This window comes from Myotis daubentonii, chromosome 14, assembly GCF_963259705.1.
Source record: "Myotis daubentonii chromosome 14, mMyoDau2.1, whole genome shotgun sequence".
Lineage (NCBI taxonomy): Eukaryota > Metazoa > Chordata > Mammalia > Chiroptera > Vespertilionidae > Myotis > Myotis daubentonii.
The window spans coordinates 17,117,086-18,270,518 of NC_081853.1; the positions used below are offsets into that span (position 1 = coordinate 17,117,086).

General features: G+C 44.3%; 6 protein-coding genes, 1 non-coding gene and 2 pseudogenes across 14 annotated transcripts in view; 7 read left to right on the forward strand and 2 right to left on the reverse strand.

The window, feature by feature from the left end:
- Positions 1-90,534: 90,534 nt before the first annotated feature.
- CACNA2D3 (calcium voltage-gated channel auxiliary subunit alpha2delta 3) lies at positions 90,535-897,091 on the reverse strand. Of its 3 annotated transcripts, XM_059663265.1 has the most exons (37): positions 896,751-897,091; positions 896,019-896,100; positions 726,734-726,850; positions 663,400-663,459; positions 585,766-585,928; positions 541,341-541,472; positions 531,729-531,789; positions 531,485-531,635; positions 520,472-520,546; positions 482,619-482,708; positions 473,536-473,649; positions 388,174-388,252; positions 378,188-378,321; positions 331,312-331,329; positions 313,705-313,776; positions 312,338-312,418; positions 302,861-302,935; positions 276,696-276,779; positions 268,680-268,751; positions 268,359-268,420; positions 266,653-266,720; positions 262,500-262,545; positions 262,249-262,346; positions 259,531-259,624; positions 256,143-256,238; positions 254,513-254,634; positions 251,810-251,890; positions 186,480-186,541; positions 185,287-185,331; positions 175,935-175,997; positions 172,146-172,216; positions 157,480-157,555; positions 154,301-154,353; positions 152,732-152,787; positions 143,245-143,356; positions 93,101-93,500; positions 90,535-90,947 (listed from the first exon to the last, which is right to left on the reverse strand). In XM_059663265.1, the coding sequence occupies exons 1-36, from the start codon at positions 896,870-896,872 to the stop codon at positions 93,371-93,373; spliced, it is 3,117 nt and encodes a 1,038-aa protein (XP_059519248.1). In that variant the 5' UTR covers positions 896,873-897,091; the 3' UTR covers positions 90,535-90,947; positions 93,101-93,370. The 3 variants fall into 3 exon arrangements, with proteins under 3 accessions (XP_059519248.1, XP_059519249.1, XP_059519250.1); XM_059663266.1 differs by lacking the exon at positions 331,312-331,329 and having other exon boundaries at positions 896,751-897,090; XM_059663267.1 differs by lacking the exons at positions 90,535-90,947; positions 93,101-93,500; positions 154,301-154,353 and having other exon boundaries at positions 896,751-897,090.
- On the forward strand, positions 222,810-241,009 carry LRTM1 (leucine rich repeats and transmembrane domains 1). Its single transcript, XM_059663268.1, has 3 exons — positions 222,810-223,404; positions 225,866-226,462; positions 232,050-241,009. Exons 1-3 carry the CDS (start codon positions 223,305-223,307, stop codon positions 232,481-232,483), a joined length of 1,131 nt encoding a protein of 376 aa, XP_059519251.1. The 5' UTR covers positions 222,810-223,304; the 3' UTR covers positions 232,484-241,009.
- A 72,714-nt stretch (positions 897,092-969,805) lies between the features above and the next one.
- Positions 969,806-969,940, forward strand: LOC132215999 (small nucleolar RNA SNORA8). The gene has a single exon (XR_009448683.1). It is a non-coding gene; the product is annotated as a small nucleolar RNA SNORA8 (small nucleolar RNA).
- A 33,457-nt stretch (positions 969,941-1,003,397) lies between these two features.
- LOC132215395 (hyaluronidase-3-like) lies at positions 1,003,398-1,004,590 on the forward strand (annotated as a pseudogene).
- A 43,751-nt stretch (positions 1,004,591-1,048,341) lies between these two features.
- On the forward strand, positions 1,048,342-1,087,020 carry LOC132215396 (uncharacterized; annotated as a pseudogene).
- Positions 1,087,021-1,093,567: 6,547 nt separating this feature from the next.
- SELENOK (selenoprotein K) lies at positions 1,093,568-1,100,099 on the forward strand. The gene is made up of 4 exons (XM_059663269.1): positions 1,093,568-1,093,720; positions 1,097,117-1,097,207; positions 1,098,791-1,098,874; positions 1,100,009-1,100,099. Exons 1-4 carry the CDS (start codon positions 1,093,702-1,093,704, stop codon positions 1,100,097-1,100,099), a joined length of 285 nt encoding a protein of 94 aa, XP_059519252.1. The 5' UTR covers positions 1,093,568-1,093,701.
- Positions 1,100,100-1,102,296: 2,197 nt separating this feature from the next.
- Positions 1,102,297-1,117,183, forward strand: ACTR8 (actin related protein 8). 3 transcript variants are annotated; one of them, XM_059663270.1, is made up of 13 exons: positions 1,102,298-1,102,493; positions 1,105,486-1,105,656; positions 1,106,896-1,107,006; positions 1,107,635-1,107,739; positions 1,108,015-1,108,188; positions 1,110,604-1,110,697; positions 1,110,906-1,111,038; positions 1,112,527-1,112,680; positions 1,113,402-1,113,497; positions 1,113,929-1,114,069; positions 1,114,950-1,115,214; positions 1,115,896-1,116,059; positions 1,116,870-1,117,183. In XM_059663270.1, the coding sequence occupies exons 1-13, from the start codon at positions 1,102,371-1,102,373 to the stop codon at positions 1,117,011-1,117,013; spliced, it is 1,875 nt and encodes a 624-aa protein (XP_059519253.1). In that variant the 5' UTR covers positions 1,102,298-1,102,370; the 3' UTR covers positions 1,117,014-1,117,183. The 3 variants fall into 3 exon arrangements, with proteins under 3 accessions (XP_059519254.1, XP_059519253.1, XP_059519255.1); XM_059663271.1 differs by lacking the exon at positions 1,105,486-1,105,656 and having other exon boundaries at positions 1,102,297-1,102,493; XM_059663272.1 differs by lacking the exon at positions 1,108,015-1,108,188.
- Positions 1,117,184-1,121,176: 3,993 nt separating this feature from the next.
- IL17RB (interleukin 17 receptor B) lies at positions 1,121,177-1,136,409 on the reverse strand. Of its 2 annotated transcripts, XM_059663277.1 has the most exons (11): positions 1,136,212-1,136,409; positions 1,133,950-1,133,974; positions 1,133,057-1,133,185; positions 1,131,400-1,131,527; positions 1,130,650-1,130,776; positions 1,128,679-1,128,726; positions 1,127,500-1,127,639; positions 1,127,058-1,127,123; positions 1,125,940-1,126,039; positions 1,124,738-1,124,836; positions 1,121,177-1,122,853 (listed from the first exon to the last, which is right to left on the reverse strand). In XM_059663277.1, exons 1-11 carry the CDS (start codon positions 1,136,269-1,136,271, stop codon positions 1,122,297-1,122,299), a joined length of 1,479 nt encoding a protein of 492 aa, XP_059519260.1. In that variant the 5' UTR covers positions 1,136,272-1,136,409; the 3' UTR covers positions 1,121,177-1,122,296. The 2 variants fall into 2 exon arrangements, with proteins under 2 accessions (XP_059519260.1, XP_059519261.1); XM_059663278.1 differs by lacking the exon at positions 1,124,738-1,124,836.
- Positions 1,136,410-1,136,663: 254 nt separating this feature from the next.
- CHDH (choline dehydrogenase) overlaps positions 1,136,664-1,153,433 on the forward strand; it is a 32,351-nt gene continuing 15,581 nt past the window's right edge. Inside the window, exons 1-2 of one of the 3 annotated variants that reach the window (XM_059663275.1) lie at positions 1,136,664-1,136,806; positions 1,142,389-1,142,455. The gene's annotated coding sequence lies outside the window, so the exon portion shown is untranslated. Of the gene's footprint in view, positions 1,136,936-1,141,952; positions 1,142,097-1,142,388; positions 1,142,456-1,153,433 lie in introns of those variants that run through there. The other 2 variants (XM_059663276.1, XM_059663274.1) reach the window with 2 other exon arrangements.

Here is a 1,153,433-nt window from a genome sequence, read left to right on the forward strand (position 1 = left end):
AAATATTTGTTGAAGAAAGAATGAGTATATAAACATGCAATCCACACTCGTTGTGAGCTGGGCATTATACTATGAAGCTAACACATTGTCATTTACTCCTGAACACCACCCTATGAGAGAAGTGCTATTGTTGTTCCATTGTATAGTGGAGTACCCCGAGCGATGAAATAACATGCCCACAGTCGGATTTAGGAGACAGAGTAGGAATTCTAACGTGTCACGTGACTTCAGAAACTGAACTCTTAACCACTGGCCTCCACCATGTCTCAAATGTGAAAGTTCTGGAAGTCCAGAGGAGCAAGAAGCTTAGTGAGTGGGCAGGAGTTTGGGCTGGTCTCATAAGGCAAGATGGCTTTGGCCATGGAGGTAATTAGGAGGGTAGGTGCATAGGGACACTACTAACATAAAGGCACCTTTGAGTGAGGCCCCCTTCTGGATAGGTGATTAGAAAAACAACAGCCCATCGTCCTGCAGATGCAGCCCCATACCAGGACACGCAGCTTGATGAGCCAAGTACTGGCTCAATTTCAGGTCCCATTTTCCTCCTCACCTGGGCACATTTTATAGTGCACAAACCACACAGCCATACCCAGCCCCCTGCAGGAATGAGGGTTTAAACTTCAAGCAGGGGTGGGAAATGTCCAGCTCAAGGGCAGTGTCGGGCGCGCGAAGTCATTTGGTCTGGCTCTGCCATGGCATTAGGGGTGAGTTAATTAAATGTTTGACCAAATATAGCAGGCTCATTTTTAAGTTGGTAATTTTGTGTGACCCACAAATGATATTATAAATATCCAAATGGCCCTTGGCAGAAAAAAAGGTTCCTCACTCCTGCTTTAAAGGCACAAAATCAAGAGGTGAAAAGATCCATTTGGCTACAGTGGATGCCTTTCGCAGTGGTTCTCAACCTTCTGGCCCTTTAAATACAGTTCCTCATGTTGTGACCCAAACATAAAATTATTTTTGTTGCTACTTCGTAACTGTAATGTTGCTATTGTTATGAATCGTAATGTAAATATCTGATATGCAGGATGGTCTTAGGCGACCCCTGTGAAAGGGTCGTTCAACCGCCGAAGGGGTCGCGACCCACAGGTTGAGAACCACTGCTTTAGAGGGACAGGCAGAACTCTAACACTTGCTTTGTCTAATATAGAAGCCAATAGCCACATGTGACTATTTAAATTAAAATTAAATAAAATTTAAAATTCTGTTTCTTAGTCACAGTACCACTTTTCAAGTGTTCAAAGGCTACCTGTAGCCAGTGGCTGCCATACTGGGCAGCGCAGACAGAGACCTCTCCCTTGTTGCAGAGAGTTCTGCTGCACGGCACTGGTCCACCAGCAAGCTGGAGCCCTGGGTTGTGAAAGGAGCTCAGGCTTTATGCCAGAGGCATGGGGGCCATGAAAGGGCTGTACGCGGGGCAGTGATGGGACTAGGAAAGGTAACGACTACTTATTGAAGGATTCTAATGTGTCAGGTAGTGTACCAAGTGCATCTCAAGCATGCTCTCATTTAATCTTTATAAGAGCCCTATGAGGCACATATTGTTATTATTATCCTCATTTAATAGGTGATAAAATTGAGGCCCAGTGAGGTAAATAACTCTTATAGCTCCAGGTCTGTCTGACTCCACAAGGCTCCACTTTATATCATGGTCCTGGTCTGTATCCAAATTAGCCTGATGTCGGGAGTAGATAATTCAGCAAAGCAGAGACCGAGGTCAGGAGGCCCGATCAGCAACCCCATAGAAGTATTCTAGGCATGAGCTGGTGATGGCTTCAATGGGTGGTCACGAGCTGCCTTTGTAGAAAGTGGCAGGTGTTTCTTGGTCTGTTTCCAGCCTATAGTTTGCCGTGGTCGTCTTCTCTTCCTCCCTAATCATCCATCGCAACGGGCTAAATGCTCACGGGAATCATCTTTGCTTATCCTTCTGCTCCTTGTGCTGGTGTTTCCAGAGAAAGCTGTGTTTTCATTAGGTTTTACCCCAATAAATTTTTATCCCTGGGAGGACATCTCTTGCCTCCTCCTGCTGTTTGGCCTCCCCCTAGATATCGCAGTACACAGCTGGAGAGCTTGTGTGGGCCCCACCAACGAGCCAAGCCAAGCTCCCATCTGCCAATGTATATGGCAGAAGCCTTCCCTGTCCTCCCAGCTCCCTGGTGAATGGAAACGCACCAGTGGATCCTACTTCCTGCTGGGATGTGGGGTCTTTTTGCCTCGTTGGCCGGCTGGTGTGAAAGGTAAGCTTTCCCACAGAGTGGTTCTCTCTGCCTTGTAGCTCCAGCATCCTGTGAATGTTTGTGAATGTTTCAGCTTTAGGTGAGGCCTGTCGAGCAGTGGGAATGGATTGCCCCTCCCTTGGTCTTATAAAGAGAACTCATTTCCAGTATTTGGTTTCCCGGATTATGGGCAAGCCGACCCCCATTGAGCCCACTTAGGAAATCTGTGAGAGAAACCGTTAAATACTGACCTATGTGTGACAGCTGGGGAAACTGAGGCACAGGAGGACAGAGGGAATTTCACGTGCATCGGAATTAAAGAGCTAGAAAGAAAGCCATGATAGATATCCAGGTTGCCTGGTCTTGCTTTAACCACAACCCACACTTGCCTATTTAGTTACAACAAACACAAAAGAGATAAACATAGATGTAAGTTAGTCTAAACACCAAATTTCAGAAGTTTTTCCTCTGATGTCTACTCAGCCATCCTGACCTTTATTGGAGGATAAACCAACTCGCAACAGCTGTGGACAATTATTTACTGTAAGTCAGAGACAGAAGAGCTGGGGTAATGAAGCGAATTCAGCATCAGGAGGTGAGCCATATGCTTGGTACCAGAAAGTTACCTTTTAAGTCTATTTTTTAATTCCCAAAGACTGAGGTACCAAATTCAAGACAGAAGAGGTGCTAGCAAAGGCCAGGATGTGTGGGGCAGTGGGCTTTGCTCCCAGGTGAGCAGTGTGATAAAATCACCCAGTCGCATGAGGACCTTCCTCAGCTGGAGTCATTCCGGAAGATGCTCCAGGCAGATGCGACCGAGAAGACATGTCCCTCGCTGTCCATAAAAGTGATCTACAGCTGGTCGGGTGGAGTTACCCGGCCGCTGTGACTATGCAATAAAAAACAGGTTTGGATTCCCTCACTCTGGCTGTCAGATTTTACAGCTGCCCAGTGGTCTCAGGCAGTGTGGCCACTCAGCAAGAAGCCGCTGAAGGGGCCCCAGAAACATTTGGCAGTCAAGAGAGGGACCAAAGCTTTGCATAGTTCAGGGGGGAGTTCAAAGCCAATAACATTCACACTCCATGCCAAGGAAGCATTGTAAAGCCAGCGAGGTGCCTCTGAGCCCATAAGGTGGTGTTACCTTTCATCATATCCTTTTTGCCCTTTGATAATAAGCACTGTTTAAAGTATTTGAAAATTCCATCCACAATTTAAAACAGGATCTGTCACCTCTGCACTTTGAACTTCCAAGAGAAAAGGAAGCCTTGCTTGAAGTTGATGCCCATCATTACGGACAGATGATCACACAACACACACACACACACACACACACACACGCACACATGCACACATGCACACACCCTCACCCTCACCAATGCTGTAAAATAATGGAATCTGGCCACCCTGACTGTGGCAAAAGGAGCGACGAGGCTAATGACGAGGCTAATGAATTTCCTCTCCAGAGCCTCCTGCCTAGAGGCCAGCCAACTCCAGGAAAAATTTTGCTGTAAACACTCCCATCTTTTGAGTGGGGTTTAGCCCCATGATGCCATTCATAGCCAGCCCTTGGCCTGAAGGGAGAGAAGCTCAGGACCTAATGTTCTAGACTTTTAATTAAACAGACCACAAAACCACTTGCTCCCAAATTGAATTCTAAGTCTGCATTTGAGAACAATTGAAGTCTTTAAATTACAAATGACAACAGACAGAGAATGTCTTTGTTGTCCTGGGCAAAGTAATTGAACATTATAGCAGAGAGAGTATAAGGTAAAACAAAACAAGCAAACACAAAACAAACAAACAAAAATTAGATCTAAATGACTTCGATTAAAATGCTGGCTCTGCAATTTGCTAACTGTGAACTTGGGTCTATTTATTACCTAATTAAGGTGGTTGGTGAACCCTTGTAACTTGGAATCATGTCTTAGAACTGGGAAGTAACCTTGGAGATCATCTTGTTTAACCATTATCCCATTAGGCTTACCCATAACGGTTTAAGAAGGAGACTCCAGTTTCCTAATTCTAAGCCCTTCATTACTTCCAGCACAGAAGACCATGATAGGAGGGCTTCTGGCTCTTTTGCTGAACACATTAGCCTAAATTAGAAAATATCTGAGAGTCTCTGGTCTTTTGAGGATGGACAACAAAGCTTAAAGCTTTGGACCTTAGGAAGCTAATTGACAACTGAGAAACTGCTTCTTTTCCTTCTCCCTCCTTCCAGATTCAGTCCCCTTGTTTCTGGATTGAATAGGATCATGCTACATCCGTTGTTCACCATATAAAGCATGACACTTACTGTGGAATACAATGCCCTTTTCCAAATGCCCCATCCTATTCGTCCAGTCACAGATTTCACCACACATATACTCTCTGTCTGATCACACTAACCATCTCCTGGCACCTAATGTGTCACATACATTCATGACTCCATGGTATTTCCTCTACTTGAAATGTTCTTTCCCCTTTTCAACCTGGCAAATCCCTGCTCATTATTCAAGATCAAAGGCAATGTTAACTATTCTGTAAGATTTTCCCAAAGATTATCACTAATTCTAATAATAGAAAGGTTCAGTGCCTACTAAGTGTTGAGCACTGTGTTGATGCTTTTCATGATTATCTCATTTCATTCACAAATCCTCGCTACAAGTCTATGAAGTATTATGATCCCCATTTTTTGAGACAAGGAAAATAAGTCTTAGCAGAGTTAAATAACATGCCAAGGTCACGAGCTAGTTAGTGGTAGAGTTAGTCCCAAGTCCAGATCTGTCTGACTCTAAGTGAGTTATTCCCCATCTGTTCATACAGACTTTCCCAATGAACTTTATTCATGCCTTGGTTACATCATCTTCCCGGTTTAACTTTACATCTTTTCTTCTCTTCTAGATCAAAAGTCAGGTTATGTGTTATTCTGTTTTATATCTCTAATACTTAGCTCACTGCTTGGCCCACAATAGATGATTAACATAAATATGTATAAATATGTTGAATGGAGAAATGAATAGATGGTTGGATGAATAATGGATGGAAGGAAGGAATCAAGGACAAAATATTCGGCTTTCTCAAAGTGCATATTCTAAACAAGCTAACCACTTCCAAGTACACCAAAAAATTATGTTCCATAAAGGAGAATGCTAATGCCTTAAACATATTCAACACCTTTTTATATTGACTCTGAGCCTTATTAATTGCAGGAAATTCAAATGAAAGTCAAGTATACATTGTGTACACCTATGGCCACAGAAGAGAAGCTTAAAAATGTTGGACATGCCCTGGCCGGTTTGGCTCAGTGGATTGAGCGTAGGCCTGCAAACTGAAGGGTCCCAGGTTCGATTCCAGTCAAGGGCACATGACTGGGTTGCAGGCTCGATCCCCAAGAGGGGTCGTGCAGGAGGCAGCCGATCAATGATTCTCTCTCATCATTGATGTTTCTGTTTCTCTCTCCCTCTCCATTCCTCTCTAAAATCAATAAAAAATATATATTTTTTAAAAAAAAGTTGGACAGCCCAGCCAGCATGGCTCAGTGGTTGAGCGTGGACCTATGAACCAGGAGGTCACCGTTCTGTTCCTGGTCAGGGCACATGCTCAGTTTGTACTCAGTCTCCAGTAGGGGAAGTGCAGGAGGCAACTAATCAATGATTCTCATCACCGATGTTTCTCTCTCTCTCCCTCCCCCTCTTCCTCCCTGAAATCAATAAAAATATATTTTTTAAAATGTTGGACAAAGTAGAAAACATCTGGACCAAGTCATAATCTTGAAGAATAAAGATACATGCTCTCTGAGCTTAGTCTTTTTACTTAAAAATGTTTTTATGTAGTTTTCATGACTTGAGTACCTTGCCTTTTGATATGTCCTCCAAGGAAGAATTTTCATCCACAGATGTCAAATAGGTAAGCTTACAGCTGCTACAAATTCAAATGTTTAGACTACACCAACTAGCTTTTATTAGAGATGTATAAAAGATCTAGAGAAAATGATAACAGATTTTAGCCTTGGGCATAAATATATAAGGCACCAGGCAGACACATTAGGGGCGGTTTAGAAGTAAGTTCCTGTGCCTCAGTGTTCAAATTAGCCAGGCCAGAATGAATGCAAGCTGGCGTGGCTATCATTCGTTGTTTTCAAAGCTGCATGAAAGGCAAACCTGTGAATTTCCAGGTAGAGAGAGAGGGAGAATCAAACTTCTGAGCAACATATTAAAATACAGTCTCATGTTCTAAAAGGCCTACTGTTTGAAGTAGCATCAATTTGGAACCTCTGTGGGGTGGTCATGTCCAGGTATGAAGTCACTGCAGGTCGGTCTGTGATGGGACCCTGCCTTCGTGTACTCTTCATATGGGGAGGCTGAATGATCGTCTGATTGGAGGCAGATGGGAAGTTTGGAAGCTGAATTAAGTAGAAGCTTTCTGCCATCTGTCTTTGACCCCAAGGGGATAAGTTCAGACCAAGCCTTACAAAGATGTGAGTATTTAAGCTTGGTAACCCTTACAGGTATCTCAGCAAAGACTTTGCTTCAGCATGAGGCATATGCCCTTGCTTTGGGTGGATGCCTGAAGCTGCTTTCTACCTTGATTTTGTCCAGTTTCATTTTGAAAGAAGAGGCTTTTATAAATTAGTCTAATGTCCTGTGCATGCTTCCACATCCTAAATATGAGAACTGATAATTGCTTCCAGTTTGGGGGTAGTAATTAAGTGTGAGACACTCAGCAAATTGCGCGATAGATCATTGTCTCATTTAATCCTCACAAGCAACCCTGAGAGAGAGGTGCACATTCCACTGTTTTATGGATGAGGATACTGGGATTTGTCTGATAATTTCACAGCAGGTACAGGACTCACGTGTAAGCTTGCTTCAGCACCACCTCCACACTCGCTTTTACCATAACGTAATACTACCCAACTTTTCCCATATTGATTCACGTCTCCCCCAGGTTCGTGATGACTAGGACTGTCTTTCTCCCTCTTGTGAGCATCATACAGCACAGTGGATATATAATACAGACAGCTAAATAAGTTGATGGAACGTGTTCTTAATGAAAAAGACAGAAATTGAATTTTTCAGAAGGTGAATGTGACCTGTGTACTGAGTCCAACAGTAATGAACTCAGAGAGGAGTTATGTCAGCACGAGAGTGGAGGACTCCTGGGTGGGGCTGAGGTTGAAGGCACCAGCTTATATCGAGATACAGTGAACCTGGAGGACAAACAAAGGGTATTTGTTGCTGGTGTGTCAATGTTCTGTTCACTCAGGAACCAAGACCACTTCAAAGACCAGGCGCTGGCTTGGTGAGAAGCTGCTGCCACGGTGAAGAGTCCCTGTGTCCCAACTGCCCATAAACCTGTCTTCAAACAGCAGGAAGGAGCAGCCGGAGCAGGGAGTGGAGGCTCAGGAAGTGGATGTGTCTCCCTGAGTAGCGCCGACTGAGCCAGGAAGGTTTCCACGTGCCGGCTGGCCAAGACAAACACAGCCCAACGCTGACGGGGAGGCCGCCATCGGGGAACAGCTGAACCACTACACTCATGCAGCCTCTCTCAAGATTGTCACCGCAAGAGCAAAGGCAGGGCCTGTGGTTTCCTGTCGTCCTCTCTGGTACACAGCTCTGGCTCCCAATGACTCATGGCCAATGGTGTGCCAAGATTTCACGTCCCATCTCCCATGGAGCCCAACCTGCACCGAGCCAGGGCCGTTCCCCCTGCCCCCTCCTCCCGAGGCGCTTGAGGAGGGGATTAATGATGACCAGGATGTGAGTGGACATCTTCACAGGAGCAGCCCAGCTGGCTGTAAACTGGCCGTGCACAGGCACGCAAGGACAAAGCGGGGGGCCAAGGCTGCTGTGACTGAGCTCTGCTGGCCGTGTGGGGAGGAGGAAAAGAAACTAACATTTATTAAGTCAGGCCTCTAGAGAGGTGGTGTGGTTCCGTGGTTAAGCGCGTGGGCGTCAGATTGCATCTGGCTTGCAACTTACTAGCTGAGTGATCCTGGGAAGTCGCTTAGCCCTCTGAACCTCAATAGTCTCTTCCAGCAAAAAAGGAATCATAGTAGTATCTACTCCATCAGATGTTTCTGAAAATCAAATGGAGATTTCAACTGTGAAGTCTGATAAATAATAGCTTTTGTCGCCATTATTACTGCCACTGATAATCGCTTTTGGTTGGGGGTGGAGCTGAAGAACAGAGGGAATTAATATACATCATTGAATAAAATGCTTTATGGACATTGAACACTAAACTCCAGTTACAGGTTAGAAGAGAGCCTTGACCCACCAGTTCAGGGTATGTTCTGAGGACAATTAGTCTGAAGACCCTTTGGGATCTGTGTCTACCTCAGGAGTATATGGTCCAGAGTTATCATCTCACTCACCTAGTACCATCATTACTGACCCAAATCCCAATCACATACAAGCCTGCTATTCAGTTCTACCAAAACATATTGAAGGCTTGTCATATGCCCGCACTACACTAGGCACTGGTTAGGGGCTCAGGAATATATCATAGAGGAGTGTAACATTACTGTTTTTGAAATACTAATGGAAGAGATGGATACATGTACTGTACACTCAACTAACACTAAGCAGGACAATCATTGCTCCATTGATGAGACTAACTACATGCAGGATGCATCGGGGAGAGATTGATTTTGAGTGGAGATACCTGTGAAATCTTGAAAGGTGTATACTTTGAAAAGGGTCTCAAAGGTTGAAATGAGAGGAAGGAAAGCTGTGAAGATACTAGTAAAGGGGTCATCTTTTGCAAAAGCAGTAGCCTAGAGTAGAAGAAAAGGACCGCATTTTGTAAAGTTTTTAACTATCAGGTTGAAAGACTTTGGTTCTGTTGTTAATGCTAGGAAGCAGTATGCTTTGGGAATAAAAGCTCAGGCATTGACGCCGAAACGAAGTTGAGTCATGAGCATGGTGTGACCATGGGGAAATACTTCCCCTCTAGACTTCAGTCTACCCACTATAAAGCAGGAATCACAGCAGTGGCTAGCTCACAGGGTTGAGGATGTCCAGAGGACGCTCAGCACAGCGCCCAACATAGTAAACTCCTATAAAAAAAATGAGCTGTTGGCGATCACTATTAGCAATCAAGAAGCTATTACAACACTATTTATTGAAGAAACTATCTTTACCCTGCTGTATATTCTTGCCTCCTTTGTCATAGATGAATTGACCATATAGGAGTAGGTTTATTTATGAGCTCTCTATTCTGTTCTGTTGATCTATGTGTCTTTTTTATGCCAGTACCATAGTGCTCTGATTATTATATCTGGGTGGTATAGTTTTGTTATCAGAGATTTGCATGGATTGCCTTTCTCCATTCCTAGTGGAAGTGCGGTTCTTAGGGCACCACTGGAATAAGAATTTCTGAAGGTACCCACGGGAGGATAAGATGTGATAGAAAGCTTTATTTGAGTGAAATTATACCCCTCAGGTTATAAAGTTCCAATTCCCTGAAGTCAATCCTGGAAGAGGTTCAGCTGGGGATTCAGCAGAACTAAAAGCAAAGACAGTGTTAAGAGTTTCCATTCCATGGTGGAACTAAGTCTGGTAGAGCATCAGGCTAGTTGCAATCCATTAGTGCATTGTGTGTGGACAAATGCAGGAGTGTGAGAGCACACCCCCTGCAACAAGAGTCCCAAGAGTGCAAGAGAGGGAATTCCCTTGTTCTGGAGCTCATGTATTTCAGATTTCATGCACTTGCAGTGGCCACACCCATTTTGGCCAATGATCTGCTCCCAGGTGTAACCTATAGACAAGTATCTTTCTTCTGTCGTCCATACTTTACTGGCCATGTCTATAATACCCAGCCTTTCCTTTGTTCCTTTCCAGTTATTTAATAACTGGGTTAAATACAGTGATATCAGTTTGATATCAGGTAATTTGACACCTCCAACTTTGTTCTTTCTCAAGATTGCTTTGGCTACTGAGGACTCAGGGTCTTTTGTGGTTTCATATACATTTTAGGATTATTTATTCTAGTTTTGTGAAGAATGCCATTGGTATTTTGATAGAAATTCCATTGAATCTATAGATTAGTTTGAAACTAATGTAATATTAAATGTCAACTATAATTTAAAAATCAAACAATTAAAGATGCTATAAAAGGAAGGATTGTATGCACCTTTCAGAGTCAGAATGGAAAAGTTAACAGCTTGGGTATGAGAAGTGAGCAAGGAGGAGTTAATAATGTCTCAAGGATTCAAGCCCAAGAGACAAGGAATTTGAAATGGTGTTACCAAGGTGGGGTCATGGACAATAATTTTTAGGTGTAGTAAATCAAAAGTACTTGGCAAGGCCTGGCCGGTGTGTCTCAGTGGTTGAGTATTGACCCATAAACCAGGAAGTCATGGTTTGATTCCAGTCAGGGCACAGTCCCAGATTGTAGGCTCAATTTCTAGTCATGTAGGGGACAGCCAATTCATAATTCTCTCTCATCACTGTTGTTTCTCTCTCTCTCCCTATCCCTTCCTCTCTCTGAAATCATTAAAAACATATTTTTTAAAAAAGCGGCTGGCAAATCCTTTTGTGTGGTCTTTTCTATAAGAATTTCAAATACAAAGATCTGAATTTCAGTAGAAGTGTTAGCATAAAATGCCTAGATTTAGGGGAACATGCATGTAGCAGTAAAAGTCAAGCCCTGGGAATGAGAAGATGGTCCTGTAAAGTTTTTTTTTTTTTTTTTTTTTGGAAAGGTCTTTAAGATCAGTAAACTTGCTGGGAAATAGACATTCTAAAATGTGTCTCTATAAGAGAGGATAAAATTAGGGAAACAGAAGAAGAACGAGGCAATTGCTGTGTTCCAGAAACCAAATGACAAGGGTTTCAAAAAGGCCTTGGTGGTCATCTCTGCAGATGGAGATGAGGTCACACATACCTTCCATGAGCATCTAAGGAGAGTATAGGAGGGGGAAAGCTAGTCTGTAAGGCATTAAGGAGAAAATAAAGGTATATATGCAGGAGGGACATGGTGTGTGATTAACTTGTAAAAAAGTCCTGAAATTTAAGAAATGTGAGAGGCAGGAGTGAGTTTTGGGTGGCAGCTACTTGAAGAGGTTTTAGGTAGAGGGAGCACCCACTAGAGAAAACTTGAAGATGCACATGAGGAAAGAGGTCATTGATGATCTAAGGTGAGGTAGGAAAACATGAATTCAGGACTCAGGAGGGATGTTAATTTTGGAGCAAACCAGGACCACATCTTATGTGGATTCCAGAGCAAGGCAAAAAGACTGTTTTTTTATTGTTTTTTAATAAAAGTTTAATTGATTTTTTTTCAGGGAGGGGTGGGGGGAAGGAAGAGGAAGAGAAAGAAGCATTGTTTGAAAGTGAAGTATTGATCAGATGCCTCCCACATGCCCCCACCGGGAATTGAGCCGGCAACCTGAGCATGTGTCCTGACTGTGAATTGAACCTCCGACCTTTAGGTGCACAGGATGATGCCCACCCACCTGAGCCACACTGCCCAGGGCAAGACTGTGTTTTAAGGCAAAGAAGTTTTTATTTTTATATGGGTAGTTGTCTGATATCAGTTGGTATACCTTTATCTTCTAGTAAACTATTGATTTTCCATTAATGATTTGACCATCTTCCATAAGTTATTTTTAAAAACACAATGAGAAGTAGGATTTTGTTCTCTTAATTCTCTTGAGAGGCAGAGTAGGGGATCAGGAATCAATAAGAATTAATTTGAAAGTAAAAATTCCAGATTAGTCATAACCTCCTCACATCTTAGTAATCTGGTCTACGAAAGGAGAAAGCCCACCCAGAAGACAGACTGGGATTCCAACGGGGTAATATACCTGTCTGACTTTGTAAACTTGATCTGCAGTTAACTGGAGTTGGTTATTTTTTCTTTATCCGATTTGTCACGTTTTGTTCCTGAAGCTGTTAGGGGAACTTTGTCCATTACTTGAAGAAAAAATGACAGCTGGGACATGAGCAACATGGAAAGTTTGCCCGGTGCTTTATTCGTAGTGTGTGATGCAGAGGAAAACAGGCAGCATCCCTGTCAGGGACTCTGAAAAATGTGCCACCAACGTTAGGGGGACTTCATAGACTTTCCACTGAGGACGGCCACACTCCCCCAACATTTTTCCAGTGATGTCTCCAGCGCGGTTCTGAGTGACTCAAGCTTTGGGACTTCTACCACGTCCTTGTTATGCACAGTTGCCATTTCCCAGATTTCATCATGAGGGCATTTCCTGAAATTCAGCCGATGTCTTCCTTTTTTTCTGATTTCAAAAAGGATTCTGTTTCTAGCCTCAGCTGTCAAATGGGGACCCCAGCTGTGAACAGTAGCAAATTTGACTGTGACATCAGAGTTTCCAATGGGAACCCGACTTTCCACCCTGATATCCAACCCCCCCACCCCCCGCCTTGACTCAGAATTTAAGAATAACGCTCAGGCTTCCAGACCTCACCGAGGTGCCACTGTGGCAGCCAAGAGCAGCAAGACCCCAAGTTGCCTTTGCAGTTGGCAGCCTGCAAGGACCGTCTGCCAAGAACCCCTTGGAACCTGCTCACCTTTCCAAGACCCTGTTTTTAAGCAGATTAAAGTACTTTCCTCATGCTGGTGGAAGCCAGAGGTCCAGGTCAAGGTGAATGAGTGTGGCATTCTGAAGGAAGCTGGCAGAACATCAAAGGATTGGGTGGGACCTGCGTCCTTTCTTTGAAAACTCTTTTCTATTGTTTCCCAGGATTTTTCAACCTGACAAATCATTGAACTTGCCTCTCTGTTCCCACCCTGGTCTTTGCAATCCTTATTCAGCTGTTCATTACTTCAGTCAGCTGATGCTTAGATCCCTTCGGTATCTACATGTTCCAAAAGCCAATGAGCATACCGATGTACTGATCTGTACCAACCACCTTACCTTAAGCCCTGAACACATGATGAAACTTACTTTGCTTTATCCCCCATAACATTCTGTATGCAGTTCTGGGCCTTCCTCACCGGCCTATACACACCCTGAGGACAGCAACTATGTCCTTCTCGTCACCTTTGTGCCCTTCCTCAGGCCTAGCACAGAACCGGCTACACTTCAAACATGTGTTCAGTGGTTAGTGATCCCTGCAGGCAGTCTGAACCTTCCTCCTGATTTTAACAATTGTCCTTCGGTACCACAACAAGAACTTTTGGGGCACTGAATCCTCACTCTTGAAGGGCAGGGAAAAAATATATTTGAGTCATCACTTTGTAACTTAGATCAATACAAAAATAATCAGGTGCAATGGATACAATAAATATAATAAAAATTATAGCCATTATGGGTAACATTCATCAGACATGTACTATGTGTCACACATGTGTAATATGTGCTCTGCTATGTGTGACCACATTTGGCTCTTAACATGGGACTGTCCTGGGCTCAGCCCTTGGTCTTCACCTCGTCACTGTTTGCACTCCCCTTGGTGATCCCACTTATCAGCTGTCTGCCACCAACTCCCAGCTTCTCCAGATCTGACTTTTCTCCCAGCTCCAAAGCCAGTGCCTCCTCTTGGGTGTCTAATGGACATCACAAACTCCATATGTCCAAAACTCACTCCTGGTCTCTGCAAAAACTGCTCTACCTTCTGCCACCTTCCAGCAGCTCCGGTCCAAATCCTTGGAACCTCTCTATGCTACTCTGTCTCTTGTATCCCACATCTAACGCCTTGGAAAGGAAATCCTGCTATCTCTATCTTCAAGATACATCCCGAATTCAGCCATTTCCCATCACTTCCCCCTCTACTGCTGCAGACCACGCCACGACCACCTCGTTCTCAGTTAGAGCTCTAGTCTCCCACCCTTTGCCCTATCATATGGCACCAACAAAACTACCAAATTATACATTTTCTCAGGTCTTGACCATCCAGTGTTTCCCAGTTTCACTCAGGGAAAAAGCCAGAGTGTTCCCAAGGTCTGTGATGATTTGGGGTCCATTTGCTCTTTGACCTCATGTTTTAACACACACACATTGTTCTCCTGGGTCCTGCTACATTGTGCTCCTTGCTCTTCCACTAACGGGCCAGGCAGGCTCCTGCCTCTGGGTCTTTGTTCCAGCACTCCCTCTGTGTGCAACGAGCTCCCTGCAGGTACCCCTGGGCTAATTCTCCACCCTTTCAAGTCTCAGGGAGGTTAGCCCAAACCACTCTCTGAAGGCCATCACTTGCTCAACCCCTCTCCTCCAACACTCCCAATTCCCCTCATCTTGCTCAACTTTTTCTTTTTCCCCCTAGTGTTTCTCACCTTTTAACATCCCATGTAAAGTTGTGAGTATGTTTTGTTATTTGGTTATCTTTCTTTCCCTTGTATCAGGGGTCCTCAAACTTTTTAAACAGGGGGCCAGTTCACTGTCCCTCAGACCTTTGGAGGGCCAGACTATAGTTTTAAAAAAACCCTGAACAAATTCCTATGCACACTGCACATATTTTATTTTGAAGTATAAAAACAAAACGGAACAAATACAATATTTGTATTTGCATGTGGCCCGCGGGCCGTAGTTTGAGGACCCCTGCCTTGTATAATGCAAGATATGTGTGGGCACAATTTTAGTCTGTTTTGTTTGCCAAACATCTGACTCATCAAAGTAGGCACTCAGTGTTGAATGAAAGGGTAAGAAATGATGGATGTCCTTGAAATCAAGATACTTAGGCTCCCAGCTTCACAGCTCCAAGTGGCTTTAATGCCCCAAGTACAACACTTTCTTTCACCCCTCGAGCTCCATCTCAGACTCAAGTGCCCTCATCCACAACCCCCAGTCCTCCAATTCCCCTTCCTACAGCCAGAATCTCTGCCTTGAGAAACTACTTCTGTCGGCGGAAAGTGACAAGGCATCGGTTCATTTGCTTGAAACCAAATCCAATTAAGGATGGGAGACTTCTTTGTCACAAGTGGCTACTTGGTGGAAGCTAATAAAATGCAACCAGCATGGGCAGCTCTCCTGGCAAACTATTTTTTGAAGAGAGAATTACAGCCCGTCACTGTTTCTGGCATGTGATTGTCCTCTTTTGCTTCTGAAGCCCACTGAGGAGGATGCTGGGAGTGTGCTTTCAAACATCTAAGGGCAGTGATGGGAAAAGGGTACTTATTTGGGGGAAACAAAAAGGCGTGCTTTCCATTTGGAGGGAGAGGAACTATCTCCTGTTTCAGTAGCTACAGTTCTATGTGTTGGCTATAGTCTTTTATAGGGATCTAGATTAAATAGTCACAACTCAACTCTCAACTCAAAGACTAAATTCACTCAAGATGAGAGTCTTCTGGAAAGTTCTCCCTTAGCATCACAGACACTCGGCAGTCAAGTGTCAAAATGAAGAAGTGCCAAGCCCCAGATGGAAAACTTCCATGTCATCTTCTTTTTCTTCTTCTGCTCCTCCTCCTCTGCCTCCTCCTCCCACCCCCTTTTTTTTAAATACACCTGAACATTGGACATTATCATACCAATATCTTTTCTGAGCTTTGATCAAAGAGAATTGTTTAGGCTCAGTTTAGCATTCTTAAGGAGAAATAACATAAAATCCCTGATTTATAACATTTCAGAAACCCCAAAGGAGAAGTAAAGTGGATTTATGGAGCAACAGGACCCCAAGCTGACAGACCCAATGTCTATGTTTTCTTCAGATCCACTAATTATGTGCTCTACCCAGCAGGCCCACTCTACAAAACATAGGCCAAGCATTGATTCGATTAAATCATTTCTACCAACAATTGTTCATTGCAATCCTATTATTATTTTGTATGTCCCCCTTATGCACCATGCATAGAGTGCTGGCAATACTTTCAGGTCTATTTTGTAAAAAAATTTGTCTCTTCCTTGACTTTCTTCTCTCTATTATCATTTCATTTTTATTATTTTTGGAGGATGGGAAGTGTTTGGGAGGAGGGCAGCTTTCTGTCTGTCTTTATGGAACCTCTGAATTTCAGGTGCTTGCAATCTGCACACATTCCTTACATCTGTTCTCCACACAATAACCAGAGTGATATTTTAAAAGCTCAGATATGTTCATATGACTGCCAGTGACAAAACCTTTCAGAGATTCCCACTACTCTGACTTTCAAGATCTCTATCTCTGAAGTGGCCTCTGGGGTCCTAGGCATTCTGGTCTCATCGTAGACTTCTTTGACACATACTCTCACTACTCTAGCCACCTTCATGTTTCAGTTCATGAATTACCCACCCTCTGTGGCCCTAAAAGGCTTTTACCAGGCTATCTCCCTGGCTAGGATGTCCTCTGTCTCCACCCTCCATGCTTGCCTCATTTCCTAGTTAACTCATCTTAAGATTTCAGCTGAAGCATCATTTTCTCAGGGAACTCTACCCACTCAAATCCTCTCTTCCCAGCCCTGGCCACATAAGTGCCCAGCGTTGGTACTGTCATGCCAGCAGGTGCCACTCCTTCATGGCACTGTTTTCCTTGTCTATGTCTATTGTCTACTTTTCACAGTAGACACTGAGCTCCAACCAAAGTGCTTTTCCCACTATTGTATCCTCCACACCCAGCATGTTCCCAAGAATAGTGTGTGCCTAGCAAATAGCTGTTGAGTAAAGGAATTAGTAAATGAATACATGAATAAAATAAATATCTCATTGTCACCTCTTAGTACATAATTGAGGTTAAATGTGATTCCATGATGACCTCGCAAAAGAGAAAATAATTTACTGATACATTAATGAGAGTAGGTTATGCTACAATAACAACCCCAAAATGTCATGGCTCAAACAATGCATGTTTTGTTGGGGATATTAAATGGTATTGCAACGCCATTTCTTACAACACTAAACAGGTGCTTACTATGTGACCCAGTAACTTCACTCTTGAGCATTTATCCCAGAAAAGTGAAAACTTATTCACACAAAAACTTATACACAAATGTTTCAGCTTTATTCCTAATAGAGTAAATCAGAAACCACTCTAATGTCTGTCAGTGGGTGAATGCGTGAACAAAGAGTGGTGCACTCATATCATGAAATAAAAAGGAGTGAACTGTTGATATACACAACAGCTTGAATAGAACCTCAGGGGATCATGACGAAGGGGGAAAAAAGCCAGTCTCAAAAGGTTATGTTGTTGGTTGCACGACACTGTGAATGTAATTACTGCCACCGATTTGTAGACTTAAAAATGGTTAGTGTGTCAAATTTTAGGTTATGTATATTTTACCACAATAAAAAGTTTTAAAGGTTATGTATTGTATGATTGCATTTACATAGTCTTGAAATGTCAAATCTGTAGATAAGGAGAACAGATCAGTGGTTGCCAGGGCTTAGGAGAGGGAAGAGAGGAGGGAGGTGCTGTGGCTATAAAGGGCAGCACCAGGGAGCCTCGGGCTGGGAGCCGCCCTGCATCTTACTGGGGTGATGGCCGTACAAATCACACACGTGATAAAGTTTCACAGAACTAAATACAGACAAGCATACACTCATGAGTGAGTGTAAATCTGATAGAATTTTAATCAAATCAGTGGGTTTTATCAACATCTACTTCCTGGCTGTGGTCTTGCATTATAGTTATGCAAGATTTACCACTGGAGACAACTGGATAGAAAGTATTTGGGATCTCTTTGTATTGTCTCTTACAACTTCATGTGCATATACAATTATTTCACAATAAAAAGTTAAATGACAACAACAAAGAGTTATTTCTCACTCATGCCACATGTCTTACTTGGCATGGCTGGGGATTCTAGTCCATGTGGGTGGCAAAGCTATTAGCACCTCCACCATCTGGAACATCACTAGTCACCTCATCAAGGGAAGGAAACAGAGCAAGTTACTCCCTGGGTCTTAAAGGCTTCCACCTGGAAGTGACACACTCACGTTTCATTGGCCGAAGCAAGTTCCTTTGGTTCTCCTAACTTCCAGGAAAACGGACATTCAGTCTTGCCATATGTCTGGAAAGAAGAGAATCAAAGCATTGGTGACAACACTAATGATCACAGCTGTTGTTTCAGGTTATATAAATGGCTACAATATTCATAAAGCGTTTGGCATTTACTTCATCAGCAGGTGGCCAATGGAGTAAGTGACTTCCACTTAATGATAACTCGGATATAAGGAAACACAAATATGAAGATTGCACTGGTCACTGAGGACAAAACTTTGTATTGGGCCTGAGTTTTACCTTTAAGGAAAAGTGAAAACTTTCTGAAAAAGATAATGAAAATGCTAAATATAATGGCAGATGCACCCATGTAGCAAACAGCATTTCCCCTCATCTTCTGCTCTTACTTCCAAATGTATGTGGAAAAAAGCTGACCACTAAATGTTCACGAAATTGGTGCTTACAAATGACCTTCAGCTTTTCAATCTGAAGGCGCATATGGCCAATTTAAAATATAATTCAGGTGAGGGTGAAAGTTTCTACATGTTCAGGGAGGCTATGTGGAGGGCATCAGGGAGGGTGGGCATGGGCCATACTGATATATTTCAAGGGCCACAGTGAAGGACAAATAACAGTAAGGCCAGGAATTTGCTAAAAAAAGAAACATAATATTGCTCTGGAAATAATTGACTAAATGTTGTGGTTATTAAAAATTAAATAAATAAAATATTTTGCTATTTGGAAATATATCTAAGATATGGTCTTTAACTTGTACTTTGTCAGAAGACAATTATATTGATCAGCATTGCTCAGGAATAGGGACAAAGGGAAAGCTGCCTTTTTTTGAGCATCTATTACATGTTGGTCATTGTCTATGCCAGCCATTGCTGCACGATACTCTTGCACCATCATTACCACCCTATTCTGCAAATGCGTGAAGAGTGAGAAAAAGGAAGTCATGTGTCCAGAGCTGCCTTTGCACTCAGGACTGCCTGACTGCAGAAGCTTGTTCTTTCTGGGGGACTATACTGTCCCCCTCATTCATCTCCAGTTCCCTGGGGGCAGGACTATGAACAAGAGCCTCACGACTGTACTGAGGCTCCTTTTTAAGATTCTGTTCAACTGCTTCTTTCCATGACCCCTGAGCTCCAGCCAGAGGACACCTGTCTCACCTCCCCAAACCCAACCTTCAAAGTCTAGCCTCTGTGCCTTTACTAATACTATTCCTCTGCCCTTTCTTCCTCCTGCACCCCATATCTTACCTATGCTACAGGTCATAGCTCATGCACTATATCCTTCAAGTTTTCCTACATCATTGTCATAAGATCTTTCAGATATAAGGCAGGGAAGGAATAAATGAGTGAATGAATGGACAAATGGTTCTTTCCCCCAAAAGGAATGCTTCATCCCTTCTTTCTTTCCATTGCATTTGTTGTTGTTAGAGTCTACTGGAGGTTAGCAGCTATTTCAGTTCACTTCAGAAAACATTAATTGGCTTCTTCCTGTTACAAAGCTCATTGCTGAGTAGGGTGGGGAATACAATAGTAAGACTTAGGCCAGGCCCTGCCCTTTGAGTGTTCCGTCACACAAATAACAGGAACCTTTTGTGAAATGAACTTGGATGCACTTGAGAGTTCCTGCCAGACACTCAGCTCCTTGAAGGAGGAAGTACATGTTCAGAGTGGGAGACACAGTTTCATGCCTTTTCTAAAAGAAGTCTGACTCACATCAACATCCTTCATCAAGAGCAAAGCGCAGTGCAGAATGACCTGGTTCCCAGCCAAGTCAAGACCGGCCAGGCCCCGCGATAGATGGCCTCATCACCCAGGACTGCAAATAGCCCCTTGCGGCTTCAGCTGGTCTGAAATGATAAGGTTAGAAAACCAAACAATATCATCCCAAATGTTCGTAAAAATAAGTGGAATTTAGAGAAGCCTTCGCATGCTTAAGAGTTATCATTTATTATTATAACCTTGCTCATTTTAAGAGTAATCCCAGAACCTTTTGTAAAAATTATAATAAAGTAAGATGGCAACATAATACTACTATTTAAAGTAAAATCACAGATTAGTACCAGAAAACTCCAGACTATTCCATTTAACTTCATGTAGGGGAGTCTTTGAAATTAGGTTAAGTGACTCCAGCCTTTTTATTTATAGAAACTACTTGGATGTTGGTCTGAGAAGTGAGACATCTAAGTTTTCAAATAAACTCAAGTCAAAGAGAATTGTAAATAATGAAGAACCATGTGGATGAAAATAATTATTTTAAATACCCTAATTGATAGGAAAAGCATTCCATATTAGATAAAACCCAATAAAATGAGTTAAAGACAAGATGTAAAAATTATATACATACACAAAATTGCAAAACCTGCACCAGCATTCTGTATCCCGAGGGAACCATAGGAAAGACGCAGAGGGCCCAGCCTGGCTGAGTGCCCCGCAAGCCAGTAGCCGTCCTTTGAATTAGCAAAAGGCGCCCCCTCTGGGTGGATACAGTACTTGGAACACATGGCTTGGCATCCAAAGAGCCTTTGTGCTAATAAAAGGTGCCTTGGCCTCCCAGGGAAGACAGTCTCACCCGGGAACTGGACCTCAGCCTCTGGCCCCCTTGGAGGACATCAATTTCACCATCAACCCTCCCTGCTGGGCAGCCGGGCAACGTTCTCCATAAAAGGTCTGAAGAAACGGCATTGGGTTGTAGTCCCCATTCTACTTTTGGGACTAATCTTTAGGGCTCTGAGCTCAGTGTCTTCTGTCAGTGAGAAGGCAATGTCCCCTCAGACCTACTGTGTGATGATCAAGTGCCGTAAGCTTACTCCTGGGGAAAGGCGGGGTTAGCTGCCAGTTATCACGCTGGAGCCCTGTCCCATCTCCCTCTCAGGGAATGAAGTGTCTATCTCCTTTACCTCCTGATGCATTGTTAATGTATTCTTACCTGACATTGTAAAGTGTATTCATTTTTATATTTGCCTTCATATGTGTTTGTTGCTTCAAGTAAAAATTAATCATAATAGTAAACCAAAACATGGTAATGCTTGCCATCCACTGCCCATTTCCCATGTGCCTGGCATTGTTCTAAGCACTCCCTATATCTGATTCTCACAGCGTGCGGGTGCCATTTCCTCCATTGTACAGATGCGAACACTGAGACCCAAAGGGTATGTAACAGAAATAAGCACAGCCAGGGTTTAAATCCACATCTTTGTCGGCCAGCGCTTCAGCTGCAGATCTGTTCGTTGTAGATCATCTGAAAAGAGATAAACAAGGAAATAGTAATGAACTTTCCTATCAGCTCACTGCTAACGCTGAATGCTCTTCATCCTCGAGGTGTTGCTCTGACATTGGAGGATGACCCCTTCAATTACAGGCAGTAGAGCAGAAAGGGGATTTTTAAACAGGTAAGGATGCAGCTATCAATAGCTAGCCTCCACCAGCAGTTTAGGAAGAAGGGAGAAAGACTAACATTGTCTGTATTATAATTGCCTTCTCTAAGCCTTCGCAAGTGCCATCATTATAATGCCTAACATTATTCCTAGAGTCATTTATTCTTGTTAATAATTGCAGCAATAACCATTTGCAGCTTTGGCAAAGGCAGCCAAGGAAATACACATTGTATTTAATTAAGTCTCTATTGAGAGTAAGTGGAAGGTGCTTAATCATATTCATGAGCCTGTAACTACTCTCTTATCAGAGACCCCACGTGGGAGGCCCTGTAGCTTCTTGGTTCTGACAGGCTGCAGATCATGCCTGAGACTGCACGGCGGCTGCGTTGGAGAAACAGCACCAGCAGCGTATGCACACCAGGCCTCCACATGCTGAGCTCCGTTCACGGAACCCATCAGGTACAGTTCCTCCTGATTTCATAAAATCTTCTCAGTGTCAGACCATGAGCACCCACCTAGGGTTTAAAACATCTGATTCATACAGGTGTGAACAATGCAAAGCATTGCTCATTCAAAAGCCCATTTGCTTTCCCAGTGTTTTTGTCTGGTAATAACGGAGAGAATTTTGGAGAAATTACTATGTGGAAGGTAATGGATTGAGCAGTTAAGAGTTATCTCTTTTAATGCTGAGAACAATTCTATGAAATAGTTAATGCCTTAATTTTATAAATAGAAAATCAATCTTAGAGTGATTAAGCATTTTTTCCAAGGTTCTATTTCTCCTAATCACACAAGCATTCTAGTTGGCTTGACTCTGGCAAGTTTTTAACTACTAAATATACCACCTCCCAAGTTAAGCATCAGCCTCAAAGAGAATAGGATGGTCCCTCCTCTACCACACTCCTCTCTCTGGTGAGCCCTCTGGTTCCAATAATTAAAAAGCAGCACTTTCCAATAGCATTTTTCAAAGAAAAAAATAAATAATCCTAAAATTTGTATGGGGCAAAAAAAAAAAAAAAAAAAGAACTTGGAAAGCCAATTAAGTCTGGAGGAAAAGAAAAGTTGGAGTTATCTCAGTTCCTGGTTTGAAACTATACTACAAAGCTATAGTAATGAAAGCAGTATGGTATTGACATAAGAACAGACATAGATCAAAGGAACAGAATAAAAACCCACAAAATAAACCCACTCATATATGGTCAATTAATTTGCAACCAAGGAGCCAAGAATATATAATGGGGGAAGGATAATCTCTTTAATAAATGGTTCTGGCAAAACTGGAGAGCCACATGCAAAAGAATGAAACTGGACCCCTATCTTAAACAATATACAAAAGTCAACTCAAAATGTATTAGACTTTAATGTAAGGCAAGAAATCACAAAACTTCAAGAAGAAAACATAAAGGGTAAGCTTCTTAACATTGTATTGGCAATGATTTTTTGGATTTGACACCAAAAGCAAAAATAAACAAGTGACACTGCATCAGACTAAAAAGCCTCTGTACAGCAAAAAAAACCCAACAAAATTAAAAGACAACCCACAAAATGGAAAAATATTTGAAAATTAGAGGCCTGGTTCATGACATTCATGCACTGGGGGGTGAGGGGTGGGCTCCCTCAGCCCAGCCTGTGCCCTCTCGCAGTCTGGGACCCCTTGGGGGATGTCCACCTGCCTGCCACAAAGGCAGGAGAGGCTCTCGCCACCATTGCTGGGCTTGCCAGCCATGAGCCTGGCTTCTGGCTGAGCAGCGCTCCCCTGTGGGAGCACACTGACCACCAGGGGGCAGCTCCTGCATTGAGTGTCTGCCCCCTGGTGGTCAGTGTGCATCATAGTGACTGGTCATTCTGCTGTTCAGCAAATTTGCATATTAGGGTTTTATTATATAGGATTATATCTGATTGATAAGGGATTAATATCCAAAATATAGAACTTATACAACTCAATAGTAATTTTTTTTTTATTTAAAAATGGGCAGAGGAGCTAAATAGATATTTTTCCAAAGAAGACATACAAATGACCGACATCACGGATACTCAACATCACCAATCATTGGGGAATTGCAAACCAAAACCACAATAAGATATCACTTCACACGTGTTAAAATGACTATTTTTAAAAAGACAAGGAATAACAGGTGTTGGTAAGGAGAAAAGGGAACCCTTGTGCACTCTTGGTAGGAATATAAATTAGTGTAGCCACTATGGAAAACAGGTTTCTCAAAAAATTAAAAATAGAATTACCATATGACCTAGCAATTCCACTTCTGTGTATTTATTCAAGGGAACAGAATCAGTAACTCAAGATATCTGCACTCCCATGTTTATTGTATCATTATTTACAATAGCCAAGACATGGAAACAACATAGGTGTCCATGGATAGATTAATTAATAAAGAAAATGTTATTTCTTCCCTAACCAGTTTGGCTCAGTAGAGTGTCAGCCCGTAGACTGAAGGTTCCCTGGTTCTATTCTCGTCAAAGGTACATATCTTGGCTGCAGGCTCAACACCCGGCCCTGGTCGGGGTGCATGTGGGAGGCAACCAATCAATGTGTCTCTCTCACATTGATATTTCCCTCTCTGCCTCTCCCTCCTACTCTCTAAAAATCAATGGAAAAATGGCCTCGTGTGAGAAGTAACAAAAAAAAGAAAATGTGGTTTCTATACAATGGCATATTATTCATCCATAAAATAGAAGGAAATTCTGTCATTTGTGACAACATGGATGCAATTTGGTGGCATTATGCTAGGTGAAATAAGGCACACAGAGAAAGACAAATACTGTATGATATCACATACATGGAATCTAAAACAAAACAAACAAAAATACATAGATACAGAGAACAGATTGGTTCCCAAAGGCTGAGTATGGGGGTTGGGCAAAATGGGTGAAGATGGTCAAAAGGTCCAGTTATAAGAAAAGTAAGTCCTGGTGGTATAATGTACACTGTGTAGTGACTAGGGGTGGGCAACCTTTTTGTGAGTGCATGCCAAAACCAGCAAAATCTCTGACTCAAAATTCTTCTGCGTGCCAACCCTAATTTTTTGAGAACATATTACGCCTACTTGATATCTCTTAAGGTGTACGTATGTGAAGAACCTTGAAGAAATAATAAAATTCATTCAAGCGACAAAAACACAGTATATGATGATGAAAAATACATTTATTTTTTAATGTATACATGTTATATAAAATTATTTATTTATCTAAGATGCACCTACACTGAATGTATCTGAAAAATAAAAAAGTCGATATTAAGAAAAAAATTGTGAATGGAAGATTATAAGAGAGGGTTTCGCGTGACAGCAAAAGTTACTGGCGTGCCATGTTTGGCACATGTGCCAGGGGTTGCCTACCCCTGCTATAGAATATTTAAAAGTTGCCGAGAGAGTGGGTCTCAGAAGTTCTCATCACACAAAATTTTTTTTTCTTGATGGATGTTAACAAAACATTTTGGTAATCATTTTGCAATGTACATATATATAAAATCATTATATCAAAGACCAAAAACTAATACAATGTTATATGTCAGTTATATCTCAATGAAAAAAAAATCACTCTCTTTAGTAGAACCAGGATTGATCTAGTGGTTGAGTTCATTTTCTTGATATTTCACCATTCCAGACCTGAGCCATAATCCACTCCTCTGCGATGCTCTGGAGGAATTTCAGGAAATAAGAAAGGATTCACAGAGCAGTTACCATCAACTCAACAAGGCTGGCTGAACAATTGAAGGACCTGGAAATTATAGTTTATTCGCTTCCCCTCTTCTACAGTTATGTGCTATTCAGGAACAACACCAGAGGTGAGGTATGACTGCGAGGGGAAAGTGGACCCCACACCATTTTCACTCACACATCAGGGTAAGTTTCTTTGCATCCTCACTTGAGCTAATCTCAAAGGGGGCAGTTGGGAAGGGGCTGGGGTTGATCATGCATGCCTAGTGTCACAGCTCTCCCAGAGGCCAGCAACACTTGGGTCCTTGTGGGAAATTCGAGTGCTTGCAATTCCAGCTGTGCAATGGATGTCATTCTCACTCTGTCTTTCACTGGTGTGGGATAGCTGAGAAAATGCCACACTTGTCATCCTAACTTTCAAGGGGAAAAAATGTCTCTATTACAAGGCACTCTATAGTTTTTCAATGTTTTCTCAAGGAAGGAAAAAGAGGACGTGTTGAAAGACATGGCGGCCCGTGGACATTGCTGAGTAAATTTTGGCCAGCTTAGCATTGTCATAAAGCTCCAAAAATACATTTTTTCCTGGTTCGAGGGAGAAGGAAACCGTTCTACCGCTCTCCTAAGGATATGCTGGACTTGACAGACAAATAAGAAACCTACTCTTGCTGTTTGCTCTAAAGTGTTTCCATAAGTCCAAACTTCTGGGTGGTTACAAGGAACTTGCTTCAACTTAATTTCTTTCATTCAAATTTATGAAAATAATGTCTGCCATAAGCAATGGAAAATAATTATTAAGTCACTAGCCTTGTGTTGGATGGTCAGACAGCAAAGACCCATTAGCTTACATGTCAATGTTGAGTTGCCGTATTATTGAACTTACAGGAGCGACAGAAATTCTAGGCATGAGATGACCAAAGGAGCCCCTGTCATCTTCCACTCTTTAAGCTCCTTGCCTTTCTGCTCTGGTCTTCAGCTTCTCCAGAACTCTGCTGCTATCTCTTGAATGAATTGATTTTGCCAACTCTGAGGATCCTCCTTAGTAATCTGTTCAATATGTGCGTTCCCTTTGGAAGAAATACAGTAGTCGTGTGTGCATTTCCTATCTGCTCCTAATTTCCTATTCTGTGAATTATGTCATCTAGTTTTTGTGCGGTTGCCAGTGGGAAAAGTCTGTCTAGATCCATTTGGTCAGACTGCCTCATCCCCCTAGAAATACCAATTACTAGTAGATCACCGCAAAGTTGACTCACATCCAGGAAGACCAACCCCAATTTCCTGTGCTGTTTCTTATTGCTTAAACATTTAGCCTGAGGAAGGCTCTTGGGTAAGTCATTTGGCCCACAATGCTTCATCCAGGATCTAATACCATGGTGAGTCAGATTTGTACACATCTTGCAAACACAACAGAAATGTGCTGAGACACTAAATCTAGGAAGAGATCTATTCTGGTTATGGAGGGTGGCTTTTGATCCAGGAGGTAAAGTGTTTTGGTTCCCAAACTTCTGAATTTCATCAGAGCAGCTACAGATGAAGCAGGAAACTCTTGTGATTTATACACTTATTAGGTTAGAGAGTAAGGGGTCATATAATGCCCACATCTTCACAAGCAGTGAAGAGTAAAACAAAAAACCCTCATGTCCAATTACCTGGATAATTGTCTCTGGTATTCCATTTTATGTCCATAATTTGAAGAATTTGAGAAGTATTTTCATTCGACCCTGTCCTCTTGGCAGAATTCAGTTGAGAGGACAGAAGATTAATTTCTAAGGCTCCCTCTGAACCTAAGATCTTAAGAAGTCATACCTGTAATCTGGACACACCTTCCTGAATGCCCATATCCGTAACATTTAATGTTCAAACACACTTTGTAGATTATGACATTTTCTCCTCTTTATCTACCCTACTCAGTATTAATCATTTGATTAATGGATACAGGTCCAATAAAAATTGGACTTGTATTTGGAAGTTGTGAAGGGGATGGAGGAGACATTTATTTGGCTGTCCAGCAGGACTTCTTGGAAGATTGTGACTATCACTCCAGCCTGGGAAGGGGAGGCAGGAACATGGCCTCTGTGTAGAACATGAATTTCCAGCATTCCTTATGCCTCTGGGTCCCAGTACCCCAAGACTGAAAACCTATACTTTCTGTGCCTGGACACTGATTACCAAAGCTCTTGTCAGTGTTCTGGCCTCTGAAACCAAATCTAACTAGTGATGAGCAAGGATGGCCTGATTAATTCAAGGCTGGAATCTGCTTTCATCTGGACCAATCAGAGAGAATTTTAGTTGCACCTGCGAGAAGAGAGGAATTTGCTCCCAGACTATGTTCTTGGGCTATGGTGAATGAGGCCAAATGGTGTTGTTATTTTACCTGATTGTCCCAAATACCTAACTCTATACATCCCAGCTCTGGCTTTCATAGCCTCTTGCTACCATCAGAACTAAAGATACTCACTGGTTAAAATAGAATTAATTTCAGACCAATCAGAGACAGCTACCTGCATACTCCAGGTGCCCCAGTGCTCCTGTGGGAGGTGCCTTCATTCAGACATGCCATTGTCATGGTTCTGTTTGTCCAGTTTACATAAATGAGAAGCTGATTTTTTCAGTTCTCTCCACCAAACTCAATACCCACATGGAAACATTTTTATAGATCAGAGAAGTAATAATTGTCTAGAAGCCCCTAAGTTGGTATAACATTCTTTTTAGAGCAGGACATGATATGATATTATTTTACTATAATCATACTACATGAATATATTATTGTTTCAAGTGATGTAGGCATATAAAAATATATTAGAAAAATGTATTGTTCCTCATATATACAAACATGGGTCTCCCCCCTTCCTTCCCCTCTCATGAAGTGATAGCTGTGAACAGTTTGGACATATCCTCCCAGAATGTTTAAAACTATACTAAATATTTGTTTTTTTATGTTTTATGTAGTTTTAACTTACATATGTCAGGTTAACTTTTTTAAAAATTAATAAATCTTGGAGCCTTTTCCCCATTGGCACATACACATTTTACCTCCTTCATTTTAATAAAAAAAATCTATCTTCTTCTCTCCCAATATCAGGGGAAATGTTTTCAGTTTCTCACTATTTACTATGATGCTTATAATAAGTTTTTTTTAGATTTTATAATCCAATTAAGGAAGTTTCTTCTAATATTGACTTGCAAAAAGTTTTTAGCATGATAGTTGTTAAACTTTATCGAATGTTTTTTATGCTTCTATTGAAATGATTTAATTAGTTCTTTGTTTTCTGTTTATTGCTGAATTACACTGATTTATTTGTCAAATCTAAAAACACTCTCATATATGTGGAAAAACTCTTCTTGGATATACGATGCTATCCTTTATTTTTTTAATGCACTAATGGATTTTTCAAAATAGTTTATTGATTTTTTTAGAGAGAGAGGAAGGAAAAGGGAGATAGAAACATCTATGTGAGAGCACAACGTTGATCAGCTGGCTTCTACATGCCCCCTACCAGAGATGAAGCCTGAAACCCAGGCATGTGTCCTTGACAGGGAATGGAACCAACAAGCTCCTGATGCATGGGATGACACCCAACCAACTGAGGCATAGGGGCCAGGGCCCAAATAATGGATTTTATTTGCTAACATTCTGTAACATTTTTGTTAATGAGTTTCTTCTTTAATTATTGTTTTAAATACTCAGGTTCTGGAATCAGTTTATGCTGACCCAATACACAGAATTAAACAGATTTTTTTTTCTATTTTCTAGAAGCATCTGCATAAGATTGGTTTACCTTTTGCTGAAATTTTTGGAAACATTCCCCAATGAAATCAACTGTGCCTAAAGTTTTGTTAGTGGGAAAGTTTACATAATGAATTCCATTTCTTTAATAAATATCAAGCCATTAAGATTTCCTTCTTTCATCAGCTTCCATAATTTGCATATTTTATAGCATTTGTTATTTTTATCTAAGTTTCCAAATCTATTGATCTAAAGCAGTTTGTTCTATTATACTCTTTGATTTTCAATGTCTGTAGAATTTGTTGTGATACTGCCTCTTTCCTATCAGTTTCTCTTCTCTTTTTTCTTTTCTTTATTTAAAAAAAAAATACTCTTAGTACAGGTTTATAAACTTTATTAGTCTTCTCTAGGAATTATTGCAAGGTTTACTTATTTCTTCTATTAAACTTATATTTTTTATTTCATGGATTTATCATATAGTTTGTAAGATAGAATTTTTATCAATTTTTAAAGACAAAGAGAAGTGAAAAATTAAATAATTTAATAAAAGAATATATAAAGTCTCTATACTGAAACAGACCTTATCCAATTTTATGATAAAGTGATATATGCAGTCTTTCCCAAGCAGGACAGAAAGATACAAACTGAGAAGTGAGAGCCTCTTTCCCAGCCCCACCCAAATGCTTCTCCCCACATGTAACCATGTTTTTTCAGTTCCTTGTCATTACACTTAGAAATGTAACAATGTTCAGCATATATCTGTTTAACCGTATATGGATATGTGTTATATATATTTTTAACTAACAGGATTGTACTCAACATAACATTTTTACTTTTTTATTCTCTTAACTTAGAGATATTTTTAAAGGGTATATATATATATATATATATATATATATATATATATATATATATATTAATTTTTAATCATTATCAAAATATTGCATGCACGTGGCTAATGTGTACAAAATTATGGAAGAGCTCATACAGAAAAATATGCCTCCCCTATTTCATGCCTCCCCTATTTCAGCCCTCAGATCAAACACTTTTAATCCTTTTAGCCATTTCTTCTCTACAATTCTAAATTATATAATAACAGAACTACTCCTTGATGTTTGAATTTTAGATATTTTTCTCTAGAATTACTGGGAACTTAGCTTGTCTTTTGAATCCCCCAACCTTATACCATTCATGGATTTACCCCCTTCTTTGATGGGCTTTAATAACTCTCTCCTGAATGTCACCTGCATTTCCATCTTACCTCGTAGTGTGAGATGGAATGAAATCTGACAATATTAGTAGAGATCTGCCAAAAAATAAAACAAAAAAAGACATATAATGAGAGCACCTGAACATAACTTGCTGGATCATAAGAACAGTAATGCAGAATAAGAATAACAATAGTATCAAAAGCATTTAATACCATAAACAAGAAAATCTTGGTTTCTGCCTGTGGTAAGCAGACTAATGGCCCTCAAAGACATCTACCTTCCTAATCCCTGAAACCTGTGAGTATGTCACCTGGCATGGCAAAAAGTATTACCTGTGGTTAAAGTTATGGGCCTTCAGATAGGGAAACTACCCTGAGTTCTTCAGGGGAGCTCAACCTAATCTCATGGGTCCTTAAAAGTGGAGAACCTTTCCCAGCTTCAAAGAGATGAGGCATGAGAAGGACTCAACCCACTGCCATTGGCATTTAAATGAAGGAAGAAGGCCACTAGCCAAGGAATTTGAAAGTCTCTAGAACAGCGGTTCTCAACCTGTGGGTCGCAACCCCTTTGGTAGTCGAACGACCCTTTCACAGGGGTCGCCTAAGACCATCCTGCATATCAGATTCATAACGATTCATAACAGTAGCAACATGACAGTGATGAAGTAGCAACGAAAATAATTTTATGGTTGGGTCACAACATGAGGAACTGTATTTAAAGGGCCAGAAGGTTGAGAACCGCTTCTCTAGAAGCTGAGAGTGGCCCTCAATTTATAGCTACCAACGCGTCCTGCAATCTCTAGGGAAAACTTCCCTGGAGCCTCCAGAGAGTGAGGCAGCCCTGCCTCTACCTTGCTATTAGCCTGGTGAGACCCACACCACACTTCAGACCTGTAAGACACTAATAGTTATGTTGTTTTAAGCCACTAAGTTTGTGGTAATTTGTTACAACAGCAATAGAAAACTAACAGACCACCCTCATGTAGCTTGCAGACCAAAGTAGGAAGAAGGAAGTAGGTTTGCGGTGACAATACAGCAAGGTACATCTTATGGGAGTCGATGACTTTGTTGTCAAATGATGATGCATATACATTGTACAGTAAGCCCTCACATAATGTCGCAGATAGGTTCTGCGACTTTAAGTGAAATGACGTATAAAAATACAATTTTACTATAGGCAAACTTACATAGACAAAGGCTAAGTTCCTAGGGTATCTTGTCAACGTTATAATGAAACAGCGTTGAAGCAAACAACAGTGTTTGAGGACCTGCGGTAGTGTGAGTATGGATATGTGCATTAAATAAACCAATTTGTTAAGTATAAACATTTAAAGAATACAATTTTGTTACCCTTTTGAAGCACTTCTTCATGTTCTGATATTCTGCAGATCTCAGAAGAAGTGGTCTGTGTCTCTCTCCTGCCTATGCTGAAGTGAATGGGGATGAGGCACATGCAAGGAGCCGGGGTTGAACAGGGCTGGTGGAGGTGTGAGTTGTGCTCTACAAGGAAGAAAGGACATGTGCAAAGGTCAGTGGTAAAGACAGAAGTCTGAGCACAGAGGACCTGAGAGGAGATCACAGTGTCTGGGCCAGTGACAGGGTGAGGGAAGCACCGGTGATGCTGGGGAAGCAGGTAGGGCCTGTTGGTGTAGGTCCCCGAAGGCTGTTCTGGCGTTTGGATTTTACCCTAAGGGCAGTGGGAAGCCATGAAAGGTTCATGCAGTGAAGGGAGGGGAGGGGAGAGGAGGGTTGTGTCATGAGAGCCACATGGTTCATTGTTTCCTTTGGTTTTTTCTCCCTGGTTGTAATAGGATGACCCTATTAGCTGCCCTCTCTACATCTTGACTGTCTTTAGGGAAATGCTCTTGTTTTCTTTCCCCACTTTCCTTTTTGTTTTTTTACTTTTTATTATAAAAATTTTCAGACAAACAGAAAAGTAGAGTATGATATAATTAACATCTACAAACTCATATCCTATATTTAGCAATGTTAACATTTTGCCATTTTGAGTCATCTATTTTTTTTCTGATGTTGAAGTAAATTATAGGCATTGAGATATTTTATCCTAAAATAGTTCAGTATGAATCCCAAAGAAAGACATTACTCTGCATAACTTCGTATCAGTATCATTCCTAACAGTATTAACAATTGGCTTGTATCATCTGAGCCCAGTCTACATTCCTATTTCCCACATTGTCCCCAAATGTCTTTTACAACTGTTTTGTTCAGTCTGAGTCAATCAAAGCCATGTATTTTATTTGATTGTTAATTCTCTTAAGTTTCTTTTAATCAGACCAGACCTTATCACTACCCTTTCTTTATTTTCCCAAGACATTTAAGCTTGTTAAAGAGTTCAAGCCACTTGTCCTGCAGAATGTTCCACTTTCTGGATTTAATTGGTTCATAGTGTTGATAAACTTGTTCCTCTATCTCCTCTTTCCTGGTTTTAGACTCCTTCAGCACTTTTGGCACTGAGACTTTGTTAGGGATTCTAGGGGCACCTCATGTCTGGTGCCCCCACCATGATATAGGTCAAGATCAACCTCTACTTAAGGCAATGACAATGAGAGGTTTCACAGTTATGAGCTGCAAGTATCTGTAGGATAATATGTTGACACCATGTGTATATCTAGTTCTCCATAATGGTTTGCCTAAAGATTTTATTTGAATAGGTTTATTCCATAAGGGTTGTGAAATGGTCATATGCTTTTTGATCCAGTGATAGGCTAAACCAGTGGTCGGCAAACCGCAGCTCGCAAGCCACATGTGGCTCTTTGGCCCCTTGAGCGTGGCTCTTCCACAAAATACCACATGTGGGCGCGCATGTACAATGCGATTGAAACTTCGTGACCCCTGCGCAGAAGTCGATTTTCAGCTTGGGCAAGTCTATTTTAAAGAAGTGCCCTTAGAAGTGATGGGTGTCCGTCGGTCGGTCGGGCGATGGGAGACATGGCGCAGGTGGGCCGCGGGATACGCAGCACGTGATTCATGCAGGAGTTGAGTGAGCCAGGCAGTCAGCAGTCTCATGTGCAATGGTTAGTGCTAGTCGCGCACGGGTGACAAAAGTACCTACTCGAAGCATAAAGTTACCTGTATTTTTCCAACCAGCTGCAAATCCTACAGGTATTTTTGTCATCTATTTAAGAATTGTAATTCTTTTGTGTTGGTGGCTTTATTATTATAAAATGAAACATTTTTTTAGGTGCCCTGTTTGAGATGGCTACCAAGAAGAACCAAAGAAAAACAGAAGATGAAAACCGTGAATATAAAGTTGAATGAACCTACCTATATAGTTTAAGTTTAAAAAATTTGGCTCTCAAAAGAAATTTCAATCGCTGTACTGTTGATATTTGGCTCTGTTGACTAATGAGTTTGCCGACCACTGGGCTAAACCGTGAAAGTGATCAAATTATTTTGTTTGGAAGGACCAAATGATTTTAATTTGGAAAATCTCTAGTGCCCCTCTTTTTTTATTTTATTTTTTTTGACAGTTCTGACTGCCTGGGTGTTGTCTGAAGGGGCATGTTGAAGGTTGGCAGCCCTGATGTCCCTCCCTGCGGCCCCTGCACACACACACATACACACACATACACACACATACACACACATACACACACACACACACACACACACCTCGCCAGCAACTGAGGTTGTCTTTCAGTTATTGACAGAATTGCAGCCAGGTGGCCCCCTTCCAAGAGCAGAAGGTGCCCGGCAGCAGGAAGCATGGGGCCCTCACGGGGCCTCCTCCTGCCAGCCTGGCCCTGGCCCGAGGGCAGGGGCCCATCTCCTATTTGCTTTATGGGGTCACCCAGCCGAGGAGGAGCAGTGGGTCGGAGATTCATTCAGCCCTAAGGTTACAGCAAGGAAGGAGGCCCTAATGGGTGATTCTAGAGATTTCTCATGACAATCAGAAATATTTCCAGCAAAAGGCACAGCAAGCTAACCTCACAGATGGGTTGTCTTCTGAGTGGACTCCTCGTCCAGTCGGTGCCCCTGCCTTCTCCTCCAGGACACAGGCACTGGGCAGAGCCGCCGAGTGCTGTTCTTGTGAATGGGGATTCTGTTAATTAAATACCCCTGGGCTTCCGGGAGACATTTTCTAGGCAATTATTGATTCCAATTCAACCAGTGGAAAAGTTCCCCACATTCTTGGGAGACCTCCCAGAGACAGCGACCTTTTCCCCCAATCTTTTTATTTTTGCTTTTACTATTTTGTTAACCTTCCTTGTACATTTGGAAATTACACAATCCTCCAATAAAACCCGAAATGAAAATAACCGGGTTCCTCGGCAAATTCAAGCATTTGTTCTTTTCCAAAAAGTGGAGGCATTTCATCTTCGGGTTGCTTTTATCCCCTTTGTACATTTAGAGTGTATACCTCTTGGCTGTGATTTTCTCCAGTCTCCCGACCACTAAACAGTGACAAATACAGGGATGCAGCTCGGGGGGGGGGGGGGGGGGGCTTTCATGTGGCTCCTGTCTCTGGAAAACCAGCGGCTTGGCATCCATGGGCTCAGCATGTTGGTCTAATATTCTGTCTGCTAAGGTAACATTGTGGTTTAGCAAGGGGAAGAAAGAAAATACAGGGGAAGTGGAATGCCACACTATGGTGTAAAAGTCTTATTTGGAAAATCATTAAGAACATTAAGAATATCCAGGTTCAGGAGGTCATTGCTTTCAGATCCAGAAATGGGGGTCAGATGGCTGGTAACGCCTAGACATCGTCAGCACCATTTCGTGGGTCTTTGCACTTGAGCATGTTCTTGGGAGAAGGGTCGTGACTTTCAGCAGATCCTCAGGGAGCATGGTTCATGATCCAACAAACGAATGTGACTTTCTGTGCTCAGGAAGGCAGAGAAACACACCCCATGGAAAGAAACCAAAGAACAAGATAAACCGCACCACATGCCCTCCTCAGACAACAGCCCGGGCCTGCTCTCCTGGTGTCATGAATAATACCACGTTTCAGTTTCAGAAGGTCCTCCCTTGGGCGATCTCCCTGGTTATAACCCTGGTCCCCACTCTGTTGGCCTGAGGTTCCCACTCCCCTCTGCAAATTGCTGACACCGTGCTTTTCCCAGCACATCTGTTTAATGGAACTTTCAACCAAACCCAGATCATATCCTTTTGGCTAACACTATCCTATAAATGGTGATAGTGCTCCACTCTCCTAATCAAATCCTGCAGGGTAAGTTGGGCTCAGGACCTGGGGCACAGACAGGGCTGTGGGGCCATTGCTCAATAATGTTGTCCTGCCTGGAAACCCCCTTGGGCAGGTAAGGTGCAGGGGAGAACACAGGGAAATGAGGACTCGGGTGAGACCCACTATTCAAGCAGGTAGCCCATTTAGACCTTCACTCCTACACCCAAATACAGGGAGCGGGATGCAGGAGGCTACATAGAAAGTTCTTAGGTCCTATGGCACATTTTTTCAACATTTTCAATATACAAGGAATAAAATTTTGTTTTAAATATCCCTGGTCACTCTCAAAATCTGGGAAGCCCTAGGCCCAAGGTATTTATTCACTCAATCATTCAACAAATATTATTGTGCACCTATGATGTGCTAGACACTGGGAATACATTGTGGGCACAGTAGGTACAGCCCTGCCCTCCCAGAACTCCAAATTGTGCTTGTGTGGGGTGGAGAGAGGGGACTCAGAAGTGCAGCCAGATGCCGAGCTCCCAGCCTGTGCTAGGCATTCAATTACTCGTATTTGTTTCTGAATTTAGCACTGACTGGGTCTTCACTTTGAATACACAGGGTAATGTGGTTTCTTTTATATAACCAGTAAATAATTGATATTTAATTGCTGATGTCCTACTTATCAAATGAGAATCATCTGAGAATTACAAAGAACTGATTTTGTTGTTGCCACAATGATACATTTAACAGGCTAATTTCAATTACTATGAATATTTAGACAAATAAATTAGGAATTAAATATTTTATTTGAAATACATAAATGTGCATTTAAATATATACATACATACATTTATATATGTCTCTCCAAGATGTTAGCTACAAATGTGCACACACACACACACACAGAAAAGAAGGAAAGACAGACACCTACACATCTTTTTCAAAATATTGACCACAGAGGTTGGTTTCTCTTAGAGAACATTACAGTTCCTTAAAGAACTTGACAACTGACACCATCAAAATCATTCAATGATTTTCATTTGATTTTGTCGGTAGTAACTGAGGCTGCTTCATTAACCCTTTCCTTTAAAACCTGACGTGTCATTCTAGAAAATGGATGGGAAAGGTTTTTGAGAGGGTTACTCTCTGCAATTTATCTTTCCCTTTGGAAATAGTCACTTCAGTAATAAACCCGACCTGAAATGCATTGTCCGCCCTTGGCGACGGCACTTTGGGAGGTCACGGATTTCACAACTCTCGGATCTCTGCAAACTGCAAGATCTTTCCCAGTCCCGTGTGATAAATCAAATTAATGTCTCCAATTACAGCCCGGGAAAACGAGAGACAATTGGTTCAGAATGAGCCGGCCCCCTCGCCAATTATGACCTTTTTATTTATCGTATGTATCACGCCTGCCTTCTAGGCGTTTTTATTGGAGGTGTCTGTAATTAATGACATGGTTCATTAGTTAGAGGGCCGCTCAGGCAGCTCGGCAACACAGTAGTTCCCAGCACTGTGGGGCTTAACTAATTCCACATGGCCCCAAATAGTTCCCTAAGAGGGCCTTCGCGGGGATATTTTGATGTGTACATAGCAAATGACATATTTCCAGCCGAGAGAACACAGTGGAGGTGTGGTGTGCCGGGCCGTGTTAGTTTTGGCTGATACATAATTATTATCCCAAGCTACTCCTGTCACTTAGGCTTTCCCCACCCTTGATGTCCGTCAAACTCAGGTGACAGCGTTGAGGCTTTTGATCAGCATGTCACTGTGCTTGACTTACTGAGAGTCAAGGGAACACCTGCGTCAGGTGAGAGGTGTAAGCTCATTGGTTTCCTCTATATTAAATGCAGCCCAACCAGGAGGGAGAGCAGTCCCACCGGGTCCTACACGGTGCACTTTCCCCCAATGGACCCCAGATCTGGCGACACAGGCCCTCACCTGCAGTGCCCTCAGAGACAGTGAGCCTATCACAGACCTCAACTAGGGTGGTAGGGCCCAGACATCAGCAATTTAAAAAACCTCCCCAGGGTTAAGAGTCTGATAGACTTTGACCCAGGAGTCATCCTTTTAAAACAGTAGTTGGATTCAGCCTTGGTGGCTTCCCACTATATTCACACGTTACGTAAGCCTCTTGTGCCCTGGAGACCCTGAATGACCCAGCCCCTGACCTCACCTTCTGCCACACCCTGCCCTCCCCTGACCCTGGCTGTGCCATGAATGTTCCTTCAACTCTGGCCTCTGCTCATGCTCGTCCCTCTGCCTCGTGTGCTCGTCCACCCTCCTTTGCCAAACTCAGTCTTGCTCATTGTTCAGGTTCCAGCCTGAATATCACCTGCCACGGACAACCTCTTCTGCCAGTTTAAAGTACTTCCCGGTGATTTGGGCAGCCTGTGAACTTCCTCCTCCATCCAGCATCGCTTGTGCTCAGTAACTCTTTGTATGGCACCCTCTCTCTTTCAGGAATGTGGTCCCCAGGGCTGGGGCGGCCTGCCTGACTCAGGGCTGGACACTCGCTAATCGGTCCTTCATGCTACAAAGAGGGGATCCTAAGTATTGACACATTGACGATAAAAGAATGCCTAGATAAATGGCCATGAAACCTCATAAAATGACACAGGATTCAAAGAAATTGAACCCACATGGACAAAACCTACAAACTTACCACGGACAGTGAGCATATGGGTGAAATGGTGACTCATTTATAAGCAATCTGCTTTCTGCTTTTGTAGAATAAAATACACTCTCCGAAAGCTGAATGGAACGAAAGTGCTAGCAGTTTAGAAACTTTGGTTGACTTCTAACATGTTTGAATTTTAAGAAATTTTAATATAGTTTTTAGTGCCTCCACATTTCAAATACGAGAAATAGAAAAACAAGGTTTTGGGAAATTTTGCTTTCACTGTATCATCTCTTAGAAACCTCATGTCACACACATGTAATATTAATTTCAAACATCTGTATGAGCAGTTATTTGTCCCTCTCAGTGCCACTTCTGAGCACTTTAATTTCACGCCTAACAGTTCTCCGTTCTCCACTTTGAATATAATGATAAAGCACCAATAAGAAGAATGAAGAATTAATTTAATACAAAAATAAGATATCTCTAACTGAGACTTGGCACTTCCTGGGAATATATTCTTTACAAAAGAATGGATGCTTGCACTTGTTAGAGTAAGATCCGATGGCTGTACCCTTCATCTGAATATTGGGGAAGATTGCCGAATTTTGCAGAAGTGCCATGGATCAGGAGGGGGAAAAGCTCGATTCTAACCTTGAATCTGCCCAAGCAGCTATGTGACCTCAGATGTGTGCTGCTTGTCCCACAGCAGAGTGTAGGGGTGGACATAGTGATTATCAAATCCACGCCTGCACCCCATCTTTTGTGTTGATCTTTGCGATACTGGGCCCATCAGGAGGAAAGAGGAAAGCTCAGCAATTCTGTTTCTAGTAAACATTAAGCCTGGGTCAGGAATGGGGTGAGGAGAGGGAGGCAATTGCCCTAGAACAGAGATGGCGAACCTAAAACACGCGTGTCAGAGGTGACACGCGAACTCATTTTTTTTGGTTGATTTTTCTTTGTTAAATGGCATTTAAATATATAAAATAAATATAAAAATATAAATCTTTGTTTTACTATGGTTGCAAATATCAAAATTTCCTATATGTGACAGGGCACCAGAGTTAAGCTAGGGTTTTTCAAAATGCTGACACGCCGAGCTCAGAAGGTTCGCCGTCACTGCCCTAGAATGTGGAACCCTCCAAGTGTCAGGTTTAGCCCTTGGTTGGGATGAACTGAATCTCCCAACCACTGAGAGTATTTGGGGACAAGCCTTCAAGGAAAAGCCCTGTGTCACTTGGTGGCAAATGATTTCAAGAGCTAGACCTACCTTTTCCCTCTGCCCCAGAGAATCCAAAGGAAACTCTGGAATTGGTTTGTTGAACTCCAAAGCAAACATTTCCCACATGACGGGAACTTTTGCATGTCAGGCTTTACCCACATGTTTGGACGGACCGAATAGACATTCCAACATTTTGTAAAAATAAAATTATAATCAGCTATTCCAGTGATTTCAAACTTGATTCCTTATTATTATTACAACCATTTAGGTAATTTTCTTGATCTCCACAAAGAAATGTACGAAGCGATAGATATCATTTCTCTTCTAACTTAGTTTTGGGAAAACAGATCTCAACAGTCACCACGTCAGGAAGGCCAGCTCCTCCCCAGCACTTCTCTTCATGCTCAACCACGATTCTCCTCCTCAGACCTTTGCTTTCCTTGAGTGGCACCAATCACTCCGTGTAATTATCGTATGTGTTAGTTTCCTTACTCTTTGCTCCATATCCCGCCTAGACTTATGTGGTCCAGTATGACAGCCATCAGACACATGTGGCCATTGAGCACTTGAAATGCGGCTGATCCAAATTGGGCTGTGCTGTTCATGTGAAATGCCCACTGGATTTCAGAGTTGGTAGCAAAATATACCTAATTAGAATTTTCTTATGTTGATTACATAGTGAAATAAGATTTTAGGTATATCAGGTAAATAAAAGATATTATTACAAAATTTTTTTCTATTTCTTTTTAATTTTAAATGTGGCTTAAAATTTTAAATTAGAACATTTAAAAATTAGAAACATTTTAATTGCACATGTGGCTAGCATGGATGGCCTGCCAGACAGTGCTGGTCTAGAAGGCACGTGCTTTGGGCTCGGGGACAGTTCTGTGTTGTTTACACCAGCTCTTGGACATCAGTTCTTGCACTCTTGTGCAAGCACAGGGCCTGATACACATCGGATGCCCTTACAACCGCCAAATGGAAGCCCTGTTGGTTAAATGGAGCAAAACTTTATAGACATTCCTATACAAATCCAAACCTAAAAGATGCAAGCTGTTAATTTTAAAGCTTGAAACTATTTATTTTTAGAGTTTGGGGCTGCATCTGTCAGCTCACCACTTCCTTGAGGCCTCTTCCGTGGCATCCCACAGCATCCATGGTGATGCTCAAGCAACACATCCAGGAAACCAGCAGTTTTCAGGTGCCCTGTGTACTTCCCTGTGTTCCTGAGAGTAGCCAAAGCAGACTGAGAAAGGTCAAGTCCTTACTGTAGACTGACTATGATTTTGGAACCTTGATAGGCCATTACCTGGTCAGCATCATAAGCTACTCTCCAGGAGACCTAATTCTTTTACCAATTGTTCATTCCTCTGGCTTGAGACTTTGGCAAGCCACTGGCCCTTGCTGGCCCGCCCTTCCTCCTTCCTAAAGGACACACAGCAGTACCCGAGATGGGTCCTTTACTGGGTTGTTGTAAAGCTCTAGTGAAATGATGACCAGCATAAGGATGCTTGGAATAAACACCATTTATTGTATAGCAATGAAAAAGCAAAGAAAATAAAAGTCCCTCCTTTGTCACTAGTACATTGAAGCCTTTTTGCATACACAGAGGATATGCAGAAACTCCCTTTGAGGGATAAAAACAAAACTCGTTTCCTTAAGGGATTCATACTTGCTGCAATTTTTTTCCCTATATTTCCGAGAAAATGTCTCTGATGTTAATAAAGAAAATGTCAAGAGTACTCACCAAACAATGGATGGACACCAGCTGGGAAAGGAGTTGGTGTTGATGTAGAAGAGACTGTGGAAGAACTATCCATGTCAGCCCCTTCACCAACTGACTGCCCCATGGGGGAAGCCAACCCAGTGAGTTGAACTGTGAGTTATTATATATATTTTAGCCAATTTTGTGTGTATATATGCATTATATATATATGTAATATATATAATATATGTATTATATATATGTACTACATATATGTTATATCCAGCAATGTTTAACAAACAAGAAGGTTCATTGCCTGGAAGTTTATTCTTTACAATTCATTTAGACATCATGTCAATAAGAATTCATGACACAATACTGGGTATAAATTTAAGTGCCCAATTTTTCAAATGGAATTGCAAACGAAGACTGGTGTGCTTTGCCTATGTCCACATGTTAAATCTGGCAATAGATGCTGTTTTCCAAATCTTCAACATGTGTGGCAAATTTTTAGGCCCAAAGCCAAATAAAAAACCAGGAAGGGGGGATAGATGAATATATATAAATTCCTTCCATCATGTAGATACTTTGTGGTGCAAATCATTGCTTATTAATGGAGATCTAATTTTCCCAGCTCTTCCATGAGAGAAAATGCTTAATTTGTATCTCTATAGCTTTGGGGAATTTCCCCCGCCCCCCCAGTAGCCATGCAGTCCTAACTTTACCTCAATAGTTCAGTGAGAGTTAAAATTATTTTTCCTAAGAATCTATGGCTTAGTTAGGAACGTAATCTAGACACTTGTCCTTTGAGGATTTCAGATGTTTTGGGTTGATTTGTTTGTCCTAATAGAATTTTACCTGAAGTCCTTGAGCAACTAGCAAAGTTATCTTTGTCAACTGATAATGTGGGGGCAGCATTGATATTATATTCATGCATCTCAGTCTTCAGCTGAGGCAACTAAAACATCCAACAACAACTGTTCCAAGGGTATAAGGTGTTAAGATTCAGCCTTGACCCTTTTCTTTGGCAAAAGTGAGAATATAACTGATTCTAAAATAATTTAGATGACTCAAAGGGTGCCTTTCAAATCAGATGAGCAGGCATCTGGATTATAGCTGGGATTCTCCAAGTCTCCGTGGCAAAGAGATGGTGACTGAATGTTTTATAATCCAAACATTATTTTTTCCCTTTTTCTTATTTATTTATTTATTTATTTATTTATTTATTTATTTATTTATATATAATTTTATTGATTTCAGCGAGGAAGGGAGAGGGAGAGAGAGATGGAAACATCAATGAGAATGAATCATGATCAGCTGCCTCCTGCACACAGCACACTGGATATCGAGCCCGCAACCCAGGCATGTGCCCTGACCAGGAATCGGACCATGACCTCCTGTCCCCAAACCTGGACCTGAGTGGTGTTCTCTATTCCAGGTCTCCTCTCAACCACTTAGCCATACTGACTGGGCTGATCCAAACATTATTGCTTACCAAGTGGTATATCAATAATGTGCACTAGGCAAATACATATAATAGGAATGAATGGGGTGGTATAAAGCTCAAATAAAACTGCCTTCAGATTTTTCGTTCTTTATTTCTACATTTGCCTCGTTTTCTATATAAATGCAAGCTATGGCTTAGTATGTATTTATTCTATGGATGAATATAAATGCATCCTCCTTCCTCGGAGTTGGTACCCAGACCCCCGTACGACAACTGGCCTCACACTGGATAGTCACTGTTTTCTAGTCATATCCTGAACGAGTAGTGAGTAAAGGTTGGTCTTCTCCATCTGGGGAGAAATGAACGCCCCTGAACCCAGTCTTTTCTCCCAGGCAGCTGGTCGACCATTCGCTCTCATGGAATATTTACTTTTCAGACTGAGTTCTAGGTTGCCTCAGACCCTTGTCCTTACACAGTAAATAAGGTTATTTTCTCACCCCCCCACCCCCACCCCCAGTTTTTGTGCTGTTCCCAAACCTGGACCTGAGCAGCGTTCTCTATTCCAGGTCTCCTCTCGGCTTGTTTCCCTATCGTCCCAGGGCTGCTTCTCCAGGCATGTGAATAGCAATGAACTGCCACAACCTCCTGTGTCATTTTTGACCCGTTGGCCCAAACTGAGTGTCTCATTAATTCTGGGCCCTCTCTTTTCAGAGGACAGTGTTGCCCTCATTGTCCCTCTGGGCATGGCTTTATAAGCCTGTGAGAAAGCTAGTTTTCTCCCAACCTTTATTTTGGAGGCTTTTTCTGTGGATGATGGTAATTCTGTGATGAATATCTTTCTTTTGCTGGAGGATGCTGGCTTCTGGGCATGTAGCATTCATCTCTGTTTCGAGGTTTCACACCCCTTTGCAGTGGTCTTTTCCAACTGAATTGGCAACGCTCTTATCGTCAATGAAAATAATAAAGATTAATCGTCGGTGGCTGCATGGCCTTTGCTAGACCATTAATCACCGAGCTTCCGCATTGTGCAGCCTTATTGGACCCACCCTGCCTATTTCCAGGGCGCAGATCCATCATTGCTGCCTGGTGAGGACGCTCACTCTCCCCCGCAACGTGGCTGCTCGCAGCTTCTGCTCTGGGCCTGCCTCTCATCTGAACCGTTTCTCTCCTAGGAACGTTTACTCGCGACCTGATACAGAAAGAGCCTGCTTTAGGGGGGTGTGAAGGAGACACCATCAGTCATGTCTGGCACATGCTGATCTTGAGCTGATCAGGGTGTGTGTTATCTATGCTTTCAGCCTTCTTAAATTCTAGACCATTTTTTATTATTTCCAATAATCAGTGTAAAAAAAAAACAAAGCTCCCATTAGCGGGTGCTTGTGACTGGCCCTTCCTATGCGCATGCGTGTTACGGTCACCTTTCTGTCTCTGCTCCACAGCAGACCCCTGAGGTGTGTGTACTACTGTGGTGCCTATTTTGCAGATCGAGAAGTGAAAGTGATGAAGAAGTAAAGAAAGTGACGTGTGCCCTGGCCGGTTTAGCTCAGTGGATAGAGCGTCGGCCTGCGGACTGAAAGGTCCCGGGTTCGGTTCCAGTCAAGGGCATGTACCTGGGTTGTGGGCACATTCCCAGTAGGGAGTGTTCAGGAGGCAGCTGGTCGATGTTTCTCTCTCATCGATATTTCTTACTCTCTAATCCCTCTCCCTTCCTCTCTGTAAAAACATCAATAAAATATATATATATATATATATATTTTTAAAAAGAAAGTGATGTGATTCGAGGTCACAGAACCAGTAGTGTTGTGTTTCGGAGTTACTGAAACAATAGCAGTTCACACAGCATTGCAACTGAACCCAGCCCCTCCGCAGATTAATCTATATGAAAAAGGCAATCGCGTTGTTCTCATACATTCCTGACCTTCCCGCCCTCCTTTCTCTCTGAAACTCATAAAAATGGCTCCTTATTCTCCCATTAGTCTTGCTGGCTCTCACTCTTCTCAGAGATACTAACTAAGCCAGCTGACTCTGAGCCATCGGCTCACAAAATTGTGTGTGTTGCATTGGGCAGAGAACTTTCACACAACTGTTTCTCAGCACTCCGAATTTCATAGACCGGAATGAACCCCGAGGCCCCTTTAGAGCAGCGTGGGTCCCATCATTCACATACAATTAACATGCGAAATGGGCACCGGCCTGTGAGTGCCGAGAAGTTACAAAGATGCCTGTGTGCGTTTCTTTAACCCTTTTCCACTAATGAAAGTTTTCATCTGTGATCAGTTTACCATTGTATTTTTTCAAAGTAAAACTGGTAATGAAAAGCTAAAATGTCATCCGGACAATAAACTCTTTGGCCCGCGTTCACAAGCACCCAATAAGTTAAGGAAACAGTTAATGAATTAAACGGAGGGTAGGAAGTGGACATAAATTAACTGAGCTTCTGTATATTGTTTTAACTTTAAGCGATAGTATGAAGGCTGTAAGCACCCAGGAAAGAAAACAGCCCAGCCAGGTCCATTCCCCTTCGCCGACTCCCAGACACCCCCATCCCAGGAGAACTTAATTAAAGTCTCTTGTGTTACTCTCACCTTTGCTGCTTCCACACCAACTCTGTTGAAAGGAGTTCTGCCCCAATGATGGGTCAAGGTGTGAGCAAGCATACATTAACTGGTGAGCCAGCAGCTCCAGGTCAGAATGGGGGACCTCAGCTCGGGCATGCCTTTCACCCCTGGGAATCCCAGGGGCACCCTAAGCCTCTCCTCTGGTCAGGGAACTGAAGCCCAGCTCTGAAAGAAAGAAGAGCATGACAAGTGATGTGCAAAGTTGGGAGCCTGTGGCTCAGGTGGTCACGTCCAGTAGGGGACTTAGGGCACACGCAGGAGGAGAGAAATGCCCTTCCCGATGAACTCCTCTGCAAAAACTGGCTGCAAGCTACCACTGAGGCTGATTTTATTTCATTTACTATTTACTCTGTTTCACAAATAATACATGTTCCTTGTTGAAACATTAGAAAATTCAAATGAGCAAAAATTAAGTACATAGCATCACTGAAATCCTGCCCACCCTCTCATTCCACTGAGATAACCTGTCAGCATGCTGCTGAATGCCTTTCATGTCTTTTTGCTTTTAAAAGAGTGTACATTATGTCACTCTTACACCCCTCTTCACACACAAATGGAATCAAATGTTTTAGAACCCGTCTTCTTAGTGTAGCTTAAAACATCTTTCCATGTCAATTAGTATGACTTGCTTCTAGTTTCTATGTCAAAATGAGACTGGAATGGGCAGGCTCCCCTTAACACTTGTGCATCTGCAGCCTGGTCCATCCAAGGGAATCATGAAGGCTGACACAGTGTGTGACTAAATGTTTTAAAGTTGTGAAGCCAGCCTATAAGGTGCTCAATAAAAAATTAAAAAAAAAAGTTTTATCCTCCAATCTAGATAAATATGACTTTGTAAGGACCTGGAGGGTCAGGTTCAAATTCAGACTCCTTGGACCTTTTGGGTTCCATGCTGGAACACAGTGATGCAAGGTGAGCCCCGGGACCCTTGGAGCCCTTTCCAAACACAGCTAATTTTATACAAGCAGAGGCCTCCTGTGTCCACATGTTCAAATTCTGTCTACACTGCCTGCAAACAGCTACCCCTTAAGCCTAGGGCAGAGCACACTGGTGGCCCAGGCAACTCTTGGGAGATGGGCCTTGGAGCTCAAGGCCTTTCCCAGGTCCTGAGCACCTGGGGTGTGGTCGAGAGGGAGGAGCACAGGATAGACATGACCCCTTGGTTCTGAAGGGCAAGGCTGGCTGGAGGTGGGCCAGAGGAGTTCACCTAAAGTGGGGCTCAATGCAGGGTAGAACTGGTGATCAGCATCCTTGTGCACTCATGTTTGTACACTTCTCCAATTCTTTCCACAGGTTAGAAGCATGCTCATTGAATCAAAATATGACCATTTTAAGGCATTAGTAATGGATGACATTTCTGAAAGCTGGTTCCACTTCACAATCCCAGTGATTGGATAGGAAAGTGCCTGTAAGTACATGCCATGAGCACATCTACCTTGAGTAACATAAATCTTTTCCATTGTTACAAGTTTGATGGATCAACATGGCATATTACTGACTTAGTTCACCTTTCGTTACTTAATATGTGATCAATCCCTTTTCACATCAGTATTTCATCTTCTGTAAAATAATAAATCACATCTTTTAGCTTCGTTTTGGGTGGTTTAATTTGTTCTATTTGGGTTCTTGATACATTAAAGATATTAGTCCTTTGGCATAACTATGAACAAAATTTATTCTTGAACAAGGTACATTATGTTTGTTCCTACTACCCTTTTCTGGATCCATGTCCTCTCAAGGATGAGTTCCAAAAATGAGCCATTTTGAGATATCAATAATGCCAGATTCAATGACCTGGTTATGTAGGTCAATTCATCACCTGTATGTGCTTGGCACAGTGACATAGGATCCTACTATTACATTAAAAATTATTGCAGCTCAGTATTGAAACAGAATGGAGTTAATGTTATAGGAACATGAGAACATTTTCGAATTCTCCACTATTCGCTACTTACTACTAGGGTTGAGTGCCTAGATATACAGACGTGTGAATTACAAACTAATTATAGTTTTTGTTTGATATCTGAATTCATGTGTGCTGTATTTTCTTGTGGATCTATAACATTTTCAAGGATTATTTCAATTACCTACAATTTTCACCTTATACAATGAGGTTAGCCCTGTAATGATGAGACACCTCTGTACACAAATTATTTTGAGAAAAGAAATAATAATAATAATAACAGTAATGGCAACGTCAACACATTAATGGACATGGAAGAGGAAAATACTAAATCTTATTAACAGGGAAATATTAAGCCTCCATGAGAAACTCTATCTTGAGAGAAAGGTATTTAGTGAGTTGGAAAATATTAAATGTCTATTTATTCATTTTTAATATGTCCTTTTTCATTGGTTTTAGAGGGAGGAAGAGAGAGGGAGAGATAGAAACAGATTAGCAGAAACATTGATCAGCTGCCTCCTGCACGCTCCCTACTGGGGATAGAGCCTGCAACCTGGGCATGTGCCCTGACAGGAATCAAATGGTGACCTCCTGGTTCATGGGTTGAGACTCAACCACTGAGCCACACTGGCTGGGCATGAATGTTTTCTACGTATAGGTGGGATGGCATTCACTGTGCTGTGAATTGCATTGTCTCACTTAATCATCAAGAAACTCCTTCTATGAGATGGGTTCCTTAAAATGATTTTACATTCCCCATTCCGCACATGAGGAAACAGGCAGTGATAGATTGTAATAACCTATAAAAGGTGGCACAGGTAGCAAGAGGCCAACAGTGGATTGTTCTGCTGGGCTCTGGAACCTGTATTCTTATCTCTTACTCTGAAATATCTACTGCCTCCCATGAAGGTCCATGACATTTAGGGAAAATTCTGGAAGGAAGATGTAGAGAAGGAGGGGGGGAGAGGAAATACAAAATATGTTTATGAAATGGAGCTGTAAATCTAGAAGACAATGGCAGATACCTGGCATTGGGCTGCCACAACCCCCTCCAGGGCACATGGTTTTCCTTCCTTCTAAAAGTGCATTAACCTTAGACTCCCTTTCAAAACTTCCCTCCAGGTAGTCAGTGCTGATCAGGAGGAATTATGCGATTCTAGGACTCCCTCGGAAGTGTTTTACCTGAGACTCAAGGATTTTCTGGGTCCATGTTTAGAGAATATGATAAAAGTGTATATTTGTACAAATGTGTTTATTCTCTGGAGAGGCAATCCATCGCTTTTAGCAGATTTTAGCAGTGGGGTCCCTGACCCAAGAAAGATAAAAAACTACTAATCAGGACTGAAGAAAATTCTGGGGTACATTAAGAGAAAGCTGCAACCAAAAATAGGGGAACAAACTCTGAGGATCTTTAGTTCAACAAATATTTATTGAGCTTATGACATGTGATGATCTCTACCCTTTTTTATTTATAAATTGAAGGGAGCTGGTGGAACAGTGGGGCCTTGACTTACAAGTGTCCCGACTAACGAGTTTTTCGAGATATGAGCCGTCTCTCGACGATTTTTTTTAAAATATATTTTATTGATTTTTTACAGAGAGGAAGGGATAGAGATAGAGAGTTAGAAACATCGATGAGAGAGAAACATCGATCAGCTGCCTCCTGCACATCTCCTACTGGGGATATGCCCGCAACCCAGGTACATGCCCTTGACCGGAATCGAACCTGGGACCTTTCAGTCCGCAGGCCGACGCTCTATCCACTGAGCCAAACCGGTTTCGGCTCTCGACGATTTTTTGCTTTGAGTTGCGAGCTAAAATTCGGGTTACGAGCCAGCTTCAGATACCCCACCGCTAGTTGGCGCAGCGAACGTCACAGTGAACGCCACAACATCGGCCCAGCATCACGTGTCTCACTCGTTCACTTTTTGATTTGACATACGAGTAATTTGAATTACGAGCTCTGTCACAGAATGAATTAAACTCGTAAGTCAAGGCCCCACTGTACAAAGATTTGGAAGCCACTTAAGTGGATGAAAAACTAGAGGGTGTTAAGAATTTGGGGCTTTATTCATATGCAAAGAAAAGGAATGGTTTTATTCTATGGGTTTCTTATGTTACATGATGTTATGTTGTATGGTCTTTATCTATGTATGCCCCATAGAATTCAGCTAGCAATGGCCCATTCCCATAAAGACATTTCCCAGAAGTTCAGGATGTAGTTTTGATTCATATTTGGGACATGGCAGTGATTTCTTCAAAGAGGAACCACACCACCCAGAACCAGTCAGGATTTGGGAGACGGAGAGCTTCTGCCTTCTGAGCCAGAATGGTCTCTCAGACTTACCTTCATTGAAGCATTTGAACACATGTTCATTCCGGCTTATGAAAAGAATAGTCAAAACTATATAAAATAAACCAATTTTTGTCTAACTACCACATTATGCACATTGCAGAACTGAGGGGGAAAGGGAAAGAGAAGAGCCATACAGTAAGTCAACATTAGAGCTGGGCAACATTAGACTATAATCCAGACCCCAGGATTCCCAGTCCAGTGTCCAAATAAGAATCCTCTTTACAATTTATGAAGTATGCTCATATCCTTAGTATCCATTAATCCAGATGCTGTCTCCTTACTGGCTTATGGCCAGTCCCTGCAAAGCACAAGAGAATGGAGTTTCCTATTCACCTAAAGGCATGACTCTCTGTGGCTCCCAACTTGGCTCTGCGCACCCCTAAGGTACACGAGTGCACCCCAAGGGGAATGTATGCAGGGAGTTTTAGAAGACTATGTTCCCACACCCTCTACTATAGTCTTTGCTAAAATTGCTTTAATTGAGGATACGCCAGCAGCTGAGGCAGGTCTTAGTTTGAGGTCCCCCAGCAGCGGGCACAGTAACAAACTGTTAGTTTGGAAGGCGATCCCAGGAAACACCTGTGGGAGAGTGGGGACAGGTGATGGGGAAGGAAAGGCAGCCTATGGAACGTGTGTTTGTCAAGCCTCAATCCTGCAGGGGGAACTCTGAGAGCCATCCCCTGGGAAGGGATGGAGATGTGGGCTGTGAGGACCGAGCAGGCTCCGGGTTCCAGGTAAAGTCATGGAGGGCATGGACATGTGTGGAGCATTGGTAGCTCTCAGAAAAGGCATCATGCCCGGTCTCTTTCCCACCTGCTCTTTTATGGTCTCTCTTCTGCTCCATTACAAAAGAAGGGCCGGCCTCTCTCATCCTGTTCCTAGCGTGGTGTGTTGCCCGGGATGTACAGTGTCTCAGGGTGCCAAACAAAGGGACAACTTAGAGTGCTCAAACTTCTCTCATGAATGCGCCATAAGCCTACCCCTACTCGGTTTATTAAGAGATGCATTACCAATAAAAGTGTACATTTTATCTGTCTAATAATATTTTATACAAATGTGTAATATATTTATATTTTAATCAATTATGTATTAGTACTACATAATGAAAATTCCACCCAGAAGAATTTTTTATTTATAAATTGAAGGTCACGGGAAATTCTAAATTCTAGGTTTTATACATATTTGTGTCAGAGTATTATGATAGGTAATCAATAGGAGACTTGTAAACATGGAAACAGCATTGCATTAGTATTCAATTCCATAGAAAAGAGAAGAGAAAAACATTTCAAGAAAAATACAAAATTTCTCGGTCAAAGACCTTGTTCATTTATATTTTAAATGGTGGGTTTCAAATCACCAATGTATTTATATTTCATTGGATATATTTTAGGATAGTAAAAGATTTCTATTATAAAATTTTAATAGTTTCAATATGCTGTAACTATTTAAACATGTTGAGAAATGTTAGTTGTTGGATTAAAAAGCCAAAAGATCATATGTAAGTTTTTAAAGTTTTTTTTAGGGAGGTGTATAGGAGCAAGAAAGTTTAGAAATATCCTGATCTCAAATACTTTTTGCCTTCTTTGTCTCCATTAGGCAAATCAGTGGTTCTCACCCATCCTACATTGCTGGCATATTTGTAACATTTGTGTGGTAAAATGTAGTACATAAGGAGCAGTGTAGCCCAGCCAGTGTCACTCGGTGGTTGAGCATTGACCCATGAACCAGGAGGTCACGTTTCCATTCCTATCAGGGCACATGCCTGGGTTGCGGATCCATCCCCAGTAGGGGGCATGCAGGAGGCAGCCTATTGATTATTCTCTCTCATCATTGATGTTTCTATCTCTCTATCCCTCTCTCTTCCGCTCTCTGAAATCAGTAATAATAATTATAAAAAGACATTGTGTACATTGGAAATGTACAGATCAGTGATTTATCACTAAGTGAAACCTCAGGTAACCATCACCATATCAGCAGAACATTCCAAGCCCCCAGAGGCCCAGCTTGTGCCCGATCTGTTCTCCCCACCCCAGGAGAGAGCCCCTGATCTGATCTTTGTGGAACTCATGTCCTTGCCTTCCTTTATGGTTCTATCAGCTCAGCATGCATTCCTAAACCTTCTAGTTTTGCCTGTTCCCCCACCCTGTGTTTTATATAAGAAGATCCATACCGCATAGACCAGTGATGGTGAACCTATGACATGCGTGTCAGAGGTGACACATGAACTCATTTTTTTTTGGTTGATTTTTCTTTGTTAAGTGGCATGTAAATATATAAAATAAATATCAAAAATGTAAGTCTTTGTTTTACTATGGTTGCAAATATCAAAAAATTTCTATATGTGACACGGCACCAGAGTTAAGTTAGGGTTTTTCAAAATGCTGACACGCCAAGCTCAAAAGGTTCACCATCACTGACATAGACTCTAGGATACAGCTTCTCTCATTCAGCTGTTTGGGCTTCTCATCCAGGTTGATTCATTGTCCTTGCCATGGTAAGGATATTATCATGGTTCTAAGCCAGGTATCCCATTTTATAAATATACCACCATTTATTTATTCATCTTAATGCTGATAGACTTCGTGGGTTGTTTCTATCTCCGGGCTTATATGGGTAACAGGTATATGAGCATTCCTGTGCATGTCTCTGGTGCATACTTGCTCACACTTCTGTTGACGATATGTCTAGGGCTGAAATTATTGGGTCATATAGTAAGTGTAAGTTCAGGTTCAGTAATCAATGCCAAGAAGTTTTTTTTTTAATTGCTGCATTAATTTTAACTCCAATTGGCAGCATCTGAATGTCCTCATTAGTTCTCATTCATTCTCACACTTGCTATTGTACAACTCCTTAATTTAAGCCATTCTGATTGATGTGCCCCAGTACCTTATTGTGGTTTTAATTTATAGTTTCTTGTTTATGAAAAAATGTTGGGCATCTTTTTGTATGTTTATTAACCTTTTGGATATCCTCTTTGATGAAGTAGAGCCTCTTGCCCATTTTTCTGTTGGGTGATCTTATTAATTTGTATATTAATTTATCTACACTAATATAAGAGAAAGATGCAAATTGACTGTACCTTCGCAACACCCACCAGCCAATCAGGAGTGAGAATGCAAATTAACCCAATAAAGATTGCAGGTTAATTTGCATACACAGGCACTGAGCGGCCGGGGGTGGCGCTTTCTGCACTGCCCAAGCCACTCCAGGCCTCTGGGCAGAGAGGGAAGGAGGAAAGGCAGCTCGGGCCGGAGTGAAGGCAGTGCCGGCAGCCAGGGGAAGGAAGGCCCATTCTTGCACGAATCTTCGTGCATTGGGCCTCCAGTATATATATATATGTATATATATATATATACTTATTTATAGGATTGACAGACTTTGTCAATATCTTCTCCCAGTCTTTATGCTACATTTTCATTCTTGTAAGGATGTCTTTTGTTGGAGGGCAGTTTATCACTCTTTGTTTGTAGGGTTAGTGCTTTTTTGCACCCATTCCATTTAAATACCCTTTCCCTACTCCAAGGTCATGAAGAGACTCTCCTATATGGGTTCCAGAAGCTTTATTGTCTTATTACCACTTTTACTTCTCCAACCCACCTAGAATTGATTTTCTGTGTGCATGATATAGGGGTAAAGGTCTTTATTTAATAAAGAGCAAATTGATGCAGCCCAGCTTATTGAAACTGCCCTTTCCCTACTGATTTGTGGTGCAAGTTTGGCCTAAACCAAGTGTCTACATATGTGGAGGTCTGTTTCTGGGCTCTTATTTTTCTGTGCCATTGTTCTATTTGCTGATTCTTATGTCATTACTACCCTATCTTATTAACCATACATTTAATGTTGTTGCACTATTCTTTCCACTTTTTTTCCCTTGCATTAGACTAATTTTTCCCTTTGTATTTCCATAGACATTTTAGAATCAGCTTGTCCATTCCTACAAAGATGGCTGGGATTTTGACAGCGTTCCATTAACTATATAGATAAGAATTAACCTCTGAAAAGATTGAGGCTTCTGATCTGTAAACATGTGTATTCCTCTAGTTATTTAGACCTTCTTTAACTCCAGTAACATTGTATGATTTTCCATGTGGATATCTTACACATTGTTTGACAGCCCTCACCCCCAGGTATTGGATGTTTCTTAATGCCATTATAAACTGTAAAGTCCTAAATTATTTTTGCAATTTTAAGAATTATTTTTGTAAAACTTTAAATTATTTTTGGAAGCTTTTTTAAAGTTTTTGAGTTTCAATAAATTTAGATAGAAAAACAACATATTTCTGTCATATTGTCCTTATATCTAGCAATCTTAATAAATTTGTTCTAATAGTTTGTAGATTCTTTTGGATTCTATAACTGTTATAATTATTTATCTGGAAATAATAGTAGCTTTGTTCTTTCACTCATTATGCATCTTCATTATTTGTCTTGCCTTTTTGCACTACCAGGATGTGTGACAATTAGAGCAGAACCATGCTAATGGGCATCACTGTCTCCTTCCCCAGCCCAGAAAAAGAGTTCTTAACATCTCACTATTGATGAAAATATATATGTCTTTTGTAGATATTTTTATTAGATGACAGAATTCCCATCCTATTTAAAGTTTGCTATGAGTTCTGAATCGTAAGTGGGTGTTGAATTTTATTAAACACATTTCTACATGTATTGAGACACTCATTTCCCTCCATTTGTTCTATTAATATAATGGCTTACATTGCCTGATTTCCAAATGTTACAGCAACCTTGAATTCCTGGAACAAACCCAAGTTGGATGTGATGTGTTATCCTTTCCATAATTAGTAGGTCAGGCTTGTTAATATTTTGCTTAGGATTTTTGCCTCTATGTTCATGAGAGAGACCGGCCGGTAATTTTCCTTTCTGTAATGTCCTTGCGAGGTGTTGCTCTCAGGTTGCTCTGGCCTCATAAAAAGGGTTAGGAAGCATTCCCTCTCTATTCTGCCAAAGAGCTTGCATTCCATTTTTCTCTCTCTCCAGGCGTCCCTCTGGTTTTCTCATGGGTCCTGTTTTCCACTTCACTTTTCAGTTGTGTTTAATACGCTGTTAAACTGTTCATTTCAGTGACTCTACAGTTCAATTTTGTTTCTATTTATGTTATTTCATAACTTCCTGTTGCCTGCTGACATTTTAAGTATTATCTTTTTGAACAAAGCTCATCTTTGAGAATCTTTTTATCTAATGCTCTCTGGATTTATTTCTATTATCTGTTTTTTCTTTTCCTTTTTTTTTTTCTCAAAAAGCTTTATAGTTTCATTTGATTCAATGCGTGGGAGCGGGCTTCAGGGTGGTTAAAAGAATGGCTAGTAGTTTTGGGGAGAGGCTCAGGTAAACGCCAGACACCAGGGGGATGCAGAGGGGCCCCTCAAAGGCCTCTGGGCTCCAAAGGCTCCTAGTGGTGCTTGAGGGTGAGCCTTTAGAAGAGATACTCAACCAGCCCAGCCTGGGGGCCGGCCACCTGCAGAGGTGAGCCAGGTGTAGCCCATCTTCTTGATGAGTTTCACCTCCTCACCCCGGAAGTGGTTCTCCAGGAAGTCAAATAGCTGAGGATCTGCGTGGTAGAACCCTGGCCTTACAGCTCCAAAAGGGCCTGGTTCAGGTTCCTCTCCAAGGCCAGGGCGGCTTCCATGGCGTCCTGAGTTTTGCCCCACTCCTCTTGGGAGGGCTTCAGCATGTCCTGGAAGAGAATGCGGCCACCGTGCTGGTTTTGCATCTTTAAGAGCCACTCAGCACCCTGCAGCTTCTTGGCTTCTTCTCAGCCAACTCTCCGAAGAAGTGCCCTCCCGCCCCGACCCCCTCACAAGCCACATCGTCCAGAGAGAGGTAGGTGTGGGAGCCCATGGAGGCAGGTTGGCCAGGTGGTTGACTGCAGCCTCCACCTCGGTGGAATAATTCTGACGAGTTTGGGAGCTCATGGTTGTTCGGCAATAAGGAGTTAAGGTAGAAAAGAAACCGGTGTGTTGGTGGTCTTGGAGGTGGTTCTGAAAGTGGTGAGTGAATAAGAGCAGGAGAGTGGTCGGAGGCTGGAAGAAGGGGCGTCCCTGGGTTTGTTCCTTCCAAACACTGTTGAAGCAAGAGACAGATCCAGGGCTGAGGAGGGCACTCCCTCTCTTGTTTTTTTTTTTTTTTTTAATTCCATTGCCCTGTCTCCTTGCCTGGGAAGGAGAATCAGGCCAAGTCACAAGACCAGCCCAGGTTCGTGATGTGGAAACACAGACTCCCGGCTTGATGGAATGAGCAGCAGGCACACTGCAAAGGGCAAGGGTCAGGAAAGGCACAGTCCATCTGCATTTTGATGGATTAATTCCTGGTTCCTACAGTGAGTGGGAATTTATCTTCTTCGCAATTCCCACTCATCTTAGAACTGAGTCACATTTCCCAATTACCCATTTTCATATCACCACTCATATCTCATTTGTAACACATCGTAGTGAATTTCAGATTTATAGGGGAGTTTTATTGGTTAATATGAATTTTCAGTACCACCTTTATGCTTAACAGCATCTTATTTTTATTATTTCTTTAATGTTTAAAGTATTACATACGTCTCCTTTTCCCCTCATTGACCTCTCCCCAGCCACTCCCACCCCCTCCAGCACATGCCCTCACCCCCTTGTATCTGTGTCCATTGGTTATGCTCATATGCATGCATACAAGTCCTTTGGTTAATCTTTTACTGCCCCCGCCCCCCAGCCTTCCCTCTGAGGTTTGATGGTCTGTTCAGTGCTTCTGTCTCTGGATCTATTTTTGTTCATTAGTTTATGTTGTTGATTATATTCCACAAATAGGTGAGATCATGTGATACTTATCTTTCTCCGACTGGGTTATAGGTATATCGGTTAATGTGGATTTTATAATCAAAGAAAACACGGTAATTTCAAGAGAAACATTAAAAGTGCTTTATTCAAAGTAATGTCCATCGCTAGCTACGCATTTCCCCCATCTTTCAGGTAATTTGTAGATACTGTCCCAATAGAACTTTTCTTGTTTTGAGGCAAACCATTCAGAGACCCAATTTTCCACTTCTTCATATGTTTTGAAGTGCTGCTCAGAAAGTGCATGTGCCATCGATCAGAACAAGTGGGAATCTGAAGGAGCAAGGTCTGGTGAATACAGCGCGTGGGTTAATACTTCCCAGGCAAGAACTTTTAACGTGTCTTTAACTGGTTTTGAAATGTGTGATGGTGCGTTATCATGAAGCAAAATTACTTAGCCGTGTCTTCTGGCACATTATGTTCGTTTTAGGATCAAAGTGTGTTTCAAATTGATTATTTGTTGTCGGTAGTGATCAGTATTAACTGTTTCACCTGGTTTTAGAAGCTCATAATACGCCACACCTTCCTGATCTCACCAAATGCAGAGCATTGTTTTCTTTCCGAAGGGATTTGGCCTTGCAGTCCATGTTAATGGTTGACCTGGATCAACCCATGATTTTGTGCATTTGGGATTCTCAAAATAAATCCACTTTTCATTGCCAGTCACAGTTCGATGCAAAAAAGACTTTCTTTCGTGCCGTTGAAGCAACATTTTACTGATGACTTTTCGGTTTTCATTTGTCTTTCGTTCAGTTGCTGTGGCTCCCATTTACCTTCCTTTAAAATCTTTCCCATTGCTTGTAAAGGATCCAAAATTGTTTGCTGAGCAACATTTAATCTTTCTGCAAGTTGTTTTTGAATTTGACACGCATCTTCATCCAATAATGGTTGTAACTGCTGGTCTTCAAATTTTTTCGGTTCATTTGGACATTCTTTGTCTCTCACATTGAAATCATCACTTAAACCATCACTTAAAGCATTTAAACCAGCATTCACAAGTATCTTGAGATGGAGCATGTTCACCATAAGCTTCCCAAAGTATACGGTAACTTTCAGCAGCACTTTTCTTCCAAATAAAGTAATGAATTAAAACTTCCCGCAAATGCTCTTTTTTTGGCATGTAATTTGACAGTTTTAAGTGTAAAAATATCTATGATGTTAACACCTTCAGCAAATTTGACATGAAGTTTTGAAGCTTATTGTGAATACAACAAAATAGCATACATATCAAATTGAATATATATCAACGTATGTGTAACTCCATCTATTGAAAAAAATTCGTATTATTAACAAGTACACCTGGTTTTTTCTCTTAGCATAATGCTCTCCATGTCCATCCATGCTGTTGTGAATGGTAAGAGTTCCTTTTTTATAGCAGTGTAGTATTCCATTGTGTAGATGTATCACAGTTTTTAATCTGCTTATCTGCTGACGGGTACTTAGGCTGTTTCCAAATCTTAGCTATGGTGGATTGTGCTGCTATGAACATAGTGGTGCATATATCCTTTCTGATTGGTGTTTCTGATTTCTTGGGATATATTCCTAGAAGTAGGATGATTGGGTCAAATGGGAGTTTCATTTTTAATTTTTTTGAGGAAACTCCACACTGTTTTCTACAGTGGCTGCACCAGTCTGCATTCCCACCAGCAGTGCACTAGGGTTCCGTTTTCTCCACATCCTCGCCAGCATTTGTCGTTTGTTGATTTGTTGATGATAGCCAGTCTGACAGGTGTGAGATGGTACCGCATTGTTGTTTTGATTTGCATCTCTCGGATGATTAGTGACTTTGAGCATGTTTTCATATGTCTCTTGGCCTTTTGAAAGGTGTCTATTTAGGTCTTTTGCCCATTTTTTGATTGGATTGTTTATCTTCCTTTTGTTAAGATGTATGAGTTCCCTATAAATTTTGGAAATTAACCCCTTATCGGATATAACATTGGCAAATATGTTCTCCTATGCAGTGGGCTTTCTTGTTTTGTTGATAGTTTCTTTTGCTTTGCAGAAGCTTTTGCTTTTGATGTAGTCCCATTTGTTTGTTTTCTCCTTAGTTTCCATTGCCCTAGGAGCTGTATCAATAAAGATATTGCTATGACATATGTCTGATATTTTGCTGCCTGTGGATTCTTCTAAGATTTTTATGGTTTCCTGTCTTACATCTAAGTCCTTTATCCATTTTGAGTTTATTTTTGTGTATGGTATAATATTAACAGCATTTTAAATAAGCAGCACCTGTAAAAAGGCAGCAACTAAGCTATGTTACCTACTCTGTATCCCCTCCTAAGTCAGTACATGACATGTGTTGGGTGCATAATAAATATCAATAGAGTGAAAAAATGTGGTTGTACAGCCAACCATGTGAGAAAGATATCACTACATAGTCCCCTTTTTCAGATGACAAAATTTAGGCCCAGAGAGATTACAGAGCTGGTCAGTGGAAGCTCTGTAGCCTGTCTGTAAACACTGTGCTGTTGGCCACTGCACCCTGAGACCATAACAGCACCTCACGGCTTGTGTGCTTGGCAACAAGAAGGCCCCACAGTCCAGGGCAGCATTTTCATATTAGGCTCATTTGTGTATTAGAACTGGATCCTTAGAAAAGATAAGAGATTTGACCTGTTGTGGGCCTAACAAGCATTACACATTGAAATGTGTAATTGAAATGCTTTATTTTTGTATTAGGCAATATCAACTGAGAGAGAAACCAGATTTATTACCTTTGTGGCATGGGGGGCAAAAAATGGCCTATTTGTCATCTTCCTTCCTTTTGACTCACGGATGATTGCATGTGGCAGAGGCAGTTTACATTCAGAAATTTTCCTTTCACACCTGTCAGGTCAGTTTCTCAGAGTCATTAATCCCTACCGACCCATGGCAGGCACAGAGCTGGCCGCTCCTTCAGTCTGTTCTCAGGATAAAACCAGTGGGGACGAGGTGAAGATGGCCACGGGTGGCCCGGTCAGCCAGTCAAAAGTCAACAGAGAGCTACCTGGCCCAGGCTTGATCCTAAACAGTCCTGTTGTGGAAAGAAGCCTTGACCGAAATATTCTCTCATGGAGGCTTGGTTTTGTGTGAGTTTTAGTCGTGTCTGTTACTAGCTGGGAGACCTTGTGGAAAGTTACTTAATCCCTCTGAACTTCTAATGTTGTCATCTGTAATATGGGATGGATGATACCTAATCCCTCAACCACTGAAGGTTAATCTGCAGCATCATAAAATACCCTTGGTCCAAAGGAGTGTTGTGTTAGCCTGGCCAGCATTGATGCCCTCTTCCCCGGGGAGCAGTACACCGTGTCACTTCCTCTGGGGAAACATGCTCCATGGCAGTAGGTCTCTGGGTTTCAGGTTGGAGGTTGGCTTCCACTCCTGGCTCCAAGGACAGAGCACCTAATTCAGGCGTGGCCAATCAGGAAATTCTATCACTCTGACCATACTCAAAAGTGATTGCTTCATAGTCAGGCATGTGACCCAGTGTAATCAGAGTGAATCCTGGACTTGAACCCAATAGGATGTGGGTGGGGAGCTGGGTCTGTCATCTTGCCATCGCGTGGAGCCTGGGCAGGAAGTCAGCAGAGATGACAGAGAACCTGAAGATGGGTAATACCAGGTCCTATTGACATCATTTAAGTTCCTGTATTAAGTCACAACAGAAGGCTGTAAACCTATACTCTCCTATTATTTAAGTCCTAATTGGATCTTTTAAAAGTAAATTCTTCATATTGTTCCCCATTTCACAGACGAGGAAACCTAGGTTCAGAGATGAGAAGTAGTAACATGTATCCAAGCACATGGTGAAATATGAACCACCAGCAAAAAAATGGACGTTGTTATTGCCAGGCCCTCTTCTCTTCCCCTTTCCTCACTCTGGCCTCCTGCCTTGCTTTCCTTCTCCCTTAGTTCCATCTGGTTAACTCCACCCAATTTTCCAAGTGCAGCGCAAGTCCTCTTCTCTCAGGATGTCCTCACTAGGTTGCCACATGCGTCTCAGGCAGGTCAGTGTATTCCACAAACGCACAGCTTTCTCTCTGACCCGCTCCTCTTTTGAAGTCTGAGTGTCTTGAGGAGATTGCCTGAATTGCTCAGATGGACGAAAGGGGTCTAAACACTGTCATTCTTAGCTCCTCATGTTCACAATGGACTCCTTTTCTTGCTGAAAGCTTAAGATGTATCAGTCACCAATGTTAACGTGAGTTTTGTCAAAAAGAGTTGATGAAAAGTTAATTATGAAGAGCACAAAATCTTAGTACAGGAGGAAGGCATAGTCAGTCTGGTCTTTTTGAGCAATAATTCTATGGAATTTCAAGGTATGTTGCCATTTTTTCATTTAAAAAATATATAAATTGAACTTCAAAACAAAACTATAAAAAATGGAAGCAATAAGGATGACCTTCTCACTTTGGGATGGAGGAGGCTTTCCTCAGCAGAGGGACAAATACAGAAACCATAAAGAAATGTAGTTATAGTCCTACCGGTTTGGCTCAGTTGGATAGAGCGTCGGTCTGCGGACTGAAAGGTCCCAGGTTTGATTCCCGTCAAGGGCATGTACCTTGGTTGTGGGCAACATCCCCAGTGGGAGGTGTGCAGGAGGCAGCTGATTGATGTTTCTCTCTCTCTCATATCAATGTTTCTAATTCTCTATCCCTCTCCCTTCCTCTCTGTAAAAAAAATCAATAAAATATATTTTTTAAAAAAAGAAATGTAGTTATAAAAAGATATGCATGTATACTTGACACATAAAAATCCACTATTAGCAGAAGTAAACTATAAACATGTGATAGATGATTACAACTTGACAAATTCTTTAAACAATAGAAAGTTAACAAAGGACTTGAAAAGAAAATTTACAATAAGGGGAGGGGGAGCTATTCACAACCAATTCACAGGGTCAAAACAGGTTCATCATTATTTAAGCCAATTAGAAAAAAAACAAGATGCAGTCCTTTTTTGCCTCTAAAATTGATGAAAAATGTGTCAAAATGGTAAGTTGTATGGATCAGAGTACAAAGGATGAGCACCCAAACATAGTCCCCTTTCAAACTGTGAAGGGGTGATTTATAGTAAATGTCAAATCTGAAATGTGTACTGCCTCGGCCCCTGTAATCCTGCAGGAATTTATACTGAGCAAATCATCAGGAAAGATTCCTGCACAGCGAGTTTAGTTTTCATTTCATCCCTTTATAATACTAAAAAGTTGAAAATAACTTAAAAGTCCACCAACTTCACAATGCTTAAATTATGATAAATGTAATAGGTACAGGTATCAATGGTGATGAAATACGTGTATATTTGTTAATTTAGAAGGATGTTTACAGTATCTGAAGTGAAAAAAGAAAGCTATGAAATTTGTAGGACCTCAATTTGCAGGGAACATACAACAAGGAGACAGTAGTGTTGATTTCTGGGCTGCAAGATCATGGATGATTTTTCTTGTTCTTGCTTTTCTGCACTTTCCAAATTTCTGTTCTGAGCATGTCACTTTTAAAAATTAGAAATATATATATTAGCCCTAACCAGTTTGGCTCAATGGATAGAGCGTCAGCCTGCAGACTGAAAGGTCCCAGGTTCGATTCCAGTCAAGGGCATGTACCTTGGTTGCGGGCACATCCCCAGTAGGGAGTGTGCAGGAGGCAGCTGATCAATCTTTCTCTCTCATTGATGTTTCTAGCTCTCTATCCCTCTCCCTTCCTCTCTGTAAAAAAATAAATAAAATATATTTAAAAATTAGAAATATTTTAAAAACTAAGGAGCATGCCTTTATACTTATTTTTACCAATGCATCCGATGTCCTATCTGATAGCATCCGAAAAGGTTTATATATTGTCAGGCTTGCATCATATGCCAGCATATGGACCACTTGGGTCTCTTCTTTTACTGCAACTGGTATTTTGGGTCACAGTGATCTGCTTACTACCTGCTCCACCATCCACCAATTGGGCACAGGCACCATAAACATTGTCACTTCCCAAATGGAAGAAGGTGTGGCTTTGAAGAGCGGATGGAACCTTTAATCAGACAAAACATCTCACTTTGCCTGAGCCATTAAACTGACTTCAGAGACAACGGCCCTAGGCCCTCCATCTGCTCAGTCTGTATAAAGACAGTCAAGTGATGCTGAACACTGGGAATACCGAGTGTTTATATTAAAAGTAATGAACTGAAAGCAGGGCATCTAATCCCTTCCCTCGCCAGGAGGTACTTCCAACATTTTAAAAGTCTATTTTAAAGAGTAATAGAACTTTATAAGCATATTGGTCCTTTCATCTCCCAGAAAGTATACTCAAGGCATAATTCAGACCTTTGCATTAGATCATATTAAGCCTAATTTGGTTCTTCAGCTCAACAAAGAGCCTGGGGGTCTTTAGGAAGTTGTAAGAGTTATAGAAGCTAAAGAACCTGACTTTTTAAACAAACAGGCATCTTTCCCTTATGATAATGAATGTGTTGAATGTACTGCCTGGGGGGTCTTGCCAACATATTGAAGGGTAGGTAATTCCATCAACAAAGGGATGTCTGGGGAAGAAAACACCAGCCAGTATCCCCCCCTGGGACTCCCAGTTTACTGAAAGAGCTCCTCCTTTTAAGTTTCTAGACCACGGCCATGCTGAGGCAGCTTTTGGTGAGCCAAGAGTATATTGGCCCTGAAATTCCCATCTGGCTTGCCCCAGGGACCTGCCATTTGACTCTTAAACCACGATGACTTTCATCATTTTGTTTTCCAGCCACATCTGAGATCTCAGACAATAGTCATTTGATTCTTTAAAAAAATATATATTTGAACCTGGCCGGTGTTGCTCAGTGGTTGCACATCGACCTGTGGATCAGGAGGCCATGGCTCATTCCCTGGCAAGGGCACATACCTGGGTTGCAGGTTCGATCCCTGACCCGGGTCAGGGTGGTGAGTGTGGGAGGCAACCAATTGATCGATGTGTCTCTATCACATCAATGTTTCTCTATTTCTCCGTCTATCTCTCCCTCCTTCCTTGTACTCTCTCTAAAAATCAATGGAAAAAATATCCTCGGGGTGAGAATTAAATAAATAAATAAATAAATAAATAAATAAATAAATAAATACAGGGATGAGCAAAAGTAGGTTTATAGTTGTTAGTATGGAAAATAATATAATAATAAATAATACAGGAATAAATTCGTGTACACAAAACTGTAAACCTACTTGTGCCAACCCTGTACAGTGACAGCATAAACCTCACCAACAGGTGTATCACTCCTGGATTAGTAGAGACGGCATGGGCTCTGGTCATAGGCCTGGGTTCAAATACCAGCACTTCCATTACCTTGCTGTGGTCCTAGAACAAGTCACTCAGCCTCTCTGAGCCTCAATTTCCTAATCTCTGAGGGGAGAGGCGATGCTAATACTTTCTCAGCCTACCTCACAGAGTGGGAACAAATGAGATCATGAATGTGGAAATACTTTGTGAACTGTAAGAAACTACATATTCCGACTATCTTGCCAAGTGTTGTTGTTTTGCCAGCTCCTTATGCAGTCAGTATCAAGTATCAGAGATGGGAAGAGTGGCCATGAATCCGGCACAGAGGTGCTCAGCTCTGAGCCTGGGGGCCCTCAACTCAGAGTCGATTGTATGGTAAACCCCACCTGCTGTTTAGAGTCATCAGTCACTTTCTTGGACAGCAACTCCTAGGACGATGTGCCTTGTGTGATAACTGAGAGTTTTGTTGCAAAGACTATTGCTCAAGTTCACAAAAGCTGGATGCTCTGCTGGGACAGGAAAATCTTTACGGAGAGATTCCGTTGGCTAATGGGATCTTCTGAAGGGGAATTGGCCAGCAGCCACCCTCATCCGCCTCCCCTCCCCACGCTGACTCTGCATCTATTAGCATGAAAAATGGGGAATTGATTGGGCTTATATCATCCATAAGTTAGCTTAGCTGAATGGAGATCATTTGTCTAGCACACATATTCTCGAATCCTAGGGAGGCCCGCCATTCTCTTTTCCAGTGAGGTCATCCTCCCTGTCTGCAGCTTTGACATCTAGCTACCCAGGGCTCTCACCACGGGCTGCATGCTAACAGATAGAGCGGCCTTTCATCCAGAGTGACAGGCCAGCTTGGGGCTTCTTTCCCTTTCTCTGTTCTCTTCTCCTGTGTAATGATCTCTGCCTTGGCCGGGTCGATAAGACCCTGAAACCTCAAACAGAGATACCTCTCTTGGCCCTGAAATGTTGTTCTCCATGAGGGCCAGGGAACACGGTTTCCTCTGTAGCTCATTTTGAAGTTTTCTTTTTCATGCGGCGTGGCTCACACAGAGCTTTTCTTTCATTGATGGGGCTGCTGGTGACTCTCAAATGAAAACACAGGGTAAGATCAAAAGGGATGGTCAGCCAACGGACCTCTGGGGGCACTGGATTCACAACCCAAACGTGCCTGAGCTAAGACGGGAAAGCTCGGGATGTCGGGACCTGCGAAGCCCCGTGCCGACCTCACTGTTCAAGGCCCCATGGTGAAGAGGTTTGTTACCTTTCTACTATGTGCCAAGCTATGCTGACGCTCAGTCCCACTTTTGAGTGAAGGAACCTAAAGCCCAGAGAAGTTAAGCAATTGCCTCAGGACACACAGCCGGGAAATCAAAGCCAGTGGGCAGTGCTCTCAAATGTTGTTGGGTTGTTCATTCAGTCACTTAGTTCACACCCACTGGGGGATAATCCAGATTCCTGTAGAAATGAATAAGAAAATGACACACAGAAACAATTTCAGCTGTTGGTAAGGACTTCAAAGCCCCTACAATGTGGTGATTCGATTGAAAGACTGGTGGGGTGGATCAGTTCCTTCAGCTAAGATCAAAGTCACCTAGGAGTGGGAATGTAGATCTGCGACTGAAAAGTGAGAAGTCAGCTTTGCCAACGCCTGCAGAAGAAAGCAGCAAGCACAGAGGCTCTGAGGGTGGGATGGGAACAGAAAGGTCTGCAGGCCGGCCCTGAGGAGCAGGGCCTGTGGGAAGAGTTGTACTTGGAAAGGCAAGCAGGGGCCTGGCCACGGTCTTGAGGTCTGCAATCTGGTGCTTGCATTTTATTCTGAGAGGAGGGGATACCATCACCAGGTTCTCGGTGGGGGACTTTCTCCTTTTCTAAAGAGATCACCCTAATCTCTAGGCAGACAAAAGGGGATTAGGAAGACCAGTAAAGGATTTGGCAAACACCGGTGACCAGAGATTTTATACCTAATTTATAATGTGTACCTTCAAACATATAGATAGATATTCTCTACTTTGGCTTAGTATTTGAAAATTGATATCAATTACTTCATTTAACACACAAGGAAAATGCCTTCCCTCTCTGCAGACGTTTTCCCAGGACATGGAGAGACAACGTCAGAGTTGGGTGGTGTCCCTCTGCTGGCATTCCCCCAGAGAAATGCCAGTGTGGCAGTCCATAGAGGAGGGCATTCACACGGAGGCTGGCATGGTGTGAGATGGCAGAGCCCACACAGAGAGAGGGGCATTCTCGTGGGTCAGCCTGATGCAGGGTGTCAGAGCCCAGGTCGGGAGGGAGGCATTTGAATGAGGGAGGAGGCAATGGCTGTAGTGAGAGATTGGTTACATACAAGAATAGATTAAATAAGTAAATCTATTAGGATAATCTCTGTCAAAGGGAGTTACAAATATAAAAGGGGAGAAAACTAGTTTTCTGGAGACATAAAGCCTGAGATGGTGGGTTGAAACTGCAGATATTGGATGTGGGAACGCATAGATTTCAATACATAAAGATATGAAAGTATATATTGATGTGTTCACATGCATGTGCATGTCCATGCATGTATATATATATTGCATGTGTATACATGTGTGTCCATATATGTATACATATTAGACAAGTGCATGTTCCCACATATGTGGGTGTATTTATATGTGTACTAGAGGCCTGATGCATGAAAATTAATGCAAAAGTAGGCCTTCCTTCCCCTGGCTGCTGGCACTGGCTTCCCTCCAGCACCCGGGACCCGGGGTTCCCTCGGGCTGCCCGAAGGCACCCAGGCCCCGGGCTGGCTTCCCTTGGGCCGCCTGTAGGCACCCGGGACCCGGGATGGCTTCCCTCTGACGTCAGGAAAGACGTCCGGAGTGGCATCCAGGAGGACGTCTGGTCTAATTAGCGTAGTACCCGTTTATTATTATAGATGTGCATGTGTCTACATAAATACATTCAGGTACATTTATATACATACATTTATTCCCTAGCTCTAGCTCTATCCACTGATAGGACTTGGACACAACAATACCCCAGTGAGCATGCCTTGCACTCGGATCTTTGCTTTTATATACCCTACTCCTCTAAAAGAAATAAGGCTCCTTGAGAAAGGACTGATTCTTGGGATGGGACCAAGAAAGGGCAAGGTGAACCTGGAGCGTCTCATGCCTAAAATTAAGTGCTTGAAGAAGGATGGGAGCCCTAGCTGGTATAGCTCAGTGGATAGAGCTTCAGCCTGCGGACTGAAAGGTCCGGGTTTGATTCCGGTCAAGGGCACATGCCCAGATTTCGGGCTTGATCCCCAGTAGGGAGCATGCGGGAGGCAGCTGATCAATGATTTTCATCATTAATGTTTCTATTTCTCTCTCCCGCTCCCTTCCTCTCTGAAATCAATAAAAATATATTTAAAAAAAGAATGATGGGAAAGGCCAGATGGACACTGGCGATAAGTGGCGCTGACCAATTTGAGAGCAATTTGAATATTAAAGTAAATAACAATAACTTACTAAATCCTTTGTATTAAATAAGAGACTGTTCATTCATACTGATGAAAATAAATGACATAAGCTGCTTACACAGTTTCAGTGTACCCCCTTAGAAAGTATTTATTAATTACAAATGGGAAACTTATTATTTTCAGTGGATAAGATACTACATTAATCAAGTAATCAAAACAGACATTATTGATAATGGGACAAACTGAACGTGTGTGCTCCCTGAAGGAAGATAATGAGAATGCAGTATCACTTCCACACTCCTGCCTAAGATGCATGACCTGAATCTGAGGAAACACCAGATAAACCCAAACTGAGGACCTTCTCCAGCACAACTGGCCAGCAAGCTGCAAAAGTACCCGGTGCAGGGAAGTCAAGGAAAGATCAAGCCGCTTTCCCAGACTAAAGAAACAGCTAAATGCAGTGTGTGGTTCTGAAGTGGATGTTTGCCATGAGTGATATTACGACATTGGGGACACTGGCGTGAGGCCTGAGGGGAGGTGATGGTGGTGTGTCCTCGTAATGTCCTGATTTGGGTGGTTTTACTGTGGTTATGTAGAGAACATCCTGCATCCAAGGAAAGCCACTATGAGTCCTGGGACATCAGGTTGACAGTTTACTCTCAGATGGTTCAGGGAAATGTTCTTTGTACCCTCCTTCCAATTCTTCTGGAAATTGTGATTGTCTCAACATTTTTTTTAAAAAGTTAAGGAAAAACATACAATTTAAAAATGTAGCTTACCTTTTCTCAGATCCAGAATCAAGCTGAATCTTTAACTCTGATAGATTGGAGAGTTTCAAATGCCTTTTTCTCCTATTTGTAGGCTCTGGTAGTTTATTTTTTTATGTAAAAATGTCACTGTAAGAGCAATTTCTTTAATCTGTAATCTTTCTAAGATTTTTGCCTTATCCCATCAAATGAAATTGACTTAACCTCCACAGTAAGCTGAAACTTAAAAAGAAATGAAGTCAGTATGAGGATTACATGCCATGGGTAAAGGCTGAGAAACATGTCAAATCTTAACATCCGGACAATCATCTCGTGAAAACAGAAAGAGCCTTACAACTTTCTAGACCAATCATAACTCACTCCAGGACTGGGAACGAAGTCCCTGGAGAAATAGGTTTTGATTTTGTAGACATGTAGAGGATTTCCTCTATGAAGAAAAATAGTCAAATAAAAACCATTCATAAATTCCTGTTTCTCTAACATTTTCATCTTCAGCATCCTGATAATTATTGTTAACTTTAAGCATTTTAGAAATACTTGAATCATGTTAAATTATTTAAATTTGTTGAGTACATATTTTTATAAAGTAGGAAACTTATTGAATGTGTATAGGTATTTCCTTAAAAGATTATTTGGTGTAGTAATCTCCAGATTTGAGGATTTCATAGGTAAAAAAATTATAACAATTTAAATTGGAAACACTACCCTCAAAGACTGTATTGCATTAAAAATGCTTTTATGCAAAAGGACACAGACTGTCTGCAGCTTATTAATACCTGTATCTCTAGCACCTAGAGTGGTATAGCACATGAAAAGACTTCAATGAAAATTATGGAAAAAATAGAAAACTAGGAAAGTACAAAAATTTAATATAAAAAATGTGTTCATAATCCCATAGTCCAAAATGACCACTCTTACAATGTTGGGATAATTCCTTACTTTTTCTTCCTATGTAAGGAGGTATATAGTTAGTCAGACTTGCAAAATAATGTTTAGTTTAATTTTACCTTGTTTTTATTTTTCCACTTAATATTGTACCATGTACATATCCAAAGTCATGAAAAATCACTTAAAAACACAATTTTAACAACTGTGTAACTTTCAGTCATAAGGATTTAGTAGAATTTATTTAAATAATCCTTAATTAAGAGATATTTTATTTGTTTCTAATTTTTTACTAGAAATAATGCCACAAAGAACATATACATACTCAGTCTTTATATCTTTAAGAAGTGATGAGCGACGAGTATAGATTTTTTTGTGAGCATTCACAGCCTTTACCCCTTGCATTCTAAAAGTTTTACTGCTTAATTCATTGTGCTAATGAGGATAATTGATAGAGAAAAGAATTGGAAGAAGAAAATGACCTAAATTAATTTTTTAAATTTAACTTTTCAAAAATTAACTTTTTAAAAAGTGACAAGTAATTACTCAAGAGAGAAACCCAGGGAAAGTTTGGAGGGGCTGGCTGAAGAATGGAGAAGATTCTGGAGAGGGAGAGTCGGGTGTAATCACCTAACGTGATGCATGAAACCAGAAGGTGATGCCCAAAGAGGATTCATCATTTTGCTGCACATTGCACAGCGCAGTTCCCCCTTCCCGTTGCTCCAGGAATCTTCACAAAAGCCCCATGCTACATTTCAGCTTTTTTGGAGTTGCATTTATTTTTCTTTTGGAGTCTGAATTTGACAGAAGATGAGAAAAAGATCAGAAAATCACCGTCTCTGGCCCCTCCATTTTTGTTGTTATAATCTCAGGAAGAGCTGTAGGAAGTAGAATTAATTGAATGAAGAAAGCATGCATTTTAATGGGCTGCTGTGATACCCAGAACAGTGCCGAAATGTACACTCCCCCCAGCAGAGCATGAAAGCGTGTCGTGTGCTCTCTCAACAGGCGCTCTCAACATCTTGGGAAAGCAACTGTTTCATGTGAATTTGTTTCCAGGCATTTTGGTATGGAGGATGGCTTTTATGGACAGATGGCAAATTCTAAAATGGGGCATCATATGTTTCTTGTAGGTCTCGCCCATCCTGGTTTGGGCTAAGATCAAGAAGGAATGTAGAGAACATATTATGTCCTCCATAGTTGAGCTAAGCCTGGACTACATTTCCTTATATACTTGGACTCTGCTATTTTTATTCCCTGGGGACATTTTGGGTGATTTTCCTGAGAAGAACCACATCAAAACAGACTGGGGAGGTTTTCCCAAGAATACAGTATGGATATGTGGTACCAACTGTTCCCACAGAAAGAGCGGAGGAGAGGGCTTTGGGGAAAGGGACCACCTGCTCTTCCAAGAGCTCAGGAGTGCCCTCTCCTGAATGCGCCAGTGCTCAGACATGTAGCAAAGCCTCTGAAACAAAAGGGAACCACAAAGGCAAGCTGAAAAAGTCCACCTTGACGTGGTGTGTTTTCGTTGTTGTTGTTGTTTGTTTTTTATCATTTCATCACCTGATCTTTGAGGAATCCGAACACATCCCAACAAGTCAACGAGACCCATGTATCCTCCTGTTTTTGGAAAAGGCCAAGCAAGACAATATGTTTCATGTTGCTGCCTCGGACATCTGAGTCATTAAACCTTTTTCTAAAGAAAAACCCCAACCAGGAATGCATGCCCCCTTGTAATCTGAAACAGCTTCGCCTGGAGGCTTCCATCTTGAGACAAAATGCTCTGGTGCTCCTGGAGTTCTGAGCTAGGACTGTTCTTCCTGAGACTGCTTCTGAGTCTCACTCGCTGCTAAGTGCTTCTTGTAAAATATGGTAAATGGAGGGCCTCAGAAACGCTTTCCTTGGGGGAGGGAAGAAGAAAGCTTTGTGCAAGATAGACAGCTGAGCACACATAATGATTGCCATATGTCAAAGGATTTTGAGCCTTTAAAATGGACTTGGGCAATACTTTGCTAAGTGTTCCCATAAAACAACTGCTTTTATAGGTTTCTGAGGTCTTAGCAATGGAAAGCGTGGATTCCTGATCTTTCTGTATCTTGTTTAGTTTTATCATTCTTTTGTTCCAAGGACTTGGGGACTTGTCTCCCTTTGGCACCAACCAGAATCTGATCTGGATCATCCAGTTATGGCCCATGAGTTACAATGAAACATCTTTCTCATGATATTCCCAATTTTATTCAGCCTTTAAAATTTTGGGAAAGTTGCCCTTTAAGTAAACCTGAGAGCCCTTGGAAAAGAAGTTTATGAAAATCATGTCCAAATGAACCGTTTACCTGGCTTCCCATGTCCCTCTTCCTCTTCAGTGGGAAAATGAATGATTTGATAATGAGGCAAAAGCCTTAGGTGAGCAGGGTGTATACATATATTAATAACTTCCTTTGTATATAATCCCTGGTCCTGAGAAATTTCCTGTGAAGTCCTCCCTGTAATCTAAAATGTTTCAGTTGGCTTTGGCATCTCAGAAAAAAAAAAGCAAAGATCCTTTCAATGGACCCAAGGGAGAGCTTTGATTAAATTCTTCAAATCAGAGAAATTGAGTGATCTCACTTCAAGCTCTCCCCATGTACCAGTTGCAAAGTGCAGCTTTCCACCCAGCAAAGACTAAGGCAGGCTCTGCGCGTGTTAAAGAGAGTTCAGCAAAGTCCTTGTTCTCCTGGAACTTGCGTCCTGGCTTCAGAGACAGAAATAAGAGAGGAAACCAGTAAGATTGCTATTTACTCTACTAAGTGCTCCTGAGGAGAGAAACAGGAGGGTCGCAAAAGGGCGGTTGAAGAGAAAGCTTTCTCTGGAGGTGGAGTGGTCAGTGCAGGTCTCCTCAAGAAGCTGACATGGAACTGACACCTGAAGGACAAGTTGGCCATGGGAAGGTCATTCGAGATGGAATGAACAAAAGGCTTGGCAAAGAATACAGAAGGCTAATGTGGCGGAGCAGAGTGAGCAAGGGGGGAAAGCATGAGATGAGGATAAAGATGTAGGATGGTGGGGCGGCTCCTGAGACTCTGCTGGGCCCTGGGGGCCCTGAAAAGGAGTCTGGATTTCAGCAAACTCTAGGTAGTATTAACTCCTCCAAGTCCAGAGTGAATCTGTGCATGGTATTTGGAAAGCCATATGCCAATAAGGAAATTGGTATGAGGAGAGGTTCCAAAATTATGAATTTGCATAAGGAAACAAAGGCATAGCACAGAAATACCATTTAAAATCTTCCCCTCTCACACAGCCCTCTCCGTTTAACATCAGCTGCTGTCGCAAGGCATCCAGTCACTGTCGTTGTTGACTGTGCAATGTAAATATCAGACAACACAAAGCAAATGCAAGGCAAATGACTGACAAAAATGAAATTGCCAATTTTCCAGAGGATGCAAAATTTCTTGGAGTCCCTGAAAATTGAAGAACCAAGTTAGCCATACTCAAAGCCATGGACCAAGGAGGACTGGACAGACTTAAACCAAAGAGAAAAATCAACCACACTGAGGCTATAACTGGAGCTTTGAAAGAGAATGATTTGAATAACAAAGATTAAGAAAGACACTCACACCCTGGCCTGTGTGGCACAGTTGGTTGGAGTGTGTGCCATACACCAAAAGGTTGCAGGCTTGATTCCAGGTCAGAGCACAATACCTAGGTTGCAGGTTCAATCCCCTGGAGGGAGGCAACTGATCAATGTTTCTTTTCTCCCTCCCTCCTTCCTTCCCTCCCTCCCTCCCTCCCATCCTCCTTCCCTCCCTCTTCCTCCCCCTCTCAAAAATCAATGAACATATTCTTGGATGAGGATTAAAAAAGGAATGTGAAATCCTTAAATAATTTTGAAAAAGAGACAGTTTATGATAATACTGCAAAGTTCAAGGCAAGTTGAATTTTTCTATTATACAAATTTGTCAGAACAACTGGAAAAAACACAGTCAATTCATATTGTATATTTTCTAAGAGGGCAGAATTTTAATTTATCCCTCTATTATGATCTGTTTTGTTAAACATTAAATCAATTAAGCTTGTTTTCATCATTGCTAGCTTTGTTTTTATATTAAAGTCTCAAGTAACTTTTTTACAGTTTATTTTGAAAATTTAGTTCCTATTTTTTGACGGATTCATTTTAAGTAGCATTTTTCCAGAGCTAATTATCCTCGGATAATGAAGACCTCCTGTGCACACAGTTAGGAATGCACTGCCTCTGCTTATTATGATGGCAGCCAGAGGCACTCGCCAATGTCCAAGTACCTTGAGTTACTTCTTGGAGAGGAGGATGACTTTCCTGAGTACTCATACTCTCCCCTGATCCTTCACCATGTGTGAGGAGCTGTCTGGGAAAGGAGAAAGCTGGGTCTAAGACCCGCTTGCTTCCACCAAGTGAGTTAATCAGCAATAGTCCAGCCAACAAAGGAAGATACTGAGCCCCCAAGGAGAAATACTTCTGTTTAGCAAGAGCTTTCAGAAACTATGTTTAAAATTTCTTTGTCCCAGGAATTTTCAGCTGTCTGGATAACAGCGTATAGACTTCCCAGCTGGAAGATGTGCTCTATTCAGGAATTACAAATATGAAATAAGTACTTGAAATTCCTTTGCACACTGCCTCTGAGAATGTCTGTCTATGGACATCCCTTCAGAAACTATCTGAGGCAGAGCCAGGAGTTTGGGACGTGGTGTCCAAGAGACTTGGAACTGTATCCAGATTTTTCTACTTCCTAATTGTGTGATCTTGGACAATAGACTTACCCTTTCATTTATCCCTGCTATGAAGTTGGGCATAGCAATACTAACTGCCTTATAAGGCAGTTGTGAGAATTAAGGCGTGTAGTGCATAGAAAGTGCTAAGCATTCTGCCGGGTCAGGAGTAAGCTCTTCGTACATGTTCTGCAGTAGTAACAAAGCAACACCACCTGGAAAGAAGTCACACCTGATAATTCTAAATTCCATAGCACATTCTGAAAATGCAAGGATTTTGTGGTCTCGGCTCACATTGCAGATAGTGGAGTGTATCATGTACTAAAGCAACATATTTCAACTTTATTCCATAGGTTAGCAAAGCCTTGGGAAAGATTTAATTAATGGCAAAAGAGGAACTAATTCTAATAACAATATTAGCTAACATTTATCGAATGCTTGTTATATACCAGGCACTTTTTATAGCGCTTTTTATTTAATTAATTAATTAATTAATTAATTTGGCATTTAAATTCTTTATTGTTTAAAGTATTACCTATGTCTCCTTTTTCCTCATTGACCTCTCCCTGGCCACTCCCACCCCCCAGAACATGCCCTCATCCCACTAGGGTGTCTGTGTCCATTGGTTATGCTTATATACATGCATACAAGTCCTTTGGTTGATTGTTTACCCCACTTCCCCCCTTCCCCTGCCTTCTCTCTGAGGTTTAATGGTGTGTTCGATGCTTCTATGTCTCTGGCTCTGTTTTTGTTCATCAGTTTTTGTTGTTCTTTATAGTCTACAAATGAGTGAGATCATATGATATTTATCTTTCTCTGACTGGCTTATTTCACTTAGCATAATGCCCTCCATGTCCATCCATGCCATTGCAAATCGTAAGAATTCTTTCTTTTTTACAGCAGTGTAGTATTCCATTGTACAGATGTACCACAGTTTTTTTAATCCACTCATCTGCTGACGGGCACTTAGGTTGTTTCCAAATCTTAGCTATGGTGGATTGTGCTGCTATGAACATAGGGGTACATATATCCTTTCTAATTGATGTTTCTAGTTTCTTGGGATATATTCCTAGAAGTGGGATCACTGGGTCAAATGGGAGTTCCATTTTTAGTTTTTTGAGGAAACTCCATACTGTTCTCCACAGTGGCTGCACCAGTCTGTATTCCCACCAGCAGTGCATGAGGGATCCCTTTTCTCCACATCCTTGCCAGCACTTGTTGTTTGTTGAGTTGTTGATGATAGCCATTCTGATGGTATCTCTCAGATAATTAGTGACTTTGAGCATGTTTTCATATGTCTCTTGGCCTTCTGTATGTCCACTTTTGAAAGGTGTCTAGTTAGGTCTTTTGCCCATTTTTTGATTGGATTGTTTATCTTCCTTTTGTTAAGTTGTATGAGTTCCCTATAAATTTTGGAGATTAACCCCTTATCGGATATAACATTGGCAAATATGTTCTCCCATGCAGTGGGCTTTCTTGTTGTTTTGTTGATAGTTTCTTTTGCTGTGCAGAAGCTTTTGATGTTGATATAGTCCCATTTGTTTATTTTCTCCTTAGTTTCCTTTGTCCTAGAAGCTATATCGGTAAAGATACTGCTATGACATATGTCTGATATTTTGCTGCCTATGGATTTATCTAAGATTTTTATGGTTTCCCATCTTATATTTAAGTCCTTTATCCATTTTGAGTTTATGTTTGTGTATGGTGTAAGCTGGTGATCTAGTTTCATTTTTTTGCAAGTATCTGTCCAGTTTTTCCAACACCATTTATTGAAGAGACTCTCTTGACTCCATTGTATGCTCTTGCCTCCTTTGTCAAATATTAATTGAGCATAATAGCTTGGGTCTATTTCTGGGTTCTCTGTTCTGTTCCACTGGTCTATATGTCTGTTCTTGAGAACAGTGGCTTTGTAATATAGCTTGATATCTGGTATTGAGATCCCTCCAACTTTGTTCTTCTCCCTCAGGATTGGTGCAGCTATTTGGGATCTTTTTTTTATTCCGAATAAATTTTTGAAGAGTTTGTTCTAGGTTTGTGAAATATGCCATTGGTATTTTAATGATGATTGAATTGAATCTATAGATTGCTTTGGGTAGTATGGATATTTTAATGATGTTGATTCAACCAATCCATGGACATGGTATGTTCTTCCATTTGTTTATGTCTTCCTCTATCTCTTTTTTCAATGTCCTGTAGTTTTCTGAGTACAGGCCTTTTACCTCCTTAGTTAAGTTTATTCCTAGATATCTTAATTTTTTGTTGCATTGGTAAATGGGATTGTTGTTATTTTTTAGTTTCTCTTTCTGTGAGTTCATTATTAGTGTATAAAAAAGCCATAGATTTCTCGGTGTTAATTTTGAATCCTGCTACATTGCCCAATTCATTTATTAAGTCGAGTAGACTCCTAGATGGAGTCTTTAGGGTTTTCTATGTACAATATCGTTTCATCTGTGAATAATGAGTTTTACTTCTTCTTTTCCAATTTGGATGCCTTTTATTTCTTCTTCTTCTCTGATTGCTATGGCTAGCACTTCCAGTACTATGTCAAACAGACTGGTAAAAGTGGACATCCCTGTCTTGTCCCTGTTCTTATGGGACATGATTTTAGTTTTTGCTCATTGAGTATGATGTTGGGCGTAGGTTTGTCATAGAAGGCTTTTATTACATTGAGGTATGATCCCTCTATTCCCACTTTGCTGAGAGTTTTTATCAAGAAAGGGTATCAAATGCCTTTTCTGCATTAACTGATATAATTGTGATTTTTATCTCTCAATTTATTTATGTGATGTATCACGTTTATTAATTTGTGAATATTGTACCAGCCTTGCATCCCCAAAATAAATCATAAATAAAAATCAATAAAATCAATAAAAAGGTCATGGTGTATGATCTTTCTAATGTGAAGCTAGATCAAATTTGCTAGAATTTTGTTGAAGATTTTAGCATCTATGTTCATCAGGGATATTGGCCTGTAATTCTCTTTCTTTGTAGTGTGTTTATCTGGTTTTAGTATTAGGGTAATGCTGGCTTTATAGAAAGAGTTTAGAAGTGTTCCTTCCTCTTGAATTTTTTGGAATAGTCTGAGGAGGGTATATTTTAGTTCTTCTTTGAATGTTTGGTAAAACTACCATACAAGGCCATCCAGCCCAGGACTTTTGTTTGCTGGAAGTTTTTTAAAGACTGCTTCAATTTCCTCCATAGTTATTGGCCTATTCAGATTTTTTTATTCTTCCTGATTCAGTTTTGGAAGATTATATTTTTCTAGAAATATGTCCAGTTTGTTGGAATAGAGTTGTTCATAGTATTTTTTTTTTTTTACAGTCCTTTGTACTTCTGTGGGGTCGGTTGTTATTTTGCCTCTTTCATTTCTGAATTTGATTATTTAGATCCTCTCTTTTTGCTTTGTGGTGACCTGGCTAGAGGTTCATCAATCTTGTTTATCCTTTCCAAGAACCAGCTCTTGGTTTTATTGATCTTTTGTATTGATTTCTTTGGTCTCTATGTCATTTATTTCCACTCTGATCTTTATTATTTCCTTCCTTCTGCTCACTTTGGATTTTTCATGTTGCCCTCTTTCTAATTCTTTAAGTTGTAGGGTTAGATGTTAGATAATTAATTACCAGTTTTTCCTGGTCGTTTTTTTTTTTGTTTGTTTTTTTTTTTTTGGTTTTGTTTTTTTAGGTAAGCCTGTAATGCTATGAACTTCCCTCTCAGGACTGTTTTCACTGTGTCCTCTAGATTTTGGATTGTTGTGTTTTCATTGTCATTTGTTTCCAGGATGTTTTTTATTTCTTCTTTGATAACCCAATTATTGTTTAATAACATGCTATTTAGCCTCCAAGTGTTTGAATATTTTTATTTTTATTGTAGTTAATTTCTAATATTATGCCATTGTGATCTGAAGAGATGCTTGATATTATTTCAATCTTTTTGAATGTGTAGAGAGACTTAGGCTGTGTCCTAATATGTTGTCTATCTTTGAAACTGTCCCATGTGCACTTAAGAAGAACATATATCCCGTAGCTTTGGGGTGAAATGTTCTGAAGATGTCAATTAAGTCCATCTGATCTAGTGAGTCATTTAGAATTGCTGTTTCTTTGTTGATTTTTTGTCTTGAAGATTTATCCAGTGATGTCAATGGGGTATTAAAGACCCGTACTATGATTGTATTGCTGTCTATCTCTCCTTTGACCTTCCAGAAGTATTTTATGTATTTGGATGCTCCTGCATTGGGTACATATATGTTTACCAGAGTTATATCCTCTTGTTGTATCGATCCCTTTAGTATTATGAAATTTCCTTCCTTATCTCTTATTATGGCCTTCACTTTGAGTCTATTTTGTCAGATATAAGTTTTGCTTTTTTTTTCATTTCTGTTTGCCTGAAAAATACTTTTCCATCCCTTCACTTTCAGTCAGTGTGATTCCCTTGTTCTGAGGAGGGTCTCTTGTAAACAGCATATGTATGGGTCATGTTTTCTTATCCATTTAGCCACTCAATGTCTTTTGATTAGAGCATTTAACCCATTTACATTTAAGGTTATTATTGATAAGTACTTGTTTGTAGCCATTTTTATTCTTTATGCCTGTGTTCCTTCTTCCCTTTCTAATTCTTCTTTTTGCAACAGTCCCTTTAGCATTTCTTGCATTTCTGGCATGGTAGTGATAAACTACCTTAGCCTATTTTTGTCCGCGAAGCTCCTGATTTTCCCTTCAATATTGAATGATAGCCTTGCTGGATAGAATATTCTTGGATTCGGTCCCTTGTTTTGCATCACTTTATATACTTCATTCCATTCCCTTCTGGCCTGATGTGTTACTGTTGAGAAATCATTTGATAATCTAATGGTATATCCCTTGTAGGTTACCCCCTGTCTCTCTCTTGCAGCCCTTAAGATTCTCTCTTTATTATTAACATTTGCCATTATGACATGTCTTGGTGGGTTCATCTTGTTTGGGACTCTCTGTGCGTGTGTGACTATTTTCTTCCCCAAATCAGGGAAGTTTCTGTCATTATTTCTTCAAATGGGTTTTCTAATACTTGCTCCTCTTCTTGTCCTTCTGGCACCCCTATTATATGGATTTTACTTTGTTACATGTTGTCTTAAAACTCCCTTAAGCTCTCCTCCTGCTTTCTAATTTTTTTCTCCAATTGCTGTTCAGATTGGGTGTGTTTTTCTACCCTGTCTTCTCACTAATTCGATCCTCTGCTTCTTCTAGTCTACTGTTGAAACCTTCCATTGTGTTTATTATTTTAGCTATAGCATTCTTCATTTCCTCTTAATTCTGACATATATTGGTAATTTTCTGATCTAACCGGTTTAGGAACTCTGTGACCCTTACTCTGAATTCTTTCTCTGACATATTGCTCACCTTCATGTCATTTATTTTCTTTTCTGGTGATTCCTCCTTTTGTTTCTGTTGGGGTTGTTTCTTTGTCTCCCCCTTTTATCCTATCTCTTTCTGGCCCTGGGCTCTCTGCTTGGGGTCTGAGGGGTTGAAGCCCCTAGTGGTTCAATGATCTGGGACTTGCTAAATGGAAGGTTGGGTCTGCCTTGAGTTTCACACCTTTATTGTCACTACTCTGAGTTGTACTCCCTTCTCCCCCTGGTTCTGGTCCCTCCATTGTCCACTGCAGATTCTCGGGGTCAGTGGGGGTGCATGTACAGTTTCTCTGGTGTGCAATTCCCTGTGAGGGCCCAGGACCCTCTGGCATCCAATTCACTATGCGATCCTGGCACCCAAGGCAGCGCACATTCAGCATGGTTCTGTGACCTGTGGCTGGGCACACCAGGTTGCACCAGCAGCTCTGACCTGGGCCAAGGGTAGGGCATGCACCAGTCTGAAGACTCTGACTGTGTGAGTGGGTGGGAGCCCATGCTGGCCTGAAGGCTCTTTCTGTGCCAGGGGGCAGAGCCTGTGCCAGCCGAAGATTATGTATGTGCCTGGGGCAGAGCAAGCACTGGTATGTGGCTCTGTACTGGGACAGGGGATTGGGCTGAAATGGGTTATAGTGCTTTTTATATAACAATTTAATCCTTACACAACTCTATGAAATAGGGACTATTATCATTCCTCATTTTACAGATGTGAAATTTAGGAACAGAGGTTAAATGGAAGAGCCAGGATTTAAACTAGGAAAGTTGGGTTTCAGAACTAGCACTTGTTACCATTAGTCTGTAGTGTCTGATGGGAGTGCCATCATTCCGTTAGCATTTCAAAGGGCTGGACTGGAGGCAAGGGTATGAATTATGCTGTTGAAAGAGTACAGAAGAGGCAGGATTAAAACATGACCTAGGCTTTGATAGTGGATGGATCAGGATTTCAAAGATCTGAATGCAGGCAGAAATGAAACATTGCTTAGTTTTTGACAAAACCTGAGGTGGATGATGAGAAGAGAGAAGATTTAAGAAGAGTTGGTGTCTGCCTTGGTTGACCAGTTGGCTGACTTGAAAATACTTATAAAGTGAATCTGGTATAGAGTAAAAGTGGATGCAAAATTCAGTTTTGGACCTAAGAGGTTTAAAATTCTTAGAAACATCCACAGAGAAATGTGAAAAATTTTTGTAAGCCAGATAGATGCCCGAAATTCTAGGGAGGAAGCAACATAGTTTACCATTTAACAAATAAACAAAATAGACAACCCACAGAATGCACAAAAATATTTGCAAATTATGTATCTGAGAAGGCACTTATAAGTAGTATATATAAAGTACTGCTATAATCCAACAATAAAAAGACAAATAACCCAATTTTGAAAAATGGGCAAAGGATTTAGACATTTCTCCAAAGAAAATATACCAATGGCCAATAAGCACATGAAAAGATGCTCAACATTATTAACCATCAGGGAAATGCTAATCAAAGCCCCAGTGAGATACTACTTAACACCCACTAGGATTGCTATAATAAAAAGAACATAATAATAAGTATTGGCAAGGAATTGGAGAAATGGAAATACTCATAACAATGGAGAAACCAAGTTCCACCCTATGATTTTTCCAAATGAATTGTTTAAAAAACTCATGAATGATATCTAGAATTACAGAAAAAGCTCCAACTCTCATAAATTGCTGGCAACCAGCAAGCAAATGAGTCAAATTAATTTTAAACTGGCAATTTTAAATATTTACAAAGTCTGTCTAATTCCCATCGTGTTTGAAAGTGGTATGCTGAAGGACTTACTGAGTCATGATTGCATAATGGATTCAAGTGGTAGGTTAATGGTAACTGGAAAGGACTCAACTCGAATTAATCTAAACCCATAATTGTAGGAGTTTACAAACAAAGGTTGCACTATAATTCTGGTGGGTTTAAAAGTTTTATTCCAAAGACCTGTCCTTTCATGAATAGCAGCATCTTCCCCTTCCCCACACCAAGCTAATTTTCTATCATCAGCTCTTAAAATAATTTCATTTTTTTCTGAAACCAAAAAAACAGCCTCATGTCCAAACTGCAATTCATTAGGAGAGGTTTCGTGGTGTTTGTCAGGCCTCCTGCCACGTGCTTTCACTGAAATGGGTTTCATACGCTTCCATGGGGTAATGGTCTGCATTCACTTAAGATGCCCACCATATGGCTGGAATTTTTATTTGAGATTTGGAAAGAGAGAAATGTGAGGTTCAGACAAGGACCTCTGTGTCATCATGTGCCTGTGGACAGCATGGATGGAATGCCCAAGAGCTGGTTCTCGTGTGAATCCTGGGAAGATGTGGTGAGTCAGAGCATGACCACAAGCTAAGGTCTTTGAGCTTTTGTGTGTTTGAGTGTGTGTGTGTGTGTGTGTGTGGACATGAGGGAGCCCCTTGAGATTTTTAAACAGAAAAATGGAATAATTCAAGATGACTGTTATTTCGATTGTATAGAATCTATACCATGAATTTGAATAATGGGTGATTTTAGTGAGCACTTCCTGTGTGCCAGGCACTACCTTTACACTTGACCTCCATGACATTTTCTCCCTATACTTGTCCTATAAGGATGTCTTTTATTATACCTGTTTCCATGTGAGAAGACCACATTTCAGATAGGTTAAGAAAATAATCCAAACTACTGAGTTTACTCAGTAAACAGAAAAGCCAGGACTCAAATTCCCACCAATATAACCCAAAGATTTACTTTGCACATCCTTGCTCCTCCAGATAAGAAGCTGAGGCAGCTTGGCTGGGAGGCTGTCCCTTCAGTGAGGAGTGACAACGGCTTGAAGCAGATAGTAAGGGAGGGACCAGGTGTGTAGGACATAAAGAGAGGTGGATGGGACTAGGTGATTAACTGAAGGTACCTTGTGGTCTTTCTCTCTGCCCCCAGCCACTGTGTGGGCAATGGGACACAGAACCACGGGTCTCTCCTCCCTTCAAGGGACTTCCTCTCTAGTCCTGGGATGGGACCCACACAGTCAGACCTCAGGGCTGAGCTTGCTGCATGGTGGGCACAAATGCCTAGGAGAGATGGCAAAAGCTGGAAGGAAGATCAGGCTTCCTCCTGTCAAGTTGGTGTCAGAGGTGGGTAGGCTGGAGGGTTTTGAAACCAGATCAAGCACTTCTGCCCTACACTTGCCACTACAGCAGCCATTGTGAACCAAATGCTAATGACATGCTGGGGACATTATAAGCACATAACAAATGTCGCTTCCTGTTTTCTTCTTATTGCTCCTGTTACTATTATCACTCCTTGGTTGGGGCAGGTTGGCTTCTTCTGGTTGGCTTTACCTCAGAGCTGTCCTTCAGATCTTTTGGATTCACTGGATACTAAACTGTACTAAGAAAGAACTTTCATTTTAAGAGAAAACCTTCGAGAGTTGAGGATCCCACATCTTCTTTATCCATTCATCTGTAGACTTATACTTAGGTTATTTCCTTCTCGTGGCTATTGTAGTAATGTTGCAATAAAGATGAGGTACAGATATCTCTTTGAGGTAGTGATTTCAAAAATGCTATTTTGAATGCAAGCCCTGGAATTGCTCAACAATGATGTAGGTATTGATATACCTGCTTTAGAAATAAGGTGACTGAGGCCATGGAAGTTAAGCCTCATGTGTATAATGAGGATATGTTTCTATCTACTTCACAGTGGTTGTTGTAACAATTACTCATTCACAAACAGACATTTAATGAGTACTGGGGCATGAGAGTCAAGACATCAAATTCCTGTTTGTTTGTTTGTTTGTTTGTTTGTTTGTTTGTTTATTGTTAATCCTCACCTAAAGATATTTTCCATTGATTTTTAGGGAGAGTGGAAGAGAGAGGGAAAGACAGAGAGAAACATAGATCTGAGAGAAACACATCAATTGGTTGCCTCCTACATGCGCCCTGACCAGGGCCCGGGCCAGGGAGGAGCCTGCAACCAAGGTGCTTGCTCTTGACCAGAATCGAACCCGGGACCCTTTGGTCCACCGGCCGACGCTCTATCCACTGAGCCAAATCGGCCGGGGCCAAATTCCTGTTTTTAATAGAACATATTTTTATCAGTGAAGATAGACAATGAAGGAAACAGAACAGTGTAAGTAATGATAAGGGCTCCAATGAAAATAAAATAGAGGTACATGATAGGCACTTCCTGGATGAATATTTGGTTTCAATGACCAAGAAAGGCCTCCCTTAGGAGGTAACACATCAATTGAGACCTGAATGATAAAAAAGGTGCCAGCTACAAGAAGACCCTAGGGAAGAGCATTCCAGGCTGAAGAACAGCCAGTGTCAAGGCCCTGAGGCAGAAACAAGGCTAGTGTGTGAAAGTAATGAAGGAGGAAGGAAAGAAACATTTTTTAAGTAGAAGTGAGGGTGGCTGGAAGGTTGGATCAGAATGCAGGCAAGGTTATAGAATTTCAGAGCTTGGATATTTTTGCCCTTGAGTACATAATAAGATTAAACTTTGTTTTCCCAGAATTTTATTATAAAATATTTCAAATACACAAAACAGTTGAAAGAATTTTACATTTGAACTCCCATCTATCATCTAAATTCATAATGAATATTTTACTGTATTTTTAAATCATACCTAGCTATAGCCATATTTATATTCACCCATCAAGCCATCTTTTATTTTTAGGCATTTTGAAATAACATGGGGACATAAGTAAGTCTCCGATGAAAGAAAAGCAAAGTTACACAACTTGACGTGTCTTGTATGAGGAAAATGAATCCAGAGGTAGGCGGTGAGGGCAGTGAGGAACAGCACAGACACGGCTGAGTAGGCTATTTCAGTTGTTCTGTGGCAAGGTTCTCATGGCTTGTACTAAGGTTAGTGGTAGAGATGGAACATAGTGGGGAAATTTGAATGTTTTGTTGGGGGATAGTCAGCAGGACTTTCTGGGGGACTGAGTGTGGGGTGAGGAAGAGAGGAGTAAGGGGCGTTCAAGCATTTGCGTTATGTCACTGGGTGGTGAGGCTGGGGCTGGTGAGCCTATGTACTGAGATGAGAAAACGGGAAGTCGCAGGATTGAAGGGGAAAGCACAGAAATCTATCTGGGACACATCAAAATTGAGATGCTTCTAATACATCCAGTGGGTAGGTGAAGTGGCAGGTAGGTATCTGAGTTTGGAGCTCTGTGGAGGAGTCAGGGCTGGAGAGGTGAACCTGGGAGCCATCTGCCTCTAAAACTAGGGGACTTAAGGAGATGACCTCGGGAGGGAGGGAGATGGAGAAGAGAAGGGGCCCCTAGACCAAGAGCTAGAGCTAAGACATGCCAACATGAAAGGTAGAGAGATGAGGAACAACAAAAAGAGAAGGAGCACCTGAGAAAGGCGGAGGAAAACCCAGAGAGGAGGGGGCCAATGGCTAGGAGAAGAAAGGACTTCAAGAACTGGTGGCTGAGAGGACATGTATGACCAGGACAGGAAGGTAAACACTGGATTTGGTGTGCAATACCTGACAATCTAAGGGAAAAACTATGCATAATTCTCTCCAAATTGAATAGCAGTATTATTACTGCTAGATTATTTTATCCTGTAGCACATCTTACTATTTTCCTTCTCCTATATCAACCAGTACTATCTGCCTTTTGCTTTTAACAACACATATGACATCATTTTCAATGCTAACAATAATACTAGTTAGAATACTGGTATTTTATATTCTGCCATTAGCTGCTAGTTTAGTAATTGTAGATTCTGCCCTCTATTCTTCTACCAATGGATGCAATATACATTAGTAACAATATTTCCAGCAGTACCACTGAATACTATATATAATGCTTCCTAAAATTTCAGTGACATTCAGAGAACCTTTCTTTTATAATTGAAATATGTATCAGTAGGGCAGCCAGGATGGCCTAAGTTTTAAGAAGAGTGAAGAAGTTTGAAACATTTGTTGGGGGTTGTGGGATAGAGGCTGACTCAGAGAAGAATATGTTTCCGGATTGGGCTGAAGGCCCAGCTGAGACCAATGGCTGAGATTTTTATGGGTCTCCCACTGGTCTACCCAAGTGGGCTCAGCAGCAGAGGTAACCATAATACTGCAGTTGTGGATTTCGGGCTCTTAGCTAGATTAAGGGAGAAGTGAAGATACAGCAGAGCAAATGGACAGCAGAGTGGCCTGGGGGTGGGAAAACAGGAATAGTAGCAGGGAGGTGAGCTGACAGGCTTGAATTAGAAAGCAGGGAGTGGAGGCCCGGCAGTTTGGGGAAGTGACAATAATGTCAGTGGTTGGGACATGCTGAGGTGTAGCATACAAGATTGTTGCTCATTCTTCATTCATTGGATATTTGATTGACTGAATACCCAAACTTTGGAGCCAAATAGCCTGGGTTCAAATTCCAGTTCTGCCACTTTGACCTTGGGAAAGTGACTTTCTCTCCTTGTGACCTTGTTTCTTCACCTACAGTCACATCCACTCCCTAGGTTTGTTGTGTGGATCACAGGGGTTAATCAGACAAGTACGTATTTTATCTATCTATCTATCTATCTATCTATCTATCTATCTATCTATCTATTTTATTTAAATGGAAGACAAATGTGTTTATTATCTTAACAATTTCATTGTTATCTATTTAAATGAGAATTATGAGCATGAAGAACATTTTGAGAGTACTTTCCACTCAGTTTTGTTGTGTTCCTAAACTGCTCTAAAAAATAAAGCGTGTTAATTAAAGAAACAAAGAAATAAAACACAGTTAAACCAATATTAGCCTAAGCCCCTTGAGAAATAATTACATTATTAGGTAAAATAATTTGTTGTAATCCATATTTAAGTTAAGGCTATCCATGCAACATAAAAGACAACATAGCCTGGCCATCTTTTTTAAAAAATAATTCTTTATTGTTGGAAGTGTTACATATGTCCCCTTTTTTCTCCCATTCCCATCCCCACCTCCCCGCCTCCCCGGCCCAGGCCTTCAGCACCCTTTTGTCTGTGTCCATGGGTTATGCATTCAAGGTGCTTGGTTGATTACCTTCCACCCACCCACCCTCCCCACCTTCCCTCTGAGATTCCGCATTCTGTTCTATGCTTCCATGTCTCTGGGTCCATTCTGTTCATCAGTATACTTTGTTACTTAGATTACACATATGAGTGCAATCATTGTGATACTTGTCATTCTCTGACTGACTTATTTCTCTTAGCATGATCCTCTCCAGGTCTCTCCATGCTGTCTCAAAGGGTAAGAGATTCTTCTTTTTTATTGCTGCATAGTATTCCATGGTATAAATGTACCACAGCTTTTTTATTCACTCATTTACTGATGGGCACTTGAGCTGTTAGCAGATCTTGGCTATTTTAAATTGTGCTGCTATGAACATAGGGGTGCATACATTATTTCTGATTGGTGCTTTAGATTTCTTAGGATATATTCCTAGAAGTGGGATCACCAGATCAAATGGCAGATTCATATTTAATTTTTTGAGGAAACTCCATACTGTTTTCCATAATAGTTGCACCAGTCTGCATTCCCACCAGCAGTGTACTAGGGTTCCCCTTTCTCTATATCTAGCACTTGTCATTTGGTGATTTATTGATGGTAGGTAGCCATTCTGACAGGCGTGAGATGGTACCTAATTATTTTGATTTGCATCTCTCAGATGATTAGTGACTTTGAGCATTTTCTCATGTCTCTTGGCCATCTGTATGTCCTCTTTGGAGAAGTATCTATTTAGGTTCTTTGCCCATTTTTTAATTGGATTGTTTGTCTTCCTTTTGTTAAGTTGTATGACTTCCTTATGTATTTTGGATATTAACCCTTTATCAGATGTATCGTTGCTAAATATGTTCTCCCATACAGTGGGCTTTCTTTTTGTTTTGTTGACGGTTTCTTTTGCTGTGCAGAAACATTTTATTTTGATGTAGTCCCATTTGTTTGTTTTCTCCCTAGTTTCCTTTGCCTTAGGAGATGTATCTGTAAACATTGCTATAAGAGATATCTTAGATTTTGCTGCCTTTGTTTCTTCTAGGTTTTTTATGAGTTCATGACTTACATTTAAGTCTTTTATCCATTTTGAGTTTATTCTTGTGTATGGTGTAAGTTGGTGGTCTAGTTTCATTTTTTTGTAAGTATCTGTCCAATTTTTTCACCACCATTTATTGAAGAGACTCTCTTGACTCCATTGTATGCTCTTGCCTCTTTTGTTAAATATTAATTGAGCATAATGGCTTGGGCAAATTTCTGGGTTCTCTGTTCTATTCCATTGATCTATATGCCTGTTCGTGTGCCAGTACCAGGCTGTTTTGATTACCATGGCTTTGTAGTATAACTTGAAATCTGGTATTGTGATTCCTCCAACTTTTCTTCTCAAAATTGCTGCAGCTATTTGGGGGTCTTTGTTGATTACATATAAATTTTTGAAGTATTCTAGCTCTGTGAAATATGCCATTGGTATTTTAATAGGGATTGCATTGAATCTGTAGATTGCCTTGGATAGTATGGACATTTTAATGATTTGATTCTACCAAGCTATGAACACAGTATATTCTTCCACTTGTTTATATCTTCTTCTATCACTTTTTTCAATGTCCTGTAGTTTACTGAGTACAGGTCTTTTGCCTCCTTGGTTAAGTTTATTCCTAAGTATCTTATTTGTTGTTGTTGTTGTTGCAATGGTAAATGGGATTGTTTAGTTTCCCTTTCTGAGAATTCATTATTGTTGTATAATAAAGCCATCGATTTTTGAGTGTTGATTTTGTATCGTGCTACATTGCCAAATTCATTTATTAAATCTAGTAGTTTTTTGGTGGAGTCTTTAGTGTTTTCTATGTACAATATCATGTTATCTGCGAATAATAAGAGTTTTACTTCCTCCTTTCCAATTTGGATGCCTTTTATTTCTCCTTGTCTGATCACTGTGGCTAGGACTTCCAGTACTATGTTGAATAAGAGTGGTGAAAATGGACATCCCTGTCTTGTTCCTGTTCTTAGGGGAAATGTTTTTAGTTTTTGCCCTTTGAGTATAATGTTGGCTGTAGGTTTGTCATATATCATGTTGAGATATGCTCCCCCTATTCCCACTTTGCTGAGAGTTTTTATCAAAAATGGGCATTGGATTTTGTCAAATGCTTTTTCTGTATCTATTGATATGATCATGTGATTTTGGTCTTTTAATTTGTTTTTGAGATGTATCATGTTTATTGATTTGTGAATATTGTACCAGCCTTGCATCCTTGGAATTAATCCCACTTGGTCATGTGTATGATCTTTTTAACATATTTCTGGATGTGATTTGCTAACATTTTGTTGAGGATTGTAGCATCTATGTTCATTAGGTATATTGGCTTGTAATTTTTTCTTTGTAGTGTCTTTATCTGATTTTGGAATTAGGATAATGCTGGCCTCATAAAAAGAGTTTAGAAGTGTTCCTTTCTCTTGGATTTTCTGAAATAGTTTGAGGAGTATAGGTGTTAGTTCTTTTTTGAATGTTTGGTAAAACTCCCCTGTCAAGCCATCTGGACCTGGGCTTTTGTTTGCTGGGAGTTTTTTGATTACTGCTTCTATTTCATCAGTTGTTATTGGCCTATTCAGGTTTTCTGATTTCTCCTGATTAAGTTTTGGGAGATTATATTTCTCTAGGAATTTGTCCATTTCATCCACATTGTCCAGCTTGTTGGCATATAGTTGTTCGTAGTATTTTCTTAATATCCTTTGTATTTCTGTGGTGTTGGTGGTTACTTCTCCACTTTTGTTTCTGATTTATTTGGGTCCTCTTTCTTTGTTTCTTGGTGAGTCTGGCTAATGGTTTATCAATTTTGTTTATCCTTTCAAAGAACCAGCTCTTGGTTTCATTGATTTTTTTGTGTTATTTCTTTAGTCTCTATTTTCTTATCTCTGCTCTAGTTTTTATTTCCTTCCTTCTACTTTGGGCTTTTCTTGTTCTCTTTCTAGTTCTTTAAGTTGTAGGGTTAAATAGTTCATTGCTGATTTTTCTTGTTTTTTTTTGAGATATACCTGTAGTGCTATGATCTTCCCTCTTGAGGCTGCTTTTGCTGTGTCCCAGAGATTTGGGGTTATTGTGCAGGCATTTTCATTCATTTCCAGAAAGTTTTTTTATTTTTCTTGATCTTGTTGGTAACCCGTTCATTGTTTAATAACATGCTCTTTAGGCTCCATATGTTTGAATGTTTTGGGGTGGTTTTACTGTAGTTGATTTCTGTGATCTGAAAAGATGCTTGATATTATTTCAGCCTTCTTGAACTTGTAGAGATTTGTTTGGTGTCCTAACATATGGGCTATCTTTGTGAATGATCCATGGGCACTTAAGAAGAATGTATATTCTGCTACTTCGGGGGGTGAAATGTTCTATAAATATCAATTAAATTTATCTGACCCAGTGTGTCCTTTAAGAGTCTCTGTTTCCTTGTTATTTTTTTGTTTGAAAGATCTATCCAGTGAGGTCAGAGAGGTGTTAAAATCCCCTACTATGACTGTATTGTTGTCGATTTCTCCATTAAAGTCCTCTAGAAGTTTTTTGTATATATTTAGGTGTTCCTATATTAGGTGCATATATGTTTACCAGGGTTATATCCTCTTGTTGGATCGATCCCTTTAGTATTATGTAGTGACCTCTGTTGTCTATTGTGATGGACTTCATTTTAAAGTCTATTTTGTCAGATATGAGTATCGTTACTCCAGCTTTTTTTTTCTTTTCCATTTGCATGGAAAATTCTTTTCCATCCCTTCACTCTCATCCTGTGTGTATATTTTGTTCTGAGGTGGGTCTCTTGTAAACAGCATTTACTTGGGTCATGTTTTTATATTCATTCAGCTCATGAGACTCCTTGTACAGTGGGCTGAGGGGAAAACTCGGAGGAGGGCAGCTTCAGGGTTTTGGTTTGAGGAGCTGAGTCAGTCCAAAGAAGAGTATGGTAGAGAGGGATCAAGGTTTCTGCTTTTGACACAATTCATTGGAGAAAAGTATTAGCTATTTAAGTAGATCAATAGAGTGGCCAGTTGTTTGAAGTCATTGATGAAACATTGAGGTACTGGGCAGGGGGTCACTTACATGATGGTGATGCTTGACAATGTCCTAGTCAACAGTGTGACTCAACTATGCTGTCTTTATGTCACAAACATACTCAAAATGATGCCATTCCACTCTTTAGAATGTGATAGGGAGTGAAATTATAAATATCTATGTTGCACATATTTTACATCATTAACATGAAATATGGGCATTATAATGTAATATACTTATTGTTGCAGTCCTTTGGAATTTTAATGGAGAATGATTGGTCATGAGATGTTATTTTTGTAAAAACATTACATTATAATTGGTTTGTGCAAATAGTATGCATTTTAAAATTTATGTGAGCAACATGAATTCATTTATTTAGTGCACGAAAGTGAACAGTATCAATGCCCACAATGGTCACAATATCAGGGCCCCATTGTTGTTAAATTTTGGCAGCTTGGCAAGTTATAACATTGTCATATTGTTAATTTAAAGAAGTACCACAAGGTAGTATTGGTATTCCTATAAATATTGGAATCATTTTAGTATAAAGTAGTATGATCACATCAATTTTTCTAAAATATCAAAGGCATAATGTGTTTTTTAAAAGGGATTTAAGGGGTGTTTCCCACATGGCTTTAGATGTCTGTCCTACAAAGCAAGGCATCTCGATCCTACCTAGGCACGGAAATTATTTCACTTTATTTGGTAACCGTGATACAATGGAATCTGTTTTCTTTGGTCCAGGATGCAGGGTTTTAGGAATGCTTACAGGTCTGGGTAGTTTCACATCTTGTAATATTTGAGATCTAATTTCATCTCTTGTTTATGGGGAAAGCCAGAAGCCAAATGCTCAAGCAATAAGCTTGGGAGTCATTTGTAGTCATTGTTCCTTTCCTTCTTCAAGCCTTCTCACAATGAATTCCTAGGATTTATGACTTCTTTATTCCCAATGCCAAATAGTTCAAAACTTGCATATTATGGGAGCATGTGTTCTCATCCATATTATGATTTCTATTGAAGTTCAGTTCAATAAAATTCAGGATTCTATGTCATAAATTTTCCCATGTAGATGATATTTTTATTTCCTTCTGTAAATATTTTTATAACCGAGATTGGAGCATCAAAACAATTGTTAAATATTTGCCTAGAATCTGCTTTAGAGCAAAGTCTCTGCCAACAACCACCCCTTTCCTGGTGTCTGGAATGGGTAACTTTTTCATGCACTCGGCAATAGAGTGCTGATAAAACCCAAGCAAGGAGGTTGTGATTTTAATATACTTTATTTAAAAAGTACACAGTTTTAAATTGGTTTCAGTGGGTTTCAAGCAGAAGGGACACTGCCCACTGGCAGCCCCGTTTCTGATGAAGGGTGGTTATCATGTAGCAAACTCACATTTACATGACTGGCAAAGTAAAAAGATAACATTTTTGTCAACATGTCTTTAAGAGTTTATATCACGCACAGTTTAAAATCATGAGATGCTGATGGTTGGACTATATTTCATGTCTCCTATGTCGCACCATGTTTTGGTTCACAGTTTATCCATTATTTAGCATGCCAGGAGAACATCTCGGTCAGTGTCACCTTAAGAAGAGCAGCAGAAGCAGAGGGGACAGGATAAGGACCATCTTGGCCTGGAGGCTGGGTGCACCCCCACATTCCCTCGCGTTTTCCTGCAGAGAAAGGCAGAGTGGGTCAGAGCAGAGACAGAGTCCAAGATGCCTTCTCCCCACTCTTCAATTGTTTGAACAAAGTCTCTTGGGACCTAGATAATTCAGGGAAATTCACTCGTCTAAATTTCATCAAGTTAGCGATGTGAATCTCTGATTACAGTTGTAAATGTGTAACATATTTAAAATTACTCTTTGCATACATGCTATTATGTAGACTATTTGAGGGGTAGACTATCTGTTGGGATCATATTATAAAGGCAAAATATTGGCTTTCTAATTTTTCCCCCATCAGAAGTTAAAAAAAATCGCATCTAAGGGAGCTGATCATTTTTGGCTATGAAAGGTTTTGTTTCTTCTTTTCATTTTGGGGGGAAGGAGGGCTCTGTTTTACAAAAATGAAATATTATTACTTTCTGCAGCGTGCTTTTTATCCAGTGACTGATGCAAGTTTCTCCAACTCCATTATTCTAACTCTATTTTTAAGCTATTTTCCTATTGATGGGCACTCGTTTTCTCATCTGTTCTTACTGCTACAAAGAATGCTGAATGTAGGTCCTCAACATACAGTGATATTTGCCCCCGCCTGTGGTAGAGATGACCAGTCTTGGAACTGCAGGCCTAACAGGTATGTTTGCCTTTCATGGCTATAGCTAGATATTTCATTGTTACCTGTATATTCAGATCACCCAGTGACTTGTTTATTTTTATATGTGGTTGTTTGACTTATTAATTTAAAAGTGCTCTTTATAATTTGATTTCTAAGTACATTTTTCAAGTTCTATAAATTGGCTACTGACTTTAAGTAATCTTTTTCCATAGAAAAGTTATCATTTTTACATAGTTAAGTAAATCTGGTTTTCTTCCATAGCTTTCTTGTCTCAGATAGGAAGTTCTCTACAATCCCTAGGATTTCTTGTGAGACTGTTATTTCACTACTTAAGTCTAATTTATATTCTTCCTTTTGAATTGAACCTTTGTCATACATAAGAGTTTCTATTCTGTACCATTGACCTCATCTTACTACATCCAGAAACTTACAGAAAAAAAATACAGATTTCGTATCAAGTAACCAAAGCAAATTATCTTATTAACTCTAGAAGATTTTACTCTGACTCTAGTTGTCTAAGTATAACGTTCTGAAGTGATTTTAGTGTTTGGGGAACTATTGTTTGTGTTTGCATTTTACATATTACATAGAGCTTTTATCATGGGTGATCATTGAATTTTATCAAAGGCTTTTCAGTATATATATATAATATGTTGCTATTGAACTTGAACTTCCATTTGAATATAGAAGCAAACATTCTCAATAAATCTCAAGTTCTTATTGGTGCTATACTTTAAAATCTTTTCTAGGATTTAGATAGTTTAATAACATTAAAATCACTTGCTATTTAAAGTTGAGATTAACACTCAGCTGGCTCTGGTGGCATTTAAAAAACTAGTTTCCCAGTTTCCATATACTAATTTGTCTCTCTTGACTAATGAGTTTGCCGACCACTGGTCTAGGCACACTTTTCATTTTTTCAGGAGGTGTGTGAACTTAATTTTTTTAAAAAAATTTTTGTTAAAGTTTTTGCTCACAGTATTGCAGGAGGTATTCTCTTACAATTTGCCTTTCTCAGCACTAAGCTTGGTTTTGCTCTGATCATGGCTTTCAGTGTAAAAGGAGTACCTTTATAGTCGTGCCTCCATATGGGAAGGGGTTTAGAGGCTTGTCACCCCCCGCCATACACTGGGACCCTCTGTCTGGTATAAACATTGCTACTTTAGCTTCACGTAAAGTTACTGTAAATAAAAGGCTTTCTAAACGTAAGCAGGGGGAATAATTCTCACCACAATTTGAAATAAGTGAACTAAGATGATCAGAGCCACTTCGTGTGTAATAGCAGAAGGTGATAAAATGACAGCCCTTTCATGGCAGGAAAGATAGGAAGGAGGCTTGTGAAGTATATCGTGGGCATGAGAACAGGCTATTGGCCCAGACTGTGAAGGCACCGAGGCTGAGAGCAGGGAGCCAGCAGCCTTCCTGTAGACGCTTCTTTGATTCGCCTGAAAGGGATGGTTTTCTCACGAGTAAACTTTTTAGCTATAATGAAATTGCCGTGGCAAGTCTGCGGGGGAAAGAGAACAGGATGGGTTATCAGACTGACCTCAGGATGGAAGCCATGGCAAGATTCCGGACGCCTTCTGATCTTCTGGGCCTTTAAACGCTCACACTTAAGAGATTCGTTATGTTGACTGTAGTTAAGGCAAATTTCCAAAATGGTACTTCGCCCTAATCTGCATTGGCACTGCATGTTGGCACTAAAATCCCTTGACAATTTCTTTCTCTCCAACAGCGGGAAGATATCATTTACTCCTCCCCCAGCTTTCCCGGCAGTGGATCCCCTTACCAGCATCAGCAGCAGCAGCAGCTGGGCCTAACACGGAAGGATATACCTGATTTCGATGGGCGCCATGGTGATGGGGGCCACGGACTCGCAGAGGCAGCTGCTGTCCACCACCACCATGAACAGGTTGCTGCTTGGGATTTGCTGGATGACAAAGGACCTGGGGGAACAAGAGGCACAGACATGGTGGGGTCACTGACCATTCCTCCTGTAAAGAGCCACGAGGAGAACTTTTCCCTGCGGTAACTACCATATTTTAGTTTCCTCAAGTTGCCTTTTCCATCGGCTCTTTACTTTCAAACACCAAGTTTCACTAAGAAGACAAGAGCCCATTGCCATAGCCATACACAGCTCATAAGACTCACCTTGGGAAGACTGAATTTTATGTGTACAAGTCATCAGGGTCAGATTTGGCTAATTCACCTCAATTTCCAAGGTCTAAGAGGTTAGGCTTTTCCAAGCCTGCTTTCCTTCCTAAACATTATCAAAAGTTGCATTTGATGTTCTTCTAAGTCAGTGGTTCTCAACCTTCTGGCCCTTTAAATACAGTTCCTCATGTTGTGACCCAACCATAAAATTATTTTCATTGCTACTCCATAACTGTAATGTTGCTACTGTTACGAGTTGTAATGTAAATATCTGATATGCAGGATGGTCTTAGGTGACCCCTGTGAAAGGGTCGTTCGACCGCCAAAGGGGTCGCGACCCACAGGTTGAGAACCACTGTTCTAAGTTGTTTTTCTCTCCTTTCCTCAGAGACAGACTGAAGCTGTGTCACATGGAATGACAAAAGAGGAAGTGAACTTCCTAAACCCTTCGAGATACCGCTCTGCACGGTGTTTGGAGGAAATGAATGCTGGCCCTTTAACAAGTCCCACCCTTCTCAAGTCCACACTGTGCTGGGGCCTAACAGCTTAAGGACACCTGCTTCTTCATTGCCCAACACAGCGGAATGACAAAGCAACACCACCGTAAAAACCCTCCCTTCACAAGAAATACTGATTCTTTGGAGGAACAAATTAGAGACCCAAGTCCCATATTCTTTCAGAGCCCACCGAGTAGGTAAGTATTTAACCCCAGGCCTAGAATCCCGGTCACTTAACTTTTCATGATATTTCATCCAATTCAATTTAGCAGGATGGAAGAGACTATAACCTAATAAAATGTTCAATTCCTCCATAAATTTTACTTTCATTCATCTTTCTCTCAGAAAATTGGTTCTGTTTTCTAGAGCAGCGGTCGCCAACCGGTGGTCCACTGGTGACCTGTGAGGTCTGAAAGGTTGGCGACCGCTGCTCTAGAGTGTATCACCATGCTTTACAAAAGTCATCCCATGAAGAAGCATCTGCTGTTTTGTGGGAAATTAGAAGGAGATGGACCCCTGGTAACATCTCATATGTTATAATATCCAAGAATGCCTCCAAGATTACAACACAACCAGCTTCCTTCCTACAAATGCCCCGTGCCTGTTCATTGAACATGACACAATTGTTTATTTTTCCCCACCCATAGCAGGGAACAAGGCATGCCACTGTTCAGTGATGTTCCCCCAATGCCTAAACCACCATCCACTCTCTGCCCTTCTCCACAACTACACCTGGCTTGAGAAAAAAATTAAACCTTGCTAACTATCTCAATAAAACTTTAAAAATATCTGCTTTTCATCCCCCTTTTAGCGCTAGGTGTCTTCTCACCTATGCAAAGATATCGCTTTAAGCAGCTGGCCTCTGTAATGGATTGTGCCTATCAGAATTAAAATAGCCTACCTGAGATGACTCTCATCAGAGGACCATTGATTTCCATGTTGGAGGAAAGTTAACAGAGTCTCAGAATAATGCAAAACCAACATCACACAATTCTTTAAAGGACAAATGGTTGACTTAAAAAGTAAGCCAAGTGAATCGACCAGATGTGCAATAAAGGAGAAAGAGATATAAAAAGGTTCCAAAGGGAGAGAATGTTTTCCAATTGATGAATTTTTTTTTTTCATAGAAAGGGCCCATTCTAGCATGAATGAAATTTCAAATCATTAAAGATATAGACCAATCCTAATATCTTCTCTAGAAACAAATTACTTAAAGAGGGATGAGGATGACAGCAACTTCTCCATGGGAATACATAAAATGAAGAAAACAGAGTAACATGAAGTAAAATGTATGTCAGGTTCAGGGGAAAATTGATTCTAGGTAACTGTAGATAATGATAGAAAATTATTTTTTAGAATTTAGGGATAATAGCTAAAAATAGCATGTCAAGTAATATACACATATACAGAAAAATTTGACAATATTAGTCTAAAATTATTACCAATCACAGCAAATGTGAGGTGATTAGATTCACAAAGTAAAAGGCAGAAAATCTTAAATTGCATTGACAAAATACCAGCATTATGCTGTTTGCAACAGACACTCCTAAAACAGAATGACGTGGAAAACATGTCAAATGACAGGAAAGGTTTTACCAGAAAGATGCTAACAACACAAGAGAGGAACAGGTTAATATTATTATGCAAATATTCAAAGACATCATTAAAATGCAATAAATAGTTTATACACTATGAATAATTTTTCATATTAAAATAGTGAAATAGTATAGCAAGGAATGACATGAACTTTTATGATCATAGTGTTCAAACTGATAGAAATACCAAAGGGATCAATGAATACATGATCTATTAAAATATGGAACAAAACCTCTTGAGATCTAAATGTAGAATATAAGTTCTTTTTATTTATTGGGGTGACATTGGTTAAGATTATTTGGCTTTCAAGTGTACGTTTCTATGATGCATGATCTGTATATTGCATTGTGTGCCCACCACCTCAAGTCAAATCATCTTCCATCACCCTATATTTGGCCCCCTAAGTTATTTTCAAACAGTGGCAACCTCGACACATTCCAAAGCGCAGAAAGCATCACTTGCATATTCTTCTTTATGGTATGGTAAAATTAGAAATAGCAAAAACATATAAGCAGTGGAAATTAAAGGTTAAAAAAACACATTCAATTAATCCTTGCGAATTTGAGAATAAACCAGACTCAGATCTGTGCAGTATGATCTTAAGTACTTCTATGGGAAAAAGAAATTTGCAAATAAATGAACTACATTTTTAAATTGAGAAGCTGGCACAATAAAAACATATGCTGCACCTGTGCCCCTCCACCTGGTCTTCCCTCTACCCTGGGCTAAGTACTGATGCCCTTCTCTAAGGCTGGTCCCAGGATACCGCAAGGATGGGACCGATAGAAGAGGTGACCATTGCACAAATAGTCCCCTTTGTCTACTAGCCATGCCGTCAGGTTACAAACATGCCGTCAGGATCTCCCGTCTCGGGCAAAACAAAACCTTCTCTTAACCTTACCTCTAGCTACTGCCCTGTTTCTCTGTCCTCCTTTATAGTAAAACTCCTAAAAAGAATAATCCACCATCTCCCTCTCTCTACTCTCATTTCTAATACAGCAGTTCTTAACCTGTGGGTCGCGACCCCTTTGGCGGTCGAACGACCCTTTCATAGGGGTCGCCTAAGACCATCCTGCATATCAGATATTTACATTACAATTCATAACAGTAGCAACATTACAGTTATGAAGTAGCAACGAAAATAATTTTATGGTTGGGTCACAACATGAGGAACTGTATTTAAAGGGCCAGAAGGTTGAGAACCACTGCTCTAGTAAGACTGGAGCCCTTCCCGCACCACTGAGTCAGTTCTCAACCTCCCTTCCCTCTGCCTGCGCCTTCCTTACTGACGGCCCCTCACAACAGGCTGGTTTCCGGAGGTGGAAGGCTGCAGCTGTCTGCCCGTGGTTACCCATTATCCCCAGCACCTACAGTTGTGCCTGGGACACGGAGACTCTCAGTAAATACTTCCGGAATAAAAGACAGAATAAATTTATAAAGATAAAAGCAGGAGAATAAAATGCACATTAAAATGTGAAAATAACGAAGAACTAGACTCTGGTTTAAAAGAACATCAACATAAACCAACTTTCGGTGTTCCTGACCAAGAAGTCACAACTTCATATTAAAACTCGGAAGATAGACATTTAAAACAAGTGACTATTCTGTATATTACTGCAAACAACTTGAAAACTAGAGCAAACACACCTTTGGGGGTAAAATATAAACTGTCAACATTTGGCCAAGCTATAAAAACACAAGCAGACCCATAGCCCTAAAAAAACTGAAATGCTCATTGAAAATCTGCCCACAAGCGAATCCTACCAAATCAACCAAAGAACAGATATTACCATGTTCATAGAAAACCCCTGTGAACTCACTGACCAACGGTTAGAACTAATAAGAGAACTCGGCAAGATGACCAGTTATATAATCAGAGTATAAACCACAGCCTTTCCCTGACACTGGCAATGCCCAATGAAAAAAATATTTGAGATAAAGAACCAATGACAATATCATTAATCACTAGGAATTGCCCAAAATTAAATCTAGTAAAAGACATCTCTTTTTGAAGAAAATGACCAAACTTTACTGCTTTACTGAACATATAAAAAATGAACTAATAATTGGAGGGAAGTACAATGGTTGTGAAAACACACACACACACACACACACACATATAATCACTAAAAATTAGAGAATTATAGAATAAAATGCATTTTTCATAAGCAGATTGGCTAAATTTTAAGTCTGGCCTACTATCACATGGAAGAGAGTCTGCAGAAGTGATTATTTGACACTACTGGTGGAAATGTGACTTTGTACAGTCATTTGTATTATTATAATGGAAATCATTTAGATCCTATTTTTTCTGTAGTTTTATTTCTCAGTAAGAGAAACTCTTCTCGTGACCTAAAAAGCCATGTGGAAAGATGGTCTTGATAGCATTGTTCCCTGAGAGGAGGAAAAATACAAAACCTAACTGCGAGTCCGTCAATAGGGGGATGATTGCATAGCAACAGTATGTGGTTCTATGTGGTCTACTCAGCACCAGGTAGAGGGTAAAGGGTAAAGCAGATCTCTACTTACTAGCGAGAAAGGAGATCCAACACACAGTAAATAGAAAAAGGATGCTGCGAAATAACAAGGGATGGCTATTTAAGCATATGTAACTCTGTTCCAGAGAAGGAGAAAAAGAAATGGGATGGGTAAGACTGATCAGATGTTTTGGGAATAGAAAACAAACCAGTAAGCATTCCATGACCTATGTTACACATAGAAAGAATAAATGGACTGAACAATAGGACTTAAGTCAGTTGAACACAAATATATAAAGGAACGTATGAAGCATCTTCCAAAAGGTAAGAAGGAATTGAAGGACCGAGTGACACTAAATATTTATAAAGCACAGACCATGTAATCTCCAGACTGATAGGTCTCACCTACATCATCCTTAAATCCAGCACTGGCAACTCCCCTTCTCTGCCCGAGACACACAGATGAAAGTCATGGCTGCTTGGAGGGTGAGAGGCAGCTACAAACTCCCCCCAGCATCTTTCAGTGAAGCCAGCCTGCATGGGCTCCAGGCACCTCCGCCTGCTGAGCCCCCATCCCCACCCTCAAGTCTGATCCACATCATCAGTGGAAGAGCAAGGGCGAAGGGTGGGGTAAGGGAGAGGGCAGGAGAGGAGGGCAGTGGAGGGGAGAGAAGACTGGCAGAATAATTGTCAAGGGACACTTGGGCTGAGTCTGTAACGCTGAGGTTCTTTATAAGGAGAACCAGAGGCCCGATGCATGAAATTCGGGCAAGGGGCTCGGCCCCCACCGCCCTGGCTTCGTTGGGGAGGACGTCCAGTCTACTTAGCATACTGCACTTCTATTATTATAGATGTGTTCATGTGTTCTTAGAACGTTTAGAAATGGAACATTTTGCTAAAGGCAAAAAGTATCAATTTTCTTATGTTGCTAATGAGAACACTGGGACTCAGGATAAGTACTCTTAACAGAAGCTATATGAATAAGACATGGTTGTGCCCATTTTAGAGATGGGAAAGGAGAGGCTGAGTAACTCCTGGAGCAGTGGTTCTCAACCTTGGCTGCACATTAGAATCACCTGGGAATCTTTTTAAAGTCCTGACTTCTGGGCCTCATCCTCCGGAAATTCTGTTTCTTTGTTTCGGGGTGGGACCACAACATTAGTAATTCCCAGGTGATGCGAATGTGCAGCCAAGATTGAGAACCACTGTCCTAGAGTAACAGGGGCAGAGCTCAAGCCCCCGGCACCCAGGCCTGCTGTGGGTCCACGCCACGGGCAGCAGACCTCTGTGTGTACTGCAGGGCAGGTCCGAGGAGGCTGCTCCACACAGATGCTGAGCCACAGGAGTGCGAGATAAGCACCGCCTGTAACACATGCACCCTCTCAGCGGAAGGCTCCCCAAGTGTTGTCAATGGAGCCCCACAGCAAACGTCTCTGCATTTCCCTAAATCCTAGGAGATGAAAAGCCCTGCCTGCAGCGATACTGGAGCAAAGGAAAACAACCCCCTACAAAGGATTTGCCAGCGGAAAGATTAACTGCTGTTCCATATTTTAAAGACTTACTGTCTGCTTATTAACACGGTGCTTCGGAGGGGTCTGGGCAATGTTAGCTGTACAGTTATGTGCACAACGTGTATTTATGGCCCAGGGTGCAGGGTTGAACTTCATAAAACACACCTCCATCCAGCTGGGCCCAGCAGCCAGGCTGACGTCACCGCCGGGAAGATCCGTGGCCTGGAGGGTTTGCCTCGGGGGCCAGAACCGGCAAGGCTTCCAGGCAGCACCGCAGCGGTCACTGCTAAGCAGGGATGGGTCAAGATGCATGAAATAAATTAGGCCCTCCAGGGAGAGAGAGGAGGGACGAGGGAAGCAATTGTGATGTGGCCATTGCCAGAACTGAAATAACCCAGTCCTCCCTTCCCCATTCACTGCAGACTGAGAAAGACTACAGGGGGAAATGATGGGATTTCAAGACAGCCTCCCTGACGAGAGAGAATGGTTGCCTCATGCTATCTACCGAGCGGGGCTTTGCGGTCCGGATGAGGAAAGTGACCAGGCTGCTCCCCTAATGCTTCCCCAGGAAAACACGTGCGGTGGGAGGGACCCAGAGACAAGAGTCCCAGAGGACCCCAGGGTACACATTTGGGGAACTTGCTTGGCTGGCTTTTCACTGATTGGGTACATAACTGTGGCTTGAAAATATTGTCAGGGCAGGACAAAATCCTAAAACATTTTGAAATCTTTGGCCCTTTAGAGATTTTCACCATTTATAAACTTCCCAGATTTTACCCCAAGGTAAAATAAAGGACAATGAGCAAGCCATAGGGGGCTTACTTGAATTTGGCACTGGTCCTGTTCTATGTGCTACTAGATTCCCGGGGGAGGGGGGGGGGGACCTCACCATCACCGTGGATCTCCAACAGGATCTGATTCTCTTCGAAGGTGGGGAGATGCCTGTCCTCCCCTAACGCGCCCCAAAATGCACTACACTGACCCAGGCCCCAAAGTTGTGAAGAGCAAACATTTGGTGACGGGATGTTTAAATTCAAACTAGAAATTAAATATTGAGGGTGTCTCCCAGCACAATTCTATAGCCATGCCACAGACCGGCATGAGGGAGTGAGGGGGAACAGCAGCTCAGACCAAACCCTGTGAAGGGATGCAGAGCAGGGCCTCACCTGCTCACCAGGAAAGCCGGCAGGCCAGGACTTTCACAGGTGAGTCATGTTAGCATGTAGTTCTAAAGTATTGAAACTGTTTCAGTGCACAGGGGAAGATGAAAATATTTCAGATGTCTTTTATGAAGGACCCTGATCGAAAACCAAGATTATATATATATAAAAGCTATGGAATAATATCTTTTTATGAATATTGAGGCACAGATATGGAATAATCTCTTTTTTATGAATATTGGCGCAAAGATCTTAAATGAAAGGCAATAAATAGACTTCACCAGGATATTGCAATAGTAACACAATGGGCCCCAGTGAGGAATGACCTAGAAATTCAAAATGAATAAGATTACTGAGCTGTCTCAGCTCAATAGAAATAGAAACATGAAACAATTCTCCTTTTTTCAAGTCGCTGCTTTCCACTCTCCTGTGTTGAAATCCTGCTTTCTCATCTCTAAATGGTATCTCTGTAAAGATTCCATAACTTTCTGACAACTTTAGGTTAATGAAACTAGTCAGTTCTAGTTTAATACTCTAATCTCACATCCACTTCAAAGCTCTGTGCTCACTGTTCTTTCTTCTAGCTTCCGGGTTCTCGCTTCTTCAGTAGTTTGGGAAGTCGAGCAGCAAAGAGGCAGGTTTTCTGTGTACCAGGCCACAGTGGAATTCTTGGCCACATTTTCGGGGGGGGGGGGGGGAGGAGGCAGTGGGATTCTTGGCCACGTTTTCACAGGGGGCAGTGGGATTCTCTGGCCACATTTTCTGTGTACGGGGGGAGGGCCACAGTGGAATTCTTGGCCATGGCTTGGTTCCTTGCAACACAGATTGGCTTGTGGTACCCTGATGTGGCCCAGCATCCTTGAGGTTTCCCTCTGAGGTTGTCACAGATTCTTCAGAGGATGTAATACTCAACACAGCCCCACCTCCCTGACCCACGCAGCTCCCGCACAGCCCCACCTCCCTGACCCACACAGCTCCCGCACAGCCCCACCTCCCTGACCCACGCAGCTCCCGCACAGCCCCACCTCCATGACCCACGCAGCTCCCGCACAGCCCCACCTCCCTGACCCACACAGCTCCCGCACAGCCCACCTCCCTGACCCACGCAGCTCCCGCACAGCCCCACCTCCCTGACCCACGCAGCTCCCGCCCTCAGCAGTCACTCCCCATAGCCCCTTGCCCTCGGTGTGGACCCCCTCCGCCCTCTTGTCCGGGTTAAGCAAGATGACAGCCATCTTCCCTTTTGTCCACCTGCCCCTGAGAACATGCACCTTTGCTGGCCCAGCCACAGGCCACTTCCGCGGGGCCCCTTCTCTAAACCCTGGCCTCTCCCTCCAGGTCCCTCTGTCCCGCTGAGAGCGGCCAGGCATAGACTGCTGCCTGGCAGATAGCCCACCAGACCTGGCTTCCCTTCTTTCAAGTGCTCCTGAAAGAATTTCACCAGTTCTTTCCTTTCTAGAAAAGAGCCTCTAGGTGCGTCCTCCACTGCCCATCAGGCTCCCAGCAAGAAACACCGCCCCTGGAGGGAAGGACCTCTCTCCATAACCCCCGTCTCTTCATGGTTAGGCCCCTCCCCAGGCTTCACATGGCATACTAAAGGTGGGCCCCCTGTCTATCCTCAAATAAGCTTGGGGGGGCGGGGGGGTGTTGCAGGGAGGGTTTCCAACTCTAAATTGGTGCCGCTACAAGGCTGTTCTCTTTAGAACCTGTGCTGCCTAGTGTCCCTTTGTCCTCGCCTCAATCTGGGACTACATGGGAACCTCCACTTGACAACTGTTCTGTCCTCCCAGGAAATGGATTCATGTAAGACGCCCTGTACCTGGCTGGGACCTGTTCAATAGGGGCCTAAATGGCAAAAATCCCACCCTGACAACAGGCCTGAAGAGAACAGAAATGGGCTCTTGATTCTGAACCCAGTTTAGCATCAGGCTTCAGAAGGAGACAGAGTTAATGAGAGTCAGAAGTGGAGGCTCACGCCCCCTCTCTTATTCCTCATTGTTCAGAAAGTGCCAGCCTGTGCAATTAAACCAGAGAAAAGGGGATGATTAAAAGTATTGGAACAAAGGAAGTATTCACAGGTACCTAAACTGCGCCCCTGCCCCCACTCCCAATACTCATTTCCCTTTTCGCTGTACCTCTTAGTGGTGCCACCGTCTATTGAGTGACACAAGCAGAGAGCTTGAAATCATTATCAACACTCCTCTTTGACATTACCATGTGCTGATATGACCGTCTCCACAACCCCTCTCCTGTCCATCCCTCCATCTCCCTCTGTTTTTTGTTACTAATGTTGTGGCCTCACCCCATAACAAAGAAACAATTTCCGGAGGATGAGGCCCAGAAATCAGGATTTTAAAGATTCCCAGGTGATTCTAATGTGCAGCCAAGGTTGAGAACCACTGACCTATCAGAACCGTTACTGACACTTTTCCCTGCTTTTTTTATTAGCAGCCCACATGTGCATTTTGCGCCAGGCCTGCAAATTGTGTAGCTGGCCGTGCCAACCTGCATCATGTCTGGCATATCTTCCAACCAGTTTCCCTGCCATAGCCCAATCTCTCTTCTCGAGGTGGTCTAGGCTTCCCAAGTGCAAGGCTGATCACTCTAGCTCCCTCTTCATGCATTTCCACAACCTCCTTCGCATCTACCAGGGGCTGCTCCTGAGGGCAGCACACCAGGCCCTGTGTGGCCCAGCCGGCTCTTTCCCACCCGATGCAGTCACCCGTCCACGCGCTGAGCCACCTCCCTCTCTGAGGACCAGGCATGCGGGCCTACCTGGGGCTCCTGAATACTTCATGCTGCCTCTCCTCCCATGCTGAGACCCAGACTGAGCTCTGTTTCTAACCTGGGCTGCTCATTGGAATCACCTGGGGAGCTTTTTCTTTTATTTTAGTAACCTGTGTGCTTGGGCCACACCTAAAACCCATCATTAGAACCCCAGGATGTAGGGCCAAGGCTTCTGCAGTTAGCACTTGGTCATTGATTCCAATGTGCTGCCAAGGTGGAGACCTACTGGTCCAGGGAGCGTTCCTCAGACCTTACGCTCTTACACATGACCCTCAGGTCTTGTTGGCATGCACTTCTGTTCAGTGGGTCTAGAGGGGGCCAGTGAGCCTGCCTTTCTCACCTGCTCCCAGGTAATTCTCATGCTGCTGGTGCCAAGACCACCTCTTCCCGAACCCACTGAGAGTCCCAATTCGGTTCTAAAAGGCTTGATGGATGTTCCTCTCTCCATGAAGCACACTCTCACATAAGGAAGAGTGTGGCATGTTGCAGGTACCTAGGTCACCCACTTAGAACACATTCACTTCTAAAGGCGTGCGGATAAAATGCTGCTAGCCGTTCCCGCCCCGGTACTGTGTACTGGCTAAGGACGGGAGGATAGTCACCCACACTCCAGGCCTCGCGTGGAATGGTCTGAGCACTGTGAGCTATGAAACCTGTAGGAAGTTCCCCATGGGCCCCCCAGGGGAGCACCTGAACAGTTATTCTCTAAAGCAGTAAACACGAGGCTCAACAAGCGGCCCCTCTGGATGTCAGCGAGGAGGCGCAGGTCACACACTAAGAGACCATGAACAGAACAAAAAACAAGTCTTGAGCTCAACACAGAAGTCAAGAGGGCAGATGCTTCACATTTCAGTTGATGGGACACTAAGCTGCCGTTCCCGCTTGATACAGCTTGTTCTAAGGTTGGTGGTGGTAGAGGCTGTTTGCTCAACAAAACAATACAATACTGGTGTCTTCTCTCCTCTTCCTCCCTCATCCCCTCCCTTACTCCCTGCCTCCCACCCTTCTCTAGATAACCAGACAGAGCTATTTGGTTTTTAAATTTGAGTAATGTTGTCTCCTACTAGGCTTCTGAGAGCAAGGCACAGGCCTTTATATATATCAGCTCAGAATGTAAGCTTCTTGAATAACAGTGGGAAATGAGTGAAAGATAAAATTATAATTCAGAGAAGCAGAAGCTCCCTGGCAAATAAATTGTACACAATATAGTCCAAGGTTGAAGCAGCCCAGAACCGTTTACCCTGGCAACTCCTCAAGATCTAAACCTCTCCGCTGCTGGTTGAGTTCAGAAAAGAGAGGGCCCTGCCCTCTACCTCGGTTCCCTTTGATAACCCATCTCCCTTCTCTTGCTCCCAATAACCTACTCTTTGTTCAGGAATCCACCCTTCCTCCAGGCAGCCCAGGTGCTTGTAAAGGCCTGGCCCTGCACAGGCATGTCACCTGGGCTTAAGTGATCGGTCTGATTCCTTCCACCAAAGAAAGCAACCATTTCAGAGATGGGCATTGGACCTGTAATTCCAATCAGACTGAAACCCAGAACTCTTTCTCCTACTGCCAGCATATATGATCCAGGACACTTTCAAGCCTTTCAAGCTACTGCAAGCTTTGCTGTGCTCATGCATGGAAATGCTGCTGAAAAGTGCAAGTAGAAAGCCTCCCCCCCTCCCCCCATACACACACACACACACACACACACACACACACACACACACACACACCACCCCGTCTTGGTCCTAACCTTTGGGACACGAGCCTAAGCCTTCCCTGAGACCTGCATTTCGCCTTTTCTCTTTATTGCTCACACTTGCTTGAGGCGAGCCTTCTGTTATTGGTAATGAAAGGGTACTAGGTGATGCGCTCCTAGATTCCTTATGCCGGCCACCACATTACGGATCCAAGTGCAGTAGGAAAACAGGCTTTCGGGAGCTGAGCCCTAGAAGCCCGCGGCACTGTGCCTACTGGGTACACCTCGGCAGCACTGCCAGGAACCAGGCGGGTGCAGGCCCCTCCTGCCCCACTTCTCCAGCGTGGGAAATGTGCCATGTTTTCACAGTTAAGAGCTGAGATTAAATGGGATGAGCATGTTTTCTTTGTTATACTTACTTATTCAAAAATGTATACAATGGACACATTATGGCGTTCCATTTGTGGCTCCATTTGTGCCTTGCTGATGGGGAGAGGACACAAAAAGCTCAAACGAGGCTTTGTCTGCGGGGCCCAGTGTCCCGCGGTGGAATTTATTATACTGCAGACAGAGAGTGGAAATGAGCCATAATAATGACTTCCACTCATCCTCAGCCCCACCAAGGATTTGCTGAGATTGATGGTGTGGCCACAGAGCTTGAAAACAACTTGGGCAGGAAGTTCTTTGGCATATTAGCCCAAGGCAGGTGGCAACAAATGTTATGTTATTTTGTGTTTGAAATATGGGGCGCGGGGAGGGGGGGAAGCCCCATAGAATGAAAAGCAAGAGGGACCCAGTTTTCTTTCTCATCTCAGAGAAAGAAAATCTCCAAAGAGCTGACAACAAAAGATATTTTCAAAACTTGGCTATTATTTTAGCTTTTCAAAGTTGTTGGGTTTTTTTTGTACTAGGGTTTTCAATAAATCCTCTTAATTATGACATGAACCATTTTCTTCTAAGCCCTTAAGAAAAGTAAGGAATTTGTTAAATAGTTTCACTGGAACTATTAGTATCTTTCCTTATAAATAATGAGAAGAAGTGCTAACGTTTATGGAGTGTTTACTCAGCGCCAAGCACTTTTCTAAGCAGTTCCCCTTTCATCTTCGCACCAACTCAGAGAATTATCATCTTCATTGTACAGATGAAAACATTCAAGCTTTGAGAAGTTAAACAAGTTTTCCAAATCCTAACACCCATCAAGTATCAAAACTCTACAAAACCAGGCATATTTCATCCTAAGATTTTCTTTTTAACCATTACGCTGTAACTAATCACCGTCGTCATCATCACCACCATCATCATCTGCCTCATCACAGTCATTTACCTGAGCACTTACCACATGCAGTCATTGTATGAGGTCTTTTACCTAAAACTTGACTCATTTCACAACTCTAGAGGGTAGATAGCATTATTCCTAAATTATAGAAGAAACACCAGAGGCTTAGAGAACATGAGTTATTTGGTCCCATCTTGATTTGAGATAGCACAGGTGATAGATATCAGAACCACGGTCTGCATTTAAGCTGTCAGACTTTACAGCCTGCCATCTTATCCATTAAACAATAAAATTCCATGTGTAAAAGTGTTTGGGCAGTAGTAATGCAACAATTCACTGATAAACTGAGACCAGAGAATTTGTTCCTGGATTGAAGGGGGAAAATTGACATAGCCTTGGACTTAGTCACAATCTCCCACTTTCTAGTGTTACACTATCTTCCACAATCCCCATGTGAATTGTTAGGTTTATTCAGCAAAATAGAACAGCATTGTAACAAACCATCAGGTGGCCTGAATAGACTCCAACGTATAAAGAATTCACTGTGGAATTAAAGATCTTATTTTGGCCCTGGCCTGTGTGGCTCAATTGGATGAGTGTCAACCCATGCACCAAAGGTCACCAGTTCAGGGCACATGCCTAGGTTATGACCTTGATCCCCCAGTAGGGGTCCTGCAGGACACAGCCCATCGATGTTTCTCTCTCACATCGATGCTTCTCTCTCTCTCCTTCTCCCTTCCTCTCTTTCCACAATCAATAAAAACATATTTTTAAAAATTGTATTTAAATGTCCTGGACAAGTCAGATTCTGACCATCAATAATTGCTTTCTAAATGGTTGCACATCTTTCATTACATGAAAAAAATGTGTATTTTATCCACCCTACTATGCTAAGGGGGAGAAAACAATTAGGCTAAGCCTGAGGCCAGTTTTGCATAGAAAAAAAAAAGACTGAAAGGAAATACAGTGCCATTTAAATACTTCTACTTATCACCCATTTAACAGATGAGGACACTAGATAACATTCACGAAGTTAATTAGCTAATGAGACCCGGAGCTGGGCTTCAAACACAGCCCCCTGGCTTTAGAGCATAAGCATGCAAACTCTCTGCCTCAGTCCTGAGATTGCATGTGATTTTTACTTTTTGCTTTGTACATTTTTCTATTAAATTTTTTTCAATGACTAGGAATTAGATTTTAATAAGAACCAAAATCCATGGAATTCTTTAGACTATAGACATACATTATTTATAAAACTAAATCTCAGTGATATTTTTTAAAAATAAACTTTTATTGATTTTAGAGCGGCGGTTCTCAACATGTGGGTCACGACCCCTTTGGGGGTCGAACGACCCTTTCACAGGGGTCACCTAAAACCATTGGAAGACACATATATCATTCCATATTGTTTTTGTGATTAATCACTATGCTTTAATTATGTTCAATTTGTAACAATGAAAATACATCTGCATATCAGATATTTACATTACCATTCATAACAGTAGCAAAATTACAGTTATGAAGTAGCAACAAAAATAATTTTATGGTTGGGGGTCACCACAACATGAGGAACTGTATTAAAGGGTCATGGCATTAGGAAGGTTGAGAACCACTGTTTTAGAGACATACTATAGAAAACCCTAAAGATTCCACTAACATACTATTAGAACTGACTAAAGTTGTAGGATCCAAAATTAATATACAGAAATAAATTATGGCATTTCTATATATTAATAATAAAGTATTAGGTCAAGCTATCAATAACCTCATCTACAATTACATCAAAAAGAATAAAATACCCAGGAATAAATGCCATCCTTATGGATTGGAAGAATTAAATTTTTAAAGTGCCCATATTACTCAAATAGACCTACAGATTCAACACAATCACTATCAAAATACCAATGGCATTTTTTCACAGAACTAGAACAAATAATCCTAAAACGTACATAGAACCACAAAAGTCCCAATTGCCAAAGCAATGTTGCGAAAGAAGAACAAAGCTGGTGTTGGGAAAACTGGACAGACATACAAAAAAAAAAAAATGAAACTGGACTACGTTCTTATATCACATACAGAAATAAACTCAAATGGATGCAAGACTTAAAGGTAAGGCCTTAAAACACTAAAATTCTTGAAGAAAACATAGGCAATAAACTTTCTGATATTTCTTAGCAATATTTTTCTGAATATGTCTCCTCAGGCAAGGGCAACAAAAGCAAAATAAACTAATGGGACTACAACAAGCTAAAAAGCCTCTGCACAGTGAAGAGAAACATCAACAAAAATGAAAAGAAAACCTCCTAATGGAAAAAGATATTTGCAAATGAAATATTCTATAAGTGGTTAATATCCAAAGTGGTTAGTATATAAAAAACTTGTACAACTCAACAACAAAATAACACAATACAAAATATCATCTCACATCGTTCAGAACAGCTATTATAAAAGAAGTCAACAAATAACAAGTGTTCAGGAGGATGTGGAGAAATGGGAACTCTTGTTGGGGTTGCAAATTGGTTCAGCCACTATGAAAAACAGTGTAAGATTCCTCAAAACAATAAAAATGGAATTACCATACAACCAAGCAATTCCACTTCTGGATATTTATCAAAAGAATACAAAATCACTAATTTGAAAAGATATATGCACCCCTATGTTCACTGCAGCATTATGTACAATAGTCGAGCCATGGAAGTAACCTAGGTGTCCATCGGTAGATGAATGGGTAAAGAACATGTGGTACAGATATAATGGAATAGTGCTTAGCCATAAAAAGAATAAAATCTTGCCATTTGAGACAACATGGATGGACCTGGAGGGTATTATGCTAAGTGAAATAAATCAGACAGAGAAAGGCAAATAGTGTATGATTTCATTTATATATAGAACATGTAAAAAGAAAACAGACTCATAGATACAGAGAACTAACCGATGGATATCAGAGGGGAGGGAAGTGGGAAGATGGATGAAAAAAAGTGAAGGAAATTAAAAGGTACAAAACTTCAGTTATAAAAATAACAGTAAGTCATGGATATGTGATGCAAATCACAGGAAAATAGTCAATGTTATCATGTTAACTTTGTATGGTGACATATGGTTACTAGACTTATTGTGGTGATCACATAATAAAGAATATAAATACCTCTATTTAGTGACCCTGAAACTATACTGTATGTCAACTATACTTTATTTTTAAAATTCTGAATGTTAAATTAACCTAGGTTGACACCTGTATACCCCTTCCAACTAGTGCATAGAAATTCTATACGTAATTAGTGTAAACATTTTTTAGGTATAAATACTATATCTCTGGTCTAGGGGCAAAAATGAAGCACTCATCTACTAAAGCCTAAAACCAAGGCACCAAATGAGCAAGAAAATTGACTGGTAATTTAAATGCATGGTACAATGAAACTTAATATTCTTCAGAGGAAGATAAAATTCAGGGCATCTATACTGTACCACTCACAACAAAACATATACAGAAATTACTATCTGTGTGAAGAAATAGTAAAATGTGACAGTCAGAATAAAAATGTCACTAAAAACAGACCAATATATGACCCAGATGATATATTCTATAAGTGGTTAATAGATGATATTTTGAATTGGGTTGTTATTGTATTGTTGAGTTGTACAAATTTCATATATATTAACCACTTTGGATATTAGAATTATTAGATGAGATTTATTTATGTGTGTGTGTGTGTTATTGATAAGCCTAATAAGCCAAAACCATGTATATATTGAACAGAAAAGCATAGTAATTTCAGCAGAAATATAAAAACTAAATTTAAAAAAAATCAAATGCAAATCCTAAAAAAGAGAAAGTATAAAATACCTGAAATCTAAAATTCATTGAATGGTATTAAAAGCAGATTATATACAATAGAAGAAATGACCAATAAACTTGAAGCCAACTCAATAGCTACCATCCAAACTGAACAGAAAAAATAGAAGAAAAAAAGATTGAAATGAAAATGAACAAAACTCCAATAAGCAATGACACAGTATCAAGCAGTCAAACATGTATTTGGAATCCCAGAGCTGAGTAAAGAGAGACTGGGCCAGAAAACATACAGAAGAAATACTGATTGGCCGAAAATGGGAGAGAGAAATTGGGAGCATATAATCATAAGATATGCAAACTACACATGAAATAATACAATATTATTTTAAAGTAAACCATGAAAAATTAAAGATGTAAGTTGTAAACCTTATTATAACCATTTACAAAATCTTTTTTAAAAATATAAAAAAATATGCCTGTAGCAGAAAAAAAATGGAATTGCAAAACATTCAATATACAATAGGGTAGTAGAAAAAGAGGGAAAAAATAAACAAAGAAGCAACAGAAAACAACCAAAAAAATGGTTGATTTTAAGCCAAACATAGCAATGACTATTTAAAAATATATGGCCTAAACATGCCAATTATAAGATAGAGATTGACATCCTGGATAAGACAAAGTCTGTTCCAACTCCATCCTGCCTATGAGGAACCCTATAATTATGAACACAGAGATAAGCTCAAGGTAAAAAGACTGAAAGAAAATATACCGTAAAAAATATAATTCAAAAGGAAGCTGGGTGAGCAACAATAGGTTTACAGTTGTGCTTACACAGAACACCGTTTATTCTTATATTACTATTTAGTAATTATTGCATTTTTTCCATACAAACAACTATAAGCCTACTTTGCCTATCCCTGTATTAATATCAGACAAAGTACACTTCAGAACAAAGAATATTACAAGTATAAAGAGGAATGTCACAAAACAATAAGGAGTCAATTCACCAAAAAGTCTTAACAATACTAAATATGTATGTACCTAACAACCAAATATCTAAATACTGAAGCAAAAACTAATACACACCTAAAGAAAAAAATAGGCAAATCAACAATTGTACCCCACACCATATATAAATTATAGTTGAAAACTGCAACAGTCTATTTTTGGTCATCAATAGAATAAACAGAACAAGTAGAAAATTGTTAAGGATATAGAAACAAGTTTGCTTAATTGATATGTATAGAACACTCTAATCAACAACAGCACAATATACATTTTTTTCAAGTGCATGTAAAACATTCATCAAATTAGATCTTGTTATAGGTCCTAAAGCAAATCTTTGCAAATTAAAAAAAATAAAATTATACAAAGAATGTTCCCAAACAATAATGAAATTAAACCCAAAATCAATGACAGAAAGATTTCTGGAAACTCCCCAAATATTTTGAAATTGAACAATATGCTTCTAAATAACCCCAAAGTCAAAGAGGAAGTTGCGAGGAAAATGAGAAAATATTTTGAAAATACTATTTATTAAAAAAATAAAACACATAATTCAGATAAAAATTTATGGGATGCAATTAAAGAGTGCTTCAAGGAAGATTTCTAGTATTAAATTCTTCTATTATAAAAGAAAAAAATGTTGCAAATCAACAATATAACTTTTCACCATAAAAATGAAACTAGAAAAAGAAGAGGAAAATTCAAACAAGGATAACAAAGGAAGTAATAAAGCTAAGAGAAAAACAATAAACTTGAGAATAAAAAATCAATAGGGAAGTCAATAAAAGTTGGTTCTTTAAAATGATCAACAAAACCAATAAACGTCTAGTCTGTTTTTTCTATTACCAAGTATAAAAGAGAGATGACTCAAACTATTGCTCATAGATGTGAAAATGATAATAGGGTCTAAAAAACAAAAACCAGTATGTCTATAAATTTGACAACTCAGATGAACTGCACAAGTTCCTTGAGGGACACAATCTACCAAAGCTTACCCAAGAAGAACTAGGTTAACCTCAATAGTCTTATATCGATTAAGGCTCTTAAATTTGTAGCTAAAATTTTTTCCACAAAGAAATCTCCTAGCCCAGAAGTCTCCATGGGGAATTCTACTACAGATTTAAGGAAGAAATAATAGATTCTACACAAAATCTAGAATATAAGAGAGGAGAGAAGATTTTGTATGTCTTTTTAGAAGGCCAGATTATCTTGATACCCAAATGAGACAACAATACTACAAGAAAAGAACATATTACACATCAATAGGCCATGTTAACACAAAGCAAAAATGCCACAACATAATATTAGCAATCTGAATACAGCAATATATGACACTCCAGGAATGCAAGAGAGTTCAACATTTAAAAACCAATGTAATACACTATGTCAAGACTAGTGTAAGAAAACCATATGATTAACAAAAAGATTTTTAAAAAAATGTTTGACAAACTTTTGTATCCTTCCATGAGAAATACATCAACACTAATAAAAGAGAAAAATGGTAATTGGCGTACGAGCTACCCTTTTCATTGGCTAATCGGGGCTATATGCAAATTAACTGCCAACTAAGATTGGCAGTTAACTGCCAACAAGATGGCGGTTAATTTGCATATGTAGGCACAATGCAGGGAGGCGAAAGGGAAAGCAGGAAGAAGCCCCCTGCCACTGACAGTGATCGGAAACCCAGGGGGGAGCTAAGAGCTGGGGGGCAGGGCAAAGGCGGCCCCAGGGCCCCCCAGCCCTGATCAGAGAATCAGGTACCTTTTCCGCCCTGGCCAGTGATAGCAGGAAGTAGGGGTGGAGCCAGCGATGGGAGCTGGGCATGGTCGAAGCTGGCAGTCCCAGGAGCTAGGGGCCCCTTGCCTGGGCCTAAAGCGAAGCCCACGATCGTGGGGCCACTGCAGCTGTGGGTCCCCGCTGCCCAGACCGGACGCCTCAGCCAGAGGCATCCTGCAGGGGCAGGGGCGGAGCCCGTGCAATCGCGGCACCCCCCGCTGCCACTACAGGTCCCCGCTGCCCAGGCCGGACGCCTAGGCCAGAGGCGTCCGGCCTGGGCAAGGGGCCGATCCTGTGATTGGAAGGTGATGGGGGTCAACGCCTGAGGGCTCCCAGTATGTGAGAGGGGGCAGGCTGGGCTGAGGGACACTCCCCCCCCACACACCCAGTGCACGAATTTCGTGCACCGGGCCCCTAGTATATAAATAACTAACTAGATCTCAATAAGTTAGGAAAAATAAGAAATGTCCTTAACCGAATAAAGGGCATTTAAAAAAAATGTAACAGCTAACACTAGACATAATAATAATTCCAAGTGCTTTCTCGCTATGATTGAGAACATGACAAGGCTGTCGGCTCAAGCTCTCCTACTAAACATCTCCCTGGAGGTACCAGTCAGTGTGATAAGGCCAGAAAAGAAATAAAACTTGTTCAATAGAAAGAAAGAAATATCATAACTGTCTTTGTGCACATATGACATTATTTGTCTACATTGAACATCTTTGAGTAGCTACAGGAAAAATAAGTAAGATTAATAAGTCAGAGTCATAGGTGAAAGAATATAAGATCAATATGGAAAAAGTCAATCATATTTCTATATACTAGCAATGAACAGTTGGAAATTAAAATGAAAAAGTATCATTTAGAATAGAAGCAAAGAAACAACAAATAGTTAGGTATAACTCTACTGAAATATTTGAAAAACCTGTAAGCTGAAAACTATGAAAAACTGATGAAAGAAATCAAAGAAGACCAAAACAACTGGAAAGACATAGCTCGTCTACACATTGAAAGACTCGGTAGTCTTATGATGTTTATTCTCCAAAGTGAGCTATACTAGTAGTCAATCCTATTTCAAGCAAAATCCCAGCACAAATTTTTATAGAAATTGACAAGCTTATTCCAAAATGTACAAGGAAAGGTAAATTTACTAGGATAGACAAAGTAATTTTGAAAAATAAAAAATTTACAGATTTTTTAATGCCTGACTTCCAAACTTAATAGAATGCTATAATAATAAAGACAGCGTGATATTAGAGAAAAGATCCATAAATCCACTGAAAAATATAGGGTCTAGACGTAGATAGACACACATATGGTCATGTGATTTTCAACAAAGATACAAAGGCAACTCAGTGGAGAAAGAATAGTCTTTACAACAAATGATAGTAAAATAACAAAATATCTGTATGCCAAAAATATCAATTTGCACTCCACATCATCTATGAAAAATCATTCAAAATGAATCACAAATGTAAATATAAAGGTGAAGAGTAAAAATTTTTTAACAGAGTACAGAAAAAAATATTTGTAATATTTGGGATAGGCAAAGATTTCTTAGATATGAAACGAAAGCATGATCCATTAAAAAATAATCAATGAGATTTCAACAAAATTAACTGATTTCTGCTCTGTGAAAGATACTGATAAGAGAATAAAAAGACAAGTCACAAGCTTGAAGAATATATTTTCAAATCACAAATACCTATGAAAGACATGTACTAGTACCTAGATATTCAAAAAATATTAACACTCAAAATACTCAATTAAAAACAATTTTTTAAAAAAATGAGCAAAGCATAGCACAAAACCAAACAACCTCTTTTACAAAAATAGGCAGAGGAACTAAATACACCCTTTTGAAAGAATATATACAGATACATGGCTAATAGGTACATGAAAAGGCACTTGATGTCACTAATTATCAGGGAAACGCAGAAAATAGAGCATTCTATAGAACAAATAACCTCCTAGTTAAAGGCAATGTGTATAATTCATTTGGTTCTGCCTCAAACCAACCAAAAATGAAAACACTTTGAGACATTTGGGGAATTTTGAATATAGATAGGGTATAAGAGCATACACAGAATTTCTGTTAATCTTGCAGGGTGTGATGATGATTAATAAAAAAATTTTTCAAGTACTTATCTGTTAGAGATGGACTCTAACCTATTTAAAGATTGAAAAATATGGCCCAGCTGGTGTGGTTCAGTGGTTGAGCATTGACCGAGGAGATGAACCAGGAGGTCAGGGTTTGATTCTTGGTCAAGGCACATGCCCAAGTTTCATGTTCAATACCCACCCAGTGCAGGGTGTGCAGGAGGCAGCTGATAATGATTCTCTCACATCATTGATGTTTCTATCTCTCTCCCTCTCCTTTTCTCTCTGAAATCAATCAATCAAAATATATGCTGTCACAGATCTGCATTAAATTGCTCTAGGAAAATAATAATAGTACTACTACTAGTGATTTCATAATTATAAGAAGAATGTAGATGGGGTTAATATGAGACAAGGTTGGTAAAATGTTGACAATTGTGGAAGCTGTGTCATAGGCACATGAGTCCATTATACTATTGTTCTTAATTTTGTATGTTTATTGCATTACCATAAAAAGGTTAAAAATGGATCTTTTACAATGACTATTAAAAGATCAAAGAGAAATTTATGTGTCAAGTTTTTCTCTGAATTTGGACCCTTTTTATATCTTTTCCCTTTAGTCAATTTCCAAATGATCACCTGTGATAGATAAAAGAATACCACAGTAGAGCAGGCTCGGGTGTGTTCTGAGGATGAACATTATTGCAAAAGTCTGACCACTGTTCTTTGGATCCTATGGAAAAAGAAATGAGCCCTTATACCTCTTTTAAGTTTCTCTGTGGTTCTATTTTTAAGAAATGTATTGGGAAGGTGCTAGAAGAATCTTCTGTATAGCCAACATGTCCTTCCTTTCTGTTTTTTGTTTTGCTTTTTTTCTTAAAACTGAACAAATGAAGGTAGCAACTCTAATTCACATACCTAGTCAGACAGTTGCTGACTCCCTTCTCTGTGGCACAAGGCTCTAGTCTAGTCTGTTCAACTAAACGTCCTAGCTAAATAAATGCACCTATACATTAATATTTGTATACTTAGTATATCTATACCTATATAGACATAGGTATAGAGATATAGATATATAGATATAGATAGATATACAGATAATTATGGATATACCAGCATCCTGGCTCTTTCGTTTATCTTAGCATTATGTCCAAGGCATTTAATAGCTTATAAATATCTCGAGAGTCATGACTGACTTCTCATTCAATCTGTAATTGAAATTATTAGCCTAATAGAGTAATTCTCAAGATGGGTATAATGAAACTACTAGAGGCCTGGTGCATGAAATTCGTGCGGGGGGCGGGGGGTGTTCCTCAGCCCGACCTGCATCCTTTCCAATCTGGGAGCCCTCAGGGGATGTCCTTCTGACAGCTTAGGCATGCTCCCCGTGGTTCTCTGCTCTCTGCGGGGCCTGCCTGCTCCAAACCATGGCGACAGGCAAGCAGGCCCTGCTGGGCGCTGCCTGTGGGCTGTGCTTGCCTGCTTGGGGGTCCCGGTGGTGACCCGCCAGCAGGCCCTGCTGGGCGCTTGCCTGCTCCGGGTCACCACGCAATGCCTTCTGGGCTCACATTGCCGGGGTGATGCTGCCAGTGTCCTGCCCCAGCTGCTATGGGTGCCACCATCTTTGTTGTGCAGTGATGGTTAATTTGCACATTACTCTTTTATTAGATAGGATTTTTGCCAAATATTGATGAATGTTTGGTGAATTTCTGGCTAAAATGATCTCAACAAGGCTTCCCAGAAACTTTAACAGGCTAAAATGAATTCTAACTTTCTAAGAGGAATGAGGAATAAAAACCTTTTCTATTTTTGAATTCATATTAATATATTCATATACCACATTTCATATCTGTGAATATTCTCATACACATGCAGCACTTAATTTTATGCCTGTAGCTGTATATTCATATATCCATACATAATATTTTATTGAATTCTTGCTGATGAATATTCGCATGTGCATATACAGCATCTCATGCTATACCTGTGACTACGTCTTCATACAGCACTTCTCAAACTCAGTGGACAGACATGGCTTCAAGAAACCCAAGCTATGTCTCCAGCATGAAAATTTTAGGATGAAAAGTGGTAACTGGTATGTTCACCTTAATAACTTAAGGGGGACAAAAATAAAAGTTTTAAAATAAAATGAACACACTCAAGGACCTTCCCATGCATTTTACTCTGTTTCTTCTAGGTAGCATTAACAAAATTTCCAACCTGAACAGAATTGGGTTGCTTGGGGTTTTCATGTCTATTTGGACAAAACAGCCCAACCTTGAGAAGTAACTACCTCATTGTGGATGTTAGTGAAAGGAAGGAGAGTCTTAGAAATTAGGCAAAACAGGTTGTTAATGGGGATGCAATGACTCCTCAGGAAATTCATACAACTAGATTATAAGCTTAAAGACAAGAGACTGACTTATATGATTTTTAATGCCTGGTGCTTACCCCTGTGTCTGTCACCACATGTGTGTACAGGGAACACATTATTTTGTAAATAAATGCATTCAATAAAATATATTTACTTTTTAAAAAATGTTTTTATTTATTTCAGACAGAGGAAGTGAGAGGGAGAGAGAAACAGAAAATCAATGATGAGAATCATCAATCAGCTGCCTCCTGCACGTCCGTACAGGGGATTGGGCCTGAAACCCAGGCATGTGCCCTGTCTGGGAATCAAACAGTGATCTTCTGGTTCATAGGCCAAAGCTCAACCACTGAGCCACACCAGGTGGGCAAAATATATTTACTTTGATCGAAAAACAGTACGGTTGTAACTTATGGTGTTTTTTTTTTTTTTAACGTTTAATGCTAGAATAAAAAAAGACTACTTCAGAGGAGGAAAGTGACATTGCAAAGGACAGTTTATAAAAAGAAAGAAAGCACGCTGAACTGAGAGGGGAAGTGTCTGCATGATGCACTGAGCAGTTCATTTGTCTCCTCCTTCAAAAATCAAGGCAGGTAACCTGGAGAAATCCTCCTGTCTACTTTCTTCCTTTCTAAATTAAAGGTGATGATTGGCTTCCTGCATCCTGGCTTTGGTTTGTAGTGGGCACACCCGCCCGCTGGGAGGTATCACCTATTTTCTCCAAGATCCTAGGACACGAGTTCTGAAATGCTTCCTCCTCAAAGAGCCACTAGCAGATTCTGTCCAGGCCTTCCTGAAGCCCTGATTCACAGCTCATTTAAGATTACTCATCCCTTTTTAACTGTCACTCATTTTCCATAAACTCAACTTTAAACACTAGGTTGGCCATCTTTCTCTGAGCCGGGTGCGTTTATAACAACACCTTCAACACACAATGGTGGGGCATCATTACAATCTTTTGAACCTTTGGGGAAGCTGAGTTGCCAATGAAACTTTTGGCATTACTTTACCCTGGGTTTATTTTAATTTTAATTTTTTTGTTGTTTCTCTTAGTTATTTCTGGCTTCTTCCTAGTTTATGCAAATAAGGAAAAAAGTGAGAGAATCAAGCTTTTGACAATCAAGTCCAGGAAAGTACTGTCACATCCTATTGTATTATATCCTCGGAGATCCTGCAGAAGTCTCCCAGCCTGGCTGCTCATCAGAAACACCTGGGGAACTTGGCCAAAATACAGATTCCCAGACCCAACCCCTGGAGACCAGGAATCAGTTGGTCCAGGGTGAGGCCCAGGACCAAGGACCCCAGATGATGCCAATGAGTGTCCTCCCGTGTTTGAGAACGACTGATAAATATTCCGAAAGAAAAAAAAAAGTAGAACATGACATCACTTTAAAAAGTGAAAAGTAAAATTCCTTTGCTCCTGGTGACCATCTTAAAAATAAATCACAAGGGGATGTTCTAATAATATCAAGATAGGAGATAAGCACAGGATGGCTAACTGGCTTATTACGTGCTTAGTAGTCTAAGCCAGTGGTCGGCAAACTCATTAGTCAGCAGAGCCAAATATCATCAGTACAACGATTGAAATTTCTTTTGAGAGCCAAATTTTTTAAACTTCAACTATATAGGTAGGTGCATTGTTATTCACTTAATTAGGGTACTCCTAAGGCTTAGGAAGAGCCACACTCAAGGGGCCAAAAAGCCGCATGTGGCTCTCGAGCCACAGTTTGCCGACCACGGGGTAAGCAAATGGTCTCATGACACTTCCCACAGGTACAGATGCCCCCAGAAGAACAGCCTTGTCCATTTTGAGCTTGTCCAATTCTATTTTTTAAAACAACTTGAGACCACTGTTGAGGAAACAGCTGATGGAATTGTATTTACAACGGCCAAGTGGAGAATTGGAGCTAATGTACATTCAATGCCTTTCCCTTGACTCATCTCCATCACTGGGGCCAGTATATTTTAATCTCTACTCTAACCCATGACTTATTAGGTGCTTATCTGAATTTATCTATTCACATAACATGCAGAGGCAAAGTTTGAAAGCATTTCTAGAATTATCCTAAACACTAACTATTCAAATCGCCTTTTCGAATCTGCAGTTTCTAAACACAGAAAACAAGGTTGCATATTATGTGTTTTGCCTCCTTTCCCAAAAACCAATTCTGTTTTTAGAGCGTGATTGGCATGCATTTGAAGCCAGAGCTTTTTATAATGGAGAAATGACATAAGAATAGATGAATAGGCCAGTCAGGAAATGGCTGGAATCAATAGCATTAGCATAATTCATTTGAGAGATTTACTGTAGACTGAAGTAAGCATTCTGGAACCCACAGGCCTGCTCCGAGAACTGTGTGACTTTTTATATATTCTGAGCACTTCATCCTGTTTTAATCAGGGTTCATTAATCCCAACAATTTTTCATGTTGCTTTAATTTTCCTGATTAGTTGTACTTATAGCCATGCTCACACATTCAAAAACTGTTTCTGAAGCTCATTTTTCTGTGACCCCTCAACACGCCTGTGTAATGTCATTTTAATTTTGCTTATTATTAACTTGAAATAATTAACTTGGCACCCTGCTAGAAGTCAATACCTTTTCTTAAAACTGGACTTAAGAACAATAATGTAAGGAGGTTTATAAATAATGACTAACAAAAGCATTAAATGTATAAACCTGTCTATCACTGCTGAATTTTCTATTTTTCTTACATCGTAGGCTAAATTACAAACAGGCATCTCCCATCACCTTAACATGAGAAATAGCAGCTCACACCACTTGCACTTCCACTCTCAGTCGGCACTGTATTTTCCTGGGGAAGCTGTTCAGGAAAACCACTTCTACCAATTATCTTTTGTACCTGTAAGTCCTTTCTTACTCCCACAAATGAGCAACATAGAAGGGAATCAAAAGAAAAATCAATTTTTACTATCTATACTGTGTCCCTAACCCTTATCAAGATTCATCTCAATAAAGAATCACCCCAACTATTTTACTTATAGGAACAGATACTAAAAATATCATTTCATGGATATACAGCTTTAGGAGTATGATGACATTACTTACTAGTATATAGCAAATATTACAAACAGCTTAATTGAGGTTAAAGAAACAAGTAAATAAACATGCTGTGTGGTTATTTTTAATTTCTATTTGTTGATTAAAGAGAGAGAAACATTGATGTGGGAGAGAAGAGAAAACATTGATTGGTCACCTTCCATACATGCCCTGACTAGGGATTGAACCTGCCACCTTTGGGTGTACAGGACAATGCTCCAATCAACAAAACCACGCTGGCAAGACTATTGTTCCAATTATTTATGCATCCACTGGTTGATTCTGTGCTACCTGGCCAGGGCCCTGTGTGGTTACTTTTAAAAATAATCTTGTGGAAATATTTAAGGGCAATAAAATATGCTTATGATATTTCAAGTTAAAAGAAGGCATGTTATAAAACAATATTTATAATATTGTGCCAATTTTGAAAAACAAACCAGAAAACAAGAATGAAAGCAGACACCCCGAATTTCATCAGTAGTTTCACTTCCAGATATATATGGTAGAGACTGTAAATAATCCTCTACCATTTTCATATAGCCATGTATTATCTTTACAATGAAAAAATAGTTATAATGAACTATGCTTCTAATGCAATAAATAGGAAAATAATTTTCTTATTACATAAGGTCATTATAAAAGTCCAATACCTTAAAAAAAGAGACTAACAACAGAAGAGAAAAATGGAGGAAAAGCTATAATTAGAGAATACACAATAAGAGAAATAAACATAAAACATATAAAATATATTTAACCTCAGTCATGAAAAGAAAAGTTAAGACAACAATGATTTTCCATTTTACATCTACCAGATTGACAAAGGGCAAACATTCTGGTAAGACATTGTATTTCTAAGAGTAGGACTATCATATCCTATTTAATAAAAGGGTAATATGCAAATTGACCCTAACTGCAGAACAACTGGGAATGACTGGTCACTATGACACACACTGACCACCAAGGGGCCAGACGCTCAATGAAGGAGATGCCCTCTGGTGGTCAGTGCGCTCCCACAGGGGGAGCTCTGCTCAGCCACATCCCAGGCTGACGGCTGCCAGCACAGTGGTGGTGGCAGGAGCCTCTCCCGCCTTCTCAGCAGCACTAAGGATGTCCGACTGCAGCTTAGGCCTGCTCCCCATTGGCAAGTGGAATCCCCCGAGGGCTCCCGGGCTGCCCAAGGGATGTCTGACTGCCAGCTTAGGCCTGATCCCCCGGGGAGTGGGCCTTAGCCGGCAGGTGGACATCCCCCGAGGGGTCCCAGACTGCTAGAGGGCACAGGCAGGGCTGAGAGACAACCTCCCCCCCCCCACCCGAGTGCACAAATTTTTGTGCACCGGGCCTCTAGTATTCTCATAAACTTGTAGAAGATCAAATCAATTTAATATCTCAGAGCATATATTCGTAGTCTCTGTCAATATTACAAACATGCATACCCTTTGGCCCATCAATTTTTCCAGCAATTTATCATATGCATAACATGACACATTACACAAGGATATTCCCTTCTATTTTGTTTCAAGTAGCCAAAATTTTGGAACAACAAAAGTCCAATTTGTGTTAAACGAAAACATCCTCCAAAATGGAATCACAGGTTAAAAAAAAAAAAAATGGCAAACCTATATAATGATGTCAAGATAGTTTCAGATATATCAAGTGTGTATAGTAAGCTATCATTTCTGTAAAAAAAAAAGAAAAGTGGTGAAACATTCAATGGACCTGTGTGCTTACATTTGCATAAGGCATCCCTGGGGACTTGATTAGGACTGGACACAAGCTCTGCCCCTCTGGAGAGGTTGCAGGATCATGGGTGGGGGGAGAATTAATTCTCATTATATATTCTTATGTACTATGCATTCAAATTATTTACCATGTTTGTGTATCAATATATAACACAGGGTGGGACAAAAATAGGTTTACAACTGTTCTTATGGAAAATAATACAACAATTAATAGATAATAATCCAAGAATAAGCTTTGTGTTTCGTGTACTCACAACTGTAAGCCTCTTTTTGTCCCATCCTGTATTTATTTATGTATTGCATTTGTTAGCTGGTAGTTATTTAAAAATTATCGGCTATGCCAGAGAAGCAGTGATGAAGACAAATTCCTGAATGGCAGGCTGCCTGCTGGGCCTGGAGTCTGGCATCAGCGGCTCCTTCCCACCTTCCCAGGACCACCTTCTCTTTTCCTAAGGAAAATCACAAAGTTTTCCTTTGGCTCTTGGGAATCTGAGCTTCTAGTTGTTTTCAAAACAGATACTTGTTTTCAAATATCACACTAAATAGCAGGTGTCTCAGCTACTAGAATTACACACACACACCCTCCCCTGTGGCTCACACTTTACAAGGTTATGATTCTCTTGGGAAACTTTGTCTCAATCAATAATTTTCTGACCACTATTTCATATACAAGGCCCTATGTTAAGCGCTAGGAATATAGGAATTAAACATGACATGTCCCCATCTACAAAGAATTCAATATCTGACACCCCCCAATCCCCCCCCAGCTTTTGAGTAACAGGTAAATGCCAGATGCTGGAAGAAGCCTTTTTTAAAATTATACCTTGTGATGCACACATCAACCCAACCCCCTGCAGGTACTATTAGCATCTTCTTTTTTACAGTCAAGCAGTTGACAACTGAAAGGAGTAAGTGGCTTGCAGGCAAAGATGGCCCAATGAGGAAGTGATGGCATTGAGAACGCAAAACCAGGTTTACATGACACCGAAGCCAGAACTGCTTTTAGCCACTGTTCCAGCCTATTTCACCTGATTCGGTGAGGGAAGAAGACAAATAAACAGATGCCTAATCTGATGAGGGAAGCGCTGCCAGAGAACCCCCTAGCAGGTCTGATGGGCATTTGCACGAAACTGGCAACCAGGAAGTGCATGGCTCTTGCCAAACTGGATGTTTGTAGACTCCTTCCTAGAGGTCAGGTGAATGGCGAAACTGTCAGTTTCCAGAGAAAACCCTGATGGTGAGATGAAACCAGTCTGATGTGTGACTACATAGGTGACTCGGTATCATGACAGAGAAGCACTTAACTGATGCCACAGGAATTCGACCAGGTTTCAGAGTCAGGCAGACCTTGACCCAATTCAGATAATTCATTTAGTAGCTCTGGCCAGGGGACTGAACTCCTTAGAGCCTCAGGTTCCGACGTGGTGAATGTAGATGAAATGAAAAACATGGAAAGAAAAATAAATGTGGAGATAGACATGAAGTTCTTGGTAAAAAGTAGGCATTCAATAAACAGATATCACAGATGAACTCTCACCTAATCTTGGAGTCACCAAAATAATCCAAGGTTTCAGGGGCAATCTACTTCAATAGAAATGGAATCACTCATGAAATATATACTGATTTCTAAAAGTCAGTGTGGCCTCTGATACGATGATTCGAGCCTGAGAATTTCTCCCACATCCTTCTCACTTTGATCATGCACACCTCTAATTATTGTGGATCATGGGTGACTCTGATCCTCATTTCATATCCTCTCCACCCATTTTTCTTCCAAATTCACAAAGACCTTGGTCGTTAGCCAGTAGCTGATATGTATGTTAAGTTTCCTGGACTACGTCTTCCTAGGCATGAAAACTATATTGAGATTTAATGCCTGCCTCTACCCTAGGTCGCCAAGGGGATTCTTGTCAAGATCATGAGTTATCCTAAAAAGGTGGCAGTGGAGGTCACCTAAAGAAAAAGAGAAACTCCAGATCCCAAAGAAATGCTGATTATTAAAAAATGAATTTCCTTCTTGAGTATACAAAATGCCCCATGAAAAAGTGGTCTGTGTCTAGAGATTTTATGTCTCTATTCAATATGCTGCATTTCAAGCAGCATTCTGCTTTGATCCTTTGAGCTCCTTTAATACATCAGATGGGTTTTTAATACCCATAGGAATACAGGAACTCTTTCCAAGCTAAACAAATGGAGGGCAAGCTGGAGAGTTAATAAACACACATCTATAGGGTTTTGGCAACTTGCTAAGCCACTTCAGGTGCAGGCCAGGGCAGCCCAAGGGAGGAACACAGACTGCTCTTTGAGGTAGGGATGGTGGGCGTCGCAGCACAAACAGCCATTGGGACGAAGACAATACACCGCAGAAATGCAGCTAGCAAACGTCAATAGTGTGGGTACAGCTCTGCACCCCTCCATTCCACATGCAAATAAACATTCTAAAAATAGTCCTGGGCTCTGCTGGTCCCCTACCCTCCAGCATGGAAGAGGAAAGCCTCCCTGGGTTGTGAGCCCAGCCAAACTCACATGTGCTCCCACCCCGCTTTCCCACACATTAAGAAATGTACAAATGGGAAATTGTTTGTGAGACTAATTCATGGCAGGTAGAGACCTGCCTAGTCATTACAGACATGCGCCCCTCTCATTTTGCATCATGGACTCGTGAGGGAAAACAGTAATTTACAACATTTCCTGTACTAAAACCTCTCCAAACACTGCTTATCAAAGGGCCAGTAAAGATAGCAACACTCACACAACAACGGCCATTCTATGTGGAACCTCAAAGTGGTAATCATCCTTGCGTCTAGAAATAAGGGCACTGTTTTCCCCTGAGCATCTAAGAAAGAGAATCAGGGAAGTCCCATCTCCCATAAAGCGCTCCATTGATCCATTGGATTGAGATTGAGAATTGGTCCGAAAGTCAAAAGATTTTAATCCCAATGACTATACTCACACTTTCGGACTACATTTCGGCACTATTTCAACAGCTCAAAATAAAACTCCTAAGATAAGCGTTTACCTTTCCTTGCCCTTTTTAAAAGTGTAAAGCCAAGATGTGTTTAGCCACCATAAACATTCAGCACTAACTAGGTTGTTCACTGTAAGAGCATAGAATTATTCAAACCTGGTTCTGGATCCATAATATAAAAAGGATGTAACCTAGGTGAGTGGCATGTCCTGAATGTTATAGGACATGTAGTTGAAAAGCTTTTAAGCATGATAGTCATATTTTAAATGTTTTGTCATGGAAAGAAACCACTTTTAGCATCCAGTCGTTATCCCTACCACCTTCTGAAATGCAGAACAGAAAGCAAAAACATGCAGGAAGAAGGAGGCTGTTTCCCCCACCGCATGGGCATGACACAGTGTAATCCTAAGTGACAGGCGCTATTTTGATTTGGATGATCCACTGCTCTGCTCATCACCAGCCACCATGACAAGGTGTGAGAGAGTGAATGACACCAATGGGAACTCTGGAGGAAAATAAATGCACACAGGTCACAAGCAAAGTCTCCCCAAATTCAAGAAGATTGAGATCATATCAAGCATTTTCTCAGACCACAATGGCATAATATTAGATATAAACTACAATAAAAACAATCCAAAAAATGTAAACACTTGGAAGCTGAAAAGCATGCTATTAAACCAAAGAGATCAAAGAAGAAATTAAAAACATCCTAGAAACTAATGACAATAAAAACACAACAATCCAAAATCTATGGGACACAATGAAAGCAGTCCTGAGAGGGAAGTTTATAGCTCTACACGTCTATCTCAAAAAACAAGAAAAAATGGTAATAAAACATCTAACTCTACAACTCAAAGAATTAGAAAGAGAGCAACAAGAAAAGCCCAGAGTGAGCAGAAGGAAGGAGACAATAAAGATCAGAGCAGAAATAAATGACATAGAGACCAAAAACAAACAAACAAACAAACAAAACCCAGAAGATCAATGAAACCAAGAGCTGGTTCTGTGAAAGGAGAAACAAGATTTATGAACCACTAGCCAGGGTCACCAAGAAGCAAAGAGAGAGGACCCAAATAAACAAAATCAGAAATGAAAGAGGCGAAATAACAACAGACCTCACAGAAATACAAAGGATTGTTAAAAAATACTATGGACAACTCTATTCTAACAAACTAGACAACCTGGAGGAAATGTACATATTCCTAGAAAAATACAACCTTCCAAAACTCAAACAAGGAGATTCTAAAAATCTCAATAGTCCAATAACTATGGAAGAAATTGAAGCAGTCATCAAAAAGCAAACAAAAGCCTGGGGCCAGACAGCTTCACAGGGGAGTTTTACCAAACATTAAAGGAAGAACTAAAACCTATCCTCCTCAGACTACTACAAAAAATTCAAGAGGCAGGAACACTTCCAAGCTCATTCTATGAAGCCGGCATCACCCTAATACCAAAACCAGATAAAGACAACACAATGAAAGAGAATTACAGGCCAAATATCCCTCATGAACATAGATGCCAAAATCCTCAACCAAATTCTAGCAAATCGGATCCAGCAGTACATCGGAAAGATCATACACCATGACCAAGTAGAACTTATCCCAGGGATGCAAGGATGGTACAATATCCACAAATCAATAAACATGATACATCACATAAACAAATTGAGAGATAAAGATCACATAGTCATATTATCAATTGACACAGAAAAAGCATTTGACAAAATCCAACACCCTTTCTTGATAAAAAAAAACTCTCAGCAATGTGGAAATAGAAGGATCATACCTCAACATAATAAAAGCCATATATGACAAACCCACAGCCAACATCATACTCAATGGGCAAAAACTAACACCATTTCCCCTAAGAACAGGAACAAGACAGGGATGCCCACTCTCACCACTCCTGTTCGACATAGTACTGGAAGTACTAGCCATTGTTATTAGACAAGAAGAAATAAAAGACATCCAAATTGGAAAAGAAGAACTAAAACTGTCCTTATTCACAGATGACCTAATACTGTACATAGAAAACCCTAAAGACTCCATCAAAAAGTTATTGGACTTAATAAATGAATTCGGCAATGTAGCAGGATACAAAATTAATGCCAAGAAATCTATGGCATTTCTATACACCAATAATTAACTTACAGAAATAGAGACTAAAAAAGCAATCCCATTTACCATCGCACCAAAAAAAAAAATAATAATAAGATACCTAGGAATAAACTTGACTAAGGAAGTAAAAGAGCTAGACGTGGAAAATTATAGGACACTGAAAAAGGAGATAGAGGAAGACATAAACAGATGGAAGAACATACTGTGTTCATGGATTCGTAGAATCAACATCATCAAGATGTCCATACTACCCAAAGCAATCTATAGATTCAATGCACTCCCCATTAAGATACCAACAGCATATTTCACAGACCTAGAACAAACTTTCCAAAAATTCATCTGGAATAAAAAAATGACCTCGAATAGCTGCAGCAATCCCGAGAAAGAAGAACAAAGTAGGTGGGATCTCAATACCAGATATCAAGCTGTATTACAAAGCCACTGTTCTCAAAACAGCCTGGTACTGGCACAAGAACAGACATATAGATCAATGGAAGAGAAGAGAGAACCCAGAAATTGACCCAAACCACTATGCTCAATTAATATTCCACAAAGGAGGCATGAACATACAATGGAGTCAAGGCAGCCTCTTCAATAAATGGTGTTGGAAAAGTTGGACAGATACATGCAAAAAAATGAAACTAGACCACCAACTTACAATATACACAAAAATAAACTCAAAATGGATAAAGGACTTAAACATAAGATGGGAAACCATAAAAATACTAGAGGAATCCACAGGCAGCAAAATCTCAGACATGTGCTGAAGCAATTTCTTCACTGATACTGCTCCTAGGGCAATGGAAACTAAAGAGAAAATAAACAAATGGGACTACATCGAAATAAAAAGTTTTTGCACAGCAAAGGAAACCAGCAACAAAACAACAAGAGAGCCCATTGCATGGGAGAACATATTTGCAAATGTTATCACCGATAAGGGTTTAATCTCCAACATTTACAGGGAACTCATACAACTTAATAAAAGAAAGATAAACAACCCAATCAAAAAATGGGCAATGGACCTAAATAGATACTTTCCAAAAGAAGACAGAAGAAAGGCCAAGAGACATATGAAAACATGCTCAAAGTCACTAATCATCTGAGAGATACAAATCAAAATGACAATGCGGTACCATCTCACACCTGCAGGAATGGCTATCAGCAACAAATCAACAAACGATAAGTGCTGGAGAGGATGTGGAGAAAATGGAACCCTCGTGACTGCTGGTGGGAATGCAGACTGGTGCAGCCACTGTGGAGAACAGTATGGAGTTTCCTCAAAAAACTAAAAATGGAACTCCCATTTGACCCTGTGATCCCACTTCTAGGAATATATCCCAAGAAATCAGAAACACCAATCAGAAAGGATATATGCACCCTTATGTTCATAGCAGCACAATCCACCATAGCTAGGATTTGGAAACAGCCTAAGTGCCCATCAGTAGATGAGCGGATTAAAAAACTGTGGTACATCTACACAATGAAATACTATGCTGTGGTAAAAAAGAAGGAGTTCTTACCATTTGCAACAGCATGGATGGAACTGGAGAGCATTATGCTAAGCGAAATAAGCCAGTCAGAGAAAGATAAATATCACATGATCTCACTCATTTATGGAATATAATGAACAACAAAAACAGATCCAGAGAGAGAGAGAAGCATCTATCAGACTGTCAAACCTCAGATGGAAGGTAAGGGAGGTGGGGGTAAGGGAGAGAGATCAACCAAAGGACTTATATGCAAGCATATAGGCCTAACCAATGGACACAGACAACAGGGGGGTGAGGGCATGAGTGTGGGGGTTGGGGATAGGAGGTAAAGTGGGGATAAGGACACATATGTAATAACTTAATCAATAAAGAAATGTTTTTTTTTAAAATAGAAAGAAAATAAACGCACAGCCCTCAATCTCCAAAAGGAAGAATTTGAACCATGGTGTTAATCTTATCGGAGTGGAAATTCTAGTTGTTTAAAAGTGAACTAAGCCCATTTGAAAGGGCCAATGATTATTTCATGGGAAATTGAATCATATTTATTTACATGTTTCAAACAAGATTGAGTACAGTAGTTTGGCAAGAATCTATGGAGCAGGAGATACAAAAATATTTCAACAAATTAGCGTGTACTTGCAAATTAAGTGGTTAAAAACTGTTACATTTTAACGCCTACAAATTATATTATTCATGACATGAATGTACACCCACTGGCAAACTCTGTATGTAATTTGCGTAATGAAGTATCTGATCACTGTTGAATGTGGTCCCTAATTTAGAATTCCAATTTTTTTTTTTTTTTATGAACCAAGAGCTCAAGTAGATCCATGAAGTGGTAAAAATCCAAGTTCTACTTTATCTAGGACAGTTTCCTTGGAGCAAAAAACCTCACCAACTGCTTTTCCTGATTGAAACCATTAGTTTTACCTTCCAGGCTAAGAAATCTTGGAGAGGGGACTGCATGGAGTCCTGTGGTTTTCCTACATCCCAGTCAACATAGATGGAATTGTGCTCTGTTAAAATAACTCCCATTTCTCAAGCATTTACTCTGTCCTGGGCACTGCGCTAAGTATGAGGATTATACTTTTTTTTTAACCCACGTATAGATCTTGTGAGACAGATATTATGCCCCTTGCAGGGATGAGCAGACTCAAACCCAAAATGTTGGAATAGCTGGTTAAAATCTTTGCACTGTCACCTAGCCAGTTTGGCTCAGTGGAGAGAGCGTCAGGCTGTGGACTGAAGGGTCCCAGGTTTGATTCCAGTCAAGGGCATGTACCTTGGTTGCAGGCTCCTCCCTGGCTTGGGCCCTGATCAGAGCACATGCGCGAGGCAACCAATGGATGTGTTTCTCTCACATCAATATTTCTCTCTTTCTCTCTGTCTTTCCCACTCTCTTCCACTCTCCCTCAAAAAATCAATGGAAAAACAAAAAACAAAAAAATCTTTGCACTGTCAAGTGTGGTCACCCAGAGCCCACCCTCTCAGCCTTTACTCAAGGAAGATACCGTGTCCCCACTGCTCAGTGGATCCATTCTCCAGGTCGTTTGCAGGAGGCCCCCTTGGTAAGAACACCTGCAGGGCATTGCCGGGAACAGTCTGAAGACTTGTGGTAAATGGCCCACCCAGCGTGAGACCTCAACAGGAAACTGGAGTAGTTTGTAGGAAAATGGGATCCCTGAACTATGGTGCTCTGAACTGGAGCCCACAAAATATGTCAACGCAGCTTCGAGACCAATTACTTTCTCTCCGCTTAGCGGGTAAATGGAAGGCGCGTGGGGAGAAGTGATGAGAGAAGAGAAGTGGAGCCACCGCTTTGGGGGCTTCCAGAAAGATGAGCAAAACTGGTGTTCAGATCCCAAAGTGAAACTGATGGCAACATAATTCATATGAGGAGTGATGAGTGATACTACCAAAAAGAGAGGCACACTAAAAAACCCACGGATTTGTCTTAGCAATGAATATCTTGTCAGCATTGCAATGTGACAAGATTTTTAAAGCTCTGGCATTGCACATGTTACACGTTTGATTGATTGGTTAAATTTCTTTTTCTTAATTGGCTGTAAGTATGTAACTCAGCAATTGATTTTCATTCCGAAGAAACATTTGTAGCCCCTTTTCTCAGCCGAGGTTGAAGGGGTATCAAGAAGAAAAGAAATGTATTGGAAAATAGTAAAACATAAAATTACATTCTTTTTAGATATCCAGTTTTGGTAACTTGTTGACAGTCACAAATGCCCAGAAAATATGGGCTGAGTTGTTTTCGATTGCTGTTTGAATAACAGATTAATTTAATAATCAGTGGGATATTGAATGACGAAAATGATTGGTTAAAGCAGCCAAGCCACCAACCCTAATGACATTCTTATGTAAATTCTTATTTTCTTTTAGGCTCCTGCATTCTTAATGAACCCTATATTTTTGAAAATCCTTTTTTAAACATTGCATACTGTCCCTCTGTTATATCTTTCCATAATATAGACAGATAAATGTCCACTTTTGGGGTTGCCAATTTTAAGGTTTCTATTTAGAGCCCCTGAGTCACCTCTTGATGTATTTTCCACAGAAAACCATCAAGGAATTCTGGGAATAGGACACAGAAATGGAGTTGGGAGCAGCTAGCCTTCAAAGATCATTGGAGACCAAGAAGACTTTGACTGTACGCTAGAACCATATGACATGGTTTCTTGAATTCTAGCCAGGTGTTCAGGCACCCAGGTCATCGGACTCCTCGAGGAGATGGGAGGACTGTGAAGGGCCGGCCAAGAGCACAGAGACTGTTCCCGTGGGAAGCGGTTCTTTGTGACGGTTGCTCTCTGGTTGGCCATCGCTTGTGGAGGAAAGTAATCGCCGCCTTGAGGATGGTTGGTAATGGCCATCGCTTTGTATGTTCCATTGCAGGAGGCGAGATGTTTTTCTTTGAAAGAGATCTTAGTGCGTAATTTCTAAAATACTATAATTTTCACCAAACTCAGTTTCCAACTCACTCCTAGCCAAATGCTGTAGAACTGTGTTATTTTTGAATGTCACTGCCCCTGGCCTGAAGTTACCTACAAAGTTAGTCAGAAATTAGTAATTGTCTTAGAGAACCAGTTCTGCAATGGTTGACAAATTTCTACCAGATTCAGATGTAAAGGATGCAAATTTGGATTTTTGGTTTCTATCAAACATAATGGCTGTTATATTGAAAAATCAACTGGCCATTGAGAAGAGAGAGATGACAAAGTCAGTATTTTTCTCCTTACCATATTGTATTCTAAGAATACAAAGATCACACAAAATGCAAAATGTTATCTTCATAAATACTTTGCCAAATACTAAGATATATTTTCTAATAAGTTTATTTCATAAAATGGAGCAAGGAAAAACAGAAAGGGATATGCAAGAGACAAGAAGCAGAGGGCTCCATCCTTCTCAAGCCTCCAAAGAGACTATGTGTTCTATCCCAGTGTCTAGTATAGAACAGGCAATTGAGAAATATTCACTGAAGGCTTCCAATCAAGATGTTGGAGTGTGCTTTCCCCCTCTCAAGACCACAACAAACTTACAACTAAACTACTGAAAAAGCATCACTGAAAATCACCTGAAGTCTAGCTGAACAGAAGTCCTATAACTAAGAATATACAGAAGCAACCATATTAAGATTGGTAGGAAGGGCAGAGGTATGGAACAAGCTGGTCCCAAACCCACGTATGGTGATTAAAAATCAGGAGGGAGCCCGACAGCAGTGATTTAGTGGTTAAGCACTGAGCAATGAACCAGGAAGTAAAGGTTAAATTCTCAGTCAGGACATATGCCTGGGTTGGGAGCTCGATCCCCAGTGTGGGGTGTACAGGAGGCAGCTGATCAATGAATTCTCTCTCATCATTGGTGTTTCTATCTCTCTTTCCCTCTTCCTTCCTCTCTGAAAAAAAAAGGATATATATATATATATATATATATATATATATATATATATATATATATATATAAATAAAAATCCGGAGGGATAACTCAGCTCTAGAGGTCCCCCCTGAGGAGCTCAGGTCCCAGCCCCACACCAGGTCCTCCAGCCTAGGGGTCCAGTGCTGGGAAGAGAAGTGTCTATAACTTCTGGCTGTGAAAACCAGTGGGGACTGTGACTGAGATGTAGAACTGCTGGAGTCAAAAGCATTCCTTTTAAAGGGCTGGTGACAAACTTACTTGGATTCACTTGCTCTGAGTTGCAGCACTGGGGCAGCAGGCCTAAAGGTGCCAGGGACAACTAGGAGAAACTGAATTGTCTGACATCAGGGAAAGGAAAGGAGGGGCAGCTTTCTCCCAGGCAGAAGTGCAGACAGGTGCCATTGCTCCTTTGCTAAACCTTCTCGCCACCCAGCCTGCACAGATGTGCACCATATCTGAGTCTCTATCAACTTGGCTAACAGCATTCACCCTACCCTACTGATTCCCTGAGGCCCTCCCCCACCCAACTTGCGGGCCAACCCAAGCTGCTGCCAGTAGCTTTGCCATACAAATGGCCTATCTTGGCTCATGCTTCAGAATTTCCTAAACTTTCTCAAAGGCTCACAAATGCCAAACAAGCAGCATCTTGCCTTGGGGTGCCCTGTACCTCTTGCTAAGCAGCCCCAAACCCAGCACAAGTTGAAAACTCTGCAGGTCACTTTGAAGCTCAAAGTGGCTCCAGGAGGGGCACAGGCAGTGGCTGACCTTACCCTGCACCAGTGCTCCTCCCAAGAGGCCCCAGAACCAACATATCCAGTGGCCAGCTACAGACCACACCCGAGCACCACCCAACCACCTCCACAAATGACACACCCAAACGGCAGACTTAGTTGGTACAGAGCCCCACTAAAGTGAATCCTGTTCCATAGAGTGAGCCTCTATACAACAGCTTCTCCACTACAGTCACAGCAATCCTTACACCCAATCAGTCTGAGGGTCAGTCTCTCCCATTGATGTACCAAGAGAAATCAAGGCTCTTACAATAGGAAGGCACAGACAACTCATACAAGAGTCACACCTGGAGTACCCGGCTCAGGTGACCAGGGAGACTGTATCACTGGGTCCCACAGAACACCTACTACATAAGGCCACTTTAACAAGAGCAGGAGATGTAGCAGCTCTACTTAATACATAGAAACAAACACAAGGAGGCAGTTAAAATGAGGAAACAAAGAAACATTTCCTAAATAAAAGAACAGAATAAAATTCCAGAAAAAGAACTAAACAACATGGAATCAATCTACCAGATGCAGAGTTCAAAACACTGGTTATAGGAATGCTCAGTGAACTTAGTGAGAACCTCAAGAGAGACAGAAAACATAAAAATGAGCATGTAAAACATAAAAAAGAACCAGTTAAAAATATAGAATATAATAATTAAAATGAAGAATACATTATAGGGAATCAACAATAGATTAGATAAAGCAGAGAATCAAATCAGCACTCGGAAAACAAGGTAGCAGAAAACATCCAGTCAGAACAGTAAAAAGAAAAAAGAATACAAAAAATGAGAATAGTTTAAGGCAGTGATGGCGAACCTATGACACACGTGTGAGAGGTGACACGCGAACTCATTTTTTTGGTTGATTTTTATTTGTTAAATGGCATTTAAATATATAAAATCAATACCAAAAATATAAGTCTTTGTTTTACTATGGTTGAAAATATCAAAAAATTTCTACATGTGACACGGCACCAGAGTTAAGTTAGGGTTTTTCAAAATGCTGACATGCCAAGGTCAAAAGGTTCGTCATCACTGGTTTAAGGGGTCTTTGGGGCAACTTCAAATATAACAACATTCACATCATAGGAATACCAGAAAGGGAAAAAAGAATGCAAGAAATGTAAAACTTTTTAAAGAAATAATGATGGAAAACTTCCCTAACCTGATGAAGAATATAGCAATACAAATCCAGGAAGCACAGAGAGTCCCAAACAAGATGAATCCAAAAAGGCCCACACTAAGACATAGTTAAAATGCGAAAGGCTAAAGACAGAGAATCTTAAAAACAGCAAGAATAAAGCAGTTAGTTACCTACAAGGGAGTGCCCATAAGATTGTCAGTTGATTTCTCAGCATAAACTTTCCAGGCCAAGGGATTGGCCAGAAATACTCAAAGTGATAAAAAGCAAAGCTATCACTCAGAATTGAAGGTCAGATAAAGAGCTTCCAGACATCAAAAAACTAAAGGATTTCATCACCACCAAACCAGCATTATGAGAAATGATAAAAGGACTTCTTTAAGAAAAAGAAGAAAAAAGATAATAAATAAATAAATAAATAAATAAATAAATAAATAAATGCATGCATGCTCTGGCCAGATAGCTCAGTCAGTTAGAGCAGTGTCCAGATACACCAAGGTTGTGGGTTTAATCTCTGGTCAGGACACATACAGGAAGAAACGAATGTATGCACGGGTTAATGGAACAACAAATTAATTTTCTCTCTCTCCCTTCCTCTCTCTAAAATCAATAAATGAAAATTTTAAAAATATGTGGATAATAAAACAGGAATAACTATGTATCTATCAATAACTGCTTTAAATGTAAATGGTTTTAATGCTCCATCAAAAGACATAGGGTGGCTGAATGGATAAAAAAAACAAAAAAAAACCCCTTACATATGATGTCTATGAGGGACTCACTGTAGATAGACATACACAGACTGAATGTAAAGGTACAAAAAAGATAATTCATGAAAATGAAACAAAAAAAATAAGCTACGGTAGCAATACTTATCATCGGCCAAAATAGACTTTAACACAAAAGCTATAACAAGAGATAAGAGGACCCAGTAATACCACTTCTGGGCATTTATCTTATTAAACCCAAAACACTAATTCAAACAGATATATGAATCCACATGTTCATTGCAGCATTATTTACAATAGCCAAGATGTGGAAGCAACCTGAGTGTCCATCAACAGACGATTTTGTGCATATATACAATGGAATATTACTCAGCCATAAAAAAAAATCTTTCCTTCTGCAACAACATGGGGTGGATCCTTGCTAAGTGAAATAAGTCAGACAGACAAAGACAAATACCATATGTTTCACTTATATATAGAATCTCTAACACAAAATAAATAAAACAGAATCAAACTCATAGACACAGAGAACATTTTGATGGTTTCCAGATGGGAGGGAATTGGAGGATGGGTGAAAAAGGGGAAGGGATTAAGAAATACAAACTGATAGTTACAAAATAGTCATGGGGATATAAAGTATAGCATTGAATATAGTCAATGATGTTGTAATAACTATATGTAGTGCCAGGTGGGTGTTAAACTTATTGAGGTGATCACTTTGTAAGCTATATAACTGTCTAATTATATGTTGTACACCTGAAGCTAATATAATATTGTATGTCAACTGTAAATGAAAAATAAAAAATCATTTAAAAAACCAGTAATGTTCACCGAAGTCCTAAAGTATATTTTTTTTCCTAAGACCCTTTTCTTGTTTTCCAAGTGAAGCCTTAGAAACCTCCCTCAGTCAATCATATATCAGCTCTCATATCTTATTAACTAAATTGCCATCTCACCAGTTGACATTAGAAACAGGTAAAAACAAACTGTGATGTAAGAAATCAAGAGAGTGGTTATCTTATGGCAGATGGGGCTGTTCCTAGAAGGGGGCAGGCGGGAGGCTTACTGTTCTTTCAGTTCCTTTTTTAAAAAAATATTTTTTATTGATTCTTTACAGAGAGGAAGGGAGAGGAATAGAGAGTTAGAAACATCGATCAGCTGCCTCCTGCACACTCCCCACTGGGTATATGTCTGCAAACACGGTACATGCCCTTGTCCAGAATCGAACCTGGGACCCCTGAGTCTGCAGGCCGACACTGAGCCAAACTGGTTAGGGCAGTTCTTTCAGTTCTTAACCTGAGTGAGTGTAAGTTATATAGACATGTCCACCTTGTGAACGTTCATCAAGCTGCAAACATGGTTTGTACACTTTTCTGTATGTGCTAAACGTCAATAAAGAGCTTATTTAAAAAGGGAAAGCATAGCCCCCTCTCTTCTCCCCACTCAGACCCCTGAGCCTTTATTGTTTTGCTTCTGTTGTGTCTGACTGAGCTGCTGAGTGGTGGTCTTGAGATAAAGCTTGGAAAGAACAATCCTTCAAAGCCTGTAGTGTCTTCTCCCTGGGGCCAGCAGCACGCGGTAGAAGGCCTCACTCAACTCCCCAGCCTCCTGGGAGTCTTCAAGCCAGCATGGAATTCAAGGGTTGAGACAGGCTGGTTATGGTGGTGCAAACACCTTCAATATCACCTTTCTATCGTGGTCATCCTTGCATTGCCCAAGGCTCCAGCAGTTTCTGGCCACAGCAGGAATGCAGCAGCCTCCCACTGAATGACAGGTAGTCTTTTCATTAGTTTGAAATCATTAGGTCACTTTTTTTAATTAAATTGCACCCATGTCTGTTTCTAATTACAAGTCAACAAGGAAACATGTGACTGGCCCTAATAGCTATCTATCTTGGTTCTATTTGTTTTCTCATTTAGAATGGAAATAAGAAACCTAACATTCCACTAAATATGATTGCCTATCATTCACTAAGAGATACTGGCCACCTGATGGAGTTTGTAGCTATGATGACTGGGGATATGATATCCTTCTTACAACAAGCCCATGCTATGCTTACTATTATTATGGCCCAAGTTTCCCAGGAGAAGCTGAAATTCAGAGCATTTAGATTCCTGCTGGAGGTCACATGGTCAGCAAGACTAGTGTTGGATTCACACTCTGATCCCACCGCTCCTGCACTAAAGAACGCACCTCCGTGCTTCCTGTGGGTGCTCTCGGAAGTCCTCAGTCAGAAGTAAACCGTGACATGGTGGTTTGGCAAGTGTGGAAGCCATTGTGCTCTAAACACTTAGACATGCTGGATGAAATAGTAAAACTAAAAGTGCGTGTTTAAATACAAAATATATATATATATATATATATACTTACAAGAGAAGATACTAAAAGCCAACTTGTACATTTATAGCTAAGTGGTGTTGTCTGAGGCTCTGATATCAGCATGAGAAATCAAACGTTACGCCTAAAGTACATGCTGCCTAGGAAAAATATTTACTGTAATTATATGATGCACAAACTCCTAAATACAAAAGCTTACATAACAATTATTCCCAGGCGCAGTCAATACCAATAAGATACATGATTGAAGCCCAGATATAAACCTCTCATGAAGAGAAACTCAAGCTCTAGTCTGTTCCCACAAAAATAATAATTAATAGTAAAGATCAGTTTACAGTCAAAAATGACAAAACACATGGGCAAAAATCTGCCATTAAAGAAAGCAGACACAAGCAACAAGAGACTGGTGCCCTAAAAGTTTAAACTGCTAAAATAACCTTAAAAGTTCTTTATAATTAAGTATAGGAAATTTAATAATAAGACTCTTTATAAAAGAATACACAGATTTTTAAAAGAAGCAAATAAACCCTCTAGAATAAAAGGAAAGACATCTATATTAAAAACTCAATGCATTCTCTAAGCAGCAGACTAGACACAGTCAAAAGGAAATTAATGAACTCCAATATAAGTTGAAGGACATTATCCAGGATAAAGTACATAAAAAACAGAAATGAATTTATATCTAGACATACTTCAGTGAAACTTCAGAACATTAAAGAGAGAGCAATGCTTTGAAAGCCATCAGAGAGGGGGAAACCAGCCTATTTATAAAGGTGCAAAACTAAAAGTCAGAAGACAAGGGAATGGTATCTTTAAAAATTTCAATTTAGATAGTATGAAGTTAAATTATCTCTGCAGAGTACCTATGAAATAAGGTGTTTTAGACAAAGAATGAGAGAATTTATCACTCCCAGAACATTCCTGGAAAAACTTCCAAAATACTGTAAAACAAAAAAAGCAATGGCAAAAAAAAAAAAAAAAAAGCAGCAATGGTGAGTAAACAAATTGGTAAACATTCTATTGGAAGAAGAAGAAAGAGGAGGAGGAGGAGGAGGGCAAAGATAAAGAATGAAGAATAGAAAGCATATAAAATGGAAATAAATCCAGACTTAAACCTACCAATAATAGACAGGTATTTCAAATCCAGCTATGTTCTATTTATAAGACAAATCTTAATGCAAAATGACAAAAAAAAAATACTTGAGAATTGAGGGGAGAGGGTGGGAAACATGCCTAGGAACTGTTACCAAAAGGAAAACTACTACGCCTATACTATTAGCAAACGAAATAGACATTGAAGCATAAAGCACTTTCATACCGAAGGTTTTACATAATGATAAAAGGAATGACTTATTAGAAAGCTGTACCAATCCTGAACAGAGATGTCCATGGTAACATTGCTTCAAAATATAGAAAGCAAAATGAATTGAATGACACAAATGAGCTGAAAAATTCCTAAGTCTGATAAGAGATTAATTGCCATCTAAAACAGACACTCCCTAAATATTGAATGTAAACTCTAATTGAAAACAATTAAAATATAAAATAAAATAGCCCTTAAAAAACTTTGAAACGAAGTAAGACATTTGAGCCAATAGTTACTTATTAATATATTAATCCCTGCACCCTGCTATTAGAGAATGAAACTTGCTTTCAAAAATACATGGATAAGTACTAGAATAAAAAGCAAGTCTCCACACATGCTAAAAAACATGTTATACAGATCACAACGCCATTTAATTAGACATCAATAATAAAAGTCTCGCCGAAACCGGTTTGGCTCAGTGGATAGAGCGTCGGCCTGCGGACTGAAGGGTCCCAGGTTCGATTCCGGTCAAGGGCATGTACCTGGGTTGCGGGCACATCCCCAGTGGGAGATGTGCAGGAGGCAGCTGATCGATGTTTCTCTCTCATCGATGTTTCTAACTCTCTATCTCTCTCCCTTTCTCTCTGTAAAAAATCAATAAAATATATTTAAAAAAAAAATAAAAATAAATAAATAAAAGTCTCAAATCCAACATATTAGAAAATCTTAAAATTATTTAAAAATTTATAGATAAAAATAGTGAAAATTATAACATTGCTAGAGTTAAATAATAATGAAAGCCTTATATTAAATTTATGGAGATAAACTGGAATGCAGAAAGAAATTATATATATTTGGATGAAGCAGATAAAGTTAGGCAGCAAACACAAAATGTTAGAAGAAAAAAAAAACAATAGAGTAAACTCCCAAAACACAGAAGAAAGGTAATAATTAATAATACAGATAAGAAGCAAAATAAATAAAATAAAAATTCAAAAAAGAAACAACAGAAATAATCAAACAATCTAAATGATTTTTCTTTGAAAAGATAAACAAAACAAACATGAAACATGGGGAGGGGACTTGAGAGAGAGAGAGAGAGAGAGAGAGAGAGAGAGAGAGAGAGAAGAAGAAGAAGAAGAAGAAGAAGAAGGAGGAGGAGGAGGAGGAGGAGGAGGAGGAGGAGGAGGAGAAGAAGAAGAGAAAAGTGGAAAGGGGAGAGAGAAGAAAGAGAAGGAGGGAGAGAGAAAGAGATTGATTTAAAAGGGGGCAAAATCCACAATAAGATAGCACTTTTAATCAAACGATAACACTATGAACAAATGTATGCAATAACCTTGAAAACTGAGAAGAAATAGGCGATTTTCTAAGAAATATAATCACCAAAGTCATTTCAAAAAGAAACAGAAATTCCAGAGAGATAGCTAACCACTAAAGAAACGAATTCAGTAGTTGAAAATGTACTCACACAAAAACAGATGAACAAACAAAAACCCATCAGTCACTGATAGTTTTATGAGTTTTACCAAACCTACCAGAAAATGATAATTTGGTCTTATACAAAATGTTAAGATATTTGAGAGGGAATATTCTCCAAGTAATTTTGTGACGATAAAATGAAGGTAAGAGCAAAGCCAAATGACAGTACAAGAAAGGGAAAGTGTAGCCCGCACTCCTTTTTGAGCACAGATGCAATAAACTCACCATCTAATATGAGCAGATGAATCTTGAAATATGGTGTTGGTTTTTGTAACCTTCACAATGAAAGTCCATCATGGGAAAGCAAGTATATTTTCACATTCGACAACCCATCTACTATTAAAGATATTTATGGTATATATGTGTCATGATTGAAAACAATTTTAATTATATCCCTGTAACTCAACATATTAAAAATTAAAATTATTTTAGTAATGTATATAGAATTTCTTTAAAATAAAATTCAACATCCATTCAAGTTTCAAGTAATAACACCAGCAGCACCAAACACTCTTGAAGAGGTCTTTTTTTAACTTAATAAGTGGTTAACTACCAAAAACCTACAGCAATTTGGGAAATGGATAACAGTTGTGGGTGCACATCATTGTGAGTTACTTAATGCACTTGAATTTTACACTCAAAAATAGTTATGATGGTAAATTTTATATTATTTATATTTCACTACAACTTTAAAAACCCTGTAGCAAACATTATACTTAATATGGATTATTAGGAGCAATTCCTTTAAATTAGGAATAGGACATGGTCACCTACTCTCAGTGCTTCTATGTATCAGAATTCTGGTGTAATAAAACAAATAATTAAGTATAATGATTAGAAAGAAAAATTTTCACAAGTGATATTACTGTCTATGCAGAGAGCCCAAGAAAATCTATACACAAACTGTCAGGTCTTAAACAATGTCTAGTAATTTGTGGGATATAAGATACTCAATGTGCAGAAATCAGTGATATTCTCATATGCTAGCAATTATCAATTAGAAAATGTAGTTTCAAATATGTACTATTTATGTTATCAAGAAAAACTATAAACTCTCTAAGTATAAATCTAACATAAAATTATAAAACTGTATTGAAAGGCATAGAAAGATACATATAAATAAGTAGATATATTTAGTTTATAAGGGGAAAGGAAGGTCCAATACAAAAGATAGCAATTATCTTCAAATTTATATATAACATAGCAAAATTAATTGAAACCCTAGCATAAGTCATGGAAATTAATGAGCTGGTTCCAAAATTAATATGAAAGAGTAAAGAGGAAAGCATAATGAAATGATATTTGTTCTAAATAACAAGTCATATTATAAAGCCATAATAATTAAAGAAACAGGGTGCTGACAAAGGTATTGACAAACCATAAAACCTGGACCAGATCTGCATATAGATGGGAACTCAACCCAACCCATGGCACAGGTATCATAATCTATTGGAAAATAAAGACTATTTAATATAAAGTGGTGGTTATAAAGCCAAGTACATAGAAAAGACCAAACTAGACTCTACCTCATGTTCCTACACCTTCTTCTCTCCTCTCTCCTCTCCTCTCCTCTCCCCTCCCCTCCTCTCCCCTCCCTTCCCCTCCCCTCCCCTTTCCTCCCTCCCTCCCTCCCTCCCTAGGGGGGATTAAAGTCCTAAATGTGAAAGGTAGCCCTTTAAAGCATGCAGAGTAAAAATACATGGGAATAGTATTATAATATTAGGGCACAGACTAATTTTTGAAACAAGGTACAAGATAGACAAATCATAGAAGAAAGAATAAATTAGACTAAAATAAAATAAAAGTGAAAGAAAATTTCTGCTCATCTAAGGGCATGCATAAATGCGAAGAGCCAGACCCAGGAATAGGAAGACACATATACAAACCATATAACTTCAAAAAAAAAAAGGGGGGGGTGTCCAAAACATAGAAAGAAAACTCAAATCAGTATGAATAGATTCACCACCGAACAGAGAACTGCCAGTAGAAATACGGAATGAAGAAGTAAAGAAGCCCCAAATGACCAATAAAACTGTTTCAAAAACAGGCCCACCCATATTAGTAGTCAGGGAAACCCATAGTAAACCATCAGACTTCAGTGAATCTGAAGATTCGGTGCTTTCGTTAAAGAGACCTGGAACAGGTAGCCGAAATTGCCAACTGTCAATTGGGGAAACACCAATGAGGACTTCTTCCAACCATCAACAAAGAGAAGTGAAACCTCCCATATTCCAGGATGCATTCTGAATGCTTCCCAAACTCTCAGCGACCTTTCTACTAAAACCAAGCGACGTTTCTCCCAAGCTGATAGAAACACTTCCTCACACAAGAGGGCAGCCATGTTTCCCTCTCTCTCTGGGGAATCCTGGCATGCCCCTCGCATCAGCCCGTCTGGGGAAGTTCTCACTGAGCAGAGGTGGGGGGCTTACTTGGAGCAGTCTTCACAAGCAATGTTCCCTGAGGTCTCCTTGATGGTGCGCTCAGAGACAAATGCTGGGTACTCAGTATCACAAGGTTCCAGGGTCTGTTTCAATTTCTGGGCTGTAGAGATAAGGAAAAAAAGGAAAAGATAAGGAGCACAAGGCACACGCTTTATTGTGACTGGCATCCCATAGGAACTCAGAATGCAGCTCTGCTCCCACTACTTTGCCTGTTTTCTAGGCACAGCCTAATGTATTATTTTCTAATTAGTCCAGTGATTTCATCTGCCAAGCAACTCTATAAGCTATAATTCTTCAAGCAGTTGCGTTGGCCTCATCAGCTATCATTTATGCATCATAAGAATTCTACTTTCTGGGACAACATCAGTCAACTGAACTCAGCCTTACTTGAACTTAGCAACAAATGCATATGCATATCTAAATAAAGGTCTGAAATATAAGTTACACCATATTATTTGGGGTGAGACAAAGGTCATGATACAATTGCATGGTTTTATTACAGAAACAAAATTGAAATATGGACTAGTAAAATATGTAATGCCTTTGAACCAAAGCCATGAGCCTAATCCTACTATTATGAAGTTCCTTGTCCAGTAATACAGCACTAAATAACCCTGTACATAAATGAATACATAGTAGGCACTTGGTGAAGGCCTTGTGGTTGATTAAATTATCTAAGCAAGTTATGTCCAGTGGGCAAGTGCCCAAACCTCTCCAAGTCTCATTTTTTTAAATATGTTAGTTGGGGATAATATAGGTTTCTATCAGAGGTTGATGTGAGAAGTAAATAAATAATATGTGTGGAGTATTTAGTGCAGTACCTGAAACATCATGAAAGCTAGGTAAGTGTCAGTTAACTATAATAGTAGTAACAGTCAATCATAATAACAAAACAATGCTAGCATTCGAGTGGGGCCATTGTGATATTAAAATAAGGATGAGAGAATTTACAACAGCCAAGATATATGGAAGCAACTGAAGTGTCCATCAATATATGAATGGATAAAGAAGTGATGCATATATACAATGGAATATGATTCAGCTATTTAAAAAAAAGGCCCTGGCCAGTTTGGCTCAGTGGATAGAGCGTCAGCCTGCAGAATGAAGGGTCCTAGGTTCGGTTCTGGTCAAGGGCATGTACCTTGGTTGCGGGCACATCCCCAGTAGGAGGTGTGCAGGAGGCAGCTGATCAATGTTTCTCTCTCATCGATGTTACTAATTCTCTATCCCTCTCCCTTCCTCTCTGTAAAAAATCAATAAAATATTTTTAAAAAAAGAATGAAATCTTGCCATCTGCAACAACAGGGATAGACCTGGAAGGTATCATGCTGAGTGAAATAAGTCAGACAAATGCCACATGACTTCACTTAGGTGGAATCCACAAAACAAAATAAACAAATAAGCAGAACAGAAACAGACTCCTGGGTACAGAGAACATTTTGACACTTGCCAGAGAGGGGAAGAGATTTGGGAGGGTGACAAAAATGGTGAAGGAATTTGGAAGTACAAATTGATAGCTACAGAATAATCACAGGATGTAGAATACGGCATAGGGAATATAGTCAATAATATTGTAATAACTATGTATGGTGTCAAATGGGTACTAGGTTTATCGGGGTGATGACTTCACCTATATATATAAAACCCTAATATGCAAATAGACTGAACGGCGGAACAACTGAACAAGTGAACAGCCGGTCACTATGATGTGTACTGACCACCAGGGTTGCGCGCAGAACATGGCGGGTGTCAGCGCGGGTGTCGGCAGCAGGTGGCAGAGCATGGAACATGGCGGGCATCGGCCACGGCAGGATGGTGGAGCAGGTGAGAGGGGGCACCAGACCAAGGTGGGGTTCGAGAGCCACCACTTGCACCCACTGCTGGCACCTGGCACCAGCTCCAATCACTCAGCATCGTCAGCAGGTACAAGCGGCGGCTGCCAGCCCCGATCGCCCCTCAGGGCTTCTCCACCTCCCCCTGGTGCTGAGAGGTGATTGGGGCCAACAGCTGCTTCTTGCACCTGCTGCCGGTGATGGCCCTGTTCACATCTACTGCCAGTGCCAGCCCCGCTTTCACCCACAGCCACCACCCGGTGACGGTCCCAATCACTCAGCGCCGTCAGCAGGTGAGAGTGGCAGCTGATGGCCCCGATCACCCCTGAGGGCTTCTCCACTTCCCCCTGCTCCTGAGAGGTGATCAGGGCAGCAGCAGCCGCTCACACCTGTTGACGGCACTGGCCCCACTCTCACCCGCTGCTGGCGCCAGCCCCAATCACTCCATGCCATCAGCAGGTGCGAGCATGGCTGGAGCCACCAGCATGTGGGAGCAGATGCAGCAGGAGCAGGGCTGCTGGCAGAAAGGAAACCAGAGGCTGCAGCGAGAGCGGCTGGGTGGGGGCACGGAGGATGGGCCAAGACCCACCCCTGTGCCAACCGCAGGCTGGCAACCCACAATTCCTTTCACGGTGCATGAATTCATGCACTAGACCCCTAGTGAATTATATAAATGTCTAATCATGGGTTGTACACCTGAAGCTAATATAATATTGTATGTCAACTGTAATTGAAAAGTTAAATTATATATGAGGATGACAGATACTATAGCATAGTGGTTAAGATTGAAGGCTCTGAAGTCAGAGAAGTTTGAAGTACAAATCCCACTGCATCGCTTCTAGCTAATCCTCAGTATTCTCACCTGTAAAATGGAGATGCCAGTAGTACAAGGCATTTTCACTGTAAGTCTTTTCCTTACCATTTTCCCAGTAGAATGCCTACAGGTTTTCAGCACCCAAACTCTGTATAATGTTTTTAGCTGATGTTTATATAAATTATAAACATATATTTCTAAATATACATTATCTATAATAAATACTATATTCATATATTATTTAGTTTATGATTGCAAAACTCAGTGGGATTTTAAGAAAATGAAGTGTGAACAAAGTCTCATGTTATATTCGAAACACAACAAATTGGTTGGCTGTCAGAGCCATGGGGAGATGTTCTGTGGAATGTCACCTGGGAGACTCTGCCACAAGTGAGCCATCACAGGTTTACTGAATGCAGAACAACTGCTTGGTAGCAATAAGATAACTGTTGGGTGATCAGGAAGACATGCTCTAAGGATTTATATCCTAATGTGATTGTGTTTTATAATATAGGCTTTTCACTGACCTTTAATTATTCTGAGGAAATTAATTCGGTGTTTGTGACTGAAGTGCTGTGCACTGTAATTGTTTCCTATTTGAAACAAAAGGAAGTAGACTCCTAATCAGCCTTTTTTGTGGTTGTTAATCCTCATCTGAGGATATTTGTTTCCATTGATTTTTAGAGAGAATGGAAGGGAGCGTGGGAGAGATATATATTGACTGCCTCCCACACGTGTCTGACCTGGCCGGGGATCAAACCTGCAACCCATGTACATGCCCTTCACTGGGAATCAAACCCATGACCCTTTGGTGTGTGGGCCTACACTATAACCACTGAGCATACTGGCCAGAGCCATAAGCAGCATTTTAAAATGCAGAGCATGTGATTTGCAGGAACTGGTCACTGACATACGGAGGAGATGCCCAGGCTAACTCGCAGGGTCGTTCTGAGGAATGCATGAACTATAGTTCTCAGCAGGGAGACATACATGCACACTTCACATACATGCGTGGGCACACACACAACCGTTATGAAATGCTAGCCCGTACAGAGTGTTACATCCACGTGCCAGGCCTGGGGCTAACTGCGTCGTAGCTAAGAACACAAATTCCAGGCTTGTGTATTCTGCCGCTGCTCATGATCTCAGATGAGTTTTAAACTCTCTACACCTTCATGTCCTCATCTGAAACATGGGTATAACAGTATCAACCTCACATGGCTGTTTGAGGATCAAACGGATTAATAATGGAAAGTAGCTGGCACACTGGGAATGCTATTTAAGTGCCCATGCTTACTGTCAACGCGACTTCTGCACCTGTTGTTTTGTTGAATGCTTCAGTGAGAAAAGGCAAGCAGCGGCTGCCTCCCTGAGTCCTGACTCCCCTGAAGGTACAGCACTGGTAGCTGTCATGGTCCCCCTGTGCCCTCAGTGCCAGCTCATGGGGACTGTCATGGCATGCTTCCTCAATAGTGAATACTTCTCCTGAGCAAAATTGACAAAAGAAATGTGAGAATCTTAATCCCGGTGGCAAATTGCCTGCCTCCAGGTAGAAGGCCTGGTGAGTTTAGGTGGCCCATGCCCCACAGTCACACACAGAGGGGCCCTCAGTGGGGAGGTCGTTCCCTCCCCGTTCTGTTTCAATGCCTCTGGTCTGGTCAGGAGGGCCTCTTTGTTTGATGCTCAGGAGCTTTTATCATCTTTTTCTCATTTGCTCTTCTCTCTTTTGTTTGACCTGGGAGGTCAAACATAACGCTCAGAGCAGAGGTCCTCAAACTTTTTAAACAGGGGGCCAGTTCACTGTCCCTCAGACCGCTGGAGGGCCGGACTATAGTTTAAAAAAAAACTATGAACAAATTCCTATGCACACTGCACATATCTTATTTTGAAATAAAAAAACAAAACGGGAACAAACACAATATTTGTGTTTGCATGTGGCCCGCGGGCCGTAGTTTGAGGACCCCTGGCTCAGAGTATCTGGCTACAATTTGGTGACACCTCTTTTATTTCCATGGTTCTCATTTTCACACTTATTTTCTCTGTATGGCAAGCGATACTGACTTCCTATTTTAATAATCACATTATCTAAATGTAAAAAAAAAAATGAGTCCGATAAAATGAAATAAGATTAAGTGAACAATAGCACAGATGATAAGTGGAGTTGGTACAAGCATGCAGTTGGCATCTAATGACCTATTGATGATAATGGCTACGTTTATTGAGAAATTACTATGTGCCAGGTGATGTTCTGCTTTACATGGATTAATTTATTTAACAGTAAGATAAGACAAAAAAACAACAACACAACAACTATGGGGTAGAAGCAACTGTTATCTCTGTTTTGCAGATTAGCGAATAGAGGAGAGGACTGAGGAAACTGCCCAAATTGACCCAGGGCAGAAGGTAGCAGAGCCAAACTTTGAACCTGGCAATCTGGCTCCAGCACATATATATTTAACTGCTCTGTGAAGTTTGGCCAATGAACGAAAGGGAGGAAGGTCTCTGGGGCAGGCTGAGATAGGCAGCACATGTGATTTAAATACGCCCAAAAACTAATCTCTAATTCTAATTGTCTGGGCCCAGTTACAATGGAGTGAGTCCAGCAAGTTCAATAGCGAGACTCATTTGGTTCTGGTCCTTTCTGGGGATGAAATGTTTGTTCCTTTGACAACGGTAGGGCACCCAAACTGATGTGGGGATAAACCGTTGAGTCTATTTGCAACATGGCTATGGATTGGCAGAGGTTACTTGATGTGCTTTTGGGAAACACACGAATCTCTATATATAAAAGCCTAAGCAACCAGCTGACTGGCCAGTAGCTATGATGTGCACTGACCACCAGGGGGCAGACACTCAACGCAGGAGCAGAAACCACAAGCATGGAAACATGGAACAGACTGATGAATCTCAGAGGGAAGTGGGGAGGGAGGGCAGGAAGAGATTAGCCAAAGATCTTATATGCATACTAGAGGCCCAGTGCATGGATGTGTGCACTGGTGGGGTCCCTCAGTCTGGCTTGCAGAGATCAGGCTAAAAAACCGGATCTCTGATACCCCCCAAGGGGTCCCGGATTACAAGAGGGTGCAGGCCAGGCCGAGGGACTGGTGCATGAATCCATGCACCAGGCCTCTAGTCCTATATAATAAAAGACTAATATGCAAATCAACCAAATGGCAGAACAACTGGTCGCTATGATGCACACTGACCACCAGGGGGCAAACGCTTAACGCAGGAGCGGGCCTAAGCCATCAGTCCGACATCCCACTAGGGCTTCCAGATTGCGAGAGGGTGCAGGCCAGGCTGAGGGACAACCCCGAGTGCATGGGTTTTGTGCATGGGGCCTCTAGTTACCATATAAAACCACAGCCACATTTAATCTAACGTGGTTTGTTAAGAAGACCTTTGTCTGGAATACTTTGGAAAACACCACACATATTTGCCAATCTTTACTACTTATCTATGAAATTGCAAACCAAAAACTCGGGCCTCCAGCAACCTAGTGAGTACTATTTTAACTCTCGGGCATTTAAGCTCCTTATCTTACACAGGTGTAGGCACACAGGACCATAGTGCTACACCAGGCTGATTCTTTTTCCAGAAGGGAAAACTGGGGTTCAGAAAGCAAACATAGCCTGCCTTGATCCCACAGAAAGTGAGTGCTCACCTTGATCATGATTTACTTAAACAGCCAAATCACTGCCACCTTCACAGCCAACACTCAATAGGTGTTCACTACATGCCAAACACCATGCTGGGCCCGGTGCATGGACGGGACCCTCACCATCATGCAGTGAGCAAGAACTGCTGCTCTCCTGTTTACAGACCAAGAACCTGGAGCTCAGAGAAATGCGGGCGCTTGCCCCAGTCACACTGCTGGGAGCGGTGGTGCCCAGATACCCACTCTGCCACATCCCGGAGCCTGCTACACTCTTTGCCATCACACCACTCTCCCTCCCACCCCACTTACACTGGACGTCTGTAGCCGAGGCCGCCATGACCCATCACTCGCGCACAATGAAGCTCCCACACAATTGAATATCTTTAATTTCCCCTTAGCAACAAATGTCCCTGATGAGAATAACCGACTCGAGTTCACAGTAATTACGTGCAGACAATTGGGAATGAATAGAGTTGCCATTTGAAAAGCTTTCCTCTCCCTTTGTCTCTGCGGGCGCACCCCCATTCATAACCGGGTGCCGGCAAGCCCCTTCTCTTTGTGCAACTTCGCCCAAATGACACCTTTGTGATACTCAGCAGAAATCGCTTCCGCAGTCCCCTCATTAAGGAAACGAAGCGGATGAACAGTGTAATTATGGATTCCATTTTTAGCGGAACAAAGATGTCCGTCTCTCAGCTCAGGGTCTTTAGCTAGGGAGGGAATGGTACGTTCAAAATGAAGAGACCTTGTCGGTCAATGTAGTTATGTGCTCAGAACCCTTCTCGCCTTACACGGAGTCTAAGCGTTACATTTAACAAAGATATCCATATGATAGCAGCTCCACCGTGGAGTTTATTCACCCTCATTTGATTTGGTTTCTTCAGCTCTAAAATGGAAGTCACAGCCATGCCCAGCAGAGGGCTTTAAGCCTGAATGAGACAGTTCATGAGGAGCAGCCAAGGTGGCCAAGGTGGCCAGGGGGCTAGCTCCACTGTCTGGCGGAGGTGGCAGGTCTTGGGTGAGGTCTGAGCCCATTCTCTCTTAGCTGTCTGACTTGGGTGCCTCAGAAAGGCTCAGGGGCAGATCTAGCAGCTCCCACCTCTCAGGTAAGCTGAAGGGTCTGAAGGTAACCTGGTGTCAGCATTCTGCAAATGGAACAGCACTACACATGAGCACAACATGCATCCACGGTGTGATTATTGGACAAGGACTTTATCTAGAGTTTGTGGGGAAAGGTCTCATGGTGTGGCAATGGAGTGAGGGAGTGAGGTAACTTGGAATTATTTATTCAGGACCTTTTTATAAAGCTTTCTGAAACAGATGCAGAGAGCTGAAACGCAGCCCACTGTTGGTACTGGTGCACAGGGAAGCAGGGGAGAGGGGAGGTGAGATTTCAGACAGGGAACCTGCACACGTTTCTGTAAGCATCATGAGTTCAAAGCCCGCCACCCCCTACCCTACACCCCACCCCTTGGTCTTCGCTAGGGTTTCTCAACAGTGGCAGCACGGTAGTCCCCCCTTATCTGCGATTTCAGTTACCTACGGTCAACCACAGTCCATAGATATTAAATGAAAAATTCCAGAAATAAACAACTTGTAAATTTTAACTTGCTCAGCATTCTGAGCAGTGTGATGAAATCTCACACTGCTCCATTTCATCTCACCTGAGACAGGAATCACCCCTTTGTCAGGTATGCTCATGCTGTATATGCTACAGCCCATCAGCCATTTAGTAGCCATCTTGGTTATCAGGGAGAGAGACCACATTCACATAACTTTTATTATAGTATATTGTTATAATTATTCTCTCTTATTGTTAGCTATTGTTATTAATCTCTTAATGTGCCTAATTTATGAATAAAACTTTAGCATAGATATGCATGTATAGGAAAAACATAGGATATATAGGGTTTGGAACTATCCATGCTTTCAGGAATCCATTGGGGGTGCAGAATATATCCCTTACAGATAAGGGGAGACTGCTCTATTGACATTTTCAATAATTCTTTGTTGTCAGCAGTTGTGTGCTGTAGAATGCTTAGCGGCATCCCTGACCTCTACCCACTAGATGTCAGTAGCACCCCCATCCCCAGTTGCCACAACCAAAAATATCTCCAGATGTTGCAATGACCCATGGGAGGCAAAATCCCTCCCAAATGACTGGTACTCAGCAGAGACTCAAAAACTAATCATCAGATTTGAAGGACCAGACCAGAGCCTGGGCTGATGCCTGTGGTGGCAGGTGTGGGGCAGGAAATCGCACCAGGGGAGGATGGGGAAGTGGGAATGGAGGCTGGCATGAGGAAGGAACACATCCTCCTCCTCATTTTGAAGCCCCACAGCAGGCAGGCACAGGGTGTGAGGAGGCGCGCCAAAAATAAACCACAGAAGACAACAGCCAGTTGCCCTCAGCACTGAGCACACTCCCTAGCCAGGCCCCTTGGCCAAAACGCTCACCACCCCCCAGAACATGAGGACCACTCGTCGCCCACGCCCACCTGCCATTCTTGCACACACCACCCTTTCATTCATCTCCCACAACCACATCATGTCTCCTGTTGTCTGTTGGCCAACGGGGAAATCAAAGCCTAAAGAGACCACGTGACTCAACCAGTACCTCGCGGCCAGCGAGTGGCACAGGAAGGTGCCTGACTCGGAAACCACAGCCCCTGCACTTGGGTGAAGCCGCCTCCAGAGCCAGGGCTGGTGGGGCAGGCTGGTGGGGAGGCTGGTGGTCTGTCTCTAGGCTCCAGTGCGCCAGAGATTGCAGCCCTTTAACTAACTTGGACCCGTTCTCTTAGTCTCCATTGATCTGCCTTTTCTCTCTTTTAATCTCATTTATCTTTATTTTTTTTACCACAAGTAGTAAAATTGTGGAAAAGCTAGTCAAATGTGAAAATAAAATTTAAAAAAAGATAACAAGCACCCATTTAGTAGGTTTCTTCTCATCTCTCTTTCCCAAATCATATGCCATATTCTTTAAATGAGAAAAATGTAGGTACATTTTTCTTTGGGGATGCATGAATCTCCTCCTTTTAAATCATATCTTGGTCTCTGCTCATTGGCTCGCCATTGGCATCCTGATTGTTGGTCCTATTTAATGCTACACTCTCCTCTCCCACCACTGAATGCTTTGGGGGGGGGGGGTATATACAGCCATTGGCTGCTTACCTTTAGCTGTCAGATCCGAGTGCCACCAACTGCAGAGGTTAAATTCCACCAGGAACCTAGAAGTTACAGAGAAGTCCAATGTTACTTGGCCATCAACACCCTGAATGGAAGAGAGACATGCGTTTCCCAGCACTGCTCACCTGCTTGGAAAGAAGGGCATCGCAATCTGGAGATAGCGATATGGCTGGTTCAGTGACCACCCCGCTTCCACTGGCTTTACCTCGTATGTGAAAGGCTATTTTATCACCAATGCCAACCAAACCCTGGAGTCAGGTTTTCCTAGAATCGAGGACTATGCTGAGAAATATTCTGCTTCTTCGGCGAAAGAGTTTCTAGTTGTAGTCTGAGTCCATATAAAAAGTCAACTTCTAAAGGGCTCCCCCTGCCCGGGTTCAGAAATACAAATAAAATATTCCATAACAGACTATGACCTGCAGCAATAAAGGAAGCTTTCAAAATTTATACTTCAATGAAAGCTTGTTCAGCCAAGTGTGTGACGTGTGATGTGTGTGTGTGTGTGTGTGTGTGTGTAATGTGTGTGTGTGTAGGGACAGATGGGACAAATTTCTCTTTATGAAATTAGACCACAATGCACATTTTAAAAAATTGAAATTTCTCAAATGCTTATAAAGAATGCAAAAGTAATATAAATCCTCCTCCGAAATGAATGGACACAGACCATTTCTTTTTCAGGCACATGGCTAGTATCTCCAGCAACTTACTCTCAATAAAAGTCCCACTGGTATCTGTTATGGCATTTTCTGTCTCCTATGTACATGCAGAGCTTACTCCCCACTTGAATTTATAAATTGTTAAATGAATGTAGGTTACATGAAAGCAAGAGAGAAGACAATGTCTGTTCACCAAATGGCAAGAAGTCTGCCTAAGCCCACAGAGCTGGAACCCTAATGAGGAAAATGAGAATGGGAGAGTTTGGTGCAGCTTTGAGGATCTGGCCTCCATGCCATCCACGGAATCCCTCCTCCTGTGAGATGCAGTGTTTCTGTAATGTGTCCATCATCTCATCTGGAAGTCAAGTCATTCACCTCTGTGCCATTTCACTCTGACCCGGGTCACCGATGCATCCAGCACCCTCCAAACAGGATGGCAATTTGACAGGGTCAACAATGAAATCACACCTGAGAAAAGCCCCCGGCCTGTGGCCCCTGATTGCACTGGCCCCACCCTTGTACGTGGCAAGACATCCGAGTAGCACAGTGGACAGCCCTGGCAATTTGTTCTTCAGACCACAGCCCACCCAGGCTGCGTTAACGGCAGCCAGACATCTATGTTAAATTTAACAGTGACCACAATAAATAAATTTGGTTTGTGTATTGCAAGCTGTTAGTCTGCTAAACAATGATATAAGGGCATAAGCAGTGACCGTGAATAACTTAATACAAGATAATTTTTGGTCTCAGCTTTCGGTACTTCGAAGTTTTCAATGCGATTATCTCAAAGTATTATGAATCTAACGGTTATTGAAAGCATGAAGTAGAGTCTCCCAATTCACTTAATAATACACAAGAAAAGCAGTCATATTCTTTTAAATGTAGCAATTGTACTTACAAGACAAGTTCTGTCATTATCCATTTTACTGCAGCAAGGAAAGCATTATAAGGCTAAAGAGAAGAATTCAGGTCATTCCAAAAAAAAAAAAAGTGTATCACACATAAAATTTGTAGTTTAACCTAAGGCTTTACATTAAGACAATGTTATTCTTTGAGAGAGATTGATATTATATCAGGTTAAGAACCAGTGGTGCTCTAGCTAAAAAAAAAAAAAAAGGAAGAAAGAAAATAGTATCCCAAAACTAACATTTTAAAACTTTGAACTCTCCTGTAGTGAGAGGTGATTTACAAGTAAAATAAACGTGATCTTATACAGGGGTTATCTCTGGGAGGAAGAAGGAAGTTCAGCAAAGGATGCTTAAACCTTTACCCTCTAGGGACTAATATTGCACAGCCTAATGCTGAGGTGCTGGGATCACAGAACTAATTTCAAATTTACGCGGCTGCTTCTCAGAAAAATGATTCCCCGCTCGCCATCACTGTGTGTCATTCGTGGAAACAAGGAAAAATTGCATATAGTTGACTTTAATGCTGCCCATGATTTATGTAGGATTTAAGCTGCCTTTTCTCACACTTACATATTTGGACTTGAAAAAAAAAGATAACCATATAAACATGTGATTTTATCCTTGCAGAAAATCCCCTTCCCTCTATAAAAGAAGGCATTGACAGCCTAATCTTTATTTCAGAATATTTTAATTAAAAAAAGCAGTTGGGTTGTTTACTCTGTGAAATTTCCTATGTGGATAATTCAATTTCCTGGATTCTGGAAAGTACCATGTCTCCCCGTCAGTCAGTTCTTTGTACCCAGGTATGTCAGATATGTGAGTGGTGGGCAGATTTTGAAAGACAGGCAAAGACACTGGCAAAGCCTGGGCTCCAGATGGCAGGTCCGGAAAAATCTCAGAATCCTTTGTGGTTGCATTTAGATATCAGCGAATTGAAATTCCAAATCCCACTTTCCTAAGTGAGGTCTGCTTAATCCTCCCTTCTGAGCATTTTGATGATAAAGACTAGAACTAGGAATGGGGGGATTATCTGGTTTTACATAAAACAAGAACCAATTTATATACCTCAAACCATTCTTGAAACTTCCCTATTTCAAACCAACCAGGAAATAAACAGAACAACAACAACCTACTGGGGTTGCTGGGAGCCCACTCCGGTTTCAGACAGCATCTCTTGCTCTGATTTGACAGTGTCTCACTGTCATTTCCTGAATCGCAGGGCCCTCAGGATAAGGGTCAGATAAGGATAAGAACTATTAACTATTTCCTAAAACCAAATGCAACCCTGTAGTCCTGGGGATTTGCCATTACAATTCTTCAGGCTCAAAAAAATAATCATCTTTCTTTCAAAAGACCCAGGTTACCTGACCATGGGACAGTTCTGTCTTTGTACCTGCTGGGATGGATAGCGACCTTTCAGTGGTTATGGTAGTGTGGTCCAGGAGGAGAGAAGGAAGAAAAGGATTAAGGAGGCTTTGGAGGAGGGGAGGGGCAGGGGCAGCTCACCCTGAGGCCAGGGGGAGGAACACTTGAGCATTTCCTGCCAGACACTGGCTAAATATAAGGGGAAGGGGATGGATTATGTAAATACGGGATTAAAACATTTAAATGCACATTATCATTCAGAAGACTAAAGCCATTGAGCTTTTAAGCCTAATGATGAAAACATATCTTGAGAACTTTCTAAGTCTGGAAATAACAGTGCTAAGGTTAGGGAAGTTGAGTTTGGAAAGAAAGGTTGATTCTCACTGAAAAGCAGTGTTTTCAAAATGTCCAAATTTTAGTTCCTAGTGGCTTCTCGAAAATTCTCTAGCTTCGAATCATTTCCTGCTCCCTCAGTGTATGAGAACCATGTTAAATATTTAGTTTTTAAATAATCCCCGGGCAAGATTGTACATCTGCAAATGAGAAGGTGTGTATTTATATTTTAAAACCAAAATGACTCTTAAATTTTGTGCTTCAAACCAAATTTTAGGTTAATTTTTGGAATTTACAAAATAATAACATACAAGGGTTATGTTTATATACATATGCTAGACTATATTGAAGTATCTATATCTGGGTGCTGGGGTTTTTTTGTATGTGTGTTTTCAACTTATTGGTGGCCAAACTTACATTGCTTGCACATTATAAATTATATTTTAAAACTGGGAGTAGCCCTGGCCTGAGTGGCTCAGTTGGTTAGAGTATCGTCCTGTGTACCAAAAGGTCATGGGTTTGATTCCTGGTCAGAACACATGCTGGGGTTTAGAGTTTGATCTCTGGTGGGATGTGTATGGGAAACAACTGATCGATATTCCTCACATTGATGTTCCTCTCCTCCCCCCCCCCTTCTCTAAAGTCAATAAAAACATATTCTCTGGTGAGGATTAAAAAAACAAACAAACAAAAAACAACTGGGAGTAAGTCATAGCAGTTAATTTCCGGCAGTCAGAAAGCCATGTTCTAATGCTACAATAGCTATGTTGATTGATCCTCAACTGTGACATCAGCCATGGAAACAGCATCAGGGAAATGATGTTGAAGGTCGGTGGCAGCATGATTAGGGGTGAGGATCTATTATCAAAATGTGAATTTGGACCTGGCTATAGTGGCTCAGTGGTCAGAGTATCAGTCTATAGTTCAATTCCCAGTCAAGGGCACTTCCCTGGGTTTGATCCCCACCCCCACCCCCCACAGTTGGGGTGCCTGTGGGAGGCAACTGATCCCTGTGTTTCTCCCACATGGATGTTTTTTTCTCTTTCTCTCCCTCCCTTCTACTCTCTCTAAAAATCAATGGGAAAAAAATGTCCTCTGGTGAGAATTAAAAGGGAAAAAAAGTGAATTTGTTCATAGGCTAACAGCTCTATTACAAACCAAAAGGAAGATTTCTGTTGAACCAAACTAAATTCTCTTTTATATCATAATAAGAAGATCCTCAAAACTTCTCCCTTTTCCTACCCATCAAAAGGGGGCTGCTGCAGACATCAAAGACTTTAGATGTGTTTGTCATTCATATAATCACTAAATTTGGCTTTAAACATAAGTGACTTTGCTCAACCAGTGAAACCAGCAAATACTTTCACACATTGCTGGTTTGGAAAAGATAGCTTGATTACCCCAACGGAAAAGGTCTGCTGGGAGGGAGGCAGCCGGTGCAGCTGCTTGCTGGGTGACTGGCTGTACTTACATCCAGGAGGCCCCGGGCGGCGTCGCTGCTCTCCTTGTTGGCCCTGCACATGGCCTGGTAGTCATAGAGGGTGATTCTGCAGGAGAGAATGGAAAGGAGCTTCAGGAAGTGGGAAAACACAGGAACCACAGATGCCGTGCTCGGCAAGGTGAACTGTCACTCACACTGCATCAGGGTAGCAGTGACGAATGCCAATCAGTGCAGGCCTAGCCAGGACAACAGGACGGCGAAGGGGACCCGGGTTGTGCCACCCACAATGTGCCTTTGGGGATATTGATTTTAAGATGTTTCTTAAGAAACAAAAGACTCAGAAAGAACCTCTGACCCGCCTTCTTCCCGCCCAAGGGAATTGAGACGGAAAGGCCGGCTTCGGGAAGGGCGTCGGCATTCTCACCTCAGCCTGTGTGCAGTGAGTAAAAGACAGGAAGGACCTGGGCAGCAGCTGTTCTGCAGGGGAGACCCTCTGTCCCCTTGTGTCTGGGTTGCCTAGCAGGGATTCGTTTGCCCTGTGTCCTTTCTTTCTCATCTTCCTGTCAATTACCCACCTCCCCTGGGAATTCACAGACCCACCCGCCCCCTCCGCCCCCTTCTTCACTGTCGAGAATGGCACATAAACCTCAACCGTCCAGTGAGCTTTGGGTCACATTCTTATAGACCCCCGAATGTACATGTGCATAATACACTTTGGGCAGTTTCTCCTGTGAATCTGCTTCTGTTCATTTAATCATTAGCCCAGCCAGAAGAACTTAGCAGGTGGAGGAAAGTTATATTTTTTCAGCCCTCACACCAGAAACATGGCAACTTCCAGGACTGGAGACACAGGCATGTTGCTCTTGCATAACCACAGAACCAACTCAAAATGCTCCTCTCCTATTTAATGAGATGCTGAGTTGCTTTTCAGAGACAACAGACCAAAAAAGCACATCATGCAGCTGAAAGCAAGCATAGAGGAGAGAACTTTGGCCTCCAGCTGCACTGGAACCAAAGCCCCACCCCCACCCCCGACCCCATCTCCCAAGAAACCAAAGGGCCAGGACATACTAGTAACCACAACTTGAACCCAGAACTCCTTCAGAAGCAGAGGGTCTGTTGTCTAGGACTGTCCCCTACTGATGCCCCTCACTAGAAGTGGCCAAGCTCCAAGGTCAGCCAATTAAAACTTGCCCTTATACCCTTGAAAACCCACTCTGAACCCTGGAGTTCGTGCTTCCGTTTTCCTGGGTGGCACCATTCATAATAAAACCGTCCATCTTTCTCCACTGCAATTCTCAGTGGTTAGTGTTTGCCCCTCCTAGTGCTGGGTGGACAAACTCATTTTGGTCTGTGACACTTGGAAATTGAAGAACACAGGGAATAAAGGTATTGGGGTGGTGAGGGGATAGGAGAACCCCCCACACTGATGGGACAGTCACTCTGGTTTGTCAAGGGTGCTGTGTGTAAACCAGGATACCCCCCAGGAAATAGGCTGCTCTGAACTGCATTCTGAGCCCCAGACGGGATCCCCTTTGGCCATGTCTCCAAGGTGGAGTGGAGCTGGGAAGGGCCAGCTTGGATTACGGAACATTGGGATCCTCTGTCGCTCTCAGTCATTACGGGACATGCCTGGACCAACACCAGCCCAGCACTTTGACAATGTGTTGGAAACCATCTGGCCCATTGGTTGTAATTCCCACCCCCTACCACCTCCATAACAGTGAGTATATTCTTACTTTTGAAATCAGTGCTGTTTATGACATAAGTAGACATTTTTTTTTCTCCATTGATGATAAAAGCATAGCTTTTGTCCCAATTATGACCTATACTCAGAAGTTCTACTTTACAATTGTTTCAGATGTTTTCATTTCCCACCAACAATTCTACCAAGTACAGGATAATGACGGTTTCTAGTAGCAAGTTCACTGCTATTAGATGGAGCAAACACCCTCTCCCCAAGGAGATGTGCAGCCCATCCTCCCCGCAGGCCCCCTCCCCCATGCCAGGCACCCCGCAGGAGAGACAGTTAAAGTCCAGCCTGGGTTACACAGCAGCTGCTTGAGACATGTTAGCACCACAATGCTATGTGAATGTCTACATGACCTCAAGGAATTTGCCCCACAGGAACCCCCTTCCAAAATAATGCAATGCTTTCCGCAGAGCATACTCAGTGCTGTGCTGACAGTGAGCGACCAGCCAACTCCCTGGCTTGGGGGAGGCCCCAAACTTCTCACAGCCATCACCAGAAGCCCTGAGGGTGCCCCAGCCACAGAATCGACTGTGGACCACAGTGGACAACCCTAATGGGTGCCTGCCTGGCCCACCGTGCCACTGTCGGCAAACTCGCCCCCGGGATTTCTACAGGATTTTGCAAGAATTACCGTTGGTTTCATCCTTCTCCTTGGCCCAACCCTGTATGGTGGAGACTTGGGCCGGAGCTGGGGTGAGAGGCAGCAGAGGTTGAGTGGAGCGTGTGAGGGCCTGGGCCTTGGTTTCAGGGGTTGCTTCTGCCATTTATCTGGGGTGGGATCTTGAGCAGGTTGCTTACCCTCTTCTGGGGCTTTATTTTCTCTTATAAAATGACTCACAGAGATATTCCAGGATTTAAATGATCAGGCACGAGGAAGTATACTGAAATGTGGTGACCTAGCCTGTTATGATCCTTATGACAGAAAGCCTATTTTTTTTTTTCTTTGTTAGCATTTGGGCTCTTAAAACTCCTTTAGATGGAGTAGACACCTTCTGATTCCCAAAGTCCCAAGTGACAGCAGTGTGACCTAATTGTTAAAATGCCAGCTTTGAAGTCAGGGACACCAGAGTTCAAATCCTAACTCATCTACTTATTACAATGTTTTGTGTGTGTGTGATCTTTTTTTTACCTTTCTGGTGCCTCAGTTTCCTCATCTGTAAAGGCTGAGAATCACGGCTACCTTTCAGGGTGGTCATGGTGATTCACTGAGGTTACATGCACTGCAATTAGCACAGCGCACGATACAGAGGAATCGTCCGGGAGAGGACAGGGCTGCTGTGATATACTTGCATGGTGTTCACTGCCATTATTAATTACTGGGGCTGGTGTTTAAAGCGATGGGAATTGACTCAGGCTTTTTCCAGCTGGTGGGAGGATGGACAGGCCTCCTCATGACAGGGTATAAAATTCACACGTCACTGCAGTGCCAGGCACCCCAAGAAGCTGTGTGGGGTCATCAAGAGGTGACACAGGAACTTCTGCTCCTGAGCCTCTTAGCTGAGGGTTAGGAGAACAACAGCCAGTATCTTTTGAGCCACCATGAGCGAGGTACTCTTCTAAACCCTGCAAGATAGATTCCTAACCAGCCCATTTCTCAGAGATGCAAGCCAAACCTCAGCCAGCCTAGCCACGTGCCGGGGTCCACCTACCTCACCTGTGGCAGGGCCAGAATCAGATGGGGGCCCAGCTGTACCCACCTCGCTCTGCTCAGCTGCAGGCTCTGACAGGTTCCAGGAAATGCTTGGAATTCAGTCCTGTGCCCCATCCCAGAGTCTCTGGAATGTCACAGGAAGTGCTGCCCAAGATAAGGTCTCCTTACCAATGTCCAGAGTCAACTTTCAAACCCCAGCTGAGGGGCTGTGGTGGGGTCACTGGGCCAAGCCGGACCAGCTGGCCTGCCAGGGAGAGCCCTTGCCTTGGCAACCGCCCTGACAGGCAGATGGCAGGAAGCTCAGGGTTCTCCCGGGATCACTTTCAAAGGCCGTAGTTTACATGTCGGGGCCAAAGGCAATTGCTCTGGGGCAGCCTCCCGGCCAGGGTTCCCGCCTTTCATTTCTCCAGGCAGCTCTCCGGATCCCGGATCCCGTGGCCATCCAGGAGGTCACAAAACCAGCCTCCCCTGCCTTCTCCACACTTAGCCAGCTTTAACTAGATGTTACAGAAAGAGAGACTTCCAGATTATTACCCTTTTTGAAGTGATTCTGTTACTGTTTTAAATGACTCCATTTTGTGGCTACCTGTATCCTGTTCGGCTGATTATAGTTAAAGAACATGATAATTGCCTGCTTTCATTTGGCTCTAAAATAAGCCCGGAGCATTGGGCCCAGCCCAAGCGTGGTGCTGCTTTGCTGCCCTCAGCAGGGGAGTTTATCCTCAGACAGATAACATGCCTGAATCCCCATGACCTCACCGGCAGCCCCGTCAACCGCGGCCTGCAGCCCCAGACCTTATCACCAGCATCGCTGGGCTCCCAGCCGGGTTGCTTTGAAACTGTGACGGAAGGCAGATACGGTCTGTGAAGAAGAAACTCAAAGCCAGGCAAACAGCCTGGGCACCCAGTGCTCCGGCACCAGGTGAGCCTCAGGCGACGGCCCACGGCCTTACGACTTGTTTTCAACTCCTTTGCTGATTCTGCTCTTTTCCCACTAGACAAACACCACGACCAAGAAAAATATTTCTTCTAGGAACTAGACGGTCGAGTTGCAAAGGCTCATGCTCAGCTACTTTAGGCTTGTTAGCAACTGTAGGAACTGGCATTTATGAAACATCTACTATGTGCCCAGGAGGCCAGGCACTTTACCTGTAATGACTCAGGGGGTTAGCTCACTTTGGCTAACTGGTTACCTAAACACCAATCTGGAATTAGCTTAATGTTTGCAAACACAGCCCTAAAAGCAGGACAGGGAGGCATTTGACACAGAGACCCGCCGTGGGGCTACTTTCAGCCATTCGGAATCTAAAGTTATGAGAAGCAAGTGACTCACTGGGGTAGCGTGTGAAACGACGTATTCTTTGTTGAGCTGTGAAACGTGTTCTCTGGGGCTGCTTTCGACTTACCAGTGGTGGGCATGGAGCAGGAACAGAAAGGGGCTGGGGCCACGGAAGCCTTCTTGCTCTTGACCTCTCTGAAAGCCAGGGGAGTGGGGAGCCGAGACTTGTGATTCGAGGGCCAAACAGGTGCTCTGCCTGCTCCCCTCCTGGCAGCGGTCACCACGTCCTCAGGGCGTGCCCTGTCCTTGAGGACCAGCAGAGCACGGCCAACAGCAGAGGTGCTGAGTGTGCACAGCCAGCCCCGCTGCCGTGAACGCTGAGACTGGAAATCACTAAAACAAATCTGGTGTGAGCACCTGTCATTAGCAGAGAATTAGCATCACGTGGCTGCATGGCCAGGTGCCCACGCTCAGGGTCACTCAGGGTCCAGTGCAGAAGCCTGAGAGGGGGGCCCTGAGAAAAGCCTCACTCGTTCTACAGATTAAGCAGAGGGTCTATCAGCACCACGTGTTTTTCATTGGCAGGTGCTGATAATATTAAAAAAAAAGTTGCAGATACTGATCCCGTCAGCGTCTCACTCAGGTAATAAAAGCAGCAACACGAAGATATGAGCAATTACTTTCTGCATTCGCTCTGATGTCAGGGCCACGGTTATGTTTCATAGGCGAGGACTCGAGGATCAGGAGATGAGGTCACCGCTCCAAGGTTATTACAGCACTGCTAAGTGGGGCGGCTGGGATTTCGCTGTAGGTCTCTCTTTCTTTAAAGTTGAGCATTTAAACTGCTTCTCAAGCAAGGATCCTCACAGGATAACCCAGTGGTTGGCAAACTCATTAGTCAACAGAGCCAAATATCAACAGTACAATGATTGAAATTTCTTTTGAGAGCCAAATTTTTTAAACTTCAACTATATAGGTAGGTACATTGTTATTAACTTAATTAGGGAACTCCTAAGGCTTAGGAAGAGCCACACTCAAGGGGCCAAAGAGCCACATGTGGCTCTCGAGCCGCAGTTTGCCGACCACTGGGATAACCTAAGGGTCTCATGTGAACAGGTCTCAGCCGAAGTGTCTAGCAAATGGGATGTCCACTTACTCCCAATTTCCAAGGCCACTTGTGAACATACTGGTTGCCATTTGTTTACAATAGCAACTCTCAACCCTGCCTCCCTTTAGAATCACCCGGAAAAGGTAAAAACAAAACAAAAAAAAGTATATACATGCTGATGCCCAGGCACCACCCTTTCCCCCAAGATTTCATTGGTCAGGGTTAGGGATCTGGTATCAATTTGTTTGTTTGTTTGTTTGTTTTTTAAACTTCCAAAAGGGTTCCAATGTACAGCCAGGGTTGACAGCTATAACTTTTAGAATGGGAGGCACCCACTTGCTAATTATTTCTCCTGGGTTTGTTGTTGCTCCTCTTACAGGCAGGAACTGGAACTCATACAAGCCGGCAACTCTTCCCAGGGCCGGGTACCAGTCTGGACATAGTTAGGGGTGTGTTATGAGCTGACCTGTGTCCTTCGGAAAGTATAAGTTGAAGTTCTAACCCCCAGTACCTGAGAATGAGGCTGCATTGGAGACAAGGTCTTAAGAGATGTGATTACATTAAAAGGAGGCCCTTGGGATAGATTCTACTCTGATTTGACTGGAGTCCTTCTAAGACAGTGGTTCTCAACCTTGGCTGCACATTAGAATCACCTGGGAATCTTTAAAATCCTGATTTCTGGGCCTCATCCTCCGGAGATTCTGTTTCTTTGTTATGGGGTGGGGCCACAACATTAGTAACAAAGAAACAGCATTTGCAGAGGATGAGGCCCAGAAACCAGGATTTTAAAAAGATTCCCAGGTGATTCTAATGTGCAGCCAAGATTGAGAATCACTGTTCTAAGAAGAGGAAATTTGGATATAAAGATCATCTTGTCCAGGACCAAGGCCTCAGGAGAAACCAGACCTGTTGACACATTAATATCAGACTTCCAGCCTCTGGAACTGTGAGAAAATAAATAGGCCACCCAATATTTTGTTATGGCAGCCCTAGCAGACTAATACAGGTACATGCTTCACCCACCAACTAGATAGGTGCCACCTGCAGACCTCAAGGGAGGACCTCTAATCACCCTTGAGGGCAGCAGTGACTTGATAAGCAAATGTGAGTCCCCCAGAGCCAAGACCAGAGTGTCCTCTGAAATAACATGGCCCCAGAGAGCCCATGAAGCCTCCAGAATTCTGGGTCAAAGGATAACATGCATGGAGGCCCTGGAGGTGCACCCAGCCAGCAGCTCATTTGCCCATTCACCTGCCTCTTCCATGAAAATTAGCTTGGCTTGTTAAAGAGAAGGGGGAAATGGAATCATGATTAATCCCACAAAAAAAGATTAAATTTCTTTTGCTTCTTTGTTTGAGTAAGAAATAGAAGGAAACAGCTGAATTGTGCTTGGGGAATGAGTTAATGCAAAGCCCATTTGAGGCTATAAACTTGGATGCTGGGGGAGCTTCCTTGGGCTCTGCCAAGTTCATGAAGCCATGTCTACATTTCACAGCAACTACACTACAGTAATGCCTGTGCTGCACTTAGCACAGTGTGTTGCTCATACCTGAGGCTCAGTACATCAGTACCTAGGAGTGCTGGTGTTGCCATTAATACCATGAATAAAACCCAATAGGAGTTATTGAGTGATTCTGCTTTCATTGTCTGGGATCAAGCATCATGGACAGAAGAGCTAAGATGGTGGCTATGACCATTTGTGTTCAGGACTATGATGGGCATGTGGGGTGTGGGGGAAACTAGAAGTTGTGAACACAGCCTCAACTCTGGAAAATTTTCAGAGTGGATATCACAGGAGGCCGGATGCAATATTTTAAAGGACTTGTGTGGTCTGGAGCAAATTGGAGCAGGCTGGCTGTGGCAGAGATTATCATAGTTTGCCAATATCCATTCACTTCTCTGTCAAGCTGAACTCTGACTTTTCAATATGCACATTTTCCAGGTTCCTGTGTAGCTAGGTGAGGTCATGAGATCAAGCAGATGTATTGTATGGGAGTAAATATTTTAATAAATACAACTTTAATTAATAAACAAAATATATTTATTAAAATAAATTTTAATAATGAATTTTACTGGGCCTTTTGGACCTCCCTAAATCCTCCTTCTGCCAACTGAGAGTGCAGGTGTGATGGCTGGATCTCAGCAGCTATCTTGGACCATGAAGTAATCTTGAAATTAAAAGCCAACTTGGAGGACAGTAGAGAAGAAAAGATGTCCTCATTCATCCATGATGACTACATGAAGCCCCCAAACTAATATTTTCAGACTATCTTCACATAAAAGAGAAAAAGACTCCTATGTTCTTTAACTCCTTGGTATTTTGTAATTTCCTATCATTTCTAGTAGAACCTGCTACTAATTGATCCACTGGACTCCACGTTTGGTTGAGAAACTTTCTTTCACTGTCTCCTGAAGCCAAACAAGCCTGAATGTGAATAACTATCGCTGCAGAAAATACTTAGTCTGCTCCAGCGATGGGATGGATAAGTAGTGATGAACCAACTATGGTTTAGAGAATCTGGAATCCAAGAGACACGAATTCAAACTCCACCTCCCTCCCTCACTGCTGTGCATGAACTTGGACAAGTTACTAAAATACTTGGAGCCTCTACTTCCAGGTCCTCTTTTGTCAGGTGTATATAATGGTAGCAGTTATTTCATGGAATTGTTGTGGGATTAATTGAGGCAATGCTTGGAAATGCTGGAATAATGGCTTGCCTGTAGATCAGTGGTTCTCAGCCTTGGCTGCACATTAGAATCACCTGGGAATCTTTTCAAAATCCTGATTTCGGGGCCTCATCCTCCGGAAATTCTGTTTCTTTGTTACTAATGTTGTGGCCCCACCCCATAACAAAGAAACAGAATTTCTGGAGAGTGGGGCCCAAAAATCAGGATTTTAAAAGGATTCCCAGGTGATTCTAATGTGCAGCCAAGGTTGAGAACCACTGCTGTAGATAGCATTCAATGCATCAGACATGCTGTCATTCTGAGGAAGATGAGGGCAGCTATTGTTTTGCTGTAATCAGGCATCCTCAAGCAGCAGCGTTAGGATGTTAAAGAGCGGTGCGTGGAAATCTCAGTCTCTGCACTCCAGAAGGCTTGGCCCAGAAACACAGTTGTCCAAGCCAATCTGTCTTCTTGTCCCTTCGACACCACCTTTGACAAAGCATACTTCTGTGGCCACAGTCAGGTCAACAGGAAGCCAAGAAGCCATTACATTCATTACATGAGTTGTTGAGTATCAGACATCAGCAGGGCAGTCGGCATTAAAGGAAAGCAGACGTCCAAACATAACAGACTGCTCTTTTCGCACTCTCTAGACTCCAAGGCCAGGGCATTTGCTGAATTGCAATGTAATTACCAAGGACAGGGAAAGCTCCCAAGTCACCGCCTGTCGCTGAGCCGGGGCAGCTCCATCATACAGACACAGGGTAGACATGGTCCAAGCTTTGAATTCTACTTGATGGGTCACCTTTCTAGAAAGGCAACTGAAATAGCAGAAGGAGCCACCCAGGGGATTCTATACAAGTCAACTCCATTAATGAATGTGAGGTGGACAAGGTGTGGAGGACATCCCCCGTACCCCACAGGGAATGTATGAATGGTCTCATGAGGGTGAAAGCCTAGGCATGTTGCACCAAGGACATAAAACAAACAAAATAAAATAAAACAGAACAGAAAAGACACAGCCAAGAGAGATAGGAACCCAAGGCAAAAACAAATTATTAAGCAAGCAGTTCATTTCTCCATAAGCCAAAGGCCAGGTGTGCCCAATTGGCCTTTCCTTCCTCAAGCTTAATTAGATACACAAAGAACAAGGGAAGACCCCTTGGCAGAAACCACAAGAATGTTTGTTAAATGCATGCATTATTACATTTCAGTTCCATGTTGCGACAGAGAACACTCAAATGTAGTGAGTTAAAGTTGCCCAAATTCAAGCAGCTCTGAAGTGGGCAGCCTCTAGACCAGTGGTTCTCAACCTTGGCTGCACATTAAAATCACCTGGGAATCTTTTTAAAATCCTGATTTCTGGGCCTCATCCTCCGGAAATTCTCTTTCTTTGTTACTAATGTTGTGGCCCCACCCCATAACAAAGAAAGAGTCCCAGGTGATTCTAATGTGCAGCCAAGGTTGAGAACCACTGCTCTAAGAGGTAGAGGAGAGAGAGAAACTTTAAAAATGTTTTCTAGTAAAGACTGGCAAAATTGGCAAAACATAGGAATCTCGATCTTATATAGGGAGTCTAGACCCTGGACCAGTGGTCTGCAAACTCATTAGTCAACAGACCCAAATATCAACAGTACAACGATTGAAATTTCTTTTGAGAGCCAAATTTTTTAAACTTAAGCTATATAGGTAGGTACATAGTTATTAACTTAATTAGGGTACTGCTAAGGCTTAGGAAGAGCCACACTCAAGGGGTCAAAGAGCCACATGTGGCTCTCAAGCCACATTTTTGCCGACCACGGCCCTAGACTAATAACCAGGGATCTTCAACTTAGTATTTCTTGACCATGCCTGCACCTGGGAGTCACCTGGGTGCTTTTAAAAAACATCGACACCTGGCCTTCATCCCCTGAACGGATCATGAATTTCCTGGGTGCAGCCCGGCATAGGTGTGTTTGAAAACCTTCTAGAAGAGTTTGGCAGAGGCCAGGGCCATACGCCCACCCTGAATGCTGTGCTGTGGAGGTAACTGTTGTGCAGTAACCACCTTTGGGGGGTCATTAGTGACTAAAATAAAGAGAGAGAAAAGATCTCAGATTTTGGGAGCTCTTATCCAGGAGCTGATCTTACCTCCTGTTTGCAAAGCTTTCTAATTTGCACGGCATTTTCACGTCTTGTTTTGGTTGACAAAACCACCCTCCCCCGCGTCCATATTTTGGTGACAAAAAACCAGAGGCTCAAAGAGACAGGAATCTGTTCTAGGCCAGATGGTGGTGATTCTGTTGCTCAACCCGAGTCTTATTTCAAGTCCAGGTATAACCGAGGCCCTGTCAGGAGCCTTGGATACTCTCCTGCAACTGGCTGTGTCCATTTCCCCACCTTTCCCTGCATATCTCACATTGAATTTGCATCACTGGGGGCAAGGAAACGAGGAGGGATAAATGAATTACAATAAAAATATTTTGAAACAAGATAACTAGGTTTTCTCCCAGTAATTGTCAGAGGGGAGATGTCACTGCCGACGACATGAAGGGAACCACAGAGTGTGGATTCTAAGAAACATAAACGTAAGGCACTCGCTAGACATGAACACGTGTGAAAACGCAGAACAGCTCAAATGAAAGCCCTAAATGAGTCACCACTCAGGGAGTTCACTTACTTTCCGTGATAAGGAGGAAGGAGTATTTGAAGCTCTCTGTTTGAAACACAAAAAGCTGACCAGGCACATGGTATCTTATGAGAAAATGCGTGAGGCCTGGGAACACGGCTTAGGTCAATGGTTTGTCAGCTTCGGCTGGAAGAAATCTGGGGGATCGTATCATTCAGCGGGCCCCCCATCCCGGGAGCTCTGCTTGCCCAGATAAGACACTGCTGAGACAGCATCCTCCTTGGCCATCCTCCACTTCCCAAAGGAGCTCAAGGGAGCTACAGGCGCTAATTTTACGTAGAACCAGGACAAGGACAGAAGCTAGAAAATTCTCTCCGTGCTCAGACCACGGAATGTTTGAATCCAGCTCTGATACACAGAGGCATAGGGCCAGTTCTTAATCTGTCCAAGCCTCATTATTTCCATCTATAAAATGGGTATATTTATACCCAGGGATGGCTAAACGGGCACACTGGCCTGTGTCACTGCATAGAACCCTCGCTTAGAAGGGCCCCGTGGTGGTTCAATGCTCTGCTGTCATTGTCTTGAAATTCTTGACACTTTGGGAACAAAGGGTCCCACGTGGTCATTTTGCACTGTGTCCCTTTGATTGTGCAGCCGGTCCTGTCACAGGGTTGTTGGAAAGGACTGCAAGTGGTAAAATCTATCAGGCCTGGTGCGTGGAAGGTGCTCAGGGAAGGTCGCCATGGCGGTCATTATTGTCACACTGCTGAAGCACCTGGTATATTATTTGGCCCCTGGATGCTATGTCATATGCCAGCTGGGGGCGGCCAGAGTCACAGATGAGACTCAGCTAAATGACCAAGAGTGACCATTGTGTCTCCCAGATTGTTTGCACACACTTCCTCAAGTTGGTCATTTGCTCACACAAGTCGGTGGCTTCCCTTCTTTCCACAGGGCCCTGCAGATGCAGAAGTGGGTGCCCTTTCCTGCCAATGGCACTGCTAGGTAGAATGGCCACCAGGTCACCAAGTATGTGGCCAAACATTCCAGGGAAGAGTCCATTGACACACGGGCAAGCATCAGGGAGAGGCAGCACATAGGGCCAGAGGAGGTCACAGATGGGAGGTTGGTAAAGGGAAAGGGTGCTTGTCTCTTTGAACGCTCTCTCTGAAAAAGATGGTTTGTAGGGTTCTTTTACATGGAACTCATTTGTTTAGGACCAGGCATGAAAAGATCAAGGAAAAAACTTAGTGCTATCTGGGCACTGATCATGATGCTAAGATAAAAGATCATCTCAGGGACCTATTCCTGAGCTTTATCTGGGCCCAGACACATTGCCAGAGCAACTCAGACTCCATGTGTCCTAGTTTGGGGTGGGGATGGGTCTCAGATTAACATGTACACGACCTCTGTCCCAGACCACTGACGGTTACTTGCAGCTCCACCCTGTAGGTTGGTCTGTAGGTGTTGCTTCTGAAACACAGGTCTCTGAATGAAGGGCTGTCCACCTGTGCCGTGCCTAAGCACTCGTGCTGGAAAGGGTTGGCCGGGAAGGGATGTCTGATTTCAAGGACTGCAGGGCTGCACTGTAGACCCCATCCCAGGTGTGGTGGGAAGCCTACTGTGAGACGTGGAAGCAGAGGAAGCATCACCTGGGGCCAAGGCTGAGCCAAGATCCATAGTGACCAAGGCTGCAGCAGCAGCCAGCAATTACAGCGTCCTGACATATGCCAGGCACCGTGTCAGAACCTTAAGCTTATTAACTCGGACAGCAACCCATGGAAGTAATTAGTATCATCATCTCCATTTTCCCTGTAAGGAAACCAAAGCTTGGAGGGGTAACGTGTTCTAAGTCATGCAGCTAGTCAAAGCCTGGATTCAAACCCACTCCATCGACTAATCCCAAACTCTCCTGGTCCCAGGGAGGGGCCCCGTCCAATCGGCTCAGGAGGTCTGTCAGCTAACTCCCAGATGATAGTGGTTGCTGTTAACATGGAAAAAAAAGTCCCCAGCCCTCCCCTTTTCTCAAATACAATAGGGACTCTCTCATAGTGAGAGAATGTTCTAGATTCATGTCAACCACACTTCACCCACATTAAGGAGAAGACTAGGAATTTAGAATTCCACTCTATAACCATTCTTTCTCCCACTAAGCTGTGTGAAAGAAATATCCAAGAGGGAAAAGAAAAAAACAGATTTTGTTAAAGAAGTTGAAAAAAAATCTGCTTTCAGATGAGAAACAGGTGTGTGATCACTCTTCCTCTTTGGTCTCCCCCGACTCGCAAGCTGAAAACATGCTAACACGATACAAGCGTACACACCCACATAAAGATAAGCAACACCAGCCGTGCCCTGGGCGGCAGACACTCCAGGAGCTGCCCGGGACGCTTTAAGACATCCAGAGAAACTTCATAGCAACCCCAGCCCGGCTCCCAGCAGTTTTCACGCATGTGCACCATGACTCCTGGCACCCAACTTAAAGCCTGTTCTTGAATTCCAAAGAAAGCATGAGCAGGAGTGAGCAGTCTGCTCCAGGTGGGCCTGGGAGCAAGTGTATCAGAGATTGCAGAAGGACTGGACTTTGGCCAATTTCTGTATCATTTCTTTTTTCCCTCCTTCTGGCACAAACAAGCTATGGAATCTCAAAAACTGGGTCATCATTTTTGAATTCCTTGCTTTCAGCACAGGGCTCAGATGGTCCTATTGACTGCCTTAAAAGCCTGATTTCCTGAGCTAACACTTCCTGGCCATTCAGCTGCAGGAGAGTGATCCATGGGGAGACTGCCCTCCCCACCAGCAGCCACTGGTGTGTTGAGGCCCATCCTTGTATTTCCTGCAATTATATATTCAACAGCATCAAATATGTCCATGAAAGCATCCCTCCAAAGGAAGGCCAAGGGAGGCCAAGGGAAGGGAGACAGTTTGACTTCCGGGGGACATTCCTGGCACCCTGATCGCTTGGGGTGATGGCTTTTCCCATAGGCTTCGGTGCCCCAAGAGCAGGGCTGGCCATCCCAGGACGGACTGTGAGGAAGCTTCCCTCAGGGTCCCTGAGAGCTCTCCGGACCCAGTTGAGTAGTATATGTTGCCAGCAGAATGTGGCACCATCTGGGTTTGCTTCTAGCAGCAGATTTAAACTTACCTCCAGCGGGAGCAAGTGCTGAGACCTTTCACTTGATTTCCTACAATTATATCATCAAGTCTCTAAATATCACCTTCCATCCCTGAGGTCCAGATCTCCAGCAAGCTTCCCTGGGAAGCTTGTCAATGGGAGACAAAATGCACCCCTTTTTGACCAGGTGAAACGTTTCCTACTTTTTTTTTCTTTTTCTTTTTCCAATCGCTTTCTTAAGACTGATATACTTGTGTCCCAGTGCAGGCTCCAACTTCAATATTGCCCTCCAATAAACTCTGGGCTGGGTGAACAGGAAACCCATTGTGAGTTGAGTTTCTAAGACTCTTAACACTCGCGAAGAGGCATCGGGTTTCAGCGAGATCTTCTGGAGCACCAACACAAGTGCAAACCAGCCAGGGGGTCAAGTCCAGGCTTGCTTTATTTGACCTTGGTTTGTTTTATTTTATTTAGGCAAACTTTCTCGGGGGGCGCAGGGGACCATAAAATCTTACCTTTTAAAGGAGCCCATTGTTAACAATTTGTTCATCACAGCTCCCTCGATCTCACCAAAAAAGTCCCCCGTCTGTGAGGAAGAAAGGAAGACCCGTGAGGAAGTGTAGAAAAATAATGGGCCCAAGCACCAGAGAAGAGAAACGGACACAGTCTTCGTCCTGGAGCTGACAGGAGCAATAGGCAGGTTTTCAGGGTTTTACATAAAAATGGGAAAGGTCTTAATAGTCACTAGATGGTGTGAGCAAACTAGTAAGCAGATGTGACTGGTCCTCAATGCGTGGCAGGGACAGGGTGGGGAATGTTGCATTGCATAGCACATGCTGAGTGCTGGAATTACACACAATACACACATACACACACCAACTACCCTGGATAGAGTAAGCATTCATCTGCACGCAATCCCTTGTGATTAAAATACTACTTCATACAGATAGAAACAGGCTGTGAATGGGCTTCCTAAGCATTAATAAAAGAATTGTTTATAATTCCTGGATGACCTGTTTAGGGAAATACAGCAGCTCTCTTCATCATCAGCCCTCTACATTCCCTATAGCTGAGAACGCATCCTTTCTCAAAATCACTTTCTGAGAAACCCTCTTTCCGTGCGTGGACAGGCAGTTCATATGTCAATGAAACAGGACAGTCAGCCCCTTGGGGAGACAGCTTGGCAGTCAAGTTCCAATGGCCTACCCTTCCCCTGGGGCTGTCTTCAGGGCATCTGAGGCCTAGCAGCCCTTCCCACCCCAGGTGGATGCTTTCAAAAATCTAGTTGCTAACTCTGAATGATGGGATAAAGGGTCAATGTCCTCATGCAGCCCTCATCCCTCCAGTGTCGCTCAGGGGAGGGGCATGCAGTATGGCAGACCAGCCTTTCCCAGCCAATGCCCTGGCACCAGCCAGGGTCCACCAGGAGGGAACCCTTCTCTTTACTGTGGCTGCTCCGAGGATTCATAGCTTATGTGGGTTGGGTGGAGAGCATTACCCTAGGAGCCTGAATGAATCCGGTCCATAGGCTTTGTATTAACTTAAACCCGATTCCATTCACAACTCGGTGACCTCAGTCATGCTCCTCGGAGTTTTCAGACAGAAAGGCCTACATACACTTCGCCACAATGTCAAGAGAGGAGGAGACAGAAATAGGAAACATTTCTCTGACTGAATGTTGAGCATTGCCTTTTCACTAAGGGACACTTGGTAAACTGGCCTGTGAGGCCGCTAGGAGCGAGAGGACATTGGTGTGACGTGTGTGTAAATGGGCCAGTGCCAATGGAACTGGTTCCTAGATGAAGAAGAATTATCCTAATTGGGGTGTAGGAAACCAGACAACATCCAACAAGCCTGGACAGAGGCAGGCTCCTGGGACAGGGCTGTGGGCCTCCTCCCCGGAGAGGTCCAGCAGGGAGCAGAGCCCATGTGTTAGGCCAGGGGTGGGCAAACTTTTTGACTCGAGGGCCACAATGGGTTCTTAAACTGGACCGGAGGGCCGGAACAAAAGCATGGATGGAGTGTTTGTGTGAACTAATATAAATTCAAAGTAAACATCATTACATAAAAGGGTACGGTCTTTTTTTTTTTTAGTTTTATTCATTTCAAACGGGCCGGATCCGGCCCACGGGCCATAGTTTGCCCACGGCTGTGTTAGGCCATGGCTTTGCTAGTCACTATTTCATGGTTCATGTTGTTGGCTGGTCCAAGACTCACACTGGAAGACACCCCACACCTTCCATCCCCCCAGGATCAGGCTCCTGTCCTGGCCCTTCGTGATTCTGACAGAAGGACAGAGTTCCTCCTCACTGGTTATTAATTTGGGTTCTTGCTCCACCAATGATTCTTGTTTTTTAAAAAATTTGTGCTAACATTGGTTCATAACATGTAAGTTTCAGGTGTATACCTGTTGGGGAGCATGAGACTTGGTTGGAAAGTTGTAAGGAGGACATTCTGAGAAAAGGGAAGTGTGTGAAAGGCCACCTGCCCTGTTTATCGGAATTCCGACTTAGGGGAGTCTTAGGGGAGTATCGAAGGTGGTGCCCCTAATTATTCCTTGACCTTTCCAAACAAGTCTGTTCATGTGCAGACCCCCAGAGTCTGCAAGCACATGTGTCCTCCCAAGATTACTCCCCCTACTGATTGCATCTTAAAGATAAACTTTATCTCAAACTGCTGTTACAATAAAAGGCTAATGAGGCAGGCAATCAAGGCTGCTTGGACCCTTGAGCCAGGCAACCCCTTAGCCTTCTCTTTCACAGTGAAACTGTGAGGGAGTAATCTGTTCATCCGTCGTTCAGGGGCTGCTGGCCAGCCCTCGAATACACCATTATAATTTAGTATCTGTAACACTAAAGCATGCTCACCACCAAAAGTCTAGTTTCTGTGCATCGCCATACATTGAGTATCTCACTGTTTCTCCTCCCAGCAGAACGGGTATATTATCACAGGCCTATGGGCTTCCCGGCTCCCTCTGAGATGGGCCTTGTTTCGTGGGCTTATTCCTCTTATCTAATAGCCATTAACTAGCCAATGTCCAATGATGTTCAGCCTCTGAGGAAATGGGGTGTGGGCAGTTTGAGTGTCAACAGTATGAGTTTTCACCCATCAAAGGTGCATTTAAAATCCCCACAGCACTCTCATGGATGGAGAAGAAGCAAGCACAATTCTACACGCTACCTCCGGCCTGTATTTATAAAATAACGAGCATTAAGCTCTGACCTTACGAAGCCATACTTAAGGACAATTAATTAATTTATTAAGCAATGATGGGTCTATTGTATTTCAAATGATTTGAAATACTACTAAAGAATTTCAAATGATTCAAATGGGACTTCACTATAAAATGTCAGTATCCTCAAATATTAGAGTTAGAAGAAACCATATGTAGCCAACCATTCTCCCTTCACAGAGCTCGCCAGGAGGCCCAGGCAGGTTAGGTGATATGCACAAGTTCCCAAAACTAGTTAAGGAAGAGAGGTCTCACCAAGAACCTTTACCTGTACATTGCACGGCACTGCTACCCCTGCCTGTATTATACATTCTTTGAATATGTTAATTTGACTTCTAATTGCAAAAAAAAAATGTTTTAATGCACAAAGTTTTAGTGCATGAATTTTAACTCTTATTTTGATTTCTGAATACGCTGGAGACTTCTGTGCTCACCCCCATAGCTTGTTTGTTTGTTTGTTTGTTTGTTTTTTCTATCTCTTTCCCTCCTGCCCCTGAACTGCACACGGCTCACTCAAATGAAGAACATTCTTTGTCTGTCTCTGGATCCTTGTCCCTCAGTGCTGAGAGTCAAGTTAATCCTTGAACTCAGATTACTGATTTTTAAAAAGCAAAAACCAGAAAGAAAGCCATAAAGAACAATTATGTTGGAATATATATATATATATATCAGTGTCTGTGTATATATATAAGTTATATATATATATATGAAGATAAAATATCAAAAGGAGGAAACCTCCTTAAAATTGCCCAAACTCTTTAAGGCACCTCTACCCTTGAGGCATAGAGTTCTATAAATTGAACATTTTATGAGTGAGTGAGCAGACCTTGGGCTCTGCGCTGCCCCCCCTCCCCCCCACCTCAGACCCCCACTGGGAGGTAAAAACTCTTTGGGGCCTGCTGAGAAGTGGGCTGTGACATTCTTAGAGGGATGGAAATAAGGGTTTATAATCTCCTGCTATTACCTCTTAACTATAGATCATTGTCTCAAAGTTTTAACACCATAATTTGCATTCCCTGACTCAAGCACATCCGAGCTCCTTACTCTCAGATGGTAGGAATTTCTCGCTCACCTGTGTGTAGTCTTCAGACACCAGAATAAATCCATTGTTGTCTATGAGGTAACAGTTCACAGTCTAGAAAATAAAAATACCACAGTTTCAACTCTGTATCCTCAAACTGCATTCGCACAAAAGGACGCACTTCCAGCAGGAGAGAAACCTGTTTTGGGTTGTGGTGGGAGAGCTGGGAAGGCCTGCTGGCTCTAGGAGTTAAGGCTATGGTTAATCTAACCCCAGTGTTTACTTTGCAGAACCAACAGACAAAAATTAAACACCAAGCGAGCCCGAACATCCCGGATTAGGAGAAAAGGAAGACGCATTAAAAATTTATGAATTACAGCTTGTCTTCCTTTTTTTTCCTTTATGTGGATAATACTTCCCAGGAACAAAGTGTGCAGAGGCCCCTAGCCTGTACTCATAGTGGTTGAAGTGCAGGCTGGTTTGAAAGCAAAACACCAGCACAATGTCATTACTCTAATGATGTATTAATGAAAACACCGTGTCAGCTCAGAAGACCATCAGGGGACCAGGTAATATTTTTTAATTTGTTCATAGACTTGGGCAGGGGTGGGGGAAGGGGCAGACTTCTGTTAAAGGGGCCCCTCAGGCCTCCTAAAGGTTTTCAAACTGTGTTTTTAATTGGGAGCTGGATTTGGGGGCAGGGCTGTTAGCTTTTGGTAGCTCAGACTTATAAATTGTGGAAAGCAAGGAAAGCCCAAACCTCTGCTTCCCCCACACTACTTTAATCTCAAGTGAATGATTTGCTACAGGCTAAGTTTTAATTACAGTGCTGTGGAGTTTAAACTTAAGGTTTAATTCCGTCCTTGATGTAACTCAGTTTCTATTTATTGCAGCTTTACATACCAACTGCAGCATTTAATTTGTAACATATCTTTACCCTGAGCTGAGTTCCCCCTCGCTGCAGGCCACCGCAGGGCTGGTGTTTTCAGGGACATTTATCTATCCACGGAGTTGGTTTTCATCAGGCACAAAAGGTGCAGCACTGAGCTGCTCAGGGAGACTCATCCCTGATGACTAGGCAGTGGTGGGGAATTAGCAGAAAATGAGAAGCTTGTGAGCACCTTCTATGAAAGAGTGGGTGGCTCCGGTGAGCAATGGGGGTTCTCCCTGTTACTCAGAGAGGCCAGATGAATGGCTTGGATAACCTGGTCACACTCCTGCTACTTGAAGAAGCTCTTAGCTGCATGGATATTACTCTGGCCCTGGTGGGAAGCTTGACCAACTTTGTCCATTTTTTTGGAGACAACATTATGGAAGAGACCTCACAGAGCTGTGCTGTCCAATATGGCAGCCACGGGCTACATGCAGATTTAAATCTAATTGCAAGTTAATGAATTAAAATGCAAAACCCAGGTCCTCGGTTGCACTAGTCCCATTTCAAGTGTTTCATACCGGCTGTAGCGAATAAGTCTGCTTTTGGACATTCCATCATCACTGTAGAAAGTTTTTTAGACAGCAATGTTTTCTGTTGGTTGTTTTTTTTTTTAGATCGCACTAGTACTCCAATAAGTTTTAATCCGGTTTACATTGGGTCATATTAGACAACTCCATCTTCTTGCTGATTTGAATACCATGCTCTTCATTTTGCAGATCTGGACACTGAGTCAAAGAGAGGTTCACTTCCATCCAATCAGTAAATACACACGGAGCATAGGAGCATCCTCCATATTCAGATATTGACTCTCCAGATCGTTCCAGATGCGTAAAGAATTAAAAGTCATCATGAACCACCCCCATCCCTAATTATAAAATTAGTTCCTCCTCAAACATCTAGTCAATTAGTACTCTTGCTATTAGACCTATATCTTTGGTCAATATCTCTCTGTTTGTCTAATGTTGTAAATATTGGACAACACAAGGCAGGTTCAAAGAAAATAGAGTATAAAGTCCATTGAAAATCCTAGATAAAGAGCCAAGACTTTGTGAAGTCCATGAGCGTGCAGTTGGAGATTAGCTCCTATCACACAGGAAGCCACTGGCCCAATAGGATCTGTCAGAGGTAACGTATGTGGAAAGAAAATGTCACCACAGATAATAGGAAAGATGCTTCCAAAGAGAATGATTTCAATAGCAAGGGATAAAGAGAAGCTCCTGGGAAAATTGATCAAACTCTACCTCTTTGAGTCTCCTTGTGATCATTCTCAGAAATTCAAATGTAAATGGAAGGATTCTATATCGTGATATTTTATAATTTTATCGGAAACATTATACAGTTTTTTCTTGAACAACATGGGATAAATGGTGCCAGTGCACTTTCATGCGGATTTTTTTTTCAATAAATACGTGTATTTTCTTTTTTAAATATTTTTATCAATTTCAGAGAGGAGGGGAGAAGAAAGAGAGATAGAAACATCAATAATGAGAGAGAATCTTCGATTGGCTGCCTTCTACACGCTCCATCCTGGGGATTGAGCCTGTAACCGGGGTATGTGCCCTGACTGGGGATTAAACCGTGACCTCTTGGTTCATAGGTCGACACTCAACCACTGAACCGCACTGGGCATGTGTGTTATCAATTGTTTATGTTATTGGTAAGGTTTCTGGTCAACAGTAGGTTGGGGATCGAACCTGCAACCCAGGAATATACCCTGTCTTAGAATCGAACTGGTGACTTCTTGGTTCATGGATTGTTGCTCAACCACTGAACCACGCCGGCTGGGTAACACACACTTTTTGAGTTAATATCTGAAATCAAGAGACTTTGTCCAAACAGAGCTGAGGGGGATTTTCTGTACGTCCCTACCACTTGCTAAGGAACAATCTAGGAAAGAAGAAGAACCCATATAGGCTAAGAGATTGGACAAAGATCTTAGACCTGTGGATGAGGACAGTGGCAGGGGGTAAGGGCATGGGGTGGGGTGGGAACCAGGTGGAGGGGAGCTATGGGAGAAAAAAGAGGAACATCTGTAATAATCCGAAAAATAAAGATTTATTAATTAAAAAAATAAAAATAAAAATACACTTGATGATCCAAACAATTTGGTCCAATTGGTATACATCCTACTAGTTGGTGATGGGAAGAGGAACAGGAGGAGGGCTGGCTCTGGAGGACTATATGCCTAAGCTTCCCTGTGCTCCAAAGGACCTTGCGTTTGGCTCCAGCATGGCAGGCATGCTCTCGTTGGTAAGGGCTGGGGCATTGCATTAGCTCTATACTGACTACCAATTACTACCAATTGGCACTTACTTCTTGGACCATACTTCCATTCAATATTATTTTTAAATTCACATCCCCCCTCCTTAAATTAGGATTCCATGACCGGAAGTAATGACAGAGAAGAAACCATACTGTACTTGTTTATGAGTAAGTTTGTATTTCAAGGTTACACCGATTATTAATAGACTTGGCCACACTATTAACCAAGAAACAGATACTGCCAATGTTTCAATTTTCAAATCACTGAGAAAATCACAGGTCAAAAGCGAGGATGCTGTGTCACTGATGCAGACCTGGGTCGCTGACTCTGACAGGTGCTATTACATTTCATAGGCACATAGGCAACACTTTCATGTGAGGTAAATTGAGTCACCACGATGACTTCCTGACCAGGCCTCTCTGCCAACAACCACTTGGATTAAATTTGGGAAGTGCGGTGGAGTGAAATAAGCTCACTGGAATCAGGGGAGCAGGATGCTGGGTTATGGAATAGTTGGTACAGAATCAGCCAGATTCCAGTCTGACCAATTGCTTCCTCTATGTCTCTTTACAATAAATAATATTCAATGGACTTTTCCATAGCCCTCCCCAATAAAAGGAAATAGAGGAGACATTTTCTTAGCTTTCCCTCACTAGGCTACTTTCCCCCAAAATTAAGCCAAATATCTTGGAAGTTGTCTGCCCATTGTCCTGTCCAAGCTGAAATTGGAGAAATTTAGCTCTAAGTTTTGACAGATATTGTGAGCACCTACTCTAGGGATGAGGTTGTTCAAAAAATGCAAAGATAAAGACAGAGAGGGAGAGAGTCAGAGAGAACTTTTTTGTTATTTTTCCTTTCTTTATTTTTTAAGGACATCTTTTTTCAATTATTTGGTGACTCAGTATTGCTCAGAGATATCTGATTCCAGGGCACAAAGGCAGATGAGTCAGAACCTGAGGATAAAGCCCAGAACCAGGCCATGTTCATTGGGTAAAATCACAGAGAGCGAGGAGAGCTGGTGAGGAAGGGGGTCTGGGCTGAGAAGCAGCACGGAGCTTGTGTTAACAGGAAGGGGGGATTAGCCCCAGGAGGCTCAGGTACTAGCTTGAGAATCAGAGACTCTGACATTTGGTATCAGTGTGACCGTGAGCAAAATCTGTTAACACTTGAGCCTTAGTTTTCTTATCTGAAAGATGGAGATAGCAACACCTATTTCCTGGGGTTGTTGAGAAGATTAAGTGGGAGAGGAGTGGCCAGTGCTGAGCACATGTGAAGTACAGGGTGGATAGGAAGTCCTCAGAGAACTTGTGACCACATTCATTCAGCAAATGATGTTTTTTTGGTCACCTACTATGTGCCATCAAGTGTCTTAATGCTATACATTTAGAAAGGGAATTTGCTCCATAGTTCATAGCAAGATGTTGTGAAGGCTGGTTGGTTGAGCTTGGTTACTTTTTGTTTTGTCTTTTGTTTGGGGGAATGAGGGGGTTACTTCCGTTTGTTTTGATTGGTGCAGGCTGAGCAATGATTGCTTAGAAGCCCAGCATTATACTGGCTGTTGTTTTCATTTATGAAGAGAGAGAGAGAGAGAGAGAGAGAGAGAGAGAGAGAGAGAGAAGAGGGGAGAGAATAGAGAGGAGAGGAAAGAGAGGAAAGAAAAGGGAAAGGGAAAGGGAAGAGGGCTGGGTTCTTACATCTGAGGGTGGGGCCTGAGTCTTTGCATCTCAGGTACCTAAGGTGACACTTCTTACTACCTTTTCTCCAGGTTTCACAATCTGACCCCTAATATATCTAGTGTGGAACAGACTGACTCTTACTTCATATCACTTGATGTATCTTTTTATCATAGGTCAACTATCATATCAAAATACTGTCTTTTAAAAATGTTTTTCAATTACAGTTAACATACAATATTATATGTGTTTCAGGTGTACAGCATAGTGGTTAGACATTTATATAATTTGTGAAGTGATCATCCCAATAAGTCTAGTGCCCATCTGACACCATGCGTAGTTATCACATTATTGACTGTGTTCCCTATGCTGTACTCTACATCCCTGTGACTGTTCTGTGACGACCAATTTGTACTTCTTCATCCCTTCACCTCCTTCACCCAGCCCACCAAACCCCTCCCATCTGGCAGCCATCAATTAGTTCTCTGTATCCATGAGTTTGTTTCTTTTTTGTTTGTTCACTTATCAAAATACTGTCTTTTGAAAAAATTTTTTGCAAAGGGGTCACTTTGAACAGAAGTGCCTGGTGGGAGTTACCGGTGCCCTTGCCCTCAATAGCTATTCCACTGGCTGGGCTGGGTGGGTGCAGAGATGTAGGCACCTGGCTACCTGATTTAGCTCTTCCCCCAGCTTGTCATACATCAAGGAGGTCTTTCAGATTCCAGAGGAAATGTCTAAAAGGCCTTGCAAAGTCTAGTCATGACTATTCGTCTCTATCCCTTTGCAAACAAGAGAAGGTGGCAGCTGATTTTTAATATGAAATCTTCTACCTTCTCGCTGCCCTCACACCTTCTCCAAATGCCTCAGTAGGAGAGAAACTTCTCATCTTCCAATGTCTTTGCAAAATACTGTGCTTTCATCAGGAGACCAGTGGAAAGGAGTGGGGGAAGAGAATGAAAGTGAGGAGACAATGGTTTCCATGAATGAAACACACAGGTGGGCACGGCCCTCCTTCTTCCCTTCTGTCCGAATGCCAACCTGTTTCCATAGACCGCACTAGCCTTTGCCCCCTCAGCACCCTGCGTGTGGTGATCTCTGCCTGTAATGGCTTTTCATGCTTTGAGATGTCATCTCCGTCTTCATCTTCCGGTGACTTCAATGCTGCTCCTCAGAGAAGCCGTCCCTGACCACCCACATTAGTTGCATTCCCAGCACTTGTCGCAGTTGATAACCACACATGCCATCTCCCTGCCAACCAGTGAGCTCCCAGGGAATGAGGTTCCATTGCTGACTCTGCTTCCTATTGACTCCCAGAGGCTAGAGGTAGCAGGCACATACGCAGGCTCAGTAGAGATGTCTTGAAGGAATGAGTGAGTATATGAATATCACCTCTGTGCTCTCTCTGAAGCTAACATTCACCCTCCGTGGAATGGAGCTCCTTAAAAGTCTCCAGTCAGGCTCAGAGGCAGTCCCTCCAAGGCAGACGGCTCACGCACTGCCTGACCAACCAAAGATGTATTTCTACAAGACATGGTGACATCTGGCCAGCCCGACTCCACCCACCAGCCCAGGGCACTCAGCGAAGGGGCCTCAGTGGGAAGACAGGGCTGGCTTTTCCATTTAAAACTAAGTCAACTGGCCCTAACCAGTTTGGCTCAGTGGATAGAGCGTCGGCCTGTGGACTGAAAGGTCCCAGGTTCGATTCCAGTCAAGGGCATGTACCTTGGTTGCGGGCATATCCCCAGTAGGAGGTGTGCAGGAGGCAGCTGATCGATGTTTCTCTCTCATCAATGTTTCTAACTCTCTATCCCTCTCCCTTCCTCTGTAAAAAAATCAATAAAATATATTTAAAAAATAAATAAATAAAACTAAGTCAACTAGTCTCCAGAAGCCAAAAATTAGAGTCAAAATGGGAAATGGATGATAGTTTCAAAGCCAAATGAGGACATTTGAGCATCAGACCAAGTTCAGAAATCAGAGAAAATGCAATGCTTAATTTTCAAGCTATGTGAAACTTTAAATGGCATTTGAATGGGCGTTTATCCCAATGCCTGCTAAAGATGATCATCAGTGAGGAGGGCATCTTACCTGTGTTTACTGTGCCCAGGAGAAATGTTCAGTTGCCTAAAGTGCATGTGCCACTGCTGCCTGAGGTTTTAGAATCAGGCAAACCACTTCTCGAGGGCAAGAAGGAAATCGCAGACATTTTTGGTTTATAGTTCACATTTACAGAGTGCTTAGAATTTGCTGGGAGCTGTGCCATGCATTTTTTTATATATCATCTCATTTATTCCTCACCATTACTCTGTGAGGTGGCTATTTCTATCCCCAATGCAGAGCTTAGGAAACTGCGGCACAGAGGTTCAAAAACGTGCCCAAGTTCTTGTAGCTTATTATTGTCAGAGTCACAGTTTGAATCTATCCAGACTCCATAGCCTGCTCCTTTAACTGCCACGCTATACCACCTCTGAAATCAGTCATTGGACAGCAAACATATATTGGATGTTCCTAAGTTGGAATCCATTTCCACTTTTTAAGAAATATGCTATTTCGCCTGTCTGGTGTGGCTCACTGGTTGAGCATTGACCCATGGACCAGGAGGTCACGGTTTGATTCCTGTCAGGGCACATGCCCAGGTTGCAGGCTCAATCCCCAGTGGGAGGCATTCAGGAGGTGGCCAATTGATGATTCTCTCTCATCATTGATGTTTCTATCTCTCTCTCCCCCTCCCTTCCTCTCTTTGAAATCAATAAAAACATTTAAAAAATAAAAAAAATATGCTATTTTAATTGTAGATTTGATGACTATTCTAGTTGTTATTTCCACTTGTTTTTATATGTGAGGCTGCATAGAGGCAAAGTGGGTTGAAAGAAAATTACTGTCTTTGGCTTTATTAATCAAATTGTTTAACCAACTTTCCATCTCCATGAAAACAACCAACTAGTAACCAACTAATCAACCAACCAACCAGCAACCCACCCAATGATCCAACAAACCAATCAACCAACCAAACACCTATGGCCAACCAACCATCCATACAGTCACCCAACTAACCAACCGACTATCCGCAGTTTTCTTACAGCAAATTGAAATTAGTAATTTTACCTACTGTACAAGTTAACAGCTTAATTAATATTATTGTTGAGCTGTGTTTTTTGGAGCTGAGAACTCCAATATGGCACTAAATGTCTCAAAGAAGAGAAGAGGTTTGAGGCCATGTGTCTATCCTATGACTGGGAGTCCCAAACTTACTGAAAGGGTTGGTCATAAAACATCATAGGAAGCTCTTCGCTATTGGCTTCGGGAAAATTATTATTTTTTAAAATGTATTTTATTGATTTTTTACAGAGAGGAAGGGAGAGGAATAGAGAGTTAGAAACATTGATGAGAGAGAAACATCGATTAGCTGCCTCCTGGAAACCCCCTACTGGGATGTGCCCGCAACCAAGGTACATGCCCTTGACCTGAATCGAACCTGGGACCCTTTGGTCCTCAGGCCGACCCTCTATCCACTGAGCCAAACTGGTTAGGGCTAATTTTTTATTTGAAAGAAAAAGTTGGGCTTCTTCTGAAAAGCTGATTGTTTGGCTTTTACTCTTTGGATAGTGACTCACTCACACAATTATGATATATTTTTTTTAAACTGGCAGCCAGATCTCTGGGGACTGAGCATTGTATGTTTTAACTTCCTCCTTTCTACAGTTCTCTACTTGTTTTTCCTTTGCCTACTTTTTTTGAAATATACGTCTATGTTTTCTGTTTGAAATTATGTTTGGCTAGGATCTCTTTAATCCTTGTGGTAACCGGCAGGAATATAAATATATGATTATTTATAAGTCCCAGTTTATGTATTGACTAATGTTTAGCTAACACAGGAGACAAAGGCTACCAGAGCCAAGGGGAGAGGCCACTACACATCTGCTTGCCCTAAAGCATGAGGCAGAGGGTGTGTGGGGTTGACTGCTGTAAAAACATAAGTCTGACAGACAGACTTATGGCAGTGGTACACTTTTTTCTTCTATTGCTCATGCGTGGGATTTAAATTCCTCTTAGGGAGGGGGGCAGTTGTAGGAGGGAAGCACTATTCTAGAATAAAAACTTTGAATTTTCAACTCCTAGGTTTTCAGCTCATTTAGTACATGAAATTAAGCAGATCATTTAATTTCTCTGCTCCTCAGTTTCTCCCTCTGCAAAACAGGATAACCATTCCTACCCATTTCACTGGGTTGTTATGAGGATAAAAAGAGATAGCACATAGGGGAAAAGATTTGAGAATTGTAACGTGAGTTTCAAATGGCAGTAATTTGTAGTTTTTCCTATAAAATGCCAGAATTCCAATAGTGCCGCCATGGGACATTTAAAGCACATTTCTCGGGCGCTCATAAATTATCTGATTGGGGGAAGAAAGAAAAAAAAGGAACAAAGCAAGTATCCCTGGGTGTTTTGGAGACTGGCTCAGATCAATCCGTGTTTTAGTGGCATTTCCTCTGTGAGAAGGTACCCCCCCATCACCTCCCCAGGAGGCCTTCTTACCTCATCATCACAGCTGATGGAGCATTTGCCATCCAGAGAGGCGCACTGCGGGAGGGGAAAGCAAGGGGAACTGTGTTACTGTGACATCCCAGGTCTGCTATGGGCACTTTGTTACTCAAAGACAAGCCATCAAAGTCCCTGCCTATTATTCAAATTCCAAATTCCATCTAAACAGAATTCTCCACAATGAGTCTTACCTGCCCTCTCTTGGATCAATACCAACATACCAACTCCGCATCCTATCCTATATAATAAACAGCTAATATGCTAATTAGACCAGATGGCGGAACAACATTCTGGAATGACCAGTGGGCGGGGCCACGGGGCCGTGGGGGCACTGCGAAGACTGCAAGGCAGCCAGGGCCATGAGGGCCGAGCCCCTTGCACGAATTTTGTGCATCGGGCCTCTAGTAGTAATATAAAAGATAATTGGGGGAGGGGGCTGGCTCTTTTTCATTTTAATTTATGTTGTTATTTAACATTGATATCTTCTTAAGAATTCAAAAATCTTTGGGTAACAAGAAATATAACTATGTAATTATTTATTTTAAATGAATGAATCACCAGTGACTTTTTTTAAAAAAACCCATCTGTGTTCTTAGTCTATAGTTTCCTAAAGTGTCTTCATTTAAGAAAGGATCTATCATCCAACATTTAGCACAGAGGCCCACTTACGTGTTGCCATTTCTGCCAGATGACTGCACAAATATCCCTGAAGTTAGTACCCGGAGCCCAGGCCCAGGAGAGAACACCCCTACATTCTCCAAGACGGAGAAGCTCTCTGACCCAAGAGGGCAGATGGGTGCCTCCCCAAACCCAGTCATGCAAAGTCCATCCAGAGTGCAATAAGGAGTTCACAGGTAGACGTCCAGGTGTGACAAGATTTGAAGAGAGACACTGAAAATTCATAGAAGTCCCCGCTATGAAAAGAAAACATGTATCCTCTGGAGGGTCACTATCCTGATCTCATGATTAGAACTGTCCGAAGGCTCAAAGTCCCTGCTTCCCAGCACGGGGCACCGTACACGCTGACAGCCTTTGCTCCCCAGTGAAATGAACGGTAATCTGAGCAGCTGGCAGTTCATTTTACACACATTCATCGGAAACCTGGCACCGTTCGGCTCCGGGGACCCGAGTGTGAGCACCTGTATACTAGCAGGGCCGCTGAGGCTTCCGTGCCCCCTGTAACTCACCTGTCTGCTGGCGGTCCAGAACTTCCTCTGGAAAAATTCGAGTTTCATCTGAATGCCGACAGCTGGGAGCAATTAGAAAGAAAACAGGGCATTAGAGATCCCTTTCCACAACGCTGCAACGTTATCACTGCAGGTTACTGTGAAGGCAAGCAGCCGATAAAGCACACCAGAGAAACCAAGCCCAGGCTAAGTTCACATGACGTGCACAGCAGTGACGTCCTCTTTCAGGGAGGGATTCCCACGGTGACCTGCACTCACAGAACTCCCGATGCAGAGCAAACTGAGCACAGGGCAGGTGGTTCTTTAGAGACAGGTGACTTGAGTGTTTCTAAAATTCATCATTTATGGTTACCTCTTCCCCAACACAAGCTAAATACAGAAATGGGGGTGGGGGGTGGGGGAGGAATGATATTCAGAAGATTGCTGTTTCTTCAAGAGTTCTCGTTTTAGAACTGGCATTTCTAAAATGTGTACTATCCATGTGTTAGTGAGATATGAAGCTTAAAAGCCCTTGTCATAAGGCTGGTCTCCGGAAGTAAGTCGTCACTTTGCTACGTGACTTAGTTTAACTGCCCCCCCTAACCTCCCCTCCCCCCAGGATTCACATCTCAATGATCTCTCCCAGGAACTCTGATGGAGTCACATATTCTGTATGCGAGGCCTAGTGAGAGGAACAGAAAGGGAAGGAGTGATGTGAAAGTTTGGGAAGTGGAATTGGGTAGAACCTCAGAACTATGAAAGGAACAAGCTCACACTATTTCTCTCCACAAAGCCAAGACCAAGTACCTACTGAACCATTTCAGAAAGTGCTCAAGTCAGGGCAAAAGTCTCTTAGGGTGGTGAGAAAGCTTCAGAGGAGTTTGGAGAGAAAGAATGAGACTCCGCCGGGAATACCAGACTCCCTGCAGGACACCACTTACTTCAGGGCAGTTTTGCAAACTTCAGTCCATTGTAAGCACCACCTCCCCACACACAATTTTTGCCATTTCTAAATACTACCAGTATTGTTATCTTTCCTTGCTTTTTTCTTTTATTTAAATATATAAAGTAACCTCAACCTAAGTAATAATATCTATCAAAAGAAATATGCAATTACCAAAAATTAAAAATAAAAAGAGTTCACTCGATACTCCTAAAACTTGTTAGACTCCCCACCTGGGTAATCAGTGCTGTGTTGGCTGCAGGAACTAGAAGATTCATGGAGGTCTTGGGCTGTTACCCTTATAACTAGCAAGTGCATTGCTTTTTTCTAAAGACATTGTTGAAGGCAGCCCTGAGAGTCAAGGCTGGGAGAGACTCATCCTCTGTCTTTGCACCCAGAATGTCAAGGGCTCTGAATGAGAGGTGAGCCCTAGGATCAGAGCCACGCACGGCTGCAGCGTGCAGAATGGAAAGTCTCTGAGAGGAGCCATTTCAGACTTCGGCTCCATCCTGCTTTGCCCTAGGTGGCATCTGCCCTCTGGGCCAGAAGCTCCCTGAGATCCTGCAGGGTCTCAGGCCTGCCTTGGGGCTGACCTTGACCCTGGGAGGCAGCCTCAGAAGTGCCCGCCTGCCAGGCTGGGAGGGCACCAAGGCAGGCCTGAGACCCTGCAGGTGGCTTAAGAAAAGCACCCCAGGTGATCCGAATGTCACCCAGCATCCAGCACACCTCTCTACTACAGGCCTTGGTGAATTAGTTATCAATAACCTACGGTGATGTCAGATGGCACCAGCTGCTCTGCCCAGTCCCGGAGAAAATACCAGAGAATACCCGAGGGCAGCTGATTCTGGAGCCCGGGGCTGCTTAATGCTGTTGCATGTAAATCTTGCCTCCCAAAATGCCTGCCAGGCCATCCCTGTTGGGAGGAGCCCTCCGAGGAAGCTGTGGGCCAGGGTGAAGGCTGGGCTTGCTGCAGGCAGAGGGGAGGGTGGCCCTGTGCTCTCAGGAGGGGGTTGGAATGAGTATCTGGGGTTCAACCCAAAATTGGGAGGGCAGAAGCAACCTGGCTTCGGAGCAAAGGGCCTCCACACTGCCCCGGTGTCCACTCACTGGTATCTAAGAAGAGGGAGGGACACGGGTCTGTGTCTCTCTGTCTGTCCCGGAGGTACCGCTCCCTGTAGCTGCCCTCCCGCACCCTCTTCAGTCAGCCCTCCCAGCCTGGCAGGCGGGCACTTCTGAGGCCGCCTCCCAGGGCCAAGGGCAGCACCCAGGCAGACCTGAAACCCTGCAGGATGAGAGCAGAGGGTTCTCTGAAAAAGTCACCCTGAGGTGCTCCCAGCTCCAGCAGCCCCACTGCCCCCGGCCCACCCTCATCTGAGTTCCTCCATCAGCAACCTCCCCTTCTGGGATGGAGCCCTGTTTTCACCTCCCTAATGAAGCCAGTGGCTCCCTCCTGGGTGTTTATCCATCTCATACTTGCAGCCTGCTATCATCTGCCCCTTTCAGCCTGTACCCCAGCTCTGAGGAGCGCTTTAATCTTTCCTCATGAGTCAGTCCCTCCGTCCCATTAATCATGCGGGCTGCTTCCTCTGATCTCACTCCAGAAGGCTGCATCCTCTCCCTGGTCCCGATGCCCTAAACTAGACATGGCTTCCCTCGCCCCTGAACTCCCTTGTCTGGGCCATGCGGTGGATGCCAGCGGGCTCCCAGACGGTCCAGGTCCTCTAGGCTCTGACCTGGCTCTGTTTTCGCTCCCTGATCCTCATACCCCCTCAGCCACGCTGGCCCCTGGCTTCCCACAGCCTGTCTGGCCGGGTTTGCACCTTCTCACCTACACGTCACTACACTTCCCTATGGTTCCGAGACTCACCAGCCCATTGGTGGGTCAACTTCATGACCATTTGTTCAGGGGCCTCTCCAAGCGGAACTCCAGGCTGGGTACTAGGGGAATGAGAGCACACGCTCCCGCAGTGTCTCACTGGGGAGCAGCCACACGGTAAAGGGGACATCAGAGGCCTAGACAGAGCATGTGGAGCACAGAGGGGTAGGGGGTCGGCCTTGACCTTGGGCAGTGGGTGAGAGCTTTATGTAAGGTAATGCACAGAGATCCAACCCATATGAAAAGTAAGAACAGAGAAAAGATGGTAATTCAAGGGCAGAAGCAGCGCAGGCAAAAGGGTGAAACCTTTTAAAAGACCCCGTGTCTTCTGAGGTTTTAAAGAATGGGAGGGGGTGGGGCCGTGGTTGTGCAGACTGAGGTCAAATGGCAAGAGGTCTAGCATGCCAGGCCAAGGCGTCTGAAGGTAGCCCGGAGGCCAGGGGTCAGCTCCAGGGCCACCCCAGCCTCTTTCTGCAACTGGACTTCTAAGGGAACGCAGCCACGCTCACCGGGTTACACTGTCTGCGACCAGGCAGAGACCGACCGGCCACAAAGCCTAACACCCTACTCGGTGGCCCTTTACAGAGAAGTGTGCTGCCTGCTGCGGTGGGGTCTGAGGAGCCACGCAGGCCCTTTAAGCGGAGAAGTGGCAGGGCCTCAGACTCTGTTTTAGAAAGTCCACGAGGGAAGCCTGGGAAGGATGCACTGAGACACGGCCCAGATGGCGAGGGACCAGTGGAATGCGATGAGTTTTCCGCAGCCACAGCCACTTGGGCATCTGGTTAATTATCTCAGCATGAAAACGATGTAAAGTAAAAATCGACAACAACATAAAAACACACACCAAAGAAGCCGGGAATAGAAACACCGCCCTCCCAACAAACATCCTAGGCTCCATTCCAAAAAATATATATGAGCTTCAAGAAACAGAAATTTATCTTCCTTTCACTGTTTTCCTCCACAATTTTTTCTTGTCTCATTTTTTTTTTTTTTTATCATCGGACAAACAATCATTATGATTTCGGCAAGTCCCACTCTCTTCCTCCTCCCCACTCCAAATGGAACCTGAGGTATTTGTCATGCCCGTCTATTTTGTTCTTTCAACAACATTTCAAGCCATAACAGTACATTCTGATTCAAGTCAATCTTGCTAATTTAATAAAGAAAACAAAGACAGAAAATGCTTTAGTGAAACCCAAGTCCCAAAGAGAAAGCAGAAAATAAAAACACCATCCCTGGGTCTGAAATTTCTTAGACAGTCCAGCAAATCATCACCATATTTCCCCTGGAGTTGGTGGCGCTCCCCGCCCCCCCCCACTTCCGTCTCATTGGGACCCTCTCAGGCTCCCTGCTGGGGGGACCCTCCTCAGGAAGGCCGGGCAGAGTCCCATTCCCAGCACAGTGCCTGGAGGTACCTCACTCACCTCCCAGGAGCAGAATAGACCCTGGAGATCTTTCCCAATACATTAGGGTGATTCTCTTAGGGCAGTGACCCCAAAACACAGCGATGGTCTTTGGAACCCAGCGAAACAACAGGATCAATGTTAGGAGAACTGCCTTCCCGCCAAACCCCATAGCCTTGCGCGTGAAATACTCAGGCGTCTTAGCACCGCCATCTCGTTTGGTCATGCAGGTGCCTGTTCCTGGGACTCACCTCAATACTCTAAGATTTTCATCTCGGCAGTACAGACCACAGGTCCCCCTTGAGGTATGTAACTCCCAGACTTCATCTTTCTCCAACTTCCTAACTTCCTTCCTACCTACTTTGCATCTCCTTCTCCTTCCTCCCACGTTTACCAGAAGCCCAGTATGTGCTGGGTGGTGAGGACATGAGATGAAGACACAAGGGATCCAGCAGCCGGGATGGGGGCTGGGAGGGCAGTCAGATCACCGAGGAGAGGGTCGCGCTCCAGCTCTCAGAGCTGATGGGGAGGAGCACAAAGCATCGCCCAAGCACCAAAGCAGAGAGACCATTCCATCTGCAGAGCGCACTGACCACTGCACTGGAATTGGGACAGACAGCTGGCCTCAATCACAGGCTCTGGTCCCGCGCGGCCCGACTGCTAGCCACTAGCTGCATGTGGCTACTTAAACGAACAGGAAACAACATGAATAATTTAGTCCCTGGGTTGCAGGAGTGACATTTTAAGTGCTCAGTAGCCACAGGGGCCAGTGGCTACTGCACTGGACCACACAGATCTAGAACATTTGCACTGCAGCAGGGAGTTGTCCTGGACAGTGAGCCGTGATAACAAGAGGGATTAGAGAGAGGGCCTGGCGCTTTTCAAGGATCGAAGGTAACGTCTCCATGCTACCCACTCCCTGAAGGTGGGAAAAATGAGGATGACTAGGTATGAGGATTTAGGTCAGATAGAGCTGCCCATGTGAGAAGACCTGGATTTGCAAGGGGAAGTTAGTAATTAGCTTGAGAGAAACCCAAAGAAATCAATGCAATATGCTCAATGTGGCTACCACCCCCAAGATTTATTTATTTTGCCTTAGAAAATTTGAGAATACAAATTACATTTCCAGTGCTATTATATTCAAATGCATTCAAGATGAAATCATGCATGCATCTCATATCAGGTTAATAGACATGCATTCGAGTGTAATCCGAGACTCACCAAAGAACAATGTTACATGTAAAATTAGAAATAAAATAACTTTTTCATATTGCATTCATTTAGAAATAATTTTCTGTGGGCTTGGTCCCCAGTTGCAACATACCCCTAGGAGCACAAATCCGGTTTGTAAAATAGCGCTTACCAGGCCTGGTACACAAGCTCACACAAACACCCCCACTTCCATTCGCCCAGCCCCCCAGCCATGCCAGGTATTCACATGCCTGTGGGGCGCTCAGGCCGGAGACTGCCACCATCCATGGGTTATAGTCAGGAACGTGTTGCTACCAGGAGAACTGGTTTCGAACCCTTTTTCTCAGGCTCCTGTTCTGTGCTCTTGGATATGTCAATTCACCTGTCTGTCTGTCTGTCTGTCTGTCCAAAGAGAGTCACACTGGCTTTCCTTCTAAACAGAACTTTCGTAGGATGTAGATAAATGATACAGAATAAATGACGTGTATTAGGACACTCTAAAGCAGTGGTTCTCAACCTTCCTAATGCTGCAACGCTTTAATACAGTTCCTCATGTTGTGGTGACCCCCAATTTCATTGTTACAAATTGAACATAATTAAAGCAAAGTGATTAATCACAAAAACAATATGTAGTTCTATATGTGTTTTCCGATGGTCTTAGGCGACCCCTGTGAAAGGGTCTTTCGACCCCCAAAGGGGTCGCGACCCACAGGTTGAGAACTGCTGCTCTAAAGGCTTGATAGGGTTGTCAACATCCAAGTTATGATTTGTTCCTAGAACGTTTATCCGTTTTCTCTCGTATTTCACCACCAAGTCAACCTTTCATGCCCATGTATGGAGACCGAACAGTAATTCATCCATGATAAAGCCATACTGTCGGCTGCTGGCCATGTCCTTTGGGGGTAACATCAGTGGGTAAACACTCTACAAAATTATGATAATGAAGAAAGGGGAAAGGATGGCATGAACACCGGCAAAATGAGGCAGAAAACGGAAGTCGGTTATCTTTCAGCCGAGAAGGCTTTGGGGATGGATGTTTTCCCCTCTCAGACCAGTGGCAAGTGTGCTCCACCACCCACACCCGACGACTTACCCTGCCTGAAACTGTGATCATTTACAAATACTCAGGGCAAGGCTAGCCAGGTCAGCGTAGAGGACTAAGAGGGTTGTTGTCCCAGGGCGGGAACCATCAGCTCTGCGTGCTCAGCAGCCAGGCTACCTGGCCACACAGCTTCTCACCTGGCTGGCTAGTGCTCACAGCATGTGGGCAATTATTTCACTCCCTTCACAGGCAGAGAAACAGGGCCCAGAGCTGCCCTGAGCTGGTGGCCCATAAACAGAAGGGTTTTCTTCCAATAGAGTTCAATCCATGGGTAGGGATATGGTAGAGACAATAAAACTATAATAAGGTAATAAATAAAATACCTGCTAAGGATTCCTCATGTAATTCATCACTTAGGAATGGAGCCAGTTTTCCTAAAACCCCAATTCTACAAGTAAATGCTGGCCATACATGGTCTCATGCAGAAAATGAGCTCCTACCCGGCCACCTTTCTCAAGCAGGGGAGGGGCTACTTTCTAGGATGGGGCTAATGCCTCCCACCCTGTCCTCAGGCCCCCTTTTCCTTCCTTCGTGTCCCATGGCCAGGCCCGCTAGCGGTGATAGTAACAAGGCCTGGCATATTTAGATTCCAACTTGCCTTAATTAACGGTCAACTGCAATAGCTGTTAGCCAAGCCACATTTGTTTAAATGTTTCTTCTGTTTGTTTTCAAAACAGTTAATTGCGAGTAGAACTAACAATGCATCTGAATGTCACTCTTTTGGAATATTTCACGATGAGCTGGGGGTTTGGAAGAAGGCCACCGTTCTGGGGCCTTGAGGAAAAGAACCCTAACCGTCCTGACATCAAATGGGATGCCATTCCCGAGGTCTGCTCATGTCCAGGATAAATGACTTACCACATGAATAACCATTTAAAACTGTAATGTGAATTATGACATAGCTCATCTGTTAAATATTTCATGTGAAGATTTTAATGAATTGCATGATGGAATGTTGGACAAAAAAAAGACAACTGAAATCCTGGGACTAATTTGAGCAAAATTGAGAACAGAGCATCCTCGCGAAGATGAGGGGGAAGCAAAGGCAGCTGGGCCCATGTCCTCCTGGGTGTCAGACTGGCGAGGCCAGAGGCTTTCTTAAAAGATTATAGGGGAGGGAGAATGATCAGCAACCACCTTTTGAAAAATATTTAGATCAAAGCAATATCCGTTTGTTATAATCTCGGTAAAGCCTGAACATTAATCTCCAAGGTATGGTATTATTTCAAAAATTAGGGCTGGGGGGCGGTGATGAAACATCCTCACAGCAGCCGACTCACCTCATATGTTAGCCTCTGCCGGGTGAAGAAATACAATTACAAGAGGGGAGGAGGTATTTTAAATATAACCCCCTAACCGATTGCATAGTTCACTTCTGAAGTATTCCCTGTGGTATGGGAGGTGGTAATCTTTCTTATACTTGCTTTTAAGTCACAAAGAGCCACATGATCTATGTCTGTGGTGAGAGGAGGGAGGGGAAACAGGGCTCATTATCACTTGATTGACAACGCGATAGCAGAAGATTTTCTTTGAAGATTCACAGCTTCGGAGGCCCATTTTAATCTGAAACCGTCCCCACCCTCTGTCTGGCTTGGGCTTGTGGGAATGTGTGGAGGAAGGCCTGGTCCTGCTGCCTCCACGTTGCTTTCATAGTCACTTTGTGTTCGCCCTACCAGAGCTCCCCGGAGCAGTCATCTTCGGTAAAGTATCATAAATGACAATTATGAATGCTTCCTCCGTTTGGGTTCTAATTATTTGACAGAATCAACGTTAAAAAGAATTAGCGGGGCCGAGGGATGGAATAATAATTTTCTTTTCACCCCTGAGGTAATCTGGAAGCATTTTCCAGGCTTCATCTGCAGAAACCTATATTCCCTCCGCTTTCCGAGGCCCGTGGAGCTGGCATCGAAACGTTTTTGTCAGATCATTTTATGCTCACAAAACTCTTCCAATAATATTATTTCAATAGAGTTTTCAGAGCCAATACGTTTTTAGAGTCAACTCCCTGGTCCTTTCAACCTTTCAGAATAAAACATGTAAGCCTCAGGCTTTATTGTATTTTAATCAGGGTTACACCAATCAATGTCCATTAAGAAAATTATAAGCTTCCAAATTATAGCTCCCCAGTTAACAATTTCTTATTAGGTCACCACCTAATAACAATTACCGAAGAGATTATAACCAAATCAAGGGTCAGGTTTCCAAACATTTCAAAACCCATAATGGAATGGTCACATGTATTTGCCAACACCTCCGCGCTGCATGTGACAGTACCGGAGGCCAAGCAGCACTAACGCACCCACGTGGGTGGCTCCCAGGGCTGGAGGCACATGTCCAGCGCCTCTGACTCTACAGCTCATTATGTCCCAGGGCACAGAGAAGGAAAGGGACGCATCCACGCACACTCAGCTCACCCGAGGGAGCCGGGCTCCCAGACACAGGTCCTCTAGTGGCGAATGAGAAGCTGCTCTGGGCTCCAGTGAAGGGAGCAGCTCAGCTCAGCTCAGCTCAGCTGATGCTTTGAGGGAACGAGACCTGGATGTTGTGAGATATTCTGATGCCTCAGGAGAGGCTGAAAATGTTGATTTAATATATAGATGAGTTATTGAAAAATCCAAAGCAAGCAGAGGGTTGCCAGATAAAAATGTTCTAATTTGCTAAATCTGGCAACCCGACAGGGAGGGCCACAGGGCACACCCCAGGCAATGACCTGGGATGACCTCTGTTGCGCACTTAACCCCGAAAGCCTGGAGATAGCTTGGGTCTGCAGCTCCATGTCAGGACTGGTAACCGAGGCTGCCTCCACCAATATGACTGTCCTATTTGTTCCAGAAAATTCTTGCCTAGAAAGATAAGTAAACTAAAAATACTGCATGATTTACTTGAGCAACATCCCCAAAACAAATTTTTTGAACAACAGACTACTTAGGACAACCGATGGCTCAACTAGGAAAACTGGCCACTTAACCAAACAACTGCTGATCTATTAAGACCCGAGAGCTCCACATTCTTAAAGTAGCCAGATGTCAATCAGATTCCCACATGGGGAAGAGCGGCCCAAACCCCAGGACCCTTTCTGTATCTGTCTGACCTTCCCTTTCTGGGACACTCTTTAGACCCTGACAAGGTAGAGTTCTCCCTCACAGCAGTAGGGAATAAACATGACTTTGCTAGGGCTACAGAATATTCTGATGACCTTTGTGTGTGTGTGTGTGTGTGTGTCTTTTTAAAAAATATATATTTAAAATATATTTTTATGGATTTCAGAGAGGAAGGGAGAGGGAGAGAGAGATAGAAACATCAATGATGAGAGAATCATTGATTGGCTGCCTCCTGCATGCCCCCTACTGGGGATCAAGCCCGCAACCCAGGCATGTGGCCTTGACCAGAATTAAACTGGGGACCCTTCATTCTGCAGGTCTACACTCTATCCACTGAGCAAAACTGGCTAGGGCTGATGACCTTCTTGTCATTAGTCAAACCTGCTTTATTTTTCTTCAAAGCATTTGTCGATACTTGGCATTAAATTATATTATGGATTATTCATCGTGTTTCATTCCCACCTGACTAGAGGTACGTTCCTTGACGTGAGAGTCTATTCTGTACCTGTATTCCCTGTACCTAGACAAGTGCCCAGCTCAGGCAGGTCCTTGTGAATACATGTGGAATGAATGACGGATGGTTGGATGCTGGGCTGATGGGGATGTCAGCTATTCTCAAACAGTTTTCTCTCTCCGGAGACCTATCTTTGCCATCCAGGTGACATGGGCTCAGTCCTGTGCAAAATGGAGAGCCACAAAAAGGTTCTCAGCAAGGAATGGATGTGAGAAGTGAACAGATCTGCAGGGAAAGGTGGGGGGCTGCATGCTTCCCATGAGGGGTACGGGTTAGGAATTGTGGGTGTTCATACAATCAGACTTTCCCTGAACAAGAGGAGCGGGGATGGCATGGTGAGGTGTGGTCTTACTTCTAATCCTCCCTAAGTGAACCCTGGACCCTGATTTTGCCATCAGCATACCAACCCCGTCTACACCTTGCCAGCTACTGTCCATCCCCCAACCTCAGGGCTCTATCATTTTAGATAGGTCAATTTCAACATTTCAATGAAACAGGTTCGTCTCAGAATTACATAAGATGTATTTCGTGATGAAAATTGTTTTATAAATAGGGTCATAGGAATTATATCACATAATAACAATGGTAGTATCGATAATTACATTCATTAATACCGTTTATTAACCCCCCTACTATGTGCCAGGCATCTGCTAGAAGCTTTAGATACTTTATAGCCAACCCTTACAACCCTGTGTGCAAGGTGGGCAGTACTCCCAGCTACACTGTAAAAAGACCAAGGATGAGAGAAGTGAGTGACAGGCCTAAACTCTCCCTACTAGGAAGTGATCTTTACCTTTTCCTCACAGAGTGAAGTCAAGGAGGTTTCCACAGCCGTGAGTTCTAGCAAGCTCTCTGTGGGTTTTCTGTCAGACAAAATGCAGACTGGAGGCTCCGGAATAAGTCATACCTTGTTCTCTATTTAAAGGATCCAGACTATTTGCACCACTTATAAGAATATTCAAACTGCTGCTGTCTTTTCCTGATTCTGATGACTGATCGGTTTAGTTGATTGGACCCTCACCTTAAGGTGACTCTGAGGACACATTGCCTTTCCTACAGGTAGAGTTAGGGACCGATTCAATAAAGAGGCAGGGCCCGTAGGATGAGGAAGAACTCATGAGGAGCTAGGGACCAGGTGAACAGGGAGGGTGAGGAGAGCATTTTAGGCCACATGCAAAACCCCAAGCTGGGAATGAACTTGGCGAGTGCGAGATCTCCATCGCTGATAACAGTGACGCAGCTGCACCTGCCTGGCCTTTATAGACAATGGCCAGGACCTGACAAGGAGGTGCAAACAGAAACTGCTCACTATTTGGGGGAGAGCTCATCACAAGCAGAACTGCCCTTTTGATGGTGTGCCAACAAGAACACAAGTCCCAACCTCCATCCAGGGTCCCGTTTCAGATGAGGTAGAAAGGACAGCAGAAGCGGGCTACCACGTGCTGTGTGCACTCGGCAGCAAGGCAGGCTGCTAGGCCCACTCCAGCATGCCCCGGGCCTGTCCCCGCTGGCCATCTAGAGACCTGTCTCTAAGTCAAACACCTTGGGGGCAGGTGTCCAACTGGAGCAGACCTGGCCCAGGCAGATCCTCCTGGAACAGCTGCGCACAAGGCGACTGTCAGTGCGGAGGGAGCGGGGAGTGGGGGAGCATTAATGAGAGGGGCAGACAGCATTTTGGAGTAATCGAGTGCTTTTTTTCTTCCCTCCAACCTCTTGGAATTTCAGGAGCTTAGAATATTTGGGAATCAGCTTTGGAGTGAAGGATACCAGTTTAGTCCCTTAAATTAATCAGGCAGATGTCAAGGACGGGAAAGCCATCTTCTGTCATTAAGTGATTGCTCCCAAACAGGCGCTTGGCAACACCAGACCGCTCATCTGGGCTCCTGAACAGGCGTTCAAACAGGCTGCACTGGTCAGGTTCCTGTGCGTGTTGAGGTGGGCTGTCGGGGCGGCAGGAACTCCCTTGGCTAATTTGGCAGGGAAGTCCAAATCCTTCTCTCAAGGCCCACCCCCAGGAGTCCTCTCTGTAAACAGAGGCCTCTGTGGTGAGCCAGGCTGCCTGGCCTCAATGCCCCTCAACTCAGACCCTCATCCTTTCCACAAAGTCTTCTGGGTCCCCAGCAGGCTTTCAAACAAAACTGAATGAATGAATGAATGAATGAGCAAATGCACCGCACTCCAGACACTAGGCAGTTAATCAGCTGTCTCTGGCTTTTTGAGGGATAACAATTTGAAACACAATTGTTACCAACATTCCTGCCAGGCTTTCCTGGCACCCCCTGGCTCCTCTCCATTCCCTCAGCTAAAGCATTCCATGCTTAGGGCCTCAGGGAAGGGAGGCCACAGGAACTCTGAGAACAAAGAAGCCAATGCTGGATTTTGGAGTCTCAAAAGCTGAGGCCCCTGGGAATCTCAGGACTGGAGGGACAACTGGGGAACTGCCTGGGTCAGTTCTTACCCTCTTCCCCCCACCTCCAGCCCCCGGAGACTGCGCAGGAGAGAAGGCCTGGCTGGGAAAACAGAGAGCCATGGGAAGTCGAGGTGATGGGGGCTGCTGGAGAGACCCAGTGCCCATCTTCCTGCTCCTACCCGGGGTCTAAACCCCAGATCAGGGTGGGTGTAGGGGGGGGAGGGGACTCCCAGAGCAGAGGGGAGTAGCCCCCAATACACCGCTCTCGCCAGCAGGCCTGGGAAGCTGCAGGGCCCTGGAGCTTGGCTCCTAATCGCCCTGCCAGTGCTGGGAACAGACAGCCTAGTGGAAGCACAGAGAGACCCAGTGAAGCTCCCTGCAGGCTTGTCACAGTGAGGCCCAGGGATTGGCCAAGCGACCGTAGACTGATGACAGAGGGCCAGAGAGGGCCGCTGACTCGGGAACTGTCGCATCATTGGACTAAATGCCTCCTCCCACCCTTCGGCCTCAGGTGGGCCCTGGGGGAGAAGAGAGACACTAGGTTCAGGGAATGCTTCCTCCCGCCAGGACCATAGAGGCTCATGAGAGAAATTCATTGTAGTTCAAATAAAGCTTCACTGATTGCCCACTGGACACGTGTGGACTGAGGTTTGTAGCCCTTTCTCATTTGTGACCCACCTAACAAAGGTGGGCGACCTCTGGAGTCCAATCCAATGTGTGCCCTAGGCCTCTCCACATCCACTCAGGGCCAGTCCCAGCGCAGAACCTGGGCACTGGGCTCCATCGCCTCCTCTCCCGTGATGCAAACAGCCTTGGGAGCCCTCTCGGAACATCCTGCCACTGCCTGGGTGTCCCAGCAGCTTTCTCTGTAGGCCAGGGGGGCTGTGAACTCACCAGCTTTAGATGAACTCTGCCCCTGCTCGGGGATCGGGCCTTCAGCGTTCATCAAAGGCTTCAAAGGGAAAAGATGGCGGGGTCCTCTGAGGCCCCCACTGTAATGACCAGCCTCTCCTCTCTACCCATGTCATGAGCCATCTGCCCGCCTGTGAGGGGCCTCCATGGTGCCCGTGACCTGGGCCCATCCTGTCTGGACCGGGGGGGAATTTCAGGTGTCCCACCTCTACAAGGGAGGGTTCAGCAATATTATGAGGCCCCACTATGTTAGCAGTTTCTCAGTCGCCATCTGTGTCTGTTTCCTTATACTTACATCCCGATTGAAAAAAATGTCCAGTGAACTTGGCCCTGAGTCCTGCCTGTCTCAATGCAGGCCGTGTGCCGCCCAGTCAGTGTCCTCGTCTGCACAACAGGGCAGGAGTCCCATACACCGTAGAGGGCCATGGTGCCACTTAAATGAGCTCATGCATGTCCTGAGCCTAGTGTAGTGTCAGGCATGTAGTGAACAGTCAAGAAATGTCACAGGTGCACACACACACACCCACACACACACACACACACACACACACACACGGCAACAGCAATGTACATTACAGACCTGCTCTGAGTAAACTAGATGTCCTATAGCCGCGTCTCCACCCACTTTTTCCAAGACTGAGACACTGTCACTTGCCCATCTGTCTGCTCAGATGCCACGGTCTCTCCTGCAGAGGCCCTGGGCTTCAACCTCCGTGGAAGGCTTCATCTTTTTTTTTCTTTTTCTTTTTTCCGCTAAAAGGTAAGCAAGCTAGACCTGGTATAATCCCCATTGTCCAGAAGATTCCCCACTCTGCGGGGAGTTTATAAACCGGATCATCTGGCAAAATCCTCCCAGGTGGAGACTGTCACCGTCCCCTCTGTCTTACAGCCGAGGACACGGAGGTTTCTGAGAGGCCAAGCTGGGAGGCTCGAGACAGAAATTTCCGATTTGGAAGCCGGGAGGGACTCTGCGGGAACCAGACCTTTCTGACTTCAAAGCGCAAGCTAAAAAACAAATGCCTAGAATGAATGGTCAAGGGGAGTCACCTGAAAATTACTAAAGAAAGACTATAGTATTTAATGAGACCAACCCTGTAGAAAAGACTAATATCTGCTTAATATGAGATGAATATGAAACCACATGGTTTCTCACACATTTTGCTTTATGTTAACATTTTTCTTTCCAATTTTTGTGAACTGATCAGTTTCCTGGAGGCCAAAAGGAGCGCCAAGGGTGGCCTGGCACCTCGCAGAGCCTCCAGGCCATGCTTGCTGCCTCTCTCTGAAGGAAGGAGCCAGAAGAGGGTCCTGGGCAACAAGGTGGCAGAGCTAAGGAAGCGGGTGCCCCGGCAGGCACTGCAGAGCAGAGACCACAGCCTTTGTCTCTACGGAGGCAGGTGACGCCCAGAAGACACGGCCCTGGGCACACAGGGCTGGAGGCGCTGGTCCTAATCACAGGGGGCCCACGAGGCACAGTGGGCCAGGCACCAATTACATATCTCCCACCGAAGCTGTCAGCAATCTCTGGAAAAAAGAAGATGTACTCTCCATTTTCCAGATAACATGCAGGCAGTTAAGTAACTTAACTGGGGCCCCACAGCTGCTGGGACTTGGTGGAACTGGGATTTGAGCCCACAGCCTGACTCAGAAGTCTGCTGCCCATTTCCAGGTGGTTCTCAGTGGGGCTGCATCACCCCCTAGGGGGCTGTTTTGGAAGTTTGTAGTTTGTCACAGTAACTGGAAGACCTACAGCTCACGAGATGGCCCCTGGCAAAGAGTGGCCCCTGGCCCTCGGTGCTTCAAGGGCTCTGCCTTGGAAAGCATGCTCCCCGTCTAGGGCTCTATTTACTTCTCAATACAAAGTACGTCTTGCACGTGGGGATTTTCGAGAAATGTAACTACAGTCCTGGGAAAGGGAGATGAGCACATTTTGTTTTGCCTGCAACTCGACTGTTTCAGAGAATCCCCTCAGCCAGGAGGCCTGGTGTGTGGCGTAGATGTCCAAACAGCATCTGGCTACTGCCTTCTGTCTCTCTCCTGGTGGTGCCCAAGCGCTCACACACTAAAATATATATTATCCTATTAGAAACGACTCTCCTTTTATTTCTTGCTATTTTAGGTGGAGCAGTCTATAGATCTTTCTTTCTTTTTTTGTTTGGCAGCCTGTAGAGAAACAGGTTATATTTTCCACGGATTTCATTTTGGGACAGTAAAGGGGATGTTACACACTATTATAAAGAGGGGCCTCGAGTGGGATGGGGACGAGAACTGTCTCGGCTCCAGTTTCCCTTCTGCCCCTGAGTCTGGTGATTGTTCCCCCTTTTCTCCAACACCCCACGCCCCCGACTTTGTCTGTGGCTGCCCTACTCTCGTCTTGCCTTGAAAGCATAGATTTGGCTGGGCCAAGCCTCGAATGTGGCCACGGCTTCCTCTGCTTCCTCTCCCGTTTATTTTGGCTTCAATCAAGGTGCAAGATATTGGTATCTGAGGCTCAGCCCCACTGATGGAGTTCCCATCTTGGAGGCGAGCAGTCCCTGAGCAGCACCCTCCGCACCCAGAGCACCGAGGTCCTAGATCAGTAGCCGCGCCCCTTGGGGCTGCTCTGCTGAGCCCGGAGCTGGGCTAGTCGGCTCCTGTTGGTGCCTTTTCTTTTATCAAGCCCTATGGTCTCCGAATTCCAGGGAAAGGGAAGGGGCCCTTGCAAACTGCTTCTCCCTGCACAAAGTGCCTTAATGATAATTATTGTCAGCACTCCTGTCACTGCCCTGGGAGACGGAGAGGGAAGGGGGATACTCTGCAATGTCACAGTGTCCACCGGCTCCCCAGACCGAGAAGGGGGCTTGTAGAGACTCAAAGAGCCAGGTCCAGAGCCCCCAGTCGACTAAAAGGGCCTTTGTAGTGGCTGCATCTGTACATTAAAATAAATCTCTCCTAGCACTAAAATAACATCTACATTCATTTGGGCCAGTGCCACGTTCAGCATTTAAGAAATCTGACAAAACGCTGCTTGAGCATGTTGAGGTTTGCCAGCTCACAGCAAAACAAGAAAGCTGCCTCGGCCGCATGGAAACACTTCTCCCGCTCCCTTCCTTCACTCCCATGTTCCGGCTGCACTTAAAAGAGAAAGGCTGCCCTTTTTTCAGGTGCCAACCACTTAACGTGGCCCTGAAATGGGCAGCAATTGCCCCTGGAGGTGGTAAACTTCAAGAGGAATCTTTTTCTTTTCCCCTAGAGGAAACTGCTCGAGACGCTGCGTGCCTGATAAAGCCTTTAATAGCTGGAGAAGCATTATTTGGGGTGGCCCTCAGGTAGACTAGACATGAATAATGCCTCGTAAAAATAATTACTTCTGCCCAGAGCGCAGTACACCAGATGAGTTCGGCGGGGCCCTGTTTCCAAAAGAATTTTAGGCAAAAGCAACCTTCCGTCTGGGCTCCCGCAGGCCCTGCCTGTCTGTGGCAGAGACCATGGTCACTTCTGGGGAGTGTGTCTCTTCAAAACCAGTTTTGAATATTTCTAAGTCCCTAACAGACAATGTTGGGAGATTTTTCTGGCTGTTTTTATTTGTTTGTTTTGTGTTGTGTTGCTGCTTTCTGACCCAATTTGGCCTGAAATAACTCACCGATCTACCCCATTTGGCTGTGGTGTAGACAGGTCAACGTGCACAAGTGTAGGGGTGGAAAGGTGGAGTGGACCTAAACCCACCCTATTTACTGCACAAATGAGCAAACGGAATTCTAAAAAGGTGGGCAATCTGACTGGGTTGATGCAGAGGTGGCCTGCACTAATTCTAACTCCAGCTGTGCCGGAGTGACAGACAGCTTTTGCTTTAGCCAGCTGGGCATGCATGCTTTTTTTTTGGGCCGGGGGGAGGTAGCAGAGCCATGCCCTCCCTTACCCATACCTACACCCTTTCCTTTAGGGGGCTGTCCTGCCTTCAATTTCACTCCATGTGGTTTGTGTGGCGTCTGCCCCCTACGCAGCAGGCACAGGAATGCGTCCCTCCTCTGCCATATGGGCACCTACCCGAGCTTTGCCAATGAGAGCCAGGCCCGGACTTTGAACTGAGACTTTCAGGAAGTAAGAGGATTCCTCCCACTGAGTTTACCACGCTGGTGGATGAGGCTGGGGACACGGCCGGGAGCGGTCGGCCTGAGAACAGGGCTGACACAGACAAGGGAAGCAAGAGACAAAGAATCTGGCGAACTCAACTGAGCCCTGGTTCCAACCGAACCTGCAACTTTGGACTTTTTAGTTACAACAGAGTGAATTTCCACCCACCCCAACCATTTCGATAATGAGACGTCCTTTCATTTGCCTGTTTTGCTTAAGCCACATTGAGTTTGGTTTTTGTTGCTTGCAATGGATGGCGTCCGGATAAATGCAACTGGTGGCTCCTTCCAGTAGGGGCTGGGCAACTTAGCTGCAGGTCCCGAGACCCGTCCTTTATGCAACTCCTTGCACACAGTCCAACACAATAGCTGAGGCCAGCACTGCATGGAGCGACCTGGGGCGTGCGTGCCCACCTTCCTGACTTCATGGCAAGCATCACTAAGGAAGGCTGGTGCCCCTTCCTGGGGAGCCTCGCCATGGCCCGGGGCAGCTTCCCAGGTGACCATGGCCACCGTCCAGTGGCAGGTCAGCAGGACCGTGCTGCTGCTCATGGTAGGAGAGTACAGGGAGCACGGTGCCTTTTCCCAGACCGGTTGAACACACAGAGGCCCTTTAAGTGCTCTCAGGAATGACAATGTGGGTAATGAAGAAGCCCAGCACAGGCGTCCCCAGGAAGGTTCAGGAGTATTTTCCTTTCTTACCATTAACCATTATCAAGAAGTTTTCAGTTTTTACTGAGGCAGCGTGTGAGGGGACACAGTGAGAGAACTACTCAGCTTGGCGGGCTCTTCGGAGGTCACCTGGAGTGGACCTGAGGCTCACACCATACCTAAATGTTCCCAGGTAAAAGGTTTCCTGTCTCCCCTCTCACCAAGACAAGCAGGGGAAAGGGGTGGCAGTGGGGCAAACAGAAGGCCATGATAACTGGAGGTCACAGGAAGTTCCGGGGTATTTCTGAGTGATATTCCAGTGGACATGACCACCTCCTCCTTAGGAGGCCTGTCTTGTCTTAGGGAAGGAAAGCTAGGACTGTATTTCCCAGAGTCCCCCACCCATGGATGGTTCTAGATTAGAGTTTGCCAAATGAGAGAGCTAGTGCTGGATTGAGACAGAGGTCATGCTAGTCTGGAGGCAGTTACAGGCAGATGTGCTGGCAGATGTGAGTTCTGGAGAGCTTTCAAGCAAGTTCTTGAGAACCATCTGCATTCATGCTTCCCAACCCACACTCTCCACCCGTCAGTAATTTTAAAAGCTTCTGCTTTCCTGTATTCAGGCCCTTACTACTTGGAATACCTAGAGTAGCTTCTGTTCCTAGGTCAAGTTCTGGTTCCTAGAGGGTCCTCACATGGTGGAAGGAGCTAGAGAGCTCTCTCTCTCTCTCTCTCTCTCTCTCTCTCCACCACTTCCAACTGCTCCTATAATAAAACATCAAAATTTTCCTTGAATGGTTGTTGCTATGAGCAGGCAAAAGCAAAGAGCTGCTGATTTCCTCATCTTAAGTGCACTGTGGTACAGGGAGATTAATGTCTCACAATAATTAACTATTTTTATCAACAGAGTATTGCAACTGCAGCTAAAGATCATCCACACTTGAGCTCATGCCTTAAGAGTAATCTCAGTTGGGGACCAAATGGTCCCAGGGAATTTTTAAATAAACTGTTTCTCCTCCCAAAGTTGCATTTCTTACTCTTCCTTTTACCTCTTCTTTGTTTCAAGTGTTTAATAAAAGATTGGATTATTTTCACTCAAGGGAGGAGAGAGCAAAGCAGCCTCTTTCTCCAGGGTTGGGCAGAATACTCACTCCTCCTGGGTTTGAAGCCGGCTCCTTAAGCTCCATGGCCGCTGTTGGTATTTGGTATTCTGGAATGAGGCACGGAGCAGGTGAGCTTGATTTTCTTCTTTGTTAAATCAAACATTCCATTTTTCTTATCCACGGAAGGGTTATTTCTAGGAGGCTTCGTCTTCTCTTCTGCAGTTGATGCATCCTCACGTTGCCTCTACCCTTCACGAATTTCCCTTCTTATCTGTGCTTCTCTTCATTCAGCAGATGCCGACTGAGCACCTTCTGTGCTGGGACATGTGAGGAGTACAGCCCGTGTGCTCTCAGGCTTAACATCTCTCCAGGTACACAGACTCCACACAACCAGTGGCCACTGTGAGTGCTTTGAAAGACATGTATGTACAGGATGACATGGGAGTTTAAAAGGGGGGCCTAGTCAAGCCCAAAGATTCCTGGGCAAAATGATATTTGAGGATAAGACCCTGAGGTGGAAGTCTGAAAAACTGGGAACCTTTCAGTGCATGCACATCGATTTGGATTACTTTTTATTTGAGTAGAAGTGTCTACTCGTGGCCCCTTAGAATCAAGGGGATAGATATGAGGGAGGGCACGAATCTCCCTGCTGTTGAAATACAGTTGAGCAGTTGGAGTGGTGAAGGACTTCTGTGTGGAGAAGGAGCTGGAACAGTGGATAAAGCCCCTCAGTCACTCCAGTAAGGAGGACCACCCACCACCAAAGAGCACCCTTGCCCTCCCCCAGTTCGGTTGCCTTGCCCATTGATGGCTCAGAGGGAGTAACTTTTCTACACACGGCAAACCTTGCCTGATCCTGTCTGATTCCCCACAATCCTCATCACACACCCGGAGGCCTATGATAATGAGAAAGGGGAGGGTGACTGTAGACATTAATACAGTTGTGAGAGGGAAGCATTTCACACTTACACTTGTCGGGGACAAGTTTGAGACTCCCTCAGACTTGGCTAAGAGTTAGTGATAGGACAGTTTGGAGATGTTAACTAACTGGCCCAGGTCACAGAGCTAACAGACGGGAAAGCCCAGAGTGGACTCCAGGCCTCTTCAGAGACTCTCTATCCCTTACACCTGTGAGGCACTGTCCATGCTCGGTTGACATTCACAGGCTCCTCAGAGAGAGATACATGCCTGGACTAAGGTCAAATGAAAGATGGCTTCTGGGGACAGGGAATACTGGCCCACATAGCTACTTTCAAGACCAACACACTGTAAAATAATGCTTAAACAGTCAGATTCCCTAGCAATTCTAATCACTGCCATGGTTAGCTGGAAAGCACAGATTATCAGTTCTCCACAAATATATTCTGCTGCATATGCCACAACTATCAACTATATATATAAAAGCCTAAGTGACTGTTACAATTGAACTGCCGGGACGACTGGAATGACCAGTTGACCGGTCACTATGACGTGCACTGGCCACCAGGGGTGGACACTCAATGCCGGAGCTGCCCCCTGGTGGTCAGTGCACTCCCACAGCCAACCTCCCATGGCCCCTCCCCTCAACCGGCCACCCCAGGGGCCAACCTCCTGTGGTCCTTTCCCCCTGCTGGCCACCGGCTCCCCATAGGCCTTGATCACCGGCCAGGCTGAGGAACCCTACCCATGCACCGGGCCTCTAGTCTTATATATTCCTGAAAAATGCTGATGTCCAGATGAGGTAGGGATGAGGGGATGAATTGGGAAAATGAAAACCTGCATGCTCTCTGATGAGACTGCCTAGTCTCCATTCCCCTGTCCAAATCCCAGATGCTGACAGCTGGCTTATATCGCCCAAGTAAGCTTTAGAGCTATTAACATTTCGTAGGTCATGCCTTTAAACTGACTGGGTTGCACTGATTTACCAATAGTAAGGTCCATTTGTGGAGAAATCTTTAATCAGCATTTTAGTACCTCCGTCTTAAATAACAACTAAGGCTATACATATGTGTAGAGATCTTTCACAAATGACAAAGACGGACAAAACTCACACACACAAAAAAAATGATCTAGAGTTATCAGCACAGACAACAAGAGAAAACAGTCAATATATTCAGAGAGATCAAAGAAGGTACTGTGTCCTCCGAACAAGAACAAACTGCTCTAAAAAAGGACTCTTGGGAACTTAAAAGACTAGAGTCACCATAAACAAATAAATTTAAGAAAGGAAACAGTTGGGAAAAGAAAATGCCCCAAAAATAAAATTAAAAATTCTGGAAAATGTCGTAAGGAAATGTCCTAGAACTGAAGACCATACATTTGTAAATCAAAGGAGTTTATAAAATGTCCAAAAAAAATAAACAAGGGACCCACGGCATCAAAGAATTTCAAGACACTAGGAATAAGGAGTCCATTCTAAAAGCTTCTGAGATGGAGGTTGGGCAAACCTGGTCATATCAAAGAATGTGCTATCAGACTGTTTAACAATAACACTGGGATTCCAAAGAAAATGGAATAATGCCTTCATGATTCTGAGGGACAATAATCTCCAGCTCAGAATTCTATACCCAGCCACATGATTTCATGTGTAAGAGTGGAATTAAGACATTCTCAGAGCTACAAGGACAAAAAAGATTTTACCTTCCTTTCTTAGAAATCCAAAATGAGGAATTAGGCAGGAAAAGTTAGATAGGGTCTAGGGCAGTGGTCGGCAAACTGCGGCTCGCGAGCCACATGCAGCTCTTTGGCCCCTTGAGTGTGGCCACGAAGTTTCAATCGCACTGTACGTGCGCGCCCACACGTGGTATTTTGTGGAAGAGGCACACTCAATGGGCCGCAGTTTGCCGACCACTGGTCTAGGGGAAAGAGGGTTGTAACCACGGAAAGAGGGAGTGAAGGGGAGTCTCAGGAGCCCAGCTGCCCAGCAGGCCTGGAGAGCAATTGTCCAGATGGACAGGATGACAGAGGGCGCAGGGAGCAAGGTCTCTCCAAGAAATGATGAAATAGGCAGAAATACTGAATATTTAAAAAATAATAGTAACAGGCATTTTAGATATTTGATGAAACATATGGGGGAAATAGTGGTGAGTAGAAGGAAAACTGAGTGAACAAAAGGACATGGGGATTTTTCATTGCAGGAGAACATATCATAACACACACACACAATAGCACTCTATGTAACATAGTAGGGAATATACAGAACATAGATGGTCTGAATAATATAGTCATTGTCTAATTAATCAAAAACTGTAACATAGGTATATAGGTATGTTGGTGAAATAGAGAGAGAGAGAGAAGGGCTGGTGTAAAAAGTCCAAAGCACTCAGGTGTTAAAGAAAGTAAATAAGTAATATCTGAAAACAAATAAAACGTGGTAACCTCAACTTGCTCATGAAAAAGAGATGCTAAGCATGGTAGGAGTGGTTGCCTCTAGGTTGCCTATAGGAAGCTTTGTAAGCTTTTTAAGTGCTATTTAATTTTTAAAAACCATATTCATATGTTACTTTGCTATAAAATCAAGTTAATTAGAAATAAAAAAATGAATCATTAAAGAGAGCAAATAATTAGCAGATTCAAGCTCCTGACACCAGATTCTGGCCTGAACCTATTTTTCTCCTTGTCTGTTTCTCTCTGTACCCAAATCAGAAGGTGTGCACACCTAGAAGATGCAGCCACTCTGGGAGGTGGATGGGAGAGCTCAGGGAGGAGTCAGTTTCTGCTCCTGGGGGCAGGGTCTGAGTCATTGAGCTCTGTCTTACTCTACTCGGCATGTCGCTGTCCAGAAGGTGAGCCTCAGACATGCTGTGACCTTAGGACCCAGGCCCCAAGCACCAGGGGACCTGGGTGACATGAGATGTGCAGACACACCTGTGCAGGGGGCATTCACTGACAGCTGTCACACAGTCTCTCTGCACACGCTCTGGGACGCCATGGCTAAGGCACCAATGACTGCCAGGCTCTTGCTAACAATCATGCAGTAACCGTTCTATTTTAAGTTCTTATGTGACTGAGGAAATATTTTTGTGATATGGAAACTGGTCCCACAAATGCCACCTGTGATCTTTTCAAGGTGGAACAGAATTTCAAATAAATCAAGTTGCTTCACCGAAAGACAGCGAGCGGTCTTTGCCATTCCACAGGCTGAGGTTTATCCCATGGTGAGCAGTTTCCATTTTTACTGCAGCTCAGACAGGTGCGAACAGAGCCACCAACCTGGGTGGCGGAGAGGCCAGGGCACGGCCTTGAGCCTCTGCTCGGGGTTCCAGGGACACTTACCCCAGCTCCTGTTCCATATCCTTCCCTCCAGGGGTCAAAGGAATCCATTTGAAACTGCATAGTTAGAATTCTACCAAGATTCCATTAGCAGGGAGAAATTATTATATTCATAAAACTTAATCTTGTAACGTCCCACAAGCCGTTAAATATTATGGGTTATCTTCTCTTGTTACAAAAGACAATGAAAACAATGTGGGTGTTTAGGGGGAGCAATGATACACACTAAAAACTCCAAATGCCATCAAGACTTTATTTACTGCTCACCCACACAATCCCAGCATTATAAAGACAATGAACAATGAATGGAAGGGGGGAAAAACAGCTCACAGAAACCAGAATCTTAAAGCTCCATCCCCACACCAGTAAGCAGTTTGAAAAGAGTGCCCGTCAGGACCCATATGTTTTCTGCATGTGTAAGAATACTCTTACACAGGGGGCTTACTTCATAACCAAGATTCTTTTTCATTTAATTCAGTCATATTAGATTATGGGGCTGATTATGATCATATCCACAAATCAGTATTTTAACAGAGTTTCCATGGAAACACTATATGCCCCTGTTTTTTAACTTTTTGGACAAGGCTTTGCCTGTTTAACAACTTGAACAAGTTTGACGAGGACAACATGTTTTGTTTAAGTTACATTAACTGGGGCCAATATTTCCTAATTGCATTACCAGGAGAAACATTCACAGCATTACTTGTACCATGGAAAACCTCCCCTAGCCCAGCCCTCGCTTTGCTTTAATCACCAGAGAACAGGAAACATACCAGGATTGCCTTGTCTTATCAGGTTTTAAATGTGTTAACTGGTTTTAAATCTATGAAATAATCTCCCTTATTAAATGACAAAGTTAGTCTTGTTAAGAGGATCGGCGTTTGTGGCTACATCCATTTCTTTCTTAAAATGCAAACATACCTTTGGCTCCCTGCTACAGGGGTGAACTCATTGTGCATAAAGGCATATCCTTTTTTGCATATGGGTTTCAAAAATAAATATTCTACTCCCTTACGTCCCCACCCCCCCCCCAAAAATGGTGGAAAATGTATCAAGCACAATACTATCAAGCACAGAATAAATGCAAAAGTGATATTCAGGAAACATTCTTGTGTATCCTTCTTTGCATAAAACCGCTTTTTGGGGCTCACACCCACACAACCAGAGAGGTTTACTTCTCCACAATTTGGGAGCAGCCTGTAGCAAAGTTTTTGAAAATGCTGCACTTAAAAAAAAAATGTGGGGGGTGGGGCTTTAGGGACCCAAGTCAGAGTTCACCCGACAGCATATAAAACATACGGCCTGAAGCTCTGTAAGATGCCTGCGTCTGAAACCCTGGTGGAGCTTCATAAAACACCAGCGAGGAATAGTTTAATTTTACAGCATTAGGCACCGAGGCGGTAATTGGAGGGGGCAAACTGTATTTTAATACATCAAAGTACACTGCACAACAGGGGAGCTGACCATATTTTTAAAAGACAAGCACCCCCTATTCAGAAGTACTTGACGCAGAAACTTTCCTTTCTGCAGGGGGATCAGTAGAAAAGTCAGTCTCCCACCAGCTCCCTGTCTTACTTGTTAAACTGTGACTGTATCTCAAAAGCTGGCTGATTTGTCTCTGGGCCGATGTCTTTTATTCAGGTGTAGAGTTGTGGATGGAGACTGGAAACCCACATGGTGACTGTGTGTGTGTGTGTGTGTGTGTGTGTGTGTGTGTGTGTGTTTTAATCCTCACTTGAGGATATTTTTTCCAAAGGGAGAGGGAGAGACACAGAGAAACACTGAAGTGAGAGAGACATATTGATTGGTTGCCTTCCACATGCCCTCCACCAGGGCCGGGAGCCTGCAACCTAGGTACGTGCCCTTGACCAGATTCAAACCTGGGACCCTTCAGTCTGCAGGCCAACACTCTATCCACTGAGCTGAAGTGGCTAGGGCCTGTGTGGTTCTTTCCTGCACAGAAGTCCAGCTGTCCGGGCCACCAGGTGGGCTCAGCCCGTCCACCTCCTGCCCTCTCTTTGAGCTGCTTATCATCTGCTGAGCCCTGAGTCCTGCATTCCTCTCCTCTGCATGGCTACCGAGAACTCTTCAGTGCAAAGAGGCTGCCATTTCACATGGATTCCTTCCAGGGCGTGCTCTGTCTTGAGCCGGGAGGTTCTAAAGCAAACGTGGCCAAGGGGCTTTGTTCGCGTGGCTGTCCAAACACTCACCCGGGGCGCAGGGCAGGAGCAGGGCCACAAAACGCCATGCTTCTCCTGCTACCGGCCAGAGATCAAAGGGAGTTCCGCCCTTCCTGCCCAGCTAGGAGGAGAGGGTGGGCCTGCGGGGGCGGCTTCTGAACAGGGGAGCAGCCATGACAAATCTGTCCCAGATCTGACTGATAGCGCGTTCCAGGGATGGACCAGATTAGTGCTAGCTCCATGCACAAAGTGCCTGCTTCCCTCACCTCCGCCCAGAACCCTTTCCACCTGTAGCCACAGCCGCCAGGCGCCAGGCCCTCCTCTTCTCTAGGTGGCCCTTGGCAAGGAGAAGCACTGAGCACAAAGACCTAAGGCCAGCGGATGCATGGGTAGGGGTGGTGGGGTCATTCCTATCAAGTCTGTTTGTCTGGGCTAAGTCTCTTTTAGGCCCTTCCTTTGTTTGCCCCTCATGAAGGGGAAGGGGCCAGGAAGAATCAGATGAAATGAAAGAACATGGGAGTTAAAAGGCTTTGAGATCAGACAGACGCAGGTTCAAGTTCCCGCCCTATTACTTACAAACTGATCTCTGGTTAGTGACTCACTCTCACCCCAAATCAGGCTGTGTTTTTTTTTTGTTTTGTTTTGTGTGTGTGTGTGTGTGTGTGTGTGTGTGTGTGTTTTCTTCTGTAAGATGTAAGAAGTCATAGTTCCACTCCTGGAATGGCGGACGGCTTCCTGATTGCCTCTGGGGAAAGCACCTGTGTATGAGATTTTCTGTGTGTTCCATGAGTTTGAGATGTTTTGATTCACCTTGAGAATTTAGGGACTCTGTTGGTCAGAGCAATCTTATTTCTAGACAGAGAAACTAAACAGAACAAGCTGCTAATTCACAGTGCCAGGTCACCTCCATGTGACAGATGCATACAGAAATTAATGGGGAGCTAGAACAAGCTGCTAATTCAGTGCCAGGTCACCCCAAATGTGACAGATGGGTGGAGAAATCAATGGGGAGCTAGTTCACAGTTTCCTCTTGGTCCTAGTTTGCCGTCCAACATTTATTACCCTTTCAGACACTTCCGGTTCTTAAGCCCATGACCATGCTCTGCTGGGCGAGTTTCAGGGAGAAATTACATGCGGCTCAGGGCTAACCCACCCAACCAGCAAACCCTGGCGATCATGGGAGCTCTGGCTGGCAGTCACCCACATGCCCAATTTCAGAAACAAGAGATGCCTGTGCCACCCTCCGGCTTTTCTGGAGCCACATCTCTAGTGGGAGCCATGGGCATCCTGTGCAAGTGCACAAGCCACAACTTCATCCCTTTCAACATGCCCTACAATTTTGTTTTTCATTTTGGAAGCCCATTTTTAGAAGTAGTGAACTTATTTTATAACAGGAGGGAAATGACTGTCTTCATGAGGACAAGGAGAAACACCAAGTTTACATCAAGATGCAGATGTTGGGGGGTAGATGGGGCTCGGTAGTAGCTTCCTAGCGCATCCTTCAAATTCTCCCAAGATGGTCCTTGGCTTTGCATTCCAGACTTCTCAGACAAATTTGCAAATGACAAGGATCTGCTTCAGGAGCAGCAACTAGGATGATGCTAGCAGGAGGCCAGCAGTTGTCGGCTGTTGTCTGCCTGGCGCACCGGGCTGGAAAGGATTCCGAGGCCGTGCTGGGCTCCCTGGGGCTACTGGGTGGGCCACTAGGCCCCCCGCAAAGCAGGTAACTACAGCACCCAAGCACTTACTTGCTACCCCTGGCCTGCTGGCTGTGGTATCCACACTAACATACACCTGAACACTCAGGAGGGAACGTTCCGTCCTAGCAACGGAGCCCCCGAGCCCGGCAGGGCTGGCTCTTCCTGCGCGGCACTGGACCACGCACTGTGTGGGGAGGACAGCTCCCTCCTGCCGCTCCCCAGCCACGTGTGGGGAGGACTCCCTCACAACCGCAAACTGCAGGAAGAGCTCAGGATTTGATACCCATGTACTGAGATGTGGTAATGCTTGCGAAATTGCCATCCTCTCTACAGCCTTATGGAGGGCAGCAAGATGCATCTGTCCAGTTATGGAGAGATGGTGGGGCTGCCAAAGGACACTGTAATATTAATAATGCAGTTACAGTGGGAGGTGGGGGTGGGAGGCTCAACAACCGGCTTCCTCGCCTCTTCTCCAGCATCTTCTCACCGAGCTCTCCTCACCTTCTGTGTTAGCCACCCTGGACTCCCGTGGCTCCCAGGGCACTGTGCCATCCACTCTGCCCTCTCAGCCTTACACATGCCATGTGTTTACGTGGATGGCCCTTGTCCCTCCCTCTCCCTGCAGTAAATTCTTGCCCATTTTTCCATTGCAACCAGGTTACAACATACACCGGGACGGCTGCCCCATGCTCCCAAGTCAGATTCCCTGCTGTCTTCTCTTATGGCACCAGGTACCTCCTCTTCCCGGCACTCCCACAGCTTGAGATTTTCTTTCTTTCTTTTTTTTTTTTAAAAAAAGAATATATATATATATATATATATATATATATATATATATATATATATATGATTGATTTTTTACAGAGAGGAAGGGAGAGGGAAAGAGATAGAGAGTTAGAAACATCGATATGAGAGAGAGAGAGACATTGATTCAGCTGCCTCTTGCACGCCCCCTACTGGGGATGTGCTCGCAACCTGGGTACATGCCCTTGACCGGAATCGAACCTGGGATCCTTCAGTCTCCAGGCTGATGCTCTATCCCAGTGATGGCGAACCTATGACACGTGTGTCAGAGGTGACACGCGAACTCATTTTTTTGGTTGATTTTTCTTTGTTAAATGGCATTTAAATATATAAAATAAATATAAAAAATATAAATCTTTGTTTTACTATGGTTGCAAATATCAAAAAAATTTCTATATGTGACATGGCACCAGAGTTAAGTTACGGTTTTTCGAAATGCTGACACGCCGAGCTCAAAAGGTTCGCCATCACTGCTCTATCCGCTGAGCCAAACCGGTTAGGGCTTGAGTTTTTCTTATTTGTGAGTGGCCGAATCATAAATGTCTATCTCCTTGCTAGATTGTAGGGGCATTTGGATTGTAGGTCCAATTATTTTGCTGTCTTATTTTCATGCCTATAATACCCCCAAACACAGAGCTTAGCAGTTAACGGGCATTCAGTAGGCGCCTTCTTAATAAAGAAACACACAGTGGAATCCCTGGTAGACCTTCAGAGGAGGCCAGATGAGATAGGGGTCAAGAATGGGAGTCCCTCTAATATACCCTATTTTTATATAAGCGTGTTTCCACCTTCAGGGGACATTTAAAACACCAACAAGTACACGTCAGCACCTGCATCGCCCATTCTTGGGGATGTCTCGGTAGATCTAACCATCTTGGCTCCTGATCACACAGCAGCAGCGCACAGCTGCCTTCCCAAATGTCTTCGTGGGAAGCGCATCGGAGCCATGGATCGGAACTTATAAACATCAGCTGTGGCCGTGGAGAGCCGTGCACTGAGTTTATTTTCTCCTCGGCTCTCATTAGAATCACAAATGAAATGTTGACAACACATGAAGGAGCCTGCTTGTTGAACACAAATGTTTCCACTCCTATCAACCTCGAAACCCTGATAGTCATGCTTCATGATGAAAGCTAAACAGCCCTGGGGAGATGACTACATGCTTTCTCTAATTAGGCGAGGATGGGGAAAGGGCCTCCTACCAGGGAGGGACTGCCAAGGAAAGATCGGTAGGTAAACCTTTAAAATGAACAGGACAAGCACACAGAAGGCAGCCCACGGTGGGATTCTTGGGTTAAATGAAAGGATGAGAATGTTCCTAATGGCACCAAAATGGGAAGCTGCCCTTCTAAACTGGGGTAGAGGCTGCATGGAAGTCAACGCAGGGCCTTTATTTTGCTAACAAAAGTCTCCCATGAAGGTTCAGTCACATGACACCAAAGGCAAATGTTCTTTTGTTTGTGGAACTGTTTTGATGACAAGCAGAGATATGTAGAGCACAAATTCACTTAGATGGCAGCTGATGCTAGGAAAATACATATCCCCATGCATGTTTTATAATCCGAAAACAGGGTGAACTCTGTTACACAAGCAAAACGCTTCTTTGCATTTAACTCGCTTGTTTTTCTTCCAAACAGATCAGTGCAAATAGATACAGCCTAAGTGCCTAGTTGGTATATGTCATACAGACACAATAATAGAGAATATAATAGAGAATAGACCAGCTAATGTATATTGCTATGTGCAGGGGCATTTTTATTTTTTATTTTTTTGCTAAGGTTCTTGCATAAAAATATTATTTAACCCTCCCTGCAAATCTGACAGTTTGCCAGGGTTCCTTTGTACAGATGATTAATTGAAGATCAGAGGGGTTAAGTAACTTATTTAAGGTCACACAGCCAGTAAAAATTGGATGCAGCATTGAACCTGGATGGTTTCACTTCGTATTCCATGCTTTCATATCAGGGACACTGTTCTAACATGAAACAGTGGGTCAGATGAAGGCTGGAATAACAAAAAGGATTCCGAAACTTCAGGGTTGGTACTTGGTGGGTCAGAACGTAAGTCCTGCTTGAGATAATTGTGTTGTCCAGAACATTTTTAAACTAGACACATCAAAGAGCTAACACAGAGCAAACTTTAAAAAGAAAAAGTCAAAACCCAGCTTTATTATTGCACCACAATATATATCCACGAAGTTATAATTTGAAAATATGAAAAACACATTGTCATTTATTTCAGAAACTGAACTATCATGTTATAATAAAAGTACAAAAGCAAATAAAGATTCACCAAGAAGAACTGCACAAAACTTTCATTTTATGTATAACATGAGTAAACAATCAAACATGAATTTGATTCCAATTTATATTTGGGGGCAGGGACAAAAGTAGTCAATCAAAAGATCTAAGTAAAACGAGTCAGTGTGAGGCCTTGGCCAGGCTTCCTAAGCTGCCATGTTTCTTGATCCTTTTGTTTCTTTCATTAGCTTAATATCAACCAGCATCTGTCTATGTTTATTCCACCAGCTGCATGAGCTCACTAATTACCTTTAATCATACTTATCTGAATGCATCTTTATCTTCACATGCATCCTGTATGCACACAAGCTAAGTGCTGGAAGGCTGCGGTTGGGGAGAACTTGGAATAGGAAGTATGTACTTCCTCTAACCTGAACCAAAACAACAACAACAACGAAACAAAAAAACCCCACAAATCTGCCTCTAAGTCTGCCTCTGCTACCACCCAAAAGACTTCTGAGACTTAGTTCCGGAGAGTTGGACAGTGTCAGTGTCCAACAAAGTCATATGCAGTCTTTCCATGGGTAACAGGTTCCAGGTGATGAGATGATCATCATAGAATCGGATACAATAAATAAGAATTGCTAAATAGCACTCTACAAACTGGTAAGTTCTTTGAAGACCAAGAGCCAGCATGCCATGTCTTTACTAGTGCCCAAACATCTCGCTCAGACCTGGGCTCCATGGACAAGTTGATACTGAAAAAGTCTCATACATTTTGGCCACTGTCTTCCTTACTTTTAAGGAGGTTGAAGGCACACATTTCATAACTAATACTCCACTAATTTTATTTTAAATCCACTGCTCTACTAATATTATTAGACACCTTGAGGCCAGGTAGAGAGTTTAAACTCTACAGATAGTCATGTAAAGTAAATTTAATGATCATAGGTAGCCCTTGAACTTGAAATTTTACCTTAGCAAGAAGGCAAGAAAGAATAGAGAGATGCACATACCCTTCCCACCTTCTCACTAGAGACTTGATTCTCCACTGAACTTCTCAAAAGGAAGTAGTGTTCTTCTCAGTTAGCTAGAGCTTCCAGATAATTAAATCTGCATCTTACTGTCAAAAAGAATGTATTGTATATAAAAAGAAGACCTCAAGACATAAAATATATTAAGCTCTAAGTTCCCTGAGTACCTAACATGGATATTCACAATCCATGTATTGGTAATAAATATGCTGGAGACTTTGGGTAAGTTACTTAAATTTTCTGTGTCTCAGTTTTATCACTCATTCATTCAGCATTTGTTTCATGAACCTACTACAATGGGAAGAAATATTAGAAATCATCATAAGCTTAGAGCCTACTGAGCTGTCACCTTTAAGTGAGGTAACACTAATAAAATGTGGAGGCAGAGACTGCTAATGCTTTGCAACAAGTATGACTCCTCTTCTTCCAAGGCACGCAGCTAGACTACATTTCCAAGACTCCCTAGCTGTTAGACATGGTCACATGATTTCATTTTGGCCAATGAAATATAAGCAAAAGTAATAAGTACCATTACTGGATTGGCCCCATTAGCCAGCTGATGGAGAGAAATCTGAGAACTAAGAGGAAGACATCCTGACAAGATGGACAGAGTCTGGGTCCATGAATGATGGCATTGAGTCTGGCCCCTGTCCATCTGAAGTGCACTGTGTTAAGGGCAATGAATAAGCTGTTGTTAAGTTAAGCCATTGATATTTGGGGTTTGTTACAGCACTTACATTACTTTAATACAAATCCTTAGCAATATTGACCCACTGCAAGCACTAAATCAATGATATGTTTACGTTTTAAAATAAATTCTTAGTTCTCTTACTATATTTTTTATAAGACCAAAGAGGAAGGAAGGAAGGAAGGAAGGAAGGAAGGAAGGAAGGAAGGAAGGAAGGAAGGAAGGAAGGAAGGAAGGAATACTGAGGCATTGTAAATAGCTCTTTATAAATTTGCCATTTGATCATCCACAATTCCTAGGGAAATATTTTCCAAATGCCATATTTTCTCCACAACCAAATGAAATTTCTGTGTGGATTGTAGTGCCAGGGCCTCCTTCCTACTATCCCAGGCTGCAGCTGTCCCTCAGCTTGACAACCTCCCTCACATCAGATCCTCACAGCACCTGCTTTGGATGGGGGCCCAGTGACAGGGATGGGGGAAGCACTTTGCCATGATTTCACCAAAGCCAATGATAGCACTGGATGACATGCTCATGTGCACTATATGGTTTGCCCGCAGGCCGAGATCACTGGGCAGGGAAAGACACATCACCAAGCTCTGGGTATGCTCTATTTACACATATAACTCAGCCAGTCCCTGGAAAACAAGTGATCTCAAATTTTCTAGGAAACAAAATACACCTTTACTTGCTAATTAACAAAAGTCAGCTTTTCTTGTTTATGTTTTTAAGATTACAGATGTAATACATGTTTGTTGTAGCAAGTTGAATATGCAGAGGGAGAAAGAGAACATTTTCCTTTTCCTTTCTTCTTCTACATTATCCCTGCCCCCTGGGTAATCAGGGTATTTCATCTTCAGGCAAACCAATGCACATTTTTTAGGGTTAACCCTCCACTCTGACATTTTCCCCCCAACATAAATGGGATTATACAATAGGCATTTCCATTAAAATTGCTTTATTTAACCTAACAATTTATTATGAATATCCTCCCAAGTGAGTATATTTAACTCCAATATATTCCTTGAAAATAACTGAATAACATTACCTGGGAGAAGAAAACTATTTGCTGAATTACAAGATATCAACAATTTTAAGAGTTAGTAATTGTTGATTTTTTTTTTTTGGAGGGAAGTGAAATGTTAAATAGACTGACATATAGTAGGAAACCTTCTTAACATGGGCAAACGTGTACAGGAAATATACGTCTAAATATTATACACATATCGGAAATATAGAGAAGCTAGGAACTTGTGGCAATCTCAGTGTCGTGGTAACCACAATCTCTGAGGGTGTGCCTGAAGCAAGTTTCCGTGTGGGAAGCAAGTTCTTGACTAAGTCTTGGTACCAGGAGCACCTCAGCCCTCACGGTGGCATCCTCCCCTCCGGGGAATGGCGTGGCCTGACCTGACGTTTGGCACCCCTCCTACTTTCTTGCATGCAGAGTTGACTTGATACTTCTGGGATCTGGCTGATGGAGGGAAGGAGGGGAAAGGAAGGGAGGAGAAGAGCGAGGGGAAAAGATGCTGCAGGCATTAACATGCAAATCACACACCCTCCTTTTATTCTCTGGGCTGAGGTCAGATGGAATTAATCAACTCAGCCTCTGCATGCAAAGTCCTTCCCTGTCCAAGTGTGCACTGACCACTTAAAATCAACAGTTAGAGTCAGCAGGAGCAAAGGAGAACCAAAGAACCTCTTTGAGCAGTAAGTCACTGCTCCAAGGAACCCGTAGCCGTGGGGGGTTCTCTGCGTGTTATCAGGGTATTCACATTGTAGGTGGGAGCAGCCAGTCTCAACTCTTTGAAGTTCAAGAATACATACTGCTACTAGAAATTGCCACTTTTGATCATCCCTTGCATAGGTCTCTTCCAGATCTAAACTGTGCACTTAATATATATAGCCTCCTGCATGCCCCCCTACTGGGGATCGAACCTGCAACCCAGGCATGTGCCCTTGACTGGAATCAAACCTGGGACCCTTCAGTACGTAGGCCGATGCTCTATCCACTGAGCCAAACTGACTAGGGCCTTCTTAGATCCTTTGAGGTAGGTATTATCTGCATGCTACAGGTGAGGAAGCCGAGGCTCAGAGAGATTCTGTGGGTTGTCTAAGACCACACAGTTTTAGGGTATAAGCAGCATGGAAGTGTGCTTCCTCATTTAGCCGCCAGCCTGGCATTAACTGCAGGTGTTCCCAGATGTCTGAAGTTACCCTGCAGGCGCCCTGGCCTCCTGCACCAGCTGTGCTGTCCATGTATTCATCGTTCAAGATGTGGACCCTAGTTGGGCCCTGCAGAACACAGCTAAATAGCTCTGCTATAACCCAAAGAGACACTCAAAGTCTTCGTTCAAACTCCCTCAAGTCTGTAAATACAGGGCCTTTCAAGTCCACTCAGGCATTCTGACCATAATGAAAAGCTTTCACACATAACAGGGTCCTAAAGATCATCCCACTCAGACCCTCATTCCATAGATGAGGAAACAGGGAGACACATCTAGCTGGTGGTGGAAGTTGGGGTGGGTGACAGGTAATGGTGGTGGAGCAGTGACAGCAGGGGCTACATAAAGGACTAGAGCAGGGTTCACAAATCATGGCTTGTAGGGTGACTGAGCCCTCCACCTGACTTGGTAAATATGGTTTTATAGGAACACAGACATGCCCTTTTTTATGGATTGTCTATCGCTGGCTTCTCCCTCCATCAGAGTGGAGTAATTGCCACAAAGACTGTAATGTACTCAACGTCTAAATATTTACTATTTGGCCCTTCAAAATATGTTTGCTAACCCCTGGAAAAGACAGCAACACACAGGTTGATCTGAGTTATTGGTAACTTTCCAGTTCTTAGAGTGAGTGTTACGTTCACAGGTGTTTGTTATGTTGTGATGAATTAATGACTGAAGGCTACATATGGGCCATCGATAGTCATGTATCACCAAGGAATGATGATTATCAAATTCTCTGCTCCTGAAAATAGACCAGATGGGGGGAAGGAAGAGAGGAAGGATGGGGCCATTTATCCCGAATTAAGATTTTAATGGCTCCTTGTTGCCTATGCCTGACTTTCCCCCATTGTATCTCCCATGCTCCAAGGTGTCGGAGGACAAAAGGTGGCGGCCCAGTAAAGCACGTTTTTCAGGGAGGGTCACGGTGAGCACGTTGGGTTCTCTGAGGCAGGAGGGGGATTGGCTGAAGACGAGGCTATTAAGGACAGTCACAGTCCAGTTTTTCCACTTCATTCACAAGGGGCCTCTTCCCTGGGTACCACAGGAGTGGCCGGAGGGGGCAGGGCTCCAGGTCTGTTGTCAGGACCTCCCTCTATCTGTCAAGTCAAGTTTGGCCTTTGAAAGGCAGCAGCATGACGGTCCTGGCACACATCCTCTTGGGTAATTGTGAACGTGTATGAAGGCACTCTGGGCCATGACACGAGGACCACTGCTCTCCCCATGTCACAGATGAGGCTATGGGGCTCCTGGTGCACAGGTCACTTGCCCAGAGACATAGAGCTGGTGAAGGGTGAAACCAAACTCAAATCCAGAATCATCTGACTCCAAATCCCACACTCCGCAGACCCATGACACTGTCCGAGGCCAGGGAGTCCAGGCCGCCTCAAGAAAAGCATGTTTTCACCATTCCAAGTAGTCGCCGTGCCTCCCAGAGCATTTCAGCATGTTGAAGGGCAGCTCGGGCCATCCCCACCCCAGCAAATGTCAGGGGATTTGCACATTCAAAGAAGCGTTCCAGTCCCGGTGGGAAAGTTCCCAGCAGCTTCCATTAGACAACAGTCACAGTTCATTGACCCTCTCTGCGCCCCCCCCCCCCCCGAAGCTCACAGGGGCCGTTTTATTGTTTTATAGGTGAAAAATAAGGGAAACGTTGAAAGATTGAGAAGTATTTCAAAAGTCAAGTGAACCAAAAGGTCAATCCAATGGGGGTGGAGGTGGTAGGAGGGGGAGGTGGGGAGCAGGCAGAGAAGCAGCTGAGAAGTATTTGTGGCACCAGGGAGAATAGACTGTGATGTGCACGAAAGGAAACCGTGGCTATGAATTTCAGGGCATCAAGGCCCTGTCAACACAGCTAATCCCCACGGATGTTGGCTGAATAAGCCTCCGATGACCAAACAAGTGCGCTGTGGAAACCGTGTCAGCCTCCAGCAGGCCAATTTGTCCTCATATTACACACTCTGCTGGCTCTGTTGCCAGACCCCCAGCTCGAGGATCCATGGTGCGCGTCCCCCAACCCGCCGAGGGTTGACACAGCACAGTTACTAAGTCAACAGAATTCAGAAACCACGACCGGATTAAGCAGGCGGTTTTATTTTGGTGCCCTGGACTTCAAGCAGATTAACTAATCAAAAAGCCCGAGCCACCGGGGTCATGTCTGAATGCTACAGCTGTTCGCCGAGTTGACAAACGTCCTCTCTGTGGCTCGTCATCTGAATGGGACAGGCAGGGATGATCTTGGGGAGGTCGACACTTGCAGAAAGAAGAGGGGCGCAGTCCAAAGACCCCGTAATGGAAAACAATCCCAGCCAGATGGAGACGGGGAGAGGACTGCTTGAATAAGGGGCTCCTGAAAGCCACCACTGTTTCTGCATTGAAGAAAGCACAAGCAGGCAGCAGGAAAAGCGGATGAAAAGCTGGGCTGCAAGTTGGCCATGCTCTCGGCATGTTGATCTGCTAATTAATAGAAGGGCTCTGGGTTCAACACGGATGCCTGTCGTCATGAAAGGTGAGCCATGCTGCGTCCCTCCCCTCGCCCCTTAGAGAAGTCCCCTAGGGAGGAGTGGGATCCCCTGCAAAAGGTGTCCGTGGGAAACCTAGTTTTAAGTTGTCCGTCTCTAAAGACCAAACAGATCAAACAGATGTCCCTGAGGGAGAATTTATGTGCGCCACGCTGGGTCAGAGGCAGGCATGGGGACGAATGTGCCCAGCCGTGATCAGACATGCAGTTGGCATGTCATTGGCCTTTTCATACAAAACACCATGCTTCGAGTTAGAGTCCATAGATCATCCCCTTTGGAGGAGGGTGGAGTGGGACAAAAGAAAGAATGAACAAACTGGCTGCAAGCTTGGAAAGATAAGCCTTTCGTTAATAGATTAGTGGATGCTGTGGAAAACATGTTCTCTTGCTGAAGATTTGGTTTCCTACAACCAATTAATGCCTGAGACCTACAGCTAAAGTGTAAAGTGTTGACTAATCTCTGATGGAAAGATGTTTGGCTGTGAAAGGAATCATTTAGATTATTTGCAAAATTTAGAAAGGAAAATGAGGATTTTGCTCTTTTCTGTTTTGGAAGAGGGAAGGGGCTGTGATGTCCTGCATCCCCTGAGCTCAACTACACTGAGCAGAACCTCCCCAGACACCTTTCCTTTGCCCCAAAGCACTGCTCACATCCGGAGAGAATTCAAGGGCCAGGCTCCAGCGCATTTGACAGCCAGGCTTTATTTTCCATAGTTAAGGCCAAAAACAAACAAACAAACCTCTTTCAAGATCCCTTTTTATGAGTAGGTAATTATTTTGAGTTTTCAATATTATTGTGTGGCCTTGTGAATTCCTCTACCAATTGAACGAAATGTCCTTGTCAGATATTTTCCCTATTTTGAAATTCAAATCTCAGGAGAAAAGAAGGGATGATACAGCTACTCTGGAGAAGAATCTTGCAGTATCTAGCAAACTCCCATCCTCTGAACCTTCCAGTTGATTCCAGAGACCCTCTTCCACATTTCTTCATGGCCACATTCCTCACAGCCAGGGAGCTCAGTGCTGAAATGCTCTTTGCAGCATCATTTCTAATGAGGGAAAACTTCAACAACTCAAATGCTCATCAGTAAGGGAGGCGCTAAATGGTAAATGACATGGCCCCACCATGGAATATTGTACAGCAGTTAAAAGAAATGAATTAGCGCTCTATGTATCCATATGAATAGATCAGTTTTGAGTGACTAGAGTAAAATGAAGAATGAAACATGCTGATGATTATATTTATGTAGGTTATTATAAACCACTATAAAACAGTATTATGCATGTGCTTGTTCGTATGTATGTATGTGTGTGTGTGTGTGTGTGTGTGTGTATAAAAGTATTTGACAGGCAGCAAAGCACAGCAGGTAAGAACCCTGACAGGCTCTGGAAGCAGACCTCTTGGGTTCAAATCATGACTCTACTACTTATATGTGTGACCTTGGGCAGTGATTAGAAGCTATTCTTGAAGCTATTGTCTGTGCCTCAGTTGCCTCACCTTCAAAATGGGGATAATAGTAGAACCAGATTTATAAGGTTAAGAGGAATATATATATTTCGGCTGGGTGGGATCCAGCTGGCCTGATTGGGGGCCAATGGAGGCCAGGACAGCTGCGGGGAGGGGATGTGGGAGGTTGGCCGGCATTCTGATGGCTTGACTTTTATATATATAGATGCTAGGGCTATTATTATTTTTTCAATATATTTTTTATTTCAGAGAGGAAAGGAGAGGGAGAGAGAAATAGAAACATCAATGATGGGAGAGAATCATTGATCAGCTACCTCCTGCACTAGAAATCAAACCATAACCTCCTGGTTCCTAGGTTGCCACTCAATCACTGAGCCACACCAGCCAGTCTGTAGGAACGCTTTAGACCTTCCCTATCCAATATGCTACCCACTGGCACCATGTGGCTAGTTACATTTAGATTCATTAAAATTAAATGCAAATAAGAATTCAGTTCCTAAGCTACCTTTGTCACCTTTCAGAGCTCAGTAGCCACACACAGCCAGTGGCTACCATACTGGACAGCAGACATAGGGTGTTTCCAGTCCCACAGAGAGTTCTAATGGCTCGCACTGATGGGGCACACTTTTTAGGAATGTGACTACCTGGACTCTGATCACCTGTCACACTCTGGCCCGGGTGATTTTGCTGTTCCCTACCAGGGCACGTGTCTCAGAAAGATGTTTTCACCTTCCTATTCAACATCCTAAAGTCTTCCATGTTCTGATTTCTGAGCCACTGAGAAAGTGTCTTTTCCAAGGCTTCTGACAATGTAAGCACAGAGGGTGCAGTAGGTATTGGCACTGGGGATGCATCAAGTCTATGAAAGGTGGTGCAAGGTGTTGGCTGGCTCAGAATCGCATTGCCTGTGCTCCTAGCGGAGGAAATGACAGCACCACTGGCAAGCTGGTTCCTATCCCACTTCCTTTCTGTTTGTCCTAGGTGAGCTGCTCCTGCTCTCCAGTGTGGTTTTCCTGCTCAGGGTGGCTTGCGGCTGCCCTGAGGAGTGCCGTTGTCAAGCGTCCTTGAATTCTGTAGACTGCAGCCGCCAGGGTCTGGCTGAAATCCCTCCCGATCTGCCTCCTCAGACTCTAACGCTGCATTTACAAGATAACCAGATTCACCAGCTCTCTGCTTCTGCATTTAGGTCAGTGCCACAGCTCACAACCTTGAACTTGGGCAACAATTCACTTTCCATCCTGGCCCCCGGAGCTTTCCATGGACTTCAGCACTTGCGGGTCTTAAACCTGACCCAGAACTCCCTACATTCCTTGGAAAGTGGACTTTTCCATTCCCTCCCTCAGCTGAGGGAGCTTGATGTGTCCTCCAACAACATCAGCCACCTTCCAGCCTCCTTGGGTGAGCGCTGGGAGAACCTAACCCTGTTTGCGGTCCAACAAAACCAGCTTCAGCAGCTGGATCGGGTGCTCCTAGAATCCATGTCCAGCGTGAAGCGCCTCTTTCTCAAGGACAACCTCTGGAAATGCAACTGCCACTTGCTGGGTCTCAAACTCTGGCTGGAGAAATTTATCTATAAAGGTGAGTAACGTCTGTTTGGAAAGCCCGTCTGTGTGTTACTCGCCTGGGATGAACCTCATCTGTTCTCTGCATTAGAGAGGACCTTGAGGGGTGCACACGAGGGGCCGTAGAAGCTTTGTCCTCATTGGTGTCAGGTCACAGTATGGCAGAGACGTGAGTCATTAAAAGGTGTTTACATTCAGGTTCTTAAAGTCATTTTACAAATCCGGTTCATGAAGATAACTTTCCACTTTTTGAATGATAACAGCATTTAATTATTTGTCAGGAAACTGTAGGCCCTTAAGAAGGAGGGAAATTTGGTCTCCACCTGAAAAACTGCTGAACTCCAAACTGGAATCAAATTCAGTTTTCAAATGTGATCCACCTGTGGCCTGGTATCTGTCCCTGGGACATTCCCCTGTGTCTGCCTCCACCCACCCACAGCTACAAACCCTCCCTCAGGTGATCCCTCTGCCTTAGCAAGTACCAGTCACTGAAGTTGGGTGCAACAGGGCCCCCTCTCTAAAGTGACTATTTCTTTAACCAGATGTCGACATCAAAGCAAGAAATCCTGGAATATTAAAGATGAGGGGATCTGGAAGTCCCCCAGGGGTCAGCGAGCAACAGCCCGAAGGCCAAACCCAGCCCACCCCCAGTTTTGGTAAAGAAAGACTTATTAGAACACACCCATGCCCATTTGTTATTTATTCTTCGTGGCTGTTTTGCACTCTAAGGACGAAATTGAATAGTTTTGACAGGATATATACAGCAAAGCTTACCATATTTGCTATTGGCCCTTTATAGAAAAGTTTGTCAGTACTAGCTTGTAACCAATGGGAAACAGAGGCCCAGAGAGGCTAGGCAACTTGCCCAAGATGAGAGAGTGGACGCTCATAAAAGAATAGAACGAATGGCATTGAGTCTTGGCCCTTGGTCCTCCCTCTACATCACAGTGGTTCATTTATTCATCCCTATATTTGCGTGCCTCTTACATGCCTGGCACTTTTCTAGGCACCAAGAAAAGGCAATTGAACAAGAAAATCCCTAATATCACGGAGTTTATGACCTGGTAGTAGGAACAGATGGTAAATAAGATAACAAATATCCATGTTCAGAAAGCAGTTAGTGCTAGCGAAACTGAGGCAGGGGAAGGGGAGGGAGGGGTAGGAAGGCCAGGAAAGCCTCTCCAAGGAGACATGGGCCAGCAGAACCTGCTCAGGAGGCATAAGCCATGAGCTAAGTGGAGGAAAGGAAGCAGTGCAGAGGGCCGGACCGGGAGGAGGCGTAGCTTAACTAAGGACTAAACAGTGCCTGGAGCAGAGGAAGGGAGTGAGAGAGACAACAGAGATAAGATAACATAAATACTCAGGGTCCCGTCCTGGAGGAACCTGAAGAGCAGGCAGAGGCCTTTGGATTTTATTTTAGGCGAGATAAGAATCTCCTGAATTTTACTTAGAGGAAGAATGTGACCTGATTACAGTTTAAAAGGTCACTCTGTGGACTCTAGGGAGAACTGATCGAAGGCTACCCAAGAAGAAGCAGGGGAATGAGGGAGAAGTAATCAGTCATCCAGGGAAGAGGTGGAGGTGGCCCAGACCAGGCTGGTGAGAAGTAATCAACGTTGGGAGATGTTTGAAATACTGAACTGATAGAAATTGCTAATAGGTTGGATTGGAAGATGAAGGAGAGTAATCATGGAAAATTCTAATTTTTGTCCTGCAGGAATAACCAGATACTAGTAAAGGATGCCAATAGCTGATAAGGGGCAGACTGGGGAATGGGGAAGGAGGAAGTGGGTGAGTGTGTGTGAGAGAGTAAATAAGACCTCAGTTGGGGGAAGATCAAGTTTGAGATGTCCGTTTCATGTCCAAGGAAGGTGTTGCATTGGTGGATGTACGTTTGGGACTCTCTGATACAGGAAGACAGCAGAGCTACAGACGTGAATTGGGGAATCAGCAGAGTTGGATGGTGTAGCAGGTTAGAGCACAGACGGAAGCTGGTTAGAGCTCACAGCGAGTTCAAGTATACAATGTCGAGTTGAGAATCCCTCTCAACAATATAGAAGCAAACAGTTTATCACTAAGCAGCTAATCTCAGAGTTGACCTCCAACAGGGACTACATATGGTGGTAAAAATCTTTCTTATAAGAGGCAAATAAAACTTTACATCTAGAAGTGAAGTGGCTTCAGCTATTGTGTTTTAGACTAAATGGTGATCATGAGCCAAACCTCCACAAAAAGATAGTTTTTATCAAAGAAGAATATTTCTTGACAAAGAAAGAAGATAGTTCCTAGGTTCAGGACACTAGATGGAACATGGGAGGGATTGACGCTCTGCCACAAACTTGCTGGTGATCCTTGGACAGCCGTGCCCCTCACCAGCTCTCAGGGTCACCAGGTGGAAACTGACAGTGCTGAGCCAGGAGCTCCCGAGACCTATTCTGGTCCTCTGGTTCCGTGACTCAGTTCAACGCCCCCTCACGGCAGAGCTGCCTGGTACAGACAACAGCCTTTCTGTAGAAGGTGAAATTGATTTGGGGGTCACAAGATCTGGGGGACCCAAAATAACTAGGAACCCTCCCTTCCCAATAGATGCCAGATGTAGGAGACAATCTGACTACTGACTTATTGAATAAAGGTAAAACAAAGGGCTAGTACAGGTCAAGACCTGCTTTACAAAGATGCATAAATAGATACAAACCCTAGCAGTGTTAGTCAGGACAGGCTGATTGATTGACAACCATATCAGTGATGCACACAATAAAAGGCACTCGTGTCAGAGTCCAAGGGAGTTGGGGGAAGGTCTGGGGTCGGTGCAGTCCTTCAGGGACTTAAGCCCCTTCCAGCTGTCCACATTGCCAACTTGACCATGTGGCCACTAAGGTTAACACCAAATGGGAACAAAGTGCTTGGAGGATTAAGCAGGGGTTTTTGTGGCCTAGAAGTGACATTCGCTGGTTCCAGTGGCCAGAACTCAGTCACACGGCCCCAACCTGACCACAGAGGGTGGGGAAACTTCATCTTCCTGTGGGCCCCAGCCAAAACACATGCTGTGATGAATACTTAATAATGTCTTCTCCACAAAAACATGTGCATAGAAGTTGTCATTAGTATTCCTCCCTCTCCATTCATAAGTACCAAATCACTTTTATGCTAATAGCTGTCTGTATTAAACATTTACTAGTATTCTGGGCAAGGTACAGTATTGTACTAAACACTTGATATATGTTATCCAACTTGATATATGTTAGTCCTCAGAGCAGTCTTATGGGTGAATTTCATTATTTCCCTCTCCCACTTTCCAGATGAGCAAGCAGAGCACAGAATGGTCAAGTAGTTCTCTTAAAATTGCACAGCTAAGTGATGGTCAGACTCAAGATTTAAATCAAATTTCTTCCAAGACAGTGGTTAAGAGCTCCCAGTGGCCAGATGGGGAATAACGAGTGCTTGGCAAGCTGTGGCTTCTTGCCTTGTCAGCTTCCATGAGTCTAGAGGGTGTGGGACCCACAACCTGTCAGCAGACATCCCTCCTGGGGTGGAAGGCTGGCATGTGATTCTGGGCCGCGGACACAGGTGCATAGGAGGCCATGGAGCTCTTGGTGGCCACAACCCCTGCCTTCCAGCCATGTCCTGGGCTGTAGTGTGTGTATTTCCTCGCCCCCGGGTCCCCACACTCTAATATTGAGCAGCAGGAAGCCTGGAACCGGGGAAAGACAGTGCTTAAGCCTGGAGTGACTGGATGAGCCACCTGGTCTCGGAGAAGCCAGCTGCTGGGCTGCCGGTCCCATGGCAGACGGGCCTTCGTCCACTGGTGGAAGTCCCAGTGCTCTTTGGCCAGGTTGCCTGTCATTACTTCTTCTCAAAGCCCCACACCCCATTTCTCTCTCTCTGGCCTTCTGCCTTACAACAGACCCCAGGGCGCGGCATTCAATGGTGCATGAGGCAGGGATCCTTAATCGCGGCGCAGCCTGGCGGCACCCTGGGCTCCTCTGGAGCAGCCACCCTGCACCTCTGGCCTCCTGCACATCCGCTCAGAAAGGAGGACATACCTCTGTCATCTGTTTGCTTTAGAATTGGAGCTCTTGGCTCAGGGGGTTACTGACGAAGCCAGGGGGGGCCAGGAGGCTAGGAGTTTCAGGTTCAGTTTCAAGCAGCGGTAGCAAAAGAGGTGTGGGGTGAATTTTGTCTAAGCCTCTAACCCCGATATGACCTGGGCCAGATAACCCTTGCATTGCTGAATGGCCCCGTCTACTAATGGGGCCACGTAGGACTCGGCTTCTAAGGCTTAGATAGAATGGATGGGAGAGAAGGTGTTCCCCAAGCTCTGCAGTGCCGTGAAAGGGAAGGTTCGACTCCCACTGAAGTGACCACCTCCCGCGTGTGACTTTCCGGAGTTATTTCATAGTTCACCTGTGGTATGCACAAAGAACCTGCCGTCTCACTTGGCTGAGAGTGGTGTCCGGCTTCACAGCCATTCATGGGGTGGAGCAGGGAGTTCAGGGCAGCCAGGGGAACCAAGGCACTGGTCATAGGGGTGGGGCTCTGCCCCGACAAAGAAAGGCTTTGCTGAGGGTCATTGTGTAACCTTGGGACGTGCCAGGAAGGAGGAAATAGAGAGAGGGTAGGAAGCAGAAACGGATACCGAGTATAGTGGGGAAATCCGGGATCAAGGGAGTGAGCTGGGTTTGGATGTTCTGTCCCCTTATGACCTGGGTGACCTTGGACAAGAATTACCATCGTAGCGGAGTTGTGAGGACTAATCTAACAGTGCTTCGTAAACTATAGAGTTGGATACAAATAGATATTTTTATCACAAAAGTTGCAGTCAGGGAAGTTTATTCGCCCGAGGTCACATGGTAAATTGGTGACCAAACTTGGCTGAAAGGAACCTGTGAGCCCAGTGCTCTTTCTAGAAAAGAATTCCTAGGCACGTAGTCTACATATCTCAGGAAATCAGTCACCTTACAGAGAATAGAAACTGAGTCTAAAAGCCATTGGAAAGTTCCATACTCCAAGTTCTAAATGTTTCAAAGCACAAAGAGACATGTTAATGGCACTTAATCCCATGAACTTAACTAATGTAACTGCCAAATCGTCAGATATGCACAACACTCAAAGACCACGACCTCCCATTTGGCAACATCGAAGAGTGTTGCCAGACACATAGGGTCTTTGTAATTAACACATAACATCACCATAAAGGATGTTTGTTTTATTTTTTGTGTTTTTGTTTTAAGATGTGCAATGGGAGCTTGTACAATAGGTTTGTTTGTGTAGAGGGCTTCATTAGGGGCCTGAGAGCGCCCCTTCTTGTCAGCTCCGCATCGCTTTGCCCTCGGCATTTTATTAGGCAAAGGTGACCTGGCTTCTAATGAACTCTTGGTCAGACATAATTGCCAATTTAGTGTGGCGTGTTTAGCATTTGGCCAATTTAGAAATCCTGAAAATCATAAAATGTAATTGTTAAGTTCTTTGACTTCAGGGGGGTGGAAAGGTACTTTATAAATTCCATCTGCCTAACTTTTCGCAGGTTGAGGCTTTTGGAATTCAATTGTGTCAGGCTCTGTTATCATCCTTTGCTTTTGCTTTTTTTTTTTTTTTTTTTTAAGGGGGAGTCATGGACAGTGTCGTCTGTGCATCTCCAGACACCTGGAAGGGAAAGGACCTCCTTAAAATACCTCACGAGCTGTACCAGCCCTGCCTTTTGCCCTCTCCAGATCTGGAGTCCTGGCAGGGGCAGCTGCTGGGTCCTGCCCAGGGGGCTGTCCTGAGGCCTCCTGAGAGCCACAGTGTGGAGGAGCAAGACCAGTCAGAGTGTGAGCTCAAACCCAAGCCCAGGCCCACCAATCTGCGTCGCGCCTTGGTCACTGTCATCATCGCCGGGGTTTTGTCCGGGATCCTGTGTCTCATGATGCTGGTGGCCACCATCTATGGCTGCACCTATGCAGCTATTACAGCCCATTGCCGGGAGGCACCCTTGGCTCAAACCCTTGAGCCTGCGAAGACGGAAGGAAAAGAGCTGCTTGACAGCCCACCAGCTTGAGCGCTTTCGTCTCAAATAGGAATAATCACTTTAGGCCAGAAGATAGTCTCTGAGGAGGGCTGGTATGTCCACTGTTCCTGCTTCATTTTGCTCTTTCCAAAAGAAAACAGAAAGGATGTGTCTTTAAAAAATATTTCGGAGAAGAAATTTATGTTGAGATTAAAAAAAAATACAGTAGGTGAACTAGAAATGATACTTGTGTTCTGTGCCTGAGAAGTTTAGGAGACTTATTCTATGTGGGAGAAGGCCGGGCACAAGGGAGGGGAGCTACCATCTCTTTAAGGTCCTCTTCCCTGCAGGAAGTTGCTTTTACAGAGCACAGAAACGCAAGCACGTGTGCCATCAGCATTCCTAGGAGTTTTACAGTCCATTGGAAAAGTGCCCGATTGTGAGCGCCTGGGAAGAGGCTGGTGATCTTACCCAAGGGGCACCAAATGCCTCTATAATTCAAGTTCATGCTAGATTGGTGATACTTTTAGATGTTGTGTATGTTACATATTTAATGGGAGCGTCTGTTGGTCGGGAATGTTGTAGCCTGCCACAAGAGTCAGATTATATTTAATTTTCTAAATTAGAAAACCATTTGGGGCTTTCTAGGCCACAGAGGAAGAAGAGGGTCTCATGTCTGCGTTATGGGACTCGGGCCCAGGGCCTGGGGAAGGTTTTAGATGCGAGGGTAAATAACATATAAACAAACACAAAGAAGACGGGGAGCCGGAATCCGGGGCACATCTCATTGGAAGGCCATATCCACCAGGCGAGGGGAACCTTCCATTTGTAACTCACAGCAGGAATGAATTTAGGGTGGGCTGAGAGCGAGGGAAGGGCTTGTGTGTATCTGCATCCACACCAGAGCGCACAAGTGCGCAGACTTGGACAGCCACACCCACGCGTAAACACACGCGGAGCAATCAGTTTACCCACTAATGAAACGCAGCCGTGGTCGGGTGGGAGCCAGCAGCTATTGACCACCACCCAGACTGTCTACTCAACACTCTGGGAGAGGAAGGAAGAAGGAAGTCTGAAGTGAGTGGGAATTACCAAGAGACTGGAGATATGTGGCAGCAGCCACCCTGAACAGCATGTAGGCCGTGGTTTAAAACAATCAGGTGGGGCTTGCTTTACTGCACAGACACGGTCCTGAAGAGTTGCATGCAAAGTGAATTTCTGTAAATTGAATCATCATTTTAATGCAGTAGGGGAGCTCGCTATTTAAAGGAACCTTTCATGGAATCTTACTGTAATGACAATAATGAGCTCCAGATTTATGCATTTTGTAAATTTGCATTTTCTCATGCCAGGTTTTCTTAAAGTGGAATCTACCTGCTCTCTCTCACGATGGCCCGTCTCATACTTAGTCACCTGTTAGTATTAAAAAAAAATCACTTTAAACAGAAGAGTGAAAGACACATCAAAAGCACACAATAGCAACTAGAGAGCAAGCTATCCCTCCAGAGACCTTGACAGACATTGCTAATCAATCCCAGCACTCTTCCCAGCTGAGCCTCCATGCACCACAGATGCCTTCTTAAGACAGCACTGTAGGCAACCAGAACTAATCAATTGAAGTTGGTTCAAAGGATAAAATACATTTGCCATTCAGGGTACTGGCTCTACATTCACTCCTTCAGGCCATGGAAAAATTGTTTTCAGTCCTAAATCAGTAGTCCATTCCCTGACCTGAAATGTGAATGGGAGGTCTGAACATGCAGGAGTGGTGACTTGTCTGATGTGGCCAGAGCTCTACCCAGCAGTGTAAGGAGCTGAGGAAAGCAGACGATGAACCTACCACAGCCTACCCTGCAGGACACACACCAACCTGCCCCTAATCATCACAGAGGCCGTCTACCTACCCCTGCCCGCAGTGCTTCACAGCTAGTGTGGGCTTCACGCACACCCACAAGCTAATGATGGACCATCTTTTCGAAGCAGCAATTTTGCCAAATGATTTTTCTGGGGGAAAAGTATAAACTTTGATGTTAATTTTCCTGAATATTAAAATAAACCTGGATATGTTAAAGAGTGGATTGAAAAATTAGCAAGGATTTTACGATCAAAAAGTGAAAGCCCAGAGAAAGCCAGCTGTTACCCTAGTCCTGGTGCCTCCTTCCGGCTCTGTTGGCAAGGCTGAGCATCCGGTTCAAGGATGTAGTGAAAAAAAATCTTCCTTTCTCTTGCCCTGGACTGCAAGTCCTTGGACAAGAAAGCAACATGAGAAAGGAAATTTAGATGATCCTTTTCCATGTCGTTCCCATTTCACCGAATGTTTCCAGGGCTTGCACTATGTACCGGGCATAGTGCGAGGCGTTCTCGCGAGCATCTGTCATGTCATCCTGGCAACCACCCTCGGAGATCCTTGAACAGATATTACATAAGCTGGGATCTACTGAGGCCAATAATCCATTTCCTCTCACTGCGGTGATTTCAGACTGTCAGCGCCCAGGGCTCTGCCAGAGGTTTGGTGATACTGCAGCAGCCCTGTCCCCTGTCCACAGCGATCGCATGGAAAGCATCCAATACACCACAGAAAACCCTGAACGTGCCTAGAACCCTCACTCGTCAACACTCATGTCCTATTAGATTTCTAAGTACAGATGATAACTCAGGCAAACAGATCGCTGCTTTATAAACAGTCTTTAAGAAAAATGATTAAAATGGTGCATACGTATAGTCAGATTTCTATCTCTTGCCTACAATCACCACAAACGGCAGTTGGCAATGAAAATAATTACTTACCCTGAAATGTCAACAGCTTCTCAGCACAGAAAAATATAAATCAAATTGTTTAGATTAACAAATGCAGAGTTATCATTTGTTAATATGAGAAATGAAATGTTTTAACCGTAAAAAACATCACAGATGAAAGACCCAATTTGCAGGGTATTCTGCGAGAACCACAAATTATCTTTTGCAACCACTACAGCGCATGAGGGGTAATTTGCAAACGCCTCACAGATTACTTTCAGCTGTCTATTGCCGCTGTCTTGTCATATTCATAGATTCCCCTATAAAGATGGCCTTCCATCAAGAGTCTTGCTGAGGGTACACTGTGAACAAAAAGCACGTTGAGTGTTGATTGTTTCTGAGAAAACCATCTACAATATAATTTTTTTCAGCATATTTAGTGAAACAGTATGATTATAGACTGGTGATTTTTGCTTTGCCAGAAATCACAGATTCATAAGAGCAGGACCCAAAGATGCTTGTAGCTCTCTGAAGTGAGGCCAACAGGAGGGATTATGAAGAATGCACCCTGTCATAGAGATTATGGAGAAAGGAGACCAAGTATCACCTCTATACCAGAAAGGCTTTCAAAATTAAGGCAAAGGTCCCTGTCCCTGCAGGCAGAATCTTGTGCTTGCAATGATAAAATGCCAGTGGACAAATGGAGGGTTTCTCTTTCCTTATAAAAATGGAAGACTGAAAAGTGATGCACAGCATCTCCTAAAGATTCATGAAGATCAAATCTCATTACTTGAGTTAACCAAGTTACCCCAGAAATAAGACACTCTTATCTTAAATCCTAAATATCAAAGGAATTGGCTAAATCCATATAAAATAATTAATCTGGAGCACATATTAATACAATTATACAATGGTTAGAAAGCTATAACATTGTGTTGTATATCAGGAAATAAATGTTTCCAGTCTGGTCAAACCCACCAGTGTGTCCATTGCTTATGCGATTAGACAGAAACCTACCAGCAAATGATATTCCAACCCTACATGGCACAACTGGGTTGTGATGTGCAACTTCACGGAACTAGCCTATTTGCCCTTCTGATGAAAGTGCTTTTTTTTTTAAATGCACAAATTGCATTGAGATCTCAAAGAAACCCCCATCCCATTCAAAGAAGCAGCTTCATGAATCCACCAGTCTCCTTCAGTATCCATTCCTACTCTTCACTCTGACAACACTGAATATTCATTTCTATGAATAAGATATCACCCAATTATAAAGCCCCTTAAAGCAGACCCAGGAAAAAACCCCAGAGGATTGGGAATTAGGAAGGTCTGTTGAAAGCATTTAGTCTACATCTGGCAAATTTCGGGATAGCTGTGACTAACTTCCCTACCCATTTCAGACATTGCTAGTAGATGATAGAAAACATATCTACTGAACCCAGCCAAGGCCTCAGAATCCTTTTAAAACTGTTTTATAGGTACCCTCTACTGATTAATTGAAGTCGTCATATCAGATTAAACCTACTTGCTACCCCCATGTTCTTATTTTATAAACTAGAGGCCTGGTACACAAAATTTGTGCATGAGTAAATTCCTTGGCCTGGCCAGTGATCAGAGCCGATCTGTGAGGTGACCGGCAGGGCCATCAGGGGTCCCCACTGGCACCCATCTTGGTTGGCCTGGTGCTGCCTGCTTGCTGGCTCTGTCCCCCACCGCTGCTGCCAGTCACCTCTCACTGTGGGGCAACCAGCTGGGTGACTGGAGGTGGGGAGCCTCCACTGGCACCCACCTTGGCTGGCCTGGGGCCTGCCGGCTGGGGACAGTGCCTGCGTTGAGCATCTGCCCCCTGGTGGTCAGTGTGCATCATAGTGACCGGTCGTTCTGCCATTCAGTTGATTTGCATATTAGGCTTTTATTATATAGGATAGGAAATAGAAGCATGGAAAAGGAAAGGAACTTTCCCAAAGCCACACAGATAATTAATTACAGGCCTGGTAAATGCAGTTACAGGAGCATGGAGTTAGTATGGATGATTCAACTCAGTCCCTGCCATTTCTTATTCATTCTGTGTGAACCACAGTGTCAAGACTATGACATTATTCTATTAATTGTTTGGATGAAGACAATTATGGTACCACCATAAAAATTTACTGAGCACACAATTTTGTGCCAGTTGGTTTCCAAGTGTATTACTGTTATTTTCTCTAAGCCTCATATTGACCAAAACATGCAGGCATTTTGTTGCCACATAATAGATGAAGAAACACAATCATTGGGTTTGGGTCACTTGCTCAAGGCCCCCATAAGTAATAAGTAGTAGAGCAGGCATTTGGATGCAGATCTTTCTAAGGCCAAACTTTCTGGGCACTTTTTGGAATGTGACAAGTTTGAAGAAGTCAGAGCTGGAATCCTTCCCTGGCACTGCCAGCTCTTAAAACATGGCAGGGAAAAGAAACCCAACCACCAACCAGCATGTCCCTGCCAGAGCTCTGGTTCCACCAACACCCAGAAAGCCAGCCTAAGAAGCCAAGGCAAAATGGGAAAATGAGGATTTTTCTAGCACATAGACTCTGCTGGGCTGAAAAAGATGTTCTTAGATGGAAGGGGAAGAAACTCAGTGGCACCATCTTACATTATTTGAGAAAATAATAAAATAGACACTGGCTGATAAGTAGTGCTTCCCATTGAAATCTTCATGAACACACAGAAGAAAAGTTGTGGTGTTACCTGAAATTAGAAATACTGGTCAATGATATCCAAGTCCCCAGGAGGAATGCCCACTATGCAAAGCACAGATGTGACCTTCCGACAGATGAGTGGGATGTAAAGGAAGAGAGTAATAGTGTAAAGTCCTCATCCTTTATGCTGCTATTCCTTCCTCTGAGACATGGCTTCAAAACCAGAGGGAGACCATTCCTCCTACAGGTAGAGCATGAAAGGACATTTAACTGCCACCACACCTGCCACCAAGATTTTGCTGTCTTCATCCACTAGAGATTCATGTCTCTACAATGTAGCATGTAATCATATGAAAGAAAGAAGAGAGGATAATAAGATACATACAAACTAGGGACTATAGTTTTTATCTACATTGCTTACAAGGAATGAAAACTACAGACTACTTTGGTTTATCTAGGTTAAATAGGCCACCAAGCAACAAGTGGCAGCATCCCTTAACAATCCTGCAATTCCACACTAAATGGAAGACTTGTAGACACTGGGCATTTGTCTAGGGCAGTGATGGCGAACCTTTTGAGCTCGGCGTGTCAGCATTTTGAAAAACCCTAACTTAACTCTGGTGCCATGTCACATATAGGAATTTTTTGATATTTGCAACCATAGTAAAACAAAGATTTATATTTTTTATATTTATTTTATGTATTTAAATGCCATTTAACAAAGAAAAATCAACCAAAAAAATGAGTTCGCATGTCACCTCTGACATGCGTGTCATAGGTTCGCCATCACTGGTCTAGTGGCTGTGTATATCAATTAGCCTTCCATCTGAGTCTCCAAGGAGGGCTCTAAAGCCAACAAGAAGGACTCTTGAGGGAAAGCCATTTACCCTGTTCATTGGCAAACACCCATATTTTAATGATGGTTAAAATTAAGATACTTAAGGTACTGAAGTATACTAAAAGATACTTAAGAAAAAATAAAGGAAGAAAGGCAACATTGCCTTTAACATTCAGAAGAAACATGAAAGATCTATTTTAAAGTATATTACAATGCAAATTTTAAAGTGTCTGGTTGGATTTGGTGTACATTATACTTACTCACATTCTACTGACAAAATCATGTCATATGGCTAAGTTCAGAGGTGATGAGGCACAGAGCATACAGCTCAAGAAGGTACTGCAAGGGATGGGGCAATGGGCAAGTATATGCGACCCCCTACAGGGAATGAAGGAATAAATAATTTCAGACAACCATAAAATAATAATAAATAGTAAAATAACGATGAATAATGATAGTAAATAATGCACATATATTTTACAAAAATAAATAAGTGATAAATGATTAACATATGCCACAGTCATCGTCAGAGGTACGAAAGAAACCCTGCAACATATTGAATCAGTGATGCAGAAATACTAGTACATACTGTGGAATACTCACTCCCAGAATACAGAAGAAAAGAAAGAGATGAAAACAAAAGATGATAGAAATGAAGGGGTAATCATAAAGAACCAATATATGGATAACTGGTTTTCTCAATAAGCAGATTAGAACATGTGTAACAGAAGGAAAAAAAAATTTGTAAAGGTATTTTCATGAGCTAAAGAAAAACTCAAGTTACATAGATCAATAAAAGCTTCACATAAGAAAGGCTAATGAAAAAATATTAAAAGTTAGTCTAGGTCAGTGGTTCTCAACCTTCCTAATGCCACGACACTTTAATACAGTTCCTCATGTTGTGGTGACCCCCAATTTCATTGTTACAAATTGAACATAATTAAAGCATCGTGATTATTCACAAAAACAATATGTAATTATATATGTGTTTTCCGATGGTCTTAGGCGACCTCTGTGAAAGGGTCGTTCGACCCCCAGGTTGAGAACCGCTGGTCTAGGTTATTGTGTGGCACTTGTAAGTCTCAATCAGCCCAAATCCGAGAAAAAGAAATAAATGAACCAAATAGATTCCGGTAAAATTTTCAAATTGAAAGAAGAAATTAAAAACTCTAAAACCTAGGAACTAAACTAATAGAAACAAAACAGGCACCAAACTGAGATTGCAATTCTCAGATATTCAAGGGCTCAGGAAGCACAATATCTACATATTGCTTTTGAAGAAAAATAAATCAAGATATACTTTAATAAATCAAGGAACAAATTATAGAAATCAAGAGGAAATGGTAGAGGAGGAAGAGAATGAGAAGAACTTAAAAATGTGGAAGTCATGCCATTAACATGCCAGTGATGATCACAAAAATCCATTCAAGTCAGAGTGAAGTCTCAATGGCTTTGCTTTTTGGCTACCAAACAATGCAAAGTCAATACTTTAACAAATTTCAGATCACCTGTTGCAAAACAGGCAATTTTTTAGTACCAGTGATGAAGAAGAGAACAAGAAATATAAAGTGTATTCCCCATGGAACTTAGCATCTTGCAGAGCAAGAACTTTAAGAAATTAAAAATATATCAGATGGTGAAAAAGCAGGTGTGAGGACAGTGAGTTCTGGAGATATGTGAAAGGAAAGGTTTCTACTTTATTTATGGAGAAAAATATTTGAGCAGAGACCTGGGGAAAATGATGAAACTAGTGATGAAGATATCTAGAGGAAAATTGTCCCAGGGAGAAGGCATAGCAGGGGCAAAGGCCCTAAGATAGAAGCAAGCTCAGTGTGTTGGAAAAGCTATGGCTGCGGTTGAATGGACAAAGGCAGAAGTGGAAGGAGCTGAGGGTAGTGATGACATTCAGTGATTCCCATTTCCTGGTATCCATGCCCTGGTTTAATCACCTCTCCTTTTTTTTTCTTTTGCCAAAGAAATATAAATGAAGCGATTTGTGTCATTTCAGGGTAGAAGCATTTAATTGCTTGAATAAGGAGCCTGGAATATTGAGTTAACATCTATAGGTATAGGATAACTACCTATGAGAGTCACCTATACCTGCAACTTTGCTTTTTGAAAGCAAGAGATAAGTTTTCGTTATATTAAGTTGCAGATTTTAGCGATCTTTGTTACTGCATGCTAAGGTATTCCATCATGATTAATACACCATCTAGGTAACATGAGGGAAAAATGCCTCTACTCATAAAATTTTTTTCATGGTCCATTTCATCAATAAGTATTTTGTTATCAAAATTAAAATAAAATACCTTTATTGCAAGTGAATCTATAATTGATCCAGTATATTATAATCTTTGAATTATCTGTGATTCTTCAATCTTGATACTCACATTTAAAGATTTTCTAAGTTCTATTGATGTAAAAAATGGATAGCGGAAAAACTGGAAAACAAAGTTTATGGTTCTAATTCTTGTTCTTTAAGTTGCTAATAGATATTTTGGGGCAAGAGATTTATCATCTATGTGTCTCTGTTTCTATTTTTTTAAAATGCAAGTTAAGCTACGATATCTTAAAACGGAATATGGCAAACATGAGAGGATATTACTTCCAAGATTATATCACAAAATATTCTGGCTTCCATCTTGCTCACACTCTCTTGTTTGCTCTGATGGAAGTCAACTAACACATTGTGAACTGCCCTGTGGCGATATCCATGTGGCAGAGCAGTAAGGGAGGCCTCTGGCCAACAACAGCGAGGAACTAAGACCCTCAGTCTAACAACCCAGGAGGAACTGAATCCTGCTGATGATCTCATGAGTGAAGGTGGAAGCATTTCCTCTGCTTGTTAAGCCTTCAGATGAGACCACAGCCCCCAGCAACACTTCTATTGCAGCCTTCGTGAGAGACCCTGAGCTGCAGGACACAGCTTCCCTGACCTCATGCTTCACCTAGATTCCTGACTCACAAAAACTGTAAGACAGCAAGTGTTTGTAGTTGTCAGGTTCTAAATTGTTGAAACAATTTGTTTGACAGCAACAATTAACTAATACATGGACCATTGTGAGGATTTTGGCTTTTAACTCTGGGTAAATTGGGAAGTCAATAGAGTTTTGAACACAGGAGTGACATGATATTATGTATCTTTTAATACATTAGCCACAGCAATTGTATTAAAAGATAGATAATGAAGAATAGACTTAGGGGGCCAGAGGTGGAAGAAAGAAGGGGAACAAGTTGGAAAGCCACTGAAACAATTGAAGGGAGAGATAAAGGTGAAGTAGTCCAGCAGGGTAGTATGAGAGGTACCTAGAAATGGTCAGATTCTGCACAAAATTTGAAGAAAGAAACATTGGGATTTACAGGTTGGTTGTGGGTAGGAGCAAAAGGGAAGAGTCAAGAATGACTTTAAGTTGCCGAAACTGGTTTGGCTCAGTGGATAGAGCATCGGCCTGCGGACTGAAAGGTCCCAGGTTCGATTCCGGTAAGGGACATGTACCTGGGTTGCGGGCACATCCCCAGTAGGAGATGTGCAGGAGGCAGCTGATCGATGTTTCTCTCTCATCGATGTTTCTAACTCTCTATCTCTCTCCCTTCCTCTCTGTAAAAAAAATCAATAAAATATATTTTAAAAAAAAAGAATGACTTTAAGATACTGATGTGAACAAAGAGTAAAACACTGAAAATGAAATTTTGGGGGCAATTATGGATTTAAACACTGACTAAGTAATAGGTAATTAGAAATTATTATTTTAGGTGTGGTAATGGTATTGCTATATTAAAACACAAAGAAGTTCTTATCCTTTAAATATGTATACTGGAATATTTATGGATGAATGGTTTAATGACCAAGATTTGATTTAAACTAATATGGATGGTGTGGAAGTATATTGGGGTTTGAAGGGCACAATGGCCATAAGATTGATAACTCCTGGAACTGGGTAAAGACATATGGAGTTTCTTTTTATGTTTCTGTCTACTTTTGAACATATTCAATGTTACCCAAATAAATGTTAAAAAATGACTCCAAGGTCTGTGGACTTATGAATGACTAGATTAATAGAATTACCTAGATCAGCAAGACTGCTGAGGAAGAGCAGAGGTGAGGGAATAACTGGAACTGGGACTTCAGCTTGGACTCCATTGCATTTTTTTAAATCTATTTTATTGATTTTTCACAGAGAGGAAAGGAGAGGGATAGAGAGTTGGAAACATCAATCAGCTGCCTCCTGCACACCCCCTACTGGGGATGTGCCCACAACCAAGGTACATGCCCTTAGCCGGAATTGAACCTGGGACCTTTCAGTCCACAGGCCGAGGCTCCATCCACTGAGCAAACCGGTTAGGGCAGACTCTATTGCATTAGATGGGCCTATCTGAGAAGGAGTGAAGCTGTTGAGTGGTCAAAAAGAGTCAAGTGAGAGAGCTTTGGCTTGTCATTTAAATGCCTCGAATGGGCCCTCAAGCATTAACAATTAGGGAGATGAGTGGAACCAGCAAAGGAGACCCAGTAGCGGTAAGCAGCCAGGTAGGCAATAGCTCAAGGAGAACATGGCCAACATGGACAAGAACTGCCGACAGACCAAGAAAAACAAACATATGAAGTTCAGTTTGGATTTGGTTATGTGGAAGCTATTGCTACCCTTGATGAGAAATGTTTCACTGTGGATGAAACCTGATTGGAGCGGGTTCCAGAGAGAATGGGAGACAGGAAGGGGGAAAGGCATTTTGCATAAAAGAGTGACAAAAACATAAAACAAATAAACTAACATACTAGTAATAAAAATAATTTTGGCTTAAAAACCTGGATATATCAGCAAAACATCTGGAAGATGGAGGAAGAAGGCCAATAAAGTAAAAGCATATAAAATGACCATGCACTACCTTTTCATTCTGAAATTTCTTTTCATTTTCAAAAACAACTGTACACTCCAATCTGCCTGAGCCTGGTCACATTTAATTTGACCTTGAAGTAGAAATGACATGCAGACACTGATCCTGACCTCATGCAGATCATTTCACCCAGAGGAGAACCCAGGGGTTCTCGGTGAACACACACTTTGGGAGGCCATGGGAATAGAAAGGCTTTGATCAGCTATCCCTCTCCCAGCACAGACTGGCCAGAGCATTTCTGTGAGCAAGAGAATCTATGCACAGACTTTCAAGCTTTTAAGCTCCTGGTGCAGACTCTGCTCACGCTGTCCCTCCTTCCCAGGAGGGAAATGCACGCCAGCTCACTTATCCTTTATGGCCTTTCACTTAGCATGAGTCACATATATTCCAATTGTAACCGAGATCAAAATCCCAACAAGGTCACTAGGAGATTTGCCTGGATAGAGGCAGCTAAATCAGCCCCCAAATCTGTCATGAGCCAGGTTAGAAAAAAAAATGAAAATCCCAGAAGCTGTTTTCCACTAAAGCATGTGAGGGCATTTCCAATGCTCTACCAAGCATTATGCTGATTACACTGTTCAGAGGTTTATAAACTGGAGCGGAGATTAAGTAAATCACGGTCTTGACTGACAATGAGAGCATATATTTTTAGAAAGCTCAGGATCTTAGATTGGGATTTCTGTGTAACCACATATACAAAACAGTAGGCACCACTGATGGACAGCATCTGATACATGAAGCTCTGTCTTCAACATCTACTTATACGGCCTCTGATTAAAACATCCACTTCACTTTGTAAGAGAAAAAGATGGTGAAAGAAGCGAACACGTCAGCGTTTTATGTTTTTATGGACTGTTATGTATTTTCATCTAAAGCAGGGTTGGCAAACTCTTTGCTGTAAAGGGCCAGGTACTAAATATTTTTGGCTTTGGAATCCACACAGTCTCTAGCCAACTACCCAGCTCTGCCATTTCAGCAGGAAGGTGTCTATAGACAATGCAGACATGACTTTCTTTCAATAAAATGTTATTTACAAAATCAACTCACCATTATTGAGCACTCAACGAGGAGCATTTACCAAGTACTTCATATGTACAAAAATTTTATTTACATAATGATCATTTATATCTCTCAACAGGAACTGCAGGGGCTCCCTAAATCCAGACCAAATCTGAGTGTAAGACATATCCCATTATTGGTTAATAATGAAACAAATATCCATCTTTAATACCAGGATGTTAGAAATCCAAACAAAGCACAATTAACCTCATTTTTCAAACTTGAACTCAAGCCCAGAACAAGAGGGAGCAATGGCCCTGTGGTCACTGCTAAATCCTTGTTTCCCAGTGGTTTTAATGTTCAAATCTCACCATGACCTCAAGGAGAGGGGTTTTAACTTGCCCATACAGAATGCACAAGGCAGGTATGAGGAACTGTTACCCTAAAATTTTGCTGCTGATTTTTCGGGGAAGGGCTTGCTGGGGCTTTGACTCACGATTATAAAAGGATGGTGACTCTTGGGAGTGAGTGCCCTGGAGAGGTTGCACGGAGGATCTAGTTTCTCAGAACTCTGGACTATTTCTATTCCTGGAGCAGTAATCCTCACCGTGCTCCTGTCACTGGCTACGGTGGTGTGCAGAGCAGCAGATCTACATGGTCAACTGGAACTCAAATTCTAGCTGCAGACTTGTAATACAGCATAATCGGGAGCTGCATCGCTCATCCAGGTCTATGAAGATTGCTGTTGTCAGTCCTACTGGCTTAGACCTCCTTCTGCCCCTGCATTGCACCCATTCATTAGCTTAATAAAACAAATGCCAAATACATAGAAACCCCATCTCATAGTTGACATTTAGAGCAAAGATTTGCCTTGTGTTCCCCACCTACCCAGGTCACCTGCAACCTGCCCATCGGTCCTTCTGTTAGATCCTAGTAAGTAGCCCCCAAACCTGAGAGACTCATTTGTATCTCAGAGTACCCACCTGGAACACAGACACAACATGTTTGAAGGATCTTGTTTAAGATTCTTGGAGAAGGCCTAGCCAGTTTGGCTCACTGGATAGAGCGTCAGCCTGGGGACTGAAGAATCCCGGGTTCCATTCTGGTCAAGGGCATGTACCTTGGTTGCAGGCACATCCCCAGTAGGGGGTGTGCAGGAGGCAGCTGATCGATGCTTCTCTCTCATCGATGTTTCTAACGCTCTATCCCTCTCCCTTCCTCTCTGTAAAAAATCAATAAAACATATTTTAAAAAAAAGATTCTTGGGGAAGTCTGTTGCCTTTGCCTGGAATGCTCTTCCCACAGATCTTTGCATAAAGGCTGCATTTCATCATTCAGGACTCTGCTCATGTCATTTCCTTACAGATGCCTTCCCTGAGCCCCTACTCATAATCTGGAGGGACATTGTCTCTGCCACACACCCAGACACGGGTATGCGTGAGTGTGAGCTTGCATCCTGCCTTTGCTACTGCTGACCACACTTCATCTCTTTACCCTGATCTGTTTTCTATAGAGCATTTACCATTACCAGAACTCCCCTTTCTCTCCTTCCTCCATTCATGCAATATTTATCCATATCCCACACAAATGGAAGCTCTCCATTGGCAGCCCTGGGTCTCGCTCAGTGTTGCAGCACTTGGGTGGCATAGTTCTTGGGACAGCTGTCACTCCAGCCTCTGGAAATGGGATGGCAATAGTGCCCTCTCATTGTATAACCAACAGCCCCCCCACATTCCACAGTGTTCCCTGGGGTGCTTGTCCATAGGTGTATCCCCAACACTAGGTTCACAGTAGGTGCTAGATGTATATTTACTGAATGACTGAATTACAAAATGAAGACATGAAACAAGATCTTTCTGTAAATGAGCCTATAAAGGAAACCACTGAATATGAAGGAAAGAATTGGAGTTTGCCTGTCCATCTATACAGCATTTCTCAATCCTTCACCTACTGACACTTTGGATGAGACACTTCCGTGTTGTGGGGGGCTGTCCTGTGCCTTGTAGGATGTTCAGCAGCGATTCATGACCTCTACCCACTAGATGCCAGTAGCTTCCTTCCTAACCAGTTGGAACAATCGAAAATGTGTCTAGATGTTGTCAAATGCCTCCTGCAGGCAAAGTTGCCCCTGGTTGAGAACTACTGGTTTCATCGGTAAGTATTCATTTCTGCCAAGACCAAAGACTCCCTTTGCTCAGATCTAACAAAGTAGAGGTTTATCCAAGCAGACTGGACACATGATCCTGATGTACTAATTAACGTGTATATACCAAATATGTAAAACCCCACCAAAGAAATGGTGTCAAGCTGAATGTTTGCCTATACTATTTTGCCAGTATTATTCATCCAGTGCTAAAGAAGGGTCCATATTAAATAGTACAGTCAATTTAAATAAGTCATAGCGGACAATAGCTAATTGCCAATGATGATAATCAATCTCTGTCCTATTTAGCTGGTTAAAATAGAATCTTTTGTCCTATCACCAAGCGTTTCTCTTTATCACACTGCCTAGAATTATGCAAATGGGACCACATAACTCACTTTTCCAAATGTCCCCCAATGCATGAATTAGTATAGCTAATGTGGTCCGTATTCCTTGCAAAGGAACAGACTGGCAGGTCAGGAGCACCACCCTCATTCCACTGAATTTTACACTTAAAACAGGTAAAGAGGTGGCATGCAAATTACATCTCAATAAATCTGTTTTTAAAATTTTCAGTAAAAAAACGAATGCTTCTAATACTGTAATATCTTTCTGTTGCTAATGAGATAAGCTGTCTCAAGCATCATGTTTTATGTTTGGACCTCAGAAAGGACATCTGCTAACGCAGAGGTAACTACTGGGTTAACACAATTGCCATTAGCAGGGGTCCTCAAATGGTTTAAACAGGGGGCCAGTTCACTGTCCCTCAGACCGTTGGAGGGCCGGACTATAGTTTTAAAAAAAACCTATGAACAAATTCCTATGCACACTGCACATATCTTATTTTGAAGTAAAAAAAACCAAGATGGAACAAATACAATATTTGTATTTGCATGTGGCCCGCGGGCCGTAGCTTGAGGACCCCTGGGCCCATTAGGATGGGACAATAAACAGTTTTTTTTTTATTCCTTAAAATACCCAGATTGGTCTGTATCATATCACCATGATGAGGATTGATGTTTTGACTGCTGAGTGCCTTTCTTAGTTATTATGACTTGAGTTCCATAAATTACCCAGATAATGGTATTAACTCTCCACTCTCAATTGAAAGACTGGGACCCAGTGACTAATAGTCCTGGGCTCTGCTCCATTGGCTGGAGACTAAATGTCACAAGCTTATGTGCCTACATACAGCAGGTAAAAATGAGTTCCCTCTTCCTGAGTCATTTGTTCAGCCAATGTTCTGACAAATCCACCACACATGAGCCCTTGTACTTAGCACTGTGAGTTACAAGATGATGGGGTCAGTCCTTACATTTGGAGAGTTTACAATTTGTTTAAGAAATCAAACTGGAACATTTTTAAAAGAGATTGGAGATTTTGATATGTTAAAATTTACATTGTAAAGCAACTGCAAATAATTAGACATTTATTATCTATTATTTTAAAAATCCAGCAATCTGAACTTCCTAACAAAGACTAAGATTGGGTATGTTGCATTTGTCAGAAGAAAGATCTAGAAGAAAAATAGCGAGGTCAGACAAGCACTCAGGAAGGGGAGGCAGTTCCCTGCATAGTCACTCCTTCCAACCTGGCTCAGTTCTCAAACACCACCACCACCCCACCCCCCACCCCGCCCTCTACCCCACACATTTCCTTTTTTCTCCAGGTCATTTCCATCTGAGCATTGAGGAAGCAGAGCCTATGACTGTTACTCACTAGGGCCCAGTCTCTCCATTGAGAGTGAAGTGGAGAATTAACACCATTATCTAGGTAATTTATGGAACTCAAATCATAATAACTAAGAGCAGAACAGTTGCTACAAGCTCAATTCACTTTATAGACTTCCTACCAAGGATTGGTCTGCTATACTTCAAGTACCATTGGGTTATGCTGGGAGGGCCACATGATGAAAAGAACAAAGTCTTTGACCTCTACGACCTTCTGGATCATTGGTTAGCTTTTCAATTCATTTGCCCTGTGTAGACATGGCTTAAAAAGATAATGTATTTTCGTCTCTGGGGCAAAGAAGGGTATGTCATTTACGGGGCCTGGTTATTATTCATTTATATCTAGAGTGCCTGGTAAAAGCAAGAATTCCAAAAATATTTATTGAATAAATCAATGAAGCAAGAGATATGCTGTATAGATAAAAATGGGTTACCCCAAATCCTTGCATTTTTATACATCTTCATAGTCAGGTATTTTCTTGTTCAGTTTCTCATTTTATCCCCAAGTCAACCCAGAGTAAGGTGAGCAAGGTAATGATCTCGATCTTATTTTAGGTTGAACTTCAGAGACCCAAGACCACACATTCAGCCAGTTATAGAGTAAATGACAAACACATGTGTACCTTATAGGAATTATAAGCTCTATCCAGCTTATAATCATTCAGGAACAACAGAAAAATGGGTTAGGGGCCTGACACACACCAATGGTTCCTGGGCCAGAGAGACTTGGTAGGTCAAAGCGAAAGTCCAACCACGTCTCCCTTTGCAGTGGGAAAGCAATTAAGAGAATTCAGCATGCTAGTGGCAGCTGGGGAGCTGGCAGATTCCTCAAGAGAAGGACTGTAAGCAATGTCATAGGCCAAGAAGATGGATGGGGCCCATTTATGCACCGGGGCTGACATATAAATGGAATCCTGCCCGGTTTGACTGCCCTTTCTTCAAAGATGTCATTGACAGATGAGTATCTAAATGTTTTTGTTTAAAAATGAAAACAAGAAAAAAGAGAATAAAACAAAACAAAACAAGAATCTCTTTCTACTCCAAATAGACACATGTAGCCGGCGCGCATGAGAACGCCCAATGGGGCATGGGAGCCATGCAGGCCTTTCAAAGGAGTCCTTGATAATTATTTGCAAAATTGTTCACCTTTCTTTTCAGATAAATTTCAATTTAAGGCAAGGGTTTCATTGAAACCCCAGATGACTGCCAGTTGGCTGTATCCCATCTGCTGGTGGGGGACAAGCCTGCTCACAGATGCCACGCTCACCTGCCAAAACAAGGCTTCTTCCCCAATTAAAACGGCCCCTTTTATTTTTAGAGTGGTAAACAATGTCTACTTAATTTGAGGAAAACACGCAGAAGAAAGTTACGGAACCTAATCACGCAGTGACATGATGGGTGAGTCAGAGTCCGTGAAACTTGGGGGAGTGCTGGAGGGGCCACTCTGCCTGTGGAGACAGGAAAAGGTCCTTCCAAGGTCATGGCCTTCATGGTGCTGCCCCCGTGGCAGCTTCAAGATCAAACCGAGCAAATCTGTTTTATCTTATGCTTACCAAACATACTATAAGAAGGAAGATTAATAATCACCAGTTTTAAAAGGTAAGAACTAAATACAGTTCCTCAGATAACCTTGTGTCTTTATCTTGTTCTGGAATTATCTTTTGAAAATGGGGACACTTATCTTTTGCTCAGTTGACACTTACCACATAGCAATAAGCAGACGGACGTCTTTTCCACCCACTCAAGGTGGGCCAACCCTGCCTGTGGTCTCTGGCCAGGTGTATATCTCAACAGCAGACCAGCAAACCCTCTGGAGAAGTCACGTTCTTCTCCAGACTGGATGTGCAATGCCCTGGCTGAGTCCATTTCATCCTTACTCAGCCAAACAGACATTTATGAAATGCAAGATATTTAGAAACTTTTGGGCATCGTTTACAACTTGGACAGAAGTGGCTTGGATGGGCACAGTCACCTTAGGGTCAACACAGACCATTCCTCGTGATGACTGAGTGAGAAACCCAGGAAATGATTTTAAAAAGAAATTTCAGACAGATAGACAGACAACCTAGGTCAGACCATGCCGACAGGTGTATGTGGCACCAGCTGCGGGAGATAACGCACCCTAGCTGGCTGGGTCAGCCTGGAGGTTGGCAAGTCTGACCTGCTTTAAGCACAAATAAATCTTTCTGAGTTAAAATAATGATCCTATCTCTTACTTTCCTCAAGGAACATGAGACACTAAGTGACAAATTTTGGACAGCAGCTGTGAATCCTCAGAGTCCTTATCTCCTGGCTGATTAGTTGCAGGTCTGCCTCATTTAAGATGAGCTACAGGTCAGATACATAAGACTGTCTTCCTTGCTATGCCCAATAACCCATAAACATCCAGGCAACTGTCCCCAAATCTTTCAATGCCTGCTAATATAATCATGATGCATAGGCTAAGTGGGAAATACAGTGAAGGGAGAAAACCCAGTGTTTCCCACCCGAAGAACAACCACTTCAAACATGCCTGCTCTATTTGCAGTCCTTCCCACAAACCTTTGGGAAGACACAGAAGTTGATGTTCAAAGTCACCCTCCATACAAACTATTGACTCCCTTCGGTAAATCTAGCCAATGTCAGGATGATGCTTAGAAGCTCTCACCCATCCATCAACCGATGGATTCAACAATGATTTATTAAAAATAGATGATGTGCCATCTTTCTCAGCAGCTGTCCTCCCAGGAGGGCTTGTGGCAATTTCTGGCCCTTTAGGCCAGACACCAGTGAAAGCCCCCAGCCAGCCACAGATACCTACTGACACTCCTGAGAGTGAGAGAGAGATGGGAAAAGCCAGAGACAGGTGTGTGTGTGTGTGTGTGTGTGTGTGTTTTAACAATTTAAGACTCTCAATCATAAAATGTTCTGGCTTTCTCAAACCTGGCACCTGCAGATACATTTAACTCTAATTCCTTCAGGGGATTAGGGTGATGAAAATCTCAGGCTTGCTGGAGAAGGGCACATTTCGGCTTGTATTTGCCTAAAACAAACCCGTAATCTCCTCGTATGCCCACTGTGATCCTAAGGATGTGGAAGTGGGAACGGCGCTCACTTTAAATGCACATGCCACCTACTGCCGGGAGAGCTTCCGCACAGCCTAGCGATGTCTTGGAGTTTATGATTACAAGTCCTGTGTTCACATCAAATATAACCAGCTGTCAGAGCCCTGGGTTGGAGGAGATGACACCAGGCTGAAAGGGGAGTGATTTAAAATTGTTTTTCCTTTGAAAACCAACTTTCCGGTACTCAGAAGTAGTTGAGTGGCCAGATAAGTGGATGCTGCACTTGCTTTATATTCATTCATTGAAATCCACTGCTTACCTGCCACCACGGGGGATTTCCGCTCATCCAGAAGCTGGATGGAGGTACTCGCTGTCACCACATTGCTTTTGTTGACTGTTCCTACAAGAAGAAAAAACAGAAATGGAGGGAGTTAGAGTGCACATGTTAAGAAAGTCATCATACTGGCTCACAGTCACCGATTCTGCAGATGGTGCTGGGGCTGGCGTCCCAGAGCCCAGAGCTGGCCTGCTCCCTGCACAGGTGCTAGGCAGCCAGTCCGCCCCACAGGAGGCATCAACACCGAGTGAGTCCTGACCACCTGCACTGGGAGCATCCAGCCTCTTCCCACCAGGATGACTGACCACCGTGGCGGGGCCACCTTTCCTCTAATTTGTGGTTATGAATTGCAGCGTTTACTTGCATCGGTAATCACATTCGTACTGTGTTTCTGAATATAGCCAGGGAGAGCTGCATGAGATGGAGTTTTAAAATTATTTTTCGAGTTGAGGACTTCAGGTCTGATTTATTGGTTGCAACTTGACTGACTTATAACATTCTAACTTTAAGTCCAACTTTTTCTGAGCAAAACCTTTCTAAACAGGGATAGAGCTGGAATACACTCCTGACTCCAAACTCTTCTGACTGTGGTAACAGTAGTAAGGCATCACTATGAAGAGATCTCCAATCACTCACAATGGTTCAATGGCCATGGAGTGAAAGATGCTGAGCCCACATTCCCAGCCAGTTCCCGCCCCACAAAAGGTGTGCAATGAATGGGAGCCAAATGGAATCAACTGCCTTGGGAAACAGGGAGAAGGCAGACCTTCACTTGAACAGCCCTGTGGCCGAAGCAATGGAGAACTTCGCCTGGCCCCAGTCTCAGCTGGAATGAGAACCAACTTCCTCCCCAGTGTCCGCAGGTCCTCAGCACACAGTCAGAAAGCAAGAGGAGCTTCCCAGCAACGCTGGTGGTGCTGAACATTTTCCCAAGTCTAAAGGGGCCACGAAATCTCCGAAGATATGTCATCCAGAATTTTACCAGGAAAAAGGTAAATTCCTTTGCATTTATGAATTCATTGAAAGTTCAGTGAAAACCCCACTTGCCAAAAGCCATAATTAATCAGAATACTTTGTAGGAATAATAACCGAGAAAATTGAAATGAGAGGCTTTCTCTCTCTCTCTCTCTCTCTCTCTCTCTCTCTCTCTCTCTCTCTCACACACACACACACACACACACACACACACACACACACTCTTTCGGGGGATGCTCACAGCTCCTCTCTGTCCAGCTTTGGGCAAAAACTACTTTGTCATAAAGAATAACTTCGAGATTCCAGTTCAGATGATCCAGGAAGCTAAATTCTGTTTTTTCTTGATAGGACCATAAAAAAGGAAGTTTTACAAGACTGCACGATAAAAGGAGACAGTATTGGGAGGTGTGCAGCAGAATGAGAGCATCCACGGTCTTAGTTGATATTTTCAGCAATAAAGTGTGGTGCTGATAACAAAAAGAGAGAGCTCTAGTCATCTGGAAGCTTATGGTTGAGAACACACATGTGCATGGGTGTGGCTAACACAGGCCTGTCAGCAAAGGAGCCCAGACTCCAAGAATCTCAGTTCAAATGGAACCTAAAGGATAATCGTGTTGCGTATCCCACCCAGCAAGGGAGTTTCTATAATAAAATTTCTCACATTTTCTTAAATGTCTTCATTAATGAGGGACCCTCTTTTTAATGAGTCAGTCCATTCAACTAATTATTAGACAACTCCTGTCAACATGACTTACGCAGGTTTCGAGAGAACTTTTTCTGAGGGGTTTTCATTCGTGGAAATGAGGGGCTTTGACATGAAGCATTACAGAGCCTCCACTGGGGCTGAGTTCGGCACACTTGTATGAGGTTCATACAGAGGCCCTGATATAAAACATAAGTACTGACTGAATGTCCAGAAACGTCCAAGTTCACGGAGCCGGCTCACATTCATCTCTGACGTTTCTACGATGCACAGAGCCTCGCACTCACACTACTGCACGCGTGAGACAAGAACACGCCAAGGACAACTGAAGAGATTTCTAGGTTGGCTTGCTTCTAAGCTGGTTGAAATAAGACAGTGTGCAGTCCTTTTTTGGTAACCTTGTCTTTTTTTATTGCATCATTAAATCTTAGGACTGGAAAAATCATTGGCTTCATGCCCTGCAATGGCCACTGCAGCCTCTGTCAGGAGGGTTGAGGCTGTACTAAGTCTGCATCCTTACTCCTGCATGTCCACTTAAATGGGTGCCCTTCTCCTGGGGAACATGGGCCTCCAGAGTGATGTGACTTGCTGAAGGTTTTGACAAAGGATGCTATGCCTGCCCAAACTTCTCAAAGTAGGGCCAAGACTGCATTACACAAAATCTACTGAGAAGTTTGCATTCAGATTCCACATGGTACAAAATTACAACCCTGCTTTTGAAACCTGGTTAAGCAAAAACAAAACGCTTCATTTTTATTTTATTTTTTTATTTTATTTTTTTTATTTTATTTTATTTTATTTTATTTATTTTATTTTATTTTATTTTATTTTATTTTATTTTATTTTATTTTATTTTATTTGGGGCTGTTGCACATATAGAACAAGTCACTGCTTCAACACTGGGCTGACAGCGTTGGCTCCCAAGGCTGAACTTGGCTCTGCTCAGCATTCAGACCAATCCCCCCTACTCCGCAGGCAACGCCCAGGCCTCCCACGAGGACACCCACCTGTGCTGAAGGGGATGGAGTAGACGAAGCTTCCGGGAATCTGCTCGGCAGCTCTTCGGTACCAGAGAGGGAAATGGTCTGCATTAAAGATGTTCTCCTTGTCTCCAGCTTTCAGGAAGTCCCTGGAAATGGGAAGGAGTAAGAAGAGCATGACCACTCAGCAAGGAGAAGCCGGACACGGGTGCAACCCAACAGCCTTTGTTGGATAAGAACAGGGTTGGCCACTGAGAACAGAACTCATAATTGGAGGCATTTCTAGCTTCCCAAAGCAGCTTAAGTCTATAATTTTTTTGGCCCTCACAATAACTCAGAGAGATCATTACCCCCATTTTTCAGATGCACAGAGTGAAGGGAATGCGTGAGACAGCCGGCTGCTCATCCCAGCAGTCCTGAGCTCGTGTGGTCGTCTTTCAACTGTCGCGATAGCAGAGGTAACAGACTGGCAAGGTGCCACATTTGGTGGCTGTTATTTTCTTGTTCCTTTGTTTTCATCTCAAAACAAACATCAACCTTCCTCTCTGAGCATTGGACAGTCTACCCCTTTGCCTCTCTGGGTCCTAAAGGGTGTATATCTGGACACTTCTACTTCTTCCTAGGAGCTTGCCCTCTGCAAAAATACTGTTCAAGCGTAAAGAGCGAAAGAGGGTTTGGAAAAAAATCAAGTCACAACTATAGTCCACTTCCTAAGTGACAAACTTGAGATGCTGGGGACAAGAGTCCTTGAATAGGAATTAGCTGCAGGTCCACAAAACGTCTACAGACTGATGGGCCTGCCACACAGCAGACTTGGTTTCATGAGGTCGTCGGCGGGGTGAGGTTCTCCGGGAACCTCTGAACTCCCAAACGTGCACTTGGCAAACTTTCTGAATCACAGGCTCTGTTTGCCTCTGGCCTAATAAGGTCTCTTGCTTCAGAGAAAAGACATGGAGCAAACTTATTAATGGGCTCAGGAATGCCATCCCAGGTCCACACCAGCTCTGGACACACACCGGTTTGAAGAGGTAAGGGCCCGTGGCTCTCTGGAGACACAGGGCTGAGCAGCGATGTTAGGGAATCTGGGTCCAGGGTTCAGCAAGCCCTACACACTGTCCACTTGGGTCTCTTTGGAAGCGCAAGGAAACATGGTCCAACCGAGTGACACCAGCCTGCCTACTCCTGGCGTGGGGCTCAGTGCAGACACACTGAGGTCTCTCAAAACGCACACAAATAGGCACTGATTCCCGGACAGATAGGGACGGACAGGAATTCCTCTGCAGAGCTGCGTGCGGAACAGTTGAACTCCCCGAAGCCACTTGTCGGGGATGAGCGGTCCTCCCTCTGGCTGCCCCCCAGCAGCCGCACCGCGTCCAGAGTTGCTAAATGACTCACCAGGTGGGAGAGGACGCCAGGATGGCGGACAGAAGCCAAGAAGCCTGAGGAACAAAGGGTTATGGAAGGGCCAGGGCAGGTGAACACACACGCTGGGGCCCCCATGGTGGAACAGAGAAGAAAAGTATCAACAGGCCTGGGGTGGCCTGAATTTCACTTCAACCAGTGGTGGGACCAAGAAATTAAATAAGCTTCCTTTTGAACTTCCTGCCTCAGTTTCTCTCTGGGCCCCAGAGAGGACTCCCCGCCACCCCCCACTTACTGATTGGTGAGCTGCTCAGCCCCAACAAACAGGTTGATCCTGGAGAGGCCGGTGCGAGTGCCAAGGAAGGCGACCTCCACGCCCTTGTCAGAATTCCTGAAACAGAGCAGCAGGGGTCAGGGGTCCTTCTGGACGGTAAGCAGATAATTGCCTTTGCATTTAAGACTCGTGGAACCTTTTATGAACTAGCACTTTCATAACCTGAAATTGGAAAATAAATTCTAGAAACGCACACACATACCAGCACAGGATGCAAACCCTAGTCACTTATAAAAGTTGTCATCCTAATTCTTGCAAGAATCTAAGAATTCCATGACAACAAAAGCGCCATGAGAAAACGTATCCCCAAAGCTAAATAGGGACACCTTCACCTCAAGTTCCTGGGTGCAAGTTCAGAGACGGCGGGCCCAGAATGGGAGCAACTCTAAAGAGAGGAAGCAAGTCCTGAAAGCGAGCTTTCAGCACTGATGCTACAAAGTCTGTTTTTGGTCCTGAGACCACTAGTGGGATCTGTCATTAGCAAAAATAAGCAAGTGAGGCCCTGAACCAAAACTGCAGCATCCCACAGCCTGGAAATGTCTAGGACTTGAATTCAACACCATCTGGGGGCACCAGCTTGTAACTGCTACCGGAGCAGGGGCCTTCTCCTCACCTCCAGCACCACAGAGATTAGTAAAGAAATGGCTTCTTCAAACAGCCCTGCAGATGCCATTCATAGGAACTTGAAGAATGGCCTTAACAAGAAAAGTCATTTGAAAAGTCACTGAACATTTATTTTTCAGCTTTCAAATTTATTTTTATGTTTGAACAAGTTCTTTAGGATATTTGCAATGCATACTCCTTTTTTAAAAAATTATATTTTATTGATTTTTTTTAAAGAGAGGAAGGGACAGGGATAGGGAGTTAGAAACGTTGATGAGAGCGAAGCATCAATCAGCTGCCTCCTGCACACCCCCTACTGGGGATGTGCTTGCAACCAAGGTACATGCCCTTGCCCTGAATCGAACCTGGGACCCTTCAGTCCCCAGGCTGACACTCTATCCACTGAGCCAAACCGGCTAGGGCAATGCATGCTCCTTTAAAGAAATTAAATGGTTTTCTCAACCAAGGCATACTTTTATTTTCAATAACAGTATAAGGAGAATACTGATTATTGAATTTATTTCCCTACCCTAGATACTAGTAACAAGTGGATTGGAAGCCTTATCCATGTCATCTGCATTATATGATCATTTGGTTACCTGCTCTTCGATGGTAGCCAAAGTGGTCCATTCTACCTTTAAGTATTTAAGGGGTGAATAAAAACCAACACAACGCATTTGTTTCTGCTTGTAGCCAATACGGAATTGGAGAGCCAGGCTGCCCAATCAGTTACAGATGTGGAGTGCAAAGCAAGCTACCATTTTGGAAATCTTTAGCATGTGTTAGGAGTGAATCAGCAGCCTCTGCACAGGATTTTGAGTTTCAGGGAAGCCTAAAGACACATTTCCACATCCACTAGAGCAGCGGTTCTCAACCTGTGGGTCGCGACCCCTTTGGCGGTTGAACGACCCTTTTACAGGGGTCGCCTAAGACCATCCTGCATATCAGATATTTACATTACGATTCATAACAGTAGCAACATTCCAGTTATGAAGTAGCAACGAAAATAATTTTATGGTTGGGGGTCACAACATGAGGAACGGTGTTTAAAGGGCCAGAAGGTTGAGAACCACTGCCCTAGAGAATGCAATCCCAGGCAGGGCTTTGACTCTCTCCTAATGTTTCTGGGAATAACCCATGTAGGTAATCATTCCAAAAGCGCCCCAAATCTAATGAGAATGGCCATCTTCCTTTGTGCCTTCAGGCTCATGTAAAAAATCAGCTACCCCACATCTCCACGTAGGAGACTTTTAGTCAGTGCAATCTTAAAATGTCTAGAAATGAACTCTGGACGATCCAGTCACAAATCTGATCTGCGTTGTTTCCTGTCCTGGGAAGCGGCACTGAGTTACTCATATCATAAACCTGAGAACTATCCTTGGCAGTTCAGCTGCCCTCCCCTCAGGTGCCGGGGTCTGACTTCCGAAGCATGCCACCTGGACACCTCTTCTCTCTATGCCACCTGCCACCGCCCTGTCTGAGAGGAAAATCCCTGGGAATGCTGGAGGAGCCTCTATTGTTCTTAGTCCATCACCATTCACTCTCCACACAGCAGTAAAGGGATCTTTAAAAGTACAAATCGAATCATGTCCTTATTAAAACCCTTCAATGATTTTCCAATACTCTGAGGATAAAATCCAAAACCTTTAACTTGACTCCCAAGATCCTGAACCACCTGAACCCTCTGCAGCCTCATCTCCAGGTGTGTTCCCACTGACCTACTGGCCTTCTTTAAATTCCTCAAATGCCTCAAGTGCTTTCTTACCTCAGGGCCTAATTCCCTTGAATGCTCCCCGACTCTTGAGCTAGTGCCTGCGCAGAAAAGCCTTTCCTGTCTTCCACCTTTACTCCATTTTTTAGTTCAACAATTATCACAATTCTTAATAATACAGCACAATATATACCACTGGTGTCATGATGACAAGGACTGTGTTTAATGGCATGACCTCCATTCACTAGCACCTAGCCTCATCCCTGACATATAACACATAGTCATCAATATTTGATGAATGAATGAATGACTGGAAATGAGAGCAGAATGAATAATGGACAGGATAGAAGAGAATATATAGAAGGAAAGACAAAAGAAAGGAAGAAAAAAAAAGAAAGAGCAGAAAAGGAGAGAGAACTGAATAATGTATGATGTGAAGATATAAAAATAAATTGTTTTCTTATTTTAAATCTTTAAACACCTAGTTAAAATAGTAGCAATAATAATAATAATAATAATAACAATAATAATAACAAGCTGCTGAGGCAATTCTCACCATAGTCTTTGACAACAATTCCCCTTGCCGGCTCCCGTCCCCCGACATCCTCCCCTTCGGGAGTAAAGCCACAGGGTTACATCTGACACCCTAATGAAGCAGCGCTCCTACTTCCTGTCCTGCTCACCAGCAAACCTGGCCTGAATCCCAACCTCCCAGACTGCGAAGTAGAGGCAGCCACGGCAGAGCAGGAAGCACAGTGCTCCTTCTGCCCCCACCCTCTCGGAAGTGTCACCCTACCTCCGCATACCGAATTTCATGTAATGTTAAAACTCAAACAAATTACACGTCAAACCCAGTAGCTTGCCATCCAAGCCCCAGCCGCTAATCTGCTCTAGCTCTTGTGGTTTGGAGCTTTGGGGAAAATTAAAGAACTTTAACACCAGGCTCCTCAAACAGTTTAGTTCTTAAACTATAACCATATTTCGGACTGTTTGTGGGGAAATGGCCATGAAAGGGGGACACGTGCAACCACTTACTCAGATTTGTTGAGGGCAAGGCTGGTCCAATAGGCTTCAATGGGAGCGCTCACCACAGCATCGAAAAGGACCTCCTGGATCAGTTCTTTATCACCTGTCGGGAGCGGCAGGCTTGAGAAGATGGCTCTGGCCGGGCCCCAAACTGGGGCACAAGAAGCACCCAGCAGCTCATTCTGCAGTACCTGCAGGCCGCTTTCTCACACAGTGTGTTGCTTTTTATACTAACCTCCCATCAGCTGAAAATATGAAACAGTCTGACACCTGACTTGCCAGCAACCCAGCAGCCCCCTGAGTGTTTGGGTGAGACAATAGCAAATGGAGAGTCTTGGGAACCTCACACTTCTGTGTTCTGCTCTCTCTCTCCCTCCCCGCATCTAGTAGTTCATGCCATAGACCCCAGGCCAACCATGGGGTGTGGAGCAGAAGCCAGCAGTCCTTGGAGAGTTTATTCTTTTCATCCCATTTCTGTCCCCTGTCAAAGCCTGTGGGTCTTCATGGCCCTGATTTCAGTCAGTTGCAAGAAGGGAGAGGGATCCGATAACCTCCTAACTCCTGGGCTCTATATTGTGATTCCTTTCATTAAAAAACCTTCCCCCTCCCTTCATTTTAGAGGGGGAAATAAGTCCCTATGCAAAGGGACTCTTGGCAGAGTTCTGGGGAAGAGGCTAAGGAATCAGGGGGATATCCCTAAAGCATCCGAGAGCCCTCCAATCACCTCACAACAGGGGCAACTCATTATCACCCAAAGCAGAGGAGTCTCATGTAGGCTGGGGGAAGCACAGGATGGAGCTTGGGGCGAGGTCTGGCTAGAAGGGGTCAATGGGGGGAGGAGGGGACATATATAATATTTTCAACAATATAGATTTTAAAAAATTAAAAAAAATAACGGATCACCGAAGAAGGAAAGAAATAAACAAACAAACAAACAAACAAAAAAAAACAGATAAACTGAAAAATTGTCATGCAGTGGAATATTATGTAGTAACTCAAACAAATGAATCAGAGTTAAATAATCAACACAAATGCATCTCTCAAAATTACAATGAGTGACAACACAAGATGTAGAATAATGCATATATTATACAATTTACAATATGTATAGTATACCATATACATAAAATTTATAGAAAATAAACATGGAAAAATATATAGGGTGTCCCAAAAATGTATATGAAAACTTTGAATAATTATAAAGCCAGTGTTTATTAAAATATATTTCATTTTCAAAATTGAGCTATCAGCTGTTAAAGTGTGTACACATTTTTTGCGGACATCTTATATTTCAATATAGAAAATAATGTTACATATTTTTAATGGATATCTATATACAGGGTGGGCAAAGGTAGGTTTACAGTTGAGAGTACTTGAAACAATTTATTTTTGTATTATTATTTATTAGTTATTGTATTATTTTCCATACAAACAAATGTAAACCTACTCCTGCCCCACCCGGTATATAGTTATAGCATAAAATGCATGGGAATGATGAACAATTACAGGATGGCAATTCTCCCTGGGAAGGAAATTGCACAGGATGGGATACTCGGGCTTCAACATTATCTGTTATGTTTTATTCCTTAAAAATGTTCAGGAAGCAAGTATGGCAAAATATTAAGACTTGATGGCAAATGTAAATGGTTTTTAAATCTAATTTCTATGCTTTTAAAAATCTGTCCTGCAAAAAGTCAAAGTAAAAAAAAAAAAAAGTTGGGCTCCTAGGCTTTCTGTCCATCTGACCCTTTCTCTATCAGAGCACATCCAGAAAAGTTAATTCATTCCCTGAAGATGTGGTTTAGGAGCTGGGCAATCTCCTTACACCTCCCAGGGCTGCTGTGCTTATTCTATGACAACGCGTGTCAGGAACATTTCACATCACTGAATAAGTGATAGCTGGTAAGGGTCTGTAATGCTCATCTGGGATGAGTCTCCCTTTGCCCAGTCTGTAGCCACTGCAACTAACAGTTCAAGATCTGACCTTGCGCTTGGTGAGCGTCAGGCCTGCTGCTGCTCTCCCTGCCCCTCCCTCTGCACGAGTTGTCTGCCATTTCTGACTCACTAAGCTCCCTCCTAGGGCACTTGGTGGGAGGAGAGGAGCAGCACATACCCCACAAGAAGCAGTGGCAATCCCACCCTGGAGAGAATTAGGACACCTAGATTATGACCTTGAATTAGACAAGTCCTATTTCCAGCTCTGGTTTCCCTCTATAATAATAAAAGCATAATATGCTAATTAGATTGGGTGTCCTTTCAGATGTCCTTCCAGACAAAGCCGGGGCTTCGAGGAAAGCCCAGGTCCAGGGTGCCAGAGGGAAGCTGGTGCCGGCAGCCGGGGGAAGGAAGGCCTGCTTTTCCACGAGTATTTGTGCATTGGGCCTCTAGTTTATAGAATAAAAGAGCTGGATAAGCAGATATATACAGTCCCTTCCCAGTTGTAACATTTTCATCTTATGCAGGTATTTGACTAAATGGTCATTTGACTAAATCGTTTGGTAGGAGGATAAATCTGGTGTAAAGGGTTAATCTGGGATTGGGAATTCTACATGACTTTCCATAACGCACATTCTTTCTCTTGTTCCTACAGGAAGCAGACATTTGGCTGGATTTAAGGTGACTGATAGTCTGTGCCAAAGCAAAGCTCCCCTGGAACACTGAAGCGTCCGACGGTTTTGCTTTCACCTCCCACCACCACCTGCATACGGCGTCTGGAAGCACACTCACATTGCAGAAGAGGTTCTTTGCCTTTGAGGTAGAGCTTAATCGCTTCTAACTGAGACAGATGGCGGTGCTCTGGGTGCAGGTCCGTGTTGCAGTAGGACCTACGGACATGACATGGCCCAGACAACATGTAAATAGTCACAGCATCACCTTCTTTTGCCTTTAAAACAGGAGAACTGGACACGAGAGTATAGAGAACTTGAGAACAAAGCAGGCACCAAATACCAGTACTGATGAAGGATTTTAATTCTTACCATTCGTCTGCCAAGGACACATCGGGGTGTTCTAAGTCATGCAGGCCTGGAGGTCAAGGAGAAGACGTTAATGAGTAAACGCCATCTGTGTGGGGCACTGACCCTCCTCATCCTCTCACGTGCTCCAAATGTTCTTGGGCGGGGCCCTGGGGTGGTTAAGGGTAGACATCAACCCCAAAGATATCTGCCTCAGAAAAGGGGCTCTGATCAAAGGAAACAAGTTATTTTCCAGGCAAAACTTCTTCCTCACTCAGCCACCACCTTCCACGGCTGTGGAAGCCTCAACTCCTTGCTGAGAAATGATGCACCAGTGAGTCGTGGGAGAGGAGCTTAGCGTGATGGTGGAAACACTGCCTTTGGATCCCCATGCAGCCTGAGCTGGGGACTGGGCTAGGCCACCTAACTCCTGTGTGACTTTAGCCCCTAGAGTGCAGGGGAGTGCGATCGCACTCCTCCTGTCTTTCGCCAAAAGTGCCGGGAGCGCTATCAAAGCTTCGAAATGGCATCCAGTTCTAAGTCTGCTTTTATTAGTGATGATGATATTGCTAAATATGTCAATGTAGTAAAGGTTTCCTTAAGTTTTTGAATATGTAACTTCATTTACTTGCGATTCATCATTTTTTTCCTAAACTGCTGTAAAATAAGGAAAAATGCCTTGGCAATTTTAGCATAGTTCCTAGGATATTGGTTGGCACTCAAAGGGATAGCAGGTTATCTTACTTTTCTAAATGTTGTCTCTTCATGTGCAAAGCAGGAATAATGGTAATAGTCTCTAACTGATGGATGGTTGTGTGGGTGAAATTATAAGTTGAATGGTATGAAATTGCCAATACTCAACTGACCAGCAAACATGGCTAGTTGTTACAGAATCCTAAGTGAAAATGAGTCATCGGCCTGGAAAGGTAGCTAAGAGAACAGGGGTAGCAGAGAACATGGGCGTTTTCACAGAATAGTCCAGAACACCCCAACTCTGTGAAATCAGTCTCTTTCCCTGTGTGTTCATGAGACTTCATTTCAGTGGGTTATCAGCAGCCATACTTTTGAGTGATGACCTCAGGGACTCCAATGGTGCTGAACGCCTGTTTTAGGATGTCAGAGTTTCCCAAATGACCAGCACTGTCTCATTGCACCCTGGATTCCAATTTTCTCCTCAAATACAAATGTGTAAAATACAGAAAAATACTAGATCAATCAACACAAACTCCTGCTTGATTTTATAGGAAGTAGGGGATACATTAGATAGACTATCATCATATATCATCCAAGTGGCCAAATCCTGGCTCCAGCACCTACTGGTTGAATGATCTTGGGAATGTCACTTCAACTCTGAGTTTTATCAGCCAGAACACACAGGTGAACATGCCTAACAGATAGACTTCAGGAGAGGATTGAATGGGATAGTAATTGGTTCCTAGGACAATTCTTCCCTTCATTTCATATGTTCACTGAGTGAAGTGCTATTCCAGGCCCCAAGAATATAGCAGTGAACAAAACAAAAATCACTTCTCTCCTGATATTTACCTTCCAGCAGCAGGAAAGAGGTAAGTAAATAAAATTAAAATACATGGAGTATCAGTTAGCGGTGAGGTCTATGAAGAAGAGAGAATGTTACAAGGGTAGGGAGAGACAAGAGATAGTAAGGGTGGAGAAAGAAAGTTTCAGTTTTAGCCATGGACGTCAGGGACGTCTTCACTGAGAAAATGACTGTTAAGCAAAATCCTGAAGGAGGTGAGGGAAAGCCATGTAGATACTGGAGAGAGTGCTCCTGGCAGAAGGAATTATGAGTGTGAAGGACCTCATGTGAGATCTTGCCTTCCTGGACTATGGGGTTAATGATGTCAATTCTAGCTATTTTTTTTTTTTAGTTTCTTTACTCATCAGCTTTGATCCACAAAGCCCCCTCTGGCTATATTTCATAGGACCTATACATGAGACCGTGAAAGAAAGATCTGGTTTACTGCTTCCTCTCAGAGTTCCTAGGGCACCAAATAAATTGAACTGTTTTCTAATTCTTTCACCTCTTATTTTGGTCCTCCTGACAAAATTACACCTACTGATGGTTGCTAATGCTGACAATAATGAGATAGTTTCTAATTTACTGAACAATCATTATGTATAATAGATATTAAAGATGCAGACAAAGTGTCAAGGAGATTCAGAAGAGGAGCGATTTCAGCAGGTAGAACTACAGCCTATGACTTCAACCTCAGTAGTGACTCCTTACATTTGGAGCAAAATCTATGTGTTCACCATCTTTGTAATATCTGGCATTTGCAGAGTACATTAAAAATGCCTACATTCTCTGGGACAGCATTCCTCATGGAGGATCCTACAGAAGTGAGGTTGTCCATCCCAGGATTCTCCTTCCTTCTCCAGGAACAGAACAGCACACCAACCATGCCTTGGCCCTTAGTAATGACATGAGTCTCTCCTAGTTAGCCCGAGGGGAAGCAGCTTTCTCAGGCTCTGTGACTCAGCACAGGTGGCAGGACTGCAAGCCCTCTTATTCATAGAGGACCAACAGAGAGAGGAAGATCTGACCTCATTTATGTGGATAACCAGACACTCTGCCCCTTGCTGAGGATTCAGACAAATGTCTTGCATGGTGGTTACAGTTAGCTCTGAAATGATCTCTACCTGACTCTCAGCCTACCAGCTGTGGGAGACACAGGGAGAAGATAGTGACTAAAAAATGATCCAAAAGACCATGCAAAACAACTTGCAGACCATGTATTGAGGATTGACTAAGGGAATGGACACATGAGAGGCCATTAATCTATTCATACTCTCTCTGATTGTTCTGACCATGGGGTATTTCCTCAGCTTGACTGCAGATGGCTTAAACATATATTTTCTGGCTTCATAGGCAGTGATATCCACAGAGCTACACATGGCTCATGGGGCCAGAAAATTCTAGAATTAAAAAAAATAATTTTGGAGAACACATCCTATTGAGTATCTTGTCCAAGTCACAAAGTTGCCCGTTTTCTCTTGCATGTCTCTGGGAAGAGGCCACACAATTGATTGGCTCTGCAGTGGGCACACTCTGAGTTCTGCCCAGGCCACTACGAACCCCCTTCCCTATCCTTCCTATTCCTTGAGATGACACGATTGCTTGGAAGACAAAAACCAACACCTTTGAAACACAGCATGGAGAATCAGTGGTAAACCAGAAGACTGTCTATAACTGGCATCTCAGGGACAACCGATCTAATGCTTCATTCTCAGCTACATCTGAGCCACAAGTTGGTCCAGCTGCTGGAAGTTCTTCTCATTCATTTGTAACCAGCTTTCATTATCACCTGACTTGAAACAGACCTTCTGCCCTTGGCCATACCCCCTGGCGACACCCAGACAGAGCACTGGTCTGGCTCAGCTCCTTCTTTGTGGAGATGCAAAGCTGAACACCCAGGTTGGGCAAGGGATGCACTCGAGGCCACTTTGGGAGTGAAACCCTTCAGAGGCCAGCCCACCCCTGCCTGTGAGCTGCTGAAACAGAAAGGTAACTTCTCTGAGCTACCAGGTTGTGGGGAGATGAAAAGGACAGTAAAGTAAAGGTGTGACAACTACTTTAGTCTTAAAGAGCTATAACGACTGCTACCTGTTACTAGGAGTTTACAGTGCTTTCTGAAGACCAGAGGGTCTGGGAATCTGAAGGGGCCACTTATGCCTTCTAAACTATGGAAACCATTGACATGAGCAGTTCCTGTTGGACCCTGTGGACCCAGGCCACCATGAAACGCAAGTGAAATTTGTGGCTTAAATGTGTAGGAGACCAAGGCTTGCATATTTTTGTTTTCATTTTTTCCCTTGGCTTGAGTTTTTACACTAATTTATATTTTTCCCGGTACTGATTTTTATGGGTGAGAGGCATATAGTTAGAGGATGATTCCTATGAGTGGCCTTCACAGCTCTGTGGATTAAAGCAGAATATAAATAAATGAAATCATAAGGAAGGCCCCACTGGTTGGGGTTCCCACCATTCAGAATCAGTGTAGGAAAGCAGGTGACATCAAGTGGCCGTTAGTTGAGTCAAATGTCCAGGGATTGGCCAGAGTGTTGGACAGATGCCCAAGTTCTTCAGTGAACTCATGGCGGGCGCCCGGGCTTCCTTCCCACAGTAAGGATAAGACTGACCATGGCAGCAACTTACCTTCTTCAATGGTTACATTCCCTCGGAAGAAATACTTCCCATGGCCCCTGGAGAGCGCCACACCTAAACTGTGCAGAGAAACAAAGCAGACCTTGAGACCCATGGCATCGACTGGCATAGACTTGTGGGCTAACTTCTTATTTTCCATTTTCACATTGCCATTTCATGTTCTGTAAACAATTTTTCCAACAGTTTATTTTCAAAACCCCACTGATTATAGTTGGTGTTGGTTTTTCTTAGGTTCAATCAGCTGCTTCAAAGTACATTTTTTGATTGGAAGTGCCCGCAGCAACTGGCGGCTCTCGCGTGTTTACAAAGAGGTGTGGCAAGCTGCGCAGCCCCCTTGCAAGCCCTTTCCTTGGATGCCCTCAAAAAGGTCACTTGCCCTGCTCTTCACTACCACCTTACGCACCCCTGCACCGCTGCCCTGCATTCAGCCAGAGGCGGGCCTCTCCAGACCTTAGAGTTTGGGACTAGGGCAAACTAAGCCCTTCCCAAGGGCAGAAAGGAAAGCTTCTACCACCACTTGAGTGTGGCCACATGACTGTTCTGTGGGCTTCTTTGCTCCACTCTCTCCCTAGTCTAAGAGAGTTATCACACCCTCACGGGCCTGATGTAAGCTACTTTCTGCATGTGTCTAAAGCAGCGGTTCTCAACCTGTGGGTCGCGACCCCTTTGGGGGTCGAACGACCCTTTCACAGGGGTCGCCTAAGACCATCGGAAAACACATATATAATTACATATTGTTTTTGTGATGAATCACTGTGCTTTAATTATGTTCAATTTGTAACAATGAAATTAGGGGTCACCACAACATGAGGAACTGTATTAAAGGGTCGCGGCATTAGGAAGGTTGAGAACCACTGCGTCTAAATTAAGAGACCATGCTTTGAAAACACAGCCTCTTCGTTTGGCAAACACCCTTAGCAGTCCAGTGTTCCCTGGGCTGCTCTGGTTCCAATGGAACCTACCCATGATCCCTGGCCTTATGTGACAGCAATCCATCACTTAGTTTTCAGATTAATCTAAAGTCAGTAAATTCTTTCTCTCCTTAGCTCTGCGAGGCAACCGTTCGGGAACAGGAAGCAGCCCCACTGAAATCACTTTTGACAAAAGGTGTCCAGACGCTGCGGGAACAGCGGCAGGAGACCTCAGAATGCCACGTACGCATCTGTAAGCAGGCAGGAGGCAAAGCCATTTCCCAGGACTGTAACAAAGAGAAATAACAGGATTCAAAGGTGGACAAGCACAGAAGGACAGTTCAGAAAATTCAAATGGAAGTACAGCATGTAGTGATGGGTATGCTACCTCCAGGTCTGAAGGATTTTTTATTTTTATTTTGGGTCATGGAAATAAAAGGTGAAATGAAACTCACTAGGCAGCAAGTTAGATGGTTAAGGACCCTGGTAACCCTCTGAACTTGTCTCTCCCCGCTTAGTTGGAACCCCCAAAGCTTATTTGCTGGATAATGAGATGCAAAAGCCAGGACACTTGAGTGAGTTGCCCTGCGTGAGCCTGAACCATCTTCCCCCTCCTGGAAACCAAAAACCAAAGCAGCCTGGGCACAGGCCCTTCCTCACTCGCTCCAGCCTTTGGGCAGGGTGCCTGGTTATCTTCAGATGATGAGCTCTGAGAGTGTCAGCAGGCTTTGTACAAACACAACTGATGGGTCTGATGGAATGTCCATGTATTATGGTCAGCTCTACCTGAAAGGAGTACCCTTGATGTCTGTATAATAGTAGTCATTTGTCATCACCAAAACCCGTTTCTAGATTGAAAAAAAAAAAGGTCGTAGAGAAAAGAAAACATGGTTAGTCTGCTAGGTGACGTTTTCAGAAATAAATAAAAATAAATGGACACACTATGATCAGGTTAACAGTACTACATGAATCTTGTTTGAGATAAGTAAAGACAAGAGAAAAATGATCTCAGCGAAAGATATTTATTCCAGATAGAGCTTTCAAAAGCTAATTTTTCACAGTGGTTTGTTTTAAATTAAGTGGCAAGAATGTTTGAGAAAAATGTACCCCTTTGTCCACTGTCTTCTTCACCTCCATGGAAAACTTCCCTGTCTTTCGATTCACCATGGCATTTCGTAACTAAAATGATAAAAGAAAACAGTGTTAGCTCTCCCCTGGGTTACCAAGCCACAGGGGCATCTTGCACCCTCCGGCTCAGTGGCACAATGGAGGCCTGTGCAAAGCAGAGGTGAGACGGATCTGGGCTGCTTTCTGCCGCATCCTGGCTGCTTCCATGGTGAGTCTGCATGTGGCACTCAGATCTCGGAAACGGGGCTCCTGCAGAATCAACACCCAATGGCTGTTGGACAAGGGGAGAGAGGCTAACTATAATAAATAAATGACTCTCAACTTCAATTTGGGGTGCTTGGGTAAACCTCAGGCAACACCCACAGAAAAGCCTATGCAATGTTGACAAGTCCAAGGACAAACCCCCAACACACTCAAGGAGCAAGAATGTCTCTTGGGATAAGTTGTATTCCCAAAAAGGGCACTGGTTTGTCATGGAGAAATAACTTTTCAAAATGTGCGTTAAAGGCATTTTCCTACACAGTAGTTTCAAACACACACACACACACACACACACACACACACACACACACACACACGGACAACCATTTGGAAGCCAGGGATTAGCTTTTCATAGCATGAATCATCACCAAATGCTCTTGGAGAAATCAGGGCCAATTAATGGCTTCGCTGACACTGATGGGCAGGGAACAGGGCAACCTTCTATCTGATTTCTGGAGGTCCCCTCGGAGCAGGGCGCCTGGCTCCCTCCCCCACCCCTGGCTGACCTCTCCTAATTACATGTGGCCCTTCCGTGAGTTCAGAGAAGGACAGCAGACACAGTGATGAAAGATGTGCCGTCATGGGCACCAATGGGAGACGACAGGGAAGGCCATTTAATGGAACAGGAGCAGATGCTGACATGCCACAGCCTGTCAGGAAAGGCTCCTTCCCAGCCCTGTGCTGGGTTTTCTTTCTGTTTTGCTTTTTTCACCCTCGCCCCTCTTTTCTTTGAGGAGCTTGAGTAAGATCTAGGTGATAGAAAACTGCAACGCTTGCAGGCAACCTCGATCTGATTCGGGGTGTCTAGATCTGGGTTTGCATTCCCCTCTTCTGTGAGACAGGGTAAAAGCGTAATTTTTATCTGGAGGCACGCATAAAATAAAACATATATTTTTTTACTCTAGATATTTTTGAACAACACATAATGGGCATTTCTGGAAATATTTTCCCATTTTAACTTTTGTGGTTTTGGATGGGGAGAGCTGGTCCTAATTAAGTCTACTTTCTAACTTTTAAGAACGGCTCCATTTATCTTTAACATGGTTTTCATTTTTCCTCTTTCTGGTGCCTGCCTAAAGCCATTTGGGACCTTCTCCTCTCACATTCCCCAGGCAAGACAGAGATTAGGTAAGCCTCCCCACCCTCCGTGCCTCCCCACCCCACCTCCCCGCAGCACAGAGCAGTCAGCGGGGGCCTGGGAGGATCCTGGGCTAGGGTCATGGGTGCTTTCTCAGCTTTCTCGAGGCAAATGCTTAGATGATTAGTCTGGTCTTCCCCCTTCCTTCAATACGAATGAAAGTAGGTTGCACTTACTGAACACCAGCCTGTGGGGCAGGATAGCACTGTAGTGAAGGGATGCACCCTGGAACCGGCTTTGTGATCCTAGCCCAGTGACGGCGAACCTTTTCAGCTCGGCGTGTCAGCATTTTGAAAAACCCTAACTTAACTCTGGTGCCCTGTCACATATAGAAATTTTTTGATATTTGCAACCATAGTAAAACAAAGACTTATACTTTTTATATTTATTTTATATATTTAAATGCCATTTAACAAAGACAAATCAACCAAAAAAAAATGAGTTCGTGTGTCACCTCTGACACGCGTGTCATAGGTTCGCCATCACTGTCCTATACCCATCAATTATCCGCTCTGAGCCTCAGTTTCCTTTCTGCAAAATGGAATTAATGACAGCACCCACCTCACAGAGGTTTAGGGAGGATCAGAGGAGGTAATATTGACAAGAGCGCCTGGTGCCCCCTTGGCACTCAGTCAACGGTGGCTGCCCTCCATCTTCCTCATCACCCCCCTCACTTTCCTTACTGTCAGACCCCTCTCCATAGCGTCATGAATCAGGATTTAAACTCTAGTGTGCTTGTCACTGATGCCCGTGCTGTAAACCAGTGTTTTTAGACTTTCTTGATGGTGAGCCGCGTGAGAACTACAGCTTCTCTGATGCAGCCTGGTGTCTCTTGATCTTACAGATCCCCCATTGCCTTTCCCTGCTGCTCAGGAACCACAGAATGAATTTGGTGACCATCCCCTCATTCCTCAGGTTGAGAGCTGCTGCTCGTGGCCACCTCCAGGTTGGCACCGACTGAAAAGAGCCAGCCACGGGAAAGGGAAGTAACGCAGGATGTCACAGCTCACGTGCCAGGCTTCACCATGACTACACCACTGTCCCGTGACCTCGCTGTGGCTCAGTTTCCTCAACTTCCTTCATCCCGCCAGAAGTGGTCATGAGTGAGGACTTCCAGACCCCCGGGGTCCTGCCGGGTGCTGTGTAAATGGTATAGCAGGCTTAGGAGGCTTGGGTAATATGACAGACACTGAGCTCTTACTATGTGCCAGGCACAGGTTTTAAGAGTCTCAGAATCATCTTATGGGATCATTATTATCCCTGCTTTCTGGGTGGGGGGCGGGGGGGGGGACTGAGGCATGGCTTTACGACACTCACCCATGGCCACACAGGCTCTCTGCCCCCTGAACCCACGTTGTTCTTCTTTTCAAATCAAGAGAGAAAGCATTTGGACAAATTTAAAGCATTAATATAAAAGTTGTGTAGTATTAATAGAAAAAAATAATTTACTGCTATTTCTGGCCATTTTTTTCTTTTTTAAATCAAAGGAAATGTTTTACACATTGACAAGGCAGTAGTCTGAGGTCTGATGTCCTAGCAGGCTCTCCCACCAGCTGAGGCCCTATGGCCTGGGGCTGGTGGGAAGCTGGTTTTCCATCCTCACTGCCAGAGGACAGAAAGGGGTTGGTGCTTTTTCAATAGGCTGTCCAGTGACTGAGCAGCCCTGTGGGGCTGGAGCACAGAAATGTCAGTTTTCCATCCTAGGAGAGTGAGGCTGGAGAAGGGGACAGCTCGCCTGAGTGCTATGGTAAGTCAGGGCTACCACCAGCCACAGGGTCTGGGTTCCGAGGTGGAACCCAGAGAGGAGGCAAAAGAGGAGGGGAGTGACAATGCTATCAGTTCCCACCCAGCAGGAAGGGCATGGTCAGCGTTGCTGCCCAGAGTGTCTGTTTTTCAACCCCACCACTACCTGGATTACCACATGAGCAACTGGAACAATGAACATGGGCTGGCAAGGGACGCCTCCAAAGGAGTTGGGGTGTGCTCGTGTCAGAATGTTATGTAGCCGTCAAAAGTCATCTGTGCAGCCCCACCAGGAGATCAGGGTGCGATTCCTGGTCAGGGCACAGGCTCGGGTTGCAGGCTCGATCCTCAATGGGGGGTGTGCAGGAGGCAGCCAATCAATGATTCTCTCTCACCATTGATGTTCTATCTCTCTCTTCTTTTCCCTTCCTCTCTGAAATCAGTACAAATATATTTTAAAAAGTCACATGTGCACATGTTCAACTTGACATACAAAGAAAGGCAAATTAAAATATCAATGACATACCTTTATGTTTCCCTATCAGAGAGCCAGCATTTGCTACTGTGCCCTTGCAGTGGGCATTACAGCAGCTCTCACCCCAGCGTGGTTCCTAAGATACAGGACAAACCTCTGCAGGCTGAAAACAAGAATCTGGCAACTGGGATCAGGGTCCTGGGGCTCCAGGAAGCAACCCCTTCCCTGGCCCTGCCTTAGCCAATCAGACATCAGAAGTGCTTCCGGAGCCCCAGAGGGTCTGACTTCCACCTGCACCCTGAAGCCGAGGCAACTTAGCTGACCACTCAAAGCACCCACGTGACTAACGATGACTGGTGGCCACACTTCCAGTTCCACTGTGAGCCGGGAGCTTCCCCCAGAGAGTCCCTGATCACCTTAGGTTTTGTGTGTAATTATAGAAAGAGTACTCATTTTCCTAATCGGAGGTTCATCATCCATATCAGATCAGGAGCCTCACCTTTGCCGATGCACAGGAGGCAAACGCTTCTGGCCCCAATGGGTGTGACCCTGGCCAAGCCAACAGGTTCAAGGGGAAGGGAGGACAGTGGAGAAACAGGTCTGTTATTCCTGAGCCAGCCTTCAACCGGAAGGTGAAAACAGACTCAGACACAGAGTACTTGTACAACAAAATCCTCTCTCTCTCCCTGCTTCAGCCTGGGCTCTCAGGCATGCTGTGCTGGTTTGGGGGCCCAAGGCTCAACCATGAGCTGAAGAGGTACAGGAATAGGTGTAAAGAACAAACTAAACAGCCAAAGGTCTCAGAAATACGTTGCAGAAGAAGAGATCGCTAGGGCTTTGGAAAGAAAAGACTGAGGGGAATCTTTCCATCAGCATCATCCCAGGTAAGAAGAAGTGAGTTGCCGGGGGATTGGTGGGGGGGGGGGGGGAGAAATAAGGCTTACACTTACACTGCAACACAAGGGATTTCAGCTGGACTCAAGGCAGAACAAGATGGGGCCGTACTCACACCACCATGGCAGCATTTGTTCAGCAGCTATGTGCCAGGCACACCCCGTCTTTTCTGTACCACTTAGGGGAGGATGATGCATATAAGGCACTGATACAGGGTGTCTCCATGGACTCTTGGATTCATGGGCTCCTTCTAAGTCATACCAACATGGTCAAGAGCATTGGAGCCAGATGCCTGGCATGGAATCCACACTCAGTGCTCTTGGACCATTACAGCAATTCCTTGCCTCAGTTTCTTTAGCTGTAAAATGAGGACAGCAATCACATCAATATCTCAGGATTGTTATGGGGAATAAACAAGTTGGTCTACAGACAGCACTTAGAACAGTACTGGCCTGTAGGGAGAATTCAATGTGTGGGAGCGCCTACTGATATCAGCTTCCTTCTGTTTATAGAAATAATCCTGCTTGTGGTGGAAATTCTGGGAACGACTAACAGATAATAAGAATAAGATAAAAGTCACCCTCAATTCCTTCAACCATTTCTGGGAACTTAAAGGTACCTCTTCCGCCTAGGAGGTGATTAGCACCAGGATTCAGTCTGGGCTCTACATGTGTCAGGCTCACCGTGCCCACCAGAGCTGTCCTACTCATCATATTGTTGACATGGTGCCTGGCTCACCCTGGAGCCAGAAGTCTCACTCATTTTCCTGTAAATGATTACTGATCTTAAAATTTTTTAAAATTTTATCCAGTCATTTTTCCCCCGCATGTGTTTTAATAGTATATGTGAACAATTAATAATAATAATAATAACAATAATAATAATAATAATAATAGTATATGTGACCTCACACCTTTTTCGGAAGTACATAGGATCTGTGTTATAAACATGGTCATTACATTCAACTAAAGCCTAGTTGCCCAGAGAAGGAGGGTGCCTCTTCCAAGAAGTTCTCTGCAGCCAGGCAGCCTTGCGCTGCTTCTTCCTAAATGACTTCTGATTGCCTGGTCTTTCCCAGATCTTAACCTAAAGCCTGCCGTTTGCTGCTTCATGCAAACACCAATGGTAGGCACATGGGCATATGGGACCTTGTGTAGATTTCACAAAGATTCTTGTTGCAGATTCCAGAATTCTCCAATCAGTGGAGTGCAATTTCCTGGGAGAGAAATGGCGACTTGGACATTTCCACTTGAGCATGTTGATAGTGAAGAAACTCACATTTCAAATGTACTGGTCTCTCAAGATGACAAGACAAGACAGGAGACCCAAAGCAAAGAGACAACCAAAGACCCATCTGTGCAGAGCAAGAGCATTGGACTTGCTGAGGATGCAGAAACTCTTCGGGTGGACGCCCAGACCCAGCTGTGAGTCGGATGAAGGTGAAGGACACACACAGGGATGGGAACCCAACACTCTGCAGCTTCCGTGAGAAAGGAAGATGAGGCAAGGAAATACAGGCATATTCCAAACCATCCTTAGTAAAAGGAGATATCACCTCACTAAAGACTAACTGAGGCACAGGTGATGCCGAGAGTGAGCCATGTAATCAATGTCCTCTAGTCACAGGCCCAGGAGAAGTGAGTGTCAGCCGAGCGGTTGACTAGTGACCAGCTGAGGGATGCTTCCTGGACACGGGGCTCTGGAGTGAGAACCAGCATCATTAAGTCCACCCTCCACATTCATGAAAGTGGGAATGAGGAAAGGATGGGAAGCATGTTGACAAGTTCATGCCTTCTGGGAGAGAAAACCTAAAGATCCAGTGAAGGCACAATAAACAACAGGTAAAGTGAAGATGGAAGAGAAAGGAGACAATGGGAGGCACCCTCTGGAGATTCCTGAGGCAGTTTAGCAACTGTAAGCCCACAGGACACGGGCTGATGAGAAGGTCTCCTGAGGACCGATGATGGCGCCACTCATAGCGCTCCCCGTGCCGACACATGGGTACTTTCATTTAAATTGTTCAACATACCAACACATTTAGTATTCAAAACAGCTCTATGAGATAGTTACTATTATCATTAGACTCATTTAATGGTACAAAACTAAAGAACAAGAAACAAAATTGAGGTGCAGACAGGATCATTGCTGACCCGGGGCCAGCAGCCAGCAAGCAGCAGATCTGAACCCAGGCGGGCTCATCCCTGAGCTGCTCTCCTCACGGCTGGGCTAGTCTGATTCTTGGGATGAGCAGGTTGAAAAGAAACGACATATACATTAGGTGCAGCACAATCCAAAGAACCTGACGTGAATCCTGATGACAATGTGTAAGAACGAGAAAATGTAAAACTCTACCAGGCCACTGACCCCGTGTGTGTGCTAAAGAGTGCAGATGAAGAAATCGCTTCTTATCAAATAGCAAAATCATTTTGTCTGAACCTGGGTTTAAAAAGACTTCTAGTAGAAGTTTCAAAAGACTTCTTGTACTTCTAGTACAGATGTAGAAGGAAATAGGTTACATTATGAAACAGAAATGGTCTTGGCACTTTGTAAGCAAGAAAGAAAATCACGACTTATGTTGGATGAGGTGCCTGGGGAGTGAGGACGGGAAAAGAAAGCTACAGCGAGGGAACTGCCAGGCTGGCCACATTTCTGGAAGCATGAGAACCCAGCCTGGGGACTTCAATGGCTCTGCCAACAGCCCTCTGAAGAGCAGGACAGAGTGAGGGATGGGAACAATGCTGACCCAATAGTGACACTTAAGAGAGGACCCCGACAAGTCAGGGAGGATGCGGGCAGAAGAACATGGCCTTGGCAGAGGCAATAGGAGACAACGGGGAGAAGGTGAAGGCCAAGAATGTGGACAGAAACACCTGGATAGTTATGATTTAAATAAGCACCATCCGCCAGCATTTACACAAAGGCAGCCATGTCTAACAAGTCTGACTTAATGATGACGTATCACGGGGCTAAGCTGTGGGCCTAGGGAAGTTCTGGATGCAGTACCAGCGCCTGAATCTGTGTGGGAAATGGAAATGTGGCTTTTGTAATGGCCTGCGAAGGAGGAAAGGCTGTTCCTGCCTAGGAAAGGGGGTGGCCCACCAAGCAGAAACATGAAATCCTGACAGGTGAGCTCTGACCCTGACTTTGCCCAGGGCAGAGCCCCCCACCCAGGCTCCCTGACAGGGATGGTCCCACCAAGTGCACTGAAGAGGCGTATGGGTTCATGCAGAAGGGACCAGAGCCCACCAGGGGGTGGTTTTGCAGATTGTGCAAAGCAGGCTGGTGGCTGGCCTGTCGGCACCAGTCTGACAAGCAGGAGAGTTATAAACTCCAAACTCAGTACAAGGGCCCATTGTCTCTGCGTCCCTCGGGTGGCCAGGTGTCCCTCTGGTAGGCCTCTTGCTGGCTCCTGGGGCAGCCTCCAGGTACAGAAGTGGGTACAATGGAGCTCCCTCCTCACCAGGCTTGAAAACAAATCACTTACCACATCGTCTCTGTCTTCCCACTCGACCTCAGAGAGGTCCACGCTACTGTAGTTAGGTTTCCTTCGCTTTTTCCCTTCTTCGTACTAGCAAGGGGAAGAGACAGAAAGAGAGAACACTTCCATGAGACGACCAGCAGGGCAACCTTTATCCTCCTGAGTCCTGTTCTGAGGATGGGGACCATGAATGGAGGGACGTCAATGAGAGGCCCAGCCGGGTCCCAGTCCTAGAGGTTTGAAAGGCAGGAAAGCTGAGGCCAGACGCCTACGAACATTGGCTCTGAGCTGGGAGAATATGGAAGCCAACTCTTCGCTTGATATGAACTTACCTAGTGAACCTCATGGCTCTAAATCACCAGATGCAGATCAGAGTTTCCCCTCCTCAGAGGGCTTGTATGTGAGATGGGGAAGAGCCTTTTCTTCCACAACAAGGCTCTAAAACCGCCCGTTTAAAACACAGAAAAGGGCCTCTTACACATGGTATCAAATACCTAGTGGCGTCCTTCTATGTTTTATGCTTCTCCACTCTACCTCTTATCTCAATGTACTCCACACCCTTGGTTAGGCTACAAAAGCACCGGTCTCCGCAGGAGGGTTCAACATCCTAGTAACGTGTGCAGACACACAGAAACTTCTACCTGCCACCCCAGTGGCCCTGGCAGTCCTGAGCTCAGCACACTGCCTCCCCCGGGCTGGATGTGGGTGTTGGGAATCGCTGCCAGATCTAAAGGCCATTGGGGCATTTCTCTGGAAAAGTGGGTGAGTGCATTCATAACTGGGCATGTGGTTTCAGGATTTCCCCCCTAAATCACTGGCGTTAGTCACCCTGCAAGCCAACCCTTTTATTAACCGGATGTTCCTGGTCTGGACACTCCTGTCTCTGGTCTTCAATGTTGGCTGGTGGGTGCTTATAATGTGGGAAAGTCTGCCCTCTACTGCAGGCTGAGGAGAAGGGACCCCTGTACAGTAAGATACGGCTAACGTCAGACTGGGGAAAATATATGTATTACAGCCTTTTCTTGTTTGCTTTTCTCTCTAAATTGTCCATCTTTGGATTTAATTGATAAGATTCTAAGACTGTGAAACCACAAGTTACCACTTTGAACATTAGCTACTATGGAGACTGGTGCTGAGGGCACATCAGACGTGATGGAGAAAATCCCTGTCCACAGGTGGAACCAGACAGGGCCAACCTGGCCCTAGTGACGTCTGAGGGAGAGAGACCGGACGGAGAGGCCCTGTGTGGCCCAGCAGGGGGAGGTGGTCCCCTAGCCTCTTGCCTTCTTCATTTTGGCTGAATTTCTGGAACCCTGAGACATTTGTGGAGACTGCCCACCCCCAACATCCGGGAAGGCCACCTTGCCTCCAAGGGGCAGGGCCCTGACGAGCCCTGCTCACCGGCCTTCCCTCCCTGCCCCCAGGTTTCCGATGAAGAGCGTTCACGGCGAGTGCTATGACATCAGACCCGCTCCAGATGAAGAGGAGGGGAAGTGCTTCCCCCAGAAGCCGCTGTAAATGATAGCAGACTCGGTTGGATCCTGTCATGGAAAGTCCCTGTATGCAGGGCAGCTCTGTGCTCGGGAGAGCCAGGCCAGCTGAGTGGGAGGAACAGGATGAGGGCAGGGGGCTGTCGCTTGAGTCTAAATGAGGAGGTGTGATGGGGGATTCAGACATTCTTGGACCATTGTTACCTGTGCTAATGGCCCAAGTCCATTTTATTTTTTTATTTTTATTTTTTTAAATCATTTTCTTTTTTAAAAAATATAATTTATTGATTTTTTTACAGAAAGGAAGGGAGAGAGATAGAGAGTTAGAAACATCGATGAGAGAGAAACATCGATCAGCCGCCTCCTGCACATCTCCCACCGGGGATGTGCCCGCAACCAAGGTACATGCCCTTAACCGGAATCGAACCTGGGACCTTTCAGTCCGCAGGCCGATGCTCTATCCACTGAGCCAAACCAGTTTCGGCGGCCCAAGTCCATTTTAGTAAGAGCCATCACAGAGCCACCAGGCACTCCAGAAGTTTATGCAGCCCAGATTCTGACTGTTAAAGGGGAACTGTCACAATTTCTTGGGTAGCCTAATGCTAGGTCTGAACTGTCTTTTTGGTGGAAGTACTTCCTTTGGTCGCTTCAAAATGCCCCTTTATTCATTTATTCAACCTCCATTTATTGGACATTCTTTCCCAAGGACTTGCTGACAGTTTATCACCTTCTGCCTCTGGAAGGTCAATTCCTTGCCCATCATGCATATAGGAAAATGGGCTCTAACACGTTAAATAACACATCAAATAACAAGATAGATAAGATCATATAGCCAGTAGGGGGAGGACACCCCCACCTACCACACTCCCTGACCAAGAAACTTAAAAAAAAAATCCCAAGGTCCAGAGCACCAAATGCTCCCTCAGCCTTAGAAAAAGTACCCACCTGTCTTTGTTAGAAGAGGGGAGAACAGTGGTCCTGCCCCTTATCAGGCATGTGACTGAGCAAGGTGCCCAGCTGCTCCAAGCCCCCTTTTTCTCAGTTGCCAATGGGAAACATAAGAGCACCTCCACAGCCAAGGGAGGTTGGGAGGATTAAATAGATGCTATATGTGAAGTGGGGAACGCATTCCCAGGCACAAAATAAACCCTTAATATGTAGCTAGCATGATTCCTGAAAGCCCTGGCCCTCCTGGTGAAGACATAGGCTCACTATATGCAACTGGCTAATATTTCACTTCCATGAAATGAAGGGGACCCATGCAATAATTTTGCAGGTCACTGTTCTGCAAACCATAGACAGGTTGGAGAGATTTGTTGAAGAGGATAATGTCAGACAAGCACACACATATGTCTTCACCTGGTGTGTATCTTACACACCGAGAGTTGTATACTCAACACCAAGTTGTGACTCAAACACTCCCGGTAGAAAAATGGGCACTTGTGCTAAAGAACCCAAGTCCTTTTAGATGGCACCTGGCACAAGTGCAACTGCAGAGAACCCTGGGTTTCTGACCATTCCTAACATGTCTTGTCTGCATTGTTTAAATAACCACTCAAGAAATGCAGTACATTATATTCCTGGTATTCATGAAACTTGAAGAGATTAGAGAGTCAGGGGAAGTAAGACTTCCCAGCATACGGATCAATGAGCCACCCTAGTCCAGCAGGTCTCCGTAGTTGAATTTCACTGAGAAACAGACCGACCTGGGATCTTCCCTCCAGAACCCATTGTAGGAATGGCCCTCTGCAATGTGTCCTTAACCCGGCATGTGTAACAGGTCTGAACCACTTTCCATGTGCGTCTTTAGTAATGGGTGAGCTCCTTTAGAATATAGTGATGTAACCAGGTGATTAATTTGAGTGAGAAAAGGAAAAAAGCCAATGGTCGGATGTATATATGAAACAGGTTGGGAATGATGAGTAAGCGCTAGCATAATGACCTGATATTGACCATTGTCGTTTCCCCCATTAATAAACATATTAAATGGCCAGAGATTGGACCTTCTTTAGGAAGACACCTGTGCTATAGATTGTCACCATCCATCCCCGCTGTCCCCCACTTACATGGTCATCTTTCATTTTTTCCTATAGGGAACCCCTTGACCCTACTCTCAATAAATGTAGTTCTAGTGGAGGTAAGACCTCCTTGGTTCAGAGCTAGGCAAGTGACCTGAGCATGGGAGGAAGACCCAGATCCCTCCACGACACGGAGATTGGTTCAGAGACGGGGACATAACTCAGGCCAACCCAACTGAGACTCTATCTGGGATGCTTTCCTGGATTTGCCCAGAGAAAGAGGCTCTCCATCCACCAGCATCATTAAGGTGCGAGGATGTGAATTTGAGCTCCTCCTGGCCACTGCGGCCACTACTTCCTGAGAATGATGTCGGGGCAGAGAAAGCAGAGAATAGATATGAAGCAAGTCCTGATACCAAGTATGCACACCTGAATCAAGCTGTGCCTGAAATCCGTATTCTTTCAGATGTTTCATGTACCAATACATTCTCTCCACATGACGCTCCTTCCCTTTTTAAAGATTTGTAAAAGCTGGCTTGAATTTCAAGCATAGGTAGTCAACAGGGTTCTGACTTATATAGAGTGTTTCTTTATTTTCTTCTTCTAAAATGAACTACTTTAAAAGTACGCTGTAAGTGAACTGTTCACAAACTTTGGTACTTTAATGATTATTTAGGAACATGTGATTTGGTGATCCTATAGGGAACCCGTCGATTACATTAATGCTAATCGAGACAAATTACATGTTGAAACGGGCTGATCCTCTGTACCTATTTTCCCCTTGAGAGGACATATGTGTGTGGCCACAGACAGAGAGAGACAGAAAAAGAACCAAATTCTCAAATCTCCCAGGCCATCTCTCCCCTCTCCCATGGGACCGGGCCTGGGACAAACCCCAGGTCCACCAGCCCCTCTCCCTCTTCCCTGCGTGAGGATCTTGTTACTGGGGCCGAGGCACCGTATATGGCATTTGTTAGTGTATCTGTAATCTGTAACTTCCTTTGAAAATGTGATTAACGAATTGCAAACGGTTTCCAAAGGTTTATAAACAGATACTTTGAGAGCCACAGGTAGGTTTGTAGTTTTTGGTGCCTGTTTTATGAAAAAAATATGTGAGGGAGAATTTAATAAGGAAAGATATTCTGTGCTATGAAATGCTTTGAGGTGGAGTTTTAAATAAAGGCCAGATGTGGTGAACACACAAGCCAGCCTGTGGCCTAGGAGGATGGGACCAGAGGGGCACCCCTCTGAGGAGGAAGCTGGAACCATCTGGGGGCGTGCGAAGGGCCAGGCCTTCCTGCAGTGGTGACAGTCTGGACAGGAGCGCCTGTGTTACCTGCAGACCCACGTAGGATGCGTAATGGGATGGGCTACAGTGGTGGCCATGTTCATGTCGGTTTTAAAAAACCCCAAAATGCCTTTGGTTTTTCTGTGTTCTTTTGGGAAGGGCCAGAGGAAATCAGCCACACACATCCATGCAGCCTCTGTGAAACAAATAATGTGTGTGTTAATAATTGATACACGGGACGTGCTGCTCCGCGCTGCCAACAGGAAGGAAGGAGATGGGGTGGGAGGCCCACAACTGGAGAGGAAGAAGCGTTGCCCAAAGCTAATGCCATCTGCAGAAAGGGTATGGCCGCGGGCTGGGAGCCAGCCATTGTCTGGGCAGATGTTTCTCCTCCAGGGCAGCCCCGGTCCTCAGCTGGTGAACACCTTGGCCACATCGCCCGAGGTCCTGGCCTCCTCTCATCTCAGAGGCCTACCAGCCACTTCAGAGAAGGAAAGAAGGCACGGCCTCTCTCCTCCATGAAGAGAGTGGGGGCAGATTGCCACTTCATTCCTTCACTCCTTCAACCCTTCGTGCCCTCACTTGCTCATTTGTTCACCCACACACCCCAAAGAACTGTTGGACACTGAATATTTATCAGGCACTGAGCCAGGCCCAGGTGAGCTTTGGGAAGGCATGGAGAAGCTGTCAGAAAAGGATAATCTCCCGCCCTCGAGTAGCACATCTTGATTCACCACCAGTGAAACAGGCCAGTTAGGAGAGCAGTTAAAAACCAGGGCCCAGCGTCAGTCTCCCACTCCCATCAGGTTTTCATCTACAGGCTGTGTACTCTTTGGGCTAGTGTGCACTTGTCTGGGCACCCCTAGGGCTGGTGTGCACTCGTCTGGGCTCCTCTGGGCTGGTGTGCACTTGTCTGGGCTCCTCTGGGCTGGTGTGCACTTGTCTGGGCACCCCTAGGGCTGGTGTGCACTCATCTGGGCTCCTCTGGGCTGGTGTGCACTTGTCTGGGCTCCTCTGGGCTGGTGTGCACTTGTCTGGGCTCCTCTGGGCTGGTGTGCACTTGTCTGGGCTCCTCTGGGCTGGTGTGCACTTGCCTGGGCTCCTCTGGGGCTAATGTACACTTGTCTGGGCACCCCTGGAGCTAGTGTGCACTTGTCTGAGCTCCTCTGGGCTGGTGTGCACTTGTCTGGGCACCCCTAGGGCTGGTGTGCACTTGTCTGGGCTCCTCTGGGCTGGTGTGCACTTGTCTGGACTCCTCCGGGCTGGTGTGCACTTGTCTGGGCTTCTCTGGGCTGGTGTGCACTTGTTTGGGCTCCCCTGGGCCTAGTGTGCACCTGCTAGCCTCTAAGATGAAGGTAACAGCCTCTAGTTCACAGGGCTGTGGAGAAGCAAATGAGTACAAGCATGGCTGAGCACACTGTATGTCCTAGCAAACAGGGCTTGAGAACATGCCCACTTGGCCAGCTCTCTAAACTGCTAATGTCATTGCTGAGATATGGCAGCCCCTACATCACTGAGCTCACCCCTAGAGAGTGCATTCACAGAATAAAATAGGTCTTAACAGTACAGTTGTTTATTACTCCTTTTATTCCTTTAAAGAAACAGTTCAGCCTGGCAAGGTGGCCAATTCTTCTCAAGGTCAAAGGGAAAGTTCTCATATAAGGACATGGTTTCCTGACCAGGTGGCCAGACAGGCCTTCTCTCCTACAGTCTGCAAATCAAGGTTTGTAACTGTCACAGTATGTCCAGCCTCAGTGGAGGGGACCCCAGGAAAAGGGGCTCCCAGTAGCTGGTATTAGTCACTGTTCTCCTGGCTACAATTTAAGCAGTTTGCGTATTGCTATGTTTTTATTTTCTTCCGGAAAAAAAATTGAAAATATTTTTGCAAGAAAATTTGAAAAAAAAAAGAAAAGCGCAAGAAATGAAAAAAATATTTTGCCCTCACTCCCACAATGCAAGGATCATCACTTGATACTCTGCTCTCTTTCCCAAGGATAAGGACTTTGAAGCAGTTGCTGTTTTCAGTTTTCTAAGTACATTGTTTCTCTAACAAGAAATTCATAAAATGTAGCAAACAATCTGACAATCTGTTCTGCTTTCTAAGTCACTGTCTTTAGCAAAAAACAAACAAACAAAGCAAACATTTTTGCTGGCCAGCTTTATCCTTGTAACCTCTCGTTGTCATGAAGACTTGTGCCAGGCACTGTGCTTGGTCATATCTCATCTAATTCTCCCAGATCCAATGGAGGGACAATCGCTTCCCTGCTGGGAAAATGCTGAGCCCAGGGATGCAGGTCCCTTGGTGACAGGCTAATAGGCAGTGGGACTCGGATTCAAAACCAACTCTGCCTGGTTTCTGAGCCTCCGGTCGCCACCTCCCTCTGCACTGCCACCTGGATGTGGTCTCCTTGCCAACACATGTCCTCAGCCCTGACGGCAACTACTGATGGATGGACTGCACTTAGCAGGCACACGGCTGGTTGCAGAACCACTCTGTACGCCAGCTCTCACCAGCCAGCCCTGTCTCTGTTTACAGCGGACTCATTCAGGCTGCCCTGAAATCAGCCTTGATAGCCAAGGATGCAAGCATCCATTTTAGATCAAGGACAATTACAATAAACTGAGTGAGTGCAGCAAGCTAAGTATCATGCGAGTCACATGCCCAATGTATGATGTCTTATTTATACGACACCCAGTGACCAAAACCCAATGCTTGGCCTCAGAGAAGCCGTGCAGGGCCTGGTGACACCACTGTGGCTCGGGTGTCCATGAAAGTCGTGCTGCCCCTCCACTATGGGCTCCGCTGGAGAAGATGCGTGCCTGGGTGACACGGATGCTAGGCCAGGAGAGAAATGCTGACGATTCTGTATTCGCAGATGAAGTCTTTCCTGCTCAAGGGGAGATGAGCAGCCCAGATACGCCGGAGGGAAAGCAGGCCACGAGGGTGTGTCCGGAAGCACCCGGAAGGTGGGGGAGAGGCAACGGGCATGTCGAGACAAGGAGCCTTTTCCTTTTTCTGAAAGGTACCACACTCTCATTAATTAGTGTTTTTAAGTGTCTCGAAGATGAAACGTCCTTCGTGCTCTTACTGTGATTACAAAACCCTTTTGATCGCTGTAAATCTAAAACAGCTTTGGTATTTTTTAAAGAAACAACAATTAACAGGCCGCTTTGAAAACCCAAATGACCTTTATCTTAAATCAGTGTCCTCTGAGTCTCCGTGAGTCATAGGCACTGTGTGTGGGGAGGAGGTGGCCAGTCCCGCTGCCACTTTTGGGGGTCAGACTCGGCTTACTGCTCGGCGGCTGGGTTTAAATCCTGCTTCTCAAAAAGCCAGTCTGTCCTATGAGAGCAAGTGAGCCATAAAAATGAAAATCATGCTGAGGGGCCAGGTGGGAGGAACTTGTGCCAGCAAAGGGACGGGGGCAGGGGACCCTGACGCAGGGAGAGAGGGGCCTCTGCTGACTCGGGCGAAGGGGCGATGAGCTCTCAGCAGAGAAGGGAAAAGCACGTGGATGCTACACACAAAGTAAAGGTGCCTGCGGGGACCTGGGAGCCAGCTCCTCCGATATTAGACACCTTGAGACAAAACCCGCTCTGAAGTTTCCTGAGCAAAAGTGGACGCAAGAAAGACAGCCTTCAAAAGGAATGTCACAGTTTCAAACAGACTGCCACCCAGTCCTGGAGCACACACATGTGCCATGTGCCAATTACATTCCCTGTTTCACATAGAGATTTCCAATACCACGCCCTTAGGAGATTACATCTATGATTTGAGAGTTCGTCTCTGACATTTGACAAGCAACTTTTTGTGTGCATTTACAGAACTTTATTTGGCACAATTCCACTGAGAAACTATGTATCAAAAAAAACACACACCAAAAACCACACACAAAACCCCCACAAAAAAACAAAAAAACATAAAACCTTGAGTAAGTGGATACCATCAGACAAGTTCTAGTTCAGAAACTGTGAAGACAATGGATTTCCTTATTCCCGTAAGTGAAATCAGAAAATAGTATCAACCAATGCTGAAACGCAATGTGCTAGCCTTGGAACTTGCTGTAGAGTGAGCCCTCCTGTGGGTGGCTTTCTCCTTCCGCGTGTGCCTCCCAAGCCTGTCACTGGGGAAAGGACTCCAGTCTCGGCATCCCAGCTTGCAGGGACGGCCGTCAGAAGAGAACGGGGAGATCTCTCAGCTTCAAGGTTTTTGTGCTAAGTGACACGAAGGGCAGGGAGCTGGCAATAAATTTGCAAGTGAAGTAAGAAGAGAGATGTGGAAAAGAGGGCAAGGGATCCTTCCTTCCACACCTTGACTGGTGGATGCCTGTGACAGTATCACCCTAGGTCTGACCGCTACGCCTTCGTCAAATGCGCAGGTGGGAGGGAGTGTGTGCAGCTTTTGGGGGGAGCTGCTTGGCATGATAGCTTTATTTTGTTCCTCCATTTTCTGCTATTTTTTTCTAGGAACTTGTGAAGAAAAGAAGACAGGCAGGGACCCATCTCTGTGGCCACGTCCTCCGCGACAGTTTCTGATTTTTCCAGCTGGAGTCTCTCTCCCTTCCTCCTGGGGCGGCCCTCACTCGGCACCTCCCCCAGGACACAGGGCTTTGTAGCATACACACGCATGTGACATCCCTTCAAGCCGCCTGCTCTCTGCCCTAGCCATTCCTGACCACCAAACTCAGTAGGCTCTCACCCATCCTGGGTCCATCCAGACCACTGGACTGGTGAGCAAGCAAAATGTTTCCTTCTGATATTTTTTAATGTGATCCTCAGTTCTACTGATATATCTTTAAATACACACACACACACACACACACACACACGTTTCTGGATGCTTGCTAGTCTGACTAAGCCCAAGAGACCTCTGACATCACTCATGACTCAGAGGAAAACCGAAGGCCCCTGGTAAGGCTGACTGAGTCCTCTGGGTCTTATATTTGTCTGTGATCACAGATATGTGGGCAGAGGCTGGAACAGGCCACTGTAATCAGAGAAAAAGGCCAGTGGGCCTGGCAAAGCAGATGGGATGCAGCAAACTGCCACATCTATTGCTTCTAAGTAAGTGCCTCTTGAAGGTGAGTCACATCCCTCCATCCCTCTAGCCACCAGGTAGTGTCAGCCCCCATGATACCTCTCTCCTTGATGGGGGAGTGCTCGCTGCTCTGGCCTCCCTCTCACCACTTCCTGCCTCTCGCCATGCTCTCCAGCTACACTGAGCCAGCTGCAGAAAGGTCATTATCATTCTTGCCTTCAGGCCTTTGCACACACTGCTCCATCTATCTCCACCCTCTTTATCCCAACTCAAAGTCAAGTGGCGCCTCAGGACTCGCAGAGACATCAGGTCTCCGGGGAAGCCGGCACTGGCCTGTCCTCATCAGTTCAGGATCCCGCATCCTCCTCCGCCTCCACACCCACCACACTGCCCTGGTATTAGGTGCTGACTCACAGGGCCCAGGACACACTGGCAAAGAGTAGGTTCTCCACGATATCTGATGGATGAGCGAACAGAGTAAATGAACAAATGAGGGTGTGTATTCCCTTAACAAACACTGGTATGACACTTACTCTGCGCCTGGCCTGTTCTAGGCATTTTGTAAGCATGAAGTCATTTAATCCTTATAACAACCCCATGTAGTTCATACTATTTTTGTCCCCATTTTTTCAGCGAAGGAAACTGAGTTCAGGTAGGTTAACGTGTCCAAGGTCGCGCAGCTGACAGTGGTAGAGCTGATGTTGACCCCAGACACCTATCCTCAGAGATGCTCTGCTCCGTGGAGACCCAGGTACCTGTGGACCTGAGGGTGCTCCTGGCGCCTGCCTGAGATGTCTCCTGCCAGGGCATGGGAAGGGGGTGACGGCAGGTGACCTGTGGTGTCATCAACAGGCGCCCTGTAATTCCACACTGAGCAGAGCTGAGTTTCAAATGACCTCTCAAAGGAATCTTTCCATAAAAAAAAAAAAAAATACACACACACATAAAGGAGGGAGGGAAGTAGGTTTACAGTTCATATGGAAAATAATACAATAATTAATAAATAATAACACAAGAATAAACAGTGTTTCCCCACACTCATCACTGTAAACCTACTTTTGCCCATTCCTGTGTGTGTGTACTTTGGTTTCATAGTCTCTGGCCCCAAAGGGAGAAGTCGTGTGGCTATGGCCAATGCCCTCTTGACTTGTTCCTCAGGAGATCTCCACCCATCCAGGGAGCGACAGGTACGAAAAGCCTTGAACTTCAGACTTGACCCCAGAGCGACCTGGGTGGAGGCTGGCAGGGCAGCCTGTCCTTTGGGATTTCTGACCCTGGCCAGCTGGTGCACAAAAGCATTCAGTCCTATGAAATCCGCAGCCCCAGGCCAAAGGAATGCCAGCTATTGAGTGACCTATCATGCGATTAATGTGTGTATGTGTGTGTGGTGGGGTGGGGGTGGGGGGGGGGGAGAGGGTGTCATTAAGTCAAGGGCAGGGGGAGAGACCCTCCCAAGGAGAAAGAGGCAAGTGAGATCCAGAACTTCCAGCTAAAAACCTGCCTGGCTTAGCCAAACTACCTTCCTGTGTCAATATTTCACATGTGCGGGCGCCTCCTTTGCCCTAAGGATGCCACCGAGAATGTGGACGTGGCACGTGGGAGGTGCATGCCCAAACACACGTGCCCGTGGCAGCTGCTGAAGAGCTCATGGCCAGGCAGCTCCTCAGTGAAGTGCAGTGGTCAGATCAGGGTATGGTAGGCATTCAGTTATTGGGCCAAAAAGCCATGGTCTCAACCTTTTTATTTGCATTCTTTGGGTCTTATCATTTAGGATTATGTAAAAAATGACAGCTGCTTATAATTATTTGGAGGGTTGAGCTGCAATAATTAAAAACAGCTGCCTTTATCTTCCCACTACCAGACTTAACCCCGCGAGGTTGGGTCTACTGAACTTCAAAGGAGGAAGCAAGAAATAAAAGAAAACTCCACACATTACTAACAAATTTCTAGTGATTCATTTAAATGTATAACCAGTTATTCCAACAGCCTTCAAACCTTTAATTATCTTTTAAATATATATAATTTGGGACTGCTAATTAGATAGCAATTTAATGCTCTCATGGGGATTCAGATGCACTGTCTTTCTGAAATGTAAACTCCCCGAGGAACACGCACTGGCATTCAAATGATTGAATTCTTCAGATATTCAAATGAGCGTGGGCATTCACCCTGTTGGGATCATTGGGATATTCGCAGTCAGCCCAGCTGTAGGTTTTTAAAAATATATATTTTTATTGATTTCAGAGAGGAAGGGAGAGGGAGAGAGGGACAGAAACATCAATGATGAGAGAGAATCATTGATCGGCTGCCTCCTGCACGCCCCCTACAGGGAATTGAGCCTGCAACACAGGTATGTGCCTTTGACCGGAATCAAACCCAGGACCTTTCAGTTCATAGGCCCATGCTCTATACACTGAGCCAAACCAGCTAGGCAGTGGTTCTCAACCTGTGGGTCGCGACCCCCTTGGCGGTCGAACGACCCTTTCACAGGGGTCACCTAAGACCATCCTGCATATCAGATATTTACATTACGATTCATAACAGTAGCAACACTACAGTTATGAAGTAGCAACGAAAATAATTTTATGGTTGGGTCACAACATGAGGAACTGTATTTAAAGGGCCGGAAGGTTGAGAACCACTGAACTAGGGCCCAGCTGTAGGTTTTACAGGACTCCCCCTGATAGACTGAGGGTAAAGCTAGGCTTTCTCCCAGTCCTAGTCCAGCCCTCTGGAGAGAACCAAGTCAGGGTCGGGAGGCCTAACCTCACTCTACAGCTCCGTGGAGCCTCCTCTTAGGTACAGGTGGCTCTGTTTTCTGGTTTTAAGGAGGAACCCTCTCTCCTGGAGTTTAAAGTTAAGGAAGCTTTAAAGCTCCCATCCCAGGAGTCCTCCATGCTGCTACCCTCTGGGCAGTTACCATTTTAATTAATAACTCTCTGCCCCCACAGGCTGCTGCAGATGGAGGAGGTGAGGGCTTCACTCTGCCTTGAGCTTCCATTTCCTGCTTATTCCTGCCCGTTGAGATGGTCCTTTAAATTATATAAAGATGTGTATTGTATCATGTGGAGAAAAGCAATTGATCAATTAGATGACATTGGGCAATGACAGAAGCCAGCTCTCCAGTCTCAGTCCCTCGGCATGGCGAGGGTCTGCATTCCTGAGCCAGGCTAGGAGCTAGCAGCTGAGCCTCATTTCCCCCACCAGGGGAAGGAGGTGCAGACAAATCTATAGGAATTTTTAAGAGATCATTATTCAACACATTGCATGTAATTACATTTTGATGAGCTTTTTATTGCTAATTCATCATCCAAGATGGGGCACTCTAGATATGAAATTAATCTAGTGAAACAAAGGTCAGAGTGTGTCCAGTGCAGAGAGGAGCTTTGTCCTCATCAAATTCTTCTAACAAACAACAAAGCAGCAGAGAATCCTATCTCTAAACCAAATTTCCTTAAAGTGCCTTCTCGTAGATGAACGGCATAAAGATATGCATTCTCCAAGCAGGCTGGGATGTAGTGGGAACCTGTGCAGGGGCCTGGAACAGAGTGGAACATGTGCTTAATGCCACCGTGTTAATGAGAAGGTCCACGTGGGTGCACGGAGGCCTGGAGTCCAGGCTCTAGGCCAGAGCAAACCAATTTCTGCAGAGAAATGTGGACATACTGGTGTCTTAGCTTGACTTCTCTCTGAAGCAGACCCTGAACCCAGAATTCAACAGCAAGGATTTTACTTGAGATGGGATCCCAGGAAATGCCTGCAGGGACATGGCTAAGTGACTCAGAGACGGAGAAGGGCAGGCAGCCAACATAAGGTACTGCCCGAGCACCTTAGCATTGGGGCCTCTGGGAGCCAGTGTGCAGCAGGCACCTGGAGCTATCCCACCTGCGAGGTGCCCGTGCTCACCCGCCTTTGATGGAGGGATGCTGATCCTAGCACATCTGGCCTGCTGCACGCCTGAGATAAGTGGGCCTCAGGAGCCAGAGAGTGTCTTCGCCCAGGTGCTGGCAGCTGCAGGCAGGCTGGCATGGGTGGAAATGGTCAGGACTGAGGGCAGACAGGCAGGCATGGGGCAGACATCAGCAGCAGCTGCTTCGCTAAGCATGTTTCCAAATAGAAATTTATCAATAAAACCTCAAGCCGCTCTCCCTCGTGCTTTGGAAGCCTGCTCTAAGTCTACCAGCAGATTCCAGACAGGACACATTGAGCATCCCCATGCCTCAGGGTTTGCAGACATGGTTCCACCCCCGGGCCAGTCTCACAGCCTTGGCACAGTGTATTCTCTTTCCTCCCTCGGGACTTCAGGGCTCAGCTTAAAATATCGCCTGAAGAAGGGTTCTCCCTGACTATCCAACTAAGGGGGTGCCTCTGCCTACTTTTTAATTTTCTCAGGTCCTGTTTCCTCTGGAGAGTTTATCCAAAATGTGTACAACTATTTTTTCACTGATCAGCTGTAAACAAACAAACAAACAACAAAAAAATCCCACATGTATCTTCTCTATGAGATTGCAAACCCCAAGTGCAGGGGGAATTATTCTGTTTTGTTTTATCATGAGATCCCCAGCATCTAATAGGATGCCTGGCATATGAGAGGTGTATCCTGGAGTCTGCAGGGCCCTTTGCGGCTCCTGGTTGTGCTGGACTGCGTCACCCACTGTGATCTCCAGCTTACAGGCTGCAAACCAGCCCCCTGCAGCCTTCTCAGCCACCCCTTCCACAGCCAGACACCATGTCCTTTTATAAATGCTACATTTCCACCCTGGTGCTTAATAACATACTGTCATTGTGTGATCAGTCTCCTATATGCGGGTGTTCTCTCCTCATTTATTTATTATTCCACTTCCTCTGCGAGGCACCTTACCAGGCCTTGAGTGCACAGGGTGAACAGACTGACCTGCCCGGTTGTCTTCAGCTTGCTTGCCATGAGTGAGGGAATGCCTGTGTCAAGATATTTCTATGATGTAGCGGAGCTCAAACTCTAAGGCCTGGGCAAGAGGCCTGGTGGGAGGAGGAGAGACTTCTGGGGGCCTAGGTGTGGGTGGGATAGAGAGGAAAGTTTTGTGGGGAGGGAGAGGGAAGAGGTGCAGACTGTGAGCTCCTTTGGAGCAGGGGTCAGAGCCACAGCCAGCAGTGGTTCCCAGACCTGCGGATCCTGAGGGTATATCAGCTAGGCTGCTCTGGTTGTAAGCAACAGAGACCAATTCTCTATCCCTTGAACAAATGGGAATTTGCCAGATGCATCCTATATAATAAAAGGCTAATATGCAAATTGACCAAACAGTGGAACAACCGTTTGCTATGACACGCACTGACCACCAGTGGGGCAGATGCTCAATGCAGGAGCTGCCCCCTGGTAGTTGGTGTGCTCCTACAGTGGGAGCACTGCTCAGCCAGAAGTGGGCTCATGGCAGCAGTATTGGGAGCCTCTCCCATCTGCCACAGCACTAACAATGTCTGGCATCCCCTGAGGGCTCCCGGACTTTGAGGGGGCACAGGCTGGGCTAAGGGACCCCCCCCTCTCCCCCAGGCCTCTAGTAAATAAATAAAGGACCTGATAGAGGGTCTTTTCCTCTTGCCCTTTCTCTTCCTCCTTCCCTTCCTTCCTCTCTCATTTCCTCTCTTACTACCCTTGCTTTTCCATTCTTTCTCTTTCCTCCCATTCATCCTGCTTTCCCCCCCTTCTCTCTGGACGGAGTAAAGACTTAAGAAGAAACAGCCTTCCATCTACTCATACCTTTGTATCAGCCAGGGCCCAGCAGGAAGCACATGGCATAGTCAAGCTGGCTAATTAAGGGAAGTTGAATAAAGGGGCTATTGTAATGGTGTAGGTAGGGTGTGGAAAACTACAAAAAAATGGGGCAGGGCCCTGGAACTAGAAGCAGTGGGGACCTTTTTCTCCCATCTGCATGAAGGGACAAAGGAAGGAGCAGTCCCAGGAGTCCACAGAGAGCAAGGGAGGCTTTGTGGCTTTAGATTGTGTGCAGCCAGTCTCAGGGGACACAGGGCTGAATAGACAGAGACCCCACCACTCCCCTCTCCACTTCTTTTGGGTGGCCCCCAGGAGCAGGCCCCACCCACAGCCCAGGGCCAAGGAGCCACTGCTGTGCTCCACACAGGTCTGTGTGCGTGCGGGCGGGCCAGAGCAAGGAGAGAACTGTGGGCTGCAGCCAGGAGGCTCTCCAGCCCAGCTTTCCTCTTGTAAAAGAGCCTCACACATCTCAGCTTCAGTCCTCCCAATTGCATAGGTTTCATCTCATGGAAAATGACAGTGCCCACAGTCATCTTTTTCCCCCTGATGATTGACCCCATTGTACTTTGACTGACACAGTCTTGGGCTCAGCATCAGTTACCATCTCTGAGATAAAACACTAACACTGAGGATGCTGTCCGGACGTAGGAAGCAAAGCACACAGGGTGTTCAGCGTCCCGCCTGGCCCCTAACGCCCTTTTGCGTTACTGCGAGCCCCTTACTTGCTAACCCCATCTACGCCCTGAGCGCCTAAGCCAGCCGTAGGCAAACTATGGCCCGCGGGCCGGATCCAGCCCGTTTGAAATGAATAAAACTATTGAAAAAAAAGACCGTACCCATTCATGCAATGATGTTTACTTTGAATTTATATTAGTTCACACAAACACTCGATCCATGCTTTTGTTCCGGCCCTCCGGTCCAGTTTAAGAACCCATTGTGGCCCTCGAGTCAAAAAGTTTGTCCACCCCTGGTAAGCACACACCCGGCCACAGAATTTGGGGACTAAGAGGCTGTTGAGGTCCACAGCTGGACAGAAATCCAGGCGCCCCCTCTTCGGCTGAATCCCCAAACGCAGGAGGGGTAAGCGTCCCCAGCTCCGGGCAGCACTGCTTCCACTCAAGTGTCCAGACCCGGGCAGTGCAAACAGTGCCCTCAACAATGGCGTCAAGAGGAAGGCATGTGAGGCTCTGTGTTCTCTTTTGCCGAATGATGTATTTCAAAAGGAACAGGCTCGCTACGTGGGGGTCACGCAGTCTTGTTTATTTTCTCTCGGGAACATGCTCCTCTGAGCAGATACATTTACTAAGCATCCGTTAATTCTTTCTTTTAAACGAAATGGGATGGATTCAGACCAGGCCTGTTCAGAGAATGTGTGCTGGAGGCACTGCAGCCTCCTCACGGGCACACGGTGGTGCCTGGGCGCCACCTACTGGGCATCCTCCTTCAGTTCAGCAGCCTGAGTGAAGGGCCTGGAGGCTGGGAAGGGATTCCAGCAGTGAGAGCCCCTGGAAGGTTTGTAAATTATACTATTCCCACCCCACACACCCTGACAGGCTGGGGCCAGCAGAATGCCTGGTTCCGAGACCAGAGGCAGAAGTCATGTCCCGTCTGGTTGGAGGACAGCCATCCTGGGGACAGTGTGGGGCCCCTGCTGGGTAAGAAGAAGTGTCCACCAGAGTGGAAAAAGGATGCAGGTGGTGTGCTTGCCACCTCCTCTGGGAAGTCCTCCTGTATCACAGGGTGTCCTTCCTTGAGCAAAGTAGACAACCCCCTCCCCCGTGAGCCCACAGACCGTCCTGGCCCCTCTGGCTGTCGGGGACTCTGGCTTGGTGCAGTGAGCTTCTTGTGAACAGACATCCTTCCACCTGCTTCTATGTCTCCTTTGGCCAGCACAGTGCTCGACCCCAGGAACGTCCGAGGAATACTTGCAGGCCAGCAGGGCAGAGGGAGAGGCCGAAGGAAAGGAGGTGTTGACTGAGCAAATGTGCTTGTTTCTGCACCTGATGTAGCAAGGACTCAAGAAATGTTTCCTGGGAAAACATATGGCACCTGCACTTCTAATTCCCTACTTCAAGTAGGGAATTGGTACCCAGACATCAAGTCATCAGCATCCTTCAAACATCATCAGGATCATGCCACAAATATTTACTGACTGTCTCCTCTGTGCAGAGCCAACTCCCAGGAATTCACAGGGGACAGCAGGGGGTAGTTGACCTTTCCCAAGAGTGATAAGTGAACCAAGGAAACTAAAGCAGGGACATGACGGGAAATGACAGAGGAAGAGTGTGGCTCCTTTGGTCAGGGAGCAAGGACACCTCTGTATAGGGGTGACCTCTGAGATGAGACATGGGGGTGAGAACAAGCCAGTCACAGTATATCTGGGATGAGATTATAGGCAGAGGGAAGAGCAGGCACAAGGATTCCATTGGGGAATGGAAAAGGGCCAGAGCTGGCTGGAGCACAGGGGAGCGTGGGGGGCAGCCACACAGGCCCAACAGATCAGGTCATGGAGCCAGATCTAGTGCAGAGCTGGGGTCATGCTGGGAGTTTGTGTTTTACTCTAAATGCCAAGGGAAGCACAGCATCGGACTGATGTCAGCGAAGGCCCCTCTGATTGCTGAGTGTATGGTGCTGGGGTGGGGATGGGGCAGGTGCCAGAGAGGACCTGAAAGAGGACTGAAGTCATTCATCTAGGAGAGATGGCAGGTGGCCCTGACCAAAGGGTAGGGACAGAGAGAGAAGGGTGGGCTTGGAGCACTTGGGAACCAGATTCCAAGTGGACACGAGGGTGGAGGACTTGGGGGAGAGGTCCAGGAAAGCCACTGGTGGGGCCACACCCACACCTGTTGAACTTAAAAGAACCCTTCGCATTTGCATTGAGTAGTTGTGGATGGGCAGAAGAAATGAAGGAAGGTTAATTGAAGCATTGTGGGTTCAAGAATTGCACAGAAAGAGAAAACTATTAGGTGTGGGATGGAAGAAGGCCCTTACATAATTGAGGATGTGCATGATGATACAAAAATCACATTTAACCTCGCCTGGCCCATTGCTTGAGCCAAGTCAGTGGATTTTGACAAAGATTTTAATAGTGCCCCTACCTTTTAAGCTTCAGTTTAAACTGGTGTTTGATATGCACTGTCCATGTAGCATTCGACATATATTTACATGTGTTCATAGGAATATCCACTTAATCCATATGAGAGGACGGTGGTGTAAGAATGTTTATTAGCATGACCACATGTCATTCGTGTAGTGGACCTTGTGCAAGGGTCCATCTGTATGTAACCTGTGCAGTTACAAAAGGACATGGAAACATAACTGCCTGGTGTCCGCAAGGACCAAGCAGCAGAATCAGCGTTCCGATTGGGTCAGGGACAGTCAGGAAGGACACAACGGAAAGGCGGTGACCCCAGACAATGCTCAGGCTGTGGAGAGCCGGGGGCTGGACTGGCAACAACTCTGAATTCAGGGGGAGAGGAAGGCTCTGGAACAGGTAAGGAAGACAGATGACACAGTCATCTGCGGAATGTGAGCTTCCTAAAGAGTTAACCTGAGTTTTACAGAACAAGAGAAGTGGTGTGTGTCTCAACATTCCTATTGGACAACCTGAAGGCCCAGGCTCACCCACGCAGCTGAGGCTTCCTGGCCCCTGGCTTGTGTTGCACAGTTTTGTTAAGGAGGTTGACATGGCTTAGGACGGAAACAGTCAGAGAAGCACGGCCCAACAGGGGAGAGCACCTGCCCATCTGCCCTGGCACTGACTTGATGCCCTAAGTTTGGGACAACTCTCTGCTTTCCCCCCCAGGAGGCCACAGCCGGGGGAAAAGGGTGGGGGGGGGCGGATTATGGTGGATGAGGTCACAAGGGAGGAGGCTAAGAAGCCACCAACCATTTGCACAGACTCCCCAGATGAAATAGTGATGGGTGGCGGTACTAACATTTGCTCTCATTCACTTTCAGGAAAGAGGAGCTCCTATAATCCAGCATCTTATTCAGAAGGGTCCCAAATAGCTGGCCACGCCCTACACCTGTGCTGGCACCTAGCATGCAGCTGGTCAGATCTGAGACGTGCCGTGGGTGTAAAATACACACCAGAGCTCAAAGATTAGTATGAAAAAGATTAGTATTAGGGATGTAAACTATCTCATCAATAATTTTCATATTCATTGTATGTTGAAACAATGTGATTTTGAACTTATTGGGTTAAAGAAAATATATTCTTAATTTCACCCTTTTTTTTCTTTTACTTTTAGCTGTGGCTACTAGAAAATTTTAAATTACCCAGCAGCTCAGCAGCTCATGTTCGTGGCTCCCTTTATATTCTCACCAACAGACCCAGTGTAGACAGAGTTTAACTATAATAATCCAGTGATTACCCTGTTGTTCATCCACGTGGCTGCAGAGGCCAGGCCTCTCGGTCACTCCCACCCTCCAGCCACTCTGCCTCCCGTCTCCTGAAGCACCAAACCACGTGGTGGGTGAATGTAGCACATCCTAACTGAGCTGGTTCAGGGCTCTGGCTTCCGGCACTTTCTAGTCACCTGACCATCTTCTCGTTTATGCAGTGCCTCACTTCCTGCAGGCAGCCTGGATATCTGCCTTTCCAAGAGAAGCCCAGCTCTTCAGCCCGGCCCTCACAGGTGTCTACCATCTGACTCCAGGTGCCTCCTCGACCCATCTTCCTCCCAGGCCTGACCCACACACCCTTCCCAGGAGCCCTGGGCTTTTCCACCCACCCACATCCTAGGCTTGCTATGAAATAAGTTATTGATTAAAAGATTTAACACATCTAAGACACTTCAAGCAGTGTCTGTCACATAACAAGGAATCAACACATGTTAAAAAAAGAAAATACTAAGGTCAACAACACAAACATACAAAAAATGTTGGTAGTGTCTCTAGTTATTCTCCCCAAGTCTTAAATCTTATCTGTCGGTTAGATTCGGGGTTCTCTGAGGCAGGGCACATCTCTGTAGCCACTCTGAACAGCTTGCTCAGGCCTGGAGCACAGCAGATGTTGAAGGAATGAATGAAGATTTCTCTCCCCGTTTCCCACCTCCCATGATGTCCACCAGCACACCCAGTGGCCCATGTGGTTGGCAAATTTTCAACCAGAACAGAAACCTGCCAGCATCCTTCCCCACCTCCCGGGCTTGCAGGCACAGAACAAACATCCTTTGGCAGATATGTCCGCGTGGGCCTCCTGGAAGCAGGTCTCAGGTTGTGCCCGCTCCAGGCTCCTCCATGGGCCCTGCCTGTCCTGGGGCCCCCTTTGTGCCCTCTTGGTGGTGTGACCAGGCCCACATCCCAGGCCTCCTTGAGGAAGGAAATCAACTCAGTGTCCTTTCTTCTAAAGGGGGAAGAGAGAGGGGAGGGGAATCACCAAAATCTCAAAACAAAACAACATCAGGTCATGCTAAAGGTGGCACCTACCCAGTCTTATCTCCCTCGATGCCCTGTTGGGCAAAAGAAAGAGACATATTCAGGGTTCCACATTTAAAAAAAAATCCATTAAGCTCTCAAAGACATGGGAAGAAGGAAGTGCACAGCAAATAACCTAGACAGTAACTATACATAACTATATTTTGAAATATTTTTCATCTGAACGTTAAAAAGTGGTTGAGACCAAAAAAAAAATTTCCAGATGCTTAATAACTACAGTACTCAAAAGCATTCCCTAAGTTCTAACTTGAATCCCTCTTGCTGTGCTGTTGTCCTGTTCCCCACCCAGAGAACAGGTAGGGCCCCCACCCGTGGGATGGCCCCCAGCCCACCCGATGCCACATCAGCCCCTACCAGCGGTTCTCAACCTGTGGGTTGCGACCCCTGAAAATACATCCTGCATATCAGATATTTACATTATGATTCATAACAGCAGCAAAATTACAGTTATGAAGTATCAATGAAAATAATTTTATGGTTGGGGTCACCACAACATGAGGAACTGTATTAAAGGGTCGCGGCATTAGGAAGGTTGAGAACCACTGCCGGGTCCAACAGGGCCCCGCACCCCAGGTGCCAGGCAAATGTCTGTGGAATCCATATCAGTCAGCCTACCAGCAATGACAAGCTGGTGGCAGGACAGAGTGGCTGAGAAATAACTGAGGACAGACTAAGGGTGGCCCAGTTATCAACAGAAAAGTGTTACTTTAGCAGTTTTGCCAATTAAACCAAAGCAAGTCGGCTGAGTAAGGCCCCTACATCTGAGCTGCTTTTGGAGACACTTCATGATTCACACCCAAATCATACAAGATTAAAGAAAACACTGGATAAAATCAAGCCAAACATTAAGTTCAGGGGAAAGATCTTATTGGACAAATTAGAAAAATACTGGTATTGTGCTTCAGAGAAACCCACTTCTTTCCTCCAGCTGCAGGGGTGGAAACAGCCTCAGTGGCAGAGAGAGAGAGAATATGAGTTGTTTTAAGGGAGTTTGCTCCACCCTCTCACACTGGCCACCGCCCCGCACTCACAGCCAATTTGCTAACCAGTGGCCTCGGCCAGAACTGAGGGGAACGTGCATCTATAATAGAATCTATATGGCTGGGCTCTGGAGAAGGCGTGTCAGGTTGGAATGAGCCTTCCTTGCCTGAATCCTCAGCTAGCCGAGGGAGCTGCTGGCCACTGTTGTCCCCAGCCACACGTGAGGGTTCTGACCAGGTGGATCACGCTTGGTGCAGATCCCGGGTCTCAAGGGGAAGCTCACAGGTGACATTATCCAAATGACCAAAAGTGAGAAACAGTGAAAACAGTAGGTTTGGAGGATGTCTTCCTTCATTCACTTCCCGGGACCCTACTATGTGCTGGTGGTGAGGGACAGAGAAGGGAAAACTTCCAGCTTTTGTTGTTCAGGTGAACAAAAAAACAGAGACGAACCAATGACTTGTATAGGCCAAAGCTGGGAGTAGTCCATCCTTGTCGCTTGACTCTTACCATCATTTCCTCTTACTGCAGCTTCTAGTGCTATCCTTGTTGCTACTTTAAAAACCACAGCCACCCACACTTTGGTTTCCTCACAAGATAGGCTCAAATAGAACCTTATAGTATAGTTGCTGTCTGTCTTCTAGACAAGAGTTGGCCAAGAAAACTGAGAATGTGTGTGTGTGCACACGTGCGTGCACGCGCCTGTGTGAGAGAGAGACAGGAAAGACAGAGAGAGACTGAGAGGGGATCGACAGACACACAGGCACAGACAGGCTTACCTGAGGTTTCCCAGAGTTGAAGGCAGACAGAAACGAGGATTGAATCACTGCATGATTTCAGGACTCTGTATCTGTCTGGGTGTGTGTGTATCTGTGTCCACAATCCCTAACCAATCTATAATAATAAAAGTGCAATATGCAAATTGTGAATGACCAAACAGCAGAATGACCGTCCAGACAATCGTCCGGATGACCATGCTATGACATGCACTGGCGCCAGGCCAGCCAAGGTGGATGGGATGCTATTGGTCGGGGGGCCCCACCATTGCCCCACGATCACCCTGGCAGAGGGAGGCCCAGGCCACCCTCTGTGGGGCAATTGATCAGTGGGGGGGGGAGGAGGTGGGGGGGAGCCTCCATGATCGACTGCCCCAAAGAGGGAGGCCTAGGCTACCCAGCCGGCAGCGCTGCAACAGGTGGGAAATATCTCCCTCTGCAGGGTGATTGATAGCAGGGCTCCCAGACTGTGAGAGGGCGCAGGCTTGACTGAAGGACACCTCTCTCCAGTGCACAAATTTTGTGCACCAGCCCTCTAGTGTTTACCATAATAATTTGAACCAAACGAATAATCAAAAAGTGTTCTTTAGATCCCCCTTAAGCATCCACCATGTCCACCCAAACTATTTTATGACACCTGAGCTCAGATCCATAGAGCCAAAAACACACACACAGGTGCCAGGTTAACCACCACTGTCCCCACCATGTCCTGGGCCTGCTTTGTTACACAGAGCTCTTGGCTGGCATTATCTCATTTACTTTGACAACCAAGCTGAGATACATCACTATGGTTATGACAGGAGTGTAAGAGAAACAGATGCTTAGAGAGGTGTGTGACTTGCCCAAGGTCACACAGCTGGGATGTGGCAGGACTAGGAGTCAAGGGCAACGTCCAAGGGCAACGTCCATGTTGCTGAAGTTCCTTCCACTCCCCTGCTCTCTCTTTCCCTGGAGGAAAATGCAAACCTTGAGGCACAGTCAATGTCTATACATGGACCCCATTCAGATGGGCGCGCTCATGGAATCCTCTAAGCCTCCTCTAAAGAGCTCATGGCCTTGGGGTCAGAGACAGAGAAGCCGCCTGGCCATTCCTTAGGTCCTTATCACAGGTCAACTGCAAAATGGTTCATCGGGTTTAGATGATCACAAGTGAGACTGGGCATCTGGGTGGGCCACCCCATTGATGGGAACTTGACCCTGGTTACCACTTTTGGTGAAACCATTCAGTACACTGTTTCAACAGTGAGGAGAGCAGAAATGGTTTGTATTTGCACTTTTAGGATGAGATTGGCGCTGGCTGGTTGGCCTGATTTCTGAGAGCCCTTCCACAGCTCTCAAAAGAGCATCACTGGACTGTTTGCAAACAGACCCTTTGCTGCACGACCAGAGGATGTAAACGAGCAGAAAGACCTGTGGCTGACTATGCAGATGGGAGGCGCTCATCCCTGTTGCCGCAGAGAGAGCGAAAGTGCCTCGGTGACTTCTGACATCTGGTTCCATTCCGTCCCTTCTTTAAAAGCTGATAAATAGGAAGCTAATTCACTCACTGGCAGAAGATCCAGGTTTGATTGTTTCATTTACTCGGTTCCACTCCCACTTGGAATAAATAAGCACTAGGAGCCAGACTGAGCCGCACCAAACACACAACTTGTCCCGCTCCCCACAGACAATCCCAACTGGGCGGCTCGGAAATGGGCAATGTGCTAAGCTTTTAGACCTAAACGTTTCCAGACTTAAATATCCTTAGAAAGTTCGTATCTTTTTCAATCAAACTTTTCAATAGTTCGGAGTTACATTTGGAACTAGCTAACCAGTTAGCCCAATCTTTTTCTGATAAAAACATTGTGGAAATCAACTGTTACCGTAATTCCCGTCTTAACGCGTGCATATGGGATCCACATGACATGGCCGTGACTCCGTTAATACCGGGGCGATTAGAGCAAAGCCGGATGATGATGGAGGTCAAACATGAACTTTTCTAAACAACGAGTCAAGCGAGGAGCAGACTGGTCCCCACAAGGCTTCGCCAACAAACATTTGCGTAGCAGGCATTGCCACTCTTTGCTGATTTTGATGAAAGAGAATGAGAAGTCTGGGTACATGTGAATATGTGGGTGTGTACACGTGGATTGCTATAGGAAACAACCTACATTTTCTTAACTTCCAAAAGCAGCATTTACTGTATTACTCTTTATACCTTTATAACATCTGTAAAATGAAATAAACACACAAACCAAAAGGGCTGCCTGTTTCCAACACATTCCAATTAGTGCAGAGATGGCAAAGACAGGGCCCCTTCACCATCGTTGCCCTCCACGCCCACAGGAGATGCTGCCAGGGGACCAGGGCCTCCTAGCCAGCAGTCTGGCTGCCCTTCAGAATCCTCCTCAACACGGGTCTCCAGGCAGCCTCCCCCAGGGAGCGGGGAGGACTGTGAACCCGTGATCTGTCCTGGATGTGGCCTAACCCCACTCATTGCAGAGAAAGTGAAAGTGTTGCTGAAAGAAAATGGTCTACAGGTCGGGTCACCGACAATGCTACCAGATATGGCCTTGGCAGGAAATGGTGAAAATCTCAACTGTTTTATGGAAACGAAAAAGGTGTTGTTGAATCCCTTCAACACAGGAAGCACTGGGCTTAGGCAATGTAATTTGGGGGCAAGTCCTATGGTAATGAATTTCCAGGGATGCCGGGTCTAGTTTGTTGTATCAAATGAAACTTGCAACAAGTCAGTCTCGGGTTGGAGAGTCAGACCATTTGTTGTATAAAGGTACCCATTGTGATGTGTTTCAAACAGTTCAGAGTTTAAAAAATCTCCGTATATTCACAGTAGTGAAATCAATAAAGAAATGCATATAGATGTGTATAGATCTTATATAATAAAAGGCTAATATGCAAATGGAATGAACCATGGAACAACCGGTCACTATGATGCATGCTGACCACCAGGGGGCAGACGCTCAGCGCAGGAGTTGCCCCCTGGTGGTCAGTACGCTCCCACAGGGTGAGCTCTGCTCAGCCAGAAGCTGGGCTCACTGCTGGTGAGCATAGCAGAGGTGGTGGGAGCCTCTCCAACCTCTGCTGCAGGCAGGTGGTAAGGAGCGAGGGATCCTGGACTGCAAGAGGGCGCAGGCTGGGCTGAGGGACTCCCCCCTCACCCCCAGTGTATGATTTTTGTGCACCGGGCCTCTAGTTTATATATACCAGCATGATAGTAACTGTATCTACCAGAAATTATTTATTTACTAACTGTGAAAACCACCTTTAGGAGATAATATTATCAATTGAGCTTTTAATGTGAACACCACTACCAAGTGTCATCCCTGTAGCACTGAAGAAAACCTTTTAAATCATAAAAGGAGAAACACAGAAAGAAGTCTTTCTCTTACCAGTGGTCTGAGTTCTGGATGCGTCAGGATGTATCCATTATTTGTGATTGCAAAGGCATAACCGTGAATCCCTAACTGTAAAAGGAAGCGAGAGAGAGAAACCTTCATTAGCTTGCTCCCCCGTGCATTCACAAAGCATAAAGCAGCCCGGCGTTTAGTAATTTACAGCTTAAACTTGGCATTCATAACCCTTATCAGCACAATATTTCATTAAAATGAACGCGAGGCGCTGATCCTTGACATTTGGTGGAAATGAAGACCTGTCACAGGAGAAGCTCAGCAAATAGCACAATTTAAAATGTCACATCCCCACGTTGGCATCAAAGGCTTTACTTTGATTTATTTAAAACAAAAACAATTACATTTTTTTTAAAGTGGCTAATGTTGGTGGAAAGACCTTTTGTCCAAGTGCACGGAATTTTATCACCCTGGGTGTCTTCTCTCTTCTGTGATAAGGAAAGAAGTGACCTCATTCTGATGCACATGTAGGCTGCCTGCAATTCCACACCCACAGGGGCCACCTCAAGCACGCACTCTCCTAGGCAGTCATTTTTTATAATTCTTCAAGGATAAAAGTGTCCCCCCACCCCCAGCCTGCAGAGGAGCCTGCCAACCCCTTCTACATCCCTTTGTCTTTAAATTGTGAGGCTGCCAAGCGTTTCCATGCATGCTTCCATCGACACAAAGCCTGGGTAATTTTCTATGCAGAGCCTCACTTAATTTATGTGTTCTGACTAAATGGGACTATGGGAAATAGTTTGAGAGCAATGAAATGTTTTATTAGCTTTAAAAAGTATGTAATCAAATTTAACACTGCACTTATTTAAATAATAATCCTGGCTTTTTGACAATATTTCTATTACACAGCTGACTGCACCCATTGGCTACAATAAATTTACCTACAAATCATTCATGTATTAAAATGGCCTCTGGCATAAAACCCATACTGATCTCTCTCTCTCTCTCTCTCTCTCTCTCTCTCTCTCTCTCTCTCTCCCTCCCTCCCTCCCTCTCTCTCTCTCTGAAAAAAAAAATGAAATGTAACCCACTTTTCCCAGAGCAGTAAAAGGGAAGAAGGAAAAAAAAATCCTACATTTTTTTCCGACGAGTTATTTCATAGTTCTGAACTCTCACTATTACTTTTCTTTAAAATCTTCTGCTGATCACGTTCTTGAATATAATGCTATTAAACGATCCAGACAACAGAGTTTACAAACCAAGAATGACCCAGTCTGCTTTTTAGCTTATTGTCAAGGTGATGTGAAATTGACTTCAGAGAATTTAACACTGGCAATTAAAAGTTTCCTTTGCATTAATTACATAAAGCAAGTATGCATGTGGTAGTCAAGGGCAACAGGCATTTTCTCCTGGAGTTACCTTGCACAGAAAGTTTTAATTAGATTCTACTTGAGTCTAATGATAAAAGTATATTTCATTATGCTGAGAAAGATAAACCAGAGATTTCCTATCCTTTGAGATGTATATTATCTCTTTCATCTTGTCTCTTGGAAAAATGTCAGATACAGTCAACACTGCATTAATTACCATTATTATGTCCCAGTTTAATACAGACCAGAGGGGTCAAAAGGGACTAGGGGAGTCTAACTTTACCCATTAAAAGCAAAAGTGGTATTTCGTTGGAAATTCGAACTCCAAATTAGCCCCAACAAATGATATTTTATAGTCAGCTAATATAGTCAGTGCCTTCTAATGTACATTCCTTCAGGAACTAATACTGAAAAGAAGATAGAACTCCTTGCATATGCTCCTTTAATACCCTCTACTTTTCCTGTATTGCACTTATCAAAATTATAATAATCAATTATTTGTGAGTTTGATTATACCTTATCAAGGCATCAGTCAGGGGCTTTGATGAGTTAATACCTATCTCCCTACAGGTTCCACGATGGCCAAGGTCATGCCATGTGGGTCAAAATACATGGAGGGGTGGTTGGGACGGAGGGAAGGGGAGCACGGATACCAGGAAGAGTAAAAGGAGGAAGTGGGGGACAGTAAAACACATTGAATTGAGTGCAGATCCTAAAAGCTACACGAAACTCTCTGCTCTCTCCCCTGAAATGAGGGGCTGAGCTGACCTCCCCACCCTACGTACTACACTCACTGTGTAACGACCACCTCTTCTTCCTTGTTGCCCATTTATGCCCTGGCCAAATAGAATCTGCCTCACACACCAAGATGCCACCAGAACTCCTTTCCCCACAGTTGCCAATGGCGTCCTAATGACTAAACCTAGAGACAGCTCTCGCTCGAATCTTTCCAGTTGTGTTAGCTGATTGCCCCCTCTTCCTTCACTCTATTCCCTCAGCTTCCAGGGCCCATGCTCCCAGGCTTCCTCCTTCTCATCCTCCACCCACCGCTCAAGCACTCATTTTCCCTAGTTTCTCTCCCAGCTGCGGCCCCTCCCCTCAGTGGCAGATCCACGTACCCAACTGTGCGTTGGTCATTTCTACCTGGATAGCCCTCAGGCACTGCATAGACACCACACCCAGGGCATTGTAGTGCTCTCCCCCTTCCTTTGGTTTTTCCTGCCCTTCTCTCTCCAAGGTGGCACCACCATCCACCCCAATGCCCACATTAGAAATTAGAGCATCATCCTTAGGTTTCTCTCTTGCATCCCCAACTTCTTGATCCAAGTAATCACTAATTTTTATACCAGAAATTACCCACATTCAACTCTGCTTCCCCACGCTTCCACCCATGTAGATTTAATGTAATAGATTTCCACATTTGTCCTAACGGCTCTCCTGCCTCAAAGCTTGGCCCCAACCAAGTCCCCTCAAGACTGATCAAAGGTAACTCTGGCCCTGTTGCTCCTCTTTGTAAAACCTGCTAAAGACCTCTCTTTGTGTAAGATGAAACCCGTGGGAGTGTCCATCTGGTCTCCCTGGGGTTTGGTCCCTACCTACGCACCCAGCCCAGCCTCCTTCCACTCATTGCCTCTCAGGGCACATGGCAGTGACAATAACCCCCTGTGGTTTTCTCTCCCTCCCAGATCTTTACTCACACAGTGTTAGTGGCCTGGAGCACTGCTCTGCCCCACATCCCCCAGCTAATTCTCATCCACACTGTAAGCTCAGCCTCAGGATGATCATGGCCTATTAAAAGTCTCTCCTTCCCAGCCAGTATGCTCAGTGGTTGAGTGTCAACCCATGGACCACGAGGTCTCTAGTTTGATTCCCGGTCAGGGCACATGCCCAGGTTGTGGGCTTGATCCCCAGTGGGGGATATACAGGAGGCAACCAATAGATTCTTTCTCGTCATTGATGTTTCTATCTCTCTTCCTCTCTGAAACCAACGATAAATAAATAATAATAAAATAAAAGTCTCTCCTGACCTTCCCCATTGTTTCCTCCTTTCCATACCATGTTTCCATAAAACCCTGAGAATTTCTCCATTGCTACCTTCACCCTTATGCATGAAACTACACCCTAATGCCCTCTACTTTTCCTGTATTGCACTTATCAAAATGACAATAATCAGTTATTTGTGAGTTTGATCATATATTACCAAGGCATCAGTCAAGGGCTTTGATGATTTAATACCTGTCTCCCAGTGCTAGCAAGTTCCCTTTCCTTCCTCTGCCCTGTTCCCGATAAGACAGCACCTCCCCATCAGAATGGGCTCTTGGTGAGGAAGGAGCCATGCCACTCATCTGTGACTTCTGCAACCCCTGGCATGATGTCCTGCAGGTAGCAGGTACTCCAGTTAAGGTCTGTATCTACTTGAGATGTTCTTCACTTTTTACCCAAATATTATCTAATGCATCTTTAAAGTCTAAATGAACATTAATGTTAGAAATGAGCTGAAAAGGCGAGGCTGACTTGTGACGGCAGGTGTATAATCCATCCTTCTCAAGGCTGTTCCTGAGGTCTTCCTGACATTCAGAAACGACCTGGTGAAAATCCTTCCCAGGGGAACAGCCTGGGAAAATAACATCAGAAGGCTTTGCTGGTTGGTGGGCGACGCATGGCTATAACCTCCTGTAGATGTGCGAAGAGAAACTCGGGGGCCATCTCCAAAGACATTCTGTGGGTCAATCTCTCAGGAAACTGAAAGCTTATCATGTCACAATGTCCAACATTCATTTTTGGCCACAAATCAATATACTGATGAAATATCTAATTTTTATTTCATCTGAAATAGAACCAGTGTTCCTGTGCAGTCCCGCCGAGTAACAGAACCCAGATAGGACACGCGGGGTCCAGCACTCGGGGCTGCTCAGGGGGCCTCAGTCCTGAAGCCGCCCTCCTGGAGACCAGGGGCCTTGGTCCACAGCCGGGAAGGAGGTGCCTCCCTCCACGTGCAGGGCTTTGGCCTAATGAAGGGAACCCAATTATAAAACGGCTCGTTACCTTAACAGAGGCTGTGGTGTCTGGAAATTTTTGCCGGGGGGTCTGGAATTCTTAATAAAAATTATAGGAAGTCTGATTGCCTTGTGGGAAAATCTATGCAGCGAAGGGAAAAGAAAGAATTCTATCTTCGGGGAAAACCCCACAAGCCAAGCGCTGACTCATCTTTACAAGGTGTCGATCAGGATGGAAGGTGTGATCCGCACTCTGCTCCCCGGAGAGGCCTGTTCCGCCCTGGCTGGGCCTGGCTGACGCACACACTGTCTCCCAAGGTGTTTTGTGGGGACCAGAGGAGGAATGACTTAGGTGTAAGTATGTCCTACCTGTGTCTCCAGTTCCCAGCCTATCCCCTGGGAAAGCAAAAAACAGAAGTGCCCGTATGTCAGGCACCACTGGTTAATTCCTGGAGCTGACCTTCCTCTATTCTCCTGCTACACTTCCTTTCATTCATCGTTTACTGGATGAGTTATGCTGAGAAAGTTATTTCAAGTTTCCTCAACTAAAAATGGGGCGAAGGTGCACCCACTCCATGGGAGCCTAATGAGGATTCGGTGGGAATCGTGCATGTAAAGAATTTTTACCATGCCACACAGTAGCAAGTTCAATAAACCTTTCATTGTTTTATTTTACGTTAGCCATTATTGTTTATATTATTAACTATTATTTGAACTATTATTATTATTATTGTCATTTATTGTTCTTAATGGCTTTAGGGTACTAGATAGTGGGAAAAGCATGGCTTACTAGCCCTGAACTTGGCGAGATATTTCCATTTTCTGTGCCTCAGTTTCTTGAGCTGTAACATGAGGGTAACAGCAGTGTCTGCCTCTTATTAAGTGAGAACATGTGATAAAGAGGGTAGCACCTTCCCCGGTAGAGGAAGCTTTGAGAAATAAACTCACAGGGTCATTGTTATCAGTTTCATATTATGTTCATAGTTTCTTGATTTGTTGGGCATGTATCAAGTCGTGGCCCTGAACTTGGGTTTCTACATCTTCTCATATGAGATAAGAGGCTTGAGAATTGCTTGGAAACATTCTCTCAGAGTGGGATGCCCTTCCTTAAACAGTGAGCCAGAGATTCTGGGCATCTTTAGGGAACTCAAATCTCTCCCTCATCCTTTAGCTTTCAGTCTCTGGGGAGCTCCACCGTTTCCAAGACTTGCTGATGTGGGTGTGGATCACTCAGACCCCCTAACCCCAACTGTAAGAGCTTTGATGGGGGTGAGGCTGGTTGTCAGGACCCCCGGGGGCAGTAGGTAGAAGGCCTCTGTCATCTCAGTCAGCCCAAGCAGGAGAGTTCTTTGGCTAAGGAGGCCATGTTTTGTGAGCCCGGACACCCGACTCTAGCTTAGAGTTCATTTCCTCTTTCCTGTGCAGGTGGCTCTCTAATTTAATCACTGAAATGGCATCAACATATGGGAATAGAGCTGCCTTGTTTGTTCAAAGGAGCTTCCCTTTCTTGGGGTGGAGCGGGTGCTAAGGGCCCACCAGGAAGTGCTGGGAGAGCCAAAGCCTCTAGGGACTCTGGGAAGCCCTGGCTTAGAGGAGGGGTGCAGCATGGGCTTCTGGATGGTGATGATGGCACCGATGCCCAGAGCTGAGGGGAGCCCCAGGGGCGGGGGTGCCCACCACTCCAGGATGAACAACCCCCATGGACCTCATTTCTCAGCCCTCCATCATGTTCCCATGGACTGTTTTTGATTTCTTAGGAAAAACAGAATGTAAGCAAGCTAATTTAGGGGGCATATGGGCCCAGGATTAAACTTACTAGCCAGAACCACTTAGTGAGTGTGAGCCCTTTTCCAATTCCTCCCATCCTTCCAATGATATAAAAAAAGTTTCATTTAGTGCTGCTTTAGCACTTGCCTTGACTACTACCTTGAAAAGACCAGACCTCAAGTTCAGAACCTTGGATTACCAAGCAATCACTTCATACTATTATTTGTTTTCATGATTTTTTTTTTTTTACAATTGTCCTCTATAACTGGCTTTACTTTTTAAAGGGAGTTCCCTATTAAAATTGAGTTAAGTGAAGAAAGTTCTGAGTTGATTTACAAGTGACGGTTAAGTCAAGAATGGTACAGATGGTCTACGAGCATGGCAACACATTGCGAAGCGGTATGTGAACGGCTGAGATCTCCTCTCAGCACCGCGGTCAGAGGTCACACAGACCTGCCTGAGATCACGCCCACCACTTCCTGGCCCTGCACTCTGTGAACATTCCCCCTGTGAACCTGCATCTCCTATGAGTAGAATGGATCCAGGAGCACAGCTCTTACCTGAAGAGGATTTGCTAAGGTGATGTGGGGAATGCACTTTGCACAGCATCGAGTCCTCGGCCACTGTTACCTGCTAATATTGTACCAGGAGGCACCCTGTCTCATACCACAAAATAATGGTTTTTTAACAGCCATTTTCTGCACTTCTCATTTTATATCCAATGCTCTGAAATGTGACCCGGTCATTCTGGCTGCATCCATCCATGCAGGTGACTTGTTTGGGCAAGAGTTTGCTGTGATGCCTAGTGACTGGCTGATCCATTCTCTTGCTCTTACCCCAACCCTCTGTCAAAAGGTGGGGCTGTGCTCGTCATCAAACTTAAGAATCCTGCCTGACACACATGACCTTGGATCATAAGCCTTTCCCAGGCCTTTCAAAGTTCTTATAAAAACTCATTTTTAAAGGTGGCCCAGGATCCCAGACTTGAGCTTTCTCTAGGGCAATGGTTGGCAAACTGCGGCTCGGCAAACTGCGGCTCGAGAGCCACATGCGGCTCTTTGGCCCCTTGAGTGTGGTTCTTCCACAAAATACTGACTTCTGCACATGGGCCACGAAGTTTCAATCTCACTGTACATGCGCGCCCGCATGTGGTATTTTGTGGAACTGCCACACTCAAGGGGCCAAAGAGCCGCATGTGGCTCACGAGCCGCGGTTTGCCAAGCATGGCTCTAGGGCATTCTAAGTTAGCAAAGGTTTAGTGGACACGAAGCCCACACGTGCCTGAATCTGGGGTGGGAAAGCCATGAGCAGCTCCATGCAGGCAGCATCCCATGCGGAGAGGGCTGTGATACCAGGTGCTGCCTGTCACAGCGGTCCCCACGGCCAGTGTGCCATGATTGTTTCCGATTAATGATAATGGTCAATGCTTCACGCAAGTCTACGAGCAGGTCCTATTGTTATCACACTGGACAGAGAGGAGTTGGAGACCTGTCCACACACAGCTCCTCAGCAGTGGAGGCAGGGCCCTGTGTGTGGCTACTCCAGAGCTCTACGCTGAGCAGAGAAGACCCAGGGGCCCCTCACAACTGTGATAAATCAGGCTCAGCAGGAAAGAGGTAGTAAGGAAGGGGGCCCTGCCAGCCAGCCAACTAGTCAACATTCCTGGATAAAACAGCTTGCTGTCCACACGGGGGGAAAGGGAGCCCCCCCTGTTAGTCTATGAGAGGGCCTGAAATGAAGACAGGGGAGCCAGTCCACTGGGTGCTGGGGAAGAGGAGGCAGGTATGGGCTCAACCCTGTGTAGTCAGGGAACCATGTCTGCTCAGTGAACACCCCTCTTAGGACCAGGAGCAGGGTCCTGTCTGCCCTGTCCCACCCTCCACGCTCACATGTAGTTCTGAATGGCTGTGATGGGGCTGAGGACCTTGCCTCTTCCCACCCTTTGCCTTGCTTTTCTGAGGAGCCCCCACCGCTAGGCACCAGGTGAGAGCTTTCTGTGCGGAGCTCAAGGATCTGGGCCATCTTTTTAAAGGTGAGCCCCGCCATGTCATTCCCCTGGCTAACCTGTGTTTCAGAGACTAGAATGAGCACATCACCACTTGTGCTTCACATGTGATTGCCAGGCGGAGGCTAGAGGAGATAAGTAAGAGAAACAGTGAGTCTGTTTACATTTAAAAGGACCTGCCCAGTGGCTATGTGGACAGCATGAAGACAGGCAGAGTGTATGGTGATGAGTGCAGGGATGCAGTCTGGACAGCACCGCTCTAAAGGAAGGAGAATGTCAAGTCCGACGGTGGGGGGTGGGGGGGAGGGGACTCCTGGTGTGGCCATTGCTCTGATTTCATTAACGTGTTTATTTCACCACAGCAGCATACCTCACACAGCCAGAGAACATAAATACCAATTAAAGTTGTCCCTATGGACCCCAGATGACTACTGGCATCACATCACCTCCACAGGAACTGGTTGCCCTCTGTAGCCAGCCCTGGAGGCAGTGCAGTTCGTCAGCTTCAGGTGGGTTCCTGTGTTGGGCCTACCTGCCCCAGACAAAGCAGACACCGATCCACAGACCACTGGGGATTCATGTGGAAGTCAGGATGCTTGTTCCCATGGGAACTGGAGTAGGTCTGGCTGAGGGTGGCACTGGGACTCATGAGAGCCCCTCGGTCCCCAAATGTAGTGATGGGAACAGGACGCTGGGCATGCAGTATGGCCAGGTAAGGGGAAAGCATGACTCATCTCCCTGATGCAGGCTGGCCTCACATACAAAGCTAGGTTCCAGCCTTTACAGCTCTCAGAGTCCCTTCCATCTAGTGCTCCTTCTTCATGGCCCCTGCCTTTCAATGCTCCTCATGTTGTTCTAAACTCTCAATGCAGTGGGCTACCAAGGCCGGTCCTATCTTTGTTTCAAAATTACCTATTTCACCCCCTCAATTACGTCCAAAGTTAAAGAAAGCCTTACAATTCTTTGGGGCACGTATTTTAATTTAGCATTAGGAAAGGAATATTAATGAATATGCCCCACTGCCTTCTGAGACAGAGGAAATACTCTTTCAATATGGTCAGTGACTATTTTTCCCTGTGCCTCACTGGGTTTCTATTAAGAAGTAACAGATCTTAGAGGGTCCTCAGACTGGGTGAGTCAGGACTGGCTTAGGAGATGCCCAGAGAAGTTAGGCCTATGGAGACCTGCATAGACTTGTGTAGATTTCTATAGGCCCACACAAGTCTGGGTGGGCGTGCATAGACCTCCTCAGGTCTTCCTCCGCAAAGCAGAGCCCTCCAGAAAGAGAAAAGAAGGGCCTCTTTACTTTGTGCTTTAGTAGTTACTATGTGAAACTGTCTTGAACATTTGGCCCTTAACTCTTAAATAAGTGATGTGTTACCTTGTATTTGGGGATGGTCTTCAGCAGTTCTTTCACTGGGACATCTGTGCCAACCACGCCTAGAAGAATGCCCTTCGATCTCTGTTGAGAAAACATTAAACAATAACAACAGTAAGTTAATTTGGCAGAAGAACTAGAACATTCTGAGAAGCCACATGCCATAGGTCACTGTCAGGTACCTTCTCCAAAATGACAGAGATTGAGGATTAACCCAGGCGTCCAAGAGGAACCCCTTTCTATTCCCCATCTCCCACCCAAAATGTTACTAGATAAGCCTGGTAGCTTCTCAGGCCAAACATTAACAGCTATAACTCTCAACACACACTCATACCAAGACAACCTCCTTCTCTTCTCTCTCCTAAAAATGAAGAATTGATGTGCAGAAGCACTAAAGTTTCAGCAGCTAAGGCCTGTGATCATTAATCAGTTTCTCTTATGGGAGCTTTCTACAGGAAAGACTTATAGTGTGTTAACTGCTTTCTCAATTTACACTACCATCTGGTGCCCAGGAGAGAGAGACTCAATAGCCAGAGAAAGAAGAAATAACCCAAAGATTGTTGAGCAGGCAGTTGAAATCAAGAACTAAAGTGAAGGAAGAGGCCTTTGGGGTCCCAGTTTCCAAGGTCACTGTGATGTGCTAAACTTTACATGTCAGAAACGCCTTCCGGAAGAAGACACAAAAAAGACACATTATTTTCCTTAAGTCCAAGTCCACATAGAACCTCACACTGTGACCACATTTGGAAACAGGGTCTTAGCAGGTATAATCAGTTAAGGATCTCGAGGTGAAATCATCCTGGATTTAGGATGGGCCCTATATCCAATGGCCGGTGTCTTTCTAAGAAGAGGAAAGGACATGAGAGAAGACAGCCATGTGAAGACTGGGGCAGAGGTTGGACTTGTGCTGCTGCAAAGCAAGGAAAGTCTGAGCCCAAGGAAGGATCTTTCCCTAGAGCCTTCAGAAAAAGCATGACACCTTGATTTTGGACTTCCAGCCTCCTAAATTGTAAAAATAAACTTCTTTGCTTTGAGCCACCCAATCGGTGGGACTTTGTTATCTCCGGCCTAGGAAGCTAATACAAGTTTGGAGACGAGCCATCCACCATAATCAAGGAGTCTCTCTGGGGTTTTCCTTCCTCTGGTCATTTAACACGTAAACGTTGTAAAAGTGCTGCACCCTGTAACATGGAGCCTGCTTGAATTCCTCCCATCCCTGCCTGATTTCATGATTCTAACAGCAGGATTAAATGTGAGGGAAAATGATAAACCCTCTGTCCTTAAAATAAATCAATAAATGAAGACCACCAGAGCTGGAGCCGGAGAGGTCTCAGAAACCAACCCTCCTGGCATCAAGCAGCTGTACTCACGGTTTCATTCTGCTTACTAAACACGGGCATGGCGACTGTGGTCATCAGGACAAGGCCCTGATCGTCGGCAAGCTGGGTGGAGAGAGAAAAGCCAGTTACCTGAGACTGACCTGGAGGCTCAGGGCCGGAGCCATCTCCATGGCTAACCCTCTTTCATGGGCCAGGGGCAGCTGGGAGTGGACCTGCACCCACTCCAGCCCTCAGCCCAGGAGGAAGTGCAGAGCCAGGATTTGGATGAGGATCTGGGCCTCCGGCTGGGGAAACAAAGTCAGGCTTTCCAGCTGATCAGTTCACTGCATTAGGCCATTTGGGTTCAAATAAAGCCTTGTTGAGTCTTAGTGATTCATTTTATTGCATTAACACAGATTGATTTTTGCAATTTTACTTGGTAGACATTTATGTTCAATATGTGCAATGTTAATGCTTCTATGTATTCTGGAAATTGAGGATCAGAAAGCATGAAAGTAAGGGGTTCTATACTTGGCCCTGTTGAAAAAAGTGGAATCTGGAAGCATTTACTCTCCCCAACGTAGTTGAGTCAAGACCTTTTTGGACTTCTACAGATCTTTGCATGCCAGTCCCAGTTGAAAAGCACACAAATCAAAAACAAAAACAGCCCTAGCTGGTTTGCCTTGGTGAATAGAGTGTCGGCCTGTGGACTGAAAGGTCCCAGGTTTGATTCCGGTCAAGGGCACATGCCTGGGTTGTGGGCTCTATCCGCAGCGTGGGGCATGCAGGCGGCAGCCAATCAATAATTCTCTCTCATCATTGATGTTTCTCTCTCTCCCTCTCCCTTCCTAAGAGCAATAAAAATATATTTAAAAACAAAAAACATAACTTGATCATCTGATCCCTGAAATCACTGCTAAGACGCTAAACATTTCTCCTCTAGGAACAACCGTTGAAATGTGGCACAGAACACACTTGTGTCATTGGGACAAACTCCTAATAGGAATAGAGGGGGCCATGTTTTTATTTGTTTTACATTCATATCAAGATGGGCCTACATTCCCCCATAACAAGCAAGATGAGACAAAAGTCTCATGGTCCCTCAAAGACTGGGGATTCATGGTGTGATGGTTCATTTTATGTGTCAACGTGGCTAGGCCACAGTGCCGACTTGTTTGATCAAACACCAGTCTAGAGGTGGCTGTGAACCATCTTTTAGATGTGATTAACACTTATATCAGTAGACTTTAAGAAAGCAGATTACCCTCCATAATATGGGGATGCTTTCTTCAATCAGTTCAGAGTCTCAAGAGAAAATACAGATCCCTCAGGGAAGAAGGAATCCTGCTTCCAGACTGGCTTCGGACTCAAGACTGCAATACAAACCCTTCCTGGACACCCAGCCTGAGAACCTGCCCTGCAGGCTTCAGAAGTGTCAGCCCACAGTCGTGTGAGGCAGTTCCTTAAAAGAAATCTCTCTCTCTAAATACGTACAGAAAAAATATATAGAACAATATACCTACAGAGTGTCCCAAAAATGTATACACGCTTTTTTCTGATACTCAATAGTTGTTTCTTTCTTTTCAGATGTAACCCATTGGAAATGCATTTTTGGGGACACCCTATATGTGTCTCCTATGATTATGTTTCTCTAGAGAACCATTACTAATACACACAGTAATCATGTAGTCTATTATTTGGGGCAGCCTAATTTGGTTGTTAGAATAAGTAAACAAAGCATTATCATCATTAATACTAGTAACTAAATAAAATGAACTATGAGATGATGTTGACAGTTATTATTGCCAGGAACCAGGTCAAACAGTTTGTGAAAACTGGGTTCCAACCTCTTGCTAAAAGTAGAGTATAATACTGCTGTCACTGAGGACACACAGGCCATTTTCGAAGGCAGAACCAACCGACAGTAACATCTCTCTCAGAATCAGAAATCTCATATCCCGACTCCTTAAATAATTCTTAATGCTGTTAAAAATTGATTTGAGTTGATTCATAATTCTGGGGACCTTCCACTTTGCAACTCACATAAAAATTTCAAGCAATGCTAACATATACCATGAATGAAATAAGAACATACCGTTGGCAATAATGAGAAATGAAGCTTCTTCCCCTGCAACCAGTAGAAATCAATTCTAAATCACTGCTCATTGTTCTGTTACAAACACAAGATCATGAGAACCTAACTTCCCAATATGAAGCCGCAAAACAGCGTCAACTCCACTCAGGGGTTAATTCCAAAGGTAATGACTGCATCATCATTACCTAGAAAGAAATCCCCATATTTTATCTGTACTGAAACCACTCATTTGTAACCAGCTCCAGGTAAACAGAGGAAATGCAGTGAGCTCAGTCTAGCCACTATGCGATGAGCTCACCTACTCCTCTCCTAGGGGCAGCTCTGGCCCAGGCTGGGACAGGGTTGGCAAGAGCCCTAACCTGGACCTCCCCAGTTTGTAAGCTCATCGGTGTGGCCACGACGGCTGGCTGGACCCTGGAAATATCACTTGCATGCTCTTCATGCTAATCTGAACCCATCAGCTCCTTCTTCCCCAGCCTCCACAGGTCTGGCGTTTGTGAATCTTAAACATTTCACGGAGCAGGAACATCAATTTGAAAATTAATTTGCACTGTAAATATTTTATGATCGAAAGGCATTCAGTACTCATGCCATAGGAAATAGAAGCCAGTGGCAAAAGTTTTTTTTCCAGACCACCAAGCAGAAGTTATGCAGCCAACCACAGCCAGACACCCTCTGTCCCCAAACGCTAGGGGGTCCCTGCGTTTCTCTGGCCCCTTAACCTGTAGCAGCTGCTGAGGCAAGAGCTGCTTATGATTCATACGCGTGGCTTCCAAGAAAAACGCAGACGTAGAGTCAACATTCATTTTCCAAAGTGTAGGAATGGGAGAGGGGGGTCACCATGGTCCATCTCGGCAAAATCCCATTAACTCAAGTCCAAGTGGGAACCCTAAAATGAACTACCATTCAATTATACTTGCCCAGGCTTTGAACAGGCCTCCAGAATGCTTGGTTGTGGGGCTCTGTTGTATAATACGTGTATATTATTCCATAGCCTTCATTTCCTGTGCTACATAATGGGGACTGTTCTAGTATCAAAGGAAATGATGAATAATAATACAGAACACCTGGTTTATAAAACACAAGCTTGCTCAACAGATTGACTGCTTCCTGCTAGCTTCCCAAGTTAATCATGCATGTGGCCCATATGAATATGCATTTGGATTTATGTGCGAGGTACAGGCAGTGATGCCAGGTCTCTACTCCTCATGGTTTGCTTCCCATGGATGACACTACAGACAACTTTGGGTGTGGCCCCAGATAAGATGATGGAACCACAGTTGTGGTCTGTCAGTTTTGCCACCTGCCCAATTATTATTATTCATCGATTCCCTTGAGAAACATTCCCTGAGCATCAGTTATGTGCCAAGTTCTGTGCCATGTGCTGGAAGTCAGCTAGGAATGAGATATAGGTCTTATCTTCAAGGAACCCAGGTCTACCAGGGGAGACGAAGGCTAAGGAGGCAGAGGGCGAGGAGCTGGCTGGGGCGGGCACACGGGCTCTCACTGCATGAGCAGGGGAGCTAAAGTAAAATTGCCTGGCATTTACTGATACCTGTCAGGGATTCAGTGACAGATTCATCCAGTCGTTTTATACTTAAGATTACTTATGAATGAAAGAATATACGAAGACATTTTAAAAAACCGTCCAGCCCCGTTTTCCCCATCTTTTGTAAGTATCACCCCCTTCCTTTAGAGAACTCCTCTTCACCCCTTCCACCCACAGTTTCTCTTGGCAGCTAAGCTCTCCCATCCTGCTCCTGACTGGGCATCAGACCCAGACTGAGCCAACCAGAGCACTACACAAACACGCAAGCACACACATGTATGCACACACATGCACATCCTCTCTAGGCCACATTGCTTGGTTTAGTATTAGGCAATGATTCAAGGTGGGCTGCCTAGGTTTTTTTCTCTTTTTTTCCTACCTGGACTAATGGGAAATCTCTACTCCTCTTTGTGGACAGTTATAAGAATGTGAGACTGTCAGCCATGCCCGACTCCCCTCCCCCACACAGCAGCCACTGAGAACACAAAGTCACCCCAGAGAGATGAGGGAGGAGGAGAGATGAGTGGTGTGTGTGTGTGTGTGTGTGTGTGTGTGTGTGTGTGTGTGTGTGTGTTATGGGAGAAAAGGAAAGGGAGAGAGAGTAAGACAGGAGAGAGAGAGAGCCTCGGTCCCTGAATGCCCTCCTTCCTAAGGTCAGCTCCCCCCATGCTTTTTGCTATGATGGGGTCATTTGAACCAGTACATTTTTTGTTTTGTTTTGCCCAAATGAGCATGGACTGGATTTGTGACTCATGACAGAAGAGGCCTGAGTTGTGCAAGTGCCAATATTGGCCATACATGACCCAGGTGGCTCTAGCTACCCGGGAGGTGGTCCTTCCCACAAGGCCGAAATGTAAGCACCCAGAGGACCCAGACACTGAATGGCAATAGACAGTCCTGTGGAGAAATAATGAATTTCTATGATGGTCTGCAAAACTATTGTCATTAGGATTTTGTGTAAAACATAATAATAAATGGAATTGTGCCTGTTTTGAGAAAAGCCTTAGCGAGAGGTCGCAGAACCAACCAGTCTGCTTGGGGCGGCACCAGGACAGAGATGCTAGAACATGTGGGGAAAGGACAAACATCACCGGTGCCCAGCAGACCCTTTAGATCAGGGCATCTGCTGTGGTGCCTTCCTCACATCTCCACTCAGAGAGAGCTGCCAGGGCCACTGGCACAGCCCTCGGTTTGTCCTGCAGCTACAGCCTCCTGAGGGTGAGTGCCAAGCCCCAGAGAAAGGAGGGTGCCAGGCCCTGAGAAGGCATTTGAGCGAGTTAAGAGCTGCCAGGTGGTTTTCAGCGGAGCCTCCTGCCAGGTCTGCTCAGCCCTGAGGCCTGGGCTCAAAGAGAAGGTTGTGCACAAACCGGGAAGCAGCTCAGGAAGGGGCGGGCGCTGAGCCAAGAACAAAGGCCAACTCAGGAACCCTCCTCAAATACCACATTCCTCCTGTGCTTGGCCCTCTTATGCGTCTGTTTTCCTTTTCTTATTAGAATTGATCAGTGTATTGACTATTCTAAGAGTACATCATGTAAGTGTGTAACATAATACATACGTATTTTATAGACGTGTGCACCTGGCTATATTTCTGCTGTGTCTTCCTTCCAACACCTGAGAAGAACACCCACTTGCACTCCGGGAAAAGACACTGCGCTATCTAGTGGCAGGTGGGGGGAATTGCAGGCACAGGGTCCTGGGAGAGAAGCACTTTTCAGAGTCTGGCCTTCCCAATAAAAATGTATTTAAATGGCAGCCAATGTCACGTAGTTCCTCTCCAGTGGAAGAAAAGTTAGTGTATCAACTCTTAGTTCTGCCAATAACCTTTGTCAGATAGGAAAAGAATAGTACTAGGAGGCGGGAAAACACAGCTGTGTACATCTTCCAATAGAGATGAAACGCTTAGAAAGGAGCAGCACTGATCCTTCAGGTAAGCAGGACCTGAGAATGCGGCACGGGAGTGCTGGAAAGGGAAGAGTCTTTCTTTTCCCCCCACTTTCTCAAATGGAGCTTGAATGGAAGGAAGCCAACTCCTTGGCATTCTCTCCTCTCCTCTCTCCATGAGCTGAAGTCTACCAGTGACCCGGGAATCCCCCAGGGCCATTCTCTGGACATCACATGCTGAAGGAGGGGCAGCGGGACAGGATGGACACAGATGGCACCCCTGTCCTCCAGTTTTCACACTCCACGGCAACTAAGTAGAAAGTCATGGGAATGACCGTGTGTACAGATTAGTTGGTGGGAGCATCAGGGAGAAGAGCAGGGACGCATGAACAGAATATGTGGCTATGTAGAAACCCTCTACACATGCAAAAATTCCCTGGGCCTTCCCTCCTATTCCTGGACCAAAAAAGTCCTCTGTACCTATCCCTCTCCATGCCTGCCTACTCCTCCCCAAACCTCCCACCCCTGCCTTCATCACAGCAGCCCTGATCCTCAATACTGGAAAGAAATGTTGGGGGGAGGAGGGGAATCTACTAGGAATAAGAACCACACTCAATGACCTGTCCTAATGTGTACTTTTTGCATTTGGGTACATGCAGAAGTGCCTTTGCTCCAGAGACATGCCCTGGTGGAGAAACAGGCAAGCTCCAGAGAAGAACACAGGTGAAACCCACTGAAGCCTGGAAACAAAATCCTATCGGCGCATCTTACGTGTGAAAAGGGAGCTCAGGATCATTAACATGACCTGCTTGGCGAATGGTGACATTATCTGACTGAACGTTACTCTCATTTAGATTTCCCCAGCTGATAATGAAATTTGCTGGTCAGTTTTAAATGAGAGGCTTCTCACATGTATGCAAATGTCAAAATTAGCTTACTCCATAGCCTAAGAATCCATTTTAAAATGAGAAGAGTAAGAAAGAATAGGTTTTTTCCCTATAATAAAACCAAAAGACTTCTAAATTGTGTGTATCTCTGATTAAGTGTTTTATACTTATCTCTTTTCTGTATGATTGAAGTTTTTAATAAGAAGAAAATCCCCATAAATTCTTATCTACAGAAAGGATTTTATAAATAAAACCACCCAATAGCATATGCTTGCAATGAATATTAATGCCAAAAATAAATAATAATGATGATAATAGTTCTTTTTTTAAAAAAAAAACCTCCCTTTTGCATAAAGATCAAAAGAGCCCTTTAAAAGAACAACTGTAACACTTTCACATGAAAAAGCTATCAGAATAAAGTTTTGTATTCTTGGTTCAACATATTACATATGACTATCAGTATTTTGGATGTTCTTTATAGCAAGAGGTTTAGAAAAAGCAGGCATTATTATTTTTAATTGAAGAACTGGTTCTTTCCATGCAAGCAGTATGAATCGTCATCTTTTCTAACACTACTCAGATGAACTGTTTCTCTTTTAAAATCTAGACAAAGTACAGACAACGGACATTATTTAGATTCTCAGTTTGCACTGGCATTTTTCAACATTTTTGCAAAATGCCTGAATCCTAAATAGCAGTGGAGCATAAGCATGAACTTAGAATAAGTAAACCTCCAAGTGCCATGCTCCCTGCTTTGGTGAAGTGTAGTCACTTGGTCCCAGAGAGTGTACATAAATGTCCTCTTGCTTTAGCCAAGGCATCTCCTTGTCTTACTGAATCACTGTTACTTGCACCTGAGATCTGGAGAGCCCGCATTCTTTTTAAGTTTTGAAATTTTTAATAGATTTAATCACTTCTGCTTCAAAACAGTTATATCAATCTTAAACTTACATCCTCATCAAATGCCTCAATTCTCTTTTCTTAAACATTTTTGGAGAAAGGTCTTTAGAAGCAGATTTTTATATGGTCTCTTCATTTCTAATCCAGTTCCTTCTAATCTATTTTTAATTCATCAGACAGGCCTTCACCACACTATTGTCTGTGACCATGGGCGATGCATATATGTACCTAAGTTCTTAAGTGGTTAATCTGTACCCATCTCCCATCCCCACCTTCCCTCTGAAATCCCTCAGTCTGTTCCATGCTCCTATGTCTCTGTGGAGATCATTAATTCTTATGAGATTCACTATATTTTAAGTTGTCTAAATACAAACATAATCAGATTTCCCTTTTTGAACTTTACCTGCATCTTGCATGAACTAAGTCGCTGACTTTGTTCTCTCGTTCCCATTTTAACAACCTGAAGACAGCTTGGTGGATGATAATGCTGATGTTGGAACATCTGTATGAGAATCTCCAAATAACTGTCTTCTAATAAAGTTGTTATTGTTCGGGAAAATGTTTCCTTTGTTTCCTTTCCCCCCAGAGTTTCTAAGATGTAAGTCATTAGGCAGGGAATGTGCTTATGAATAAACATCTACATAGAGGAGGATGCTGCCTTTGACCAGGGACACATATTAGTATAAGTAAAGCCCTGGCAGGAGGATATGACAGATGAGCATATCTGAAAGCTGTCTTGGGAAACGGCCGTGTTTGTTTATTAGGGTAGAACATGCTTATTTCAAGAATTCCCCGAAATAATGAACATGAGAATTATCTTGGGGCATTAGGCTTTGGCCAGTGTTCATGATGAGCTAGGACACATAACTGACCCCCACCCCCATCGTGGCCGAACATTTATATGTTCACAAACGTGGTTTAGCCACCTCTCCAATAGATGCCTGAAAACCCGGCCAAGTGTGGAGCTTCAGGGCTGAGACAAAGCCTTCCCCTTGTTTAAAGACCCCCTGAAATGCCGCTTCCTCCATAAAACCTTCCCTAACGAAGTGGAAATGGGAACCAGATGTTCTCCAACCTCACTACAAAGATAATCATATTTACTCTACAGCCCAAGATACCATCTAGGACCACGTCTGTGCAAACTGTTAATGCAGCAAAGTCGCTGAACATGCGGCTGGAAGGGAAGCTGGGATTCGGTGGAGCCTGAGGACCCCAGGGGCAGAAGCTGGGATGCTTTCTCTTTTCACCCACAGCATTCAGCGTGGAGTTGTTACATAAGAAGTGCTCAGGAGATACTCTTGAAAGGAATTTACTCCAATCCCATCCTTTTATTTAGCTTAAAAATGAGGCCCAAAGAGGACGAGGAGTCACAGAGGATTGGAACCAGCATTCCGACAGACTCTAAGGCTACTGCTGCGGCTTTCACGGTGGGAGGCCTCTGTTCCCTCCTTCGCCTTGTATCTTTGCTTAGTAGGTTCTGGGAAGCTGATGTCCGCATGCTGCTGCCACCCATAGGACAGAAGGCTCATGATGTCCAGCTGATGTCACAGAGCTTTTTCTAAAACAGCTTAAACACTATGACCTCCTTGGAGAGCAGCACAAAAGGAGAAATGATCTACAGTAGCACATAGATTGTATAACGTCCCAGAGCACGCTGTTCAAACTGGGGTCATTTTCACCTCTTCATCTTTTTATTCACCCATTCTTCCTTCCTTCCTTCCTTCCTTCCTTCCTTCCTTCCTTCCTTCCTTCCTTCCTTCCTTCCTTCCTTCCTTCCTTCCTTCCTACCTTCCATCCATTCATATCTATTGTCAAGTACAGCTTGTTATAACCAAACATTGCTTCAAATGTTTTATATTTACATAGCCTTATTTAACCCTGACACAGACCTTGCAAAGGTCTTGCAGGTGAAGATTTTGAAGATAAAAGGGCAAAGTACCTTGCTCCTGGTCACAGAAATTGGCAGGGTCGGTCAGAATTTGAGCCTTGGACCAACTGATTCTAGAGCCCCTGTCCTAATCACACTGTCCTCAGCTTCCTGAGTTGGGGGGTATGATAAATGTCATGTTGTGACAAATGTCATGTGATGAGAAAGGCAACCAAGCAAATCATCCTAAAACAGGAAGACCCCCCCCTCAGAGTTCTTGGGAGGATAAAGTAGAATTATAGATGTGAAATGCCATAGTACAGTGCCTGGCATATCTGTCAAGTGCAATTAATCTCACAAGGAACTTTCTAGGGTTGGGGAGAGAAGTTCACCTCTCCATTCAAATTACATAAACAATATAGAATAATATTTCTCCTTTATCCCATGATTGAACATCATGGCTTTAGAAAGCAGCTGGGGAGGTGGGAGTTGTAATTGCCAAGACTAAAGGAGGTGGGAGGGATGCACGTTGGGAAGCACACCGTTGAGGGAGAGGGTCACGGAGGAAGGGCCAGATGCTTCAGAAGCACCAGCTCTGAATCATCTCCTGTGTCCCAGGTCTGGGCAAATGCGTATGGGTCCCATCCACACACAAAGGGCTCGTGATTCAGCAAGTGGTTCGATTTAGTGAGTCATTTCTGGAAAAAGAAAATCCATACCATGGCATTAGTCCCTTGCCTGACATTTTTCTACCTCGTGAAACTAGGGTTGGGTTTTTTACAAAATCCGTCTAGTTAATTTGAAGGGATAAACATCTAACTCTCTGTTTTTGAACTTCTTAGTAGTGTTGCTATGCATGATTGCTCAACTGCTTCAATTTACCCAGAGGGTCATTTCAGTTGAATCCTTTGGCATGAGACGTCTGGAGGCTCACACAGAGCCATCCCTCCAGTCCTCATGGCACTGGGCTACATTTGCGCTTGTAATGAAGATATATCCATTAATTAGGGGTCTGACCAACAAATAATGTGACTGGAAAAAGGATCAGGCACTGAACCAGACCAAGAAATATGTGGATGAGTTTAGGAAGAAAAACTGAAAAGGCAATTGCTTCATTAAAATGACCAAGTTCCCAGTTAAAACGTGCAGAGATAATAACAGGTAGACAAATTCTGCTGATGAAAATAAAAATTGTTCCTATCCAAAAAATTATGCCAAAAAAGGTAAAGAAATGAGAAGCTACACCTGAGTCACTCGTGCTGTTTACCTACTCCATCTGCCACACAGATAAACCCCTCCTGTGAGGACCTATAAATTCTGACAAAAATTACTGGTGGTGATTTGACGTTGATTTGATATTTGATATAGTCTTGATTTAGATTTCCATTTTGACATTGATTTGATTGTCAAGTTAGTCTTGGACTTGTATTGACTCTGATTGGCCCTGTGTGGGAATGCTATTCTGTTTCTTCTGAACGAATGCAAATATAGTAATGAAGTCAGAAAAACATGCATTCTTGACTCAGGATCACATGTTCTGGGTTGCGTCGCTCTTTACTTCATTGAGGTATTCCATGCAGTTGTCCTTTAAATGATGTTCTACTCCAGCGTCTTGACCAATAAAGTGTAGATGCGTATACTACTTTCTTCTGGAAATGTATCTAGGATGTCATGTGACAGATACTGGTGCTCTAAATCTATCAATAAATACAGAGGAGACCCCAAAATGGCAACACAAGTTTGAGTTCAAGGTCACCTTGGGGTCAGTAAGAATGACCTATAGGACTACATCCAGAAGCAAGGGAATCAAAACATGGCCTGTCCTGGGCTGTCTTCCTCAAGACTTTCCCAAAACTTAACATGGGTTATGCTGACTTTTGATGTCACACAAGTAATCTGGACTTTTTTGAAGTATCTTCTCTCAATCCTCTGCCTTCCTTCCCTTATAAAAGGAAGAAGGATGTATACATTTATTTTGAGATGTAAGAACAATTGTAAATAAACATTTTTTTAAAAAAAATCCCACTGCTTTTATTCAGATATTTCTTTGACTTTCTAAAGAAAAGGCAGTTTCATTTTAGCAATGTTATGAGTAGTTTTGATTGCTTTAACTCCTCAAGAGAGTCATATTTCTTGGTTTTGCTTGATTTAAAGAAATAGTAGAAAACATTCACATATTTTAAACAAATGAGATTTTTTGAAAAAAGACTGAATTCCTAAGACACTAAAAATTAAGCCTGGGACTACAAAGCACTGGGTTTTTATCTTCACAAACAACTAGTTATTTTTTCTAAGAACACCAGGTTATATCAGTGTTTTCAAACAATTTCTGCTTGATTTCTATCCATTTCTCTCTAATAAGCAAGATATAAGCCTATTAGCATCACTGCCTGCCACAGCCAGCACAGCCTCGAGCTGAGCACTGGCTGTGGATGGCCCTGGCTGCCTGTTCATGTGCCTCCCTCTCAGGAGAGGCCTGCAAGAGGGATGTTTTCGCCCCATTATGAACACGAGAACACCAGGGCTAATCATGATAGCATCTGGGCCAGGTTACCAGGGACAGCTGGCAGGGCTGGGCCTCTCCTCCACCTCTAGCCGACCCTGGCATTGGCCTCAGACTGCTGGGCTCTCCTGACTCTGCCACGAGGGTGGACTAGCCCGTTCTGCCGTGTAAGCACAGCACAGAGGGCTATACCGTGTAGTATATCATGCAGTGACCGCACTCTCCAAATACCATTGTGGGCAATGCTCTTCTCACCAGCTCCATTTTCCTCAGTTTTAAGGCCAAGGCTGCCTTTACTTCTAGCCAGCTCTCCAATCAGGTGTGAGTAGGACAGGCATATCATTAAATCTCCTCTAGGCCCATAATTTTGTAGTTGCTTCCTAATATACTATCTCTCAGAACTGCAGTAACTTTTGCCACCACTTTCCTATTGCTGGGTATGTTGGCTCTTCTTTTCCTCGTTATAAATAAACTTGTAAATCACTGACCAATTTAGGTAAGATTCTCCAAAAAAGAATTATTGGGTCAAAGCATGTAAGTATGAACATTCTTCATATGTACTGCAATGTTTTCTTGAAGACATTTTAAAACTAGTTTTCATTCTTAGCAGTGTAAAACCTAAAAGAAATATTTTTCATAATGAAATTGAATCTCTGTTATTTCCTTGCTATTTTCCCTATTACAAAATAGTATATAAGTGTAACAAAAAGTCAAATATATATAAAAATAGGGTAAAACTTGAATATTTTTCATACATACAAGTAGACATACATTATGAGGTTGTTTAAAATTAACAAATTCTTTATTTTAAATAAGAAATGCAAACAGTATCCTGCCTCCACAGAGAGCTCATGGTTCCCATCGGCCCATGGGCTTCAGCTGACCCCTGTGTGCTGTCTGCCGGCCATCCAACCATCGGGAAGCCATACATCTGAGCCAGAGGGTCTTGCATTCATTTATTTATGGTCTCAAACACAGAGCTGGACAGGGCCACGTGGCCCACACTCACATGGGTAAGAAACTTGCAAAGCTCACTTACTACCTCAATGGCAGAGCAGCTTGTCTGGACTATCACAGACACACTCATACAGAACCACAGCCAAGGACAATGTACTTGGTTCTGTGATCATTGTATGGTTGAGCACCATGCTGTAACTCCGACTGGCCATGGGAAGAGCTGACTGGACTTACTCTGGCTTCCAGTTCCCATGCCCATCCACAGAAGCTGCAGCCCACCGCTGCCTAAGTATTTGGTGAAAACATTTAACATTAGTCAGGTGTGTCAATATTTGGGTTATGTAAAGGGTTGAAATTCATGGTCCATAAATGATCTTAGAAGTGCTTAAGAATCACAGGAAAAAGCATCTTCCAGACCCGGAGCCTCGTCAAGCTTAACAGCCCCAGCTTGAGAACACGTATAAAACATGCCTGTATGTGTTCCTATAAAAAGGTGCACGATAAGGCAGAAAACAGGGTTCACACAACAAGATGTAATAGTTTACACACAAGTGAAGGTTAAAAACAAATGAGTCCTAAACCAGAACCAAATGTAAACAGTTATCACCTCAGTCTTGCACTTCATTTATATCGACTTTGCTGGGTCTCTAACTGCAGGGAAATGCTAACATCACTAGACCTTCAGTTCTATGAAAACAGCAGCGTTGCACTTTCAATGTTCTATTTTCAATGACGGTTAATTCAACATTGCAAAGTATAGAAGTTAAACGAGGCCAAGAATGATAAATAACGCCTCACAATTGCTGAAATCTGATTACACTGAGATAAGGGCAGGCCAAATTCTGCTCATACAAGTTTACACCTAAAGAACAAGGGAAGGAGGGGGAGAGAGAATAAAAAGGGAAGAAAACTTTAGATTAATGAATGTTTCCAGTTACTCCTCTAGATTTAATATAAACAAGGAAACAAAGAAATGGACTCAGGATCCCATTTGCACTGAGGGGTGGAAATTAATAAAACAGTTTCATCCTGAAAGAAAAACTAAAAATCGACTTCCATTTAGGAAGCTAATTTATGCACTCCGGAGTCCTCCTACAAGCTAAGCGGCACAGACTATCCCAGCAGGCGCAGAACAACAGATCTTGAACCCTGCTGTGTTTGTTCAAGAAGCAAGTTAAGCTATTCCTAACAGGAAACAAAACAGGCAGCTGGGCTATTAAGCAGGATCCTTGGCCACACTGTGAGGCCCTGGATGCATCAATTGCTTTTCAGAACAGGATTAGAAGTGTGGTTGCCTTTAACTCTGGTTTTGAGAAGACTGCTGTGCCTGCTCAGAATTCTCAGGCTGATATTAACTAATACCAGGCCAGCAACACATAAAGCACCTTGGAAACCTCCAAGAAACTGTCTTTGACAAACTCCAAAAGCATGTGAAAACAGCACACAATGAAGGCAAGGGGTACCAGTGTGTGGAAAAATTAACCCATATAAAGAGCCGATGAGTATTTTTGCCTTTCAGTATGCAAGGCCCCACTCTACAGTGATTAAGTTAACCACTGAGTGAATTTAGTTCCTATAGACAGAATCTACTTGAATGAATAGGCGACTTGAAAAATGGGCCTTCCCGCCCTCCCCCCACACCCCGGCCCCGACCCCGACATATGACTATTGAATATATATTTGCAATGGCTCTGGGTAATTCTGCTATATTATTATAATAAAATGGGATTGCCTAGATATTTTTGTTGAAGTCAAGAAGTACCATGTAAAGAAAAAAAAAGGGCAAAGCTTTCTCACATATGGACATTTTTTTCATTATTGAATCAAAGGGCAATCAATACACTGGAGAAAGCTGTTCAATTTCCACCAAAAGGGATAGATCTGTGATGGCCTGAAGGCATCGGGTCTGCGCACTACATGATTTTTAACCAACATTTCAGGATGCGGCGTATGTATTTGGTTAAAACATTTAACATTGATCAGGTATGTCAACATTTGGGTTATAGAAAGGGTTGAAATTCATGGTCCATAAATGATCTTAGAGGTGCTTGAGAATCACAGGAGGAAGCAAAACAAAACCATTTGTTTGCAAACTATTACCAGAAAAGAGTCTTAAAGGGCTAGGAGATAAGTTTTGAAAGACCCTCAAAATATTAGACTCATGAAAACCATAACTATAGACAATATTCATTAGTGGCTGCTACATGTATGAAGGACACCCAAATAGGACAGTTTTAGTTGTAGATCAGCAAAGAGATTAAAATAAGCATGTTTATAGAGACATAACAATTTAAAATATTTATAGAGAAAACAGTTGCAGATGACACAAGATGGCACAAATGCAGACACCATATGGTCCAATGTATGCACTCATGACCTTGTGTGAGAAGCAGGCCAAAGATGAAACAGCTGGAGATGCCTCCCTCTCACACCAGAACAACAAACTCCTGTGTTTGGAAGGGGCTCGTTAGAATCATGTCCACGGATGGGTGAAATCTGCAGGTAATGTCGAAAACGTTAGGGAGAAATCTCTCAAAACAATTGTCTTTTGAAGCATTTGCTTTGTTTTGTGGGGTGTCAAGCCCAATCAGCATGTCTTTCTGGCTCATGTAAAGGGAGCAGTTGGGTTATACAGAGTTTCTAACAAAATAGGAGGAGTCCGACCTACCTTCTTGGCCTCTTTTCTCATCTCCTGATTATCATCAGGCTTGAGTCAGAACCACAGAACACTGCAGAGGTCCCAGACCCCCTCATCACATAAGACTGTTCTCTCGACCTGCTCTAGAGCATCCTTTGACAAGCAAATAGTCACAGGAATTCTAAATTTTGTGAGTGTCCAGCATATGTCAAGCTCTGTGCTGGGCACAAGTGAGAGAAATAACTCTCAAAACCAAACTGCAAAGTTAGTCTCATTCCTGTTAAATAAACAAGAATCGTAAGGCTTGGAGAGCTTAAGTTACTTGCTCATGGTCACAAGTGAATGAAGGTGGGAATGGAGCCCACCATCTTTCTTTGCTGGGTAAGTGCAAGACAACCTATGTGAGGGGAATTGATGCTTGTAAGGACCTCATATTTCCACTAAAGGACTCTGCAAGTGTCACTGAGGTAACCCTGGGGAGGGAAAAGGAGGGTGTGAGGGGCCAGGATGCTCGCTCAGACACGACCAATGGATACTGGTGGTCCTGAAGGAGGATGCCTTCCATCCACAGTGGGCCTCCAGTCAACGGCCCTCTCCTTCCAGCCCAGATACCCAGAGGTTTATATTCCATCTCCTCCAAAGAGCTGAACTGCTCAAAAACTACTCCAAAGAGTTCTGAAACCATTTCATGCAGGGTTCTTAATAATTTTTAATATTATTGTAACAGAGAAGACAATTCGTAGGTGAGGGATGGGAGGAAAAGCTATTTCATGTTATATAGGGCTGCAGAACAAGGCCCTTGGGTGGCCCAGCATCTTTTGGAGACAGGGAAGCCACTGGGCATCTTCCTTGATTCTGAACTTTCTATGATCACAATAACGTGCTTCCCCTCACAGGCATGGTATGTGAGTCAACAAATGACAACAGAAGAAAGAGTTCAGTGGACTAAGTGCTGTTGAAGAATCAGATGCCCCAGCAACAACTGTTCTTACCATATCCTGCGTTGGTTTGTTTTGAACTTTGTTTAAACTTCCATGGCTGATGGCAATTCAAATTCATGAGGAATCTTCTACAACAGAATCCTTTTGTATATGGATCAGTGGAAAGTTGATGAACAAATGCCAGTAAGTTGGGGCCAGTCCATTTTTAGGCACTGAATTTATTAAATCTCTTTACAAAGAAATTTCAAATGTGGGCAATTAAGAAAGCGTGACCTATCAAAGATGCTAAGCCTTCCAGATACTCTGGAATTCTGACCATATATTTATCCTGGAAGTGGTTGCTCTACTCAAATACTTTTAACTTTTAATGAAGTGTTCCATCCTTTTGTGATGGCACTGGAGTGTAATCAAACATCACCACAAGCCAAGTCACACACTAGCATGTCTCGCCTTGTTTAAATACTCAAATACATTTGAGCAATTGTGTAATGATTTCTAGGCCTCTGGTTGTCCATATGGTCTGAACAGACTGTCTTTTGTAGAGCAGTTGTGCCATCTCTCTCCATGAGGGGAAAGCAAATTATCTCTGCTCCAAACTGGAGAGTCAGGGAGGCACTGCTGAAATTTCAGACTGGTACCCTTCCTCAACACCTGAAACAAAACCATCCTCCTTTTGGCCCCCAGAAATCACTGTGTCTCCTGGAAATCTTGCTCAGGTTTGTGAAATAGACAAGAACAAGGAAGCAGGCATCATGTGATATGTTTTCTGACATAATTGTCCTTAGGATACAATGACATGCCATGGGGACGAAACAGCAAAGCCAGCACTGCAACCACATGGAATCTTTCTGGACAGAGAACATTCTAGATGGTGGATCCAGGTCATCTCAGACAGACAATGAGGACCAGTGAAAGGGTCTGGCCATTGGTTAAGAACTCTGTTCTAATGTTCTCTGGGTGGTACGGGTGATGAGACAAGAGAAGGAGTTTTGGTTTTGCAGCTAGTAAAACCTAAGGGGAGTTTGCAGAGATTTGGCTTCAGAGCCCAGAATCTAAACTTGATCACTGGGCCTTACTAATTATTCACATGATCTGTCTCTCTAGGAAAGTACCCCAGGGAAGATCTGGAATGCGATGCTTGAAGGAATGTGCCAAACTTTACCCTTGACCTATTATTTGAGAATTCTTAGCAAAATGGGCAGAGATTTGCCCCCAAACCACTGGCCACTATAGGGTTCTTTGGTGGGACTAACTTGGCAGGGAGACAGGGGACAGCTGACTCAGTTGGCCTTTTTGCTCCTGTCCAACTCCAGGCTGCTGAAGTTGTAAGAGGAAAACCATTTCACTGGTCACGAACAGTGCTGAGCGCACAAGACCATGGAGGGCATGCACAGCTCGTGAGCTCTGGGGATGACTGGAATGCGATGGAAAAGAGTTTACCTTTTGTGCCTGAGGGAGCTGAAAAATAAGGGGAAAACAAAACAAAAAGAAAAAAAAGCAAACGTTATATAAGAAGTGAAGATTAACTGTAAAACTTTGTTCAGCTGCATTGGCAAATGAAAAGACCATAATCGGGAGAAAAAGAGGAAAATAAAACTAAAGCCAAGTCATTTCCCAAAATAAAGCTTCAGTGCTGATTATTGCATCTGCTCTCTGAATCTGTAGTGTCAACAGATAGTCTGTGAGCGGGCATTTTGGGAATCGCCATGCCCAGGCAGTTTGGTAACCTCCCTGCAAAGCTGGACATGAGATTCTGTCCAGTAGCTCAAAAGACACACACTTTCAAGACCCAATTCCTTCTCCTTGTAGCCATCAGTTCCCACTGGAGGAGGGCTCACCAGACACATTTGTGGTTGGCAGAGGGGAGGGAGCAAGAGCTATTGGTCTCTAGTGGTTACAGATCAGGGCTTAGAATTATCTGAGCCACATGTTGATTGTACCAAAGTTGAGAAACCCTGTTGTACATAAAGGTAAGACCGTTAGAAGTAGGTTATGCTTTGAAAGCCCATTTTCTTGCTTTGTGCCACATTAACCATTCCCTTTATTGGTGGTTAAGGAAGCATGCACAAGAATTTGTGCTTTTGAAGTAAACTGATAATCTCAGAACAACAAAAAGGCAGTCAGTCAATGCATAATATCCGGCATAATCGCTGTCCCAATGGCACAGGCAAGGAACTGAAGTCATAGACGTGCAAAAAGATGAACATTTACAAGATGTTATTGTCTATTTTTCTACATTGACACGATCAGGCTTAATGCCACAGTATTTGTGACATTATAGTACACAGTGTTTTAAAAAGCATTTTTCTAATCTGGAGTGGAATTAGTGTTATCTGCATATAAATACCAAATCTAAGAATTCATTTTTAAGACAAACTTCTTTCTTAGAGATTAACATTTATTGCCTATGAACTCATCATCAGGCACTGTATTAAGCCCTTTCTTTGTATTATCAAATAAAATCATAGCAACTCAATACTAGGTACTCATATTATCCCCATTTTACAAATGAAAAATATAATGGAAATAGAAGTTATGTAATTATACAATGTCCCATAGATAATAAATTAAAAAGCTGGATTGCCTGTCATTAAAACACACAAATTCAACACAACTCCTACATTAACAAAGGCCACAAACACTTGAAAATTGTGACCACAGACTTTCCTGTCTCTAGAGTTCAATATGGTTCTTTTTTTACTATTATTGATTTTGAGAGAGAGAGAGGAAGGGAGAGGGAGAGAGAAATAGAAACATTAATGATGAGAGAAAATCATTGATCAGCTGCCTCCTGCACACCTCCTTCTGGGGATCCAGCCCGAAACCCAGGCATGTGCCCTGACCAGAAATCAAACCGTGATCTCTCGGTTCCTGGGTCAACAACCAATCACTGAGCCACACCAGTTGGGCCTCTAATGTTTATAACATCAGAAATATGAGGAGATGCAAGACAACTAAGCCAGACCTCCTTAGGACCCCCCATTTGCATCTTATTTCCCCCCATTCTTTTGCCTTTGGAAGAACCAAGACTGGGGCTTTCTTGAGCCCACCCTACAGCCCTGACCCTGTAGAGGAGCCCAGCAGAAGGCAGAAGGATAAATCCAGACCACAAGATGCCTCAGGTCTCAGAGACTTCTCCAGGATGCGGAAGAATGCCCATGAAGGGCAGACCTCAACCTCTCCAACACGTATTTTTCAAGCAACTTTATCCTGAAAGGTCTTCCAATTTAAGAAGACAGGAATACCAGCATGCTTTTTGGATTCTTTCCTCCCAGTTATGTCTGTGATTATGAAAAAGGAAGTTCACGAGTTCTTCCAGTGCTTCTCAAGAGGTCGGAAAAAAAATGTATGGAGAGGTGAGAAATCGAGCTTAAAATGAGGAATCATTTAAAGAAAAGTCTCTTAAATATTAAACATCTTTTCACACAACGGAAAAGAAACCTTGGAGACGCGAACATTAGGGGAATGATGAATGTGTGTTTCCTTAGGAAAGCATTTGCGCTGAATCACAGCTATGTCATATGAAATGCACGGGGGGCCGTGAGAATTAGAAATGTTTGACGAACTATAAAATAAATACCAAAGTTAAGCCCTGTGCAAACTGCTGGACTTCACAGGCCTCTCTGGAAGGAGACTTCCCTCTCTTTCTTGCTCTCTTTCTGGAAGTTTGTTCTTCATGGAGCAGAAAACACCACTTTTTGCCTCACTCGGTTGAGCATATGGGAAGAAATCCTGGGAAGGATTTTCCTAAATGAGAGACCAGGCCTCTGTGGTGATGTCCTCTGCTTACGGCTGCCCTCAAACTTTCCACAAAGCATATATTTTCCTCAAGAAGTAGCTCATGAGAACAAAGAGCAGCTTTCCTATCGGAGCTTTTAAATAACATAAATTACAGCTTGCGATGCCCTAAACAGGTCGGACCACTGAGAAGGAGCCTCGGAATAGAACATAACAAATTCAGATTGGATCACTGGAAGCCACAGATGCTACTGCTTAGGAGTCGGCCCTGGAGGACATACCGTTCACTCAACATGCACACGCAGTATGCAAGGCCCCCAGCTGGGAGCCAGGCCCCGGACACTGGGTCTGCCTTTGCCTCTGGCTGGAGTCTTGTGGCCCATGCTTTCCAGCCATTGGCCAAGGTGCTGTTCTGTAAAAAGCAATGGTGGAGGGAGGGCTGGGAAACGGGCCAGATCTTGGATGGCCCGTAGGTGTTGCCTTGAAGGCCAAGTCTGACTGATTAGTAATGGCTGTCTGGAGGAGATCAACCTTCTCACATGTTGAGAAGGATTCTGAAGTTATGTCTGAGTTTTGTTAGAAAGAATGTAACAACCAATTAGCAATGTCTGTTGTGGGCTAAAAAAATGAAGAAAAGCAAAACATATTCCTGGACATGATGATCTCGGAAGGTCTGAGCACATCTATAATTTTTATGTAATTATTTGTTTCATGTCTCTCTCCCACGAGGTCACGAGCTCCATGAGGGCATGAGGAGGATATCTGGCTTGTATGTAAGTCTCCATGAAGTTCTCTAAGCTGTGCCTGTGACTGGTGTTCACCTGTTAAAGAAGGCACTTTATTACTAGGGTATACCCAGGCTGGATGCCAGAGAAAGATAATTGAGGTAACCACCTGGATGCCACAGCCCACTGCACCCCCATACTCCATGTTGATAACCCAAGCAGATGGCTTTCAAGAAGAAAACAGATATCTCTGCCACAAGCATAGATACGAAACGCTTGGACTCCCATATGCCTGGCACAGGCTTCTGTATATGTTTGGATTGTCTCACCAACCCATGGATGTGCATAAAACCCGCATGGGAAATTCCCCATCACCAGGGGGCCTGGGGGGAGGCAACTTCTCTTCCACAAAGGCCTCTCCTTCTTTAAGGCCACCTTGTCAGGCACTGCCTACCCAAGTTTCACCTCTCTGGGTCTGTTTCCTCACTCACTACAAAACGGTCTTCACAGGCAACTCCGGGTTCCTTCCAAGTCAAATGGCCCCAGATTGGATGATTCCATACCCAACTGTATACACCCTCCAGTCACTTTTTACAAGGAAGGGTGAGGAAAGAAAGAAGTTGTGGTGTGCTGCCAGCTTGCACATCCCTAGAGGAAAGCTGGGTGCAGGATGTATTCATGTGGCACTTCGTGTTTGAACATGGAAAGACTGAGAATGTGTCATTCAAGAGAGAATGAAGGAGAGGAAAGTGATGAAGAGGAATGTGACAGAAATAATAGAAACGGCCACTCTTCAGTGAATATTCTCAATGGACCAGGCATTTGGCTAAGTGCTTTACTATTTTGAGCAATGCTGGTACTCACAGTGGACCTCTGGGTTAAATATTAGCATCATCCTCAGTTTATAAATGATGAAATGGATAATACATTTGACCTTTGAACAACATAGGTTTAAACTGCATGGGTCCACTTATTTGTGTTTTTTAATAAACACAGAAAAGGTTACTTTTTCTTCTTTATGATTTACTAATAACATTTTATTTTACCTAGCTTACTTCTTTGCAAAAATACAAGATGAAATACATATAACATACACAAAATAAAATGTGTGTTACTTGAAATTTTATGTTATTGGTAAGGCTCTGGTTGACAGTAGGCTGAAAGGAGAAACAAAAGTTATATGCAGATTGTTGACTATGCAGGGGTGGGGCACTTTGGGGTTAACACTCAGGACCCCTGTGTTGCTCAATGGTCAAATGTATTTAGAATGGCTAAGTACAAGTTCACCCAGCCAGGAGATGCTTGTGCTAAGGGCCAAAGTCAAGTCTATCTGCAGCCTACCTCTGCTTTAACCTTCAGGATCAAGATGCTGCTTCTCATGTAGACCAAGGGTGCTAGCACCAGGCTATGCTCCTGAAGCCTTTGGGGAACCTGTCAGGCCATTGCATCTGGGCATCTCCTGTGTGAGACAGGTGCAGTGAGTAATCCTGGCACCACCTCTTATGGGAGAGTCTGGATGGAGGACGGAGAATCCAGACTATCAGTTCTCTCAGCATGTAACATAGGATGTATGGTGTAGCCTAAATATTCACCATGTTCTCTCCTCCTCCTGGGACCCTCCCTCCCCCACCTCCCTTGCCTAGCAAAGACCTCCACTCCTCTGGTCAGTTGTCATTGTCACAGAGAAGCCTTGTCTGACCTCACATATCATATGCCCTCATCATATGCCCTCATAATACCACGCTCATCCTATTCATAGCATAGTTACTGCCAACTGCAATAACTGCCATTCTGTCCCCTTTTTGTGGGGGTGTGGGGTAACAGAAACCCAACTTTTAGCCAGGCTCAGCTAAATGACTCTACTAGAGCTTGGTGTGGCTAAGTGATTCAGACATGGCCAATGAGATATCCATAGATATGGCTTTTCCAAATGATGTAAATAAAAGGATTTCCTCCAGCCTGCTGCCAGGAAGGGAGATATGATGGCTGGCATCCTAGTAGCCATTCTGAACTATAAGGTTATCTTGAGGATGGAAACCACACACTAGGATGTTGAGTATAGTAGAAATGGCAGCCAATTATAATAGCCATCACATGTTATGCAACATCCTAAGTCCTTTACCTATATTAATTTATTGGAAACCCAAAGGAACCTTATTAGGCAAGTTCTATTATTATCACAGTTTTGCAGAAGTTACAACTGTAAGGTCACAGAGCCAGAAAGCAGCAAAGAAAGGATTTGAGAAGGCAGAATAGTGAAAAGGCTATTAAATAATCTAGATGAGAGATGATGGACCAGGGTGCTGGTGGTGCAGGTGGCAGGCAGTGGTCTCTGTCTATTTGAGCATAGAGATGATGGACTGGATGATAACTGAGAGGAGAGACATCAAGGATGTGTCCAAGGTATGTGGGCCAGGTAAATGCAAAAAATGAAACAGCTATTTACTGAGGGGAGAAAAACTATGGGGCAAGCGTATCTGAGGAAAAATATACCACGTTCAGCTCTGTATAAAACTGGCGATTTTAAGATGTTTCTGAGATCTGCAGGCAGAGGTGTATGGCAGGCAGTGTGAGCCCTGTCAGTAGCAGACAAGGCTGCCAAGGGTGAGCAGTGAGAGCCCACATCCAGGAACTGCATCGTGGGGGACCCCTCTGGCTCCAGGTCAGTAGGCTGAGGCGGCTGAAAGGACTGTGGGGGGCTGCAGGTGAGTAGAAGGAGATGGGAGCACTCTCTGAGTCTCCAAAACTATACAAAGGTGTCTCAGAAAGAGACAGCGCTTCCAGGAGGGAAGGGAGTGCTTTGTTTTAACTTTCGTCATATACTTCGTTTCTATCTCAGAGTTGTACACAGAGCCATGGGGACAACGGAGAGGACACGCATTGCTCTTTTGCTCAACCAAGTTCTGGAATTGAGTGGGCTCCTTTTTAAAAATAAACTCCAATTAAAGATCTATTGATCAAAACAACACATTTCACTATAAAATATGTAAAGACCAAATGGGAAACAAAGTATTTTCTTGCCAAGTGTGTAAAACAGAAAAAGCCTGGCCTACATATGTTTATCCTATTGTGAAGCTGGCCCTTTGCCTCAGGCCTTATGAATGAGCAATACATCCCTGCTTGCTGCAAAGGTTCTTTGTGTTCTTTTTTTCCTTGTACATGTTTGCATTTATAATCTTCCATTCTTCTTCATTAAGCAATGTGGACAAAATCCCTACTTCTCTATATATCAGAGGAAGTTCTGTTAATTGGCTCCAACTCCAAAAACTAGGCCAAGAAGGGGAAGGTCTCCAATGAGCTGAGATTTGGCAGCGTGGGTTCTGTCCCACATCCATCCACTCCCACCATCACACAGCAAGCCACCATTGTTGCCCATCTGCCTCCTCACTTTTATTCCTCCCTCCACTCCTTTATCTTTATTGCATCCAGAATGATCTAGCAGTATAAGCCTGTTACTTTCCCAGCCCTGGTGCCCAAGCCTCCTTTGCTGCCTCAAAGCCTTTGTGTGGCTTTCTCTGATTGGCTGGTGCTCAGTCCCCTGACCATGTCAATTCCCTGACACCTTCTCCCCCCACAACCCCACCTCACTGAGTCCTACCCATCTATCAGATTTTAGTTCTGATGGCACCTCCACTGACAGGAGTCCTATATCAACCCCAAGTGTTTTTCTATGACATCGTCTTGTTTATTCCTGTCTTAGCATTTAGTATATTCTGTAATCTTATTTGTTACCTCCCCACCTGAAAACTTAAGATCCATCTAAGGGCTGTATCTGTCTGATTCATAGGTTTATCACCAGGGACTAGACATGTGCTGTATCTGGCCCTTGGTAAGAATTTAGTACAAAGGAAAGAGGAAAAAGAGAAAAGGAAAGGAAATGTGAAGGAAGGAAGAATGGATGGGGAGAGAAAGAAAAGAAACTAAAAAAAGAGAGAAGACAAGAAAAAAGGAGGTAGGAAGAAAAGAAGGAAGGACAAGGAAGGGAGTAAAAAAGGAAAGGAAGCGGGAAGGAAGGGATAAAAGAAGGGAGGGCCTTTAAGTTTGGTACGCTAGATTTCAAATCCCACTCTACCACTTCCTAGCTGTGAGGACTTACTTGGGCAGCAACATATCTCTGAGCTCTGAATTTCTCACCTGGAAGATAACAGTAACAACACCATTTCATGGGATTGGTGTGAGGACTAAATGAGATCAATACATGCCCAGGTCTCGTGACTTCCATTAACCCCTTGCCATGGCGATGCCAACGACGGAGGAAAGGATGGAAGCAGTGGCAGAGACAGACAACTTTCAGAGTGCAAGATAACAAAACAGGGTCAATAAAAGAAAATAAATTTAACTGGCTTCTCTATTTTAAAATTATTCAATTCCATATTTAAATTTTTGTTCCACATCCCCTAAGTCAGAGGTTCTCAACCTGTGGGTCGCGACCCCTTTGGGGGTCAAACGACCCTTTCACAGGGGTTGCCTAAATACATCCTGCATATCAGAATTTACATTATGATTCATAACAGTAGCAAAATTGCAGTTATGAAGTAGCTACAAAAATAATTTTATGGTTGGGGGTCACCACAACATGAGGAACTGTATTAAAGGGTTGTGGCATTAGGAAGGTTGAGAACCACTGCCCTAAGTCCTTCAAGCCTTGTTAGAAAGACTCATGGGAGAGAATGGTATCTATGTATTCCAAATGGTCTTGCTTTTGACAGTTCGGATATTATCTTACCTGACCATAGACCAGCAATTTTCAACCTGGTGTGCTACAAGAATATTTAACATATGCAATACCTGACTATTTAGTCAAGGCACTGACCTCTTTTCACTTAGATTGTCAAATAAAAAAAAAATGACAACAGCCAACATAACAATAGCCATCTGGTGTGAATGAGTCAAAATTATACCTTTTTTTTGTCAGATGGGCAAAAATTTTAATTTTTGGTGTGCCACAGAATTTTTGTAATTAGTTTATGTGTGCCATGAGATGAAAAAGTTTGAAAAAACACTTCTGTAGACATTTTATTAGTGATTTCTCAACATCTAGTTTGGGGTATAGATGAAACTTTAACTCATTTTTCCCAACAATATGTTTTTTTTTTAAATATATTTTATTGATTTTTTACAGAGAGGAAGGGAGAGAGATAGAGAGCCAGAAACATTGATGAGAGAGAAACATCGATCAGCTGCCTCCTGCACATCTCCTACTGGGGATGTGCCCGCAACCCAGGTACATGCCCTTGACCGGAATCGAACCTGGGACCCCTCAGTCCGCAAGCCAACGCTCTATCCACTGAGCCAAACCGGCTTTGGCCCAACAATATGTTTAAAAAACAATATATATATTTGTAACACACAGCTATTTTAAAGTGTTCCTTTAAGAAAAATCTCACAAGCAATGCATGCTCCTTGTAGAAAATTAGATATAAAAGATAGACAAGGAAGACATTTAATGCCACCTATGATACTAATATCTATTGTTGACCTCAGGTAACATGTTAAATGACTGTACAGTATTCAATTATTTAAATATATAATAAATTACTTATTGAATTCCTTGTTATTAGCTATCTCAATTGTATTCACCTTGTCACTAACATGAATGACACTGTAATAAACATCCTTGCAATAAATGTCCTTATAATGAAATTGTTGTATATATTCTCAACTTTTCGAAGGGTTGAATTACTAGTTAAAGGACGTTCCATATTTTAGTCCAAATGCCTCAAGAAAATCTGTCTTAGTTTATACTCTGACCAGAATTCTGTCTTTCTAATACTCATCTCACCACCCCTAAGTCAACATTATGCATTATTATTTTAAAAATTCTTCCAGTAATTTTTAAAAATAGATTATATGGATGGGCCTTTTCCATGGTCCAAATAAGTTACAGACAGAGAGAATACTCAAATTCAAAATTCCCGAACAACTAGTTCTAGTGCTTGGCCCACTACAGAGTAGCTACCTCGTGTCATTTAGTAGAAAAGAAGTGGACTGATAACTAAAGATCAGATTTTTCAAACTTAACTTCGGATAAAAAAAATCTGCTATGTTTTTGTTGTTGTTGTTTGTTTTGGGGTTTTTTTTGCAGTAGAGCCATGCCTGGACGAAAGGCAAGCCTGCATAAATTACTCACTTGATGGCAGACATTTTGGGGGATGCTGGAAAATGTGAATTATTAATGGGCAGATCAGAAAAATTCTCACATTACATAGAGCTAAGCCTATCGGCTGGAGGAAAACCCCAGACATTTTGCTCACTATAATGTTCTGAATATTCTCAAAATAAGAAGTCATTTCTCATCAGGCTTGAACTCTGCATTGTATTGGAAAAGTAAGTTTCCAATTAAAATTGTCATTCTTCACCCTTACTTTGGGTGGTCATCTTGCTGAAAAATTACCTGGAATTGGGGAGCCCATGGTCCTGCTCATTCCCTGTGAGAACACAGGTTGGTAGAATCAAAGGAAATTTGGCAAAGTCCAGATAAAACCCCCAGGATGCGTTTGTATTTCCTGCTTGGAAACCACACTGGTTCACTTGGCAGTCCAGGGATCAGTTTACATTAAGGAGAATCTGATAGGAAAGGAAGTTCTTTTCTGCAGGATTCATTTTGGAAATATCTGAACAGGATACAAAGCCATTCAGACCTTCTCCTGAACTCCCACCCTACCAGTGTCACTTTTCAACATTGTGACTACTTCCAGTTGGATGCTCTAAGCTCCTGGTTTTAATTAAAACTTAATTTGCAAAAATGTTTCATAATTTATGCATGTCATGTAATTCCTCTGAGACTATGAACTTGGAGCCAACACGGGGACATATAAGGAGACATTTTACTGAGAAGGTTGGGGGAGGAAAGGGAGGTAGTAAGAGAAGTACCAACAGGGGTGCAACAGAGGAAGGTACTAGTACTTTCTTTCAGCCTCCCACAACCTGGATCTGAAGCCACCTGGGAGAGACATAGGCCTTGATATCTAAAAGCAGAGAGCACATATGGCATGTCATAGTCTCAGAGAAACAGAAAATTCAGGAATGACCAGAAGGCCCTCCAAGGAAGACCTACCATGGGATATGGTGAGCCAAAGAATTTGAAATCCTTCAAAATAGATGAATGAGTTCCCCTCCCCCACAAAGGAGGCATACAAAACCCTCAGAGGAAGGGCAGGGATCAGCAGAAACTCTCTCTGTAGACAGAAGCATCAGCTGACACCATTATTTCTTTTGTTGTGATCTCCTTCAACTTGGCTGGCCCAATGTGGGCAGGCAACAAATCTGTCCTTCTCCATTAACCTGGGTAACACCCTTCACCTTGCCCTGCCATTCCTCTGAGATCCAGCCCCACCCAACCCACTTGCACTGACCATAGCATTTTTCAAGTGACTCCAGACCCACCACATATAGCGACCAACCTTGATTCCCACCACAGGCTTTCTCAAGTAGTACCAAGCTCAGCATGAGCATCAGATGGTCTCAGCTCACACTACAGCCTTTTCCAAGCTCAGCATAAGCAGAAGTCTTCCTTGGTTCATAAGTAGCCTTTCGAAAGCTGCTCCAAGCCCAGAACAAGTGGCAGCCAGCACTGGCCCATACTGGAGCCCCTCCCAAGAAGCTCCAGACTGGAAACACCTCCCAGCCAGCTTTGACCCCCACCAGAGCCCCACCTAAGAAGCTACACAACCAACATACCTGATAGGGGATCTGAATGGCACCAAAACAGCTCCCTCTCTGTAGAGACAACCCCACACACCAGATCATCAAGGGTCAGCCACACACACTGGAACAAGAACAGTGATTGCAGTTCTACTATAATAGGAGGACACACACAATCCACAAAAGGGACATGCCTGGGGCACCTGGCTCTAGTGAGCCCGGGGCATTGTGCTACTGAGACCCACAAGATGCCTCCTACAGAAGGCCAATATTTTCAAGACTGAGAGATATATCAGATCTACCTAATACATAGAAACAAACATAAGGAAACAGCCAAAATGAAGAGACAAAGGAATAAGGTCAGGACAAAACTCCCGAGAAATAACTGAACAAAAATGAATATAAGCAATCTACCAGAAAATAATACAAAGAAATGGTTATAGAAATGCTCAATGAATTCAGGAGAATACATGAATTTAGTGAGAATTTCAACAGAGATAGAAAATGTAAAAAAGAACCAATCAGAACTAAAAAACAAAATAACTGGAAAAAATGCATTACAGGAAATCAGCAGCATATGAGATGATGCAGAAGAATGAATGGATCAGCAGTCTTTAAGATAATGTAGTAGTAATGACCCAATCAGAACAGCAAAAAGAAAAAGAATAAAAATAAATGAGGATAGTCTAAAGGAACTCTGCCACAACAGCAAGCATAACAAAATTCACATTATAAGGGTACCAGAGGAAAAGAAAGAGAGAAAGGGACAAAAATCCTATTTGAAAAGTTCCCTAACCTGGTGAAGAAAACAGCCATCCAATTTCAGGAAGCACAGAGAGTTCTAAACAAGGAAAATCCAAAGAGGTCCATACCAAGACACATCATAATTAAAATGCCAAAAGTTGAAGACAAAGAGAGAATCTTAAAAGCAGCAAGAGAAAAGAAGCTAGTTTAAAATAAGGGAACCCTCCATAAGACTATCAGGTGATAAAAGAATAAAATCTACCACCGAGAATGCTCTAACCAGAAGGGTTATCATTCAGAATTGAAGGAAGGATAAAGAATTTCTCAGTTCTAGCTGGTTTGGCTCAGTGGATAGAGCATTGGTCAAGGGCACATGCTCGGGTTATGGGCTCGAAATCTAGTAGGGGGTGTGTAGGAGGCAGCTTATCAATGATTCTCTCTCATCATTGGTGTTTCTACCTCTCTCCCTTCCTCTCTGAAATCAATAAAAATATGTTAAAAAGAGAAAAGAAATTTATCAGAGAAGTAAAAGCTAAAAGAGTTCATTACCACTAAACTAGTATTATAATAAATGTTAAAGGGACTCCTTTTTAAGTAGAAGAAAAAGGCCACCACTAAAAATAATAAAATATAGGGAAAAAACAATCCCATTGGTAAAGGCAAACTTTTATTAAAAATAGTAGATCAATCAATTAAAAAGCTAGCCTGAAGGTTAAAATATTAGGTTCATGTGTGTAAGTACAATAATAAAGAATACACACACACAAGCTGTAAAATACATTGTCAAAAACATCCAACATGGTGTGGGGGTCTGAGTAAAAATATGTATTGCTTTTGGATTACATTCAAATGTAAGCAACCATCAACTTAAAAACAGACTACTATAAATATAGGTGATAATATATGATTCTTATAGTAACCACAAACCTATAACCTATAGTAGATACAAAAAAAATAGAGAGAAAGAAATCCAGGTATATCACTAAAGAGTCATTAATGTACAAGAGAATAGAGTAAGAGAAAAAGAAAGGCACAGAAAAGACCAAGAGAATAAAAGAGCAGAGAAAACCTACAAAATCCACCAGAAAACAATAAAATGGCAAAAGTATATACCTATCAATAATCACTTTAACTGTAAATTGACTAAATGTTCCCATCAAAAGATATAGGGGAAATTGATGCATTAAAAAACATGACTTGTGCACATGCTGTCTAAAAGAGCCTCACTTTTAACTGTAAGACACACAGACTGAAAAGGAAGAGATGGGAAAATTTATTTCATACAAATGGAAACAAAAAGAAAGCTGGAGTAGAAATACTTATATCAGATAAAAGAGACTTTAAAACAAAGACTATAATGAGAGACAAAAAAGGGTATTACATAATGATTAAAAGATAAATTCTGCAAGAGGATATAACATTTGTAAACACCTACATATCCAACATAGGAGTATTTAAATACATAAAGCAAATATTAACAGACATAAAGGGAGAAATTTATAGTACAAATATTAATGGTACTTACATAAATGAATAGATTACCCAGGTAGAAAACCAATAAGGAAATATTATCCTTAAATGATACATTAGATCAGATGAACTTAATCCATGTCTATAGAACACTCCAACCAAAAAAAACCCCCAGAAAACACATTCTTATTAAGTGCACAGGGAATATTCTCCAGGGTAGACACACATAGGCCACAAAACAAATCTCAATAAATTTAAGAAGATTAAAATAATATCAAACATCTTTTCTGATCACAATAGTATGATGCTAGAAATCAATTACAAGAAAACTGAAAAAAAAAGAAACACCCACAAACACGTAGAAAGCTAAACATGATACTAAACAATCTATGGGCTAACTATGAAATCAAGGAGGATATAAAAATATCTTAAGACAAATGAAAACACAATGATCCAAAGATCAATAGATGAATGGATACATACACACACTAAAATATTACTTAGCCATAAAATAGAATGAAATCTTGCCATATGCAACAACATAGATGGATGAACCTAGAGGGTATTGTGCTAAGTGAAATAAGTCAGACAGAGAAATACAAATACCATATGATTTTACTTATATATGGAACCTAAATAAAATAAACAGAGAGAGACTCATAGATACAAAGAACAAAGTAATGGTTGCCAAACAGAAGGAAGGAGAAGGGATGGGTGAAAAAGGTGAAGGGGAATAAGAGGTACACACCTCCAGTTAAAGAAAAATAGGTCATGGGTATGTAATGTACAGCTAAGGAAGAATAGTATTATCATAATAACTTTGTATGGTGACAGATGGTACTAGACTTACTGTGGTGATCACATGGTAGGGAATATAAAAGTCAGATCACTGTGTTGTACACCTGAAACTAATATAATATTGTATGTCAACTTTACTTTAATAAAAAAAAAACCCTCAGAGGAAAACTATAATGAAAACTCAAGAGTCTGGAATGAAACCATTACTTCACTCAACAGATGTCTTCAAGAGAGAATTTTCAGATCTGCCAAACTGTTGAGACACAAAGAAATCTATATAGCAAGTTAACTGGAAATATTGGACCCCCAAGAAAGTCGACCAGAAAGACCCTCCCCTCAACACATATCTTTTGTTAATTGTAAAATGAATGAATCTCAAGTCACCCTGCATATCTGCAATGGAAAGAGTATATAGACACCATATAACCTGGGGAAAATTTGAAGGGGCCAGAAATGAAGGCAAAACACACTCCACGCACTCACAATGTCAGAGCTATATTTTTTAGTGGCCGAAAAAATATTTTGTTACATATGTCAGTGTAGATAATCTGTATCTCTACTTCATCTCCATTCCTATAACTCAGAGTCAATTTGGTCCTGGACATTTTTCTGTCTCCTATGACAAACTTAATAAGCTATGAAATAAAAGCAGAAGGCTACGTAGTTCTTTCATTCATTAAGCCTGTATCTCACATGAGTGAACACATTATATAGATAGTCAAGGGTGAAGGTGTGGGCTGTGAGTGACATACAATCCTCTGTTAGTGTTTTCAATTAGGGGATCCTTCAGGAAACTTCCAGTTCTGTGATTCTAGTCTTAGAGGAGTTCTTTTCTATGAACATTTCCTTTTCTTCTATATTGTTTCACCTTGGCCCATCAGCAAATCTACTTTATATTCACCTGAACAGAGAAAAAAATGCCAAAGCCATGTGTTGAATATTAGTTCTCTTTTTTGCATCTAAGAATTGTTCAAGTCAAGACGGGAGCCTATTTACGAACAATGAGCACTTTCACACGCTGAGTGTTCACTGTGAGCCAGGCCAGGATCTAAGGGATCTAATGCATCCTTATGAGAAATTCTTATGACAACTCAAGGAGTCAAATGCAATCACCTGTATATATTATAAAAATGGAAAAACTGAGACTGACTCCAAACCTTGTTTTCTGACCCAACAGTATAAACAATTCAAATAATCCAACTGGTCTTTTCCTAAAAACTTAGAATAATCTATTCATGGATAGTGAAGGGAACACAGAGTAAAAATAAAGTTGTCTGCTTGCCAGCAGAGGAGGAGATGACTTTGTCCTCCTCTCAAGCCTGCTGACACAGTGATTTCTCTACTACTTCAGACTTGTTTTGGTCATGTCTAGAAAAGAGAAGGCCTATTAATATGCTGGGACTGCTGATCTCTCAAACTACATTTTGCACCCCAACCCCCAAATCTGGGGTCTGGCAATCCTTAAAGCACATTTTGCCAAACACATGTTCCTATAATTTTGAAGTCCATGTGTATTTCCATTGGAATTTTTCTTATGGTCTTGATTAACTTACAATTAAGTCATAAAACAGAGTAACTTTTTTCTCTTAGTTAAGAAAGTCAGGTCTTAACAGTGACACTTGGGTCCAAATCTCAAAGAGGCCAATATGCTTCTGAAGTTCTCACTTAAAAACTAGAGGAATCCAAATGCCAAGACCCGAGTATAAAAGTATAAGACCACTTATAATGAATACATAAGTTAGGTACCATGGTTAAACATATTTTTAAAGAGCATAAAAAGAGAGCTATCTCACAATAAAATTTGATTTAATATAACATCATATTTAAATAAAAATTATCTCAATGTCATATCCAATAAATTTTCACTCTCTTTAAAAATTTATTTTTTAAGATAAGCATAATTATCTGGTAAAAATAATTCAAACCCAACATATTTTTAAATGTGGAATATAAATGAATAAATGGAACAATTTCATTAGATAATCTTGAGGATAAACAAACTAATCATCATCATCATCATCATCATCATTTTATATTTTAAGTTTTCTGTACTATGGTCACAATGGAATAACTAGTATTGGATTAGCCCTTCTGACACAAACAACTTGATATCTAGACAAAAAAAACAACAACAAAAAAACCCCCAAAAAATATCTTTGATATTGGTCAACAATTAGCACAGACTTTGCTTTATAAAAGAAGACAAAAAGTGAGGTTAGACTCATGATCATTCCAATACTCTCTCTGGAGTTGTTTGTAAGACCCTAGAGAAGGGCTGGTGAGCCCAAGCAAAGCATGGTTTGTGCTGAACTGAAAAGGAATGAATCAAAGTTGAATCCTGAGGTGGCTTTAATTTGCAAGGTGGAACACCAGAGAGAGAAAGCTATACAGATAAAGAGATCCATAAATCTACTGAGAGAGCCTCTTGAATTTTTAATTTAATATTAAAATGAACATATACAGGGTGAGGCTGGGCAAAGCACAATTACAGGAGGGAGGAGAGGATAACTGTTATAAAGCTGTAAACTAAAAAAAAATTTCTATTGGGCCTCAAACATGGCTGGGAACTTACAAGTTTCAACCAGCCAGTATAGATCACCTTGTTAAATACCTAAGGCATTCCATAGGAACCCCTAAAAGTTCATGCCTAGGATTAGAACTAAACTAGCCCTCGAGTAAAAGATACACCATACATATTTAACAAAGCCTAAAAACAGGTATTGCAAGGGTTAGTCGGATACATAAGTTAATTAATTGACTGCAAGACTCAACACTTTTTAAAGAAAAACAACAAAATCCAGACACACAACAACATAATGCCCACTATCACCATAGAAACAGAAAACTATAACTCATAAAAGGAAAAACAGTCAGTAGAGATATACTCAAGAATAATATAATTGGAAAATCTGGACTATAAGTCAGCTCTTGGAAATGTAATCAATAATATACATGAAAATTGAACATTATAAAGAGAGAAATAAAATTTAAAATCGATGTATAAAACAGTAAAAATCAAAACCAAATAGGACGCTTAGAGTTGAAAAGTACATATTTAAAATGTCTACTGGATGATGCTTAAATGTCTACTGGATGATGCTTAAGTTAGATATTTCAGAGGAAAATATCAGTGAACCTGAAGACAGTAATAAAAATTATTGAAACTGAAATGTAGAGAGAAAAAAGAAAGGTGAGGAATTGCAGTAACCAATAGGAAAATATCAAAGAGATAAATATATGTGCAATTAAAAGTCCAGAACTGTGTGATATTGGGAAGGTAAAGAAGAATAATTAAAGAAATAATGGCTATATATCTTAAATTTGATAAATTTTATAAACACACCAATCTGATAAGCTTAATGAATCTCAAGCAAGATGAATACACACAAAAACAATATCTAGATTCATTATAATAAAATTGCTGAAAACCACCCATAATAACAAAATCTTAAGGACAAGCAATACAATAACAGCAGATAGATATAGGGGATGAAAGGTAATTATCACTGATTTCTCATCAGAAGCAATGCAAGAAAGATGATACTAGAGCAATTGTTTTAAAGTACTATAATAAAAATATAAATGTAGAATTCTGTATCCAGTGAAAATATCCCACCCAAAACAAAGTAAAATAAATTGTTTTCAGATAAAACAAAATTCTGAGAAAGTATTTTGAACCACATATAGGCTAGCACTCTAGAAAAGATTAAAGAAAGTTCTTTAGGCCAACGGAAAATGATTCCAGATGGAAACTTGAATCTATACAAAAGAATAAATAACAGCAGAAATGAAAAAAAAGGGTAAATATATTTCTTCTCACTTTTTAATTATTGTTTTAAGCAACATGAAAAAAGTACATTGTGTTGGGATAATAATATATATGAAGTAAAAAGTATAATAATAGCACAGATGATGGAAGGGGGCATGGCATATACTATTATGAGTTGCTTCCAAGTCTATAAAGAAGATAGACTGTGAGAAGTTGTAGATGCAAATTATTACCTCAGAGCCACCACTTAAAAGTCACAATTAAGAAGTATAGCTAATAGGCCAACCATGAATATAAATCACAAGCAACATTAGAAAATATTTTGAACCAAATGAAAATGAAAACACAACATATCAAAAGTTGTGTGATGTGGCTAAAAAAATTGTTAGGAAGCAACATATACCTTTAAATACTTATATGGAAAAAGAGAAAAGTTTACTATCAATGGTAAAAGCTTCACCTTAAGAAGTTAGAGGAAAAAGATAAAATTAACCACAATAGAATCAGCGGAGTGGAATACTAAAAAAATAAACAAATAAGAGCAAAATTAATGCAACAGAAAAACAAACAAACAGAAGAGTAAAAACTACAGGCTGGTTCTTTAAAAATAGTTTCTAAAAAAAAATACCTGATGCTGGCCAGCGTGGCTCAATGGTTGAGCATCAACCCATGAACCAGGAGATCACAGTTCAATTCCAGGTCAGGGCACATTCCTGGGTTGTGTGCTCGATCCCCAGTGTGGGGCATGCAAGAGGCAGCCGATCAATGATTCTCTCTCATCACTGATGTTTCTCTGTCTCTCCCTCTCCCCTCCCTCTCTGAAATCAATAAATATATTTTAAAAAACACCTGAAAAAGTGTACAGCTAGACTGATAACAAATTGCCAATATCTTCAGTAAAAGAGGAGATAGCACCATATATCCTAAATACATTAAAGAATAAGAGAAGTTTATGAATATCCTTATGGCAATAAATTCAACAACTTAGATAAAATGGACAAATTCCTTAAAAGACAAATGAGAAAAAGTGATATAAGAAAAATAAAATCTATAAAGCCCCATATCTACAAAAGAAAAATAATTTGGAATTAAAATCTTCTCCCTCAAGAAAGCTCCAGACCCAAATGTTTTCATTAATAAATTCTAACAATATTCAAGGATAAAATCAGCAACCTTACACAAACTTTGTCATAAGATAAATATGGAAATACTTAACACATTTTATTAGATTAGTATTATCAAACTTGACAAATTAAAAGAAAAACTACTACAGACTGAAATCCCTTGTGAATATAGAAATAAAAATCCTTAATAAAATGTTAGCAAACTGAATTTAGCAATATTTAAAAAGAAAAATAAACGTGATCAAATAGTGTTTATCATAAGAATGTAAGATTATAATCTACATATATAAAAGCCTAAGCAACCAAACGACCAAACGATCAGTCAACCAGTTGCTATGACACACACTGACCACCAAGGGGCAGACGTCCAACACAGGAGCTGCCCCCAGGTGGTCAGTGTGCTCCCACAGCCAACCTCCTGCAGCCAGCCAACCTCCTACAGTCCCTCTCCCAAGCCAGCCGGTCTCCCCTAATCGGCCCTGATCACCAGTCAGGCTGAGAGACCCCACCCATGCATGAATTAGTGCACCGGGCCTCTGGTATTCTTATAATTGATATTAATTGGCATAATTTACCAGATATGGAAGATTGCATATTCTAGGTGAGCCATAGCAATATCTCCCAGGCCATGCTCAATTTACAATGTAATGTTTTCACTCCTGTAAAGTACTGGGATCTATGTCCCTACCTCTTGAAATTGGTAAGACCTTTGTGATTGCCTCAATCTAGAGAGTGTGGGGGAAATGGCACCATGTGACTTCTACAGATAGATTATAAACATGTCATGCACTTCTGCCTTGCTCTGGAGACCCAGCCCCCATGCTGTGAGGAAGCTTAAATTAGCCCATGCAAAGCAACCACATAGAAAGATGATGCAGGTGTGGCCAATGTAAGTATACAGCTGATCGCTCATCTGATGTCCTAGCCATCAGCCAGTATTAACCATCCGACATGTGCATAAAGGTGCCTCTGGGTGATACTAGTACCCAGCGATCAATGCACCTTGAGCTTTGAGTCTTCTCAGCTAGGACCTCAGATGTCTTGGAGTGGAGCTTAGTTAACCTTAATGTCCCCTGTCCAGATTCCTGCCACAGCATTTGTGAATGTCTGAAAGTGGTTGTTTCACACCACTCTGTTTTGAGGTGTTCATTAAGCAGCTATAGTGATAGAAAGTAGATGCCATGATTTCCATTTTATAGAGGAGGAAACTGTACCTAAGTTTGTGTGGGTGGCAAGTATCAGAGCCAAGGTTTCAACTTGCTTTCTTTGCAAGGTCACCACCCCCTACAGGCCTAGACAATAGGCTCCTGAGTGTGGTACCAAGTCATTCATTCAGTTCTAGCTCAGGGCTCATAGACACTTAGTCCTATCATTACCAAGATGATGATCTAGCCCCCTAATCACCTTGCTTCTCTCAGGAAGACACCTGAAGTCATGGTCTTGCATGTATGGGTCACACAGCCAAAACCACCTCACTATTAAACCTTTAGCAAAGACATATCGTCAATGTCTACATTTGCAAAGCTCAAGTAGCTCAATCAGCCATGAATTCTGGGCATTTATACAAAAGTTGGTTGAAACATGAGCTTATGGAACTCTTGCCAAACAGCTGCAAAGAGCATAGGAAGCAGAGGAATAAAACCTGTTACAGTCTTGGCTCCCACTTCAGTGCTGCTCAGGAGATATCGGAGGGGGACCAGCAAGTCTTTATGGTAACAGGACAAAAATAATTGATTCATTTCCTTCCTAGAAAGATGACTGCATTCAGGAGAGATGAAATGGGTCAGCATTTACTATTTCCTATCGTCTTTTTCTCTGTTCCTCCCACAACCTCGCATGTCTTTTTTCTCTTTATACAAACATCAGCTTATTCTCCACAGAGGAACAAGTCCTTTCAAACTTGAACAAAATCTCCACAGATGCGGAAGAAAAGTAGTAGGACGTGAGTAGACTCTGAGGTTGTTAGATGTGGAAGGGAACTAGAGGGAACCGCTGCTTTTTGCCTGAACAGAACCCGCCCCTTCTTTTGGTAGGAGCACTTTGATTCACCTGTGAGACAAAACCTATCCCCTACTTTTAGGTCTGTGGTGGGACTGGGGCTGACTCCATTCTCCCCAAAACCCAAGGGTGACATGTGACCTGCCCATGGCCAATTAGAACCCTCCATCCAGCTGATCACTGTGATTAGTTCAGGCAGAGATAAGCCTGTAGCCGAAGCCATGAGAGTCAGCACCAGGGCCTTAGCTAGTACCATAAGGAGAGAGATTTCTTCTTCTGGGGCAAAGAGCTCCACTAGTAGGGAATAAGCCTGGCCCTGCTGGGGCAGTCTTGACATGGCAAAGGGAGAAGAGTTACTTGAGAATAAATCCACACAGAGGAAAACAGAGCCGAGAGATGGCAAGAAGCAGGTTCCTGACAACATCTGGGCACCTAGATCCAGCCACACCTACACAAAGGGATATGCACTCTGACACTTCAGTTTTAGGATTCAATAGGTTCTCCTTAAGCACACAAGTCTGGCTGAGCTGGATTTCCTGCACAACCAAAGAGATCTGATTCACTAAGACAACAGGTTGTCACCTATCTGTACCAGTGGTTCCGGAAATTTGCTTCATGAGCCTCCAATTCTGAGACTGAGCAACAGGGGCCCAATTTAATCAGAGTTGCTCTTTATTTTACATATGATGGCTGTTATGATTTCATTTAATAAAAGAGCTTTGCTAATTAAGAAGGGAAAAAAGGCAGCTATTCAGTTTAGCCACGTTATTTTAGCGGTCCAGGAAACCCGAGCGGCTTTCACAAAGCAAGCTCCGGACAGGAGTATGCCTGGTCTCTCCTGATCCATCCAACACCCCCCGACCCCGCCCCCCCCCCAGCCCCCCACCAGCTTATCTCCTGGTGCCAAGCTACCCAGGCTGCTCAGGTCAGCTTCGGGTCCTGCTTCCGGGATGGAAGCAGGTCTGTGACTTCCAGGCATTTCACCCCAGCCTGTAGGAGGGCCCAACATGGACCTTGGCATTGGTTACCTACACACCGGTGAGTGCATGCTCTGGGAAAATGTCACAGGTGTATTCTTCCCAGGGAACCGGCCAGTAAGTAGAAGACAGTAACATCATCATGGTAGGCTTCCGTGGCAGAGCCCAACTGCAGTAAATGAGGTGGCTGCTTGAGGGAGGAGGAGAAGGGGTCAAAGGAAAAGTTGTGAAACCTACAAAGCACCAAGGAGATGCAGTTTTTGTACGTGACTCGTGCTGGCCTGGTGAGGAAGTCCCGCGCATTTGGCAGGGAGCAAATGTTTTCTGTACCCACTGCCTGTCAGAGGAAAGGGTGGAAAGGGTAGGACTCCTCTTCAGTTTTTTGAAATACTGGTTTGGCTTTTGAATAGGCTATTGGAATCTACCATCTTTAAATTTTTTTTAAAAAAAGCAAAATCTGGTCAGTTTTTGGGACAAGTTAATTAAGTTCCATCTGTCTTGATGTGGTGCCCTCTATTTTGAAGTGGAGGGGAAAAGAGAGAGAATCCAAACTTGCAATAATGTCCTTTTAATTGAATAAACCAACAGTTTTCTCATCCTAATGAGCATAAACTGTTTGCAGAAAAGATTTTAAATTACCCAGAGTGATTACTTTAAATGCACAGTTTGGTTAAAAGCTACAGTCATAAATAATTAATTTTTCTTTTTAAAAGAATTATGCAAATTTAAGCCACGAGGCTAAAAATGGAAAATGTCTAATCACATGTGAATTGAGCTTGCATTTCTCTTCCTTGCTACTTCATCTCCATTTTCCCATCTTTGCAGCTGTTCTGAATACAATTACTACCTGTCCTCCTTCACCTGGTCCAGGATGGTTCCTATGCCTTCTGACAACTCTTTACATTCCTACTGAAAACTGAGTGAGACCAAGAGATGGGCCTGAACAGCTTTGTGTCTTGCCCCAAACCATGCCATTAGCAAGTCCTTGTTGATGGAGGGAAAGCAGCATCAACTGCTCAGGACCTGTTTCCTAACCCTCTACTCTGCACAGCCTTTCTGCTGAGGGAGCAGACCTCAGAGGAACAAACTCCTCTCTTTGGTTTTGTTATGTTAATCTTCACCTGAGTATATTTTTTTCCACTGATTTTCAGAGAGAGTGGGTGGTGGGGAGAGAGAAAGAGAAACATTGATGTAAAAGAGTATAAGAAAATAGGGAGGCAAAATCGCTTGCCTCCCACATGCTCCCTGACTGGGGCTGGTGATTGAACTTGCAACCCTTGACCAGAAATTGAACCCCGAGACCCTGTGGTGCATGGGCCAATGCTCTAACCACTTAGCACACCAGCCAGAGCAGAACAAACTTCTCTTTAAGGAACTTCATAGACTATCCATAATAGAAAGGTAGATAAAACGTAAGAATAAAGATTAGACAGTGAAATCTTCAAGTCCCTGGAGGTAGTGGCTGGTTAACAGTACACAGTGGGAGACACCATAGAATCCAGGGGTCAGACAACCTAAGATGCCACAATCCCTTTCACTCTGCTTGGCACTGCCTTGTGACAGAGACACCCCTGAGCATAACCAAGAAACAGAAGCCCTTTCTAGATGAGGCTGCTGCCACAAGACCACAGGACACATGGCAGGGCCAACTCCACGTGGAGCGCTGTACAGTGGCAGCAAGACCAGGCTCCAGCGGTGGGAATGCTGATGGATGGAGGGGTGAGCTCCAAGAGCAGAGACGCTGAAATGTGTCCCGCTGCTATTCTAGCTGCAGAGACCTTGTGTACAGGAAGGGAGGTGCGGGGGCTTCAATCACTGAGGAAGACAGAGGTGGATGCTCGAGAAAGGAGGAGAAAGGGTCAAAGGAAAAGGTGTGAACGGTAGAGTCAGACATAAGGAGTTTCCAGCCCCAGCTGATGATGTCTGTGGTTTCATTTGGCCATCAGCTGTTTTTAAATGAAAATGAATACCTTTAAATGGTGTGTGCGTGCTGTAGGTCACCACAGCCCCCCCCGCCCCAGTCCCTATTTTCTTATACTCAGTTCTCCATGTACTCATTTGGGAACATTCACATTTGCAACCCTTGAAATGGATGATAACACGTGGATGTGAACGTGTTGGCTTGCAGCAGCAGCAGGCAGCCCTGCTACAAGGGCTGCCACAAAACCTGCCAGTGACAGGGGCGAAGGCAGGTCCCTGGGAGAGGACAGGACATCAGTTTTCCTTACAATGTCCCAGCAGGCAAGTCTATGATCACCCCTCCCCCTTTTGTATGTGACAAACTGTAAGGGCTGAGCAAACAGTCCCCGGGGGACATCTGCTAAGTGGTAGAGCCTTGGAACCCAGGCCCTCCGCTCCAGGGCTGTTTCCTTAACCAGCATGACCCCCCCCCCCCCCCCCCGCCACCCCCATCAGTGACACAAATGCCTTATTAGAAAGGAAAGAGAAAACATTCCTCATTACATGAGCAGTCTGACTCTCCTGAAACTCCATCATGCAATCCTTTGGGAGAACAGAGGAGTGGATCTCAAAACAGAGGAATGCCGGTGCCCGCCAGGTCTGCCTGCCTTCACTCACTCAGCCTGACCTGCAGGGCCCTCCGGCTCGGGTTCGCTTAGATGTGACTCAAATTGGTCTCACTGAATGTGTCCATAATTCACTTTGGTTTGGGGGAGCTTTAGAGAAAGCTCTGGCAGCTCATATAGCTAGAACTAAATAGCAGTTTAATGAGTAAATGAATCAGAGGCTCAGATTAAATTTCCATCCAAATAACCATAGGTTTTCCAATTAAGGGTCTGGGGGGTGGGGGGCGGGGGGATGCTTGGCAAAACAGTGTGATTTGGCCATTGCCACGTGGATTTTCCCAGCCTACTGACTGAACACGGCAGGGCACACAGATCTGGAAGGACTTGGTCACAGATGTGCTCACAGCCTTATTCGGACCCAAGCCCACGATGACGATTCAGTGTCAGCGTCTCCACTTGGTTATCACAGGGGTTCAGCATCCCTCACTCAGTGTTTATCTGAGAGCAACCCGGGAACCGGTGAGTGCCCTAACACTCAAATACCGGCTGGTTTTATTTTAAAAACCATTTACATTCTACTGTGGAAAGGACAATTATTGTTTTGAAAACCAAATGCCTTGAATAGATACTTGGGCAACTTGCTCAGACTTTCATGCCTCAGTTTCATCACCTGCAAATGGAGATAACAATAGCTCCTATTTGTAAGACTGTTGTACATTTACAGTTAATGCTATATTTAATTTTATATTTAACTATATTAATGTTACATTATTCAGAGGTAGTTTGACCTATAGTTATGTGCCAAGCTCTTTGAACTGTGCCTGGCCAATAGTGAGTATTCAATAAACGTGGTTGGTATTATTATTATTATTGTTGTTATTATCATTATTGATTGCTCAGTTATTCCATGCACCCAGGGAATGATATGTAATTTTTCACTCAACAAAAGCTTATTAAATGTCTCTTACATACCAGACACTGAGAATTGATGGAGAAACCTTTTAGAACTAAGCATCTGGGAATACTTGCTGGGGGCAACTTCAGTCCCCTATTCCTTACTGTAATGGCTACCATAATGTTAATGTTAAAAAAATCCATAGTGTCACCACCTCAACTTTGTGTTACACATTATAGTTCATGGGGCATCTGACTCTACAGGTAGAAAACTGATGCCCAGAAAGGGAATTGATTTATGTTGGGCACATGGCCATGAGGAACAGAGCAGACTTGAACCTCTGTTTTCAAACTCCAAGTGATTCTCTTCCCAATGTCCACTCAGTTGTCGAGAGCTCAGAAATCCGGGGGTGGGTAGTCATGGATAGTACAGAGAGACAATGGCCAGTGCCTCAGTATCCCCGGCTTCCCTCTCCTCAGGATTGAGGGAATTTCAAAAGTGACTTTTTGGAAACACCTCTGACTGATTCTCCCAATGGCTACTAAGAGGGAGGCAGTCACTACAGAGACATAGGGAGCCTTGAGGGCACTGAGGTGCCAGTGTTCCCTGCAGGTCTTCCACACACTTAGACACTGAGTTGTACTAGTACTTTGGTGGTAGTGGGACTTTCCTGAACAATCAGACAAGAGATGCCTGGGCAAAGCTCAGAGTGGGTATCAGCCCAGACTGAGGCATAGTAGATGGTGATTCACCATTGAGGTGACTGAGCAACCTTTCTTAGATAATGAATGCCCAACACTGGCGCAAAGATAAAAAGACTTTCAATGCCCATATCCCACCGCTATGTCATGATTGACAGAAGAGATGAGGTAGCTAAAAAATTAAAGAAGACATGGAGTCACAGAAGGCAGCAGTTGCCTGTGAATAAGGAAACTTATGGCAACTGTAGCAACTGTGCTGGGGACAGAGCAGTCTGACGGTCACCATCAGAGCCAACAGTGAGGCCTAGGAATTGCTGAAGAAAAAGGGGACTGTTAATAGCTACCTTCCAGTTTCATAGACAGAAACTATTAGTTTCTGATCTATTTTTTTCAGAGAAAATGAAAATTCGTGGTGACTTAAATTAAAAAAAAAAATCCTAATGGTGCCCTAAGCCAATTAATGACAGGGCCCAGAAAGGTTTTATGAGGCAATGGATTTGGGCTGATGAGGTGGTGTAACCCAAGAGATTCAGGTCATATTGTTACTTTGATAGCTCATTACCCATCACTAACTCAAATGAGCTGCTCCAGAATCCAATTGCTCTGAAACTCAAGGCAATTGTCATTAATGTGTTGTGAGTTTTGTAAACTCATTCAAATATGTGTGCATGAAACACCCACAAGAAGAGCCAGGCTCTGAAACAAGTATGTGGCAATGGTAAATTCGGTTGTTTTCATCTCTCCTTTTGTTAATGGAAATTAAAACCACAGAGTTCTTTCAAATAACAATGCTTCCACATCTCCGAATGGGAAAATCTAATATAATAAAAGATAAGTTTAAGTCATAGATTCATAAACACATTCACTCAGTCACACAATGAGCATTCATATGAGAGTATTGGGGATGCCGGCCACATGCAAAGATGAATAAGATACATACTCTTTGAGGTGTCACTATATGTGTCCTCAGTTTAATATTCCATATGTAAAATCAACCATGTTTCTTTTTGAACACAAATGGATGAGATGGATGTGAAATTGCTAAGTGTTTATTCACTGGGTTATAATTGAGTGACAAACATCACATTTTTTTTTTTAGGTTTGAACATACCATAACTAATAATATAGTTCTTTGCTAATTACTTACCCATTAAATATCTATTAAGCATCAGCCCCAGGGCCAGAGAAAAACAGTGGACATAAGACTTAGGTATTACTCCATGTCCTAGTGCTACAAACTGGGGAGGCCAAAGGGTAAACTAAAGCTAACCATCCTGTATAACTGGGCTATGAAGCCAGAGCAGGGAAGGGACGCAGAGACTTGAAGAATGAATGTGTTAGGCAAGTAGATCAACTACAATAAGAATTAAATCAGGTTCCCCCAAGGGGAGGCTATTTTACTGGAGGGGGGTCAGAGTACACCGCTGTAAAATATGCCACTTTGGCATAGGATTGTTTTGACCCTGAAAATAATTGAGAAACAGTAGACTGGGGAAAAGCTCTCTACCCCCTCCCTTCCTGCCTAAAGGCTGGGTATACATTTTCCTTTTGGAAGGTGCCTCCCTTCCTCTCCCATCACAGGAATAGGAAAATGACTCCTAATTGTGGGAAGTATACTTATCACCCTGGATTCTGCATGAGGTTGGGTCTGCATAACAAACCTTACTAAAATAACCCTCATCTTCCATTAGTGGCCCCAATATATTTACCTTCATTCTGTCTGGGAACTATCTCTCTCCCCCCTACATGCACACCCCTCTTGACCTTCCTAAGGGGGCAGAGATGTAGAAAATTGGAACCTTCCTATGGTTTCACCCCAAACCCCTTCTCTGATGCCTTGGAGAAAATGTGATGGACCTTTATAAGATGAAGGGGGTTACATGGCCACAGAAAAAATAACATAAAATTAAATAAGAGTTACTCCTGCCCTTAAGAAGACCAAGTCACCTGCCCATCTGGAGTCAGTTCCTTCCGCCCCCTCACCTTGCTGAGCCTGCTGTGCCCTCTCTTATCTCAGAAGGCAAGGCTGTTTTTCTCATTTGTCCTCTATTCTTATACAGGGCAATTGTGTTATGCCGCCTCTTTCATTCTAGGCACTGTCCTGGAGTCTCTCTTTCACACTTTAATGGCCCCAAATCTCTCCGGAGGAATTCTGATTTGGAAGTGAACATTGGCAGTGATTGGGCATGGAGGAAAGAAGGTAAATTTGACCATCTATTCTTGAAAAAGAAAACCACATCCAATGGAACACTACTCAGCCACAAGAAAAGAAGAAACTGCCATTTGCAACAACATGGATAGATCTTGAGAATATCGTGCTAAGTGAAATAAGTCAGAAGGAAAAAGTCAAGAATCATATGATTTCGCTTATATGTGGGCTATACAACTGAAAATAACAAATGAACGAACAAGCCAAGCAAAAACTCACAGACACATCAGTATGGTGGTTACCATAGGGTAAGGGTGGAGCAGGGGGTAGAAATGGGTAAAGAGGGTCAAATACATGGTGACAGAAGAATATCTGACTTTGGGTGGCAAACACACAAAACAATATACAGAAACCTATATAATTTTATCAACCAATGTCACCCCAATAAATTTAACTAAAGACAAGAAAAACAACTAAAAGTTGATTATTGGGGTTGGGGGGAACAGTAAAATTCGTTTAAAAAACTCCTGATGACATCACTGCTCCCCTCCTGGTCCTTCCACAGCAGTCTTGGAGCAGAGGCTCTGGGAGAGGCAGAGTTTCTGAGACACGTCAGCTCTCAGCCCTAAGGTTAGTGGACAGACTCTTGGAAGGACTGAGCATGAGTACAATCCCGCAATGTGAGGGTTCATCTTCCTTTCCCACTTTCAAAAACCTTGTTGTGGTTGCCTTCAGAACACCTTGGCTTGTTTGATTGCGCATCCGAAGTTTTGATCTACCTTTTAACCTTCTGCCTCACTTGCCTGTTTACCCATGAAGGTGGCCAGACTTTCTAAGTCATTCCCAGTGCCCCCAGGAGTTTGATTCAGGACATTCACCTTCCCCCAGGAGAGAAGCTCTGTGTATAGCATATCATGATTCGGACAGAGTGACAGCAGGTGCAGCTACATAAATGATAGGATGTGATTACGGTGTGTGCTATCACCATCAAAATCCTGTTTGTGATGTATAACACGTTCAAAATGCAAATTCCAGGCTTTTAAAAAGCCCATTAAATAGAATTGTTTTGCCTCCAGATTTAAACCCAGGAATGCTGCGGCTTCTTTTACAAGTGCGATGAGCTGCGTTTTCCTTCTGTCATTTAATACAGCACAGAGAACTCTCCATGGGAGAGGTACATGCTGAAAAATTTAAAGTTTCCTATCTTGGGTTGCCAACACCAAGGGAAACATAATTTGGGACAATTCAAGCTCCAGTGTCTTCACAACTCAAAGCAGGCACCCCGGGCTTTTCAGAATTCAGTGGAAGCAACAGAGCTCAGGCTTGTGGGAATGGCAAGGACATTTCTAATAGCATACCAGGCATTTTAAAGGCTTTGGCACTCCATCATGCAGTCTGGTGGGCTTGCTCCTCATCAAAGCACAGACATATGTGTCGGGAGACCTTCCCAAGAGCAGCATCGCCTCAGAGAGCGCAGACCGCACACCAGGCAGGCAACCTAGGGCTGAATCCCTTTTGTTCTACTAATTATCCCATCTCCTTGGGCAAACTCCTCCATAACCCTGGGCCTCGGCTTCTGTGTCTGGAAAATGGAGATAAGAGCACCTAGTTGACAGGGATACAGATGCACCTGGCACAAGGTCTGGGTGCATTCTAGTGCCTGGCCTACTGCCCTGGCGGGAAGGATGCTTCTGAAGATCACGGTTAGTTTTCCTAGCTCAGCCTTTCCCCACAAGCTTCTTGGTTCACACCTGCTGGGCATCAAGATTAGGAAGGCGGCAGAGTCCAGCACCGTGATGACTTCTTACTCTAGTTGTTTCTATAGGATGCAGCCATAAAGACTTCCGAGATAATGGGAGGCAATGACATTGGTAGTTTTTTTTTTCTTTTTCACTCCCAAGCATGGAATGGAGCTTCCAGGCAGGATACACCATGCATTGTAGGGAGCACAGCTGCAAAGAGTGAAGACTCAGGAATGCCTCTAAGTCCACAAGACTATGTATGGAACAACATATAATAATGTTATTCTGAATTTCTAGGTAATAAGGATTAGCCTTTATGGAGGACCATGCACCTGGCATGGTGCTAAGCAAAAGTACCTTTTTAAATCTTCACAACCCTATGAGATCAGCAATATTATTATTCCCACTTTACAAAGAAAATGCCTTGATTATATACTGTTTAATGCTGTTATGTGGCATGTGGTTTACTGTAGACTTCAACATAAACGTGTGATATAAATAATTTTAATCTATATCTCGGAATGGTTAATTGCCCTATTGGGAATATACATTCAGCAAGTATTCAAGCAAAAGGTAACATATACTATTTATCTTTGACCAACAAAGAGGTTTTGTCAGTTACCCTATTGGACATAAGACGAGATTTTTTTTATCGGTAAATTGGAGGTGCCCACTCTGTGTGGGCTGGTTGAATAGATTGCAGAGGCCCTGCCTTTCTCTGTTTGAAACCACATAAGGACTTTGGACTTTGGGAGCTCTGTGGCTTTTATCCTTAGAAACAGTGCCCTAGACCTGGCTGTTAAACAGTTTTAAGCTGCTCACTCCAAACAGAAGGTAAACTGACTCCTGCAAATAATGCATTTGTTCTGATGCAAGACAAAGAGCTTGGACTTCCTTAAGCTCACACAACACCAGACTGGCTTTTATGAATGCTGCTAATCAATGTTTGTGTGGATGGCAGAATTTGTTTGAGACTTCTTTCTACCACATCCTGGTAATAAGACTGTGAGGAAGAGGACATACAGTTTTCACCACGCAATGTTGAAGGCCACTGATATCTACCAAAAATAATATAATAATTTAAAATTATATGATTGGCTTGGATTGTTCAGTATAAGGACTTAAACCGTATTTCCTGAAATTGGAAGCTATGACACCTGAGTGCCCAGTGTAGAGACTGGCCCTCAGCTTAGTGGGTGTCTGGCCAATAAACCAGGTAACTCTCCATGTGGTTCCACATGTGTTCCTAGAACAATGATGGCCAATGAGTAAACCCTCATGTTTGCTGACAACTAGAGAAGGAGCAATCCAGATGGACAGGAGGGCCTTGAAGTCCATACACTCTGAGTGCTCCTCATTCAGCCCCAGGCTGGATTGTCATAGCAAGAGAAATGGGACCTTGACAAACCTGATCTAGATTCCGTGAAGTCTGGGGAAATCAACAGACCTTACAAAAATGTGTGGCTCTGCCAATACAGCGAGGGGCTGCTGTGAACCTTTGTACTGTGGCCAAGACAGCTCTCACTGCCTTTCTGCATTCCCAGCCACTGATTTGCTTTTCCAAGTTTGTTCTTGTTTGCATTCAGTTTGTACTTGCTTGCAAATCTGTTCTTAATAATATTAATAGTTAAAATTAAGATTATTTTAACCTCTAAATAACTTAGGTTTAAGAAAACCACATTATTTTCTAAGTAAAATGACCCACACATTTCAATAACAAAATCGAGAATCAGTAATCTCACTTTAAAAGGAGAGCTTTTTCAACACAATACAGTTTCATCACATATGTATTGCCATGCAGTGATCAATATTTCTTAACTTGAGAATTCCATGCTTTTACATAACAGAAAACTAAATAAGAAGCAGATTGTCAAGTGCTCTGATGGGGAACAGCTGCCAAAAATCTCTTATTTCCCCCCTCTTATTCCCTTAGTATTCTGTTGCAAAAGTTATCCTGAAACACTAACTCATTAAGGACTTCTCAGTATCTTCTTCAGAAAACACACTCCCATCCTATCATATCAGACTTTCTGGGAATATTCCTTTCCAGTCTGGTCCAGAGTAATTAACTTGGCTTGAATAAGGACGGTAATTAAAAGCAGAAAGCATCTATATTTTGGTGGAGAATTGAGTGCTAATTCTAAAGAAGCTCCATAGACCTGAATATTTTCCCGGGCCTCTCCCAATATCAAGTTTCTCTGGAGTCCACCTAAATTATGCTGATGCCCTACCAAAAAAAATCACATTCCACTCTCCATCCATAAACCATATCTTTAGCAAGAAAACCACTGTTAGGAACTTTTCCATCAGACCTAAGTAATGTAGCATAAACAATGTGCCTTAAGCAATCAACCCTTTCCCCAACATATTGCTTTTAACAACAGGCATAGAGACGGAACATTGCAAAAATCTGGTTCACCCCCGAAAGTTCCCTGTTCTTCCATCTAACATCAGTGACTGCCACTGAGTAAATGAGGTTAGCATTCAAGAAAACCAGTTGCTTCAGACCTGAAATTGACCATTCAGCTGGATTTAAAAAAGGAAAGAGAGATAAGATGGTTGCATTTCAGAGAAAACATTTTATACTCTATCTTGGTGCCACCATCTACTTTGTAGCCAATATTCTTTATTATTTCTTCCCTAATTCTTGGTGTTTTGTTGTACCTTCTTAGGCGAAGTATAGTGTAGAGTGGGGAAAACAAACTCTAGTGAGTAGTAAAAAGAAATTATTGGTGTGACTAAGAACAAGCCATTTAGCCTTCCTATGTTAATAATGAATGTGTGGTTCTAGGGACCCAATACAGACTTTGCCTCCGTCCTTACATAATTGTTGGGAAGGCAGACAATAAAGAATTTTTAAAGAGAAAAAAATCAAAGTGCTTAAAATTGAAATGATTATAAACGACTATAGCTTCTATGAAGGTGACTGATAGGGATCTGAGATGGAAAGTCATTGGCACATGAGGGTGATGCTTTAGCTGAGACGTGGAAAATGGAAAGGATTCTCTCCCTTGGTTGAGAAGCTCAGTGGGAGAGCCATCTTTCCAATTCAGAAGGAGAAGCATATTCAAAAGCCTAAAGCAGGGGTGGGTAACCCCTGGCACGCGTGCCAAACATGGCACTCCAGTAACTTTTGCTGGCACGCGAAACCCTCTCTTATAATCTTCCATTTACAATTTTTTTCTTAATATCAACTTTTTTATTTTTCAGATAAATTCAGTGTAGGTGCATCTTAGATAAATAATTTTACATAACAAGTTATCTTAAAGACCATAGACATGGATTGACGAGAGAGGGGAAGAGCAATTTCTATGCCTCTGCCTTCACTCTCCCTGTCTTCCTAGATCTGACCAGTGTTTTGGTTTCATCCACATACGCTTGTGAATCTTTGTTCTCAGTGATGAATTTTGTTAAGTCTCGTTATAGGAGTAGCCTGACGAATGAAAGTAGTAGCTCGTGCATATCTCTAGGTCACGAAATATAAACCTGATGTAAAATCTCTGTCATCAGTGATGCAGCAGCAAAAGTCCCACTGATAATATCAAACGGAGTCATAAAGTTTTCTGTCGGACTACCAGTGTACATATATACATTAAAAAATAAACGTATTTTTCATCATCATATACTGTGTTTTTGTCGCTCAAATGAATTTTATTATTTCTTCAAGGTTCTTCACATACATACACCTTAAGAGATATCAAGTAGGTGTAACATGTTCTCAAAAAATTAGGGTTGGCACGCAGAAGAATTTTGAGTCAGAGATTTTGCTGATTTTGGCACACACTCACAAAAAGGTTGCCCACCACTGGCCTGGAGAAAGGAGAAAGTGTTTGGGGTGTTAAAGCAACAAAACGCTGACCAGCATGGCTGAGAGGTAAATAGGAGTCAGGTTATCAAGTGATTCAAATGCTTAGAATTTAGGTTCCCCTGGAGCAGCGGTTCTCAACCTGTGGGTCGCGACCCCTTTGGCGGTCGAATGACCCTTTCACAGGAGTCGCCTAAGACCATCCTGCATATCAGATATTTACATTACAATTCATAACAGTAGCAAAATTACAGTTATGAAGTAGCAACGAAAATAATTTTACGGTTGGGTCACAACATGAGGAACTGTGTTTAAAGGGCCAGAAGGTTGAGAACCTCTGCCCTGGAGGCTTCTGAGCCAGTGGGGATCCCACTCACACTTTAGATTCTCTAACTTATTGGTTGATGGTTAAATAGCTCAACCATTTGTGAAGCCCTTTCAAACTGGGCCTTGGAATGTTTTTCAGAAGCAGACAGAAAAGTCATCTAGTTTAGTCTAGTGATGGCCCTGCCCCTGTAAGGTGTGACTGCAGTCCTGCCCATGGGTCCCTTCTATTGGGATCCCATGGGGAGATCAATAGATGAACAAACAGTGCGTGTGAATCCTGTCTTCTCTAAGGAAGGACTCTCCACATGGAAACAAATGCTCCTTAACAGTGGGCTGAGTAAAGGAGAAACAGAGAGAGGAAGTGAGAGGGAGAGAGAAACATCAGTGATGAGAGAGAACCACTGACAGGGTGGATGGGTACTCAGCTCTTGCTTCATCTCAGGCCATCTTTAATTTGATCTCCTCAGATGGTACCGTAATGAATACCATCTCAGAAGAGAGATCAATTACAAGAGTGTTTAATAGTTGTTTCCATCAATTGGCAAATATGTTGATGTTCCACATTTTTTGATAAAACAATGTAAATTTATTTGAAAACTTATTCCCTTTGCTTGAATAAATGATTGTCTTTGCTTTTCCTTTCATTTTTCAGAACAAGAGAGAATTTCCCCCTGAGGAACTGGTATTGGGCATCTTCAGCAGAATGAGGCTGAAGGAGATTTTGATTGCATATCTCTGACATGCAGGTGTGAAAGGCCTTCAAGGAATAATCTTTCCATGTAAGACAGGCAGAGAGTGGTCCTTGCTATTTTCATATATATATATATATATATATATATATATATATATATATATATATATATATTGTTTTCAGAGAGGAAGGGAAAGGAAGAGAAAGATAGAGAGAAATAGATACATCAGTGATGAGAGAGAATCATTGATTGGCTGCACACCCCCTACTGGGAATCGAGCCGGCAACCCTGGTACTTGCCCTTGACCAAAATCAAGCCAGGGACCCTTCAGTCCTCAGGCCTATGCTCTATTCACTGAGCCAAACCAGCCAGGGCACTATTTTCAAATAGAAGCAGTTTAAGAGCACAAATCAGGTGAAATTTTCTTATCTATGTTATCTTTGAACTATGGCCCTATGGATAATACACTTATAATTGGCACAGTAATCCTCATGGAATAAGAGTAAAGTAATTAACTCTTCTATGTGGAAGAAATTATTTATACAGCAAGAGAAGAGAAACTGGCAGCTGATATCAAACCACAGCTTGATTCTCTGGGATTATTTTAATTATTCTTCATGCTGGTAGTAAGAGGAATGTGTTCATTTTAGTTTAAACCATGTCAAATCATGAGAATCAGCTCTAAGAATCTAACTGCCCAAATATCTGGGCTGTGAAGGGGGAACAGCAGTACAGCTTTGGCTTTGATTGTTAAAATACCTCCCTTTGTTCTCAGAAGACACAAGAGAAGGATTCCCACCACCCATGTAGCAGGAAGGTGGATGGAGGTCAAAGATTTGGGAGGCAGGGCTAAGAAGAAGCCACGAGCCTAGGTTTCAAAGAAGAGGAAAGAAGACATGCTCCTAAGAGTTATTAGTATTAGAGACCAGCTTGGAATATAACTGACAGAAGCCATAGGTGGAATGATAGGTCTAGAAATGCCAACTCCTACAAACTCCAGTTTACCCATTTCCTTCTGCCATACCTCTTTCTTACAAAATCTGCTGCCCACAGCCTGGCTGAGCTGCTCCTATGATATGACCTATGTCACATAACCTTTCCCCAGCCACAGCTGATTGGTTAAGTGGCAGGCATCTGACCTCAATGGAACCATGGGCTAAGAGTAAGTTATGTAATTTGCTGGTAAATGAGCTCGGATATCCAAACACTGAGTTCATCTCTACTAGGTTTGAACTAGGACATCATTTAAGTAGAGGTATTCCTCGTGACAATAGAACTGGGCTACAGAGAATAAAAAAAAATACAGGTGCCTGCCTGATATGGTTTAGTGGTTGAGCATCAACCTATGGACCAAGTATTCACGGTTTCATTCCCAGTCAGGGCACATGCCCGGGTTTTGGGCTCGATCCTTAATAGGGTGCATGCAAGAGGCAACCGATCAATGATTCTCTCTCATCAATGATATTGCGCTCTCTCTCTCTCTTTCTCTCTCTCACTAACTCTCTCTGAAATCAATAAAAATATATTTAATGAAATACAGCTGACATGCTAGAGAAAGGCAGGAGGCTGTGTGGCTCCCGAAAGAATAGAGAGCAGTTATTTGCTCATGATGGTTTCCTACTCTCTTGATGATTCTTGTCCTACTGAGGCTGTTCCTGTATCCATCTAATATATTTCTCCTAAAAAAAAATTCTCCTACTTTAAGTGTGTTCTTTCCCAATAGCCAATGTGTCCTAAGAGGTGATATAAGTATGATGATAATAAACTTTTGATTATCTTCTGTAATGAAGAGAAATAAGGCAGAAATATTATAAAATATTATTATAATAACTTTTTCAATTTGGGTTTCTACTATAACCAAGGACACATCCTCCCAATCCTTATACCATCTTTCCTAACTGGACCCAGACCAGTACCTTGCTGTAAACTCAGGGGCACAGAAGATAACCTACACCAGAGAATACCACCCTGAGATTCAACGATTACCCAGAATGCTACCTAGACTCTGCTGTGCCGGGAAGGAGCAATAAAAGTGCTTCAGAGCCTCCCTCAGTACTCCATACTTCCTTCTCAATGTCTACCAGAGCAGCTCTGCCTCTGTATGTTTTATACATGAAGGGGCCAGGGAAACATTTGTCTAGATAAAGGGCTCCATTGGTTGAAAACATGGTATCATAATGACTACCATACTGATGGGATACATGATCTTTGGCTTGGATTAGTTTTGAGTACTACACACAAGTTCTATGCAGGATTCTGTTGCCTCTCAGTCCTCCCAGGATCAATTTTCTTTGGGACTGGTTTCTCCCCAACTCTGTGAGATTCGTGCCATCAATTAGTAGCTCCATCTAACTTCTCAGTATGGTTTTTGACCCACACAGGCCTATCATAGGCTTGATATAGATGCTATAAGAGTAAGCGGCTATAAAGATAATGAACGTTAGTGGATGGTAGAGGCATTCATTGCCACCCTTTAGGGAGAACATGCCTGGGAATTAAGCTACTAAGAGTCAAAGGAGAAGTCTGAATAACATGGGATTGAACCCTAAATCTTGCCAGACCTCAAGACAAAACTACATATGTGTCTTTGTTCTAAGAGTCAACAAATTCCCTTTTTGACCTTGGCTCCATTGAGTAGGGTGCTGCCACTTATACACAGAGAGTGTTAAGTAATCTATCATGTTAAATGATTATTTAGACTTAATGGTCTTATCCATTTCTATACGGCATTAAGTCTATTTTTAGAGGCTGTCCTTTCATTATAGACAATTGCAAATTATTATACCATAATAGCAGAGACAACAATAAATCTAAAAATCTGAGGGGGAAAGAACTCACCCACTTGAAATATATTCTTTTTCATTTTCAGCTCTAAGCTTTTGGATTAGTTGACCATCATCTATACAGGGTGTTAGGACATCTTCCCTGAAGATAATAATTTTATGCTTTTGATGCATGTTTTATAACACAAACTCATAGAAAAAAAAAGGATAATCTTAGAAAAAAACTAATAGAAAAATATAGAACCAAATGGAAGAGGAAAATAGTTAGATGAATATAAATGGTACCAGAAAACAGGGATGCACTCATTTTTAACATCACCATCTCCTGGCAGAAAAAATAATAATAATTAGAATAGTAATCTGTTTCAATGGAAATGAAGTACTGTAATATTTATAGTCTGTGCCAGTTATAATGACTGCAGGGCCAGAAGTGAAGTGTCACAGCATGCTCCACATGTTTTTAACACGGTTTCTAAAGGCTCTGGAGGCTATTAAATTTAATGAACCCATCTGCTATGAAATAGAGGTCCCAGCGTAATCAGCTTCCTCCATGCCATGTGATGCAGATGGCACTCTCTGCTCCACAGCCCAGCAGGACGGTTTATGTTTCTCTTTACATGTGTCTTTTTGTTTTGACGATTTGAACTTCTTCGATATGCAGCGGTATCTTGGGAAAATACTGTACATTCAGTTTCCAGGCCCCAACAAGTTCTGTATGGTGCCTTCGACCCCCTGAGTAATAGCTTCTAGGCAGTAAGATGTAGCTTAAAGCAATCACCCAAACGACTCCTAAATGGCCGAGGTGCTGCTCTTCCTAGATGGGAAACCGAAACAAATGTGCAATTTATAGAATGCAAAGCATTTTCTCCAACTTGGACTTAGTGAGGGGTGAGGAGGAGGGACACAGGTCCAATTTGCAAATGCAACTAAATTGGTTTGAAAGTTCCTACAAATTGCAGACTGAAGTGCATTACCAGCAAAGGGGCGGGGCAGGAGGGCTCAGTAATGAATTCTCATTATTTTAAATGGTCACATTCCCACTGTTTCTAAAAGATTTCTTTGCTCCCCTTCTGTGTGTCACTGTGGTCTATGCGAACTCCCTGGATGGGTTGATGCGGATATGATGCATTCTCAGTTTAACGCAGGCTCTGCCCTGCACAGCAAGGTACGAGGCGTTCCCAAGCTGGAAAGTACAAGCCATTTGCCTGCAAAATCGAACAAATTCCTTTGTTAGCAATTGTTCTGCTTTGCACCTAATAGATGATGACTGTGTGTGACTTGTATTCAGATTAGAAGCCCCTGAATTTCAGAATTACAGTGTTTGCTGTTTTGTCAATGAATACATGAGCTTTGATGAGATGAAACATAATTCATGTTGTGAACATTAATTCATTTATTTGGGCTTCACCAGGAAAGCAAATTGAATAGAACAGCCAGGCAGGAAACAGGATATCTAATCAGACTGGGAGTAGCAGGCAGGGCGGAGAGAGGGGCGCTGAAGGAAGTCTCCATTCTAGGTCAGGCTTGGTTAAGTACAGCCCTTGACTCTTCGTGTGCAAGAGTCCAAACCCAGCTTCTGTTCACAAACGTTTATCTTGAGCTTGTTCAGACCCAGAACAGTATGAATCAATGCATAATTAATAAAAAGGGAAAGCCCTGTACTGGTAGGTCTTCTTAAGCTATTCATTTAAGCATTAAATCACTTACATAATTATGTTTGTTGCTGCTGGGTTTTAAGCCATAATCACTGATGAGTCAAGCAAACAGAATTCCTTTTGCTTTAACCACCAGACAAGGAGAAAGAAGACTTGTAAGACCATATAAAGCAAACTTGTGGGATCGAGTGTCCAAATTCACTATTTTCTTAGAATTTGGTAGAAATTACATAAATCAGAGGTCTTCTGGTTCCTAGAGGAATCAAAGCCAATTCCAGATGACACTGCCCCCGAGAGCCAGGCCCCTGAGACCAGTGGTGAGCAGAGACGTTGTGACAGAGAGCGCCATGGCCACCCATGTTCCCAGGAGGAGGCGGTGGTGACATTTCCTTCTGGATTTTCTTTCCCTCTCAGACCACAGCACGGAACAGAGGCTCTGGCAGTAGGCAGAACTCTAAAACGCTCCCTGAATTTCTGCCACAATGAATATAAGTCTCTTAAATCCCCTCCCCTGGAATGTCTGATGGGCTATCACTCCCATGATCAGGTTACAATCATTGGCCTCTGAGTTAATTAAATGAGAGGTTGTCCTGGATCAACCTGGGTCAAGCAGTGGTTCTCAACCTTCCTAATGCCGCGACTCTTTAATACAGTTCTGCATGTTGTGGTGACCCCCAACCATACAATTATTTTCGTTGCTACTTCATAACTGTAATTTTGCTACTGTTATGAACATAATGTAAATATCTGATATGCAGGATGTATTTTCATTGTTACAAATTGAACATAATTAAAGCATAGTGATTAATCACAAAAACAATATGTAATTATATATGTGTTTTCCGATGGTCTGAGGCGACCCCTATAAAAGGGTCGTTCGACCCCCAAAGGGATCTCGACCCACAGGTTGAGAACCGCTGGTTTAAAGGAAGGGGAAGGTTCAATGAGGTGTGTTCTTGGTGGCCTGCAAGAAAGTAAACTGCATTGTGTGAACTGTATAGTGGCCATGTGGCCAGGAACTGTGGGTTATAGGAGCTGAGAACACTCCCCAGGGGGCAGTAAGAAGAAAACGGGAACCATCGTCCTGTGACTGAAGGGGCTGCATCCTGCCAGCAATCCGAAGGGGCCCGGAGGGCAGATGAGAACTGCAGTGCAGCCAACACTTAATGGCAGCCTGTGAGACCCTGAGCTGAGGGCCCAGCTAACATGTGCCCAGATTCCTGACCCATGGGAACCATGAGATAATACGCTTGTGTTGTTTTAAGCAGATGAGTTTGTGGTAATCCGTTTTTGCAACAGAAAACTAACACAGCTGTCCCGGCGATGCTGACCCACATGCAGTGTGTTGGCAGTTCCAGCTGGGAGTCCCAGCTGCTCTCACACCAGGTGGTGGCCCTCCTCTCGGTGTCTGGGCGGGTCACTCTTCTTCACGGAGCACACAGCCTCTGCGGGCTACCAAGGGCAACAAGACACTGAGCAGAGGCTGCCTTAGCCACCAGATCTACACCAGCAACCTAGGATGAAACAGACTAAGCAAGGTAAACTACTCTATAGGAAGAAAGAGAGAAAGGAAGAGAGAAAGAGAGGAAGGAAGGGAGGGAAGGGAGGAGAGAGGGAGGAAGGAAGGAAAGAAGAAAGGAAGGGAGGGAGGGAGGGAGGGAGGGAGGGAGGGAGGGAGGAAGGAAGGGAGGGAGGGAGGAAGGGAGGGAGGGAGGGAGGAAGGGAGGGAGGGAGGAAGGGAGGGAAGAAGGGAGGGAGGGAGGGAGGAAGGGAGGGAGGAAGGGAGGGAGGGAGGGAGGGAGGAAGGGAGGGAGGAAGGGAGGGAGGGAGGGAGGGAGGAAGGAAAGAAAGAAGGAAGGAAGGAAGGAAGGAACGAAGGAAGGAAGGAAGGAAGGAAGGAAGGAAGGAAGGAAGGAAGGAAGGAAGGAAGGAAGGAAGGAAGGAAGGAAGGTTAAGTGTCAGTATCCTTGAGCACAGGAAAGACTTTTTCTCCCGTCTTTCATGATTGCTTTGTCCATACTTATCACACGGGTAATTTTTCTCTTAAAGTCTTTCCAAGGCATTCATGTACACAATCACAGAAGTAACAACTATTTTTTTACAGCAGTAATTACAGGGTAATGAGCAGAATTCAATGGTTTAAGTAACAGCTGATGTATACATCTATGGCAAAATGACATCTGCCATCAACAGGTCAGGGATGAAGAGGACTGGCTTCCCCTGAGCGTGCAGCTCGGCTGGGGGCACAGCTGTGTGGGCATCTGTGCCAGCGCGGCTTCCAGACCGAAAGACCCGTGTGCTGTGGGCCACAGACTGCTCCAGAGCAGAGAGGGCACTGAGCCGGTTGAGGGGCGGCCAGTTAAGGGGGCTCCTGCCACGTTTCCCTTTCCTTGGGCAAGGCAGCCAGCTTTCACCTCTGTGAGGCTGAGGGACTCTCCTGGGCTGGTGCAGCACAACAAGCAGCCTCCCTCAGGGACACTGACCCTCGGCACCAAGCCCACACATTCATGCTGGCCACAACCCGTAATGGCAGCAACATGAACTCCAGAGGATTCAAGTTTATCTCTAGAAGAACAGTGCTTTCGGGCTCCACATCACACTTAAGTCCCAAATTCTATTATCTAAACCAAGCATGTCAAACTCAATGACTAACACGGGCCAAATAAACAAGTTTTATGTGGGCCGCAAAAAAACCAAAAGCTTCAAATTTCATAGAAACATAGGTTTATTTAGAGAGGGACATGCTGAATACAAAGGGCTGAAATAAATGAGTGATCGTTAACATAAAATAATAGAACATTTTAATAAAATTTAGTATTTTTTCTTGAACATTAACTTACCAGACACCGAATAACTGCACAAATTAATAAGCGTAATGCAAATAAACCTATTTTTCTTGTTCTCCAAAAGCGATATATTTCCTGTTGCGCACACCAAACAAGTCAGTACAAGAGTAATGACGTGACATCGGCTGCTAAAATATTCGCTGCTAGTAGTATTAATGGAGAGAAATGGTGCGCCTGAGTGTAAGGCTTGTGAGGGAAATGAATGCAACACCATTATAGTAATCGGTCATTAGCGAACATTGTAGTTTGTTATTAATAACTATGTATAACAGGATATTGTAAAAATTAAGTTATGAAATTTTTATTAAAACGTTTCTTACATACCGTTATATTGGCTGGGCCGCAAAAATATTCATTGTGGGCTGCATGTGGCCCACAGGCCTCGAGTTTGACATGCTTGATCTAATCTAAACGGTAGAAGCCATAGTGTAACTACCCTGAAGTTTCTTTGAGACCCAGCTCACAGAAAGAAGAGTATTTTTTATAACTTCTCACAACCAAGGAGAAAAATTCCCACTGGATTTCCTGAGGTTGGCAATGATGATAGGCAGTATTTATTGCATTTTCTCCATGCACAGGCATTTAATCCTTAGAGTCAACCCTAAGGCAGGTTTTATTCCCATTTGCAAATGTGGAAAGCAACATACAACAAAGCTAAGCGACTTCCTTACAGTCAGAAGACTGATATGACATAGGTGTAGAATTCAAACTGAGGCGAGTCCTACTCTACATGCAATACCTTTAGCTACTATACTAAGGTGGATTTTAAATATGTTAAAATATAGAAAATTCCATAGGTGCCGATTCCACCAGGACATCAAGTATTAAAATGGAGTCCCCAGTGCCAATGCAGAGCGCTCCTGCGCCTGATCTCTCATGATTGCAAGCTGGCTGGACTGCCCTGGCTGTGTCAGGGCAGGCAGGACCTTGCAATTGCTGACCTCCACATCCCACTCCATCGTTTTCTGAGTGGTTCCAAAGTTGGTGGGTTCATTTTAGAATTTAGACTTTGCAGACAAGTTCAGCACACAAATCCTATTTTGACCCCACATCAATGACAGAGGGCTTTTGCCCTCGTCCTGGCAGAATCCAGGCCCAGATGAGGTAAAAGAGATCGTTGCCTCCCAGCCCAGAAGCACCTGTGGGAGCAGCAGCTGCCTCTGCTCACTGAGCAGGCTTACGAAAGAGGGAGGCTGACTCCCCCGTGTCCTCACCGACCCAACAGGCTTCTCAAGACCACCAGGCTGAGAAGGAACCCTCAAAGCCCTCTGCAAGGGAGGTGCTGGAAAGCACGGATATGATGCTGATTTGTCATTTCAGGGACAAGCATGGTCTGGGGGTTAGTGTATCTACTGCAAAGGGTCTGGAAGAGGTAGAATAAAGGGCTCTGTTACTCTGGCATTCCATTTTACTCAGTAATGAGCCACTTCAACCATTATTTTATTTTAAAGTAAGTAAAGGTGATTAGGGCACAGAAAGCAAATTTCATGTAAATGTTTCAGATAAAGGACAAGCCTTCAAAGACATTGCCATTGCAGCTGCGCATCTAGAGCTGTTCCCCATTCCCTTTGCCTCTGCTGTCAAGAGTTCATACGTGAACATATGTATGTTTGTATGTATGTCATTAATAGATGTAAAACAATTGATTTAAGTGATTATCATTATCTATAGCAAGACATCATATTAAAACAAAGCCCAGCCACAGGAGGTCATGGTTGATTTCTGGTCAGGGGACATGCCCGGATTGTGGGCTTGATCCCCAGTAGGGGGTGTGCAGGAGGCAGCTGATCAATGATTTTCTCTCATTCATCATTGATGTTTCTATCTCTCTCTCCCTCTCCCTTCCTTTCTGAAGTCAATAATATATATATATATATATATATATATATATATATATATATATATATATATATAAAATAAAATGTGTTAAAAAACACAACAAAAACAAAGCTTAATCTGCTTCCTCCAGGAGCTTCAGGTAGCATATCCCCAGTCAGAATAATCTAAGTGTGATGTGTCCTTTTCCAAAAGCATGCTCCTCATGGGTGACACTAATTTTAATGACCCACTCAAGATTTTGTTGATATTCACTCATGCTACTTTGCCCCCTCACAACTTATCAAAAACCTCTGGGAAGGCTCTTTGAGACAATGAAAAGATTCTGCTCAAAATTTTCCCCTATATTTAGCATCCACTGATGACCTTTGCCCTAACCACTCTTTAGGAAAAGGGTTGCAGAGTGGTACTTCAATGCTGATACCTTCAATCCTGTCTCGCCCCACAGGTCTGCCTTGTCTCACCCCATTTACACATGTGCTCAATCCTACCACACTCACAAAATAAATTCAGAATGGCTATACCCACATTATTACAAACGACACCAAAAGTTTAAAATTTACTTGCAGTTCTTTTTCCCCCCTTAGCCTGAAGGTAGTCAAAGTACTGTTCAAAATTTAATAAAGTGCGCAACTACTATATTCAAAAGGTCGCTTCTTTTCCCTGCTTTTTGGGATATATATATTTTTTCTCATTTGAAATGTAGTTACATTCATTTGCTTTTGTTTGCATTGACTATTGGTTTTGCCCCATTTTGTTTTGTTTTCAATTGTTGGAAACAGGCTTTGTCAAAACTATGCAAGAAAATAACTCAGAAATGTCTGTCCCCCTCCACTGTCGCTTTTGCTCAGCACTCCTCCCACTTCTTGAGGTAACCAGTTCTATTGGTTTCTGATTTTTCTTTCTGTGTTTTTTTTTTTTAAATAAGCAGATACACATGTCTTCTTATTCCCTCTTCTTCCATACATAAATGATAGCACCTTATTTATACTCTTGCATTTTGCTCATTCTGCTTAGCAATATATCCTAGAAGTCATTCTATATCAACCAATAGCAACTGTCCTCATTCTTGTTGCTAGCATTAAGATTCCATTATCGGGAAGTACCACAGTTTGTCCATCAATCTCTATGTTTAGGTATTTAGGTAAATTACAGTATTCTGCAATTACGAGCAATTCTGCAATGAACAGAATGTATGTGTTTTTATGTTTCTGGGGTTCATCTTCAGGGTTAATTTCTATAATTGGGATTGCTGGGTCACAGTGGGGCTGCCCATTCTGTCTTCCCCATAGCAACATATGCATGTCCCTTCCCCTCAACCTTGCCAACACAGTGTACATACAGTTACGCTTTTAGTGTTTGCCTCTCTGATAGATGAGAAGTGGTATATTGCTATGTTTCAATGTGCATTTTTCTTATTATGAGTGAAGTTGTACATCTTCCATATGTTTAAAAGCCATATTTATTATTTTTTTTTATTAATTTCATTACGTGCATGTCTTTTGCTCATTTTTTTCTATTGGAATTTTAGGATTTTCCCTTCCATTTTTGAAAGTTCTTTAAATATTAGGCTTATTAGTTCTGTGTGTGTCCTATATGCTGCAAATATGTCCTCTTATTTTTATCATTTGCCTTTCGACTTTGCTTATAATAGTTTTCAACTTACTAAAAGTTGGTTTTTGCTTTGTTTTTATTTTAAGTAGTCAAACTTACTTATCTTTCTTTTTATTGCATCTGGATTTTGGAGTCATTGTTAGAAAGCCTTTCTCTGAACTCAGGTCACAGAGGAAGCGACCCAAGTTTTGTTCTACTGATTGTATGATTTCATTTTTTACACTTTAGGTCTCTGATCCTTAGAATTCATTTTTGGGTATGATGTTAAGAATAGAACTACTTTTTTCTAAATGGCTATCTAGTTTTCTCAAAGGCATTCAGTGCAAAGCCCACCCTAGCCCCACTGGTCTGCAGGGCCACATTTATCACACACTACATCTCTATATGTAGGTGGGGCTATTTTTGGACTTCTATTCCACTGATCTGTCTATTCAGGTGCTGGTACTGCAATGTTTTAATTGTAGAGACTTTGTTTTATATTTTTTAAATTGATGAACAAATAATGTGACCGATCAAACTGGCTGTGTAGGGTTTATACACAAAACCACTGGGTGACTTGATGGCTTCGATCCCGGCTGGCCACACTCCTCTTCATGCTCTTTTCCTGCCTTCCTCAGCCGCATGGAAGAAGAGGGGATTAAACCATCACTGTTGTTGCTATTGTTATTGTTACTATGGTGCCAACATAAATGGGCGGCTTAGTTACGTCATCCAGGATTCTAAATCAAGCTGGTGTTGGACCCTGACAGTGATACAGGCCCAAGGTCTCCTTGTCAACCAGAGAGGGTTTTCAGCTTAACACCTTCCTCTGCTCAGGGTGATTCTCCTGGGGAAGGGACACCCCTTCTGGACCAGTTCATATTTCCATGCTCCCACTGTGACTTGGAGGCCGAGGTGGGGCAGGCTGCTGCAGTGCCCCCCAAGCTGGGTTCCCAGCCTGCATCTGCCTGTCGCTGCCAGAAACGCCACAGGAATGAGACTCACGGAGAGAAGAGCCGGCCCACAGCAGCCATTGAGACTACTCTGGAGAACAGCTATGTCTGGGTTACAGTGATTAATGTGATGTTAATCCCAACAAAAACGATGGGGGAGAAGCCCTGTGCGAACATTTACAATCAATTAATGAAAAATGCCACTCCCATCAGACCCATTATCACCATGAAAAATCACCCTGAAAATACACAAGCAACCAGGCCACGGAGCCATTGTTTGGTGATTGGCAAAGTTCCCCCTTTTAAACTAATTCAGCATCAGAATCCTGTGCTTAGAATTCAGCGTTAGAATGAACCTTGGCTAGAGTTACAAAAGCAATCCCTGGCCTATATCACCGCCACCGAAGCAGGTTCTCACTCATCTACGCGAAGAAAACACAGCTGTGGCCTCTGCCGTGGCTCCGATTCACTGTGAGAGCCAAACTCAGACACCTTCCCAAGTTCAGACCCAAAGATTGATCCCCAGGACTGGGCCTCTCGGACGGGGGACTGAATCTAACACACCCCTAGTCACTGCTCCAATGACAGCATTTGTACCCACGTGGGAGGAAGCAAGTAGCTAGAGAAGACACACTCAAAAAGTGAGATTTCTGTGCTGATCAGACCCCTTCCAGAATGCTGGTTACATTTTCACCAACTTTGTTTGCAAACTGTACAACCAAGGAAAATGTCACTGAACCCCATTATAGAGGATGAGTGACCCAATTGCTGTCTTCTGAAATGAACACAGGGATGAACCCTCAGGCTCCCTGGGGCCCGTGACTCACGGTGCTGTCGATGTAAGCTTCGGTCCACACCACGTCGTGCTCCTGGTCAATCACCTTGGGCCGGCTCAGCACGTGGAGGTATTCCATGACATTTTCCTGCACATCAGCCAACGTGGAGATCTGGGTGAAGAATCCTGCCAAGGGAGAACCAGTTCAGGAACAGACAGGAAGACCGGCAACTGGGGAGCCCACACCTGCCACGCCTTCGTGGCCTCTAGCCAATTTTTGCCTCTTCTTTTCCTTTTTAAACCTTAGAGCTCCCCTCTGCCATCACCCACTTCATGAGTCATATGTTCATGAGAGAAAATATCAGCAAGCAAAGGAATCCAATTAAGATCAACCATAAACTCACCCCTCCAGAGAAGCCCCTGTTGGCCCTTTAGAGCAGCAGTCACCAGCCAGTGGTCCTGTACCTCTGGTGGCCCGTGAGGTCCGAAAGGTTGGCGACCACTGCTTTAGAGCCTGTCTCCCCAGACTGTTTTCTACGCATGCACATGCAGACCTTCCCTGGAAGAAGCGGGAAGGGTCCTTTTATTTGCCATTTCGTAACCTTTTGTTTTTTACTTTGGTGGATTTATTTCCAATGGGAAAACTATGCACCTCAAAATGGAAAGGCTATCCATTTTTATCACTATAACAATAATAGTTATAGTTAATTTTTGAGTGCTTACTGAAGGACACAAAATTTGCTAAACACTGGAAAGGCTTTGTCCCATTTATTCTTAACACGATGAGGTGGGGATAACTGTGCCCACTGTAAAGAGAAGAAGACCGAGGCAGACCGTGGATATGTGTCTCCCCCACGTTCCCACAGGTTTCCAGTGGCAAATACAGGAGGTGAGTCCAAGATTGGGAGTCTCTTCATCTGTGCCTTTTGCTTTTACAGAATTTTGCCCTTTATGAGTTTGAGGCTGACTTGCCAGCTCATACCCCCGTGTGGTTGCCAGACCTGCCTATTGAATATGCTGGTGGACCTGGCTTCTAAGTAACATAAGTTCTAATTGTGCGATTGTCTCCAGAAGAGGATGCCGTTTTGATCTCTAGTTCAGGGCATTGCTATGTTCCTCTTCAGTGTGGGCTCCTGTTGGCCTTGCTGTGGGTGGGTTGGGAGATCTTGGAAGGGAAGGGATGAACTGGGGCCCTTCATCCAAACCTTTATGGAGGGCTTCCTTGGTACCTAGCCCTGGAGAAGCAGGGATTAACAGAATGGGTGGGACCCCTGCCTCCTGGGCCTGGGGAGTCTGAGTAGAACAACCACAGAACAGCACAATCAGTGTTGCCCTAAAGCAGCGGTCACCAACCTTTCGGACCTCACAGACCACCGGTTGGCGACCGCTGCCCTAAAGCACACAGCAGTGGCAGCCAGGCACTCGGCAGCCCCAAGGAAGGGTCAGCACCACTAACCCTGAAGGATGAGGTCGAGTAGCTGGAGGAAGAGGGGTTAAAGAGTGTACGATCAAGCAAGGAGTGTTAGTAAAGGCGAAGGGCAGACTCAGGCCCCTCTGGAAACTGAAAAGAGCTGGAGTGACTGGAGTAAGAGCTGGGCGGGAGGGCACTGGGGGCAGTATAAGATCAGAGGAATGCACAGGGCACCTGCACACAGGACCTTGGGAAGAGCTTGGGCTTCATCCCACAGGCAGGTAGTCATGGAGGATCTGAAGCAGGGACACTGGCTGGACATGCCCCGTTTCCTCCCCGTCCTTTAAATGAGGACCCTTCTAATGAGGCTCATGCCAGCTCCTGGTGCCAACACATCAGAGAGGGTGTGAGTGCCTCTGGAGCCAGGTCTGTCTCAGCACTGGCTACAGTGTTTACAGAACCTCATAGTGCCTAACAGGGCTCGGGTAAGGGAATGCCAGCCCTTCTGTTGTCCGGAGAGGGCCGGACCCTGCCAGCGCATTTTCAAACAAAGCCCACCTGGTTTGAATTTGGTGTGCCAACCCCAAACCAGGTCGGGACCATGTGGCTTCTGGCTTCCTGATGACAGCTCTGCACAGTGTAATTAACATGCATTGTCACTCCTGTCCTTCTCAACCCTCCCTGCCAGGGCCAGAGCCTCGCCTATCCCAGGGGAAACAGGACCCTGAAAGAGCAGGCTCTGAGCTCCTGTTTTAGGGTGCCGCCCAAGAGTGGGGCCCATGAGCACCTTGGCCTCCATCAGAGGTCAGGCACCAAAGTCAGGGGATCCACTGGGACACTCCCAGGCGGTCCCTCTTGCAGAATTGGTGAGAAAGACAAGTTTTAAAGAGGATGAAAAGGGGGCACCCATAGTTACCTCTCCAGGCACAGTGGCTGCAATCAGTGTTTGAATAAGAAGGAAAATATTTCATCTTTACTCTAGTGGACAAACCATGGCTCTGAGGGAAAGGTCTTAGACAATCAAGGCAAAGAGGACCATTAAGAGAGATGTTGCCACGGTGATAAGAGGAGGGGAGAGATCCATGATTCTGGACTATTAGGGTACTTGGGTGCATGATCCTCAGAGAAGAATAATTCCTATTTTGGGTTCCTATGCAAAATGTGCATAAAGACAGCAACTCTTAGGAGGAGTTCTTCTTGGTTGTCTTCATTTTCTTGATCCTCAAAGCCAACAGTAAAAATCCTTGATTTGGATTTTCCAAAATTGGGCCAAGAGAAGAAGGGGAAGGAATGTGAGGAGAAGGATGGGAGAGACAGGCCATTAGCACAGAGGGAGTGGAAAGGAAAAACCACCGCACACTTGGACAGGGATGGAGCTGAGATCATCCTCACTTGGCATTGCTGGTCACAGTCTACATTCTGAGAAGCTACAAACAGCTGGCTGCTCCCCAGAGCTCCAGACCCACAGCCAACGGTCTACCTGACACTTCCACAGGATGACTAACAGGATTCTCAGACTGGACTCGTCCCAAGCCAACTCCTGGTTCCCTCACCAAATGCATTCCTCCCCCAACTGCCTCTTCCCCACCTCAGCAAATGGCGCCACTCCCCAGATTAGGCCAAAAATATAAGCGCTATCCTTGACAGTCACCCCTTGCTCACCCCAGCCCATGGCTAGTCCCCGAGCAAGATGTTCTGACCCTATCTCTATAACATGTCAGAAACTCACTTCCCCCTCTCCTCTGCCCCAGCCCACTCCTGACTCGAGTCTCTCCTCCAGGGTACGGCAACAGCCTCCCCATATGCCCCTCCTTGTTATCCTGCAGCCGGAGGGATCATCTGAAAGTATAAAGCAGATCCTCATCTCTCTGCTAAAGATCCTAAAACTGGTTCTATTTAGAGTCAGAATAAAATCAAAATTTCTTAGCCACACTGCCAAGACTCTCCTTCAGCTGCCTGCCCCCCACCTGGATGGCCTCACTCCCTTTGTTTCCTCACCATTGCTCTCATTGGGCTCCCTGGCCTTCCTCCTCCGCTGACAGGCCAAGTGCATTCCCCTCTCGGGCTTTGGCTCCTGCTGTCCCCTCTGCCTGGCACAGCTTTCATCCAGTTTCTCCATGGCTGGGTCTTGTTTATCATGCAGGGTTCAGCTGTCTAAACTCACTTCCTCTCACTCTGCCCTGCCTTCACTTTCTTCAGAAGATTAATCTGGTGCTGAACTCTGACTTACTTGTTTATTATGTTCTCTTTCATTGGAATATTAGCTCCATGAAATATTACAAAAAACAAGCACCTGTCTTGTCAGGAGCAGAATTCCCAGAGCCCACATATGGGTTAGCAATGCAGGGACACCCACTGGGGTCTTACTGGCATCCATCTTGCCCCTGTGGGCCTGGGCAACTCATGGGCTCACTGTATCAGTAGGAAACAGAGCAGAGAACTCAGTGATTCGTCCCAGATCAATTCCAACCCAGGTTCATCTGATTCCAGAACCTTTACCCTTGACCACTGAGGACACTGCTTCTTCCTGTTTCAGAAAAGAACAGACACATGTGGCTGCTCAGAGGTCCTCCCCAGGAGGTCTCCCCTAATGGGCTGTCTGCATCTCTGTGGCCACAAGTTGAGGATGGGGTGGGGAAATGCATGGTTCTCCTTGAGGTTCCTGGGAAATGCTCAATAATTAGCACCAAAGGTCTACTCGAAACCCAGGGCCCAGTTCTAATTTATATTTCAAAATATAGACCAGGCATGCAGATGTATAGAAGGTAGGAGAAGCTGAGATTATTCAAATAATATTAATAACGTATACTGCAAAGCTTCATGCAAATTTAATCATCTAACCCCAACCCATTAAAATCTCCAACCTTTCTGAAAGACCCTTTCTTGCTTTCAAATGTTTTCATCTAAGTTTTAGTTAACAAATGTACTTTTGATGGATAACAGGAAGTCGCTGAGGGCTGGACGCTTTGGCTGTAACCATAGACGCTTCCCTTGTTTTCCCTCTGCATTCTCTGAACTGGCTCCTTTCCCTCCTCCCTGCTCCCCCACTTTTTTTTCTTTTAAATTCTAGCTCTTGAATGTTTATTCTCTTCTTTAATGAGCCTTTTTGGACGTCATATATCATGTAGGAAAACAGAATCAGCAATCATTCAGTAATTACCAAGGAGTAATTAATGCTGTAATTAGCCACCTATTACAAATGGTCTTCTCATTTTTCTATGTAACATCTATTTATGTACTTTATTCCTCACAGAACCTCCTGTGAACTCCGGGTTACAACTGCTCCCTGTGATCAACCACACGCAGCCCGGTGCTTTGTATTTCTGAGATTCTACCACCCTCACCTCTAGATTTCTTAGGGGTCCCTTGTCTAAAAGGTGCCTTTAGATGAGAAGCTCCATCATTCATTATTCTGCTTTGCAATGACGTCAGAGCTGAGGGTCCCAGTTGGGTCCTCATTGGAGACTCTGGCCATCTATCTCCCACGCCAAGTCCCCGTTCACCTTTGCTGTGAGGCACCACTCCCTTTACAAACACTCCTCTCTGAATAAGACAAAGCTCAGATTTCAGTCTCCTCAGGACAGTGCAGTGGGCAGTGAAGTCGATGATGTGACCTCGTTTGCCTCCCTTCTGGACAACAGTGTTGCCTCCTCTTCCTCCTCCCCATCAGCATCACATGCTACTGACAAAGCACTTATTTCTGTAAAAAGATATGCAATTTATAAACAACTTCCTACCTCCACCTCCCCTCGGACCTTCACAGACATCCAGCAAGAGGTCCGGTGGGCCTTGGAGCCAAAGGGCACATGTCCAGTGAGTTGGAAAGAACTGACCTGGAGGGAATGACCATGGGGCCAGGCCCCTACCCGCTGCCTCCGTGGGCATGTGCCCACCAGAGAGTGAGGGTCTCCAGTGTGAAGCCATCAGAATCAGCCAAACTCTCAAATTTAGAAACAACCCTTTTCCTTTGTGAATAATGTTACATTTTAAATTTCATGTTAGAAAAGGTCATTTAAAGGATCACGTGACGGACTAGGAAGGCTGGCCCGTCTGTAGCTCTGTCGCAGCACCCACACGCAGCACCCACACCCCAAACTGCCTCATCTCCTCTCAGAGCCTTAATGTCCCGCTTTGTAAAACATCAGAAACTGAACCACATGCCCACACAAGCGGATGCAGGGCCATTTCTGGAACACACAGGCCGGGTAGAAATCCCACTTGGTCTTTATTATCTGACCAAGTCTTTCCTCCACCTCTACATTCCTTTTCCTAGAGTCTCAAACTCTGGAAGACATGCAGGAGTCCTCCATGAAACACTTTCTTCTCCCCAAAGAGAGGTAACCTCACGATCTGGGGAAGTGAGGCTCAGGCTTCAGATCACTGGGCCAGCCTCTGGCTCTGCCACCTGCTAGCTGGTAACCTGGGGCAAGGAAACTAGATCTTGCCCAGCCTCTGTGGCTCAGTGGTTGAGCATCCACCTATGAATTAGGAGGTCATGGTTTGAGTCCCTGTCAGAGCACGTGTGGAACGTGAAGGAGACAGCCAATCAATGATTCTCATCATTGATGTTTCTCTCTCTCTCTCTCAATCTCTCTCTCTCTCTCTCTCTCTCTCTCTCTCTCTCTCTCTCCCTTTCCCTTCTCTGAAATCAATAAAAATATATTTTTTTAGGAAAAAAAAACTAGATCTCAGTTTTCTTCCCAAGCACCTAAAAGAGCTTTAGTGAGGGTCAAAAGAGATACGTCACAAAAGTACTTTTGCACTCTACCTGCATAGCACAACCTTATAACAACTAAGGATGACACTTAGTTGGTCATCCTTAGTTGTTATAAATAACAGGGGCAGCATCTTCATGTTCTATGGCATGTACACAACTTCAAACACACACACACACACACACACACACATACACAGTGGCGTATTATTCAGCTATGAGAAAGAAGGAAAGCTTGCCATTTGGGACAACATGGATGGAACTGCAGGGATTATGCTCTGTGAGGTTAAGCAGGCAGAGACTAATGCTGAATTATATCCCTTATATGTGGAATCCATATGGAACCTAAAAAAGCTGAGCTTGTAGACACAAAGAGTGAAATGGTGGTTACCAGGGGCTGAGGGTTAAGGGAATTGGGGTGATATTGGTCAAAGGGTACAAAAAATATTACACAAACTTATCTGAATAACCACCATTTGTGCCTTCTTCCACTTGTTCCAATACTTAAAGTTGGATTGCCACTTTCCCCCACCCTCACCTACCACCACTGTGGCCTCGTAAGTGTGAAGCTATCTTTTAGGGGCCAAGACTCTTGGAAACAAATGCAGCGTGAGGGTAAGAATTTTTTCATGGAAAAAGGGCTGTGGGGCTGAACTTCCGAGGAGGGCTCAGGCCACTAGCTTGCTTTCAAATAAGGAGAGAATGACCATTAACCTATCAGAAAGGGACAAGCGGAGCAGACAACCAAGAGAGACTCCTGTGGCCTTTCCATTCGCCCGAACGATGACTGATGGGTTGAGAGCCCAAACAGGGAGGCCCCCTCTATTTGCACAGCTGGAAAGCTCTCCCTTCGCTGATTTCCGAAGGAGACGCGGGCGGTGCTTGTTTAAAATCCTGGCACACTGAACATTAGAGAAGGTCATCATGACTTTATGGCATATCGGGCCGCGTCGGCCCCTCTCTGCAGTTTTCCCAGTTCACTTATTTACCCAATAGTATGAGCTCAGAACTGTATATTCCACCAGCCACTGTACAGTGGCAATGATCACTTTAATGGATTTAAAATGCTTTGCTGCTTTGCCTCATTAGAGCCGTTTCCCTCAAGATAGGGCCTAGTTATGCATAAAATGAAACAAACCAATGAGCTCCAGGCCTCTCTGGATTTTGCTAGTAGATCGGAGGAGGCAGAGAACTCCTGCCAGCAGTGTACACGTCCCCAGATACCCATTTCCAGGGGACATGTCTGAGGTCCAATGGCTGAGAACAGTCTCCATGGCTACCAGACTTGCAAGCAAGTAATTCTGTAGGGAGAGTGGCTCCTCGCCCCCTGACTGGGGAAGGTGTGTGGGCCCGGCTCCTGCTCCTCCCCAGCGCCACCATGGCCAGGCCCGGCCCGGCCACTGACAAGCTTCTCCCTGGGCTCCCCTGGGCTCTCCCCGAGTCTGCTCTGGCCCTTGAATGTTAATGACTCATTTCACTGAAGCACTAGTCTGAGTCAGGATGAAAATATGTAAGGGGGGCCCCTCTGGACCTCATGTCACTTGAGATGAAAAATGTTATGCTGCCTCCATACTATAACAATCTGAGACTATAAACAATGATTTAATTAATGACCATAGAAGAATACTTGCTCACTGATGTTACGTGGTCTAAAACCCCATAACTGACGCAACGCGAAGCCAATGTTTATATGGGCACAGATGACTGGAACCTAACGTTTTGATGGCCGCTGCTACTTTGAAGAGTGGTAAACAATGACATTTTATTCCCGAGGCCCTTCAGGAGAGAAGCGGAGTAAGGAGGTGAAACTTCTGAGAGGGCCTGGCTCTGGCAGGGAAGGAAATGACCGGATTTAGACAGGAAGGGAAAGAGAATCACTGCGGAATCCAAGGCCCGGCCAGCTCAGCGGCTACTATTACCTCCTTGGATTTTCCAAGTGGCTGTACTCAGAACTTTTACATCTAAAGGGCTGTATGCTATAGCCAGGCCCTGAAATACTCCAAGTTGACTAAACTATCTTCAAAAGGATGCTTCAGAGATTCTTATAAACAATGACTAAAACTAAATTATGGTGTAATATTAGTTGATTAAGACAAGACTTCAATTTGAGTAATTTTCATCAGCTGGACACAGACAGTGGTAAAAACAATAACCCATGACTAACTGCATCCTAGCCGATGGGAGAACTGCAATTCAACGTGGCAAGAATAACAGCAACATTTTTTTAAAAAAATGGAAAGGAACTCTCTTTTTTTTTTTTTAAGACCGCAGAATAAAGGGGAAAAGAAAAACAGGAAAAGTGAAGCTCACTCAAGATTTTCAAATGTCAACAAAGTTCCAAAAATTGTTTCAAGAATGGACCCTTTCCTCAGAGGAAACAGAGGATGCATCAGCTTCCACCCCCTCAGGCCCACGGTCCTCCCATGTGTCCCCTGAAATGGAGCCAAATGCATGAGCTCTGAGATAGTCATATTACTGATACCTATAGTGAGGGGAGCCAGCCAATAAACTAAAATAATCATAGAATGTGTTATTAATAGCTCCAAGGAAATGTTGACTTCCATGCAGGTCTCTACTTTTTCAATGCGGAAAATGAGACGTGCTTAAAATATTGTTGCAAGTAGAAGCAGATCATTAAAGACAATGCCAAGCAATGGGAGAGACAGGCTGAGGTTTATTTGCCGGGCCATACCCCTCTTCTCTGGGAACTTCCCACCCCCACCCAGTGCTGGACCCCTCAGAGTGCATATGCTTTTCTCTGTGGGCTTATCTCTGCCCATACCCAAATCAGCAGGGGGGTCCTGGACCAAGCTGGGGTCATAATCCTTTTTGGGAGGAAGGTAGGGGACTTAAAAATCAGAACTTAAAGTTGTGGATCAATCAGTCTCAAATGGAGAAGATAAAAACTCCTTTCTAATATCATATCCTGCTGTGTAGATAGAGAGGTGACATGGCATAGGATGGGAATTTCTGAATATGCCCATGCCATAGCAGAGAAGGTCTATCATAGCAGAGAAGGTCTACCTACAGAGGGAAGAATGCACCGAGTGTAGAAGGAAACCAAGAAGGGAAAGAAAACAAAAACACAGCTCCCTTGCTCCCTTATCCTCCTGGGACACAAGTTTCCCTCCCTTGTCTAGATTCTGAGTCACTCCCCTCTCTCTCCAAAACACTCCCCTTTTTAATTTCAGGGAGAAACTTTGGTTGCTTGCAACTAAAATAACTTTGTTTTAACTCAAACTAAACTTAATTGGTTGTGTAGGCTAAGTCATGCTATGGGAACATAGGAAACTGGAAATCCCAGTGGCTAACACTAAGGCTCATCACACACACTATGTATGCAGTGTGGGTTGGCCTATGGCAGGAGACAGGGGGAGTGGAAAGGCATTCGCTCCATGTGATGACTCAGGGCCCCAGGCTGATGAAGGTTGTTCATTTCATGACTATTCCATTATGTAGTTTCAGAGTTCACAAGAGCCAGAGCGTAGACACTACCGCACCAGCTCTTAAATGCATTATCCCAGAAATGACCAGGTTGGTTTTGCTTAAAGACTATTGGCCAGAACCAGTGTTGAGACCCCACAGGGGCTCAAGGGACCAGGAATGCTGAGCAAGCACGTGGATATTTGGTGCACAGTAAACGGTTCTGCCACAGTAACTCTCCCAAGGCCCCTCAGCTACTGAGCAGTAGAGTGGAGAGGCTCAGCCACTCCACTTGACTATGTCCTCAAACTTTATAAGCATATTTTGGGAGAAGCTGTTACAAGTTTATAAAAAATCATTTAGAAACACCCAGACCTTATCTTAGAATTCATAGCCTTCTCCTAGAATTCTCCACTTCCTCATGACTATCTTTGATTTCTGCGCATCCAAAGAGAAGGCATTGGGATCCAGGCCCATCAGAGGGACCTACCTTTGTTGGCACAGGCCATCCACTTGAGATTGTCTGCAAAAGCCGCCTCCCGTCCAATGAGGTACGTGAAGATGCGGACCTGAGGGGAAGGCAAACACACGGATCAGCGCTGTTCCCTTTTCACTGTCCTGCACAGACCACATCCCGGCTAAGGCACATGTGGTTTACCTCGTTAATGCCCCATGCTTCCCATCTGGAGGAACATATTTAAAACATTTGAAGTACAGTTAGCTTGAAATATATTCAGAACTGGGGCCTTTGATCTTTGAAACCATGTGGCACTGGTGGTGGTTGTTTTTCGGTGTGGAGCTCACGACAAAGGAGAACAACGTGAAATGGGAGACTGGCAACATTACGGGCCGTGTTTTGCTGCACACATATGGACAAGGAGCATCCAGGTCTGGCCCAGATCCGCACAGGAAATGCAGAGCGTGCTCTTCCTGGGAATAAAAATGCCACTGAAAGACCCTCAACATTTCCCCCCAGTGGCGAGGACAGGCTGCAGACACTCTCTTGCCATCTGTGGTCCTTAGCTTGATCTTAGGAGGTAAATAACTGGGACAAGAGGCATAGCCTGCAGCCAGGAGACCAACGGGGACCCTCTCAAGCCTTCCTGAGGTTTTGGCTCCAACACATGTAAAACCCCGGTTCTATTCTTTTCTACTGTTTTCCTAACTCTCTCTCATGAGGGCAGAATACTTTGTTTTTTATGATAGTTGGCATACATTATATATTAGTTTCAGGTGTACAACAGTGACTCAACACTATATTTCTCATGATGTGATCATCACAATACTAGTGACCATCGGTCACCATGCAAAGTTTATTATAGTAATGTTGACTATTTTCCCAATGCTGTACATGCCATCTCCATGACTTTTATCTTTAAACTGGAGCTTTGTACCTCTTATTCCCTCTCACCCTTCTCACCCATTCTCCTGTTCTCCTCCCTTCTAGCAACCATCAGTTTGTTCTCTGTATCTAAGAGTCTGTTTCTTTTTTGCTTTGTTTGTTTGTTTTGTGTTTTAGATTTGACACATAAGGGAAATCATATAGTATTTGGAGAAGATGGAGAGAAAAGGAAACCCTTTTACATTATTGGTGGGATTGCAAATTGGTGCAGCCACTACGGAAAACAGTATGGAGGTCCCTCAAAAAATTAAAGATACAACTACTATACAACCCAGAAATTCCACATCTGGGTATCTAGCTGAAGAAAACAAAAACATTAATTTGAAAAGATATACAGGGTGGGGCAAAAGTAAGTTTACAGTTGTGAGTACTCAAATCACAGAGTTTATTCTAGTATTTTATGTATTAATTATTGTATTATTTTCCAGATGAACAACTCTTTGCCCCACTCTTTATGTACCCATATATCACTGCAGCATTACTTACAATAGCCAAGACATGGAAGCAACCTAGGTGTCCATCGATAAGTGAGTAGATAAAGAAGATATGATATCAACAAAGAGAGATAAGATATAGAGAGGAAAGGGGAGAGAGAGAAAGAGAAGGGCAAATTACTCATCCATAAAAAGAATGAAGTCTTGCTATTTGCAACAACATGGATGCACTTAGAGAATACTGTGCTAAGTGAAATAATCAGACAGAATTATTTTAAATAAACCACAACCCTGCTCCCAAAGTGGTACGTGAGGGTTAGATAGAAGAAAGATAAAGAATTAAAAATGTCAAAGGTCTTTCATTCAAATTTAAAGTGAGATGTGGGTCAACACTACACAGTCCAAATAAAACTCCTGGCAGGCCAAGTTCAGTCCTTCGGTCACATCCAGACCAGTTCAGGCACCCTCACTACTCCTTCAAAGCCTTTTTCCCACTGTGGTTGACTAATGTCTGTGTGGTTACCTCTGTGAAACTGATCTCCACTAGACTGTCCACTTGATGAGGGAAAAGAAGGGCTAGGTCTCTTGCCCCTGGCCGTGGCCCCATGCAGCACAGTGCTCGTAACATCACAGATCCAGACATGAGTGAATAAAAATAGATGAGTGCCAAAAATGAAGATTTTGTTATAATTAGGAGTATCTGCTTATCTGGGAATTACAACTTGAAGACTAGTTTTTAAGTGATGGTTTATTTCCAACTAAAAAGATGTTTAAAAAATACATGATCCTTATGTAGCCATAGTCTGTCCTCATTTTCCTTTGGTGAAGCAGTCATTTCACCCTTCAAGGGGGCTTCCTGGTGGAGGAGCCGGCCGGGAAGCCTGGCCTCTCTTCACTCCCCTCCCTTCTTCCCCCACTATTCCCACTGGGGTCCATGTAGCCAAGGTGGTTACCACTGACCCTCCAACACAGCGCTGTCCCCTGTTCACTTTGCCTGTCTGCCCACTGTTGGCAGATAGCTGATGACTGATTTAGTGGAAACAGAGGCCCAGTGAAATAAAGGGACTTGATTAGTTTCAAGTCCTGATCTAATCAGAGTTCTCTGAGTCCTGAGACCTCAGATAACACTGGGGTCTCCTCTTATCCCCCTGCAGACGCTGGTTCTTCCAACACAGAAATCCCCACCCAGCTCCGAGGTCCAGAGCCAGCATCCACAGGAGACAGACTGGACTCCAGGCTCTTGAGACCCGACCCAGGCTGCTTTCATAGCACTTTGCCATCCATTTACCACTTAAGCTATTTAAAGAGGAAACCCTAGATTGATAAAAACTTGCATGCCCACTGGCTCTTAACCAAGCAGAAAGCATAATAGATGGCTCTCAGGAAATGCAGCTATGAGTCTATCTTGTAGGCAAAGCGGAAAAGACCCGTCACAAAGCAACCCATTTGGTTTTGGGTAGAGGTGCCTGTGTGTGCCAAACCTCCTCTGCTCTCCAGATGAAGAGCCACAGGATAAACTGAGTTCTCTCAAAGGCATAGTTAAAACTCTAGAACAATGCCGTGAATCATTCCATAATTCCTGATTTTAAAAGATGGCAACCCATTTGGAAAACCAGTAGGATTGTGCCAAATTTCAGACCAGACATGATTGCATTGCTCAAGAGTAATTGTGCTAACAACCATCACAATAATGAAAACCAGCCCACACCCCCCCCACCACCACCACCACCACCATTGTGGCTTCTACAGTCAGCACCGTCCCCTGGGTCAGGTATGTGCTAAAGGATTTATGGCAGTGTATTTGTTTTGTTGGTTTGCGAAAGAAAATCAGAATCATCTTTAATATTTCCATTGATGTGCGTTCCTTGGCTCCCAGGGGACTGGCCTCCTTATCTGAGTAGAAATGGCATGGAAATGACTTGTTGCATCTCTGCCTATAAAATAAACATAATCAAACGATGCTGGGTTCACACCCTGGACTTCTCACAAGTCTGCCTTTCAACTGGCAACAAAAAGAAAAGAGATATCACCCAAAATAAATATTTTGAAGAGCAATTTAACAATAGCCATCACATTTTATAGTTGTAATTTTTTAGAACCAGTAATTCTACCTCTAGGCCTTCATAGGACAGACAGGATAACAAATACAGTGCCTCCGGGGGTCACGGTGGTAACAAAGATGGCTGGAAGGGGAAGGAGAACTGTAGAGTGCATGACCTCTTAAAGCCCTGTAACTCAATTTTATACGTTTTCACAAATACACTAAAATGATAAAATACAAGAATGTTCAGTGTCATTATTTGTAATGGTCAAAAACTGTTAAATCTTAAGTGTTTCATGATAGCCGATTGGCTAAAAACGTATAGTCTATTCATGCAGGGGAACACCATGCAGCTATGTATTCATGTAGAAAGACATCCATCAGAAATTGGTAAGGGGAAAAAGCAGGTGGTAGGATATTGTGTAACATGGAGTCCTATTTTTTTTTCTACAAAGAGACTTACACTTATTACTTCCGAAATTCCAATTTCATCTGAATGTTTTCACAAACGAATAATTAGAGATCCCACCTGACTGGTGTGGTTGAGGGTCAACACATGAACCAGGAGGTCGCATTTCAATTCCTGGTCAGGGCACATGCCCGGGAATTGTGCTCGATCCCAAGTAGGGGGCATGCAGAAGGCAGCTGATCAATGATTGTCTCTCGTAATTGATGTCTCTCTCTCTCTCCCTCCCTCTCTCTGAAATCAACAAAAACATATTAAAAAATAATTAGAAACCCCTTAAAATAGGAAGGAAGGAAGGACGCCCCTGTTTCGGGAACCATTCTGTAAGGACATAGGAAGCATAAACATGGCAGCGAACATCAAACACAGAAGAGATGATACGTGGAAATTAAACGTGGCCTCGCACCTTCCTGGGTGGGCTGCTTATTCCACTGCTCAGTTAGCTGAGTGTGAAACCGCTGTGTAACAGACTTAAATTGTTCCTCATTTCCATCACTGACAGATCCTGTGGCCTGATGGATTTCATTTCCAAGGGTTGGAGATTATTTCCCTAGGAAGTGCCATCAAACAAATTTTCACAAGTCTGCCTTGAGTCCAACCACTTTTCTGATGTGACAAGTTGCCTTAGCAGATCGAGGGTGGTCCTGAGGGCCAGGTGCGTATCATGAAAAGGCATCACGGCACAGTTCAGCCAGGACCATTGTCAGGAGACACCAGAGTTCCCGGGAGAGCCAGGCCTCCGCGCTCATTGTCCGCGGGCAGGAAGGCACCGCTTTCATTAACCGGCACAAAGGCAGGGTGGAAAAATGTCTGCATCGACCTATTAGTTCATTTTGATCTTCCATGTAAGTTTGGATGTCTTTAAATGTTCTTTAAACCCAGTCAGGCCTAATAAAATCTTTAGATGTAGACATTTCAAAGTTCAAAGTCACATAACTTAATCTACTGAGTATAAAAGTTCCCAAATGAAACAAACAAAAAACAACCCAGTTTTTCAAAAAAATAGATGTATGCTTCTTTCTCATATAGATGCAATTTCCAGCAAAAACTTGAGGGGGCGTCATTCCTTTCAACTTTTGGTGACTAGAGGTAGTCTTATTTGCAGGGGTCATGGGTCAAATTCCCTCCTTTCTACAACCATTAAAATAGGGGAGGGAAGCAGCTGCCAGTAAAGCTATCAGGGGGCATTGCACAGCCAGCAAACAGGCTGCTGCCACTCACAGGTCCCTGGTAATGAGTGGCAGGTCACCAATGCCCATGGTTTTGAGACAGTCCAAGAGCAGCAATTCACTACCCATCACAAGTAACTTCCAAGCACCTACTATGTGTTGGGGATCTGATGAATAAATAAAACAAACTCTCTGTCCTCGGGGAGTTTAGATTTTTGTGAGAGTGAAGCAGTTCATAAATGGCAAATTCACATAAAATGTTTGTTTATTTGTTGTATTAAACACTTAAGAAGAAAATAAAACAAGGTAAGGCAATGGAGAGCAATGGAGGCAGCTGTTTTAGGAAGGAAGGGAGGGAAGGCTTCGCTGATAAGGTGATATTTGAGCAGGAATCCAGACCAAATGGGGTGACGGAGTAAGACATATGGCTATTGGGGAAGAATGTTCCAGGAGAAGGGACCAGATGGTACAAAGTCCTTGAGATAGGGATGCTCAAGGATATGGAAGAGACCAGCAGGGATGGGTGGAGTCAGCTAGAAGAGGCCATACGGGATGAACTTGGACAGACAACAGAGGCCAAATCATGTGAGCCTTTGTGGTAACCGTTAGACAGTGGGCTTTATTTTTTCCCAGCAAAAACAGAAACCACAGGGGGACTGAGCAGAAGCCTGACATGAGCAACATATAAAATTGTAAAAGGCCCTTCTGTCTGCGTGTGGAGAATAGCCATGGACCGTTGGGCTCATCCCGGCTGCCCTGATTTTCCCGTGATGATATAATTCTGCATGCTCAGGTCCCATCCCAGATCAATTAAAATCAGGCAGGACAGACATTTAATCTCCTATGGAGCTGCACTGTGCAGCCAAGTTTGAGAACCACAGCCACAGGGAGGTAAGCGTAGAAACAGAGACGCTAAGTAGGAGGCCAATGTTTCACGTGAGAGGTGAAGGTGGCTCTGGCCAGGGTGGAGAGAGCTGTCAGACTTCTCTGGGCATCAGAATCACTAGGCCAGTAGTTCTCAACCTTCCTAATGCCACGACCCTTTAATACAGTTCCTCATGTTGTGGTGACCCACAACCATAAAATTATTTTCGTTGCTACTTCGTAACTGTAATTTTGCTACTGTTATGAATTGTAATGTAAATATCTTATATGCAGGATGTATTTTCATTGTTACAAATTGAACATAATTAAAGCATAGTGATTAATCACAAAAACAATATGTAATTATATATGTGTTTTCCAATGGTCTTAGGCAACCCCTGTGAAAGGGTCATTCGACCCCCAAAGGGGTCGCGACCCACAGGTTGAGAACCGCTGCACTAGGTGCTTTCAATCACATGTGAAAGGTGGTGCCCACAGCACCCACCCTCAAGAGATTCAGATTAAGCCCAGGCATCTAGATTTTTCAAAAGTGCTCATGATGGGTCTAACACAGGTGGTCTAAATCCAACACGTAAGAAAAAAAAATAGCACAAAGAAGAGGAGGCCTGAGCAAAGGAAAGCGGAACTGGGAATTAGAAATCACTGGAATGTTGACCAATGTCACCCAATCAATTTAATCAATCAATAAATAAATAAATAAAAAGGAAAAGAAAACACTGACGCCATTCCCAATAAAGATGCTTCTATTGAGTGCTCAGGGTCGAGACTGAACAGCCCAGTGGATGGTTAAAGACAAAAAGAGAGGCACTGGCTCAGGATGACATTTTGAAAGAAGCTTGTGTCAATCCAACAAGGCAGGACTATCAGACATCGGCCAGCCTGGGCAAGCAGGAAAGGGCAGACCTGTGCCCGATGCCTGTGGCTGCTGAGCTGGTGTTTACACGCAAAGCACTGCTTCTTGAGATTACAATAAGCCCACTCTTCCCCCCCAGATGCCGGGGAAAGGGCCTGGGCTGGAGCACTTCGCAGCCTCTGGAATCACAGTCTTTCCTGTTATAGGAAAGAGAAAGCAATCTTCTATTGTAAAATAACGTTTAACTATAGACTCAGTATTTCTACCTTTAAAAACCTGCAAGTTATATGGGTTATAGATATAAATGAAATTTGCTAAAAAAGAGTCCTCCAGCACCTACAGGTGCCCACACCCATGGGTTCTGAATTTTATTTCAGCTAAGTGGCAGCTTCTGCCAGTAATCCGGAGGACTCACCTGCACGTCTTCCCACCGGCTCCTGACCCTTCTGACTCACTGCCCAACTCAACTATTTCCTAAAATACCTCCAGGATTTCTCAAAAATGGCGCATGACTTCAGCTTTAGGGAGATGTCTCCTGATATCTTTATGCTTTAAAGTCAATTTGATGTTGCTCAATACATTCTTCATCTGTATCTTCATAAAACACATTCCTAATCCACTCCTAGTATTATTTGCTCATTTCTATGATTGCTGATGCAGAGAAACGTTTCTGAATACGATCTTTAATCTCTAAGCCGAAGATGAGGGTTGGGCCTTGATTTTCCCTAAAATGCTTCATAAATCACTGCCCTCCATGTGTCTCCCTGAAAATGCTGCACAAGCAGAGGTGGGCTCAGGGCAGGTTGACACCATTGAAAGCAGTTCTATTGAACAGGCAGTTTTAATCTGGACGCCATGGTGCTCATAATAAAAAGAGAAACATCCTCATATGGAGGATGAAAGAGGCAAATAAGATAACGCTGCCCCGAGCAGCAATGAAATGGGAAAAATTGAATTAAATTACAAAAGTAATAAAATTTCAACAAATGAATATCATAGATCATTATGAAAAATGAACTGTCATTTGGGGACGCTCTGAGAATCTGTACAATCTCCGTCCTCTCAAGCACAGTCCCTGCTACCTCGTGTGTGGTATTGAAAAGATCCCAAATCAGAAAAAAAAAAAAATCACCCTGTAGTAATCTCCCAGCCAGGGGGTGGCAGTTCAGTTTCATGGGCACGTGTTTTGTCAAAGTGAAGGAGATGGGGGTCTCTGGGCCACAGAGACTGTGGCCTGGTTTAGCACAGAGGAGATCACACACCATGTAGAGGATCAGTAAGAAGCCAAGCAGCAACGCCCTCAAAGGGGGGTGATGAAATTCATCCGGGGGCAGGTCAGCGAGTGCACTGACCATGTCTTTGTTTGTTTTTTGTATCTCTGATGGTCTGCTCTCTGGAGCTGGGCTACTGTGGAGGGACCGCCCCTCCCAGGCTCGGCTAATCCCTGGGGATAGTATACAACTTGCCTGCAAGTGCACCCGGATATATAAACCAACCAATCCGGAGCCGAAGCCTCCGCCACCTCCTTTTCTCAGGTGCTCACAGCCTGAGCCGTTATTCACTTGTCCTAATCACCCTAGGGCAGGGGTGGGCAACCCCTGGCACGTGTGCCAAACGTGGCATGCCAGTAACTTTTGCTGGCACGCGAAACCCTCTCTTATAATCTTCTATTTACAATTTTTTTCTTAATATCGACTTTTTTATTTTTCAGATAAATTCAGTGTAGGTGCATTTTAGATAAATAAATAATTTTACATAACAAGTTATCTTAAAGACCATAGACATGGATTGACGAGAGAGGGGAAGAGCAATTTCTATGCCTCTGCCTTAACTCTCCCTGTCTTCCTAGATCTGACCAGTGTTTGTGAGTCTTTGTTCTCAGTGATGAATTTTGTTAAGTCTCCTCATAGGAGTAGCCTGATGGATGAAAGTAGTAGCTCCTGTATATCTCTGCAGGTCACGAAATATAAACCTGATGTAAAATCTCTGTCATCAGTGATGCAGCAGCAAAAGTCCCACTGATAATATCAAACAGAGTCATAAAGTTTTCTGTCGGACTACCAGTGTACATGTATACATTGTCGCTCAAATGAATTTTATCATTTCTTTAAGGTTCTTCACATACGTACACCTTAAGAGATATCAAGTAGGCGTAACATGTTCTCAAAAAATTAGGATTGGCATGCAGAAGAATATTGAGTCAGAGATTTTGCTGGTTTGGGCACGCACTCACAAAAAGGTTGCCCACCCTTGCTCTAGGACCTGGCACCAGGCAACTAGGGATAGCCCCTATACCCTAGAGCCTGCTGTAATATTCAATCCTAAACCTGCCTACCCTGCTTTGCCTCTTTTTTCTCAGGGGAACCTCAATAAAGTCTTCACCCCACCAATCCCCTCTCTCTGTCCACATCTGGCCTTGGTGCTGTCATGAGGCTCTATGTGGTATGGCATGACCCTGGCTTCTAGGGGACTATGAGAATAATGAACTTTTTTCCTCCTGACAGTCATCCCCATGTCTGGTGCCTTACCATATCAGATTAAAACAAATCCTGAGTTACCTTCAAAACAGCCAGGAATCAGGAGACCTTGGTTCCAGTTGGCTCCAACTCCACACTTACTTGTGCAGGGATCTGAGTAAGTGAGTTAAACCCTGTGAGCTGTGCTTTCTACCTATTGCAGGTGGATCGTCCCCTCCCCCGCCCCCCCCCCCCAACTCACTGTGATTAATAGCAAGTGAGATAATGAATGAAAAGACAGGTCAGAAGCAATGAATTCCAGTAAGCTTGGGTTTACTTGTGTTTCAGATTTTTTTTTTCAATAACGCCACACAAAGTGGGCTGAAGAGAGTTGAATCTCCTCTCCACAGATGCTCCCTCACACTGCCCAGAGGGCTGATTGAAGAGAAAAATGATTTTTGTGGGTGAAGAAGAGGATTTTCCCTAGGGGAGAGTTTTGACAAGTCATCACTGGTATTTGTCTTTCCCAGGGACAATGGAATTGTCAGTTCCTAACACAGTCAGAGGTGTAACAATGACAACTTCTGTTAACCTTCGGAGAATCGTTATGATCCATTGAGAACTTGGCCAGGGCTATCTAGGTTCATGATAAGAGGGAACTTCCAATGGTCCTTTTGGCCTGGACTCTAAAGAGAAAAAGTATAGGAAAATAGCAAAGGGTCCGAAGCTTGAAGACATGACTAGGCCTGCCTTTCTCTGGGACCCGAGAGAAAAGTTCCTTTTTCCTTAGTGTTCCTCACCCGTGAATCTGTCTTTGCCTTCTTCTGCCACCTACTCAAGGGTGTGGATCAGGGAACAGAACCCATTTGCCCTTGGGCACAGATGTGGCCCTTGTGAGTTCTCACTGGGATTTGTGTCAAAGCCCCCCGATAAGAAGCAGCCAGTATTGGAGAAAAGCACTCACTCCCTGCCCAACCTGCTGAATCAGCACAGCAGAAGGTCATAGGTCAAGGATTGGGATTTTGGAATTCTGTCCAAATCATTCTCAAGTTCATTAAAACCAACAGCTGTTGTGAATTCTAAACTAGCACATTTGTTTTCTTCCAAGGTTCTTGTCACTTCTATTTTCCCAACCAATCCTCCCTGTCACTAAGAATTAGGTAAAAATAGCAGTTTCTGCTGTCACCTGACCTACCACTTTCCGGGGCTCACTGTCAATAAGACAGTCAAGGACTCATCAGACAACTACAAGGATACTGTCGAGGACAGTGTTAATTCCATTTACCTGTGATTCTCCAAGAGGCAGACAGGTAGGGACATTGCCCTGGAGTGTGTGTGTGTGTGGGGGCGGGGGGCAGGGGGGGGTTGTGTATCAGAATAATGTGTGGGTTTTGGTAATCTATAGATTCTCATTTCCTGGACACCAACCACTGCCCCTTCCAGGGGTTCCAGTGTGTTCCCAAGACCTGGAACCCCCACTATGGGAGCATGGCCCCTGGGTGAGGACCACTATTTTGGCATCGATGAGTAGTAGCCTCAGATGATGGGTCAGGAAGGCACGTGAAAGCTCGGGAGGAACTGGGGAGGCCATTATCTTCTTTCAGAGGAATTCCAGGGGGAATTTATATCTAGTCTTCAATAAGAAAGAGTTATAATTTATCCTAAGCAACTGTTATTGTTTAATCCTACAGACTTGGAATCTTATGTCTGTCCAGGGCTCTTTCTTTGCATTGGCTGTCCTCACGCAGCAGGCTCAAACACCTCAGAGATCGGGTGTTTTTAGCTCTGTTTATGTCCCTGCCTTTGGTATCCCTTTTGTTCTTTCAGCTGACCTCTGATTTGTGTTATCGTTTCTGTTTAATGTTTTCCATCCACTGCCCTCCTCCATACTCTCCCATCCATTGAGTATTAACTGGGTACCCACTAGATTCTAAACCCCCTTCTCAATGCCGGAGACACAGGGGAGAAAAACACATGGTCTCTACCTTCATGGAACTTGTAATTTTTCTAAATCCTTTCTATAGGGTAAAGAAGGCAAAGATACATGAAGAAATGAAAGAACATAGGGTGAAGGATCTGTTGTTCTGTTATTCACTACTCCAGACGTCTCAAAGGTTGCTGGTTGAGTGTCCTCGGGGGATGTCTACTGTGCTCGCCGGCCGGCCCTGAGCCCAGCTTCTGGTTGAGCAGTGCTTCCCTGTGGGAGCACACTGACCACCAGGGGGCAGCTCCTGTGTTGAGTGTCTGCCCCCGGTGGTCAGTGTGCATCATAGCAAACAGTCGTTCCACAGTTCGGTCGATTTGCATATTAGCCTTTTATTATATGGGATCATCTCACCTGCAAACACACAATTTTAGTTCTTCCTTTCCTATTGGCATGCCTTTATTTCTTTTACATGCCTTTGTTTCTTTGCCGACTGCTGTGGCTGTGGCTTCCAGTACTATGCTGAAGAAGTGTGGCAAAAGTGGGCACCCTGTCTTGTTTCTCATTCTAGGGGAAAAGCTTTCCCCTGCATCCCCAGTGTTAGTTAGTTTTTCATATGTGGCCTTTATGATGTTCCGGCATCTTCCCTCTAGACCCAATTTATTGAGAGGTTTTACCATGGAAGGGTGTTGGATTTTGTCAAGCCCTTACATTGTAAAGTCATCGTATTCCTTCTCTTAGCTTTGGGCAAGAGAATAGTGGAGGCCAAAGACTTATTCTTAAAAAGGAACCCTTATTCCTTTTTCTTTTACATCCCACAGGTAAGAGAAAACAACTGAAATTTAAGTAGTATTGGTCATGCAAATAAGTTGGTAAAAAAGGCATTTGACAGATAAGCAATGAGGAAGGTGAGGTGGCACAGGAAAACAGGTCATGGCTGTCCCCAAGGCACTTTCATGCCATGAAGAGTAGCTGTAAACCCTGAGAAGATTTATATGGAATGTGCAGGGATGATGAGGAAGGGTCCTCTGGGAAGCGGCAGACAGATCAGTGACATATAAACCAAGAAGAGCATGGGTTTGAACAGAAAAACATATACAAACTGAAATAAGGTTGGCAGTCTGAGAGCTAGAATCTGTTCTGTTTCCTTGTCCTCATGGATTTATTGTTTGTTGTTCGCTGTTCTTCTGAGGTCAGAACTTTTCATGCGGATCAAGGGAAGAGCCAGGTAGACACTGTGCTGGAACTGAGGTGGCTTTTTCAAACTCCGTGTCTCCCCGTGGGGAGCCTCAAGACTGACCAAGGCTGACAGACCTATGGCTGAAGGAAGTTCCACAATCTCGCATCATAAACATCCCTCCCTGGGTGATTGCAGCTCTTCCTAGAGAAGTACGTTTGTCTTGAGGGCACAACACTCCACTGGATGAAGCCAGAGCGTCTGTCGCGGGCCTGGAAACCCACCCTTTCAGAGCACTGGGTGACTTCTAACGACAGCCAGTGTTAGAGGTGATCCTAATTTATAACATGGAATGCAGACATACATAACTTATTTTGCAGCTCATTGCTCAATGCAATTCTTGTGATTTTCATCTCCTCCAGCAATACCTTGTCTAAGCCACAAACACCTGTCACCTGGATAATCAATGAGGCCTCTTTTGTGAGCTCCTCTATTGCTATCCTGTCCTAGAGAGAGTGTTTTACAATAGGAATCAGATATGTCCCTCCTCTGCTCAAAGTTATGCAGGCCTTCCTTTCCATTTACAGCGGTTCTCAACCTGTGGGTCTCCAACCTGTGGGTCGTGACCCCTTTGGGGGTCAAACGACCCTTTCACAGGGGTCGCCTAAGACCATCGGAAAACACATATATAATTAGATATTGGTTTTGTGATTAATCACTATGCTTTAATTATGTTCAATTTCTAACTATGAAAATACATCCTGCATATCAGATATTTACATTACAATTCATAACAGTAGCAGAATTATAGTTATGAAGTAGCAACGAAAATAATTTTATGGTTGGGGGTCACCACAACATGAGGAACTGTATTAAAGGGTCGCGGCATTAGGAAGGTTGAGATCCACTGATTTAGAATAAGAATCAGGCGTCCCCACCCCACCCCCCCATGCTCTGGCCCTTCCCTGTTCTACCTCCCACCTCTGGTTGCCCCCCCATGCCATTGCCAAATTCCCACCCCACCCCCTTCCTCCAGGCTGGTCTTTTTTCAATTTCTTGAACACACGGAGTTCTTTCCGGTCACAGGGCCTTTACATATGCCACCTTTTCTGCACTGAGATATTTTAGCATAGCTATCTCCTTCCCATTCTGTAGATCACATCATAAAACTTTCTACCTCCAAAAGTCCCTCCCTCCTCATATTATCTTAAAAAAGCCCCCTTTTATTTTCTGTCTGAGACCCTAGTGATTTCCTACATAGTATTTGGTGCAACTTAAAGTTTTATTCTCTGTCACCTGGCTATGTTCTGTTTGCTATACACACACACACTCACACTCTCTCTCACAAACACATAGAGAAGCGTAAGGTTCATGGTGGAGATACCATACCAATCGTGTTCACTGTTGTTTCCCCAACTCCTACTCCAGCACCTGACCCATAGGAGCTGCCCCCAAATATTTGTCAGATAAATGAATTTATATGGACATCATTATTCACAGGGTCGCCAGGAGATGCAGCCAACTCAATGGCACATGACATATGTGGTTATTGCAGGAAATTAAAATGTATAAATACAGGCTAAATGGGGACAACCCATCACTTTATATGGGTAGGAACATGCTAAAAGAAATAGAGAGGTTAGATGAGTACTCAAACATTAAAATTAAGGAGGTTGAGCATTGGCCCATTGCTGGGACCTGCACATGATTGCAATGAGGGGACAGTATCATTATTCTCATTTAACAGATGAGAAAACTGAGGCCTAAAAAGAGTAGTAACCTGCCTCAGATCACACAGCAGGTAAGTAGTAGCTGAATCCCTTTTAGTTAAGGCAGGTAGGACCCAAAGATCATTTTCTTAACTGCAACCCTATGACATGATAACACGATAACAGAGCAAAGGACATGAATCAGTAGCTTACAGAAAAGGAAATACACCTGTCAACAAAAACAAACAAACAAAAGAATAAAATGTTGAATCTCATTTTTAAGCACAAAAACAAATACAAAGTTAAATAAAAATAAGATTTTGGGGTATTTTTGTTTGACTTTTGCTATCAACCTAAAAATGACTTGTTAATGACAATGAGAGTATTGGGAAATAGCCCTTCTGCTGGTAGGAACATATATTGGCAATAAGTTTTCTGAAGATAACTTGGCCATAACCTTTGATATGGAAATTCCACTTACAGGAAATCACGTCTAGGGAATTGTTTTTATCACCAAGTTGAAAGTTTTTATTTTGCTAAGATGTATAAATAGAACTGATATTACAGTCCATAGTCCATTCTATGGCTTCTAAACATTTACCCATAGGTGACTTCCATAAGATGCTCTTATCCTTCACAGTTCAAGGAAAGTACAGATGCCTGCTAGTCTGTGAAAGCCCAATTTGCCTTCGTTTCTAACCACCAGATTAATTTGTCTTTTCAGAAGTTTCGCCAGATGTTTTCTTGTTTGCCTCTCCATAGTACCCAAGGAAATTATCATATACTGAAACAAAGATCTAATACAAAGAATATATGTTGCAGCACTGTTCATATGAGAGAAAAATCGTAACCACTTAAATGCGCCCACAGAAGCAAATTATAGTGCACTCATTCTATGAACATTTATGAAGCCATTGCAAAAATGGTAAAGCTGATCACTTAATGACTTGGAAAGACATCACTAAATGAACAAAATAGATTCCAAAAGGCTATGTACAGTGTTATCCACGCCATAAAAAATGGAAATACACATGCAGAGAAAAGTAATGGAAAGATGCATGCAAAATATATCTAATGCCATACTGTCTGGCAGTTGGATAACAGGTGATACATATTTCTTTCCTGTTATCTGCTTTTTTATCAATTTTCTACAGTGAACATATATTTTTGTTATAAGAAAACATTATTTTCAGAAAAAGTCAGTAATAAATTTCCATTCATTTCCGTTCAGCAGATACTTACAGAGCATCTACTATGTGTCAGGCTCTGTACCAGGAACTAGCGTTACAGTGTTGATGCAAATAGCTAATTCCACCCAGATATCACTCAGGTAGGAAAATCCACAGTTTAGAACTTAAGCATCCCAGAGGTGATATGCTATTAAACAGATCTCACAAGATGTTCCACTGAAAATTAGAAGCAGTATCATTCCACAGGACATCAAAAATGGACTCGACAATAGCTAAATGAAGGATTGCCCAGAACTGGTGAGAACAGGCAAGTCCTGATTCTTCTGCATGTTCGTAGCTGAAAGCTTTCTTCTATAGGTATTCAGCCATCATTTGGTGTCATGCTTCTCCTCTTTGGACAAATTCTGACCTGAAAGATGTCTTGAGCATAAGGAGACATGTCAACACTAGGAGTGAACATGGGTGTCTGAGACCTGCAGCAGAGCCTCCCAGAGGCCATACCTCTGAAGGCCCACTGTCTACATTTATTGTCCTAAGGGAACGAGAGAACAAAATCCAGACTCCATCCTGTTCTACGGCCATAGAAGACTTCCCAGGACATAGGTCTGCTGTTAAAAAACCAGAAAATGAATGAAGCCGCTGTCATTTCAGCTTTGCAACTGGCTATGGTTAATGCAGTGGACTTTGGTTTTCTTCAGAAGAAAAAGAGCAGAAGAGAAATGCTGGCGTGCCCCTTGTCTGTCTCCACGCGAGTGCAGAGAAGGACCAGAGGTAGTGGCTTACCAGTTCCAACCCGAGCCTTGCATCCCCAGGCCGGAGGCCAGCCTCTGCCTCAGCAGATAATGAGTTTGGCAACCTCTGATAGTCTTTTCTGAATGCTAATCCTCATCACAGAACTTCTGTAATGCATGATCTAATTTAATACACCTGGCAGACTCACCAGCAGTTTATTCTCTTGTTATGTAATAGCCCAAAGTGAAGTCGGGGGTGGTTAATGCTCTGACAACCAGCTATTATCCCCAATAACAGGCGATTTTCAAAGGATTATTGCCGTCAGAAACCATTTTGTAATAACTGGCAAATGGAAGCCAATGTAGCAAAGTAAGATGGTCTTTGGGAGTTGCCATTTATTTTGTACAGATCTGCAAAGATGCTTCAAGCACCCCCAAATTAACCAACTGGAACAGTGGTGGGGTTTCACAGACTAAATTAAATCTCCTCACTAGAAAAGTGCCAGGGATGCATGCCTCAAATTCACTCCTTGGAATCTTTCTAATTTTATAAAGCTTTTCATCTTCCCGCTCATCTTTGCCCTTTCATAGTATTCTGGATTCCTAAGAGCCTGCTTCTGGGTAAGGTACAGAAGAAGTCCTGGGAGCTTTCCACAAACTGATTTCCTCCTGAAGATGTTTTCCCTGTGTCAGGCCCCGAGGGAAGACCAGTCACAGCAGTGATTCCGAAGGACTGGTTGCTGATATACACATCCCGACTGAACCGAATCTCACTTTGGGAAGATAATTTGGGTTGGGTTATGACAGTGATGGTGGACCTATGACACGCGTGTCAAAGGTGACACGCGAACTCATTTTTTTGGTTGATTTTTCTTTGTTAAATATATAAAATAAATATCAAAAATATAAGTCTTTGTTTTACTATGGTTGCAAATATCAAAAAATTTCTATATGTGACACAGCACCAGAGTTAAGTTAGGGTTTTTCAAAATGCTGATACGCCGAGCTCAAAAGGTTCGCTATCACCGGGTTATGACAAGAGAAGAGTAACTTATCATCCTCAGCAAGCAGGAGTTTGGCTATCAGTCTATTGAAAGGTCAAACTTCATTCCACACAATACTACCCAGTTACTGGTGAGTCCTCTCCTAGAAGAAAGACCTATCTATGGATGATGCATCTCCTTAGGATGGTCCCCAAACACACTCATCTTCTACAAACTCAAAACCCAAATTCTGAAACATCAAGAAGTTGGGTTTTTTTTTTATGTCACTGCTATGATAAAAATCGAGTTCTTTGGACTTGACAAAGATGCATAAATCCCAGCTGTTTGAACTTGGGAAATGTGCGCAGTGATAAAGTTAAACTGACATCATCTTGCTTTGTCTTGACAGTTCAGACGACTGGAGGCAATTGCCTCTCTGGCCATTGGGTTGAGATAGTAAGGACTAAAATCATTATTCTGCCTAAAGTTTATCTTTGATTAAAAATTAAACTTAACTTCCCTTTATCATTTTCCATCCCCCAACAACATGCATGCGTTCTTCAAGTTCCATCAAGATGGGGGACTAAATATTTAATAACCTGTTCTAATTAGCTACAACGTTACCTGATTTCTCTCTGTAAATGAATGTGAAAGGGCCCAGGAGGCCTAACGTTAACCTTCATCCACTCTCATTATAGGAGAGAAATTACAGGCTCTAATTAGATGCTTCGAATTGCAAAGAAATAGAATTTTCATAACCAGCTTATTAAATTCTAAGGCCCCTTTGGGATAGGGCAAATTGCTTCTCCTCTGATCTGCTTATCCTTGTACAACACCATACAGAAGACGCGTGTTGTCTGCCTCACACAGCTCATATTTCTCCCAAATTAATGAGTACTCAAATTATTCCAGCTGCCCTCTTGGCACAAGGAAAAATTGAAAATCTATGGCTGCCAAGTGACGTGGATAACTCAGCTGCTAAATAAAATATGCTTAAGGGGACGCAGCTGCTGGGGTGCCTATTTACATTAAAATTACTAAATCCATGAACACAGAACAAATGTCCCAAGACAGCTAAACAGTGTTCAACATTGAGGTTAACCCTTTTATCAGTCCAAGCCCTCGTGGTGCAAATATCCCACCTAGAGTGGCAGAAACATGAAGTTTTTACCCAGTGATTTATATTCTCCCAGACAGATCCCCAAGTGTTACAGAGGGAGGAGCAGTGGGGATGGTCCCAGTGAACCCCCACTCACTTGACTGGTTTTACTTCTGTTGATGTCTTTGAACAAGCCAATTAAAACTCTCATTTCTCCTAAAATTAAGCATAGATTTTAGATTTGCTAAATTTTGACATTTCGTACATCTTTAATGAGATTCTCTCTTCTATGTTCTGTCCTCTTAATTGCTTAAAGGGTCCAATAAAGCTCAGATGACTAAGATATGGAAGTCTTAGAAAATGATGCCCCGAAGGTCAGCAGGCAGTGAACGGTATCTCAAACAGAAGTACTGAGCCATTAGGTGGGACTTCTTAAGGATGCTTCTGAGTAACCAATTCAGATGGAAAGAACAAGACGGTATAGCCAATAATCAAGAACAAGAACAAATCATGGGTGGGAGGGAGGGAGGTCCAAGTATATATTTATTCATTAGGCTCTCATTGATATGAAATTAAGGACCTTCCATTACTATCTCAAAATTCCAAACACTAAAAGATTTTGTTCAAATGTCTCCAAAATCCCTATCATTAATAATATCAACTTCTCCAGATAAAAATTCTTAACCTAGAGTTCAAAGGCTAAACCCCCTTCCAGACTCATGTCTCAACCACACACAAATATTCAAGAAACAAAATACCCTCAAAGTCATCTTGGGCCATCAAATAATAGATCATCAAGGACCACCTTCTCTCGTTAGATTTGTAGTACTTTTTCTTTTTTTTTCTTTTTTAAAAGAATCACAAGTTATAGCCTGGGTTCTCTGGCTAATTACAAAAACATGTTCTATTTGCCGTCCTGAACATTCTTTCCTGAACACTTTGCATTGTCCAAATCATGTAAAATTATAGAGTGATGTCATCCAATAGATCAGGCTCAGGGGAGACAGATGAAGATTCTGTAAACATGTTTCACCCTTAAACACGTAGCCTAAACAGAACACTTCCTCTCTCTGTAAGAGAAAGATGGCAACAAACGAGATTTAAAAAACAGAATGGGGACATGTGAACATCAACCCACAAACATTTGAAGATGATTAAAGAAGAACAGACATAAATGAAGATAAGAAGGAAAATGCTGCTCTCAGAAAGGAAGACAAAAGAGCCTGAAGGAACCCAATACAAATTAGTATCCATTACACGGCGGCAACTTTGATCCACGCCATTGCCACACATGCTTTTGCTTGTACTGAAGTGTTTGCCTAAACACCTGAGTGACTCCATGGAGGGCATATCTGCCTCTGAACATTCCTGCCTCAGTTAGACTCTGAGAACGCAGGCACTTTAACATACGGTCTCAGAGTCCCTGGTCCTGCTGAAAACCAAAACTTTTAGAGATGTGGGTTTTTCAGCTATTACCCTAGGATGGGTGTCACACTGACAGCCCCCCCTCCCCCCCAAAAAAGGACAGGATTCTTCCAGATCCTTAGCTGTCATGTTTACCAGGACACTTCTGACTCTCTGGGACTACTACAAGTCCTGGGCATGTTCTGGACCAAAAGCAAAATCAGAACACCCACTGTGACCTCAAAGAAAGTGCAGATGTGAATGACTGTGACCTGGAAAAGCATTTTTAGTTTATCTTCCTTTGACACCTTACAGTATCAATACAACATGGTCTTCATCAACTTTTGGGGTTACATAGAGCCTTAAAAAAAGCTCTGATATAGAGGCTCAGGCAATCCTGTGACATGAGAGGGAGAATCCAGTGGCAATAATCCATGCCGATAGCAGCAACGGTGCCATGGGTCGGATAAAACATCATAGGTTCTCAGCGTCTGTTTCATGGTTAGAGAGTATATGCAGTCATGTAGATACAGAAGTACATACAATCACAAGACACACTGACATGCAGGCACTGACTGACTCTTCAGATTCCTTTATCTTACTTTCTGCCAAGTCGACTCTTGCAGGAAAAGAGCCAACCTAGTTCTGTAAGAGATCAAATGGACCCAGCGTCTTTAAAGCACATTTCCCTCTTGTCCCATGTGATGACACTGTTAGTTGATCTTTTGACAGTTTCAGTTTAGGAATCAAACCCAAAGATGCATTTAAAGAGAATTTAAATTAATTTTGTTTCTGTAAGGCAGCGATACTTGCTGAAAAGTGTGACAATGCACAGCCAAGAGCCAGACCTCACTGTGGTAAGTTAAATATTCTGTTTCAATCTGACATATTCCCTGGAGGAGGCAAAACACTCAACAATGACCATTTCCATTAGATATTCTTTCATCTACAAGCTCTAGCTAGAAGATAGAGTCAGTGACCACTGGAAGGAAGAATAAGGCCCAGCAGTTGTCCACAGAGACCAATCTAACTCAGTGTTTCACAAACATGTCATAATAAAAATTTTAAAAACCAAAGAAAAAACCTTGATGTCAGCTAAAGGAAAAAAGGACAGTACACTCTAAGGAGCAATAATAAGACTGACAACTGTATTCTCAACAGAAAAAATAAAAGGCAGAGAGAACAGAAAACATTGGATTCTGGGCTGAAAGATCTGATAAAGGGTCAAAAGAACCTGTGTCAAATTAGAATTTTGTACTTAGTAAAAATATCCTTTAAAATGAGAGCAATATTGAAAGTTTTACACAATTTTTTTTTATCAGCAGAATTCAAAGAAATACTTTAGGAAGAAGACCCCATCTTTTTAACTTTGAAATCTTGTAAATACAATGTAACTATAAATAACATTATTTATCTTTCAATAGATGTAATAGTGAAAGAGCTGATTCAACAGGAAAACATAGCAACCCTAAATCTGTATACTGATAAAAACAAAGACACAATATATAAAACAAAAACTGAACTAAAAGGAGAAATAGAGAAATACAACATCATAGTTGGAGATTTTTTTGTTATTAATCCTCACCCAAGGATATTTTTTCCATTGACTTTTAAAGAGAGTTGAAGGGAGGGAGGAAGGGAGAGAGGGAGGGAGGGAGGGAGAGAGAGAGAGAGAGAGAGAGAGAGAGGGAGAGAGAGAAACATCCATGACATCCATGTGACAGAGACACAGATTGGTTGCCTCTCGCACATATCCTTATAGGAACTGGGGATTGAACCTACAACCTAGGTATGTGCCCTTGACTGGGAATGGAAACCATGACTCTTTGGTGTGCAGGCCGACACTCTAACCACCAAGCAACACTGGCCAGGGCATAGTGGGGGATTTTTAACACACCTCTTTATAATGGATAAAATAAGCAAACAAAGCAATCAGAAGATCTGAATATTACAATTAGTGAGTTTGGCCTACTTAAACATATATAGAACAGTGTAATCATCAACTTTAGAATAAATTTTGTTTACAAGTACTCAAAGATCATTAACCAAAACATATCAATGCTTGTCTATAAAGCAAGTCTAACTGTATTTGAGAGAATGAAAATCACACAGAAGCTGTTTACTATCTCATTTGCAATAACTTAAAAGTCATAAAATATTAACTGGAAAATTTGGAACCCAAATTGCTTTAAAATTATATAATACACTTTAAATACTCCATGGGATGAAGGAGAGCTCAAAATGAAAATTAGAAAATAGTTTGAATTCAATGATAATGAATATATGATATCTAAAAGCATGTGGGATACCACTAAAGCGCTTGAAGGAAATTAACAGCTCTACATGCGTATAATAAAAAAGAAGGCTGATAATCAATGATCTAAGGCTCCATTATTATAAGCTATTAAATGTCAAATTTAACCCAAAGAAAGTGTAAGGAAGGAAATAAAAAGTAAGAACAGAAATCAATGACAGAAAACAGATATATGCCAAGAGATGCTTCTTGAAAGTCCAATAAATTTGATAAATTCTTTAAAAGAAGGATTAATGATAAATGAGTAAAAACACAAGTTAACCACATTAGAAAAGGAAAACAGAAAGTCCTACAGATCTTTAGATATTAAAACGAAAATGAGGGGAATTCATATATAACTTTAGCCCAATAAACAGGAGAATCTGAAATAAATGAAGATATTCCTCATAAAGCACATTTTATTAAAACTGATTCAAGAATAGATTTAGCCCTAACTGGTTTGGCTCAGTGGATAGAGCGTCGGCCTGCAGACTGAAGGGTCACAGGTTCGATTCCCGTCAAGGGCATGTACTTGGTTGTGGGCACATCCCCAGTATGGGGTGTGCAGGAGATAGCTGATCGATGTTTCTAACTCTCTATCCCTCTCCCTTCCTCTCTGTAAAAAAAACAAATCAATAAAATATATTTAAAAAGAGAGTAGATTTAAATATCAGACTAGCCTACATCTATTAAAGTGATTGAATCTGTCAGGAAAACCTCCAAGTAGCCCTGGCTGCTGTGACTCAGTTGTTGGAGCATCATCCCATACACTGAAAGGTCTCTGGTTTGATTCCCAGTCAGGGCACATATCCAGGTTTCAAGTTCAACCTCAGGTCGGGTCAGGGGCAACTGATTGATATTTCTCTCTTACATCCAACAAACATGAAAAGATGAATAATATTAGTCATGAAGGAAATGCAAATTAAAATGACACTCAGATACTAACACACACGCATACCAAGATGGCTAAAACTTAAAAAGTTGAGAATATCAAGTGTTGACAGAAGTACAGAAACTCCCATTATTTTAATCACTGTGGAAAACTTTGGCATACTCATGCCTACCATATGCATAACTTATGAGCCAGTGGTTTGACTCCTAGGTATATTCCCCCACAGAAATGCCTACACGAGTGTGCAATAAAAGTCACATGGAATAATTTTTATAGCAGCATAACTTGAAGTAGCCAAAATTGAAATAACCTATGTGTCCATATTTAGAAGAAAAAATAAATAAATGATGATATATCCCTTCTACCAGGTACAACACAGCGATGAACAACAGCCCAAATGAATCTCACAGATATAACACTGGGCAAAAAGGAGCCAAGCATGAAGAGTATATGCCGGATGGTTCTGTTTATACAAGGGTGAGTAACAGGTAAAACTAACCCATGGTGATAGAAGTCAGAAGAGTAATTGTGTTTGGGGGACATCGTGACTGGAAGAGGCATTTTGAGGGAGAGGCTCTGCAGGTGCTGGGGGTACAGTGTTCTTTCACGTTAGAGTGGTCCTTGTTTAAAAACATCATAGGGCCCCACACTTAAGTTGTTTTATACTATATCCCATGTTGTTATTGAAACCTCACTATATAAGGTCTTTAAAAAGTTAACTGACTATACCTATTTAAGATTATATCAGTAGGAGAAAGGGTACAAAGGAACACTCTACACTTTGTGTTTTTCTTGTGAGTCTAAAATTATTTCAAAATAAAAAGGTGTTTTTTTTTTTTAAGTTAACAGTCTTTATGATAACCCAGTGCTACCATCAGCCTCCTGAATATAAGTTTAAATGAGCCATAGCTAATGGACTGGCCTGATGAGGAAAGAATCCAGGGTTGCAATATATTTGTCAAAAGTGTGACTATATCAGGGAACCTGGAAGAGGGGACTGAATCACAATAGCCCTACTGAAACCCACTGACTTTACCAATTTCTATTTCCCATTGCTTTCACTATTAGAAATGTAAAGAATAGCCCTGGCCCAGGTGGCTCAGTTGGCTGGAGCACAGTCGGATACACCAAAGGTTACAGGTTCAATTTCCAAGCCAGGGCACATACCGAGATTGAGGATTTGATCCCTGGTCTGAGCACATACTGGGGATAACTGATCAATGTTTTTCTCACACATCTATCTTCTCTCTCTCTCTCTCTCTCTCTCTCTCTCTCTCTCTCTCTTTCTCTCCCTCCCTCCCTCTCTCCTCTCTCTCTCTCTCAAATCAATAAAAACATATCCTCAGGTAAGATTTTTTTAAATGAAAGAAATCCAAAGAGTACAAGCCTATGTCAGAATCCTGAGTGTGGCTAAGAGGCAGAAAAAGGTGATTCTGAGGCTTGTCTAATGGGTCAGCCATCCTGACAGGACAGCTCGCTCAGAGGATGCCTCAGCCGCAGAGGACAGCATCCCAGAGTTAGTGCACGTGCTCGATAAAGAAAGCTCAGCTTCGACGACTCCTTCAGAACTTAATCTTGAATAAATTAATGCCATCGCTGATCTCATACAGATGAACAAAGGCTGTCTGCAAACAATAGCACTCTTGTTTCCCAGCCCGGTGACATTAAAATATCATCTTGTCTTTCATCATCTTTGTCTTTATCTTCAGTTAGTCCCCCTATGGGATGAAAATAGCCCAAGATAAGATATTACTCCTGCAATATATTTCTTTCCAACCAAGAAATTGCAGCTCTCTGCTGTCTGTCCCTTGGCCCAACCGTCATAATCCACCTCAACCAACAAAGCCAGCCTCCTCCCTACAAGGAAGAGTCAAAAACCATCATCACATATGTAAAACTTGAACAATGGCTGTGTTCATTCTCCAGACCACATTTTCATCTCGTAATTACATATGATGCAATCTGGGGAGGGAAGTTTAATGGAATAAACATTTACTTAGATTTAACTACATGAGAATAAAATTTTGAAGATAACACTCATAATCCTTCTAGCTTGGCCTCAGACTAGCAGGAGAATGGCTCTCGCAACTCTAATTCTTTTCAGCGAGGCCCTTAGTGCATGGGAAAGTTTCCAGAACATCCCCACCTGGCAACCACGGTGGGGCCCTCCCTGTGCCAAGCTCTGGGCTGTGTCAGCTCATCTAGTCTTCATCTCATGTTAAGGTGAGTGCTGTTTTTACCCACATCTGACAAGTGAGGAAACTAAGGCTTGAGGTCACCCAACTACTGGGAAGAAAAGGAAGTCCAACTCCTGAGTCTATTATCTTAACTACATCCTGGACTCCAGTGCCCTCACCAGATAATACAACATGATCCAGGGCAGGGTGGCTCTTCACCTTCCTACCAGCCACTTTTCTGTGGGGATAATGTTCTGCTTGGATCTTGCCCAGTTTGCTTCATTCTTGTTATTCATAAAATTGGTTTTGCATAAACCACATGTTTTCTCTGAAGAATCACATAATCCCCAAAGGATCTCAGACCCTGAGCTTTGGCTTTGAAAAGCAAAGGGCAAGACCCAAGGAGGAATTTATTCTTATCTATGTCCTTTTATCATCCCTTCTAGCATTGAGCAAGGCAGCAATCAGATTCTTCCTCGAGACAGAGAGGCCAGCAGTCTGTCCCTCTGCAAAACAACTTCATTACTGGCATGGCATAATGGGGTCACGTCTGACATTTGCTTATGTGACTGGCACTATTCTAAGCCACCATAGGAGTCACCTTACTTAATAATCACAAATGTCCCTGTGGGGTAGTGTGGTCGGCAGCATAACGCTGTCCTCTTCTCCCGACAGACAGGATGTCTACATTCTAATCCCTGGAATTTTGTGATTATATTATGTTACGTGACAAAGGGTATTAAAGCTGCAGATGGAATTAAGATGGCTAATCTGCCGACCTTGAACTAGAGAGGTTATTCTGAATTATCCCACTGGGCCAGTGCGATCACAGGGGCCCTTTAGAGTGGCAGAAGGTGTCAGGATCAGAGCTGTGATGTAATAAAGACTCCACAGGCCATTGCTGGCTTTGCAGAAGGAAGGCGACCAGGAGCCAAGAAACAGGGTGGCCTCTAGGAATCTGAAAAGGCAAGAAAACAAATGATCTCCAGAAAGGAATACAGCCCTGCTGACACTTCGAGTTTAACCCAGGGAGCCCGGTGTCAGATTTCTAACCTATGAACTGCAAGTTAATAAATTTGAGTTGTTCTAAGCTACTACATTCGTGGCAATTTGTTAGAACAGAAAAAGGAAACTAATCCAGGTGGGTTTTATTATGATGGTGATCTCTATATTACAGATGAAGAAACCAGCACTGAGAGTTTTAGGATGTTGCATATGGTCGTAAGTAATTGCAGCAGAATTTGACTTTACTGTCCAGAATTCTCACCATAATATTATGCCTTCTCCCCAAGGCAGCTTCTCCTGCTGTCAAAATTGTCCCTATTATTTCTTTCATTAAAACAAAGGCTTTGTTTAACAGGTTTAATATTCCTTGTGTAGCATTTGAAAGGGAAGGGAGAAGAGGAAAACAATCTTTAGTTTTCAATGTATAAGTCTTTCACCTCCTTGGTTAAGTTTATTCTTAAGTATCATATATATATTTTTTAATTGATTTCAAAGAAGAAGAGAGAGGTAGAAACATCAATGATGAGAATCATTGATCCCCTGCCTCCTGCACCCCACCTACTGGGGATGAGCCCAAAAACCAGGTATATGCCCTTGACTAGAATAGAACCTGGGACCCTTCACTCTGCAGACTGATGCTCTATGCACCAAGCCAAACCAGCCAGGGCAGTATCTTATTCTTTTTGATGCTACTCTAAATGAGATTGTTTTCCTTATTTTCTTTTTAGATAGTTCATTGCTAGTGCATAGAAACACAATTGATCTTTGTATATTGATTCTGTATCCTGCAACTTTAATTTATTATTTTTTAAGTCCTCACTCAAAGGATATGTTTTTTATTGATTTATAGAGGGAAGGAATGGAAGAGAGAGAGAAAGAGAGAAACATCGATGTGAGTGCCCTGACCAGGATAAAAACTTGCAATTTTTTTTATTTTTATTTTTTTTGGTGTACAGGACGATGCTCCAACCAACCGAGGCAGGGCAGTATCCTTCAACTTTATTAAATTTGTTTATTAGTTCCAACAGAGTGTGTGTGTGTGTGTGTGTGTGTGTGTGTGTGTGTGTTAGAGTCTTTAGGGTTTTTTATACATATGATCATATCATCTGCCAACAGAGATAATTTTATTTCTGCTTTTCTGATTTGAATGCCTTTTACTTCTTTTCTTGCCTAATCGGTTTGGATAAGACTCCTAGTACTATGTTGAACAGAATTGGTGAGAGTGAACATTCTTGCCTTGTTCCTGCTCTTAAAAGCAAAGCTTTCAGTCTTTCCAGCAGTGTGTGTGATGTTAGCTGTGGGTTTGTTATATATGGCCTTTATTATGTTCTGTTCCTTCTGTGCCCAATTTGTTAACAGTTTTTATTATGACAAAGTATTTAATTTTGACAATGCCTTTTCTGTATCGATTGAGATGATAGTATGCATTTTATCCATCATTCTGTTAATGTGGTATATCACAATGACTTGCATATATTGAACCATCCTTGCATACCAGGGATAGATCTTACTTGATCATAGTGCATGATTGCCTTAAAGTGCTATTGGATTCAGTTTGCTAGGTCTTTGTTGAGGCTTTTTCATATATTCATCAGAGCTAGAGGCCTATAGTTTTCTTTCCTGTGGAGTTCTTGTCTAGTTTTGGAATCAGGGTAATGCTGGCCTCACAAAATAAGTTTGGAAGTCGTATCCTCCTCTTCAATTTTTTGCAAGAGTTTAAGAAGAACTGACATTAATTCTTTAAATATTTGGTAGAATTCACTAGTGAGGCCATCTGGCCCTGGGTTAAGAGGTTTTTCATTACTAATTCAATTTCCTTACTAGTTACTTCTCTGTTCAGACATTTTATTATGACTCAGTCTTGATAGGTTATATGTTTCAAGGAATCTGTTCATTTCTTCTAGGCTACCCAGTTTGATGGTATATAATTGTTCATAGTAATCTTTTATAATCCTTTTTATTTCTGTAGCATCAGTTGTAATGTCTCCTCTTTCATTTCTGATTTCATTTATTTGTCTTCTTTCTTAGCCTAACTAAAAGTCAACTTCATTTATCTTTTCCAAAAACCAACTCTTGGTTTCACTGATTTACTCTATTTTCTATTTCTTTTATTTATGTTCTAATCCTTATTATTTCCTTCCTTCTACTAAATTTGGGATTCGTGTATTCTTCTTTTTTTCTAGTTCCTTGAGATATAGAGTTAATTTATTTATTTGAGATTTTCTTCTTTTTAATATAGGTGTTTATCATTATAAACTTCCCTCTTGGTACTGCTTTTGCTACTCCATAGGCTTTGTCATGTTGTATTTTCATTTGTCTCTAAATTTTTCTAATTTTTCTTTTGATTTTTTATTTGACCCACTGGTTGTTCAAAAGTGTGTTGTTTAGTTTCTACATATTTGTGAATTTTCCAGTGTTCCTTCTGCTATTGAGTTCTAGTTTCCTTCCATTGTGGTTGGAAAAGATACTTGGTATACTTTCAATCTTCTTAAATCTTTTAAGACTTGTGATTAAGCATTTGCTCTATCCTGGAGAATGTTCATATGCTCTTGAGAAGAAGATATATTCTGCTAATGTGGCTACATTTAATATTCTAATTACTATACTTCTACAGATATATACTACCAGAGCCTCTGCTCTAAATGAGGGCTTCCACTTAAATCAAGATGCTCACCAATCCATTTCTTCTTTCTGGGCCCTCGGGAGAACTGCATTTCCCAGTCTCACTTGCAGTAAAGTTGGGCCCATGTGGCTAGGTTCTGGCCAATGAAATATGAGCAGAAATGATATACCCACTTTCTAGCTGGCCAAAAATATGCCTATGTAATACTCCTTAATCTTTCTCTCCCTTCTGTCACAGTTGTGAAGACCACACTTTGAAGTTGGTGGTACCCAATAATTTAAGGAGGGTGGACAGTCACCTCCCAAGAGAACTAGCCAACCTGCATAACATTGGAATGTGAGAGGAAATAAACCTTTGCTTTCATGAAGCCATATATATTTATTATTTATTGTTATTGCAAGATAGTCCAGCCTAACCTTATTAATACAACCTCATAGAGACATTTACTTTTCCTCTGTTATGTTTACCACAATTTGCTCTAAAATTCATAATTTGAAGTTTTCTTGTTTATTTCCTGACCCCTCAGTAACCGCTGTTCACCTGTGTTATTCACTGGCTGGGTGTTAGTTCAATGTCTGATACATAATAGTTGCTCAAGAAATACTTATTCAATGCATGAATAAATGCATGTTTAGCAAACAAATGATTCCACTTTGTGATTTTTGTCTAGCACATCTCTGCCCATTGTTGTTGTTGTTGTTAAAATCAAAGGCACATTTTCTTTTTGGAAGACAGCATCTCTACCATATGCTAGGCACTAAACTTCTTTTAAAAAAATTAAAAAGCAGTCTGCAACTGTAGTTTAAAATTGAGGACAGGTGTGAAGTCAGATTTTAGGGTTATAAATAGATGTAAACAATACTTATTTAAAATCAGTCTCATCTCTTCATACCAGAATCAGTGGAAAACTAAAAGAAAATAACATATATTTTCAACTGATGGAGTTATAGGAAAAAGAGGGGATTTTTTTTTTTGAAAAAGAGGGAATTTTAAGACCCAACACTAAGAAACCAAACTGGGCTCATGAAAAGTGAATGAGTAACTAAAAGCCTATGTAAGCTTGTTAGGACCTTACTCCTTCACCATGAACTCAGGTGTTGGAGGAAATTCTAGGGTCTCCAGAGATTTGGGCATTGAAATTATGGCTTAACTTACAAATGTGCAGTTAAAAGCATTCTTCTCTAAAAGATTTAGCTATCTGTCTCTTTTCCAAATAGCCCTAGCCCTCTACCTCCCGCATACTTGGGCGAAGGCTGGGGGATATTCAGCTTTCATGAGTCTCTGCTCAATCAACACGTACCTACTATAAACAACCCCAGATCCAGTTTGGCAGTAATCCCAAAGTCTCCAATCAAAAGGATCTTATTCAATTCCATCCTTTGCAAAAATTGTTTATTTGGGTTATTTTCTGTCACTTTGTCTTTGGTAGCTCTACAGGGTAAGCCAGCTATTAATCTAGACCTTAAAACTTATCTCACTGAATTGAAATTTCCATGTTTTATTATAATATTCAGGCAAAACAGTGGTGGCCCGATATCAAATTAGATAACACCTTTGTATATATAATGTGATACCGTCCAGCTACTTCTCATTCTCAGAGATTACACATTAGTGAATTTGAATGGATTATTCAGTTTCAAACCCAGAAAAGTTCCACTTGATTGCTTTATATGTTCTTCAATGAGTTGAGGTAAGGAATATAAGGCCCCTGGGCTCTTTAAATTATGTCTCCCACATCTCTGACTTTTAGCTTCAAATAAACAATTACCCTTTTTCAGGCCATAACCCTTGTCTACTGTTCAACATGGGCAGTACTTCAAAGCTTCAAACAATGCGTATCTACAGCCTCTCTGTGGATACAGGTGGACCTGAAGTCACCCACCCAAGCCTTGATTATTATAGCTGAGATCCGACTCCAACAGGAAAAGGGGAATGAAAACAGGATTCGGAAGAGCCTTTCCATCAGATGAGTGATCCCTCTGATAGACAAATACAACGTGCTACGTACCATGCCCACTACCCTGCTGAAGTCAGACAAGCAAATGTAAACCCGGGCAGCAGTGTGCTCCAGAAGTCCCCGCACTCCAACTATCCCACATAGTGAAACTCTGGGATGCGCAGACCATGGGAATGCAACAGGTCAGCAAGAATCCTCTGGAGAGCTGCCCTTACTCATAGGCCTTTTCATAACATCGCCTCCAGGTAAGCCTTGGAGGCATCAGCCACACCCTGGTACCAGAACTGCAAAGAAAGCTCCACAGATGAAAGACAGGCAGGGTTCTTTTCCAGTCCATCTTAATCCCATTCACACAGTAAGCTGCTCTGTGAATCCCTCATACACCTGCACAAGGTGTAGATGGCTCCTGATTGAGGCTATGGATTGATGGCATGATGAGCCAGGGTTGGCAAACTTATCTGATTTTTGTCTAGAAATTAAAAGGCAATGGCACATCCAATGAATGTAATAAACTTAAACATAACATATGGGAAACACACATGACAAACTTCAAATCCAATCTCTTCTGACCTCCAAAATGCCAAGAATGTCACCCTTAAAACTGGACTGGATCGTGGCCAATGAGGTCTGAATGCATTACATATGTTGGGGGGAACGGGGCTTTTGCCGGGACTCAGCCTAATGAATTGCTGGGCCTTCATGGAAATGCTCTAATGACAACATTTTTCAGAAAGTTGCTGGCTCTTGGCTTCTTTCACTTGTTCCCCTTTATACACCGTCTATGCATTGCTTACATGAAGGGCTTTGAAAGGAGGCCTTTGTAAGGGAAGAGCTGGGGCAGCAGAGCAGCAGAGCGTGAAATCCCCATCTGGATGGTTGGCTGCCTCACAAAATGGGACCAAGAATGGAGAAGCCAAAAATGGAGGTAGGGACCAGAGTGATGGAGCTCACAGTAGCTGATGGAAAGCTTCCCAACCATATCATGATGCTTGGCCTGTGCGGGGCTCTGAACAAAATCCATTATGTAGCCCACAGAGCATGGGATTCTGGCACGGTCCACGCAAAAATGTTCCCCTCTGTGAGCCTAAAGTTTTCCAGCCTCCCACTGCTCTCACCCTGGGTGTGGGGAGCCAAAATTGAAGAGCATCCGTTCCCACCGTGCCCCCGACCATCAGTCACAAAGATGAATTCTAAGGCAACCAAACACAGAGCTTCAGGAAAAGGCAGTCTCCGGAGGCACCGTCACTCATGGGCAGCTGGTCTCAAGGGCATCTGCTCTGGGTCATGAGGTGATTGGCATCTAACAAAAGTCCAAGCACCAAAGTCTGAAAACAGGTAACATTTTTAATAAATACAGACAGATTTTAATCAAACTGCTAATATCACCCGGCCTGCTTGCATTCTAAAGGATGTTCCTGAAATGAAGGCAAAGAGGTGAAGGATGCATCACTCTAGGCAAGCATTGGCACGTGCCAGACATGGCCGTATCATGCATTACTTTTTTCATGGTAGAAAATATGGTTGAGAATTGCCACTCGTTCAAGAAAAAAATGTTCTCTTTGGGGATGAAGCACCCTGTGCCCACCTTCTACCGAAATGTCAACCTCAGGAACAGAGCCAGTATGTGGCATTACCCAGACTCTATTTTAGCTACAGTAAATGAAGAACGCTATCTCCTTGTGTTGGAAAATAGCTCTACTTGGATACAATAAAATAATGCATCTTTGGGTCTTGATGGGCACACTACTGGTCAGAGAAACACTGGGCATGTGGAAGAACTGGACTTAAATGTGGAAATGAGGCTCCACAGTGTGTGAAAAGGATGTTGCTTAAAACATGTGAGTGAGCTAGTGATGGTATCTCAAAAGAGGCAGAGAAACCAGAAGAGATCAGGTTATTCTTTTATGGCAACTGCTTGATGAGAAAAGGCGCCGTGGTCATCATCTAGTCACCACTCTACCAGGGATGGCCTTCAGCATCACTGAAGTGCTTGTCTATTTTCAGGTTTGAGCAAGACAGTGGATTTCAGTCACAAATCCTCATAGCAAATTGCAAGCTCATTGAGCTGGGAACAGCACATTATGTGAAGCAACTTACATACTTCTAAGGAGGAAGATGCCCTGTTATTTTATAGTTATATCATATAATCCAAACAGAGTCAGTTTAAAGGTGTTAGTTATAGAAATATTATTTGGAAGGCTCAGACTCTTGAATTAAATAATCACGGTCCTGTTAGAAAACACTCATTAAAAACATTGGTCATCAATGGCAAGAGAGACTGTTGATATTTGAGAGTCTGAAATACTTGAGTAAGCTGAATTTTCAAATATGGAGTCATCCACTCATTCCAAATAAACAAACAAACAAATAAACAAACAAATAATGACAACAATAAACTTGTCACCAGAAGCTGGGGGACAACAAGCTGGAAGAGGCCACATTTTTGTTCTCAAATGCAGAGTCTACAGGGAGCTACAAGGAAGTTACCTTATAGCTGTCATTCAGTAACATACTTTTTAAGACTCTGGTACAAACAAATATAATTGGGCAACGCCAAGCGCTAACTCTGCCTGAAAAAGGAAATAATGTGACACCTGGAGAAGGAGAAAGGAAGTGAGGACGTAAACTACGGCTGAATGATTGAAATAAATATGGCAAAATGTGAGTATTTGCTGATTCCAGATAGTGGGTATTTGGTACATTTGAAATATTTCGCAAATTAAAAACAATGGCTGAATCTTTTGGAGACCGAGCCACTTTTAGAAATAAACAGGTGACAGTGCAGAGGCTGTGTTGGCTACAACTCCAGGCTCTCGGTAGCCCTGTGCCCAGCCGGCGTGAGAACGCTGGGAGCCCCAGGAAGTGTGTGTCACCTTGACTTCAATTCACTCTCCACTGTCTACAGCAGTGGTTCTCAACCTCTGGGTTGAGACCCCTTTGGGGGTCGAACGACCCTTTCACAGGAGTCGCCTAAGAAAACACATATATAATTACATATTGTTTTTGCTTTAATTATGTTCCATTTGTACCAATGAAAATACATCCTGCATATCAGATATTTACATTATGATTCATAACAGTAGCAAAATTAGTTATGAAGTAGCAACGAAAATAATTTTATGGTTGGGGGTCACCACAACATGAGGAACTGTATTAAAGGGTCACGGCATTACGAAGGTTGAGAACCACTGGTCTACAGGGATGTTTCCCCTTGAAAATATCTCCCACTTGGTTCAGGGAAATTAAGTTTCTGGAGTGGGGGTTGAGGGGCCTGTTATGCACATTGAAAACAACTTGCTTGGGGTCACTTCTTTCCAAAGGTAGTGAAAGAAAGGATTGTAAACAATGGGAAGGGAGTCCCACAGTGGAGCCATTGCCTCACATGAGGTGAGTTATGCCCATGTCTGGGCCTAAAACACATCTTGATGAAGGGATTCCACCACAGTAAACTGTGTGCTATTTCGGATCCCTAACATCTGCGTGATCAGGAACTGCTCTCTGTGACATCAAAAAGGAAAATTACTAGCTCGCAAAATTTTTATCAAGGCACGTAGCCTACAGAGATCACTGAGGCTGCAGCAAGCAACATGAGGGAAAGGCAAAACCCATTTGCCTGGTATCAAACATCGAAAACGAAATTTAAGAAATGGAAACTACTTCTGAACTGGGGACCCAGCATTGCCCCCGGTGGGAGATTTCAGCCGTCCTCACAGTCGGTTACAAATGCTCAGGGAACACGCTTGGGCTGCAGCATTGCTAATGCGGCTGTCACACACAGTTAATGCAGAAAAGATGTATTTTTAAATGATCCGGTTACTCCGAGGGCTTTGGCTTCTAACAGCCTTTTTTATTGAGATTCTAAATTCCAGTCTGAATAACCTTTCAATTTGTTCCAGTAATTCCCCCCTCTGCATTTGCATTGGCAATACAGCTGGAGCCATTTCAAAGCTGGCCCTGAGCACGGAGCCTTTGTACCCAGTCTCCCCCTTCAGCAGAGATGGCGGGTGCCAGATTTGACATTTCTATGAAGCTGTTTGCACAAGCAAAACCACTTGCCTTTCAAAGAGCAAGATTAAAGTGAGCTTAGGAGAAGAAAGAGCGCATGTAGGGTTTCTCATCACTCTTGTGATTACCTGGGGCTGGAGGTAGGGGTTTGGACTGCACATCCAGTCACTGGGAGATTCCTTGAGTAGTTAAAGTGCTGCGAACAAACAGGCTCTCTCTGACTCAAGTGTTTCTGAACCTGGAGCGTGAGTGACACTCATCCTGCAACTTTGATTGGGAGACATGAACAGTGTGTAAACTCTACCGCTTTTCATGTGACATCTATCTCCTAAGTACTGAGGAGAAAAAACAGTCCCTTGAGGAGATGGGAAAGTCATGCAGGAGATAGAAAATTCCAATCAGAATCAGGTAGCAGGATAGAAAATGTTGATAAACCCATGCAATACGCCCAGCACTGACCTACATGCTTTCAGGAATATTTCGGTCCTAAAGAAAATATCTGAGTAACAGGCCACCACTCTCATTGTAGAGACACTATTTTGAGATGTAATACAATCCAAGATCTTGAAACTACTTTGACATTTAATTTGTCAGAGTAGGATTACACCTATAAAATTCTTAAAGGTAAATTGTATCACATGGTTAAGATGAATCTTGGGCACCTTGAATAACACAAACTTCATGGCACCTTGTCTAACCTAAAACTTTTCAATGACCATTTATAGCGAGGGGAAGTTTACTACATGTGTTCACATCTTTAAAGCACAGCCCAAGAGCAGGAGTTAGCTATACTGGGTACAGAGAGAATGGGGAGAGACGTCCAGTAGAATTCCTACCACTTGTTGCAAACAGCTGTTAGGCGTCTTTCACATAGAAGGGCTCATTTTATTTTCCTTAAGATCCTCCAGGTTTTGAAACCTTGACGACACAACCAGTTTCTCATATAATTGGTTTCTGATCCACTTTCAAACATAAAATGATCAATTTTTGGTGGGCTGCACAAATTTTTTATTGTAGAAATGAAGAATGAGAGATGATTTTTGAAGCCTAGAAGGACATTTCAGTTTGGTTGCCAAGTTGGTTTCTTTCAAGAATCAGAGGCACATTAACACAATGAAAAGAACCCGATTTCTTTCACTCGCTGTGGCCAGTTTCACTGAAAGTTGGAACAGAGAACTCTGCTGCCCCTGCCGTTAGGTCAGACAGCACATGCTTTCTGTGACCAGGCTGTGACTTCCGGGGAAAGCAGTGTAACGGTTCAGGGCCGTCTTTTTGGAGTCCAGAAGATTGGTGTTGGGTCCACACTCCTCCACTGAACAGCTCCGAGTCCTAGCGCACGTCGCTTTCCTACCCTCTGAAACAGCAGACAGCGCATCTGCCCCCAGGCCTGCTATAAGAATGACATGAAAAAACTCATGGAAAGTACTTTGCATGGAGCCCAACACATAGTAAGTCAACGATTTCAAAATACAAGCTTTTGATAGTATAACTATCATTCTTCTACCAACTGGTTATCCGATGTCTCATCAGTTATAAAGCACCGAGAATATAACCATGTATGTCAGGAAAAAGAAAACAGCACCCTGACTGTGATTTATTTGAGGCTTTCTGTGGAGCAGTGCTAGCCAATAGAGCTTTCCACAATGACGAAAATATCACAAATCTGTGCTAATATGGCTGCCAGGAGCTAAATGTAACTACTGAACACTTGAAATATGGCCAGTGTGATTAAAAAACTGAATTTTAAACTTGTTTAACTAACTGAAATGTCAATTTAAGTAGTCCTGTGTGGCTCATGGCCACCACATTGGACAGCACAGTCAGGCTGGAACGAGAGAAAATCAACTGAGGAGCACAAATGGACAGAGAAATAAATACCCGTGGGAAAAGGCACACTTGAATATTAATGATCACTTGGCACTCACCTAGGGAACATCTGAGGTGTCGCATGGGGTTAGGCAGGTAAGGTTGAGTTGGGAGTCAGGCTGTCCTGAGTTCGAATTCTGGATCTACTGCATATGAGTTGTGTGAGTCTGGGCGAATCTGTTAGCTTCTCTAAGCCTGGGTTGTCCCCGGCTGTGATTAGGTGATTTGAGTAGATAATTAAGGCCAGGATTGGGCTCTGTTACCTAAGGAAACCCATTGGTGACACCTTGTGTGTGCCTGAGTCACACACAAGTTACCCACACAAACACTCAATTTCACATCATGGTTATTATGAAGGTTTGGGTTGGCATATTTGGTCATTCATTCAACAAGGGAATAAATCATCTAATAAGCACTGCTGCTATGTGGTGTGACCACAGGAATAGAGGAACAACTAAGCTCACATTGCTTAACACATGCTAAGTACTCTCCATACAGCCCCTCGCTTCATCTCACAGCAGCTCAGGATGGAGTCAATACTGTGTGTGATCTTCATTCCATGTAGACTATAAACTGAGGCGCAGAATGGTCCAATAGCTCACCCAAAGGCACTGAACTGAGCAGGAACTCAAATCCAAGTTCATAAAATCTCAATTCAAAAGAACCACTGCTGAGAACTAAAACAATAACAGGAGCAATCCCTTATAATAAATCGCTACTAGTCTAATAGAGAAGGCAAGACAAACACGAGACAAAGTAGAAAGGGATACACACACTGTCCCAGGGGAGAAGAGAAGAGGCCACAAGGAAATGCTGTTTACTGGGCAGTTTGGATGTGGAACAAGTGGCTGAAGGAACAAGCAGGTTGTTTTCCAAAGGAGGGGAAGACTCTGCTTCATAACGACAAGGAAGAGCTCACATCTCGGCTCCTGTCTCACTCCTCCAGCACCTGCCCAGCTACCCCTGCTGCTCCTCTCCTGCCGCTGCCCCTCCCAAGCATCTATCACCCACTCTCTGGCATGAGGTCAAAAGGAAGGAACAAAACTTTGTAAACTGGAAACAGATGCCACCAGTTCCCTATGACTTGAATTTCTTTTTCATACCCTTGGGTTTTGCCCCGCATTGATGCCTTTGTCTAAGTTTCATCTTAAGTCCTTTGGTCAAGTTCAGGGTCTTCTATGTTTCTAATGAAGCACAGGATGGACAGTCAGGAATCTTAAATAACAACAGTAATTGCACCCTTCTTATCCAAATGCCTCCTATGGTTTCAATAATCTCTGATTTCAGACTAAAACCCGGGCTGAGCTGCCTGCACTTGCATGGTTCTGAGTGATCTGTACAAGGTCTCATGCTCGCCTGTGCGTCCTTGTACTTGCACCAACTGTGATGTTTGGAAGAAAACGCAGGCTGAGAGAATTCATGCAGGCCATTGTCCAGGTGTCAATTTATAAAATGCATCACAAGAGATGAAAAGTGTTAGGCAAATGTACTTATCATTTCGATGCAGTTAACACTTTCCCCAGTCACAGTGCATCTCCTTCCCCGAATGTTCTAATCATGTTTTATTCCGACTATAAGGATTCTGCTTACTCGGCGTTTTCAGCTCCTCCGAGGTGACTGCCAGCAGGAGGCAGAGCTTCTGCGGAATCCTTGGCTCGCCCTCCCCAATGCCAACTGTTTCTGTTCAGCATTTCAAAATCAACAGGGACCATGAACATATCAAAATGAGTATCGGATCGTCCACGGCAGAATATTAAACATGTCTTCTGTTTGTCTAAGGCAACTTTGAAAAACAGGACTGGCAACAAAGCGAGTTAAAAGTTTATGAAAACAGACAACTCTCGCTGTATTCTATTTCCCTTTGTCTGGGAGCCAGTTCTTTTGAAAGAGTTCAAAGGAAGACAGAATTGTGACTCATCTTCTAAACAAACAACACCATCCTTGTGTGTCAATAAGTTGACCAACCCCAAGATTCTGATGTCCAAACTTATTCCCCCTAATTTGCTATTCACATTCCTGAGACTACGCCTTGGTTACAAGTCTGCTATGGTTGCTATTAACTCGACATCCACAGGCAGTTTCCTGGGAAGCACCCTGAGCAAGCAATTGTCCTGGGATCTGACAAGTTTGAAGATGTTGTTGGGCTTGCAGTTGATTGTTTTAAATGAAGGTAAGCAGAGAGCAGCAACAATGACAGCAGAGAGCTCCAAGGGGGCAATAAACATGAGTTTCTGTTTATGGAAAGTGTTAAGATAACATATTGTGCATAATTAAAAAAATACCAATGAATGATAAGCCAAGAATGCAGATCACCATGCCCACCCATGAAATGAGACTCTAGAAGGAAAAATGTTAAGTCTGGCTAGGGGAAAAACGAATTCACTGGTAAATACCTTAGAGATATTTAGCAAATATTCTTCTTTCTTCTCTCCCATCCCCCTTCCCAGCAGAAACTTTGGCATCTATTAACTGAGTGATTTGAATTCACGGAGGGTAGTCAGGAAAGGACTAGAAGTCTCCTGCCTGCAGCTCTCTTGCTCCAACTGCCTCTCTCTGGAATGCATGAAAAATGAGTTAAGTGTGCACACTGATCCAGCCTTTCCAGCCAGGGCCAGGGACATTGCAGGAAAGGGGAAAGCGGTTACAGGAAAGGGTCATGAGCATGGATAAGCGTGAGCAGGATTTCCACACAAGCCGATGGAGGGATTTTCCTCCACAAACTCGGAATCTCTACTTGTCCCTTGAAACTGGTGGGATTAGGAAGAGATGATGCTTACAGCTCCCGAGAGTCCACCTTCAAATAGAAGACTGTTCGGCTTCACCTGCTTTGAGGAAATGCAGCTGTGGATATTAAGAGCCTTGCTGGACGCACAAACTTGTTTTTCCTCTCTGAGTCTCAGGTGGGAATTCACAGAAGATGCCAAGGGATTCTGCTCTCGCAGGAGGTGCCTCCATCACTTGTTAAAAACAGAGCCACTGTCTCCTGTGAGGCTGTTTCTTCCCCAGAGTGGTCTACACCCAGCACAGGTGCAGAGTGGTCTAAGCCAGTGATGGCGAACCTATGACACACGTGTCAGAGGTGACACGCGAACTCATTTTTTTTGGTTGATTTGTCTTTGTTAAATGGCATTTAAATATATAAAATAAATATCAAAAATATAAGTCTTTGTTTTACTATGGTTGCAAATATCAAAAAAATTCTATATGTGACACGGCACTTGAGTTAAGTTAAGGTTTTTCAAAATGCTGACACGCCGAGCTCAAAAGGTTCACCATCACTGGTCTAAGCCCAGCCCAGGGAAAGTGCCTGCACTGGCCAGTACAGCTTACTCGCCTGGTCACCCTGCTCAAGAGTCGGTCCCTGCCTGCCCCACGTACCTCTAAATGTGGAAGGGAAGCGGGCAAGGAGAGCCACGTGACCTCCCCGAGCCATGCTATTCTCCCAGAAGGTCCTCTTATTTCTCCAGACCCTCAGCACCCATCCATCCTCCCAGGAGGCCTTGGTGAAGAGGAAAGCAGTCGTGCCACCCACAAACTTCAGAGTGAGATGGAGCTGAGTCTGAGGCTGGTGGGGTGGCCCCTCGGAGGGATGTGAGCCTGTTCTTACCTACATACTCTTCAGGTGTGAAATGAAGTCAGATGAGGAAAAAGAGAGAGAGAGAGAAACATCAATGATGAGAGAGAATCATTGATCGGCTGCCTCCTGCATGCCCACACTGGGGATTGAGCCTGCAACCTGGGCATGTGCCCTGACCAGGAATCACACTGTGACCTCCTAGTTCAAAGGTCAACATTCACCCACTGAGCCACGCCGGCTGGGCAAAGGATGGTTTTTAACATGATATTGCTGGCTAACTTAAGAGATTGCATCCTTTAAAACGCGATCTGCAGAGATTAGTGGGCAGAGTGGGTGTTTCATGACGTGGAACCACAGGAAAACGGTATTTCCAAGTGATGTGGTAAAGGTGGGTGCATGTAAATCATGGGCTAAATAAAATCATCAGAGAAACAAAACACTCTCCGAAGGAAACTCCCTAGGACCAGGAAAAGCAAACATGGGAAGTAGACAATGAGCTGATGAGTGAAAGTAAACACATTTCTGTGCTTTGCAGATAGCATTGCGCCTCAAAGGCATTTGAAAACAGTTTTTAAAGTCATGGTGGCAGTAAGTAGGCGTGGCCCCTGCCAGAAGAATGCAGTGCTCCTGAGAAGGAAACCTCACCAACCATCGCAAGATGAGCTGTGGAGGCCACAGGAGTCCACCCCAATCTGCTCACTTGGGGAGGCGATGGCCCAATACACAGATAACACCAGTAATTATTTGTAAAGTTATAGCTGTCAGCAACTATAATTGAGCTATTAAGAAGATTTTTATCTGAGTATAATAACAGAGTTACTAGAAGTCAAAAGCACAGAGGGGTGAGGAAAAGCAAATATCAGAGCAGTAGACAAGTCAAACCAGAGAAAAAACTACCAAAAGGAGCACACTCCTCACCTTGGGGCCAGGCTTCCCTCCTCTCTCCCAGCCCGTGGACCACAGTGGGGAGAGAAGCAAAGAGAGAAAAGAGAAAGAGAGGCAGGAAGAAGAGGGAATAAGAAAGCAAAATCCTTTTCAGGAACATTAGACAAAGCAGAACCAGGAAGGCAATAATTGATCATCCGAATTCACAACATTTAAAAATTTTGACATAGCAATAGCCAGCATAAAAATCAGAAAGCAAACAGAAAAAGAGAATATTTGTGGATGAGGACAAAGGGTAGTGTCCTTATCTATAATAATAAAAGCATAATATGCTAATTAGAATAGACGTCATTCCAGACATCCTTCCAGACAACCTTCCCGACGAAGCCGGGGCTGTGAGGGAAGGGCTACTCTTGCACGAATTTTGTGCATCGGGCCTCTAGTATAAAATAAATCAGTAATGATAGATACCAATTAACAAGGAAAAAGATGAATTCCTTCTTGATTTAAAACAATGCGAGGCAAATGGCTTCATAAGTCACTCACAGAGAAGAAAATACAAGTGACCATATAAAATCATACTAGTAATGAAAGAATTTCTACAATCAGATTGGCCAAGGTATTTATATTTATTAAGTATAATATAGAAAGAACTACATGCCTTTAATGGGTACAAGTTAAGTTCGGACATAGGCAAACACCCATGACACCATCATCACAATGAAGGTGATAAACAAATCCAACAGCTAAGGTTGTTTTCAAAGTTCACCTCTATCTACGCTGGTGGGCATTGGTATGGTGCCACGACCCCCTGCACAGGGACATGTGCACTTGGAGAACCGTCCCTGAGGCCATTGGGAAACAGGTGGCCTTCGCTTTCAAAGGCTCCTCTTCGGAACCAGTCTATGTATCCTAGAAACAATGTGTGCTATGCACAAGATTGTAATTTGTTTAAAAAGCAAAGAGAAAAAGAAAGAAAACCTAAACTTGAATACTGCTCCTCACTGAAATTCTATTTTTAAAAAGCATTTCATAGCATGTCAAAGTGGCACTGATGTAATAGAAAGGAAGAAGTGATCAAAATATAAAAGTATATACTAGGAGCCTCATTTTGTGAGACACAGGCATAGAAAAAAGGCTACGAAAATGAAAACGACATTGGATTTTAGCTCTGTGTTCTCTCAGAGATACATTATAGGAACATTTTATTTTCCCCTTAGATTTTTCCCATCATTTCCTAAAACAAACAAAAGAATATAGCAAAGATGTAATAATATACCAAGCAAGAAAAGAGAGCGGAATTAGTAGGGAAGTAGGCAGGAGGAGGGACGGGCAGCAATGGTCCCCTGGAAGGGAAGGGAGGAACAGCTTACAGAGTCTTTCTCAAAGCAGTGATTGGTCTTTGGAGTGTGCTGACCAGATAGCATCCCCAGCTGTCTTGTCATGGGAGCTGAGTGGCAGCCGCCCAGGTCCTCCCATTAGCTGGGTCACCAACACCGTCAGGCAGAGCAGCAGGACTACGAGAACACGTCCTCACCAGTCCCAGGGAAACGAGGAAAATAACAGACTTTCCCACAAAGTCGAATGGATTTCTTTCAAGGATTGTCTTTTATTCTGAGATAATATCCTGCCTACATTTTATTTTATTTTTTAAAATATTTTTATTGATATCAGAGAGGAAGGGAGAGGGAAAGAGAGAGAGAGAAACATCAATGATATTAGAGAATCATGAATCAGCTGCCTCCTGCATGACCCCCACTGGAGATTGAGCCTGTACCCAGCATGTGCCCTGACTGGGAATCGAACTGTGACCTCCTGGTTCATAGGTCGAGGCTTAACCACTGAGCCACGAATCTGGGCCTGCCTAAATTTTAGTGTTCAAATGTCCAGTATTCTCTAAGATGTTAGATAATAACAGTTGTTCTGACTTGCTTACCTTAACATCCTGACCAACCAAAATAAAAATCTGCAATCCTATGCCACTACACACTGTTTTCTTTCTTTTGATATTTTACTAGTCCATGAAATGCAGCAGCCACATCTCCAATCTGTAAGCCCTCATTCAGAAGTGTTGGCAGTTTCATTGGTGGGAACCAGCCCTCAGTTGGTTTTTACTTCAGGCCGTGGCTGGGTAAATTCTCAGCAGAGGAAGATAGATAACCAGGTTAGAGTTGGACAGGTTTGGCCAGGCACAGACATCTGTGAAATCAGAGTAATTCTTTCCAAAAAGGCTGCGAGAGACACGGAACCTGCCGGCAGAATGAAAGGAGCCGGTACCTGGGCTGCAGCCTGTCCCGGCTGCCGGTGAGTTAAAGCAGGGACCTGGGCTGGAGTCCATCTTGCTTGCTGATGTGTTGCATGCAGGGAGCTGCTAAGAAATGTCAGTAGAACTCAGAGCTGAAATGGAAACTCAGCTTGAATAACTATCTGGAGAGTCATCTAACTCTGACCCGAGAAGAAAGGAAGCTGGGAGCCTGTGTGATCCACAGCCCCGCACGCAGGCCGCCCCGGCACAGCTGTGCGGCTCCCTCTACCTCTGAAGGCACAGTGACCAGCATCAGGCAGGACAAAGGAAAGGGGACGTGTGTGTGGTGGCGTTCTCCTGAAACGCTTTCCTCCCAGGATGAGCTGCGTTTAAAGGGGATTCTTAGGAGGGCAGAGGGAAAAACGAACCTGAGCACAGGATCAGTGGAAATTAATATTATTAATTTGACTGGTTATCAGCTGTTTGTGATGAAGGACACCATGGCAACTGGTGGGGTATTCACAGAGTCAAAAATAAAAGATAAAGGAAGATGGATGGAGCTCTCCACTGCATTCTCACCCAAGAATCAGCTCTCAAGGCTTAAAAACAGCCCTGCTAATGTGAACATCTCATGACGCATACTGAATAAAATAAAAAGCATTTGTGCAGGCAAAGACAGCAATGCCCACCTCTCAGGGCCCGAGAGCCAACCCCTCTTCATGCCACTGGGATCTAAAGGAATTCAGCTTTTGCTCAGTTTCATGTTGATAAACTAGGGCCTCTGAGCTAGAGATTACTAGGACTATTATTCTTTCAAAGCTGTGTGCTGGGAATATACTTCTGGCACCTTCCTTTGGTGTCCTGATAACCTCTTCCCTGCAAGGCAAGCCAAGTATGGCCAGGCTTCCATCACACACCTTCTCTCTTCCCCTTCTTGCTGAACTGACCGTCTCGGCCACATGTGACTGGAAGCCACCCTGGTGTATCCGCAGTCTGTCCCTCTCCAGGTCATCTAGGTCGCAGGACTACAGTGGCGTCCCAGAGGATCCAGATGTCGCAGCCCTTGAGGGTAAAGGGCTAAAATATTTGTAATGCCATCTTTAAACACATCGAAACACAGAGAAAAGCTACACTGACAAGCTTCAGATGTCCTGCTGTTTATAAGCCACTCAATACCATAAAATAGAATTACTCACAGGGCAAGACAACAGGACAACTCCAGTTGAGCGGGGCTTCGCTGCATTGCCTCCTGAAAGGTAACCTTCCCCAGAAGACAAGCCTAAGTCCTGGCAGGGCCAGCTTAGCGCTCTTCCTTCTTATGTGAGGCACAGTGGGAATGAAAAAGCAACATGAAACCCTCGAATGACACAAAATCTATTCATCCTGCCCTGATGAATTACACCTATGAAGCCACACTTTTCTAATTTCCCATATGATTTCAAATGATTCATATTTCTGTCTCAATCAGATACAATTCTTCTATCAAATCACAGGCTGCATCAAAAAAGGATTCTTGGTCCAATTAATCATCTACATAACAATGAAGATTCAATACTCATACCCCTAGCCAGATAATCAAATTGTAATGATAACGATTTAACAAATATGTATTGAACACTTATTATGAACGGGGCCCTGTTCTGAACACCTAGGATTCATCAGTCAAAAAACTAGAAGGATCTCCCTCCCTATGCTACCAATATTCTATTGAACAGGAATAAACAACAAACCTTACAAATAGGTTGTTAAATTGTGTAGTATGTGAAAAGGTGATAAGTGAAAGTACTATGGATGGAAAAAACTAAAGCAAATTAAGAGGCACCTGGAGTTATCAAACCAGAGTCGGTGGGAGATGCAATTTAAATAGGGTGGTCATAGGAGGCCGTATGGAGAAAGGGTATCTGGGCAAAGACTCAAAGGAGGTGAGAAAGTCAGCCTCACGGACATCGGGAAGAAAAGTGTCCCTGGCAGAGGGAAGAGGCAGTGCAAAGGTCCTGAGGCAGGAAAGTACTGGCTTATCTCAAAGGAGTGAGGAGGCCAGCCAGGCTGGAGACACAGAAATGAGAGGAGAATGGGAAAAGAAGTCAGGGATGCAGGTGGACAGGTGCAGCAGGGCAAGGAGGGATGCAGCTTTTTTTTTTTATAAGAACTTGGCTTCTACTCTGAGAGAATGGGAACCTGCAGAGGACCATGTGCAGAGGAAACTGCCATGTGGTTTCCATGGATTACTCTGGCTACTGTGCTGAGAACAGATTATGTGAGAAGGGGTGTCAAGGAGGCAGGGAGACCAGGTACGTGGCTAACACAGCAGTCAGGTGAGTGGACCAGGATGCTGGCAGTGGGGGAGGGTGGGTGTGTCAGGGTCCAGGAATATCTGAAGTGGAGCCTCCAGGATTTCCTGATTGACTGGATGGAGCAGGGGTGAGAGAGGGCACCAGGGTCAAGACTCTGAGCTTCTGGCTGTGCAACTAGAACAGTGTTGCCATCAAACACAAGTGAGGTGGCTGAGAGGAGAGCAGGCTGGGAGGCAGATGAGGGGCTGAGCTTTGGATAGAAACCTGAGATGCTCATCCAACAACCAGGAGAGATGTGGGACACAGGTGGGATGTACAGGTCTGAGCATCAGAAGAGATGTATACCCTGAGAATATACAGGGTGGGGCAAAAGTGGGTCTGTAGTTGTACACATGGAAAATAATAATTAATAAATAAGAATAAACTCTGTGCCCGGTCAGTGTGGCTCAGTGGTTGAGCATCAACCGTCAACATGTGAACCAGGAGGTCACAGTTGGATTCCCAGTCAGGGCAGAGACTGGGTTTTGGGCTGGATCTCTAGTAGGGGTGTGTGGGAGGCAGCCGATCAATGATTCTCTCTCATTGATGTTTCTATCTCTCTCTCCCTCTCTAAAATCAATAAAAACATTCTTTTAAAAAAAGAATAAACTCTGTGCTTTTTATACTCACAACTGTAAGCCTCCCTTTGCCCCACTCTGTACCTTCGGGAGTTGTCAACAGGTAGATGAAATTGAAATAAATGAGCCCAGATAAGATCACCTTCCAAGGGAGTGAGCGTAGATAGAGAAGAAAGCACCGAGCACTGGCCCTGGAGCACTGAGGATCAAGGAAAGGAGAGGGAACTGGCCAAAGAGACTGAGAAGGAAAGGCTGGGGAGAGGGAGCAAACCGAGAGACCTGAGCATCCTGGCAGCCAAGGGAAGAGTGGAAGCCTCCAGGAGGGGGCGAGATCAACTGTGTCAAACACTGCTGCTCGAGAAGCAAGGGAAAGATTGTAAGTCAACTGCAAGATTTCACAACTGTCACTCTAATTATTAGCATCAGTGAGGGCACATATGACTTTGGAGCTCTCTGTGTCAGGCACTATGTCAATGGCTTTACGGACATTACATCATTCGATCTTTCTAGTCGCCCTTCGAGCCCATTTTATCGTCACCATAATGCAGGCTGGAGACTGAGGGCTGGCGAAGTGTAGGCAGCTACGCAGGGGAAACAGGAACAAACATAAACCTCACTGAGTCCAACGCCTGTTCTCCTAACAGCTGTGCGCCTGGGCCTTGTCCTCCCTCCCTCCCTCCTTCCTGAACTGCCTGGGCATTCATGGGAAGAATGGGGGTGGAAAAAGACAGAAGGGAAGAAAGGAAGACAAAAAGGAGCAAGTGAAACAGGTAACAAATTAAAACAATGACTATAGAGAAGAGGGAGGAGAGAAGGGAATAAATGAAAGTCTCTTTGTGGATACAAATGGCTTCTATTTGGCGAACATCAGCAGGTAATTTATAAGACATAGGATATTTATAACGGGGGTCCCACCGTTAAGGGAAAGGAAGGAATAAGAGCCCCATGCTCTGGGGAACAAAAGAGCCATTAATTAAGGATTTATCTGCTAATTCCTTTTTTCCATTTTTAAAGGCCAGTGTGATTCTTATAAACAATAAGAAAATATGAACTCTAAGAAGTTGCTCATACAACATGGGAGAAAATAAAACGGAGAGGTATATCAATGCATATCACTGACTAAGAACATTCTGGTTAAAGGCAAAAAATTACAGAGTGTTTCTCATGGGTTGGAAACATCCCTCCCTGGGCAAGGGGTTGAGACAAAGGGTGCCGGCCGGGGGGGGGGGGGGGGAGGGGGTCTGTATAGGAAGGACCATTCTCTGGAGGAGAGTTCCCAGCGATCCTGTGCATCTCATGCCAGGGTGACTGCCCTGCAGGAGCAGCCTAGAAAGCACTCACTAAAGATCCCCTTTGACAATCAATGCAAACTGCGGGGTGTGGGAGAGATGCGCAGCCTTTAAAAGGCCAAGCTGCTTCCTCAAAGGGACTCCTACAATGACTCCCGGAAGCACATGTCTTCCTGCTCAGTGGCAGGGCTCCAACACAGAATAAGCATTAAAGTATTATTGATGGATGGAGCCGAATCCAAGTGACTCCTTTTGGTTTAGATCAGTGATTCTCAACCTTCCTAATGCCGCGACCCTTTCATACAGTTCCTCATGTTGTGGTGACCCCCATCCATAAAATTATTTTCGCTGCTACTTCATAACTGTAATTTTGCTATTGTTATGAATTGTAATGTAAATATCTGATATGCAGGATATATTTTCATTGTTACAAATTGAACATAATTAAAGCATAGTGATTAATCACAAAACCAATATGTAATTATATATGTGTTTTCCGATGGTCTGAGGCGACCCCTGTGAAAGGGTCGTTCGACCCCCAAAGGGGTCACACCCACAGGTTGAGAACTGCTGGTTTAGATACTCATTCAAAAACGTTGGGACATCTTAACCAACTAGTGTTGAGATGATCGATTTCCTGTTTTCCCTGCTATATACCAGAATTTTCATTTCCTTTAAAGACGGCTTGGAAATGGTTTACACAAGAAAAAGAAAAGTCCCCCTTGACTATCAGAATATACCGAGTGCTTCTTCCTGGCACTCAGACGCGCCGCTATAAAGAGCTCAGACCAGAGGTGCCAGACCTTTCCTGGTTCACAATTACTCCAGGCCAAAATACTCAGCCGTCCTGTTCATTAAGTAAGTAGTTAAGTCTTAACTTAATAGGCGTTTGAAAAAATAATATTTTATATCATCCTTAAACAACCAGATTTATACCTGATGGACCAGGCATGAGCTCTCAAGCCTTGAAACCAGACTGGATAGTAACACCCCCATTTCCTGTCCACATTGATTTTCACATGGTACTTGCCTTTTCCATCCCAGCCACTGCCCCAAACTCATCCTCACAAAGATGTGACTTCACTGGAAAAAAAGCAGCATGATCCACCAGAACTCACAGTTTCATGCGAGGTCAGTGTTGAGTGTCACTGTGCTTCCCTTGGACATTTAAAATGTCCTACAGAACTCCTGGGATTTTGCTGCCATGCCCTAGGGTGCCTCGGTACACAATTTGGGAACTGCAGCCATGCCCCAAGCTTAAATTTTAGTGTGTCTGAAACCCACAGTGAGAACTGGCGAGACATTTAACTTAAGCCTAGCAATTGAAACTCTCTTGGATCCCCTGTTGGCCTGTAGATTTCATCTGGCCATTACTCTAATGCTTGACCACAGACCTTAAGAGGGAAGACACTTTCTGTCTCTGTGCACAGTCTGAGTAATTGTCTGAACCCTCTGCAGTTTAGTAAGTGTTGGTCGGGGTACTGAGGAAGAGTTAGCCCGGGTCTACCAACTTCTTCTGTAAATATTTCAGGCTTTGTGGGCCATATGGTCTCTGCTGCAAGAACTCGACTCAGCTGCTTAAGAAAAAGCAGCCACAGACAGTATGTAAATGAATGAGCATGACCCTGTTCCAATAAAACTTTATTTACAAGAACAGGTGGCAGGCCATATTTGGCCCTCGGGTCTACTTTGGAAACCCTGCTCTAGCTGAATAGTGAGTTTGCTCTATTCCTGATTTGAATTAACACAGTGCTGCTATGAGAAATAGGAGAATTCAAAACACCACAGGAAAAATCATTTCTGACATAGCCAGGTAATTCAGCAAATGCTTGCTGGTCACTATTTGGGGCGGGTGATAGGGTGGGATACAGAGAAGTGAGGGCACTCCTTGCCCTGCAGCATCCCACAGACTACAAGGGCAAACAGGTATATGTTAATAGTTACAGGATGAAAGCACAGAAGAATGTGAACTTTCACCTAATGAGGTGGAGAAAGGAATCAAGCAACAGTAACTGAAAACAACTCCACAAAACACAAAATGATCTGTCCAGAGGTGACATCTATGAACAGTGTCTTTCTGCCATTGTTTGTAATGCTAGCCAGCTGCCAACAGTTCTCATGGAGATATTATGAGTCAGCCACAATGCTAAGCACTTTACATGTACTACATTATTTTCCCAGAGGAAAAGAGAGGTTAGGCTTACACTGCAACTCAACAACAACAACAGGACTTGAACCCAGGTATTTTTTCTCTAAAACCTGGCTCTTACACACTGTACTATACAGTGTCTAAAAAGAAGAGAGAAAGGGATGAGCTTCTAGAATTTAGAAGGAAATGTAGAAATAGCTTCTAGACACCAGAAGGAAAAAAAATCAGATTGACTGACTCATTCGACTCATTCCAGGGGTTGGCAAACTATAGCCCATGAGCCAAATCTGGCCCATTGCCTGTTTCTACAAATAAAGCTTTATTGGAACCTAGCCATGCCCAATTGTGCACATATCATCTATGGCTGCTTTCATGCTACAATAGTAGAGTAGGCACACTGCAGGAAAACTTGGAGGACCCCTGATTCATTCATTCCGGTGTTTCTGTTTGTTTGTTTGCTAACTTGTTTGTTTTGGTTGTTTTTGTTCTTTGGCGTGTTTCAGAGCCAGTCCATAGCACTCTGCACTCTCAGAGGCTGAGCAGTCCTGGGACAGGCCACAGGCTTTTGCTCTGGAAGGTTGTCGCTTTCCACATTTGGCCCAGATGCCAAGAAACACATGCAGGAGTCGATAGAACGTTTAGGTGACATTTCATCAAAGTCCGGGCTTTCTGTCTTCTGGATTTGAAGGTAAGCAGATGTCTCGGCAGATTCCAATACTCCACGCAGGCTGGACACGTGCATCCAGCAAACAGAGGGGCTTGAAGGACAAGGCAGCTGTGCAGACCCTCCTCCTCTCTGGCTGAGTCTCCCCATCTAGCCAGGACCCTTCATCAAACTGACCCCACTGGGCTGCTCTCACTGTGTCTGTGATCAGCTGAGAGCTTCTCCACACAGAGGAGACGTTTATGAACATGTCAAACATTTAATAACAGTTTTCAATGTTGTAGGCTGTCTCCTGAGCCGCACAGCAAATGAGGAAGGTAAGAGTATCTCCTGCCTTTTTATCAGGTATCTGCAAAATTTACTCAACCACAAAACACATCAAGGGAACACAGGACTGAACAGGTACCATGAAGAAGTTCCTAAACCAAGGTTAGCTGTCGGCGGGATCCACTCACAGATGACAAGGACAAGCTATGCAGCTGGCAAAGCAGGTGACTGTAGGAAATGCGCCTGACCTGGGATGCAGGCAAGGCTCCCTGGGGCCTAAGACAAAGACAATGTTTGTTTGTTGTGGGTTGGATTCTGCAAAGCCCTAACCCCTGTGATTGTGGCCTTCGCTGGAAAATGGGTGTTTGCACATGTAATCAAGTTAAGATGAGGTCATACTGGATTAAGGCCGCCCCTAATGCAGTGGCTGCTGTCCTTGCAAGAAGAGGAAAATCTTGGAACAGACACAGAGAAGGAAGAGGGCCATGTAAAGACAGGTGGAGACTGGAGTTACGCTGCCACAAGCCAGAGGACACCAGGGATTGTGGGCAACCTCCAGACTCAAGGAGGAGACCCGCTCCTGGAGCTGCAGAGGGAGCGTGGCCCTGCTGACAGTTGACTTCAGACCAAGAGAATGGATTTCTGTCCGTTTAGACCACCCCATTCATGGTATTTCATTACAGCAGCCTAGGAAACTAACGGTGGTGGTGGACACAGAATTGGGAGAAGAGGGAGAACAGTTGGTAGCAAGCACTGAGGAAAAGCCTCCATGACCAGCCCGGTGCTAGATGTGCTTATGCACTGATTTAACCCCCACCACCTTATTTCCTCATGGAAGTTGAAGAAACACCCCCTAGAGAGCTTAGCTTGTCCATGGTCTCAGGGCTCCCAAGTAGCAAGGTCTGGATTCAAATGTTGGTCATTGGACCCCAAATCCATGCTGTGACCACTACTTCATACTGTCCACTTGGAAGGGTTTAGTCTGTGTGTGTCTTTGTGTTTTTATTTCAGGACCTAGCAAGCAAATCCACGCAGAGAAGCTGTCTCCTAGAGCCCTTACCCAGGGAGCAGAGGATTCAAGGCCCACACAATTTATCCCCCAGCAACTCTAGGCTGGTGGCATCTCTGAAACTCATGCAGAAATCTGATTGAGTGTTCTGTTACAGACATGAACTTCCACCCCAGCCGGTGTGGCTAGGGGTTGAGTGTCAACCTGTGAACCAAGAGGTCACCAGTTCAATTCCTGGTCAGGGCACATGCCAGGGTTGCAGGTTTGTTCCCAGTGTAGGGTGTGCAGGGGGCAGCTGATCAATGATTCTCATCATTGATGTTTCTATCTTTCTTGCTTCTTCTCTCTCTAAAATAAATAATAACATGCTTTTAAAAATTATTTTAAAAAAATGAACTTCCAATTCTCTTTCCTTTTTATTCCTGTCAGTGAGAAACTCTCTAGAGCAGTGGTTCTCAACCTCCCTAATGCCACAACCCTTTAATACAGTTCCTCATGTTGTGGTGACCCCCAATTTCATTGTTACAAATTGAACATAATTAAAGCATAGTGATTAATCACAAAAACAATATATAATTATATATGTGTTTTCCGATGGTCTTAGGCGACCCCTGTGAAAGGGTCGTTCGACCCCCAAAGGGGTCACGACCCACAGGTTGAGAACTGCTGCTCTAGAGAGAGTGCAAATGGAGAGAATACAATCTATATTAGTTGGTTTATAAGGACCTTTATCTAGTTGCCTTTGCCAGATAACTGGGATTCAGTTTTCACTTTTCATATTTCATATTTCACTTGTCATGTTCATATTTCACTGCACTGTCATACAATTTAAGCAACTCTCAAAGTACATAGCTCAGCTTCAAAGCCATCATCCGGGCTGGCCTAGCTGTGCACAGGGCGGTGGGCACTGGTGGGAGCACAGCTAGTCCCCACGTGGTCTACAGGCAGGGCATACCCCGCAGGCGCCCCCTGGCTCCGCCCAGCCTGCTGCTTTGGAATCGCTGTTGATGGCCTTGTGAGAGAAAACAAATCTGCATTTTCACATTTCCAGACCTGTTTATGAAAAAGGGTTTATTTAAAGCCCATTCTGAGAGCACTAACGTTTCCTTTCTGAGCTTAAAATTCTTTGACCCTACTCTGTATTGATCTCATTGGCAATGTTCTAACAACAGAAAATATAGAACTCTTGGTCTACACACACACAAATTCTGCTTCTCCATTTCCTTCTCATCTCTGTAGTGAACTACTTTTCTTTGTTATCAGTACATTACTGGGTTGTTGTTTGTGTGTTTGTGTGTGTGTATGTGTGTGTGTGTAAGCACACATGCAGTGGGGGTGTTTTATATAAATGAGACAATGAGGACACAGCACAACACACAAAACTGTGCAATTATGCCAATGTTAATTAAAATTCTGAGTCCCTGTTTATTAGTTCTGTAGCTTTGGGCAAGTCACCTATTTTCTCTGAGACTAAGCTGGTCACAGATGAAAAGCTTAGAGCATATAGACATTTAAATGTTAATTCACTTTCTCCTGCCTATTCAACTTTCCTCCTTCTTCTACCTTTGCCTCTGTTTACTATTTTCACTGTCCTGTGTCTGCACACATGGTGACCCGGTGTCCTAGATGAGACACCTGAGAAGCAGTCAAGGCCTCGCCTGGTGATCCCTCTCATCCCTGGGTCATCTCATATACTGGAATAGAAAGGGAAAATTTCAGATAAGAATTTCTTATGACCCTAGCTTGTTTGTTTCAGTGGATAGAGCGTCAGCCTATGGACTGAAGGGTCCCAGATTTGATTCCGGTCAAGGTAACATGCCTGGGTTGTGGGCTCGATCCCCAGTAGGGGGCGTGCAGGAGGCAGCCGATCAATGATTCTCATCACTGATTTTTCTATCTCTCTCTCCCTCTCCCTTCCTCTCTGAAATCAATAAAAAAATATATTTTCTTTAAAAAAATTTCCTATGGCTGTAAGGTTTTGGATAGAAAAGGCCATTTGATAATAATCGAACAAACGAAAAACTCTCCCTGTTAGAAGCAATACTCTTTGGACCAGGGCATCTCCCTCCTCCCCTGGGCTGTTGTCTACCCCTCCCCCACTCTCCCCTCATGGCCAGCACAGCACCTGGAACGCGAGGAGTGCTTCCAACATACCTGGGGAATAACTGAGCCAGAGGAAAGGCTCTCACACCTCTACCCCCTATTGATCATAATTCCATTTAAAAATTTTAACAAAATGGCTATAAAGCCCCCAAACCTCCCAAGCATTCTATTCAAAGGTCCCCACTGTCATTGGAAGTAAATGTTCTTCGCTGTAGAAGATGACATAATGGGATGCTCATTGAGGACCACCTTTGCTGGGCCAATCCTTGCCATCCAAGGGAAACCCATGGAGAGTGAACCCAGCCTCCAGTGGTGCTGCCATTAACTTCACAAAAGCCAGTTCCCCCTTTCGGTATTTTAATTACGGTAGCATGTGGAGGCACCGATCAGGGAAACCCTGAGGATACTAAGACAGTAGAGTGTGTTTCCTCAGACGAGACCCAGGCTGGGGGTCAGGGTAAGCTGAGGAAGCTTAAGCACATTTTTACTATCTGAAAGCTACATATAAATTCAGTAAAAACGCCATTCATCAGCACAGCCTCAAAAACTTGCAAACATATAAACACACCCGGAAAAATTAGAAACATCTGTGCAGCCAACAGAACAAAACCTTAAAATAAAAAGGAAACGTTGTTGAGCTGGGCAAGATTATCAGCTTCTCCTTTTCCACAATTATATGAAGGCATATCTTTGGAAGTATCTACACATTTGATCCAGGGACATAGTTGGTGATTTTCCCCCTAGTAAACAGTGTTTTCACCTCAAAATGAATTTGCAAGCTGTTCTAAATTCCTTCCAACCTCACCCAATCATGTCTTATTAACCACCGCCCCCCCCCCTTAGAAAAGTGATTTGTCTGAGAAATTTATTTTTATTCCCACACAAAAGATGAAGAACTGAAATATTTCTTTCTATTGTTAACAGTGTTCATTGAGTGTAGGTCTTAGAATTTAAATTAACAGCAATGGAAAAATTTCACTCAGATTTCCCACACTGGCTCAGACAGGCACATGATCTTAAAGCATAAAATATCTCTACTCTTGCCGTAGCCAAGCCACTTCACTCTTGGAATCCCCTCTAGCCAAACTGGAAAGGCCATCCGATCCAGGGATTCCCTCTGGCCCCTCCAGCCCCCTGATGTAAGTCCCTAGAACTTTTTTCTGATCCCTCAGTTCAGATCATTATATTCAACAGAAATCTTCAAAAACAGAGTCCATCTATAGCTACCTACTTCTATTCCCACATCTTAAAAAAAATCAGCATTTTTGTCCTATGAATCTTTCACCTCTTGCTTCATTTCTCTCTCAGTCACAAATTTATCACTGTAGATTCTAAAGGTAACTCAACTTTCTCTTCTAAATACTGTGGTCCTTTACCTTTCTCTGTCTCTGATGAACATCTATTTTTAAGAGTAAATTTATTCTGTCCTCTCCTCCTCCTTCCATGGCTTAAACAATCAAACTCCATTCCTATGGCCACTACAATATGATTTTAATAATCTCTTTGGTTCAGAGATTTGAATTTTTTCTACCCAAATAATGAATCAACTTGGATAAAAAATTAATATTTCATAATAATAAAACATGATTTATAACATGTTCCTGGGACAGGAGAATAAAAGAGAAAGCATTTTGGCTACAAACGACAATTTTTCACATCCATCAAATTGTTTCAAACCATTACTAATGAAATTTTCAACTATTCACTCTACACCAATCATAATTCACGCATTGTTTTTGAAGGTATGTTACATCTTGATGCTTATTTGAAGAGAATTTAAATCTATTTGTCTTGAAATACAGGCCAATACTTTTTATTGAAGATTACCATTTATAAGCGCAGGTGATGAGAGCAAAAATTTTTGTTAGTTCAAATATCAAATCAATCTTGCCATTTACAGCTCTTGGCCTTGAGAAAAGAAAACTTGGAAGAGATCACATATGTTCAGGTCTGTCTTCTTTTTTATTTTTCACCATCCTATAGAACTGCCAAAATTAGGCTTCCTTGTATAAAATAAGCCATTCCAACCTTCTAGTAAATGGCTGTGAGGCTCACAGCACCAAATACTGTAACTACTTCCTCTTCAAGAACATTCAACATTACAATGATTTTAACTTTAATATGTAAAATTGCATATTTTGGGATACAAAACAAAACAAAACAAAACAAAAGCAACACAAGCTTTTAAAGTAAACTGGATAAGTTTTATTCCTGACACAACATTTATTTATTTATTTAACTGAGCAGGTGGATCTATGCTAAAGGGCACATATATATCAACTCCTTTCTGACTCTCAAATACCTATCATTTGAGTTTAAAAAGTAAAAAAATAAAAATAAATGCCATAACTAACTCCCTAAATATGTGGGACCAGAACTAATGCAGTGTGGATGTCAGACAACCTACCTGGTACCAAAAATAATTCCTCTGCTTCATCTATTTTGGGGTCAAAGTTAAATGCAAGGGAGATGGCTGCAAAAGTCTTAGCTCTGGCCAATCTATTTTCCCTCTACTTGCAAGAGTAATTCCAGTTGAGGTCTATTTTTAGTTTTAATTAATCCACTCTGCCCTGTCTATGGCAGGCAGCTGGCAGTGGTCCTCTGACCTTCTTTGGCTAACAGAATGTCAGGAGTACTCCTTAGAGAAAGTGAGCTTGGTCTCTGTTCCTTGCAAGAACAATCCTGATGACCTAGATATCAAGAGGAAGCAGAAGGTTGTTTTCCCAGATTCTGTCCACATGGCTCATTTATCTGAACCCTTCTGTCCTGCCAATAGCCCAGCATGTAGGGCCCATGACAACCCCTATTCACCATCCCACAACATGCACCCTGTTGCATGAGGGACAGAGCAACCCAACTATGCCCAGGTACAGAGTCAGAATTCATCAAGGTCCTACTAAGACTCAGGCACAAGCTGGCAATGATACCAATGCATCTAATCCAACCTCCATTAACCATTGCTTTGATTGGCTTTGTTATGTGTAAAGAGCATGATTTCTTTAACATAAGGAGTTTGTGATTTAAGTCCAATGTCAAGCTGCTGGGAAGAGGTGAGGAAAGGGACTAACAGTTACTGAGGAGCAGCTATAAGCCAAGTATTGAGTCAGGGATTTTATGTGTGTTAGTGTATAGTTCCCACAACTACTCTGCATGGTCCATTTATCAAAGGGGAGCCTGGGGAAGTAATGGATGGGAAGCTGGTGGTCACACTGGGATTCAAACCCAGCACTTCCAGGAACATGTTCCAGAGAAGGCTACCTCTGCAGAAGATCAATCAGGGTTCTATGAAAGATAAAAAAGCTGTGGAAAATTTATACCATGGAATACTCTGCAGATGTAAAAAACAAGGATCTCTCACCCATTGAGGCAACATGGAGGGACCTGGAGAGTATTATGCTTAGCAAAATAAGCCAGTCAGAGAAAAATAAGTATCATATGATCTCATTCATATGTGGAATCTAATGAACAAAATAAACTGATGAACAAAATAGATCCAGAGACATAGAAGCATGGAACACACTGATGAAACTCAGAGGGAAGGCGGGGGTGAGGGGTGGGTGGGGAGAGATTAACCCAGGAACTTATATGCGTGCATGCGTAATCCATGGACACAGACAATAGTGTAGTGAAGGCCTAGGAGGGTCGGGTACAGGGTGGAGGGGATCAATGGGAAAAAAGGGAGGCATCTGTAATACTTTTAACAATAAAGTTACATTTTTTAATAAATAAAATGTGGTCCAAAATCTAGAACATAACCATGGGAGCAGATGGTTGACGTGGACAGAGGACATCACCTTCGGGAGGGATCGTTTTAAGGAATTAAGCTAGGATGACGAACGATCCATCTGTGTGGAGGTTAATGTCACTAAGAATGACAACAGGAAGATGGTGTACAGAGAGGTCCAATACTAAAATAGTCAGGAGGTCAGGAGATGGCAGCAACACGAGGGCACGTGAATGGTCTAGCTAGCCTGACAGAAAGTCATTGTCACTGTCAATACTTTATTATTGTCAATACTGTGTTAGCTCCAAAATCTCGATTTTCTGCCACTCAATTTTCAGACAACCAGCCTATCACCTGCCTCTTATCCTCATTTCCTTCCTTATCCACCTTTGATTCCAAGGCTCATTTTTTGAACCCACTCTCAATTACATTAATTCTCCTTCCATATGACTTGTACTCCACCCCTAGTTAGATACAACCTTCCACCTCCTCTGCGCTGGTACCCAAGCAGCTAGTATATATGCAGAAAAACACACAACTGTGTTGACCAGTCCACTTTAATTATAATTTAAAATCTCAAGTGGCCCCTCCCATTGCTGAACATATTCTACTTTTCCCCTGATCTATTCTCTGCCCTACTCTCCTGAAACAATAATTGGCACTCATTTCTTTCCTCAAATCTCCATCCTCCTTCCCCTTTTTACTCTTAACCTCCAACACTCCTCTTCCTCCTTTCACTCACTCACTCACTCACTCACTCACTCACTCACTAACTCATGAATGAATGAATGAATGAATGAATGGCAGGGGCCTGTACTTCAAGGGACCAGCTTGGGAAACTAATGTTCTATGTCATCCAGTAGAAGAAAGGAACATTGGGGACCATATCTATTATCCAAGCACAAAGCATGTTCTAAGTGTTTGCTTGTTAGAAGAGACCAATTACCCAAAGTTACTGTACAGCATAATTGACCAAAAATATAGTTTCAATGACCTTTGGGGATGACACAAAAGAGAAAGTTATTTATTAATGACCAATGATAAATCAAACCTGCAGATTTCAAGAACCATCAGACTGCTTCCCTTGCTAACTTTGCCTGCATGGAAGACACAGAGGCTGGCCGGGCAAGTGTGAGACATACTGGGGCTTTCCCTTGCCTCTCAGGCAGCCCAGACAGGGTGACAGGCAACCGGCGTCTACGGTAGAGAGGGGAGAGTGTCTCTCTTCCCACAGGTCCTTGGTGCAGACCAGCCCCCAAAGGGAGGTTAATTATTGAGAAAAAAAAGTGTTTTAGCCAAAGAAGGAGCCAAATGTATCAGAATGACTCACAACTAAACCTGGGATTCAGAATGAAGGGGTTCTAAACATTAAGGATTACTGTTTTACCAAATATAACCTTTGGTATTTTTCAAAGTTGTTCCAAGCAATGAAGAATCATCATCTAAATGTGGCTTTTAAGTGTGCATTTTTTAATAAGATGTGAAAAGTTCATGGTGGGGAGAGGCAGTCATTAAATTATTTGAGTTTTCAAGACTTACAGATTTCAAGGCTTTGGAGAGAAGAAAAAATAATTGGCCCGTGGGGATAATTTAGTTTCTCAAAGTCCATTCTGTGCAACACAAGTTGCTAGTGTTATAAAAACAATGTGTTCATGATCGGGTACGTGTGGGAAGAATGTCCCCATTTGGAATTTTCAAGCACATTAAAGGTTCTGACAAGTCCTGTGATAAGGAAATCTGTCTTAACTTGTCAAATTAGACAAAGCATTTCCAAAATCTACTCAAAGATCGTTTTCCCTACCCCCAACCCCTTCTAACAGCCCGCTTAACACCTCCAAGAAAACTGATGTGGTCCAACCTTCCCATGTTACAGGTTAAAAAAAAATAAGTCTCAGAGAGGTGAATTTAACCCAGATTACACAGCTATTTGGGGCAGCAGTGGAATGTTAAGGAGATAGCAAATTCATGGTGTGTCATCCTCCTTGATTCTATCTCCAAAGGCAAATATCCTTAACTGACTTCAGTGTTCTCTCACTGAGCCCATATGCATTCTCAGAATCTTGCTTAACACAGTCTCCCATTGATAGAACTTGGCATATGAAATTAAACCTATTTGTCATCTGTAAACTATCATCCTGGTCTTTGGATTCTCTGTTCCCCAAGTAACAATGTCATTGTCATTATCATCATGGTCATGACAGCTGTCATCTATTGAGTATGGACTTAGTGCCAGCACAGTGCTGTGTTACAGGCATTTTTTGCTTTAATCCTAGAAACAACCCTAAGAGAGAATTAGCAAGACAATCCCTATTTGCACACAGGACAGTCAGGGCACAGATGCCTTATGCATCCTGCACAAGGTCATCTAGCTTGAAAGTGGCTTAGCTGGCATATTGGTGATGCCAAGCATGCAGCCCAGAATAGACCCTCAGTCCTGACCAAGCCATAAACGTGATGCTGGGTTAGGCCTGGGAGAACACAGATAATTCCCAACAAACCCTTTTTATCTTTCATTTTTCTTCTGCAAAAGGACCCTCTAAGGTGAGGCTAGAGTTTCAATCGGCAGATTTTAGGGAAGAGAAAGGGGTACATGAACAAGTGCTGGGGTCTGTCCAAGATCTCAGAGGAAGGGAAAGGCCTAAGTGGGGTTAGAACATGGCGCTGGGGCAGGGCACTGAACCGAGTGAGACCCCCTGGCTGCTGCCTCCTCTTGGCCTCATCCCCTGGCACACACAGCACCCCCAGCTTGCGCTCTCTCTCTCTAGATCCTTTTACCTAGAACTACAAAGTGGTCAACCTGATTAAGAAACTCTAGCCAGTAACAGCACTACTTGCTGTAACAGCAAGATGCCAATTCCTTCCAGGGCTCAGCCACCTTCAAATGGAAACTTTTTTAAAAAAGCCACTGGGTATTCAACATCCAGAACCAAATGAGGCCTCCGGACACACTCAGCCCCAAGCGAAGTTTGACAGGGTAGGTGCCTCACTGAAGGGCCGATTTTCTGTTTCCTTGGCAGAGCACATGACCTCAGTCAAGACATTACCGTCCCTTTGTGACCCTATCAGGTCTCACTAACCTTCCCATTACAGCTGGGGAGACGGGGAAACCCACCTGTGGCCGCTTACTAACTCCTCCGGGATTCCACTTTCTCCCTGAGTCTTGGGGTGCTGGGCCTTGGCAACCCCTAATCAGCAAGCAGCGCTTGGCTTTGCGTCTACATTTCCAGGGCTTTTTCAGCTAGGGAGTGACTTTGCCTCCCCACTCCTTCCCTCTCTCCGCGGACTTTTGCATAATTCTGCTGGGAGAGAGGCCAAAACCTCCCTCGTGCCTGCCCAGCGCAGCTGTATTTCCATGCAGAGTCCGTGACCCTCACCTGGCCATGGGCTGGGGAAACTGGAAGGGAGGAGTCCTGTAAACCTGAGAGGGGCCCAGGCTGAGGGAGGAGCTCTGCCCTCCCTGCCACTCTGGATAGATCCGCGAACTCTCTTCTCCTCTGCCTTCCCGGACAGAAGCACCAGGGAAGCCTTTGCAGAAAAGAATAGGCCCAGCGGGTACATTCCTCTCTGCAAAGGCGCCCACAGCCTCTCTGTAGACACAAACTGCAGCCAGGGCACCTCCAAGCTTCCAAGCTGAGCACAGACCAGCTGCGATGGAGAAGCAGGGCAAGGCAAGATGGATTCTTGGCTTAATTAGATGTAAGTTTTCCTCCAGTGAAATGAGAACCCAGCTACCTGCCCAAAGGAAATGATCAATATTTGTTGACTTCTAAAATGGGTGCTGGGTTCCCTTCTGAAAATGCATAAACATCCAAAACAAAGTTCTCACTTGTTTCTAGGCACTGGTTTTTATATGATCCCACCCCCACCCCAACACACGCACACACACACACATTCCTCCTTATTTTTAACATCTGGTAAACCTCCACTAGAGACAAGTTGATTTCCTAGCCAGAATAATGCATTTCTGTCCATCAAAACATAATTAATAATAATTTCCATATTTACTTGGCTTTCATCGCACATCTCTTTGCACTGGTGAGGGAAGGCAGAGAAAGAAAGTGATCCTTCCCTCCCCCCACTTCCCTGCCTTCCCCACACACACTTTGCTTGGCAACCATTCCCAGTGAGTGGAGAGTGCACCTTATTAAGATAATGGAACGTAAATCAAAGTGAATAGGCCCACAGGCCACGCTGAGGGTGTGTGTCCACTTGCAGTGCCTGCCAGACAGCAAACAGGTCTGGAAATTAAATGTGAAAAATCAGTGAAGACCCAGGGCCCATCACAGGCGGGAGAACAGGGCCCTGACAGCTCAGCTAATGCCTGTAATCACAGTGATAAAGGCTCCTAAATGGCTTCATTCCACCTTGTCACTCACAGCCCTGGCTGCCACCCCTCACTCCTGCTACCTGCAGTGACCTTTGTCATGCTCGAGAAAACAGCTCCCGCTACGTGTTCTCCCTTACAGAGTGGCCAGATGGAGCGGTTTTGCTCCATTATTTGCGCCTGTAAAGGGAAAACGCCAACAGAAAGATTCATTAGGGTCCAGCCCATCTCCACAAAGCTTCTCTGATTTATTAGGGCATAAACTGCTGTACGGCTGTAATGAGACATAAATGTTCTGGAAGGCCTGTGAACTCCGGGAGGAAGCGCCTTGCCATCACACTTCTGTGCACCTAATTTATTAACAGCTTGTGCCGGCATGGCCTGGAAAACCCTGCCAACTCCGCCATCTGCGGCAGTCACCTTTGGGGTGGGCAAGGGAGAGGGGGAAAAATGTGTCCAACTCAGAAAGTGACAGAAAACTTATGGGCACGCTGGACAAAACGGTGAAGTCTTGCATTTTCCTCGAACCCCTCGGCAGACATTCGGCCAAGGTTCTATGTGAGCGAGCAAGCTTCCCCAACCAAGTGATGGAAGCTCCAGCTGGCCACGCTGTCCGCTCAGTGTTTCCTTGGCCCTGAAGGAGCACAGGGCAAAGCGCTTATATTTACCTAGAGGAGCCCCAGCCTCTGCTTCTGCTGCCTCTGCCATTTGGAGAATATTTTCCCCAAGGCAGTGTTCGCCCCAGCTTATTACAGCACGCTTTGCAAGATGATTAGCATTTTTGCTCTCTAAACTTCACCCTTTTGGTTCTAAAAATAGGACAAAAAATTAACAACAGACCAGCCCATTTTTATACTTCCTTTTATACAACCAACTTTTTTTCTTAGATCATAATATGCATGTCTCTTAAATTCAATGTTGGCTGCACGTGCCAAGCTTTCTGAAAAGAATCAGATTAAGTAGTGAGCTGCCAAGAAAATATATAGCATCCTTACTTGATATTGGGTATTGGGCCCTGTATCGCTCATACCCTAATGATGGGAGATCATCTTTTGTCGCCGAAATGCTCATTTACAGAAGGCTTCCTGAGCCCAGACCATGTCCTCCAGATCCAACAGGATCAGACATGGCCCCAGCCCACGACCGACTACATGATTTGGGGGGCCCAGTACAACATAAAATTGGGGGGACATTGTTCAAAAAGTACTAAGGATTTCAAGACTTAACAGAGCATTAGGCCAGCATGGGGCCTTCTGGACACGGAGCCCCGAGCACAGCGTGGTATCATGCCCGTAAAGAGGGCAGGACTCTGTCACATGGAACACGTATTTAGTAAAGGAGCCAAACAATAAGACGAAACCACTGAAGAGAAGGTAAGAAACAGACATTAATGCTCAGAGAAGGGGGTGCTGTCCCATGGGAAAGTGTGACAAAAGAATATGACCCCGCTGGAGCATAGGGGACAGGACGGCAGGTCTGTGCTGAAATCTGAAAGGTGTGTTTGCTGTCGAGTGGGGAACAGGAGCATCATGAGGGGTAAAGCAGCATATGCCGTGGCCCCTGGGGGGCGGGGACAGTGGGACCCCGGCACAGGAAAGCCTGGGTGTGAGGTGAGGCCTGAGGGAGACTGGAGGCCAGACCTCAGCAGGGCCTTGTGGGCCACAGGAGGGTGGTCACAGCAAGCACACAGGTGGACTGGCTCTGCATCGATTGTGTGGGTTCTTCTCCAGGTCCTTGTCCCCAACATCCAGTGATGGACAGCATGCCCTTGGGGCATGGAGAGTGGTGCTTGGCCCAGAAAAAGCCCAGGTATGAGGGGAAGCTGGAGAGCCACTCGATGCAGTGAAAATACTTATTTCGTAACCGTAGAAGCAGCAGAATCATTTTGTTTTTAATTTAAAAGACAAAGAATTCCCCCCACTGCCAAGCAAACGCCGAGAGAGAGAATGCTCACAGTGCATTTCTACACCTGAGGATAAGCCTGGTAAACAGTGACTGAGCCTTTGTCACTGTAATTACACAGCAGAAGCCCAAGAGTGCCTCCCGAACAATGCAGAGCCTACCCACACATTAACTTCCTGGTTCTGTGCCCAGCACGCTGGACCAGTCATCCTAGCAGCACCCCTGCTGGCAGATGCCAGCCTCCGGACCTGCCAGGCTGTTTGCACTTGATGAAGTTTTATTGTGTGAAGGAGAAAGGCAGGCCAGGGTCTTTCCTCTCTCAGCACATGCTAATGACTAGGCATGGAACAGAGTGGGAACTCAAGGCATTGTGTTTGATTGACCGACTTACTTTTTTTTTTAATTGGACCTAATTCATTATACGTTTTTAAAGCATTCCTTCCACATTCAGGGGATTTGCTTTTTTGGACTTGAATCTTGAGGCCTACTGATGCTATTTGTTCTTAAAATAGGAGTTTTCCTTAAACACTGAATAATAGAGAGCTATAAGTAGCCCTTTGGATTTTTGAAAAAAAAAATACCTTTTTTCATGTCAATTCTGCTTCTTTTTTTTTTATATCTCAAGCTGATATAAAACTCAAATTTAAAAATGCCTATTTTGACTCAATACATGGCCCAAATGTTTATCACAAAAAATTCCACAAACTGGACTGTCTCTTCTTGTAACTCAACAGGGAGTGGTCTATTGATAACAGGCAGTACATCAGTTTTCAGGGTTCAACACTGTGTCATTGGGTGAAAGTAGAAATGCTGTTTTTTGAAAGAACAGAAATAAAATAAAAACACGCTCATCTAACCATTGCAAGCACATGTTCCCTGTCAATGGCATTTGGCCTTACTGTCGCTGCTTCCTCCCAGCCTCTGCCTTAGAAGGCAGTTACTGATTATGCATCGATTAGCGTGAAACAAAACAAAACTGACCTGCAGAGGTCATATTTAGTCTTAAAAACCAATTCATGTCTTTCACTCTTTTAAGGTATCTTTAAATCCTTGGGTTCTAGGATTCCAGCATTACATAGTTCATTGAAGCCTCCTTTTCATGTGCGCATCTTATGAACAGATCCAATTCAGGGGTCCTTAGAGCAATGTTCATGCAGCAATTCTGTGCCAGCCAGAATATAGATAAATGACCAACACAAGGGAACCTGCTCTTCAAAACCTGAAGCCACAGTGAAATGCTTCTGCTAGAAACAGGAACGAACTAACCCTTTGGTCAGCAGAGTTCATAAAAGGCTCTCTTCATAAGAGAAAAATCCAAACCTAGTGCCAGAGAACTGGCCACAGCCGTCCCACTGGAATTCGGCCACCAACCACGTGGACAGGTTCTTATAAAGATTCTGCTGGCCCAGGTGCTTGGCCAGACAGAAGGTGTTTGATGGCACAAAGTATTTCCAACTGGGCTGGGCCAGGCTCCCTCACACCGCTAGGTAACCCCCCAGTCTCCCTGCATCATGGGTCATAAAACAAGACTTATTTTTGTCTTAAAAAAAAAACTTGGTTTAACATCTTTTCAGGCCTTCCTTTCTATACGTATTTCAGGGGACAACATTGGAGATGACGTAGCTTCACAGCAATCAGCAAAAATGCCTTTGGTGCCTATGGCCCTCGGAGGAGAGTCACGATGGCTTCGAGTCAGGGAGAAAAGCCAGCATCTTCCCTGTGGCTGAGTCAGCAACAGGATGGGCAGTCTCCTCTTCCCACTAAGCAACCTCATTACGAAATGTAGAAACTGAGGCAGAAACACTCCATGAACTTCACCCCGACTGGCCCCTTCTTGGCTTGAGTTCCATTCACTGATGTGCTATGAAGCAATCTACGTTTCAGGGAAATTTAAGCAGAGCTTTGTCCTAACTCTGTTTAGTTACCAAGGACTTATTTTTATTTTTATCTTATTATGTATAAAGAATGAATTTTTATCCTGTGGTTTATGCAATTGGAATGTAAGGATATCGCTTACTTACTCTGTCTCAGAAATATTTCTTCTATTTTCCTCCATGTCTACTTTCCCTACGTCTTTACTGTTACCTCTCAAAGCTGTCTTTTGAAAAATTTAAAGAATCTTCTCTTTTACAAATAAATAATTATTTTTTTTAAAAAAGAGCCCCTCTTTTCCTTAATAATTTTCTCTAACAATCAACTACAGAATAACACATCCAAAAGTAGATTTTCCAGATTTAGTTCTCTTTCATCTACATCCCTTCCCAACTACTCATCCATTTAAGTACACATCTGCCCTCTTATCCAACCATCCACTCACTTATCCAACCATCCACTCACTTATCCATCCATCCATCCATCCATCCATCCATCCATCCATCCATCCACTTACCCATGCACCTATCTATCCAACGCTTTCTAAGTACGAATGTTGCAGATAATGAAATTCAGAGTCAAAGAACTCATTCCCCTTGGCCTTGTCATTATTCTCTTCCTATCTCTGGCAGTTTTTTGGTACCATGCGTCTTTGTAATGCATTGTGGGGGAATCTTTATGCTTTGGGATTCGTATAGCTTCTTTACACATGGCCATTTACCAGTACATAAATCTAAGGAACACTAATTTTGTTAGAAAAAGTAAAGAAGTACATTGTAAAATAACTTTGTATTTCATTTCCAAGTTCTGTGGCTGTAAATAAAGCTCCATGCACTGAGCTTGAAGGTGAACTCCAGAGGAGTGACTAGGAGCTCGGTGCTAAACGACAGACGGCTGGCCAATGAGATGGATGCATTTCATTATCTGGAGCCTATTCCATAGGCATAATTAGAACTCCTCTGAGAAGTCGCCTAATTATGTAACATCCAACAAAATATGTGAGGGCTTCATCCTGGCCTTATGCGGAATCTATCAAGCTTGTGTTAATTTATGATTTCCTATTAGAAGTGGAGCAAACAGGACAAGTCATTTCCACAGCCATGGTTTCTGATTAGCACCACCAGATAATATGAATTCGGAACATCTATCTTCCCCGTGGGGCATCGCTGGAGAAAAGGCAGCTTAGATCAGCCCGATATATTATTAGACGTCCCCGTTGTCCTATGGAAACACAGCTGCAGGTATATTATTTCTTGCTGGTACAATGGCAATGTGAGGGATCAGCAGCGACATCAAATGAGAAACCTTTACTGGCTGGCTCTTTTCCTTTCTATACAATAGTCTGCAGGGAGATATGGGCCCAGCATCAGGGGTTCCAGAAGAAGCCCCCTACGCCCCAGCCTGCGGCCAGCACTTCATCTCAGCCACCTCTCCTTGCTGAGCTTTTGCTCTGACAGGAGTTTCAGCAACCTCGCTGGCCTCACAGAGAGAGCACCAGCCTCTGTATCGGCTTGTGCTTCCTTGTCCATCCTCAGGAGTCCCACCTTCCAGACCAGGCCCAGGCAATGGCTTTGACGCTTTTTTCCAGAAGGCAAGATGAGGAGAATGACATTGTCTAACTAACTCTTTAAACTGCATCCTGAGAGCTTCTCAAGTCCGCTGTAAAGAAAGGCAGAAATGGAGCAACAAAGACATTTTTTCAACAAGAGAAAAATAAGAGGCACAACCAGGCAGTTTCATTTGCAGGTAACTTGTAAAATGAATGTGACTTTTCCGCCTGAAGCCCACGTTACTTCAGATGATGCTTTAACAGAATGGTAGGGAAGGAAGCTGCTCTGGGGCTGCCAAGCAGCCAAAAATGGTTGAATAGGTCCTTGAAAATGTCTAATGAAAGAATATTTTGGAAGACGTAGATACAGCTTTCCAAGTTCAGAAAGGCAAGGTTGGGCCTTTGAGATACAAAGAAACCACGGAGAAAAGGGATGGTGGACACGTGGCGTGAGGGCCGCCACTGGCGTCTTGCGCAAGGCAGACTCTCCTCGCTGGCCATACACAGCCTGTCCCTCTCCCAGACAGATGAGCTGTCACAGCCCTTCCCACGCCAGAGCTCCAAGTCACCTCCGAAGGCCTGAACTGGCCCCAGAGACGAAACCTCCTTGCCATCTTGAACTGGGCGCAGACAGCTGGAGTTAATGAAAGAGTTAATGTGATTTTCCACTCTCCCCACTTGCTTTGAGGACTCTGGCCTGATCAAATCACCTTTAGGGAATGGAAAATTCTCCCTCACCACACATGAAGGCAAGTCTAGAGAGGAATGCTGGAGATGAACCAAGGCAGGCCGAGCAGAACCGCACCATCAGGCCGCAGGAAGGAAAACCTGGGCTCCTGGGGGAAAGGGGCAGTGAGCAGCCATCTTCCTGACCACATGGGACGGCCCTGTCTCTCTCATGTCCAAATCCCCGTCCCAGCGGTGCGGGTTCAAGACCTGGTGTGCACATGGCGAGGAGGGGCTCGGCCCCCGTTCCCCTGAGCATCTCACAGATGTGTCAGCTGGTATGAGTTACCAGGCAGTGACCACATTTTGGGGAGAAATCATCCATTGATTTATCACAGGGGCATAAATCATAAATGCATTTAGTTGTCTTCATCGCCTTTCTTGTCATCCTGCCCTTCTGAAGTGCAGTGAAGAGGCAGATGTATTATCTGGGATCAATTCCAGATCCCTTTTGTGTTTTAAAAGAAGAAATCCGGGAAGGGATGCACACAGCCCTCCGCCACAGGTTGATCAAAGTCTCGGCGCCTTGAAGGCCCCGTCACCACGGAGATAACTCCGAGAGGCCTGGTGACAAGCGCGTGGACATGTCGCTCACACCAGCCCCTCAGACCAGATGGGGTTAAGGATGACAGGAGTCCTTGCACTGTCCCTAAAACACGCCATAGTCACCGAGGCCACAGCACTTCCCCCAACGGCCTGGCGGGCCATCCAGGCAACGGGACAACAGATGGTGGTCAGTCACGGTGACATTTTAAAATTAAGTCAATGAGAAATCTGGTCCCAGCCAGGGCAGAGAGAGATGCTTCCAGAAAGGCCTGCAGGATTCCTCTCAAATGCTCATCATTCTCAGGTCCCACGTTTCTTCTAGGCCTCTGCAGGGATCCCGCCTCATACACTCCCTTCTCCTTCCTCAAGAATGTTGTCCCGTTTCCCTCACTGGTTCCGTGGACCACGGGTACTGCCACGTACCTTTTCTCGTGGTTCTTGCAAGAAAACTTGCAAGAAAACTAAGAGGGAGTTACTATTACTAAGGCCATTTTACAAATTAGAAGCTTGGAGGAAACTGCATGGCTTAGGATCACAGTTCAAGACCAAGTTGACATCACACTGTGCTTCTCCGTCCTTCACACCAAGACTGTCCGACTCGGGGACACCCCCACTGCTTCTCCTGTCCTACATCAACTCGGAAAAGCAGTTTCCCTTCCTGCATCGTCTGCGTACTTGGACACATCCCACCAAGCACACCTGCCACGTGAGCCTGCACAGCACCGGCTTCAGGAGAGAAGCCAGTGCAGCAGCTCCTCCCCTGGGGCCAGGCAACCAGATCAGCACCTGCTCCTGTGGCCTGAGGCTAAGGGAGCAGCAGGGGTCAGACCTGGAGGAGTGAGGGAGGCAGGAGGATGAGGAACAGAGAAGGCCACCAATAGCACCCAACGGAACCACTGGCTGTCCCATCCAAGAGGACTTCCTAAACCCTCACGTCTCTCAGAGTCAGGCACTTTGAAACCCCTGCAGGGTTCCATGCACAGTGTTTAGTCTATCAGGATGGGGGGCGGGGGGAGGGGGTTAGACTCCCTTTACACTCATCTTTGTTTTGGTCAACACTCCTCACCTCCCAGGGCTCACAGATAAGCTCTCAGAGGGCCCTGCTAGCACATGGCCTGTGTTCAGTCTCAGTCACATGCACACACACTCTCACTCATGTGATTTCTGTGCTAATACAAAGAGTATTGGGCATATATTGGTGACCAAAAAAGACATGGCATCCACCTTATGGAATTGACAATGTGTAAAGAGTTAATAACCAATATGAATACCTCATTTTAAACTATAATCGATGGTGTCAGTATATATAGCCCCACTGGTGTGGCTCAGTGGTTGAGCATTGACCCATGAGCTAAGAGGTCCCAGGTTTGATTCCTGGTCAGGGCACTTGCCAGGGCTGTGGGCTCAATCCCCAGTAGGGGGTGTGCAGGAGGCAGCAGATGGATGTTTCTCTTTCATCAATGTTTCTCTCTCTCTCTCATCCTTTCTCTTTCTAAAAATCAATAAAAACATATTTAAATATATAAGTTCAAGTCAGACCTTCAAACTGTGAGATGTCTGTGTGAGCCATATGCCTGTTCCTCTAAGACAGTGATTCTCAACCTTCCTAATGCCGCGACCCTTTAATACAGTTCCTCATGTTGTGGTGACCCCTAACCATAAAATTATTTTCGTTGCTACTTCATAACTGTAATTTTGCTACTGTTATGAATCATAATGTAAATATCTGATATACAGGATGTATTTAGGTGACCCCTGTGAAAGGGTCATTCGACCCCCAAAGGGGTCGCGACCCACAGGTTGAGAACCGCTGCTCTAAGAATTTCTTAAGGGCCTGGAGAAACCTCGATGTCAGATTTCTAACACTCCCCAGTGAATGGCAGCAACAAGGGAATTCTTAAGTGTTCTGCCTGAAGAGACAGAATCAGAGAGGCCCATAACTAAGAACCATCCCTTTCCCCTGATGTCAGAGCTCCAGTTGTCAATCCCTGGATTTTTTTTTTGAAGGGGGATCTAGAAATTTGTTAATGAGAAGAGCTCCTAACAGACCATTTCCTAAGTCCAGATGAAGGGAAAGCATCAGTATTCTTAAGAGGGTTAAGATAATTATTCTGTGAGGAGAAAGCACATTTCGGAAAGTCTCTCTTTGGCTCACACAGACATGCTTGCATCCTGAGTCTAAACCAGAACAGTCTTTGAAATTCTAAAACCATCACATTTTATCTCTGTCCCATTGAGGCCCAGAAAAAAAATCACGTGAGCAAAATAATAATGATCCAAATATTAATAGCCTGAAAGTGTCCATGAGTTCTGAGGGTCAGATTTATAGAACCAGTGGTAGGAAGTACCAAATATTCAGGTTTCTGACCCAAAAGGAACCAGATGCGGCCCCAGCCAGATTAACCCTCCAAACCAAAGGGCGCCTTGGAAATTCCTTCTAGGGTCTGATGTGGGCCCAGGAGGTGTGTGGCCATACCCATCCATTTCACTCTCAGTGTGTGTCCAGCACAGACTTCCACGTGGGCCTCTTTGCTTTCCAGGGAGGCTCGCCAGGCAGCCACTTCCTGCTGGACAGTCAACACGCAGCTCGTATGTGTCTCCCCAAAGAGGCCCCGTTAGTCACCACCATCAGCTGTTTCCTTCTCAAGATAGGAATCCCGGAGGAGTGAAGAGGTCAGGACAAGATCTTTATTACACGATGGAATTTGGGAGGGGGCAGAAGGCTTTTGTGGGAGGCTCTGTGCTGAGAGAAAGTCCCAAGGTGCTGGGCTGAAGTAATGGATCATGTTCACTAAGCCCCGGAAATCTCCTCCCTTCAATTTGATATGGAAATGACTAAGGTAAAGATAGTTGGACGGATAACAGGTTGATGGCCAACAGCATTTGGCATTGGAAGACTCAGGTTTTATCCCAGGTGTTGGAGGAGGAAATTCAAGAGTCAGCCTTCAGAGAATATTCGATTTCCCAAAATCTGCTAGAAGAAGGAGCTTCATTTATGAGGCATAAAGCTGATTTGTCCCACAGCAAAGTTAGCTAAAAAAAAAAAAAATGGCTCCTCTGTGATAAAGGCCGAGTGTTGTGAAACAAACACGAAGTGCCAGAAGTGCAAGGCTCAGGGTCAGGTTTGGGGCTGGGGATTCTTCCTGTTGGGCTATTGGGGTCAAGCTCAAGGGTAGTTCAGTTCCTCTGTGCATGTAGCACTGACAACACAAGGCTGCAGGGATGTGCAAGGGGGTGTGGAAACCTTGCCTTGACCTAAATCTACTTGTTCCTTTCTCCTTCCACAACGTTTCCTGAGCACCTGCTATGCATCCAGCACTGTGTCAAGCACTAAGCTTTGGGGAGAACCAAACAGGAAATGATCTCGAGTCTACTGGAGAAGATAAGCACTGTAGAGATAATGCCACGTCTGCTGTCTAGATAGTCAGGGTGCTGGAAATTCCACTACCTGGAAGCCTTTTCCCTGGGCACTCTGTCTTCCCAAGGAAGCTTGATGAGAGAGCCCTAGGCAGGCTCTTGCCACCCCAGGCCTCAGGCCAGGATGGGGTGCTGGAGTGCAGGATAAAGCTAGGACTTTGGAGTAGAGTTAATTAACCTGCTCTCAAGTCAGGTTCCTCACCTATAAAAGAGACATGCTATGAATACCTATACTGTAAAAATGCTGAGAGAATCCAATGAGATTCTTGGCAAAGTGCTGGGTGGCATTCACTCCTTCCTTCCAGAAGGCTCCCTGAGCATGCGCATTTGATAGGCACTTGGGGAACATCAATGGGCAAGACAGACCCAGTACCCTGTTCTCATAGCATCATGCTTCCGACGGATGAGACAACAAACAATTTCCTTGTAATGTTTATCGAATATGTACAAGATGAAAAACTCTACCACTAAAAGGAAAGCAGTAGCTAAGATGCTGGCAGTCAGGGTCGGGAGCAACTTCAAATCTGATGGTCATAGTAGTAGGTGTCACTGAAAAGTGGTGTCTGAGCAAGGACATGAAGGAGGTGTGAAGCGAGCCAATGTAGAAATCTGGGTTACAGTGTCCAGGCAGAGGGGGCAGAAACAGCAGACCTCGTCGGAGAGCAGCAGGTTGTGGGAAGGCACGAGGGCGAGCAGTGGAGAACAGTCCCAATGAGCAGACACCATCAGGCCAGGTCTGTGCGCCTCTCTAGGGACCTGGGCCTACCCTCAGCATAAAGTGGGGAGACGGTGGAGGTTTAGGGATTCATTGACACAATTTACCTGTAGTTTCCAAAGTGCCTGGCTGCTGTGTGGAGTGCCTACTTCTGACAAACAAATCTGAGAATTGGGAAGAAATCTGATTTGATCAGAATTCACATGTAGGTGGAAAAGTGGCAAGGAAACAGGTGGAAACAGTCGGCTGGCAAATTCCATGAACAGTGGGTGCCTTTATGGATGGCACATGTTTTCTGCCCTCCTCTGCACCTTGCTAAGTCCCCTCCCTGGCCCATCCTGCAGGGGGTTGCAGGGAAGTGGGCACAGCTTAGCGGGTGAGATGGTGAACTTCAGGGGCAGTTTCTGGCTGCCAGAGGCGCCGAGCCCCTCTTAGAAGAGAGAAACCTACATTTACTTGGCCAGACCAGTTTCCCGTCCAGGGTCCCTCACAGACAGGCTGCTGGGAGCTTCCCATCAAATCATCTGCAGGGGGAGGTTAACAAAGGGAGCATGTGAGGTAAGGAAATAATGCGAGGCTGCTTAAGAGAAAAACAAGTCACAGATACACACAACAAACTGGTGGGCACCAGGAGGAAAGAGGGGTGGGGAGGGCTAAACCAGTAAATGGGGTCAAATGCATGGGGTCAAAGGTATGGTGACAGACAGAAACTGGACTACTGGTGGTTAGCACGCGGTCCTGTATACAGACATCCTATATAATAAAAGCCTAATATGCTAAGTGTCCCATCGTCCAGTTGACCATTTAAACAATCAAAGCATAATATGCTAATGATATGCTAAGGCCACTCAACTGCTCGCTATGACTTGCACTGACCACCAGGGGGCAGTCAACTGGTCGACCAGTCATATGACATGCACTGACCACCAGGGGGAAGATGCTCCAACCCGTAAGTGAGCTTGCTGCTGGGGTCCAGCGATCCAGACAGAGAGAGACAGGCCAACACACCCTGGAGCCCTCCCACGGTCCCTCCCTGGCTGGCCAACCTCCTGCATCCTTCCCTGGACCCAATCATGCACCAGTGGGGTCCCTCAGCCTGGCCTTCACCCTCTTGCAATCCAGGACCCCTTGAGGAATGTCAGAGAGCCGGTTTCAGTCTGATTCTACAGGACAGATCAAGGGACCCCAATGGTGCACAAATCCGTGCACTGGGCCTCTAGTAGAATTATAATGCTGTACACCTGAAACTTACATAATGTTATTAACCAATGTTACCTCAATAAAAAATAAGTAAATAAAGCTAACCACATAATAATAAAAAAATAATAATAAAATAAATAAATAAATAAAGATATTCTCAGGGAAATAAAAAGGATTGAGAACTTCCAAACCCACTCAACCAGCCACCTGTGTTCCCAAACCCGCCGCCCCCAGTCCCATGCTCTTGTTTCACAGCAGGCAGGCTGCCTGAGGAGGATGCGCAGATGTATCCGCCAAGTCTGGCCCAGGATCCACAGGCCACAGTCTCTTCCCCATCACTGACATCAACTGAACACCTGCTGTTCCCAGGGACCTGCTAGACCAGCCGTGGGCAAACTATGGCCCGCAGGCTGGATCCGGCCCATTTGAAATGAATAAAACTATTGAAAAAAAAGACCGTACCCTTTTATGTAATGATGTTTACTTTGAATTTATATTAGTTCACACAAACACTCCATCCATGCTTTTGTTCCGGCCCTCCGGTCCAGTTTAAGAACCCATTGTGGACCTCGAGTCAAAAAGTTTGCCCACCCCTGTGCTAGACTCTGGGCACTACTCATCTGCCCCCCACAACAACCCTGGGAGGGCAGCACAGCTCTTGTCCCCACCCCCATCCCATTCCCGACATGAGGAAAGGAAGCGCAAGGAGATCCAATCACTTGCCCGAAGTCACACAGCTCAGAAACGGTCAGGTCTGGACCCAGTCCAGGCAGTCAGAGCCTTGGCCGCCACTCCAGTTAAGGGATGCTAATATAAAAGCAACACTACTTTTCAATCTCCGTTTTGCATTTCACTAATACAGATGGGCTGCTCCTCTGAACCGAGAAACACTAGCTCTTATGTATCATTAATTAACGATATTGAATGGGTGAACAGATCTCAGCACATTTTGATAGGTGCTACAAGTGTAGGTATAAAGGACACTGCATACATATTTATTCATTAAACAGGTAAAGGCAAGGCCTAGAAATGATTTAAAATGCAGCTGAGTAATCTTCTTATAAGTCAACCAAGACACCGCATAAGAAGAATCCCGATTCAGGGATAAGAAAAGTACTTTCTATTTTCCGCATCTGAAAATACATTGCTATACCATCTTGAATTCAGCCCATACAACTACATTTTAACTGTAACGTTAAATAAAAGTTTTAGCAATGCCAGTGGTTGGCCATCATGGCGACAATGTTGATGGCACAGCATTGCGTGCTCCCCCCACTTTGGGCCCAGCACTGAGCTTGGTAGCACATCCTCTTTTGTTCTGAACAACACTGCAAGGTGTGTGTAATTAGCCCCCATCACAAGCAGGGGGACAAATTTGTCAGCATCCGGACTCCACCCTCTTCCCTGTAGGCAGCATGCCTCCCTGCCTCGCCCACTCCCCAAGAGCCCTACTCCTAGTCCAGGAGAAATAAAACCCAGGAAATAAGAACCGGACATGGGACTCATTTCTCATTAGCCTGCAAATAGTGCTGAACTCACTCAGCAAGCTTCTGGCTATGGCCAGGCCTCAGCCCCAGATCCCCCAGCTCTGTGAGGCTGGGCTGGACTCTGCAACCCACTTCTGCCTTGCCTGCTGCTCTGGCCAGGCTCTTCCTACAGGGTCATGAGAAGGAGGCTGCAGGGATGGAGGAGGGAGAAGGGACTTGCTCCCTCTAACTCTGTCACTGGCCTCTTGTTCCCAGCCCATCAGTCCAGCCAGGTAACTTGCCCCAGCAGGGAGAGTTCATCGCAGCAGCACTGAATGAATCCACTTGGCAGTTTTTCCAACACTCATCCCTTTTAGAGGTCCCAGCCTCACAGCACCCTGCCCTGTCTGTGCTCAGAAACCCCAGCGCCCCCCAACCAGGGCGCCCTCCTCAGAGGTCTGGGTCCCAGCCCCCCAAGTCCTCTCCTCTCAGCCTCTAAACTTTAACTACGTCTTCCCCTCTCTGCCCCTCTCCTGCCCTCCTCCCGGACCAGCCACAGGGGTGGGTGGCTGTTTCCTGAAGTCACTTCTTCCATGTCACCCTAGACTTCGTTTTGCCCTTTCTGGTTAACATTAAGTTCTCTCATTAAAATAACTGGTGGGGCCCTGTGGGCATGCTTCAGTGTTAGAGCATCAAACTATGAATAAGGAGGTCACGGTTCGATTCCCGGTCAGAACACATGCCCGATTGCAGGCTCAATCCCCAGTGTGGAGCATATAGGAGGCAGTTTATCAATTATTGTCTCTCATCGTTGATGTTTCTATCTCTCTTTCCCTCTCCCATCCTCTCTGAAATCAATAAAAATATTTAAAAAAAAATAACTGATGGGTTTTTTCCCTGCCTGGACCCTGCCTGCTCTAGTGGTGACATCACTGTCCCCAGTGGCATTTCCCAGAGCCCCTCAGCTGAGATGAATAGTCATCACCCACAAGGCCATGGAGGGGCATGAAAACCCTCATGACTCACAAAGTGTGGTCCTGGAGCCTCCTATCACAATGCCGATTCCGGGGCACATCTGCAGAGAAGGGAATTCAGGAAACACTATTTACCAGTCCCCCGTCCCCTCCCCCCACCCGACCACCAGGCCCTCAGTTTGAGACCACAGGTGTGGAGACAGTCCCACGTGGCAAAGGAGCAAAGCCCCCAGCTCAGAGCTGTGGGATCAATGACCACGTCCCTGAGCCAGAGTTCCGTGCCCTGCAAGAAGAGAACGGTGGCAGGAGTGTCCCCCTGGGCAGCGCTAAGGATAAAATGAGAGAAAGCAAGTGAAGTGTTTGGCTATGCACCTACCTAGCGTGGGGCTGGGTTTGGGGGAGTTCCCTGCAGAGTGGCTTTGCTATCCATCTCCTGGAGGGCAGCAGGGGGCACGCGGGGATGTGCACTGTCCCTGCATGCTTTCTGGGGGTGGGGATGAGACCCGCGCCGCTGTGGCGGGAGGTGCCCACGGCTGTCAGAGCCCGACAGAAGCTGATTTCTCGGTGGCTGGCAGCAGCCACGCACCAGTGGACCCCGCTCCTGACTTGTCTCCTCATGTTCTCGCCCGAGTCACAGGATGTCTTATCCCCGCAGAAGTAATTAAAGATACGCTGGGAGACAGCGAACCATTGCGACTCTCCCTTCAGCGGCGAGGGGGCCCGGGTGAGCTCTCACACTGTGACAGAAACGCCTTTTCCTGTCACACTGCTGACTGACCACGAGAGATGAATGTCCCTGTCATTTTCCTAAGACAGCTTTAGGATTTCTCCCCCTGGAAAAAATACAGCAATGACACAAACTCACCCCAAACTTTCAGACCCAAATGCCACTTCAGTCAGGGAGCGAGAGACAGAGAAGTGTCACCACCCAACTGAGCCGGGAAGGAAAGCAGCAGGAAGAACCAGGATCACCTGGGAGCAGTCACAGGAAGAAAAAGAAACCCGCCCCCTAGTCCCCACCCACTGAAATCGATTATGATGAGGCGTGTCAATACCCAAACTGCAGACACAGCTCAGGCCCATGCCTGGTAGCCTGACCGCCATGCAGCAGTCAGAGAACTGAAAACAATCAGCTCAGGCCTCTCCCTGATCAAGAACCTTCCGAGGCTCCCACTACCCTTGGATCACAATCCCAGCTCCTTACTCTGCCCATTAAAGGCCAGAGGAGCGGGCCCCTGGCTGTCCTGCCAACCTCTCCCATGACACTCCCACCCAGCCACTTGCTCTTCCTCCAGCTCCTCACACGCCCACCTTCTCCTCGGGCCTCTGAAAGTGCTGTTCCCTCTGCCCCTCGGCCCAGCTCTTTCACTTACCTGCTCACCCCTCACAGGGGCTTCCCTTGTGCCCCATTCTCTGTGTCTGGCCCTTACTGTCTCCTTCAGGAGGTTTACCATGATTTCTAATTCATTAGTCCTTTCACTTGTTATCTGTGATCTGACTGACTTATTTCACTTAGCATAATACCCTCTAGGTCCACCCATGCTCTCACAGATAGTATGAGTTCATTCTTCTTCCATTTACAAATGTGCCACAGCTTTTTTATCCACTCATTTACTAATGGGCACTTGGGGTGCTTCCATATCTTGGCTATTATAAATAACACTACAATGAACATAGGGGTGCATATATTCTTTCGAATTAGTGTTTGGGGTTTCTTTGAATATATGCCCAATGCACCAATTTGCATTCCTGAAACCAACAATACAAAAGGGTTCCCTTTTTTCCACATCTTCACCAGCACTTGTTGTTTGTTGATTCATTGGTGACAGCCAGTCTAGCAGGTGTGTGGTGACAGAGAAAGACAAATACTGTATGATTTCACTTATATGTGGAATCCAAAAAAAAAACAACAAAATAAACTAATACACAAAGTAAAAACAGACTCATAGTTACAGAGAACAGACCGATAGCTGTTGGGGGGAAGAGGGTTGGGGAACTGGGTGAAGAAGGTGAAGGGATTAAGAAGTCCGAATTGGCAGTTACCAAATAGTCATGGGATGTAAAGTTCAGCAAAGGGAATACAGTGCTGCCCACATCTCTCATCACAGACCCACATGGAGGAGGTCTGCACAGGGCCATCTAACAGGCACAGAGGGTCCTGGTGTAACGCAAAGCAAAATAAGAGTCATGAACCCATGAGTAGGCCCATTCGGGCCCCACCGAGATAGGGGTTCTAAGGGTTCCATATTATTTGTATGGGGGGGGCTCTGCTTTCCTGGGTCTTGGAAAAGAGGAAGTTGGATTCTCTCCAGGGTGTCCCCTGTTGGCCCAGTGACCTGAAAGCTGTGACACTCTGCCATGTGCCACGTCACCATAAACAGTGCTCCCGGGGCAGTTAGGGAGAGCATTTATGAAGATGCCACCTTCCAGGCACTGGGGGAAGCCCCAGGCTGGGTGCCACAGCTCGCTTTCCTTCTGAGTAGTCAGTCCCATCACCGTGCACTGTACCCCAGCTCCGAGGGCAGTGCTGAAGGAGAAGGAGAGGGGCAGAAAGGACTCAAAAAAGCTGAAAGGATGGCTCCACAGATGGAGGAGACATACCCATAGCATAAAGAGAAGTATCTGCCATCAAGGCTGCACCCCCCACCATTTAATATGTGGCCAGTATAGTTATTCAAGTAGAGAAAAACTATGGGAACATCAGGAAAAACTGCCCCCACCGTTTTGAATTCAGCCAATGCACACAATTCCGAGGGCATCTCAGTGACTTCCAACAACACCCTGCTGATGCCTTTAGATCAGGGGTTGGCCAACATATTCTTAAAGGGCCAGATAGTAAATATTTCAGGCTTTGTGGGTCACAGGGTCTTGGTCACAAATCTTCAACAACAGACAATGTGTAAACAAATGGGGATGGTTGTGTTACAAGAATATTTTATTTATGGACGGTAAACTTTGTATTTTATATACTTCTCACATTAATATTGAAATATTATTTTCCTTGAGGTTCTTTTATTTTTACCATTTAAAAGTGTGAAAAACCATTGATTTCATAGCTCATAGGCCACACAAAGTAGGCAATGGATCAGATTTGGCCTAGTGTGCAATCCTTTCTTTAAATCACTTACCATTTCATATATTTATGAAATGATTTATATTTAATGATTTCAAGAGAGAGAGGATAGGGAGAGACAGAGAGAGAGAGAGAGAGAGAGAGAGAGAGAGAGAGAGAGAGACATGGACCAGCTGCCTCCAGTGTGCCCCCTACTAAGGATCAAGCCCACAACCCAGGTATGTGGCCTAAAATCGAACCAGCAACCTTTGGTGCTCAGGACGACACCCAGCCAACCAAAACACATCAGCTAGGGCCTTCCTTGCCATTTCTTACTATCCATGCTACCTGGCACATCAGGGGAAGTAATGATAAATAACTGCATGAGCTTTTTTTATTATTATTATAGTTCACTTGGAAGAACAACTACATAGATGGCAGGTATAACTGTTTTTCTAATTTAAATGTAGGCAGGTTTATTTCTTGAGCAGATCCTGGAATGAGTCCCTTTCATGTTGAGAAGTGCATATTTTATTCCAAGTGTACAAGAGCTGCTATTAAGCCCCAAACCAATGGATATCAGGCAAAGGTAAATGGCACCCAATAAATGAATAAATAGCTCCTCATTTCTGAACTCAGAAATACAATGCTGGCAAGGGACACATTGCATCAGCAATTGCTGCCTTCATGGATTCAGAGTTAAATTACCAGCAATGCATTCCTTCTTCCCACTCATTCTAAAATGATTTACTAATCATTTGCCTTATGCAAAGCCCTGGTTAGGTGTTAGATAGCCACAAGAGCTCCTCTGGCCTGCTCCCTACTTCCTCCCCCTCTCCCTGTCTGGGAACCTAGCTACCATACGGTAAAGAAGTCCAGGCTACTATATTGAGGAGAGAAAGTTCACAGCTGGTCCTGGAGAGTTAGGCACCACGTGCTTAACACAATGGAGGCAGCCCAGCCACGGTCCCAGATGAACTAGAGACCACACCAGGCACCATGCGGAGCCGACTCGCCATGCAGTTAAGGCACAGGATTGCAAGAAATAATAAATTGCTATTTTAAGCCATTAGGTTTTGGATGTTTATAGTATTGCTATATAAGTAACTAGATGCCCGGTGCATGAAATTCATGCACAGGTAGGGTCTTTAGGCCTGGCTGGCAATCAGGGCTGATCTATGGGGCGACCGGTGGGGCAATAGGGGGGGCCCCCGCTGGCTCCTGCCTTGGCTGGCCTGGAATCTGTGGGCTGGGGGCAGCTCCTGCATTGAGCATCTCCCCCCTGGTGGTCAGTGTGCATCATAATGACCAGTTGTCCCACCATTCGGTCAATTTGCATATTTGGCTTTTATTATATAGGATTGTCTTTCCTTTTTGCCTTTCCCTTGTTTCTTTTGCTGCATAACAAGTTACCAAAAAAGTAATGGCTTAAATGAACACACATTTGATATCTCAGTGTCTTTGGGTCTAGAGTCTGGACACAGCTTAGCTGGGCCCTCAGGTCCTGCCTCACAAAGTTGCAGTCCGGGTACTGACTGGGCTGTTTCCATCTGGAGGTCCGACTAAGGAAGACGCTGCCTGCAAGCTCATTCATTGTCAGCAGGAGACATCTCCTTGTGGCTATAAGAGTGAGGGCCCAGATCTTTGTGACTGTTGCCTGGAGGATGTCCCAGGTCCCAGAGGCTGCCCTCAGGTCCTTGTCACAGGGTTTCTCCAAATAGCCACTCACTTCATCAAACTGTCAAAAAGAGTGTCTCTGCCCATTAGGGAGTGTCCAGGCCCTCTTTAAGGGTTTGCATTTAAATAAGCCCACCCTCAATGAAACCCCTCTGATTAAATCAAAATCTACTGACTTGAGGCCTGATTACATCTGGGACACCCTCACCTTTACCATATTTTATTGGTCAGAATCAAATCACAGGTGTCACTCACGATCAAGGTGAGGAGATTATAGAGCATGTAAACACCAGGGGACAGAATCTCAGTACTATGCTAGGTGGCCAGGCCACGCTTCTCAGTGGGGCTGGGATACAAGGATATGGAGCATGGTGGTAGGACTGTTCAGAGATACAAAACCCTGTCCTCAAGGACTCACCAACCAGTGAGGGTGAAAAACAGGCCCGAAACAACAGTAGTCCTAGCCATGAGGCTATGCTCCTTAGGACAATTCTGAGTGAGTCTGAAGTTTAGGGTTCAGGCAATGGAAGATGGCCTCTAGCTGGAGCAGAAAGGGGTGAGCTCAGGGCAGGCCCAAGAGAAAGGAACAAGTCCCCCAAGGCTGGCGATGCAAGCCCCACCTGTGAAACAGCAAATGCCTGCTGACCAGCACCGCATCCCTATGGGCATGTAAAGCATATGGGTGAAGTGGGCTCAGAGGAATTGACGGAGCGGTGAGGGTCTTGGCCAAACAGAGCATGCATCTGCCGTCTAAGGAAGCAGCCACTTCTCAGCTCCAGCCAGTTTTTTCTGTGTGTGCGTGTGTGTGTGTGTGTGTATGTGTGTGTGTTTGACATAGGATAATGTTGGCTCCCAAGTGCCAAGTGTATCCATTGATGAGAAAAACTAAAACTTAAAAATTGTACATACAACAGCCAGATTTTTAAATGATGATCAGGAACTGGCAATATTTTAGCAAAGTATGAGCCAAGAAACGTATATCTGGGCACTGGCTCTGACTGAGGGGATAGGTCCTTGTAAAGGTTGACAGAGGGGAGCAAAAGTGGCAGAGCCCACAAAGTAACCACACCCACTCCCTGGACTCTATGGCAGAAGTTCCCCAGGGGTACTGCTCCACCCACAGCCAAGGCATCCCCGGGGAACTCGTGAGGAATGCTCACTCTCAGGCCACAGGGGCCCCACTGAATCAGAATCACTGGAGATAGGTAAGCAGGGGTTGTGGGAAGGAGCCCCCAGGAGGTTCTGCTACTCGCTGTCTCAAGTTTGAGAAAGACTCTCTCATGGGAATCAGACTCTAGCCTTAAGGTCATTTTTCCTCTTCCTGAACCCATTTCCTGTTTCTGTCATCTGGAAGCTTACCAATCACCTCAGGACACAACCCTCTGCTAATCCTATATAATAAAAGGCTAATATGCAAATGGACTGAACGGCAGAACAACCTAAAAAACCAGTCGCTATGAGGTGTGCTAACCACAGGGGGCACGTGCGGAACATGGCAGGCATCGGTAGCAGGCAACAGAGCACAGGATATGGCGGGTGTTGGCCACAGCGGGATGGTGGAGCAGGTGAGCGGGGGCGCCAGACCAAGATGGGGCACCGGTCGCTGTTATCGGGGCGAGCCTCTGGTGGTTACTGAAAATTTGCTTGTCACCATCAGCAGGTGTGAGCAGTGACTGCTGGCCTGATTGCCCCTGAGGGCTTCTCCACCTCCCCCTTCTCCTGAGGGGCAATTGGGGCAGCTGCCACTGCTCACACCCGCTGATGGTGCTGGCTCCACTCGCACCCACTGCTGGTGCCGGTCCCAATCACTTGGTGCGGTCAGCCGAGTGATTCGGGTGAGCGGGGCCAGTGCCATCAGCACATGGGAGCTGCAGCAGCGCGAGTGTGGCTGCCAGCAGACAGGGGACCGGGAGCCAGGCAGGGACGGGGAGGATGGGCTGAGACCTGACCCTGTGCCCACCGCAGCCTTGAGGCCCACAGTTCCTTTCAAGGTGCACGAATTGTGCACTGAGCCCCTAGTGTTCAAAATAACAGAGAAAGATGACTGTGTAGACATTGCCCATCATCTCACTTTAACACAGGGTGCAACCACATAGGGTGTTATATACATGTATTACCTGCATCATCATGGAGAAGTCATGGAGAAGAGACTGTATGTGTATATCCATGTGTATGCATACATATATACATTTATGTGTACATGTATATGTATTTGTATGTTATGGAACTCTCCAGAATGGAGCAGAAAGGAAAGGTGTCCTGCTATGAATTTTTAATCATAGAAAAAGACTCTCTTGCTACAGAAAGAAATCTGCTTCTGCTTGATAGTACTTTCTAAGTAGATGAAATTGTTTTTGTGCAACATTGAAATTTCCAGGACCCTGGTTCTAATCAATCCTAGGAAGCACCTGGCCTAAAGTCAATATTGTTCCTTTGGAAAGATATGTTAAAATTTGTGTTTTGTCTGAAGAATTATGACTGTGCAGCCCTCATCCTCTGCCTCTCTCTGCAAGCATAGGATATTCCGGCAACTGCTCTCCATCAAGTATCACCCAGCAGGAGGGATTCATGTGATTCTGCGCATGAGACTCATATGACCACACATTTGGTGGTGCTGGAGCTGCTTATTAAAAGGCCCTTTCGCTTTCTTCTTTTACTTAAGATGATCTTAAATTAGTCAAAATACACTTGAACCTGCTGTGAGATGTCATGGCATCCATGAACCTCTTATTTGACTGCATCCACATTCACTGGTGCTGGGGCCTCCCTCCCGGCCCTGTCACTTAGCCTCCCTGAGGGTTGAACATTAGGTACCAGCCACGTGCCCAGCACTCTGCCGTGTGCTGCAGGTGTACACATCCACCCAGCCTGTTCCTCCTTTCACGTCATATACACTTATCGGGAATGAACTCTGGCCTCTACCTGTCCCTGGAAATCATCACCGGAAATACAGCATCTGAGTCACCTTGTCCAACAGTGAACATCATCTGATTCAGGATTGGATTCTAAAGTCAGTGCTTATTGAGGAAGTTGTGTTCAGTCAAATTTATTCCTGGATTAGTTAGGCAGGTGCCGTGTCGGAGCCCTACATTCTCTTAGTAAGCCCAGCACAGCTAGCTTTTCCTCCAGCCTCAGAAATGATGGCTGTTTCTAAGGGTAAACCCCAGGGAAGGAGGTGCTGTCCGTCTAGGAACCAGGTTGTACAAAGGTCTGAACCTTTAAAAATCAGACTCACACCTGGTGAGGTAAGATGCCAATGTTATCAGAGACATGTGGGGATCAAGAGTGAGCGAGGGAACATGGACCAACATCTCACGCTCCCTCCAGGGTCCCTGCTCCCCAGATATGGCTGAGCACAGTTGTCATTTGCCTTCTGTGTTTTTTTTTGCCAAGTGTGCATGATTAGTTCAGTTCCCAGAAATTAAACATATTAAGCAGAACAAGCAGGATGGACTTGTTCTGGATGGTCTCACGCACCTATAGGGGCCACCAGAACGAGGCTGTCGGCACAGGGGGTAAGAGAGCACTCTGTGATGCCCCCAGGTTAGTGTCCTCTCCCAGTGACCTCATTTCCCTGCTGAAATGCCACCCTTTAGGTAAGACAGTCATCCCTTGGTGCCCATCTGCTGATTGGTGCCCACTTGAGGAACGTACTGAAAACACAGATTCCTGGGCCATAACCTCAGAGGTTTTGATTCAGTAGGTGTAGAGCAGTGGTCGGCAAACCGTGGCTCTCAAGCCACGTGCGGCTCTTTGACCCCTTGAGTGTGGCTCTTCCACAAAATACCACGTGCGGGAGCGCACGTACAGTAGTGCAAAGCTGACTTAAAACTTTCAGTAAAGTTTATTAAGTTTATTTTAGGGAATGTTGTGGAGTGAAAGAAGATGTAGTGTCAAGGATTGAGAAAGGTATGTTGAGATGGTTTGGACATATAGAGAGGATGAACGAAAGGAGGTAGACGAAACAAGTATATAAGACGAGTGTGGATGGGAGAGTTGGAAGGGGTCGACCTCAGCGAACGTACCTCAATCAGATTGAGGATGTTTTTAGCAAAGGCCAGCTTAGGAGTATCCTAATTAAGTTAATAACCATGTACCTACCTATATAATTTAAGTTTAAAAAATTTGGCTCTCAAAAGAAATTTCAATCATTGTACTGTTGATATTTGGCTCTGTTGACTAATGAGTTTGCTGACTACTGGTGTAGAGGAAGGTTTGCGTATTCATAACTTAAGAGCTCTCCCCAGCAAATTCAAAATGGCTAATAGCTTGAGGAACCTCTGGGTTAAAGCACTCAAAAGGCACCAAAAATGTTAATATCCATCACTGAAACCCAAGCACCTGGTTCAACAGATAAATAGATGTCAACCTGGAGAGCAAAGAAGTAATTAGAATAGAGAACATACTCGGACACGCGTGGGAAACAGCACTGGGGGAGGGATGGCAAGAAGGTTCTGGGTGGTCATGAGGGCTCGACAAGGAGCTGTAGCAACAAAGAACCAGACAGGAGATGCCGCAGGGCCGCTGGGGCTGACCTCACCATCCACGAATGCAGACCCACCGAGCAACTCTGGCTCGTGGAGAACAAGGAGAAGAACTGCCCCAAGTGGACAAAGCATACGTCACAGCGGATCTTTTCACTGAGCATGCCTTTACAGTGCTCTTCTCTCCTCCAAACACATTTCATTTTGGGAACAAGGAAAGCCACAGTTCTGTTGCGGTGAACCAACAAACACAAGGCTGAGAAACCAGAGGCCATTATGTGATTAAATCTACATGGGGCACTTATCTGTGGATGATCCGGAGGTTTCCACACAACAGAGCTTCTGCATGGACTACACTTCGTGGCCGGCTCAGCATCCACTTACCTTCCGCTCTGGCCAGTTGTATTTGGCAAAGATCGTGTCGTAGGTGTCCACCGCCCCGTCGGTGATGAGCATGATGGCCTGGCTGCAGATGCTGCCTTGTCCCGTGTGGTTGAACTGCAGAAAGAAGTACGTGCAGAATAAAACAACTCATCAGAGAGCGAGACTTCAGAGGCAAGAGGCCGTGGGCTTAGGGAGCCTCTCAGAAGGAGAGCGCACGGGCACCACCAACGCAGAACCTGCTCAACAAGGCCTTCCCCATGCAGGGGTCACACTCTGACAACTTGGAACGACATACAGGCCACAGAAGGGATTTCTGAAAACCAGGTATAAGGTGGGAAGTGATATGTGAACACATCTAACCTCTCTCACCTCCCGGTGTAGACAGCCTCAGAACACAAGCCCGGAGCAGTTGGCATGGCCCGTCAGGGACACATTATATGGACGGCAGACTGTGTGCCAGGCAACATCTCTTTCAAAATCTGAGTCTGTTTTGAATGGGTCTAATGGGTACAAGCTGTTCTATACAATAAGATCAAGGAGGTTTTGGACATATAGAGAATAAAGTCAGGATCACAACAATTCAGATTAGAAGCTTAAGCACCCTTGGTTTAGGGTTTGTTTTCAACATATAGCTGAAAGCTTGTAACATTTTGTACTAGTTTATACACATTAGTATGTGTAGCATGCTGAAATTCCAAGATTGTGCCCACTGGTGTGCAGAGCCCTACATGTCCTCAGCTTTCAGCTTTACATACATTGAAGAGTCCCAGCCTCAGAGAGGGAGGGTGGGGGCCAGACTGGGCTTGTTAGAGCTTCGTGTCCTTCCCTGAGTCAGGAGTGAAGACTTCCCTCAATGAATGTCATTCATGCTGCAATTCCAAGCAACACCACGTCCTTCTTTAAAAACCCTACAATGATGTCACAACAACAGGGCATGGGAACCACAAAACGTCTTTAACCTTCAGACATCAAACTCCATCCACTATAAACTATAAAGATTATTCATGTACTTGAAAATTATTTACTAAAAGCCCACACAGTGCTGGCAATATAACATACAAAAATCCCTTCCCTTGTGTAGTTTATATTCTATCTGGGGAGACATAGAAAAACAAAGTAAATAAGTAAATTATATTGTGTGTTTAATGATGGTGATGCTAAAAGGTGGGGAAAGAAAACAGAGAAAAGGAATAGGATATGGGAAAGGGGTACCTTTAGAAAAAGTAGTCAGGGAAGACCTCACTGAGATGGTGACACTTGAGTAACTTCTGAAGGAAGTGAGTGTCTGGGCTAGGGCATTCTAGAGAGGAGGGGAAAAACACACAACAGTGTGTATAGCCCGGCTGGTATGGCTCAGTGGTTGAGTGTTGGCCCATGAACCAGGAGGTCACAGTTTGATTCCTGATGGCACATGCCCAGGTTGCTGGCTTGATCCCCACTAGGGGGTGTGCAGGAGGCAGTCAATCAATGATCCTCTCTCATCGTTGATGTTTCTCTCTCTCTCTCTCCCCCTTTCTCTTTCTGAAATCAATAAAAACGTATTTTTAAAAACAGTACATACAATAGCACCCAGCATGTGTGAACTGTTGACCATGAAACTGGGAAGGGATAGAAGCTTCTTTTGGATTGGCTGCTACCTCCTGGTGAACCAAAGAGCTAATAAAACATTCAAGTTGAAGTTTAACTCCCAGTCTCCATGCACTTAGAATTCTGATGTAGAGTTTGAAGTTGTAGTAACTTGATAGAAGACTATAATTGATGGATGGATGGATGGGTGGGTGGATGGATGCGTGGGTGAATGGAAGGAAAGAATGACTTGCCTTGAGGCCACATTGGGACAGAGCAAAGCCAACTGGAAACATGCATGGTGTATCACAGGACAGTGGAAAGTGCTCAACCCCATCTCAGCACCACAAGCTGTGTGCCTGGGGTGAGTTCTCACTTCACAGTGTCCTTTTCTTCATTTATCTGATGGGAGCACCATGCTTACCTGCTTGCTACAACACAGGTTAAATTTCATTATATGCTGGGCTATAAGTATATACTTAACCTTTTCTAGCCTCTGAGGTAGGTACTATCATTATCCCCATTTTAAAAGGCAAGGAAACTGAAGCACAGAGACATTAGCTAACAAGGTCACACAGCTACTACCTGCCATAGCTGAGATTTGAACACAGGCAGTCCAGCTCCAGAGGCCACTTCCAGATTCAGCACACTCTAGGGCCTCCCAATAAGATCCTTGAGCAGATAGGGGGTACATGGTAGGACTCCACAAACATCCATTTCCTTCTCCTGTCTCCATCCTGTCCAGGGTTCCAGGGTCACTTGGCGTTACCAGGGCTACCACCCTGAGAGTGAGTGAGTGCTCCTTACATTTTGTGCATTAGACACTGACCTCACTTAAGTCCTGCCCCTGGCAGCCACTCCTGCATCTCAGACTGGACAGGTGTCCTTGAATTAATGAGCAGACATGGCCCATGACACAAATGAGTAGGTAGAAATCCTGACAACTAAAGCCATCACACCACGAAGCTTCACATAACTACTATTCTACCATCTTTATTGACATAACAATATTCCAGAAAACTCTCGCTGAGAGAGATAAAAATTGCAAATAACTTTATGGCTTCTTCCAGGAACTTCCTGAAAGACCCATCAGCTCTTCAATAGAAAGCATCAAAGGACAATTCATACCCTAGACTCTTTGAACTCCCATCTAAAAATCCTCCTCTTGCTGCATCTACCGATCCTACACTATAATATTAGGATTCTTACCGGGTCCTAACCAAGCCTCTTCCTTCTCCTCCTCCCTAAAGGGCACACCTTCAATCAGACTTCAATCAGTCTCAATAAAGGACTTTGTCTTTCCCATGTGAGACACTGCTTGGATCTTATGGTCAGAGTGCACTCGGTTCCTTACTGCAGGAAGGAAAACAGCCTTGTCGCCTTGTCTTATCAACAGGTTGTTCTGGAGCTACTTTGGGGAGCTTGCATCCAACACAGCCTTGAAGCCACTCAATAAACCCAGTGGCAGGCCACTGAATAAAGGTGATCTACGCTTCAAGTCACAGAGGCTGCAGAAAGGTGAAAAACAGGATAGCTTGGGGATGTTGTTCATGCAACTCATTTGAAAACATCCTGGAAAAACTCTCTCAAATAAAAGGCAAGAAAGAGGGAGTGGGGGGAGGGAGAAATAAAGACATCTGAAAAATACAGACTAGAAGAAGGAATGTCCAGAGCTGTTTATTTAAAAACATCATTTTCCTCTCTGGCTGGATCCTTGGTATTCTCTGCAGCAATCTGCAGTTGGAGAATTTGGGAGAACGCAATTAAATTCAAATGCTTTGATGAGTACTATCTCTTCTCTTCATATTTGCCTAGAACTTTTTTTGTTGTTGAATAGCAAGAGTGATGAAAGTGTTTTCCATAATAATAACAGTGACAAGGGCCTGATGATGAACTACAATTAGCTCAGTGATTCATCAGTTAGCAGAGAAAATTTCAATGCATCCTGACATTTAAAGCATTTGGTTGTGATTAACAGTCTTTGAAATGTCACCGAATTTTATTTAATTGGCTAAGAAAAAAAATTTTAAAGGTAATCACTGCAAAGATCATATTCATCGCCAAAAAGATAATTGCAGTTGTCACATGACAAGGTAGATGCTAACTACTGTAGCAAACTGGTTCTGTGTTCTTAACAGAATCTAAGGAAGGCAGCAGACATCAACAGCCAGAAGGGTCTTACAAAGGTATTTCAATGCTCCTTTCAAAGCTGCTTGTATAGTAACTGCAAGCCTTTAAGCCATCTGAGCAAATACTGAAACTGAAAGGCAGGTAAATGCAAAACAGAATTAACTGCATTTGGTTATAGTTACCTCTGAGCTATTCTAAGTTCCAGCCACAGTCACAATTTCAAGTGTGTGTGTGTGTGTGTGTGTGTGTGTGTGTGTGAGAGAGAGAGAGAGAGAGAGAGAGAGAGAGAGAGAGAGAGAGAGAGAGAGAGAGAGAAAGATGTGTGTTTGAGAAATAACTTTTTATTTCATATTTGCTTATAAAGGCAGGCATAATACACAGGAAGAGAAATACATCACGTAAAGATCATATCGGTGAAGGGGAAAATAGCTAGAGCTTCATTTTCATGAGAGATTAACCATCTCTGTGTTTTTCAGTGTTTGACTATTTAAAAGCCCAATGGCAAGAGATAAAATGGAAATGCTTTTCTCTATGGGATAAATGTGCACTAAAAAAAATATGGTGCCAACTGTCAACCAACCTCAAGTAGGGACATTTTGTAACATTTTTTCTGTTCCTTCTGTTTCTTACTTTCCGGATTTCCATTTGGCCCATAACTTCTTCTGATTGGCCAGGCCCTAGAGGATTTTTCCAGGTGAAGGCAGAGCAGGTAGGTATGTGGAATGTTTCTCTGGTTCAAAAATACTCCTCTCACCAAAATTCAAGGGGGAAAATCCGCCATGTGGTGAAGTCTCTGGATTGTAGAGGTGTTGGGAGGGCAATCTACCCCCCTGGAGTACACAAAGATCCCGTGCCTGAAAGTGTGCTCCTTGGACTGTGACTTATGCAAGGTTCTAATCCTATAGGTATGACATGATATAAAGGGTTCCTGGGACACTATGTTTGAATACTGGTGTAAACATATTTGAAAAGGTCGGTTCATTGCAGGACTTCCAGCCTTTAACATGTCCAAGTGCACTGTGTACCTCCCCACCTTGACCACAGCACCTCTGTGGGAGTATCTTGGAAGGTCAGCATTCAACTGGGCGTGCAATGAGAAACACTGCTACAGAGGATTTGGAGAACAAAACTGGTAAGTGGAAGGGAAGGGAAGAGAAAAGGAGCCAGACAAGGAAAAGAAGAGAGGGGAAGATGAAAGTGATACTATTATAATTAGGTAGTTATTAAAATAGGAAAGGAGCAAAGGGGAAGCCAGACATTAGAGGCATGTCATCTGGGCAGCTTCACCAGGAAGCTGCAATTTCACACTCCCCAGGGAACCACCAGCCCATTCCCTGCAGATTGCTGGGGGAGGGGACTGGACAAAGTGGAGGGTAGGTGCATGCACAGTGAGTGGGGCTGACGTCAGGAAGGTGCTTGCTGTCAGTCGATCCTGGGAACAGTGATCATTGACCAGAATGGACAGGGCCACTGAAGCCCACAAAAATCTGGAGATACATAATCCGGCAGACAAAAGAGCTCATGCTCTTGACTTGCTCTTGGCTCTCTGGTCCCTTGGCTTTGCTTCTGCCTATGTTCCCTCTATGGACAATGGACTGGTGGATCGCAGTGAGAAACACTAACTAAACTAGCCTGGATTGGACTATGTCCTGACATGGAACAGAAACTCTGGATACTGGCTTTGATTTTAGCTCGTCTGAAAGCAAAATGGGACTTCTTCTATAGTGTGACTGAGGGAAATGGGACCTTGGTAACGCAGGGGTTTGAATTCACAGAAATATTTTTATTTTTTACAATCTCTCATTCTTGCATGCTAGCCTCAGAAAATTCCTTTTCTCAGGATGTTGCAAGAAGCCTACTCCACTGGCAACCAGTGGAGATGAGGACCTCTCCCCACCAATAACGAAGGGCGATTCCTGAGGCCTTGGGCAGAGAACAGGACCAAGGCATCAGGAGGGGGAGCTAGTCCTAGAAACCACAGGCAGCCCGGCAGAGTTGAGGCAGCCTCGTGTCCCCAGTGACGGAGATGGCTCTGCTTACTGAGCCCAGCACGGCTGAGAGGGGACCAGGCTCCGCTTCCCCATGCTGACTTCTCAACCTCCGTCTACCAGGACCACCTTCATAGGCCTGTGATCTGCACAGCTGTTCAGGGCCATCCACCTGGCTTAACACTGCTGTCATGCTCTTAAAATTCTTAATAACTTTCCAACAAGGGGCCTGCATTTCATTTGGCACCGGCCCTCACAAATCCTGAGGCCAGTGCTGGGTCTATTCCTGTCCCCTTTTCACAGGTGAGGAAAATAAGGGAAACTGAGCACAGCTTTCTCAAGGCCACAGAATCAGGCTTCTCAGCCCAGCCTGCCTGACTCCAGAGGCCACACACATAACTACAGGACGAGCCTTTCTAACTCTCACTCCTGCACCACCTCTGCCGAACAGCAAAGAAAACAGAAGTTCACTGCAGGCAGGTTTCCAAACAGGGACTCCCTGGCTCAAACTAGCCTCCCCCTGCTGCAGATATGAAGCTTTTGAGATTAAAAAGAAAAGAAGGGAGCCAATTTTCCAATCGTGCCAAGTCCTTTCCATATTAGCTTCTAGCAAGAGCCTGCTGAGAGGCAGAGGTCCGCATCTCCAAGCCCGGAGAAGGTATCCATCCAGGATTCAAGCCAGAATTTAAAGGTGTAGCTTGGCCCTTTGCTCAGGCCAGGTATGCTTCTAAGTTATTAATAAGGTGTTAACAGAAGTGCACTGTCCTAAACAACGAGGCTTGCATAAATGTTAATCATCCCTACCTGACAGCCCCTTGGGGTGACTGAGAGGGATGGCCTTGGGTTTAAACCAGTGGTTCTCAACCTTCTGGCCCTTTAAATACAGTTCCTCATGTTGTGACCCAACCATAAAATTATTTTCGTTGCTACTTCATAACTGTAATGTTGCTACTGTTATGAATCGTAATGTCAATATCTGATATGCAGGATGGTCCTAGGCGACCCCTGTGAAAGGGTCATTCGACCGCCAAAGGGGTCGTGACCCATAGGTTGAGAAACGCTGGTTTACATTGAAGAAGCTGGTGTGGCACCTTCCCTTCTTATTTGTCTCTCCTCTTCAGTTGTGGCATTGGCCCATTGCTGAGACCTAAATGGCCTTTGGGGACCAACAGCTGTATTGGTAAAAGGGAGTCTAGAATCAGGCCCCACTCTTGGCTTGAGAGGTCAGTGTAGCTGAGTAGGAACAAGTCAAGTTTGGGAATTGGGCATAACTGACCACCACAAAGGACCTGTGCAGTGTTGACTGGATGCTGCAACCTGGCCTAGCCGGCCCCACACAGCTGCCTGGAGGCTCAGCACAGTGAGGCCCTGAACCTCTGCAGGTCTCCCAGCTCCTGCAACACCTCACCACGGCGGTCGCCCCATTTAGTGCCTGTTCACTCTCAGCTTCACCCCACGCCTTTTTCCTGAAAACCACATTTCCCAGTCTCCCCAGCGGTCTTGACAAAGTTCATCTGCAGGAGAATACTGGAGGACACCAGGGAGAAGCCAGGTTTGTGAGCGGTTTCTCCCTTCTCTCTGCTGTAAGGACATGGCATTTTCTGGCAATGGCTGTGTCTCCTCCCCAGCACTAGCTTCCCCATGCCAGGCCTTTCCCTGGTGGTCCTGCCCCCTCTGGACGGCCACAGTGAGGAGGCTCTGATGTAGTCCCCCCCTCCTGTCGTCCCTCCTGCCCTAGAGAGGAGTGCCTCCTGCTGGCATTCTTCTGTGGACTATGTCATTCCCTACTTGGTCTCAGCTTTTCCATCCCCGTGCAACCAATTCTCAGAATTAAACTCCTGCTGTTTGAAATACGAAGAGTGCTCTCTATTTTTTTGCTTCTTAACATCTCAACTGCCGCCTCCCTGATCCAAGCCATTATTATCTGTCACCCAGATGATTTAATGGCTGTCCTGCTATTGTCTCTGCCCACCTACAGTTGCTTCTAAACAGAGCAGCCAAATGCTGCTGAAACCCAATGTGCCATTCTCTGCTCAGACCCCAATGACTCCATCCCAGCCAGAGCGAGAGCCAAAATCCTCGCCAGGGTCTGCAAGCTCCACATGACCCGGCTCCTGCTACCCCGAGATCTCACTCCCTAGCACACTCTCTCTTCCTCACTTGTTCTTGTCTCCTCGCTGTATTGTCCAAATGCCAAACACCCTGCCTCAGGGCCTTTGCATTTCTGTTCCTCTTGCTGGAAGCTTCTTGCTGGACGTATGCACATGGCTGCCCCCTCACTTCCTTCAGGGCTCTCCTGCAACCTCACCCCATCAGAGAGACCTTCCCTGGCCTCACGGTATAAAGCAGCAACTGCCATCATGCTCACACCATGTGCTCTCCTTCTTCATAGGAAACGTACCTCATCTGTCTTTGCTCCCTAGAACTGGGATCAGCAAACACCTTCTGTAAAGGCCGACACAGTAAGTATTTTAGGTTTTATGGGCCATGCGGTGCCTAGTGCAACTAACCAGCTCTACCGATGTAGTGCGTGAGGAGGCACAGACAATACACAAGCAGGTGGGCATAGCTGCATTTCAATCACACGTGCAGGCTGGATGTGGCTCATGGGCCAAAATGTGCTGACCTTTGCCCTAACATGCAAGGTAAATTAAGGCAAACAGTTGCCAATTCTGTTCCCTACCCTCTTGTCTGACATTATAAAGCATACAATACATATTATCTAAATAAATGATCCAGGAACTGCATTGATGAAGACAGTCATCATTTTCCCCACCACCCTCCCAGAGCAACGGGGACACGAAAGTCGCATGTGGTTCTAGCTTCACACAGGTGGATTCAAGGAAAAGAATCACCTGCCCAACACCAACACATTGCCTGGGATGTTAGCATGTGCTACTTGAAAAAAACACTCTTTGTTCAAAGTGTGAGACACAGCTGATCACACAGAATTCTTCCCTGCAGTACTTACTGGAACCTGGGCTATGGTACTGTTTATTGGGGATCTCCAAGGGGCTGGCAGAGAGGGCAGGAGAGGTTTAGCACACCCTAAACCTCGGAACATCGTCACATTCACGGTTCTACTCTATGAAGACATGGAGTTTCTCAGATGAAAAGAAATCTGCGTTATAAGGTGTCCAGATATTTCTGAGTCCAAAAGCATGGCTGGTGGGTCCGACCAGACTGCACCACCAACTCTGCCCAGCAGGGGGCTGGTTTGACCTCCCCACTGGACCTGGTTCCCCAGACCTCACACAGGGCCGGCCACTTCACCCTCCCACCCTGTGCCGTGGACACTGCTCAGTGACAGCCAGGCCTAATCAGAACGCTGGTCGACAACTAAAATGAATCCCATCTAGTCTGTTGGATGAGAGAAAGGCAAATCCGAGAAGAGCTTACATCGCTGAGAATGTTGAAGGCCTCGTTCAGAGCGATATCCAGCATCCCGATTCCTTTGGCAAAAAGTTTGTCCAGGTGCTCCCTGAAGTGCTGAAACAGAAAGCAGAAAACCCATTAGTGTCTGTCCTATTGTGAGAAATGCCCCACATGTTGCTGCTCCTAAAAAATGGGCAAGAGGGAGCCCAGCACCCGCCCAGGGGCATGTCGAGTGTGTGTGATGTCCACTGAACCAAAGTCCCTGTCCACAGAGAGTAGGTGCCTGGCATTGTTTTCCAGCGGACCCATTCTGAAACCATTTATTTTCTATGGAAGGGGATTCTTCTCTTCCCAAAGGCGTCCACTCCCTGTCTGTTGGGAAAACGGATCAGAGAAATCACCAGGGGGCAGGAAGCGGGGGCTCATGGAAAACCTTTGCTGGCGATTTCCTGGTCTAGGATTGCGTTTTTTTTCTTTTTTCCCTTACCATGCCCTGATACCCAACAATGCCCCAAGCATGCCATCAGCATTGAGATGGTGACACCCACTCGTGGCACATCTGCCATACGTCCCTGAAACTGATCACAGAATCTGAGCAGGTCATAGGGACGGGTCCTGGGTCATGGCTAATGGTTCTAAGACGCTGTTCTGCCTGTGCCCCCTCAGGAAACACCAGGCCACTGCTCACGGGGATGGGCTGCAGGCTTGCTGGCCAACGGAACCAGGGCTTCGGTGGGCTCCTCAAGGCCATTCAGCTTTAATGACACCCAGGCCGAACTTGAGTCAAGGCTGGATTTAAAGTTCACCCTGGGACTATTCACACACCCGCAAGCAAGACGTTCCCCAGCCCACCTGGCCCTCACAGCAGCCGCACCCTCATGTTCAGAGCAGCTCTGGTTATCAAAGCCTGCTCCATGTTAGAGTCTTACATACCAGGTCACTGAGTCCTCAGAACAATCCTGTGAGGTTCCTCACCCCACCTGTCAAATGGGGAGACTGAGGCTCAGCACCATGCCCAAGCCCACTCACCTCCTGGCTGCCAGGCCCAGGTTCCTCCCCACATCAGCTTCCCCCACTTCAATGCCCTCCTTCTTTCCGATATACACCTGCTGATTTTTTTTATTTTTGTATTTTGTATGTCAGGTACTGGCCATGAGCTTGGCATACACCTGGTCAGTCTGGCTATAGAATGCTCTTTCTTCATCCCTGTGTCTGAGCTGTGGCCGAGACTATAGGACAGGGGTCCTCAAACTACGGCCCGCGGGCCACATGCAAATACAAATATTGTATTTGTTCCCGTTTTGTGTTTTTTTTACTTCAAAATAAGATATGTGCAGTGTGCATAGGAATTTGTTCATAGTTTTTTTAAAAAACTATAGTCCAGCCCTCCAACAGTCTGAGGGACAGTGAACCGGCCCCCTGTTTAAAAAGTTTGAGGACCCCTGGTATAGGAGATTGTCAAGTGCTTGAGCGATGGGGGAGAGAAATGATAAAGGCCATGGAACCAGAAAAACCACACTGCCAGGAACCAAACTCTGGGCTTCTCTGTTCCTCCTGCCTGGTGCTCACGGCCCACCAGGACACTGAGCACTGGCACGCCCTACGTGAGCGCCTTGTGAACAAATCCTGGCAGTAAGTGGGTGTAAGGAAGCCCAGGCGTCCTGGCCACAGAAGACTCAGGGCGATCAGAACAGATCGGTCCACCTTCACCAGCACAACCACCTGGAACCTGGCCTGTGTGGAGAGGACTCAGGATTGGCGAGTGTCGCCCACGCACGCCCCGCATGCCGCTTGCAGAGGCTGCTCTTTAACCAGCCCCAGGCTCCCACGGCAGTGACCAGAGGCTGCCTTGACAAGTCCATTCTGTTCACTGATGTCATTTCTGTCAACTGCATTTCATTGTGTGCTGTCGCACAGGTCACGCAGTATTGTGTTTTTTTTAATAAGACAGCAGCCCCGCTTAGTTTTCCTTTTAATCCATATGTAGCTGCGTGTGCTGTGGAGAAAGCGCTTCAGGCAACGGTTGCTTTCATTACTGGATACTTAGGGGTAAACTGCAACAACATGTCATGGAACTTGCTTTTGTAACGAGGTCAGTTGTGATTTTTGTTTTTTCCTGGTACAAATCTGGTCCGTATATTAGATGGAAAAAATATTTCCTTAGGTTAAGGGTTTCCAAATGGTCTCACAGATGAAGAACTTTCTTTTTGCTTCTTTCTCTCCCATGTCCCTCGCATCCAAGCTGCCTTTGCTCCTCCTCCATACCCTGAACCCAATCAGCTTCATCCCCCAGGTCCTCCAGGCTGCATTAAACCCTCGGCCCAACTCTCCTTTTACACAAAACCCCATATTGCCTTCCAGGAAAACATCTTCCCCTGATTGGCTTCCACCAGGAGCTGCTCTGTCCACCAAGGTAGCCATGAGCTACATGGAGGTACTTACATTAAATTCAATTAAAATTACCTAACATTAAAAACTCAGCTCCTCATTCTCCCAAGCCATATTTCAAGGGCTTGATAGCTCCATGTGGCTAGTAGCTGCTGCATGGGACAGTGAGGAAGAACGTGCATGCCCACCATTGCATCGTTAGTTCTGTCAGACAGCGCTGGCCTGGACACAGCACCTCCTCCTCACCAAGCCATTGACCTACTGGCAGTCAGAGGAAACCCTAAGGCTTGTAGCCAGTGGATATGTGTGATTTTCGCTTGTCCAGCATCCATTCTCCTTCTTCTGATTTTCCTTCTCCCTCACCGCTCATAATCTATGTGCTGTAGGTATGGCTAACACCTTCCTCCCTCCTTCCCAGATCAAGCGGGGGTGGGGGGGGATGCAATCTGTGAATTCCACCTCATTGGCCGAGGTCAGGCATGGGCACAGGATACAATCCCTGGGCTTCTGCTGACATGTGGGGAAGAAGGTGCTCCACTGAGATGACAGGTCAGGGAGGGAGGCTGGTGCTGCCTGCAGCCATCTGCCCAGGAAGAGCTCACCTGAGTAAGGTAACAGCCAAGCGGAGCAGAGCCCACAGTGGAGGGGGCAAGATGGCACCAGGAGCACATGGCTGAGCCCCTAGACCAGTGGTTCTCAACCTTCTGGCCCTTTAATACAGTTCCTCGTGTTGTGGTGACCCCCAACCATAACATTATTTTCGTGGCTACTTCATAACTATAATGTTGCTACTGTTATGAATCATAATGTAAATATCTGATATGCAGGATGGTCTTAGGAGACCCCTGTGAAAGGGTCGTTCGACCGTCAAAGGGGTCGCGACCCACAGGTTGAGAATCGCTGCCCTAGACCCAGCTGTGCTTAGCATTTTCAGGTACGTGAGCCAACAGATTTGCTTTTTGACCGACCAGATCTAGCAGGATTTGGGCCACTTAATGGGCAGGACCTTGATGGCCATGACCATCACATAAACTTGGCTGAGACAGGACCTCCCTGAAGCTCCCCCTGCATTACAATGTCCCTCCTCATCTCATCCATGCCACTCCCTCCACCCCCTCTTAACCACTATCATTGCATCTTATGATTTTCACACAGGGAGCAAGGCACTGCGTACCCAGCATGCCCTGGGTGTGCTTTCACGACCACGGCCTGGAGAGATTGCTGGAGAATCCTAACCACATGCCTCCAAGGGCCGTGTCTGAAAGGGAACGAAGAAGCCCGTTGACTGCCCTGCGGCCTCCTCATCAGTACGGATTTCCTTTTCTCTACTCCCAGTTGTGGCTGCTCTAGATTCAAATATTGTTATATTTAATGCGATCGTATTATAATCATTGCATGGAAGCAGTTGATAACATAGACCCCGTGGACTCCCCTGGAAAACAAAACAAGTGCTGAACTAGGGTTCAAGAGACATCCTAGTTCTGGTTACATCATTCACCAGCTATGAGACGCCGAGGCATGTAGCTTTGGCTCTCGGGCCTCAGTACTGCCCCCTGTGAAATGGGGATGGGACAGCTCCTGCAGGGGAGTGGGAGAGCGGGAGCAGCAGTGCCTCAGAGCAGCAGGTGAGAGCTGTGGCCTGAATTCCAGCTCCTGACTGGCCACTTGCCCTCTCTATCAGCCTGGGAGCCTTCATTCTCCCCTAATGCAAGGGGGCTGGACTAACCTTTCACGGGTATTACAGGAAAAGAGAAGTCATCTGAAAGACCGTGATGGCAGACAAATGGGAGACTTTGAATTTCATATTCACTAAAAGCAATACTTAAAAAAATACTACAAAACTTCCTCCCTGCCATCTTCCTGGTTTGCAACTTTACAATCTAATACACCTTGAAAAATGACTCATCTTGCCCTTCCAGGTCCAGGTGTTATTAGACGGGGAGAGGCACGTGGTTGATGTCAGGGACACCGAGACCTGCGTGTCTCCCAGAGCTGGCTCCAGAGAACAGAGGATTCGGGACGGCCCGAGCCAAGCAGACGCTCCTCAGCAACTGTGTGCCAGAAGGTGGCCAGTTTTCATTATTTTTCTAAATTAAAATAAACAATTTATTGGAAGTGGTGACAGTTCCATTTTATTATTAAACTTCAATAAAGGAGGAGGAGGTGGCTCTTTATCTTTGCTTCAGGCACGCATGCAGCATATGCTGCTGCCCGGGACAAGGCCTGGCTTCCAAAGCAATTAAGGCAGCTGACTGCCTGGGGAGGTGGAGAACGCCAGCGCCACGGCTCTGTGTGCCCGGATGTCCACCGCACAGCCAGGCCGCTTATCTCTGCAAAACACGCACAGCATCCAGGCCGCCGGGGGTCCTGCTGGAATAACCCTCTCCCTCACCAGCATTTGATTTCCTTGAATCAACAGTGATAACAGCAGCCATGTTTTTTCCTGTCTCTGTAATTATAGGGAATGTTTGAGTCCTGCCAATTAAGAGCAGGGGATTAACATGAAAGTGGACAGAACCGTCCCCCCCCCCCCATCCAAGAGCCCTTGAGTAGCGGCGGTCCTTCCTGAGATGTGGGGGGAGGTTGACAGCCCCTGTCAGTGATGCCCATCAGGTGACCCCCGTCCAGCACACCTGGGTTTTGTACTCGTCAGGTGTGGGCGAGGGCACTGCGGCACCTCAGCCTTGGGAAGGCTCTCGGGCATTGCCACCCAAGTCCTCCAGTGACAGCAAGGTTGGCCCACTGACGGCTGCATGCCAGGCACTGCTTTTCCTGCATTACCTCACAGTCCTAACTCCCCAAAAGAAAGGTACTATTATGTTCCCTTTTTACATACATAAGCAAATGGAGACTCGGAATAGTGAAATGTTTGCCCATGATGGCAGGACAAGCATGAGGAAGGTGGGTTTCCAAGTGCTGAGCCCCATATCTGAACCCCTAAGCAGCAATGCCCCCCAGCACCCAGGCACAGCCTTCAAGGTTCCTATAAAGCCCAGCATGCAGGGCCCAGAGCCTGTGCAAAGCCACCATCCCATGCTCAGAAGGTCCCGTGCTTGGTTTAACGCTTTGCAGTCACCGTCATGAAAACCTTCATCATTTTATTTTTGAGTCTGTGATGTGTACATGAAGCCCAGTGGAACAAGAGCACAGGAGCTCTGTCCGGGAGCCCGCCGCTCCTCCTGGGGTTCCTCAGCACGCGGGTGCATCAGAGGCGCTCGACTGTATGAGGTCACTTGGCACCAAGCTAAGGATAAGCGCGCCCTGTCGAGGCTCTCCAGTTTTCAGCTCTGTCAGTAACACACATGGCATCACTTGCCTTCTCCTAAAACGGGGACACCGCTTACACCAGTTAATTCAGTGTCCCGACGGCCACGTCCATCTCATTCTGTTGTCAAATTCCTCACTGGAATTTCTCAGCCAGCCTGTGATCAGTCCATTGCCACTGAGCACAAACCCAAGCAGCAGAAACCATTTGCCAGAGGCTCGCAGGGTGTGCGCCGCTGTCTTCTGGCCTGACTGGGATACTAGACCACAGATGATTTAATATAAAGATGGACTCGGGTTCTCATATCATTCTTCCTGGCAACACCTTCCCAGCCCCAACCCTGGGAGGACTCCCCAGGCTCCAGTCTAGTCTGAGCAATTCCCTGCCTGGATTTTACTGCCTATTTCGTGCACACTGAATAGCGACCGAGGGCGATGCCCAGTTAATACAGTTTTCAGGACAGGCACCCATCTAGGGATGTTGCCACCTCAAAGCCTGGGCTCTGGTGAATATGATTCTCATTTGATTCCAGTTGGGGAAAGCAGACAGTGACACGGTGTTTCCCAAACATGAAAACAGAATGGCCCGAGAAAGCTGGTGCTCAAGAGGCAGCCCAGATGTTTGCAATTTAGGGGAGAAAGTGCAGACATGGGTGGGGCCTCGTCTGCGCCAGTCCCCGTCTCTCCTTCATGTCGTCTAGAACAAATTGAAGTGTCTGAGGGTAGCAGCTGTTTAATGCAAATGCCAAATTAGAGAGGAGATTGATCTCCTGGATGTGAACAATGAGTGTTATTTCATACCAGGTAGTCAGATTAGCTACAAGCTCATTTCCATGGCAAGAACACTAATTGGGCCATGTGTGATGGTCAGTGAGCGCGGGATTGGCGATTCTCTCCAATCGGGAAATATCAACAGCGGAACAGATGCCTCCACCAAAGCGGTCCGCTGGTTCCTCGCTCCTCAGGGGACAAGGCTGGGTCCCAATGCCCGCCCTGTCCAGTGTCTGAGGGAGCAGCTCAACGAATCTCTGAGAGACTGATGCTACCGAAGCATCTGCTTTGTGTCCAGGCTGGGCGCGAGGGCGTGTGTGCAAACAGCAGGCTTCACCCTTCATGTCTTTCTGACAATTCCCAACGTCCAAGTTCATCTTTTATAAACTTTATGAAAACCTTCATTGGATTCAAATGCGTTTCTTGGAAGAAGAATGCTTTCATCGGCTGCAGTGTGCGGGAGCAGACGGAAGCCAGGGTGCCAGCCCTTTCCCAGCGAGGCTCCGAGCTCCGTGGAAGCCTGGACTCACAAGCGATGTGACCTTAGAGTGAGCGTCCAGGGAGAGTGCCGGGCAGGCTCATCTTCATCACACCATCCTCTCACAGTCAGGGTGACGGCCTTCACACCAAATGCAAAGCTACAGCCCAGCGAGGAAGGTGTAGGGTGCTGAGGACACACATTCGGAGTCTGTCCAGGGGGTTGATGGATGTGCTCTGACCCACCCTACAGTGGCCCACTGAGGGGAGGCGGCGTTTATTTCCATGATGGCTTGGCAAAGGTGTGTCCCAAAACAACAAAAGTACAACTTCTTCTGTATGATCACTTGTAAGATTCATATCGATTTATAAATCTTATATTTAATTAACATGTATTTATTTTACTAACCTCTGTATTTTTGCCAAGTTAATTATATGTGTATTAACCTTAATTGTCTAAATTTCTTCCATGCTCATTCAAGTCTGTGAATAAGCAAATACCCTATAGAACGCTGTGACAGTTTTAGGCGTATATCAACATCTATTTAACCAGTCCCCCACTGATGAAAATTTAGGTTTTCAGAGTATTATTTTTTTCAAGCATTCCTACAATAAACATCTTTGTACACACATCGGAGGGTTGTAGTGCATATGTAGACTAATATCAATATAACATCTTCATAGAAGGGAAGCTATTGGGTCAATATTTCTGTATTCATACCACAACAAATTACTGTGACAATTTAATGACATTCAGACATAATCCAGCATATAGTAAGAAATCAGTAAAGCTTAGGTCAGGAGTCCTCAAACTTTTTAAACAGGGGGCCAGTTCACTGTCCCTCAGACCATTGGAGGGCCGGACTATAGTTTAAAAAAAAAACTATGAACAAATTCCTATGCACACTGCACATATCTTATTTTGAAGTAAAAAAACAAAATGGGAACAAATATAATATTTGTATTTGCATGTGGCCTGTGGGGCGTAGTTTGAGGACCCCTGGCTTAGGTCTTAGTAATAGGGCACCAATAGCACTGTATCCAAATCAAAATTTTAAAAGCAAAAGCAGCCATCCTCCCGTGCGCGTGCGCGCACACACACACACACACACACACACACACACACACCCTTCTACATATAGCAAAAGGAAAGTCATGTGGAAATGCAGGCAGGGACCAGGGCCTTCAAGGTGCTCGCAGGCTGGGTCCTCTGTTGAGCTCCTGGTTCTGTGTGTCCTGCATTCCATCAGCCGGCTCCTGACCACACAGCTGCCCACGTCACAGGACTTACATGTTCCTGGACTAGTCTGCCTGGTGATCAGAGCTGGAGTCACCAGACAAAATACAGGACACCTAATTGAGTTTGAATTTCAGATAAACAACATATAATCTACTAAAATTTTATTTATTGTTTATCTGAAATTCAAAGTTAATTGGGTACGCTGTTTGTTTATTTTTTTGTTTTTCTAAATCTGCCAACTCTATACCGGACCAATTTCAATTTTGGCAAAATTTTTATCAAAAAAGTTCTGAGGCTAGCAGAGCTTGGATTTTATATCTGGGTCTAAATCAACCAGGTGGCCAGAGAGGAGGTCCTTGGCTGACTCAGGCCTGGATTATATGCACATTTCTGAACTTGAGGTTGATGGCGAGCACCAGGCTAAGTGTTACATGACCTTCACCAAGTGAATTTCTATGGACAGAGGAGGGAGGGGATGCTGAACAGACAAGAACTATAGCTCAGTCAACCTATACAGAGCTTGTGGGAAAGGCGCCGCCTTCCACGGGCTTAGTCCACATTCTCAGAGAGCTGTGCTGATGGCCTGAGCAGCAAAGACATCACACAGACGTGTCACACACACACACACACACACACACACACACACACACACACACGGCACGTGCTTTACTCTGCAGCATGTTGAGGGGGGAACATGCATGGTAAGGAGACAAATGAATGGTGCCTTTCTCAAGGAACATCATAAAGTTAGAGAAAAGTGTTTCCAAAAAATTGGTGGTCCTGGGAGGGTTTGAGGCTTAGCAAAAAGAGAGAGATGGGGACAAAAGAGAAGAGAGCACTGCTGACAACTAATATTTATTGGGTGCTTTCTACATCCCATTTTGGCTTGAGACTCCTGACTGGTGTTTCCTTCAAGCCTTACAACTACCCGGAAGTCACGGCGCCCTCACTACCCTCATGTTATAAATGAGGAAACAGGTTCGGAGGGTTTGCCTCACTGACCAGTGCTCACTGCTAACGAATGGTGGAGTGGGGGCTTAAATCTAAGCATTGGGTCTCTGAAGTATTTATTTTGTGGTTTTCCCGGAAAAAAACACATTTTGTTATAGAAATTTTCCATGACCAATTCATGGCGAATCTTGTTTTAGTGATATCACACCACTACCTATTTCCATTTCCCTCATGGTAGCTCTCTCCAAGCTGGCCTCCCTGACCCTCACCACCTGCCATCCACACCCACACTGCGCCAGGGCTGGCTCTGTGATCAAGAGAACACAGCCGAAGTGATGGTATGCCACGTGCAAGATTAGGTGGTAAATGACTCTGGTTTTCCATCGTGGCTGCTCTGCTGATCTCTGCTGGATAGTTGGCTCTATGGGAAGCCAACTGCTTTGTTAGGAGGTGCCCATGTAGAGAAGCCTAAGCTTCCCACCAACTGCTATCAGGGAACTGAGATTTCTTGCCAGCAGCCACATGGATGAGCCCAGAAGCAGCTCTTCCATCCTAGGCCAGCCTGCAGGCACTGCAGCCCTTGGCCAACATCCTCAGTGAAGCCTGTGTGTGACCCTGAGCCGGAACCACCCAGCTAAGGCACTCCCCACCCTTCTCTCCCTAGGAAACTGTGCGAAATGATAGATGTTGTGTAATAAGCTGTTAAACCGGGAGGTGGGGAGTGGGGGGAGGGGTAATTTGTCACACACAATAGGTAATTAATACACCTTCATCCAGATTATCTTAAAGCACATCCCAGGCACCATCTTATTTAATTTGTGACTATGACAATATAATATGTCTCTGAAAGAGAAAGACTTTTAACAAACAAATGCACACTATACGCTTCACCCGTGTCAATCAATCACAGTCACACCGTCTGAATCAGGATTCAAATAAGGTCCATGCATTGTGATTGGTTGAGGGTTCACATAAGTCTCTCATTCTAGACTTCCTTTGCCATTATTTTACTTACAATTTTTTGTTGAAGTAACAAAGTTGTTTTTCATGAGGAATGCCCCAGAATCTGAATTTTGCTAACTGCATTCTTTGGGTGACATTTAACATGTCCCTCTGGCCCCTATATTTTAGTAAATTGATCAGATTCGGTTTTGACCACTTATGCATGCCTGTCCTCAGGTAGCCGGAAAGGCAGGCAGGTATTCATTTGACATGCACTTCATTGATGATGCTCTTACTCCCTTCTGGTAGTCTCCTTGTGATTCTGGCAGCCACTGGTCCTCAATGTGTAGGTTCATTAACTCATTGGGAATGACATATTATTCTATCACCCATATTATTAGATAAAAAAATGCCCAGAAATTTCTAGAAATGGGAGCTTCTCCTCTTACACCATTTAGTTACCTGAGGAACCATTTGCAGAGGAAAGTTGGATAAACGCTTGCTGCTCTTGGTTTGTTTACTGGTTTTAAATATAAAACTGGGTCCAAAAGAGGAAAGGGCTTCATCTCCTTTTTTTAGCATCATTGTGAACTTCTCATTTCCCTGCTTCATTGTTTTAGTGTCAGCATGAACTCTAGCACGCATTTTGTGTTTCAATTTGTTGCTCACTTGTGGCTGGTGGGAGCCTGTTCTCCTCAGGTTGGCACCCACGTCCTTTTATAGTCAGTGGTCAGCAGCTTCCTGTGGTCACAACGGGCACGATGTTCCAGGCTCATCTTGCTCCTTTTCCACCCTTGACCCAGAATTGGCCATTTTTCTAAAGGCCCAACCCAAGCCCCCTTCTTAACCACTCACACTCTGCAGCCTCTGTATTTCCCTTGGGTACACACCTGGGAAACAAGCAGGAAGGACAGAAGAAAGAGCAAAGAGGGGCTGGGCCGATGGAGGGGCAGAGGAGTAAAGAACAGTCTGAGAAGCTCATGAAGGGCATACAATGTGGTGGGAATTCTATCCCAATTACATGATGGGCAAAAGGACAGGACATAAGCTAAGGAAGTACTTTCCAGACACAGCTCAGGAATTTACTCCAAGGACGGTAAGGGAAAGAAAGCTGGAGTTAGAAGAATTTGATGACAGAGGCCGGAGGTGTGTGTTCTACTAAGGCAGTCTCTGTGCCAGGCCAGGGCCATAACAAGAATTCAAATTTTCTGGCTCAGGAGAGGAAGGGGCCTCCGGGCATCCATTCGCTCCAACCCCATCTGTGCTGAATGAGCCAAAGTCTGACTGTATTTACCCCACAGCTTCACTACCAAGGTCTCTCCTTCCCTTTCTGATGGTGCACCTTTATCCCACTATCCTCAGCCTGCTGACTTGTATTCATTCATTAAGAATCAATCTTATGTCACATACTGTACTTAATCAATGGAGCAAAAGCAGATCTGGTCTCTGCCCACAGAGTTCCCATACCACCGGGGGAGACAGACCACAATCGACCAGAACACCGATACACAAGACTAACAAGTGCCATCCAGGAAGGCTCATGGTACTTTGGTGGTACACAATAGGAGCACTAAGGGACGGCCCAGGAATTACAAAGTTAAGAGAGCTGGGGCATGAGAATTGTGGAGAAATAGCGTGTGCCAAGGCCCTGTGGCAGGAGGAAACAGAGCACACATAAATAAGTTTAATAGGGTCCCTGGGGCCAGAGCATGGAAAGGGAAAAGAAACATGGATCCAGAGAGCCAGGAAGAAACCAGACAAGGCAGGAACTTGTAGGCCACATTGAGGGCTTGTGTTCAACAAAATTATTAGCTAGAATGATTGTTTAAGGATGACAAAGACTCAGCTGAGATGGAATGGCAGGTTGTGGGGTTCATAACATGGACTTCCAGGTCAGAAGCAAGTGGGCCATGGACCTCACAGAACAGAGGGACAGAACCCTAGGGCCATTCACATGCTACCAAGCAAAACAGCAACAATCCACAGGAAATTAACAGGTGAATTTTCAATCACGGGACATGAAATCAACAGCAAGCCTTAGAGACAACATGCGTGCTCCCAGTCAAGGAAAATAAGGCTTCACTGGCAAGGTGAACAGAACAGCAGCACTCTCTCCAAGAAGGAACTGTATGACCCATGAACGAAGGAAAAATTTTAAATGAACTATCCTTGTAAGAATAATGATAAACTTCTGTAGAATACCCAAGTTGGTTTGCTGAGGAAAATCCCTCCTTAAAATAAAATGTGCAGTACGCCTGGCAGGTGAAACTGCAAATTAATAAACAGAATGGATATTGTGAAAGGTCTTAATGATGCAAAGTCACAGATCAGCTGAGTATCAACCGTGCTAAGGTCTGCTCCTTCGATCCCCTTACTGTGTGCCATAGTCTCATGATGTTTCTTATCCGTATCCACCTGCAGGTTCCCTGTGCTGCTCTTCTTCACGTCCAGCCACAGAGGCAGTCTACAGTCACAGTGCTTCACCGAGACCCTCCCTTTGTTCCCAGCCCCCTGGGACTCAGGGGCCCTTCCTCAGCACACAGACCGCTGGTCTGAGGAGGGCAAGGACTACTGTCCAGTTATACCTGCTACAGTGATCCCAGTCATTCCAGCTCCCTCAGAAACCAGGTTCCCCCGCGTGATCAGCCACCAGGCATCCTCAAACTAATTAGCTGGTCTTTTCCTTCCCACAGCTGGCTGTCTTCCCCAATTGTTAGGGAATGTTCCCAGGGCCCTGGGGGGGATCTGCTGCTCAGCCTGGTAGGCAGGAGGTTTCATGAGTTTAATTAACACATCTCTACTCACCTCTAATTGAAAGTAAAGGAACTTTAGAAAGAAAATCATTAGTTTCATCATGCAGAGGAAAATAGCAAAATGTGCTAATTATCTGACATCTGGATAATGTTCCTTCTAAATCTAACAAAGGCAGGAGCTGGAGTAGGTCCACTGTGTGGGGTTCAGACCCTCCCTGAGCCCACTTCCTCCACCCCCCAACTTCACCTTCACAAAGTCTATTTGGCATTTTCCTTTGTTGCTCAGAGTCTTCAGGCTACTTCCGGTTCCGGGTGGGCTGTGATTATGAGTCACCAGAACAACGATTCATGTGATGGCCATCCAGGAAGCATCCCAGAAAGAGTTTCCTGAACCAATCTGGAGGCAAAGGGCCTTGCGGCCTACCTAGAGCAAAGGCCGCCTGACCGGGAAATACTTGGCCAGTGCAGAAGAAGAAATTCTCCTTCCCCTGGAAGCCACCTGGTCAGTCCCCTGGCTGTCCCACTCTGAGTCCCATGTCCCTCCCTCTGGGGCCCTAAGAAGAGTATAGGGAGGGAATGAGGGAGGCCAAGCCTGGGATGAGACAATAAAGGCACCAGCACAGTTTCTTTAAATCTCATCCTTTAAATGTAGTCCTTCCTGGATTCATTTAACAAAGAAAATGCCACGTGATTTAAGTAGGAAGTCTGCAATAGGCACCACATTTCTTTTTTCCAGTCTTCTCCCTCTGCATCCTGCCAAGATCTGAATGTCACTTTCAAGAGAGCCCCAGGTCTGAAACACTGCCTTCCCTGAGCTGGTAATTCTTGTCCAAATGTGCAGACATTCCTTGGTACCAAGTTAGAGAGGAGACTGAATACCCAGGTGCCCCAGGCCTCATCATTCCATGTTCCTAATTTGATGGGAATGTCTCATTTAAGCACAAGAACAGACATACTAAATTAATAAAATGGCTCTTCTGGTCAGCCCTTGAGAAGAAAGATGACTTCACTGCTGAATGATTAGAGTCTAAGTGGCATCCTGAGGATCTTGAGGATAAAGACAAAAGAGCCCTGGCTAAGGAGATGCTGTCCATGAGGGAAGTCATTGCAGAAGTGGGACATAAAATGAAAGGCAGAGAAGCGAGGGAGTCATTTAAACGCTGCTTATCAAAGATCTTTCAAGGAACTTCATGGGACAGAAATACAATCTGAGAAATGGTCAACCATTAAAAATGTTATATAGCCGAAACCGGTTTGGCTCAGTGGATAGAGCGTCGGCCTGCGGACTGAGGGGTCCCAGGTTCGATTCCGGTCAAGGGCATGTGCCTGGGTTGCGGGCACATCCCCAGTGGGAGATGTGCAGAGGGCAGCTGATCGGTGTTTCTCTCTCATCGATGTTTCTGACTCTGTCTCTCTCCCTTCCTCTCTGTAAAAAATCAATAAAATATATTTTAAAAAAATGTTATATAACCCACAACCCCCACTCTTGGAATGCCATGCCCACCCAGCTCAACTCTATGCAGTCCCCGCTCACGGACTCTCTGCCCACAGCACAAGTTTAACACAGATTTCAGTCCAGCTGTGTTCACACTTTGCTCAGGCCTGCAGATTGAGCTCACTCACCAGTGCTCAACTCCGAGGGAAAACTCTCAAAGGTTATTAATGCAGCAGACTTGTTTAATCTGTCATTTCTCACCCTCCCTACTCCCACCAGGACATCTATTAACATCTTGTCATGGAGCTACTGTTTCCTCAAATACGTATTTGAGAAACACTCATGTGACCAATAGAAAAAGAGAGGCACTTGCTCTTTCTAAGGAACGTGATTGGATGCTAGATTGCCATCGACACTCTTGTCACTTGATATACAAGCAGCACTTTCTACTTTTCTACTATGTTCAGATCCTGTATGTGTTTGCTAGGGCTGTGTGGTATTGTAACTTATGATAAGAAATACATATTTGGTCTTCATCCATCCTCATTTCTGGCAGAGACCTCCTAAAACTCTTGGGATGTCCTAAATGTTAAGAGCTACAAAGTGAAAGGAATGTCTTTTTGTTATTTACATAACAAGCCCCTTTCCACCACACCTGAGTTTATGTTAATGAGGTGAACAATGGAAAGCACCAAAGGATGTGGGGGCTGGTTGCCAGGGAAACCAACCAAGAGCAGGGGTTGGAACTTTCAGCAGCTGCCCTTCACAAGACCTCCAGGGAAGGGAGAGGGCCTAGACCAGGGGTGGGCAAACTTTTTGACTTGAGGCCACAATGGGTTCTTAAACTGGACCGGAGGGCTGGAACAAAAGCATGGATGGAGTGTTTGTGTGAACTAATATAAATTCAAAGTAAACATCATTACATAAAAGGGTACGGTCTTTTTTTTTTTTTTTTTTTTTTTAGTTTTATTCATTTCAAACGATCCGGCCCGCGGGCCGTAGTTTGCCCACGGCTGGCCTAGAGATTGAGCTCAGTCACCAGTGGTCAAGGATTTAATCAGTGATGCCTACTTAAGGAATCCTCAATAAAAACACAACGGACAGGGTTTGGAGAGCTTCCAAGTTGGTGAACTCATGGAGGTGGACATGTGAACAGGTGGAGGGTGCGAACCCAGAGAACTGTTTCTGCGAGTTCTGGAAGCCCCTCTGGCAACGTAATCAGATCTGAGGAGGGGGCCATGGAGCCTCCCTTGTATATCCAATCCATCAGCAGCACAGGTGACAACCTGGACTTAAAACTGGTGTCTGAAGGGGGTAGGAGTACAGTCTTGTGGGACTGATCCCTTAACCTGTGGGATCTGACACAACTGTAGGTAGACAGTATCAGAGGGAGTTGGGGAGACAGCTGAGAATTGGAGAATTGCTTGGTGATGGGAACAGAACCCATGTGGGAGGCTGCCACAACAAAATACCACCATCTTGGTGGCTTCAATGACAAAAATGTATTTTCTCACAGGCTTGGAAGTTGCAAGTCCAAAGAGCAATGGGTGATCAGGGTTGGTTTCTCCTAAGGCCCCTCTGCTTAGCTTGCAGATGGGAGTTAAGGCTTCAACATATGGATTGCCATGCCCACCCAGCTCCTTTCCACCACACCTGAGTTTATGTTAATGAGGTGAATTAACATAATTTATGGACTGAATTGCGCCCATGGGGGGGGGGGCGCAATTCAGCCCATAACACCCTTTCAATTGCTCAGTCAGGGGACAAAAGCCCCTGTTCTATTGATAAGAAAACAGACCAAAAAAGTTAAGTAAATTGCCCAAAGTCACCAGAAAGTATCAGAGTCCAGATCACAAGTCAATTGCCTCAAAGTCAACAGTTCCTTGCACCTCCCCACAGTGCTTCGCCCCGTACTCCAAGCAATCCATGCCCATTGCCAGGGAGTCTCTGATAACACATGTCTATATGAGATTATGCATTCTTTTAATTCATTCTTGTTACTTTATTGTGTAAAAAAATTTGAGCCATGACAATTTTAAACTTGCAAGAGCCATGTTCATTGTAAGTAAGCAGCAAAGACGGAAGTCACATCTTTCAGCAACACCATTGAGATCCCCAGCAGGGGTGGTCTACACTGGTATCTGCATCAGAGAGCTTGGTTCAGAAGAAAGGACCTCATAGTAGTTAAATGCACAGATTCTGGAACCTGGCCACTGGTGTTGAAATCCTAGCCCTATTACTCTTTATCACATATATGATATTGGGGTTTTCCTCACCAATAAAATGGGTAACACAGAACACATCCTATATGATGGTTGGGAAGGTCAAAAAAGATTATAGATGTACAGTACTGAGACAACAGACACTAGTGAAAAGTCAGAAATTATTTGCTGCTATTAAGGGAATTGTTAAACCCTTTTTACTAGTAATTGTAGACTCACAGAAAAGTTACAAAATTAGTATGGAGAATTTTGATACCCTTTATCCAGCTTCCCCCAATGACAATATATATATTAGTATAATTATCAAAACCAGGAAATTCAGAGTAGAATAATACTATCAATTAAACTACAGAAATTATTTGGATTTCACCAGTTTTCACACACATTATTTTATTGATGTATGGTTTTATGGAATTTTATCACATGTGTATTTTGGTGTAACCACCACCACAATCAGAAATCCCCTGTACTACCTTCCCATTTATACCCACCTCCTCACCGTCTCCTACCCCTGGAAGCACTGATCATTTTCTATTGCTTTGATTGTACTTTGAGACTGTCATATAAATGGAACTATACAGTATGCAGCCTTTTAAGATTTCTTTCCACCAGCATAACGGCCTTACATCTATCCTATACATTGTCCCATACATCAATAGGTCTTTTTCTGTTAACACCACTGAATGGACATACCACCATCTATTCATTCACCAGCTGAAGGATATGTGGGTTGTCTTCAGTTTGGGCAATTACAATGAAAACTCTTATGAGCATGCTCATACAGGTTATTTTATGGGCATGTTTTTATTTTTCTGGGCTAGATATCCACACGCAGGATTGCTGGGTCATGTAGTAAGTGTAGTTTCAACTTACAAATGATTGTCAAACAGTTTTCCAGAGTGGCCGCACCATTTCATGTTCCCACCAACAACCTATGAGAGATCCAGTTGCTCTGCATCCTCGTCAGCATTTAATACTAGCAGAATTTTGGGGGGCATTCTGATAGGTATGCGGAGGTATTATGGAAATTCTAAACCACTCGGGGTGTGTGCCTGGGGGAAATGAAGGGACTACTATGATGCAGGGAGTCCAAATGAAAACAGCCACATGCCAGGAGCCATTCCACAATAAGGGCCTGCCGGTCTGTGCTCCTGGAGCAGCTGTTGAGTGCACTGATGAATTTGGGGCCCTCAGCAGGTGCCAGGGAGAAAGAAATCCATGGAGAGGTGAGCATGCCCACTGCACAGCCCCAAATTACTCTGCCCTGGAACTTCTCCAATGTTTAATCTCAGTGGCAATAATAAAATATCATTTTAGTGACAACCTTAAAATTGGATTTTTGTCCACTTTGCTCCTCTAGTTGCAAGGACTAAAATGGGAAATATTTTTTAAATGTATTTTTATTGATTTCAGAGAGGAAGGGAGAGGGAAAGAGAGATGAAACATCAATGATGAGACAGAATCATTGATCGGCTGCCTCCTGCACACCCCGAACTGTGACTTTCTGGTTCACAGGGCAACACTCAACCACTGAACCATACCGGTCGGGTCCACATGGGAAAGAATTTTAAGCTCACTTCGAAGGCAAACTAAACATGCTCTTTCCAAAAACCCATGCCAGGGCGTTAAAGTCTGTATGGTATTAGAGCAAAGCGCACGCGAGCGTGAAGCAAAGGTCCATGGAGGAACTGGGAGGCAGGTGCCTTTTGTTTTAAAGGATGTAGAGACCAAGCAATTGTGTTCACTTTAGCCTTTTATGCTCAGAGTTGAGGCAAAGAGGGGTGGGGGAGGGGGTGAAGCGAAGGGTCCAGACTGTGGCTTCTCAGGTTCAGGCCCCAGGATTCCAGTCCCCCATTTGCACTGTGCAGGGCTGTGTCTGCAGGTTCACCATGCAGGCAGCATGGGGCAGAGGAGGCCTCTGTGAATGCGACCCTCTTCATGTGCCTCAGAGTCCTGGGCTGAGTGAGGCTTCCTCTGTGGACCACTGCACCTCCGTGTACCAGACTGACTCCTGCGGCCCAGAAATGCTGTTCCCCAGCACTCCGCAAGTGTAAAAGGAGCTCATAAGGTGAATGCACTGGTTGCTGTTATGTGACCAGTGAATGGAAACTATATAAAGGGAGAGGGGGGTCTGTATGACATGGTCAAGTGAGAGGAGCAACTGATTCTAGACAACATGATAAGCCCCCTTTTCATAGTTTTATGTTATTGTTCTGCCTTAAAAATCAAGACAAGGAGGACTGTTCCAAGGCTGGAGAAATTGGCCGGACTCGGTTCTCATTTCAGAATTAAAGTGCACTTTTATCTACTATCAAAGGACCATCAGTTTCAAAGGAAAGGCATCTTGGAAAACAAAGTCATTTAAGTGAGCTGGAATAAAATTTCACATATTCAACAACAAAGTAGATTTCCCCTTTACTTTGTTGTTGGTACTTGATACACGACTGCCAATCAGCTCTTACTCCATGGCAATTCACTTACCTGACTCTAATAGACACCAAAATTCACACTGTTCAAATAAAGGGCTAGCACACACTTTCTTGGGATCTTTACATATGTTTATTGAGTATCTATTATAGATGCTGGGAGAATTAGACAAGGCCTCTGGCCTCGTGGAACTTTTGCCCTATTTGGTGGGGGCAAGAGAGGGACAGGACACATTTAAAAATAAAATAACTTGTGATGAGAGTTCTGTAGAGTGGGTCTGGTGGGAAAGCGTGAACTAGGGAACATGGGTTACCTTGAGTTGGGTGATCAAGGATGTTTCCCTAAGGAAGAGAAAGAGTATGCCAGGCAGAGAAGAGCTGAAAAGACCATAGTGTGTCCGAAAGGCAGCCCATGACCCTCTAGCATAAATGACAGTGGCTGATACTGAATGAGCTTAGAAGGTGAGTCCACACTGGTACAAGGTACATGGGGAAGGCCTTAAAACTCCTTATCATTGCCACAGGAGTATGGGTTTCAGCCAGTGTTATGGCTTGAATTGTGAATCAAAAAGATATGTTGACACTCTAATCCCTGGTATCTCAGAATATGACTTTATTTGCAAGGTCCCTGCAGATCTAATTAGTTAGATTATGATGAGGTCATACTGGAGTGAGGTGGCCCCCTAATTCAATGTAACTGGTATTTCTTAGGCTAAAGTTTGAATGTTTGCACCTCCTCAAAATTCATATGTTGAAACTTAATTCCCAGTGTGATGACTTTGGAGGTGGGGCCTTTGGGAAATGTTCAGGTTATGAGGGCAGAGCCTTAGAGAAGAGACCCCAGAGAGCTCCCTCATGCCTTTCCCACAGATGGACTTCGATTACTCCAGGAAGTGGGCTCTGGCCAGACACCACTGCTGGCACCTTGATCTTGAACTTCGCAGCCTCCACACCTGCGAGAATAAATGTCTGCTGTTTAAGCCCTCTGGTCTATGGTCTTTTTGTGATAGCAGCCTGAATGGACTAAGACACCTTAGAAGAAGATGCCATGTGAAGAAAGACAGAAACACGGGGAGAGCAGCATGCGAAGACGGATGGAAGTGATGGAGCTACAAGCTAAGGAATGCTGAAGGTTGCCAGCAAACTACCAAAGACTAGGAAGAGGCAAGGACAGATTCCCCTACAGGTTTCAGGGGGAGCACGACCCTGCGGACACTCTGATTTCAGACTTCTAGCCTCTGTCACTTTAGGCAATAAATTCCTGCTGTTTTAGGCCACCCAGTTTGTGGTACTTTGTTAGGCAGCCCTAGCAAATTACTAGCAGCATGGCTCACGCTGTATGATTTTTAAGATCTCAGAGAAATTCAAGTCAGTGAAGTCTGCCAACAAACCCCCTGGCGTGAATTTCTCAGAGATCTTAAAGAGCATACAGTGTGAGGCATTGATACATTCCATATTCCTTAGCAGCGGCCTCTAGATTTAGCCCGTGAGAGGCCCAAGTCTCACGCTATTCAGGAGCCACACTCGTGTGCACACCCTAAGGTTTAGAAGCAGGAAGCTGGAACTCATCTCTCTCCCTTCAGAGGAGCTATGCAAAGGGCAGCAACATACTTGAAGTGGAAATTGTGCATACAGTTTCAACTTACTAAAAAGTTCATTTGCCAGTGCATCTGCATTCTTTGGTTGCAAGCAACAGAAACTAATTTGGTACCGCTAGCCATCAGACAGCTTTTAGAATCAATGGGGAGAATCAGGTGCCAGGTGCACTCAGGGACCACACTACAATGAACGTGCCTCCAAGAACTCTGCCCTGCCCCAAATTCTCAGAGTGCTGGACACGAAGTCTCATCAACCTCTTTTATGAAGGACAAAACGAGACCTTGACTTCTCAGCGTATGGTCCCGACATTTCAAATAAGGGTTCTACAAAAGGGGACAATGGATGTAGGGTGGCCCAATACCCACAGGTGACAAGGATGCATCTTGTAAGGGAGCTCAGGCCACTGGAAAAAGTGTCCTGTGGATGGTGGCTCTCCAATCAACAGGCCTTGAGGACACTTACTCCTCAAGTTAAAAACTCAACTAAATAAAGCATGGGGACAAAAATGGGCCACAAGCTAACCTGACTAACTCAGGTGAGGCATGTGTGATGGCCTTGCAAACTCAAGAGACCTAAAGTAACTACAAAGGTTATGGTCTGAAAAATAAAACCTTTTCATTAAAAAAGCAGTTCATAGTGTACTCATGTCTTAGGCCAGTATCTTTCCTGACAAAGACCAACTTTGATCTTCACTGAGCCTGCTGTCTTTTTGTATCTAAGATATCATACCTGTGGAATGTCAGGGTAACTTTTAACTTCCCTTTTTCTGGACCCCTCAGGATACACTAAATGGCCTCAGGGCCCAGACTACAAATTCCCTCATTGTTAGTTATCTTGTTAATTGTTGACTGTTAACTATCCTGAAACCCACCCATGTAAAAGAAGTGTGTGTCTATCATTTTACTCTTTTTTTCTTTATTAAGTTATTACATATGTGTCCGTATCCCCCCCACCCCCTCCTGTTCATGCCCTCACCCCCCTGGTGTCTGTGTCCATTTTACTTTTTATCCAATCCCAGAGGTTTCCTCCCCTGTCCACCCCCTTTGCTTTCTTCCATCTCCCTAATTTATCACCAATGGATTTTATGTAACCCACTTATATCTACTCCTTTGATTATATAAAACAAGGTGAAAAAACCATCATTCTCCAGAACATTATCTTAACACCTTGAGATTCTGCTATCAGGCAATCGTCGACAGTTTGGCTTAAATAAACTCACAAAATTTTTTTACAGGTTTGAATTTTTTTTTTTACATTAATAAGCACATGCTTACTTTTTCCCTCTCCTGAACGACCATCATGCCTCCATCACAGACTTTCAACATCACAGTTCTTCATACAAATAATATGAATCCTCCTTTTCTCAAACATCCCTTGTTTTCAAAACTGAATCTTTGAATCTGTTTTCAAGCTGGTAACTTCCTGACTTTTATTTACTTGTGACTATAAGGCCCCTCTTTCCCTGCAGATCCTGAGTAATTCCCCAAGGGTATGTGTGTGGAGGGGGGAGGATCTTGGCTCATATTCCTGTAAAATGAGAGCCTGTAAAATGATATGTGAAGATCTGAGGGGGGGTCCTGGCCTCCAGCAGGTGGTCCTCTCCTTTCTTCCTGCACATGGATCTTTAGTAAATGTCCAAAGTCATTTTTCAAAGCTTCAAGGCAGTGACCTTTTCCCCACAACACTGCTAATAGCTTTTCTATAAACCTTCAGAGATTTTCAAAAGTTCTTACGAGCTCATTGCAAACGAATGCAGTCTCCCTAATTAACAGTGCTGCAGTTCAGGCCTAAAACAGATTGAGGGCTTTTTTGTAACTGTTTCGGTAGATTAAATGAGCCTTATTCCGATTTAGCAGGATAAGATGTAAATGTTGTTGAATGCATCCTACCTGTTTCTGAAATTGCTTTTATGAGACCAAATCTAGTTATAATCATGGCAACAGATATTTTAATGTTAGAAGCGATCTGTCCTGTTGACCCATGAATATGCAAGTCACCCACTAGTGAAATCAGCACCATCATGTATTCATTTATTACCATCTATACCAGAGAAAGTTTGCATCAGTCATTTGCATCAGTCCAGTTCTTTACATCCTTTCATACACCCGGTCCCTTCAGGTCCCTCAGTGTCCCTTTCTGTCACTCAAAGAATCACGTCTGCATCTTTATTCACATGTTACCATACTCCTCTCCTTCCACATTTTCCTCCCTATTTAATTTATTATTTGCATAGAGAAAGAGTCATATTCCTTGCAGAACCCCAGCTCTCATCTTTCCTCTTCCCAGGAGACGTTTGGGGTGATATAACCTGTTCTGGTTGATCCTCTTCTCCCTGGGATTACCTATGCTTCCTAATGTGGACATCAGAACAATTAGAAACTCTACCTGTCGGACCCCCCTGGAAGGACAGAGGAGGACCCGCCCCCTCACTCCATCCAAGGTAACTAGGCTAATTCCCTTTGACACTCATCCACATAGTGTATGGCACGTACAGTGCAGTGTATATTCACAGAGTGCATGGATGCTCTGTGGTATGTATTCATAAAGCACATATGAAAAGTCAGCCTCACCAGGGCATGGGCATCACGCTCATGACCATTAGAGCTAGCACAGTCCCCCTGAAGGGTACACACACTCTCTCTGTCACTGTTCACAATAAATCCACCGGAAGTGTATCTTCAAACCCACTCACTATTCACCACCTCCGCTAGCATCATCCTGGTTCAAGGCACCACTCTCACGCACCTAGACTCAGAGAAGGACTCTCCTGGGATCACCTGCTCCTATTCTGACCTGACATGACCCTTCTTCTCACAGCACTCAAAGGGATTCTTTAAAAAGAGACATCACATCCCGCCGCTCCCCTATATAACATCCCAGTGGCTTCATCAGAATGGCCAAGGCAGGACCTCAGCCCGCCTGACAAGGCCCCCGGGATGAGGCCTTTTCTCACCCAGGTTTCCTCTCAATGCCTCAGAGAAGGTTCCTGACCACCACTGCACCCCCCCTAAGTCACTCTCTGCCCCTTATCCTGCTGTATTTTTACAGCTTTTGGCTTTTTATTTCCCTGTTTGTTTGATTCACTCAATAGTATTTAGCAGTACCTGTCATGAGCCAGGCCCTCGTGGAATTATATTCCAATGTGCGAGGGAACACTATGACTAAGAAGGGCTCTGAATGAGTGTAACACGGAGCAAGACAGTAACGCGGCTGCAGTTTCAACAGTGAGGTCAGGAAGGTGGCTCTGAGGATAGCCTTGGAGCAGAGACCTGAGGGGGTGATGGAGCGGTGATGGCCATCGGGAAGATCCCCCCAAGCACCAGAAACACAAGTGCCAAGTCCTTAGTGGGGACAGCAAGGCCTATGGGTCCAAGAAATAGTGTGGAGCAAGAGAAGTTGAAGCTGGGTGAGTGGAGGTAACGGAGCGATGGGCACTGAGCGATGAGGGGTGAGCAGGACCGCGGGCCCTCACTGGCTTTATTCCACCTGGAGCCACTGCAGGAGCTTGAACACAGATGGGGTGGCCTGGCTTTTCCTTTAAAAGCTAAAGCATCATTCTGCCCAGAGTGGAGAACAGAGATCCTGGGAGGAGTGAGGGATGGAGAAGGGTGGAGGCAGGGAGACCAGTTAGGAGGCTGTTGGCCACAGTTGAGGGAGGAGGATGTGGCTCAGCCCCTGGTGGGAATGGCAGAAGGCCCGAGTGTGGTCAGATTCATTGTTTAGAAGATTGAGGTGGCAGAACTTCGTGGCGGCCGGGTGCCCCTTCTCCAGGGAAGGAGAAGAAATGAGGAGAATGCAATTTGGACTTAAATCTCACTCTGGAACTGCCCCTTGCTAAACTGAGGACAACTCGGGGGAGGCGGGGAGAGCAGTTTGGGGAATTAAAGTGAAGTCTGGTTTTGGGTGCAAGAAACTTGAGGCTGCTGGTTGGCCCCACAGAGACCCCCTGAGTAGGCAGGGCTGTGACCAGGGCTGGAGGCGTGAGTGTTGACATCACCGGGGTCTAATGTGGGGGCATCACAATCGCTTTGGTATGATCTGTCTCACCAGAACTTAGCATCTTCCTGGGAGAAGGGACTTCATCAGGCTTGTTCACATTATACCCCCAACTGCAATGGTGCCTGGCACACAGATACTTGTTGAATCAATGAACAAACTAATACATATAAAAAGCCTTACATGTGTGCAAAAGTTAAATATTATTTGACCCTATTTCAATTCTTTAAATGTATTCGAAAGAATTAATCAAGCAAATATTCAAATATGTATGTACAGATGCTCATCACAGCACTGTTTATAATAACAAAATACACAACCCACCTTATTTTTTTAAAGCATATATATCTGATATGATAGTCTTCAGGATAAACACAAAAATTATATAGTTGGAACTTTTTGATAATAGGGCTACAATGTGACTTTTAAAATGTTCTTCCTATTGCTTATCCACATTCTTGATTATTTCCTATATTAAAAAATAATTTTAAAAATCTTTTAAAAATGTGAAAACATCATTACAGACAAGCCTCACTGCTATGGATGAGCCCCTCTTCTTGGCAGGTCTGTATTTGGGGAACAAATCCATATTTTGTTTGTGATCTTAGACTCAAAGCCACCCTCCAACCTGCCAGCAATATAGTCTGCTCTATAGATCAGGCAGACATGCTATCAAGTGCACACTGGATGCCTGATCCTGGGCCTGGAGCAGTGGGGACAGTGGAAGAAAAGAGGGTCTGTACCTTCAAGGGGGACAGAAAGACCTCCAATGACACCTCGGAGGGGCAGGATCTTGAAAGAAAGGAAGAGATTGGATAGATGGAGTGAAGAAAGCCTGGCAGGTAGGAGGAATTCTTGGAAAATAAGAGAAATGAAAACAATGGGGGTAACTCAGCAGTCCTAGAGCCTTATGCGTGCGTGGTAGGGGTGGGAGTGGGGGGAGGCAGGGAAAGCACCTCTTCCTCTCTGGTGGAGCCACCACAGGGGTTCTGCGCCAGGACTGTGCTGGAGGCAGGGCAGGGCAGGGCCGGCGTTGTCTGGGTCTCAGAGCCCAGCTCCTAATTGATTCTGCCTGTGCTACAAATGCAAGGACTCGCCAATTAAGGCAGAGCTCACTGAAGCTTGCCGGCATCTCCGGTTACTTCTTCTTTCCACACGTTTGTTGATAGTGACACCGAACAGAGGGGGACCACCCACAAACACCTTCAACTTCAGACAGCGGGAATGTCTAAACAACGCAGCCCCTGCTCTGCTTCAACTCCAGTTTGAAATCCCAGGTTATGGGGCTGGGGTTTGTTAAAGGGTTCCCACCAGGTCCCCTCTGCTCGGGGTGTAAGGAAGAGGTGCCTCCCCTAGTGGACAGATAAGCTCTCACATCATAAGTGAAGTGCAAACTAGTTTAGTAGGAGTTAAAATAATAAGAAAGACGGAATCCTAAAACTCAGTCTACCTACCTCAAAATCTCTACAACAATTCAGGACCCTTTCCTCCTTATTACTCAAATGTTCTCTTGACGGCATCTTATAAACAGGTAGGAAAAGAGGGCATATTTATTCTCAGAGCTAGTAAATTTGAGACAGATTCCAAGATTGGCCTCACACAGGAACCTGTGTTTAGAAGGGTTCAACCTTTGGTTCAATGCTCTTCTGTTGCCATCTTGAAATTCTTAAGTGTTGAACCAAGGGCCTGAGTTTTCATTTTGCACCAGGCCCAGCAAATCTGTAGCCAGTCCTGATGGAGGCCGTGGCTTGGAAGCTGGCATTGTTAGAAGACTGTCTCCCTCAGGGACTTCTTTTCCATCTCTACATAAGTGTCTACCCGTGTTCACCAATGCCCGGTTTTCCTTCCCAGTGCCCTGAAAGACTAAAATAAGAACAGAAATTCTCCCTTAACTGGGAACTGCATATAGAGTCCTTCACAACGATTAGTTTGATTAACTGATGTCAAATATCAGGGGGGGGGGGGGCGGGGGGGAGAAATGACTTAGGAGGCAGCTCCTAACTGTGAAAACACTATTTGAACTCCCACAATGAGTCATACAATTAACTCAGACTCCCAAGACTTGGACTGTCAGCAATAATGAGAGCTCAGGAGGTTCAAGCTCATGACCCTCCACACTCAGACAAGTCCAAGCAGAATGGCTAGCTTCTGTAGGTGACTGGAGCACACGATTTGGGGATATACTAGACTCCAACAGTGTCTAAAGGTTCCTGGGCTGACTGCAGCAGAATTCCCTGGAAGCTTGTTAAAACATCCTGGCTCCAGGCGGAGGGTTCTGAACCAGTCTGTTTCAGGTGGAATCAGGAATCTACACATTGTTTTAATGTTACCCATGGATTCTTAGGCCCAGCTGCCCAGTCTTGACCATCCTCCACCTCCATGCCCAGAATGGGAATTTAGAAAATATTGAAGTCAAAATGCTGGTAGTCAACTGTGATGAATCTCATCCAGCATGGTGTGCCTATGATGAAGATGAGGTGAGCGTGGCTCCTGGCTAGCTACTCTGGGTCACACAATTCCAAGTGCAAGACATTGGGCACGTAATCTAGGCACCACCGAAAAGAATACAAACAATATTTAATTATCAGTGAAAATGAATCAGAAGTGAAGAAACCGATGAGCAGGGAGAGCAAGCACAGCACCCATCCAGGGAGTGCGATGACAGGGAGGGCTCCAGAGGTGGGGTACAGGCTGCACTGGGTGGCCTGCTCACTCTAAGACCCGCAGCTTCCACACAAGGCTCATTAGATGTACACTCAGCAAAGCCACGGCATAGGAGGCTCATCCAGCCATGCAGGAGGGCAGCCCAAAACAAATACAGCGGAGACTCCATGATGAGCGGCTCCCTCAGTGCCTCACAACATGCTGTATTATCTGCAGTTTCCAAATCCCATCCCGAGAAAAAGCCAGGCAGGCAGCCTCTGGCCCCCAGGGAAGGATCAGGAGAAATCAGCTCCGAACCAGGGCTCCCTGACTTGTGCTGGGTGCCCCCTTGGAGGACCCAGCGAGCTGCTGCTGAATGAAGTCAATCCAACTCGATCCAGCACAAGCTCGTTGCAAATACCCAAGAAAGCTCCTAGACTTAAGGCAAATCCTGGAAGTATTACCCATATAATAACATCTTCTCTCTAAAGATAAGAAAGAGGCAGTGAAGCAGGGAAAATACCTTCGGCTTTGTGCAGGGAAGGCATTCAATGAAGAAAAGATGGCTTCCAGGTTAAATGTAAATGAACTAAGAAATCAGAAATCAGTTAACTGGCAAATCTATGCAAGGCTGAAAGTCAGCTCAAGATAGGATCCAGCCTCATTTGCCAACAGAGTAAACATGAGAAGATGAAGAAGTATTAGCTCATCTACTCTAGTTCTCAACCACTGATTTCCAGGCCCTTCCAGAAAGATTTTGCCTGAGCCCAATGTAAGTTCTTTTTTTGATAACAGACTTCTCCTCTAGTCTTGTCCACAGTCCACACTAGGGGTCAGCACCACACAGGCCTGTACCAATTTTTATAAATAAAGTTTTATTGGCACACAGCCACATACCCATGTGTTTCTGTATTGCCCATAGCTGCTTTCATGCCACAATGGCAAATCTAAGTAGTTAGAGCAGAGACCACATGGCCTACGAAGCCTAAAATATTTACTATCTGGTTCTAGACCCCTAATCTAGACTCATACAGGGGTTCACAAAGCACAGTATAGTAAAGTGAAGGCAACAAAAAAATTTTAAACTATATCAATGGTTTTACCCGAAATTATGCATTGATAAATATTCACTAATCTAGATAGTTGCCCAGCGGTTGCTTGAATGTTTTGAAACAAGTGAATTTTATCAAATTAATATAAATACATAATGAAATGTAAAGGGGAACATAATTGAGGATAGTTTCTGGAACACATCTCCCATGGCAACAGTCTCTGGTCATCATTTCGGTAACTTCCGCTCTACTACAGAGCTACTGCACAGGAATTAGGAGACATTTGCTTTATGAATCCCTGGAGTCACTATCAAGCAGCAGGATTCACGTAAGCCAATAGGGTGACATTTTTCTAAAATATGGCCGTATCTCTTACCCTCAATAAGCAGAAATCAGGAAGAAGCCTTTCTGGAAATTAGCAGGAGGGATGTCCTCATCTCATGGGATAGTGTTTACAGACCTGCACTAATCGTTTTTTTTGTGTGTGTATGTGTTTGTTTGTTTTTTAAAAAAAACATTTGTATTCATTCTAAGAATAGAAAATTGATATTAAAGTATTGTATTTCTGACTGCAAAAGTACTTTGGGCTCAGTGTATAGATATTTGCTATTCAGCAGGTATAAAGTTTCAGCTCTGTATGATGAGTAAGTTCCAGAGACCTGCTGCAGTTACCAATACTGCATGGGATGCTCAACAATTTGTTAAATGCTGTCTCATGTGAAATGTGTTTAGTACAATTTTTTAAGAAAGAAAGGTATCAAATAAATTTCCTAAATCCTTCCCCTTCCTTCCTCCCTCCCTCCCTCTTTCCTTCCTTTGGTTTCTTTCCTCCTTTATCTCTTTCTATCTTTAAGCAATATAGAAACCACAAAGCAAACTGTTCTTCAAGTTTCTTTTTTGAACCTAACTATACACCGCTGTTACTCTCTCATGGTAATATACATAAACCTACCTTGTTTCTACTTGGAGCGGCATTGTGTTGTTATATTGAATCTAGAAGAATTTGTTTACATTTAAGTTGTCCCCAATTTTTTTCTCTGTCAGTTACTTCTAATGTACTCACGGCATTTTAAATGCAATTCTAACTACCTCTTACTGGCTTTGAATTGAATAAAAGTAGGTTAGTGTTCTGCAAACGTTGTCTCCCTTGGTGTTTGGCCTTCATTCACTGGTGTGCCGAAGGGCTACATTTTTTTCTAAATATGTTTTTATTAATTTTAGAGAGAGAGGAAGGAAGAGGGGGAGAGAGATAGGAACGTCGATGCATCAATGATCTGCCTCCTCCTGCACACCCCCTACTGGGGATCAAACCCAAAATCAGGAATTGAACCAGGGACTTCTCGGTCCATGAGACAATGCTCAACCACTGAGCCATACCAGCCGGGCAAGAAGCACTCCTTTCTGCCTACATGCCCCACAGTCCCCTATCCCTGGCACACTGTACACTGGAGGCCCATGAAGCCAAGAGAGGTGGGAAGTTGTAGAAACCGAGGCTGTCTCCATAACAAAGCTCAAGCTGGAAGAAGCGGTACTGGGGGAAATCCAACAGCTCAGATGTGTACTTTTGTTAATTCATGGACGTTCAGGACTCCCATGGGAAATGATCAAAACTGCCAGGAAGATGAGAGTTCCATGGGTTTCTAAATGAATCTTAAACAGAGCCATGCCACTCGGCGGATTGCGGAACAGCTCCGTTATAAACCAGAGGGAAAGCACATGGCTCTCCTTCCTCCCGGGCCCCAGAGAGACCACAGGAGGTTCACTCGGAGGGCTGATGAATGGTTCAGAAGGTCTGAAGTAGATTAGGATGTGAGTTTACTGGTTTGAAGTCTATATTTGAGCTCCAGGCTCACCCAATTTGTCATGGTTTCTTTTTACTTAAAGAAAAAAAACAAAAGTGAGTTATTTGGTACATAAAGCAGCAAAACAAAATTTTCTCCAGACAGTAAACAATTCTTTTAAAAGCCAAAACCAAAAACTCAGAGCCTCAAACTCACTTGCTCAGGGATGATGCTCATGGGCTATTTCAAGCAAAATCACAGGAAATCTTAAAACCAGGACAAGTTAGTTTGAATGAGGCCAGCAATTTTACTCTGATCTTTTCTTCTACCCCAATGCTTATTGAAATTTTCTCACTCCTCTTTCAAATTTTTAAATTATTTTAATTAAATACTGTTTTTTTTGTAGTTGTTTTTTAAATACATATTTTTATTGATTTCAGAGCAGAAAAGAGAGGGAGAGAAAGATAGAAACATCAGTGAGGAGAAAGAATCATTGATTGGCTACCTCCTACACACACTCCTAATGGGAATCGAGCCTGCAACCTGGGCATGTGCCCTTGACAGGAATCAAACCTGGGACCCTTCAGTCTGCATGCTGACACTCTATCCATTGAGCCAAACCAGCTGGGGCTTCAATACTATTTTAATTAAAATTATCTAGTTGTGATTTTTTAGGCAGTCACCTGCATGTTTTAAAGCCAAAGTTAGCTATTATAGGACTAAAGGTGCACGACATAATCATCCCAAATGTCACCGTCTAAAGCCCTTCCATGCCCTTTAATTAACTGGAGGTAATATCACTGTGGTCACCAGGGAAATACTCAGAAGATGAAAAAGTATAGAAAAGAAAGACTCTCACCTATTTGGCCATCATAAAAACTTGTCATGATACAACATGGATATTTTAAGTGAAAGATGAATGTCCCAAAGGATGTGGCACAGTGTAGTCAGAATTCTTGCACTCGAAGGGTGGAGGGCTGGCATCAGTGTGTACCGTGCCATTTCTCCACAGGTTCATACAGAAGTCACCATCCCCTGTCCCCAGTTCACAAGGAACATGAGAAGGCTCCCAAGCTCCATTTAGGGGATTTGACCTGAACTAGAAAGACTAGTGAGGATTGTCAAGCCTGGAATCAGATCATTTCACCCACGTGTTTTCCAGTTTGGGGCCATTATGAATAAAGCTGCTATGAATATTTGTGTACAGGTTTTTGTGTTCACATAAATTTTCATTTCTCAGATAAATGCCCAATAGTGCAAATGCTGGGTCATATCCTAATTGCATGTTTAGTTTTATAAGAAACTGCCAAATGTTTTCTAGAGTAGCTGCATTCTTTTACATACCCATCAGCAATGTATGGTGTGAGTGAGCCAATTTCTCTACATGTCACCAGCATTTATTGTTTTTCATTATTTTTAGTCTTTTATTCTAGTCATTCTAATAGGTGTGTAATGATATCTCATTGTGGTTTTAATTTGTATTTCTCTAGCGGCTAATGATATTGAATAACTTTTCATGTACTTACTTATTATCTCTATGTCCTTTTCCAGTAAAATATCTCTTCATGTCCTTTGTCCATTTTCTAATTGGATTATTTGTTTTTTTGAGAGTTATTTATACGGTCTCTATTTACTCGTTCTTTATCAAATACGTGATTTGGGACAAGAAATTTGCAAATCACATACATTTTCATCCTTTCAAACAGGGTCTTTCACACTGCGTAACTTTCTTCTTATTTTGATGAGATTCATTATGTCAAATTTTTCTTTCATGGATTGTTTGGTGTCAAGCCTAAGAACTCTTTGTCCAGCTATAGAGCCCAAAGGTTGTCTCCCACACTTTTTTTCAGACAGTGCTATGGTTTTACATTTTACATTTAAGTCTTTGACCTGTTTGAATTATATTTTGTTTAAATTGTGAGGTGTGAGTCAAGATTAAGGTTGTCTTGTTTTGTTTTCTTTATTTTGTGTGTGTGTGCGTGTGTGTGTGTGTGTGTGTGTGTGTGATTGGATTTCCATAGCTTGTAGTTTTTGAGTACTTGGCCCAATTCTTCTAAGTTCTCAAAATCATGAGTAAAAAGTTGTTTGTAATGTCCTTGTATTGTTTTTAATCATTGTAGTATCTGCAGTGACATTCCCTGTTTCACTTTTGATATTGGTGATGTGTAACCTCTCTCCTTTTATCTTCACCAGTCTTGCTAGAGGTTTATCAGTTTTATTGATTTATTTTTGAAGAACCAGGTTTTATTGCCATTGATTTTTCTCTACTGTTAACCTGGTTCAATTTAATTGATTCTGCTTTTTATTATTTTTTTCTTCCTGTTTGCTTTGGGTTTATTTTTCTTCCTTTTTCTAGTTGTGTTAGACAGTTAGATTATTAATTTGAGGCTTTCCTCTTCCTTATGTAGGCCCTTAGTGCTATAAATTTCCCTCTAAAATCTGTAACAGCTTTGTCCCACACATTTTGATATATTGTCTTTTCATTTTCATACATATATATATTTCCTTCAATACCTCCTCCTTGACCCATGGATTATTTAGAAGTGTGCTCCATTTATAAGTGTTTGAATATTTTTCTGTCATCACTCTGCTACAGATTTCTATTTGATTCCATTATTATCAGAAAAGATACTCAGTATGATGTCAACTCTGTTAAGGTTTGTATTATGACCCAAGAAATGTTTTACCTTGGCTAATGTTCCATGGGTACTTGAAAAGAATATGTATGCTGCTATTGGAGAATAAAGTATTCTATATATGTTATTCAGATCTTATTGGTTGATAATTTTGTTTATTTCTTCTCTATACTTGCTGATTTCAGTTTAGTAATCTATCAATTAAAGACTGTGAAGTGTACAAGTCCCCACTGTAATTGTAGGTTTTTCTTTTTTAAATTTTTTATTTATTGATTTTAGAGAGCTAGAGAAGAAGATTGATTTGTTGTCCCACTTATTTATTTATTCATTGGTTGATGCTTATATGTGCCCTGAACTGGGATTGAACCTGCAACTTTGGCATATCAGGATGATGCTCTAACCAATTGAGCTACCTGACCAGGGCTAACTTTAAGTTTTTCTATTTATACCCCAAGCTGTATTAATTTTTTAAAAATTATTTTTCAATTACAGTTGACATACAACATTATATTAGTTTTGAGTATGTAGCATAGTGATTGGACATATATATATGTGTTACAAAGTAATTATCCCAATAAGTCTAGTACCCATCTGACAGCATACATAGTTATTACAATATTATTGACTATATTCCCTATGCTAAACTTTATATTCCTGTGACTATTTTTATTACTGGCAATTTGTACTTCTTAATCCCTTTCACCTTTTTCATGCATTCCCTAACCCCTCTCCCATTTGGTGACCATCAATTTGTTCTCTCTATAAATCTGATATTTTGTTGTCTTAATTGTTTTGTTTTTTAGATTTCACAGATAAACAAAAAGCATTTGGTAACTGCTTTATCTGTCTGACGTATCACTTAGCATAATATCCTCTACATCCATCCATATTGTCACAGATCACAAGACTACATTCTTTTTATGGATGAATTATAATATTCCCTTGTATAGATATACCACATCTTGTTTTCAATGACACTTAGCCAATGATACATGTATGAGGGGTTAAAATCCAAAATATATAATAAAATTATAAACTTAACAACAACAAAAACAATCTGGTTAAAAAATGGGCAAAGGATCTGAGTAGACATTTCTTCAAAGAGGTCATACAGATGGCCAATAGACATATAAAAAAGATGCTCAATATCACTAATCAACAGCTCTGTTAATTTTTGCTTCATGTGTTATAAAGCTCTGCAGCTTAGTCCAAACACCTTTAGAATAGTTATGTCTGCCTGGTGGATTAATCCTTTTATCATTCTGTATTTTCCCTCACTGTCTCTAATAATTTTTTTGTTCTGAAGATGACGTTATCTGAAGTTAATATAGTCACCCTTATTAATGTTTGCATTGTATACCTTCTTCCATCCTTTTACTTTCAACATACCCATGTCCTTGTATTTCAAGTGAATTGGTTGGATTATTTTTTATCTACTTGGCCAATATCTATCCTTTAAATCAGTGATGGTGAACCTTTTGACCTCGGCGTGTCAGTATTTTGAAAAACTCTAACTTAACTCTGGTGCCGTGTCACATATAGAAATTTTTTGATATTTGCAACCATAGTAAAACAAAGACTTATATTTTTGATATTTATTTTATATACTTAAATGCCATTTAACAAAGAAAAATCAACCAAAAAAATGAGTTCGTGTGTCACCTCTCACACGCGTGTCATAGGTTCGCCATCACTGCTTTAAATAGTGTGTTTATGTGAAAGATAATTAGCTAAGGCTTAAGGTTGCCAATTTATGTCTTTTTCCTCTTCATTTCCTCTGAATCTCATCCCTGTTTCTCTTTTCTAAATTCCTATGAGTTGCTTTATAAAAAATACCCATCTTTTCTGTTTTCTTTATAGTTGCTCTAGTTATTAAAAATATGTAATTGTCCCAGTCTACTGGTATCAGCATGTATCAATCATATAAAAATGTAGAAATTAGATTCCTTTACCCTCCATACTTTAAAAATATAATTATTTAAATTTTGCTTCAACTATCAATTATGATTTAAGAATCTCCTGAGAATTATGAAAGTCTATTATACTTACTCCTATTTTTACCCATTCCAATATTCTTTCCTTTCTGCAGTTTCAATTCTTTTTCTATTATTTCCTTTATGTTTGGAGAACTTCTCTAGCCATTCTTTAAGTGTTGATTTGCTGATAACAAATTCTCATAGCTTTCAGTCATCTGAGAATGTCTTCATTTCCCCTTCATTCATAAAATATATTTTCACTGAATACAGAATCCTGAGTTGACAGTTCTTTTCTTTCAGTATTTGAAGAATACTATGCCACTTCCTTCTGGTCTCAATGATTTCACGCGAGAAAATTTACTATTATTCAAATGAGTAATTTGAGTAACATGTCTTTTCTCTCTGGCTGTTATCAAGTTTTTTCCCTTTGTCTAATTGTATTTAATATCATATGCCTTGCCATTGACTTACTTGGGTTTATCCTATTTGGAATTTGCTTAGCTTCTTGAATGTATATGTTTATGCTTTTTATTAATTTGGAGTTTTCAGTCAATACATCTTCGAACATCTATCGAGTTCTACTTTCATGACCTGGCTGCTTCCCCTTTCGTTATTGTCCACATGTCCTTGGGACTCAGTTCATTCCAGTCCATTTTCTCTCTGCTGTTCAGATTGGTTAATTTCTATTGATCTATCCTAACGTTCAATGATTTTACCTGCTGTCATCTCCACTCTACTAGTGAGCTGATCCAGGTAGCTTTTTATTTTGGTAACTGTATATTTCAGTTCTATAATTTCCAGTGAGTTCTTTTTTATCACTTCTATTTCCTTGATGAGATGTTTTATTTCTTTGCTTGCTTCAAGAGAATTCCTAACTGCTTGTTGAAGCAATGGATAATTTCAACATCTGATTCATGTCAATATTAGCTTATGTTGATTGTCTCTTCTCACTCATATTATGATTTTTCTAGTTCTTGGATGACAAGGAATGTTTTATTGCATTCTGAGCATTTAGACTATATATTATGAGACTCAGTGTTATTTCATCATTTTTCTTAACATTTTGTCTCTGTTGAAGTATAGCACAAAACCATGTGGGTATCAGTGGGATGGAAAGTCAACTCACTGTTCAGTCCCACTGAAGCTATGGAGAGTTGTCTAGAGTTGCACCATTGGTGTTTGGCTGAAATAGGAAAGGTGTTGTCTCAAAGGTTTTCTTGGATACACCACCCTTCTCCTGGTCATTTAGCTTTTCTTGAAACTTGTGTGTGTGTGTGTGTGTGTGTGTGTGTGTGTTGTGTGTGTCCATGTGTGTGTGTCTTGCTGGTTCAGGAGGGAGTCATCTGGATTGCTCTATTTGGGTCATATGGGAATCAATACGGAAATCCAGGGAGCTTACCTCCATGTCATTAGATTAGGTCATGTACAGGGATCTATTTGTAAGGGGGAAAGTCTAATTGAAATGTGGCTACTCAATACTGGCAGAATCAGAGTCTGGATTAATTTTTATATTCAAAACTACTCCCGTCTTCAATACCCATACAATCAAAGAGAATTTTAAATAAATTTTTAGCCCACCTTCTCTAACAAGTTTTTTAATCATAAGACTTTGTGTCTCCAAATATCAAACTGGCTCTGTTCATTGGGAAGTTACCTAAAGAAAGGCCTTAATCGTTTGAAGCATCTTTCTTAAAAATATATTTTTATTGATTTCAGAAAGGAAGAAAGAGAGAGGGAGAGAGGGAGAGAGGGAGAGAGGGAGAGAGGGAGAGAGGGAGAGAGGGAGAGGAGAGAGAGAGAGAGAGAGAGAGAGAGAGAGAGAGAGAGAGAGAGACGGAGAGAGAGAGAGAGAGAGAGAAACATCAATGATGAGAGAGAATCATTGATCAGCTGCCTCCTGCACAGCCCACACTTGGAACTAAGCCTGCAACCTGGGCATGTCCCCTGACCGGGAATCAAACAATGACCTCCTGGTCCATAGGTGGTTCAATAACTGAACCATGCTGGCCGGGCTGAAGCATCTTTTCTATTTAATGTCAAAAGCACCATCACTGGACACCTATCTGAGGTTTGGAAATATTCCAATGCTCCTATATCGGGGAAGGGATGCAACCAGACCCAGGCAAAGACCAAACAAAGGGAAAGTCCCTAGGAAAATTCGCTTGTAGGTTTATGTCATTTTTTCCTACCATAGCCTAGAAAATGGCCATAAACCAACATTCCCCGGAGACACTTTTTCTTTGATCAACAATGTACCTGCTCCTTTCTCCTAAGAACAAAGCTTGCTATGGTATTTCTTCCCCTTCAAATTGAAGCTGGGATGTCAATTCTGGTATGTTTTCCTTCTCACCTGTGTTCTAAATCCTCTGTCCTTCACTTCCGCAGAGATGCCCAACTGGGTGCTTCTACCCCCTGCATCTTAGCACCAGTGTCACTCCCATTTGGGCCAGGGAGTCTCCCCGCCCATGCACAGTGCCTCACAGAGGCCTACCTTGGCCACTGTCCTCGGCCACCTCATAGGTCTGCACTCCAGGGCAGGTACATCATTTTATTGTATCTATCAGGAAGTTACAACAAAACAAATGTGAGCAACAGCAGCTATGAGTCCCAGGAGGTATGACATTGTTGTCATCGCAGCTACGCCTTCAGCCTAAATAGTCACCTGGCCCTGTAGGAGTAGTATTGGTAGCAGTGGTGGTTGTACTAATTTAAAGATGGCCAAAAGGAAATAATATTTATTTTTATAGAAATCTATTCTGGCTGTTTTCCTAGGATGTTCCAACTGGCAGGTGAACTTCTACCTCATTTCTTAAGGTACTCCTTTAACCTGTCTTCCTTTTGTTCCATAATATTTAGGGGGCAGGCAATACTTGGAGCATTAAAGATACAGCAAAGAGCAGACATCATCTCTATCCTTGTAAAGTTTACCTTCTAACCTGGGAGATAAGTTACCCCAATAGCTACATCAACAATTATTTAATCAATTATATTAAAAGCAGTAATAATATACCAAGCGACTTAAATTTTCTTTAAAATCTCAGCAACAGTCATATTTTTCCAATGGTGTCAACCCAGGTGCCAAGCACAGCAGAGGATGTGCTTAGAGCAAGAGAAAGAGAAAACCAATGCAATTGTTTCAGCATTAGCAAGCATCTGAAATCCATGCGATCATTGTATTGCCATGATTTCCTCCTGCCTCTTCCTAACTGTTCACACACAGGGGTTCTGAGGCTCGCAATGAAAGAGCAGAGCATTTGATGAGTTTCTAAAGGTTAAGACATAATTATTTTAAGTGATGATGTGCCCGCCCAGCAGCAGGCCTTACCTCCTTGTTCGTCCTGTCGGCTTGCACCAACGTTCCATTCAGGCAAGGTTCCACGTAGTGAAGCTCCTCGTTATACTGCAGAGGGAAGAAACAGCCAAGAGGAAACAATTAAGCATTTAAAGGGTCCAATGTAATAATTTAAGGCTACAAACGCACCAACAGAAAAGCAGCATGATCACAGGCTCAATTCATTCACGTAAGGTGGCTTTTCCAATTCGTGACCCTGGAGAAATCATGCTTATGTGCCAAAGACGGCCTTGATTCTTTTCTAGTTTGAAGAAGAAACTTCTCGAGCACGTGTTGGTCTGGCAGTGTTCAGGGTGTACAGAGTTAAATGATAATCCTTCAGGGGTAGCTCCAGATATGGGGGCTCTCTGTGCATGGCTGACAGCACACGGCCCATGTGGGATCTAAAGGGCGTCCCAGACTTGGGCGAATAGACCTGCAGCTCCTGCCTTTGGCCTCATGGAGCCAGGGAAGCACGTGTGGGTCACAGGTGTATGAGGCCAGAATTGAGGAGAGGCCTTGATGTTCCCTGGGCACTCTGGGGGGCTGTGCAGGTGTTGGCCATGACATTACTCATGCACAGTGACACCACCTTCCACACAGGCCAATGCCTGCCTTCCAATCATGCTTGATCCCAGAATACACAGAATAAGACCATTTGAGTTTGTCCAAAGCTCACAACTAGGAAGTAAAAACGTGAGTGTTCTTCTCTTCATTTCTCTTATCCAGCATGATTCTCTGCACTGTAGCTAGACTTGTCCTTCCAAACTATAAACCGGACTATGTCATCTCCCATCAACCCCATTCACAGCTCCCACTGCTCTTCAGATGAACCTGCCCAGGCCTTGGCAAGGCTCTGGACCCTGGCATCTGCTGACCTTCCTAGCACCTTAACTCAGTAGTCCTCCCCCATGAACTCAGCACAGCCAGCCCTAATCCTCTCACTCTGGCATCTGCTGGCTAACTCCTGCTCATCCTCCAGCTCAGCTCATTCCTGCCTTCACTGTAGCCCCTCTCCTGAATCCTCCCAAGTCCTAGTTACCTGGTGCCTGGTTCCCTCACCACAAGGTGGGGCCACATTGCAAGAATCCATGTCTGATTTCTGTGTGTTCCCTGTAACAGCACAGGGCTGAGCCCGCAGCAGGTGCCCAGGAACAATTTGTTCAATGAGAGTGTCAGGGCACTTTTTCATGGACCAAAGGCCTAGCCCAGCTTCCTGAGGGAAGGAATGAGAACCATCTCACAGGCCCAGATCTCATGCAAAGTCTGGCTAAGGAGTTGGACTTTAAGCTTGAGGGCACAGAGGACCATGGAGGACTGTGAGCAGGGGTGTGAGGGAAATAAAGTGATGAGCCTGGGACAACTGCTCTGGACACACTGCAGAGATGACTCAAGAGGACCAGACCAGCAGCTGCTGCTACAGCTATGGAGACTCATCGGGTTCCAAGTGCTAAGGTGCTTATAAGCAAGTCGGAGTAGTGATCATACTAACACTTCATCTAGACACAGGCTAGACTTCATCCACATGACATTTCAGCCTCATGTGGGAAGCCCTTCCAATTGCTTTCCCTTCACAGATAGGGAAACTGGGGCAGAGCAAGGATGACCAACTTGTCCAAAGTCATACGTAAGGGGTGGAGTCCAAATTCAATCCCAGATAGTCTAACGGTTACCGTTAGACTCTAACCCAGGGGTCCTCAAACTACGGCCCGCGGGCCACATGCAAATACAAATATTGTATTTGTTCCCGTTTTGTTTTTTTACTTCAAAATTAGATATGTGCAGTGTGCATAGGAATTTGTTCATAGTTTTTTTTTTTAAACTATAGTCCGGCCCTCCAACGGTCTGAGGGACAGTGAACTGGCCCCCGGTTTAAAAAGTTTGAGGACCCCTGCTCTAACCTCACAGTCTCTGACTTCAGGATGACCACGCCCCCAGTGCCTCCTCTCTGATCCCCAACCCTCTATGTTTATCACCAATCTGGCTTTTGCTCCTTCTTTAACCTTTGTTCTTAGTGTAGACATACAAAAGCATTTGAAAAAGTATAGCTCCATGGTCTTAGAACTTAGATATCTTCTGGTGAAGGATGGAGGAAAAAATACATTCATGCAGTTCTGAAATGCGCCATTGACAAATGGGAGCATAACATTTCATGACCAAATAGAACATCATCTCAGGATCCGTAAAGAGAGTGCACAGTCCAACCTGAAGAAGAGCTTCCCCAAGGTTTTCAGTTCATATTGGACTGAAGAGAATAAAACAGCCCTCCCCGCTGCCTCTACCTCCGCTGTTGACTTATTTGGTTCAGGGTGACAATATGTCTATTCCTAAAGCCTAAAGCATAACAGCATGAACCAATCACAGCTATCCAGACCCCTCTGCTGGATGCATGCCTACATAGCCTATCTTGCCGCGAGGGTTGGTCAAGTGACTCATTTTCAGCCAATGAAACCTGAAGGGGTAGTTTTCTGGGCAGTTTCAATGAATTATTTTCTCCTCTATATCCATGCCTTCTTTCGCACTTGGGATGCTCTTATGCAGTTGCAAGTCATTTTGTAACCATGAGGGGACAAGATGAAAAGTGGAGAGCGAAGTTCAAGGAAGACAGAGTGGGAAGGGAGCCAGTGTGGGTCCCTGAGGACACTGCTGAGCCACTACTGCTGCCGGCCCTCAGGCTCTCCCCTGAGAATAGGAGATACCTAGATGCTGCAGCAGCCTTCAGTCAGTTGTTTAATAACCTGCAGCCAAAAACTTTCCAACTCCATTTCCCAGATAAATGTAAACACTTCATCTGTGTTCTGCCTAATACAAACTCTCAAAGTTGATTCTTGTGGTGTACACTCTGAGCTGGGAGTCAGGATACACATCCAGTTCCCACCTCTGCCATGTACTCACTGTGTGGCCTTGGGAAAGTCACTAAACCTCTCTGATCCCGGATTCTTATGCATAAGAAGGTGCTAATTCATCTTCTGTTTATCCTCCAGGGGTCCCTGTGAGGATCCAATGAGGCAACAGACCTGAAACTGCTTTGCTAATGCCAAGGTCTGTGCCTGTGGGGGGCCGCGGAGAGGACTTAAAAGTAAAGAAGACCAAGAAGTTCTCGCCCTCATCAGGGAGGAACATGTGCAGTAATCAAAACCATGCTTGCCTTCGCTGTGTGAGCTGGGGCCACAGTGGAGGAATCTGCTCTTCTGAACCCCCGCCAGCTTGTTAGTGGCATCATCCAAGCTTGCAGTTGACTAATTTCCCTTGACTGCATCAGGATAAAGCTACACTGAGCAATCTGGTCTGCAGCACCAAAGGGAGCTGGCTCAGCCGTGTGAAGGAACGGTGCAGCCCAGGCAGCTGTGCCAGGGGGCCCGCTGGCTGTGCGAGCTCACCACGCTACCCCGGAGCTCCTCCAGGGGACACCAAGGGTGTCCTGCCTGTGCAGCTGCTTCCAAGCTCCCAGCTGCTCTCTTTCACTTCCGCGTTTGTATGGATGTCCCCTACATTTCTACTCTGTGATGTGGGATGGCCATATTAATTCACTACTCCAGACCTGGGCACCTCAGCGCTATGAATGGTTCTCCTGCATCCTTACTTAAACAACCAGAGAGCAATAGTCTAAGGCAGGAAGGATGCACGTGCACATGGTCACTGGCAACACGGGGTCTGCTTCTGTCGTTTGCTTTTTTGCCTTCCCACTGCCAGGATTGAACCGAAAGAGAAACTCGACCAATCCCTTTTCCCCCAGAGCTGTACATTGCTCCTCAAACTTCTGGGACGTGGGTAGAGTCTCTTAGCAGAATGGCAGGGGGACCAAGCAACCCTGGAGATGGTCCAGCCAGCCCACCAACCATACTGTGAGGAGATGGGCAAGCACTTTCTCCCCTTAAAGAGCTCAGAAACAGCCATATAGACTCAGGGCCTCAGCACTGCTGGTTTCCTTCTCCTGTCCTCTTGTCTGATTGGATCCCCTCCTCTGATTCGCAAAGGCTAGGGCAGTAGGAACTAATGCAACTGAGGCAGACAGGTTGGGTTCAAATCCTGGCTCTGCCACACACTAACTGAGAGCCTTCGGGTTTGTGTTGGAGAAATTGGGGATTGAACTGAACCTCCCCCTGATCTCATGGTGAAGATGAAATGAGATGATTCAGTAAAGACTCAACATAGAACCTGGCATATAGAAACAGAAAAAATGTGTCTGGCACACATGCACAGAAAGAAAGAGACTACCTTTGTGACTGTGATGTGTGTTCCATGGAGACAAAGACCATCGTGTACCCTCCAACCCCTGCTGGCACTTGCTAAGTAGGAAGGGATGTGGGGGGTGACGGCAGTGATCCACTCTGGGGAGCATCTCACAGACCCCGGACCTTCTCTGGAGAGCACAGACCCCACTATTGGAGAGAAGTGCTTCCTCAGTAGGCACATGTGACTGTCTCAATACCTGAGACAGAAATCACCCGGTGTGTGGCCACACGCTATCCCTCTCTGTGTCACTTCTGAACCCTCTCGGTGACTCAGGTTTCCGACAGACCGAGAGCCAATACAGTGCAACCACTCACTGCCCAATCCCCTTCCAGGAAGGCATTTGCTAGGGTACCAACCCTTTGTTCCTGTGTTTGCTCAATGAATATTAACTAAGCACCTGCTATGTGCCAGGGACATAAAATACTGGCTAAATTTCCCCATGATCATCACTGTGGAGTGATCATGAACCACTTTTTGTTCCTGCTTTCATCAGTAAAAGAATATGCTCATTACATCTGAAGATAATGTCTGCCTTTCTTTTCAGAATAAAATGTGCTTATCTGTGATACTGCAGTGATCCATCCAAAAACAAAAGCAGGCTTGAGATAAACCCCTGATCTCCTTCAGTCTTGGACTATATCCCACCAGTCTCTTCTCGCAGGAACTATGCCTCCCTCTCCTCTGTGCAACCACCACACTCTACCCTTTGACACATCACCATCCTTTCCCTTTCTGTTGCCCAATCTCTGTAAGCTTTCCCACCGTCTCCCATTTTAAAGATACAGCCAACTCCTCAATGGGAATTTTAATGATGATCTCAAATAGGAAGGGCAAGTTTTAAGTTGCATTAAATGAATGGCCAGAACATTTTGGAGACAAAGAACCAATGAACAGGATTCCCCCACCAAGATTCAAGCAGTTCCAGCATCGGTGTGCTACCATGTTCCACGCTGATTTGTGTTGGTCACAGCTCAGAGGCCAGAGAATGGAGAACAGCTAACTGGGTTCTGGATGATTCTGAGGACGCTAAACCCTGCTTCATTTTGGAAGCTGGACTTGATCGATGAAATCAATGGAGCTTTCAGGCCTAATAGATCATCAGTCGCCTAAAAAGGAGAATGAGCGAAGACCTGGGAAGGTGGAGACTTAAAGGGACCCTCTCAACGCCTCCTGTGCAGCTGAGACCACTTCCGCGTCCATTGTCTCCAAATGACATCCAGTTCCACGCTGTGGCTGACCACACTTGCTGGATCTGGGCTGACCCTCTCACTCCAGGCCCCTTTCTTTCCGTCACTCTCCCATCCACCTACTCTGCCTCCTACAGTCACCCCGGCCAAGCCTGCATCTCCTGGGATGGAAGAGGAGTTTCTACAATCTGCAGGCAGTGCTTTCCTCCTCAATGCTCCTTCCTCCTGCCCTGCCTCACTGCATATGTCTGGTTAATGGCTAACTCTTGTTCACTTAGTCATCACTTCGGCCAAGAAGCCATCACTGAATCTGCAGTTGGTTGCGTGCCCCAGCTCTGCTCTCCCAGCCTCCCTTGCTGCCCCTCTCAAGACTGCACTGACCACGCTACTGGGAACACCTGCCCCCTGGTGGCTCCCACACCAACCCTCACAAAACATCAATGCCCACTGCTTAACTGTTAGCACTCAACAGTGTTTGTGGAATGAATAAATAATCAGAACAAAGAAAAAAGAGGCAAAGTTGTAGAGAAGTTTACTGACAGAAAAGAAGAACAAAGCCTAGAAAAAAAGAGTTGACATTGAGACAAGAAAAGAAAAAGAGAGGAGAAACTCTACCTTAAAAAAAACAGATAAATAAACAAGAAGGAAGTATGTGGGGATGTTTTGGAGAATCCCAAATTCCACAAAAACCCCACAGAATTAAAATGCTGGCATGCTCATATGACACAAGAAAACTGATGTGGAATTGCTGGAATGCCATTAAATACTTTTATGGTTTTATTGGTGCCCTTTTGATTAAATAACCTTCAGAATGAAAATGTGTAGGGATTATGTAACGAAGCAGATGAGCCCACAGTATTTTCACCAACACAAGGAATCCCAGGGAGCTTTTGCATTACAAAGCTTCTTGTATAATTTGAAACACAACTGGACATAATTAGTAGAATAGAACAAATGAGCACTGAAAGAAAATACCATCCTCATACTTTTAATACGGAATCGATTACTTTAAAAAGCAAATCCACAGCAGGCAACGCACTGGAGAGATGGTTTGAAAGAAAATTCTGCAAATTAAAACCAGGGCACAGAAAGTTCTGGGTTGAACTAACAAACGATGCTCTTCTCATAAACACGGGCTATAAAAGGCATTTAAGCAGATTTAACAATATCAGCCGGTTAATACTGTATTCATTTAATGCATGGCTTTAGAATCCTGTAAAATCATTTTTCAAATTTTAGCATCTGACAAAACAGAATTAGCACCCTCATTTCTATGATAATATTGTTCATTTAATGCATGGCTTGGAGTTCGACTTCAAAGTGAATCAGAAAAAGATGCCTTTTCTCTTGTCGGAAACATCTCTTCATGCACCAGTGGCTGGACCTTACATTTTAGCTTGGAATGCACAAAATCACTCTCACATTTCAACTGTCCTTTTATAATTCAATCATTTAGTTCATCAGTCTTAGGTAGATTCTGTAATACTCAGCCCATGAAAGCTAAAACCATTTTTAATGTCATCTTTTCATGAGTATTCTCTAGCAAGACCTGGATTGAAAGCTTCTCCAGATAATAGAGATAATACAGAAGATGCACTTAGCAATGAACTTAATGCAAACATGCAAAGATGCCCGGAAGGGCCAAGGAAAGCCGCTTCCACCCTTTCAACCTTACTCCTCCTATCCTCACGATTGGCACTGAAAATCAAAGCGTGATGATGAATTAGGTTTGTGCAAACAAATGCCCACAATGCACAAGGGCTTCCATCACTGAAAATAAAGACTGTTTTCTGTACTTTCTCTCTAAAACACTGACATTCCTCCTCAAACATCTACCCGGCAAGCAAGAGAAAGCTGACAGTGCAATGAAGGGTGAGGTGATAATGTCCTCTCCCGTAAATGAAACCCAGCCCGCAGAACAAGGAATTCAGACAGATTGGCAGGGCATTCTCAAATTTTTGATGGAGCTTCAAACATTTACCCCCTTGCATGTACAAGAGCCTGCAGTGGGGGGGCCCCTCTAGACAGAGGTAAGTGACTGTTTTAGACAGACGGAAGAAAAGCTTGCACCATATTACTGTAGCAATCGTGCTACTATGGAAACAGGAGAAGGTGATGGAGAAATCACAACAAACAAACCACCGCCACAATGTGGCAAGGCCAAATTGGTAAAATGCACTTCAGTTGGGAGAGACAGTTCAAGAGAATGAAAATAAAGATTTGTCAATTACCAACTGAATATTAAAAATGCTCAAAATGTTGGTGTTACCAACTGAATGTTTGTGTTCCCCTTAAATTCCTATGTTGAAGCCCCCTGATGTGGTGGCATTTGGAGATGGGGCCTTTGGGAAGTAATTAGGGTTAGATGAGGTCATGGGGGTGGTCCCTCATGAGGGGAACATGCTCTTATAAGAAGAGACATGAGAGCTCGCTCTCTCTCTCTTCCCACAGCCCCCCAACACACACACACACACACACACACACACACACACACACACACACACACACACACTTCTTCCCTGAGCACATACAGAGAAAAAGCCATGTGAGTATACAGGGAGAAGGTGGCAGTCTACAAACTAGAAAGGGGATCCTCACCAGAAACCAAACCCTGCCGGACCTTGATCTTGGACTTTCTAGCCTTTCGAACTGTGAGTAAATAAATTTCTGTTGTTTAAGCCACTCAGGCATATTTTGTTATGGAAGCTGGGGCTAACCAATACAGTTTCTAAGTGTGTAAACATTACATCCTACTTAGTGTATTCCAGTAATACTAACTATGGGCATGTCCTTTGGTATAGCAATTTCACATCTAGATTTTACTTAGTAGAAGCACAACGAACCCTGCAGAAATACGTGCAGGAGTCCATTCACTGTAGAAAAGAGATCAGTCACAGCGTATGCCCAGCAAAGGGGATGGGTTAAAAAGTTAGTGTCAACTACAGGTGACAGAATGCCCTGCTTTGCAAATACACGTGATTACAATATGAGTTATAAAGGCAAGTTGCTGAATATTCTATAAAATGTGATTTTATTTTTGTAGAAAAGTTATGTATATATGTTCATGTATGCAGAAAAATTTGAAAGAATATGTGCCAAATGAAAAGGGAATGGGAACATTTCTGAATTGTTTAAAAAATTTATATATATTGTCTATATTAAAAATAAATCAATGTGGAAAAGTTATTGTTAAGTAGTGATTCGTTTTGTGATCTCAGGCTTTTGATATAAATCCACTAACATATTTGGTCCATTTCTTAATCCTTTAGGGAAGCAGAGTTCATGATTTTACTGTAGAGATTTCATGTAAAAATGTTCCAAGTATCTTTCTAGTTACTGAAATAAGTATGTATATAGTCCTAATGCTGATCATTTATGTTGAAAACTAACAAAGAGATGTGTAGGGAGGATTAATGGGATTTCTTTATATAATGGGACAATTTGGGGTAAAAAATAACTTTTTTTCTTAAGTGATCTATAATAACTGGCATGTCTACTTTTAATTATCTTAATCACCCTCTTTTCATTATTGAGTTGACACTGTGTGTGTATCTTAATGAATTTACAGAGATTATTTCAATCGATTGGTTTTGTTAACAGAACAATAAATTCTGACTGATAAGAATTCAGGATGTAATTAGTTAGCTCTTCTTATTATGCAAATTTCTGATACTTCTGTAATGAGTAATTAAAGATTAATAAGAAAGATAGTCCCGAATTAGCTGCTTCTTATCTGTAAATGCTTCAGGATGTGTGGGGATCAGGCTTCATTTGCATATTCTCAATGACTGGTAGTTAGACAACTTCTATCTTAAAGTCTCCTGGGGGAAAAACCCTGCCCCCGGCCATGGAGTTTCACAGGAAGGTGGCTGAACCCTCAACTCCATCCTCTTCACTTCTGCTCAGGAAGTGGGAGGTCAAGCCAGACTGTTTCTGAGTCCTCACTGTGCCCCTTTCTCTGGGTAGTGATCTTAAGCCAATCATTTCTATCTCTTGGTGCCTTTGTCTCCATGCCACTTAGCACAGAGCTGGGAGAGGATCAATGATGGAATCCACATAAGCACTTAACAGGGGCTTGCACACAGTGGGCACGCTGTGGAAAGCAGCTGCTGGTATTATTCATTCCATAAATATTTAAACTCCTACTATTTGCCAGGCACTGTTCTAGGCACCAATGACAGTTTAATGAATGAACAAGACTAACCCCTACTTTCATGGAAGCTATGATTTTCTTTCTTTTCCCTTTCTTCTTTGGGGCTTTGTAAAATCTGAAGCTCTAAATCATGAGGCCCTGTGGTTGTGTCTTTTGCTCAGAGTCCCATCACAAGCACACACAGGCAGGAGGACACTCAGTCAAGCAAATAAAAGAGGGTGTCATGCAGGAGGCTGCCAGAAGTAGGGCCCCTTGAGGACACATTCTGCTCAGGGGCTCGGGGGAGCCCAGCAGACAAGAGCAACAGCATTCTCACAGCATGGTACACCGCTCTTCAAACAGCACCCTCCCACTGGCCGTGGCCTCCTGTGCCCTGGCCCAGGGAATCCGGGAGCACCCTGTGGGCCATGTGATTACATCGGCTTCACGGCTGGCTGGGGGATGACCAGACTCAGTGGTTTGCCCCCAGATGCACAACTGTTTGTGGCAGAACCGATTCAAAACTAAGTCCCAACTCCAAAGCCCAAGCTCCGTCCCCCTCACCATGCTGCCTCCCTGCCTGCTACATGCCCTCCACCTCCCAGATAGAAGTGATGAGGCCAGCCCAGGTGACCCACACAGGAGCACCTGGGTAAGCTCTCCAGGAGAAGGACCAGGCTCACTGCGGCTACGCTCTTTGGGAAAAGAGTGACGGGGACATAAAGGACCTGACGAGAATCACACCAGAGAACTGGGGAGGAGATGGAGATGCGCAGCTGAATCGGCTCTTGCCAGAGAGGACGGCACTGCCAGGCTTGGCTCCTGCATCTCCCACTTCCCAGTGCTGTGGCCGCAGCCCACTGACTAACACTCTCTCAATCCAAGCAGCTTTGTCTGAGAAAATGCCCAAACCACCCGGACCACCTGGAGTTGCTGTGAGTGACAAAGAGAATGCAAATATGAAGAGTAAAGAAAATGGCACACAGTAGGCACTTAATAAGTGCCACTTTGGTTTCTGAAGATGAGATAAAGTGTTCTCTGAGTCTACGACTGCTCTTCACTTTTTCCTCATTTTATCATCACGATTGTTATCACTATCGCTGTCATCAGATCAATCCAGCTTAAAGTTAATTCCCACAGGAGAAGATCTAGCAGTTTAAGGAAAACCTTGCCAGCTCTAATTCTGCAGAGGCTGGCAACCCAGGAAAACCAACCTCGTGCTACCCTTCCAGCAGCAGCTGTCTGCATGGTTAGGAGAGCAACTATGCTCACCAGCACCCCAGTCTCCCAGAGCCCCTCCGACCTCACCACTCACTGAGCTCAGAGGGGACTAACCGGTCCTCATTCTGGGCATCTAACGCTATACATACAAAAGCAATAAGACTGAACCGTTGCTACTAAAAGATCAAAGGAACCCGAAGTGCACAGAAAGCACAAAGCAGCCGCACTCACAGCGATGATGTTGAAGAAGTCATCGTCCCCCAGCGTGTCCAGAATAGACGAGACCGTCTGCTTGGCGATGGTCAGGCGGAGACCTTTCATGCTGCCGCTGACGTCAACTAAGATGACCACGTCCTTCGGAGAAGTCGCTGCCTGGATGTACCTAGGTCAGGGGAACACACAGGGAAACTGAATCTTGACCCACTCTGCAAGTTTGCCTTTTAAAAACTAACTGAGAGGTTTGTCCATTTCCTACCATTTTCGGTTCCTGCAGTCAAAGGCAATGACTCCATTCTCATCTGGTTCCCATTTAATCCCTAGAAGAAAAATGGAGTTATAAGAAACCCAGAAACTTCAAATATTTATTCATAGCACTTCAAGGCTGCTCTGCTTTGCTGACTGAGTGGACAGGGTGAAAAATCACATGTGAAGACCAACCCTGGAGCGCATCACGTGCTCCGTCGCCCACTCTGGGAGGGTGCTGCAGGGCTGCCACAGGACAGCGATTAGCCTGAGTGCACTCCTGCCAAGGCCCGCTGGCGGTGGCACTGCCTTGAGTAAAGCGCTGTCCATTGAGGAAGGACGGGGTGCAGCCCCTTCCATGGCTAAAGATAAAGTTAGCCAAGGTCGTTTCTCACTGTCCCTCAAATTGCTGGACGTGGGGCATCATTCACAGGTCTCTGGGCAAGGTGGGCATATCCCTCGACTTGGGTCAGTTATGCCTATAGTATGGGAGGTAGCAAGCATTTGATATATTTCTATCGCAGAATATACACAGGTCTGTTCTTTCCTGACTCCTGTTTTTAAAATCAGGAATTTTGGCCTGGCTTTAAAATAAAATAAAATAAAATAAAATAAAATAAAATAAAATAAAATGGCCCTAATTGTGCTGTACAATGAAGTGTGAATTTCAAGCTTAGAGGCCTGGAGAGCTTTTCTTAGATGTAAATGGGTTAGCTTCATGGTTTGCAGACAGTTGACATTCTCTGTTTACAACTTGGTTTTTAAGAATAAAACTTTTTAAAAAAAGTTTTTGCTGCCTAAAAATAAGATAGAAAATCATTGTTTTCAACTCTCAGTGGTGCTCAGAGATGGAGGATTTGAAACACAGACTTTGGAGTTCAGAACACTAGAAAAATTATTTTCTATGAGGAAATCATGACTCAGATTGTAGCCTTGAGAGTCTCCTTTCCAATTAATAATGGCCAGCCTTCCGGACCACACGGGACTCACAGGCATGTGCTCAAGACAACGCCCCTGAGTTATTACACAGATAACTCTGAGATGGCAGTTTGTAATCCAATGAGTCATTTTGTTCTTGTCTTCCTTGTACCTACATTTCCCATCTGCAAATGTGCCTAATTTAATGAGTTCCCTGTAACAAATCAGAAAAAAGTATGAGAAGCCACTGCCAATGGAAGGCCATTAGGTAATGAAGATAAAATAAAGCTGACATGCTATTGTACACTAAAGGACAAGAATGCAATTTGTTTTAAAAACATCTGACACACTGCTTTGTACAAAGCCAAGTGCAGCCAGATTCATACAGTCTTGACACATTTGCAATTATATCCTTGGTGAGGCTAGGTAATGTTCCACACAGAATTGGTTTGAGTCCAATCTAAAGAGAATTTATCTTTTAATGTGTTGACTCATGGTAGGCGGTCAGTGTGTGTTTCTGGAGTTGAACTGTGTGTAGTGTGCTTCGATGGCGAGCATGTCTGCCATCCACCCTCCCCATCGCTGTGCTCTACCAGAATGAGAACATGGTCAGTTGGCCCCTCCTGCCCAGCATTTAGGCCTGGGCCTGGGGGACAGGAATTGATGCCACCGCATGCTCTCCTTTGGACTGAGTTCATTTCTCTGCAAGTGGGATTGTCCTCCTCCTAGTCACTCTGACAAGTGAAGGGCAGACAGCAGAGACTAAGAAAGGTGGGCCCAGCCCCTCCTGCCCTCAGGAAGCCTCACATCTAGCAGAAAAGCAGACACTAGGTATGAAATCACAAGAACCAGAGAAGTCAGGGAGGACAGTACCTGAGGCTATGCTAGTGTATAAAGGTGGCTCTAAAAGGAAGGAGGACCTGAGGCTATGTTAGTGAATAATGGTGGCTCGATACCTGAGGCTATGTTAGTGTACAAAGGTTGGCTTTAATCCTGAAGATGAAGGAGGCTCTTCAAGCTGAGAACAGAATGATGGCACATTAGGGCTGAGGTAACAAAGGCCTACCAACTGGGCGGCTTGACAGGAGTGTATGCTCTCACAGTGATGGGAGACAGATGTGCAACATCAAGGGCCATGGCCCCTCTGAAGGCTCAAGGGAAGAGTCCTTCCTTGCCCCTTACCTTCTGGTGGCCTCGGCGGTCCTTGGTGTTCCCTGACTTAGAGCTGCATCTCTGCAATCTCTTTCTCATCTTCCCACGGCTGACTGCCCCTGTGTCCCTGTGTCTTCTCCTCTTTTAAGGACACCAGTCACCTTGGATGTAGGTCCCACCCAAATACAGTATGATCTAATCCCAACTTAACTAATTACATCTAAGAGACCCTACTTTCAAGTAAGGTTACATTCCAGGGCTCCAAGTAAGCATGCATTTGTGGTAGAGACACCATTAAACCCACTAATGAGTTAGATTCATGAAACCTAAGTGAGGAGTGGCCACAGGGTGAAGAAGAATACCCCAGTTAGAGAGACCAATGTTTGCAAAGGTCCTGAGGCTGAGAAGAGCACGTCAAGTTCAAGGAACTGAAGGAATGCTGGTGTGGCCGCGCCCAGTGCACAGACGTTTATGCAGAGGAAAGAGCCTGGTAGCAGCAGGAACCTGAGGCCCGGGCTCTCTGAGTCAGGACATCAGTGCACACTGAGTGAGGATGCAGGCAGTTCTAGGTACCGCTGCCCTGGGTGTAACAACAAAAGTCAACCTGATCTCCAAGTCCGGACCAGATGGGCTTTGGGGGGATCAACTTGCTCAAATCTGACCTTTGGATCAAAACCTTCATTTCACAGCAGGGAATCCAAGGTTCTCCGAGTTCAATAGCTTTCCCTGAGATTTCTAGTAGGATGAGAACTTCATGTACAGGCATTTTCCTAGGGCGTCCCATGAGAAGTTCTCCAGGACGTTGGCATGAGTTAAGTGAATAAAAATAAACCGGGAGGGACATCTGAGGGCCTTTAAGCTGCTTCAGCACATCCTGAATCTCCAGGACTGGAACGGCAGGGGCAGCATTCACCAAACTAATTTGACCACTGAGCCCCTTCTCCCCAAAACAGTCTCACAACAAAATGTTTTAGGAGAGGAAGTTCAGGAAACTCTATTCCAGATGGTACCATCTCCCCAAGGACATATCTACTTTTTAGTATATAAGTTTTTGCTCAGGTAGATATTGTGAAAATATTCAAGTAACTTCAAATACCAGAGATAATAATAGTGGGCTCACTGACATGCAGGGAATTTTGTGATGCAGGGAACTGTCTGTTAATCAAGAACTACCCCCATGAGCCACATAACTTCTGGAAGTGCCACATGCCTTTGGGGACCCACCCGGGCTGGATGGGACATGAATCTCCAGGCAGGAGGAAGGCTGCAGCTCAGTAGACTTAGCTGCTTCTCCCTGGGCCTCGCGGCTTCACGAGCAGCGCCAGTGACTGCCAAGCTGCCTTCCTCAGCTTTCAGAGGACAGTCTCCAGAACATTCAGCACATCCTTGAGGTGAGACTCAAAATAATGTCAAAATCTCTACTGCAGACTCCAATGCTCAAATCTGACCGAATGTAAAATATTGCACAACATTCATATACCCCCATAGCTGGTCCCCCGGAGTCATTAAAACTAATATTAGAGTGAAATTAATTTCATCTAAAACAACATATGACTTCATGTTCTCCTTTAGCGCATGCAAACGAACAGCAGGGCCAAGAGAGCAGAGCCTCATGCAGCCTTGTCTGAAAGCTGAGCCACATGCTGCCAATATAATTGCATGTGACAGAAAGGTTTAAGGCAGTCCAACAGCACTAAGAACTACAACAAAGAGCGCAGTACACTCCAAATATCTTTTTGGCCTCTCAGTTTATTTCTGCCCTCTACCTCAACAAAGGGTATCTTTGCCCATTGCTTTTCTTCTCTCCTTAAGGCCAAGTCCTTTCCCCAATACTGCCCTGGAGCCGCTAATGACATCCAAGACATCTGCACAACCCCCCACCTGAAAAAACACTAACTATCGCATTGCAACCTGGGATTTCTCTTCCCTATCTGAGAATAAAAGCCCAGAAAGATGATGAAAGAAAGGAAGGAAAATCAATAGGTAGCAGATGTTGGTTTATCCCTAACTGGGTAAGTTCTGCCCAATTCCTTCCTCAATATTGTTTATTCAGCACCAAATCTTAAGTTTAAATAAATACCTCCCAATATAACTTCAGATCTAAAGTAGCTGGTCTACAATGAAATGCTAGCTTAACATGATTGAGTTGTAATCAAATTTGGAATGTCTTCTAAGACAATCCTCGAATATCAACCACATTTCACCTACTGCTAACCCTTGGTGAGGAAGGCGGGCAAGAGAAAAAACAGAAAGTAACACTGTGCAGGGAACCTACTCTTGACGTGTTACCAGCCAACAGCAGCTTGCAGAGAGCTCTTTGGTTATCCAACCTTGTAGAGAGCTCTACAGTTAGCCATCCGTTCCCCTCCTCGCAGCTGTACTGGGAACCAGCTTTCACCTTCGTGTGGCCCAGAAATCATGACAAAGACCAGAAAAGCAGTTCCCTTTGTGATCATCGAGCTCCTACTGGAACAATCTCCTGAGATGAGGCTCTGGGATGGGGAGAGTCTGATACTGGGGAAGGAACTGAGCTGCTTATCATCATGCATACATTTAATTGTTGTCTGTGTTTGATTAGCTACTGATCTGTCTATGATATATTTAAGGACAGCTACAAATGACTGTCAGTCAGCCATATCATTGTGGACAAAGGGAAGAATTGGCCAGAACACGAAGGATGGATCAGCACTGAAGGCCCCACCCAGGCAGAAACTGGGACACACACAGGATTGTGAAATCATGAACTGACGAGGCTCTCAGGATAGACTCACTGTGCAGGTATGACTCTGCCTCCTGGGAGGTGATGAGCTTGGAGATCCCTTTTAACCTTAACATGGTGGTCATGAGGCATCATGAGGTAAACTACCAACAGAAGAGGGCACTCAGTGTCCCGGACTTGGTGGATATTGGGATAGAAAGGACAGAGACTTGGGAGGACTTGGAGAAGAGGGAGCAATGGAGGGGGGTGGCAGAACTCTACATGGCTCTAGTCTACACTGTGTTTATGCCCATTCCCTCCTCAGTCACTCAGTCCCTCAGACAGAAGCTAGTGACCAGTTTCCCAGAGAGGCAGCAGCTCTATTGTTCCTAGGGAGGGAAGGCTGCTAATACCGGTATGATAGGGGATGGTAGATGTGCTGAATTTTGATCCACTGAGTGACATATCCATTTAACAAATACATACTGAATACCTACAATGTGATATTCTTGGTGCTGGTGACAAGTGATGGACAAAACACATGGCTCTGTCCTCCTGGGGCAGGTATCCCAGTAAAGGAGACAGGGATTGAAAGCCTGATGCCTCAGGACCGTAGGCCAGAGTTCATATTTTATAGGGTAACAACCACCATGAGAGCAAACAAAAAAAGAGGTGGTTGAAGCATTAACACCATTGCCAACTCCCTTTGATCCTGTTGGTATGTCCTGGGTTAGTCAGTTCATCTCTTGGCCTCTGTTTTCTCATTTCACAATGGGCATTGCAGGAGCCCCAGCTCAGAATATCGTTTGAGGGTTAAAGCAAGCAATGCATGTATGAGCAGCCAGCAGAGAGCTCAACAAACAATGGCCACTATCACTATCATCAGCAGGAGTGTTACATTCACAGCAATCCCAAAGGCTCTCAGGGAAGAAACTGAACTAAACAGAGCTTCACTAGCCCTGAGTAAACAATTCTGCAGAGCCCAAAGGCCCTTTAACAGCAGTTTTGTTGTTGTTGTTGTTTAGAAGAGCTTATCTGAAGTTCCCTGTTCAGTGAGACCCTTTTGTAATGTAGACACTAAAAGGCAATGCCAGTAGTATCTTGAAAACTGGGCATCAGATCATACAAGTCCTTTTCTACAGAGTTATACTATTCAACACAGTAGCTACTAGCCCCATGTGACTATTTCATTCTACACTTAAATTAATTAAAAGTATAATATTCAAGCCAAAACCGGTTTGGCTCCGTGGATAGAGCGTCGACCTGCGGACTGAGAGGTCCCAGGTTCGATTCCGGTCAAGGGCATGTACCTGGGTTGCGGGCATATCCCCAGTAGGAGATGTGCAGGAGGCAGCTGATCGATGATTCTCTCTCATCGATGTTTCTAACTCTCTATCTCTCTCCCTTCCTCTCTGTAAAAAATCAATAAAATATATTTTTTTAAAAAAAGTATAATATTCAAATCTTAGTTCCTCAGTCTCACTAGGCACATTTCAAGTTCTCAGCAGCTGCCTATGGTCAGTGGCTCCCACATAAGACACTGGATACAGAGCATCTGGGTGGTCACAGACACTTCTTTCAGACAGCACGACAGAACTGTTGCCACCTGCCCATACACATAAGGGATACTTGTGGAGGCCTATGTGAAGTTATGCAGAAGTGGACAACATCATCACAGGTATGCTTCTAGGCTAATGCTGACTAAAATTCTCCTTCTAGAAAGAATTTCTTTTCATCTCCAGAGATGGGATTGTGCTCCTTTTCTGTGATCCCCCAGAACCCTCTATTTCCCCTACCTTAGCATGAAACACACTGTACCACAACGGCCTGTTCATCTCTCTCCCCATGGTGGTCATTGTCCCTTCATTTAGGCGCCCACTCCAGGCAAGGCCACAGTATCCTCACCAATCCCCATGGTTTCACTTGACTGGCCCTACCCATTGTCCAGTGTCCTGGGTTTCTCATGTGGGCACATGACCCAGACCAGGCTAATCCTTGGACTTTCACCCAAGCTATTGAGATAGATGCTGTCTCTTCCCAGCACCATAACTGAAGAATGACCCTGCAAGCCCGCGGCCACGTTCTCCATTGCAAGATCATCTGCCAGGGAAAGAAGGTCAGAACAGAGGAAGGTAGAGGTGAAGAATGAAAGCAAATAGTCAAAATCCAAATGGCATTGCTGACTTCTGGGATCTGGCTGCGCCTCAAAACTGCACAACCCTTGAATTTTGAGTTACATGAGCCAATAAATGTGCCCCTTGCTGGAGCTAGTCGTAACTGGGTTTCTGAATCTTTCAATCAAAATACCCGGTGAATGCATGTCCCAACAAGAGGGGCCTGCACAAGGGCCGAGGCCTTTTCTGTCCAGTTCCCCATTTTATCCTCAGGGCCTCACACAGAGCTCAGAACAAAGCAAGAACTCAAGATATATTTTTGTAAGAATAAAGAAACATCCCTTCTGCTTAAGAACATGCATGCTGATAACTGGCTTATAGTATTATATCACTCCACACATGGAAAGATGCATCATAAAAAGAAAAACATCCTAGCAAAAAAAAATGCCCCTGGATCCTTTTTCCAATAATCATGTTACGTGCTCTCTGTTCAGAACTCAGCACTGAGTGACCGTGTGACATTTATCAGGCAATGAAACCCCTTTTGAGGACTGTGACCCATGTCTACATTAACATAGAAAAGATGCAGAAATTTTACAAAGTCAAAATTCTGCTACAAATGTCATAAAAGAACTATAAGCATTTCTGAGTCAACTGCTCTGACTGATGAAAACCTTGTATTTAATTAATCTCCCCTATTATATAAACTCTCTATTAGAATTCCCTTTTATTGTAGACTGAATGTTTGAGTCAAGCCCCGCCCCCCCCATTCATATGTTGAAGCCCTAACCCTCTATGTGATGGTATTGAGAGGTGGAGCCTTTGGAAGGTAATTAGGTTTCAATGAAGCTATGAGGATGGGGCCCCATGATGGGATTAGTGGCCTTTTAGGAAGAGTAGGAAACACCAGAGCCTCTTCTCTCTACCATGGGAGGACTCAGGGAGAAGGTGGTCATCTGCAACCCAGAAAGAGGGCTCTCACCAAGAACTGAGTGTGCTGGTACCTTGATCTTGGCCTTCCCAGCCTCCCTACCTATGAAGGATATATGTCTGTGTTTCAACCTTTCAGTCTATGATATTTTGCTATGGCAGCCCAAGATTATTCATACACCTTTATTTTCAAATTTCCTCATGACCATAGTTTGAGGGCTTCCTGCTGGTGGAGACAACAGATGACCTCTGGTTTCTTCTTATCTGCTCCACTTCAGCCAAATGCCACATGGCAAGATGATGAGATGTCCTTGTGGCTTCCTCAATGGATCAGCCACCCACCATGCTTTCATTTCAGCAACATCTGTGTGAAATTTACTCTCTGTTGAGTGTTTCAAAGCAGACTGCAACTTGGCGATACTGGAACTTTAACAGACCGCTGTTTATTATAGCGTTATCTTTAATAAGATACTTATTGTTTAAATTCCTGTGAGCTCCAGGAGGAACATGCATTCCCTGCTGAACACAGCTCTTGGGAAATGGTGAATAATCTGGCAAAGCAGACATTGGCAAGCAAGTCTCAGGGGACAGATGCTGTGTGCGAGGCAAGCAGCTCCTCGGGCGGAGGCTGGCAGTCTCTGTGCCTCAGAGCGGGAAGACATCAGGTGCCTAGCCTTACTTAATGAAAACATAAAAGACTCCACTTAATTGCTCCAAGATTATGCAGGATGTTTTTTCCCCCTTCTTTTAGGTTGAGCTTGTTAATTTGTACAGCTGTGTTGCTGGCACAATTGCAGCCTCGAGTCCTGTTTTCACAACTTGTAAGCAAAATTAAAACTTCCCTTTTTAATTAAAATTCAAACCAAGCCAGAGTTAAATTCCTATTGCAAAGTAGAGGCCTGGGAAGGCTCCCAAATGAACACCTGCTTCACGGCAAGATGGCCAGACTCTGACAAACGCACTCATTGGAAGGTGCTGCTAGTGGCCCCTAAGGAGGTTCCCGACATCCGTGGTGCATTGGCCATTTCGGCCCCTTCTTCCAAGGGCAGTTGGCTCCAGAGGGGGAAAACTCAAATTCAAATTTGCCATTTCCTACACTTTTCAGTCAGAACTTAACTCCTCCAATGATGACTTGTTTCTTTCCCCGATGATAACAATAGTAACAATAATAATAACAACAACAATAATAATAAAGGCAAACTCTTGTGAGGAAGTTTAAATACCGTATGTCTCACACCACCATTCCCCACTTTGGGCAACTCTATGAATGACTGTATTGAGAAAGATGCCTGGTGCATGTGCACGAGGGGGTGCAGATGCCACATGGCCAATCCTATCCTGCACCTGACGATAGATTTAATAGCTTTTTAATTGGCACATAGTTGACATGCAATATTATATTAGTTTCAGGTGTACAACCCAGTGATTCGACATTTAAATACCTTACAAATGATCACCGTGGTAAGTAATAAACAAATGTCACCAAATAGTTACTGCACCACTACTGACTGTATTCCCTAAGTGGTCCATTACATCCCCATGACTTACTTATTTTATAACTGGAATTCTGTTCCTCTTAATCCCCTTCACTTATTTTTCCCATGCCCCTACCTTCCTCCCCTCCGACAACCATCAGTTTGTTCTCTGTATCAATGAGTCAGTTTCTGTTTTGTTTTGTCTGTTCCTCTGTTTTGCTTTTTAGAACATTTCATTTTCTCCGAAAGGAAGGGGGACCAATTTTAACCGCGGACCCTAAAGGAACATATCACATGTCCCTTTATCTGAACCATAACCCTCCATGCAGGATACTCACCTGGATACTGCCGGAAAAAGCCCTTTGCACTTCCAAAGTACTGCCATATGAGAGACGGGTCACGGTCAAAGTTATCCACAAAAACTTTGTTTAGGGATTCAGACCAATAAACACCATTGACAATTGCTGGGTCTGGGGGGAAAAAAGAAAGAAAGAGAGAGAAGATGTTACAAACCAAAGTGAGAGAACCTGGCTGGCATTGCATAGCTGGCGGTGACCAGCAGGAGGCCACCTTGCAGAAAGCCACAAAGACAGTGACAGCCCCTAGAAACTCCATACATCAGGGTGTCCCCATCCTGCCCTGCGCGAGTCCTCCAGCAAGTGGGAGCCCTCCCAATGGCTCCTTCCCTGAAAGACACATCCCTTTATTCTCATGTGGCCCACAGTTCTCAAGGGAGCAGAGAGACCTTCATAGCATTTTTTTACACTTTCCCCCCTCCTGAGTCTGAACTCAGCTTAACAATAGGAAAAACGTGTGTGTGTTTTTTCTCACTGCAGTTACCTCAGCCAACACAGTCTCCTTCAAATTCTCTCCACCTCAGCCCTAGAAGTTTCCTTTTTTTTAAAATTGGAATTGTGCAAGTAAATCTCTCCACTTCTTTTGATCAGCAGCGTGCGCACAGGAGGGAAGGCACCACCTCGCTGCGCTCTTCTGCTGGACTCCTTTGAGCGGCCTGTGGCAGAAACTCCAAAAACGTATGGATTGGTGAAGAGAGGGCTGGTTGGCTGGATGGGTGATTAAAACGAAGATTACAGACAGCTGTCTACTCTCTGACCCGCTATCCCAGGAGCAAATCCCTCTTCCTCACCCTGGGCCGCCCAAAGATAACCCCTTGTCCCACACATAAGAATGGAGGGCAAGGGCACTGAAGGAGAACGGACAAGGTTTCTGGCATACTGGTGGAAGCAGGGTGGAGCAGCGAGGATGTCATGACTGTCCACTCTTTGTTTTTTTAATCTCTGAAACTCCTGTTTCAAAATGATACCACATTAAGCAACATTCCGTTCTAACTGGGGAAATAATTGCCCAGTCCCAGTCTGATGAGGGTAAGGCTAACAACAGGATGAGCATATTAATAACTACGGAGAGGACAGGCACTGTGCTATTTTATCTCCTACCACCCCACCTCAGCCCTCCAAGACAGGCGGCCTCGCTACCCTGCAGGCTACACAGTGGAAACTGAGTGAAGAAGGTTAGGTTCCTCCTATCGGCACCCCGCTAGGAAGTGACAAAACCTCTGATCAGTGTTTTCCTTATTTGTAAAATGGGGGTAATAGTGCCCACCATCAAAGGCTGCTTGGAAGGTTAAAATAATTGACAGAAAAGGCCAAGGGCATTCCTAATGCCACCTATGGAAGTATTTCACTGGCCTGAAGTCCCACACCCTCCCCAGAGCTCCCTGTGGGACTCCAAGCCACAGCAATCCCACCGTGGCGTCCTTATTCCAAATACTCATCATCACGCACAGCTGAGGGGATGAGGAGAGGTTGGGGTCACTCCAGTCCTCAATCTCATGGTAAGACAATGAGATAAATCATGTCAGAAATGTTCATATGAATTAGGTACACTGACTTGCTCACTAAAGTGCACCCTATCCCCCCACCCTCCTCCACACAATCTGCCCTCTGCCAGCTGGCTGCCCCCAAAATGTTCACCTGGAGAGGTCCCAGCACAGCCCACAATGGCTCCTGACCCAGTGGGCATTCATGGTGTCTTGTTGTATTGTCTTACCTCTGGTTGCCTTATTTTTTCAGATCACTTACTAGGACTCAATAGGCAATTGGGATTCTGACTTTCATTCTAACTCTTGTGAACAATAATAACCACATCACAGGCTAGGAGAGTGAAAATGACCAATTCAACCTTTTGCCGCAAGTAATTTTAAGAAAGACTTGATCTTTACAATCCTGGAAAATGGAGCCCTTTATTGTTCCTGTCCAAGCTTGACAAAAATTATTCTGACTCACTCTCTGCTACAAAAGCCCCTTAAATTAATCCTCAAAGATGCAAAGACAATAATGACACTGAAAAAAATCTATGGTTCTTGCCTCCTCCATCAATGGCCTCAATTATGTCAGTGTCATATGAAAACCTTTCACAATTAGAAGAAAAATTCCAATTCGCCAGCTAACTGTCTCAACATGTTAAGGAGTCAAACAGTTTCCAGTTAGAGGATCCTTTTTTCTCGGGAGTGGTTTCTTTGGGGGTGGTAAGAGTCGGTCCTTGCCTCCAGGCGGTCCTGGAAACCAAAGATTACCACCTGGGGAAGGGTGAGTACATTCAGAAATGGTGTTGGTCTGAGGATCGCTTTGCCCACGTCATTTGGACCTCAGATCTTGCTATGAAATTATGCCTCCTCAAGAAAAGGGGGCCTCAAATTTCCTAGGGCGTGGTGAGCAAGAGAAGCAGAACCACTAAAAGATATGATCTAGTTAAAATGGAGACTGTTGCACACACCTATTTCATCAAATATCTCAAATAATCACAGTGTATTGATTTCACAAGCATCTTTAGCAAGCGAATTAATAGAAGAAAAAAATCTTGAATTACTGTCCATTGTTACCATCACCTACGAGATAGAAGAGAAAAACAGGAAAATGATGTCATTATTAAGTGGGGCATTCATCTAAGTATTTGGGATTTAAAAAGACTTCAGTTAAAAATGGTTTTCCCAGCTCATTGCCAGAAAGCAGAAGTGAAGGAGCCCAAAGGGTCATGCACCCCATGTACCCAGGACCCCAGCCTTTCCAGCATTGACTGAGGAGGAGGTAGACATTACCTGGGTGTGGACAACTCCCCAGCCTAATGTTCCCTCCGTGCTTGCTGAGCAGATTTGCTTTCTTAAGGTCACTTGTAAAAATGACAGCATCCTCCTTAGTGGCAGGTTTACTGTGTTTCAAAATTTGTGTAAAAGCCCCCTTTGCTTCATTTAGGATTTTCCAGGAGTCCTAGATTAATTTGAGCGTTAGCTTTCACCTCCACCCTTAATTGCCTTAGGGGTTTAATGTACTGTATTAGCTTCCTGTGACTGCTATAACAAAACACCACAGACTAAGTGGTTCAAAACAGAAATTTATTTCAGAGGCCAGAACGCCAAAATCATGGTTGGCAGGATTGGATCCTCCTGGGGCCCAGAGGAACAGTGTGCCCCATGCCTCTCTCCTAGCTCCTGGTGGCCCCCAGCAACCCTTGATGCTTCCTGCCATGTAGATGCATCACTCCAACTCCTGCCTCCATCTCTATATGGCCTGTCCCCTCTATATGCCTTTGTCCAATCACCTCTCCTTTTCTTTGAAGAAACCAGCCATTGGATTCTAGGTCCACCCTCAATTCAAGATGATCTCATCTCAAAATCTTTAACTTAATTACATCTGCAAAGATACTATTTCCAAATTAGCTCACATCTGCAGGACATACAGGAGGCCGCTGCTCAACCCAGGACAGGTACTCTCTTACTTATCCTATAATACACCCATATTCCATAGTTTGTGTGTATTCCTTTTTAAACCTAGCTTAATAAATGCAGGCTTTTACCCTACAAAGGACGTTTAAAGGCCTTCTTCCTTTTCTTCTTGATGGGGACAATTCAGATTTTTATGTCTGTATTATAATTTTATGAGCTTCCTGACTTATGTCAATGGGTCCAACCTGTAATGTACAAAATTGGGTTAAAATATTTTCGTTAATGTATAGTGTATGTGTCAATGCTCAGCCTTCTGTGCTCAGTATAGCGAATGCCACATAACACAGTCATTTTACCCAATGTTCTTGCCCATTCCACATCAATTTATTATTCATGTTGGTCAATATGAAGTCCAGGAAGAGCAGTTCTGCTATCTCCTGAGAGATTAAATCCCTTCCGATGCCAGTCAAAATTTATCAGATGTTCAGCTTTTAGTAAAATAGATGACTAGCAGATGTTTAGAGAGTGAGAGTCCCACACCACCTCTGTGATCAATTTGCAATTGGTATCTGAAAAGCATCTCACACATCTCAGATCTGTCTTTGTAATGTATCATATAACCCATCAAAAATCACCTTTGCAGCCCTAGCTGGTTTGACTTAGTGGATGGAGCGTCAGCCTGCGGACTCAAGGGTCCCAGATCCGATTCTGGTCAAGGGCACATGCCTGGGTTACGGGCTCGATCTCCAGCAGAGGTTCTGCAGGAGGCAGCCAATCAATGATTCTCTCATCACTGATGTTTCTATGTCTCTCTCCCTCTCCCTTCCTCTCTGAAATCAATACAAAATATACTTTTAAGAAATCACCTTTGCAGTTTCCTTCTTTTATTTTCGCCAAATAACTGCTCTCCCCCATGCCTGGCACTTGGTACAGGAAGGTCACCTGGTGTTACACATGGCTAACGTTCTCTCCACACACCCCCTCCTACACGCAGTCACACAACTTTCCATTTCAGTTCTTTATCTTTGAAGGAATAGCCCCTTTGGTCATCATTTTTCAGTCAACAGTCCCATCTCCCGAGTCCTGCTGGAGATGACCAGCCCTTTGGGTTCAAGCAAATCAATGAATGTAAGCACCTAGCACAGCCACTGGCACATCCAAAATGCTCCCCAAAGGGGGCTGTTATTTACTCTGTGCATTAGGAAATGAATAAATAAGAAGAACTCCCAACATTTGTCCCTGTTCGCTACAGAGGGTGTCCCCAGGCAGCACCCTCCCAACAGTGGGTGTCCCTGTTCCCTACAGCAGGTATCCCTGGGCAGCACCCTCCCTACAGTGGTGGTCCTGGGCAGCAGCCTCACAGAGCTGCGAACCAGTCTGGGACTCAGGCTTTGGAGATGGAGTTCAGGGTTTGAGTCCTCACTGGACACTTGCTAGCTAACAGCTCTGCACTGTGACAACTTCCCTGAGCTGCCATCCTCATCTGTAGAAGGAGATAGAACTGGCCCTCCCTCAAAGGCTGCTGAGAAAAGGCATGTAAGGTGGGAGGCCTCCTAACCCTCAGAGGGGACTTCACTGGTCTCATGCCATTCTATGATGAGTCCCAACCCCAGGGCAGCTCAGTGGTTCTAAAACTATCCAGGTGGGGTTCTCCCTAATCTCAGCCACCCTTCCTCAAATTATCAGGGCAAGGTCCTGTCCATGGATCTTTCATTCATTTGATCCGTCAAGGAACATTTATGGAGCATCTACTCTAGCAGGCATTCAGCCCTGAGCCAACAGACTGTGAAGCTGACATTTCAGTCTGAGGAGGGGAGACAATGGACAAATAAGGAGAATTCCAAGTAGAAATGGGTGTCACAAAGGCAACAAAAAGGAATGGTAAGCTACTTGTATGGAAAGAAGGAAGGGGAGTGACTCAAAATGGATGGTCAAAGATGAACACTTTGAGGAGAGACCAGAATGCTAGGTAGGCATCAGCCCAAAAATGCTGTGGCCAGCAAGAGCTTTCTAGGCAGAGGGAGCAGCACTTCAGACAGCCCTGAGCCGGGAAGAAACCGGTATTTTGAGAAACAGCAAATCAGAGCATGTTGCTGGGGTCAGGGGAGAGGTGCAAGGTGGGCTGGAGGGTGGGCAGGCCGCAGCAAGCATGGGTTTTCTGCCAGGCATACGTTCCGAAGAGACCTGACCTCTGCTCCACTAGCGCCAAGGCCGCTCACATTTTTACGCACAGTCCTCCATTCAGAGCCTTTTTCTTCTGAACTCTACAGTGAGCAGAGCCTGCTTCCTCTTTCCAGGACACCTCTTCAAGCATCAAGGATCTTCATGGAGTTTCCTCTCCAGACCTCAAAGGCATTGATACACACCCCATCTTTTCCCTCAATATTGTTTACTCTCCAGTGAATTAATAGTACTGGGTTGATTTAAACTTGCCACTTTCTGCCACAAAAGATGGGTCCATTTCTAGAGAATCTGATTATATTTGAGAGATTATAGGCTAACGTGGAACTACTATTACCCAGAAACCATTATTTGAAGGGAAAGGACAGAGTTTAGGTTCAACTAGGGTTTGAAGTGTGGCCTTCGTTTTTTTAAAAAAGGCATTTCCTGCCTTGAACAAGGCTGGAGGAAGGACCTTGGGCTTTTCTAAAAAAAAAAAAAAAAACTTTTGAAAGTGTGGGTCTTCTGAATTTGAACTCGCACCCAGCCCGGGGAGAGGGCTTTAGCCATGCAGGAGTTGTCCTCAGAACTACATGTTGGATCAGATTCAAGAGGAGAATGGCTGGAGAGTTTTCATGTCTCCCATTTCAGAAAGTAAATGACATCTCTCCTATTCATTCTAAATAGATCATAGATTAAATAATGAATAGTTTCTATGCTAATTATCAAGTACTTATATGTATTGGAAAATAGCCCTTAATGTGTGTTGAATTATAAAGTAGGTTTATTTGCCAAACATTTACTGTTCCTCTAAACTCAGTGATGTGCTAGATATTAAATGCAGGTTTCACATTTAATTCACAAAGCTGTAGCCAATTTCTGGCAGCCCTGGGACAGGAGGGACGAAGAGAATGGCCCAATGCTGAACCTCTCTAGATGAAGTTGGGAAGCAAAATGAATGGCAAACAGGTACCCCTACTGGCCTGGCAAATCTAGAGAGTGCTCTGGACTCTCAGTGTGCTAGGCTTCAGGGGTCATTCGCAGGTCACATCAATGACTAAAGTCTTCTGTTTGTTTGCTTTTTGCCTTAAATATATGAATTTTAAAGAGTCCTCCTCCCTTAACATACTATAAATCTTCTTCCTGGTCACTCCTATTCTCCTAGAATAAACCACTCCCCAGTCTTAAGAAGAAAAGTATATAATAGAAATAAAAACAATGGTGACGACATTGATAGCAGCAGAGATTGTCATTTCCAGAACATTTACAATGTGCCACGCAATATGCAGGACCCTTTTCAGGTAGGTGAAAACAACTCTCCCTAGCCCCACTTTACAGATAAGAAAACTGATCCTTGGCGCATTGAAATCCATTGCCTGAGAATATCACCTTCCTAAGGTAGAGATTAGCTAAATTCCTTGTCCAAACTATTAGCTGGAAGAAGACTTGAGGGGAAGCTGTGAGCTCTATTTACTACCTCCCAGAGAGACGCAGAGGGAAGAGGAATGGGGTTCCTGGAAACGTACGGTCTGGACACCAGGGAACAGGTGGCTCATAGCAGGCTGAATGCCCTCAGCTGTCAACCACTGAAGTGGGAGGTCGCTGGAGAGGGGACTGGGATTAGGCAGTCTTTGGGCCCTGACATGGCAGCTCTGCACCTGATGCTGGGGACAGTGAGTTGAGGGGACATAGTGGGTGAAGACAAGGCAATGCTGGAGACAAGAGCCCTTCTGCAAAGCCCCTTATGCTTCCGCCTCAGCATTTCTGTGCAAAGCTGTCAGTGAGGCTATGCCATCACCATAGGCATTTGGACTTGGGGTCTAGAGTGAAGATAAGCACCATCAAGGGGCTTCTGACTCTAAAACAGCATTTGATAAATCGCAGTTAAGCTGGTACTCACTAATGTAAAACACCCCTTGGGACATGAGATATTGTGGCACTCACTGAGTCTCCCTGGAGGTCTATAGCATAAAGCTGAAGAAGCAGAGCCTACCTCCTTCCTGAGGGTTTGCTCTGGTTGGAAAGGGAATAGACCCCTCTTGGACAGGTTTGGAGATGGGGTGAGCACAGTCACCCTCTTCCCACCAGCATGTATGAAAACACCAACCTTGCATGGCCCTCACAGAGGCTCCCTGGAACTCGGTGTCCTTCTCTTAAATCTGTTCTACATACCATGGCCAGACCACCCGCCTTGCCCCCAAAACAGCGGTAGTTCCTGCTATCCCATCATGCAGACTAGCCATCATTGCCTGGTGCTCCAAGCCACTCTGATCCAGCCCAGGATCCCTTTCAAATCTGCTTGGCCTCCAACACTCAACTACATACACCCAGTTCACGACCCCGGCCAATCTCCCTGAGGCCTTTCCCTTTTTTCCTTCTAATGATTATATTTATAGTAGCTGTTACTACTACTACCATTGGACAACCTGCTGAAGGGTATAAATCATGGCCTGGCCAGTGTGGCTCAGAAGTTGAGTGTCTACCTAAGAACCAAGAGGTCACAGATTCAATTCTGAGTCAGAGAACATGCCTGGGTTGTTGATCCTCAGTAGGGGGTGTGCAGGAAGCAGCCAATCAATAATTCTCTCTCATCATTGATGTGTTGTTTTGTTTTTTATCTCCCTCTTCCTTCCTCTCTGGAATCAGAAAAATCCTATATAATAAAAAGGGAATATGAAAATTAACCCTTACACCCTCACAAGATGGCTGCCTATGACCAAGCCGGCAGGGGGGTTAGTGGGGGACGACCAAACGACTGAACAGCAGTCTGCGTGGGGCGACCAGGCTGGCGGGGAGGGCAGTTGGGGGTGACCAGGCAGCATGGGGGGGGGCAGTTAGGGGTGACCAGGCCGGCAGAGGGGGGCAGTTGAGGGCAACCAGGCCAGCATGGGGGGCAATAAGAGGTGACCAGGCTGGTGGGGGGGGCAGTTAGGGGAGACCAGGGCGGTGGGGGGTGTATTTGGGGGCAACCAGACCGGCAGGGGGGGCAGTTGGGGGCAATTAGGCTGGCAGGGGGGACAGTGAGGAGTGACCAGGCTGGCAGAGGGGGTCACTTGGGGATGACCAGGCCAGTGGGGGAGCAGTAAGAGGCGACCAGGCAGGCAGGCAGGTGAGTGATTAGGAGCCAGTGGTCCAGGATTGTGAGAGGGATGTCCTACTGCTGGTTTAGCAGTTGGACATCACCCGAAAAGTCCTGGATTGGAGAGGGTGTAGGCTGGGCTTAAGGGATCCCCACCCCGTGCATGAATTTTGTGTACCGGGCCTCTAGTATATTTTATAAAACTCAACACCAAACAAACAACCCAATCAAAAAGTGAGCAGAGGACCTGAAAATACACCTCTCCCAGAAAGACATATGAAAAGCCAATAGATATATGAAAAGATGTTCAACCTCACTGGCAGTTAGGGAAATGCAAATCAAAACTACAACGAGATATCACCTTACCCCTACTAGAGTGGCCATTATCAACAAGACAAGCAATAACAAGTGTTGGAGAGGTTGTGGAAAAAAGAGAACCCTCATTCTCTGCTGGTAGGATTGTAGACTGGTACAGCCACTATGGAAGCAGTCTGGCGAATCCTCAAAAAATTAATTGAACTACCCGATGACCCAGCAATCCCTCTCCTGGTTATATACCCAAAAAAACTCGAAATCATGTATTTGCAAAGGTATATGCAACCCTATGTTCACTGAAGCATTATTCATGGTAGCCAAGACATGGAAACAATCAAAGTGTCCTGTGATAGAGGAATGGATAAAGAAGATGTCGTACATATACGTAATCGAACACTACTCAGCCATAAGAAAGGACAAAATAGTGCCATTTGCAACAACATGGATGGACCCTGAGAACATTATGCTAAGTGAAATAATTCAGTCAGAAAGAGCTAAGAACTATATGATTTCACTCATATGTGGGATATAAAATTGAAATCAATGCACACAAACAGCAGTATGGTGATTGCCAGAGGGAAGAAGGAGGGGGTAGAAGGGGGCCCCAATATAAGGTGACAGGAGAAGATTTGACTTTGGGTGGTGGGCACACGGTGAAATATACAGACTTGTAACACAGAAATCCACACCTGAAACCTATATTTCCATGCTGACTAATATCACCTAATCAATTTAATAAGTAAATGTTTTCAAATAAATATTTTATATGTATATGTGACATGATTTATACCCTTTATATGTATATCATGTCACATTTTCTAATATCCCAGGACACTTAGCCCCTGTTTTGGATGGAGTGTGCATTTATTCATTCGTTCAGAAAATATTTGCTGAGTGTTTACTATGTTTCCAGGCACTGAGCTAGGAGTTGGGGATAACGCATTGAGCATAACCAGACATGGATTTTAACCCTATGGAACGTACAGTCCATGGGGGAAGCGAGCTCCCTTGCTTGGTGCTCCTGTGCCCACACAGTGCCAGTGGCCCTACACCCCTCATTCTCCATCATGCTCACCGCTATTGGGAAGGCCCACACTGTCTCAAGGGTGAGGGAACCAAGGTCCAGTGAGGGACGACCACACAGCCAGTGAGAAACTAGGCCGTCCTTTCACCTAAGATGCTGGTCGGAGGAGAGCAGGGCACTCTCCCTCAAAGTACAGCCAAATGTACTCCTACCCATCAGTCAATAGCACCTAAAAATGTCTATGGCCCCTGAAGCTGTGCCCAATGGTCCCACAAAGAAGCAATTCTGGAGAAAACAGATGTTATGACAAGTCACACATAATCAAGGGCAACACCCAGTCAGAGAACACAGAGCTGCCAGCACTCAGTGAAAACCCATTCCTGATACTCAGACCATCTCCTCTCATTACAACCTTTCGGAAGAGAGAAAAAAATTTAAACAGCCCTTCCTTCCATCTTCTGGACAGGCCTGGCTCCCAGGAAAATATGATTTTGCGAGCCTGCCATCTGTGCCGATGCTATCAGCTTTTTATTGATATTTAATACAAACACAGCCCCGAGGCCAGCAGGTACCTTGACAGGGTCTGAAATATAATTGCCAGGGAACTGTACAAATGTGTGTAGCAATTAAGGAGCTGTCAAGGATATTGCTGGTGGGAAGACGCAGAGCTGTGGGTTGGACAAGGCAGCAGGCACCGGGTGGGAGGCTGAGGGAGCCAGGGCTGCAAAGAGGGACCAGGCAGCAGGCCTGTACATCACTGCTGCTGCGGCCCCAGCATCACACACAGGAAGGAGATAAGTGTATTATGGACATTCAGAAAGGGAAATGGACCAAGTTTAACTGCTGTTCGCTTTCAACACCCACAGGCCAAGAAAGAGCCAACTCTCCTACCTACTGTGACATTTATATTGCAGAGACTGCATGCAACCTTGAGCCTGGGTCTTCAGAGAGGCCCGGGTAGGGGGACATGAGGGCCGGATGGAATGGGAAGGGGGCCCCGATTATGAGAGCTGTCACAAAATTTAATTGTGGGTGAGAAAGACAGGGTAGATGGGAAAGAAAGTGGGGTTCTGAGCAGGGGAGAAGGAAAGATGTGCCCATTGAAGGCAAAGGTCCAACAGAAAGGAGATGGAGGTGAGCCTTGAGTAGGAAGCAAGAATGCCGTAGTGCCATGTGCCAGTGCAGGTCCTATCCACACCTATGCTGTGAGTGACTTAACAGGCAACACTGGTGGTGGGGACGGAGTCATCACAGTGCTGGAGGTGTAGACACAACCTCCCCTCTGTACCAGGATCTGTTCTCTTCCTCTGAGATGTCCTGGAGCCTTGGTTTTTGTGCCTGGAAGAGGTGGGATGAGGAAGGGAGTGATGTCTTAATGAATGGCCTAGCTGTGCCTTCATTGGTCAAATGGAATGCTGCTACCTGGGCTTACAAATAGCTGCCAATAGGGTAGTAGAATAAAGACATCTTGATTTCTTCTTTATTAAAAAGGAATTTATGGGTGGAAAAAGGCTTATGCCCCACCCTCACCACTTCCAAAGACATACACACCCCACAACCCAGCATAGGTAAGTGCTTCCAGGTAGCACACAAAGAAACTTTTAAGCCTTTATGAATTATGTATTTCATGATGTTAGAGAAATTTTAACCAATACATTGAACCTATGGACACTCAGATTATTGTGCAGAATGAGGCTAAATTTATTCAGATTAAAAAAAAAAAGAGTGAGTTAAAGAAAAGCATTAAGTAATTATACAGGTGTTGAGCAGAAAGAGATGAAGTCATACGTGTGGCCCATGGTGGCAGGCTGGGGATGCAACTCCAATGGCTCAAAGCAGCAGCTCATGGTCTCCTCCCAGGCTCCCTCCCAGGGAACACACACACAAACATTAGCACTGTCTAGGCCTGGGTGGGGGTGGCAGGTGACACATGAACATAGTCCTTGTATAAAGACAATCCTCTATGTTTTCCTGCTCAGAAGCTGAGAAACTCCTGAAGCCATTCAGCCCCAAGGATATGAAAATGTGGATGTGGTCACAGACTAAAGGCATCTAGCTGCTACACCCCTAGCCAGGCCTGCGAGCAGAAGTCAGGAGTAGGACTGAGAGAGTGCAGAAAGGTGCTCTAAGAAGCAGGCATGTTCTCTGCAAGTAACGGCAGGGAAGACCCGCCCTCTCACAGGCCTCCGGGGAGCAAGCCAAACCCCTGCCTAGGTGGCTTTGATGGATATGGCACAAGGGGACAGGGCTCACATGGCTAGAACACTAGAAGAATTCGCTTTGGATGCCCAATTTCATGTGAATATCTACAGGTCATAACCATCACCACCACCACCACCCCCCCCCCCCCCGCCCTGGATATTATCACTGGAAGTTCAAACTCCCAAAGAGCATGATGCTCACTAGGAATAATGCCAACCTCCAATAATATTGGCCAAGAACTATTAACAAGGCGGCTCCAAACATCTTTCCACCAGACTTCACTCAACCTACAAATTCTTTTGTCAACTATTTCTTTGGCTTGTTAAGCAATATTAGTTGGAACAAATTAATTGAGACCAAATGATTGAGTTTATGGACCTTCAGTAGCTGGTGCACCCTAACTCCTGGGAGGCAAGGACCCATGATTAAAGGTGCCTCCTCTTACCACAAATAGCTCATGAAAAATCAAAGTGCATAGGTTTAATTATATTAAGTGATTTATAAGTAGGATGCCCATATAAGTAGGATTTATAAGTAGGATGCCCATATAATTTATCAACCAAACTGGGGACCGAGGGGGCTTTTCATTACTATATATGGACTACCATTGTAAAGTGGGTCTGTCTTTGGCAAACAAGAATGGATGGACACCCCACTGAGAGCTCACCCATTTCATAAGGCATAGAATTGACTCTGTATGCACATGTGTATCTCTGATGTGATCATGCAGTTGGTTGATTAACCAAAATGAAGTAGAGCAAAAACTCATTTTTAAAATAATACATCAAATGCCTTCTTTTAACACTTAGCCAATCATTGCCTGTAGGACCATGGCCTTTTGAGTATTGTATGCAGTCAACTAGCTATGGGCATTCAGCATGCCCTAAACACCAGCCTTAGTGTTTCACTGATGGAGAAGAAATAAAGAACATTAATTAATCCACTATATTGCTTAACTTGAGGTTATTTAAGAGTTTCTACTATAATTATGTCAGTGCAACCTCTACTTCTTCAAGTTGGGCATCTGTCCAGTTGAAGGAAGCAAACAGCCTACTCAAAATTCTTTAAGAAATACTGGGCCACCGAACTGAGAAGATGAGGAGTAGGAATGGCTGAAAGGGCAGACTGATGTAGATTACCAATGGCTTCACCAAGGACCTGGCTTCCAACTTTCTTTCTATTTTGCATCCTACTGAACTGGCTCCTTCCTGAGACCCTTCCTCTCACACACCCTGGCCTTTCAACCTATAGCCCTTGCCCCAGCATCTGCAGCTTATCCCTGTACAGCACCAGGAAACTGCTGCAGCCCTCACAGCCAGCCATCTTTCCTCCATGCTTCTCCGGGGTAAGATGTGAAATCTTCAAATATTTCCGTACTTTCCATGGGCTCTGACCATTGTACACCCGTCCCTGAACTAGCCCACACAGAAGTGGGATGAGGCATGCTGAGCGATTGCTTAAACTTGTTACGCCTTGGGTCTGAATGCAAGCCCACTAGCCATGAAAGATGGGGTCCTAAAAGAAATTCAGGGTACCATGAGGAGGATGAGGAGGTATGGACCCAAACCATAAACAACTCCCACTTCCCAACATGGTCACAATCACCCAAAGAGTCATCTCAGAGGCCACAAAGCCCATGTGACTCAGGACTTCCCCAAGCACTAACTTGGTTAAAGAATTTAAATCTGGCAGAACCATACCCCAAGTGAAGCATTTCATAGCATACTATGGTGCAAGAAATATGCTGAGCATTCTAAAATTGCATGAAAGATAGAAAGAACTTCATCAAGGAAAGTTTAATGCAAAAGACAGATCACTGGGGATGAAAAGAAAAATCAAAGAAGAGAAAAAGAAGTGCTTCATGGGAAATAATGCTTCAAGACCTGCTGATAATGCTACAAATAACAATGAAAAATAATAAAATGCCATTTCTACTAAAGTAAAACCAAACAGGCCATACATATTTAACAGGAACTGCACCAAGAGAGAAGCTGACTGCTACAGAAATGATGTGTGACAAGGACAGGCCTTCAGAAATGGAAGTTGATCTCCAAAAACCTTCAAGGACAGAGCTACTTCCAAATTTTAGCTGGCATTGTTTAAATAAGAGAATGCTTTTAACTCAAGGTTTGAGAAATCTTTTCTTAAAAAATTTTGTAGTCCAAAGGTTATTTTCATATTTTAGAAATAAATTTATTTAGAAAGAGCTAGCAATAAAGATGGTAAAATTTTTATATTATGATGGTGGTCTGATTTAATTGTTTGGAACATATTTTAAACTGCCAGAAGTACAGAATAAATTAAACCTCCAGTAACATTTTAGAGTCCTAACACATTTGATGACTAATTTTATTACAGTGGCTAACTAGAAATAAGACAAGCCATCTATGCAGCTCATATCCAATTAAGCTTTTTTATTTAATCTGCCATGATTTCACTCTTTGGTCTGCTTGATTATTATTAAATAGCTTGGTTCTATTTTGTATGTGAATTAAAGGACATGTAAATTTAAAGTTGCTGATATTTCAATAGCATTTACATGATTAGAATATAATGAGATGTTTGTAAGAACTGAAAGCTAAATTACTCAAGGAATGTCCCAAAGCTAGGACCATCCATGATGCCAGGGCAAGCGTACAAGATCAAAATAAAGAAAGCTGGCATGGTCACTGGAAGGTCAGGAGATAGGCAGACTCAACAAAAAATACAAAATATGTGAAGAGAAGATAATAAGCGCATTTCAAAACAACAGCCCATAATAAAAGGCAGAAGTATTTAAGAGAGAACATATTACTTAAAACAGATATTTGATTTAATTTTTAGTTGTTCAATATTTGTTCTCAAAGACATATTATGTATTTGCCATGTATTTATGGAGACCTCATCTCTTACAATTGAATTAGGCATGAGCACAGTTCATTACATATGGGATCAGTATAAATTCATACCAGCAGGCCAATACAATCCTCTTGATTAATGAAAATTCTATTTCAGAAGAAAAGGAAAGGGGGGAAAAAAGGACAAAAAAATTGGGCCCTTTCGTCTTGAAAGTAGCTGACTATGGTGCAATGAGGGGTACAAAATGTTAATAACTTTCCGGTCCTTAACTTTCTCCAGACATCATCTTTAAAGCAAGGGGGGAAAAGTTCAAATGCTTAAAAATCTCCCCAAAATTATTAGCAACAACAATATGGAAATATATAACAGATGCACAAAGGCATCTTGGGATGAATATATTAAGGACCCACAACTGCACATTCTAAAATCTATTTAATTGTGCCAAAGAAGAAACATAAGAAAGACCATTTGATAAACAAAATGCAGACAATATTTTTTTAAATATCTATGTCTTGAGCCAAGAACGAATCCTCAGTTGGACATTTCAGACACTGACTAGACCACCAGACAGGTCGTGCTGTCACACTGGCCACCTCTGAGAACAGCGACAGGGCCCCAGCCTCGGCCTACGTGGTAAGAGAGTGGAATAATAGAGGTATTCTGTGTGAAGTTTCCACTTGGGGCTTTTTATGTTAAACCAAGCATAGAGCTCTGTTTCGGGGGAAGAGAGTGGAAATCATGCCCTAAAAATAGTTTTATTCTTTACCTTAAAAAATAACTTCTCATTTAATTAACAAAGATATCCTCAATATTTCCCCCTAATCCTATCAATAGCTGTGTTAACATCTTGATGTGAAACTCTCCTCCCTCATCTGTCTGTGATAAGACATTAAAGGGCATGGAAATTTAAAGTTTTATTAAAATGCAGTTGGGCTGTGTGCATTCCTTTACACCTAGACCCTCACTTTATAATCCATTTGTCAATTTCCCAGGCCATGCACACCTCCCTCACCTGTAACATCAGTGAGGCATGCATTTCCAGTGCGGGGAAGCAAGAAGCCTGGTTTCATGAGTGGAATTTTTAGTACCCCGAGTACTTGGAAGGATTTGTTTGAAAATAAATTTAACTTCCTCATAAGTGTAAAGAGGGAAATGTTGGTGAATTGAAAAGTGATGCCTGTATCGTTACTATAGAAATGTACACAAGGCAGCTCGCCATTCCTAATATGTCCAAAATAATGCTCTGACCTCTTTCCCACCCATCTTTCTCCTGGAAAACCAACAGTATCACTGTTTTAAATTTCCGTTGTGATTAGTCTGGGCCTCATCCAGGGTCACACATTTCATTAGCTGCGCTGTCTCTTTCGTCTCCTTGAATTCAGGACAGCTCCTCAGTCTTTCTCTGTCTCTCAGGACCCTGGTGCCCCCTTCCCAGGTAGTCCTGGGAGGGTGACTTGAGACACTTGTCTAACAGGGCCCAGAAGAGCCCTGGCTCGTGGGTAGATTCCTGGTGCTGCCATAACAAACTACAACTAACTGGGTGGCTGTAAGCAACAGCATTTTCTTCTCCCACAGTTCCTGAGCCAGGAGTCTCAAATCGTGTCGGTAGAGCTGGCTCTGTCTGGAGGTTCTGAAGGAGAAACTGTCCCATGTCCTTCTTCTACCTCCTGGTGGTTGCTGGCAATCCTTGGCATTCCTGGGCTCCTCTATGCATAACTCTAACTCTACCTCTGTGTGCAGGGTCTTCCTCTCTGTGTCTCTGTGTGCCTCTCTCTCTCTCTCTCTCTCTCTCTCTCTCTCTCTCTCTCTCTCTCTTATTGATTTCAGAGAGGAAGAGAGAGGGAGAGAGAGAAACATCAATGATGAGAATGAATCATTGACTGGTTGCCTCCTGCATATCCCCTACTAGGGATTGAGCCTGCAATCCGGGCATGAGCCCTGACCAGGAATCAAACCATGGCCTCTGGTTCATAGGTCGATGCTCAACCACTGAGCCACCTCAGCCGCACCTTCCTCTCTTCTAAGGCTACTTGTCATTGGATTTAGGTGCCACCCTAAAATCTAGTAAAATCTCATCCTGAGGTCCTTAATGAATTACATCAGCAAAAACTCTATTTCCAAATAAGGCCACTGCCTGAGATTCTGAGTGAACATGAATTTCTGAGGGAAACATTATTCAACCACTACAATGTCCTTCAATTTATTTTTTTAAATGGATATTTTTGGCCAATAATATAGATTATTGTTATGAGTCCTGCTATACAATTTCTCACATTAACTTAATATGAAACAGCAGGAGCAGGTAAAAAGGACCATTTTATGTCTTAGAATAGCATCGAACAAACTCAAAACACCCATTGTAGGGGGAGATGATGGCAAATTTAATTGAGTTTTACATTTGCTATTTCAATTATAGAGACGACTCAGCAGCAGCTCCACAGTTCCCTGCTGTTTCTCACTCCGGGTGAAAATGTACCATCATCAGTCTGCTACGAGCAAAGAAACATAAACACTTTGGTCCAGGAAGGCATCAAGGGTTTGATGCTGCTTCTGAATTAGATGCTCTTGTAAGAGATCATTATTTCCAAGAACTGCCAAGACGCTCGCTCTGCCTCGCAGGCCCAGGGGAACGGACAACTGCCACTTGTTCAATAGCCCGCTGCCACTTGATTAGAGAACGAGATGAGGTTTGCTTTGCAGGATTAGTTCTCTGCAGAAATCCACCAGTGGGGAGACACCAACTCATCTGCAAACTGGGCCAGTGGTGACGTCACTCCGACCATCAGATTTCAAGCTGAGTAACATGAACAGAGGTCCATCCCTCCAGCACAGCCCCTGAGCCTGCTCCACGCTGGTTTTCACACCTGGTCCTGAGATGCCCGGCCACAGACTGGACGACTCTTAGATTGCTCCCCAACACACCTCATTGGTCTTCAAGGTTAAACCTTTTCCTTTCTTAGCAATTTCCTTAACCAGGCAAAGGAGGCCCCCTCTTGCTCACAATTTCTGAGATGCCTGCCCCACCCTCCAGGCTACCAATTTTGAAAAGACAAAGCTTTGGAAAGCGAGGCAAGTATTTAAAGCATGCACACACTTAACCTCGCACCATCATACATGTGTCAAATTGGATTGGGATTTCTGGTCTGAGAAGCCAAAGCAGAGGGAGGGAAAGAGACTCGAGCGTCCAGATGGAAACAGGTGAACTCTGTACAAATGCGCTGGGAGCAAAGGAACGCATTTAGCATGCACTTGTATCTCACACACACACTCTCACACCCTCAAACTACAACAGACTGTACACGATATTGATGACCCTGGAAAAGGTCCATACACTGTTCACCAGTTTTTATTTGAATAAGAATTAACACAAGAAAAGAGAAAAGCTGGCTCAATTTTAAAAACACACCTCCCTAAACATAAGGAGACTGGCCACGTGTGCAGCGCTTTCTGTTTGCCTGGCGAAGCACATTCCGTGTTTTGGCTCACTTACTCCTCTGTAACATCGGTCCTCTGTGCACATTTACAAATGTGGACACGGGGGCACTAGAGAGCTTAATGTGCACAAGGAGACGCCTTTGCAGGTAGCGGAACCTGAACACAGTCAACAGGCACTGAGCACTCAGGATGTGCCAGGACATCCATGCATAGCAACACATTCGATTCTCAAAACAACTCTAGGGGGAGTAAGGACATCATCCCCATTTTACAGATGGGGAAGCTCAGGCTCACCCGATAGCTCTTCTTGGCCACATTTATGGACAAAAACCACAGCAAAATGAAAATAATCAAATCACCGGGTCACATTCCCGAAAGTTCTAACTAAAAACAAATTCACAGCGACAGCATGTGAACCCTTTGGGTCCCAATAAGCAAATGAAGCGACAGCCTTGAGAGGCGGGCCTCGGATCCCCCACACGCGGGTGCGCCTGGAACAGAGCCAGATGGAGGGCCCTGGGGATCCTGCGCATCTTGGTGTGACGCCCAGGGGGATGGAAACAGAGCAGCGCGGGATGGCAGCGCATCTCTCAGACACGGGCCTCGTCTGTGAGGAGGAGACAGTCTTCCCTGGAGGGAGCAGCGACGAACAGCAGAAACTTGGCCTCCTCTCTCCCTGCTCCCCTGGACCCTCAGATCCCTTTTGCAATGTCAGAGGCGGGTCATAGATCCGCTCTGGAGGCTGCCATCACCACCAGCCTGCTCTCTTTCCTTACCTGGGGGAGGACTCCTTTACTGATGACTGAGGGCTCCTTAAAGGGAAGCTGAGAGGAAGGGGAAGAAAGCGATGGAGAAAAAAGAAAACTGTCGAGTGTCCTGGGAGTGCATACGTAGTGGGGTGGTATTTGATTCACAGATGGGTGCGTTGAGATGAGTGCCCACCACACCACCAGATACGGCTCTAAGGCAAGCATCATGGGTGCCAGAGGGCAGCTCACAGTGAGGACAGTGGCAGTGCAGCAGGGGCTTCAATCATCTGAAAGGCCAGGGAGGCGAAGTGACCTGTCCAACACCAGTTCTCAGCAGGTCACCCCCAGACTTTACTTCCCAGGTGGACAAAGGGTGGTCACGTAGCTTGGGGGGAGGGGGCATGCCTGGGTGGGATGTTACAGTACATGTGGAGGGCACGGCCCCGTCCTGGGCTTGGTCATAGAGAAGGCGTGGGTGCCCTTCACCACAGACCTCTGCACCAACAGGGACGTCACTGCAGGTACTGACCCAGGCCAGACAAAGAGTCCGAGGTGCTGCCCCCCAGCTCAGTTTCCTCACCCCCGCCATCAGCAGCCGCCATGCCTTCCACGTGCTCCCCGTCACAGTCTGCTCCAGCGCTGCCTCACTGTGGGAAGCAGGGGCCTCGCATCAAACCAGCCAAGTTTAAATGCCCACTTCACTGGCCAAGTGCGCTTGAAGCTGTTCCTACCTGTGGGAGCCGGCCTGAATCCCTGCAACACAGGGATACTGTGTCCTCTTCCCACGGTGACCATGAGGACCCGGGCGGCCTCAGGAAGGGTGCTCACAGAGACCTGCCTCCCCAAACATGCCTGCTGCTTTACTCTCCCACCTCTGAGCTGGGCTCAGGAACGGCCTACACTCCCTGTGGGAATGACTGCCATACATTTACCCTCCTAGTGGGAGAGGCCGCTGAGGGCGGAGATGGTTGCCTGGGACAGGGCTGCGGAGGAGACACGGGAAAAGCGGAGTGGAGATGGGTCAAGTTCGGCTGCGTGGCCCAGGCTAGCATCTTCCCCAGGAAGAGTCAGTCAAGGCCTGACCCCTGGGCAGCCCTTGTCCGGCTGTGGGGAAGCCCTGACCTCAGCCTCGGGCGGCAGAGCACGTCCTTGGGAGCCTGGCCCTGTGAGTTGCTGCTATCACTGCCCCATGTGCTGTCCCCATCAGAGCTAAGACTCAGCCCAGGAGCCAGGCCGCCCTGTCCACGTGCCCGGGACACCGGCAGATTCTCCCAAAGCCTCTTCATTTCTCGTGACCGTGGACTCTGGAAGGTGCTCGGAGACTCCAGAGCCCAGGCTGCAAAGGCTGGAGGGGGCAGGGAGGGAGCCCAGGGACCCCTGGGCTGAGTGCTTCCAACCAGTTACCCAGAAGCCCCTGAGTCATTGTAATTTAGGCATGCCTGTGTGTTTACTTGTTTATTTTCCTTCTCCCTACGAGGCTGGCAACTCCACGAGTCCGAGAAGCACGTGATGAGACCTCCCAGTGCACAGGGAGACTGCAGCTCCGCACTGTCCGGCTCTGGCACACAGACAAAGGAGGGCGGGGCCGAGGCCCGCTCGCTCAAGGAGCCACTTTTCCATGTGGCAAGTGCGTTGCTTATCTAGACACAGACGGAGGCCACAGTGCCAGTCAGCTCCCTGTGGTTCTTGGCCCACAAAACCGAAGGAATGACAGCACACAAGAGGGGCGGGGGGTGACCCCCGTTGCGGAGCCAAATCGAGATGGCAGCTAAGCAGTTTTCTGGCCTGCAGCTCTACTCTGAGCGCGGGCAGAGCCCCTCTCCTCGTCCTCGTCAGAACCCAGGAGCAGCTGGGAGCTGCCTCAGGATGGCCTGACGATAAGGGGCCTCCCACCCTCTCCTTCCAGGAAGATCCCCAGGCATTTGGGCCAGGACTCAGCTTCGCTGTGGCTCAAGCCTTTGCCTAAGCCATCAATTTGGATACAGGGCAAAGTGCCCAGAGCTCCCTGGCAGGATGGTCCCTGCAAGTGAATGGCACATGGTAAGTATTCAATAAATGGTTGTTAACAAGTGATTCCTATGCGGTGGTGCCATCAACACCCTCGTTTTACAGAGGGCAGGGGAGGACAGGGTGGAGGGCGATGGGATCCCCCAAGGTCATGCAGCGTGGCAACGAGGGAGTGAAGATTTAACCACACCCTCAAGCACCAGAGCCACTTCTTTCCCACCACGTGCTGGGCCTCTGCGCTGGGAGCCAGAGCGTGGGGTTCCAGGACGAGGGAACCCTGATCTCTCACATGGCCAGTTCATGACCTCTTCACAGGTGCTCATCCACACACAGCATCCATCTCTCCAGGTGGCTGTGCTGTCTGCCCCTCCGTCGCTCCGTCTCTCTCCGCCTCAGTTTGTCATTAAGATGAGGATAACAATACTGAACTGCCACAGTTGGAGGAAGATGATTGCTATTGTCAAGTCATGCCATTTACTGGGCATTTAGTAACACATGCCTGGCTCTTCGGGGGCTAGTACTACGTCTCCCTCACCAAGCCATGGTGATGACGGCCCCACCGCACAGGCGAGTGAGGTTAAGTGGCGTTGCCAAAGTTACAGGTGCTGGGCACCTGTGAGCACTCAATGCAGAGCTCCAACCACCTACCCTCAGCCGGCTCACAGAGCAGCAGCCACGTGAGCAAGGAGACAGGAGTGGCAGGGGGACACACTGCTCATCACTGGTCTGCTGACAGGCTGGGGTCTGGAGGAGTTGCAATCAGCAGAGTGTGGATGATCCCTAGTGGTTGACTCCAAACTGTCCTGGAAAATTTCCTGCTTGCTCTCTGCACATCTCAGTTCATACCCACATGGAGAGTGGTCCAGCTCAACCAAATACACTTCCAAATACTCCCACACCGTCTTTAAAAAGAAATGTGCACTGCAGAAAATCCAGAAAGGGACAGGGGGACACTTAAAACCACCCTAATCTGATGAGCAGGCTAACACTGGGACATGCCCAAGCCCGCTGCATGCAACGGTGCCCTCAGTGCACGTAACTGCCCACATCAACTCTGTGACCTTTCTAGGACTAGAGGGAGGGGCTGAAAACTGGGTGTTTTAATGACTTTTTTCTGCTCAAGGGACATTCACGCGGAAAGCCCACATTATGAGATGGAATACATACAGCTCAGCCGCCGACGCTCCCAAGTAAATAGCTCTGAGCAGTGACATCTCCAAGAGATTCTCTGGAAGTTGGAACTTCTAATTTTCCAACAAATAACCTTTTAGTCCCTTTCATTTGGCCGTTCTACCTGCTGGCCACTTCATCTGTTCTCTAGACAAGAATGCGTTCAGAGCTGACACTGACAAATTGGCCAGCAAAGGTCTGCTCACACCAGGCATTACTCAGCATCCTGACAGCTGACCTGTCCACCCGCTTCTATTCTTAGCAGGTCAGTGAGGCCTGACACGAATCCTGGCTGAGCCAGTTCACCAGCTCACACATCCTATATTCTCTCCACAAACACTCAGCAGCACAAAATGGAATCTCTATAATTATTCATAACTAGACGCCCTTGGCTTGGGCTGTGGGGATTGGTCCAAAACCGGCTCTCCGACATCCCCCGAGGGTCCTGGATTGCAAGAGGGCAGTTCTCAGGTGATGTACCCAGGAATTGGGCTCCCTTCTCTCTGGTTCCAGGTGCATCACCCAAGAACTGCAGCTGCCAAGTCACCACAGCTCAGCTGCTCCTGCACTGAGTGTCTGCCCCCTGGTGGTCAGTGCGCATCATAGCTACTGGTCGAACAGTGGAACAGTCACTTAGGCTTTTATATACATAAATGTGAAGCTACCGATACTATTTCCCCAACAACAGCAATGATCAGAAATGTCGAGCAAGGAAGGTGGCAGCAGCCTACAACAAAGGAAGCACCAGGGCCAGAGAGTAAAACAGAAGTTACATCTTAACTTTTAATCCCCAGAAAGCCCACACTTGAAACATTCACACTGTTATAATGAAAAAACAAATATATATGTTTTTGTGGAATAGAATTTTAAAGTTCTGAATCAAGAAGGCAACAGGAAGTGAGCATTATAACACAGGCAGGCACTAAATATTTGTTTGTTCACTTAAATCTTTCTTAGAACTTAACTCAATCACTGTTTGAAAGCAGCAATTCTCACATTTTAAATCGCACCTGAGTCAATTGGAGGAGTTGTAAATCGCAGATTCTCTGCCCCTTGAGCCCGCCACCTCCCTGCTTGAGCCCAGAGTACCTGATTCAACAGACCAGAAAAGGCCCGAGACACTTTCATTTCTAACAAGTTCCCAGATGAGGCTGATGGCTGCCTTTCTGGGACCGCAGCCTGAGAAACACTGTTCCAGGTATGGGAATGCAGCAGAGACAAACCGCAGCCCCACTCTCTGGGGCTTACATTCTATCAGAGTGATAACAATTAAGCATAGGATAATTTAATTAGTGGCAAAATGATCATTCCTACCGTGAAAAAATGAAGTAAAAAAGAATTGGGGATAATGGAGGAAGAAGGAGTCGTTTTTTAAAAGATAGTCAGACAAGGCATTTCTGAGGAGGTGACCCTCAAACAGTGAATAAAACAGAAGTTACATCTTAATGATGTATGAATAGAGGAGAAGCCATGCAAAATCAGAGGGAAAGGCATTCCAGGCAAAAGGGGCATCTCACGGGAAGAACCCCATGAGCCTGGCGTGCCCCAGAACAGCAAGGCCAGCCTTAACAGAGCAGAAGAAAAGGGGAGGGGATGAGGTCTGAGTCGGCGGGAGGGCAGGGCAGATTGAGAAAAATGTTACCAATGGGGAAGTGATGTGAGCTGATTCGTGTTATAAAAAGAACCCCTTGGCTATGGTGAGGTGTGGAGACTACAATGGAAGCAAGAAGACCAGTCAGTGAGGAGGCAAGTAGAGATGGCAGCTTGGACCACCAGCTTCAGTGGTCACCAGCAGACCAGGCAGGGAGGGTGGAGATGGAAGGCGTCCTGCAGGGAGGCCAACACAGTCCCTGTGGGATGTGTGTGTGAGAGTGTGTGTGTGTGAGGAGGGGGTGGGGGGGCCTCCAGGATGACCATTGTTTTGTCTTCCTTTTATTGGGGGTGGGGGACAGCAGCTGGAGATAAAATTTTTTGGAAACATTCTCCAACTGACAGAAAAGTTGCAAGACTAAAAACAGCATGAAGACCACCTATCCACCTTTCTAGATTCTCCCACTTTTAACACTTTATCCCATTTGTTTCAACCTTTGCACACTCTACACACACACACACACACACACACACACACGCACAATTTTCTGTTCCCAGCCACTTGAGAACAAGCCACCCACACCACAGCCCTTCCTCCTAAAATTCCTCAGAACCACAGTGTCTCAGGCTGTATGTCCAGTTGTACCTGTGCAGCTTCTCGTTCCAGTAGTCATGACACAGCTCAACAGAAAACACAGCAGCCCATGCCACGCCCTAGCTAGGAGCCAGCACACCCGGACAGCGCAAGAGAGGCAGGAGCCCTGCGTGCATGGCCCCAGTGAGCTGTGTGAGAGCTGGAAGAGGGCCCGCAGGCTTCGGGAGGCTTTCGGGAACCTGGCAGAGCCCCCAGTGAGGCTTGGTGGCTTTGAAAGAGGACAGGATTTAGTCGGACATGACCAGATTAGGGGCGGGCAGTCTGCATAGACCATGACAAGAAAATGGGTCTGGAATACACAGTGACAGACAGAAGGCGACCCTGTGCTGGCAGGAACTGGATGGCAGGTGTAGAAATGAGGTCAGAGAGGCAGGGTGGGCACATCAGAGAGAAAGGCACTGACAGCCGCCCAAGGACAAGCTGTGACAGGGGGCAGCTCTGGGTCTGCTGGTCTCAGGCCCTGACCACCTGCGGAGGGGTTTTAGGTTTTGAACAGGAAACTTGACCTGACGCTTTCCGTGACAAATTTCCTTTTCTTGCCAATGTTGCAAATGTCTAATATTATCTCCTCTGCCTCAGAATTCTCTTGTCAGGGTCCCACCCAAGCAATTCAAGCTCCTCAGTGACCAATCCTTCTGCCCTTGAGCAATGAGATCTGACGCTCCCCACTTGGACTTCACAGAAATGCCTCCACTTGGCTTCTCTTGAACTCCGTAGGCCACTCTCCTCCAAATGTCATTGCCAGAGCCTAGCGCCAGGGCCAGAGATGAGCTTCCTCACTGCAGTGGGTCAATGCAGGAATGATCAGAAGTTCTGCTTGCACAGAGCGGGGGTGGGGGGGGGCCAAGAAGAAGTCTTCTGAGGGTGTAGAGGCAGCCCAAAACAAGACCGAAATGAGAGGAACTACTGCCATTTTTTGGATTAAATAGTACTTTTCAATTTGTCACTTAAGGGAGTTATGACACCCATCCATCACACACCCTTATCCAAGAAGCAATTGGGCCAAGAGTACCTATAACTAGGAAGCCCTGAAACTCCCAAGCTGAGTGTATCCCCCACGGGTGTCAGAGGTGACAATCTATAGCCAGCAGGTATGTAAACATCCTCTTCTGGAAGGTACCGGATGCAGGAATCAGAATCGGACCAAGGGCTAGAGCGTGTCATCTGGGAACACCACAGCCAAGACAGCACAGTCTTTCAGGTGTCCATTTCCTATGAAGGACTTCACAGTCAGGCAATACTGCATGTGGTTGAGTATATAAAAAAGCTGTGTGACCCTGGGCAAGTTACTCCATGTCTCTGAACTCCATCCTTCACCTATAAAATTATGATCTAAAAAACAGCTGAACTTCATAGAATTGCTGTGAAGATTAAAGATGTACATTTAAAACACTTAGGTTAGAGCATCATATGTTCTTCAAAAACGTTACTATTACACTAGTTGAGTTCTACTTTTCTACCCTACTTTGAAGACACAGTAAGATAATCAACTACAAGAATGTGGTCCTTTTTTTACTTTAAGCTCAAAATTTACCAATCCAAACAATAATTAGAGTTTCATTATTACATGATATGTTGTTATATTATGTGTTATAATATTTATATGCTTTACTGTGTTACTCATTTAACCCTCACTACAACCTTCTGGTGTAGGAATCATTCTCATCCCCATTTTACAAATCAAGAAACTAATCCAGCCATAGCCAGTTAGGCTCAGTGGATAGAGCGTTGGCCCACAGACTGAAGGGTCCCGGGTTCGATTCCGGTCAAGGGCACATACCTTGGTTGCAGGTTCCCTGGCCCTAGCTGGGGTGCATGCAGGAGGCAACCAATCAATGTATCTTTCTCAAATAGATGTTTCTCTCTGTCTCTCCCTCTCCCTTCCACTCTCTCTAAAAGTGGAAAAGGATCGTTGAGTAAGGATTAACAACATCAAAAAAAGAAACTAATAGATAAGTGACATTGGGCCCAAGGGCTATGACTCACACCCAAATCCATGCTCCCATTCATTTGCACTGATAGCCTTCATCCCGTCTGCACACCCCAACCTCCTGGGGCTTTCCAAGCCCAACCATGTCTCAGACTCCGCCTTCCCAGAGGGTGTTCAGGCAGCACCCCGAGAGCTTCCACTTTTACCACCAGAGCATGAGGAGCTCCTCAGACTTGCTCCACAGTGCAACTGGCAAAGCTATTTTTAAAACAATCAAAGTTTCTAGAAATGGTCCTAAGGATACACTGCAAGTAAAGAAACACTTATTCAATCGACTTTACTAAATGTCAGTCAGAAAAGCAGAAGTCTATTGTATTTGAACCAAGACCTGCTTCCTCCCTCTCCCTTCCCAGCTCAACCAGACAGAAACTTGGCTCTGGACTGGTACAGCCAAGAACTCAGGCTCTCTCCCCACACTGGCAGCTGCGGGGCATTCATCCCAGAGGGCTAAGACACCGGTATTTTTCATCCTTCCACCGGCTACCTGTCACATGAAATCTTGCTTGAAATCATTAGTCACCACGGACATGTACATCAAAACCACAATGAAATATTATTTCCTGCCCGGCTGGTGTGGCTCAGTGGTTGAGAGTTGACCTAGGAACCAGGAGGTCATGGTTCGATTCCTGGCCAGGGCACACGCCCGGGTTGCAGGCTCCATCCCTAGTGTGGGGCCTGCAAGAGGTAGCCGATTAATGATTCTCTCTCACCATTAATGTTTTTGTCTCTCCCTCTCTGAAATCAATAAAAGTATATTTTAAAAAAGAAGTAAATATTATTTCTCACAAACAAAGGTGACTATGGTTAAAAAAAGAAAAGGAAAGAACATAACAACTATTAGCAAGAATGTAGATGAATTAGAACCTTCACAGATTTCTGGTGTGAATGGACAATGGTACAACCACTTCGGGAAAAAATCTGGCCACTCCTAAAATGGTTAAACATAGAGTTGCCATATGATCCAACAGTTTCACTCCTAAGTACATACCAAATAAAAATAAAAATATATGTCCATGCAAAAACTGTTACATGAATATTTATAGCAATAATAATAGTCAAAAGGTAAAAACAGTCTAAATGTCCATTAACTGATGAATGGATAAGCAATCTGTAGTGTATGCCTACAATGGAATATTACTCAAGCATAAAAGGAATAAATACTGATGTATGCTATAATGTTAATGAAACTTTAAAATAAATTATGCTAAGTAAAATAAGCCAGTTATGGAAAAGCACATATTATATGGTTACATTTATATGAAATGTCCAGAAAAGGCAATTCTATCGAGACAGAAAGTAGACTCATGGCTGCTTAGGGCTGGGAGGGATGGGGGGTAGGTTGGTAATCCCTATAGGCTGCAGGGTTTCTTTCTGGGAGGATGAAGATGTTCTAAAATTGGCCATGATGATGCTTGCACATATCTGTGAATATATGAAAAACCATGAAATAGTACATTTAGCAGAAACTGTATGTGAATTGTATCTCCATAAAGCGGTTTTCTTTTTTTAAAAAAAGCTTGGAGTGATTTTGATCATTAAGTGGACCGAGATAAGAACCTTCGCCCCACTCTCTGGTCCCTGGAGTCTCTCCAGGTTCTCTCTGGACAGCATTTCTGGTTCCTGCACCTTATGATGCCGGCTGGGGACTGAGTCTGTGAACGGCTGTGCTCGGGCCAAACACACTGACAAATGAGCTGTGTGAAGGCCCTGCCTCCACTGCTTCTAGGACCAAACCCTGAGGCCAGTGCTCTGGCTTCTGGGCCCAGACGCCAACCTCTCAGCTCTCGGGATGAAGAGGTGCCTCTGACGAACAGTCACCTCTTCTCGGGAGCCTCGCATGATCCATGTGAGAGAAGCTGGGACTGCACGGAGGCCCGTGTGAACCATCAGCTGCTGCCCGGGTAATGAACTTCAGCCCTCCCGGGCATGTATGCAGAGGGTGACTGAACCATCAGGAATTTTACCTGTTACTTTTAGGAAACCAGCCTCCTCACAAGTTGCCATTTCAATTTCCACAGTATGGCATCCCCCCACCTAGACTTTTCATTTTTAACGCAGACACACGGAACCATAGCAGATGTGCTCACACTCCTCGCTTCTCTTCTTGAATGGCAATACCCAGGCCCCAGGTGTGCTCCCACCACTGCCCGAGGCTGGACACCTCCCAGAGGCCTTGCCTTAAGCCATTCAGTGCCAGCAGATGGTTGTACTTCTCACCAACCAAGTCAGCACTCACTCCCCGTTTAAACTCAGATCTTGGCATGTTTGACTTAGATTTCTCTCAGTTGAGCTAATGTGAACCACATCCCTCCAGAGACAACATTCTCTGCAGCAGTTTCTCCGTACTTGGCCATCCTTTGGACAGAATTGCAGGCCACAGGCCTGCGAATGGAGGATAGGAGCCCTTCTGGCACAACCTGAAAGTGCATTACGTGTCTCCCATGACTACGCTATTGATTGAGAAGAGGGGCTGCTCACAATGGGAAGAACAGACGAACTTTGCTGTCATATAGTCTGAAAAGGTGGGGGAGCTCAGAGCAGACTCTCCACTGTAGTGTTCAAATGTCTGACTCCACCGTGAATTCACCCTGGTGTGGGTCTGCTCATCTCTAGATTCTGATTCTCTGAAGAGGGCCACCCATGTCTTCCGAAGGCTGGGCAGCATGAGGGAAAGCAGGGTGAGATCCTAAGGATGGAGGGGAGTGCCCAAGGGATGGCATCTGGGCAGAAGGCTGGCTCCTTCCTGGGCAAAGTTACTATCAACACCAGGAGGCAGACCTCTACCTCACAAAGGGTCCCTGAGGAGCACCTTCTTTAGGGCAAACCCTGGGCGTGGAAGAGATGACCTTCATACAGATGAGCTGCAGAGGTGCCCGCATTCCATCTTCCACCACCTGTCAGCTCGCTGGCCCCCACACCCAGGAAGGCTCCCTAGTTCTCTAGCCTCATCCCCTGAGTCTATTTTCAGCTCCAGGTGACAGTGTATTTGTTAAGGCCTCGCATTAGCTGGTAAATGTCAATTTCAAATATTTTATGTGACTCTGAATCTGAAGGATGAAGACGGCTTTTCCTGTATAAGTAGAAGAGTAACCACCAACCCTGCCTCCTTTTTATCAACTCCAGTGAGACTTCGGAGGGAAAACCGGGTGAAAGAGAGACAAAGGGATTTCATATCTCGACAGTTGAAACAACTTCTAGTCATATTTTCTTCCGCGGACTCCTTAGAATGAGCTACATTCTAAGGGGGAAAGAAATCTGAAATTCTAGAGTGAAATGTGTCAGGATAAGAAGAGAGCATTTCTGCTGTCAGATTATCAACAATACCAGCCACAGAAATAACCCACCAGGTGATGGAGGCTGAGGGAGCCTGGCCCACACCATCTCCCACCCCTCCCCCTCTTCCCTTCCCTTTCCTTTCCTCTTCTCACTCTGCACTTCTCCCCCACACACACACACAACGCCACCAGCACCAACACCACAACTCTTCTCCATGCTCCCAGATGCTTTCTGGCCTCCATACCATGGGGATGAGGACTGATTGGCAGAGGCTCAGGAACTCATGAGGTCGACACCCAGCACGTGGAGGAGCAGGACTGGGCCCCAGGTCCACGCTCAGAACCACCAGACACACAACAGCCCTGAGCTGGCTCTGCACTCACCTGGCAAGAGTCCCCGCCCCGCCCACCAGTTTCTAACAAAGAAGTCCCTGAGACCAGGCCACTCCCTGAGGAGGATCCATCCAGCACAGCTCTAGGAGCCCACTGCCCTTCATTAGAAGGACCCCAGAAGATCCACCCCCACAATGAGGTCTCCAGGGATACAGAGCACTTCTAACCTGAGGTGCAGGTGGCTGTCCTGGTTCTCTATGCTAAGATTCCCAGGGCCACCCTAGGCTCCGCCCTCAACTCAGTGGGGTCCTGGCCCAGTGGTTCTGGGAGAGCCCAGAAGCTCCTGAGGTCTTGCCCCGAGAGTCTGGATGGAGCAGGGGGTCAAGGCAGCAGGAACACTGGGCCAAGACCAGGCAGCCACGGGGAGCATTCGGAGAGACAAGGCGGAGGGCTTGGCCCCACTGCGAGGCTCTCAGGATGCCCCTAAGAGAAGAGTTAGAGACCTTGGGGGCACAGAGAGATGCACATTTACCCACTGGGGAGGTCACTGCCAATGAGCCAATCAGACTGGCGCCAAGGGAGCACAGTGCCTTTACACCTGGCAAGCAACACTCAGGGTCTGCAAGCCATATGGCAGGTGCCAACCTACCACAATGGACAGAAACAGCAGCTCTGCAGCAGGCTCCCCTGGGACACCAGCCCTTTGGCTTCAGGGAGAGACTGGGTGGACAAGGGGCACTGGGAAGGGCCTGGGAGCAGAGGCTAGTCACCAATCACCAACCGCACACATTGCTCCAAAAATAAGCCACACCCAGCTACACCAAGGCTTTCTGGCTGGAGGCCAGACTGGCTGCAGGACGGCGGTAAGAACTAGCCTTGCCGACACTGGTAGCAGGTGAGCAGGCTGACCATGAAGTCCTTCCCTCAGTGTCAGTGAGGAGCAGCGGGCACTTCTCCCAGGCCGCTCTGGGGAGGCTCGCCTCGCACGGCAGGTAAGACAGCTGACTTTTCAGAGGGCTGGACCAGGATTCACACTCGGATGGGTAACTTAACCTCCCTGAGACTCACTCTTCCCATCTGTGAGTGGGTGAGCAACAGCAATGACAGTGCCTGATGCTTTCTTTCTGGGTCTACTAATATGTCAGTCTGTCTGTGTGTCTCTCTCTGTATGTCTCTCTGTTTTTCTCTCTGTATCTCCCTCTGTCTCTCTCTTCTCTCTCTTTCATCCAGTCTTTAAAAAATGCCCTGCGCTGAGGTGGGTAGAGTTATTCTCCCCGAGGCAGAGGGGTTCTGTATCTTGTTTGAAATCACACCACAGCTGAATAGTGGAGCCTGGATGCTAACCCAGGCCGTTTGGCTTGGGAGCCCATCCACGGCTCCACCGACCAGCAGGCGGCCAGGGAGGCCGTGGAGCTGGGGCACCTGGCGGCACCTGCCTGTCGGGCACAGCATGGCGGTGTCCCAGGGGCCCTCTGTTATCCTGGGGAGACAGGCATGTTTTAGCAGCTCTTATGCTGATACCTGCTGGGGTTGTCCCAGAAAAGAGCAAACAGAAGGAAGCTTCTATGTGAGCTAAAAAAGTGTTTCTTACACATAAAACTGAGAGCTCTAGTCTTTAGTGCTCCACCTTTCATTCAACGCAGTAGCCCCAAACTGTACTTAAAAAGCCAGTGCCTGTGGGCACATAGGAATGGTCACTCAGTCACTGGCTAGACTCCGCTCACAAAACGGAGGGAGGAGCAAGAAGGACAAAAGAAGAAAAGACCTTTTGGCCCTTCAATGCACCTGCCTCAGATCCTCTTTGAAAGAAGGGAGTAAACTGGCAAATAAGAAAAGGATAAATCAATCCCTTTGAGACAAGCAGATATTCTGTGGCAGGAGAATGTGGAAGAAGAGATGGGGAAGGAGCGTAGGCCCATGCTGCCAATCGACTGGAGAAAACCAAGGAGATCAGAACAGACAGTATGAGAACCTGTTGAAATCCAAGAGGACCTTCCAGAAAGGCTGTAAAAGCTGACAGGGCACTGAGCCCCAGTCTTTAAAGTCTGCTCTGTGCAGAACAAACCAGCCCCACCTGCTTCTGGGCACATGTCAGAAGGCCTTAACCTGGTCTACTCTATTCTTGGGGCTCCTCTACTGCCTGGGAAACCTCCCTACGGTCTCCCTAATGCTAGCCCATCACCAGCACCCCAACTGGTCCTGAGTCTGCACCCCAATAGAGAGCCCCTCATACCTCTTCGTCTGGGTTCCCGAAAGACTTGGTCCTGCAACTTCCCTCCTTCACTCTGCCTTTAACAGCAGAGAAACCCCACAGGCAAACCCACCCCAGAAAGTCTGTGAAGGACAAGGATGGTCCGCCTCCCTGCACCCAGCACTGGGCCGTGAGTCAAGCAGACCCCGGTGAGGACCCCCCTCGCGGACTCCACTGCGAGGCTCTGCTTCCAAGCTCCAGGGAGGAACCACAGATTTGGAGCTGGAAGACTTTCCCTCTGAGTCCCTCCATGTAGACTTCGATGCCTCAGTTTCTCTGAGATGTGGGTCAATCCACCTGCCAGAAGATGAAGTCACGGTGCGTTGCCTCTACCTGCCTGGAGGTATGACCGACACGTGACCCCAAGAATTGTTCTACCCCCTGAAGTGAGAGGGGAAAAGGAATCCAGTCAGAAATGAAGGAAATCACTCTCCCACTTCCCAACGGTGGAGGAATGCCAGACAGTGGCCCTGGGAGATTATAACATGGAGCTGCCATGCTGCTCAGAGAAGGATGTCTCAAAAGATAAATAAGGAAACCACAATCATTTTTGCTAGAAACCCACCCGAAGTAAGGGAGGCATGGGCTTTAGGCATTTGAGGGGGCACTGAGCAGAGAATACAGCTGAGAGTGGGTGTCCTGTCCCCAAGGTCTACCTGTGCATCCTTCAGGTGGTGAAGATGCAACCTCTGGCCCCAACCCCTATGACTCATCACCAATGCAGGCCAGGCTTGAAGAGGGGCCTGCGACAGGCAGTCACGCCACGGGGACTGACTGGGGCACATCCTCATCGCTCAGCCCTGCGCCTCTGTCAGGCACCTCCCTCACCTCCAGAGGGTTCCTGAGGCCCAGGAACAGCTGCTTCAAAAAGCCATCACGCACGGAACCTGAGGCAATGCCAATGAGAACACAAGCAAGACGCACGGCCACCTGCCTTTGGCCTGAGAGCAGCAAACCTCACTTCTAATCGCATTTCCAGTCTGACCCCTGGAAGCACTGATCTATGTGACCCCAAGTGTAGAACATTGCTCATATTGAGGAAGGGCACCCCCATGTCTGTGACACCTGCCCACAAATGACTTGAGTATTATGGAATCGTTTTAGAGGGAACCATTTCTCCTTCCCCAGGGCCACATCACTTAGATGAAAATAACTACTGCCACCCAAGGGCACAGTATGACACTAAATGCAATCTTCAGCAGAGTCAGTGTCGGCACATAAACAACTTACTCCATGGTCCTCTGCCTCAAACAAGAGTGTGTCACCCATGCCCAACACAAGCTGAGAGGACCGTCAACTGGAAAGCCATTAGCAACTGACACACAGCTGTATTGTCTTTTACCAGCTAGCTGTGTACCTGAAACATACTTGTAGATGAGCAGCTTTTGTAAATCAAGTACTTTTATTCTTTGGTTTTTAACTCCTAAAAAGGCGTAACTTGTCCATGGGAAAACACTTAAACTGAACCGAGGGTGGAATGTAAAAAGTCCTTCAATTTCCTGTATATTCCTAGAGAAATGTTCTGCATATACACCACTTATGAATACCCTTCAAACACATGCAATGTCCTGTCTTTTCCTCGGCATCTCGGCCCCTTATTGGTGAGCATCTGAACCACTGCACTTGAGCACACTCAGGTCTCCCAGGAAATGCCTGTGCCCCCTGAGTTGCTAATGCTGCTCCTTGATAGAGCCCGCCATAATCAGGCAGGTTTGGGCAAGCTGACTCATACACTGCAATGGCTTTCTCTGGGGTACAGACATGTATTCCCTGAATATCCTGTGTACACAGTGGATCAAGAGTGGCAGATTTTACATAGCATCTCCCTCCCTTATTTCACCCCCAAAAAGTCTTTCAAGGATGCTTCCCAACACCCGTGCACTGTGACCTCTCTGCAATAGCCCCCCCTCCCACCCTGCCCCAGTCCTTGGCTATTATTTCCCACTCACCCTTCAGACGGCAGCCAAGCTCATCTTCCTCAAGAACTTGTCCTCTGGCCATGGCCACCACCACCCCCAGTTCGCCCCTGGCCCGGCTGAGCTGTTCTGGGACACAGCCTGGCGGAACCACAGCCCCCTTTCCTCTGGGTGCACCGAGCGCTCGCTGTGCGTTCACTTCCCTGTGCCTCCCCACTGGCCTGTGAGCTCCAGGAGCGCATGGCGGTGTCTTCCCATTCATCACACCTTCCTATGCTAGCGTCTAATGTCGGCACACGGGAGATGTTTTGTGAAAATCTATTAGATCAATATATGATGGTGGTGTCGAACCCAGCTCTGTGCCTGTCACCCCAGTCACTATGGTGGAGGAATTCACTTCTAAAGGCAGGGAGGCGGAGAGCCGTTTTGCACTGCAAATCATTATTCCCTTGCCTGGTACACATTCTTGTCTGGCAGGTTTGTAGGATTAAATGTGGAGGCGTCTCACCTCCAACAGAAATATCCCCAACGTGTGAGCAGCTGGTACCCACTGATATTCTGAGGCAGTTTGCTTTACATTTTTAAAAAGATTTTCTGCTGCAACATTTCTTTTGCTCAGGGGAAGAGATCGGGAGTGTTTATTTAAAAAAAAAAAAAGACTACTTTTTATTTATGATGGATTTTTACATGCTGAGAAGAAAATAGCACAATTTGACAAAAACAGGGCCTTCCATTTGCCACACGAGCAAAGTGTGTGTTCATAGGCATGACACAGCTACGTGAACACAGGCACAGCCACAGGGTGGTGGGTATGGGGCACGTAGGACACGGTACAAAGAGGCAGTATGTCTCGCTGATTCTGAAATCAAAGTGTGGGGGGTCATATGCTGACTCATCCATCTCACTGGCTGAGTCATCCTGAGCAAGTCTCTAAGCCTCCGTCTCCTCATCTGTAAAATGGGAATAACAATGGCTCCTACTTCACTGACTTGTGGGAAGGAGTATACTGTCTGAGATCATGCTTGTGCCTGCACCTAAAAAACACCGCATCAATGTTATCCAAAGGAAGAACACTGACGAGGAAGACATCCGTGGGGTCATGCCCAGGGGAGTGCTTCCAAGGAAGAGGGCTGTGTGTTCTAGGTAGAAGATTCTGTTAGCTTAGAGCAGGGGAGAGAAGAGAAGTGGCAAGAAAGACTCCCTTCATGCCCCTGCCATGACTCGTACCAGCGAACTGCTGAGGCCCCAGGACCCCCGAGAACCCTGAGTCCCTGAAAGAAGGAAAGCCAAGAGCATCATTTGGAAGCCCCACAGCAATTAACTACGACACCACGGTTCTCAGCAGCCGTGTGGCCCAGCGGTAGGACCTGAACACATGGAGGCTCCCAGGTCTGAGCATGAGGAGCAAAGGGAAGGCGGGTGAGCATCAGCATGCAGCTGCTGCAGAAGGCGCCCACGGCTTCTGACACCCGCAAGCAACTCTGGCTCCACACTGTTTTCTGTGCATTGACTGTCCAGTGGTAAACGGATTTCCAACATAGAGGAGGGAAAATAATGTCACCTGGTTCAGGGTCACACACACGCCCAGGCATAGGTCAGCCACTGTGGGGTATTCACCATCATCACTAACAAAAGTGACGCTTAGTAGGCATTTACCACATACAAGCCATGGTGCTAAAGGCTGAGCGTAGTGTGCTGTTTCATTTAATCCTCACAAACTTCCATGAGGTAGGTGCTATCATAATGTCTGCTTTACAGAGAAGCAGGCAGCATAACCTTTGTGGCGGCAAGAGTCAGCACTGAGGCAACGCATATGTCACTGGACCACACACCCTTGGACGAGCCCCATGGCTGACCTGGTGCAGCCCAGGGAGGGGGCAGAGGAGGCCTGGGGCCACCTGCAGGATCATCTGCTCACCTCCCTGGAGGCCCAGCCCCCATATCCTCAGCAAAGCTACCCCTTTCTCATTCTCAGGGCCCGGTGGCATCTCATGGCTGGCTGAGTCAGCCCGGGCAAAGAGCTTCTAGTCCTATTGTCCCCACTGCCTGCCCAGGCTGCACCACACACTGCTGTGATTTCCAGGTGCTGAAGATGGCCCCATCCTTCACCTTCCCCATCACAGCACAGATCCAAAGCAAGTGTTAAGTGGACTGCTATCTAAGCCATTAAGTACATACTGTAAATCACCTACAAATTCCGGTTCTCTACTATTAATGCGACATTTCACAAATGTAGACACACCAGGAAAACCAACAACAAATGAAAACCCCTGTTAGCAATGGTTCCAGCTCTTACATTGCCCCTCACTGTCCTGGCCCCTCCTTGTAGAATGCCCTGGCCTACATTAAGCTCCAATTGCAAGCCTCCATAATGATTTCTATTATTCTGGAAAAATAGGAAGATATTAAAAATACAAACAAATTAAGAGAACTGGAAGGCAGTATAACTTCATTAAGAATACATCTAAAACGATTGTCTTGAACAGCAAGCACACACACACAAAATCAAATTCAAATAGAAGTAGAATTGACAAACGAACAAGCAGAAATAATGATCTATTTGTGATGACCTATAGCAATATGGGAATCAGATAGTAATGTAACAATGTACGATTCCTGTACTGATGTAGGATCCAGGTGGTGACGCAGTGATGTAGGATTCAGGTGGTGATGCAGTGATGTAGGATTCAGGTGGTGATGCAGTGATGTAGGATTCAGGTGGTGATACAGTGATGTAGGATTGAGGTGCTGATGCAGTGATGTAGGATTGAGGTGGTGACGCAGTGATGTAGGATCGAGGTGGTGATGCAGTGATGTAGGATCCAGGTGGTGACGCAGTGATGTAGGATTGAGGTGGTGATGCAGTGATGTAGGATCCAGGTGGTGACGCAGTGATGTAGGATTGAGGTGGTGATGCAGTGATGTAGGATTGAGGTGGTGATGCAGTGATGTAGGATTGAGGTGGTGATGCAGTGATGTAGGATTCAGGTGGTAATGGAGTAATGTAGGATTCAGGTGGTGGTGCAGTGATGTAGGATTCAGGTGTTGACGCAGAGAGGTAGGATTGAGGTGGTAATGCAGTGATGTAGGATTCAGGTGGTGATGCAGTGATGTAGGATCCAGGTGGTGATGGAGTAATGTAGGATCCAGGTGGTATTACAGTAGTGCAGGTCCAAGGTAGGAATGTAGCAATATGAAATTCAGCTCAACAAACATCGGTGGAAACACTTCCATTCCAGCCATTCTGCCAGGTTCCCAAGGGGATGAGAAAAGCACAGCCCCTGTCTCCAAGGAAAATGATCCCCCTGCTTTCCAGGGAAAGTGAAGCCACTGCTCTGTGGGGACACCCATGAGGGGGCAGGTGCCTGCTCTGGAGAGGAGGGCTGAGACCACAGGGAGGGACAAGGTCTCTGTGGAGGAGCTGGGCTCTCAAGACAGGGGGAGTCTGGTCAGAGGAGCAGGGAGAGCAGGCTGGGGTGGAGGGAGGAGCGCAAGGGAAGGCCATTGAGAGTTGGAGTCCCGGGATCTGGTACGAAGCGGGAGGAGATGGCTGGCCAGTGAAAGAGGGCGGTGAACTGGCATCATTGTGAGAGTGTTTATACCTCACCCTGCAAAATGCTGACGGGAGGCTGAGTGTTGGGCAGGGCCAGGTCAGGAACCCACCTGGAGAGTTGAGAGATGGAAACTGGTTTGGCTTGAGGAGATGATGTGTGTCAATCAAGCACCTCCTCGTGCCAGGCTCTGTGCTGGGTGCTCAAAATAACACTTCACAACTTACAGAGGGGGAAACTGAGGCTCAGAGAGTGGAACGTTTTTCTCTGGTCTACCAGGCTGGTACTCAGAGAACTGTGATCCATGTCCAGGCTGGCTACACTCCAAAGACTCGCTGATGCTTCTGGAAAACCGGAAACAGACCTGATGGAGATGATGGGCACTGCAGGGGTCAGGCCTGAGTGAATGGGCCAGAGCAACACCGAAGTGCTTCCCAGAGGCTCAGGGGGAGGTGCAACTCTTCCCACTCGATTGTTAGGGAGCCATTCACTGAAGTCATGCATTTGAGGTTTATCTCATTTTATGTCTGGAACCCACTCTAGACCACTCAGCTGCTCAAACTGTGACTTTTTAAGCAGATATAGTTATTCTGTGACACAAAAATATAATTTTCAAACTGTAAGAGAAAAATGATGACTACTTTGGGATGACAACTGTAGAGTCCCTTCAGTGGCATTACCGTGTGTGTGTCTCACCTGTCCTGCTGTCCTCACCCTGGTGGACCGGGCTGGGAAAGTTCCCCTGGCCCAGGTGAGGCCTGCAGGTGCCAGAGGGCCCTGCACTGGGAGGGTCCTAGCATCTTCCTCTAGGGCCAGAGAAGGGTGTCAGGCCTGATCCCCATTTATGGCCATAGCACCATCACGTCCAGTGAGTGAAGGGAGACCAACGTGAAAGCATGATTCAAGCCACCTCCAAATGGTCCAGTTCAGCATTCCAGGAGAAAACAAACCATTCAGAGCCTGAATCTCTCTCTCTCTCTCTCTCAACCTCTCTCTCTCTCTCTCTCTCTCTCTCTCTCTCTACACACACACACACACACACACACACACACACACACACACACAGGCAAGGGGAAGAAAAAGAAACTTAAACACAGCATTTTTAAAGGTCCATGAGCCTTCTTACACGTCAAACAACTCTTAGAAAACATCTTAATGATTTCCGTGTAAACGAATCAGAAACATATGGATTAAATTCCCCTTAAAATATACACATGTAATTAAGGGGAAAAGTGCTTGGCAAAATGCACTTTGCATTTTATCAAACCCAACATTTGAAAAATAGGTTGAGACATCTGACAAATCCACACATACTGATCCTGCCCATCCTGATGGCAGCGCACTCTGCTCCCACAGGGCCCAGGTCCACCTCCCAGCAGCGAGCTCTGCGCCCACAGGGCCCAAGTCCACCTCCCAGCAGTGAGCTATGCGCCCACAGGACCCAGGTCCACCTCCCAGCAGCGAGCTCTGCGCCCACAGGGCCCAGGTCCACCTCCCAGCAGTGAGCTCTGCGTCCACAGGGCCCAGGTCCACCTCCCAGCAGTGAGCTCTGCGCCCACAGGGCCCAGGTCCACCTCCCAGCAGCTAGCTCTGCGCCCACAGGGCCCAGGTCCACCTCATAGACCGCTGCCCTTGCCTGGGCTTTTAGAAGAACCTACTGGACTGTAACAGACAAAATGATTCCTCTGTGATGGTGGTGATGAGTGTCCCTTTCCCTGAACCTGTTTTCATTTTCAGGGCCTGGGCCTCCACACACAGGCCAGTCTTGTCTGACGAGGTTCCCTGACAAGAAGATAAAGGGATGGCCTAGGCCAGTACTCGGCAAACTCATTAGTCAACAGAGCCAAATATCAACAGTACAACGATTGAAATTTCTTTTGAGAGCCAAATTTTTTAAACTTAAACTATATAGGTAGGTACATTGTTATTAACGTAATTAGGGTACTCCTAAGGCTTTGGAAGGGCCACACTCAAGGGGTCAAAGAGCTGCATATGGCTCGCGAGCTGCAGTTTGCTGACCAGGGGCCTACGTTGTATCCCGCAATTCATACCTCCCTATGCCTGCCGGGCAGGCCACCTGTCCCCCTGCTTTCCGTTACTGCTGGAGGAGGAGAATCAAGATGTAGAGTCACCGAAACCGGTTTAGCTCAGTGGATAGAGCGTCGGCTTGCAGACTGGAGGGTCCCAGGTTAGATTCCGGTCAAGGGCATATACCTGGGTTGTGGGCACATCCCCAGTAGAGGGTGTGCAGGAGGCAGCTGATCGATGTTTCTCTCTCATTGATGTTTCTAACTCTCTATCTCTCTCCTTTCCTCTCTGTAAAAAAATCAATAAAATATATTTCAAAAAAAAAAGATGTGGAGTTATTTCAGGTGTCTTTTCTTCATACATATCAAAGCGAAGTGTTTTAATTTGCACACTTCTTTCCTTCACTCACCTTGCAATAAATATTTATTGAGCCCCTACTATGTGCTGAGTACCATGCTGGGGCTGAGAAATCATCAGAAAACAAAACAGATTAGGTCCCTGCCCTCAGGGAGCTAATATTCTCGACGGAGGTTGCTCTCTGGGGCCCAGGCCCGAGAGCCCTCACCTTAGTCATCCAACAGGCCAGGCACCATTCCTCTCCCCCGGGTTTTCTCATTCTGTGTCCTGGATTCCTTCCCTCCCTCTGTCCTCTCCTTCAGTGTGGATGGGACCAGCGCACACCTGTTCCAGCACACACCTGTTCTCAGGAAAGCTGCCGATCAGATGGTACCAGGCCCCAACGCTTCCATGATCTTCTGATGGCTCTCGCAGCCTCTCACCACCTGGCCAGCCCTCCCGGGCCCCATAGTTACCTTTCTGACTCCCATAGAGGGGCGGATGCTCCTGCTGCAGCCGCTGGGGGCCAGCCCATCCTTACTCCCTCCACAGCCTCCCCGACACCCCACTTCCTCACTCTCAGAGTCCCTGCCCCACACTCGCCCACATGGATACCTGCTCATAGTTTAGTCTTTCCGTGGGACACACTTCACTACCAATGACTCCCTGCCTGCCTGTCTCCTCCCCTCTTCATCTCAGGAAGGCCAGGACCAGGTCAGCGCCGCACTCTGCTTTCACAACTCCTGTCACGCTGGTCATACCTTGCTCAGTACTGTCTTCCCCCACTGCTCGAGGCAGGGCCCATGTCTGTCCTAGTCATGGATGGATCTCTAGAGCTTGGCACAGACAATGTCTGATGAATGAATGAAGGATGGAAAGCACAAACGAAGGAACAGATGACATACTGCACTGAGACAACATGTAGTTTGTTCTCTCTGCTCTCTCCCCCTTTCTCTTCCAGGCCAGTAGTCAGAGCCTCTGTAGTTCTTGCTCCCAGGATGTTTGTAGGGTTGACATGTGCGAGCTACATAAGTCAGAAGCTCTCCCCAGCGAGTGTGGGCATCTCAACTTAGTGCAGTTATTGGGCGGGGAGCCGTGGTGTGCAAAGGAGAGGAGGCAGTGGGAAGCCAGAGGGACATGACACTAGAGATGGACCTGGGGTCTCACTAGAGCAGAACCTGTCCCCACCTCCTAACAGTGCCAGGAACGTTTAAGATCCAGAAGGAAGGCGGGCAATGGACCTGCAGGGGTGAAACCTAAGGCCTGGGGTCTCAGCCTGTGCAAATCTTCCCAGTCCCCAAGGTGACCTGAGAGTAGCCGAGGGGATCCTGAGGGACCAGGTGCCTATTCTCTCGGACCTCACGCCCAGAGAGGCAGCTGAGTGAGTGGGACTTGTCACCCCCAGCTTGGCACAGCGCTTCCCACACACAGCAGCTCCCAAGCAAGTCTCAAACCGTGTGCACCCCCGGGGTCCAAGCTGCCCCGTGGGAGAGAGTGACCCAGCATTGGTTCCTTTGTGGGGAGTAAGATTCCTAGCCCAGGAGCATCACAGCCAGGGACCAAGCTCTGAGCATGTGTGTTGAGTACATGTCATCAAAAACTGGATCGGAGCTGGAGGGTCCTTTAAACATAAAATACATCTCTGCAGCTTGAAAAGAAAAAAGACGGTTTGGGGCTGGTTTGAATTAGGTAGAATGGAGACAGGAATTTTCCTGAAGCCCCTCCCCTGGGCAGCTCCGCGCTGCCTAGCAGACTAGACAAGGGATAGAGCGTGACTGACCCCACTGCCGGGGACCAGTGAATCTGGGTGGGGGCGATAGGCAGACCCCACAGCGCTGCTGAGAATGACTTTAAACATCATCACCTACCTCCACAGCTCAAGTGAAGCTCCCACAGGGCCCACGTCCGCCTCATAGACCGCTGCCCTTGCCTGGGCTTTTAGAATTCGCCTGGCGAGACTCAGAGCCACCACCACGGCCTGTGTGATCAGTGGCAGTGCTGGCCCCTCATTGTGCTGTTGCCCCCGAAAGGTACAATTATGCCTTTAAAGCTTACGGTGCAATTAAATCTCTCTCCATAATGGTGCTAATGGCTCCAGCAACCTTGAAGCAGCTGTCATATTTTAAAAGATCGTTCTGAATTGTTTTATATCTGAAATTGCTCTGTAAAATCTTGTTAATTTTTCATCTTCAGTTGAGTGTGTATTTAATGCTAAGAGGATGGCTTTCTTCCAGGCACGATGCACAAAGGGGCCTTCCTATCTCGCTGACAAGACCGTCCTAGAGGACTCAGTCCTACCAGAGACGTGAGCTCAGCCCCTCAGGCTCGGGTGCTCAGGAATCTCCCTCTAAGGAAGAATCCAAACTGAAGATTAGGTCACATGGCCCAGCCCAGAGCCCAGCAGCGGTGGTTCAGACTGACATCACTTTCTCCAGGAGGAAGAGAGAAAATGGCAAATGTGTGGCTGCCACATGAGCGAGTGGCAGGGCCCCTCCTTGGCACTCCCACTGTCGCTGGCGTTCCATAAAGGTGACCGCTAACTAATGATCTCATTACCTATTTGTTCCCCAAGTACAGTGTGAACCCCTCAGGAGAGAGGCTGCGTTTGCTTCACCATGTGGTGCCCCAAAACCATGGGAATAATTCACGAATGGAGTCCTGCCCCCACTGAGGATTAAGGATGGGTAACAGGTTAACAAGGAAAGGAAGACATCAGGTATCCAGCCACAAAGAACAGCCGCGAGAGGCATGCTTCAGAGACAGTGAGGAGGAGGTTCTTTAATCACTGACCAGCCTTTGTAAACAGGGACCTAGGACAATTTAGAAATGCAACTCATGGTCATGTTGTTTCCCAATAATAGTGATGGCACTATGACTGAGCACTTTCATGAGTCGCTGTTGTGCGAAGGCTGCACCCACATTGTTTTACAGTCTCACAATGTCCCTCTGAGGGAGCTGGCATCCTCATCCCAGAGGGAAACTGAGGCTGAGGATCCAGCGAGGGGAGGAGCAGGAATCAAACCCACAGCCTTCTCTGGACCACCGCGCGACTGTAGGTGAATCGGAGCTGGGTGGGTGATGGCCACTGGCCCCTGATATTTTTGAAACCACAATGGTAGGCAGCAGGGCAGAATTTTACTTTGAAGATGCCATCATTTTCTGAAGTATTTTTCTGAGGGAATGGCTCTTTTTTAGGAGCCTCCCAGGTGTGACAAAGCAGAGCAAAACCCAACTCAGTGATGGTGACGATGACAAGGGCAACATCATTAACGTAAGCTTTTATTCACACCCTCTGTTAAGTCCTCACAGCCACCCCATGAGGTAGACACAGTTATTATCCACATTCTATGGAAGAGGAAACTAAGGTCTCAGGAGAGATGGTGGTGCACTCAAGGTCACAGCCATTCAGAGGTGAAACCCAGGGTCTAACCAGAGTCCATCTGCTGCCAGAGCCCAGTCCTTGGCCAAGATAATCCCAACCCCAATGGGCATATGGGGACTTGGGGACAATATCCCTAGGCCCTGTGTGAAGGCTGGATTTGAGGACCACAAGCCTGGAAACAGGGAGCCCCTTGAGGTCCCTGCTGCTTTGTACTCTAAGAAAGACCACAACTGATTCTGTTGCAACCCCAGGCGTTCCTGAACACTTAACTACCATTACAGGGAATAGAGGAAGGGGAGAGAGAGGCTCCACCACAGGTCAGGGAGTGACTCCTACAGGTCCAATCCGGACATTGTTTTTTGTAGGTGAATGTTTTACTGAAACACAGCCACAACCACTGACTTACCTGTCGCCAAGGCTGCGTTTGTGCCAGCACAGCAGAGTTGAGTAGCTGTGAGCAGGCTAGATGTCCCTCAAGGCTAGAGATATTTACTACTGGGCCCTTTACAGAAGCAAGTTTGCCAACCCTGGACTGGCTGTCAGAGAGCTCCTGCAAACAGCATGGGGAAGTAGCAAGCCAGAGTCTCCAGGCAGATCAAGCACACACTGCACCTATCCACGCTGACATACCCAGAGTAGAATTGTGGTTTTCAAAATAACATAATGTCCCAAACCGGCCAGCCCCGCACCTCACCACCTCCTCTCCGCCCCTGAAAGGAGCGCCCTGAGGCTTACCTTTGTTGTACATGTTCGTTGGCACCTGGACGTCACTGAGACTGATGTTCACAGGCAGATTATTGAAATGGTCATTTGGGGCCAAGATGAATTCCTTCCCCAGCTCCAAAAAGTTCCCGTCTTTGTCCCTTTCATTGATCAGCACAGCATTGAAGTATTCATACTGAAAGAGAAGGCCAGGAAACGTTACATGTGGCTCAGGCAGGGGGCTGTGGTCTCAGGCAGACCTGGGCTTAAGCCGTGGGCCATCCTCACACTGTGGATCCTGCCCTGGTCACGTGGTCCCTTTTACTCTTCCGTGTCCTCTATGGCAGCTTTCACAGGGGTGTGATTGTGGTATGTAAATGTTTCTCAATGTCAGACAATATTCTTGGGAAAAAATGGAAAGAGCTGCACAGTACTTCCTTTTGCATATATACTATAGAGAAAACTGCCCTAAAACCAATTTAATTTTTGAAAATTTTAAGACAGACCCTTTCCTTATACAGCCAACGTTTCAGTTGAAGGAGACTAGAAAGAATAAAAAATAACAAGTAAACAGGTAATATGTCAGATAGTCATACTTGCTAAAGAAAAATAATAAAGCAGGGCCAGGGGAAAGCAGCAGGGAAGGGCTGTGCTTTTATATACAAGGCTCAGAGGAGGTCTCACCGCTCCAGCGACTCACACACACGCTGAATGAAGGGAGGAAGGGTGCTGTGTGGGCAACAGCACAGACCGAGGGGACAGCAGGGCAAAGGCCCTCAAGATGTGAGTGTGCAGACACGTTTTAAAAATGTCTGTATCATCATATCATCGTGGTCATCATCATCATCATGGAGTCTATGTATATAAAAGGTTACTATGCAAAGTGTCCCCTCAGAAGTTCAACCACAAGACCAGTTCTATCGCTCGCTATGATGCGCGCTGACCACCAGGGGGTGGCGCGGAATGAAGGAAGGCACTGGCTGGCAGCCGGCAGCTAGGGAAGGGAGGCCCTGGCCAGCAGCCAGAAGGCTCCGATCGGCCCTGATCGCCGGCCAGGCCTAGGGACTCTACCTGTGCATGGATTTTGTGCACTGGGCCTCTAAAACAGAAGAAATTTTTGACATAATAATGGCTGAAAATTTTCCAAAATTATGACAAACACCAAACCACAGATCCAAGAAACTTAGAGAGCACCAAGCATCTGACTTAAACAAAATCTTCAGCTAGTCACATCATATTCAAACAGCAAAAAAGTCAAAGAAAATCTTAAAAGAAGCCAGGAAGTGAGGTTTTAAATATGTTTTTATTGATTTTTAGAGAGGAAAGGAAGGGAGAGAGAGAGAAAAACATCCATGAGAGAAACATCAACATCTATGGGTTGCCTCCTGCACTCCCACTGCTGGAGGTCAAGCCCACAACAGGGGCATGTGCCCTGACCAGGAATTGAACCAGTGACCCCTTGTTGCATGGGTCTACGCTCAACCACTGAGCCACATCAGCAGGGCACAATAAGTTTTAATGACTGAAATCCACATAGTATTGTCTCTGAGAGCAATAGGCTAATTTAGAAATTAATATATGATAATGATATAAAACTATCAATGATATCTAAGAAAAGTTTATGCCTAGAAAAACCCTAAAGATTGGAAATTAAACAGCACAGTACTTAAAAAACATGTGTCAAGAAAGAAAATTACATGGAAAATATTTTTTAAATTAATGATAATGAAAAGTGTCAATATGTGTGAGATGTAGCTAAAACGGACTTTACCAAAAAGTTATAGATTTAAAAGCTTATGGAAAAGAAGCAAATTTTAAGATGAACAGTTGAAGATAAAAAAGAACAAATGAAACTCAATGTTAAAAGTAGAAATAAAATAATAGAGATAAAAGCAGAAAGCAATAAAACAAAAAGCAAATAACAGCAGGGGGAAAATCAATAATATTAAAGTTGGTTCTTTAAAATAGTTAATAAAGTTATAAAACCCTCGCTAGATGGATGAATAAAAAGAAGAAACCACAGAATACTAGTATCAGGAATGAAAGAGAAAACATTATTATATATCCTAGAGACAATGAAAAGATAAGGGGTAATTACAAACAACTTTATGCCGATATTTGATAACTTGAGTTAAGTGTCAAATTTCTTTTAAAAATAGAAATTATCAAAATTGTCAAAAGAAGATATGCCTGGCCCTATACAAACAAAGTAATGGAGTTCACGATTAATAGCCATGCCAAAACAAATAACTCTAGGTTCAGATGCCTTAAAGTATGAATTACATCAAATATATAAGAAATAAACACAAACTCTCTTATAAAATTAGAGGAGGGAATATGTCTCAACTTATTTAATGAAGGCAGCATAACCCTGATGCCAAAATCAAACAAGAAATTTTTTTAAATTATACACTAACTAGGGGCCCGGTGCACGAAATTAGTGCACTGGATTTGTGGGGGGGGGCGGGGGGAGTGTCCCTCAGCCTAGCCTGCCCCCTCTCACATACTGGGAGCCCTCAGGCGTTGACCCCCATCACCCTCCAATCGCAGGATCGGCCCCTTGCCCAGGCCTGACGCCTCTGGCCTAGGCATCCGCCCGGGCAGCGGGGACCTACAGTGGCAGGAGGGGTGCCGCGATCGCGCGGGCTCCGCCCCTGCCCCTGCAGGAAGCCTCTGGCTGTGGCGTCCAGCCCGGGCAGTGGGGACGTGCAGTGGCAGCGGCCCCGTGATCGTGGGCTTCGCTTTAGGCCCAGGCAAGGGACCCCTAGCTCCCGGGACTGCCAGCTTCGACCGTGCCCAGCTCCCATCGCTGGCTCCACCCCTACTTCCTGCTATCACTGGCCAGGGCGGCAAAGGCGCCTTTGCCCTGCCCCCCAGCTCTTAGCTCCCCCCTGGGTTTCCGATCACTGTCAGTGGCAGGGTGATTCTTCCTGCTTTCCCTTTCGCCTCCCTGCATTGTGCCTACATATGCAAATTAGCCGCCATCTTGTTGGCAGTTAACTGCCAATCTTAGTTGGCAGTTAATTTGCATATAGCCCTGATTAGCCAATGAAAAGGGTATCGTCATATGCCAATTACCATTTTTCTCTTTTATTAGTGTAGATATCCCTCATTAACCTAGATGTAAAAATCTTAACAAAATATTGAATCAAATTCACCTACACTTAAAAAGATGACCAACTTGTGTTTATTCCAGGAATTCAAGGTTGGTTTCGCATTTGAAAATATCAGCACAGTTTACCACATTAACAGAATAAAGGGAAAAAAATCATATGACCAAATAAATGCAGAAAAAATCATTTGAAAGAATTCAATTTTTGTTTATCAAAAAACTCTCAGGAAATTAGAAATAGGATAAAATGTCCTCAACCTGATAAAGAGCATTTATGAAAAACCTACAGCTAAAATTATGTATATGATGAAGCAATCAATATGTTTCCTCTAAGAACAGGAGCATGGCAAAGATGTCAGATCACTTCTATTTAACATCATACTAGTGGTCCTGGCAAATTCAGTAAACAAACAAATAAGTGGTCATAGGGATTGAAAAGGAAATACTCCATTTATATACAGCATGATTACCTATGTTGCAAAACCTGAGGAATCCACATAATCTACTATAACTAGTGAGTTTAGCAAAATCATGGGATACAAGATCAATATGTAAAAATCAGTTAGTAAATACTATATACTAAGAAAGAACAATTGAAATTAAAATTGAAAGGAGAAGTAACATTTACAGTAGTATAAAAAAGATGAAATACTTACATATTCCTTTTATAAAATGCATATATAATGCCTGTATGCTGAAAACTACAATACAGGGTGGGGCAAAAGTAGATTCACAGATGTGAGTACATGAAACACAGAGTTTATTCTTGTATTATTATTTATTAACTAGAGGCCCAGTACACAGATTCCAGCACCAGTGGGGTCCCTCAGCCTGGCCTGCACCTCCTCGCAATCCGGGACTCCTCAGGGGATGTTGGACTTCTGGTTTTGGCCTGATCTCTGCAGAGCAGGCCAAGGGACCCCACTGGTGCAAGGATCCCTGCACCGGGCCTCTATTATGTATATAAGATCTTTGGTGAATCTCTTCCTGCCCTCCCCCCTATCCCTTTCCCTCTGAGATTCATCAGTCTGTTCCATGGTTCCATGCCTGTGCATTCAGCACCTGCCCCCTGGTGGTCAGTGCACGTCATAGCTCCTGGTCAAATGGTTGAACGGTTAAATGGTTGAATGGTCAAACAGTTGCTTAGGCTTTTATATACATACTAGAGGCCCATTGCAGGAATATTCCTGCAAGAATAGGGCTTCCTGTGGCTGGAGCAAAGCAGAGAAAGGAGCAAAACTCGCTGAAGTGGGCTTCGCTCCCGCTTCAAGCCCCTGCAGCTGGTCTTGCCCTCCCGCACCCATCCCCTGCGGCTGGGCTTGCCCTTCCAATCCCAGTGGCTTGAGCTGGGCTTGCCCTCCCGCTCCCATCCACTGGAGCTGGGGCTGGGCTTGCCCTCCTGTTCCCAGCTGCTGTCCCTCAGCTCCCAGCCGCTGCCCCTCTCCCCCCCCCACCCCCCCGCCCCCAGCCACTGTCCCTTATGCTCTCAGCCACAGTGGTTGGGCTTGCCCTCCTGCTTCCAGTCTCTGGGGCTGGGCTTGCCCTCCTGCCCCCATCCCCTGTGGTTGGGCTTGTCCTTCCGATCCCAGTGGCTGGGGCTTGGCTTGCCCTCCCGCTCCCAGTCTCTGGGGCTGGGCTTGCCCTCCTGATCCCAGTTGCTGGGGCTGGGCTTGTCCTCCCACTCCCATCCACTGGCACTGGGCTTGCCCTTCTGATCCCAGTGGCTGGGGCTGGGCTTGCCCTCCTGCACCCATCCCCTGGGGCTGGGCTTGCCCTCCTGCTCCCAGCCGCTGCCCCTCCTGCTCCAAGCCTCTGCCCCTCCCGCCCCCAGCCGCTGCCCCTTATGCTCCCAGCAACAGTGGTTGGGCTTGCCCTCCCACTCCCAGCCGCTGCCCCTTCCTCTCCAAGCCGCTGCCCCTCCCGCACCAAGTCGCTGCCCCTCTCGCTCCCAGCCGCTGTGGCTGGGATTTCCCTCCCGCTCCCAGTTGCTGCCCCTTCCCCTCCAAGCCGCTGCCCCTCCCACTCACAGCAGCTATGGCTCTGGTTTCTGTCCTCGCGGCCTCTACTTGGCTCCCTTCTGTACCGCTTGGCCTCCATGTTGTCGTCAGTCTTCGCTCACAGCTAGTATATGCAAATTAACCACCATCTTTTAGCTTCTATAATTGAAACATTGTATCTTTTGGAGCTGTTGCTTCAGGAGCTCAGAGGCCGGCAGCGGCAGGCGGGGAACCTGGCTTCCTCCATCACTGAAGCAAGCAAGCCTCCTGTTCGCATTAGTTGCCTGGCTGCCAGCCGCCATCTTGGTTGGCAGTTAATTTGCATATTTCCCTGATTAGCCAATGGGAAGGGTAGCGGAGGTACAGCTAATTACCATGTTTCTCTTTTATTAGATAGGACTAGAGGCCCAGTGCACAAAATTTTGTGCACTCGGGGGGGGGGGGGTGTCCCTCAGCCCAGCCTGCACCCATTCAGAGTCCAGGACCCCTTTGGGGATGTCCACCTGTCGACTTAGGCCCACTCCCCGGGGGATCAGGCCTAAGCTTGCAGTCAGACATCCTTCTGGCAGCCAGGGAGTCCTCGGGGGATGTCCGACTAAAGGCTTAGGCCCACTGAGGGATCAGGTCTAAACTGTTAGTTGGACATTCTTAGTGCTGCCACGGAGGTGGGAGAGGCTCCTGCCACCACCACTGCGCTGGCCAGCCATAAGCCAGCTTCGGGCTAAGTGGCACTCCCCATATGGAAGTGCACTGACTACCAGGGGGCAGCTCCTGCATTGAGCGTCTGCCCCCTGGTGCACAGTGTGCATCATAGCAACCAGTCATTCTGCCGTTCAGTCAATGTGCATATTAGCCTTTTATTATTATTATATAGGATGTCCCTATTTCCCCCCATTTTCCCCTTCTACCCAGCTCTTGCCCCTGACTTCTCTCTGGCCATCACCATACTGTTGTCTGTGTCCATGGGTTGAACATATATTTTCTTTGGCTAAGCCCTTCTTTAAACTCACTTCTTTAAATTTTTATTTTCAGGTAAGTGCTTATAACTGCACTATTATATATTTTCTATTATATCATTTAGAATTAACATATTTTTAATTGAACCCTTGTAAATTTTAGCACAATTTAAAAAATTATGCTAGAAGCAATTAGGAGATTTTTCATGTAATGCAGATACATTTCAATTAATATTTTATTAATTTTTAATTTTTTAATATTTTAATTTGAAATAATCTCATACATGTAAAAAAACCTACAAAATACTACAGCATATTATATGTACCCTTCATCCAATTTCTTAGGTGTTAATAATTTAAACATAACCATTATACAACTAACAAAATTTAGAATATATTTTTCTTATAATCTCTTTAATGTTACTTAATCCATTTACTTTGATTTTGTTAATCTTCACCCAAGGATATTTTTCCATTGAATTTTAGAGAGAGTAGAGGGAAAGGGAGAGACACATTGATTGGTTGCCTCCTGCACATGCTCTGATAGGGACTGGGGATCAAGCCAGCAACTGAGGTACATGCCCTTGACTGGAATCCAACCTGGGACCCTTCAGTCCACGGGCTAATGCTCTATCCACTGAGCAAAACAGGCTGCAGCTTAATTCATTTACTTTTAATCTATGTGTCTTTATATTTAAAGTGGGTTTTGTTTTTGATTCACCCTCATAATCTGTCTTTTAATTGGTGCATTTATGGCACTGACTTTCAGAGTGCTTACTGATAGTTACTGCCATATCTGGCAGCTTCTGGGGCTTCTGGGTCCCGTCTGCCTTGCTTGCCGGGGACATGATCAGGTCCCTGGTGGCAAGGCAGGCCAGCTTCTGGGGTTTCTGGGTCCCACTGGATGGTAGCGCGCTGGTGGCTCGCGCTGTCCCGCCCTGCCTGCAGTATGCAAATTAGCCGCCATTTTGTTGGCGGTTAATTTGCATATCGTGCTGATTAGCCGATGGGAGGCATAGCAAAGGTACGGTCAATTATCATGTTTGTCTATTATTACATAGACTATAGATTATGGTATTATTTTTCCATTCAAACATCTGTAAACCTATGTCTTCCCCACTCTATTGCTGTGAGAAATTTTAAAAGGTTTACATAAATACAGAGAGATAGCTTGCTTAAGGATTAGAAAATTCAGTATTAAGGTCCTAATTCTTCTGAAATTGATCTATAAATTCAACAAAATCCCAATCAAAATCTCAACAGGCTTTTTCTAGAAATTGCCAAGTGTATTTCAAGTTTTACATAGAAGTAAAAGGGGTCTATAATATAGAAAACAATTTTGATAAAGAAGAACCAAGTCCAAGGAGTCACATTTCCTGATTTTAAGTTTTACTATAAACCTAATTAAGTAAAAACAGTATGGTATTGGCCTTAGAAGAAACAAATAGATCAACGGAACAGAGTCCAAAAATAAAGCCAAAAATATAGTCAATTGATTTTTTCCTTGTTTTTAATATTAAACAATGGTTTACTTCTTTATTTTCAGAAGATAATTGTAAACATTACTGTTGTCTGGAAAGAGTCATTGTCAGGCTTTCTTTTTCCTCTTATCTTCATGAAGCAACATTTTCCATAATATGCGTTTTAACTCATCATTTGTGATGGCTGATTTTGCCTTTCCTGCTTTGTAACTCAGAAACCTAATTTTATTTTTTTATTGACTTTATTGGGGTGACATTATTTATAAAATTACATAGGCTTCAGGTGTACAATTGTATAACACATCATCTGTATATTGCATTGTGTGTTCACCACCCCAAGTCAATTGTCTTCCATCATCATTTTATGGCCCTTTTTATCCTCTTCTTCCTCCCCAAGCCACCCTTTCCCTCTGGTAATCACCACACTGTTGTCTGTGTCTATGATTTTGCTTAATAACGTTTTTCACCCAGATTCCCAACTCTCCTCCCCAGCTATCAGTCCAGCTATCAGTCTGTTAGTCTGTTTTCTGGTTTTCTATATCTATGAGTCTGTTTCTATTTTGTTTATTATTGTTTTGTTCATTAGATTCCACATGTAAGTGAAATCATATGGTACTTGTCTTTCTTTGACTGGCGTATTTCACAGTGTAAGACTCTCCAGATCAATCCACACTGTCATAAAGGGGAAGATTTCCTTCTTTGTACAGCCAAGTAATGTTCCATTGTGTAAATGTACCACAGCTTTTTTGTTTGGGCTGTTTTCAGATCTTGGCTATTGAAAAAAAAAATGCAATCTTCATAGGGGTTCATACATTCTTTCAAATGAATGTTTTGGATTTGTTCAGATATATTCCCAGAAGTGGAATCGCTCTGTCATAAGGCAGTTTCATTTTTAGTTATTTTGAGATAAATCCATACTGCTTTCCACAGAGGCTGAATTAATCTATATTCCCACCAACAGTGTATGAGGGTTCCCTTTTCTCCACATCCTTGCCAATACTTTTGGTTTGTTGATTTATTAATGATAGCCATTCTGACAGGTGTGAGGTGATATCTCATTATGGTTTTAATTTGCATTTCCCTGATTAGTGACGGGCATTTTTTCATGGTCTATTGGCCATCTGTATGTCCTCTTTGGAGAAGTGTCTATTCAGGTATAAATTGTTCATACTAACCCTATCAGATGTATCTCCCATTTAGTAGGTTGTCTTTTCACTTTGTTGATGGTTCCCTTTGCTGTCCAAAAATATTTTAGTTTGATGTAGTCCCATTTGTTTAATTTTTCTTTTGTTTCCCTTGCCCAAGGTTATATATCAGGGGAAAAAAATTCTACAAGAGATGTTTGAGATTTTATTGCCTCTGTCTTCTTCTAGGACTTTTATGATATTGAGTCTTACAGTAAAGTCTTTGATCCATTTTGAGTTTATTCTTGTGTACGGTGTAAGAAGGTGGTCTAGTTTCATTTTTTGTACATTTCTGTCCAATTTCCCCAACACCATTTACTGAATAGACTATCTTTACCCTATTGTATATTCCTGCATCTTTTGTTGAATATTAATTGACCATAAAGGCATGGGTTTATTTCTAGGCTCTCTACTCTGTTCCATTATTCTGTATGTCTGTTTTTATGCCAGTACCATGCTATTTTTATTCCTATGGCCTTGTAGTATTTAATATCCAGTATTTGATAACAGTGATTCCTTCAACTTTGTTCTGTCTTATGATTGCTGTGGCTATTCAGGGTCTTTTGTTGTTCCATATAAATTTTTGGAATATTGATTCTAGTTCTGTGAAATATACCATTAGTATCTTGATAGAAAATGCATTGAATCTATACATTGATTTGGGTAGTATGAACATTATAATGATACTAGAGGCCCGGTACACAAAATTCTTGAATTTGGGGGTGGGGGAAACCTCAACCCAATTGCGAGATGGTGCAGGCCAGGCCGAGGGACCCCTACCGGCGCACGATCAGGGCCGGGGAGGGACGGGAGGTTGGCCAGTCAGGGAGGGACTGCGGGAGGGCTCCAGGGTGTGTCTGGCCCATCTCACTCAGTCCCAATCGGCCAGACCCCAGCAACAAACTAACCTACCAGTCAGAGCATCTGCCCCCTGGTGGTCAGTGCACATCATAATGAGCAGTTGACTGGCCTTAGCATATCATTAGCATATTATGCTTTGATTGGTTGAAAAGAAGACCAGATGACTGGGCACTTAGCATATTAGGCTCTTATCATATAGGATTAGTTATATCTGTCCATGAACATGATATATGCTTCCACTTATTTGTATCTTATTCTGTTTCTTTCTTCAGTTCTTATAATTATCCAAGTACAGGTATTTTACATCCATGGTTAAGTTTATTCCTTTTTTTTTTAATGCAATTGTAAATGGGATTGTTTTCTTAGTTTCCCTTTCTGATAGTTCATTATTGCTGTATAAAAATGCAACTGATTTCTGAATATTTGTTTTGTACTCTGCTACTTTACGGAATTAATTTTTCATTTTTTTCTTGTATTTGATTTCTAGTTTCATACAACTGTGGTCAGAGAAGATACATGATATGATTTCAATCTTCTTAAATTTATTGAGACTTGTTTTGTGTCCTAAGATGTGGTCTATCTTAGAAAATTTTCCATGTGTATTTGAAAAGAATACTTCTTCTGCTTATTTGGGGTAAAATACTCTGAAGATATAAGTTAAAGCCATCTAAACTAGTGTGCAATTTAAGGCCACTATTTCCTGGTGGTTTTCTGTCTGGAAGGTCTATCCATTGATGTCAAAATGTACATGGATCTCAAAAACTTTGTAAGTGAATGAAGCCAGAATCACAAGAGTACATATGTGCACTCCCATTTTTATATGAAGTTCTAGAAAAGGCAATAGTGGCAGCACTCAAGGATTGCTTTTGGGAGGGGGGCTACTGGAAAGGAACACAAGAGAACGTCCTGGGATGCTGGACACGTTGTATGTCTTCATGGGGTCTGGGCTACTCAAGAATATTCATTTGTCAGCACTCACTGACTTGTATGCAAAAAAAAAACTTGCATTTTATTATACAGAAATAGATGCCTCAATAAGAAAATTAATCATAAAAGACCTTTCACTTTTTGAACAATTCTTAATTCAAAAACTATACAGAAACAAAACTCAGTTTAACAAATTCCACTCCCAACCATATTATGATTTACTGTGATATGACGCCCAGAAACAAAGGAAACCACACCTTCATGCTGAAACAACAATGAGGGAGCACCTGACCAGCAGAAACACCTTGACTGGCCCATGAACTGCCCACACCAAGGGAGAGGCCCTCCTTCTAACGGGATCTGCTTTCTAGGTAACATGTCAGCAGGGTTTCCTCCCACAGCTCCATGCTGGGAAAGGTCTTAATCTTCCACAGACCCAAGTGCTTCCCAGAATATTATCAACACTTTTTAAAACCCAAACCTTCAATGCCATTGTTTCATTATAACTGGATGTTGAATTAACAAAACAAAGCCTTGGCCTGCATGGTAAAGGCCAAGGCAATCATGGTTCACGCACAGGCCCTCGGGAGGCCAGGCCGTTGAATGGAATAATCTGCACAGCCCAGAATGCAAATGAAGGCAGGATGGAAAGGCAAGCAGGCTTTTGCTCAGTGGCGCTCATTATTTCCCGCAGGCGACTGTATTCTGCTTCTCCTCCCAAATCCATTTGTCCTTATTGACTTGGAAAAGGCTGACTTGGTGCAAACAAGAAGAATCATTCCTCAGCCCTTGGAATTCATTGCTATCATTATGAGGCTCAGGGGCTTTGTCCACATGATCGAGAAAAGATATGCTTAGTTCAAGTCACCTCAGTATTTCTGAATCCCATGGAGTAAGAGCAAATCAATGTTGTGAGTAGATCTGATAACCTACTAAGTGTGATGGGGTACAAAGGAAACTAACCCAGGGCACAGATTGTGGCGTACAAAAGTGGTGGCTCAGAAGGAGGTGGCTCAGAATGAGTTGGTCCAGTGAGTGCCTAAAACAGACTCATTCAGGAAGGTGCAGACACAGTTCTTCTGTAAAGGTCAGACAGTAAGTATTTTAGAAGTTTGGTGGTTTCTTACAGAATTAAACATACTTTTAACATGTGACCATGCTATCTGGCTTTTACCCAAAAGAGCTGAAAACTTATGCCCTCACATAAACCTGCACATCGATGTCTATAGAAGCTTTATTTAAACTTGGAACAAACCAAGATGTCCTTCAGAGAGTGAATGGACAAGTAAATTATGTACCTCCAGACAATGGAATATTACTTACAGCTAATAAGAAATGAGCTATTAGCCCGGCTGGCATGACTTGGTGGTTGAGTGTCAACCTATGAAACGGAAGGTCATGGTTTGATTCCCCATTGGAGCACATGCCAGGGTTGTGGGTTCAATCCCCAGTATGGGGTTTGCAGGAGGCAGCCAATCAGTGATTTTCTCTCTCATCATTGATGTTTCTATCTCTCTCTCCCTCTCCCTTGTTCTCTGAAATCAATAAAAAAATATATTTTTAAAAAAGAAATGTGTTATCAAGCCATGGAAAGACCTGAGGAATCTAAATACATATTACTAACTGAAAGAAGCCAATGTAAGAAGGCTACATACTATATGATCCCAACTTTGTGACATTCTGGAAATGGCAAAGCTGTAGAGACAATACAAGATCAGTGGTTTCCAGGTGTGTGGTTGGGGCGAGGAATGAATAGGCAGAACACAGGATTTTCAGGGCAGTGAAAATAGTATGTATGATATAATGATAAATATGTGTCATTATACATGTTTCCAAACCCAGAGAATATAAAATACCAAGAGTACATCCTAAGGTAAATGATGGACCTGGGTGGTTATGTGTCAATGTAGGTTCACCCTTGGTGAGTGATGTGTGGGAGCAGAGGGCAGATCTCTCTGTACCGGCCTCTCAATTGTGCTGTGAGCCTAAACCTGTGCTAAATAAACAATCTTTGAAAAAATGTTTTTGAGCAGCATCTCCTAGATACATATTTATTTATAACATATGTCCTGCTTACCAACCATTATACTAACACTAGTGGCCCAGTGCATGAAATTCTGTACATTAAAGGGGAATTAATTAGAGGAAATATTTTAATATTGCTATTTGCCCTTTCTCTATTATAGAAGTGTCAGAGATGAAAGGGAGATATGAAAATCTCCCTCCTGTCAGAGTCTGGGGCGCACTGTGGCACCTAGAGTCAAGTCCCTGCCCACCACCCGCACTCGCTTCGAAAATGCAGGAGACCCAGACCCAGCCGGCCCCACCCTATTGGGTGAGACCCAGACCTGACCAGCCCCAACCCCATCCAGCCCCTCCAGGTGGGGGGGGGGGTGCAGCCTCAGGTCCCCAGCCCAGCTCTGAATGGGGGGGCGCAGTCTCAGGTCTCCGTCAAGCCCCACCAGGCGAGGGGCATGGCCTGAGGTCACCCATCAAGCCCCACTGGGCAGGGGACCGGTCTGAGGTCCCTTGCCCTGGCCAGGCGCTATGCAGCCTCGGGTCCCTGCTGTTTGGTCATGACGTCACGGTGTCCCAGCTAATTTGCATATTCCTCTATTAGATAGATAGATGAACATTCTAAGACAAACTACAAAATATACAGTAAAAGTAAAAGGTACCAGTGACACGTTCTCTTTGGGGCACCCCCTGGCTGGTTCTGTGCACCCCTGGGTGCAGCACTTCTGGACAGTGCCCCAAAGCAGCATTTCCAAAACATGATCTGTGTGTGCAGCAGAGAGCCAGGCCACAGAACACCGGCAAGGAGTGATTTTTAAAATGTGTGTCATGGTGAACAAAGGTTGGGAAATGCATGGAGAGCTGGAGTTTAAGGAAAGGCAAAGAGGTCTCTCCATTTCAGGACTTCTCAGGGCCTTGAACTCTGTGAGACTACACTGCTAAGCTTGGAGGTCTGGGGGCAGAGTTGCTGAATGCAGCATTGCGCAGACACAGCTGATCATGCCGGTGTCCTCCTCAGCACTTGCCAAGAGGTCACTGTACAAGTACCTGTGTGACTGTTTTATCAGTGGTGGCTTCCCCAGGACTAGTTCAGCAACTCAGGAATCACGTCCGTGTTAGGCACTGCTGTATCGCCAGGCCCTTCTCCTGCAATGCCATTGTCACAGAATATGGCAGTTTTCAGTTCTGATAGGGGTGCACCAGTGAAAACAATTCATTGCTCCACCTCTCTACCAACTGGAATCCAATAGGTAAGGTCGTCTCATTGGCCCAGCTGCACACCTGCAGCCATCCAGAGCCAAACCTCGGACTCATCAGGAACAATCACTAGATAGCACAGCGTGTGTGGCTTCGCTCACTAGCTGGTGGTGACGGCCTGCGTGTATTGAGAAGGCTCCTGAGGCGATATCTCAGCCTTAGAAGCCTAAGTTCGCCTCCAATGGTGGCGGAGCCTCTCCAACCCTCACAGCCCTGAGCACTCCTCAGCCCTAGTTTACAGGTTGGCACACTGCTTCTAGAAAGAGCCAGACAATATCTATTTTACGTTTTGCAGGCCAAACAGTCTCTGTCACATTTCATTCCTTTGTTTTAGCAAGAGTAGCCAAATGCAATACATAAACAAGTGGGTGTGCTGAGTCCGAATAAAACTTTATCTACAAAAAACAGGCACCTGACCTCTCCCCTGTTCCCTCTTCACTCTCACAGGTGAGAGGCAGCTGGCCTCAAACATCTAGATGTCCTGGGGCAATGCTTCTCAACCCCAGCCTGGGAGCTTCCAACATCTGACCAGATCTCAGAACAATTCTATTTAAATATCAACGGGGTGTTTCTCCAGCCTCAGCCAGGTGATTCCAGGGTGCAGCCCAGGCGGAGAGGCAGAGTTTCTGGGGTGACTTCCATTTCCCTTCCAAGGTGAGTTGCATAACAGAACTACAGGGTCTACTGCAGCAGGCCTGCCTCGGGGGCGGGAGGTACTGCTCCACACATTTAATTAAATCCCGCCTGGAAAGCTCGCTAATTATTTCCGCTGTGTGTGTGCTGTGGAACCACCCAGCTGTAAACTCCGCAGCAGGTGGGCCTCTGCTTCTCCGCTCACCTACTGGGCACTGAACCCCAGAGTCACTCCAAGTCATAAAATTCAGCCTGAGGGTGGAACCCAGAACACGCGCCATTAGCAAAGCCAGCACCCACTCAATAAATGCCCAGACTGGTCACAATGTTCTGGAGAAATAGACCAATGGGGGTGGGGGAGAGGGAGAGAGAGGGAGAGGTTGATCTTTATTGAGTTGGCTCATTTGATTGTGGGCACTGGCAAGTCCAGATTCTATAGGGCAGGGGTCCTCAAACTTTTTAAACAGGGGGCCAGTTCACTGTCCCTCAGACCGTTGGAGGGCTGGACTATAGTTTTTTAAAAAAAAACTATGAACAAATTCCTATGCACACAGCAGCGGCAAAAACACCCAGCGGGCCGGATAAATGTTTTCGGCGGGCTGTATGTGGCCCGCGGACCGTAGTTTGAGGACCCCTGCTATAAGGCCAGCTGGCAGGCTGGGTGTTTCGGTAAGACTTGGTGTTGCAGCCTTGAATCCAGATTCCACAGGGCAGACCGGGCAGCTGGGACAGGCAGGGTCTTCGTGCTGCCCTCGCCCTCACCTGGCAGAATTGCTTCTTCCTCAGTGAACCTGTCTTTGCTTTAAGGCCTCCAGCTGACCGGAGGGGGCACCCCCGCGTTACAGATGAGGGGACCTGCTTCCCTCAGAGTCTACTGATTGTAAATGTTAGTCACACCTAAAAATGCCTTCACAGCAACATCAAAACTGGTGCTTGACCAAACAAACAACTGGGTACCACAGCCTCGCCAAGTTGACACATGAAATGAACCGTCACAACTGTCCTTCTCAATGGACTGGGGCAGCAATTTGTCAGCTGGACTCCCAGCTGTCTCCTCGTCCCCCACCACCCATCCAGGCAGCAACCAGAGTGATTGCTTAGACAAGTGGACAAGTGGACTGAGCTGTGTCACTCTCCAGAATAAACCCTTCCCCAAGCTCTGAAAGGCCTTGTGGTCCAGCTGCTCCCCACCTTGTCCACTGGGTCTTCTCCAGTGACCAGCCTCTCATCCCACTCCAGCCTCCCTGCTCTCTTGCTAGGGTTCAAACATTTGTCTCCACTTAGGGCATTACAGGCAGGCTGAGCCAGCGCCCTGGGGTTGCCTGAGGCAACCACTCCCTACAGTCTTTACATTAAGCTCTGTGGTCCTCAGGCCTTTTCCTTCATGGGGTTTGCTGGTGGCTAAGCTGAGTGGGCTTCTGTTACTTGCTAGCGGAGTCCTAACTAGCACACGCATCACACCCTGATGCTGAAGGGCTTCCAGGAGGATTGCTCTCAGCATTGCCAGGCCTCACGTGGAAGTGTCCCTCCGGCCTTGGGTTCTTGTCCTGTGTGCATTCCTTACCTGGCCCTGATACTGGCTTCTGTCAGGGCAGCCTGACAGGGTTGAGCCAGGCTGAGGCAGGGAGGTGGGAATTGAGAAAAGAAAGAAAGACAGGAAAGCGGGGTCGGGAGGACCCCAGTTCTCTTGATGAACTGAAGTCCGTTTATTAGCTATACAATCCTATTTATACACAACACACTGAATCGGAGGTCTGTCAAGAGGAATGCATTCTTTGTTCCTCTTAATCTCTAAGGGAGAGATACAGCAGAAGGACAAGTTCTCAGTACAGCATATCTCAGTAAATAGTTATAGACTTCTTGGCAAGCTATGAAAGGCTGTTCTCATTCTACAAATGTTACTCCCATTCTACTGATAATCGCCATCCAAACAAGTCTGGGAAAACTGTGTGGGTAAGGGTCCCAGCCTTGCTAGCCCCTTCAGGTGCAAGGACCTTGCCAGCTTACATCTGGCCCCCAACAGGCTTCAATCTCTACCTACCCAGTCCTGTTGGCCCAATCATCACCTATCTTTCTCTACCTCATCTTTATGTGCCTCTATTTCCTCACCTGTAAAGCGAAGCAACTTTGAACTCCTTCAAGCATCCAGCACAGGGAAGAACTCAGTAAAGGGCACCATGGTGAAGGGCTCAAATCCATCTGCATGCCCAGGGCTCTCGCTCCCACTCCCCCAAAGCCTTCTCCTTCCCAGTTATCCTACCTCCTCTGATCTTCTCTCCCGACTCAGGAAATCAGTGGGTCCTTGGGCCTTTTCCTTCATGGGATTTGCTTCCCTGAAAACCCTTAGAGCAGCGGTTCTCAACCTGTGGGTCACGATCCCTTGGAGATCAAACGACCTTTCACAGGGGCCGCCTAAGACCATCAGAAAACACATATATAATTTCATATTGTTTTTGTGATTAATCACTATGCTTTAATGATGTTCAATTTGTAACAATGAAATTGGGGGTCACCACAACATGAGGAACTGTATTAAAGGGTTGCGGCATTAGGAAGGTTGAGAACCAATGACTGAGAGGGTTAGCTTTGGGTGGTGAGTCACCGAAGGGCAGGCAGGCACCCATGCATCCCTGGACTTCAGGAGTATCTTACCATCCCAGAGACACCACACCTTTCTCACCTCTACATCCCTGGCACCAAGCACAGTGCCTGGATCCTCAGTCAGGTGGTAGGGCGAATAAACAAATACAATAACCACTCAGGGCAACATCTTCATGTTCCACCATCAGCTGGGAAGAGCTTTCCCTCTTCCAGCCCAGAAATTAGTGCCAAGTGGGGGCAGAAACCTGCACGGGCCTCCTGAGTCCCATCCCTCCCCCTGCCTGGATTTCATCGTGTTCCACTCATGAAGCAGCAAACCGGCCAGGGATGGCAAGGAGAGGAACGCAGGGCTTTGAAGCCTGATGCCCAGGGTTGAAAGCACACTTGGTTCCAAAGGGCACTCTAACTTTCTACGACTGTTTCTTTCTCTATGCAGAGGGAATGGCGACACTTCCTCTTCAGATCTTTCTGAGGACTGAGTGGGATAAAATGTACAAAAGCCATGGGCACAGTGCCCAGAGCAGGCTCTTAATATGTTTTGGTTCTCTCCTCTTTTCCTTATTATTTTCCCCTTCCGTGCCCTGGGATGGCGGCCAACTTTTTACAACTTAGATTAAAAAATAAAAATTAGTAAGAATTTTAGCTTCAAATGAGCCCAGCAAATACCAAGTTCTCAGTGCACAGGCAACCTATGGGGAAGTGACATATACCCTGCTCCTCAGTGGCCCTCTCCGGTGCTATCTGTTACTACTCAATAATCCCATTTTCTCCTCATATGTGAGAATTGACTTTTTAATGATCTGTTCCAGAATATTTCTAGGTATTAATGTTACATTAACTCATTTATAATTCCCCAAGCACCACCGTTCCTTTAAAAAGCAGATAATGAATATCCTTCTCCCAGCCATCTGGAATCTCTGGCCTCTGAGACTGCTCAAATATGAGTCTTAATGGCCTACTTAACAAGCTACTTATGCAGGCCTGGACCACAGTGGTCTGCAGGTCTAGCTGGCCACTTGGCATTTAACTTTAAGAGCCTTGGAATGGAGTATATAACTCAAGCATGCTGGGTTCAAATCCCAGCTCTGCTGCTTAGCCACAATCTCCCAGTTACCTCGTCCACATGATGGGATTACAACCACACACGTTATAGGGGAATCGTTTTGAGTAAGAAACACATAAAGGAAAAAAAGCACTCAGTTCACTGACTTAGTCACAGTATTCGGTTGACCTGTATAATAATGGTTATATATTGGTAATTTCATACGCTTTCGCATCATAGGGTTTCGACAAATAATAGCAGTCACTGCTGTGGTGGAGCTGACTGGCGGACCGAGGGCGGAGGAAAAACGTATGAAAAGACAAGGCAGGAACACTATTAGCTCCCGCTCACTGGGGATGGGTTTCCCAGGTACTCCCTCAACACTGACTGTGCCCATCCCCCACTCTCGTCTCCTTAGGGCAGGGTGAGTTTCCTGACTGGCCACTGACCTACAAGAAATCCTACAGGGATTTCCCAAAGGTCTTAAGACAAAGGACAAGTCCCTTACCATTGCAGGCAAGGACTCCTAGCTCTGGCTCCTCCCCAAACCTAGAACCACCTACCTCATTGAACTGCTCGCCTCATTGGTCCCCATTAATGGCTCCATCGCTCCATGATCCTAGGTTCATGTTCCCTCCTGCCCAGAAGATGTTCTCCAGTTGACACTTTCATAATCCCTGTCCCCCCTTAGATCCAGTTCAGTTATCACATCTTTTGGGCAGCCACCTTTGACTTCCCTGATGGGGGACATTCCTATCGAGTGCCCTTGAAGTCTCATGGGCCTCTCTGCATAGCACTTATCCCAGAGGTCACAACACACTTATCTGAGCGATTATTTAGTATAAATGGCCTCCACTCTACATTGTGAGATATATGTTTGCAGGGACCGCTGCTGCTGCTTCTTGTGCCACTGTAACCCCAGCATCTAATACAATACCTGCCACATAACAGGTACTCATTGGGGTTGTTGAAGGAAGATGTAGGGAGCTGATAAAGTACCGCATCAGAGCCCTGCAGTGGTCCTCAAGAGACAGCAGGAGCTCAGAGTAGCTGAGGACAGCCAGCAGTGACCCAAGCTCTGCCCCAGAGAGACGGGGGACAGTGCGGGGAGGACATAGGGTCTAAGGGCTCAGGCTCCTCTGGGGTTTGTCTGGTTGACTGCTCAGTCTAACACTGTGACAGGGAACTTCTCGAGGCAGCTGGGAACCCCTCTTTGGACTCTGTCAGGTCCCTGAACTCTAGCAAAATAACGTCAGGCTAAAGGACACCTTGGCCTGGCTGGGCCTTCCATTAATGATTTTTTTACTTCTGTCCAATGATATTGAAGGTCTTTTATGTGCTCCTTCTACCATTGACACTCTCTTCCCCCAGCAGCCAGAATGATTCTGTAAAAATTAAGTAAAACTGTCACTATCTCACTCAAGCAATGGTTTCCCACTGTGTAGAATACAACCAAAGGTCATATTGATCTAGCTCTTTCCTGCCTCTCCACATCAATCAGAGACACTGGCCATCTTTGGATCATCAAACAGGCCAAGCCCATTCCCATCTCAGGTCTTTGCATCTACTGTTTGCTCTTCCTGGAATGCTATTCCTTAGGACCTTTGCATGGCTGGCTTTAGGTCTTAGTATAAATGCCAGCTTCACAGCAAGGCCTTCTCTGAACAACCCTAACTGCCTCTTTCCAATGTGACAGAACTTTGTGCAGTGATGGACATGTTCTATGTATGCACTGATGCCGTAGCTAACAGCCCCGTGTGGTTACTGAGCACATGAAATGTCACTGGTGTGACTGAAGAACTTGACTTTTTAATTTGATTTCATTTACACATATTTTAACTTAACTTTAAATAGCCATACACAGCTAGCGGCTACCAAATTAAACAATAGGCGCACTCCCCTGTTTTATGTTCTTGATTGCACTCAATATCTGAAGTTCTTTTTTTTTTCATTAGTTTCTGTCCATCTCTCCAATTAGAAACCTGAGATCCATATGAAGACTGAGACGTTCTCTGTTTTGTTCATAGCTGGAACCCCAGTGCCGACAACTTTGCCTGGCTGTTGGGAGGCACTCAAATGTGCTCTACATAGGTAGGCATGTGTCAGAAAAGGTGGTGGTACAATTATCCTCATCACAGCCATCCAAGAGCCGGGGTCTCCACCTCAGTATTTGTGCCTCAATAATTGTGAAATGTGTCACACTCGTTCTCACTAATGATGGGAGTACTCACATTTGCAACAGACTGACTTTTCTAATTAGTTAGAGTAGATTTAAGGTTATCTGAATAATACGCTCACACCCAATCATCTATATCCAGATTGATTTTTTTGAGTGGGAGGGAGATTACCAGCTGGTGGATAAAAGTTGCATATGGAGTGGGTCACACATATGAGTATCATCTGTCACTTCGACTCAGGTGGAGGAATAAAAGTAAATGTGATGAATAAGGTTGCTTTGCTTGGCTCTGCTCAGCATCTCTTCTCCCTTGTTTTAGTAAGGGAACCCCAAATCTCTGATACAGGGGGAGATGCCAATCAAGGGGCCCTGTCAGTCACTCTCCAGCATGTGACCCAGGCTGGCCAATCAGAGTCCTTCTTTTTCAGGCAATGCTATGAATGCTGGGAGACTGAGCTCCCCAAGCCCTTTATCAATAGTCACAAGTTACAATGTTGCTGCTTTGGGCTGCCAGTGGCCACTTGCTCCACCCACATCCAGAGATCACTCTTCTGAGAACAAATCCACACAAACGAACAGAGCCAAGAGTTGGCAGAAAAGAGTGAGGCTTGATGAAATGATTCTGTTACAATCCTTGACTGCAATCACGGTTAAAGACTTACCTTGGAATGCCTAGGTAAGTAAGTAAAAAAAATGCGCTTTTTGTTTGTTTGATTGCTTGTTTGTTTTAATCTGACTTGGGTTGTTAGAGTCCTGCTTGAGTTCAGAAATACTACCATCAATATTTGCAATAAGATTGGCTTCCCTGAACTTCAGTTTCCTTCATACGCAAAATAGGAACAAAAACAACTATTATGTTAGTTATTTTGAAAGTGATAAAAGGTGTCCTAAGATATGAGAGTGCTTGATGGAATTCAAAGAACTGAACACAGCCAGGTCCGAGGAAAGACCTGGAACTACAATCAAGAAAGCCAGGCCCTGGGTCAAGTTCCCTCACTTCGCCTTTCTACTTCTCTCCATTGATTCACAGAGCAAAGAGAAATACCTAAAGCTTCTCCCTGTTTACACTTTTCTATTCAGAGGTTAGCCCAGGATAAACGAAACTGAGATCTAATTTCCAGATCCTAGGAGAGGAAATCCAACTGGTCCACCATTTGTCAAAAGACCACCCATGGTCCAATCAACTGGGACATGGAAGGTGGGAGGGTGAGGGAGTCAAGTTGTATAAACATGGTTGTATAAACATGGCATAAACTGGGGCCCATCCTCATGAATAAAGGATTTTTTGGGGGGAGTCCTTGTTAGCCTGGCAGAGACTTCAAACAATGTCTATACTACACTATCGAGGGTTTTTATAAAAAACTTCCTGGGCTAACATATACTATATGAAGTCATCAGTAAGATTAAGTCAATTGTTACATGGAAGACACTCAAGGACTGTAAATGGAATATGAACATATGGTCTTTAGGTCCAAAACAGAACACCAGTTTACAAGACTAACTATCCAATAATGAGCTCCTGTACTGTCCAATAACTGGACTTCCTTGGTCCAAGGGAAAAAAATCACCTATGAATTTGAATCCGAGTAGCAAAATGTGGAAGAACAAGACTCGATTAGGGTACTTGGGCTTTACAGTGTAATGCTTTATGCATGACTCTAAGGCAAATCCATATTTGTATGCTGTATATTAGTAGCATTAAACTATATTTAAAATTATCTACCTAAGTTGTTCTTCAAAGCAACTCTCACAATTCTCATTAGACTAGAAAAAGATTCTTCACAAAGCCCAACTGAAGTAAGAAATAAATTATCTCCCCTCATTTCCACATCATAATAACTCTGCCATTCCCACTTAGAAGAGTTAAGAAGCAATTAAAAGACAGACACAGAATATGTAACCTCATTATCATGATTATTACTACAATTTAGAATGTTCTAGCATTTCACATCACAGTAGTCCGGTTGCTCTGGTGATTTACTTCTGCATTTCTCACAGGAAGTTAATTAGGGGAAGAGATATCCAAGGCCACAGCATACACACCTCAAAAAGAGGTGGCATCCATCTCTGGTTCCCAAGGTAAAACACTATACTGTCTTTTCCATGACTCCTAGCATCTTAACCACAACTGCTTCTCTGATAAAGAAAAAAAAAATGTGATAACTCCACAAGTGTAGGTACCACCAAGTGTGCCTAATGTGTGTGTGTCCAACGCGCAGTTCTGGATTTTCCAAAGCTGACTAACTCTATCCTTGGGGTGGGGAGGGGACAGGGTGGAGAATGGAACAGAAAATATAAGCTTTCCTAGACATATCTAGAATTTTTCAAAATCTAGAAGAAATGTTATTTCATTTACAGTACACCCAGGGCTATCTGGTTATTGAGGGTGATGTGTCCAAGTACAATAGTGTTTCCTTGCTTAGTACCTCTTAAGGTCTTCCTCAAACTCTCCTACCATCGCCCCCTCTGAGGAAACTGAAGCTCAGCATGACTGAGCAATTGTCTGAAGGTCCCACAGTGAGGAGGTGGCAGAATTACACTGGAAACCTCGTGTGACCAACTCCAACACCTACGCCATTTTTGATGACCTAGAGTTACTTTCCAAAATTGTAACTTACCAAGGTATCATGGAAAAGCAGTCATCTATTACAACGTATCTATGTCAGACATTGGATTGTATGTAGTGAATGTTCTGAATATGTTTCAGTGAATTGACCTATTATCTGAATTAAAATAAGTTGTGGAAATGAGATGTAAGGAGTCAAGAAAGCAAAAACTAGAAATTAATACAATGGCATTCCTTACAGATCCTGCAATAACTACTCAGAAATAAAATAAAAAATTGTGAGGCTGTCATCTGTTTCTCATTCAGTCTTCCCTGTTTGTTTTTGTTGTTGTTTTAACCTCACATGACAATAAACAAGTGGGATAAAAAAAATTAAACATCAAAATAAAAAATAATATAAGACAGTAAATCCATTTAGTGCCCTGACACCTCGTTTGAGATAATGCCCTGGAGAAAATGGATAAGCTCCTCTGTGCTGACAATACAGATTGGGGACTGCTCTGCAGAGAGAGAAAACGGCTTCAAGTTTGTCTTGTCAACGGAGGTTAACCTTCTCTGTAACCTTAACATGCTCCGTTCCCACCATGCACACCATGAGGGCTCTGATACACCTCCACCTAATTGACTACAAGGTGCTGTTTGCTTTAGAGGCCTTTAGGATCCGAAGATGACATTTTTCAGGCCCCATGTGTCAGTACCTCCAAAAGAAATCATTGTGCCATAGCAGAGATATCTAGACTTAAACCAGCAACGAGCTCCCTTAGCTGTCAATGATGGAAATGTACACAGAACACCCTTTAAAGTTAATATTCCTCCATCCATTTTTAGTCTCTCCTCTATCAATTAACGGCAACCTAAAATGACTGCCAAGTTGTTACTAGGATTCATTATTCATTCATTTGTTCTCTCAGTGAACGTTTGCTAGGCACCTGTGATGTGTTGGGAATCTCTGGAGAGGAAAACAGGAGGGCCTCATGTCATCTCGATATTCCCTAGTTGCTCCTGTAGTCGGTGTGGGGCCTGGCTAGTTTGGCCAATGGGCAGTGAGCAGATGTGCTGTGTGTCAGTTTCTACCTACACTATCTGGGAAGGGTGATGAGTAGCCTGCACTATCTTCCCTGGAGCAATTCCAGAAGCCACATATTTCAGATGACACAATGGAGGGTGCCTGGGTCCCTGAGTCACCTACTGGAAGAGAAGGTCCCAGGAAACCTCCTGGACTCACAGGGGCTTTTTCAAAAGCAATAAATAAATTTCCATGAGTTAATCCCCTGAGGTTTCAGGTTGTCATACTGACTAATGCAGCTGGGAACCGAAAAGAAGAAAAATGATATAAATCCCTGCCCTAATTTATTCAAGTCAAAGAAAACTGAAAATAAACATATAAATTATGGGTATTAGTCTTTTTATAAAAATGTTTTCTCGGATTAGTTGAAACCACCTCAATTCACATTCAGATCTCCCTGCTTAGGAGTAATGAAGGCATTCTATTTGGTTGAAAGCCTTCCATTAGTTTAAAAGCTCCAATTGTCAAACCATCAATGTCTATAGGAGTCTAATAAAGGGCAGAACACCAAAGTGTTATGTAAGCAGAAGCTATAGCCATATTAACATTCATGAGTTTACCCACCACAGTTCCATTCATAGTCATTTAGAAATACAAATACAGTAATAAAATTTCCACTTACAAAAAAGCCAAATGCTTCCCACTTCCCCTCCCCACTCCCCTGAAATGACAACTAAGTCAGGAGTATCAGTTTCTTTCCTGACATCTCAATTCTGCTCTAATTATTATGGGAAGGAACACTATTAGAGAGTTACCCAACACAGCAAACGCAATGTGAGGGGAACTCTAATTATAACTTACATACTTATTGATGCATATTTCTCCCAAATGTTACCTTAAAAAGGGAAAACATATTTATCTGCCAACACAACCCAAAGAAACATAAATATCTGGCTGTTCAAAAGGAAAAACTCATTTTAGAAATCCCCATGTGTTTATTTTAGCGTCCCTTAATGAAAATGTTGTATAAACTAGTAGAGGCGATATAGTATCATGGTGTTGAGTACGTTTACACCCCTAAAGACCCACTTCTATAAATGAACACAAACATCGCTTAACCCCTCAAAGTATAACTTCCCTCTCCTCAAACAACTACACATTAATTCAAATGTATTCACTTCATAAGGTCTAAGCAAATGGGATTCAGATAAACTCATCTAGCAAAAGAATCGCCTGTAGTCACGGGTGGAACAAAATGAGAATGTCTATTAGCTCTTCAACCGCTCCGGAGAATGACTGCCATGGACAATTTTTGGACAAAGATGTGAAGGCTGGGATTGCAAAAGCAAATAGCTGTGGAAGAAAGGAGCACAGTTACCAATCGCTTCCCATGCTTGGGCTGTTTTGAGAAGTCTTTGATCTCGCCCAAAGAAGCCATGGAGGCCAGGTCGCTTAGAAGCCACCCAGATTCCAGGGCCATTGTGGAATATTAGCCACAGGCTTTCCAGCGGGTGGGAATGAAGATCACATAACTTATCCATCTGCTTGAGGTTTTCGAGAAATCCTGCGGGCTTCCTAGAAACACTTTGAAAGAACAACTCCACTTTGGTTGTGCAGATGAAACACCAGAGTGCAACAAAGGTGTGGGGGAATCTGGGGATCGTCCCAAAGCTTTGGAAGATAAAACATGTGTTTGGCTTCTCATCTAATGTCTTTCCTATTTCACCACCTCAAGGCGGCCTTGCCAGAGGCCAGGTTTTCATGTCTGACCTCTATCTTCCCTTCCTGGAAGCAAGAGCAGAAGTGCTGTCCATCTCCAGGGATTCCTGGAGGCCACCAAGGAATGAGAATGTCCAGACCTTGCTGCCTCCCCCCAGCAGAGGCCGAGCCACACACAGGATCAGAAAGTGTCCCAGGACCAGGGATTCCTGTGGTCATCACAGGAAGAGTGATCTCAGGCCTGAGTCAGAAGGCTGGGATTTTCTGTCTGGATTGTTTTTTCACCTGGATGAGTCTTTAACTTTCTGAGCCTCTGCCTCCCCATTTGTCAACGAGGCCTTTCCACCAGATGACCCGAGGGGTTCCCTTCCAGCTCCCTTCACTTCAGATTCTGGAGTTTGTACCCAAGCCTTCCAGGCATTTAACACCATCTATCACCCTGGCTTATGGAAACATGAGTCCAGGTTTCCTACCAAAACTGCCCACATGGAAAAGAAAATAAAGTGACCCCGGAAATCAGGAAGCAGGCCAAGCTGATAATCATTAAATTCCTGAAAGTTGTATGTTTAAATTTAAAATTTTCATGCATATTTTAAATTCTATAACTTGTTTGTATCCCAACTTATATGATTTTCCTTTTATTATAAGCCCCTGTTTCAGATCTTACTACCCAGGAACTGAAAGCAATGCTGGTGCTGGACCCGGTCAATAAAAGAGGAAGAGAAAGCATAATGAGGTGGTCCCAAATGGAGGAACTTTCGCATGTCGATGCAGGCTCAGTGGCTGCAAATCCACAGGACTCTACGCCAAGCAGCAACAATCTCAGCAAACATTCTGTCTTCAAAACCCCAAAAACAGATCGACATGAAGGATGTATAGAGAAAAGACCAAGTGAGGACACAGGGAGAAGATGGCTACCTGCAAAACAGGAGAGGCTCCAGAAGAAAACAGCCCTGCTGACATTTTGATCTTAGACTTCTAGCTTCCAGAACTATGAAAAATAAATGTCTGCTGTTTAAGCCCCTCCCCCTGGCCCAAACAAAAACACAAGAAGATGAGAAGTCAAAGGATGCATTCTCAGAGTCAACACTCTCAGTGCAATTGTTTTGGGAGGAGCACTTGTATTAGAAACTAGGGGTTAGGAGAACATTTTAAACCCTATTATGGACTCTGCTTCTGGGAGCCCGTGGAAGGGAAGTTTGGAAGGAGCAGGTTCCTGTGACTTTCATATTCTGACAAACAGTTGAGAGAGAAAATGCCCCCTAGGGTTTTATAAAATTATCTCCCAAAGATAAGACAGCCTGCTAAGCAGAGATGGATTTCCAGCTTCTGAAAGTGGTATGATGTTGGATTGAATAAATTACTATAAAAAGCTTGACAAACAGTTGCCCAGTGAGCACGCATTACTGTAAGATCTTAAAATACACAACGCAATCATTTGCTTGTCCACATATTTAACAACACTGTTCAAACAATGTCTTCTTCTAATGACACTATTTAGTAAAACAATGCCTGTCAGTGACTAATCCTGCTTGCAGAACACATGGACTAATACAAAGCCTCCTCTCCCATTGAGTTCTGATGTCCCAAGAAGGGGGAGAGAGGAAGGGGGGAGCCACTGCACAGCTCAGGACACCATCAGTTTCAAGAAATAATCCAAAATGGAGGAAATATGGGAGAATTGAGGCTGGCAACACAGGCAGGGAGCAAGTTCCAGAAAGCTCTCTAATTAAGGTTTTCCAAACTCCAGTCTTTCTTGTACCATGATCAGTGTTTGCTGTACTATATCTCCTGTGTTTTTTATTAATTAATAATTTTATTATACTTTTACTTTAATATTTAAGTACTAGAGGCCCAGTGCACAATATTTGTGCATGGGTCAGGTCCCTAGGCCTGGCTGGCCATCAGGGCCAGTTGGGGCCTTCCTTCATTCTATGCCACCCTCTGGTGGTCAGCGCACATCACAGCGAGTGGTTGAACTCGTAAGGGGACAATTTGCATATTAGCCTTTTAACATATAAAATAGTCCTTTTAAAAGGTAACTTGGTTATCACTACCATATTAGGGAAAACTTGTATTATCCTATATAATAAAAGGCTAATATGCAAATCCACCAAATGGCAGAATGACTGGTCGCTATGACACACACTGACCACCAGGGGGCAGACACTCCATGTAGGAGCTGGTAGTCAGTGTGCTCCCACAGGGGGAGCGCCGCTCAACCAGAAGCTGGGCTCACGGCTGGTGAGCGCAGCAGGGTGGCAGGAGCCTCTCCCACCTCCGCGGCAGTGCTAAGGGTGTCCAACTGATGGTCCAGACATCCCCTGAGGGCTCCTGCACTGCAAGAGGGTGCAGGTCGGGCTGAGGGACCGCCCCCACAAGTGCACAAATTTCGTGCACCGGGCTTCTAGTAAGTCATAAAGTAGAAAAAACCACAAAAACACAATAAGAATAAGCAGTAGTATTACATTTTAGCTAACTACAGCCACTTACTCTCTCTTGGTTAAAAATGGAGATAATCAAGAATTAGAATATTAACACTAACTTGAGACTTTCTTCCTGAGGTTGTCAGAGGGATTAACTGAAGCAGAATAATTCAATCACTGCTGGTCACGTGTCCCTTCCTATGAAAGTTGCACACATTAAGTGACCATGTACAGGAGTGTACACTATGGGGAAGGCAGCTCTCCGTCATGAGATGGAGGATCCACTGAAGAGATTTACCCTCCAAAAGGATCAGACTTGAAGTACAGAGATCTCCCTGGACCATGGAGATGAGATTGGAAGAGAGACAACTAGAAGACAAGCAAGAAGAGGGAGGCAGAAATCCAGGCAAGAGACAAGGTGACTTAAACAAGTTAGTGGCCATGGGGTGGAGAGAGACAGGCAGGTGAGAGAGTGCCGGGATGTGAGGATGGACAGAAGTTGGTGACGGATTCATGGGGCGGGCACAGGAGGTGGCAAGTCAAGGATGATTCTCTGATTTCTGGTTTGTGAAAGTGAATGGACGGTGGGTGGGCTGTCCTCTGAGACAGGAAACATAAGAAGAGAAGAAGGTTGGTATGGGGGGAAGGATGACTGTTCAGTTTTCCACATTCTGTAATGGGGACAGTCTGGTATGGTAAGTAACCTAAAGTAGCGCTGCAAGCTTCAAATCCCTGCTCTGCCACTAACTAGGTGTTATTGCAATGACCTTGGTCAAGCTACTAATCCATTTTAGGCCTCGGTATCCCAATCTCAAATAATTGAGGATAGTTCTTTCCTCACAGGCAAGGAGGTACTATAGCAGGTTCCTATCTAATCACTTTACATATGAGTATTAGCTTTTATCATTCCTAATAACCCAATGTACCCTGAGAATATTTTTGTGGTCAACATATTTGAAGTACAGAGATCTCCCTGAACCACCGAGATCAGATTGGAAGAGATCATCCCAGAGTGAACAATATGAACCCTGGGCTGGTCTCCGCTGACCTTCCCAGCAGCCCCAGCCTCCCCTCTGTGCTCCTTGATAATAGTATCCAGCCACTCACCTGCCCTTGAGGCAAAGCGGAGCTTGCCACTGTAAAATATGCCTTTGGGGATACTGATTATTTTAAGCTGGTTATTTTTAAGAAAAGAAAAACTCAAGAAAAACTTTGATCTTTGTCCTCACTGCCTAAAGTAATTTACATAGAGGACTTGCTCGAGGAAGGGAGTTAGCATCATAGATACGAATAGTTTAATATGAACTAGTGTGATAGACAGGGAGGAATCTAGCAAGGCCCATTTGCTCCAAGTCCTCTCTGTGCCCCATGGTTAAAGATGGCCCAGCAAACATTCATTTACCAAACATTTTCTTTCCTATCTCCATATGAATTGCCTTTCTGCCTTTTGAATTCCCAAACCACAGCCCCCTTCTCTTTAGCTCAAGATGGCATAGAAGCCTTAAATGGCCCATCTGTCCTTGGGTCCCGTATTCTCACACGTAATAAATTAGGTCATTTTTCTCCTGATTATCAAGCCACTTGGAAGAATTCAGAAGAGCAGAAGGAAAATTACTCTTCCCCTCCCCGCAGCCCACCATCCCATCTACTGCTTCCTATACAGCCAGACTTGAGAGAGGTGTCCACATTCCTATCTACCATCATGTACATCTTGAAGAGTAAAAAGAAAAGAAGTTATTGAATTTTTAAAAATTTATGATACTGCCTTCAAGGGTTTAGTTATAAACTAAAAACTAAAAACTTTGTTTTTCTTTGGTGTGTAGGTAGAGAAAAAGAGTCGATTTTGGTGATATGAAGGCCCCCACAGCTCCCCCATGACGCACAGAAAGCAAACAGACCTCTCAAGCATGTTGGCCAACTTTCTTAAAAGGATATGTCTTCATTTGTTCTAAATGAATGTATTTCTGTACCAAAATCTCAAAGCAAAACAGAGAGGGGGAAAAAGGCATTTATTCTCATTTTTCTTCTTGCTGTGAGAGACTTTACACACCATTTGCCATTTTGCTGAGGGAGGTAATTCAATTATTCTCCAAAAAGCAGAATCACAGGAAACCTTGAAGGTATTCCACCCCAGATTAAACCAAAACTCCGCTGCTCATGGAGTATGTTCTTTCCTTTGCAACTCACAATGGGGACAGGCCCAGGGGCAGTGACTCTGGGAGGGAAGCCAGTGCTGAGGAGAGGCACAAGCCAGCTTCTCAGTCCCAGGCTCCCCCAGGCAATCTCTGTCCCCTGAGTCACTTCATTCATTTCCAGGGAGAAAGTAGCATTTCACTTAGATTTCTCTTTAATCAGTCCCCCTGAGAGTCTGTGCTTAGCGTTGGAGTGAAAAGTTTGATGCTAACATCTTTAGTGTAGAGTAAGTTGGCAAATAAATTGACTGGTGGTTATAAAATATTTCCCAGGCTCCACTAATATCACCACTAGATTACAGAGGTATCCTGTGGGTTGCATTGATCAGTCCCTTAAAGCTTCACTTAAAAGGTAGAGAAACTCACCATCCAAAGGGTTTTAAGCAGTAGACAGAGTTCATCCTAGAACTCAACCTCTCTCAGGCAATGAAATATCAATTTGAACTTAAATTCTTCTTCTAAATGCATTGAATCCTGATAATCTAGGCCACCTCCTTCTTCTGTCTGCCTCCAACAGTCTCATTTTCCCCTATTCTCTTTCTTCCTTCTCTTTTTCTTTCTTTTGCTCTTAATCTTTCCCGTTTCTTATATGAATTCCCTTCAATTACAGCCAACATTTGCTAAGTACTTGCATGCCAGGTGCTCTGTTAAATGCTTTTAAGCATCACTTAATATAGTAGGTGACTGTCTTTTTTGCTATGTGCTAACATGGTGTAAGGGTTGAGGAAGATCTCTGGAGTCTCTTTTGTAAGGGCACTAATTCCATTCATGAGAGTTCCACCCTTATGACCTAATCACCTCCTAAAAACCTCCCAAATACTATCACATTGAGGATTAGATTTCAACATATAAGTTTTTAAAAATATATGTTATTGATTTTTTTACAGAGATGAAGGGAGAGGGATAGAGAGTTAGAAACATCGATGAGAGAGGAACATCGATCAGCTGCTTCCTGCACACTCCCCACTGGGGATGTGCCTGCAACCAAGGTACATGCCCTTGACAGGAATCGAACCTGGGACCCTTGAGTTCCCAGGCTGACGCTCTATCCATCAAGCCAAACTGGTTAGGGCTCAACATATAAATTTTGATGGGGGGACACATATTCAGTCCACATCAGGTATTATTATTACTATTATTATTATCTCTATTTTGCAGATATGGATGCCACAGTTTGAGAGATCAAGCAACTTGCCCAAATCTCCTTCAAGTTAAGACTTGCAGCCCAATATTGCTCACCCCATAAATATCACTCCTCATCGACTGAGCTTCTCTTTTTCCTTCACCTCCTCCTTCTCCCTTTCACAAGTCCAAGCAGGTTCAAGGATCATTGATGTATTTCCAAGACTCTTCCCAGGTTTATAGTTCACAGCACAGAAAGGAGCTCACATGCATTCTCAAGGGCACCCACAGAATTGGTGCCTCTTGCCAGTTCCAATTGGTTAGACCCTCATTCAGATGCCATTTGGTGCTCTGCTTTGAACTTATTTTCCTGGAGACAGATCAACTGAGGCAGACAACTCTTGCCAGCCAGAACTCCCATTATTGTTTATTTGATACAGGGAGAAGCCTGCCTGGGACCTCTCACTCTAAGACAACACATAAAAAATAGTTGCTTTTAGATTTAAAAGTTAATTAAAGCTGATTTTCAGTACTGAACACTTCATGGTGCTTCCAGCAAATAGGCTGCAAGCCACAGGATGGCAAAATCTACCAGGACTCTCTAAACTTTTCTTTTTGGAAGATTCCTGTTTCTCAACCCAAAGATAACACCACAACATGATGAAGCAAACCTTTCAACACTGGATGGCCTACAAAATCCCAATCAACCATCCCAAACTTTTGAAGGGCACCCATGTTTCTAGCTACACTTATAATTATAATGTTGGGCAACTAATGAAACTCAATACGGTTCAGAAATCACAACATTATAATGAGGTGGTTCACTTTTTACAACTATTTTATATCGGTCGTACTAACCCTCTTCTTTTAAACTTTTCCACATGTTTAAATCCATTTTCTTTTTTTTTAAAGTAACTTTTTTTACTCAAGATCCTCAAAGAAATAAACACTATATATGAAGAACACTTGTAATGTTACTGAGCAGTGCCAGCCATTGAGGGGAAAAAGTTGGCCCAGATCAGATTTCTCTTCCTTCCAAAAATAAAAAAGGCAACAACATCAGCATAATTTACTGGTTTCTTTGTTTTGTTTTCTTCTCTGTTAGGTTGTGGTTTTCTTAGTCACAACAATAGGCAGGATCACACTGATATCATATTGAAAAGGACCTGAAATTAGCAGAGGTAAAACTCAATTAATTTGATACTTTATTTTTTAAAAAAATGTTCTACTCTCTCCTTGATTCAGTACAATGAATGAATGGATGGATGGATAAACAAACAAACAAATAAATAAGTTTATACAACACCTACTATGGTGGTCAGAAATCTAAATATGGCCCATCTAAAATTCCTGCCCCCTAATTATTCAATAAAACATTAATGTGGGGGTATTTTGCTAGTGAAAATGAAATCTCAAGCCAGTTGATCTTTAATTAGGATATTTGGGCCTGACCCAGTCAGGTAAGCTCTTTAAAAGCAGAGAGTTTTGAGAACCAAGATGGTGGTGTAGGCAAATGCCTGTACTTGCCACCTCCCACAACCACATCAAAATTACAACTAAAATACAGAACAAGCATCATCCAGAACTGCTGAAAGCTGGCTGATTAGAAGTCCTACAAAAAAGAGAAGTAAAAAATAAAGAACACTGAGACTGGTAGGAGGTGCAGAGGTGCAGATCAGGTTGGCCTGACATTCAGATGTGCCACTTTTTATTTTTTTTAATTGTTTTATTGCTTAAAGTATTACAAAGAGTATTACATATGTCTCCTTTTTTTCCCACCCTTGGCAATTCCCTGGCCTCCCCTACCCCCCAGTGTCTTATGTCCATTGGTTATGCTTATCTGCATGCATACAAGTCCTTCAGTTGATCCCTTACCCTCCCCTCCTGCCCCCCAACCCTCCCCGGCCTTCCCACTGCAATTTGACAGTCTGTTCGAGGCTGCTCTGCCTCTGTATATATTTTTGTTCATAAGTTTATAATGGTCTTTATTATCCATAAATGTGTGAGATCATGTGGTATTTTTCCTTCATTGACTGGCTTATTTCACTTAGCAAAATGCTCTCCAGTTCCATCCATGCTGTTGCAAATGGTAAGAATTCCTTCTTTTTTACAGCAACATAGTATTCCATCATGTAGATGTACCACAGTTTCTAATCCATTCATCTACTGATGAGCACTTAGGCTGTTTCCAGATCTTAGCTATGGTGAATTGTGCTGCTATGAACATAGGGGTGCATATATCCTTTCTGATTGGTGTTTCTGTTTTCTTGGGATATATTCCTAGAAGTGGGATCACGGGGTCAAATGGGAGTTCCATTTTTAGTTTTTTGAAGAAACTCCATACTGTCTTCCATAGTGGCTGCACCAGTCTGCATTCCCACCAGCAGTGATGTGCCACTTTTTAAATCAGGAGGGAGATCATCTCTGAGGAGGCTGCCCGGAGGAGCAAGGGGTCCCGGCCCCATACCAGATGCCCAGCCCAGGGTCCCAGAGGTGGGGAAAAAAGTCCCTGTGACTACCAGCTGTAAAAACCGTGTGTGTTGGGGATCAGTGACACAGAGGCTGCTGGAGACACAGCTGTTCCTCTTAAAAGACTGGCTCACTACCTGAACTTACAAGGTCCTGCTTCCTCTGAGCTCCAGTGCCAGGGCCAGGCTCTGGAGGACACAGACACATAGGAGAAGGAAGTGGATTTTCTGGCATCAGGGTAAGAACTAGGGGGTGGCTTTCTCCTAGAACAGGGGTGGGCAAACTTTTTGACTCGAGGGCCACAATGGGTTCTTAAACTGGACCGGAGGGCCGGAACAAAAGCATGGATGGAGTGTTTGTGTGAACTAATATAAATTCAAAGTAAACATCATTACATAAAAGGATACGGTCTTTTTTTTTTTCGTTTTATTCATTTCAAATGGGCCGGATCCGGCCCGCGGGCTATAGTTTGCCCACGGCTGTCCTAGAAGGAGGTGCTCCCAGGGGTCATTGTTCCTATGCTGGGACTTCCCCAGGTTGCAGGGCTGACTGGCAACTGTTTCTGTTTGCTCCACCCTGGTGATTCCCTGAGACCCCATTTTATCCAATTTATAATCCCACCCAGCTTTTCAGTGGTTTTTGCATATGAATGGCTTGTCCTTGCTCAGGCTAAAATCTCAAACAAGCTGCAGCTGGGTCAGGGAGCCCCAAACCTATCAATAAAGGCCCAAGACATGGCACTAGCACCAGCCTGCCTTGCTTCACAGCTGGGCCTCATATGGGCACTTCCAAACCCAATACAAAGAGGAGGACCTTCAAATCTCTCTGTAGCTCCTGCTGGGTGGCCCCAGGCAGTGGCTGACTTTGAACCATCCTAGAGACCCAAGAGCCAGTGTAACCAGTGGTCAGTATCAGACCATACCAGATTACAACTCTACACATCCATAAGCAACACACTCAAGGGGCAGACTCAGTGAGCACCCAAGCCCCACTGAAGCAAGTCCTGCACCACAGGGGTGTCTCCTGCACAGCAGCTCTCCCACTGTAGCCACAGCTGGTCCTCACAGCTAATTGGCCTGGAGGTCAATTCTTCCCAGTGACACCAACAGGATTCAAGTCTCAACTACAATAAGACTGTGCACACAGCCACAAAGGGGTGCATCTACAGTGCCCAGCGGAGTGACTGGGAAGGCTGAGCCAGTGGGCCTCCAGGACACCTACTACACAAAGCCACTCTACCAACTCAAGGAGACATAGCAGGTCTATCTAACACATAGAAGCAAACACAGGGAAGCAGCCAAAATGCAGAGAAAAAGAAACATATCATAAATGAAAGAAATGGAAGAAAGCAAACTACTGGATACAGGGTTCAAATCCACCAATATAAGGTTACTCAAGAATCTTCTAGAGCCCTCTAAGGAACTTAGTGAGACTTTCAAGGATTTTCATGAGAATGCCAAAAAAATGGAAAAGGACCATTCATAAATTAAGCATATACTGACTGAAATAAAGAATAATATACAGGGATTCAACAGTAAAGGATTCAGAGAATCAAATCAAGGATTTGAAATATGAAGAAGCAAAAACACCCAACCAGCAGAGCAAAAAGAAAAAAGAATCCAAAAATATGGAGATAGTGTAAGGAGCCTCTGGGACAACTTCACGCATACCAACATCCAGATTATGGGGGTGCCAGAAGAAGAGAGAGAGCAATATATTAAAAACCTACTTGAAGAAATAATGACAGAAAACTTCCCCTACCTGGTGAAGTCCAGAAAACACAGAGAGTCCCAAACAAGAGGAACCCAAAGAGGACCACACCAAGACACATCATAATTAAAATGCCAAGGGCTAAACACAAAGAGAGAATCTTAAAAGCAGCAAGAGAAAAGAAGTTAGTTACCTATAAGGGAGTGCCCATATGACTGTCAGCTTATTTCTCAACAGAAACTATCCAGGCCATAAGGGAGTGGCAAGAGATATTCAAAGTGATGAATAGCAAGGATCTACAACCAAGATTATTTTACCCAGCAAAGCTATCATTTAGAACTGAAGGTCAGATAAAGAGTTTCACAGACAAGAAAAAGCTAAAGGAGTTCATCACCACCAAACCAGTATTATATGAAATGTTGAAGGGTATTCTTTAAGAAGAGGAGGAAGAAGAAAACAAAAAAGATCAATGATATGAACAATAAAAGGGCAACAAATACATATCTATTAACAATTTAATCTAAAAATCAAAATAAAGGAATAAGAAATCTAATGAACAGAATAAACTGGCGAATAAAATAGAATCAGAGGCATGAAAATGAAACAGACTGACAATTCTCAGAGGGAAGAGGAAATTTAGCTGAGAAACCTTCAAAGCAATATGTGCAAGGTGTGGCCTGGTCCCCCCTTGCTGCTTACAATAAAATTCAAAAACAAAACAGATAAATCAAGGATGAAATTATTAAACAAATGGAACCAGCTCTTGGTGATTTGGAAAATTGTTGACCTGTCCAGATAATAAAGAGCAGGGAAATTAGGCATGTGACTCATGGATCTAATAGTCCATCTAAAGAAGAGTGAGGAATGGAGACAGGGTTATCCAGGAAGAATCTGTGGAGAATGCCCCTGGGTATTGGCATGGATCCCCTTGACATTCAAGGAAGACTACAAGGTTATAAGACAATTACATTGGCAGAAACACTGTCATCCTGGCCTAAAGGAGACAGAGATAGGAAACTAACTCAGGTAAAGACTTGAGCCGCTCCCCAGAGCCAAGCAGTGGCACAACTATCAACTGTGAACCTGTGTTATAGATTGATTTCGCTTATGAAGGGAAAAAAACAACAACAGAAGTTACATAAGTAAATATTTTAATAACTATTTCTTCTACAAACAATTGGTTGTTCCAAATATTGCATTTATAGACAAAATGCTGGAGAGGGGACCAGCAGCAGAGCATATGTGCAGTAAATCTATGTAGAAACAGAGCAACATAAAATTGGCATGGAGGTTACTACTTTCCTTCATAAAGAAAAGCAAATTTGAGATAAATCTTAAACACTAAATTAGCACATCGTTTTCATTGAAAACATGAACACACCATGTTCTTTAAATGGAGTGAATTTGACTCACCCTATATAGAGACAAATTCCTACACTTAAGCTAATTGCTTTGTATTAGCCAACAGGAACAATTCTTTTCCTTTTATACTGTTTATATCACAAGAAGCCAGTGCTCTCTATAGAGGTATTAACTGTGATTAATCACATTCTGGAATCCAGCTCCTCGGCTCCATGATAGTCCAATACAGCACGCTGGACTGAAGGATTTAAAAATACAGTTCAAATCCTTTATGATATTAAAAAGCAGTTTGCATTTTCCTGTTTTTCACTGATGTGTTGATGAGTGATATTGACCACTCTAAAATAAATACATACTAGATAAAGACTCATATGGTTCCAAAGTACTCATTGCTGAATTCATCTTGAGTCAAACAGAGATGTGAACAGACACAAGATAACTGACGATGAACCAATTTCTGCAGAGATGACGTATGGCTCCCCTGACAAATAGAAGAACACAGCTCACCCTGCAGTTAGAAAACTAAGACAGGCTAATGAGAAAATAAATGCAGCAGTGAGGCCCCTGTCCCAGGACCTGAGCTCTGGACAATAGAAATAGCTGGGACCACCTGGTTCCCAATCACACTGGAGGTCTTGGGTGGTTTGGTACAAGGTTCAGTGATGACCAAAGAGGTGAAGACGGATCGCACTGGAGGGAACATGGGCACTGCTCACTCACTTCTCCACTTGTTAGTTTACTGCCACTTTTCTGTAAAGAACATCAGTAGGTGTGGGCCTTTTTCAGAGCCCTTGTCCTACCTATTATTTCAATCTCCAGTTTTCTGAAGGTCAGCGGGGGACCTGAGCATAAAGACAACATACAGGAAGAAGAAATGGAGAGACAGCAAAAGGTCCTGTGACTTTGTTCAAATCCCTGGGTGAAACAGGGTCTGGCCTAAGAATCTGGAGGAGATGGCTCCTCCTCTCCCAGGGGAGCAGCTCCTATCCAGACCTCAGCAACCAGTGCCCAGAGCTGGGCACATGACTTAGGCTATATTTGCTGGGTCGGTCGGAGGCAACCAGCCTCAGTTCTCAGTCCTGTGTGTTGAGCTTTCAGATGTATATTCTTCTCTTCCACCTTAGTTGTGTCTGGGAAGACGTGGGGTTGGTGCCCAGCCTGCTTAAGAATGGACTAACCCAGGCAGATGGGACTGAAGCATGAAGACATGCAAGCAGGATGCAGGTGTTCTTACGACATCATCTGTATCCACCTTGCTTGAAGCCACATCTCCCTTGAACTTTTTTGTAAATGTTCTTGTTGTCATGCTACTTTAGATTGAGTTTTTTGCCACAGCCAAAACAAATATAATCAATAAGCAAGGCCTTTTCTATTGTTAAATTCAGCAGGAGCTGGTTATTTCTGAAACCCTCTCCCAGAAGTATTTATGAAGGACCTGAATCCATTACCAAGCACTCCAAAACCAAGATTAGAATTATTTACCCTATAATAACCAGAAATGTTATCTAAAACAGCTCAAAGGTTGATTCACAGTAATATGTGTCGTTATAAGAAAGAATAACCCTCACAGCTTCCTTTCACAAACGTCAACGCATCATTTTCAAAAGAACAGACAAGTTGGGTCTCTGGCCCACGTCTGCCCTGATGTATAACTGTGACTTAACAGGAACCTAGTAATGTCTTGCCAGAGTGTCAGCAGGAGCCACAAATGGATGCCCCCTATTATCGTTCAAGGCCAACGAGAATCTAAACAAACAAAAGCTCTATACAGCTCCCGGCCACAGAGGTCCCACCACACCACATGAGATGTGGAGTCTTCACTTCCGTGGTCTGGCTTACAAGCCCTGTGTATAATCTGTTTGACTGACATGAAAACAAAACACTGGAAATAGTTCATTTTCTGGAAACTTCCTCTGACAGCCATTTGAGGTTCTCAGACTGAACCAACACCCTCCTGAAATAGCCTTTGCAACTGCTGATGTTCTTTTCAGACAACTTCCTTTTCCAGGATTTATCCTTTGTTTTCTTTTTCATATTTTCCCAGTTTTAATCATCTTGGCGAAGAATCCATCACTGATATTTTCCCCTGGCATAATACAATTTCTCAGATTTTCCCCTTCAGATAGATAATTTTTAAGGAAAACAAAAACCTGCAGCTGCCATTCAAGTGGTGGTTTTCATCTATTGTGAACTGGAGCAGATTCGCCTTCAGACACATTGTGGAACACTGATCAAAGAAAAATGAATTTGGAACGTCTGGTTCACAACAATTAAAAACAAGGACAGTCTTGTTGGCTGAAAAAAGTGCCTCTTGTGTAATTAACCAAGATGTCAGAGCTGGGCTAAAAAAGGTTCCTCCAAGATCCCACCTTGGAGAATCTGCAATGTGGGAGAAATCGCATCTGTGGCTCAGACAGTTCAGTCTCCTTCCCAGGAGGCTCCACTCCAGTGATGCAGAGAAACCTCGTAGGGGCTGGGAGTGAGAGGGAATGTTAGGGCAGACACATCACAACCCACACACTGCAGGCACCCAGCACTGTTGGAGGCATGAGGAAGTCAAGCTCAGTGGATTCTGAGATGGCTCAGACATCACTGTCATGATGCTTCCTTAAATATCATTGTTCAGGAATCCCATTATTAGGACTACACCTCAAGTAAGATTTTGGGGTGGGGAGAAGCAGTACTCTTTAAGGAAAGTTAAAAAAAATAAAGGACACCCAGAAAAGTGAAAAGGACAAAAGGTAAAACATCCGTTTATTCTGGATGGTCATCTTGTTGTTTGTTATATTACTCATTGTCCTTTTCTAAAGGACAACGTTTTTCTAAACGTTTTTAAAGAAACAGCATGGTGTGGAAGAGTCCTGACTTATGGGCTCAGACACCTGGCCTCTCCCTTTACTGTCTCCCTCAACCACCTGCGGTACTTCCCTAAGTCAGGTCCCTGTCCAGGCCTCACTGCGCCCATTTGTGCAACCAGAGGTCTATCTTCACTCCATGATCTATGGGTTTTTCCCATCCATTATTGTTCTTGATCAAATTAGCCAAAGTTTTTGAACTGAGAACTGGAACAGGTAAGGGCATGTATTCTGATCATGTGTGGATGTCCAAAGAAGAAAGATAAATTAGGAGGACAGAAAGTATCAAACTTGATGCATCTTATAAAGCGGCAGATCGGCCCGGCTGCCATGGCTCAGTGGTTGAGCATCAACCTATGAACCAGGAGGTCAGGGAACATGCCCAGGTTGTGGGCTCGGTCCCCAGTGTGGGGTGTGCAAGAGGCAGCTGATCAATGATTCTCTGTCATCATTAATGTTTCTATCTCTCTCTCCCTCTCCCTTCCTCTCTGAAATATATAAAAATATATTTAAAACAAACAAACAAAAAAACTGCAGGTCGGCAGACATCTTTCAGCAAAACATGCACTTATCTCTTCTTATGAACACAGATGGGTGAAATTCAGTGTTGAGGCAAATATGCCATCAATGCAAGCACTCCAAGCCTGCTCTTGGATTCTTCATTGCCAGAGCTGCTTCTATCAGCCTGCCTCCGTCATGCATCCGTCTCCTCAGAGCACACTGGTGGTCACCTATGTACAGGGGAAGTTCTATGACAGGTCCTGGAGACATAACCAAAATAAGGAGCTCTGCAATAAGCAGGCCTTGTAAACACCTTCCTATAAAATAGGGGAGTGGCTAAAGGTGATACAGCATCATCAGGTCCCTGCTCTCCTCCCATTTTCCTTGTATCCTTTTTGTTTTTCCTGAATAGCAAAGAAAGAGAAGAGATGCTTCTAACTAAAAATGTACACATTACAGAAATGAGATATGAAAACTGTAAGTATCCCAACATGTCCCCACCGCCTCCCCTCTGGCAATAATGATGTGGATTATCCACTTTCTCCCCATTCATAGATGAATGTGTGTGCACGTGCGTGCATGTTTATGTGTATAGATACAGTCCATGCATGCATGTCTACAGGTAGATAAAGAGACATATATAGGCATGGACAGAAATGCATTCTATGCATGCGCTTCTGCAAGTTGTTTTTTTCTGTTAATTACTGTAACTCGGACCTAGTTACTAAGTAGTACAGAGGTCACGAATTCTTGAGATCCCAGTCTATGTTTGCCTGCAGGAATGTTTTGTTTGGCCTAAGTAGTGAGGTCTGCACAATGTTTTAAAGTTTAATTTGTTTAGGAATGGGATTGTTCATTTCTAATATGGATGTTCAATTCTGACAAAAGCAGAACTACCTTTACACGTGACCACAATGGCTGGAGCACAGCTGTCTGAGAACCCCGTTCCTTTCCCTGCCACTGTAACCCTCACCTGAGGCTCAGAATTGCTATCATTTATCATTGGACACCTGGCCTACTAGACTCCGACCTGCCCCCTGCCTGGCCTAGGTGGGTTCTGGAGTCTGCGTCCTCTTGCCCATTGGTTCAGGTTCATTCATGGTAGGCAGAGGCTCACTCTGTATGGGCAGAGGGGAGAGATGACAAGAGGATTATTTCACGGAGGAAGTAGAATTTGGGCTGCACTGGGAGAGGTAGAATCTCCCCTAAGAAAGAATCTTTATCTCTAAATCAGCAGTAAAAGGAATTCAATTATTTCTAATAAGGAAAACCTAAAAGAAATACTGACTGAACAATGAGTTAAGTTCTTTGTAAGGACTCATTAGCCGTGTTATTCAGAAATATAGAGCTCTGAGTGCCTCAAAACTCAGGCCAACAATTCACTTAAAACCAGAAGGAGCAAGAGCCACATGCTGTTGGCAGCTCTGAGAGTCCCCTGGAGAGAAGAGGTTCGGCTCACTGGGCCCTAATCACTGTTACTTCGTCCCCATGATGTGTTTACCATCTCAGGAGGCAGTGTCCACAGACAAAATGAGACAGAAATTGCAAGAAAAGGAACAGGCTAGTTTATGAAAAGGCCAACTGCATTAGCCAGGATTCTTTGGTTTCAAAAAGTACTCACTGTGGCAATTTAAACCAAGAGGGAACGATTTGGAAGCAGACTGGGACCTCACAGAATCAACAAGAAGGCTGGAGAACACACCTTGAGGAAGAAGGAGCAAAGGCCACTGTGGATTTCCAAGTGGCAAGAATTATTCATCGTCCTGGTCAGGAAAACACCAGAGAAAGTGGGACTTTCTGCTCAAATTTAAGTCTTGGGAGAGGCTGACAGGCCAGCTTTGGGCCAGGAGTTTCCCTCTAGCTGGGGGGGAAGTTGGGCACCTTGATTAATACTTTCAACCAACAACATGCACCGAGGAAGCATCCAAAGGAAGATGGGAACAGAGGGAAAGGGGAAAACAGTGTGTCATGCTCATTGTTTGGTTACATTAAAGGCGGCCAGGTCTCTACTCTTTCCTTGCCTTGCGGGGATGAATCAGGCATCACCTGTAGCTTCAAGTCTACTGCCAACATCGAACAACATGATAAGGAAGTCTAGAAGCAAAGAGAACTGGAGGATATACAACCAAATCTTCAGCCTGCTCTCCCCAACAAAACAAAACAAATAGCATGTTGTGCAACAGAATTCTATGAAGCAAAGATGACTTTGTGGCCACTTTGATCTGTGACCCATGACTCAGATGAAAGGAGGAAAACCGTGAGAGTCATTTTCCTTCGCAATCTCTTCTATCTGCCTGTGTTAAAGGCAAGACATGGCAAGAGACACACATGAAGGCTGAACACACTGTGACCGACCCTGGGAAGAAAGCACTCCAAGTCCCTGCAGGCCAGCTGCAGAGGGAGGGCAGGGCGCATGCCAGGCGGCTGGTCTGCAGATCTGCCTCTGCTCCTCCTGATAAACTGGGTGGGCTGACAGGTAGGTGTGGGGAAGAAAGCATCCCCAATGAAGATGGTCCTTCCCCTCCAGGCTTCCAAATTCTTCAAGCGAAGAAAGCTTGAAGAGTCAGCAGTCCTAGACAGGGCGCCCTTATGTGGTGATCAGTATACAAAAACTGGAGCCTTCCAGTCAAGAGTTATGCAACACATTTCCCACAATCTAAGACGCTTCCTAAAGTGAACTGTTCTACTGCCACGCCTGCCTGCCCACCTCACCACCACACACAGACAGGCACTGAGACCGTAAAACTAAACAACCCGGGGAAAGGCAGACGGCTGGTGGTATGGAAGGATTCCTGGTCTAGCCTGATTCCCTAGAGACTGGTTCTACTACAGAAAGCTGTCCCTGTCCCGACTCATGTAGTCTCTTTAACCAAAAACAAAAAAAAATAGGTGCTTTTCTTCATCAACCGTTTCCCTTAGCTTCTTTCCCTTCTGACTTGCATTCAGCACCTGTGTCCAGATGTACTTATTACATCTTTACATGTTCCTTAAAGCCCTTCATGATAGGTAGGTATGGATAGCCATTTCTACTGACAAGGCAGCTCAGGGAGATGTGGCTCATGTTCAAGTGCCCAAGCAGCTAGCAAATAGTGGGATGGCTTCAGGATCCACCAAAAGGCCAAGTTCTTTCCCTATTGGGTCTCTGACCTTCGTCTCAGCAGCAACTGATGAAGTGGCTGGCCACAAGTAAGATGGGAACCCTGGGAACCTTTTTCTCGGAGTGCCGGGCCCAGTGCTGCACAGACATAGGCCTTGCCCTGTTCATACAGATTGAACGGACATACAGACGGTTGATTGGATTAACGAAGGATGGATTAATGAATGGGGAAGTACTTAGGGAGCAACTGAATTAACTACATCATCCAAGCAGCCTGATTTTTATCACTCTTCAGCTAACGATTTGATGCTGCTGTGTCAATGTCAGTCCTCTGACAGTGCATTCAAGCGCAAGGAAGGGAAAAACCAATGAACATTGGCTTAAACAAATTATTCTTTGTCTTTTCTCATGAATAATGGTATCCAGAAGGAGGTACTTAAGGGCAGGGGCAGTTGTTCAAGAACATCACTGAGGTACCAGCTTTCCCCATCTTCCTAGTCCACCATCCTTAGCTTATGGCTTCCAATCTCATGGTAACAGAATGGCTGCTGCATCTCCAAGCACAGCATCTGCCTTCCAGGTAGGAAAAAGGCAGAAGGAGAAAACCCTTCTCTTTACAAATCTTTGTGTGTTTTTAAAAAATGTATATTACCTTCTGTACTGATTTAGAGAGAGGAGGAGGAGGAGGAGAGAGAGAGAGAGAGAGAGAGAGAGAGAGAGAGAGACAGAGACAGAGACAGAGAGGTGAGAGAGAAATCAATCAGCTGCCTCTAACATACCCAACTGGGGATCAAACCCACAATCTTTTGATCTATGGGGTTATGCTCCAACCAACTGAACCACATCAGCCAGGACAAATCTTTGTTTTTAACTGATGAGAGAAACCATCTCTTGGAGCATCTGCTTATTCCCCTTTACCAGAACAAGGTCACGTGGGCATCCACAGACACGAGGGAGGCTGAGAGATCATGGAGAGGAAAAGGAGAAGGGCTTGAAACTCTGTAAGTGACCCTATAAAGTCTACCATGATGGTTCATTACTTAAGTCCATGTCAATAATTTGGGCAGATTCAAGCAAAGGGAAAAGTTCTTTGTGGGTTTCTTTGTTCAAGAGCCAGTATAAAACCACACATAATTAGAGACTTGAAAGTAAAAGATTTTGTGTCATTACAATGCCAATCAAATATATCATCCTTCACAATTTATTCTCTTCATGGGCCTATGTTGGGTCAAGCTTACTTTTTTCAATGAATGATATCTGACACATAAAAAGGCACTCAGAAATGTTTATTTTATGGAACTAGATCACATTTGTCCAATAATGAAGAAAAGCATTTACTTAGTGCCAAGCACAATGGATTAAAAAAAAATCAGAAACACCATTCCTACCCTTAAGGAGTTTGCAGTCCAGCAAGGGGACTCAGGAACAGCAGTATGTACTATGGAGCAGTTACTTGCTAGACTGTGTTAAGGAGACAGAGGCAGCCTGAAGATAGCAAGGGTGAGCGTGGTTCAGGTGGGCTTCCTGGGAAAGGCAGGGCTTCACGTGGGCCTTTAACAAAAGCACCTGCTGCTGCTGCAGTCATTCCTAACAGAACTGCCAGGCCCAGGAGAGAAGCTCAGAGCTGACTCCTTCCCACACCAATCCTTCAAGCTAGGCATAACTCTTCCCACTCCAGATGCTTAAACCCAGGTGTGCCTGGGCTGAGCCAGATCTCTGTAACTGGAGAGGAGAGAGGCTGGGACACCTCAGACAAGGGCAAAGCAGAGGCACAGGTCCAGGTGGGGGGAATAAAGGTGTGGACAGCCAGCCAGCCCTGCTGCATGCTGGAATGGCCCACAATGTAGTGAAGATGAGGCTGGCCAGATAAGGTCAGAGAGCCATTAGAATGCAAGAGAAGGCCTGGACTGTGTGGGAATCAGAAAGACCCTAGCTTACTAGATGTGACAGTGACATGATGTAAATGTTACACTGGAGAAGCATATCAGACAGCTGTGTGGCAGGGAAGAGGGGAAGGGGCAGCCTGAAGGGGAGGAAAACAGTGAGAGCCAGTTCCGGCCTTCAGGTTCCAGAGCAGAACTTGGTCTCTCTTGGTGAGGGAAGTGTATTGTGCCAGAGGTCAAGGGCAGCCACCAGCCTTCTCTGCAACTGCCTCCCCTGAGGCACACTTTATGACATGCACCTGTCCTCTGGCCATGGCGACTGAAACAGGGGTGAGTGCATGATCAAAACACAGCCACACTTTCTCCCTTCTAGGAATCTGGAGTTGGGACACAAACCCTCTGGTCCATTAGTGGGCAGCACTGGCCTGAGACAAGCACATAAGTTCTGGGCTGAGGCCCACATTCCTGGCAAAGCAGAGAAGCCAGTTCTGCAAAGAGGCTAAAAGAAAAGCAGCAGATGCCAGTGGGTGGGAGAGAGGTAGCCTAAGTTGCTAGGAACTCCCCTCTGTTCTACCACAGGCCCTCAGGAGGCCTAATTATTCTGCTACCATTGGATTCCACAAGCTTTCTATCCTGGTTTATAAAAACAGTCTCCTTTATACAGGCTACCTTGAGTGGGTGTCTTTCATTTGCAAGCACATTAACCCTATTGGAGACAAAGATATTTCAAAATCAAACACAAGATAGCTGGACAAGGTGAATCCAGGCTCCTAACTGTGATGTCCAAAAGAAGAAAGATGGGCATCCCCAGCAGTCATAGGATCAGTTGTGGGAGGAACTGGGGAGAACGATCAGGCTGTTTCTATAACTGTTGAACTTGAGACAATGGCAAGGTTTCTTACCATGGCAGGTGAGTATATGGATCCATTAACAATTTGATACTGGTATACCCATGTATCTTATGCAAAGTTATGGAACAAACACAATATGTATGCTTGCTCATTCTTTTCAACATTTAATTCTTAACAGAAGCTACCGGAAAACTTATATATATATGCCCAGCAACTGAAACAGCAGAATGACCAGAACAACCGGTGGCTATGATGCACACTGTGGCAGCCAACCAGCCTGATCGGGGCCCTGATCAGTCCCCTCCCTCAGGTGGCCTGGCCCCCGATCAGCCCCCAACACCCCGATCGGGGAAGAGGCCAGCTGGCCAACCACCTGCGCCCCCTTCCCCCCGCTGGCCTGGCCCAATGGGCCCCCACTGGGGTGGGCCAGACAGACCCCACCTGTGCACAAATTCATGCACTGGAACTCTAATCTATATATCTATATATCTATATCTATATCTATATCTATATCTATATCTATATCTATATCTATATCTATATCTATATCTATCCTACATAATAAAAGCCTAATATGCAAATTGACTCAACGGCGGAACAACTGGTCATTATGATGCGCACTGACCACCAGGAGACAGATGCTCAACACAGGAGCTTCCCCCAGCCCGCAGGCCCCAGGCCAGCCAAGGTAGATGCCAGCAAGGGCCCCCCAGTCGCCCCACCAGTCACCCTGCAGAGGGAGGCGACCGGCAGCAGGAGGCAGGGCTGGCAAGCAGGCAGCGCCAGATGGCCAAGGCAGGTGCCAGTGGGGACCCCAGATCGTCCCACCGGTCACCCCACAGATTGGCCCTGATCGCTGGCCAGGCCTAGGGACCCTACTCATGTATGAATTTCATGCACCTGGCCTCTAGTACATATATATATATTTTTTTACCAAAGTAAAAATGGCAGATTAATCTTTTTGGTGTTATATAAAGTTTAGATCAAGCACATCATTTGTAAAGATGATCACCAATCTATTAGTGCCTCCCTTAATGATTGTTAAATTGCCCCTTTAATGGGTAATTAATGCATTTAATGTCTCTCACTATTATGATTACTTTTATGCAAATTTAGAATGATAATAGCTGACAAATACAATACTCCCTTTATCATAATTTAGCCATCTAAATGCCCTTGATACAAAACACAGGTCACCTTAAATGCTTTTAATAATATTCAATTCAGTCTCTCCTCTAAACAAAGAACTGTGCATTAATTATACTTTGATTTCTCAATGTGCTTTCCCTCTCCCAGGGAGTTGCTCTGAAAGTCGGCAACAAGAGGTCATCCTGATTTCCCAAAGCAACATTTTTTTTTCCAGGAAGGTTTACAGAACTGAAAATTATTTGTAAAAGTCCTCATGTCCCTTATTTGGTGGCTGATAGATAAATCACCCACCTAAGGCATATCATGAAACACAATTTAGTAGCTGAAGCCTCTACATGTCAGATTCCAAATTATTTTATAATCATATTTAAAAAGTAAGCCACAAGGAAGTCAAAATAATTTACTTGGAAACCAACTGATTTTCCTCATGCAAACAGCATTATAGTAAAAAAAGGAGTGATTTTGCCCCCTTCTCTAACCCTTCCCATGGAGTTAACACAGCCTTTCTTGTCCTCAGAGAAATTTCAGTTAGCCATTCAATCATCACTAATCCTATATAATAAAGAGGTAATATGCAAATTAACCCTCACACCCTCACAAGATGGCTGCCTATGACCAGGATGGCAGGGGGGTTAGTGAGGGACGACCAAACAACTGAACAAGCAGGCTGCATGGGGTGAACAGGCCAGCAGGGGGGTTAGTGGGGGATGACCAAACGACTGAACAGCAGGCTGCATGGGGCAACCAAGCCGGTGAGGGCGGGGGGGCAGTTGGGAGCAACCAGGCCAGGGGGGGGGGCATTTGGGAGCAACCAGGCCAGCAAGGGGGGCAGTTGGGGCAACCAGGCTGGCAGGGGGGGAGCAGTTAGGGGCGACCAGGCCAGCAGAGGGTGGCAGTTGGGGGTGACCAAGCCGGCGGGGGGGGAGGGGGGATGCAGTTGGGGGCAACCAGGCTGGTGGGGGGGGGAGTTGTGGGCCATTAGGCTGGCAGGGGGGGCAGTTAGGGGCAACCAGGCAGGTAGGCAGGCAGGTGAGCAATTAGGAGCCAGCAGTCCAGGATTGTGAGAGGGATCCCGGATTAGAGAGGGTGCAGGTTGCGCTGAGGGGACCCCGCCATGCATGAATTTTGTGCACCAGGCCTCTAGTTTATTATAATTCTACTTGTCTCCAATATTTTCCTTAATAAGACCCCTACAGAATTTATATATATATATATATATATATATATATATATATATATACACACATATATATAGTGTATACATCGATATCTGTGTATTCTCTCCCGAACCCACCAATGAACTGTCCAGCAGCTATACTCTCTGTCCATCCTGACCAATGAGTGATGGCATACCAACCTGCAAACACTTTCAATCACAAAACATCACATCTGTCTCCCATGCTACCTGGGGCAGTGTTGGCACCCCTGACCACCATGCTTATTTTTCTGACTGGCTGTGTTTAACCATCTTGACTGTTGCAAGGGATCATGTCCATCCATGATGTAAGTAATCAGGAAAACAAAGAAAGGAGCATGTTTTCTAGTGGCCCTGGGAATCCTCAAGGAAACAGAACTGTAGGCAATCATTTATCCTGGGATCTAAGGAAATATTTCTTTTTTTAAAAAAATAAAAATAAAAAATTTTAAACTAAAAAGAAGTCCACCCACAGATTCCTTGAACACCCTTAAACAACACTGGTCTAGGTGGAGTGACCAGTAACATCTATCTAAACTCCTTGGTGACAATCTATCATGATCTAGGAGCACATCTAATCCTCAAGCAGCTTGCATTTCCAGGAAAGCTTTTCCTGCTAAATGGGATCTATGAGAATCTGACTTTGCATATAGGCCAGAATGAGCCAAGGGAACAAAACAGGGGTAGACATCCAAGGGTTTTTATTTCAACTACAAAAATTCAAAAACAGAAACATACACGTGAACTCCAGGGGCTTCCAACAAGTATGTCCATTATGAATTGTTTATAGTAGCTAAACTGGAAAAAAAAATCTCTTGAAAAAATCTCTCAGTAAAGCATCAGAAAAATAAAGTGGTGCATTCATATCTAACACAGTAATTATGAGGAATTACAATAAAAAACATATTGAATAAAAAAGCACATTGCAGAATGCCATGTAGAATATGGAAGCATTTATGTAAAAGTCTCATAAGCCAACTCTACATTTTTTAAGGTACATACACAGGTGTGTAACCATGTTTTGAAAAAGTGTCAAGAAGGAGACTTGCCAATTTGAAATAGTGGTTGTTGTAGATATTACAATATGGATGTATAATGTATCACAGTCTACTAGTAGAGATATTTCTAGTGAGGTATAGAAAATGTAATTGCACTCAGTTCTTTAACCATCCCACTTTTTAAGTATAATTGTCTTAACTGTTTCCTCTACATACATTAAGCAACACAGTAGGTTTTATCATTTTTATTTCAACTATAAAACACAATTTAAGAAATTCATGAGAAGGATAGTCTATTATATTCACCCCTATTTTGACCCATCCTAATATTCTTCTTTCCTTTCTGAAGTTCATTTTTGTTTAGACAGCTTCCTTTAGACATTATTTAAAGGTAGATATGATAGCAACAGATTCTCAGTATTCTTTAGTCAGTACTTCTTTATTTCCTTTTATTCCTGAGGGATAGTCTTGCTACAACTGAGAGTTTCTTTTCTTTCAGTAATGAAAAAATATACCACTTCCTCTGGCCTCCAGGTTTCAGATGATAAATCTGCAGTGAATCAAATAGGTGTTCCCCTATAAATAAGTTAATTTTTTCTTTATCTTTAGTCTTCAGAAGTGTGATTCTGATGTATCTTCATGTAAATTGTTTTGGGTTATCTTCTGTGGAGTTTACTCAGCTTCAGCTTCTTGAATCTGCAGGTTTATGTCTTTCACCAAATTTATGAAGTTTTCGGGCATTATTTCTTTGAATACATTTTCAGTCTCATTTTCTTCTCTCCTTCTGTCTATGATGATATAAATATTCTTCTTATTTTTTATTTTCCCACAGATGCACGCCCCACCCCAGGATCTGTTCTTGCCACCCCCAATCTATTTTTCTGTCTTTCAGCCCGGATAATTTAATTTTCATGTGTGCCTAAGTTCACTGATTCTGTTATCTGTCATCTCCACTCCACTATTGAGCCCATCCAGTAAATTTTTATTGGGGGGGGAGAGGGAGAGGCAGAACAGGTGATTGTATTTTTCAATTCTACAACTTCCATTTCATTCTTTTTTAATAACCTCTATTTTTTTCTATTTTCATTTGTTTCAGAAAAAATTATAATTGCTTCAAGTATTTTTATAATGGCTTCTTTAAATCCTTGTATGATAATTCCAATAATCAATTTATTTTCTATTTGTGTTGACTGTCTTTTCATTCAAGTTGTAATTTTTCTCGGCTCTTGGTTTTCAATGGTATCCTGAACAATTGAATATTATGGGACTGTCGATCCTATTCAATCTCCGCATTTTGCAGCCTTTCCTCCTGTGGAGGTGGAGCAAAAGGCTGGATGAGTATGTATGGACACTATCTCAGCAAAAGTGGTGCACTGAGTCACATTACTTTATTGCATTCAGGTGGGATGGCATTGCAGCTTGCCTTTCAGCCTTGCTGACATCTTCCCAAAGTGGGGCTCCAACTACATCACCCTGTTGGCCCTGGGAAGGGTTATAAGCTCAACTTTCTGTTAGACTCCACTGCCACTGGAGGAGTAGGGGAGGGGAGAAGTGACACACCTCTTTGTTGCTGCAAATTGACACAGAAGCCCAGTCCCCCACCGGGTATTACTAACCCCCAGGGAAAGAGGAGCAGAGTACAGCCACTTCTTTGATGCCAGGTGGAGATGAAGGCTCAGCTCCCCATTGGGTCCCACTCACAGGGGCTGGGGACACTGTAGTGCTAATAGCCTCACCTCACACCACCTTGTTCAGTCTCATTGATGTCACATGGGACCTCACCAGCATTGGTGGGGGAAAGGGATGGGCCCAAACCAGAGAACCAACTAGCTCTGCTTTACACCATGTCGTTCAGTCTCATTGCTGCTGCTTGCATGGGAAGTGTGGAGGTTAAGCTTCCTACTGGAGTGAAAGAAAGGAGAATGCTGATGAACCTCAATTTGCTCATTCAGTCATGTTGATGCTGGGCACTCGGGGCACCCACTGACAGAGTCCAGGCAGGGGAACAGGAACACTGCTGCTCACCAAGCAGGAAATGGAATATCAGGTCCCCACTCAGGCACACAAACGCCACCCAGGAGGGAAGCTGACACTCTCTGCCTGCTTCAGCCAGGCAGGGGTGGGAGGGCAGTCCCTGGCTCAGCTCTGTGGGGGGATTGGAGCACCATTGCTTGATTCTGCTGGTTGGGAGCATGGGGTGGGAGATGAGCACTTTGCCTGGCCCTGATAAAAACATAGTGGAGTGGGGGGTGATTTCTTTTCCATTGGTATTTGGGTGGTGGAAAGTGAATATTGCCAGAAAGGTTTCTGCTGTGAGGCCATCCTTTTCCCAGTCCTGAGGGAACCGGCTTTCCTTACCATCTGTGCTTGTTAGCCATCCAGGTGGGAGGCTTCTGGAGTGTTCTGTCCATGATGTATGAGAAGTAATAGGAAACCCAGGGAAGCCACAACCATGTGGTCCCTCAGGTCTGAAGGTCCTCAGGCAGTCCGTCTTCTTCCTTCTACCTTTCAAGTTCTTCCTAAGCTCATTTTTTATATGATGTCTAGACCTTTTTAGTTGCAAGAGGGAGGACCTAGGGGTAATGAGGCTATTCCATCTTGGCTGTAACTGGATGTATCAGTTATGTTCTAATGTTTCTTAAGGAGAATGGATCCAGACATCACTTTTCGTAGTTCAAATTTTAATTTTACGAAAGCTTAAGACTCTTTGTTCAAAGGAAAACTAACTCCTGGCAGACATATAGGAAGATGACAAGTCTATTATTTCCAGAATATATTCATTCAGTTGATATGTATTCATTGAGCATCTACTAGTTGCAGGAACTGGCTAGTATCTGGAGTTACAGCAATAAAGAGGATAACAGATGCTATCTCCATTCTCACAGAGCTTACAACTAAAAAGAGAGACATTGAATAAGTACATAAATACCCAGCTACTCACAACTTTGATAAGCAACAGTCATTGTTCCATGACCTATATTTATTGCTCCTCTTCTAATGTTAAATTAAGCTCAACACAAAATCATTTTATCATCCATTTCACAAGTGGATTTGTGTTCATTTCTTGCTCTGAATCAAAACATCAGCTCATAATATACTGATTAAAATGTGCCCACTTACCCAAATCAAAACCTTTTGATTTTTTTTATTAAAAAAATCTCACCACTTAATTATTTTGGCCCAAGAAAATGGCATGGTGAAAAGGGCTACGGCATCCAGCAAGACCCAGTAATCCTTGGTCTTCATCTGCAATTGGAAGCCAGAAGATACAACGCAGACATGTTAGGGGAACTTCCCCAAATGTCAACCTTTACTCCATTCTCATTTTATATTTTAATTAAAATAAATTGAATCCAGGCAGACTTTCTTAAAATTAATGCCTGAGGTAATTTAGGAAAAAAAATCCATAATAAACAGCAGCAGCAATATGTGTATGCTGAAAGCCTCACATTCCTAATATATTTGTAATGTTCTGATAAAACCTTAACAGAATCGTAACGGAGCCTGGGTGGAAAGAATCGTGAAATGGGTCTACTGGCACTGAAGGCTTTGAGAAGGTGATGTCAGTGCTTTTGTTTTCAGGGGGAAACTCACAGCTAGTTAGGAAAGAGCATGTTTTACTTCTTCCTTTTTTAAAATGAATTACAATATCTTGGAGAATGACGTATTCTAGAATTCATTTGTTTCCAGAAATGCATCTGCATATTTTGCTCCAGTTATATTTTGATAGCAGCATCTGGAAACACCCAGTAAATTGAGAAATCTAAAACAAATACAACCTTCATTTCTCCCCAACAGGAAAGAGCTCCCTTATTTATTTTCTGATAATAAAATATATCTTCATCATAAAAATAAGAAGCTCCTGAAGGACCAAAACATTCTAAATAGCTACAATTCTACTATTCTGGCGATACAGAGCTTTTAGATGTATATCTATGAAAACACACATTTATAAAAATGGGACCCCAGCAGTAAAGAGCATTTTGCAATTCCTATTTTAATTACGGTTTTGCCTGAAAAAGCAGCATGGCCATCTTCCATATTAGTTAACATAGGCCCTCATCATGGTTTTTATGGCTAGAATTGATCTAAGGAGTCCCCTACAGGACATGAGGTTTGAAGAAACAACCTTTACAATCAATACATTTTATAAGTACATATGTTGATAAACTAAAAGGTTAGATTAATTTAAATATATATGTGTTATTTCATGAAAGAGTTATTTCTCAAGCAAATTCCCACAATAATCAAGTAGAGAACCCTCAACTGACAGCGTCTTCAGAGATTTGAAGCACTCGCTCTAGTCCAAAAGAGCTGGTCTTGCTGTGGTCATTATGGGCCTGGAGGAAACTCAAGGGTCCAACTGGTTTTAGAACTTACTACAGGGTAGACCTTGGGCATATGTGAGGGACCTAGGACACCCAGGGCCCAACAAGAAACCAAACCAGGTCTGGGATGAGGCCAACTTCGGAGTATGTGGACTTGGGAGAGGAGTTTTAACCAAAGATATTTTTAAAAATGGTTACTGGGTGGTGTGAATTCCAAACGCTGTCTCTGGGGACAAAAAGTTATAAATGACAAAAGTCAAACAATTCACTGGGGCTCTTAATAACATATGCACAAATAATTCCGAACGAGCCTAACAGCTCTATCCAAACTGTATTGTTGACCTAGTCCCAATACTTTAAACACTTTGATTGAAAGGGAGGGAAAAATAACAGAATCTTTTCTGAAGATGAAAAATTAGCAACACTGCACCTTGGTAAATCTTCAGAGAATAATTTGTATTGAAAGAGACACCTAGCAAATAACAAATTCCCATATACAAGCTCAATGTAAAACTGGCGTGAGGCTTGGAAATGTTCTCACAGTTTCCCACAGTTTACACAGGAAGTTGTTGTATAGCAAGGACATAATTAGTATCAAATATGATTAATTCATACTGTGGGGAAACTCAGGAAGCGTTTTGTGTTTAGATACTGCATTGTGGCTTCTTTCCCCCCATCTCCATCCACAGCTCAGTCAACTAGACATTTTTAGGATATTCATTCCCTGAAATTCTAAACAAAATGTCAGGTTTTAATCGGGATACTTAAAAAAAGGCCTGTCTTTTTCTTCCAATGACTGGGAAATCTAAACCTCTTAAGATTACATTATTCTTATTTCATGGATGTTAAATTTTTTGCAATATAATGAAATCCATAAAAGACTATTTAAAAATTAACTCAAGCAAATGCTTCACTCCACCATCCAAGAAAAGTCCCTGGCAGAAAAACAACTACTTTTCATGTGAGGGGCTTCATACTGCTGGATGCCAAAGTAGGCATGGGAGCTGAACAGCAGAGTTTGCCCCTCGCCATACAGTTGTCCACCATGGTATAGCCCCCAGGAAATCTCTTAGTCCCATTCCACTCTTACTGCAATGTCAGCTACAGCTGGGAAGCCTGGGCAAACTCTTAGAGAAGGCCCTCCCCTCCACCAGCAGGGCTCTCCTGTGAAGACTGGATCTACAGCCAATTCCCAGTCTAATGCAGGGCTGTAACACTCCCCTCCACCCGGGGGTTTGCTATTTCAAAAGTAAGAACAAGAAAGAAAGAAAAGAAAGGAAGGTAGGTAGGAAGGAAGGAAGGGAGGGAGGGAGGGAGGGAGGGAGGGAGGGAGGGAAAGAGAATGGCTTGCCATTATAATACTTACAAGAGAACTTTCCATGGGTCTCATGCTTTTCTAAAAATTAGTTTTATGATTTTTTTTTGGTTGATTAAAGCTAACCTTACTCCTTTTAAACATTCCTTCCTCTTTTTTTTAATTTGAGGATCCTATCCCATATTAGCCATGCTCTGGAGGAAAAAATGTAGCTCATTAGGAGTGGAAATCTATAGCAGCTGCCAGTCTTTCTGCTTTTGAAATTGTTGCCCAGCCTCGAACTTCCTCTGTCGTATAACCTCCACGTCCAGCCCTCCCACCTTCCTTCAGGAGCATCCCTCCAGCGGCAGTGTCTAAGCCAGAATGGCTGACCAAGGACTCACCCTCCTGGGACCACAACAGGCATCTGACCCCTCCTATTGTCAGGGGCAAACCCCAGTGCTAAAGACGTCCTCCCTTTTCAGAGTAAATCAAGCACAGATCTGTAACGGGAAGATCAATTTCACTGGATGTAGGAAATCCACAGTAACTTAGGTAAGTTGAGTTAGTACACACTAACCAAATTCGTCAAGGAAATGAAGTCTGACGAGTTTCACGAAAATTTGAAAAAAGCAACATACACAAAGAGTGAGATGGTTTAAATATGACAGCCTTTCTTATCCTCTTCAATGTCTTTTTCGGCAACTTTAGAAAGGTAGAAAAAAGATCATGGACGGGAGAAAGAAGGCCATTTGGATGAACACAAAGAAGATATTAAAGAGTAAAAAGGTAGAAAAAAACCAAAAACTTGGAAGACCCAGATTTTTAACTCTGGGTTGACAGTGTCAAGGACTGAAGTGGGCGTGCAGTGGCACTGGTGTGAATCATCAGCGACATCTAGTGGCTGCCGATGTTATGGTGTCTGGCTGCAGCTTACATTCAAAACAGGTCTGGGACCTCAGTGCCTCATTCTATCTTAACATTTTTTGTTTAGCGGTGGTGGCGGGAGGCGGGGGGGGGGGGGGGGGAATAGGTGACCTTCATTTACTTTAATTCAATATGTCTGTCTGAGTTTAGTCTGAAGATAAGAACCTGGAAGAAGCTGTGAAGTTGCTTAGTCAACCTGGCTAGGATCATGCGTATGAAGAACCTGAGAAAAATCTCACTTGTCTGCGCTGAGACCTGGGTTGTATAAAGCTGCCTCGTTGCTCAGATTGATTTAATTCGAGTGAAGAAGAAAGGGCTGTACGGTAAACAAACACTGAGGTAGTAATTACGTGACTATGGCCAATGCTGTTTCACCCCTGTCAAGCGCATTATGCTTCAGACATTTTTCAAAATGACTTGACATTTTTTCTGCGTGACATGTTTTGGGTTCGATACAGTGAAAACAGCTGGTTGCCTCCTGCTGCCTGGAAAATCCAGCCGTGGAGAAGGAATGCTGAAGGCTTCACTTCCCGGCAGGCTCTCTTTAAAAACCTGCAAAAGGAGCTCCATGCTGGCACATGCAGGTCAGAAGGCAGGAGGGTCGCGTGGGCACAGGGAAGCCTTCGCAGGTAGCGGGGTCGGAGCTGAGATCCCGGTCCTGACTCCCCACTCCCTACCCCCACCTCCAGGTCCTCGCTGTCTGACCTTGGGGACGGGATTACCTGTTAGTCCTCCTTGTGAAGTGGGAAAGCACCACCCCCTCCCAGGGTTGCTGGGACATGTTAAGTAAATCAGTGTAATACCTGAGGTCAATACCCTGCAGTTAGGATGGCTAGACTACAAGCTCCGTACTGCACGGAGCACGTCTCATGTGTTGATGACTGCAGATAGGGTTGCCAGGACAACAATGAAAACCACAGGACTAACAGCCAAATTTAAATTTCAGACATAACTGGGTGTCCTATATTTTATCTGCCAATCTTACCACTGGCCTAGGGTAGTTGTCCAAGAGTAATTATCAATAGTTCCTCTTTCATTTAGAAAAGTATCTCAGTTTAAAGATAACTACGTTGGGCCCTGGATGGTGTGGCTCAGTTGGTTCGAGTGTCGTCCCGTACACTGAAAGGTCTCGGGTTTGATTCCCGCTGAAGGCACATACCCAGGTTGCAGGTTCCTCGATCCCCTGTCCAAGGGCATACGGGAGGTAACCAATCAATGTTTCTCGCTCTCTCTCTCTCTCTCTCTTTCTCTCCCCTTTCCTCTCTCTCTTTTTTAAAATATATTTTATAGATTTTTTACAGAGAGGAAGGGAGAGAGATAGAGAGTTAGAAACATCGATGAAAGAGAAACATCGATCAGCTGCCTTCTGCACATCTCCTACTGGGGATGTGCCCACAACCCAGGTACATGCCCTTGACCGGAATCGAACCTGGGACCTTTCAGTCCACAGACCGACGCTCTATCCACTGAGCCAAACCGGTTTCGGCCCTTTCCTCTCTCTTAAAAAAAAAAAATCAATAAAGAAACATCCTCAGGGGAGGATTAAAACACACGAAACACAATGTCAGGCATGTAAGAGGATCATAACAATGCACATCTTACACAACCAAATGAACAGTTACTTTCTGGATGGGTGGCCAAGGGAAGCAAACATGTCCTGGATGTTTGCTAATTTAAAGACTGTTCTCTGCTACACACTTTGAAAAATCTGTTTTATAAAAAAATCTATTAGTCAACAAATATGTCTTGATAATCCACACGTGCAGGACTTTCTGGCACTTGCAAGGTCAATGAAGGGCCAGAAACCATTCCTAGTCCCTCCTGGCTGAGCACAGCAGGGGTGTAAGTAAACACTCCCAGTTCTGACTCCTTATAACACTTTCCAAAGCAAAGAAAGGGGACAAAGACAAAAGGAAAGGAAGGGAAAGGAAGGAAGGAAGGACAGAGGAAAGAAGGGAAAGATAAAGAATAAAAGGGGAAAGAGAGACAAAAGAAAAAGGGGAAAAAATCAAGAGTAAAGGAAGACACAAAAGTAGAGATAGTACAAGTGGGCATGTTAACAGGGAGCTATAAGGCATAATATGCTTGAATCAAGAAAGGATTTTATAATTTACCAGAATGAAAAGAAACCAAAGGGTAAGATTTTGCAAGCAGACATCATTGCCAACTGTGGTTACAAATTACTGTGTAAAATGGAAAAAACTACCAAAGTGCATATTTACACAAATGGAACTATTAGGCATTCAGATATGACAGGTGACAAACTCAGCTGTTCCTCGGGGAAGGGCCCAGCATCCACCGCTATTTGCTGCACTCACACGTCACTCCTCGGCTGGTTTCACGTCTGCACACTAATTGGGGCTGGTGTCTATGATGGGTTAGTGACAGAACCAGTGGGAAAGCCGAAACACTATCATTCACATCGCCAGGGAAGAACAGCTCAGCGGGCTGTGCATCGTAATTTATGCCACCTAAGAAATTATTTCCAACATTTAAAATATTTAAGGGAAGAATCAGTGGTATGTTCAATGTGAAAAAACAAAAGCACCGAGTAACTGATTCCAAAATATCCGAACCCATTAAAAGGAGTGGGAAGGCAAATATTATGACATGCACATAAAATACTGTTTATGGCAAAGATGGAAAGCTGAAAAGGATCAAAATACTTGGAGCTATAAAACCACGGCTAGCTTATGGCATTCTTGAAAATAAGTATGCTTTAAGTAAGAGTTTGGTACCTGAAATAAACTTTGCAAATACCCTTTATCTTTAGAATACAAATTACAATGTGTCTACCAACGAGCTCGTCTGTGATAGTCATGCCCCTGGCCTTTCCTCTTGGCCCTAGGAGCCAGAGATAGACATCTGTGTGAAGAGTTTCCCAGGATTGCCGAGACCGGTTTGGCTCAGTGGATAGAGCGTGGGCTTGCGGACTGAAAGGTCCCAGGTTCAATTCCCATCAAGGGCATATACCTGGGTTGCGGGCACATCCCCAGTAGGAGATGTGCAGGAGGCAGCTGATCGATGTTTCTCTCGCATCGATGTTTCTAACTCTCTATCTCTCTCCCTTCCTCTCTGTAAAAAATCAATAAAATATATTTAAAAAAAAAAAAGAGTTACCCAGGATGCACACCTGGGCTCTGGTTCTGCCCCGGCCTCTCTCTCCTCTTGGCCCTAGGAGCCAGAGATAGACATGTGTGTGAAGAGTTACCCAGGACCCACACCTGGGCTCTGGTTCTGCCCTGGCCTCTCTCCTCTTGGCCCTAGGAGCCAGAGATAGACATCTGTGTGAAGAGTTAGCCGAGGATGCACACCTGGGCTCTGGTCCTCAACTGAACTGTCTGACCAGGAGCAACAGCTCAACCCTCATGCAAACCAACCTCGCGCCCTGAGTGGTGATATCTCCAAGGCTGGGAATACGCTGACTTGAACTGCTCCGATGAAACCTGGGCTACCAGCGAGCCCATGTGTCAATCTCCAACCTCAGCCTAAGGCAGGTCAGCGAGATCACTCATGGAATCAGCCCCTCCCAAGGCTTTGCTCTGATGTTGGAGGCTCTGATCTTGGGCTTCCCTCCCTCTGTGGCTACTGTAAGGCAAGTGGCAGACACTAATGGGTATTAACCCAATCATCAATTCTTCATTTTCTCTCAGAAAACATTTTAAAATTCATATTTTATTATCCCAGATAATTTCCTTGTAAAAATCAAATAAGCATCCCAAATAAGATTCCCCTTTGGTCAAAGGTGGTGGAGCTGCCTCAGGGCCGGGGCTGGCCCCTCCCCCATCCTCAGGGCCTGACCTGGGGCCTGGCACCCCAGAGATGCTCACACCTCACTGCTTGTTCACGGAAACCACAGCAATACTGGGGCTCCCCCATGAATGATAATGTGCCTGGATTTACCTACATTTCAGAGGAAAACCCAAACCCACTTCGCCTTGGCCATTCCTGGTATCCCTAGAGCTGTCCCACTAGTGCAGAGCTGGGGGTGGGAGAGGAGATGACAAGGTGCTAGTGGAAAATTCCAGAAAAAGAGAAGAGCAGAGGAGAAAGTGCTAAAACAACTCTGAGCCTGATGCAACCCCTGAAAATACATCCTGCATATCAGATATTTCCATTACGATTCATTCATAACAGTAGCAAAATTACAGTTATGAAGTAGCAACGAAAATAATTTTATGGTTGGGGGTCACCACGACATGAGGGACTGTATGAAAGGGTCGAGGCATTAGGAAGGTTGAGAACCACTATCTCTCCTATAATCCTCAACCGGAGGCTCAGAGTGAAGTAACTTACCTAAGAACTTGCCAACTTATTAAAAGGCCCCACTGAGCTTTGAATTTAGAACCTTCCGACTTCTAAATCCATGTCCCTTCACTAGCGGAGGCTGCTTCAAGCAGGGGAAGGAGCAGCTGTGGGAACTCCTCATCTCCTATTCCTCCAATCCGTGTCCAGGGTTCTCATTAGCTCTCACCACCACCTGGCCAAGGGAGGGCCCCATAAGTCACTCTAACCATAATTTGTAGGGCCCAGTGCAAAAGGCAACACAGAGCCCCTTGTTCAAAACTATTAATAATTTCAAAATGGCAACAGCAGAGCGTTAAACCACACATGGGCCACAAAGGTCCAAGCAAAGCCTCAGCCTGGGCGCGCTGGACGCCCTAACAGAGGCTACAGGGCCTTCTGCTCAGGAAGACTGGCCTAGCAGAGCCCATGTAAACCTAGGGCCTGTACACTGGGCCCTTCGGATTTGAAGCTGGGGTTCCTCTGACTACAAGGCAGAGGGCAATCATCTATTGCCAGTTACATGGACACACTAAGACCTTCAAGTTCAGGTCCACGGGCAGGCACTGTGCTGGAGCAAGACACACACAGATCCACTTGATCTTCACCAGAACCCCTCGGGGAAATGGGGTTCTAAGCCCAAGAGGAGAATAAAAATGGGGTGCTAGCACTCCATGTTGGAGGCGCTGATCTCTGGCTTCCCTCTGTGGCTACTGTAAGGCAATAAGTAGACACTAATGGATATTAACCAATCCTTCATTTTTCCTTTAAAAAGCACTTTAAATTCAATTTTGGTTATCCCAAATAATTTCCTTGTAAAAATCAAATAAGCATCCCAAATAAGACTCCCTTTGACCACCCTGGTAATTTCAGGCCCTTCTTAGAGATGCTATGCACAGACCTTTCCCCTGTAATAACAAAAATATATAGATTCTCAATATATGAGGATCACTTTGCTGTTTAACATCGATTATATCACATTGTAAAAATAACTCTAAACCCTGCCTTGGATTTGCAAAGTTAACAATGCTTGTTCTGGGCGTTACCTGTAGGTCTGCCTCATTCCTAGAGCTACTCCCTAGACGCCCATTCCATGGATCTGCTATAGTCTCACCAGCCTTTCCAGCACAGGAGACCTTTAGGCAGCCTGTGGATTTTTGCTAAATCAAGCGATGCTGGTTTCTGGTGCACATGAGCCAGTATTCCTGTAGGTAGAGGTGAGCTGTGCAGCTGAATGCCCACAGGGTCTGTGCGCTCGTTTACAAGCTCCTGCCACGTGGCTGCTTGGAATCTTGTCTCCCCGGGCCCTATCCGCATTGGATACTATCATCATCATCATGATTATTTTGCCAGCTGATTGCCAGGAGTGGCATTCCACTGCTTTAATTACTGTCCCGTGAACAGCAGTGGGCTTGAGCATTTTGTCTTTGTAATCCACTCCTGTCAGTGGGCTGCCATCTCTTTGGCCCGTTCTGCCGCTGCTGCTTTGCGGTAGATCGATCTGGAGGGGGTTTTATTGTGGCAGTTTTGTGACTGATGTGGAGGAGTCCTGTCTCAGTCCCAGAGACTGGCCCTGCGTCTGCTGTCTATAACGCAAACATGTTCTTAAACATTTCAGAACCGGAAACACTGCCCTCTGAAGTTTCTAGGGTCAGAAACGGGTACAAACCCAGGAAAGGTTACTAACGCCCGCAGTTGGGGTCTGCGGTACACAAATCCCAATGTGCTCTCTGGCAAAGTTCCAGTGTCCTGGCACACTGGGCACTGAAAAACACCCTGAAGGAGGACACAGGGGACCAGCACAGCCCGGGTTTCTGACAGTAATTGTTACCGGGTTCAATGAACTGCTTCACAAGAGCAAGGCTCATTCTCTCCAGCCAGTGAACCCTGACATTCAGAGACCACGATTAGAAGCAAAGAATAAATCAAAAGCATGTCCTCACTGCCACGTGGAATCATGTGCAGAGGGCAGGGCTCATCATTGTTTTTAAAGCTGTAAGTGAATTATACAAACAAAGACAATGGACAAAGCCGAGCGGTGATTCCTCAGGCTCTCAGTGAGACGGCCCACCCACCTGCTGTTAGAAGCACAGGTAAGGCCTATCTCTCTCCCTGATGCCTCTCAGACGTTTTTTCCTCCGTGATCCTCTGAGATTTACTCCCCAAGTATCTCACATCCTGAAATGGTAAGGGCCCAGGGCAATGCAGGCTCAGTGGCTTGAATCTCCTCTTCTCATATGTATTCATTAAATCCTTATCTCCAGTGCGCCCAGTCCCAACCCTCCCAGGATAGGGAACAGTTACCTCTCCCAGAAAAGCAAACACACCAACAGACCCCCACCCCCATGGAGTCCAGGTGAACGTCTCAACACCAGGGCTGGCCTGTGCCACGTTGGAAATGTAGATCAATAATGTGAATCTCGCCCTGGACAGGTGCTTAGTGGTTAGAGCAGTGGTCCTCAACCTTCCTAATGCCGCTACTCTTTAATATAGTTCCTCATGTTGTGGTGACCCCCAACCACAAAATTATTTTCGTTGCTACTTCATAACTATAATTTTGCTACTGTTATGAATAATGTAAATATCTGACATGCAGGATGTATTTTCATTGTTACAAATTGAACATAATTAAAGCATAGTGATTAATCACAAAAAACAATATGTAATTATATATGTGTTTTCCGATGGTCTTAGGCGACCCCTGTGAAAGGGTCGTTCGACCCCCAAAGGGGTCGCGACCCACAGGTTGGGAACCGCTGGGTTAGACCATCAGCCCTCGGACCGAAGGGTTACGGGTTCGATTCCCAGTCAAGGCATGTACCTTGGTTGCAGTGTCCCCAGCCCCGGTAGGGACAAGTGTGGGAGGCAACCAATCAATGTGTTTCTCCATGTGGATGTTTCTCTCTCTCCCCCTCCTCCCTCCTTTCCACTCTCTTTAGAAATCAATTGGAAAAATATCCTCGGGTGAGGATTAAAACAATAACGTGAATCCCATCAACAGACACCCCCAACGGATCCCAGGGCCCTCCTTGCTCAAGAGAGGTGTCACCTGCTCTGCCCTTTTCCTGTCTTTAGTCGATTACACTGAAAGGCAATAGAACAAAAGGCAGAGCAAGGAAGCAAAGAGAGCGTGGCAGGTCTGACTGGCTGTGCCAGGCTCCTCCAGTTGTTACCAGTTCCCTGACTGCTGCCGCCAGTCTCAGGAGAACATTCTAGACTCTTTTTCTTTGCAGGTAAATTCAAGAAAAATAATTAATCAATAAATCAATCAGGGTCCTTGGTATAAAAGTGCTTCAGATTACAGATGTTCCCACACACCACCAGCAAGCTCACTGCACAGTCATCTCGCCAAAGGTGCCTCTTGCTTCATCTGGGAGCAGAGCACCCGCCTCCCGGCGGAATATCATATGGATTGTAAAGGGTGACTCAGGAGACACAGGGATAGCCTCTAGTCCAGCAGACGCTGTGTAGCCCCCCATGTGCAAGAAAATAAGACCACCAACCTGGCTCAACTGACTGACTGCTTTTCAAATTCATTACAATTTCCAATCACCCATCAATATCAGGTCAAAGAAAGACCTGGGCAATAAACATTTACAAACAAAGTCTGCTTTCTGGAAAGTGTAATATTTAAGTGCTGTTCATGGAACTAAAACCAGTTAATTTCTCATCTTAGTTCTGCCACATCCTTCCATGTGACCTGGGATATTTTATTTAACTTACATGAATGTCAGTTTCATCACTCCTGAAGTGAGGACAATAATATAGTACAAACCCCACCACCACCAGATTGGTGCCTGGATTACATGAGATAGTCATAGCCCTCAAAATCCTACCTCACCTGACAGCCTCAAGTTTAAGGCACACCTTGTAATGCTGAGTCAAGATCCTGTAATTCCTCTCAAATCATGACCTGAGACAGGGTGTGGACCTGGCTGGGATGTGACTGAGATTCAAGGTCAAAACCTGCCCTTGAGGTTGGGGCATATGAGACCTGTAAAGTACAACTGAGATGGCCCCAAACCAAAGAGGACTTTGCTGATTTTACTAATGGCTAATGGTGCCTTTGAAAGTTGAATGAATAGAACCCAGACTCCAGACATTCGTCTTGCTAAGTCATTTCTAAAAGCATGGTGGTGTTTCTGGACATTTACACGGAAGGGGGTGCCTCTTGAACCACCTGCCCTACAGTTCAGTGTCCCTGTAAGTCAGAAGGTCGCAGAAAAAATTGGCACACAATGCCAAAAAGAAGTGTAGAATAGAATAAATGGCTGGTATTTAATAATGAAGACAGAATGCTTAAGGCAGTTACGAGAGATTTTCTTGAAAGCCATTAACGAAATTAGAAGAGGAATATAAACTATGTCCTAGCAGCAGCCTCTTGTTCGTGCTCTTCCTCTGACACATAAAGTTTAAAACAACAGTGAAACCAAATGGAACAATTGGCTGGCCTAGCGCTCCCCAACTGGCTGACGATTCCAAAGGGAAGTTGCTCCAGGTCTTCAATAGGAGCCTCTCTCAAGGTCACTCTCAACCCCCGCCCCCCCGCCCCGCCCAGGAGAAGGCAGGTGCGGCCAAAGTTGGTTAGAGTTCAGCCACTCTGTGGACAAGAAACACCCACTCCTGTGCCCCCTCAGATTCCCAGGCTGGACAGCCTTCCAGCTGCGAAGTTACCATCAATTCTGCTAGCGGCATTGTATTATTTTTCTCTTTGGCCAAGACTGCTTTTAACCTCCTTCCTAATGGGTGTCTAAATCTTGAGATGATCCTCCATTTTTTCCTTCAGTCATTCAGTCCTTCCTTGAGTATATATTGAGTGACAGCTGTGTGCCTAAGCCCCAGTCACAACACGGAAAAGCAGATGTGGTCTCTGCCTCACGGAGCTCACAGGCCTCAAAGGAGGCAGAGGTTAAGTATGCAATTATAAACGGAATCAATCCCTCTGTGTTGTAAGAGAGTTGGCCAAAATAAGGATAAGGCCCAACTGGGGTCATCTTCTCTAACGGTGTTAAATACTTCATGTGGATAAAGAAGCCCGAGGAAGCCTGTCGCCCTTACAGGAACAGCATCGCCATCTTAACAACACGGAGAAGAACTAGAGACTCCAACGAGTTAAGAAATTTGTAAGAAAAAAAGAGCCAATATTTAAATCTGTGTTTTTCTGTCTTCAGAAGATGTTCTTTCAACAGCTAATATCTACCTCATCCAGAATGTTAATCAGCAGAATAATCAGACACAAGAAATCCTCTTTTATTTCCTTGCAATCAAAGGGCCATTATGACCAGACAAAAGCTGTCTGTGGCCCACTTTTCTCTTGACCTGGGTTTCAGAAAATATTACTATGAAGCTGTAATTTCTCCTCCTCTCCCTCCCCAGTCTTGTTCCTTTTTAATCAGATCAACCTCTACATGTCAGCCAGTCTCATGTAAAACAAGGTGACAAAAGGCTTTAAAACCCAGGAAAAAAAAATATTTTCATGGTGGCTGTATGTCCTGTCACCTGAAACCTTTTAGGAAAAAAGGTAAATTAAGAATACACTTATAGGCATGACATAATCACTTCCAAATAAGTCAAAGCAAAGGTTTAATTTGGTTCTGAATTTCTTTAACTATACAGCAAACTAAGGTTTAGAGTAAAACAAGTCATTTCAGTTCCAGTTATGTTTTTAACATCACATACACACACACACACACACACACACACACACACACACACACAAATATCCTTTATTATTCATAAGAATACCTTTCAATCTAAACTGATAAAATTATTTACCGGGAGGAGAGTCTACGAGTGATCCAATCAATCTTTCCTTGAAGTTTCCCTTTTTCAGTATTAAAGTAGGAAGTTTATATCTATCTTGAGGGAGAAAAGAATAGAAAAAGAATTTCACTCTCAGAGATGTTTCCCTTAGGACAATGCTATGTCTGTATAAGTTGCTGGATTTCCTAAAAACAAAAAAAATGAGTGCAACCCCTCTGGGAAAATAACTGTTCTCTCTCTACAAAAACAAATCACCAGGTCAGAGACTTTGTTCTGGGTCAGGGAGGAACATCACTCCGTCCCACCCTCACTTACCTAAGGGAACATGAAGTCTAAAAGGAACATGACTTTCCCAAGGTCAGATAGAAGGCTAGCAAAACTTCAAGGCACCTGGCTACCAATGTGATACTCCAAGGAGGAAAGTCATTCTTCTTTTTTCCTTCTGTTAGTGACTACCAGCAAGAGAAAGGACTTTTTTCAAGGTTGTTTGTTTATGTTGATGTTGTTTTGTTTCTCTATGAGCAAGTGAAATGTAAATTCCAGGATTTTCCATGAGAGGCTGACAGGATGGCATTTAAAGATATTCTAAGGAGATGGCCATGAAAGTAGTTCACTTTCTGCTAGATAGAACATTCAGATAGGACCCCAACGCACACCCGTTTTTGCTGTCAAATACTCCTTTTCAGAGCCTGATTGTATCTCCCTCCAAACTCCCACTTGTATCGAAGAGGCTCCCCCTGCCACAGACACACGGAATCCCCAGCTCTGGCAATGGAGGCTGGGAAGTGAGCGTGAACCTGCTCAAGAGGGGAATCCGAGTTGCAAGAGCTGTTTCCCATCTAATTTTTCTCCTTTCTAATTTTAAAGATGTTTTCTCTATAAACATGTCTCTTTCCATACAAATAAGTAAATAGCTATTTATTTAATAGCGTGTTAAGTAAACATAATTATCTCGTTCATAATTAATTAGTATGTTCATATATTTGTAACTACATATTAAAGGGCAGAAACATATCATTTGGATGAGAAAAATGAGCAAATACTTTAATTTACTGCAAGTAACAGCAAAAGCCAACTGTTCCACTAAAAGGCTGCCATTAGTATATGAAAACGTCTTTGATTATTACTGCAAAAACTGCATCTCTTCTGGTAAAGCATAAGTATTTATTTTAAGGAAGAATCAGCTTCCTGGGTTACTAACAATGCACAACTCAGGTGATCGGCTGTCAGTCTTAGTTAGTATTGTACCACCATTACACATTTCGATTAATTTTAACAAATATCTGTGGACATCTGACTAGTTGTCATGTGCCTACTCTTGTGGGGCTTATGTTTTGCTGGAGAAGACAGGAAAATAAACAAATAAATCTTATTGTGGGGGAGCGAGACAGGAGCACAGGCAGGAAGGAAAGAGTTGGACGTGGCTATTCATCCACACGTAATGCTGGGCAGGTTACACGGTGCTCCATAAGGGACATGGGGAGTTCAGATCTTATTCTTAAACCTAGCTGTGTTACTGTATTTAGAGGATGGATCCAATTGCCGAATGAGGGGCTGTTTCTCTTATACATGTGTCTAATAATATCAGTAAACTGATGTGTAATCATTTCCACCGAATCATTGTATTTTATTGAGCTTTTTTAATTTCATAGATATCTGGGTCAGAATTTACGATTCTGGAAAATTTCATTTTGGAGTATTTGATAGACCTTTTAAATAAACCTATGATAACTGAAATTTATTTCCCTATAAGATTTTGTCCAGTGCAAATTAAGATCAATGCTGTAAACTGTAGTTCCATGAGCCAACGTAACTTATTGGTCTTTGGAGCCAGATAAACCAGGTTGTAAATTCTGACTCATTCCACCCACTGTTGTATGACCCTGGGCCCAGCATGTGGCCTCTCAATCTTCAGTTTCTCCATATGTAAAACGGAGATAATAACAGTGCACATCTCACAGGATTGTGAGGGGAAGAATAAATGACATAGTGCCTGTGGAGCATTTAAGCCACTGCCTGCACTTAATACATTTTTTATAACACCACCTATTACTCTTATCATTGTTACCAAAATCTATTAGTGCTCATTAGCCAACAAAGAGAAATGTCCTAAAATCGTTACTCATGAAAGAATTTTTAAATGGAAGAATTAGGATTATCACAACAAAGTTGTGTGCTTGGAGCTATGTATATATTATGAAAGCCTGTATCACAAACAAACCCGAAAGTGGAAAAAGTAAGAGTTAATTCATCTGTGTACGTATCAGGTACTTTAATAATAAGCTTAAATCGAGGTTAGGGAATTTCTTGTTGAGTTGTGTACTTTCTGGATTGCCATCAGATTCAAGTTTAAAGAGTTCAATAGCAGTTGGCAAATCCCTAGATCACAAGATCCTCAGTTGAAAAATCAGCAACTGAAAGGCATTTCCATTGCTTTCAAATGTTACTGCAGAATGATCCCCATGCAATTTCTGGGGCCGCCTGTGACCTCGGTGGTCAGCCATCTTAATGAAAGACACTACGGTTTCTGGAAATGTACCATGGGACTCTGAATATTATGATTAATGGAACCACTAACTGTTTACTTAATGAATGTAGATATGCAAACATTGTCTGGTGTCCCAAAATGCCCCATTCCAACCTGGCTGCGGTCTGAAACGCCAGAATCACACTGTGCACATGAAAACAATAAAACTGAACATAAAAAGTATTTCTTAATTGGAATATTTAATAAATTTTGAATTTGTGGTTTTTATTGTGTTTAAAATATATTATTTAAAACAAATGTGTTTTAAACAAATATTTATTTAAAATAAATATTCCCAGCTTTGAGAAAGCCCAATTAAGAAATCCAAGAATCTCATAAGAACCAATGACTTTTTGGTAGGAAAGAAAGTGCTTTCTAAAGCAATCATTCAGAATTCAATAACAAGCATTGCCTTCAAATTGAGTATGCACGTTCATGATACAGAATGTTGTAACAAGAAATTTGAGGACAGTGAGGAAAACACTAGGTTGTTCATTATTGATGAAATTAGAGATAAGTGACCCGGAGTTTCTAAACTCACATCTGTTTTTAAAAAGGGTCTTTTTAAAGAACCTCTAAAAAGAGGGTTGCTAATGTGGGAATGTTGTACAGGTGCATAAAAGGTAACTTTGGAAGAATAAGTAATGCCATTATTTCTTTCTGAACTGCAAAGTAAGATGAATATGCAAAGAAAGCCAAACCAATTATCATTGCTATAAAATTGCACTTTTGTCTTTATTTTTATTTTGTTAAATCTTTATTGTTGAAAGTATTACATATGTCTCCTTTTTTTCCCCTTTGACCTCTTCTGGCCCACCCTGCCCCCACTCCCCAGGCCTTCACCACCCTATCATCTGTTCTATGGATTAGACATCTATGCATATAAGTTCTTTGGTTGAGCTCTTGCATTTTTATCTTTAAATTTGTTAATATCAATATCTTTATCTGGATGGTTCTAATATAATTAATCTGTAGAAATTATAAACTTTTGAGAAACAATGTTTACATTTCAAGATTCTATTTTTAAAATTCATTTTTCTCTTTCTTCCAGCGGGAAGATGGCCTTCTATGGTTCTTTTGAAACAAGAAGACAATACTGTACTCACAGCTTAAGTAATGCAGAAGATCAAATCACTGCAAGCTGCCCTGTTATGTATGGCTTATGATTATTTTCTTTTCATCTCTTTAATAACGGTTTCTTAATACCAATATAATCAGATTCAATAAATTTGGTATTTTTTAGAATAGCTACTACGTGGATCAACCAATACTAAGTTACAATAAGGAAATTTATACAAATCAGTCAGAATAACCACAATGTCCATTATACAAGAAAAAGTAAGTGGGTTTGTGAAGAAGCAAAAAAGTAAATTTCAAAAAGTTACTTCAAAAGAAGAAAGCAGTTAACAATACAAACATGACCCAGGTGCTAGAATTAGCAGAGAAGGAATTTAAAAAAAAAAAAAACTATTGTAGATATGTTCAAGGACTTAAAATAAGACATGAATATAACTGTTGCACATAAGGGGAATTTCAGGAGGAAATGGAGAGTATAAAAAGTTGAATAAAAATTCTAGAACTAAAAGTATAATATATAAAATAAAATATTGACTGGATGTGTTTAACAGCAGATTGGAGATTACAGAAGAAAGGGTTAGTAAACTTGGAGACCAATTAATAGAACATAGACCTGTGGGATAATATTAAGCAATCCAACATAGATACAACTTAAGATTCAGAAGAAAATAGAAAGAGAAATAGGTAAGATTTTGAGAAAATAATTACTTAAAAATTTTCAAATATGGTGAGAATATTCAGGAATCTTGGCAAACTCAAAGCAAAATAAGTACAAATAAAATCACATCTAGGAACATCTTTAACTTATCATACTTTATAGTATACTTAAAATCAAAGATATGGAGAAAAATCTTGAAAGCAGCAGAGAACAATGATACACTGCATTCAGAGAAACAAAGAAAAGAATGACAGTTGACATTTCATCAGAAGCATTAAAGCACAGAAGAGAATGGGATTATATCGTCAAAGTGCTAAAAGAAAAAATGAAACTGTCAAGTAAAAATTCTATATCCAGCAAAATCAGCCTTCAAAAATGAGGGTGAAATAAAGATATATTTAAATAAACAGAAGCTGGAAAAAAGTTGTTGCTACTGAACCTGTAAATGTTAAAATGCTAAAAGAGGTCCTTCAGGCTGAAGAGAAATTATAACACAGGAACTTCTCATCTATAGGAAGGAAGAGTACCAGAAATGATAAATGTCTGGGTAAATACATTACTATCTTATTTCGCAATTAATGTTTTACGATATGGACTTTAAAGAAAAAAAATAAAAAAAAATAAAAATAACATTTTACTATAGTGTTTATAACATATAGAAGTAAAATAGTATGACAATACCACAAAGGATGGTGCTAGATGGAATTACACTGTTGTAAAGTTCTTATTTCAGGTAAAATGGTACTTGACACACGAAGTTTAGCCTAGATACACTGTACAATTAAGTTACAGATGCTTATTTTAATCCTTAAAGCACCAACTGAAACAACATATTTTTTAAAAGTAGATTAGCACCAAAAGGTAGCTTAGCACCAAAAGGCAGACTGGCCCCAAAAGCAAAAGATTCAGATAGTAAATACTTGAGGCTCTAGAGGCCTTACCATTCCAGTCACAACTACTCAATTTCCCCACTACAGCTCAAAAGAAGCCAGGACAAGATATAAATAAATGGGCATGGCGTTATTCCAATAAAACTTCATTTACAAAATCAGGCACTGGGCTGGATTTGACCCAAGGGCCATAGTTTGCAAACTCCTCTTCTAGATCAAGACTGAATTCAAGTGTACTATCCATATAGTTACTTGAGGCGATTCCTTGCCCATACACTACAACATCCACTATGTGTTGTATAAATATTGAATAAACCAGTCTGTGCTGTATCCAAAAAAATAAAATTAAACTGAAAAGGTAGATGAGTATTTTCCTGGAGGATAAGGGTCACTCACCCACAACCTAAAAGAGGTCCTAACATGTACTGAGTTCTGCATAATGTTAAATTTTTTAAAAAGGACACTTACAGGAATAAAATTCACAGGGTAGGAAGTAATAAGCATCATAAAAGGCAAAAATAAAGTATCTTTAGAGGTTATCAAAATTACTATGTAGATAAAATCATTTTAATTGTTCACTTAGGGGAAATAAAGATAATATGGATTCCCTGTGTCTGGGGAGACTTCTTCTAACTGTGGTGGAGGTGAACCTAGAATCTCCCTCAATCCAGGGAGCTCTTCAGGGATTTTCTCCAGTGTAGCTTGGAAGCCCAGACTGGCAGAGGTCTCCTGTCGTGCACTGTGATAATACCCTGTGCTTCTCTTTCCTGTCATTTGCCATAGTCAAAATCTAATAATTATTTATGTTGCCATGTCTTTATCATCTATCTCTCCCATTTGGTGAACTCTGTGAGAACAAAGACAGCAGCTGCCGAGCTCATGGTCATATCCACAGCACAGTGCTGACTATAGGAGGCCACTGGTAACTCTCTGTTGAATGAATTACAGGACGTGAGATGGGTGAGGTCTTAGAAATCATCTCGATTCTACAAGCATGCCATTTTACAGCTGAGCAAAGAGACCACAGCAACAGATCTTTGAGCATGTAATGACCCAGTTGGGACTGGCACTACTGGCACCTAAACCTCCAGGTCACCAGGCCAAAGCTCTCTCTGTTGGATCAAGCTACTTGAGCAATGTCAGTGTGCATAACATGTGACCACCAAACAAGTGAATAACACAACCCTCAAAGGCACGGCATTGGCCTTATGAAAAGCGATGATGTTCTAGCTAAATGAACAAAAGCAAGTGTGTGTGTCTATGGTTTGTAACAACTGAAAAACGACTTCTATTTTAAAATGCACACACCTAGAGTTTCCTCTGAGGCTGTTTACACATCAGTGCTGTGAATAAATGACAAGCGGCAAGTCCTAACTAAGAACACCTAATGTAAGATCTTAAAATGCAGAGAAATGTGACCGCCCCTGCCAAGCTGATACAAAGAGAGGAAAAAAAAAAAAGAAAAGCACGAGGCATGCCCCATCGTTAGATCAGGAAAAAAGATTGATTTTAATACAAAGAGTGTGAAATTTTCCTTCTCTCCTCAGCTATTTCTCCTATAGGCGCGGCCCCCATCTTTCTTCTTTACTGCACCAAGTCAATCAGCTGTCTCCATACAGTCACCACACAGGAAATAGAGTCAATAACTACATAGGGAGCCAGGTGGGCACTGGGAATATCAGGGGGAACACTTTGTAAAGTATATGATTGTGTGACCACTATGCCGTTCACCTGAAACCAATACAAAATAATATTGAAAGTAAACTGCAAAAATAATAACAATACTTTAAAAAAACACACCAACAACTCCATTTCTAATTCCAGAGCCTTTTGTGTCCACTCACACTTCGTTATCCCTCGGACTGTCACCAGGCTTTTTTTTCCTGTCAATTACAAACAACAAAGAAAAATATACTATAGAAAATGCTGTAATGGAAAAGGCTTCTGCAGGATACACAATTCAAAACCACAATTTTCCCCACTGTGCACCAGCGCTGTGCAATTGGCACTTATCTGAGACAGTTTTCAAAGTAAATATGTTCGCCATTCAAAGATAAGCAAGCTTTTAGTAAACTGTCAAAAAAAAAGTTTTGTCTTCTTCTTCATCGCAGGTGGAGAAACCCAAAAAGGAAAAGGAAAAGGGGGAAGACAGTCTCTGAGTTATACTGCACGTGTAGACCTAGTTTTCTGGAAATCCATCAGTAGCTAGGATAATCAGGGCGAGGATCCACCCCCACCACACTGCCCCAGGCCCAAGGTAGATTTTGCCATCAAAATAATGAGGGTGAAACACTGCAATAATCATGCATGATAATTAAGGCAGTTTCTAAAGCTCTGTTTTTAACATCATCATTAACCTCACATGTGCTTTACATTAAAAACCTACGTTCATTCAAAACATAAACTAAAAAAGGGAAGATGCCACTTTAACAAGGCCTCTGTTGACATCAGTTATAACTGAAAGTTGTCCCAATGGAGGTATCAGGGAATAAATAACAAAACCCACAGAGGCTCATGGAGGGCATCTTAAAGGGGGACACCCCGGGGCTGGGATGACACTAGCATCCGCACAAGCTTTGCAGCCAGTGACAACCGGGCAGCCCTGCTTCCTACAGAGGATGCTGCAGTGTGGTTGCTCACACACGCTACCCATCAAAGGCTGCGTTTTGCTTTTGCCCAACACAGCTTTTGTTAGGCACTAACCATCTAATGCCAGACTTAGGGACCTTACAGAAGGGACTGCCAACTTCAAGGTCATAAACCCCTGGGGAAAGTGTTAAACCTCTGGAGAGACAAATGAAAAATAAAATGCTGGCAATAGAGGAAACATAACTTTCTAGTGATAGATAACTTTCAAAGATTCTACCAAAAAACCCCAAAATTTTCACTTTTAAAATACATGAAGGTTCAGTGGCACAAAATCTCCAAGCTGACATAAAAGAACAGGCAGATGTATCATCCCTTTGGTTTTGGGAGAGCAGAGGGGCTACGTAAGACTATATAACATGAAGCTACACAGTTTAGGAAATTCCACAAAAACCTCCCAGCTCCCTTTGCTCTTACTGAGCTAATAGTGCAGGGACCTTCTCAGCATTATTTCACGGTGAGCAGATGGTAGTCTGAAATTTTTTTGATATACACAATCCACTGCCAGGGGTTGCCAAGAGGTCAGCAGAACCCAGATTAACAATTGATCAGCTCTAATGGACCGTCATAGCAATAAACTCAGAGCCCGTACACAGACCGGCTACCCCAGTAATAGCAACGGGGCTGACACCCAAGCTGTTAACAGGCTTGTGCTTAATAGCATCGCTGCTTTGCAGCTTCAAAACCTTCATGGAAGCCGACAGGCATTCTTCAGCGCACATCCATTCTCTGGAAGGCCTCTCTTTGTCAGGTTTCCGCGAAAGCGCGCGGTTTACTCTGACCCAGAGATTTCACAGAGGTCTGAGGTCTGGGTAGGGAATGACACTCTGCAATACTGACTGGTTATTTCAACATCTACTCTTGTGTTCAGACCACAACTGAGCCTCTGATAGTTCTTGTGTACTCATACAAAACAGACGACAGGGCTTCCCAAGAAAACAAAAGCTGTAACACTCCAGAGACTCACTTTCTAGTCCTCTATTTTTTCTCCGGAGAGACCCAATGCGGCATTCCTGTTTACAGCACCGCATTTGACAAGGAACCGCTTGTGCTACAACAGGGTTTTACTGTGAAGCTTCAATAATGGGAAGGAAGTCAGAACACTCTGGGAAGATAACAACAGCTCCAGACAGACAAAAGAGAGCGGCTCAAGGTTAGTTGCGCTAAACCACTCAATGTTCTTTTCCCCAGCTGAAGGATAAAAATCCCCTGAAGTCAATTAAAGCATTCCCTTCCTTGCCCATCTGCCTTGACTAGACAACTGGTCTCGGCATAAAATTGACTATGAGACATAAACACCAGATTTTACAAAACAGTCCTTTCTTGCCCTCCCGCAAACTCACTCCTTCCAATTGGACCAATGGATCCAAATATTTAGTCCAGAGAAACCCAAGAACAAGGACATTCTCTTACATAAACACAATACAAGGCTCAAAATCAGCAAAGTCCACATTGAGGCAATATTATTTATCGAATGCAGAGTCAATATTCACATCTTTGCTTCTGGTTCAGAATCCAGTTTAGGATCTCAGGTTGCATGTAGTTGTCATGTGTCTTTAATGTCCTTTACTCAGGAACAAGTTCTCAATGTTTCTTTGTCTTTCTTGACCTTGACTTTTTTGAACTGTCCAACCAGTTACTTTGTGAACTGTCCAGCCAGTTACTTTGTAAAATATGCCTTAGTCCAGATTCTCTGACATTTTGTCATGATTAGGTTAAGGCTACACCTTTGGGACACACTGTGAAAGAATTCTACATAAGCGGTGTTGTATCCGTCCTGGTCATCACATCTGGAAGCTCCTGATGTCACTTGGTCTCATCACTGATGACATTAACTTTGGTTACGTATTCAAGATAGTGTCTGCCAGCTTTTTCCCTACTAAAGTTGATATCTTCTCCTTTGTGATTAATGAGTAATTTGTGGGTGGTTGCTGTAAGACTGTCAATGTCCTGTTCTTCATCAAACTTTTACCTGCTAATTTTAGTATCAATTGAAGATTCTTATCTCAATCAATCAATACCATAATTTTCTAACTCCATCATTTCTTCCATAGTTATTAAGTGCCATGCCATCGTAAGAGCTTCCCTTCTCATTTATTTATGCATTTATCTTTTTATCTACCTGTTTGTTTATTATCAGAGTAGACTCATGGTTTCTTAATTTATTCTATGTTATAACCTAAGTTGATTTGAGATGAGCTTCTGTCATTTAGTACCAGAATATTCCTGAAAAGGCCTAGGAACTCCTGAGGAGAGGAAGACAATTTCCCTTGGCAACACATTCAAGAGACCCTTACAAGCGTCACACTTACAAAGGCGCTTCCTGATGCTTCCATTAAACCCCCCATGGCCACTCTAGGAAGTCCAGACCCTCTGAAGAGCAGGCACACTGAAGTCAGCATGGCCAGTAAATGGCCCCTGGATCTTCCTGGAGCCGCCACATGGTTGTAGCTATAGGAAGCACGATGCTTCTTGCTATATTCAGCTGATTTTTCTGTTCTGTCTCTTGCAGCTCTGCTCAGAAACCGGGGCTGGCTTCTCCACTCCTCTCCAATGTTACCAACAGTGACTAGAACAGCTCCACCTCCCCCTGCAACTTCTTGTGCTTGGCTATATTCCAGGCTCTATTTGCTTTATATGTTGAGGATTATGCCTAAAAATGAACCCCAGATAGTAGTTTTGACATTTTCTGCTTCCCCTACAGACCTATTCTTCACCCTTCTCCACCCAGTGTAAAGACTCGGGAGGCTGAATCAAGTCAACTACACTGACAGTTGGATTCAGCCAATGGTGGGTACCAGCAAGAGATCAGAAGGCTAGAGATAGTTGTTGGGGTATCTTTCCCAAAAACTGCCAGATCATCATGGCTGCACCCTTCTATCAAGTACCCTTTCCATATAGCTACTCTCCCTGGCTATTAGAAACCTCTCTGTCCCCTGGCTCCTTCAGGCCAGGAGTGTGGCTTGACCTGGGGTGCAACACTATAGCTTGTTGGTTTCATTTACCACATATTTGTAAATATTCCCTGTATTAAACTTTCCTCAATTACCACATTTGAGTGTTCATGCTTTTACCCACAAGGCAAAAAGAAACCAATGTAGACAGTAATGATGACAAGAGGTAGACCCATGGGACAGAGATACAACCAAAGCCTATCTTAGGGATCACTATCTTTTCTTTCTTCTGTCTTTTTCATATACCACTATTTCCCAAATGTGACCACTAAAAGAGTTATGTTCTATCAAAACACAGACTTAAGGATTCAGGTTTACTCCCTCTGCTTTTTCTAGAAGTAAGGAGAGGCTACACAACTCAGGAATGACAATACAGATAAAATTTACTCCAGAAGAGAAGCAAAGGAACCTCCACGTGTTATTCAATTCACTGGCCCCTTCCACTATGTTTCCTCTCTGCAAGACAACATCAAAAGCCTTCTCAACCAGACACAGGATGCCATGATTAGATATGAGATTACTTCAAGAAATTTATTAAGTGGATGTTCATATCCCACATCTGTGAATGATTTAATTTTTAAATATAATTAAAATCAATTCAACATTAGATCCATCACAACATTCCTTTCAATCACTTAAGCCAAGGAAGTGTCTACATTCTGCTATCTATCTTATCAATTTACCATTAAGAGCTCTGGTGATTATTGTCAGTTGGCTGGTTAACTCCCCCGGAATTGGGGAGGAATCCACCAAAATCTGGTTATATGCATGAGCTTGTGTTATCCCACTGCAATTATCATGGTGGACAATGGTTGAGGTTCCCTATCCTGCCTTATCAAAAAATAGGCACATTTATTCCAACTCAGTGCCATCTCTCAAAGCCTTTCTTTCCAAGCCACTGAAACCTGGCATTCCTGGTACACTGAGTGCTTCTCCTTTGGCGGAAAACAATTAGTTTGAACCATAATCACGTACCTGCAAGTCTGCATCGAATTCATGTTTCAGATGGGCTTCTTCCGCAGCCTCCACCAGGCGCTGAAAAGATAGAAAGCGACAGGAAGGGTTACAAGTGTGGCCTGGACCCCCTTCCTACAATGTGAAAAGACTGAGTTTTCTCTGTTGTCCCCCAAATGACAGAGTATATCATGTTCATTGTGACTGGTACCTTTACACCCATGACACTGAACATAGTAACATCAGTGTCAAAATCCAGCTTTTGCCTTCATTATTCAACCATAATTCTTCCAACAGATAAAATTTATTGTTATGTGTGTATAAAGACACACATGTTCCACATCCATTTTTTGTATAAAAGACACTGGCCCTTGAGGCTGGACATGGACTCCAAGACCTACCTAGAAAGTACATTCCTTAGGCAGAGAAGGCCCTTAGTCAAGATTTATTGAACTGAATTGACTTCAATTCTAAATGGACTAACTTCCCCAATGCTTTGGAAAATACTACTTATTTTAATTGCCTGCCTCATTCAAGGTCAATTTTTTCTGCACCCAGTTCTAGTATGTAATTATCAGGTGACAGTTATTTGAATTTTATGGGACATCAATGCCATTTTGACAATCTTCATCCCAATAATAAAATCACTGAAATTAAATACACAATTATTCTTCTTGGCCAACTAAATTCAGTCACTTCATATTCTTATGAAAACAACTTAATGAAATTCCATTTAACAATTATTCAACAACCAAAATCATTTCACTTTAATTTGAATTTGCCAGTAAGTTATTTCCCACCATGAAAATGCAAATGAGAAGATATTGCAGAAAATTCATTTAGTTAAATAATATTTCACTGAAATTTCATTGAACTAAGAGAAAAATCTTTTGATCCAAATAAAAATGCAACCATTCCTGTTTTTCCCATGGTTAATCTTGCAGCCTATGCTACCTTTAACTTGCTTTCACTTGACATAATACAGACCTGAATTTAAAAGGCCATGTTTAAAAAAAATGATGACATTAATCTCTAAATGATCACAAATCCACAGACAAATGTTCCATGAATGATTATCAAATTGGGCATAGAAATGAAGAGACTGAATATGACTGGGTAACTTTGGGCTCTGGTATAGAGCACTAAAGTCTTCTCTCTTCATAGGGGCATATAAGGAAAGAGACAGGCCAGCCAGAGACCGGCTGTTACAGACAGGAATCTGGGAGGGCTGACCAATCTGGCTCCTCACACTCCCTGCAGATGGTCAGAAAGGGGCTGCCCCATCTCTGGTCAATCAAAGAATAGCCCCCAGGAAGCAGGACAGGGCTGGCGACAGAAGAATGAGTTCTAACTCCAGCCGCAATGCAACACACTACAATTGTGAGATTTGGGGCAAGACCCTTTCCCTCTCTGGGTCGTTTCTTCAGCTTATGCACATGAAAAGGTGACCCCGGAGCAGTGGTTCTCAAAATGTAGTCCCCCAGTGGCAGCATCAGTTTCACCTGAGAGCTTGTTAGAAATACACCTTCTCAGGCCCCATCCAGTCCTGCAGAATTGGGAGTTCTGGGGGTGGGCCTGGCGACCTATGTTAACAAGCTCTGCCAGTGACTGATCCACTGGCTAAAAACACCTCTTAGCCTGGATCGTACCTCACCCCTGATGCCTTGCTGAATGAGCTCCTCCAGGCCTCCAAGGTGCCTCAACTCTCATTTATCTTTTCAAAACCTATGCACATATGTATTTTCACCATGAGACGTGAAATACTTTATAGAAGAGAGGCATACAATGGAGAGGAGGAGAAACAGAGGAAAAGAAAAATAAGACACAGTCTACGTAGATTGGATATGTTGGCCCAAAGCTTACATTGGGACAGCTTTCAAAGGGTCACGGTTTTCTTGGAATTGTCCCAGCCGATGAGGTTTGTCAGCCTCCTGGGATCACAAGACACAATTTGCAAATGGATCGATATGAACCCAGACAGATGAGTGATAGGCAGTGATATATCCAATCCATGTTTTCTTGAGAGCTTATTCTTTTCATCTTTGTAACAGACTTAAAATTTGTATGCATGTATCATAAAAATCCATTACATATTGAATGTGTATAAATATTATGCATGTCTGAACATACATGATCTAAAAATCATGCATTTTGATGATGTATTTACTTAAACACATAGAAGTTGTTTTTATCATGGTGCCTAAGCATTCTGAGAATCCAGCAATGTCCATCGAATGTACAAATGATCAAAAGATAGGAACAAATTAATTTCACAATGACCCAGGCAGATAATATTAAAAAAGGTGAAGAATTGGAAATGTACAAAAACACAAAAGCAGTACAGGACCAACAAATAAGAGGACAAGATGGAAATGATAGGCAATAGAAATTATGACAGAGCATAGCATAAAATGCATTTCTTATATAGCATTTTACTTATATTTGTGTTTGTATGTTAATGTAAATCATACATACCTTATAACATGTCCAAATATAACATAATATAAAATGCATTTCAACCACAAATGTTACAATGCAAGACATGGCGTATAAACAGGTAACACACTGGAAACAATTCAATAAAATTGTACTAATCACTGAGATAAGTCAGAATACTGCTCTCTGTGTGGAGCAGTGAGTACAAGAGAATCTGAACCCTCTGGCCAGTTTAATGTTCATTTTCAAGTTAGGTTGCTGCATGGCTTCTTAATTTATCACAATGATATTGCCGATCACACTCACTGCAAAGCTTAGGAAATAAGATTCAGGAAAAGATAGTCAACTAAACATATCGTTGTCCCATGTGAAACAAGTAAGTACTTTGGAACAGAGCTCTTTGAAAGGATATACCCTTCCTGCAATCAACTGTGGGGTTATCCCAACTGCGCCCTGATGCCAGTGGGAGACAGGCTTATATTTTATGAGAAAATTCTGGGGGAAACCCCAAGAATAGGCTCAGCTATTGTGCACAATAGTAATGACAAGCAGGACATCAGAACTGTGTACCTTTTGAAAGGAACAAAGGATTGTTTATCTTTCCTCTGAAACACTCCTATAAAAAAAAATGAGTGAAAAAATTGTACCTAAGAAGAAAATCATGTGTCATAAACATGCCTAAAACAGACTCCTGGGGATAGAGGTTCCCCTGTTAATAAAATAAAAATAAATTGAGTTCTCATTTTTAAAAATCAAGACACCCTGGCCAGGTAGCTCAGTTGGTCAGAGCATTGTCCTAATATGCCAAAATTGAAGGTTCAAACCCTGGTCAGGGCACATACAGGAATCAACCAACAAATGCATAAATGAGTAAAACATTTCCTCTTTCTATAAAATCAATAATGCTTTAAAAATCAAGATAACTCAACTTCAACTCTGATGCTTGCCAGTAAATAAAAAGCTTAAAATGTCTCTTTCCTGCACAAATATCTCTATCATCTAATTCAAATTAAGTATGCTTTAAAAATAAGTTTAATTATCACCTGCAGGTACAAAAAATCAATTTAAATGTGCTAATATTTTAGTTATTATATAAAAAGCTGCCACTGAGCCTGAGGAAAACTGTTATTCTATTATGTCTATTAGAAAGGCAGTGTGCTTTTAATAATAATAAGTTAATTTTCTCTTGCATGAATTCCCCTTTTGGTTGTGCAGAAGGGCTATAGAATTGCGACTGTGGTTTTTAATTAAAACTGAACACTGGAAATAAAAATGGCTTTAAAGACTAGTATTCAAAAGTGAGCTGTGAGGGAAGGAAAAACAAAAGTTTTGTCCACAGCACCTTTAATGCCAAATTCTCCCCTCTCCCTTTAATGCTGGAAATTTCCTTATTCAATGTAAATGTAATACACACCCTGGGATTGGAACAAAGCACCTACATGCACAATGTCTTAATTCATGAATTGATGTACATTTCATTGACTTTTATATTTCTAAGTTACTCTTCCTTTTTAGTTAAATAAATATAAACAAAAGCTACCTTTATAAATAACAAATGCTAGAAGTCATGGACCATGGACAGTATTTATAGCTATGGTGAAGTCACAACTGCCTAGGGCAGTGGTTCTCACCTTGGCTGCACATTAGAATCACCTGGGAATCTTTTTAAAATCCTGATTCCTGGGCCTCATCCTCAGGAAATTCTGTTTCTTTGTTATGGGGTGGGGCCACAACGGCAGCAGCAGGCAAGCAAGCTATCAAGGACAGGGGTGTCAGAGTGAGCACCTCCTGCCAGCCCAGAACCTCTTGGGTGGGGCCACAACATTAGTAACAAAGAAACAGAATTTCCAGAGGATGAGGCCTAGAAATCAGGATTTTAAAAAGATTCCCAGGTGATTCTAATGTGCAGCCAAGGTTGAGAACCACTGGCCTAGGGGAATAGCAGGGATATTAAAGCATTTCATTTAAAATCGCATCTTATCTCTTGTTCCAACCACCCCACATTTTCCCTACAACACTACAGAATGCTGTCCTCCATCTCCTCTCCCAAAACACTGGAATAAAGACTAAAGTTAAAGACATCATAGAGGTCAAACTTCCTGTCATGGCCCAGCAGGGGGAAATAGGACCCCAGGTCAAAGTGAAAATTGAATCAGAAGAAGAAAATGATCTTTTGTTCTGTTTATATTTCATCTTTGTGTTCCTGGTCATTCTGGCTTTCTAGGAGGAACGCCAGGAAGATGCCATGAGCATGGGAGGAGAGAGAAAATGTAATCACACAGCCTCAGTGACCTACTGCTGGACTCCTACTGGTTCCATCAAGATGAGCAAATTGTGTACAAATGAGAAAAGTTTCAATAAATATTCCTAAAATCGGAGGGTTCATTATGGACAAAACTCTTAAAGCAAAACAAATATTAAAACCGAAAAAAGACATTTTTATTTCTCATGCTAAAGCTAAAAAGTCTTGCTTTGTAAATGCTGTTATAATGGAATATTGGAAAATGCCAAAGCACTTAATATGTTTAATGGTTTTCATTGAATGTTTTGCAACAATACATTTAATATCACACCAGGGTTTTTATTGCCATTTTTTTTCTAGAATGAATACATAATTCTTTCTTAAATACTGCTTAAACTCCACTAAGGGGATAACTGGGAAAATCTATAATCATTAACATGGATTTAAGCTGCAGTGATGATTAACTTGGAGATAGTTTTGAATTGTCATTAATACCAAATCAATAAGAGCTAAGTGCGAAGGAAAATAGCCCAAAGGAGTGATCAAAGAGAAGTAACAATTTCCACCACAAGCATACCCAGTATGGTACGTCGTCTTTCCCTCACACTGGATTTAGTGGCTTTTGTCGTAAGGGTTAGCATTTAATAGAATGAGAGTTACAACACTGTGTACATGGGATTGATGCTCTCCAAGCACCAAGGTTCCTGGCAGGCTTGACCTCTGCATGATGACCATCTACAGAGGTAAAGACAGAAAATACTAGTAATCCTCTCTATAGTCACAGATTTCAAACTCAGTGGATCTTTAAAACAAAATGAAAAAACTCCATCCTCATTAAATGCCATCAGCACATCAAAAGATGTCTCCAGGAACCTGGGCAAAATGAGACGGATGTGTTCCCAGGACTAATTTCAAACACTCTTCTCTTGTATGAAGGTCAGAAAACAATAGTTTAAGGACCATTAAACTCAAAAACAAAAAAGTAAGGTATTAAAATTTACATTGTCATTTCTTCTGTCACTGAGGATAGAGTTTGTATTGTTCTGTAACAGTGTAGATTAATCCTCGCTGCTTTTGTTGCTAGAGTTATTGGATGACGATTTCACAAAGTGTGGAACCTACCACCATGAGCCATGAAACAACAGGAGGCGGTTTCCAGAAGGATGAAGGACAGGCACAAGGCAAGTAGCTCTTTCATGTGAAGGGATGAATGACAAAGAACATTGGCAATAGGTCAGGAAGCTCCCCAGAAGTGACATTTAGGCTGAGCCCTATGGGAGAATGGGAGGTTCTTCCAGAAGGAAAGATGCAGACAGACTGTTCCATCCCATGGAAACATTGTAAACAAAGCTTTGGAGGCAAGAAAAGTTCTGGAAACAGCTGGACCTCAGAGACCTACATGGAGGCCACAGCCTTGGCTGGGTGACCATCAGGCAAGAAATCAGGGCAAAGGAATAACCTGGAGAGAAGGACACGATTAGACAAGAAGAAATCCAATTCATTTTCCCCTCCTGCTCTGAAATGCTGAAACTGCAGGTGAAGTCCTATCTGAGAGCTTAATGTTATTTAGTAATCCTTCCTCATACAAGTGTTTTTACTTTGCAATTCCAATCAAAATGACCCATATAATTCACCAACTATCAAGATGATCGTTTCTTTAGAGAAAAACAACTGTTAAGGAGCCTCCATTATTCCTTTGTTCCTTCGGAAGAAATAAGCTTTGCTGCACACGAATGAACATTTTGTATAAAATGACCTTCTGCCTGAAAGCCACAAAGATTGCTTCTGCTTTAGAAACAGCAAACATTTCAAAGTGGATTAGAAAAGCTAATCTATGAAGTTTCCAGAGAAAGCAGGTAACAGAGCAATAGAGCAAACACATCTCTCTGTGTGTGGGAGCTCTCTTCCTCCCCTTCCTGTCTCTTTCAAATTACATGAGGCTACACCAGCCCTTGACAAGGCAAACTAAGCCTGGAGTCGACATCAGAAGACACAATCACAATCAATACCAAATTATCTTTGTTTCCACTGGAGATACCAGTTATCAATTTGAGGTTGCTTAAATTAATACCTATTATCAACACGAATGGCCTTTTTCCAAACCAAAGCCATCTTGCTCTACATCTGAGGCTGCATTGGCCCAAAGTGCAGCATTGGCAAAGCTTCTGGAGATGGAAACAGCTGAACTTTGCTGAAATGGCTCCCCAAGGGCCAAGGCAGCTGGGGAGGAGACAGGAAAAGAAGTCAACCTTGTCTTTCAGCCCAAAGTAATTTTTCCCAGCGATGCAGCATTTTTAAGAATGGGCTTCTGCTTAGGTAACCCTCTGGGAATGGTTTAGGGTTGATTATCAAAATCAAGACTATCCTATATAATAAAAGCCTAATATGCTAAGTGTCCGGTCGGCCGTTCAACCAATCAAAGTGTAATATGCTAATGATATGATAAGGCCACTCAACCACTTGCTATGACGTGTGCTGACCACCAGGGGGCAGACAGTCGACCAGTCGACCAGTCCCTATGATGTGCACTGATCATCAGGGGGAAGACACTCTAACCGGTAGGTGAGCTTGCTGCTTGGGTCTGGCCAATCGGGACTGAGCCAGACAGGCCGGACACAACCTGGAGCCCTCCTGCAGTCCCTCCGCAGTTGGCCAATCTCCCACATCCCTCCCCAGTCCTGATCGTGCACCGGTGGGGCCCCTGGGTCTGGCCTGCACCCTCTCGCAATCCGGCACCCCTCAGGGGATGTCAGAGAGCCAGTTTCAGCTGGATACTGCAGGTCAGGCCGAGGGACCCCACTGGTGCATGAAGTCATGCACCAGGCCTCTAGTTTAACCATGAACCTTAGAAAATCCACCCAGGGCCCTTCAGTTCTGAGCTGACCTAGTTCCTTTGTGGACAATGGAACTGTTATTCATTTCCCAAGGGGACATCTCAGGATGAACCCAACTATGACATTATATCAGTTTGAGGATAAACTATTGTTTTACACGCTGGAAACCATCTATCCCTGAGGGCTCTGACCGTGGTGAACACAATTCTGTTCTAGCCCTTAATTAGATCCTTTCCAACACCTCCAGTTTGGACTGGAACCCGCAATGATGGAGCTTTGAAGGTATAGTCCAACGACCTAAGGAAGATGGGGTGGGGACATCTGCCTACAGTAAGACAGGCAGGACAAGAAAAGGCACAGCCAAGGTAAGAGGATGATAGTCTGGGTGGGAAAGTCTATCCTATGACAGTTTTCATTCCTGGTGGTAATGACACATGTCCATCACTTCCGTTCAATTTAGCTTTACAAGTATTTGTTGAGAGCCTATGAAGTGACCAGAACAGCAACCAACAAGAACTGAGTGGGACACCAGAGATCAATGACTTGTCTTGGCCCTCAAGAAGCTTTTGGTCTTTTAAGCATCATGGCCCAGTAGGACCAGACCCATCTCCGAGCCCCAAAACAGGGTCTGAGTCCTGGTCAGCCAGCTCACTAGCTGCTCAACTCAAAAACTGTTCTCCTCTCTGGGCCTGGATGTTCTTATCTGATGAACTAAAAAAAAGATCCTCTTCAGTTGATCTTCTCTGTGTGAATTTGATGAGAATGCACACACAAAACACTTCCTTCAGTTCCGCACGAGTGTGAGATATTGTTGCGACGGGGCAGGGGGAGAGGCAAGGTTTTCAGGCACAGCACAGCTTGCCTGGAACAAGGAAACGTCAGCGTCTGTGCCTCCCACACTTGGCTCTCAGATGGGAGAACTTGGAAGAACTCCTCAAGTTCACAGTTACATGGAGGTTATATGAAAGTTAATTCTGCTGCCAAGGAAAGGACTCCAAGCCTGTGTTCTCAAACACGAGGCTGAGCACCTGCTCCTTAAGGACTGGTTTTCAGAATCCAGCACTTTCTTTCTCAGCTTCAGCAACAAAATCTGTGATCAGTGAGGCTGAAAATGAACTGAGGCAAGAGCCTGTATCGAAAGGCTTGACTGATGTCCTCAGAATGGCACAGGCACAATGAATAAGCTGTTTGCCAACACAAGCTCCTTTGATGGATGGCACTGTGAGATTTAGAGTATGGCAGGGCGGCGAGTGTGACAGGATGGTAAGTGTGGCAGGACCAGCGAGTGTAACAGGCAGCTCCCAGACCCTGGACCTCAATCATAGCCAGGAAAGGAAAAATATACCCTTCTCCTTGATCATGGAAAAATGAGGAACAATTTCCATGTCTGTTCAGACTTTACCTACTCAAGATGGGCTTTTATTTAAATCTGATGCAGGGAAAATGCTATTTTAATTTCCTTTTCATTATTTCCTTCTATCTATGCCTCTAGCTACTTGCTAGGCAACTTCAGTTTGGGAGGGAACATATCATATTGGTCCAGAGAGCAGGCCCTGGGTCAGACAACTTGACTAAATTTTGGCTCCAGCTACTTAATGAAAATAGTCTGGGCAAAAGTTCTTAATACATAGTAAATGTCCATTAATGTTAGCTCTTATTATTGTCAATGGTGACAACAATGGTGATGATGATGATTAAGTATGTGAGAAGAATTATGCTAGAGGCTTTGGCCAGGAAGATGACCAACACACCCATAGTTCAGCTGGAGGAGATGAAATTAGACAATGTGACATGGGCTATCCTAGGAGGTGACATAAGGTGATAATAGCACGCAATTATTGGGGTTCACACTTCCTATCCTCGTGCCAACTGTTCTAGTGATTTAGTCAATTAACCCAGTTAATACTCACAAGTGTCTTATGAAGGAAAGCACAGATATCATCCCAACTTTACACGTGGGGAAACCAAAGGGCAGAGAAGTTGAAGTGTTATGAAAACTCAAAGCAGAGAGCAGACAACTCTGCCAGGGCACGGGGCACCAGTGTGGGGAAGGTTTCATACATGATGTGACAGTGAGCCTGAGGTACAGGATGAGTGCAAGTCAGCCAAGTGGCCCAGGGAAACTATGGGAGAATGAGCAGCAAAGGTTCCAAGGTAAGAAGCGCCTCATGTGTCTACAGAGTGGCATGTGGTTTGCAAGGGGCAGGGGGTAGGGAGGTCAGTGGTGTTGAAGAAAAGGGTGCAAAAAGGCAGGCAAGTGAAGTTCAGGTGAGCAAGGGCAATGAGCAAGGCTAAGGAATACTATTTCTGTGCACAGTGGGGGTGGGGAGCTGAAGAGGTCTCATTGGGCATAAAAGCAACAGGATCAGTTCTGAAATTTAAGTCATCTTTAAATTAATCTGGTAGCAGGGAGGGAGATATACCTGAAACATAGAGAGACTGTAGCAGGGAAACCATTTGCTTTAATGCCACTTATTCCACATATATTTCAAGCCATCAGTGAGTCCTGTAGACTCTCTCTACAAAATATGCCCCATGTTTTACAACTTTTAGCATGACCTCCCCTGGAACAACCCCAATCAAAGCCATAGCTATCTCCCCCTGGAAACTCCGGCCTCCTAACAGGTCTTCGGTTTCTTCTTCAGGCCCTACATTCAATTCTTTACACAGTTGCCAGGCAGAGCCTTTTAAGTATAATTCTGATATCATCGTTCCCCCGTTGAAACCCCTCAATCACTTCCCATTACTCATGACCATGACCCACAGGCCCTTCACAATCTAACCCTGCATCTCAGCTCCTGCTCCTCCCAGCCATCTTTCTGAACCCAGACCACCACATTCTTGTCTCCGTTACTCTTGCTGTTCTCTTGGTCTAGAATGTTCCTTTCCTAGATCCTCAGATGTTTGCCCACTCCTCATCATTCATTCTGCCATGCAAATGACTCCTTCTTAGAGATACAGTCAAATCTCAGTTCTGAATATCTCCCATTTTGAACAACTTGGTTCTCAACCAAGTTGTTCAAGGAAAAAGGGGCTTGGTTGTTGAAGGAAACTTCAGTTCTTGACCTGACAACCTTTTATGCTGACACATCAGCATGACAAGAAGCATCTCTCAGGCCACAAAGGAGAGAAACCTCATGTGAAGAAACTGTATTGTGAATTTTCTTGTGGGTTTATTTTTTGTTGTTGTTTTTTTGCTTTTGTTGCTGGCAAAATGGATGATTAGCACAATTTTAAAACATAAAGAGGCCATCAAGAATGCTAATGTTGCTAAGGGTGTGAAAGAAACAATGATCACAGGCAACTGAAGAGGTATAAAAATTGTTATTGATTTGTATAAACAAAAAGCAGTTAGCTGGTGACAGCACTTCAGAGGCAATGACATGTGAAAAAACAAAGATGCTGCACCCTGCCCTCCTGAAAGACACCCCTGGAACGAGTGCTGAAAGTAATTCATTTAAGTAGGGGTCGGTTTGATAAATGTAAGGAAAGAAGTGTTTGATTATAGATTACACAGTATATTAGACATGCACTGTATATTGAAAGGTTAAAACAAGGAATCATTTGGAGGTCTGGAACAAATAAATTCAATTTACATTATTTCTAATGGGAAAAAAATGATTTGGTTTTCAGGCAAATCACTTCTCAAACAGCCTTCCAGAACAAATTAAGTTTGAGAACCATGGCTCCACTGTGAGGTCCCCACCCCAACTCCAATGAAATGGTGACTTGATTCATGTTAAAATGTTATACAGAACATGGACAATGTTCCAAATACAGCTGTGGAAAAATGAAATATCTATGAATCCTATTGTGTGAGTTCCAGGAACTGTGTTTGACTGGGAATATAAAGTTTATAAGAGTTCCAGGAACTGTGTTTGACTGGAAATATAAAGTTTATAAGATGCAGCTCCTTCCTTTGAGGATGCTATAGTCTGGGGTGAGAAAGAGACAAACAGGCAATCACCACTCAATGTGACAAAGGTTCCAAGAGGAGGAAGCAAGGGAGACTGTGGACACGCACTGACGGGTCAACTAGACCTGGCTCAGGGGCACAAGGGGGCTTCTCATCTATGTTGAGACCTGAAGGCAAGAGCTAGCCCAGAAAACAAAGGAAAGACATTCCATTTATATATATATATATATATATATATATATATATATATATATATATATATATATATAAAAATTTTGAAAAAAGGAGGGAGAGGAGGAAAGTTAAGGAAGGCTTTAAGATGAAAACATGTCACTTAACAAAAGCAGTAATAAGAACTGTCCTGGGAAGCTGCCTGCAGACCCAGCTCGGATAGCTCTAGGGCCTTTCCTGAGAGCCAGAAAGCCAGTGGGCCCAGCCTCCAATCCACAGGGCCTGCGAGTTAGACTCTCCACATTGTCTCCTAAAGAGGTTACAGGTACAATCACAGAGAAACCATGGCACTGGAAGGAGGCCTTGTTTAAAGTTGCATTCCTTTCCTGGAACACCCGGCCCATGCCACATGATCATTTTTCTTTACTGTATCCTTAATTTTCCTGGGAAGAGCCCAATGATATTGTTTAGGCACTCTTTACTAAAAGGCAGCAATTTGTGAGTGTAAATATTTATTTATGTGGTCATTAATTTTTATTTTTTATTTTTAATCCTTACCCAAGGATATGATTCTAGAAAGGGGTAGAGAGAGAGAGAGAGAGAGAGAATATCAATTGGTCGCCTTCCTTATACTAATATTCCCTGACTGGAGATAGAAACCACAAGTTTAGTATGTGCCCTGACCCAGAATCAAATCTGCAATTTTTTAGTGCACCAGATGATGCTCCAACCAACTGAGCCACTGGCCAGGACTTTTAATGTAAATATTTAAAATATACAACAATTTTCAATTGTGTTTGTCATTTCTTCATTTCATAACATACTGGGATCCTTGAAAAACAAAAAGTCCAAATGGCCTGGGTCACATATACCTTTTGAAGGACCCTGGGAAATAGGACCAAGCTGGCTTTTACTCCTCTAAGGCAGCAATTTCCAACCTTCTTCACCTCAGGGAACCACAAACTAATTACTAAAATTCTGTGGCACAACAAAAATTACATATTTTGCAGATCTGACAAAAAAAAAAAAAAGGAATATTTTTGGCTCATTCACACCAGACAGCTACTGTTGTGTTGGCTGTTATTTTTTTTTCATTTGACTATCTAAGGGACAAGAGTGAGGTATTGCATGTTTTAAAATTTCTTGCGGCACACCGGTGTGCCGTGGCCTAACGATTGAAAATCACTGCTCTAAGGTACAGTCAAACACACTACTTGGTGTGAAGCTTATTTCCAATGAAACCAATAATAATAAAAAATAATAATAAATAAGACTGTTCCCAGAATCTTGGTCCCCACACAGGTTACACAAGTTCCTTGTTCAATGTCTTCAGAACAGGCCTTCTTCCCGACATAGAAATAAATTCCTAAAGCTAGCAATCTGAACCTTGCTGACACTATCAAGAAAAATGACAGCTTCAACTCAAAATGTGGGCAGTAAGGGGCCCAGCCCTCATGACATAATATTTCGTGCATGAGCTCTTGAGTCCACAGGTCGCTGAGTTAACCAAGGGGCTGGTTCTGAAGGAAGAGTGTGTGCCTTAAACTCATCTTTTTGCTATTTTCCTATTCCTCATACATGCCCTCCTCTTTCAAGAAATGACATTTTTACCCTCTGGAACCAGACTTAACATTTTTAAATTTCCAAGGATGAGAAGCTAGCTTAAAGGATAAGCTGCCTGTCCCTTTTTTAATGCCCAGGTAATGAACTAAATTACATAGAAGGCTTGAATTTTGATGGAAAGTTATTCATAGACTTCTCTCAGCTTCAACTCTTTCTCCTCTGTCAACTCTTAATTATAACTTTATTTCAAAATGACAATGTAATAAGCAGATATATGAACACATGCCAGTGGTAAAAGACTTACGATTTTTTTTTTAACAAAGCAAAGGCAGAGCTAATGAAACACTAAATCCATTTTGCTTAAAAGTAGACCAAGAGCAAAAATGTAACTTCCCTCTGGCCCAGGGGTGGGCAAGCTTTTTGACTCGAGGGCCACAGTGGGTTCTTAAACTGGACCGGAGGGCCGGAACAAAAGCATGGAGGGAGTGTTTGTGTGAACTAATATAAAGTAAACATCATTACATAAAAGGATACGGTCTTTTTTTTTTTTTTTTTAGTTTTATTCATTTCAAACGGGCTGGATCCGGTCTGCGGGCCGTAGTTTGCCCACGGCTGCTCTGGCCTCTATGCAGTGCCTCATTTGTGCGCCTGCTCTGTACATCCACCCCGCTTTGCTCTCACGCCCTCCGGACCACCCATGCCCTGCAGCTTGGAGTCCTGTACCTTCCCAATGCTCTTATAGGACCAAACAAAACGGAGTCCTCATTTCAACACAACGCTCCCACCGACACTCCTTGTTCCCCTTTCTGTGAACACCCACACCCTTCTTTTACTGTGAAATAGACTCGGAGAAGTGGTAAATTGTAGAAAATGTCCACTTTGTGAATCAAAAGCAGTTGAATATCAGCGATACTACATAGTTTGAGCAAACTCATAAAATTTATTTGAAGTTTAGTGGTTTTTAAATTCCCTTTAATATCCCAAAGGCTCTAAAAGATTTTGAGCAAATTAAGAGTCCTAGGAAGGCCCCAGCCAGTTTTGCTCAGTGGTTGGAGCATCGGCCCACGACCGAAGGATCACGGGTTCGATTCCAGGTCAAGGGCACGTACTTTGGTTGCTGGTTCAACCCCTGGCCCTGGTCTGGGCACAAGCAGGAGGCAACCAGTCAATGTCTCTCACATCAATGTTTCTTTCTTTCTCTCTCTCTCTCTCTCTCTCTCTCTCCACTTCCAGTCTCTCTCTCTAAAGATCAATGGGAAAAATATCCTCAGGTGAGGATTTTAAAAAAAAAAGAGTCCTAGGAAAATGCAGAAGATGGGAATGGACATGGTCAAGGCCCTTCCCTGTGTCTGGGTTTTACAAATGTTTGCCCGTTTAAGCAATAATAAGCCCTTGCAAAGCCCCACATCCCCAGATGAGAAAGTCTTGACATGGCCCAGCGACTGAGTTATGGGATGAGAATGGAACTCAGGGCACTGTCACTGGGTTAAACCATTACGAAGACTCAGACCACAGATGCCAACGTGGATGCGCTCCGGAGTGGCACAGGCCCTCCTTGAAACACAGCCACTGGCAGCTGCCTCCACTGGTCCCTAAGAGAAGATACTTAATCCAACACGCGGATAAACTGAGGCTGTGATGTCTGGACTGGAGCCTGCCTGTCGTGTTATGCTTTACCACCAGGTGTAAAATGAGGGGCAACGGGGCTAGATTGGAGGAAGTTATGCATTCTCAGATCTTTTGCATTGTGCCGGAAAGTATGCCTGCCACCTATTCATCTACAGAAGGAGGAGAAAAGAGAAAAGGAGACTGATGTTCTGGTGACAACTTTCTTCCTGTCCCAAACACAGGGATGAAAATCTACCTTTGAAGAAAAAAAAAACACAAAAAAACAATTCGAAGGCTGATGATTGCCTAACTGCCAATCTGTCCTCCCTTTGGGCCAGGAGACACATAGAGAACTCCCTGTCTCTGTCTCCATGGTAACAGGAGGTGGGACAAGAATCAAGACCAAACATTTACTTTTGATGTGCTGGGAGAGGCAGCAACCTTGCATGTCTGACAGCAGCAGCTCCTCAGCAGCATCTTTTAGGTCAAGTCCCACTCTACGCCCCGGGAGGGACCAAGCACAATCAACTCTGTAACAACAGAACACGCTAGCAGGGACATAGGCAGCAATCAAAGGAAGAAATATGTTAGGTCACATCAGCTAAGCATGAATTATAAAACAAGGTGACACGGTAGAGAGTGAGGGGACATGCATGTTTGGGTGGTCAGGAAAGGAATCCCTGCCTCTGAAAACAAGCACGAGGCCCAAGAAGTTCTGGCGGAAGAGCTTTCTGAGACGTACAAGGGCAAAGGCCCTGAGATGCTGGCCTCCGAAAGCAAACACAGGTCTCCAGACGCTACCTGGTGCCCTTGGTCTGGGGATGCTATGACAGTTCCGGATTATTTAGACTTTAGAAAGATAAAAGGAAACCTGTATCACATACTTATTACAGAGCATCCCTAGTGAGGGCTAGGGCAGCACTCCATAATCAAATATTCTATTTCTGTAGTACGACATGTGATTATTCATGCTAATAAAAATAAATGTTATACATATTATACACATGTCAATTCAGGTCAGGCTTTTTTCATCAAATGACTCATGAAAAAAATTTCAATTTTTGGAGCTTTCTAGGTTTCAAAATTACAGAATGGGCTTGTGAACCTACTGGGGCTTGAAAAAAATGAAACTGAAAGAAGCTTCTCAAATTTATGTTTATTAGTCACAGAGTTTTCTCAGCCCTTTGGCTCAGCTACCACCTGGGCCAGCAAGTCACAAAGTGAAGTGAGTGAGGATAGATCGAATACCTGGCAACGGGAGGCGTCTTCCTGAAGTGATGAGGATGCACACGCTGCGATGTGCACCAGTCACCACCTTGCAGTGACACATGCACAACCCAGAATTCTACTAACATCGCTGAATTCTATACTGAAAATGGTGACTTGTATTGACGTTATGTGTCAGTAAAGCTGTAAGAAAACATATCAATGGGAGAGACTCAGGAATGTGAATTAATGGATCTGTTTTTCAAATGCAGAAACCCACCTATGGGTAATGTGATCCTATGTTATCACAGTAAACGTATTCCAAGTGCTGTAAAACGACACAGCCACTTTGGAAAACAGTCTGGCAGTTCCTCCAAAGGTTAAACATGTGAACTGATAATTTCATTCCTAGGTATACACACAAGAAAAATAAAAATGTAATGTCCACACAAAAACTTATACACAAATGTTCGTAGCTGTGTTAGTCATAATAGTTAAAAGTGGTAACAACCCAAATGCTCGTCCACTGATGAATGGATAAACAAACTGGGGTGTATCCAAGCAATGGAGCATTATTTAGCAATCAAAAGGAAGGAAGTGGTGATACATGCTACACCATGGGTGAAACGAGAACATTGTGTTAAAGGAGTCAGTCACAAAAGACCAACCTGACACGATTTTGTGTACATGAAACATCCAAAAGAGGCAAATCCATAGAAACAGAAAGATTAGTGAATGTCTAGGGATGAGATTGAGGGATAATGGCTAAAGGTATTGGGTTTCTTGTGGGGGTGATGAAAGTATTCTGAAATCAATTGTTATGATGACTGTACAATTGTAAATATACTAAAACCCACTGATTTTTATTCTTTACATGGGTAAACTATATGATATGTAAATTATATTTGGATAAAACTGTCATCCCCCAAAAAGTGTCTTTGTTATATAGGGTGAAATTAAGTACCATTGTCTCCTGTTCCTCAAAGCATGCAGCGACTCAGCATTGCCAACTCGCAAGTGCAACCTGCCTTCCCAGCGTGACCTGGACCACCAATCACCAGAGGGAAGTCCTATCTCCCACCGGTGAGACCAGGAAAGTCTGTGCTGAGATTTAAATCTGCTTTACAGAATTACTTACTTGGTTCTTAATTAAGATCTTTTATGCACCTTTAGTGCAACAACCCATTTCAGATTAACTAGCAAAATTACTGGCATTTGCAATAGCTATGATTAAAAACACTAAATAAATATTATTGAGGTAAATGTAAGTTAAATATATTAACCTGATCCTGAGAAGTGCGTTGTATTATCAACATTCAACTACTAGAGTCTAAGAATTAGGACTCGGAGGGCATCTAGCAGAATTTGAGGTCAATCCGGGGTCCAACATACAAATAGTGCTAATTAAAAACTTTCTCACACCTTGGGAAAGGAAACACCACATGGAGGAAAAGATCATGGATTTGCCATATTTTGAAAGGCTTATTACAGTTATTACTATTCATTTTTACCCCACCACATTCCAAAAAGATTTTCCCATTGTTTGTGTGCTACATCAAGAAAAAAATCCCCTCAGTTATTAAACTAATTAAGAACATTGGATCTTTATTTAATTTTTATTTTTTAATCTTCACTGTTTAAAGTATTACTTTTGTCTCCTTGTTTCCCCCATTGACTTCTTCTAGCCTGCCTCCACGCCCACCCCAGGCCTTCACCACCCTATTGTCTGTGTCCATAGGTTATGCATATACGCATACAAGTTCTCTGGTTGATCTCTTCCCAACCACCCAAGCATCCTCCCTTGCCTTCCCTCTGAGATTCAAAAGTCTATTCTATGCTTCTATGTCTCTGGATATATTTTGTTCATCAATTTATTTTGTACATTCTACATATGAGTGAGATCAAGAATATCTGATCTTAAGGGGCATGAAACCAATTAGTTAACAAATATTTATTAAGCTTCCACTATAAACAAAGAATGTGCCTGGCAATGAAGGGAGGTCCAAAATACTTAAGACAGTCTCTGCCCCCTAGGAATGTGTAGTGACCTCCAGCAATAATAATAAATTACTATCCCTGATGCTGTTCGCCAATTTTCAAATAAGACATCCAATTAATAGGAGGGGTAAGAGTTGACGAAGGAGTGATAACTTCCCACTACTGAGGCCAGGAAGAGAGAAGAGGCAGAATTTGAACTAACGTTAAAAGATGCCTAAGATTAGCTCCGACTTGTCCCACCACCAGCTGCTTGGAGCAGAGGGTACCTCACAGAATGCCATGCAGAAGGCTCCCCAGCACAGCCCTGCTCCTCGTCACTGTCAAATCTAATCACAGCCATCAATAATGAACTTAGTCCTGTTCTGTACTGCTATCTAAAAATGGTTTGTGTTATTAAATTATTTTACAAGTTTTTAAAAAGAACAATATTCCTTAAGCCTTGGGAGAGGGAGGGAAGACAACCCTTTCAATGACCTGGCATAGCCCTGAGATATTGATGTTATATGTATACATATGAGTGATTATTTCTATGATGTTAATTAAGCTTTCGCCGTTAGGGAAGGAAAGTAAGCAGGGTAATGAACACAGAAAGAAGAGTATGTTAAAAGGGAACCAGGCCCCCAAATATTAGCTTGCTTCAGAACACACATGCTGATTAATAAACTTATTATGTCATATGTGCCGGTTATATTCTAAAAATTAAAATGTATGTGCACCAGAAGAGATCGGTGACTTACCTGGGCTTTCTTTCCCTCTCTGAATCTCTCAGAAGTTAAGTTCAACCATTATTTATTAAGCAAAACTTAGTAATAGACAGTCCTTCCTCTTGAAGATTGCACAAAATAGTAAAAGAGGCAAATATGCAATCAAACAATCACTGTTTGATGTGATGAATGTTATAGGTAACTCAGATGTGGTTACTTCAAATAAGAATTAAAATGATAACTGTTAATAAGTTAAAACAAGAATATCAACTTGTGCCTATGTATTCTGTGTAACAAAATCTTGCTCCTTGTACAATTTCCCTCATTTACCAATACATCTTTAAGACAAACCACTTAATTGATGCCGTTTAATAAATCATAGTTTTTAACTTACAGGTACTCAATGAAAACCATCAATAGTACATCCCACTTTGCTGATAACTAATATTATAAGCAACAGCCAGGCAGTGGATGCTGAATCACCTGACAGAACAATACTAGAGGTCAAGGTGGGGAGGCATCTCAACCATGCAGATGGCAGGGAACATTTTACAAGGTCAAGGACAAAAGCGTGTTGCAAAGTCCAAAAGGGCAAATAGGAACCTGACCCAGGACATTGGGAAAACCATGATGATGAGGCAAGACCCTGGCCCAGTTAAGGCAAATGTAATGTGGGAAGACCGGCTGGCAAGGTTCATCTGAAAAGGAGCTACTACAAACTCGGTTGAGCTCTTGTAGGCACCGAGTTAAGGGACGGAGTTGTGGTCAGGGCTCTTGCCCTAACCCCCTGGTGCGGTGTTTTGACCCTTCTTGGATGGGTTGCATTCCCCAGGAACCTTTACTCCCTTGAACTAGGGACTTTGGACAGCTGCTTCTTGTGACCAGGTGATGGGTGGTCAGAACCAGATTCTTCAGTTTCCCTTTCTCTAAAGTCTGGTTCTCAGGGAGGCCACTTGGGCCTGGAAACAATGTCCACAGGGACAATATGGTGAGACCACCTCAAACAAGGTAGGGGCACTTGAGTACTGATGGCCCGAGAATTCCAGTGCCCACAGTGGGTTGGGAGCAGAGCTGACATTCATAGAAGTTGTCTGCCCTTTGGTAATTTAATTGTCTTCACAGAAATGTCTTCCTTGGTGGAGGATCAAGTCAGTGAGTGCACCAAACAACACTTAATAGGGGTAAAAAAAAAAAACAAAAAACCACGAACTCTAAGCAATCTGAGTGGACAGCTGTTGGAGAAAATTATTAGAAAAGGTAAGCTGGTACTGAGAGAATTAGACTTGGCAGTTTATCAAATGTAAACAGGAGAGGAGGGATGAATTGAAAGTGAATAACCATTTTATCATTCTTAACAACTTCCACCTGGCAGGTGCCTGGAACCCAGCCACATTTACATGCAAAATGCTTTTGCTTTGTCTCCATTTTCTTTGCTCTTGGCTTTGTGTTTGTAGCACCTTTCCCTTTTTTGAGGTTGGTTTTCTCTTTACCAGCATTGTAGCCGCTTGTAAGACTCTTAACCATAATTGTTAGATCATTTGAGATAATACAAATGTGTATGGAGTTAAACAAGCAGCTGCCTTTTTCTCATCAAGATACATCTGGAAAAAAGAAATAAAATTAAGAAAAGCCGAGTCCAAAATCCAGGAACCATATCTATTGAATATTTCAGCTAGTGGTTGCCAAGGTGAAATGCATAGGCGCTTCTCAAAGATTTCTTCCCCAGTTTTTCAGTTGTATCAAAAGCCTTACTCTAGTTTATGGGCAAAGTGCCTAAATCATTTCAAAAAAATAATCTAGCACATATGTGGAGCTGGCATACCTCCTGCGAATCCAATTGAAGCCCCTAATCTTTGCATCCTAATGGATTTAAACATTTTCTGACAAGGGGAAAAAATGTATTTTACATTCGTTTTCCAAGTTTCAGAGAAAACTATTTTCTAGCCCTAGGGTTACTAATCCTCAAAAGGGAAGCCTAACTCCTCTTTCATTTCGAGAGGTTATCTAGATAAAGTGCAGAGTAGTGAGAGAAGTCAGGCCCACGCCATAATCATTGCACACTGCGTGGCATCCAAACCAGCAACAAATAGGTGGTCTCCTCCGCATGGGGTGCCTCCGGTGGACTCATCTCATTCCTGCCCAGAACACCCCCTACCCCCTCCAACGCCCTCCTCCAACATCTCCTGCTCTGTGGAACCTTTACTGAACCCTCCTAAGCAGAATAAATGGCTCCCTACTCTGGGGTCCCAGACCTCTTTCACTGGAATATTGGACAACTCTGTACTCAGCTGAGAGAGATGCTTTGCCTGTACTGCATATAAGCATCAGCCACAGAGCTGATCCTTCCCCCTTCTATGCCTGGATACCTTGGACTTGTCCACAGCTGTGTTCAGGGCATAGGTGAGAATTCTTGTCTGGGGGTGCTCCATCAGTGGCTGCTCACAATGAATGACCCTTCCCATCTTTGCCTGGCCCACCCTCTTTTATTAGGCTGAACTCTGGGATAGCAGACTATCTATCCAACCTCTGGCACATGGTAATTACTCACTAAATGCGGGCTAAATGTATGAGTAAATGAGTGAAGGAATGACTGCAGAAATATAAAAGCAGCAGTGTCCAGTCTCCGTTTGACACATTTGCTGAGTTAATGGTTACCTTCTCCGAACATCTTTATCTGCTTATCCTCCCTGTCATCCCACATTTTCTACCTTGTATTTTAGAGGTTTATAGACACAACCTAAATAGATGTGGAATAGAAACCCCCGAAGGTCCAGAACTGGTTTGACTGAGACCCAGAGTGGAGCGTACTGAGCCCAGAAGTCCTTCAATGCCTGTTGACTAAATATTCAGCCAAGATTACATGAGATTACAGGGTATTTAAGGTGGCCCCGCTTCACTCAAAGTCTAATTTCTGAGCCATGTCAAAGGTTCAACAACATAAGTTGGTGAATTGAGTTCAGGTTGCAGAAACAAATTTCACTCTCTAATTCCAGACCACAAATCTCAGTGCTTGCTGCCAGCCACTTCATTTCCCCATTTCTCTCCTATCAGACAGAAATGACACAAAGTTGTTCTCAAGCCACTATAAAAATAAATGGGAAATGCCTGAGGTGGTATATATTAAGAAATCCGAGTTTCTCTGACAAGAGGAGGTCAATATGTTATTAGTCAAATGCAATGCTTAGAAAAGCCAAATATGATTATTTACTCGATGGTTATTCATTGATGTCAAAATTCAACTTTTCATTCACCTCCTTCCTCGTTTCACTTCCTTGCACTTACTTTTAGTTGAGAACAAACGTATTCTGTGAATTAAGATCTACATATATTGTAATAAACAGCTGGAGAGAGTCACTGTAATCAAGCGAAAAATAATCAATATTGTAAAATGTGATGATCTTCAAAAGTCTAAAATTGTTGAATAATTGGCTATCATCCATTTGCCATTCTTTTTTATTCACAGAATCTTTTTAGAACTGAAGGAGTAACTTGACCTACATGTATTCAGAGGAAAAGAAGTCATTTAAGTAGCAGCAAATGAGATATTATTCTCACAATTCAATATAAAATCGCCATCCATCTTTTAAACAACTTAATCTGTGTCAGGGACAGGAAATTTCCATAGACATTCTTAAAAGACTACAAACATTTCTCAGGCCATCAAATTAAGAGGCACAGAAACAATTAGATGTTGCCCAAGGTCTTTCTATTCTGAAGGGAGAGATTTTTCAGGAAGATAAAATTGTGTCCCTGTTGTTTTGATATTTGGTCTTAATAAAAACAGGGCTATGTTTCAGACAATGATTGAGCTACAAAATATCAAGAAGGTCTTCACTAATTATGTTTTTAGGTAGCTAATCAACATTTCCTACATGGAGAGAATGTTAATGTGTCTTCCTGAGGTCTAGACACGGGTGGGTGTAAGAGGCATTCTACCGTGTCTGCCCAGCCAGCTTCCCCCTGAGGGGCCCAGCTGCCACACTGCGCTAATCAATCTTGTCTCAAGAATGGATGTGGGACCAAAAGGGGCTCCTCAAGAATTTGGAATTAGAGGCTTGAGACTTTCGTCAGCTACTGTGGGACATTAGAAGTAAGACACATGAACTTGGAAAAGGAGGCTATCGCTGCCACCAACCGCAATGTACCCAGAGACCCAGAGAAAGCCGGGTGCTGAAAGGAGAAGGGAGCAGGAGGAAGAGCAGCAGAGGTGGGAGTGAGGGTGGCTCTCCCAGTTCCTGCTCATGGCCTGGCCCCAGCTCTCTATCAGGCTCCACCACACACCTCTGCTGCTGCACCATCAAATCCCCATTTTCACCAGTGCCGTTTCCTGTGGGGTTTGGTGACTTGTCACCAAAAGAACCTTGGGACAACCTTGACAATCCACCTTGACCACTTGGTAGGCCAGCAGGACAGCTTCTCTACAACCTCTAAAACCAATGGCATAGTCATGACCAGCAGGACTTCTGAATATTCTGATTCAAAAGGCACCTCGGATCCTCGGAAACTCAGTGGGAGCATTTTTAGGCTTCGCTGAGCAAGTGGCGATGTGCAAGAGCAAAGCCCAGAAAGAGCTGTCCAAGGTATCAACTACTTCTGTCACCCAGGTGGCCTTCTCCCCGCGGATTCGTTCTCAGCTCTGGAGCAAGGAGAGAGGCACTGGGGCCTCATCGATGCCAGCAGGACTGAGGAGATGTGCTGTACACAGGACTCCTCACACTGCGAGTGGTGAAGGGTCCGAATTTGGAGTTTATTGGCTTTTTTTTTTTTCCTGTTGTGTGTTTTCCAATCCATCAGAGTCCAATACTCTCTTAACACACAAAAGTAGAGCATGCTTGATGTCACAGCAATGTCATATTGTGAAAACTATTTCCGGACACTTGCTCTCAATATCTGTTCTTATCTCATTGCGATAACAAACAGTTCCTTGAGCCAACACTAGCCTATGGCCCGCACTCTGAGGAGCTTTGGTCCACATTGCAGTTGTCCCCACCCAGTACTTTCTTGAAGACATGTAACAGCCTCTCCCTCTCCCCCAACATCTTGCCTGGGAGGCTGGTGGTAATCAAATCCCGCTTTGCCCTTACTGGCTCTGTGACTCAGAGCTAGGAACGTAACTTCCTTGAGAATCTTCTCCCATTTGCAAAATGGGGATGTGTGGTCGACAGATTTCAAAGATGGCACCCCAAGTTCTCCATCCCTGGTCAACACTCCCTGCATAATCCCTCTTGGTTGAGTGTGGGCAGGGCTTGTGAATATGGTGGGGTAGCCACACCCTCAGTTAGGTTATGTTATATAAGAAGTTATAAAAGCAGAAATGGGAGAGATGGGTTCCCTGCTGACTTTGAAGAAGTAACTGCCTCTTCTCTGTGAGAAGGCCATGTGGCTAGGACACGAGTCTGGCCTGGAGAAGCTGAGAACAACCCCTGGCCAACAGCCAGCAAGAAAACGGGGACCTCGGTCCTAGCACCTCACAGGACTGAATTCCGTCAACAACTGGAAGAGAACCCTCAAATGAGATTGCGGCCTGAGCGACACTTTGGTTTCAGCCTATTCAGACCCTGAGCAGATAACCCAGCCAGCTACACTATGTCACGACTTCTGACCTACAGACAATAATAATAAATGGGTGCTGGTTTTTGTTTTTTGGGGTTTTTTTTTAATGCATCAATAGAAAAATAATACAGAGTGGCATGCCTCTAGCTGTGGGAATGCTGCAAGGACTGGGAATATTTTATGGGAAATGCGGAGCACATCATAACCTTTTAGCTCACGGGAGCTATTATGCCCATGTTACTGATTAGTTTTCATAACCCATGTAGGCCTATTTACGGGGAGTAAAGTATGTCTATGTACAAACACACACATTCACGTACATAAAATTCCCACAGAGGACAATCTGCCTATCGTTTTCAAGACCTTTACTTACATCTCTTAGATCCCGCTCATGTGTCTCTCCTTTGATCGCTGTCGGTAGCCTGGGAGGCAAATACTACCATTTCCATCATATCAGGAAAGATCTGAGGCTCCGGCTCCGCCCAGGGTCACATAGCCAGCTGGCTCATAGCAGAACCAGACCACAGCCGAGTCATTTTAATATCTACAGCAGCCTTACTTTTACATGTAAAGATTTCTGCAATCAGCTGCTTCAAACACTTTCAAAAAATGAATTTTTCAAACATCAGAGATGTCAGTGATTATAATCCAGGTCTCTGTCCTCCTGAAATCACAAGGTAAACTGTACTTTCTGGTGGTTTTCAAATGAAAAATAATGAAGTGGATATTCCCGTAAGCGAAACCTTAGAAGTTGAATTGGACCTAAAATTCTTCATTCTCAGATGAGAATTAAAAACCAGAGCGGCCGCCGTGGGGATGTGAAGACAGGCAGTCGCAGTGCACTGGCCAGGCCTGCTCTGTGGACCCACAGATGGTCTCAGGTCTCTGGTCTCCAGAGCTGCCAGCCAGCCAGGCAGGCAGGCTGTTTCCAGTTCACCTCACGGGCCCCCAGCAACCTTCGCACTTCATTTACAACCACCCACTTTATAAGCTGTGGAACTCACTGCTGGTGCTTAACTTCCCGTAAAAACAAATATTCAAATCATGATTGGACGTGAACATTTTCCCTTGGCATGTTTCACAGCTAAGAAACATTACCTCTTCATGTTTTCTGTGCAGCTATCTGAAAATTCTCTTAAACACTTGCTAACACCATAAGGTGACAAATACTAGTAATTCTTAGAGATTTTGTTACAACTAACTTTCCTAGAGTCTCCAACATATCAACACCACTGAAACAATACAGTTTCAAATTTTTAGATCGCTTACGCATGAGAAAAAATTAATAAAATAAAATAAAGCATGTACTGGGTGTTGGGTAGCCAGGCGTTGAACGGGCCACATAAATCTGTCTTGTGGGAGAGATGGAACTGAATGCCTCCACTCTACCTTTTGGGGCAACCACATACTTTATCATTACAAGACTTTACATTATACATGCTATATAAATATATGTGCCCCAAGAAATATGTGTAGAAAGTTGGTCTCCAAGGGAGAGAGCAGACAACGTCTGCCAGTATCAACAGTGTGTTGGGGAAACTGGGCTCAGAGGAACCAGAAACTGCAGCTGGATTCCTAAGGGTTGTGACAGCTTGAGGTCGTGCCAAGGGTAATGATTGATAGCTTAAGGCCTCAACATCTGAGGACAGAAGTGGCCTCCTGGTCCCCTGCAGCTGGGTCCCACCAAGGGAGGGATACACATCCCACCAGAGACGAAAGCAAGTCTTCAGTTTTCTTGGACCTTTAGAGCCGAAAAGGATGATCCCCGTGTCTAGCCCTTTCATGATGCTTTCAAGTTAGGGCTGACTCCTAGAATCTGGCATTTTGGAATGTTGTTTGTATATATTTCTTTGCATTCATCTGTATGAAGAAACTGGAACTGAAAATCCCTGGTAATTCTCTTTCATTTGCATAACTGAAACTAATCCAATCAACCGCTCAGATCAGGGGTCAACAAAAGTTTCTGTAAAGAACCAGATGGCAAATATTTTTGGCTTTGTAGGCCACATGGTCTCTAGCTCAGCTACTCAACTCTGCTTTTATAGTGAAAAGACAACATGGGCCCTAACCGGTTTGGCTCAGTGGATAGAGTGTTGCCTGCAGACTGAAGGGTCCCAGGTTCGATTCAGGTCAAGGGCATGTACCTTGGTTGCGGGCACATCCCCAGTAGGGGGTGTGCAGGAGGCAGCTGCTCGATGTTTCTCTCTCATTGATATTTCTAACTCTCTATCCCTTTCCCTTCCTCTTTGTAAAGAAAAAAAAAAAAGAAAGAAAAGGCAACATGGGAAGGAATACTCAACTCTGTTGTTATAGTGAAAAGACAACATGGGAAGGAATGTGTTCCAATAAAACTTTATTTATAAAAACAGGAGGTAGATCCACTAGATCTGGGCCTTGGGCTCCAGTTGGCTTATTCCTGACCTTGGTGTCTGAAAACACACCTAGAACCCACATAATGCTTGTGATGGCACAGCCTTGGGTTCTCACAGTGATGCTCTAACAGATGTCCTTCCTCCCCTCCATCCTCCACCTACTACTGCAAAGGACCAAGCATATCCCTCCCTGTCAAACCTTCTGTGCCCCAGGGCCTGCAGCAGCACCCAGCATCTGCACCAGAGATTCTCTGGTATTGGCCCAAGTAACCATGGGTGAGTTACACACACACAGTGGTACTGTCTGCAATGCCCCCTGTTTGAGAAATGCCAGCTTCAGCTTTACCGAAGAACCTGCAAGGACCACACACCACTGAGCATCACGCAGCTGTAAAGGTTCAAGAACCATTTCTCGCACATTTGACCATGAAGCTCTTCATTTCCACAGACTAACCCTCAGAACTTGTTTGGGGAAGATGCCTTGGGAAATACTCCCAAATTCCTTAGCATGACATGAATTACCCTTTATAATCTAGCCCCGAGCTATAGTGTTTCCATTTTGCATCTGCCAGGACCCCCCAGCATATCCTCTACTCCACTCACTTGAGCTGTGCATCACACACCAGGGTGTTTTATATCTCTACTCCGTAACACACGGCACAACGCCACCCACACCGGAGGAATTCTACACTGCAGGGACCAGCTCAGTGTTTAAGCAGCCTCTCCCATAAAGTTCACCTCCCAGGCCTTGGGCCCAGGGAATATTTAAAATAATAACTCAATTATCCCATACATTCTGATTTATTCCTAACCCGATGTTAAAAAACATAATCCTGGAAGAAGTGATACTTCCCATTTGACCTTGAATACCTAATTTGAGGAAAGACCCTGAATCCTTTTCTATTAGTTTCTCTAATCTGGTGCAATACATTCAGTTTACTAAAAGGTCATTTCTCCCATAATGCACATGTTATGAATATATGAAATATCCTCCCTCCTCTCTCCCTCCACCCTATGTTGTTTCCGGGGGGCTCTTCAGACAATATAAAGGGATGGCTGAGTAGAGGGGATACCGGAAATGTTTATGGAAGGAAAAAATGAGGTCATGAGAAGGAAAGTATCCTAAAACATGTCCAGCAAATACCAAGTATAAACTATTAAAATTAATTATCTTATTTGTTTCCCAGACTTTTCCCATTACCTCTTGCCTTTAATAACTGAATATTGGCCTTCCAGCCTGCTTCCGGTTGATACCCAATTTGCCGTGTTGTTGATTCATTGGTAATTTCACACACTAAGCACCAGAATAGGAATTACCGAACACCAGGGCCGGAGGGAACAACACGATCGTTTTTCAGATAAGGAAGCCACGGGCCAGCGGGGAGGCGCCTGGCCCAGCAGCCCTCCCATGGCTGCCTCACATTTCAGGAGATTGCTCAAGGGCCGTGCGATGCCCCTCTTCTCCTTCCACGGGCCTCTGATTTTAAGTATCCTCAGGCATTATCGTCCTAATTTTACAGATGATGAAACCAGGGCAGGGAGAAGATGATTGGCCCACCCGAGCGACTCACTTGAACACTGAACGTTAATGCCAAAATGTTACAATCAGTCCTTCTTGCAGCTGTGGCCTCAAAAGTAGAACATTTCCTTTACTGAAATGAAACGGCATATTCTTCTTTACAAAGAAACGATGTAATGAATTCTGGATTCAGATATACATAAGGCTTTAATTTCTTTTTTGGTAAATCCAATAGCAAAAAAGGCATGATCAGCCCTCTCCTTGCAATGTCTTATGTTTCCATAGCATTTTACTAGTACTTTTTTAAAAACAGATTTTATTTTTTAGAGCCGTTTTAGTTTACAGAAAAAATGACAAATATAAAGAGAACCCCCAAATACCACCTCACCTCCTCCACACGCAATTTTCCCTATTACTCCATCTTGCATTAGATGATGGACATGTCACATCAGATGAGCCAATGCGTATTATTAACTACAGTTCATAGTTTACATTAGGGTTCATTCTTTGTGTTGTACATTCTATGGGTTTTGACAAATGTAAAATGACATGCATCCATCATTACAGTATCACACAAAATAGTTTAACTGTTCTAAAAATTCCCTGTACTCCACCTAATCATTCCGCCCTCTCTAAACCCCTAGTAACCAGGATCATTTTACTGTCGCTATAGTTTTGCTTTTGCCAGAATGTTATAGAGCTAGAATCAGGAGATATGCAGCCTTTCACACTGGCTTCTTCCACTTAGCAATATGCATCTAAAGTGCCTCCAAGCCTTTTCATACTTGACAGCTCTTTTTTTAAATCACCAAATAATATTCTGTTGTCTGGATATACCATTTATCCACTCACCTATGGAAATATATCTTGGTCATTTCCCAGGTTTGGGCAATTATGAGTAAAGCTTCTATGAACATTCATGTGCAGGGTTTTGTGTAGAGTTTAGTTTTCAGCTTGGTTGAGTACATACCAAGAAGCACAAATGAATTGCTGTTCAGTTTAGTAAGGAAAGTCCAAACCGTCTTCCAAAGTGGCTGCACCCTTTTGCATCCCCACCAGCAATGAATCAGAGCTCCTGTGGCTCCACATCCGCACCATCATTTGGTGCTGCGCACGTTACATTTTTATTAAAGATGTGAGTGTGATCACCTCAATTTATAACAGCCACTTGTAGATTATATCTGTTATATGCCAAGGTCAAGATTTGATATTCAATATACCTAAATCCATATAATAATGATGTGGTTATTCCAGGGTCCTTACGGGCTAACTGTACCCACTGACCACATCTCATTCACTGAGCTCCCTCCCCCTGCCCGCTGGTGCACTGAGCAGCACCATGGCCCTGAGAGCAGAGTGATTAACAAGACATGGTCTTGCACTTGGAGTTCCTGGCCTGGCAGAGACCGCAGTCAGTACTCCTGGGCACGTCACATCAGGAGCAACCAACGGGAGGCCGAAGCTGGGAGTGGTCATCTCTCATGTGAGCCCTCCATCCTGCCATCCCACAAGGAGGGGCCCTCTAGGATGACAAAACAAATGGCCTAACCCTCTGCAACTGTGCTTTTGCCAATTTGCTCTGCCAGAAAACCCAGGGAGAAAAGTGACATGAGCTCAAATAAGAGGTGCTGGAGGTTTGCTTCAAGAGTGCATGCCACCCCTGAACGTGTTTTAGACAAACACTAAGGCCGCAGGAATGCACCTATTTTTTATTAATACCACTCTTGTGGACTTTATAGATTCATATGGCCCATTTGCACTAGCAAAAAATTTTTAGCATTTTTTTTGGGGGGGGCATTCATTAGCATTAAATACTGAACACTCCCTATATTTTAAGGCCACCATCCCATCTGCCATCTATTCTTTAAAGCCATTCACAGACCTGCTGTGCTGAGCATCTCCGAGCCAGCCACATCACTTATATAGGGTTTCACAGGAATGCGGCGCCTGAGTGTGGCTGCCAAGGCATAACTCACCTCACTGTGTCAAGGTTAGACCTTGATGCCAATTGATTCATTAGGTACAAAAAACTGAATCAGCAGTGTCTTTGCAGTGACCTGAGCCCTCAAGTTGGTGCAGAGCTCTGGATGTTCTCAGCAAAGAAGAAAAGTGAGACTGAAAGACAGCTCTTCAATTCCCATACAATATGACAGTAATGGGAATGGCGGCCCACCCCAACAGGGATGACCAAAAAGGAAAACTAAATGACTTTAAGGAGCGCCACCCCACTAGCTCACCTCAGGTTCCCTCCACCAGCTCTCTGGGGAATGACAACTGCCTACACTGTATAGACCCTGGCCGTGTGCAGAGCTGTCTGGATTTCATCCTGGGAGTGCCCTCCAGATCTGGATGTTGGAGGAAGTTATCACAGAGCACTTCATAAGGGGCCTCTGCAATCTGTAAGGAAGTCACACCCAGATGTGGCTGGTCCAGCCAGTCCTTGTGAATCTCCGAATATCTGACTGACCAAGAACTGAGCAGCTCCACAGTGACCTGCCAGCTTCAGAGCAGCCGACCAGAGCAGAGCAGTGTTTGGCGGGACAATATCTGCACATGTGCAGTGGGGTTCCCAGTATGACCAGCGTGTGTGAGGTGAAGGGGTAGCAGTCCAACCAGGCTCTTTTCCTTTCTCCCACATCTGTAGACGCCCCCTAACATGACTTACTGTATCACCTATATGCCAGTCCTTCCAAGCTTCCATATTCAGCCTGGACTCTTGCCCGTATAGAGCCAGTGGCATTTTTTTACATCTCCACTTACATGTCTAAAAGACATCTCAAACTTAAGGTGGCCAGAGCTGAACTGAAGGCTGCAAAGCAAAGTCTAGGAGGTATGTGTTACTCTCCTTTCCTCAGCACCTCCTGCACACGCTGCGCTATGGCCAACCCATGAGCAATTCCTGATGACTGACTTCCAACGTATCCTGACCACACCTCTCTCCATCTCTACCAATACAACCCTACTCCCTGATCTCTCCCCTGATGAATGCAAGAGCCCACTAGCTGGCCTGTTTCTACCCTCACCCCCTATGCATTGGTCTCCACATAGCACCTGGGGTAACCTGGACATAAATGAGATCATGTCTCTTACTGTTTGAAACCCTTCAATGGCCTCCAATTGTACTTCAAGTACAATCCATACTCCCAGCCCTAGTCTGCAAAACTATATACAACCCGACCCCTGCCCATCTCCTCAATCTCATCCTCCTGGCCATGCAGACCCCAATGTCACATTGTCAAATACACAGAAAGACTGGGCCTGACCCCCAATATAAAGAGACCACCATCCAATCAGTCTCTCGTATCTGGTTATTTTCATCCTCTGAAGCGTACTTATCACTATTTTTCATACACACGCACACCACTGTAAAGTTTGTTTCCAACAGTATCTCCACTGCCCAGAAGTATACTCAGGACAGAAGAGGTCCTCAGTAAATATTTTGTTGGAGAAAGAGACACTGATACACCACCGCTCAGTAAGTCCAGTATAGTCATATTCCTCTCTGGTGTTGCAAATGATTTTTCGGTTGTTATTGCTGTTGAGTAAAAGAGACAGCAACTGGCTTACACTTATGAACCATGTTGTACAAAGGATATTATCATCAAATACTGGAATCCCATTCAAAGGCAAGGAGAGGCATGTGAAAACCAAGCAGCCTGAGGGGTCCTGCAGACAGGCCTTAGATCTCACAGTCCAGCCACTGAGTAGAATGACAAGAAGAATTAAATTTAATATTTAAATAGTTGTGTCTTTCCCCCCCCTTTTATCTGATTTTGAATGAGTTAAACTGGCTTTGCTGAGAAGTAAAAGCATTGACAGAAAACTGTATGCACAATAAAGAGACTCAATGCCCAATAAAGAGACTCAAAGATACTCAGGAGAGTCCCAGGGATAGAAAGCACTGGAACCCCGTTAAACTGGCAGCTCATCACAGCACTGTTTGTCATTTTTTATTACACTTGCATTGTTTTTCTTTTTTGGTTTTAGGCCTCCCATACTTTATAAGATGGAAAGTAATGGAAACACTAGTCATTGCTGACTTTTGCCCATGCCTCAAATTCAATTTAAAGAGATACCATCAGGGGGCTAAGAGGCCCTGTGCTGCACTTAGAACAATAGGAAACCGGATTCTGTTCCGTAATTCCCTCTGTGAGTGTGTCTGTGGCCGACTTATAAAATGCACACTAATGCCAGTAATTCCAAGGAGGAAAATTCCCCCACTTCCAAGACGCAATCCAAAGCAAACAGTGCACAGCATGTATGGGTAGGTGTTGAGGGGATGGAAGGCTAAGATTTATGTGCAGAGATGAAAAGACCCTGCGTGTGTATAGCTTGGCGAAAGAGACATGATAACAGCCCTTAAGTGTCTGACAGAGTAAACACCAAAAGGAAAATAATGGCTAAAGCTACACAAAGGAGGCGATTAGGGGTAACAGGAATCCTGGGCAAACATGAGAAAACGCCATCCTGGCAGAAAGACTTTCTAGATGGAAGAGTAGTTCTCTTTCTTCCAGGACCAAATACTACCCAAGGGGCCTCTGCTTCCCTCACCCCACCCCCACCCCCCGCACTCCTGCTGGGAGGCTGGCTGGCTAACTCTCAGGCTGGGACAGGTTGGCCAAGAGCCCAGTCTGTAGGGAGGTGGCTTGGCCCATTGCTCTGGCATCTCATCACCCCACTGCCCTGCCCTCCTGAAGCCAACCAGGGGAGAGGGGAAGGTTTCTGAGGGGTCAGCTCAGGCTCCGAAGTTGAGACTGGTGTTTTCATACATTACTCTGGTCCATGCCATTGCTGGTTCTAGCATACTCACCAAAAAGTCCTGCCTCTTGTGCCAACTTTGCTTAGAGCTGTGGTTCCCAAACTCGGTTGACGAGCAAAACTACTGTGAAGGGGGAGCAGGATGGTGACTTTGTAAAAATAACACTTAGGACCTTCCCACACCCGCACCTGCTGAACCAGGCCATCACACCACTGGGACAGGGCAGAGGTGGGACTCGGCCAACGTCAGTCTGGCTCCAAGACTGCACTCAGCTGCTGGTGATGGGCCTTGAGGGACGGCTCCCTTTCCTACCAACTTCAGATTTGATCTCTGTTTCTTTCAGAACTACGTAGGAATTCTGCTGCCCTCACTGTCCTGCGATGTCTGACTTTGAGGAAGCGGCTATATCAGTAAGTTAACTGCATGTGATGATTTCAATGTGATGACTAGAAACCACCAAACTGATTGGCCAGAACGTATCAGGATTCACTACCGCAGCTGTATCCCAAGCTTCCACACATGACTATTTCTAACTTTTGTGCAAATTTCCTTAGAATTAAGTACCAGCACCTTCCTACCTATTCATATTTAAATGTGATATATTTGGCCCTGACTGGTGTTGCTCAGTTGATTGAGTGCACCAAAAGGTCACCTGTTCGATTCCTGGTCAGGACACATGCCTTGGTTTCAGGCTTAATCCCCAATAGGGTGCATACAGAAGGCAGCAGATCTGTATTTTTCACATCGATGTTTCTTTCTCTTTCTCTCTCTCTCTCTCTCTCTCTCTCTCTCTCTCTCTCCTCTCTCTCTCTCTCCAAAAATCAATAAAAACACATTAAAAGTCACATATCACACATGTACGATAATTTCTGGAGTAACCCTAAATTGCTAGAGCGGGGTGCTATCCACAGTCAGCTCCACTGATGCCCCAGTGACCAGGAGATGGCTGGTCTGGCTGGTTGGAGCCTTTAATAACCTACTGGTCACTGCTTTCTTGTTTGTGATCCTTCCACATGCTAATTTAAGTGCTGGTGACCCTGTAAGTTACAATCGACTTTCCCCAGGTTTATGCCTATGATTGACACACACCAAATTTTTCAGATTCAAATCATGTTAACATATATTGAATAACTTGTAAGAGTAATAGTAATATTTCCACTAAGAGTAGTAATAACAATACAACCACTATCTTTAATTGTACTGGACCTTGGGGCTCTATCCTCACAAGGATCCTACAAGGTGGGTGCTACCATCACCTCTATTTTGTAAATGACTCAATAGTGCCTTGTGCATATGAAATAGTTTGCATCGTGAGGGGGCAACAGACAGAGTCAGAGGAGAAATCAAGTGCACTTCCTATGCTCTCACCCTTGTGCTGTATGACCTTCCACTATGCCAAGTGCAAGGGGAGTATAAGACCAAAGGAGAACGCTCTAGCTCACAAAGGGCCTGCCATGACTGGGGCAATAACAACACTATATACTAGTATATCCATGTAACGATGCGCTACAGGCATCGGAAGCAAAGCACCAAGAGCCATGAGGGCCGGGGAGGAAGGAAACCTGCTTTGGGCTCTGACAGAAGCACAGCGAAGGGGATCAGATTCTAAAGCAAACATGTCAAACTCAAAGGCTAACACGGGACAAATAAATGAGGCATGCGGCTCACAGGCTGCACGTTTGACATGCTTTTTCTAAAGAAAGGGGTCTGACATGAGTTAAGGTGAATTAGGTGAATAGCATGGGACCATTCTGTGGGAAGCTAGGAGGAAGTTGAGAGGGATGATATACGGAACTGTGCTTTAGAAAAGTTCCTGGCAGCGGGCACAGCCGTGAGCATGGGGTGAGACATGAGCCAATGTCAGTTTCCAAGAACTCTTACTTTACAAAGTTAATATGCTTGGCCATGATAGTGAGTCTAAGACGAGGCTACCAACCAGGTTGAAAGAGTATCTAACCTTATTATAGGAAAGCACACACTGTAGAGATTAGTCATTCTTTAAAGTGATATATCCCAACTACCCTTTGTTACCAAGAGCATTCAAACATGAAGATAAAAGTGAGAACTAAAGAGTTGCACAGCCCAGCCAGCATGGCTCAGTGGTTGAGCACTGAACTATGAACTAAGAGGTCATGGTTCGATTCCATAGTCAGGGCATGTGCTTGGGTTGTGGGCTCGAACCCCAGTGTAGATTGTACATGAGGCAGCTGATCAATGATTCTCTCTCATCACTGATGTTTCTTTCTCTCCCTTCCTCTCTGAAATCAATAAAAATATTTTTTTAAAAGAATTGCACAAAGCAGGGAACAGAAACATTTAGAGGTCTTTTGACTCTTAGTTTGGAAATTATTCTAACAAAATAGAAAATAGCAGTCAACGCAGCAAAAATCACCCATGGCTATGTGACAAGAAAAAAGGAGACAGATAATATCTAGAAATCAGACTCAAAAACTCCAAATCTATAGCAATCTGGAAACATTTGACCCTGATTCAAACGACCTCTGCATACCTTACCAAATGATTGTGCCACAACTAATGGATGTTAAAAGTCATTAATAAATCCACAAGGGGAATATTAATATAATACCATTCAGGTAGGCAGACAGGGAGAGAATACATTCAAGACACAGATCCCACAGAATTCATGACATTTTACAAGGCTCGATGCTTCGAGTATCTAGAAAGCTCTCTCCTGCAGAACATTTACCTGGGATGTGAGCAAGAGGATGCAATATCACTAGGTTGATAATAGACATGTTGAGCCAGTCATCCTGAAACTTCTAGATGTTTCTGACTGTGCTCCAATAAAGTATGTATAAAATGTGAAAGTGTGAGTTAGTGTGCAGTTAGTAGAAACTAATATACTCTACCACTGTGCCATAGAGCCTCTGCAGTCAATTACATTAACTCCCCCAACACACAGGCCTTAAGCTGAAGGAGGGAAAGGCCATGCTTATCCTGTTCACTTCTCTATTTCCGGGCCGGGCACAGAACCTGAAGTGTCATTGATGCCTAATGAAGGTTGGATTAATAAAAAGGAAATAGAAAACTGACTAGCATCAATCAGGAAAATCCTACACTTATCTGAAATATCCATTCAAACAAATAAAATAACTAAGGTGACACTGAGCAACTGGAAACCCATTTGGAATTTCTAGAGTACAGTTATTTGAACACCTCAAATTTTATTTTTTTAAAGGGAGGAGGGAAGGTGGTCTACTTCCCATCCAAAGGTCTTTCTCTCTCTTTATCGCCTCATAATACCAGTTGTGAAGGGATAGAGACTGGACAGGAAGGGGGCAGGGAACACTGCCCACCAGGCAATCAGCTAAGTCTACCCTGATGAGCAGACAGGGCTGAAGATATAACTGAAGTCAGCTCCTTTGGTCATAAAATGTCAAAGGCCCACCAACAGCCAAAACACAGCACAGCTGTATGGGCAACATGTGAACCAAAGGGCCCTCTGTTCAAGGCAGGTGTTAAAGAGAATCCCCACCATGGCAGCCAGCTCAGACCCATGCACCGCAGAAGGCAAGCAACTGTCCTGAACAGGGGTGAAGAACAAAGGTTTCTGATGCTCAGGTACAGGGAGGAATTCTGAAGAAAACTGCGGTAAGAATTGTTAAGAGTCATGACTGGACAGAGCAGGACATCATCCTAACAAAGAAGAGATGCTGGGCCTAGGCGGACCATCCCGTAACAAAGGGAAGCTCTGGGCTGCCATGATGGATGCCTGGGTGCTGTGATGTTTCAGGAAGCTTTGTGGCCAAAAGAGGCTTAGAACTAATTAAAAAGAAGGGAAGCAACTCACTGGTGATTTTAAAGATAAGGAAGGGAATAATGAAAAGTTAGACAGGCAAAAATTAAAGGAGCAGAGTGAAATAAAGATAAACAGAGCAATGCTCTGAAAAGATAAGGAGCCAACAGCTTGGCTCAGCCAGGGGAGCCATTAGGAGCTGCTGGGAGGAGGAGTGACAGATGGGACTGGTACTGACGATGGGCTCCATGAAGTCTGTGCTTCGGAATTCCTGAAAGGAGCTTCCTCTTAAGAATGTCTCCTAATGAGAGATTCCTAATGAGAAAGTGCAATGTTCAGAACGAATGGCTGCAGGAGGCTGGGCCTGGACAGATTTAATCCACAGGCTCAGTGGGCTCGGGTAGGTGGGCGCTCCCTGCCTTCTTCACCATCCTCCCAAGGCCCCCTCTCAGGGCCTGCAGTGTGATTGTGGAGGTGAGAGCTGCAAGGGGGAAAACAGCTCAGAAACTCAGCACCCCGCTCCCACTTTCTTTTTTGTCGTCTCCCCTCCCCGCGGCCACACACCATCCTCATCACCACCCCAGCCCCATTTTCTCTCTCCTTCCCTGGGACAGCACTGGCAGCCTCTCACTTCCTACTGCAGGATGCTAATTGAAAAACCACAGTTACAATTAGGTGTGTTTCTAATACAAGGAGCTCTCTTCTTGACAGAAAAGAAAGATGAGCAAATAATTTTAATGTCATTTGCAATAATCCACAGAATGAGAAAAACAAGTTACGGGCAAAGAAGTAGCGGCGTTTCACCGAAGAACAAGAGGCTCCTGATCATGTGCCTTGAATTTCCATTTAAAAGGAAATAGATGTTTCTGCAAGTTCATAGTATCCAGCATTTTATAACTGAAACATAACATTGTAGATATCAGAGCACTGGCAATAACATTACTAGAAAATTACCCATTTTGACTTGACTACAGAAATTCTGTAAATTAAAAAATATTTTATCTTGCAGTTAAAATGTTTCCATGAATCATGGGTCACGGTTATTTTGGTCACAGTGCCAGCCAACGAAATAAAAAATAAAAATAAAAGCCCTGGCCGGTGTGGCTCAGTTGGTTGGGCATTGTCCCACACACCAGTAGGATGCTGGTTTGATTTCTGGTCAAGGGCACATGCTTAGGTTGTGGGCTAGATCCCTAGTTGGGGGTGTGCAAGGAGGCAGCCGATTGATGTTGAGCTCTCACATCGATGTTTCTCTCTCCCTCTCCCTTCTTTTCTCTCTTAAAATCAATTAAAAAAACATTAAAAATAAATAAAAGTTTAAAAAAATCACCAAAATGATTAATATGTACTCAGGCTGAGAACAAAGAGCCAAATTCCAAAAAGAACAATAATTGGCTATGTTGAACCCATTAACAGGGCAACAGAGGGGTCTATGGTAGGGAACTGGAGTACAGTGAAAATTTGGAGTTTATTCCTGGCTGACACTCTGGGTGTTCTTGATGAAACCTTGTGCTGCAATCAGCTCATCATTCCAACAAACCCAAAAGCAGAATAGTCTAGGAATTTTCTTTCAAGCAACACTAACTTTTTTGCATTTACATATGGGAGTTGAATTAATGTAAGAGATGGCCTTTTGTATCTGTGCCTGCTTTGAAAAGCATATAGCTCTCCACAGTTAAGTTTATTAAATAAAAACTTACTAAGTGCCTAAGGTGTACCAGGCCCCATGGGAAGTTCCTACTTTCTAGGGGTCACAGCCTAGGAGAGGAAGGTGGGCCCATAGACCAGTCAGCGCAGGGAAGGGCCCAGAGGCTGTGCGCATGTGCAGTTCCATCTGGGATGGGGCAGAGGGAGCCTTGTGTCATCTAGCCAGGTCCATGGAGTCACCTGACAAATGTCTCTGAAGGAGACAGCAATAAAAAAAAATTCAGCCAAAATAAGTTATTTCTGATCTTGACACAGCATAATCTCATTCTTTACTCTGTGTCCCCCAAACTTCTAGCGTTTAACATAGAAATAAGCCTGTTCTGTATTAAGGAATGTATTACAGGTGTCTATCAAATCTGATGGAAACACAAGTAACGGATAAACAGAAGCATCATCTGCAGTTATCACTTAAAAGACCTACTAGTAAGGCAGCATAAAGGTCTCCATTCCAGCTGGTCTCCAGAATAAAAGGGCGTGAGCATGACACCCTCAGGAGAGCGTTGCCACCACGGCTTCATCAGGTGCCACAGCCGCAGTAAAGTGCACGGGTTCAGAGGCTGAGATGTGGAGTTGGGCCACATCCTCCCAGCTTTGCCATTTCCGGGTTCAGCGTCAGGCCTCCCTCTCCTTCCTCATGTAGTAACAGCATCTGCCTGTTAGTACTCGCATGAGAAGTCAACGCGTTCTGCATGTGAACAGTGTGGCCCAGGCTCCATGCAGTCAGGGCTCGTGGGCATCCAGCATGACCGCAGGCATGAGGCATGTGTCTGGCTTTGTCATTTTCCTCATCACCTTTGTGGCTTCAAAGTCAGCCACCTGCCTGAATCTAAACCCCATTAAACATGCATGTGAAGAAATTGTGCACTTCAAAATGGTTAAAATAGTAAATTTTATGTACATTTAACCATAATTTTAAAAAATATACAGAAAAAGAGAAAACTATGGAGACAGCGAAGAGATCACTCGTCACTGGAAGCACAGCAGATTTTTAGGCTGTGAAGTTGTTCTGTATGGCACTGAAATGCTGGATCCATGACATTACACAATTACCAAAAACCCATAGAGCTGTCCTAGAATGCATGTTTGTGTAGAATGCAAAATTATATGTTGAAACCTAATCCCCAATGTGATGGTATTTGGAAGTGGGGCTTTGGGGAGCGATTGGGTCATGGAGGTGGAGCCCTGATGAATGGGTAAGTGCCCTTATAAGAAGAAGCCCTGGAGAGCTGACTCTCTCTCTTCCCACCATGTGAGGATACTGCGCAAAGTCAGAGATAAACCTGGCATGGGAGGACAGATGCCATAGTACAAGTGATGTCCTTCTGGCCCCTTATATTTATTTAATCTAAAAACAGCGATAAGAGACACCTGGTTGTGATTCAAACACTAAGCTGTGATTCAAACACTAAACATGCAATTTTGAAGGAAAAAAAAGCAACAAGAGACACCCAGTAATGAATCATGTTCTGCCTAAGGTAGAAAAGGCCTGGCATCTTCCATGGCCAGAGGGAGAGGCCTGTGGGGATGACATGGGCTTCAGGTGCTTTGGGGAGTGACAGCAGGTGGCCACTAGACACCCTATTAAATAACACTGAACCTCAGAGAGAGAGAAGCGTTCTCTTCCAGTGCTCCCTCAAGCCTCCTGATCCAAGATGAGGAGGAGGAAAGTCTCAGCCCAGCGTTTGGGTTTCTAACCCCTTTCCAATCAGGACCCATCTCACCACAGGCCTCGGGCTCAACCCTTTAGGCCATAGCAATGAACGAGCGCTGAGCAAGCCTGTTTAGGGTTCACTCTACTTTCTTGAGTCTCTTTTTCATGGCTTTCCTTCAGCACTGGTGAGTTAAAGGCTGCTTTTAAAATAAATGTAAGAAAAACGGAAGTCATTGTAAAGAGAACATCCTATTTATCATTAGGCAAGAATTATGAAGGCAAAGCAGGAGTAGCTGGAGTTTGGGTCACTCCAAATCCCTCATTCACTCTTCGGGAAATGAGACCCCAGAGGAGGAGCATTTAGAAAGGCCACGGAGATAACCAGCAGGCGAGCTGGAACCCAAACCAGGTCCAGTGAGTCAGTTTCCATCCAAAGAGAGGTTCCCTGAGGAAGGAAAACATTCTGATCAGGGGGCATATTAGCCAGAAAAGAGTGGGATAGGGATAAATGGTTTATTGTTACCAACACACAGTTTGCTCTTGTGTATGGTCCCCAGCATGCCAAGGGCCATGATAGAAATCAATGGATAGAGTCCTTCCCTCCCTCCCTCCCCATCCTCATTCAGTCACCCAACCCACGGAGAGGCAGGCGCTGATGTGGGCGGGGACACAAGGCTGAATGAAGGGGTTCTGACTTGAAGCAGCACATATGTAATCAGGGGTCCAGATCCCAGGGAACGCAGTGCTCCCCGCTGCACCTACAGGAAGATGAGCCCAGGGTGCTCCTGGCAACAGGCAGGCGAGAGGGAGGGGCCCTGCAGTGCACTTTAGTAACAACACTTGTTATTCACCCGTTACACGTGAGGTATGCTGCTCCGTTTCCATCTCCTCCTCTAATTATCTGTGACATGGCCTGCCTGGCCTGTTTCAGCAAGATGAATCCTAAAAACTTCCTTTAAACTAACTGCCTGAATTTTTTTAAAAAATGCATATTCTTATCAGCAACACAGGAAACAGTGAGTATATGCTTGCAAATAGGTACATTTATATACACATTATATAAATATCACTATTACATACATTATCGTAATGTACTATTGCTCTGCTAGGTACATCATAAAACATACACAACAATGGGCATTTGAAAAGAGGCATTCTAATACTTTCTGCCTGCACGGCAGAGAAGCATCTAACCCGCCCTCCTTTAGAAGTTATCATCTGGCTCCAGGCTTCTCAGAAGGAGACCGCTAGACCCCGGGGCTGGAGTCTGCCTGGGGTTTGAGGGTGTAGAGTGGCAGTTCCACAGCCCTTCTCTGAGCTTACTGGATGCACTATCCAAGCAGGGCCAATGAATCTGCATTTAACAAACTTCTCAGGTGAGCCTTAAATTCACTGAAGGTCTAGAACAGGGGTGGGCAAACTTTTTGACTCGAGGGCCACAATGGGTTCTTAAACTGGACCGGAGGGCCGGAACAAAAGCATGGATGGAGTGTTTGTGTGAACTAATATAAATTCAAAGTAAACATCATTACATAAAAGGGTACGGTCGTTTTTTTTTTTTTAGTTTTATTCATTTCAAACGGGCCGAATCAGGCCCGCAGGCCGTAGTTTGCCCACGGCTGGTCTAGAAGCACTTCTCTGGATTAAATACATTTTCCCAAGATGAAACTTTTTTAATGCATTAAATATATTTCAGGTGTTTTCTATCCAAAAACCATCACCCTGAACAGCAGGGACAGACAGCAAATTGTTTTGAGGTGTGGTGATGTCGGTCTACACAGCTGCATAGGGGGGCTGCCTGGACCCGGGGCTCCTCAAGCCCCGGATCACTAGAGTCACAGCCTGGAGGCTCCCCACTTGTGTGGCTCCAACCCAAGTGAGGCTTCGGTAGGCACCTCTTCACCTTTACTGGTAGCCATTATCCACCTTGTCAACTTCAAAGTGGTCCTGGTCAACCACCTCAGACAGGCTCTTTATTGATGTCAATTTAATCTCCTGGGATCCACCATTTTCAAAGTTCAAACTGGTCAGTAATTTAAAATCTAATCAACTGGTTTGGAGGGAACACAAGGCTCCAAGTACTGAAGCATCAGTTCCACACAGGAAGAGGTCCTGCTCCTAAGTCACTGACCACCTGCTCCCTGTCATTTCCATTCCCAGAGCCCTCCAGCCAGCCCACAGGGCAGCTGGTCTCAGAGCCCTCTCCTGCCTCACAGGCCAGCATCAATCACATCTCCTGTACATGTCAACAGGATTTGATGTCTTTATTATAACAGCCAGACCCATGGCCTCATAGGACAGATTTGTGCATAGATTCCTATCACTTCCTCCAGTCTGTAAGCTTCTTGGATCTTAACACTGCCTTTCTCATCTTTAAATCCGATCACTTTCACGTGGTTCAAGAACCGTTCGGTGGATAAGCAGCCTATGCTACTCTGTTATGAACATTCTTGATATATGTTTAGGTGACACAGTAACATTATATGGCTTTTATATTATTTTATTATTAATAAAGCAAATATTATATAGATTTGATGGGCTCAAATCCAAGCTCATCCACTTGTTAGCTCAGTGACGCCTGGCAAGTAACTTACAGCTTTGTGAGTCAGTTTCCTCATCTATGAGACAGGAAAATAGTTCTACCTACCCCCTTATTATCATTGTTGTGATGCTTAAATAAGTTTATATATAAGGGGATTAGAACCATGCCTGGCCATTGCAAACACTCAATAATCGTTATTTATTATTTTGTTAATTTAACAATTATTGACTATTACTATTGACTCAGGCACTATGCTGAGTATTTAGACTACAAAAAAAATAATTAGCAAAGGCCTCATTCTAGCTTGAAGAGAGATGGAACGTAGTTAATTACATACACAATGCAATTGCCATGCCAGGAGCTAAGCCGATGTACAGATTTGGAATCTCCCATAAGGATCAGTAGATGAAAGGAGAGAGTTCTCAGTACCTCGTGGTTATCAATTGCTGGAGATGCTCTGAACAGCTCCAGCCTCCCAGGGCTTTGACTCCTAGGGAAGGGGATGCAGGTGATAATAAAGCTGAGCTCCCTTTCCCAGGCTTCCCTTTGTTATGCCATCTCATCTGCGTGTACCAGATGTTCAGTGAACCCACTTTCCTGGTCCCTCCAGGTCAGAGGAATCAGTGGGCGCCTCCACCCTGAATTCATCTCTACATCACACCTCCAGGTCTCATCCTCTCTCCATAAAGCTTCCCACGAACCTCCATCAAGTACCCAGCTGGGAGCCCATGGGCACTAGCTCTGCTCAGACACTAGCTCAGCTATCTGCCTGGGACTCCTCTCTGGGGAGGCTGGATCAGCCACCACAGAGTCTGAGTGCTGGGAATCGTGGCGGAAGCGAGAACACACTCAGAAGGAGCCTGATCAGGGGTAGCAGCCTCTCCCGGACCTCTTTAGCAGTGAGGAACAAACTTCTACCTCCAAGGTGCTGCACAACATAGGGACTGTGTTAGCTCAAGCGACAAAAAAGGCCAGAGATGCTATCTTAGTGAGGATGACCGGGAAAGGTCTCTTTGAGAACTGACGTTTGAACAGGGACCAGAATGAAGTGCAGGGCAAGCCACGTGGATGTCTGCAGAAGAGCAGATCCGGCGAAGAGATGGCAGACACAAAGGTGGGAGGTGAAGCACAGTGAACAAAATGGCAAGAAGTGAGGTCAGGGAGTGATGAGGCAGAGCTTGTACCCGTGGTAAGAATCACGACCTACTGACTAGACCAGTGATGGCGAACCTTTGAGCTCAGCGTGTCAGCATTTTGAAAAACCCTAACTTAACTCTGGTGCCGTCACATACAGAAATTTTTTGATATTTGCAACCATAATAAAACAAAGGCTTACATTTTTGATATTTATTTTGTATATTTAAATGCCATTTAACAAAGAAAAATCAACCAAAAAATTGAGTTCGTGCGTCACCTCGACACGCGTGTCACAGGTTCGCCATCACTGGACTTGACCACTACTTATATGAGCACCGCTAGCCTTCTGCTCACACCTGGGATCTGCTCCATGTAAACCGTATGGACTAAGGGATGAGAAAGGGCAGGTTCCCACAGAAAGTCAGGAAGGAGAGTGCCAGGAAGCAGAGTAATGGATGTTGTACAGAAAGAAGGGAGGAGGGGGAAAGTGCAGCATCCGTTACCAGAAAAACAGAAACCCAAAAGTCAACTTCAGTTGGAACAAGCCCGACCTTCCCAATGGCATTACATTTCATGATAATCGCACAGCCTGGCGATGATTTGAGGATATTTGAGTCGCAGCACTAACAGACCTCTCTCTATATCATGCAATTCTGAAACAAGGCCAATGCCCAAAATGGAACACACACACACACACACACACACACACACACACACACACACACACACACACGGTCTGACAAAGCAATTTGGTGAAACAGACATGAATAAGACTACAATGAATCTTTCACAGCTTTGTTCTTGCAGACTTATAGTTATGTTGCCTATCCCTTATAAAGGACTGGAAGCAGCACATAGTCATGTCTGTTTCAATTTGGGCACTGTTGTTTAGTAGATGATCTAGGTTTCACACTAGCACTTGGAAATAAAAATGTGATTTTGTGTGTGTGATCTGGGCCAGAGGCATCAAACAAGGGAAGGCCAGTCAAGTCCTATTAGCTTGATGTTCACAACGTAGCCAGGATGCACACATGCAAACCTGAAAGAAATTGTGAGGCTGAGGTGGTGTGTGCAGAGGACCCTCATGCAGGTAAGGTTCAGTGGGACCCCTAACTTTCAAGCAGTCACAGCCCCATGGTGAATCCTGATAGCAGAGGGAGTAGCTATTCATTCATTCAAAGTCGACTCAACTCCAGGGAGGTCGAGCTTAGAATTCTGTGGGGTGTTAAAGAGAAGGGCACCAAGCTGGCTCTGGGGGGATAGCCCAGGAGGACACCAAGGAGGGCGGTCTCAATGCAGAAACATCTATCCATGTCCAGAAGGGGTGCCACCGGTAAAAGCTTGGATGGTTTCCGGCTTTTGGGTTTTTTTTAGGACAAATTTAGTTACAAATGACAGATACTGCAAATGGACTCAATTTGTCAAAGGGGCGAGGGGAGTAATCGGCTCATAAAAGTAAAACATCCAGGCGAAAGCTAGCTGCAACCACAGCTGAATTCAGTGTCAAGTCCTGTCACCATGTGCCTCCAGGTCTGCATGAAAGAGCCTGCACGCATGGCCTGTATCGGGGTGGGCTTTTGCAGGCAGGGGGCATGGCTGAGGCACCTCCACATCCTATCCTAGCAGCTCAGCCAGGATGGTGCAAAGGGAGTGCCTCTCTTCTCATCTTCCCAAAACAAGGCCCTCATGGGCTGACACAGGTCCAGTGCCCATCCTGAGACAAATGACTAAGGCAGAGAGACGAAGTATGCAAACTGTCCAGACCTGGTCATGTGTCTATCATCCCCACTCCCACCCATGGCCTAGAATGAGGAAAGAAAATAGGGTACAGCTGCCTGAGCAAGAGGGACAGATACTTGGAAGACAGAACGTAGCAGACAGCAATGCCAGAAGGATCAGGTGTACTGTAAGCTCAAATCTGTCCAAAATGTGCATTAACCTGACAGTGCAGCTCTAACATGGAATCCTGGGGAACCCTGGGGGGCAGGGGGAGAGATTTAAACGATTTCACGGGGCTCCAAGCCAGACATTCCTGCCCAGTGAACACAACCCCGTGTCTGTCAGTCTATCATTTCCACTTCATTCCTTTGCATTTTGGAAGGATCCCCAGTCCTAGACCCTTAAGATGCCATTTGAAAACACATGCTTTTGGGAGGCATCATTATATAAGCTCTTTTTTCACCAGTTATTTATCCATCCATCCAATACCATTTGTTTTGGCCAGTGTAAATTTATTAAAATTCAAAACGACAGAGCACAAGTCATGAATTTTAATTCTGAACATCTGTAATAGCAAAATACTATTATTTGCATCTCCAAATGATACTAGAATACTCCACACATTCCATGAAAAACCATTAAAGTGACTGACTGCTAAATAATTACTGTTAAATAATTGCAAAGGACTACTTCCTCAACATTCTAGATACATTATTCCAGGTGTAAAATTTTCCCATAGGCTTCTGATATAATATTTGTTAAACATGCTGGTGCTGATTGTTGGTAATGTGCTTGGCCCTGTATCTCAGGGGCTGGTAGCCCAGGAACTACATTTCCCAGAATCCTCCAGGCAGGGTCCAGGTTAGATTCAGCCAGTGAGAGGCTCTCCTGGGAGATGGGCAAGAGCTTGAGGAACAGGCCTCAGTGTCTTCCTGGGGGGCAGTGAGCCACAAACAGCTACTTGGGCCTCAACTGAGGGCAGCTCTAGGCTTTGCCAGTGGCTTCCAGCAAATTGCCCACCCAGGCGCTGCAGGCAGCTGAAATCATGGTGGAGGGTTAGCCTGGGATCTCTGCACTTCCCAGTTTCCTAAAAACTAAAGTTGATGTTCTCTGATGTTTGTTTCCTCAGTCTTTCCAACTGTTTTGTAAGCCTTAAATTCTGTGTTAAAGCTCTTCCTGTCTGAAATACCAGGAGGGATTTCTGTGTCTTTCCTAATACTTTAAAAACTTTAAAATTCTTCAAGAGTGTTTCTGTCTAAGGTAGTACCCGTGATAATAGCAAGTCAAGTCAAACATAAGGTTAGAGCCCAGGAAGATGTTGGGTCCTGTCTAATCAGGCTGAATCGTTTACTAACACCATTTCGAATTTTGGTATTAAATATATTAGACACATTAAATATATCAGCCCAACTTCTACAAAACATGTTTCATTTTCAATGACAAATGGATTATTGAAAATACCCATCAACAAGTTTGCAATTTCCTTTAAAATGCACTTAAACAAGAATACTAGTGGGTGAATAAATTAATGGCTTTCGATGGCCAGATATGTAATAAAGAGAGAATGCTTAATGTCAATGGTAGAAAATGGGTGATGGGTATATGGATGTTTATGGTAAAACTATTTCAATTTTGCTGCATATTTGAACATTTTCATAATAAAGTGTTGAGAGTGGGGTACACTATCACCCCAAACCTAAAAAAATAACATTGGTGAGAAATTTTCTAAGTGTTTTTTTTTCAATCTATAGGATTAACTTGTTTATAATCTAAGTTTCCTAAAATCATTTATCTCTCAATGTTGTCACTTTTCTCTGTCTTTTATCACCCTCAACAGTGAGATAACCACTGTGACTCATCACCTTTGGAGAAATCTTTCCCTTAAAAATAACTCTACGATATTATTAAATAAATACATGTAAACTCATAATTAATTTTCAATAAGTATTTACAGGTCATTGCAAATTATACTTTTTAAAGCCATGAGAAAATTAAAGTTTGATGATTAAAGTTCATATCACTTTCCACCCTGCAATTCCCCAGAGCTGGTGGTATCATTCATAGTTTTAATTCTACCCATTAGAGTGCATCTTACAACTCACAAAGAACAGTATTAATGCCTAATACTTTTTTTTAACTTTTTTGTGATACTTGCTTTATTGCTGTGGTCTGGAACCCAATGCCTAATACTTTAAAAGGCCATTAATTAATGAGGATTTATTTAAATTGTTTGAGTTTCCAATGCTTTTGTAGGTAAAATATTCTGATCTGATCTGTACATCACAAAAACATGCATTTCTCATTCAATGGATACTTTTGGGGTATCTGTGCTATAGAAGGCTCTGTCCCAGGTGAATAGATCACAGTCCTTCTCCAGGACCTTAGATTCTAGCAGGGGAGGAAATTAAAGCCAGATACATGAAAAGGTAATTTCAGATACTGATGAGTTCCATGAGACAAAGCATAAGCAAGGCTATGTGAAAGAAAATGACAGGGCAGTGGGAAGGTGGGCAAGGAGGGAGCAAGGGGTTTGTGTAGGGTGGGAGAGAACCCTCTCTTGGGCAAGGTGGCCAAGAAAGGCTGCCTTAAAAAGAATCTGAGCTGAATCTTGAATAACAAGAAGGAAGCAAATTCTGGCAAAGAAAATGTCACTCAGAGAGAACACAAGGGCACTGCAGAGAGAACAGGCCTGGCATGTTCAAGGGACAAGTGGGAGGTCCACGTGAGAACCCAGCAGGAGAGGGACTGGGAGAGGCAGGCAGGGTCAAGATCACGCAATGGCCTTGCCAATGGGTGTCCATTTCATTGTAAATGAAGTGAGAAATAATGGGAGGCAATAAGCTCTCTGCAATAACAACATCAACTTCCAGCGTTAACATGGTTGCTTTTCTGTATGAATTCTACCGGCTGCAAAATAATTCTACTGGGAGAGATCATCATGAAGCTTTGGGGATGCCAGAAGATCTGTGGCGATGCTACCAATTGCTGCTGCCACCACACAATAATAATGAGCAGAGACTGTGTGACTAGTATCAGGTCGCATTTTATGGGCCCACACCAGTGAGGCAAGTCACTGCTCCCATTTACAGTTGATAATCTTGAGGATCAGAGAGCAATGACCTTCCCCTAAGTCACACAGCTATCAAAAGGTAGAGTCAGGATTTAAACCAGAATTTGGACAGCTCCGAAGCCCATCTTTTCACCACTAAATCAAGTGGCTATGAAATACATAAGGCCTTGAGATAGCATTCTGGGGAACTTCAGAAAGACTGCATCTGTAAGCTGTTAATCACTGGGGTGGGCATCATTCCCTAGTTAATTTTATCCTAACTCATCCCAGCCCCAGTAGACAGACACACACACACAACCACACACACACACACACACACACACACGCATATAGAGAGGAGACAGAGAGAGAAGAAAAACATAGCTGGAAGTTGTCTTCTGGTCAAGTTTATCATCTTTTCCTGTGGGAACAGCAACCTGCTTACAACCTGCTTGGTTCATAAAAGATAAAGAGAGTGCACACCTCGCAGTGAGCTATAGTTCATATTTTCCTTTCTGGCCCACAGTAAACAATTCACTGTGTTTTATTCCTACACACCCATCACCCAAGCCATAGGAGAAAAACATTGTTCCCAAATGTTTTCTTACTGCAGAGCCTTTGTGCATGGGTGATTGCTGTAATTTAACCTTCATAATAAAACAGAATCATCACTGGATGACAATTTATAGCATGGTTTCAGAACTGTTTACTTCTTCCATCGGTGCTCCATTGTGATTGCGATTTACTGGCGTTGTCTGCCCTTTGGGAGCGCCCGCACAGCCTTGCCAACAGCCATCAGGCCAGACAAGTGCTCAATTAAGGCACTCAAAAGCTCTGAATGCAAGAGCTGGACTACATCTTAATGACCAAGACGGACTCCGCGGCTTGATCTACTCCTGTGGACAGTGAAATAAACTATAAAACATTCTGAGTGATTCAGCTGTCCACCGTAGAATCGTGCCTCTCCCTGCTACCTCATGTTGGAAATACTCACATGGAAGCCCAGTGTTATATAATTGCCAACAGGAAGATGCTGTGTGAAATCAAGCCATTTGCCTGCCCGACTCCGGGCAAGGAGGAAGAGCACTGGGATGATACTGCAATACTCCCTAGGCCTCGGAGATACATCAGTAAAAATATTGCTAGGAGAGATGTCTGCGATTTTACTGCCTATGCTTTCTTCTAGGATTTTATGGTTTTGTGACTTATATTTAAGTCTTTTTATCAATTTTGAGTTTATTCTTATATATGGTGTAAGTTGGTGGTCTAGTTTCAGTTTTTTGCACATACCTGTCCAATTTTCCCAACACCATTTATTGAAGGGACTGTCTCTAGTCCATTGTATGCTCTTGTCTCCTTTGTCAAATATTAACTGAGCATTAAGATGTGGGTTGGGGATATCAAGGCACCAGGATCTGCAGCCTTTACAGTAAGCCATAGGGAAAAGGATCGCAGTGGGACCCTTTTCCCCTCCCCACAGGAGAGTCTGTACTTGTTCTTCAATAAATCTCCACTTTTGCTATAAAAAAAAAAAAAAAAAAAAAAAGATGTGGGTTGGTTTATGGGCTCTATTGATCTATATGCCTGTTCTTATGCCAGTACCAGGCTGTTTTGATGATAATGGCCTTGTAGTATAGTTTGATATCTGGTATTGTGATACCTCCAACTTTGTTCTTTTTTTCCCAAAATTGCTAAGGTTTATCAAGGTCTTTTGGGTTTCCTTAAAAAAATTTTTTTAAATATATTTTATTGATTTTGATTTTTTACAGAGAAGGGAGAGGGACATAGAGTTAGAAACATTGATGAGAGAGAAACATCGATCAGCTGCCTCCTGCACACCACCTACTGGGGATGTGCCCGCAACCAAGGTACATGCCTTTGACCAGAATCGAACCTGGGACCCTTCAGTCCGCAGGCCGACACTCTATCCACTGAGCCAAACCGGTTAGGGCCTTAAAAAATTTTTAATATTTGTTCTCGATTTGTGAAATATGCCATTGGTGTTTTAATAGAAATTGCATTGAATTTATAGATTGTTTTGGGTGGTATGGACATTTTAATTATGTTAATCTTTCTAATATATGCTTCCACTTATTACATTTACACAATGGAATACATGTGGCCAAAGAAAAGGGGAGGGGGCGCTCTTATCTTTTGGGACAGCATAGATGCACCTGGATATTATTATGCTAAGTGAAATAAGCCAGTCAGGGAAAGACAAGTATCACATGATCTCACTGATATGTGCAATCTAATGAACAAAATAAATTGATAAACAAAACAGAACCAGAGACATGGATACATGAAACAGACTGACAGCTGTCAGAGGGGAGGATGGTGGGCGACAGGGAGGACTGAAAGAAGGTGAAGAGATTAGCCAAAGAACATATACGCATAGCCCATCCACACAGACAACAGTGTGGTGATGGCCAGAGGGAAGGGGGGCGGGGCTGTTTGGAGGTGGGAAATGGGGGCATTTCTAATAGTGTCAACCATAAAAGAAAAGTTTACATAAAAGAGCCCTAGGGAAAAACACATTATGCGGAGTGAAGGAAATCAGTCACAAAAGACCACACATACACTGCTTGACTCCATTTACATGAGATGTCCAGAATAGGTAAACCTTTGGCAACACAAAGTGGAATAGGGTTTGCCAAATCTTGGAGGAAGGACATTTTGGAGGGAATGTGAAGTGGCTGCTAATGAGTCCCGGGTTTTCTTCTTGGGTCAGTGAAAATCTTCTACAGTTGGCTGGGGGTGATGGTTGCACAATTCTGTGGATGTACTATAAAACACTTAATTGTACACTTGAAATGAGTGAATTGTATCATACGTGAATTATAACTCATTAAAACTGTTAAATAATTGTAAAGGTAACTGGGTTAGGCTGTTGATTAGATAACTATTTTTTAAATGAGAACAACTCAGTTATTAAGACAAGTCATACACATGACAAACATCAGAGAGGAGATGTGAGAATCTAATTTAAAATCATCGACTATGCAAATGTGAAATTTCAAAATATGTAAATGCACCACACTGTGATAAAAAGGAAGGATATATGAGGCTAATTTCTTCCTGTTAATTCTGCTAAAATAACTCCTTTATTGTCCTGTTCCTGCCATGGTGAGTGTTTGATGTTGTTGTTGATGAAAGCTCTTTTTTCTTGAGCGAAGTTTGATGAATTATTTTTTCTGTAAGGGGCCTGCACAGAGAGATAAGTGCCACATATTCAAATGTAACCACTTTGAGCATTTTTCATCCCCTTCTCCTGGTGAGAGATATTGTCTCAGTCATCATTCTAGCAGGAAAGTGTGTTCTGAGGGAGGGGGTTGTGAGAGAGGGTACCACTGATTTTTGCTTCCTGGTTCTGTGAATGAGACCAGATTGGTAATTATTTACACAGATCAGGTCTTCTCAGAAATTCGGGGGGGAGGAATACAACAAAACAAATAGGACTTCTTATTGGTAAGAGCCTAAAACAAGGGCTACAATGCTAAAATGTTAAAGGAGAAGAAAATCTCAGATACAACCTCATGTGGTGGTTCTCAAAATGAGAGAGAGAGAGAGAGAGAGAGAGAGAGAGAGAGAGAGATGCTGCCCTATCCTTTCTTATCCTGTGTCCTGTGAATGACCTTTCTTCTCCTCCCTCCCCCAGCCAAGAGCTTCACAAGGTTGTAACACTTAAAGGAGATAATATATGTAATGCACCGCATAGTGTCTTGGCAAATGAGAAGCACTGGCTAATGTGCCGAGGATGACAACAATGACAAAGACTCCAGCTTACTGTCCTAGTGAACTGTAAAAGCTCTGAGGATCCCCCCTATGAGCTTTCAAACTTCACTCAGACACTCTCTCTGTCCCTGAAGAGGTTTTGGCCCTGGTCTGACTAATCCAGGGGTTGTAAACTCAATGCTTTTTGGGGTAAAATAAATGACTGGGGAACAGCATGGAAATCAGCAAACTGGGTAGTTCATGCTGATAATTGTCCTGTGGGAATGGGGACCCAGGATGACTACCCCTCTCAATTTTTCAAGCTTTATATCTGGGTATTTTTATATGTGATTTCATTCTTGTCAAAGCCCACGTGGGTCCAGTGAAGCCTCTCTGTGGCCAGGACTAGCCTGGGGGCAGCTGCTTGCTTCTGACTCCCCATCGCCCCTGAAACAAGCCCTGCGAGTGTGAATGGCCATGGCCTCAGAGGCCACCTAATTTCCTGCTGAGAACCACACTGTTCCCAGACCTTGGCCGGTGGGGACTGCAACAGCAGGCTCCCAGCACAGCCAGGGAGGGGTGCACCGAGCAGGGGGGAGTCCTCATGGAGACAGCCTGCTCAACTCAACAAACCCCCAACAGAGGCCACTGCATAGCTGGCCCAAGAGCTGCAAGCTTGGCTGTGCGGGGGCTGCGTCTATGCCCTTTGCAGCTGGCACTGTCTGCTCACCTCTCCGTGAAAGTCCTGAGATCAGTACCTCTGCCCAACCTGAGGTTCTTCCAGAGTCCCCTGCTTCAGAAAGGAGACTCCCCCTTGCCGCGGGGGTTGGGTATTTATAAGCAACTCCCCATCATGACCGAGATAAGGCTCTGCTCTCTGATGGCACCACAGGCTCCTTGGGCCCCTGGACAAAGTCCTCTCTGCAAAGCCCACCCGACAGTGATGGCCAGCTCGGGGATCACGGGCTGCACAGTGCGGGAGGCTTTCTAAGTCTATTCCCGATGGCTTCCTCCCCAGCTCACATGCAAAAATTCAATTAAAAATCACACAAGAAACAAAAAGTCCACCTTTGCCCCAATGGTACAAAGCCTTGTGTGGTGTCTGCTCAAGCAGCCGGCACAGCCTGGGATGTGCAATCAACAATATCCCGGCTGATTGTTAACAAAGACTCTGATTACTGAAAGGGCCGCCATCCCTCCCCTGAATGCAGTGCAAAGGAAATGCCAATGAATCCCTGGCTACCTTCTCCTCTTCCCCTCATGGCCTAATTGAGAAAACGTAAATAACCTCCCTGCCTGCGCCAGCTGTTCCTAACCTCCACGTAGAAAACTGAGCAAAGACCAAAAAGAGACGACTCACACCACCAACGCATCCTTGGTTAAACATACTAACTATGCATTCAAAATATTCCTGAAAACCTTTCATTTGTTGCCAGTAATTTATACAATTATAGCCAGTGGCCTATTATTATTGTTGTTATTATTATTATTATTATTATTATTATTATTATTATGGCTTCGTTCTGTCATTTGGACCTATGGAGGGCGACACTTCGGTGACGCACCATAATTTCCTCCCACCCATAAACCTTGTAAGATTTCCTTTACCTTGTCTGAGTATAACTCCTGTGGCATTGTTTTCTACCTGGCCGGGGGGTTGTGGGGGAGGGGCTGAAATGACCATGTGATACTCCGAAAAGCCAGCACCTTGTTGCAATATCGCTGCTGAGCTTCCCCGTCCCCACCCCCATCCTGACGCATCCACTCTGGTTCAGACAGAGCTGCGTATCTCCACCTGCAGAAGACACCTTGGTCTTCCAGTCCCAGCAGATGAGGCCACACCTCCCCATGAGCTCCCTGATGGGGTGTAGTTGTTACTTGGGCCAAAGGCAGGGACGTGCACTATAATTTCATACATGGTCTTGTGGCCACACGACTCTCTTCTCCAGGCTGCTTGGTCCACGCGGTCTTAACCGAAGTGACAGGAAATCTTTCAAAATGGATTTTATAAATGGAAAGGAAAAACAGGCAATTAAAGTGGGAAATATGATTTTAAATGACATTTTACTTTGGATGCAAAAGTAATTCTTTCATTTTCTTTATCATGGTGCAGCATAAACCAAATCCAAATTCTATGTGTGAGGTGGAGGACAAATGGATGGTTTCATGGGGAACAGTGGGCAGGGCAGGCACAGACACACGGGAAGTGCTTGGGACCTTACCCAGCCCTGTGTCCTGGTGACCAGATGGTCGTCCCAAGCAGGGGACGCTCTCCCCCTGACATCACCATTACCAGTGTGACAGGTTCATTCATGGACACTCACCGAGCATACTCCCTGAGCCCCGGGGACATGAGGGGAAACATGACCATCATGCTCCCTGCCCTCATGACACTGGGGTTCTAGGCAGAGCCTGGCAAGTTGCCAGTCAGCACTGAGATAAACAGAGGAAGCACAACGTCTAAGACATGTATACAGGGAGTCTGCAGGACGCTGTGATGGACAATCTGGTGGGGTGGGGTGGCTCTAGGTGAGCGTCCCGGCCCAGCCATGCCCCAGCTGGGACAGCGCCACACCAGCAGCATCTCCTACTCTCAGCATCGCTCCAAAACTCTCCTGCGTGTCATCACTCTCAGATTTACGGCAAGCCTCTCGAACCTGCTCATAGCATCGGTTTGTGCCATCTCTTGGGGGTAGTAGGCTGCCTGTTTACCACCTGCCACATGAGGAGAAACATCTGCCCAGCCCAGAGGCACATACCCTGGCTCTAGAGTCCAGCTGTGCATTGTGACCAAAAGCTCACTCCGTCAGGCATAGAGAACACCAGGGAGCTCGAGGCTACTTTGCTAAGTCACGGCCTCACACCACTGACTTCTTCTCCCTCACCTGCCCAGGAATCAAGTCTTCTTTTATCAGTTCTAAACAAATAGGAAGAAAGGAGGGAAGGGAAGGGGTGGGAGGGAGGGAGGAAGGGAGAAGGATTGATTTCAATCTATGGAAATCATTAACCTTTTATTTCCCCTCTGAGCAGCTGGCTGGTGTCTGCCCTTTTCAGCTCCCCCATTCACCCAGTTCCAGGAGCAGGCCCACGTGGGGAGGACTGAGCTGAAGCCCACAGCCAGAGTCCAAGCAGGCGGCAGCACACAGAAGCCTCGTTTAAATGGACAGACAGTGAGGCGTCTAGAAAGCCCGGCCCCACAACAATGAAACTTGAATCCTTTTTTCCCCCCCTCATCATTCGGGAGTTCTCTGTCATCTGTGAGCACTCTGACATCTGGGTGCCCTGACTCCAAGATGAAGGTCTGTGAGTCAGTCAACAAATGTTTCATGAGCATTTCACTGGAGGTTCAGACCCTGTGATAGGTACTGGGGCTAGAGTGGGGACAAGCTGGGACAAGGAAGAGACAGAGTACAGTGTAAATGGTGGGGAAGGGTATTAACAGGCAGTTTATTAAAAGAAGGAGAAGGAGGACGGCGGGGTAGGGGTTGGGGGTGATGGAGGGGAGGAGAGGAAGAGGACATGATCCATGAACCTATACAAAATGGTCAATTCTCCTACATGGTCCCATAGGAGAAGTGAACCAAAGTGACTCAGGCCCTCAGTCTGATGTCCCGACAATGAGCCACTTTCCAGTGAGAGGGGCTGCACCAGCTCATGTTTTCTTGGGACTGGTGACTTTCTCCAATGGTGGGGGGTCTAAGACACCCGAGTACCACAATCCTCTGGTGCTGAGCCACTGACAACTCCTCCAAACAACTGGAACCCCAAATCCAGGCAGCTTGGTGCTGGTCAGCGTGTCCACAGCCCCTCACATACCCACCAGGCTGTGCTATGACACGCTCCAGGAAGGGAGAGGGTGGGTGTCCAACTGTGTCCGAGCTCATGCCAGGCTCACTCACCTCTCTGAGGGATGGCAGGCGGCCAGCACCAGGCCTTCTCTATGTCACGGCACCCATGCCCACACTCTGTGACACTGTGTGGCCTACTTCAAACCCTGGTGCAGGGCCGGAGAGCCATCGTGCCACACAGTGAGTAATCACCGAAACAACGTAAAGGGAGCTGCTACTTTTTGCCTGTAAGATGGACAAGGACTGAAAGACGAATGATAGTCAGATGCTAGAGCAGAAAGTGGAGAAATGGTAGCTTTGCAACCACACAGGTGGGAGCATGAGTGAGCAGATGCTGCCTGGGGGACAAGCCGGCAAGGTACCAAAAGCCTTGACCTTACTCCTAGAAACACATCCCAATAAATGCATCAAAGAAATGGACAGGAGTTTCTCTGCAGGAGAGTATATTATATGATTGCTTATAATGGTGAAACACTGTTCATGACATCAATGCTCACCAAGAGACAACTGATGATTGGGACACCCAGAGAGAAGACGGTTATGCCGTGAAGCAAAAGAATAGAAATATGTCTTCATTAGCATGGATGGATGTCCACAACATGTACAATTTCAAAAGAAAAGAAACGCTGGTTACAAGAAACTATAATCCAACGTTTTACAAGTTTATATAAACACCACACATGTATGCATATGCACATGCCCAAATAGAAAACCATCTGGAAGAATAGAAATTAAGATGGCTAAAAGCAAAAGGTACTTAAAGATGTTGTGCTGTTATCTCTACTTTCTCCTTTATCATTTTTTCACATTTCTTTTCTTTTATAATAACCATGTATTATATAACCAGTAAAAAAAAAAGAAAAGAAAAAACATAAAACTTAAGAAGAAAGAAAAAAAAAACATGGTTGAGGTGAGTTACATAGAAAACCCCAAACTAAGTCTTGGGGTTTTGGCTCTGAACATGGAAAACTTAAGAGTCAAATATTTGGGAATGGGACAAAAAAAAACCCATGAATTTGGGGCAGGTTTGGCACAGTGGCATTACCCTAAAGAAGAACTCTTTCTAGGGGTCAGCATCCCAGAACTGCAAGACCACTCCATACTGTTCACCACGCCAGCCAACTTCCAGCGCTTGAGGTGGTGGGCGGGGGGTCTCGAGGCGCTAGGAAACAAATGGCACAGACAGCCCAGCCGTCCTCCCTGCCTCGCTTGGCAGAAGCTCGTGCCCCTCAGGAGGCAGGGAGCTGCTCACTGGCAGTGTGGGTGGGACAGCAGCCTCCCGGCCTCCCTGTGAGGCTCCGGAGTACGTCAGCGGAAACCCCAGCCCCATCCATTTGGGGCGAACTCCAGGAAGACCATGCGGTTCCATGTGGTCTTACCCTCAACCATTAACCAAGAATGGCTCGCTGGCCTCATTAGAACTGGCGTGGCCAGACCACTGCTATTTTCTGTGTCTTCTGGTTTGAGGTTTCTGCTCTAAATTCTCTTACATATATGTATGGAATTTTGCAATCCAGTTTGCACAGAGAGAGTGAGAGAAGGAGACGGGGAGGGAGAAAGAAAAGCAAGTGGCCCGCAACATAAAAAAGAAGAGTCTTTTCCTTCTTCACTTGTGACTTAAAACATTCGGTTTTCTCAGAAACAAAGTTACTCCTCTTTCAAGGAGCAAGTTTTGAAAATTTGAGGTGAGATGACACATGAACACAAGGCAGGAAATGTTCTTATGTATGTACAGCACCTCCACTAAGGTCACCCTACTAATGCTTGATAGATTTCACTCTCAAGACTTCTGCAGCTCATTTCGGACTTAATATTCAAAGAGTCCTCACAATCTAAGAGTACCTTTATACAGGGAGGATCAGTTCTGTCTTAAGAACCTTTACTTAATGTATAAATTTATAAACAAAAGGGTTTGGTTTCATTTCCAACTTAATGGGGGTCCTTTTGAAAGTGTCTGCACCAACAATTTCACCTTGCCTGCAGAGACAAATGGTTTTTGTTTTGTTTTGTTGTTATTAATCCTCACCCGAGGATATTTTTCCATTTATTTTTAGAGGGAGTGGAAAGAAGGGGGAGAGATAGAGAGAGAAAAACATTGATGTGAGAGAGACACATTGATTGGTTGCCTCCCACACACAGCCTAATGTGGGCCAGGGGTAGAGTCTGCAACCCAGGTACGTGTCCTTGACAGTAATCAACCTGGGAAGTTTCTGTGCGCAGACTGGCGATCTATCCACTGAGCCAAACTGGCTAGGGCGATATAGATGGTTTTTAAACCAGAAGTGTTCATATGGCCCTGTAGATATTAATCCCTTCCACAGCATATATTTTTGGTACAGAGCATGCTTTCCCTGGGCACACCCTGCTTGTCATGCCTCTGTGTATATATATATATTTACATAAAAACAAAGATGTGTTTTATAGTCATACATATGTAGACACACACTCATCAAAAAACATCTAGAGGAAGTCGCCTTAATAGAACCCGCTAGCTTATTGGAAGACTGGTGTAAATCTCTTCTGCAGGGGGAAAAATATCCATCTTTTGGGGAAGGTAAATGTTTATTAAATGCAAATGCTGGTATTCGCTACCCAGGAAAAACGTTGTGCTGCATGTGGCATTTCTCGATAAAAAGCCTTCAAGTCCCAGGTCCCTTCAGATAAACCCCTATCGGTGAAGCGATGCGTGAATGCCCTGAAATTGAATTACTGTACAACAGCAATTACTTTCCACAGTACAGCTGTAATGGGAAACAGCTCTGCAGTGCACAGCAGGCAGCTACAGGAAGGGGGACTTCACATGCAATCTAGTCTCTCCAGCCTTTCCCCAGGAGCAAGCGCGTTTATTTTTAAGCAAAACACTCTTTTTTAGAGTGCTGGATTTATCACTGTATCGATATAATTTTAAAAATAAGTGAAACAGGATGAAGTTTATGTCCAGGTATGAGCTTCCGAGTGCCTCCAAAATTTACTCAATAGCTTATCCAAGGTTTGAAAACAACAGACTCCTCACTTTGTGAGTTTAGCTACAACCTGCTTTTTATGTCTCCTCACTGTCCCCGTTGCATTTGAACAACAAAGTACTTAATGTTTTGGCTGCTGTGTGGCCGGAATAGATACCATCCTATAATCCCTCTCTCTGGAGGGAGGCCTGGACTCTGCCCTGCCCGTTTGTGAAAGCCATGTGGGTCGGTGCCTTCCCAGGAAACCAGGAACTCCTGAGAGTCCAAGACCAAAGAAAGTTACAAGTCTGACCCAAATCAGTGTGACGAAGGGAGTGCCACCCCAGAGCTGCTCCAACAATCAAAGGCAACAACCGCTCTGGAGAATCCACCTTTTGAACACCATTCTGGAGAACCCTAGTACACATTCACATATTCTCCAAAGTCCTTCTTGTGGTCATTTCCTGGCTCACTCTTGCAGGCTGTGCTGCTCATCTTGAGCCTGTGGGCCATTTTGAAACCACAAGACCATCACCTCCCCTGGAAGTGCTGGAATCTGTCCCCAAAGTGGGTCCCTATAACCAGAGATGCCTGCAGTGGCCTGGTCACTCCTACAGTCTCCTCCAGCTACACACTTCTCTGTGCCCGCCCGGAGGCCCCTGGGGCTCAGATGGCCCTTCCAGTGGGGTGATGGTTTGTGCTCCTCCTAGTGGAGGCTGGGATATCAAAGACAAAGGAAAGGCTGTGTAGTCTGCCCACACAGCCAAGGCCATGGGATGCACATCCTTGGCCTTCTCCCTCATCTCAAATCAGGGAGAGGAACTGGTCACCATCAGCAAGACAGAAGAACGGGGAGCTGTGTCAATTTTGCCTCCGTCAGTATTTCACAGGAGCTCTGACCTATGACAAGCCGAGCATTTCCAGGTGTCACGTGGGAAGGCCCTCGGGAGTCGTCAGGCGGCACACTTCCTCCCGTCCAGCATGTGAAATATCTCCTTGAAATGTTAATGAACTGGAAGCAAATTGATTCCATTCCTTGTCCATTTATAGGACTTAAAATTTGATAAACCGCTCAGCAGCATTAAATGAGGACTTGGTTGCATGAACACGTCTGGACAAAGAAGTTGGGAGATAAGGCTTAAGGCACAAGTGTTATCCGCGAGAGCAAGGAGCAGCATGGCTGCATCAAACTCGATTTGGCTCTAAGTCAAAACAACCCACTGCCATCCTCCAAGTGGACTTGGAAGAATGATTTAAACCGCCGATGGCATTAAAACGTGCTAGAAAATATTAGTTAAGAAGTGATGCCATCATGATGCCGCCATTATGTTAATGGCAATTATTAAAGCTAAGGTTATTTGTAATTTGCTGGCCTGGAGGAAAAAAAGTTACATATAGTCCATTACCAACCAGATGACAGAGGTTATGTAATGGCAGGCCACTTTAGGTTTCCCATTTGCTTCAGACATCTGACAGGGAGAAAATGGGACTTTCTGTGATAGGATAATTGCATAGTGGAGAGTAATTCAAATAGGGGACGAGTATGATAAAATCACTCTGATTCAACTAATCACTGGGGAAAGCGATGGGGTAAAATGATGAAATCAAGCCAGAAGCGACAGAAAGGATCAACACTGCTTAACAGCCAAGAGACGGCAGGCCTGCGGAGGACGGGGTCTCCTTTTTCCCCAGCACTAACTTAACTGCCTTCGCAGACTAAAGGTGTGAGTGCAGTTTTCTAAATTGCTATTTCCAGTCTCATAAATATTTTATGTACGTCCATGGAAATGCTAGTAACCAGTGCTGTTGGTGAGCCAGTTTTCTCACTTAGGTCCCTGCGTCCTGCCAGCCGCCCACCATTGATGAGCACTTGGCGCTGCATCAGTTATTGACAGGAAGACACTCGGGAGGCGCTAGAACCTTCGACCCTGCTCAGGTTGCTGAGGGTGCGGATGGGCGCTTGGAAATGGGAGACCGTGAGGCTCCGCAGTAACTGAGTGAATTCTAAAACGTTTCTTCTCCATTTGAGAAGAAGGCTGCGGCTCGGTGGGTGGCATGGGGAAGGAAGGACCACGGGGCACCAAGGTGTCTTCTAGGACAAATGCTGCAGATAATGCTCCACTGCAAACGACAGGCACATCGGGATTGGAGGTGTCTGCCCTCCAGATGTTCACAAGTCCCACAGGCAAATATCAACCGTGCCTATTCAAGAAGTGGGGTGTCATTATAGTATGTAAAAGTCACACCCTCTTCTCCCCTGGCCTCAATATGAACCCACATCCAGGAGGCCTCTCAGTGGCCACCTTATCTCACTTCAAATGCCACGTGGTTCATGACTGGGGCCAATAGAGCCACAGAGCTGACAATGAGACCAGGTCAATCTCAACGACAAAACCATCTCCAAACCAAACTCCAACCTGACACACAAGCCCTCCCTCCTGTTAACACTGGGAGGAGGAGCCACTCTCACCGGACCAGTCAGCCTAGACTTTGTGGCATCAAGTGTGCTTGCAAAGGGCCCTGTACATCTATTTTGAAATATATGACATACACATTTCAGAGCACTGGGTATATGCCTGGGTCTGTGCTAAGTGTCTCTAAAGCAGTGGTTCTCAACCTTGGCTGCACATTAGAGTCACCTGAGAATCTTTTTAAAATCCTGATTTCTGGGCCTCATCCTCTGGAAATTCTGTTTGTTTGTTATGGGGTGGGGCCACAACATGAGTAACAAAGAAACAGAATTTCTGGAGGCTGAGGCCCAGAAATCAGGATTTTAAAAAGATTCCCAGGTGATTCTAATGTGCAGCCAAGGTTGAGAACCACTGCTCTAAAGCAGAACTTTTATTAAACTTCACACTTCTTGTTTCCCCACTTAGCTGAGTAAAGCTGTTTCTCCAAACGCCAAAGCTTAGGAGGTGACAAAGGCAGGCACTGATCCCAGGTCAGACTCATGCTCTTCCCTACTAATCTACAATCCCTCCTACCCTGAATCAAAATAGTACAGAAATGCCTAGATGGAGTGGCTCAGCAGTTGAGCATTGCCCTGTGAACCAGGAGGTCACAAGGTTCGATTCCTGCTCAGGGCACATGCCCAGGTTGTGGGCTTGATCCCCAGTGGGGGACATGGAGGAGGCAGCTGATCAATGATTCTCTCTCATCACTGATGTTTCTATCTCTCTCTCCCTCTCCCCTCTTGTCTGAAATCAATTTAAAATATAGTACAGAAAAGTTTCAGCATTAAGCAAATGTGTGGGGTCATCAGGTTTAAAGCAGAAATAACTTGTGGGAATTTCTGTGGCCAATTAAGTGTGAGAAAAGCTAAAGTCAAAAGTGTTCCTTTATAACAAAGTGATTCTGGAGATGATTATTAAAACTGGAAGGTAAGCAAACTATACATGATTAGAAATAAAGAAGTCTGCATATTGCAATTCTTTCCCATAATCCTGTGCCAATATGGCAATATAGGATATTACAACATTCCCATGTCCTAAAGCAAGAACGGAGGATGGCCTGTTTAGCTGACTACGAGGAATAAAGTCAGAAACCACCTTGGAAATCCAAAATAATATATCTGTGCACTGTAGTTCCATTCATCCTGCTGATAATATGAAAGTTCAGGGAGCTCCTACCAGTCAAGACAAGCTTTATATTTATAGTAATAGTCCACTAGTGACAAAGGAACTTCTGACTTCATCTAGATTCATTCACTCCATTGAGATTTCCAGTTCCATATTTTGGCAAGCATTGCTTAAATTTTTTATAGGTGCTTAGTTGAACCCAGGGGCCTTTGAGTGATATTTGGGAATTAGGAAATGCATCACACAGTCCTAAGCCACCCTCTATGGCTATACAATTAACATTGCCTCTGATGAAAGCATCCTATATGATAAAAGGCTAATATGCAAGTCAACCGAACAGCAGAACCACAGGTCGCTATGCTGCGCACTGACCACCAGGGGGCAAACGCTCAATGCAGGAGCTGCCCCCTGGTGGTCAGCACACTCCCATAGGGGCTGCTCAGCCAGAAGCCCTGAGCTGGGTTCATGGCTGGTGAGCGCAGCGGCGGTGGCAATGCTAAGGATGTCCTACTGCTGAGGGCTCCCGGACTGCAAGAGGGCTCAGGCCAGCTAAGGGACACCCGCCCCCCACCCCCACCCCGAGTGCATGAATTCCATGCACCAGGCCTCTAGTAAAATTATAAGATGAAATATAGGACCTGAACCATATATGGAGAGGGCAATCCTGCCCCTAGTAATGCCTCTTCCTGGTTCACTAGACTTATGAAAAGGAAGAGTTCACATGATAGCTGAGTCAACTTTGGTCTCTTGAGAGTTGGGTTCACCAGAGCCAGTTCCCTGCAGCTGCCTTGTGTCTACAGACCATAAAGAGCTAAAGCTGAGGCACTTACCCGCACTGCTTCAGATTTCTTGTGAAACATCTCTTCCATGTTCTTTGCCAGCTTTTTCACCAGTTGGAGGCCATCGATTTCTTCTATGGCGACGTCTTTCTCATACTCTTTGTACTTCTGTAAGAAGGGAGGGAAACAATGAAGACTCAAGATACTGCAAAACACCTCGCCCATGCCGTCCCAGCATCTCTATCCACAAGGAGTCAGTAAAAGTAAAGTTATAATATGATTCTCTGTTGGATTTGGGGAGGTGGGACTGTATTTTATAATTATGGAACCAATAGGGAGAAATGTAAAAATTGGTTCTACTCTCTGGAAGCTTAACTAGCACCCAGGAAAAGAATAAACCGTGAAGCAAGTAAACTCTATCATCCATCCTCTTCAGTTCCTGGAATCAACACTCTATTTCCAATCTGCCCACAGTCAGCGGCTCCTCAGGAGGACTGCCTGCAGCCAACACCACTGGAAGCTGACTATTCCAGATGTGTCATCAAGTAAAAAAAAAAAAAAGAAATTCAACTTTTTTGGTTTTATTTTTCCTTGATTATCACTAAATTTTTCATGGCTGAAGACTGAGGACATAGGGTAAAATAGTCTCAAGGCTAGGACGCTAATGTGTAATTATAGCAGGAGCCAGCAAACTAGAACCCTTGGGCCAAATCCAGGCCATCATCTGTTTTTATAAATAAAGTTTTGTTGGGACCAAGCCATGCCCATTTGTTTCCATAGTCTATCAAGGTAAGTAAGTAGTCACACAGAAACCAGAGGACTCACAAAATCTAAAATAGGTACTCTGATCCTTTATAAAGAAAGGATGTCATCTCCTGAACGGGAGTAGAAGTTAAAGAATGGCAGAGCATCTTAAAAACACTTTATAACAATGGAGCCCTTGCTATGGATTTCAGCAATTCAAGTCAATTACTGGGGACGTCATATGTACCCTCCCGAGCTCACAGAAGGAGCATGTGCAATCAAGTATAACACCATAAAAACAACGCTTTACATAAGATTTCTTAATCTGCTCCTCTGTTCCATAAGAGACTGATTTGACCTACAGTTCACCCAAATTCTCACAAACAATGTTTTGTTTAAAACCCATCACATGCCCTGGTAACTGGTCTGCTTAAGCCATTCTCAGAGTGGTCCAAACACCCCTGTGGGGTCTCTGAGTCCCTTTCAGGGATGCAGGAAGTGCCCCCTTTTTCCAAGAGCATATCCATGTGAAGCCAGATTTTCTTCATAGATTTCAACAAATCATCACAGACTGAAACCAGAAGCAGAGGAAAATCACCCCTCCTCTTACACCAAGCATGAGAGATATTTGCAAAAACGAAAAGGGCCAATCCTCTAACTAAATTTTCTGTTTTAGAAAATACATTTCTTTTTCATAAAATATGTTATTTACGTTAACATGTAAGAAGATTTTTACGTTTTGAATTAATAATTTTTAAATTTCTTAGTTTTAATTTCTAACTTGGCAAATATCAATAAACATAATCCATATAAGCAAAAGGTCTTAGTGATCTCTTCAATATTTTGTAAATGGAGTTCCAAATACTTTTAGTGTGAACAGGAATCACTTCCATTTATGCAGCTATAAAGGGTTGGAAATTGAAAATACTGGGGCTTTACAATGACTCTTATTTGTGGAGAGAACTAAATCAGTTAATAACCTCTCAACCCAAGATCCTAAGGCTCTGCCTCTTACCTTGACTCTAGTAACCTTGACAGTCATTTTTGCAGTGAACAATATAATGACTTTTTTAAAAAAGATCATTTTTAAGATATAAATTTATAAATAGAGATAAAATGTAAATTCATCTTAAAAAAGATGTAAACTTTTTCCTCACCCCAAGGAAGGGGGAGTGTGTGTGTGTGTGTGTGCACGCACTCACACGCGGGTGAGAAAACACTTCCCTTCCTAGAGCACATTCCCAAGCCCTTTGAGGCAAGAATACTTGTGTCTTTAAAAATGAAAGATTAGAGTTTAAAAACAGAGGGAGTGACTCTAAGGAAATGTATGTAGACAGAATTCCTCTGATCCTTAACACTAAAATGAAATTCCTAGAGTCTGGGGGCTTCTGGCCACACAGAGGGCTCCGGGCCCACCGCTGGACTCTGGAACAGGCAGGGAGGGACCCTCAGGCATTGGGCCTCTCACCTGAACATCAGGGCCAAGGGCTTGGGGTTTCTCAGAATTAAGGTAATCCTGACAAAATAAAGTGCTATTTCAGATCACCTGAGTCTGGACCAAGACAGACACCTGCTACATTGTTTGTAAGATGCTCTGAGCTGCTCTGCACAGTCCCATAATGGACCTTGAGTTGAAAGAGACATGTTTCTCCCTGCTCCCTGGAAACATCCATAAAAATCTTATGTGTTTGTATCGAGAGTCTCTCTTCTATCTCACCTAGAAAACCCATATTCCTTCTTCTAACTTTCCCCTCCGCCTCAACAAGGGGGTCCTGGTTCCCCAAGACAAGGAGGATGCGCCCTCCCTCTGAGCCCCAGAGCACCCCGTGCTCTTCTCTGCAGGCTTTGTAAGGTCTGTGGTTCAGGGGGTGAGGACAGGTCCCCGTGGTCACCCGCCAGCCCACAACAGACACTCACAGGACCTCTCTGGGTGAAGCTTGTTGAAGAACAATTGTGTTGTTACAAGTCAAGCAACAAGCCGGCGATGCAGCTGCACTGGCCTATGGTTCTGTAAGGGTGGCCTCCCAACCCCTTGGGAGGTTGACTGGCTCCTCCTGGGATGTGGGACTCCAGCCAGCCCAGGCCTGGCTCAGGCTAACAGCGTCCTCTGCTGTATGAAGAAAACTTCAATGGCAATTACTGGAAACTTTCCCTAAGTTCAAATGCAAGCCAATGTCTTTGGAGCCAAAAATCCTGGGGGTTCTCTGCTGCCCGCCAGATGTGCTCCAAAAGCCAGCAGCAGAGACCAACTCATAGCCAAGGCTGATTCACTACCAAAAACACAAAGTTCAAGAAGTGAGTGAAACCAAACAAAACTAATGTCTGTCTAGTATTTACAGAGGCAGTGAAATCAATCTCTGTCTTAAGTAATTCTGAAACTAACGTTGATCTAGAGATTTAAGATAAAGAAAAATAAAATGGATTTCACAATTGGCCTTTACTTGAATCTTTTGGCTTTTATATAGGAGGGCCATTATTCTGGCCATATCTGCTCCTTGCATGTGTTTCTCTCCCAATAGAGTTCTAAAAGGGAATCAATTCATTTCTCACCGTCCCCCAAGATCTTCCTGCATCTTCTCTCCTTCTGAATCTGTTCCGTGAAAGGAGCCGTTGACTTTTTGGGGAGTTGTCAATCTCCCAGGACTATTGGGTGCCTGGTGACCTAGCTAACCAATCTCAGCATGAAGCTCTTGCCAAGCCAAGGACTCCAGATGTGGGGCAAGCATAGCCGTTCACTGGATCCATTCCTCTGCCAGCCTGTCTCCTCCTCTCCTCCCTTCAGGACACATGACAATGGGTCCTCTCAGCTATGAGTCAAGCCCATGCTACTTTCTCAGAACCCTAGGGAAGTTAGTCCATAAGGAAAAAAAACTGCTTTTCAAGATGTGTTGATGCCTGTTGGAATCAGGACAGAACAACGTAATGCCTTACTCTTACCAGGAAACATCACACTTTGCTGGAATCAAAGGATTTTCAAGAACAGAGAGATTAACCCAGGACAGTCATTAATCAACTGCAAGCCCTTAGCAGTTTAGAATGCAACATCAAAACCTTTAAAAACGTGCCTCAGTGTGAAACCAAGCGATTTGACTTTCAGCAACTGGAGGGAGTAAGCTCAACAGTACAACAGAATTCCACATGGCCATCCGAAAAGTGTATGGAAGAAGGCAGGAATTGTGCATGCAGTGTGATGCGATATGGTACAGACAGTAATCGGTGCTTTTTATTTTCAGTTACTAACCTGCACACACACAAGCACGGGCGCGCGCGCGCGCGCGCGCGCGCGCGCGCGCTCAACACACACACACACACACACCCTGCTAGAAGGAGGCACCAAGTGTTCACAGGTGGCTATACAATTACAAATGGGTTTCTTCCTTTCTTGCTTACCTGCATGCTCTCGTTTTTACAATGAACACACATTGGAAATTAGAAAATATAAAAGTTGTAGTTGTATGTAGAGTAGCATATGGGCGCCTCATAAACAGATTCCTGCAGGGGGACGTGGTCCCAATTAGAAACTGTGTAATTAAGCAGCACATCTTCATTAGCAGAGCCTCAGGAAGTCGATACAATGAGTCAGTCCTCCGTCTATCCCAGGCCCAGCACAGTGCCGGAAGCTCTTCACAAATTAATTCGTCTCATCCTCACAGCCACCCTGGGAGGCTGGCATTATCCCCATGTTGCAGATGGGGAACTGAGGCACCGAGAGGTTTAGTCATGTTGAAAGGCAAGTGGTTAGAGTGTGTTTTAAACCTAGAAAGGGCTAACTTCTAGTCACTTGGTCATTTGAACTTAGAAGTAAAGGGTGAAGGATTGACAGACTAAATATTTGCAAGCTGGTTTCTGAGGCTGCATTTCACTGCCATAAAACCCCTGTTTCACTGATTTTTGTAGCCAATGGTGGCTTGGACTTGCCAAGAGAGTCAAGTGGCAAAAACTAGAGACATGGTCAGTTCACGAGGGCTGCAGCTGCTCCCAGACTGCTCCAAGTGAGCCAGAGCAACATGGCCAGGGACCACTGGGTGTCCCAAAAGTGGGTGAGATTCCACCACAGGGCCACTGAGGGGTGAGGTTGAAGCTGGACTTTAAAGGAGCAGATGCAGCTCTTGACAATAAAAATACCCTGAGGGAAATGAGCAAGCCCCCTCAGGAGGTGGCCCTGGATCCTTAATTATAAATGACACCATGGCTGTGTTTGGGCTACAAATCCTCTTTTGTTCTCTCAGGTATCAAGACTGTGCTGGAGGCAAAACACCCCAAGCTCCTTTCCCTCCAGGTGGCCTCCCACACAGCTGTACAGGCAATGGCTTTGTTTCCTACAGGTTCAAGGGATGCCTTAGTAATTACTTGTTTCGCATAAAAGCAGTCCTCCTTCCACTGGGAAAAGGAGTTAGGAAAGTATCAGCAGGTCCCTGAAAACATAAAGGAAGCCAGAGGGGAAGACGAGCATGGAAGAGACATTGTGCCACCCAATTAAAGGTTCAGGCCAGCCTGGATTTGAATACTGTCTCCAGTGTCCCATTTACTTGTTCTGCAAACATCTCTTTTGTGTCTCTGGTATGCTGGGCGGGGTACTAGACACCCAGCGCAATGATATGTAAAGCAGAACTCAATAAGGCTGGTTTTTCTAATGGTCAGTATTCTGATGAGTAAACAGGCAAAGAAGGTACAACATAGTGGTAGGTTGAACCAGTGGGGTGGGCAACGCAGTGACTCCCACATTGCTGGGCCTTTGAAGGACGACTAGGCTGGGAAAGTGGGAGACACAATAGGGGATGAGCCTGCCTGACAGAGCAAGAGGCAGGTATGGGGGTCCAGGGACAAGAAGCTGCCTGGGGCTCAAGAAACTACCCAGTTTCACTTTGTTGGCACATGGATGGTCAAGGTGGGGTACTCTAATGAGGTCAGAATAGTGAGCAGAATCAGTCCATCAAGGGTAGTGTTCTAGGATGTAAGGGTTTGGACCTCATCCTGATTAGGGTAGGAGGGTGGGGTGTGGAGACAGGCAACAGCCAGAGCCATTGAAGGGTTTCTGGGTAGTATTGGGACTCGATGATCAGATGTGTCCTTTTGAAAAATCTGAGTGTGCAGCATGGGTAGGAGGGGGTAAAGCTGGATGAACACTAGGAGTTGGGAGCTGGACGCGGCCAGAACTTGGGGCTCAGCAACAGCGAGAGGCCAGAAGAGTCAGAGGAATGATAAGGGGGCTCCCAGGAGACATGCAGAAGTTTGATAGTCAGACGCAGCAGCAGTTTGGGAGTTTGGTCATGTCGCTTCAAGGAAATCGCTTCACCTCCTGGGCCGCAGGGTCCTCATTCAGAATGCAGAGAGGGTTACTAGGAGGATGTCTGCGAAGGCCCCCAGCACAGTGCCAGCACATAGCAGGCCCTTCCAATCCTCACAGGCCCTGGTTTTCCCTCTTGGCATTTCTGCTACAGATGATTCTAGTAAGGGTTGTGTTTTCGTTCTGATGCCTTCCTGAACTGAAGCTCTTAATATAACAGACAAATCCAATGGGGTGGGGATGATGTCGATGCTCTTCACTCTGCCACCCTTGTCCTCTGGGCACCCCCGATCCCCTGCAGGGCTTGGGGCCATAGCCAGGGACACCTGAGCAACCCAGTCTGTGGCTTTAGCCAAGACCCGGGAGAAGGCAGAATACAGCCCTTCACAAGAGCACCTCTCAGTATGCATGACACAGAAGGCAGGCGAGCCTGAGGAACGTTTTATTCCCTCTGTCTCAGGAGAGCATCTGAAGCCCCCACTCCTTCTGTTAGCAGAATCAGCATTTGGCAAGAAATCTCGTGATGAGCCAAGAACATTCATCATTGGCGAAGGGAGGCAAAGAAATGCATTATTTCTGCAGCATCTACTTTGCCAGATCATTTCACACAAACACCAGGAAGAGAAAAGCACTACGTCACTGTCAGAACACTTAATGCTGTTCATACATTTGGGTCATTTTTCTCCTACGTGATGACTGCGTATCTAGGAGTGAGTCACCTGGAACAGCCTCAGAGAGGGGCTCCAGCCAGGAGGCTTCTGACCAATCACAGTTAATTGGTATAAACGCCAAACATGAAAGTGGGGGCTCTGAGGACACTCAGCACCGTGAAACATGCCCTCCGCAGGGAACGGATGAAAGGGGATCATTAGCCAAAGAGCTGGTGCATCTGAACATGGCCTCTTGGCCAAATTTTTCATCAAAAACTGCAATTTCATCTCTAAAGTGGGAAGAATTAAATCACTAGATGGGGGCTGACAGCATATCTAGGAAGAGCAACAGCAAAGCAAGGACTTGCTCAGCCCCTAGTGAGAATCTGGGGGGCTTGCCACAAAGCCAGGACTTGAGAGAATGGCCTGCTTCTCCATCCCTCTCCTAAGCCTATGGCACTTCCCTTGAAATCCCTGACCCAGATCCCCAATAAACCCTGTTCCTGGGAAAGTGCCTGGACACTGGCTATGCCCGGGCCCTTTAACACTAGAAAGACTGAAACTTAGTATATACCTATATTGCCCCAAAGCAGTCAAAATGACTGCATTGTGAAAGAATAATATCGGAGCACTCTTCACTTATGTTCCTTAGCTTTTCCAATAACTCACTTCTATTCGACATTTCTTTCATGAATTTAGGGCGCAAAAGAAATAAAATAAACAACTTATTAGAACAAGTATCACTGCATAAAGATTCGAATAACAAGTACTAGTTTAGCTTATTGAGCAACTGCAACTTATCAAGTATCGACAATTTATCATGTACTTGTATGTTATCATGTGACGGTAACAGAAAAAAAATGAAAACTGTTATTTCAATACAGAGCCGAACTGGTCATATAAGAAATTTACTCAATTCAATAATAAGAGTCATTTGATTATTTAAAATTTCCCAAGCAGTCAAAATGACTGCTTTTGGGCAATATAGGTATAACACATATATATACCGGAAATGAAGGAGGGGGGAGGTAACTACAATTATTAATAAACGCATTTATATGTTGTACAAAAAGTCACAAAATTCTAAGACATTGTGTCCTTATATACATAATTGTTTTTCTAATTGAAATTAAAAAGCAGTCAAAATGACTTCCTTGGGCAATCTAGTGTTAAGGAACACGAGCAGATGCTTCGCGTTCCTACCTTAAGGTTCAATTGTCAGTCTTACTCTCTAAAATAGCCACAGTGCAGAAATAAGTTCATTAAACCAACTATTTAAGTAAGAATCACACCAACACAAAAAAAGGAACCTAAACTGAAATCACTTTTATTTTCATGCATTCAATGTGCCAGGTGGGTGGGGGGGTGTTAGCCAATACATATGTTCCCCTTGGGGTATAAAGAAGCTAAATTTTGGTTCATTTTACTTAAAATAAGTAATAGCTTGGCTGGGTGGCTCAGTTGGTTGGAGGGTCCTCCAATACACCAAAAAGTTGCGGTTTGATTCCAGCTCAGGGCATATAGCTAGGTTGTGGGAGACAACTGATTGCTGTTTCTCTCTCACATCTCTCTCTCTCTCTCTCTCTCTCTCTCTCTCTCTCTCTTCCTCTCTCTCTAAAATCAATAAAAAACAACATATTCTCAGATGAGGATTTTAAAAAAGTAATAAATAAATTGGAGCAGAGCTGCATGGATCATTTCAATCTAAACTTGAGCTATGATATCCCATCGAGCCCTGTATGTCTCCCCTGATGTCACTCCTATCTTCAGTGCAAGTAAATCATTTATGCCGGAGGCAAGAGAGTGTTGTCTGTTCTACTGAATGTATAACAGTCTATAAAGCACAGACCTATATGTCTCCCTGAGTAGGGAGGGGTCAGTCTCAGGTACTGTGAGCAACCCAACAGTTCTGTCAACAGTGAAAACTTGGCCAGGAACAGGAAGGATGTCACAGTCATTGAGTAGGAAAAGGGTCCCAGGGAGGTGTGTAAAACAATAAAAGAGCTAAGGCCCCTGGAAAAGGAAACGACTATGAAGTATATACAATTCCCTGCCTCCTGGGAGACGACGGTGATGGAGTACCCCGTCACTTTAATGAGGCAGTCTTGAGCCAACACAAGGTAAGCAGAGCAGGACTCTGAACAAGCTTGATGGGAGAGTGAGCACCATGGGAGTGGGGGGCAGTCTTTTCAGGTTGCATGTAATCCCCTTCCATGCATGTACATGTAAGCATGTATGTCACTCCATCAGGGAGAACAGGAGGCAGTTCCTGTTTTGTCTTCTCTGTCTTATTTCTAGCAAAAAGGGCTGACCACGATGGGATGGATGGAAAAGGACCCGCATGGATTTTGCTGGAATACTACTGATTTGGAGCCTGGTAGCATCCTCCTCCTTGGTTTAGAATCACCCGCCAGAGCTCAAGTCAGAGGAAGATCATCAACGTGCATCCCACTCTCGAGGCAATTTGACATGGTGCTCAGACCAGGGACTCTCTAGCCAGAGGTGCTAAGTTCAAGTCCTAATGTCCCCACTTACTAGCTATGTGACAAGCTGCCTGGCCTCCATCAGCCTCCTCTCCTTCATCAGTGAAGTGGATGATACTAGACCTCAGACTGTTGTTGGGATGATCCAATGAGGTCAAGTGGGTCAGTTACCCAACAGAATGCTGGACACAAAGCACTCAAAATTGTGATGGTGATGGTGGAGGTTAGTAAAAAATCTGACCTTTGGTCTATAACTCCTGAAAAATGTCATTCTCTTGCCTCAACAATAAGAAGAAAGTCTCAATCAACATTCACAGCCTAACAGGTAAACTACCTCTCAATGTTGCTCTGGGAGTGGCAGTTTCCAAACATTCACAAGGTCCTGAGGGGCCTTCAAAGGTAACTCTGAAAATGGCTCCTTCTGGCAGGAACTGGATGATAGGAGCCTACACATTTGTGTGTGTGTAGGGCTGGCGGATGATGGTTTTTAGATATGTTACTAAAGATGTTGTCACACAAACGAATCATCTACAATTCTTAGAGTCTCACCTTATAGGCAGTGTCATTTTCCTATTGTGACATAAATGTACTTAGTATTCCTCTCAACTCAATTATCGCATACAGTGTCACTTCAAATACAACACTCCAAAGCAATTATGCTTCCAAGTAAATATATTTCTAAATCCTTTAAGCTGATGTTAAGAACGCTCCTTTTTAACCATAACAACCTCCACCAAACTACACTCATGGAACTCTAGGTCACAGAAGGCTATTCTAATATTTGAAAATGGGAAGAGCCAGTTTGTACAAGCAATTCTGTGTCACACAGGTGTTCTGATCAAGTGTCTCCAAGATCAACATTAAAACAAAAACACCCACTAGTGATCCTGTGCTCTCTCAGGCCTCGTTAAATTTGAAGAAAATCCTTGAAGAATGCTGTTTTTCACTGTCAAAATCATCAGGACAAGAGACAGTTTGCATAAGAAGAAGAGACCTTGGTTTAGAAATGACAGAAGAGGAAGGAGGACAGGGCATTACATTACAACCCAAAGAACAGAGGAGACAGGGAGAGCTGGGCCCCACCTTCTGCAGGGCTGTGGCATGTGGAGACCACTCAAGGAATCTGGAATCAGTTCTTACTCCATGGGGTGAGAAGCATGGACACGGGCTGCCACTGAGGGCAGAAGCGGTTAAGAACTTCTAGCTTGGGGGTGGGGCGGGCGGGGGGGAGAGTAGTGTGGTTTAAGTTATTTATCAAGGTACCTTCTGGTACTCTATGAATTATGGGGTCCCCAGCCCCAGTGTCCCTGGGGCCCTTGTTCTGAACTTGCTCTGTGGAGTGCCCACCCCCCTCCGGAGTCCCAGGGAGGCTGCTCTCAGAGCAGCTGGCCCCATGGTGGGTGCCCTCTGAGAAATTCTACTACTTTCAGATTGTCAGGTGCTGATGTAACAGATGACTGTCCCTCCTCTCCTGGTTTACTGTCTATACTTTTTAAAAAACTCTTGATGAGTCTTGTAAGCTTTTACTGTTCAACACAGTCAACTGGACAAATACCACTGATAAACTGTAGCTCTATGGTGATAAAACTAAGTGTGAGTGCTGCATCACACTCCCTATTCCACAAGGAAAATTAAGTCAGAGGCAGGCTACTCAACCAGCTGTTGATACAGCCATCCTTGCCTAGTGTGGCGGCGGAGCACACTGCTTTAAGATCCATCTGTCTACTGAACAAAACCAAATTATCTCAGTGCTTATTAAAAAATCCCATTCCCGGGTATTTTCTGGATTACTGTATGGGGGGATCTGAGGCTCTGAATATAACTATTTATGGGGCACATACATCCTCACAACACTAAACCCCAAAATAATGATTACAGGCCCATGTGTGTTAGAGAGGAAAAATGTCATTGTACACATCATTTATGGGTGTGTTTTATGTACACCGACCAATTTAACTACAGCCAAACTGCAAATAATAAAACATTACTTGACAAAGCCTGTACTACTTGGTATAGATTATTTTCTGCTGGCCACTTTTTTCAAACACATTTTTCTGATGTTCCCATTTAAAGTAATTAATCCTTCCTGCTCCCCAAAAATCAGAAGGGATAACAACAATGATGACAATAATAATAATGAATTGTTATTAGTAAGAACAACCAGCATTTATTGAACACTTACTTTGGGTGAGACAGATACTATTTCCCCCCATTTTACAGGTTAGAGAACTGAGCCCTGAGTGGAGAACAGAGACACACAGCAGGATCCAAGGTTACACCACCAGTGAGTGGTTGTATTCATTAGGGGGACAGAAGCTGGTATAGTAAAAATATCCCCAAATCTCAGTGGCTTCACCCAATATAGATTTATTTCTTGTAACCACCCCATGTGGGGGATCCTTGTCATCAGAGGCTTTCCACATAGTGACTCAGGGACCCAGGTTCCTCCCGTGAGTCTCTGCTCTCCTCAAAGGCCTTGAGCCTTCTGCATTCAGCCAGCAAATGGGGGTATAGGGAGTGGAGAAGGCACACCTGCTTGCTGAACTCCTTAGCCTGGAAGAGACATGCATCATCAGCTGTGCTCACTTTCCACAGGCAGAACTGACCCAGCATAAGGGAGCCTGGGAAATGGTACCAGGAGCTGGGGAGCATATCCAGGCTCTAAGTCAGTGGTTCTCAACCTTCTGGCCCTTTAAATACAGTTCCTCATGTTGTGACCCAACCATAAAATTATTTTCGTTGCTACTTCATAACTGTAATGTTGCTACTGTTATGAATCGTAATGTAAATATCTGATATGCAGGATGGTCTTAGGTGACCCCTGTGAAAAGGTCGTTCGACCGCCAAGGGGATTGCAACTCACAGGTTGAGAACCGCTGCTCTAAGTGGACACTGGAAATAGATGCTTATGTCACCACGGGTCTGTGAGCTGCCTGTGCTGCTGTCACAGAACCAGGATTCAAACCCAGGCAGCATGGCCCCAGAGTCCACACTCTTTACCACCACACTTGAGTATAAAAGGCTTGCTAAACTGTAGACAGATGAAACCTCCGATTAAAACTTGGCTTGGAATCAATGGCAAGATGGATACTTCAGAGCTGGCGCAATCAAGCTGCAGGCTACAGGAAGGGCAATATCACCTGAGTACTTGTGGATGTAATTATGGTCAGGTCCAGGCGTTAAAGGGCAAGTTAGAGCAACACAGAAAGAAATACATTATAAACAATTCTGAGACCTTTAGTACGATTTCCTTAATCCCAGCTCAAATAAAAGTGCTATTTGATTAACATCAATGACCTTCTCCAGCATACGGTATTAGTCGCCCAGGCCCCAGGAAAGTTAATTGGCTTAACTAAAGTCTTTTTAATTCTATAGCCAAGATGTCCTGAAAATCGAAGGCAATCAATGAATGAGTCTGCAAGATCTGTAACATGCTTAGAGCTAATGCTATTTGCAGCTGCTCAAGTGGTTCCTGTACTTACAGAGCCAAAAGCTGGAATGAGTGCTAAGACCCTGCATCTGAATGAATCTTTAACTCCATCAACTCCAAACTAAAAAGAGAGACACCAATTTATGGCACCACTGGAGCCCGGCTTTTTGTTGGGGAATGTAGAGAACCACAGGTGATGTTATTGGAGAAAAAACATGCCTCGTTTTTCCCAGGTGCTGGTGGGAGTGGGGTTCGTGGGGTACCGCTAGAATAAGCCTTCCCAGAGGCCCCCACAGGACGATGAGACATGGTAAACAGCTCTATTTCCATGGAATTACATCCTTGGGTCTCCAAAGTCCCATTTCCCTTAGTCCAGTCATAGAAGTGGAGCTGGAGGTTCAGCAAAGCTAAAAGCAAAGCCAGTGTCCAGGGTTTCCTTTCCATGTTGGAGCTGGGACCAATTCAGCATCAGGCTAGTTACAGTCCCTGAGTGTACTTTGTGTGGGGTCCACCTGGTGAATGCAGGGGAGCAGGAGCAAAAGAGCCCCAAAAGCCCAGAGTCACACAAGTCCCAAGAGAGCGAACTCCTTTGTTTACAGGGTTAAGTGTCCCAATCTTCTGCTGCTGGAAGTGGCCATGCCTATTCTGGCCAATGACCTCTGTTCCCAGGTGTGACTGACAAACATATCTCACCTATGTCATCACAACTTAACTGGGCATGTGTCTCTTTTCCCTTTGTCCAGTCTCCTTTCTCTGACATTTTGCAGGGAACATGCCTATAATGTCTGGCCTTCCCTTGGCTCCTTTCCTATGATTAATAACTAGTTAATTGTAACGGTATCAGTGAGATCGTGCCTAATAGTGATAAACCCGCCCTCCCTCCCACGGGAAGGAAAAGCTGAAGACTGGTCTCCCTTCTCCTGTTGGGAAACCTTTATAAAAATGTTGGGAAGATTCTGTTCCCTCCTACTGATTTCAGGGCAGAGAAAAATAACCCATGGCGTCAACATTTTCACGGGAACATCCTCTTGCCTCACCTTGCCACAGCTACATTTATCTGCCATAACAGTACCAAAAAGTGAAGGTGCTATAGCACAGCCATCCCTATGCTGAGATGCAAAACATAATCTGAGCCTCCCAAGAATTTAAATGTCACCAACTTCAGAACCAAATAATTTTGTTGGCATACCTCACTGAGCCCAGCACACAGGACTTCTCCCAATATCTTTAAAGTCGGTGTTAGAATCCAAAAGAAATTTAGAAATAGTCCATTTCAGAAGCAACAAACACAAACACCTCCAGAGTCCAGACAGGTCATTTCAGGTGAGGGGGATCGAGCCAGGCTGGGGCCTGGGGCAAACAGCAGACCTTCGTCTCATCCTAAAAAGGTCACTTTTTGGCTGATCTTTGTGGGTGAGGGGCACACTGTGGTTATCCAGTCTTCTTTTTGTCAAAAGAAGCCAGAAATCCATGATTTTATGTGAAATCACCCATTGAGTCTCTTTCTTCGAACCCTCTGGCACCCAGATACAAAATGTCAGTAAACATCTTCCTCCTCGTTCCTCCTCACGTAAGGAGACCGAGACAATACCATGGTCTCCCACAGGCAGTGGGGTGCTGGGCAGTGTGGGGACTGCTACCGGGAAGCTATCACTAACCCCCAAACCAGGCGCTGCTGTGACCTCCACCGTGAACTGAAACTGAGGCACCGAGAGGGCAGAGGCCTGCTCGGGACCATAAGGGACCGATGTTCACTTGGCTCACCAGGGTCCCAGGCATCCGCGTTCCCTGGCCTCGCAGGCGCTCAGACCCCAAGGCTGCATCCCCTAAAGTCCCACATGTCGGACCTAAAGCACTGGGTTCCTCATCATTTGGGTTGGAAGCACAGAAACAAGGCCCTGAAGATGAGGACTCCAAGCAGATTGAGAGAAGCCCACAAATTACTCTTGAAAAGGGTTTTTCCTATGCTGGTTAGAAAAATAGCAGAGTCACAGGAAATGTTCAGAATCTCTCTCTCTCTCTCTCTCTCTCTCTCTCTCTCTCTCTCTCTCTCTCTCTCTTACACACACACACACACACACACACACACACACACACACACACACACAATCACTATGCTACCAGTATTTGTCTCCTGAATGAATTTGGGAAAATATAAGGAAATTAATCAATATAGCCACTCTATTCTTATTGTCATGTATAATATGCTTTTAAGGTGGGGATTTGGGGGGATTTGGGAGAGTAGCTGCTCTGGAATTTGATGAAGCCCACAGACCCTTTTCATAATGATTTTTTTTTAGAGAGAGTGGAAGGGAGGGAGGGAGGAGGAAGAGACAGAGAGAGAAAGAGAGATAAAGAGAAATATCAATGTGTGAGAGGCACATCGATTGGTTGCCTCCCTCGTGCACCTGACTGGGGCTGGGGATGGGATCTGCAGCCCAGCCCAGCTCCATGCCCTTGACCAGGAATCGAACCTGTGACCCTTCAGTGGGTGGGCCCATACTCTAACCACTGAACCCACGGCCAGGGTCAGAATATTTTAAACTTGAAAAGCAAACACATAGGCATGAAACCAATTACACTGAAATTCAGTTTAAAACGTTCAAAGCATAAATGTGTAATGTATGTGTTTTTTCATCAGTGCTTTAAATAACAAGACTTTGTGGTAAGTATTAGCCGCCGTCACCTTGGGTGTCAAGGATGAGCAGCAACAGCAAGGAGATGCCTGCCTCAACTATGACATGATATGAAAATATCTGTGGTTTTTGCTGGTGACAAAGTCACAGGCACTGCTGCAGCTTATTGCCATGTGTAAGATAAAGGAATACATGCTGGTTAGAGGTCAGTGCAAACACTGATGAAATTCCTCCCCCACCCCCCAGGTTCATGCCCCCTGGATTGTCCCCAAGGCTGTGGACCCAGGTTAAGCCTTCCTGTGCACTACCCAAGAACAGCAAGAGGTCCCCGGAAAGGTCACGTGATGTGTGAACAGTGACAGGGCATCTGCCCCGATTCACGTGCAGCAGCAAGATGTTCAGCACCTGTTGACAACTGCTGGTCTGTGTCTCGTGTTCTGTCTGATCATTAGCATATACTCACAATCCAATGGGAGCATTCTGTATATTAAACACATACATCAAATTATGGACATTTTCTGCGATAATTCTGGCAGATGGTTTTGCTATGTTAAGTATAGATTACAGCTTATGAGGTTCTCTGGGGCCTCTGTCAATAACAATTTCTCCAATGGCTCAGGGAAGGGTAAACAACTACACTGGAAACGGTGTTTATCTGGAGCCGAGGTCTTAAGGCACCATAAAGGGAACTATGATTTTTCCCTATGTAATACTGGGTTATTAGAATTCTTCACAAAGAGCATTCACTCATGTTTTATGCGAGTGATTAAAAATATATAAAGTGTCAAGTTCAAAGAAATTTAGAATGTCTGATAACATGCAAACCACAAATGGGACTGACTCAGGCGGTTCATACTGGAGACATGAATTAAGCAGCCCATTCAACAAGCCTGGCCATTGTCCACAGCTACTAGGTGACTGCGTCAAAAATTAATTTCATCCAACATACATGTAACTGTGTACGACCATGGAAATCTGTTCATGAAAGAATGCTAAGTGAAGTGCATTACGTTTATAATTAAAGCCATGTAAAAACACAAACCAAAAGACACTGGGAGGGACCACAGCAAAATTCTGATCATGGCTGGGTTATGGTGGCAGAATGTTGCATAAATTTTTCCAGTTTTCTAAAAGAAATTTTTGTGATAGTGCTTTTCTAATGGGGAAAGTAAAGGGAAGAGTGGGATTCAAATCCAGGCAAGCTGGTTCCATAACCCGTGTTCCAACCTCTCCTTATAATTCTCCTAAAATAGTTGATGGTAAATGAGAGTTTTTACTTATTATAAAAGCAAAATATTCTCACTTTAGGAGGAATAATCAGAAGTAGACATAAGCAAATAGATAAAAACAAAAAAACCTTAATCCCAATTACTCAAAACACCAGGGAATACCTTTTGGCTCATACCTTTAAGATTTTTTCTTTTTTTAAAAAAATGTATGACTTTAAGTGTAACTGTATCTTTACAGTCAACATGAGATCATTCTATACATTACAATGGGATTTATTTTCAAATTATTTCCCAAAAAGCTTAAGTACCAAAAAAAAAAAGAAAAAAAGATGAACTTATCCTTCAGACCATCAGAATAAGGAAGGGGAGAGTTCAAGGGTCCAGTCACCAAAGCCCTCACACTAATGCCCTGGGGCCCTTGGGATGGGCTTCTCCTGAAAAAGAAAGGTAATGCATTCAGAGACTGTAGGGACGGTTAGCGGTGTCTGAAGAGATTTTTGGTTTTCACAATGGAAGTAGGGGAGCAGGAGAGAATGCTGCTCATATATAGTGGGTACAAGCCAGGGAAGCTGCTATACACCCTATGAAGCACGGGGCAGTCTCCACAACAAAGAATTATCCAGCCAAATATGTCAAAGTGTAGGGGTTGCAAAAGCCTGGGAGAAATAATCATTTTCAACACTGAATGCACATAACACAAATCTTAATGACCATCTCCCTGAACTCTTGGGGACCCAAACTTGATGGAGAGAAAAGCCCTCTCTGAGGAATTGCTGTTACAACAGATACTGAAAGGATGAGCTGAGAGGAGAGGGGGAGACTGGAGGGAAATGACTAGTAGGCAAAGGGAATGGCATGGGCCCACACCCCAGGTTGGGAGGATTGTGGAATGAAGAGGACACTGCACATGAATGGGATCGCTCACAATAACAGAGGACAGAGGCAAAAGGAGGAGATGAGAGCAGGAGAGGAGAAAAAACTAGTCCAAAACCAAGCCCAAGCAAAGGCCCCTATATGCAATTGGGTGGAGGAGAAGAGGGAAATGGATGAAGGAGGAGTGAACAGACAGGAGAGGGTGAGGTCATGGAGATGTGACACCAGAGGCCAATCCAGGCCATAGCTCATGGGACAACGGTAGAGTCTCCTCCTGTGTAATTGGACTTTGGGGAAGACTGTCTCATTTTTAGTACTGAGAATTATTAAAAGGTCCTGGTGGGGGGTGGGGGGGTGGATGTGGATGAAAGTATATGCTCAGCTGCAGGGGTGCTTTTGGTGAACAACCTGAACAATTACACTCAAGATGGAGAATTAGGAGATCCAGCAAGTGCTGTTTCCATTCTGCACTTAGGGGCCCTTCAGAATCCTTCCATGGAAGCTCAGTAGGGTTCTGAGAAACACATTCTGCTGGGGGGAAGGGGGAAAAACACCTTCCAAATGTCTGAACGATGGTAGAGAATCCTCTCCATGAACCAAAGTCATGTTTAGAACAGACTTCTGAGCTATCCCAGCCACTTCCAGGTCTCCATTCCTTAGCTCTCACATAGAGACTTGACTCTCCCAGGCATACATCAGTGTTACTGTGCCTGAGAGAAGCTGGGACTGTTCTCAGCAGAGAAGTAGTAAGGCCAGCAGCCTTGACTGAAAGATCGTGCTGGGAGAGGAGACTGCGCTGCTCCAGTCCACAGCTTTGACATAAAACTGAATACAATGCGAAGAGTTTCCAGGAAAACCGAGTTTGGTGTAGATGGACCTGGAACCAAAATAGGGACAAAGTGAGACAAGAAAGGTTCAAGTCGCCTGTATATTTGTTTCACATGCTTTTGTAGTTCAATTTTAGGAAAGTATTTTCTTTTCTTCCCTTGAATTACATATTCTGTAATCTACATAAGCAATCTTAAACAATGTCAGGTGGGAGACATATGGCTGCCTGCTTGAGTCATATGACTCATCTTTTCCAAACATGGGTTGATCCAAAAGCAACATAGTTCCAAAGGAACCATCGCTCTCTACCATCCTCCCAAAAAGGTGTATGTCCATGTGAGCATGCCATGTTTCATGAGGAAAAGGGGGATAAATTAGGAGAACAAAGAAAACCAGAACAAGTGCAGGAAATGAAGGACTATTTCAATGGGAAAAATAAGCAAGTTTTGTTTGGAAAAGCCTAATTACCTTTGCAATTTCAATAATATTAAATAATTCCTTTTAAAATTATTATGTATGTAAAAAAACCTGTATAATATTAGATCTGTAATTATAATCTATTTGTTAAATATGTTTCATTTCTCTTTTTCTACCTTTGAACATAAATAATTACAACCTCATATAAAGAGACCCATTCACCCAATGGGCCGTCAGATATAAGAACTGATGACAGTGATATTATTGGTAACATTTGTACCCAGGAAGCAGCAGAGTCAAAAGCCAAATACATAATCAGACACCCATTTCCTATATGAATAGGAAGAAAGAGCAAGAAAGGGACATGAATAAAAAAAATAGTAAGGAATTGAAATTAAGTCAGGGGGAAGGGGGTAGACATATGGTCACTTTTGTCTTCTAACAACCTTCACCCCTCCCTGTTCTGCAGCAGCCAATATCCCAAAGGCGAAGAAGCTACAGATCAGTGGTTCTCAACCTGTGGGTCACGACCCCTTTGGGGTCACCTAAAACCATCGGAAAACACACATATAATTACATATTGTTTTTGTGATTAATCACTATGCTTTAATTATGTTCAATTTGTAACAATGAAAATACATCCTGCATATCAGATATTTACATTACGATTCATAACAGTAGCAACATTACAGTTATGAAGTAGCCACGAAAATAATTTTATGGTTGGGGGTCAGCACAACATGAGGAACTGTATTAAAGGGTCGCGGCATTAGGAAGGTTGAGAACCACGGCTATAGAACATCGGAAAATCAATAACCCTTTGTGAATTGATGAGTCAAACAATACAACCCAGCATTCTCTAGAAGGGTCAGGTACGGGCATCCAAGCAAGGGCCATTTCTGAGAACGGGCCATGTGGCACAGATTGCCCGTGGCATTTTCTACATCAAGTTTATCACCTGCCGACAGGACATCACATCCCATAAAACCCTCATCAGGTAAACTGCCATGTTCTGCTGTCCACAGGCAGGACGAGTCCCAGGACACTGCTCTGAAACCAACGGAAACATGTTCATAGAATTCAGGTGGAATGCTGGGAGGTAAATGTGAAATGAACAAAAATCCAATACCAGGCTCTTATTAAAAGAATTTCCTCTGATTTAAAAAAAAAATGATTTTAGCTTCTATTTCTAATTATTTTTGTTAAGTTTTAAGCTAATTCCTTTGATTAGAGGGGAAATACCTTACATTTCTAAAGTAGAAAAAAAATGCATCTGAGACATACAGAGACAAACGCTGATGGAGAAATCGATCTGGCAGCCTTTTTATAGGATCCCCACCAGTCCATGTTCATCAGCCATAAGATTTTCATGGGGCATAGCTCCACTGGAAAATCACAACAAAACATTTACAGCTTTCAATTACCAAATATTTATCTCCCAAATAAATCTTGTGTCTTCTAAACCTTAACAGAAAATCGATTTGTTAATTCACTTCTATTTCATTCTATAATGTCTTCTTTTGTTAATCCTCTTTCCCCGAGGGACCCTTTTCAAATCTTGTCACTTATCCTTTACCGCAAAAGTTCCCTTTTCGGAATTCAAGGTGAACTGTAGTTAATAAATGAGCCCTGAATTTATCTGCCTTGCATTCATTTTGTGTTCCAGGGTCTCTCTCATGAACTGAATGTTTTTTTGAGATGTTCCATTTCCGTGTTATTACCCGGCTTCCTTTAATCCATTCATCTTTCATTAAACACAGCAAAGGGGGGGGGGGGGTGCTACATAAGGTTAACCAGAAAAAAAGAAATAAAATGCAACCTCAAATAAACCTAACCTTAAAAGCATGATGTACACATTACTGAAGACGCTCCCCAGTGTAAGGCACTTGTGCAAACACTCTCCTTGCTAACAGAACTGAGGATATCTACCCCACAGCCCCAGAGCAGGAGTGTGGCCTGTGGCCCTGTCCCCTCCTCCCCACCTTCATTACACTTCAATGAGGCTTTAAGGCACTGACTTTAAAAAATGATGGAACCCTAGCCAGTTTTGCTCAGTGGATAGAGCATTGGCCGTCGGACTGAAGGGTCCTGGGTTTGATTCCAGTCAAGGGCATGTACCTTGGTTGTAAGCTCAATCCCTGGCTCTGGTGGGGGCCCGTGCGGGAGGCAACCAATCGATGTGTCTCTTTCACATCAATGTTTCTCTCTGTCTTTCCTCCTCCCTTCCACTCTCTCTAAAAAATCAATGGAAAAATATCCTCAGATGAGGAGTAACAACAACAACAAAAATTATGGAGCCACATGTAGCTCAGGCAGGTAGGTAGCATGCATTTCATGACTCTCATTACAAACCAAGTTTTCCCAACAAGGAAGGGAAATTTCCGAAGCTACGTGTTTCCGAAGCTACGTGTCACAGGTTAGGACCCAGAGGCTTCTAACTGGCCCAAGTTTCCTCCCACAAATGGCAGAGTGTAGGTCCAGACCCAGGTGGAGGAATTCAAAAGTCACTCATAGTCTTGCCTTCTTATTCCCAAGGAATCCATCTGAAAATTGAATCCATTCATTGCAAAGTGGTAACAACTCTCCATCTGTTTATGAGTCCACATTTCATATATTAGAGTTCTGGGGAGCAAGGTACTTTTGCATTGCTCAAAAATCATTTCATATGACCCAAGCACATGCCCTGTGTAAATGCTAACAGAATTCAGGAAACAGTAAATACGAAGAGTGCAGGCAGGTCAAATGATCTTGCCTTCATTGTCTTTGTGCATCTGGTGTTTTTTCTTGGGAAAGTCCCTCCCTCCCCTATTTTCCAACCCTCCTCCTCCTCCTGCCAACTCCCACTCCTCAGTCAGTGCCCTGGTCAGGGGTCACCGCCTGGAGGAAGCTCCTTTATCCCCCAGGGCATGGCTTGGTGCACCTCACCAGGACTCACTCTCTGGCTCAATGGGAGAATGGACCAGTGAGTGGGAGATACCACAGCACCTGACATTTTAATATGCACATAAATCTCATGTGGAGTTTTATTAAAATTAGCATTCTGATTCAGATCTGGGTGGGAATAAAGATTCTGCATTTCTAGGAAGTCCCAGATGATGCCAATGCTATTTGTCCATGGACCACAACCTGAGTTCTAAATGACAGCGATTCTGGTTTTTATCGCCAGAACCGATGCTTGGGCAGCGGGAGGGCAGGTGAGGAGGAGGCTTGCTGAGGGAATAAAGAATAGTTCTCACCTAGGTAGGTCAGGAAAGCTGTTTTGTGGTTCTGCCTTTTGTCCAGCTTTTACATTTCTTTTAACATTTAACATTATTTTTTTAAAAAAAAAAAAAATCCTCATTTTAGAAGATGGAATGTATGCACCAAGGCCTCAGTCAAACTCAAAGTGATTCCTGCCGTAGTCAGTAGGTTCAAAGGGTGCCACCAACTTCAGCAGCTCAGGGAGCTCAGAAGTTAAAAACAACAGGTGAGAAACAGGATATTCTGGGGGGAAATAAATGAGGTGTCGATGTTCTCTGTAATCAATGGCTCCAACATGTGGCCTCCCTTCCCCGCACTATGGACTGGGTTATGAAACAACAATTCCCCACCTGTCCTCAGTCCTCTGCCAGGACTCTCCCTCGGGGGCTAATCATCTATAATAATAAAAAATCGTAATATGCTAATTAGACCGGACTGCCAAACTACCTTCCGGACGTCCTTCCAGATGACCTTCCGGACGAAGCTGGGGCTGCATGAATTTCGTGCATTGGGCCTCTAGTAATAACAATAATGACCACAGCAGCTTAACGGAACACCCCTGTGTCCCATGCAGGGCTCTCAGTGTTTCACATAAAAGATAAGCAGTTTAATCCCACAGCCACCCTGCAAAGTTGGCTACTATTATCACCTCCATTTTCCCAAAGAACAGCCTGGCACTATGAGGATCCCTTGGTTTGCCCAGGGTCTCAGAGCTGGTGCTCAGCAGGGCAGGATTCACACCCAGGCTGCCTGACCCCTAAGTGGGTGTGTGTTGAAGAGGCACTCTTCAGAAGGTAGAGTGAGGGAAAAGGTGACCTGAGAGACAAATTCTGGATCACAACTCTAAACAGGAAGTGGGGGGTATCCCCTGGGTGTGCACAGAGGACCCTCAGGCCTTAACGATGCTGGATTCAGCCCAGACACCCACCCAGCTCTGCCCAAGTCAGCGTGACCATCGGGGAGTCCGCTGATCTCGTTTCACGCATTTGCCCCTTACTTTGCATGGAACACATTCCTCTCCCTTTTTCCACAATACAATTTGTCTCTTTCTCACTTGGCTTTTTAGTTAAAAACAAGAGAGATGAAGCTTGAAACCTAATTAAGGAAATGGCCCGTGTACAAAGAAAACAGCCAGGGATCATTATTCAAACAGCAGCCTCTCTTTTTATTTTTGAGGGAAAGCTAATGACTGCTCTGCAGCCCAGTGGCCTCTATATCATATCGAGTACACATCCCGTTATTAGAGGATAATGCCAGCAATTGGAAAACACGCTGGATAAAAGCATGCATGGATCCCTGTTCTCGCCTAAATGCTGTTTCAATGATTTAAAATAGACAAATGTTATCCTGGGAAATGCAGAGTTCCCTTGGCCAAGCCCATCCATCTTACATTAGTAAGGTTCCTTTCCCACAGGCCTGGGTCTGTGTGGTGAAGGCAAGGGCAAGGAACAAGAAAGCAACAAGACCCACTACCTCTTCTGGCCTGGGGTGGCTGGGGGGGGGGGGGTGTGGGGGGGTGGAAGAAGGGAAGCAAAAGAAGGGAGAAAAAGCAAAAGAAACCCTCTGGAAAAGGTGGTTGCATCTCCGCACTGGATTCTGCTGAATCTGTTCACTTCTAACCATTCCAGCCCCCAAGTCCAATTCACACCCATGTCTCTACCTGGCTAGGCACCTGCCCAGTGTCCTCCCAGTCTTACCCCTCTGAGTCCATCCTCTCTCTGGCTCCTGCAATGTGCATCCTAGAACTCACACCCTTCCTAGGCTTGACGATGCCATACGCAGCCCATGGGATCTCCTCCACCTGAACTCCATCAACCACCCCTTCATCCATCATCACACCCATCTTACATCCGCGCTCCAGCCACACTGAACCCCTTCCTCTCTGTCAAAGCCCAGTAATTCCTAAGACCTGGGGAGGGAGATGCTGCAGAGCTCGCTACGTCTGGATGTTCTCTGTGCTCCACACTCCGCATCACCAACCTGTCTCCTACAAGGCAGGTCTGCTCTGAGGCACCATTGCCTTCACAGAGGCCTCCTTGCACCCCCAACCAGGTGAAGCCTCCGTCAGAACCACAGAACCTCAGAAACCCCAACTCTTCCCATCATTGACGTCGCCACCCTTCCATGGTTTGGAGCTGTTATGAATAAATCTGCTATGACCATTCAGATACTGGTATTTGTGTGAACACAAGTTTCCATCTCTCTTCAGTATTTCCTAGGAGTGGATGGGTAGGTCATATGGTTGCACCATTTCACAGTCTCACCAGCAGAATATGATAGTCCCATTTGCTCCTCATCCTCACCAATATTGGGAATTGTAAGATTTTGTTGTTTTGGTTTTTTGAGGGAGGGAGAGAATATGAGCCATTCTCACAGGTGTGTAGTAATATCTCACTGTATTATTACCAGACACTTCTGTAATGACTAATAATGTTAAGTACATTTTCATGTGGTTATTTGCCATCCATATATCTTCTCTGGCGAAATGTCTGTTCGAATCTTGCCCTATTTAATTGGGTTGTTCATTTTCTCATTCTTGAATTCTGAGCGTTCTTTATATATTCTAGATACAAGGCTTCTATATGCTAGAGTTGCAAATATTTTCTCCCAGGCTGTGATTTGTCTTTTCACTTTTTAAATTGTGTCTTTCATATAAAAAAAAAAGTTTTAAATTTGGATAAATTTCAATTTGTTCTTGTTTTGAGTGGATAGTGTTTTGGGTGTCATGTCTAAGACCTTCGTGCCTAATCCACAGTCACAAAAAACGTTTTCCTATGTTTTCTTTTGGAAGTTTTATAATTTTATAATTTACATTGAGGACTATGATCCATTTTTACTTAATTTTTCTAAAAAGATGTGAACGTCAACGTTTATTTATTTTACATATGGATATCCAATTATTCCAAGCCTTGTTTGTTACAAACTCATGCTTTGGGGGAAGGGGGCGGCTGGCGGGGGCGGGGGGGGGAGGGGTAAAGGAGGTTTTAAAAATTTTAATGTTAACACATTAATAATTCCTTTCTGTTAAAAAATAATAAAATTCTTGTAATTGCCAATAAATTAAACATATTAAGTAAAGCAAGAGAATTTGAAATAAAAATTTGACTTGGAAAAACTCAAGGTTCTTCTCATACTCATCTTGCTTAAGAGAGGAATGTATAACTTATTTTTGTGTGTGTGGTAAAATATACATAAAATAAAATTTGTCATTTTGACCATTAAATGCACCATTCAGTGGCATTGAGTACTTTCACCACATTGCAACCATCACCACTATCCACTCCTAGAACTGTTTTTCATCCCAAACTGAAACTCTCAACCCATTAAACCAGAGGTCCTCAAACTTTTTAAACAGGGGGCCAGTTCACTGTCCCTCAGACATTCCACACATGCACACTGCAGGCCCAGGACAAGTTGGCTGCTAAGCAGGACAGGCAGCGGCGGCAAAAACACCCGGCGGGCCGGATAAATGTTTTCGGCGGGCTGCATGTGGCCCGCGGGCCGTAGTTTGAGGACCCCTGCATTAAACAATAAAGTTCCAATCCCACTTCCCCTGTCCCTAATAACCTCTATTCTACTTTCTGTCTCTATGAATTTGCTTACTCTAGGTACTTGGTATAAGTGGAATCATGCAATATTTCTCCTGTGTCTGGCTTATTTCACTTAGCATCATGTTTTCAAGGTTTATCCATGTTGTAGCATTATCAGAATTTTGTTCCTTTATAAGGTTGAATAATATTCCATTGTATGTATTTACCACGCTTTGTTTATCCATTCATCTGTTGATGAATAGTTGAGTTGCTTCCATCTTTGGGCTATTGTGAATAATGCTTCTATGAGCACTGGTGTACAAATGTCTGAGCCCCTTCTTTCAATTATTTTCGGTATACACCTAGGAGTGAGATCACTGGGTCATATGGTAATGCTATGTTTATGTTTTAACTTTTTGAGAAACTGCCTGTTTCCCACAGCAATTGTACCATTTTACATTCCCACCAGCAATGTATAAAGGTTCTGATTTCTCTATATCCTTGCCAACACTTAATATCTGACATTTTGCTTATTGTCATCCTAGTGGGTATGAAGTAGTATCTCTCTATGGTTTTGATTTATGCTTCCCTCATGACTAATAATTTCAAGCATCTTCTCAGGTAATACTTTCATGTGTTTATTGGCCATTGGTATATCTTCTTTCAAGAGATGTCTATTCAGATACTTTGCACTTTTTAATGGGGTTGTCTTTATATTATTGAGTTGTGCTGGACAGATTTGTAAAATTGTCCAGGGAAGGAGCATCTACATTCATTCATTTATTCCTCCATTAACATATTCATTTATTTACTCAACTAATAAGGGTGTTCATATAATTTTTTTTACATATTCTAGATACAAGTCTCTTGTAAGATACATGATTTGCAAGTATTTTCTTCCATTCTGTGGGCTGTCTTTTCACTTCCTTGATGCTGTACTTTGAAGCACAAAAGCTTTACTTTCAACAAATTCCAATTTATGTATTTTTTTTATTTTGTTGCTCATGCTTTTTGGTATTATATCCAAAAATGCATTGCCAACTCTGAGGTTACAAAGATTGAGGAGTATGTTTTCTTCTAAAAGTGTTACAGTTTTAGCCCCTACCTTTAGGTCTTTAATGCATGTTGAGTTAGTGTCTCTATTTGGTGTGCCACAAGGGTCCAATTTCTTTCTTATGCATGTGGCTACCCAGGTGTCCCAGCACTGTTTGTTGAAAAGACTACTACTTCCCCATTGAATGATTTTAGCACCCTTGTTGAAATCAATTGACCATATATGTGAAAGGTTTATTTTCTGGCCTCTTTATTAAATGAATGCTTTTTTTTAGTTTATTTTTGGGGTCAATATTCACTCTACTAATTATTTGCATCCTTATCTCCCTTCCTGGATTATGTTTTATGTTCCACAACTTCCAACACAGTGTCCTGCACATAACATGAACACACTTAATAGTTGAGTAAATAAATGAATATATTAATGAAGGAATAGACGAATGAATATAGATGCTCCTTCCCGAGACAGTTTTATAGATCTGTCCAGCAAACTCCTTCCCTGGAGTGACTTTCTCCCCCAATCATCCCTTGCTCCAGGAACAGATCAGAATTTGGGTTTTAGGAAATGTCAGGTTTGTCACTAAGCCATAGCAAGTAAAAAGCACACCCCATGAATAAAAGTTACAAAAAAACAATTGCTCCAGGCAGGTTCTGTTCTGTGCCAATGGGGAGAGACACAGTTTTTTCTAGTCCATGATAATTAATGTTTACCGTTTCTTTTAAAAAATTACAGATTCGGATCCTTTATGACAGAACACATCAATGGCTAAAATGACAGGAGATTCTGATGAACTGTTTAAGCTTTCAGCAGCAAGAATGAAAGTCAAAAGAAAAAAAGATAGTGTGTTTCAAGAAAAAGGAAGCTTAAGGTTTATTATTTTTAAATATATTTTTATTGATTTCAGAGAGGAAGGAGAGGCAGAGATAGAAACAGCAATGATGAGAGAGAATCACTGATCGGCTGCTTCCTGCACGCCCCCTACTGGGGATGGAGCCCACAACTCAGGCATTTGCCCTTGACTGAAATCAAACCTGGGACCCTTCAGTCCAGAGGCTGACGCTCTATCCACTGAGCCAAACCGGCTAGGGCAAGGTTTATTTTTAAGAGACGAAATTCAGACAGTGTTTTCATATGGACATGTCACTTTTACTGCCTAAGATAAAAGATAGTCATCAATCTTGTAAGGCTATTTTTAAATTTGTGCATATGAGGAGGGGAACAATGACTCTTTTTTTCTTTTAAACATGTACTACATGTTCATGGCAGTAACATAGGAAATTAACATAAGCAAAATATAAATAAGGACCCCTCATAACCCACAAGCTACTTATAAACAGCAATTTGTATTTTGGTACACACAGCCTGCCAGACTGTTTTCTGCCTTCCTGCATATGTAGGTATATATTTTATTCACATTCTCCTTTATAACCTACTTTTCCCACATGTGAAGAACATTAATATCAAATATATTAGACATTATCATGTTATTGCTGATAGTATTCCAGGATGTTGAAGGGTCTCTTATTTGGGAACATCTTTTACTTGTATCAGTAATGCTGCAAAGAACATCTTCTTGTGATTCCGGGTTTCGAAGAGTTACTGGGGCAGCAACCTGATGACTTTTTACTAAGAAGCTCTAGTACGGAAGGAGCTTTCTTCCAACTAAATTGATTTTTTTTTTAGAATTTATTCTGACCCTGAAAGTGTTCATCAAGAGAAGTTACTGCTCAGAGTGTATTCGATAGCCATACAATGAAGACATTTTAATAAAAAAATTTCCCTTAAGTAGATTTATGTTGAAATAATTTTAGATTTACAGCAAAGTTACAAAGGAAGTAGAGTTTTCATCTGCACTTCACTCATAATGTAACATTACACCTAACTGTGGCACATACGTAAGAACTAAAAAGTTAACACCAGCACAAAAGTTAATATAAAAGGAAAAAAGAGGAAACGACGTTCTGCTACAGATATCTATGTAAATACATACTTCCGAACAGTGGTACTGAAATCAGCACCTCTTCCCTGGGGATATGTCTACACATCGAAACCTCTCTGATGTCAGAAGATCAAGAACAACACAGTCATTATCAGCTTTCAAATTGTACAGTGGGAGTGTGATACACCCGAGATTTATCCCAACTCTCGGAACTGCTCAAAGACACAACACGTGCTTTCTGATAACGCTGATTAAATCATATCCCCAGAACCTTACTCTGTGCGATGAAAGCCAGGTACACAGAGTGAGCCATAAAGCAATTTCTTTCCCTCGCTAGGAACGCTTTCTAAATAGTTTATCTGCTCTTACTGTGAAGTATCTAAACTCAAGACATTCACCCATTAAGAATCTTGTTCTCGTGTTTAACGTGCAGATAAAATAACCCAGAAACCCAAACTTCACATTATATTCTGTGACCGAAAACACTGGCTAGCATCATCGTAAGGCACCAGTGAAGGGAAGACTCTGAAAGTCTATCTCTTCCAACACTGAGGGACTCTCACCCTGTAACAGGGAGGGGCCTGCTCCAGGGAGGTCAACAGCGGGTCCAGGATTAGAGCCCAGAACCTGGGAAAGTTAGACTGGCCTCTTCTCCACCACACAGCTCTGCCTTCCCTATTCATTCTCTTTGGACAAGACTTCTCGCAGAATTTTTGCAATTTATATCCTAAAACTAGAATCACATTTCTAAGTCCTGCCAACCCAAAGCCCAAGTCAATCCCTTTTTAAAGATAAGAATGACTGTAGTGCCACGTAAAGCCACATCCTTCAGTACAAAACTGCTTCATCACGAGGTAAATTTGCCCTCAGAAATAAAGTCCTATTTCTCATGTACATTTCTCCCTGTTTGTTAACAGACTTTAATCCACAAGCACAGCCAATGCTAATTACCATGATGTAGTTTGTGATCCAGCAAATAATGACCATATTTGATTGAGAGAGAAAAAAAAGCCAAAATTGAGATTTTGTGCTCATCTGAGATGGTTAATTGCTAGAGAAAGGGATATCTCTTGTTCTCTCACCTTGAACTGTTTTCTTTTTCATAACACTTATCACAATTTGTAATGTTTAAATACTTACTTGTTTAATAGCTTATGAATCATTACACCGTGAGCTCACAAAGAGCTAAGTGACCACTGTGTCCTCGAGCCCAGCACACAGATTGGAGACTTGGGAATCGAGGACAGTGCATCCCTGAGCACAATCGCTTCTTCTCCTGGATCGCTTTAGATGTTGAGAAATGTACACAACATTAACAGGAAAATGCCTCTGCTCCCATTCCTTAGTGCACAAGCACATACTACCACTCACTGAGGGTGTCAGAGCCCCAGAATGACCCGCACCCTAGCCCGTGTCTCAGTGTTAACACATCTGTTCTTCCCATCTCATGGTTGTTACTAACCAACGGCTACTATCCAGAGGGGCTATTAGCATGTCAAACTAATCTTATAAGGTGGCATAAAGAGCTTGTCCTTACTCAACTCTCAAAGCTATTTTGCTACACCTTTGTTAGCTTATTAAAATACTAATAAGTTCTTATTTTTTTAAAAAATGAAAGGTAACAGAACTAGAAAGCCTGGTAATAATTCCACTAACCTGCCACCCACACACACCAAAAATATTTAAACATACGGGGTGGGGCAAAAGTAGGTTTACAGTTGTGAGTATGCAAAACACAGAGTTTATTCCTGTATTATTATTTATTAATGATTGTGTTAGTTTCCATACAAACAACTGTAAACCTTACCCTGTATATATGCCATTTTGTGAGGTATTTTTTACATATGTGATGAAAAGCTTTCTGTATCAATTGTTGTCACAATTGCTTTTGTTAGTCATACATTGATTTCCTGTTATCAACTACAGAATAAAGCCTTTCTGTTTAATATTACAAATGTTGAGAGAGAGAGAGAGAGAGAGAGAGAGAGAGAGAGAGAGAGAGAAGGGAGTGGGGAGAGTGCTAGTTTACTCTCTGACACAGGGCAGCAAGCCTTCATGCTGTGCTATCTGGTGAGCAGTGTGAACAGGACAGGACAACATGGTAGAAACCCCTGTCACACCGTCACATGAGACCCACTGGGACCACACATCTCCAGAGGCATGTATCCATTCCTAACTGCTGGGGACTTCTACTGACACAGTTCTCCTCGCTTCCTACCACAATGCACTCGCACAGAGCTTCAGCTCCTCACTGGGAGCTTTAATTCTGCACAACAAAATATAATTCACTTCCCCAGCCAGAGTCTGCAGAGGAGGGAGGCCATAGATAAAACAACCACACAACTGGGCATTCTGTGGGTGTCTCCACATGACGGCCACGGGCACACAGCAGTGTGTGCAGTTCCCAGCAGTTCAGGGAATGAAGAATCACCTCATTACAGAGCTGCCATGTTTGAGTGAGCTCTGGAGTCTGGGGTCTCCCCTCCCTCCCCAGAGGCTGGCCGTTGCCTCCCATCATGGCCCATCAGGGAAGGGGGAGGTTTACCATGCCTCCCTACCCACTTGGTCTGACCCAGTTAGGTAGTCGTGTGCTTTTTGGCCACCTGGATGCACAAGGGAAAAGATTAGGAGTCGAAAAAATGTGTGAGAATCTATACAAAAATAGTGACACCTTCCTATTTCAAAAATCATGGAACATTCCTGTGAGCACAAAGCCGGGGGAGGGGCACTGCTCTGGTGCTGTTCTAATCTACCGGCTTTCCCACACCTGAGATGGGTGAATTATCTGCATGCATGGTCAGGCTGCCTGCAGTCCCCGTGCGGCTACCTTCCCCCTCTCAGCTCCAAGTTTTCTAGGAGCCAAAGTCCCCTCCAGCACTCACTGGCCCACGTCTAAGTGTGCCAGCCACACGGAGGGTGGACACCGGAGGTAGAGGCATGAATGAGATGTCCACACTCCCTGCCCCCGGGGAGCTCACAGCCTCATCAAGGAGAAAACCAAGAAGGTTCCACCCATGACAAGGGAAGGGGGGATGTGCAGACCATGTCTGGGAGTGGCACCCAGTCCAGACCTGAGGTCACAAAGGGCTGTCCAGAAGAAGGGTGCCTAAGCTGAGACCCGAAGGATGCGTAGCAGCTGGTTAAGAAAGATGAGGATGAGAGGGAATGAGAGAACCATGCAGAGGGAACAGCTATGTGAAGGCTAACAGGCAAGAGACTAAGTTTAGAAGAGAAAAGGTAGTTTGGGAGGAGTGTCACCTCCGAACTCAAGAGGGAACTGTCAGTGTGACCTGAGAGACAGGCACGGCCAAGACGGCAACATAATCAGGTCTCAGCTTCCATGTCACCTCTCGGAGGCCTGCCCTGACTACCCTCCCCCACCCCCAGTACCCCCGCTCCAGCTTCTCTCTCTCTCTGCACAGTGCTCATGAACTGCACAGCACCTCACACTTTGTAGTTACGATTTACTTGGGTCCCCTCCACTGGACTAGAGCTGCGTGTTTCTCCTCACTGCACGCCAGTACCAAGCCTGAGACACAAGAGGCGTAGCACTCAACAATGAGTGTTAAACGAACAAACAAGTCATCTTTCTTATTTTCCTTTAGGTATAGTTGATGTATCAAAGGAATCACTGTTAAAATTACTCTATGGGTGGAGCTGATCCTGGATTGCCTCTACTACTGAAAACTCAGGGTATGAAATGCTAATTGGGGAACCTTGGCTTCAGGCTACCCCAAAACCAAAGGTAAATGAATGACTCCAGTTATACCCTGACCACGCCCCCTTGACCACACTGAGTAACTGAGGCAACTCCTTAAAGCACAAGCCCAAGCCAGGTCCTCGGTCCTGGGTGTGAGGGCAGAGACAGCTCCATGCACAAGAGGCTGGGGCTCAAGGAGTTTCCATTCTTAGGGCTAATCTGGAGTTCTGCACAGATGATCCAGCCTGGATGTGTAGTGTTACAGTACATAATGCTTTCTAATATTAAAGACAGCATGATGGAGAAGGAAAGTTCTAGAAAATCAAACATCCTCTTGCAGACAAGGCCTCTCTTTGAAAGCCCCACTTGGCAGGCACAAGTTATGTGCAGTCTGAGCATAGTCAAGGTCATCTCTAGGCAGGGCACACTACCAGGGAAAGAGAGAGACAGAGCTTGTCAGGATTCCAATTTTTAATAAATCCACCATCCTTTGGGAAATTACTCAGCTCTACTTAGATATGCATCACAGTTGGGCCATGCTGTTTGGTCCACCCTCAGCCAAGGTCATAACTACCTGCCCGTAGCCATGGCCTAGAGGTGCCACTGAAATTGCTTGTGATGTTTCAATTCCTAAGTCAGAATCTGCATCTCACCCTTACCTTGCACTTGTGCATTCCCCTCATGTAACTAGAAATTAAATGAGTCATCAAAGTGACACAGCCAATCTCTTCATCGCTGGAGCCTCGCAGGGGAGGAGCAAGGCTTTGGGGAGTAGGAAATAAGTTCATTTAGAACAGCGAATTAGATATCTTTGCAGGTTCCATGTACACGGAAGAATGCTAATTTGACTCTGTGGGCTCAGCAGCTGGGCTGGCGATACTCGCCTGGTTTAAAGAAACAGGAAGAGTGTAGAAGATTTAAATGGCAGTGGCAGTCCTGCAGCCTGGTTTTGATCTGAAGGACAGAAGGGAATGGTGCAGGACATTCCTCAGGGAGACCCCTGGGCACTTCCTCCAAGCCATGGGGCAGAGCCTGAGGACTATAACACCTGGAAAAGCATGGTGCCCGGAACTTGAAATTGGAGCTGTACAAAAACAGGTGGGCAGGCAGACTTGACCTAAGACCCATGGTACGTCGATCCTGGTCTACACACATAATCACAGTACATGGTCATGAGTGAGCAACCAGGCCAGGACACCCATCCCATGATCAGCTCTAGCAGAGAGACAGGTTTAAAGACACAACAGTTGACCGCCAGAAAACACAAGATTTGAACCTTTACCTCAGTCTCATAGATAAACATAGAAGAATATCTTCCATACCCCTCTCCCTCAGCTCTTGCATTTTCTCTCTCTCCACGTACCCTGTAGTCTTGTTTCTACTCCCCCCCAACCCCGGTCTCTCCATTCCCTGCTGCAGAACACAAAATTCCCAGCCACACAATCAATACAGACAACCTGATCCATCATGTCCTTTTTCGTTTTCTTATCAAACTGCTCTTGCTTTTCTCTCAGGTCATCCTCATATTTCCAGTGGAAACCCTGCTGCCCCTTCCACTCTCCAGCAAGAGGTCAGGCAAGGACTCCTTAACCGGGGGGCGGTGCGAGGAAGAGCATGTGGGAAGAAAAGAAGGTGAGGGGTGTGGGGAGGCAGCTAACCCTTTCCTGCAGGTGGGGTTCTCAATCAGGGTTCCGATGTCCAAAAAGAATCATATCTGGATTTTCACTGATATCTCACTTGATTTTTGAATACTGAATAAAAGCTGTATTAGAAGAAGCTAACTTTATCACTAATAGAAATCAGATATTTTCCCACCACAGTTAAGTTGTTGTCAGTATCTCAAAATGGCATTTACTTTCATCACTATTTTGAAATTAAACCTGATACTGGATCTTGATATTTAAGGTGTTAAAAAGCAAGCACTAATATTATACATATGGGGGGTTATTTTGATAACTGTGTTTCCTTATAATTGGGTCTCCCTATCATTCCATGCATTTCATGTTATGCACTTGAACGTGTTTTGTTTTGTTTTCTAAGAAAGAGTAATTATTAGACTGTCAAAGTGGTTGATGGAATAAACGAGGTTAAGCACTGCCTCCCTGGTAGATGGTCCATCAGCTGAGACTGGAAGGACTGAGAAGAATTATCCAGCAAAGGCACAGTGGGGTGGGACAGAGGACACATGTTATGAAACCCCAAATGGTCACAGCAAGACAGGTTTCCCAGTATGTGCCTCAGGTGCACGATGCATTATCTGACTAAGCTGTGGAGAGAAGATGATCGAGCAGGGCTCTGCTCAAGATGAAACACAGCCCAGTGCAGGAGAGACAATAGGCTCATAAATAAGCCTGTCTGTGTAGGCAACTTCTGGGATGGCCTCCAATGGTCCATCCTGCTTCCTGGGATTGGTGCCTTTGTGTAACCCCCTTCTCCTGAGTGTGGCTAGAGCTGGAGACTTCTTTCTAATGAATAGAATATGACAAAAGTAATGTGGCGCCACTTCCCAGGTTAGATTATAAAAGAATCTGGCTCTTCTCTTGCCTGCCTCCCTGGCTCTTTCACATGCTCACTATGAGGGAGGCCAGCTGCCATGTAATGAGCTGCTCTACAGAGAGGCTCACATGGTGAACACCTAAAGAAAGCCTCCATCCAACAGCCCGTGAGGAACTGAGATCCTCCATCCAACAAGCATGCCAGTGCTCTGGGAGCAGACCTGCCCAGGCAAGCCTTCAGATGAGACTGCAGCCCAGCTGATACTTCAACTGTAGCCTGTAGCAGGTCCTGGGTCAGACAACCCAGTTAAGCTGTGCTCACATCCCTGACCCACAGAGACTCTGAGGGTAGCCATTTGTTGTTAGAAATCACTGTTTGGGGATGATCTGTTAATATGATGACCCAGAGTACACAATGAAGTGCAGGGGAACCAACATCCTAGGGATGCTAGGTCATGTCTTTTAGTCGGGATTGACTAGACAGGAAAGTGTCTAAGGATTCTTGTGCTTGAAGTGGGCCTCAAAAACAAGAATAACACACAGACAAATTCATCAGAGGGTTTTTTTTAAAATATATTTTATTGATTTTTTACAGAGAGGAAGGGAGAGAGATAGAGAGTCAGAAACATCGATGGGAGAGAAACATCGATCGGCCGCCTCCTGCACATCTCCCACTGGGGATGTGCCCGCAGCCCAGGTACATGCCCTTGACCGGAATCGAACCTGGGAACCCTCAGTCCGCAGGCCGACGCTCTATCCACTGAGCCAAACCGGTTTCGGCAGAGGGTTTTTAAAAAGAAAAAATATAAGGTCAAAAGAAAAATAAATAGAAATGATTATAGTCAAGTGATAAAGTTATGGGTTTTTATACTTTTCTGCCTTATACTTTCTATATTTCCTGGATGGTTCTATATAGATAGAAATGAGTCTGTGAATATAGAAACACATATTTGTATGTTTTCCAGATGTTTTACACTTCATACAAGATTATTTTTAAAAATGGGAAAGATTTAGATTTCATAAGTGAAGGTCGTTTCCAGTAGACTAAATGACACAGACACAAAGGAACAGAGAAGACGCAGAGAGTGATTTAATTCATCTGGATATTTGTTAGGTCAAAGAAAGCACTGGGATATCAACCAGGGAAGCTGGAATGGGATCAGAGGGTGGAGGAGGGCATGAGAGTAAGAGAGAGAGAGACAGAGAGAAACCGAGAAAGAGAGGGGGCAAGAGAAACCTCCCTTTTTCAACTTACGAACAGTTGAGAAAGGAAGAAGAGCCCAGCAGCCAAGAGTAACAAGCCGGAGCCAACCGTTCTTTCCAGCCAATAAGCACAGCTGGATGAGAGGAAAGAACAAACTTAAGACCTTCACAAATTCCACAATTTTCCTCACCAATGTCCTTGTGTTGCGCATATGGAACCACAAAAATCTGCTTTCCCTTCTCATGTGACATGTTTACAATGACCACGACAGGATAATGACTGGAAATGTGAGGTGATGAAGCAGGGTAATACTTTCATGTACTAATCAGGAGGAGAGGTTGGCTCACAGCGGGACCCACAATGAGCGAGTCCAATGCTTGGCTTGGAACTTTCTGGGATGCAGAACTCGGGATAAACTAAGCCTGGGAAGGATGGAGTCAGAGGCAATCAGAGCCACTTCTGCCCACTCACCTGCTCACCAGGGCCCAGACTGGATATGCTGGCAAGCTCTCAGGGGAGGACGAGCAGTGTCCCCGGCAAGGAGCCCTGAGTCCTCACCATTCCATACTGGCCAAGTCAGACATGGATGATGGGAACAAGAGATAAGCTTAAGGAACCTGAAAACAAGGTTTTTCTTGCACCTCCTGTTCCCACCGCAGGATTCCACAGGGCTTCTATAACCAGTGCTGTTTTCTTCAAATAGAAGAAAGTTATTTTCCCCACTCAGTTCTGGAGGCTTTGATGTCAAATCATACATAATTTGAGAAATACCAGAAACCTTCCTAATCTCCGTGACCATCTTTACCACCACCTCTACCGGGATCTCATTGCCAGGCATTGCTGGTACAGTGGTCATGAAATCCCTAGTAATATAGGTTCAAATAACCACAGATCTCCAGCATAAAGGCTGCTTCTGAGCGGGTCTCAATCACATGTAGTGGTGTCAAAATCACCAGCATCTGTCTGATTTTCCCAGCATACACGGATCCTCAGAGAATGAATGGCCTCAAATATCAGCTTGGTGTAAATACTGCATGCCCCTGCTGTCAAGAAAGTGGGCAAAAGATAGACATGCGTGGTCCAGGTGTGCTGAAGAGCACAGACAGGCCCAGCACGTGCCCAAGCCCAGACAGGTGGAGGAAGAACAGAAAGCCTCCGTCACTGGCCGAAAGCAGCTTGAGCAGAGCACAGAGCTGGCAACCTGCTCAAGAACTACAGGGAGGATGGGGAAATGCGGAATCAACTAAAAATGAATCAACAACTGTGGTAGCTACTGGCAATGCCCACCTGACATCCCCCCCCCCCTCTCTCTCTCTCTCTCTCTCTCACACACACACACACACACACACACATCTCTCCCTCTGGATGGGTGGGTCCCTGTACCCAGCTTTGGCAAGTACATATAGGAAGGAACTGGTCACATCCAGAACAACACATTTAAGAGCCACCCAGTGACCTTCCAGCTCAATCTTCTCCCCTGAGAAACTAGAGGCCATGTGCTGAAACAAGACAGCAACAGCTAGTTCTTTGATCAATGCATGGGTGAAGGATGCTCTGGGTAACAACCCAAGTCATAGAGGACTTTGAGCAAGAAAATAACTTAATTCTGAGGGTTCATTCACTAACCTAGCCTCTGCTGGACAAAACCAACAACTGGAAGCCAGGATGTCTCCACAGATGCCATCACAGACAGGTGACAGCAAAGACCAGCAGCCCCTCAACCCCCAGGCCTGGGCTCCACATGGCCCATAGAATTTGGAACAACCCCAAGGAGAGCCAGAGGGAGTATCATGACCTGACTGGGATTTCATTTCAACAACTTGGCAGAACAGGGACTTAAACTACAAATGAAGTTCAATTAGAGAGAAAGAAAGTGATTTTTTTTCTGCACACCTCAATTTTGTGGCCTGAAAACTGAACCCACTCCCCAGATGTCTGTACGACAAGCAAAGCAAAAGCCAACTGGCTCTTCTCTGGCTGGCTGCAATTTGACCAAGGGAGCTGATCATTCCTCGTTTCAGAGAATTACCACATTTCAGGATGAAATGAGACCTCCAAGTGCTGGGATGACACACGGGTTTTGGCTCCAAGGCCAATTCCAGTGGATTGCTGGTGACTTTCTGGAGGGCCATGTCTAAAGGATTCTAGGACTGCATCCAGGCTCAATGGGGAAGAGGAGGACAGTTGATTTACAGAGATCTGCAAGGGAAGACAGGATGAGAGTGGGAGAGTAGAGGGGAAGAGAGACAAAGAAAACAAGCTGACCCTAAAAACCAGGCTAGCTCATTCTACAGATGGCGAAATCAAGTCCCAGAAAATGTGCTCAGGCTCTCCAGACACATGGTTCCAGAACCCAGACTTGGAGCCCCATCTCTCAAGTCCCATCCATTGTGGTGCTATTCCCACCAGCTGTGGTTTAGAAATAATTACTTCAAAAAACGCAAAACAGATGCAGCCCTCCTGCTTTTCTCCAGGGTTTCTTGGTGGCTCGCTGTTCCTGAATTATATAAAAACAATACATGAAACGAAATAATCTCTCAAAAGCAGAAAACTTTCTCTGACTGGAGACAGAAGGGAAAGCCAGGGAGATGGGAAGCTCGAGAGGTCCGATGCACTGTTGCTGCCTTTGAAGATGAAGGGGCGACATGAAGTATTGAGGGCAGCAGCCTTAAGGAGATGAGAGACATCCTCCACTGAGAGCCCAGGAAATAGAGACCTCAGTCCCATGCCTGCGAGGATCAGATTCCCACTGAGAGCCTGAATGAGCATGGAAGTGTCCCTCCCTGAGCCTCCAGATCGAGGCCCAACCAGGAGGGCACGTGGATTTGGGCCTGTCCAGGTGCCAAACACTCAGAGCAGATCTCACCAGATGCAGCCCTCCTGGGCCGCTGATTGATAGGACTGTGAGGTAATAAATGGAAGTTGTTTTAAGCCGCTAAGTTTCTGGTAAATTGTCATGCAGGAATAGAAGGTGACATGGTTGGCAGCTGACATGTGCCTCTTGTGGATGCTGGCAAAGCCATGTTTGAGGAATGAGGCTGTCAGCATCTTGTTAAGTGGTGGCAATGGGGGAAAGAGACTTATGTGGTCAACTCAAGAAAGGTGCCAGGATAATGGCTGGACTAGGCCAATTAATTCCTATAACACTCATTACATAGTATTTTTATATCTTAGATTTAAATAAAGTAAGGTTTGTATGATAACAACACAAAACAAAATAATCCAGAGTGGAGGCTAAGTAAAGCAGAGAAAAGAGACTTTTTTTCATTCATATTTGCAAAGTCAGCACATAGGTAATTTTGCTAAAGGCTGCTTTAACCATTAAATCTGCAGGGCACCTGAGGAGGATGCTAAATGCAGGGAGAATAAGGCAATTTCAAAACCACTTTTAAGCTTAAGCATCACCAGGTCTGAATGAAATGGTGTCCACATATGACTTTGCCCAGCCTCAAACTCAGACCAACTGCTGCTGGTTCTGGTATAACAAGCTGACAAAAGCTTTTATTTGTCTGTTCCCCAGGCCAAAGTCGGATCAATACTAATGTTATTATTACTAAACAACAACAACACAGCAGCTACCATGTATTCTGAAGGATTTCCTCAGGGGCCAGGCGCTTTTCCAAGTGTCTGACATACTTTTAAGTACCTTTCATCAATCAAATTCATGAAACAAAACACAAAGGGTTTCGAGCCACTGCCTCCAAGGCGCTGTTTCCAAGCGCTTTGATGCCTGTGTCCTATCACACAATGGTTAGAATTCAGACAAAGGCCCAGGTTCAAGTCCCAGCTTTGCCACTCACCAACTGAGTGACCTCGGGCGAGTTCCTTTTCCCCTCTCCAAACCTGTTTTCTCATCTCTAAGATGGTGACAATAACCCTCATTCACAGGGTTATTGTGAAGGCAAAGTGAGGTCAGTCACACGTCAGCATAGTGGCCAGCAGGTGGTCGCAGCTCAGGGAGGGCAGCCACATGCCATGATACCAGCAGCGGTGGAGTAACCCCTGAATGGCCATCATATCAAGGTTGTCCCACCCAGGACAGACAAGCAGGATTTCTTATACACGGGCAGCAGCCTCTTTCTTATTAAAAATGTGTCATAGGAGCCTTTTCTTTAAACCTCTTTTCCAAATTCCCATACCACAGTGCAGAATATTAATATTTCCCAATTGCCAAAGCCAGCACACTGTTCTGTTCTGAGTATAAACACATACCAACCCTACGTTTCAGACCATTAACTTCTTTCCTTTTTCTTCTTTTTATTTCATCATTTTTAACTTGGAGCAACCAAAGAGATTTATGTTTTAAACATTATTTTTAAAATAACCCCCAAAACGTTTTTTGCTTCCAGGCTGAAACCTTTCTGTGCCATTAGATTAAGCCAAAAAATTGGTATATGAATGAACTGCAAACCCTTGAAAATCACCCACATTTAGGATGGAAAAAATTACTCAGGCAAGTGGGGTCTGGAACAATCACTTAGGTAACCCTGCCCCATTGCCACCAAACATTGCAAGTACCTTCCAGGTATATTCCACTTAGGATATGCTTTCTAACATTTAAGTAAAACTTAAAACAGCCAGGGACTGGCTGTTCCTTTCCCTGATCACCAGCCATCAAATGATTTCAGACTCATATCCAACTTTGGGCTCCCAAGAAACAGTGACTAAATTCTATTCCATTTTGGAAGGATACCTTTAATTTGTCCTTTAAAAATAAAGTAATATTAGGTGGCCCTCTTAGCGCAGTAGGCAGCGCATCAGTCTCATAAAAATAAAGTAATATGTTTCTACTATGGCTAACCACGTTTCTGAAACTTGCAAACCAAGTGGCGGGAGGGTAGGGTCCAAGGGCACCTCCAACAGAGACTATGAACTCCCTAGAAACATCTATTTAAAGTGAACTGAGTACCCAGAACAGAAGCCATAGCTTCTGCGACTCCAACAAGTCACTGTCATTAAAGAGGACTTGTGAAGGGTTAGTAAGGGGTACACATTCCATACTGGAAATATTACCTCACAACACCCAAGCCTGAAAGAGTGAAAATACCTACTTGATATGAGTGAGTATGCCAAGGCGTGCATGCAAAATTCTATCATTGAGTCACAACGTCGTACTTAGAACAGCTGAACACACCTGCAATTTTTGTTTTTTTTAATAAAGTCACATTTTCTTCTTACTGCCTACATTAGCCTCATCCTTAAGCTCAAATGACAATGACATCCCGATTGTGCCAATTATATTTTCCCCCCATTTCACACTAAATAAATGCAAACTACTGAAATGTAAACCATCTGTGGTCCATACTCAGGTCAAAGCTAAGATGAGGTGTGCAGAGGATGAAACCATTTACATGTGCTCAAGTTTCTTCCGATTGGCCACTTGGTACTGCAGAAACGACAATGAAGTGAACCAGTCACATATCCACGGTGCCTGAGAGCTAGCAGGAGGCCCGGTCAGGCCGGATGTCATCCATGTCATCACCTTGCCCTTCCCAATGGTGTCCCTTCCCTTAAACTGGAATTTAAGGTAAGAACAGGCAGGCATTGACTGCCCATGTCACTCCCTCCAGCCTGGAATTCTGTGTCTTTCACATGGACGAGGCAGCCCCTGCTGTCATTCATTCAGGCCTCAGTCGCCCACTCAGCACATGCCAATTTACATGAAGACCCTAATGGCAAATGATCTGGACAAAAGGCCTGTGACATGCATGAGCAAGACGGTTACCAGGCCCTTGCTGGTGGTGCTCCTATAAAGAGCACCCACTGTGCGCCGGCCATGCAGCCTCAGAGCCCTCTGTTCTCCACAACTGTAACCCAGTACCTTCCGTCGAAAGGCAGAGTTAACCTCAGGCAACATTACACTCCAAAATCCAAAACAAGCTAATTCAGGATATCAGCGCTCTTAGGAAACTTTAGAGAATTCCTTGATGCCTTATCTCATCTCTCTCAACCTTATTTTCCATTTCAGTTATCTGGAATCATAGCCATAGAACCCCAGTAAATATTATTGACAGCAGCTGGCAGACTATTCAATTCCAATTATAAGAACTATTACCAAGATGGCATGTTCCAACATTTTACATGCTAATTTCATTTGTCATAGAACTGGCTAAAGGAGTTTTCACTTCTATAAAGCTCAGGCTGAACTGGTCCATTTTCTGTGTTTGGCAACAACCAAAATTTTCCAAGAGCCACTGATTTAAGTCCTAATTCTCTAGACCTAAGAACTTTTCCCTCTGCTTTTAAATATGATTATATATAAAGAAAAATTGGCCCATATTTTTCTAATTCCTGTGTCCTTCATTCATCAAATGCTTTCTCTGAGAGCTATTTGATATCCAAGAAGCTTTGAGTATTTTAAAAGTCTTTAAATGTCCCACCTCTTTGAACTAGGAAGCTCCCATTTTTTTCCTTTTTTTTTTTTTTTTCTAAGAGCAAATTAAACTTGAACCTCAAAAGGCTTTAGGTCAGTCTGAAATTTAAACCTCCTCAAAATACAAGTGGGTTCTATCCCAAGAGAAAAAATATGCTTTCTTCTTTTAAATATATGTATTTTTTTCATTTGATATGCATAGCAAAATGAGAGAGAAGTTACTTAGAAGGACAATGTGTCTCTTAAAAATGTGGTCTTTGCCCTAGCATCGTGATCGGCAAACTGCGTAGCATGAGCCACATGCAGCTCTTTGGCCCCTTGAGTGTGGCTCTTCCTAAGCCTTAGGAGTACCCTAATGAAGTTAATCACAATGTACCTACCTATATAGTTTAAGTTTAAAAAATTTGGCTCTCAAAAGAAATTTCAATCGTTGTACTGTTGATATTTGGCTCTGTTGACTAATGAGTTTGCCGACCACTGCCCTAGCTGGTTAGGCCCAGTGGATAGAGCAGGGGTGGGCAAACTTTTTGACTCGAGGGCCACAAAGGGTTCTTAAACTGGACCGGAGGGCCGGAACAAAAGCATGGATGGAGTGTTTGTGTGAACTAATATAAATTCAAAGTAAACATCCTATCTAATAAAAGAGAAAAATGGTAATTGGCGTACGACGATACCCTTTTCATTGGCTAATCAGGGCTATATGCAAATTAACTGCCAACTAAGATTGGCAGTTAACTGCCAACAAGATGGCGGTTAATTTGCATATGTAGGCACAATGCAGGGAGGCGAAAGGGAAAGCAGGAAGAAGCCCCCTGCCACTGACAGTGATCGGAAACCCAGGGGGGAGCTAAGAGCTGGGGGGCAGGGCAAAGGCGGCCCTGCCCCCCAGCCATGGTCGGAGAATCAGGTGCCTTTGCCGCCCTGGCCAGTGATAGCAGGAAGCAGGGGTGGAGCCAGCGATGGGAGCTGGGCACGGTCGAAGCTGGCAGTCCCGGGAGCTAGGGGTCCCTTGCCTGGGCCTAAAGCGAAGCCCACGATCGCGGGGCCGCTGCAGCTGCGGGTCCCCGCTGCCTGGGCCAGACGCCTAGGCCAGAGGTGTTAGGCCTGGGCAGGGGCGGAGCCTGCAACCACGGGGAGCTAGGGGTCCCCTGCCCAGGCCTGACACCTCTGCCAGAGGCCTCAGGCCTGGTCAAGGGGCCGATCCGGTGATTGGTGATCGGAGGGTGATGAGGGTCAACTCCTCTGGCCGAGGCATCAGGCCTGGGTGGGGGGCGGAGCCGGGGATTGGGGGGGATATGATGGTCCCGTTGCCCAGGCCTGAAGCCTGGGTCAGAGGCGTCAGGATTGGGCGGGGGGTGGAGCAAGCGATCAGAGGGAGATGGGGGTCCCCTGCCCAGGCATGATTCCTGGGCCAGAGGCCTCAGGCCTGGGCGGGGGCCAGAGCCAGTGATCAGGGGGAGATGGGGGTCCCCTGTCCAAGCCTGACACCTCTGGCGGAGGCGTCAGGCCTGGGCAAGGGGCCGATCAGGTGTTCGGAGGGTGATGGGGGTCTATGCCTCTGTCAGAAGCGTCAGGCCTGGGCAAGGGGCCGATCCTGCGATTGGAGGGTGATGGGGGTCAATGCCTGAGGGCTCCCAGTATGTGAGAGGGGGCAGGCTGGGCTGAGGGACACTCCCCCCCCCCCACACACACACACACCCAGTGCACGAATTTCGTGCACTGGGCCCCTAGTCATTACATAAAAGGGTACGGTCTTTTTTTTTTTTTTTTTAGTTTTATGCATTTCAAATGGGCCGGATCCGGCCCGCGGGCCGTAGTTTGCCCACGGCTGGTATAGAGCATTGGACTGCGGACTTAGGTTCGATTGCAGTCAAGGGCACATACCTAGGTTGAAGGCTTGATCCCAGGCCCTGGTCAGGCTATTTGCAGGAGGCAACCAATTGATGTGTCTCTCTCACATCAATGTTTCTCTTTCTCTCTCTCTCCCCCTCCCTTCCACTCTCTCTAAAAATCAGTGGAAAAATATCCTCAGGTGAGGATTAACCAACAATAAAACAAAATAAAAATGTGATCTTTAAGCAATGCAAGAGAGCTTGATAGTTTTTGGTTCAACAAACTAAACAGTAGAAAATCATAATTTAATTTACCTAAGTGTTCCCAAAATAGATAGAAAGATAGATGGATAGATAGATAGATAGATAGATAACCTGGCCAACATTTTCTATAAACTCCACTTCATTGTTGATAGAAAAAAAAAAGATGACCCATTAAACCTTTTCACTTCTAAACTAAAAGATTATTCTAGGTCCAAGTAAAGAGAGAAGAATAAGCACACTCCCTTCACCTGAGCCTTCAGGACAATTAATGCATCCTTGAGTTCAAAGCCAAGTGGTTTATATTTCCTTCTGTCCTTAACTGTTCTCCTGATTGTCAAAGAAAAAATCACGGGCACTGATTATCCTTCATCGTTACACAAGACGCACTGAACATTTCCTTACTTTGTTTTTCAACATGAGAGCAGAAACATCAACCCACAGAAGTGATATGAGGACAGGAAGTAAGAGCAGTTTCCCGAAATGCCTGGCAAGCAATCTTTGTAATCAGTGGAGGACACTACCCACCACATCTGGGTGGGCACCAGAGGCGATTATGCTAATTATGATTGAGCTGGATGAATAGCAAATCTGCCGTATTGTGACTGGGCAACAACTGGGGATAAAACGCGAGGGTCCAGGACATGCTGCCCGGACAGAAGGAACGCAGAAGGCAATAATGCCACTACAGAAAGACTAGACTCCTCCAAATATGCCGATGGACCCACGTTAAAAATGCAGTTTAACAAATGCTACTAATGTGCAAGAAAATGAAACAAAACAAAATATGTAACCACAGAGGGGACAAGATCCGCACTCGACCAGGTGCAGACATCACGCATGCCTTCCATAGGTGGTCACAGCATTATCCTAGCTCACTGTGAGCTTCCTGAGGCACAGCTGTGTCTCTTTGCTATGTTGCTGGGGACTCACACAGAACCCAGCACGCTGCAGGTGCTCAACAGGTGTTCCCTGAATCAATGGGTTGACAGACATGCAAACCACCCACCGTTCCCTCAGTGATCCTGTACCATCCAGTCACACTGCTTCATTTGTAGCATTCAGCTTCTAAAGTCCCAGAAACCACAGATGCTCAAAAGAAACCAAGAAATCTCTGGCTCTGGAATTGCACTACCTGGCTTCAAGTCTTGACATCATTGTCTAGCTGTGTATCCTTTGGAAAATTACCTTATTTCTCCATGCCTCAACTTCCCTCTTATAAAATGATGATAAAAACAGTACTTTGCCCACAGAGGTGGCTCTCATGATTAAATGAGATAACCCATGTGAGACTTAGAACCATCAGGTACATCTTGAGCACTCAACACACCCAAACTCTTTCTATCTATTACTTTTACTCTTCTGGGTCCGTAGGCCGTCACCAACATACAGGTTCTGAGGAGGAGGATGAATAAGCATAGCTTTCAGTAATTAAAATTAATCCATTTCATTTCCAGATATCAACGTGAACTAATGTAAAAATATACTATAGAATAAAAGATACAAGTTGTACAATGATGTCTGCATAGTATGTGCTGCATTTGGGTTAGAATAATAGTAGTCACTTTCCACACACAATGGAAGTACAGCAAAAATCCTCCGCAAAGCCAGACAGTAAATCTATCACAGTGGGTACCTGGGGTGTGGGAAGTCTAACGGAGCTTGTGTTTTCTCTGTAATGTTCTAATTACAAAGCAAGTGGATTCCTGAGTTTGTTTCTTAAATTATCAAAAATTGAAAACAGACTTTAAAAATGTAGACCAGAAAGGAAAACAAAAATGAGAAAAAGAAAAGAGAATCGTCTCCATTGACAGGACCAACAGGGAGAAAGGGTGCTCTCCAAAGGCTGCAGAGGAGGGAACTGAAATTACTGGGATAATGGCTCCTTCTTGGCTGATCACAGGTTCTGCCTGGCAAGGAACCCACCTGCCTCATCATATTCTTGTATCTCTAGCACCAATCACGGTGCTAGGCACACAGTGGGGGCTCAGCATATGTCTACAGGCCAAACGAACGCACTTAAAAAACAAAGTTCAAAATCCTTTAAGCAATTTGATAAGGTCTTTCATTTTTTTTTTTTCAATATCTGTTTTGAAAGCCTAAGCACATTTAATTATTTAACTTTCAAACTCTGAGGAAAGACTTCTGACCAGTCAGTGTTTTAACCGGCGTATTTACTAGTAAATGACAGATATTCGGGGACCTCTCTCTGCCAAATAATGCTCCTTGCATTGTGACTCCCCTGCCCCAACCCCCACAATCTCACATCATGACCTTGGAGGCACAATAAATAGCTTTCCTTCCCTGTCCCAACGAGGCCTGAGATTGTGATATGATATGCAGACGTGGTCTGCCGAGTCTTGCAGCCTGGAGCAAGCACATCAGCAAAACTACCCATCGTTGCTATAGATTTATGTCGGTCCAGCAATTATACAGGCTGTCACGGGTTCTGGGAACACACTACAGTGAAATATAGAAGAATTCCTTAGAGAGCAGTAGCAAAAAATCAAAACTCGTGGTCCCTTCCCCCAAACCCCTCTCCACCTCCACTGAGGTCACAGCCCCCAAAGAGACAGACCACTGTGGGGCTGCAAAAAGCCACCTGGCCTATTAGGGTGGGCCAGATTCAAGCACCAGGGAGGGATTTGTGCCTCCTAGGAGGCAAGTACAGGATGCTTCAAACATTTCCGCATGTTGCCCCTTAAAGCACATTTGTATATTTTGGACCATGTCCCTGACTATCAATTTCTATAAATTGCGGGTAGGGTGAGAGAGAATCTAAGACTCCATATCACTAAATACACAAGACTTTACATTTCTTTCAACCCCTGCAAAAGAATAAGTGAACAAGGAACTTTTAAATGTTCTCTAGCCATGAGGAAACACAAATTTGTTCAGAGGGAATTCTGTGGTCACTAAACCATGTATTCAAACCAGGCAGAGTAAGGGATTCAGCCAGGAAACCCCTCTACCTACCCTCATCGTTGGCCCTAAGGCCCCTGCTCTGAGTCATGGCCCTTTTTGTACTAAGCCCTCTGCAAGGCACAAAAGGTTCAGCAGTCCTACAACCATGCTTAAAGGGGAAGAAGGCAACACACATATACAACTGACCCTTGAACACATGGCTTTCAACTGTGCAGGTCCACTTAGACATTTTGCATCTGCTGATTCAACCAACCGCAGATCAAACCCGTATTTTTAATCCACAGTTGAGAATCCACAGATGTGAAGGGCCAACTGCATGCATTGTTCTATGCCATTTTGTATAAGGGACTTGCGTTTCCACGGATTTTAGTATCCATAGGGGATACTGCAACCAATCCCCTGTGTATATTGAGAGTGAACAGTAGTTAGTGTTTATGGAGTCAAAAGTTATACATGGATTTTCAATTGCACGGGGGGTCAGTGCCCCTAATCCATGTGTTATTCAAGAGTCAACTGTAATCACAAAATCAATTGATCCTCTCATGATATCCAGAGCCAGGAAGAAATTCGGGTGCCAAAAAGTGAAGCCGGACTCCAGATGTGGAAATAAGATGGGCTTTAGTATTGTTGGCTCCTCGGGCCTCTGTACGGATTAAATGAGATCATTGAAGCATCCAGCTTAACGTGGAGTTCCAAACTTCAATATCGCATTCCCCCTCCCCCTCAGTATCAGAGAAGGAGAAGGAGAGAACAAGCTGGGAATGAGTTCAGATTTGAGACAAAGTTATTTTGGAGAGAAGGAGCGGACCACATGCTATAGAGTTAGTTACTAGGCAAAGGATGTTGGATCACCTGCTCAGTGCAAGCTTCTCTATGGAGATAACATGTGAGCTGAGACCTGCCTGGTAAGCCAGGAGAGCAAAGGCTGGGGGACATGTATTCAAGGAAATGTGAATGACAAGGTCCTCACCAACAAGAGGTTGGTTCCCTTAAGGAAGAAAATGAGGGCCAGTGAGGCCAAAGCCTGGCTGAACACTCAGGGAAGGAGTAGGAGACATATAGGAAAAGAGACAAACCCTGGGGGCTTTGTAGGGTAAGGTAGACGTTTGACGCACTCGATTCTAGGGGCCTGGTCTGCAGAGAAAGAAGAGATGAATATGAAAGATTCCAAAGAGTGACATCTCAGCATGAACACAATAAATATAGTTTCTGTTAGAAAACAAACTTGTCACATGCTGATTCCATATGAGAAATGGCTCAAGTAACTAAATAAATAGCTGACTCATCTTTTATAAACATCAAACATTACTGGATTCAATTCTTGGAAGAAGCAAGGGCTAAAGATCCCGGCTCGCAAGGAGAAGAAAGAGGAAATGTATTTATTCAGGACTCCCCTGCCCATATATCACTGCAGCTCAGCAGAGCAGCTGGTCCATAAAATTCCTGAGCATCGCAAAAGCTGAGTGGCTAGAAGGCAGTGCTTGGCTGAAGCAGCTGCAAATTTTGTCTCTCCTCTCAGAAGTCCCTATTTTGCAGCTACATAAATGTATTGGCAGGCTTCTGTTTTAACTGTATGGACTTTAATTTTGTGTGTTTCCTTCGCAGATGGCCTTTATGATATATATTTATGATGCAGTCATCATAAAAGTCACCAAAGAGAACTTGCACAACTTGCATTCACAGGAAGTGCTTCCACAGGCGACCGCATGGGAGTCCCGAGAGCAAGCTGCCGGGTTCCAGCTCCACATACCTCCTGGGAGAAGTCTTTCAAGCCCACTGCACAGTGACAGCACTGCCACCTGCTCTCCAGACAACAGAGGCAAAATCTCACCAACGTGGCTTAATGAAGTGGGAGCATATTTCAAGTTTTTTTTTTTTTTAGAAGATCTCCCCCCATTAGATTTGTATACTAGATTAAACAAGGCAGTCTAAAGAATCAAGAGCCCACAACTGTGGACTGTCCCAACACCTGCTGTGTCTATTTCCCTCTCCAGCACAGCTCTTAGCTATGCCTGACTTCCTTCTAAGCAGGCCATGTCAGCATGCCAGACTCTCATCCTATCAGCTTAGACACACTGGTGGGAAGAGCACTGTTCTCACTGGCTCCTGGAGAGAAGTCCAGGAAAGCGCTGGTTGGCCTACCTAGTCTGAGTCCAAGCCCTTTTTGAGGCAATCCCTGTGTCCAGAGTGGTCTGTGACCTTGGTGGGCTGAGCTTGGGCATCCTTACCACCTTGTGGCTGGAGCTCATAGGGCGCTGGCATCAAAAGGAAGGAGGAGATGATCCCCCAAAATGGGAGCTAGGAAAGCATGATGAGCAGGTTAATGCTACAGCCACCTTGGTCCCCTATGGTGGAGATAGGAGTTAACAAGGTTACATGCAAGTGGATGATATGGAATCCTCCTCCCTAAGTAGCATCATCTGGAGTTTTACAATTCTCTAAGTTTTGCTTTTGTAGGTTATTTATTATTAATCACTCCTGGTTCCTTCAGGTGTTTTGAAAGTGTTCAATCAATACTTTCAAACACTTACATGACTGAGCAGAAATAGAATCACATACATACCTCTAAAGCCATCTCCAACATCTCAATTGGGTTTTCTATACTGGTTCTTTCCCCTGTACTGAATGCTGATAGCATGAGCTCTCCTCTCCTCCTTCCAAAGTGTAAAAGGAAACTCAGCTAGCAGCACATCTCAAAGACAAACCAGGTTTAATGGTGAAGGTGGTTTTCAGCCCTGGGCTGGGCTGGGTTCAAACCCACTTTACTTACTCTTCCTTGGTCTTAATTCTCCAACATCAGACAGAGTTGCCACTGTCTGTAAAGTGTCATCCCTAATATCATCTGACATCCCCTTACATATTTGAGTGTACAGTTATTATCTGATTTCTTAAGTTTCCCCTGAGAATGTAAGCTTCAAAGGTGCAGGATGTCATTTACTTAGCTAGCCCCAGGGCCTAAATAATGCTTACACATAGCAGGTGCTCAGTATATGGTTGGCTATAGGATCAGTTGTCCATAGAATCCCTTTTTCAGCAATCCATTCCCATTGGATCTAACTTGGAAATGCTGTCATAAACAACTATTAAATCAAAAGGCATTGCCACACCTAGAAGTCCTAGCTGCTGACTAATCCTAGAATCTAAGAGTCCCACCTCCAGCAGGACATCCACCCACCCCTGGAGGCCATGAAGGGTTCTGTGCCCTGATGCTCCTCCATTTCTACAGTCTTTTCCCTTCCTGCACCTGCTGTGAGCTTGCGTACTTGATATTCTTATAAAACCATTTTACAACACTTCTACTTCAAGTTCTACTGAGATCCCGAATTCATCCAATGGTCAGCTGGCTGAGGAGGACTGAATGACCAACCACTGCTGGGACTGTCCCATTTTCCAATGTACTCAATTGTCCTTGACTTCACATGAGGTGGCCTAGTCATCCCTCCATCCATAGGTCTCTGAAGGCCAAGTCTATTCAGAAGATTCTCAGTAAAAGGAGCACTTCTTGAATTAGCCTATGACAACTCCTGCTATTTGCCTAATGTTCTTACATTCACGGAAGTGCTTTTGAGGTCTTCTTGCTTTTGTGTCAGCCAACAAACCCTCTCTTTTTATGAACAAGCTTTTCAGAAAAAACGTACTCTAGCTGCAGTCACCCTTTCTAGAAGAAAACCATTCTCTCTGACATGACAAGACCCAGGAACAAACAGCAGCAGGAAGAGCAGCTGTACAACACTGCTGACACCCGAAAGAGTAGGAAAAATAGCTGCTGGGGGTGGGGGGTGGGGAAACTAAGTCCATAAACATTGCAGAGGCAAGGCTCCCCCAGCTCTCGCGCTACATGCAGCAAACAATTACTCTCTCCAAAGAAGAATGCAGGTCTTACATGGAGTGGAACAATTAATTTCACGCTTGTCATCCTGGCCTCAATAGTAAGTTGATTTGAATCAGATATTTGCGGTACATTACAGCTTGCAGGGGACAGTCCGGGTGCCTCCGGAGCTGACGGACTGTCTTGATGGCTACCATTGTACAACAATCCATCAATAAGAGTAATTATGGTATTGATCAAAGCGCTTGGCTGCTTCAGATTGGAATCAATTCTCAGGAGTTGCTGGGAACAGAAACGTCTAATGGACTATTCCATCACCAGTCACTGCAGGGACTGAAACGGCTAATATTCTGGAAAGTTCTTAATAATTACTCATCGAATCTGCATTTCTGCTTTGTTGGACATAACGAGACCCTGCTTACTGTAGCCTGAAAGTCAGTCCAAGTGGATGAAGGGAGGGCCAAATGCAGACTTTTAAAGGGTCAGCATTGGCCAAAAATATAGAAAATGAAACATGGAAAACTACCTTCAGTGGTTTCATGGTGTTCTAACCAGAGAAGCTCGTTTCTTTTTTTCTTTTTTCCACAGTTTCTGAGTGAGAAATGGTTTCTTTTTTCCACAGTTTCTGAGTGAGAAATGTGTGTGTGTGGGGGGGGGGGGGGGAGCCAGGAAGGCAAGGGAGAAAGCAGCTTATTTTGCAGTTGTTGCTCTTAAGGTGGTCCCCGGCAGAGAAGACAATTCTGCATTTCCTGTTGATGGCAGAGAGTGCATGCAATGTCACTAGTGTGAGATTCTCATGTATGTGTCACCCACCATATTCCAGCTCCTGAGGGGAAATGTGGACTCTCTAGGAAACAGCATGAACTTGGGGATACCCACAATAGTCCACAAGCCTAAGAACCCTACTTTCTTTTCCCTCACTCAGATGCCTATTGATGTATAAGCAGGCTCTGCCAAAGCCAGGGAGCCGCTACATGGAATAAGAAGACCCCAGCAGCTGCCACCCTCCTTGTCAGATGGTTCCTTGCTCAGCACAGTGAAAGAAAGGTGGCTGTCTAGTCTGAAGGACTTCTTCCTGTCACGGCCAGACTTGGCACAGCACTTCCCAGCACCAGGGCAGAGAATGGGCACCTCCTTAACGACTAGATGGCAGGTCCAGCAGAAAAGGTGCTGCTGACCTCAGGCTCAGGCCCTCCCTTTGCAGGACTCAGCACAGACAGCCTTCCTCAAGCCTGCATCCCAACGGTAAGTCCTCCCAGAGCCTACATTTCACATGGGCATCCTCTTTGCAACTAGGCTTTTGCATGTCCATTAAGTATTTCATTGCCCAGCCCAGCTATGACACTGAACAAATGTGCAACCTGGGTAAGTTCCTAACCTTTCTGTGCCTCTGTACATCCATGCACCCCAGTCAAGACCGGTGGGATGGTTACATCTGAGGGCAGAGTGTTCAGAAAAGGCTCCTCTGAAAGGCACTGGAGATGAGCTGAGGGATCCCGCAGTACCAGTGCGCCTGGCCATGGAGGTGGGGAAGGGGCTGTGGGGCAGAGCAAACAATGGGTGAGCAAAGCCTGGAGGGGCCAACGGGGCTGACCAGAGTTGTCTGTAGCACAGGGGTGCTGCGGGCAGGGGAAGCAGACACAGAAGGGCCTGGAATACATAGATCCGTGGGTTATACTTCTGTCAGAGGCAGTGGGGAGCTACAGGGGCTTCTGAGAAAGGGAGCGAGCTGATGGGAACACCGTTTTAGAAAAGGTAACCCAGAATCCTGCAAGATGGATTGAAGTAAAAAGGGGAGAGGAGCATGAAGACCAGTCAAGAGGCTGCTGCAGTCATTGAGAGGAGAGATGATGATAAAACACCAAATTCCTCCAAAATAAATCTTCTGTAATCAGAAGAGCAAGTTGATTAATAATCGCGTGGACATTTGCCAATGCACATCCCTGCACTGAGTTGCGTTTTGTTATATTTAAGCTGCAAGCCTGGCCGCGATGTTATTAGGAATTTACAGGATCATTAGTTGTCCACCTCTTACATTTCAAAGCTCTGTAAGACGCCTGAGTGAATTCCAAGTTCAGTTTGGGAAGTTTCAAGATAGCAACAATATATTTATTTTAAGGCTTAGAAGGTTTTAACGCCAGGATGACTCTTAACTCTCCTTCGCACTATGAGCATTACCATTAAATCAAACAGGATTCCATTTTTAAAGGGGGGGTCAGGTTTAGACAGCTGTGACCGGAGAGAAAAATGTGTGCAATAGAAACCAAACAGCCATTCCACAAGGGGAAAGTTACAGATGTTTGTCTTCCCTCACACCCAAATATTAATTTCACGATGGCCAGATTAAGGAGGCAGACAATAGTCAACTGAGATTACTCCAGCGCTTTTATCTGGAATTGGCAGCACCTCTGAGCCAGGGCTGGAGGACAGGAAAATGTCCTATTAACGCTCTGCACAGCAGATTGCTTGATAAAGGCTCCCCACTGCAGATAAGGGCTGTGTTCATCCCAGAAATTGCACCGACTCCCTCAGAGCGTGCAAGCTGCTGTGTAGAGGGTTCTCCCGTCTTTCTTCTTGATTCCTATACATTTCTGACAAAGAAGATTGTTACTTTAACTCAATAATTTAGCAACAATAACAATATCAATAATACTACTAGCAAATAACCTTCCGTAGCACGTATTACATGCGAGGCTCTATTCTTAACGTTTAGCATTTCATCTTTATAACATTAGGTACACTTATCATCTCCATTTTCATACTGGGGAGCGGAGGCTCAGACAGGTTAAGAAATTGGCCCAGGGCCTTATCTTCTCCATTAAAACACACAGGCACACACATGTAACCACCCGGAAGCCAACAGAAGATAGCATTTGGTGGGTACATCATTGCACTCCTACAGAGTAAGTACATCCTATTGTTCCAAAAAGCAACAATAGGCTATTAGAAACTCCTTGGCAGTTCTCACTGGCCCCCTGGTCCCCGGGACAGCTCCTGGAAGGGGAAATGGGAGGAAGCAGTGGATGGTGAGATAAAGAACCATCACTTAACCCCCATTTCTATCTGGAAATGGAAAATGACCCTCGGCAGATCAGACACATTCCTGGCAAACCCAAACCTGCCGTCTGATGCGTGTCAGCCCTCCTCAGAGAAGTGCTTCTCAAGTGTCTCTAACAGCGCTAGCCAACGTCGGCCAAGAAAATGGAAAACTCCACACATCCGAGCCCAGCCCAGGCGGGCCCAGTGACTCTCCAAGGAAACACGAGAAACTGCCTTTTAAACAAGATCCCTGCGTGGCTGTCTGAAGATTTCCGGATTAGAAACTGAAGTTATTCTGATCTCGCTCCCCAAGGAGTCCTCCAAAAGGCACACACACATAAAAACACACGAATCCTCAGAATCAAAATGGGTAACAGGAATGAGGAGACCCACTCACAACCCCTTATTCACAAATTAAAACCAGGCTCCTGGCGCTGAGCTAAGACATCCCTTAAAGATGCAGCATCGATATAGTATTTCAAAATGCCATCCAACATGAAGACGCTCTGAGCAATCGTACTTGAGAGAGCTGGTCAAACTCGGGGCAGTTTTGAATCTTCAATATTGAAGGTCCAATTTCAGAGATGTGTATAAACAAGACGGGCACAGAATAATTCAGTGAGAATATTCAGTTAAATCCTCACAGCCAAAACCACAGGGTCACAGGAAAGGCAAAAGTTATGTGAGTCTAATGGCCTGCAAAGCCTCAGAAAATGCAGACAGGTTGCTGCAGCCTGGAAGTGATTGAAGGTAAGAACCATGAAGCTTGGAAGCTAAGATCCACTACTGGCTCGGCTCTGCCTGCCGCCCCCAGACCTCTCCTCCTCCCTCCCCGCCCCTCGCCCCCCCCCCCCCATTGGGCCCTCAGCCAACAGCAGGCTCTAGGACAGTCGGAACATAGTAGTGTCACTCAGATAGCAGCACAAAGGAGCAGGGGAGTGGGCAGCACAGACAGACGGCAGAGGACAGATGACAGATGACAGATGACAGATGCCTGGCCCTGGGTGAAAACACAACAGAGAGCAGAGAAAGGCAGTTCTGTGTCCCAAGGGAGCAGCCTGCACAGAAGACACCAAGAAGAGGTGAGAGAACCTGCTAAAGGTGAAAACATCTAATGTTAAGAAAGTCCTAGTGACATAGTCACTGGCCAATTAAGTCTTTACAGAAGCCCCTAAAACACTTAAAATAAAGGAAATAAATAATAAAAATAAAACCTAGCAGACATGAGAGAGCCAAGGCTCACAGCAGCTGACCACCGAAATGAGACAACGCCCTGCTCACAACTGATTCCATTCTCCCAGCACGTTTCCATGACAGGTAGGACTGACATCAACTACTAGGAAGTCCATGTATGTCTAGAGCATGTTCAGTCATTCTCAAGTAAAATTCAGGGTGAAATCCACTACAAGAAGCTCAACCTACATCCAGGGCTAGTTTTCTGACAATCTATTCATCAGGCCATCCTGCAAGAGGGCGGAGGTTTTTCCTGCAGGGATCTGCTTGTCCGTTAGCAAAACTGTACAAAGAGGGAAAAAATGTTATATGAGATTATTGTACCAAAAAGGCGGCTTCACACAAACAGAAATTGGTGTCACTGGGATCCATACACTTTACATAAATACAATACATTTTGGGATCCCAATTAGGAAGGATTCCTGGAGAGCTTACTGCATAGAGAGACTATTTCCAAAGCTGTTCATAGATAGGGCATAGATACTGGGATCGAGCAGACTTCAACAGGAGAGCTGGAACAGTAAAACACGGGGCTTCCCTGTAACCCAGCGGATCCTCAAATTTCACACTGTTGTCCTACCTTAGAAGTGAAACCACTTTATGACAATATCATTTTGATATTTCTCTAACTAGTCCCTAGGAGCCAGGTCACGTAATATCATTTGTGCTCCATATCAGTGTCATACTCAGGTTGCAAAGGAAAAGTATTGTTAAGTGCCATTGCCACGTCAAGGGTGGGAGTGGGAGGCAATGCAAAATACAAGGCTCTGGATAAAAGATGGGAGGGCACCCCTGGCCTAAGGTCAAAGGCCCTAGCCCTCAAGTATGTGCCAAGCTCAGAGCCAGGACTCTACTTTCTCTGTTTGGCACAAGGTACGTTTTGATGGTTCCAGCCAGAGAGCCCCCAAAGAAATGATCATTTATATACAAATACACATACACTCACACTCACTCATTCAGAACCATTACAAAAACAAACAAAACAAAAACACCCTGCATTCTTCAACAAGCCCGCTACTGGTAGGCTATGACCATATGTGTAATGTATTATTCAAATGAAGACACTGTTGAAGGCGAAATGAACTGGCAATAATTATGCAAGAAACTGGTATAAACAGTCTTGGGTAAATCAGGACAAAAGATTACCCTAGGTATGGCCCACCCAACACATTTTGAACGGCTCAAATGTCAATGTAGATGCCTACTTTTGAAAATCACTGGCTTATTCAATAGATGCATCTTTTATTTTCCTTCAACCAATCAGTGAACAAATCTTTGCTGAGCCCTCACTATGGGCATTCCTCCAGATCCTGAGGCCACAGTGGTGACTTTGGTCCCTGCTCAGGGAAGTCACCAGCCAGTGAATCTTTGGCACAAATGATGTTATTTTTAAAGCTAATGAAGCGTTTGATGGTTTGATTTAATAACAATGAATATATACTGTGTTTCATAGTTGACATAGTTTGAACATAATCTCATTCGACTAATAGCTTTCAGTTCACTGTAAAGTCGAAGAGGAAACACCGTTCTTCAAGATCACCTCCAATGCCAGCTGCTCTGGTTCCCAGCCATCTCCGCAGGTCACGGGGGCGGGCATTTTCCCACCCCTGCCCGATCGGTGCTGCTCATCTGTAGCCACTGGGGCTACTTCTCTCAGCAGCTGAGTGCTAACTGCAGCCCTGCTTGGATTCCATGATTTCTCCAGTTCCTCCCCACAGCACCCTCAGCTGAGAAGGACTGAGGGGCACTAGTAGAACTCCGGGAGAAGGTGCTGGAATGAATTGTCAGGTCATTCACCAGCAGGGGATGGGGGAGTACTGTCACCTGAAGCTGTGTCCCCTGCAGAGGGGCAGCAGACACTGAGGTTTTCCCCACATGGTGTATCGCAGACACACATGTCACACATTAAAATCGCCTTTTCCACATACTATTTCCAGCTGACAGTATGTTACAGATGCCACACAGTTCTCCATCATGAATGTGCTAAGCTCTGTGACCTGGGGGTCGGGGGGTGAGTATGAATCAAAACTTGTAATGTACAATTTGGAAAGAGACCCCATACATTCTCATTTGTCTCTGAGAGCCAGTGAGGAAGGAGGGTGGATGTCATTGACCACAGAGCTCAGGGCAGTAGAAGTTGGAGGGCTGAGGACTTGTCCAAGGTTGTGTAGGTCGCAGGCGCAAAGCTGAGTCCGAGCTCAAGATCTTCGTTCCAGTTTCGAGCTGGGATCTGGAACCCAGAATCAGAAGGACTTGGAGCCCCCACCTCCCTGAGGTGTGTTGAGGGGGGGGGGATGCTTTGTTTTGTTTTTGTTTATTTTTCCCCTTTTGATCCTAACTAACTGATCATTTTTAGTCAGAGCTATCAAATGCTTCATTGGCCTTAAGAATGCCGGTAAGGAAGACAACACCGTTATTTGCACTGAAATGTGAAAGACGCGGCTAGATCCTCCTGGAGCTGAGCCATCAGCAAGGCTCCAGTTTTCATCCTCATCCCCCTCTCCAGGCTGGAGATGGCTCCACAATTGGCTTGAAGAACAGGAAAGCAATGAAAAGCTAAGGGCAAGAGGAAAGAAGGCTGGAAATAATTCAGAACCATGTGAACTCACAAAAGAAGACTGTAATCAAGAGCACCCACTCCATTTCTGACCAGGCTCACCTGGCATCACCTAGCATTAGCCAAGCATCTAAGGTCCCTCAGTCTCAAGTCTTTCCACACCCCCTTCTCCGTATCTGCCTGGCAGTGAATCAAGCGCCCAGCAGCCTGGGGTTCCCAGGGCTCCACAGGACATGGGGGAATGAAAAGCACTGCTGCGCTGGATAATAAAAGAACTGGAGGCAGAGGGCACCAGCTCAGATGAGATCTGGACTCGGGCACCTGGTTTAGGATTGGAAACTGGCCTTCAGGCTAAAGTGTTGAAGCTGCCTGCAATTCACATACAACCAATCTCCTTCGGTCTCTCTGTTGTTAGGAAGCGTATTGTCCAAGAGCACTTCCATATTTTGACAACTGGTAGACGGTGCTTTACTGTGAATTATCTTCACAACCGCCTCTCTGCCTCTGTAGCAGCCAAACAAAAGCAACCACCTCTGTCAGACTGCACACTTCCCATGTCCAGGCCTTGTGTTCAAGCTTCTACATGTTTTCCCTCACTTAACCCTCACAGCAGACTTGATTCACAGATGGTCTTTTCATCATATTTTAGGTGGGGAAACCAAGGCTTAGAAACTTGACCTAACTTGTCCAAGGTCACACACAGAGAAAGCAAGTGCTGGAACAACTCACCAGCTACCACTACGAGTACACTCAGAAGCTGGCGCATGTGTCCCCAGAGCCCAGGGTCCAAATGACTACCCCACCATGGCGCCCTCGGCCATAGAAGCTTCCTAGATATTGCCAGCCCGCCATCCACTCCACCCACTGACCACCTCCCAAACAGCCATCTGGGCAGCATGCAGTTGGCACACCAGCCTACAGTGTCTTGGGTGCAGTGGGAGTTGGGCATGCCCAGCGTGTTCTCCATGAGGCCCAGTTTGCTTAGACTCTGTTCTGCAGGCCTTTTTTTTTCATCTTAAAGTTGCCCCCAAAGCCCCTTTGTCATTAATAGGCTTTCTTTGTGGACTCAGGAGCCAGATGGCTGGGGTTGAAACCCTGGTATCCCCACTTAGAGGCTGTGTGCCCTACAGCAACACACTTAGCCTCACTGGGCTACTTTCTCTCAATCTAACACAGGCTCATTATAGTATAGAAGCCCCCACTCAGAATGCTATGAGGATTATGTGAAGTTTTGCTCTGAAGTGCTTACAACAGTGCCTAAGAGGAAGGCAGCCCTCAGTCATGGTCACCTCGACATCAGCGCTGAGATTTTCTAGACAAATGTTTAGATTTCTCTCAGAGACAATGCTTGACAGAAAATAAAAGATGTGGTGTGATCCCAAGTGTCAGCTCCATGTCCAAGGGGGCCCATTTGCCTTTGGATTCAAGTTCCATTTTGCAGTCACCAGAAGAAATCAGAATTGGACGAAAGAATAAAGACTCCGACCTTTATTTTTAAAGAGCTTTCCCAAGGAGCTGGAAGATAACAATTGGATCCTAAGTGATTTCTTTCTTTGTACCAAGGTATTTCCAAGAACGATGGCACCTGCAAAGTTTCTGAGCGAAAGGGCAGCCTCCCCTCTGCTGTGGCTGCTCCAAGCATCTCTCTCCAAAACAAACAGAAGGAAAGAATTAGGAGCCTGAAATCAATGTGGAGAATCACATCATAAGCCATAACACAGGTAAGTCGAGTTCTTCTCCCTACTACTTCCCTTCTCAGCTTCCCTTATCAGAGGAAAATGCATCTCCCAGTGGCTGATCCCTATTCCTTCGCCTTCACCTAATTAGCATTCTGAGCGGATGCCTCTCTCATGGAAAATCACTCTGCAACTTCTGTCGTTCTGATTATGCTGAAGCAGCAGAGGGTTTTCAGTAACCACCTTTGACAAGCATTCCTATGTCTGGTAATTACTGTTCTCTTGGGTAGATTGGAACAAAACAGACTTGCTTATCATCACTGATCTTTCAACCTAACTTGCTGGGCTTTTGACCTGCAACAACCTACCAACAGGACCTGTCAGCCCCCGCCCCCCACATTCTACTGTGTGACCCCTGTCTGGATTGGTTTTCATGTCAGCAACAACAACAAAAAAAGTCCACCTAATATGACCATCACCAGTGAATTCTTTTCTCATATCTTGGTGGGTTGAATATTCCCAATTCCCTCTTACTCAGAGAGCCCCGTTAACATCTTGAACTACTCCAAATAGTCGTGGATAGTGTGTCACAAATCCCAAAAGGGTAGTTCATGTTTTAAAATTAGATATTAAGTTCTTTAACTATATGATTCTATTCTCTAGTCTGTAAACTTTATTTCTGGCCCCAAACAAAATTCTACACATGTTGTTTACAGTGATTCTTATAGCAGCTAATGTTCAGTGAAACATGTATGCGATGCCTAGCTAGCGTAAAGTGGATTGACTTTAAAAGTGTGATCTGATTTTATTCTCACAGAAACCAGGTTGGTAGTTGTTATAGTTGTATGCATTTTCATTATACCTATTTTAATGATGAATAACGTGAGAATTAGACACTCAAATAACCTGCCCCCAAAGTCCACTATGTTTCACTTGAAGTCCTGATGTTTATCCATTATATCCTATTACGTCCTATGCCATTATTTAGATCAAGGCTTAGATTATCTGATTTTCAGGAAGTGAAGTTATGATTCTGAGCCATGACACATTTGTCTTCCCCACACCTACTCCGCACACCACAACCTTCCTTCTTCTCATCCAGACCTTTTGATTTGGACATATTTGGCAACTGGGTTCACACAACAGACATAATAATGCTCTTCAAATGCAGTTACTGAAAACCTGAAGCTGCTTCAGCATTCTTTGATTCTTGCATAGGCAATGAACTTTATCCATGTGTTTATGTCTCATCTCTCTACCTGAATTATAAAATTGTAAAAGGCTAGAAGAGTTAGGCTTATTGCACTACACCCTTCCTGTGACATAATGGTTACTCTGTAAATACCTACTGATTTATTTCCACATTTAATTAATATAATGAAGTCATTTTTGCTTATAGTTTGAAAGCAACACTTCTCAAAAAATTCAATCGCACCCTAGCTGGTTTGGCTCAGTGGATAGAGTGTTGGCCTGTGGACTGAAGGGTCCCGGGTTCGATTCCAGTCAAGGGCACATGTAGGGGTGCATGCATGAGGCAGCTGATCAATAATTCTCTCTCATCATTGAAGTTTCTATCTCTCTCTCCCTCAACCTTCCTCTCTGAAATCAATAAAAATATATTTTAAAAAATTCAATCCCTATTTTTTCCTGTTCTTCGAGAGCCTCTGAAAGGCCTTGACCACATTCCAAGCCAAACCCCTCCCCAGAGGTAGGACTTAGCTGACTCACTAATTGCTGCCCAGTATTGCCTTGTGTCCTATAGTTTAGCCACAGGGCCAGATTTCCACCCCTTTGTACATATCAGATAATAATATTTGACTAGTGTTAGGAAGAGTGACTGATAATGCATTTATGAGCATCACATCCCAAATATTTTTCCATTTGACATCAATAAACACAATGGTTGGTTTCTCTGTTGCTAATAAACAAAATATTCAAAACACTCTAAAGACCTCAAATGAGTTTATTAGTGCTGTGGCTTACATTTTGGGTAAACAGCACTTTGGTGGGCATAAGAAAATTAATTTCCTTGAGCCACGGGAAAAGAGTTGAACTGAATCACTGTACCATGTTCTGGCTGGCCCATCACCAGCGGTTCGGACTGCATTAGGGAGGTAACTCTCTCACATTCCGGGATCTTCTCAGCAGCCCTTGCAAACCTTTTTTCTTTTAGACTTAAAATTGGAATGTACTTGAGCACTTTCCCTTCTCAGAAAAAGCAGGGCATATTTGCTTAATTGCATCAACATCTCTACCAGGTACTCTCACATATAAAAACTGACACCATAAAAACTAGATCACTTTGAGATTTACTAGTAAGAAGCTCTATGCCAAAGGAAAGAAAATATCTTAGCAAGCGCATTCATCTTTTGAGGTTTTTTTCTCTATTAAAAAAAGTCCACATACTGGGATGGCCATAAGAAAGCAATTATAAGACCCAATTGGATTTTTTTGCATAATCATTTGAGGTGATTTGCTGTACCTCTGGGCTCAGCAGCAATTTGCTTCTGCCCCCTTATTATGCACAGGTGACTGACAACCCACAAATGTCAATGCAGGCGATTATGTGACAAAAATAAAACCCAAGTTCTACAGAAGTTCAATTATACTACCTTTTTAATTACAATCATATATATTGAGGGCATAATATGCAAGAAAATTTAATAATGTGTAAATTATGCTAAATATGGCTTGTAGACATAAGAAAGACAAGTCTAATGAGTACAAAGAAATTGAAAAATAGTATGAAACAGTGTTTTTTGAAAAAATAATATGGAACAGTGTTTTTTAGGTTTTTACTTTCAAACACCGATCCCTCAGGATCAGGCTGCAGAGACTCTGCAGAAGGCAGATCTCACGGGATTTTGGAGATGAGCCATACTGCGCACTCTCAGAGAATCACAATGCACATCAGGAAAATCAAGGCTCTGAAAAGTCCTGTATTAAAGAAGTCTGTTTCTTAACTTGGCTTAACTCTGTATTTCCTAATCCTATTGACGCATGAAGCCATTTTTTTCTACTTCACGCTCATGAAGCTTCGGGGAGATCCTGAAATGAAAAGAGGAAAACATTGGGAGATGTAGCCAAGGGAAACTGAGGCAAAGCTGGGATGCCTTGTTCTGTGCAACACGTGCTGACAGCACAAACACTTGGGCTTTCAATTGAGGTAAAATATTCATTATTAATAATTCCTGAGAGGCAGAAAAAAGGCAATTAAAAAGTTAAGTCTATTAAATAAAGTCTTGGTGGGTCAGCTAGAATCCTTCTTCATAGAAGTCAAGTTCCAGAGGCATGATAATCTATAAAAATATGTTTCACCTCCATTCCATTGGTACAATTTAGATAAATCCAAACTACATGGATACTTAGATGAGCAGGGAATATGAAATACTAACTTCTTAGATAAATAGCAATAGGGGCATCCCTTGGAAGATGTGGGTGGATTTGGGAGGTAAACTGGGCGCCTTTGCCCTCCTCTCTGAACCCTCTTCTCCTCTCCAAACCTCTGTCCCAAGTGAGCCAAGCTCCGGCATGCATCATTTCCCCTGCACAGCAAACCTTGTAAACCCTTCCACACCAGATGTGTTCTTCCTCCTGGGGACATGAGCAGCTTGAAAGAGGAATGGCAATGTCTAAGACACATTATTTAACACAATTAATTCTTCCAAGGGGAAGCAGAGGTGTTGATACCATGTTTTGTAAGAGAAGACTTCCTCCTAGGCTTGCAATCAGATCCAAGTAGCCACTGGTGTCATCTACTGTCATTAAGCAGAATCATTAGACCTGAGTCAATGAAATATTTTTTACAAGTTAAAAAAAATAAAAGAAGTTATCAGCAACCATGCAGCTGCCATCTAAGAAACAGCGAATGTGTCCCAAGTACTATGCTAAGTGCTTTACATACATTAGAATCGCCTTCATTTTATCCTGGAAATCATAAACAATGCAGTGTTACTGTGATATTTGTTTTATTGAAGAGGAAACTGAGGTTCAGAGTGTAAAACCACTTGTGCAAAAATCTGTTGGCTAGTGTGCCACATGGCTGGATTTGAACCCAGAACAGTGTGGCTTTGTTGCTATGTTGTAGAGTCTGCTTGGTTTGACCTGCTTGGAAGAACGGTTATTTCAAATGAGCTTTGCATTAGTTTAAGAGTCGCCCAACTGGACCTGACAAGAAGTTTTCACATGCCTGAAGACTTTCATGCACACCGTCTGTATTTACTGAGCTAAGGTTTTTAAGCCATCCCTCAGCTTTCATCCACAGAACACACATGGGCATGCTGACCTGGCATCTTGCTATTCAGTGAAAAGTGACAATAACCTGGAGTTTAGCTCAGTGGGTATTTTTACATAAACTTTTTGTCTTAGAATAGTTTTATGTTTACAGAACAATTGCAAAGATAGTACAGATTTTGTACCTATCCCCTGCCCAGTTTCCCCTATTGCTATCCTTTACATTCACATGGGATATCTGTCAACACTAAGAAACCAACACTGATACATTATTATTAACTAAAATCCATGCTTTATTGAGACTTGCTTGGTTTTTACCTAATGTCATTTTTCGTTTCCAGGACTTCATTTAGGATATCATGTCATACTTAGTCATCCTATCCCCTTAATTTTCTCTTGGTTGTGATACTTTCTCTTAGATTTTCCTTGTCTTAATGGTCTTGGCAGTTTGGAGGAGTGCTGGTTAGGTATTTTGTACAATGTTCTTCAAATGTGATTTCTCTGATGTTTTTCTCATGGTTAAACTGGAGTTTACAGGTTCTGAGGAAGTAAGTGCCATTCCCATCACATCACGTGACTCATCACTGTTGACATTAACCTTCATTACCTGGTTGACATGGTGGTTGGCAACCTGCTCCGCTGTAAATTTATTCTTTTTTCTCCCCTTCCATCCTGTATCCTTTGGAAGGAAGTCAACAGGTGAGGAGTGGAGTTCTGCTCCATCTCCCCGAGACAGAGCAGCTGCACACATTACATGGAATTCTTCTGTCCGGAAGATGTGTCTACTCCCCCTTTCTACAGATGGTGGATATTCATACTTTGGGTTACAATCCAACACTACTTTATTTTATTTATTTTGTTGCTGAAATTATTCCAGTTCGGCCACTGGGGGCTCTCTCAGGTGACTCCTATATCTCTTTGGCATACACTCTCCACAGTGTTTTTATTATTTGTTTCATGAGAACTTGCTGATTACTTTCGGACAATACAAATGCTCCAGGTTCATCCTATAGATTCCATTCCCCAGTCCTAGAATCTGCTCTTTCTCCACAGAGCCCTGGTTCCTTTTACTGGGAAATTGTATTAGAACCAAGATCTGGGAGAATAGGTATTTTCCTAAATGTTCATGAAAACCTTAGCTTTATTTATACCAATAGTCAACCCATCCTTAGTCTTCAAATAGAAGCAGTTCCTATGTAACTCAGGCATACAAGACAAGTGAAAACCAACTGTGAAAATCAAATAGAAAATTTAAATCCTCCATATTAATGATTCCCAGCATCCCTTTGAGCTGAGAAAGCATCCAGATCTCTTGCTTGCAGACACTCCTTCTTAGATTAAATTATTAGGCAGTCCACTATGTCCAGACCGCTCATTTTCCTAAAGTTATAAGAATTCTGTCCAAAAGAATGAACGTTGCTATACTCTATCAGAAAGCGAGACCCAAAGAGCCACTGTCCTGCTTAACCAGGGCTGTGTTATTGGATGTGTTTCCAAAGAAACAGAAGGTCACAGAGGCCGAAAAGGCAAGGCAGCCCCTTATAAAATACTCACTCAGGATATGTCCATCTATGGCAGCGGTTCTCAACCTGTGGGTCTCGACCCATTTGGGGGTCGAACGACCCTTTCACAGGGGTCGCCTAAGACCATCGGAAAATACATATATAATTACATATTGTTTTGTGATTAATCACTATGCTTTTTTAAAAATATATATTTTATTGATTTTTTACAGAGAGGAAGGGAGAGAGACAGAGAGTTAGAAACATTGATGAGAGAGAAACATCGATCAGCTGCCTCCTGCACACCCCCTACTGGGGATGTGCCCACAACCCAGGTACATGCCCTTGACCGGAACCGAACCTGGGACCCTTCAGTCCGCAGGTCGACGCTCTATCCACTGAGCCAAACTGGTTTCGGCCACTATGCTTTAATTATGTTCAATTTGTAACAATGAAAATACATCCTGCATATCAGATATTTACATTACGATTCATAACAGTAGCAAAATTACAGTTATGAAGTAGCAATGAAAATAATTTTATGGTTGGGGGTCACCACAACATGAGGAACTATATTAAAGGGTCGCGGCATTAGGAAGGTTGAGAACCACTGATCTATGGTGTCTCGAAGCTCTGTGCCTTTGGATAAGCTGTTCCTGTGCCATTTTCCCTGCCCTGTGCATGTGGCTCACCCTTGTCTCCCTAGTAACCTCCTATATACTATCCATAGTCTGTGGCTTCCAGTTCACCGGCCCATCTGTCACTCAATCATTTCACACTGTGGCAGGCTACTCCAGGACCTAAAATCTTGGATATAAGTGTGAATGCTAACAGATTAAGACTCTGTTCTCACAGAGTTAAGTTCCAAGGGGATGGGGTCGGGGGAGGGCAGAAAAAGATCAGGTAGTGGTACAGGTAGTGGTGCTAAAAGAAAAGGAGAGTGAACGTGGAAGGGGATACCTGGTCTCTAGTCAATGGCCACCTTAGAGGGCCCTTCCTGAATTCGCGTCCACCACTTCCCCTCTCCTCAGTCCACTCTATTTGTCTTCCTAGGACTAGCAGAGCATTCACCATGCCGAGTATCACTATTTGTCGGTCTGTGTGTCTCCCCCAGTAGACTGACAACCCCTGGGAGCAGGCATGGGTCAGGATCACCTTATCAGTACAATAGTTTGCAGAGAGCCAGCACTCAGTGAGGACCATTCCAAGGGAATGATAGGCATGAGATTCTGCAAACAGTAGGGGCATGGATGGCAATGTGATTTTGTACTCTAATTACATAATTTGAAGCATGGTCCTTGTATTATCACAGACCAAAATGTCCATGTGCTCTATATCTTCAGTTCAAGGAATAAGCTGTTTAATATTAGGAAAAGGCCTATGAAGAGCCACACAGGAAAACCCGAACAAATGATGTGAAACAATGGACTTTGAAAGCATAGTGGGGTGGGGGAATGTGTTCAGTGTGGGGTGGGGGTGGGGGATTGTCTGAGTATATCTAAAAGGAAGCTGTTTGAGTCAAAACAAAGCAAAACAGTTCTCATGCAATTCACCACTTGTGACATGTTTCCTTTTGGGCTTAAAAACCCACCTCATGGTATTTCTATGAAAATTCAAAAATATTATGTGCCTAAGAGTCTCAGCCTAGGACCCAGCTCCTAGTAATCCTATAATAAGTGGTATTGATATGTGAACAGGGACAACTAAACACTCTCTCACGCAGACTACCACTCAACTCACTAGCCCCTTGTGGGCACTGACTCATTTAATGTTCCCAGTAACACCATGAAGTAGGGGCTCTCATCACCTCCCTGTAGCTAAAACCCAAGCTCCAAGAGATTCTGTGACTTCCGAGAGCAGGAAGCCAGCCGATGGCTAACCTAAGAATGGACCCCTCAACAGTTTGACTCTGTAGCTGAGCTCTTCAGGTCAGACAGACACTCACAACATGTCATATGCGAGTATATGGAATATACACACACAACATGTGTTTACACAGCTGAGGCTACCATGGCACATAGGCAGTCATTCCCATGAAACGTGTCTGTTCTTGGATAACGAGGCAGTGGACCCAAGCCATGTCACATGGGAACAAGCAACTCCAGGTGTGCCATGGGGAAGGCGTCACATCCAAAGCAACAGCTTGGGTACTGCTACCCGAGTTCTTGAGAACTTTGCTCCCACCTCACCCCCGGACCACCCTTCCCGTTCATCATGCAGTTGCTTGACATTTGGCAGCTGCCCGTCTCCATGCAATGGAATATAATAAATGTGTCTCTACAACCTTGCAGCCTATAGCCTTGGCCTTGACAAAGCCATGTACTACTAACAATAATGCCTGTGCAAACCACTCATTCTTACATTCGATAAATGTGTGGAACCACTAGTACATGCCAGGGACTTTTATGACACACTGAAAATATACATGTGGAACTAGACAAAAATCCCTTTCAGCATGCAACACATCTGCACATTAGTTATACATATGTGTGAGTCTCTTACTCACAGGCTGTCCTGCTTTGCTATCAGATGCTCACGGAGTATATGATAAATCGACCAACAAACTAAGAAATATATTGCTTTCAATTTTCTCAAGGAACTCTGACTATCATAGTCACTTCTACGGGCTGCTTACCTTCACCTTGAAAGGTAGAAACGTGTAACATTGCCCCTATCTTACAGATGGTGGGCCTTTGGTTCCATGGGCTTAGCTGTCAGAGGAAGGACCAGGAGGTAGGCTTTCTAATTCCTGCTTAAGAACTTCTTCTACCCAGCAAGGTACAGCAATTTGGATTTCAATAAACAGAAACCTTATAAACACCCAGATACTTGGCAGCTATGACATTTGAGCCACCCTTTCCCTGGAGACCCATGCCCCCAACCACTGAGCTTCTCCCTTGTCACCTCATTGTGACGGCACCCTAAAGACGACACCTGAAACCACTGACCATTGAGCCCTGGCTTACATGCTGGCAGAGTGGATGTTTTTTGTAAACCTCACACTGGCCAGCACACTCAGGCAGAACCTAGAAATGGAGTCCATCCAAGTCACCATGTGTCCCCATCACCATCTATCATGTTTTCCAGAGCTGGATCTCTCTTGGCAGCAGGTTCAATTTACACAATTAAAAAGAAGCTTGGAAATTTTTGATCATTTAATTAATCTTTATGTATTTTGTCCTATTAAGCAGCGGAGAAAATGTTTACAGCTCAATTGAATGAATTAGCATTTATAATTCTTCCTTTTGCAAAGAGATTTATCCACATCTATCTATATAAAATATTATTGAAATAAAAATGTCAAATCTAGATTCTTTGGCAAGATAAGAGGAATTTTATAAGATGAGGAGGTGACATGTGGCCGGAATAATCTCTCATACAGATTTATGGCATTTCTTGAGCTGTAAGTATAACATGTTTAATGAAGCTAAACGTTTGCAACCTGTCTCCCACAGAGTCCAGCAGAATTTGCTTTTAGAATTCCCTGTGTCTAACTGTGGCTCAGAAACTATTTACATGCTAAGATGAGCTTTTCATTTATAGATCATAGGATATTCTTCAAAATTATCTACAAAAATTATTATGCCTTTTCAGAAATTAATGACCCTTACAATTTACCAATTTAAATATGTATTGGCTTAGATAATTCTTATGAGATTTGGGAAACACTTTGGTGAATTTTAGTAAGGTAAACCAGTGTCTCAGTCAGTTTGGGCTGCTATAACAAAATCCACCATAAACTGGGTGGCTTAAACAACAGATATTTCTTTCCTACAATTCTGGGGGCTGGGGAGTCCAAGATCAAAGTGCCAGTATATTCAGTGTCTGGTGAGGGCCCTCTTCCTAATTTGAGGATGGCCACCTTGCTGTATGCTTTTGGCAAAGTGAGTGGGGAGGTAGAGAGAGCAGACCACTCTGGTCTCTTTTTATAAGGGCACTCATCCCATCATGAGAACTAGAGCCTTATGACTGAATCTAAACCTAATTATTTCTCAAAGGCCACATCTCCAAATACTATCACCTGGGGAGGAGGATGCGGGGAGAGACTCTGACATGAACCGGGTGGAGGAGGGGTGGACACAAACATTCAGCCCATAGAGGTCAGGAAGGAGAATTTCACAGTTTCTTGGAGCTTCATCCTTCTGGGAAGCCCAAAGAATAGGCCAGAAAATACTCCACTGGCAATAAAGGAGGAAAAATAAAGTCTGGCATAATTTCCTACAATAAAACTATGCTACCTTTTAAATTCATGTCTGTTTTTAGGACCAGAAACTGAGAACACTAATAAGTTGAAAATACTTTAAACCGCAAGGAAAAAACACACACACACAAACAATTAAGCCTTTTTATAGTCAGTCCCATAGTAAATAGGTGTGTGTTTTTTCATTTATTATTTATTTTTTTAAATGTCTTTGCTCATAATTAAACTTAGCTTTGGAGAAAGTTTTCAACTTACACAATACTTTCCCATTATTGCAATGCTCCCTTTGCCCTGGGCTATTTAGAGGCAATGTGTTGAAGTGACAAAGAACAGACAGGAAGTTCCCTCAAGATGAGAAAGGAAGGAGGGGAGGGGTCTCTGTAATCTGCAGCCAGCCAAATGATTAACATTTCCCTCTCTACTGAAATGAGCGCTCTGAACAGGATAAAATAAAATGGATTCCAGCTTAAGCTATATGAAAAGCTTGCCAAAACAACTGGTATTCAAGGGTAATGCTGGGGTTTTATAATTGGGTAGCTGCCATTTGGATAAAACAGCACAAGAAAGAAGAAGAAAAGAGCAGAAAGGGATCCAGCAAACTCCATAAAGCCTTCAAATTTCCGTAACTTACCCATAACTTTCAAATCTGGCCTAGAAATCACTAGCCCTTTAGGCCTTCCGAAAATCAGGTAACATCGAATCCTGTGTCATGCGACAAAGGTCCAAATGAGAAAGAGAATCCAGGCTCTCCAGACTGGACCCGGCAGCATTGCTCATCTGATTCAGCCCTGATGCTGCAGCAAGCACAGGAATCTCTGCCACTGGAGCCACACAGGGCCCTGACTTTCTAAGATGCTTGAATCGGCAGGTGCAACCGGCCTCCTCACAGACCTCGGGGTCTTCTGTGAAAGCAGGTGTGAGCCCCTCGGGGAGAGAAAAGCAGCAAAGCACCTGGTCACTATATCAACACACTCTGGCGTGTGCAAAGCCCATATGTGAAAACCCAAACTAAAAACCCAACTCCACTCTTGACAATACAGGCAATTATGCCTGTGAAAGTGATTCTGTCATTTCTCCATTCAGACTGTGAAGGCACTATCTGGTCACCACAGCAAACATCTTTAGTAACGATCCGTAGGGACCTACTAAGAGCAAGAACTGGGAACAGAATAAAGTTGCAGGTAAGTAAGTCACAGGTCTTTAGTCTCAGAATTTCATGAGTGAAATAAAGGACTTGAAATAAAAGACCAGAATTTCTATAAACTTGCTAAAGAAATCACTGCTAGACTGGCCACCTCCTCAAAGACAGGGCCCATGTTCCCACCAAAGAGTCTGCCAGAATCAAGAAATATTTGTTCAAGACTTAATTACCAAACAAAATAGAGTCATAGTCATAGAGAGCAGGCAGATAGCCAGGGGTTGAGGGTGGGGCTGAATGGGTGGAGGTGGTAGAGGGCATAGAGTGGCTAAAAGGTGATGGGAAAAGTTAAATTAAAGAGGAAAAAAAGAAATATTTTTCAATCTTTTTTAGCGCCACTTAGTGGTGTCCTGGGCTAGGTAATTATATACAGCACTAATATGTCTAACTCTCAGTGCAAGCCAAGCATTACTCTCAGTGTACAGGTGATGAAATCTAAACTTAAAGTGCTCAGATCTCTCCATAAGATCACGCCCAGGTAAGTGGCAGAGCTATGTTCTGAACTCAGTTTCTGCCACCCCATCCCTCTATGGGAACCAAAGTGGAGACCTGTTAAGGCTCAAGATTTAGACCTTTTAACATGTCTCCATCTTCTAGTTTATAAAACCAGGAGAATGGACCAAATCTCTTTGCATCCTTGGAGTTCTGAAAGGTTGGATGACATCCTGTAATCACACACATTTTACATTGAAATAAAAGTGGAGCCACAGAGAGTCCTGGAACAAGTTGGACCAAGAGCATGCAAGTAAGCTCCACTTCTTCCAACCTTCGCTGGCTCAGGGAAATGACTTCTCTCCAGATTGGTGAAAGGGTGTAGGAAAGGTGACCCAATGAGTCCCAGCAATAGCTGAATAGTTTATCTTTTCTTTGTCCTCTTGCAAAACTCCAGCCTGAATAATGCATGTATGGGATAGACTCAAACCCATGTAGCAAAGGCTTACAGAACTTAGCTGAGATTTGAATAACCCAAACAAGCTTCAGAATGATCCATAAACTTTGCATGCAAAGGACAGATCCAAATCAGCATTCTATAGCTTAGAAGTCTGGCTAAGATGGGAACCACCATTCAATGAAATGAAATGAAAATGAAGTTTATAGTTTGAATCTAATTAGATTCATTGTCTGATTAAAAAAATCAACATTTTCCAGGAGATTCTAACTAGACCCAGAGTTTAAACAAGATAGCTTTCAGAATATTCAGGATATAATCCAAAATTACTTGAGAAAAAATCCAGTCAACAGATGCTAATTCCTATGTGAGAAATATCAAACAGAAACTTTAAAAAGTGCTATTAAAACTATAGTTCACACCAAACAAATAAACAAACAAAACAAAAACAGATTCACTAAAACAGAGATCAAACTGATGGTTACCAGAAAAGAGATGGTGGAGGAGTGGATGAAAAGAGGGAAGGGGACTACAGTCAATAATATTATGCTAAGTTTGCACAGTGACAGTTGATCACATTGTAAGATACATAAATTTTGCATCACTATATTGTACACCTGAAACAAATATAATATTGTATATCAACTATACTGAAATTTAAAAAGAGAGATAAAGGAAAACACAATAGAGATAAATGAAAATATAAGAACACTAAGCAGAGAAATATAAACCACAATAAAGGACCAAATGAAAATTTTAAAACTTAAAAACACAATATCCTATATAACAAAAGGCTAATAGCCAAATAGACGGAACAGCAGAACAACCAAAAAACTGAACAACCAGTAGCTATGTCATGAACTGACCACCAGGGGGCGTTATGGAACATGGCAGGCATTGACCACAGCGGGATGGTAGAGCAGATGAGTTGGGGCACCAGACAAAGGCGAGGCGCTGGTTGCTGTCATTGGGGTGAGCCTCTGTCAGTTACTGAAAATTCTTTGCTCCTGCATGCCACGGTCCCACCCGGCGCTCGCACCCACTGCCAGCACTGGCCCTGCTTGCACCCACAGCCGGTGCTGGAGCTGCCACTCGCACCTGCTGCTGGTGCCCAGCACTGGTCCCAATCACTTGGCACCATCAGCAGGTGCAAGCAGCGGCTGCAAGCCCTGATCACCCCTGAGGGCTTCTCCACCTCCCCCTGATCCTGAGAGGTGATTGGGGCAGCAGCCGCTTCTTGCACCCACTGCTGAAGCCGGCCCCAATCACTCTGCGCCGTCAGCAGGTGCAAGTGGGGCCGGTGCCTTCAGCGTAAATGTCAATAGAAGGAAAGTTGGATGTTCAGGCATGACAGAAGAAAAATAATAAAAAGCCTTTTCTACTCCTAGGTACTCTAAAATATGTATGACTCTTTAAAGTGAAAATGTTAGCATTGTCAGCACATATGACAACTATAATAGGAGGTAAAGGGACTTATTGCAAGTTTTCTGCATTGTACATGAAAGGGTATCACTCTCAGCACACTGTGAAAGGTTAGGTGTGTGCTCTCAGAATCGCAAAATATACAAGTAGTGAATAAATGAATCAATGAGAAAATAATTTCTTCTAGAATTATAAATTGCTGAATATGTCAACAGCATCCTACCTAATAAAGAGGGAATATTCTAATTGACCCTCACGCCATCACAAAGATGGTGGCGCCCAAAGCCAATAAGAAGGGAATATGCTAATTGACTGCCCCGCCCACAAAGATGGCTGTGTCCACAGCCAATAAGAAGGGAATATGCTAATTGACTGCCCCGCCCACAAAGATGGCAGCGCCCAACAGCCAATAAGGAGGGAATATGTTAATTGACTATCACACCCTCAAAGATGGCAGCGCCCACAGCCACAAGATGGAGGCACCCAGTCCCCTTAGCCCCCCAGGGCTGCCCGAGGCACAGGTAACCAGGTCCGGCTGAGGCTTGCGCTGTCGGCAGTGGCAGCAGCAGAGGTGTGATGGGGGCGTCGCTTTCCCCTGATTGCCAGGTGGCCCCCTGCCCCTAAGGGCTCCCAAACTGTGAGAGGGGGCAGGCCAGGCTGAGGGACCCCCCTCCAGTGCATGAATTTCCATGCACTGGGCCTCTAGTATCTTTATAAAAATCTTGCTGGGAAAAACTCACAAATACAAAAACAAATCTATAATATATTCATTTAATAATTAATGTATTTCCGTGGATTTCAGTTTATATGGAATCTCATTTAGGTATAAGTTTTCATATTTCAAACAATTTAAATAATTCTCATTACAACTTAAACTACCAAGTTAGAAGCTCAAAGTTACAACTCTACCTTGGGAAAATACTCAATTGTGAAAGAGGCTGAATTAATCAACTTTAAATACAAACAGGAGAGTCAACTATAGTCATAACGAATGGAATGCTAATTGACTGCCCTGCCCTCAAAGATGGTGGCCCCCATAGCCAATCCAAAATGGAAATAAAATAATCAATGGAATTTTTGGTCATGGCCGTACCATTCTCATGATCCCACCCTCTCATATCTAACATTTTGATAGTCAGTGGTCGGCAAACTCATTAGTCAACAGAGCCAAATATCAACAGTACAACGATTGAAATTTCTTTTAAGAGTAAAATTTTTTAAACTTAAACTATATAAGTAGGTACACTGTTATTAACTTAATTAGGGTACTCCTAAGGCTTAGGAAGAGCCACACTCAAGGGACCAAAGAGCTGCATATGGCTCGCGAGCCACAGTTTGCTAACCACAAGTCTAGGGCCTAGAGCAGTGATGGCGAACCTATGAATGCGTGTCAGAGGTGACATGCGAACTCATTTTTTTGGTTGATTTTTCTTTGTTAAATGGCATTTAAATGTATAAATATCAAAAATATGAGTCTTTGTTTTACTATGGTTGCAAATATCAAAAAATTTCTATATGTGACACAGCACCAGAGTTAAGTTAGGGTTTTTCAAAATGCTGACACGCCGAGCTCAAAAGGTTCGCCATCACTGGCCTAGACCCTAGGCTGTGAGGTGTATGGAGGCAGGCTTCACTGATTTTGATCTCCATATCTCCAGCACCCAGTAAAATGCCTGCCACCTGGTAGCTACTAATACCTACTGTATGAATTAAAGACTACTTCTCAGGGTGAGAACAAAATGAGAATGTGCATTTTAAAGTGGTTCACCTGGTGCCTGGCATGGAGCAGACAGGATAAATGTTGGCTGGCTGAATGGCGAAGGTCCCCACCTCAGCCTCTCACTGGCTCCACGCCCACCTGCTGGTAAAGCCTCGCTCATGCAAGGCCAGCACAGCGGTGTTGCTGAGCCTCCACGCCTCTCAGCCTGGAAGAGGCTACCGGCACCGGCACGGGGGGTGGGGGGGGACACCAAAGTGGAAGGCCACACTGGGCCTTGTCTCCCAACAAAACAGCCCTTTTGGAGCCACTACTTGTCACATCTGAGGGTGGCTTGATTTGCTAAGCTAATCACCTGTCACTCTAGGCTACCTGAGTATCAGAGCTTTAGTAAATTTAGCACGATTTGGGTCAATCCTCACTTTTAAGTAACTTACTGAAAATCCTCCGCTGTGATGGGAATATTAGCTAATAATGACATGTCTAATTAATGAGGCTTTACTGCAAACCTAACTGATAGGAGCAATTATGTTCCAAACATGCTTGCAATGCATGTAATGAAAATACTATTCCTATCACAGCAGACAGACTCTAAACAAAGCTGGAGGAAACCGTCAGAGCAGTCGCCGAGAAACAATTAACCAGGTATTGACATAAAAGGGGAAAAACCACAGCTTTACAATATTTTAGATGGCCCATTGTTTGGAAGTTCTTGATCAAAAAAGTTGCTTGAAACTCCATTAGAAAAGAGAACAGGAGACACAACTTTAGAAATTCAAAAAATACGGTTAGCATGATAAAATGCCAAGTGCAAAAACAAGGGTCAGGTTCTGTGAGAATATTTACATTAATCTCTGGGTCAGTAAGGAAAGATGGTTCTAGTAAGCAGAATCCTTAATGAATTGCCACGCCTTGTCAGCATGCTTCCTTCTAGATGAGCCCCGTTCCACCAGCTCCGGGGTCACTGGGGAGTGTGGCCGCCCAGCTTTCGCAGAACTGCACACGTCTGTCAGAGTCGAAGCACTGGGAGGGACACTGCGGCCGCCTCACAGTGGAACACACGGGCGATTAGGCTTACGAAGGAAGGAGGTCGTTAGGTTAAAGCCAGCAAATACATAATGTTTTCCTTATGCCAGGAAAGGAGGGACGCAATGCCAACCAGGAACGAGCGAAAATCCCTGATTCCTTTGAAGGAAGAAAATGCCAAAGGGCACATGGTTTATAATCCGAACTACAGCTTTCAGTCAATAATGGTCTCCATACCAAGATATCCATAACGTTTCTAGACAGCCATATCCATCCTTCCCGCCCGCCCCCCTCGCCCCCCTGCCCGGAATGTGAGATGACAATCCACAGAAAAATGGGCAGGGTCCCCCAGAAAACAGGAATCTCAGCCCCAATGGAACAGGTGAGGTCAAAGGCGCGCAGGTGAGAATCTAGCATCCAGCTCTCCAGGACGAAGAGCGGAGGAGGAGGGCTGGCATGTAGCATTGGCTGACTTCCACGGTGTGAATCCTCTACCCTGGCCCATGTCAAGCTACCAAAATGAAGTCACTAACATTAAATTGGGAAGAGATAGGCACAATTGGCTCTTTTTTAAATTTTAAATTACAGTTTACGTTCAATATTATTTTGTATCAATGTCAGGTGCACAGAATACTGGTTAAATGATCAGATACTTTACAGTTAGCTCTCAAGAGCTGGTACCGACCAGCTCCAGCACAAACTGGAATGGGTAAGAGAGAGACAAGGCAGCCATGAGGGTTTTCCTTGGAGATCAACAGGTAAACACTGGTTACTGACTGACAGGAGGAGTTGTGATGGCCCCTCAAACATGCCCATGTCCTCATCCCTACAACCTATGAATATGTGACCTTACATGGAAGCAGAGACTTTGCACATGTGATTATGATAAGGGTCCTGAGGTGGAGAGATGGCCCTGGGTTATCTGGGTGGGCCCAGTGCAGTCACAAGCGTCCTCATAGGGGAGAGAGGGAAGTGACAGTCCGAGAATCAGACGTGAAGAGAGAGGCAGAGGTCGGAGTGGGCCAGGAAGTGGGCCAAGAAGTGGGCCATGAGCCACAGCCTCTGGATGCTGGGAAAGGCAAGACCCGAACTCTCCCCAGGAGCCACCAGCAGGAACACAGCTCTCTGAGCACCTTGGTGGTAGCTCTGTAAAATCTGTTCTGCACGTCTGACTCCTAGAATGGTAAACTGATACATTTCTATGGTTTTAAACAACTAATTTGTGGTCATTTGTCACAGCAGCATGAGAAACTAATATACTGACTAAAATCCCAATAAGACTCTTAAAAATAAGAGTGGAGATTACTATGCTAACCTCTGGGACAAATCAAAACTATAAGACAAGTTACAAAAGAGAGCCCTTTGCCTCACCCTAGGGCCAAATCAGACCTGCAGACTAAACACTTGAGCCAGCTTTCTACACCAGAAAAGTTCACGTTTAAAAATCAGATTTTCAGGCTTGTCTGGGAAAACTAGGACATCTGACCCCACTGGCCCCACTTCCCATGGGAAACATCAGCTGAGGGGAGGTACAGCGCTGGGGGCATGCACCAGTCCAGGCTGCCAAGCTCCCCCTGCCCACCACCCTCATCCACAAGCTACGACCAGCCGGGGGAGGTCATAGTCATCACCCTCAACCCCTCTCCCTCCCCATTCCATCAACGCCCACCATGCAGGGGGTTGGGAGCTGGAAAGAAGAGAGGAGATGACACACCCTCCCTTTCTCCCTAGGGCCTGTAGTAGTTTCCTGTGGTGTCTGTAACAAATTGCCACAAACCAGTGGCTTAAAACAACAGGAATTTATTCTTTCCTAGTCTGGAGGCCAAAAGTCTAAATTCAAGTTGTTAGGGCCACACTCCCTCCAAGGCTCTTGGGGAAGGGCTGCTGTCCCTTGCCTCATCAAGCTTCCGGTGGCTGTTGGCATCCCTTGGCATTCCTTGTCTCTGTCCTCACCTCCTGTTCTCCTTGGTGTCTGTAACTCTTTTTGCCTCTCCTTTATAGAGATGCTTATGATGGCATTTAAGACCCATCCAAAAAGTCCAGGGCAATCTCATTTCAAAATCCTAGCCTATACCAGCAAAGACCCTTTCTCTAAATAAGGTGGCATTTACAATTCCCAGGATGAGGATTTGGTATTTGGGGGTGGCTATTATTCAGTTTACTTCAGAGTCCATCAGCTCCCCAGCCCAGGGCAGGTGTGGGGCGGCCAGACAGAACCAGGAAAAGGAATGCTGCCACGGGCTAGGGCTGCCTGGACAATGGAGTGGGGTGCTCAGAAGCCAGGCTCTCTCTGCCTGAGACCCTGAGGCCCCACCTGCCTTCTTAGTCACTGCCCTGCTGAGCAATCCTCTGCTTGCTTCCCCATCACACCGGAAAGAAGCCCTGCCTCCCTCTTGGACCTCAGGGCGACCTCTCCCCTCGCCTCCCCTCCCCCCCAGATGCTACCCTTCACTCCCCCAGAGGTGAGCCCTCCTCGCAGGCCAGATGGGACCCCTCTCCTCAAGGCCTTCCCCACTTCCAGACCCAAGGTCCTCACTGTCTTCTCTTCACTCTTCCAGGCATTGTCACTACCTGGGTGACGCACCTTGCTCTCCTCTGCCTCCCTCTGGAACACCTCTCGCCTTGTCCTCACAGCACCCACCAGGCCGCCAGGGCAGGTGTTGCAAACAATCCCAGCTCAATGAGCAGATCCCCCATCCTGGCCACCGCGATCACTCCCGTCCTGGCTGGGACTGCTGTCTTCCACCTGGCCTTAGTTTTGACAAACACAAAATAGCTAAAGCATTTTTCCTGGGTTTCCTTCAAATATGCTCAGTTAAATCACTGATGTTAAAAAGCTTTTCTAACCAGACAATTATGCTGGTGCTGCCTTCCAGCAGGAGTGCAAGGAGCCATTACGCTTTCTTTGAAATGCTTTTTCCTCACCTAATTACTTTAAAATGTTGACATTAATCCAGAGTTCAACTGTAGCCCCGGAACTCTGGGGCTCATAGCCCACCCCCACACACTCGAGGAACAACTGCTTAACCTGTCTGTGCAAACCTTAAGGATAAGCAGGATATTTTAATATTTATGCAACTGTTAGTTTTTGTTTATTAGTATATACATATTTGGAATATTTAAACATCCTCAAAATATGAATTTTTTAAAATTATTGACATGGGGGAAAAACGTACCATTGCAATAAAATGGACATTAAAGAGGCTGTTAGTTTGGAATATAAAAATCCCAACTTTAAAAGCCTTAGCTTCTGTAATTGTACAACATCTCTGCAAAGGGTGGGTGCCGGGCTTCTTAAACTGTGCCACGCCCCACCCCCCAGAAACTAAATGTAGGAAAGTGAGCAGGGGTGGCCACACAGCACTCAGAGGGTCCATAACCCAAAAAGGGGGGGACTACCTAATCCGGGGAACCAGCACGGGACTGTCAAGTTTTTATTTAACAAAGTAAGGGCATTAAAGAGGAAATACACACACACACACACACACACACACACACACACACACACACACTATCTTCTATTACAGTCGTTTCATCAAGGAAATTTTAAATCAAAAAAGAAGAGCCAGCTAGGAATAAAAAAGCTCGGCCCTTGCATGGAATATATTTACATGTATGAACGCCTCCCTGCCTTATCCTTATTTCTCTTTGGTCAACTGAGACCAGAGGAAATCAATTTCACACCCACGGGCACTGGGCTGTGGACCTGAGTTTGGCAATTACATGGGGAAGGCTTTGAGAGATGAAAAAGTAAAGAATGTGTTGCCCCACCTCCCTCCCTCAGCAGCCTTGCTCACTTGGAAGGAGGGTGGTCTCAGGCAAGGCATGGCACAAACAGCAAACAACGACAAGGTAAGTCTTGGCTTCTCAAATCCAAAGGCCACGTCCACACGTATAAGAGTACCTGAAGGGTGATGGGGGGTGGGGGGCTCCAGGGCTGCTCTGCAGAGCTGACTTCAGCTCAGAGGAAGATCAGGGAGCAAGCACAGTGCAGGGGGGGCGGGCTGGCTGAGGCCCCAGCCGCCACTCAGCTGGTGGCTAGATGCTTGGCATAGGTCACACGTGAGGCTCCCTCCCGGAGGGCACTGTATTGCATGGACTATCTGCTCCCATCAGGCTTGTTGGAGAAACTCCAGCCAAAGGACAGAAGGTCTGCCTGGCTCCTGCAACCTAGTTCTTGTTGGCGTCAGCATCTGAGCACCAAATGATGAGACAAAAGCCCCAAAATGACAAGACAAAAGCACCTTGATGAAATGACCAAAGAGACAAAAGTTCTTTGGTCTGGTATTGTCACCTCTGGACACTGGCATGGGACAGGGGCTTAACAGAGCTGCTTCCGTCTGACTGGGCTGGGGAGCCTTGTCACACTCCGGGAGGTTGCATGACCAGGTAAGTGTGAGCTGCTCAGAACAGGAGAGCCAACCCCACACACCTTTTAGCTCTAACGCAGGGGCCTGTATAGTCCCAAGGACGACCTGAAACAGAAAGTACTGGCTGGTCCAGGGCCACAGACGCAGCGAGTAAAATCCACTTACTTCGCCAACTCACCGTTAGTGACAGCCACTGCGTACTACCCGGGTCCTGCCCTCAGACTCCAGGCTGTGTCCCTTAGAGACACGGGAGGATGGGCCTCCCGTTTGTCTCTCTTGGTGGCTGTGATGTAAAGATGGATTTTACAGCTCCTCTGTGTGTTTACCAATCAAAAGCAAGGCACTTGGAAATACGTTCAATAGACAAAATGTTAATGCTGGATGCTCAAGGCATGGTACCTGACAGATTTAAGGAATTGATGAACTCAGAGTCATCTGAAATATGGGAATTTCCCTCACGAGAATTTTTAAATGCCAGACTCATTCTTGCCAGAGGCGTCTCTAGACTTACAGAGTGGTCATGAGCTGCTCTGGGATCCCACGCCCACAAGGCTTGAGCCTCGGGGGCCAAGGGATCTCAGCAAATGCCTTCGTCCCAGTATTTCCATTGGCAATGGCAAGGCTCAGACAGTCCCCAGCAGGGCAGGGTTGATCTGGTGCTGATGGCTCCACATCTGATCTGTGCATTCAGCAGCCTGAAGACAGCAGGCCACTCCTTACATTTAGCAACAGGGTCACTAGGAATTCTATATTCAGCCTACATCCTCTGTGTACTGCAGGGAAAGGAACCATCCTCCCAGGGAAGGCCATGGGAGGAGAGAAAATGCTCTTAATCCTCCACCAGCAGTCAGATGGAGGCATCCATTAAAGAACAATGAACTGTGACCCAGGCAGGCCACCAGGGAGCAATTGCTTCTGTATTACCAATGTTCCCCCAGGGTGTGGGTCAGGAGGGGGTGCCTTTAATGGCCCAAACCCATGCTGGTAAATAGCCACATTAACATTATAGAAATATACTAATTAATACAGCCAGAGAGGACCTGAAGAAAAGAGGCTTTATTATTTCTACTTAAACTATCCCATTAACAACCTTTCAAAAGAGTGAAAAATAAGGTTTTTCAGGAAGCAAATGACCTGAGCATTTTCCTAAAGAAAGGAAATGTGACCTAGTTTCCGTGGCCAAGAGCCATTTGTGGAAGCATTCATTCGCTCTGGGCCCTCTTCCCAGGCCCTGACGCGGGTCACCTGGAGGCTGCACAAGGAAAACCTACGGTGGATATTCTGAGTTGGATCATCAGCGCAGGAGCCCACATTATAGGCACAGGTTGAAGGCCATTCCTGAGAAACCATGAAAATATAAGAGCGAACCTCTAATAGGGAGGGGTATGGAGGAGCCCTGGAGGCCTGCTGATCCCAGGCACTGCACTACCTGCATCACATACCATCTCGTTAATCCCAGTGGAATATTTATGCGCAGGGTCATCATCAGCCCATTTCACAGATGAGGAGACTGAAGCCTGGAGCCCTAGATTGAGCCCTCCTTGCCTGCCACACCTGCCTGAGGACAAAACAGAGGCTTACATCTAAGTTAGCTGCTCTCATGACTGTGGCTGAGGATATTTTTCCATTCCCTGAGCCTTAAACAGTAAGGCTTCAAGGTGTCTGGGGGAGGCCTTCCTGAGACAGAGGTGGGTGGAGTCAAGATTTGTATAGTGTTCCCTACAGTCTCCTACTGTAGGGATCAGAAGGAACAAACCCAGGATGTGGCTCTGGTATGTGGATTATTTTGAACTGAAAACAGTCAAGATCCTGTGGGATCAAGAGAAACTTCTGCCTCTCCCTTTAAGAATTTAAATTTAGGGCTTTGCCCAGAATAAGAGTTATAATCAGGAATAATTTTTTATGACATAGCTATAGGGCAGGGCAGACTTCTAATTACTGAACATCTGCTCTTATCGGCCTGCAAATTACTGTTCTCCCCTCTGAAACCTCAGGCCTCTTACCTAATTCTTTAGTTAGGATTCCACACATGCTTCATTTCCCCCTTTCTGTCCCTGACTCTCTCATGTATGTGGGGTTCCTATATGTACATCTGTAATTAAATTCAGTTATTTTCTCTTAATCTGTTTCATGTTGATTTAATTATTAGACCAGCTGAAAGAACCTGGAAGGGTAGAGTAAAATTGTTTCCTCCCCAATACAAGGCAAGTAAATTCATCTGGCTTCTATGGTGCCTTTTCTTCATTGTGTACCTCAGCCCTCATTTTTTTAAAGAAATATAACCCTTAAATACCTAAATTTTTTAAAAAAATAGAAAATTAATAAAATAATTTATATCTTATAAATATGTGTTTACAAAGAAATTTGTAAGTATCTTTAAATAACAGGTTCCCTCCCATTAATTATGCATTAATTCATAGATGATAGAGAAAATTAAAACTAGCGAATTGAGTCACTGTCAACTAAGCCAGCAATTAAGAACACCTAGACAGTCAGAGGAAAGTATGCAGTTTGTAAAAAATAAATGGGTCTGAGTTTTGCATCCAAAGGTAAGGAAAACATATAGCTCCAAGCAGATTACAGTGTCTTCCAGGAATAAGGTTCCCAGATGCTAGTCACCTGCCCTTGTGGGAACATGCAGAATAGAGAGGAGTTGACAGTCCAGAGGACACAAGGGAGATTCAAGAAATCCCCCTTTCTCAAAACTGCATTCCTTCTTACCTATCCGGTGGGGAATGTTCACACGATCACTAGCACAACCTCCCAGCAAGATTGTGGGGAAGCATCTCATTCATGGCTGGTGAGGGGGTGTAAATTAGTGCAACCCCTCTAAGGGTTCAGTTAGCAAACCATATCAACATTACCAGCACAATCAGCCTTTACCTCTACTCTTCCACTTGTAGGGATTTATCCCGAAACAAAGGTATCCACAGGTGAAATGATGCCTGTGCGAGGTATTCAGGGTGGCAAGATAACAGCAAAAGACAGGTCTCTCAAAGGGTGTGGTTGAAATTATATTGACCCATTCATAAAATGCCCTACTGTACAGCTGGGAGGGAAAGCACATAAAAGTATTTGCGCTCTAACATGAGGAGACTTGCAAAATGGAGAGAAGCGGGGTTTTAGCAACATATATAATGTGCTATCACTTACATAAAATAGAGGACACAACAATATATATTGGTAGTGACTGCATATAAAAATATATAGAGAAGGATTAATAAACTAATATCAGTTATTTCCTGTTTGAGTGAGGATACAGAACCAAGAAAATGGAAAACAGAGGTGAGATAAAAACTTTTTCTGTACTCCTTTTCTGTTTTTTTCTGTTCTCTGTGCCCCTTTTCATATTCTTTTGATGCCCCAGTCAAGTGCATTATCTATTTTAAACAATGAATAATATTCAATAATCCCCCATCATTATATATCTAGTTCTATTAACATACCCCTCCATTAAATTATCCGTACCTGGTCAGTCTCCCTTCTCAAGATGCAGCCTATCAGTCATTTACACACTATCAAGAATGACATACCTTGGTTGCAGGCTTCTCTCTGGCCTGGGCCCTGGTCAGGGCTCATGCAGGAGGCAACCAATCTGTGTGTTTCTCTCACATCGATGTTTCTGTCTTTCCCTCTCTCTTCTACTCTCCCTAAAAATCAATGGAAAAATATCCTCGGGTGAGGATTAACAAAAAGGAAAAGAAAAGAAAAGAAAAAAACACAGAAGTCCGATGTCCAACCAAGTTGACATATAACCCCAGATTAAAAACACAAGCATTTCTTCTTAGGTCAAGATGAGCTATCTGACATGAGATATATTTTTGCACACTGTGTAGATTTTTTTGACTATGTTTGTTAATTCTCCTACTGAGAAATAAACTAGACAGTCTTATAACCTAAGAAACAACAGCTGTTAAGTTTTTAATGATAACTCATTGGTCAAAAAATTTATAAGTCATTTCCCTGCATCCTAATTTTACATGATGGAAAGTCAAGGGCTGACCAGTGGAGTCACAGGTGCCACCTCTGGATAATGCATTCCTATCCCCACCACCCTATATCCCCAGGTTCTCCTAATCTTCCTTACCTCTCCACTCTTTTTTTTCCATGTGACTTAACACATGCTACAAATTTTGTGTGTTTCTTAACTATTACGCTTATCTTTATTATCTGTCTTCTCCTCACTAGAATATCGGCCCCACCAAGGCATGGATCTTCTCTCCTGTTCACCAATGGAGTCTAGAGGCCTAGAGCAGTGCACGGTGCTTAGTAGATGCTCAATACACACATGCTAAATATATCTCAAATTCAATGATCAAAAATCCACATAGGCAAAAGAGATACACCTGCAGCATTCACCTCTAAATGAATTTTTTTTTAAACAAACTCCTTAGATATTTGATAAAGTGACAAAGGCAAAAAGGCAGAGAAAATTTACACAGTAAAATAATAAAAAGTTTGAGATCAAAGAGGTTTGGGGAGAGCTAATATATCTTTAGATTTTCCTCTGGAGGAGTCTATTAAGGTTGTGTTCCATTAATATAATCCAAGAGACTGCCTGCATCCAGGTTTTAAAAACATCTTTGTTCTTGGAACAGATGATGAGATGAGAGGTTCTACCATAAATGACTAAGGCTCCTGTCTTTCTTTCATCAGATTTAAAAGCCTTTCACATTATGCTTTCTTTAAATAAAGCTGCAAAGGGACACACACTGGAACAGAACACTGAAATGTAATTTAATGGGTGAACTCCTCTCAGCCTCACTTGGTACAGAACGATACCGGAATAATTACTTTTGACCTGTATTTTCATTAGTTATGCGTTCTATAGAAAGTTCTCTCATGTCCCTTGATACACAACTCCAACCAGAGCTTTAGTCTGCAGCAAGATCACCAGGTGAAAACAAAGGTGCAGGAGGGTGAGGCATGATGGACAACTGACCTTATTAAAGGGTTTCTCTAAGAGCGAAAATTACCTCCTACGCTTACTGACATCCTCAGGGGTCTCAAATCGTTTCAATGCATAACTTGAAATCCTCTGAAAATTGTGTAAGCCCTTGGTTCAATATGGTCAATCAAACGTTCACCAAATATATCGGTATAATTGGAAAAAATGTATTACCACCCACACAGTAATGTTCTAAAACAAGGAAAGGAGATCTATATAGACCAGAAGTGGATATGCCTGTTCAAAATGAAAGAAGCACAACCAAAGGACTTGTGTGCATGCACTTAAGCATAATCAATGGACACAGACACTAGGGGGGTAAGGGCATGTGCTGGGGGTGGGGTGGAGATGGCAGGGGAGAGGTCAATGGGGGAAAAGGAAACATATGTAATACTATATGTAATACTTTAAACAATAAAGAATTTTTAAAATAATGAAAGAAGCAGAGAAAAGCCCACTGGAGGGCCTCAAATTGCCACTCACTGCCAAGAGCAGACACTGATGAGTAACAGAGGCCTGGAACCAGCAAGGCCACTCTGAGACTAGGAGGAGGGGTGGTTGAGGTGCAACACAAGTCCCTGGTCAAGACTGTAGGTTATCCAGGGCCAAAGCAGAGGCCACTGAGACCAATGCCTCCCACACAACGGAGCCTTTCCAAGCCAGTCAGTGGTCCTGCTGGGGGCCCAGCTCTCCCCAGAAGGCTCCTGAGGAACACCAACATCTTAAAGGGCAGTTGGCAAACAAGATTAGCCAAGTAGAGAAGTTACAGAACACACTCACTACTCGGGCATCTTAGAAAATAGTAGAGGAAATGCATCACCAAATTGAGTCAATAACACCGGGTTACCTCAACTTCAAAAAGGGCTCTGAGTCACTGGACTCAACTGACAGGGGAAGAGAAGCAGAATTCACACCTAGGCAGTCACTCAGCCAGCGTGGCTGTAGATCACTTTTCAGGCAAGTGGGTAAATGTCCTGAGAACAGACACATCCGGGAAGGCAACCTACAGTAATCTTGTGGAAATGCTTTCCGTCAAGTGGCTCCATCTCATGGCCCCCGTGATGAAGTTACAGAGAGGAGTGATTTGTCAATTTTCCCTCGTGTCATCAGCTCTCTCCTCACTAGTGACCATGCTCCATGGCCCACTCTCCGTATGGTGCAATGGTGCATGGAGCCTGGTCTCTGTAATTTCCCAGGTAACGCAGACAAATGCAAGTTTCTCCTCACTGCTGGCCTGGAAGACTGCCACCAGGAATCTTACACCAACTTCCATTCATCCAGGAAGGTTAGCAGTGGGTTTGGGCAAGGGAGAGAAATACACTGCTTCAAACCTCAGACACAGTATGGAAAAGAACATAAGAATGGGTCCAAGAGAAATTTTAAACAGGGTTATAAATTTTCTCACAATGCTCTTTTTTAAAAACAAATAATTAAAACTCAAGTACAGGACCATTCAGGATACAGTGGTACCAGATCATGAACAAGCCCACATCTCCCAGTTACTAGCTAAGTTGTGTAACCTTGGCAAATGGCTATGTCTCTGAGTCTCATTTCTTGGTGAGGAAGACAGAGACCTTAGAACACATCTCCCAGAATTAGTGAGACAGTGTATGTAAATGGCTTAATATGTTAACACACAGTGACAGCTCCACACACAATAGCTCTTGGGTCAGACACTGCCCAGAAGCTCACCTAAGCCCATTCCTCTTCCTGGGCACTCAAAAGACTACATTTCCCAGCCACCCTTGCAGTGAAGTTGAGGCCATGTGACCAAATTTTGGGAACAGAGGTGATGTACATCCTGTTCTGGCCTGGTCCCTGTGTCTGGTCACTGTTTGTCCATGGCTTGCTGGCAGAGCAAGTCTTGCCAAGGGCTCTAGCAGTCCCTAGGGAGCAATGGAGCCTCCAGATGAGAGGAGCCCAGTGTTGACCATTAAACAAAAGAAGACACCCTCTACCCCAATCCATCTTCCCTCCCTTTCTGTCTTCTATCCTACACTCTGCCCCATTCCAGGCCCAGAGGCAACCACTTTCAACTCCTGTAGCTCCTTACATTGGCATTTGCCTCCATGTAGCTAAATATCAAGAAGTAGCAATATAGGCATTATTAATTATAGAAAGTATCAGTTAACATCCTGTTGTAAATGAAGATTTTGCTCTCAACACAATCCCCTGATTTCCCTCCCTCAATCTTCCCAATAGAGTTACCATAACTTTTCAATCAATGATGCAAACCCCGACCATGAACAATCCTCCCAGAACAATCCTCCCACGTCCTACCTGGTGAGCTCACTCCTTGCACTTAACACTCACCCTCCCCCAGGCCCAACTTGACCATATAATCTCCTATTCAACCAGAGACCCCTTGGTGAGCAAAGTTTGGGGCTGTCTACTAGAAACTGAGGAATCAACAGAATTCTTTCTTTGTATATATTGTTTTTCTTTCAACAAAAATGAACCCATGTATTAATGAAATAATTGAAATATGTGTTCTGATTAAGGTTGCCTTTCTAGTAATCATAGTACCTAGACCACATGAACTTTTCTCCTCTTTGTGAAACCACATTAAAATACAGTAAAAGAATAAAGTGGGTATAGAAACTCACAGGATAAGGGATGGGGAGGGGACTACAGCAAACAACATTCATTCATTTTAGAAAATGGAATGAAGAAGGCATGGTAACTAGGAGTTAGGACTGGATTCCTCTGTTCTATTAACTGCCTGCAGCATGAGCGGTCCAGCTGTTTCCTGGACAAGAGGTACCCCATATTCCAGGAGCCAGAGATGAGGTTCAGGGCACAAAGGGAGCAATTGGTTGAAAGCCTATTTGCAGGGCAGGGCAGTTGAGTCCGTGGTCCCTTCTCCACTGTATTCAGACATGTGACTGCTGAACTCCTACCCCTTCCGTCTCCTTCTGCATACTGGGTTTGCCATCCCCAGGCCTAGTGTTGCCAAATAAAACACAGAATGCCCAATTAAACTTGAATTTCAGATAAACGACATTTTTTAGTAAAAACAAGCCCCAACTATTGCAAGCTTATACTAAAAACTATTTGTTGTTTATCTGAAACTTAACTGGGTATCACATATTTTCATTTGTTAAATCTGACTGGCAGGGGCAAGGCCAGATGACTTCAGAGTGTTCTGATGTCCGTTAAATGTTGTCTTCCGAGCCTTGTAGCTTCAGGGAGTCATGAGAAGCTGAGAAGAGTTTCCTGTTCCCATATCTTCATAATTTTTTTCTACTGATTTTATTCTGAGTTCAAATATGCATTTGACTAGGTAATGTTCTAGTTCTTTTTAGTAGTCTAATGTCTTATATTTATTTTCTTAATCTATCTGAAATTTATCTTAGGGTTTATTATACCATCAGGTTCAAACTCAAATCTTTTACCAAACAGTTAACCACTTGGATTGTTTATTAAATAATCTTGCATTAACCTAGTGACTTGAGGACACCTTTACATTGACTGAACACAAACGCCAGGGTTGGTTTCTAGGCCAGATGTTTCAGTTCTCCCAGTTATGATTCTTGAGCCAATGCTCACTCCTTTTGTTACTATTGCTTCCAACATCGTAATAATATTCTTCAGTGTCAAATAAGTCAGCTTCCCTATCATTGTTCTAATTGCTCAAAATTTCCTTGATTATTCTCATCTTACTCTTCAGTGCTTTCCAAAATAAATATATGATAATTACATGTGTAATTTAAATTTTCTGGTAAATACATTAAAAAGTAAAAAGAAGCAGATTAAATTTATTTCAATAATGTATTTGACTTACTCCAAAGTACTATCATTTCAGCATGTAATCACTGTTTTTAAATTGTGACATATTTTACATTCTTTTTCTTGTACTTTGTTTTCAAAATTCAATGTCTATTTCATATTAGCATGGCATCTCAGTTGATACCAGCCACATTTCAAGTACTCAATAGCTGTAGATGGACCAATGGCTATCGAATTAGTGTAATTCTGAATAATCCACAGAAGCATTTTAGCAAGTTGCCTGTACCACATGATATAACTTTGAATTATACGTAAAAAAACAATATTTTCACCTCAAAAATCTTAAAATCTCAACTGAAAGAAATCATATTTTCTTAAGCATTGCCTAAAATATGAAAAAAATGGGGAAACATCAGAAAAGTCTATGGGTCAGTATAATTTCATGACTATAAAACCCTAAGTAATCAAATGGTATGAGTGCCCTACAACAGTTTTCCCTGTAGCCTTGCTCCTACTCTGATAATTAGCAGGAATAGATACTGAAATGAGAAAACCACAGGTATATGCTAGAGATCTCTTATGATTTATTTTTCTTGATGCTTTCCTCCCAGCTGGATATCTGCCACAAAAGCTAGAGATCAAGTTGATATCTCCGAGTAAAATCACCCCAGCATTTTTATGTGAGGAGACCCTCCCTGTATTTTCTTTGGTGGTAACTTATCCAACTTCACAGATATGGTTCTTATGCCTTTGCAATTACTTTTCTCCTAGTTGGTGTAATAATTTGAGGGGCTACAGTAACAGAAACTTAATACAAATAATTTTGTTCTAAATGACTGAAAACTAGAAATTATTTCTGCTCTGGAATCAACAACTGCCCAACAGAAGGCCTAGACCCAATCTGAAATGCGTAAAGATAGTAACACAAGGCCTGGGGCTGTGCCTTAGGGTGGGAAAAGTCCGCAGATGGGAGAACTGGGCTGCAGAATGGATTGCCACCCACAGGCATGTGACCCAGGACAAACCTTCCCTCCCTGGGTCTTAGCTACATCAGCCACAAAGCAAGAGATTGGGTCTGACACATTTCCCAACATATTCTCAGGTGAGGATTTTTTTTAAAAGGAAAAAGGGAGGACAGGAAAAGTAGGGGGGCAGGAATAAAAGAAATGGATACATATCATCAAGGCTTCCATTCCACAGCAAAGGTAAGGAGCCAGGCACTTAGGAGCTCTTGGCAGTCACCACCACTCAGTAAGGGAAGGTCAGCTGAAGAACAAAGGCGTTGGTGAGTGGCCTGCACCCACCAGACTATGCCCTGCAGCGGCCTCACGAAGCCTGGGGCTAAGGATGATGTCACCCACCAGGCCTCACAGCAAAACCAGGGCCTTGACAGGACAGATACCAACCCTTGGATTCCTCTGTGCTCCCAGCTGAGTCTTCCTTTTAAATAATCCCACGTGAGGCTCCGTGCCAGAGCAGGAGAACAAAGCCAATTAATGTGCTAGAAATGGGCCAATTTAATTTCATTGTCCAAACGTACTGGAACTGAAGCATAAAAAGGGAGCAAATGGTGTAAGTCAGCAAATACAGCCCCACAGAGTGGCAGGCCCATCAAATACTCCAGCTGGTTAACAGAAGTACCCTGGGCCATGGGAAGCCAGAGGCTCTGGCCTCACACCAGGCTGAGTTGGTTCACACGAAAAGGGTTCCAGACACAGTAAAATGACCTTGGAAAGGCTAACCCAGCAAACAGGAGTGGGGCCTTTCAGGTGTGGTGCGTTCACTGACTCAGATCTCTTGTGGTCTTGGTCGCAGGGCAGAGCCACACAGAGCCTATTAGGAGGGGACTCCTGTAGGCATTACAGAGGCAAAGACACACAAAGCGGCGGTTCACCCCTTCCTTGTTATGCACAGGTAAAGGACAGAACCAGCCTTTTAGATTAAAAAAAGAAAAGTCTGACAAGAAAGAGGCATCAATTTAGCTTCTGAGATCTCTCTTTCCTTGGAACTTGACACATGCTGTTTGACTTTCATTGTGAATATATCCAAAGACACGTACAATGTCACTGTACCAATCAAAGCCAGTTCCTAAGTGAGTCTCTAACACCAAAGGTAAAGAAACCTTTAACTTCAGGGTGGAGATGGTGAGGAAATGGGGTAGGAGAAATAATAACCTGGGAAAGAATGTGCAGAAAGCTAAGAAACGGAGGTGTGAATGTGGAGAAGAATGGGCTCAGTGACCCACCCCTGTTCAGCCCTGCTCCTCCAGAGCCCATATCCACGTGTAGGACAGCAGCCTGCAGACTAAAGATAGAAGCTCATATGTAGAAGCAGTTCTGAAACTAAGAGTCTAAACAAGTGTAAGATGTTATGCTGACTTGCCACACAAAAAAATTGACACACACAGCTCAAGGAAGACATGTCATCTGTGAGCTCATCCTGCTTGCTTCCCTCAAGACATCAGTGTAAGACCAGAGGGAAATAACGGTACCAGTAAAAAAACAAAACACTTCTGGTAAGTTTTTATCTGGAAAAAATGATGAAGGTGGATCCATACTGGAGTAAGGCATTCCATATTTCCCTAGAAACTGAGAAGGGAATGAGGACATGCTGTAGATATCAACACCTTCCTACAGATGCTCAAATAACCATGGCCTGGACCAGCCGACGTGGAGCCAAAATGAAGACCTTGCCTGCCATCCCCACGTTCAGCTCTCCAGGACTCAGGCCACCCAAGTCATGTCCAATAACATTTGTAACAGGTCCCTTTTCTGCCTGAAGAATTCATGGGTGGGGATGAGGAAACCTGGGCTAGAATTGACTTTAAAACATAAACAAATTTATTTGTGTAATAAATTTTAAAATTGTTACAAGTCCTACAACGGCTTTTAGACAAACATTAGTGGGGGAAAGGGAAATGCGTTTTACGTTGGATCTCATAAATAATGCAAAAGGTCTAATTTACCATAATCATGTCTGACATTTATGTTCAGTCAATACTGTATCGGGCACATACATTATTTTATATAAAAACAAGTGCAGCAGCAGGGCGGCATCCGCGTGGAATTCAGTAAATCCCAATGACCTTTCAGCCTCTGAGCAAAAATTTCCATCTCTGAAGACATTCACCTAGGCAAAGGCTGGAAATGTCATTATTTTCCATGTGAAATTAAGTGAGAAATTACTGAAAATGCAATTTAAATGAGGAATTTTTTTCTGAGACATACATATTCATAACTTGCAAACTGACAAAGCCCTGCAGATACCATAGGAACCACTTTATAAGAAGAGCTGATTCTTCCAGATTCCCTTTGTCAGTGACAAGATAATTTTCATAGCAACAAATTAACATCTCAAAGAGAATGAGGAGGTCTGTGATGTGTGGGCAGGAGGCAAGCTGAGGTCTAGCAAAGGCATTCCACGCTCTAGTTTTATTTTAACCAGTTTCCATTTGATGCCCCTCCTGAGAACTCATAGCCCTCCCACCTGACGTTTAGAGAAGTGGATTTTAACCTGACGAGACCAAACACCTCCTTTTTCAATAATTACTTGGTGACGTCTCTTTTACTATCCTGAAAACTCAGATAATGTCATATTCCTGACCTATAATATAAGAGAGAGTCAAAGGCAACCGGTTTATAATAAAATAATATATATTTCAGTAGGGAAGCACTAAGGCACAACTACACTAAAAACATAAACAGTCAAATCTCTGTAGAATCGCCAGAAGTTCAACAGCTACAAACATGGGCGGACACAGGTGTGCCTTTTTACTTTTCAATTACAGTTGACATAAAATATTATATTAGTTTCAGGTGCACAACAGAGTAATTAGACATTTATAACTTATGAAGCGATCACCCTGATAAGTCTACTGCCCATCTGACACTGACTATATTCCCTACGCTATACTTTGCATCCCCGTGACATGAGTCTTAATGGCTATTAATGTGGCTGCCAATGATGGGCTACTCCAAAAACAATGAGTAACTCTTGGTGATTTATGGTAGCCATGCTCTAGAAAAATTCATTGTTTATTAAAACCATGAAATAAAACAATGTGTGTTTAACTTAGATTCTAGGTTCAAATCATTATGATCAGGGTTTTCACCTGCAGGAATGAATGTCCAGCAGAATTCCCTGCTGGGTGTGAGGGATGTGGGACGCTGTTCCCATAAACAGGGCTGATGTATGCACTTCAGGATGCCCATCATCCCTGAGCTCTGCACTTTGAATGTCAGCAGTGTCCTCCAATCACTGTGATGTGACAACCCAAGCCAGTGCTGCAAAATCCAAAGACGGCACTCCCACCACCCACCCCACCGAGACCTGGACCACCTGGGCTCCTCCCTGGGGTAAGCAGCTCAACCTCCCAACACCTGGCTTTCCGCATCCATGAAAGTGGAGACCATAACTGCATTGGCCTCCCGGGCTATAGGAGTAAATGGGTGAAGACCTGTAAAAGCTTGCACCAGCACATGATAAGCCTCCAATGAATACTGGATATTATGGTGCTTCACGCTGTCATTACATCTTCGTGTCAGTCTCTCTTAGAGCTGAGTCTTCAAACACGAAGCCAGGTGAAAGGGGAAGCAGAGGCAGGGGACAGAGGGGTGGCCTCACAAAGACACAAAGGCAGAAATAAGCCAGGCTCAGAGGCTGTTAAGGAACCTGAACTAAGGGGTCCTGTTAAGGACCCCTCACGGGTCAGTGTTCCAGCCCAGAGCTCATGCATCAGAATCAACTGGGGCAATGGCCAGGCAGCAGATTTCTGGGCGTGACCCAGGCCCAAAACTGGATCTCTGGGTGTGGGACCCCATATGTGCATGTTAGGCCCCCAGTGATTCCAATACCTTCTAAGGTTCAAAAAAAGCTGGCAGGAAGTGACCGGGCGCCATTTGGGACTTTTTAGCAAGGTGACTGGGTCAGTTGCGCTTTGCTGGCAGGGTAACCTGGTGGCCATGTGGGAAGTGAATCAGAGGATACACAATGGTAGGCAGGCAGGAGATTCATGGATGAGGGCCTCATCCATGTGGTAATCAGGTAGAGAGGAAGGTACAGACAGAAGGAATGTTCCAGAGAAAATGCTGCAAAGATGGGGATGTGGAAGAGAGGCAGGAGAGAAAACTGCTGTGGGTTTCTGACTTTGGCCATTGGGTGATAGTTCCACTACTGTGCCCCACTCCTTGATCGTAAATGTAACGATAGCTCCCATATGTTGTGGGCTGACAGAGGGTCAGACACTGAGCTCTCAAGAGGAAAAGCAATTGCTTGCCCATGGCCACACAGTCTGTAAGTGGGGGAAACCGAATTTGAACCCAGCTCTGTCAGGCCATGGAGCTGATGTTCCCAGCAACACACTCTAAATCAGCCCTACAACAGCTCAGATCATCCTTCCTGCAACAGCTCTTCCAGGTTAGGGGGTCCTTCCTGAGTGCACACAGACTGGTGGTCATGGATGGGAGCTCTAGGGACAAACTGTCCAGGTAGATGGTCCCAAGACCTAAGGTAAGTGACTGTTTTCTCATCTGGAAATGGGAATAGTCACCCTACCTATTTAATGGGACTGTTATCAAGACCCAAGAGATAATGTTTGCAAAATCCTTATGATGGTGCCTAGAAATTAGGGTTCTAATGTTTATTATCATTATGTGTGGATGTCACCATCAGGGACAGGATAGAAACCCTAGTTATTTAGTTCCAGAAAAACTGGCCCCTGGAAAAGCTGCTGGCTGCAATATTCAATTTGCAAATAGGTGTACAAATACCCCCTTGCCTGCTTCCTCCCACTGTGTAATTGGGCACAGCCTGACCTATACCCAGAGCAGCTTCACCCGTCCCTTAGCCACAGCCACAGCCACAGCCACAGCCACTGAATTCAAGGGTTGCAAAGTCCTACCACCTGGGCTGAAACCAGCCTCCCCAATTTACCACATCACCAGGGAGCTCACTTCATCCCTCTGAGCCTCATGCCCTCATGCAAAAAAATGGGTTCAATCATATCAGCTCCTTCCTCAGAGGGTTGTTGTAGAGATTAAATGTGAACCATTTAACACAAAGCCTGCCAAGGTTACATGCTAAGTAAATGTTCGCTATAATCACCAATAGCCTCCTCATCAGTCACAGGAGGAAGGATACCGGAAGCAGAGTCCAATAGGGCTGCAACTAACTAACACTATTTCACTGCCCATAATTCTTAGATTCCTCTGCCCCTTCTCTAGTGATAACTCTCCCTGAGGGGTAAGCAGCTCTGCTGGCTCCATAATACCTGCTCAGTGAGAGGTGGCTTTCCCTCACGCCAGCTGCAGACATCGGGTGCATCTGTCACACTCCTACTCCCACCTGAGTTACCTGGAGGTCCTCAGAGAACAAACCACAACCAGCATGGTGTGCGCACTCACAGACCTCGGGTGTGGGGGAAGCTGGTGGGGAGCTAAGGCAGCCTCCTGCCTCCTGTGCTCATTCCACACTTCACTTAGTGCGGGGAGAAACACACGAAGAGAAGAGTCATTTTCCCAAGACCCCGAAGTGGTGGCAGTGCTGGGACCTGACCCAGGCTCCGACACTCAAAACCACGTGCTCGCTGCGTCCCCCGTGAGGGCCCTGATTTTTTAAATACCCCAAGAGTCTGGGCATTGATGTGGTTTCCATGTTGTTATCAAAGATTCATGTGCCTATGGCATTAGCCCCAACTCAGTCAAAAGTTGTCACCCACGTGTCAATACTTGTTTGCAGAAAGAAAAATAAGCACTGTTCGTAACAGCCAGCATTTCCCAAGCATTTCCCTTAGCATAAACTCATCACGGTGATATATTTTTGTCAAAACACATCATTTGTGTTAAAAAAAAAAAAATCAAGCTAAAGTCTTCCCCTCCACCCCCAAGCAGTCTTTAAAAGAACTTTCTGGAATTGGGAGGATGAAGGACCACCCACTCTTGAATCACTCAGCACTGCTAACTGACAGGAAATTTTAAAAAAAAGAAAAAACAGCTTCCCAGGTTTTATGATTCTGGATGGCATAAGACGGTCTAAAGAAAACTTACAAGGAGAGCATGAATGCACTAGAAGGCAGTGGGCGGGTCCCAAATAAATCCAAACTCCCTCCATGTAGCTGTATACAAGGACCCTCCACTTCCAATATTCAGGGTAGAAACAGCAGGTTAAGTATATGGCATGGTAACATCAGAAACAGAAGGCAGGTATCAAAATCCAACATTATCCCAAAATATCAGAAAACAGAGGCCTAGAGAAATTATATAACTTCCCCCAATTGCAAAATCCTGACACCCAAACCCAGCTCTCCAAAGCCACACTGTCCACAGAGGAGGCTGGATCCCCACCAGCCCACAACACATACCGATGAACAGACAGCGTGTCTCCAAGTTCCACGTACTCAGTCAGCTCAATATAGAAACGGACCGAAAACAGCCCATCTTCCAAGGAGTTCCCTGGATACCTGATTACGATGTCCATTTAACGGTTTGGCTGGCTCAGCGTGAATATAAAACCAAAATTACTAAACTGAGTAGTATTATGATGATGTGGCTGTTGATGATGTTAAAAAAAGAAAAAGATAAAAGATGTTAGAACATTAAATATGGCCAGAAGGCAGAAAAATACTCATTTCAAAATCATTAATCTGATGTGATCTCGCATTACAAAAAGACAGTGAAGATTGCACATTTGTGCCAGAACACTGTCCCTGCTCACTGAAGCTGCACAAGTTCTGCTTCTGTTTCAGAGGATGGAGATGGCTGTGTCCACACTCCAGAGCTACCCTCCACCCCCCAGAGCAGGCTGTGCTATGGCTCCATATGAGCGCTGCACAACTGTCCTTGAGTGGGGTTACCATAATTAATTAAAACAAATCCAACTCAATAAAGGGAATGTTTTCTTCAGCTTCCACCAACTTCAGTCAAGAAGCAAACCACACCATGCCCTAGCTGGTTGGGCTCAGTGGCTAGATCGTCGGCTAATAGACTGAAGGGTCCCAGATTCGATTCCGGTCAAGGGCACATGCCTAGATTGTGGGCTCAATCCTCAGTAGCGGGTGTGCAGGAGGCAGCCGATCAATGATTCTCTCTTATCATTAATGTTTCTATCTCTGTCTACCTCTCTCTTCCTCTCTGAAACCAATAAAAATACATTTAAAAAAAGACGCAGCAGCAAACTACACCAAATTCTGACACTGCCCCCCATGTTTCCAAGAACAGTCATGGATGGTTGTCCTCTCTTTTATTTTGGACTGAGATCCCCATTTTATAGAAGAGAAAACTGAGGCCCAAGGAGGTGAAATTTTTTGCCCAAGATTAGATGACCATCAAGTGGCAGGGTCAGGGTCCGAGCCCAGCTCTACAGATGCCAGCCCTGTGTCTGTCCACTGGATCTTAACACCTCTGCCGTTACAACTGAGGGCCCTAAAATGTTTCTAGATGAGTCCCACATCATCTAACAAGGGAAGTCAGATGAAAGAGATTTGCTTTTCCTGGGAGCAGAATGGGAAATTGCCGATCGCATCACTGTGCAAGAGAAGATGAGAAAGTTCACTGGGAGGATCACTTTGAGGCTCACATTCAAAGGTTTCTAAAGACAGAAACTCAGATAGCGACATGCTTAGAGATTTAACTGAAGCTAAAAACCAAAGAAAGGTGACAGTGATGGGAGGCTTTAAATCTCTAGAGTTCAGAAGGAACAAAGTGGTGTGTGTGCTGGTGGCAGGGCAGGGAGAGGTGTCACTTATCTTGAACATAACCTTATAACCATGGGCAGGAGGTCCTAAATCTTGTATTTGCCTATTGCCTTTCTGCCTTTTGTACAGGGATGAGGTTTTAAGAAACATTTGCCCTTTCTTTCTAGATACCTCACCTTAACTGCTGCTGATACAGTGGGGCCTTGACTTACGAGTGTCCCGACTAACGAGTTTTTTGAGATGCCAGCTGTCTCTCAGCCGATTTTTTGCATTGAGTTGATAGAGTAATTTGAGTTAACGAGCTCCTTAACAAGCTCAGTCTCGAACGAATTAAACTCGTAAGTCAAGGCCCCACTGTAATTTGTAATAACCCCACCTGCAGTTAGGAATACTGGGGAAAGCATTTATGAGGATGAATTATTGTATGTAACAATTAAAAGGTAGAAAGTTCTGTGTATTAATCAATATTATAGGAATAAACAATTACCTTTGTAAAGCATCTAAGGTGAAGGTGCAGAGGGCCTGAATTCAGCAGACAGTAAGCAGCCTGGCTGTGAGGTCCAGCTGCTGGGATCAGGCCTCTGGCTAACTCGGCCTGTCTTTCACGCCCAGTGGAGTGGGAAAGGGCTTCCAGCAGGTCTCTCCAAACTCTCATGGCTCCAGACAACTCCCTTCAGAAGCTGGGCAAGAAGCATCACTCACCCCAGTAACTTGCCAACCCTATGCCCAGAGACGCCCAGCCTGCCAGCCTGCTCATCATCATGTGGGACACTCGCCTGCTGCCACCCAACAGGACTGTGAACCCTGCTAGTTGCCTGCTGGGCTCTAGATCTCAAAGGATGGGTTAGGGGCATGGGGAAGTGAGCAATCAGACTGGTTTAAGAGTCACAAGCCCACTTGCTGCCTTTGTGTTTAACTTTCATTCTTTCTGTCCTGGCCTTATGCTAAAACGATGTACTGGGGAGGAGAGTTATACAACCTAATACGAATGGATAGGACACCTATTAAAATCCATTGTATCCTTTCTGGATCCTACAAGGTCCCTGTACTCCAGTTGTTATGCTTTTTCCACACTAGATTGTGTCACAACTAGCTACATGATTTACAGAACTGAGTGCAAAATATAAATGTGAGGCCCCTTGTTCAAAAATTTAAGAACTTCAAAACGTTGGCAGCAGAACATTAAACCAAACAGGGGCCCTTCGTAGCATGGGGTCTGGTGTGATTGCACAGGTGGCACACTTATAAAGCGTGCCCTCATTATGCCAACCCCAGCAGTGACCCACAAAGGTCCATGAGCACAATTAACTCTAAGGAGTTTCTTTTCAAATATCACGTGTAGTTTTTTGTTTTGTTTTGTTTTGTTTTTAAGAAACAAGCCCATTCAGACCAGAGGCACCACACACAGAATCACTGGGCTCATTTCACGGAGAGACTCTTTCTAGCTATGACTGTACAAGCAAATATGAACATCCATTCAGTCTCTTTGGGGAATCAACTTCACACACAAAAGCTTGCCAGTCAACAGCCTGGCTAAGTTGGAATGAAAAAATTAGGGTTTACGGTCACAAAAATACAAGAAATCCTTGAATACATTTGAGCCCTCATTTCCAAAGTAAATGTAAAGGATTTGCTTTAGCTAATGCTTCCAACAAAATACAGAGTCCGGCTGGAGACTCAGACACCTCAGCTTCACTTCTGGCTGAGGCTGGGCACATTAAGTGGAGGTGGAGAAAATTCTACAGACTTGTCAAAGTCAGTCAAAGGCCAAGTCCATCATCCTGAGTTTCTGGGGGACAAACACCACAAATGACATGGAGTGGCCTGCCAAGTACTAAATGAGTGACGCTCTATATCCTACAGAATTTGGCAGTGAATTTCACCACTAGTCTCAATCCACTAATACACAGAAAAAAATAGCCATTTTGGAAATTTGGGATCTGCAGGTCTATTAGAGAAGGGGCCCTGTGATCATTACCTATGACCCGGAAAAGGCACAGAAATTCCTCATATGTAAAGGAACTGCAAGTAACACAATAACCTTGAGCCAACTGTCTGGCAGAAAACATAGCGAGCATGCCCTTCCATCTGCTTGTAGAGAACCCTTGTGGTCTGATCCTAACCCAAGAGGTCCATACCAGGGGAATGTGACTCTGAGGCACTTGGCCTCCAGTACAGAGGTATCAGAGTCTAACCTATGTGGCCTGACCAAGCTTGGGTGCAGTCCTGAGGGCATGATGAAACAGACTCTGCAAACAATGCCATTCCTTATCACATTCAACACCTATGAATCATCAGCAGAGGACTTTCCAGGTCCAGGAGTTGGAAAAGGCTGTGTGTCGCTGTCCTCAGTGCTGAAATAGCACTGCTCTCAGCAGGGTTGTCCCTTCCTGATGGTTCCTACAGGGCCTCTCCTGCTACTTAGTTGTTTTGTTGGCTGTTAAGTTCATCTTTTATACTTAATAAAAGTTAGTGTAACAATGGAAAGATGGGAGAATCGCAACCATGACTTATGTTTAGGAATCTATATGATGAGTTCCATGTGTATGAAACAGCTACACTAAATGTTCTTCTGAGTGTCTGGTTGGGGAAGCACAATCACCTGTTACTCCCCTAATTCTGTATCTGCAAACCTGGCCATTATAGGGGAATTCTACTCTCTTTGTGAGGAACTCCTGGAACCCTGACCTTCAATTTGGTGAACACCAGGTCATCCATAAATACCCCAGTTAATCATGTCCTCACCTGGGAACCTCTTCCTGACTGTCTAGTCCCTATTCCAGACAGACAGACAGTGATGCCTTCCTCCAAACCCCCACAGTGCTTTATACATAGCATTATTCTCTAGCCCCACAATCCTGGGTTTGTGTGTCCCCTTCCTTTAGCCATACATGACCTCCTTGAAGAAAGGGCCTGTGTTTAATGAATAACACAATTGTGCTATCCAATTATTTCCATTGTCACGACTTTTAAATCTCTGCAATCTCCTTTGTGCAGTCCCTAAGATCAGAGTGAGAGATAGGCACCGTGGTATTTAATATTCAGCTGAGTACATGGAGTTCTGTTTGCTAACATTGAAGATAACCCAGGAGGTCGATCGATCACTCCAGACAGATGGAGTCATCCAGAGGCTGAAGGCCAAGATGTCAAGTGACCCCATGTGTCAGCAGTGGCATTGAGATAAGCCCTGCTCTGCCTGCTAGGACTCTGAAAGTCACTGCACCCTGCAGGGCTCCTGGGGTCAGCAGCAGAAGGGGGCCAAATTGCTGAGAGATTATGGGACTCTCAGCATGGGACTCTGGGAAAGTCATGGTGTCTCTTCTAGGGGAAGGCAGTTCAAACCTTATGGGACATCAAGCCAGCCTTTCCCTTCCTTTCCTCCCTCACCAGGACAGCTCAGGGTCATGGGCACACCTGGAGGTCAGAGGAGCTTTCCAGCAGGAAGGCAGGTGAGAGCAAGGCTATCTTGGCCACAGAGAAGGAGAGGTCAGCCTTTGAGTGAGCATTTGGGTTGGATCTGAGATTTTAAAGGCTCATTCCCTTTTAATTCACCTACTTTATTTTAATATTAACTCAGTTAATTTTTTTAGAAGGCGTAAGAAAGAAGACACATCATAAATCGAGATACAGTAGAGAGCACATTAAAAATGCAGTTCTATTATCTTAAAACTAGAGATGTAATTAGAGCAGTCATGTAATATGAAGAGAAATTGCCAGAAAAAAATATTTTAAAGGCCTGGGTGAAAAGAGAAAAAGGTCTATATCATTTAATCTCTAATACATGGAGAAAGAAGGAGAAAAATACGCCTTCAGATCTTTCAAATGCATCCCCATTGCCCCCTAAATTATCATTTTCACTCGGCTTTTCTGTTCCTCACACATAATTTACCACAGTGCACAGGAGCCTCATTTCTTCCTTCCTTCACCAGAGAATCACAGATCCTGGGAGGATGTGGAATTCATCCTCAGATTTATCCAAATGATCCGTGTCTTGGGGGATACTTGAAATTTTTATTTGGAAAGAGCATTTCCTCCTGCTGTACTTACTATTAACTCTACGAGTTCACCCAAACAAAACAAAAACAAAATGCTGTGTCAAGTTATCACATCATATTCATCCCACAAGCTCACAGTGAGTGTCTGCATAAGAGCTGAAGCTACACACTAGCAATAAGGCCCCTTCCCTAAGGGTTCCCAGTGGGGTGGGGGAAGGAAATGAGTGATGACAGCTTAGTTGCTTAGGGATATGATAGAGGAAGCCACTGGGACTATGGGGAGACATGGAGCTGACCTTGGAGTCCAAGGAGGCTTCTGGGGGAGGGGTGCTTGAGCCAAGTTTTGGAGACTGAGTAGCAGTTATTGAATCAAGTGTGCTTTACAGCCAGAGGGAATGGCACAGAAGAGCAGCAGGGTGATCCAGAGACCAAGGGTCTGACACAAGATGGGCAAACTATGACCCACAGACTACATCTAGTCTTCCTGTTTCTATACATAAAGTTTTATTGGAACACAACCATGTCCATCCATTCATGTGTCATCTGTGTCTGCTTTCATGGTGCAAGGGCAGGGTCCAGTGTTGCAACAGGCCTCATGGCTTGCAGAGCTCAAAAAATTTACAATCTGGCCCATGAGAGAAAATGTTTGTTGGTCCCTGATCTAAAGGATTTGGTTTTGAATCTGCAGGCTAATATGCACATCTACACTAATAAAAGACAAACATGCAAATTGGCATACCTTTGCTATGCCTTAAGCCACACCCACCATCCAATCAGAGCGACTATATGCAAATTAACCCAACCAAGATGGTGGCCAGCAGCCACGGAGCTGGAGCAAGCAGGAGGCTTGGTTGCCCCAATGATGGAGGAGGCCAAGCTTCCCGCCTGCCACGGCCAGTTCTGAGCTCCACTCAGTTGAAACTCAAAGTTTCAATTATAGAAGGTAAATAAACCCCAGATACCTGCTTTCAGCCGGCTGAGGCCACGGAGCTGGAGCGAGCAGGAGGCTTACAACAGACGAAGCCAAGCTTCCCTCCCGCCTGCCCTGGCCGGCTCTGATCTCCTCTCAAGGCTACAAAGTTTCAATTATAGAAGGTAAATAAATCCCAGAATAAAAAAGAAAAAAAGGAGAAGCTGGGAACTTCTGTTGCTGGGGGGCTTGGCCAGCCTGAAAACAGCCCTCAGGCCCTCACCCAGACTGGCCAGGCACCCCAGTGGCGACCCCACACCCTAAAAGGGGTGTAACCAGCCTGCAAACAACCATCAGCCCTTCACCCAGGCTGGCCAGGCACCCCAGTGGGACCCCCACCCTGATCCGGGACACCCTTCAGGGCAAGCCAGCCGGCCCCCACCCATGCACCAGGCCTCTATCCTATATAATAAAAGGGTAATATGCAAATTGACCCTAACAGCAGAATGACTGGGAATGACTGATCACTATGACACACACTGACCACGAGGGGGCAGATGCTCAATGCAGGAGCTGTCTCTTGGTGGTCAGTGCGTTCCCATAGGGGGAGCTCTGCTCAGCCACAAGCCAGGCTGATGGCTGCCAGCACAGCGGTGGTGGCAGGAGCCTCTCCCACCTCCTCAGCAGCACTAAGGATGTCTGACTGCAGCTTAGGTCTGCTCCCTGCTGGTAAGTGGACATCCCCTGAGGGCTACCGGGCTGCCAGAGGGATGTCTGACTGCCAGCTTGGGCCCGATCTCCCAGGGAGCGGGCCTAAGCCAGCAGGCGGACATCCTCCGAGGAGTCCCAGACTGCAAGAGGGCATAGGATGAGCTGAGGGACACCCCCGAGTGCACGAATTTTTGTGCACCGGGCCTCTAGTCTATATATAAAAGCCTAAGCGACTGTATAACCGGTCAACCGAATGACCGGTCAACCAGTTGCTATGACACACACTGACCACCAGGAGGAAGACACTCAACATAGGAGCTTCCCCCTGTTTGACAGTGCACTCCCACAGCCAACCTCCCATGGCAGGCCAACCTCCCATGATCCCTCCGCCCCGCAGGACAGCCCCGATCAGCCATGATCAGGGCCAGCTGGCCAACCTTCCATGGTCCCTCCCCCCAGCCAGCCAATCTCCTGCAGTCCCTCCTGCCCTGGCCAGCCAGCTCCAATCACCTCAACAGGGACTGGGCAAGATGGCCCCCATTGGCCCTGATTGCCATCCCAGCCGAGGGACCCCACCCGTGCATGAATTCGTGCACTGGGCCTCTAGTAAATAAATATAATTCAACCCTTAGATGTTATGTGACTGCCCTCTAAGTATCTAAAACCCCTTCAGGCAAATTAAAATCTAGGGCAATAAATAAGGTTGGGAAATGCCAGGGTGAAATGAAACAGGGTTCTTTCTCAGGATTTCTCAGAGCCTTAAATATATTAGTGCACAATCACCAAGAAAAAAAAAATTGAGAAAGTAGAATTTCCCAAAGCTATTTGTTCAAAAAACTTTTTGTGAAGTTCTCTTCTACAGGAAAGTCATTTAATTCTAACACAAGTGTTTCTTTGTGAATCATATAGAGCTTATGTCGGGACAAAGCAGAGCATGGAAACCACGGACTCTGTGAAGCCTTTGGAAGAACTACAGTCTAACAAGCACAAGAATCACAACTTTGTGATACTGACATAGCACCACCTGGGCTGCTAGAATAGGCTTCCCATTACCTCACCTTCCAAACCAGTGGGTTCATTATTGCCTTGTCAACAGAAAATCCCAACGTTTATGAATAGAACCTACGGAAAATATATGCAAACCCTTCCTGCTCCGGGCACGAAGGGCTCTGTCTTGGGCCCGTGCAGAAGAATTCTCTCCACTTAGACTCTACTGCCTAAGTCACTGGCCCTCAGAAGCCATTCTCTTCGCCGGAACTGCTAGTGGATGTGATTCTCGCCTGAATGTTGCTGACAGACAGAAACACTATAGCATTCTGCTATTAGCTTCGGAAAACGTGGAATCCAGTTCCAGAGAAAACCTCCCTCCATTTTCACCCACATTCACAACTCTGAATCAAAGGAAAAATAAAACTGTGAGCCAGGAAAGGAGAGGAACAGGCATCATGGTTAGGAGAGGAGCTCATCTCCCAAAATGGGTTCAATTCCACCAGGTTTAATAATAATCGTGTGAAGCATAAAGTACTGTACATGGGATGGCTCTTTTCATGCAGGAATCGGACATAAGAGCAAAGGGAAGATGAGGTGGGCAAGGGGGCAGCCCCAGGGCACACAGGTCTCGTTCCCATATTGCAGGTGCTGGGCAGAGCCTGGGTTCAAAGCAGACTGAGGGTCTCTGGGCGGGTGATCTTGGACAAGTAACTCAGACCTCATTTCTGTGCTTCTACAACTGGAGAGAAAGGGTCCTAGGCCTTCGCACAGAGCCTGTACAGAGCCTGGCACACAGTGAACAATCACAGAAGTGGGTGGTATTCTCTCAAATAGGGGATAAATGCCCATGTCCTGGGGAGGCAGCAAAGACCCAGGCAGCACCTGCCCTCAAAGGTTTGTCAGGTGGGGGCAAATGTTCAGATGCAACCTTTTAGGGCTCTAGCTTTCCCCAACCACCCTGAATCTCTGACCACTCCACTTCCCCAGCTCTGTGAGAGCATTTGTTTCCTGAACTCAAGACTGACGACATTCTTGTGTTCATAAAGCCGACGCGGCCTTGGAACTTGACCTCTGATAACTGAGTCTCATCTAAGAAGACCATCACAAATTCACAGGGACAGGTGCCCTGGGAAAGGCCGGTGACTCTGTCCTCGAGGCAATTCCACGTTCCCTAAATTGAAAAGAAGCAAGTTCAAGATGAGAGAACTGTCCCCATCAGTCACTGCTGAAGTCCCCACTGAAGATCATTTATTTTGTGGCTCCTCTTAGACTCAAGTGAATGTGAAACTAGACACTGAAAGAACACAATACACTGTGGTATTTTTAAAAAGATGGGCTTCCCAAAAGAAAAGTTTTAGAGAGGCAAAAGCAAAGTCACCAAGGACATGGACCAGGATGGAAACCCAGCCCTCACAGGTGACCTCTCCCCTCTGGGCTCCAGGCTCCTCAGCCAAACGAGGGTGTGGGCCAACATAAACTCCACAACTGCCCATCTCTCTCAACCAACACTCTGTACTGTAAACCAGACATGGGCGCAAATACTTTGGAATTGGAGGTCTCCCTGCATTTCCTTCAGCATATTTATTTTTGAATAGCAAAAGAAATAAATTTCTTAGCCCTGATTCTCCTAAACCCTCACTTTCTTTTTCACTGATAACGATGATGGCTTTTATTCCAATTTTGTTCCGGTCCAATAAATTACATTTCACAGTGCGAAAAATGTCCCTTGGCTCGGGGGTAGGGCTGGGCGGGGGCACACAAGGTCAGCTTCAGGGGGAAAAGTCGCAAAGCTTTGTCTCTGAGTATTTCCCATGAGTATATGCAGATTATATCTTTTAAATGGAGATGAATCGTGATTTTAAAAAACGCTGTCATAATGTGCTGTGAAATAAACTCAGAAATAGGCTTTCCATCCAATGCCTGACAGATTAGTTCCTCTGTTTGTTAAGTGAATTTGGGCCTCAGGTTCTCTGCACTGGTCCAACTGTTATTCTCAAATTGTCACTTGAGCTGTATGGCGCCTTCAGGATTTATTTTCTGTCCTGGGCCACGATAAGCAGTTTCCGCCATCCCAAAGGAAACTCCCAGTAAGGAAGTGATCACCAAGGGACCCCTTCCCCTTAATCCTCCACAGCGTGCGTAGGGCACTCAGCCACAGCAAAGTGAAACCCAACCAGAATTAATGGTGAACGTCATCCAATTTTAACCACTCCAAATCAAATAAGGTGGCAACATTCACTTCGGACTTCAGTCTCTGAATTTTCAGCGGTAGCATCAAATTTCTCCAAGGGGACCATCAACAGCCTCTCCCTGTCCGAGAAGAAGAAATGCCTTTGTTCGTGCCAATGACAAACAGGTTTCTAGCATCGGATTCCGTGGCACTAGCTCACTGCACAAAGCTGTTACCTCTCCTTTACACTTACAATAAAGGGTGACAGTATTTATCAAAAAACTCATTATTATGTGAGACAAAAAGCTAAAATTGGATTTTCAAAATAAAAATAGCAATCAAGCAAAATCTCATTTAAAGTAAATAGACTTTTCCACTCTGGCAGGGCTACTGAATGCTGATGAGTTCTCAGTGGGTGCTGGAGAGGCTGTGCTGCTAAGTGGCTCACCCAAAACCCCTCACTGTTCATCAGTCCTGTGTAGAAAATATAAGTATTTGCATTAAAACTATGTTATAACTTCAGCTTTGGGGCAAAATAAAGGCTAACTTTGATAAATATTATTGCCTGCAAACACATTCCCAGGCCCACCGTATTATTCAGGTATCAAAACCAGCTTCCAAATTGAGGTATTTGCTTAAAGCTACTGAAATACCATTTTAAAAATAGTTCACCTTCCTGCCCGGTTTGTCTCAGTGGTTAGAGCATCAGCCCTCAGACTGAAGGGTCTGGGGTTCGATTCCCGGCCAAGGGCACATACCTTGGTTGGCTGCAGGTTTGATCCCCAACCCTGGGCATGTGGGGGGGGGGGGGGCAAACAGTCAATGTGTGTCTCTCACATCAATGTTTCTCTCTCTTTCTCTCTCTTTCTCCCTCCTTCCCTCTCTCCTCCCCTCCTTCTACTCTTTCTCTAAAGATCAATGGAAAATATGTACTCGGGTGAGGATTAAAAAAATAAATAGTTCACCTGTTCAGACAGCTTACTATGGCCAGGACAGCCATTCATTCCCCCTGAAAGCCTGCCACGAGGGACCCCATCACAACATCACTGGGACAGAAGAGGGAATCGGCTCCAACGCCTGTGTCAATAAAATACACGCGGGACTTGGGTCCACAAAATTGTTTAAAGTGTAAATGAGACAGTTTATGGTGAAGCACCTGAAAAACATTTTCAAGTACAGGTGATGACTTCAAGTCCTAATCCTGCCCCGTCAGCTGTGGCGCTGGAACAAATCACGTGATTCTCCAAGCTCATGAAATAGATTAGGACATATTTAATAGGAGAATACATTTTATACCCAATAATTTATTCATAATTAATTTAAAGTATTAGCAATGTCTCTTTCTGTTGATATGCTCAATCATAACTGTTATTTAAATACAGATTTGTTTCTAACTTTTGTAAAAAGTCTAATTGTAAACAGCCAGTGTACTTAATGGAAAGTTAATCATCAAATGGTATAATTCATCCTTGGGGAAGTTTATTCACTTTTACAATCCCTCACGGTTGCTGTTACCTCTAAATATGAATATCTTGATTGATAGCGGCAACATCATTGATGCCCAATACCTATTCATTACCACAGCTCAATTTCTTTATAAAATACCTTCTTATATAATAAATAAGACCTTCATGTTCCACCTGACAGCTTGATTAACGACCCTACAATCAAACCCTTTACACAGTAAGTGAACGGTGAATATTGTAAATGTCAGCTGTTCTGCTGTTTCCACTCAGGCTAGAACCATCCACTTGTCACAGAGAAGAGAGACGAGTCCAGCCATACCTGGTTGGGGGGCTGGGCAGGGACCCTAGGAGCCTTTGTTATTCATCACTATTGAGTCAACCAGATGGTCCACTAGCTCACAGACTCTGCTCAGAGCTAATATCCACTGGGTATCCTCCTTCTGCAAACGCTCACTGAGCACCTGCTAAATATTAGGGTGGAAGATGCAGCCCTTTCCCTCAAGGGCCTCCTAAGCCAGGAGGTCAGGCAGGCAAGTACAGCCTTAGCGCTTACAATACACCCAGCTCTAGGGTCACAGACCAAGCACACCCCTGGACATCAACTGGCAGGGGAGCAGCCAGGCCTGCTAGGAGGGAGGCAGACATGGTTCTTGGAAGACTCCAAAGAGGAGGGACACATGACCTGGGCCTTGAAGGAAGAGAAGACAGTAACCACATAGAGAGCTCCTAACAAGAAGTGCAAGTGAGAGCAGCTGGCGGTTGGGAGGCTCTGTGGCCGGGTCTCCTTGGACTGAGGGAAGCCACCAGTGTCAGCAGCGAGGTCATGCGTGTCACTGGCTGTAGGTGTTGTCCTTGCAGTTCACAGAACTGGGCTGATTCCAGGCAGGAGCCTCAGTTTCCCTATATGTAAAATGCAGATGGTGACACATTCACTCCCAAGACAGAGCTTAGTGGTGTGCCCACTCAGGGTCTTGAGCACTAGGCAAGTTCACACACTTAGTGTCCCATCTGGCACAAAGCAAGTGTGCAGCCAAACAGCCAGTGTGTGGTCCCACCTGGTAAACTGAGCCTCGCTCACTCCACCCACCTCCTGGCACTTTTGAGTGAGGTCTCAGATATGTAGAGTTACTACGTCAAGGTAAGGTTTTTCTTCATGTTACATCCACATTTCTAGAAGATTTTCCTTTCCCAATTAAGGTGTAAACAAAACCAAAAAAAAAGCAAGAGGAGGGGGGGAAAAAAGAACATATAAATTAAAACACAGAATGGAGAAAAAAAGGAAGGAAAAAATCCTCAGAAACTAAAGCTAAGAAAACCCAAAACACAGAGGGAGATGGCCCTGACCATAAGAGGGGTCCAATCTGCAGACCCAGAGGAAGAATTTGGAGGATCTCAGAGAATTCCACCAGGTGTGGCTCCTCCACCATGGGGCAGGAGGGGTGCCGGAGCAGATGGCTCAGCCAAGCACCCTAGAGAGTGAAGATCAACCTGGGTCAGAGCTGGGTAGCAGCAGAATTCCCATAGAAGGGGAGCAAGAAGAGAGCAAGAATGCCTGAATCCCAGCTTTCCAGATCTTACTGCACGTCAACAATCCACATGCAATTCCTGAGGTGCCGACAGACACATGAGGTCAAGTCCCCTCCTTCAGTCAGTTTAATCCTCAGTATTTCATGGCTGTTTCTCATCCCCATTTTTTCTTTTTTCAAAATCACAAAGGGGCTGGATCTCTGATGAAGAGCAAATGACCTTCCGAGGATGAGTTACGTATGTGCAGCCTCTCGGGGGGAGCTTCGAGCCACTACTCTCTCCTTCTCTCTCCAAAGGACTGGCAGTGCAGGCAGAGATGGTACAGGCACCACAGGCCACCAACTCCAGTCAGCAAGCGTGCTAAAGTTCTAGAAGCATGTTTGCTATGCAAAGAAACCTTCAAGACTGTCACCTAATTTTCTTCCCATCAGAGGAATTCAAAGATTCGGGAAAGCAACCCCTCACGGGATGGCCCAGCCCTTCCAGTCCCAGACTCTGCTGTCCTGTAGCCCAGAACAAAAAGCCCTGGGTCCCAAGGAGGGGACGCCCACGTGAACATCCTATTTCATCCTGATTCATTTTAAAGCTGCTTTCTTCAAAGGACACCATTTTTTATTTTGACACATTATTCCTGTGAATAGTATCAATCGGTTCCCAACTAACTGCTCTGTGAAAAGTGCAGGCTGATTGGACTTCAGTGAAAGCATAAAGCCAATTTCATCATTTCCAGGCAAACAACCAAGACAGCCCTCAGAAAGAGCAAAGCGTAGTTCGTGACAACGCCATGCAACCTGGCCCTTTCTGTTCCTGTGTCTGCCTGTGAAAGCAGACAGGACATGTGAAAGCGCCTGCCAGTGTGGAGACTCAGGGAGGCCGTGCTCCTGGCACACAAAAGCCAGAGTCTCTCTCTGCCTGCCCTGTCCACCTTGGGAGACCAGAGATACCAATATCGCCAGGCAATCAACGCCTGATTGTCTCAACTGCTTCTGAGCCCATTCTAAAAAGGAGGCGGGGTTCAGGATCCATGGGGCTGGGGCTGGCTCTGAAGCCAATTCTAGAAGACAAAGAGAAGTGTGGAAAACAGCGGGACCCCTCAGCTTAAGACGAAAGCCATTTTTTGAGTAATAACCACCTGTTTTCCATCAAGTACCAGCGTCACAGAGGGTTCATGACCAAACTGAACATATAGCAACCGCCAGAATAGGCCTGGACCACAGTCCACGTGGCAGCTCACTTTTGTAATCCTTTTTACTTTGTCTTCGCCAGTGTTGCTTCCATCTCTATGGAAACTGGAGTGGGAATCAGGAGCCGGCCCTGAAAATGATCGTCAGAAACTATCTCCTAATTCTATTTCCATGGAAACAGATGACAGATCAGCGGAAATAAGGTAATATTTTTAAAGAAGGTAATCCTTTTAAAAAGTTCTTCTTCCCTAGTTTTCCACCAATTTCATAGAGCTGAAATTTGAGAGTACGCATTGCTCATGAGCTACAAAAGCAGCAACATTCTCTTAAAGATAAAGGTAGGGGACAGAGATGCAAGAATCCAACCACCCAGGAAACCAGTGAAATTAAGAAAACATCGTCTCCGCAGCAATTACAGGAGCCTGGAGTAGGATATTCCGCACCTGTCACACGGCTTTGTCTCAGGTCCTCTGTCAACTTCAGTAATAGCATCATCACCAGGTTATGATGGTTTTCACTAAAGAAAGAAAAAATGTTTCCTAAAAACTTAACTCTCATGGAAGCTTTACAATGGGAAAGAGCAAGTGTGGGGACGTGATTCTTCTCTGTGGCCAAGAATTCTCCAAAGCTAACTATTCCATCAAAAAGTCCAAGGAGCCCCCACCACACAGCAAGATTGAAAGACAGGCAGCAACCTGGTCCTGAAATGTCCCACCTCCCATTTCTGTCACCGAGAAAACTGCCGACATCCTGCCAAATCCTTCCTGTGAAATCACTCTGGGTCCAATACCCAAAATAATGAGCCACAGATAAAGAACCTGAGTTTGCAGGCTGAAAATATAACCAATCTCAGCATTTCAGGTTGGAAACGGACAGGGCTCATGGGAACTGGCATATTCAGATAGATGGTATCTGTCCTTAAGTAGGTGGGAAGGAATTCATCCACCTTCTCGTTATCATGGTAACAGCTCATGCTCATGGGCACTCGCTCTCTGCCAGGCATATACTAGACAGTTGGCATGCAGTGATACACACCCGTTCCAGGGAGGTATTGCAGAGAAGGGCCCTTGGGCTCAGGGTCACTCAGACAGGGAGTTAGGGACACCAAAACTCAAGCTCTTCTGACTCCTGACTCCAAGCTCCCCAAGCCCTCACTAGACTGCCCAAAATTGTTTGATTTTTGTTTGAAAATTAAAAATATAATTAGAAAGAAGGAATAAAAAAATCAAGAGGGACAATGGTACATAAGAGAAGTAAAGCATAAATGCTCACATTTCAAAATATATATAAAGCCAAAGGTGTTAAAAGATAAACAACAATGAACAAGTGAAGGCTTAAAATGACCTTGTGATAAATGTAAAGCAAGTACATTAATACAAAGTAGTTTGGGAACTGGATATAAATATGTCAAAAGAAAATGCTCTTATATTTGATAACAGAGAGCTGACAGTGACATCGCAAAGCTACACAAGCTAATGATCCCACAATATACAGACTCAAACCGTGTGGGAAACAGATTTTAAGGCTGAATCAAAAAGAATGATTCAGGTGTGTGTGCCATTATGTTTCCAGAATAAGCTGCAGTATGAGAAGAACCGAATTAAAACATTATAAAATGCACAAATTGGCCACCATCATTATCCCTTCAAAAGAAATAAGAAAATAGCAAGGAATTGCTGTGACACAAAGAAGAAAAGCCGGAGGATATGAACAGAAATACGTTCTGAAAGCAGCATTAGTCGGTGCATTCATATCTGTGGTCCAGAGGAACTATTTCCTCCTTAAACACATAAAAAAAAATTGAAACTAAGCAAACCATTTGGAAAAACAGAAAATTCGAACAAGAAGCAGAAAAGCTCATAATCTGGTTGGATGTATACAGTTGGGAAAATTGAACCCCAAACCCAACGTAACACAACAAAGCACATAAGAGTATGTTCTCTAATGCTCAGTTCTAACCCTTAAAGAACAAGGCCCCCCCCCCCCCAATAAAAGCTGGGATAGCAATACTTATATCTGAGAAAATAGACCTCAAAGTGAAGGCCATAACAAGAGATAAGGAAGGCCAGTTCATAACACTAAAGGGATCAATACAACAAGAGGATATAACCCTGGTAAACATATATGAACTCAATGCAGGAACACCCAAATACATTAAAAAAAACAAAACAAAACTCCTGGAAGATATCAAGGGAGAGATTGACAACAATACAATCATAATAAGGGACTTTAACATCCCACTGACAACACTGGATAAATCCTCTAGAGTCTAGACAAAGAATCAGCAATCCTAAATGAGTCACTAGATCAGATGGACTTAATTGACATCTTCAGAACATTTCATCCCAAAGCTACGGAACATACGTTCTTCTCAAGTGCACCTGGGACATTTTCAAAGACAGACCACATATTAGGTCACAGGCAAAGTCTCTCCAAATTCAAGAAGATTGAAATCATATCAAGCATCTTCTCAGACCACAATGGCATAGTATTAGAAATAAACTAAAAAAAAAAAATCAAAAAAATTCAAACACTTGGAAGCTGAATAGCATGCTATTAAACAATGACTGGGTTATCAAAGAGATCAAAGAAGAAATTTAAAATATCCTGGAAACGAATGACAATGAAAACACAACAATCCAAAATCTATGGGACACAGTGAAAGCAGTCCTGAGAGGGAAATTTATAGTTCTACAGGCCTACCTCAAAAAAAAATAAATAAATAAAAATAAATAAAAAAAGGTAATAAAACATCTAACTCTACAACTCAAAGAGTTAGAAAGAGAGCAACAAGAAAAGCCCAGAGTGAGCAGAAGGAAGGAGATAATAAAGATCAGAGCAGAAATAAATGACATAGAGACCAAAAAAACAATACAAAAGATCAATGAAACAAAGAGCTGGGTCTTTGAAAGGATAAACTAGGTCTAGCCAGGCTCACCAAGAAGCAAAGAGAGAGCACTCAAATAAACAAAATCAGAAATGAAAGAGGCAAAATAACAACAGACCCCACAGAAATACAAAGGATTGTTAAAAAATACTATGAACAACTCTATTCCAACAAACTAGACATTCTAGAGCAGTGGTTCTCAACCTTCTGGCTCTTTAAATACAGTTCCTCATGTTGTTACCCAATCGTAAAATTATTTTTGTTGCTACTTCATAACTGTAATGTTGCTACTGTTATGAATCATAATGTAAATAAATATCTGATGTGCAGGAAGGTCTAAGGCGACCCCTGTGAAACGGTCGTTCAACCGCCAAAGGGGTCGCGACCCACAGGTTGAGAACCACGGATCTAGAGAAAATGGACATATTCCTAGAAAAATACAACCTTCCAAAACTCAATCAGGAAGATTCTAAAAATCTCAATAGGTCAATAACTATGGAAGAAATTGAAGCAGTCATCAAAAAGCTTCCAGCAAGCAAAAGCCTGAGGACAGACAGCTTCACAGGGGGGTTTATTAAAATGTTCAAAGAAGAACTAAAACCTATCCTCCTCAGACTATTCCAAAAAATTCAAGAAGAAGGAGCACTTCCAAGCTCATTCTATGAAGTCAGCATTACCCTAATACCAAAACCAGATTAAGACAACACAGTGAAAGAGAATTACAGGCCAATATCCCTCATGAACATAGATGCCAAAATCCTCAACAAAATTCTAGCAAATTGGATCCAGCATTACATCAGAAAGATCATACACCATGACCAAGTAGGATTTATCCTGGGGATGCAAGGATGGTACAATATCCACAAATCAATAAACATGATATATCACATAAACAAATTGAGAGATAAAAATCACACAGTTATATCAATTGATGCAGAAAAAGCATTTGACAAAATCCAACACCCTTTCTTGATAAAAAAAAAAAAAAAACCCTCAGCAAAATGGGAATAGAGGGGTCATACCTCAACATAATAAAAGCCTTATATGACAAATCTACAGCCAACATCATACTCAATGGGCAAAAACTAAAACATTTCACCTAAGAACGGGAATGAGACAGGGATGCCCACTTTCACCACTCCTGTTCAACATAGTCCTAGAAGTGCTAGCCATAGCAATTAGACAAGATGAAGAAATAAAAGGTATCCAAATTGGAAAAGACGACATAAAACTGTCATTATTCACAGATGACATGATACTGTACATAGAAAACCCTACAGACTCCATCAAAAAAAAATTAGACTTAATAAATGAATCAGCAATGTAGCAGGATATAAAATTAACACCAAGAAATCTACGGCATTTCTATACACCAATAATGAACTTATAGAAAGAGAGATTTTTAAAAATCCCATTTACCATTGCACCCAAAAAATGAAGATACCTAGGAATAAACTAAGGAGGTAAAAGACCTGTACTCGGAAAACTACAGGACACTGAAAAAAGAGATAGAGGAAGACATAAACAGATGGAAGAACATACCATGTTCACGGACTGGTAGAATCAACATCCTTAAAATGCCCATACTACCCAAAGCAATCTGTAGATTCAATGAACTCCCCATTAGAATACCAACTGCATATTTCACAGACCTACAACAAACTCTCCAAAAATTCATCTAGGATGAAAAAAAGATTCTGAATAGCTGCAGCAATCCTGAGAAAGAAGAACAAAGTGGGAGGGATCTCAATACCAGATATCAAGCTGTATTACAAAGCCACTGTTCTCAAAACTGCCTGGTACTGGCACAAGAACAGACATATAAACCAATGGAATAAAATAGAGAACCTAGAAATCGACCCAAACCACTATGCCAATTAATATTTGACAAAGGAGGCAAGAATATACAATGGAGTCAAGACAGTCTCTTCAATAAATGGTGTTGGAAAAATTGGACAGATACACACAAAAAATGAAACTGGACCACCAACTTACACCATACACAAAAATAAACTCAAAATGGATAAAGGACTTAAACATACAACAGGAAACCATAAAAATATTAGAGGAATCCACAGGCAGCAAAACCTCAGACATATGCTGAAGCAGTATATTTACCAATACAGCTCCTAGAGCAATGGAAACTAAGGAAAAAATAAACAAATGGGACTACATCAAAATAAAAAGCTTCAATACAGCAAAAGAAACCATCAACAAAACAACAAGAAAGCCCACTGCATGGAAGAACTTATTTGCCAATGTTATCACTGATAAGGGTTTAATCTCCAACATTTATAGGGAACTCATACAACTTAACAAAAAAAAAAAGATAAACAACCCAATCAAAAGATGGGCAACGGACCTAAATAGATAATTTTTGAAAGAGGACATAAGGAAGGTCAGGAGACATATGAAAACATGCTCAAAGTCACTAATCATCCAAGAGATGCAAATCAAAATGACAATGGGGTACCATCTCACATCTGTCAGAATGGCTATCATCAAAAAATCGACAAATGACAAGTGCTGGCGAGGATGCGAAGAAAAAGGAACCCTCGTGCACTGCTGGTGGGAATGCAACCTGGTGCAGCCACTGTGGAAGACAGTATGGAGTTTCCTCAAAAAATTAAAAATGGAACTCCCATTTGAACCAGTGATCCCATTTCTAGGACTATATCCCAAGAAACTAGAGAAACACCAATCAGAAAGGATATATGCACCCCTATGTTCATAGCACCACAATTTACCATAGCGAAGATCTGGAAACAGCCTAAGTGCCCATCAGCAGATGAGTGGATTAAAAAACTGTGGTACATCTACATAATGGAATACTATGCTGCAGTAAAAAAGAAGGAATTCTTACCATTTGCAACAGCATGGATGGAACTGGAGAGCATTATGCTAAGCAAAATAAGCCAGTCAGAGAAAGATAAATATCACATGATCTCACTCATTTGTGGAATATAATGAACAACATAAACTGATGAACAAAAACAGATCCAGAGACAGAGAAGCATCCATCAGACCATCAATTCTCAGAGGGAAGGTAGGGGAGGGTCGGGGTAAGGGGAAGAGATCAACCAAAGGACTTGTATGCAAGCATATAAGCCTACCCAATGGGCACAGACACGGGGGTGAGGGCATGAGTGTGGGAGGGGAGTACTGGAGGGGATAAGGACACATATGTAATACCTTAATCAATAAAGAAAAAATAGATCAGGAACAAGATAAGGATGTCCACTGTTACCACTTTTATTTAATAGCAATGGAAGTCCGAATCACAGTAATTAGACAAGAAAAATAAATTAAAGCCATTCAAATTGGAAAGGAAAAAAAAGGAACAAGGACCCCTTTCACTCCAAAAGCCTTTTAAAAGCTATGAACAATTAGCTACCATAAATGTAACACAGAATGTGCCATGGTGGCATTTGAAAATGGCAAGAAAATCTCAAGTTGCTGAACTTATCTGCACTCCCAGAGAGGAGTCCAGTGTTCTATGAATACAGAGCATAGATACTAATCCAACTTTGACTCCAAAGGCCAAGCCTGAGAGACAGAGCAGGAATTCAGGGTGGAGGTGGGGGGTGGGAGGGAGAGCCATATGGAGCAAGTTGGGCAGAGAAAAAGAAGGGAAACAGTACCTTTCAAATCAACCCCTCCTCCATCAATACCAAACTTCCATCTCCTCCTTCAAGAAAGGAGGAGAGACTTTTCTTCAGAAGAGATTCAAGTTCACCAATTCACTTCTGTTCTAGCCCCAAACCAGAAAATCATCTCATCCACAATGACTCATAACCACAGAAGAATGGTTTGCCATCTGATCACTCCAAACTCCCTCCCTCCCCTTCCCCAGCAGAGGTATCTTCTCCTTTTGTCTGTATTTAGGTTAGAAGAGAAGATATCTAAAAGGGTGGTTGACTTTTTGCAGAAATGCCTTTGAAAGTAGCAGTCCCTGCCCTAACCAGTTTGTATCAGTGGATAGAGCGTCGGCCTGCGGACTGAAGGGTCCCAGGTTTGATTCCGGTCAAGGGCATGTACCTTGGTTGCGGGCATATCCCCAGTAGGGGGTGTGCAGGAGGCAGCTGATCAATGTTTCTCTCTCATCGATGTTTCTAACTCTCTATCCCTCTCCCTTCCTCTCTGTAAAAAATCAATAAAATATATTTTTTAAAAAAGAAAGTAGCAGTTCCATTACATGGACGGTACTTGGCAGATCCTTCAGCAGGGTCAGCAAACTACAGCCAAGGGCCAAGTCCAGCCACTGCTGTCTTTGTAATAAAGTCATATGGGAACACAGCCATGCCCATTCCTTCTGGCATTTTTTATGGCTAGTGTCACACTACGATAGAGTTGCAAAGCCTAACCTATTTGCTATCTGGCTCTTTAAAGTTTCCCGATTCCTAGAGCAAAGCTAACTTCAGGGTGCAAGCATCAAATTCAGCAGAGAGTTTGTTAGAGAATCAAATCCCAAGACCCTGCCCAAGATATTCGAGATATTCAGACTCAATGGATCTGGAGAGAGGCCCAGAAATCTGCATTTTAACAAGCTCAAAAAGGGTTGCAAACAACAGCCTGAGAAACTCTATAGGCTTAAGAGATGTCCTTTAAAAATATAAAGCCACAGTAACCATAATATTAGGGATGACTTTCCTTTTTAATGTAAGGAAAGACTCAAAACCTGAGCTTGCTCAGCTCTTTCCAAATTAAAATTTTCTAGGGATGAAAAGTGCAAAGGCCAAAAAACACCTGTTCAATCTTCTAGGCTTACCTGTACTTTGCAAAGATTAATCATTTCCACTAAAGTTTGCTCAGCCGTGCTCTCTAATTATTAGCAAGGCATTGCTCTCAGACAGGGAGACTGTTTCCGTTTCCATAACAACTTGGCTCAGACTTTGGTGCAAAAAAAACACACTTGTAGAAAGAGGTGAGCAGCCAGCCTGACTTTGCCTGTCAGCCAGAAAAAATAGCCTTGTGGTAACTCACAGCCCTCCATAACACATTAGCAACCCTTCTGAAAAACCTTTTAACCCCAAGATTGCATTAGTACTAAATTTCCTTGTGATGGGCTATTTTAATACTAATTGTTGCCTGAATCATGGATCAGACTAATAATATAAGGTAATAATGTGCACTTTAGGATAGAGAATGATGCAATTTTCCCCCAAAGCACAAAGAGAGGAGAACCCAAAGATGTTCAAAGGATGTTAAATACAAAAGGAGCTCCAAGGTCAAATAAATTAGAGAAATCCTGGTTAAACAAATTTAACAGCTTCCTCCACTGAGACTTCACAGAGCTTTTCCTTTGCTAATGTGCTTCGTTGCCTCTTCCAGGTTGGAGGGGTGACTTTATTTCCCAGCATAAACTTGTTAACAGAACTGTTATCTTTGCATGCAGCCACAACGGCAGGATGCCCACATAATCCAGTCCCAGTTTGCCCAGGACTTTCCGTGTTGTCACTGGGAACAGTCCCAGGCAAACCAGGACTTCACGGTCAGTCATCCCTCAGGCCCCTGATACATGAACAGACTTTCCTTAGAACACCTGACACTTGTACTCAAATTGGTTGAGTGTCTTCCTGGCTAGAGGGCAGGGAACAGACTTGATTTCTCTTTGTAACCCCAACCAACACCTACCCAAAATGCTAAGCATAGGAAATATACTCGATAGATGTGTCTTGAATAAATGAATTTATGAAATAGAGCAGCAAGTCCTTTTAAACCAAGCCCTTTCCTCCTATTCAATACTAAGTTGAGCCACATGAAATTGTCATTTTTGCAGGTCAAAAAATGGTCAAATATCAGAAATTTCATGTTTCAACTGAACTTATACACTTTTATTATAGAATTGAGGTTTTAATGTGCAAAATATGTTATATAGTGTTGGTAGCCACCTTCTTTATGTAGCCAACATTAGGTACTAGGGCCAGGGGTGGGAAACACCCGGCCCACAGGCCATATAAGGCCCAAGAAATCATTTGGTCTGGCCCTGTCAAGGCATTAGGGGTGAGTTAATTAAATGTTTGACCAAATATAGCAGGCTAATTTTTAAGTTGATAATTTTGTATGGCCTGCAAATGATGCTATAAATATCCAAATGGCCGTTGGCAGAAGAAAGGTTCCCCACCCCTTAATAAGCCCACAATAGGTGCCGAAAACATTGCCCATCTGGATCTACATCACCCCAACCTACATTAAAGGGCCATTCAGACAGTGAAACCACCCTTTAATGTACAAAAGTATGGAGCGGCAGCTCTATATTTAGAAGCCAAAGAGAAAAACCCCACAATTCTGCCAGGTCCAACCAGCATGTAGCAGTGCTGTGTGCAGGGCCAAAGCTTGCCAAGGACTACAAGTCAAAGGCTCAGCAGAACACAAGCATACGGGCCTGATAGAAATAACATGTTTCCTGCCAAATCAAATGAACACCTTTCAACAGAGGTTTACACTGGCAGCCCAGGCAGAGGAAACAGCATCTCGGGTTTGGAAAGGAGGAGGGGAGGTGTTGGATGCCTAAAGACAGGCAGTGGTGGGGCAGAACCGCAGGGCAAATATCACTAAGGATCCCTCAGCTATGCAAAGGCCGGTGTGCACTGGGCATGTCTGATGGACCGTGGTGCTTTCTCTGAAGAGAGGCTATTCATGGAAGCCAGAGAGCTTTCTGACTGGCCATTTAGCAGGTATGCCACAGGTCAGGAGAAGAGGAAGGACAGAGCACAATCTTCGCTGGACTCTGGCTAAGGAAGGAAAGACTCTCAAGGACAGGACAGAAATGAACGTTAGAGAGGCAAATAGACTGGAAGAAGAGAAGAGAAAGGGAGAAGAGAAGAGAAAAAGGTATAGACGAACACATGCATAGGGAAAGACACCAGCGACCCAGGATTTCAGCCTAGAATAATGCAAAGTTCTTGGAAAAACACCCCACAGGAGTCACCTGCCATTTCTTTAACAGCCACCAGTCCTTGACCGTACCACTAAGCATTGCGCGTGGAAGAGAGAGCTCTGTTCCTCAGACTCTGGCTGGAGATCCGCATGTTTTAAACCTTTAAGCTACTTGCAAGTCCCACTTTACTGGATCATCTGTACTTCTTTAACCTTCATTTTTGGATGGTCATTTCTTAAACAGTTTTGGACATAAAACACTTCATAAGCGGAATACGGGGATTTGTAAGCAACCTACCATTCTGATAAAGTTGCAATTAACCTAGTATTAAGAACAAGAAAGGAACAAAGGGGAGGCCAAATATTATGTCATTTGGGCCACTTTGCCAAGAAGCTACAGCTTTACCCCTGCAGATCACTGGAGGAAGGGACTAGACAGGGGAGAAATAGGTGATGCCCAGTAAAGTTGGGGGGACTAGCAAAGGTGCTTGCTATCAGTCACACCTGGGAAGAGGCCATTGGCCCGAGTAAGTGGCCACTGTAAGTGTGGGAAGATTTGGGATACTTAATCCTCTGAACAAAGAAGTTTGCTCTCTTGGTCCCTCTTTGTTCCTCTTGCTTGACTCCTGGCTTGTGGGGCTCTCATGCTCCTGCTCCCCTGCATTTGCCCAAATGGCTCCACACACAATGGACTAATTGACTACAATGAGCCTGATGCTCAACTGGACTGGCTGCAACATGGAATGGAAACTCTGGACACTGGCTTTGCTTTTAGCTCCACTGAACCCCCAGCTGCACTTCTCCCAAGACTGGACTAAGGGAAATGGGACTTTAGAAACACAGAGATGTGATCCCACGCAAATAAAAGTCACTCATCCTCCCATGCGAGTCTCAGAACATTATTTTTCTCGAGATATCATAAGCAATTCAGCTCCAGTACTCAGTGGGGAAGATGATACCCCAACTTCCCCGTAACACTTCCTCTCTGATAGTAATTTTGCTCTATGTCAGAATGGCCTCTGACAGGTCAGAATGCATCCTAGCATGAACCGTCCCATCACCAGGGATCAGTCCTGCCTCCAAGAAACTGCAACCACAAAGTGTCAGGCCTGCCAGGGTGTACCCAGAGCCTCGTCAGAGCATTCCTTGAAGAAATCACCAAAGCTCTTCCTTGGACTCCTCAAGATCGCGTTGGCACAGCAAACTAATTGATCTCCCGTGACAAATATCAACATGTAAGTTACAATGCAGCTACAGAATTCAGAAAAGCCCTCATCTGTAACTGCACTGTTCATTTAGTTATTCCTAAGAAGTGCTTACAATCTTTGAAAAGGAAACAAAGGGCTCAAAAACAGTTCAACAAACATGCCTAAATACTAGTAGATAATCCTCAAAGCTCTACACTGCAAGGTCCTTTAAGGAATTTCTGATCCACACGCCCTCCCCCTTCCCCGCAATCATAGTTAGATGGCCTGGCCAGTCTTTCCATCAATACATAAGGTCTCCAATCATTCAGTAAAAGGTTTTTTATTAAAATGACTCCATCTATATTTTTAGTTTAAGACATCTGCCAAAGTCGAGAGAAAGACAAATCTATTGACGTAGTAAAAATAATAAAATCTACTGATCTTTCCAGCTGAGTTCAGGTTTGACAAAATTTGGTTTCTTAAATAGAATAGGAGCTTTAAAATGGACACTTGCTGGCCTTCATATAAAAAGCTTTTAGTGAGCAAAATTGATTCCAATAGAAGAAAGGTTTACTCACTGATCTGCTCTTGGGTGATATTGCTGAAGAGGAGGAGGGAGGAAGGGAGAGGGGAAGGGATATTTCTTGACTCTTTGAGGACAAAATTATCAATACCGAAAACATCCACAACAGCAATATTTTGAGATTCCATACTGTGTCTCAGATGCCCAGAATTCTAACCAGGAATATTTTTATCACATACATTATTTAATTTTTAATTGTGCTTTGAATTTTATTCATAACCTGTTTTGTACTAGGAACAGGCAAACTTGTGCTCCTAATGTAACCGATGTGGAACACTCTTCCTGAAGAGAAAATTGTCTTGGTTCCCTTTTCAGTGGGTCTCTTGGCCAAGCCTATTTGTGTAATAGCCTATTCCCAGGCCACTTTCTCCCTCCACTCTTTACCTGGATGACTCAATCTCACCATTCAGATCTTGTCTAAAACGTCACCTCCTTATGTTAGAGTAGGTGGTTAGACAGACATGAGCAGAGTATCACTAGTCATGTGTAGATTCCCTGAAAAGAAGAACAAGGGGACCTGAGAGTAGCCTCATAGGACACTCATACAAGCCCTTGCACGACCACTCCCTTGAACATTAAGCCCTCAGGACAATGAGGTTCTCACTGCATCAAATAATCTTAGGAATAAAGCCTCAGGTCTGTTGACCACAGAGACAGAGCTTTGGTCAAACTAGAGATAACACTGAGGTCTCAGTTGTACAGTGGGGCCTTGACTTACGAGTGTCCCGACTAACGAGTTTTTCGAGATAGTTTCTCTCGGCCGATTTTTTGCTTTGAGTTGCAAGCTAAAATTCGGGTTACCAGCCAGCTTCAGATACCCCACCGCTAGTTGGCGCAACGAACGTCACAGTGAACGCCACAACATCAGCCCAGCATCACGTGTTTCACTCTTTCACTTTAATGATTTGACATACGAGTAATTTGAGTTACGAGCTCGGTCACGGAACGAATTAAACTCGTAAGTCAAGGCCCCACTGTATTTCAGCTCCAGGCCCAGAAAAAAAGCAAGGCCAGATGAGATGATGGTATTATTGACATCAGAGCCAGGTACAATGACTCACGACCCCCCCCCACCCCCCCCCACCGCCTTAGCACTGGCCAATTATTAGAGACCACAATCCTGAAAGGACACACCTGGAAAGCTAATGAATATTCTATTGAGATCCTCTCCTGAGACCTCCCCTAAAATCCCTTCCTTTAGAGCAGGGGGCCTCAAACTATGGCCCATGGGCCACATGCAAATACAAATATTGTATTTGTTCCCGTTTTGTTTTTTTACTTCAAAATAAGATATGTGCAGTGTGCATAGGAATTTGCTCATAGTTTTTTTTAAACTATAGTCCGGCCCTCCAACGGTCTGAGGGACAATGAACTGGCCCCCTGTTTAAAAAGTTTGAGGACCCCTGCTTTAGAGTACAGATAAAAACCCTTAAGAGAAAAGACCCAGTGTGAGAGCATGCTTTTCTCTCTCCTAAGCTCCAAGGGCCCTTCTTTTGCCTCTGTAACTTCTTTCCTGAGTCCATGCAGCCCAATGGGCTCACTTCTCCCACAGCTCACTTCCACCCCTGTGACTTCCTAAATAACTTCTGCTTATATTTGAGTTCCTTGGCTCTGAATTATTTTCTTAGGGAAACTCAAAAACCAAGGTTGCTAAACCGAGGTCCAACTTCACAGGTAACAACTGGTGCCCTTTTGCCGTTAACATTTAGAGAGAGGTCTTCCTTCCCACCTGATATAAAACACGTTCCCCCCACATCACCACTATCATCATTCTCTCTCTCTCTCTCTCTCTCTCTCTCTCTCTCTCTCTCTCTCTCACACACACACACACACACACACACACACACACACACACTATTCCCTATCACTATTCCATTTCTTTACTGTATGTCACAATTTTATTTATTTTTATATTTTTGTTATTTATTTTCTGCTTCCTCCAGTAGATGGTAAGCTCCATGGGGACAAGTGTCCAGCTCACAGAACTGCAACAATAAACTGTATAATAAATGCATGAAGGAGAATCAGAGGTGATGGCCCACTGAACAAAATGTGACTCGGGTCCTTTCCAAGGACCACGAGGCATTATTTTCAGTCTTCGGAGTCTAGGGAAAAGCTCTATCTCCCAAAAGTAATCCCCCTTTGCTTGCATTGAGCCTGTCTCTTGCCACCCCGAGAGCAAGGCCGGCTCCTTGGTCAGGCTGCTATTCTATTTACCGGTTCAGGCACAGACACTATTTTTCAGCCTTGATTCTTCTGCTGAAATCTGAATTACTGTGTTTTCGTTCGTGTTGTTTTTAGCTTTTCAGTTTTATGACCAATGGTGATCTGGGGTTCTCTTTCCACAACACACTAACAGCTCACAAATCTCCCACAATAAGCAACATCCCCTCTGTCCATTCAAAGCATATTCCTGATCATATTCCTGACCACCCTGAACTGTCCACTTCAATCTCATCTTGGGTGCGAGGCAGTGCATACAGAAACTGGGAGGGAATTTCATGCCAGCATCCAGAACTTCCCGCCAGGACAGTGAGGGTCCAGAATACAGCCCTCGGGATGAAGCGCTTACATCAGATTCCCTGGCACTGAAATTAAAGAAGGTAAGGCCCCAAAGTTTGCTCTGCTGAGCCTTTGGGAGTCCAGGAGCATTGGCCCAGGCCACCTGAAGGGGCCTTCCTTTCTTCTCTAATTTGCATCAATTTGTGAATTGATTTGCATAAGCAAACTCCAGCCAGTGCACAATCCTGCTCTGAAAGCAGAGCCTTGGCCAGGTGCTCCTGGGCCAACCACAGGGACTCTGGCAGGAGCACTGAGAAGGCTGCGGACTTTGGCAAACACGCCTGGAATCTCGTTTGGATTGTAAATAGAACTGAGCCAGGCTTCATGAAGCAGCTCCCCGGCACCCAAGGCATCGTGGGAGGTGAGCATCCTTGCATTCCAAATCTGGGATTTCCATTTAAAAACTGCAAACAACTCCCATCCTGAAATCACCCTGACTTATGCAACATTACTTCTAGATTGTTCACATTTTAAAAGACAAGCACCCCAATCAGACGAGAGAAAATTTAAAGAATATTTTTGCATGGATTAACAAAACAGAACCTACTCGCCATTATGCAAATGTGAAATAATGTCAGCACAAGTGAATGAAAGTTACAAACTCATTCATTCCACAAACATTTATGGAAAACCTACAGTGTCCCAGATTCTGTGCAGGAGGCTCCCACTGACCTCATTTTCATTGTTCACCTTAACTTTTCCCCCTCTCAAGATCTATTCCTTCTGTCATAAGGAGACAACCATAACAGTCCTGTGTTGCCTCTATTGAAGGGTTCACTAACAAGCACAATATAGGAAAGAAGAGAAAGGATTAGAAATGAAGATAGAAAAAGGAGTGAAGAAAATTAGGACAAAATGATAAGATGGACTGAAGTCCAGCCTCTGGCTAGCTTAGCTTGTGTTCCCAGCTACAGTCCATTGCATGTGGGGTCCGAATGGCCATGGGCCATGCAGCTACTTAAGGCCACGTGGTGGGGGGGGGCAGGGGGGGGCGGCGAGTGTGGATCATGGAACAAGAAAGCGAGAGGGCACAAGAAGAGCTCAAGAGAGAAGGAACTCTGTGTCTGGGGATTTCACCCTCCCAAGACTTGGAAGAGCCACACTCAAGGGGCCAAAGAGCCACATATGGCTCGAGAGCCGCAGTTTGCCCACCACTGCCCTAGGGAGTATGAAGCTGTAGCATCCTAGTGGAGCTGCCCAGATGACCATGCTTATAATGTCTGGCCTTCCCTTTGCTCTTTTCCTATTCACTAACTAGCTAACAACAGTAACAAAAGAACTCCACTCTGGGGCATCTCCACCACCACCAAATGAAGGTGATGAACAGCATGGGCTCAAGGCCCCATCCCCTGCCTCCCACACTCTCTGATTCTAAAAATTGGCTCCACACTTAATCAATAACCCACAGATCTGAGCATGGTCTCCCACCAAGACACTGCTGGAGCCCACCATCTTGAATGTACTCTTTCCCAAGCTTGAGCTGTCATTGTATGTCTCCTCAGACTGTGTTACGTGTGATGATAACTGGCAAAGGGGGTGTAAGGAACCCACAGAGATGCCACATCTCAATGAGAGAAAGGCGGAAAGCTGGGGATGAATCATGAAGGCGTCAGGTCCAATCTGACTCTGGTGCACACCAATGCCTTTGCAGGGCTAAGGAAATCACACATTTTCCCAGTTGACAAACCTTCACTGAAAACATTCTACTGTGGGCCAACCATGTGCCTGACTTGGGGACACCTAAACACTATTGGAGAGTTTACAATCTAGTGGGGAGCACAGATGTCTCAACTCAAAGAGATGATGGAAGAACTCAGTAAGAAAACAAGACAGAGAGAATGAAGTGCAAAACAGTAACCAGCAGACACTGTGTAAGTAGAAATTCTAATTCTATACAGGGAGTGAGGGAAACTTCAAAGACTGAATCACAATTCTTTTTCTCAAAAGCTGTCTTACCAGACTTTTTATAATTAAAAAAAAACTATAACCCAGGTAATATTATAACTCAAAAAGTCTCCCCCAAAATGTTAACTTTCACCAGGATATCTTTGATAGGAGAAATGACCTAAAAGATATCATTCAAATATAAATAAAGATGTCAGCATTCTTCAGACTATTAAGTCAGCAATCTTCATCTCTCCACACTAAAAAGACACACAAACTATCTCATAAAAACGCATTAGCAATGTTACCAAAGGTTCAGAAAATTGCCTGATAAATGCAACAAACCCTTTAAAATTCATCTTCTATAAATTAAGCATCACAGAGGCAGAGGCATCACCAACAGCTTAACTGAAATGCTTGGGATTGAGGAAGAAAGAAAAACCTTCCCTCCAATTACCAAATTTGAGTAATTTACTTAGAAGGACATCCAAGGATAAAATAAAAATAAATAAAAAGGGGCAACAAGCTCCCCTATCTCGAAGTTAATGGCACTCTCTGTATTCTTCCACCACGTATTCAATTAATAAGGGGCTCTGGACAGTAGGGTAATTTTCTTTTCTATTCACAGAATTTCAAGGTGAGCAGCTAATAACTTGCAGTAAGTTGCTTGCTTAAGATTAATGGTATTCGGCAAGCGGCATTATAATTTAGGGCTGTCAACCTCAGGAGAACAAATGGGCAAAGGGACATGATGGACTCGGGCTGCCAATGGTCCTCGAGACCGCAAAGCACCAGCTGGAAAAGAGAAGTCCACCAAGGTCAAATTTCCAGCCTTGAACTTCGTCTCTGAAATGCTGAGACAGGCTAAAAGGAAACGCGGCCAGCTCCACATGGATCCACACTGTGAGTTTCAAGGCTTTGAACAAAGCCCCTGCCCATCTCAAAGGTTCTTGGCAAACAAGGCGAAGAGGACTGCAGGAGCTCAGCTGCGGTCATTGCACGCCCGGCTCCTCTCTCAGCAGAACACTCGAGGCACCTCTCTTTGTGGATCCTTTTTCTAGGTCACATACTTCAAGTTACACCACTGGAGGTCAAATGTATTTTCAGTGATCACATGGCTGCCTCTCCACCTTCCCAAGAGGGCATCATATATCAATTGCCAAGAATGTGACCAGGGGACAAAGAGGGATCCTTAGGGCAAAATCAGGTTTGTGTTTTTATTTGTTGGAAACCGCTTGCTTCCTCCATATGTGGAGGCCAAGAAGCTTCTGAGTCGGAGGAAATGAAGCTGTCTCAGGATCACAGGAGCGGAGGCCCTAGGGAACTGCCCTGTCTTCCTGCCCTGCTGGATCCTCACTCTCCCACTGGTAGAGGACGTCAGACAGCATGGAGTTCAGGATGAGCTGGTTCAGGCATTCTCAACCAAGGGCAGTACTATCACCAACTCCCGGGGACAGCCAGAAATAATTGATGATAGGGGGTGCTGTTTGGGTTTCTAACAATGTGGGGGAGGCCACTGGCACTTAGTGTGGGCACACAACGGGGAATGATGCCACACAACCAGGAATTATCCCACACAACCAGGGCCTGCGCCTTCCCAAATGCCACTGAAGTTTCTGTTCAAGAAGACTGATCTCATTCATCCATCTTGTTTGACAGAAGAGAAAAATGAGGTTCAGAAAAGAAGAGCATCTTGCCCTAGGTCACCCAGCTACTTAAGAGCAGGAGCTGAGACTAAAAATCAGGTTTTCTGGCTCCCTGCTCTACTGGACTTCAAGGAAAGGTGAAAGCAGTGGTAACAGGTGATGGATGTTGTTTACACAGGCCCTGGGTTCAGTGCTTTACACGCTTTATTTCACTGAATCCGCACAAGGACCCTAAGGTCAACCTAAGTCACAGAGAGGGTCTGTGGCTTGTCTGAGGCCTCACAGCCTGGAACTGGCAGGGCTGTGGCTCTCACTGTTCAGGAGAAGGACACGCCTCTGTACACCACACAGAGGGCACAAGGTGAGGGTACACCAAGGCTTGGCACAAAGTACCCACCTCCGGGAAACACAGCAAGGACTAGAACGGGGAGGGGGGAGGTGGGCAAACTTTTTGACTTGAGGGCCACAATGGGTTCTTAAACTGGACCGGAGGGCCGGAACAAAAGCATGGATGGAGTGTTTGTGTGAACTAATATAAATTCAAAGTAAACATCATTACATAAAAGGGTATGGTCTTTTTTTTTTTAGTTTTATTCATTTCAAACGGGCCGGATCTGGCCCGCGGGCCATAGTTTGCCCACGGCTGGACTAGAAGATTGCCATATCTTCCCTTCCCGAACTTTTAAATAACCTAAAAAGTGACCCCAGAGGACAAAGGCTTAGGAACTGTCTGAACAAAGGCCAGATACATGAATCTGACAGGAAACTGCGAAGTTGAAAGAGCAAATTGACAAAGACAATTCCCATTGAGTGCCCAGGAGGGGAATGTGGGCAGAAGTCCCATCTCTGGGAGAGTTCCGACTGTTCGCCCAGTGTGTTCATCCCTGGTCATGACAGGGAACTGTTTGCTCCATGCTTCAGTAGTGCAGACAGTTTCTTAAAGTTGAAACTTGCAGATGTAATGCATATGGAATCAATATGCCTACCAGATAAACTTGTGGAGCTCCTAGAACAGCGGTTCTCAACCTGTGGGTCAAGACCCCTTGGGGGTCGAAAGACCCTTTCACAGGGGTCGCCTAAGACCATCGGAAAACACATATATAATTACATATTGTTTTGTGATTAATCACTATGCTTTAGTTATGTTCTATTTGTAACAATGAAAATACATCCTGCATATCAGATATTTACATTACGATTCATAACACTGGCAAAATTACAGTTATGAAGTAGCAACGAAAATAATTTTATGGTTGGGGGGTCACCACAACATGAGGAACTGTATTAAAGGGTCGCGGCATTAGGAAGGTTGAGAACCACTGTCCTAGAAGGACAAAAAGAAATGGGAGGGCAGGGTATAAAGTCCCACAGAAAAGGCAGGGGACTCCTCGGCCTCAACTGATTCCCCGAACACACAGAAAAGGTGACATGAAGCATCCTCACCTGAGAGCCTTTGCTGATGCTAGTCCCTCTACCAGGCGTATCCTATTCCTGTCTCCCCGGCGTCTCCTCCTGACCCAGCTAACTCCTACTTGATGCCGAGTCTCCACCAAGAAATCTCCTCTTTCCCTGACCTCCTGATTGTGTTAGGCACTCCATTCGGTATTACCACAGCCCCCTGGGCTGTCCTCTATCTAGGAACCAAGCATACTATATTGAAACTGACAGCTCACTACTGTTTTCCTCAATTAAAACTTGTGGTCTATGTGGGAAGGGGCTGAGCACCTCCTGGAACACCTGACATCATGCCTGAAGGCTGGGTGTGTATCTGCACTGGCACCTCCTCGGTGTGTAGGTCTCTGGGGACCACAGCGCCACAGCTCTCTCCTACTATCTCTCAGTTCAGTAACTGTATTACATTTGTTTTTCCAGGGGATCTTATTAAAAAGCAAATGAGATGTCATTATCACTCAAAAACCTTCCATGGGTCTCAGTCAGAGTGTGCTTGTTTATACTAGTAACTGTTTTCTACCCCACCCCACTGATATCAGGCTGGCCATGTGACAGACTTTGGGCAAGGAAATATGAGGAGTGGCATGCTCCCTTCAAAGAAATAGCTTTATGAGCTATCATGGATTCCACCATCGCTCTTTCCTTCCGCCACTAGGACAGCACTCTCCCAGAGAAAGGTGAGTCCCTCCGCTTAGAGCCTGCGATAAAGGGGATGTGCAGCAAAGCTATAGTCAGCTTTTGAAGGTCAAGTAACCATATGGGGCTTGACTAAAAGTTTGAAAGGTGGACTGCAGCCATTCCTTAAGGCTTCCCCTGAGATTTTACTTCACAGTGCTTCATCAATAGTTGCTGTTGTAGGTTACTGAGATTTGGTTGTTACTTCAGCAAAAGCTGACAAGCTCCCATTGCCCTAGTATCAAATTCAAAGTTATCACCCCAGCCTGGCCCTACAACATCTGACCCTTATGACTTCAACCTCATTTTCAACCACTCTTCTCACTTCTTCTGCTCCAGACATACTGGCCTCCCGGCCACTTCTCAATCTTGCCAACAATACTCTGCCTCTGGACCTTGTACTTGCTCTCCCCCGCCTACAACGTACCTAATCAGTGAGGCCTTCTCTAACAGCCCTATCTAAAATAGCGCCCCGCATTGTTCCCTCTCCCTTTACCTGATTTAGTTTTCTTTATATTACTTGCCAGCATGTGACATTTTTCTATTTGCACCCAGACTTCTCCCTTTCCTAGTGGCATTACATTTTATATTCATTTTAACTATTTAATATGACCCACCAACTGATGTGTTCTCTTGAACTCAACTGTCACATTATGAGAAAGTCCAAGCCATCCTACACAGAGAGACTAGACAGGAGGCCACATGTAGGGTTCCAGCTGACAGCCCAGCCAAGGTCCCAGGATGTAACTGAAGCTGCCTCCAGGTGATTCCAACTCCCAGCCACCAAGTTATCCCCAGGCTTCAAGTGTTCCCAGGTGAGGTCCCAGCAGAAACAAGTCACTCTGCCGTGTTCAAATCCCCGACCCCAGGAGCCATGAGTATGCAAAATGCTTATTTTTCACCACCAAGTTCTGGGGGGTGTTGTTACTTAACAATAGTAACGGAAACATCTCTATGCCATACAGATGAACCCACTCAGTAAACACCCCTGAGTGACAGATTGGCTCTGGCCCCTCATCCTCACCTGGAGATTAAGGCTAATTCCATCCTTTGCCTTGACCTGAGCCCCTCCAGGATTCCTGGGGCTCGATACATCTTGGAAATAACCATGACCATGAATGTGCACCCAAATTATGAGCCCATGAACCTCTGAACCCATGGCTGGGATGGTATAAAAACGCACAGTGGCTACTCCCTGGGGAGCAATCATCGCTGTCTTAATGTCAGGGACTGATGAGACTCAGAAATCCTAAGGAGGCTGGCTCTGGTTCAGCCTTTGCTAATTTCCTAAAGAAGCCTCCTGTCGGGAACTCAATGGAAACAGGATGGCAACCCAAGAATGATGCTTTTCAATATCATGATATTCCACAGGCTGTGAGGCTGCAGTCTCAAAAAGCTACAATCATTTCTCACACGATGAAACTGAAGGAAAGGCACAAAAGTTTCAACTGTTTCTTAAGGTCCTAGGGCTGAAACTTTGCATCAGTAGCTCTTATTAATTCCTTTTTAAGCCTCAATTTGACCAGCACATGTAACATTCAGTTACTAAATTCATGTACAAAACCAGAGATAGATTAGCCATGACGTATGCTTTTGTCAACTTAACAAAAGTTATTTTAACCTCAAATGCTTCCTCTTGTCTTCTGTCACGCTCCTCTTCCCAGCAGGTGGCACAGGTGTGGCCAGGGGCTTGTTGGGATGCAGTGAAGAGGAAGCTGAGATGGAGATCTATTGAGGCTGGGCATAGAGGGCCATATGCATGTCTTATTTATGCTTGTTAGTAATACTGACAGAACTAGGGGCCTCTGAAGGGAATACTCAACACTGCGTGATATTGTCTTTCATATGCTTATCAGTCCCTGAACTTAAAAGCAGGCTGTCCACTCTCCAGTGCTTGCCAGCATGTGGCATTTTCCTATTTGCACCCAGACTTCTCCCTTTCCTAGTGGCATTGCCCACAGCTGCTCCACTCACCCACTGTCCTCAATTCACACAAGCCCCACCTCTTGGACCTCACTTTGCTCACACTCTCCCTTCAGCGGAAATGGTCTTATCCAATCACATTTCTTTAGGCCATTCAATTTCTTACTCTTTTGGCACAAAATACTGACCTCAATAAAAAACAGCATAAAACTTGTAAAAGGCCTAGAAAATGATGGCACCAATGACAAACTGGTCAGTGAGTGTCTTCAATTGCAAGAACATGTAAGATTAGTCACTGCACAGAAAAATTTAAATGGACTAAAATCTCACAAGTCGTGTATGAAAGAAACTGGTAGGGTTTTTCCCAAATATGACAAGACTAAAAATATATATGACAATACCAGTAACGAGTAGTGAAGCTGAAAGAAACTTTTCTGAACCATTAATAATAAAAGTCTAATTTCCATAATCCATCCTTAACTATGGTTCTCACCCTATGCTTTTACAAAAGTCTAATGCCTGGCTCCCAGCAATTCTGAATTAAGCAGTTTAGGGAACATCCTGAGCTTCGGGATTCTTAATAGTTTCCAAATTATTCTATTGGGCATCTCATGTGAAGAACTGCCAAAAACAAAGAATGAATCATCTTTCTATTCTCTCCATATAAAAAGGATGAAGAGCAGATCAATGAACATTCTGCCAAAAAGTGTAGGAAAAACATAAATCTCTTTTTTATTATAATTATAAAGCATGTCAGCAGTTAATTAAGATAAAATAGTAATAATAATTTTATGTTATGTTCTGGATTTTGTAATGTTTGTGGTATGTTTGTTACATAAGTGACACTTTCAACTGTTAAATTAAATAATGTGCTGTTCTTTGTTTTGCATTCAAAATTTTGTGTGTGTTATTTTATAAAGTGCACTCCCCAAATTGTGCAAGCTTGAGTCCTCCTCATAGAGAAATTTTTGTGAGTGTTGTTCTTTAAAACAGGTGGGTTCCATGAGCTAAGACAAAGAACTTAGTGATAACAAAACCAAACTAGTCCCAAGAGGATTGGATATAGAATAAACATTTATTTATCAACAGCAGGCCCATAAGAACATGATGACTCATTGTATGTGCCTTTCCATCCAGCGCAAGGCTGGTACTGTACATGGGAGGCACAAGTGTGAGAAATTTGTTAATTTTTTTAACTTACCCCCTTCTCTACTAGTGGATATATTGCAACTACGAGGAAGATAATTTTTTATGATTCTACTAGAGGCCCGGTGCACAAAAATTTGTGCACTGGCAGGGGGGTGGGTGTCCCTCAGCCCAACCTGTGCCCTCTCGCAGTCTGGGACCCCTTGGGAGATAATGACCCGCTGGCTTAGGCCCACTCCCGGGTGGCAGAGGGCAAGCCCAATCCCTAGGTGCCTGCCCCACAGCCCCTGGTCAGGCTCAGAGCAGGGCCGATTGGGGGGTTGGGGCGCCGCCCCCTGTCACACTCAGGGCAGGGTCGATGGGGAGGTTGCGGCTCCACCCAGTCACACACAGAGCAGGGCCCATGGGGGGGTTGGGGGGCTGCACCCTGTCACACACAGAGCAGGGCCAATCAGGGGGTTAGGGCACCACAGCCTGTCACACACAGAGCCGCAGGGCGATCAGGGGTTGGGGAGCTCCCCCCTATCAGGCACAGAGCAGGGCTGATCAGGGGTTTGGGGCGCCTTCCCCTGTCACAAACAGAGCAGGGCCGATAGGGAGGTTGTGGCCCCACCCCCTGTCACACACAGAGCCCAGGGCAATCAGGGGGTTTGGGTGCTGCCCCCTGTCATGCTGCTCCAGGGGCCAGGAGGCCTCGTGGCTCCGCTGATCCCGGTGCTGGGAGACATATTACCCTTTTACTATATAGGATAGAGGCCTGGTGCACGGGTGGGGGCTGGCTGGTTTGCCCTGAAGGGTGTTCTGGATCAGGGTGGGGGTCCCCACTGGGGTGCCTGGCCAGCCTGGGTGAGGGGCTGATGGCTGTTTGCAGCTGGTCACACACCCTTCAGGGTAGGGGTCCCCACTGGGGTGCCTGGCCAGTCTGGGTGAGGGGCTGAAGGCTGTTTTCAGGCTGGCGGGTGACTGAAGCTCCCAACTGCTCCTCTTTTCCTTTTTTTTTTTTTTTTAATTCTTGGATTTATGGCTGTCACTGGAGCTGAGAGCCGGCTTTAGCTGTGAGACCTCACTGCTGAAAGCAGGTTTCAGGCTTTGTTTACTTTCTGTATTTGAAACTTTGTTGCGACTCCAGCTCTGAGATCCCGGCTGACTGAAAACAGGTTTCTGGGGTTTTGTTTAGCTTCTATATTTGTAACAATGTTTCTTAGCAGCTCAGAGCCAAGCAGCGGCAGGTGGGGAACGTTGGAGTCCTCCGTCACTGAAGCAAGGAAGCCTCCTGTTCGTGTCAGTAGCCTGGCTGCTGGCCGCCATCTTGGCTGGCAGTTAATTTGCATATCGCCCTGAGTAGCCAATGGGAAGGGTAGCGGATGTACGGCTAATTACCATGTTTCTCTTTTATTAGATAGGATAGCTTAAGTTTTTTCATTTAAACTGTATCCCCCTGCCCTAGCCGGCTTGGCTCAGTGGATAAAGCATCAGCCTGCAGACTGAAGGGTCCCAGGTTCGATTCCGGCCAAGGGCACATGCCTGGGTTGCGGGCTCGATCCCCAGTGGGGGGCGTGCAGGAGGCAGCCGATCAATGATTCTCTCTCATCATTGATGTTTCTATCTCTCTCCTCTCTGAAACCAATAAATAAATATATTTTTAAAAAATAAAAAAATAAACTGTATCCCCTATTACACGGTCATTAAAAAGGGACTCTTATGAAGAGTGTGTAATAACACTGTGGATCTTATAACAACCATGAGAAAGGACATAAAATTGTATATACCAAATGACTATAATCAAGTTTTAAAAATCTGCACTGAGCAAGAAAGAAATCTGAAAAAGAAATGTTTATGTTAATAGCAGTGGTGTTTGGGTATAAAAGTATGATTTTTTTTCTCTTCTTTCTATATTCCCCCCCCCCCCATTTTCCAAATGTTCATGAGTGATCATGTACTCGTTTAATGATGGCTGGATCCACCAGGAAATTAGGATGACCTGAAGAGGATTTGGTTAAGAGGGATGATTTAAAACAAAGAGCTTCTGCTGTCTAAAAACACTGCAGTTGCCAATGCAGGGTGATCAGACACAGGACTCAGGGACTTCGCCCAGAAGTGACACACATCACATCCACTTACATCCCACTGGCCAATGGAAAGTGATATTGCCACACTTAACAGCATGGGAAGTGAGAGTTAACACTTGCCCAGAGGGAGAGCAAATGGAGTATTTGTGACCATCACTCATGACCATCACAGATAGCCTATTCTTTTTGCATTAATGCAAATGATGAGATTGACACAAGCTCCAGCACCAAAGTTTTAGGAGTGCTTGCTGGGTGATCAAATGAAACCCATTCCCGAGAGGAAGCGTCTTCTCTCCACCACCTCACACAGCACAGAAGCAAGCCCAGCAGAGATACATGTGGGGCCTCGATCAAACCTCAAAAACAGCAACAGGAAAAACACGAGCAAGCCTGGAAGACTGAGCGCAGCCATCTGATTCCGAGAAACCAGTTCTGCATCTGCACTCTTGTTATTCGAGAGATTAGATTTTATGTAAAGAGGACAAGTTGGTTTATACTGGACAGAAGATACACCACAGGATTCTGCCTGGGACGGGCTGGGACAGGAAGCCCACCACACACTGTTCTGAACGCTAGAGATGAGTCCTTTTTTCCTGGCGAGCAGTGAACTCCGGTATATTGTTCAAAGACAGAATCGATACTGAAAACACTTTCCAGCCGGCCTGGAACAAAATTTCCACAAAAGGCATCTGCAATAAAACAACTCACAAAAGGACCTAAATTAACAGGTATGGAAAATACACCCCCTAGAGAGGACAAATAAAGGGACACAGAAATAGCCAGCCAGGGGGCTTCTAATGCCATCCCAGCCCCCGCTAAAGAATCGCAAAGCTCTAAGCAGCCAGACTGCGGGAGCCAGAGATTACAGACAACACAGCGTGGGGACGATCTTCAGCACTTCCAGGGCCCAGAGCTGCTCTGCCTCCCACCCTGGGTGGCAATTTCCTTCTGAAATAGGCAGCTCCCTTCAAAATTATATGTTGCTTCCCCCCACTTCCCAAAGAACTTCTGAATGCAATGATTCTAAGGAGGTTGCTAACTGAAAAGAGCCCTTGCAAGAGAATGTCTCCTCTGTCTTCTTTCTGCTCCCACCCAAGTCGCCATCTTTGATAAAACATGTCCAGCATCCATCACCTGGAGAGTGGATCCCTCCAGCACAGGGCGAGGGACCGCTGCTGACTTGCAAATCACTCCACGACTTTGGTGAGTATGTTAGTTGCCTATTGCAACATAGCAAGTCACCCCAAAGCCTAGTGGGTGAAAAAGGTCATGATCACTTCTTATCTCCTGTGGCCTCTGTGGGTCAGGAACTGGGGAGAGGCTCAGCAGAGCAGAGCTCACGTGTGGGTCTCTCAAGCCGGTGCCAGGAGATCTCAGCTGGGGATGCTTCACTTCAAGGCTGCACGAGGTTAGAGCAACGACTTTCAACTGGTCTGCTGCAAGAATTTTTAAAACATGCAATACCTGACTACTTAGTCAGGGGCACTGACCTCTTTTCCCTTAGACCAGTGGTTCTCAACCTTCCTAATGCCACGACCCTTTAATACAGTTCCTCATATTGTGGTGACCCCCAACCATAAAATTATTTTTGTTGCTACTTCATAACTGCAATTTTGCTACTGTTATGAATCAAAATGTAAATATCTGATATACAGGATGTATTTTCATTGTTACAAATTGAACATAATTAAAGCATAGTGATGAATCACAAAAACAATATGTAATTACATATGTGTTTTCGATGGTCTTAGGCGACCCCTGTGAAAGGGTCATTCGACCCCCAAAGGGGTCGCGACCCACAGGTTGAGAACCGCTGCCTTAGACTGTCAAATTAAAAAACGACAACAGCCAACACAAAATAGCTGTCTTATATAAATGAATCAAAATTATACCTGTTTTTTGTCAGATATTATGTTTTTTTGGTGAACTGCAGAATTTTGGTAATTAGTTTATGTGTGCCATGAGATAAAAAGGGTTGAAAATTGCTGGGTTAGAGGGACTCATTTTCAAAGTGGCTCACTCATCTGGCCAGCAAGTCAATGTTAGCTCTGAGCCAGCGGCCTCACCTCCTCTCCACATGGGCCCCTGATAGCACAGTGATGGGCTACACCCGAGAAAGGAATCCTAGAGACCAAGGCAGAGCCCACACCTCAGAGGGCACACGCCGTCACTTCTGCCAGGAAGGGCCATCCCTGAGTCAGTGAGGGAGATGCTATAAGGGCACGAAGACCTGGAGGCAATGAGAGCCATCTCGGAGTCTGGCTCCCTGGGAGTCAAAGAGGCTGACCATTAGACACTGTGGGTGTAGCAGAGGCAACATGCCCCACGTACATCCACCCAAATGCCAACTGGGCAGGCAGTGCTGAGGACTGACCGCTCCCAGAAGCAGCTCTAAACATAGGCTAACAGGCATCCCTGTGTAAATGCCCAGCTCCTCACCACTTGATCATTCCATAGAGTGTGTACTGCACTGTCTCCCAGAGCCCCCAGCATATTACGCTGCAGTTGCCCACACGGTGATTGGCCTGATAAAGCACCCTTTATTGTCTGCTTTTTCATGTCCTCACTCCCCCACTGGAGTTCCTGGGTTCACCATATATGTAAGCTATTTGTACTCGGATTACTAACTCAGCTGGTGCCAGTATGACCCAAACCAATGCAATGAGGGGACTGAAAAGTTCCCTGTATCCACGGAGCTTTCACTCAGCTGGGTGGAAAGAACATATGCACATAAGTCAGGCTGCATAGCTTCAAAAAGCAAACTGTAAACAAATATTGGTAATTATGTTCCTAAATAGAATAGTGTGTTTGGCAAAACCTTAGTAAGATCACATGAAAAGTAGATTAGTGGGACAATAAAGTGACACTGTATGTGTTTTTAAATTACAGTAAATAGAAGTTCCGGAAGATATCTATTGCTAAAACAAAATCTGTTCAGGTTGAATATTAGCTCCAGGAAGCGGCCCTGCTCCTGAATGACCTTCCTCAATTGTCCCATAGTCCTGGCTCTGGTGACAGGACCTGCTCACCCAGGTTTCCCTGCAGACCGGACTGACAGATAATCCAGGCCACAAAGGCGGTTTCCTCCATACAGTTTGCCTCTAGTTCCTTTGCCCATGTTAAGAAAGAAAAAAGAAACCTCAATGTTATATTACACAAGGTTACCTCTAACAAACTACCTGTGTGTCCCTTTTTATTTCCCAGCATCCCCGCTGCTAGCCTGAGGCCAACTAGTTCAGCAATGGATCTGAGCAGAAGTTATGTGTGTCCCCCTCTTCTCCTTCTCTTCCCCTTTCTGCAGCAACCAGATAGGACATGGTGTGCTGGGGGAGCCAGACGGGAAGTGACCTGCAGCCCTGAGCGGGGACTGAGGACGGACACTGCCCTGGGAAGCTGTCCACCCCCAGCCGACTCTGTGAGATTCCAAGGTGTGCTTATTATTGCAGCATAACCCAGCATAGCCTGACCAATAAAACCACCTCTCCTAAGTCCCTCTCTAAGAGAGAACAGGATTCAACAAAGAGTCTTCCACAAGCAAAAATATCCAGCTGGATTCCAATCCCATTATCTTGTTTTCATAGCAGTTACTTCCATTATGGGAGGTGATGATGGTTTGATATTTATCTGTACTGCTTCTACGTTTCTATTTAAATACTTTTATTGAAGTTAGAAAAAAGTAAGTCAATTCATAAGAAAACAGTAAAGAGTAGATAAACCCCGTGAAGGTAAAACCAAATGATTAAAATGTAAGAAACACAGCATCAACCTCACAGAGGAAGAAAAAGATCACAGCAGCAGGTTCCGTTGTTGACACGACAGAACTGCACACCTGTGACAAGAAACTGGGCTTTTAAACTAAGAGCTCTGGTTTCGAACCACACTCCATCACCTTGATCTTAGTCACATTGCTTAATCTGTGCTTGGTTCTCATGTGTAAAACAGGTATCTCTCTAATCAGGTTACGAGGAATAGCAAATGAGCTATGGCATATAAGTGTTTAGATTAGTGCCTGTACATAAACAAATGCTACAGAAGTATTAGATATAGTTTTCTGTTTTTTTAAAACCTGGTACATAGTAGGATCTTAGTGAAATTGTTTGAATTTGAAATAAGAAAATAATGATTTGGATGGGAAATAACATTCAAATTATGTGGATTAAAAGAACCACTTTGTTCATTTATTCTAGAGATTTAAATATATATGTGACCTGCAGTCATATAATGAAAGAAATCCCCATATTTTATAGCTGCAAAGCTAGGCTGGGTCTAGAACTCAGTATTGGTTGTAGTCTACCACAGTACTTAGCCTCTGCTTCTTCACTGGCTGAATGCCCACGCTACCAACACAGAGGCTCTGAAAGAGTTCAGATTGCATCACACTTTAGCATGAGGAGTGTACCAGCCAAACCCAGAAAAGGTTAAGTACTGTTCTACAAAAGTTTTTCAGGCAACAAGCAACCCAATAATAAATAATAAAATCAACTTAGTGAGTTTTTTAACTGACTTTAGAGAGAAAGAATGGGGGAGAGAGTGAGAAAGAAAAAAAAAAACAAACACCTATATGAGAGAGAAACATTGATTGATTGCCTACTTTATGCACCCTGACCAGAGATCAAACCCACAACCTGGGTATGTGCCTGACTGGGAATAGAACCTGCAACCCTTTGGTGGACAGGACACTCTCCAACCAACTAACAACCAACTAAGCCACACAGGCCAGAACTACCATTTTTTAAAATAAAATAAAACAATACAATGTGCATATAAGAAAAAACAATTGCTACACACACACACACACAATCAGTTTGTGAGTCATACTGTAAAGTTCAAAAAATGCACTTCAGCCCCTTTAAGTATTCTCTTCATTAATCATTATATATTTATTCCTTTATTTAGCATCTACCCAATCAACTCCTCAGCCCCTCCCCAACTAAATTCAGTGAGGCCACATTGTCATCTTTTTCATTCATAAACAACAGCAGGATCACAGTGCCTGACACACCGCGGGTATTCAATAACATTTATTAAATAAATGAGATTTAAGTTATTCCACAAGCCCCTCCAACCTAGAGTCCTCCCATTTCTCGGTTAACATATTTATTTTGACTCCAAAATACATGTGTATGCATTTCGCCTTCCCTTTCTCCTGCCACTGTCTTGAACTAAGGGATCCGGGTAGGCTGCTGGCATTGATGTGTTTCTGTATGAAACGCGGTGGTCAGTGCTTACCTGTGTGACCCTAACCTTCCTCAGAAGAACACTGGCCTTCTTTTACAGGTGTGGGCACTGAGGCCCAGAGTAGAGACTTAACCTGCCCAAAATCACAGACTTACCATGTGTCTCTACAGCCCAGTACCCCGGCCGCTGAACAGCCTGTGGGTACTGAATCAGAGGAACCTGCCTGCATTCTTTCCCAAAAGGAGTGGGGTCTCAGTGGACCTACGGCCTATTTGCACAATATAACGAGCACGTGAGGACACTGCAGGTGATAAAGTGCTCCTAAGACCTTGGATTCCTGGCTACATCGCTTGCATCACCTATGTAAGTCCAACGTACATTAAGCTCCTTCTCAAGAGACCTCCTCGCTTCTCCGACAGTTTGTGTGATGAGGGTTGGCCTCAGCAATCTGCTCACAGTAAGCACCGAGGCAAATAACCACACATTTTTCCCCTCATACTTAGATAAAAATTCTTCTAGTATTAAAAAGATCAATCACAGGCTGCACTTAGAAATATCTATAAATGTCTCTTTAAAATAGTTTTCCCATGTGTTTTTGTTCTATAAACACTATTAAAAATTAAACAGAGAAGACAGGACAATTACACTCCGAGGTTTTGTTTTGCCTCTGCCTCTCTCCTCTCTGCAGCCTGGGTGATTCACCTCTTTCTAAGTTTGTCCACTCCTCCCTGGCCCCTCCCAGTTCCCTGGGACACAATGTGGACACATGATCAACCTCTGAGAAACATTTATTTACTCTTCATAAAAAATTGGAAGCACCTACTATGTGCTACTGTATGAGACTAGGGTTCACATGCATTTAATCAGAGAAGGTTTTGAAAAGAAGCCAAACACTAATGGACTTTTTTAAGTGAGCACCATTTTAAAGTCCTACCAAATAAGAGGATCTGTTGATAGAAATGCAGTTTTTTAAAGAAACAGGCACAAGCTCAATGGCCACAACATTCCAGGTGTGGCATTTGGCATAACTCAACCACAGGACAATGTCCCTCTCCTGAGATGAGAATGTTTCATTTAATGTCATTTCCTACAAGCATAATATTAACCACTGCGTGCTGTTTCCAGGCCACATGGAGGGCAGAGGTTAAGTAGGGGGTCCCTGACCGCCCAGAGCTCAGTGTCCTGAGACAAATATCAAGGGCACAAGTAACCAAACCCAAGGCAAACTTGAATCAATGCTCTAAAGAGCCTGTGAGAATGGTGTAGACAAATGTTGCAAAAACACAGTGAGAGTAATCCATTCACTCATCCATTCATACATCTACTAGTATCCTCTCAATCATCCATTCATTTGTCCATCCATTCACCTAAAAACCAACCATTCACCTTTCCCTCCATACAACTACCTACCCAATTACCCATCTACCCAACCATCTATTTAGTTCTTCACCCAACCATCCATCTATCCACCCCTCTTCCATACATCCCTCCTTCCTCCCTCACATTTACCCATCCTTCCATCCATATATCTTTCCCATCCATACAGCTAATCCATTCATTCATTCATTCATGCATTCACCCATCCCTTTTACTCTCTCTTCCTTCATCCACTTATCCATTAATCCATCACATATGAAGCACCAATTCTATAGCTACTTCAACAGCTATTTCCGCTTAGAATACTCCCCAATCCTAAATGAATTATAATAATCACTTTGTTTATTCCTCTGTAATGTTTTTGTTTTAATATATGACTGGTGCCTCTCCCTGGAAAATGTGACTTTAGCTCAACCATATAAGGAAACTGAGTTATAATAATTACAATAATAAAAAATAATAATAATAATATTACCATTTATTGAGAATTTACTATGTCCCAGATTATTTGATGAACCCTCATAACATCTCTAAACTACATCAGAATCACCCCAGGTTAGGCACCATGGGCACATTGTGTTGAAGAAGCAAGACCAGAATGGGGTACCCAGGACTGTTCAGCCCCTGCCCATGCCTGGGTGTCATTCATTCCCATCCTCCTCCTGCCCCAGAATAAAACTATCCCATCTGCCTTTCATTTCCATTATATTTTTCCTTAAAAATCCTCAGAGCATTTCCCAAAAGCTTAGACCTTTAACACCTGAAGTAAGAACTAAAAGGGAGAAACTAGAAAATGACAAATCCTGGAGTTTTAGGGGGATTTTATATTTTTGTTTTATTTTTTCTCCCCAGGGACTATCAACATTCTTTTTTCTTTCTACATAGGGAAGCAGACCCTGAAAACTGAACTTTCCCAGAGAAAGTCAAATCTGCTTCTATTCTTTGTATGTTTGTATGTGTCTCCACATATACATGAGGAGGAAAAGAGGGAGGGATAAAAGGGGGGAAGGGAAAAATTGATTTCTTTAAGAGAGTTCCGCCAGTCAGAGAAAGACAAGTACCATATGACTTCACTTAATATGTGGAATCTAATGAACAAAATAAACTAAAAAACAAAATAGAAACAGAATCATAGATACAGAGAACAGACTGACAGCTGTCAGAGGGGAAGGGGTCTGGGATTAAGAAAAAAATAACATCTCATAGATAGGAAACAGTATGCTGATTACCAGAGGGAAAGGGGGAGGGGGGAGGCCGGAAAGGGGAAAAGAGAAATGGAAGGTGATGGTGAACACCTAATATAATATACAGAAGATGGTATATTATAGAATTGTACCCCTGAAACCCATATAATTTTATTAACCAATGTCACCCCAATAAATTCAATTTAACTAAAAGAAAATAATAAATAAAAACATTATAAATAAGAAAGAGTCCTTATGTTACTTAAATAATATAAAGTGCATTATCTCAAGAGTCAGGCACCAAGTTAATCTTCGCCTAACAGGACTTCTGGTAAACCACAGACCCCAGCGGGAACACTGGGATGTCCTGTGGGCACCTGAAACTGAACATGTCTGGAACCAAGCTTGTCATCCTGGCCCTACAAAATGCTCCTCTCCTTGTGTTCCTTGTTTGGCTCCCAATCACTGAAGGCCCTGCCCTCATAACCCTGAAGCTACCGAGTTTCCCATTTTACAGATGAAGAGCGAAGCCACATGTCCTAGTGGCAGAGCCAGTAAACAATGCAGGGGAGTCACAGCTGTACCCTCAAGCCAGCTTTCTCCCTGAATTGATTTTGTATCTTTGTTGGTAGCTGTGCACTGGTTCTCTTGGAACAGTATGGGTTTGGGATACAGAAAGGACTAATTAGAAATCAAAGTATATGATTAGCGTTATTCACTGAAAGGGGGAATTTTCGTTCTTCCCTGAACCTGCAAATGCTGGCAAGAAAAGGCCATGAGAGATGCTGAGCCTGAGCCTGGGTCCTGCCAGGGAAGAGGCGGGAGGAGCCACAGAGGCCAGAGGCTCTGTCCTGGCTACAAGGGAGCCCAGTGCAGCCTCCGCATCTGACTCTTGCTGCCACCCTGTGACGAACTGCAGCAATCGCAGGCAGGGAAAGGGGCCAACCAGGCAACTGGAGGACAGAGGGGCCCACAACACTGATCCCCGTGGGGAGTCCTTTGGGGTCTCCCCAAGAGACTCAGAGGCTCAGGTGGCTCAGAAAGACTCATGGGAGGGGCATTCCCTGAACCCCAGGGAAGCAGATCCCAGCCGTGGGTGGGAAAGCCATGGGTCCAGCTGTGTGTGGGGACCAAAGAAGACAGGGGAAAGGGAAGCCCTCGCCTCCTTTGCTGGGCACCCAGGGTCAAGTGCCCTCCAAGGGGTGATGTCCCAAAGCTCCAGGGCAGGATCTTGGGTGCATAGCCAGGTGCCATCACAGAGACCCTAGAGACCCTGTGACCTGCTGCCCTGTCCTGTGAGGGAGTGAGGAGGCCCCATTGCCCTAGCTGGGGGGAGGGGGGGGGCACAGAGGATACCACTCCTGCTGGCGCCATACCTGCCACAACTCTCCCTAAACATACTCTGCGATATGAACTATTCCCACAGCAAGATGAATCAAGACTTTATTACTCTGTTTACTTCCTTTACTCTGTATTTACCAGAGGGGGGAGCCCAGAGCCCTCAAGGACTAGGAAAGCACTTGGGTGTAGCCCAGTGCAAAACAGCAAGGGGTTGAACTCAGGCCTCTGGAGCTGGACAGATCCGAGTTCAAACCCACCCTGCGGACTGTTCCCTGTGTGACCTGGGCCTGCCAGCTGCCCTCTCCAAGCACAGCTCCTGGCCTGGGCCATGGGCACGACCACACCTGCTCCTTGGGTCCTCAGGAGGATTAAGTGAGCGAGTCTGATGCTTTCGTGCAGTGGCGAGCAATTAATTACAGGTTCCAACATCATTTGCTGCTATTATAATTCCTGTGTCTCCTCAAATTCCTCAGGCTCCAGGGTCAAGCTATTTAAGTCGACCTCTTGCCTCTGCCTCTCCAGGTTCAGGCTCACTAACTGCGGGACCCTGAGCCAGTTACCTGGCTTCTGGGGCCCTGGTTGCCAGACCTGCAAGACAGACCAAATAGGAGCAGACGCAGCTCAGAGGGATGCGGGTAGAATTAAATTAAACAGTGTAAGTTCAGGGACGCTCACACCGCTTTGCCCAGAGAAAACTCTATCAGTGAATGTCACCTCTGATGAAGAATGCCACAGCCTTTGAAATGCGGGGTGCAGGGGGGCCACGGAGGGGGGTGGGAGTGCCAGCTGCAGCCCCAGCCATTGGCAGGAGGAGAGCCTGGGGCCAGGTCTCCTCAAAACCCCCTGTCAGAATTCCTCTACAGAGAAAATGGGGCTACAGCCTCCTGTCTGCTCCAAGGGACTCCCGCTGCGTTAACAACAGGGTTCTGGGCTTGTCCTCAGCAGGAGAAAGGAGTGATGTCTCCCTGCCAGGCTAGAAACTGTCTCAGCCGGATTTGCTTCCACAAGAGAAGAGAGATTTGCATAACATCAAAGAACAACAGAGCATCAGTGGCAAGAGAAACTACTCTAAAGCGGATCCCAGCAGCAAAGGGCATTGGTCACCTGGAGGGGACCCGCGGGTGGGAATCACAGGGCCTGGTCTGGCTTTGTGCGGTCAGCTTCTCGCTCTCTAGACTTCTGCTGCTTAACCCATGGCAGTGGCATGACAACGACCCAAGTGCTCTGAATGGTGGGCTTTGCTGGTCCAGCTTACAGGTAAGGCAAGGGCACTGAGCATATTCTAGGGCAGTGGTCGGCAAACTCATTAGTCAACAGAGCCAAATATCAACAGTACTTCTTCAAAATAGACTCGCCCAGGCCAAAAACCGACTTCTGTGCATGGGCCACGAAGTTTCAATCGCACTGTACGTGCGCCCACACGTGGTGTTTTGTGGAAGAGCCACACCCAAGGGTCCAAAAAGCCGCATATGGCTCGCGAGCCACAGTTTGACGACCACGGTTCTAGGGAGTCTGGGCCACCTCCAAACCTCTCCACACAGCAAAATGGCCACACAGGTCCCTAGCAGGGCTGCAGAGCCGATGACCAACATCAAGGTCTCAGCCCCCCAGGGCAATGTACAAAGGGCCACCTGGAGTCACTTCATCCCCAAAGCAACCCCCCTTCCAAGCAGGTGCAACCAGCATCATATTTCTTGAGAAGTCTCAGAGATTCCATGGTCATTCCCTGGAGCCCTGCTGTATACGAGGAGAGCACTGTGAGGCATGGAAAAGGGCCCATCACTCACATAAAGGGACCATCTGAAGGGACACTATCGTCGCCTGGCCACACCAACCTGCTCTCCATCTCCCCACAGACACGTGGTGGCCCACAGAACAGGAACATGCACCAACCATCGCATCCTCCAGCCTCACCCTCCAACTCACAGAGAAGTCTAGTCTCTTCCCTTGCTGTCCTGTTGGTGTTTTTCCTATCCCTTCCCAGGAGAGGCCTTGCATGTGGCGGTATTCAGTGGCAGACAAGGCTCTGCCGTTTCCCACTACCTAGCACTCAAAAAGCACCTAGAATTGTTCCTCTTCTTTCTTACAAATTTTAGTGATATTAAATGGAAAAGGGGACACTTCCCTGAAAGAAAAAACAATGTGTTTTTCTTTACAGTATCAAAAACCCACATTTTTTTTGGTTTTCTTTTCACTTATTTTTAATTGAATTTATTGGGGTGACACTAGTTAACAAAATTATATAGTTTTCAGGTGCGCAATTCTACAATACCCGTAGGGTGTTTTTTTCTTTATATGCCTTTATTGATATTTTAGAGAGAGAGGAATGGGGAGATGTGAGACAGAAACATTGATTGGTTGCCTCCCATATGCACCCCAGCGGGAGACAGAAGCCAAAACCTGGGTAATGTGCTCAGACTGGGAATGGAACCGGCTACCTCTCAGGGCACGGTCAGTGCCCGGGCATGACGATGCTCCAGCCAACTGAGCCACCTCGGCCAGGCCACAGCCCATGCTTTTCAAGGTAGCGGTAAACAGTTCTAGTTTGGCATCCAGGTTCCAGAAGTCCAGACATAAGCATCGTGGATGTTTTTATTATCAAAACTCAACCAACTGCCTCCTGACATTGTGCACAGCGCAAGTCATGTCTGCAAATATCTCCACTTACTCTGGGGTTTAGATGCTGCTACAAAATTGGCGGTGTACCTCATTTTATAATTAGTCATTGTTAATTCTAATTTATTTGATTGCCGAAACAACTGCATTTGGGAGATTAAGGAAGCAGCTTGCACTCCCGCAGCCAACACTTAGATCATGGTCTATCTCTTTAGAGCCAGTTTTTAGGCTAGAAGCCAATCCAAAATCCCAAACTCTTTTTGGGGACCCTATAAACTGATACAGGATGCCTGACACCCTAAATGACACTTGATACCCTAAGACCTCTCTCTAAACCACACAGATAGTAACTAAAACACACAACTGATCTCTACATTATTTTAAAGTTCTATGAATATGAATAGTTTCGTTAAATGAAGCAAATTCCTACAGTCCTAAAAGCTAAAAAGTGAAGTGGAAAAAATGGTACAAATGAACATTTGCCATTATAGAGACTTTACTATGTGTTCAATGCTAAGTACTTGGCATATACTACTTCACTTAATCCTCACAATAACTTCATAAGTAGATATCATTTTTCTCTCAGTAAACTAAAGTTCAGGGCAGATGAATAACTTGCTCAAGTCCACACATCCAGTAAGTGGCAGAACCAGGATTTGAACCCAGGTATGCCTGACCCCAATGCCTTGCTACTAGCACAGTCGATTGTCTAGCACATGTAAGAAAAAATAAGTTCAGCCCAACCAATGCTATCAGCCATGGACCATGGAACAGAGCTGGACGCTACAGGAGAGAAACAAAGAGGAAAATGAGCATGTGCATACTCACACACACATTGCAGCAGCAGCAAGAACAGAGAGTGCTACTAAAACTCATACCCTTTAGCAGTGATGTCCCCTGCAAGGATGGCTCTGAGGGACATGATCAGAATTTTGGAATCAGGCAGAAACGAAGGGATGTTCAGTAAAGCACTGTTTACAAAGTATGTGGGGGGGAAGGGTCGGCGATCTGGGCATTAATGTTTGTGCCCAACATTGAGGGAAGGTGGCATAAGTTACACCACATCCATGTGGTGAAATATTTTATAGCCAGAAAGCACATCATTTTGAAGAATACTAAATGAAATGGGGGCATGTCCATGCCAGAAAGTTAGGGGGAGGGAGGGCAAACTAATGTCATATCTATAGTCTGATTCTAATTTTAAGCAGCCTAGAAGAAATGCTGCAGAACATTAAAGCAGTTATTCTTGCATTGTAAGGTGCAAAATAATTTTTTTCTTATTGTATTATTCAGCACTTTCCAATTTTTCAAAAGATAGGACAAATTTTATTTTGTAGGAAAAAGAATTATTTTAAGTGGTCCCTACACTGCCCAGATCCACTCTGAACGTCTTGCCATTATAAAATAGTTGATACAACATGATCCCATTTATGTAAAGTAAATATGTGTATATATATGCATAAATATATGCATAAACATATTCAAAGGGGAAAAGTCTGGAAGAAATACACCAAAATATTAACAGTGATCAGGCCAGAATAGCAGTTGTTTTTATTTGTATTTCCAAGAATGTCCACAATAAATAGACAACACTTGGCAATTTAAAATGCTAAATTTTATCACAGTTGTTATTTCATCCAGCATCTATGGTTGAACACTGCAGTGAAAGGAAATTCCTGTCTCTGCCAGCTTTTGAAGCCCTGTGGTCACACAAAGAATGTGCACCTATAGTAATGACACTGGCATTTCTATGATCCACACAATTGGGCCTGGTCTAGGGCCTTCTTCAGTCCTGGGAAGAAAACCAACCAGGGATAAAGAATCTGGTCAGAGCCCAGCAGGGCTGCTGGTGTGACCAATGCACCCACCTTGCCCCTTACCTCAAGGGATAGGAACAAATTCCAGAGCACAGAAACCTAGTCAGCACCCTACCTCTTGTGGCACCTGGAGGGCCAGAGTTAGTGAGTTACTCCTTTACCACCCAAGGTTGCTGCACTTGTGTGCACTCTACCAGAGGGTTGTGTTGTATGTCACTAACCAGCACAATCATTTCACATGTACAACCTGGCAGGTGCAGGCCATGCTAGGAAGAAGGTGAGGTGTGGTGGTTATAGACAGTGGACTCACGGTGCCCAAGCTGGAGACCTGGCTCTATCACCTTCTAGCCATGTGACATTGGCAAAGTTAACAGTCTCTATGCCTCAGTTTCTTCTTCAGTTAACTCTGGATAATCACAGAGAAGCTTACTCGGGGGGGGCTGTTGGGAGAATTAAATAAGCCCATATGTATTAGGTGTTTTAAACGCCAGCTGGCTTGTGGTAAATGTTCAATAGCAATAGGGTGCTGTTATCATCATCATCATCATCATCATCATCATCATCATCATCATTGTCATCACCAGGCTTTGTCCTAGGAAGCTTTGAGGAAAACAAAAATGAAAGGGATAGGAGGGCCACAAAGAGCTTGTGGCGCTGAGGGGAAGACCCAATGGTGGTACCACAGTGATTAGAAGCCAAGGTCATCCATGATGAGCACAGAGCAGTACAGAAGGCAAAGCAGGACAGAGACCAGGAAAGGCTTTCTGAAGGCCGTAGCAGCTGTGGGCCCAGCACTGAGCACCAGCCAAGCAGAAGCTCAAAACTGTTTGGTGAGTTAGAGAAACAGGCACAAGGACTGAGAACCTTACCTGCAGCTCTGGGGATGAGTCGGGGGACGGGGGGGGGGGGGGGGGGGCATTAGGGCAGTAGGAACAAGAGAAGCAAAGGCTGAGAAGAAAGTATGGGATGAGCTTTGAGACCTAGATTCATGCAAGGAGCTGAAGCACAGGCCCAGGTGAGGGTGGAGCTGGGCTACGATGGGTGAGGAAGCGTCACAGAGGATCCAGGGTCCCTTCTGCTACCTCGATGTCATATGAATCCCTGCTTTCCCCAGTCTCAGCTAAAACTCATCCCCTCTGCCAAGCCTCCTCTGACCCTGGGCCAGAGCAGGTCACCACAGGGAGACTTGCATCAGTTAGTCTAATTCTCTGGGAAATGCCTGATTCTTTTTTTAAAAATATATTTTTATTGATTTCAGAGAGGAAGGAAGAGGGAGAGAGAGATAGAAACATCAATGATGAGAGAGAATCATTGATCGGCTGCCTCCTGCACGACCCCTACTGGGGATCGAGCCCGCAACCCAGGCATGTGCCCTTGACCAGAATCGAACCCGGGACCCTTCAGTCCGCAGGCCGACACTCTATCCACTGAGCCAAACTGGCCAGGGCGAAATGCCTGATTCTTGCACGAGGTGGTAATCTCCATGAGAGTATGGACTGCATCTTATTCTGCTTGCTTGTCTGTAAGTCCCCAAAGCCAAGCATTACACCTGGAATGGGGTAGCAAGATGCAAAATTGTTTGTTGAGTGAGGAATGAATGAATGATGAGTAAATGAAAGAAATCATCAAGTGCACACTGTTTTCTCGTGCTCTTGCCAGGGCCCAGCACGGTCTGAGGCAGCGATATTCCCTCTGGAAATGCTCTCCCCTCCCCCTCCACGGGAAGTGGAGAAATGGAAAAAGAAATGTGCTATTGATGTATTTTGACATCCTGGACTAATACCTGCTACACAAGAAGCAAAGTAATAATAGCCATCATCTCTCCGATCTATACTGCACTATTCAAGGGCTTAATTCAAGGACTTTTTAAAAAGAACAGAAAGTGCTCCTCTTCACACTCCAGCCCCTCTGCTGCTCCCTCTCGTCCTCACTTAACCCCGTAGTCCTGCCTGCAAAACAGATCTGAGAAAGACGAGACGCAGTGACCTCCATAGCCCACTGCACCTGGAGTCGGAGGGATTTTGCAGTGAGCAGGGAGGTTTAAATCACCATTGTAATATACAGGAGAAAGATGGCATGTACACGAGGCTCAGGGGGAAAGCTCTCCTCTACCAAGTCCAAGAAAAGGCACCTCAAGCCCAAGACAGTTTGGCTCAGTGGATAGAGCATCAGCCTGTGGACTGAAGGGTCCCGGGTTTGATTCTAGTCAAGGGCACATGCCCAAGTTGTGGGCTAGATCCCCAGTAGGGGGCGTGCAGGAGGCAGCCAATCAATGATTCTCTCTCATCATAGATGTTTCTATCTCTCTCTCCCTCTCCTTCCCTCTCCGAAATCAATAAAAATGTATTTTTTTAAAAAGGCACCTCGAATGGGCCTTGATGGCAATGGGCTATTTCAGCATCCTGGTGGGACTCTGTGATTCAGAACACAGGGGCCTTTCAGGAGCTTTTCTCCGAGAGAGAAAGCTGCCCCAGCCGGCTTGGCTCAGTGGACAGAGCGTCGGCCTGCAGACTGAAAGGTCCCGGGTTCAATTCTCATCAAGAACACGCACCTCAGTTGCAGGCTCGATTCCTGGCCCTGGTCAGGGTGCGTGCAGGAGGCAACCATGGTGTGTCTCTCTCACATCGAGATATAGATATATATATATATCTGTCTCTCCCCCTTCTCTTCCACTCTCTCCAAAAATCAATGGGAAAATATCCTTGGGTGAGATTTAACAAAAAGAAATTTAAAAAGACAGAAAGCTTACCAGTCTGTCATTTTGCTCCAGCATGAAAACTGACCAAATAATTAGTTTCTAAAAAATCATAAGGCTACAGCTAACATGACCCACCTTCTCCGGATGCCATCCTGGAAAATGTGCATACACACACACACACACACACACACTTAACCCTCACATCGCAGGGACAGATGGTATTCCTCCTAGGAACTTTGGTAGCATTGAAGAGGGGAGCCAACAAGCCCCCACTAGTTGATGGCCATGGCTGAGGACCAAGCAGACCTGGCGTGAATCTCTGTCTGTCCTTCACAATCTGGCCGACCACTCTGGGCCTCAGTTTTCTCAGCCTGTGAAGTCCCTTCATTTGCTGCACTCATTCACTCATTCCACAAATATTTACTGACAGAGATTATTATGGAAGCAAAAAATAAAGCAATGAGCAAGCAACGGTCTTGCTCTGGGGGAGGGAGGGGGGAGGGGGTCTGACATCCTCTGGATGGGGCAATACCTCAGAGGGCAGGTGCATAACTGAATGGTAAGAATTAAAACAATGGTTGCTGCCATTCACTGAATTCCTATGACTGCCAGACACTGAGCTAAATGTTATATTCATGATCTAATGTAACCTTCACAACAATCCAGTGAGACAAGGATCACTTACAAAAGAGTAAAATGTGAAATAATAAGTAGCTGCTCAAGGCTATATACCATCCACGGGATTCGAACCTACAGCCAGGTGCCAGCAGCTTAACCCTCAGCTCCACTGCTTAGGTCTGGCCCCATCCGCTCGTAGTCTTGGGATGTACAGGCCCCCTTTCCTGAGCTGCTCTGGTTCCATATCAGCCTTCCCTCCCCCGAGACTTCAGCTCCTCCCCGGCTCCAGCAGGAAAGAACACGGCACACTTGTTGAACAAATGCTGGCCTTTTTTTTTTTTTACTTTGGCAGTTTAAAGCAATTAACGTGATTTAGTCATGCATGTTATTAAGTCAACATTCAAGGGAGGCTGGATCAGGGGAAATGAATATATCAGGTTATATAAATACCAATTTACTCACTGTCTAAAATATCACAGAACTTCATCATATGTCAAATATTTTAGTCCCTTTTACTTTTGCCTTTTATATTCAGAGATGACTCCATTCCCTGACACAACTCTAAAAACAGGGCTTTGGTACAACAGTTCCTGGGAAATAACATCAGCAAAAATGCAAAGGAGAATGTACCAAGATGGGATGTCATCGCTGCCCCCTCCAACAATGGTGCGGCCCTGTTTTCTCTTGGCCATTCGCTACTTCTGTCTTGTCTTCCCCAGAGTTGGCTCTGCTGGGAGTCACTGCTCCCACTACATTCCTGAGGTAGGGCCAGTAGTATCCCACCTCCCTCTCGAGCAGGAGCTGGTGCAGACAGAGCCAAGGGCAGCAGATGTTGGTAGGACAGGTGGCCACTGGCACTGAATGGAAAGAGTGCCACCCATCTCCCGGTGGAGCAGACTGGGAGCTGAGGCAGGGCCTGCCGCCCCTTGGCTATACTGAGTCGGCACTGAGGGCCCTTGGAGCTTGGTGGAGAGCAGGCTCGGGGAGAAGCAGTGTCAGAGCCAGAGCTGGAACCTGGACCCAGACTCCCAGGCAGGGCCTTGACCTCTCTAGCCGTGACCTTTGGTCAAGCCACATCACACCTAAATAACCAAAAACACCTACGAAACCAAGCTCAGCAAACCCAGATCCAGATGTAGGAAAGTAAATTCTTGGGAGGTGGGATAAACAAATTAATTTTCAGAAAACAAAGGAATAAGAACATAATAGTCATATCTGCACCCAGGGGAGGTGTTCCTCCATCACTAGCTTCATAATCTCGGGCCCAGTTCCTCAAATGCAATACTAGCATAGAATGCTACTCATGGGCTAGTTGTAAGGATTAAATTTAAGGACCTCTTCATGCGCGTGCACATTCACCAAATGCTCGTGAGGCCTCTCCTTGGGCCAGGTCCTGGGCATGCCAAGATGACCCTGGTCAGAGAAAGAGATGAGAAAACTAACTGCCCAGCAGGTACAACAACAAATGTCAGATGCAGTGGACACAGTAAAAGGAAGTGGCCAGGAGAACACAGATGTAAAAACTCTGTAAATTCTCTAAGTGCTAGATATAATACCAGATGTTTTTAAAGACCACAGCTCACCCTCTTCCAGGCTCCTCCCTTTCTCTCACACTTCCTCCCATGCTCCCCGTTGTGCCATCCCATACTGTCCACAGAGGAGCCCAGTGGTAACATTTAGGACCAACTAAGGTGGCTGCTGGCAACAGGAAGAGGTAAGTGCAAACATAGGTTAAGCATACAGGCTCACAGCCACACAGCTCTGAGCTCAAGAACCAACGTACTAGCTATGTGACCTCCCTGAACCTAAGTGTTCTCATCTACAAAATGGGGCATCAGAGCACCTCTCTCTTGGGATTGTTGAGAAGGCGAGCTACAATTTATATAAAGAACTTAAACTGTGACTGGATGGTAAATGTTATCTATCACCACCTAGCATTATAATTGGGGAAAACACAGCTTTAGTCTCAAAGATCAATGCTGTAGTTCCCAGAATAAAATTGAACCAACCTATAATCTACCCTAGTAACATTTACAGCACTTTTTTTCTTAGCACATTTATTAGTTTGTGAGATCAATTTACTGTTCACAGTTAGCCTTCTAACATGAATAGAATAGAACAGAACAACACAACGGAATAGTAGAAAGGAGTATGATCATATATTACAGACCAGACTACACTACAGAGAGTGCGGCTAAGTAATGCTCCATAAAACTTGTGTTTCACATGTGAAGTTGTGGGTTCACATGTGGGTTGCAATGAACCATGTATATCTTACTGTGAGCTATGGTCAAAAAAGTTTAAAAGCCACTGATGTGGGGGGGGGGGGGATGCAGTTTTGTGCCCAACAGACCCCTGGGGGAGCAATTCTTGTACCAGGCAGACCAGGAGCAGCCTTCTGTGCAAAGCAGATGATGTCTTTCATACCAACCCTTTTTTATTAAAGGGTTAGTAACTACAGGTCCCTCTCACCTCTTTGGTAAGAAGAAAAGCCATCAGTGACAGATCAACAAATTCCTCTCCATCTCACAAGTTGGAGAATGGCCACTTCAAGTCTGCTCAGTGATTTCTCAATAAACTGCCTCAACAATCAGACATGCTCCTGGGTACCTTCTGACTTAGACACAAAATGCCTGACTTGTTCAAAGCTCCATTCGCTCCAGGTACACCGAGGAAGGCTGCATCCCGGGCCAGCGTTGGGCTGTGGTCAGAGGCCGAGCAGCCACAGCCTTTGGCCCAGGACAACACAGACTTCACACACAGATGCTTAAGCCAACCATGATGGGAAGATGTGCTCGCTTCCCCCCAGCAGAAAAGAGAGGGAATGAGTGGGTCTCTTTAGGGCAAGCCAGCAGCCTTCCCAACAATCAGGAATCAGCAACATTTCTCAAAGCCTGGTCCATGGACCACCAGCAACAGAATCACCTAGCTTGTTAGAATGCAGGTTGCTGGGCCCTGGGCCAAGCTTACTGAGTCTCCATCTCCCGGGGTGGGACCCTGGAATAATGCATTTTAGCCAGCTCCCAGGGTGATATTTCTGATGCTGAAGTCTGACATCCTCCAAAGTCAGGCTCAAGCACCAGACAAGGGCAACAGGGAGGGTAGTGTAGACAGCAAGGACAGCACGGGCCGCGGCATGGTGGCGTGGCACGGCCTGGTGTGTTTGGGGACTGTGAGCAGTGCTGTCCCTGAGGCATTCCGGGTGAGGATGGGAAAAGGCAGCCACAACAGCAAAGGGATTCTGGCGCCCAGCACGCTCTGCACGCCTCATTGAGTATTTAATAGGTATCTGGTGAAGCAGGAAGAAAAGGCGGGGAGGAGGGAAGAAAATATTTCCAACATTAGGTTAAAAGCAAATGTGTTCTTATAGGTCTGTGAAGACGGCTAAAGATTTTCCCAACCCATAATATCCTACCCCAAATGAAGCATGCGGTCATTTGAACCTCTATTGTGCAAAAGGAGGAAGTTGAGACCTCGGGTTTCCAGATGGTTATCAGTGCTTAATAAACATTTGACTAATTGTTCTGACTTCTACTGGCTTCCCATATGCAGATTGTGTTAATAAGGAGAATGTTCCCCGGTGACACACTGGGACAAATATTTTGGCTGTTAAAAAGAGATACATTGGGGAAACATTGTCTATAGGTAAAAGTCTGGCTTAAAAGAGATTTAATCCCAGGAAAGGTTGCAAACCAATTTCTCTTGCAGGCCAGCAGGGGAGCTTTGAACGGTGTGGGACAAGAGCAGAGGGACAGGGGGCTAGAGGTTGCCTCTCACTGTCCTCTGACATGGTGTCTTCCTTCCCTCTGTGGGCTCAGTGCAGGACCCGGGCTAGCCTTTCCGATTCACTGTGACACCTGGGGCAGGCCACTGAGTCTCCCAACCTTCTCCAGCCCTGAGGTCTCTCATTCCCAGTCCCGTCTGAGTGAGCAGCCAGGCGCAGCGGGAAGGCAGAAATGAGCAGAGGATTCTGATCACTCACTGCAAGGCCACACGGCAAATTCCAGGTGTGATATGACCCGAGGTGCTCCGCAGCGCAAAGGTCATCCTGGAAGCCTCACGGACGCCATAGAATAACGTCCCAGGGAGGAGCTGGATGCAGGAACCCTCCAGACGCCTCCAAACGCCATACCCTGTTGACTCTGACACTGGGAGAAAGGAGGGCTGGAGCTAAACATCTTTTGGCAAAACTGCCCCCCATTAAATCCATATAATTTAATTCCCACTTTGCAGCCAGCTGCTCCCCCTCATCTCGGAGGAGCTGTGCTTGGTGCAGGCTTTATTTCAGGCAGCTCCCAGGACTAGGCCTGGGGAAGAGAGCAGGCAATTGCACCTGCAGGACGCAAATGCAAATGCGAATCACCCAGCCTGGATTTATGGCCTCTCCCAAGGTCTCCTCCTACACGGAGGTGCCAGGCACAGCCATGTAGGGCGCAGCCAGGATGTGGTCCAGGAGTAGGTAGTGCTGCTCTGTGGATGCTGCAGGTACGTGCAACAGACGAAGAAGCAGCTCTGATTGCCTGCAACGCACACACTCAGAAACCCAGTCCCAGTGATGTGAAAATAAATAAATAAACAAATATAAAATCAAAGGAAGCCACACTAAGAAGGTGAAATCATGCTCAGCAAACAACGTGCAACATCTTGAAGCTGGCAGGGCCTCAGCGAAGGCCAGGTAACGGCCCTACATGAAGGTGACGGGGACAGAAATAAAATCCATTTCTCCGGAATGTCACTGGGAATGTGGCATTGGCGCGCTCCATGGAATTAGCTGCAGCAGCTTCCTAATTGCCTGTGCAGAGCTGCCTCCCCCAGGTTGATGGTGGCGGCTGCGCGGACCCATCAGTCTCGCTTGGTGCTCCGCGTGCACCCGCCCAGCACTGCGGTGCTCCTGCCCAGCACTGCGGTGCTCCGGTGGCAGCTGCCGGGCTTGGTGCTGCGGAGGCACCGGGACCCCTCAGCCTGGCTGGGAGGCTTCTCGGGGAGACCTGGCCGTGTTTTCAGGGGGCTGACCGAGATGGGCTGGGGGGCTCCTGGGACGAGAGGAAGCCACAGGCTGGGAGAAGTGAAAAGCAGCTGGCTAGGCTGTCTGGCAGTCCCTGCTGGCACCCAGGGGCTGTGGGTGAGGGACAGCTCGAAGGGCTTCAGAGCTGGACTGCTGTAGCTGGGAGGCAGTCTCCGACTTCTGGTGGCATCCACGCCTGATGCTAGGGACCCATAAGACCCAGCGTTGGAGAGTAAATGAAGAAAGGGATGGGAAGGACCTTGTTCTTAGCCTGTGCTCAACAGCTTTCTTATTCTCATTACTAGCCTGTGAGCACCAGGAAAAGGCTCCCCTCCACCCTTCCTTTGTCCATCTGTATATTCATGCATCCACAACAGCCCCTGAAGCCACCCCAAAGACAGCTCTGTGCCCCGTGCCAAAGAGGGCCCTCTCCTCCCCGAAAGAACAAGCCTGCCCCCGGGAATTTAAGGGCTAGCTTACCTGCCTCCTTCTCAACAGCCCCCATGGAGAGAGATTAAGGGGTCCTCAGGATATCACACATTCCCAGACCTGCCTAGGGCATGGACGGATCTGCCAGACTCATTCCAAGCAAAATAAAACTGACCCTGGTGAGCCCAAGGACTGTGGCCTTCAAGCTGGCTGTCACTCATGCAGAAACACAGAACCGTAGCATCCCAGAGGGAAATAAAAAAAATAAGCATCATCCAACATTCAGGACAGAAAGACGAGGAATGGGAATAACAAAGGCCAAGGAATTAAAATTGACCAAGTACTTCCCGAATGTCCAGCTCTGCGCTGAGACTGTTAGATGTCAACAAATCGGATCCTCACCATGAACCCATTTGACAGATAAGGAACCTGAGGCCGGGCTGAATAGGAGCTAAGCTGGGTCGCAAAGCCAGATCCGTCTTGTCCCCAGGCCCCAGAGCCCACGCTGGCTCTTCCACAGAAACATCCATTACCATAATGGGGAACGCACAAAAGGAAATTTAACCAAATTCAATGAGCTTCTCAGAAAGGCTTCTAAGAGTCAGACCTAATGAGCTGAAATCAAAAGATCAGTAGCATCATTTTATTGTAATAAAAGAGAGAACTGTAAAAAGCTAGAGGGCTTACTGGGCCCTGCCTTCAGTCCAGCCATTGCCCCTTTTAATTCTGCATTATGAAAGCAAATGACTATGTACCCAAACATTTAAGAATTCAGTTGGGGAAAGGATGAGAGTGGGAGCAAGCCTCCAACAACCGCCCGGATGGACCCACGCCAGGCTGTAAGGAAAGCTCAGGGAGAATGCTGGTTCTGGAAGGTATCCAGGTGCCCTTCCTCAGACCCCAGCCCAGGTGCCCAGGATTCACATGACCCAGGCTCCAAGCCTGCCTCTGCCACCAGGAGTGATGTAGCCTGAGGCAAAGTCACGCTGTCTGTCTCCATTTCTGCACTTCTATAACGCAACCTCAGCCGGCTGGTGTGGCTCAGTGGGTTAGAGCGTTGGCCTGCACACGGGAAGGTAGCGGGTTTGATTTCCAGTCAGGGCATGTCATGAACCTGGGTTGCAGGTTCAATCCCAGCCCCAGTCAGGGTGCAAGTTGAGGCCACCAACCTATATGGTGGATGTTTCTCACATGGATGTTGCTCTCTTTCCCTTTCTCTCTTTCTCCCTCCCTCCCTTTCACCTTCTCTCTGAAATCAATGGGGAAAAAATATCCTCGAGTGAGGACAAATAAAAGAGAAGAAAATGCTACCTCAGAAGTAGTTGTGAGGAATTAAATGAAATAGTACAAATAAAGCACATGGCACAAAATACAAAGTACCTGCATCATTTTTAGGATTACTGCCTAAGGAGCACTGATGGGGCTCTGTGCTGGGCAGTGTTAGTGGAGGTCACAAACGAGGCCTGTGGATGGCCTATTAGCTCTCCCCCACGTGAACAAATTGCTATCTTCAGCAGCAACATTCCCTGGTACATGGCAGCAGCCACTGTGGAATAATAATCATAACAACAGTAACCAACAGTAACGACAGTCCACCTTTTCTAAACACTTCCTAGGAGCCACTCCTGGCTAAACATCCCGAGTGTGGGTCCTCAGTCAGACCTCTCCACTCCACCCTAGAAGTTAGTACCACTGTGCCCATTTGACAGGTAAGAACACTGAGGTTCCATGACTGACTTGTCAGTGTCAGATGACTAGTCAGCAGTAGCATCAGATTCAAACCCAGACTAGTCTGACTCTGATCCAGACTCTTACCCCTTCACAGTTCTGCCCTCCCAAGACCAACCGCCTCTCTTTAAAGACTTTTAAAATCAATGGACTCTAATTTCTAACACTATATATTTTTCCTGTCATTCACAGGGTATTTGATTCATGCAAAAAAAAAAACCTGAAAATCTTGCTGTTGAAGTAAGAAATCCAGCATGGGTCTGTAATTCTGAAATTCCTGTTCTGGGAAATGTGTGTTGCTGGTTGTATTTTGAAAAGGTTAGTGAGCTATGAGCCCTTTCCTGAGAGGATTACCTCTGATTTCAGGGTGACCAGATGACTCCTGATGTTCTGAAATGCTTGAACTTGGACACAGACCCTGGGAATTTCAAGGAGTTACCAGTTTTTATCAACAAAAGGAAACAACCCATGTATATTAAAACACCCACACACACAATGCCCACGCACACACACACCCATGCACCTGTAAAGATTGCCTGATAGTGATCCCCCTGAAGTGTGCCTTCAGCCAGTCTGCAAAAGTGTAACATTCCGAAAGAAGCCCAGACCAGCACCGAGGAAGGACAGTCAAACTTCAGCATGACCATCCCAGAAGCCAGGCGACTGCCATTTATTGGTCAGTGGGGCGAAACCCTCTGCCCACAGAGCTGTTTGTACCTGGTACATGATGCGATTGTATTGTGCTAACAGAAATTCCCCTGATCATGGAAACTGGTAGGAAGCTAAGAGCAAAGCTGTATGTTATGACTCGCGGCCAGACTTCCTACTTTCAATGGATTTATTGCCTCCCACACCTATTGTTCCTTCCTACAATATTTTTCCACCTCTGCCTCAGCGCAGCACAATGGAAAAGGCACTACGGATGGCGTAGGGACACAGGCAAAAGCCTGTCCGGTGTTTCTGACTCTCACTTTGCTTTGCAAATTACGATACAATGTTATAGCAGGAACAAACTTGAATCCCACAACTGGGCACTTTTAACTGAGCGAGGGACAGGATGAGGAAATTTGGCGGGGAGGGGAGGGTGAGGAGGGGGGAGGCAAAAAGAATTTTACCTCCTCAGGGATATAATAAATGTTATTGTTTGCCATTGTACCCATCATATTAAGTGTGGGTGACACATGCTGCCTTAATTTTATGAACTCATCATGGGATCAAAGTGACTACAATTCCAGGCGTCTCTCTTGTTCTTCATTAATAATGAAACAAGACTCTATAAATGAGAGAGTAGCTGGCGAGCTACAGCTTCCCACGTGCCACAGTATCATTCTAAACTCTTCCTGTGTTATATCATATAATCCTCCCAGAGCCCTCTGACACAGGGGCTTTCATTATTAGCTCTGCTTTGCTGATGAGCAAACCAAGGTAAAAATGGTGCCACCTCGCTTTCTTTCATTACTGACTTCTGACTTTTGGTGCTCATTAGAATGGCTTGATGCGTAAACAACTTTTAAAAGTTATGCGACTACAATAGCATCCCCTTCATGATTTCAAGATACTGGTACCTATGTTTACACACAGAGGGGTGGCAACTGTCACTCATTCAAACTCTTTAAGGAGATCAGCAGAGCACTGCAGATGCTCCAAGGCCAAAACACAACACAGAACGTGTTAAGGAAGCTCTGAAGAGGGGGAGGGCAGAGCTGCAGGAAGAACCAAGGAACATGGATGCCCTTCAGTGCCTCCTGATGACAGATGGCGGCCCGCATGCAGTGCAGCATCTCCCTCCCTGACTGGAGGAAAGACTCCCTGCCCCAGCGAGGTGCCTGGTCCCCGACTGGCCTCTTCCACTGCTTCCCGGGAGCTAGGCGGGAGAAGTTCAGTGTCCCCCCCAAGGCCAGCAAGAATTCTCACAGGAGGAAATGCCTGGCCTGCTGTCCTAGAGGATATCTGGATTAATGCATGTCTGCAGTGCTGCTGGGTGCACTTTTACAGCAGGAAAAGCTGCTGGCTGCTCCGGGCTGTCCCTCTGGGCAGTGCAGCAGACACAGGCATTCCTCGGCCTGGCCTACCACCTACACAGCAGGGTGAGCCAGGGAGGAGTGACAGGAAGACCCTGTGTGAAGGTTCCTCTGGGCAACTCCCCGGTCCTCGGGGAGAAGGGTGCTGACCTCCAGAAGACTTAACATCTGGACAGAGGCTGTGTCTGCTGCTGCCTCCTCCTACTCTAAAGTATTTGGTGCCACAGGGTCCTCCCCATCAAGTGCCAGGTGGGCTCACCTGCCTACACCCCAGCACCCAGCACTCACTCACCCATTCATGCACTTGCTTGCTAACTCAGTCCACATGTATGTGTGGAGCCATGCCCCATGAGTGCTCAATGGCGTTATCTGAGGAGCTGGTATTTGTGTCATGCAAACAACCACGACCTCAACAACTCGCTGGCATGAAGCACTTAAGTGCCAGGCACTGTGCTAGATGCTCTGAATATTTTATTTTATTTTATCCTCACCACAGCCTGTAAGGTAGAAGGTATTGATCTCCTTTCACATTTGCAAGTACAAGCTCAGAAATGTTAAAATACAAGGTGACCCAGCTAGGAAATGGCAGATCTGGGACTTACATCCAAGTTCTGACTCCAAGCGGAGTCCTCTCAGCTGTTATCCTAGGCTCTAATTGTCTCTAAAGTAATTTCCCAGATGTTATCTCTTTTAAGCCTCTCAAATACCCAGGAGGTAGAGAAGGCAGGTACATTCACATTTTTTTCAAATGGGAACTGAGGTCAAAGAAGAGCACACAGAGGGGAGAGGCCACAGCACCGTGGACTCTGCAAGCTCAGCTTGGTCACCTTGGGGAGGCTGCTTAACTTCTGAAGCCTCAGCTTTAAATCTGTAAAATGGGGTGACTGGTAGTCCCTGCCTCCTTAGGTTGTTGGGGGAACTGGATGGCATGGCATATGTAAAGTACTTATCACAGTACCTGGAATGCAGGGACACCCAGTGAATGCTGTTTTTTATTATTTGACTAGAGGCCCGATGCACAAAATTCGTGCAAGGGGCTCAGCCCTCGCAGCCATGGCAGCTTGCCTTGGCCCTTGCAGCCCCGACTTTGTCTGGAAGGACATCCAGAAGAACGTCTGGAAGGTCGTTCGGCTGTCTGGTCTAATTAGCATATTATGCTTTTATTATTATAGATGGAATTATTTGGCCAAGGCCACTCAGAAAATGCCTACAGAACACATAAAAGGACGGGTGCCACCGCTCCTAGGCCAGTGACCTTACCTTTAACAACATCCAAAGATGTATATCTCTGGAAATGCTCCACGCTCTCCACCTATTACAACAAAGACGAGCAAAGGATGCCCCCTAAACTGACTGCAGCCAGGAACCTTAAATTAGGCTGAGAGAACCAGTGACTCAGCAGAGTGGGGGGAAGCCAAACTGAGGACGGCCTCTCGCACAGTGGGTTTTCCCGGACCCAATGAGCCCTCGGATTGCCTTAATGCTCTATTATTATCTTGAAAGTCTTCATAATTTTTTAACAAGAGGTCTCATGTTTTCCTTTCACACTGGGCCCTACAAATTATGTAGCTGATCCTGGTCTGAGCAGATCCTCAGCTTCCAGCTGCTTATAAAATCTCAGATGCTGGACAAAGCCACGCCCGGTGGACCGGGTCACTCGGTTCTGTCATAGCTCCCTGGTGTGCTCCCTCAGGCCCTGCTCTCCAGAAGCACAGAGGACGAGAACAGTCCTCCTGTCAGCAGGCAGCATCTGGCACATTCTGCGATGAGCAGCATCCGTTCTTATTGGCACACACATGCACGCACAAACTTAATAAGTATAATGGCAATGATATGTGCAAGCCCCGAATATCGACTGGCAGTGGCTTCACGAGAAATGGATAAGCCAAGACCATCCACAGCCCTGCCCAGCTTGCCTGTCCAGGGCATTTACATGAATAGCAGCTCTTTTAACCTTGGGAGGGTACAGTTTTCCAATAGCAAATGCACAAAGTGAAGAAGTAGCCAAGTATGTCTTGTCAAGAGATAATGCTCTCCTTTCCAATTTGGCCTTGAAATGCCCAGTTTGGTTTCTGAGTTATTTTTATAATCTTGATTTGGGGTAACTGGGGAAGCCATGCAACATATAAAGTTAATATACCCTATAAACGTAATGCCATAGTTACACTGCCTTGGAATGAGCACCCAGAGAGTGTTGTTCAAAGCAAGTGAAAATCGAAATGTTTGCCATTTATTGAAAACATACTAGACCCTTTTCAGAGCTGTATTTGTAAAATAACTTTTTTCTGAAAAGCAGATGTGCTGGCTATGCAGGTAAAAATCCCCCAAAACACATCAGCTATGCAGATGCCTAGTCTGCTAAGGGTGGGGTGTGGCCCAGGTAGAGGACTGTGTCAAAGAGGGGCCCTTAAGTCTGGCTTTACATTTCAGACACAATCCCCTCTCTGTCTACTGGTCTCTAACTGCTCAGGAAAAGCAAGGGACAGCAAGCACGCTCCTCTTCCTCTACCTCATTTTCTTCCCTTGAAGGAGAGGTTGACTTTAGTGGACCAGAGAGGGCTGATGAAGATTCTATGTGTTGCCAGGTATGAGGAACTTCTCTCGTTGAATGATGCATAAAAGCATCACTCGTGTCACTGGAGATGAAACACGGGCCACGTGTCTCTTGTATAAAAATTACATTAAAATGGAGGAGGGGTAGGAATCTCATAGGCAAATTCATAGACTGGCATTTCTAACATCTATTTCATTTTTTTCTCAGTCTCAGCCATAGCAAACCTCTAAGTCACATCATAGTGTCCCAGGAACACACAACCTGTGGACTCCGGAGCCAGTTCCAACAAGCACTGTGACTGCAGAAGATGAGGGCGGTGCCTGAAATAAATGCTTCAGAGGTGCGTGCTTGGATAAAGAAAAGGGCCACTAGTGGGCACCTGCAGTGGGAAATCTGGATTAATGACAGACCTGACACAAAGGATCCCTGTGAGGATGTACACTTCTCTAAGCCCAACACCCCAAGCCATTCATTGACCAGCATAAGTGGGAGCACTAAACACCACGTGAGGATCAATCAAAAACTGAAAAAGAAAAAGGTTGAACCCTAACTTGCACTTATTTGAATACAATAGACCACCTGGTAGGTGCTCAGGGTAATGGTTTGATTCATCCTGATATACAGGTATGTCTTTATCACAGACTGGAAACATTATTTGTGCTTGCCTGTGCCTGACAGATTTCATAATTATTAGGTGGTTTGATATTCATGTGTTTGCCTAACAGCACCCTGGTATTAGAATACATAAGATAAAATACAATATAAAAGAAAACCAGTTTGATATCACCATAGTAATTGATCACAATTGATTAGCACATGTAAATAAAAGTCTGAAGTTTGCCTCTGACAAGAGCACCATGCCCACATTTTCATTTCCCTTATCTGACTAGCATGTGGAAATCTGAGGAAGAGGCTGTAGCAGTTCCTGATGAGAGAAAAAGCAGAGCAGAAGTATACCTGGCAGAAAAGAAAAAATTTTTTGAGGAAAAAGAAAAAGAAATGAACAAACGGGGCTCAAACCAAAACTGAGCAAAGCCATAAAAAAAAGAACTTTCTCTGAACAGCAAGTGACCATGTACCAGTTTATAGATGCAAGCAGATATATGCCTGGGGAAGATGCTCACACTGAATTTTAACTGGTTCACCCTGCCCTGCTAATGTCCTGATGCCTGGGCTAATGACACCAATATAAACTGCCCTCAAAGTTTGACAACGGTCATTTCCGCCCAGCCGGTGTGGTTAAGTATCGACCTATGAACCAGGAGGTCACCGTTAGATTCCAGTTCGGGCACATGCCCGGGTTGTGGACGCGATCCATAGTAGGGGGTGTGCACGAGGTAGTGGATCAATGTCTCTTTCCTTCTCCCTTCCTCTCTCTAAAAATAAAAACATATATTTTTTTAAAAGTAAAAGAAAGCTGTCATTTCCAAGATTTCAAGACTTTAAAAAATAATCCGCCAGGGAAAAGTCCAGTAACTGAAGTGGTGCCGTGACTTAAAGCATCGGCAGCATAGGGTGAATGCATTAATCTTGCAGGATGACAAATAACTATTTATTCAACAAAAATGCTCAGCTAAGTGGAACCTCCCCCATAAAAGCAATCTGTAGGGCGAGCTTCAGGCTTCCTAAGGGCAGCAAGCACTGCTCCCCAATTCCTGACAAGTGTCTACTCCTATTTAATTATTCAACGTCCATCGATTCCCACATTGATAAAAAAAAAGTCATAATTATCAAAGTGGCTTAAAGAGCCAGCCTTTTACTTTGCTGACTCTGCCCTGTGGAAAGAGACATCAAGTTTGTGTATTAAAGCCGCTCTCTCGATAAATAGTTGATAACACAAAAACCTAGTTGTGCATTCCAAGAAGGGCTGTAAGGGGCATCCAAGGTAAATGTCAATGCTTTCCCAGCATTACTGCCACAGACACACATTACCTATATTTCTGCTGTGTGTTTATCAACACAATTCTGGAAAATGCAATTGAAACCCTTCGTTCCCATGAACAAGCATTCCCTGAATGCAGGACTAAATAGAATGAAACACCCAGCTCCTACCAAATTGTCCCCAAGGAGGATGAAATGAGCATCATGCCAGTTTAATGCCTTTTCTTGTGAATGTTAGGGCTGGGGAGCTCTGGAGTTTAACAGCCTAGGTTATCTGACCTACTAGAATGCCTCCCACTGAACCCCGGTATTAGAGGGGTAATGAAGCCATGCCTCCCCCAAAGAACCCAAACAAAGCACATTCTTTGGGGAAAATGAAGCGAGATGGAGGAGCTGAATCCTGGCATGAATATGTCAAATAAGAAAGTTAATTAAAGGGTGAAGTGAATCGAAACCCCTGCAGTATCTGCAGCTCAGGAAGGCAGCATCTAGGCACACAGCCACATACCAGCACCTTCCTTCCCGGGCCCGCGCTCCTAAACCACAGGATGGCCTCTCAAGATTCAGTCCAGCTCCAACATCCAAGCCCCACGCTCCCCCATTCTGTACTGAAAACACACAACTTCGCTAAAACACGGACTACTGCATTTTATAAAATAAAAGATTTCCTCTTTGTAAGGAACTAATAGGTTGCTATTCCTGTGCTCAGCAAAGACAAAATGGAGGGGGAAAAAACTAAGAAAAGTCTGGCAATGAATAACTAATACATTATCATAAGCTAAAGTAGAATAAGCCATGGTATGAAATATAGAAACAATTAATGTAATAGTCTCCTGTCTGAAGCCACAACAATGAGGCACATTATTAACTATGTGTATTTATGTTGAAGTCAGTGATAATTCTGCTACCTCCCATTAAATTACCTAATAAGAACCTATTACCAAAATGGCAGTTTTCCCTGTCCTCAAACACCTTAAAATAGATGGCCAATTATTACTTAACTTCTACTCACAGTAACTACTTTATAAAGTTTTTGCCTTAGTGCAAAAAGTCCTAAAGTCCCATGGTAAAAATGAGCATACTACATCCCTCACAACATGAAGTGTCAATTAGAGAAACTACACAATAGAGTACATACAATTATACAGTGGCCTGCAGTATACCTCACTTAACTGAAATTCAAGGTTCAATGTTCTTGCCTTAAAAATGTAATTACAGTCTATTATGCAACACAGTATTGTCACCTTTGAGTCCTCTTAATACAGTGTTAATGCATTTTTCAACCAAGTTTTCTCGGTCATTTTGAGAGTATTTTAACTGTTAAAGATGCAATGTTGCAATAGAAGAATGCAGAGAGTTTTGACTTAGAGGAGTAATTTCTCATGCAAATGGCCAGAAACTTAAAAATAAAGAAGAGAAAGGCAACCGACTCCTTGCTTTTCCAAATGATGCTATGCCTCCCACACTCCGAGCACCTCGGATCTTTTCTCATTCATCCTCTGAACTCTCTAAATCAGTGTTCTTTGCTAATTTTTAAAATAGTCATAATTGGGGGCAATGGAATAAGACGGCCAAAAGATAACTGCAAAAATGCTCCCCAATGTGCATTGTCTAATGTGCCCTGCCCATCATTCATGGAAGTATATGCCTAGCAAGCCAAAGCCCTGGGTACCTCAGGACTCCATGGCCAGTGATTGCAATCCAAGAGCGAGAGCAGATACCCGTCCTCGACCCTAATTCTAAGCAACACCTCACCTTCCTCGCATCAGATTACCAAATGCCAGGCAACAGCAAGAACCAACAACAAAGCCATAAACAGCTGGAAATAATTATACAATTGTCAAGCTGCAAAGATGACAAAAGCAAAGCTAGGCTTGCGAATTCACTATCAGAAAGGATGCTGATGAGAAGGTAAGAGAAGCATTTTAACTGTTTCCAATTTGCTATTATAGAGAAGCCAATAATATGGTTGATGGGGTTTTGTGCAGTGTGTGTGAATGTGTGTGTGTGTGTGTGTGTTTTCACTTCAGAGAGAAGAAAAATATATATTTCATGTGCTCCTACAAAATGTGAGATAGAAGATATGTAAGCACAACTAAGAAAACAGTCACAGGCTCTGAAGTAATGCTTTCAGAGTTGCTACAACTCCACTACAACATGCAGATGAAAAATATTTCTTTAAAGTTATACAAATATTCTCTTCTTTAAAAGCATAAGAAAAATACACAGACAATGCGATAGTCCAGAATTCTCCACATAACACATCTGACACATGGGCAAAATGCCAAGGCAGGGTACAGACTGGTCCAGAGTAAAAGAATGCGAGCAAAAGACGCAATCCTTACAGACTGAGAGAAGGTTCACAGGTATGCAAATTGTCATCGTCCATAAGGGTACATCAGAGCCTCAAATTTTTATCAATGCCTTTAATTCAATGAACTCCTTCCCCAAATAATGGAGTTGAGCAAACAATCTGCACAGTTTAAAAGAGTATGGCTATTGGCAGTTTTTAAACCAGAATAACATTCTATTATGGGCTGGTATTTTATTACGATATTTAAATTTCATGTGACAAACTGTTTCATATACTGTCCCCAAAAATGCTACTCTCTGAAGCGGTATGCCATAAATAAAATACGTACTTGGTTACCAGGCAGCATGCATAACACATATGTTACATTGGCCCAAAAAGCACATTTTAAAATGCTTAAAAGTTAACTTAACAATTTAAGCTGTTTGTACCCATTTTCGGAGAATTATCCCCTCAAGGCCAATTTTGTTTTCTATCTTTAAGAGAATACTTGGATTAATCCTGTTGATTTGTTAACTTAAAACTCTCTTAACCCCTCTAATCTCTCATTCCCAGACCTTTTTTTTCCCTTTCTTTTCTTCTGAGAGAGGAGGGCAAAGGACCATATATCACACACTGTAATTTTAAACATAATGCTGTCTGTTTGAATTAAAATTGATGCCGCTCCTGATAAAAGCCTAATAATCAATTCTCCATTCTCATTACTCTCCAGAATTATATGGACGCAGACCAATTTCTTAAGTTTGCAGACCCCTCTCCCAGGTTATTACCAGGCAGTGCAGCTGAGTGGAAAGATAACCATATTCATTCTCCTTATCTGTAATGATGTAATGCATCCCAGCCCTGGGTCTAGATGATTGGGGAATAATGGGATTGTACAACTGCAGGGATGACAAACAATAGTGCAGCGTGTCTCTCTGATCCACTGAACCCCAGCCTCACAGGCAGGCGAGGTGAAAGGCACCACCAAATAGGCACGGAGTCTGGACCCCTTGGATGAAGTTAGCATTTTTTGGCCGAGGAGCATCTGCTCTTGGCACTGAAACGGCAGTACCGACACCGAGAGGAGAGCTGTGCAGAAGCACCGAGTTTCAGAGCCCCGGCCAGGACAGTGCCTGTGAGTATCCTGCTTTTCTTTGTGTTTAGAATCAAGTGTCATCTAAAAATAGCCAGCTGGTAGGGAGAAGTCACGGCACAGGGCATTGCCAAGAAACCGGGGATCAGGGACACCTCTGCTAACTGATGCTGCCGGGGTTCACGTTTGTTTGGAAAACTAAAACTGCCTCCATTTTCTGTGCTGGAAAAAAAATCCTCGCTTGCTTCCTGCCACCACAGAAACCTTACCTTTTGCAGAAGCTGGGAGCCTGAGTACTTAGCAGCAATGGATTTTATCTCCCCGCCGAAAGCTGAGGCCCAGAGCTTCACCCTGCAAGGGAAAAGGGCACAGGAACCAATGTAACCCCCGTGTCACAGCCAACGCGCACGCACACGCACCCGCGGGCTGTGGCTGAAGGAGCCGGGAGAGAGATACACAGGAGAGGGGGCGCTGGGGGGGGGGGGGGGGAATGAAAGAAAAATCACCAAACTGCAGAGCGTGGCGCGGGAGGGGGCATGAGGGGGGGTCACATAGTTCAAAATGTGCAAAGTCTCCCAGGCTGTCTGAAACGATCGCTGGGTTTTATTTGAATAATGGCCCGAGAACTTACCCACCCCAAATGGGCATCACCTGGCCGATACTCGTCGGAAGAAGCCCACCCATCCTCCTTCCCAAAAAGAAGTGAAGGTGGCAACGACGGGGTAAACAACCGGCCCATGGAAGTTGGGTTCAGTAAACAGGCTTCAAAGTTGGCGCTGTCACTTGAGGTGAGCCTCTCCAGGTCCCACTCGCCAGCCCGGGGGTCGGGGCTGGAGGGTCCCACCCCAACCTCGCCGCCCGCCCCGCTCCGCTCCTGGAAGGAGTGCAGGTGCGAGAGGCGAGGCCGACGCCAGCAAGACCTGCCGGCCGCACCTGCCGGCGCCCAAACTTGAGCACAGCAGGTCGCGGGTCCCCTCCCCGGGCGCGGGAGCTGCACTTACACGGAGAGCGGGATCTGCTGCTCCGAGCGCACCGCGGCCCCCAGCGCGGCGTAGAGGAGCGCGGCGGCCAGGAGCGCCCCGGGCCCCCGGGAGGCGCGGCGCGGCCAGCCCGGCCCGGCCATGCTGGGCTCCCTCCACGCGCGGCGGCGGCGACACGAGCGGCCGCGGGAGCTGCGCGGGGCGGCGGTGGGCTGCGCGCTGGGCTGCCTGCTCCGCGCTGCCCGCCTGCCTCGCGCGCCCAGCTCACTTGAGGAGCAGAAAAGGGAGCGGGCGGGGTGGGGAGAGGGCGGGGAGGAGGAGGGAGGGAGGCGGAGGGGGAGCAGGCGAGGAGGAGGAGGAGGAGGAGGAGGAGGAGGAGGAGGGAAGCGCGCCTCTCGCAGCGGCGGCCGCGGCCCCGCCTCAGCGGCCCGGGGGAGTCCGGCGGCCACGGAGTGCGGGTGGGAGGCGCCGCGCGGGCGGGGACTCGCCAACTCGGGTGTCCTTGGCCGCAGCGAGCGCGCCCTGCCCCGCCCCGCCCGGCCACTGCGGCCGCCGAGTTGCTCCAACTCCGCAGTCGGCCGCCGGGCGGTCCACGCCGGGGCAGCTGGGGGCGCCGGAGGGAGGCCGAGGCGGGCGCAGCGCCCTGCACTTGGTGGGTGACCGCTCCTAGCGGGCGCGCCGGGTCCGGGGCAGGGGCGGCGGGTCGGTGCCGCGGAGCCTAGAGATAGCGCGACCCCCGCCCGGCCGCGCAGTTTTCCTGAGAGAAGGCGGGTGAAGAAGCAAAAGTCTGAAGAAGGAGCCGGGTCGCCCGCGGGCGTTGGGGGGCGTTGGGGCTCGGGGCTCCGGCGGGGCACGGCTGCGCGGCCGCCCGCAGCGCTCCTGGGCCCGCGGCGCTGGCGGGGAAGGCGCGGAGGGCGGCGCGTGGCCGCGGTGCAGGGAACCGGCGCGGGGACCGGCGGGCCCGCAGCAGAGCCGCCTGGACGCGCCGAACCCGGGAGAGGGCTTGCGAACAGCTGGCACTGGATGGGCCTGGCCGGCGTCCGCGGGGCTGCGGGAGTGGCGGGGCCGGGGTGTCCGGAGCGGGCAGGGAGCAAATCGGGCGCCAAGTCCTTCCGGACGGGCAGACTCCTTTGGTTTGGGAATGAAAGACCCCTCTGAGAGCCAGGGGTCCCCTACCGACTCGCACTGGGGCGGCCCGCAGAGGAAAGGCGAGGTGAAAGAAGTCGGGGTACCCCCGGCGCCCTGAGAACCAGGCTTCCCCGAGGCCTCGGGACCCGGCTTTGGGGCCCCCTGACCCCCGCGCGAAGTCTGGGGCGTGAGTGGGAACTTTGCGGAACCCTCGCGCCGGCCCGCAGTCAGGAGGGACCCCAGCGAAGCTGAGTCATCCTGGACCAGCCGGCGCTCCAGACCTCGCGGGGTCCCCCGGCGGCCTGGGCACCAGGGCCCGCATTCTCCTGCCCCCGCCTGCCACCTCAGCACCCTCAGCTTTCAGGGAAGGAAGGGGGGGCTGTGGCGTCTGCCCGGTGGTGTCGTCGAGGATCCTGCCCAGCAGTCCCTGGAAAAAGTACGTCCAGCAGATGCTGGGCTTGATCTCAGAGGTGGCAGCGCGGGGACATGGGCCACTGAGGAGCCCTCCCCCCCCCCCCCCGGGTTCCCGTGGGCCTTCCAGCTCCCACCTTGGGGCGCTGCGCGGGGAACAGGCCCCACCCAGGAAGCGCCAGGTGCGCCCTGCCCACGGGCAGTGTCTACAATCTCCACGGATGACTAACCGGTTATAATGAATTCTCCGCTTCTGTGCACACCTCCCATCTCAGGAAGCTTGCTAGCAGTTCCAAATGAAGCCAAGTGCGCCTGACCCCAGGGCAAGCGGTCGGGATGGCTTTGCCGCTTAAACGGGGGCTGGGAGAAAAGTAATTTTCCTGTCGGAACCCAGAAGTCTTCCTCCCCCCGCCAATGAATAAATGAGTGAGTGAGTGAAAGTATACTATCCCTTGGTAGTAAGACTCCAATCCGTTACCTATAGGGTATCTACATAACACCCCACATGCAATCCCTGATTTATCCACTGATAGGATGGTGGGATGTGCTCAGAGACCTGCCTTCACAGAGCTAATACACTAGAGGCAGAGACAGGCTTGGCTCCAAAAGCCACCGTGATAAATGCATAATCATAAACTTGGACAAGGGGTCAAACATAGCATCTGACAAAATAGTACCTGTAGCAGCCAGCCATCCTATCGTCATCCCTATTCACTGATGGGAAAATTGAGGCACAACAAAAAATACAGCTTAGTCATATTTGAACAACTGCTGGATTGCTAGACTATATTGAGAGCCACCTGGGCACCAAGATCATGAGAACAGTTTATGGTGAAGTCATTATGGTCCACCAGCCTGACCCAGGCAGTAAACTTCACAGGCAACTAGAGAGTAACCAGGAGAGGAGCCCTAACACAGGGCATCACAGTCACAGGAGAGTGGCATCTTGAGCCTTTGAAACTTACACACAGACTATCTTCAACAGAGCATTATGCACAATACATTAAGGACGGATCCCACTAAACATGTCCCACTCTCTCAAGAATAAAAATATTTAAACTATCTGCTAATTAAATTCAGAACTCAAAGTGTCACAAAAATTGGGGGTTTGTGCCGCCACATCAGGACAAGTGACCAGAAGCACCTCTCAATATGCCAAGTGCAACACTGGGCACTGGGTCCTACTTGCTACTTTCACCAAAACAAACAAACAAAAATTATATATTTCAATACCTAACTCTCAGTTGAAGCATTGAATCCAGCTAATGAACCTGCAGGTGCTGTCCCAGCTGAGGATGCTGCACTTACCCTGCAACAATGAGTGGCTACCAGAGGGGTCTGAACAGAGTGAAACATGATGAAACGGAGGTGAATTTTTCAGAAACCTTCACCGAATCCTGGTCTATGGAATGGATTCCAGAGGAGGCCCCACAGCAGCGGTCCTCAGGGCAGGAGAAGGCAGTGAACAGTTGGGACTTTTCACTTCCTCACAATGGCTGGGAGTCCTGCTGGCCTTCAGTGGAGGAGGTAGGGCAGTGCCACACAAGGAAGAATTGTTCTGTGTCCCATGAGACTTTCAAATGTCCCACTGGACATTGGGGTAGGAGAAAAGCCTGCTTGTAATCACCTGAATCGAGAACTCAAGACCATTTTATATATAAACACAAAAGAGTGTTTGCATGGCTTTAATAAGCACCGAGTTTTCCAGGAATGCAACTACTGTGTAAATAAAGGGAAGATTTTCTTCTGTTTTGTTCGGAACCTTACCAAGGGGGTTGTTTGTTCGTTTTACCATTTTAGAAATCACTTCTCCAATGGCAGCTGTGCTCACAGGTCCTGAATCACTAGCACATCAGTGTCAATCTTCACTTGGGGTGTGGCATCCAGTTAGTCCAAATATAGGCACAAGCATCTAATGACTTCTTACATCTTGCAGTGCAGTCTTGCACGAGCATTTCACATAGTTAAGTACCTCTTATTATATTATAAATTGCGTTTATTTTATTTTATTTTACCAGATAAAGCATCATATTGATTTTTTCTTTAATTCTGACTTTGAGTAGGTTGTGCTGTCTTAGAATTTCATATCTGAATGGTAAAGGGGGACTTGGGTCTAACTGAGTAAGACCTACTACTCTGGATTACAAAGACACCAACTACAAGACTGTGATGTTGCTGGTAGGGATACAAAATGGTTCACTCCAAAGAAGCAAAATGACAAATGCTTTAACCTTTGACCCAGCAATCCTGCCTCTGGGAATGTATCTTACAGTACTAAATGGCATACAGATAGAGTCATTCATTATCACATTATCTCTTATAGCAGAAGATTGGGAACAACCCGTGGTTATCAGTACAGAATTGGTTCAAGAAACTGGTGTATCCTCACAATGGAGTATTAGGCAGCAATTTTAAAAGTGAGGATACTTTCTACCTATGGATATGAAAGATCTTTAGCTTTATTAAATTTTTTAAGTGAGGAACTAAACAGTGTATACTTCATGCTGCTTTTGTGTAAGAAAGGGGGAAATGATACATATTTGTATTTGTTGAAAAACAATGAAAGGTACCAAGAAACTACTAATAGTTATCACCTGCTGAGGGATTAGGAAGAACAAAGTAGAGGGGATGAGTTTGAGAGTGACATTTCTCAATGTTTATTTGTCACTTTCTAGCATATGGATTTTTGAGTCATGTGAATGAGGTACTAGTACTTATTCAAAGCAACAAAATACAAATGCTCATAGCTCTGTAACAATTCAGATTCTGGGCCTGGGCTGGAGTGGAGAGAGGGAGCGATCATTGGGAAGAAATGTGAGAAACACTTGAAGTCCTTGATCCCTATGGGGTGGTTCTCAAACCCCCAGAGGTTCTGATTCAGTAATTCAAATTGGGGCAAGAGGGGGAGTGGGGATCTGTATCACCACTTTTACAAGCACAAGGCTTCTCTCACTCAAGGTATAGTACAGAGCTTGGGGTCTAACAAGCCTAAGTCCAGGTCATGGGTCACCCTCACACTAGCTGGGGGAGTTACCCAACCTCTCTGAGCCACCCTTTCTCAACTGCCAAAGACGGTAACCACAGAGCTATTTCCACGAAGACATGAGGCGAATGAAACGGGCTAGTGCAGCTGAATATTCAACAAATGTTGGTTACTACTTTCATTCTGCAAGCGTTGCTCTGGCTCTCACTTTGCCTCGGAGTGCCAAAGCCATGGAGCCCTTGGCTGAAGCCCAGTTTCCTTTCCTGCTTGACCATCAACTAACTCTCTCTCTCTCTCTCTCTCTCTCTCTCTCTCCATATATATATATATATATATATATATATATATATATATATATATATATATATCTCAAACAGAACCCACCTCTCTGTGCCTATCGCACTGCCTGGCCCAGACTTCCATCATATCCTCTGTAGGATCCTTTGACTGATTCCTAATGAGGCATTCCTTCTAATGCAGTGGTTCTCAAACTGTGGGTCGCGACCCCTTTGGCGGTCGAAGGACCCTTTCACAGGGGTCGCCTAAGACCATCCTGCATATCAGATATTTACATTACAATTCATAACAGTAGCAACATTACAGTTATGAAGTAGCAACGAAAATAATTTTATGGTTGGGTCACAACATGAGGAACTGTATTTAAAGGGCCAGGAGGTTGAGAACCACTGTTCTAATGCATTCTTTTTTAAAAAAACAAAAATCAAATCCTAGGCATTCCACTGCTAGAGATCTTCCCATGGTTTCTGTTTTAAATTAAAATTCAGACTCCCTACCAAGGCTCCCAAGGCCCCTGCCTGGTCCCGCTCTGGCCTCACTTTCCATTCCTCTCCCCATTGCTCACTGCGCTCCAGCCAGTCTCCTTGGAGTTCCCAGAATGCTGAGCTTGCTCCCACCTGGGCCCTTGCATGTGTTGTGCCCTCTGCCTGGGTCACTCTTCCTCCAGATGGCTCCACGGCTTTATCTCCCTGTATTCAGGTCTCTGCTCAAATGTCTCCTCTGTGGAGAGAAATTGGCCCTGACCCCTCCAGGTAAAAGAGAAGCACATAGGCTGGCTCTCACACACGCCTCTCTCTCCCCTCACCTTGCTGCATCTTCCTCCTAGCAGTTATCACTGCTGATAGAGTGATTTATTTGTTTACGCTGCGCCTCCCCATTGGATGGGATGTGCCCATGTTCTTCATCATTCTGACTCTAATGTCTTCAGCAAGGACTTTAACATTATGGGGACTCAATAAACATGGGCGGAATGACTAGAAAGGACGTCAGTTTGAAATCCCTTTCTCCTAAGGTCCTGCTTATTTCGTTCCTCCTCAGGCTCTGGGGCACCTCACCCCGGACACAGGGCCTTTAAGAAGGCACTAGATGTGCCAAGAAGGAACGACTCAGGGAAGCTGTTCCTCTGAGGAGAAATCCTCAGTAACATCTCCGTGGGAGGATGCTGGCTGGAGGAAGACGAGAGGCAGAGACAAGGGAGATTTCTCAAGTTAAAAACACTATGAAATGCCGTGCTCAGTGCTGCTTTTTAAGCTGTCAGGGGGAAGGAACTTACTTGTCCTCTCCAGAATTCTGTTTACTGTGTAACAGTAACATTATTCCTAGTCCCTCAGAGGAGCTCGGGTGCAGATATGTGCCAAGGAGACCACTGCGACCACAGAAGAATGTTCTACCCCTGGGAGCAATTTGGACGTCTCTGAAATGCAGCCCTGGAGAAAGATGGCCCTGAAGCGGGTGTGGGCTCACTGTTCAATGCCGCTTGCATGGAACAGGCATTAAAGCAGCTTCAGCTGAATTCAACCAAACTAGATAGTCCTTGCAAACATTTCTAACTCTTCCACTGAATTGGGGGGGAAAAACAACAGGGCTTTTGAGTCCCCAACACAGAAAGTGGCAATGGGTGGGCATGCAGGTGCTTTGTATGAGATGTGCCCCTCCGCCTAAGAGCCCTTCCTGACTGGGAGAAGCTTGTCCTGGGCAGTGGCACAGGCCCATCCCAGAGGAAGGTCCTTCTAGGAGCAGCTGGCTGTGGAACAGCTCGCCCAAGCCTAGAACCTGTGGCCACAGAGGTCAGAGCTGGCTTGTCCACCCCCTACTCAGGGGTGGGGACTGAGCTCGCAAGTCTGTTCTCCTCCAGCCCTTCCCTGCCCACCCCTAACTCCACGCTATGAGCCCTCACAATGGTTTACTGAATAAAGTGATTCTCTGTGCGTGTATGTACATACATATATGTATGTATGTGCAGAATATGTCTTGGTATGAATGTATAATGTATCAGTATAATGTATCAGTGTTGTGTATGTGACTGTGTGTGACTGCTTTATATGTATGATTATAGGTGGGAGTATATATAGGGTGCCCCCCCCAAATGTACACACTTACTTTGAATAATTATAATAAAGACAGTGTTTATTAAAGTACATTTCATTTTCAAAATTGAGCTATCAGCTCTTAAAGTGTGGACACATTTTGGGGGGGACACCCTGTATATGTGATTCTGTGTGCATGTATGCAAAAGGCAATATGTCCTAGGGTAAGGCAGGCTTAGCATTCAATTAAGGAGATTCCTTTAAACCAAATTCTACCCTGAAGAACAGTGGCTTCACACTCACACAGCTACACTCGCATGCCTAATGGCACAACTTCTCAGCCACCATTCTCTGGGTAAGAAAAGAATGCTCATGTAAAATGAGGAGCTCTTAAATGAACAGTCGCAACATATGCTGAGGCTACTATTTTCGTTGTGATTTACATTTAAACCACCCAGCCAAATGGAGAAAAAGAAGCAAGTGTTCGTGCATAACACACCTTCTAATTATCTGCATCCAAAGTTGCCTGTTTTCATAGCAGGCAGGTGCTTTCTGGAGGTCAGGGGTATAAGAAAATGTATTTCCAGGATCAGATTAATTTCTTTGAGAGTATCCTAAGAAATTACAAGGTTTGTAAGTGGCCACCAAATGGGAAGTGGTTAAGTTAATCACAGTTTATCACATAAGGAAACGTCATAAATCCATTAAAAAGGAAAAGGTGACTCCATGGCTGGTGTTTCTCAGGTGGTTGGAGTGTCATCCTGTACACCAAAAGGTGGCGGGTTCAATGGGTTTGATTCCTGGTCAGGGCACATACCCAGGTTCTGGGTTTGATCCCTAGTCAGAGCACATTTGGGAGGAACTGATCCATTCTCTCTCTCTCTCTCTCTCTCTCTCTCTCTCTCTCTCTCTCTCAAAAAAAATCAATTAAAAAAAAAGAAAAAAGATAAGGTGACTTCTATGAACTGAAGTGCCCATATGGCAAGCTGTCAATGATAAGTGAAAGTCCTAAATGGAAAAAACAACAGGTTGTAGAACAATATGTAGTATAAACCCATTTTAAAAAAATAGATATAGGCATAGATGCAAGTATGGGGGTATATATCTATATATATAAAAGGCTAAGTGACTGACCGTACATCCATCCGACTGTCTGACCGACCAGCTGGTACACATGACACGCACTGGCAATTTAAAAATAGATGTTAACTTGCACATTCACGATACATATAAAGCCCTCGCTGGCACCAGTCGCACGCATGTGTTTCAATCTGTCATTGTCGATCATGAATTTGGTTGTTTTTGTTGACATTCTGAAGCTGAAAGAAAGCATCGTCATCAACAGAATATGTCTGAAGACCAGCCATTGGCACAATGTACCTCTGAAGCCAAAAGAAGCCGGCATCCCTATCTGACACTGGCCTCCCATTTAAATTCATTCGAAGACAGTTTCCCATTATGCCAGCATTTGCGATGACTATTAATAAGTCACAAGGACAAACTCTAGACAGAGTAGAAATATTACTACCTGAACCTGTTTTCAAACATGGTCAGTTATATGTTGCTTTCTCTCAAGTTTGAAGAGCGTGTAATGTTAAAGTTAAAGTTGTAAATACTTCATCACAAGGGAAATTAGTTAAGCACTCTGAAAATGTTTTTACTCTTAATGTGGTATACAGGGAGATATTAGAATAAGTTTAACTAATTTATCAGTCATAGTTTTTATCAATGTTGTTTTATATCATGTCTATTGTTATATCATGTTGTTATTGTTTATTAATCAAATTATAAATTATTTTCATATACATTTTACTAAATTTCTTTAATCTCTGACACTGCTATTATAGAGAAAGGGAAAGTAGCAATATTAAAATATTTCTTCTAATTAATTTCCTTTCAATGTGCACAAATTTGTGCACCGGGTCACTAGTATCTTCTAATAATAACAGTGTAATATGCTAATTAGTCCAGATGGCCGAACAGCAGAACAACCCTCCGAACAACCTTCCAGCTGAAGCCAGGGCTGTGAGGGCCGAGCCCCTTGAACAAATTTCATCCATCGGGCCTCTAGTATAGTAGTATATACATTGAGTGGCCAGATTATTATGACCACCTGATGTTTGTAGGCAAATTAGCCGTACACTGCATCATATGGGATATGGAAGCCGAAGGCCTGTTCGAACACCTTTGCTGTCTGCAGTTACCAAGATAAAGTGTCTCCAATTCGCACAGGAACACAAGGATTGGACAGTTGAGCATTGGAAAAAAGTCATGTGGTCCGATGAATCACGTTTCCAGTTGCATCATGCAGATGGCAGAGAATATGGCAGAAACAGCATGGAAAGCATGCACCCCACATGCATGAGTACAACCCTTCAAGCTGGTGGGGGCAGTGTTATGGTTTGGGGCATGTTTTCCTGGCATGATTTGGGCTCTTTAATTCATGTGGAACAACGTCTGAATAGCAAAACATACCTAAGTATCGTTGCTGATCAAGTTCATCCTATCATGTTGATGCGTATCCCAATGGAGATGGCTTCTTCCAACAAGACAATGCGCCATGCCACGCTGCTCGTATTGTGCAGGAGTGGTTTCAAGAACATGAGGGAGACTTTGCCTTGCTTAGGTGGCCCCGCAATCACCAGTTCTCAATCCAATTGAGCATTTGTGGGACGAAGTTAAAAGAGCCATCAGGCAGCTGGTTCCACAACCATCAAATCTCACAGAACTGGACAGTGCTATTCATCAGGCATGGTGTCAGATTCCTCGCATCACCTTTCAACATCTTGTGGAGTCAATGCCAAGAAGAATAGCCACAGTATTGAAGGCAAAAGGTGGCCCAACGAAGTACTGATGGGGTGGTCAGAATATTCTGACCGCTCAGTGTATATATATCCTGAGTGTGTAAGCATGGAACAAACTGGAAAGTCACTTGCTAAACTGTTACTGCTGGTTACCTCTAGAAAACAGGATTGGGAAATTAAAGTAAAACATTTCACTTCTTATTTTCAACATTTTTGTTCATTTTAATCTTTACAAAAAGTGTAGAGAGTAGAAGTTAGTATATCTGGAAGTATTAACACAATCAGCATCCGAATATCACAGATGTTCCAGAAAGATGACTTGTGTGTGATCACCTGTTTTTGAAATCATGATAAGGCAGGCGAGGAAGACCTGTCGGTGTTAATGAACGAGCAGGGGGAGGAGAGGTCACTCCTCAGAGCTCAGACCTGGCAGGAGGAAGTGATACATGTCTTCTAAGTTGAGAAAGATGACCACGTCAGCAGGCCCAGCTGGCGGTGTGGCCAGGCAGTGCCCCCTGACCTCCTTGCAGTGTGTGCATTTGTGGCTTTTTCCCTCTTTCACTGATAACAACAGCTGTGGAAATGATGAATTGCAATTGTGTGAATTGATATTATACTTTAAAACGTTTGTTTAAATAACCATGTTTTGTAGACTTAAGATATTTAAATTCCAGGAATAGCAATTATCAAAAAAGTAAATTGTTTACTTTTGTACAAATATAATATTTTAAATTTTGCAGAATATAATCAGGTTTCAAATATACATGGTAAACCCTCTACTTGAAGCCAATTTTTTAATGATCCAGTCTCAACTTCTCATCCCAGGTCAGCTTCCCCAGTGCCATTCAGCAATGCCTCCCACTACTCAACAAGGCTACACTTTGGGAAATAAGTCAATTTTTAAATAAGATTTTTAAAAATTTAGTTTGATAAATGATCTATCTATTTAGGCACACCCACATAAACACACACAAATTCCAAGGGCAAATATACATATGAATGAGATTAGCCACTGTTTTAAGTGCTCATTATCAATAATTCTCTCTCTCTCAGCATGGATTAAGGTTGGCAGTAAGAGCAAAACATAACTTCCTATTGGAAAAAGAGGCCCTCTAAATCCTCAGCTCATTTATATAATATATATTCAAATAAGAATCCAGTGCTTTGATATAGTTATCACCAATGAAAACACATAATCAATTAAAAATTCCTCAAATATACTTATTTCAGTGAGATTGCTTTGAGTTTTTCCCCCTCTTTTTTATTCAATCATTTCTTTTAAATGATAGAAACAATATGTAAACATAATTTTTATAAGGCTTCAACCAGTACAGAAAATTAAAAAATGAGATGTGAAGTCTTCTTTCTTTCCAAAGAAAATGACTTTAGACAATTTCTGGTTTTAGTTATTTTTGTGATTATCACTGTAACTCTAAATGGTATATTTTATATTTCTACATTTTTATTTGTTTAGTCATCAGCATAGCCATTTTTGTGGTGCCCTTACCACATGCAGCTGTGATTCTAAATGCCAAGGACATGAGAGTGTGTGAAGCAGGCTGTGCCCTCATGGAGTGTCCTATCCACTGGGTTATTAACTTTACTCTCCAATGCTGTGTTTACCCAGCATCCTTGGGCATGCCACAGTGGGAGTTACTTTCCAATCTGTGCATTTACTCTCCCTCTTATGTTCTCTCCACCTCAAATAGAAATATTTGGCAAGTATATCACAATTTTTACATTGTCAAGGTTTATAATGTTTACATTTTATTTTATAAGTCATTCTTCCAGCCCTTACCTATAGATTAATTATAAAAATTGAGAGCCAAAAGTCACATTTACAGTAACAGATGGGTTTGTACTTATTATTACTAGTCTCTGTGAAACCATGTAGGCTGTCTGGATCCACAGAGAAAAGAGGGACTTCCGGTATGAACATAATTCTATCAATTCAGCCATTTTCCTTTCTCAGAGAACTCAAAAAATCAACACAGATATTTTTATCCATAAACTCCATTTTCATCAAAACTTGAAGGCAGGTGTAGTCTGCAGAGTACAAAATACAAGTAAAGACTGCCCACAGGAGCAGGTGATGCAGAAGCTGAGGATGGGGGGACAGAAGAGCAGAGAGGTGAGGGGTCCCAGCATTAACAGACACCAGAAATCACAAGTGCCTGAGAGTTAAAAGCACTTCCTAAATGCAGATACTCCATCCATGTGGCAACAATGGGTGCAGAACTTCAGTTGAACAAAATTGAAAGCAGAAGCTCTCCAAGACTCATGGTCTTGAAGCAAAAGATATGATAGTGCACAAGGAATCACACAGCCATGTTACATTGCATAGGCTATCATTACGGCAGCAGAAAAGAGAAAAGTTTGGGGGTTGTGAAGGAAAGGTAACTCAGTTTATCCCCAGACCTCCTATCCATAAACACAAACTTAAAGCTCTTGAAAATAGTTATTGATCTAGAAAATCAACAAACTCAATGACAAATGAAAGAAGAAATAAGGGGAGGAAGGGGAAGAAGATGAAGAGAAGGAGGAGGAACAAGCGAGGGTAAGAAGGGGAGGAGACGAAACAACTGGCCCAACATCAGTACAAAGAGTCTATTCCTTAAAATGTAAAAAACAAAATAGCAGAATTCACCAAAGAACAAAAAACACTCACCATAAAAATGTTGCCAAAGAGCAAATGAAAACCGTTACCAAATATTTCACCATGAACTTTAAAAACATAAGAAGCAATCCCCCTCAATGATGGAAGATCACAACAAGAAATACAAGCATTTGGGGAAAAGATGATGAAGACAACAGGAGGGGATGAAACATAAGCTTGCAGAACTCAGGGAAGAATCAGATGAAAAAGATAAAATCGCCAAAGAAATAAATATAAAATTGAAGGGGCATGAAGAAGGATATATACTGCAGAAAATAAAGTAAGGGACATAGAGAATAAAACTTACAAAAACTAACAAAATAAAATAGAAATAAAGAAATAATTAAATATTAGCTAGAAAATGAGATATTGAAGGCAGGCCAAGATGATCAAACATATGATTATAGTCTTCAGAGAAGAAATCCAAGACAATGAAAATAGAACAAATATTAAAAGATATAATTCAAGGAAACAATGCAAATATAAGAAAACTTGAATCTACATACAGCACTAAAAATGAGTCACTAATGCATGCAACAATCAACATGAATGAACCTCAAAAACATTATGCTTGACTGAAATGAGTGTATATACTATAATGGTTCCGAAATATGTGAAGTCCAAAAACTAATCTATGATGACAAATCAAAAAATGCTTGCCTAGTGGGTAGGCTTCGTGTCATCGTCTAGAAAGGACACAAAGACCCTTTTGGAGGTGATGCTAATGTTCTATATTTTGTTTTGGATGGTGTTAGCACAGGTGGATACTATTGCCAAAACTCCTAAAACGTAAGACCTGTGCATTTTATTGTATGTAAATTATGCCTCAATTTAAAAAAAACAAACTTATGGTTATGAGATTTCTCTGTACCATATTGTTGCCCAGCAATAAGACCTTTGTTTTTTAAGAGATGCTGATGGACTACCTTGCATTGTGATAACTTTTTGTATTATAACTATTCGTAACTATAAAATCTTCATAAATGTGACCAATTGCAATAATAAAGTTGTGAAACTCTTAAAAATGACAACTGGTAGCCTGGAGATATTTGCAACTCGTCTCTCAGACAAAGGGCTAATTACCCTTACATATAAGAATTATTTAAAAACTTATTTAAAAAATATCATAAGTTACCAAAGTAAAGACAGCTTCATTCTAGGAGTGGAGTGCTTTCCTCACAAGTGGATTCCACTCCTGGGTGTGGCCACTTTTCCTGTTTCTGTTCTCATTTCCATTTCAATCCCATGTCTAATGAAAAAGGGAGAAAGGAAATGAGGAAGAGATCAGGAAAAGAGGGAGGGAGAGAAGGAAGATAGATCTATTCTTGTTTATAAAAAATGCTGTGTAGAAATATCCTATACTAATAACAGGGAGTAAAATTATGGGACCCTTTTCTTTTTATGGATTATCTGTGTTTTCTACAATGACCATATATTACTTTCTACTCATTTATAGGAAATGCTATCATGCAAATGAGAACCATTTCTGGTGAACCTATTATACTTACAAGTACTTTAAATAATTTTCATGGAGTTTAATTTATGAGTTGACATTTTATTCCTTCAACAGGCAATGCTTTTATTATTCATTTATCCCCACCCACCCACAGAACATAGATGAACTAAGAGATCTTCATGAACTTTTACTTATAAATGCTGCATAATTTTATATTCCAACAGCAGAGGACTTTTTAAAGTGATGTTAAATCTACCTAATTTATGTTTGTAGTTTTCTTCTAAAGTTTCCTTCAGAGATGGTGTCCATATTGGTTTCTTAAAATAGGTATAGAAAAGGAATCCACTAAAAATGTATTTGTCCTTAAAAAAAAAAAAAAAAGCCTTTATATTATACTAGAGGCCCAGTGCACAAATTCATGCACCTTGAAAAGAACTGTGGGCTGTGGGGCTGCATTGGGCGCAGGGGCAGGTCTTGGCCCATCCTCCACGCCCCCCGCCTGGCCCCTTCTGCCGCAGTCCCCAGTCCTCTATCTGCTGGCAGCCCCACTCCTGCTGCCACTGCTCCCACATACTGACAGCACCAGCCCCGCTCACACCCGCTGACGGCACAGAGCTATTGGGACCAGCGCCAGCAGCGGGTGCGAGTGATGGCTGCTGTTCCCATCACCCCTCAGGAGCAGGGGGAGGTGGTGAAGCCCCCAGGGGGATCGGGACTGGCACCAGGCACCAGTAGCGGTTGTGAGTGGGGCTGTCGTGGGCAGCAGGTGCGAGCACCAGGCGGGACCATGGCGCGCAGGAGAAAAGAATTTTCAGTAACCACCAGAGGCTCACCCCAATGACAGCGACCGGTGCCCCACCTTGGTCTGGTGCCCCCACTCACCTGCTCCACCATCCCACCACAGCCGATGCCCACCATGTTCTGCACGTGCCCCATGGTCAGCACACATCATAGTGACCAGTTGTTCAATTGTTCTGCCATTTGATCTATTTGCATATTAGGGTTTTATATATATAGATTTCAAACACATAAAACAGAGTATTGTTTAGTGAAACTTATATAAATATAACCTAGATTTAATAAATAGCTTGCTGTACTTGTTTCACCTTTTTAAAAATAGAGGCCTGGTGCACCGTGCACCGGTGGGGTCCCTCAGCCTGGCCTGCACCCTCTCACAATGTGGGACCCCTCGGGGGATGTCAGATAGCTGGTTTCAGCCTGATCCCCGCAGGCCCAATTCAGACAGCAGGGAGCTCGATCCCCGCAAGCCTGATCCAGACAGGAGGGAGCCCAATACCCGCAGGCCCAATCCCCATAGGCCAGATCCCCACAAGCCCAATCCCAATCCCCACAGGCCCTATCCAGACAGGAGGGAGCCCAGTCCTTTACATTGAACATCTGTCTCCTGGTGGTCAGTGCACATCATAGTGACTGGTCAAACAGTCTTTCGGTCGTTCGGTCGCTTAGGCTTTTATATATATAGATTAGACATTATGACATTTCATCTCAAAATACTTCAGCATGCATTTCTAACATAACCAAAAAAATTTTCACCTCTATCAAAATTAACTATACTTTCTTAATATCATCCAATAATTAGATCATATTTAAATTTCTCTGACTTATCCCCAAAATGTATCTTTGCAGTTTTTTATTCCAACTAAGATCCACATAAGGACCAACTGATCATTTCATTTCTAAAAGCTAGTCTTTTTAAAATCTAGAAGAGTTTCCATTATCAGCACCATTTTTCTTCTTTTTCCTTTTTTTTTTTAAATGTTATTGACTTAAAGAAATTTGGTCCATAAAGTGTTTTCTGGCAATATAAAGAGTGATTTGAGAAGAACTCATTACAAAGAACTCATTACAAAAATCACCCTCTCTAAACTCAACATCACACATATTTTAACATCTAAATTTTGCAAATCTTGATCTCGGACATCAAGAATGGGGACATCAAGAGGGACATTAAATATTAGGAAAAAATGCCTTTAGAATAGCATACAAGTAGACTGATCTACATCTTCTTATATATTTGTTATTAAAGCCCTGATTTTAGGAAGAAAGCTGTCTTGGCTTGTAAATCTCTAAACCCGGAAGAGACATCACAATTTCCCTTCTGGCCTGAAGGAACACAAGCTTAATGTAGCTTGCAGGAAGCCTGATTCCAGCTAGCTCTGATACCCCAGAAGGAGTTAAAATGTGACAGAACAGCACTTTCCCACTTAGGAGGCCCATCTTATCACAGACAACAGGGGTAAGAGAAAGCATTTTAAGTTAATGATGTTTACAGCTAACCAGATCTGGTTGAAGCAATTCATTGGACTCTCATTTCTTATAAGGTTCATTTATCTTAGAATGCTCAACCACTAAAAGTACCCTGCCTTCACATATCTCTAAATATTAAGCTAGACAATGAATTCTTCTCCCAGCTGGTTAACTATCTTTAACCCCCCAGGCTGCTACACTAGTTAATTCAACTGCATTACAAACTCTCTAACATTGAAAAACAACAACAAGAGAGACAAATATGAAGCATAATAAATGGGATATTGCTAGGCAGATTTTTATATGATGCAACCAAGAAAGTTCTCCATGTATAGAAGGAAGAATTATTAAATGACTCAAGGTACAATAACTGAATATCTGCTGAGGGGCTGATGCTCCATCTCTATACTGGACTGGAAGAGGGTGTGGCTTTCCTTGTCAGGACTGGGTCACATGCCCACCCTTGAGGTCAGAGATGAAGTCAATTTCATCCAGACCTAAATCTAAGAGTGGTAAACAGATCCTTCCTCAAAGAAAATCAGAGAGCAGCTACTAGCAGAGTGGATCCTGGGCAGGCAAAACCAGCAGATGGGTATCTATAGAACCAGGAATAATGAAAACAGGTTCCACAAACATAATCACTGGTGTGTGTCTCCTCTTTCCAGGTTCCTAATACTTCTTAGCTCACTACCCTCAGCCCTTCTCCCAGTGGCATCCCAATCGCTTAGGATTCTGAGTTTATCAGGTTTGGTGGCAAGCTTCTGAATGTATCTCCTCTTCCAGGCATACAAACCTTATCTCCAACGAAATACATTTTACGAAGTCTTTAATAGAAAGTGTATTGGTCCCAATCCCTGGAAACACATGCTAGTTCAGCTGTCTGTTGAGTCCAGCCTTAGTGGGAGAAATCATTCATTTCTTGATTTGGTCCTTCTAGATGTTGTAAGGCAACATAAGCAGTTGTTCAATTTTACAGTGAAAGATGAAATGAAATGGAGGTTGGATTTTTTAAGACTTTTTTAGAGCAGTTTTAGTTTTATAACAAAATTGAGAGGAAGGTACAGAGATTTCCTCTGTATCCCCAATACCCACACATGCATAGCCTCCATTACCAACATCACTCACCAAAATGGTACTTTTTTTTGTTTTACCAAGAATGAACCTACATTGACATATAATAATTACCCCAAATCCATAATTAACATAGGGTTCACTCTTTAGACCAGTGGTTCTCAACCTTGGCTGCACATTAGAATCACCTGGGAATCTTTTTTAAATCCTGATTTCTGGGCCTCATCCTCCGGAAACTCTGTTTCTTTGTTACTAATGTTGTGGCCCCACCCCATGACAAAGAAACAGAATTTCTGGAGGTTGAGGCCCAGAAATCAGGATTTTAAAGATTCCCAGGTGATTCTAATGTGCAGCCAAGGTTGAGAACCACTGCTTTAGACGAAAGTGCAGTGACATATACCCATCATCATAATATCATACAGAGTATTTTCACTGCTCTAAAACTTCTCTCTGCTCTGCCTACTCTACTCTCCCACCTCTCCTCCCCAGAAGCCCCCATGGCAGACAGTTTTCAAATCACTATGCAGACTTACCTTTCTAGTAAAAACAATGCCTCTCAGAGCTTTTCTAGCCTAGTGAGGTTGCTAGGTCCTGCCTTATGTTTTTGTTTTCTTCTCTTCCCCTCCTGCCAGCAGCTCAGAAGCAGAGGGCAAACTCAATAAACATGGCCTAGGCTCTCTGGCCCTCGCACAGTCACTGATCCAGCAAGGGCTGCATGTGCTGAGAGAGCCACGGCAGATAGTAAAGGATAGCAAGTTAAAAATAAAAGGAAAATGAGTAACGTTTGCAAGTGAATTTATGTTTATACAAAATATTTGCGGAAACACGCCTTTCCACTTTGGAGATTCTGCTAATCCATCACCATGACACTAATGTTGCAAGAAGCAAATCCGTCAGGCAGCGGTGACCATTACTTTTTAATAGACCACTCCATTCTCAGCAATCACACTAACAAAACGAGGACATACCCTGGCCTGCTTGCAGGAGACGCAGACTCCGAAATGCTTCAAAAATGCTCCCCTACAGGCACAGAGGGCTTGCTCACAGGTTGTCTAGGAGGGAAATGTCAGGAGAACCTCCAGTAGGCAGAGTCTTCCAGAGCCTGGCAAACATCTGTGTGGGGCCTGCACACTGGTGCTGAGCTTGTCTTTGCTTTTCATAAAGCTGTTCTCATTTTGCCCAGAAAAGCTCGACTCTAGGCCTTTATACTCCGTATAATTTGAAAGCAAAGACTGGATTGTCTTTGTTTTCAGATTATATAAGATGCTAAAACACATAATCTGGATGACGTAGATCAGAGTATGACTTTAAAGCCACTTACCAAAGGGCTCTAAGAGTGCTTTCATTTTTTTAAGTTTCTGATATATTTGTGACTACACTAGCACACCATTCATTCCTCGATTGGATGAGCACTTCTTAAAGGGTGGGAACTGGGCTTGATGTTATGGAATAGGAGTATTCATAAGTCATGGCCCCTGCTCTCAAACAAGTGGTAAAGGCACAATTGGCCGTGCTACACATCAGAACTAATTAAGTGCGAAGCCAGAAGTACAAGTAAGGATCTATAAAAGCATATAGAAATAAGCAATTTAGGAAGCTTCATGTGAATCCAGAAAAACATCAGGGAGGGGATTTTTTTAGACCTTGACTTTGAAAGACAGCTTAGAGTTACCATTTTATTATTGCCTTATTTCAAAAGTAATATGTTTGTATTATAGAAAACATATACATAAGCAATACCCATAATCCTACCACTCAAATGTAACTACCAGTGGTATTCCCATTGTTTTTATAGGAATCTGTTTTTCATAAAAATGTGATCGTGTTTCATAATTTGAGAAGGAAACTGCTTAACCAGCCATGTGTGCACACACATGTGTGCTGTGATATTACAAGAGAAGTTCTTATCTGACATAATCAGAAGTACTTGATAGTTGTTCAGGGAAAAATGGGAGTAATAATCAAATACAACAAAAGTAAATGCCTGAAACATTGTATTATTTTAACTTTAAAAAAAGTCATGTGTCTTCGTTCACCACTCTTCAGATGTACGGCTGAGCTGTTCCTCTGGGTGTGACACCGCTGAGGGAATGCCCTGTCAGCTGTCTTCATCATGCACTATGTACCATTTCTAGTTTCAAATTCTTTACCACAAGGGAGAATTTAGACATATTTACAGCGCAATCTGAGTGCAGAAGCCTTCTAGAACTTTACAACTCTCTTCTGGTGTTTCATCTGCCACACCCAGCTAATTCCACGGCGTTTTCCGGTGGCCACCGTTTACCCAGGCATCCCGAAGCGTTCCTCTTTGTAGAAAGATGGACCCTCTTCATGCTCACTTTTTACATCCCCAGTTGACATGATACTTAGACACGTTTAAGTATGTAGCTCTATAACCAACACAACTGTGGCCAGCAGGCTGGGGAGCCAACGACGGAGCCAGCAGCGGCAGGAGAGGACAGGAGACGTCTGAAGCGCCGGCCGCAGGGGCCTTCAGGCTGCCATGGGCTTCAGCCAGCAGCTCTTTCACATGGAATCTGTCGAGCCCAGCAAGCTGATTCAAGACAATTCCTACCCTTTCTCACACCCTTCCTTCTGCGCCACTGCATTCGTTTTCCAGTGTTGCAGTAACCAATTACCACACACCTAGCCACTGAACATTTATCTCACACTTCCGTGGGTCCGACGTCCAGGTGGGCCCCACTGGGCTCTCCCCGTAGGGTCTCACAGGCCAACATGGAGGCCAGCTGGGCTCTTTCCCACAAGCCCTGGGGAAGAATCCGCTTCCCTGCTCCTTCGGGTTGGCCTCCTTCAGTTGTAGGTCCGAGGTCCCCATTTCCGGGCTGGCTCTCAGCTCCTAAGGACTATCCACATTCTTGGCAGGTGGCCTCCTCCATCTTCCAACCCGCCACGGTGTGTCACATGCCCGTGCTTCAAAGTTATCGATCCCCTTCTGCTACCAGCAGAGAAAACTCTGCTTTTGAAAGGGCCCATGGGACTAGGTCAGGCCCACCCAGATAGCAATGGCTGCTGGGGATTACGGCAGTGGCCTCCTGGGAGCCATGTTCAGAATTCTGGCTACCACCGTCATTAAACTGGGGACAGAAGCACAGCGCTTTCCAGGATCGATGAGAGAGCATCAGCAAAGACACAGGGGAGTGACAGGGCCCCAGATGAACAACTTGGAAATGGCAACACTGTGGCCCCGGCAGTCCCAGCTGTGGCTTCCTCTGCCTCTAATGTCCCAGCTAAAAATGGACAGAAGAACATGAAAGAACATGAGGAATTAACTTACGCTGACATGTCTAAACAGTATTTCCTTGGGTCGCTTCCTAATTATTAGTTTAAGAGACGAGTTAAAACTCTAAGGAAGTACCTTCACATTCTTCTCCCCAGAGAGCAGGAGCGAAGACTAGGAAATAACACGCATTTGTCCACTGACATGATGATATCCAAATGCACCCACTTGCCAGCCATCCAGGAAGGAAAGAACTTAAATGAGAATTCCCGATGCTAACAGGTAAGACTGATAGGGTGACAACGTGCAGTGCAAATGAGTGCAACTCATCAAGGATACAAATTTGCTAAAAAGGATAAAAATATTCTTACCCCTTTGACCTCACTTTTGGGACTTTATACCAAGGAAATAATCCAAAAAAAGTTTCAATTATGCCAGAAAAACACACTTTGTAGCAATATTTACATACTATATTTCATCTAAATGTTCATAATCATAAATGAAAATGGTCTCACCATTCAAAGGAATATTTGTAGATATGAGCATTTTAATTGTGAGGACTAAAATGAAGTAATGAAGAATGTGTATGGCACCTTAAGTTTAAAAGTAAAATGCAACCCTTATCTATCCTACTTTTACAACTGTGTGAAAAAATGCCTTCATGCATAACCAAGATTTGGGAGGCAACTTGAAAGATAAAATAACTTTGAAGAGGGGTGTGGATGAACTTTTTCTTCCATTTTGATTTATAGTAACAGTGCTATATGGTTGTTGGTGCAATAAATAATAATGACAGTAAGCTTTTTAAAAAAAATCATATGTGAACTTTGAAAGGCTGACAACTATGCATGTGACTGCACTCTCACCAGTTTTAAATGGATCTGAGACACTAATCAAACAAACAAGATATAGATTAAAAGTCAGAGCCACTGCAAATGAGCCCTCACCTCTGAGCTCGATGTCTGGAAACAGAATCACAAGTACCTTTCCCTTCTGTGCCTTTTTCATTTTATTTCAAGGAAATCAGCACTTGCGGCGTGAAAATGTGACCTCCGCCATGTGAAGCCATGAGGAATGGGAGGAGGTAAAGAGCACCAATACAATTCACAAGTTCTGGAGAGAGAGAAAAAACTCGGTTCTTTAAAGACTTACAAGGAAGAGGCAGTAAAGCCTCCTTAACCAGATCCGTCAGCCAGAGAGTGACTGAGAGGGGCTCTGTTTTTCACTCATCGTTCGGTAACTCTGGTTGAAAACATCTCTTACATGAATTCACATTCCTAACCGGAGCTGGCAGATGTTGCCTTCGACTGCTGGAAAGTGATTTAAAAGCAAACAAACCAGGCCTGGCCGGGTGTCTCAGTTGGTTGGGGCGTTGTCCTGTAACAAAAGGTTGTGGGTTGGACTCCTGGTCAGGGTACATACCTAGATACCTAGGTTGCAGGTTTGATCCCCAATCAGGGCCTACATGAGAGGCAACCAATTGATTTTTCTCTCTCACATCTCTCTCTCTCCCTTTCCTCTCTCTCTCAACTTTTCACTCTCTCTAAAAATCAACAAAAACATATTTTCAGGTAAGGATTAAAATTAAAAAAGCAAACAATCCAAAGTCATACCATTTAGCCATAAGTTGAAACAAACTAACCAGTCTCTCTACTATTGTATCGAGTTCATTATTTGCAAATATACAGGAGCGTCTAGCTCCTTCATTCTCAGATGAAATTAATTTTTATTCTGTTATGCTGGGATTTGGCCCTTTTTTCTAATGGGATTTGCACCACCCTGAATCTTGAGTCCAGAAGTTCCCTAGAGGAGAGGACCTGGTGGGGAGAAGATCACAGCCCCCATTAAGGTCAGCGATTGATCAGGGAGCGTTGACCTTCCTGGTCCCTGTTGGCTTCTAATTGCCTCTGGTTTTATTTCCATTAAAGAAGCAAACATTTACCATATTAAAATTCCTCCACTAGTCAGCAGCACTCAGGAAAAATTCACGTCTTTCTAGCACTCGGGGATCTATTGCAAATCCTTTAAATTGTCATATTATCCTCTCATTTGCTTCTCTTTTAGCAAAGCGGGTGATTAAAAATTAAACTTTCATTTAGGAGCGTAATTATTTTAAAGGATGTCAAGGCTTCATGTTAAACAAATTTACCTCAGCAAAGAGAATGAGGATTTGGAATTCGATTGAAGAGTAAATGAAATAACCATAATTTGGTTAGGTGAATCAACCTACATCATCTTATTTATTTTAAACAGATTCCTCTCCTTATTCAGTTGTCATGTATGTAGTGTGGTTTTTATTCCTTCAATAGATGCCTTGGCTTCACACAGTGAATCAGAGAAACGTTTTATTTTCAATCGGGAAAAGGATTTTCTATACACAAGAAAATGAAGTCATGTGATTTCCCTCCAAGAGAGTGAAAGTGAATAAATTAGGAAAGTAGCAATAATACTAAACTAACTTTCTAATCCTTAAAAATCCCCCATGGAACATGAAATTTTGATCTCAGTAACTGAGATAAACTGCTTTAGCGCTAGAGTGTAAAGGCCAGTGCCCAGTGCCTGGAAAGCTCTGGGTTGACTGAGTGAATGAACAAATGAACTAACGATGATAGACAGCCGTCTCAGATTGCTTCCTGTATTCATAATTTTGTGGAATCCCCCCCCCCTTAGATATAGGGGATTTGCTTCTAAGGTGTAGAATGTGGCAAAGGTGATGGAATTTCACGTATGAAACTAGCTTACAAAAGACAGTGACTCCCGTCTTGTCTGTGCTCCTTCCCTTGTCTTCACTCTCGCTCTGATAGAACAAGCTATTCTGAGCTCCCCTCTGGAGAGGCCCACAGAGCAAGGAACTAAGGATGTCCTCCTGCCAATAGCCAGTGAGTCCAGTAGCCCACCAGACACTGAACCCTCCCAACCACCATGTGGGTGAGCTGGGAAAGTGGATCTTTCAATATGGAGTCTTGGCATGACTGCAGTTCAGGCCAACACCTGATTGTCGCCTGTGAGAGACCTAAGTTCACACAGATGTTTGAACTATAGAAACTATGAGATGTTAAATGTGGTTTTTTAAGCCACTAACTTTGGGGTAATTTGTTATACAGCAATAGATAACTAATATGCTAGCCAATAAATTCATGCCTGACAGAGCATCTCTCCCATGGACACATGCATATTGAAATGCTTGGGCTCTATCTAGCAGCTAATTCAGAATTATTTCAGATGATATGGTCTCCATACTAATTCAGTCAACTGTCGGCCTAGACCAGTGATGGCGAACCTTTTGAGCTCGGCGTATCAGCATTTTGAAAAACCCTAACTTAACTCTGGTGCCATGTCACATACAGAAATTTTTTGATATTTGCAACCATAGTAAAACAAAGTTTTATATTTTTGATATTTATTTTATATATTTAAATGCCATTTAACAAAGAAAAATCAACCAAAAATTGAGTTCGCATGTCACCTCTGACATGTGTGTCATAGGTTCGCCATCACTGGGCTAGACTCTAGGCAGTTGGTGCCATGGTGATACGTCTAGGAGCTGGTGGGGAAGGATGCCAAGGTAGAGATCACAAGAGATATACAATAAAATACAACAGATATGCCACCTCTTTGTTTCTTCTACCTTAAGATTGTACCCCTCTCTCAACAATCCAATAGGCCTACTAGATTTTACTGGGGGCCAGGGAGTAAGCCTGGCTCTAAATTCATGGGAACTGACCAAGGGTACAAATAAACGCCCACAAACTAAATGTTTACATATTTAAAAGTTACAATCAAGCTGTACCCACAGCAAAAGGCACGTTCTCACTGAGAGTCCCCCCTACTCCTCACTCACCAGCCCACTTCCCAGGTGGCCAAAGGGGTCTGTGCTGTGCTCTAGAGCCAGCCCTTTATCCTGGAAGCCTGAGTGGGGTCACAGACATGCCGGGGCAGGGCAGGCTGGAAACCAGGCTGGACTCTTGAGTTGTGCCTCAACTGGTCCCACTAGGGATGGGAACAGCCTGGCCAAGCTCCCCAGGGAGCCAGCTCTGGCTAGGAAGCCAGCAAGGACTCTCATGCTGAAAGACCGGCCAACCAAAGTAGGGCTGCGCCCCTGCCAGCTCATGGAAAGAATTCTACTAAACCCCCAGCAGTCCTTAGCCAGAGAGAAGCAGGTCAGATGAGTTCAGTTCATCCTTCACAGTCACCATGTAATCACCACCACATTAGAAGGCCGCAATTCAAAGGGAAGCCTGAGAGAGGTTGTACTGGGCAGCAACCAGTGGCTTAATTATTCAGAGTACAAGACAGTGGTTTACAATCTATGGAGTCCTGCGCACCTATTAGGTAAATGTTCTGAAGAAGCATGCTTTCAGCCACAAAAGTACAATGCACACGTCTACTTTTATTCAAGAGAAAATACATTTTATAAAAGAATAACAGTGAAAGCTAATATCCACTGTCACTTACCCCGAGCCAGGTACTATGTTGCCTGCTTGCCCTGGATAACATCATCCAGTCCTGGGGACAACTCGTTGGATGGGGACAAGTACTGTAAGAGGAGGAAGCAGAGATCGTGAGGGGTTTATTCCTTGCCCTGACAAGTGGCAGAGCAGGGAAGTCAACATTATTCAAGACTGTGCTCTTAGCCTGGACACATACCCTCTGGCTGATAGCTTGAATCAAATAACCTGAACCCTAAGAAAGAGGTGATCTATCCTAAGCTACACATCTCCCGATCCACCACTCTCTACTCCCTGCTTACCCCTGGCCCAGCCAGAGAAACAGAGCAGAGCCCTTGGCAGTGAGACCACCTAAGCCCCCTCTATAGCTAACTTTCTGAGAGAGGCTAGCAAGATTCTTTCCCTTCCTTTTGTCTCTCTTTCCATATCCACCAAATGGGCATGGTGGGGTTATGTGTTCCTTTGTCTAAAAGGCAAGTACAATTGGACACCCCCTTTTTACTCTGTACACTTTTGAGCACCAAGAATGTATAAATCCTATACAAGATAGGGGTCTAAACAAAGTTTCCCCAAAAACCCAATGTTTGGCATAGTTTGCTTGTCCATTATTAATAGTACAGAAGAGGAATATGTGACAAAAGGGCTAAATCACTTTCCTAGAATAAAAGTTAACATGATGATAGTTCTACCTAACATCTAGTAGGCATTCAATAAGCACTTAATAAATGAAAAGCAATTTTAAAGCTTAGCTTATATACTAAGGTCTAATTAGATTGTATATTATACAGTCAATATGTTCATTTTTATTTTATTTTTTCAATTAGAGTTGACATTCAATATTATATTAGTGGTTAGACATTATATAATTTATGAAGTGACCCCCCCAATAAGTCTAGTACCACCTGACACCGTACATAGTCATTACAATATTATTGACTATATTCCCTATGCTGTACTTACATCACCATGACTATTTTTTATTTATTTTTAATATATTTTTATTGATTTCGGAGATAAAGGGAGAGAAAGAGAGAGATCAATGATGAGAGAGAATCACTGATCAGCTGCCACACTGGGAATCGAGCTGGCAACCCGGGCATGTGCCCTGACTAGGAATAGAACTGTGATCTCCTGATTCATAGGTTGATGCTCAACCACTGAACCACACGGCTGGGCAACCATGACTATTTTTTAAGTGCCAAATTGTACTTCTTAACATTTTTATTAATTTTAATACTAATATAATATTTGATGACTACCTCTCCATTTCTCTCTCTCAACACTAAGTTCCATCAGGGCAGGGCCTGTCAGTTTTGTGCGCTAGGACTTACAACAGTGCCAGGCACCAAAAAACTCAATAAATATGTACTCAAATATTTATTGAATGCCCCTAAATATTAGGCACAGTGCCAGGCACTCTTTTGAGTCCTTCATTTTCCCAGGAATGGTAATTTAATAGAAAAAACACTGGGCTAAGAGTTAAGAATCATGATTCTGTTCCTGCTTCTACACTAGCTCTGTGGCCTTAATTTTATCATAGACAACATCATTTAATAATACTTCCTATTTCATAAAGATGATGTAGGGGCAAAATAATATGATTACTCATTTATTACGCTAATGATTTATTGTCTGTGTCCGAAATAGAACATAAGTTTCATGAGGAATTCTTATCTGTTTTGTTCACTGAGGAATCAAAACTCCTAGAAAAGCCGGCCCTTCATTACGCTAATACTTGCTAAATTAACTAAAGTGTACAGCAAAGGTGGTGAAAATGGGCTCCTGAGTCACAGCCACCAGCTGCAGAGTGCGGCCTTGGCTGGCTACTCCAAAACAGCCTGATCTTTCTAAGAACCTGACATACTTCATGCGTTCCCATCATCTTGACTAAGTACAGACGCTTTGCCTCGCCTGTGGAACACTCACCTCGGGCAGCCTGTGAGACGGTTTTAGTGGAAGGTGGAAATGTTAAATCGACTCCCGTTCAATTCTTGATATCACTCAAGGAGAAAGCCTGGTTTGGGGGTCGTCTTTGAGTTCTCCATAATAACTTGCTAGAATCCAATTTTAAGCAAAAGAGAATAAGCCTTAGGCTCAACAATTGTAGCTAGCAACAGAATCAAACCATAATTTAATAATATGCATTTGTTTTTAATATACTCATTTATGGCAAGCAATACTATTTTGCCATTTATGATAAGGATCTAAACTTTCCTTCCATTAAAAAAAGTGTGTAGCTTTAAGTAAAATGATTAAACCCTGGGTTGGCCACTGGAGGCTGGCTTTCTCCCACTTCCCTTAGCCTACAGGCTCAATATCTCTTCTTAATGTCTCCCACTTGGGTCAAAGAAAGCTTCTCTCCTCCAACAGTGGGATCGTTGTCCTGGAGGTGGTGCTGATTGGCCCATGCTGGTCACACTCCAATCCCCAAGGCCAGGGCTAAGATGTATTGATGGACTTAGGTCCAGCGAGCCCCTCCCCCGCCTCATCAGAATGAAGTCACTGTTACACAAACCTTCTGGGAGTAAAGGAATTAGATTCCCCAAGAAAAATCCCAGGAATAGTCCCTGTGGGAGCCTGAAGCTACTCCTGTCCTCCCTGGGCCCTGCCATTTCACTGACTTCCGGGCAAGATGCTCCTACCTGGAGGAGTGTGGGGAGAATTGCATGAGACTCCTGCAAGTCACACTTCCATGGCGGGCCCAGTGAGAACTCAGCAACACCGACCTGGTCAGAGCCCAGCGCAGTAGATTCTCAGGAAGAATGTGCTCCTCAGAGAACCCATGAATAATAGTCCAAGGCTGGCGGAAGTCGCCTTGCTGTCCGGTCTCTGTATTTTATGGGATGTCGACAGCTCTGCCTCTTTCATTTACTAAAAGCAGGGATGGTGCTTCCTAATGTTTTAGAACTGGTAGACTTCACTCACACTGGCTCAGGCAGCCATGGACCTGGGGCCAGGGCCAGGGATCTTCCCAGGAAGACTCACTGCTGCCATCCAGGGGCGCTCTGTGCATCCGGTCCGGGCACATCTTACCTGAAGGCCGCCTCTCCCTCTGCGTGCTCCAGTGAGGGACCACAGGCTGAAAAGGCAGATAGGGAGTTGGGGGGTGCCCTGTTGAGAGGGGAGAGGAGGGATGGGGGGAAGAAAAGCTATTAACAAGGAAATAAAGAAAACTGCAGGTCAATTAGCGATGGGTTTGAGACAAAGGAGAATTAGCAGCCCCAGGGGATCACCCCAGGGGACGCCTGGAGGGGGGGCAAGGCCACCCCTCAGCCTCAGCGGGAACCAGGAGACCCTGGATCTCAACACCCCTTGTGGAGCCACAGGTGTGGGCTCTGACTCTGCTGGTCTTGGCTGGTAAAGCAGCTTTTCTCTTCTCTCTCTCTCTCTCTCTCTCTCTCTCTCTGTCTCTCTCTCTCTCTGTCTCTCTCTCTCTCTGTCTCTCTCTCTCTCTGTCTCTCTGTCTCTCTCTCTCTGTCTCTCTCTCTCTCTGTCTCTCTCTCTCTGTCTCTCTCTCTCTCTGTCTGTCTCTCTCTGTCTCTCTCTCTCTGTCTCTCTCTCTCTCTGTCTCTCTCTCTCTGTCTCTCTCTCTCTCTGTCTGTCTCTCTCTGTCTCTCTCTCTCTGTCTCTCTCTCTCTCTGTCTGTCTCTCTCTCTCTCTCTCTCTCTCTCTCTCTCTCTCTCTCTCTCTCTCCTGGTTATCCTGGCGCAGAGCTTCTCCCCACTTTTTAATGTTTTTCTCCTTGTAATCTCCTTTACTCCTGCCCCCAGTCCTCTTAAGTGCATTTAGCTGGAGGAAATTTTGACCCACAGAAGTCTCTTTGCATTGTACCCAAGACATTATGTATTGAACGTCCTAATGGCCCTCGGAATCCCCTCAGGCCCCTGCATCTGATAAACCAAACCTCAGAAGTGGAAGAAAATAGTTTTCTGACCCTGCCAATCCTCTTAAAATTGGGACCTAACTAGGGGGCCCCTGTTGGGCCATCTAGCGTGGGACCGGTGGTCCTCACCCACCCTGAGCAGAGGGAGCAAACGGCAAACCCGCTTCTCCGGTCGGGCAGGGGCACAGCAATCAAGGGGCTGTTCTCAAACCCATTTCACAGGAAAGTGAGGCTTGAGGATGAGGGACCTGCCCAAGTCTCCTACCTTTGTAAGGTGCAGAGTTAGGTCGGCAAACCTGGCCTGTGGGCCTTCAAATGCCCTTGAACCTCTTTTCATGATCCTAAGAGTCTCACTGGGTTAGTCTCAGTGACATTAGCAACCACTCAACTTAATGAAATCAGCCACAACGAGAGTGACTACCATTTTAGGGATGTGGCACCCTTTGCAGGCCGCTCGCCGGCAGTTTCAGCTTCTGGAACACATTAAATCAGATCTTTTTTCATTTTGTTGACGCTCTGTGGTGGAGGCCATGGCAGTGGTCAGTTTTCCTGCGACCAGTAAGTCTAGGTGCAAGATGGCTCTCACATGTGTGCACTTTATGTAGAAAATCATCTGCATGCAGTGATAGCAACACCACAGAGAGTTTAGCATCATGAAAGCATATTTCCTTGCTTACATTTTCTCTTCTTTGGTGTCCTTGGGCTTAAAGCCTTCAGAAAGCATTGTAATCTAAAGGTAATACTATTGAGTTTAAAATGGAGTGTCTCTCCAAGTCTAAGATTTAGAGCAACATCTTTACCAATGCTCCACTTTTCCCCTTGAAGAAAATTTTCCATTCTCTTAAGACCTGTTCATTGTGTCAGAAGAAAAGTCGCCTATTTCTTTAGCAGAATTTCTCCTTTATTTTGCCTTAGTCCTGGGGTAAATCTAAATGCACCAATAAATACCTATATGTCACAGAAGCAGGGAAAAAGGTCTGGCAATCTAAGGCTAAAAATTAAATTAAGGCCCATAACTACTGGGCTGTAAGGAAAAAATATTTCACCTCCCCGTGTTTATTGAGTATCTATCATGTGCCAGGCCCAGGTCTAAGCATTAGAGAATAAAACAGACTCCATCCCAGCCTTTATGGACTCACAGAGTGGTGGGGGAGACAGACCTGAGGCCAGTGGTCACTAATGATTAATTAAATTACACAGGGAAATATGGTAATATTAGAGGCCCAGTGCATGAAATTCGTGCACTCGTGGGAGTCCCTCAGCCCCGGCCTGCACCCTCTCACAGTCTGGGAGCCTTCAGCGGATATCCGACTGCCACAGAGGTAGAGAGGCTCCTGCCACTGCCGCTGTGCTCGCCAGCCCTGAGCCTGGCTTCTGGCTGAGCAGCGCTCCCCTTGTGGAAGTGCACGTCATAGCGACTGGTCCTGGATTGCAAGAGGGTGCAGGCCAGGCTAAGGGACCCCACTGGTGCACAATTAGGAGCCGGGGAGGGACACGGGAGGTTGGCCAACATGGGAGGGACCTTGGGAGGGCTCCAGGGTGTGTCTGGCCCATCTCACTCAGCTCAGTCCCAATCGGCTGGACCCCAGCAACAAGCTAACCTACTGATCAGAGCGTCTACCCCCTGGTGGTCAGCGCACATCATAGCAACTGGTCAACCGGTCAATTGTCTGACCCCTGGTGGTCACTGTACATCATAACAAGCAGCTGAGTGGCCTTAGCATACTTGATTGGTTGAACAGATAACCAGAAGACTGGACACTTAGCATATTAGGCTTTTATTACCTATATATATAAAAGCCAGTGTCTGTGATGACCAGGACAACCAAACAACCAGTCACCATGAGACATTGAGCACCTCTCGGTCCCTCCCCCACAGCCCACAGGCTCTGGATCACAGCAAGGGGGGTGGCGGGTGGGCAGGGTGGCAAGCACAGCAAGCAGCAGTGGGTGGGTGGGCGGGGCTGCGAGCAGAGGCAGACTACCGCTCTAGTATAGGATATAACAAGAGGATTGAATCTAATCTGGGGCCAGGGAAGAAGTGTCTCAGCTGAGTTGAAAAGGACATAGCCAGACAAAGAGCAACCCCAGCCATGGAGAGTATGTGTGAAGACCAGAGGCAGCAGGAGAGTATGGTGGGATGGAAGAATGGAGAAGATCCCAGAATGACTGATGGGGAAAGATTGGGAAGAGAGTGGTACCACCCTATTAGTAAACATGACTTTGCCATGGGAACCTACCCCACTGGTGCAGACCACAGAGGTAGGTATGCTCCATGTCCTGCTTTTGCTTGCCATACTTGGCATACTTCCTAACCCAGCACTAGCATATAGTAGGTTCTCACAAAACAGCAGCTATTTCTACATGACTGTCACAAATCCTCATGCATAATAATCCCTCTTTCTATTTCCTTCCCCTCCTTCAAATTAAATGTTGCTTCTGTTTCTCCCAATCCCCTTTTCCTAATTTGAAGGTCATAGATTCATAAGGCTTCTCTCTACCTTCTATATTCTTCCCTCTTCTTTCTTCCCATATTGCCGATTAATGTATTTAACAATTCCATGCAGTGCCAAATGGGGGGAATCATCCAGCCAGATTACTGAGGGGGGAAATCCAGGGCATTTTTGTCTCTTAAACAAATATTCATTCACTCCAAGGTGGCTTATATCTGGACAGGGCTGGTGGATATTTACAAAACCAACTGGCAAAATAAGGAAGACTTTCCAATTTGTGCTTTAAGTGATAGGTAATTTATACCCCAAGATTGTGCTGCAATTCATCATGAAGCTCCCCTTCATTGATTACAGTGCCAAAGCCTGAGGTGGCACAGAAAATGTTGTGTGCCCTAAGTGCCAAATTGGTCCCTCTGGGACTGGAAAGGCATTTTGGAAACCACATTCAAGGCTGGTGTACACACAATTTTGAGTCGTCAAAGCTCATCTCTCCACTGTGGCAGAAATCACCAATAGCCTTGGCTTCTCAAAAAGAATTGGCACCATGTACTCTCCAGATACTCACACATATGTTGCATTTTGTTTTGTTTTGTTTTCAAGTACTTTGGATTCCAGGAGATCTTCCTAGAAACCTGCTTAATAAGTAAATCTTCCTGAGGTTTATCTGAGTTCCTCAGCCTTCAGGGACAGTCATCCTTTGCTTTAATATCCAGGTCCAAAGGTTTCCCCCAAGAACTCAAAGACACCACCATTCCTGTCCCCTCCTGCTCTGAGTTCCTGCTCAGAGCTCACATCTGCAGCCCCTTCTCCTAAGCATAAGCAAGGCCACCTCACCTCCCTTTCACTTCCCAGGTGCTCTGTGTATAACAGACCTGTATACAATCCGGAGACAGCAGAAGGTAAGTACAGCAGGGGTCAGGGTGGGAGGTGGACCTCAAACTGAAAGCTGGGCATGGACAGGTACTGAAAATCCATCTGCTGCCCCCTGACCAACACTGTCCCTACTGGGTGAAGTCTCTTGGGGCCCTTGGGTCAGGGGCCCCTTTTCTCTCATCTCCCAAAGCTTTTTCTCCTCTGTTTCTCCAGATGAATTCTACCACTACCCTGCCATTCAAAAAGCAATGATAGACCTTTCATGTTCTTAAATAGCCATTATTTCCTCCCTGTTGCGCGTTTACTGGAGACTCTTCAAGAAGAGGAGCCTACCTTTGAAAGTCAAAACCTGCAGCCCTAACCAGTTTGGCTCAGTGGATAGAGCATTAGCCCATAGACTGAAGGGTCCCAGGTTCGATTCCAGTCAAGGACATGTACCTTGGTTGCAGGCTTGATCCCTGTGTGTGGAAGGCAACCAGTTGATGTGTCTCTCACATTTCACATCGATGTTTCTCTCTCTCTCTGTCTCTATCCTGCTCCCTTCCACTCTCTCTAAAAGTCAATGGAAAAATATTCTCAGATGAGGATTAACAACAACCAGAAGTCAAAACTTGCAACTTCGGTTTCAAAAATTCAATAGCTCCCTTAGAGCTGAGTCTTCCTGGCCCTCCATGTCTTTCACCCCTTGAGAGTGACAGTTCTAACATGAAGAAAGGGCCCTACAGTTGCCGTTTTATGAGAACTTTCTAGGTACCAGGTGCTTTACAAGCCTCGTTTCATTTCATCTTTATAATGGCTCTATATGATTGGCATAATTCTCTCCACTTTGCAGATTATAATCATAATAGAGCTAAGGTTTACTGAGTGCCACTGTGCACCAAGCTCTGTGCTAAGCACTTTGCATGCATTACTTTGCTGAAACCTCACAATTCTACGAAGTTTGGGATCATTTCCATTCCCACTTCACAGATGAGGAAACTGGGGCTCAGAGAGGAGAAACGATGGGTGCTGGCAACATCCAAACAAGAATGGAGCCCAGGTCCCCGTGACTCCAAGGCCTGGGACTTGTCACTATACTTTGCCTTAGTATGACTGAGCTCTAAGAATTTGGGGGAAATGCCCTTTAGAGGACCAAGAGCAGTGATCTTCCTGCACTAGCTCTGAGCTAGCTCAGGGGGTGCCACACAGCAGGCCTTCAGAATTAGTTGTCAGATGAATGAGGGCTTCTGGTTCTGGGTTCAATCTGCAGAGACTCCCAGGAGCACCCCTGCTGGAGAAGGGGGCTTATTCCTCACTCTGGGTCTGTTCTTGCTTATCATTTGGCATCCCTGGAGATGGTTCAGTTGGGGGCGGGGAGGGAGGTGGTCCGGCAATTAAGAAGCAGCCTCTGAAATAAAAGAAGAAGAAGAAGCAGCCTTCTTGCTGAGAGTGCAGCATTAAATTTTCATGGGGACAAAGGGGGGAAAACAGTAATTGTGGCAAGAATACACTAGCCTGTGTTCTCACAAAACTCCTGCCACAACCATCGCTGATTTCCTTGGGTGTCTTCGAAGTGGTTGGGCTGTGGCATGACGAAAGACCCTGCTGTCCCCGAGACTGACAACCCCAGTGCTGCCCAGTCAGCTAACAGGACCTGCGCTTTCCCAGTCCTGTTTCCACACTGGGTCAGGAACCTGGCCTCCTGAGCACCCAGACGGGCATTGGCCTGGTACTAATGGGAGCAGGAGGTAATTCTCCGGGAACCTGAGATTGAGAAAACGACATTCCTGGTCTCTCCAAACCTAGGGGCTGGGTTCAGAAGGCGGGGGTGCGTGTGGGCTGGAGGGGCAGCTGCTGTCTGGTCAGACCCATGTCAGGGAGAAAGGTTTCCTTGCCAGGGAGCTTTACGGGAAGGGCCAGGAGAGACCAACATGATCCCTTGCCCAGTGCTGCTGGCCAAGCTACACACCTCCCTGTCCTTCAGATGGACAAAAGTGAAAGAATCCTGGTAACACCCACAATTGGAGAGGGGATAGAGGACTGGGCTCTTTTGAGAATAAATACCAGAAGTCAGACTGGCGACGCGTGTCACAGAGCTTTAAAAGCATGCCTTTTGACACAGCCATTCCACCTCTAGGAATTTATGCAAAGGGAGTGATTTAGAATGTGCACTGTTTTCACTATAAGAATGTTCATGCACTCAGCATTTTTATAATAATGTAAAACTGGAATCAACCTAAGTGTCCAACAACAGAAAATTGGTTCAATTAATTTTGGTTCCTCTTACAATGAAACACTCAGCAGCCATTACAACAATCACGTGCAGTTCTGTTTGTTGACAAGGAAAGATATGACATAATGTTAAAGTGGATTAAGTCAGTCTGCTTCCATTTGTGTGTGTGCATGTGTGTGCGTGTGTGTGCGCGCGTGTGTGTGTGTGTGTGTATGTGCGTGAGTACGCACACAGTCGGTATTCCTCAGTGGTGGAATTATGAGAGTTTGTTTCTTTGCACTTTTAGATAGTCCATGAAAATTGTGTAAGCATGAAAAAATTATAATCAGGAAAAGAATCATTAATGATACTTCTATTTCTTTAAAAAGGACTAGCAAGAAACCCAAGAACAAGGACCACTCCTGGGTTCCCCTATAAGCTAAAGGCATCAGTTTGTCCTGGACATGCAGTTGGAATGAGTTCGTGCCTCTGCTCTTGAACAGTAAGGCATCCCCTTTTCCACCAGGCTGCCCAGTCAGCACGACTTAGGGGCAGGGGTCGGTCTGTGATCTCTCAGCTTTCTGCCTTGAGGCCTAGTTCAAGGTTTCAACTATCCTACTCGTTGGTGTTATACCCTGACAAGGCTGCTCATCCCTGAAGGGTTTGCTGAGTGCTCACCCTGTGCCGGGCACGGAGCTGAGCATCTGGGATCCGGCAGACAGGACGATATAGTCCTGTTTAGAAGAGAAGGCTCCCCTGGGTGTGAGCATCCCCCCTGGGTCCCTCTAGCATATGATCTACATTTTGGGGGGCATCTTCCCTTCCCAGCTTGTTTTACCTTTGTCTTCTGCTTCTTTCAATCAGGCCATCTGCCCCTTGAGAGCTGCTTCTGAATCTCCTAGGACAGTGAATGGCACATAGCTGCAGCTCAATCAATATTTATGTAATGAATGGCTAGATGTAATTACCACCAGAAAGACATACCTTTATTTCAGCTTATGTGAGTCTGATGTTTGACATCCTGGGCCAGTTAGAACTCTTTTTAGATGTGACAAAAACACACACAACCCAAACCCTCTTAAGCAAAAAGGGGGCTTTACTATCTCCCATACTCGAAATATATAAGCATAGCTTCGGCTGGGCTTAGGGCTCAAACAATGCAGGGCTTGGTCTCCCGCTATCTCTCAGTCCTGTCTTACTGATGTTGGCTCCATTCTCAGATAAGCTCTTCCCTTGTGAAACCAAGAGGACTCCCAACAGCTCCAGGATCCTGCAGACCCAAGTCTAACAGGAAAAAAGAAAGAGTGCAGCTCTTTTGAAATCCAAGCAAAAAAATCTCCAGATGGGCTCATTGGATGTGACTGGCTGGTGTGGATTATGTGCCCATCCTGAACCAATCACTGAGCTGGAGGATACCATGTCCTGACTGGCCAGGCCTGGGTCATGTGCCCATGTCTGCAGCACTTCAAGTACTCATAATGAGGCAGGGTGGCTGGCTCCCCAAACACAGTCGGTGTGCCATTACCAGAAGAAGGGAGAGGAGATTTGGGGACTAAAACTAATAATGTCTATTAAGCTTTTCTTCCTGACAGAAAGCACATCTTGCCTAAGTTTCTTGGGCCCAAACTCCAAGCTATTTGCATTTTCTCTCCCTGCCTAAGCAGCATAATTATATGCAAGTCCACATGGGTAGATATAACTGTTTCAAACTACACCTCCTCACTCTGGCCAAGGGCTGCCATGGACTTAAGTACCCATCTCCCAGGGCAGTCTTTCTCCACCAACCTGAGCTGCACATGGGATCATGGGAGATGATGGGGGCTTCTAAAAATAGATGCCTGGGAGCACCCTCCTCCATTCTAATTCAGGTGGTCTGAGTGGGACTTTTTAAAATGTTTTTATTGATTCTTTTAGAGAAAGGAAGGGAAAGGGAGAGAGAGATAGAAACATCATTGTGTGGGAGAGAAACATTGATTAGCTGCCTCCTGCACGCCTCTCCATTCCTACCCCAAGGGACTGTAGCCCGAAACATGGGCATGTGCCCTGGCCAGGAACCAAACAGGTGACCCCTTGGTGCATGGGACCATGTTCAATCTACTGAACCACTGGCTGGGCTGGGTGGGACTTTTCACGTCACCCAATCACCACCTCCATTGTGAATTTTAGAGCAACAAGGGGAGACAGCCTTGGTTGTGCACTAAGACAGTGCTGAGAGCAGGACCCTGCCCTGCCATTTACTAACCCAAGGACAGTGAACTGATCTCTCTGAGCCTCACTTGCCTCATCTGTAAAATGGGAATGATAGCCCCTGGTTTGCAGGAATGCTATGAGGATTAAATGAGATAAGGCAGACAAAATTCTGGCACTAGTAGGTAAAATTCTTAGATGTAGGTTCCAAACAAGATTGCCAAGGGGTATTTATTACTCCTCCATGCAGAAGTGAGTCTTGCTTTGTTCCTGGCTAACTTGTTTTTCAAATGCCAGCCACTCATTCCATGCTTCACCCAGGAAGAACATTTTGTCAAGATGCTTAATTTAAGAAATCCCTCTTAATAGTATCATAATGTGAAAGGATTTTTAGAGTGTGTGCCATGCTCAGATAGCATGAAGTACAAAAGAAGCATGCACTTGCAAATTAACCTTATGAAAAAGGTACTCCAAAGACACTTTCTGAATAATAAATGCAAATAATGGCAAGAATGTTGGTTACCCAAGCACCAAAATCTGTCTTGGAAACTTCAAACATTTGTTTTATATATTGTTGACATTCTCTGAAAGGAAAGGTCACAGGTGAAATGTAAAAAGATTTTACTATTTGAGACTGTGTTGCAAGAACGGCCTCCCTCTAGCATTGGAATATCTAGGAGGGATTAAATGTCACGAACAGTCTCAAATTATTGTAGTGGATTTGCAGGAAAAGGGACCTAAAGGGTCTTTTTTCATTAAAAATGTTCTTTGATTCTCAGTTGGTGTTATTGGCCAGGGAGTGACTGTAGGGAGATGTTTCTCAGATGGTGGTGCTGGTTGGGGGCAGAGGGGGCACAAAATGGGGAAGGTATTTGGGGCAGTTTACACATGAAAGGAATTTCTGCTCAAAGAGAAAGTGCAGACCAGCCAGCTGAGCTCACATGTAGTCATTTCCTTAATTTCTAGGAAGAAATAATATTGAAAATACTTTGGAGCACCGCCCCCCGCCCAAGGAAACCAGGCTAACACTGCTGGGGGCCACCACATCAGGATTACGGACTGCACCTGCTTGCTCGTCCTGCAGACACTGATGGAGATGCTGTGCAGGCCTGGGGATTACAGTAGAGATGAGGCAGGGCCTCCAAGGAGCTCAAGGTCTAGAGGGGTCTATGGAGCTGTAAGCAATTCAACCCATAACCAGGTCCTGCTTCTAGAGCCTAGAAGAGAAAGACAAAGAAATATAAGCAGCATGAGTAAGACTAAAATCTGTTCTCCAAGGAGGACATACAGATGGCCCATAGGCCTGAAAAAATACTCAACCTTACTGAGCCCTGGACAGTGTGCTCAGTGGTTAGGGTGTTGGCCCGAGCACCAAAGGGTTGCAGATACAATCCCCAGTCCTGGTCAGGGAGCCTGTGGGAGGCAGCCAATCAGTGTGTCTCTCTGACCTCTGACCTCTCTCTCTCTCTCCCTCCTCTCCCCCCCTTGCTCCCTTCCTTTCACTCTCTCTAAAATTCAATGGAAAAGATATCCTCAGGTAAGGATTAACAAAAAGTAAATTAAAAAAACAAACACCACGATGTGATATCACCTCATACCTGTCAAAATGGCTATCATCAATAAATCAACAAACAAGTTTTAGCAAGGATGTGGAGAAAAGGGAACCCTCACTCACTGTTGGGATTGTAAATAGGTGCGGCGACTATGGAAAACAGTCTGGAAATTCTTCCAAGGAATTAAAAATAGAGCTACCTGATGACCCAGCAATTCTACTTCTCATTATCTGGGTTTCCAAAGAAACCCAAAACACTAATTCAAAAAAATATATGCACCCCTATGTCCATTACAGCATTATTTATAATAACCAAGATATGGAAGCAACCCAAGTGGCCATCATTACATGAGTGGATAAAGCAGATGTGTTTTATATATACAATGGAATATAAAAAATAAAATCTTACCATTTGCAACAACATGGGTGGACCTAGAGAATATTACGCTAAGTGAAATAAGTCAAGCAGAGAAAGACAAATACCACATGACTTCATTGGTATATGGAATCTAAAAAACAAAATAAACAAATGAAACAGGAAAAAAAAACCTCATAGCTACAGAGAAAAAACAAATGGTTGCCAGATGGCAAGGGGGTTGGGGAACTGGGTGGAAAAGGTGAAGAAATTAAGAAGTACAAATTGGTAGTTATAAATTAGTCATGGGGATATAAACTACAGCAGAAGGAATCCTATATAATAAAAGCCTAAGTGACCTTACGGCGGAAAGATCAGAACAATCAGTCACTATGATGTGCACTGACCACCAGGGGGCAGACGCTCAAGGCAGGAGCTGCCCCCTGGTGGTCAGTGTGCTCCCCAGCCAGAAACGGCGGTGCAAGGGGTCCTGGATTGTGAGAGGGTGCAGGCTGGGCTGAGGGACGCCCCCCTCCCCAGTGTAAGAATGTCGTACACCGGGCCTCTAGTATAATTCATACTGTAAAACTATGTATAGTGCCACATGAGTATTAGACTTATCAGAGGGATCACTTCATAAGTTATATAAATATCTACTCACTATGTACACTTGAATCTAATATAATATTGAATATCAAATGTAAGTAAAAAATTTTAATAATAATAATAAAAAGAATTGTTCTCCACCTCCACTGAGGACAGGCTCAGAGGAAAGGGAAAGATTTTGGTTAGCGGTTCAGAATAGCTAACTCCCTTTCCACCAGGACGGAGAAACAAGGGAACATAATAACAAAAGAGATGGCATCACCATCTCTAAAGACCCTCAAATAGGATTCTTTATGTAAAAGCATCCGACCCAGTGCGGTGTCTAATGAAGGTGCTCGATAAATCCTGGCCAGGCAGGTCCGAATTTTACTCAAACACTGATGTAAAGATCACATTATGCTCCTCAGTCAAATCAAATCTAACTCCAAGCTCCCACACACCAGGATGGTGAGAAATATCGTAAATTCCATCTCGGGTGCACGTGAGTCTTCCTCCTAGCACTCCTCTCCTTCCACCAGAGCCCTTTGAGGGTTCAGGTCCCCTCTGGACTGGAGCGCATAAGGGGGACCCATCACCACTGTCACTGCTGCTACGCAGGGCCAGGCCAGCTGAGTCCATGAAAGCAGAGGTTTTATTGCTTCTCTGCCCAGTGTGGGCCCAGGGATCCTGGGTGAGGAGGGAGGTCACAGAGCCTGGGGGTAGAGTCCACCTTCCAGCACCGCTGTGCAGCCTTTTTCCTCGGCACTATGTCCCCCAGAGAACCGGGCACGAGCCCCCACTGACACATGAGGAAGAAGAGTGAAGACGTCATTCCTGGAAGGCTAGCAGGAGAGTGAGGTCCCTAGCTACCCTGGCAGAGTGGAGGGTGGTACAATGACCTGAGGCCAACCCTGAAGCCAGCAGGATGACCAAAGCCGCAGGATCAAAGAGCCCAGCAGATGGACAGTCCACCGTGAACACCTGACTCTGGGCCGGCCCGTGTGGCGGACATGGCTGGGTTTCCACATCTTTGTCCCTCTCCTGCTAATGGTGCCTCCGTTTCCCTCTGGTGAACTCTCTCCTCTCCCACTGCAGCCCAAGTGTTTTGGGTGGAGTTTAAGCAATCTCTGATCAAATTCCTCTGGCAGGGATGACTGGTTCAAGAACTGGCTTGGAACTTAATAAGTCAGAGATGTGGGTAAGACTTCTGTGGTGATGCTTGAGAAAGAAGTGAACCCTCCTTTCGCCCTGGGCTGCACCCTGCCAGGGTGCAGACCAGTCATCTTGCCTGAGAAGTCGACACAGAGAATCCAGATCAGAAATGGTAACATTTTGTTTGAGCTCCTGGATCCAACTGAGCCTGAAACAAACATGCCCTTGATTTTTCAGTTCCCTGGGGCAGGTTGTAGTAGGTTTGCTGTGACTTCCAATGTAAAGCTTTCCAACTGTCCAGGTCTTCCCTCCCACCTTTAGTCTGTGCCTCCTACCTTTCCGGCCCGACCTCTCCTCCCTGCCACACAAAAAGATCCCAGCGCTCCCTTCATCCTCCTGAATCTCGTATCCTTGCCTGCAGGTAATCAGAGTCAGGAGAAGCCAACAGCACCTGCCTGGTGACCACCTTCCAGGAACTGGCAGCACTGGAGACTTTAGCCATCCTGCCAACGAGGCTCAGACTCAGCCTTCACCGCTGAGGTTCCTGCCAGGACCAGCTGCAGGTGTTCCCCTGCTGCGGACTGGCCTCCCTCCTCAGGGATCCACCTGCTGTGAGGAAGGCAGACCCAGGGCTAGACAAACAGGACACATGCGGGTCTCAGGTCATGCATTTTTCACTAAGGAGCGGTAGGCACAGTTCAGACCAAAGGCCGCCAGCCAGGCACTGGGCTGAACCCCCCTTCCTCACAAACATCCCTAGTGTTGGTGCTATGATTGCCCCATTTCACAGATGCGGTAAAATGATACTTAGAGAAGAGGGAGATTTGTGGACCTTTTTCAGCCTTTTCCCAATCCATTAAAACTCTGCTTATGTAGCATTATTTTCTCCACCTTAAAAAAATAGGTACTATAAACACATACTCTAAAAAACTCAACCAGTAAAAAAAAGTTCAGTGCAAAGTATCCTTCTCCCATCCCTGTCCCCCAACCCCAATATTTTCTTGAGTACTTGAAAGGTTCCCGGCCCTCTGCTAAGCATTTTACATTCTCCACTTAATTCTCAAAACGACCCTATGTGGCAAGTATTACTATTCTTGTCCCTGTGTGCGATGATGAAATTGAGGCTCGGTAAGATGGTAAGGACAGAGCCGGGATGCCGACCTTGACTGCTGCTCCAATGCCCATCGCCTTGACCTCACCTGCACACGGAGACCCCTCCCACTTGGGCCAGGACTTTTGCACTGCAGAATCTGTTTGCAAAAGGGACTGCCAAGCCTCAAGGTCACTTGGCATCTGTGAATTTATTTCCCAAATAAAAGCAAATTGCTTTCCACTGCACCAGAAAGATCTCTGTGTATCTCCCACTATTCCCAGCTCCGTACCCCAGCTATGTCTGTGCCCTTCCTCGGCCCATGGCAGCAGCTCAGGATGGCTGGACACAGCATTCTGAGCCTCCCTGTTCATTGCTCAGGGAAGTTACTGCTCTGCAATAACCAGGGTCTTATTTCAAAGCTGCTGGCACTTTGCTATCTCCACCCACTCTGGCAGCCCAGTTGTGGATATGGAGCTCGGAATAGTCCAGTTAATTACATTCTCCAGGACATCGCAAGTAATGTCATCCTATTCCTCTGGGTAGAGGGAGCCAGCAGGTGGAATGCCCGCATCCCTCTGGTTCATAGTTGGCAGGGCAGAGAAGGTGTCTTGTGAAGTCTTCTCAGTAGGGGTGAGAGAAGGGTGGACTTGTTTCCCCACGAAGCTGGTTGGTCCTCATGCCATCTGCATTTACAGCAAGTGGCCCAAGCACTGAGGACTTGTCTAGGTTCTGCTTAGTGCTTCTGGGAGAGAGGGAGCTGAGTGAGAGGGAGAGGGGAGGGGGAACGAAACGGGGAGGGCAGGAGGAGGTGAAGGGGAGGGGGAGGGGAAGGGGAGGTAGAGGGGAAGGGGAGAGGGAAGGAGAGGGAATGGTATCCTGGATGTTCCAGATTAATTAAGTTGTAAAGAGTCAAATGGAAACGCAGTAGTGGCGATAGGCCTGTGGGTGAATCGAGTGTCTGCCTGGTAAGAAGGGCTGAGTAACCTTTGCTGGGAGGAAGTTATTATAAGTGGGTGAGAATGCTGACCAGCGTCCAGCCTGCAGGCTGCTGAGTTCCTGGTGGAACTGAGGTGCCTTCTGTGTTCTCCATTGCACCCCGCTAGGAAGCCGCCTTCTCCAGCGCCTGAGGGCAGCGGTGTGAATAAATGTTAACAACCAGATCTTCAGAGGGAAAGCCTTGACCTGTCACACCTGCTGAGTTCTGAGATGTGCTCTGGCCAGGCCTGATTTCAGGCTGACAGTGTGAAGTCACCGGAAGAGAGGTGCCAATGACACATATCAGACAGATGTAAATAACCCCGAGAGGGAAGCATATGAAAGAACTAGGAAGTGGTGAGTTCTGGCTATCTATTGCCTTTGTTTTTAATATAATGTATTTAGATGCAAGTATATCTAATTTCATGTTTAATAACAGTTGTGTTTAAAAACCACTTGGTAGAATTCTTGAAAATCTTGTGAGCTGGTACGAGCCAGTCCAGCACAACACTAACAGGTGAGGAAAGGCAACTGCATTTGAGTTGCTCAGATTTCAAGGAAGAGTCAGACATGGGTTGTCCCAGCGAAGGGGTGGGTGCAACGATGCTGCAGGGAGTGAGGCAGCTGCAGGAACGGCCCCGTTGCCACAGGCTCACTGGGGTTTCTCAGAGCACGATGGATGCTGGGTCTGGTGGGGAACTGGAACCATCAGTTTGACACGGTTGTGGGAACAACTTCAGCCCCATGACCCAACTCTGAACCCCTGACGTGATGGGATGCCCCTATTGGAGAGTGTCGCATGTCAAAGGTGAGCTGGCCTCCCTGGGACCAGCCCACATCTAGATGGCACAGCTCAGGCGGTGCTCAATGGTCCGACAGGCAGTGCCTGGAATCACAGGCATGGCCCCCCTGGGACGCACACAGCCTGAGTCTCACCTGAAGCAGGGCTGTGGGCATGGCAGGCCTGGCATGCCACAAATCTCTTATTACCCCGAGCCTCCTTTGTCTCATCCCTCTTGGGGGCCACTTAAAGAGTTCTGGCTTATTTGGTTTCAGAACTAAGTTTTTCTCTATTGCTGAGTATATAGAGAGCCAGATGCTACTAGATACCTTCCACTCTGAAACTCAGATATGTGGAAGCACAGGCCTCATTTCCCATCACTGGTACGCTGTGGGTAGGAAAGAAACGCCCCAACTTTCAAGAACAAAGCTAGAGTCACTCCCTCCCATGCTGTCCCAGCAGCTCAGCGAGTTGCCCACCCCTTTCCTGCCTTAGCTGTTTACCTTCAAACCAGCTCCTAGTCACTTTCAGGGTATTTTGCTAAAATTGAAAAACAAGCGACAACATAGTATGTAAATGCAACCCCATAATTGGATATGTCCACACTCACACATACCATGCATAGGACAGGAAGAACATACGTGCACCAAAGCAGGATTTCTCTCTGTGTGCTTTTCTATTTTTTCTATGTTTTCTCTACTGAACACATATTAGTTTTGTGAACAGGTATGGGGCTCTCCCTCATTGTCTCTGAAGCCTTCCCCCACCCCTGCAGCAGGTGGGTCTGTCCGTCATCGGTACTGGCTCTGTCTTGCACATCAGCCATCATTGCCTACACCACAGTGGGCTGGAATTAGCCTTATATTTCTTCCTATTTTTTCCCTCAAGGCCCAGGGCTTGGCTGGCCTACTCCCACCTTGGTGTCTGACCCTATGCCTGGCACAAAGAAGCCTGGTGGAATGATTTGTGGATTCCACTGGCTCAACGCAAAGCCCAGATGAAGATGGCTCCAACCTGCACCGAGGGGGAAATTCACTCGTTGGGAGAGTATCTCCGCCCCGATATAAATTGCAGTCTCCTGTCAAGAACAGACATCATCTTAACTTTTTTATCTGTGCCCTTTCAGAGATTTTAAAAAAACAAAACTGAGGCCCAGGGAGGTCTAGAGCAGCGGTCGCCAACCTTTCGGACCTCACAGGCCACGGTGGTCTGGGGAACACTGGTTGGTGATCGCTGGTCTAGAGACTTTCCCAAGTCACATAACAAGTAAGTGAGAGAGCCAAGTAGGAACTCAGATTCTCGAAGTCTTAATAGTTTCTGTCTCACGAGATAAGAGTGCAGAGGGAAAGCGTAGGGTGCTAAATAATGGTAACAACAGTTAGCATTTACTGAGAGCGTCCTATGTGCCAAGCCCTTTGCAGGGCCTTTCTAACGCATTATCTCAGTTAAGCTATACAGCAGGCACTACTCCATTCTTTGTACTGATGACAAAGCTGAAGTTCAGAGAGGAAGGGTAATTCCCAAGGCTGCAAGGCTGGTCCAGCCTAATGTATCCTGGGCCCAAGCCCCTGTGGTATTAGCAGCTAAAGAAACAGAAAAGCAAGAGCGGAGTGACACGGAACTGCTGCCTTCGAGGGAGGCGCGGGGCCCCTGGAGGCTGTGGTGGAATTGGGTTCATGACAATCAGATCCAGGCCGGGGAACAAAAGTGCTGTTCTGCCAAACCAGACGGGTCAGAATCGCAGTTTTCTCTGACAGAGAAAAGCTGAGAGGAGCCAATTAAAGCTCCACCACCTCTCAAGTGCTTTTCTTCTCCGTGACTTCCTTCTCTGCTTCATTATTTTGCTTTCCTTTCCTCCTTGGCTTCTCCCCTCCCCTCCCCCTGCAGGCTGCTGGGACTCTCCTCATTCTGAGTTGAGATGGTGCCGCTTGCACAGAGCACCTTCCTAGGGGTGCTGGCTCTTTTTCCCCTCCGTCTCTCCCTTCTTTGCTCAGCCCATGACCCCTCTTGTGCCTACGATTCCGATCCTAATCTGAGCATCCATCGCATCACCCTCCGAGTAGCCAAGCTCAGCACCTCTGATGGCAGCTCCCAGGCTTTCTTTTGCTGAAAGGACTCCCTCTTTTCATCCCTATGATTGGGAGCTCATTCCAACAGCCCTTCTCTCTCATCTTCAAACCCTTACCCTTGAGGACTCTTTCTCATTTAATTTGATGGACAAAACAGAATCATGACTAGGTTTGCATATAATAAAGTTACTCCAGTTTTTTTTTCTAGATGCTTCCCGCACGGTTTGTCTCCTCAGTCACTGTCCACAGGACTCTGAGAAGCTGTAAGAATATGCAGGTGTTACTAAAGTTTTTTTAAGAGGGAAAAATGCCCCTAGAGCAGTGGTTGGCAAACTCATTAGTCAACAGAGCCAAATATCAACAGTACAACGATTGATATTTCTTTTGAGAGCAAAATTTTTTAAACTTAAACTATATAGGTAGGTGCATTGTTATTAAATTAACTAGAGGCCCAGTGCACAGAATTCGTGCATGGGGGGGAGGGGGGTTTCCCTCAGCCCAGCCTGCACCCTCTCCAATCTGGAACCCCTCGATGGATGTCCGACTGTGATGGACAGTCGGACATCCCTCTCACCATCCAGGACTGCTGGCTTCCAACTGCTCGCCTGCCTGCTTGATTGCCCCTAACTGCTTTTGCCTGCCAGCCTGATCACCCCCTAACCACTCCCCTGCCAGCCTGATCAATGCCTAACTGCCCTCCCTTGCCAGCCTGGTCGCCCCCAACTGCCCTCCCTTGCCAGCCTGGTCGCCCCCAACTGCCTTCCCCTGTGGGCCTGGTCCCCCCCAACTGCCCTCCCCTGCAGGCCTGGTCCCCCCCAACTGCCCTCCCCTGCCAGACATCTTGTGTCCACATGAAGGCGGCCATCTTGTGTATTGGAGTGATGATCAATTTGCATGTTACCTCTTTATTAGATAGGATTAGGATACTCCTAAGGCTTAGGAAGAGCCATACTCAAGGAGCCAAAGAGCCGCATGTGGCTCGAGAGCCGCAGTTTGCCAACCACAGCCCTAGAGATATTCCTTAGCACAGAAATCACTTTTCTGTACCTAGGAACTTTTCCAGGTCCTTGTGTCCAAGGTAGAGCAGTCAGCGTGGAGTACTGACAGTTTAGCAGACCTGGTTGGCCACTTCCCAGCTGTGTGACGTTAGAAAGGAAACAGTGTGTCTGTGCTCTAATTTCCTCATCCACACAATAGAGAGAACCATGTCTGCTCTTCAGGCCTCTGTGAGGATTTGAGATGATGCCTGGCATGCAGTGAGTTCTTAAGAAGAGCTGCTCTTGGGAAATTCTCATTCCCTAGCACCAGTGGTTTATGTTGAACTCACTACTTTATATTAAAGGGCATCTTCACTTCCACTATCTAACTTAAGCCCGTATACCCACCAGGATTCAGTTGTAGAGTATAAAACATACTCTATCAATTATTTAAAAAAAAAAGAGGTTTCTTTCAGGGTATTAGATGGCTTACAGAATCTTTAGATACTTGAAGAAAACAACTCTAAGTTTTCTAGACTAGCGGAATTGGACTGTCCAAAAGATTGCTGGCTGCCTCTTCTATGACAAGGAAGCACTGCCTAATCTGGAAATTTCCATTACAACTGCTGATCCCATATCCACACAGCATGATCAGAGGGCCACCATGGTCAGGAAGTCCCCACTACTTCTTCCAACTCCACAACTGCACAGCCAGCTGCAATCTGCATCACCAAACTGTGTGCCCTGTACTCTGCCTCTTAATAGACACAAAGCCAGTGAAAACCTCACTCCCTCAAGCCCCTACACATAGCTCTGTCACTATTGCTGTCCACAGAAGCTGTGGCTTCCGCCTCATTTCTACTTCCTCAGCCCCACCTGACAGTACATGCTTGACAGTAGCTGGGTCACATCTGGAAACCTAACTGCAAGGGAGTCTGGGAAATTCCATCTTCACATTTCCAGCCTTTGCAGGACAGGAAGGCACACTGAAAGGAGGTCAGAATTGATGCCGAGCACTAATATTCCATCTTCACAACAGCCTAACAAATGATCTTCTGGTGGAAACCCTCTAGTGCGGTTTCCTGTTCGATTGCTCTTTCCCCGATGGTAGCACTGTCTGGTTGGGAGTTAAGGGGTCCACAGAGCACTGCCTGCTTCTGAAAGCCGGCCATCCCCAGGAGCACGGCTTTCCTGCATGTCTCTCTGGAGAGAACTGCTTTATCTTCCAAAGGTGGAGTACCTGTCCTCTTTGCTCCCCTCCCTTCTCTCTCAAAAAATCCCAACTTCTCAGAAACCCATACTATCCTCTCTCTTCATTTTTCAGAGACTTTTAAAGGTTCTTTTGACTTTTTATATACTATTATGACTTTTCATTATAGATTTTAACACCTTGTTCATCATCTTCTTCTCCACCTTTACTCTTTTCATCATTCCTGTGACTTCAACACCTGCATAGCCGTTCCTCTAGCACCCTAGCAGTGTTCCTTGATCTTTACTTCTGTTGACCTTTCCTCAACCACCTCAGCCACACCCCTCAGCCTACCACAGACCTTGTCATTTCCAATATCTGTACCATCTCAGCATCTGAGCTGATCCATCCTATTTGCTGAACATCACTTCCTGAGCTTCCAGTTCACTCCCTCAATAGCCCACATTCTTGGAACCCACCCGAAGCTCCAGTCCATTAACCTTTTTGCTTTTTTATTATTCATCATGTCATTTCTGTCTTCACTTCTCTGCTTAGATACCACAGCCCATCACTAAACTAATTCCTTCACTCTACACCCAATTTCCTACCTCCCTATCCCTTTTATCAAATTACTTAAGCAAAACCCCAAACCTAGTGAAACCCAGCCCACGCCCACTCTGCACCTGAGCAGCTAAATTTGGCTCTAGAGAAAGACCAAGTTAATGGGTCTCTTTTTAACTACATAACTCTGTATCTTATGCCCAACACTTTTCCTAATAAATCTGCTTCCCAGCCCTTGAGACTATTTTCAGAACTTCTCCTTTCCCTTTAAATCACCCAGTGTTCCCTCTTGGCTTACTATGCTGGATTTAGAAAACCATTTAGATGTGAGAGACCCTGTCACTCCCACATCTAATGCACCAACCTTGTTAGCTGGACCATGTATACTGCCTTCCACTTTCTGTGGATGGCCTATCCCCACCTCTATTTCACTTCCTTCCTTCTTATTATTCTCTGTTCAACTCACTCCAGTCAGGAGGGAATTTCACTGAATCCACTCTTGTCAAAGTCACCAGTGACCTCTATCTTGATAAATCTGATGATCCATTCTCTGTGCTCATCTGTCCCCATCCCAAAGAGGGACTTGCCTCTCTTGTGGGATGCTGTCCTTGTTGCCTCGCCCCAGGAATACCATTTCCTTCTAAAGACATTTCAGGTTGAAGTGAACGCTTCAGCCCATAAGGTCACACACACAAGCCTCTAGTGGCCCCCTGTCTCTTCCAGAGCCCCTGTGGTCTGGATGGAGAGAGGGGGTGGGGAGGAGTAAGTTCACACTCTCTGAGAGTCTTCCTACCAGGAGCAAACTGCCAAGCCAAATATCCCTTTTTTGGGCACAGCCATAGAGCTCTCTACAAACAAATGGATTTTTAGAAAGTGGAATTATTGGCTTTCAGGACTTGAGAGGACCATCCAATCTAGTCCTCTCATCTTGCAGAAAAGGCACATTAGGCCCTGAGATGGAGGGACTTGCCCAAGGTCCCACAACAAGGCAAGGTTTAACTGCTTCGGTGGGAAGGATTCTTTCAGCAAAACAGCACCCTTACCGGGAGCGAACGTAACATAGTGGCTGTGTCGGGTCAGGCTCCCTAGAAGCAGAGCCTGAGAGGCGATTCGTGTAGAAGACATTTATTAAGGGAGTGATTGCAGGAGAACCTGTATGGGAGGGAGGGAAGGAGGGAAAAGCAGAGAAGAAGAAATTAAGCAAGAGTGGTTTAGGTCACTCTAGCCATAGCCTGACCCTGCAGAGGGCTCTAGAGAATAAACTGCATCACAGAACTTGAACCACATAAAACAAGGTTGCTGGGCATGTGTACCTCTCCCCTAGCTGGTTATTAGCTATGGGGTATTCCAGGGTGGGGTGGTTACTCCCAGGTACTTCCAGGTCAAGTGGCTCTAGTCTCTGAAGGACAACACCCAGAAAAGCTTCAAGTGTGAGCTACTAAGAGCAGTCCCTCTAGCACTGGGGACAGGCACACTGACTGGTAAAAGGGGTCACAGGAAATACAGGCAGGAACCGAGGTGTCTAGTGCAGTGGTTACATGTCAGCTGTGTGACCCTGAGCAAGCCACTTAACCTCCCAAAGCTCCAGTTGCCAAATCTGAAAATCGGGAAAGTAAGCTTCCCTTTTACTTGGGAGTATTCAGTGACTAATGCATGCAAAGTGCTTAGCTCCGCGCCTGCATTTAGTAGGGATTATTGTAATTATTATTAGTTATTGTTAATAATTATATTACTGTAATTACTTACAATAATGATGATAAAAATCGGCGACCCAAAAAGTGGAGCTATCCGAAGTCACCATCCGTCTCTTACTATCTTAGGGGACTGTCCACATCTCAACAACGAAATCAGAATCATCATTCAAGGAGTGGCATTATTTTTATCCACATGGTGGATGTAAATGTGGGCCTTTGGTGCTCCCAGCTCACCACTGAGATAATTAACCAGAAGCAATTACAGTGCACTTGGCAAATTGCAGCTTTGCCCTCTTTGAGAGGGACATGTTTTATTTATACTTCCTCCCTTGTGGCTTGCTGATGGATCACATTCCAAGTCCAATGTTTAAAGGCGAACTGCTGACACGGACCTCACCTGGGCTGCCCAGGGTTCTCACACACTGGGGTCTAGGCAAGAAACTGCCCCATGTTTTACAAACCCCGCTGACAGCTCCTCCCAATGCCCCACCCAGGCACTGTGGCAGAGCATCGCCAGAGATTCAGTGCCGGGCCCTGCGCTAGACACCTCAGCTCCTCTACTGGTCTGATCACATTTCAGAATCGCAGTGAGCCAACACACTGTCAGAATATTGAATTCACAGAGGCTTTCAAAGCCGGACATTCAAAGTGGAGATCCCAGTCATTCTATTTCTGGAAATCTGCCTGGAGGGCATAACCTGGGATGTGGATTTATACCATTATGTGTATATGAGATGGTCATTTGAGCATTACTTATCACAGGAAGAGATGGGGGGAAAAGTGAACGTCCTAACAATTTAAGGTTAGGTCTGATATGCCCAGGCAATGAGATAGAGGCACTCATTAAAATGATATGAAGAGTGTTAAAGGATACAGGAAAATGTTAACCAATGGTTCTTTCCTGTACAAAAGGGATTTCCTCTTATATCCCCCCCCCCCGCCATGACCATCTGTATTTGTATTTTTATAGAAGTTTGAAATTAATTCTTTGAAATCTAGTGAGTTAGTAACATTTCAACAAACAATACTCTTCACATATATTAAAGGTTCAAAACGTACAAACTCTTTCATTCCCTAACATTTCACCTAGCTGAGGGAAGTGGGAACTGAGCTAACATTTGAAAGATGAGTAGCAGTTAACTAAGAAAAAGGAGAGAAGGGAAGAACAGTCCAGGAAGAGGAAACAGCATGTGCAAAGGCCCTGAGGTAGAGAATACAACCACCTCAATAGAAATAGTGTCAACAGCCAAAACCGGTTTAGCTCAGTGGATAGAGCGTCGGCCTGCAGGCTGAAAGGTCCCAGGTTCGATTCCGGTCAAGGGCATGTACCTGGGTTGCGGGCACATCCCCAGTAGGAGATGTGCAGGAGGCAGCTGGTCGATGTTTCTCTCTCATCGATGTTTCTAACTCTCTATCTCTCTCCCTTCCTCTCTGTAAAAAATCAATAAAATATATTTTTAAAAAAAGAAATAGTGTCAACAATAAAAATAAATTAAAAAAATAACAGCTAAAAGAAAGAATGTAAAAGAAAGACATGGAGAAACGTGGTGTAAAGTGAGCCAGGAGATGTGACTAGAGTAGGCAGGAGTGACATTGTGAGGGGCCCATTTGCTGGACAATGTTGGATGCTTATGCAGCATCCATTCCACCTTTCCCAATAGAATCCCAATTTTGTTTAGGTATTGAGCTTCCTCCCCTATAGCCCAAGTCATACATGAGCAGATGATACCATCCTCAGCTCCATGTATGGGTTCCAGTAAATCCTTCCAGATCCCATGTGTAAGCAATGCATGAGACAACTACTAATGGTACCAGAGTAGGAAGATAACTTAAATTGGACCAGTCAGACCCCCAAGTAATGGAGAGGCCTTTCTCTCTCCCTCTAGGCATAAGGAAGGAAGCTGTTGCCCAGACGGTGTGGCTCAGTGGTTGAGCATTGGCCTATGAACAAGGAGGTCATGGTTCAATTCCTGGCCAGGGCACATGCCCAGGTTGTGGGCTGGATCCCCAGTGTGGGACATGCAGGAGGCAGCCAATGAATGATTCTCTCTCATCATTGATGTTTATCTCTCTCTCTCCCTCTTCCTTCCTCTCTCTCTAAAATCAATAAAAACATATTTTAAAAAGAAGGAAGCCTGTTCACCTCAATGCTCCTGCCAGCCATGGGATGAAGCCAATTGGGTGGACAGTGAAGAGGAGAGATGGAAGAACTATCATCCTTACTATATTGTTGTCACTAAATCAAGCAACCCTAAACTGAATTACCTCAATACTTCTGATAACGTGAGATAATAAATGTCCTTGTTGTTCAAGCCAAGTGAAGCCAGGTTTTCTGACACTTGCTTCCAAAAGCATCCCACTGTATACATTCTGTAGGTAAGGACTATCGCCTTTATCCCAAGCAGAACAGTGTTCTGGAATTTGGGTGCAGAACACATAATTATAAGAAAAAAGTTATGGAATATGAACTGGTACATTTCTCATCACCATCACCCAAAATATTCTGATGCTAAATATAAAAAGTAAAATTCCTTATACATGATCCCAACTATGTGAAGTGCACATGTGGGTTCGCACGCGTGCGCGCGCGCACACACACACACACGCCTAAAAGATTGGTAAGAAAAATACTATGTGAAATGATTGTTCCTACACAGGAAAATAATTAATAGGTTTTTAATTTGGTTTGGTTTGGTTTGGTTTGATTCTTAATGTTATTCAGTACTTCCTGATCTACACTACATACTTTACTTCTATAATTAAAGGCAATAACTGTGTTTTTTATCTAAATTTATACTAATCATAAAGAGGCTATTTTTATTTTTTTTAACATAATGGCCAAAAGGAATACATTCTGTTGGGAAAGAGAAACATAGCTAGTCTTTATCGATTGTATCCAGACAGCTAAGGATGTATCATTGGTCATATGATAGAATAAAATATCTTGATAGTATATCTAATTTTCATTTTACTTTTATAATCTTTATTGTTGCAAGTAATAGATCCTCCTCTTCCCCCCATTAACCTCTTTCATCCTGCTCCTGTCCTTCCTCCGCCGCCCCCTCACCACCCCATTGTCTGTGTCCATGGTTATGCATATATGCCAGTGATGGTGAACCTATGACACACGTGTCAAAGGTGACACGCGAACTCATTTTTTTGGTTGATTTTTCTTTGTTAAATGGCATTTAAATATATAAAATAAATATAAAAATATAAATCTTTGTTTTACTATGGTTGCAAATATCAAAAAAATTCTATATGTGACACGGCACCAGAGTTAAGGTAGGGTTTTTCAAAATGCTGACACGCCGAGCTCAAAAGGTTCACCATCACTGATATATGCATACAAGTTCATTGGTTGAGCTTGCTCATTTTTAAGTCCCATTATATAAAATATAGACACTTGCAAATCTTGAGACCCTCAGGAGATATCATTTAGCATCTTTGGAAAGCATAATATTTAATTATCATAGCATGAGGTACTTTTAATAGCACATTTCAACATCACAACTGAAAACTGATTTCTGAGAGGAAAATTAAGTGATATTTCCACTTACGTGCCTTATTTAAATACAAACTACATGCATAATTATCCTTGATCCCCACTGCTGCTTAAAAATAAAATACTAAATACTCATGGGGTTTTTTCTTAGTAACTACAGCCACCAAAAAAGTGATTTTTATCAAGTACTCCTAAATAGTTTATGTACGCCTAGAGGTCTTGGAAGCCCTGTTTGCGAGCTAGTATCTACTACAAGATTCAAATGCCAGAGCTCAGCTTCCTGCTGTCAGAGTCATTTGAGATAAGCTTTATCCCAGGAAGGAAGATGGAATCATTCTTATTAATTACTTTTTTAAACATAAAATTTGCACTTTTTGTTCAATCTTTGCTCAACTATGCACCTCTTCCCTTTTTTCCTAAAGGTAATACATAGACCTCCCTATGTTGCATTACCTATTTCTCTCTAAGAAGGCAAAGGCATTTTTAGAGAGAGAGCAAAGCCAGACGACCTACCGGATACATCAGAGACAGTATCTCCCCTGGCAGGTCCTGCATCTGTAATGAGTGAGAGATGATCAAGGAAGAGCTAGTGGGGCACTGAGGCTGGTCACTAACATTCCGGTTCTCCCCTCTGTGGCACAAGATAGGACTGCACTTCTTTTAAATTTAGGATGGCTACATAACTTTCCATGGCCAATGGTTTATATATGGAAGTGGTGACTGTCTTCTAGGTTTAGAAGGTTAGAGAATCAAGAGTCCATAACATCCCCTTCTCTAGTCAGAGAGAGGGTAGAAGCACACATCAAGTTCAAACCTCCATCAGCCTGAGCCCTTAGGTGACCACAATGAGCAAGGCCCACTCCCAACTAGACCTGGAGAAATGCACCTTTGCTAAATTAAGCCACTGCAATTCTGGGATTTGTTTGTTACTGCCACATAACCAAGCCTACACTGACTGTATAAAACAAAGACAAACATAAAAGGAAAAGAGATGTTGAATTTCTTCAAGGCCTCTTATGCTACTGTTGAAACATGCATCCCCTATTTGATAAACTATAAATAAGCTCAATGAACTCCTTAAAAAGTACAAAATCATCATAAAAATGCTGAAAGGTCGTTGTATTATATTCAAAGCCTTTTCATTATAAGGTTGAACTAAGTGATTTAACCCTAAACTCATATTTACTGGGTTACTGGAATAAATGTAGGGTACCTGTGAAATTTATAAAGGGGAGTTTTAAATTTAGGTTTTCATGGTAATGATAAAAATATTAGTATGAGCATTTTTGTATCACCTGGGTGACTAACCTGTACAAGGCAAAGCCAAGACCCAAGTTTGCATCTGTCCTTACATTTGTCTTGCCAACAAATGGCACTACCTTGTCAAGGGTTAGGGAGGAAACATGGAGCACCCAAAAGCCAAGGTGATCAGCAACTTGTTTTGAGCAATGATTTCGTTCTAGAAAAACCACATCATCTTTCACAGTGATCTAAATTTTATTGGTCTTACTGTTTGATTGTAATGTAACCTGTAAATTTGTTCTTTATTTTATATTTATTTGTTTTATATTTATTTTACATTTATTTGTTCTTTATTCTTATAAAACTACAAACATAAGAAGTTTATACTTACTTTTCTACAATCTATGTTTACGTAATATTGTAATACAAACAGTAAAAGCCCACTTTTTGGTAGTGGTAAGAGTGTGGTTCTAGGATAATTTTTCCTTAAAGGGGCCCAAACACCGTTCATTTCAGACCCAGCTCAAAGCAGCTCTCTCTTTTGAGTAGCTATTGGTTATTTCAATTTATTCACTCAAAGTGTATTCACACGAGTTATCTCAAAACAAATGAGCTGGCTCCAGGGCTCCGGGAATCTCCACTTCATGCTTTTAACAGAGAAAGGCAGAGAGAGAAAGTAGAGAGACAGGCGCTCTTAAACCAGGAAAGAATCAGAAATAATGCAGTAAAGGCAGCCGTGGCTCTTTTCAAGGCAAGACCAGTTGCAGCGGGATAGATCTTTCTTTGCACTGACATTAGCGGGCTGCTCTCACCTCCTCAGACGCAGAGTTCTTGGCTGTCTTGTTCAGAGCAATGAGATACTAACGTAAAACATAAGACTGGGACCGTTCTCCACCGAAAACATTGGCCACAGCAGGGTCAACACAGAGAATTCCAACAAGACTCAATATAACTGTTAGACCCTCTTTTTATTAGGTATTGTTTGAACTATTCAGTTGTGCTAAGTGATTTAACTGCTAAACACTAGCTTTTGTTTCTTGAGACAGGTTTCCACACTGCACCTCAAGGTGCCCAGGCCTAACGATGTGCCCAGAGAATCAACAGAACCAGTGGCAGGTGCTAGAGAAGAGGGGCCAACACAGACTCCTCTCAGACAGACAGCACAAATATGCACCTCCATGGGGCCCTGCTGGAAAAGTACTTAGAAATCAGCACCACCCTATCTTGACATAAAAAGAAATCAATGGCCCTCGCTGATGTTGTTCAGTGATTAGAGTGACAGACCATGCCCAAGGGGTCATGGGTGATCCTGGTCAAAGACCTGGTTGCAGGTTGCCTCCCTGCCCAGTGGGGTACCTGTGGGAGGCAGCCAATCAATGTAGCTCTCTCACATCAATGTTTCTCTCTCTCTCTCTCTCTCTCTCTCTCTCTCTCTCTCTCTCTCTCTCTCTCCTCTCTCCCTCCCTCCCTCCCTCCCTCCCTCCCTCCCTCCCTCTATTCTCTCTGATAGTCTCTCTGAAAAAGCAATGGTATATATATATATATATCCTCAGGTGAGGATTAACAAAAAAAAAATCAGTAAAGAAGAAGAAAAAGATGATGATGAAGATGATAATGGCCTGGATTTTTTCATGAGTCCAGAACCATTTAGTGCCACATGTCATGCACTAGGCACTCTAGAGGGATAAACCAAGTGAGACAAGCACTTAGCCCTCAGTGAGCTTGTAGGCCAAGAGGACAAGCAAAGCAGGAAAATATATACATCATAGAAGAAGACAGGAAAAGACGGGTTACTCTTTTTTATTTTTTATTTTTCAATTACAGTTGACATACAATATTATATTAGTTTCAGGTGTATAGCCCAGCGATTAGACATTACATAACTTACTAAGTGATCATTTGGATAAATTTCAGATCCATCTGACACTATAAAGAGGGGTTACTCTTGTGCAAAACAAATGTTCTTAGCCTTTTGATTTTCTGGCCTAGTTAGAGGGGGCCTTTTGACAGAGTCTAGTCTCTTGGTCACTGTGATGGTGAATTTTATGTGTCAATTTTATGGAGTGTCCAGATTAAACATTAATTCTGTGCCTGTGAGGGTAATTCTGGTTGAGATTTGCATTTGAATTGGTAGACTCAGTAATGTAGATGCCCTCTCCAATGTGAGTGGCCGTTATCCAACCTGGTGAGGACCTGAATAGAAAAAAAGGCAGAAGAAGGAGGGAATCAGCCCCCTCCCCTGGCCACACTGCTTGAGCTGGGACATCTCAATTCATCTTCTTTTGCCCTTGGCCTGGGATTTACACCATTACCTCCCCTGGTTCTTAAGCCTGGGGTCTCAGACTGAGTTATGCCATCAGTTTTCCTGGGTCTTCAGTTTACAGAAGGCAGATCAGCCTCCATAATGGCATGAGCCAATTCATCGTAATGCCTCCTTTTATAGTAATACTAGAGGCCTGGTGCACGAATTCGGCCTGGCCTATGGGATTGGGCCAAAACCAGCTCTCCAACATCCCCCAAGGAGTCCCGGATTGCGAGAGGGTGCAGGCCAGGCCAAGGGATCTCACCAGTGCATGATCAGGGCCAGGGAGGGACTCGGGAGATTGGCCGGCCAGGGAGGGACCACGGGAGGGCTCCAGGGTATATCTGGCCCATCTGGTTCAGTCCCAATCGGCCAGACTCCAGCAGCAAGCTAACCTACCAGCTGGAGCATCTGCTCCCTGGTGGTCAGTGCACATAGTAACAACTAGTCGACCAGTTGACTGTCTGCCCCCTGGTGATCACTGCATGTTATAGCAAGAAGTTGAGCAGCCTTAGCATATCATTAGTATATTACGCTTTGATTGGTTGAACGGATGATCAGACGACCAAACACTTAGCATATTAGGCTTTTATTATATAGGACTAGAAGCCCGGTGCACAAATTTCATGCATGGGTAGGGTCCCTAGGCCTGGCCGGCAATCAGGGCCAATCAGGGCCTTCCGGCTGCCAGCCAGGGCCTTCCTTTCCCTGGCTGCCGGCTGGGACCTTCCTTCGTTCCACACCGCCCCCTGGTGGTCAGCACACACCACAGTGAGCACTTGAACTCCCAAGGGGACAATTTGCATATTAGCCTTTTATTATATAGGATGTATCATAGTTTTATATATATACACACACACATACACACACACACACATCTCCTCTTGGTTCTGTTTCTCTGATTAATATCAACACCCTTTGTCAATGTGGGACTGATTCATTCATTCTCTTTCACGTCACCATTTATGATTTGTTGTGCTAGCTCCGTGTTAGGCAATGGGCAGGTACCCAGTCCCTTGAGCTTCAGCCTCATGGAAGTCACAGCAAAGCAGTTTGAGTAGAACTGCTTCCTGCCCTGACCATACTCTTTTATATGCTCCTGAAGCAAAAATCTCATACATTCCCCAAATTACACAATCTGTCTTTGGTGCCAATGTACAGTTAAATGGCACCTTTGACCTCCTCCTAGCAGGCAGTAGCTAGCTGTGCCCTCAGCTTTATATTCTGTCTGCTCAGTAAGGCTGTGTTGGGAATTTCCTCACTGTAGAAGAAATTAACTTCACACATTCATCAAAATTTGACGGTTTACCTGTAAGGGATGGAGGCCAGACACCCCAGTTGAGAAATGGTGTCCATGCTCTGAGCTTGCTGACTGCCACTCCGAATTCTGGGTTTGAAGAGATGCCTTTGCAATACATTGCCCCCCATCACCTTAAATCGGTTCAACTCTGTATTTTAAAGGGAAGCTGTAATTCATCAAATCCTGATTTGTTTGCACTTAATTCATCCCAATGTTGTTGTGAAGAAGCTGATGTGCAAAAAGCCTTTTCATCAGCTTTTTGAAGAGCTTTCTCTTCAAGGGTAGAAAAGAATCAGACAGTGCTCACCAAAGGAAAACAAACCAAAGCCTTCAAAAAAAAATCCCAGTTTATTTCTAAAGCCTGAACTCGGCAGAGGTCAAGGGGGCTTGAGAGCCACGGGCCTGCTCCCTCACTTGGAAAAGGAGTGTGGTCCAGAATCAACCCTCTGCCTCCCAGGCTGGGATGCGGGTTTGCCGCAGCCAATAAACACTCCTAATGATGCTCTCAACAAAAGCCCATCTTTTGAGCCTTGTTTTCTCTTTTCTTTTCATGTTGTTCTCCCAGTGAAAAGATCAAAGCATAGAGGCTACTGATTCTCCCCTCAATCAGGCGAGAGTTCTTTGAAGTGAATGTGCTTTTTTCTTTTGCTTTTTTTTTTCCTCCTTCAGGAAGAGTCTTTATAATCAGAGGCCGACTGTAAATTTCCCTAACACTAGTCCCTTCACAGGTGCATGTGGGCCCCGGGAAGCAGAGGTTGTGCTGCGGTTTTTAGGGGTTCCTTCTCTTGTGTTCCACTTGCTGAGAGCTATCGGGTGGGCTCTGCTGTGCCCGGGATGGTTGAGGACAACATCATCCATTCACCAAAAACATACAAAGAAGAAGACACAAGAGTTCAGCTGAACAGAAAAATATATCGTGGAATTTTGAAAAGGCATTTGTAGTTACAGTTTAAGACTGTCGTGTAAAAAATAAAAGGTATCAAAATAACTCCATTAATGATCACCTCAGAAGCAAAATGAAGCTGAAAGCTTGTTACTATGGTTCTTGCTTCCACGGGGAATTCAAATATCTCATAAAAAGTAATAAGATGGTGAATTAGAAAAAGATGCAGCAGTCAAGTTGAGCATGATTTCTTCAGGAGCCTTTCAGTGGCATGTACTGTACAAAACCGGAGACTTTCCAAGAATGGGTATTTTTCTGATGAATAATTCATAATAGTAGCAAATGCAAATTGAGCACTTACTATGTGCCAGTCATTGTGCTACGTGCTTTCATGCATTAACTCTTCTAAATCTTCATACTAACCCAGTCAGGTGGGTGCTGTTTTTGGTTTCATTTTGCAAAAGAGAAAAGTGACGCTCAGAATACCCAAGGTCGACATGAACTACAAGTAGCAGAGTTAGAACTCAACCCCAGAGCTATCTGACACCAAAGCCGAGGATCAGACAAAAGTGTGTGGTTTATCAGGAGCCTGTTCCTCACACTCATGCTGGAGCCTAGACCTACTCTGGCTACTCAGAGGCTGAAGTCACATCTCTCCTGGTTAAGCAAACTGAAGCAATCAATTATCTCATTATTTTGGACAAAATCCTTTTTCACTATTAATTAACTCAAAGGAAGAATTTGTTTTACAGAAGTTTCCAGACATTCCCTCAACACTGCTCTTTGTGTAGTGGTAGCATAGGCCTACTTCCCTGCACATTTTCTCAACAAAAATATAATAAGGTTGTTATATCTCATCAAACTATATACCTAAAATGCCAGCATTTTATCGTTTGTAAAATATACCTCAAAAAAAGTTGTTTCAAAAATAAACATCTCAGAACATTCAATGGGAGGCGCTCCCCAATATGTTTTAGGCTTCACCATTTCCCAGATCCCATTTCAAGTTGTTATTAAGTCAAACTATGTGAAATTGTCATTTGTGCGTGTCAGCTCCATATTGAACAACTTTGTAAAGTTTGTGCCGTGTCTTTGCAGCTAATCTCACCCATTGTCTCAGTAATACATTTTAATTTAGATAAAGGTTTTCTTTACCAGCAAATGTACTAGGTGAGTGGAATTTCATTCATTGTCTCCCTTTCCTTCCTTCTAGGTCAGCCGTGGGCAAACTACGGCCCACAGGCCAGATCCGGCCCGTTTGAAATGAATAAAACTAAAAAAATAAAAAGACCGTACCCTTTTATGTAATGATGTTTACTTTGAATTTATATTAGTTCACACAAACACTCCATCCATGCTTTTGTTCCGGCCCTCTGGTCCAGTTTAAGAACCCATTGTGGCCCTCGAGTTAAAAAGTTTGCCCACCCCTGTTCTAGGTTCTCCTCCTCCCCACCCTCACCACCCACCCACCCCACAACACACACACACACACACACACACACACACACACACACACACACACACACACACGCAGTTCACTCAGCTGGACTACATTTCCCAGTCTCCCTTGCAGTTAAGGCATAGCCTTGTGACTAAGTTCGGCCCAGGAGAGTGAGAGCAGAAGTGATGTGTATACACACCTCCTACAGGCTATGCCCCACTCTTATTCCCATCTACTGTATTCAAGTGAAGAATTCTAAGGCCTCTGGCTGAGGCACAAGACAGAAGAAACCTGCATCTCTGAGTCAGACTGAAAAATCACCTGCCAACCCAGCACCTGTAGAGAAGCCAGAACTCACTTCTGTTGTGGAGACAAAAATATGGGGACGTACTACCACAGCCAGGGCTACCATTACCAATAGCCTCCTCTCTCTTTACCTTTCTTTCTTTCGGTAATATTCACTATGGAGTTCTACATCCCTCTGAGACCAGTTCAATGAGCCAAAATGAAAAAAATATCTCCTCAAAGAAATGCTACAGAGTGCTAAGAGAGGGGGATATGCAGAGTCACTGCAGAAAATGAACTTCCTGTTTATAGACAGTACCTGTGATCTGCTCCCCGTCACTCATTCACCCTCTTCTTGGATAGGTCCCCCCTGTTTCCTTTGGGAAACCACCCTCCTCCATCCTCAGCCGTGTGATTTTGGTGAGCCTGGGACCCCCATCAGCCTGTGGACCCACGTGGGCTTGGGCAAACGAGGACTCCTAACCCTCGGGCTACAGTCATTGGCCAGTGAAACAAAAGGGGGTGAGGAGGCATCACTGAATCCTTCTGGCAAAGAAAGTATTTCTGTTCCTCTGTAAACACCAGTGCAAGAGACCTTCTCTCTCCACCTGCAGAGAGTGCCTTGCAATGATGCTAAAGCCTGGAGCTACTTTTTTAAATACTTTTTTTTAAGCACAGTTTTAGGTTCATAGAAAAATTGAGTGAAAGGTACAGAGATTTCCCATATACCCTCAGCCCCACGCATGCACAGCCTCCTTCACTATCCACATCCCGCAGCAGAGGCAGGTATATGTTACAATCAATGGACCCAGTGACAGGTCATTATCACACCAAGTCCATAGTTTACATTATGGTTCACTCTTGGTACATTCGATGGTTTTGGATGAGTGTATAATGACATGTATTCACTATCATAGTATCATACAGATTCATTTCGCTGTCCTAAAAATCTTTGGTATCCCTCCTAACACCTCTCACTCCTGCTACCTCCCAGCAACCACTCAACTTTTTATTGTCTGCATAGTTTTGTCTTCTCCAGAATGTCATATGGTTAGAATCATACAGTAGGTAGCCTTTTCAGGTTGATTTCTCTCACTTAATCATATGCATTTAAGTTTTCTCTGTTTCTTCTTCATGATTCATGATTTAATAGTTCGTTTCTTTTTAGCACTGAATAATATTCATTGTCTGGAAGTACCACAGCTTGTTTATCTATTCACCTACTGAGGGACATCGAGATTACTTCCAAATTTGGGCAATTGTGAATAAAGGAGCTACAGACATGTGTGCAAGTTTTTGTGTAGACATAAGTTTTCAACTCCTTTGGGTAGTACCAAGGAGCATGACTGCTGGATTGTATGGTAAGTGTATGCTTAATGTTGTAAGAAACTGCCAAACTGTCTTCCAAAGTGGCTGTACCATTTTTCATCCCCACCAGCAATGAATGAGAGTTCCTGTTGCTCCACAACCTCTCCAGCATTTGGTGCTGTCAGTGTTCTGGATTTTGGCCATTTTAGGAAGTGTGTAGTGCTATCTCGTTGCTGTTTCAATTTGCACTTCCCTGAGGACTTATGATGTGGAGCATCTTCCCATGTCCTTACTGGCCTTCTACATATCTTCTTTGGTTAAGTGTCCTGTAACCGCCTTGCTGCTGCCCAAGAGAAGCTGGCCTGCCAGGACTGCTGTGTGAAGCCTGCAGGTGACGATGCTGCTCCCTAAAGAAAATCCAAGGGTTTGGGAGAAATGGATCTTGGAGGACATCACTTTAGTATCTGGATCAATTGTGACCTGACATCTGGTCTTCTGGACTTCTCAGTATTGTGGACTCTTGCTCTCTTAGAGTTTAACCAATTTGCATTGAGTTTTAAGTCCCAAATTATGTGACTTTGTCATTCATTCATTCATTCATTCATTCATTCTGGATTTGGCTGAGAATGGAACTATGAAAATTCATATGAATTTGAAAATGGGCCAAGAAAAACTCAGTACTTAAAATGCTTATTGAAATGTGCATATAATTTTCTACCTTTTGAAGGCCACTTTTCTTCTCTGACAATTACAAACGCTTCCAAACTGAGCCTGACTCTAATGGCACAATCACTCCTACAATGATAATTGCACCTCGGCATTCAGGAAGAATTCACACTATAGACCACTGCTGATTGTCAAAGAAACCATCACATAATTTACAGGTATGGCATTTATTTGTACATCCTGTATTGCAATACGTATTCATTATGTAAGTTAAAATTATAATCATTTGTTCTAATATACAACACATTTTCAGAAGTCATACGAAAAACAGGTAATAGTGTAACCCTGAGACCTTTCACTAACTGCTCTAGTGTTTTGGCTGAATCATAATTCACTCTCTCCATGGCTCCAATCTCCATGGGCATTCATTCATTCACTTGTTCTGAAATTGAGTGGATAAGGATTGATGACTTAGAAAATTGATTGCAAAATGAACCTATGATATTGAGCACGCCACTGAATCCAGAGCTGCTTTTGTTTTATTTTCATCCAGTCCTTCCTCATCTTTGCTGCCCATATGCTGCCTGTATAAGTCAAAATTCTTCTGGTGACAAGTGACAAAAAAAAAAAAAAGCCCAACCCCAAATGACTTAATGAAAAGAGGGAGAGAATTTATTGACTCAGGCAACTGGAATATCCTGGGGCAAATCCAGTGTGACTGAACCCTGGGACAGATCATCCCAATCTTTCTCTCCCTGTCACTTGGCTCTGCCTTCTTCTTTGGCCACTCTCTCCTCATGTGGTAGACCTCACCAGCTTGCACTCTAATCACAGCTCCAAATCTAGCATAAAAGAACCTTCTCCAAAAGCTCTGCTTGGCTCAAATGCCCATTTCTAAACTAGTCTCTGTGGCTGGGGGGATGCAAAGTTCTGAATGGCCAGGTCTGTATTACTTACTAGTATATATCCTCTGGAGTATATGGAGAGAGAATGATGCTGTTTCCATCGGAAAAAGGAATCGACACTGGGTGGCTGCATTAGTTGGAGTAATTGGCATTAGCTGCTATAACAAGCAACCCCAAATACCTGTGGCTTAACAATATGTTGTATTTTTTACTCCTGCAAAATCTAATGCAGAGATGTTCTGGTTGGACAGCTCCCTTGGCAGCTCTGCCCCAAGCACTGACTCAGAAATGCAGGCTTTTTCCATCTCCGAATGCTGCTGTCCCTATCATATAGTCTCCAAGTTTGCTGTGGAAGGAACAGTGAGCTGGACAAGGCATAACTGCTCTCAGCTGCCCTGGCCTCAAAATGACACATCAATCTGCCCTTGCATTCACTGGGGAGAACTTAGTCACATGGCCCCACACAGATGCAAGGGGGCTGGGAAATACAATTCAGCTGCACGCCTAGAAAGAGATTTGGTGGCCACCTGGCCAGTCTGTGATACAAAGGCAAACCCAACCCTCTCTAACACACAGCCAGAACTGCCCATTGGCTCCCCTCTGCTCAGACATACATTAAGCCAGGGCCGGCAAGGTCTGAGAAGTTATCTGGTTGTACCGTCTACTTGGACAGATGGAGGAAGCAAGAAACAAAGGGCTTTTTCCCACTGATGTAGTGAACACGGATGTTCTTAAATGTCTCAAAGAGGAATGAAGAGGAATTCCTCCCTCCCCGGGTGCCAGAAGCACCTTCCTGTCCTGGCCCCGTCATAGCTGCCAATTTACTGAAGTTTGTTCTTATCAAGCATGGGAGCGTGGAAATGTGGCTGGTGTTACAGTCAGATGGACCTGACTTCAAACCCTAGTTCATTTGTTTCTAGTTTGGGGAAGCAATTAAGCTCTCTGAGCTGCAGTGTACTCTTCAGTCCAGTTTACTCACCAGTCTGGTCTAGAGAGAATTAGATTCCTGTTTTCTTCTCATTATTTTTTACTATAACACCAACGATACCTAGAGTTTCCTAGGAGTCACTGACATTAGTCATCTGAGGGTCCCTAGAGCATGATATATTTTCCCAACATTCTGTGGCTAAGGCACTAAAACTAACCATACATCCAGTGAAAACTGTACAAGCTCTGAGAACAAGAGAAACAATCCCTTCTTAGAGGTAAATTCACTTTCATGTAGTGAATATTTTACTCCCAAAATGGACTTTGCTGATTCAATCATCGCAGTTCTACAACTTGGCCAGCTAACCTGGAAATGGAGAAATGGAGATGGGCTAGCTCCTCTCTGGGACCCGAATGAGGAGAACAGTCTCTTCCTGGGAGGAAGTGGCTCTTCGGAAGTGACTGAGTTCTGAGTGCTTTACAAGCCCGTGCCTGGGAGACTGCCACCTAGCAGGAGACCCCAGCTTCTCCATTTGAACATGTAAGACCCCAATCCACACTCCCGGGTTGTAAACACCATCCCCAAAGCTTTAAACAAACTGTCTAACTCCAAGTGTCCACGTCCTTTTAAAGGAAATTATGCAATTTGCAAAAACAAAGCTTTGGCCAGTCCAACTATGGCCAGACCAAGAGACTAGCTTGGTTTCCTATACTCCAAATAGCACCCCCAGTGCTCCTCATGACAGAAGGTTCCCCATCCTCAGACTGCCCCCCAACCTCAAGATTTTTTTCCTTCCTTAAGTCTTCAAAACGTATCTATTGAATGGCTCATTCTTTCAGATCTTTGCCCACCACTCAGTCAGCCAACCAACCTGATAATGTAATTCATGGTTGCATCAACATATATTCCTTTAAGCAGGGGTCTCTTTGAGACAAACTACCTGCCTCAGCACACACAAAAAAAGTACAACTAAAAATTCTGGCAGATTAAGTTTGGTTGAGAAGACATTTCTCTGACCTCGAAATTCTATCAGCTTAGATTTGGCTAAAAGTACACCATTCCATGAAAGTCAGCCTCAGCTCTTGAGGCAGGTATGATTCTGCAAGGAATGCAGCTACAGATACCATCTAAGTTTCCATTACATTACATTAAGCTTCTGGGTAGGGGGCATCATTACTGTAATAATTTCATCATTTTGTGCCTTTGCTTGCCAGGGTATAGGAAAGGTCATTATAAAGTTTTCTTTTATTTCATTAGAAAATTTCCGGAAGGAAATCTCCACTTTTTCAACCCATGCTTTTAGAAACATTATGGTTTTGTCTTCCTAATACAAGCTTTTTTTAGGAATTTCTTTTTTCTCTTCTGTTTCCTTTAGCTGACCTTCAGAGACTGGCCCATAAAAGCATGACTGAAGCGCAGCAAGCCAAAACTGAAAAGATACACATATTCATTTCACCTCTGGTTACTCTAATACTTTTAACTCCTGCTTTTAAAAGTTACATAGCGGTATTACCACAATCGAGGTTTCTGTTCAAGATCCTGTCTATATAGACTATAATTCAGGGCTTACTGAGAAAACAATTACGCAACACACCCCAGAGGAGTTTACCACCTTCCCAAAGCCCCAAGTCCTAGTGATTTGCACCCCGAAATAGATCAGCACACATACCTCACTGCTGCCTAATTTGAGTTCCAGTCACACCTGGATCTTACTTGCATTTCATAGACACTTGAGTATTGGGGACATTTCTTAGAAGCAGATCTGCTTAAACTTCCTTGGGCTGGACAGAGAGAAGGCAACAACGTGGCTGGAGCTGAGGCTGCCAATTTTGAGAACTGATCTCTAAATAGCAAAGGCCCTTGTTTTGTCCAGGTTAGGAGGCATGGGCTCAGTCTTTGTTCAACCTTCTGCCTGCCTCTGCCATGAGACAGCTCACACACTGGAGAGAGCCCTGGCTGAGGAGTCAGGAGACCTTGGACTCTGCCAAGAACCAGACGTTCTTGCAAAATGTGGTGGGAAGGGAGGTTTTCCCTTCCAAGAAACGGGGAAGAGGTATGAATCCTCTCCCGAGAAAAATAAACAGAGAACCAAAATGTTACCTAGAATTGAAGGCCCAGGAGTATCAGCCTACAGACTCCCCAGCTAGGCACCCTCAAAACTTCTTTGTCCTAGTAAAATGACAACAAAATGAATCCTTGATTCTCCTTTGCAAAGCCCTGATGGTCATGCTTAAGTCTTCTCTGCCTGTCACCTTCACCCCCACCCCCACCCCCACATTTCATCCACCATGATTTCCTGTATTGCTAACAACACAAGATAGACCCCACGGGTCCACTTCTCTCCACCTCTCCCACCTCCACCCTATCTATCTGAGCGTCTCTCTCCCAGACACCTCTCACTCGGGCCTCCTACAATCCATCCTCATGGACCGCTGGGGAGGGCTCCTTCACACCGGGGGCTTCTCTGCCCATCAGTTTCCCGAGGCCTTGAGCGATGAAGCTCCAGCTGGATCTCCGATGGACACCCCCCACACACTCCTCTGCCCCCCGCCGCACCCTCCTGCTTTCTGTTCCTGTATTTGCCAAACTTGTCCCTATTTCCATGTCTCCTCTACCTGCACACTCTGTCCCAGAGCTTCACGTGATGTTAAGGTCTCAGCTCAGATGTCCCTCCTCAGAGAAACCCATCCTCAGAGAGCTGCTTCCCCGCCCTCCTGTCCTGGCGTCTCCATGGCTTGTGGAATGACACGGACTGGAATGACTGTGTACGGCTTCCTATTTGTGTATGATTTTCCTGTTCACTGTTGGTCTCTCTTTCCTCCCTTCCCACCTGTCACCAAAATACAAGTCCTGCCAGAGGAAGCTCCTTGCCCGTCTTGTTTACCCTAAATCTCTACTATGGTGGTTGCTTACTAAGTATTTGTTGAATTCATTAACTAAAATAATAGTGAAGGTATTCTGTTGACATTGTGATATAAACTAGCAGACTGGCTCCTGTTTTTAAAATATTGTCATTGATACTCATGAAGACCTCATGGGATGACATTAATTGAGCCCCCGGAATGCATTTCTCCAGATTAAATTACTCTCCTTTTCTGCGCCTTCTCACCAGTCTTACTCTCGGGCTCTGGACCGCTCTGCAGGGCCTTCCCCGGAGGCGCTCCAATTTCTCCTCATCCTCCCGAGAAGCCCGTAACCTTGTTCTTAGCGGGATCCACTGTGAACCTACGGAGGAGGTAGGGCAGGAATTCCACATGGCCGAGGACTCAAGAGCCTGGGTTCCCTAAGCAGGCCTGGCTTCAGATCCAGCCCTTTCTAGGTAGGTGGCCTTGAGGGAGGCCCTCTCTCAGCCGTGGTTTCCTTCTCTGTACAAGGAGATGACAAAAATGTTCCACAGGGTTGTCTGTGGTGATGCGTCAAGGAGCTTCCTTCCTCCTACAAAGCACTCAGCACAGGGCCTGGTGCACACTGAAACCTCCGTAAATAATGACGAGTATTACCAATAATGAAGTCAAAACTATGGCCACTTGAAATATGCAGGAGAGCCATGAAAGGGGACTGAGCTTCATGCAGAAGTCACATTATATGATTTGGGATTTTGTAGGGAAAAAAGACACATGAGGGAAAAGGTTTTTTATTAAAACTGAATAAAGCAAAGGGGAAATGAAAGAATGCCTATCTCCTGTGCCTGGAGTGACATGAATGACACAGACAGCAGCAATCATAGGGTGCACGGTAAAAGACCAAGCCAAACAGGAAACGGAAGCAAGTGTAGGGGGCAGAAGGTGAAGCCGCTAGAAAGGAAAGAACACCTCATTTCATTGGTGGAAGAGGAGCTAATGCAGGGATGACCACCAAGGTTTTACACACCTGCCTTTTCACATGCAGGGAGTTCTTCAGTGGTTCAAGGAATGGCAGGGGCCTGGCTGTGTTCCCTTCAGAGGCCCCAGGACCTCCGTGGAGACTCTCAGAAGCCATCCTTGCTAATGGAAGGCCTCGGAGGCCCATTTGGCTGTGAGGGTCCTTGAGGATTCACAAGCACCAAGCTCAGAAAGACTGCTTGGAAGAGGCTTATATTGAGAGTGCACACTTCCACGGTGACAGATGACATGACACAACTGGGCCCACCCTGGATTCCTCAAGAAAGGATGCACTTCAAACAAAGGTGGGCTGCCTCTAAAGCCCTAGAGATCAAGGTCCATCAGTCCACCCACCCAATGGAATACTAAGCAGCCACAAAAAAGATGACTCAGATCCCTACACCAAGTTGTCTAAATGTGAGGTCTAGTGAACAAAGCAAGATGTAAAACTCTCTACCTCTCCTCCTCCTCTCCACTCTGCACATGAATGGAGGAGATCTGCAGCTAACACCTCCCATCTCTCACTCCATCCCCCAGAGAGCTAGTCACCATGTTTCCTAGAGGGCAGAGAAGTGGGGGAAATGCCCAAGGCCTCCTAGATCTTGAATTGCCTGCTGCCAGGTGTGGCAGGTACTCGTGCCACCTCTCAGGCCCTTTTCTGGACTTCTGTCCCAGGTGGGAAACCAGCAGAATGGGGGCAAAGAAAGGTGTGCAGATTCATGCTTCCCTCTCTCTGGTCCAAAGCCTCCTCCTGCATCCGGGAGTGGGGATCAGGCAAGCTCTGCCCTGAGCTGTGAGCCTGGCTATCTCCATTTCCAGGTGCCATTTTGGCCTTAACCTAAGCCAACTGCTCCAATTCAGGCATTACTAGAGAGCTGTAAAAAAAATATAAGTTAAAGTAATGTGACAGACAGACTATAGGAATGACCCTCAATGATCCCTGGCTCCTGGCAGTTGAGCACATGTGTAATCTTCTCCCACTGAATGTAGGACAAGATTGCACGGCCAGACACAGCCAAGTCTCAGCCTCTCTGTGCCTTTGCCCACGTGGTCTCTCGGCACCTCTGCTTTAGGCTCCTCTGAGCCCCTGGTAGGAGGTGGTGACCATGCTGTTTGCATACTAAACATCCAACAGAAAGTGATTAGCTACTCCGTGTCCCAATTCCAAATTTCCTGAGGAAAGAATCTGAGTGGACAGATAACATTCATGTTCTCCTGGGGAGAGGGAAGCAGTGTCCCCTAATATAAACTGAACCATTGGGACTACACCAGGAAGGGGCAGGACAGGTTGCAAAGATGAGAGGGGATGGACATGCCCAAAAGGTGTCTATTCCAAGTCCATTCCTTCTTTTTATTAAGAGATAGTAAGGAAATCTACAACAATGTCCAAGAAACTTTTAGAGACTTTAGTCAAGAGACTGTGTTTGCCACAAACCCTGGAAATCACTAGAAATCTCTCATTTGGAGAGAAATTTAGTTATTTTAGTTAGATGTACTCATCTTTTCTCCTTGATACCCTGATCCATAGGGGGTTGCTGCTGTCCTACTGGGCATAAAGTAAAAAGTAAAAGGGTGGCTCTGCCCAGTGATACTCTGCCTCAATCTAGCAAGATTCATGGAGCCATGGGATTTGGTACTTACCACGCCAGTCAGTGGACCAGGGTGCATGATAGCCATAACCTAACTCAGGGAAGAGAATGTGCCCTCCCTGCTCAAAGTAATGGCTACAAAGTACAGGCCCAAGTCCAAGGAAAACTCTATATATCTCATACACTGATGCTAAAGATGAAACAGACCGTTCAACTTCAATTATACCTTACTTAGTAGAAACATTACCTCCAATTAGCATAATTATCTAATGAACATTCAAAGGGGAAAAACTAATTACTAGAATCATAGGCTCTCTGGGTTGGAAGGAAACTCGTGGGTCAGTATAAATGCCTGTCCCCTCCCCCCCAGCTAACCTCCACGGGTACCAAGTTCCCCTTTACCACGTCCCTACCAGGTAGATGCCAAGTCTGCTTCACATCTCCATTGAAGAGCACTTTCAATTTCTGGAAAACTACAGTTATCAGGAAATCTTGACTGGAATAAGACTAAAAATTGGCCTCCTCATAACTTCTACCAATTGGTACACATTTGCCCAAATTTTACATCTGAGCTTCATAAAAAAATAAAATAAATAAATAAATAAATAAATAAATAAATAAATAAAACTTTCTTTGGCATAGCAAGAAGAAATATCTTCTCATATTTGAAATATAAACTATGCCCAGTGGGAGGTACATGGAGTTGCCCACTCAACAGACATTCTCACACCTCCTCCTTCTGGACCATGAGATCACCAATTTTGCTTCATTATGACCTGGACAGCAATATGCTCAAGGAACGACATCCCTTCCCCAGCCACAGAGATGAGGTCTGGTCAGTTTTTGAAACTGAAGGACCAAAGGGATGGCCACATGACACAACCTGGCCAATGAGATATAAGGGAAGCCTGTTAGGAAACTTCTGGAAAAGTTTTTGCTTCGTGACAGAAGTGTGTAATGTGTTTGAGAAGAGCTCCCTGGCTCTACCCTGCCCACTTCTCCCTGCCTTGAACGTGCTTGTGTGAAGTGTGGTACTTGGAACAATGGCAATCATTTTAGTGCCATGAGGTGGCAAACTTAAGGATGAGAAGCCAATTTGCCAAGGATGCATAACATAAACCTAGAAGGAGCCTGGGCCTTGGATGATGTCACTAAGCCCCTGCTGCTCACCCCAGAGTGGCCTACCTCCACACATCTGGTTTTATGAGATAATCACATTTTTATCACCCAACCACTGCTAGTTGAGCTTTCTGTAAGTTATAATGGAAATATGTTTTAACCGACAACAGCTCACCAGAGCTTCAGACCTCTAGGATCCCTCAGCTGAGATTCATATAACATTTCATATCCCCACCGTCCTGGCCTCTCTCCTTACTACAATCCCTATTTGTAAAGTGTGGCGAAGAAAACTCAACCCACGCCCTCGCTGAAGGCTACTCACAACAGAGCTGTTTCCTCTTCACTCTACCCCCCTACCCCCAATTTCACTTTCTTGGCAGCTTCATCTCACCTTGGGGTTACTGTGACAACTCATGAATCTTTCCCAGATCCTGGGCCTGAGTCTCTTACCTGCCATCCTTGAGCAATGTGTCGTTCGTAGCCAAGCGCTAGACTTTGCATTGGTCTCTGTCATGGGCCAGGTTGCTTCCTAGTCTGTCAACATTGCTTTCGCTCATTATTCTTTCATCCAGTCTATTAGCTCCCTCACAGCCCCATGGCAGCCTGGAAATGTGATCAGAATGCTATCAATGTACTCACCCACACAGCTCTGAGAACAACAACGAAAAACACAATAAGACAGCAACCAGAGACTGAATGCAAACACAATGCTAACAGTCGGTCTGACAATGATAACAGCCCTGTCAGTGTCTCCAAAAATACACCAACTTGATACCCATTTGGACTGAACTCTTTCTAGTATTAGTGCCAGCAGGAGAAAAAGGCAGGATGCATCCCCCAGGAGCTAAAATTGCTGAAGAAGGAATGGTGACAGGAGGTCAACATATCCCGTGGGTCATTATTATGGCAGCTGTCAGTCTCCCCATTCAGGGTGTCCTACAATTGCAGCTTGTTAGGTCATGTGCAGCACAACACAAGTTGAAAAGAAGTCCTGGAGAGTTAAGAGCCTTGCTCTGAAAAGACTGTGTTTTATAGGATGCAGGCATCTGTTTCATAACAATAGAACATAGTCATGATTTATAAAGCAAAGCAAAGATATATTGTCTGCCATCCTAATAATATATGTTTTCATACTGGACATAATAAGCAGATCTGAAGTAAGGAGGTATCTGTAATACCAAGAATGAGGAGGGGATAATGAGAGAGAGAGAAAAATAACAGGGAAAAGACAAATAGATTCTGGAAAAGCAAACAGAATAACTGCCTTTGCATTTCCCAAGATCTGATTTTTCATCTTGCCCACCACATTCAAGTTCATGTCTAACACCCGCACTGCCGCTGTTACTGCCATTACCGCCAACCCCTTCACTGCCACTACTACCAACAACACCGTTATGGGCACTACCATCATCAACACTATCACTTCCTTACCACCATCCCCATGAATGAAATGTATGGTCTTCCCTGAGCACTGCCCCAGGTTCTCTATAGGCAAGGAGAATTCTAATATTAACTTTGAACACCACTTGGGCCTAAAATCAAAATAAAATTTTATTATTCTTAGATACAACTGGAAAGTTAAATTATAAAATGATAATAAAATTGAGTGTAGCTGAGGGCGTAACAAGGCAGGGGTTTTGGCGAACTGACTGCCATTACTAAATGCGTTTCCAGCATGAGGGACACAGGTGTGCGAGGCCAGGTGCTGAGGTACCTCCAGCCGCTCCTCTCGGGCTAAGGCTCTGACTACACAGCTAGGCTTGTTCACCTGCTGTCATTCTCTCGCCTGTAAAATTGGGAAGCTGGACTTGGTGGGAAGAGGACCTGGGGACAAGTGCCCCTTCTGCCCCAAACCAGCTGAACATCCTTAGACCAGCCACTGCTCTGTGGTCTCAGCGTCCTGCTCTGCTAATGGGGTCTCTGGGTCCCCTCCAGCACCAACACCCCTGCCTCAGTGAAAGGCCAAACTCCTCTTTCCTTCCTCCTCTGGGCATCGATGCCAAAGTGTAACCCAATGGTTTTGGTCAGAAAACCCTCTACTGCTTAAATTATGGAAACCAAGTGGAAAAAACACACCAAATTTTGCTTTAAGTAGTGACCTTCCTTATTCATGTTCATAGGGGGAAATTTTCTTCTAAGCAAGGCTGGTGAGGTCTTCAGTGCCTTTCACATGGGACACCATGATTTCACAAAGCCTTTACCTGAAGAACTAGTTCTACATGAAGTTGACTATCAATGGGCTCAAGTTCCTGGAATTCCTGAGTCACCATAGACTATTGGAGAGACGTGGCCTTCCCATCCCCAGCTCCCAGCAGAGTGGAATTAAGCCAGGATGGAGAACAAGCCGGGACTTAGTGTCCAAGGCTGCAGAAATGAAAATCCCCTTGGAGATGTTCTCCTGTGTTCAGCAATTTATTCCTGCTGGGTGTTCAAAGGACAGTGCGATTTAAATGCAGTATCTGGCATCGTTGGTTTTCTTGGCTCTGTGCATGTTAAACCTGATATTTTTATTGACACACTAGAGGCCCAGGGCACGAATTCGTGCACAGATGGGGTCCCTCAGCCTGGCCGGCAATTGAGGCCTATGAGGTGGGCGGGGGGGGGGGGGGGGAGAGGGGGGGAGGTCAGCCAGCCAGAGGGAGGGACCCTGGGAGGTTGGCCAGCCAGTGGAGGGGGGGTGGTGGGAAGAGGGGCTATGAGAGGTTGACCAGCTGGGAGGAAGGGCCTCAGGAGGTAGGCTGTGGGAGCGCTCTGACCACCAGGGGGCAGCTCCTACGTTGAGCATCTGCACCCTGGTAGTCAGTGCACATTATAGCGACTGGTCAACCGTTGGTAAGGGTCACTTAGGCTTTTATATACATAGATTATTTTAAAGAGAGAGAGAGAGAGAGAGAGAGAGAGAGAGAGAGAGCGACAGAGACAGAGATGCTCTCACCCCTCCTCTTTCCTTTCTCTCCATTAACCTGATTCTCTACCAAGTTATTCTTAGGATCTTGGGAGACTGCAAAACATGATCCTTATTCATTGTCCATTGAACATTTACAGACACTGTTCTGAGCACTTTCCATGTATTAAAGTCACATAGCACAGGGTACATAGGAATTGTTATTGTCCGTGTCTGTGTTTAGGGAGACTGAGGCCCAACGAGGTCAGGGAGTCAAAGTCTGAGCTCCACAAACACAGTGGTCCACAGCCCTGGCTGGTCCCTACCCTTGAGAAGCCGATGTCTGAAGTGCACGGCCAGAAAATGAACAACAGAGCAAATGAGATACTTTCTGCAACAAATAAAAGCAGCGAAAAGAAGAAAGGGAAGAGATTAGTCCCCCTTGTCCAAGGTCACACAGCGCCTAATAGGTGTGAGGCTGGGCCTGGAACCCAGCTCTCTGACTCTGGGCGATCTCTGGGCACCCATGTTGTTCTTCTCCTCAAAGAGGCTCATCTGTCATTCCAACATGGCTCTTTGGGGGGAATTAAAGTGAATTGTCACTTTAATTCACTTTATGTAATTACTATACACTTTATGTATTACTATATATATGTATTATTATATGGATGAATGAGAATCCTCTTAGCTACATACATGCTTAAGCTCTGCAGGCAAAGGGGTGGGATTTCTAGTTCAAAGGTTTCACAAAAATCACCCTCAAAAGAAAAAAAAAAACTATCCAAAATACAGATCCTTGTTCCTATGAAATTATTCCCAGAAAGATAAAACCTACGTAAACTTCTACCAGTGTCAAACCATCCAGTGCTAACCATGGATATAAATCTTTGACAATTCGGTGGCAGAAAGATGGCATCTTGCTGACTTCCTTTGCATTTTTAAAAATTATTAATATAGTTTTTCTTAATCCTTATCTTAAACTTGTCTCTGACTTTAAGAGAAAATTTTGTAAACTCAGCCTGTAGAGCATTCATAAAAGGGATAAGCACCACATATTTCTAACTTAATTACTACACCATTAAAACGAGCTCCGCACAATGCCTCCGGAAATGGGCTTTTGTCTGAGAGACAGAGAAGAGTGTGTGTGGTTTCCTTTCCAAATCAGACTGCTGAACACGCAGCCAAGTTGTGTCCCAGAGCACAGGCTATCCCGTGTGCACCCACCCTGGGTGAAGACCTCCCAGGGGTGCCCAGGCCCATGCCCAGGGCACTGTAAGGCTTTTGAGAAGAAACAAGGAACAGGTCTCCAGTTTGTATAACGGCTAATTTAAGATGTAGTAGCACAATAACACTTTTCACTTGAATAACCTTTAAGCTTCACTTTGAAAACAGCAGTAGCCATCTTGAGACATGTTTATGGTGAGTTCTCAGCACTCCACCAGTGGGGGTACAAAGCAAAATTCTAAAATAACTACTTATAAAGCTTAAATGAATTTAATTAGGCTGCTAAAAATGAAAAAATACTAAATTATAAACCACCATAGACATGATTAATTACATTTGCATTATGCACAAAGCACCGGAATGAAACCACCCCCCAGCTTGCTCCTCCCAGAGGTATGTGTTGTTGCCAAGAAGACAGCTCCCAGTGGAGGCAAACCTAGAGCCAGTGTCTGCAATCAAAGCAGGAGGGTTTGATCAGAAAGGTCCCCTGTGGCCTCTGTGGCCTTGTGACCACTGAGTGGCCCTCCTTCCTGGACCAGTCCCTGAAATCCCTCCCTGCAGGCTTCCTGGGTCAGATTCCAAGATTTCCCAGACACCAGGACCAGCCCTTCATCATTCCTTCCAGCCCCTCTGGAACCCCACACAACGCTGTTTTTGATCTGTGCTGCCCAGCAGTCATTGTAGCAGGTGCTCACTAAGTAAGTGCTGAATGAGTGGACAGTGGCAAAGTGAGCTCTCCCTCTGGGAGATGAGAATGACAGACAAGAAGTTCAGGACCCATGACGTGGGAAAGAGCAGATTATCAAACAGTGTAGAGAGAGGATAAACTTATCTTAAACTTTGAAAAAAGGTAATGAAAAGGAACAAATTCTAAAAAGATACTCTCACCTATCAGCATTCAACGGTGATAAGCAGAGGGCAGATGCAGACCAGGCCTCTTTCCTTTTATTGGGAATAAACATTTCACTAGAAATTCCCTGGCAGCCTTCTCCTGAGTTGGTGCTATGGACGCCCACAACTGAAAGCAAACTAGGACAGTGAGGGCAGGGCTTGTTCAGCCTCTCTCAGTGGAAGTGGGCAAGGAAGAAGGGAGTTGGGAATAGTCAACAATGTTGGCCCCGTATCTTCTCAGTCATTTGTTCAACAGATATTTATTGAGTACCTGCTATTTGCTGATTGTCTGGGTGATGGGCTATAACAGTGACTAACAGACAAAATTCTAGGCCTCATGCAGCTTATGTTCTAACAGAGATCCGAACAATAAATGTAATTTAAAAAATAAATCGTATAGGAGGTTAAATAATATAATGGAGGGGGAGCATGGTGAGGAGGGCCAGAGGGTGGGATTGTGAGCCTACACGGAGAGGGAAGCCTCCAGGACAAGGTGATGCAAACTAAGGGGCTCACCAGGAGGGCACCTGGGAAGAGCTTCGCCAGCAGAGAGATAACAGGGCAACAGCTGGAACATGCTGGCACACCTTGGGCACAGCGAGGAGGCCAGTGTGACTGTGCAGATGACAACACTGGAGGCCAGGTCACCTGGGGCCCTGTAGTGTGATATGAGTCGTCAGGATGCGGGTCGGAGGAAATTGGAGCTCCTTGGGAGGATTTGGAGCAAAAGAATGATAGAATCCAAGGTACACTTTTTAAATGGTTTGATTGAGATATATAATTTACATACAATAAAATTCACCCATTTAATGTACGCAACTCAATGATTGTTGGTATATTAAGAGGATAGTGCAACCATCGTCACTAACTTGAAAATATTTTCAGGCCTCCCCCAAAAGTGCATGCCCGTTAGCAGTCACTCCCTTCCTCTCCCTCCAGCCCTGATCTCCTTCCTGTCTCTACGTGTTTGGCTCTTCTGGACATTTTACATAATGGCAATCACACAATGTGTGGCCTTTTGTGACTGGCTTCCTTCACTTAGCATAGTTTCAAGGTTCATCTATGTTGTATCAGTTCTACATTTCTGTTTATTGTCAAAAAATATTCCATTGTATGAACATACCACATTTTCTCTATCTGCTCATAATGAGGAAGCCAGTTGATGGAGACTTGGGTTGTTTCCACTTTTTGGCCATAATAAATAATGCTACTATAAACATGCATGTACAAGATTTTGTGTGGACGTATGTTTTCGGTTCATTCTGGGGAACTGCCAAACTGTTTTCCAGGGCGGCTGCACCATTCTGAACTTCCACGGCAGTGTATGAGGGTTCCATTTTCTCCACATACTCACCAATGCTTGCTGCTGCCTTTTTTTTTTTTAATTATAGTCATCTTAGTGGGTGTAAAATGGTATCTCATTGTAGTTTCAATTCGCATTTCTCTAATTATTAATAATGCTAAGCATCTTTTCATGTGCTTATTAGCCATTTGTATATCTTCTTTGAAGAAATGTCTATTCAAATCCTTGCCTATTTAAAAAATTGGGTTATTTGTCTTTTTATGACTTGTGTTTTAAAAGGCTTATTCTAACTGCTGTATTGAGATATTGTGTACAAAAAGGACACATTAATTTTGAAAAAGAAAAATTTGTTAAACATCTAAAAAAAATACTGGAATCAAAGGAGCTGTATCCAAGTTTTGGCCCTCACAGTCCATCCTTGACCAGGTGTGTGTTCTTGACCAGGTGTAGGGCCCAGAAAACCACATCCTCTTTGAACCTCAGTCCTAATCTATAAAATAGAAATACTGGGCCCTAATTAGGACTTAGCACTGAGGGCAAGCTCATAGTGAGGAAACCAGGAGGCCGGGCCTTGCACATCATAGCACACAGTTTCAGTCTTGCGCATAGCAGAGAGAGATGGCTGCATTGTCCTCAAGTCCTGAGAGCCTCAGACACATCTGATGATACTGTGGGAACTGCATTCTGCCCCCTGAGACCGAATCTAAGAAGAGGCATGGAAATGGATGGTGTGTGGTTTGACCATTTCTAGGTAATATTGTTCTGGAATTGATGGTGAGTCTGGGCTCACCATTCCCAACAAAGGATCCTAAAATATGAGGAAATGAACTAAGGGGGTCCGTGCATGAAAAATGACTGTAGAATATTCATAAGGAAGGAAATCAGAAGGAAATACACTGTAATAGTCAGGGAAAGCTGCTGTAACCAAGGGCGCAACAATACCATGGCCTGTAAAAGAAGGAATTTTACTTCCCTCTCACATGACAGGGTCAAGATGCCTAGTGCAGGAGGTGGGCACCTCTCCATCCATTCACACTCCCACCTCGGACACTGTCACCGCAGCATGGCTGATGCTGGGTGGACGGACAGACATGCAGGTTCCAGCCAGCAGGAAGGTTAGAGCGTGGAGGGCTCACTTCCGCTGCCACCCAGGCCCATGGCTGGTCCACATTGCTCCACTCAGGTTCCACGGCCAACAGCCATGTCACCTGTTCACATCTAACTGTGAGTAGGACAGCCAAGGCCTGGCTGTGACTCTTCTTCTATGGAAAAAGAGAGAATGGCTTCTGCCTCTGTCACATTCAACACACCGCTCAGGTGGCTCTGACTGGGAAGAGGGCTTTCCTTCTTTGCGTAGGTATCTGGATTTTTCTAAAATCTTCATATTGCCCCCAGGTAATGTACAAAATAAGGCATATGGTTCTAATCTCAGGTTCTGGAGTCAGACTGTCAAGATGCAAGTCAGCCTTACAAACTGGGTAACCTTGGACCAGAGACTTCCCCTCCGTTTCCCTCAACCGTATCCTGGGAAGAGTAGAGAACCCACCTCGTGGCAGTTGTGAAAATTGAAAGACTGAAGATCTGGCTACAACATGCTCAGCCACAGTCACCGTGGGTGGATAGTGTTGGTTATCACTAGCATTGCCATGATTACCACCTAATACCAGCCCCTGGCTGTGTTTGGGGCAACACTCCCCATGAGCTGCTGTCTTCTTTTTCTTCTCTCTCCTTCCTCCTCCTCAGACCCTGCAACAAACTCACATACCTATTCTATACCTGCGGCTCCTCTCTCTCATCTCTTCCATTGCCCTAATGGTCATTCTCTAACTCCACCTTCTCCTTCAGGTCCCTGCAGTTGTCCAAGGTTTAGGGGGCACTCAGGGGCCCTCCTTGGAGGTAGAAGTGGTAACTAACTCTTAGGTCCCTGAGTTATTTAGATGTGATCGCAAGAGTGAAAACGCTCCCATTAGCATCCTTGGGACATCCTAGAGATGTTAACCTGAGCTGGTCCCCTTCCTGTGCCCAAGTTCCCAGACTGACCCCACATCTTCTATCTACTCCGCATCCTCTATCTGTCTTCCTTCCAGTTCCTCCCTACTCCCAAATGTGGGCAAGCTTGGATGCACACAAGCTGAGGAGCCTCTTAAACAGCTCATTAAAACTATTAAAAGCTGAAAATTGACCTTGGGAAATGATTGTGCAATAGCTTTATTAGATTGCTTGGGGGAAGGGGGGCGGTTAGAAAGCCTGGCTGTCTTACTACTGATTTCTCAGGGCTCTCCACACAAACTTCTAAATTTGGATCTTAAGAATTATTGAGCCCTGGCCGATTTGGCTCAGTGGATAGAGTGTCAGTCCTTGGACTGAAGGGTCCCAGGTTCAATTCTGGTCAAGAACATGTACCACAGTTACAGGTTCGATCCCTGGGCCTGGTCGAGGCACATGTGGGAGGCAACCAATCGATGTGTCTCACTCACATGGATGTTCCTCTCTCTGTATCTCTCCCACCTCTCTTCCACTTTTTATTAAAATAAATAAATAAATAATGGAAAAATATCTATGGGTGAGGATTAACAACAACAACAAAAAGAGCTTCTACTGGAGGGGGGAAAGAAAGGAAGGAAAGGAAAGAAAAGAAAGAACGAAAGAATCTGAACTCCTGCCAGAACCCAGAGAAATTCGCCAGTTCTTTCTCCCAGAATCCTGGGAGAAGGCAGAGGCCAGGGTTTTAGATTTGGAGGAGGAAGGGTCATTGTTGTTGATTTTGTGTGTGTGTGTGAGGAATGGATGTACACAGAGGGAGGTACATAAACTGACCTCTCTCTTTACAATCCTGAAATATGTTTTTCCAGGCAGTCATGGTCGATAGGACATGGGAGGTGGACAGAACACCTAAAACCCACCTATTAAGGAAAAGCAAAGGAATCAAAACATATTTCATAGACAAAGGCACAGAGGCAGTTCTTTGCACTGTTTTCTAAAAGATTTGTGTGTTAGGGGCTTGCGGAAAGGAAATGGGAGTGAGCTGAGAAGATACAAGAACCAACGCCCACGTGTGCGTGAAGGGTCCAGGACTGGCCTGGCCCAGTGAAATGGGGGCCACAAACTGGGTTCTAGGCACCTAATCAGAGCAAGGCAGGGCACAGTGCTCCACCCCACCCAAACCTCCCATTTTCAATGAGAAGAATGAGTGCCGGGCCTCCACGATCCCCTCACATCTGGCAGCCCCCGAGGCTTACTGGGTCAATATTATCAGCATTTCCTGAGCACCTACTATGTGCCCCAGCACTGCCCTAACCACGTCCCTTGGCCCTGCTGTGCCATGCCATTTTTGTCTCCATGGTGACAGAAGTATCACAGGCCCCGTTTTCCAGATAAGGAGACTGAGACTCAAAGAGGGAAGGTGACTTGCCCCAAATCACAGAGCCATAAAGTAACTACCATATTCCAGTCCACCTCCTCCGGGGCTCAGTTCAATGTTTTTGCCCTGTGTGGGGTGGGTTCGTGTGTGGACACATGTGTGCTAACAGGAGAAACTTGGCTTGTGACTTCCTTTCAGGTTAGTCACCCAATTGTATGTCTCTCTCTCCCTCTCCCTGTACCCATCTCTGTGTATTCCCAGTACCTAGTCCGGTGCTGAGGAGTGAGGGCGGAAGTGAAGACAAGGACCTTTTCCCTCTACTAGTCAAACTCTGCGCCAGTTCCACTTTGTGGAGGATCCTGGCTCCCACTCCCCGAAGGCACTGCACCCTGCCCAGGCTTCTTCCGCACCTGGGAGAGCCCTGAGGGACCTGCGGCTCAGGCTCCTCCTCTGAGGAGTGGCTGGACTGAGAGCTGCCACACTCACACACTGCAGTAACGTGATGCTAAAACCAGGTACTTCATGTGGGCAGCACAGTGTGCCAATCAAAGGTGGGACAGGACACTCATTCAGAGTCTGGATTTGATGGGTGCATGTTTCTGAGTTAGTTCCTCTTTGCTAAAATCCATTTTTGTTTTATTTTCATCTCCACTCCCCCCCCCCCAAAAAAAAACCTGCCATCACCAACACCACACACACACACACACACACACACACACACACACACACACACACACACGGAGAAGGAAAAGCATGATTTTCTAATATCCTAAGAATCAGGTTCCGAACCAGCACTGGCACAGTTTGCACACGCGGCTCCTCAGAACTCGAGTTCCCATTGCCCAGGTCGCATCCTCCTCGGCCTGAGCCCTCGTGACCACCAGCAGCCATGACACCAGTGGCTGGTGGTCAGGGACAGCCTGCGAGGTCCTTCTCCCGACCCACCGAGCCCCCAGGACAGGTGATTGCCATTGCCAGGAGCCCTGTAAGTTGTCCCCAAACAGGAAAGCAGGAGTGGACCGCAGGGATGCTCACGTTCTGGGGTTGTGCTGTCCTCAGGTGAGCAGAACAGCCCCCAAGCAGGAGACTGTGGCTCAAATCTGGTCTCCACTTCTTGGCCGTGGGGCCCTAGACACGCGTACTCACCCCTTGCGTGCCTCAGTTTCCTCCCTTTAAAAAGCAATATGACTACACACTTCTTGTTACTGTTTGAGGATTAAGTAAAATAAAATAACATACGTGCTGCATGGTTGTGGGCGATATTATTATTTCTATGCAAATTGCTTCTTTCCTCTACAGACTCAGAATTCTCCCTAAGCCCATTCCTTTTGAAATTTAATTTAAAGAAATGAAAACTACAATGAAATACCACTTCTCATCTATCAAGTTGGCAAAATCCAAAAGTTTGACAATAGAGTCTGCTGTGGAGGCTCTGGGAAGTGGACCGGCTCTCTCGTGGCCAGGGGGCACACCGCTACAGCTCTGTGGAGGGGAATTTGGTAACATCCAGCAAAATCACACATGCCCTTATCCTTTGACCCGACAAAGTCACTCCTAGCAGTCTATCCCAGAGATACAGTGCAAAAATGCACCAAAAGACATGAGAGACATATCAACTAATTGCAACATCTGGCCCTTATTTGGATCCGGATATGAACAAACAACTTGCAATTACAAGGCAGGGAAATGTGAACACTGACTGGGCATTTGATAATTCTGTGAAATTATTACTAACTAGAGGCCTGATGCACGAAATTCGTGCAAGGTGCTCGGCCCTCACAGCTGCGGTGGCTTGCCTCAGCCCTCGCAGCCCCGGTTTCATCCGGAAGGTCGTTCAGCTGTCCGGTCTAATTAGCATATTATGCTTTTATTATTATAAATACTTTTAGGTGTGATCATGATACTATGGTTATGTTTTTCTTAAAGTGTCCGTATCTGTTAGAGATACTTTCTGAAATACTTATGAATGGAATACAATGTCTGGGATGAGCTTAAAAATAACCCACGAAGAAAGAATGTGTGGGTGACAGGTACTTGGGGGTCTATTTTTTATGTTTAAAAGTTTCCATTATAAACTAAGACATTATAGATAAAGCTGAAATCCCCTTAATGCTATTTAATCCTAGGACCCTCCCCTTCCCCAGGTAACTGCTGTTTTAGGTTTGCTCTTAAGTCTTCCAATTTTCTGGGCATTTAAGTACTATACACATATTCACAAGGGATAAAGGATAGTATTTTTTAAGAACTGCGCTTTTTTTCCCATTTATGTCAGATATATCATCCTGACGCATTGTTCTGCCTCATGCCTCCTTCCAGCCATACGTCTTAGAGACAATCCATGTAGCCCAGAGACCTGACCCTTTCTCCCACTGTTGCACAGCCTAACATGGTGAGGGTGTACTCCAGGTTACTTACCCATCCCCATAGTGATGGGCATGTATGTTGTTTCTGATTTTTTTTTAAAATATATTTTATTGATTTTTTACAGAGAGGAAGGGAGAGAGATAGATAGTTAGAAACATCGATGGGAGAGAAACATCGATCAGCTGCCTCCTGCACATCTCCCACTGGGGATGTGCCCGCAACCCAGGTACATGCCCTTGACCGGAATCGAACCTGGGACCCTTCAGTCCGCAGGCCGATGCTCTATCCACTGAGCCAAACCGGTTTCGGCTGATTTTTTTTTTTTAACTACAAGCATTGCTTCAGTAAATATCGTTGGGTGTGTCTCCTCATACGAGAGTGTTTCTATAGGACAGACAGTAAGAAATGGAATCAAGTCCTAGGTTATTTTCAGCTCTGTGTTCATAGACACTAAGCCTGCCTTCCCTGTACCCTACTTTCTTTCACAAAGATGTCAGGGTGTTTTCTCGTCAAAGGGCCACTCAACAAAGAGGAGATGCTATTTTTATTGGTATTACCAGCATTCCTATTATTTCATCATTTTGTCCCCACCTTCTTCATCTTTAGAGTTATCTGTCTAGGCTCACACCTCTACCCCGTGCCTTGTGATGTGATCAGCTCAGCTCTTCCCCACCCCCATGCCTCTCTCCTCCCTTCCATACACCTGCACCCTCTGGGCTCTCATCATAGGCCCTTGCTCTTTGCCCTTCAGTCACATGGGCCTGACTCTCTCCAGATGTTCTCTGAGCCCTCCAGGCTTTTCACACTCTGCTCCCTCTGCCTGGAATGCTCCTCTCCTGCCCCATCTAGTGACCCAGCTTAATTGTCACCTCCTGAAGGCAGCCAGGCCTGGCCTCCTGCTCTGGAAGCGCTCGGTACCTTTCATGATGGCACTTAGAACAAATTGTTTATTATCGCATTAAGGTCTGTCTTTCCTCGTTAGATCTCAAGCTCTATGTGTACAGAAACTGAGTGCATTTTTGCTCACCACTGTACACCCAGCATCTATCACATTGCCAAGAACATAATAGGCCTCAAACAATAGTGGTTAAATAAACGAATCAATAAGTGAAGGAACTATGGAATACTTGCTCACCCATGGACAACACCCTTCATTTGCACATTTTCTCTTGACTTCTCTCCTCTATCAAATGACAGTCCGCCCATGAGGTCCACTGTCATTTGGACCTTGTGGGTGAGCTGTCATTTGCTAGAAGAGGGTAGGAGAAATCCCAGACCTTAATGGGGCCTCTGGCCAGGACTCCTCTCACAGCCCCTTTGCAGATCTCAAGTTCCCTGTTTTAACAACATAGTAGCGCCTTCCTGACACACTCCCCTGGCTGGAAGAGAAGTCTCTCAGCTGACCCTCCACTCCTACAGCACCTCTCAGCGCGGTTAGTGTTTAACGCGGGATCCTACCATTCGGGGTCAAGCCTCCGGGGCTAGTGGACCCGGTGGTCAGAGGCTGGATCTTAGGTGTCTCTGCCTCCCCTGGGCCTGATGGCTGTACATCTCCTAGTAAATATTCAACAGCACATCACTGAGTGAGACAGTGAATGAATGAGGGAGTGACTGCAGGGCCTTAAAGACCAATTCTCTTCTAACTGTGGTCTCACTGAGTGCTGGTCCAAAAGCTAGAACATACCCCGAAGTACTTAAAACACACACACGCAGAAATCCTGGCACTGCTGTTTCCTCTCTGCAGCTCATTCCACATCTGCCTGAATGGACAGCCATCCCGAAAGGCTCTTTATTCCCACAGTGCAATGCGCGCCAGCCTGCCTTTGCAGAGTCCCTGGAGGTGTTTTGTGAGCAGCATCTTCTCTCCATGCAGTTCCTTCTGTAATTTAGCTGCCAGGATGTTGAGTGCCAAGTTTTTCCGGGCAAACCCAGCAACTTTTGTGGCTGGCATCGTTCTTTTCTTCCTCCTATTCACCATTTTTTTCCCCCTTTGAAATCCTATTTCATAAATTTTATTGTAGGAATTTTTTGGTAGATGGCTTCAAATTCAACCAAGAGAAGCCAGGTAAGTATCCTGAATAAAATTTTACATCTAGTCTCCACTGGGTCTACCACACCAATCTGGAAAGAATCTGAAGATCAAAATGACTTCAGGCAACACGTGCACCTTCAGAGACGTGCAGCCTTCTTTGGAGAAATGAAGGACGCCAGGGCAGGTACAAGATGGCCTCGGTACATTTACGGCAGGAAGTAAGGAAGTGCTCAAAGAATGAGGAGGAACATGTCGAAACGTGGCCCAGCGTGAGGGGCCAAATCTGAGACCATGTCAACATCACAGTCAATAATGGTAATTAAAGAGTATAACCCACTGAATAAAATAAGAATGAATAAGCCCACACTCAATTAATTTATTAATTAGTTGGGGGGAAAGCTGTCTTCCTTACAGCAGAAAGACAACAAGAAATGTAAAAGAAATTATGGAACTAGAAAAATCACCATTTGGCAACCCCCATGTTAATAACTTTCCAGCAAGATTCACCCATGAATAAGGACGCTGGTGGGAGTAGCAGTCTCCAATAGCATCCTCAGTAAAGGAGGGATCGACACCATGTGCTTCCTGGCGTGATGCACTGAGAAAAAGGCAGCATCCCTCCCGTCACATTTCTGCTGAAGAATCATAGTCTGAATCTAGCCCTGGGGAAACAGACACATCCACAGGGAGGGCCATTCTATAAGATAACTGGCCTGGGAACTGTGCATATATAAAGGGTGAATCTTACTGCATAAAGATAATACCTCAAAACACCTCATTTTTTTAAAAAACACTGACCAGTAATCTTGAAAATGCCACTGTCAGGGAAAACAAAGAAAGACTAGGAATTAATCTATACCGTAACAGACTGAATAGACAAGCCAAAGAAATCCAACATGTGATACAGGGTTTTCTTTTGCTATAAAGAACATTGTTGGATAATGGCCACAGCCTGAATAAGATTTGTACACAGGCAGTAATATTGCATAAATGTTATCTCCTGGTTTTGATAACAGTATTATGGTTAAATAAGAGTTATCTTGTTTTTAGGAAATAGATTAGGATTTAGCAGCAAAGGGGCATTATACCATGTCTAAAACTTACGATTAAAAAGTAGGTAGACAGACAGATTAAATGGATGGATGGATAGATGGATGGGTGGGTGGGTGGGTGGGTGGGCGGATGGATGAATGGATGGGTAGATGGAAGGATGATGTTAAAAAAATAAAATGGAGACCAGGTTTGAAGATCTTCCTAGCAGAAAAAAAGCAAGTTTAGTTCCATAAGCAAACCTTATCTAGCTTATTTCATGATTGTAAGCAAAACTTAATTTAGGCTATTTCTTGTAAATGCCTCTAATAATCATAAACAAAACTTAAGTCACCTTCCTAAAATGATATAAGAATCACAGTTAACCAGCCCCTTTCATCTGGAAAATTCTACTGAAATAACCAATCATTGTAAAGGTTAAACAGCTCCCTCGTTTTCACATTATAAGCCATCCTGTAATGTCATGCCTCTGAGCTTCGTGCCACTTTCGAGTTTGTTCATCTTCATGAACGTTTTGTTTCTTGCTCAATAAAATATTCATGTCTAGTAAAGCTCTCTGAATTTCCTTTTGACAATAGATGGAGGGATGGATGATAGATAAACAGACAGATAGGTAACGTGGTAAAATGTAACATCTAAATGACTTGGATGAAGGGTATATGGGAACACTTTATACTATTCTTTTAATTTTTCTGTAAGTCTGAAATTATGTCAAAGTAAAAATTAAAAGAAAAACTCTTAGAAAGAGGGAGAGAGAAGTTTTGCATGCAAAGCACCTGACCTGACAGGTGGACATCCTCTAATCTTCATAACCCTGAGGGGGAAATTGCCCTCCTCCCAGAAGCCTACATTAGTCTCCCACAGCACTCACATTCAGTAACACAAACTTAAATCCTTCCGACTATAATTTAAACCATCTCTATTCTGAACGTAGTCCAGTAAAACCATATAGCTGTAAAATGATCCTCTCTCCTGGCAACACATTCCTGCCCCTCATGGCACAGCTCCCAGTTTTAATTCTACATGGATTTGTGTCATCTTTGGGCCCATGTTTGTCTCTCCCACTGTATCACATGCTTCTGAAAGGCAGGGATTGTGTCTGGTCTTGTTGAACATTTGTTGGGCCCTCAGTATGGGGCCCAATACAAAATGAAAATGGAAAGTCCAGGTTCAAAAATGATAAAGAATTTCAAGATGGCAACAATAGTGCATTAAACCAAGCTCAAGTCCTTCTAAGCACAGTGCCCTTTGCAGATGCACAGACTGCACACCCACGGAGCACACCCACAGAAGAGACCCGGTAGACGTTTGCCACACAAATGGATGGATCAGTAAACACAGTTCCAGCCTGTATAGAAAGATCAGGTCTCCTGCAGCCAAAACTTTTATATTGATAATTGATGTGCGCCTTCATAAACCATCTCTGAATGGAGTCTGGACTGCAGGGGGCGCCCACTCCCGCCAGGCAGCAGGGGCAGGGAGTTCTTAATGCTACACATCCTCCTCCCTCAGCGGTGACCTGGGACATGGTCCTGGGCTCTCCAACCTCCTTGCAGGAGCACGGCTCCTGCCTGCCTCCCCTGTTTCTGTGCCTCCTGTTGCACGCCCCCTCCTCTTCCAACTCAGTCCTAATACAGAACATTCTGAGGAATGCCAGCCCCTCTGAACACCGCCCCCCATTAACAATCCCCGGCTATGCCAAACTGGGCACTGAGGGGAAGCCACCAAACCCCCCTTTTCACTTGTGACCTACATTGCCACTGGTTCCATGGACTGTGCATTCTGCAAGTCGAGGGGGAAACGTTACTATGACAACAGCTCCTGGAGCTGCAGGGATGCAAAACACCTACTTAAAAAAAGTTCACTTACCCATATGGCAAACGGACTTCATTAGCTGTTTCTAAATCAAATATTCAAACATGGTGGGCTGAAAGGAGAATATTTTTAAAGGGCTAATCCAGATTGTGGCACCCAGGGCTACCTGCTGAGAAATCGAAAATAGAGTACCATCGGGTTTTTATTTTTGTTTTTTTAAAGACAAATATTTTTGCAAATTAGCAGTGTGCTCACTGGCTCACGTGAACTTGCCCATAAGAGGAGAAAACAGACATCTACTCTCTCTTCTGAAAATCCCAGCCTTTGGCGGTTCCTATCAAGGAGGTCTTCTGGCTCCTTCCACTCCACCACCAGCAAATGCTGTGTGTGATAGAAAGAGAATGAGGTTCTTAGGTCTGACTTCCAGCTTTGCTATTTATGAGCCGTGTGATCTCAGACAAGTTATTTCTTCCATGAGGCCCAGTTTCTTCACAGGAGACATTCCATTATCCATTCATCCAAATGTTTCTTGAGCAATTATTATGTGCCTGAAGTAATAACACCTCCCTTGGGGGTTGTGTGGCCTGAGACTAGTGAGGGGTCAAAATTATTGAAGAAATAATGACCACTCCTTACTGTCACTTCTTTTCCGGAGCCCATGTCCCAACCCAAGTTAGTAACAGCCTCCTCTGACTTCCACACACCAGGTCAGGTGGGGCTGGGGGTGGAGTCACCACCTGATTGGATGGGCTTACATTATTGACTTATGTATCTGTGTCATCCACTTAGACTTTCACACGGTTCCAACCCAACGCTGTGCCCCCAGGACCTGGCACCAAAGCTTCGTAAGTCAGAGCCCATATAATTAAAGTAGCCACTCGAACCAGTGTCAGGAAGTAGTTTCACATTTTTTCTTGTGTGATCAATGAATTTATAAACCACCTTCCAGGAGTGGTTCCAGAATTCCTATTGAGAGGGGTGCTAAGGAGGGGCACCTGGCTGGGGGCTAGCGCAGCACTCTTGTTTTAAGTGGCTGCACTGGGAGGGACTATTTGGGGAGCTTGAAGTGGCATGAGCATGGGAAGCAGTCTGTTTGGGGCTTGGATTATTTGCATATGGGGTGACGTGGGCAGGGTGCTCAGAGGGATTATGAAGGACCTTGAACCCCACCACCGTGGAGTCCCCAGTTCTCATCACCTTCCAGCTGAGTGTTCTGTTATGCGAGTCTGTGCATCCCCCAAAGAGACGTGTGACAGGCCTCACCACCTTCCTCCAAAAGGACACCTTTCTTTCATTTCCTTTCCCAGCTGAAAGCCTCCCCCAGGGGAGCTCTACAGAGAAGAGAAAATCAACATGAAACAGGGCATCCAAACTCGGGGGCCGCGAACCTGAAGCCACGCCACCCTTCCTTCATTTCAGAGCCTCGCTCCCTGGCGGGCCAGGAGGGAAATGTGGAGCATCACTCCCCCAGTCGCTTCCGGACACGATTATGTTCTGGCAACTGCCTACAAAGACCTACTTGGTATTTCTCATCTCACTCTGATTGCATTCAAAACTTGATTAAATTCTATTGATTCTGTCATAAAAAGTAAAATCGGCCTGCTTTTCCCCCTGAAGTCTTTCGCTTGCTTAATATAAAAATCGCACCTGTGCCTCATGGGCTTAAACCTACATTTCTTTGCTCCGCTCCACTTCTAGTCCTTTCTCTCTCCCTTCTCGAAGCTGACATCTCCCCTCAGTCTTGTGCACGGGCTTTGATTTTTATTGCAGTTATTTGCTGGTCTCTGTGAGGGCTATTTCCTGCCCCAAATACCAGAGAAGAAAGGAGAAATATTTCTCCAATTCCCAGATAGTTTCCTTGGCCAAACTGCTTTTCAGTGAATTCTTCTGTATTTATTGGCTGCAAGTGCTATTTCTTCCCATTAGAAGCAATTTCCCTTCTGATGACAGAAAGGTTGACCGTGACTTGTGCAGGGGGTCAGCCACCCTGAGGGTCTCCGTACCCTCTCTCTATTCGGTGGAAAATGTGTTCACTAACATTTAAGACCCCAATACATGTCCCTACTGTCTGATGTCTCCCTTAGTTCCCCAGACAGTTGAAAGCAGAGACAGTTGTAAAGAGCTCACTCTGGCCAGTGACCATGAGACCTGGGTTAACTCGCTTTTCCCCCAAACCTCATGTCATGTGTTTTTGGCCGTATCTGAGTATCACTTATACTCCTAATTACTTATAATTTTTCTTAATATCTACTTGCCTTTTCCACTTTCTTACATTTATTTTTAAAGAAACCTTATCAGGACCTTTTGCCTCTTATCAGAAGGTAACTAAATAAATTTTAAAGATAAGTACAGTGAAAACAAAACAATTGCACTAAATTTTAGCCTGTACGGACTCTGACCCTGAGGGCTGCTCTCTCCTTGTCAAAAAGAGAAGTCGATGTTAGGTATTGAAGATTTCCCAGCACCAAACTGAGACTGGCTCCTTAAAAAAATAGGAAGACTGAACAAGAACTGAAAAGGGAATGACTTTCCTGGCCCGCATTGCTCAGTGGTTAGAATGTCAGCCTGTGCACCAAAGGCTCAAGGGTTCAATTCCAATCAAGGGCACGTACCTGGGTTATAGGTTCGATCCCTGGCCCTCGTCTTGGTGCCTGAGGGAGGCAACCAATTGATGTGTTTATCTCACATCTGTCTCTTCCCTCCTCAATGGAAAAAATATCCTCAGGATTTTTAAATGAGGATTTAAAAAGAGAAAAGAAAAGGGAATGACTTCCTCATCTTGTGATCCATTCCCATGGAAAGCGACCTAAAAAATCACCTCCGGTACCACCTGGAGCTCCTCCAAACCAGGGGGCTTACCTGCACTTTAAGAATGAGGAGCAATCAGAAAGGATATATGCACCCCTATGTTCATAGAAGCACAATTTACAAAGCTAAGATTTGGAAACAGCTTAAGTGCCCATCAGTAGATGAGTGGATTAAAAAACTGTGGTACATCTACACAATGGAATACTACATTGCTGTAAAAAGGAAGGAACTCCTGCCATTTGCAACAGCATGGACGGACCTGGATGCTAAGCAAAATAAGTCAGTCAGAGAAAGATAAATATCACATGATCTCACTCATTTGTGGAATATAATGAACAACATAAACTGATGAACAAAAACAGATCCAGAGACAGAGAAGCATCGATCAGGCCGTCAAACCTCAGAGGGAAGGTAGGGGAGGGTGGGGGTAAGGGGGAGAGATCAACCAAAGACTTGTATGCATGCATATAAGCATAACCAATGGACACAGACACCAGGGGGGTGAGGGCATGGGCAGGGGGGTGGGGTGGGGACAAAGGGGGGATAAGGACACCTATGTAATAACTTAATCAATAAATAAAATTTTTAAAAAAAGGATGAGGAACATGCTCATAGAAAGGTTGACTCCACGCTCCTCAGAAATTGTTCCCACATTCCACAAGCTTCCTAATCCTTACTTGAGGTTCCAGACGTGTAAACCCTAGAAACCTAAGCTCAGCCGCCCAGAACACCTGGCCCTTCCTGGAGTGGCCAGAAGCTAGGCCACAATTATGGGCACAGTCACACAAGGTTTAAAAAAAAATTTTAATTGTAAAAATCCAATTCAGCAACAAAACCATCCCTTCTCTCTACCCTTACTATTTATCCTTTTTTTCTCTTTCCAGAGTGTCCCACTAGCACATCCCTTAAACTAGAGGTTAAAGAGAAAACAACCACTCGTGAGAATCTGTGCAGGTACCACTCCACAGGTGAACAAAGCTTCCTATGATGGGATATCTTAGGGGGTAGAACACAATAACGTTCATTCTGAGAGTCAAAATGGGTAAGATGCAAACTCCCAGCAATGGTGCATTGATTCTACAGGCCATGGGTCACCCATACAACAGAATGCTATGCAGTCATTAAAAACTGTGTGTTAGGAGAATGTGATTCACATGGAGAGATATTTATACCCTAGAATCAATTCAGACAGTCTCTCCAGTATAACTATATAGACTAAATATGATTTGGACTTAAGAGCAAGTATTCCTCAACTTCCTTGGCTCCCATGAAACACAACATTAGTTCCCTGAGTTAAGAAAATAAGAATTCCCTGCTTAAATACATTGGAAAAAACTCTAAATAAATCACAGTGAAATGAACTTCTTTACTACTAAATTTCTCAAATATTTGAATATGCTAATGCACATCATGAATCTCCAAGAGGAGGTGTTAGGGCGACCCATTTTCTAAATGTATTTAATCATGAGATGTGTCCTGGGAACCATTCTTTGGAAAAAAATAGCGAGATGGATGATTGAATGCATGCATTGGTAGATCAATACAGAAGTCTAGAAGGTACATACAAAAAGTTAACAGCGATTCTACCTGGCTATTGGAAATATGGGTGACTTTATGGGTGTATTATTACTATTATCTTGTGATTTTCCCACATTGAACATTTCTGCTTATATAATTTTAAAATAACAAACTGTTCTGTTATTGTTCTATTTTTTTAAGATGTCCAGATAAGGACTGAAGATGGGGAAGAGAGTTCACTCTCTCAAAGCCAGCTGGGCCACTGCCTTGTACAGGTGCCAATGATAATCATTGTTCTTCTAAAGCAACGAGGCAGATTCACTGGATGACTTTCCCATGGTTCCCACTGGCCATCATGAAAAACAATCTGTGTTCAATTGGAACCATCATCATCATGATTATCATCATCAAAGTCAGTTGTTCACTGATATGTTTTGCTTTTTCAATTTTTTATTGAGGTAAAATTCACCTAACGTAAAAGTAACCATTTTAAAGTGTACCATTCAGTGGCATTTACTTTGTTACAGAAAAACCGGAGAGGAACCAAGCAACGCTTAGAGAGATGGAGTTACATTTATTACGCGCGGGCCCGGAGGAAAATGTCTCTCAAATTCTGGGTGAAATCACACAGGAAGTTTCCTGTATTTATACTATCTTGCCCTCTTTGTCTCCCCAATATGGGGTTTTTCCGGTTCCCTTTGCAAGTTCCTAAAGGGCTCTATGTGCTGGCGCTTTGAGACCTCAACCAAAGGCTTGGCCTGACGCCAGCACTGATAACTCCGTCTGGGGAAGGTTTAATGGTCTCTATGAAATGGTAGTAGTCTTATTTTCCTTATTATTTAAGCCAGCAAGCATTTACAGAAGCCAGAAATAGCAGGGTTAAAATTTCAAACAGCAGTTTTTATATAAGATGGATGCTTCAACTTCATCCACAATGTTGTGCAACCATCACCTTTTTCTAGTACCAACTGATGGGCATTTGAGGAGGCTATCTAGCATTGTGCCTTGAATTGATACCCCCCTCACCATTTTTTAAAAGAATTGAGGTGGGGTATCAAACGGATACATACAAAGGTTAATAGAGCAGAAAATAGGGGCCATAAAAAGGAGAAGGGGCTGAATATACCAATCGTGAAGTTGATATGATGCTTGTGATTAAGATCAAAGGCATCTCTGAACTTTCTGGCAGCCAGAGAAAAATGGGAAACACAACAATAAATGGCTATTATCAGACAGGAGAAAGCTCGGTATAACTCAAGTGAGCTAAGGTGTTTTTCTGGAACTTAATTCTAAAAGAAACTTTTCACATGGATTTCATACATAGACATTAATATACAAAACGGGCAGTGTCCTTGACTATAATTTTATAACGAATGCACAAGGAGGGATTTTCCAATGGTCATTTTTCAATAAATATTTACAAGATGAATTAGATAAATGAATAAATGAATGAATAAAAGATAACTACTGGCTCAGTAGCATTCTCATCACACAAACTCATCATAAATTTGTCAGTAGGACAGAACTAAATGCCCAATGAAGATTGCAGCTGTTTTAATTTTTTAAAAATAAACCTAAACTGTATGGAAGATATTAACTATTTTAATCAAATGAAAATATTAGTAAAGTCTGATTATCTCCTGATGGCAGCAATAATATAGGGAAACCATGAGTCTCTGAGTACTACCTAATTGCTTTATAATTTTACAGAGGTTTTAGGATGAAGTGGTCTCCATTCTTCATGCCAGGTATGCATACGTTATTTAAAGCCCAATTTCTAGTTAAAATGATTTTCAAGCATTCCTGGAAGATATCTACTCCCTAGACCATGGAAGTACGAGAGCTAGAACAGCCACACGAGCATAATGTTGCCCTTGACGCTGCCTAATTCTGCTGGTGGAGTTAGCTCATCCCATCCGAAACTGCAATTCCTCAGTCATTCTTATCTTAGGTGTCGAGAGAGGAAATTCTGCCACCCACCAGTAGTTTTATGATTTTCTAAGCTCTACTCTCAAGACTAAGGCTTAAGAACAAAGTATTTCTCCTTCCTCTCCACTTCCCAGATAAGAAAAACATCCTACACGTTCCTAGTGAGGGATTCACAGGAGAACCACAGCCCTGAGAGGAGTAACTGGCCCTGGAAGCTATGTCCAAAAGGTCATATGGGTTTCCGGGAGTTCACATGGCAGACTATTTTTTATATTAGTGTTTTGTCCTTTTCAGTATTCTCTGCTCGTTCTATAATAAGCTTTATTACTGATTCATGAAAAGTTGTTTGGTTTGGCTTTACTAAGAAAGAAGCAGTGGTTGAGAGGACAGGTTGAAAGTGAGAGGGGCCTGGTGCAGACTGCTTGTCTGTCCCCCCAGAGGCTGTGACACTTGAAGACTCCTTTACTCCCTCACCCCATTCGCCAGGGATTACACATCCCGCCTCACAGATGTACTGGGAGGATTAAATGAGATGATGCAGAGCTCTGGGGTTCAAATTGGTTATTATAGCTACATATATATAAAAGGCTAAGCAACCATCCAACTGTCCAACCAGCCGGTAGGTATGGTGCACACTGACCACCAGGAGGCAGACGCTCAACTCAGGAGCTGCTGAGCTGCAGTGACTTGGCAGTGGTGGTTCTCGGGTGATGCACCCTGGAACCTGAGAGGAGGGAGCCTGATTCGGGGGTGCGTCACCCAAGAATGGCCCTCTCGCAATCCAGGACCCCTCAGGGGATGTCGGGGAGAGACTGAGGGAGGTTGGCTCCAGGGTGTGTCCGGCCCGTCTCACACAGTCCTGCCCCACCGGCCACCTTCTAATTAATTTCCCTTTCAATGTGCACGAATCCATGCACCGGGGCACTAGTTATTAATATAATATCCCAAATGATATTTTAATTTTGTGTGATAGTAGAAACATTAACACAACAATCGTAAAAAGAAGAAAAAGTTGTCTCTAATCCCACATCCCCAACAAACCAAGCCATTGTCACTTGCCCACAGCCTCTTCTTGTCCTAACCCACGAGATTCACACAGTTATAATCATATTGTTAATGTGACTTTGCTTCTGTTTTCTTTCAGCTAACATTGTGTGATAAGCATTTTCTGCTACATCTGAATCGTTAAATGGTGACTTTAAAAGCTATATGTATTCAGGGACAATAAGATTCAGTGACCCCCCCCTCTATAGCATAAGCAGTCTCCATATTTTCTAAATGAAAATCCCTCAAGATGACCCCTGCTGGCCCTTGCAGTAACCAAATTCCATGTAATGAAACCGGCGTCACAAGGAGTCAGGCAAATCAGGACACTTGGGGCGATGAGGGAGCATTAACCTTTTATAAGCTTGAAAGCTGATGGGTTTCACTTTCCTACATGTGAAATATGGAATACGATCCAAGGATGCACTGCCTTTCTGAAAGCCAGTGCAGCCTGACCTCCAGAACCAAGCCAAGAGTATGTGAAGCCTGCAGGTCAAGGAAGGCCAGCCTGGCAGGCAGGCTGCTGCTCCCCACCCCACCCCCATGCACAGAAGTCTGGGCAGGTAGAGATGGGGGGAGGACAGAAGGACAGGCGTGGAGGAGGGGGAAGGACAGAAGGACAGGTCTGCCAGAACAAGATGTGAGAGGGCCCAGAACTTGCTTAGGCAGGAAGATGAGGTGGCTCAGGAAGTATAGGGAAAATAATGCTGTCAAAATTGATTGGCCTAGAAAAATGGAAAGCCTTGAATTCTGCTAAGGGGTTTTGAATGCATTTAGGTGGGTACTGAGGAGCCCCTGAGAGCTCTTGAATAGGGAAGTGGGCCAGCCAAGACACTAAGTTGGAAAGAGACAGAACAAAGTGGTGTGGGGTGACAAAGGAGAAAACGGCTCTAGGGTACGGAAGAGAAGGAACCATGGAGAGGTGGTGGCTGCGGGTACATGGTGCTGTGTCCTGGCTCTGTTCTGTGACTTTATGTGTGCTCAGTAATTTAATTTTATAACAATCCTCTGATTTGTGTACTATTTTCTGTTTTCCAGACGAAAAAAGGAGGTCCAGAATTATTAGGTGACTTGGGCAACTTGCCAAAGTCACAAGTAGCCCCAGCGTGGGAATCCAAGCAGGCTGGCTCTGGAGCCTGAGGGCCCCCTCCACCCAAGGACCATATAGAAGCAGGGGACCTAGGATTGGAGGCCACCAGGTGGGTGGGAGAGACTTTCCAGGCAGAGATGACAACACGCATGCAAAAGCAGAGATGAGAAACAACGGGCTACCCACAGGGGAAGGCAGAGTTCCAAGGATGCAGATGGACAAGCCAGAGAAGGAAACTTGTACTTCAATTTTCTATGACTGGCAGCGTGGAGGGACCAGTGACAACAGCCAAGAAGTTCTGTGACCCTCCTGGTTCCCTGAGGTAGTTGTCCTCAGGAACTTGAGTCACACACTGTATCATGGACAGTTGATAAGGACTATTTTGGTGGAGGCTGCCTCCATTCTGGCTGGTCTAAATATGGTCATTCATCCATCTAACAAACATGTAATTTATTGTGTGCCTTTCAGTGCAGTGCGCTGGCTGTGCAGAGACGAACAAAATTGGCACAGTGCCTACACTAACCCACACCCAAGGTGAACACCCATACCCATGCTTCCTTCCTTCTCGGCACATAACTAGTTCCAACCTCCTTGTTCTTTCTTGGGAAAATCTCATCCTACAGAGCAGCGAGCTCACGTAACCTGCTTCCTGCTGGAGAAGCCAGGTTCTACTTGCTTATCGCTGATAAACAGCCAGCATAAGAAATTCACCTTGAGTACGGTTACACAGGAAACACGTGACCCACGCCGGTGTTTTCCTTGTTACACTCAGAATGCTTCAGGCTAAAGCATATCCAGGAGGCCGGCCTCTCCTCCCTTTAGGTCCCTGAGCTACGGGCCATGAAAGAGTCTCTCAGTGGTGGACTCTAATGAGGCCAAGATACAAAGCTCGATGGTTCCATGAAGCTGGACCATCCACGGGCCCACCTTGAAAACTGCTGCTCTGAGCTGGCTCTGTTCAGTCTCCCCACTGCCCCATGCTGTGAACATCCACCTGTCCGCTCTCTAAACCACTGTTCCAGTTTCCCCCTGGCTCAAGACCCTTCGGGTGGCATCGTCAGAACGGGGGGTGAACTTGTACTGAGTGGAGCCTCTGTATGAGCAATAAATGGCCCAGATGCAGCTCAACACTCGGATGAGCAATTATCATGGAAATAATGGGGCATTTAGAAACGCAGCAGTGGCGGCACCAAAGATTTTTCTAGCACAGGTTTACAAAAGAACCTACATCTCTACTCAAGAAAAACTGCTTCTTACATAAATAAAATAAACCTTCCATCTGTCTAAAAACCACTTATATAAAGCGCCCCTTTGCCCCCCACCTCCACAGGGTCTTCATCTGTGGGCCAGGTCAGGCTTTTGGCCAGCATACACCAGGCTAAGGGTTCATGGGTGCATAGCCACGTGTGGCCCAGAGCTAACTGCTTGGGAGAGAAATCCCTTAGCACAGCGGTTCTCAACCTGTGGGTCGCGACCCCTTTGGGGGTCGAAAGACCCTTTCACAGGGGTTGCCTAAGACCATCGGAAAACACATATATAATCACATATTGTTTTTGTGATTAATCACTATGCTTTATGTTTAATTTGTAACAATGAAAATACATCCCGCATATCAGATTATTTACATTACGATTCATAACAGTAGCAAAATTTCAGTTACGAAGTAGCAACGAAAATAATTTTATGGTTGGGGGTCACCACAACATGAGGAACTGTGTTAAAGGGTCGCGGCATTAGGAAGGTTGAGAACCACTGCCTTAGCAGATAGCTTGTTTTAAACATGCATAGTACAATCCTTCTGTGGGGAGCTTGCTTCGTCACACCCATTAGCATATAGCTCCATCTGCACTCCATGCTGTGAGCAGTTTAGAAGCAGATAAAATCTGAAAATATTACATGTATATGTCTGTACACACCCAGAGCATGTCCCTGAGCAGAGGGGACGAGAGGTGGCTTTCCTGCAAAGGGCTCAAATCTTCCCTCTCTCTACCTACATACACACTCATTTGCCCCTTTAAAAGATGACGGTGCTGAGATGGACTTGCAGGATAGACATGCAGACTCCAGGATAATGCTGGTGGCCTGTTGCGCTTATATCCCAGAGGCTCAGAAACTGGCCGCACATACCAGCCAGCAGGGGAAAGTGGGCACGTGTCTCAGAGAGCAGCAGAGCTCTCCCAAATTTCCCCTGATGTCACCTTCTAGGCTGACCTCAGGCTCACTCTGTCCTGCTCCTCCTCCACGCTCCTGTCTGGGAGAAGCCACGGTACAAGGCATGAGTGAAACGTGAAGCCATCAGCAGCCTGGGCTTGGCATCAGGCAGAACTCGATATAGGCCCTGCATTTACTATATGAACAGCTCACTTGACCTCTGCAAACCTCATCTTCCTCAGCTGTACAACAGGGACAAAAATTCTTGCCTATCAGGTTTTTGTGGGGATTGAATGAAATAATGCATGCAAAAAGTCCTTTCAAGGCAGGGCTACTTGTTTATTACTGCTATATTCCAGTGGATAAATATAGTTCCAGGCACATAGTAAATAGTCGTTAAATACTCGTTGAATATGTTAAATGCACAATTAATTATAGACCCACATCTTTAGTACCTGTGATGATTAATTTTGTATGTCAACTTGGCTAGGTCATGGTGCCCAGATATTTGGGCAAACATTATTTGGAATGTTTCTTTGAGAGTGTTTTTGGATGAGATTAACATTTAAATGGGTGAACTCTGAGTAAAGCAGATTGCCCTCCATAATGTGGGTGGGCCTCATCCAAATGTCTGAAGACCTTAAAAGAACCAAGACTCCCCTGAGCAAGATGGACTTCTGCCAACTGACTGCCTTTGAACTTGAACTGCAACTCTCTCCTGAGTCTCCAGCCCACCAGCGTCCCCATCAGATTTTGGGCCCACCAAGCCTCTAAAATCAATTCCTTAAAATAAATATCTCTGTATAGATAGATATGGATATGGATATGGATATGCATATGGATATGGACATGCATATGAATATGGATATGGATACAGACATATATATCTGTGTCTGTATCCATATCCATATATATGTATATAAATATATATACATACATATATATATATATATATATATATATAGAGAGAGAGAGAGAGAGAGAGAGAGAGAGAGAGAGAGAGATCCTATTGATTCTATTTCTCTAAAGAACCCTGGCTAATGCAATAGCTAATCTGCTAATGGAGAAACTAGCCACAGGAATGTGTATTTACCCTCCTTAGCCTGGAAAACTGGTTAATATCAGTTTCAAGTTTCATAGCACTTTTGTCAGCTTAAATAGCCATTAATCACACCTATTCAACCCAGTTCTCTCATTTGATCCTCACACAAGCTTCATGGCTAGGGGTCATAAGCTCTATTTCAAAAGAAAGAAAAAATTGGGCTCAGAGAAATCAGTTAATGTTCCCATGGTCACTCAGTGTAGTGCATTATAAAAATGACCCAATTCTTCACTTCTTCCTATTTCTAAGCCTTTTGCCATGTAAATATGTATGTCCATCTCCAGTGGTTCTCAACCTTCCTAATGCCGCGACCCTTTAATACAGTTCCTCATGTTGTGGTGACCCCCAACCATAAAATTATTTTCGTTGCTACTTCGTAACTGTAATTTTGCTACTGTTATGAATCGTCATGTAAATATCTGATATGCAGGATGTACTTTCATTGTTCGCGACCCACAGGTTGAGAACCGCTGACTCCAACTCTGGGTTCAGCCATTTGACTTTCTTTGGCCAATGAGATGTTAGCAAATATGATGCACTACCCAAGGCTTTAAAAATACGTGTGTGACTGGGCCTATTCTCACTCTTGATCTGCCATGCCAAGGGAGTATGCCCAGACCAGCCTGCTGGAGGATGGGAGCTATGTGGCACAAGGTCAAGATACCCCATTACCCCAGCCTAGGCCATCCTGGATCAGTGGTCAGCAAGTGTTGAATAAGCTTGTTTAAGATCAACAGAGCTGCTCAGCTGACCACCCCTGAAGCATGAGCAAGAAATGCTTTGTATGCCACCGAGGTTTTGATGGGTTTTGTTCCAGGGCATTACCTTCACAATAGATAACTGATACACAGAGCTAACAGGTCACCTGACCAAGGTTGTCTAAGTCCACAGTCTGTGTTCTCCCCAGGGCACCCGACAATGTTGAATGTCACCTGAAAGCAGGTCTTCCAGGTGAGACAAAACTTTTAAAAAGTTGAGAAGAGGTTCCTTTGCAGTTTAGCCATGAGAAAACAGCATGCGACCAGGCATCGGGCTTCCCAACAGGCAGGTGCCAGGCACAGCCGAGAAAAGCAGGGGCAACAGCACAAAAATAAGAAACTTTTTTTAAGAACTTGATATTTCAAAAAATAGGCACTGAAGTAGTCATCATAACTTTCTCAGAATTCTGTATGCTTTTTTATGGTTTAGATTTTTTTTCATGAGAATTCCATCTTGAGAGGTGGGTGTGTCCCCAGAATCTGTTGCAGGTTGAGTCTCTAAAGGGTCAGTGTGCCTCCTGTTCCATGGGGGTTTCGGGGGAGCAGGGGGGTGGGGGAGGCAAGGATGTATCCTGAGTAGCACTGCAAAGCATGCAAGAAGTAGCATATGAAGTAACTTGGGGGGCGGAGGGTGGGGGACACCCCGGTAAAGGAGCTGGGTTCTGCAATCTGTTTCCAACTGCTTGTGCCTATGAGTCATCTACATCCACACTCCCTCACAACCCGCATGTTACATAAATAATGTACAAAATGAGCAAAATCGAGCCACCACCACGAATGAGCTTGACCTTGGACTGTCATGGAGGAGCCAGGAGAAAGCGCCGCTTGAGAGCATGTGGGCTCTCCATTAGGGTGAGTTTTGCTCGGCTTTTCTAAGTCACGAATAGATTTTAAAAAGTCAGTCACCTTCAAGGCCCAAGCCCTTAGGAAACTGTCTTCAATGTCAATGTCTCACCTAGTAAAATCTCTGAAGAGGAAAATAAAAGTAGGCTTGCATTCCAAGGAGAGCAAGGAGCACAGAGCAATCCCAGAGGGCTTGAAATGCTGGTGAAACCCAACCTGGGGGCATGAGGGTGTGGGAAAGGAATGGCCACTCATTAAATGAGCAAAATTGTAAGTGCAGGACCCGTGTGTAAAATGTAGGGATATAAATCTTTATGTGTTTCCTCTTTGACTATGCAAAGGTTATGCAAAAACGTTATTGTCAGGTAGGGCTGAACAGTGTCCTCCAAAAAATTGCCCAGACTCTAAGTTGCTTCCGGGGAAGACCAACTTCGGAAGTGAGCAGGAGGAAACACCAATGCCCAGGTCATTCAGCAGGGAAGAAAAGAGGGAGGAGGGGGGATGGGGAGAAGTTTTTATTCAGCACTTACTCTGTCCCACGCATTATCTAATTCAGTCTTCCCAACAGCCCTATGAAGTCATTATTATTATTCCCATTATAGGAATGAGAAAATTCAGAGAGCTTAGGTAATTTAGGCAAGACCACAAGCCTATACATGTCAGAACTGGGTTTACAGGCCAGACTGTCTATTTTATAAATCCCATGGGCTAACTGATGGGCCTCTACTGACTTCTACCAAACAACTCAATTACCGTGACATGTATTTAAATGTTTCCCATTTGGAGAAATGCACCTAGAGCTGCAAAGCACTTTATTCTATATCAACATGTGAACTGGTTTACTCTCAAAACACATTTATTTTTTAATTAACTTCGTTTAACAGAGTCTTCCTTACTATCCCTTAAATAAATACCATACAAACTTATTTGATCAAGAGGCCTCCTTCTCCATCTTGAAAATGCTGTTGACTTAGATGGTCCTTCATTCATTCACCATTCACTCATTCACTCAAGAAATATTTACTGGGCACCTACTAAGTACTTGGCACCCTGCTGCTTCTAGGACTTGCCCTGAAAGTTCTTGCCCTGAAGGGGGTCAGACTCTGTATCTGTCAGTGAGATGGTGTCAGAAACAGATTCACAGCACAAGAAGAGATTCTGGGAAAGATTTTCAGACTTCTGACCAAGCCATCTATATTCAAAAAAAAAAAAAAAAAAGCATTGTGCTCACAACTCACTGTTTCCTCATTTGATTCCACCAGTAGAGCATAGTCTTAAAATAAAACAAAAAGAGTCAAACATTTCAGCTTTCAAAAGCTGGACCAAAGCCAGGACACTGGGCTTCTGCTGTAGAATAACCAAGACCCTTTCTGTAAACCTATAAATAAATTTCAGCAGATGCTTGGACTCAAAGAATCCAAGTGGAAAACCAACCCTCTGGTCCTCAGAATCGTGCAAGCCGCCTCCTTTCTTGACCCCTCGCCAGCTTTAGAAAGCTGTGCTTTGGGAAGCTATTAGTGCAGAAAACCCTGCACCAATCTGACAAAAAAAAAAAACAAAAAACAAAACAGGTATAATGTTGATTTATTTACTAAACAAAATGAATAATAATGAGCTACCTACCCCTTTTGCTCCAAAGTGACTTTTTAAAAAATCAGGTGTCTACATTTGTATATAAGAATTTCTGGTACCAAGAATTAACCAATCAGATGCAACCTTGTTATGTGACATGACCAATAAGATGCAGCTCTATTATATGACCTATGTATTTATGGTTCGAGACAGAGCATTCACACCTGATGGCTATTGTTGTGCTGGCTGTTGTCATTTTTTAATTTGAGAATCTAAGAAAAAAGAGGTCAGTGCCCCTAACTAAATAGTCAGGTATCGCATGTTTTAAAAATTCTTGGCAGCACATGGTTGAAAACTACTGACTTAGCATGAGGAAAGAAATTGCCACAAATTACAAATGTAAAAGTATTACAAATACTATAAAATTGTAAAAATCACAGGAGTTCTTATCATCTGCCTGATACACCTCTACCATGTTTTTTTCTTGCATTTTTTGGCTACATATTTTATATAAAGAGAGTGAAAGATAATTTATCTTTCCTGTATAGTAGTTGATCAAAACTTGCTTTTATTATTGACTAGGGGCCCAGTGCACAAATTCCTGCACCTTGAAAGGAACTATGGGCTGTGAGGCTGTGGTGGGCACAGGGGCGGGTCTCGGCCCATCCTCCAAGCCCCTGCCCGGCCCCTCCTGCCGCAGCCCCTGGTACCCTGTCTGCCAGCAGCCCCACACCCACCGCTGCTTCCTCCACTGCTCCCATGTGCTGATGGCTACAGCCCTACTCACACCCACTGACAGCGCAGAGCAATTGGGGCCAGCACCAGCAGCGGGTGCGAGCGGGGCCAGCACTGTCAGTGGGTGCAAGTGGTAGCTGCTGCCTTAATCGCCTCTCAGAATCAGGGGGAGGTGAAGAAGCCCTCAGGGGCAATCGGGACAGCAGCCGCTGCTTGCACCCGCGGATGGCGCCGAGCGATCAGGGCCTGAGCCAGATGCTGGCAGGGGATGCGAGCGATGGCTCCAGCACTGGCAGCAGGTGCAAGCACCCGGTGGGACCATGGCACACAGGAGCAAAGAATTTTCAGTAACCACCAGAGGCTCGTTCTGATGACAGCGACCAGCGACCCAACTTGGTCTGGTGTCCCACTCACCTGCTCCACCATCCCACCATGGCCAATGCCTGCCATGTTCTGAGTGCACCCCCTGGTGGTCAGCGCACATCATAGCAACCGGTTGTTCAGTTGTTCTGTCATTTGGTCTATTTGCATATTAGGGTTTTATATATATAGATAGTTAGGGAAATATCTTCCAGTTTCACAACTCATTACAGATGCTACCAGGTAAGTCCTTAGGATTGTCAAATTCAGATAAAAGCTCTATCAAGTTTCTTTTATATCGGAGCCATAGATTTAGAGTATTTTAACTTTTCTTGTCAATGACTAATCTTGAATCAACATCACTGAGTTGACAACACCCATGAACCTGTTTGCCTCACTATAGTGACTTATGAATTTCATATGATCTTTGATCTGGGTCATATAAGCAAGTAGCTTAAATCTTTTCCCAATATGCTCATATTCACTCCTTTTCATTTAACTGCATTATCAAAACATGTGCTGTTCATTATTTCTAGTCAATATTTCTTACTAAATAAGTGAATAAAATTACTCTTTCTGCTAATTAATGAGTTTAAATGACCTGAAAATTTTTGTTGTAATTTGCTTCTCGGTGTCTATTGATTTTATTGTTCATCTTTGTCACTTCTATTTCACATTTCTATCTTTCTATGAATTTTCTTTCAGTTCTTTAATTAAGTTTAAAGATGACCAAACAAAAAAAGGACAATTCACCTTAGTTCAAATCAGAAGACTGTAATTTCTCACTTGTTTTATTGACACATTTCAAAATGACTTTTCAAATTGCAATTAAACTGGCATATTCTTTTTTTTTTAATCCTCACCTGAGGATCTGTTTTTATTAATTTGAGAGAGAGAGAAAAACATTGATCGGTTGCCTCCCACTTGGGCCCCAAACGGGGAGCAAACCCACAACCTAGATATGTGCCCTGACTGGGAATTGAACCCACAACCTTTTGGTGTATGGGACGATGCTCCAACCAACTGAGCCACCAGGCCAGGGAAAAATGGCATATTCTTTACTGAACTTGCCTTTAGCCAGATCCTGAAAATATCCCAGACTGTTCCAGTACCATCCACGCAAAATAAAGGGAGGCCAAGAGGTAGTCCGACTGGAAAAAACAGTCGTCTTCACTAATTAACTATTAGCTAGAGCCCCTCTGGGAAGGAAGACACCCTAGAACTGAATAGTTACCAGCTTCATGGTAAATTGGCCTCTACACAGCAAGTGTGTGGTGGAGCCTAATCCAAAGTTGATCTGGCTACAGGTCCTGAGCACCTGCCTCTGCTCTACCTACTGTCTATCTAAAAAATAACAAAACAGAGTGTATAACTTAAATGAAGTTAGGAATTCCTCCCCTAGCAACAGTCTTCCATGAAGTACCAAAGGAATATCCAAGATTCTTTCTGTAAGTTTGCATATCCAATAAAATTTCCAAAGAATCCTTGAGTTCAAAAGAGCTAAGCTGAAAACCAGGGGAGGAATCCTCAGACAGATTCAGATTCACCCAACACCAAAAAAGTAGAGAAAAAGATAGAACCATTTCTGTATTCCCTTGTGCTCTCATTTGGACAAGTACAGCTGGGAGGGCTTGCTGGTCAACCAAGGCCACATCCAGACTTCCCTTCTCCCCAGGGGTTCCTGCCTTTAAGCACCAAAAGGCCCCTGTCACCAAACTCATTCCTTGAGAATTATGATCCCAAGCCCTCTGGGAACAACAAACCTTTGTATTCAATTGCTAGAATTGGTGACACATCTGTTCCCCTCTCACAGGAACAGTGGGATCCCTACTCTTTTCAAGAGTGTGTGTGTGTGTGTGTGTGTGTGTGTGTGTGTGTGTGTGTATAAATTTGATATATTCCCTAAGAACTGTAAACAAATATAAGTAACTAAGAAAAAAAAAACCGGTTTACAGTGGAAAGATCCACGTTTTTCTCCTAAAAATTATTAAAGATATAAATGGAGTATGTATTCTTTATCTCAGAGTCACCAAGACATGCATTCCACGTGAAAATTTCTCATTATAAAATTATTTTATAATTCCATTTTTAAAATCATATTCTTAAAATAAGAACTCCACCTACTCATGCCACTAAGGAATTTACTGTTGATAAAGCACAGAGAGTATGTGTCTACTCTGAATAAATTCACAGTTCAGCAAAGGAGTGAAGACATGAACACAACAAATACCTATAACATCATGCTGACCGACAGTGAAAAATAGCCAAAGAGTGGACCTGGCACAGAGCTATGGGGGCTCAGAAGAAATATATTTCCAAAGAAGGAAGGCCGGAGCATGTAAAGCAATATCAATCATCTCAATCAGAATTGTATTTTCTCAAAAAACTAATATAGTTCAGAGAACTTGAAAATATCTTGAAAAATAGAAATGAAAAAGGAAAGATGACAAAGCACCCTCCTTTCTTCCCCTTCTGTGGGTGATGTTTACACAAAATCGATACTGTATTTATTCCGTGTAATTGTGCTTCACTAATCAGACATCCTGTTCTATCATCCTCTCGATTATCTTGTTTTCCTGCCTCATTTGCTTTCTGCTTCCAAACTCTGGCAATATTATCCTACAACATTACTGCAAAGTAAATTTTAACTGAATTTGCAATTTGAAATCATTGATTTTTCTAAGTTTAAACAAACAGAAGCTACTGCTTCTGTTTCATAAGGAAAACCTGAGAGTATTGGATTGTTTCATGGAATTCCAGTCTGGAAGGAGAAATGCTAGAATTAAGAATGTGAAATTTTTAAATGAATGTGAAAAATGAGCCATAAGAAAAGGGGTATGGAATAGAGAATTCTCCAATAGCAAAGGAATTAGAGATGAACCTCTTTTACTCTTTCATGAGATGCTTTGCAAAACTGTTCGCATGTCCTGTTACTATGCTCGGCAGTAGTTTGTCCGTAAGTGCATTGAATGGGAAGGCTGTAAGATAAGAAGATTAGGACGCAAACGTATGAGGAGCCTAATACTCAAATAGAGAGAGGGCTCACTATCTTGGCAGGGATGGGTTTGGCATCAAGATCTACAATGGTGAGATCTGGATCTGTGCGGGGCCAGGACATGAAGCATCCTGCAATCCAGCTTCAACATGTTTCCATTACTGGGGCGTGACCATGCAGCTAGCCCAGCCCTGGTGCTAGGGGTTGCCCTGGGCCTGAGGAGGGGCCAGCCCCTGCTGCAGGCCCCTGGACACTCCCTCTCTGTGCTGTAGAATGTACCTTCAGCACACAGTAGGGGCCCACTTTGGCATGCACCTGCCACTAGAGGCCCTGGGCATCACAGCCAACCATGGCCAGAGTTTCCATGGCCAGAATATCACCATCTTCAACAAGAACCAGCACGACCTCTATCCCTACCTTGGGCCCAGAGGCAGAGCTCACAATGGGGTGTCCCTCAGGCTGTCCCTTGACCACCACCTGGCACGGGCTGCCTACCAGATCCACCGCAGCCTGGGAGCTGGCAATGCTGGACTGGGAAGAATAGTGTCCACTCTGGGCTGGGAACTGGGGTCACCCCACCCCAGGCCTATCAGGCAGCCTCATGGGCTTGAGCACAACCGGTATTCCCTGACCTGGACTCCCAGGAGCAGCTCCACAGGCCTGTACTGGCTTTGAACAGCAGCCCGTGCACTGATGGAGGGCACACTGTGGCTGGGCCAGACACTGCAGCCCCGTGGGTTCTGGAGCTTCTATCGCTTCCTGGCCTGTGGCAATGGCTGGCACAGTCTGGCTTCCAATTACATGGGCCACTGCCACCTAGCCACCCTTGCCCACAAAACCCAACTGCTTTGGCTCTGGCCACCTTCGGAGCCCTCTTCCCCAGCATCCACCTCCCACCCAGGCTGCTGTCTGCTCACCACCAGGCTTTTGTCCAATGCCACCTGGAGGAGGCCCTCCGTGTGGCAGGCGCCGGGCACCCACATCCCTGCCTGTCCTGGCCCATGCCTGCCTCACACACCAGAGCTCGGGGAGGTTCCTGTTCCAGGAGAAGTGCTGGCATCTTCATGACTACCTGGTGGACACCTTGGGCTCCTATGTGATCAACATGACCAGGGTGGCCACAGCCTGCAGTCAGCACGGTGCCACCGCTATGGGTGCTGTGCCCGGCGAGACCCAGGACTGCTGGAAGCTTTTCTGCATCCGCAGCCAGGTGGCAGCCTTGGAGCCTGGGAGGCCTTCAGCTGTCCCTGCTACTGGGGCTGGGCAGAACCCACCTGCTGGGAGCCTAGACCTGAACTTGGACCTGAAGAAACAGTACAAAGCCAGGAATCACTTGCTGTGACCCTCTTGTCCCCACTGCCATTTCTCGGTCCTGGAGGATTTTGTCCCACTCTTGTTTTTAGCTTAGCCAGTCCTCCCATGCACACACCCTACTTTTCATGGGATCCCTGGGGAGTGAAAGGGGCCAGAAAAAGGCATTTACACCATTTCAAAACCAGAGGCCCTCTGAGATTAGCTGATCCCTCCTAACAAGGAAGCAGCCCCAGAGAGAGACAGGGTTCCCCAGGGTTAGGGTTGCCAGCCCAGGGCTCTGTTCCTACACACCACTGGATCCGTGGAGACGAGGCAGGAGACCTGTCCAAGGGCAGGCGGGCCCCAAGGTCTTGGCCAAGGTTGATATGTGCTAAACTGTTATCTGTCCTTTGCTTTCATCAGAAAGTCACTTTTTCTTTCACACACACACACACACACACACACACACACACACACACACGATCTACAATGATGAAGAAGCACCAGCACAGATGTGAGAAACTGAGTCAGTGCAATGGGAAACAACAGTTAGGAGAACCATCAACAGTAACATGAAAGGGCTAGTGCAGAAGGAAGGGAAGGAGCAGTGAAAAAGAGGGAGCAGGCAACTTCGAGGACAGCTTGAAGAGAATCCCAGAGCCCCAGCACCATTGGCCATGTCCCTCACACTCCTTGGTGGCTCCTGTTCTGGAGGAAGGAAGGAAATGCAGAAGAGCCTGAGCTTCCCCAGGCTCTGAGCAAGTCTCACTAACAGGGCCCCAAATTCCCTGGCCCCTGTGCACACAAAGTCCTACCTAGTTACCTCAGAGCGATCCGGAGGTGTATCCTGAGTCACAAACAGCCCTTTGGTTCTATTTGAGCCCCTCGTTGATGTCAACTCTCCACAAAGCCAAGAAAGGGCCAGACTCATTCCGACCATTGCTGCTGGCTGCCCTCCATGGGAACACTGTTGTCCGTGCCAGGGTGCTAGCTGAAGAGAGCCCAGAGCGATTCCCTCTGGGTGCCAACACAGAGCCAGGTTCCCTGGAGCTCTCACTGTGTGGCACTCCCTGTCCCGGTCTGTGCTGTCCTCAGTCCCCTGGGCCCTGATGTGGCATGGCTGGCGCTGCCACAGGCCACAGTCCTAATGAAAATGACTGCTTAGCTAGTGCCTGACGCCCTCTCCATGGGGCTCAGGTGAGGTCCAGGGGCCTGCTGGGAGGACTCGTGCTTGAAGCATATAACATGCTGTTCTCCTGTCCGCCCTTGTTCCCATCTCTTCTCTGAGCAAGTCTCTTTTGTGATGCACATTAACTTTTTTAAAAGAAAATGTGTTTTTTTTTATTGATTTTAGAAAGAGAGGAAGGGAGAGGGAGAGAGAGCTAGAAACATCAATGAAAGAGAAACATTGATTGGTTGCCTCCTGCATGCCCCCTACTGGAGATCGAGCCAACAACCTGGGCATGTGCCCTGACGGGGAATTGAACCAATACCTCTTGGTGCATGGGATGATGCTCAATCCACTGAGCCACACTGGCCAGTCCACATTAACTCCTTCAGAGAAACACAGATTTGTCACCTGTTCCAGTAACTCAGCGGACACACCCTGAAATGTTGGCATTCCAACCACAGGCCCTAGGACTCCGGCTCCTGGGTTAACATCCATCGTGGTAAAGACAGGCACTTCGATAAGACACAGGGGACAGGGATGCCAGGGAGAGTGGGTCAGAGGCCCTCTCTCACCTACAGCGAATGTGAACTTTGGATTGTGTCCCAGAGCGTTTACCCACTAAGCCGCTTGGGCATTCCCAAGGACGAAAAAGCCAGAGGAAACCGTCTAGTGCCAGAATCATCTTTTCCATTTTAAATTTACTAATAAATTTTTGGATCAAACCAGTTTTCCCAAAGGCACCACAGCCCACCCACTTATCACCCAAACGCACATTACATGAGCTTCCTGGGATTAAACTAAAACTCCAGGTTAGCGAATTCCACGGATGAAATTATTAAAGCTATTTTGCTTGGAAACTCATAGAACCTGCCAGGCCCAGATGGAAAGTGGTAATTGATATTTATGAACCAGGCTCTCCACAGCTGGGAGACCCTGGCTGGCACGTGGCAGATCACCGCGTCTAGCAGGCTTCACCTCCGCGCTCCCTCCACACCCACCTCACCGGCAAGAACCCTGCCCAGGACATCCCCGAGTCCTTTGTTTGGCTGTTGATCAGCCCAGTGCTGGAAGCGACGTGGACTTTGGGGCCTCAGCAGGTGCTCCCGTTCCCCTCCATATCGCCCAGATACTGTGGATGCTTGTCAAAATCTTAGTTCACAGGAACAGCCTGCACCAGATTCTGCGGAGTTCTCAGAGATCTGGGCTGGAGAGTCAGCTCTTCTGCCAAGGCCTCGGAAATAGCACAGAATGAAAGCTGCCAGCTTGTGGCTTTAAAAGGTCCGCTTACCTTTCTCAAGAGAAATTAGCCCAGAGCAAATGAAAATCACTAATGTTCCTATTCATCTGGCATATGATTCCCCCTGGATACGAAACGGCTCTTCTCAAGGCTGCAACTAATGGATGTCTTGACCTCTGATGCTAAAGCTTGGGAGCGACTCACCGTGTCAGGTCGTCAGCACAGAAGGACGTGGAGGGCGGGACGTGGAGGGCAGAAGGGGCACCTGGACCTGCAGCCCTGGTTTCCGCCCCACCATGAACTGCAAATTCTACACAAGCCCTTTCTTCCTTTGGGCTTCGTTTCTCCAGGTCCGGCCAGACCATAAGCAAAAACTCTTGGCCCTCCCCTCCTGGAGGATGGGTAAGATCCTATTCAGTCTAAGAGATCTGAACAATTTTAATTCTTAAAAGTCAAGAGAAGGAATCAATGACTTGCTGGCTGCCTGGCCATGGGTAATGTGTATTAACCCATCTGCCCCCACCCCACCCTCGCCTCCCATTAACTGGAATTGATTTTGGGGGTGGAGAGAGGAGAGAGGATGTTCTGGGAATGTAAGACTGACCCCATGGCAGAAAGGAAGGAGCAGGAAAGGCCAGGGAGGTCCTGTTATATTCTGTCTACTTTAGTATTTGAAAATGTGAACCACAAAAAAAAAGGGGGGGGGGTGGTTATTTTTATTGTAAAGGAATTCTTAGTACCAAAGATAATACCAATTACCAATACACTTAAATGCTTTCATTTCTGGGCAGATTAGGGGAACATCTGTTGATGGTCTCCATCACTGGGAGCTCATTGTGGTGTCAGTTGCTTTAACTTCGCCTACCTTCTTTAATCCTTTTAACTGTCCAGATAAACTGAGGCCCAGCCAGGTCACATAACCTGCCTAGAGCTCCAGAAGCAATAAATGCTGGTAGGAGTTCAACTCAGGCTGTTTGGGTGCAAGGCTCACATTCTTCCCACAATTCCACTCGGCTTCTCAGGCACTGGGAGGCTCAATTTGAATTAATAAATATTTACGTGTCTGGTTTGTGAAATATTTCCCTAAAATTAGGCATAATGTAAGTTAAAGAAAAAAATAGAATTTTAGTAAAACAAGTATGTTGCTTACATATCAGTCCTCTGTAACCTAACCATTGCGGAAGGGGAGGCTCCCCGTACTGCTTTATTGATGGAACATACTCCGGTGTCTTAGGTAATGGGCACAGGCCCTGTGCTCAGAGAGAGGGAGGGAGACCACCGCCTCACCAACTGCCCACTTAACAGGGCTGGCTCTCAACACTTGGACTTTAATTCCAATCCAACACAGAACTTTTTCATTTTCCCCCAGAAAATACAAAGTATTTGCTTCTTTTAAGCGGTAGCACTTACACCATAGAGAAGCCCTCTAGGAAAAGATAGATTTGAGTGTATACAATGTTTTCATTGTACATGACAATAACACTGTAAATAAAGTTAAAGGCAAGTGACAACTTGAAAAAAAAATAACATTAGAACACATGATACTCACCAAGCAAATATTCAATCTATAAAGGAACCTTTTAAAGTTATCTTTCAAATGAGCACTTAGAAAACTAGGCAAGGTTCATTGGTGAGAAATCAAGTAATACAAATTAACATATTTTTTACTTGTCAGATTTGTTGATAAGACGACAGGGCAAGAGGGACTGGGTAAGAATAGAGGGAACTGCCCCCTCTGTGCACTGCTAATGCATGTGGATTGGCACCACATTTCGGAGTGGCACTACGTATTAAAACAGCTTATGTTTCCACCACATTTGGATTGTTTTTCAAGAAGCATACATTGCCTTTGTGATATCAACAACAAAAAATAGATAACGTTTTTAAATGAGCTTACCCTTGACCTGACACAATTATTTCCTCAACATAAATCCTAAGGAAATAATCATGGATGTGTAAAAATATTTAGCTAGCAGAGATAGATGACAGCATTGATTTTAAGGGCAAAAATTGGTGTGGCAGAAACCACTAGTCGCTACTCGGTATCCTTTCCCTTTTTCCTTAGCAGTAGAACGCTCTGACTCCCCTTCACGGCCACCCTGCAGCTGAGTCTGCCCAGCCACAGGAAAGTGGGGGTGTTGCATGGGACTGAGGGAGGCTATTTAAAGGCAGCTAGCTTATCTGGGGAGGACCCCTCTGGACGCTTCCTTCCTTTCTCCTCTACACTACCTAGAACTTGGATGTGATGTTCAGAGCTCCTGTAGTCATTTGGAGCCAAGAAGTGGCCCTGAGGATGGAAGCTCTCCAGGAAAATGACTGAGCGGAAAGGTAGAAGAAGCCTGAGTCTCTGGGTGCCAGCCAGCCATCCCTGCCCAGCTCTGGACTGCCTCACATCAGGAGAAAGAATAGCATCGTGTTTAAGCCACTGCCCTCTGGAGTGTTCTGTAAACAAAGCTGAACCTAATCCCAGCTCATACCTGGGATTAAGACCTAAAAGTCCAACAGGAGAAAACTAGTTAAATAAAATACATGAAATTCACATAATAAAACCTAAGTAGCCCTTTATAAGGATACTAGAGGCCCGGTGCACAAAAATTTGTGCACTCGGGGGGAAGGTGGGTCCCTCAGCCTGGACTGTACCCTCTCGCAGTCTGGGACTCCTAGGCCTAGGGAGATAACACCCTGCTGGCTTAGGCCTGCTCCCGGGTGGCAGAGGGCAGGCCCAATCCCTAGGTGCAGCCCCTGGTTGGGCTCAGAGCAGGGCCGATTGGGGTGTTGGGGCGCCGCCCCCTGTCATGCACACAGCAGGGCGGATCGGGAGGTTGCAATGCCACCCCCAGTCACGCTCAGGGTAGGGCCGATTGGGGGGTTGGGGCACTGCCCCCTGTCACACTCAAGGCAGGGTTGATGGGGAGGTTGTGGAGCTACCCCCTGTCACGCATAGAGGAGGGCCAATCCGGGGGTTGGGGCGCTGCCCCCTGTCACACACAGAGCAGGATCCATCAGGGGGGGTTGGGGCTCCTTACCCTGTCACACACGGAGCAGGGTCAATCAGGGGGTTGGAGAGCTCCCCCATGTCACGCACAGAGCAGGGCCCATCAGGGGGTTGAGGAGCTCCCCCCTGTCACTCAGAGAGTAGGGCCGATAGGGGAGTTGGGGCACCGCCCCCTGTCATACACAGAGCAGGGCGGATCAGGGGGTTGGGGCGCCGCACCCAGAGCCGCAGGGCGATCAGAGGTTGGGGAGCTCCCCCGTATCAGGCACAGAGCAGGGCTGATCAGGAGGTTGGGGCGCCTTCCCCTGTCACGAACAGAGCAGGGCAGATAGGGAGGTTGTGGCCCCGCCCCCTGTCACACACAGAGCCGCAGGGCGATCAGGGGGTTTGGGCGCTGCCCGCTGTCACACTGATCCTGGTGCCTGGAGGCCTCTCGGCTCCGCTGATCCCAGTGCTGGGAGGCATATTACCCTTTTACTATATAGGATAGAGGCCTGGTGCATGGGTAGGGCTGGCTGGTTTGCCCTGAAGGGTGTCCTGGATCAGGGTGGCAGTCCACACTGGGGTGCCTGGCAAGCCTGGGTGAGGGGATGATGGCTGTTTGCAGCTTGTCACACACCCTTCAGGGTGGGGGTCCCCACTGGAGTGCCTGGCCAGTCTGGGTGAGGGGCTGAGGGCTGTTTTCAGGCTGGCGGGTGATGGAAGCTCCCAACCGCTCCTTTTTTTCTTTTTCTTTTTTTAATTCTGGGCCAGCTTTAGCTCTGAGGCTTCAGCTCTTAGGCCTCTGCTGCTGAAAGTAGGTATCTGGTTTGTTTTGGTTCGAAACAATGTATAACTCCAGCTCTGACTCCAGCTCTGAGATCCCAGCTAGCTGAAAGCTGGTTTCTGGGGTTTTGTTTATCTTCTATATTTGTTAAAATGTTTCAAACTGCAGGCTCAGAGGCCTGCAAGGCAGGCGGGGAACGTTGGTTTCCTCCGTCACTGAAGCAAGCAAGCCTCATGTTAGTTTCAAGCTGCCTGGCTGCCGGCAACCATCTTGGCTGACAGTTAATTTGCATATTGCCCTGATTAGCCAATGGGAAGGGTAGCGGTCGTACGCCAATTACCATGTTTCTCTTTTATTAGATAGGACAATATGGATAGAAGTCCACAATATATTGGTATTTGATAAAGGCAGGTTTAAAAACAGTGTGTAGGGTATAATCTCACTTTTGTAAAAGATGCAACTTGATATTCGTGTACTGAAAAGTCTAGAGAGTTATACTCCAAGATAGTTACCTATGCGTAGCTGGACTACGGTGATTAATTAGTCTGCGTTTTTATACCAAATGGCTAATTAATTTCATAGCAGGAACAGGTACTATGCAACTGACCCGTGTGAGACACTAACTACCACCTGAAAACCTATTTGCTTCCAGTTAAACACACCCAGAAAGGAATATTTAGCCATACCTTAAGGCAGTCCTGCCGAATGGCTCACAGGGGATTTGGAGGGAGCGATGGGTGACTTTCAGGAGGTGTATTCACTCTTAGAGATTGTTGGGGAACCTTTAGATACATTAAAGCTCACTCCACGAAGGCCCAAAGGGTTAAACACAAAGGCACATTATTTTTCTGTGGCCATATGTGTCTCAAGCAAAGGAGGAAGCCTGCAGAGTTGCTTCCAAATGTTCAAAGACTAAGTTTCTAGGCCTACAGCTGGGCTTTATTAGGGAGCTGCAGGCAATATCCATAAGAATTTGACATAAACTTATTTGAAAATATGTTAACGTGCATGGGAAGCAGATTTAATATGGATGGGGAAGGGGGTTGATCATTTGCTGTATGGAACGCAGAAGCCAAACAGCCTGATACATAGATGTGTTCAAATGCTTTCTGCGGGTCTTTCCCAACTTGGTTGGTACCTTCCACTTCTCTCTCCATGGAACTCAATTTCCTTTCACATGAGGCACGGATGACTGGACTCAGCTGAAGGGACCGTCCGAGAACCCTGTAATCAGCATGTCCCCTTAGCCATGCCATCATGAAAGGCCTCCTCCGAGGCTGCTATCACAAGCTGCCTATTTTTAGGGTTATGAGTGTCTGCTCGAGCATCTCTCCTTTTCCTAAACAGCAGCAATGGAGCTGGTGACAGGAAGGCATGGGCAGCCCCTCTGTGCTGTGGTCAAATCATTTGTCAGTCATGTGAAAACCAACAAGGAAAGACTGTTGGGGTTTCCAACAGCTTTATGTTCCCATCTGGCTTCCAGAAAAAGGCTCATTTATCTTAACGCGGCCACATTTCTCAAACACCTGGCTCTTCATCGGCATTCTGCTGAAAAAAGTTCTTCCAGAACAAGAACAAACTCTCAGTTATCGTTTAACCATTCATCAGTGTGTGTGGTGAGCAATGTTCACTGTCCATGTGTGTAAGTGTTTGGTGTGGAACTTCGGAGCTAACAATAACTCTAACACTGCCACTACTGTCACCTCTGCATGTTCTGAGTGCTCACACTTTGTGCTAAGTCCTGGGTAGAGATTTTACATCCTACCTAGTGAGTTAGCCATTGTCATCTCCGTTTTTAAAATGAGAACCCAGAGGTTCAGAGATGTAAGTCACCTGCCCAGTTCATACAGATAGGTGACAAATTGGGAATTCACACCTGTATCTATCTGACTCTTTATCATGCCAGACTTTTTTAAAAATTTGTGGTAAAATATACAAAACATGAAGTTCACCATTTCAACCACTTTCAAGTGTACAATTCAGTGTCATTAAGCATATTCACAACGTGTATGACCACCACCACTATTTCCAGATATTTTTCATTATTCAAAACAGAACTGTAATCCAATAATTCCCTACTCCTCCTTCCCCAGCCCCTGGTAACCTCTATTCTGCTTCCTATCTCTATGAATTTGCCTATTCTAGGTACTTCATATCATTGGAAGCATCCAATATTGGTCATTTTGTGACTTGTTTCTTTCACTTAGCATAATATCTTTAAGGTTCATCCACATAGCATTTGCAGTATCAGAATTTCATTCCTTTTCATGGCTGATATTCCATTGCATATATTCCACATTTTGTTTATCCATTCATCCTTCAATGGACATTTGGGTTGTTTCTACATTTTTACCACTATGAATAATGCTGCAATAAACATTGATATTGAAGTATCTAAGTTCCTGTTTTTAATTCTTTAGGGTATATACCTAAGAGTAGAGTGTTGAGTCATCTAGTAATTCTGTGTTTAACTTTTGATACAGACTTTCTCCATGTATAGTCCCAATTTTATATAGATACTAGAGCCCAGTGCACGGATTTGTGCACAGGTGGGGTCCCTTGGCTTGGCCAGTGATCAGGGCCAATCGGGGCCGTCTTGCCCAGCCTGGGAGGGAGGGACCCTAGGAGGTTGGCCGGCCACAAGAAGTTGCCTGTGGGAGTACACTGACCACCAGGTGGCAGCTCCTGTGTTGAACATCTGCCTCCTGGTGGTCAGTGCGCATCACAGCGACCAGTCGACTGGTCGTTCAGTCAACCAGTTGTAAAGGTCGCTTAGGCTTTTACATATATAGATAAATATAAACCTATCACACACATTCAAACAGAATCTTTTGTTGATTCAGAGTGCAAAGAGAATGCCTTTTGAATCAGACAGACCTGGGTTTAAATCCTAGCTACATCACCTGCCAGATCTTGGGCAAGTCATCTGTAAAATGGGAATAATAAAATATGTCTTGAGGATATGGCCATTTGATTTCAATTGGACGAAATGACTATTATGTACCTGGACAGAATGGGTAGTGGATAAATTGTAATTATTTTCCTCGGTTTCATGAAACAGAAGTCTGTATTTTTTATGTGTAAAACATGCCTTTTTAGGTCCAGTTTACATGTGATGAACAAAAGTAAGCCACATCAAGACAAATCTGGGAACGCTGGATGCCTCAGGGAAAGTGAGAGCCATAGTTTACCGGTTCCTGCCTGGGGCAGCGATGAAGGGATGGACACAGTTGGCTGGCCATCATTATCTCCCCCTTGTGCCTTTCCCATAGCCAAGGGATCAAGATTCAATCAATACAGTTATTCAATAAAGCTCTCTGCACGTGGCACAAAGCGCTAAACAACTAAATCCAATTTACCTGGAATACATACACATGTTACATCTCTCCAGATGAGAAAGCCCTTTAAATACAGAGATTATTTTTTAATAGATCTGCGGGTCCAAATTGATTGGAGTCCGTGGAAGCACTGATGTCTTGAGCAATATAAATGGAATTTATGTGGTCAAGGATCCTGTCCTCTATCCTCCTTCCCTCCACCCCAACCCAAGACCAGGGCTGCACCCAGCTCCAGCTCCAAGTCTGCTGCCCTTGAAGAAATGAACCCGTGTTCAAGAGCAGTGATAATTTGCACCCAGGGTCCACTTCCAGAAATGTGACTTGATGAGGGTGATTAACTCTTCTGCTCAATTTTGCTTTGGCTTCATATGCATGTAATGACTTTTTATTCCATTTAATGACGATAAGGCTGCTTAACACCATCACTTGTTCCTCAATGTCGACTCTGCAATTTTGATCTTGCTTTGTCAGTTTCTTCTGACTTTCCTAAAAGACTGCTATGGATGGGTCTTTTACTTCCTTTTGGTAAAACATGAACCCGCATTAGGATATGAAAAATATTCTTAGCATATGAAATGGACTGCAATTCAAGAATGTCCAATCAGTTCACTAAGTACAGGAGCAGATAGAAACCACTTTGAAGAGTCCAATTCTCACCTTAAATCTAAAGGGTTGCTTGTTACTGTTTACATTTGAAATTACAGCACTACAGTAGTCCTCCCTTATCCATGGGGATAAGTTCCAAGACCACCCAGTGGATGCCTGAAACCTTGGATAATACCCCACATATATTATGTTTTTCCTATACATACTTGTGATAAAGCTTAATTTATAAATTAGGCATGGTAAGAGATTAACAACAATAACTAAGAATAAAATAGAACAATTATAACAATATACTGTAATAGAAGTTATGCAATTGTGGTCGCTCTGTCTCCCTCCTTCAAAATATCTTACTGAACTGTATTCACCCTTCTTGTAATGATGTGAGATGATAAAACACCAAATCTATTCCTGAATCTGGGTAGCCATCCCTTACTTGCAGTAAATGGCTTGAGGTCACTCATTTCAGGGGATCTCTTGCTAAAGTCTTCGTATAGGTTCAATGCTCTCTGGCACAACACGTTTTTGTCAATCAGAACTCACTTTTACCCACAAATTTATGCTTTTCAATATTAACTAAGCACTTATCACACACTATGGCTGTAACCTTAGCAGTCTGAGGTGCAACAGCAAAACTAGTATGAATTTTTTTCCCTTCACAATTTCAGGTAGAATATTCGTTCGTATCATAGATCTTAGCAACCTCAGCATATAATTTTTTTCTTTCTTTATTATATTGAGAACTTTCACCTTTTCACTTACAGCTTCTCTTCATCATATCTGAGTTGCCAGCATCACCACTCTTGTGCTTTGGAGCCATTATTAAGTAAAATAAATGCAACTTGAACACAAGCACTGCAATACCGCCGCCACAGTCGATATGATAACTGAAATGGCTAAGTGATTAACAGGTAGCATATACAGCGTGGATACACTGGACAGAGGGATGAGTCATGTCCCAGGCGGGACAGAGCAAAGAGCATGAGATTTCATGCTACTTAGAACAGCACGCAATTTAAAACTTATGAGTTGTTTATTTCTGGAATTTCCCATTTAATATTTTCAGATCACGGTTGACCTCAGTATTTGTAACCTTGGAAAACAAAACTGAGGATAAGGGGGAGCTACCGTAACTAGGCTCTGTGGCTGGTGAATTGCTTTAGTAACTTCCACGGTGTGCGGATTCCCTATCTTGGCTATTCCTCCATCAATGAGGCCAAGAGAGGGGTGGAGGCGGGCTACCAGAGCTGAATGCCCATGTTTGGGATAACATAACAAGGTTCAGCGCATGTTGTTTTGTCATTTCTTCCTGCCTCTAAGCCTAAAGATACAGGCTGACATTTAGAGCATGTGACTACAACTTCAACCTCCATCTGTAAGCAGAAAATAGTTCATTAAACAAAAGTCTGTCGGTAGTACAGCTTGAACATCAAGTCTGGTGTTTTATTCGGCCCTGAAATTTTCTAAAATAATAATGAGCTTGTTCATAAGCAGCCTTATTATGTTAATCCAGATTCCTTCAGGAGCCACCTGGATAAAGGCTGGGGCTGGCACAACCTAATGGTGGAGGAACAGAAAGCCCTGCCCTCGTACTGGTATGTCTGCGGTGCATGTTGGTGTGACCGAACGCTGTGTTCCTAATCTTTTGAGCTGTTCCTTCATTAGACATGGAAAGCTCGCCCTGTCTTCATTTGGCTGGAAAGAGCACGCAGATAGTTTGTATTTTAGGAAGGGCAATGAGCACCCAGGAATGTGACTGAAATATCATTGCTGGGCTGATCAGAGGAATTACAAAGCTGCCTGTGTCTGCTCTGGACAATTCTAATATGGTGATTGCTCTCATGCTGGAGGCCCTGGGCAGCTAGTTAGCATGAAGAAGAGGATCAAAGCATTTAGGACACCTCAATCATAAGTTCCCAACCCAAACCGGTGGTTAAGGGTAATACTAAGTAAATACTGTTAGTTGAGGGGAAGTTTTGAACTCTTAAGATTTGCAAAGAGAATTACATTTTTGAATTTCCTTGACTCAAAGATTTCATTCTTTAACTATGTGCAAGCCAAACTATTATTTGAAATCCTTTTATTCATTTATTCACTCGACAAACACTATTTTACTTCAAAAATTGTACAATTTTTCCCCACAAAAATTGTACTAAAGATGCACCAAGTACCACACTGGGTATTAAGAATATGATAATAAGAAGGCCATGTGCTCTATTCACAGAGAACTTACAATTCTGTGGATGAGAAAGATAAGTAACTAGTTTCGTAGAAAGTCATGCTGTGATAGAAGTGTGTACCTACAAGATATGATGTGGCATATAAGACATACCACCCCAAGGTGATGTCTAAAAGACACAGATCAGGGCAAAAACTTCCAGAAAAGGGTGAAAGTTGAAGTGAGCCCTGTAGGAGAGCAGGACTGGCTGTGGGTTCTGGCAAAGTAGAACTTGAGGGACAAAGATGTAAGTGAGAGCCTGAGGCCTGTGAGCCACAAGTGAATGAGGGCATGTGGCTGCAGATGCAGGCAAAGACTTGGTCTGCATCATGAAGGCTCAGGAGATTCAGTGATATGATCTGCATTTTGGACGAGGACCTGGCTGCTCTGAGTCTCTCACTTCCATGAAATAACCCATTACACCTGCATCCCCCACCCCTGCCCTGGAGTCTTACTTCAGTCTAATGTGCATGGCAATTCCATTTTCAAGTCTACAGTCTATTTGTGACAGGGAGGTAAAGGGGCAATGGTCAAGCCTAAACAGTAGTAATAGTAACAGCTGCATTTATGGAACAATTTTGTACTGAGTGCTACCTCCTTCGGTTCTCTCCACAATCACATGGGCACATATTATTATTATTATTATCCCCATCAGATAGATGAAGAAACTGGGAGAAACCAAGATGGAGGCATAGGTAAACACTGGAGTTTGCTGCCTCGAACAACCACTTCAAAAATACAACTAAAAGACAGAACGGACATCATCCAGAACCACAGGAAGGCTGGCTGAGTGGAAATTCTACAACTAGGAGGAAAGAGAAAAGCATACCGAGACTCAGAGAAGGCGCAGTACAGAAGTAAAATACTAAGGTGTGGAGGTGCATGCGGAGCAGGCTGGCGGCTGAGGGTGCGGTTGTCATTTTCAATCCGGAGGGAGTCTTAGGCTCTGAGCTCCAGTTCCGGGGGCGAGTCTCTAGGGACCCAAACTCAAACGGGAGAAGTGGGACTGTCTGGCATCAGTCGGAACTTGAGGGCAGCTTCCTCTCTGAGGGGCTTTCAGCGATTACCAGGACACTGAGAAGCAGAGCCTCTGAGGGCAAGACTGAGAGCAGCCATAACTGCTAGCCCCGCCCTGTTGATCCCGTGGGACCCGCCCCACCCAAGCCCTGCAGGGAGGCTTTTGCTGGATAGTCTCAAGCAAAGGCTAGATTAGCACTGCCCTAGAGATCCAGGAGCCAGGAAACCCAGAGGTCAGAGTGAGACCATTCAGTTTGCAGCCCCGTGGAACCATAAAGGACACACTCAGGGGACAGACTCAGTGAGCACCAAAGCCCCATTGAAGCAAGTCTTGCCCCAGAGGGGTGTCTCCAGCACTGAAGTTCTCCCACTGCAGACACAGCTGATTTTCACAGCCAATTGGCCTGGAGGTCAATTCCTCCCAGTGATAACTACAACAATCAAGGCTTAACTACAACAAGACTGTGCACAAAGACCACAAGGGGGTGCACCAAGAGTGTCCTCCTCAGGTAATTGGGGAGGCTGAACCACTTGGCCCTAGAGGACACTCAGCACAGAAAACCACTTTATCAACATAGGGAAGCATAAAAAATGTGGACACAAGAAAAAGGACAAAACTGTCAATGGAGGATATTGAGTTCAGAACCACACTTTTAAAGTCTCTCAAGAACTGTCTAGAAGCCGCCGATAAACTTAATGAGATCTACAAGAAATCTAATGAGACCCTTGATGTTATGATAAAGAACCAACTAGAAATTAAGCATACACTGACTGAAATAAAGAATACTATACAGACTCCCAACAGCAGATCAAAGGAGCGCAAGAATGAAGTCAAAGATTTGAAATGCGAAGAAGCAAAAAACACCCAACCAGAAAAGCAAAATGAAAAAAGAATCCAAAAATACGAAGATAGTGTAAGGAGCCTCTGGGACAATTTCAAGCGTACCAACATCAGAATTATAGGGGTGCCAGAAGATGAGAGAGAGCAAGATATTGAAAACCTATTTGAAGAAATAATGACAGAAAACTTCCCCTACCTGGTCAAAGAAATAGACTTGCAAGTCCAGGAAGCACAGAGAACCCCAAACAAAAGGAATCCAAAGAGGACCACACCAAGACACATCATCATTAAAATGCCAAGAGCAAAAGACAAAGAGAGAATCTTAAAAGCAGCAAGAGAAAGAAAGGCAGTTAACTACAAGGGAGTACCCATACGACTGTCAGCTGATTTCTCAACAGAAACTTTGCAGGCCAGAAGGGAATGGCAAGAAATATTCAAAGTGATGAATGCCAAGAACCTACAACCAAGATTACTTTATCCAGCAAAGCTATCATTCAGAATTGAAGGTCAGATAAAGAGCTTCACAGATAAGAAAAAGCTGAAGGAGTTCATCACCACCAAACCAGTACTATACGGAATGCTGAAAGGTATCCTTTAAGAAGAGGAAGAAGAAGAAAAAGGTAAAGATACAAATTATGAACAACAAATATGCATCTATCGACAAGTGAATCTAAGAATCAAGTGAATAAATAATCTGATGAACAGAATGAACTGGTGATTATAATAGAATCAGGGACATAGAAAGGGAATGGACTCACTATTTTTAGGGGGGCAAAGGGGTGTGGGAGATGCGGGAAGAGACTGGACAAAAATTGTGCACCTATGGATGAGGACAGTGGAGGGGTAAGGACAGAGGGTGGGATGGGAACTGGGTGGAGGGGAGCTATGGGGGGAAGAAAAGAGGAACAAATATAATAATCTGAACAATAAAGATTTAATTAATAAAAATTAAAAAAAAACATTAAAAAAAAAGAAACTGAATTTCTGAGAGCTAAAGGGATTTGTCCAAGGTCACACAGCTGATAAGTGATCTGGCACTAAAGCCTTTGGAAACCAACAGCTACATCCTCAACATGGCTGACGGGAAGGGACAGCAGAGCACAAAGGAAAGCAGAAACCAGTATTTAGACACCAGGTACTTAGTAAAGATGACAAATTGAACACACCTATCTAACTTAGTTCCCTTTTAAGACCTCCCTAAAATTACTATAGAACGGATTTTGGAAGCTAGAAGAGCTGGAAATTTAGCAGTCTAGAGAATACAGATTCCTTGGTCAGCATAGAGGAAAGCAGAAAACCAAGTTAATTTTCTTGAAAAATCCTCATATGAGAGACCTATCCAACAGATCCAACATCCAAATTATAGTATTTATGACTACAGGAAAAGAAAATGAAGGAAGGATAATAAAATAAGCCATTCAAGAACATTTCTTAGAGCTAAAAGGGCTTACTAAGTGCCCAGCATAAGAAAGAAAGAAATCCACATCATGTGAAGTATCAGACTATTGGGATCAAATGGAAAACTTTTTAAGCTTCAAAAAAATAAATAAATAAGCAGGTCATACAAAAAGGTTCTGGAACCAGAATGGTCTTAGATGTGTCATCAACAGCACTGGGAGGTGGAAGACAAGAAAGCTATCTGAAGAAAAATGAGTTCCAACCAAGAATTCTATACTCAGCCAAATAAGCAGTCAAGAGAGTAGAATGAGAACATTACCATTTTTGACATTCAGGGTCTCAAAAAGACTTTTTTCCCCACACATCCTTTTCCAGGAAGCTATTAGAGGACATGCTCCATAAAAACAAGGGAGTAAATAAAATAAAAAATGAGGATGGCATGGAAACCAGAATAAGAGGGAGGCAAAACAACAACAACAAAAACCCTGAGGTTGAAGAAGGAGAACCCAGACCCATGAAACAGTCTATACCGGGTATACAGAAGGCAACCAACCCATAGGGACATGTCAGAAGGCTCCAGACAGGCTTCTTCAAGAAGACAAAACTGACAGGATACTCAATGTATCTAGATGTATGAACAGGAGTTCTGACAGTGCTACCCAAAGTATGGTCGGTCCACTGCTGCTACCCATGAACTGTCCTAGAAATGTATTTTTATATTTTGTAAAAGTATCTATCTGCAGCAGATTAGAAAATTTTTTAAAAAGCTGGTTCTTTATCACAAGTAGTTTGAGAGGCACTAATTTAGACAATGGGTTGAATCAGAAATAAATACACAGAAAACCAAAGCAAATTATTTTAAAAGATAATTATTAACTTGAGAGAAAACAAAATTGTGCAGAAAAGAGAAAGTACTTAACATTTTCTACATGGTTAAGCTCTGAATAACATAGAGAGTCATAAACACTAAATATTGATATAACTAAAATTATGATAAATTATCCTGGGAGGTGGGAAGTATGTGTGGTAGGGATGGGGAAAGGTAAAAGTCAAATCCTTGTCTTCCATAGTGGGAAGTCAATAGATAAAGCCGAAAAGAGAAAAATGAACAAGTAGCAACACAACCATGTTTTTATTGGTATGAAAGGTAATTTTTTAAGTCTGCTAAAAAGTGTAAAAGTGATTCTCTGTAGGGAAGGAGAAATAAGAGCAAGGGGACTACTGTTTTTCTTAACAAACCTCAAAGAACGTGTTATCTCTTTGAAATATGTGCCTGTATAGCTCTAATAAAACTAATAAAATTCTGTTATCCAGGGCCAAACCATTCTGCAGATACCCCCATAGGCAATAAGATTGCCTATGCCCAAAGATTACTAAAGACTATCATATAATACAATATGAGGCTATGTTTCAGATAATCTGTGTAAGAAGGCAGTAAGTGTATAGCACGTTTCAGAAAGATATCTCTCCAAAATCGCTAAAGAAAAAGAAAAGATTCAATACTTCAAGAGGTAAATCCTCAGCCAACTAGAAAACATTACTATCTAAGCCAAAACTTTCCATCAGGGTTCCAGGTAGTATATAGAAAGCTAACCTTGCATATCAAGCTACTATTTTGAATAAAGGTAGGTCTAGTGATCAATCAAATAATTTTTGAATATATAGAATACATTAAATTTCTATATAATTCTTGAAAAAAAATTATATATATATATATATATATATATATATATATATAGAGAGAGAGAGAGAGAGAGAGAGAGAGAGAGAGAGTATGATAGTCTGTGAGACATGGATTCTTAGAGATAAATTCCTGAGGGTGTTTAATTAACCCTGTATTGTAACATGGAAGTTCAAGTTCATAGTGTATTCCCTTAAATGTTGTCCATCCATTTTGTACAGGTTTTTAAAATATTTTAACTCTGCCCTAAGCTTCTCAAGGTTTACAGATGGCATGATACCATAATCCATATTAGTATAATTAGGCATTATAAGGCATCCAACTGCATTGTAGCCACTGGAACAAATCCAAGACAGAGACAGCCTTTGCCCCAGGGGGCCACTCTCAATAGATGGCAAGGGTAATTCAAAGGGAAAAGAAAGAACAGCACCATTTTTATCCTTGTTTCTTTGGGAGAGATAAGGTGATTTAAAATGCTGAAAAGGGCACGTCTTTGTTTGCAGAATCACAAAATCAGAGCATTTAAGAGCATGAAAGAGCTTTGGAGACCATCTAATCCCTGAGTGCTGAAGGTGGGAGGAATAACCGCATACAAACCCCATGGAAGGGTATGTAATGGCTTCATGCATTTTCTGAAGGAGAAGGTCCTGGATGTTTATCAAATTATCAAAAAAGTGTATGAATCTTTGTCTAATCCAACTCTCTCATTTGACAGATTTATGCATTTTAGAGCTAATAGGACTCAGGTTTTCAGTGTGTTTTCTTTACCAAAGGAGAAAGGATGCCCGGGGAGGAGACAGGATCTGTCCAACCTGGGCAACTAGAAGGTCAAAGTCAGAGCTGGGAAAGGAGCCTGGTTTCCCAATCCCAGCAGGTCCAGGGGTCCCCAAAGGTGTGGATGGAGTCGGCGAAGAAGGAATGACACAGAGACAGCGTTCAGTTGATCAGCAGCCTAGCCAGGATCTCTAGCCAAGTTCTGGTCAGGATCTCCAGCGAAGTTCTGGTTAGGTTCTCCTGCCATGTTCTCTTGCTAGGTTCTCCAGCTAGGTTCAGTCGCCAGGTTCCGTCTAGGTTCTCCAGCCAAGTTCTGTAGCCAGGTTCTGTCCAGGATCTTTTGCCATGTTCTCTTGCTAGGTTCTGTCTCTAGGTTCTGTGTCCTGTTGTCTTGTTACATCTGTATTTATACCAGTAGATTCCAATCCTATCAATCTCTATTCCAAAGGTTAGGGCGTTTCTTATCTCCATTCCAGGGAGTAAAGATTATGTAGCTTAAGTGTGATTGTTCGTAGCTAAAGTGATTAACTACCAGCCTGGCACTTAGTTAAGGGGTTTTATTCCCTCCCTAACTTCAGGGGAAAATCCCTACCTGGGGAAACAACCTTTCTCGGAGAGGTGACCTTGGTTAAAACACATAGCGCCAAGAAGGTGAGCAAACATATTAAGAATAGTATGCCATATATGCCAGGTCCCTTGAAACATATGCTGTGCAGATGTTCCTTCCCTGTAGCAACTGTGTCAAGCAGCAAGGATGGACCGGCTCCCAGCACCAACCATGGTCCTGGGTCTCTCTGCCCCACCTTGTTGCCTCTAGCATGCTGCATCGGCCTGTTTACAAATTACCACAAGTTTAGCTAATTAAATCAGTCATACATAAGGAGTTAATGTTGAATAGGTGGTCAGTGATTTTTACATAAAACATATTTCTATCCACCTGTCCAAGCCAGAAACCTGGACAGGACCTCTTCTCCTTCCATCCTCTCCCCCTCATCTAATCAGTCACTAAATCGCCCCTGTAGCTCTGCCCTAAGTAGCTCTGACATGGTCTCCATCCACACATCCAGGCCTCTAACCTTGACAGCCTCCCTAAGAGATTGGCAAGCAAAATATATAAGGAATTCAGAATCCATGAGAAGGTAAAGATATTGATTTAATCCAATCAAGTGGTGACGAGTTAGCCACTGCACAGGTGGTCAGAGTTGAAGGAAGTTAAAAAAGTCCTGAGCAATGGTGAAAGACACCCAAGAGAAATGGAAGGCACTGAGGTGCAATAAATCCCAGTGAAAGATATGGGCTTGGAAGTCATCCACCCACAATGGAAGACAGAACCTGCCTCAGACAAAGGGCTCCACATTCCCCAGTGGCGTGGGTAGAATCATCCAGGAGGTATGTAGTACCAGGACTCAGGTCTCGGTCTCAAATATAATTGATAAGTAAAATACTGTGGTCCTAAATTTTTCACCAAGTGACTGAGGTGGAAAAACTTTCTTGGGTAACTGGTTTTACAAACTGATATGGTAAGAAAACACAGGTTTATAATTAACAGTTGTAAATTTTTTATTGATTCATAAAGTATACAGTATAGGGTTATGTATGGAATAGCACATCAGGTAAATGGCCTTCATGGCTTTGCTGGCACATACACAAAGCCGTGGTCTTCATTGGTCTTCATTGTCCCTGCTCCTGGGCCATAATTGGTACTTGGTAATGTTTATCTAATTGAAGGGACTGAAATCAAAGGGCAACAGATATTATAATCTGATTCAATAAACCAAGTAAAATTAGGCTTTTATTTTGTTGTTGTTGTTGTTGTTAATGCTCATGCAAAATTCAAATCTTGCATGAATTTTGGGACACCATAGATAGATAGATAGATAGATAGATAGATAGATAGATAGATAATCTTACACCTGTAATTTAATACTGCTAATTAGAGGACTACATTTTGCAATCTTTGGGATACTCTGTGTATCCTTATAATGTAAAATGCAGTGATTAATATGGCATATTGGTGAGCCTGTGATTTACTTCAGATTTGGTATTTTTTAAAAGTTTTTAGGAGAACCAAGATGACGGCATAGGTAAACACCGGAGTTAGCTGCCTCGCACAACCACTTCAAAAATACAACTAAAAGACAAAACGGACATCACCCAGAACCATAGGAAAGCTGGCTGAGGGGAAATTCTTCAATTAGAAGGAAAGAGAACAGCATACCGAGACTCAGAGGAGGCGCAGTGCGGAAAATACAAAGGTGCGGAGGTGCGCGTGGAGCGGGCTAGTGGCTGAGGGCGCGGTTGTCGTTTTCAATCGGGAGGGAGGCTCAGGCTCTGAGTTCCAGTTCTGGGCGAGTCTCTAGGGACCTAGACTCAAACGGGAGAAGCGGGACTGTCTGGCATCAGTCAGAATGCGAGGGCAGCTTTCTCTCCGAGGTTTGCAGCGGTTGCTGGGACTCTGAGAGGCAGAGCCTCTGGGGACGGGACTGAGAGCAGCCATAACTGCTCCCTCTGCATGCTCTGTTGATCCCCTGGGACCCGCCCCACCCAAGCCCCGCACAGAGCCATTTGCAGGATAGCCTCAGGCAAAGGCTAGATTAGCACCTCCCCAGAGGACAGAAGTTTTCCCACTGCAGACACAGCTGACTCTCACAGCCAGTTGGCCTGGAGGTCAAATCCCCCCTAGTATTACCTACAACAATCAAGGCTTAACTACAACAAGACTGCGCACAAAGACCACTAGGGGGTGCACCAAGAAAGCATAAAAAAAAATGCGGAGACAAAGAAACAGGACAAAATTGTCAATGGAAGATATAGAGTTCAGAACCACACTTTTAAGGTCTCTCAAGAACTGTCTAGAAGCTGCCAATAAACTTAATGAGATCTATAAGAAATCTAATGAGACCCTTGATGTTATGATAAAGAACCAACTAGAAATTAAGCATACACTGACTGAAATAAAGAATACTATACAGACTCCCAACAGCAGACCAGAGGAGCGCAAGAATCAAGTCAAAGATTTGAAATGCGAAGAAGCAAAAAACACCCAATCGGAAAAGCAAAGTGAAAAAAGAATCCAAAAATACGAAGATAGTGTAAGGAGCCTCTGGGACAATTTCGAGTGTACCAACATCAGAATTATAGGGGTGCCAGAAGATGAGAGAGAGCAAGATATTGAAAACCTATTTGAAGAAATAATGACAGAAAACTTCCCCTACCTGGTCAAAGAAATAGACTTGCAAGTCCAGGAAGCACAGAGAACCCCAAACAAAAGGAATCCAAAGAGGACCACACCAAGACACATCATCATTAAAATGCCAAGAGCAAAAGACAAAGAGAGAATCTTAAAAGCAGCAAGAGAAAGAAAGTCAGTTACCTACAAGGGAATACCCATAGGACTGTCAGCTGATTTCTCAACAGAAACTTTGCAGGCCAGAAGGGAGTGGCAAGAAATATTCAAAGTGATGAATGCCAAGAGCCTACAACCAAGATTACTTTATCCAGCAAAGCTATCATTCAGAACGGAAGGTCAGATAAAGAGCTTCACAGATAAGGAAAAGCTAAAGGAGTTCATCACCACCAAACCACTATTATTATATGTGATGCTGAAAGGTATCCTTTAAGAAGAGGAAGAAGAAGAAAAAGGTAAAGATACAAATTATGAACAACAAATATGCATCTATCAACAAGTGAATCTAAGAATCAAGTGAATAAATAATCTGATGAACAGAATGAACTGTTGATTATAATAGAATCAGGGACATAGAAAGGGAGTGGACTGACTATTCTTGGGGGGGAAAGGGGTATGGGAGATGCGGGAAAAGACTGAACAAAAATTGTGCACCTATGGATGAGGACGGTGGGTGGGGAGTGAGGGCTGAGGGGGTTGGGAACTGGAAGGAGGGGAGTTATGGGGGGGAAAAAAGAGGAACAAATGTAATAATCTGAACAATAAAGATTTAATAAAAAATTTTTAAAAAGGTTTTAAAAGTGTACTAAAATTTGATCAGGTTGATAAAGATTTGGGGAATGTTCAAAAAATATGCTTTGCAATGTATACAAATATCGAATTATTATGTTGTACTTCTGAAATTAATATAATGTTACACATCAATTATACCTCAATTTTAAAAAAGAATATGGTTTGCAACATTTAAGATATTATTATATTTGCAAAAAAGTGCTTCAATATTTAGGAATTTGTTGCCTGTTAGGGTCATAAATCTTCCCAATCAGGCATTTAGAGTGCTTGAAATAATAGTAAATAAATCTCTAAATGTGATATGATGTGTCTAAGATCATTTAATTGGCTAATTGTATAATTAGGGATCATTGTTGAGGGGAATTTAATACACATTAATGAAAGTGACTGCTCTTATCTTCAACTCTGATTTAAATACCAGCCACTTTAACTGGTTCTCCCTGATGATCATGAGAGACTGACTGTACAGGCAGTGGCCAGACCACATATAAAAATAGAGCTCTGACCCACCACTTGCAGCTGCCTGCCCAGGAACCAGCCCTTATCTACAGTAACCAGCCCAGGAAGCCAGCGGCTGCATGTCAGACGGACAGGAGGCCTGGCTGCTATCTCTCATAATAGTCCAGGAGGCAACAATCACTTCTGTAACAATGGACCTAAAATGGCCAGGACTTGATGAGCCACTGACAGTTTTCCTAAATGTTGTCCCCACTTCCAAAGTAGGACCAACTAGAAGAAGCCAAATATGCTCCCTTAATCAATCACACTGGGTGCCGCGCTCCCAGTTAGTCTGCAAACAGCTTCCTCATGCCAACTGCCGCCGCTCAGGGCACACCTGGAGCCTTCCCCTTTCCCATGGTAAAGCCTTCCCACTCCTCTGTACAGCAAGGGCTGAGTAAATAGTCTTTGCTCCTTTGCATCTGGTTGATCTTCATTTATTTCCACAATAAATGCTCCCTTGGACATTAAGAATCCAAACTGACCCTCGTGTTGGTCTCTTCGATTCACCTTCCATGCTGCAGCCAGAACCACCTTTCATGTTCCCCTCCCGCTCCTTTGAATTCACTGGAAACTCCTCCACACAGTATCAGGGTCTCTCCCAACTTTCCCCGGCCAACCTCTGCCACCGCCTCTCCCCATTCTATGCCTTCCTCTCTGAACTCTGGCTCTGCCGCGTTCAGGTCCTTGTCCTAGACCCCTGCCCACCATATTGGCTGATTAACTCTTCTTTGTCCTTCAGGTCAGCTCAGACATCAGTTCTGCTCCTGCCCTGGGCTCCACCCCATCAGCACCTACTCGCTGTTATCATTTCTTATTCTCCTGCTTTGCCCCCTGACTGTAAGCTCCGCATGAGGCAAACCCCACCTGCCTTGCTCACAGTATCCCCAGCTACTAGCTCAGTGCCTGGCACCTGATCGGCACCGATAAATGAGCTCACCAGAGGGAAGCCAGCTTCTCCAGATGGCCCTCAGCCAGGAACATGAAGTAATTGTTTTAATGAACTAGACTAATGCGAGGATTTTTATAAGCGCAAAAATCCACACTATTTCCAAAGTGGGAAACATATATAGCTATTGCAATTCAGCGAACATTTTCTGAGTGCCCCCGAATGCCAGTCCCTGAACCAGGCGCCAAGGATAGAAAGGAAATAAGACATGCCTCCAGCTGTCAGTGACTCTGCTGGATGCTGGACATACACAGATGATAAAGATGTGCTCCCTGCCAGCGAGCGGCACGGCGACAATGGCAGTAATAGACATGAAAACAAATGATCACAACATACAGAGTGAGATCGCTCAAATCACAGGAACGTGTACAAGGTTTAGGAGCAGCACAGGTCATGCCCACACAAATCACACTCGTCTACCTTCCTCTCTGCACCTATTTCCCTCAAGTATTTATAAACCAAATCATTAGAAATGCCTCCAAGGTACCTTTCTGTTTAAAGAAAGCTGTGATGAGTCTTTTTTTTAAATCGAGTCCTAATTTAATTCTTTTGTAAATTTGACACTTAAATAGTGTAATCTTTTTCCGAAAAGCAGGTCACAATTGTATTACATGCTAAGAAGCCAAAATGACCATGTGTGGGGGAACATGGTAAACTTTAAGGGAAGGAATTTTCTCTTGGGACCTTCACTGGCTGCATTTAAAAATACACATTAGCCTGGCCAGTGTGGCTCAATGGTTGAGCATCAACCTATGAACAGGAGGTCACGCTTCTATTCCCAGTCAGGGCACATGCCTGGGTGGCAGGCTCAATCCCCAGTGTGGAGCATGCAGGAGGCAGCCGATCAATGATTCCCTCTCATCATTGATGTTTCCATCTCTTTCCCTCTCCTTTCCTCTCTGAAATCAGTAAAAATATACATATTTTTAAAATACACCATTAGAAGAGGCTGTATAAGGAGGGTGGAGGCAAGCTCAGTCTGAAGGCTCAGGGCCTGCCTGCCCTCTTCATGCCAGCTCTGGCCCTGACTGGTTCAGTCACCTGGAGCAAAGCATGTGCCACTCCTGATATTGCCTCCGTCCCTCCTGGGGCTGCTGTGAATTCCTCGGGTGCCTGTGATAGAGCCTGTGTGTTCCCAGCACCAGGGAGTTCTCCCATTACACCTGCAGAGAAAAATTTAAACCCAGAATCTGTTTTCAGAGGCGGCCAGTTGACCCTTCCTACGGTCTTAAGGTCCAGTGACCAGGGAGCTAATGGTCTTAGACTCCATCCTTCTAGCATTTTAGGATTCCCTGGGACATCTCTCAGGGGAAAGAGTCCAACTGGAGACAAATGTAATGTAAGCCCCTGGAGCCAGACACCAGCAAAGAAGCTCTGCCCGACTTCAGATGGGGCTGGGCGAAGTGAGGAGAGTGGTACCTGGTTTGATGCAGGGCCTTATGGAGCACATGCTTCCTGCTACTGGCATTGGGAGCCCAAGAAGTGGTGCGACAGTAACACCCTTCTCTGACATGCAATAAATTCAGGGACTCGTGGGGAACCTGTGGTGCTGTGTGTGTAACTACACTGCACACACAGTGCCTGCCACAGAAGAGGCTGTCTTAGTCTGTTCAGGCTGCTATAACGTACTACAGACTGAGTGGCTTAAGCAACAAACATTTATTTCTCACAGTTCTGGAGGCTGAGAAGCCCAAGATCAAGATCAAGGCACCAGCTGATTCGCTGTCTGGGGAGAACCTGCTTCTGGTTCATAGACAGCTATTTTCTCAGAGTACTCAAATGGCAAGAGAGGGGAGAAAGCCCACTGGGGTCTCTTTTCTAAGGACACTCTTGTATAATTCCATACTGAGGGCTGCACCCTAGTACCCTAGGACCTAACCGCCTCCCAAAAGCCCCACCTCCTAATACTATCCCCTTGGAGATTAGGTTTCGATATATGAATTGGGTGGGGTCGGGGGGGGGGGGGGGACACAGACATTTAGTCTATAGCAGAGTTGCTCAATAAATGGTGGTTATTAATACTCCATACTTATCACCGAATATTCTGGCTCTCTGCTTTCTAAGCACATGGTAAGATTACACTTCCTGATCCTCAGCAGTTGGGCAGACACACATGACCAGTTCTGGCCAACGAGCTGTGAGCAGAAATGCTGTGTGTCACTGTTAGGCCAAGCGTTTAATGGCTGAGAGAAGACCCTCCAGGGCTCCCTCTGCCACAGCGACAGCAGAGTCCCATGGGCCTGGGTCTCAGGGAGAATAATGGTGATACTGAGCAGGGTCCCAGTCTACAGACAGGGACGTGTAGGAGAAGGAAGGAAAAGACGTGGTCTTAAGTCACAGATATTTTAGGGTTATTTTCCTGCTCCCTATTTATTCTACTAACATTAGAATAAAGGGAGCAAAAAAGAAACTAATGAAAAATACCAAATCAAATGTCACTTAATATTCTCTCTTCTGCCTTTAAGATGATATTAGCTGCTCTGTATACTGATTGCCTACCATGTGCCAGGAGCTGTACTGGTATCTTAACACATTGTGCTCCAGTAGTTTTACTGCTAGCTTTATCCAGTGGCCGGATAAGTTTCTATTGAACGAAGTATCATACTTTAAAAAGATATTAGCTTGTAAAAACATGTAATAAACAACTTCAAAATGCAATGGGCACTTAATTTTAAGGCGTGCCTTTAACATTTATGTAAAACACTGTGTGATATGAAAACACAAGAATGCTCCAGATCCACCTGCAATGTGTTAATATACATAATGTCTGTTCCCTCCCCCCCTGGTGTCCTAGACCCTACCTGTCACCCCTGTCCATGCCCCACCCCCCACTCCCACCTTGCTCCACCTCAGGCTGCTGCTACCCTTTGTCCCCCACTGGGCACCAGTCAAAGGGTCATTAGTCATCAAAGCTGGTCCTAATGCCCTGCTTGGCCTTGCTGCTTTTCTGGGCCTGAGGCTGAAACACAACTGAAGCTTAGGTGTTAACTCTAGGGGAGTGTTCCTGCAAAGGCTTGTATGGGAGTCTTCTGAAGCTGTTCTCTGGCCCCCCTGTTCCTCCTTCAAGGGGGTCTACCACATGACCAGCAATATGCAAGGGAGGAAAGGTTACCTGGGGGCAAGGTCCCACCCTACAATTGTCTGTTGCCAGGCACCTGGGGCTTTCCACCCTGGTGGCATTCTGTACCTGGCCCACCGTCCTTGTTCTGCTCCTGCTTGTCTAACTGCCTACTACAGATCCTGTGAGCAAATCAGTCCCAGAAGAGGACCTCTCATCCCCCATGGGTGCCTATGAGGATTTGCACTCCTCCATATGTGGCCCTGTGGTTGAGGGAGTTTGGGATTAAATAGGGCATTTCTAAAATGCTATCACAGGTCAAGAGAGAGACCACGGAAGTAAGGAAAAAGTGTTATGTCTTAGTATCTTTTTTAAAAATGTTTTTATTGATTTTTAGAGAGAGAGGAAGGGAGAGGGATAGAGAGATAGAAACATCGATGAGAGAAACATCATCAAGCAGCTACCTACTGCATACTACCTACTGGGGATTGAGCCTGCAACCTGGGCATGTGGTTAAACCAGTGACCTCTTGGTTCATGGGTCAATGATCAACCACTGAGTCATATCTGCCAGGCATGCCTTAACGACACTTTTCCTGCTGTTTGAGCAAGCAGCCATATTTTCATTTTTCACTGAACCCAGCAAATTATGTAGCCCATCCTGCATACCCAAACCACCACACATTTCACCAGTCAAAAATTATCTCTAGCCCTGGCCGGTGTGACTCAAAGGTAAGAGCGTCAGCCCCACGCACCAAAGGGTCTCAGGTTGGATTCCCAGTCAAGGGCAGGTACTTGGGTTGCAGATTCATTTCTGGCCCCAGTGGGCAACCAATACATATGACTCTCACATAAATATTTCTCTCTCTCTCTCTTCCTCTCTTTTCCTCCCTCCTTATCTCCCTCCTTCCCATACCCTCTCTCTAAAAGTCAATGGAAAAAATATCCTTGGGTGAGAATTAACAAAACAAAAAAATTACATCTGATCTTCCTATGCTTATTAACCAGGCCTAAAGGGTTGATTCAGATTAGAACGCTTCATATGCTAACGAGTCACCCCCAGGGTGTCAATGGGAATTAATCTGTTGGTACTCACATTCTTTTCAAAACCAAACCAACACAATACAAGGAAGGAAACACAGAGGGTCTTGAGAGTAAAGTTGAAGGGGGAAGTCTTATTTCCTTCTGGGCTGCCAGAAATAAATTCCATAGGCTGGGTGGCTTCACAAGATTTATCCCTAGTAGTTCTGGAGGCTGGGGAGTTCAAGATCAAAACTAGGCATATTCCGTGTCCAGGGAGGACTGGGTTTCTGGCTCATAGACAGCTGTCTTGCACCCACACATAGTGGAAGGGGGTGGAGGCGAGGGACCTTTCTCAGGTCTCTTTTATAATGCACTAACCCCATTCCTGAGGGTTCCCCCCTCATGACCTAATCACCTCTCAAAGGCGCCCCCCCCCTCCTATTACTATCACCTTGGACATTAGGATTTCAACACATAAATTTTGGGGGGGTCAAAACTTCCGGTGTATAGCAGGGGTGCTACTTTCACTAAGGAGGTCAGTGAAAACCTCTCTGAATTATAAACACAGTGAGGTGCTCAGGCCAAAGAGATTGAACTTTCTTGCAAAATAATTTTCTGCAGAACACACTGCCCCCTATTTCACTCCTTATTTTGTAGAAATGGTTTTGTGGAAACACACGGGTATGTTTGTAACGCTGGAAAAAGGTTTGAAAGGACGCACCTCCGATAAGGGATGATTATATGGGGAGTGGCAGGATTTACTTCATATTTTATTTTTTAAACTTCTTCATAGTTTAAATTTTTAATAATGACAGCAGTAAAGTCCAGTGGCCTTGGAGCCCACCTGGCTTCTGAGAAGACTCAACTCTTGTATAAATGAAGCAGCAAGGAGCAGGCTAAGAGCCAGGCATGGACACTGTATAATTTGGGTCAAATACTTTGTCTATAATTTCCTCTTACATAAAATGAGGATGACATAAAGGCCTACTTTATAGAGTGTATGTGAAGATTAAATGAGTTAATCCATATTAAAGACTTAAAACCATGCCTTATACATGGTAAGCACCCATAAATGTCCGTGATTATTATTTGTGGTAAGGCATGTAGGCATCCATGGTTCAGAGGAGGTCCCTGGGAAGGGGTGGGATATCCTGGGTCCTCCTAGAGCAGTGGTTCTCAACCTTCCTAATGCCACGACCCTTTCATACAGTTCCTCATGTTGTGGTGACCCCCAACCATAAAATTATTTTCGTTGCTCCTTCATAACTGTAATTTTGCTACTGTTATGAATCGTAATGTAAATATCTGATATGCAGGATGTATTTTCATTGTTACAAATTGAACATAATTAAAGCATAGTGATCAATCACAAAAACAATATGTAATTATATATGTGTTTTCCGATGGTCTTAGGCGACCCCTATGAAAGGGTCGTTTGACCCCCAAAGGGGTCACGGCCCACAGGTTGAGAACCGCTGTCCTAGAGGAAAAAACCATGAACATCTTTGAGGTTAAAAGTCATAGGCACCTATTTAGGCCTGGAGTGGCCATAACCAGAGCTGTGGGCTGGGAGAAACAGTGAGATTATCATCAGTTTGACCCTGAGGGTCCACAGAACCAGGCCCAGGGCAGCGTGGGTATCAAACAAGGCCGTTCTGCCCTGCCCTGGCTCTCATGGAGATGGACATTTCACCTCCAGGAGCTCAATAATCTCACTAGAGGGCTGTAACCTGACTACCTGCTGCTGGCCTGCAGTGCCCACAGCTGAGTGGACCACTGGCCAGGGAGAAGGGAGGCTTCCTCCTTCCCCCAAACCCCAAGGAAACCAGCAAGACCAGAGATAGCAACTTGCCCCTCAGCCTGCACCAGGCCCTGCAATAGACAGGGGGCTGCCCAGGACCACAGACTCCCTGTTTCCTGCCGTGACACCAGAGGCAATGTGTACGGACCCCTGGGGTTCTTGGACTTATCAGAAGAAAGGGGCCCTGGGAAGAGGAGTACAGGCTTCCTCCCAACATAGGACTGTGGGGATGGGACACGTGAGTGTATTCCAGCGCTTCTCAACCTGTGGGTCGCGACCCCTTTGGGGGTCGAACGACCCTTTCACAGGGTCGCCTATCTGCATATCAGATATTTACATTACAATTCATAACAGTAGCAACATTACAGTTATGAAGTAGCAACGAAAATAATTTTATGGTTGGGTCACAACATGAGGAACTGTATTTAAAGGGCCAGAAGGTTGAGAACCACTGGTGTATTCATTTGTATCATTACCTTGGATCACTTTGGGGGACTCGAACTGTAATGCAGAAGGCCCCAATTTCACAAGTCAGAGCATGACTATCTTACTTTAGGCTTTTCAGAGCTAGAACACACGGCTTCAGATCATGAATATTTCCCCAATTTCATAAGTCAATTACACATCATGTCTATTCATTCCTTCTTTTCTACCCAGACAATCTGATCCATGATTGCCTTCTCACTATTATGCGCTCACACCAACACACACACACACAAACACACACACACACACACACACACACAAATTGACTGTGAAGAGACACTTTAAAGACGTAGCTCACTTATAAAGAGGGGGAAATGCATTCAACACCCATCTCCTGGGACTCAGAGGCAGGTGCCAGATGTGCTGTGGAGCTGCGGTGCCAGTTCTAACAGGAGCACATCTCTCGCCCCAAAAAGTACCACACACAAGTCTTTAATCAGGAGGCCTCATCATCCACGAGGAAGTCCGTGCCTTTCTGGGCACCTGTGACTACGGAACCTCTCTGTTCACAATGAATGCCTTTCTGTGGAGGGAAGTGATGCCCTGCAGGGGGCTTGCCTGCTGGCAGCAGCAAGGAAGCCCTGTGTGCTTGCAGGCTGTCTCCTCCCAGCACTCACACGTGGGGGCGGGGCTTCAAGAGGACCACAGTCTAGTGACCCACTCCCTCCCACTGGCCAGCACTGAGGGCTCTGACTCATGGGGCAGTCTCTGCACCCCACTACCAGGCATGGTGCTGGCAAAGGGATGTAAGAGCAAGCAATGACATCACCTTCTTTCCCCTCATCAAACTTAGAGTCTAGTTGAATCACAGACACTTCAAATAAGGAACTTCAGGAGCTTGTATGACCCTCTTCCCACAGGACAACACTGTCACTGGAGGGCAGCTGCCCCTGGTCATGTTCATGCCAGTGGGATGGGAGCAGAAGGGATGCAGAATGCCTCCATGTCAGGACAATAAGGGACAGATGTGCCTGTCAGCTACTGTCCCTCTCCTGCCCTGGAGGATGGCAGAGCCACAATATGGAAAGAGCTTGGGGCTTGGTCACCCTGGAGAGAACACTCTAACATTCAGGGCAACTGCACTGAATGCTTAGATGAGGGAGAAGGAAGATTCTGTTGCATTAGCCACTGAAATGCTGGGATTTGTCTCAGCAGCTTGCATTTTTCTAACTAACCCAGTGCTACCATTGGAGGAAGCACAGGGTGCTGTGGAGCCCCCCACAGAGGCACCTCTAGAACCAGTCCCCAGAGGGATTAATTTCTGGGCTATACCCTGAAATATACGGTGGACAAAAGTGGGTTTACAGCTGTGAGTATGTGAAACACGGAGTTTATTCTTGTTTTATTATTTATTAATTATTGAATTCTTTTCTGAATGAACAACTGTAAACCTACTTTTGTCCTGCCCCACATAAGTAGGCGTAGGCCAGCCTAATGGATAAAGGGTAAAAATAGTTTCCCAAGAAGATGGAAAAGCAGGTGCCTGGGCCTGGGGAAAGAAAGAGAATATGGAAGTTCAAGGAACTGAAGACTGTGGACCACTGAGAGCAGCGGAGGGGAGGGGAGGGGAAGGGAGGGAAGGAAAAGGAAGGAAGGGGAGGGCTGGGAGGGAAGAAGGAGAAGAGGGGAGGGGAGGGCTGTAGAGATCAGCTGAGCATCTGGTTAGCCACACTACAAGCCTGCAGCTTTATCCTGAAGGGCCCGGGAAGCTATGGATGGGTTTTCACCAGGGTGACATAATGAGATTTATGTTTTAGAAAGATCACAGTGTCTGTACTGTGGAGAATAAATTGTAGTATTCTTGGAAAGACAAATGTTCATTATTTTCCCTTTCTGCCAAAAGTGTACTAGGACGACGATGCTGCTGAGGAAATGTGAGTGGCCCACTGCTGGAGCCTGGAGAGGTTCCCAAACCCACTGAGGCCTCGGGAGTTTTGAGAGGCAGGTGCCACGCTGCAGGAGGACAGCGTTGGCGATCTTTGTTTACAACGGATCAGGAAGCCAGATGAACACCAGGGGCCTCACCAGAGGCCTGCACGTGGGAGGGAGCCTGAAGAAAGACCTCCCTGATGGCTCAGGGCCCCAGCCAAGCGGGCTCATAGGCACCACTCTGGGTCCTCAGCACACAGAGGGGAATTTGCTCTGCCCGCCGGCTCACCAGACCTGGTGCCATGGAAGGCAACAGGGTAAACAGCTAAACTGCATGCGCTGGGAGAGGACTGTCCCCACCTGGGAAAAACCTGAGACCCAACAGCACCATGACTCTGCCCCCCACCCCTTGTAACACATCACACAGGCCAGGTACCTTCCTTCCTCCCAGCGCCTCTGCTGGGCCTGAAGGGTTCTCCTTCGAGAGTTCCAAACACAAAAAGGGAGCCAGAGCGCTTTCCCAGGCCCTGAGCTCTCTGCAAATGCCTTCAACTGCTCACCCTTTCACTAAAGCTCCTGGAAGGACACGCACATTTAACTTCTGCAGGGCTCAGCTGAGAAGAAAGTGTTCATAGAGGATTGCTCACCCATCCATTCCTCTAGACAACCTAAGCTTTGGTCAAACCAGCAATGCATAGAGAAGCTAGAATACATCCCTGTGATCATCTGTCGAGGGTTTTTGCTGGATTCGGCTGGTGTTCGGTGTGGCAGGCCCATACTGAAGGATGCGACAAGACTCAGCCCTGAGGAGTCTGTTCTTTTCTTCCAGGAAGGTGCTACTGAGGACTCAGCTCTCCGAATTCCACAGGGGTCCTCTTTATGGGAGAAATTTCTCTCTGGGAAGTTCCAGGAACTATTGTGCTATTTCTAATCAACTGACCTGTGACTCATGAGACCGATTATTTTCTCCCCTTTGAGCTGACTGCTAGACAGCCAGGGACAAATTTGGGGTCCACGCCTGACAAGGCTCAGAGCCTCAGGGAGCACATTTTGTACTCCCAGTTTCTTGTTTTCTCACCTTTATTTTCCATTTGCCCTAATTTCCTCACTTTGCTCATCTTTGTTTTACCTTGTTGTATTGCATATGTTTTTGCAACCCACCTTAAATCTTTTTTGTGGGAGTGAAAATAAATAAACAGAATTATTAGCTAATTTCTGTCATCATTATTGTAAAGCAGCTACTAATGATTAAAATATAATGCTCTTGAGCAGAACCTGGCTTCTGGGGAGCCAGGGAGAAGGGAAGAGAATAATGACAGGTGGCATAGGTTAACATCAACAGAAAGGAGCTTTGAAAGTCTCTCTAATTCTGTTCAATGCAGAATGTTAGCACATAGAAAAGGATGCTTATTTGTAGAAATTTGATAAAAGATCAATGATTGTTAAAATAAGTCAAGTTAGGTGTCTACCATTGGTGATCTTGGGGGCTGTTCACTGAGCAGTCTTAAACAGTTTTCTATTTTGAGCCAAATTCTTGTCTTTCTCTATATGTTCCAGCTGCTGGTTATTCTAAACTAGAGGCCTGGTGCATGGGATTTATGCACTGGTGGGGGGTGTGGCCTGTGGGGATCAACCTGCTGTGGGAGCACCGCTCATCCTGGTCAGCTGAGTGGTGCTCCCACTGTGGGAGCACACTGACCACCAGGGGGCAGCGCCTGCATTGAGCATCTGCCCTCCTGGTGGTCAGTGCACATCATAGCGACTGGTTGAGCGGTCGTTCTGATCGTTCCACTGTTCGGTTGCTGGGCTTTTATTAAATAGGATAACAACTTTGTTGTATTTTACATTCTTTGGGAATCTTTTCAATGAACTGAATTATATATGTGTATATTTCTCATATATGTTCTCATCAATTTATATATTTATTTATAGACTATACAGTCATACATTAGCGCAAAGATAGTTTTGTGATGGAATATATAGTGTTCCTTAGAAACTAGGAACTTTGCTATTCACCTTGGCTACACCCTACCTAGATTCAAGATAGAGAGGTTGAGCACTGTATCCACAATCCTAATCTCTTTTTTCCCCTACACAAATAAAGCATCACACACAAAGCCATTTTCTGGCATATCACCCCCAACCCTCAGCTGTTCCAAAACCATCCATCGACCGCTCCTCTGAATACTTGCTAAATTTTAGCCATAAACTCTTAGTTCTTCCAAGGTCATGTGAATTTATGATAAAATTGGTGCTTTCTGTTTTCTTCTTCTCCTATTACTCTGCACAAGTTTCTCAACAGATTGACAAACCTATTTATGAATAGGATGGAAAAGATAAGTCTTTACTATTTTCCCAGAAAATGCACTTTTACAGCTTTCTATCTTTCCTCCAGGAATGTTTGAGGCTATTTGGGAGGATACTGACAAGAAGATAATATAATTCTATAGTTTCCACGCATAGTCTTACAGGAAATGCCAACCTCCTGCCTCTATCCTTCTAGAGAAGCCGTGGAACATGTATTAATTTCTTACTGCAGCTATAACAAATTACCACAAACTTAGTGGCTTAAAGCAACACAAGTTGCCCTGACCGGTTTGGCTCAGTGGATAGAGCGTCGGCCTGCGGACTGAGGTGTCCCAGGTTTGATTCCAGTCAAGGGCATGTAACCTTGGTTGCGGGCACATCCCCAGTGGGAGGTGTGCAGGAGGCAGCTGATCGATGTTTCTCTCTCATCGATATTTCTAACTCTCTATTCCTCTCCCTTCCTCTCTGTGAAAAATCAATAAAATATATTTTTTAAAAAACACAAGTTTATTAGTTTATTATCTTACAGTGCTAGAGATGAGACGCCTGACATGGGTTTCAATGGGCTGCATTCCTTAGAGGCTCTAGGGGAGAAACCATTTCGTTGCCTTTTACATGTCTCTAGAGCCCACTCACAGTCCTTGGCTTATGGCCCCTCCCTCCGTCTTCAAAGCCAGCAAATCAGCCCAAGTCTTGCTCATGCTGCCATCTCTCTGACCTCCTCTCCCACCTCCCTCTCCTACTGTAAAGGACCCATGTAATTATATTGCTCATTTCCCTGAGCATCTCCGTGTATACAGGGGTCCCCAAAGGTGTGGACGGAGTCGGCGAAGAAGGAATGACACAGAGACAGCGCTCAGTTGATCAGCAGCCTAGCCAGGATCTCTAGCCAGAATCTCCAGCCAAGTTCTGGTCTGGATCTCCAGCCAGGTTCTGTGTCCATGTTGTCTTGCTAGGTTCTCCAGGTTCTCCAGCGAAGTTCTGCCAGTTTCTGTACAGGATCTTTTGCCATGTTCTCTCCAGCGAAGTTCTTCTGTCTCTAGAGAACGTTCTTTGTAGGTTCTGTGTTCTGAGTTCTGTCTCTTGCTGTCTTGTTGCATCTGTATTTATACCAGTTGATTCCAATCCTATCAATCTCTATTCCAAAGGTTAGGGCGTTTCTTATCTCCATTCCAGGGAGTAAAGATTATGTAGCTTAAGCATGATTGTTCGTAGTTAAAATGATTAATTACCCGCCTGGCACTTAGTTGAGGGGTTTTATTCCCTCCCTAACTTCAGGGGAAAATCCCTACCTGGGGATTCAACCTTTCTCGGAGAGGTGACCTTGGTTAAAACACAGCGCCAAGAAGGTGAGCAAACATATTAAGAACCGTATGCCATATATGCCAGGTCCCTTGAAACAGCAAGGATGGACCGGCTCCCGGCATCAACACTAATAAAAGAGAAAAATGGTAATTGGCGTACGAGCTACCCTTTTCATTGGCTAATCAGGGCTATATGCAAATTAACTGCCAACTGAGATGGCAGTTAACTGCCAACAAGATGGCGGTTAATTTGCATATGTAGGCACAATGCAGGGAGGCCAAAGGGAAAGCAGGAAGAAGCCCCCTGCCACTGACAGTGATCAGAAACCCAGGGGGGAGCTAAGAGCTGGGGGGCAGGGCAAAGGCGGCCCTGGGGCTGCCTTTGCCCTGCCCCCCAGCCATGATCAGAGAATCAGGTGCCTTTTCCGCCCTGGCCAGTGATAGCAGGAAGTAGGGGTGGAGCCAGCGATGGGAGCTGGGCACGGTCGAAGCTGGCAGTCCCGGGAGCTAGGGGTCCCTTGCCTGGGCCTAAAGCAAAGCCCATGATCGTGGGGCCGCTGCAGCTGCGGGTCCCCGCTGCCCGGGCCGAACGCCTAGGCCAGAGGCGTCAGGCCTGGGCAAGGGGCCGATCCTGCGATTGGAGGGTGATGGGGGTCAACGCCTGAGGGCTCCCAGTATGTGAGAGGGGGCAGGCTGGGCTGAGGGACACCCCCCCCACACACACACACACCCAGTGCACGGGGATCAGCGGAGCCGCGAGGCCTCCCGGCACCGGCATCAGTGTGACAGGGGGCAGTGCCCGAACCCCCTGAACCCCCTGATCGCCCTGCGGCTCTGTGTGCGACAGGGGGCGGGGCCACAACCTCCCTATCCGCCCTGCTCTGTTCGGGACAGGGGAAGGCGCCCCAACCCCCTGATCAGCCCTGCTCTGTACCTGATAGGGGGGAGCTGCCCAACCCCCTGATCGCTCTGCAGCTCTGTGTGTGACAGGGTGCAGTGCCCCAACCCCCTCCCCCCCCCCGCCCCCCCCCCCCAACCGGTCCTGCTCTGTGTGTGACGGGGTAGAGCCATAACCTCCCCTTCGGCCCTGCCCTGAGTGTGAGAGTGGCTGCGCCCCAACCCCTCTGATGGGCTCTGCTCTGTGAGTGACAGGGGCCAGCGCCCCAACCCCCTGATTGGCCCTGCTCTGTGCGTGACAGGGGGTTGCACCGCAACCTCCCCATCGACCCTGCCTTGAGTGTGACAGGGGGCAGTGCCCCAATCCCCCAATCGGCCCTACCCTGAGCGTGACTGAGGGTGGCATCGCAACCTCCTGATCCTCCCTGCTCTGTGCATGACATGGGGCGGTGCCCCAACTCCCCAAATGGCCCTGCTCTGAGCCCGACCAGGGGCTGCACCTAGGGATTGGGCCTGCCCTCTGCCACCCGGGAGCAGGCCTAAGCCAGCAGGTCGTTATCTCCCGAGGGTTCCCAGACTGGGAGAGGGCACAGGCCGGGCTGAGGGACCCCCCCCTCCCTCCCCGAGTGCACAAATTTTTGTGCACCGGGCCTCTAGTTGGTTAATAAACATGTTTGTTTTTCTCTTGTTAACTTATCTCTTATTACAGGGGTCCCAGACAAGAACTCAGAGGGTAGAGGAAAAATTAACCCTACAGTTATCATAACAAAATATTGCCTATCTTGTTTGGTACATGGCCCATATCTGAACTAGAAGTGTCCTCCTCAATAACACCACCAAAAGAAGGAAAATAATAGCAGTATCATTTAAGGACACTATTGGCAGGACACTCAAGCTGGAGTTTCTCTGACACACTTCCCAAGCTGTCAGATTCTACTCTTAAAATATTTATGAAAGTTCACTGCAATATGGCAAGGAACAAATATTAATCTTCATATTCTTATATGAAGATTCTTATATGAAGATATTCTTAATAAAAATGAGCTTTGGAACTCTCTACAAAATATTCTTTGCTTATTAACAGAATATAGATGATGAACTTAGTCATAATTGATAATCATAATTGATGATGAACCAAAGATTTGGGGAAAAACCTTTCGGTTAGGTGGCTCACTATAAAATGCTGACAAATGTCAAGGAACCCCCTTAGAGTTTCAAAACATTGACCATAGTCTGTGCTTGGGATCTAGAAAACAATTCCATATTAAAGTGCAGTTAAAATTTTTATTTTTATTTTTTTTACTGCTTGGCTAACAACCATTAGAATGGTTGGTGCTCTGGCACAGCGGTATGTACACAATAAGAATCTAAAAATTATTTGTTGAATGATAGAATGATCTTCACGACACCTTGTATCCAGAACAAGTCTATTATTGCAAAGGAACCGCCCCCAAAACAAAAAATTTGCCTTGTTGCATGCCTCCAGCACTGGCCATGAGAACACAAAAGTACTGATACTGAGCCAATAGTTCAATCCATTGCAACCCAAACTTCTGCTCAAAGCAACATGCTTCTTCCTGTTGGCTTAGGCTTAAATGACCGGACCAACCATATGGAATATTAATTTCATATGCAAATGAGGCATTAGGAATCGTTGAATAGTGTGAGCTGTGAGCCACTAATTATTTATCAAACACAAGATTAAGAGACAGCTTAGATCAAAAGTCCTGTTGTAAGGTATTTTACTTCAATAAAAACTTCTCTAATTTTCTAAATAAAAGAGAATGAATTAGTCACTTATGACATGACCTTCACTGCCTGAGGAACTGAGCTGTCCTGGAAACTGCTGTCCAGGGTGCCTGCTTCAAGCCTCGGGCTGCCAGGGCACCTCAGGGGGCAACAAACAAGAGAGAAGGAGCTGGCGGCTCTTGCAGAAGGACACAGACAGCATCGTGAGAACGCTCACACACACCTGCTGGGCCACATCTATACCTGAGCATGTCTCAAGTTCATGAATAGGCAGGACGTCCACGTTCACACAAACAGGCCAATCAGAAGCCTGGCCAGGGTCGAGGACTAAGGTGACTACACCAAAGTGGGGCCCCACAGGGACAGGAATAGGACCCTGGAGCTGGTAAGGAAACACGCATCTAAAAATGGGACCCATACTGCCCTAGTTCATTTTGCTCAGTGGATAGAGCATTGGGTCCTCAGGTTCAATTCTGGTCAAGGGCAAGTACCTCAGGTGTAGGCTTCATCCGTGGCCCAGGTTGGGGTGCATGCAGGAGGCAACCAATCGATATCTCTCTCTCGCATCTCACATCGATGTTTTCTCTGTCTCCCTCCCTCCCTTTCACTCTCTCTAAAAATCAATGGGAAAATATCCTTGGGTGATGGTTAACAAAAAAAAAAATTTAAATTAGAAATGAAATCCATATTTTACCATCTTCTCTGCATTTCATGTGTTGATTTAATACTGTTTTGTTTTTTCATGATTTCCCAATATGACCAGGAACAGCAGCCTCCACCCGTCCATGCATGATGACCATGTGTCGACTCTGCCTGGCTTTCATCACTTCTGCCCTGACCTGGCTATTTGTGCAGCTTGACCTTTTCTTTCCACAAGCTGGTAAAGCTAATGCATTAAGGAACTAGCAAAATTCACGAACACTGCAAGTCAGAGTCATTCTTTTTTGAGAAGGCAACACATTTCAGAAACATCACTCGTAATTATGAAGCTATTATAAAAACGGTTTAAGAATGTGGAAGTACATTAAATCGACTCAAGGGAACAGGCACATGACATGGCCTAATATCATCTCTTGGAATAAACTTAATGTGTCAAAAGTTGCTTCATTAAAAAAAATTTAAATGTCCCAAAATGGTGTAAGGCATTTAAAAATTAAATGTCTATATTCAGGAGACAAGCAGATACCTGTTCAGGGACGCCTTAGTGACTAATACAAATTGTCACATAAGTACTTGAGCCTCGATGAGAGAGGAGGAAAAAATGAACAAAATATGCTTTTTTATATAGACGCATCACATAAGCTGTAATGGCCAAGTATGAAATCTTAGGTGATTTTGTCTACCTCCAATTCCATATATCAAATTGCTTTCTATGCTACATGGGTAGGAAGCATATACAAATAAAATAAAGGCCTAGAAAAATGGGAATTTCATTCTGGATCTCTCTAAAACATTAGTAACAATAGTGAAGACGGTTTATGAATCCTGACCATGTTTTCTATATATGACTACATTTAACACTCTAAATAATCTTTCAAAGCAAGGATTATTATTATCCCTAAATTATAAATGAGGAACTCTCCTTTCTTCCAGAGGTTCACCCAAAAATCCCACAATTTTAACAAAAATTGTCTGTTAATATCCGCACACAGAATTACCTAGGTCTAGGCTCTATGTCCACTCGAAATGGTAGACAGAAAACTGCAGGCTTGGCTCAGTCCTAAACTGAATTTGTTTGGGTTCTTCTGGAACTCAGAACAACTCAATCCCAGTTGTGAAATCTCTTCTGTAGGCATTCAGACACATACATTATTTCATCTCCTCAAAAATGAATAAATATCATTGTAACAATTCAAAGTTTCCCATCCAAAACTATCAGCAGTTTAGCATGTATCTATCTAGACTGTTTTTGACATACTTTTGTTTTTTACAAAATTGGTTTTATACTACACATCATGTTGTGAAACATGGTTCTTGCACTTTATCACATGTGTATAAATCTACCTTATTCTTGTGATTGCCTAGAATTCCACTGAATGAGTGAACTCTTATTATTTAACCAGTTTCTGACTGCTCAACATTTAAATTGCCTATAGTTTTTTTTTTTTGCTGTTATAAACGTGTTGCAGTAAACATCATTGCATGCTGCCATGAGTAGTTCTGTGTATAGATACCCAGGACTGCTACTGCAGAAAACTGCTGCTGGTTTAAAGAGTTAGGAACTTAAACATCTGATAGACATTGTCAGAGTGCTCTCCAAACCAGCGGTCTCCAACCGGTGGTCCGTGAGTCCAAACGACTTTCTTAAGCAGCGTCTTTTCTCTGCATGTGTTCCTCTCCCACTTTGGGGGGGTGGTGTTTAGATTACGTCTCCCAGCCTTTGCCCTTCTTCTCTGTCCTCTTCACTTTTCCTGGTCTACTCTCCACTTCTGTCTACATCTATCTCACCATCCTTTCACTGCCCTGTTTAACTGACTATAACATGACACAAAAGCATATTTTAAATCTTAACATACTATGAAAGTTTTCTGTTTCCTCTTGTTAAATAAGTAATTGGGTAGTTTTATTTTTTCATATGTCTCCCTAAAAAATAGTAACAAAGCATAAAAAAATTACTTTAATGTGGCCCTTGATTCCAATGACCCATGGCCAGGGAAAATGCCCTTCCTGCACCCCCTACACACAACTCTGGTGTGCAACATGTCAAAATTCATCCATATAGAAAGTTTCAAATCCAGTTCAGTACCAAATATTATTTCTGGTACATGATGCTAGAACATGCAAATATCTAACTTTTCAGGTTTTAATTAGATGTTCAGTGTTAGTAGTTACGGTAAGATACAGGCAATCATGACCACAGGAAGCACTTGCAAGAATTCTTTTTTTCCAAGAAATCTTTTGAATAGCATAACAATGATCATGGAGAAGCTGCTTGGCTTTCATTTCTGCATAACCAACCTCTCCAAGGACACCTGTCTCATATACTTGTCTCCCTTCAGGAGTCAGTAAACTGCCCCTAGGCAACCACACAGAGGGAAGGTCAAGGACTTAGAAAAGCATGGAAAACAAATCTTGGTGACTTTCAGTTTATGTGTCCAGAAAGAAAAACACAATTTGATTTTCCACTCCTAAGATAAACAATACAGAGAGAAATACAAAGAGTTAACTTTGATGTGGAAACAGAAAAAACATCTATGTGGTGTGTAAGGCAAGCAGCAAAGTGAAAGGATAAATTCTAATAAATAGAAAAGATGAGATTTCCCTTGAAAAAGATATACAAGGTGGGGCAAGTATAGGTTTACAGTTGTTCATATGGAAAATACTACAATAATTAATACATAATACAAGAATGAGCTCTGTGTTTTACATATTCACAACTATAAACCTACTTGTGCCCTCCCCCTAAACCCGTAGAATAAGAGAGGGAGAAATTACATATGCATGTGTGTTAGGGGCGGGAGACTGTTTATGTTCATTGAAAAAGTCTAAAAGGATATGCATCCAAATGCTAATATTGGTTATCTCTGGAGGTTGGGATTACAGGCAGTTGTTTTATTCTGCTTGTCTGGATTTCCTAATGTTTCTTCAGTAAACACAATAACATGTGCAAAGCTAAAAATATAAATGTTTGTAAAAGACTCAAGACATTTGAAAGTTTTGCAAAATATATCTAAGGGCTCTGTCAAACTCCAAATACCTGACATTTGACTTGGTAAATTTTGTTAGCCCCCAAATTCCCACACTTGAACAAGTGAAAGACTGTTCACAGAGGTGACACAATGAAATAGAAAAACCCCAGAAATACTAGGTAAAGATAGTTAAACAATTTGGTTGCAGATGTTAAGCAATTCAATATCTTACCTAATAATAGACAAACATGTAAATTAACCATCCCTCTGCTATACTCACTAGCCAATCAGGAGAGTATGCAAATTTACCCAACAAAGATGGTGGTTAATTTGCATACATAGGGGCGAAGGGGTGGAGGGAAGACTGAAAGCTCCATCTGGAGCAAAGGCCTGGGTCCCGGGTGCCGGAGGAAAACTGGGGCCCACAGCCAGGGGAAGGAAAGGCCTATTGCAAGAATCTCTTCGTGCAACGGGCCTCTAGTTTATATCTAATGGTTAATAAGAAATGGCATTTACGATCAAGGACTTATTTCCAAAATAGTTTAGGAGCCTAGAAAAGTGAACACTTTCAAAGGGATTCAAACCAACAGGTAGTCCAAACGGAATTTCTTCACATACAGTCCTGGATCGGTTACGTAAGCCATAGCTACTAGCTTGCCTTGCCAAAGAAAGGACAGACTTATTCAGATGCCAAGGAATGTTCAGAGTTTGCACCTTAAATCTACTGCAATTTCATGGCGATGCATTGCAGCATTAAGCATAATAGCAAAAGCCTGGAAACAACCCAAATGATCATCATCAAGACACTGGCTGAATAAACCGTGGTGTCTACACCGTGGAATGAGTGCTATGCCACTGAAACAAAAGAATGGGCGCTATTTCAACCACATGGCACAATCAACAGGATGTATTGTTACCTTTTAGTGAGAAAGGGGGAGGGAAGAAATATAAAATATACTTGTTTGCTTATATCGGAAAAAAAGAAAGGATAATCCAAAAACTAAAAGAAAATTGTTTTTAATGATTACCTATAGAGGGAAGGAGATAAGGTAGAGGGAATGGGGATAGCAGATGTGTAGTTTTGACTTTAGAACCCTACAAACCTACTCAAATATTACCTACTTAAATATTAAATTTTAAAAATATATTTATTGTGTCTTGATTGAAGTTTAATTTGGCTAACAAAATCTTTCATTTCTACTGAGTTGGAACTTCATAAATAGAAATAATAAATCTTTCTAGTTTCATTATCCCCTAAAGTGAATGTTTGCCTATTCGATCTGGAAAGCCAAATTTTATGTTTTCCACACATTTTTCTTTTTCTTTCATACCAGCGGTTCTGTGCTACAGACAATTTCAGGTTGGAAAAGAAATAAGTTGGGCTTGTGTGTGTTTCTTTTTAATTATTATTATAAAGATGACCTTTTCAGAATAGTTTTAGGTTCACAGAAAAATTGGGTGGAAGGTTGGAAGAATTCCCACATAGCCCTCAAATACACATAGTCTCCCCCATTATCAACATCCTCCATAAGGGATACACTCATGTAGGTTGATGAACCTACATAGACACATCATTATTACCCAAAACCCATAGGTTCACTCCTGGTGTTGTACATTCTGTGGGTTTGGATTAGTTAACAATAACATGCACCTATTTTTATAGTATTTTCACTGCCCTAAAGACCTATTCATCTTACCCTCCCCACTCTCCCCACCAGCCCCTGACAACCACGGATGGTTTTGCTATTTCCATAGTTCTGCCTTTTCTAGAAAGTCATACACTTGTAATCATCCAGCATGTATGTAGCCTTTTCAGATTGGCTTCTTTTACTTAGTAAAAAGCATTTAAGGTTCCCTGTGTCTTTTCAAGTGGTTTTTAATATGTCAGTATAGCTATAGCCCATAAAAGAAAAACTTTTCTTATTCTTTCAGACCTTTGTCCTGGTGTTTCAAAATAATCAGAGTCCAGCGACATACACGAGGCCGAGACACATCGAAGATGTAGACAACCTTCAAAGGGCAGTTACTACGTAAACTAGAGCCACTTGCTGCTGCTTCTCTCCTCGTGGCTGAGCCTGCAGGCCCTGGGTCCTGCTGACACACCAGCCGGCGGCTGCCATCACCTACTAGCCATGGCCCACGCCTCCCCCGCGGCTCAACTGCGGACTCGCAGGCCTAAGTGCCCACGACGCTGACCACCACCACCAGCTAGCACCGAGGCCCCAATGCAGGTCATGCCCATCCCGAGCTGGGTGCGCTCCTTCCCCGGCCCGCACGCCACCTGTCTGCATGCGGCCTGCGGGGCCCCTCTGCACCTCCCGCCTGGCGCGCACCCAGTACAACTTCAGCTGCAGCCTCCTCATGGCCGGTCGGCCGCGCTGGCCTGCAGCACCTACCGGGGCGTGCGTCCTGCTGCGCGTCCAGCTCAAGTGCTGCTGCTGCTGCTGCTGCTGCTGCTGCTGCTGCTGCTGCTGGGCCACAGGCGCGGGGACTTCCGCCTGCTCAACGAGCTGCTGGTCTACGCCATCCACGTGACCCTGCGCTGGTGCTTCATGGTCTTCGTGTGCAAGTGAGCGCCCCGGGCCTGGGCCGGGCTGGGTGACTGTGACCAGTAGGGCGGAAGCCTGCGACCAGCCGCTTCCTGACGGGGTAGGTCAGGGCCCTGGTCTGTCACGCTCCCTCCCGTCCGCAGCTGGGTCTCTGCCCAGGAGAGGGACGGCTGCGACTTCTGCGCACAGACGCTGCGCCCTCCGCCCGCTGACCCGCCTGTATGTACAACCCCCTTGGCCACCTCCCGGGGTTCCAACCCCCTTGGCCACCTCCCGGGGTTCCAACCCCCTTGGCCACCTCCCGGGGTTCCAACCCCCTTGGCCACCTCCCGGGGTTCCAACCGCACTTATCCAAGCCGTGCTGCGGGGCTGCCCCATCCGTCTGTACTTGGAGAGCCTCTGTGTCCCCGTCCATTCTCCAGGACACTGGCGCTCCCAGTGGGGTAGGGGGTACCCCCCCAAGGGGTGTGCTGCTCATTAGCAAATCTGGAGGGGTCCTCCTGGCCTGGCCCCAGCCCCGGCCCCTGCCCCTGCCCCAGCCTTAGGGCAGCGTCCGGCTCCATTCACCACACTGCCGCGGGACCGCCGGTCGGGCACAGCTCACAGACCTTCATCCGCCCGGCACCCTGAGAGGTATTGGGGTCTTGAGTCCTAGCCAGTCTTGAGGGTCACCTTGGAACCCTGCAGGCTCAGTCCAGCGGGGGGTCAGGGCCCCGGCAGGTGGTAGACTGGGGTCCGGCCCAGGGCAGATCCGTCTTCCTCCTGGGCAGGTCGGGGAATGTCAGGCCCCTTCACATGTGGATTTCTGGGGAGGCACCTCCGTTTCTTCCTGGCTCTGGGGGCTGCTTTTGGTCTGTTCCTTTGAGAGAACACAGAATTGGGACGTGTGTCTGGAGCAGATGCTGGAGGTCTCCGGGCGCTCTGAGTGTGCACCACGAAATATGGGCACACCTGTGTTTAAGGCACCACTTAGAGTCGAGGGGTGGCCCAGGGCTGGATCTCTGGGCGAGGGGCCAGACCACCCCTTTGCTCCTGCCCTGGGGGCTGTGAGAGCAGCTGGGGAGTGAAAAGCAAAAATGAATGTCGGCAGGGACTGTGGCCGGGAAAGAGCAAAGGGCTGGTGGTCCTGAGGGACTTTTGGTCACAGAGAACACACTCCAGAGCCAGCGTCTGTCCAGACCGGCCGTGGGCAAACTACGGCCCGCGGGCCGGATCCGGCCCGTTTGAAATGAATAAAACTAAAAAAAAAAGACCGTACCCTTTTATGTAATGATGTTTACTTTGAATTTATATTAGTTCACACAAACACTCCATCCATGCTTTTGTTCCGGCCCTCCGGTCCAGTTTAAGAACCCATTGTGGCCCTCGAGTCAAAAAGTTTGCCCACCCCTGGTCCAGACCCTTCCTCTGGCCTTCTGCAGTGAGGGGGACAGGGTGGCCATGTCGCTCAGTGGCCACCGTGGGCCTCCTTGGCAAGTAGGAGGGCACTCTGAATAATTCTGCTGGGACAACAGGCAGAGACAGGGGACAGGGCATGGGGCCGATGCTGCTTCACCCCAAGTTGCCCCTTTACCTCCCTGACAGTGGCCCCTTTGACTCTGCCTGGCCAGGCAGGCCAGTGGCTCGGGGGGACTGTCCAGACAGTTATGTGCCACTGGAAGAAAACCCAATTCAGGTAGAGAAAGCAAAAAGCACTTGGCTATAACTGTGCCCCTCAGTTTGTAGCCAGCTCTGCTGGACGGTTGTCAGCCTAAGGTCAGTGGAGAGGCCCCTTGGAGAAGGAGCTCAAGGAGCTGACCCGAGGGGACCCCCTTCTCAGAGCGGAGAAGAATCTTTTGCACTAAATCATGCTGTTTCCTAAAAGCTTTGTTTTGTGTTAACTCATGCTACTCAGGTCCTTTGAAGTCCCCTGACTGAGGTGGGCATGTGTGTATACCATGGGGATGGTGGGAGGGGTCTGGCCGTGGGCCACCTGGGGTGTCTGTGTGGCAGTGCTAGGAGTTGACACGCTCAACGTGTAGTTGCTCGGGGTCTCAAGTGCCTGTGAAATTCTTTATGAAACGAGCGACCTGCATTAAACTTGTTTTTTTTTAACATGAAAAGAAATAATCATAGGATCCAATACTTCTCAGTGTGTTTACTATATGATAGGCACTCTCACTTTAAACACAGGGTACATATGTCCTCGCTTGATCTGCTCAGTGACCCTGTGAGGTACTTTCACTCTCCCCATTTTACAGAGAAAGCTAAAGCATAGAGAAGTTAGTCACCTGCCCAAAGTCACATGCTTTTTCTTTCACCCCTTATTGAGGTATATTTCATATAGCATACATTCTCTCCAGTGTACAATTCAATATTTTTTAGTAACTTTACCAAGTGGTAAACCACCACTATAAATCAGTTCCAAACATTTTCATCCTCCAATAAGATCCCTCGTGCCCACTTACAGTTAATCCCTGTTTATACTCTGAGCCTCAAGCAAACACTAATCTACTTTCTGTCTCCATATTTCTGGGCATTTCATATGAATGAAATCAGGCTCTATGTGGTCTTTTGTGTCTGGCTTCTTTCATTTACCATCATGTTTTTGAGGTTTGCTCATTATTAGCATGTTAGTAGTTAGTTGTTGTTTTTATCGCCGAATAGTGTTCCATTGTGTGAATACCTCATGTTTTGTCGATCCATTTACCAGCTGATGGACATTTAAGCTGTTCGAGCTTGGAGCTATAATGGATAACACGGTCATGAACATTTGTGTGCAAGTTTTCATGTGACTTACGTTTTTATTTCTCTCTGCATAGGAGAGGAATCACATTGTATATAGTAGTTTTATGTTTATCTTTTTGAGAACACAGCCAAAATGTTTCCAAAGTGGCCGCACCAAGTGGTTTTTGCATATGGTATGTGCTCAGAGTCTAAGTCGATCTTTTTGCATTATGGATATCTGATTTTCCCAGCACCACTGTTGAACAGAGTATCCATTCCTAAGTAAATGAGCTTGGCATCCTGTAAAATAAAAATAGATCAGTTGACTCTAGATACTGTAAAAGGATTTATTTCTGGATTCTCAATTCTGTTCCTTTAGTATATGTATGCCAATATCACACTGTATTGATAAGTGTAACTTAATAGTTACGTTTTTTAAATTGGGAAATGACATTTTATTTTTCACAACTGATTGAGTCTAGGTATTTGCATTTCCTTATAGAGTTTAAGATCTGCTTGTCAATTCTGTCCCCAAAAAAGCATGCTGGAATTTTGACAATAATTGCATTGTAGATTGCCGGTGTGTGTTTCTCGGCATCTAGAAGGGTTCAGGAATCTGGAGAAGGTGCTGTGTGTAGATTAATCAAGAGTCCAGAGACGAAACATAATTTTGAAGGCATTTGGGGGGCCAGAGGAGCTTGGCTAAAGAAACCAAGTTCTCCTTGTCTCAGGACCCCTTGCCATTTATTAACACAATTTGTCCTAAGGCAAGGACAAATCAAAGGGTAGGACTACTATACAGAATCCATTGTCAGATTGGGGAAAATTGCCTATGGCTGTTCAGGTGTTTGGCCAGTAGGAGGCAATAACATGTAGATTGAAGTGCCCTTAGCTGTCTGGCAGCAAGCAATCATTTAATGCATCCTTTTCAGTTTTGGGAAAATGCCGTCAGCCATCTCCAGATGATTCAGCCCTGCTGACATGCTGGAATTGGCTTTCGCCAGTAGATATAGATCAATTTGAAGATAATTGACATCTTAACAATATTGTGTCTTCCAATCCATGGACATGGAATGTCCTTCCATTTACTTAAATCTTCTTTCTTACAGCAAAGTTTTGTAATTTTCAGTGTGCCAGTCCTGAATTTCCTCTTTAAAATGTATTCCTAAGTATTTTATTATTTTTGATACTAGTATGAATGTAATTATACTCTTAATTTCCTTTTTAAATTTTTAATTGCTTCCATATACAAATACAACTGATTTTGGTATATTGATCTTGTATCCTGCAACCTTGCTGTACTCGTGTGCTAGTTCTAACAGTTGTGTTAGTGTGTGTGTATTCCTTAGAATATTCTATATACATACTTGCTTCAGAAGCCCAGCAAGTTATAAAAGTCATTTTTAAGGGGCCTTTGATAAATGTTGGGTTTCATTTACAAACTTGGCTTAACTCCTTTTAAACTGCTTTTATAACTTTAATGTGTTCAATGTCCTTTTGAGTACTGCAATTATCTGGCTTAACAAAACCTTCCTGAATACTCAAATAACTGTTATAAATCTAATACATTAAACTTATAAATATGGTAAATCCTTAGTTCTATTAAATTATTCAATTCTGTAATAAACTTATTAAAATTTAAACTTAAAATCACAAGTCTAAATCAAGTACACATTTAAAATTAGAATCACAAGGATGCTCTCTTGCTCCATTAGGCAAAATTCTCTTAAACACTATAAGTTGAAATATGCCAAAATATAAAATGCCCAAAATGCACAGATTCCTTAACCTAAAAATATTAATACACCACATTTGAGAGTCTTAAACATTACTGTGCTTATTTTTAAATTAAGTAACCATGCCATCCTGAACAACCATCCCTCTCTTTTCTTTTTCTCCTCTGTACATTTGCCCCCCAATCATCCTGACTACATTTCTTTTTTTTTTTTTTTTGCAATATAGATTTATTGGATTTCAGAAAGGAAGGGAGAGGGAGAGAGAAATAGAAACATCAATGATAAGAGAGAATCATTGATCAGCTGCCGCCTGCATGCCCCTCACTGGGGATCAAGCCCACAACCTGGGCATGTGCCCTGACCGGGCATCAAACCATAACCTCCCAGTTCATAGGTAAGTGCCCAACCACTGAGCCACACTAGCCAAGTGTCCTGACTATATTTCAATGACCGCCTTTCCATCAGCTGCCTGTGTGACCTTGGCTAAAGCTACTACCCTCTTAGGGTTCTTGTCTTCTTTACTTACTTAAAAAAATATGGATGAGGTTAGGTTAGATGATCTCTAAGGTCTTAACCATAAAATTCTGAAATTCATATTTTTCTGTTCACAGCTATGATTTTTCCATTCAGGCTAATGAAGATGAGCAAAATTACTAAAAAGTAGAGCATCTACTGCACATGAAAAGCTAACATCACAGCGAATGTTCATCATTGCACATACAGTCATGTGCCACATAACAATGTTTCAGTCAACAACAGACTGCATATATGATTGTGGTCCCATGAGATTTTAATAGAGCTGAAAATTTGTATCACCTAGAGACGTTGTAACTATCATAAAGTCCTAGCTCACTGCATTACTCACATGTTTGTGGTAATGCTCGTGTAAACAAACCTATTCTGCTGCTGGTTGTACAAAAGTATAGTACATACAATTAGAGTAGAGGCTATACCATCTAGGTTTGTGTAAGTGAACCCTGTGATGTTCTCATGACAAAATAGCCCAATGACGCATTTCTCAGAAAGTATCCCTGTCATGAAGTGTGCATGGCTCTAATAAGATTTGGACCGTAAACTTAAAAGCTTAAGAAATTCAAGGTTTGTTCTTTACTTCTAACTTTACTCAATCAAAGACTAATTTAAAAGTCGAAGTCACTTATGAATAATCTCTTCTGTGCTCACAAACTACCAAGGACCTTAAAAATCTAATTTAACCAGTTAGAGCAGAATATCCCTTGGGCGTGCTGGGTGTGCAGTAGGCAGATATACAAGGTGCCTACTGCATACCAGACAGACACTGTACTGGGAACCAAGGACTGCAGCTCACAGGCTCCTGGTGGTTGTGCTCACCAAGACTCTAAAACAGCCAAACTGCACAGCTATTAGCCAGGTCACCAAGGGCATTGAGTTGCTTAGCATTCTCCATAAAACAAAGCCAAGCAGCTATGGCAGGATACTATTTTGAAATAGAACATGACAAATACAGGCATCAGTGATTGGCTTTTTGAGTTTCAAAAGCCTCTCCTTAAAGACTTGCAAGAATGATGGTAGGAGATGGCTTTCCTGTCCGAAGCTCCTCCTCCCTCACGCCAGGCTGGATCAAAATTCCGTCACCTTAGTGGGAAGGAGCAAGTGGAGAATAAGAGAAGGAAAAAAAAATCATAGATGCTGACGCATCCCTGAGAAATGCCCCTGCACCCTGTCTCTCTGAGCCAAATTCCCGTTGAAGAGGAAGACAGATTTCCCCTAGATCAGTGGTCGGCAAACTGCGGCCCCTTGAGTGTGGCTCTTCCACAAAATACCACATGCAGGCGCGCACGAACAGTGCGATTGAAACTTCATGGACACACTCAAGGGGCCAAAGAGCCGCATGTGGCTCGCGAGCCGCAGTTTGCCGACCACTGGGCTGGGGACATCAACAGGATCCCAGGCGGCCCTGCAGAGCACAGAAGTGGGGCTGCTCCTGGCCCCGGGCTGAGCACCTTCCAGGCCAATCTCATTGCACCCTGACAATGGCCCTGGGAGAGAGGCACACTCAGAATCTGTACTTTACAGATGAAGAAACGAAGGCTCTGAATTAAATAACATGCTCAAGGACACAGCTCGACAGTGTTGAGGCTGGGACTTGAGTGCATTCTCCTAGCTCATATGCTATTCCCCATTAAAATACATCTAATATCTATCACCTTTCTTGAGAGATGGATGAGGTGCAGACCTGTCTTCATGCCTGTGGCATGCAGAGAATGGCCACCAGCCAAAGGCAGGAACCCACGCAAAGAAAAAGTAAAAGTAATTCAGGCCCTGACTCAGGATTGTTCTTGATGACCGTTAAGCTAATGGAAGCTCCAAAACACAGCCAAGAAAGTTCTTTTTCTGTTTCTCCTTTTGCTGAATAGGATTTGGCTGTGTGAGGGGGTCATTTAAAGACCTTGGCATGTATTTTTAACAGCGAGCTTTCTGCTACCTCTGTACCCTTCTTCGCATCCACCCCTCAGTCTGCTTAGCTGAACAGGGCGACACCTGCAAGGGGGGTGTGAGGGGTTTACCTTAAACATGACGATAAACTTCCAAGTGTATTGTTAGGGGAAAAATAATTACCAAATAAGACATGCAGTGGGATCCAGTTTTGCCTACTACCCACATGTGAATAGATTTGCACAGAAAATGGACTCTCTCTGGGCAGTAAAAGGATGAGTACTTCTATTAGCTTCAGGGCTGTAGTGGTTAAGTGGTTAAGGTTCAAGTTTCCTGAGCCAGGGGGCCTGGGTTTGAAACCCCACTCTGCCACTTACTGGCTAAGGGACTTTGGGTGAGTGATTGAACCTCTCAGAGTCAAAGTTTTCATCTGTGAAATAAGGGTACTAGCAGAACCTGCCTCACAGGGCTGTGTGAGGGTATCAAGTAGTCCCTTGCCTGCACTTAGCATATTACTCGGCACATGGCCAGCACTCAGTTATATGTGGAGAATATTTCCATCTGTGGTCAGAGGCCGTAATCCAGAGTCCTGATGTCACATCTCCTGTGCAGATCACCTGCCCCAACCCGCTTCTGCAGACGTGGGATCCTAGAGCCAGCAATCCACTCACTGTCCCAGCCTCTCTCCACCCCCTCAGGGGCCTCTCTCAGGCACATTTTCTGCATGAGTGTCCCTGACAAGGTCTCCCATGATCACTTGTCAGTCCCCTCAGGTCTGTACACTCGGGAAAAATCTAACTGTAAACAGCTGTGTGAAGGAAATCCAAACAAACCCTGTCAGATATTTCTAATTTGAAAGGAATTCTGTTCCACCTAATTTAAGGCATTGACAACTCAGACTACAAAGAATTGCAGAAACTATTGCGTTGCTATAAGAATCATGCCACAAGTGTATATTGTGAGGAGAAATATTATGTGAGATAAAGAGAGGGTAAACGGAATCTAGATGCAGAGTCAGAGACTTAACTCATCTCAATGTGAAAGTTTGTTTTCTACATCGAGTCACCCGGGTAGATAACCAGGAGGAAGAACTCCAGGAGACAGTCTCAAGGATCTTACACAGGACTGTAGTGCAGCAGGGTGTTTGAGGAAAAACAAGGCAGGAATGAATATGAATAGAAGCTCTTAAGAACTGTAAGTCTGAGTGCTATGTAAGGTGACAGGCCTGGGTTTGAATACCTTCTTCTCCGCTTGCTGTGCAATCTTGGGCAAGTTACCGAACATCTCTGAGTTCTGCTTTCCTTACCTCAAGAGGATAATCCCTAACTCACAGGATAAATGTTACAAATAAAAGACAATACATGTAAGGACCTGAGCACACACTGAAATCAAACAGATGGTAGTCCCTTTACTAAGAAAACTACATCCTAAAATCAATCAGCAATTTCTGTTGAAGGCTTATCGATTTAGTTTCATGATGATTTCCCTCCTAGGAAAAGGCATACACACAAAATTTAGAAACTGAAATTATCCAGACCTGGGTTTAAATCCTTTCTTTGCCATTTACGACCTTGTAACCTTGAACAAGCTGCCTCAGTTCCCTCGAGTGTAAACTGGAGCTGATCACAGTACCTCAAAGGGATTAAGGCTAACGCTTGGAAAGTGTTTGACACTGATCCCTACCACTCTAAAAATGTTGGCTATTTTTTGTTTTTGTTTCTGTTTTTCTGAAAAATATTCCTGTGATTTCCGCGTGCCTTCCTTTCAATGTATGCTTGCGGTCATGGCCACAAACTTTGCATTTCACAGTATGGCACGGTTCCACTGCACCGATTTAACCCATATAAAACTTGGACAAAAAATATGGAAATGTTTACTTAGATAAGCCCAGGAAACTGACATGGAAATAATAAAGCCAAACAGCTTCTTCATTTTAAAAGCATCCTGACCCCAGTCTAAGACAGCTCAAAGGGTCCATCTGCAGACTAAAACGGAGAGATCGCAAATACGTCCAGTAGAAAATTACTGCTCAGTCTGCACAGAGTCCATAAAGCCCCTGGCAGCCCAATTAAATATGAGCGAAGAGGGAATGAATGTTTATTAAATATCTACAATGTGTCAAGGGCTACACTTATATTCTCTCGCTTATCAGTCATACCACGGCAGCCCTGTACATCACAACTAATACTGGGCACAGTGGGGTTCTTTGTTCTGTTCTGTCCTTTTTAAACATTTCATTGGAAACTTAACAGATACTAATTTGTCAAGTCCTCTCAATAACCCTTCCAAGTAGGGTTTGTTATCAGTTATTTAAAAAGGAACTGAGGCACAGAGACGTTGTATAGGTCTGCCCTAAGTCGAACAACTTATAAGTACTGGAGACAGAATTCAAACCCTAGCAGTAAATTACCCTGCCAGGTTGGTAGTAAGCGGGCCCTGGTGTGAAGCTGCACCAGCCGAGTGAGTGCATGAGGACTGGGTTGGGCTACACAGAGAGAATATTGTATCTTAGACTACTACAACGATTATCATGCATTTGGGATGTGGGTTTTTCATTGTAGTGGAGAGAATCTGGCTTTTATTAATATTCCTACTATGATGGTTATTTGATTAGTTAATACATTCCCGTAGTTTGAAATTCCAAAAATACAAAAGGTATGTAGTAAGTATCCTTTCTCCCAGCCCTGGAAGCAAACGGTGCTCCTTGGGTATCTTTCCAGAAATTTCTTAAGCACATATAAGCAGATAAATAAATGCACACACACACTTAAGGTAACGTATTATTCACGCTTTTCTGCACCTTCCTCTTTTCCTAGGAACCTACATCTGGAGACCATTTCACACATAGAGCTGCCTCACTCCTTACGAGAGCTGCCAACTATTTCATTGCGTGATTTGTCCTCTATTGGACATGGAGGTTGTTCCCAGTCTGTTGCTGTTATCAACAATGCAGCAATTAATAACTCTGCCTATAGATCATTTTTTCATATTTGAAAGTATATCTGATAACATCCTAGAAGTGGAATTTCTGGGTTAAACAGGGTGTGCATTTGATAGATATTCCTTCCTGCCCCTCCACAGAGATTACTCAAATTTCAAAATGTGTGATCCCTGACTCTTACGTGTGAGTGTCTGAATTGGTTTTATTAAAGTGCCCCTAGGATTTCAACTCTTTTTTCTTTTTTAATATTTTTATTAATTTCAGAGAGGAAGGGAGAGGGAGAGAGAAATAGAAACATCGATATGAGAGTGAAACATCGATTGGCTGCCTCCTGCACACCCCCTACTGGGGATCAAGCCCACAACCCAGGCATGTGCCCTGACCAGGAATCAAACTGTGACCTCCTGGTTCATAGGTTGACGCTCAACCACTGAGCCACGCCGGCCGGGCAAGATTTCAACTCTTATCTGCATGACCTGAGGTGCCAATGCTGATGAAAGGGCAACTTTCGATCATAACTCACAATTTAAAATTTTCATTTTCATCAAAATGGTTATTTCCCACTGATTGGCTATTAAATAAAGATTTAAAATTGGAATACACAATTTTTATATCAACAAAACACTGCTTTATATGTTGGGGTGCTGCCCGGCACCACCTGTGGTTATGCAGACAGTGATGCAAACAGCACCCCCTAGAGTTGTGCACAACTATGTATGGCAAGTTAGACACAGTTACTTTAACCCATGCCGCTTGGTGCTAATGATGGTGACTGAATCTCCGTTCTCCTGAGAGTTTGCAGACTCCCAGGACATTTTTTACTGCAATTTCAGATGACCTACGGAAAACGAGACTTTAACCAAAAGGAAGCTTAGATGTCATTAGCATCTTGTCCTTGTCAAAGAACAGAACGCAGAGTAATCACGGACCCCTGGATGTTAAGTCATTGTCCCTAGGAAGCGAGAAGGAGGCACCTAGGGGGATCTGTCTTGGAGCTGGAAGGGGCCAGCCTCCTGGAGCTAAGCGTGAGAGACGCAGAATTAGCTGTTTTCTTTCCCACCTACCGTCCCGCTATCCTAAATTAGATTTGAGATCAAGCTGATACTCACTGCCTGGCCTGGGGAGGCTGATGTTCAGGGAATAGGAAGGATCTTTTATACCAGCAGCGACCAGTGGGACAGCTTGGCAGCTGGGGCATTGGAAATGCCATGCTGCGGAGCCTGCCACATTCACTCCTCCCTCAGCCCTGGCATCTTATCTTCGACTTCACAGAGAGTGACCCCAAAGGAGGCTCCAGGAGGAGGAAGGACGTTAAAGCTCGGTGGATGGAGCAGGATCATGTCTAATCCCCAGCAGCCCAGGGAGCTCAGCTCTGGTGATAAAGGGATCTAGCAGTAATCCAAGCTCTCAACAACGAGATGCTACCCTGAGTGGTGAGATGCACTCAGCTGTGCGGGGTCATCAGCTGATTTAACCCAGACAGGATTTTGCAGATGGAGTCAGTGCCTGTAAGCAGCTCTCTGCTTGTGCTTCCAAAACTGATGGCATTTTAAGAGAATGGATGAATGAAGTAACTTACTTTATGGCCTGATTATATGTGATAGTCATATCTTAAGGATACAGTTTATTACATAAACTAACTACACCCAATCTGCTGCTAACCTAAACACAATCATTTCTCCAGGAGCCTCTCACTAGAGGTCATGTGCCTTCATTACTGTGTAGTGTGGTGACACCTGGTGGGAGAAAGAAGGGGCGCACCCAAGCAGGAACCTGAAAAAAAAAAATGTGTATTTTTGATAACTCCATTTTCATGAAAGTTCTAGAAACTGCGCCTTGGGGTGGGCAGGGCCACCAGTTCCAATTGAAAAGTTCTGTTGTGTTTCCTCCAGGGCTGATAACAGGTGTAGCCTTATCTCCTTTTAAAACCTTGTGGCCTGAATAAGGCAGAGAGGTGAGAAGTGGAACATTGTTCTGTCCAAAACACTTCTCCCAGAGAAATGACACCTGCTTTTCGCCCGAGAGAAGCTGAAGGCAGCCACTCAAAGACTGCAGTGATCATGTCACTTAAAGCGAGCGGCCCCAGGGCTGGCCTGGCGGGTTAAGAAAGGGTAGACTGGGAAGCAACCTATGTAGTCTAACCCTGGGGAAGCTGAAAAGACTCCTCAGCCTCTCGAGCTGTTCCTTCCTCACCCAAATCCAAAGGGCTGGATTTCCTCCCTTTTGTAGCTCATTCCTTTGGCACTGGAAAACTTTCTGCAGCCCTCAGTAATACATACTGAGTGCAAATGACCTGACGTGGGTAATACATAGTCTAAGCCTTCCTAACATTCTGAGGAGGGAAGGTAAGTCACAGCTGAGACCAACTGACTACTCACTAAAGACGTTAGAAGGGGATGTGTATATTGAATCAAATTTGATGACCTCCAGAGGTCCTCGTATGGTCGTAGCAACTACCCGAGATCTAGGCCCTGAGGGAAAGGAGCAAACACAGTTGTGGGAAGAAGGATAGGACTTGAGAGGAGAGAGATGGGAATTATGGGAGGAAAGTAGGAGGAACCCAAGACACTTTTGTCATCCTACCAACTGCTTTTACTCACACTTCTGACACCAAATGCATAGTGTCTTTCCCGAGACCACTTCTCCAACTCTCCAAAACCAGCGGAGTGTCCTATGATTCAATTCAGCTCTAACGCTAACACGGGAGTTAGCACCAGAGTCCACAAGTTAAGTGCTCAGCCTCCCAAGAGAGCCCCTCTTCATGTGCCTCCCACGAGTCCCAGGGTGGCACTTCTGACTGACAGGTTATCCCAGGGGTGGGCAAACTTTTTGACTCGAGGGCCACAATGGGTTCTTAAACTGGACCGGAGGGCCGGAACAAAAGCATGGATGGAGTGTTTGTGTGAACTAATATAAATTCAAAGTAAACATCAGTACATAAAAGGGTACGGTCATTTTTTTTTTTTTTTTTAGTTTTATTCATTTCAAACAGGCCGGATCCGCCCGCTGGCCGTAGTTTGCCCACGGCTGGGTTATACCCTCGGGGGGTTCTCACAACTCCCTCAGTCTCAATCATTCACCAGAACGACCAAACTCAGAAAGGCACTTTACTTACTATGACCAGTGTATTACAAAGGCTATTATAAAGAATACAAATGAACAGTCAGATAAAAAGGTACCTAAGACGAGGTCTGGAAGGGCTCTGGAGTACATAAGCTTCTGTCCCATGGAGGTGGGGTGCATCACCCTCCCTGTACATGGATGCATTAACCAATCCAGAGGCTCTCTGAACCCCATCATGTATAGAGAGTTTGATGGTGGTCCCATTGTATAGGCGTGATTGATTAAATCATTGGCCATCAATGAGTAACACCCTCCTGCCCCTCTCACTCTCCCAGAGGTCTGGAAGTGGGCTGGAACCTCCAAACCTCTAATCATGCTTCAGGCTTTCCTGTGTGGTTACCATTTCCTACCCTGAAGCCATCTAGGAGCCCCCAGCCATAAATTAGCAAACAAAAGACACTCTCATCACTCCAGAATTTCCAAGAGCTTTAGGAGCTGTGTGTCAGGAACTAGGGACTAAGGCAGAATATTTATTTTTTATTATATCATACACTCCCATAGTCTTTCTTGCCCGGGTTCTGGCTTTAAGTTCTCAGGGTAGTTTTTCTTTTTTAAAATCTTCCTCAGTAATTTTTGCCATGCCCAAACTACTCAACTGAGCCTTTTAACTTTTTATAAAAACAGAAACATCACCCTCAAAAGCTGAAGAATAGACTTGTGAATTGTATGAAATATTTGAGTAAGAAAATACATGAAAGAATAATAGATCATGGTCAAGGGTGAATTATCTCAAGATGCAAGATTCTCCTAACATATAAAAATTAATCAATGTAACTCACAATCTGAAGGCAATAAAGGAGAAAAATCCACATAACCATTTTAATAAATGTAGGAAAAGCACTTGACAACATCCAATTTATGATTTTTTTATAAACTTTCAGAAAACTAGGAATAGAAAGAAACTCTCAATCTAATAGAGCATCTATGAAAAGCCTACAGTTAACATCAGACCAGATAGTGAAATATTGAATGCTAAGATTGTGTACAGGTGACCCCTCTCACCAATGTACCAGAGGTCATAGCCAGTGTAATGAGGCAAGAAAAAATAAATTCAGAGGCATAGATTGAGTTTGAACTCCAGGCTCCTTGTCTGGCTGCCTGACAAATACACCTTTCTCTGCGGAAAAACCTGTTGCCTCAGGCTTTGGGTTTCTGTGCAAGATGCCAGGGAGCCCACCAGTTCAGTTTGGTAACAAGAAATGGGCCTGTACAAAAACCTACTAAAATAACTTTTATCTTCCATTAGTTTCCCCCAAATATTCCCTATCACCGTTCCACAATCTACTGCCCCTTGACCAAGCCCCTTTGTCTTATTACATCCCCACAATTTAATGTTCTTGTTTAAAAGATATATAAGCTTTGGGATCTAATGGCTCCTTCGGGTCTTCATTTTCCTCTGAAGACTCCTGTGGACATGTAAACATATAAAATAAAGGGTTTACATTTTTCTCCTGTTCATCTGTTCTCATCTCATTTAATTCTTAGGTTCACCACAGGACCGAAGAGGTAGAAGGAAGTTTTTTCTTTCCCTACATTTACATAGAAAATCCTATAGAATCTACAAAACAATCACTAGAATGAATAAGTGAATTTAGTAAGACTGCAGGATACAAGGTTAATGTACAAAACTTAATTATATTTTCATACAGAAGAGCAAACAATTGGAAAATAAAAATTTAAAACAATTCCATTACCAATACTATGAAAAAGATACTTAGTGTTAAATTTAACAAAACACATGTAAGACCTCTATACCTAAAACCATGAAACATTCTGAGCAAATTTAAAAATCTAAATGATTGAAGACACATACCGTGTTCATGAATTGGATGACTCAATATTATTAGCATGTGAATTCTCTCATTGATCTATACATTTAACACAATTTCAGTTTTAATTCTGGTAAGCTATTTTGTAGAACTTGGCAAACTGATTAAAAAATGTTTATAGAAATGCTTTATAAAGTATACGATTGTCTCTAACCACTATGCTATATACTGAAATTAACACAAAATAATATTGAATGTAAACTGTAATTGCAACATAAAACTTAATAAGATACAATGTATATAGAAATGTAAAGGATATTTGAAAAACAAAAGCAAAGTGGGAAGTTTTAAATTAATCCAAAAAAATGAAATACTGATGGATGGCTGTAGGGATGGACTGATAAAGAGATAAAGCAAGTATAATTTTAAAAAACACACACATTTGAAACTAGGAGGTAAGATACGTGTGTTTGCTATAAAGTTCTTTAATTTCTCTGGATATTTGAAAAAAACTTCGTCATAAAATGTTGAAAGCTTGTATGAGTCTTTATTGAAGGCCTTTTGGGAGGGATAGCTTATGTCACACAACACCCAGCAAAACCTTCTAAATATTTTCTACTCATCTATTTCTTCAAAGTTCCACACCTGGCTTATCATTATAAACATGAATTATTCTTCTGTTCTAGCATGTAAGAATATGTATCTACTTTTTTCAATGAAAGACAAGATCTCAAATGCAGATATCAAAGGTGAAGGCAAGTGAAAATACAAAGACCTAAAGCAAGTGACATTGCATTCCTTCCTCAGTAATCACGGGTTTTTCTCTAAGCCCAGATGTTAATTTAGACTTCATTTAGGAGACTACAAGGTATTTCCAAGAATCAAATTTACCTTCAAAAAATGAGATCATTCCACCAGTAAGGAAATCTAAAGTAATATGACTAAGTCTAAATAGAACATTCCTAAGGAAGAGTTTCAAATGTGTTGTACATAGTACCAGCATTGTTAGAATAGTATAAAACCTCACAAGATAACTGTTTTGAAAAGAATCATATCCAATCAGAGGTATACATTAAAAGAGCCCTCTAAATTAATTGCATTATTTCACATTCTAGCACGGAACAGTATGGATGTTCATAATGATAAGTTTGGTTATCAAGATTAAGTTACAAGTAGTATACTGTTTACCACAAGGCAAGATAAATAACTTTGAAAGACTGCCAATAGAAAGAATAAATCATTAAAAGTTCTGATGCTTGAACATCAGCTATCTCAAGGATTTACTATGTGGAATAGCCCAGTCTCTTTCAGAATATCATATATTACTAAATTCACTTCTGGATGGATATTAACATTTTGTTTCTTCTAGCTGGGATATAACCTTCTAGCCTTGATTCCACAACATCAGCTGTCTCTATAGGGATATTGAGAGACAGCACAAGGTGACCACCACAGATGCATTTTCTAGCAGCAACAGGATGACTGAAAGAGAAGATAATTATGTTTACTGTGTTTGAACAGTTCATCAAGTTGCTAGTAAATCCAATGAAAAGACAGTATCTCCAAATGATGTCTTGTGGAGTTCAGTATTTACAGCGTATTCCTAAGAATAATGCTTTTGATGCTGTAGATGGTACCTATGTGGATAACTCTCTAACATTCACCCCTTTTTTTGTCCTTTATATTCTGGTGAGGATTAAAGGTGAAGATATTAGTAATACGCTTTACACGGTGCCCGATACATTAGGTTAATAATGCCTAGTAAATGCAGGCTACCGTTTTTTTTTTATGGATTGTGGGACAGCATTTTAAAAAGTGTAACATGAGTGTCAGGAAGGAGGAAAGAAAATTATGCTTCTGTTAATCAGCCCACACCCTCTTACCATTTTCCCAAAAAGCATTCAAAATGTTTGGTGTTAATTACCCAAGTATTGTTTTCATTTCAGTTCAAGATTTATATTTTTACCTTCATTTGATTTTAAATGACATAATACAAATATGTCTTACTTTGCAAAAATAAATAAATAAATCAAATCAAATGGAAGCATATAGGATAAAATGTGAAAGTTCCCCTATCTGCCTCCTAATCCTATTCCATGCCCTCCCAGGAGATGACAGCCTGTATCTGTATCCCTCCAGTCATTCAATGTGAAATAGCATTCATCTTCCAGAGCCTAAATCTAGTGCTAGAGTCACTGCACAAAAACGTCAAGTCCTCCCACGAAGAAAGCTCCCTCTGCAGCTCTGATCACCTTGGTAACTTTGAAAGGATCTGACAGGCCCACCTACCCCCATCCTCATAAAAGCACATATCTCTGGATTAATGTAGGAATTCAGAAGACGCTACTATACCAAAAGATTTTGGAGGCCCAAGTCTATGAAAAAACAAACAAACTGGGAATAGGAGAGTTGAAAGTTCACTGCCACGGCCAACCAAGTGAGTCATGTCATCAGTTGGAACCAGCTACTTTCTTCTAGGCCTGCTGCATCTGTTCTTCCCTGAGGAATATAGTAAAAGATGGGTCACAGTTTCATAAAAGTCTCACAGAGAGATTCCACAAGGCTGGGAGGCCTCTCTCTTTCTTGGTTTATGCATGTTACCACACGGGCTGTGAAATGTAAAAGAGGCTTTTAACGTGAAATGATTCCATAGCGAACCTGCCATGTAAATGATTAAGATCCAGCAGGTTGCACTGGCTGCCTTTCCTACAGGTGGTTTTCTAGGCAGTCATTGTATTTTGTAAGCTATCTTTCCTGTAGCTTTTGATGTTCTGGAGGGAATGATGGCATCCATTTCCTTTCAAATAGGGCAATTTTCAATGTAGCTATATTCAGCAAGCTGCAAATCAGCCTGCGAGGCACGGTGAGGCTGCTGGCTTCGCTGGCTCTGTTGCAGGCGATTCTGCCGAGAACCATGAAGGAGATGCTCCGAAACCTTTGATGAGTCCTAAGTAGAACAACATCAAAAGTGAGCTTCCCTTTGAGCAAAATACAGCATCACATCACAGGGCTCTTTTTAAATAAAGGGAAGAAATGAAGCAAGTGCAATGTTTAGTTCCTCTTTGCGTAAAATCAGATCGCTGAGAAAAGGTGTCTGGCATAGAAATAATCTATAAATTCTTGTGAACTTTAAAAATGGCGAAATTAAAATAGTCCCAAAATATTTCAACTTCTGTAATCTTCTGTCGCTTTGTTAGATAGTTGTTGGCTTCAAAACAATCATGCAAGTAATATATTAGTTTGCTACAGCTGCTGTAACAAAGTACCAGAAACTGGGCTTGAACAATAGAAATGTATTGTCTCACAGTTCTGGAATGTCAAAGTCCAAAAAAGTGAGGTGTCAGCTGGTTGGTTCCTTCTGAGAGCTCTGAGAGAAGAATCTGATCCGCGTCTTCCTCCTTGACTTGTAGGTGGCTGTCTTCATCCTGTGTCTCTCCACACAATCTTTCTTCTATGTGCATCTCTGTGCCCAAATGTCCCCTTTTCCTCAAGACACCAGTCATATTGTATTAGGACACGCCCTAGTGATCTCATTTTTAATATTACCTCTACAAGGACTCTGTGTCCAAAGAAGGTCACATTCTGAGGTCATGGGGATTAGATCTTTAACACATGAATTTGGGGGTGTACGCCATTCAGCATATAACGAATAATTTGTAGGGTATATTCAAAATGTGCAGTGTCAATCCAGAATCTTGTACCTGGCAAAACTGCCCTTCAAAAGTGAGGGAGAAATGAAGGCATTCCTGGATAAACAAAAGCTGAGGGAGTTCACTCCATTGTATAGATACACCACATTTGGTTTATCCATCAGTTGATGGAAATTTGAGTTGTTTTTACTTTTTGGTTATTATGAATAATGCTGCTATAAACAGCTAGGATTTAACAGGTAGACAAGAAATCTCAGTCAATGACAAAACAATTGTCTTTCATAAGATAAACTATGGAAACAGGATGCTTTGAAAGTCAGTCAATTCAAGTTAATCCCATCATAAATCTTATTCGATGTGAGATGTGTGATCACCTGGGGATTTGGCTGAAGTGAGAGGATTTCTGAATGACAGATGCAATCCCATCACACATCCTTCATTTTATTTCATTTCTAGCTCTTTTCTGCTACCCTCAAAATATTCCGTATCTTACAAGATGCATGTCCACTATCACTTGTAGGGAATCTTTTCCTGCTTCCCTCCAGGTAGCATGCATTCTCCCTCCCCCACCCACATCCATGGGCATTTAGCATGTGATTCTTTTATGGCACTTGAACTTCAGTCTTATGTCATCTGTGCTTTCATCAACCAATCCCCCCTGCCCACACACACACCTTGTGGAGAATGAAAGTTTCTTAATATCAGGGACTCTGCAGCCAGATTGCCTGGGTTTCGATCCTAGTTCTACCACTTGTGAGCTGTGAACAAGTTACTAAATCTCCCTATGCCTCAATGTCCTCATCTATAAAATGGAGATGATGCTCAGACTAACTTAGAGGGTCATGGGGATTCAGTGGAGTAATACATGCGTGACAGGATGTTAAAATGGAAGTTTTGACTGAGGCAACTGGATAAAATACATGCAACATTTTGAAAGAGAAAATTGAGCAGAATAAATCTTTTCCAAGTAGCCATCTGACAACCAGTTTCGTAACTCTTGGGCCCTTCTCCACGTGGGGATACAGAAGGGTTCAAGAGTAGATAGAGTTAGGAGAACTTTTAAGAAGATTTCTTTGGAGATGGTTATTCTGTGATTCCAACCCTAAGGAGGATGGGTGGAGAGCGTCACTACTTTCCTCTCATGAGAGAGAGGCTTTAAGAAACCAAGAGTGATGAATACGTATGCAGAAGTTTTGGAAGGCCTGTAATGTGTGTTTATTGTATTATTTAAGACTATGCAATTCTGTTATAGAAGACAATAAATACAAATATGATGGATGTTAAAAAGACAGTATGTTAAAGACATGTTAAAGATAAAAAGGATAAATGAATTAAACGATTTTTTCAAAAGACGGAACAAGGGTCTATCTCATGAATAGAAAAGGATGGAAAGACCTAGTCATAGGTAGGTAGTGGATCAGCCACCTCCAGACGAACAACTCTGTTATCCCTAAGTTGTTCATCCACCTGTGATACCCATTATGAACCCACTGTGCATACCCAGAGATGCACATTAAGTCCATTGCTGCTCCACATGCTCATTGGCCAGCTGTGGCTAATGGCCAGGCCCCTGTGCCTCCCTGGTGGGCTGTAAGCACCTTCTATATGCTGACCCACTCTGCTTATGTTTGAATCTGGTTCTTTTTTTAAAAAAAATTATTTATTGATTTGAGAGAGGGGGGTGGGGAGAGAGAGGGAGAGAAACATTGACTTGTTCCACTTAAAGATGCACTCATTGGTTGCCTCTTATACATGCCCTGACTGGAGATTGAACCCACAACCTTGGAGTCTTGGGATGACACTTCAACCAACCGAGTTACCCAGCCAGGGCCTGAGTCTGGTTCTTATAACCACACATCAATGGGGAAGCTGATGTGGCAGGGGCTCCTGGGGCAAGAAAAGACATATGACCAACGAGTAACAAAGGATTCATTGTATACTGTCCTACACTTTCATAAACCTACCCGTCTCTTTCCTTTCGCTTTTCTTTGTGTTTTAAATTGAATAAGCCGTGTCATTGGAGCTTCCCGTTTGATCTGTGCGTGGTTCTATTCTGGGACCTCTGGGATAACTTGCCTAGCGGTGCACCTCTACCTCAAGGTAATGCCCCTATAACAGACACCCGGGGCTGCTGTCTGACTCCTGCCTGGGAAACATAAGAGGTGAGTGTTGGTTTGAATGGTTGCCTTAAAAGCAGGAGGAAGGCATCGTGCTGGATTGGCCATGGCTGGCAGGCCTAGCATCTGTCAGGCAAAAGGTGTGAGAGGGAGCTGGTATTGGGTGGACCTGGTCCTGTCTAGATGGCTGCCTGGTAAGGCGGAGGGACCTCAACAGAAAAGGCTGGAGGTAAACCGTGGATTACCGGGAACAGCGGAAGGACCTGTGAGCCAGCCGCGGCCAGGAAGAGAGGTGTTTTGGCCTTACCAAGGGGACTGTGACAGATGCCCAGTAACTGAGAGAATTTCCAGATAACTGCAAACTCTTAGTACAGAGACCACCCTCCCAGACCATGAAGGACCAGAGGTAAGAGGTTTTCTGGCCTCCTTAACTTCCCCTCCCAACCCCAGATGGGTCAGAAACCAGTAAGCCGCTCCAGGAGCCAGCTCCAGGAGCCACGTGGAGTAAAAACCCCAGGGTAGGGGAAGGGGGCAAGAAGAGGGACTCGTCTAGTCACACACACTTCCTGCTACAGCAAGCCTCACAGGGGGAAAGGAGAAGCCTTAATTTGCATGGAGATCAGGAGTTTTACTATTACTTAGACTGGACTTTGTTATTATTAAATTGAGACGGAGTGTGTGCCCTATGAGAAGTCAGAGAAGTCATGAGGCTTGCCCCAGTCTTCATTTAAGAACATAGAACGAACTTCACAAACAAAATGTAAAGGAGGGGTGGGAGGCAAAAATAAAATTGTTAATCACAAACCATAAGTCAGTACCCCATACAAAGTACTAAATAAATATTAGCTATTATTATTATCTGTGCCATTGCCTAGCATGACTCATATACAGTACGAGCCTAATATGTGTTTGTCAAGTTTAACTGAATTACCAGGAAGGACCCAGAACAAAAGTGCCCCAATCTTTTCTGAAGCTCTCTCCTGAAATCTACAGCTTATTTAAAAGGATAAAAAAAGAGAACACCTTGAAGCAACCAGAGGTGCTTTTTTGTTTTTTGTGTGTGGGGTTTTTTTTCTGGCTCATATTGTAAAAACTAGGCAAGCTCATAGAGAGACCCCATATCACCCTGAGGATTAAAGAAAGCCATTTTCCTCCCTAGTCTTAGATTTCAAAAATAGTTTCTTTATCCTTATAGCTGAAATATTGCTTATTTAGGAGTGAGAGCTGAAGAAAACAAACTGTCCTTAGAGGGTATTCCAGGCCACTTGGTGGGCATTGTGTGGACATATCTCCCAAATGAACCAGAGCCTCTGCAGCCCTCTTCTACTGTTTTTATTTTAGAGAGAGAGAGAGAGAGAGAGAGAGAGAGAGAGAGAGAGAGAGAGAGAGAGATCCATGTGTTGTTCCACTTATTTATGCATTCATTGGTTGATTCTTGTATGTGCCCTACCTGGGGATCAAACCCACAATCTCGGTGTATCCAGACACACTCTAACCAACTGAGCTACCCTGTCAGTGCTCGATTCTGTTTTCAAAGGCAGCTCATCTCTTGCATTTCGCTGTATCCATTCTTAAAAGAAATTACTTAGTTTCAGAAATTACTTAGTTTCAGCATTGATTCTCTGCGTGGGATTTCCAGAGAGGACCTTCCACCTGGGAGGCAAAAATCAATTAGTTGAACTCTGACTGCATCCCCTAAAAATAAGACTCAGTTGCCACAGTGCATTTTTTATACCCTCTAAAGTCTATTACTGGAAGGCAGATTAGATCAAACAGCAACCTTTGGGTTTGTTTTTTGTTCATTTATTTTGAGGATTTGTTTCAAGTTCTTTGCCATCATATCAAATTCCATCAATTGTTCTTGTTCACGGGCCATTTTTTTACAGCATGTTCAAAATACTGGTAAGATGCCCTAACTGGTTTGGCTCAGTGGCTAGAGCCTCAGCCTGCAGACTGAAGGGTCCTAGGTTCGATTCTGGTCAAGGACATGTACCTTGGTTGCGGGCACATCGCCAGTAGGTGGTGTGCAGGAGGCAGCTGATCAATCTTCTCTCTCATCGATGTTTCTGACTCTCTATCCCTCTCCCTTCCTCTCTGTAAAAAGTCAGTAAAATATATTTAAAAAAAAAAACAAACAAAATACTGGTAAGATGATTCCACTGTCTATAGACAGTCAACTACCCAAAGGACTAAAGCTCTACAAAGGTTCATAGCCCTATTTGAACTCTTTTTTAAAAAAATTTATTTAGAAGTATGATAAGACTCTTTGAAAAAAGCACATGTTCAAAATGAATGTTTTTATTCAGTAACTTTGCCAATGGATTATTCACAATATTTGAACATATAAGTCTTCAGTTTGACCAACAGTCAGGATTACTTTGAGCTCACTGGCAAGGACTTTGGAAATATGTCTACTTGGTTCTTACTAGACTCTATTCACACTTAGGGAAAATCAAAACACACTAATACACTTGGGTGGGTGCTCATGTGTGTACTTGCGTGTTTAGAAGCAATCAGGAAAAGCAAGAGTAACTTTATTAAGTAAAATGGCCTTTAAAATGTGCTCCAAAATTTAACAAGTACCTGAGTAAACTCGTGGGTTTTTAACTTCCTATTACTTCTGCTAGAAAAAAAATATATTTTAAAGAATTTACCATGCCATTAAAATGAAACTAGAGATGAACCCTCAGTTCTAACCAATGTAACTTAATTATTTCTAATTACAAAAAGATTACATATTTATTTGGGAACTATAGAAGAGAACAAAGAAAAAAATTACAGCTCCCATAACCCAACTTTTAGTGTATTCCCATATACATATACACATTTCTTTTTTTTGCATTATATTGCACATACTATTTTGTAATCTGCTTTTTTTACTTAATATGTCATGAATGATTTTCCATTATTTTGATGTACAGTATGTTATTATATTCCAAACTTTAGCCAGTCTCCCATTGTTGCAGTTATATGGCTTTCTTTTTTTTTTTTCATTCCAACAATGGGGTAAATATCCTTGCACATAAATCTGAAGGTCTCTCATTGTGTCTTTTTTTCTTTTAATATTTGTATTGATTTTTAGAGAGGAAACGAGAGGGAGAGAGAGAAACATTGATGTGGGGAACATCGACTGGCTGCCTCCTGCACATCCCCTACTTCTGCTAGAAACAAAAAAATATTTTAGCCAAAACCGGTTTGGCTCAGTGGATAGAGCGTCGGCCTGCGGACTGAAAGGTCCCAGGTTCGATTCCAGTCAAGGGCATGTACCTTGGTTGTGGTCACATCCCCAGTAGGAGATGTGCAGGAGGCAGCTGATCGATGTTTCTAACTATCTCTCTCCCTTCCTTCCTGTAAAAAATCAATAAAATATATTTTAAAAAAATATTTTAAAGAATTTACTGGGAATTCAGCCTGCAATCCGGGCATCGAACCAGCAACCTTTTGGTGCATGGGATGATGCCCAACCAACTGAGCCACACTGGCCAGGGCCCTCATTGTTTCTTTAGAATGAAGTCTAAAAATGGAAATGCTGGGTTAGGGATATGAACATTTTCAAGGTTTATGATGGAGAATGTAATTTAGCAGGGATTCTTGGGGATTTTGCATTTCTAAAAATTGTGACTCCGTTGAAATGGTGAGAGCTATGTTCTGGGTGGCTTCCTCATGCAGGAACAGTCCCAAGCTTAGCTCCCAGACAGCCCGGTAAGTCCCGGTGTGAACGGTGTATGCTGCCGCCACCACTGCAGCAATAGGCCTGAGCAGCAGCCTCCTGTCTTGTGTGCCAGCCCTGCTGGCAGCCTCTATCTCCGCTCCCCTCCCTTGCCAGTCAGCTTACTATGGCACAGAAACTGAAGAAACCAATCCGGTCAGCAACCCGAGGTGACTATGTCCATCCCCACTGGCTTTCCCCCTTTTCTGCACATATGGTCTCCAACACACTTGTGAAATGTCTCAGTCTGAATGTGAAGGACTGGGCACCACCCAGAACTAGCTAAATACGTCCAAAACGAAAAGAGAAAATAACAGCAAGAGCAGTTTTCCTGTTGCCAGGTTCGTTCCATTTTCAGTCTCTGTTTCATACTTCCCATCAAAAATTAAGTTCAGCCCTACCTGGTCTGGCTCAGTGGATAGAGCGTCGGCCTGTGGACTCAAGGGTCCCAGGTTCGATTCCAGTCGAGGGCATGTACCTTGGTTGCGGGCACATCCCCAGTGGGGAGTGTGTGGGAGGCAGCAGATCAATGTTTCTCTCTCATCGATGTTTCTAACTCTCTATCCTTCTCCCTTCCTCTCTGTAAAAAATCAATAAAATATATTTTTAAAAAATTAAGTTCAAGCGCTGGCTGGGTAGAGTTCAGTTGGTTCGAGTGTCATCCCCATATGCCAAAGTTGCATGTTTGCTCTCTGATCAGAGCACATACAAGTATACAAGTAGCAAGCAATGAACCAATGAACGCGTAAATAAGTGGAACAATAAATCTCTCTCACCTTCCTCTCTTTGTAAAAATAATAATAATAAGTTCAAGTTTTATAACAAAAAAGGTGAATTACTGATAATTATGAAAGAGTATATTTTAAAAATGAGAACCATATTTGACCTTGGGTGATATTAACCAAGCTCCTTGCATTATATAATTAGTAAGAAAAAATAAAGTGATGCTGAGGCATTAGCGACAGACTGCCTAACTATCTAGGTGAGGCCATAGCAACCTCCCTATCCTTTTGAGTCTAGTTAACGATCTTTCCAAGGAATAGTATTCACTGGCCAGAAGGTTCTTTTCCCTAAGATACTATAAAATAAACCTGTTTGCATCAAACCTACCATTAAAAGGACCAAGAGTGGCTCAGTTGGTTGGGTGTTGCCCCATGGACCAGGAGATCACTGGTTTGACTCCTGGTCAGGGCACATGCGAGGGGTTACTGGCTCCGTCCCCAGCAGGGGCCGTGGAGGCAGCCAATCACTGTTTCTCATAAATGTTTCTATCTCTCCTTCTCTTTTCCTCTCTCTGAAATAAATTAAAAATATATTTTTAAAAGGACCGAGAATGTCACACCAAAGTAAGGTTTATTCATCTGTTTGGGGTTGTAGAAAGATTAAAAGCAGAATGTTTATTGGCAAAATAAATGATTTTTAATTAACCACACATTTTAATTTACTACTTATAATGATCCTTTCTGTTTATAAGTAATAATGTTTTTTGACTATATTAGGAAAACAGCAGTTGTTCCTGAAATTTTATTTATACATAAATAACAGAAGTTTTAAAATCAAAGGCAAAACAGTGCTCAATCTAAGACCTAATGTAAATTGTCATATTTATTTGATTAAGTAAATACATCCACTTCCACTTCTGTTACCAAGGATTACATAACTTGTACTAAATCTCCTTTTGAGGACAACTAAAAAAATCTGGACAAAATAATGGGGAGAGTGGCCCTGCTGGTGTGGCTCAGTGGTAGAGCATTGATCCATGAACCAGGAAATCACAGTTCGATTCCTGGTTAGGGCACATGCCTGGGCTTCAGGCTCGATCCCCAGCAGGGGGAATGCAAGAGGCCACTGATACATGCTTCTCTCTTACCATTGGTGTTTTTATCTCTCTCTCCCTTCCTCTCTCTGAAATCAATAAAAACATATTTTAAAAATAAATAAATAACAAGGAACAATTTTTTAAAAAAATAATGGAGAAAATGTTTTAAAAACATTAAAGAGCCCTGGCCATTTGCTCAGTGGTTAGAGCATCTGCCTGCTGACCTAAGGGTCATGGATTCAATGTCTAGTCAAAGGCACGTACCTGGGTTGTACTTTCAACTCCCAGCCCCCCAGTTGCAGGGGAGGCAACCAATCCATGTGTTTCACATTGGTGTTTCTCTCTCTTTCTCTCCTCCTCCCTTCCACTATCTCTAAAAATCAATGAAAAAAATATCCTCAGGTAGTGATTAATGTTAAAAAGAAAAAAAAACACACATTAAAGAGATAGTGAGAAATTGTTTGGCCAAGATCCAAGAGAAGATATTACTTCAGATAGGTGAGCCTGTCATTGAGGCTACCGCTGCCCAAAAGGAATGAGGCTACTATTGCCCAAAAGGAATTTGCCATACAGTGCTTATATCAGCCTTTATAAGCTAGGGGATCAAAAGTTAGAATCCTGGGGACCAGGGGAACATAGGAGACTTGCTCTTCATATAATATCCATTTGTATCTTTTGATTTTGATTATTATATACAGGAATCCCCTTAAAACAAACAAAAATATCTAAGGACTATCAAATGCTCTGCTCCAAACCATGTTGTGAATAAGAATAATAAATCACATGTTCCTTAAAATCAATGGACACATATCTATACTCTTAATTTTTCAAAATATAAAAATCAATATTATTTTGAGAATTATAAACACAGTAATAGGCTGTGCACTATTATATTTCTTTACTCCATTTTAGGGATCTAGAGATAATGTGGCAGGACAGTAAGAAGCTAGGAAAATCCCTGGGCAAGTGGGAAGGGGAAATTGAGACAAAAATATTTAAAAGGCCAAGTAGTTTGGGCAGCTTGCAGCCAGCCTGTGAAGTGCAAGACCATATCTTCCCCAACCAAGGACACTTGAGAACAAATGGTTTATACCTCTCCTCCCTAATCAGAAAATGCATAGCCTAAATCACCTGGGCCTGGGAAAATAGAAGGAAAAAGACCCAATTAATGACATTTGTGCCAGCTAAACCCAAGGACAGATGAAGTTAGGGAACAAATAACAAAAACCCCATTAAAGCCGACAGGTAAAAGTAAAATAATAAAACAGACCAAAGAATAATCCGAAACTCCCCTAGTCACTCATTTTAATACATCAGCTATTTAACATGCACCTAGAAAGCTGATGAATATTCTCCTGAAACCTCCCTAAGATTCTCGCCTGCAGTAGGAGGCAGCGGATCAACGATTCTCTCTCATGATTGATGTTTCTATCTTTCTCTCCTTCTCCCTTCCTCTCTGAAATCAATAAAAATACGTTTTTTAAAAAATGCTCGCCTGCAGAAAAACAAATGGATATAAAGTCCTCAGGACGAAGAATGTGGACTCGCTCCAGAGCATGTTCATGCCCCTTCCTGGGCATGAAATTTTTATTTTTAAGGGTCCCTACGAGACTTGCAGCCAGGGGAGTAGTGGGCCATGGCAGCTCAACCGGGGCTCACCCCCTGATCCTATCTCCAAGGCCCCCTTTGCTCTGACTTCCCAGTGAGCTACAGCAGCCCTGCCCTGGCTCACCTCTGTCACTGTGACCTTCACTTCCCAGTGAGCTCATAGCAGCCCCACCTTGGCTCACTTCTTTCCCCAATCATTTCTAGAGAACCAAAGCAGAGCACTACCTAGGCTCTCCCTGTTGTTTCTTCTACCCCAATTTCCTCCTTTGTTTCATTAATAAACATACTCTCCAACCCATCTGGACTTGTGTTGTGAAATCTTCCCTACATGAAGTCAACAATCCACACACTACAGACCAGCCTGAAGCAGACCTGTCTGCTAACAATAAGACTTAGAAAGAAATACTTTTTGTACTGTAGCGTGCAATTCTAAAAATATTAAATATTTGCTTCAAATGATCAGTCAGTGCCTCTGGCATAGAAGGCAACTAATACCTAAATCTCTGACGGCTTTACAAATCTGGACAAGCATTCCCCTCCATTTATCACTATAACAGTTTCCATTACAGTTACCAAGATTGCTAAAACTGGGATGCATTTAAAAGATTAGAAATTATAATTGGAATAGTGTTTCATTTCCTGTAATGGAACCACAAAATTGAATCTATATTTTCCTTCATTTAAAGATAAGACTGTTTAACCACACAGGCTCACTAATGAAAGTGATAATGAACTTACTTTGTGAGACACAAACTTTTTAGTCAATCAAATTCTCCCAGGAAGGTAGCACTGTGAATTTTTATGAAAATTTCCCCATTTTGATGCAGAAAATGAGTTTGATGCAGAAAATGAGTTTGATACAGAAAAGTAGTTTAAGAAAGTGACTTGTAGAAATATAACCATCAGTTCACCTGAAGGGCGGATGCTTATTGGTTCAAAAAAGCCCCTGATTTGCACAGCATGTCCAGTCTGGGACTGCATAACTTAAAATAAAATAAAAAAATTACTGTGAAAAGCAGCAATAAAGAGTATAAGGTAGAAAAATGAGGCAATTAAAGAGCTAAGATTTCTGAGCCTAGATAAAATTAGGACTACAAAGGCAATAACTACAAGAACAAACACATAAAAGGTTAATAAAGAATATAAGTACCATCTGTTTTTTATATTCCCTAAAGGCAGTACTGAGGGCATCTTGTTGTTTTTATGTAATCACTATCTGTGGTATACACCCCCCCACCCCCACCCCCACCCCCCCACCACTTTCCCTCCACCTCCCAAGCCACGTGGCTTGCTTTTAAGTGGGACTGGCTCTGGCTCCGGCTCCAGAAGTAGCTGTCATTCAGAATCACCCGTCCCTCTGCCCAGGGGATTGGCCCAGAGATGGGAAGATAATTGATTTTGAGATCATCGATTTTGTGAAAGAACAAACCTCAACAGAGTAAATTTGAAGATCTGGTTGCTTTTATTAAAGGACTCATGAATTGGGCAGCATCCCATCTAGCAACTAGGAGGGTGCTTAGGGGAAGGCAAAGGGTCTTTTCTGGCAGATCATGTCATTAGTACTGACCAGGAAATTCCAGGCTGATTGGTTTACAAGTCCACTCTTGGGAGAAGCTGAAACTGCAATTAGGTGAGGTATTAAGTCTTGGTGGTGCTTAGCAAAAGTGACTCAGTTTTTAGGTCTGTTGTTTCTTTTTAACCAGATGCTTAGCAGTGGTCTGCAAACTCATTAGTCAACAGAGCCAAATATCAACAGTACAACGATTGAAATTTCTTTTGAGAGCCAATTTTTTTAAACTTAAACTATATAGGTAGGTACACTGTTATTAACTTAATTAGGGTACTCCTAAGGCTTAGGAAGAGCCACACTCAAGGGGCCAAAGAGCCGCGTGTGGCTCGCGAGCCGCGAGCCGCAGTTTGCCGACCACTGCCTTAGGGGGATCTTATCCAGGAAAGAATAAATGTGGGGAGCTATTTTGCAACTTTGAGAAAACTGAGGTACATTCAAACAGCATCCAGAAACCACCTCCCCTTCTATACTGTGACTTCCACATTGGATTACACCCCCTATTTCAATGCCTCTGCTTAGTGTGGAGAGGCAGCCCAGCACAGGAGTTAACAGCACAAACTGTTGAGCCAAACTCTTTCGTCTTAATCTCAGTTCTGCTTACTAGCTATATGACCTTGGGCAGGACACTAGAACTCTTTATGACTCAATTTCCTCATCTGTAAAATGAGAATCGTAGACCCTCGTTCATAAGGCTGAGGTTTAATGAATTAATACATGGAAAGCACTGAGAACATTTCCTGGTACAGGATAAGTGCTATATAAATATTAACTATTGTTGTTGTAAGGAATAAATAAACTAACAAGTGTAATGTGCTCAGAACAGTGCCTAGGCCTAGGACATAGTGAAACCGATTACCCATCCATTATTGAGAACATTCATTCATTCATCTATTCAACAGATATTTACTGAGTGCCTTTCCTGTGCCAGGCCATCAATGTCTTCATTCTAGATCAGCCGTGTCCAAAAGAAACATAATGTGAACCATAAATGTGATCCAAATATGGATCATAAATTTGAGCCAAATATGTAATTTAAAATTTTTTGGCACTCACGTTAAAAAAGTAAAAAGAAACAAGCAAAATTACTTTTAATAAAATATTTTAATCCGATATCCAAATATTATTTCATTACATAATCAATATAAAAATTGAGATACTTTACTTTTTTTTTATTCTAGAGCATTGTAATCTAGCATGTATTTTGTGCATACAGCGTATCTCAATCAAACTGGCCACACTGAGGCTGCTCAACAGCCATATGTGGCAAGTAGCTAGCATGCCGTTCTTTACATTAAAGGTTAGGGAAAGAGGGGAAATGTCATCTTTGTTCCCAACCCCATCTTGCTACTAATTACGTAATATTTTTTTCAAATTCTAAAGTCATTTACATTCATTATTTCATTTGATAGTGAAGTATGGTAGCAATCATCTCAGGTAGAAACTATAGTTTAACTTTAACCCTACTGTTTGGTTTCTGTATTTATTTGTTTGCTAAAATAATAGAAAAGTTATTTTGATTTTCTGAATTATATAAATTATCCCCTTCGATTAAATACTCTATTGATTGTAATGTGAATATCCCATGGGTTTGGTCATTCTGGTCTTAGAAAGCACATTTTCCTTTACCTGGGAAGGACAGCACAATTATCCCAAGGTCAGAGGGCTCCAGTTAACATGTCCCTGTTGACTCAGTGTTCTGGGGACCCAAAACTGTGATTTAGATTAACATGCTGCTTCTGCTTCTGTAAACTGCTTTTTTGCAAACCAGGTTCCTCATTCCAGACCCGAGGGCTCTAGATAATGTGTTTCTGTCAATTCAGTGATCCAGAAACCCAAAACTATAATTTAGATAACATGCCGCTTTGCTTCTGTAAACTGCTTTTTGCAAATCAGGTTCCTCATTCCAAACCCTGGGATGTAATCAATACCTTTGTGATCTTTGCCTATATAAATCTGGTATTGCGGCCATCTTATCACTATGAGATTTGGGGAATGGCCTCTCATAGTCCCGGATTGCAGTAAATGTGACTCTTTAATTCTTGAGGCATCCGTCTGTGATTCGAGGAGTACATTACAATAGGAACATGCCTCACCTTGAAGGATGGATTATGTTATAGGAGGTGGGGAAAAGTCCCATCAAGAGGAAACAAATGAGCAGAAGTAACAAGGAAGGAAAACCAGGGGTCTATTAGGAAAGTAGAAGTCAGGGAGAGAAACCTAAGAAAATGTATCAGGGAAGCCCTCAACAGTCTCCAGACCAAGGAGTCTTGTTGGGGACCGTCATGCTGCTGGCAAAGTCTAAGCTGACCAGAGGACATGGCAAAGCCCTGGACTCTACCCTATGTCAATCCTGGAAGGTTTTAAGGTCAAAGCTCAGGAAAGGTTTAAGGCTTTATTAGAGTTTGCAGCAAAGTGGAACTAGACAAGGCTTGACCGAGGCATGACCTCTGTGGCTAAAAGTGTAGTTAAGCTAGCATAACCTGATTGTCATAGTAACCGTAACCTGATTGCCATAGTAACTGTCAAACATAGATAGATCTAGACAAAGCTTGCCCAGTCTTGCCCAGCCTGTAACAATCTGTTACTTCCCTATGAACAGGCCAGGCCCTAACAGTGATCTATGAAGCATGACCAGCTACAGTTTAGCTATAAAACAGTGTGTGTAAAAAATAAAGTTGCTGGTGCCTTGTGCCAGTCCTCCCAACCCCGTCTCGTGGTCTCTTGTATTTAGTCCCACGCCACCTCTACCCGTCGGACCCTCTCCAAGGTGCGGGTCACCGCAGATTGGCGCCCGAACAGGGACCTGAAGGTGGGCTTCGTGAGGACCCCAGAGTTGCCGGCGAAGTCAGAAGTCTCAGTGTTAAGTGAGTTATCCTGGGGAAATTTAATTCTTATTAATTGGGAGTAAAAATGGGGCAATCTGAGTCCAGAGAAAGGCTGCTTTATGCTCAGATGTTAAAGTCAATGTTAGTTAGTAGAGGAGTGAAAGTCTCAGCTGCTCAAGTAGAGAGGTTTTTAAAGTTTGTTCATGAGCAGTGTCCCTGGTTCCCTGAGGAGGGTACTGTCGGCCCAGAGACCTGGGAGCGAGTAGGGCAACGGCTTAAGGACTTTCATGCTGGAAATCCGACCCATACTCCGTTGGATGCATTTTCCATCTGGGGTTTGGTAAGGGACAGCTTGGGGTCTGTGCCAGAGTCCATATGTCGTTCTCGGTCTCTGGATTCGCTGACGGGGCCTTCTCACAGGAGACCTCAGCGGCCCAGGGAAGATAATGAGCAGTTCCCCACTCCTAAGGAAGATCATTTGTATGACTTCCCGGAGAAGGGTGATGAGGAAGAGACCTTCATAACAAAAGATAGTATTGAGCAGGTGAGAACAGTATTGGATGAGATTCAGAAAAAACTACGAAAGAGTAAAAGGAAGCATGAGCATGAAGGAGAGGGGCCAGCAGCTCCTCCTCAGCCTCCCCCACCCCCTCTTTTAGGGACAGCTCCGTCAGCTACTCGCTCTCCATTAGAAGAGGCTCTGTTCAGGGCCCGGGAGCGAGGAGATGAGGACATAGAGGGCATTAACTTAGCCTTCCCTGTCCAGGAGGTGCCTGATCCTAACAATCCAGGTCAAACAGTTCGTGAACATATTCCATTCCCCCTAAAAACTTTAAAAGACCTAAAAGTGGCATGTGCGCAGTATGGAGCTACGGCTCCTTTTACTGTTAGCATATTAGAAAGTTTAGTTGACCAAGCCACTACTCCTAATGACTGGAGAACTTTAACCAGAGCTTGTCTCTCTGGGGGAGATTATTTACTATGGAAATCAGAATTTCAAGAACATGCTCGAGAACAGGCTCGTAGGAACCATCTATCGGGCCAGAATCCTCAGCAGAATTGGGGTTTAGAAATGTTACTGGGAGAAGGTAATTTTGCTGGAACTGATGTGCAGATACGCTACCCAGCTGAGGTTTATATTCAAATAAATTCTTGTGTTTTAAAGGCATGGAAAAAACTCCCTTCGGGGAGAAGGACAGAGGAACTCTCTAAGATTGTGCAGGGACCTGATGAGAGATATCAAGATTTTGTTTCTAGATTATTGCAAGCAGTGGGCAGAGTTGTTGCTGATGGAGAAGCAGGAACTCTGCTAGTTAAGCAGCTTGCTTTTGAAAATGCTAATACAGCCTGTCAGACTATTCTTAGGCCTTATTACAGAAAAGGAACCCTTGAGGACTATATACGCCTTTGCGCCGATGTTGGTTCTTCTTATTTGCAAGGGGTTGCACTTGCGGCTGCTCTCAAGGAAACAACTATAGAGGGCATCGTCAGGCAAACTAGTAGCCAAGGGATGACTTGTTTTGGCTGTGGACAGAAGGGACATATGAAAAAGGAGTGTCGGAAAAAGGGGCAGAGTAATAATAATGGAAACAACAAAAAATCCCCAGGGCTTTGCCCAAAGTGCAAGAGGGGAAAACATTGGGCTAATGATTGTAGATCGAAAACTGATAAGGATGGAAATCCGTTGCAGGGAAACTTCAAAAGGGGCCAAGCCCCGGCCCGGCAGACAATAGGGGCAGTTTCCATGCTGCAGCAAGGCCGACAGCCATTGACCGATCAGGAGATTATGCAGATGAATCAAAGGTCAGGGTCAAAGACCTACGACGGGCCACTGAGGGAAGCGCAGGATTGGATTTAAGCTCTACTAAATTTGTAGTTCTCACCCCTGAACTCGCCCCGCAGGCTATTCCTACTGGTGTATTTGGCCCTCTACCAGAAGGGACTGTGGGAATTTTATTAGGGCGCAGTTCTTTAACCATGAAAGGTCTCCAAGTACTGCCAGGAGTGATAGACAATGATTTTCAGGGAGAAATTAAAGTGATGTGTTCTGCGCCAAAAAATATTATTACTATTCAGCCCAAAGATAGAATAGCTCAATTAGTCTTGCTGCCCTTGGTAAAAGTAGGTAGAGCATTACAACCAAAGAGAGGAACTGGAAGTTTCGGTTCTTCCGATGCTGCTTTCTGGGTACAGTCTATTTCTCATGATCGTCCCTTGAAAACCTTGACTCTGAATGGAAAAGCTTTTCGAGGCATTCTAGACACAGGAGCAGATGTCTCAGTAATCAGCCTGGATTATTGGCCTAAGAATTGGCCAGTCACTGTGGCGGTCACAGAATTACAGGGTATAGGGCAAACAAATAGTCCTTTGAGAAGCACCTTGCCACTTAAATGGAGAGATGATGAAGGGCATTCAGGAGAAATTCAACCATATGTTCTTCCAAAGATTCCTGCGAATCTTTGGGGTCGAGACATCCTGCAACAGATGGGGATGATGATGTTCACCCAAGATCAATTGCCTTTTTTGTAGGGGCTGCTCTCTTTCCTGCATCCAAGACAGCAGATCCAATAGAATGGTTAAATAACAATCCTGTCTGGATAGAGCAGTGGCCCCTTACCAAAGAAAAGATACAGGCTGCAAATGAGTTGGTGCAGGAACAACTCCAATTAGGTCATATTGAGCCTTCTAACAGCCCTTGGAATAGTCCAATTTTTGTTATAAAAAAGAAGTCAGGAAAATGGAGGTTATTACAAGATTTGAGAGGGGTCAATAAGACCATGCAGGTGATGGGTCCTTTACAGCCTGGATTGCCGTCACCTGTGGCAATTCCTCGTGATTATTGCTTATTAATTATTGATCTCAAAGATTGCTTTTATACTATTCCACTGGCTCCACAAGACTGTCAACGTTTTGCTTTCTCTGTTCCATCTATTAATTTGACAGAGCCTATGAAGAGATATCATTGGAAAGTCTTGCCACAGGGCATGGCTAATAGTCCTACTTTATGTCAAAAATTTGTAGCAGAAGGATTAGCTAAGACCAGAGAAAACTTCCCAGAAGCTTATATAATACATTACATGGATGACATTTTGTTTGCAGCCTCTAGTCCTGAGTTATTAGCTAAAGTATTCAAGCATGCTCAGCAAGGGCTTGAAAATCAAGGCCTTAAAATAGCAGAAGAAAAGATTCAGTCTAAATCACCCTACCAATATCTAGGACAAATAATAGATGGCCAGAAAATCAAAAGACAAAAAACTTCAATTAGAACAGAGCATTTACAGACTTTAAATGATTGGCAAAAACTACTAGGAGATATTAACTGGATCCGACCTTCTTTAAGATTAACAACAGGAGAAATTAAACCCCTCTTTGAGATTTTAAAAGGGGATCCAGATCCAACTTCTCCTCGGGAATTAACTCCTGAGGCAAAGGCTGTTCTGCAACGAGTAGAGGACATAATTGCCACTCAATTTCTTGACAGGATAGATTATAACAAGACTTGGAGTTATTCTCTCTACTCCCTTCTTACCAACAGGCCTTTTTTGGCAGGATGGCCCCCTTGAATGGCTCCATTTGCCTTCCACACGCAAGCGGGTAATTACTACCTATTATGAGGCTGTTGCCACCCTGATACGTATGGGCAGGCAAAGGTCCAAGCAGCTCTTTGGAGTAGAGCCAGCACTTATAGTGCTGCCCTACAAGGCAGACCAGATTGCATGGCTTTACCAAACATCAAAAGAATGGGGACTTTCCTTAGCAAAATTTTCGGGACAATTAGGACATCATTATCCTGCTTCTAAGTTATTAGATTTTTGGACTAAAAATCCAATTGTTTTTGAATCCATAGTCAAATCTTCCCCCATAAAAGGGGTTCCCACAGTCTTTACAGATGGATCCAGTAATGGAAAAGCTGTCTATGTTCTAAATAACCAACCTATTGTCTTTCAGACCAATTTTAGATCGGCTCAACGAACCGAACTCGCAGCAGTCAATGCAGCTTTCCTTGCTTTACCTGACACTGGCTTTAATCTGTTTACTGACAGTCGCTACGTAGCTACAGTAGTGCCTCGCTTGGAAACAGCTGTCCTTCATGCAGGAGATCATTCAGAAGTCATAGAACTTTTATTATCTATTCAAGACTTAATTAGAAAAAAAAGATATCCTTGTTTTATAGGTCACATTAGAGCTCATTCTGGCCTTCCTGGTCCATTAGCTGAAGGTAATAATAAGGCTGATGAAGCTATCAGACAAGTATTAGGAGCTTTTGAGGAAGCACAAGCTTCCCACAAATATTTCCACCAAAATAGTCTAGCATTAAGAAAACAATTTGGTCTTAAGAGAGAGCAAGCCAGACAGATAGTCAGACAGTGTGCCACCTGTGGGGACATTAACCATGTCCCACGGTCTGAAGGGGTCAACCCACGAGGGTTGCAGCCTGGGCACATGTGGCAGATGGACGTCACCCATTATCACCCATTTGGAACCTTGCGGTATATTCATGTTATTGTAGATTTATATTCAGGATTTCTTTTCGCAAGGTTACAGACGGGGGAAGCGACCAAGCATGTTGTTGCTGTCTGTCTAGCTGCTTTTGTAGTTTTAGGTGTACCCAAGATTTTAAAAACAGACAATGGACCAGCTTACACCAGTAAAGGATTTCAACAATTCTGTTTACAGTACAAGATCACCCATTTAACAGGAATTCCTTACAACCCCCAAGGTCAGGGAATAGTAGAAAGAGCACATAGGACTCTGAAAGCTCAATTTGAAAAAACAAAAAAGGGGGAGCCAGGGGGTTTCCTGTTAACTCCCCATAACATCCTGTCACACTCTCTCTTTACACTTAATTTTTTAAATTTGGACAAGCAGCATAGATCAGCAGCTGAGCGTCACTGGGGCAGTGGCGAGACTCCGCCCGGGGCCTGGTACGGTGGAAAGACCCGGCTACCCTGAAGTGGAGGGGACCCGATCCGGTTTTGATTTGGGCCCGGGGGAGTGTTTGTGTTTTTCCTAGGGATGAATCCGCCCCACGATGGCTTCCCGCCCGGCTTGTCCGACAGGTGGACTCTGAGTCCACCAGCCTCACATCCGAGGATGGCAACACCCCCGGACGACGAGGTGAAGTCACTTGCCGGGGGACTCAGGAATCTCAGCCTACACCGTCATCGTATGAGGCGCCGCCGCCCTACGACCCAGGGAACTCGCCGAGCCGCCCTGATGACATGGGGGCAGGTGAAGAGATTGACCATGGAGGCCCTCCAGATGGTGGACGACAAGGGGCTGACGAGGACCCCTGATCTATTGTGCATGGGGATCAAGGGTTTGAGATCACCTGTTCGGGTTGTAACCTTACTAACTGTATCTCCACTGAGGTGGGACCATTTGATGTTATGCTCTTGCACCAACCTGCCTTTGTAATGATACCTGTGAATGTGACTGGGAAGTGGTATCAGCATACAGGGTTGGAAGTTCTGAAGCAGTTGCATGGACTTTTAGACAGGCCTAAGAGATTCATTGGTATGTTGATAGCAGGGATAGTTGCTTTGGTGACAATAGTGGCCACGGCCACCACTGCAGCTATTGCCCTAACGCAGGAAGTCCATACAGCTCAGTATGTGGATCAATTGGCTAAAAATATTAGCGTTGCGCTGGGAGCACAGGAGAAAATTGATAGGAAGCTTGAGCAGCGTCTTGATGTCCTAGAACAGACCATTCTCCTTTTGGGAGATCAGTTAGAAGCCCTGAAAATCAGGTCTAGCCTCTCGTGTCATGCTGAGTTTGACAACATTTGCGTGACTCCCAAGCGTTACAATATATCAGCTTGGTCTTGGGAGCAAGTCCGCATGCATTTAATGGAAATTTGGCAACATACTAATATGTCCTTAGACATTGCTAAATTACATAAAGAAATTATGGCTATATCTAGTTCTGAGTCTCCTTTGCTTCCACCCTCAAAAATGGCCAAGCAAATCTTTGACACCCTTAAAGGGTGGTTTTCTCATTTTCATGGTTTGTCTCTACTATGGAGTGCTGCAATGACAATTGGTGTGATATTAATTATTCTTTGTTTCTTGCCAGTCGGCATCCGAATCCTCGGAGCCAGCTTGCGAGCTATCCAGACCTCCATCCATGAGCTTCGACTAAAAAACAAAGAAGGGGGAGATGTTGGGGACCGTCATGCTGCTGGCAAAGTCTAAGCTGACCAGAGGACATGGCAAAGCCCTGGACTCTACCCTATGTCAATCCTGGAAGGTTTTAAGGTCAAAGCTCAGGAAAGGTTTAAGGCTTTATTAGAGTTTGCAGCAAAGTGGAACTAGACAAGGCTTGACCGAGGCATGACCTCTGTGGCTAAAAGTGTAGTTAAGCTAGCATAACCTGATTGTCATAGTAACCGTAACCTGATTGCCATAGTAACTGTCAAACATAGATAGATCTAGACAAAGCTTGCCCAGTCTTGCCCAGCCTGTAACAATCTGTTACTTCCCTATGAACAGGCCAGGCCCTAACAGTGATCTATGAAGCATGACCAGCTACAGTTTAGCTATAAAACAGTGTGTGTAAAAAATAAAGTTGCTGGTGCCTTGTGCCAGTCCTCCCAACCCCGTCTCGTGGTCTCTTGTATTTAGTCCCACGCCACCTCTACCCGTCGGACCCTCTCCAAGGTGCGGGTCACCGCAGAGTCTGGGTGCCATTTCTCAGGTAGTGGGGAGAAACAAAGTTTGTCAGCAGGCAAGTGGCAAGATGCATCAAATAAGCAGCTAAATATAGCATGGAAGGGAGTGAGAGAGGCTAGAGGGAGTTCATTAGGAAATTAAACCTTGGCACCCAGAAGTCCCCTTCCTCTTTCCAACATTGTTATAAGTGCAAAATATAACTTCCGAAATGTAATTTTCATTTACATTTTAGATAAGGTGATTTAGGAACTTTTCTGAGATGAGACATGATGAGAACTGGAGAAAAAAAAAAAAAAGAATGCAAGCAGCCATTAAGAGGACTACACACACACACACACACACACACACACACACACACACAAAATACAAAGTACAAAGGCCTTGAGATAGCAACGAGCTCGCCACACCCAGGGAACAGAAAGTAACCCAGTGGATGGTGCAGGGGTGTACACACACAGCAGCACATAGTATGTGGTCCGTACTGAATGAATGACTGAGACATAGTTTCTTATTCCTGTCACCTCTGCAATGCTGGCATGCAGGAGCTATCGATAAGGAATAAGCAGAGGTCTAGAGTATTTTTCAGTTGCCTCACAATGTTACCGGAAAGGAGACCTGGCCCTTGTCGGGTCTGCCTAGGGCCGGCCGGTAGTGTGTGGGTTCTTGACTTCGTGCAGGAAGTTTCACAACATGAGTCCAGATCACTATGAGGAACATTTATTAAAGCTGGGGATGTGAGGCCCCCGAAGCGGGACCCTCACTCTGTCCCACAGATCGACGGCGACCCCAATCAACCGCAGGAGACGTCACTTGATGCAAAACGCAAGAGGCTTTATTCTTTATTCCAGCGCGCTGGGGCCCAACCCGTACTCACACAAGAGCAGAGGAGTTGTGCGCCCAGCAAGGGGTTTTTCAGCTAATTATATGCTAAAATCACACATCAGGGAGGGGTTGCATGCAGGAGGGTAAGAGGCCAAAAGGGTCTGGTTTGTGTCTTGATAGGGATAAGGCACTCCTTACAGTCTGTTCCTCTCAAGGTTGATTGAAGCTGGGTTTACTCAACCCATCCTTTGTTGGGGCTATCTCCTGTAATAGCCTTGGGGAGGGCGTCATTCCCTTCCGTTCCTATCTCTAGCGTGAGAAACCTGGGGAGTTGAGATAAAACAGGCAGCTAGGCCTGGCAGCTGGGCCTGTGCAGTTTGTAACATTCTTTTATTCTTTCATTCCCCCATTTGCTTTTTGGTAAGTTCTAATCATGGAACTTCTGTCTCTAGACATTCCTCTTCGAAACTATCTCTCTGGCGGAGAGACTGGTATTGCTGCCTGAGCACTAGTACCTGCACAGCACTTATTCCTTCTCTGATAAAGGTGACCAGTCGGTTTAAGATACAGGGCCCAAAAGTAAGAATTAAAAGCAATATAATAAGAGGACCCATAAGGGTGGATATGAGGGTCCACTGAGTCCTAGACTTCTTTATTTTGCCTGGGCTGTCTTAAGCCAGGTGTGATGAAGCCAAGTCGGGATCCCGTCGACCTGACCACCGTGGGGGTGGTCCTTTCAGTCCTTGGGTGGCAAATTTCTTTACCCAAACAGTGTCACCAGGTTGGAAGGGATGAACCGGATACAGGCAGATCATCTTGGACGTGCTTCTGGTCTGCTTGCTGGGTAGACTGTAAAACCTGAAAGAACTTGAGTAAACTGGTGAGATGAGTAGTACAGGGTCTGGAAGAGTCACTAGAATCTGTAAAGGCCCCACTGGTTTTAGGGCAGCCTCCTGGGCTGCTTTGTCTGCAGCCTAGTTCCCTCCTGCTTCTGGGGAGTCAGTGCCAGTTGACCCATCGTCCTTGCTCTGCTCATGTCTGTCTAACTGCTTATTATATTACCTCAAGGATCCTGGCTCTGAATTCTTTCAGGGAAAATGGGCGTTGAATTCTCTTCTGTAGCTGCTTCGTGCTGAGGAGGGACAGAAGTTTCTCTCAGAGCCAAGAGATCCTTGCTATCTGTCAGAGGGACGATGAGGCCTGGGCACAGAAGGAGGTGGGCTTGTGACCTGGCAGAGACAAACTGTAACAAATGGTCTGGTGGGAGGGAAAGAAAACATTTCAGTTTTAATAACCTCTGTTGAAATAGGATTTTTCTCCTTAAAACTCCTCTATGGCTATCCAAAAGCCAAATCAAGATCAATTTATCTACTGTATTCAATTTGGCCTGATGTTTGCATAAATACAACAAGAATGGTAACTGACTACCTGTGCTGGAATTTCATGATTGAATCTTAATGTGCCCCGTAGGGCCAGGAAGCCAAGCCATCCAGATGCCATCAGGCCTGCCTGCAGTATCTGCTGAGTTAGGTGAATTCCTCACCTGTAGCAACTCCACCTGAGCCCACGCTCTAGGCTTTAAGGCCCATCTCAGTAGCCCTCCTACTCGTTGCGGCCCAGAGTGTGTGGGGGTTTCGCAGGGATGCAGAGGCATCCTTATTGCTCCCCTTCTACTCTTACCAACCGCCAGTGATGGTAGGGCATGGGCCTGACGCTCCAGCGCCAGCCATCTTCAGGGCTCCCAAGCAGGATACCAGGCTTTTCCTGTGGCACCTTTTTTTGGCCTCAAGACTTCAGAGCTCAGACAGGTTTCTTTAAAACATGATACTCCAGTCAAAGTTTTCATTAAATAAAACCACTACTGGAAACTGGTCTTATTGAATTTATGCAAAGAAATGTATTGCCATGACTTATTAAGCATTGCCAAATTTCGGAGGAATTACATAAGGAGAAAAAGCCACTGACCTGCCTTAAGATCTTCTGATTTTCCTTGTAACTGTTAGATTTCTTTTATCATTCTTCCTAAGTACTTTGGCATAACTATTTACCCTCTGTTTAGGGAGGCAGAATGTAAGTTATTTATTCTTTCTGACCTACTGGCCTGTATCATTTGATTAATTTTCTTTCAACATTTCTCTTCTCCTTCTTATCACATACACAACCTTTTTAAATTTTATACTTTCAAATTAGCCTTTAAACCTACTTTCTATGTCCTTAAAAAATGCATAACCATGCCTCAGACCTTCTACTCAGTAATTCCTTATTCTTAGAAACCTCAATCCTTGAATGATTACCATAAAGTAAACAGCCAGTATTTCTTAGATTACTAAGACCAGGTGCTTCCTTCCTTATGCAATTTCAAGTATACTGTATTCGTCTAATTTAGTCTTGGAAGGGTTAAAGAGAACAAAACGGGGCAGAGAGAAACTTACTGAGCTTAGCAGCTTGCGGCCTTGAGTCCAGCAGATAAGTAAAAATCAACAAAACTTCTGGTCTGCTTTCCCTGCCGACAGCTGTATTAACCATTTCCTCAGCTGCTCTCCCTCCTAGATTTTTTCTCAGGTACCCGTCTGACCAAAGTTGTGGAGCCACACAAAGGAGAGGAGAGGGCAGGCCCCCTCCCTCCACACATGCACACTTTGACCAGACATTCATTCAGCAAAGGCATTTAGCTACCACAACACACAGTTTTTCTCAATCAGTAACATTTTTAAGCTTCAAGGTCCCAAGTTCTCAGCAGTTCTGGAAAACCACACCTGAGGCTGGCAAGCAGGTTTGACCCAGCCCTTGACTTTAAAATGACCATAATGCTTAAAGGAGTAGTTTGAGTCTGTCCCATAGCGTCCGTCCAGTGAGTCCACAAAATCAAACAAAAGAACACAGACACCAAACAAACAAAGACACCTAAAAACAGCCTTCCGACCCCGCGGAAGAAAAACTGAAAACAAAGCAAATGGGGGCTTTTACACCCCACCAAATGGGGGCTCAAGGCGTCCCTTGACTCCTCCTCTACCCTTGGGGCGTCCCCCAGGGCTGCAACCTGTGGTCCTCCAGGCACGTCTACCGACCACTGTTCGGCCACTCTCACGAGTTGCCGAACGGCTGCCAAACCGAAAGCGCGCACTCAAATCCAGACCACTTGACAAACACAAGACAGAGACAAACAACTCGGGGTACCCCTTCTTACCTCCAAGGTCGGCTCCGCGGATGAGGGGTGGTCGTCTAATCCCGGACGAGCCCCCAAATGTGAGGCCCCCGAAGCGGGACCCTCACTCTGTCCCACAGATCGACGGCGACCCCAATCAACCGCAGGAGACGTCACTTGATGCAAAACGCAAGAGGCTTTATTCTTTATTCCAGCGCGCTGGGGCCCAACCCGTACTCACACAAGAGCAGAGGAGTTGTGCGCCCAGCAAGGGGTTTTTCAGCTAATTATATGCTAAAATCACACATCAGGGAGGGGTTGCATGCAGGAGGGTAAGAGGCCAAAAGGGTCTGGTTTGTGTCTTGATAGGGATAAGGCACTCCTTACAGTCTGTTCCTCTCAAGGTTGATTGAAGCTGGGTTTACTCAACCCATCCTTTGTTGGGGCTATCTCCTGTAATAGCCTTGGGGAGGGCGTCATTCCCTTCCGTTCCTATCTCTAGCGTGAGAAACCTGGGGAGTTGAGATAAAACAGGCAGCTAGGCCTGGCAGCTGGGCCTGTGCAGTTTGTAACATTCTTTTATTCTTTCAGGGACATAAAACAAGAAAGGGCTTAACATAGAAGAAGCAACAGGAGAGCCTAGGCTGGGCTGCCCTAGCTCTCTGGGAAGTCAGAGAAGAGAGCCTTGGGGTCAGGTTTAGGGGACTAGCCTGCAGAGCTGCCGCTGACCTGTATTCCCCAGGTTGCAAGCCTCGAGGGTTCCTGTGGGAGTTAGGTGATGCATGCCTGTGGGGGAAGAAGTAGAGGGGAAAAGGCGAGGGAGAGCACACCCTGGGTCCTCTGTGTTGAGGCTTTATTTCCTTCTGGAAGGTGGGAAAGTTAGCGGAGGTCTCAGGAGAGGGTTTTAGCAGAATTTTCATCCGTTTGCTAGGTGTGCTCCTCCAGGGCCTTGGTCTTCACTGACTGGTCAGTGTCAGGGCAGGGGGTCACCGGTCATCACAGCTGGTCCTGGTGTCGCCCACCTGGTTTTGCTGCTTTTCCGGCCCTGAGCCTCGATGTTATTTCTAGGGACGTGACCTACTGTATCTGCTGTGAATTGCTCTGCTAGTTTGTTCAGCTGTCTCAGTTTCCCTATTCCTCTTGTCCTGGCTTACTGGCCTGTGCCAATAAGTGCTGATAAAAAAAACACCAGCTACTTCTGGTGTCCCAAGAACAAAAACACTGCTTTAAAATGCCTCAACATAAGAATCATCCAAACCTGTAGAAAAATTTTACCAGTTTATTTGAGTCAAACTGATGACAATTGCTGGGATACAAAAATCTCAGCAGATGGAGAAAATGCTCTGGGGAACAGCAGCTTTACTGCTTCGTTTACACATTACAATCAAAGGAAAGCCACAAGGGGAGGTACATGAAACCCACTGGTGGGTATGGAGAACGCAAAGGCAGGGTGGGGGAGGGGGATCTCTGGAATTGGATAAAAAGTAAAATGGAGAGACACATATTTCTTTGACATTGCTGGGCACAGAAAAGCTCCTTTACAGCACATGGCGATGGTATGGGGGGGACAAGGTAAAGTGAGGGGTTCTGCGGTCTCCTACTGTGGTTCAGGGGTTGTGCCCTGAGGGGTCTGGAAAAGGGAATTACTCTGATTATTTCAAGGGAATGCTATCCTCGGTGCAAAAAGACAATCAGCAGGATCAGTGAAGGTAAGGACCCACCTTTGTCAGGTAAGATAGCGGCCCAGGCCCAGGACGAGACTGCCCGCCAGGACTTGCTTTAAATGAGTAAGTTTGCGTTTCAGACCATAGGCGGTTACTTCGGGTCCGAGGCCAAGGCCCGCCATGCAGGCCTCCCCGGAGCGTGTCAGGGTTAGTGCGTGGCCCCTTTTCGTCCACGGACGGAATCAACACACCTAGCGGGTGCCTGTGTGTGTGCTTCCAAAGGCTTCACAACAAAGCTCCCCGCAGCCCGGTCCCCGCCCATCCGCACACAGTCCTAAACACTCGCAGGAACTTCTGTGCCAGCGCTTCTCCCGCTGCAGGGCGCAACCTTGCCTCCCCGCCGCGGGGCCTCGGACGACCGGAAACAGCTTCTCTTTGCGGGCGTCGCAAGGAGGCCCCGCCAGATCCGATGCAAAAGGAGACGGAGAATCTCGCCCACAGAATCAACCCCTAACGTCACATCCGCCCCCTTCCCGGTGGGCTCCCTCTACCGGAAGTCGCCGGCGTGACGCGGCAAAAATGCCAGTCGGGGGCGTGTCCTCCGCAGCCAATGGGCTTCGTCCACCTCCCCTTCCGTCACCGCGTGCCTGTGACGTCAGGGGCGGGGCGTGGAGGGAGGGACGGGAGTGGGAAGGCCGCTCCGTCGCCCGGAGGAGGGAACGGGGATCAAGATGGTCTACATCGCGAACGGTGAGCGGGGGCCGGGCTACAAGGGCCGCTGGGCCGGCGTCGGGTCGGGGTTTCCCCCACCTTCGCCGCGGCCCGCGCTCCCGCGGTTCTTCGGGACGTGGCGCCGCGGGCCGGGCGGACCGGGCGGACCGGGAGGTGGAGTCACCGGCCTGCGGCGCGTCAGCAGACCGTCCGGGAGCGGGTGGGCGACGGCCGAGGTCCCCGTGGTCTACCGGCCGGACGGGCGCCCTCGTCGGGCCTCTGATTTTTATTTTTTTAATTTTTATTGTGGGTCTCGCCGAAGGGGTCTTGAGTCTGGGGCGTCTGTGTCCTTAACTAGAAATAGCAACATTAATGCCATCTGCGTAGCGCCTGTGCCTCAGGCACTGTCTTAGCGTTGTTCGCTTAGTGGTTCTCAACCTTCTGGCCCTTTACAGTTCCTCATGTTGTGACCCAACCATAAAATTGTTTTTGTTGCTACTTAATAACTGTAATGTTGCAACTGTTATGAATCGTAATGCAAATATCTGATATGCAGGTTGGTCTTAGGCGACCCCTGTGAAAGGGTTGTTCGACCGCCAAAGGGGTCGCGACTCACAGGTTGAGAACCGCTGGCTTACCCTCTCATCCCGTCCTTTTAGCTGCCCTAGGAAGCTAGTATTTTACTTTCCCGACCTTACGGATGGCGCCTGAGGCGCAGGTAGATCCCACTGTCCGGGGTGACAGTGGTAGCTAATGGCTCAGTGCGGATTCGAACCCAGGTGGCTGGCGTCCGCGTCCTGCCATGACCGGGCGCACTGCCTGCCTTTCGGTAACTGACCCAAGAGAAGCAGAGGGACGCTCTGGGCGGGCTTTTTCCCGGGAGAGGGGAACTAGCCATACGGGGCGGTTCTTGCCCGATTTCAAGAGGCGCAGGAAGAACACCAATCCCTGGAGAGCAAGTTAGTTAGTCCCGGGATAGAGAATCCGAGAGAGACTTCAATCCCGTGAGGTCACAACGAAAATGCCTGGAGAGGAGAGGCAGTCGGACTGGGCCACCTGTTGGATTCAGGTGAAATGAACGCCTAGGTGCAGTCTTAGCAAGGAGCTCGTGGATGGCTGTATTGAATCATCTATCTTCCGAGATGATAGTCAGTGCGTGCACTTTGTATCTCTTTGCTTTTCAAAATCTCTCTCTCCTTTCTCCCACTTAAAACTCTTTGAAACGGGTAGGTTGATGGACACACGCCAAAATTAAAGCTTCATCCTCGTTTGGGCACTTGCAAACTTTGTGTTTTATCCTTTGTGGTCAAGGCTGGCCGCTTCTATATGTGCATTGTTGAATGATGCTTTGTGTTTGTGGTGTGTTAGTGTGCATGCACAATCATATTTGATCCACTTAAATAACACAAAGGCCTTTTATTTCACGTGTATAGTTGGGAAATGCCAGTTTGCATTCACGCAACTCATTTTCCTCTAAGGATGTTCCGAGGGAAGGTTTCTGCCTTCAGAAACCAAGGGAAAGTGCAAATCGCTAGAATGATGCAAGTGCCTGCAATAAGTTCCTTAGAACCACTCAGGAAGAATTGGTGGGTTCCAATTAGATCTATTTTCTTAGGAGGACTGTATTTATCAGCACTTCAGAGTTAAAACATTTCTCTTACTGTCATGTTACTTCTTCCCAAACAGTTCTGTACGATTAGCCCTGGAATGTTTTTTCTCAGAGAAGGAAAATGTCACATCAGCCAACGGTGCAGAGCCAGTAAGAGGCAGAGCCTGTCACCCATGCTCTGTCTTTAAGTGTGGCCCTTTTTTCTCAGTAGCTCTGTGTGGTAGACACACCTGACAGTAAACTGGCCAAAGGAGGACAGAAAGTAAAAAGCATGGAGAAGCCCTTGGGGAAATGGAGAGGAGAGGTAGTTGACAGGCAGCTCTTCCAGAATATTCTGACCTCTTGATTTGCAAGTCTGAAACTCTAGAGTACTGAACTTTTCAGGTTATAGCTTTTATCATTTCAAGTGGTTTAAAAAATAGATCCTCTTTTGTTTAAGATAAAGCTGAAGCCTATAATTAGAATGAATAGCTTTTTAACAGAAAAATAGTCATTTTAATGAATAAGTCAAATTCTCTTCAATACTTAGAGCACACAGATTTCTTTGATTTCTAAAAATTTTATCGAAATAACTGAATCTAAGACCTGGAAGAGTATGTGTAAACAGTCTTTTTGTGCAGGCAAGAGGCTTTGCAAGTGAAAAGGAGTACCTTGAACACGTTTAGAAAAATTGAAGTGATGTGAGTTTACATTTACCCATTTGTTTCCTCAAAATACTTGAATAAACAGATACTTGTGCACCATGTTCATAGCAGCATTTTCACAATAGCAATCCAAGTGTCCATCAACAGGTGAATGGATCAACAAAATGTAGTACACACACACAATGGAATATTAATCAGCCTTGAAAAAGGCAGGAAATTTTGACATATGCTGCAACATGGGTGAGCCTTGAAGACATGCTAAGTGAAATAGCTGGTCACCAAAGTACAAATATTGTGTGAGCCCTCATGAGGTTTCCAGAGTAGTCAAATTCACAAAGACAGAAAATTCACAGGGGCTGGGGAAAGGGAAAAATGGAGATTAGTGTTTAAGGGGTACAGAGATTCAGTTGAGACAATGAAAAAGTTCTGGAGATGGATGGTGGTGATGGTTATACAGGAACATGAATATACTTAACCAGAGGCCTGGTGCACAAGATTTGTGCACTGCGGTGGAGATGGGTGGGGTCCCTCAGCTTGGCCTGTTCCCTCTCACAGTCCGGAACCCCTTGGGGAATGTCTGCCTGCCAGCTTGGGCCCGCTCCCCCTGGGGATCGGGCCTAAGCCGGTAGGGGGACATCCCTCTTGCAGTCCAGGACCCCTCACTCCTTACCACCCATCTGTAGCAGAGGCAGGAGAGGCTCCTGCCACCACCACTGGGCTCGCCAGCTGTGAGCCTGGCTTCTGGCTGAGCGGTGCTCCCCCTGGTGGTCAGTGTGAGTCATAGGGACCAGTCTTCCACCGTTCAGTCAATTTGCATATTATGCTTTTATTATATAGGAAGGATGTTATAGAATTGTATACTTCAAATGGTAGATTTTTGTGTGTGTATATTTTTACCACAATTAGAGAGAGAGAGAGAGAATACTTGATCATCCCCCCAAATTACAAATTTTCGGAAAGCATTGACATAGTAAAGGAATGGCCCCTAGATCACAGAGAGTTACTTCTCTGAATCCTTTCTTAGAATAGTGTGTATAACAGACCTCTCTTTTTTGTTGACTATTTGGAATAATGGACAAGTTGAAAACGGAATCTATGATTGTTACTTAACTTATTAAATGTAATGTGTCTTTTGTCAGGGATTTGTAGTACTAACTAAAGTTTCTTTATTCTTGTCTGTAGGACAAGTGTTGGACAGCAGGAGTCAGTCCCCATGGAGATTATCTTTGATAACAGATTTCTTCTGGGGAATAGCTGAGTTCGTGGTTTTGTTGTAAGTATAGTAGAAGTCTTAATAGCCCTGATACTTAGGTACATTATGTTGCATATCATAAATAAGCTCAGCTTTCCTGAAGCAGTTTTTAATGTTTTCTAAATTAATAGCTTTACTAAAGGAAATGCCACCAGAAATCTTATGACTATGAATATGTTAGTTGAGTTGGTAAGCTTGACACGGTACCTTAGTCTTGATGGTAACCATATCAACCTGCAGCTCTGGAGCCAGGCCTGCCCATTTTAATAGCTAATGACAGCACCCACTTTCTGTCTACTATTCCCAGCTTTAGTGTGTATGTGTAAATTTTATTCATTATTATACAAAGTTGGCTTTTTTGTTTTTTAATTTGTTTTTTTTAAATATATTTTTATTGATTTCAGAGAGGGAAGGGAGATTGAAAGAGAGATAGAAACATCAATGATGCGAGAGAATTATTGGTCAGCTGCCTCCTGCACGCCCCCTACTGGGGATCAAGCCCACAACCTGGGCATGTGCCCTTGATGGGAATCGAACCTGGGACCTTTCAGTCCGCAGGTTGACGCTCTATCCACTGAACAAAACTGGCTAGGACATTGTTCTTGTTTTTTAATAATTAAAGGTTAGAATCAATACAGAGGAGACAAATTTAAACTTCACCATAATTTCAAGCAATTCTTAATTAAATGCACTTTTTGGTCTTTGACCTGCTGTGTATTTTATGAAAATTATCCATTAATTATTAACAAGTCTTATTTATCCTAAGTTTGAATATATATTTGAGTGCCTCATGGATAGAGGACGATAGGGATGCAGAGATGTGGGAGATAGTCCTTTCATTGACTTTAATATCAGTAAATATCTTTATATTATATGGGGGAATGGTGGGCATGATTGTGGGAGGTGGACATCAGAGGTAGTTATTCCAGTTGGAAGAAACATAGGAAAGGTGGCAAAGAAGTTTGAATATCAGTCTGTGATCTTTATACTTAATTTGATTATTGCTATGGTTTAGAAAGATTAATTTGGTGGCTGCATTTAGCATAGATTAGAAAGGGTGAAATGGAAGCGACAGCTCCAACTTAAGTAAGTTACCCAGAGCAAAACTTTTTTATAGTTTTATAAATTTTATCTATTCCGTATTGTTTATTAAAATACTGTTTTAACTTAGTTAAATTCGTCCTCCTTCATAAATAAAAGTTCATTTAAATGGATTCCCAGAAGGTCTGCACCTCTGGCATACCACTCTTAGCCCTCCCTGCCCAAGGTAATGGAAGGTAGGCTGTCAGTGGGGGAAATGCACTAGCAATGAGTGTGCATTACTGTAAAACCAGACTGAGCCGTGACAGCTGATGTAGAGGAAGAAGTTGGGATGACTGTCCGGGAGAGTTATCAGCAAATAAGAAGATAGGAAGGGCGGCTTTGGCACGGAACATAGCGCACACTGTTGAGACAAGTGCTCGTTTTAGATGGTGGTGTCACGATGGCTTTTCAAAATGTGGGTTTGGAGCTAACTGTCTACCTAGAGATGATAGTCGAAATCATGAACTACATTTTATAATGCTGAAAGTGGCTCTTCTGTTGTTTTCTGCCCCTTGTTTCAGTTTCAAAACTCTGCTTCAGCAAGATGTGAAAAAGGGAAGAGGCTACGGAAACTCATCTGATTCCAGATATGATGATGGAAGAGGGTACAGCTTTTTATTTGTACTTATTTTTATATCTATATATGTATCTCTTAGACCTTTAACTCTAAGGGAAAAATGGGGGAAAATGAATAAACTTTCAAGATCATGGTAGTTTAACCCCCACTTCATTTTATTTTATTTATTTTTTTAGTCATTGATTTTTTAAAAAATTTATCTTTATTGTTGAGAGTTTTACAGATGTCCCACCTTCCTTCCCTCATTGATCCCCTACACCCCCCCTCCCCTTGCCTTCACTGCACTATTGTCTGTCCATGGATTATGCATGCATCCATATAAGTTCTTCGGTTAATCTCTTCCTGCCACCCTTCCCCCCTTTCCCTCTGAGATTCATCAGTCTGTTCCATGCTTCCATGTTTCTGGATCATTTTTGTTTGTCAATTTGTTTTGTTTATTAGATTCTACATATAAGTGAGATCATGTGATACTTGTCTTTCTCTAACTGGCTTATTTCCCTTAGCATAATACTCTCCAGGTTTCCATGCTGCCTCAGAAGAGGATATAGCTTTTTAAATTGATAATAGGTGTTTTTACCCTTCTGTATATTTTAATCAGATTAGATTAGGTTGATTTGATAGATAGATAGATAGATAGATAGATAGATAGATAGATAGACAGACTTAATGGAAATTAAAGGTTTAAATTCTATTTCACAAAATTAATGCATTACTATAAATAAGTTAAGTTGCCTCTGATTTGATAATATAGTCAACCTGGCAAAGCTAAAATATACATCATATATCCGATGGGAAATACTTAAATTAGAGGATAAAAACTGAGAGCCAATATTGAAATCTAGAGATTTCACTTTAGAATCTAGATTTCCAGCTGCTAATGAAAAACTCAGAAGATCAAGCAGCAGGGGTTAGGTTTGTGTTTCCATGTGGCAAAAATCAACTGGAGCTGGGCTTTATTTGGGCATTTACAGGAAGTGCTGCTCAGTCCATCATAGTCCTTGCCTGACTCACTTTCCTCATGTGCTTTATATGTCTGGCCCCTGTCAAAGTTTGAATTTCTGACCTAAATGGTATTTTAAATAAAAGGGTCTATTTGAGTGTTTAAAAGGAACCCATTTAAGATGTCTGCTAAGCGGTAGAAATTAACTTTTTCTTTTATTAGGCCCCCAGGAAACCCTCCCAGAAGAATGGGTCGAATTAATCATCTGCGTGGCCCCAGTCCTCCTCCAATGGCTGGTGGATGAGGAAGGTAACTTAAAATTTGAAATTATTCTACAGGGATTTTATTTTGTAAATGCCTCCTTAGGAAGGTCTTTAAGAAAATAGAAGCTGCCTACCACATTATTTGGAAAAATATTTCTATCCTAATCCTTGAAAAATCCTTTGCTTTTATTATCAAAATATCTTCTGAAACAGGTTTATAACATGTAATGGTTGTTGGATTTTTCAGACAGATCTGAATAAATAACTAGCAACTAATTATTGTAACACTTTCTTTTAGGTAAATGTCTGCTCTAAGAAGCAGACAAATGGACATGCACATTCATAGCGGAAGGAAACCATCTAGCAGTGGAGGGCTGACCAGGCTGGACAAGTAAATGAATGTGTATGTCTAAACAAGAATTACTCTGTGTCCTCACAGACGAATGAGGTCGTGTTGGGAATTCCCTGACAGGGATCTGGCATGACTGACATGCAATTCTATAAATGCACATGTTTGTCTCATTATCTTTTTGTATAGTTTATTGAAAGTGTTAATATAGTTTAATAAGTAAATATTTTTAGGTTACATAATTGACTACTCATCTTTATATAATTAAAACTCCAAATTTGAAGAAAATTAAAAGGCTATGTATTTAGTACTGTTGGTGTCCCTTTTCAACTTCTGAAAATGTTCATTGTTAATTTGTTCTCATATATAAATAAATCACATTGTATTTATTTCAGTAGTATGCATACATCTGTGTTTTTGAATTTTTATATAGAAACATTTGTCCCATAAGTCTTTATTACAAGGTATTTGATTTGCTGCTGTATATAATTATCGGAGTATTTATAAAGCCATAACCAACAAAACTGAACTACAAAATGAAGATACAAAATGAAGACTAAGTGGTCCTTAAATGTACGGACTTCAATGCTATCTAGACAAATTTGAATTCTAAAGAGTTGTTTTGTCTTTAACCTCATCTTGAATGCTGGTAACTCACATTCTTTCACCAAAATGGAAGCTCTGTGAGGTTAGAGATTTTGTCTTTACCCCAATACTTTGAACAGTGACATGTAATAGGCACTGAAATATTTATTGGAAGAATGAATAATACAGATAATTCTAATTCCAATGTTTCACAGACTTTGCAACAGAAGTGTTGAGATAAAAGTATTTTTATATCCATTTATAAGTATTTATTCAACCCTATTTGCCATGAAATGGGGATGATACCAAAGTGACTTTTACAGAGATGGTAAAAGTGGGAGTAGGTTTTGAGGGGGTGTTGGGAATTGATGAGTTCCATTTTGGACATAAATGCCTTGTCCACATCCAAGTGGCAATACCAAATAATCAATGGATCTCAGAAAGGTCCACACTGCAAACATATATTTGGGAGTTATCTTCATATTTAATGCCATGAAACTGGATAAAGGCTTCTGTGGGGAGCAGCTACAGTGTTTTGGACAGGTTCAAGCCTTGGACTTAGGAGAGGGCACAGTCCTCTCATTGCCACGTGCAAGTCCCAGCTTGGAGGGCAGAACCCTCAGCACAATTATAGCCAACAGCCATAGTGGTAAACTTGAACCTATGGTCCCAACACGTGGCCCCACGTGCCTGAGTGATATAGTCCAGGTGCATGCAGTTGAGTAGGATTGAAACCCACGAGAATGTTGTAAACATCTTGATCATGCCCTTACTTTGCCTCTGGCATCTGCTATAAAATACACAGCTTGTGGGCGCTGGGCTATCCATCAGAGGAGCAGCGTCCCACGGAGACCCAGCTTTCATTCTCTTGTCTGTCTTTTCTTAATCCTTTCATCCCCCTCCCCCCCACCCCACCCACTTGGGTTCATCCCTGGCCATGCTGGCGCAGCAGAGTCATCCAAGAAGTGTGTAGAGAGGAGGGCCAGCTCCAGAGAACCCTAACATCTGGGTTGACTGAGCAGGGCCTGTGAAATATGAGAACCCATGTCTGGTGTCTGGGAATCCTCTTGCCAGGAGAGATGGGTGTGAGGATGAAATGAGATGCCGGTATGGCCCACGGTAAGCACTCAAAACACAGCACAGGATATTGCCGGCAGGGTATGCCAGGACCAATCCCAGCACCATCTGTTTACTTAATCCGCTCACACGCACAAGCCCGTCCCCAGCGGGCGGCTCCGCCCTTCCGTTTCCGGGGATTTTCCGGCGACGCCCCGGCAGCCATTTTGACTGAGGGCAGCCGGCCGGGGACTGCGTCTGCGCGGGGGTCTTCAGTTCCGGCTGGTGCTGCGCGGCCCCGGAGCTAGAAGCGCGTGGAGCTGCTGCCGCGATGACCCAAGCGGAGAAGGGGGACGCAGAAAACGGGAAGGAGAAGGGCGGGGAGAAGGAAAAGGAGCAGCGTGGAGTGAAGCGGCCCATCGTGCCCGCGCAGGTGCCGGAGTCGCTGCAGGAGGTGAGGCGCCGAGGGCGGGGCTCGGGAGGGCCGGTACCCTGCATGGGACCCGCCGCGGGGCTGGCGGCCGACGGAAGCTTCGGGCCCCAGGGCCTCTCGTTCCCTCCGGGTCGGTGTGCGCTGGGTCCCCACCGTCCGTCCGCACCAGCCGCTGGGCGAGCCGCAGCCTCCCGGCCCTGAAGCGGGACAGGCAGTCACCTGCCCCCGAGACCTGTGAGGTCCCGTGGTCGCACGTGTTGTTTAGCGTCGGGCCTGGCGACAGGGAGAGCCTGCGGGCACTGGGTCGGGGACAGCTAGAGTTCGGGCTTTTTCCTTGTTAAAGAAGTCTCAGGGAGTGGAGGTCATTTCGAGCTTAACAGCAACGAAAGGGCAGACATTAGATGCGTGTGTGTGAAGAGCAAGTTTAAGTTATAACAGAGAAAAATTATTTGCAGTACATGGTAAGCAAAGGACCTTTATATGTACATATACATATGTATGTACATATATCTATCATGTTACTAGTAATCAGTGAAGAAAACACCCGCATTCCCATAGGAAAATGGGCAAGGGTCATTAAGTTCACAGCAGAAGTCAAGAGGCGTGTCCGTGCTCAGAACTTCCTGTTGGACCCCAGGCAGGGTCCTTCCTGGGAAGGTTAATGCCCCGCTGGGCAGGCAGCTGTAAGCACATGGCTCGGCCACCCCTGGTCAGCCCTCAGGGTGGCGGTTACTGTGGTCAGGGCTCAGTCTTCCCACTTAAGCTGAGAGGTGACCGCAGGGTCTGTAAGGGCTGCTGGTGCCCACCTTCCGGGATTCTCCCCCTCTGGGGGCGGCTGAAGGCGCTGACTGTTGGGGTCACGGGAGGGGGGATCTGAGCATGGTGTGGGTGGGGTGGGCTGGTGCAGAGGACCATGAGGAAGTGTTGGGCACGCAGCAGGTACCTCCTCCAGCCCTGATAGCCAATGGTTTCTTCAAAGGAGGTGACATCTGGATCAAGAGCTGAAGGAGGATCAGAGTTAGCTGGGTGGGGTTGGGGGGCGCGGTGGGGGTGGACATCTCAGGGAGGGAGGGAAGAGCCTGGAAGAGACCTGGGCTGAGAGGATATGAAGCCTTGGAGATGCGGATGTCTGGAATTGAGGGAGAAAAGGGAACGAGACATGAGAGTGGAGATATTAGCAGGGGCCATATCACGAGGGTCATACAAGCCAGAGGTATGGCGGCTACTTCTGAAGGCAGTGGAGAACCTCGGAAGAGCTAGCCACACTGAGCGTTGTGATCACTAACTCATTTAGTCTTCACAGTTACTCTGTGAGGTAGAAACTTCGTGCAGACCAAAGAAGCAGCACAGTCTGAATTGGAAGCCAGTTCTTAGAATCCAGAGCCTGGGTCCTTAACCACTTTAGCAACATTTCCTGACTGTCCATCAGCTGTATAACACCCTCTGTTCGTTTGTTTTTTAAGTACTTATATTTATTGATTTCAGAGAGGAAGGGAGAGGGAGAAACATCAATGGTGAGAGAATAATTAATCAGGTGCCTCCTGCTGGGGATTGAGCCTGCAACCCAGGTCCGTGCCCTTGATCAGAATCGAACCCAGGACCCTTCAGTCCTTAGGTGGAAGCTCTGTCCACTGAACCAAACTGGCTGGGCACACCCTTTGGTTTTTCCATGTCCTCTGTGGCACCTGTGTTGTTAAGTCTATCTCATCTTGAACAATAATATCCATGAAATGGTATGTGGGATATACTGACCAACAGGAAGTGGTTCTAGACTAGAGTAAGGCTAGAGAAGTAGGCAGGGTCTTGATCAGGGAGGTCTGGACTTTATTGGCAAGGGATAGAAATGTTTTAAATGGAAACATACCAAGAAAATACAACTGTTGCTTCAAGGGCAGGGCAGAGTAGGTGCTAGCTAAGGAGTCAGGCTGGGTGGTGGTTCTTAACAGAGGGATCCTGTTTTCAAGGATTGTCAGAGTCCCTTTTTCCTTCACCCACGTGCTGCTGAAACTGAGTCCCCCTCAACAGGTTTGCATGCTAAAATTTCCCCAAGAGATGCAGATTATATTATGCCCCCTTGGAATTTTGGGTCTAAAACAGTTATCTCAAAGTAAAATTGACAGCCGTCCACTGCCCTGATTCGTACCACCTTGTCAGTCCTTGTTCGTCATCTCCCAAGAATGGATTGTGAAATGCAGCAAAGTTTTCTGACTTATGAGGATAAGTGTGAGCTCTGGCTTTGCAACCCCAGACTCTTGGCCAGAGTAGGTAAATAGAACAGAATGGACAAGGGTAAGTTTTTTCAAAAACAGTAACCAAAGCACAGTTTATGCACACACTAAGAAGTAGTTGTGTAAAACTTTCCAGTATTACAAAAGAGTAATTCTACCCTTACATTAATTTCTCCCTCACCTGTTCAGCCAGTAGTGTAAACGTGAGTGGTCATACTGATCACTTCAGGAGCTTTAATTGCAGATTCCTAAGCTCTCCCTTCCTGGAGACTGTGATTTGCAAAATTTGTAGTGAAAGCTTGGGGTCAGTCTTTTTTTACAAGCATCTTTAGGTGATTCAGATGTAGGGAACCCTGCATTTCACTAATCAGAGTATTCCTACTCTTATTCCTTGTTTAACTATCTTCCCTACATGGAAAGTTCTCTGATTTGGGGGACTTTGTTTTGGTCACCATTGTACCCACAGTGCCTGGCGCAGAAATGCCCAATAGGTTAATTTGCACTGGATTATCATGGTTCTGTTCATTTAAGCAAATATTTGTTGGGCTATGTACTTTGAATTAGATCCTGGGAACAAAAACTATAAAATGAGTTTGTATTCAGGTAGAGAGCAGTAATTGGATGCTTCTCAAAATTACTTTGTCCTAAATTACTTTGATACCTTTGAGTCTGATGACCATCACAGGAAACTAACTTTTTAGTCTCTCCTGTTACCTGTACATTATTTAACTTGTTACCTGTGTATTACTTAACGAAGGTCACGCTCCTATGTGTTATATTTGCAGCAAATCCAGAGCAACTTCATTGTTGTCATACATCCGGGTTCAACAACTTTAAGGATTGGTCGAGCCACAGACACACTTCCTATCAGCATTCCTCATGTCATTGCACGAAGACACAAGCAACAAGGGCAGCCACTGTACAAAGACAACTGGCTCCTAAGGGAAGGACTAAATGTAAGTTAGAAATGGAGGACTGGAGAGAAAGCCCAAGGTTGCTTCCTTGGGAAGCCTTAGACATTCAAGTATATGCAGTAATCTTGAATAAACACCTTCATAGCTTTATGTTTTTAAAGAATAGCATCATTCAGGGTTACAAATATCATTTTTCATCTGAGCTAGCAATGTTAAATTGTAAAGAAGTAAATATGATAATTCAATTTTTTTTAACCCATTGGGATGAATTGGATATTGAGGAGAGTGATTTTTAACGGAAGATACAGACTTATCACTTTCTTAAAATGATGCATTCAGATATTTTTTCTTCCAGATATTTAGAGGAGTTTAAATTCATGTTTCAATTCATAAGCAAATTGAATTGTACACAAATCACTTACTACAATCTTAGGTCAAATCATAATTTAAAAACAAAAAGTATTCCCTCATAGTAAACATTTACTTTATTCTATTTTACAAATGGTAATTATCAGAAAAAATTTGTGATAGGTGTTAAATGTGTATATTACACTGTAATCCACTTTTAAGTTTTAAATCAAGGGTAGTTTTAGGAACTTGCAGTTTCTGTAATTTTGATAATAAGCTTTAGGGTTCCTTTGTTTTTTTTAACTTTTTATTGATTAAGGTATTACAAATGTGTCTTTATCCCCCCCAGGGTTCCATTTTTTAGCATAACTAGCCAACTTTACTTAAGTTTATATAACTTAATGATATAAGAATCTAAAAATCACATTATCATTGAGTGATTTGACTTTAGAGAAAAAAAATTGAAAGAAAATAATATTTTCTAAAAAAAAGGTGTGGATATATTCTTTACAGTATCACTGTAATTTGAACACTTATTGATTAAGCAAGATAACACATGAAGAAGTATAACATTGTTACAAATTTTAAACATGCAAATGATATAATTATATGAGTCTGAAATACTTTGTAAATGTAAAAATAGCTGTGCTCTCATTAGTAGTATGAAATTTTTTTATCAACCCAAAGTTACTCAAAGTTATAGATTTTTGCAAAGAATTGGTTTATAGTGAGGGTTCTTTTATGACTTTTTATTTATAAATAATACAAAGATTACTTTAAATTCCAAAGATTAATACATATGACAGATTAGGGAAGCTACTTGTTGACAAGGGAGCATTTCCCATTGTTGCATTAAATTAGTAGTTTGCTAGTTTGCCTTTCCTTTTCACTAAGTCCATTGTACCACTCATCTTTCCTTCTTTTTTTCCCCAGAAACCTGAAAGTAACGAACAAAGACAAAATGGTCTTAAAATGGTGGATCAAGCGATATGGTCTAAAAAGATGTCAAATGGTACAAGGCGGATTCCTGTGTCCCCTGAACAGGTTCAGTTTCAACTCTTCAGATTTATTCTTTTAGCACAGCTATTATAGCATAATGCTGTTCATGTGCTCTACCTATTTCATTATGCAAATGCAATAAGGGATTTCCTTTGAAAAGGAGGAAAAACCATTCCTAATCACCTATGGAATACCTGAATCAGTGTCACAAATGCTTAGGCAAGCCAAATGATTTATAAGGTGGTATTTCCTGTCACAAGTTGATAAAATTTACAGTTTACCTGAGAGTCTTAAGTGTGTAATTCCAAGACCTTGGTGGGAAGCTGTATTCTTGTTGTAATAGTTATTTTAATGCAGTAAACCAATACAATTAGCTATGAGTCAGTATGATATGTAAATTTGTATTCAACTTTAGGTAGAGTGCAGTATTAATTTTGGACTGGCTGTGATTCACAGCCTAGGTGTCAAAAATCACAGGGAAAATCTAGATTGTGGAGAAGGGCAAGATAATCCTTTTATTACCAGTCAATATTCCCCCAAATATCTTGGGTTTGTGATTAAAATTTGCCACTATATGTGGTCCCTGAGGGAGAGGAGAAAAGAGGACTCAAATACACACCCTTTTTTCCCCCTTGCCTAAATTCAGAGAATCAATGATGCAATTTCATTTCAGGCACGCTCCTACAACAAGCAGATGCGACCTGCAATTTTAGATCACTGTTCTGGAAATAAATGGACAAACACATCTCATCACCCTGAGTTTTTGGTCGGTGAAGAGGTAGGAAACTTCTTTACTGTGAAATGGAAGAAGAAAACCTCGTCTTAATGCTGAAATTCATTTACTTTCCCATCCAGTTCTAGTTCCCTGGCATTCCGTAATTCTACTTTGAGGACCAGATAGTCACATTGGCTCTTGAAGTAATAGATATTCCACCCTCAACACTTAGAACATTCAGCAAGTGTTAATGATGATTTCTAGCCTTAGAATTTTGAGTGTGAATCCAGAAAACCCTGAGAGAAGAGTTTTAATGTGTTCATCTCCCTGTCTTCTAGGCCTTGTATGTTAATCCACTGGACTGTTACAATATCCACTGGCCTATTAGAAGAGGTCAGTTAAATATTCACCCGGGACCTGGGGGCTCCCTTACAGCTGTTCTGGCAGATATTGAAGTAATATGGTCTCATGCAATACAAAAATACTTGGAAATTCCATTGAAAGATTTAAAGGTGAGCTCAGATTCCCAATTACTTGGATTGTCTTTAAGATTCTTGGTCGCCCAACTGATGTGGCTTAGTGGTTAAGCATTGACCTATGAACCAGGAAGTCACTGTTTGATTCCCCATTAGGGCACATCCCTGGGTTGAATGGGCTTGATCCCCAGTAGGGGCAGAAGGCAGCCAATCAGTGATTCTCTCTCATCATCGAAGTTTCTGTCTCTCTTTTCCTCTCCCTTCCTCTCTAAAATCAATAAAAATATATTTTTCAAAAAGTTCGGCTCATGGGGCTCAGCAGTTGGGTGTTGACAGAGGAACCAAGAGGTTACTGGTTTGATTTCCAGTTAGGGCACACGCCTGGGTTGCAGGCTCAGTCCCCAGTAGGGGTGCATGCAGGAGGCAGCCCATCGATGATGTTCCTCTCTCATCAATGTTATTCTCTCTCTATCTCTCTCCCTTCTTCCTCTCTCTCTAAAAAAAATGTTTAAAAAAAAAAAGATTCTTGGTCAATTAAAGTATCCATTACTGAGTTCTTTGAAATATAGTGTCCTAAAAGCATTCTTGGCCTTCAGGTGAAGATATCTTTTCTATACTGAATCTAATCTCCCTTAAAGCTTCCTCTTTTTCGTGTTCTGTTTGTTTCTTTGATGTCTGTCTCTCCTGCTCTGCAGGCAGCAAGCTTGCTCATGTTTATGCCTTCTCTCTGGACCTTTTTCAGACACGAGTTACCTTATTTTTCATTTCACAATCCTCTATAATAAAAGCCTAATATGCTAATTGTCTGGTCGTCCATTCAACCAATCAAAGCGCAATCCTATATAATAAAAGCCTAATATGCTAAGCATCCGGTTGTCTAGTTGGCCATTCAACCAATCAAAGCATAATCTACACTAATAAAAGAGAAAAATGGTAATTGACGTACGACGATACCCTTTTCATTGGCTAATCAGGGCCATATGCAAATTAACTGCCAACTAAGATTGGCAGTTAACTGCCAACTAAGATTGTCAGTTAACTGCCAACAAGATGGCAGTTAATTTGCATATGTAGGCACAATGCAGGGAGGCAAAAGGGAAAGCAGGAAGAAGCCCCCTGCCACTGACAGTGATCGGAAACCCAGGGGGGAGCTAAGAGCTGGGGGGCAGGGCAAAGGCGGCCCTGGGGCCGCCTTTGCCCTGCCCCCCAGCCATGATCGGAGAATCAGGTGCCTTTTCCGCCCTGGCCAGTGATAGCAGGAAGTAGGGGTGGAGCCAGCGATGGGAGCTGGGCATGGTCGAAGCTGGCAGTCCCAGGAGCTAGGGGTCCCTTGCCTGGGCCTAAAGCGAAGCCCACGATCGCGGGGCCGCTGCAGCTGTGGGTCCCTGCTGCCCGGGCCAGACGCCTCAGCCAGAGGCATCCTGCAAAGGCAGGGGCGGAGCCCACGCGATTGTGGCCCCCCCCCCCCCCCCCGCTGCCACTGCAGGTCCCCGCTGCCCAAGCCGGACACCTAGGCCAGAGGCGTCAGGCCTGGGCAAGGGGCTGATCCTGTGATTGGAGGGTGATGGGGGTCAACGCCTGAGGGCTCCCAGTATGTGAGAGGGGGCAGGCTGGGCTGAGGGACATTCCCCCCCCCCCCCACAAACACCCAGTGCACGAATTTCGTGCACCAGGCCCCTAGTATGCTAATAATATGCTAAGGCCACTCAACTGCTTGCTAAGTCGTGCACTGACCACCAGGGGGCAGGTACTCCGGTAGGTTAGATTCCTGCTGGGGTCTGGCCAATCAGGACTGAGAGAGACGGGCCAGACATGCTCTGGAGCCCTCCTGCGGTCTGTCCCCGGCTGGCCAACCTGTGTCCCTCCCCAGCCCCAATCGTGCACCGGTGGGGTCCCTTGGCCAGGCCTGCGCCCTCTCACAATCTGGGACCCTTTGGGAGATGTCGGAGAGCCGGTTTTGGCCCGACAGCGGAACAACCAGTCTATATGACATGCACAGACCACCAGGGGCCAGACACTCAACGCAGGAGCTGACCCCTGGTGGACAGTGTGATTCCACAGGGGGAGAGCCGCTCAGCCAGAAGCCGGGCTCATGGCTGGTGAGTGCAGTGGTGGTGGCAGGAGCCTCTCCCACCTCCGCAGCAGAGCTAAGGATGTCCAACTGCTGGCTTAGGCCCCCAGACTGTGAGAGGGCACAGTCCGGGCTGAGGGACCCGCCAAGTGCACGAATTTCGTGCACCGGGCCTCTAGTAGTTAAATAATTCAAAGAAAAAGAAAAAAATCAACATTATTTTTTCATGAAACCCAAAAGATATTTTTGAGCTTTTATTCTGGGCCTCTAACCATTACTGCTACTGCTTTAGAGAGAATCCTCTCTGAAGACAAGTGTGAAATGTATTTGACCTGACTGTAATGTTAACCATTTAGTATTTTTTTCTTTGTTCTTCTTAGTATTATAGGTGTATCTTGTTAATTCCTGATATTTATAATAAGCAGCATGTGAAAGAATTGGTGAATATGATCCTAATGAAGATGGGTTTCTCAGGTATGTCTGATACTCCAGTGAAGCCTACTTGAAATGAGAGTCTTTTTCAGTGACAAAGTTAATCCAATTTACTGCTTTATTGAAGTATTTATTTGAGAGATTCGGCAATGCTTGAATATTTGCCCAGAAGTTCCTAGACTTTAGTTGATGATTTGTTTTAGGAGTGTTGCTGCTCCCCAGCTCATTGCTCCTCTGCCTTTTGTTTTAGGGATTGTGGTCCATCAGGAGTCTGTGTGTGCCACTTTTGGAAGTGGTTTAAGCAGCACGTGTATTGTAGATGTTGGGGACCAGAAGACAAGTGTATGCTGTGTGGAGGATGGGGTCTCTCATCGGAATACTCGGTAAGGGACGTGGAAGGTGGCATTCCCCATCCTTCTCCCCTCACAGCCTGTTCAACTATAAAGCACCACCAGTCAGAAAGAAATTATTTTTAAGGAATTATATATTCCGATTTTGCATAGGAAACCAGCAATATTGTGGAAGTGCAAATTCCAGCAAGACTATATACACAGCCGATTTTACCCTTTCCTTTGGGACTCTCTAGTGTAAGTTCACACCAGCAGCTCCTGAAAGTTCTAGCGTGTGCTGTGCTGTCCCATAGAGGAAGCTTATAGGTTACCTCTGTGTCTTTTGCTGTGGTCTGGCCTAGAGACACCAATTTAGGCAAGTCGTGTAAGAGAAAATAGGTTTTCAGGTTTGAGTTCTCTAGCTAGCTAGCATGTTGAGTATTTGCTTTTCTTGCCATAAATGGTGTTCGGTGAGTAACTTTATGGTGGTTAGTTCCCTTCATGTGTCATCACTGATACGAGAGTCAATAAAATAACTAGCAGGTTTGCTGCTTGTCCTTCCTGAGACAAGCGCCGCACAGGTAAGCAAGCACACTCTGGTTGTGCTCATGTGGGCTCCTTGCAGCATTGTGTGCTCCCAGGATGGCTTCTCCAGGAAGCATGAATTCTTCTTGTCCCTTACATTAGGTAGTTTGAATCTCAAAGTATAGAAACAAATACAGAAGAGGTCCCAAGACGCTCATGAGAAAGGTTAATCTGTTGCCTCCCACCTCAAGTTACAAAGCATTCTAAAGCCCAGTATGACTTAGTTTGGCTCATCCATTGTTTGTATTGTCTAATGCCAGTGGTTTTCAAGATATTAAGAAAACACTGGATTTCAGCTCTCTAACCACTGAAATAATGTAGCAATGGTCTTTCCAAATTGTAGACACGTTCAGTTAGTGGATATTACCCTCGCAGATTTCTCCCATAACTTTGTCTTACAGTGTTTGTCACCTTTATTTGCTGGGGAATATACATAGGCAAACAACTGTCAAACGGTGAATGTTGGAAATGAGCTGGACTTAATAGTGTTTTCTATTTCTTAGATAGTTTTTGCAAATAGCATGACTGCTTCTAAGTGCTGTACCACTAGTTTATTCCAGAGTTCCCTTTTACCCTCCCATCCATTTATCTGTTCTTTCATTCTTTTTTTTAAATATATTTTTATTTATTTCAGAGAAGAAGGGAGAGGGAGAGAGAGAAACATCAATGATGAAGGAGAATCATTGAATGGCTGCCTCCTGCACCCCCCTACTGAGGATCGAGCCTGCAACCCGGGCATGTGCCCTTGACCAGAATTGAACCCGGGACCCTTCATTCTGCAGGCTGACGCTCTATCCACTGAGCCAAACCAGCTAGGGCTGTTCTTTCATTCTTTAATTTATTCCTTCAACAGACATTTCTTGAAACTTGCTCTTTTACCGTGCCTAATGGAGTTTTTGAATCCTTTGCACCTTCTGAACTGAGAGATTACCCATCCGCCCTTTCTCTTAACTCTAGACTCTGTCTGGCATATGGAGGGTCTGACGTATCAAGATGTTTTTACTGGCTGATGCAGCGAGCTGGATTCCCTTATAGAGAATGCCAGTTAACAAATAAAATGGATTGCCTTCTTCTGCAGCACCTAAAGGAAACTTTCTGTCATTTAGATCAGGTGGGAACAAAATCAAAATTGATTATTTTTGCTTTCAGGAAAAACGTAACAATATCATGCCACCCTTTCAACTTAAGCTGATAAAGCCTTGAAGCTGAAGCCTGTAGGAGTGAATTTTTTGGTGGGGTCAGAGCTGTATAGCTGTGTCTCAGGCTCTGGAGACTGCTTGTTTTTTTTAAGAGTTTAGCAGATACCTCTCTATAGGTTCTGTGGTCATTCTGATGAAGGATGAATCTTTAGGTGTGAAGAATAGTAGCAGGTAATATGTAGGTACAGACACTTAGTAAAATGGTACCTTTTGAAGCACTTTCTTGGTATTGTGAGCAGTCAACATTTTATCATTGCTGTATATGGCGCGCTACCTTTTTATACTCTTAGATTTTTTTCCCCTTTTCAAGTAATATAATTCTGATAAAAATTGTTGAGAAATATAAATCTAGGTAACATTCCTCAGTTATTGAGAGCGTTTTTTGATTGATTTGGATCATTATATTAGTGTTTTATCGATAATGAAGAAAACAAAACATTTAACATTCGTGTCAATTTCACAAATGTTAAAAGGAAAGCAAGTCACTCTTACGAAGTTCCAGTGGGTGTGGTAGAAAGTTGTAGGGCAGCCCTTTTATAGGTGAGGTTAACATGATAGGGAGGCTTCATTGTAATTAGAGGAGTTTACATGCACTTTTACTGATTTGCTGACGTCATCTTTTCCTGGAATCAGGACATCTCTGGGCTTCAGGACCATGAGTTTCAGATTCGACATCCAGATTCGCCTGCCCTGCTTTACCAGTTTCGCTTAGGAGACGAAAAGCTCCAGGTAACGCGTGGGTATATATTTTCACGGCTAGAAAGAAAGCCAGCCAGGCTCGGTCCCTTGCTGGAAACCTCATGAGGGCAGAATGTGAACTCGTGTAGATTATTCACTAAATCAAATTAGAACAGATCTGAGAACCATCTTTTTAATTAGTCACTACGTGATTAAGTCATTTAGAGAGAGATTCCATTCTTCTAGGTAACATTTGCTTTGAGATCCTGTGGTGTCATGTCACCCATTCAATTTGCATGATAAGTGAGTTTTCTGCCTGTCTGCACTGAAGAAATAATGCTTTTCCCAAAAAAGGACACTGCACAATCTAACTTCTCGGATCTAATCTGCCAGTTTTGTTTTTTTGGAAGAACAAAACTTAGTGGGTCAGTTTTTTCAGGAGGCAGTATCTCAGGTGATTATTCTTTTCCTTCCACACACAGGCTCCAATGGCTTTGTTTTATCCAGCAACCTTTGGAATCGTTGGACAAAAAATGACGACTCTGCAGCACAGGTCGCAGGGTGACCCTGAAGACCCGCATGATGAGCACTACCTGCTGGCCACACAGAGCAAGCAAGAGCAGGTCCGCAGGTTCTGGTGTGAGAGGAGAGGTTTTGTCCCTGCAGGAGAAGTTGGCCCGTGATTGATGGATCAATGCAGTCACTGCCATCTGACAGAGTGCTAAAGCTGATCCTGTTTTAGAACTGTAGATGAAATGAAGTCTAAATTTAAAATCTGGGTGGCAGATCTTTTTTGGTTCAGCAAGCGTTCATCCATTTTTCAGAATACCAATCCACACATTTAAAAGTAAATTTAATGGAGTGACTTTTGAATATTTATCCATAGTAAATATTTTCAGTAAAATCTCACCTCTATTTAGTTATAAGGTATGAGGGTTGTGTGGCATAAGCAAAGAGTTGCATTCCTTTGTCCAGAGCTGATGCTAGTAATAGGATGGCTGATGCCGGGGCACAAATTAGAGCTGTTATCTGCTAATGAAACGGCAGCTCATGGGGAAGAGAAGAGGGCCGTATTTTCTAGTTCTCATTCCTGCCCCAAAGGTGAGCACGAGGTGGTTAGAAAAGGTCTGAAAATGAGGATTTCATAACAGACACTGGCCCAAGAATTCCACGGAAATACTCCGCTTAAAAACTCAGTTCAAGGAGAAAAGTTAGGCTGCACTGACATCTCAATTTTAAAATCCAGCCTGTAATAGTAAGGTGCTGAGATCGCCCTCCCTGCCAGAGACTGCTTTAGAATTGTCATAGTGCATCCTCTTCTGTCATCCTCTCTCTCAGGTGGGTGGTTGTATACTCTGGTGTATCTCCTCTCTGCACCACAGCAGCAGGCCCTCGTGTATAGTAGTGCATAGTGAGGGAGCAGCAGGGGGAGGGGGTCTAGTTGGAAAACATGGACAGTGTTCTTAGTCATACCATCTACTTGATTGTCCTTTTCATTTAAAGTCTGCAAAAGCTACTGCTGACCGCAAGTCTGCATCCAAGCCCATTGGATTTGAAGGGGATCTTCGTGGGCAGTCCTCGGATCTTCCCGAAAGACTCCATTCCCAGGAGGTGGATTTGGGATCCTCCCAGGGAGACTGTCTGATGGCTGGCAATGACTCTGAGGAGGCCCTCACTGCGCTGATGTCCAGGAAGACTGCCATCTCGCTGTTTGAAGGGAAAGCCCTAGGCCTGGATAAAGCCATCCTTCATAGCATAGACTGCTGTTGTAAGCACATTCGGGAGGCCGGGAGGTAGCCATTACATGAACTGGCTGCAGCTAGGGGTGGCTGTGCAGTGTACCATAGCGTTACTCATTCAAAACAACCAAGCACCTACCTTGTGCTTGCACTATTGGGTGTTGGGAATTGGTCGTTGGCCTTGTTGGAGGAGACCAAAATAAGGCAAGTTATCACACAAATGTGAAATTACAACTGTGGCAGGTGCAACAGAATTGAACTAAATAGTACTCACTGAGAGCTTCTGAATGAGGGATTTAATAAGGGTGTTTTACTCTATAGGGGAGGTGTGGAGTGGGGGAGTCGGGGACAAAACCACTTGAGAGAGATCTGGGCGGTGAGTGGAGGTTAGCCAGAGGAAGATCTTAGCCTGTGTGAGGGCCAGTGTGGCTGGGACACGGTGTGAAGAGGAGGCTAGAGAAGAGAGTGCATGCTACATGGGACTTTTTAGGCCTCCTCAGAGATTTGGATCTTTCTGCGAGTACCAGGGTGTGGGCAGCAACATGCTCATTTTGTGTTTTGTAAGGTTCTTCTGGCTGCATTGTTGGGTTGGAGAGAGATCCTTGAGCAGGCTCTTGCATTATCTAACTAAGCAAGAGGTGGTGGTGGATATCCCTAGGGTGGGGTGGGTATGGAGAAAAAGCGTGGAAGGGCTATCACTGTCTTTGCAGCATCTGATGACACCAAAAAGAAGATGTACAGTTCCATCCTGGTGGTGGGAGGTGGTTTGATGTTTCATAAAGCACAAGAATTTCTGCAGCACAGAATTCTCAACAAAATGCCACCTTCATTCAGGCGAATTATTGAAAATGTGGAAGTTATCACAAGGCCCAAGGTATGTTGTTCATGGTACAAGTTGGACTGTGTAAATGAAACAAGCATTGATTATTTCTAATTCTATTGTATGCGGACAGATAAAATCCTGGAAGTTATGGTCATATGTCTGGGAGTTCTTGAGGGTTTGGGGCAAGTGGAAATGTTACTTACAGCAGGTCACAGATGTGGAGAAAGGAGCTCTGGGCAAGGGGACTGGATTCTGGGTTTTAGTCCCTGCTGTGCTGTCCAAAGCCAGCAAGACTGGGTGCCGTTGTAGGACAGTGGGACCTGGAGGAGACTGGCCCATGTCATGCCATCAGCCAGAACAACTCCCGTGTTATCTTTCCTGCTGAGAATCTGCTACTGGTCCCTAGACCAGGTGATTTTAAGAATCATTTAGGCTTGAACTGTCTTGAAGTATAAACCTAGGAATTTAGAAACAAATTGTGCCTATACTTCATCATATCTCATTGGCATTTCCTGGGAATGTTCTCACTTAATTTTAATCCTGAGGGAGAGATTGTGGGATATATTTATTCTACTCCAATTTCAAAGTAAGTTATTTCCTTACATATGTTCTGTCTTCAGAACTGACTATTTGTGGAATAATAGTGAATAATAGTAGCTTTCGTAATACAAACTAAAAAGTTTTCTTGTCAGTTGAAACAGAAAGAGGCCTGTAGTTCATGAGTCCTTAATGCAGGTTTAAAATCTGGCTTATTAGGTATTGATTCAGCCCGGGGGGTTCGCCCCCACGCCCCCAATTCAAATAAATGATTGAGTGGACATCTTGTCTGCTTGTGCTGACCTATCTGTACCGCTGCTCTAGGACATGGATCCTCGGCTGATTTCATGGAAAGGGGGCGCAGTGCTGGCTTGTTTGGATACGACACAGGAACTGTGGATCTACCAGCGAGAATGGCAGCGCTTTGGTGTCCGCATGTTACGAGAGCGAGCTGCCTTCGTATGGTGAAATGGGCAGGAAAAGTCACTCTTGGAGACCCCAAACAAGCCTCTTGGTATAAAAGACTCTTAGAGAATATATATATATATATATGTATATATATTTTTTTAATTTATTACCCTAAGTGCTTCAATTTCGTGGAAAATAAATGAATTTTAACTTGTGTGTTGAGAACATGACCTTGGTGTGAAATTATAAGCTGCTTCTGCAGTCAAGACGTTTGAGAATAAATGCGCTAAGGTCCCCTGCCCCATTCAGGGTCTCAGGAACTCCACGGTGATGTGAGTGGTTGAGCAGTTGTCCAGTGGTGAAGCTCTTCCTTGAAGTTGACTTCTAAGCGACATGAGACAGTCTCCTGCGTCCCTGAGGAGTGGGTGTGTGACTTCGGCGCCTGGATTGTGAAAATGGTGTGGTCATGGCATTTTCCCTCTTGGCTAGAACAGGGAGCACATGATGTGACTCGGAATTTCAAATAGGAACAAGTTTTATTTTTTTAATTTTCTGTTAGATTACAAAAATGATGAGGGCAGATTCAGGTCTAGATTTGTCAACGCAAAGGTTTAAGGCTGGGCTGGCTGGCTTTTGTTACCCAACATACTCTAGGGCAAGGAAAAGAAAACAGTCGTCATCTGACCAAAACAGAACAAGAGCAGAAAAGGGAATTTTGTTTCTTTGATACGGCCAATATGAATGACTTGGGTATAATTTAGAGTTGTTAGCATGTGTTGTACAGATAAGCAGGCTAACTGCTACAATTACTGCTAACAATTCTCTTTACCTGAAGAACCAGTGAAAATATTTGGAGTTCTTTGTGTTCAGTGTGATCAGTTGACCTTAACCTGTGAGCAGTCTGAAGCAGACAGCTGTCACCACCAGTGGTCCAGGCCTTAGGGAAGCCTGAGCGGAAGAGAAGGCATTGTCTGCTGGAAGGGGAGCCAGTCAGTGAGCAAAGCCTGGGGGCCCTGAGACCTGGGAGGGTTGGGCAGTGCCTGATTCCTGCCAGTCTCTTGCACTTGCTTCCACTGTCTCACCGTCAAGAACTGGAGGTGGGAGAACCAAGATGGCGGCATAGGTTAACGCCGGAGTTTGCTGCTTTGAACAACTACTTCAAAAGTGAAACCAAAAAACGGAAGGGACATCACCCAGAACCACAGGGGCGCTGGCTGAGTGGAAGTCCTACAACTAGGAGGAAAGAGAAACGCATACGGACACTCAGAGGAGGCGCAGTGCTGAAGTCAAATTCTGAGGTGCGGAGTGCGCGGAGCGGGCTGGCGGCGGAGGGCGCGGTTGTTGTTTTCAATCGGGAGGGAGTCGCAGACTCTGAGCTCCAGATCCGGGCGAGTCTTTAGGGACCCAGACTCAGGCGGGAGAAGCGGGACTGTCTGGCTTCGGTCAGAGCGAGTGCAGCTTTCTCTCCGAGCTTTGCAGCGGGTGCTGGGACTCAGAGAGGCAGAGCCCCTTGGGACAGGACTGAGAGCCGCCATAACTGCTCTCTCCGGCCCACGCTGTTGATCCTGTTCGACCCGCCCTGCCCAAGCCCTGCACAGAGGCATTTGCTGGATAGCCTCAGGCAAAGGCTAGATTAGCACCTCCCTAGAGGACAGAAGTTCTCTCACCGCTGACACAGCTGAATCTCATAGCCACTTGGCCTGGAGGTCAAACCCTCCCTGGAATTAGCTACAGTAATCAAGATTTATCTATAAGACTGCGAACAAAGACCACTAGGGGGTGCACCAAGGAAGCATAACAAAATGCGGAGACAAAGAAACAGGACAAAATTGTCAATGGAAGAAATAGAGTTCAGAACCACACTTTTAAGGTCTCTCAAGAACTGTTTAGAAGCTGCCGATAAACTTAATGAGATCTACACGAAAACTAATAAGACCCTCGATCTTATATTGGGGAACCAACTAGAAATTAAGCACACACGGACTGAAATAACGAATATTATACAGACGCCCGACAGCAGACCAGAGGAGCGCAAGAATCAAGTCAATGATTTGAAATGCGAGGAAGCAAAAAACATCCAACCGGAAAAGCAAAATGAAAAAAGAATCCAAAAATGCGAGGATAGTGTAAGGAGCCTCTGGGACAGCTTCAAGCGTACCAACATCAGAATTATAGGGGTGCCAGAAGATGAGAGAGAGCAAGATATTGAAAACCTATTTGAAGAAATAATGACAGAAAACTTCCCCCACCTGGTGAAAGAAATGGACTTACAGGTCCAAGAAGCGCGGAGAACCCCAAACAAAAGGAATCCAAAGAGGACCACACCAAGACACATCATCATTAAAATGCCAAGAGCAAAAGATAAAGAGAGAATCTTAAAAACAGCAAGAGAAAGAAACTCAGTTACCTACAAGGGAATACCCATACGACTGTCAGCTGATTTCTCAACAGAAACTTTGCAGGCCAGAAGGGAGTGGCAAGAAATATTCAAAGTGATGAATACCAAGAACCTACAACCAAGATTACTTTATCCAGCAAAGCTATCATTCAGAATTGAAGGTCAGATAAAGAGCTTCACAGATAAGGAAAAGCTAAAGGAGTTCATCACCACCAAACCAGGATTATATGAAATGCTGAAAGGTATCCTTTAAGAAGAGGAAGAGGAAGAGGAAGAAAAAGGTAAAGATACAAATTATGAACAACAAATATGCATCTATCAACAAGTGAATCTAAGAATCAAGTGAATAAATAATCTGATGAACAGAATAAACTGTTGATTATAATAGAATCAGGGACATAGAAAGGGAATGGACTGACTATTCTTGCGGGGCAAAGGGGTGTGGGAGATGTGGGAAGAGACTGGACAAAAATCGTGCACCTATGGATGAGGACAGTGGGTGGGGAGTGAGGGCGGAGGGTAGGGAGGGAACTGAGAGGAGGGGAGTTATGGGGGGGAAAAAAAGGAACAAATGTAATAATCTGAACAATAAAGATTTAATTAAAAAAAAAAAACAAGTTAAAAGAGAAAAAAAAAAGAACTGGAGGTGGGACTGGGGCAAAGACACGTAGGGACAGTTAAGGGGTGAATAAGAGTGGATTCCTATATAATAAAATGGTAATATGCAAATTGACCCTAATGGTGGAACTACCAGATGACCGCTCGACCAGTCACTATGAGATGCACTGACCACCTCTCGGTCCCTTTCCCTGGCCAGCAGGCTCCAATCACCCAATGGTGAACGGGGAACTGGGGGTGGGTGGCAGGGGACACCGCTGGCGCCAGGCCAAGGCCCCCACCCCACATACAGAGAGCAACCCACAGCAGGAGCAGGGCTGGCGGGAGCAGGCTAACCTCTCAGACGGGGAACCAGGCGTGGGTGGCAGCGGGGGGCGGGGCTGGCTGCGGGCAGCCAGGGAAGATGGGCCTGATTGCAGGCCAGGCCTAGAGATGGTACCTCCACATGAATTTCATGCTCCTGGCCTCTAGTATAGAATGAGGATGGTAATAAGTGTTAAGACATGGAGCAGTGCTGGTAACAGAGCATTTTGCATTAGTAAGAGTATCCTATGTATCTGCCCAGTAGGTTAGGAACAGGGGTATAACAAAATGTAACCTGCTAGTACTATTTGGATTGTATGCCTTCAATTTGAAAATTGTATGTTCTTTGACTTAAAAATTTTTAAACAATAATTACATAAGATTTTATGTTTCTGAGCTGTTTCAACACAATTTAGTATTAGCTATCTAGTTCCAAAAATATAATTTTTTGTTTGTTTTTAATATGTTTATTAATTTCAGAGAGGAAGGAAGGAGAGAGAGACCAGTGTGAGAGAGACATCTATCAGTTACCTCCTGAATGCACCTCAATCAGGAATTGAGCCTGCAACCTGGGCATGTTCCCCAGCTGGGAATCGAATCAGTGACCTTTCGGTGCATGGGACGACGCTCAACCGAGTCACAGGGGCCAGGGCTATTTCTGTTTGCAATAGTTTTTCATGTAATAGTATATTGCTCTTATAACTGGTAGATGTTGATTCAGAGGAAGTTGGCTTCTGGTCCGAGTTTTGACATAGCCATGTCCCGTCTTTTTTCACCAGCACTTTAAAGCACCATGAAGATTAATCTTGACAAATAAGGGACTTTTGCCACATTAAACATATTGCCTGAGTCATTACTAAGTATCTGCTGGTGAAGTTGGACACGGTGAGATTTCACTCTATGCTTATGCACTTTGGTTTTTATTTTATTCTTAGGACATGTATTAGAATACTCAACAAATACATTTTAGCAGTCATCTACCTGAAACTGGTCCACATTCTGGAGCAGATTTAGTATTGTGCTGTGTGAAAGGACAGGCATTCCCAGAAAAATACATATACTAACATACATAACCTTTTGGTGACCTGGAGTAAAAAAGATGCTTTTAGGAAAATTAAAAAGTTAGAAGGCTCAAAATACCATATAACTCTTGTATTCTGTAACTCCATAGTAGTTTGTTTTTACCTAAGTAAGCCATTATAATAAACTCATAAGATTAATTACTTCAAGAGGGCTGTCTTCCAACATAATAGGAATTATTTTTGTTCTAAACACAAAAATTTACCTAATCAAGAAACTGAACTCTGACGGTGACCTCTAATAGGTAACTGGACAGAAGTAGACAACAGGTCTGCAAGTATATTTTGGTGTTCATGTGAAAGTCACCTGTACAAGAGGCAAATAGGACATGAACCTAGTTCAGAGAGGGAAGGTCCTATGAAAATGCCAAATGCCTAGTACAAATATACTAGGTCGTCTGGTCAGCAAAGATGGTTCAGCCTGTTGTTCCTATTTTTGTTAAAAATAAAGATGTGTGTGAGAGCGAGTTTTTAGCTAAGAAATTATTGAGTGAATTAGGGCTTACTAAATTTGGCATTCATTAATTAATCTTGGCACGTTACAAAGCTAAACATGTCTGCCTACAATGCAGGGCAGGGACTATTCAAGACTGGACGTTCAGCTGGAAGAGGCCTTCTCGTTGCATTGTCAGATGGTACGGTTTCATTTTATAACTATTATTTTTAGTTATAACTAAATTGATTTAGCTTTATAATTATAAATGTAGTTTCCATTCTTCAGTTAGTACTACAGTAGTTAGTAATATTTGTAACTAGTGGCATAAAATTGTTAATTACCAGACTAAGGCGTATACGTTCTGTTATGAGTCCTCCCTATTACTAAAGCAGTTATATACATACAATCCGCCCTACAAGTAGCCTATACAGTAAACTCCAGAACCAACACAGAAGCTTTTCTAACCGGAGTGGTATGAAGGCTTCAAGTTCTCGCTTCTCGTGGGTGGGCTACATGGAGGAGCAGCTGTGGCAGGCTCGCAGCCTTTTCCCCACCGACACGTGCTGCTCGGCATGGTACAGTTCTGTGCAGAACGCGCCAGCATCCTTCATGAGACGGTACTTGGGGCAGACGTTGAGGGCATTGTAATCGTCTTTGATATCAGCCTCTCTAAAGTAGACCACCATGTATTTGTGCAGATGAGTCTGGCTCCTCAGGTCGCTGCAGAAGAGGTTAAAGGCCAGGGGGAACAGGTCTTGGGAGTTCTCACCGGGGCTGCCCTTGCTCTTGCCACAGGTACCATCACACACAGTGTTGACATCATTGGAAAGAAGGAAAATTACTTTTTCCGCGGCTTTCTTCTGAGTGGTGAGCCACTGCACCAGACCCATCTCGGCTATTTTCTTCCTCTGCCACTTGTCAAGGATAACCTCACTTCTGCAGTGGTTCTGAAGAAATTCAGTGAAGTAACAAACTGTGTGATGGAAACATATTTCGGGTGGGTAAACCACAAGAACCTTAATGGGGGGCAGTAGCGTGGTGGTGGGGAAGGAAGTCTTGATCCTTTCTGTGGAGAGAGAAAAACATTTGTTATCTATAAGTAGCAAATGGCAGGCTTTTGCTATGAAGATGTTGTAAAAGCTGTATTTTGTAAGTCCTTATTACTAAATCAGTCTCTTAGTCAAGCCATACCTTTTCAGGTAAATTCAAAGGTTTGAGGTATTCTGTTTTAGGTGGGTTGTTGTAACTGTAGTATTGTTAGTACCATATACTGTATAAACAGGAACATCCTGGCCTCTGCCCTTCACGTTTTTGGGTCAATTCAGTAGTAATTCCATTTTCTACCAGCAGGTGGTAGAGTTTCTTTATAGTTCCATAGGGTTAAGTGGCGCCCCTTTCAGCTGGAATGTAACTGAAAAGCTGCCCTATGTGTGCTATAGAACAGAAACCATCTTTGAAAGTACTATAGCTAATTCAGGCCACACAATATCTTCTAAGTACAAGTATTCCCGAGGTCCTAGTTCCACAGTCTTCTTAGCTTAGATCATGAGATTAAGCTTGTTTTATCTACGTTATCTGTGATGAGACACAGACTGCCTTTATTTTCTCTTCTTTCAGTGTACCACCCTCTAGCTGGGTGTCTTTTTACTCGGGTTTCTATAGTCAGTCCTCAATATTTTAATGTTGGCAAGGCCCTTAGAATATATGAATCCAAGTTACCACTGTTCTTATGCCTTATAAGAATTATTTTTAAAAACTAGAGGCCCGGTGCACAAAAATTTGTGCACTGGGGGGGGGGAGTTCCTCAGCCCGACCTGTGCCCTCTTGCAGTCTGGGACCCCACAGGGGATGTCCACCTGCTGGCTTAGGCCCGCTCCCCAGGGGATCGGGCCTAAGCTGGCAGTCAGACATCCCTCTGGCAGCCCAGGAGCCCTCGGGAGATGTCCACTTGCCAGCAGGGAGCAGGCCTAAGCTGCAATCGGACATCCTTAGTGCTGCTGAGGAGGCAGGAGAGGCTCCCGCCACCACCACTGTGCTGGCAGCCGTCAGCCTGGCTTGTGGCTGAGCACTGACCACCAGGGGGCAGCTCCTGCATTGAGCGTCTGCCCCCTGGTGGTCAGTGTGTGTCATAGTGACCAGTCATTCCCAGTAGTTCTGCTGTTAGGGTCAATTTGCATATTACCCTTTTATTATATAGGATAGAGGCCTGGTGAACAGGTGGGGACCAACTGGTTTGCCCTGAAAGGTGTCCCTGATCAGGGTGGGGGTCCCGTTGGGGTGCCTGGCCATCCTGGGTGAGGGGCTGATGGCCGTTTTCAGGCTGGCCACGCCCCCCGGCCACCCAAACTCCCAGCCTCTCCTTTTTTTCTTTTTTCTTTTTTTCTGGGATTTATTTATCTTCTATAATTGAAACTTTGTAGCCTTGAGTGGAGCTGAGGGCTTGGCTTCCTCCATCGCCGGGGGCAACCCAAGTCTCCTGCTCACTCCAGCTCCATGGCCGCTGCCATCTTAGTTTGGTTAATTTGCATACTCGCTCCTGATTGGCTGGTAGGCATGGATTTGCTGGTGTGGCTTGAGCGTAGCAGAGGGACGGTTAATTTGGATGTTTCTCTTTTATTATATAGGATAGGAACTAGAGAGGACCTACCACAGGTACAGTGCCATTCCTTATTAGCTGTCTTTGCCCTTTTCAGTACCTGTCCATGCCTCAATGGTAAAAATAAAACAGATGATAGCCACAGGTTTGGAGATTCAATCCCTGCTTTAGCTCAGCAGTTTTAACCAATCGTTATGTCAGTCTTTTTAGGAGAGCTCTAGGCATTAAGTAAATGCTATCTGACTCTTGTTCAGTGCCAAAATGGGATGGCCTCTAGAGGAATCTCCTTTAAAAACATTCAAAGTGTTATTTCTTCACCCAGGTTTCTTGAAAGCACAGCATTATTGCCCTTACCATGCCTCCGCATGAGACAGGTCCCAGCCGCCAGCATCCCCGTGGCTGCCAGTGGGGCCAGGAGGAGGAGAGGCAGCCAGCCACTGAGCATGCTTCTGCCTGCAGAAACAAAACCAAATCAAATGACCTCATGTTTGGAAACCAAGATTATTACTCTATACTTTGCAGAAGTTTAGACCCCTTTAAAACCAAGGGCCACTAGATCTCTCAGTCTGCAGAATGGTATGTTTTCCTAGTGTCCACATCTTTCACTCAGTTCTCAAGAGGGATATGGGAGGAGGCGGAGAACAGTCCTCTCAGATCACTTTGGCTTCCCACTCCGTGTTTACACCGTGGTAACCAGAGTTCACATTCATTTTTTGTTGTTGTTGTTCTTTGACAAATTAATGTTATTCTGGGCACAGATACTTAATATCTGGTAAACAGAGACGGCATTTTTAAAGGCTGTATTGTAAGACTTGGATAGGTGGGGGATATTGCCACCCCGCACGGAATGCCAAGGACCAGGCCAGCTCAGGCACACAGATGTGCTCAGAACCCACAGTCACTGCGGCCACACATTCAGGACTGTTCAACACCTGGGTTGTCTTCAGTTGATTTGGCTGCATTTCAAGAACACCTTCCAAGTGTTGACTCCACTCTTGGGCTAATTCCAGAACTGTAAATGGAAGCACTAACATCTCTAAATCCGGAGGCACCTTTTCCAGAACATGCTGCTCTCCGTTCCAATGAGGCGTGTCTTCTGGTGCCAGTATTCCTAATTTGTTATCCAAATGTTGGCCATGTGACCCCATCAAGTTACAGCCACAGCGGAGGCCTGGGCCACTGGGACTAATAAGATAAATGTAGGGAAGTGCACGTTCTCTCATTCACTCAGTCCTGTTACGCTCTTGACTTTTTTTCAGCAGATCCTTGTGGGTCTGAACATCCATTTTGCACTGTTTACTTTTCCCCTTCTTGTATATATCCTGCTTCATAAAGGACTTGGGGTGATTTTATAAATAAAGCCTTCATTCTTATTCCAACTGCAGGCTCTGGGCAGCTCTGACATCTGTCCCTGCCCGCTAGTTTAGCATCCACAGGCAGGGACTCTGTCCCACCCCCATGTGCATCCTGTGATACTGATGGGGGGCGGGGAGGTGACAGTGGCCCTCATGTCCTGAACCTCTTTGATCATCTGGTGACAGTGACTGGGCACTTACTGTTATCCAAAGGGAAGGACGTATCTGTTTGTGGACAAAGTACAACGGTTCCTTTGCGACGGATGCAGTCGTTGCCACAGGTGCGGAAATACGGAGTCAACTGAGGGAAAAGGAGAGGCTCAGAAAGTACCACCATGTGTCAGAGCAGAATCTCAGCACAATTCCCACTTCTACCAAAACTTCGCTCCCCTTTTTTTCTGGTTTCAACCCTGTCCCCACTCCCCCACCCCTTGTAATACGACATTTTCCCCTTGGTCACACTTCAGTGACAAAGCCCTAAATTCCAAACCAGTGACCCAAGACTGAAGCACCTTCTAAGTCTCCTGGGGTCTGAACCTGAACTTTGTACATGTTGCTAACATGTTACTTTCCATATCTATGTGGGTTAGGTCACATCCCATATATACACAAATAGTTCCTCAAACAAGCGGCAGCAGGGCTCCTATTAATTTCCACTTCATGAAAGAAAGGGACTAGGAAAGTCTGGTTCCCTGGAAAAGGGTGCGGACAGGCGTCTGCTCCCTCTGGCAGGGCAGGGCAGGGCACTGCCTTTATGTTCCATGGAATGGGAAGTAAAAGCTCCTCCTATCTTGGGTGTGGCTGTGCCCCACTGAGACCCTCCACAGCCCCACATCATAAACTCAGATTTGAATGGGACCGGAGAGCATCTACTCGTCCAACTTCCTCCCCTCCACCTGAGTAAACTGAGGCCTGTCAGGACAGGAAGTTGCCCTCCAAAGCTCGTACATTAATCAGGAACCCAAGTCTTGGCATTTCACATTGTTACTTCATTTTGCAGTTAAAACAGGCTAGGGAAAATAAATGGTACTCTTGTCTCAGAATTACTCATAGGCTTTGTAACAGAAAATGAAAACAAAAATCCTTTGGAAAGTCAACATCCACGAATAAAAGCAAAAGGGGCCATAACTGTAAGGTCAGCCTCCTGACCTCCCCACCCCTAGACCAGCCAAGGATTTCCCATTAACATCACTTGATGTGTGACAGCTGCAGAAATGCACAGGATGCAAACTCACTACTACAACTTTGAAAGGACTCATCAAAAGCCACTAACAGTGGAGAAACAATCTTCCCCTCCCAGAGTCATCACTGAACTTTACCTGGACCACAGCACCTTCACTCTCCTGGGTCACTGGAACCATGACAGACACGTGAGTTAGTTTGCTCTGGTGCAGAGAAGGGAGACAAAATCAAGAACGATGTGCCATGTGAGTGAGTAGATCAAAGACGGCCAGTGAAGAAACCACTCTTCCCAAACTCCTTCAGTGCATCAGACTATGTGAACATGGATTCATTTCCTGCGTCGGACCCTCTACCTTGGTTGCAACTTAGGCTCACAGGGACATTTCCAGGGAAGCACCAGGGACTTGTTTTTCTCTATTGAATGAATAAGAAACACCCACCACATTTGGACAGGAAACAGTCCTGCCCGGGGTCTCTCAAAAGAAAGGAATCCTAGAGTGTCCACATTGCTCTTCAGCAAGGTAAGGAAAGCTGGGTTTGAGGATGGGGTGGTGGTAAGGAAAGGAAGGGAGAGAGTACCTCCAAATTCAAAGACCCAATCACATTTTTATTTAGGATAATAGCCATGTATTTGTTTCCAAGGGGACTGGTTGTAAAATTCACTTCTACCGTCTTCTCATCCTTCTTACAAGCTGTGATGTTTGGATCCCACAGACTTCCTATCAGTGGAGAGAGAATCACATGGATGAAGCTGCAAACTCTTCCCTCATTTAAGTCCCCAAAAAGGGCTTGACAAAAACAAATACAAGTTTTCAGGTCTACTCTATGGAAAGAAAATAGTTGTTTCACTCATGTGACTTGCAAATCAGCACGAGGTTAATTTCCAGGAAGGTGATGTATAATAGCATGCATTGTTTCCCCATCTAGGAGACCACTTCCGGCCCAGGCGCAGGCGGTCTTTAGGAGCAGCTCCAGGACTGGCTGAAGGTCCTCAGACCTCTTCACACCTGCAATGTCCTCTACATCTGCTAACAAGGAGACCACGTGCCGCTCAGCCTGACAGGGTACACAGGGATGCCTTGTGGGATGGGGGTGCCTAAAAGATAGGGACCAATTCTGCTAAATACCACTAGCCTCTTGAGCATCCTCACACTACATCACCCAGAAATTTAAACAAGTCCTACAATCTTTGGAAATTGGACACTTGGGACTGTTTGTCCTGAAGGGGCTGATTTCAAAATTGAAAGGGTAGGGGCAGGTTCTAGTGGCCTCGCATGTAAGAGGTGACCCCTATGAGGACACAGGTTGAGAACATGCTTTCAGGTCACTGCTTCAGCTAGTACTCGAACCAGGAATGTTTGCTAATCCACACAGAAGGTTCCCAGGGCCCCACGGCCACAGGTCAGAGATACAGGTGCCTGAGCAGGTGGAAGGGCTTACAGACTCCCCTCCAATCAGGAAGGGCCTTCGATCAGCACCACCATATGTGGTTGGAGCTAAAATGTGGTTCAGTCACCAGGGTGTGGCATGGTTCTGTGACTTGCTTACTACATAAACCCACTCAGGTCTGTCCTTCCTGGACACACTGGCTGCGGGATTCAGCGGGCAAAGCCCTGGCGGCTCAGCATTCACTGCCTGAGCCGCTTGGATACATAGTCCCCTGCCCTCGCCTCCGTTCCTCATGGAAGATGGGCTGAGCTTGTTGGCTCAAGTTACGAGTTCCTTCAAATAACAAAAGCAAGTGCTGTATTCACTTACCTGCCTGGATGCACTGGGTTTTGTATTTCATTAGATGGTCTAGGCAGCCTGGAAATTTGAATGAAACTTTTTACATTTTAGAAAAGGTATCTGTGCTCCACACCCTTGCCAACAAGTACACACACATATATGCTCACCACACCCCATACGAATTGCCAGAACATTCAAGATGTGAGGTAAGATAGCAGATTTAAGTGGGACACGAACATTTTACTGTTGAACAGAAGATTATCTACCCGTGAAATGATAACCATAGTCTAACTTAAATGCAGCCTTTATCACAACAGGATCTATGATCCCCCAAGAAGATTCAAACCAGCCTTTAAAATGAGGTTGGGTAACGTGTGAATACTGCCCCTACCTGGTGGTGGAGCTTAATCTATGACACACTCCCATCCCAAGTGGGGGAGACATAGTGACTTGTTTCCCAAAACTAGATTTGGGAAGGGGAGACAGTAGATTTACATGGAGAAGACTGGCAGGTGCCACTTAACCAAGTGATAAAGGTCAACACTACCAATGGCGTGTGGAGGTCACCTACCCCTGATGGGGTGCCATGAGAAGGGTGCCTCACCCCTGGAGTATCCTCAGATGGGGGACATTATACGGACGCCTGACCAGCACTCCTCAAGACTGTTAAGGCCACGAGGAACAAAGACTAAGAAGCTGTCACAGACCAGAGGAGACGGGACAGCAAGAGGACATTCATGGAAAAGCAGGCAAAATCCAAATAAAGTCTGGAGCTTAGTTAATAGAAATGTACAAACGTTGGTTTATTAGTTGTGACCTATGTCCCATGGTAATGTGAGATGTTAATGATAAGGGAAACATTAAAGGGTAAATGGAAACTCTTCGAACTATCTTTTCAACTTTTCTATAAATTTAAAATCATTCCAACACAAACACATTTGTATTGTCTAAGATGAGGTTTGTTCTCATCAAGAAAGCTGGAAACTGCTGTGTAGTAAGAGGTGTGGCACCAAGAAAACCCTGGACCACAGTCTCAAAAAAACAACGATCGGAAATTCACCTGAGACAGAGCAGGAGTGGGGTACAGAACAGGTGACCCATTCCAGATGGGGGTGCTGTGGGAACTGCTGCAGCCAGACACCATGCTGGCACCTTCACCCATGATCCTGTCTCATCCTAACCCCAGCCCTGTGTGTGACATTGCAGGTGTGACCCTGGGGAGCTGATGGAATGATGTAAAGCAGGGGAAAGAACCCAACATTCAACACAGTGCCACCTGCCTGCACCAACAGTTCAGGGACACACCTGGTGGCTGTACATCCTCAGAGACCCTGCAGTATGCTCTCAAACAACACAGCCTGCTAGGAAGCCAAGACTTGAACAAACATTTTGTTATTTTCAAATATATCAATCTACCTTTTTTTAAAAAAAAAATTTTAGAATTAGAGAGAGAGAGAGAGAGAGAGAGAGAGAGAGAGGCATTGATGTGAGCAAGAAACATTGATCAGTTGCCTCCCACACACATCCTGGCCGGGAATCGAACCTATGACCTTTTGGTATATGGGATGATGCTTCAACCAACTGAGCCACACTGGCCAGGGCTGGAACAAACGTTTTGCATCAGTGACAAAGAGTGGCTAAAGTGCATGGCCCAACAAGGACCAGAGTTTGAATGTCAGCTTCTCTCTTACTGTGTGTGTGACCCAGGCCAAGTTCCTGGAGAAATGTCTTCACCTGTAAAGCTTTCCCATCCTCAGGACTCTTCGAGGCTTATGTGACAGGATGCATCCAAGTGCTCAGCATAGTGCCTGACACACGGAAATGGGCTTTTCCCCAATTTTACCCCCTCTGCTCTAAGGTGCAGTTACTGTGGTGTCCATAGTACAAGACATGGTAAGGCCAAACGTCTTGTCCAGGGTACCCTGACCTCCCTATACCAGGCCACATCCCCAGAGCAAGCCTCCCAGCAAGACAGAATAACAGAAGACGGAGGAAGTTTACCTGGTGAGGTGAAGTTCACAGACAATGAGGGGCTGTCATCATTCATATTTGCATTGGGGATGTTATGGGCCCCAATGAAATATTGTGTGTTCAGCTCCACAGAGAAACCAATGTAGGAAAACGTCCACTGAAAGGCAAAGGAAGGACCCCTAAATTTCTGAAACATGGCAATACAGGAACATAGTACCTTTGTGTGGCCTTTTCATTCATAGTTTCATTCCTTAGCCTACTGCTGAAACTTAGGTCTCTAGTCAGTGTCTACTTAGAGCAGGAGTGGGGAATGTCAGGCCTCGGGCCCTATAAGGCCCTTGAAATCTGGCACTGCCAAGGCGTTGGGGGTGAATTAATTAAATGTTTGACCAAATATAGCAGGCTAAGTTTTAACTTGGTAATTTTATATGGCCTGTGAATGATGTAAATACCCAAATGGCTCTTGGCAGAAAAAAGGTTCCCCACCCCTGACCTAGGGAATGGTCCCCATACAATCTGTCAGTGTAACTCACAGAAGCAAAAAAGTGTAAAATTTTAGAACCAAAATATAAGTTCAGTCTCCCTCACTTTGCTGATGGGGAAACTGAGGCTGAGAGGTGCTGACTTGCCCAAGGCACCCAAAAACGGGCTTTGAACCCAGACAGCGTGCTCCAGGCTGGAAGCTGCAGGTGCTCACCAGCCTGTGTGTGCAGCACTCCATCCATATACCCTAGCAAAGGGCCTTCCTAGTTTTAAGGACAAGTGTCTCCAAGTGCTTACTTTGCCGCCAGAGGGTCTGGTCTGAGTCTGGAAGGCCTCTGTGTAATTGCACCTCACGCAGCTGTAGGACTGGACGTTGCTTTTGCCTGACACACAGATCTTGGTGGCCTCCAGAAAGCGGATGCTGGCTGAGAGAGACGAGAGCAGCTGGTTATTTAGCACCCATTATGTGGTCGGCTTGATGCTGAGAGTGTACATGCCTCATCTCATTTCATACAACAGACCTAAAAGGTAGACACCATTGTTGTCCTCAGCTCACTGATGGGGTGTATGACATTCAGGGAATTTCAGGGAGATTTGCCTAAGCTCACAAAGCTCATTGGGTAGAATATGGATTCAGATTCCAAAGCCCAAATGCTTTCCTCATCACAGCTAAGCCTGAATTTCACAGGATACCTACAAGGTGACTCTAGCTTGCACTATTCTGAGTCTCTTCAGAAGGAAGAACCTTCCAGAATGTCATCACCAAACCATGCCTGCTCTGACTGCACTTTCATTCATGCCAAGTCTTCTTCCTGGAGTGCCCTTTTCTCCTATCTGCCTCTCCAGGGCTTGCTCCCTCAGGGCCCAACTTATATCTATAGCAACGGCTGACAGATACAAGAGCTCACTCTGGTAAGTATGGGGCCAATCGTGTTATTGCAACATCTAATTTAAAGTGACCTCACCAGGGCCCTCCTCTCTTCCAGGCACCCATCGACTCACAGCTCCTTCTGGGATTCCGAGCACTGTCCCTGTGCCCATGTCCATAGCTGACGCACCTCTCTGTGCCTGGCACTCCCAGAGTCCTGGCCAAATGGAATTTAACTGAATTTAGGGTGGAACCACAGACGTGACCTTTAGGTCCCTGGAATTGGCTCATCACAAGCTGCCTTGGGGGGCTGCCAGGATTTCCACAAGCTACTGAGAAGTGGGGAAGTCATCTAGGCCAGTGCTTTTCCTTTTTCCCCCTCTTAAATTTTCCTTGAATTCATTGGGGTGACATTTGTTAATAAAATGATTTAGATTTCAAGTGTACAATTCTGTAATACATCATCTGTATATTGTATGCTCACCACCCAAGAGGTACTTTTCCTAAACTTGGGAGAGTCATCTCTGTCCTCAACTTGTCTTCTTCCTTCAGGTGTGACATTACACACCGAGAGCCACACAGATCAGAAGGGCTCCACCTGATGAGCGTTCACACTCAGATAGCCAGTACCCAGGTCGGAAACACCCCAGGAGTGTCCCTCCTGCTTCCTTTCAGTCGCTCCCAGCCCAGCATAACCACTATCTGACTCCCAACTGCTTGCCTTAGTTTTGTTTGTTCAGCATTTTTATTAATGGAATCATGGTACACACGGCGATAGGCATGTATGCAGATATGAACGTAGAAATGCTTTTGAATCTGGCTTCTTGGATTTGTGAGATTCATCCACATTGTGTGTTGTCACAGCTTGTTCGTGCTCATTGCTCTATTGGATTCCAATCTGTGATTACAATTCTAGTCAGGCATTTCCATCTTTTGGCTGTTATGAATAATGCTACTATGAACATTCTAGTCTGTAGTTTTGGGTGCATGTATGTATATATTCTTCTGGGTATATGTCTAGGGTTAAAAGTAAAGGATCACATAGTCTGCATATTTCTACCTTAACTTTGATTGATGCAAACTTACCATCTGCTCGGAGTACCCAGCTTATGTTCATCAGAATTGAAGAGCTTTTCGTTACCACAGGTTCCACTCGAAGGTCCCTCAAGTCTCCTGGGGTCAGAGTGTGACTGACCATCCACTCTGGAGAAGGTCCTGGGAGGAGGGGAGACTGCCCGTGACACACCCCTCCCTCGCCCAATTCAACGCCATCTCCTCTAAGCGACTCTCCCTGATCCAACCCTCATTCACAGTCCATCGCTTCTCCCTGCTGAGGCAGCCTGACACTTTTCAGTGTTAACTGACGCAATCTCCTGGCCCCAACCTACAGACCACTTGGGACCACCCTAGGTGCCTCTGTGTGTCTGTGCATGTATGTATTTAGTGTATTTGACATGTTTATTAGAATCAGTCTTGCCTTCCCCATGCCTCAGCCTGGACTCCATTCAGCTGGCCCACATACTTCCCACTTTCTAGTCTTTGCAGGTACCATCTCTCCTCCAGCTCGCCCTCTTCATCCACATTTCTTGGACAGAAATCCACCCAGTCTTCAAACGCTACACTCTCAAACACTCCTCTAAAATACTCGCTTCCTGTTTCTAAGTGTAAGTGACCGCCCTCCCACAGCACTTGCTCTCCTTCCCAGGAGTGGCAGACCTCACTTTCTACCTTGCACAGCCATTCCTGGCCTGCCTGTCCCCTCTTGTTGTCGTTCTGGCCAGGACACCGCCCCCCCCCCCCCCCCAATCTGAAACACTGGGAGCTCTGAGAGAGGCTGCATGTGCTTCAGCTAACAAAGCAATAGTTCACCCTAAGCCTGGCCTCTGATGACCCACTGCCTGGATTCGGGCCCCATATAAGTCCAACTGTGTTTTCAATTTCAATGTAAAACCCCAAATACCCATTCCCCAGTCACCTACCATTCTCAGAGCCACACTGAATCGTCTGCAAGAGAGAAAGAAACCAAGTGTCATGCTGAATACCAGCAAACCACAAGCCAAATTAGTCAAAACACTATGCTTTTTTCTTAAATGCAAATACAAGTGCCGAATGCTCAAAAAAATTAAAAAAGCTGGGCTGGCTCCCCTTCCCAGTTTGGGGGAGACTAAGCTGCCCCATGTGGGCTATGCTGGACCATGGGTCAGCTATCAGTATACTAGGTCCTGAAGTCTGCTTATCGCCTCACTTAAAGACCGGAGGGGATGGCTCTGGGCCATCGCGAAGACCGCTTCACACTCTAACATTGAACCATAGGTTTTCAGGGCCAGCTAGCGTATTGTATCTTTTTATTTTCCCAGGTTAAGAACTGGCTACGCTAAGAAGATGAACAGAAGAATGCCACGAATGCAGTTCATGGTACCTTCCCCAAGTTCTTGAAAATATTCTTCTAATACAAAAGGACAGACTCATCTGTGTTATTTACAAAGTCATAAAGCAACTGTGAGCTCATCATGTTACCTTTTTAAAAGAACTTTAGCCGAAACCGGTTTGGCTCGGTGGATAGAGCGTCGGCCTACGGACTGAAGGGTGCCAGGTTCGATTCCGGTCAAGGGCATGTACCTGGGTTGCGGGCACGTCCCCAGTAGGGGATGTGCAGGAGGCAGCTGATCGATGTTTCTCTCTCATCGATGTTTCTAACTCTCTATCCCTCTTCCTTCCTCTCTGTGGAAAATTAATAAAATATATTTAAAAAAAATAAAAGAACTTTAAAAAATAAATATGTATCATCGGTGCCCAAGAAGGCCAGTACCTGATCCTCTTGGAGTTAACTGCTCATTAAAAATATATATATATATATATATATATATATATATATATATATATATATATATATATTTCAGAGAGGAAGGAGAGGGAGAGAGAGAAAGAAACATCAATGATGAGAGAGAATCATTGATCAGCTGCCTCCTGCATGTCCCTCCTAACCCCTGGGGAGTGAGCCCACAACCTGGACATGTGCCCTTGACCAGAATCAAACCTGGGGCCCTTCAGCCTGCAGGCCAACGTTCTATCCACTGAGCAAAACCGGCTAGGGCATTTTTTATTTTTATTTTTTAATAAGAAAAGACAATTAGTAGCTTGGTTTTGGAATAAAATACTGAACCTTTTAGGCAGCAACAAGTACTAGTGACAAGACTCAATGCCATAGGTCCACCAGGCTCTAGGAGCTGATTTCTCTCACCTCAAAATTTCCAAACACCGCATCAGACAGAAGGCAAGACTTTTGATGGTTTGGGTAATCTGGGTTTAGGTGCAATTGTCAGTCCCTCACCTTTGTCTTTTGAAGCTGAACTCCAAGGGATAATGTCAGACAAATTTAAAAACAAATCGGTCACCAAAAGGCTGGTGGGACAAGTTGTAGGAAGAAGCAAAGCAACAGATCTGTATGTTAGAGAGCAAACTGTTGGCCTAATAGCAACCACCGCAGAGGCAATGCGTCCTTCCTGTAGTGGAAAAGGCCACGGGGTGCCTGACCGAGACAGGTGCGGCAAGGACAGCAGCTGAAGACATCAGGGTGCCCGAGTGGGTTTGTCTTTCCACAACTACGTGCTTTTATGTGACATGCTGTGCTGAAAAGGCAGGGGTATAATTTCAAACACTTTGCGAATGAGCTTTTTCCTTTTTAGTGATGCAGAACATTCCCTCAGCTGTTCAAGGCACTGGGGAAGAAAGGATACTCATGCAGGAGAGGACAGCCCTTACCAGCTCCAGGGACCAGGCATCTCAGCACAGCCTGAATCAACATGACAAAAGTGAGTGGTGATAGAGAAGCAGATCCTGCACCCCCAAAGGTAGGCAGGCTTCAAGAGCCCAAGCAGTAACAGTGCTGAGCACCTACTGCGTGCTGGGCTCTTTGCGGCAGGCCCTCCTGTTCCTCACTAGATTCTGGTGAGTTAGGTGTTACCCTTTGTTTTATAGACGAGGACACGGAGGTTCAATGAGCATAAATGACTGGATTAAGAGTAAAGGGTGGCATTTGAACCTCCGTCTGTCTGGCCAAGCAGCAGGAAGCCCGGTGCCGCCTGACCAGGACAAGTTGGGGTACCCCAGGGTGCAGACTTGCCCTCTCCAGAAGGCCCTCCGCAAACGCCTTAACAAGGCTCGAGCTGGCCGGTTGGCCAACTTCAAGTTCCAGGCTCAAGGGATGGAAATGCGGGGAAGGGGCGCGAAGGGGAGCTTACCGGCTCCGGGGGCTGGGCACCCTGGCACAGCGCAGCCAAACTCAGCAACACCAGCGACATCTCAGGGCCACCGCCCCCCACCGCGCGGTCCTCGCCAGGTTCCTATAGCGCTCTTATAAGGCGCCCTGGCCACCCCTCCGGGCTCCGCCTCCCACAGCGCCACCCTGGCCCCGCCGCCCCCTCCCCGGGTGGGGAACTTGGAAGAGCCCTCGCCTGCGGGGATTTACAGGGATGGGCGGGTCCCAGCGGCTCAAGACCCTTCGCGGCCAGAGCACCCGCCGCAGAGGCGCGCGCCAACCCCGCGCACACGTGCGTGCTGTGAGCCAGGTGCAGACTGCATTCCCGCCTCGGGCGGCGCGCGCCCGGCCCGCCCGAGCCAGCAGCCAGCAGCCAGCCTGGCGCTGCGTCCCCGCCCCGCTGCCCGAGCCCGCCGCCCGCGGTTCCGCTCCTGGCCTCGGAGAGCGCGCGGGGCGCCGGCAGTTAAAGTGCAGCGGGGCAGGGGCCGCCGCCGCCGCTCCTCTAGCTCAGCCTCTGCTCCTGATCCAGCTCCGCACAGCCCATTGCCCCGTCCAGGCACTGGGCCCAGCTGCCCAGGGTGAGTAGCAGCAGGGTTCGAGCCCCGACCGCCGCCGACCCAGCCCACAACGGCGCCGTCCGCGCTCAGGTCCCCTCCGCCCCGCACGGCCCTGGCCGCAGCCTCAGCCGGCGGCCGGAGGTTTGGTGAGTCAGGAAGACCCCGGCTGGGCGCTGAGAGTGGGACCCCACTTTATGCAAAGGCGAACCCCCTGGAGCAAAAGGGGTGGGACAAGTCTTACTGAATTCTTCCTGGAGCTAGTAGTTCCTGTTGCAGGAACTAAGTTCTATGTTATTTAGGGTAACAGAAATCCTCCCTTCCCCCCAGGTTTTTCTGTTAAATGTAGATTTCCTCAAAATGAGGGCTGGCACTAACACTTGGATCTCCCAAGGCTGTTTTTGCTGTGGTCCTACTGTGTGCCAGGTATGGCCCACCTGCGGGGTTCTGCTTTGGGTCTGCATGGAGTGGGCCCAGCCTCAAGGTCAGGTGGGGTCTCTGACATGCATATATGAGGGTTCGGGGTCACATTTCTAGAGTATTGATCTAGTTTGCAACTTTGGTTCTCCAGTTTCACTGCCCAGGATTCTCAGCATTGCCTTAAATGCAAATCCGGTCCTTTCTCAGTGATTCTTACCAGACCCTCAGATGGGGCAGGGTCTGAGATCTGCGTTTAACAAGCCCTCCCTGGTAAATCTGACACAGGTGGTGGGGGACTGTTTTTTTGAGACATACTGGTTTAGGGGAAGGTTAACAAAAATCAGCTGGGCTAACAGTAGATCACAGGGCTTGGAATTCTGCTTCAGCCCTCTCTGTTTGCAAAGGACAAGGTTGGGGTGACCAATCAAGAGCACGTAAACTTGTAACCCAAGTTAGCTTCATTCTACAGATGAGGAGACTCAGGGAGGGATGTGGGTCCTATGGATGGAATTGGTGAGAGGTTGACTTAGTCAAGCAGCTGTTTTAGCTGCAGTCCTACTGTGTGCCAGGCCTGGCCTCCTGCCAGGTTCAGATTTGGGCCTGCATAGAGTGGGCCAAGCCTCAAGACCACCTGGGGGTGGGTTCTGGCATGCATACATACGGGGTTCTACGTGACATTTCCAGTTCCTGACCAAGGAGAGTGGTTCGGGTGAGGTTGCCTCACCCTTGCCTGGGGCTGGGTGACCCTGGACACCTTGCCCAACCTCTGTGAGTTGCTTTAAGCCCTGTGGTTCCTGATATCATGTCCAGCTCTAATAGCTGTCTTCTTAGCAGGATGCCAGTACTGGGTGCAAAGGTGAACACCACATGGGTGCAGGCTCATGGGCCGTCTTGGACTGAGGATGAGTGTGGCGAGAGTATGTTCAAGGGCATGTGCCTGCCCTGCTGTGAAAGTGCCTCGTCTGCCAGCTTGAGATCATGAACTTTGTCCCGTGGTGGCAAGGAGTCCCAGCAGAGGTTGAGGTGGTGGTCAGTATTCAGTTTTAGAAAGGCTGCCTGGGTGGCTGTACAGGTCAGTGGGAGGCCAGCCCCTCGGAGACCACAAGGAGGGAGCTGCTAACGAAACCCTTCACATAGCTCAATCCCTGCGGTGGGCCAGGCTGGAGCTGTGCTGGGTTTCAGCTGCGCCAAAGCAGGCCTTTCGGTGGGAACTTGGGACTGTTGAGTGCGAAGGCTTCGGGGACAACCGGGGGTGCAGAGGTCAAGCCTGGAGACAGGATCTGTGAGGCAGACATTTCTAGGGGGTGCTAGAGAGGGGAGGAGAATAGGGCCCTGGGGGAGGAGAGCTTTGCGGTGAGGCTAGGGGGGACTGCATCAGGAGTGAGGAGGCAGCTCAAGGGACAGTGGGGCAGAGGTCACACAGGGAGGAGGTGAGACCTCCTGACCCACAGTAGCCCTGCCTTCTGTGGTTGCATCTGATCTCAGGGGCCCCCTGGCCTACATCACTGGCAGTTAGATGTGGCTTTGTCTAGAGGGGGTGAGAGGGGCATGGGAGTAAGTGGGTTCAGATATGGGACTATGGGGGTGGCTTTTTTTTTTTAAGCTACTGGAGAGGCTGAGGTTCTTCAGGGGAAGAAACTGCTGGGCAAAGGAGAGGGGGAAGGTGAGGTGAAGTAGAGGTCTCTGAGCATGTGGGTAGGAGGGGAAGAAGGGATGCTGGGCATTGGTGTGGGACACAGACTGAGTCCCCCCATCCACTGCCCTGGGTCCAGGCTTGGGGTGCAGGCACAGAGGCATGACACTGTTGTGAGCCTGGCCCTCAGTAGGATGGCAGTGATGCCCGTGCTCTGCAGACAGGATGGCAGGGTGCGGGCCCAGAGGTGAGCCCGGCAGCCACACCTGGTGTTCTCTGTGGGCAAACAAGGTGTGCCTGCCTGTCCTCTCAGGGGGTGCCACGCTGCTCTGAAGGCCATTGAGAAAAGTGTACCTCCGTGAGAGGCCCTTATTGATAAAGGTGCAGTGTCTGAGAAGGCCTGTGGGAGGGACACCATTTGCTTGAATGCCTAAGCCAGTGGTTCTCAACCTTCTGGCCCTTTAAACACAGTTCCTCATGTTGTGACCCAACCATAAAATTATTTTCGTTGCTACTTCATAACTGTAATGTTGCTACTGTTATGAATCATAATGTAAATATCTGGTATGCAGGATGGTCTTAAGCGACCCCTGTAAAAGGGTCGTTCGACCGCCAAAGGGGTTGCGACCCACAGGTTGTTGGGCACCCGCTGAGCCTAAGCCCAGGATTGTGGAGGCTTTATACACTGGAGGCAGGGCCACTGCGGGTCAGGAGGTGTCAGCCTCTCTCTCTCTGTGACCTCGGGCGAGGCTCTCCCCTTCTCAGAGCCTCACTTTCCTGTTCTGTAAAATCAGCAGGTGAGAGTGTGTTGGCAGTGGCTAAATGAGGTGACTCAAGTCTGAGGATGTGACCTTTGGAAATACTCTGACCTACCTTCCCCCTTGGGTCATGAATTCTGCCAGGTCTGGTGTCTGAAAGAGCCACCGTGCAGTGTGCCTTCATGCGGGTATCGTAGGCACTCCTTAAATGCTTGATGCATGAGTGAATGCCTGCCTTCCTCCAAGGCCAGCACCCAAGCCTACCCAACTGGGAGAGCTGGTTTGGGCTTGTTCCTCTTCCTCCTCAGGTGGGTGAAGGTCAGGGCCTCTGCTGGAGCTGGAGGACCATTCTGTCCAGTACCCGTGGCCCCTGACCCCAGACCCTCTGGGGCAGGCTCTGGGTCACAGCTAGGGGTCGAGATGGCAGGGTTCCTCATCCCCTGGCTGAGCTACTCACTCACCCGCTGCAGCCTTCAGCGAGGCTCTTGGTGTCTTGGAGCCTCAGTTATTCTCATCCATAAATGGGGTTGACACCAGCCCTGCTGGACTGGCAAGGCTGTTAGGTGACTCTGAAGAGATGGGAGGAAAGTTGAAAGATTTAAAGGTGCTGCGTAAATTTAGGGGCAGGGGAGGCAGGACAGGAAAGAACAAGTTAATGTGTCTATGATCCAAACAGGGAAATTCCTTTGGACCTGGTGCAAGGACACTCTCAGGTTCTGTCACTGTTATCAGACCTTTGTATCTCCGCTGGAGCCATCCTGGGAGAGCAGGGCCATTAGGGTTGTTGACATGTCCCAGGCCCTGCCTCCGCCCTCACAGGTGGAATTTTCCACTTGGTTCCTTTTGCAAATATTAATCAAGATCCTGCCAGTTAACAGTGGACTCATTGTCTTGTGAAGAGCAAGCCGTTTCTGGCGAATACTGGCTGCCTTCCAGGGCCCTGGCACCTGCCCAAGCTGGGATAGGGGCCGTTGGGAGCGCGCTGCCCCCAGTTCTCCCCCCACCCACGTTCTGCTCCAGCTGGTTGAGCTCCACAGAGTCAGCAGTCCTGCCTGCTTTGAGTCAGGGACCCTGAAGCCACACGGAGGACTTGCCCTGCAAACATTTTCTCTGCTCCTGAAAGGAGGGGCTGGCCCAGGAGCACACACAGGCGCAGGCCACAGGCTTAACTCCACCTTAATACCACTGCTCCTCCTGAAACCCTGTGAAGTCCCAACCCAAGTTACCTGCATTGATTTTCACGTGTGTCGTCGAGGTCTCAAATCAAGTACAAAACGCAGAGGGGGCGGCTACTATTGCTCTCTCAAAGCCCCATCTGTACGTGGAGATGAAATTGGTCTCACGGGGCTAAAGGGGGGAATCTCTCGAGACTTCAGGGGGTGGAACAGGGAGTACCCTATTGGGCACATGTAGCAGAGTTAGTGATCTATTTTTTGATTGGCAATACTTTAATTCATCTGTTATTCGTAATATTGTTGGGCATAGTTGCAGCATCACCGCCCGCATTTTATGAAGGAAGTCGAGTAGCACGTATTTGTGGTGTGCACTTTTCATTCTAACAAAGCTATGAAATGGGTGGCTCTGTTCCCATTTGATAGATGAGGAAACTGAGGCCCAGAGTTGCTAAACCGTTAATGGTGGCAGGGTTAGGACTGCAGCCCAAAGGATCTTGACCACCAGTCCCTTTCACTTTTTTTTTAAAGTAGTGGAACTTGAACAAGGAGCCCCAATATATAAAGCACATGCAGGCGATGGCTGCAGATCAGTGTGCTTATAAGTTCCCATCTGTGATTTTTTTCAAGTCCTAGTCAGAGCAGTGATCCTGTTATCATGAGCACACTCTTGAAACCAGGGTGCTGGTTGGCGTCTTACACGAGCCCCGGTGCCTGACTGATTTCTGCACTTTAGTTCAGTGAGAGAGTAATTTGTAGTTGGCACAAGGAAGTAGTGGAGGTTTTAAGCAGCTCACTTTGCAGTCTTAGAGCCTGCGGCAGTGAAAGCCCACCAAAGTGTGTGGAAGTTGCCTGGCTAGCTCGCATCTCGCCGCTGCACCAGTAACTTTTTTATTTATTATTATTGTTATTCTTAATCCTCACCCAAGGATATTTTTTCCATTGATTTTTAGAGAGCGGGGGGAAAGAGGGAGGAAGGGGGAAAGAGAGAAAGAGAGAAACATTGATGTGAGAGAGACACATCGATTCATTGCCTCCCTCATGCGCCCTGACTGGGACAGGATTGAACTTGTCACAATCCTGGTACGTGGCCTTGACCAGGAATTGAACCTGCCTTGTACAGGTCAATGCTCTATCCACTGAGCACACTGGCCAGGGCTGTGCCAGTGGTTTATAGAGGAAAGTGTGGGCGTTGCCCACTAGGCTGCTCCCTGAGGAAAATCCAGTGGGCTCTGCAGCGTCTAGTCAGTGCTGGGTTCATAGGCAGACTGCCGTCCCAGCCGTGGGAAGGGAGGATTTGACCTGGGATCTTCGGCAGGACACCTGAGCAGGTGGGTTTGGTTTCTAGGGGGTTCATGTCCAGTCCACAGCAGTGCTTCCCAAACTCTGTGCTGAAGGACCAGTCATTTGTTAGGTTTTTAAATTTTAATCTCTTACAGGCCGTTTAAAAAATGCAGTAGAAGTTGTTATAATAAAAACGTAGACACATAAAATTTAAGCCCATTTTCTTTTTTTTAAAAGCCCATTGTCTTATAAGATTCAACAGACACAAAGCCACTGTGTGTCAAGTTCCTGCAAAAGTTTCTGAACTCTGACTTTCGATTCTGTACTTATCTTTCACAGACGATCAAAAACAGCACGCAGGCTGCACTGGCCACAGAGCCCGGATCCTGTCACATCTGGGTACAAGGTGGGTGCTTTTCAATTGAGATTTTGAAAACTGTTGGGAAGGGTCCTTGAGGAAGCTGGTAGCAAGCTTTTGCAGAACCCTAAACTTCTGTAGAATGGTTTGAATTCCTCAACCTGGCCCTGGCTCTCACCTGGGGGGTCCTCCCGCCCTAGTTCCTTTCCCTCCCTCCTTTAGTACGGATGTTTGAGATTTAAAATAGACAAAAAAACCTTTATGTTATGGAAAACTTGAAACATGTACAAAACTAGCCAGGAAAGATGATCGAACTCTATATTCTCATCACCTCATGGGCCATCCTGTTTTGTCACCTTCCCCGATCCTTGGGGTTATTTTAAACCAAATTCCAAATATCCTTTCTCTTTTTGTCAAATTTTCAGTTTGTGTTTCTGAAAGAGTTGTGCTAAAACAACACTTGTCACATCTGACACACAAGCAATGATTTCTTAACATCCTCACACTCCCAGGTTCTAAATAAGATGCACACATTCTTTCGTAATCTATAGATTGCCATCCATCTCTGTCTGTCTGGTTTACTTTTCACTTAAATTTGTTGTTCAGGAAATGAGTGGAGTTTCCCGTAGCCTGGATCCTGTTGATGGGGTCCCTGGGCGTTCTTTCACATGTTCCTCTGACCTTTGTCCTCTGATTTGGTGGGTGGATTTAGAGGTGTGAGCAGATTCGGGTTTGAATTTTTTGGCAAGGATATTGTATAGGCCTTCTCCCATTCAGACCTGTCTCGACTTGAAGTTGTTTGTTTTGTTAACTGTCTCCTGTGTGTAACGTTACTTTGGTGAGGTCCAAGCCGATCTTCCGGGGGTTCTGGATGCCCCTCGGCCCGAGATCACCCAGCTGCTGTGTGGAGAGCAGATTGCGAGGTGACACGGGAAGGGGTTGTGATTGCAGGGACACTGCTAAGATGCCACCGGAAGGGCTCCAGCAGGGGATGCCTGGGATGGTGGAGCCTGATCGAGGCAGGGGTGCATGGGGTGGGCAGAAGGGGGCAGATTCAACAGAACTGGCCCCACCCCTCTTACGAGAAGTCACTGCCTCTCTGTGCCTTGGTTTCCATGCTCGCCTCCACTCCTGAAGTGAGCAATGTATTTTTATATGCCAGTCACATAACAAGCATTTATTGAGTACCTGTCATGTGCCTGGCCCTGGGAGCTGTGAGCGCCTTCCACTGCTGACTGTAAGTGAACAGATAATAGTTGCAGCTCTGTGTACAGGTCCTGCCAGGCGGAAATCTTGGTAACTCTTGGCCACTAGGCCACCAGGCTTCTGGTGATCTCTGGGTTCCACACTGTGCCTGGCCCATAGGCATAGGGACAGGTGTGAAGGCCAAGTACCTCCAGGGACAGCGCCAGCCTCAGGGCACTAAGGACCTCAGTGCTCCTGAGAAGCGGAGCTTTGTGTTAGGGTCTGCTAACTGGGTCCTTTCTGTGGATGGTCCCACTTTCTACTGTGCCATACCTGCTGGTGGACAGTCAGGTTTTCATCATTGGTGCCAGCTTAAAAGCTCAGGACAGAGCCCTGTGCTTGCTTTGTCACAGAGGTGTGGAGCTCTCGTTTGGTTAAATTCCTAAAAGTGGGATTGCTGAGACAAAGTGCTGCCCCTTTAAAATCCTGATGCATCCATTGCCTTCCGGAAGGTTTCACCTGCTTCCTAGCTGTGCCCAAAGCAGAATCACTGTTGTGGGCCTCGCCGCAGCTGAGCTCAAAGGCTGAAGCAGGTCTGGCTGAGACTGCTCCACCCCTCTCCAGGGTTCTGTCCTCTCTTCTTGGGTGACCCACAAAAGCCAGGACTTCAGTGACTCAAAGGAGCTAACCCCAACTGCACTGTCCCAAAGCTAAAAATGAACCACACACACACAGATACAGGTGTGGGCAACACACACACACGCATGCCAAGAAGTTGGAAGAACCCTATTTAAAGGGTAGTTTCAGAAAGTTGTCAGCTCCCCAGCTGTGTGACTGCAAGCAGGCTGTGTCCCAAGTACAGGTGTTCCTGAGATGGTGGGTAAGCGTTTTATTCTGGTTGCAAATCTTTTGCATTTGAGGCCACCAAAATTATCGGACTTGTGGGATGGGTCACAAGCTCAGAATTACATGGAACTCTGTCTTGTCGTGCATGAAACCCTGACCATGAAATTTGGCAAATTTTTCAATACAAGTCTTCACCTACTGATGTGAGAATTTGAAATGAGAATTGTTAGTTGCCACAAAGTGCTATGGTGATGAAATCCATTAGCCATAGTCAGTAGGGCGTGGTGGCCCCTATGTTTGTTACCCCTCAGTTTATGTCACCTCTGCACTTGACTCATCTGCTGTGTTCACCACTGCCCTTGAGGGCAGTGGCCTTCAGTTGACCAAAGTCTTACTTCCCCGACAAAAGTGCCACAGGGACTGCGTGCCCAGCTCCAAGCTGACCAGCCGGTAGAAGGTGTGGCTCGGGGGAGCTGCCCTGTCCCTGGGAAGATGAGTGTGGCCTGAGGGTCTTCTCTCCTTGACTGGGAGGCAGGGCAGGTGGTAGTCTCCTCTCCCCCATGCACGAAGCAACAGAAATGGAGAGACAGCACCCAGGTTGGTCAGGGGCACAGGCTCCTAGAGTCAAAAGGGAGCCTTGGATGCCACCTCACTTACTTCAGCCTCCATTCATGGTAGGACTCCCATTTCTCTCTCACACTCACACACACACACACACACACACACACACACACACACACACACACACACTCTCTCTCTCTCTCTCTCTCTCTCTCTCTCTCTCTCTCTCCCCCTCTCTCCCTCTCTCCCTCTCTCTCTCTCTCTCTCACTCACTCACTCACTCACTCACTCACTCACTCAAATGAACACACATGCTTTCCTATCTTTCTCTGGTCCCATACGTCCTACCCCACCCCACCCCTCACTTTCCACACAGCCAATGCCAGGGGGCTCCTTCCCTGCTCAGGAAAATGGAAAGGGCTGTTTCCCTGCGTCTCCTGCCACCTCCGCTTCCCCACCCCCGTTGGTCAGTCTGCCCACCCACCCGGTATGGGAGCCTGAGGGAGCACTGCACTAGAGGTGAAGGGGTCCCTGTTCCCAAGGAAGTTCCTTTGGGTAGCAGCCCCCCTCCTCAGCCCCACCCATCCCCTTATTCCCACTGTGCACAGGGAGTATGTGTAGATCCTGCCACGTCTCAACACTGTGGGCCCAGTGCTCCAGGAGCCTGAGGGACTCCTCAGTTCCCTCCAGCCCACGGCCTGGCTTCTGAAGGGCAGGGTGAGGCAGAATTTAGTTACTTTTTCAGGCTGAATTATATTCCGTGTCACCTGCTGATGGACATTTGCATTATTTCCACCTTTTAGCTATTTTGAATAGTGTTGCTAAAAAGATGAGTGTATAAGTATTTGTTTGAGTCCCTGCTTTCAGTTCTTTTGGGTATATACCTAGGACTGGAATTGCTGGATCCTATGGTAATTCTATGTTTAACTTTTTGAGGAACCAACATATTGTTTTCTTCAGTGTCTGTGCCATTTTACATTGCTATCAACAGTGAACAAGGGTTCCATTTTCTCTACTTCTTGTCAACACTTGTTATTTTCCGTTTTTTTTTTTTAAATTATAGCCATCCTAATGGGTGTGAGGCCATATCTCATTGTGGTTTTAACTTGTATTAGTGATGTTAAGCATATATTTATATGATTACTGGTCATTTGTATATCTTTGGAGAAATGTCTGTTCCAGTTACTGGCTCATTTTTGTGTTGAGTTGTTTGCTTTTTGTTGTTGAGTGGTAGGAGTTGTTTCTGTATTCTAGATATTAATCCCTTATCAGATATATGATTTGCAAATATTTTCTTCTATTCTTTGGGTTCTCATTTCACTCTCTGGATGAGGGCCTTTGATGCACAAATGTTTTTAATTTTGATGAAGTCCAATTTATCTGTTTTTTTTTCTTTTGTTGCCTGTGCTTTTGGATTTATTTATCCAATAAATCATCACCAAATTCAGTGTCATAAAGATTTTACCCTATGGCTGGGCCGGCATGGCCCAGTGGTTGAGTGTTGACCTATGAACCAGAGGTCACAGTTCAATTCCTGGTTAGGGCACATGCTCGGGTTACAGGCTCAATCCCCAGTGTGGGGCATGCAGGAAGCAGCTAATCAATGCTTCCCTCTCATCATTGATGTTTCTATCTCTTTCTCCCTCTCCCTTCCTCTCTGAAATCAATAAAAAATATTGATTTTACCCTATGTTTCCATATACGGGTTTTATCATTTTAGTTCTTACATTTAGATCTTTGATCTATTTTAATTTTTGTGTATGGCATAAGGTGAGAGTCCACATTTATGCTTTTGCATATGAATATCAGTTTTCCCAGCACCATTTGCTTAAAAGATTGTCTTTTTTCCATTGAATAGTCTTGGCACCCTCATAAAAAAATCTATTAATCATTGCCCTGGCCAGGTAGCTCAGTTGGTTAAGATACCTCCTGATATGCCAAGGTTTTGGGTTTGACCTCTAGTCAGGGCACATGAAAGAAGCAACCAATGAGTGCATAAATAAGTGGAACAACAAATAGGTCTCCCTCCCTCCCTCTCTCCTTCCCTCCCTTCTTTTCTCTTTCCCTTCCTTTCTCTCTCGCTCTCAAATCAATCAATAAAAAACATTTAAAAACAACTTATTAACCATCTATGCAAGGGTTTATTTCTGGGCCCTCTATTCCATTGGTCTGCATGTCTGTCCTTACGCCACCATCGTACTGTTTTGATTACTATTCCTGTGTAGTAAGTTTTGAAATCATGAAGTTGAGTCCTTCAGCTTTTTTTTTTTCCGAGACTGTTTTGGCTACTTGGAGTCCTTTCAGATTCCGTATGAATTTCAGAATGGGTTTCTCTTTCTGCAAAACAAATAAACAAACAAAAACACTGTTGGGATTGCTACATTGAATCTGTATAGTGCTTTGGGTAATAATGGCATTTTAACAATATTAAGTTTTCCAACCCATGAACATGGGATGTTTTTCCATTTCTTTATGTCTTCTTTAAATTCTGTCAGCTATGTTTTGTGTTCTCAGTGTCAAGTCTTTTAATTCATTGGTTAAATTTATTTCTAAGTATTTTATTCTTTCTGATGCTATTTTAAATGGAATCCCCCCTTAATTTCTTTCTTAGATTGTTCATTTTTAGTGTATAGAAATGTAGCTGATTTTTGTGTGTTGATTTTGTATCCTGCAACTTTGCTGCATTTGCTTATTAGCTATACCAGTTTTTAGTGTGTGTGCAATCTTTTAAGGTTTTCTAAATATCATGTCATTTACAAACAGATAATTTGACTTCTTTCTTTAAACTTTGTTTGTTTGTTAATCCTTACCCGAGGATATTTTTTCCATTGATTTTTAGAGAGAGTGGGAGGGAGGAGAGAGACAGAGAGAGAAACATCCATGTGAGAGAGACACATCGATTGGTTGCCTCCCACATGCACCTCGACCAGGTCCGGGGATTAAGCCTGCAACCGAGGTACGTGCCCTTGACCAGAATCAAACCCAGGACCCTTCAGTCTGCGGGCCGATGCTCTAACTACTGAGCAAAACCATCTAGGGCAGTGATGGTGAACCTATGATACGCGAACTCATTTTTTTGATTGATTTTTCTTTGTTAAATGGCATTTAATATCTATACTAATAAAAGAGAAAAATGGTAATTGGCGTACGACGATACCCTTTTCATTGGCTAATCAGGGCTATATGCAAATTAACTGCCAACTAAGATTGGCAGTTAACTGCCAACAAGATGGCGGTTAATTTGCATATGTAGGCACAATGCAGGGAGGCGAAAGGGAAAGCAGGAAGAAGCCCCCTGCCACTGACAGTGATTGGAAACCCAGGGAGGAGCTAAGAGCTGGGGGGCAGGGCAAAGGCAGCCCTGGGGCCGCCTTTGCCCTGCCCCCCAGCCATGATCAGAGAATCAGGCGCCTTTTCCGCCCTGGCCAGTGATAGCAGGAAGTAGGGGTGGAGCCAGTGATGGGAGCTGGGCACGGTCGAAGCTGGCAGTCCCAGGAGCTAGGGGTCCCTTGCCTGGGCCTAAAGCGAAGCCCATGATCGCGGGGCCGCTGCAGCTGTGGGTCCCCGCTGCCCTGGCCGGACGCCTCAGCCAGAGGCTTCCTGCAGGGGCAGGGGCGGAGCCCGTGCGATCGCGGCACCCCCCGCTGCCACTGCAGGTCCCCGTTGCCCGGGCGGACGCCTAGGCCAGAGGCGTCAGGCCTGGGCAAGGGGCCGATCCTGTGATTGGAGGGTGATGGGGGTCAACGCCTGAGGGCTTCCCAGTATGTGAGAGGGGGCAGGTTAGGCTGAGGGACACTCCCCCCCCACACACCCAGTGCACGAATTTCGTGCACCGGGCCCCTAGTATAAAATAAATATCAAAAATATAAATCTTTGTTTTACTATGGTTGCAAATATCAAAAAATTTCTATATGTGACACAGCACCAGAGTTAAGTTAGGGTTTTTCAAAATGCTGACACGCCGAGCTCAAAAGGTTCGCCATCACTAGTCTAGGACTTTCTTTAAACTTTTGATGACTTTATTTCTTTTTCGTGTCTAATTGCTCTGGCTAGAACTTCCAGAACTATATTGAGTAAAAATGGCAAAAGAGGGCACCCTTGTCTTGTTCCCAATATTAGAGTGAAAATTTCATTCTTTCACCATTGAGTATGATGTTAGCTGAGGGTTTTTCACATATGGCCTTTGTCATGTTGACGAAGTTTCTTCCTGTTCCTACTGTTTGTTTTTAATCATGAAAGTGTTGAATTTTATCAAATGCTTTTCTGCATCAATTGAGATGTTTATGTGGTTTTTATTCCTTCATTCTCTTAATGTGGTATATCACACTGATTGATTTTCATAGGTTGAACCATCTTTGAAGTACTAGAATAAATCCTACTTGGTCATGGTGCATAATCCTTTTTAATATGCTGATGAAGTTTTGCATCAAGATTCACAAGAGAGATTGGTCTGTAGTTTTCTTGTTAGTGTCTTTAGTATGACTTTGGTATCTAGGTAATACTAGTCTCATGTAATGAGTTAGGAAATTTTTCCTCTTCTTCAATTTTTGGGAAGAAAGTGAGAAGGATTGATGTTACTTTTTCTTTAGATGTTTGGGAGAATTCATGAGTGAAGCCATCGTGTCCAGGCTATTTCTTTGTTGGGAGGTTTTTGATTACTGATTCTATCCTCCTTACTAGTTATAGATTTATTTGTACTTTATATTTCTTCATGATTCAATTTTGGTAGATGGTGTATTTCTGGGAATTTGTCCATTCCCTCTAGGTTATGCAATTTGTTGGTACAAATTGTTTATAGTACTCTTATGATCCTTTTTCTTTCTATAAGATCAATAGTGATGTTTCTACTTTCATTGTTGATTTTACTAATTTCTGTAAAATAAAAAAAAAATGGTGTTTCTACTTTCATTTCTGATTTTACTCTCTCAGTCTACCTAAATATTTGTCAGCTTTTTTAAGAACCAATTTTTGGCTTGATTTTCTCTATTACTTTTCTGTTCTTAATTTCATTTATCTCTACTCTATTCCCTTTCTTCTGCTAGCTTTGGGTTTAGTTTGCTCTTTTTCTACTTTCTTAGGATGTAAATTTGGGGTATTATTTGAAAACTTTCTTCTTTTTCAATGGGTGCATTTACAGCTATGTTTCCCTCTTAGCCCTGCTTTTGCTGCATCTCCCAGGTTTTGGTATGTTGTGTTTTTGTTTTCATTTGACTCAAGGTATTTTCTGAATTTCTTTGTGATTTTTATCTTTGACACATTGATTGTTTAAGAGTATATTGTTTAACTTCCACATATTTGTGACATTTTCAGTTTTCCTTCTGATATTGATTTCATTCCATATGATTAGAAATTATACTTTATGTGATTTCAATCTTTTAAGAATTCATTAATATTTGTTTTATGGCCTAACATATAGTGTGTCCTAGAGAATATTCCATGTGCGCTTGAGAAAAAAAATGTCTATTTTGCTGCTGTTGGGTGGAGTGTTTTATGTGTAAGATACAATTGGTTTGTAGTGTTATTCAATTCCTCTATTTCCTTATTGATGTTCTCTCTGGTTAATCTATCCATTATTGAATTTGAGTACAGAAGTTTCCATTTATTGCAGTAGAACTGTATTTCTTCCTTTAAATCTGTCAGTGTTTGCTTCATATATTTTTGGGTTCTGATGTTTGACACATATATGGATTGCATGTTTTAAAACTTTATACAAAGGTTTCATTCAGGTGATACCATCCTGTAGATTGCTTTTTATATTTGAATATACTTTTAGGATTCACCCATGTTGATGTGAAGTGCTATCACTGTTGTGTGTGGGTTTTTTGATTGACTGTACTTTTTCTATATCGTTTGTACCTCTATATACATTTTGAAGTCAGCATGTCAATTTCTACAAAAAAGACAATAACAACCAGAAAACAAACCCAAAACATCCTGCTGAGCTTTGATTGGCACTGCATCAAACCTGTCAATCACTTTAGGGGAATAATGACATCACAACAATATTAGATCTTCCTATTCATGATATCTCTCTCTATTTAGGCCATCTTTAATTTCTATCAACCATGTTTGTAGTTTTTAGTGTATAGGTCTTACACATATTTTGTTAAGTTTATTCCTAAGTGTTTCATATTTCCTGATGCTCTTGAAATTGGTATTGTTTTATTTTGTGGTTGCCCCACAGAGGGTGGGGTGGGATCAACCCCACCACCACTCAAAATATTTTTAAATATTGAGACTGATGCAACATACATGTACTAAGAGGCTATTAATTACTCTCAGAATGGGGCCTCCTGGGGAGAGCAGGGCAGGTAGGTACCCATTTTGGTCTGGGATGTCTTGAGTGAAGAGAGGGACAAGTAGCTCTGATTTTTGTTATGTTTGAAAAATAGCACTAATGTGATGATTCCCATATGTAGGTTTGATTTGCATAATTTAAACTTCCCCACTGACAGCCAGGGCAGGAATGCCAGGACTTTCTTATGGACTTGCCCAATATGGAGTCAGAGTGAGGAATGGGATTTGAAAGCTGTCAGTGGTCAAACATCAAAAATGGATGCAGACTTCTTTATTACATTTATTTACATTTAAGTGTTCAGTTGTTCATTAAGAGCATATAAAAAATACAGTTGACTTTCGTGTGTTTAACTTGTACCTTATGACTGTGCTAAATTCACTTATTCCAGTAGCTTTTTAAAAGAATTCCTTGGGAATTTCTATGTAGATAATCATGTCTACAAATAAGGACATTTATAATTCTTTCTTTCCAGTCGGTATGCTTTTTATTTTAACTAACTAATTACTTAAACTTAAATTCCTAGTTTAGAACCTTCATACAAGGTTAAATAAAAGTGGTGAAAATGAACATTCTTGCCTTGTTCCTGATCTCAAGGGGAAAGCTTTCAGTCTTTCACCATTTAGTACAGAGTTAGCTATAGGTATTTCATAGATGCCCTTTATCAGGAAGTTCTCTTTCATTCCTTAAGTAACACAAAGATTTTATAGATTTTGAATATTGCTAAATGATTTATGCATTAAGATGATCATGTGTTTTTTTCTTTTTTGGATTATTAATATCCTATATAATCCTATATAATAAAAGCTTAATATGCTAAGTGTCCTGTTGTACAGTCAGCTGTTCAACCAATCAAAGCATAATATGCTAATGATATGCTAAGGCCGCTCAACTGCTCACTATGACGTGCACTGACCACCAGGGGGCAGATGCTTCAACTGCTAGGTTAGCTTGCTGCTGGGGTCTGGCCAATTGGGACTGAGCGAGTTGGGCCAGACATGCCCTGGAGCCCTCCCACATCCCTCCCTGGCCCCAATCGTGCACCAGTGGGATTCCCTCAGCCTGGCCTGCTCCCTCTCCCAATCTAGGACCCTTTGGGGGATGTCAGAGAGCCGGTTTCGGCCCAGTCCCGCAGGCCAGGCCGATAGACCCCAGGGCCTCTAGTGATGAAATACAAAGATTGATTGTCAAATGTTGAACCAACCTTGCATTCCTGGGATAAACTCCAGTGGGTTACAATGCATGCTTTTTGTATGTTGCTGGATATTATTTGCTAAAACTTTGTTAAAGAGATTTGCATCTTTGTTCATGATGGATATTAGTCTGTAGTTTCCTTTTCTTGTGAAAGCTTTGTCTAGTTTGGTAACAAGATAATGCTGCATTTATTAAGTGAGTTGGGGAGTGTTCTCTACTATTCTGTTTTCTATAAAATTTGTATTATTCCATCTTTAGTATGTGATAAATTTTACCAATGAAGTTTAGAGTTTTCTTTGTGGGAAGAATTTAAATTATGAACGCTATTTTTTTAAGAGATGTATATAGCTAATTAGGTTATATAGTTTTTCTTGAGTGAGCTTTGATAATCTATCTTTCAAGAAATGTATGCATATTATCTTATTTATCAAATTTATTGGGGTAAAGTTGTCATAATATTTCTTATACTGTAGAATATGGAATAATATCCTCTCTCTCATTGCTGATGCTGGTAATTTGTGTTATCTCTCTTCTTTGGGAAGGGATTTATTAATTTTATTGTTTTAAAGAACAATAGTTTGGTTTAATTAAGTTTTTATTTTTAAATTTGTTTTCAATTTTATTGATTTCTGCCATTATGTTTATTACTTTCTTCTAATTACTGTGAGATTGACTTTATTTTTTCTAGTTACTTAAAGATAAAAATATAGATCATCAATTTGAGTTCTGACTTACTAATATAAGCATTTTAATGCTATATATTTCCCTCAAAGCATTGCATTCCCTGTATTCAACATTTTGGTCTGCTGTGTTTTCATTTTCATTCAGTTCAAAAATTTGCACTCTGGCCAGTGTGGCTCCGTTGGTTGGAGGGTTGTCTCTTACACCAAAAGGTGGCAGGTTTAATCCTGGTCAGGGCACATACTCAGTTGTGGGTTTGATCCC

Bases quoted from the DNA above. Each gene is read 5' to 3' on its own strand.
- LRTM1 (XM_059663268.1), top strand. From the start codon at position 223,305: ATGAAAAGCTGGGCTGCAAGTTGGCCATGCTCTCGGCATGTTGATCTG. The intron at 223,405-225,865 runs GTGAGCCATGCT...TGTTTGTCCTAG, and splicing joins GATGCCTGTCGTCATGAAAG to GTGAGCTGCTCCTGCTCTCC. The intron at 226,463-232,049 runs GTGAGTAACGTC...TTTTTTTTTAAG, and splicing joins GGAGAAATTTATCTATAAAG to GGGGAGTCATGGACAGTGTC.
- CACNA2D3 (XM_059663265.1), bottom strand. From the start codon at position 896,872: ATGGCCGGGCCGGGCTGGCCGCGCCGCGCCTCCCGGGGGCCCGGGGCG. The intron at 726,851-896,018 runs GTAAGGTTTCTG...CCCTTCTTACAG, and splicing joins GCTCCCAGCTTCTGCAAAAG to AAGTACAAAGAGTATGAGAA. The intron at 268,421-268,679 runs GTACATTTTTCT...TTTTCAATCTAG, and splicing joins AGAAGACAGTGGACAAAGGG to AAACGGGTTTTGGTGATGAC.
- ACTR8 (XM_059663270.1), top strand. From the start codon at position 1,102,371: ATGACCCAAGCGGAGAAGGGGGACGCAGAAAACGGGAAGGAGAAGGGC. The intron at 1,105,657-1,106,895 runs GTAAGTTAGAAA...TTTTTTCCCCAG, and splicing joins TCCTAAGGGAAGGACTAAAT to AAACCTGAAAGTAACGAACA. The intron at 1,110,698-1,110,905 runs GTATGTCTGATA...CTTTTGTTTTAG, and splicing joins AATGAAGATGGGTTTCTCAG to GGATTGTGGTCCATCAGGAG.
- IL17RB (XM_059663277.1), bottom strand. From the start codon at position 1,136,271: ATGTCGCTGGTGTTGCTGAGTTTGGCTGCGCTGTGCCAGGGTGCCCAG. The intron at 1,131,528-1,133,056 runs GTAAGTTTGCAT...CGTCTCTCTCAG, and splicing joins CTGGGTACTCCGAGCAGATG to CCAGCATCCGCTTTCTGGAG. The intron at 1,126,040-1,127,057 runs GTAAAGTTCAGT...CTTTTCCCTCAG, and splicing joins GTGAAGGTGCTGTGGTCCAG to TTGACTCCGTATTTCCGCAC.